Here is an 837,266-nt window from a genome sequence, read left to right on the forward strand (position 1 = left end):
TTTTACATTTATTTATTTTTCAGAGACAGAGCACAAGTGGGGGAGGGGCAGAGAGAGAAGGAGACACAGAATCTGAAGCAGGCGCTTCACTCTGTGCTGAACTGTCAGCACAGAGCCCGACACAGGGCTCGAACTCACAAACTGAGATCATGACCTGAGCCAAAGTCAGACGCTTAACCGACTGAGCCACCCAGGCGCCCCAAAAGTAATTTTATTTTAAAACATGATATTACTAGAGGATGACCTTGACCTTTACAATGGCTTGATTGCTTTCTGTACAGCTCTTAAAGATCAGTATTTACCTGCTGATTTTAAAGAGATCTTCAGTAGGTAGTACATCAAGGGCAGTGCTAAGGAATCAGATATGACCCTCAGTATGGAATGAGGGTGGATAGGCTTTTAGTTTCTTTTTCACACCATTGTAGACTGTCTAGGCCAATGTAGTCACCAATCACAAGATCATTTGGTAGAGAGTGGCTACTTTTATTGGAAGTGGTAAGGCCATATGTCTCCTCTTGCATAGCCTAATTACCTCATGGGATGTTACAATAAAAGCAAATCTAAAACAGAGCTCTCTCAGATGAACAAATAATTATTAGCAAGTAGGGCCTTTAGACAGCTTGGGTAAGTTCCTTCTCTGCTCATAATCCCACAAACACCTTGACCAAAAGGCTCAAAGTAAAGAAGCAATGATACACTTAGGGCAGGTTTATGTAACCTGACTGAATCAGGCAATGCAACCTTAGTGTGGGGCTGAGGGAAAGACAGCACAGAAGTGAACGCTCCACATCTGAAGTACTAATCAAAGTCTTGAGTTGCAGGGTTTGCCATATTCTTCTACCTTGTTTCATGTATTTTGCCTCTAAAAATCTTCCTGGGCAATCACTTACGAGCTCCATTCACTAATGAAAAAGTACTAACCTGCCTTATGCTAATTAACAGTGGTATAGATTTAGATGGCAGTATTTAAAGCACCCAGCCACCAGACTGGAGTCCTTCAAATGCTATCTGACCTAGCCCCAGGGTAAGATTAAAGTTACGTGCACATGTACATTACAAAGTTGATACTAAAGCATTTTGAAGTAAATTATTGCATATTAAACTACATTAGGCACCAAGAAATTAGCCATTCTTTTGCATTTTTGTAACCGATGGGAATTATTCAACTATTGGCCTACATCTGATTGTGCATAGATCATTAAAAGGCATGAAATAACTATCAGATCAGATTACAAAAAACAATTTTTAAAAATGTCCTTCGAAGAAATTTCATGCCCCCACCCCATTCCTCTTTTCACTCAACAGACACCTAAGCCCACTCAGCACTCGAGGTGGTCATTTTGTCACATCCTTTGGCACCTCATTAGTTTAGGGGGAAAGCTCCAAAGACCTTGCAAGAAGAGAGAGAAAAGGACCAGCATGTGAACAGAAAGTGTAATTTTAGATCATTACAAATAACACATTTTGTCGGTAAGTGAGTATTACTTGAGTTTTTATGTTGCTAGACTTGATTTCATTTTAGAAGTTAAAAGTACTTTTAGTAATTAGTGCCAAGATTGGTAACGTGAGGGGGAAAAGTTGATTGCTGTTTAAAATATATGCTAAAAACGTAAGTACGACTGACAACCACTTTTGAATTACTGGCTCTCTAGTAACACCTTGCGGAAGGCCAAAAGGAGAGGAGGGTTAGGAGATGGGACGCAATGTTGGAAGCCATAGAACAGAGAAGAGTCAGCGCCTGGTGTTAGCATTAGGTCTGAATACCAGGTCTGCACCAATGAGTCATCTGAGGGGTGGTAAGTTACTTGTGTGCTCCGAGTCTGGATTTCTTCATCTGTATGTGGGAGAACAATGCCCATCCCGTTGGGCTTTCTTAGTAGTTACCAAGGTTGGACTCAGACTAAATGTAAGTTTCTGACACATAGTAATTGTTCAATAGATGTGAAATGCTTTTTTGTCTCTAAGCTGAAGTCCTTGTGATAGGCAGGACACTGCCCCAGAAGGTGGGAAAAGTCACTGTTTTTAAATAGTGGCCTTGAGCGCCACTATTTTTTTTTTTTAAATAAGTTGCCTGTTCTAAGTATTGTACCAGGCAAGCTAAACACATGAGAATTCATTTGTCTAGAACAGTATTACCAGTTTAGAGTGATCATTTTGGGGTTGTTACCATATTACCATTTAATGTCCTAATTTTTCCTCCTTTGTCCACCCCCCCCCAAATGTTTTCTTTCCAATGAGAAATAGTTATATTTTTTATATATATGGAGGTACTTCTTGACGTCCTCTGATACATTTAGGGTGATCCTGTCAGCTATAGAGCCAGGGATGATTACGTGCTTCTCTGGAAGTTGCTGTCAACTTTGGACACGCCTCAGGAGATGCTTGCAGAAACTGGGGCCGCAGGAAGTTTGTAGAGCTATGCGGGGAGCTCGAGAGCTAAACAAGTCGTACTCAGACCATATCTAATGATTCCTTTTCCTCCCCAAGTGGAGCTGCCTGACCAGAAGTCGTCAGAGAAGAGGTGGATTAGGAAGGCAAGAATTTGGAGGCCCTTGTTGGATTTGAAGGTCAGGAAGGGCATCCCTTGGTATGTTCTGTTGCTCATTCTGGAGTCCTCCTTCCTCCTTGGGGTAGTAGACAGGAATTTGCCTCTTCATTCTGAGCTGCACCTGCCCTGTGCCGTTACTGACCTTGCCGACTGATGGGCTCTTGGGCTGGAATGTCAGTGTCCCAGACTGCGTTTGGATGTAATTGGGGGAGGGTTGAAAATGGTAAGTGGGGAACTGACCTCAGTGACCAACATCATTTTCCAAGGTAAGAACAGTAAAGATAAAATTACGCTCGAGGCCACTCTCAGTGGCCCATGCCATCAGGCCACACGTCTTCATTGACACATCTGAGGAAACTCTAGGAAAAGGTATATACCTTTTCCTCACAGGATCAAGCTGTTACCATGGTAGCTGGCTTGGTAACACTCCATTCTTTGGTTGCCTCTCTTTCCTTGTCTCATTTCTCCATTCCCTTCGAGGAGTTCCCCTCGAAGTACCTCGAGTACCAACCAGGTAAACCACTTGTACTCAGTCGTGCTATAGAGTCTGCTTCAGGGGAAACCAGAACTAAGGTTATGCTAAGGTCTATTAGCACAGTTTTATGAAAAACAACATCTTATTTCCTAGAAAGTAAAGACTCAGCTCTTTTCATAAGTAAATGGATAAATGTTAACCTGGAAAACCCATTCTGGTGTTCTCATTCTCATTTTGTCACATACGCATTTTCAACATAATTTTTAGCCTAATTCCGTTCTAACCATATATAAATGAACAGTAGGTGTGCTTTTTAAATTTTTTTTTAATTTATTTCTGATAGAGCATGAGCGGGGGAGGGGCAGAGAGAGAAGGAGACACAGAATCTGAAACCGGTTCCAGGCTCTGAGCTGCCAGCACAGAGCCTGAGGCGGGACTCGAACTCACAGACCACGAGATGGTGACCTGAGCCGAAGTTGGACGCTTAACCAGCTGAGCCACCCAGGCGCCCTGAACAGTAAATGTGCCTTAATTTCTGGGTGGATGCAGGCCTATGATCATCCATCATCACCCATGTCTGCCACTGTCCCTACTCTATGTTCAGGCCCATGGTTCCCAGCTGCTAAACTCTTGTTTTCTCACCTTCGTTCTTCTGTCCCAGGTTCTTTTTCGTGAGGTCTCTACATTTTTTGAACACCGTGCTCTCCTTCACAGTCCTTGGAGCCTCTGCTAAACCTCATAGCACAGTGTGTGCCCTTACTGCCAAATTCTGGGAGAGCTGGCATACTGAATTTATAGCATTTTCTGAAAGAATCTCTTAAAAAATCTAATAGACAACCTTTCCAACAACGTGCTAAACTCAATATTATCAAGTACTTGTAAAAAGTAAATTGCTACCACTACTTATACAAATTGCTAGTCAGGGAGGCATTTTTTTTTTTTCAGATACTTTTGTAGGGACCAAAGGGAGTGGTAAGGAAATATGAATACGTAATGAAATAAGTGCTGTGCTTTGTACAGAAATCTGAAAGCTATTGAAATGTTACATAAATATGCACATAAGACTCGTGAAATGTGTTCAGTTGGCCTCTACATTTTGTAATTGTTCTATTAAAATTCTTATTTTACATTGATAAACAAATTTTAGTTACAAAATAGCATGGGAGGTCATTTAAAAATATTATCTTTTATTTAGCTAACAGATTTTTTAGAACATTGATTTGGGGGCACTATTATAAGCACAGTGACCCACGAGTTGTCTTTCTTATACATAAAGTGCTCCAAATTTAAGTCTTCTATTGATATGAAGGTAGTACTTTAGGAGTGGAGATAGAGAAATACAAGGCCAAAAACCTTTTCTGATGGAAAGATAATCTGTTGCTCACATTCTCAACAGGAAAGAATGAAATGGAAACATAGCATAGATTATAAACTAGAAATGTGCCAGAGATGAAAATGATCTTCTGTCCTAAAGGCATCACCGTCGCTATGTTGACTCCTAGGTTTCCTGCAGATCATGAGCGATATCACCCTCCTAACTCTTTGATTCGGTCCAGAAAAGATTCATATTTCCTGCAGATCTCTTTTCTGGGCCAGGAGCACCCCCAGATGCATTTGCGCTCCACCCAGCCTAGAAAGCCTGCTTCTCATAGCCAAGCCACCTGTCCCGATTCAGCCCCAATTATAGAAGGAAGCCAGCTGTCCAAACTAAGAGGCCACCCTGAATGCTCCCACTTGCTGCTGCTGTCCACGTTGCTGCCGCCACAAGAGAGGTCTGCTCTTGCTGTTTCTGCTGTTGTAACGTCATATGAGAGGCTACAACTGTTGCCCATAATGGATTTACACTTGGTGCAGGTTTTCAACAATAACGGGACTCAAAATCCCAAATCTCACAGAAACTACAAAAGTCACCCTGAGACAAACAGGTAGGTCACTCTACCCAGACAGCGGTCAAAGACAAAGCCAGACACAGGGTGCCTGAGTGACTCAGTCGGTTAAGTGTCCAACTCTTTTTCTTGGCTCAGGTCACGGTCTCACAGTTTGTGGGATCAAGCCCCATGTCGGGCTCTGCTTTGAAGGTGCGGAGCCTGCTTGGGATTCTCTCCCCCCTCCTCCCCTATTTGCATTCTCTCTCTCTCTCTCTCTCTCTCTCTCTCTCTCTCTCTCTCTCTCTCTCAAATAAATAAACTTCAAAACGAAAAACAAAGATAAAGCCAGACACTAGTTAAACTAGTAAGGACAGATTTCAATCAGTAACATACTGTTGTAATGGGAAAAATCCAGGGTAAAGTGCACACAACTTTGTGCACAAGTGACTGTGCATTTTAAAAGGGAGAATAAATAAGGGGGCTTGTGAGGGCAATCTGGCTGCATTATCTGTTACCCCATTGATAGGGTTGATTGAGCTAATCTGGCTGGCTAGGCAGGCGTCCCCTTCATCACCACTCCATGTGTGTCCCTCCCAAAGCTGTGTGCTCAATAAAGGAGGACCATTTTTTGGTCAAGGATATCTGGGTAGCTTCTAGAACCTCCAAACAAGCTCTCAAGGTCCGTTTGTAGGACAATATAGGGTAGTCAAGCTTCCAAGACTCCAGACACATGCAAATGAAATGCTGCATGCCGGCACTCTGCCTTGCTTTAAAACCAGAAAAGAAAAATGAATAAAAAGGAGAATGAGGAAATAGGAAGGTGGCTAAGCAGGCACTTAAGAGTCAGGGAAGTGAACATTTAACAAAAAGCTGGAAGGGGGGGGGGGGGGGTGGTTGTTGGCCCATGTGAAACTCATCTGGGCTTATTAACTGGCTTTTATTAAAGTTGGATTCCTATCCTGCCACAGAGGCTGGGAGACGGGCCCTATCTTCAGGTATTGGCCAGAATGAAGAGTAGGTTTCTCAACCTTGCCTTTGCTCATGCTGTGCCCTCTGCAGAGAATGACCTGAAGGAATGCCCTTCAGATAACATGGAATCAAGAGCTTAACTTCAGTGAACTCATTTATAAAATGCTGATAATACGCATGCTTGTAAGGTTACACAAGATCTAGAAAAAGATCTTAGCACTGTGCCCAACCCATGGTAAACATGTGGGTATAATTTATTAGCTAAATAAAAGGCTCTTCCTTCAACATTCCCTTGTGTTCCTTCCTTCATGAAGCCTACATTCTTTCCAGAGTCTCATGGATTCAGCACCCTTCCTCTTTACTCATGCTAGCTCCCTGAATCTGTCTCCATCAGTGTAGTGTGCTTGCCACAGTTTATTCCATTGAAGTTCATGATTCTAGACTGAATGCGTGAAGGGAAAGGCAGTGTTTTATTCGTCTTTGTGTAGTATCCCAAATGTCCAGCATAGTCCCTGGGTACACATTAGGGACTTAGTGATAACTGTTTTAATGGACTGAATGGATGGATGGATAGATGGATGAATGAAATCCTCATCTTTTGGACAGATTTTGAAATATTGATTAAGCCATTCTTTTTTTTTTTTAATTTGTTTTAACTCCAGTATAATTAATGTACAGTGTTAAATTCGTTTCAGATGTACAATATAGTGATTCTGATTAGCCCTTTATTCTTGAACATCCTTTCTCCATTGGATTTTGTATCAAGTTCAGTTGCAGAAAAGAGAAAGCACCACGGTGTTTTTCAGCCGACAGGGATTTAAGTGCTTTTTAAATTATTGGAAGGACTGGAAGAGTATGCTCCAGACTGGGCCTTCAGGAGTGACTTCCAGATCACAGCAAATATAATCCACTGGGAGAGATGCTATCCCTCCCGCATGAGGAAGATAAATCAGGAAGCTGTCCCTGGAACCACTGACTTCAGCAGGAGCCACCACAACTGAACTTTCTTCTAGAGGTACATAAGCAAAACATGGATTCCCAGATCTTTGCCTCTCATCCCTCAGGAAGCTAGCGCCTGGATGCTGAATACTGTAGGGAAAAAAAACCGACAATTCCAGGACAATTGCCAGCAGAACAGCAGAAGCTGCCAGAAGTGCTATCTACAGCTTTCAAGTCTCACTCAAATGCACCTGATTCTCAGAACCTAAATCACATCCAGACCCTTTAGCTGCAAGGAAGTCAGGCAAAGGTAGTTTTCAGCCTTCAAGACTCTACAGGAAGACATTCTAGACTCTGGATGGGTTGGATGTTGAGCAAGTCCGTGCCCAGTATCCTCACCAGCTCCTGTGGCTCTGCCAGTGTCCTGGTCCTCCTGAGCCCTGACCGTGCCCACTTCATTGAGTCTTCCTTCTCTTTCCAGCACCCCACTTCACCCACTATGATTTTGCCCTGGACCAACTTCTCTTTCCCCAAAACTGGCTCACATAGCAGTCTTACCCATATCCGTTTCCTGTTCCAGTGCAGATGACTCACAGATCTTCACTTCCAGCCCTGACCTCCCTCCTGAGGTAGTTCTGTTGGCCCACCTGCCTGTCAGACGATACAGCTTGTACCTCCTGCCAGCATTTCACACTCAACCTACCAAAAATTAAGCCTGTTGCTTCATTTAAGCCTGTTGCAAATTTAAGTTTCTTGACATCCCTATCTTTTATCCTACCATCATCCAGGCTTAAAACATCACGTGTACTTTTTTGGTTTTCCAGTCCACATTCAGTCTCCAAGTTTCACTGTTAGGAAACTTTCCGCAAACTCTTTCTACTCTGTTTTCTGCTGGCTCCTGCAGCCGAATGCCACTGCTGAAGCACCTTTTGCCTCAGGAGACTGAACGTTCTGACCCAGCTGCCTCCTCATGTTGAAGTCTTGCTCAATCTGAGTGTCGCACAGGTCAGTGTGAAAGGGAACCAACAGACGGGCACCATGACTCTGACCTTTGCCCATTCCTTGAGTTTGCTTCTAAATTCTACCTTATGGTTGAATTTCGGGTAATAAATACAGAAAGAGGATGAAATTTTAAAGCCACCATTTTGCAATTATAATTGATTCGGGCAATAATCATCAATGAATGCCACAAATAGAGAAAAACTGATGAGGTACAGCATCTGTGTATAGCTGAATACACAGAAATATAGTCTTAAAGTATTTTCCCACAAAGTACCTAATATTTATTAATTTACAAAGTATAAAATACTTATTTACTCAAAGTAGAGGAACCTGGCAAATATATTAATCAAAAGATAAACACTAACCTCCTAGTCCTCCTAGTCATGAGACAAACCCACATGAAGATCCATGAGAAAACATGGCATATTTTTGTTTTTGACAAAAATGCATACCCTGAACTTTAACAGTGATAAAACATCCAACAATCCCCAAAAGAGCATTTTACAAAGTAGCAAACTTGTACACTTCAAAAATGTTAATGCCATAAAAGATAAGGAAAGACAGAAATATTTCCCGATGGAAGGAGCCAAAAAAAATATTAGAGCTAAATATAACATATACTCCTGGATTGCCTCCTTTGTCTGCAGAAGACCATATTGGAACAATAAGCACAATAAATGGGGGAGGTTCTGAGAAATAACTGGAAGTAACATATAAATGTTAATTTCCAGACTGTACTCTCATTAGGTAGGAGGGTACTCTTGTTAGGAACTAGATACTGAGGTAGTAAAGGGTAATGGGGCACATGCTGGTACTCCTAGCTTGGAGGGGAAATACATAGAATATACATATAATAGATACAACGTGTATGTGCATGTGTGTGTGAGTGTGAAGAGAGAGTTGATGATGAGGCAAATATAAAAAGTTAACAACTGGGGAATCTATCTGCATGAAGTGTATGTGAGAGCTCTTTGTGTTATTCCTGTAATTTTTCTAAAATTTGAAACTATTCCAAAATTGGAAGTTTAAAAACTACACGTACACAAGTCTGGAGTGATCGCGGTTCCTTCTGCTTGCCATGAGCACAGAAAACGTAATGACAATTATGACCTAGTTAGTTTAAGAATTCAGGTCACAGCTGTGCCATAAACCACCAGGACTCCCACCTCCAGAAAGTCAGACAGTGACAATAACTTGTACCTATTGACATCTCCCTTTATATACATTACACCGTCCTCTCAACAAAGCCACGAGGCTCAGGGGCCAAAGCACCTTGCCCAAGAGCTCACTGCTGTTAAAGAGCAGGCTGTGAATTCTGCCTCAGGCACGGTTCAGACTACCACTCTGCTATACTAGTTTGTGAAAAGACAAAATTGCCCTAGATGACCGCTGCCTCCTTTTAGCACTAAGACTCTATAAGACACACATGTTCTCTCTTTTCCAGGAGTGCTTGGGTGGCTCAGCTGGTGAGCCATCTGACTTTGGTTCAGGTCATGATCTCACTGTGAGTTCAAACCCTGCATTGGGCTCTCTCCTGTTAGCGTAGAGCCTGCTTCGGATCCTCTGTCTCATTCTCTCTCTGCCCCTCCCCTGCTTGCTCTCCCCTTCTCTCTCTCGAAAATAAAATAAACATTAAGAAAACAAATTTACAGTCTCTATTCTGGAGGTTGTGATTCATTTGGTCTAGTGGTGTCCCAGGTTGCTCCCAGACAAGTGGGGAAACACCTCTCCCTTGCTAGTCGTATGTGTGTGAAGCCTCTGCCAGGGCTAGTTTATTTGAGGTGACATCTGGCCCCCTAGTCTGGTATTTTCTCTTGACCTGCGTGTAGGTGACCAGTCGCCCTCTCAGCCTTGTTTTGCTGTATGACTATACTTCTAGAGCTAAAACATCAGAGCCGCTTTCATATGAAGGAATCATGCATCCAGGATTTACATGTAGTGACCACGCATCCTGGTTTGCCTGGAACAGTCCCCATTTATGCCTGCTCTACTGGGGGCATGTAATACTGGCACCCCCTTTTAGTCTTCAGAGGGCCTCTGGACCCAGATTCTGTCATTGGCTGCTGGAGACCTGGCTTTTGGCCCCTCTCATGGGTAATCTGTCTACTCAGCAGCCCCCAGTTCGTCCCAATCTCTAGCCAGCAGATCTCTGACCAGACCATGTTGTACTTGGTCCCTGAGACTTAAAAGAACCACCAGACCATGAGACTCATTTATAGTTTCACCCAACACTAATACAGATATGCTGGCACACTGAAGGAGCTTCATGCATTCTCTCTTAAAATCACATACACAGAGATTTTGCTCTTCATGTCAAATTTTCAAACTCCATTCTTTCCTTGCCAAAGACAGTGTGTGTTCATTTATGTCAAGCCTAAGTGCCTTGTACTGATGGCTTCTCTCCATAACATGATCATTTAATCTGAAATATAATTCTCTGTAATCCTATAGCTCAGACTGGGTTCCCAGCCTGCTCCCCAGTCCTCTCGTGATAATGACATCATCACTCACTCTCCAGCTGGAAGTGACAAGGGTTGCCATGACAAAACAAATAGGCTTTGCTGGCAGAGGCTTTTGTATGTGTGTGTGTATCCTCTGTCTTTGGCTCTCAGGGCTGATGAGATTGGCCAGTCTGACAGCCTGGATACAACGGTAAAATAGAGAAATCACAAGCGACATGACATGGTGTTTTTAAAACATACACTGAGGCAGCAATGCCTTGAAAACCGGACCATTTCCTTATGCTTCTTAGGCATGAAGAATCCAGATGTTTAGTTATAAGACATTTTCTTCTAGTTCTAGATACAAGCTCTGCTGATAACATTGAAATCTGCTGAAGAGTATACTTTTTCCTTCCATTCCTTATTCCTACTTTCTTTCTCTGTTAATCAGAATGTGACAAGAACCATTTAAAGGAGCAGAAGGTCAGTAATAATATGAATAGTAGTTACCATTTGTTAAGGGCCTATTCTGTGCCAGGCTCAGGGACTTTCTATGCACCATTTTGAATCCTCCCAGAAGCTGGTAGAAGTATCATTAGTCCCATTTTATAGATGAAGGAACTGAGGTTGGTGCCAGAGCCAGGATTTGAACCCTTACCACCTTGGCTCCAAAGCGTGTGTTCCATCCACCAAACACAGCCCAGGGAGGGTTATGCAAATAAACTGTACAGCTAGTAACTCCAGCTGTTTGTGCTTGACATTTTAGGGATGGGTGGGAAGGGATAGGAAAAAAAGGATTTGGGAACTCAGGTACCCATGAAGCACTCCATACTCACTGCAGCTCTGAGATAACTTAATGAATAAAGCCAGCACATAAAAATCAACGGTTATGCACTATATACATGAACTTTCTTCCCCATTTTGTTCTCTCTATGCTGTTCCCATGGAGACATAGCTCCTTGATCTATCTGGAATAAAGTGCCCAGGGGATATGATGGAGAGGGCTTTGAGAAACCCATGGAGAGACGGGCACTGTGCAAACCTTCAAGCCCTGCCTGCAGATTCATTCCATTTCTCTCTCCTTCTCTCTCCCTTTCTTATTTTCACTAGAAACTTGTGGTGAGATGGATTTTGTAATGAGATATGGACTCAGTAAAATACTTCTCCATTTGCAAACATTCTCAGGGAGAAAAAGAAACCACTATGGCGACCGACCGTGGGGAATGGCAGGCGCCACTGCTCTCGGCAAAGCTTTTCTCTCACGGCTGGGGAACCATCCCTCAATCGGCGGACATCATTGGTACCCATGGGGTCTAATTAGACATTCCACACCCCTTCTGGGTGCTTGCTTAATTAAAACATTCATGCTGCCATTTTAGCAAAAAAGATTTATTCCATTCCCTGCAAACAACAGGGATTCTTGAAAACAGAAATCATCTTCAGATAAAATGTTGTGATCAAATGTGCCACCAAATACTGCCTCATGTTTTGTCGCAAATGGGTTTTTTTTTTTTAATATAATTCATTGTCAAATTGGCTAACCTACATTGTGTACAGTGTGCTTTTGGTTTTGGGGGTAGATTCCCGTGTTTCATCGTTTACATACAACACCCAGTGCCCATCCCAACAAGTGCCTTCCTCGATGCCCATCACACATCAAATGGGGCTTCTAGTTTGATCATTCTGGCACTACTTTTTTCCTTGCTTCTTAAGATAGGTTGGTGGGGGGAAGAGAGGAAATTTAGGTCAAAATATAAACTGCTGTCCCTCAAAGGGCCCATACTCAGCATATAAAAAATTCTTGAGTGAAAAATTAATAACTAAGAACTTTAGTATTCAAGGGCAAAACCTAGTGATAATGTTAAATACAAGTTAAATTGGATTATCTTGCAAAAAGAAAAAACTAAGGAAAACTCATTCCTCTCTTCGTTTTTCTTTTTGGTTTCTCTTTTCTTTTTTTTTTTTTTTAATTCTTGTGTCTTCCTAAGCCTACAAAGAAGACTTTAATGAATCTTTTTTTTAAAAATGTGTATTTATTTTTGAGAAAGAGAGAAAGAGAGAGAGGGCATGAATGGGGGAGGGGCAGAGGATCCAAAGCAGGCTCTGCACTCACAGCTCCATGTGGGGTTAGAATTCATGAACCATGAGATCATGACCTGAGCTGAAATTAAGAGTTGACTGCTTAACTGACCGAGCCACCCAGGCACCCCTTTAATGAATCTTGATTGAGGTTCCTACCTACCCCTTCTTTGCCTTGCGAATGGGGTAAATAATCTGAACATCGGAAAGGGAATGAGAAACAAAGCTTAGTCCTCATCTCACATACAAATCTCGTATTAAAAAGAAAAATGTTAAATGTTTTGTTTACCACAAGCCAGACTCTTAAGCTGTTCATGTGCAATTCTCATTGAATCCTCACAAGGCTCCTGCAAGACAAGCAAAAGGAGAGCCATTTACTGTTTTGCAGGTGAAGAAACTGGACTCTGCAAAAATTAAGGAACCTATTAGGGTGCCTGGGTGGCTCAGTTAACTGCCGGACTTTAGGTCTCACGGTTTGTGGGTTCAAGCCCTGTGTTGGGCCCTGCACCGACAGCTCAGAGCCTGGAGCCTGCTTCAGATTCTGTGTCTCCCTCTCTCTCTCTGCCCCTCCCCACTTGTACTCTGCCTCCGTCTCAAAAATAAATATATATATATATATATTTTTTTTTTTTGATTAAGGAACCTATCAAAGTCTCACATACGGTAAAAGCCAGAGGCAGGATTGGAACCTAGGTGTGCCTCATTGTAAACATTATTCCTTTTCTACTACTCCATGCTGTCAACTCAACTATTCTACTTAGGCAACCAGAGTATAAGAAACATGGTGAGCAAGGAGTGAAAATGTTTCTTCTAAACCCTAAGACCAGGTATTTTTAAAGGGAATAGACTGAAAAGACTTTCTTTTAATATAAAGTGCCTGGCACAAAATAGGAGTGAGGCAAAACTTCGTTCCCCTTCCATCAGGGGAGTAACTTAACTTGTACTAGAAAGTTCCACTGACATAATATTTTAACCATTGCAGTTCCATATGCTTGAAAGTCTCCTCACTGCAGGCTGACAGAGCAACGCTGGAAAATATTGGCACACACCAGTTCATTGCCTTGCTTTCCCCTCTAGTCGGTACCTCCTTCTATGCCTCCCTCCAAGCCCTGATCCTATTCAAGACCACAGAAAATGGGATTAAGAAACATAGCCAGCAAAGAAATCCTTTCTAACCTTCACTTCCACACTGGGCATTTTTTTGAACACAGCATACAGTCTTTATTAAGTACTGTATGCCCTTGTCATCATGGCTCCTTCTACACTGGGATTTATCCTCTCAGGAAATGTGTAACAAAGGGCAGAGTGATAAAGAAAGAATATAAATGGTCTGTGTCATTCAAGCTCTCATGAATGAAATTTGAATGAATGAAAAGAACCAAGGCTCCACAATTACATCAGGTAAATACTGGCTGTTCCCAATTATGTGCTATGTAAATGTACATGTGTTTTCAAAGACCAGATCTGTACTATTCAGAGGACCCGTCAGACTTTTAAATAAGCACAGTTTCATTCTAGTAACTAACAGGACTGCAGAGTACCACAAGCCAGTCCGATATTTCTCAGCAATTGTGTAAGGTGGCTTTTCACTTGAAATATGAAGTGCTTTCTGAGAGTTATTTCAAATGAAGAATCTGTGTCCTTCCTTTATCTCTACAATCATATCATCATCTTTTCTTCTCGTTTTCCAGCCCTTCTTCCTCCTCCTCCCTTTTCTCTTTCTTCTTCCTCTTCGACCTCAAATTTTATTAACTTCCTTTATACTCTGTAATTAATATTTATTGATTGTACGTTTGTGCCATTGTACCATTAACCTACTATGTATCCTTCCATTTAAATACCGTCTCACAAATGAATATCTCGTTAAGACTTTCTGCAGGCTAAAAACAATATATTATTTTAAATGTTTATTTGAGAGAGAGACAGAGAGAGAGAGAGAGACAGAGGAAGCATGAGAACGGGGGAGGGGCGGAGAGAAAGGGGGAACAGAGGATCCCAAGTGGGCTGACAGCAAACAGCTCTACACAGGGCTCGAACTCACAAACTGTGAGATCATGACCTGAACTGAAATTAGACATTTAACTACCCAGTCGTCCCTAAAAACAGTATTTTTAATTAATGCAAATGTTAAATCTTATTTCAGAGAGAGAAAGACATGACATCTAGCCCCATGGTAAACATTTTCAGAATTCACTGTAAAAGCAATTTTTAAAAATCCACAAAGAGAGTGGGCCTCATTATGGAGTGATAAAGATATAGTTCATTTCACCTCAAAAGAAAATCCAAGCTTTTGTTCACTCTGGACTTAACCATAAGGCTTATTAAACTCTAAATGCTTTGTTCTGTGCTGGCCAGGGAACAATCTTATTAGGGCCTGAAAGCCCTCTTGCTTTTAATTCTCACTAGCAGATATCGCTCCATCTGGACCAGTAACTTGGATCCGAATGGGGCCAAAGCAGCTCAGCAGCATGACCTCAGAGCCGTCTCTGTCCTTAATGCTGCAAATCTAAAAGATTCCCAAACCTAGAATCAAACTGGCAGGGATAAGCATCCTGTAGGACGTTGGGACAATAGAAGGACTGGTGCTATCGTGTTCTGATTAAAAGTGCAGGATCTGGAGTTCTGATCTTTGAGTGTGTGTGTGTGTGTGTGTGAGAGAGAGAGAGAGAGAGAGAGCACATGAGTGCAGGCAGGGTGGGGCAGAGGGAGAAGGAAAGAAAGAATCTCAAGCAGGCTCTACACCCAGCACAGAGCCTGATCCAAGCCCGATGGACCCGGGGCTCAAGCTCATGAACGAGATCATGACCTGAGCCAAAATCAAGAGTCAGACACTTAAATGAGCTATCCAGGTCAATAGATTTATATTATATTATATTATATCATATTATATTATATTATAATCTTTTTCCTATTATGACATAATACACACACAGAAACATAGTAAAATATAAATTACAGCTTAAAAAATTACTTGAAATCTAACACCCATGTAAATCTCCCAGGTCAGAGAAAACATTACCAGACCCCCAAAAATATCTGCATGTCCTTTCCAAAACACAAATTCCTCCCTCCTCAAAAGTAATCACTATTCTTATCTGAATATAATCACTTGTTTGGCTCTCTTTCTGCCTTTATCCTAAGCATATCTAAACACTACACTGTGGTTTTGCTGTCTTTTTTACAGCAAATATAAATGGAAATTATACAGTGTGTATGCTTCTATGTCTGGTTTCCTTTAATTAACATTACATTTTTAAGAGTCCACATTTTATTTACTTTTGCATTCCACTGTATGAATATGCCACTATATATATTGTTTCTGCTCTTGATGGATATCAGTGTGGTTTCCAGTTTGGATTTTTTAAAATATTGCTGCGACAGGGACATCCGTATGGCTGAGTGGGTTGAGCGTCCGACTCTTGATTTTGGCTCAGGTCACGATCCCAGGGTCATGAGCTCCAGCCCCACCTTGTGGGCTCCCTGTTGGTCATGGATCCTGCTTAGGATTCTCTCTCCCTTTCACTCTGCCCCTCCCCACACGCTCGCTCTCTCTCAAAAAATACATTGCTGCTACGCACACTCTTGAACATGTGTCTTGGGGTGCACTCACACACATTTTATATATCTGGAGTGGCACTGCTTGATGACAGCAATGCAAATGTTCAAATTTGGTTGGTGATGCCAAGTTAAGATAAATGTACGAATTTACACTCTAACCAATGATGAGACCTCCACATTCCCACTCCAAATTGGTCTTGTTAGATTTTAAAATTTTAGTCATTCCAGTGGTATCCCATTGCCTTTCATGGATTATTAATGGGATTGAGCACTTTTTCAGTTTTTATCAGCCATTTGGAGATGCATATCTCTTATTTTTCTTTTGGGTTTTGTCTTTTTCTTATTGACTGGCAAGGAGTTCATAATATAATCTGCATGCAATTTTTTTTATTGCTTGTGCAAATATCTTTTCCCAATTTAGACTTGTGTTTTCACCCTCTTAATGGGGTCTTTTGATGAACAAAATTCTTAATTTTAATTTAAGAGTTATTCTATTCCTTTGTGGATTTTCTTTTGTGTGTCCTATTTAAAAAACTGCCCCAACCCTGATGTCATGAAGATACTCTACAGTCTTTAAAAATCTTCATTGCTTTACCCTTCTCAAGAAGTTGTTCATTTAAGTCAGCTCAGGCTGCCATAATAAGTTACCTAGACTGGGGTGGCTTAAACAACATGTATTTATTTCCCACAATTCTAGAGGCTGGGAAATCCAAGATCAAGATAGTGGCACTTAATTCCTGGTGGGAGCCCTCTTCCTGGCTTGCAAATGGCCATTTCGATTTGGCAGAGAAAGCAAAGCACATGAACTCAGGACACTAATCCCATCATGGGGATGCTACCCTCATGACCTCATCTATACCTAATTACCTCCTCAAGATCCCACCTCTAAGTACCATCACACTGAGGGTTAAGGGCTTCAGCATATGACTTTGGAGGGGGACACAAACATTCAGTCCACAACAGTCTTACATTAGGAGTTCATTTTTGTAGCCCATCTATTTTAATATTTTCTCTCTGGATAACCAGCTGTCCTGGCACTGTTGATAAGCTGCCCTCTAGCAACTCTTCTCCAATACCGACTTTTGTCATAAACCAAATGTCCATTTTATCTCTTGATGCGTTTCTCTATTGTATCCCATAATTGGTTTGTCTATCCTTGAGCCCAAACTGCATGATATAACAATAATCAGGTGAAGTGAGTCCTCTTGTATTCTTCAAGTGGGTCTCATACTTTTACATTTCCAAAGAAACTTCAGAACCAGTTTCATTTCAAAAATCTATAGGACTTTTGTTTGGGTTTGCATTGAATCGGGAGATAAATCTGAGGAGAACTGATTTGTATTATCTAGTCTTCTGATAGTCCACAAAAGTGGGATATGACTTCATTCATTGAAATCTTCTTTAATAATTTCTTTCAGAATTTTAGAGTTTTCTAACTAAAGGAATTGCACATTCTTTAGAGTTATTGTTAGGTATTTGATATTTCTTGATAGTACTATAAATGATTTATTTTTTAAGATTAAAAAAAAATTTTAGGTTTATTTTTGTGTGAGAGAGGGAGAGAGACAGAGAGCAAGCGGGAGAGGGACAGAGAATGAGGGAGACAGAGAATCTGAAACAGGCTCCAATCTCTAAGCTATCAGCACAGAGCCTGACATGGGGCTCAAACTCACGACCATGAGATCATGATGCCTAACTGACTGAGCCACCCAGGTGCCCCTCTTTCTTAAGATTTTATTTTCTAGCCATTAGTTGCTGATAAATAGACATACGGATGATTTTTTTAAAAATTAAAAAATCTTGTATTAGCACTCTCAGTAAACCCTCTTACTGGTTTAATAATTTATCTGTAACTTAATTTTTTTTCTTATGTATACAATCAGATAATCATCTGTGAAGAACAACTTTTATTTATTCCTTTTCGATACTTACTTTTTGTCCTTTTTCATGCCACCACGCATTGGCTGAGGCCTCCAGTACAAGGTTGAATAGATTAGTGCTTGGAGGCAGCCTCTGCTTATTCCTGGACTCCAAGCAAAACCTTCCAACATGTCACAAGAATGGTGTTTGCTGTAGGCTTTTTCACATTAAGGAATTTATCTCCTATTGTCTATTATCATGATTGGGTGGTACATTATTTTTAAAATATCTGGACGACATAAAGTCTTGAACTCATACAGATCTATGATAGTAAGAGTCCTGTGTAAGTGTGAGAAAGAAGGTGCTTTTTGACTTGATCTTTAGCTAAAAATGGACTATTGATCATAAAATCTCTGTTCTAGGGGTGCCTGTCTCAGTCGGGAGAACGTGAGACTCTTGACCTCAGGGTCATGAGTTCAAGCATAAAGCTTATTTAAAAATAAGAACAAGTACATTCTAAACTGGATAAGCTGTGTGAGCAGGAAGAGACTCTAAATAGCCAGTAATATGTTTTCTTAGACATAACAAATGACATTAAAAATAATGTGGAATTTTTAAAATCTTTCAACCTACAAGATCTTGACATGGTAAGATTTTGGTTGTTTTTATCCCAATATTAATTTTCAGTAATAAGAGTGATCATAAGGAATTATTAAGCACAAAAATACCTAACCGACAGCCCTGTTATGTCTCCAAATCTCCAGAAGGTGGAGGCAGCGAGCCACCAAGAAGATTCAGCCTCACTGGTTTCATTCTTCCAACACATATTAGTCATTTACATTGTATAGAGAAGTCGGCCTATTTGTACCTATTTTATCCTCATTCTCTTGTTTAACTTGTCACATTCCCAGGCAGAAGTAATCCTTACTGAAGCAGCATCATGGAAGGGGTGCAGCTTCCTGGTTTTATCTCACTCACCCGGCTACGATACTCAGGGGTCAGTCAATCCATGTGCTTATAAAAATACCCGGAGGGGTCTTTGGGACTAATGACAATAGGATTCATTTGGAAGGACGGACCCCACATCCTGGAACGAGTGAGCAGGTGTAAGTGTATTGCTACATGCTGTCTCAGTCTCCTCAGGCTGCTGTAACAAAGTGCTGTAGGGTGGATGGCTTCAACAGAAAATTTACCCTCTCACAGTTCTGGAGGCTGAGAAGGCCAAGATCACTGGTGGCCAGCAATTTGGCTCCTGGTGAGAGCTCTCTTCCTAACTGCATCGCAGGCCTCATCCTCATGACCTCATCTAACCCTAATTATCTCCCAAAGGCCCCTCCACATACCATCAGATTGAGGGGTACAGCTTCACTATGTGAGTCTGGTGGGAAAGAGAGGACATTGTTACTTAGTCCGTAACAATGACAATGCAAAGGTGGTGCAGTGGGTCCCAGAAGGAGGTGGCGAAAGCTCTGCTCCTAATGAAGAAAACTGACATATTCCTGGTGGTCTGGATCTTTTCTTCTCTAATTCTATGCTGTGCGCCTCAGCCTGTTTCTGTCTTACGCCATCCGTCCTGAACCTGGAGGATTCCTTTATCAAGGTCCTTGTTAATCATAACAGATTTTATCTTCCTCCTCCCTACTTTCAGACATCCCTTTAAAATAGAGTTGTAGTCAAACGATGGCTAACTGGGTTTATTTAGTTCACCTAACTCTGCAAAATACAAGCCGCCTGCTTTTGTTAGTGTTCTGGGACAGTAACTTTAACAGCTTGTGTTATAGTTTATTTTTTCTTGAAGTTTTTCATTGGACCTTTAAGTTCCCATAATTATAGTCCTTGGTCATGACTCACTGTTAGCACTGGCCCAAGAAAAAGAAGCTGCTTCTGAAAAAGAGCTGTTCTTTTGGTTGCTCTCTTTCCCTTCTTTCTCCTGTATTTATTTCTCTCTCCTCTTTCCCTTCCCTCTCTCCCTGAAAAGAAAAAAAAAGTCGGGGGGCGGGGCGTTGTGGGGGGCGGGGGAAGTGAGCAATTGGGGGAGGGGCGGAGAGAGGGGGACAAAGGATCCTAAGCGGGCTCTGCATTGACAGGCTGACAGCGATTCTAATGTGAGCCTGGAACCCAAGAACTGCGAGATCATGACCTGAGCCTAAGTCAGGCACTCAACCGACTGAGCCACCCAGGTGCCCCGCAAATTCTTTTTCTTTTTCGATGGTAACAATCTTTGCCTGGTTGTGCTGTATCAGGAAACCCGCCACCTCCTCTAATCCCTTCAGATTCTCTAAAACTAGCAGGAGCAGAGAGACTCTCCAGCTGGGGCGGAGGGGAAGGTGTTTTCCAATGGGCACTTGGCTTTGTGTCACCCCCTCCTCACAAAGATCTCTACTGCTCCATCAGTGCCACTTCCCTGTGGATGCCAGAGAGACTGGACTCACTGACAGACACTGAATCACTCCTTTAAACCTCTATTGCTGTTACTAATTATTTCAATTCATTCTTTTTAAGTGTTTAATCACCTTTTCAGCTACTCCTATACTTTATAATAGTAATAATAATCATGGTGGTGGTGATAGTTGTAGTAGGAAGAGGAGGAGGAGGAGGAGGAGTCGTCAACCTATATTGAGAAGTTACTCTGTGCCAAACTATATACTGATCACTTTATATGTATTATCTCATGAGTATATATGTATGAATTCAGAACATTTTGGATTCTGGTAAGGTAATATATTGTATATACTATGTGGTATGGAACACAATGAGCAGGATCTCGGTAACAGCTTATGATCAAATAAATTTATACATCTGCAGTAAAATATATGAATGTAGTAAATTACATAGGGGCTACATAAGTAGCCACAAATCATTTCATATTAGGTTTGTGGCCACATAAATTAGGTTAGGTTGGATCTGGGCACCAAAAGATTCAGAAAGAAGCTTGTGGTTTTCAGAGAATTTCAGGTTTTGGAACCACAGATAAGGAGTTGTGGACCTACAGCATGACTTTTTCTCAGATGTTAAAATTAAGATTACAAAAGTTCAATAAAGGTCAGGAAGTAATAATAACCAAGGTCGATTCTTTCCATATGTGTATCTACTTGTTTAGCACCATTTATTCAAAAAGACCTTCTTTTGGGCACCTGGGTGGCTCAGTCAGTTAAGTATCCGACTTCAGCTCAGGTCATGATCTCATGGTTCATGGGTTTAAGCCCCGCATTGGGCTCTGTGGTGACAGCTCAGAGCCTGGAGTCTGCTTTGGATTCTGTGTCTCTCTCTCTCTGTCCTCCTCCACTCACGCTCTCTGTCTCTCTCTCAAAATAAATAAATAAACATTAAAAAAAGAACTTTCTTTTCTTCATTTAGTCATCTTGGTGACTTTGTTGAAAATCAAGTGACCATGTTTGTGTGGGTCCATTTCTAGGCTATTTTGTTCCATCTGTTTGTCTATCCTCACATCGATGCCACAGTTATCACCATTACTGTGGTGTGCAGTGAAACCTGAAATCGTGTAGTATAAGGCCACCACATTTGTTTTCCTTTCGGTTTTGGCTCTTCTAGCTTTACTGTATTTTCATATAAATGTTACAATCAACTTGGCAATTTCCACAGAAACCTTTGTTAGCTATTTGTAGATGATATGATGGTATACCTGGAAAACCTTAGAAAATTAATAATAAAATTAACAAACAATTCAACTTTATATCCTTTATAAAGTTAACATGTGGAAATCATAGAATTCATATACACAAACAGAAACCAACTAGAAATGTAATGAGAGAGAAAAATACTAATTACAACAGCAACAAAAATAAAACAACAGGAATGCATTTAATCATAAATGTACAAATCTATATGACGAAAACTTTAAAACTGTCCTAAAAGATTCAAAACTAATTTTTTTTTCAAAACTAATTTTGATAAAAGGACATCTCTCATATTTGGATAAGATAACTCATCATCATAAATATGTCAGTTCTCCCTAAATGTACTTATCAATTAACTCAGTCCTCCTTCCAATAAATTCTAGCATTTACTCGAAGCTAGGCAAGTTGACATTTAACTTCATATAGAAAACCATGTAAAAACTGTCAGGAAAACATTAAAAAACATTTATGAAAAGGGAGTATCCCCCTAACTCTCCCATACTGAAAACTATAAAGACCCTAGGGGTGCCTGGGTGGCTTAGTCAGTTGGGTATCCGACTCCCACTGAGATCATGATATCACAGTTCGTAAGTTTGACCCTCACATCGGGCTTGCTGCTGTCAGCACAGAGCCTGCTTTGGATCCTCTGTCCTCTTCACTCTATCTCTCTCTGCTTGCATGCACTCTCTCCCTCAAAAATAAATAAACATTTAAAAATAAATAAAAATAAATAAATAAAGACTCTATAATTGGGATGCCGGGGTGGCTCAGTTGGTTAAGCATCTGACTTGGGCTCAGGTCATGATCTGGTGGTTCATGGGTTGGAGTTTGCATCGGGCTCTCTGCTGTCAGTGCAGAGCCTGCTTCAGATCCTCTGTCTCCCTCTCTCTCTACCCCTCCCCCCTCTCAAAAATAAATAAACATTAAAAAAATACTCTATAATTAAAACAGTACTAGCATGTGAATATACAGGTGCACCTGTATATAGATAGAATAGAAATAGTTGAAGTAAAAAAGTCTAGAAATAGATCCAAGCGCATATGAAACCTTAATATAGAACAAAGGTGGATTTCAAGTTACTGAGACCAAGATGGAATTTTAATAAATGGTGCTAGGACAACTGGTTGGCCATTTGGAAAAAAATAAAATTAGATTTTTACTTCACGCCATATATAGGAATAAACTCCAAATGGATCAGTGACCTAAATGTGAAAAATGAAAGCATACAAGTACTGGAAGAAAACTTGAGTGAATTCATCTTTATCTTGGGTGAGAAGAAAGCCTTTCTAACTATGACTGAGAGTCCAGATTGCAGCAAAAGAAAAACTGACACATTAGATTACATAAAAATCAAAACCATTTCATGACAAAAATACCATAATCAAAGTCAAAGTCGGGTTGCTAAGCTGGGACAAAATATTTCCAATACATATCATAGTTGAAGGTTCAATGTGCTTAATATAAAAAAAAATTTAAGTGAGGGGGAGGGGCACCTAAGGGGCTCAGTTGGTTAAGCGTCTGACTCTTGCTCTCTGATTGGGTCATGATCTTGCAGTTCATAGGATCAAGTGCCACAATGGGCTCTGTGCTGTTAGCACACCTTGGGATTCTCTCTCCCTCTCTCTCTTTGTCCCTCTTCTGTTCTCTCTCTCTCCAAAAATAAATAAATAAACATTAAAAAATTTCTTTTGAAAAAAAAAAAAAAGAAAAGAAAAAATAAAGTGAGATGGAAAAGAGTTGAACACAAGACATTAGGATAAAAAAAAGATTCATAATAAAAAAGATAAAAGATAAAATGTCACTATTTTATCTCCTGCTACAGCAGGAAGCAAGAAAAATCTCAAAAAAAAAAAAAAAAAAAAAAAAACCAACCTAAACTTACACCTAAAGGAGCTAGAAAGAGAAGAACAAACAAAACCCCAAGCCAGTAGAAGGAAGGAAATAATAAAGATTAGAGCAGAAATAAATGAAATAGAAATTTTAAAAACCCAATATAAGATGTTCCTTTGAAAAGATCAACAAAATTGATAAAACTTAGCCAAAAATAAAAAAAAGAGAGAGACGGAGAGAACTCAAATAAACAAAATCAGAAATTAAAGAGGAGAAATAACAACCAACACCACAGAAATACAAAGGATTATAAGAGAATATTATGAAAAAGTATATGCCAACAAATTGGACAACCTAGAAGAAATGGATAAATTCTTAGAAACACATCATCTCCCAAAACTGAATTAGGAAGAAATATAAAATTTGATCAGACCAATTACTGTCAATGAAATTGAATCCATAATAAAAAAAAACTCCCCCCAAAAGAAAGTCCAGTACTAGATGGCTTCACAGGTGAATTCTATGAAACATTTAAAGAAGAGTTAATACCTATTCTTCTCAAACTATTCCAAAAAATAGAAGAGGAAGGAAATCTTCCAAATTCATTCTATGAAGCCAGCATTATCCTAATACCAAAATCAGATGAAGACACTACAAAAAAAGAGAACTAGAGGCCAATAACTCTGATGAACATATATGCAAAAATCCTCAATGATATGTTAGCAAACCAAATCCAACAATTCATTAAAAAAAATCATTCACCACGATCAAATGAGATATAGTCCTGGGATACAACGGTAGTTCAATATTCACAAATCAATCAACACATCACATAGATAAGAAAAAGGATAAAAACTATATGATCATTTCAATAGATCCAGAAAAAGCATTTGACAAAGTACAACATCCATTCATGATAAAACCCCTCAACAAAGTGGGTTTAGGGAGAACATACCTCAAATAATAAAGGCTATATATATAGAGAGAGAGAGAGAGAGACCCACAGCTAACATCATATTCAATGATGAAAAACTGAGAGCTTTCCCCTTAAGATCAGGAACAAACATGTACACTCTCACCACTTTTATTCAATATAGTACTGGAAATCCTAGCCACAGCAATCAGACAAGAAAAAGAAATAGGGGAACCTGGGTGGTTTGGTCAGGTAAGTGTCTGACTCTTGATTTTGGCTCAGGTCATGATCTCACAATTGTGAAATTGAGCCCTGCATCATCGGAGCTCTGTGCTGGGCATGGAGACTGCTTAAGATTCTCTCTCTCTCTCTCTCTCTCTCTCCCCCCCCCCCCGTTTGCAAGTGTGCACGCAAATGCTTTCTCTCTCTCTCTTAAAAAGAAAATTAAAAAAAGAAAGAAAGAAAGAAGCAGTGTCCAGATTGGTAAGGAAGAAGTAAAACTTTCACTATTTGCAGATGACATGATACTATATATATAAAAATCTAAAGACTCTACTACTAGAAATTGTAGAAACTACTACAGAAAACTACTAGAATTGATAAATGAATTCAGTAAAGTCACAGGATACAAAATCAATATACAGAAATCTGTTGCAAAAAAAAAAAAAAAGAAAGAAATATGTTGCCTTTGTATACACTTATAATGAAGTATCAGAAAGAGAAATTAAGAAAACAATCCCATTTACAATTGCAACAAAAAGAAAAAAAATACCTAGGAATAAACTTAACCAAGAAGGTGAAAGACCTGTACTCTGAAAACTATAAAACACTGATGAAAGAAATTGAGGATGACACAAACAAATGAAAAGATATCCCATGCTCTTGGGTTGGAAAAACAAATATTGTTAAAATGTCCATACTATCCAAAGCAATTTGGAAATTTAATGCAATTCCTATTAAAATACCAATGGAATTTTTCACAGAATTAAAACAAATAATATTAAAATATGTATGCAACTACAAAAGTCCCCAAATAGACAAAGCAATCTTCAAAAAGAAAAAAAGGGGCACCTGGTGGCTCAGTTGGTTGGACATCTGACTTCAGCTCAGGTCAAGATCTCATGATTCGTGAGTTCAAGCACCATATTGGACTCTGTGCTGACAGCTCAGAGCCTGGAACCTACTTCACATTCTGTGTCTCCCTCTCTCTCTGCCTCCTCTTTGCTCAGGCTCTCTCTCTCTCTCTCTCAAAACAAAACAAAATTTTTTAAAAAAATTTTAAAAAGAAAAAGGAAAAACAAAATTGGAGGTATCATAATCCCAGATTTCAAGACATACCACAAAGTTCTAATAATCAAAACAGTATGGCACTGCCACAAAAAGAGACACATAGATTAATAGAACAGAATAGACAGCCCAGAAATAAACCCATGCTTTTATGGTCAATTAATCTTCAACAAAGGAGGCCAGAATATGCAAAGGGAAAAGGACAGTCTCTTCAACAAATAGCGTTGGGAAAACTGGACAGCTACATGCAAAAGAATGAAATGGGACTGCTTTCTTACACCATACACAAAAATAAACTCAAAATGGATTGAGAATAGAAATGTGAGACCTGAAACCATAAAAATCCTAGAAAAGAGCACAGGCAGCAATTTCTCTGACATTGGCTGTAGCAACATTTTTCTAGATATATCTCTTGAGGCAAGGGACACAAAAGCAAAAACAAACTATTGGGACTACATCAAAATAAAAAGCTTCTACACAGCAAAGGAAGTAATAACTAAAACTAAAATACAACTTACTGAATAGGAAAAGGTATTTGCAAATGATATATCCAATAAAGGGTCAGAAGACAAAACATGTGAAGAACTTACACAGCTCAACACCAAAAGAACAGATAATCTAATTAAAAATGGAGGAATACATGAATAGACATTTCTTCAAAACAGACATAGATAGCCAACAGAAACATGAAAAGATGCTCAACATCACTCATTATCAGAGAAATCCAAATCAAAACCACAATGAGATATCACTTCACACCTGTCAGAATGGCTAAATTCAAGAACACAAGAAACAACAAGTGTCGGCAAAGATGTGAAAAACAAGGAACTCTCATGCACTGTTGGTGGGAATGCAAACTAGTGCAGCCACTGTGGAAGACAATATGGGGGTTCCTCAAAAAATTAAAAAGTAGAATTACCATATGATCCAGTAATTCTTCTACTGAGTATTTATCCAAAGAAAACAAAAACAGTAATTCAAAAAGATATATACACCTGTATGTTTATTGCAGCATTATTTACAATAGCCAAATTATGGAAGTGGGCCAAGTGTCCACTGATAGATGGATGGATAAAGAAGAAGTGTTATGTGTATATAATGGAATATTACTCAGCCATAAAAATGAATGAAATCTTGCCATCTGCAACAACATGGATGGATCTAGAGAGTATAATGTTAAGTGAAATAAGTCAGTAAGAGAACAACAAATACCATAAGATTTAATTCATGTGGAACTTAAGAAACAAATAAAGAAAAAAAAGGGACAAACCAAAAATCAGACTCTTAAATATAGAGAACAAACTGATGTTTACCAGAGGGGAGGAGGTTGGGGGATGGGTAAAATAGGTGATGAGGATTAAAGAGCACACTAATCATGATGAGCACTGAGTAATGCATAGAATTGTTGAATCACCATATTGCACACCTGAACTAATAAAACATTTTGTGTTAACTACACTGGAGTTAAAATAAAATTTAAAAAATAACAGCACACACAAAAAATGACCCTTAAACATGTAAAAGGATGTTTGACCTTGCTTATAATAATAGAAGTCAAATTAAAGCTACATTGAGACAATATTTCTCCCTTATCAGATCGAAAACAGGGTAACAATACACTTTCAGCAAACCTGTGGGGCAATACACTTTCTTACATTGATGGTAGGATTTCAAACTTGTACAATCCTCTTGAGGGGATTTTGGTAGTATTTAATAAAGCTACAATTGAATTTACTTTTGCCCTAGGATTTACCTTTTTGTCTTCTGGCTTCCATTTTTTTTTTTTTTCATGTTTCTTTATTTTCAAGAGAGTAAGAGAGCACACAAGCAGGGAAGGGGCAGAGGGAAGGAGACAGAAGATCTGAAGTGGGCTCTGTGCTGACAACAGAGAGCTTGCTGTGGGGCTCAACTCGTGAACTGTGAGATCATGACCTGAGCTGAAGTCAGATGTTTAACCAACTGAGCCACCCAATGCTCTGTGGCTTCCATGTTTTTTAAAAACAATTTTTTTTAATGGTTATTTAGTTTTGAGAGAGAGAGAGAGAGAGAGAGAGAGAGAGAGAGAGAGCGCACAAGCAGGGGAGGGGCAGGGAGGAAGGAGACACAGAATTAATTCGAAGCAGGCTGCAGTCTCTGAGCTGTCAGCACAGAGCCTGATGCAGGGCTAGAACCCATGAACCGTGAGATCATGAGCCGAAGTCAGACGCTTAACCAACTGAGCCACCCAGGCGCCCCTAGCTTCCGTGTTTTTTGATGAGAAATCAGTTATCATTTGTAAGATTGTTCCCCTTTAGGTAATGTATCTTTTTTCCCTCTGGTTGCTTTCAAGATTTTATTTTTCATTTTTAGCAGTTTGATTATTGGGTGTTGTACGTGGTTTTCTTTAATTTGTAATTCTTGAATCTTAATCTGTGTGTATCTGAGCTTCTTGGATCTGTAAATTGATGTCTTTTATCAATTTTGAAAAACTCAAATATGTTTTTTGCCCTATTCTCTGTCTTCTTTTTCTGTCTTCTCAATTACTAGTAAGTTAGGCCATTTGACATTGACTCACAGATTTCAGTGCTCTGTTCTTTTTCTTGCTCTCGCTTTCATTTTTTCTTTTTTACTATAATTTCTATTGACTTGTCTTCAATCTTACTGATTCCTTCCTCAGCTGTGTTCAGTTGGCTGATGAGCCCACCAAAGTATTCTTTTGTGTATTTTTCATTTCTAGTATTTTCCTTTGACTCTTTCTTACAGTTTCCATGTCTTTGTTCTCTGCTAAAATGCTCCGTCTTTTTAGTCATGTTGTCCACCTATCCAACTAGATCCATTAACATGATTACTGTAGTTCTTTTAAAGTCCCTATCTGATAATTCTGATATCTTGGCCATCTTTCATGCATGGTCATACCTTGCCTCTGGGCCATAACTTGACCATCTTTCTTTCTTGCATGTCTCATAACTTTTGGTTAAATGCAGGATGTAGAGAAACTGAAGAGACTGAAATGAATAAACTTTATATCCAGAAAGGGGCACATCTCCTTTTCTGTCAAGATGTTAGTATTGGAGGTTGAGTCAATCTAGTCTATGGTTGAGCTGGGCCTGGGCTTTGTTGTGATTCTAATTAGATTCAGTTCACCACAGTCTTCAGATTATTCAAGGGTTGAGCCAAAACATTTTCTTTAGTATACTTGGGATTTGTATGTTTGAAGAGTTCATCTCTGCTCTTCTGTCCTGCGCTCAGTCCTCTGCAGGCCCCACATTTGTACCTCAGTGAGAGAGGGTCTTCTCTCATAGCTTTAGCTCTCCCCCCAGCTGTAAATGATGTCTGATGTGTAATGCAAGGCCCAGAGTGTCTGTGGACTTATTCTCTTGTCCTGACCTCAGATTTCAGCAGGCCCTATCCATGGACCTGTGCCTCAGCCAGGGTATTGCTCAGTTTTCCCATTTGGCCCCCAATCTCTTTCATGAACACTGTGAGAAGGCCCATGGAAAAGATGGGTATCTCCCAGAGATTTTAAATGACCAAGTCAGCCCACAGATAGTCTTTGGAATTTCATTGTAAGTTCAGTTGTTTTCTCTTTACTTGTATCTGTGGAAGCTTCCTCCTTCCCTCCAACTGTCCTACCCACCACTGCCCTGCCAAGGATACAGTCAGTTGTTAGGTCCTTTCACTTCTAGAAGAAGTTTCCACTCTTTGGGTTTGAATTCATTAGGTTTTCTTATGACCTTATCTCTCTGGTGGGCTTTAAGAACTATATTTTTATGGTTTATCCAATTTGTTTTCATTAATATGATGGGAGCAATGTTTCCAGTTCTCAAATTTTCATTTTTTAATATTAATTCCAATTCTCTGCCCAAACTTTCAATTTTGCCTTTTATCACCTCGACTGGGATAAATATAAAATTTCTATATGATAACTTTAGTATCTAGAACACTCAGAGGTCTTTTCTTTTCTTTTCTCTTCTTTCTTTTTTCTTTCTTTCTTTCTTTCTTTCTTTCTTTCTTTCTTTCTTTCTGCTGGCTTTCTTATGTTGTCTTGTTTCCCATGTGCCTAGTTATTTGAGATTGAATGTCAGACATTATATTTGTCAAATTGTTGGCAAAAACAATTTGAGACTTAAGAGGATATCTTCCTTGCCAGAAGTTCTATGTTTGCTTCTATCAAAAGTCTTGGGGGACCAGGCCCTGGAATACTTGGGCAGCTGGGATTTTGGCTAGTGACTTCATTCAATAAGAGAAGGAGATGACTCAAAGCTGAGCTGTAGTCCCAATGATGGTCTATCTACTGCTGTTTCATGCTTAGTCCTTTGGTGAAGCCCTTTGGATTCCCAGCCCAAAATAAGTCCCATCCTTCTGGTAGAACTCTTGATTCTAATCACTTTCCCTGAGAAGCTGTCAAAAGTACCTCCCAGCATCTTAGACACCTCCTTTAGAATCCACAAATGCCCCTTAGGTAAAGTTATTCAGTGTAAAAGTGCCTAGTTAATTTCCTTACCCATCATCTTCTCCAGATTGTGGCCTAATAGTCCTACCCTTTTACTTCTTTAATGCCTTGAAGCAAAAAGAAAAAAAAAGTTATTTGTCCACATTTTTAGTTGTCATTAGAGGGAGAGTTAATCCAACTGCCTTGACCCACAATTGACTCATGAAAGTAAAACCCCATTCTTATTTTTCTGTCAATTATTGCCAGTGTTATAGTATACAGAAATCTGGCTTTTGTTTTGCCAGCATGCTTTCCCATCTCCACTCTTCATTTGGTAGACTTCCTCTCTCACTCCACAGGGACCTGGCAGAGGTGTCATTCAAGATGTCCCCACAGTCCCCTTTCCAGGGGATAGGCATGTCACGAAGGCTAGACAGAATTTCCCTAGGAATGATATCAGTTTGAACTGACTACTTAAATTCGCTCTTCTCTTTCTTCATTGTGTTATTTGTGAGAACTGAATGAGTTAACATACTTTTAGCTCTTTAGAGTAGTGTTATGTTCTCCATTTTATAGACGAGGAAGCTGAGGCTCCGAAAGTTTAAACAGCTTGCTCAAGATCACACTGCTATTAAGTAATGGAACATGAATTTAAACCTTACTACCCCGGCTGTAGAGTTAGCAGTGTAAACTATTATACCATATTTTCTTTCCCTGCAACGACAAATATCTGAGGACATAGAAATGGGCAGAATATGGAGGCATGTTCCTGAAAGAGATTATAGGAGCTGCTGAAGATTTGAAATGAGATAGCAAGATACTCTGTGAATGATCCCAATGTTAATTTAGCTGAATATACTATCTCTCTTACCTAGAAACTCTGACCATAGAGGTGGGCATGTGAATTTAGCCTGGTCACTCATAGATGCCACATTAATTTGTCCATGGAGTAGGCATGTGATTTAATCTGGGCCATTTAGAATCTTTCCCTGGTGTTTATATTTAACTTGGGAGAAAGAAGCAGCTATTTTCCTAAGATGATAAGTTATAAATCTGCAGTTGTCAATGGTCATCTTCCCCATATTTCAGAGGCAGCCTACAAGCAGAATGACAACATACAGAAATGAGAAATACAGACAGATAAAAATCCAGGCGTGTGGCACTGAGCATTTGTTTTTGGAGATCTCCTTTCAGTGCTGTGAAATAACCAAATATTCTTAGATATGGGAGCCAACAAATTACCTTTCTATTTTAGGCCAGCTTTAATTGTTTTTCTGTTACCTTCAATAAAAGGTGTCCTAACAGAGTCTGCATGAAACATTTTGCACGATGGCTAGGACTTGAGGTGCTTGAGAATTATTTTATTATTTGGATTGGAAAGAAAAGAACTGCTTATAAAATTCTATTTGTAAAATAGCCCACATAATTTACTTTCAGAAATTTTAACTGAACATATTTGTTTTGTTTTTTGGGGGAATTGATCATTTGTATAATAAATATAGTTTTGTATTTTTTCTTTTTAAGTTTTAAATAAGTCCTAAGTGACAGTAAAGTTTAAAGGATTGTACAAAGGACTTTTGTATGTCCATCTTCCAAATTCAACAACTCTTAACATTTTACAATTGTTACACTGAGTTGATCATTTTCTTTCTCTCTGATTTTTGCTAGCCACTTCAGACTATTGAGCACTTAAAAGGTGGCTAGTGTTACCAAGGAACTTATTTTCTAATTTAGTTTAATTTAAATATAAGTTTTAAAAGTGATAATTGATTCAGTTATTGGAAAAAATTTTAAGTGCATTTGGAACAACTTGCTTATGTGAATGTACTTTTTCAAGATGTTAATTTTACGACATCTAAATACAGACTGAATATTTCTGGCAAAAATTTAGCTGCCAAATTGAGATATGCTGTAAGTGTAAAATATACACTGGGTTTCAAAGACTTGGTGTAAAAAACAAGAATATAAAATATTTCATTGATAATTTTGAAATATTAGTTACATGCTAAAATTAAAGTATTTTGGACATATTGGGTTAAATAAAATATATATATTTAATTTTTTAAGGTTTACTTATTTATTTTGATAGCAAGAGAGAGAGAGAGAGAGAGAGAGAGTACAAGCAGGGGAGGGACAGAGAGAGAAGGAGAAAGAGAATTCCAAGCTGTCTTCCTGCTGTCAGTGCAGAGCCCGACATGGGGCTCGATCCCACAAACCATGAGGTCATGACCTGAGCAGAGATCAAGAGTCGGACGCTTACCTGAGCCACCCAGGTGCCCGTATCCCTAAGTCTTTTAGAATGCATTTTCTAAACAAATAGCACCAATATGATTTAGGTTTTCTTTTTGTACTACAGATCTTGATGTAGAAAAGATAAATAAATCTGCCATTTCATGATGACTTTCTTCTAGCAAGAATTTGACTAGAGGCAAAAATGGCCTCTGAAGAATCTCTATTACACTAAACTTTAGCAAAGTATAAAGTATTTCACATATTCAATGAAGCGCTATAGGCTTATTGCATAAACAAGAGAAAGTATAGAAATAGTTCTCCTGGATCTGAAATCCTCTAGGAGAGCAATAATCTGGAATTTTCTACAACATTATCTTTTATGTTGCCTATAAAAAGGGTCATCCTAAAAAGGGATGCACCCTTAAAAATAATTTATCAAATATTTTGAATATCTGATACAGTTTGATTATCAAAAAGGTATGTGAAAAACACATAGGAGGTATGAAGCCTATTTACTTACCCTGCTGGTTTGCGTATTCATAGTAGAGGAAATAAATGGCTATCATATAGTATTTTCAGAACAAACTTCTAGAGCTTCTAGCATTTGCCATTTGGAAGAATTGAAGCCCTAAAATATGTGGAGTAATAAGGCAGACTTCATATTGACTGGAAAATTTGGTCTCAAAGAAAAAGAAAGCAGACTATAGGTAAATGTATGTTTGGGCACATACTTATAGGATGTCAAGTAGGCTGATCCACAGGCTTGATTTCACAGTTGGGGACTGGAGGACTTTCGGATCTATATTGTGGTTAGTTGGTGTCCCAGGCCACTGCTTTTAAAAATATTTTGATTGTCAGTGGCTGGGGATGAGGAAAATGAGTGAGCTACCCAGAAATGGATACCAAGATGAGCACCTAGTACATATAGTAAGCAACCATCAGCTGAAGGGAAAAAAAAAAAAGCTGCCAAACAGAAGGCAGAACCACTGTTGGAAAAAGTCAAAGAAGCAGAAAAAAACATTCTTTTGGAAAGTGAACATCAAATGTAATTTTGAAGAGAAGCAAAGAAAAGAGCAAAATAGGCAAAGAGAGGTAGATACTCTATTTTGGTAAAAATGTAGGGATCGGGGAGCTGCCTGGGTGGCTCAGTCGGTTAAGCATCCGACTGTTGATTTTGGCCCAGGTCATGGTCTCAGGGTTCCTGAGTTTGTGCTCTGTGTTGGGCTCAGAGTTCCTGGTGTGGAGCTGCTTGGGATTCTCTCTCTCTCTCTCTCTCTCTCTCTCTCTCTCTCTCTCTCTCTCCTCCCTCCCTCCCTCCCTCCCTCCCTCCCTCCCTCTCCTTCTGCCCCTCTCCTGCTCCGCTCTCCCTCTCAAAATAAACTTAAAAAAATTTTTTTTTAAATGTAGGGATCAACTAGTGGGTAACAACAGTTATACATAACTAAGGTTCTCTCATTGACAGAATGGCCCTGAGAGTGGAGGGCTTTGGGACTTCCAAGACCCAAGAGTTAGAGTTGAGTCTAAGGCAGGGCCAGCAAATTCTTTCTGGAAAGGTCTAGATAGTAAATACTTTAGGCCTAATGTGAGCCGTACATTCTTTATTGCAACTATTGGACTCTGCTGTTGTAGGATGTGGGTTTGATTTGACCTATGAACTGCAGCTTGATCACCCCTGGTTTAAGGCAACATCTAGCTTAGATTTAGCCTTCTGTATGAATATTATCTTTTCTGGAATTGCCATTACCTTTCACTTCATTCTAGTCCTAAATGAGCCTGATCTGAAAGAATAACATACCCCCTTTCTAGGGTGCCCAGTCCCATGTTGGGCTCTCATTGACTTCTACAGCACACTGCTTTCTGTAGAGTGCAAAGGGCTGGGCCCTGAGACAGCAGGACTAGTGAGTTATCAGCTGTGCAAGGACATTGGGGCAGCGCTCCATTTACTCCACTTCCTTCACTGACTTCTCAGAGCCGTCAGTCAGGGGCAACAGTCTACTAGCCCTTTGGGTTGTTGGCTGCTGAATTTTCAGCTTGGAGTATGAAAGTGAGAAAGCCCTGCCTATGATCAGAGAGTGGAGCTGTCTTTCCAGATGGGGTACCATCTGATCTGTCTTCTCACAGTGAACTATAATGGCATCCTGAGCAGTCTGTTTTTACAGTAAAATCATTCCAAAAGCAACTTAATTAGAATGAACTGGGATTTGTGCCTTTAACACACAGGTAGGCAAAAATCCCTCAGGTCTTTGAGGCATTCCTAATTTGCTTCAGAAGCCTTTTTCTGCCAACCTCAGCCCCCACTCTCACCCCACCCTCGCTCCTAACTCCTCAAACTCTGCTATCAGCTATCTGGTATACAGACACCCTTCTGTCTGTCCTTACTGGAGAATTTTCTAGAATAGATTTCTTCTTATGCAGCTTGACCACCCCTGGTGGGCAGAGGTTTCTTCTTATGTAAACCATGATGGATGCTGAGAGTGGCTTCTCTCTTTCTAGGTTTCCATGGCTCTGCAGGAAAAAGTGCAGAGCTATGGTCCCATGCGGATGTTGCAGGGAGCGGATGGCACGTGCTCAGATTTCAGTTCAATTTTTACTCCAGTGAGGGTTGCAGCCAATTCTCCCTCCCTGCCTCAAGTTACCTAGGGGCACCTACTACTGCCTCTGTTTCCCGCATTGTCCAGAATTGTCATAGTCCTCCGATTAACATGACTTCTATTCTATCTGTGAAATAATAGCACTAGCCTATTGGGTTAAGGAGCATTTGATTCTTTCCTGAGCTTATTTACAATAGAAGGACCATTTGATCAACTGGGAATGGGTCTATTACAACGGTTCTCAAACTTGAGCGTATACTACAATCACCTGAAGGGTTTGTTAAAAATGGCTTGCTAGGCCTCATCCCCAGACTTTCTGATTCAGTAGTTCTGTGGTGGGACTTGAGAATTTGCATTTCTTGTAGGTCCCTAGGTAAGGCTGCTGGTCCCAGGATCATTTGCTCAATTGGAATTACCTGGGATGAATGGTGACACACTTCAATGGTAGGAGGAGGAAGGAGTATCTCAGTTCATATCACGACATTGGTAAAAAAAAGGTTGCATTCAAAATGCTGCACAACTGAATGCAACTCACAAGCATGTTGACACCAGGCTTGAGAACTATGGCTTTAAACTGATGACCGAAGGGAGGGTATGAATTACCTATCACAGAGGCAAAATACTGTCAACTGGCAGAATGCCAGGAGTAGTATCTTTGTAAGAGTCAGATCCTTTTGAAGAGCTCTTAAAAACTAAATGTTTCTTTAAATAGAACTAGGATAATCACTCACTCCCTTATTTTTTCCAATATATGGCAATTACAGAGTGATGTGTCAATGCAATATAGATTTTAGACATTTCTTGATGTGAAGTTGTGTTCAACGAGACCACTAATTTCCTATCATTTATTCATCATAATGTATAATATTCCATTATTTCACCCAAGGAATAATTTATCAACAAATATTTGTTAAATGATGAATGAATAGTCAACATTATAAAATGGAATATAATTCTTGCGTAACGCTGTTGGCTAAGTAGGGAGAATAGATGTGGTGTTAGAAACTCCCCAAGTTGCTGAGGGGGGCAGTTAACATAGTGACAGGTGTTCAGGAGGAGAGTGGAGAGGTGCTATTTTGCGAAGGAACTTCCAGCAGGGCCTTTGCCTATGATTAATAATTATACATTGTCTGCATCACATGTGCACCCTCAGGTTCAAATGGGACTGAGAGCCAGCTTGCACTCTTGTTTCCTCACTGAGCCATGTAACTGAGCATGGGGCTGCCACAATCCAAGGGAAAAACAGGGTTGCCTAATCTTAAAGACACCTGGTGAGCTATTGGCAGCCCAGTTTCCCTGTGTCCTGATTTTTCTCCGGGAATCATTAGTCACTGATTAGCTTGTAAATATTGGAGGGAACGCAGGATAGCTAATTTTTCACATGACACTACATGTATGAGACCATGTGGTGGACTACCAAGAATTCTTTCTTGCTATTCCCCCATCAGCAGAGGACTGGAATCTTTTGGAAGCTTTCTCTGAACACTGAGGAGGATAGCTTTACTTTGTGGATTCAGGGATCCTGGGTGGGGCTCCATAAATGATCCCAAAGAAATCCTACCCTATTTAACAACTGAAGCCTGACATTCCAATTTAATATCATGTTTTTATCCCAAGGCATGTTGAAATAAAAAAAAAAGTAATTATTCTTCTGTTAGCACCTTGTGGTTATGTATGTCGCAGTACCCAGCAAAGAACACTGTACAGATTTACTTGGCTAAGCCATTTCCCTCATCATTAGCTCTCTTGGAGCAAAAGTCTTATCTTATTTTTGGCAATCTCATTTTTTCCAGTACTTACTATAGACTCCATTACATAGTAGGCTCTCAGAAAATGTTTACTGAATGAATGAACACCAGTGGTTCCATCCCATTCTTTAATTACTTCCAAAATGTTAAGATTCTGTGTTCACAATCTGACAAAATTTATTCTTAAGGACAACTAAAGAAAAATTTCATTTCTGATTTTCTGGTTTAGATGCTGGACTCAAATTATTTCTCCACATTTTCAGATCTATACCTGTCTTATTCTTTGAAATAAAAATCAATTCACAGAAAATAGTTTATGTCATTACCACCTGCTTCTTTCATTTGACTCTGTGTTTATCTTTCAAATTAACTTTAAGATTTTATTCTAGCAGATATTATTCTCACTACTTTTCTTAATATTTGGGTATTTGCTCTGGCACTATCTATTAAAATATATCCTCCCCTAACATAGAGCAATGGCTAGCAAATGGCAGTTCACCAAGGACTACGTTTCCCAGCCGCCATTGCATCAAGTTGTGGCTATGTAACTAGTTCACCCCCTGAAAATGTGATTAAAAATGATATCTGCTTCTTCCAGGCCAAGGAGATAAAAAAGAGGTACATTTCCATGTTCTTTTCTCCTTTTGCCAGCTAGCACAAGGCAACAATGAGGCCATGGGTAGGATTAATTTTTTTTGTATCATGGATTCTTTTGGCATACCGAAGAAGCCTCTGCATTCCCTCTCAGAATGTTTTCAATATGTATACAATAAAATACTAGAATTATAAAGAAAATAAATTGTATTGAATATAATTATCAAATTATTTATAAAATTAGTGATATGATAATATGTGGATATATTTGTCATCTATTGCTATGTAACAAGTTATCCCAAAACTTAGTGCTTAAAACATACATTATCTCCTGGTTTCTGTGGGTCAGGAGCAGCTTAGCTGAGTCGTTCTGGCTCAGAGTCTTTCAAAAGGCTACATTCAAGGTGACAACCAGGGATGTAATCATCTGAAAGCTGTAGATAACAAGAAAAAAAAATCTGCAATTTGTATTTGCTACAAAGTCACAAGTACTGCTAATACTTCTGTGGTTTTTGTTTACATTCATAATTATAGGAAATGATAAATTTTGGTTCAGAGTTAAAAGGGATGTAATTTTCCTTATACAAGTATACTGACAGCTCTGAATTCTATTCATGGATCCTTTGGAGGTTTGTGGACCCTTGAATTCTGCCCATGGGCCCTATGAGATGAAGGAGCCACAACATAGCCTAAGACCCTGAATTACTGCTTAAGGAAATTTTTACTAACCTGGTATAATTGCCTGAAAATGTTGAGAGGAAAAGCTACTGCACGTGAGCCACTATGTGTATGAGAGTCATTTGTTACTATAGCTTAGCCTATACTCCCTAGTACGTTTGCCTATTATGATATTGCTACTACTTCATTTTGTCTTTCAACATATACTTGCGAGCAAAATTTCAACTCACCTTTGTATTAAATTCCATATATGTATCTCATTCCACTAACAACTAATTCACTAACTTAATATGTGTCAAGGCCATATGGAGACTAAATTATATTTTTTCAGTGACTTTTACTTTATTTTTTTTCCCCTCCAGTTTTCAGTTTTATGCACCAGATGGTTGCCAGCTGGATCCCTATGAATAAATTGCAAATGACCAATAATGATAAATATTTGTATGGCTCCTGCTCCTGAATGATTTTTAAGCACGTTAATGAACTTGTTTTCAAACAATGAGCATTTCATTGTGGGGGTAACAGATCATCTCATCTGCCATTGCCAGAAATATCTCCCTGAAATATTTCTCTAGACATTCTGTGTCTAGGCAAAGTTACTGGATGGGTTTGTGTTGGCAGAAATCAATCCAGCTACAGTACAATATTAAGTTTGCTTTTTTGGGGGTAGGGGGGTCATGGACAGAAAAACAAAAAAATGGCACAAACACTAGAAAAACAAAGTCAGGTCCATGATTTTACAATCCTTTCCAAAACTGAGTTGAAAAATGAGCCAGTGGTCCTTAACTTTTTACCTAACTAGCCAGATTCCACTGTGACAAAATGAATTTTAAAAATAATTGTCCTGGAAAAGATCAAGCCATTTTTAGGCGTATCTATCATGGCTGGTTGGAATTCAGCATATAAGTTCCTTTTATTTATTTATTAAAGTTTTTTTTTTCATGTTTATTTATTTATTTAGAGAGAGAGAGAGACAGAATCCCAAGCAGGCTCTGTACTGTCAGTGCAGAGCCCAAAGTGGGGCTTGATCTCAAGAACCTGGAGATCATGACCTGAGCCAAAATCAAGAGTTGGATGCTTTAACTGTTGGACCCACCCAGGGACCCCCCTATAAGTTCCTTTTAAATGGAAGCAAACAATTAAACATATATTGTTTTCTCACTGAATGGTAGTACTTCCTTTCATTGCTCACAAGAAGATTCATGAAGCAAAACAGAAGACTGTAGGGCAACCAGGAAAAAAAAAAAAAAAAAGAAAGAAACAACTCAAATTCTTTCTGGAAGAAATAATATCCCCCTAGCAGTAAGTTAGAATTAGGTTTATCAAGAACATGATTTAGTAACAGATATTTTATTCCTCTTTGTTAGAGTTTGACACCTGATTTATAAGAACAACATACAAAAAACATCTTTTCTTAGTTCTTAACTCCTCGTGATCTTACACATTCAAATAAAATTAAGTAATCTAAATTTTAAAGTTTTATAAAAGTAATGCTTCTTGTAGAAATTTTAGAAAATATGAAAAGCAAAGGAAAAAAATTACTTAAAAATAACCTATAATGTGGCCATCCAAGTAGAAATACTCTACTTTTGAGGTTTATTCTTCATATTTCTATACAAATATATGTAATTTTTTTTAATGAACTTTAGGATTTTTTTTTTTTTTTTTACTAATTCTTACTTGGTTAACAGATAAAAGAGGCAGCCTGTCTTCATAAAGTTTTCCAAAGAAGTTTTATTTTTATTGTATTTCATTTCTTTGTGATTTTCACAGTGATGAAGCCCATATTATTTTTGCTGTAAGATTTAGTGACTGTTTTCTTGAAAAGCTAGGAGCTGAGCAGCCACAATACCTTTACCTTTTAAGAACCAGGCTCCTATCATTGCTCCCATTTACTAGTCAGGATGCTGGATATTGAAGAGGACAGTGCTAAACAAGCATGATGAAAGCCCCTATCTAAAAACTCACAAATACTGACCTTGCTTTCAGAAGACAGGCCACTTTTAAACAAAATGATAGGTAAGCAAGTGATATTAACCTAGAAGGGAAAAATCCAGGCCTTTTGGGATCAACCCATCTTTCTCCTGAACTACTCAAATATAGGGATAATTGATGGGGTAGTTTTCCAAGAGGTTAGAGCTGCTTAGTAATTTGGAAGACATCCATTTGGACTGCCTCCAAGCATAATTTCTCACAAAATACTCCCCCAAAGTGTTTCTGACCTAATCTCAAACACATCCAGAAGGATGGAGTTTACAATCTCCCCTCCGATGTTGTAAATTCTCAGCCAAAAAGTAGTAGAAAGACAGACTTTGAGTTAAACTTAGAGTTAAAACCCTGGCTCTTCAATTTGTTACCTGTTGGGTGAATTTTTTTAATCCTAAAAAAAATCAGTTTCCTTATTAATACAATGCAGATGCCAATACATTTCTTTGAGGATTGTTTGTGAATATTAAAATTATTATCACAGTATGTGGGGCATAGTAGATATTTAAGAGCTATCATTTCCATTTGCTTCTATTTCCACCAACCCATCCCCAATCCTTAATGCCAAGAATAATTCTATTTGGCATTCAGATTGAACCCTTTTAACGTTTCTAGAGAAGCAAAGGAAAGCTAGCTACCTAGCCAGATTTCTTCTAATATTTTTAAGTAACTTCCCCAGACTTAAGAGTCTCTCTCTTCCCTTCTCTCTCTCTCTCCCCCCGCCCTCCTTCCCTTTTTTTAGTCATTTTGATAGGATGAGTTTTCTTAATTTTGTAGCTTTTTATTGTTTTTACTTCTTAACAATTTCCAACATATAGAATGAGTTGATTTCTGGTTACTCTATTTTAAGACAGACTTATTCACTTGTGACTCTGTTTCCACAGTTCCCTTGGCTCCTTTCATATGTTTTCTTCTTTATTTTTTTTTTAATATTTTTTTTAAATTTTTTTTTAACATTTATTTATTTTTGAGACAGAGAGAGACAGAGCATGAACGGGGGAGGGGCAGAGAGAGAGGGAGACACAGAATTGGAAGCAGGCTCCAGGCTCTGAGCCATCAGCCCAGAGCGTGATGCGAGGCTCGAACTCACGGACTGCGAGATCGTGACCTGGGCCGAAGTCAGACGCTCAACCGACTGAGCCACCCAGGCGCCCCTGTTTTCTTCTATAAATAGCATTTATTAAAGAATGAAGAAATAATCAGAAGGTTATTTATATTTTAACTTACATGGAAAACTTGTTCTAATAAAAGAAATATATAAATTGAAGTAAACTCATGACAAATTTGTTATGACACTGTTGTATCTGTAATTGCTATAGTTATATGGAAACTAAAAATTTAACTCTATGATATAATTAAATACCATACTACATTACTTTTATGATGCATATTTTTGCACATTTTAATAACTTTGAAACTAAAATGTATGTAATAATTGTTGAACAATATTAATGTGCAGGATTTTTTTTTCTTTCTTACTGGAACTACAATTGGCTTTTTAGATTTGGTGAAAATGCTATAAACAATTTTTTTTTTATAGAGCAAAGTATAATATTTTGTTTCTAAGGTAAACAATATATACAGACTATGGGACATAATATTAAAAATAAGATAAGGCAGTTAAGGGAAGGCCTCATCCTTTCCATAAAAAAAAAAAAAACAGAAAAAATTTCATGCTGCATTAAAATCAGTTATAAAGTGATTACAGATGTATATTCTCATGACGAAATTTTTCACCAGTTCATTGCAAAAGAAAATTTGAATGTGCTTTTCTTTATAAATAGCTAAAGGACTAGGAGTAAAACAGCTGGGTCTCTAATAATGCTTGTAGAACATCCAAGGTAAATGGATTCAAGGTAAAATTATTTTACCAGCATTCAAAATAAAATTATAATGACCCTATATAAGATCATATTACTTATATGGAAGGCACAGTCATTTGCAAAGATGGCTAAAATTTTGCTCATGACCTGGATTTATCTCAAGACTCCCAGTAATTTTAAGGCCTCGACTAAGATTCATTCCTCTCTCATACATTTGCTCTCTAAAGCCTTTCAGTTTCATGGGGCAAGAGTCAGGAATTTCCATAAACTGAGCATGATCAAATTTTGGATCACAGATCCAAAATAAACTGGAGCACAGAAGGTTTAGTTGTGGCCCTGATCATTACCTATCTTGATGAAAAATGTGTTGGATAACAGACTGAAATATGGCATCACAGTTCATCCAGCTGACTTTATCTACTTTTCAAAATTCGATCATCTTTTTGACATTAATGCAATTGTTTATCTCTGGAAAGTTGACAGGCATATACTTTCCATGCAGGGAATTCATATGTTTATAACTGAGCCAGCCTCTCAGAGAGATTATTTAATTCTGCTTTCTCTTCCACACTTATTTTATTGTACCTACCCTTAGTGCCTTGCTTTTCTAACCCTTTAAACATTCAATTTTTAGTTAATGTGCACCTAAATCCACCCTTGAGCTGTCTAGGCTTGCATAAGGATATCATACCAAATGGTCATCTTGGACCAGTGAATCGACAATTTCTGCCCATTTTGTTACATGTCCCCTCATGTCTTGTCTTTTCTTACAGCACTAACAAATATAATGGCCTGAAAGCCTTCTACAGATTTTCATTTCATATCTATCCTATGTAGCAAACCACTGTGGCCCAGATCTTGGAACTACTTAATCTTCCCTAATTTAAGTGCTTTTGTGGTATATGCAACGAGTGGTTCAGGTAAGATCTAGACTGATCATCCCCAACACTGTCATTGCTGAGAAAGCATAGTGTGGCAGGAAGAAGCAGTAATATTACTACTTATCTTGTGCCTTAATCAAATATATGAAAAAGGAAATTTGAAATAAAACATTAATACTTAAAATATACAAAGTAAAACTATATCATGCATCACTCATCTAGCAAGACCACTTAATCATTGCTTGGACACTATGAAATTTATAAATTTCTTTCTTTATTTATGGATAATAGAGAACTATTCGGATAAGTAAATAGGCATATATACACATTTGCTACAGTATATATTCTATTACCTAGAATAGGACACATGGGAACTATCAATCAAGTTGCATAAAATAGGAACAACAATTGAGGTGAGGTTAATTAATATTATCTCTATTTTAACTGTTTATGTGAATAAATACTGCTGTGGAAACAAGGTGGTTTTAGAGTCAGATGGACCTTTGATAAAATCTGAATTCCTCACTTAACAGCCATGTGACTTTTGGCAAGATACTCTGCCTCTCCAAGCTTCAATTTCTTTGCTTTTAAAATTAGGACTATATATTGACTGTTATGCAGTTTTGCTCAAATGCAACATATGTGTTCATAAACAACACTGTGCTATGCAAAAATCACACAATAAAAACCACAGGTCTATGGAAAAACAGGATTAGGGTATGATCCTCAAAAACTTAATCAGTTACAAAAAAAAAAAAAAAAGGAACCTAACAAAAATGGTAGCAGACTTGACCAAGAAATAAATACTACAATTGATATAGTATTTTATCTTAAAAATACCTAAAGTTTACTTGTGGAAGTGGGTGTCAGGAAGCTTGTGAGTTGTTATTGTGAAGTGGTAGAAGGAGGGTTTCTAAAATCAAATGGAAAGCTGTAACATCAGAAGCAGATGGGTGTGAACTGAAGTAGCTGGCAGATGTTTGAGGTGCTTGTATGTTTCAGTATTCCTACCTGGCTCAGTTCAGGCAGGTACAATTACTGCATTTACTTAGTGTTTCCTGCAGGTGAAATGACACATAAGCATATTCTGTCCTTTGTCTTTTTGACCTCACACACTTAAAACACTTACCTCTCTTGGTGTGGTAGTCAGCCTTCAAGATGGTCCCCAATGATCTCCACCTGCTGGTACTCACACCCTTGTGTAGCCCCCTTCCACACTGTACCAGGGTTTGGTCCAAGTGAAATACAGCAGAGTGATGGTGTGTCGCTTCTGAGATTAGGTTATAATAGCTTGTGTCTTGGGCTCTCCCTTTCTTGGATCATCCTATGTGTAAAGGGACACTCAGGCATCCTATGGAGAAGTCCATGTGATGAGCAACTGAGGTTTCCTGCCAACAACCCTGAATGATCTTGGAGTGAATCTGCAGACTTCAGATGACCGCAGTCTCAGCTGACAGACTGACGGCAACCTCATGAGATACCTTAAGCTAGAACCATCCAGATAACTCCTCCCAGATTCCTGACTCACAGACACTGTGAAAGAATAAAAATGTTGTTTTAAGCTACTAGATGTTGGGGTTGTTTGTTATACAGCAATGAATAACCAATACACTTGATTTCACTTATTTTCTATTTCATTGGCCGTTCTTTCTCAGTTTCCTTTACTAGCTCCTCCACCTCTTTTAACAAATCTCTAAATGTTGGCATTCTTTATCATTCAGTCCCCAGTCATCTCTTGTCTATCTTTCATTCCATGATTTTAAGCATTGTTTTTATATTTTATGTCCAAGCCAGAACACTCCTTTGAATTGCAAACCCCCACGTTCAACATCATATCTTGTGTATCTACTTGGATGTTTCACACACATCTCAAACCTAACATAGTAAAAATGGAATTCCTGATTTCCTTCTCATATCCGAACGTATTCATTCTTCTCTTTCCTATCATTCTTTCCAACCTTCCTAATTATTATAACAGTACCAAATCCACCCAGTTAATCAAAGCCACAACTTCCTTTATTTCCTCCCTTTCTGTAAAGTCCTAATGCAGTCCATCAGGAAGACCTGTCAATCCCATTTCTTTCTTTATTATTTTTTTTTAAATTTTTTAAAATGTTTATTTATTTTTGAGAGAGAAAGAGAGCATGAGTGGGGGAGGGTTAGAGACAGGAGACACAGAATCCAAAGCAGGTTCCAGGCTCCGAGCTGTCAGCATGGAGCTGGATGCAAAGCTTGAACTCACGAACTGTGAGATCATGACCTGAGCCAAAGTCGGACGCTTAACCAACTGAGCCACCCAGGAGCCCCCTGTCAATCCCATTTCTAAACCATATTTACAACTTTTCCTTTTCTTACCATGATTATCATGACCTCAGTTAAACTACTAAAACGACATCCTAACTGATCCTCCTGTCCAGTGTCATGCCATACCTCTGATCAAAACCTTTCAACAACTTTCCCCTGTACCTGCAGAATACTAGAATTGTATTGAGCTATCAATGGCTAGGTTCTTTTCTTTTAGCATAGTTCACTCATTCAGCAAATACTTACCCAGCACCTACTAAATGCTTGGGACTTATCAGTGCACCATGGAGGCCAAAGATTACTGCTTCCACATTCAGATGGTGTTGGTGGTGGGGTGAGGGGCAGGCCGTATAGTGAGAGAAAACGGAGATACTTTTTCTAGCTGAGCCGGTAAATCGGGTTGAGAAAACGCCCTAAACAGTGTTAAATTCATAACTAGGGCCCAACACTGGATTTAACTGACAGAAGACTGGTTGCTAATTACAACTTTGAAATGCTTTAAGGTAGTCTACGTCCCTAAACATCAAAGTAATAACGGTTTTAGGCCCTAAGGAAGAAAGTGCAGCCCAGACAAGTATTAACAGAAAATGTGCTATGGCTCTTATTTGAAATTCTATCCAAATCAAAAGCAGTTTGCCTATTTATAATCTGACTTACATTTTTGGCAGACCAAGCTACATTGGGCTGTTTCTCGGCCGGCATAAATAATCATTATGCTTCGTGCTGTGCATTATTTTTATGCCTATGTCAACGTTCTGAGGTGCCCAAGTGGTAATGCTTTAGCACCATCGGGAGGAAAGAAGTACCACCCTCTGATGCAAACCAAGACAGCCTAAGACGCTCAGAACACTGCGGTGCAAACTCCTTTAGGGATAGCAGAGTTGGTCTGACATCACTCTGGAAGGGAGTTAGCTCGTGGCCATTTTTCTACTATTGAAGTGTGTTTGGCACATTTCATATCAAAGCAAAAGCGACACTTGCAAGTGTCCGGTTAGGAGTCCAAGAAGAAACTAGGCGCTTGCTGGCAAAGGGAGGAGACTCGGTGTGAGAACACAGCCCTCTTGCTTCCCGGTCTTTTCTTCGGCCTGAGACTTTTTGTTTCTAGTCTGAGTCAGCGCCACAGAAAGAATAACGCAAACAAGCAAAAAAGTAGGGAGGGCAGAGAGATTCAGAGTGTACCCTCAGAGCGAAGTAGAGACGCCCGCGAATCGCACCGTGTGGCCAGAAGACCTCCCGACCCAACAGCACACTCCGCCCACCGTCTACCGTCACCGCAACCGAGGCGGCAGCGCAAGACCGGAGGGCGGAGCCGCCACATCTTCGCGCGAGATTAGCCACGCGAATTCCCAGAAAGCCTCAGGCAAATCTTAATAGCAGCCAGGAAGCCGGTTTAGGGCGGAAGGGTGGGCGGGGCTAGGCAAGATATTTAGCGGCACTGGAGACCACGCCCCAAATCGGAAGTGACGGAAACGAGCTAGCGCGTCGAAGATACCTCTATGGTTTTCCTCCCGTGCTTGAGTCGGGAAATGGCCGCTGTGTAGTTACAACGGAGATAAGTCCCGGGAACCGTGCTTTCGGCGTTTCAGGTAGGCCTCATGCTGCATTCAAATCACTCAAAAGGCAGTAAATACCGAGGACGAGCGAATTATTGTTGAATCTTTTGTGGGTGGTGACGGGTTGGCGGCTACAGGAGGACCCAGGAGACGTTTCGCCGTTATTTATGCGTTTCCCCGTCAGATCTTCTCAGGTTTTCGAGGCACTACAGGTCGAAAAGGTGGGGGGTGGGGTGAGTAGCGAGAACGGTGCGCGCGCGCGCGCGGTTGCGAACCTGGCTCGAAACCCAGAGACCGCGCGGCCTTTCCCTGCGCGTGCGCACATCTCCCTCTTCAACCCTTCCCCCATTTCCTCGGCCCGGACCCTTGCGCGCGCCCGACTGAAAGCTCTCCCGGCGCACGCGCGCTTCCTTCTTTCTCCGCCTACGGCTCCTGAGGCCGCTGGAGGTGCAGCTTGTGTTCGCTTCTTATTGGCTGGGATCGCCACCTTTCTTTCCAGGCTTTGGGCTTTGATAAAACAGCTATGACCTGCAGCAAAGTGCGTTGGGTAGGTTGACCCCTTTCTGCGTCGTCTTTAAACTCCTCTTTCCCGGTTTCACGCTACCCATCGGTTTACGCCTCGTTTTTTAAAATTCGGTTCTGTTCTGGGAACGTGTTCAGCTGTCCCCGTCACTGACCCCGGTATCCGCCTCCCGCCCTCGGTGTCGCGGGACAGTTTTCTCCGAGGTTAATCTTCCTGGATCGCCTTGGAAACCCACTCTATTTTTAAGCGAACCTACACTCTTGACCCTTAAAGAGTTGGTGCCTGGTTACTGTTTCCTAGCATGGGGAGCAGGCCTTAGCTGATGGGTCCAAGAGTAGCCCTGTCACACCCGGTCCCAAAAGGCAGTTCTCCAGTAGTACAAGCTAAACCACGTCCTTTTTTCGGCAAGTGATTCAGGTCTTTTGTCGTGTCAGAAATGTTGCATCCATGGTAGGTAGACGGTGGGATAAATGGGTGGGAGTGGTGAGCTAAAGTTAGGGACTTTGCCCTCATTTTAAGTCCATAAGTTGGCTTTCTTTACTTTGAAGACCTAACTTATTAGAATCAAGCAGCGGTACTACTGGCAACTACTTTTCTACGTCAAACTTTTTTTTTTTTTTTTTTTTTTTTTTTTTTTAGCGTTTTAGATTGGAAAACTTAGGACTAAAGTTGAAGGCAAATGTAACCCAAACTGACGTTAGAGATGTGTTCAGACACATCTTTTTGCAGCAGCGCCTTTTACTGTTTCTCTGGTATTAAAAAGTAAGCCAAAATTCCTTAATCCTCGTGTAAATTGTCATTCCAGTTGGACTTTAGTTGGAATGGGGCTACTGTTTAGACAGTAAAGGATCTTTACATAGGAAAAGCTGCTGCAAGTTTGTTTGCATTTTTATGTGATTCTAGCCAATTGAGGATAATTTGATGAGAAGGATTGTGTGTCTAAACTCATAGCTGAACAACCCAAAGTTGAAAGATGGCTTATAGCCATCTTGTTTTAAGGATCCCAGTTTTCACTGTAACGTTGTGGTAAACTTGGAATCGCCCTCCATTTAGGTAATTAAAATGGTGGCATGGGAGATTTTTAGCTAGAGCTAATTCTTGTAAGAACAATAGTACTTTAGGACTTGGAGACAGATCTGTAAAACACCCTTGATAGGCTCAGGTCTAGTTGAATTTAACTAGCTGTATTAGATTTAACTGTGTTCAGAAGACTTGTAGAAATAGAAGAAGTCTTTTCAGTTCTATACAGAGCTTTGGATTGGGAGTTTCCGGAAACTACATTCATGTGTTGTTTGTTTATTTTGAGAGAGAGAGAGTGTGTGTGAGAGAGAGAGAGAGTGTGTGAGAGAGTGCTCTCAGTTGAGCGGGGGAGGGGCTGCGAGGGGACGAGAGAGAATCCCAAGCAGGTTCCATGCTGTCAGCGCAGAGCCCTACTCAAGGGTCTCATGAACACTGAAATCATGACCTGAGCCAAAATCAAGAATTGGTTGCCCAACTGACGGAGCTACCCAGGCGCCCCTGGGTAGTTTTGAAGTGCATTCAAAACTATTAGTTGAACAGTAGCTGAATTCCACTGTGTAATTTGCAGTGATTTATTGATAAAGAAGTAGGTAAGGGAATCTAGAAGCCCAACGTATCTCTGGGTAGTAAGTGTACATGGTTAGGTTATACTTCTAGGTTATGGATTTGTTCCTTTTTCACACACAGCTTCTTACATAGTGGTCATTCGTGTGTTATTTCAGGGTCTTAAGCTTTGATTTTTTTTTTTTTTTGACCCAGGACTGGAAAAAAAGAAAAAAACTAGTCTACAGATGTTAAGGTAGTAATAATTGTAGCCTACATTTGTATAATATTTTGTGGAGTTTTCAAACTTGATCTAATATTTCCCCACTTAGGTTAGAGACCAGGAAGGTAGAAAACTTACTTAAGGCTCCATAAACCAGGGAGTGGCACAGCCTGATCTAGAATGCAGGTATTTTTCTCATTTCCATGCTCTCTCTTTTTTTTTTTTTTAAAGCAGGATGACAGAAGTGGACAAAGAACTAAAAACTTGTGACTAAATCATTTTTCAAAACCTTGCATTTATTTATTTATTTATTTATTATTTTTGAGAGAGAGAGTGCGAGCAAGGGAGGGGCAGAGAGAGAGGGAGATACAGAATCTAAAGCAGGTTCCAGGCTCTGAGCTGTCAGCATAGAGCCCAACGTGGACCCACGAACTGTGAGATCATGACCTGAGCCAAAGTTGGACGTTTAACCCACTGAACTACCCAGGCACCCCTCAGAAGCTTTTAATTATGGAAATTTTCAAGCACAAAAGCAGAGAAAATAGTGAACTCTGATGTTCTCGTTGTTTAAGTTTAGCAATTAGCCATTTACCAATTCTAATATTATTCACTTACCTTTATTTGGAGTTTTTTAAAGCAAAATTCTAGTTATTTTGTTCCGCATTTATAATGTTGATTAATGCTGTATCAAAAATATTATTCTTACAAGAATCATTTGAAGTAAAATTAGTGGATAACCTGTAGGTAAAGCTGTCACAAACCAAGTTTAACAATAATGATAGCTAACATTTGAGTGCATAAGCTAACATTTGAGTGCATACCGTGTGCTAAAGGTTAAGCTGTTTACATTTATTCAGTTTGTGTAACATTAAGCCTATGAGTTAGTACCATTATTAGCCTTATTTTATACCTGTGGAAGTTAAAGCTGAAGGCGAGTAAGGTAACTTGACCAGTGTTGGGCATCTAGCTAATGGTCAAGTCAGATTTTTGAACCTAGTCTATTGGAATAATAGTCTTAGGATATAATTTTTAGCGTTATTAAAGATGTGAGTAGCAATAATTTGTATCACAATTTGGAAGCCAAACTCCCTGAATCTGCTAAAATGAAGACTTGGTTCAAATATGCTTGATTGGGTTATCTAAAGAATCCATTTTGGGGGCGCTTCAGTGTTGTTGAACTCTATTGTCTGCTCTTTTCATTATTTGTGTTCTAGCTGATCATAATGTATTGCATAAAAGGTATACTTTGTTAAGGTATTTAAGAACTTTAAACATAAAGCCTGACTTACTCTCTTACATTCCTCACTGGTTGGTGAATCAGTTGGAAAAATGCATAAAGCAATTTATTCCCTATCTCTTTTTACATTTCTTTTTCTGATGTTAGTAAGTGATCTAAGGTTGTAATAAAGGGATGATTGATTTGGCATTTTGAATTCTATATATAGGTTATGGCCACATCAAGCACCTGTCAGTATATTGGAGAGAGCACAGGAGTTGGAATCAGGAGGTCTGGTCTGGGTTAAATTTTGGATTAACCATTTTACACTCTGTGACCATAGGCATCCAAAAATGGCAAACTAATCTCTTGTTTTCTCTCCCAAACTTGCACATCACCCAGATGTTTGAGCCCAAAACTGAGAATTTAGGACCGCGGTTGATTTTCTTTTTTCCCCCCTTCTTCTCTCTGATCCACACCAACAACCTGTGAACAAGTACTGGTTGACTGCACTTACAAACTAGATTCTGGGCTTCTTTTTTCTAGCTTTATTGCTACTATCTTTTCCAGGTAACCAATTATATTGAATTTCAGCCTTGTAATTTATCTCCTTGATCTCTCCCTGTTGTTCATGCTGTTCACAGCAGCCATCTTAAAACGTGAATGTGATGCTGTGACTTCCCAGATTGCGGAGCCTTCCCAATATAGTTAGATTGTACTCCGGCCTTCTTACTAGATGCAGTTTGATCTGGTCCTTTCCTGCCTTTTCTACTTTATCTCACATCCTCTCCTCTCACAGTGCCTCAACTTAGTGTTCTTTCTGTCCTGAATTTGCCAAGTTTGTGTCTTCTGCCTAGAATGCTGTTCTTTCTGTGGAACCTTGAAATGTCCCTTGAATTTAACCTTAATTTTAGGGCCCAAGAACCCATTTTTGTAGTCCTTTATACTTCTAACACATCATGTTCTGGGTTTTTCCCCCTCTCCCTTTCTCCCTTGTGAACATAATTTCCAAGGGAATAGGAAACTTAATGTTTTACTTAAAGTACACTATTTCCAGTGCTGGAATAATAGTACCTGGCATGTAATAGGCACCTTGTAAATTCAGATGAATTCTAAAAGTTTAGAGTTCTCTTAATTTGAGAGAAGAGGTTATGAGATTATGAGCATTAAGTGAGATGATTTTATTTAAGGTCACCTAGCATAATTAAGTTGGTACTTAAGATGTCTTTGCTATGATTTGTTGATTTCTGTTCTTCACTAGTTAGTTTTTGGGGAGCAGGCACCTCTGCCATAGTCATGTTTCCCATAAAACTAGCACAGTGCTTTGTACGTAGATTTTCATTAAAAAAAGAATTCGCTGAGCTGACTGTAGTCTTTGTACTATGTTAAATATTAATGTTAAATGTTAAATATATTTTTCATTAAATATTATATATTAAATAGTATTAAATATATTATGTGTCATGCTTCACATATGATTTTTGAATTCTTGGTATGGGTACTTGAATATACTTATAGATTGTGAACAAGAATATGTATCTATTAGTAAAACAGCCTTCAGCCCTTCCTCTCTTTATTATTTCTAGTGTATATTTTCTTGGAATTTAAAAAAAAAAATCATGACTTGGAGTAAAGAGGGATTTGGCAGTTGACTTTTTCTTCAGATATGCAGAAATTAAAATTAGCCTTTTAGAAATGTTTAGGGAAAGTGTTAACTAAAATGAGTCTTGTGTCACTTCCAGTAATGAATCAGTAGTGTTGGACTTAGAAGGTCCAGAGTAAAGTTTCATAACAATATATCAATTTAGAAGATTAGAGTTTTTCTCTGCCCCCCCCCCCCCCCTTGGGGGATTTGATCTTTTTAAAACTAAACATGCATGTACTTTAGAAATCCTTTTGTTTTTGTGTCCAGTCTTGTATTTTTATTGTATTTTATTTTAGTATGTTTTTCTTAATTACTAAGTTCCTGTTCTTTGTAGATTGAACCTCAAATCTCTTAATTTTCCCAGCGGTAGGGCCATGGGTATTTAGGGGACAATATTCTTAACTTTTTTTAAAGTTTATTTATTTTGAGAGAGAGTTGGAGAGGGAGTGGCGGAGAGAGGGAGAATCCCATGCAGGCTCTGCAGTGGCAGCACAGAGTCCAATGTGGGGTTCAAACCCACGAACCCCACCAACCTTGAGATCACGACCTGAGCTGAAATCAAGAGTCAGATGCTTAACCAACTAAGCCACCCAGGCACCCTAGGGGACAACATTGTTGACTGACCAGTTTAATTTTATCATTTCTTTTCCTTTGTATTTCTACTTTCATTGCATTTTTTATTGGATCTTTGGTAAGATTCACAGATTTTCATATTTATGTGTATTTTTTTCATTAAAAGTGGTTTATGAATTTGTTGATTTTAGGCATGTATCAATCTTGTATTCTTTAGTTTCTGCTCCCTTCATGTTTTTTTGAGTGTCCTATGCACATGATTGGTAATCACTGAATGTTATTTATAAAGCTAACTTTTTCAGTATTGATAACTGCTTAATATTTTGTGCAAAATTTAAATTTATTTGTGTAGTAATAGTAAATTAGGAACAGTATTGGCTTTTATTAGATACTTGTTTCGTTTACAAGTTGTTCTTTTATTGGAACGTTTGTTACGTGTATTAAAATGCTTTTAGGTACAGAGCTAGGATTACTGTGATAGCTGTTCATATGAATTTTAGAAACCTGTTTCAAATGAAATTGTAGAAAGGAAGTGGCCAAAAGGGAATAAAGATTAAGATAAGTAGCAAAACATTAAACTCATACTTTAGGTAAGTTATAGTTAGAGCATTATGAATACTAATAACCAATAGGTGACATGTTTTGCTATTCCAAGAATACCATATTTGGCATTATATTAGCCACTTTGAAATTTTTTTGATTAGGATAGCAGCATAGCTTCTGTTTTCTAAAGCTCAAATTGCTATCATTAAAATTCAAGTATTTAAATTAAAAAGTAAAAGTGCTGTCAGTTTCATGGTGCACATCTGCATTCTGATTAAAACAAAAAAAATTTCTTAAGCTTTTATGGTTAAAAGTTTATTTCCTAAATCAGTCTCCCTTTCCCTAAAATCATTAGTGCCTTTGTTGAGAGTTTCACTGCCTAATATGATTCATTTTTGTGAAAAGTGGGTATTTTAATTTACCATAAATCAAACTCCTTGTGTGTTTTTTTTTTAATCTTTGCTAGGAATTTGAATTCAGAGTTTAATTTCTCAGAACGTTTTCTCCAGGAAGAATTTTAACAACATCTCAAAGACTTCACTTGACTGCTTAATCCTGAATAAAACCCAAGGTAAATAGCATTCGTTTTTCTAGTTTTCAGTTTTAGTTTGAGAAAATGTGACTACCTAATTCATAATTCTGTCTGAGTGATTAAAAGTGATGTAGTCTGAAGCTTTTGTGGTGTTTGTTTTGGTGGCTTGAATGAAGTAAGCCAGATTTTAAAAGTTTTATGAGAAAGATTCTCTATCTTCTGCCTCTGTGTTGTGTGCCTGCTTCCACTTTTATACATCAAAGACTCAGAACACAAAGCTGTTTAAAAATAACAAAATAACTCCTTCCCTTATGCATATAAGAGAAATTCTATAACTTTTTAACACTTTTGCACTGATGTTAATTAAAGTTGATTGTATTACTTGTGTCAACTCATTTAGTACTCAGTACAACTCTGAGGAAGGTAGTATCTTTACATATGCCTTATTTATGAGAAGATAGAGGTGACGTTTGTGTATTTGAGGATAGTTATGTTTTCTTTTGAGATAAATATATATATATCTGAAACCCTGAATTTGTTATTTTTTTAAATGTTTATTTATTTTTGAGAGAGCACATGAGAGTGGGGTTGGAGGCAGAGAGGGGGGACAGAGGAGGATCCAAAGTGGGCTTCGTACTGACAGCAGCAAGCCCATTGTGGAACTTGAACTCACAAACCATGAGATCGGGACCTGAGCTGAAGTCGGACACGTAACTGACTAAGCCTCCCAGGTGCCCTGTCATTTGTTTTTTAATGAAGTATATGCAGATATGATGGTTGCTTTTTCTGTAATTCAACTCAGCGTTAGCACTTATAAATATTCATAATACTGAGCAGAGCCTAGGTAGGTAAAGTTAAATGCCTTCAAAAATACTGGGTTGTAAGAGAATTGGAGGCTGTTGCAAGTTTAGTGAGTCAATTTTTATGGAAACAATGATTTCAGTAATAAGTTAGTTGAAACTTGGAAATAGTTATAGCATAAACAAACTTGGGGGGCACATATAAACTTGGGAGGTACATCTATAGGTTTAATTTTGTGAGTAGATTTCCTAAATCGTTTTGTCTTATTATGATTTCTGTACCCAATGAGGTCTGATTATTCCATTAGATATTAATGCAATATTAGAAAAAGTTAGAATACTCGTGCCCAACTTCTCTCTTTCTTGTAGTTCCACTGTCTTTTTTTGCAACAATCTTTACAGTCCATTGACTTACCAGAAAGCTACAGGGTGAACTAGCATTGTCACATAAGTCCATTTTTCTAATGTAGTCATGCAGCATTATATGCATGGAGTGGTTAATTTAGTTCCATTTTAAGGCCATAAAGCACTTAGGATGACAGTCGCTAGGTTTATTATTATTATTATCATTATTATTATTTTCAGTATTATGCCACTTGTGTTTTGTTTCAGGTTCCTTATCTGTAATACTGTGATATTTATCTTTTTTACAGGAGAGGTAGGCATTTGTATTGGTCATGGAATAACCTCTAACATGTTGCTGCAGTCTGATATTACTTTCTGGCTTCTGCAGCTGCTTCCTTTTTGAATTAAGGCATGTAGGTGCTGTTGTATCTACAATATATAGTACCTGTTATGCAGGTGAAGATATAGTTTTAGTCAGGGATAATTGTCTCAGTATTCATTTGAAAATGATGAGTAAGATCCTGGGGCGCCTGGGTGGCTCAGTCGGTTGAGCGTCAGACTTCAGCTCAGGTCATGGTCTGGCAGTTCGTGAGTTCAAGCCCCGTGTCAGGCTCTTTGCTAACAGACAGCTCAGAACCTGGAGCCTGCCTTGGATTCTGTCTCTCTCTCTTTCTCTTCCTCCCCCCCCTTCCCCTCTCTCTCCCCCCTCCCCTGCTCATGCTCTGCCTCTCTCTGTCTCTCAAAAATGAATAAATGTTAAAAAAAGTTAAAAAAGAAACAATGATGAGTAAGATCCTTAGAGAAACTTGTGCCTTGTAAAATTCAATTTGTCTTGTGTGAAACTTCTTTAATTGAATGGTAGTTTTGTTGTTGTTGTTGTTGTTGTTTACTTTTTTGTTCTCTTATTGACTAGGAGAAAAGAAATGGGTCGCTCCAATTCTAGATCACATTCTTCGAGATCAAAGTCTAGATCACAGTCTAGTTCTCGATCAAGATCAAGATCACATTCTAGAAAGAAGAGATACAGGTGAATTCCTGTGTTTTTAATTCTTTTAATAATGATAGTCGTATTGGTTGATGTTCATGGAGTGCTTGCTATATTTAGACACAATGCTAAAGTTATTAATATATTCTCAAATAACCCTGTGAAATGAATTCATCTACCTTCATTGTAGAGTTGGGGAAATTGAGAATTGTTTAGGTTGCAAGCTAGTAAATGGCAGAGTTTAGGTTTGATTTCAGTTAGTCTGACTTCATATCTCAGATTCTTACTATACTGTACATGTATGGTAGATTTCTTTGAATTTACATTAAGAGATGAATAATGGGAGAACTATTTGACAGTAAATCATCTTTGCATATTATTTCATAGTTTCTCATTATTTCTGATTCTGATGTCTCAATATTATGTGTGCATTTGGCCAGTAGTATGTCACTGATGAATATTTTTCCATGCCATTAAATATTCTTTTACTGTTTTACTATAAGTACCTGAATAACTTTTCTGTAATTTGTTTAGTATGTCCTGCTGTTAGGTATATCCATTTTTTCCCATTTTTGTGTGCCTTCATTCCTAAGGCCTTTACTTTATTCTTTCAGTATTTACCTTAGTAATGAAACTTTGTTCATTGAAAACAGTAAACTTTACTTTTGTATAAATGAGAGGGTTTTTTTTTTTTCCATATACGTTTTTGGTTTGGACTATTTACATGTTATATTCAACCAGAAGTATTTAGAACGGTAGAGTAGAATAGTTTGTTTTTCTTACATTGATATTTATTTCATTTTTAGTTCTAGGTCTCGTTCCAGGACATACTCAAGATCTCGTAGTAGAGATCGTATTTATTCTAGAGATTATCGTCGAGATTACAGAAATAATAGAGGAATGAGACGGCCTTATGGGTACAGAGGAAGGGGCAGAGGGTATTATCAAGGAGGAGGAGGTAGATACCATCGAGGTGGTTATAGACCTGTCTGGAATAGAAGACACTCTAGGAGTCCTAGACGAGGTCGTTCACGTTCCAGGAGTCCAAAAAGAAGATCCGTTTCTTCTCAAAGATCCCGAAGCAGATCTCGCCGGTCATATAGATCTTCTAGGTCTCCAAGATCATCCTCTTCTCGTTCTTCATCCCCATATAGCAAATCTCCTGTCTCTAAAAGACGAGGGTCTCAGGAAAAACAAACCAAAAAAGCTGAAGGGGAGCCCCAAGAAGAGAGTCCTTTGAAAAGTAAATCACAGGAGGAACCGAAAGATACATTTGAACATGATCCATCTGAATCTATTGATGAGTTTAACAAATCATCAGCCACATCTGGTGATATTTGGCCTGGCCTTTCAGCCTATGATAACAGTCCCAGATCTCCTCATAGTCCTTCACCGATTGCTACACCACCTAGTCAGAGTTCGTCTTGCTCTGATGCCCCCATGCTCAGTACAGTTCACTCTGCAAAAAACACCCCCTCTCAGCATTCACATTCCATTCAGCATAGTCCTGAAAGATCTGGGTCTGGTTCTGTTGGAAATGGATCTAGTCGGTACAGTCCTTCTCAGAATAGTCCAATTCATCATATCCCTTCACGAAGAAGCCCTGCAAAGACAATCACACCACAGAATGCTCCAAGAGATGAGGCTAGGGGACGTTCTTCATTTTATCCTGATGGTGGAGATCAGGAAACTGCAAAGACAGGAAAATTCTTGAAAAGGTAAACACTAAAATCTTTAGATTATAATATTAATAGTTGTGTTCTTTGGATTCTGTTTGGGTATATAAGACTTACAATTGCATTGTTTTTACTCCTGACTTTTTTATAATTCCAAGTGGTTTTTACTACATTTGGGTAACTTTGGAAATTAAGTGTTTTAATAGAAGCTAATTTATATTTCTTTTCAATTTTAATCCATTTTCAGTCAGTCTAGAATTAATGTAAACAAAAAATGTAGTAACATAAAGCATAACTAATAGTTATGTTGTAACAACTTAATTTTGTGTTAGAGCATTGAAAGCTTATTTTGTTTTCTTCACCATTATAACGTGACCTATGTGAATAATAGTTACAGTACGTGCTCTTACTTTTGTGGTATTCTACATGCAACTGCCAATTCTTAATAAATCTATCTGACTATAGAAAAGCTAATTATTTCTTGCTCTAGTAACCTTTGAAATATACTTTGTTTAAAGCATTGCCGAAGAGTTGCTAAAAAACTCAGTGAAAATTGGTTACTAAATGTAGTTTGAGAAAATAGAACAGGCATGCTATTTATGGCATATTGCTGTATAACCTAGAATAAAATTTTTTATTGAACTAATACAGTTTCTACTTAGTATTGCCAGAAATCATTTTCTGCAGCAGAGCAGATGTGAAATATTTTGTGATTCACTTAGAGTATTAAATAATATTACTAAGTTTACTTTTGTGAATTCATTTCTTTTAGTAGGGAAGTGTAATAGTCTGAAATTTTGAGTATAATTATATGTAGAGTTCTGATAGATAGGTACATTGTTTATTAGTGGTTCTTAGCCTCAAAAATTAAAGTGTTGCATGTTATAGAATTTCTGGAATTGGATTTGTTCGTGCAGAATTGTGGCTATGACTAGAACAGGTTTTTGAGAATGGCTTTTACTTTTTAAACTTCAGGAGGTCTCATGTATATTTATTTAAAAACTCAGTATGTAAGTGCTGTATGGCTGCTTTTAATGTTTTTTAAAAGTAGAATTATGAAAAACAGTTTTCGGTGGTTTTTTTTTCTCTTATTACTGGTCCTGCGATGTTGGGCAACATGTAGAAGTATACAAGTGATCCACAGTGAATGCAATCCAGAGTTACCATCCTCTTCTCTGCTTATTCACAGGTTCACAGATGAAGAGTCTAGAGTATTCCTGCTTGATAGGGGTAATACCAGGGATAAAGAGGCTCCAAAGGAGAAAGGATCAGAGAAAGGGAGGGCAGAGGGAGAATGGGAAGATCAGGAAGCTCTAGATTACTTTAGCGATAAAGAGTCTGGAAAACAAAAGTTTAATGATTCCGAAGGGGATGACACAGAGGAGACAGAGGACTATAGACAGTTCAGGAAGTCAGTCCTTGCAGATCAGGGTAAAAATTTTGCTACTACATCTCACCGGAATACTGAGGAGGAAGGACCCAAGTACAAGTCCAAAGTTTCACTGAAAGGCAATAGAGAAAGTGATGGATTTAGAGAAGAAAAAAACTATAAACTTAAAGAGACTGGCTACGTAGTGGAAAGGCCTAGCACTGCAAAAGATAAGCACAAGGAAGACGACAAAAATTCTGAAAGAATAACAGTAAAGAAAGAAACTCAGTCACCTGAGCAGGTAAAGTCTGAAAAGCTCAAAGACCTCTTTGATTACAGTCCCCCTCTACACAAGAATCTGGATGCACGAGAAAAGTCTACCTTCAGAGAGGAGAGCCCACTTAGGATCAAAATGATAGCCAGTGATTCTCATCGACCTGAAGTCAAACTCAAAATGGCACCCGTTCCACTTGATGATTCTAACAGGTAATTCCACATTGATACCCAGGAAGTAACCTGTGGTTGCTTAGTTAATATTCTAGTTAATTACCTTATTTTGTGAACACACTCCCATTTTCGTATTCAAACCAATGGTATATTTTGTTTGTTATGTGTGTGTTTGTTACCGATATGCTCCAGACCTGCTTCCTTGACTAAAGACAGGCTACTTGCTAGTACACTTGTCCATTCTGTCAAGAAAGAACAAGAATTCCGATCCATCTTTGACCACATTAAGTTGCCACAGGCCAGCAAAAGCACTTCAGAGTCATTTATTCAACACATTGTGTCCTTGGTTCATCATGTTAAAGGTATGTTTATTAGTACGAATTAACTATTTCTTGTAAATGAAAGTGAACAACTAGGCTTTTAATAATTAATGTACTCTAGGGCTAGCAAGTAATATATAGACACCATGAGAAATTTGGAAAAATAGTTTCATGAAAGAGCTATCAGTTTTGTTAGCATTAAGACCCATAGAGGTACTTAATACAAAGTGATTGAAACACTAAATAGAGTTAAAACACACTCTAAAAATCTGTATTGTGACAAAACTGATAGATATTTAATGCAAAGTCTTTGAAATGTGTCATACTGTATTGGAAGGGTAGAATGCTTACAGATGATTTATCCTTGCATGCATATGACTTAACAATGTACTCTTGCGTAGATTTATAATAAAAGCAAGGCCATGGTGACTTGAGTATTACTGAGAGTAATACTTCAACTTTTAAAGAAACCCGATACCAGTGGAAAAGTAGTATTGTTTTTCTATCTATATTTTTGTGTTACTTAATTTGTTGTAATACTTAGCTTTTTAAAATGACAGGTAAACTGGAAAAAGAATTATTGGAAGTTTTAAAGGGGAAAGAGTTCAAGTGATTTAAAAATATGTTAGATGAGTAGTGATTACATGAATAGTGGATGATAATAACCTTTCTTTAAGTCCTAAAGATGTTACATGTGTTCATTTTAGCTAAAGTAATGATGCTCTATTTTCACCCGTATGTAATTCTAGCTTCAAAGTTACTAATAATTTTCAAATGTTTTAGGGTATGACTTTTTGGGCAATTAGGTTGTTTTGTTTTTGTTATTTTCTTTTTGTGTTTAAAAGGCAGCTTACTATGAAATAGGTTCTTACCCAGGAAGCTACGTGGTTGTTGGTCTTAAAAGCCATTTTTTAAAAAAAATTTGTCTTTTTATGAGAACAACTCATTGTAATAGCTGAAACTTGTCATTAGCAAATTCTTTATGCAGTTGATGTCTCAAAACAGTGAATAGTTAATTTCTTTTTGACTGTAATTATTTAAAAAGGGTAACAAAAAAGTTTTGTTATTTGGCTATAACTAGGTTTGTGAACCAGTTTGTGACCATATTATTGTGGTACATAAAATATGAAACATTAACATTTTTTCTTTTTTTTTTTTTTGCCTTTTTTTGACCTGTCTCCACATTTTACAGTTTATTGCTGAATTTTGAGATCAGGTTTTGATAAATTTTTTCTTTTTCATTTTCTTTTTCTTTTTTTTCTTTTTTTTTTTTTTAAAAGAACTGTAGTTATGTTTCATTATTGGTATTGTGCAACCGATCTGAACAGCTCTTTCTTAATTTAGAGCTGAAAATGCCCAGTGATGTTTTCTTTTTCATTGTAACTAGGTCCTGGAATATGTTTTGAAATGGCAAAATCCATGTTTCAAAGTAAAATAGCTGTTGAAAGATACAGGCAAAGTTGAATCTTCTGTCTTCCTGGCAAAAATGGCATAAAAACTGAGTTGCTAGCTCAAATTCCTGGGTTTCATGGAATTATGATTGAGGCACTACCCTTGTAGTGGCCGTTTCAAGTTTTAATGATTGGTTATGAGACATGTGCTGGATATTGGGCGGTAAGTTGACAAAGATGTATGTTGACCTGTTAAGCAGATAGCTTGCTTAGTAATGTAACATTTCATGACTTTATACGTCTTTCTATTTTACGTTTACAGCGTATCTTGAATGGTTTAAAAACTAGTATTGATAATACTAATTTTAAAATTTAAGAGAAGGACAAGAGAATAATAGAGAATGTGCTGTCAGGTTTGCCAAGATGCCAGATTTTTGGAGTAATTAGTGTTAATTGATTTGAAAAATATTTTTTTCAATTGAAATGGTAGTATTCAGTTTTTTCTTAAATCCAGTTTTTGTTGTCAGTATAGTTCTTGATGAAGTAATTGCATTCACTAAAACCAACTGTGTAGTTATTTCAGTATTTTTTGCAAATGATTACTTGAAGTAACTTCCCTGGTTCATATTGGCAAGGTATAAGGACATTCACATATTATTCCTTTTGTTCTGTTTGAGGAAGTAGTGTATGATTCAAATCAAGTTAGAGATTCTCAATTTAGTCTATTGATTGTTCTTGGAATTTATGCAGCGTTGACAGGGTTTTCTGACGAACTTTGTATCAGTTACTTGTTGAGGTAGAAGAAGTTAAAAGGGACAGAGTAGGAGCTCTTTGTAACACTTGATTCTCTTCTGCTAGGTTTCTTGAGTATTTTTATTTTCTTTTCACCTGCTACATGCCCTTCTGTCACAAATGAAAATCTCTCTTGAAGTAAAGATAACTAATTGGGCAGTATTTCTCCTAAATCAACAGAGCAATACTTCAAATCAGCTGCAGTGACTCTAAACGAGAGGTTCACTTCGTATCAGAAAGCCACTGAAGAACATAGTGCCAGGCAAAAGAGCCCTGAGATACACAGGTATGTGCACTATTGAATGGACGTATAAAAATACTGTTTTGATAGGAAGACACCGTTTCTTTTATTTATTTGTTTGTTTTTTTGGGAAGATACTGATCATATTGGAGCTATGCTAGTGTCATCATGATACAAGATGAACTTTGGTTTTAGTTTTTATTTATACCTTGAATAAGTATATTTCCAGCCTTGAGAAGTTTATAATTTACTGTTTCTTTTCAGTTTTTATTTTATTTGTTTAAACAGGTTCCTAGAACTTAAAATACTATCAACCACTCCTCAGTAAGGAATTAAATAGCTAACACATTTGTTTTTTGGGAGGGAGTTGGATGCCTAGAGTAACCCTTTATTTAATCTCTGAACATGAGTTTTTTCCATCTACCACATAAGGACAACAGTGCCTCTTTTGCAGGGTGGTGGTGACAATTAGTATTGGTCATAAGGTATCTGAGTTCTTAGTAAATAGTAGGTAGGGTTTTGGTGGTGACCGCTGAAGAAGTGCTGAGAAGTTGCAGTTGACACTAGCTTTTAAAAGGCAAGGAAAGGCAGGGACAACACTAAAGAGCCACTGAGTATGTCAAACTATGGAGATAGTTAAGAACAAATAACCATATTCATGTGTGTATTAAAGATATGGAGGTATATAATTGTATGATGGTTGCCACTTAACATTCAATGTAATCAAAACACGTGTTTTTTTTTGATTAAAATAAATTTCTTTTAAAAAGTTAAACTTCTTTATATATAAAAATATCTGAAGCATTTTAATTCACCTTTAATGGATGTAGTCTTCTTAATTGTCTACCAGGAATTAGATTAACAATCTTATGCTAAAGTTGATTGGGAGAGAAATAACTGGACATTATAAAAATGGACAGTTCTGAGGAATTTTTGGAACAATAGTTACTGTGACTACAAATATTTTGTTTTACATTAAGGAGAATTGACATCTCTCCAAGTGCCCTGAGGAAGCATACTCGTTTAGCAGGAGAAGAGAGAGTTTTTAAAGAAGAAAATCAAAAGGTATGTTTTGAATGGACTTCTTTTTACTGTTAAGTTGGGCTTAGTTAATGATATATGCTAAGTATAGTTTGTGTAGACAAAGTATTTGCAGAGGTCCTCTATTTTTAACTTGTAAGTATATGAATATAAGGTAGTGTATATAGCGCTCCTTTATAAAAGAAATTAAGCTATGTATCTTAGTTAAACCAACTTTTTAAAATGCTAATGAAAGTAAGAAAGTTCTAAGTAGACAAAGGAAAATTACAAAAGCAAAGATAAGAATTATAGTAGGGTTTCTATATAAAGTTTTGAGGTGAAATAGATTAGCCAGAGTAAGTATTCCTTGATTTATATATGCGTAAATTAATATCTCTAGGTTTTTCACAGTGAGAACAAGAAGTAACCCCCATGCTACTGGGCATTTTTGGTCTGGACTATGAAATAAGTGTTCTGAGAAGCAATTTACAAGTGAACAGTTGGAACAGAAACTGTCAGGATTGAATTCTGTGGGTTGGGGAAGGAAGGTTTTCAATGTGAGAAAAGAACCTGTGAATGGTGGGGGAGGGAGGTCTATGAGAATGGAATGTGTTTGTTAAGGGGACTCTGATACATGCTGATGATTTGAAACTGACATTTTCTAGGTAGACTAGTCCATAGGACAAGTCATATGGGTCTAGTAGAAATGTGGGGACAGGTAGAAAAGGAGCAACTGTCTGTTGTAATGAAAAGGGCAGGGGACTTGGAAATGCTGCTTGGTTCCACTTTTGGCTATAACCAGGTATTATCTGTATGATGCTTGGAAAATAATTAGTCTCTTGGACATTGGTTTTGTAATCGGAAAAATGAGACTACATGTGTTTGCAGAGTTGAATAGTTGAGGTATTATGAAAACGTTGGCACTTTACTACCAGAAGCTGTTATTAATGGTTGTATTTTACAAATATTTTAATAGGGCATGCTATTAATTTACTAAATGAGAAATTTAGAGCTTAAAAGAAAGTGGTTTCTTTGTGTGGGCTTACTGATCTTGGAAAAACAGATTCTGAGAAGTGAATACTAATCTTGGCTTTTCCTTTCAATACCTTGGGTTCAATGTTGGTTTATTTTTGCCAACAATTTAGTCTATCCTTGTGCTCTGACAGAGTGAGTATCTTGTTTCTTTCCTCATTACTCAGACCATGTTTTCATCTAGAGGAGAGAAAATAGTGATTACTTACGATAGATAGTGGAGGATATGACATTGCTTTTTGTCCTTCGTCTTCCGATCTGAATGAATAATATGTGTTATTATTTAACGTATGTATAGTTTTGGAGTTCACAAAGTAGTTTTACTTAAATTATCTTGTTACTTGTGGGCTTGGTAATACCTCGGTGAGTAAGGAAGGTTTTTACTCTTGATTAGTCTTTTTTTTTTTTTTTTAATTACCCAGGGAGCAAATAGGTGAGTAGTTGATACCATTTGGAGATATATTTATACTTTTTTTTGATGAACAGTTATATTATAGCTAGATTTCCCAGAGTAAGTACTCTTTATTGTTGAATACTAGCAAGGATGTCCACATTGCTTAGCATCTTACTGATGTATAATTTTTCTTCATTCCTAGATGCCTCTTTCCATCTTCCTAAATTATATAGTATTTGAAAAAGCAATGGAACAAGAAGGAGGTGAATTGTGGCCCAGTTAAACTAATGTCCGTTGCAATACCTGAATTGAGAAAGGGCAGTATATGGCCCAAAATACTGAGTACAGAATTGGGAATAATATCTTTCTGGCTTTGTTTCTACCCTTATTCAACCTTACTTGGTTTTGTTAATCATCTTCCACTTGCATGTTATGGAAATTACAGAATTTTTCCTTTTGAAGTGGTTTTTATTGGGTTCGTCAACCTAATTGGGAACAGCTTGATGATAAAATGAGGCTTCAGTAATGAGAACCATTACTTTAGGATCCCTTAACTTTATAGGTAGATGGCTATACTACAACCACAGTTAGACTATAACTTCTGTCATTGTTCAGCTGTTCACAAAAAAGCTGTTTGAAAAGGATGAGTGATGACAATGAGGATGTGCTGAGTGGAAAAACAATTATTTTGTTCTGCTGTACAAAGTTTATTATGGATTGCTTTGAACAAAAACCTATGATATTTTCAAGATAGTTAGCTTTTCATAACTTCCCTAGTTTCATAGTCCCGTTGCACTGTGTATACAAATGTTGAGTCAAAACAACCAAGTGTGTTTTTTTTAACAAAAACTAAAACTAAGTATGGAAGTAGTATGCTATGATCCACTCATTTCTGGTACTAAAATACCAGATTAAAAACTGGCATAAAATTTGGGTATATATCTTTATTTTTTTTCTCTCCTGAAGTCTGTATTTTACATTTGTCTTTTATAGGGAGATAAAAAATTAAGGTGTGATTCTGCTGATCTTCGGCATGACATTGATCGTCGGAGAAAAGAAAGAAGTAAAGAACGGGGGGATTCCAAGGGCTCCAGGGAATCCAGTGGATCAAGAAAGCAGGAAAAAACTCCAAAAGATTACAAGGAATACAAATCTTACAAAGATGACAGGTAATTGTTAAAACTGTCTGAGTTAGGTTTTAGCTTCTAATTAGCCTTTAATAATTGTCAGCTTAATTGCTTTCAATTTTGACTGTGTAATCGAATGTTTAAATTTAAACAATTAAAATTATTTGTTTTACAGCAAAAATGTATTTGTCTTTTACACGGCTTATGGTGGATGAGGACAAAAACTTTGGAATAGCAAGCTAACACTGAAAAAAAAAATGACAAATTAATGTGTCCTATTATCCAGGCTACATCAGGAGGTTGGACTTCAATGCAGTGCATTTCTAGAAACAGTTTGTGTAAGAACTTTGGTTCGTTATGCTTGATTCCGCACTTTTTCAACTCATAACACCCAGAGTACAAGAATTTTAAACTGATATCTAGTGGTTTAACATGGGAGAGATGGGGGGGAGGAAGGACTAGTTTTTATGAAATAGCAATGTGTATTAATCTTTCAAAGTAATGTTTCCATGGATACTGTTAGCAGTGGTAAGAGTTACCGCAGGTATGACCTTTCCGGGTGTTGTGTTAGAACCATGTAAAATTGATCATCGTAGAGTCAAATAAATAATAGGAATATTAAGTATCATAGATAATCGTTTTCTTGCTATTCATTAGGTAAATGGTGGATTTTACTCGTGTTTTTTAATTTATTACCGGTATTTGTATGTCATATGCTTTTATTTCTCTAATGGAGTAATGGCCCAAACCATATCAACTGTTCTCACCCCAAGTGTACATACTGCAGTCATTTTGAAACTTGGCCTTAAAAACATTCTTACTTATTCCTACTCTTCTTTTCCTTTCTTTAAAATAACAACAACAAAAAGTTAAAAATACTGAAGAACTGAACCTTATTCTTGAAGTTTCCAGACTGCTAGTTTTTAACTGGCAGTCTGTATCATGTTTTCAGTAGTTACGTAAAACAAATATTGAAGGAGAATGGAAACAGGCTGTATCAAAGTTTAACACCCAATCATTTTAGTTATGTAATCATTTTTAATAGGGGATAGTTTTTTTTTTACTTGAAAAATATCCCTTTTATTATAAGATTCAACAGGGTCTTTGTCTTTTTAAAAATAGCACATATTTTTTGTTTTCTCTATTTATTTTGCAGTAAACATAAAAGTAGAGAGCAAGATCATTCTCGATCTTCATCATCTTCAGCGTCACCTTCTTCTCCCAGTTCTCGGGAAGAAAAGGAGAGTAAGAAGGAAAGAGAAGACGAGTTTAAAACTCACCACGAACTGAAAGAATACTCAGGCTTTGGAGGAGTTAGCCGACCACGAGGAACCTTTGTAAGTAATAGAATTACCTTTGATTGTTGGTAGGGCTTTACTTTAGAGCACTGTACATAAAGTAAAATTCATGATTTAGACATTGTTGCGAGTCATTACTTCTGCAGTTAGAATTAGTCTTGGAAAGTGAAATTGTATTTGTATATATTGATTAAGATATGCCATTTAAGGGTTGGGAGGAAGGGCTGCAGCTGGGATGATGCTTTCTTTGTATACAGAGTAAAAAGTGTTTCTGATTTTTAAAGAGCTGTATATATGTGTATATATATATATAATTATATATATATATATACATATATATACAACTATACACACAGACACACACATACATATATCAATTAGATACTTTTTAAAATTTTGGAATCAATAACTGTACATGGTGCATGAAGACCCAAGAGTCAAGTAAAGTTACTGAGATCCAGTTCTTTAATCACTTAGTTTTTGAATAGATATCTTAAAGCATTAAAAAAAAACCCCTAATCTCTGTATCACAGCTATTTTTATTTTGCCTGTTTTGCCTTCCAGTCCTTGTTTATATGTGTATAATCATAGAAATCATATAGCTTTTGTTTTTATTCTACATAGCATACACATTATCCCTATGTTTGCATAAATTTGTTACAAGTATTAATTACAACTTCACAGTAGTGCATCTTCTTGACTCTTTAATTTCTATATTCAGATTCCTACCTCGAGTGAGTATCCAGTCAGTTATTAGTAGGGCTCATTAATTAGATCATTTGTGAAAGAGAAGAGCTTTGCTTATATGGTGATAGGTGATAGTTGAACAGTTGGGACTCCTATAATAATTCAAAGAATTAGACCACTCTTTTGGGTAGTAAAAGGGGAAAGAACCAACTTAATTATTTAAAAATACTAGTTCAGGCTATGAAATTGTAGTCAGTATGCTAATACTTAAATTGACTGCATTTCTTAACTTATTCAGCTTTCAGTGGGCAGATTTTTTTTGCCTATAGTATAAAATGGCCACCCTTTCTGTCCTCAGTGGCTGTGAAATTGAGATTTAGGAAGGAAAGTAGGGAATTTGTTTTTTGTTACTGCAGTAAAATTAGAGTTTGCATGTAACTAAATACCTTTTGATTGCATTACTAAACAGCTTTGTTAATGTTAATCAGTTTCGAATTAGAGGCAGAGGAAGAGCCAGAGGAGTTTTTGCTGGGACAAATACTGGTCCAAACAACTCAAATACTACTTTTCAAAAGAGACCGAAGGAAGAGGAATGGGATCCAGAATATACCCCAAAGAGCAAGAAGTACTTCTTGGTGGGTGTTAGAAATCTGTGTTTATTTGGTTTGCATTAATTTTCAAAGCATACTGGGTGAATACATTTGAGTACAGGTATCCACTACTATGAGGAGTTTTTGCCATAATTTAGGAAACCTTTTAAAAATTCACTACCCAGATGATTTGAAGTTTCGAAAATGTGGGTCCCTTTAGTCCTGTTTATATTTTATTGATGTCACCTATAGGCTGATCAGGGTAAACTAAAACTATACCTGATTAGATAGCCACATTCAGAGAACATTAACATAGGTTTCATATCTGTCTATAAGACAATGACAGTTGTAGAAACATCTCATTAAGATTTATCTTCCATCATCACAGCTGTTTGTTTAAATGAAAGACAGAAGAATTCTTTCACAGAACATGTAATTAAGGATCTCAGGGAGGCTGTGTACTTCCTCTGGAATAAAAGGAGGATGAAAAATTCCATATGGAAAGTTGCTAGCTACACTAATTTGATGCTTCTTTGTGATACTTTTTCCTCTGAAGTAGTTTTCTAAGGGGTGAAACTAGAGGAGGTGGGTCCTGAAAGAGTTTCTAGGTAAAGATGGAGATTTTCTGTAGTTTGGCATGGGAGAAAAGGGTCCATCCAGCATTATAGACACTTAGGAAAATACCAGAACTATTACCAGAAGTATTTATTTCTTAAATAGCTTTTCAGAGATCAGTTCTGAAGATTAGTTGTTTTGCAGAAGCAAGGAGGAAGATAGTACTAGATTTATAGAATTGTGTCTTTCATTTAGTGTTTTATGAATATATTTGAATACACCTGAATACCCATGACCTGTCTGCTAAGTGAGAGGAGAGAGCTAAATGATGAAGTAGATCTATGTTGTTTGAAGAATGGGCAATCAAAAATTAGCTTCTGTTTGATTCTTTTGAGTAGTTTAATGAACAAAGTCCGAAAAAGTTTTTAAAGGGTATTAATGCATACTGTTTGCTCAACATATGCTCCCCTAAGAGGAAATTTATACATGTTTGAATTGCTTGAGTTGACAACGTGGACAGTAAAAGGCACTTTATTCAGTTATAGGAAAGTTTAAAAGATCTATCTTGTTTTTGATTTTCAGAATTTATATATTCACAGACTGCTCTTTATGTTAGATACCATGAATGCAAAGACATACATCATTTCTTGGCTGGAAAAATTTAGACACAAAAGTTCAAAATATATGTGTAGTGGATTTCATCCAAGGCAGGAAATGGAGGATTATTTCAAAGAGAGTGATTAGGAGAGCCTTCATAGAGGAACTGGGATTGAATATTGAGCTTAAAAAATAGGTATACTGCAGATTGTAGGCGTGAAACATCCTGAGATAGAACTCTTTGGCTAGGTGGTTGGTGTAAGTTTGGTAAAATTAAGAAAAAGCAGAAACTAAGTTGTGGGAGGCTATATCTAAATAAATACGGATTTTAACCAGAGTTTAGAAAAATCATGGTTGTACAGACCGATCTGAGAGTTACTGAGTGTCTGGACTAAGGGGCTAGGTAATGGAAAAGTTAAAGTAATATTAATGAGGACTTACTCAGGGATCTTGTATGTAGTTGGGTATTGGTAGTAAGATGAAGGGATCTCTCTAAGATAGGGAATACAAGGGAAAGGATCCCATTTGAGAAGATTAAGTTCTGTTCTTGAGGTGCCTGGGAGAAATTAAGTGCAGATGTGCAATGGAAAGTTGCTAACGTGAATCTAGAGAAAACAAATTTAGGAGCCATCATCTTCCAGGACATAATTAAAGCCCTGTTAAGATCACCCAGTCAGAAGAGATTAAAAGGCCACCCTGTTGAAGGTGGGGCGAGCAGTGGGTGAGTGATAGCAAAAATATCACACTGTTAAAAAAAAAAAATGTCAGAGAAGTAGACCAAATGTTATAGGTCAAAAGATTAAGAGGGAAATGAGAGGTGGACAAGTAGATAGTAATTAATACTTAATTTAGGCCACACCTTCATTTTTCTATGGCATACTTTTAGAATCCGATGTTGCAATTTTTTCTTGTAATGGGACATATCATTTTCGTTTGGCATTTAGGTAGTAGTTTTACTAATTAAGAAGAATGTTATTTTAAGATTTTAGGAACTTAGAAGTAGCAAATAACATTTTATGTATTGCTATTTTGGGCTGTATTTAAAAACCTTCATTTCTATATAAAACATACACTTGGATTTGTCACAGACTAATGTTCACCAGAAGTAACTTTTTTTTTTTTTTTAATGTTTTATTTATTTTTGAGACAGAGAGAGACAGAGCATGAACAGGGGAGGGGCAGAGAGAGAGGGAGACACAGAATCTGAAACAGGCTCCAGGCTCTGAGCTGTCAGCACAGAGCCTGACGTGGGGCTTGAACTCATGGACCGTGAGATCATGACCTGAGCTGAAGTCGGACGCTTAACCGACTGAGCCACCCAGGCGCCCCAGAAGTAACATTTTTTTTAAGCTTTTAAATTTTATTTGAGAGAGTACACGCATGCACAGTGGGTGGGGGATGGAGGGATGGGGCAGAGGGTTAGAGAATCCCAAGCAGGCTCCTTGCTGTCAGCACAGAGCCCAGTGTGGGGCTCCATCTTAAGCTAAAATCAAGAGGCGGATGCTTAACTGACTGAGCTGTCCAGGCACCCCCAAATTAATATGTTAAGACATTTTTTTTTCTTACAAATCAATTCCCAGAGTTAATTATTTTAGTTCTTAACCATTGAAATGACAGCTCTGGTTTTTACATGGATTTTTAAATTTGAAAGATTTTGCTTCTTTTGCAAATATATTTTATAGACCGCTATCGTTGAGACTAGAAACATAAACAAAAATATTCATAAGAAATGAGGTTGAAAACTTTTAGATGTTCTCCTAAGAGTAATTGACGAACATGGAGCTTTTGACTATATATATATATATACACACGTATATATAAATTATATATATATATTATATATATACACATGTACATATATATGTATATATATATATATACACACATGTATATATACACACAGACACACACATATATATTTTTTTAAGTTTATCAGAGAGCAAGAGGGAGAGTGTATGCATGCGTGCAAGCAGGGAAGGGGCAGAGAGGGTGAGACAAAAACCCAAGCGGGCTCAGCGCTGCCAGTACAGAGTCCAACATGGGACCAAACCCAGGAACTGCGAGATTAGGACCTGAGCCGGGATCAAAGACGCTTAATGGACTGAGCTGCCCAGGCACCCTGCTTTTGCCCATATTAATGAAACATTAATACTTACTAGTAATAATAATAGTATTTATTGAGCATATGCACTGTGCTAGGTTCCTGTTTTACATGTATAAATTTATTTCATGCTTACAAAAAATCATTTCGAGGGGAGTCCTTTATTCTACTTTTACAGATGAAAAACATTGGGGTATACAGATTAAGCAGCTTGACCATGGTTAGTAGAATAGGACTTTGGATTTGAACCCATGCCTTGGGCTCCAGAACTAGGGTTCTGAAAGCACCCTACCTTTCTTTCTCCAGTATTGAGTAATAGTAACATTTGTTGTATTCTTTTCTGAAAATTCTCATCTCAACACTTGGATTTATGCAAAGATATGGTGATGTTTTCAATAACAAGTAGGAAAGATAGTCTATCTTAGAACCTGAAATTCTGTGGAGGGGTGAGTATGTGAAGAGTTGGAGCAAGTAGGAAAGTACTGGAGTGGATAGGTTCTCAGTGTAGAGTTGATGTCTTCTGAGGAAGAGAAAATCTCTGGTGGGGAAGGAGTTTCAGGGTAGGAGTTTTAATCAGTTAGCCCTTTGAAACATGATCATTCTGTGGAGAAGAGATAAGAGGATTCAGGAGGTTTTGTTGTAATATGGCCTCCTTTGTTAATGTGTTTTTGTGCATTACAAATAATTTCTCTGGTCCTTTATCATGTGAAGTGATTCATTTTAAAAAATTGTAGTAGGACTAATATCTTAGAAGTTAGAACTTGAAGATTAAGAGTTAGTTTGCTTAGCATTAAAATGTCCCCTAGCTGCCAGGATACTCTGAAAAATACAATCTTTTAGCTGCTGTTGGGTATTTAAAGGTGATGGCTTGTTTAACTTTAGTGCCTAGCTTTGCCTCTGCTTTTTCTATTTCTGTAGCTGTTAGTTGCCTTATATGGAAATCATTTACTGCCACCAGATACTTGGGAAATGTATACTGTGGGTGATGGCTGAAGGAGTAGTGGAGAGAACTAGTTCTGTGACCTTGGGCAAGTAGCTCAGTTTTGCTGTGCCTCAGTTTCTTTAGATCTAAAGTAGGATTAGTAACAGTATTTTATAGGGTTGTTTGAAGATGAGAGGAGTAAATACGTGGAAAGTGCTCAGAACAACGTCTTACCCTTAGTAAGCATTATTAATACCACTCTTTGCTTGCTTGTCATACACTGGGATGGGCACTTTTTATAGATCATCTGTGTGACTTCATGGTTATCTCCCAGTTTTTAAAATGAGAACGTAAAGTCACAGCTTCTGTTTAGATTTAAACATGCCTCTGACTCTCAAAACCTGTTTGCTTCTTCCCACAAATAAGTGGAATACTGTGTAAATGCCACAAACACAAACTCTTAAGTGGTGGTTTGTGCCAATACCAAAAGGGAACCTGAAGTTATGTAGTTGTGTGGGTATCATTTTGAGTGAGAGAATATTTTAAAATACTTTATTTCAGGTTTGTAATTAAACTTTCTGACATTCTGAAATCTACACTTTTGATAGTTCCTCAACTCGCTCTTTTTGGAGTCATACACACCTCTAGCTTGTCATTTTTCATCAGCTTGTTAAAGATAGAGGATTAGAAATTGGTAAGTGCTCTTTTGCTTTGTGTGTTACTTGTGTAACTGAGCTTTGCAAGTCATGCCAGGAGGGTGATCTGTATTACACGAATATGCACAAAGGCACATTCTGTGTTTTGAAAAAGGTGCTTATACCACATAATACTTGAGAAAAAGCTTTGATGACTTTTGGACAGCTGGTCAATACCAGTACTTCATAGGTTATGGAACATTATTTGCATTATACCCAGTATCTTATTAAGGGGCATCATTTTGCCTCTTTCTCCATTTTTGTAGGTGACAGACTTGAGAGTTTGAGGTGGGCAACAATTAATTAAATTATATTACAGGTGAACTTTGGCTTTTTGTTTGGTATTTTGCGAAAATACTCCTCTACTTATCCACAAAGTGAAGGGCTTTTCAGTTTGTAGATTGTGTTTGATTAATGAACAATTTGTAATTGGGGAATATCTGTATTGGGGTAGAGTTAATGAAAAATTAATGTTAAAATGTAATAGAAAGCTGTAGTACTATGTTAGTGAAGAAGAAATAAGTTATTACTCTAGGGACCATGCTGTCATGATTTAGCATGTGAAATTCTCTAGCCTAGAAGATTAATGTGCCATATACGTTGATTTAGATTTAAATCTCTGTAGGATTTTAAAATCTGTTCCTACATGTATGGTATAATTCATATCATTTATTTTATTTAATAAGTGTTGCATAACATTTTTGTGACTGTTACGTCTTTATGACTGGTAGTTTTGGGGAAAAATAAAGGTTATTTTATCTCATTTGCATGCAGTATATTAACAAGTGGACTTAGATTGAAATAATGGAAAGCAAAAAAGTCAAAATTATGAAAGTTGGCAGTAATTTAGCAGTTGAGGTTCTCCAAAAAATTGGACAGTTTGCAGTGCTTGGGTTATAAAGCAGTAAGATGTATTTACTTGATTTCACAATGGAATACAGGAATACATTTTTACTGTAAAATTCAGTGTTACTGGCTTTGTTTTAATGTGTTTTAGACATTTACCAATGTCCCATACCCCAGTCTTCAGAAGATTTATACCATGACTTAATGGGGCTATAATCATTTTACTTACAAGAAAGACATTTTAGTGATGATTGTTTTTAACCTCTCTGTAGCATGATGACAGAGATGATGGTGTGGATTATTGGGCCAAAAGAGGAAGAGGTCGTGGTACTTTTCAACGTGGCAGAGGGCGCTTTAACTTCAAAAAATCAGGTAGCAGTCCAAAATGGACTCATGACAAATACCAAGGGGACGGGATTGTTGAAGATGAAGAAGAGACCATGGAAAATAATGAAGAAAAGAAGGACAGACGCAAAGAAGAAAAGGTAGAAAATTTCATCTTGTTAGTGATTCTAATGGATTTTCTTCATTATGGGTTTGGTGGGCCAGTTAGTTCATTATTTCATTTTTAGGAACAATGATTATTACGGATAATTTTCACTCCACATTTTTGCTAATCTTTATTTTCTCTTTGTTTTTTTAGGAATAGTAAATCTGAAGTGAGATTGCAACAGAGAGCAGAACTTGCACCCACCATTTTTTTACCTGATTTTTGTTTTCAAATAAGAATGTAAGCATTTTACTTAAATTTTACTGTTTGCAAGTAGTCAATAGAAATTTTGTTTTAAGTCTTCAAATATCTTGAAAAATAGTAGACTGTATGTTGAAAATTGTACTGAAATAAAGTAGAAAATTGTTACGTACCATATTTGTAACTATCAACTTTTAAAAAAATACTTTTACTGTTTTTGTTACATGCATTGTAATTCGCTTTGTCTATAAGATATGGTCAAGTACAGCTCTGTGAAAGTTCTGATTCTCTTCCTTCCCTGTTTGTTAATGTTTATTCTGAAGTAAACGTTAGCTCTACATACAAATCCCTGGACAGAAGTTGTTTATAGAGACCACACTAATTATTTTAACTATATACATCTGTTTAACATTCTCCTTAATTCAAACACACTACATTGTAGGGTGACTAATTTTTGAGGTGTACCACAGAAAAGGTTCTTACTTTGGCAAACTAAGCTAATTTAACACGTCAGCAAATGTTTAAAAAGAGAAAAAAGCTTTATCAATAGTTAAAAAGTACAAGCTATTAAAAGATTGAAAATTACGAGAAAAATTTTTTTTTTTTTTTTAATTGAAAGCAAGCAGTGGCCTATAAAACCATTCTTAGGAGCCTTTACTTTTGGGGCTGAAAATTCAATGTTTTTTCTATTCTTATTTGAAAGTTTGAGTCATGGTCTTAGATATCAGCTAATCTTTGAGAGAGGAACTGGTCTGTAATAATACAGATGACAAAATCCATTCTTACTGATCATCTTCTAAGAAACAGAACAAAACCTGTAATCCTGGTGTTGGTGTGGAAGAGGATTGTCCTGCAGAATAAGTTGATACATTAAAAAGATGTACCTGATTTCATATCTTACATATTTATTTGAGCTTTTGGACAGCTGAAACATTAGTTTGTAGTCTAACCATAAGGAAAAATAGGCAAAAAAACCATTATGTTAATTAGTATTTTAAGTAACTTGTTTTTCAATAAAAAGTTTTGACAGGAAGTTTGTTGCAGCATTGGTCTAACTTGGTTTTTACTTTTTCCCTATTTTCAGTTGCAGTTTATAAAATGGCTTTTTCTTTTTCTTCCCAAGGGTTCTATTCTTCAGGTAGATAATCTTTCAGATGTGGATTATCTTTTTGTTTGTTTATGCTGATAGCTCTTAAGATGAAAACTCAAAATAGTAAATTTCACTGTCAAGTCTCTGTCAGTGACCATCTGTAAAAGTAGTCAAATTTCATTTGTTAATTCAGGAACCAAGTTAGTTGTATATGTTTGCATTAAAAGGAGGAAATGCTTGTTCTGTTAACTGTAAACTTTTTCAAAGATCTTAATATATGGATCTTTCATCCTTCGTGATTTGCAGTGCTCCTAGCACCTTGATTGCAGCCAAAGGCATTTGCTAAGAACTGTAAGGGAAAAATAAGAAAACAAAATTCAATATACATGATGTTTATGGCCCTAGGACCCTTAGTATTGCATGATTTCTCCTATTAATTTTGTCTTTTCTGAAATCGTTAGAGCAGAGGAAATACTGTCAAAGCAAGTTTGTTGTTATGTTAGTCAGGACACAGCTAATATTCTCCTAGTCAGAAGAATACTTAATTACATGCGAAAGCAACATGGATTTAATCTTCAACACAAGAATTTTCATAACCGTTTTATTTTATACAAATAAACTTAGCTTTTATTTTAAGTTATTATTTGGTTAGATACTGGATCTCTGTGCATGACTATAAATGTGCAGTTTTGTTTTTCCACTTAAGACAATAGGAAAAAGGGAATTTGCTGAGAAATTATTTAATAGGGAGTGGGAATAAACCTACCCAAATTCTATCAGCAAGTTATATTTTAAGTGCAAATGTGCTGATTTAACCCAAATAGATACATGATTCGGTTACTTTTATTCTATTACACAAAATTGAGGAAAGAGGATTATACCAGAATTTAGTAAGAAGGGTGATAGAACTCTGCAGTAGGATGCCATTGTGGATGTTCTCTTTTTCAGAGCCAAACATATGAAAAGCCTATGTTGTGTTAAGCCACATTTAACTCCACACTTCATAACATGTTACAAAGCTGAATGGTAAGGGTATTTGTTTACAAATGACAGAAAATAACTCTTTGATACCTGCATTAACAGACTTCCTTTTGCCTAGAGAAGGAAAATAAAAATGAACCAAAGGATATTTCCAGAAAGGATTAAGAAACCTGTTTAAGAAGGCCATGACTCAGTCTTTAGGTGTGTATACCTTTCAACATTCTAGGAATTTTAATATAAAATAGCAAAATATGTTTTTCCAATTGCAGCCTACTTTAAGGAATTAACTATTGTTCCCTTTTGTCACAGTTAAAATCAAGTGTTGGGAATTAAATTATAATTTGAGTAAAAATACTACCCAATACGAACGAATGTAGATGGCTAAACGATTCTTACTCAGTGTGTTGTATATTGCAACAGGGACCCTTGTAAATTGTCATATGCCAATAAAATGTCATAAGTGGTAATAGCCGTTGTTTGTTTACCTGATTTTGAGACTATTTCTGTGTATCTGATCTATACAGCTGATTTCTGTGACCTATTTATAGATTTTTGAATACCAACTCCTCTGTTAGTAAAATTACTGGTATGCTATGGCTTTTTTGGGGGGTTGATACATCACAAAACTCAAACCCCATATACTGTTATTTTTTTGTTTTCCCTGGTAATTCCAAGCTGTTATTAGAGAATACAGGAATTCCAGATTTCTAGTCTAGTTCTCCTGTTCTTGTTCTTAATACAAGAACTTGCCAGCCATAATATTATGGAGAGTCAGCATTACTTCTCTTTTTAAAAACTATAGTAGTACATTAATAACTAAAAAGAGGTTGGATTTTGTTTTGTTAGACTATAATTTTGTGTAAAATCTGGTGTAATTCTTACCATGCCCCTTTTAACAAAGTGGACCATTCTGTCAACTTGAAAAAAAAAGCATTTTTCACAGACATTTGTGTGCTAAGACCTATAGTATATATTTTGACTAATAATATATTAGGAGGCAATTGGAGAAAAAAAGTTTATTGTCATGGGATTGTATTAGTCTAGACTTAATAGTCTCTGGATAGAGATCCTGATACATCCTTTAACAAAATTTTAGAATGTTATCTGTTACCATATTATGGTTATCAAATAGTTAAAACCATTATTACATCTGAATGTCAAGGGTTATATTAATGAAGTTTTAAGCCAACAGGATTTGTTATTATTCAGTTTCTTAGAATCTCAGAGATATATGGAAATTTGTTTTTTCCATTGTCTTACTCAAGAGCCTTTGAGATTGTGTAGGTTTATGAGCTGGACTCCTTATATTTCTGAAACATTCAGTAATGATAAGTGTGTGTTGACTATGCAGATGAAGCCAAAGTTCTACATTTAATTAAGTCTTCTAGTTCTCTTTATATTGTTACGTCACATCATACTTTAGCCTTTAAAAATGGATCCCATTGGTTAAAAAAAGAGACACAGACATTAGGATCTGTGTTTCCCACTACTAGAAAAAAACTTCAAATAATGTTTCTTAATTATAATCTCTGCGTAAGAAAAATATTCCCCCTGCCGCCCAAAAATATTTTTCCTACAGATATTTTGGATGATTTAAAACAGTTGAACCTATTGGCAGCACTCTTAAGATGCAGAAGATAATCTTGATTCTTACAAGTAGAAAAGGTTTGGGCAAATGGATTTTAATGCTACTCTCCTAAAAATCAAAATGAGATTTTTCATAGTAATCTCTTGGGGTTGCCCAGCTTCCTGATGCAGTAATGAGTACTCCTTTTAGTAAAACTAGATGATAATTAAGTACACCTTCATATTAAACGACTTGGAAGGATTTTTACTCACAGCATGACCTGTGTATTTGGCAGTGATAACTTCTTGGTACTATCATTGTAATTGCGAATTTCATGGAGTGCATAAAGCCATCGAAAAAGAATACCATTCTCATCCTCCAGAATAGTTGTTTACTTGCTACCTTATCTAGCCCTTGACTATGGAAGATCTTAATTTTTCTGTCTTAATGTACCAGAAAGAGAAAGTAATAAACTTTTTATTAGGGTACTTCTAAAGCTGCCATGGGGGGAATGTTAAGTACTCTTTCAGTTTTTTGAAGGAAATTGAATATCACACCAAATGTAAGCATGAAAAGAAAGTTACAATAAAATATAAAATTTAACTGGTTAATGTCAGTATATACTTATAGTGTGTGCATACATTTGGTGGTGATACTTCTACTTCAAAATCAGAGTGTTAAATCAGAGTGTTGATCTGCTTTTCACCCCTCTAATACTGTGGTAAAGATACCCCCACTGCTGCAGTAGACTCCTGACTTGGACTCCTTAGCCCTTAAATTTCATCCTTTAGTTGCCACCTGTGGGATATTTTTCAGCTGTAAAATTGGTGTCATTTTTAGCTAAAACCCTTCGATGTCTTCTCTTGCCTAAATATTAGTCAAGATGAACAACATGAGCCAGTTTTTACCTTTATGCTTTACCCACTTACCCATCCCTTGTTCACTTACCTATCTTAAAATCTTACACCCTAGCAAAAATTCTAAATTCTTTTTATGTCCTCATTGAATGTAGCACATTCTTTTAGGCTAGCAACTCATTCCATTTAAATGTCTTTATTTGCCAGAATAAATGTTTAGCAATTTGCATTGTGTATGGCATACATACATAGGTATGAAATAAATGCTCCTTGAATGTATAATGAAAGCATGATATAATTGTATATGTATAGAGGTATGATTAGCATAAGCCTTTTTTTTTTTTTTTTTTTTTTTTTTTGGTGGCTGCTGCTAAAACATAATACAGTGTAAGCTCCCTTAAAATGTGCTGAAGAGACTTCGGATTGCAGTGAACAGAAGAGTTAGATCATTAATTTTTTTTTTTATATGTGGCTCATGTTACTCTTGTGCAGTTCCATGTTTTTAAGAGTAAATATATTTAAAGGAGAGGGACCAGAAGCTTGATGTCTGAAATAGTGTCATGTGAATAGTTGGAATGTTTGCTGTAGAGCAGTGATGACTGAGATGGGTCCTTGCGAGCAGTCCTCAAGTATTTTAAGGGGTTTCCCTTAAAAGAGGAGATAGAGAGTTACAATTCAAATTATATATAAGGATCAGGATGGACATTTGATGTTACTTTGTCCAGCCTCATCATTTTAACATGTTCTGTATTTAGAGGACAACCAGAGCCAGTAGATAAAAGTCATAGATATGTAGACTTTTATTGATTGACTCAGTGAGCCAATATTTGACATGTACGTACTTAAAAAGAGTAGTTAGCTTGTAAATAGCAAGTTTTCTGCTTGTAAAAGTATTGAGAATCTGGAAGTCTTTGTCAGGAAGAAGCTGAAGTTTTTTCCTAGTTCTCTGGATTACTTAATTGAAGTTTAAGAGCTACCTTCTACTCTCAGGTGCTTGCTTTATTGTGTGTTACCATCTGAGGGTACCAGTCAGTGATAATTAAAAAGAAATGCTGCATATTGCCACTTTTTTTTCAATGTTGCAATAGGAATGAATTTAGTTTTGTTGTTTGTTTTTGTAAGACTTATGCCATATTCTTTACGATACATATCAGATCTTTGGATGGCAAATAATTTGTTACTAGTTGTAAGATGATCCAAATCAGTTACTTGGAATTTTTATGAAGTAGAATATTTTTATTCCTGTTACTGGGACCATGATGGTATCAAATTATGAGTCGATTATTGCTAAAAATGAAAAGGCCTAAATGCAAACATTAGTAGCACTGATGTATATCTGACTGAGTGATCCAGAAGCGGGATAAGACTAGAAGGGCATCCTTTAACTATTTTTTCTGTGTTCTAGGTTTTAACCAACTCTTTTTAAGTGATTCACAAGAGTCAAGGCATTCCTATTTGTGAACGTAAGATTGTATCAGAAAACAGAGTACAGAGTCTATGAAGTCATATGAATCTTCCAAAAAAAAAAAATGGAACCAGAAAAAAAAAGCAGCAGTTCACCTTTCTGCCTTTAGAGTGGTCTAGCTATAGTAAACTATTTTTGTTCAAACATAGTATGAGTAGTTATAGACACATAAGACCTTTGGATTCATACACTAAGCATAACTTAGTTTTTCTTTTGTATAAATTTTTTAAAGGCTCAAGTAAAAAGAAATCCTGCTTTTAGACTATAAACATTTAACTTTGGTTTTATAATTTTAATGTAACACTACAAGTAAATAGCAATTTATAGTATAGATATTACTACAGGTTAAATAGACCTAGAAATATAGTTAATAGGTCTCTTATATTAACTTTTAATTGTCAATACAAAGCACATTTTTAGAATTTAATTTGAAATATGATTTTAGTATCGGAAAATTTTGGTCTAATTGCTCTCAAATATTTAAAATTTTTGAATAAATAATTGTAAAGGTTTAATGAATTTTAAGAGGTGTTTAATCTTTTAAATAGCTCTGGTTGGTTTAAGTGTACTGTATTAGCACTACCCCTGAGAGGCTTCAAGCATAGGCAGAATAGAAAGAAAAAGGGCCTAAATATTTTTCTTTTTGAAATGTAAAATTTAAGTGAACTTTCTGGGTTAGCACATCTCAATGTGGAGATCACATTTACATATGAACCCTTATGGTTAACATTGGAGAGGCTATTTCCTACTTTGGTAGAAGGTTAATTTGTATTCTTTCCCACTGTTTAAGATAACTACAGTAACTTGAGTTTATCACCAAAAACAAACTTAGGCTTGTGGCATAGGCTAATGGGGCTCTGCTGGGTATTTGGCAAAATTGAGTATACACATCTTTCTAGCCTTTGTCTAAACCAGCCCTCAGCCTTTCACCTTTCGTTTATTCACTGAAAAAGTATGCCTGGCAATGGGTGTAAAGGTGAATAAAACATTCTTGGTGTTGGGGATCCAGAACATAGTATGATGATTATCTATAAAGTGTTAGTAGTTCTGGAAAAATACATTTGGATGGCAAAACCAAATACCTATGGACAGCTTTTGGAATTAAACTAGGTGATGAACCTCCAAATATCAAATGGGGAAAACCATCAACCTGCCTGGTATTGGTTTCTATGTGAGAAGGAAGAGTTGGGGTAGGGTCTGGCAGACTTGAGAAAAGGAGAATCTCAAATTACTCAACTGAAACTTGGATTTTGTCCTCTCCATAGTGAGTGCAAGGTACCCAAAGGAAGGATTGGAGAGACTGGGACAATTTTCCCCAGTGAACTCTCAAAACACCAGCCAAGACAAGACTCCCTTTTAAGGACAGGACTGGACCCCACACTGAGAAGAAAGTAGCAAAAGTATAATCATTGAGTGTAGAGACCATAGGAGAGGGCTTAGATCAAACTGGGGGAGGGGAACACAATCAGGAAAATCTTAGAAAGCAAGCCACCGTATTTCTGAACATTACTCAAAAACAACAGAAAAGGTAACTAAAGTCAAAAAAGCTTTCCTGAATCTTGCATCATTCTAAAAGGCCAAGAAAATAATTTCATGTAAACACGAGCAATTGAAAAATACTGTCAAATCTCAAAAGGTTATCAAGATGTGGTATGTATGAGTGCTTTCGTAAACAAAATGGAGGAAAGATCTCTGAAGAATGTTAGGGGTAAGTTGTCAGCAAAACATTCATGGAGGGTGTAGTGTGCATGGTGAAGGTAGCTTTAGTGCTGGTTCCTATTCTAATATTCTCCGAGGAAGTGTTGGTCTGGCTGTAATATGTGCTGATTGATATCAGACTGGAAAGGGAGGTGGCTACTTATGAGGGCAAAGGGAAAGGACAAGGTACTTGAAGAAATTGTGACTCACTGATTCCAAGTAAGGTGGCTGACCCATTTGCCTTCACTTATACCTTGTCCAACAGCCTCTTCTGCCTTTTCATCCTTAACCTAGTGTGGACTACTGGGATATTCTGCCAGTTACTTAGTTATAGATCATTTCTGATGTCTGTTTTCTTTTGTCCCATATCCAGTTATCTTACTCAAGTATTGATTGTTCATTATATATAATAGACACTTTCTAAGAATTTTTAAATTTTATTTTTTTAAAGTAAGCTCTACACCCAATGCGTCTGAACTCCTGACCCCTCATGAGATCAAGAGTTGCATGCTCCACCAACTGAGCCAGACAGGCGTCCCATATACTAGGCACTTTTCTAAAGCGCACTAGAGAAGCAGCATGGTTCAAGCCAAAAGTACCTGTTCTAGAGATTACAGTCTAGTTTGGCGATAGCGGTAGCATGAATATACGTGGTGATAAGTGCTATAAAGAAAAGAGTGGAAAGAGATGGGGTTTAAAAATGCTCAGGGATAGCCTCTCTGACGTCTCTACGAGAATGTAATCTGCAGGAGGGTGAGGACCTTACTGGTCTTGCCCGTTACTGCATTTCCCATGCTTAGAATAGTGCCTGGCACGTAACACTCCGTATTGAATGAGTAAATGTGGACCATAGAGAAATTAGTTCAAAATACCCCATTTTTAAAAATTTTATTTTAATGTAGGTCAGCAGCAGGCACAGTTGATCTTAAATTGTCATGTCATTCCAGTGCATCCTTGGCTGAAGTAGGAATAAAAGATGTTGCTCTGTCTTACGAAGCCAGTAAAACCCAGACCAGAATTAAAAATGGGTATCACTTGATAGGATTTAGTCCTTACTTAACAATACTCGGCCAGGTTAACATCCGGTCCATATTTGATAGCCTGGATAACCAGGAGCGTTTGGTGAGTGAACATAGTAAGTACTGCAAAGGTGCACATCCTTCGAAGACTGCTTAGGTTCTGCTAATCCCATAAGCAGATAATGTTTGAAATGATCAGACAATAAATAGCGACTTCAAGGGAAGAGGAGAGCGCGGCCCCGCTTAGCGTCTGGGTGTATAGGGGACGACACTGCGAAAAGGGACGAATTCCGGATCGCGGGCCTGGCTCAAGACCCTTAATAGCTTCATGACACCGTGTGGTAGACACCAGTAGTTTAGCATGGAGGAACCTAAGGACGCGTCAGGAGCTTGCGTCACCATTTTCGCACCGCCCTCCCGTTCCACCTGCTGTCTCTAGGCTATTATTGGTTGCCTCGCGGAAGGCCCGCCCCCTAGAGGAAGAAGGAACTATCCCAGTAGCCGGCCCAAATAACCGTAACTGGCCTGACGTCATAACGCAGCCAATCAGAAGCACATTTGTTTAGGCTTGTCCAATGAGCTCGGAAACTGGCTTGGCCCGCGGAGTTTGATTTTCGTTCAAGGACGCGGAAGTTGTGCCAGGCCTCGGGGCGAGCAGCAAGGTGGGTGGGAGACCGGAGGTAAGGGCCAAGCACCCTGCGGAGTTACCCAGGTTGAGGGAAGGGGTTTCGGTGTCCAGCCCCGGGTCGGTGGGGGGCGTCGTTACCGTCTGTGGCTTGCAAACCGAGGCGCGCGGGCGGACACGAGTCGACGTCCGAGCGCTCCGGTACCAGGACGGGCACACGTAGGGCGTCGCTGACTGCGGATTCGAGGCAGCGTTTCTTAACGACCGCAGCTTGGTGTTCCGGTGGTTGCTCGCAGGCTTGGCTTCGGAGGAAGGTGAGCAAGGCGATCATTCTGGGTTAGGAGAGCCCCTGAGGAAGCTTGCGGCCAAGGCGACTGACACCACCGGGGCTAGTCTCGGCCTGTTACTTAGTTGGGTGACTGAGTCACGTCGCGTATCTGGGGTCCAAATTCCTTGCCTTTAAAATGAGCGAGGGGGATGGATGGTACCCTATTCGTTTGTGAGGAAGAGCCGCTGTTCATTTGTTAAAGCGGTGGGTCGGCCCCCTGCCTGCCTTCAGGAGCTGAACTCATCCCTCTCCTCAACCCAGAGCTTCCAGGAGAGCGGGGACTTCGCTGTCGCAGCTAACCTACAGGCTTCCCTGCTAAGTGTCCAATTTATTGTTGGTTGATATTTATTAAGGCTGAAACATCTTATGAACTTTTAGTGCAATTTAACTGATAAATTGAAATTTCCTTTATCAGCCCTTCCCCACGTCTTCATTCCTCTCTCTCTTTGACTTCCTTCAAAATACTGCTGGCCAAAAGAGATTAGTTGATGGTGTAATGTGAAACGAAAGGATTCCTCCAGGTTACTTACTACAGTTTGGTGGCAATCGTGTTTTTTGTTTTTTGTTTTGTTTTGGTTTTTTGGTCAAGAGTAATATTTTCTAAATTGTTTTTCCGGAAGGTATCAAGAAACTGATAATGTTTCCTTGAATTCGCTTATGTATTTGTTTCATCAATGTCACTCATACTGAATATCTTAAGAGAGATGCTGGAATATTTCGGTGTTCCCATAGACCAGGTAAATGTCTTTTAATGGATTTGAATGAACCTGTTGTATTTGTTGCTGGGTCTTACTTTGAAAATGATCTATATATATGTAAACATTTAATTTAAGGCAAGATTGTTACTTTTCAGGTGTAACAAAGCTGAGTTTGCAATAGTGTACCTTAGGTAGTTTGCGTTAAAAAAAAAGGGATAAAATTAAGGGCGCCTGGCTGGCTCAGTCGGAAGAGCATGTGACTCTTGATCTCCAGGTTGTAAGTTGTGGATTCAAGCCCCAAGTTGGGTGTAGAGTTTACTTAAAAAAAAGGGTGGGGGGAGGGGGTGGGAGGAGGGGGAGGATAAGATTATTAGCAACCTATTTACTAGGTAGGTCAAATGCCAGCAAAAGGTGCACATGCAGCAAAATATAGATATGACCTTCACAGGTAAAATATATTTTAATTATCCAGTGGTTTTATTTAAAGTAATTTAAGTTTGATATTTGGGTATATAATGGCAAGTTATAGCTCAACAAATTCAGAATAAATCTGGAGAGAGGATGACTTAGGCCTAAGAAGTACAAGCACATCCAATTTTCTCTACTTATGGAGCATTACCATATCCAACACAATATGCTTGGTTCTTTGGGTGATATAGAACAATACGCGATCTTGTATTCATACTGCTTAAAATACAACATGACAAATAAAAACATACAGATAACTATAATACAAGATTGAATATAAGAAAGAATAGTTGGGGAGTTTATAGAATGGGCAAATCATTGCTATTTGTTGGGGTGAATTAGAAGAGAATAGCCAAGGACACTTTCAAGATTTTAAACAAAAGTAAGTTGAAGAGTGGTTATAAATTATAAATAGGCAATTATTATATTATAAATAGGCAATTCAGTATGAGGAACTAGTTTGAATCAGGAGGTGAAGTGAGCCAGATGTGCTGTTGGATTACATAAATACAAATATCCTACAGATAGAGAAATAGTTCTAGAATGTAGGAAAAAGAGATTTCAGATTTGTGGTTATCTGCATTCTTTTGATATTTGAATTCGGGGACTTTGGTGACATAATGGAAGATGTTGGGTGTTACTGATGCATTTTGAATTTCAAGAATACATTGAAGATAATGAGGACTGAATAGTAGTTAAAGATTTGCTTATTATTGGATTATTGATACCTTTAAGGATTTGTGTAGGTGGAGTGGTGGCTGTAGTGTAGTTTGAAGAATAACTAAGGAAGGGTAGTGGCATCAGCAACTTTCTTTTGAAAAGTTTGTGAAAAGAGATCAAGAGCCATCAACTTGAAGGAGTAGGATCGACATTTTTTTTTTTTTCCAGTGTTAGAGATAACTTCCTGTTTGCAAGCATTGGAGAAGAACCTCATAGATAGGAAAAAAAAGTTAAAAATTCAAATGAAAGAGCGAGTGATGGAGCAATGTCCTGGAGAAGGTAGCTGGGCAAGGAATATAAATAATAAGTCTTGGAAAGAAGACAGACAGTTGAGTAGGGTAAAAGTGAGAGATGGTGGAGAGGTTTGGAATGGAGAGAAATAAAAATCGAGGTATGTTAAGTTGGAGTCCTTGGTTTTCTCAGTAAGAGCAGAGTCAAGGCTTCTGCCAGGTAATAAAAATGGTGGCTTTGGGGATTTCAGAGATTGGTGATTGCTTTGGGCAAGACAGTAGAGAACAACACATGCTCTGAAGAGGTCGCAGAATATACCTGTGCAGAATACCCAGCTGAAGTCAGCATGGATTTGTAGTCTTTCTAAATATTGTTGTTTTTGTAATTTATTTTCTCCAGCTAAGAGTAGTTGGGGTAATTTATCCATTAGTAATATGAGAACACATAATATCGAGAGGATGAGCACTTTTTGAGTGGTAATGAACCTATCACTGAAACAACTCTGCTTGGTAGGAAAGTCACATCAGTAAAGTCCGGGTCGCCTGGGGGGCTCAGTCTGTTAAGCATCCAACTTCAGCTCAGGTCATGATCTCACCGTTTGTGAGTTCAAGTCCTGCATTGGGCTCTCTGCTGTCAGCACAGAGCCTGCTTCAGATCCTCTGTCTCCCAGTCTCTCTCTGCCCTTCCCCTGCTCATACTCTCCCTCTCTCTCTTTCAAAAGTAAAATAAACACTTGGGGCTCCTGGAAGGCTCAGTTGATTGAGCATCCAACTTTGGCTCGGGTCATAATCAACATCTTGCGGGTTCGAGCCCCGCATCTGGTTCTGTGCTGACAGCTCAGAGCCTGGAGCCTGCTTCAGATTCTGTGTCTCCCTCTCTCTCTCTGCCCTTCCCTTGCTCTGTCTGTCTGTCTCTCTCTCAAAAATAAATGAACATAAATTAATTTTACCTCTTTCTACTTTTTCAGATGTAGCTACTAGAAAATTTGTCTTACATATCTGGTTTGTGTTTTTTTTCTTTTGGAGAATATGTACTTCTGAAGTGATTGTAGGTGTAGGTGATTGTGATTTATGGTTAAGGACTACTACCCTATAGGATTGAAAAGGAACATAAACACATCTCTGTCCCTGGAGTTGACAGTCTTAATGGAGCAGAGGGAACACTGCAAATGAAACAAAGTTACGTGTAGTTAGGTATCCTGTTGTGTGGTGCTCCTTGGAACTGATTTAGGAATTTAGAGCCTAGGAAGCTCCCGAAAGCAGAGTCAAATTTGTAGAGGAGTGTGAATCTGACATTAGAAGACAGGTAAAAACAGCTGGTGCCAGGGCTGGAGGTAGAGTGGTGCCCTTTGGGCACATGCGTAAGTGCTTGGCAATTAGGATAACATTGGCTTGTCTTCGAGACCATGAGGAAAATTGCTATACGCAAAAGAGCTCGTGTTATTAACGTAGTGAGTGGGTAATTCAGTCGGATAGATAGAACTGGGCCAAGTGGCAGAGGACTTTTCAGAGTGACTGGAGAATAATACAGAATACATGGAGGATGTTGTGGAGACTGAGATCGCAGAATTGATGGAAGCTTATGAGGCCAGTAGATGTAATCTGTTTAAAAAGATTTTTCAAATTTTTTATTAAACATTAAACAGAGAGCACAAGTGGGGGAGGGCAGAGAGAGAGAGGGAGACACAGAATCTGAAGCAGGCTCCAGGCTCCGAGCTGTCAGCACAGAGCCCGACACGGGGCTCGAACTCACAAACCGCGACATCATGACCCCAAGCTGAAGTTGGACACTTCACTGACTGAGCCACCCAGGCACCCTATGATGTAATCAGTTTAATGTTTTAATGTTTCCTCTACTTTCAAATAGTAAGGTTCTGAGCTCAGGTGTTTGGATGTGATCGGATACATTCAGAATCTTACTATTTGAAAGTAGAGGAATGGCATTTTCTGTGCCAGTGGCTTCCGGATCTTCCTCTCTAGCCCCAGTTTTTCTCAACTAGTCAAATGGCTTTAATTTTTACCTATCATGTATTCTGTCTGCTGATGATTCCCAAATCCATCTAAATCCCAGATTTGTTTCCTGAGTTCTAGAACTGTATGTCCATTTCCAAGAAGATGCTGTTAGGATGCTACCTACGTCTGTTGCTTGTAATAAACTCTCCTTGTTACGGGATCTTAGGAAAAATGAAAAGTCCAAGTTTTAATGCTTTTTGAAGAAAGTGCTTTCTTTGTCTTGAAATCTCTGCCAAAAGCAGAAATATTATGTCATATTTTTGAGGAGGCTTCTGTGGGAATTGTTTACACCAATCTGGAAAGCCCAAGCCAAAAGACAAGATGTTACTTGAATTATAGTAGCGTATTTCATTTCTATCATCTTTTTAAGAACTGACTTCTGGCAGATATAGTTCACTGTAAGTAAAGAATTCTTAAATTGTCTAGTGCCGGATTAGTTTATTCCCCCTCTTTATTTCACCTTTGAAAGGAATTACATAAGTGCACTCTGTATTACCTCATTGTTTGAGAAACTGAAATTGTCAATTTTTGACTGGGCCAAAAGATATGTTTAGCTGGGAGGAGAGGAGGCAATTTTTCTGGATAAAGTTCCGTAAAGTATTTTGTCACTATCAGAAATAGGACAAAAATGAATTTGTGGTCCTTTTTTTTTTTTTTTTAATGTTTATTTATTTTTGAGAGAGAGAAACAGAACATGAGCAGGAGAGGGGCAAAGGGAGAGGGGGACACAGAATCCGAAGCAGGCTCCAGGCCCTGAGCTGTCAACATGGAGCCCGACGTGGGTCTCGAAGGCACGAACTGGGAGATCATGACCTAAGCTGAAGTTGGATGTTTAACCAAATGAGCCACCCAGGTGCCCCTGTGGTGCTTTCTTAAAAGACCTTTCTTTCTGGAATATTACACATGTTAACTCCCATCCTTTTTTTTTTTTTTTTTTTTTTTTCTTTTTAGGACAAATATGAATAAAGTTTAATTTTTTTTTTTTTAAGTTTATTTATTTAGAGAACTAGCAGGGGCAGGGGAGGCAGAGAGACAGAGACAGAGAGAGCGAGAGAGAGAAGAGAGAGAGAGAATCTCAAGCAGGCTCTGAGCTTAGCACAGAGCTGGACAGGGGTTCCGTCTCAGGACTCTGAGATCATGACCTGAGCCAAAATCAAGAGCTGGATGCTTAACAGACTGAGCCACCCAGGTGCCCCAAAGTTTAATTCTTTGAAGAAAATACTTTGAGTATGCCCTTCTGTATTTTCTTTTCAAAATAAGTGTTAGTGCATCCTTTACATCTACTTTTCTTCATGGATATATAAACATGCTTTAACAGAATAGTTTTTTAAATTTTTTAACATTTATTTATTTTTGGGAGACAGAGAGTGACGGAGCATGAGCATGGGAGGGGCAGAGAGAGGGGAAGACACAGAATCTGTAGCAGGCTCCACGCTCTGAGCTGTCAGCACAGAGCCAGACGCGGGGCTCAAACTCGAAAACCACGAGATCATGACCTGAGCCGAAGTTGGACGCTTAACCGACTGAGCCACCCAGGCGCCCCTAACAGAGTAGTTTTTAAACAATGTTCTATGTGTAAATAGGTTTTGCAGATTAGAGAAAATAAAGACTATGGATCAACTCGGAGTATTGTTCGTCTTATTGGGAAAATTCTTCCTCTAGAACCTTGTCCCAGGCCTAATTTTGAGGTAAGTCAGTCAACATGCATTGTTTAAGCACTATGTATACAATAATCCCAGGTACTTCTAGAGATAGAGTAGAACAAAAGAAGAACTGTTTCCTGAAAGCCAAAAACGTCTTGCATGTTTTTGTGTTTATTTCTTTAAGTAATTACATTCAAAGATGGGCAGACACAAAGCAACACCTGAATAGCTTATTTTATTCTTCTAGTTTGTGTTTTATGATAGATGACATTAACCAGGGTAGAGAATATTGCTACATGTTTAGACTTTAGATAACATTTTCCTCAGTATTTTTTGCCCCGCTAACAGGTGCATGTTTTTCTATTGCATATCCTTTTTCCTCTTAACTCAGGGATTTTTAATTTAGGCAATTTCCATGGGCATGCATGTGTTCTACCCCCTGCCCCCCACCCCAGCAAAGCTCTGACTTTTTTTTTTCTTCCCCTTTTTTACTTTAGTTGATCCCTCTATTGAACTCTGTAGACCCTGGTAACTATGGATCTGTAGTTCCATCTTTTGCTGATACTTTGCGTGTGGCAAATGATGAAGAAGGCAGTTATCTCAGATTTCGGTAATTTTACATACTTCCTGTGGAAGGTGGGATATGGGCTGTAATCTTAATTCTTGCACGTGTTGAAGTTCGATCATACTAATTGAATCTTGTGTCTGTCTACTGCCCTGTGACCTACTAATATCTTCCTAATAAGGATGACATTTTTATTTCCCATTTCTCTTAATGTAGGCCTAGGAAGGAATGATATTAAAAGGGTGTCAAAATCATTATGTCCATTTTTAGGAGAAAGCTGTTTCCTATGCTAGATACCATATTTGGTTATTTTTTACATATTTAGCCAAAACTTAAATAGTGTTTACTGTGTACCAGGCAACGATGTTAAATAAATATATTTGAAATTTGAATGTGTTACTGTTCGGGAGTACTAACTTAGTGTTAGTATATTCAGATATAGGCTATAAACACAATAAGGGTCAATTATCCAAATATTCTGGCTAAATTTATTATGTATCAAAGTGGTTTATCTATTTAAAAAAAATTAGAATACCATAAACTTAACCCTGACATAATGCTTAGTACAAGGCCATTCAGTACCCATATATTCAGAGTATGTAGAATTTCTAAGTAAATCAACTTTATTTCTAAATAAATCAATTTGTACTGTGTTTAAACCAATTAGGTAGAACAGTTACAAGACAATTATTTTTGTTTTACAGTCTAAAAGCAAGACTTGTTCCTTCATTCACTGACCACTTATTGGTCACTTATTAAAGGCAACTGTTCTGTTCTAGATATTGAGAATACAAAGTTACATAAGCTGTTGTGCTTGTCCTCAGTGAGTCTGGAGACAATGATGAGATAAAGAGAGCTACTCTGATTTTTGTTTTTGTGTCTTCATTCCTCTTTGTCTGAAAGAATTTATTTCTTTGGGGAAATTCCACCTTCGCCCTCAGTTTTTCCTTCCTTCTACCCACAGAAATAGCATATGGAAAAATGAAGAAGAGAAGAAAATGGAATTTTTCCATCCTTTGCCACCAGTTTGGAACCCATTGCTGCCTGCTCCAAGACAGAATAAACGAACCAAAAACGATGGGCCTGTAAATGAAGCTGCAGTTAAAAAAATAGCTGCCCTCGAAGATGAGCTGACTTTTCTTCGCACTCAGATCGCTGCAATTGTGCAAATGCAGGAACTGAAAAACCGTGCAAACGCTGGTGAGTGCCATGCTGCATTCTGTCTTAGTTAGATGGTGCTCACCTACCATTTCATTTCAGTCAGTACGGTCCCAAATGAGAGCATCAGATGCTAATGTGTCTTGTGAATGACATTAAATATGTCGAGGATATCGTGGGTGTAATATTGCTACGTCTGATGTTTATGTAGAATAAATGGAGACACATTTGCGGTGAGGGGCATGGCTTTGGTTCCAGCTGTACTGCTGTAGATTGTACTTTTGTATTGAAAAGCTGTTTTCTAAGTAAACTTTTCTAACTCTTCAGAAAAGCATCGATATTTATGAGGAAGAATATATTAATTTGAAAGAAGATGAATATAAGGTCTTCATGTATTTGTAGTTTGAAGTTATTGCTGCTGTTCTTTCACTAAATTCAGGTTGAATAATGTTTTCCAGATGATCCTTTTCTAAATTTTTAGAGATGTGACTGGTTTTTTTAAATTTTTTTTTTTCAACGTTTTTTATTTATTTTTGGGACAGAGAGAGACAGAGCATGAACGGGGGAGGGGCAGAGAGAGAGGGAGACACAGAATCGGAAACAGGCTCCAGGCTCCGAGCCATCAGCCCAGAGCCCGACGCGGGGCTTGAACTCACGGACCGCGAGATCGTGACCTGGCTGAAGTCGGATGCTTAACCGACTGCGCCACCCAGGCGCCCCAAGATGTGACTGGTTTTAAACAACATACACCCACATGCATAATATATACATGTATCTGTACACATCCATATACACACATATAATTTATATATAACATGAAATGTTTATACAGTATTGTATATTTATGTATTTTATGCATAAATATTATACATATTGATATATAATAATAGCAATTAAAATGAAATATACACACACATTATTTTTAAGCAGTCGTGTTAAAAAGTCTTTTGGGAGCAAATCTGTTGTGAAAAAGTTAAGTACTCAGTATCCGTCCTAGGCCTTGCCTGGAAAATATATGCTTGGGCATTTCTACAGTGTCATCATAGAGTGAATATACCAGTTTGAATGTTTCTAACTACGAATTGTTGATTGTGTTTTAGCTTTTTGAAATAGAGGATGAAATTCAGACTGTATGTTAATTACTGAAAAAGCACTTTTTGATTTCTTTTTAAAATGCATTCTTACCCTTCCTCCCTTTAAAGGCCTACCCAGAAAATCCTAATTGGATTAAAAATAAGCTTATTCTTTGGTTTGACTCTTATAAAAATTACTAAGCAGATGGGATTGCTTCTTTTTCCTGGCCACCATGTCATTATTTTAGTAGCATTACTGAAATTGTTCCTTTTTTGTTTCTAATTAGTGTTATGTGTTATGTTGGAGAGAATTTTGCATGATTTTTTCAACAGACTACTTTGTTTTTAGGCCTCTTTGACTTGAACAGCGAACCTAGCAGTTTGGGACAAAGGCCATCGCCAGGAACTGCTGAACTGAGTGTCAAACCAGATCCATTTTCAAGTTCAGTGTTCTTCCCTCCACCTGCTCCTCCTCCTCCAGTGCCCCCTCAGCTTTCTTCTCCGCAACGTCCATGTTCACTCACATGGCCAGGAACTAATAATACATGTAACTCAGATAACTCAGCAAGTGAAGTGAAAAGACAGCAGTTAGGTGATAGTAAGACTAATGACAGTCATCGTTCGAAAAGCCAGGAAAATAAAGATGTTCCGAATATGTTGGACATTCTAAAGGATATGAATAAGGTTAAGCTCCGTGCTGTGGAACGGTATGTTATCATAACTTGAGAAATGAATCAAAATTCTATTAGTGATGTTGTAATGATTTATTATATTTATCAAAGTAAACATAGACAGGTCTTCTCTCTGATTCTTCTTCACTCCAAACACTTCTCCCAGAAAGAATCATTTTCAATTTTTTTTTACTGTTTCTTTTAGTGTCTTATCTCCATATTTTTGGAACAGTGTACTACTTCCTTTTGCTATTTCTTGATATTTTAACTATATTTCCGCTTGTTAAAACTCAGGAGTACATCCTTTCAGACATTCTACCGCCTAACATGTACGCATAAATACACTTCTTATTCTATCTTCCCAATATAGTTAAATCCATCGTCTTTACTTAAATCAGTATTCAGAATTTACATCCTTATAACAGTAAACATTCACAGGTAAGCCATTTCCTTATGCTATGATTACATTTTACTTGTTGAATAATTTTATTTTTTATTGCAGCTAATAATTGTCTCTCTGAGTTTCTTTCTTTTTCGTTTTAAAATAATTTCCCCTGTAGGAGCTCTCTGTTTGCTCTACTGTCTTGTTCCCCCAAGCCTGCTGCATTGTTGCCATGCCAAGGATTTCCTTGGCCATCATTATGGCATTCTCTACCCTGTCTCTTGTGTTGCCTCACCCATTTCTTGGGTGTCCTATCTTCCCATACCTTTCTGAGAAAGGGTCTATAAGGCTTTGCAGGTCTGAAAATTATTATTTTATTCTAACACTTCATTGCTAGTTTGGCTGGGTATACAATAGGCAGAAAACCATTTTTCCACAGAATTTTGAAGACATCGTTCCATCAGTTTTTAGCTTCTGTTCCTGTGGAGAAGCTGATGTCATTCTCATTCCTGGCTATGTATCAAATCTATTTTCCTTATTCTTGAAACATTTAAGATCTTCTCTTTAGTCCTGATTTGAAATTTCATGACGATGTTCCCTGGAGAGTTCCTTTTTTAATTTCTTATGCTGGGCACTTGGGGACTCAGTCTTGAGTTTTACATTTTATTCAGTGTGTAGACTTTTCCTCAGTCCCTTCAGGGGAGCCCCTTCAGGAAGGCAGCTCACCCTCCACTATCTTCACTGTCTTCCAGTGTTTTGTTGCAATTCTTACCCACTCTCTCGTAATTTCTTTGTCTTTGTGGGTATGTATCTTTTTAATTTCTTTACTGTCATTTTAGTAGGATTTCACAGAGATCTGCCATGTTCATCTGGAAATCCCTCAATGAGGTTTTTAGTGAGAAAATATATTTTCTGTATAATAGTGTTAGGGCAGACACATCATTTCATTATTAATGAGGGTATGATTTGACCTTTGTGTGAGGAAGCTGATACAGAGAAAAATGTGGCTGAATGTGCACACTTGTTCCAGCCAGAGGGCTTATTGGCATCACCGGGCCCAGTCAGTGTAAGACGGTGACTGACTGTTACCATAACTGGAGACACAGCTAGGAGGCTGGTAGAGTCTCCCTTCCACCCCCAGTATCTCATTTTTCTACAACTAACCGTGCATTATACATTACTACAGAGTCAGATAAGATTTGCCACATCTTCACAGTTACAGTCACTGTTCGTGTTCTCTGCCTTCTCTCTTGTTACTGTGAATGAAATGCCATTGCTCATGCCCAGGCTCGCCCCTTGGTCACTAGGTCTCCTTTTCTCTTATCTTCTCAAGGATTTTACCTAAAATTATCCCTTCTGTCTTCTACATCATCAAATTTTTCTTCTCTACTTTATTCTCCCCATACCTGAGTATTTACCATCTTCAAAACATGTATATCCCCAGCTATTATTATTTCTCTGCTTCTCTTTCTGATATAAATTCTTCTCATCAGAACTTTGTTTGCATTTCTCACCGCCTTCTTCTACCCACTGTAATATGGTCTCTGTCCCCATCACTCCACTGAAAACTGTGCTTTGTCAAGGTCACCAGTAACGCTGGTACTAAATCTAATGGTCAATTCTTATTGTTCCTCTTACCTGACGTCTTGGCAGTATTTGGTACTGTCTGTGGTCCCTTCCTCCTTGGAACACTTTCTTCCTTTGGCTCAGACCTCAGTCCCCTTCTCTCTGTATCCACATTGTTTCCTTTGGTGATCTCACCTAGTCCTATGGCTTAATGAAAACCTGTTCTGCCCTAAGTCTTTTGCATCTCAGTAAAGGCAACAACACCATCATCTAGTTGTTCAGTCTAAACATCTAGGAACCAGACTTCCTGGTTTCTTGGTTTTCTTTTTTTTTTTTCTTCTTTTTTTAATGTTTATTTTTTTGTGGGGGAGAGAGGGAGAGAGAGGTGGGGGGCTGGAGGGCAGGCAGGTAGAGAGAGATGGAGCACAGAATCTGAAGCAGGTTCCAAGCTCTGAGCTGTCAGCACAGAGCCCTACATGGGGCTTGAACCCACGAACTGTGAGATCATGACCTGAGCCGAAGTCAGACGCTCAACTGACTGAGCCACCCGGGTGCCCCATCGGTTTCTTGGTTTTCTAATTCCTAATTCATTGTGCCTTCCAGATTCCTTATTCCTTGGCAAAAATTTTCAATCTCTTGAAGAATAATTAGATTGTAATTTATTATGCTTGTATTTCTGGCATGTTTGTCAACAAGGAGCTTAAATTAATTACACAAGGCTTTAATTCAATTTTTTTTTTTTTTTAAATAGGTCACCTGGAGGTAGACCCATTCATAAGAGGAAAAGACAAGATTCACACTGGGATCCAGTGTCTTTAATATCCCATGCACTTAAGCAGAAATTTGCATTCCAAGAAGATGATTCCTTTGAGAAAGAAAATAGGTCTTGGGAGTCTTCTCCATTTTCTAGTCCAGAAACTTCAAGAGTGAGCTATAATAACGTAAAGTTAATTTTTTAATTTTTCAAAAGCGTATTGTCCATGATGTATCTCTGCCTTCAAGTTCTCTTGAAGTTCTTGCGCAGAATGGACCATACAGTTATTTGCTGGTACTGCTAACGTTTCTGTTGTCTCTGTTAACTTTTACATGCTCCTTTTTTGCTTGTACCTTACTATGAATTTTTTTTAAATAAAACACTTGATTTGAAAAATACTTGTGCATAAGTTTATAAAGGCTTGTCCTGTCCTGGACGGGTGCTAACTTGATGTTGCTGTCTGCTGTATGAACGAAGTCTGAAACTTAAGTACTCCAGTATTTTTCTCAGGCGAATATAAAGACTGGATTATTTAGTTAAATAGAATGTTAACAGTGCTCTTTGAAAAGCAAATGGGATCATAATTACCTTCAATGACAATGCTTCTTGGTTGCTTAAAAGGACATTTTCTATATTTATATTTGACCCTTGAAATTGCTCCTTATTTGAAGTCTCTTTGATTTAGACATAGCTTTAATTTGGGGGTTGGTTTTCCCATATCACAGCTCAGTTGAGGTAGTAGGTACAGAAGAATAAGCCTTCGGAATGAGAGGGTTGGGAGGGAGGCTGGGGTCTAACGGCAGGTGCATAGCTCTGAGGAGTGGGGGGTGGGGGGTTCGGCAGTGGACACGGAACAACTGGAAAGCAGATAGCAACTCAAAGAGCATAACCGAGTGGGGGCAATTGTCCCACTTGTGTTCCAGCGCGGGCAGGGCTGTCTCTTGAGTTACTCGTGGGTGTGTTCATCATGTTGACTCTGGACATTCTTAACTGTAAGAGGGCCAGAAAGTATGGTTTACTTTAGAATTATTACAATCAAAAATGCCAATGTGCCTGAAAATAAACATTTGACATTTGTGTAGAAATGTATAACTTGCCATGTACTTTTCTGCATGCCTCGTTTGATCTTCACAGCAATGTCCTAAAAATAAAAAAGCATGAATAAGTCAGGCCAGTATCACCTGACCCTCAGAGTGCTGAAATAATCTGCCTGTAACCCCACATTGGATTGGCAGAGCAGTGACTAGAGCTGGGTTTATTAAAATTTTGGAGATCTGAAAACCTTCAGTTATGTAAGCTGTTCGCTGTGTGGAACATATTTCCCAGTGATGGTGGATAAGCGAGGAGGTTCTGGGTTGTCTTACACTGTTCAGTGTTCAGCATTTTATCTCCAACCAACTACAAGCAGTTTAGAGAAAGAACCATCTCTTTTTGTATATTTTACGGCACCTCGCTGAGGGCTGGACACACGGGGACTCAAATTGTAGTTGACTGGGCGTTCAGTCTCTGCAGCTGAGACTGCTCACTTTTGTGTGCTCAGCTCTGGGCACAGTGCCCGAGAGACACATAGTCCTGTCTCAGAGAACTATTTATTGTTGGATGGATTAAACCTCCACGAGTTGTTTGGTCATTGCATTATCATCTGCTTTTTACATGAGAATAATTTCCGGGTTGAACGTTTGCTTTATTTCAGTTTGGCGTCCCATTTCACAGAACAGTGAACTAAAGGAAGAACTGACAAACCCCAAAGATGTTGACCAATGGGTGAACAATGTCAGCTGAGTCTACACTGGCAAGGAAAGGTCGCTGAAGTGTGCCTGCGTGCCTTTCACTACATGCTGAAGGATCTCAGTCCGTTAACAAAGTTGAATGAAGTCTGTGCACTGGAATATATCAGTGCAGGGGTCTAAAGAGTCTTGACTCATAAGAACACCTGTCTCTGTTCTTGGAAGATCCAGCAGGTAACTGGCTACTCACGGTAGTGGTTAGGTGTATGGCCTTTTTGCATGTTATTAAAAGCTGAATGCACGCTTTTGATGTTATTAAAAGCTGAATGCACGCTTTGGATGATTTTCCTAGGAGCTAAGTAGTAAATGACTTAATGTTTCTCATTAGAGAACGGTAGCGTCCCACCCTCGGGTAATCATTTTAATAGATTAAGAAATTAAGGTAAACTGGGGCACTTTAATAGGTTAAGAAATTAATGTAAACTGGGGCACCTGGGTGGCTCAGTCGGTTAAGTGTCCGACTTCAGCTCAGGTCATGATCTTGCGGTTTGTGAGTTCGAACCCCACGTCGGGCTCTGTGCTGACAGCTTGGAGCCTGGAGCCTGCTTTGGATTCTGTGTCTACTTCTCTCTGCCCCTCCCCCACTTGTGCTCTGTCTCTCTCTATCAAAAATAAATAAATGTATAAAAAAATTTTTTAAAGAAATTAATGTAAACTAAATATGTATTGTAGTACTCAGCAAATGATAGTATGTTTCGATTTTTTTTTGAACATTTATTTTTGAGAGAGAGAGAGAGAGAGAGAGACGGAGTGAGAATGGGGAAGGGACAGAGAGAGAGAGAGAGAGAGAGAGACCCAGAATCCGAAGCAGGCTTCAGGCTCCAAGCTGTCAGCACAGAACCCAATGCGGGGCTTGAACCACGAACTATGAGATCATCACCTGAGCTAAAGTTGGATATTTAATTGACTAAGCCACTCAGGTGCCCCTGGATGTTTAAAATCAATTTCTTAAAAGCATTTATGACTTCCTAATTTAAGAGTTTTTGAATCTTAGAAATTGGTAGTGATCTGGTTTACTTGACCTCCAGGAACTTGGAGATTTTCGAAGAATACAAAATATAATTTTTTCATTAGAATAGTTATAGTTTGAATCATATAGCTTGAGTCTCCTAAAAATTCCTCCTGAGGTGATAAAGCATTATTCTTAGAAACTGACTTTGATTGTTAGAAGCAGAAATATTTAAAGAATCTTGGTAAGTTTTACCTACACGTCTATGTAAATATGAATGCCTATCATTTTACTTCCTTTTTTCCTTTTTACATTGATACTCTGTACTTTTGTAAATAAATGTGCTTTTTGAACTTGGTTGTGTTTTGTAGCAAATCAAATTCATGTTTTCTCCTTACTGTGTCATAGCCGTCTGAACCTTTTTATTTTTTTGAAAGAGTTTTGAAGGGAGAATGCCTTGGGTAATAAAAATGAAACACATGTATGCTTGGAATAGGTATTTTATTCCTCTTCATTCATATACTACAGAGATGTGAAAACTTACATGTTCCCCTAGATTCTTCAGCCTAAACAACAGCTGGGAGCCTAGGTTGCATTTGAATGGACTCGGCACTTACCCATTTTGCCAGACTCCTCCCCTTTCAGAAAAGCCTGGTTTGCCCGGTTTTCCTGTTCCTGTGCTAGACAGTTCATTGCCTGGCTCACCGTCATTTCCAACCCTTTTCTCCCCAGCCACCTTCCGGTTAGGAGTGGCCATGCTGCAGCCATCTTATGACCATTAGGAACAGGCTTTGGATCACAGAGATGTGAACTCTGACATCACAGAGTTGTTGAGCCAATACTAGCAAGGGCTGTCTGCAGACTTCCTGTTATTTGAGAGACATAAGAAAAACGGGCCTTCTGGATTTTCTGTTACTTGCAGCCCAAAGCATTCATGACACAGCAAGTGCAGCAGGGTAGCTTTGACACTTGCCTGTCATTCCTTCTATGTAGTTTTCTGATACTTCTTATCCTGTTATCAGCTGTCTGCTCTTGCCCCTCATGTACATTTCCCTCATCTGCCTTTTCTCCTCCATTGTCCTTGCAATTAGAGGGTTTTTTCCCTCTGAAATAACTGCTTTTTAACCCCCAAAGGAGTCTTGCGTTTTCAGTTTTATAGTTTCCTTACTCAAAAATACATAACGAACAATCAATCCTTCCTCAACAACTAGGAGAAGAAATCTTTGGAAGATGCCATCCTCTGCCAAGGGAAGTACGTTTCTTGTTAGACTTCAAGGTGATTTTATGGGGGGCGGGGGCAGGCTTTTCTGTTCTATTTCAGGATGAATTTCCTACCTACCCAAAGCACATTTCTGCACCATGACACGGGGATTGAGTTGGCCTTGGGCTTCCCTCTGTTCGGGAGCATGACTTCTGGTGTCCTGGAAGTCATAACCACATGCCCTGAAATCCTTCAGGAAGCCTCCCAAAGGGCCCACACTTGGGCTTCTGGTGACTGGGGTTTACTGTGGAGTTCCTGAGGCTCGGGGATTCTGTGTAAGCCTTCATGAACCCTGTACATACATGATCTAATACTCTGTGTTATTTATAAAATCATTTGCTAACCTCATAAACTTGCCTAAACATGCCACGAATGCTGAAACTCTTCTTACAAATTATATAAAGGCTAGCTTAATTTCCTGACTGAAACACTCTCCCACTTGCCCTAGAAGAGACCCTCTCTCTCCCTCTTCCCCAGATGCCTTAAACTGGGTTGTATTCTTCCCAACTGGCTACTAGTCAATCCTATAACGTGTTTGAGCAAGGGTATTTGATGAAGGATTTTAACACGGAAAATGAAGAAAAAGTGTTGGTTTTATAATAGAGACCATAGGAATTTAATACTGCTCAGAATCTTGCCTGGTTGAGACATGCCGATGACGGCAGTGGTGCTGGTGGGGGCAGCGAGGCGAGAGGCTTCGCAGGGGTGTGCCGCAAAATCTGGGGCCCCAAATCAAAGCCAGTGGCATGGGACCATTGTGGGGAGTGGGGTATCTAACAAAGGGCCTTTGCTTTTACAATGCGAGTATCTTTGTGTTTTAATTAGGAAGTTTAAACAGGAATTGGGTTGGGGGAGATGCAGCCATTTATATGATCGCAATAAGGAATGAGGATTTCTGCTGGATATTAAGCAGAGGCCCTCCTTAGATTGGAGAGGTTGAGTGTGTAATTGGATTTGTTTCAAATTGGAAACAAAACCAAACACTGGTCAGTGGAATGAAGTGTAAGATTTTCGTATCAGAAAAAGGGCTGTTACAAGTGGGGTTCTCTGTAGACTCAGATGTAGGGAGTCTGTCTAGGGGTTCTCAGGAGAAGACCCTGCAAGGGAGGAAGCGGGAGTGGGTGCACGAGAAGCTGGGGTGTGATGCAGTATTAATGAGGGCGGCCCTTGTCAGATCCCATAGGGAGCTGGGATAGCCTTCTGGGGGTAGTGTCCCGTTGATCAGAGGATGCTGAGTCTCTGTATTCTCTCACTGACCAAACACTGGGAAAGGGGGCAGGGTGTTGAGCAAGGGCGATTTCCACAGAGGTGTGTGAGTTCTAAGACCACAGTGGTGCATCAAGTCCATCACCGAAGACATGTTTCCAAAGGTGTTGCAGAACCCAGCCTGCCTTCCATTGCAGTCAGCTTGAGTAGTACTGGTTGCCCAGAATGCCCAGGTTCCCTGTCATCCTTCCACCAGGCTGGTTCTTATGCTTACTTGCAAGAAAATATTTGCATTTAAAAAATTCGGGGGTGAGGAGGGGCAACCTGTGGTTGGTCAGTCACAGCTTTGGCCTTCTCATGGAAATTACTTATGTTTCTAAGGACTCAGAAGCATTAAGCGGTTATCACATCATGTTGCTTTGGGGACCAATGGAAGAAGTGCTGGAAATGTGCCGGGAGAACTGCGTTATCAGTTGTCTGGGCCCCAAGCTCTTCAGTTGTAAAATGAAGAAGCTAAAACGAGTGTGCCGAGGTCCAACATACATATGAATATTCTATGACCTACTTGCTCCTGTGAAACGAGACATAATCATAGCTCAACTTAGGTGCCACTTCAGTTTCTGTACTCCCTGCTAAATATTCCTACCAAGGGGATGCGGTCTTGGGTTGGACACAGTGGGGGGAGGTGGCCTGTGGATCCCTGAGAACTTCTGTTAACACTGTACTTGGGAGTGAGCTATAATGGACCTTTTTGGTGATGGCAATAGATCTCATTTTTAGTGGCACTCATGTATCAGTTCCTATTCTTAGTACTTAGTACTTTCCATATATTGACTCATTTAATTCTCATAACAGGACTGACTACTATAGTTATCCTCATTTTACAGATGATGGTGTTTGTACCTAAGCAAAGTGTTTTCACGTGTTTTTTTTTTTTTTAAAGTTTTTTTTTTTTAACGTTTATTCATTTTTTGAGAGACAGAGTGTGGGTGGGGGAGGGACAGAGAGAGAGGGAGACACAGAATCCGAAACAAGCTCCAGGCTCTGGAGAGCCGGACATGGGGCTCGAACTCACAAACCGTGAGATCATGACCTGAGCGGAAGTCAGACGCTTGACTGAGCCACCCGGGCACCCCAGGGTTTTATGTTTTAAACCCCTAGGCAGTACTAGCCATTTATACATTTTTTCTTATTTACTTAGATTTTGCCTTATTCCAGAAAGTATTTAAGGCATCGTACAAGGATATGTAAAGTCATGCAAGATAATGTAACTGGAAACTCCAAGAAAAACCAAACCAAACCAAAACTTTGAGGCTGCAGTTTTCCATTTTACCACAAGAGGGAAGTATAACATCGGAAAGCGCGTAGGCTGATGTTAAGACCCCCAACCCCACCTTGGGATACCAAATTTTTAGAAGTTGTAGACCACACGAAGTTTGATTTGGTATTACTTGCAAAAGCAGATTTCTTTAAAGGATATGCATGAATTATAAATGGCCATGTCTTTGATAGATTTGAGATTATCCATGTCATCAGGCTTATTCAACTCTTTTCCCAACAAATAATGAATATTTATACAATTCAATGATAAAAGCAAGAGATAGTTTTGCTTAATTGTTAAACATTCTCATAAGTTCCTCAGTTTGAATACAGCTATTTGTTTTACTACGAGAGAGAAGCCCAAGGCTTATTATAAATAATAGGATTAGAGTTTTGGCTTTTAATCTGGTAAAGATTGGCATTATTAACATGGTGGAATTTTTATTACACATACCATAACTGACACATGCAAGTATGTGTTTCCGAAGATATTGTAATTGTTTAAAAGATCGTCCTGCCCGCCTTTTCCCTCCCTCCTATGTTAGTCTCACGTCTTCTTGCAATAAACTGTGTCAAAAACTAATCCAGAGAGGGGTATTAATGGTTTCAGATCCAGCTGTTGGGGTATGGAGTCTATGGTGTCGTCGCTCAGGAGGACCTCCTGAATGGGATGGAACTGTGTGTCCCGTGTGATTTCTTCAGCTTTTGACTAGGTTTCTGCCTGGCCCCCCTACTGAAGACCTTTGAGTTCACCCGCACGGGAAGGTTTTCAGCCTTACCCCCCCAGCTCCCAGCGAGGGAGCCTGTGCTGTGTCTGCTCCCTACACACCCTGCTTCCCTGGAAACCAGACCAGGTTTTCTGTGTTCCGTGGTCCTGCTGCCTATGGTTAATAATGCTGGTAATCACAGTAGCTAAATTCCTTGAAATGTTAATTGTGCTAATCACTGCACTAGGCCCCTTAAAAGTATTCATTTAAATCATACTCCCTTTTTACCGATGGGGAAACTGAGGACGGGAGATGTTCCAATTTTTAGTATAGGTGCTGCCGAAGCGAGCACAGAGGACGAGAGATGTTAAGGACCTTACTCAAGGTCATACTACTAGGAAGCTGCTGAGCCAGGAGTCAAACTCTGAGTTCCAGAGTCCAAGTTCTTGACTTGGCTGATAAGCCAGCCCCTCCCAGTGGATCCCACCACCACCTCATCTAAATTCCAGAAGCTACATGAAACTTCAGGTCCCTGGAGCGCTATACTGACGTAATTCTGTATCTTGGCATTTGCTGTTTCCACCACGTGGGGAGTTTGTACTCTTCCTTCAAGGCACAGTTTGAAGAGCATTTTCCTCAGAAGCCTTTTCTGACTCTCCTTCTCCCACCTACCTCCTCCAGTATTTCCCGCTGTGGTTCGCACAAAACTGTGCCCTTCTCTTCACTGCTGGATTTATTTATAACTGCTTCCCTGTCTGTCTCTCCCCAACTCCACTGGGCTCTTGAACAACTTGAGGTTAGAACTTGGGTGTCATTCATTTCCTCCTATACGCAAACAATGGTCATAGTACTTTGTTATATTATTATGGAATGTTAATTAATGGGCACTTTGAGGTGTTAAGAATGATGCTAAGTAGGGGTGCCTGGGTGGCTCAGTTGGTTAAGCGACCTACTCCTGATTTCAGCTCAGGTCAGGATCTCAGCCCTGAGATGGAGCCCTTCGTCGGGGCAGACAGAGGCTGCTTAAGATTCTCTCTCCCTCTCCTTCTGCCCCTCCCCTGCTTGAGTGCACGCTCTCTTTAAAAAAAAAAAAAAAAGGATGATCCTAAATATATATAGGTCATCTCATTTAATCACAACCATTCAACAGAGGTCTTTTTAATCTTCATTTTACCAATGAAGACAACAGAGCTCATGGAACCCCAGTCGCTTGTCTAAGGTCAGTTAGTTGCTACTTAGTGGAAGGACTGGGATTGAACCCAGGTCTGTCTGACTTTAGAGTACGCACATGGAACTATTAGACTCTGTCTTCCATTGACAAATGTGATAAAAAATAGACTTGATGTCAATTTACTTACTTATTTATTTAAATTTAGACCCGATGTCAATTTATTTAGTTAAAACCTCACCTATTATTTAGCAACAGACTTTATCCAAAAGTGTAGAAAATAATGCAAGCTAACTGCTCAAATTCACACAGCTAGAAGATTTCGGAGCTGGGATTTAAGCCAGGGCTGCTGAGGCCAAGGGCCGTTGCTCTCAGTCTGTGTGGCCCGTGTTTGGAGGGAAAGATTTCTGTGAGGCCAGGCCTCCTTGGCCAGATGGGTCAGGCTGAAACCACTGACTGCCTGAGCCATCCTGGGGATGGTGAGGCCTTTGGCTTTCACGGGACCACCACCAGTCTGGGGGACCTGCTTGACATTTCTGACCACACCGTGGACCCCGGTGAGCAGGTCTCTGCCCAGCCCAGATTTTCCTCCCTTCCTGCTAATTCTCTGTCCCAGCATGTGTCACGGAACAGCCTGCCCAAGACTTGGCTCAGAGTCTTTGGAAAACTACTTCAGCGAGAGTAACTATTTCTCCTTTAATGATGAATTTGGCTTCTGGAAATAGCCAAATAAATGCCAAAGCTAATGAATGAGTGGGTGACCAAGCTGGGTGATATCACAATTGGTCACAAATGAAGTGCGACTTTCAAGTAATTCGAGTGATTCTCTTGCCAGGATTGTAATCTGGCTCTGAAGGCATTTCCTAAAGACTGGTTCCAAAAACATTTTGAGCAATGCCTACCCACATGGGATGTGTTACCCAGGATGATGTTGGGAAAGACAATGCTTATTTTATTTTATTTATGTTTTTATTTATTTTTGAGACAGAGACAGAGCACGAGCAGGGGAGGGGCAGAGAGAGAGGGAGACACAGAATCCGGAGCAGGCTCCAGGCTCTGAGCTGTCAGCACAGAGCCTGACGCGGGGCTCGAATTCACAGACTGCGAGATCATGACCTGAGCCGAAGTTGGACGCTCAACCGACTGAGCCACCCAGGCGCCCCATCACAATATTCACTTTAAATATAGAATTTCTGATAGAACTGTCAGTAAATAAGTCATAGGACTTTAACATCATCAATATGTTTTGTGACTGATTATTGGCCTGGATCCAAGATTTTAAATTTAGTTTTAACAGATGATAGAGTAAAAATCTGGGATGAAGATGAAAATATTCTTGTCTATTTAGGTCAAAAGGAAGTTAGTTGTGACCAAAGCTACTGACGTATTGCATCATAAAAACACCTATTTTCCTGTATTTCTTTATGATACACACAGGACCTTCATGCCTGTCAGCTATTTTCTACTCAAACTGAATATTATGACCAAAAACAGTCACTAAAAAAGTAGATGGAAGGTAAACTATCACACATGCTAATTTCTTCTCCTTTAATGGCTTATGCCTGCTGCCAGGAATCTCTAACCTCATACATTGTTGACAGTGGTGATGATCAATTTGAAGTGAATGAAAACATTGTGCTGAATTCTACCCCCTGTCTTTGAACATTTCACCTGCTACATGCTGTGTTGACTGTAAGTTTCATAGTTTTTAGGGCAAGCTTTATTTTGTAAGAATTCCAGCTTTTGCCTCTTTTAACCTGATTTCAGGTCTGGAGTTTTAGAAAAACGGGCTCCTGTGCATTCCATCACGATTATTCGTGCCCTTTCCCTCGGTCCAGGCGTGACAGAGAGAAGCTGTGGCTAGCAAGAGTCTGGCCTGGGGACCAGGAGAGCACGAGTCAGTGCTGTGGTCTTACTTCATGGCATAGTATCGGGCAAGTCATTTAACATCTTTTGGCCTCAATTTCCTTCTCTTTAAAACGAGGACTTTGGCAAAAGACCCTATGACTAAATACTTAGAGGCTACAAAATGTGTGTTTATCCCTTACCTATTATGTAGCAGAACAAATGGCCAAGTATGCTGACCCTATTTAGTAGACAAGTCCACGGTGAGATTTCTATTCTTGTATTTATTTTATTTGAAGGCCTGACATATTCTCTATTGACCAATTAAATCATAGCACACCAATAATCCCTTAAGGGCAGTGAACACTTGTATTTCATGATCATGTCTCTGAGATAGTAATCACACTAGCTTGCTCTTTAGGATAGGATGTGGGAGGGACCGTGAACTTCTGTATCTTTGTGTTTGTTAACTCGTGGATGCATATCACCACCACGTATATACTTACAGGTGGGTGTGCCGATGGAAGCTGCACCAAAGTAGGGAGCTTTGTCCTGCTTTATTCAAAGGCATAGCCCCGGCGTCTAGAACACAGTCTGATCTGCAGGTGCTTACCATGTTCCAGGTACCATGACTATGCCACGTCCTTGAGATATAATAAGAGACTTGAAAGCTCACCCCAATTGCAACTCTTGCTTAGCTTACTTCACAATCATAAGCTTAACTGAAATAGTTTGTTTAAAAAAAATTAATCTTGATTTATTTTTGAGAGAGAGACATCGTGTGAGCAGGGGAGGAGCAGAGAGAGAGGGAGACACAGAATCGGAAACAGGCTCCAGGCTCCGAGCTGTCAGCACAGAGCCCGACGCGGGGCTTGAACTCATGAACTGTGAGATCATCACCTGAGCCGAAGTTGGACGCTTAACCGACTGAGCCACCCAGGCGCCCCTGAAATAGTTTGTTTTTAAGTTTATTTATTTATTTTGAGAGAGAGAGAGAGACACACACACACAGCGTGAGTGGAGTGGGGGAGGGGCAGAGAGAGGGAGAGAGAGAATCCTAAGCAGACTCTGAAGTCAGACACTTAACTGACTGAGCCACCCAGGTGCCCCATTTAGCTGAAATAGTTTTCTTATTTAAGCTGTAACCACTCCAGTAGGTCTATTTCCAAGACATTTAACTAATACATGTGAAAGATGCAAAATCATTCTAGCTTTGACCGCATAGCATTTTTCTGAGGTCTCCTGTTCTTGGTAGAGATTTGTAGTTTCCTTTTCTTTTTTTTTTTAGTCTCCATGCCCAACGTGGGGTTCAAACTCAATCCTGAGATCAAGAGTCACATCCTCTACCCACTGAGCCAGGCAGGCGCCCCGACGTTTTGAAAATACTTAATAGTTAGATGCATGTAATTCTTTTCTCTTTGACCTTGAAGAATGTTAAGGATGTTAATTTAAATGAAAATATTAAGGTGTTTTCTGAAAAATTTAAAGAGAAATTTATTCCTATAATTGTAGAAATTCCAGCTCTAAGGGAACAAGCTCAGTAGGCACCTGGAATGAGAGTAAGATTTTTAAACCTCCTCAACACTATAAAATGTGTGCAACTTTAAGTTACAAACAATAGAAGTAATATCTGCTCATAAGAAAAGTTCCATTGTACACTGAAGAATTTAGAGAGTGCTTAGAATAGCATATATGTGGGGGGTGATTGTCACCATAATGTCCATCCAGAGAAGTTTGATGAGGATGGTGAGGGGGTCAGGACGGCCTATTTTATACGGAGTTCACACAATCTGATGTATTTAATTAGAAGAGGAGACTGGGGCGCCTGGGTGGCTCAGTCGGTTAAGCGTCTGAGTTTGACTCAGGTCATGATCTCAGGGTTCCTGAGTTTAAGCCCCGGGTCAGGGCTAACCGTGAGTGCAGAGCCTGCTTGGGATCCTCTCTCTCCCTCTCTCTCTGACCCTCCCCAACTCATGCTTTCCTCTCTCTCTCTCTCTCAAAATAAATAAATAAATAAAGAGGAGATTCATGGAGTGCACGCTACTTCTCTTCATGTGGAGAGGCTGTGATCTTCCTCTTTGCTCTAGGTGGAAGCTCCCAGCCTGTCGGCAGAGGTCCAAGCAGAGTAGACAGAGGCAGGAAGAACCTTCTAACCCCAGAGCTATGCTTGCTGAAGCCCCGTGAGCTCCCTGCCTGGGCCTCCTGGATGGGCTGTCTGGGCTGTCTGTGATCTGGGATATTAAAGTGTACGTCATTCAGAATATTCACGTGTAATTGATTAGCCTGTTTATTTACAACAATAATAATAGCGATGATGACACTGCAGTTTATCATTTCATAGTATGTATGCATGTACTGGTAGCCAATATAATGAAAAAGAAAGGTCCACTTAGAACATTTAAAAAAGTTTTAAAAAACGTTTGCTTATCTAGAGACAATGAGTGAGCACAGGGAAGGGGCAGAAAGAATCCCAAGCAGGCTCCCTGCTGTCAGCGCAGAGCCCAACTTGGGCTCAGTCTCAGGGGCTGCGAGACCATGACCTGAGCCGACATCCAGAGTGAGATGCTTAATCGACTGAGCCGCCCGGGCGCCCCGAGAACATGTTCACCTAGAGAAATGAGTTAAAGAACCAGGGAAAATATTCTCATTAGGCCGCGTGGACCTTGCAGGCAGCTGTCACTTTCTGATTAAATTCAGGCTGCAGCCTGCAGCTCTGCTGAATTTGGAAAAGTGACTTAAAGAAAGTGATGTTACCCTCCTCTTTCATGTGGCGTTGAAGAGACAGAACAGGTGAACGTGGGGGAAGGGAAGGGACAATAAGATAAAAACAGAGAGGGAGGAAAGCTGTAAGAGACTCTTAAATACAGAGAACAACCTGAGGGTTGCTGGGGGGAGGCGGGGGGATGACCTAAATGGGTGATGGGCATTAAGGAGGGCACTTGTTGGGAGGAGCACTGGGGTCTACTCCTGAAACCCTTAGTACACCATATGTTCACTAACTTGAATTTAAAAAAAAAAAAAAGGAAAAAAAGAAAGAAAGAAAATGACATTACCCTCCTCTTTAGACAACTTCTTTCAAAGGACTTTTATTTATTTGTTTTTTTTTTGTTTGTTTTTACTTTTTAAGGGGACTTAAGGTAAGAGAGAAGTCAAATGAGCCCATTTTCCTCTACGCTAGGTTCTAGTTATAAGTACACGTGGAAATAAAAGAAAAATGTGAAGTCAATATATAGTTGTAGGCTTATTAACAACATTTAAATTGTAATGCCATAAAATTACGTGATATCCCAAAATTGTGTCTTTTATTCATTTATATTACCGGAGGGGGGAATTATTCTGTATTTTCTGAAACAGTATAAGCTCTGTTCACTTTGGATAATAGGATATAGTATGCCTTAAAATGATAAGGGGTCTTTTCACATCCATTATCTCATTTAATGTTCAAAATAACTTTGAAGGGTAGATACTGTTATTCCCATTTAATGGGTGGAGATTCTGAGTCGTAGAGAGCTTAAGTAATGTGAGAAGTCATGATATGTTCAATAGCAGGCTTGGGACTCACCTGTTGCCTACAAATCCCATGATCTCCTGCGGGCTGAGGCATGAAGGATGAGTCAGAGTTGGCAAGAACACCAGAGGTAAGAGGATCAAAAATATGGTTTTAAAACATTATCAGCTCTTCGTTTTCCACCTACTTAGATGTGAAAGAGGACCATACAACGTGATCTTTAGAGATATCGGCCTCCAGACTGTCTAGTTATATACTCCACGGAACAGGTATTATCAGGAAATCCTGCTGTTTTCTCTGTACCAAACCTTATTTTCTCTAAGGGCATTGTATGAGTTACCTACCTGAGATGCATTCCTAGGGTTAGGTGTTTTCAAAAACAAGAGAAAACGTCAGTTGTTGCTTCTAGGGTTTTTCCTCCTGCTCCCCACCTCCCTCTTCCTGCAGCTCAGACTCCCTTCTGAACACCAAGATGGAAAGAACCCAAAATTCTGAGGATCTGAGAAAGATGGAGATTTCATTACCAAGCCGTCCTGTTAGTCTCTTCTGCGCAACTTCCTCTGATAACTGGAATGGCATTGCTTCTCATTGCTTCTTTCTATAGACACCTAAACACTGATTTTTTAAAAGTATAGAGGTAATAAAATCATATTATCCCAAATTAGGGAAAAAAAAAAGCATTTTGGGAACCCTTTGCTAATATGACTACTTAGCAATTCACCATAGTTTATTTTAGCCTCCCTCCCTTTTTTTTTTGGTACTTCGCAAAATAATTAGGGTTGGCTGCCTATGTGGTCTTTGTGGAAAGAATCCAGTCACTTTAAAATGTCATCAGGGAGCAGAGTAGAAATTACTGACACTTTCCCTGGGGATCTGGAGAAGCTCTAAAGGCTCAGCTTTGCCCCGAAAGGCTTCCTGAACCTTCTTCCCAACAAAGGTATGTCTCCCATTCCCACCTTCAGGAGAAATGTTCCTTCCAGCTGCTAAGAGAAGACATTTCTCTTCATATTCTTTTGATTACAGTCACCCTGCACATACAGTGTGGTACTGTGCTCTTCCATTAACATTATCATCGACATAGTTTTCCTTTTTGCTACATGGCTTTTGCACCACCAACTCTGACGATTTACTGAATAATAGTAATAATAATTTACTGAAAAGGTAGCCGCTCACGTACTTATCCATTCCCCAGATTGTTGGATGCTTAGATTGGGGTTTTCTAATGCTTTGTTTGTGACCAATCAGTCATAATTATGTTATTTCCATTTGTTTGAATTTTGAATTGTTTTACGGTATGCTTGGTTCACGTGTACATGTAAGCATGCAAACATGACCGAAAGACTTATAAGTAAGAAGCATATCACCCCATCTTCCAGTTCTCCAGGTCTCCTTTTGGGAGGCAAGTGTGGGCATTGGGTTCTGTGTGTCTTTCCAGAGACTATGTGTGGATGTAGGGGTGCCTCGTTTTTTTTGTTTTGCTTTTGGGTGCAGATTCAGTGTGGGCTAGAGGGCTGCTGCTTGTCGTGTGGTTTGTACAGGTGTCCTGCAGCCTTGTACAAATGGGCTGCTTCCGCTTGGAAGAAAGGGCCTGGTTTACTTCCCACCAAGGTGCTACCCACTCTCTGAGCCACGTGCCGGCAGGGCTGCTGGAGGACCAAGCAGCGAAGCCAGGCTTATTGACTAAGTGTGCTGGGTGGCCACAGCAGAATGTATTTAACTAGTTATCTCTTGACGGAAATTTGGGTTATTTCTTGTATAAACTACAACCGTGCACCAATAAATAACCGTCGGCACGAACATTTGTGTATTAAATTCCCGGAGATGCAATCACTGATAAAAAGGGTGTGTGCACGGGCACGCATTCACACTGATGAAGTTAACGCCCAGAGCTGGCTGGAGGTACGAAGAGCTGCCTGCTTCGGAGGTCCTCAAGCAGAGAGGACCCTTCAGGGAGCGTTTGAGAGGCCATCCAGCACTGGCAGGCTCTGGAGCCAGCTGGCCTGGTTTCATGGACCCGGGACAATGATTTAACTCTTTGGCCCTCGGTTTTCTAGTGGAGACGAGAAGCAGTCAAAAGGTTCACGTCATGGGGCAGTTGTGAGTGTGTACTTCATGCCAAGCGCTTAACATACCACCTTGATAAGTTCCTCGTAAATGTCAGCTGCGACTATCGTCATCATCACCGTCATGTTACCGGACTTCTGAGAACCTTGGGGAAGCCTGAGAAACTTTCACATTTTAGATTCTTTTGATTTAGGGAGCACCTCAGGTCACTGGATTTCAGTGAGGACCGCCGTTCATGATGAGTTCTCGTTCTGCTTCCTGTTTTAACTCGCCACTGATGAGCTTCCAAGATCTGAGACCCCCTTGGGCTTGTACAGTTGCCACTCTCCAGGAGGGAACCCTGCTCTGCCTCTTAGGAAGACCCCACTAGTGTGGACAGCTCACCATCCCACGGCGTGGCCGGGTGTGTGTGCATGCACGCAGCCGGGTGCAAGTGACTTGCAGCCATCTGCTTCATTCCCTGGACAGTCGCAGCCAGGGGCCAGTTGCGGAGCCCTTCCCAGGGTACTGCCGCTGGCAAGCAAGTGGCGGGAAGGAGGAGCAGGTGTCTCCACTAACTGACTAACTGGCCTGGCTCTAGACCTCGTTTTCCACGTTCTGAAAGGGTTTTGGCAGCCGTATTAACTCCCCAAATTAGTTAAATGTTGCGTGCGTGTAAAACAGTTTGCTGCCCCGTCAGAGCTTGGAAACATTTCTTTTCCTAAAGGTGATGACAATTTTCAATGTTACAAAGGGAACAAAGACCTTATTTGCAAATTAACACATCAGTACCGAGCCACATAAATGTAATTCGAAGAGCGGACGCGAACCATGCGAGTACGGTCAGTCCTCTATTCTCCATGGAGGCTGTGGGCATGGCAGCTGTGTTCTCACTACAGCGTGGCTGGCCATCCTACTTGCTGGGGGCCCCGGGCTTCTGTTGGTAGCTTTTGTTGATGTCATTTTTGCAAAATCAATGTGGGTGTTTGAAGCAGTCCGATTTTCGAGAAGCTGTGTCCTTGTTATAGACAGCCTGTGAGTGTTCTGTGAAGTCAGAGAAGGTTCACAGAGCTGCCTTGGGCCAAGGGGCCTGTTTCAATAGCTCTAGATCACTCTCCCTGACTGAGCTCATGTCTGGCCCACAAGATAGACGGTGCCCTTTCTGTGCAGCTTTCATTTCTTGCTCCTTCCTTTTGCTCTCAAGGAATAGAGCTCTGCCTCTGATCCTGCACACCTCTGAGGTGTGTATGAAACTGAAGCAGTACCCTGACATTTCTCCCTCAATTAATTACACAAACATTTCTGGGTGGCACGAGGTTTCTAGTCTCTGGCAATCAGGGAGCTCATTTCTTTCTATTTCCCAAAATATTTCCCAGTGACCCAAGTAGCATCAGCTCTGCAGTTTACTTCTGGCTTCCGTCTTGTCATGAATGTATTTATTTCCACTGTGATACATATCTGAAATGCAATGTGAGAAATGTGTTCTTGTTTTCAATTTTTTTTTTACATTTATTCATTTTGTTTAAAAAAAATTTTTTTTAACGTTTATTTATTTTTGAGACAGAGAGAGAGCATGAACGGGGGAGGGCCAGAGAGAGAGGGAGACACTGAATCCGAAACAGGCTCCAGGCCCTGAACCATCAGCCCAGAGCCTGACGTGGTGTTCGAACCCACGGACCGTGAGATCGTGACCTGAGCTGAAGTCGGATGCTTAACCGATTGAGCCACCCAGGCGCCCCCATTTATTTTTGATAGACAGAGACAGAGCACAAGTGGGAGAGGGGCAGAGACAGAAGGAGACACAGGATCCGAAGCAGGCTTCAGGCTCTGAGCTGTCAGCACAGAGCCTGACTCACGGGGCTCAAACTCACGAACCACAAGATCATGACCAGCCGATGTTGGACGCTTAACTGAATGAACCACCCAGGCACCCCTAGAAATGTGTTCTTGTTTTAAAGGGAAACCAGATGTCAACATTTTTTGGCTTTGTCGGCTTGCTCTCCAATTGTCTGGTAGACTTCAGAATGACCATTAATCTCGGGCAGGGCAACATTCTACATGAGAAAATATAAAAGAGTTGTAGTTTTCTTGAAGTTTAAAAACTATTTCAACACAAGGGGGAGGGGTCCCCCATTGAGTAAGGCCTGTGGTCACTCCAGGCCTGTGTCTACTTAGCTGTTGAAAATAAAGGGTCTTTCTATAATAAAAATAACAACAATAATAATTTGTATTTATAAGCTCTCAACTATTTACCAAGTATTTTCATAGACACAGTCTCCTCTTTCCTACTAACTGTACTATGAAATATTAGGGAGAAGCATAATAATGATTTGTGGCTACTTTTGAACAACAAAAAAGATCCATTTCAAAAGGCTTAACTAAACAGAAAAGCCAGGGACCAATGAGCAACTCCATTTCCATATTGCATCTCGGGGAGTTAAATGACGCAGCCAAGGCCCTACCCAGGTCATTAAGAGACAGAGACCCATCTGAACCCAGGCCTTCTTTTTATGTTAGAGCTTCTATTCTATGAAGGTCTATCAACCATCTGCGTCTGCCTTCCCCAGGATGCAGGATTTTTCATTTTAAAATGGGGACAGACCTGGGCAAACTAGAGTGTGTTGATCACCCTGCCGCTCTGTCACCTGAAAGGATACCTGACCCAGGTTGCTGGTCTTCTTCCAGGGCTCTCCCTGGCTCACGCTGCCCTGACACAAACACATCACACAAATATATCAATGTTGCATAAAGCCACCAAGGAGACTTTATAGGGTGAACAGGACAGAAAGTCAAGGATGGAGCCCTTGGGATACTAACATGTTAGTAGTGAGTGGAAGACAAGAAGTCTTCAGAGAAGATTGAAGAGTAGGGTGACCACCTCCCCCCACCCCCCCCATCCCCGTTTGCTCTGGAGTGAGCCATTTTTCTATTCTGGGTGAGGAAGTAGCTCTTTCTCATTCTCCCTTGCACAAATTGAGCAAGCCTCTGATGGTTATTCTTCCTCTACATGTTTTCTACATGAATGGAATGAATGACAACAGGACTGAGATGTCAGAGCTCTGAGATTGAAAAAAGTAGGTATTTGGGGTGTGCTGGGTTACTCAGTCAATTAAGCATCTAACTCTTGATCCCAGGGTCATGGAATCAAACCCAGCTTTGGGCTCCATGCTGAACTTGGAGACTTCTTAAGATTCTCTCTCCCTCTGCCCCTCCCCGACTCACACTCTCTTTCTCTCTCTCAAATAAATAAAGTAAATAAATAAATAAAATTTAAAAAATACAAAAATATATAAAAAAAGAAAAAGTAGGCATTTAAACATCCTAGAGAAGAGAAGAAATACCAGAGAAGAGCATGAGGTAGGAGTTTGCTTGGAATTTTATGAAGTGAAGACAGAGAGGGCTCCATTTTCCTTTGCAGTTGCTGTCTGTCTTGTTTGGGACTCTTCCCAATGTGCTTTTGCCCACTTGTCACCAGGACATTGGAAGTCTGCCTTAATTATCTCTTCTAACTTCTGTGGCTCTGTTCCACACAGCTTGGCTGTTGGCAATTTTCCCAATGTGGACAGATGATGAGGGAGGGAGGATGGTCAGCTAGGAGCCACTGGAAGGAGGAGTGGGAGCTTTACTTCCGTTCCCAGGTGTTGGTTTACAGGCCACTCTGTCCAGACCCTGGTTCGCCACTCCTGGACATTCCCATCCTTTGCATTTTGTCTCCTTTTGATACCCTTAAATTAAGTCTTCCATAATTATTTTGTCTGAGGTTAAGTTTAGTTGAACAATCATTTGTGGACTATTATCTGCTAGCCAAGCCCAGGGACCTGTTCTGGGCTTGAAGAGATGAATTAGACAGTTCCAGAGAAGAATTTGTCTGGGAACGCCAACTCCAAAATTATGTCACTAATAGGGCAACACCTACCATGAGAGCAAAAACACTTCTAAGCACCCATGGGTTCATATTGAGATACATTAAAAGTACATATGGAAAATATTACAGACAGTAATATTATAAATAAATAAAATATTATAAATAAATTAAATAAATAGAATAATAGAATAATAGAAATAGAAAATAGAAAATAGAATAATAAATAAATAAATAGAAACAAAGATATTGTGAAACCAGCCAAGGGACAACCAGCTATAAGTGACTTAGCCAGAGTTTAACTTGAGGCAATCTGGAACCATCCCTCTATGCTGCCGCTGGAAATCACTGGCTTGGTGGATAAGTGCTGGTTGATTGTGTTAGAGTGTGTGTGTTGCAGGGGAGAATAGTAACATCCCAAATGTTGGATCCTTTTGGTGAAATGTCTTGGAAAAGTTTTGCAACCATCCAAATCAAGCCATTCTCTATTTTTCTTCCAAATCTTTCTTGGACTGACCCAATATGCTAGGATAGCTTCAACACATTATATGTTTTAGCACAATGACTGCTGACTTGAGTCTTGATTTGGAAATCAAACTCTGGTTGAAAGTGGTGCTTGCCCTTCCTAGTAGAATTACCACAATTAACTTTTATTTCTAGAGAATATTGGATTATATACCCTATGATTCTGGGAGGAAGAAGCCCCCCCCCCCCCCCCCCATAAAGTTAGTAGAAGATCTGGTTGCATTTGAAAGTCTTTATGGAACTCTTTGGAATTCTAAATAAAAATTCCAGGAAGGCTTGGAGGCTTCTGGACAGCAAAGTCACTTTTAGGGACAAAAAGATATTTTACTTTCTAGCAAATTCTCAAATTCTAAGAATGGTCTCTTTCTTAAATGTTAATAGGAAATCATTGTGCAGCAGGGATGCTATCAAATGATATCTTTTTTCTTCATGGTCGCTATTTTTTTTTTAATATGGAACATTTCACGAATTTGCATGTCCTGCTTGTGCAGGGGCCACGCTAATCTTCTCTGTATCATTCCAATTTTAGTATGTGTGCTACTGAACAAGCCAATGCTGGTCCAATGGAGAAGGGCTTGAGTGGAGCCCCTTTTTCTAGCTGTTTTCTGGGCACTCTTTTCTCCCTGAGCTGAGTGTGGCCAGGCACTGGACACGGATTCTGTACTGAGATTAAAATATGGATATTCTTGATTTATACTCTACAGAAAGATTGTCTGCATTTCCAGTGTGTGACTGACAGTATTTATTAAAAAAATAATTTACTTTTCAGCTTATGCTTTTGCTCTTTGCTGCTCCATGGTGTTCTCCATCATTGAAGAGTGGCCCATTTGATTTGGGGTCCTTGGGTGGCTCAGTCAGTTGAGCATCCCACTCTTGATTTCAGGTCAGATCATTATCTCATAGTTCTTGAGTTTGAGCCTCCTGTCAAGCTCTGGGCTGACCTTGTGGAGCCTGGTTGGGATTCTTTCTCCCCCACCCCCCCCCCCCCACTTCTACTCACATTTTGTCTCTCTTTCACTCTCTCTCTCTCTCAAAAAATAAACATTAAAAAAAAGGGTGGCCCATTTGATTGGTTGGGCGTAGATTTCTATTTTCCAAACTTGTCTTGCATCTCCATTTCATCGGGAAAACTTACAGGCCTGATGGCCCTCCTTGTCAACAGCAAGCTGCCTCTGGGGACACAGTACAAAGGAGGCTTGAAAAGTGTTAGTTACAGACCCTATTACTGCCTCCAGACTGCACACAGAGTTGATAGCAGTAGGATTGCTGGGCTTGGAGCCCCAGAGGAAGAGGTAGAGTTGGCTGTATGCCAAGATCTCCTGGTCAAAACTGCCCCTGAGGGAGCCTGTTCCCACACTCCCTCCACAAACAACTGTGCATCTCACCTGCTCCTCCCCTCCTGCTCCTATGACGACGGTTGTGTGTCCACCCTCACCTCCAAGTCCTCCTGCTCTCTGAATCTCCTTGGGAGTTGGCACACTTGCCATTTTTGTGTGTTTTTAACTCCTTATCATCTACACAAGTATCTAAATATTTCCTTTGAATCACCTCCTTTCCCCCAAATTTTTCAGTTTCCGAACGCGCCTTGATATTTCTCACCCCCAGAAACATTTCAATGACTGTCCCTTCTGTCTGGAACATTTCTCTCTCCCCTCTCCTCACTCAACATTTAAATCTCCATTGAGGCATCCCTTCCTCCATGGGAACTTCCCTGATTTCTCTTCCTGACCCACAGTGTGTTAGGCTTCCCTTCAATGACCTTCCATAGTACTCCTACTTCTCCTTTTATTTCACCTGTTATGATTCATTGGTTATGAATTCTCTTTAGTTGTTTACCTTAACTATAAGCACAGTGACTCTCCAGTGCCTAACACAAACTCTGTGCATCTTGTATATTTGTCAAATAAATGAATGAATGGATTGAAACATCTGAAACACTGATGATGATGAGAGAGAAGTTGAAATATGGAACAAGACTCACATCGTCATTTCCAGATGGCTGATGCCAGTGGGATTTCGGAAACTTTCCCTGCGGCAGATCTGAATGAGTAAGGAAAGAAAATAGAAGAAAGAAATGAAGATGTTCTTTCGATCCTCCTTTCTGTGAGACTTCCCCAGACTTTATCTCCAAATATGTAAAAACAACCCTACCTCAAACCTGAAGGAAGCTATCCCCATAGCATCATTCAGGAGAAATCTGGAAGATGTGCATGTTGTGTATATGGGGTGTGTGTGTTGAGGGGGGAGGGGAGGTGAAGGAGGGAGTAGATGAGCGAGGAATATCAAGGTGTACTGGCCTGAATAATCCCCCTCCCACCCAACCCTCATGTCCAGCCAGAAGCTCCAAATGGGACCTCATTTGGAAATAAGTTCTTTGTAGATGCAATTAGTTAAGATGAAATTACACTGGATAAGAGTGGACCCTAATCCCATGACTGGTTCTATAAGATGAGAAGACAGACACACAGACACATAGGGAAGACTACCCTGTGAATCTGTAGGTAGAGACTGGAGTTATGTTGCTAGAAGACATGGAAGATGTCTGGCAACCAGCAGAGGCTGGAAGAGGTGATGAAGGACTCTTCCCTGGAGACCTCAGAGAGAACGTGGCACCGGTGACACCTTAGTGTCAGATTTCTACCTACCAGAACTGCGAGAGAATAAAGTTTTAAGTCACCCTGTTGACGGTAATTTGTTACAGCACCACTGGGAGACTCATACACAAGGAGAGTGGTAATTTTGTCTCATCTTGAGTATTCTTTCTTAAATGCTTATTTTCTTCACATGTTGGAGAAAAATCAATATAAGCTTACTCCCCTAGTCAGGTCTCCTCCTTGCTTCCTATATCCATTGACAGTTTCATCTGAGTTAGAAGAAGAATTAAATAATCTCTTGCAGCACATGGAACACAGCACCACCACTGCTTTTGGTGGATAATGCCTACTATTTACTAAGTGTCAATAGTATGCAAGACACTGTGTAAAGCACTCCACATACACGAGCTCAAATCCTCACTACCCATTTGCAAAATAGGCTGTATTATGACTGTTTTAGAAATGAGATTAAGTCTCAGAGATCACTTCTTACAAGTGCTGTGACCTCTATGGACAAAGTGTAAATGACTTACTTGACATCTGCTCAGAGTCTTTACCAACAATGTATAAAAAGAAATGTAAGTGTTCCTTAAACACTTAGCTCTGAATATAACAGAGGAAACCATCATGTTCAGTAATTGCTTGCTCTAGGTTTGTTTGCTAGCCCAAACGTAACTTTATTAAGAGGCAGTAGACACGTTAGATGTTCAAGTCGGGTTCTCCACCTTCGTCCACACTCCCAAGGCAATTTTCCTTGGTGCTCGTACGCTTCAACTTGGTAGCAGAATGAGGCTCTGGCACACAGCCCTTGCTCTGTGGATCACCTCGCTCCACTGAAGGCTCTTCTCATCTCATGCTGCTTGAAGGCTGGTGCTGGTGCCCCAGGTGCCCCATTGTCCACCGCCTGTGCAATGATAACCTGAATGATTATTGTGGTGGAGATGTGCCTGTCGCTTACGTAGGTTGTTGGTGGGACCGGACATTCACTGAATCATGCTTAAGAACTGGAAATTTGCGGTTACAAAAGGTCGACAGAGTGAAGAAATATCTCAACCTTTGCATTCGAGTTTAAGGTAAAGAAAACTTCATCACAAAAGGATATCTTTCGAAAAGCTTTTCATGGGATGATGAATACATATTTAAAAGTTAAAGTCAGTGGAAGCATCAAGGAAATATTTCATAGCATGGTACACAACCTAACTATTGAAAGATCCATCAGAACTTTTTGTTGTTCCCCATTTTAGGTCAACCCTTGAAAATCTGTCTGTAATTACAGAATATACTTCTCACTATGCTAGTACGTGACACGATCAGTATTTTGTTTTCATTTATAAGCTTTTTCTGTGGATGAAAATCCATTGATGTGTGAAGTCTGAATCTCCTGTTAGGTCCAAACAAAAATGTAGCAGGGAGAAGTAGGAAAAAGTAAATAATTAAAAACCCTGACCCTTCAATTTAGTTCATTAGCTTACTTTCCTGACAACTTTAAAAATGCACATGTAAATTGCTTCCTGGGAAGAAGTGCAGGGGTCGGTCATGTGTGATCTCAAGTGTTTGTAACAAGGATAAAATAGGAGATTCATGTTCCTTTTCAAAGATGAGGATAGGGATTCGTCTCTCTTGGATTGAATAATGCAGTAGGGGACTTTTGTTTTCCTTGCAAAGGAAGCCATTTAGTGGTCCTTTTGTAGGCTGCCTTTCCAGCTGGGTGGGAAAAATCTGGATATCTTTGGACCTCAAGTCCTTTGGGGACTTGATCTTTGTCCCCACCACTCAGAAGAGTAGACTCATAAACTAGGAGAAGAAAACTTATTTTTTCCCCAAAACCATGTTCTTAGAAGAAAATTGTCAGGTAGCAATTTGTGTACCTGAAAAACAACATCTACATTCAAATTATTTGGACATTTATTGTTGCAATTGGAACTTACTTGTTTGAGTTTAAATGTTAGCTTATTATTCTGATAGGATTTTCACTTTATCAATCGAAATATATTCTTTCATTTAAGAAGTATTTACTCAGGACCTTCTGTGCTGTATTATAGGAGAATTACTTAAACAATGGTTATCCTGGGGGCGCCTGGGTGGCGCAGTCGGTTAAGCGTCCGACTTCAGCCAGGTCACGATCTCGCGGTCCGTGAGTTCGAGCCCTGCGTCGGGCTCTGGGCTGATGGCTCAGAGCCTGGAGCCTGTTTCCGATTCTGTGTCTCCCTCTCTCTGCCCCTCCCCCGTTCATGCTCTGTCTGTCTCTCTCTGTCCCAAAAATAAATAAAAAACGTTGAAAAAAAAATTAAAAAAAAAAATGGTTATCCTGTTATCAAGGAACTTACAAATCTGATTTGAGACGGTGACGCAGAGGCAAGGGAGATATTGGTTTCTGCCAACACTTACTGAGTGCTTTCTATGAGCCAGGCACTGCCCAGAGTGCTTTGCGTGCATGAACCCTTTTTCAATCTTCAAAAACTCTATGAAATGGGTCACATCTTTAATTATCATTTTATCATTGCAGAAGGTAAGGCACAACAAGTTGGGAAACTTGTCCCAAGGTCAGACGTCTAGTAAGTGGTAAAATCATCCACAAACTCAGGCAAACTAACCACAATGTTATACTACATCTCAAGCTGGGCAGAACATACACACACACACACACACACACCCCACTAATAACAAGTAATAGTCAATAACAATACTAGGGCAGTAAAATGACGAATAGGGGAATCATCCTGGCTTGGTGTGGTCAAGGAAGACTTCATGATATGAAACTGATATTAGATCCAAACCAACAAGGCCATCCACATCATCTTGTTGAGATGTCCATTAGCATATCGGAGGCTCTGAGAACTATGCAGAAAGGAAACCTGTGTGCTTAAGCCATTGTTCCTCAAACTTCCTTGGCTGTGAAGACTTTTTTTTTCTTCCAGGTAATGCTTACACAACTTTTGGCACACACATTTTTAAGCAATTTTGAAAATGTTAGTTTAAAGGAGCAGGATCTATTTTAGGGTCACCTATTTACAGAGACCATAACTGACTTGTCTGTCTCTGCTGTCTATAGACAGAAGGATCTGAGGAAGTTGCACGGGGACAAACCACTGGAAACTTCTATAGATAGGATTTATAGGGTATGAGTGGAATTCGTGAAAACTTGACAAGATACAACGTTTTGTCTACTAACTAAACCTTTTCTCTAGCAAGGATTGTGGTATCATCAATTCTATGAAGAGCTTAGATTAAAAGTCCTCTCTGGCTGGGCTGAAGAGTATTTACTTTATAATCAGAAAAGACAGTTCCTTATATTCCCTGGTCTTATCAGTGTATCCTTAGTGCCCCAAGAACACTATCTTCTTTTAGAAATATTTTTATAATATTTTGTCCGCATTTTATAAGGGTTATTTTATGGTCAAGCTGGTCACCTATAGATATAATTGTGCCCAAAGTCTATTAATGCTTCTTGTGTTTTCTTTTACACAAAAATTGTACAACCTAGAGAAAGTGAAAGATATATCCTCTCACTTTGTAGGTTTGTTTAAAAAAATTTTTTTTATGTTTATTCATTTTTGAAAGACAGAGAGAGACAGAGCACAAGCTGGGGTGGGGCAGAGAGAGAGGGGGACACAGAATCTGAAGCAGGCTCTAGGCTCTGAGCTGTCAGCACAAAGAAAGACGTGGGGCTCGAACTCACCAACGATGAGATCATGACCTGAGCTGAAGCTGGACGCTCAACCGACTGAGCCACCCAGGCGCCCCTGTTTTAAATGACGTAGTTTACATTTGTTGAAGACCCTCTGTTAGAAACCACGTTATATATTTTATGCATGTTTTCTAATTTTCACATCACAACCAACAAGAAGGTAGGTGCCACTCTCATTTCACGTGAGGAAATGGAGACTCAGAGAGATTAAATTGTCTGCCTGGTGTTAACCAGCAAGTGATCACGAGGGATTTGAATTCTGGTCTGTCTGACCCCAAAGCCCACACTTTTAAAACTCTGCTACATTGCTTTTTAAAAAAGCAGGGGGGGAATTCTTGAAGATTAAATCTTGCATTTAATTAACTAGAATTTAAAACATTTCAGGCAATTGAATCAAAAACACACTGTTGCTTGGATGACTAAGAGAAGGCAATAGTGGATCTTCAAATCATATCAGCTAAAACTTAGACTTTTCCTAATAATATCTCTGGCTTAATTGAAAAAAAAAATCCATCGCAGACTGTTTTGTAGCTAAAAGCTTCTTGTTTAGTCATTACTCAAATGTCCATTATATGCTCGTGGAGGCGGGACTGAGTCTTTCCCCTTCTCTGCCAGGGTGTTACTTGTGAAGTGCCTCTGTTTTCCATCCTGTTCGGGACAGACCACGAGCAATGGCTGCGAATGTGTCTGGAAATGTGAGGTGTGTGCATCCGAGAGGCGTCCACTCGTGTGCCCTCGAGGGGAGCCTGTGGAGCCAGCAAACCTTTCAGGGCCTGACACAGAGGACCAGAGCCATCACCAGCCAGAATTAGCACTTTGGTGGCATAGATACAAGGGAGATAAATGATTCTCACTTTGGTTTTGGGAGCTGTTTCCTCCACAGAAACGTCTGACAGAACAGCAAACAAAAGATCCAGTATCTTCCCCTCTAGAGTGTAGAAGGCTAGGCAAAGGTAGTCTGCAGCTGACCCAGCGTTTTCATTTGAGCAACGGATTGAAGGGATAATCTTTTTACCCAACCTTGCAAATAAATAAGCCAATCTGTTTAAAAAAAAAAAAAAAGTAAACATGAGTTTGAGTTCCTAACATGGAATCACCAGCGTTTCTCTACTGTATTTTCCCCCCATACATTCTTCACATTCTTACCCATGTGTGAATGGCTATTTGCCAAGCTTCTCGTCGTTGATGAGCAGAGAACTTGCATGCCTTGACAGCCTACCATGTACCAGAGGCAGTGCTTGGTGCCTTTGGTACGGCCTCTTCTAATCGCCACCACAATACTATAAAAGGTATTACTGTCTGGAAATAATTTTTTAGGGGTTCAGTAACCTCCCTGAAGTCACAGAATGAATAAGTGACAGAATCAAGGTTGGGACCCCCTTTCGTCTTGAAGGAAAGGAAGAGATTTTCCTCGGTCCAAGGTTCTTCTGGCTGAACTAAGAATTAAATTTACATGCGACAGACTAACAGGAGAAAAGCCTAAAGTTTTATTACGTGCGCATGGAGGCCCAATAATGAAATGGAGACCTCGAGAAATGACCAAGGCAGGCAGTTTTATACTCTCTAGACAGAGACAATAAATCTGCAAGGAGTTGGCAGGATGAAGAAAACTTAACTTTGGAAGCTTCAGTTAGTAAAGGATGCTAAACAGAATTTGGGCTGAGGTGGCAAATTAGTAAAGAGTAAAAAAGGTTGTTTATACAGCCTTCTTGGCTCTAAATTTCCCATCTCTGGTGACAAGGATGTCTCTATCTCTTGGTATGGGGAGGGCACCTCTCAAATGGGAGATTTATTTCCTGCTTTTCACGGGGACAGAGGAGGATCTGAGTGTCCTTCTTACACAGGCTGTCACTTGAGTGACTTTTATTTAAAATGATCAATACACTTATATACAAAGGAGTATTACTCGGCGATCAAAAAGAATGAAATCTTGCCATTTGCAACTACGTGGATGGAACTGGAGGGCATTATGCTAAGCTAAATTAGGGAAGGACAAATATCATATGACTTCACTCATATGAGGACTTTAAGACACAGAACAGATGAACACAGAGAAGGGAAGCAAAAATAATATAAGAACAGGGAGGGGGACAAAACATAAGAGACTCTTAAATATGGATAACAAACAGAGGGTTGCTGGAGGGGGTGTGGGAGGGGGGATGGGCTAAATGGGTAAGGGGCATTAAGGAATCTACTGAAATCATTGTTTCACTATATGCTAACTAATCTGGACGTAAATTAAAATAAATAAATAAATAAATAAATAAATAAATAAATACATAAATAAAGTTGAACTAAAAAAAATAAACTAAAATGATCAATATGCTGAAGTGGAACATTTTGGGGCAGCCTGCCCTTGGCCCCTACAGTGTCCAAAGATTATCTGTGTTCTGTTATGCTGTGCGTCAGGAGAGCGCTTTGGCTGTGGTTGAATCCCCACAGATGTTCAAGCAGACTCTCTAAGAAGCATTCACTGGCAATCCAGTCTTTGTCACAGTCTAAATGCTCTTGCAGAAATGGAGCCTTTTTTTATCCCAAGTATCTAGTGCAACTTTTGGCACACAGTAGGTACTCAATCCATATCTGCCAAATCAAAATTCAACCGCTCACACAGGCTTGACTTATTTCACAATGTTTCAGCGAGGTTCCCGGGTACATTTGAAAATCACGCCTGACTTTTACTTGGAAAACCATTGAGGTCTCAATTTTGATTTTTTATTTTATGATATAGACTATCCACAAGTGAAAAAGTGGCTTTATATTCGGACATAGGGAAGCATTAAGGAATTAATGAGATTCTGAATCCAATCTTAAATAAAAGGGACTTGAGAACAGTATGTAGATACAAGGTTGTTTCTGGGAAATAAGGGTGGTGTTTTTTGTTGTGTTTTTTTTTTTCCTTTCTCCTCTATTTCCAGATGGGTTTAGGGTACTCAGTCGTCCTGCATGAACTGTTCTATTGTTCTTGATGGCTTCCGGTCCTGAAATGCGAGACCATATTTTTCATAAGTAATTATTGAATTAAGTCTGCTATGTCTTTACCTCATTCTCACTCATATATGAGTTTGACAAATGTGAAACAGAAAAATATCAGGAGTCAGGGGAAGTGTAGAACTGACCGGTGATAGAGAGCCCTCTTTCCCAAACTTGGGATTAACTGCCAAGTGATACTTTCATGGACATGGCTACTTCTGCAGCCCCAAATAGAGTGGGTCACATGGAGACCATGTATCTGTACCTGTGTGTCTTTTTCCCCTCGAAAATTTCCCATCTTGAGCAGTGGACCTTTTCTGTTGAATCTGATTGGTTGGCTAGTAATATGCTCCCTGGTGAGAATCAGCATATTTTCATACGTTGATGTTTTTAAGAAATTATCTTTATTTTTAATTATTCATTGAGACATGCCAATGGATACTTAGGTCACATTTTGGGCAAAACTCACAAGGTTTTTTTTTTTTTTTTTCCCCCAAATCTCACATGTGTACACAAAACAACACAAGTTTTAGGGTTTGCTTAAAAGAACAAAGCATTAGAAATACAGTGAGACACAAGCTCATAATCAAATTCACATCAGTGAGCAGATCTGATTTAACATGAGAAGATTACAAAACAAATCTGTGTTTTGTAGGAAGCACTATCTGAAGACAGTGTTGCAGGACACAGTCCAAATGCCTTTGTGGGAAGCCTTAAGCAAGTAGAAACAGAGCAGGATTTTTACTCAGCCTAGAGGGAGTTATGGGTAGGTCAGGGCTTCATGAACAGGATTCTGCCTATTCACGAATGCTGTTAAAGGAGAAGCAGGCTTTGACGATCAGGCCTGGCAGTGATATATATTCTCTCTTTCTTAATTTGATCTTTACTTTACTTACTAAAAATAGCCCTTTGATTCCTTTCCTCTCATGTAATGACAGAATTAAACTCGGTAAGTCAACTATTGATGGTCCGTGGACCAGAAGAAGAATATAAATTTAAAATCCATGGACGATCCAACAGCTGTGTCTTAACTAGTAATTGAACTCCTCCTATTGAAAGAGAGCCACTAGTAGGCAAGAAAAAAGTTTTCACATTCTTTTTTTTTTTTTTTTTTTTTTTGCCAGCACATGAGGAACTCAAGAAAACTCCAGATGGTTGAGAGAAGGACAAAAATGCATCTAGTTTATGCATAATGTCTCATTTTACTTCAAATTTTTGTTGTACGAGTAGCTGCTTCATAGACGTAACTGTTGGGTATTTGGTAGTTTTCTCTGTGAGCTCTTCTTCAAGACCTAATAGTGACATAGACACTTTTGTCCTATAAACGTGGAACTACTAAAAATGCCTCCAATCTTATTTATTTAAGTTACAATATAAATATAATTTACACAAAGTCCATTTCCTAAACCCAAGATAGAGGCCCCAGTAGCTAAATAGTGTCTTTTTTCTTTACTGTATCATCCGCGACAATTGCTTTCCTTCACTTGATCTCCTGAACGTTAAACACAGACCACTCAGAAGCCCTCTCTGCACCATCAAACCAAAGTAAGAGAGATTTGGAAGCAGGAATACATTCAACATTTTCTCTTTTGGGGCCTCACCAAGCTGAGAGCTTCAGAGGATTAAAGCAACAAAGAATCATGTGTCAGTTCATAGTTATTATGGAAAGAAAAAAAAAGTTGGTGTTAAGATTTCACAACTTCTCTCTTACCCATATCAACAATTTCAACTTATCACCCACCCATTTCATGAGGTTTTCACACTTTCTTTAGTACCATCTGACAATCTCTCTTACTTTAATGAAAATATAACCAACTCTCCAAAATTTCCCTTAAACCTTAACTCTGCACACTTCAGTCTCGCTACAGAAACGTATTACAAACCAGTCAAGTTTCTAACATTTCATGGGTATGTTAGGAGGAAAAAAACCCCCACGACAGTTGCACGTAGGAAATGAGAGCTGTCATTTTGTAGTTTGCCAAACAGCTTGATAGTGGCAGAAATGATCATAATACTGTCCTCCCACTTCAACATGATTTAAGGTAAGAAGAAACGGACATGCCAATTTTCATCTAACGTTAGTTATGCTCGAACTTCTAAGGAAAAGGTTGAATGCACAGAGTTTAGCCACTAGAGGAGGATGCTGTAGCAAACTGGTTTTCTGGCCAAGTGTCTGGAGAAAAACTGCCAACAAAATGCCAAGGTGACTCCGTTCGCTAGAACTGCAATTAACCACAATGACCTGCCGGAAAGAGAAATTCGGTCAGAAAACCGAAATCGTTTTCTTTACTTAGATAATGTTAACTTCAGCTAAACAGTTAGGTGGTTGCTCACATGAAATTAAGGAAAAAGAAAAATCCAGTTACTATTAACACCAAAGAAATGCACGCCAACCATAAACCAAAGGTGCTTTGGTACTTTAGCCATGACAGACAAGAGTGTGGTGGGAGAGCAGGAAGTTCCCTGATGATTAGGTGACAGGGTCATAGAAGGTTTGCGAGACCTGCCATGTCTCCTGCAAGGCTGACACACCGCCAAGGTCCAAGACAAGAGTCACATAAACGCAAGCTAATCAGCTGGCTTGTTAAAACAGAGTGTGCAACATCGCTGTGTTGAAAAGTGACTTCAGGCTTGTTGAAACGTCTCATTAAGCCGAGGAAACGGTGCCTGGTGCCATAGATTAAACACTATGGTCTCAAGCGGAATGCATGTGAAGTTTCCAAAATATTTCCTCAAAGACTTTATTCAGTTTTGGTTTGTGACCTTAGCCGGAAAGCAGAAAGATGGACATGGGAAGGCAGTTCGGAGGGATGTCTGTGAGGATTTACGTTGGGCAGCTTTCAGAAGATGAAAGACGTTTAAAGTTAAGGCCTTTATCTGCAAACAATCGTATATTAATAAACTCTATATCCTATTTACACACGCATTCTCTTGTATTAAAACTAACAGTATTCTGTTCACAGTGCCATTGTTTATACAGGTAGCAATCCCATAATACTCATGTATTTTGGCATGGGAATCAGTAGCGCTTGGTATTTACAGAAAATGTACATGTGTGCATATAAACATGTCACTGAATCTGAGTTATTGATAAAAGACAGATTGGCTAATGGTGCAAAGGAATGAACTGTAAGCACCTTCACCTCGGAAGGGATGGGAAACGTGGTTTCTTACATGGAGGAGATGCCGAAGCTCTGACCCAAAGTGGCATAAAGTCAGTAACAAAAAACTATGAACCCCCTGTTCAAGTTTGGGTACACTGAGTAATCTTTTAGTCCAAAGTTTTAGATCCATTGTCTAGTGCATCAAATAGAAAAGTTAAAAAGATTTATTATTATTTTTATCATAAGAATTATTATTAAAATAGAAGGTACTTTCTCTCACGCTCTGGTTTGTGCGCTCGCACCCAAGACCCATCTCCTTGGAGCTCCAAAGATGCTGGTGTTTTTGTCATGCAGATCAGCAGTCAGATGGCTAACACTAAAATGCTCTGGCCTTAGCGACGGTCACCTGTCACAGTGGGACCCAGGGCCCGAGGGGAACATGGCAGAAGCACCTCTTTCTGACTCCCCAGTCTTCTCCTGGAGGGGCAGGCCTGCCCCTCATCAGCTCCCACGTTCCTAAATGGAGTTGCTTTATTTCGGCAGCTAGTGCTGAGATGACGGATGGCTTCTGTACACTCGAAAAGAGGAGAGGAGGCAGGAAAATAGAGGAGGGTAGCATTCCAAAGAGCCCCAGGACGGCAGCCACGAGGTGGCTGGGCTTATTGGCAGGAACCCCCTCAGAGCTTTCACCCTGTCAGGAGGCCTCTGCTCAAGGAGGTTCTCCTTCTCCGTGTGCAGAGCAGGGGCAGGCTGGCTGGGACTACGGGGCGTTGCCTTTGGTCACAGTCTGCTCCTCATTCTCGGTCCCTTGGCCTGCATGGTCGGGGCTGCCCCCGCCACCACTGCTGCTTCTGTGCTGCGTGGGCAACAGACTCTTCCACTGGGCTTTGTTGTGTGAGAGGTGGCTTAGCATGTTCTCCGACAGGGTGCTGTTTCCAGTGAAACGGGCCCATTCCCGGAAAAGCGGCTCCACGATGTAGGTCATGAAACCTAGAACAGGCGAGGCCAAGCTCAGCTCCATAAAGGCGGTAAAACCCACGTCTTCTCCCTCCCAGACCCAGTCGGGACCCCACTCTGTCTGTGACCCAGAGAAGTGAAGGCAAAAAAAGATGAGATGGCCCCTATCCTCAGTTTAGGAGCACCAGATACGTCACCTTGGGCTCGTTTCTTAACCTCTCGGGCCTCAGTTTCCTCATTTATAAAAAGGAGCTAGGAAGAGTGCCAAACCCACAGGGTTGTTATGACAATGAAATAACAACACAGGTGAGAGGCTTAGAAAGTTCCTGGTGCACAGTAAATCCTCAATAAATATTGGTTATTATTATTTGCTGAGGGAGAAACACATATAAGGAGAAAGGTAGGAAAAAGTCTGTGTTGGAGCTAAGGAGGGAGGGTGGGGGAGGGGAGGAAAGGGCAAATGATACCACATCATTGATTTAGACCATCTGAAGAATTCATATGTTTACTCTGTAGGATATTTTTTCAAGAGTATTGATTTATAGTTTTGTCTTACTATCAATTATGTTAACCACTAAATGTAGGTAAATAGAAGTTCATTCATCTTCAATATGCACATAAAATCCCTACTTCAATGACCAGATAAAATTGGTTGATATTAGATATCTCTATTCTCTTAATTAGTTTAGACTCGTTGCTTTCTAATCATGTTTCAATGTTAGTGCGCTTTCCATATTAAACATGATTTATTAAAGCAGAGAAGGACTTTCAGTCTAGGCTGGAGTTATTGGAATCATCACAAACTTGGACATATTTAGGTCTTATTGTATGTTCTTGAAATATAGGTGTGGGGAGAAAAGGCAAGTGTTTTTCAGCATAACAAACTTTCCAACAACTGACCCCGAATGTTTACAAGGGCATAAATTATAAAGGCTTGACTTGATCTTTTTATTGAACAAACAGCAGATACTTGGCCTTTGAGGACGCTATAGAGACGGAAAAAGGATGCAGAAATGCAAAATATTATTTTACACTTCTGCATTATCTCATCTTAAATATGATTTAAATATTATGAAATCATTTTAGATAATCCAAGTTTAAGCGAGTGACTTCTGTAGTTTGATATGGTATATAGGGAGTCAGCAAGTAAGGATTTCCTTCTTAAATTTTCTTGTTTCCTATTCCTGAATTTTCTTCATTTTCTTCACAACATCTATATTTAATTTCTATTATCTTCCACCTTAAGAGAGATTAGATATTAAAGATAGTTCACAAAATTATGTTATTCTAAAGTTTAAAGTGTGAATATTTATAAAATTTACCTTAATATAAAAAAGCTACAAATCTAACATTTAAAAATCTGGTACTTCAACATCGACTCATTTTCTTCCTGAAGTTACTTTGAAATTATACCTCTGGATTTCTACTTGTCCAATATAAAGACCTTTCCTAGTAGATAGGAGAGCCATTTTGAAGCCTGAATAGACACCAGGGGGCAGTTTTCCAAATGAAAGATGGCTTCTGCACGATTAGATTTGGGAACCTGTTCTACCCGTTCCCAGTGCATTGTGCTAACCTTTCTCTTCTATGCAAGCGATGGGCTGACTTTGCCTGGATTTTGTCCTCCTGGTGGGTTGGAATTGGGGGAAGCGAGAAATGATGGCCTCAGAGTAAATAGGGATTGCAGGCAAGCCTCTTTCTCTTCCTCCTTCTATAGATTTCACCAATTAGATATTCATTTGATTTAATATCTTCTTTTTAAAAAATGCAGAATTTGATGGAGAGAGAGAAAGAGATTTTTAACCCCACTTCCTCTTGGGTTGATATGAATTACTTAAACAGAAAATCAGATCTAAACCTGAGATGGCACTCAGGAGATTCTCACTGTGGAGGGGACAGTTTCAGTCCCAGGGAGAATCAGGACAGAGGAAAGAGCTGCATTACTTAGGACCTGCTGGCAAAATCCTCGTCTGGGGGCGCTGAAGCCTAGAGCTCCCATTAGGCTCTATTTGGATTTTTCCAGTTTAGCCTCGTCTATCCCTTCACACCACACCTCCCAACACTGACCCTACAGAGCTGGGAGGTGTGGAACGGAGACAGAGAAAGATTTACGTAGGGAGGGTTGTTTTATAATTACCTTCTCTTTCTCTTTATTATTGGTGTGCTAATGTAGCATCCAGGAGATTTTCCTATTCAGCCAATCCCCACCCCATTTTAAAAACAGGTATCTATGGTAACCACATTTTCCTGTGCTGAAAACCAGGACATAGGATCTGACAAAATAAGTGTGTTCTCATGACAACAACAGGGTAGAGTCTCTAAAATCAGGTCTGTCTTGCAAATCCAGGTTGTGTGCTTAACAATGTGAATGCTTTTCACAAAATGTCTTTAACAGGAGCCTGGCAAATTTCTTTCTAGCCAGAGCTTAACAAACGAGGCCGTGGGGTTAGGATTTCGGACACGGTCTGCTCCTTGCAGATCACATCTGCAAAACCTCCATAATTAAAGCAACCGGAGGAGACTATCTGATCCAAGGGGACCAAGGCTGCGTTTCTGTTGATGCTGATCCCCTCCCCCACTGCCCCAGCAACTCTGTAGCTATGTTATCACCCTGGATTCTTCCCGGGTTTTGTTTTTTATGATGCTCCCACCCTTTCCTTTTTTGGGTGGAAGAATCAATTTAATTGTAAAAACACCATGACGATACTAAGGGCAATTTAGATAAAAAAATGGCTCACCAATAATCCCAAAATTTCAACGTATCTATTTTAATATTTGCATATGTCATTCAAATCTTCGTAACCAGATTAATTCGGTTTCTATTTCCTGAAGATGACTTTATGACTCTGTCGTGGATTAGACTTGACTCTTAGTGATTATAGGCATATCATCACTTGGCTAACTTGCTCTGGCTTTCTTAATTTTCAGCTTGTTTTTCCTGATGCCCCATTCCCTTCCAAGTAGAGGCTTTAAGCCTCAAGCCTTGCAGAGGTCTGCAGCACTGTGAATACATTAAGTTTTCTGAGGTCTGTGGGAAGTGGCGAAAAACAAGGACTCGTGCGAGTGAGGGCTGTAGTTTATGGGTAAAATTTAAAGCGCTGAGTTTGGTTTTAAATGGAAGGAACTTCCAGGAAAAGATTTGCTTTGAATGTAGGTGGAATTGGTGGAGAGCTTTAAGAGCTGATAGAAATTCTTACTGGATCAAAAATATTTCCTATGTGCCTAAAATTTCCACAGTTTGACTTGTGTAATGATCTGATGCATAACTTACAGTAATGATTATTTTAGATGCATTAGCACCACAATTTAACAGTTGACGGCAATTGGCACTTGAGAATAAGACTGAAAATACGTTTTGGAAGTGGGGAGTCAAGAAGCATGGGACCCGGGGCCACAAGGGATGGCATAGCTCACAGAGCATGGGCTCTTGGGATTGCAAAGGGGGTGAAGGGTAGTGAGCCAGACTGGAAGCGTCCTAAAGGTTGATCCTGCCGGCTTTCTACTCTTCAAGTCCCAGAGAGAGTATGAACTAACCTGCTCTTCAGCAGCCAATAGATGATGCTTATTAGTTTCCTTCTACGCTATTTGGTTTTGATTTGATTTTGAACTACAAAGTTAAATACAGGCTAGTTAAGGGTCTATAACAAAGCCGTTACCCTGTTTTTCATAATTTTTCCATTGGTAATTACCTAGTAGATTAGTCATGATTAGAGTGTTTATTTGGATTCGGCTCTTCATTAAACCTCCAGTTTGGATCTTTCAAAAGCTGTGGGTAGATCTTCTTTTCTTTGTGACTTGGCAGAGATGCCAAAAGTATTCGTTTAAAATTAAAACTGAATTCAACTCACCAATTTGTATACTAGGAATTGAATCTTTCTGTTGATTACATAGTGGACTGATTTCCAGTTCAAATTTCTGTTCAAGGTCACCTAGGAAGAAAGAAGAAGAAATATTGGTAATCTAGAATTTGTAAAAAAAAATGAGTTGCTACTTTTAACCCTCTAGGTCAAAGAAGTTATTCTGAGAATTACTATTCACTGCTTTGTTCTCATCAGGAACCGCTCCCCCCCCCCCCCCCGCCCCCACTTGCCCTGCCTTGCTCTCGTAGTTTCCATGAAAAGTTAAAATATCAGAGCATCAATGACCATTTACAATAGGCTCCTTGTAAATAGGTACGCTCTGGGACTGGAATAAACTTTGACCAAGATATACAAAAACAAGGATACAAGTAATGAGCAATTTCCTACATGAAATGGAAGTTCTGGCTTTAAGTAACAGGTTAAGAGAACAGATTTTATGCTGCCCCTGCCTTTCACTCTGCCTGACCCTGGTCTGATTTCCTCTGAACCACCAGGAATAGTAAGTAGGTAGGAGACAGAGAAGAGGGACTAGAAAATCTCATTTGAGGAACATCCTGGTCTGTAGTTACAAAGTTAATCAGAAATAAAGATTTTTTTTTAATTTAAATTCATGTTAGTTAAAATATAGGGTAGTGTTGGTTTCAAGAGTCGATTTTATTTTTAGTTATTTAAAAAAATTTTTTAATGTTTATTTTTGAGAGAGAGACAGAGAGAGACAGAGTTGAGTGGGGGAGAAGCAGAGAGAGTGGGAGACAGAATCTGAAGTAGGCTCCAGGATCTGAGGTGTCAGCAGAGAGTCTGATGCGGGGCTCGAACTCATGAAATGTGAGATCATGACCTGAAGTCGAACACTTAACTTATTGAGCCATCCAGGTACCCCAGGAGTAGATTTTAGTTATTCATCACTTACATACAACACTGGTGCTCATCCCAACAAGTGCCCTCCTTAATGCCCATCACCCATTCAGCCCATCCCCTCCTCCGCCTCCCCTCCAGCAACCCTCAGTTTGTTCTCTATATTTAAGAGTCTCTTATGGTTTGTCTCCCTCTCTGCTTTTATCTTATTTTATTTTTCCTTTCCTTCCCCTATGTTCATCTGTTTCATTTCTTAAAAGTTTCTTATCTTTTATTCTGATTTAGTTTCACCTAATGGAACTAAGCTTTAAAAAAGTATAAAAATCAGACAAGTATTTCTTTTTAATGCCTTTGTCAGCTAGAAGACCAAAGAAGAAATGTACCATGTAAAGCTTTATCGGAATACTTTATCAGTCCTGCAGGGGATGAAAAATTATGGGTAATTTTTGCGTTGGGAAAACAGTCTGGTTAATCAGTAGAGAAGCTATAGTCCTCAGAAACATTAGCTGAGTTCACAGCTGTGAATGTACACCTCTAAACCACAGGCAATATAAATGTAACATTTATATCATGCTTACTATGTGCCAGGCACTATGCTAAGCATTTTACATATGTTAATTAACTTAAACCTCATTACAACTTCATTATAATGCCCACTTTACAGGTGAGGAAATTGAGATGAAAGGAAGTATTTTCACTCAAGTCATATTGCTAGTAAAAGGGGGATTTCAACCTACGAAGTCTGCACCCAATGTGTCTGCACTTAACCGTTGAGCTAGAACTTAAAAGATGCCACACATTTGTCACTTGTTCTAAGATTGTAGCCATGCCTCCCATGGTCCCCTGAGGCCTGGTTATTCTCAAGACTGATGTGAGGAAATCACATGGCTTAACCTGAGGAATTCAGGGAAGTGAGATGATAATAGTCTTCTGAGGACAGAGCAGGATGCCATTTAATATTAAAATGAGTTCTAATATTAAAATGGGTTCTACTCCTTTCCTCCATAATTCTGTTAATTATGATTTTTCAGTCAAGCTTGACATTTTAGAGGAATCTTCTTTGATTTCTCCCTTCCATTTTCTCTCCATATTGAGGCGTCAAATCCTGTTTATTCCTTTCTTGGAGTATCTTTTTTCCCTACTTATACTCTGCCTGACTCCAGTCTGACTTATTAATAACTCATTTTTGGCCCCTGGTGTACAGGGGCCTCCACAAATCCTCACATTCTCATTTTCTGTGGATCCAAGTTGTTCTGTGAAGCAGGTCCCCTTTTCAGGGCCTTTGTCCATTTCCACCCCTCCTTATGTAGACCAGCAGTGCCCAAAAGGACTTTCTGTAATGACAGAAATGTTCTCTGCACTGCCCACTACAGTTACTTTTTTGCAATTTGATCAATAAAACTAAGAACTAAAATTTGAATTTAATTGTTGAATTAATTTAAAATTTTCTAATCTCAAGTGCTTTATGAGTACCCTGTTGGAAAATACAGGACCCTATGCATCCTTTGGTACCCAGTTCAGATTCTGCCTTCCTGAGAACCAGATCTTCTCCCGTGACCTCCACCATTAGAGATCACCCAATTAGATCATTTATTCATTAACTTATTCAACATGTACTTATAAAGCACTGTGTATTTTAGATTCTTTGTTCATCAATGTAGAGAATACAAAGGGGAAATTGCATAACTTCGCTCTTTAAGGACACTTACTTCCTAGTTTTTCGAGGTTATTAAACATTAACTATAATTCTTGTGTCCTTCGTGACTGCCTCAATGGGGCTTTGTAGAGAGGGAAAGTAACAGTTTTGCTAAGGTTTACACAAGGCTGGAAGCAGATATTCAATACAAACTTCTGGGAATCGTGGTGGATTGAGACGATATCAATTCATAGCTACAAAAGGACAGAGATTCCACTTCCTTGAAACATTGAGAGGAGGGGGTCGAATGATGTATAGAATCCTAATCTCTGCTCTCAGAATTTAATGCTGTTTTCCTAATTCATGGGATTTTCATCTTCTTTTCTGCTATCTCCTCAACCTTGATTTTAAAGGTTTTCCTTTGCTCAACATCAAGAACCATTAAAGATACTTTGGCCAAGACTATGAGCAATCTGTGGAAACCCAAATCCTAAACTGAGAGCCAGAATCAGATTAATCAAAATGATGTGAATCATGCTTATAGGATTACAAAAATTAATTCAGTATGGAGGGTAGGCAGTTTGGATGACCAGAGAGTCTGGTCTTTCTCTTTCTAAACAGACAGAACTTCTGCTCAACCATAATGCTATTAAATAAGAAGGACCCGACATACCCTCTCTGTATTCCTTTCTCTGCCTGACATGCCAGAGCAAAGTGCATGGTAGCTCACCTTTCGTGGTTAGAGTTACAAATGTTCTAGGTTGTTCCATCTTACAATGCTGCACGTGCATATATTATTAGGGCAACACCTGGTTTTGGTGAGATCTTATGGATTACCTTCCTTTGATCCACGTAGTTAGTAACTTCACCACGTAGTTAGTAACTTCAATACACCCATTCCATGGGCCTTATTTTTGGCACAAGGGACATGGCCTGTTTCTCAAGTTGCTTATAATCCAAATAGGATGCAAGATAAGCAAATGAAAGGGTTAAACTGCCGCAGTGCCAACTGCATGGTTGAGTCAAAACCAAAGGGACACAGTAGAATCTCTTTCCTGTCCCATTGTTTGATTTCCAAACATGAAGATCTTAGCCCTTCTCTCATGTTGCCATTTCAGTATTTTCTATATCATAAAGGAAATACTTATCTAATCTAAACCTCCTGCTCCAATTTCATCATATTTCCTGTGTTTTCTCTCAGAGGAGATTTTATATCATAGGCAACTTGAACTGATCTTCTGACTTCTAACCACTCACGCTCAATTGAAATGAAATTACATAGGGTTGTGGGCACTTCACGAGCGCTTTTTCTCTGAGTGAAAGAGACAGTGGCCAGAGCCTTCTGGCCCCACATGAACCCAATCCCTTTTGCTTTGTCTTGTGTCTTTGGGACCATCTCAATGTCCCTGACACATCTTTTGATGGAAGCTTCTCCAAAAGGCTCACCGTTGCTACTTGACCTCCCCACGGAGCTGGTATGTGGGACACTTCAGGCTTCGTTTGTTCTCAGCCTCTCAAACCCGATCCTGTCACTAACATCAGGGCACTGCTGTACCTGAACAAACATCCTGAGCACTGAAACCAGGTCTGAAGAAATAAGGCTGGGTTTAAAGGCCGATATGCCACCCAGTGTCAAGATCCTGTTGGCTAATTCATTGCCTTATTTCTGAATGAGGTTAATGTCTTAAAACTTATACTCTAACTCGGGGCCATTTCTCTTCTCACTGAATATGTTTGAGAGGATGAGTTCAATTCTTGGTCAGCTGTGCTCTGTTTCATTAACTTTATTTAAGAAAGACAGGGGAAGGACTAGAGACAGAGTCTGAGTCCCGTCAGAGTGGAAAACATTGACCCCAAATGGCATTTAGCCTTTAGGCTGTGCTAAACTCATTAAAATGAAGGTCAGAGTAAAAATCAAGCTGTCCCTTACATTCTCATATCCACAGAGGAAAGTCATTAAAAAATTACACACATACACACACATGCACATTTATCTCCCACTTTTGCTCATTTTTATCACCTCTCTTTACTACCTGTTTGCACATAGTAAGACATTGTTATTTATTTTTAAGTTATTTCCAAAAAAGGTCTGGATGGTTTGCAAGAGAGTGGAAGAGAAAGGTTACGATAATAAGAGTTGATGAAAGAACAAATGTCATGATAGATTAGCCATTTCCTGTTTTATTAGGATAAATGCCTAAAAGGAAGAGGGGCACTGAAAACTCAGCTGTCAGATCAGTACTAACCTTGCCTGTAGAATTCTTCACAGACCCTTTCACTCCATTGCTTGCTCATCTCCCAAATTCTACAAGGATTGCAAATGTCAGCACACTTCAAGGCGATCTGAGAAATGACAGGGCAGGGAGAGATGGTCAGAGGATGATCCTTCAGCAGCAAATGTATCCGAAGCCCAAGGGGCTGTCCGACCCGCCAGTGTGCCTCAGGTACCAAGCCCGTGTTTACAGAGTGCCTCTTCAGGAAACAGCACTTACTCACCGCCGCACAAAACCTTCATTCAGAATTCCCACTTTATAGCTATGAGAAGGAGAGAAGAGCCACCGTCCAAGGACACGGAGCTTCCTGGAGGAGGCTTGGGGTGGGTAGGCCAAGGAAAGCCATGGCCTGGCTCCTTCTACTGCCCCACCCTTCATGGGCAAGGAAGCCGCAGGGGCCCGGTCAGGCTCAAGTGAGATCATTTGGACCTCATTCTCACAGTGGCCACATTGACAGACTCCATGTATCGCTTCAATTTATTTGCCCTCCTGTGCCCGTGTCTGTGTGTAAGCAAGCTCAAACTGCAGTCCAGGGAGCTAAGTCCTATCAAACCTTGGAGTGTGTTGTTTGCAAAGCTAACTCAAAGCTTACCGCACACTGGTCTGGATCGGGGAGGCCAGCTTTTGTCAATAATGCTGACCCTAAGAGGGTTACCATGAATTCCCAGAAAAGTAGATTCTCACCCTTCCCCACCAACCACCGAGATGGGCTCCTGGTAGCGTGCCCTGCCCACCAGCAGTGCCTATTTGTTTTGATCTAGTTCCTTGGCATCACAGAATCACTGGCATCTGGGAAAGCCCCAATCATATTAACTTACAAATTTGATTGTTCCTTTATTTTCTGGTTAATGGGGAAGCCAGTAACTACTAGAGTAGGAAAGGGGTAGAAGCGTCCTCCAGGTTCTGCCCTTTGGGAATTCATTTACAATTCATTTGCGTCAGCAAGCTTTCCCTTTGAAATGCAAATTTTCAGGCCAAATCTTTCAGCAACTCCCAACTTGGCTGGAGTCAGGAAAACCAGATACCTGGTTGATCGTTGTGACACTCCGGGAATAGAAAGACTAGTTTGGAAAAAAAGGAGGGAGACGTAGTTCTACAGCTGGGAAGGAGGTATTTCCTGGGAAGGATGGGGCACTTTGGACAGCTGCAGGGGGCATCATGAAAGCATGGGACAAAAAAACACTATTCTGTTCAGTCTGCAAGGCGCGGTTCAGTTTCCCTGGTCAAAGTTGGTCTATGTACGTGAATCCAGGGTCCTTCCATCCAGTCTTTTGTGGCAGGAGGAAAGAAGGAAGACGAGAGAAAACGGAAGATCAAGAAAATGGCTGTGGTTTGGACACCAGGTCAGACTTCCAGTTCTGAGGTCCGTTTGTCCTCTTTTTCTCCTGCCACAAATGGCTTCTTGCCGTGGAAAGAAGCCAAAAGCACTGGGCCTGATACGATTCGGTTCATTCAATTAACCTTAACATAGTTTATTTATTGATGTCTAAAAATGGCAAGACTAGGTACACATGTTTGTGAGAATATGAGTTTAGCTAGTAACAGGAAGTAAAGCAGGGTTTGATTAAATAGGTTTTATATGAAGGAACGGCTACTCGTTTTTCAGTTTTTGTTTGTGCCATAGTTAACATAATGTATCTTTGTGTTACAGAAACAGTATTTCTAAATCTCGCAGGTATGACCGTGGTCAATTTTACATCAAGCCACAAAATGTTGTAGATTCTTACTACATACAATTCCCCAGCAGGGCTACTATGTGGGGTACCAGTTACCAGATAAGGAAAAGTGAGATATTATCAACTTACTGACATGAAACCCAGATTTCGCTTGCTTGGAAACCGCTTAAAAATTTCATGTGTCTCAGAGCTTTCAATAAAGTAGGTCACCGCTCTAACTTCTACCCTGGGGGATACTCCATCTCACATGTACTAAAATTATCGATCATGTCCCCAAGTGCTTTTACTCAGCAAGGATAAGGGCCTTTATTGTTGTTGTTGTTGTTTACCTGAAGCATAAAGTGCCTGTCGTGTACATCCTCCAGTCTTAAATCTTCATTGTGGAGGTGAGCTTTCAACCTGGTCAAAAATTCATTCTGTCTATTGATGTCTGTTGCCAATATCAAGGAGCCCAGCTGCTGTTCAATATCCTGTCTGCATCCACAAGAGGGAAAGAGAAAACACACACACGAAGCAAATACTTTTGAGGTAGGTGATTGATTCTGTCACCATCAGGTGGTTTAGAATCTCATTTCTGCCTTTGATTCTGTTTGTTACTCAAAGTCAAGTCCCTCCGAGCCCAAGGGCCAGTCTGTCCTCCACCACCACTTCTGTCTTTGGTCAGGAGCTATGCTAGTAACTGTAGAGAGTGATTGAAATCGCGAGTGAACAAAGTTGTGGTAGTTTACACGTTGCCATGGTAACTGTGCGTCTAAAAACTGCATGCATGCCTTAAGTAGGACACAAAAAGACTGACAGAATCACAGAAGTTTAGGTTGTGCTTTTAAAGAGCTGAAGCCAGCTCAAACATTCAGATTTGCATGGAGAAAGGGCATGATAATTAGTAATAATAAGGAAGACAATAATAATGGCTGATACTACATGGTATGGAAAGATCCATCAATTGAACAAAACAGACTGGAGAAAGTTACTGGAACTTCAGAAAGAATAATAGGTAGTTAAGACACTTAAAAACCAACGGGCAAGCAATATGTTAGTCGACAAATGGTATATAAGGAAAATGAGACATTTTGGAAACATAAGCGAGTTAAAGCTTTACCTCACACATAGAAAGTAATCAATGGAAGACAAGACCCATAGCAATTTTAAAAATTAATCTTTAAAAATTAAGTATATATTTTTTGTATATAACATCTTCTGCATGTAGCAGTTTATATTAAGTTGATGTCGCTTAAGTTTGAACCCGTTCTTTACTCCTCTGCCCCCCCCCCCCCCCCCGCCAATGTTTTGGGCATATGGGTCATACTTTACATCCTTTTACTTTGTAGAGTGCATTGAGCACACAGAGTTTAATGAATAGGTATAAAGTAAATGTCTGTAATCACCAGCCAGGTTGAGACCATGAACAAACAGGCAACTGCATGCAAATACTGGCCACTGTACTTCCCACCACATCCCTTTTCAGACTCTTGCATCACAATTATTCTTTCTACAAAAGTGATTTATAACACTGCATCCCATAAAGACAGAAAAATATGGTATTTTATTTGGAATCCATAGGGATGCGTAGGAGTATCTCAGGAAATGAGTATAACTGAGCAACCAGCAGGATTAGTGTTGGTATTACAGAAACAAGTCTGGTCCTGCGTTCTTCCTCCTTTTTTCCTTCAGTTTTATTCTTCCTTGTCTGCCCTCTCTCCTTCTTTCCCTTCTCTTCTTTCTTTAGCTGCCCCTGCCACTTACCTCCTCCTCCTTTCTTCTCTTTCTTACTTGATTTCTTACTCAAGTTTTTAGTTCTTATTTTATTTTATTTTATTTTATTTTTGAGAGACAGAGAGAGAAAGAGTGAGACAGAGAGAGTGAGCACAAGCAAGGGAGGGGCAGAGGGAAGGAGAGACAGAACCCCAAGTCTGATGCAGGGCTCCAACTCAGGGACTGTGAGAGCATCACCTGAGCTGAGATAAAGAGTTGGATGCTCAACTGACTGCGCCTCCCAGGCACCCCAAGTTTTTAGTTCTTTTGCATTTAATTCTTTTGATCTTTGCAAGCACTGTAGCAAAAAACACGGGATTTTATTCCGTGCATGAAGATTGGTTTTATTTCATCCCAGGAGGTAAAAAGCTATCAGAACTGAAGTTCTTCCTGCAAATTCCACATTCCTCTGGGTGCTAGGGAACAGCACCAGATAGTATCACAAGGCCGGGAATAAGCATGAGCCAGAGCATACTGCCTGTTCTATATAGACTCAACTTGGCACTTGACTTTAACTTATGCACCCTTCGCAATTCTTCAGAAAGGAGGGTGCAGGGATCTATCTACTCTTTTAACTCTCTTGGGCCCTGTGCATTTAATTTAACAGATCAGAATTAGTGGTGACCTTGGAAGATGTTACAGCAACTAATTAGGGACCACGTGGAAAATGAGGCAATGGCTTTGGATTTAGTAGGGCTTGGCCTAAATACCTGGGCTAACAAACAGTGGACCAGGAAACTAGTATTTCCCCTTCTGTTTAAAATGCAACAGACATAGGTAAATTAATGGCCAAAACAATGGCTGGGGCCAATTCAGTTACTTAACAAAAGACATTTCAGGAAAGAATTTCTGACTTCTATTTTTGCTAAGATTGGCAATTACAAAACAAACTTGATTGAACTAGTGTTAAATCTAGCTTGAGATCTCCTGTGTTCCTGCTTGATAAATATTTATTATTTGGATCTTTATAGGAGGACAATTTTGCTAACATAACAGACAGGGATTTGACAAAGTGGAGCATTGATGCTGAAGAGTGTGAAAGCTGAGAGCTGTTTATTATCCTTTTTCCTGATGTCAGGTCATAGACTATCCAAGGCCCGTTCAAAGCTCAGGGAGAGACGTGGATTCTGGGCTGCTGTAACTGACACTGAGTCTCCTCTGATCGACAACCAAGCGCAGGCAGGAAGCACAGCCGGCTGGCTCCCCGCCATCAGCCCTGGGGTCTCAAGCATGCCCTAGAGAAAGCAGCTTATCTCCAACGTGTGGACATCAGTATGTTTCATCTCTACGCCACTTACGTCATTTCCTTTGGCAAGTGAGCAAGAAGCCTTGATTCTCGAAGCATGCCTATTGTAGATCGCCAGTGGTGATTCTCCAGCACAGACATATTCTAGAAAGAAAGAAAATTAAAGCTATAAATGAGAGAGAAGTCAGATTCTGATCTTTCACACTGAACAGTTTCACCGAGTATTTTCATTTCAGCCAGTTGATACTTGCTGACAAAGAGGCAGACGAGAAAAGAAACATGAAAGAAAACCACCACAAGGCCTATCATGATGGTGGGATAGTGGCAGGGCTGACCCTTGTGACTCTCCGTTGGAGGACTGAATGAGAGTCTATTTCTGGTGTCATTCTCTCTTGCCAATGCCCCCATTTTGGGTAGCTCAATCAGGCAGCACTCAACGTAGAAGAAAAAAAGTGAAGCAGGTAAAAATAGGTAGTAATGGATCCCATGTGGCTATATATATAACTATCCAAGATTATACTACTCAGCTAAACAGAGGCAGGTCCCACAACCTCTACTCTGATCTACTGCACTGACCATCGTTTCTTTCTTTTTTAAAAATTATTTATTTATTTTGAGAGAGAGAGGGGAGGAGGGGCAGAGAGAGAGAGAGAGAGAGAACCCAAGGCAAGCTCCATGCTGTCAGCACAGAGCCTGATGTGGGGCTCGAACTCACGAAGCATGAGATTGTGACCTGAGCTGAAATCAAGAGTCAGACACGTAACCGACTGAGCCACCCAGGTGCCCCCTGGCCATTGTTTCTTAATACTGATAAGAACCTTCTGTGTCTGAACCACCTCGGAAGCTGGTGACATACTCGGATTTCTGAGGCCCGGTCAACTCAGTTTTGATTTGGTAGGTTTGTGGTAAGTAATTTTTATGTTAACTCAAGTTTGAAAACCACTGCCATGGAAGCAGTACTATCAATAATCTTCGTGACCAGTATATTGGCATGTGGCCCATTAGGTCTGAGTTTGAATCCACAATTACTTCCTTCTTCAATTATCTTGATATTTCTTCCCTTGTGGGAACCTCTACTATGTTCCATCTCTCTTCTGACTTTATTGTTATCTTACATATGCTGCTGTGTACACATTAGCTAGCTGGTTAAATAATGACTATTTCTTACAATCCATTGTGCTTTATTCTAATAGAATAGAGCCCCTCTAGTCCCTAGGAAATATTTTTGCTCTATTTTCTTATTTATTTATTCATTCTCCATTTTTTTTCATATGGGGTTATAAACTTACACAAAACACAGGAAGATCGATTCATTAAAAATAAGGAGGTATTGCATGATTTTGCCTATCTGAGGTACTCAGAGTCAAATTCATAAAGACAGAAGATAGCCAGGAGTTGGGGTAATAGGGAGTTGTTATGTAATGGGTACAGAGTTTCAGCTTTGCAAGGTGAAAAGAATTCTAGAGATGGAGGGTGGCAATGCACTTAATGCCATTGAACTGTACACTTAGCAATGGTGGGCCGCCTGGGTGGCTCAGTTGATGAAACACCTGACTCTTGATTTTGGCTCAGGTCACGATCTCATGGTTCGTGGGATCAAGCCCTGCATGGGCTCTTTGTGGACAGCACAGAGCTTTCTTGGGGTTCTCTTCCCCTCTCTCTCTGTCCCTCCCTACCTCTCACTCTCTAAATAAATAAATAAATAAATAAATAAATAAATAAATATTAAAAAATGGTGAAGATGGTGAACTTTGTATTATGTTAATTTTGCCACAGTCAAAAAAAAAAAAAAAAAGTGAGAGGGAAGAAGCAAGGAGACTAAACGGAGCCAGGAGACAGATGGGGAAACATTCCATTATCATGCCCACCCCCCGCTATACCTGAGTCACCCACACAATGCTCAACTTCTTCAGCAAATGAGAACAGAGAAGCATCATGAGTGATACAGTCTAGGGTCCATTAGGAAAAAGCAAGTTCAAGAAAACGTCAACTGTTCTTGGTTCTAACGCCAGACAATGATTTCTCTCCAGGACTTTGTAGAATGAGCTTCATGAGGCAGAGTCTTGTATCATCAGGTCCTCTGTATAGGCTGTTCTATTGCTCTTTGTTTCTCTCCTTGCCAAGAAGTTACTATTTATTCACCACTTGACTATGTTTGAAGCAGTGATGAAATTTTGTCCCTTTTATCAACTGGTCTATTATCTCCTTTTGGGCACGAGCCACATACAACACAAGAGAATGTTTATTATAAATCACGTGCCAGACTAATTTGTTTTGACTGTAAAGATTTATGAGAGCCAAGAGTGATAGGTTAGTGTGATGTCATCGATGTTCTATACTGCTGTGACATTTAGTTCAGTCACTCATCAGCACTCACTTGCAAGACTAATTCTCGTAGATGTGGCCATGAGTGCCCTCATGTGAGTTTTTTAAGGGGCCAGAAAACTGTAACAAGACCTGATGATAAATGACACCTTATCCCCGTTGAGTGGAAAAAAGAGCGTCTGGAGGGTTGCCTTAAGCATTGTTATTCATGCCTGCCTGATTTTTACATCTTCATTAATAATTTTCCTGAAGACAGGATAAAAGGATACTTGAGAAATTGGCTTGTGAGACCATATTTAGAGATGAGCACTGGGGAAGTGGAAGGGAACTGAGTGAGCCTGGAGGCTGGCACAGAATAAAAGACAATAGAATACATGATTACAGTCACAACTTTTCGTGGAACAGTCGTTATAAATAAAAGTATATTTTGGCCAGAACTGTGTTAGAAGTAGGAGTACTTCAGTGGATTCCAGTCAATAAGAAAAAGAGGGGGGGGGGACCTAACATTTATGAAGCACTTACTGTGTACCTGCTAGTACAACATGTACTGGTTTACATGATCTCATTCAATCCTTACATAACTTTCTACTGTTTTTATCATTAACTCACAGATACTAAAAATCTCAGGTTTCTCTGAAGGGCTGCACAGCTAGCGAGTGGTTGAAGAAGGCCTTAAACCCAGGCCTGCCGGATCTCAAGGCTGAAGCTTTGCACACACCCCTTGCTGCCTCCCAAGAATTTCCTCTGTGTGGCCATATCCAAGCATTCAGAAACCTGACATTTATAAACTGATGAAGGCCTACAGTTATGCTTAATTTTCCACAAGTTACCTATAGTTGCTGCTTTAAGGTCTAAGGTTGATGATTTTATTTTGATGTCAGTTTCTAGCCCCACATTGGAATCTTCATGTTTAACTTTAAATGTAGTTTCACTGCGAAAACTCTTGTAGTGGGAACGTTATGAGTTGAGTAGACTGAAGCTGTGTTGGGGGAGAACTCATCTGGCAGCCACTTTTAGCCCTCATGTGTGATGAGACCTGTTGGTCTCATGTTCTTGCAACACGGAGTCACTAATGCCCATCCCTTCCTTTCATTGAAGTGACCCTTTTTCAGTGCTTTATTATCCTTCTTATTCTAACCTACTTCAATCCGTCCTCCCTACAGCTTCCAGAATCCGTCCTCCTTACAGCTTGTTCACTGGACAGGTTTTTTGTTTTTTGTTTTTTGTTTTTTTTTTTTTTACCATCTCCTTAATCATTGGTTGAAATATAAACTAATATTTTTTGACTACCTATTAATATGCCAGGTGCTATGGTGGGTACTGACAATGGAAAGATTAAGGTCCCTGCTGCCCTCAGGGACCTTACTTAATTTCAGTACGATCATGCCACCTGCTTTCTCCCATGCCCTGCTCTAAATCCTACATGATTCTTTATCAGATAAATTAAGGCTAACTCCTTCGCTCAGCATTCAATGCTATCAGAAAATTGTCCCAGCTGCCATCCTGTTCCTACATGTTTGAGATAATTGAATATCATTACCTCTCCTTTCCTCTAAAGCTCTTACAGTCCAAATAAATGATGCTGTATTAGTAAGATGACAATGTATTATTGATGTAATTATTAAATTATTAATATATGAGTCTCCTTTCAGCGTCCTTTTGTTAAGTTCATGTCTTCCAAGGTGATTTATGATCCTCTAACCCCTCTTTCTCTGTATTGACTTATCAAACTATCACCTGTCTCTCAAAGTCCACTTGAAATACTCCATCCACAAAGCCGTTTAGAATTATTCCAGTCAGAGGCAGACTTGCTTTTTCCCTGAGTCATGTAGCTCTTTCTTTTGGCATTCCTCAAGTCCCGAGTCCTGCTAGACTCAGTGCCATAGATGTATGCCAGAGTTACTCATGCACTTACCAGATTATAAGCTACATGTGAGTAGAAAGTCTGTCTTGTTCCTTTTGTATCCAGTCCACTCTAAGCCTTGCACAGAGAAAGTGCTTTCTATTAACTTACAAAATACATTCTTGGACAAATTACTTGATTTCATTCAATAAACACATTGAGCACTTACTATCTTCTAGGCACTGAGTACATCAACAAACAAAACAGACAGAGAAATAGTGGTGGCAGGGATGGGGAGAGGCAGATAATAAACAACAATTTACTATTAGAAGATAGAGAAAAGATGAGCAGGCTAGTAGAAATTTGAGAGCCTTTGAGGGTGGGGCTGGTAAGGTAGTTGGGTAAGAGGTAAGATTTGAACAAAGGCTTGAAGGTAAGAGAGAGTGTGAGAGAGAAAGTATTAGGATAAGAAGTCGGACAATGAGAGACCAGATCATGCATGGCCTTCTGGCCGTTGTAAGGATTTTGGTTTTTACTCTGAGAGAGATAAGGGGCCACTGCAAGGGGAAGGAAATTATGTAAAATTTAAATAAGATCACTTAGGAAACGGGAACCCTCTTGCACTGTTGGTGGGAATGCAAATTGGTGCAGCCACTCTGGAAAACAGTGTGGAGGTTCCTCAAAAAATTAAAAATAGACCTACCCTATGACCCAGCAATAGCACTGCTAGGAATTTACCCAAGGGATATAGGAGTACTGATGCAGAGGGGCACTGTACCCCAATGTTTATAGCAGCACTCTCAACAATAGCCAAATTATGGAAAGAGCCTAAATGTCCATCAACTGATGAATGGATAAAGAAATTGTGGTTTATATACACAATGGAGTACTATGTGGCAATGAGAAAGAATGAAATATGGCCCTTTGTAGCAACGTGGATGGAACTGGAGAGTGTTATGCTAAGTGAAATAAGCCATACAGAGAAAGACAGATACCATATGTTTTCACTCTTAGGTGGATCCTGAGAAACTTAACAGAAACCCATGGGGGAGGGGAAGGAAAAAAAAAAGAGGTTAGAGTGGGAGAGAGCCAAAGCATAAGAGACTCTTAAAAACTGAGAACAAACTGAGGGTTGATGGGGGGTGGGAGGGAGGGAAGGGTGGGTGATGGGTATTGAGGAGGACACATTTTGGGATGAGCACTGGGTGTTGTATGGAAACCAATTTGACAATAAATTTCATATATTGAAAAAAATAAATAAGATTACTTAGGCTGCTATGTTGCAAATGGACTTTGGTGGAAATAAGTGTACAAGCAGGTGTAGCAGGCTATTTGGGGGGTAAAAGCAGTCATCCCGGCAAGAGACAGTGAAGACTTGTCTTGGTGGTTAATCTGGCTCTGCAGGGATGGCTGCAGTGTTTTGGGCCTGAACAACTGGAAGGATGGCATTCCCATCACCTGTGGTGGGCAGGCTGTGGGTGGAGAGGGTTTACAGGAGTTCAGTGTTGGCCAGGTCAAGTTCGAGATACCTGTTGGACACGTGGGCATTACAGTGGAAATATCTAACAGCCCAAGCAGTGACCAAAACAAGAAAAGGGAAGTAAAATACTCGCATGAGTGTTGCAGTGATTCATGGACTGGAGACGGAATGTCACATAAAGGGAAAGACCATGCCGATTCATCATTCTGATAGTCTCAGCTTTAAAATCAAGCATCAGGTGTAGCAGAGACTACTCAGTGTTCACCCCCTCAATCTGTTTTCTTTTTCTCCTTACTCACAGAGCCTCAGTTTTTACCTGGTCTCATGGCTGTCTCAAAGATAACATTTTCCAGCCTCCTTTATAATTAGGTGGCATCAGTTGCCTACATTCTGACTCATTAAATGTAAGCAGAAATGTGTGGGATTTCTGGGAAACTTGTTTAAAGGGAACTGACTTCTCTGGCAAAGGCCTCTTTGTTTTTTCCCCATTCTTCCTTCTCACTGTCTGGAACGCAGAAGGGATAGCTAGAGCTCCAGCAGCTCTCTCGGGCAATGATGACAAGTGTCACATCCTCGTGACGGTAGTAACCTACAGAACTAAAAGGACTCTTGGTCCCCTCATCCTTAATTTTGTGAAGCCCCTGTGCCTGCTCTGACCTGCCAACCTCCAGGCTTCTTTTACGGAGGATAGAGATAAACTTCTGTCCTTGTTTACATCACTAATGTATCAAGTAATTTAAAGTTAATTTACTACCTTCCATTTTACGCTGGAAGAGTTAATGAAAAGCCTTCTCAATGTTTTGACCTATAAGCATGCTTGGTTTTTGTATAAGGGTGATAGCAAAGAATTTTATGACTCCAAAAAGAGTGTCACCTAACAAAGTCGAAAATGTGTGTGTGTGTGTGCACCCACCCACCCATACCTGCTCCCTGCCTTCCACGCACACTTCTTACTTCTAAGATGAACCACTGCTATCTGCTGGGAAAGACTTTCTTAGTTCTCTAAACAGAACTGACAGCTCCCTCTTGCACGCCCCCCCCCCCCCCAAGCTTATCTCCTGGTGTTCAAGACACTTCATAGCAACTTTGTTCACTGGCTGGTTCCCACATATCAGTGATCTTCACAGGTGTTTGTTCATTTACTCCTGAAAATAACTTTGAAAAACTATGCTCTTCGTGTAGCTTTTAAAATCGGTATCTAAAATCATGGATTCCAGGGTGCCTGGGTGGCTCAGTTGGTTAAGCGTCCGACTTCAGCTCAGATCATGATCTCGCAGTTTGTGAGTTCGAGCCCCACATTGGGCTCTATGCTGACCGCTCAGAGCCTGGAGCCTGCTTCAGATTCTGTGTCTCCCTCTCTCTCTCTGCCTTTCCCCTGCTCTCTCTCTCTCAAAAAGGAATAAACATCAAAAAAATTTTTAAATCATAGATTTCAATGGTAACACAAGATATAATGCTCTGCATATTTGCAACTACTGGTGTTTTAATATAAAATCATCGTATCACTCTTTTCTGTATTAAATGTATCTAAGGAAATCTAAATACCAAAGGCATTTAATCCTCATTTATCACCTGTTGAAAAAAACCACATATGAATAATTTATTCTTTGAGTTAGAATTTTAAATGGATTCTTTTCCTTCTAGAACTTATATTTCCATTCTATTTCCCCATAGAATTTTATTTTAATGAAATATATTTTTGTGTGTGAAATTCTTTTATTGTCACCTGATCATATTTCTCTGCAACAGAAATAAGTACACACACGGAAATTTTAATTTAAAAAGTATTTCTAACATCAGACTCTCAGTAGGAAATGTTTTTCCAGCTTTGAGTTTACAATGCAATTGTTATGATTGATCAAAATACATGTATGTTGCAAATCTGGAAAAAAAATTGTGGCTAGGAACAAAACTTTTCTGGCAATACATCTATTTATGAGATGGTTGGGAGAGTGATAATCTCTCAACTGTAGGAGACTTCCTTTAATATTTTTAGTTGCTCCTTTGTTGGGACAAGATACAATATGGGTGCAATCAGGCAATATGCAATATGTGGGGTGGGTGAGAGATGGGCTCTTCTTTTGTAAAGTGAGAAGAGCAGAAATACAGAAGTGGCTTGACTGGTCTGCAAGCACAGTCCAGGCAGGTCAGCGTAAAGACCTTAAGATGCATTCTGTTACCCCTCTTCCTACCTGTGTGCCCCCATGGAAAGGCTTTGTGTATTCCCCTGGGCACACAGGCCTGGTCTGAAAACTGCTGCCATACATGATTGCCATTGAGAACAGGGAGCATATCTTATTTATCTCCGTGCCCTGCTATGTGGCACAGTGCCACTTAAACAAGTCAATCTTTGTTGAGTGGATATAGTAATTAATTTCTGAAACCTTAAAGTTCGGTAGCTACAAAAGCTTAAATAACTGTTACAAGAAAAGAGTCCTGTTAATTTTTTTTTAGTCAGTATCTGAAAGAAGCCAGACTTGGGGTCTTCTGATGGGAAACCCTTATATTGAGGTGAAAGGCAAAGAGATTTTTAGAATTATTACAGTGATGGGCTCTTTCCCACTACTCATTCGTAGATATCCAGGATCAGACATACTCCAGAAATAACATATATCAGATAGCATTTGTCAATTCCAAGGTAAACAAATCAGAAAATCATCATAAATAATTTTTCATTCAATCCTTTTCATTCTTCACGTGATAAGAACTTAATGATCAATAAGAAGTGAAGTGTGGAAGTGTGTGTCTTGATTTTGTGGTCTCCCTGTCTGAGTGTTATTGACTCTGCTTGTCAGATTTCCACTCTAGGTCTCTGCATGCACTTGCTGTTGCCAATATTTCTGATCTCTCAATGTTACTCAGGTTCTGTCTTTGCTCCTGCATGGATCCAATCTGTCCATCCATCCATCCATCCATCCATCCTTCTGCTTACTCATCCAGCAAACCTCCTACCACCCAACAAATATTCACTGAACACCAGGACTGTGCCAGATGCTGAGGATACAGCAGGGAATGAGGTAGGTTTCTAGAAGCTTTCAGACAATTTGGGGGGGTTGGGGGCAGGGAATGTGGACTTCCGATCAGGCAATGGCAATTTAGAGACATGAACACTGTGATAAGGTAAGTGATGAAGGACTTTGAACTCTTACAGGAAAAGCATGGGAAATGGGCTTTTATTTATTTACTTTTTTGAGAGAGAGTGAGAGAGCATGAGCAAGGGAGGGGCAGAGGGAGAGAGAAAGAGAGAGACCCTCTTAAGCAAATGCAGAGACCAATGCAGGGCTCGATCCTATGACCATGAAGTCAAGAGTAGGATGCTTAACTCGCTGAGCCACCCAGGTACCCCAAAAATGGGCTTTTAAAGAAAAAGAAGGCTTTTGGGAAAAAGATATGTCCAAATTGAGCTCAAACGGATGAGTGAGTTAGAGAGGAATCAGAAAGTACAGTCAGTGGAGAGGAATACATTTCATTAAAATCAGCACAAGGAAGAGCATGTGTGTGAAAACCTGTAAGCAAGAGGGATACTTCCTTCCCTGTTTTATTTTTTTATCACTAAAAATGATCACTTTTAACATATTACAAATTTGACTCAGTTATTGTGTTTCCCCTAGTAGAAAGCAGGGGTTTTTATTTGTTTTGTTCATCTTCTATATTCCCAGCACCTGGTGTGTATTAAGCACTCAATGAATATTTGTTGAATGAATAAAAGAGTGAGTGATATGTTTGGTAGTTCGGACTGGATGATGCACAGAGGCCTAGTTGAGTAATAGCAGGAAAAGAAGCTGGAAAGCGTAACAGGGCCAGATCACAACAGGGTTTGCAAATCATGTTAGGATCCTTGGACTCAATCCTGAGGGAAATGGGGTTTTAAGCAGTCACCCGTGGGGTCAGACTTGAGTTTCAGGAAACTCATCCTGGCTGCACAGCAGAAGGAGTTGGAGCCAGGCCAGGCTGTGTGTGGAGAAGGAGATAATGTTGGTGCAATGCACTCAGGGGAGAGGTTGCAGTGAGCAGGTGCGGACATCCTGGTGCTTCACAGGAAGCGGCCAGTTATCTGTGTCCTCGCTAACAGGAGGATGGCTCAGTGACCATAGGCTCACCTGGCTTTCACAGTGGCTCAAAGACTAGTAGTAGCAAAGGGCAGATTGAAAAAAGAAGAAAATAATCTGAAATGCTGGTAAAGATCTGAACATGGGATGAAATGACGCAACTTGAGTATCTGCTGAAATCCCCGCCCTGTTTGGAGGCCTGCATCAGGGACCACATCGGCTCAGCAGTGTCGCACCATCTTCACGACAGTGTGCTCTCGTGTCCCTAACTCTTCATATTTGTAATTTCAAAGACGATCGTCAGCTTAGAGTTGAAAGAGTATATAGCTACCTTTGTAGGTAACAAAGCATATTGGAAATAACAAGGCTTATTAGAATTTTAATTCGGAAAAATAAAACTCTTAAAACCCGTATGGCAAAACCTGTATTTCCCTTTTTGCGGAATTGTCAAGATATCATACACCCTAAGAAGAAAACAATCCTTTTGTTCCTGAATAGCTTCACATCTGGCATTTAATAAACCACCAACCCAGGTTTTCAAATTAAATCAAGAGTCTGTTTGTCAAAGAGAATCTGGCAGAGCAGATTTGCTATCCTACAAGGTGGCTTTAAACTGTCCCCCCCACCCCCCTCCACCATTCATCTCTTTCTTTGACTAAAATCTGTTGATAAGCTGAGAGGTCTGGTGTACCATAGGAATCAGAGTGAATGACACCTTTTAAAACAGAGGACACAGGAAGAAAAACAACAATAGGAACATCATCTGTGTCTTCATTTTTAATTGCTCATGAACCAGAGAAGCAAGACTCTAGGAGATCACAGAGATGCTGAGCTCTTCCCTAACAAGCCAGGTGGTCTCCTTGAATCCTAAAGACCGTGGCCCTTGGAAAAGCTGTAGCACTGCCATATTTACTGCCTGTTGCAAGAAATCTTTTTCTTGGTCAATCGGCATCTTCCCAAGATACTGCTCTGAGACCAAGGAAACTGGACATTAAGTACTGTCCTGTGGGGCAGGCCTGTGTTCAGATGAGGGCCACGGACAGGCAACATGCCAGTTACCTCACTGTGAACAGCAGAAACTTTATGAAACAGAAGATCCAATTTAAACCTCCTTCCTACAATTTTCACACTACTTGCCAAAAACACCTTTCAGACAGCAGAAATTGTGAGGTTATGTATAATCTTGGCAGTTGCTTATTTGAGTAGCGGTCATAGGACCGTGTGGCAGGCTCTGTCAACTTCATATTTATGGCTCAGAGTCATTAAGAGTAAAAAGTGGTGAAAAATGCTGACCTGCTCTTAGTGCTTGCGATAAGTAACTAAGAAAAATGATTATAAACTTCTGCAAGACAGTATGGAATGTAATATTATGAAACATTATATTAGGCTGTAAGGAACAATTAATTATTAATTATTTTATTCATTAGGTTGTTCTGTCAGTAGTTAGTTGGCCTCTTCTCGAAAGAAATTAAACTTGAAATTGAGGTGAAAGTGATTCTTTCTGCAATTGTAGTAGCCAATATCTTATCTGATTCAATGGTTACTTTGCTCAATTGCTGTGCAATTGTGTGTTGGGGACTTGCAGGGTGGAGGGACACAAGATAAATGCTTAGTTCAATCTCTCACATGTTCCTTTCTCAACCCACCATGGGCAACTGGATGGCTTCCAGTCTGATGAGAGAGGTGCCAGGTGGAAGTGCCTTTATCACTTTCATGTTGAAGTTGGGTTGGCAATTCAGCAAATGAGTCCGGTCCAGATAGCAGACAATGGGAGAGAGCCCTCTGACCTGGCCTTCACTCCAGCTGCCCTGGCTCTCTCTTTATCTCGGGGCAGAAGCACAGGCTGGGAGTTATGCAATGATCTTATTTATTAGAACTAAAAGAGCACAGCCAACAAGAGGAGGGAGAGGAAGCTCTCTTCTATTTTATCTCATTTATAGTAAGGCTAGATTGTAGCAAAGTCACGCACAGGGTGTTCTCAACCCACATAATTCCTGGCACATCTTCTCTACTGGATTCTCATTAACCAAATGTGTGTGTGTGGGTGTGTATAATTTTTGTGTGTGTATATATATTCACAATATATTGCATAATATATATAGTGTATATACATATTTATAATACATTGTGTAATATATATAGTATATAGACATATTTTTTACTCATTACCATGGTTCTTAATATTTTCAGAATCTATAACTCATTTTAAAATATGAGTGTAAGTTAGGGATCCTTACCCTAGAAAGACTTGCATAGGTATATCCTCTGGAAATCTGCACACAGTTTCCTAAAAGGTTCTTGGTAAGCTGAAAGTCTACATTTGCAAAGATTTTAAATATCACGTGTTGTTAAATGGTCTTGCTCAGTTTATGTGTTATGTGGCACACTCTTTTTTTCTTGAAATTGAAAACCTGAAGTTATGCCAAGTTGCTCTGCAACCTGGTGCAGAGAAGATATTTTCTGACCCAGGTCATGTTCTGTACAGTTAATGTACAGTTTCTACAAAAGAGAGAATATATACTTAATGAAAATATACCCAAGACACTGCTCTGAGAGCAGGGATGGTTTATGGCAGGACTATGCCCAGCTAACGGCCACAGACACAGTCTGTTTTTGGTTATTCTAGGGTTGTGGGTTTTAATCCGCAAGGTACCCCAGCTCATGCTGCCTCTAGGGTGCCCTTCTCAGCTCTGCTACTCAAAATGTTACATGCCACGGCTCAGTTTACCATTCTTTCTCCACCCAAGCCCTCTGCGGAATCCCTTTCTGTCTTTGCATCCCACTTTGTAGCTACACACCCTCGGAAGAGTACTTCCCAAAGTCCCTCCCACTTGAAGCCACTTGGCTCTAACCCCTCTGTCTCCCTCACTGCAATAGGAAAACCTGGTGGAGAGCTCTTAGTGTCCTACCCACAGAAAGGAGGTGATCAATGTGAATTTTAGAGACAGTATGTATAATGCTCACTTTGGCTCTGGAGACAAAAGACTTATTCCAGCTTTGCCATTAATCAGCTATTTATTTTCAGGAAAAACACTTGAATTTCCTAAGTATCACTTCTCCTCTTTCTGAATAATAGGTATGATAATAATATCCAGTTAACTGGACTATTGTGCAGAGTAAATAATATAATACATAAAAAGCGTTCAGCACAGTTTTTGAACCATAGTAAGCATTGAACAAAGGTTAGTTATATAATTTGTTGAACTGTGTTGGACGTAGAATTTTCACTACCTTTTTGAAATTCCCTCTGATAGTTAATAAATAATGGTATATAGCCAAATATAAAAGGCATCAGCAATTTTGGGGGCAGAATTGAAATCTCATAATATTTTCAGGTCCTCTTAGCGATTTTTACTTTTAATATGTTAGATCCCAATTTGGCTGATAAAAATTTCAGCTTTTATCATCGTCGGCTCTAAGATAGTAGACATTATGTTGATGATACTATGCGATCCTGGTTTGCCTTTAACACTATTTTTACAACCTGAAGACCAGAATCTCTATCTAGCTTCCAAGAGATCCTAACACCAGTTGAGCAGGATACTGATGAAGACAATATCTCGTATATGGTTTTCAAGTCCTATATCCCAACTTCTTTTTAGTTATTATGAAAAGGATCCTTGTCTTTCCTATCAAGGATCAGGCCAGACAATTCAGATGGACAAATTTACTGCTAGAAAAAATACTGGCTCGCGTTATTATAGTAACATTTTGGATACAAAGAACAGAGCCGGTATTTATTCTTTCAAGACTTAAAAAAATTGTATCTATACGTATACCTTTAGCTAAGTCCCCAAACTTTCAAACTGAGATTAAGTCTTCTCAGATTTTGCACATTTTGAACATCTGAGTTTGAGCAAATGTTTGAGGGCAGAGATTACATTTTATCCATCATTGTACTCCTAGATCTTAGTGTACCGTATGACAGATGCAATAAGTAGCTGCTGATTAAAAACATACAAGACTATTTGTTGCATTGAAAAGGCTGAAGAATTTGGTTGTACTGGAATGTTTATCTTTAACAAAGAGATTAAAATAAGAACTATTAAAAGGTATCTGCACTTCAAACGTTTGGGTAAGAAATTCATTTTTTTGAGAACAATTTTAATATCTGAACAAGATAGACTAGTGTTTTTACTTTGAGAATAATTTTTTGTTAATTAGCAATGAGTACTTAATTCTTATTAAATTCTACAACTACTTTCTTGTTTTTAACATCTGGCGTATTTCTTTTTAACTTCCTGCTTAAAAGTGAATTCATTACACGTTTTATATATATTACATGTCAAAGTACAGTTTTACGACTCTCATTTTATGTACAAATCAGTCAGTAGCAGCTGATACTCTCGTTGATTGATTGATTCATTTTGAGAGAGAAAGAGAGAGAGAGAGAGACAGAGCACATAAGGGCGAGAGCAGGTAGAGAGGGAGAGACAGAATCCCAAGTGGGTTCCATGCCGTTAGTGCAGAGCCCGACTTGGGGCTCTATCTCACAGATCATGAGATCATGACTTGAGCCAAAATCAAGAGTCAGAAGTTTAACTTACTGAGCCATCCAAGTGCCCCACAGCTGATACTCTCTTAAACTTCATTGACATAATTTACATGGTGATGAGAAACTAGAATTATGTAAGCATTTACTTTATATGGGAATGGATCAAGTAGCCAATTTTGTTGATTGATTTCCTTTGTCTAATAAAAGACATTTGAAAAAAACAGAATTGACAGGAATAGAAAATCCATCTGGGGGCTTTCAGTCCCATTATTCAGGTCTATGTTTTTCTAAGTAATAAATTTAGCTTGTGAGATGCTTTAGAAAGTTTAGCTTTATTTTTTATTTTTCTTTGTTTAATTTATAGCTCATCAACAAAATCTTTCTTAGTTCTGTCATCCTGTCCCCTCTATGTGGCTACATCTATCCAGGCTCTGGGTGCTGGCTGGCCACGTGGATCCATAAACCTTGGAATGCCAGTTCCTACTGATGTTAAAAGCTAATCAATTGGATGGAAAAAGGCTTTTTTTTTTTTTTTTTTTTTTTCTTTTTTTCAAGTTCCACTTGTGCTTTACAGGGATCTGTCAGGAATTTTTCAGCACTGTGTTTTTTCAAAAGATCTACTAAAATTGAGATCAATGACTACCTTGTTTGCAATGATTTTGTGACAGACAACCAAAGGTCTCCAAAGACCCATACTAAAAATTCTGGGAGTTATTCATTTATGATTTAAAGTTTACTGTTTTAAATAACATCAGAGATAAAAGTTCTCCAGGCCAACCTACTCATACTGCTGACCTATTTTAGAACAACAAAATATGCCTATTGTCTTTGATAACATACTCTGACCTAGAGGCCAGTCAAGTTCAGAAATGCCTTAAAGACATAAATTTGAATTAGGATTGGAGCTGGGAAGTATCGTTTATAGAGGTCCTACAAGGACTGGCTTCAATTGGCCATTATATATGAGACGGTGTCCAGGGAGACAGATATTCTCACATCTGAGAGGGTAGGCTCAGAGATCCTGTTTTACATTGGACAATTTCATCTACCTTGTGATACCAATTTAATCTAGCTTGGGATATCCTAGACCTATTTCAAATCCATGCTCTGTGGCTGTGGTCACTGAGGCTGGCCCTGAAAAAAGGTTAACTCCAAAGATGAGACTCAGGCTCCAGGACTGGGCCTAAGGCAGTTGGCTGAACTGTGCCTCAATGTTGGGTTCCCTTACCTGGTATAGATTGGCGAGATGGTGGTTAGTTTTGATCAAAAATGGCTGGTTCACTCCTGGGTGGTCAACATCGTGTGCTGCTGCAGCCAGCAGTCCAAGCATGATGTCCAGGGGTGTGAGGAAGCTGGCGAGCTGTTAAAAAAATCAAATTGGGAGACTGATTGATGTTTATGCACATAGTTTTGCACAGTAGTTTTTAGGCTTTCATCCTGACCTTTACCCTCTTGAAGCAGTGAGGTGATAGTCACATGGAATGGCAGGGAGGAAAGGACAGCATGGAAGGGAATTAAGCAAGTCAAATCTTTCTGGATCATTCATTCAACTACCCTCCTCTTCCCACTGCTCCTCTCTCTCTCTCTCTCTTTTTCTGTGCAGGGCTCGATCTCACGAACTGTGAGATCATGACTTGAGCTGAAATCGAGTTGGATGCTTCACTGACTGAGCCACCCAGGCATCCCATCTGTTTCTTTTTGTTGGTGCAGTGGTATTCCTGCACTGCTGGCAACACTGCTCTCTGGTGAGTGGGGAGAAGGCAGAGCCTCAAATCAGCCTTGCTCCTAGAGAAAGCAGTGAATGAAGGAAAAATTTAAAGCCAAAGTAATGGACACGTTAAAAAAAATCATTTGTGTATTTCAACCATCCACTATATCATTGCCACTGAATATGAAATCAAGAGTGGGCTGAATTACAAAATTTGCATATTTCTTCAATGTGTAATAAATAGTGGGGGAATGTGTAAGAATCTGTCTTTTTTTTTTTTTTTTTTTTTTGTTCACTAAGAAACCAAGCAGGAGAATGCAAATCTAGCACTAAATTTAAATATACTACGGTGTGATATATTACAATTTTTGGACAACTTACAGATTAAAAACACAACCTTTAATGGGATATTTTATAAGGGTGAGGCATCTACCCAGTTTTGTTTTGGGAATGCCTGTCTGGCATCTATATATTTAGTGATTGATATTAAAACTGAACTAAACAGAGACTTGGACTAGGATATCATTTTTGAAAAAGCTTAAGAAAATTCATCCTGTATGTTCTAGCAACTAAGTTTTATATGGCTAAAAATGCTTATATTTCAACTAATGAATATTATTGTTATGTTTTTAGTATTGGATTCGTTTGTTGCATCAGAACATACTTTGAGATCTTTGAAGTCACAAATTTTCTTGGGCCTGAATCAGGATGCCCCATTGGCTTATAGGAAATGGAGCTTGAGTTTTGAGGAGTTTTGACTCTATTCATTGATCAAAAACCATGAGGTGGGAGATTTTCCCAGAAAAGTTCACTGCGGGTAACACTGGTGGCAAAGGTCCAAGACAAAATGATTTCTTGAGAGTTTTGAAGATATCTAAGATGTAGATTGTCACGGAGAGGGTTGTTTTTGTCCTAATGCAGGCTCAAAAATACAGAAATTATGAGGAAAAAAAATCAGAAAATTTACATTCTCTTTCGTATAATTTTCAGAGCTGATACTGGAACTTTAGTAGAAATAATCTGTGTTCATATTGTGAATGATCCATACACAGTGATTCTGATATATTGGGTGATTTGGGGCTTAGCAGGCAGTTTACTTGGCATTTCCAATGCTGAGGCGGTGGCTGAGTCTTGCTTTACCTTGGGTTCCTTCAGGTAGCAGTTCATGGCCTGGGTGACATCGGCTGCATGAACAGCATTGTGATATGGGTTTTGGCTGTGGTAATCTTCTTGAACCATGACTAGGAGGCAAACAGATAACTCAATCAGCTAGAACCAAAACAGGAAGGGCAGACTAGCTCTGAACTGTTGAGGGTCCCTTTTACTTAAAAAATATCAGTGTCTCCAAAATGTGCAGCCTGGGGATCCTTTAAAAATAAATGTGGTTTGCAAGCTTGGCAGCTCTACTGGGCTGTTTTTAGTGAGGAGGAGGGGGAGGGCAGACGGGAGAAAGGCTAAAAGGATTTGTGAGGCCCTTGGGATTCCTCACCACCTTCATAAATCACCCCTTTCTGGCATTCATCAAGGCTTTCATTCATTGGAAAAATAAATATGTAGGAAAAGGACAACTTTATTTCACACTATAGTTTAATTATTTAAGTTTGCTGCCATTTATGAATAATATGTCATAAAAGAGGTTTCCTTTTAAAGAGCATCAGACCCCTGATGTCCAAAGATTGGCTTATCACTTGAACAGCAAACACTGGCGAAAACAAATCTGACGTTACTTCAGACAGAAATTCAAAGTACTGTGTTGACCGAATGGAGAGCTTGGTTTTATTTCTATCTTATTCAGATTTAAGTTAGCATCTCTCATACCCTTCCAGTGTAAGGACCAGAGTGCTCTTGGAACCGAGTAGAGACATAAGCAAGGCCATTTTGTTTTGCTAATTACAGAAGCAATTAGTCTGCTTTAGTTAACAGTCAGGGCATGCTTAGGATGCAATATATTCAGTGTGTACAGAATGTCCAGATTTGCAAGTGTGGCCATATTTTCTCAGCCCATGCTACGAATTTTGCTCTGAATTCTGGTGTTATTTCTATCATCAAATTTTTACAGTCTTTATGTTACTCTGTGTGCATACACATGTCCAAAGTATCTTGTGTTCTCCTTCTTTAGACAAATAAACATTATTTGGCCAGTTTGTGGCCATTACCTTGCCCAAGAAATCTAAACTCAATTAGCCTGAGGTCATTTGTGTTTCTGGAACTGAGCCACGTTAGAGCTGTTTTCAAATATTTCTTTTGTGCCACGTATTACTTATTTTACAGGTTTTAAAAACAATTACATTTAAACTCTGGCTCTATCACTTAGTATTTATGTTGAGCAAATTGCTTAACCATAAGTTTCCTCAGTTTCCTTCTCTATAAAATGGGGATAACCATAGTTCCAATTTCAAAGAGCTGCTCTAAGGATTAAATGTATTAATATATGCGAGTCATTAGAAGGGTTCCCAGCATATTTAAGCACCAGATAGGGTAGGTTGTCATTACTTCTGTTGCTCTCATGTCACTGTTACTTTACTCTGGAGGCATTAAGTCAGCTTCCAAATCCAAAGCATAGCCATAGGGCACATCAAAGGAGCCAGAAACAAGCTAAATGGCATCAGGAAGTTATATGGTGATTAAAAATGTGCCCTGGATAATTTGGCAGATAAATAATCATGTGCACAAAGTCCAGTAAGAACTGGGGCTGTTTTTGATAGAGAGTGATGGGGCGGAGTTGAGTGGAAACATGGCAGGCTTTCAAGTCAGACAGACCTGGGCTTGGACTGAGGCTCTGCCAATTACAAGTGTTGACCTTGAGTAAGTTATGAAACGTCTTTCTACTTTTCCTTAACTGTGAGCCAAATGGTGGTGACAACACCCAATTTGCTGACTTGTTGAAATGGTTAGAGATAATATACTGAGAGCATCTTGCATGTAGGGAGCACTACATAAATGGTAGTTCTTATTATCTAAAAAAAAAAGTCTACTGAAGACTTTCAGCAACTCGCGTCCAGATTGGAATTATTTGAGGCACACGTTAACTGGGGTTTTGCTGATATGTAAGCAGATCAATAATTTCTTTAACAGTTACATGCTCTTGATTGTTTTCTTTATGTAGCTTTTATCTCTTATAAACATGACCAAGTAAATATTGTTTTCAAGGATTTAAATGGGTAAACCATATTTTAAAATTAAGATGGGATAATTTAAGATTAACTTGAGGTCTTCATCTACCCTGCTCTTGTTCTTGCCACTTAACGTTGAAGAATATTATGGACTGCCATAATTCAGGGGAAAGGAGGTAGAATATGGAAATAAAGACTTACCTAAAAACCTGTGCAACGTCACCATATCTAACTTGAAATGGTGAATGAGTCCATGGGTGTTGAAGAGGTGGCAGAGCAGTGTTACCAGGCTGTTTCCTACAGGAAAACAGTCACCTATTTCAACACATTTTTATCACCACTGAACTATCAAGACTGACAAAAGAATCCAAAGTTTCTGTAATGGAAGTTCTCTGATAGGTCTCCTTTTCCCTGTTAGTTTTGAACTCTTTCAAGTATAAAGGACACTATGACTGTGGTTTGATCCTAGGTTGTCTCGTACCGAACAAGTGAAACGAGCTAGCTCAGACCTTCACTCTATACCAAAGGCAATGAAAGCATTAAGAGTTAGAAGGAGTCTGACTATTGTATCAGGGACACACACACGGGTGTGTGTGTGTGTGTGTGTGTGTGTATTTTTTAAAGACACAGTTTAATAGTCACTTGCAATGTGTCTTAAGTTGCTTCCAATTAATTCTTAGAGTCACAGGGGTATCCAAGTCATCGCATTGCTTAATGGCCATTGCTTGTTCTCCCCATTCAAAATCACCCAAGATGAGATGTGACCATGAGATAGTTTACAACTATCAGAGAGGCAAAATTGAAGCAATAGTGACTTGTAAGCATTCAGGAAATATTGTTTCCTTCCTGAATAAAAATGTGTTAATTTATTAAAGAATAATGAGTTTGAATTTTAAAAGCATGATAGAATTTATGAAAGACTTTGGAATGGACCAAGATGATGACTGGATGTCTTCAGTGGAAAACTAAGTGTTGCCTAGACACACTCTTCCAGGGTGCCTGATCCTGTGCTTCTGCAGCTTCCATTGTCTTTGAGCTACTTCATAACTCTCAAAGCTGTAGGTAACTAACAGCACTGCGAGTCGTTCTTGTCCATATACATGCAAACGAAATCACTCGGGTGAAAATGCAGTAGAGTTTCTCCCAGTTTTACAGCTACTTATAAGTTCATTTGAGCATTTCTTACTGTTTATATATGTGCTGTTCTCTGAATTTTCCTTTAACTAGCTGTAGCATCTTACTGGATCTCTAACTGAGTTAAATCTTTGACAGGTTAAATTCCCTGAGTTAAATTCTTTGACACAGAATCATTTCTTATTCTATGAGAGTCATGATTATACTCTCTTTTGAACAAATATCATTGAACAAATCCTTTCATTCACAATTGATTTCATCTACTGGCACCCACTTCTCAGTTGATTTGAGCAAAGTGAAATATAAGATTGTGGGGTCCGTCCTTATATGGCTAGTTAGTTTTCCACAGTGTGAAGCTCGGCTTCATGGGCTTAGGCTGTCTCTCTCAACTGTATGTTATTTGTCAAGTAACGGAATGGTGAGAACACCATCTGTAATGACTTAAAGTACAAGCCTGGTCGATGGTGGAGCATGTGAAGGTCAGCATCAGATAGGATTCCTTTCATTGGCTTTCTAGGCCTATCAGCATTTGTTTAATGGGCAGATGAATGTATAATCAGATTTTATTTTCTTAAGCAAAATCTTTATAGGCACCATGATTTTAAAAGTGAAATCAATGGGAATGTCTATTTTCCCCTTCAGCTGCAACCTACACTTCTACACACTGTCATCAGCTAATGTTTTCCTCCAATGATGCCCAGCCTCTCTGAACAATACTTGCACTGGGGAAGATTCAGCTCACTTAATGAAAATGTACAAATGTCTGCCCTGTAAGAGTCAGGACTGATCAGATGAGCTTTAATGTTTCTGGTTTTCACCCACTAACAATGAACTTCCTCCGTCTGGATGTGGCCCAAGTATTCTGCGAGGAAAGAATCTAATCTGTGGTTTCCAAATTCCTTTGGGATCATCAAGGCCAGAAGGAAATGGTCTTAAGATTCTAAGGCCTAATTCAGTCCTTACTTTTCATCTGAACCAATTTTCCCTTGCCCTGGCCCTTCTCGAGTGGCTGCAGACTTATGAAAATGGAAAAAGAAGGAAAAAGAATAACAGTGTCTGAAAATAGAATTCTTTTGGGTGACTTACCATTTGTCAAGCGATCAAATAAGAAAATGTCAAAATCCCACATTCCCACTTTGGAGAGCATATGCTGAAAAGGCAAACAAAAAACAGCACTCCAATGAATCATAACGGAGACTTAAACATTTACTTTCAGACAATGAATTAAACAATTGAGAAGTTGAAGATAGTAGCACACTGCTGTCTGGTCTGTGGGAAAACAAACCTTACTCTATGTACTAATAACAACAGTGTAAAAGGGACAGGCTCTGGAATCAAACTGGCTGGTTCAGTGTTAGCCGTATCTCTTACTGGCTGTGGGAACTTGGGCTAGTTCCTTAACCTCTCTGTACCTCAGATTCCTATATGAAAAATATGGCTGATAATATTGCCTACCTCAGAGGATTTTTGTGTGTATTAAATAAGGTAGTGTATGTAGAGTGCTTAGAATAGTATTTGTACATAATAAGCACACATGAAATTTGCTATCTGTTAAAATTGTAGTTCAGTAAAGTCTCTACATCACAAACTACTATATACTTGAGAATGTTTACATCAAATTTTAAAAAAAATGAAGTAAAAATGATTGCTGAGCACATTATTCTGCTCAATGTGGACTAAATGCGAAATGAACCACTCTAATACACTCTAACAGATAGGAAACCGGAGTGGGCAAATGCAAATACTGGATAATTTAAAGACCTACTGTCCAATGTAGACTTATCATCCTATTTTTCTTTTTTAAATACCCCATGCTTAGATGGTTTTTAACTCTCAGATGCAAAGCGTGGTTGCTGATTCTATCCTCACTATGGCTTCTGCGACTGACCTTCCTCTCTCCTCTCAAAGCCACCACTTCCAGTAAGGACAAGCTCACTCTCCTGCCACTACAGGTCTTCCCTGCATCTTCCAATAAAGTCCAAAGGTCTTGTCATGGACCTTCACAACATTATCAGAAAAATGAAAGAATAATAGGCTATCTGTGAGATTTAGAGTGGCTGAGCATTTTACCCAAGTCAAATACAAAAGGCAGGACCAGGACTTGATCCCTGATATCTTCTTGACTTGTGACCCACAGCTCTTTCTACATGTCTGTGTCACCTCTCTTGAGGGGTGGTTGCTCGGCGGGGGAGGGGGGCACGAGAGTGCTCTGTCATTGATGCCCCAGTGCTGGGATCTCAGGCTTGTTCTTCTTTCTCCAACCAACCAACCAACCAGACATTCACTCAATTTCAAGACTTAAGTTGTTAGAAGGAGTGATTTCCACCCCCACCTTTTTTAGATCTAATGTTGGGAATTAGTTCTTCTGATATTACTTGCTGCTTAGTCATTAATACTATATATTAATAGTATATATTTCTTAATAGTATATAGATAGCATAATATTACATAGCATATAAACTCTAAGACACTACTTCTGACTTTGTTTAAACTATGCCAGTTTATCTTGAAATTTAAACTCCTTTGACAATTTAGGCTAGAGATAACTTGTTAACCTTTTTTTTTTGGATAGTCACATGTTAGTTTCAACCCTTGATCAATGAATGGTAAAAATAATTGTAAAATTAGTGAAAATTATTTAAATGAAATAAAAATTATACAAAGGACAATGCACTGTATTGATAGATGTAAATGGAATTAAGAGTTGGTAATTATTGGGGGCGCCTGGGTGGCTCAGTTGGTTAAGCACCGGACTCTTGATTTCCACTTTTCCACTCAGGTCATGGTCTCATGGTTTGGGAGATCAAGCCCCGCATCAGGCTCCATGCTGACAGAGTGAAGCCTAGTTGGTCTCTCTCTCTGTGCCCCTCCCTCACTCTCCCTCTCTCTCTCAAAACAAATAAATAAGCATTAAAAAAAAAAGGAGTTGGTAATTATTGGGTTAATTTCAGTGTAGCTATTACAAGGAGATAATTCAATGGGCTTAAAGATTTAGTTATTCTCTCAGTGGTAATCCGTCAGTTCAAAATTTTACTTACTTACTGTTATGCACATATGTTTTGCCCATTTGTAAAAATGAAAATAGCTAGCATGTGCTAGGCATGAATATATAAAACATGTAAACATGCTTTACCTCATTTAATCTCTGCATCAGCCCTATGGGTGGGTGTTTCTATTAACTTCATTTCATATTTGAAGAAAAGTACAGACGTGTTAACTAGCCAGAATCACAGAGCGTCTCAGTGGCAGAAGTTGGACTCCAACCCCAATGCTATCAACTGAGGCACATGCTCTTGGCCACTAGCCTGATGGGAGGGAACAGAGAGGTAACTGACTCACCCTTGCTTGTCCAAGGTAGTCTTCATCCAGCAGGTGGAGAGGGGCTTGTGGTATAATTCCACGAAGCAGCCTTGATGCATGGAAGTATCTTTGAAAGCTTAACAGTCTTTTCACCTTTTTCTTGGTGCCAATTTCCCCTGAGTGTGTTGTATCTGTGGAAAGTAATCAAATAAGAAGTTATATATTTAATAAACCCTATTTTCTCTACTATGTAAAAATACAATGTATTATAAAGGAGATAAATTGAAAAGACTAATAGTCTATTAATTCTACATCTGAAGTTCTTCTAGAACGAAAATGACCTTTCTTATATATTACATTCATTAAAATGTCAAGACATTTCTGAATGTAATTTTGGAAGACATGAAATATATAAATTAAAAACATCATTTTCTTATTAATGACACTGGTATGCTTTGTAAGTGAAATCCACATACTTTTGCATGCATTTGAAAGGAGTAGTTATGCTTTTTCTGTGATATTAAAGCCAAGTCTCAAAAATTTAGACCAGGTTCTCATCCTACAGTCTCTGAATTAAATACACTAGCTTATACACGAGGAAAATGTTTCCTAATGTCCCAGAACATCAGTGGCAAAGGAATCAATACTCTCCGTTCAGAAGGGACCTAGATTTCCCTGACGAGAAGCAGAGAGGGTGTCTACTTTGTAATGGAGTATATTCTCTTTTACTGGTGGCCATGAAAGCCTGATCCTGTCGGTAGAGATATTTTAATACTCATGTGACATGGGCCTTTCAAAACTTGACTATTGACATTGTGGTGACTGTCTAGAAATACTCCAAGCACATTATCTGAATGCCTGTCAAGGTATGTCTTATCTCAGCTGAAATTCTATGAGTCACTCCAGGGTCACATAAGAGACATCTTCTGCCCAATTTGAATCTGGAGTCAATTGAACACTCTAGGGGCGCCTGGATGGCTCAGTCGGTTAAGCGGCCAACTTCGGCTCAGGTCATGATCTTGCGGTCCGTGAGTTCGAGCCCCGCGTCGGGCTCTGTGCTGACAGCTCAGAGCCTGGAGCCTGTTTCAGATTCTGTGGCTCCTTCTCTCTGACCCTCCCCCCGTTCATGCTGTGTCTCTCTCTGTCTCAAAAGTAAATAAACGTTAAAAAAAATTAAAAAAATAAAAATTGAACACTCTAGTAGAAACACGTACAGTTCATATATAAAGAAATTCTGGATTCTTTGATGCTTCCTCCTGTCTTCCCTTCTCCTTTAGGAAACTCAGAATCACAATGGATAGAGAAACAGTGGGCAATGTGGCCTTCCCCAATGGTAGACACCTACCAAAATCAGTTTGTCCTTAGGTTCCATTATGCATGCAAAGGCTTAATTCGGGCTGGGCAAAACCTGCTGTTCTCTGGAAATGCTGTTTGGCTGAAATTCTTTCTATTTTTTAAAAAATATTTATTTTTGGGACAGTGCAAGCTGGGGAGGGGTAGAGAGAGGGAGACAAAGGATCTGAAGAAGGCTCTGCTGTTATGAGGCCATTGGAATGATCCAGGCAAGAGATGATGGCAAGAGATCATGGGCAGGGGGGAGACCAGTGAAGGAACCAGAAGTAGAGGGAGGGATCCAGAGTATATTTTGCCCCGAATAACTGGGAGAATGGAGCTGCCATCCCCTGAGACGGGAGAGCTGCAGGTAGAGCAGTTGTACAGGGGATTTCAGTTTTGCATGTGCTGAATTTGGATGTCTACTGGAAATTCAGATGGAGATGTCAGATAGAAATAAGTAGCTATAAAACCCAGAGCTTGGGGGAGAAGACTGGGTTAGAGATACAAATCCGAGAGTTGTCAGATGAGATTAACTAGGGAGTGAGCATGCATACAGATGAGAAAAGCATCAGAGTCTGAGTTCCGCAGTATTTCAACTTTGAAAGGATATAGAGAAGAACAGAGAAAAATCAAAAGGACTAAGAAGGACTATCCAGTGGGTATGGGGGGGAAAAAAAACCCCAAACAAACGATCATTTCTCAGAAGCCTAGTGAAGACAATATTGCAAGGAGGAAGATGTCCTCAGTATCAAATGCTGCTAATAAATCAAGTACAATGCAGACTGAAAATTGACCACGGGTGTATAAATTTGTCAAAATGAGCTGAACTATGCACTTAATAGAGCACATTTTATCCAACCTAGAAACAACAACACCCTGGTCACGCGTCTAGCTTCCAGATTTTGGTTTTAAAAGACAATTTCTCACTAAAAGGAGCCAGACCACCTTGAGGAAATGGTCGAGTCTAGGACCGGGGCCGCAAAGTACAGGAAGGACTGTAACTTCTTATAATGCCAGAAGATAAGGGAGAGGTTGATAAATGATGAGATCATTTAACATGACAGAGGAGATGACCTGAAGGGGGTCCCTGTGAACAAATAGGGGAAACTTTGAGCATCAACATAAATAGTGGAAGAGCTGGTTATAAACCACTGACTGAAAGAAGAACCCACGAGTTCATACTGATGGGTAAGCAACTAAGTAAGTAAATAAATGAGAAGGGAAAGCTCTTCCTTGCAGAGAGTGTGAGCCAATAGAGTCAGAAAATTGCCATTTTGCAACTTTTATGGTGATAATTGCTTCATGCCCAAATCATCAGTGGACACTAAAGTTATTCGGTGAAAGTTTAAAGAGCAGCAGGATAATTTATAGTATCAAAGTATCTCCTTACGGATTTACTAATTGGAAAGGAAAATACGCGTAGCTTTTTAGTGGAGGAGGCGCTATCTTCCCTAAGTAGTCAAAGTTCACACCACCAATAATGGGAGAAGGTGACATTACACGCCTCCTGGTGTGATGCACTGAGGACGCAACATTGCCAATGCTCTGTTCCTGCTTCAAATGCACAGCCAACCCCCCCGAAAGAGGAAACATCAGAAAAACCTAAGTTGAAAGACACTCTAAAAAATAATCAGCCTGTGCTCTTAACAAATGCTGATGTTGTGAAAGTCAAAGATAGCCTCTGGTATTGTTTTAGGATAACGGATACCAGATATCATGCTCTAAGTGCATTTGCATGACTGAATGGGATCCTGGATCAGAGCAAGTTTTCCAAAAATGACTTTATTAGAATAATTTGTGAAGTTGGGATATGATATAGTCATAGTCTATCTACAAATTTCTTGAATTTGATCACTGAGCTGTGGTTATGCAAAAGAATGCCTTTTTTTCTATGAAAAGACATGCTGAAATATTTAGGGATAAAGGGGCACGATGTGCACAACAAATTCTCAAAGGGTTATGAAAAAATATACAGCAAAGACAAATAGGCCAAAATAATAATTGGTGCATCTGGGTAAAGGGTATATGAATGTTATCCTATCCTTGAAAATCTTCTGTAAATCTGAAGGCATTTTATATATAAAGAAGAGAGAATGAGAAGAGAAATCTCAGGCAATGCTATCAAGTGCAGACAGCCCAAGGAGTTTCGCTACACGGCGGAGGAAAGAAATGTGATGGTTCTATGTAGAATTATATAGAATGAGAGCAAGTATGTCGATAAGTAAATGAAATGAGTTATTCCTGTTATGTATAAATCTAAAAGGAAAAAGCCATACAATGATCTATTCCGTTTTTAGCATTCTATGAAAATTCCCCCCTTCTAAGATACTAAAAGAAAATCTCCTGTGTGGCTGAGAGCATTTCCATAATGGCACCAGAAGTAAACAAGGTAAGCCTGAATGATGGAAGTATGCCACAAACATAGCAAATTCGAATTATGGATTACAGTTGACTCTTGAACAGTGTGGGAACTGGAGAGGGCCCATTCACTGTGCACTTGAAAATCTGCATAAAACTTTGGACACCTCAAAAACATAACTGCTAATAGCCTGCAGTTGGCTGGAAGTCTTACTGATAACATAAACAGTTGATTAACACGTATTTTGTACATTACATGTGTTATATGCTATATCCTTATAATAAAGTAAACTAGAGAAAATGTTATTAAGAAAATCATAAGGAAGAGACAATAATACATTTACAGTACTGTACTGTATTTACTGAGAAAAATCTTTGTGTTAGGGAACTCACACAGTTCAAGCTCATGTTTTTCAAGTATCAACTGTATTCCTTTGTAAACGTCCATTCAGCTTTCTAAATGGTGTGATACTTTAAACAGATTCATAGGTAAGATAATGACACTTAAGTTACATATAGTAAATACAGATGATAGGAAATAATGGTTTGTATTCATTGCAGTTACCATGTTGACAAAAATACTGCTAATCTAATGATGCTATCAAGTATTAACTTAGATCCATTTTGCCCTTAAGCCAAAGAACATGGCAAGATTCCCTTCTTCCCTTATTTTTTTTAACCTTGTAGTCAAACAGATAGTAGTCCACCAACATGCCAGAATGTAGGTCTCTTTCGATCTTTATTTAAATTTTTGATATTTTTTGGCCTTAACTGTTATTTAAAAAATATTGCTTTAAAATAGGATATACCTTGATTACTGAGCTATTTGGCACCCTTTCTAAGTTGGAGTATGAAGTAAGTACCCCACTGCCCTGGTTCTTACCCTGTCTTACATCTTTGGTGCACACGCTCAGATAATGTAAAACATGCTCAATATTAAAATAAATCTAGACAATAAAACCGTCTCATGGTTAATTTTTTGTGGTAGCCTGTAGGTTAAAAAAAGGTAGCATACAATGTTATTCACAGTGAGGATTTTCAAAGTTTTGGAACAAATTGGTTATCATGAGGTATATTCTTTATTTGTGCAGTTTCGAACTTCCTGAGATTGGCAGGCAGCTATCTACCCTGCTGCAGCATTAACTGGTGGCCATTTTCTTCTAAAATACCAATCAAGCCATGATCATGCCATTCGGCACTTCTATCTGGGTTATTCTTTACCAGGTAAGAAAATATTTCAGAATTGATTTCAGGTAGCCGCTTATGAAAACAATGGGGTTTATTTGAAGACGTACATGAAGCTAAATGAAAAAATCCTCAGGCTAGCTCTCTAAAAAGGAGAACATTCAATAATGCAAGAAAGATAAATTTATTTAAAACAGTATTAATAACGTATTTGTTAACTGTAATTTAGGGAGCACTTTGTGCTCTGTGAGATCACGACAAATTAGGATATAAGCTGAAGGTGCGGTTGGGAGAAAAAAATCCGTATAAGAAACAACACGTGAATAGATTGCCATGCTGTATGCTTGCCCCAGGCACTGCTTTTTGAAGTGTTCAAATGTATCATACAATTATTGAATAACATCAGATACATTTATTTCCAAAAGAACTCTCAGTGAATAACCAGTGTACTGACTTTGGTAATTAGGGGTATAGTGATATGCATATCTGGGTAGAAGTTTAAATGATTAAGCTTCATTTTACAGATAGTTCAGCTGAATTCAACTCGTGAAAATCTGGAGAGTCTTAGCGATGTGCCTAATAACGACTTGCTGTTTATTTAATATCTTTATATAATTAAAAAAGTCATTATTTAAAGGCATTCACAGTTATTGTAATGGTGCTTTTTGCTTGGATTTTGTCGTTTTATGGGCTATTGGTCCCCGAATTTTCATTTGGAACAGTTAAAATGGTGCTCCAGAATAGTTTCACTGCCTCATCTATGTGTGCATTGACCTGGACTGTGAAATTCATTTTCTGCTCACTTGTTCATTTATAAATTTCACAAATATGTACATATTAACACATCTCTGCACAATTTAGACACTAATTTAGGGTTACGAAGTTTATATTGGCACTGCTGATATGGTAGTTTTTAAATTTCACAAGTTGGGGTTGGCTTAAATACAAAAAATGTTAATAAAAATTATTTTCATTTTGAGTACCTTCTTCATGGCATATTCTCTTTATAGGGGCTGATAAATTTTGGTACAAGGAGAAACCTTAAGCCCAGAATAAATATCTAGGATAAGAAAATCTATAAGCGTACTTACTGTTTCTGTCAACGTATAAGTCTTGCTTATACAGAAGCAAGGTCTATATCAACTGTTTCCTGAATCTGAATAGTTAGTAACTGATGCAGAAATAAAGCAGGTGCTATAAGAACAAAGAATGCCTTTATATTTAAGTGAGCAGAATTCGCCTCAAGCAAACATGGAGACCCAACTCCCATAAACTTAATACTTTCGGAGCATTAATGCACCTGAATCTTTTAAATAATGTGTTATTAATAAATGCCCTACTCTGATAATTATTGTACTCATTATAATACCTATATTATACGATGATGATGATGATGATGATGATAATAATAATAATGAAAGTCTTTGCTGGGTTAGTGGCTATTCATAGGCTTTGTTATTCTTCTTTTATAGGATTTTTAACATATCTTGCACTATAGAGTTATTAGTATAAATAACTTATTAGCCCCCAAGAGCATAAATCATCTCACCAAACTTTGCAATTGTAGTGTTAAGTCCTGACAGCTTTTAAAATTTGGTTTTGGTAATGCCAGTGCCTGACTTAAACGTTGCTCGCAGGGCCATTCGCTTCAAAGGGGCATCCACTTCAAAGAAGGCTCTTCTAAATAAACACATTGTCAGCCACAGGACTGAATAAAGAGCCAGGTCACCTCCCTTCCACTGAGGCTCCCTTGTTTTAGAGATCTTGGTTGATTTCGATAACTAACCATATGGGCCACTTATTTTTTCTCTTCCTGTGCTTTAATTCCCCACTCTTACCTTTTAAATTCACCAATAAAGAGTTGAGTCTGCAAAACCCTAGGTCCCCACCCCTGACCCCAATAAAGAACACTAGCCCGTGCTCACACACTCTCTCTTTCTACCCATGACTTTGCTGTGTAACCCCACGTGTGCTGTGTAATTTCCAGGTCCTGTAAGTAATAAACCTTTATTTTTTCAAAGTTTCTTGATGGTTACTACTCAAGGGTATCTTGCAACCATAAGAACCACAAGCGTTGGTCCAGCCACAACATTAGCTATTGATAGGTGGAGACTGGCACACGACAGTAAACCCTTGTATTTAGTGCATAATCTTGTACATAATGGAAACTCTATACACAATTTGTTGATTTAATTTAACTAATTATCTCAGTTTACAGAAATATCATCATCAAATGCCTCTTTTAAATAATAAGCTAGTTTAAAAAGTGCAAGATGCTAGAACTTATAGGTTAGTTTTGAAATCATTTTCTCAAACCCTCAAGGAGTTCTAGGGCCCAGGTCCTTCCCCTACCACTGTTTCTGTGATCGGCTCCACTGTAACCCTCAACTGTGCCCTGTATGATTGCAAATTCACTCTTTTTTACACACCTGATGCTCTAATAAGGCTGTACTGGTCTTGGAGGCCACATTCCTGCTTGTTTCCTTTGAATTTCCACAATATCCTGCAAGTTATAGGTGTTAAATACATGATGAGCAGATTAAGTGACTTTCCTGTGTCTGTGCTCCAGTTTCCAGTTCAAGAACAATAAGTCTTGGAGAAATCGGGTTGAAATTCTAGTTTTAAATATGTAGGTTTTAAAAAGATGAGAAAAAGTTAATTCACTCGATTTCAGGTGCCTTGGAGCGCAAATAAGCAGATTTGTAGCATAGCTCTTTATCTCTTGCTACCAATTCTTCTAGTTCAGGGTTCAGGATCCCTGCAAAGTTGGAAACTAGAGGAATTGTCCAGAATGGCAATTTTCTTGAAAAACATAGGGTTGAAGAGTGAAACAACTTTTTCTAAGATGCACTTGCCCTGCAGATACAATTTTAAGTAAACTACTTTAAAAGGTGAAAACATTTTAAAGATGCTGTATATAAAAAATAATATCTATGATTTCTAAAAGGTACAATATGGGCTTGTAGTCTTGATGAGGTGCTAACGACATCAGCCTCTGAATAAGACTAGTGCTCCTCTCAACATATTAAATACTTCGATTCATTTTCATGTGCTTTCAGCAAATTTCATACTTCAGACTTGGCTGTAATGACATCAGTACTCAAATTCCACCCTTCAGAGTTTAGCATCTCTAGATATTAAAGTCTGTGTTTAGTCATGAAAGAACTAGCTGCCAAAAAGCCTTGTAAAATATGTTACGATCTCCATCCCAGTCTTTCAAAAATCATCAGTGGTCATCCATATTTGTTTATTTCTTCCTGTATTCCCAGCACTTAGAAAATGGTGGGGAGGACTGATGACAACCAAGGATATTATTTGACCTGTAGCATCAAATGTGGAGACTGTGTGCACATGGAGGGACATATTTTTAAGACATAGTCATTACAAATGACCTTTGAAGTCCTGAACAGTTGGATTGAGATAAAATACAAATGAAATTCCTTAACATCTAGGGCACTTTCTAGCCTTAGCCTTTAATAGAAAAGGAGGAAAATCAGTGGTGATACCAAAAAGCTAATAAACAAAAATACATATAACATCAATGACAACAATAACAAAACACTGGGGGAAGAAAAGGAAAGAAAGAGAAAGAAAATAAACTCAAACAAAGTACACCATCACTTGAAAATGTAACTTGAAGTTGGGAAATCAATTTGAGTTAAAAGCAGCTATTTTAAGTTCTCTAAAATCAGCTCTTGAATAGAGATGTATTAAAGCCCCATGTCATTAGCTCTTCTGTGTACAACAAATACTCACGACTCCTTGATGGCTGTCACTAGAAGAAGAGCTTTGTGTCAACACTGCCACAGAGTGGGAGGAGGAGGCGGAAGAGGAGTCTTTAAGACAGGGTAAATTGTTTCTTGAGTTCTACTTTATTTTTTTTTAATTTTTTAAAATGCTTTTTTAAATTCATTTTTTGAGACAGAGACAGAGCATGAGCAGGGGAGGGGCAGAGAGAGAGGGAGACACAGAATCCGAAGCAGGCTTCAGGCTCCGAGCTGTCAGCACAGAGCCTGAGGTGGGGCTCGAACCCATGGTCTGTGAGATCATGACCTGAGCTGCAGCTGGACGCTCAACCTACTGAGCCACCCAGGCGCCCCTCTCTAGTTCTACTTTTTAACATGTTTATTTTTCTTTTCTTTTTTTAAAATGTTTATTTATTTATTTTGAGAGAGAAAGAGTGCAAGTGGGGGAGGGGCAGAGAGAGAGAGGGAGAGAAAGAATCCCCAGCAGGCTCTGCTCTGTCAGCAAAGATCCCAAAGTGGGGCTTGATCTCATGATCTGGGATCATGACCTCAGCCCAGATCAAGAATCTGTTGCTCAACCGACTGAGCCACCCAGGCACCCCTAACATATTTATTTTTTTTCAATTGCCATTTCTCTTTCATGTTCTTGGCAGTGAAGAGGGTACCAGCATACCAGATAGGAGTCATAGAAGAGAATGACCCCCTTCTCTTGTTCCCTGTCCGCACACCTGCTGCATCGGCACCAGGAAGTAGGCTCAGAAAGTATTCATGAAGGTCATATGCTTGTCCTCAGCCACACAACACACTGGTTTTTGGCAAAATGTGCTGTTTTCAGCCCGGTGCTTTGTCCACCATACAATCCATTCCAACCTAAGGATTATGGATCTCTAACTTCCTGGCTTCAGGAATGAATGGAAAGCTATTACTTCCTTTTTGTAAAGGAGGGGAAAAGGCCTTTAAAATAAACTCAAGATTCTTTGGGCAATAGAGAGGGTTTTCAAAATCCCAGTTTGAATGAAATTTGAATGAATTAGTAAGGAGCAGATCAAATTTCCTCCATCCTAAAGAAGAAATACACTCCAGGCACAATGCGGTTTTATTGAACCCTTGGCTTCTCAGAGTTTGAAATGTTTAGCAGATCCTGAGTTTTGAGGGCAATGGTTTGTGGTGAGCAAATTGAGGTGACCAAACTGCAGTTGATTCTAAGTCTCCAGAGGTTAAAAATTGCTGCATTAATTTCCTGATTCTCAGCACATAGTTAAAATAAATGTGGTCTTTTATCTGGAGATAGATATTTGAATTGTTCCATTTCACTACGAAAATTCCAGATGTGTGTTGTAATGTGCATTGGCTCCTCTGCTTTCACTTGGTCTGCTACTTCTTCACTCGCCTGTCCCAGGATATTGGGCAAACCTTCTGATCGCCCCCAGATGTCCCCTCCAATCTACCTCACCTGCCACTGACAGATTTATTCCTCAAGCACAATCCCGACTGTGTCAGCCCTCTGCTCCAAATTCTTCAGTGGCTCCCCAATGTCTACTTAGGTAAGTTCATATTATTTATTCTGGTATTCACGGCTCTCCAAACGTGATGCCAACTTATTTTTCCATTTTTGTCTCCTGCCAGACCCCTTGCAGATAAATAGGTCTCTGTTCTTGCTGTTTCCCACCTCCTACCAGGTCCCCTATGGTTTTCTGCTTCTGTACTGATTCCCACATTCCTTTTCCATTGAGTTTTATCTTTACCTGTTGAAATGCCATGCACACTACCACAGCCCACCTCAAATATTTCCTCCTCACTTCCCAGTCAGAGACCTTCAGGTCCTTCTGGGAGTCCTCTTAATGCATTGCAGTTGATATGGTAGTAACAGGCGTTCTTAGCTCTCTGACGAGGCAGCAGGTGCTGTGCTCGCTATCGTAAGCCCCGTCAGGATATGGCCACGTCTTAAATAGTGTGTGGACTGGCTAAAAAGGTGCTTATTGAATGAAGAAATGAAAGGATGAGGTGATTGTTGATTGAGGTGCAAGATTTTTATTTTTCCCGTCATTACTGTAGCCCATTACCTTGCTTCCAAATAGGTGCTACCATGGGATTGTAGGATTGAATGAATTATCCAGAAGAGGAAAGATTCATTCATCTAACAACAGATAACAAGGGTGATCCTCTGTGCAGAAGAACTTGAACGTCTAGCTCTTTTCTCAATTTGTTGGATTTTCTGTGATGATTATAAGCACATCTTGAGAATGGTGGTAGGTTAGTGCTGAGTTTATCCATTGGTAGAGGCCTGGATAAGAACATGTATCTTGAAAAATGTCCAGAAAATGATCCTTTATAGTTTATTCTTTGGAAATTAAGTGCATCTTAAGTGAAAGCCTTTTCTTTTATAGGCTACAAAGGCTACTTGAAAGATATTTTACCTGAGTGAAAACTTTGACTTAATGGATTGAATCAAGTGGGTATTAGCAGTGGTTGGGGTATAACTCTATAAACGTAAATACCCACCCTAGTGCAGTAGGGAACTTGAGATATTTATCTGTGCATTGAGATTTGTCTCTTATGGCCCATGGCTCTCTATGGCTTAGGTGTGGCACCTTAGGTGCATTCACATCTACAACTCTTGGTGTAGGGCACTCTTAAGGAACAAGCTTCCATTAAGACTCATATCATTAACAGGCCATGGGAAGCTATATATTATCACATGGAGCTAGAGCAGAGAGAAGAAAGAATCGATTTAGATGACTACTAATGCATGGATACCCAAACTATTCCCAAAGATATAATGGATGTACTTAATCTAGAACAAATGCAACTGGCCTCTTATTCCATGTGTTCTATCCATAGCAAGAACAAGAGGGCTTGGGGCTAGGAATGATGAAGTAGGAAATACTGAGTATGTACTAAGTCATATACATTTGTCTTCCTATTAATTTTCATAAAAGTGGGTATTGTGAAGTTGATGGTAATGGGTATATTTTATAGATGAAGCCATGTATCTGGCAAGGTTTAGTAATTTATCCAAAGTCACACAACTGATAAGTAGCAGAGCAGGGATTCGGACCCAGCTATATCTGACCTTGAAGATGATGCTATGGAGTTCCTTATATTTTATCCTTTACAGGAAAGGACAAAGAGTAGGAGACATGTGAGGTCCAGCATAGGACCCTATTTCCCTGGGGTATGGTCATATATCAATACCCAGATTCCTCTCCTTTAAAAAAGTATAGTAAGGGGCACCTTGATGGCTCAGTCGGTTGAGCGCCCGACTTCGGCTCAGGTCATGATCTCACAGTTTGTGAGTTTGAGCCCCGCGTCAGGCTCTGTGCTGACAGCTCAGACCCTGAAGCCTGCTTCGGATTCTGTGTCTCCCTCTCTCTCTGCTTCTCCCCTGCTCATGCTCTGTCTCCCTCTGTCTCTCAATAATAAATAAATGTTAAAAAAAATAAAAAAAGTATAGTAAAACAAAAATAATAAAAGGAAATGTCAATATAATTCACAAATACAAGTGTTTTAAAACCAACAAAGATTTAAAAGTTGAAGATTAAAATCGATATCATTGAATAGGAATGTCACAGTGAGAAATATAGAAAGGCAACTTATAAAACAACTACAAGACAACCAGAGAAATAGCTTCATAGCAAAATTTGGAAGCGATTCTATGTATGTAACTTTCTTGTTTCTAGCAGTAAACATACAAATGGAATATTAGGAGGTGAATAATAAATCACTTGTGAGCTTTAAAATTGAAAACACATGTATTACTGACACTGACTTAACGTGATTTGATTATTATGTTATTACACAAAGAAATTTGCAGGCCTGGGTTAGTGCCTCAAGCTTTGGAAAAGGCAAACATTTTTGTTGTGGATGCAGAACAGAGCTGCAGTTTCTGGGGAAGGGAAAGAGTGGGAGGTACTTGGGCAAACAAGCTGCTGAAAATAAAATCGTGACAGGATGCACACAGGCCTCTAGTTTAACCATTTTGGAGGAAAGCCTTAAAGTCACCTAAGGTTTTACCTGAAGGGCATCTGCTGACTGAGACGTGTTCTGAGAGCCTGATCTTACTTGTTCAACGTGGCTCATGGGCACTTTCTTTTCTCCCCCCTTCCTTCCCTCCAGGAAATATATATGTCCTTGATGTGTTTTCTAAAATGTGAAATAATATTCAATCAGGAACAGATATTTAATAAACATACACTACTCTTTGGTAGCTGACAAGGAATGAAATAGAAGCCCTTTAGTCATGAATTGGCAACTTGTCCTACTGGGTCTCAGTGCTTAAGCAGTGTGGTAAACACTGATTAGGCTCCACCTACAAATATTTATTGAGCATCTTCTTTGTGCTAGGTAGTTGCATATACAACATTTTTAAGACAGTGTTTCTGACCTCAAAAAGGAAGGTGGTAGTATAGACGTTTGATTGACTTCGCTACTTTCATATCTATTTCATCTGTGATGGGCAAGGGATATTTTATGTATGAAAATGCCTAGAAATTATCATACAAAGCGGAAAATAGGATCCAGAGGAAGAAAATCCAGTGGGTTCCACTCTCAAAAACATGATGATTTACTTGCCCCTGGCCTTTTTTGGAGTCAAATAACCCCCAAAGGGTAGAGGCAAGGTGGCTCCTGGTATGTACGTAGGGGGTGTGGCACGGTGGAGAGGCTTGGAGGACAGGACAGGAGAAGAGGAATGAAGAGAGAGATAAGAAAGAGAAGAGGCATACAAGCACCCATTGGAAGCGGTCTCTATATACCAGTGAAAGCCAATCTGAGACAAAATGCAAGGAAGTTTTTGCACTGCCCTCTGAATCCCACATGTGTTTGAGTGAGGTTGTATTCTTTCTGGTAATGGACAGGGTTCTGCATGCCCTTCCAGATGAGGTGAAGCTTAACTACAGGTGTAGAGTGGTTGGTCTAAAATATGTTCCTATTTTTAGGGCTACAGAGACAATAGAGCTCTAAACTCTAAAAACAAGCATATAAAAACCCTGTATTGGCAAAAAAAAAAAAAATTAATACACGCAAAACCTACTAAAGTTGTAGACAGTCCTGCTCAAGTAGGAGTTGTGGGGATGAAAAGGCAGGGAGCAAGGGCAGTGTGGCATAGAAATACACCAAGAGGAGTATGAAGTGTTTGTACTGAGGTTTCTTTTGCCCGAGATCATTAGCACTGGATTGTTCAGAGTGAAGAGTATAATTGCTGTGTCTGAAGGAGGCAGTGTGGAGGAAGAGTTGGTAGAGATTTGGCAGCTATAAGACTTGTGGAATGACCAAAGAGAAGAACTATCCTCGATTGTTTCAATAGCTCACCCTTCCCTTCCCTTCCCTTCCCTTCCCTTCCCTTCCCTTCCCTTCCCTTCCTTTCCCTTCCCTTCTCTTCCCTTCCAAATGATCTAAATGTACATCAACCAGAAAACAGGTAAACAAATCAGGGTAAATTCTCACAATGGAATACTAGTCAATGGTAAAAAAGAATGAATTACTGACAAGCAATGTGGATACATCTCAAAAACATTATGAAGTAACTAGATTCAAAAGAACACATACTATATGATCCCATTTGTATTAATTTTTAGAATCAGAACTAATCTACAGAATGGTAACCAGAAAACTCAGAAAACCGAGTGCTGTGGGAACAGGGGAAGACTGGAATGGGTAAGAGGAAACTTTCTGAGAGGATGGAAATTGGCTTTATCTTTATAATGGCGGTGGTTACACAAGTAGATACATTTCTCCTAATACTTGTGCATTTCACTGTATGTAAATTTCATCTTTACTTACAGACTCCAACCAACATTGTTCATCTTCATATAGAAACACTCTTCCATATGCTCTTCTGCAATCCAAACCCATGAGTCCATCCAAACTCTCCAAAAGCTCTCCCTCCTCCAGAAAGCTTGTCTTGATAGTGCAGCCTTTCCTCTCCCCTCTCCTCCCCTTCCCTCCCTTCCCTTCTCTTCCTTTGCCTTCTCTTTTCCTCTCATTCTTCCCGACTTCCTTCCTTTCCTTCTTCAAGTATTAACTAAATGTTTACTTTGGTCCAGACACTGGGCAGGGCTGGTGGTGAAACATGAGGCGGACACACCTTCTTCTCCTAGAGATTTCCTTGTCCAGAGGGGAGATTACTACTGCTCCTCCATGGCAGCAATAGCTGAAAACAGTGATCCTGGGTTTGGGGGGCGGGGTGGGGTGGATATCTGCACTCTCTTGGGACCTCCAGCTGCCCTTCCAGTAGGCAGGTAGTGTGGCTGGATACCTAAGCAGTGCCCTCATAGTTTCTGGACCTCCAGGAGTAGCAATGACTCCTGGTAGAGGTGCCATTTTCCCTGGGTTCTCTTGCATCTTCACTTAGGTACACCATATTTAGCGCCGTCCTACTGCTCCACCTGAAGGCTCAGCCGGTAGGGCTGTCTAGCTAGGTAGAGCCAGCACACTATAAGTGGATGGAATAAAAAAGTGTAATTCCAAGGAAAAATCCCTTGGCTTTCAGTGAGATCACCAGGTTCAAGTCTTGGTTCTTCCACTCACCAGTCTTGGGGAAAAGAATTGGAATTTACCTAGACTGTGCATGCTCAAAAAGACTGGTGGAATATGTAAGGACAGCCCCAGTCAGAAGGCAAATATCATCTGGAAAGAGTTAACCCATCAATGAATAAGTTAGCTTGAATTAGTTTGCAGGTAGGTAGGTAATATCAGATAGATTCTGATGGAAGAAGGCAGAAGTCAGTCTAAAGCTTGGGGCTCTATATCATAAGGAAAGACATGGGGGAGGCTCTGCTCTGGAAACAGCTGGAAGGGGGTGGGGTGGAGAGGCAGAGAGAGGAGAAAGAAGGTAGTTGGGAGGAAAGTCTGTTCCCTGTGTTTCCAGTAGTTGCTGATGTTTTGTGCTGAGTTCCCATAACTACCCCACCCCCAATTTATATTCAGCAAAACAGTTATTCATGCATCTCAGAATTGTCATAGTTATTTCGTACCCACTAAACTGTTAGTTCCTTGAGGACAGGGGCTACGTCTTATGTACTTTTTAATCCCCAGCACTTAGCACAACGGAATGAGTAAAAGAAGGTGTAAAAGTCAAAGAAAAACTTCATTGACTTGGTAATTTTGCCCAGAGGTCCCAGTTCTCTGAACAAAATAGCTTGAGCTAATAATACCTATCATTGTTCCGGGTTTATAAGTAGAGAAACAGAGTAACAAAAGGTTAAGGAACTCGGTAGAAAAAAACTTAAAAAGTAGAACAGGCATCAAAAGAGTTCCCACGCCTCTCATTAACTGATATTGTTTCTTTGTCACATGCAGTAGAATTAATTAAAAAAAAAAATCAGGTTCTATCTTGAGCTGAGGCAAGTGTTTAAACTTTCCATCTTTGCAAATAAAGCTCAGTTATTTCCAACAGTCAGCTTTCTGGTAGGAATTCAGGGGACGGATATCAAGTCATTACTTTGGTAACTCGGATAGGGCAGATTTGATTCAGATGTACGTGCTAAAGCCGGCTTTCTGAATGAATGGGAATCAGTCTTTTTCTCAAAATGCCAGGCCTTACCTCTTGGTACAAAGCAAAATCTGCCCAGCTTCTTCAGTGTCCTAGAGAACATCCCTCTCAGTAATGACAAGTGATAGTCTGCCCTCTTGATGACCTGTTTGGGTTGACAGATTTCACACTGTTTAAGAATGGAGTGAGGAGAGTGCTGTTTGGAGACTCTCCAGAACTATTCTTCAAAGTGTCAGAAACATCACAACAGGGCGTAAAGTTCAGAAGTTCAGTAAGTTTAAGGTCTTTCACCCTGGAAAGTTTTCATTATTTTTTTTTTTTCCTCTTTCTTGTACACTCCAGTGAATGCTGCAGTTGCAAATTTCTTAGCATGACTTGGTCAAAACCCACTCAAAATTATGCCAAGAATCTGCCTGGAAAGCCATGCTGTCAACATTTGCAGCCCTGGGAGGCTTAGATAATTCAAGAAGTATCTGATTTTCAGTAACCAGATTTCTAGTTATATTGAATTTCAGATTCTTTCAGAAGCCTCAACTCTGAAATATTTTTCCTTAAAAGCAACCAAAGCTTCCGAAATTTGCTTTAAGAGAACTTATTCTCTGGCTGTGGTACCCATTCTGTAAGGCATGTAGTGAACTGTTTAACAAGAATGTAATAAATATGTTTCCAACTAAAAAGAAAAAACAAACAAAAAACAAAAAAAAACTTATTCCTTACCAGCTTTAAGCCAAAGAGAAATTTTACAGTTAACAAGCTATAAACAATAAAACTTCAGTAATAATAATAAAATAGATATTATCATAATAGCTGTTGAAGCCATAAAGCTAATCTTTTAAGATACTTTAGAACCAAAAGCTGTCCCTGATAAATAAAAAGCCCAAAGTAGATTACTAACTACACGTTAGTTAGTGACGAGGAGCTTAAGAAACAACCCCAAGAGTGTTGTTGGATTTAAGAGATCAGTGTGGGAGGCATTTGGGCAATGATGGGGGTGGCAGTTTTGACTGTCACAATGATGGAAAGGGCCCTCATGGACAGTGGAAGGGAGCCAGGGACGCTAGATGTCTCGAAGTGTGGAGACAGTTCCACACATCAGTTGTCCTGTATCTCATTCAACTTCTAAGTGGCTGTGCAGGTGTTCGCGTAGGCGGAAAGCCTCTATATCATGGTCAGAACCTGGAACCTGACCTGTTCCCCCACTTCACGTACAAGTGCGCAGTTTATATTGTCCCTTTTCAGGAATGCAAGCACTATGCGAATTAAGGGAGGGATGTCATTTTGGCCGGAGGGGTCGTGGACAGGATTTCCCAAGAGTGGTTCTTGGTCTTAGGAAACCACCAGAGGTAAGACTGCTTGTGATATCGGATTGCCCTACCACTATGACAAACCTGTGTCAATCTGCACTCGCAGCTGTCACACTCACCGTGACTCAGCATGGAGGTGCAGTATGTGACTGCATCCTTTTGCCGGCTGGGCTGGGTATGCCCTGGCATTTACACATTGAAAGCATGTAATGTATGTGTAATGATCAAAGTATGCAGAATGTATAAAGAAGATGTGCCATACATATATATACACACACACACACACACACACACACACACATATAATCACTCAGCCATAAAAAATAACGAAATCTTGCTATTTGCAATGATGGGAATGGAGCCAGAGAGTATCATGGTAAGCAAAATAAGTCAGAGAAAGACAAACACTATATGATTTCACTCATACGTGGAATTTAAGAGACAAAACAGATGAATATAAGGGGAAAGAAAAAAAAAGAGAGGGAGGCAAACCATAAAAGAGACTCTAAACTCTAGAGAACAAACTGAGGGTTGCTGGAGGGGAGAGGTAGGAGGAGGGATGGACTAAATGGGTCATGGGAATTAAGGAAGTCACTTGCTGGGATGAGCGCTGGGTGTTATATGTAAGTGATGAATCACTGCGTTCTACTCCTGAAACCAATATTACATTGTATGCTAGCTACCTTTAATTTAAAAAAATAATAAAAGAAAATGAACAATTGAAGCCACAGATTGCTTTTCTTGTATTTCCGCTTTATAATACAGGTAGGACTTTAGGTTGACTTTTTCTTTTTTGAATGTAGTGAATATGTAGGCTATGGATAGTCTTTCAGGATAGTAAAAGCAAATATAAAATATTTGCTACAAAAAGGAGACATTGGATTTGAGAGGGTTAAAAGCTAGATAAAAACTTAGCTGATCAAGGTGGTAAAGTAACAGATTCCTGTCAGTAGCATAGGGAGATAGTACAATAACACAGAATTTGCTATCTGTGCTTTAATACTCCAAGCAAGAGCCAAGATCAGACTTTTCTGAACTTAGCCATCTACATGCCATCATGATTTTTACCATACCCACCTATACCAGTATTTACTTAATATCTTTCTTTAAATCAAATAAATTCATTTTTACTAAAAATGTCTTTTATAAATTTGGCACCAATAAAAAACCAGATTGGATGTGCATTATACTTTTCCTATTATACATGAAAATAAATGTGTAATTATTAAAGTAAAAGAAAGAAGGCTGTGCTTTGTGACAAAAAGATCACCAAGTGCACCCTGTGGTATGCACAGTGCACTTTGGGAACCGGCACTAAAAAAGATATATAGCAATGAAGATGATTGGCTTGGAAAACATGATTTAAAGGCAATTACCACATAATACTGCTAATCTTTATGAAGATACTCTTAAGCAAACTCATTTGAAAAACTTCTTGTAACAGGGCAAACTCTCCAGCTACTGCTATAAGCATATTACATATAATTTAAATTTAGTAAGAAGAGAATAAGCCATCCATAGCAACAAGTCTTTTTGAATAAACACCTTACATAATTTGTTTATTCACTCAACAAATATTTGTCAAGCCCTTACTATGTGCAAAGCATTGTTCTAAGCATTAGAATTAGCAGTGAACAAAATAGAGTTTCTTTTTTTGTGAGCTTATATTTCACTAATATAAGATGAGAAATGGGGGGACCTGGGTGTCTCAGTCAGTTAAGTGACCAACTCTTGATATAGGCTCAGGTCATGATCTCACGGTTCGTGAGTTCGAGCCCTGACTCAAGCTCTTCCTCCTCGCTGACGGAGTCCGCTTGGGATTCTCTCTCTTCCCCCCCCCACCCCCCCCGCCCCGTCCCTCATGCGTGCGTGTGGTCTCTCTCTCTCTAAATAAATAAATAACTTAAAAAATTATAAAAAAATAAAAGTAAATTTAATTTTCGTTAGTCCCAACAAGATAATAGATAGTGATACAACATCCAAATGATAGTGATAAAGTCCAAATCAGTCAGACAGTCTGAGCTTGGCATCAGAGGATGTGCACACATGATACTGTCATTTGGCTTTTAATTTTTTCTACCAAAGTTATTTTAATGTTTTTTTTTGTTTGTATAGCTTTTCTAACAGTATACTATTTTGTTGATACTTTGCACATATTTTTCAGCCTCATTTAAAATTCCACTCCACAATTTAAGGAATGGAATTTAGAATTTCTTAATCCTTCAGCCCAAGTTTTCATTCTTCATACGTAATTTAAATTGTCCCTAAGTCACCTCAAGTTGCCCGTTTCTATTCTTTATGCCATTAATATCATCGGTTAATGGTTACCAGTGCTTCCTATCATTTAAAGGAGCATAAGTGTTTCCTTCTCTTAAATCTTCTCTGTTTAAGACACTTAAAAGATACCGGTGGTGAGAGCCATTACACCGCTCAAAATACTCCAAGAGAACATTCCTGTCATGAGACTATGGTGACACGTCTTATTATTAATTTCCATATAGTGGGTGTTTCTTACTTATCCCGCTATTAATGTTTGATGAAATTCATCCATTGTATTACCCTGTTAGTCATTTCCAAACAGCTGAAATAAAACCCCAGTGCTTTATATTATTTTCAAAATCTCTGGAGGCACGACTGGCATTTACAGGTTCAGCTAATGGGAATTTTAAAAATAAGAAAGTTAAACTCTTCACAAAGATTGCTTTGAAGTTCCAGTTAATAACTGCCACTTAAAATAATTGACTCTGAAGAATTGTAAGATTCTGAGAAGTCATGAGTCACTGAAGAAAAACTAAGTTGTGCCCTCAGATAGCTTTCGTGTTAGGAGTTTTTGGTTATATTATGATTCTTTCAAAACAGGCTACCCATATTTGGCAATTCTGAACTAAGAGAACATCTGATTGACTAGAAAATGCTCACCTTTCGATATGTGAATCTTTTAAGAGATGTCCCTCTGAGGTGTTATAATCTATTTGCCTGTGACTTTTTACATAAGTATTGAGACACTTTGGCATCAAGAGTACTGTTGACACTTTGGGAACCTAATATTACCCCTTAAAGAATAATTATTGCTATAATCAAGAGGGATGCGTGTGATAGAGGGAACACTTAAAGAAAACAGGTCCTTTGAAAGAAGGAACTTTGTTTCTTTTCCACTGTGGGAGCTAAGCCATTAGAACGGTGTCTGGCACACAGTAGGTTCTCAGTAAACACTCACTCGGCGAGTAGACAAATGCAAAAGGGTGTCCCAGCAGCCTTAGTGTATAGACCATAAACAAGGTTTTATATATACGGCATGGCACATAGAACACTTTCAATAAACATTAGCTAATTTTACAGTTACAATTACAGATTTTTGTACTGAGAGTGGCTTGAGATCCGGGACTTTCCATTTAACAAATTTGACACAGAGTTAAGCCCTGGGACCAGTACATGTTGTTTTTGTGAAGCATGTTGAAAAGAAGTTTTGATCTAAGGTATGGGAGGTTGGGTTAAAGGTGTTGATGTGATAGAGAATTCATTTCTTTTTCTTTATTTTTTAAAAATATTTTTTTAATGTTTATTTTTGAGAGAGAGAGAAAGAACAAGCAAGGGAGGGGCAGAGACAGAGAGGGGGACACAGAATCTGAGGTAGGCTCCAGGCTCTGAGCTATCAGCATAGAGCCCAACACGGGGCTCAAACTCACGAGCTGTGAGATCATGACCTGAGTCAAAGTCAGGCGCCCAACAGACTGAGCCACCCAGGCCCCCCCCCCCTTTTTTAATATTTAGTTTTGAGAGAGAACGAGGGGGGAGGAGGGGCAGAGAAAGAGACAGAGGATCTGAAGATGGCTCCATGCTGACAGCAGAGAGCCTGATATGGGGCTCGAAACCATGAACCGTGAGATAGTAACTTGAGCTGAAGTCAGACACTTAACTGACTGAGCCACCCAGGTGTCCCAAGAGTGCATTTTCACTGTATACCCAGGAATAACTGGTCATGTTTTTGAAACTCAGTTTTAATATTAGCAAGAAGCAACCACTTGCTAGGCAAGATACAAGGGAGAGAAAACGTGTTTTTCTTTACTCAAAAGCCTTCAGTGATTCTCCACTTTATTTTTTACAGAGTAAATGACAAATTGCTATTTGAGATGGTCTCTGTTCTTGTTCTAACCAATCCTTATCAAGCAGTAAAAGTTTCAGACTAGTTTAAAAATTGTTTTTAATGTTTATGAGAGAGAGAGAGAGAGAGAGAGAGAGAGAGAGAGAGAGAGAATGAGTCAAGGAGGAGCAGATAGAGAGGGGAACAGGGGATCCAGAGCAGGTCTGCACTGGCAGCCTGACGTGGGGCTCAAACTCATGAATCATGAGATCATGACCTGAGCTGAAGTCTGATGCTTAACCAACTGAGCCATGCAAGTGTCCCTCAGACCAGTTTTAACATCAATTCTTATTGTTTTCCCTCCAACCCTGCTACTCCCTCCCTTCACCACTAAGAGTTCACTCTAGGACCTAAGGGCACTCACCCTTTGAATAAACTCAGCATTGTCCCACCCCTGATCTTTATTTTGAATGCACTTAAAACTCCACTTACAAAAATCCAATCATTGTCCAAGTGTCAACGTCAATCTCTTCATGAGGTCTTTCCCTAGAATCTCCAGTCATCTTTTCATTGGAATTTCCTTGGCACCTGTCAATTGATCTGGTGTTTATCTGAGTTGTGTACAAGTGTTTCTCAAGATATATATTTTTTCATCCTGTATCCCTTATACTTATAGCTTGGCACACGGCAGTTGCTCAATAAATAGAATTGTTTGATCTAATTTATCTTTTCTTCTTTACAAAAGAAGAGGTTTGTTCCAGGTCTTCCAAGGAGATTTTTGGGACAGATTTTTAGCTTTCTGGTCTTTACCAGAATTGTCTCCAAAATAGAAAATAGAGCTAATGTGGTAAGGCACAAAAATGAAAGAATGAGAAAAGAATAAGAAAAGAGGTGGGAGATTTTCCTTCCTCACATGGCAAGGATTGTCAAAAAATAGTGAGTGAACGAGGGAAGGGGGGTATGGGGCTTATAATTATGCTAAGGTAAGTACGTCCTACTTGACTAATTTCTTGGCAACTTGGGAAAAAAGTCTGTCCATTGCCGTGGGAACCTGAGCCAATGGGGAAAGAAGGGCAAGGAGGGAACATGGCCCAGCCTCTGCCTAGAAAAGCCACAGCTACAGCCACAACTGTCTTCATGCAATGAATTGCTTCCTCTGGATGGTAGTGGGGTGGGTGTGCAGGACAGAGCTACTGAAAGACAGAGGTAAAACTTGTGTTCGTGGATAAACATTCCTTACAGATTATATTACCCACGCGGCACAAATAAGCACAGGAGAGAAGAGTCTCCGACATGAGGTTATCTCTTTGTTTTGCAGTTTTGTATCTCAGGGGGACGTGAGGGTGTGGAGTAGAGCCGGAATCGCGATGGGCTTTTCTATAATGGCCCACACTGTAAGAAAAAGAGAAAGCAATGGCATATGCGTAGCCAACCAAGGTGGGGCTAGGCCACCATGTTGTTGCGGGAAATTTCTCTTTTGGTGGTACCACAGCTGTGGTACTTCTGATGATGAGTACTGGTGGCCAGGTGGAGCACAGAACTAGCACTCTGGGTGACAGTTACATGACCATCAGAGGGTTGTCCATTGCCCTGTCTCTTTGACTCCCCGTCTTGTGTCCTACTTCACAGAGAAACTAGAATTATTAGGCAGGAAATTCCTTCCTTCTCTGATACAAAACCTACAAAACTTCCTACTCGGCAGCCATTCTTTTCTTCTTTCTGCCTGTTCTATTACAAGAGCTGCTTCCTTTTCTAAGGCCAGTCCCCCTCCCACCTTTTCAGGACACTTTACTTTTAGTTATGACTTTTCTGTCCTATGTAGCCCATTGCTCTTTCTCAACTAGATCTTTCTCACCATAATTTCAGCACGCTTAAATGTCTTGCAAAAAAATAAACCACAAAAGCCTTCCCTACTCCAGATTTCTAGCTACTGTTTTCTCTCTACCACTTTATTTACAATCATACTTTGGAAAGAGATGTGTCTGGTAATGTAGAGGGGGCTCAATAAAGACGTGTTGAAAGAATGAGTAAGTTGAAGAATGGGAAAGTGAAAAGGGGAATAAATCATGCTCTTCCTCAACATAAGTCAAGTGCATTGCACTGTTACGTATTTCATACTCTTCCAAGAACTTCTACATATGGTCATAGAGAAATGGAAATACCAATACCAGAACTAACAACAGTCCACATTTATTGAGAATTTATACTGTGATGGGCACTGTGCTAGCACTGCAGTACTTCTCATGATAGTACTCAGTACTCAGTACTCAGTACTTCTCATGATAGCTCTGTGAGGTACGTATTCTTCAATCCTTCTCCCCCAGCCCAGGAAGCTGGAGGACAGAGAGGTCTGGAAGCCCCTGCTGCCAGAGTCTAACTCCAGGCAACTGTTCTGGAGCTAGCTCCCACACCACTTTCAGGGGAAACCCTTGGTTTGTCTTTTCTTTCATTGCAAGTGGTAAATTTTTAAAAAAAATATATTTAAGGTAAATTTAAATAAGGAAGGCCTGTGGTTGAATGGAAAAACAGAATGTTAAAAGACCTGAATCCCAGATCTTAACTCTGTCATTACCTTGCAGCGAGTTACCTTGCAGCGTCACTGTTTTCTTTTTTGTTTTGTTTTCAGTTTTGTTTTTTGTTTTTGCTTGTAAAACTGAGAAACTGGGCTGAAAGAATTCTTGGGTGACTTCATTTGAAAGTTTTGTCAAATGTAAAGTGCTGTTTAAACGTGAATTAGAACTTTGATTTCGTGCTCTGTGGAATAAATTTCAGTTCTAATGACAAGCCATTATTGTGAAGTACCATACATAGCTTTGATAAATACCTAACTTCATAATTTTCAGTTATTTTTCTAAGGTGGAAGTAATATAATGTTTTCTGGCCTATGGCTGTAGCTTCATCATCTGCATGTTTTTTTGTCTATTTATTTATTTTGAGAGAGAGAGAGAGAGAGAGTGCAAGGGGCAGAGAGAGAGGGAGACAGAGAATCCCAAGCAGGCTCTGTTCTGTTAGCACAGAGCCCAAACGCGGGCTCAATCTCAGGAGCCGTGAGATCATGACCTAAGCCGCAACAAAGAGTCCGTCACTTAACCGACTGAACCACCCAGGCGCCCCTTCATTTTCTGCATCTTAATATTACTTTATTTAGAAAAAAAATTCTATTTCAGATTGACATTGCTTTTTCTTTTTCATAAAATCCCATTCATTCTGATGATAAGAGGAATACTTGCTCATGGTAAAAAAAAGATAGAAAAACAAGAAGACAGGAAGAAGGAAATAATATTCATCTAGAAACAATACTTGTTAAAATTTTGGTGCTTTAAAAAAAATGTAGCTGAGATCTTTGTTTAAGATCTACAGTACCCTGCTTCTTTTTAATGTATTATAGACGTTTTGAGAAACTTTCTTTTGATGATGCACAGTTTGCGTGACAGGAAATAACCAACTCCCCCTTGAGAAAAATTAAAGTAACCGGTGGCAGCCTCAAATCTGACTTTGTCACAATAGCGATTCCATTTCCTTCTTCTTTGGGGACAGCTGACAAGTGTCCTCCATTGTCATCACCACACCCTTCTCTTTCTTACCAAAGAATACAAGGTCGAGTGATAAAATGAGTAATTTGTCACTTGGCACCTTCTACCAGAGCAGTTGGAATACGTAGTTGAAATTAGTTACATGTATGATTATATATTTTCTCATTAGGTTATATTTGTTATATATTTGTTATATATTTTCTCATTAGGTTATATTTGTTCAATGATATTGAAGCATTTTTATGTCAAAAAGGAGAGTCTCAATGTACTATAAAAAGAAAATAACTATTATAATATAAGGAAAACATTTAATATGAGTAATTATATATATGACACATAAAAGGAATATCTTGCATACATGTATTGCCTTTAAACATTAAAATTCATATATAAAGATGAATTATAGTCCACATGGTTAAGAGCTTGTGCTCTTCTGGTACTGGATTTTTTAGGGTGTGAATTTTGGCTTACAAGTTCTCTCTTTTTTTTATTTAAAAAGTTTTTAAAATGTTTATTCATTTTTGAGACAGAGCGAGAGAGAGCATGAGTGGAGGAGGAGCAGAGAGAGAGGGAGACACAGAGTCCAAGGCAGGCTCTAGACTCTGGGCTGTTAGCACAGAGCCCAATGCGGGGCTCAAACTCACAAACTGTGAGATCATGACCTGAAGCCGAAGTCGGTCACTTAACCAACTGAGCCACCCAGGTGCCCCGGCTTACAAATTATTTTTTAGGTGAGTTATTTCTTTTCTTTGGGCCTCATTTTCCTCATCTTAAATAGTAGTCCCTACTTCATAGGGATCTTGTGGGATTAAATGCAACACCATGTGCAAAGCAGTATCTGGAACCTAAGAGATCCACACATATTAGCTATTATTGTTATTATTATTATTGTTTGATATAATATGTGTATGGCATAGGTGACCTATGTCAGTGGTTCCCTAATACTCACAGAAAGGTCCAGAGCCAGGCTTGCTACATCAAGTAGCCTCAGGAAGTTTTGTAATATACTCTCCAGAGACTCAAGTTCAATGAGTTTGCAGTTACAGTGTGATGGATGCTTTCTTGGAGATGTGGTGGGAGCACAGAGGAGGGACTGAGTAATTAGTCCTCTGGGAAGGTTGAAGCAGGTTTCACAAAGGTCATAATGGTGGGAGAGGGGTGAATAAATACTTCTTAGGAGAAGAGGTGGCTGGGGAGGGGTGTACTCAGTAGAGGAGGAAGGTACATCCAAAGTTCAACTACATCTACTGAGGACTTATTACAAGCAAGACGGACTGCTGGACTCACTGAGCTCATTTACCTCTCTAGTGAGGCTGGTGTTACAATCTCCTTCCATAAATGTGAACTGTAAGCAGTGTGTGCATTTTTCCCACACTCACAAAAGAAGTAGGATTCAAATCCAGGTCTGACTTCAAAGCTCTTTGTCTTTCTGCCAACTTCCTCCATTAACTGGGGTTAGGGTGTGCACTTAGCAGGGGGAATGCAGTGTGCATGGGGCTCTGGGTGGGGCCATCATGGTGGACCAGGTTGGGTGAGAAGGACCTCTGATGTTTCTGGTGTTTGCAGCTGCCCTCCTGGGCTTCCAGGCCTTTGGAGACCTATAGCCTTGGGGGCCTTGCCTAAGAAGGCTCTCCACCTGGCCTCATGGGTCCTGTATCTGGGATTAAGCACTTCCCATCTTAAAGCTCTTGTGGTGGCTGTGGTTGGGTGCAGTGGCCACCACCATCTTCCTTGGGGACTTTCCTTGGTAAATGCTGCCACTTTCCTTTGGCACTGGTTCTACTGCCCTCTCTTAGGTTACTTATGAGTGATAAACCACCCAGGTGCCCCAAGGCAATTTGGTTTGCTAGTTAGAGAGAAAATGATCTTCTTGATCTTGTATTAACCCAGTGATCTCAAGTTGGAAACACAAAAAGATTCTAAGGATGGAACACTCTATTTTTTCATATGTAGAGTTAAATATGGACTATGGCAAGTCATTTAAATCTTCTCAAACTTTAAAGGTACGATAGAAATGAGAGGGCATAACCCCTCCTTTTATTTATTAATGAAGTCACAAGAGGTAGGCTGTGCTTCCTTCTGGGTAGGAGGCTGAATTTAATTTTATTTAACAAACAACTCATTCTGGCTCAGTGACTCATAGGATAACTTCAGTCAAAAGAAACTTAATTTACTCCTGCTTCCCTGTTTTACTGTCTCCAGAAATCCAAAGAACCCACTATACCAGAAATACTCTGAGTGGATCAGGGTTTTACTCAAGGAAGTGCTGCAGTAGAAAATGGCCATTTCTCTGTGCTACATTCCAGGGAGTTAACAAACCTGCTGGGCTCTGACATAAGCAAACACGTTTGTACCATAACAGAATCCATGATGTGGGGTAGGATGGTGTCTGAATCATGTTTACATAGTTTCTCACAGAGGAAAATAAATTGCTGGTGAGACGTCCTTGTGGGTTTTATTATCGATAATCTTATGCTTTGCTAAATCAAGCTTATTATAAACTAGAATCATAGGAACCCTTGAACAAAGTAGCTGTTGTTGACCCTTGAACAAAGATACCTGTTCTGGCCATATGACTCATGGATGATTGTAATACCCAAGGAATACAATGGAATTTCCAAAACAGGCCTTTCTGACCTGTACTGTGCTCCCTTATTAACAGCTCTCTCTTGGACTTGACTTCTGCAAAAAACCTGTCCCTGAGCTCACTATCTTTCCCTAACTCACCCTCCAACTTTCTTCACTGTTGATCTCATCTCCAATTCTTCAGATGGCCAGAACAACCCCAGGATCTCCCAGCATTCAGGATCATCAAGTTTTATCTCTTTTTCTCCACATCATCTCTGGATTTATACCTTCTTTCTACTTCCATTGTAGTCTGCTGCCTGATCACGTTTCTCTTGATTTAGTGAGTCTGCGCCTCCTACATATGAGTGTTAGTTAATTTTCTTAAGCACTATTTTATGGCATCTATGTTTTTCTCAAAATTCTCTAGTGACCCTCTTTGTTTAATGAGTCAAGTTCAAGTTCTTTATCTTGGCATTCCAAGCCTTTCGTTTTCTCTCTAGTCAACATACTTTACTACTTTCTGGACCTTCTCCTACTTAATGACTTAATGTCTCCCATATGTCAGCTCAGTCTCACTTTTAGGCAATTCCTTCACAAGACAACACTCTATCTTATCTTTCAGAATTCAGCACAAGACCATAAAGCCTTCTTTTCCTGCTCAGAGCACTTCAGTAATCTCTGCCTTCTTTGGTCTCTGATTTATTGTTTTTGTCAGTTATTTTAGAACTAGACCATTTATGCTCTTGTAAGGTCCTTGGTTTAATGTGTGTTTGTCTTGCCTGTGTAATGAGATTGTTAGGTCTTCGAGGGTAAAGGAATCTCTAAAGTTTCCTTTTGAGCAGTCAGAATCCCCAGCCGAGGTATAGGATGTGGTAGGTGCCCCCTGCTACCCCAGTCCTTGTTGACCTGAAAGGAATTGTTGAGGTATTAGTATTTGGTGTCTCTGGCAGACTCCAGTCTCATTGCTGTCTGGGACAAGAGCTATCCCAGCCCCGTGGTTACTGGTGTGGCTTAGCGCACCTTGGCCTCATGGCCTGCTTGGCAGACAGTGGATATTCTATTTATTGAATGAATGAATGGCAACCCAGAGGGAATACTGGCCTCCCTGAGCTCCCTGATTCAATTTTCTACTTTTTATCGCTCATCTAAAAAATAATGAATCGATTAAACAGTGTCAGCCAGGTTAACAAAAGGCAATGGCTGTTTTCAGTCCTAGCTTTAGAAGGTGAAAACTGTTGGGGTGCCTGGGTGGCTCAGTCATTTCAGCGGCCAACTCTTGGTTTTGGCTCAGGTCATGATCTCGTGGTTTGTGAGTTCGAGCCCTGCATTGGGCTCCGTGCTGACAGTGCAGAGCCTGCTTGGGATTCTCTCTCTCTTCCTCTCTCTCTGCCCCCTTCTGCTGCTCATGCACCCTCTCTCTCAAAATAAATAAATAAACTTAAAAAAAAAAGAAGGTGACAACTGTTTATTTTTCATTATGGTTTTCCCCAGAGAGTCAGATATATTGAGTGATCTCTCCTGACTTCTTCGGCTTCTACTTGAATACCTCATCTTCCAATAAAATTTATGTCTAGTTGAGTAGAGTTGTGGACGACTCTTTCTTGGTTCCTTAGGTCTTGAAGCACATTTCAGAATGGCTCTAAAAGTGTGCAGCCCTCCTCACTTCATTGTTGCTTTAGTCCTGTTCATGTTTTCATTCCTTCAGACCGCCTTCTATAATTTCCCAAGACTGAGTTAATTGCTCCCGTCCCCAACCTCCCCGAAGTTAATCCTGCTTTCCCCTGAATCCTGTATACGCATACATGTTTCTCATTTTATGTATGCTTTTATTATACATGCATGTGTTATTAAATGTATCCTATCACATCAAAATGTACAGGCTTATGTCTCTATAAAGTTCTCAGAGACGGGGGCTCTCATTTTATCTTTATATCTCCAGGACCTGGCTCACGGTCTACCCTAGGAAGTGCTCCATCGATGGTCACTGGTGAATAGTGACAGGGAATGGGTGAAACAGTGAGGGCAACATCAATTCTGTCTTCTGCAATGCAGTCATTTCAGTGGCTAACTATCCTGTTGGTCTGGTACTTCTGTATGTGAAATGCTGGGGAGCTTGGAACATGGAGCACGATCCAGGCGAGTCAGAAAGGAGCCGCAACCACAATCAACGTCTTGTCTTTCTTCTAGAGGAAGACAAATGTTGAACTTTGAAGTTGTGGAGTGTTACCTGGCACTCAGGAGAAGTCTAAGCTAGTCCCAGCTTGCATCTCTGTTCTCTATTGTGGGCCATGGGGCTGCGGGCCTGAATTTTGGGGAGAATGGGAAATCATCTTGTCAATATGATTTCTTTTAAATCACCCCATAACATTTTTTAAAGTGTATTTTGTATTTCATTTTCTCTTTCCTTTTTTCTTTTTTTATTGAAATTTAATTGGCATGTAACATTGTGTAAGCTTAAGTGTACAAGGTGTTTGATTTGATACATTTATATATTGCAATATGATTACTACTGTGTTAGCTAACATCTCTATTAGGTCATATAATTATCATTTAATTTTCATGGTGAGAATAATTAGGATGTAGTGTCTTAACAACTCTGAAGTTGATAATACAGTTGCCTGTAATCACTGTGTTGTACATGAGATTTCCAGGACTTATTTATCGACGGGTTGCATGTTTGTGCCCTTAAACACCTCACCCTGTAACATTTTAATTTAGGTTCTTTGCATTTATGTGGTTCTCACAGGTAACATTAAGAATCACCTTTAAGAAGATTACTAAAAGGCTATCACCATCCTCTAGGAATTCTTTCTTAGAAAACTGAGTTTATAAGCAAATTGTCCCTCTTTAAGATGGGGACATCACTTAAGCACTAGATGGTTTGTAACATGCTGGGTGGCTTTTGGTTGACAGCTCTTCTGTGAATGTACTTTATATTTTTGCATGGTGTAACGTTTTAGATGGCAGCTTTTAAAAAAAGTATTTGAGGGGCGCCTGGGTGGCTCAGTCGGTTAAGCGTCGGACTTCGGCTCAGGTCATGATCTCGCCGTCCGTGAGTTCGAGCCCCGCATTGGGCTCTGTGCTGACAGCTCAGAGCCTGGAGCCTGTTTCAGATTCTGTGTCTCCCCCTCTCTCTGACCCTCCCCCCGTTCATGCTCTGTCTCTCCCTGTCTCAAAAATAAATAAACATTAACAAAAAAATTTAAAAAAAAATAAATAAAAAAAAATAAAAAAAGTATTTGAGTCTCTGGGTCACTTGTTTTCCATAAAAAGATATACATATATATATGTATATAAAATTATATATGTATATATTATGTATATTATATATTTATATATCATAAATATATAGTATTTATTAGTTCCATCAAAAGTAATGAGTAAAGGAAAATGTTTTTGTAGCTCTGCTAAAATTACCTCATGCTTGTGCAGCGATAATGGCCCCGCCTGGAGAGGCGGATCTGGAGGAATAGAACTTTAAAGATCAAGATTAGCAAATTAACCAACAGGAAAAGCCAAATAGCCAATTAACCTACTACTGCAAAGTCCTGGGGCTCGTCTGGGGCTCCAGGCTCTCTGTGGCAGCTGAATTTGCTGCCCTGAAACTTGCAGCTAAAGCTGCCTTATTCCTTCAAGCTCCACAGTCACTGGGAATGTTTGCTTTGTATGTCACTTCCTTTGCTGAGCGAGTGTGGAAATCACATTGTGTTGCTCTGAAATGGTTGCCATGGGAACATCTCCACCTAGTCATTATCTACTCAGCCTACTGATTATATTAAACCAGGAGACAGAGATGTACAAGGGGAGCTGTAACCACCTGTTCTGCAGAAAATTGTGATTGCTTCTGCGACATTCGCCTCTGAGGCCACACGTTTCTCTGAACACTCCTCTCTCCATTTTCTCTTCTCGTGTTTCCCTCCACACAGAGTTAGTAAATGACATAAATCTATAGGAAATTGGCATTGGGATAATCAAGCCATTGCTTTCCCATTCTTCCGGCCCTCTTTCAGGTCTCTGCTTTAGTATCTCAGGTAGAATAAAAATAATCGTCACCCTTTCCTCTCACTCTCTTCTGCCCACCCCCACCTCCCATGCTTAGGTGTAAAGATAATCTTCTTTAAAGGTCTATGATTCCTGTGGCCTATGCAATGAAGCCACGTTTTTCGGCTACTTATCCAGAGAAACTTCTCAAAGTTCATATAAATGCCTGTTTTCTAAATTGTATAAAATATAAATAGTAAATAATACTGTCTGTCAACAGGTAACTTTATCTTACCTATTCTCAACCAAGACATGCATGGATCTGCCTGTATCTCTTATGAGGAGGATTTTCTGATCTTTATTCCTGGATTGAAAGTGACATTTAAGAGGTGTTGTCTTGAAGTAACTTTTTTTTTTTGTAGAAAAACTATAAAATCCATTGACTTTGTAATTTGTCGTCTAAACCAGAATACTTAGGGAGTGGGAAATGGCATTATTAATAAGTATGCCTAGAAAACAGGTACAAATTTGACTATGCCAGGCAAACTAGGTGTATATTGTCATCTTATATGTAGAATGTAGAATGTAGACAAGTTCATAGGTGTGGTAGTCCCATGTCTTCAAAATATATGGGAAAGGGGCACCTCTTACAGAAGAATGTTTGTGCAGATAGAAATTATAATTGTGGAATTTAAATGCTGAACCAGCAAGAAAGTTCTCTGTTTATATTTCTGTCGCATGTAAATTAAGCCAATGTGAATCCATCCTTGAAAGTAAACTGATGGCACTGGGGATTGAAAAGAAAAAATGACATGAACAAAGGAAAACAGACCAGGCTGAATGCACCTATGGAGATGTCATAAACCCTTTCAATTTTGTTTAAAAATCTAATTTAAGAGTAAATTTTTTCTGTAAAGGGCCATATAGTAAATATTTTTGGCTTTGTGGGCCATATGGTCTCTGTGGATAAAAGTAGCTGTTAATGATATATAAATGAATGAGCATGGCTATGTTCCAATAAAATCTTATTTACAAAACAGGCCTGGGGGCTTATGGGTGGCCCAGTCGGTTAAGCATCTAACTTTGGCTCAGGTCATGATCTTGAGGTCCATAAGTTGGAGCCCTTTGTCGGTCTCCGTGCTGACAGCTCAGGGCCTGGAGCCTGCTTCCCTCTCTCTCTACCCCTCTCCCACTTGTGCTCTGTCTCTCTCTCTCAAAAATAAATAAACATCATATCTATCTATCTATCTATCTATCTATCTATCTCTATCTCTATCTCTATATCTATCTGTCACAAAATAGGCATGGACGGGAGCACAGGTTTACTGCATTGGTTGTCATTGGCCCAGTCTCATTCTGGTTAACTGTTTTAGTATCTGTAAACTTTATTCTGAAAAAAGGAAAGTTATTTTATTTATGTTATGCTATTTTATTTTTTTAAGTTTATTTATTTATTTTGAGTGAGAGAGAGAGAGAGAGAGAGAGAGAAAGTGAGCTTGAGCTGGGGAGGGGCAGAGAGAGGGAGAGAGAGAATCCCAAGCAGGCTTTGTGCTGTCAGCCCAGAGCCCCACACCAGGCTTGATCCCATGAACCGGGCTCAATCCCATGAGATCATGACCTGAGCTGAAATCAAGAGTGGACGCTTAACCAACTGAGCCACCGGGGTGCCCCCAGGGAAGTTACTTTATATATTAATTCTGATGTTTTCTGTTCTGCTATGGCAGGTTGGGCTGTGCCTGATGGGGCTAGTGGAGAAGTGCAATGGGCCTTACTAGTAATGTACATTTTTGTTACACATGTTCCAGCCATTCAAGACATATGTTGAAGAGAGTGGTAGAAGGTAACCCCCCAGGGACACTCTGGACAGGGGGTGGCAGCCATGTGGGTTTCACTAAGCATTTTAGAAGAAAGGCTGTAGGGATGAGACACAGGGTATAGAGGTTATGGTGCTTTGGTTTTTCCTATAAATTGTCTTTTTAAGCAAGTCCAAGGGTAGGTTCTACCTTGGGAGAGAGAGCAAAACTGCAAGCACCTGAGGAAAATAATCTTTGGTCTCTGCCTGTACTTGGGAAAAAAATGACTCAAAATTAAGGTAAATGATACAAAAAAATCACTTTAAACTAGTCTTGTACTTACTGTGTAGAATTGGAATCAGTTGGTAAAAATAAGAGTTTTAGCAAAAGGTCCCAAAATGTATCTTTGGGGTTTATTTTTAAATTTTTATAGAAGTATATTTAAAATGTTTCCCTCTAGGCAGAAAGCACACACTAACAACTCAGGCAGGCAAACCCCAACAGGAACATGAATGACATTAAAGAGAACTAAATAGGCTCTATATAAAGTAGTAGGAGGTATGACATGTATATTACATCTTACGTGACTGTACATAACACAGATAGAACATACCTGGTTCTACCTGGCGACAAGTTACTTTAATTGCTGACTAACGCAGGAAATTGTGGAGAATGACTGCAGTAATGTTATTGATTCAATTTTCAACTCAGTAACTGGGTATGCCAGGCATTTGACAATGGAATAGACAGTACCACAAATAAGGAAGAATCTCAGAGGGCTTCAGTCCTATCTGAGCTGTCGAGAAAAATATAGGGGATGACTGGCATTTATAATTATTTAATACAGTCTTTTTGAGGGGATCCTTTGATCTAGTTGGACAGATATTCAGGATCTTGTAGTCTGTTTAGGGAACTGTTCTACACATCTAGGAAAAAAAAAGTGAGTCCACTAGAAAGCAAAATACAATGAAGGTAAGTTGATATCGCCTTAGCATGTTTTATTGCTAAAGAGACATGAGTGAAGGAGTTATCCAGAGTGCAGTGCTGAGCAGAGGAAAAAGAAATTTCAGAATGGATGGCCAACACTATCACTTAATGTGTGGAGGGTCCTGAGCAACATACGGGGTGAAATGGGGGTGGAGGGAAGGTAGCATCCCAGGCCAGGGGAAGGAGGCTGGGGGTCAGTCCAGACACTAGGAAGTTTCTGGAGGACCTTCAGAAGAGGGATGACAGGATAGTACCTGCTTGTATGTGATTTGCTATATAGTGAATAATATAGTAGTGAAATATTATCTGCATTGGTTTTCTGTTTAAAATTTTTATACATTTTTTCAGTTTTTTTTTTAACGTTCTGAAAGTAAAACAGATGATAAAAAAACCCCCAAATCCAAGTGTTGCAAGGACCTATGATGTATATAGGGAAATTATTCCTTAATCCCACTTGCAAAGATAACTGCTCTTAGCTGATGTTGCTTATTAACATTGGAATAATTTAGAAACAGATTATATCATTTGGAACCTTTGAATTATTATAAAGAGAAGTATCTCCTATTTTTCCTAATTTGTTCATGCCTTATATTCGAAAACATGACATAACATCTCATCTAATATTGAAAGAGACTTTTTTGGTTATTTTCTCCATCTCACACTTCGTATGTGAAGCCATTGGAGAGTCCTGATCTCTTTGAGACAATGAATTAACTGGACCCTCTGCTCATCCCCATCTTGCTTGGTGGAACCGTATACCTGGGAACTGGAAGTCAGTACAATCTAGATATTGTCAAAAGGGGTAACTTCCATGAGTAGCTGGACCAGCCTAATCAGGGTCATAAGAAAAGCTGAGATACCATTTGAGCTCCCCATAGTCTGTATCCAATATTACATTGGGTTAGCAAATCAACTGTGTCTTCGAAAATGCATTTTTTGGGGGGGCTGGGTTGGGGAGGTTATCTCTAGTATGGAAAGGTTACTCCAAGTCTCTGTGTCCCAGAAAGAGCTGAGAAACGGATATTTCACATTGCTATGGAAGTTTAATAAGCTAGGAGAAATACAAGCATCTCTATTCACTACTGACCTTTTGAGGATCCAAGGATAGCAAGTTTTGACTTCTCCTAGTAATTTTTAGGGGTCGAGGTAAATCAAATTACCTTTCTGCTGAACTTGTTTATGCCAAAGGAAAGTAATACTCTGTGGGTGCAACCCAGAACTTTGAAATTTATCGATGGGAAGTGGTATGAGAACCAAACACTGAAAACCTTGGAGCAAACTGTGAAATTTATACAGTTTCTCCCCCCACCGCCCCCACCCCCAAGTCCAAAGTGCAGGATGATTGCAATAGAAGGCATGCTATCAGGCAGGGTGACTGGTCACTGGTTTGGGTTTCCAAAGGAATTTGAAATTAACAGAATTATGAACCAGAGGTTGAGCAAAACTCCAAATAAGGAGTAATATATGAAGGGGAAAGATAGAAAGAAATGACTTTCCGAGGTAGTTCTAATGGAAGAAGCAGCAAGTGCACACTACAAGGGCTCAGCCATGGTGTAGAGCTTTATGAGGAATGCAAGAACAGATCTCAGGGACTTCGATGAGACAAAGAAGGGAGAATTAGACAATGGGTAGTTACTAAGGGCCATATGTGAGTAGGTTTCCCTGTGGGGTTTTAACAATAAAATAGAATCTCATCTGGTCTAGTTCTGGATGAAGGTGGAAAGAATGTGCTGGATGATGAAAGGAATAAGTTTCCCTGTATAGGGCTTCACGGTTTTTAAGGCTTACATTCTGAAAGCTGAAATGATCTCATTTGATTCTCACTAAAGCGCTGGGAGGTAGGGCAGTGCCAGAATCACTTCACTAGGGAGGAAATCTAAAGACAAAGGGTTAAGTTCCATTTGGGAGGGGAGACATGGAGGAAGGAAGGCAGACCTCTGAGGGTTTTGAAGTTCAGAGGGAAGTGAGATTTTTTTTTTTAAAGAAAACGTTTGTTCCTTTCCAGGTACACTTGATTACTCACTGTTAAGTAGGCGGAAGTCAATGAATGGGTAGGAGCCGCGGCGTTCAGCAGGAACCCCCGTCTGACCCCTTAGTCGTACATCTCCTAAAAAACAGAAAATCCAAACAAATGTTTGAAAACACTGCCAAGTGTATTCACTTTTCCTCTGTAAATCCTCTTACTCACTTATGTCACTGGAGCCAAATGTCAGAAGGAAAATGATTTCCACTTACCTTGCTTAAGAGAGAGCTATGTGAGAGGGGATATTTAATGAATGTTAAGTGTAATGAACTTAGCAGTACTCTAATAAGTGAAGCAGCACTCTGCTGTCTTTTAGATTTGCCTGGAAGGTGGATCTGTGAAAATTTTAGTAATTTACAAGATTTCCATAGTCTGAGGGCCACAAGGAGGGGGCATCTGAATCTGGGAGAACAAATGATGCTCTGGGATTAAAGCTTTTATTCTTGTTAGAATGTTTAACTGCCCAGTGTTATTTCTCTTGGTTCCAGCACAATTGTTCTCTGACTAGTGTCCATTGCCCTGTTGCCCGCCCAGGATTTATCATTGATCTGCTTTAGAATTTGCTCCATGAAGGCCAGCCCAGCTCCAGGTACTTCAGACACTTGCCACCCTTGTACACGAAATAGTCAGTGGAGCTTGTAGAACTTATTCATTTGCAGGTTTTCTTTAATGTCTGCATTCACGTTCCTTTTTGCTGTGTCTTCTGCCTTCCCGATCAAGGGAGGGAATGAAATAGAATGGAAAGAGCATGTACTTTAAGACGAAATAGACCTAGGACAATCTCGGCTCAGACACTTGCTACCTGTATGATCTTGGGAAATTTATTTCTCTAAACCTCAGTGGTTCACAGTGTCATGGGTTGAAGAATATAAAATAACACTTGCTGCCTTGCAATAAATGCTGGGTTTACTTCTTTCTAAACTCCTGCAAAGGATCATGCATATTAATTATGTGTTTTGCATTTTTCCATAGTGCTTTGTGTATTGTATGGCACTTAGCAGACTCTAAGTGAATGTCTTCTGTTGACAAGAATAAATATAAAGACAAAATGTACAAATTAGCACATAAAATATGGAATTAGAGGAGAGAGAAAAATACGTGAGATCTTCTATATTTCTGGAAGAACTGAATCAGGGAAAGTTTCAATTCCACGAGTAATGGGTCCCCTCCCATAAACCACTTTTTCCCAGACATGACGTGGCAGTGAGGCCTTAGCCTATGAGTAGAGAAAAGGGACAGTCATATCTCCTCCATTCCTACCCCCTGGAGTTAACCAGGGTCTGAGTGAGATCCCCTTCAGCTGTAACCAGTGCCATTGGCAATGTTTAAAATATCCCTTACAGATGGGCGTTGTGTATGTTTGGGCTTACAAACTGCAAGCTGTGAGCCTCTGGGTTATTCTGTGATTTGAATTTTATATTGGTGCCTTATTTAATGCTTTGTATAATCTGATATTACAGTGCCATGTTGATATTAAGGAATGTTACAATTTATGGAATAAAAGGGGAGGAGGAAGAAAGAGATGGAAAAGCATTTTTATAAATATGAATATCATCTGAGATCAAAGAAAGGAATGCTGTTAGCATTTGGCAAGTTCATGGGGGTAGATGGCCAGCAGTTATAGGAAATCCACTAGGGAGAGTTGAAGGGTTTTCTTGTCTTCAGCAGCTTGTCTTGAACACTCCATGTTTACAGCACTCTAAAGAGTTCACAAAGCACTTTCACAAACATCACAGTGTATTTATTTTCTTGTTTATCTCATTGGATGCTCACAATAGCCTTGTGAGGAGAGCCACTATTATTCTACTTACTTTATAGGTGAGAAAATGGAGGCTCAGGAAGAAAGTTCAGGCCTGCTGTTCACCTACCCAGCTCCAGCTCAGGGTGCGGGCGGGCCCTTTAGAGGCGCTCAGTAGATATCTATGGACTTTAACTGACTGGCTGAGTTTATGGTGTTTTAACTTATAACTAGCAGGGCTGGTCCTTAAATCTAGGTTATTAAACTTCATAGGCAGAGCTCTCTCCTCAATAACATTGGTTTCTAATCTTAAGGAGTCTGTACATAATGGTTTAAAAAAAAAATCACAGACCCTCACATGATAGGTGAAATTTAGCAGCCATTGGGAAAATACAGCACGCCAAAATGATATAATAAATTCAGCAGTGCCTAAATGATTTATATTTTCTAAATGATAATCAGATAGACATATGCTTCAAAACTTATGCATGGATAAGCCTGTATTCATTCGGTCTATGAAGCCGGCTAGGCTTTAGGTTTGTTGACCTGTTGTGCCATCCCTGTGGGCTTCTCTAAGGGGTTTCAGGCTCACCAATTGGAAATCACTTGTCCACTAGTACTTTTTTTTCCCAGGATTAGCAAAGCATCCCTCCTGACTGTGTAGTTCAGAGGGTACCATTTTCCCAGAAAACTTCTGTATAATATCAATAGAGGTTTTAAAGCCTCTGTCAAAATTTATTCCTTTTGTCCATCTGACAGTCTAAGGCAGAGGACGCCCATTATCATTCAGGGCTTTAGGTTTAGGGATGAACATGGAGGAGACAGCATCACAAGGCAAGCTAGGTAAAGGGAAGGCAGTATGTGAGTAATTCAGAGATTCCTGTTACTGACAGGATCAATATCTCACCATCTTGGGTGACTGTGGGCAACTCAATAACCACTTTGAGGTCCAGTTTCTAATATTTAAATTAATTGGCATAATTGCAGCAGCTTCGCCTCCCTCACAGGGTTGTTGTGAGAAAATTATAAGGTGCATGAAAATAGCATGAGGGTTAGAATTTCTTGAAACCTTACACGGTACTAAGCATTTTACATGTATTATTGAATATCATCTACCCAACAACCCAGCGAAGTAGGTGTTATTATTAGACCATTTTACAGATGAGGAAACTGAAACCAGTGGAAATTTGATAATTTGTCCAAGCTCACAGAATTAGTAAGGGTGGAGTTTGTATTCAAATTCGAAATTGGCTCTTAAACCCCATGTTCTTAACCTTTATCCTATATCATCAGGATAAAAAATCATAGAAACAGCTAAGCATTCACTTTTTTATGGCCCAATGTATGCTTTGATTGCTATTTGCCAATAAACCAAATATATATTCATCATGACTCCTGAAACTTGAGTACGAGGGGAATCCACCCCCTTGATGAGTTCAAGATTCAATCAGATAGATGTTGTTTATTTGAATAGCAGTCCAGCGGAAATTAGCCGAACGAGTAAGACAACCAAATCCTGTTCTGGATCAACAAGGCATCTATTATTTTCAAGTAAGAGATGGAAAGCAATTATTAAAAATATTATTCAGTAGAACTGAAATTACCTAGCAACTAATTTAATCAAGCTCTTAATTAAATAGAATTTTCATGATGTAATGCCATTTTGGGGAAAAAGAAACAGTGAAGAAAGTTGATAGCAAAGGCACTTAAATAAACAAACAGAACAAAACAAATCAACAGCAACAACAACAAACTACAAAACCCATACCTGAAAGCTTCCTTTTCAATGCTTCTTCTGTCTATAACTACAATTATAGTTTTGGAAGTGGATTACTCATAAACCTAATGATGGTTTTTAGGGGTAGTAAATAATAGTGTTTAAAAAGGATGAAATCATGTTAAAAGTACTAGTAAGGCAGGAGGCAGGACAATTGTAAGTGGGCTAACAAAGCATTTTAGAAAATTTCAACACGGAAAGGTAAATACAAACAAACCAAACAGTCCACATCCTGAGCATTCAATTTATTTGAGAATAAGGTAATATTCATGTTTTAAGGATATATTTCCAATATAGAAAGTTCTCTCTCATTCTCCCTGCTGTTATTAGCCCCTCTGATACTAAATTGCTTCAATATGCTCGTGGGAAGAGAGAAATAATTCAGTAACAACCGTCCCTGGAGGAGCAGAGGCCATTGGGCTGATGTCCGAAAAACAGAACAAGTAGCGTCCTGCTGAACTGCTTTTTCTGGCCTCTGGTCTCAGGCAATCATCTATTTACCTAAGGCCTTATATCCAAGCTAAACAATTATTTTGACTATTCATTAGGCCCTTGTTTCACTTAAGCAACTTTTTTTTCTGGCAAGCGAAAGGTGCTGTGGAAGCCAGGTCGGAAGTGTTGACAGCTCAGAGTCGTGTCCTCAGCCTGTCCTTATTGTGTTCCAAAATGAAACAAACAGCAGGGAAATTCTTATTTTGAAAGGGCTGCTTCTCTTTTGCCCCTTCAGGCCGAAAACATAACATGTCGTCCTCGGGTATTTAAGGCTGCAAACACAGGCAGAGAGCTGAGCTGAGTGGCTCCAGGAGCCAAGACCCGGAGACAGCCACTCACCCTCCCAGGGGACGTGGTTCCGGGATGGACCTCTTGCCCACTTGGCCTCTCAGGCTGTCTCTGTTTAATAAAAGCTTGCGCTAGGGAGCAGACATTATGTGGCCTCTTATGTAACTGGCAAATATGGCGGAGACTCTGACAGCAATGACAACTTACAGTGGCTGAAACATGGGCCACATGACGAGAACCAGACTCTGGCCCCGGTTGTGGAGTCAAGGTCACTTCAGGGTGGGGAAATGGGGTCGGAAAGGAACAGAGCAGTGGCTACTGTGCTCCTGTGGCATCTGAGACAAATGAAGAAGGTGATGATGACAGCTGCAGGAAACACGGAGAGAGATTCATAGCAGGGGTGTCGCTATGAACAAGGAAGATGAGCTGGTGATAGCGTCAGAAAGATGCAACCATGGAGCGGCCCAAATATGGTGGGGAGAAGAAGCTCTCGTGAAAGTTATTGCTTTGAGCTTCTTTAGACACTACTAATTCACATCACTGCTGTAAACTTGCAAAATGAGGGCAGACAGAACCCAGACCCCCAGATCTCAGACAGGAGCTTTCGCCAGGGTGCACTGCCTCAGCTGGCGGCTTCGAACATTTCAGATGACTACTCTCAATTAGCAAAGTGAATTATTTCTTCTAAGATGTTTATCTAGCCAAACAAAGAGGAGGAAGGTTGTGCAATTTGATCACTCCGTAGATTTATGGGATAGTACAGGCAGCCAGTTTAGATAACTCAGGCAGAGATGATTGTTCTGAGTGCTATGAGCTTGCATGAGATCCAAGATGGCTGATAGACCAAATTTCCCATTTGGGGCTTCAATCTTCTGCTTTACTTTTTTGAGTGAGCCTGGGCCTGTCTAGTTACTAAGGGCTATGTGTTGATCTGGCTGAGTAGGAGGCTTCTTGTCTATTGACCTGTTGCACTAATTGTGTATTTCTGGGCTGTTGCTGAGAGGGCTTTGTGTGTAGGAAAGAGACAAACCAGAGTTAGTTGGCCAAAACCACACTTCTGGCAAAAGAAACAAAATAAAGTTTTCTTTGCATGTGAAAAAAAAAGTTCTTTCTTTTTTTTTCTTTTTAAAAACCTTGGTCTCTATATCAAAATCAAGAGAAAGGAGAAATTTCACCAAGTTAGAGTCCCCAGACAATACTCTATATACTACCTTGCAACTTCTGCTTAGACTTATTAAATACTTTATGACAGAGGTGCATTTTGGGACTTGAATGTTACAAAGGTGAATGTATAAATAGCACTGCCTTTATTTTCTAAAGTAAGTGAGGTAGGTTTCAACTCAGACTAGACATTCTTCAGCTCGATGGTTATACAGAGGGAAAATAAGAAAAAAAAGTTGAGAAAAAAAAAAAGTTACAATCACCAGGAACACAGGAGTCTAATAAAAAAAAAAAAGAAAGATATTGAACAAGAAGCAGCAGAAATGCCTAAAGAGAATTCCAAAAAGCTGTAAAAGAACTTAAAAGAACACAAAGAACATGTCCTCTTATAAAGATTAAGAATAAGGGGAATAATCTGCAGAGTCATTTTAGGGAATATGTGATCTGGGTCTGCCTTAAGTAATGAAAACACTGATGTAAACTTGCATATTATTCACTTATTTCTGGGATAATGCTTTTCATTTCCAGAATCTCATCAAAGCAAAGTTTATTGTTTTTAAATAAGTGTTATATAGTTGTAAATGTAGGTGTCTCTGCTCCTGCTCACACCCCACCCCTTCATAATGCCTGGTACATCGCAGGCACTCAAAAAATAGTAACTATTATTCTTTGTTACTATTCTTCTGAGATTTCTGCCCCCTCACCTCCCCTCTCCTATGATAGTCATTATCATTTAGGAAGATTTCTAAGTAGGGAACTGTTTTAAGGACTCTACATGTATAAGATGGTTTAGTCCTTATGACAGTCTGCCTGAGGGAGATGTGTGTTTCATCCCCCTTGTACTGAGGAACGCAAAGAGCTTACAAGTGACTGAATTGGGATTAGAAGCCAAGTGGCGTCGGGAACACTTGCTCTCTAACCACTGTTGCACAGGGCCACCGTCCCCATTCTCCGCAGCAGCGACCAGTGCAATCACTCATGACATTATTACGGTTTCCTTTGATTTCCCGAGCTCTTTCTCTTCTCTGTGCTGGGTAGTTTAGGGTTAAAAAGAAGAGTACCAAAGCCATGTCCTGGGGAAAGACAAATGTTTATCCTGGTACTTTTTCATGGGAGCATTGCAATCCCACCATGACAAGAATGCTGTGGCCCATGTCATGGGAACCCATGAGGCCCCAGTGGTGCAGGTTAGACCAGAGGGAGTATGGATCCCACCGCAGATGTAGGCATCTTGCAGGTCAGTAGGACTTTTGAGTAAGTGAGTAAGTAAAGGGACCAACTCTAGGTTGGCTCTGAGCAGACCCCGGATCAATTCAGTTCATTTCAACAAATGCTCATTCACAACATTATACAAAGTGTTAGAATGTAGGGGAGGAAAAGGGAAATACAAAGGTCCATAGGATGCCATCTTGGCACTCAGATAATCATCTAGAAGAGAGTCACAGAAATAAGCAAATATGATATATGCTAGAAGAAGTCTAACCGTTAGCAGCATTGGGATATTTGTGTTTGGATCCCTCTCTCAGAAACATTGTGAGGCTTTATGATTTTATGTGGATAAGTAACTTGAAAATTTCTGGGCCTCAAGTGGTTTCCTAGCAATCTTATAAAATGTTTCAGTTGGTAAAATTGAAAGATAATTATTTAAAGATAAATATTTAATAATATATTTAATTTAAAGTATTTAAATTAAATATAATTTTTAAATTAAAAAAATTTTAATTTCAGTTTAGTTAACATGTAATTTTATATTAGTTTCAGGTGTCAAATATAGTGATTCAACAATTGCCTATATTACTCAGTGCATATCATGATAAGTATATTTAAATTAAGTATAATTTTACATTGAAAAAAATATATAAATATACACACACACACACACACACACACACACACACACACATACACACAAAGCAGGAGAGATAGGGAGGAGAGAGAGAGGAAGGGGATAAAGAGGAGAGAGAGGAGGCTACAGAGAAAAGGGACATGAGGAAGAACTGAATACTGGGGCTGAGGGAAAGGAAGGTGTCAAGGATAATTCCTAGATTTCTGCATTGCATAACTGGATGGTTGTGCCAATCACAGAAAAAAGGAAGTTCTTAAAGAGGCATTATTTTATGTTTTTCATTCAATAAATGATATTTAATATATATGATATTTATGATACAGTGTTTTTGGCAGACAATACAATAGTATAGAACCTTGGGAAGAGTCTTGGCCTCATGGAGTTTAGTCTACTGGAAGGGACATCAAGGAACAATTATGTGCATAAATGTAAAGTTGCAACTTTGGATAGTGGAGTAAAAGAGACATATATTGTATTAATAAACTGATAATGGACTTCACCTTGCCAGGAAGGTTGTTTTGAGCTTCCCTGAGGAGGTGACATTTAATCTGAGATCTGTTGAATGAACACAAAATCATTTTAGGTGAACATATGTCCTGATTTTCCCTGGAAAAATCTTTATTTACACCTGTTGTTTTGCCAGGTATAATTAGTAATAGTGCCCCTTTCACACTCAGAAGTATTCTGATCGAATCACACATTACATGATCACCCTGAGTGCAGCAATCCAGGCAGACAGAAATGCATTTTCAAAGGCCCTATGGCAGGAAGATGGCATATCTGAGATAACCTAATAAGAGCAAGTGCATCACAGCAAAAAGATCGAAGTGGATATGGTGGGGTATGGTATAAAATGAGGTTGGGTAAGTGTCAGGACTTTGTAGGATAGACTGAGGAGTCTGACTTTATTCCAAGAGAATTAGGAAGCCATGGATGAGTTTAAGGGAAAGATGATGTTATCAGATTTACATATTGAAAAAAACAACTTCGGGTACAATATGCAGAATGGATTGGAGGGACAAGAATGGCAAGTTAACAGATCGTTGTAATAGTCCAGGTGAGAAAAGATGGTATCTTGGAATAGAGTGGTAGTACTGGTAGAGAGGTGAATAGATTTCAGAGATATTTAGTAGGTAGAATTGACACATGGTGAGGAATAGTATATGAAGGCTGAGGGAGAGGGACGTATTGAGGATAATTCCTATAGGCTTGCATAACTGGATGACTGATTGTATTTATCATAGAAAAAGGAAATTCCAGAAGGACCAGATCTGGGGAGAGAAGTTCACGTGCTCAACTTTGGTCACATTGAATGAGTTACTGAGATTTCAAAGCAAAAATGTCAAGTAGGCAGCTAGACACATGAGTCTGACACCCAGAGGGAATGTCTGGGATGGAGATATAAATGTATAAGTCAAATTAAACTATAGGCATGTATGAAGTTGCACAGAAAGTGAAGTGAGAAGTGAATGGGGCTTATCATCCAACCTTGAACAACTATAACATTTAGTGTCTTGTTAGAGGCAGAGTCTATAAGGGAGAAGGGGAAGCCATGGAGGTAAGAGGAAATCCAGAAGCTTGTTGTGTCATGGAACAGTTATTCAAGAGGGAGGGAATGGTTTTCAGATAAATTTTGCTTAAAGAGTAAGTGAAATGATGATTGAAAAAAGTCCATTGAATTTAGTTGAGTGACAATGGTGAGAAATAGAAGCCACTACATCATGTGGAATTGGGAAATTGGGAAGGTTTTCATCAAGGAGCAGATATTTAGGCAGATCTTAAGTGATAAGTAAAATTTGGAAAAGCAGCATGTTATATTGTTGGTTTGTGATTCATCCAACTATGATCACTGAAATAAAGGGAAGAGATTTTTAGGAAAAAATCATGCTTATCTTAAGAACAATAATAGTCACTAAGAATGATATTAATAACAAAGTATAATTTGAAAATTGCACAGAGGACAAAATAGTCCAAGTTATGAAAATCCCTGTATAGTTTTGCAAAATACATTGATACCCTGCTAATCACTACCTATGCTTAAATATACTTCAGGAAAAAAGTTTAATGTAAATCACTGCCAAGAAAAGTATTTGTTGGGAAGAAAAGAATGGGTACATCAATTGAGAATAAATATAATTAATAAGATAAAATAATGGCCAAGTCCCAATATTGCTGAATAATTTCTTGTTTTTTTGAACTTTGAATAATTTGAGAGAAGTGTTTTAATGTATTGTTTGTTTTCATGTGCTTCTGAACTTCCTGAATCTGGCCGGGAACAAGGACAAACCTGCCAAAATACTGCAAGAAAAGATGTTGCTGATCACGGGCAGGAAATACTCAAAGTCCCATGAGATAGCCTGCTCTTAAGAGACTTCCACACCAAGTCTGCTGACCTCAGAAGGACCACCAGGCCACCATAATCACTGCTGAAGTCTGCTCAGAGCTAGGAGGTATTTGGAAGTTCTTAATTCACTTCTAATTCAACATGGCACTTAGGATTCTTTTAATCTTCAAATATTGTTCATTTTTTGTTCTTTTTTTTTTTTTTCAGAAGGGAAACAGGTGACAAACATGGGCTATATAGGAAAACGATTAAATTGATTATATTATATCCATGTTATGGGATATTATTTTGCTATTAAAGCCAGTAACTTTTATTTCTATAGTAATAATTAGCTATAATTGAACTAATTATTAGTTCAATAAATTGAACATTTAGTATGTGCTAGGAAATGTTTGAAGTACTTTTTATGACTTCACTAATTCTCTGAATAACTCTCCTAGAGAAGTACTCTTATCAATAGCATATCTGAAGGACAGAGAGGTATTAAATTACTTTTCCATGATAACATGGCCCAGTGGGTGTGAAGGCAGATTTGAAACCAGTGAGTGTGAAGACTGGCTCCAAAGCATGTGCTCTTACCTAATATGGTACGATCCCTGTTCAAACACATCTTGATCTGAAGTGAGAGCCATGGTATATGGGAGGGTGGGTATTATATAGTGTTTAAAAGCTGTATTACAGAGTAAAGAAATCAATTTACTATTTACTACTTCTATGACCTTACTAAGTCTTAACCATTCTAGGCTTTATGAAATATTTTGTTCCATTAAGTAAAGATAATAATATCTGCCCTGTATTCTTCATAGAAGGTAGAAATCAAATGAAATAATGTGGATAAAAGCACTCTGTCAATTACTTTGTAATAAACTTTTATTATTAAGAATATTATTATTGATGTTGCTAAATATTAAATATATATAAAAGACATTATGTAAATTCTATTTTATATTATTATACTTTTATTGTTTAATAGTATTATTGATATTGCTATGTAAAGCTGGGTCAGTGTTAAAGTATATTCAAAGTCAGGAACATTACTCTCTGATATGTAATTGAACATGTGAATTAAGAGTGCTATAGTCAAATGCTCTTGGGAAGCATGGAGTTTTAATAAAATTGAACTTTTACAAAATTGCAGTGTTATAGGCTAAACTGTGCCTGCCTCCCAAGTGCATACTGAAACCCTAATGCTCAGTACCTCAGAATGTGGCTATATTTGGAGATAGGACCTTTAAATTAGGGATTAAGTTAACACAAGGGTGTTAGAGTGGGCCCTAATCTAATCTGATGAGTATAGAAGAAAGACCATGTGAGACGCATCAGGAAGGTGGCCATCTGCAAACCAGTGAGAAGGCCTCAGAAGAAACCAAACATGCTGACACTTCAATCTTGGACTTCTAACTTTCAGAACTGGGAGAAAACAAATTTCTGTTGTTTAAGGCACCCAGTCTATAGTATTTGGTTATGACAGGGTGAAGAGGCTGCTTCTATGGGCAAAGAAAGTCATCAGAATTTAGGGGTTCGGTGTCACCAGCTTTGTGCAGGGCTTTCCATATGTCCCCATTCCAATGGCCAAGATTCCATTCCTTCCCAGTCAAAGTCCTCACTTTAATAGTAGACACCCTGCGATATTGGGAATCAGCTTATGTTGCAATTCAGCCACTAGCATGATGAGATTCTGGGCTTGTTTTTCAGGAATCTCAGATCCAGAGCTATAGGAAAGAAAAGTCTCTTTCAGAACAGAGATAGTAGCTTGTAGGTCGTTTATGTAGTGCTTGAGCTGGAAATCTGAATCCCTTAATTCGCTTTTTCTTTCTCCATTTTGTCCAGCAACATTAGGAACAACCAGCCAATCTCATTATACTCAAATGTTCAAAGGAATCTTATATATGGCTACCCAGAAACTTGTCTCTTATAAGTGTTTGATTAGGAGTATCCAAGGTTGATATTTTTCATATCTCTATTGCCACATCACAACATGGATTTCTAGTGCTTTCTTTATTACTGGGAAGAGATTAATTAGCATCTTTAAATCTAATTAGAGATCCAATTCCAGAAAACCTAGAGTCAACTCACAAAACTCATCCTTAAGATTCTGTTCCTCTAGAACCACCCTTGGTACCAAAATCTGTGTTAGTCAGGAGAACCCTGGAAAACCCCCACTAATATGTGCAAGATTTTTCAGATCTTTCAATATATTGATGCCTACTGTGAATATCCAAGAAGGTGAGATCACACAGCATTTCCCAAACACATTTGGACACAAAACATACTTTTCAAGTGTCTTCTAAGATGACTGAGGAAAATACTTGGCTATATATTTGCTCTACATGGAGCTTGTGTGTGTGTGTGTGTGTGTGTGTGTGTGTGTGTGTGTGTAATACTGAGCTCAAAATCTTAGCTGGCTTCCCTTATCAAGTACCATTGCCCATTCGATTCTTGTCCTGTATAACTAAACCTACACCTCTGGTTCTAATTTATTTTGGGATCTCTAGACCAGCTGGATAATTATTTATTTCTTTCTCAAAAATATGTCTGAGGAATATTGATCAGCCTTAAAAAAAAGATGAGATCTTGTCATTTGGGACAACAGGGATGGACCTAGAAGGTATTATGCTAAGTGAAATACACTAGACTGAGAAAATACCATATGATTTCACTCACATGTGGAATCTAGAACACAAAACAAATGAATAAACAAACAAACAAACAAATCAGAACCAGACCCATAAATACAGAGAACAAACTGATGGTTGCCAGAGGGGAAGGGGGTGGGGGAATGGGCAAAATGGGTGAAGGGAAATGGGGGATAAAGCCTTCCAGTTACAGAGTGAATAAGTTACAAGAATAAAAGTTACAGCACAGGGAATATAGTCAATGGTATTGTACCAGTGTTGTATGGTGACAGATGGTAACAACACTTGTGGTGAGCATGGCATAATGTATAGAGATCTTGAATCACTATGTTGTACACCTGAAATTAGTTTAACATTGTGTGTCAACTATACTCAAAATAATTCAATTAAAAAATCTTTTTGAACGTTTTGAACAGGCCCTGTTATAGAGCCGGAGGATATAGCAGTGAGCAAAACAGACAAAACACATCGGCTCTCATGGGGCTCAGATTCTACTGGGAAGAGACAGACAACAGGCAAAATCAACAAATAAGTTGCCTATAGAGATGTGATATAGGTGCCGTGGAGCAAAATAAAGCAGGGAAGGGAAGAGAAGAGGGAGTGCTGGGAGGTCTGGGTAGGTGGGTGTGGGCTGCACTTTAAATACAGGAGGGTCTAAGAAGGCTGCTCTGAGGTGACTGGGAGCAAAGACTTGAATGAAACGTGGGAAGAACCAGGAGACCATCTGGGAGGAGCATTTCAGGTTCAGGGAACAGCAAGCACAAGACGGCAAGGAACATGCTTGGCATGTACTAGAAACAGCCAGGAGGCCAGCATACTGAAGCAGAGGGAGAGATAAGGGCAGAGAAGTGACAAGCCAGGAGAAGCTGGGCTTGGAGGGGATGGTAGAGAGGTTAAGGACTCAGACACGGAGACACAGAGGTTTACTATGAGGGAGACATGATGTAATGTTTTTAAAGGATCGCACTTGCTGCTCTGTTGAGAATAGGCTATTGGGGGAGATTTATATATTAAGCAGATCCCAAAATGAATGTGCTATCTTTTCTTATAACCGGAGTCCTGTCCAGTGTCCTAGTTATGGCAAATCCAGTCAGTCACCAAGGCCTGTCACTGTGTGCGTTCCTTCTCCCTGTCTTCCCTGCCTTATGATTTTATCACTCATAGCAGGGTGCCGGTGTAGGTGTTCTCTCAGGGCCTAAGTGTGCAGGGCCTCTCTATATGAGGGTGCTAAACCACAGTAAGTATTTTCCTGGCTTCACAGAAAATGGATTACGGCACCTGGCCATGTGGCTACTTCATTCACACAAGTTGCCTATCAATTTTATAAACATATAAGATACAAATACATGTATTTTAAGGAGAGAGATATTTTGGAGCATTTTATCTGTAAAGTTAGTGGAACTGATCTTTGCAAGATACACTCTTGGAAGACAGACCTTGCAGGATATTTACCTGGAGTAAGGACTAGTCAGGAAGCAGATAAAATAGAAAAATCAGAAACATTGGCTACTGTAGAAGCAGTCCCAGAAAGTCCCACTTGTGTGACTGGAACTCAACTAACTCGTGATATCCCTGTATCAACCTCTGTTGATCTGCTCTGGGCATACTCCTCCTGTGTGGTTACGGGGCCATCATAACTCAACCTGGAGACCAAACTGAAATGGAGGTACTTTATAAACAGAGGCCATTTGATATTTTCTCTTTTAACTGAATAAAATTGAGACAACTTTTGCCTTTTACTCATTTTCCAACATGCTTCTATCCTCCATGTTTCCATGAAGATTACTGACAGTTTAGCAAATATATCTGCAAATAGGTGGGATTATAATTCATTAGACTCTGAAACCTGACATTTTGCCAAATGGCCATCGTTTCTGTTTGTTTGCTTGTTTTTGACTTTCTTGGGCTTCCGTTTCAACCCTCCCCACTGAACCATTTTAAAAACAAAGCTGTTCCTTTTTTTTTTTTAGTTTGAATTAATTCTTTTTGACAAGAAGAAATAAAAAAAAAGACCCTGAGCTTTTACTACTTTCTCTTAGACGTCTGTTCTTAATGTTTTGCCATATCCTACGCCATGGACTGGTCCTGTTTCATTCTTGTTCTTTAAAAACATTTTTATAAATCCTTGTAAAATCCTCTTTCTTCATGATTTGTGTCACACATTTATGTTTGCCTTTGTTTAGATGAAGCTTTCTCTGTCTTTTATGCATGTCATTAATATCTTTAAAATATTTGGATTCATCAGAGAACTTTCTGTGCGCCTTCATTTGGCTTCTCTAGGTAAACCTTTCTATTCTTAACTGAGTGTTTTGTGATCTCAGTATAAAATGATTTCTATGTTTCTTATCTACCGACTCCAAAGTTTGAGAGTTTGTCTTAGCCATTATTAGGAAAACAATGTCTGAATTCACTGAATGAATATGGATTATAATAAATTTGTCTTTTAGAGTTTTCCGTCCTTATCAAGTCACAGATCCAATTTTGATGGCAACATACACATCTCACTTTTTGAAATTAAACCCTAACGGTTATCAGAATTCCTTTTTCTGTGAATTGCACTCCACCACTTTCCTCTTTTGATAATTAAACCAAGAAAAGTAGTTCTACATGTCCAAACCTAATTACACAACTTTAATCTATTTGAATTTGAGAACTAGAATCAAAAAACTGATCCAAATATATTGAAATAATTTTTTTGGAGATGACAAAGAAACAAACAAATAAATTCATTCTCGATCAGATTCTATTGATTGAGTACCAATTGTGAGTCTATTATACTCATGTATTATTAAATACAAGATTACTATGACTATGAGCGATATCATATAATGAAAATGACTTTTTATGCTGCCAGGTGATGATACCAGGGGGACAATTTCTTTTAGAACCATTTGTTTAGTTTTTCAAATCTGATATTTTGCTGTTTATGGCTTTACCCTTACAAGTGTAATTGTAACTGATGGATGGATATATACTGCGCAAACGCAGTATATAATTTTTTAATACTGAGTACAAACTTGGTGCTCTGTATTGCTTAGTATTTCAGCCACTGAAGATTCTACTGTCTGTATTTCTCCAAGACTTCCCTGCGTTTTCAGTTCATAAACCACAGAAAATAACATTTGATTCCTACTGGGTTAAATGTATCTGGTTATGCAAGTCCAGAGTCTCAGACTAGAATTGCCTGGCCACCCTACCGGCTGAGGGGGACCAACGTCTCGGAACATTAGAAACCTATTCACGACCCCTTGACCGGGAAACTCTGATCTATACAATTAAGACAACACTACCTGGAAAGAACCTTCAAACATAGCTCATCATAAGTTTGATGTATTAGAATACATGTTTCTTGAGGTCAGCATACTTCATTAGGATCATGGAATCAATCTTTAGAATCTTACCACTCATCATCAGGGCAAGTTGGGTAGAGTGGTGTATGGGTCATGGAAACTTAAAGTAGAAGAAGGGGACCATCATTTAGAGTAAATGCTGTTATTTCTCTGGACTGACATGGGAGTGACCAGAAGAGAGATAAGCTCTTGCTCACCTATAGCCTCATCATATGATTCAACAGAACATTTTCTCTTACTTTTTTTTTCCATTATAGTTTCAAACTGGTCAGGATTTTCCCTCTTTATCCCAGGATGTGAGGGGAAAATTAGACTAACATTCTCCTCTGTTTTACAACTATCTAAGAGCAGCTGTTCTCAATCAGATATTCTGATTTAATTGGTCTGGAGTGAGTCTGGGCATAGGAGTTTTACAAAGATTCCCAGAGACTTCAATGGGGGGAGACACTGTTGAAAACGGATAAATATCCCATTCTGTAACTGAACACACATGTGAAAGGAGATACCCCAAAGCACAGTTGTTCAGCAAAGTAGAGATAAGATACGAGGCAAAAGCAAATAGTACAGAAAGCAAATATTTATAATATACCTCATCTTTAGGTATTTCTGAATTGTGTCTTATTGGAATTGGGCACTTCAGTTGGAGGAATATATTATCACTGCTCTGGTGAGCTAGGAGAGGCTTTGTGGAACAAATAGACTTGTAGAACATCTTGAAAAGATAAAGGTAGTGAAAATGTAGAGTATGAATTCATAGACTGGCAAAAAGAAGGGTCAGAGCAGCAAATGGAGAAACAGATGGCAGAGTGGGTTGCTTGGTGAAAGAAAACTTGGGGTGGGGTTGGGGTGGAGGAATGGGAGACAAAGACTCTTGGCCCTGCAATAAGAAGCTTGGCTGTTGAGCAAAAATTAGAGCACTCTGGGTATGCCCTGGTTCAGACTCAGAAGGGTAATGGGCACATTTGTTCTTGAATTGGGCAGTCAGAGCAGAGGAAGGACTTTGTCAACAACAATCTGTACTCTCAAAGCAAAAGTATAACAAAATAATATAATGGACTATGTCTTAAAAATATTTACTGACAAGATTAAGAGCACATTAAAGTATAGGTATGTTTCAGCTGCTTCTCATGTGCTTTATAACATGGGCCATGGCACCAGCCTGTGGATACCAAGGAAACAGGGCCATCAGGGCTGATTGAATGAATGAATATATATATTCATATATATATGAAACATATATATATTTCATATTGTTGAATATATAGAAGTTGCAATTCAAGTACTGGAAAAAAATACAGGTAATGGTACAAAATCTGACTTTATTATATAGCATCTATGAAGCCATCTCATATCCTTATAATCCCTTCAGCTAGAGGCAGATATTCTCCAAATTCTTAAATGAGGAACTTTAGGTTTATAGTACACTTTTAGTAATAACTCATCACCAATTTTATTGAGCATTTACTTCTGGGTCTTTTCTAAAATTTTCAGCATAGCTTTTTTTTCCCCCTCCAAACTTTGATGCTCTACACATGATCAGCCTTTCTCATAGCTGTGTCAAGGGATCCATGCTACCCTGTTAATGGAAGGATGTTATCCTTAATGGCATCACTTGTGGTACAAAAGAACAGTCATTGCTGGGTCATTCAAGGTTAATGTTAATATAGAACTCTTTGAATTAGCTTAAAAGTTTCATTTAGTGTCTTAGACTATCTCAGAGGACCTACACAAATCACTAGCAATCACTGTGTATAGCATCAAGATAGACATTTTGGAAAGAGAGATGAATCTAGGGGAATTATATGCCTGTGCCTGGGCAGAATATTTGTAGCTCCTACCAAATAGCCAGAAGTGCCTTCTGAGCACTAGAGATAAAAATAAGGAAGAGAGAAAAAGATACACACAAAAAAGTAAATGTTTAGAGTTTATGTCCCCGAGGGTAAGCATTCTGCCTAAATATGACAAATGTATGTCATAAATTTAAAATATTCAATAAATATTTTGTCATTTTGTTTCATCCAAGGGTACTTTTTTCCCATTTGGGACGATGCCCTATATAAAGATGCATAATATGTTCACTTTGGCAAATTCGTTTCCATTCATTTCTTGTTTTTCGGTATTCGGAAAATCTACAACAGTGTCAATACAACATTCTGATTATGTTTTTCAACTTCCCCATTCATTTACTTGGCTTTACACAAAAATAATATTCAAAAGATGGCCCCAAAGAAAATATGCTAGGTACCAGGGTCATCAAGTGAACAATTACATCTTTCTCTGCGAAGGGAGCCGGGGAAATGGACCAAATTGCAGGAGGTAGAGCACATGTTTGTAGTCTTCTCTTTTCTCCATTTTTAATAGCATGGAACCATTTATTTATTGACTGCTTGAAATAAATTCAAATAGAAGAACTCTGTAAATGCTGTAGACTCTGGTAAGCCCTACCTGGTGCCAATCTTTTTTGTTATTTATGAGAGGGCCTCAGAGAGTTTGAATGCCTACTTTTTTTTTTTTTTTTTTTTTTAATCCAAGGGTTTGTGTTGTTGTGAGCTAAAGCCCTTTTGTCTGGGGGAGAGGCTGATAATCATCACATGCTCATAGTTCTCCCCGGCTTGAATTGGGACCCCATCGAGCCTCGCATTTAAGTGGGCTACAAGCCCATGTTTTCTGAAGACTTTTACTTGCGTCTCACTGTTTCTAGGTGAGCAAGAGTATTTCAGTGCTCCCTCTGTTTTGTTCCCTATGAGTAGCTGGTAAAGAAGTACAGACTGGGGGTGGGGAGACTGAGAAGGAAGACCCCACTCCTAGGAGAACTTACTGCTCCTTCCTTTTACTTAGCTTTTCTTTTTCCATATATTTCATTATCTTACATTTTTCAAATACTGGCTTTATTAAGATAACTTACATACCACATAATTCGCCACTTTCAAGTGTGTGATTCAATGATTTTTAGTATATTCACAGATAGGTGCGACCATCACCATAGTCAACATTAGAATATTTTCATCACCTCAGAAAGAAACCCCATGCCTTTTAGATATCACCTTCCTAGGCCCCCATTCTATTCTCCTTGGCCAACAGCCACTGGTTTACTTCCTATCTCTATAGATTTCCCTATTTTGGACATTTTGTATAAATGGAATCATATAATCTGTGGTCTTCTGTTCACCTGGCTTTTAATCTTGTTTTCCTTATGTTATTTGTGGTTGTGACATCTTGCATTGTGCTTTGAAAACTTTTAATGTGTCCCTGCCCTTTCTCCTCACGTAGCTTATGCTCTCCTTGAGTCAGGGACACCCAGTAGGGTATGACAGATACAGCACAACCTCAGTTAGTGTTGGCGAATTTTGAATCAATCTCTCTTGTTTTCTCTCCTAATACCAAGAGAAGTTGTCCATAATATCCCCCTAAAGGTCACTCTGCTTGGCTCCCACGTTATGGAGTAGTCTCTCCTCTCTCCCCTCCGGCATAACATGTTACAACACGTGTAATACGTGTATAGCACATTAGTACACATCTTACTAGTGTACTTAGTCTAGTGCACTTAGACTGGTGCACTTAGTCTTACTATATCCATCTCCATCTGTCTTATCTCCCTTCTGTCTAATTTTCAGAAATTCTCTATAGCAGTCCACTTGCTTGGTTTGAGAGTAACATTGAACTTCAGGTCTTCCGGGCACCAGTATACCAGCAATGGGATGGATCGCCCCACAGAATTCCCCCTGATTTTCCACTCTTCCTTATGTGATTTACAGAAAAGACTTTCTGCCACCAGGACTGACTTTTTGAAATTATGGGAAGTTAAGCCATTTGCTTATTTATTTATTTAAATTTCTGGGACAGTTCTCAGAGCAAAAGACTCACCAGTTTCAGTGGCGGAAGAGAACTCTGCTTGCTACCTATCTATATTGCATTACAATCTCTAAACTCACATATGAGAACAAATTGCTCTCAAGCTGGAAATATGTACATGTATATATTCCTCAAAGTATGGAACTATATCCACAAGAAAGATTCTTTTTTGCTTCCCTTTGCTGTTCAATAGGAAATTTTGCATGCCTCACACGCATTGAAAAGTGGGGCCGTGAAGTTACCGCTTTCTGCTTGCTTGTCTAAGTTAATGCTTCAGACCTCAGAAAACTGTTTACGTATAGCCAAAGTGAAAGTTAACTGGGCCTCATTTTTATGGAATTGACTTAAATTCCAAGTCAGAATAAATTTGGCGGGTGGGAGGGAAATGTGTCTTGTTCTTCCTCCTTGATGGTAAACAAACTTAGAAGAAAATGTTTTTTCTCTTTCTGCTTAGAGATGAAAAAGGTTCTTAAGGAAATTTTGAAGTACTAGTTTTTGGGAGCCCACATTTCTGGTTCTCCGATAGTGAGCCTGGGAAAATGGACTGACCCATTTGGGACAGTAGCTTAAGTCACCCTCTACAAGTCATTTGTGTTTGTTTATGCCCGCACCATTGATCAACATAAGATGCCCAGCTACTCTATGATCACAAACCATAAAATTATTTGTTAAGATGACGTAAGATGGAAGAGAAAGATGTTTCTGTCCTCAGTATGCTTTCTTTCTCCCACCCACCTACGACGGGTGAATGGGTGCTTACAGACAGAAGGGTCCATAAGGAAACGCAGGTATAATTTTGACACCTAGAAACAACAAAGCCCTTTCCTAGTTGGCATGTGAAGGCGCTCCTTCCCCCAGAATCTGGCCGAGGCTTCCTGCGGTCTGGATGGTGATTGGCACATTCCGTGCCCATGGGAAGAACATCTGGCTTCTCAATATTCTCCCGAAGCGGCTGCGCCCTCCGCCTTGGCGCTGTGTGCACACAGCTTCAGTCGCCCACGTTCTCAAACTCTTGCCGAGTGTCTCCCATAACAGGACTTTCCTTTTTTCACGCTTTTTATATTCTAGGAGATGCAGCCAAAATTCACTCTGGGTTGAAATGCACTCGTAGTCAACCTTGGTGTCAATGTTTTTGTAAATTATCGTGGAGGTGTCGGTCGGGAAAAGACAAACCGGATTCCCGCGTATACCAGTATTCTGATATGTCCCTTTTGGAAAAGCTTCAAGACAGGGTCAAAGTGGAATAAAAGAGGGAGAGGGAGAGAAGGATGAAAGCAGATGGCATAGGGGAATATTTCAAAGCCATCAAAAAAAAGAACTAGAGCACGAAAGTGTAAGTAGCATCATGGTGGACATGGAAGGAAATACTAATGTAGGAGTTGTGCAAAAGAAAGGTACAGAATATTCAGAATCGGTGCAGAGTACAAAATGTTCCCTGCACGTCATAACCCCAGTTACCCAGAGACGCAATCCATACACAGAAAACAAAATAATAGGGAAAGTTCTCTTTTGACAGAGATGCATTTCTGTGGGGCCTGTTAATTGCTGCAGAACAGCTACCTGATGGGCAAATGCTAAAAACACCCATGTATGAAAGAAGCAATCACAGCCTAGCAGGAGGCGGCAAATGCTAGCCAACGAAGCGATACTAAGGGTCTTATGGGCAAGCATTGTGGGGATGAGCAATCCAAAAAAAACCTAACAAAGCTCAGAGCTTAATAATCACCCCAAAGTGGCATGAATTATAAAATACGCTGAAGTCTGCAGTGTGGCCTCTGCAGCTCAGTCACACTGTCATCTCAGTGTCGCCCAGTGAGGTGGAGTACGGTGAGGCCAGGGGTTAAAGTGGAGCAAAGACACACAGTAAATACGACGCCTTGCAATCATTTCCCGTGTTACAAGCGGAGCTGTCCTGGGAAAAGGGTGAGAGCTTCAGAAATTCCTTTTCCTTTTCAGTATTGACTTTTCTGTTTGCTATTTTGCCTCAATTCTTTGCTTTTAGCCCTGCATCCTCTGGAGAGTGAGCATCCTACAGTGATGAAAGTCAAGATTTCCATATCTGCCTGGGGATGTGAACTGATGCCACCTACTCAAAGTCAGTCAGGCACGGAGCCGTTTCTCTGAACACCCAGCCTGCTGGTGCATGACAGAAACAAGACAAACTGGGCTACCGGCACAGAAGCTTTTGTCTTTGCTTTTTTTGCAAATCCCCATAGATATCAAAACAGACTAGTACCAGGACAGCACTTCTACCACAAGTATGCAGAGTGAAGACACACAAAATAATTTCCTGACTCATTCTTTGTATGTGTAGTTTCTGCAAAAAGAATAATTCTTTTTTCTCCTGCTTCTGAGAAGTGAGTGATGTAGCAGCGGAGAGTGGCGGGCTTGTTTTCCTTTTCCTGTTTCAAAACTGGGAAGCCAAGTCAGACTGTGAAATGAAAGGCTAGCTAACAAAAAGGTCCCATATCTCTGATGCATTACTTACTGCTTTAAGATCCTCTAAAATGTATCTAATATGATATGACCCCCTGAAAATGTCTAATACAACACTGCATGTTTTAAATTAAAAACAATTTTAATGCTTATTTATTTTGAGAGAGAGAGAGAGAGAGAGAGAGAAAGAGAGAGAAGGGGCAGAAATGGGGAGAGTGAGAGAATCCCAAGCAGGCTCCGCCTTGTCAGTGCAGAGCCTGATGCGGGACTTGAACCCATGAACCGTGATATCATGACCTGAGCTGAAACCAAGAGTCAGACACTTAACTGACTGAACCACCCAGGTGGCCCCCAATACTGCATTTTTGAAAAGATTTATTGCCAAGCTCAACTAAGGTGGGAAAAACACTGGAACTATCACCTCCAGGACGTGCCCTGCTCATTACACCCAGTGCTCCTGCAGAATGAAGCCATTGTGGTCGGCCATTGGCTCAGAGCTGAGCCCCAAAAGAGAAAGAAGGGTGGAGGGAAAGGGTAGTGGTGATGGGTATTTTGGAGAAAAAAAGAGGTCATGGAGAATTTCTGGAGTGTTCTTTCTACTTCCTTGAAATGAAATAAAATTACCACCTCCACCTCCCCAATTGTCTGGAACCAGTGTCATCAGTAGGCTTTGATTTACTAAAGCACCACAAAAATTTCTCTTTAAAGGAAGAACATAGATATTTGTGCACTTTAGATGCCCTGGCCTACAACAAAATTTCCATATCCAGTTGAGATACAATATGATTCACAGTTGTGAAGAAGTGTTTGGCAATTGCTTTTTATATCTAATACTTAATAGAACACTTTATACTTACAAAGTCTTTCATGACCACCTTTATAGCTAAGCCATAATTAAGCCTTCTGACAGAGATTATTGGTGTTTATCTTAAGTCACAGAAACATGAAATTGCCCCCAATTATAAGGCATATTAATCATTGAGGCTTATAACGATGAACAATACATGTTACTTTACATTTGTCAAAACCCATAGAATGAATGTACACCACCAAGAGTAAAACTCCAATGTAAACCATAGACTTTGGATGATAATGATTTGTGAATATAAGTTCATTCATTATAACAAACGTACCACCCTTGTGCAAGATGTCAATAGTGGGTAAGGCTGAGGGTTGGGGGGTGATGGGTTACATGGGAACTTTCAGTGCTTTCTGATCAATTTTGCTGTGAACCTAAAACTTCTCTAAAAAATAGTCTGTTTTCAAAAATAACAGAAAACTCATTGAGGCAAAAGTGTTTATCTTTCAGGCTGTGTGAAAGTTTTCTTCCCTATCCTTTTCTTTCTGTCATTCCCTTTCTTGGGATCTTATCCCTACAGTTCAAGCTGAAAATACATTTGTGGTACAGTTCTATAGATATTTCATACGAAAGTAGATTTCAATCCAAATTAGATAAATAATTTCCCATGGCATCAATGATTTGGGATAGGGTATATTTGACCAGTAAAAACTCCTGTGTCAGGGAAAGCCACTCGATTTCATCAGTTCATCTAACTTTTAATGAACTGGGATATTTGGGTCTGGATTCCTTTCTCAGAGGGTTGTGAGACTTCATGATTTTATATGGATAAATAACTTGGAGATTTATGGATCTAAGTGATTTCCTAGAGACTCTATAAAATGTCCCAGTTGGTAGCATTGAAAGAGAAATATTTTAACGTTTAATTTTCAAGTCAAATAAAATTGTTACATAAAAAAGTCCTTCACATTAAGAAGTATGATTGAAGGTGTATTTCAGACACACCAGGTTTCCAGTAAGCAGTTTTTATGAGTACAGGCAAACAATTTAAATTAACAACTCTATTTTCAGAAACCATTTGATATCTGGGAGATATGTCTCCTGTATTTGATGAGCTTATGGCTGCCTAAAAACAAAAATCAGACAGAGCAGGAGGGCTGGGGGAGGAGGGAGAAAGTAAGGGGAAGAGGGCGAGGAGGGGGAAGGACCAGGAGGTGAAGAGGCTCCAAAGAAAATGGTTAGTGAAGGAGAGCCAATCATAATCCAGCTGTTCCAAGCCAACCAAAGCATCTGGTTTCTTTAATTTAGTACACTTCATACTAAAAGGCCAGTTTGTTTACACTGTATATTTTGAGTTATTTGAAATCTCCCTTCCAAACCATTGGGTTTGCAACTTCAGGGGAGGTTTTTCAAATGTGGCTGGAAAGTATCCCCACATCAGTATCATGTGGCATGAATGATATGGAAAAAAGGGAGAAAAGTTACAGACATTTTCATAGTAGTTAGCAAGACATTTCAGACTATTTTATTATGCCTTTTATTAAGCCTATTATGCTCCCCAATTCAACCTCTATACCATGCAGATTAAGCCATATTTTCTATATAGGTAGACATACACAAGTGGATATGTGCACACCCGCAGGCACATGGGGCATTTCTTTACTGGTACCCCAAACCATATTACAGAAATACTATTTACATTTTAACCAAAACACTAACTGAAAATACATGACGCTATCAAATCCAAGAAGAACTTATTTGGAACCTTTCTGGAAGAACTGTTCGGATTCAGTCCTCAGTCCTCTGTTCGTTCCTTCATGGATGTTCTCTCAGTGAAGTCATTATTGACAGGGCTTCAGTTTTCACTTCTAAGGAGGGGTGTTCCAATGCTATCCCCCAAACTACTGCTCTCATCTGAACTCCAGTTATAGATTTCCAACTTTTTCAAAACCCTTCTACTTGGCTGCCCCACGGTCACCTGGATGTCCAAAACAGAACTCACCATTTTTACCTAAAGGAATCCCCCTTTAATCTCCATATTTATGTCACTGACGCTATCCTTCTCCTGGTCAAAAGAGTTGGAAACCTGGGAGTTAATTTCAACCATCTCTCCTCATCCCATATAGTCCTTGTTGGAGAAGCCAAGTATTTTACCATTTGCTTTACAATATCCTTTACATTTGTCCCTTATTCCTACTCTCATTGCCTCTCTTCACTTGATACCTGAATTACTCAGTAATTTCTGGTTTGATTTTTCTGTACCTGAGACTTAAAAATATATAGCTGAAGGCAAAGACCAGAAAAACTCCCTAATATCATAAATAGACAGAAGAGGCTCATTCTGCCTAGGAGAGATACACAATTTGAAACCATTCACAAGAAAACAAATTCATAGCCAAGACAACTAGCAAGCCGTTAAATTCACAATGCTATAGTAAGACAGGTTCTTACCCATTTATCTTTTTTGTGATCCAGGCTAACTGCATGACTGTCTCTGAGCTGACATCACAGACTTTCCAGTGTCTGGTAATATTTGGCAAATCTCGCCACCTTCTCCAGGTGATTAGGCGATCAGGTTATTAGTCTTTGACTTTTAAGTTCAGATAGGATAAAAGAAGTTCAGACAGAGGAAAGTTTGCTCCCATTTCTCAACTCTCTCCAGCTGGGACTGTTTGACATCATCAAGAGCCGTAACTGCAGCAACTTACAGACCAATAGCAACAGCAATGCCCAATGGGAAATGCAGCTGAAAAACAGGAGGCAAGAGCTGGTGATGAGGGGTTGGTCACAAACACTTAAGAGCTCAGTGTGACACCTATGTGGCCTGTGTAATTCCCATTGACGTCAATTCTATGTTATGGATACTTTAGGACACAGGAAAGAACCTTGCATTGCTCCACAAATCAGAGTTATTCTCTCAAAACTATAAGTTAGGGGGTCTCAGAGTATCATCCTCAGACCAGCAATATTGGCAGCAACTATAAAATTCCTAGAAATATAGATCCATGGGCTAACTGCAGAATCATAATCTCTGGGATTAAAGCCCAGGAAACGAGTTTAACAAACTTGCCACATTATTCTTATCCATGCTACAGTTTGAGAACCACTGCTCTAATGTATGATGATGATATTTATATATAAGTAAACAATCAAACAAATACATAAATATGCAAATAAAAATGGGATAAAGAGCAGTTTGAAGAGAGAGTCTATCTCTATTGAGGTTGATGCCAAAATTCAAAATATTCCACAAACCAAATGATGCCTTAGATTTCTTTGCTTGTTTGTTTTTGAGAGAGTCATTGAAGTCTAGGAAGAATACTGGTCTGAGAGGCAAAGCTTTCTAGGACAAAGAGAATCAGTTGTGATATGCGGAGAAAAACCCAAAAGTGCTCTTCAGAATGTTAGTAGATGTTCTGATACTAACCACCCCCCCAAAAAAAAAAACAAATCTTATAAGACTATTTTATTTTCTAATCATTGAGTTGTTCCTGAAGCCATTCTAGCTCTCTTCCATTTGTCCAACTGGTTATCAGATCCTGGAAATTTTACCTCCTACTATTTATCAAATTTATCCCATTGGGTGCTTTCTTCAATACGCTTTAGTTTAAGTATGCTTTTCTTTTCTAACGCACATTGGTCACATCTATTTGGTGGCTCTCTCTCTCTCTCTCTTCCCATGTGTGTTCCCCTATAGTCCATCCCTTACAAACAGGCTACATTAATTTTCCTGAAATTATGACTCTCACTGCTATGTTTAAAACTCTTCAATGGTTTTATATTACTCTCAGAATGAAACAGAGGGCTTCTCCTTATCTGACTTTGCCTAATTCTTCAGGTTTATTGCCTGCCTGGGTTACTATACCTACCTCACCAATTTACTGGTCTTCTGCAAACATGGTGCCATTCCCCCCTTTCCCAGGGCTGGGCTATTCCTACCCGCCTTCACCATGTGGCTAATTCATAGCTATGCTTTAAGACTCAGTTCAAATTTCTCCTCCTGGTGAAAACTCTCTCAGATCACATCCCCCTCCCCCATTTTTCCTTGGGTGCCCCTCCTCTGTGCAGCACCCCATCCTAACGTTCATCACATTTGGCTTCTCTTTCTCCTTAGAGCTTCCTAAGGACAGGAGCCACTTCTCATTAATGTATGTAAGCATGATACTCGGGTCTTTCCAAGGTACACAGCAGCTGCTCAATAAATGCTTATTAAACAAAGGAAAAATGAATTAATAAGACAATTAATAGACAATAGTCCTTCTAGAAGCTTCTCCTGAGCATAGAGCATTGAGAAAGATCTTCCTGTCAGATGGGTATCCATTGAACAAAAATGGATCATGAGCAGGGATAAGACAGTTCGTATCAAATGAAAACTGACTCCAAACTTTCCCACAGACCTCAAACGAAACCATATTGGGAACCTACAGAAACTGTAAATCTCTTTTCATGCTGCTATTTCTCCTCATATTTCCACACTCCTACCAAGACTGGGGGAAAATGTGTTGAAATGAAACCCCAAAGGCCATTTCGAGGAAGTTAAAATTGAAGTGGAAGGAGGAAGGATAAGAAATCTTCCGTGAGAATGTTTGTTCTCACTGCCAAACTTTCAGCCTCCAGAGATTTGGGGGTGGGAGGAGGAGTTTGTGTCAGATTGGAGAGCATATAAATTTAGGTGCTTATTAAACTGAATATAAATTATAAAAACTTGGAAGTTCATCTTCTTGAATTATTGGAACAAGCCTGGAATTTAATTCTGTATTATGTTCTCTAGAGATATAGGGACCAAAAAAGGGGAAGAGTTATTTGCTCAGCTTGAGAATATGATACTGAACACAGGTTTTTTTTTGTTTTTTGTTTTTTGTTTTTTTCCAGTTTTTTCCTCATCATTGTATCATAAGATCTGGAAGAATTGCAGGTGGGTGGTTGGTTTGGATCCAGTTCCCAGACCCTGCTGTTCATTAATTGTCCTTTTTTAATTTATATTCTGATATTTGGAGTGATTTTCCCCTGCTGAAGTAGGATGGATCCCAATCTACCCAGGAGAACGTACCCTCAAATTCTCACACTTTAGATAGGTATTTCATCTGACTAAGCAGGAGCCATAATGTCTCAATGGACCAGATTCTTATGAAGAGTGTTGTTTTGGTCACCAGAACAGTTGAAAGCCACGATCCTGGAGAAATCATTGGAAACAATAAGTCTCTTTGCCTTCTTCATCCAGATGTTTGGTTTCTGAGTCGCAACTTGTGTCTGATAAAGTTGAGGTTTGACCCCATATTATGTTGGCAAGAGTCAAAAGTCAAAGTGCTTGAAAAGTTCAAGTGTATAAATAAGATCCCAGCCTTTAAGTGGTCTGTGTCTGAAGAAAATCTGGTTCTAATAGCATTGTCCCATAGAACTTTTTGCAATGATGAAACTATTTTGTGTTGTCCAATAGTGTAGTCATCGGCTATATGTGGCTATGAGAAACTGAATTTTTAACTTTATTCAATTTTCACTAACTTAAATTCAAATAGTCACACATGGCTAATGATTACTATATTGGACAGCATAGCTTCAAGATGTGGTCTCAATATATAAACATACATTGAGCATGAAAAGTGATGGTCTCTAAAGAGAAGAACAAAGTCAGGAAGTTTATCTACTCGTTAAGAATATATAGTTCTCCAGGTTAGACAACAGTATGAAAGGTATGATCCCCGTTTATATGAAGATTGCATGCGAGTCCATATAGAGATGTCTGAAAGGTATTAACAAAATAAATTTTTCCTGAGTAACAGAATTTGGGCCACTTTTTAATTGGTGCTTTTCCATTTTGTTTGTTTTTAATATCTGTAATAAGCATGTAAAGATTATTTTAATTATAAAGCTATTTTATGAGTATATGGTATGCATCTTTCAACATTTACTCTAAAATGTATATGTACTTATAAAACATAAGTTCCACTACTCCTTATGATATAATCTATACTGCCCAAAGGAAGACTATTTGGGAGTTGGGATGGGATTTTGCACAGAAAGTTGTGTATAACTTTTCCTAATCAAAGATTCCAAAGAGATGCTTTTTTCTTTTGTCTCCTTTAGAAACCATCTAATTTCTTTTTCAGGATATTTAAAGTTTTTCATCACCACTGGCATTCTGAGATATCCTTGTGGTATTATCACTCATTTGGAACTAGGATGCTCAGATATCCAAATCTACTGTAACAATGAGGTTTCTTTCAGGGAATCAATTAGGCGTGGCCTAGAATGGATCTTGCAAGGGGAGGTCGGTAAGGGAAACAACGTCTGATTATTGAAGTTGTCAGGTGGGCACTCATCCATTTGCCTTCAGTTAAATGTGTTGTGAAGGATGAGTGGCCTTAGCTAAATGGTGGAGGAAAGGCACTCCAAGAATACAAGGATTCATCAGACATTTAACCAAAGATGAGCATAGCTCACATTCAGCCCTCGCTGGCATTTATTCCCCAGATTAATCAGTCTTTTGAGGAATGCCTTTTACATTGCAAAGACATATCCTCTTTGTACCTTGACCTGCAACCCTGCTCAATATTCCTGCAGAAGAGGACCCTCAGCCTCATGTGATCTCTCTTTTCTCGATTTATCACTGGCACCCTGAAGCACTCAGCTCACATGTAGCTTGGCGCGAGGCTCACATTCAACTGAACTGAGCATTTCATCCAGCAGCTAACCTCAATTCACCCTGGGATGAGATCAGAACCGGGAATTCTGGCCAGATTTGAATTAGCAATGGATGACTCCATAGGATTTAAAATAATCATGGAAACCTGTGTGCATCTATGTGAACCACACCGGAACACCAAACACATTTGTGCTCATTATCAAGTGGCTCAGCTCTGGAATAAACAACAAAGAAATTATACCCTACATTTGAAAAATAAAAATCCAGGACTGATGGAACCTCTTTCACCGACGGTGACTGTGGCTTGAAAACATTTTATTCATTAACAAGTGTCGACCAAAGTCTTTGATTTAGTGCGGTTATTTCAGACCTTTCTCCTCATTAGAGTTAACTGAATGATCTTGTGTAATTATTGTGGAATGAGCTATCTCTCTCTTCCCCTCTTTAGCACTTTGAAAATAAAACTCAATATTTTGAAATTCAACTTTTATATATTATGTATGGCTTTTTTTTTCTAGTCTACTTTTCCTGTTGTCCAACCTTTCTGAAGATTAGTGATTCCAAACTTTGATCTTTGCGAGGTTTTTAGCTCTTCCTATGATCTCATTTCCAAAATTTCTTTTTGGAAAGAAAATTCCTAGGAATGGGGTGGGAATGAATTCTCCACCAGGGAACTGGGTCTATTGGGTACCATGTGGGAACTAAAATGTTTCATTTGATTCAGATATGAGACTTTGGTGAAATACCAGTTTTTAATTTGCATTTTACTTTCATAGCAGGTTTTTATAAAGTATGTTGAGATTCGCAATTGGAAAGATACAAATTACCATCATCCATGGCTACTTATACTCTGATACACTTTAATGATATATTTCTAGGTTTACACTATATGTGGCTATAAGGATGCTGCTACATTAGACTTGTGCCCCTATGGCCCAAATTTATATGTTAAAGTCCTAACCCTTAGTATCTCAGAATCTGACTGTATTTGCAAAGGGGGGTCTTTGAAAAGGTAATTAAGTTACAGTGAGGACATTAGGATGGGTCCTAATCCAATAAGACTGATGTCTCTCTAAAAGAGGAAATTTGGACACAGCCACAGAAGGAAGACCATGTAAAGACCCAGGGAGAAGATGGCCATATATAAGTCAAGAAGAGAAGCTTAAGAAGAAAGCAAACCTTGATACTTTGAGTTTGGACATTTACCCTCCAGAACCATAAGAAAATAAGTGATACTTTGTTATGGCAGCACTAGGAAACTAATACAGATGCCCTTAATTTGGTGATTAAGGAAAGAAACATTATACCTTTATTTACCCCAATCACATTCTCTACATAAAAAGGGTGGGGTGTTTTGAATAGCTGCTGCCCAGGACCAATCACAGTAGCTGGCATATAGACAGTTCAGCAATATGTGTTATGTACCCTCCCTTTAACGTCATTCAGAAGGAGGTCTTTGGCTGTGGCCCTACTTGAGTGCTCCTGCAGTACAGAAACAAGGCAACAGTGACCTGGATTGTGAAATCGAAGGCAGATTTAAATGCAGCCACCCCTGTTGACATTGCTGCCTCAGATATTCTATCAACACGCTTGAACCAGGAGAGTAGGCCAAAACGACACAGGAACCAACCATGTTCTCAGACACACCAGCCACAAGGAACCCTTGGGACTTTTTCCAAAAAGAGAAGGGTACACTGAGTGGCTGTTAGCCCGTCCTACCAGAATGTACAGGTGAGCCAATAAGAACCACACGACCAACTTTATCAAGAGCTGCTGACAAGCCTGAAAGATCCAAAAGGGACACCTGACCCATGTCTGTTGTTAAGACATTATCCACCATAGCAACCAGGCCAGTTTCCATCGCACATGCTGGTCTACAGCTCAGTTGAACAGGATCAAGAAAGTCAGGATTCTAAATATCAACAGCATCACTCTGTCAAAACCTCTCCTATGACCTTTCTCAGTAATGACAAAACGAAAGTTAGCTAGGCCGTCTATGTCCAGAAAAGTCTTCAGTGGTATAGCCTCTGTCTGAAATATTCTGTCCTACAAGGTGGATAGTTTTTCCATATGGTAATGTGACAGTGTGAAACTTATGCTAAAATGATGAAGGTAAAATGTGATTATTAGAAGACACTTATTCTTTCTTAAGATGGACAGAAAAATAAAGAAACAAAAATTCAAGCATCTGTCTTACCAGGTACCTCTCCCCCACTGTTTCCTATCACTGAAATTTGTTCATAACACTAATGACAATTTTTATCTGTCTGTCTTTCCCTGCCCTCCTCCCTCACTGTTTATTTGCTGTTTTCCCCCATTAGATTGTAGCCTTCATGAGGGCAGGGACGATATTTGTAGTATTTACCAATATATATTTAGGACAAATTTTAATGCTTGCCCCATAATAAATGCTCACTAAATATTTTTATTTTATTTTATTTTTTTAATGTGTATTTATTTTTGAGAGACAGATAGAGTGCAAGCAGAGGAGGGGCAGAGAGAGAGGAAGACACAGAATGCAAAGTAGGCTTCAGGCTCTGAGCCTTCAACACAAAGCCCAACGTGGGGCTCGAACCCACAAACTGTGAGATCATGACCTGAGCCAAAGTCAGACCCTTAACCGACTGAGCCACCCAGGTGCCCCTCACTAAATATTTTTGAATGACTGAATTAATGAAAAATTTCAATGGACGCCAAGAAATAAGTTAACATCTATTTAGTTCTTATTGTGTTGTGTATCTTACAAGGCGCTGTCATAGGCTCATCTCATTTAATTCTCAAAACATTAGAACGATGTATTCTGAACACCATTTCTCTGGTGAGAAAACTGAGGCCCAGAGGACTGTCATATCTTGGCGTTTCTGTAACTATTGTGAAATGATCTGTTCCTCTGTTCCCCTTTTTAGCACTTTGAAAATAAAATTCCCAAAATTTTGAAATTCAACTTTGTTCTACTTTATTTCTCCTCTTGTCCAACCTTTCTGATGCTTTAGTGATTTTACATTTTGAGCAGTGCTGAGGTGAAGGCTGAGGTTGGCTGCAGAGACTATGGCAGCTTCGCTACAAGACAGTCTCTGTAATTTTGTTTTCATTGGTTATTTTCAATATATTTATTAGGTTGTTAAGCTGAACCATGCTGCCTATCTCCAGCCAACTTTTCTCCAGTGCAAATGGCATATTAACTATGCAGCTATAGTGAAAGTAGTCAGTACTCTTAGGTGAGCTCCTCAAACCGAAACACTGATGGGCAAGTCATGAGTGGGTCGAAGGTTCAATGAGATCTTTTCCAAACCTCTCTGGTTTGGAAATATAGCTAGAAATCTCCTGGGGTCGAGGCTTCTGATGAGGTCCTGGAGCTTCTTGGTCCAGGCGTGGGTTTGGAATACTTGGGAAACAGCCGACCACAGGGATCTCAGGGCTCCTCGTTCTGGCTCGGTTGGGATAGTGCTGAGCTGCATGAAAAGTAGGACACTTGAGGGGGTGGTGGAGACTTTTTCAAACCTCAACAGGAATTTCAATTGTTCATTTGGGCAAGAGTTTGGGTTTGGTTCCTATGTAATCCCAAATAACTTGTTTTCTACTGACTTTAAATTTTTGGATTCAAATTGTAAATGTTCAAGTAATATGATCATGTAGGAAAATCGATCCACCATAGTATTTTAGTTTGACGATAATACGAAGTCAAAATGTTGCAAATTTTTAGAAAAAAATAAAAAAGTGACATTCTAAATAATCAGAGAGCCAGAGAGAGACAGAGAGGGAGAGAGAGGGTGTGTGTATTAGTATTTTAAAGTACACAAAAATCCCTCTGTTTTTTAAATTACATGATGTATGGCATAAATGAATGTGTAAAATGCTATCCCATCTAGATCAGTTACTGAACTTTTAAAATGCAAGAGAAAATTAGAGTACACTTAAATTGTTTTCTTTGAACAATATTGTTATTCATGAGACTTGATTATGGCAATATTAATGATTTCAGAACCACATATTAACATAATCATTAAAAATGTGAAAAACATAGGTCTGAACACAAATTGAATGGGTATTCATAGACCTTAATTAATATTCTACCTGGACACCATTGTGAAATAAATAATTTGCCTTAATTTACTGATTATAATCCAAAGGAATTCAAATGTGATGGACTTTTTCTCCGGTTCAATTATAATTTAGAAACTCAATCTACTTCTAATTAAACTCTTCTATGTGTCACATCAAAATGATATGTTATCAACTGTTTTCAAGTTATGGTAGCTGTTTCTTAAAGTTGGTTTTAAATTGTGCTTCTACTTTTTTTAGGCTTTGATTCTTCTTTTTAAAGTTTATTATTTATTTTGAGAGAGAGAGAGAGAGAGAGAGAGATATAAAACATGAGTGGGGGGGAGGGGCAGAGAAAGAATCCAGAGAGAGAGAGAGAGAGAGAGAGAGAGAGAGAGAACCTACTGAGCCTGACGCAGGGGTCAAACCCACCAATCGTTAGATTGTGACCTGAGCAGAAATCAAGAGTTGGACGCTTAACCGATTGAGCCCCCCATGTACCTCAGGCTTTGAACCTTTAAAATACAGTGCAGTGTCTTGCCTGCAACATAATATGTATGCCCAGAAAAAGTTAACCACTGGAGGATTTCTAATTTTTGCTATTTGCCAGTTTAAAATTCTTTAAATTTAGTGGTCTTTTGTGCTCATTTTAGCTTACATTTGCTGTGTGAATAACACTTTTTCTTTAATGGCGACTCAGAGTAGAGATAGATGATAGATCGATAGAGAAGTAGAGAAAAAGATATGCTATGCTACTTCTTTAACTGAATCCTCTAGCATTATATTTACCATTCTGAATTTATTTTTTTTTAACCAAGGTAATTCATCTGAGTTATTTCCTGATGAAGATTTCGTGATCTCGGTGCAGTAATAAAAACAAAGAAACAAAAATTTAACATCATTTTTCATATTTCATAATTGTATACTTAAAAACTGAGTTTTCAAAAACACTGGAAATGATTCATTCAAAAGTCCCAGTTTATTTTAATTGGCTAGACGTTAATTTAAAGCATTTAAGATAGTACATTAATAATTGTTTTCTTGAATGCCTTGAAAACTGCACATTTACACAGTCAAATGCTTTTTAAATAACAGTGTTGCATTTCTGAGACGGTTTAAACTGTACTATTTCAAGAACTGAAGTAGAGGGGAAAATCATGACTTTCTGTCTGAGGACACGTTCACTGCTGATTATTTTCTAAGTCCTCCATGAGTGCAATCTAATGTGACCTCACATGTCCATGTTTGCACCCGCATGTGCAGTCACACACAGTCTTTCAAATTGTTGAAAGGTTATTTCACTGCCTGCACAGAGCATTTTCTGTCTCATGATTTGTCCCTGTCTGCTTACTGCTTCTAGCTTCTCTGCCTTTAAGGTTGCATAGAGAGTACATTTGCAAGTTATTTCAAAATTGTTTTTCCTTTGCTATGTGGATTAATGCGCTGTGGGCAGCTAACCATTGAACTGTTTTTAGGATTAAAACATAAACCACAAACTTTCTTTTCAGATTGCGTTCCCATTTTTTTCTTCTCCCGAAGAAAATCAAGAACCAGAAATTCAGTTCTAAATTAATTAAGAGGATCATTGTTTGCCGCTTTTCCTCTTCCTGACCTTCTCTTTTCATTGACTCTGAAAGGGAAGTGTGTGCTCCACTCATTTCAAAGGAATGCTTGCAATTTGGTGGTAGATTATGCAAACTCCAATTAGTGATCCACAAGGTATTGAAAAAACAGGGTCCAATGTGTGGGAAATACTGGCAGCTCGCTGCCAGCAACTTGAAAAACACCTTCCTCGCTTAGATGTGAAGCCACATCTATATCAACATGAAATCCTGCTCAAAGTCACATCTACAATAGTTTAAATGGAAAACAAATACAACGAACAACCAAAAAAGTAAAAGACCTTAGTTCGAGTTGTGCTCGGTGCAGAGAAATTCTTACATATTGCTAATCAGGTCTTAATCAGAGTGTCTTACAGAGTTTTAGGTTCTATAATTTAAATACTGTTCGCTTTTCATGCAGTCACTTCAATCACAAATATTTATGCTCAGCTGTGGGTGTGCAGCTCTTCATGAAGCGTGTAGCCTAATTGGGGGCTGGGGTGGATAGAAAACAACAAAGGCATATGGTTACCACTGAGAAATAGAAATAAACTTCATGCGGTCTCACTTAGCATTGGGATCATTTAGTCTGGAGAAAAATAGGTAAATTGTTACTATTGAAGATGTTTCGAGGTGAAAGATTTTATATGCATACCTCATCTTATAATCTAGAACGTTTCTGTGAATAAGGGGGAAAGGCATGTTGTTTCCATTATGTAAAGGAATTCCTACAGAGATAAGGAGTGGCTGTTCAGAGGAGAGTACTCAGGGAATCATGGACAAAAATGCAACTGGAATTCATATTTCTCTCTTTTCAGGTTCGTGCTCTATCTCCCCATCTCTTCTGCTTCGGTTGCTAAGTGATGCTGTGCAATTTTTTTTTCCTTTTTAAAGAATATTTATCGTGGTACTTTATGTAACAGAATATACTGCATACCTGACAATTTTTTTAACAACTCCCTTTTATGTGACACAGCTGTTTGCATCTGCATAGTGAGAGAGCTGAATAGCTATTCTTTGTCTGTAGCCCAGGCCATGACTATTCCACTGATTTGTCCAAAGTGTCACACTCTCTAAGGGGTTTGCATTCCTCACAATTTACGGATGCTCCAATAAGAAAATGATGGCTTTGCAAATAAGTATCAACAAGGGTTCATTTCTGTTACAGATTTTGTTCAGCATCATCCCACACACTGACCATACAGTTGGCTTCTAGGAGGACCAATCAAACCTGAAGAGCAAACAAGGAATCCAGGCTGTACCTTTGTTTTAATAGCTCATTGAGTCATCCTTGGGGAGCCAAATTTCCCTGCCTCGGGGATAAAATCATGGGAATGGGTCTCAGCTGCTGTGCAATGGGGCAGGAGATGGCTGTGCTGTCTTACAGGTACTTCCTTCTGGATTGTGACTAAGTGAGATTGATTAAAAATAAGGTAAGAGCCACATGTGGATATGCTTGGTTAAGACTTAAAAAAAAAAGGAAAGAGAAACTTCTGTGGAAATGTTGGAATGTGAGAAGCTTTGAAGAAGCAGTGATGTGTGGAATTGGTGATCTGATTGTAAACCACTGGTTAGAACTGAAAATCATAGGGGGAAGTACCATTTTCATATTATTACTAAGAACTGATAAAAAAGAGCCTAACTTAGCACTTACAATCTGAAATGTTAACTGTTCAATGACAGCTGCTACTCTAGAAAACTGATCTTTCTGAAATTTATGCCTCATCAGACTTTATTTTTTAATCCAGAAAAAAACATTTAGATTAAATGATCACGTAAACACCATGCAACCTAATCGGGTGTACTGAACTGTTTAATAATGTCATTTAACTTACACGTGTACACCCTGGATCCCTTGTTTGCTGTTTGGGTTTAGTTTGGTCCTTTTGGAAGGCAACACCTATGGCCTCAGGAAGAGGTGGGAAGGTTCCAAACAGGATCCCACAATGCTCCCTAAACCAGAGTTAAAAAAGCAACGTTCCTGAAGCCCTGAGAGCAAATGAGATGCTGGTTGACGACCAGTTGCGTTAGCTACAGTAAAAGCAGTGGACTCCCAACATGATCGGATCAAGCCTGTGGTCTCTTTTTAAGAGAGTGTGTAGCTGATACTTGTAAGCGCTAGCATGGTTTCTCATATGAGAGAAAAGGGATGATAGTTTCAGTTTTTCCGACCGTTGTTCTTCTGTGACAGCCTCAAAGGTAGTTTTGTAGAGTGAAGGTTCAATCTGATAAGCTTATTTATAAATAATTATGTCAGGGAAGTGGTTCGTCGCATGATGATATGACGTCCTCAAAGTAAACTGAGAACACCCAACAAGCCCAGGTCTTGGCAGGGCTCCCAGGTGGCTGCTGTCAAGTTCTCCTGTCCCCAGATGAGTCCCAGTAGGTGTCTCCTTTACTCACTTCTAGGCACGTGTGAAACTGTGCTTTGTGGTACTTGGGCTATGGGCTGTCTGTAAGGAGGAGGTATGAATGTACTTAACACACACACAAGCATGCGCCATTCTCGTAAACTTGCAAGCCACTGGATTCTCTGTGACTTGTATTCGTTTGTGCGTTTATTCACAACAGATATTTATCGAGCACGAACCATGTGCCAGGCATAATAAGGGACAAGTACTGTTTCTGCTTGTAAAGGGCTTACAGTGTTTGGGGGAAAGGTAGAAATTAAACATATCATTGCAAGTGTGTGAAGGAGAATGAAAGGTATGTGTACTTAGCACTACTAAGGGCCTAATCTATTAGGGGCATCAGGGACAGCCCTCCAAAAAATAGTGACAACTAAGCTAAAGACAATGAAAACAATACTTTATGGGGCATGTGAATGGGCTTCCTTTTAGAAGGAAGGGAAAGGAATGGGGCTGGTTGTCTTACCCACATTGTGAAGTTCTTGGCCAAGGTTCCAGGTATGAAGATGGAGATAATTATGTGAGACAGTTGAGAAATGAGTTGGGACCAGGCAAGCAAACCAAATTGGACTTAGCCTGAGCCCTTTGTAGCTTCAAGAGAACGGTCTTCATTAAGGCCCCACATGTAAGGAAACAGGTAGTCTGTTGTCGATTCCTCCTGTTTGAGTCTCTTGTCCCCAGCCTCTTACTCAATGAACTTGCCACCAGCAGAGAAGCAGGTGGGTAGCTTTTGCCTTTATGAGATAGAAAGCTGAAGTGGTTTTTGTTGCCTATTGTTTGGTGATTTTTGGCTCCTCATGCACAGACAGAAAGTAATTATAATTTGGTTTGTTTTTCTTCTTTCAAAGCATATGTTTGACCTGCTTATGCTTTTCTTTAGAGCTGCAATGTTAATACAGCTGCACTTGCAGAACAATGTTAGCTCCTAATAGTCTTCTGCTGCACACTAAAAAGAACCCCAGAGGAAAAAGATGTACAATTAAGGAGTTGTGGATATTTTCATAGCCTTCTCACATGTTAATAGAGTCCTAAACAAGATGCTATTTCGCACATTGTATGTTCTTCATTCAATATTATTAATTAATTAAATGCAGTTTAATAAGTCCCCACTTTGCCCCTGGAAATGCATGTTGGAGGAAAATTTATTATGTAGCCAGGAGATATGAAAAATACAATAGTACCTACAGCATTAGCTGGAAGATAAAAAAAGAGATGCTGTGGGTTACAGGTGTGGAGGTATTTATTCCTGAGATATCAGGTAAGGCTACATGAAAGTGTTAATTGGGCTGATTCTTGAAAGCTAAGGGAATTTGGAAATTAGAGGGTTGGGGATGAGGCATGAATGTCCAGTGGGGGAGGACAACTTTGAGTAAACGTTCAGAGGAGGGAAACTATAGTAAGAGAAACACAAGTTGTCCTGTTTTGTTGGCATGTAGCAAAAGTGAGGCAGAGAAGTGGAAAGTACAGAGTGGGGCTAGCTTGCAGCATGTTTCGGATGCTGGATTAGTGGGGAGCCACTGGAAGATTTTGAGGGGAATGGCATAAGCAGAGCTATGCTTTGGAAAAAGTAACCTGTGTTTAGGATGGATTCGCCTTTAGGTGATGTTGAAAACAGGGAACTCGGGAGACTATTGCAGTGATCTAGATCTGAAAGAGGGAGGCTGTGACTTCCCAGGGTGGTGGGAGAAACAGGCAGGAAGACAGGGATGGGAAATAGTAATGGGTGTATATAACTGCTTTGATGTTGTGAGTTGTGGTCGTTGTCGTTGTGTTTTTATTTTAAAGAGAAAGGGTGCGTGCGTGTGGGAAGCGGGGCAGAGGGAGAGAGAGAGAATCCCAATGGGCTCCACACTGAGTGTGGAGAGTATTTTCTCTCAATTGGCCTCAATTCTGACCCTACTAAGGTCTTGAGAATCTAGAATGACAGTAGAAAATCTAATCCAAACTCAGGTCAGTGTGATCAGTCTCTGCTCCACATCCCTTCTCCCCACCAAGAATTCAAGATGGCTTAGAATCAATGGTGGATTCTAACGCATTGCTAGGACAACTCAGCCTTCAGGCCAACACAAGACCCTGGAAACAACTTCAGATCCATTCTAGAGAGGGATCTGGATGTTTAGGTTGGGTCAGAGCTTAACTGGGCATTGTAGGTAGAGAGGAAGGGGTGGCAGGTGGAAAGGAATCTCTCAGGACCCCAGAGCTGCTGTTCTTAGGCCTGAAATGGACTTCTATTTTGTTTGCTTGGCAATTCTCTGATATTCTGAAAAACTTCCATGAAAAGAGGCTGTGTGCCACCTTGGCTAATAGTGTGTGTTCTGGAGATCCCCAATGTGAGTTCCAATTCTGTCCCTCTAGCTGTGTGGCTTCAGACAACTATCCTAACCTCCAGGTGCCTTCCTTCTTGTAGCCACAAAATAGGATACAATAGTCCCCTTTTATTTATGCTTTTACTTTCTATGGTTTCAGTTACTCGTGGTTGGGAAGCAGGTGACCCTCCTTCTGGTGCAGTGTAGAAAGTCAATGGTATCCTAACACTACGTCTCAGTGTCTACGTCATTCTCCTCACGTCATCTCATCACATAGTCATTTTATCATCTCACATCATCACAAGAGGAAGGGTGAGTACAGTAGGATATTTAGAGAGAGAGACAACATTTATATAATTTTTATTATAGTATGTTGTCATAATTGTTCCATTTCATTATTGTTGTTCATCTCTTACCGTGTCTAATTTATAAATTAAATTTTATCATAGGTATGCGTTTACAGGCAAAAGCATAATGTAGATAGGGTTCAGTACTATCTGTGGTTTCAGGCATCCACCGGGGCTCTTGGAATATATCCCCCACGGATAAGGGGAGACAACTGTAATAGGCCTTACCTCACGAGGATGGTGTAAGGATCACCCAGAAAACATTAGAACACTGTTTAGTTCCTGACCACTTTCCACCCTCAGCACTAAGGGGTTAGGTCTCTGTTCCTCAGTGTCCTCACGGAGCTGTGCCCTACTCTCTGTCAAATACCACACAGTATTCTTTTTTTATGTTTATTTATTTTTGAGAGAGAGAGAGAGAGAGAGAGAGAGAGAGAGAGAGAGAGAGATGGGGGGAGGGACAGAGAGAGAGAGAGGGAGACAGAGGATCCCAAGTGGGCTCTGTGCTGACAAGAGAGAGCCTAATGTGGGGCTCAAACCCATGAACCGTGAGACCCTGACCTGATCCAAAGTCAGATGCTTAACTGACTGAGCCACCCAGGTGCCCCAATATTCTTTGTTTCCATTTTTGTCTTTTCACTAGACCATGAGCATCTTGAGGGCCAGTACAGTAATGCCAATATCCCATGCTTGAAGTCTAACAACATAGCAAGAACAGTGCTCACTCATTACAAATGAGAAGGCTGAGACCTGACAGGTTAGTTAGTCAAGCACCACATACCTAGTAGGCAACAGACCAGGATTAGAAGCTGGGTATGTTGAGTTGCTTTTTCTGTAACTGTCTTGTAGTATCTTAATCGTAGTCATCTTTGTACCCCCTGGGCCAGGCGCAATGCCCAGCCTGAATTAGATGCTCATTTAAAGCCTGGGAGATGTGTTTGGTGGATTTGACACCATGCGTGGTTAAATCTGAACACATTTCATGACTTCCGACGGATAGTGCTAAGTCACTGAAAGCATTGAGAGGAACGATGGCCCCAGTTTCACAACCCTTTGACTTTCAGATTTGGCAGGTAATGCCATCCTCTTTTCTTACATGGGGGAGGGGAGAGGAGGATGAGTCATGAAGGGTGGGTTAATTGTTCAAGAATTTCTGATCCCAGACTAGTTCTCAGGTCTTTCTACCGAGGACAACTATCCTTGAATTAGGGCAGAATTTTTAAAAATCTCTTATTAGACTCTCACGTAAACAATGCTATTCACACTAATACTGATTCATTCAAAAAGAAAGCTGTTTGTTATGCTACTGGCTAATAAGTGAACTTATTTAAGAGTAAAATAAAACAGAGGGTGGCAGTCAACTTCATAGCATTTGTCTCATTCAATTACATTTATGCATTCAAGAGATCATTATTGTGCATCTATTATATGGCAGCCACCAGGCACAGCACAATGTTCTAGGAAATAGTATAAAAATCCTCCTGCCAGGGTTTGCCCTGGAAGAACAACCAAAATAATTCAAAGCACTTCTTTTTTTTAAAGAAGTGGTTTATATCAAGGGGTATGTACCAAGTGAAAAGAACCCTGGACTTGTAATCAGAAGCAGAGGACTACAACCCCAGCTCTGTTTCACAGTAATAAAATTTGGAGTTTACTGAACTCCACTCAGTGGCAGGTATTGTGCAAAGCCTTCTCGTTTATTATTATTATTTTTAATTTTGAAAATAGTTTGAGATTTCATTAACACATAAAAATTGTATATATTTAAGATGTACAACTGATTGGGGTTTTTTTGTTTGTTTGTTTGTTTTTTTACTTTGAGAGAGAGAGAGAGCAGGGGAGGGGCAGAGAGAGAGGGAGACAGAGAATCCCAAGCAGTCTTCATGCTGTCAGTGCAAAGCCCAATGTGGTGCTTGAACTTGAAATCTGAGATCATGACCTGAGCTGAAATCAAGAGTCAGATACTTAACCAACTGAGCTACCCATGCGTCTTCCCAATTGATGTCTTGATATACATATACATTCAATGTGAAATGATTATCACAGTCAAGATAAATAACATGTCCATTACCTCTGTGCAGTTACCATGGTACGTGTGTCTGTGTTAAGAGTAAAGATCTATTCTCTTAGCAAATTATAAGTATACGATACAACTGTTGTCACCACGCTGTAAGTTAGATCTGCACTATTGGTCCTGCATAATTGACACTTTGTACCCCTTGACCAACATCACCCCATTTTCCTCTTTCCTCAGCCTATGAATCTGACTGTTTTAGATTCCACATATAAGTGAGATCATACAATATTTCCTTTTTGGGTCTGCCTTATTTCACTTGGCAAAATGTCCTCCAGGTTGCTTCACAGTGCAAATGTCAGGCTTGCTTTCTTTCTTTCTTTCTTTCTTTCTTTCTTTCTTTCTTTTTGTAAAGACTGAATAATTTCTATTTTATATACACGTAAATTCCATCACACACATATAATTTCCATTATATATATTTTTCATGTTATCTATTTATCCATTATCTATCTATATGACTCTTTATTTATTCATCTATCAAATGACATTTTAGTTTTTTTTCCATATACAAAGTCTTCTTATCTTTTTTTGTTTAAGCTCTGTGATCTGGGACAAATCTCTTACACAACCTGAGCCTCAGTTTCCCATTTGTGAAGTGGGGTAGTAATTCTGTATCTGTCTATGTCACTGGGTTGTTCTGAGGATTAAAGGAAATAATATGAATGTGAAAGTTCCTTGTATACTTACGTTTTTATAATAAACTTGTTTTTATTACCACAACTTAGATGTTCTTATAGTTTATACTTTTTTCCCTGGTTTCTTACGTTTCTTATTCTGCTAATAAAATGATTTTAGGTTCTTGTTCACATGTTTCTTCTATGAAGCCAATATCTATACTAACTTGGTTATTTACTTATAAATATGAAGTTTAATACATTAAATTTTATTAATGTGGGCAGTAAAGAAGAGAGGGCAGAGGAGACAGAGAGAAAAATGATATAGATCAAATGGAAGCAAAAGAATCAGTCCTTTCCTCCATCAAAGTCAGGGACAAGGTGAAGGTCTGGGATGATGACCCAGATTTAGAAATAAGCCTTATTCAGGAAAAAAGTTCCGCAAATGGAGATTAGCTAAAAAAAAGAAGGAAGGGTATGTTAGATATTTATTTTTATCAGCAAGATTTAAAATAATTATCCATTTTGATTCAGATGTATTCTAAATTTTCAGACTAGTATTTGACATCAGAATACAAGGGTTTGAATTGTTAGCTAATTTTCCTGCTTGATCCTTTGATTGTAAATTTTGAAGAGAAGGGGGATGTAATTTGTATTTCTTCACATCACTCTCTAAGCTTGGCAGAGGTCTGATTTCTGGTGGATGGAATGATCAATTTATGGCAAATATTTTCTTTAGAGCGGTGTTCAATGTTCCAAGCATCAGCATCACTATTTTCTTAATTAAAATGTAGGATTATTAGCCTTCTATACATGGAAGCAGTTCATTTATTTCAAGTGTGATGAGGTGAGAGCTAAAATCCTGAACGTGAAAGTCTTGAAAACTGAATGGCATGACTTTGGGAAAATTAATCAAATGGACTTTAGGATAGTATTCAAACAGCCACTATGTTCTTGGAGTTTGCATAATTAAAACTTAGAAATTTATGCCTAGCGTCTAGGCTTTTCCTGCTCAAATGCAGCAAAGCCATCACCCACTCTTGCCAAAGTTGTCATTCTGAGCTTAAATCAAACACGGGCTCTGTTTCAAGTGACTGTGCCCTCCCGGCACGGTTCCATCACGGCTCAGATCTCCACGGCTTGCACTTTGACTGGCTCTGGTGCAGAGAGAGGAAAGTTTACATCTGCATAGCAAGTAGGAAGGTGTCTTTTGATTCCATGTCCAGGGATTGATTAATTCTGTATAATTGCATTGAGGAACTACTGAGAGATCGGCCCCAAGGATGGAGTCTGCATGCATTCTTCTGCCTTCTCTCTGCCTCAGAAACAGGTCACTTTTAACTCGTACACTGTAAAGTTGCTATTAGGTCACCCTTGGTCCAAAGCACAGGTCAACCTGACATGTCACCACTGCTTATGTTGAACAACTGCTCAGAGTGGCTCGTTCATAATTCATGCATCTGAAAAGTGGATTGTCTGTATTTAGTTTGCTGATTTTCAATCCTATTTCTGATATTTTCATGGCAGAACCTAAAAGCCTTACGTTCCATTAGACTATTCCTTATATAAATCACTTTTTCTCTTGCAAATCAGTGTCCTCAAAGGAATTCCTTTTGGTCTAGTAACACTTAAAGTAAATGGACATGATATAGTATATTTTCCCCTGAATTCTATAAAATGCCACCTATGAAAATGTCACCTACTCCCCACCCACATGGCTTCCCTTTCATCTTTCCCAAATCCACATGTTGTTTAGCATAAGAGGTTACCAACCAACACTTGAGTTGATAAGGTGAGGTACATAAGCTTCCTGAATCTACCATTGCTCATAACACTGGAATATCATATACTAAGACTGTACATTCCAAAGTGGGATAATTTTGACTAAACCTATTCCTTTGAAAGCAATTAATCAGAGAGTATTTTTCTTAATTCCCCTTGGCTGTTATTTCTACCTTGCTGCTGAGTTCCCAGGAAATAGACCTTTGAGGTGAGATGATTTTTGTTCAATGAACAGGCTGGTGGTGCTGAATAATTTCAGGTTTCTTTGGACGTTTTGGGATCACCAGATGTTATATGTTTTCAGGTTGTCCTTTGTCTCTAATTGAAGGTCATCCAAACTTTGAAATCTCACGAGGAAATCTAATGGTTTTCTTAAACATAACTAGAAGACATCAGCTCCTGCCAGTTTCATTAGGAAATAAGCTATTATGTTGATCTCCTTACAAAACCTCTGGTTTCTGAGAAGTTTCTCTCCCTGTGGTGCTTTGGAAAGGTCTGCCGCTTGTCAAGAGTGATCAATCTTGATTCCTGAAAAGCTGTGGCTGGAATTCTAATGCCAACATGCCATGAACTGGTTTTCTGCATTAAAAAGTCTAAGTGGATGTCATCTCGACAAAAATGGTAATATAGAGACTTTGTGATTAAATAGATTTTTGATGTTAAGTGGCGATTCATACCATAAACAATTGACAACTCAAAAATGAGAATACAAGCCTCTCGAATTTTAACTTGTTTTAACAAAGGATTTAGTTGAAAACCAAGTACTGGCAAATTCAACATCCTTTTAGAAATTACTTTTGCATGTACTTGGACTCAACCAAATTTTCAACTCTGTATCTCCACTCTGAACCAATTAGAATATTTTGGTAATTGTATGATTAGAAGTATTAGGCTTTCACTGTACATACTGATGTAAAATGAGTAAAAGTTGGATTAAAAATTGGAAGTAAAGAGGGGTGCCTGAGTGGCTCACTTGGTTAGGCATTTGACTCTTGATTTTTGCTCAGGTCATAATCTCATGGTTTGTGAGATTGAGCCTTGCATCAGGCTCTGTGATGACAGTGCAGAGCCTGCTTGAGATTCTCTCTCCCTCTCTCTCTGCCCCTCCCCTGCTCTCTCTCTCTCTCTCTGTCAAGATAAATAAATAAACTTAAAGAAATTAAAGACTAGTTTCAAGATTGTATTACTAGAATTGCAAATATAAGGATAAGGTAAAAAGGCAATTTAATATTCCTTGGTATTATTAGAAATAAGAAAATTGTGGGATAATAATCATTAGCACTAGCAGTATGGTAGGTTTTTTACATGGATTATCTGGCTTACTCCCCAAAGCAGCACCATAATGCAGTTTCCATCATTGTTTCCATATTATAGCAAAAAAATTGAGGTCCAAAGAGTTTAGTAAAGATGCATGGATTCTAGAGCCCATCACTTAACCATGATAATTCTGAATTAAAGAGAAGCATTCCCAGTGACAGGCCTAAAGGGGGAAGGGTGTAGGAAAGTAGGAGGTTATTAATTTTTCACAAGATTTAAAAAAAGAACATGAATCAGAACCACAAAATTTTATAAACAATGGATGCAATATTTCCAAAAGAGTGGAGAATTGAAGGCTTCCCGAGAAGTGCAGTTCTTTATATCGTTTAACTTTTCAGCTTTGCAGAGCAACAGCAAATAACAGTGACCCTAGAAAGAATTCAGTAACCTCTAAGGTGGCCCTAGAAGCCTTTAAAGCACGTTAAAGCACTGATTCAAAGTAATTTTACAGTAGCAAGTATACAAAATGCCTGTGTTTAAATACATCTTGGTTGAGCCTTAATTCACGTTTGGTTTCCAATTAAAGGGCAAGAGTTCAACTTGGTTAGTGTGACCAAGACTGATGATATAAATGTATAGCAACTATTGAGAGTTAAGGACTCACCTTGGCCTTGGTGACTTGTCAGGAGAGCAGCTCAGCTCTAAGAAGCTAGAAGACACAGTATGTAACAAGTCTTTCTAGGGTGTCCAGATATTTCTTCTTTCTACTCTCTAGGCCACGTTTGGGGTTATCTGGGTCAGGCCTTCTTTTTTCCTTTCTAAATTCCATTGTTCTTTGTAGAAATCAGGTGTTACTCTGCCCAATTGTGCTTCCTTTCATTTTTCAGTTTTCTACTCTTGTCTTTACTTATTTTGCAAGATCATGGTCCAGTGTATTAGACAAAGAGAGGGCCTGTTTTCTCTCTGACATGAATCTGTTTCTTTTAGCCCACCATCCCCCCAACACACACACACACACACACACACACACACACACACACTCCTTGGTAAGGTTATTTGGAAGCGGTCTCAGAAAAGATGACTGGCTGCAGCTCTCCATATGCTTAACACCCAGCTGCTCATCACTTTTGTACTAAATAGGAAGAAATCCACTTGTTTTCATACTTACTGGGCTTTCTTGAATATAATATTTATCTTTTAATCTAAACACATACATTCTTTCCAATTTTCTGAATCCTTGGGAAATATTATGAGGGCTTTCACTGAGCAAGATGTTAGGCAGAATGTGGGTAATGGGTTCAAATACAATGAAAATATGTTCAGATAGCATTTATTCTGAACATTAAATATAACATTTTTTGAGTACCTACATGTGTTCATGCACTGAGGAAACACTGACAAAGTAAAGGGCTTAGCTGTGTTACTCAAGACAGAGTATCAGATATAACACACACACACACACACACACACACACACACACACACACAGGGAAGACTCAAAACTCACCTCTGACCTAATTGGGACACTTTACCCATGTGTATTTTGTTAGAGCCAAATGTCTGGCACAACCAGGGAAAATATAAAAATATTTCTACCATCTAAGAGGAAACATTTGTTACTTAATTTTTCTCTTACAATTTTAAAGATTATAAGGGCAGGTATGCCCATGATGAAATTAGCAGATCTGTGTGAGCTCCATGTTCCAGGGACCTGTGACCTAACTTTCTACATTCACAAGAGCTGAGCTCTGCTGAGGCTTGCACTTCCCTGACAAAGACAGAGTATCCCATTCTCACTCCTCGTGACTGTGTACATGTTCCTGACTCCTCATTATGTCAGACCACCCCGAAGCCACAAGCTGGGGCCACCTCTCCTTTGACTCCCAACTGAATGGTCTCTATGGAATCATCTTTCACTGAGTGTGTAAAACCATCCATAGGTGGCACACCTCTTCATATCTGCTTAAAGTCCTTGGAGGGACACCCTCCATTACTATATACCAAGTCATCAATATCATACCATATCACTCCCATTATCATACCATATCATCTATATTATAGATATCATATCATATCATATCATATCGTATCATATCATATCTCATCATTATCATGATCATGATAAGAGAGTCCTATTTAGTACCCAACGCCAGGAAAAATGTTTTTCTTCCCAGGGAATTTTCCTAGAGATAATGAATGCTATAATTATTCTGTTACCCCTTTGCCCTGTCTGCTAGGAAGTTGAGATCTCAGTTTTGCTCAATTACTTTGTGTAATTGTTCTCCTTTCCTCCTCCTTTACTATGTAGTTTTTGTCTTTCATCTTGACAGAATAGTTTTATGTCTTTGTGTTCTTATGTTTTATTGTGACTTTCTTATAAGCTTAAAAATCTTTTTGGAAATAGGTAGATGTCTAAATAAGTTCTTGTCCTTAAAGTTTTTTTTTTAATTTTAAATTTCCATGTTATGTAATTTAATTTAATCTCTCATGTCATTCTCTGAACAGCTTATACCTGTGCCTCTGCTTATTATCTAACGGTTAAATTCTCTAGTTCTATTTCTGAAGTTATGAAAACTTAGAGGGGAGTATATGCCCCATGCAATTTATATCTAACCAACCCATAAGTATTTTGTTATGGGGGGCAGTGGAGGTAGTGGTGGCCAAGGAAAGGTGATAATAATGATGGCTGATGTTACTGAATCCTTTAGCATATTTTGGAGATGGTAATGTGTCCTTTAGCATATTATCAAAGACAAAGTACAGCTATCACTTAGTTGTCAAGATTGGAAAAGTTAAACTTTAGGAAGCAAACTCCTTTTGAAACAAGCCAGAGTCAGTTTTTTTCATGCCTTATCAACAGTCAGCTTCATCCAGAGTGTATGATGCACGAAGCCAGCTGAATTAGCTATAAGACCAATTTAGAAGTTCTGTGTAATGCCTTTGAATACCTTAATGTTGACACTAAACTCATAATTCACAATTTCAGGATATGCTTCTTGTGGGGAAGAGAAGAGGGCAGGGGCAAAACAACAATGTGCAAGTTCAAAGGGGTTGAAGATGCACTTCGGGTATTTGGATTGGCACTCCGGAGCTCGCGGATGCTTGTGATTGCTTATCTGACTTATCTAAACTGCTGACGTCAAAAGAATTAGGCTAGAAATCTTATGATTACAGCTTTTCTTGTGATCTTTTCTGGTATTTCCTGTTTCCTGTCAGGCCAAATATACTTCGAGAGAGGGTTATTTTATGGCATTTCACCGTTTCTGCCTCAGCTAGACCCAGAGGTAGAGGAGGCATGAAGTAAAAATAATTAAGAACAGCAGCAGAAAGCTCTGTCTGCCCCCAACACTCCCACCCCGCAGCCACTGACGTTTCTAACATCAAAAAATGTTTCTGTAATGGTTCAGAGTAGGGTCTTATTTTTAATGGAATAAGGTCTATTGTTCATTAAAAAGAAGAAGCCACTTCCATTGTATTTCTGTTACCTTATTTGGGTGGTAATAAGCAGGCGGGCTGTGAATGGCATAATGCAGGCAGCTAAGAAGGCTTTTGAGAGGACAGGAGATAGCTTCAGAGCAAAAAGGAGGAAAACTGGCCACCAAGGCCTATACGCTTCTTTTGGGAATACAAACACCTTATAGAATCAGGAAAAATAACAGTGGCTGCAGATGAGCTTTATAAAATCTTGCCTAAATGTTGCTAAATCTTCCATGTGCTTTCTGAGCTAACACTATGTTTGCAAAGAAAGCTTGAGAGGGGTTAATCCTCAATGGTTCATGGGCAAACGTACCACCGACCCACGCTTTCAATGGCCACATGCACTGGCCCTGTCTGGCCCACCCTCCTGCACTCTATCTCCAGGCAACCATGCAGAAAGAAACATAACTATTATATAGGATCACAGTAACATTTCACTTATAATGGCTATAGCAACCAGCAGCTACCATGTCTATTTATTTCATATATAACTTACTTTAACCTCACAATCCTGTTTAAATTCTTACATCTGGTATTCTTTTCTGGTGGGCAACTACCCTTTTAGTACAATGCAGCACGTTAGATGGGAAATTCACAACCAGAGCTTGGGACTTGTCCAGAACAATTTATAATTCAAGTCTGGGAACAAGAAAAACATGTGTGTTCACATACACGCATGCATTTATGGGTGCACACGTACTTCTTGCTTGTGTAAGATGGATACCACACATATAACACAATCATAGAGACGTTAGTGCTTTGGAGTGAAAAGGACAGAAAATGAGATTTAGAGAGGTTATCATGGAGAGAGGCATTTTTGGAGTTTGACCATGGCAGGCAGCATGGCTGAATCAATAGCATGGCTGGGCATTGAGGGACCTAGAATTGGCTCCAAGTATGGTGTGTAACCTCTCTGGGGCTCTCAGTTTTCTCATCAAAAAACAAAACAAAACAAAACAAAACAAAACAAAACAAAACAAAACAAAAAAACTGCAGTGGTTTAACTAGATGAACTTAGAGGCACTTTCCTTTATAAAATTCAAAGACGTCTCCATTTTTCCTCTTATAATTTGTCAATGGTTCTACAAAAGTGAAAGTTTCTTGTCCATATGCAACCCAGTCCCATTAATTCTCTTTGTTTCCCACTAGTTTTTACTTTAAACATCATACTAAGTTAATTCTATTAACCTCCATTTCTCAATCGTTTCTTATGCTTTTCTGCCTTTGTACTTACATTCACGTTAATTCTTTCACCAAGAAGGTCATTTTGTCATATCTGTTGAGATATTAATGATCTTAGAGACATAGCTGTAAGCTATGTCCACACTAAGCCTTCCTGGGTCCCTCTAGAGAAGGGTGAGTTAACATGGAGTCCTCTGGGGTATCTATCACACTAGGTTTGTGTTTGAGTATGTGGTTTTATCTAACTCACTACATTATAAACTATATAAAAATTACACTTTTCTTAGACATTTTCTCATCCATCCTGTGGCACCTAGCCTTGAACTAATTGCTTAAAAAACATGGCAACCTGAAGACAGAAGAAATACGACTTGGCAAAGTAGGAGGGACAGGCTGTCGTGAAACTGTGAAGATCAGTTGTGTCAGGTCTTGAATTTGTGGAAGTGAGGATCATAGCTGGAATGGGAGGTCTGGATGGAAGAACACGTGGAATACACCTCCTTCAGGACAGGTTGGTACCAAGTGGCAAAGCGCTTTAACTGGTTGGTTTATATATTATTTCTTGTAGTTCTGTGTAAAATACTATAGCACTTGGGAAAGTTGGTCTGTAAGTTAAAGGGAAAGTATTCAACATCTCAAAATTCTTGATATTTACTAAATATGGCCAATGAACACCAAGTTGATGGTTGGGAATACATTAGTATCTTTACCTCAAGTCTAACTCTCCACCAGCCACTGTTGGTAGGGCAATCCTTCTAAAATGTAAAATTTATCATGTCACTTCCCACTAAAATCATTTGAAGCCTTCTCGTACCTGGAGGATATACTCCTTAGAAAGATAGATGAGGTCTTTGGTAATATGGCCCCAGACTACCTCCCTATGAATAAGCAGTCTTTGTCCTTCCTCAGTGTTTCCACAGAGTATTATTCCTACTGTATCTTGAGACATATGCCTTTCTACCTTGATATCAGTGAGTTGTTTATACGTCTGTCTCATCTAACAGGTCATAACTTCTTTTTCTTCTGCTTTCGTCCCAGGCACATAACATAATGCTATGCACTGAGTAGACACTCAAACCATAATTATTCAATCAAATTGCTTTGCAAGAAAAACATAGAAATTTGATTTATTTCCCTTTCTGAATATCTTGAATAAATAACCAGTAAATAGAGGTCTCAATTTCTTCTGAGTTAGGAATAAGTCCTTATTCAATTGTGACTTCTTGCATGGTAGAAGATGCTAAATATTTGGATATCACATTAAAACACCATTTTCTATTCTGTGACCTCCTAGGGTGTTTCTCATTATTTTTGGAGGGTGGAGGCATTCAAAAAATTTTTTTTCAAAACAAAAATTTTTTAGTTCAATTTTATCTATTCACATTCTACAGTGCGTTTATCACCAAATCAAACAATAGGGCATTTAGGACTAAAGGGGGTAGAAATTGCTTTAGAGTTGATGAATCTGATGAGTTCACAGTTCTTGATTTTATATACCTATTTAACTGACAAGGAAATCTTTTCTTTTGTTCTACTGTAGAATGATACATTGAACCAAGACAAGCAACGTGGAACTCAACTAATATTCAAAGGAGAAACTAAGGGCAAAAAGATAGGTGTACATAAACCTTGAATGACTTATAGACAGAAGAACAGGGAGGGAGGTAGCTGGTTCTTCATATCAGCTACCATGGAAAAGGTAATAATGACTCCTGTTACAGAGCTAGAAGAAAACAGTGCTGTTTTCCCTGTTACAGCGCTGGCAGCCTTATTCCTCATCACCCTCACTTCTCCTGGCATCTCCCATCCCTCCCATCCTTCTCTCTAGGAGCCAGAGTGCAGAGAAAGGAGAATACCTCTTAGAAATTTCCAATGAGCACATTTAAGCAATGAAAATGTATCAGACCTGACCAGAATACAATGCACTGTATGTTTATGATTGCAATTCAAATTTGTATTAGACATAAAACTTCAGCTTTTGATGTGGAAACCAACTAGAAAGGTGTCACTTGTTCCCATCCTGTTTCATGTATTACAGTCATTCAGTTGAACTTTTCAGCATCGAAGTCCTGAGATTGGTTGCTGAAATGCATGTGTATATTTTAACCGAAAGAGAAAGAGGTAATAGGGTAGAATAACTGGGTCCAGCATGTGCATAGGAATGTAACTAAAATAAATACTATTGAATATGCAATACTCAAGTACGGGCCCAGCACATGGTAGCTCAATCCGTGTGTAACGGAGATAGTGGGTTTTTTTGTTTTTGTTTGTTTAATGTTTTTTATTTATTTTTGAGAACGAGTCACACAGTACTAGTGGTGGAGGGGCAGAGAGAGGGGGAGATGCAAAATCTGAAGCATGGTCCCTGCTCTGAGCTCTCAGCACAGAGCCTGACATGGGGCTCGAACTCACAAACTGCTAGATCATGACCTGAGCTGAAGTCGGATGCTCAACCAGCTGAGCCACCCAGGTGCCGCTGGAGATAGTGTTTTTTGAAGAGGGAGTCAAGATTCATCATTGACCCTCAGAGTGAGAAGGGTTTTTGTGTTTGTTTGCTTTCCTTTGTTGTTGTTGTTTGGTTTGTTGGTTTTTGTGTGAGCTTGCAGCAGAACAATACACTTGAAAACTGGTCTTTGTGGAAAGATAAAGGGACTCTCTACATTCTCTCATTAGATCCCATTGTCATTGAAAGGCTGGCAGATATGGTTTCTTGCCACTTCCACACTAGAGGCTCTCTCTGGGGAAGGAGAATATGGCACAAAGTAAGGCCATCTACTCCTGACAGCCTGGAGAATTATGGGGAAGAGAGTCAAAGACAGAACCCAGTGGTCAGATGAACATGCCTTGGCTCCCCAGTCTCAGGCTGGCATTTTGCATTTTGTGCAGTAGGCACATTCAGATAGGTGTGCGTGGGCCCAAGGCACACGATCACCCAGAACCACCTTGGAGAAAAGCAAGGGGCAGGGGAAATATTTATCCAAAAGAAGTAATTTAGTCTGGAGAAGATTGACCTCCACCATGATAATGAGTAAATACAAATTTTTTTATCCCATTCAGGTGGGCTAAAGAGGAAGATTTGATTAGTTGAAGAGAAACAGGCTGTATTTTACTGCACATTTCAGTGTGGACATTTGAGATCTCTGCTACAGTTGTCTTCAACAGTGACTGTTTTCATTTCTATATGTTTTTGTTTACACTTCTACTTGGATCCAGTTTCTTTGTAGTGATCTCACTTCACTTCCTTCTTGTTGGTACTCCATGGTTGTCTCCTTACTTGTCTCTTTCTCTTCTCTTTCTAACTTTTTTTTTTTCAACAAAAGCTATCAACTTTTTTCAATGAATTTTTGACACAGATCCTCTGAACAAATATCTCTTTCAGTTTCCAGAAGTTGTCATCAAGGTTATCTATATTTGTGTGAGATATTTGGGTGCCATCCAAAAGAGATGCAGAAATAAGTAAGAAAAGAGTCTTGTGCTTTGGTTTTAATTCTAGAAGGAAGGAAAATCTGAGGATGTTCTAATTATTGCACTAAATGTGTCTCAATGCCCTTGGTTGTTTAATTTTCCTTATGAATGCTTTAACTAAAGATTTACATTTACTTTAGCACATTTATTACATTTCTCATTACATTACATTTACTTACATTTATTTTTGTTTGATCTCTCTATTGACCTTGATTTTATTTTACAATTTTCTGGTTTTCCACCTTTCGATTTCTACTATCAAGTACATGCAACTGCTACTCAATCTCTTTTGAAAAATTTGTCCCTTTTTCTCTAGGGATTTTATTTTTCTGTAATCAGCCTGGCCCCTTGGACTCACTTTTAAGGCCACACACAACTAAACCTTGCTTTGTCTTGTCGACTCTGCCTTCCAATTGCACACAAGGCCTACTTTTAAGTTTTATCTTGTTACTAATGGTAAGGGCCATGACCTAAAGGCTCTTCTTTAGTCTTCCCTCAGCACGTGTGTGAGAGCTGAGGGAATAACAAAATGCTCAGGACAGGGGTGTGGTTTATAATCTATAACATATCATGCCAAGCAGATTTTTTAGGTGAGAAGAAGTATTCTGAAGAAAGACTCTGTCATAATGTTGTAGTTCAAGGAATTTAAGACAAACGGAAAGATACAAAGCTCACCTCTTGGGTGGTCTTTTAGCGTTTTAGAGATTGAAGTCAATTCTCAAGAGAAATTTATGGAAAGACAGGGAAAAAATAGAAAAAGAAACAATGATGTCTACACTGTATACAGATCTAGGCTAGGACACTGTATTAAATCACAAGTACTTTGTGTTCTGCCTCCTCTTTTTGATAGGGTGATATATACCTACCACATACTATGAGGTGTATTGATAATTGAAGAGTGAGAAAAATCAGGTAGTAGAAAAGACCACACTCTTCTTTACATTGTTTCTGTGAGTGAAAAAAATAACTTGGAGATTTTGGTCTTTTTACAATAAAGCTTCTAATGTTTTCCTTTTAGAAATTAGTAAGATGCCAAAGTCAATGCTCTGCTGTTCAGTTAACCAGACTTGTTTAAAAAAAAAAAAAAAAGAAAGAAGAAAGAAAGAAAGAAAGAAAGAAAGAAAGAAAGAAAGGAAGAAAGAAAGAAAAGGAAAAAAGAAACTGTTTCCAGGCAAAGAGCAGAGGACGTGGGAATAACATCCTCCATTCAGCTCCAACCCCTCAAAAGCTCATTTGTAGGACTGGGTAAACACACACCTTCCGCATTCTATTTTTGAAATTACGTTGAGGAATATACAGACTGTTATCTGTAAAAAAAGCAACTTTTCAAACTTTAGTTGATATAAAATGTTCCAAAATGCCTGAACAGAGTAATTATTTTTAAAGTATATAAAAGCATTCACAATTTATATGCATTTGCTCTAAAATTTTATAATTATCAGTGCATTTCAACTTCCCTATATGAATATAGAACTGTCTCATATTAGTTTTGTACATAGTTTATAGCTTTTTAATAGTTGGGGAATCCACTGTCATGTATTCTTTTCTTTTATTTTAAAAGCTATAATGATTAATCCTGATCCTCTACCAGAATATAAACTTAAAAATGATTCCATTAAAAGGAATAACTAAATTCATATTTGAGTAATCTTTGCCTAGAAAAAAATGTTCATTCATGCATTTAATGGCAAATTGTAAGCTATTTTGTTCCTTCTGATAATTTCCTTTTTTTTACTTATCAAAGTGTATTGAGTGGCTAATGTGTGAAAGATGTTAGGAAGAACACAAAGAAAATAGAATGTTCTTCAGATTGTCAAAAAGCTGAGAAGCCAGGAGGGAAGGAAGAAAATGTACATTAATTATGACAAAGTGATTTGTTTGTGAAAGAAATACAGAGAAAGTTCGGTGAGACTTCAAAAGAGAAAGACACACACTCCTTCGGTAACCTCAGGAAGGCTTTGTGCAGGGAATGGTATATGAGTGGGGTCTTAAGGAATGGCAAAAGTTGGGGGCATGGAGGGAAGTCAACAATGGACAGAAAGCCAGGATGTAGCTATGGCATGCTTGTCCTGTCTGGGTCGGATGCAAGTGCTTATGGGGCAATAATGACAAATAAGATGGGAAAAGTGAGCTAGTTCCAGACTGTGGAGAGCTTTAAATGCAGGATAAAAGTATTTGGATTTTCTCTGCAGACAATAGAGTATCACTGAAGGATTCTGAAGAAGGGCAAGACATATTCTGATTTTTCTTTTGATGTTACTGATCTAAATCACACAGTAGAAAGAAGAGGGGTAGAGAACGGCAGTCAGTTAAGCGTCCAACTTTGGCTCAGGTCATGATCTTGCAGTTCATGAGTTTGAGTCCCGCAATGGGCTGTCTGATCTGATCACAGTCTGATCTCAAAGCAAAGCCGTTCCCCACTCACGTTTTCTCTCTCCCCCTCTCTCAAAAATAAATAAAACATAAAAAAAAAAAAGAAGGGTAGAGAGAGTACTAGAGTTAGGAGCTACTGCAAGAGGATAAACAAAACATGAAGTTTGGCCAAGGGCCATGGAACTAAATAGAAAGCAGGTGATGAGCATGAGGTATTGTTGAGAAAATAGCAATAATACCAATAATTATAACAGTTAACATCTACTGAGAATGTAGTAGAGCTTAGGCTCTTTTCTAGGCTTTTTTTTTTTTTTTTTTGGTATTATCTCATTTAGTCTTCACCTTTTGTGAAGGTGTTATCAGTATTCCCTTTTTATAGAAGAGGCAACTGAGGCACAGAGAGGTGAAATAATTTGCCCAGGTTCACACAGTTTGAGTGAGAGAGGTAAGACTTAAAAATTTGAAAATCTCAGCACTGCACCAATAGTCTGGTACTACTAATTTGTATTATGGACTTAGAACCAACTGGAACTGGGCAGTTAGAACAGTTTTGAAAAAGGGTTTCTGCAGAGGTCATGTCATTTATAAAAATAAGGAAGTCATGTGAAGGACAAGATTTAGTGAAAGTAAGATGCTGTCTTCCAGTTTTTGCTCAATTTTGCATTCTGATTTAAGAACAGATTAGGGGTGCCTGGGTGGCTCAGTCGGCCAAGCATTCAACTCTTGATTTTGGCTCAGGTCATGTTCCCAGGGTCGTGGAATGGAGCCCTACACGGGGCTCTGCACTTAGCGTGGAGCCTACTTGAGATTCTCTTTCTCTCCCTCTACTCCTCTCCCTCCCACTCACACACTCTTTCTCTAAAATAAATAAATAAATAAAAACAGATTCAAGTGTCAACGATTATTACCCAGTTTAGCTACAGATTGAGTGCAAACTAATGCACAAGTCGTTGTTTTAGAAAAATGGTATGAATTAATGTCACGTTATCTACTATTAAGACTCATTGATACTTTGATCAAAGCAATTTGTCCTGCTTTGAATGAGATCATTAATACTGATGAGTGATTGAAAATGTGTTTGAATTTTAACAAATGATTTTGAATTTCACCACTTTTATTGCCAATACTTGGAGTTGACAGAAAGGTTTAAACCAATGAATGCTTGTTTTCACATAGATGCTGTAGATAGAACTCCCGTTCACCAATTTATAATTGTTCTTCTCTTGATAAGGATTTGATTCTTCCCTGAGTCCCTGGAGCTTAGCACAGTCCCTGGCATACATTAAACATTCAATAAATGCTCCTTGACTTATAATCATAATAATGTTCAATCTTCAGTATATTTATATTATGCTTGATACTTGAGGTACTTTAAAATAGTACTTTGAATGTCAATTTGAATTGTAGCGTTCTGGAATCAAAGAATTCTTTTGGAGATTTTTTCCTCTAAGGTGGTTTAATTTTTAGAGCGAAGTATAAAGCAAATTTCTGATATTTTATTCTCCTGGAAAGGCTTGGAAAGTTACAATGGCATGGGGAAAATATATATACATATTTTTTTTTAGGGAGTTAGGTATTTTTATATTTTTCTGATACCAAAGGCTATTGAAATGAGAACAAGCTTAATAAATAAGTAAATAATGTAAAATTTAGACCAGAGACACCAAAAGAAAGGTAAATTCTGTGGCTATAGAATTTGTAGTTATTTGGTTGAATTCCAAAATAAAATTATTTATTCAACTGAGAACAAGCTCTGTTAGGAGATGTCTAGCTTTAGGTTGCTGCCGAGAATCACAATTAGACTAATATTTGCACTTACTGCATTTGAGAAACTGCCTATTTATTTCCTGCCCTTCTTCTCCTTCCCCAGAACCCCCTCCTGGGCATGCTACCACCACCATGCTTTAAAGCTTACTTTTTTTTTTTTTTGATGATAGATGGGGAATCTTCCCCTGGGCCTTCCCAGCACTTGAAGCTTGGATCTAAAACTAAAGCCCTCAAAATAGTAGAAAAATGTAAAGGCACAATTGTCTGGCTTATTTTGCATGGTAATATAATTTTTCTGGTTTGACCAAGATTTGTATTATATCATGAGTTCCTATGTTTGTACCTCTACATATAATCAATAAAACAATGTCTTAGTTAACTTTAAATAACCTAGCGTGTGCCTGACTTGTGTCAGTTTTGTGGACTACAGCTGGGTGATGGAGATCCTGTTCTGGTTCTAACACAGGGTCAGTATGTGACCCCAGACAAGTTATTTAGTCTCTAATCCACTCTTCACCTCTTTGGATTAACTAGATAATTAGACCATCTTTTGTTTCATAAAGGGAAAACAATGTGAGTATTAAGCAAATTAAACAGTTGGATATGATCCAATGAACTGAGTTGGTGCTCCAACTTTGGGCACGCTGATCACTTCCAGAGCTCTCTCCAGAGCAAACAGTGCCTCCACCAAAGCCCAGATGCACAACATGTGAAGATGACGAGCCCCACTTCTTCCTGTCATCCCCCATTCCCTCCTCCAGCCTATCGCTATGACAGTCACTGTTAGTCTCCAGCCAACACCCATCTGAAGCTGGAAGGAAGATGTTCATACATGTAACCTCCTCTCTCGCACGTCCTTGCTCCCTTCAGGGGACACTGTTCCGTTCTGTCGTCCATCACTCACAATTTAGTGAAGCTCATCTTAAAGCCTCTCATGAATACATATTTATGCATTTATTTTCCCACAAATTCTTTTGCTGTCTGCCTTTATTACCTAAGCAAAATCTCAGAACACTTTTCCATTATACTTGTGAGAAACCAAGTCCCAGTCTTGTGTGAGATGTATGAACGAAAATAAGGATGCCCCTCCCTAAAGAAAAGAAGAGCTGGAGACTTTAAGGTTACATTCAACTTACTAAAAAACAGTGATATCCACATCTAAAGTCTTGAAGACTATTGGTTCTATTTGGAACTTCTGCAATTTCATGGTTTTTAAAACATGTAAACCTATGTATCAGTTACCACAAGCAGTGAAAATATACATAGAATGTTTTAGCTTTCAGTTTTCTTGTGTGTGGTTATAGCATGGCAAATATATTGTGTGATACAAATGTAACATCTATACAGGTACAGATAGCAGAGAGGAGGAAACAAACGACTGTGGGGGAAGATGCCCGGGCATGGGGGTGGAGAGCAGGAAAGCCCTTACAAAGAAAGGGATGCTTGAAGTGGACTTTGTGGTTTGAATTAAAATTTATTTATTTATTTATTTATTTTTTATTTTACTAAAAATTTTTTTTAATCTTTTTTAAAACATTTATTGTTGAGAGAGGGACAGAGCATGAGCGGGGGAGGGGCAGAGGGAGAAGGAGACACAGAATCCAAAGCAGTTCCAGGCTCTGAGCTGTCAGCACAGAGCCCAATGTGGGGCTCAACCCCACGAACTGTGAGATCATGACCTGAGCTGAAATCGGATGCTTAACCAACTGAGCCACCCTGGTGCCCTGTTTTATTTATTTTTATTTTTATTTTTTAAAAATTTTATTTATTTATTTATTTATTTATTTTGAGAGCGAGCGAGAGAGAGAGAGAGAGAGAATCTCAAGCAGGTTCTGTGTCAGCTCGGAGCCTGATATGGGGTTGGATCCCACAAACTGTAAGATCACGTCAGATGCTTAACCGACTGAGCCACGCAGGCGCCCCTGAATTAAAGCATTTTTAGTTGGCTAAGTCAAAGAAAGACATTCCAAGCACTAGGCAAAGCTCAGAGATAGGGCACCACTTGACGCATTTTGAGGAACAGGAAGTTGTTAGCACTGTCAAAATATGAATTGTGTGAGAGTTCTGAGGCAAGGGTCAGATGAGAGAGAGAGAGCGAGGTTGAGAGAGAGAGAGATAGTGAGAGAGAGAGATCATTATACGTCTTGGTGTTTTTTTGACAAGCTTTCTACCATAAAACCAGTACACTAACTGAATACAGCCTAAACCCTGTCTTTCTAAAAATGGAAACGCGCCAGATTTTTGGAACTATTCTTCAAGCGTTCCTGAGACCCTCACTGTCACGCTGTTCTGGGTGGAATGGCACAGAACACCTGATTCAGGGAGGAGCTTCAGCATCAGGGACAGGACGGGAGGAAGTAGGAGACAATTTGGAAAGTGAAGCAACTTGTCTTTGGGGCCGCACCACATGGCTCAGGCTGCATACGTGGATGACAAGTTCTCATGCCCATGACAGGAAGGGAGAGCCCCTCATCTCCTTGAGAATGCCAGGGCAGGGAGGGAAGAAGAAGAGGCAGACCTCCTTGGAGAAGGTATCCTGCAAACAGGACAAAGGGGACAGCAGACCAGGGAACAGCCTGTCCGGGAGCCAAAGTGGCTGCTGAGAGATTCCACTGCGAGTGAGGCAGTGGTCCAGGGATAAATTAAGACTCCTCTAGTCAGCTTTGCAACGTCCTGAAAAATGTTCCTTTTAAGTGAGAGTCACAGAAGTTCTATTTTCTGTCTGTAGTACTGCTTTTTTCAAGAATTAACCCCCCCACTCACCTATAGTAAAAATAACAACATAAACCTATCCCCAACACGTGCTAACGGCTGTTGTATTAGGTAACTTTATCAAAAGCGCAATTTGAAATATGAATTTTAATCACTTAATTTACTGAAACAAACCAAGAGTGGTAACAGTTGAAGTGTCACAGTGAAGGTGTCTGTCCAGGTGGGTTTTTCCATCTGTCTTGTACGACTCCCATGAAATACGGATGGCTTTGGCATTACCTCATTTCTTCTGACCAAGACCCGTTTCCCTGGGCATTCATCTCCAATTTGCCACATAAACCTCAGTCTCACTGGTTTTCTTCTCATCCCTAAGTACTCATGTTTACTAGAGACCAACACTATTTTTCCCCTTCCTTTCAAGTCTTTTTTTTTTTTTTTTTTGGTCCAGAACATTATTTTGTAATGATATTCTTTTTAGATCATTAGGCAACTTAAAAAAGTTTCTACATAAATTGTTAAAAATCAGATCAGCTGCATTTTGACTTCTTAGTCCCTTTCCGTGTAGGAAGAGAGGTAATTTTTGGTCTTTCCCGTCTAGGCTCCTACTTCTCACCACCAACGGTATGTCAGGATTCCGTTGCATAGGGCTAGCCAAGACTTCAAATGCATAAACACACGCTCGTATTTGTTCTTCTAAAGTGAACCACCACTTTCCAAATAGCTACCAACACATTCCCCAAAGGAAGAGAGCACCCTGCGACCAGTTACGTTTCTTAGTTTACGGTTTTATCAGAGCCTCTTGGGATCCTTCGCAGGGATCCTAGCTGTCCTGGTGGTTGTGGTGCCGGCTGTCAGAAAGGTTCTCCACAACTGTCCTAAACACAGCACATTCTTATAACATGACAAAGTCCCTATGAGTCATCATTTCCACATTTGTGAGGGAGTTGATTTTTCCTGGTATCAATGGGGGAATCTGTATTATTGATTGTCACCTCCAAAGGGGAAATCGAGGCAAGGAAGTTTGCCAACTTTCCCAGGACATGCAAAGCTTCCAGACCACTCAGTCTTGGGAACACGATACATGCCGTAGCTCCATAGTTAAAGATCGGGAAACGTATTTTACTTTATAAAAAGCGTTACAAAAAGCAGCCCAGGAAGAATATCGTCTGGGAGAGAATTCTGACTTGCCAATAAGGAATTGCAGGGGCAGGATCGCCAGTAAAGAACATCTAATTCCACCTCCACCTTCTTTTGGGGGGACTGAAGTTCAGGAAATTTCGCTTGTTTAAGCCGCGGGGCAAGCAAGTGTGAGCGGAGCCCAGAGCCCAGGTTACTGGATCCCCAGTCTGTTAATGCTCCTCCTACCACATCCTTCTTAATTTTAAAGATGCCTTCCTACGATGGAGCAGACATTCATTAATCCCAGCCCTCGAACCCCGTGCTGCAAGTGGTCTTCCTTCCTTCTCCCGTCTTTCTGGCTCGGGCTCTGCACGGCAGGGACCCAAAGCAATCGGACTTGGCCCTGTTACCTCTCGCACCTCACCATTTACCTGCGAAGCTGTGGAGAGCATCTTCGTTCTCCAGAACGCCTCTCTGCTTGGTCGCCTGCAGCTCACTTTTGGATTTCCAGACCAGCTTTACCATCCTGAGCATCTCGGGCAAGTCCCAGGGCAGCGGCCCCTGCTGGCACCCCGGCCGGCCGCCCGCGGAGGAGGGCAGCACGCCTTCCGGGGCCGTCCACCTCCTGCCCAGCTCTGCCGAGTGGAAGTAGCGCTCGAGGACAGGCATTCTGCCCCGTCCCCCCGCGGAGCAGCTGGGGCCGCCGCGGCCGCCGCCGCCGCCAGACGGGAGAGTCTTCCCAGGCAGGGGAAGGCGAAGCCCCGGGAAATCTCCTCCAGCTCCGGAAAGGCAAGCCTCCTCCAGCCTGGCACAGCCTCCCTGTCGCTCAGGCGCTCGCAAACACTGACGACGCGGCGACTCACTTGCCCAGGTTTCTCGCCGGTGAGAAGTGCCACCGCGCTCGCTCCTTGGAGACGAGCGCACTTTCCCCCCACCCAGCTCTCCCGGGCACTGGCGGCACCGCGCTTAATTAATCCCAGGCCGCCGCTGGGACGGCTGCTGGGGGGAAAGCCATCGAGGCTCTAGCGTTTGCCTGTCCTCTTCCGATTCATTTGTTCCCCGTTCTCCTCTGGTGCTTGTCAAAGTTTGTCAAGTGGCTTGTCTCCAGGCCAAGAAGCGGGGCTCCCCCTTTGCCAGCTTCTCCGAGGGCTCCTCCAGAGGCCGGTCGGTTATCTGAAGGTGTCAGGTGAAGAGTGCGCCCCCCCCCCCCCCTTCCTTGCAGGAAGCCTAGAAGCTTCCCTGGCTCTAGCCCCGCAAGTCCCAAGGAGCTCTCGGAAAACGGGAAGTTGAGCACTGGCAGAACCGATTTGCAGCTGCTGCTCTCTGGAAGGTCTGGCGGGGGGCCACCTTGTCTGTCCACCGCGTCTGCACTGGGATGGGGTTAGGCTGAAGGCTCTGGGATGGATCCTCACCCCACAGTTCACACACTCCCTTCCCCCACACCCCTCCCCCTCGCTGTCACTGGGTTCTCAGCAAACCTAACTGGGTTTTGGCCTATTGGTCAAATCCCTTCGTAACCTCAGCCGCCCTTCAGCTGGAAGGGAAATAACATTGAATCACATCCCAAAGCTAACTCTGAAAGAAGTGAATTAGGGAAGCACCAAGATCCTCACGCGATCGTGCAGTGGGGTTGCGTAGTCTGGATAGGTACCCTGGGCTTGTTAAAACCCCCTTGCAAAGAAAACTGTAATCATTTTAAAGGCTATTCATGGGGGGGGGGGGGGGGGGCGGTGGGGGGGGGCGTACGAGGCACTGGAAAGAAAGGAGAGAGTGTTGAAGATCCACTTTCCAGAGACAGAGCGCTGTGGACTTGATATTTGGGTCGCTAACTGCTGTGCCCCCACCTGTGAGGGGTTCAGCTGAGGACAGTCCTGGGCCAGGCGCAAGCCGGGTCCCACGGCTCAGGTGGAGAAGCCAGCCCTGCAAGTCAGAACCACACAACAGAAGGGGGTGCCCCCTGTAGCTTATATGAAAAGCCCCAGACATAAATGAAAGTGGGGTGGTATTGTGTTGGGCACTTTTGTCAGCAAATTGGGTTTGTAGGAACAATTTGAAGTTGAACATTCACGTGGCAGGCTCCTGTTTTCTTGGCGGCCATCACAACAAGCCCATCTTTTTCTCCTCTTCACATCTCTGCCATTGCAAAGGGCTTTATTTTGCTTGGCATTTTGTTTTGCTGATGTACAATCTGTTGCTCCTTTCTACATTCCTTGCGGGGCATGTTTATCACACAGTCATTTGATGTTTCTTCGGGGGAGAGAAGAGGAGACTTCGGGGAAAGGAAAAAGACTGTTGTAAGGTGTGTTTTATTTTCATTGCCCTCACGTCATTTTTTACAATGTGAAACCAGCAAAGGCTACTGTAATTTTGTTGTTGTTATTATTCCTCTAAATCTAGGGTTAATAAGTTTAGTTTTCCACACTGAGTTAAATGGCTTTTCTCTTTTTCTGGATGGAAAAATACACTGGTAAACCTACTTTCTTTCCTACTAGGTGAGGAAGCATCAACATCTTTGAGGGTATAAAATAACAATAAAAGACATTGAAGACACAGCTGCTTGTGAATTTCATTATTGAAATATTAATCAGACAGCTCTTCCTATAACATCTACATATTCACTTAGCCCAATTTGGGAAAAATCAGTGTTCCACTTATGAGAAAGATGAGCCTTTTTTTAAAAAATAAAGTTTATTTATTTATTTTGAGACAGAGAGAGAGAGAGAGAGAGAGCGAGAGCGAGCACATGAGTGGGGTAGGGACAGAAAGAGAGGGAGAGAGAATTCCAAGCAGGCTCCATGCTGACACAGTGCAGAGCCAGACTCAGGGCTCGAACTCACGAACTGTGAGATCATGACCTGAGCCGAAATCAAGAGTCAGATGCTCAAATGACTCAGCCACCCAGAAGCCCCTAACTTCCCTCTTTGTTAAGAGGTAAAGGGACTTAAGAATCAGTGTGATGCTTCCATCATGTTTGACAGCCCTTCCAGCTCTTATGCTTGTATCACACCTAGGCATCAAAGCTCTCTAGATTTGAAATGATTTTATTTAAAAAGCACATGTAGGCTGTTGCACTCTATGAGCATATTTCCTGAATAACGTCTTAAACTCACTCCTCAGTCACAAACTTCCTTGACATAACAACTGAAGAGTTTCCTAAGTGTTTGACTATTTTTATTTTTGTTCAGTTATTTTGCAATAGTACTTAGCATCAGGATATCCTGACCCTTGGAACAAAGGGGTTAAGAACAAAGAAAACAAATATATGATATAATATGTCACATACACTAATGCATTAAGAATACAACTTTTCGTGGAACATTTCTTTCAGAATGACATTTTTAAAAATCCAAGCATATAAATTTCCACTGTGTTCTTTGTATTGTTTCCTTGTAACAAGTTGTTTCCTTGTAAAAAATATCTTAGAGAAGTTACAAAATGTTGGATCATTGGACATGAATACTTCCTAGTGGAGATGAGTTAGGGCCAAGCAAGTAGCATCTCAAATTTTCCTTCCCAAGAAGGAGTCTACTTTGTTTGAAGATTTGAAAATTGAAAAGTTTGCAGAATTAAAAAAAAAATTCTCCCCAATATGGGATTATCTTCATCCCAGGGTAGAAGTGCAAAAATACCACAAGAAAGGTCATTCTCATGGTATTTCTGTCTCACATAGAAACAGGAAGTACAGGAAATCTTGCGGGAAAGCTTGGCTCAGGAGATTTTTGGCTCAACTACAGGCTCAAGAGGTTGGGATAAACTGACAAGATGCTAGTACTCAGACTAAAATTATTATGCCACACATATTCTTTAACAGGTGGTTTTGTTACATTTCATAGGCTGTGATATTTTCTGTCCTTCAGATAGTTGCGTTAGAAGAGCATGCCTGTAAACCTATGATTTTAAGTTTCCTCCGTGGGCATCATTCACCTTGAGTTTGTACCTGCAGCCAGAAGTTTGGATCACTGGGGATGGGGTCAAGGGGCTGGTGATGAGGTTCTGTACCCAGAGGAGTCATGGAGAAAAGAGGTCTCATCTATGTGACTTGTGAGGATTCTTACAAATCTTAATATCTGCAGTTAATGTGCTACATATAGGACATTTTAAACTTTCAAAATAACCTCATTTTTAATTCAGGCATTGTGAGCCAACCTAACTTTCCATTAAAAGGAAAATAGGGTAGTTCTTTTCGTGTGCAAAAGAAATGTAATGAGAACTAACCAAGTCAAAAAATCCTCGTTCCAATGGATACCTAATTCTACCAAAAATACTTTGCTATGTGTTTGCAGCCATAAAGGAAAGAATTGGTAACCACAGTACTAACGGATATAGCCAAGAACAAAGATTCAAAGACCTAATGATTTAGAACCTGGATTATTTTGAAGAATTTCTATCGTTCTGGGGGCTATGTTAAACTCTTACAGACTTGTGGGTGTTCTAGTCATTAAGCAGGTAAGTATTATGTGTGATTTTAAAAAGAAAATATTAATAATATTAAATATTTCTAAATCTTTTCAGAAATGAATTTTTTAATGGAAACTTGGAAATATGTGTTTATTTCAATTTTTATAATTTGGAATCTATCTGTAGATTCTCACAAAACTTCATTTTAATTGAAATCTCATTCACGGATAGTTTGGTAATGCTTCATACGCTTATTAACCCCCATTCTGCTTCTATCTTTAAAGAAAAATTTCAAACTATTGAGGGAGTTTATTAATTTTGTCCTGGCCTTTCCTCTCCATCAGTTTAAATACAAATGTGTAAATACACACACATACACACACACACACACACACACACACACACACACACACACACGACCACCCTGGTTTCACAAATGCAATTCAAATGAAATTCAAAATGAGCAAGGAAGGAAAAACAGGTCTTTCAACTTTGTTTAATGTTGTCTAAGTAGAAGAAGCTCAAACAATTTACAGTGTCCTTCGAAAGAAAGAGAAATGTAATAACTTTGACCTTAACTAATCTCAAGGAATGATGCCAACAAATAGGGGAAGGGACTTGGTCTGCAGATAAGGAGCACATCAGGGAGCACACATCTCTACTGTCCCATGGAAAGGGAGGACAGTGGACAGTGCAAAATGAGGAACGACGAGGTGGGAAAAGTAGATTCACGGTTTGATTTCACAACAAGTATTTAAACTACAGTCAAGTCTTCCCTTATTCACTCTGCAAATGTGTATTAACAGTGAAAGCTCAAGCAGAAGGCAGAACCTTTTGCCCAACCCTTTTCAGGGACCCTAACCTGCCTGGCTTCCCCACCTCAGGTTCTGGTTTTCATTTTGAGTTACCGCTTCTTCCATTTCTTTGCTTTGCACATTTAAAGAGAAAAACCAGGGTTTTAACTGGAACTAGCATGAGATATCTATCTTGGCTCTCAGACATCTTAACTAATGCTAAGTATACTGTCTCTGACAACCCACAACAAACGAGTCCAATAACACAGGGGTTGAGAACAAAATGGCAGGAACACTTGATTTTCGCCACTTTGCTCCTCCTCCCTGCTGTTGAAAAACCATACATTGACACTGTTGCATAGTAAAAACAAAAACAAAACAAAAACCTGAAACAAACAAACAACCCCCCCCACCCCGTTATTCTCTCCATTACCAAACATTTGATGCTTTACTGTGTGACAAGGCATCCTCTGGCTGAAACCTTTCTAGGATTTCAGAACTTATTTCCGATTGTAGAAGATTGTAAGTGGAGTAAACTTTTTATAATTTCATATTCAGGTGTGCCAGCTTCTGAAGAAATAGCTACAACAACGAAATCTCCAAAGCAGCTCTCTGAGACTACTTAGGGTTACAAAAAGTATGTTTCGATCTCAGCTCACCACTGAACTTTGCCTCAAACTTAGTGACATCTCCATAAATGGGTTTGATGGCAATAACCACATTACCCGTCACATTGGGATCTTGTAAAAATAAAAGAAGAGTAACCTCTGAGTTAATTTAAAGCCATAATGAGCTATAAATGTTTTAAAGGATTATTTCTAAACTATAAGAAGTCATAATTGACAATTTACCTAAACTCAGATTTTGGCTATGTTTTCCTGGGGTCTATTAGAAAGCTGAAAAAGTCAATCCCCCAACCCTTGAAGTAGGTCCTACTTTGGAAATTTGTGTTCCCCAAGAGGATGCAGGAGCAGAGGAAATCAAAGGCAAGGGTATTAGAGTACTGGGAGAGGTGGTGACGGATTTAATGGTACAAAAGTGGGGTAAAGTAGGTAAAATGTTTTGACATTGACAGGTGAATGAGAGTAGATAAAGGAGAGAATATGAGTTAAAAAAAGTGTTTCAATAGGATAAATATTTATTATAACCGCCCTTTGGAGTTGTGAGAACAGCTCATGACTCATACCTAGGATGTCAGCTTGCATGATTTGCACCATCATTATTATTTAGTGCTCTGGTTAGTACTGTATAGATTCCTTTGATTGGGAATTCCAATTTTAGCCCGCGATGACTAATGGTATGTTTGATGTTCATGAGCTGTACGGCTCTGTGTCATATGCTGTGGTTGTGAACATGTGTGTTTAGGCCTTCCACCGGTCTCATTTCCCTAGACTAACTTATGTGGGCCTCAAATTTTTTGCTTGTGGGGATATGCCTCCAGCATTTTTATGATTTTGATTGCTCCTTGCTGGTCTTCATTTAATGTGTTTTTAAAAGAAGTATCGTGGGTAAAACTAAATATAATGTTTAAAAAGTAGCCTAAGCAAAATCTGAAATATGTTTCTACTTTTTTTTTTTTTTTTTTTGCTGGTGGGATGTTTGAATTTTGGAAACTCTCAAGAATTAGGCCAGGCTGAGTAGATCTCAAGGAGGCTGGAGGGGAGATTATCTAGACATCCACAAGGAAATGCTGAGGAATGCCTGGGCGAGGTTTCTTCCCCTCTTAATATAATAATGAAAAAAAAAAAAACCCTAGACCACTAATAAGATATAGAGAGATTATCAATATTACATAACATAAAAGGAAACCGCATAAAAGGAAAGTTATAAGATGGCAAAACACATAATCTTCTAACTGGACCTATTTGTTCCCTTGGCATTCATTTATGTTTATGTTTATGGAGTTCAAAGTCAATTTCAAAGAAGGAAATTTCAACTGCTACACGTGTAGGAGTATAATCCTACTGCCTCTTCAAAGTATTCTTTATTTTTTCATCTATCACTTATTACTTCCTGGTGATTATGAGTTACATAAAATATCTATACCTGAAGGTGTCTCTCAGATGCTATTCCAAAGCAATGCTTCTCAAATGTAAATGCACATATAAATCACCTGGAGACCCTATTACGTGCAGAGTCTGATCAGGCAGGTCTGGGTGGGGCCTTGAGATTTTGCAAGCTTCCTGGAGATGACAAGGCTGCTGGTGGTGGACCACACTCAGTAGCAAGGCTGGAGGGTTACCATGTAACAGATACTTTCTGCCTCTCCCATATTAGTTATTTATGAAGGAAAATGCAGCTAACATCCTAATCTTTACAGATACACATAGTAGGATTCTTGAAAACAATCAATTCATACCGGCACAGGTCAGATAGTCTCAATTGGAAATAAGCAACCAGAACCACGGTGTAAGAGCAGGGCTGTGTCCAGCAACATTCATGACATTGAACAACTACGTGGTTTTTAAATTTTGTTTCATTCATTCATTTCTTTTCCCCTGTGAATTAACTTTAAAAATATGGTTGAATGTCCAATATAAATTACTGTGATGAATAATATATGTGATGGAGTCTTAACTTCAAAACTAAGTGGCTATTTTTGAAAATCTTTTCTGACCAAACGTGAAAAAAAAATTTGCTTAGGCCAATTTTGCCATTCCCTCTTCTTTCCAGCATTTCGTTTTGGTCCTGTTGCTATGTTTAGAATAATCAGAATACAGGCAAGGCTCTGAGTCTTGAAACTCCATCATTAAGGATACTCTCACCAAGACCTGCTCCTTCATTTGATTTATCAGAGGTCTTTATAAAGTGGTCTTTGGATGAAGCTTGGTAATCTTTCCCACTGTGATATTCCAGGCATGAGTGAATGGTGGCCAGATGATTCCCGCTAAGCAAAAATGGGAAAAAAAATAAGTAGGCATTCATGGAGCTATAGCCAGGAGCCAATGGTGCTGCTGACTCAGAGAAACATACTAATGTCACAGCCACAGTGAAACACAAAACAAAACACAAGAGATAAATAAAATAAACTCTGCAACAGGCTGCACTCTTTATCAGGTATTGCCTAGAATTTATGCAGCCCTAGGGATAGTATGTGTGGGAAAGTGATGCCAGAAGCAACAGGCATGTGAAATCAAATGGGAGACAAGGGTAATCAAGAGCACGAGGCTAGAACACTACCACAATTTACGCAATTAAAAATTTGTACAGTTAAAAAAATGTGTATATTTAACTAAATAAGAATGCTTATAATAAGTGGAAGCATCTGCTGGTAATTGGAAACACAGTTTGGTGTATTTTTTCCCATTGTCTTTCCTGGTTCTTTCTAAGGCTGTTTCCCTGTGATTACTAACACCTATATTTCCTGTTGTTCCCAGGGTAACTAAAAAACAGGGAAGAGAAAGCTGGAAGATATTAGATTAAAACTAAAATATATCATGGTTATTATTTTAGATAATTTTAGACCCTGTTTTCCTCTGTGATGGAAGGAGAGTCAAGGTAAGGTGAGACCACTTAACATATAGACATTGTACAACGCATTCCCTGTATAGAACAGTACAGGCATCCTGAGTGACTCCCCCAGTCCCCTTTTTGATACATAACGTTTCTAGAAGAAGAAGAACAGCACCATTATCAAGGAAAGAGCCTAGCACACTAGAATATTTGACAACATTGATGTATGTATAAGGTCTTCGTCGTGAAAAGATTTTTTACGAGTTTCTTTTGGTAACTTTCTTTTCCACCCCACATTCAAATGCTAATTAAATTTTGCTTCTTCTATTCCATAAATTATCCAAAATGATTGGCATAACCTTCTGTCTATGTCATATGGTCCTACCCTATTTTCTTATCTGAACCTCTGAGTCCTCTTACTCTCTTTTTTCCGTGACCACCATTCCTGAATCCGTTTGGCAGCCTGACAATGAGACATCCTGTATTTTTTTGTCCTTTGATCCATCTTTGCTTTTGATGTTAATGTTCTGTTGCCTATATAAGTGTAAAGTAAAATACACCTGCCTTTGACTTGCATATGTTCACATACCTTACTACTCTTACGTCTGTGTATCTTGATTAGGGTATAAGCGGTCAAATTCAGAATCACCTTTTAAAAAATGCCTTTTTAATGCTGTTATTACTTTTCTGCTTTCAAACTTTAAGGAATCAATTGATTTGAGCTACTAGTAAAATGTGTTTTTTGGGGTGCCTGAGTGGCTTAGTCACTTGAGCCTCTGACTCTTGACTTAGGCTCAGGTCATGGTCCCAGGGTTGGGGGATTGAGCCCTGTGTCGGGTTCCACACTGAGTGTGGAGTCTGCTTGAGATTTTCTCCCTCTCTCTCTGTCTCTCTGTCTCTCTCTGTCTCCACCCACTGCCCTTTTCCCCTGCTTGCACATTCTGTCTCTCTCTAAAATAAAAAAGTAAAATGTTTTTCAAATCTCTCATTAATTGTTAAAAAAACCCTTCAGTAAAGTCTTAGTTATCTTTAATAGTTGTGGCATTCTGAATAGGACATACTTTATGGTCACGTCATTTTCAAATATGTAATAAATAAAAAGTGATGAAAATACCAATTTTAATCTGACACAAAGAGAGTTATTACTTATACATGTAGTCCAAATCCCTCTGTTGAGCATTTAATGCCTTCAAAAAAGGTTCCCACTTAATTAGTTCTGTAAACTCACTGAACTTACACTTGACACACAAAATTTCTATGAAAATTACATTGTTGTCCATACATGCCAGATGTCCTGTCATATTTTGTATGGTAGGCAGAATATTAGCCTCCCAAAGATGTCTACATTCTAATCGCTAGAACCTATGAATATATTAGGTTACATGGCAAAAAGGAATGAAGGTAGCTGATGCAATTAAGGTTGCTAATGACCCAGCATTAAAATAGGTAAACACTTCTGGATTATCACATGGGTCCAATGAAATCACGAGTCCTCACTTGTGGACTAGGGAAGCAAGGAGGTTCAGGGTCAGAGTGGTGAGATGTGAGATTCACTGGCTTCGAAGGCAGAAAGGAGCCCTCCAGCCAAGTATGACGGCAACTTCTAAAAGATAGAAAAGGCAAAAACCCGCTTCCCTCTTAAAGCTTCCAGAAAGGATTGAAGACCTGTGTGTACCTTAATTTTGGCCCTGTGAGACCCATTTCAAACTTCTCATCTCCCAAACTATAGGATAATAAACATGTGTTGTTTTAAGCCACTAAGTTTGTGGTAATTTGTTACAAAAGCCTTATAAAACTAATATATTGTTGCTTACTTCGTTGGGAAAGATTTTTGCATTCATCAGATTCAGAAAAAGTCCCATTTTCTTTATGAAATATTTGTGTTCCACTCCAAATTCCGTCTTCTTTTTAAACAACCCATTTTATTGATCTGTAAGTTAATGTCATTTGTATCACTATTTGCATCTGATGCTCTGTCTTGTCTTCCAATTTAGACAGATGGGACCATTATTTCATACTTTGCAACATAAAATCTTAGTGATTTTTCCTTCATTTACCCATTAATTCATTCAACCTGCATGCACTGAGTAGTTCTCAATTTATTGAGTGCCCCATGTCAAGTGATGGATATAGAAAAACATGGACTCTATACTTAAATTACAAGTTTAATGGAGAAAGATAGACGTATAACTGTAAAGCACAGTGAATTATAGTGCTGTAATATAAATGTGGTCTCAACAGTTCTCAATTTGTATTTATTACTAATAATGATGGCAACCAACTATTTCCAGCACACTTTTTTCCATATCTTGACAATGAGGACAATGGCTAGAAATTTATTTAAGACCTAAAAAATTTATGAACTATATTATATAGAGTTTGTATTTAGCCAGGGAAACATGGATGGGGTTTTTTTTGTTGATTATTTTTTATTTGCTGATAGAATTATAATATAAAAAGTCTAGATGTAACAATTTAAAAATTTCAAGAATATTCTCATTACTTTTCTCATGTGAGTTGATATGTACGTAGCAAACTGGTAGCTTAGGAAAGGTTCTTACTCTAAGAGAGCAAAGAAATACAAATCATGCAATGTTAGAGTTTTAAGGGCCTTTAGAAACAAATTAAGCATTTCAATTAGATCATGGCTTAGTAAGCCTTGCCTGCTATAGTAAAAGACCATAGACTGGGTGGCTTAAACAATGCAGATTTATTTCTCATAGGTCCAGAGCCTGGAAGTCTAAAATCATGGTCAAGTTCTGGTGAGGGTCCTCATCCTGGGGATGCCATCTTGCTATACCTTCATATGGTAGAGAGAGGTTGACTCTCTTGAGTCTTTTCTAATAAGGGCACTAATCTCACTCATGAGAGTTCTACTCTCATGATGTATTTACCTCCCACAGGCCCCATCTCCTAATACCAGCATATTGGAATTAGGGTTTTAACACAAGAATTTTGGCAGGACACAAACATTCAATCCATAGCAGATCATTTTCTAATTTTACCAATAATGAAGCATTATCAAACACCTTAAGCCCTGGATTCCCATAGACCTGAGCAAAGCATTTCCGTTGAGTGTTTATGTAGCTGGTCATGGCACTCAACGTTTAGTATGAAATGCCTTATTTTATCCTTATGAGAACCCAGATGAGGTAGGCACTATTATGACCCCCCCCCCCAACCAGGAAAGTAATTTTCTCAAGATTCAGATGTGATCAAGCTTTAGAAGGTGATTTGAACCACAGCAGGTTGATTCTAGAGCATTCCCTCTTAACACTCTCTGTGTGGCTAAGGTATTGTATAAAGCAGTAGGTACTCTGCTTGATTCATAGATTATAACTATATCTGGCTATATCATAATAAACAGTTAAATGAAGAAAGTCAGAAGAAAAGAAAGAATAATTTTGACATCTCGGCACCTATTTTTATAGCTGTTCTTCATGGCAGGATTACATCTCCTGTTCCTCAAGCCATATTTACTGCCATGAAGTCATGCCTGTCAATATCAGGTTGGGCATTAGATCTTGGCCACACCTTCACCCAGGAAGTGCTGAAGAAAGTCTTGCTTTCTCAGTATGACCAGCAAGAAAGAACATGGTGCACATGGACATTTTTAAAGCTTTGGACGAACATCCCTCCAATAATGGGGTGGTTTCTTCAAATCAGACTCTACACTGCTAAAATAACTCTATTTCTTGTGAAGGGTGACTTCATTTACCCATACCATAACTTGTGATTGCCACTGCTATGCACTGGAACTATTTGGGAATTGTGATAAAAGATCATCAGAGTAGTTTCTATATTATTTAAACATAATTTCAGCAGCAATTCTGTTGTCCTGGACCTAAACTCCCCAGTCTGAAGAACCAGAGAATGATGATGTGGAACTGGTGAATGATGTCCACTAGATTTACCCAAGACATTGGAGAGATACTGTCCTTTGGGAGCCATTTAGCAAGGCTGCTTACAATTTCATCACAGATGCCCGATGCATCTGTGTTTTCTAGACAGCTTGGCCAGAAAAGAGGGGGGAAAGAGCCTTAAGTGTTTCCGAGTGTTAAAGAAGTAACTTGGGTCACCTTTTGCACAGATGACAATACATGTGGGAAATTCAGATCTGGCCCAGCTGATTTCTGTCCTGGGGTCCTAGATCAGAGATGAAGCTGAGGACAGCCATGTTTCCAGTAGACCAGGCATCTTCTGTTTTCTGCCTCAGTTCCTTTCTTTGGCTTTACTTCCCCATAGTAACTTTGGTTATTTAGTCTTTTATATCCATAGTTCTTCCATCAGGGAAGTGTGAACCTATACATTTCACATCATCTTTACATAGCACCTTCTTTTATAAAGGTACTGCAAAGTGACAGAAGGTCTTGGCTCTTGAGAAATATTCCTAAGGAAAGGAGAGTACAAACCCTGGGCAAATCATTCTGACCTTCAGGATGCTCAACTATTTTGGTATTCCCCTTTTCCTGTACTACTAATAATGAACAAATTCATTTGCTTATTTGAGAAACCTGTAAATACTCCAAATCTTTGACTGAATCCAATTAAATCAAATTATTCTATGACTCTCAACACATATTAGACACATTATAATTAATGCCTTGTTTTATTTAGCATTTGCCTCTATGTCCATTTTGCATGTAAATTTTGTATTTCATTTTTATGATATTAGATCATAGGAGCACAGGCATTTATTTCTCTGATAGCTTCCTGAGAGCACCTCGTAAAGTGGTCTCGATTACAGTGAGTGCTGAAATAGCACTATTGTTTTTGTGGCAAAAACATGAAGAGAGTTCTGTGTGGGATGGCCACAGCATTTCTGAAAAACCTCAGAAGGGATACTGGTGTTGCAAAATCAAGTACTCTTTTTGACCTAAACCATATACTGGTTTTCTTGAAATTACTGAAGGGTTAGGACTTTTCCCCCATTAACAAGGTTGGTAAAGTCACATTTTCCCCCAAGAAAACTAACATGCAAATAAAAGAGATTGGTTATACAAAAGCACTTGAGATTTCACTTGGGAGATCCTCAGTTGTTGTATCTTTCTTGTCTCTAACCTATTGGTCAAATGTGCCACTTAGATCCATTTTCTTCAAGTTGCCATTTCTTGGGGGGTTTCCTTTAGAACCTTTAAAGATAGAGTTTTCAGAAGCAAATCAACCAAAACAGCCCCACTCACCAGTAGAACCAGGATGTTGGAAAACTTAGACTGAGTTTTTGGGCCAATTGAGAGGATTAAATGCAAATATTTATAGAAAGTGTATAGAACAAGGCCAGGCACAAAGCAGGTACTCCATAAGAGGCAGCTATTGTCATTTCCTTCAAATTATCTGCTCTCTTCTCTATGGAGCTGGCACCAGTAACCCCTTTAGCCCTGGGGCCATCAGTGCAACCAGAAAGTGATATATGAAGGCAAAAAGATAGAAGAGGTAAAAGTTAGGAAAAATAGAGTGTATATATTTAGTGTGGACTAGTCAAGGAGATAGGAGAAAAAGAAGACAAAGATGAAAAAAAAAAAAAAACTAAAGAGAAAAGAAAAAAAAAGGCCAGGTTTACACTAATAATGATCTTAAAGGGTAATCTAAGACCCTAGAGGTTATCGGCACTGGGCCCTTTACTTTAATATTGGTCTGCCACCATTTTCCCCTCATGTTCTAACTTCTAACATGTGTTTCAGATCATCTAGACGATTCTTCAGATCTAATTCTCTAAAACAGGTTAAAATTAAAATTTTTTTAGCTTGATCTAAATAGCCATAAATATCGAATACTAAACTAGTTTCTCCCTAAATCTCTAGAAACCTTCCATAGCATAATTATTCCTAGAGGAGATTTTTAAAATGCCATTCTTCCCTCATTTTCCATTAAAGGATATAGTTAATGAATTATCAAAGGTTTTCTTGGTAAGGCATTGTCCCCTGTAAGTCAATCCCTTAGGACACTGTAAGAAGCTTGCTCCTGACTGGTAGATAAAACACTCTGGAAAATTCCTTTACCTCTTCAGGCCTTAGGAACATCATTTAGAGGATTAAAGTAGCAATTTTCTAAATAATATCTCCATGGCCTGAAAAAAATAAAGCAATCTCAAAGCCTTCTATTTTCTTTATTATTATTATTATATTATTATTTTTTCCAGGGGATGGTGCCTATAATGAAAGAACTCAAGAGATTTCTTACGGGAGTGTGACCCTTGGTGACAAATCTTTTCCAGGTAGTCTCAGAGGCACAGTAGTTCATTCTTCTTGCACTTGTCAATAGCCAAGACTGGAATTTAACAGTACTGAACAACATTTATTAAGCACCTTCCATAGAATGTGGCCCTCATCTAGGAAGGAAGCAAAGCTTTGAACAAGTCAGACTTTACATCCCAGTAAGAAGAGTTAGAAAGTAAACACATAAACAAGCACACAAATACAATAACAAAATATTCAATGGTTATGTGCTATCATAAACAAAAAATAATTAATAATTTAAAAATTTGTTTTCAGGGTGCCTGGGTGGCTCAGTTGGTTGAGCCTGAGTCTTGATTTCTGCTCAACTCATGATCCCAGGGTCGTGAGACTGAGACCTAGTGGGGCTCTGCACTGAGTGCGAAGCCTGGATAAGATTCTCTCTCTCTCTCTCTCTCTCGTTCTTTCTCTCTCTCCCCGTCCACACCTCTCCCCTGCTCTCATTCTCTCTTTCTCTCTAAAATAAAATAAAATAAAATAAAATAAAATAAAATAAATAAAATAAATAAAATAAATTTGTTTTCTAGGAATTAATTTCTTTCCTCTTTTTATTTAAAGTAGGCTCCATGCCCCAGCATGGAGCCCAATGTGGGGCTTGAACTCATGACCCTGAGCTCAAGACTTGAGCTGAGATCAAGAGTCAGATGCTTAACCAACTGAGCCACCCAGGCACCCCGGGAATTAATTTCTTAATCATATGAACCAATTAAATTCTTGCAAGGCACCCTGTGTACTAGAAAAATATTGGCTAGATAGTCCTGGAATGTCCTTCACCCTATTCATCTTATTTCATTGAACCCTTTATCCCCAGAGAAATTTTTATTTATCTCAGGAGTAAGCCATTAAGAATAATACTTTGTATTTCTGTAGTATTTACTTCTAGGAATGTATTTTAAAGAATTCACTTAGTAATATGCATATAGATTTCACGAAGTGGACATAAAAAGAGACTACATTTTTGTAAAAATAAAGACTAAGATGGGTGGATGGCCATGAGACATTTTTGGGCCTATCAGGGGAAGGGGCATGACCAGGCATACACCACTGAATATGAGCGATGCTTGGTCACAAAAATCAGTTAATAAGTAGACTAAGTCTAGATTTAGGTCATCAATGAAACAGGGTCACCCCAAATTTTTTATAATAAGAATATTTTTCTATATATATATTAAAGTATGGAAATAAATATCTCAAGAAACATCAGAACTTTTTTGGAATTCTTAAGATAACTTAAGATTTTGTATTTTGTTTTGAAGGCATTGTGTTCTTTTCATCGCCTAGAGTGTTCAAAGGTTTTCATTTCCAAATAGCATGATAGTCCAGATACCAAGCGATGGCCTTCTTTTTCTTGACTGGGTTGGGTTCAATATTATTTGTGATGCTGAGGAGTTGATTGCATTTAGTCAGGTTGGCCATAATGCTCATGTGCTAAGTCCATTGTATGATACCTCCATGTCTGTCCAAGACCACTTAGGAGAAGGACGCAGTCTTCAGGTGAAGAATGTAGTCCTCAAATGATTCCATATTGATTTCATCTGTATGGAGCTACCATGAAAGTGGATTACATAATAGGAATCTGAGACTAAATAGGGAATGTGCTGAAGTAATGCTCTAAACGAAGAAACAGGTGAAAGAAAAATCAGTCCATCTCTCAGGTGCTGTTTTGTCTGGTCCTCATTTATGGGCTTTCCAAGGATTCTGGGGGTGGGTTGGTGTCTCCCTGACTTATGTTGGATTCAGTAATCTGCAATCTGGGGCTGAATCTATTCCGTCCCACCAGGCATGCTGAGATTGGGATTCCTCTGGCCATCAAATGATTTGTCCCAAGATGCCTGAAGAGTTACAGATAAAAGTCAAAACACAATTGTGGCTTTTAAAATCCTAGGTCACTGGTTAATACTGTTGATAGTTTCCCTGGCTATTTGATCCACTGCCATCATAGTCCTTAACTACCCAGTGCTGTGAAATTAATGTTGTAAAGATGTTGAAATATAACAGGTTGCGTCAAAAATGCTTGACGTGAGAATGTTTAGGAATTCGTGTTTTTCCAGTAAATGTATTCATTTTTTTTCTGATCACACTTTATGTTAAACTATTAGTGGTAAGATTAAAAGCTGACAGCTCCTTCCTAAACCTTGTGAGAACCCATTTACTCTATCAGTTTGAACATTGCCTGATATAAGTCTTGCCATTAATACAACCTTGATAACCCAATTCAAAAATGTATATATGATGGAAAAAAGTCCAGTAAGGCAAAGATGAAAGTTTATGTTGTTAAATTCTCAGGGTTAATGATGAAAAGATTAATTTTGTCATAACCCTTTAACTAATACTGTCAACAGAGGAGGTGTGTTTAAGCTTCGTTGATTATTTCCTATTTAAGTCCCTGAACTAAATATATATATATATTTGGATGAAATTTGTTTTTTTCTGTGAAATATGTAATAAATTCTGATCTTTTAATGTTTAAATGACTTTATGATGAATATCAGTTGTACCTCAAGGATTATTTGAGTGTTTTCAGGTCATTTGCTCCTATGCTAAATGGCACAGGCTACTATGGTTTTTAAAAATTTGGGGTCGGGGCATCTGGGTGGCTCAGCCGGTTAAATGTCTGACTTCAGCTTAGGTCATGATCTCACAGTTTGTGAGTTCGAGCCCCGCGTTGGGCTCTGTGCTGACAGCTCAGAGCCTGCAGCCTGCTTCAGATTCTGTGTCTCCCTCTCTCTCTGCTCCTCCCTCACTCACATTCTGTCTCTCTCTGTCTCTGTCTCTGTCTCTGTCTCTCTCTCAAAAAATAAACATTAAAAAAAACCTGGGGTCAGCATTTGACAGGTTTACAGAAGTTATTTTTATCGTTTTCAAGGCATTTGGCTATAGTAACCTGTCCTTACTTTCAATTCTACTTCTTTGAATCTTCTAGAGTCCACGAAACCAGATAACCAAGCTGGTTAAGTGTCCTTGTAATGCATTATTCTTTTTTTTTCTTTTAAAGTTTATTTATTTATTTTGAGAGAGAGAGAGAGAGAATGAGAGAGAGAGAGTGCATGAGCAGGGGAGGAGCAGAGAAAGAGGGAGAGAGAGAGAATCCCAAGCAGGCTCCATGCTGTCAGCTCAGTGCCTGATGCAAGGCTTGAACGCACGAACCGTGAGATCGGAACCTGAGCAGAAACCAAGAGTAAGGGATTTAACTGACTGAGGCACCAAAGTCCCCAGAGTGCATTGTTCTTTAAATAAGTAGGCTTAGAGCTTAGCTACCAAGAATTTCTCTTAGAATGCACACATGAGAATTTAGCTATTTTGTCTTTTATTTTCAGAGGTCCTTTTGGCTTACTTCTGGTTTCTCTGTTCTGTTCCAGATGATTAAATTTGCCCAAGGCTTTCCTGCCCAATATTTCAGTAGCTGTGGCATGGTGCAGGGGTGAGGCCAGGAGCTCTGGAGCAGATCTCAGTTGAAATTCTGGCTCTGTCATAATCCTGCTGTGTGACATTGGGCAAGTTACTTTACCTCCCAAGCTTTAGTTTCATCAACTGGAAAATGAGAATGAAAATAAACACTCTCCAGAGTTATTGTGAGTATAAAATGAGGTGTGTGGTACGATAATAACTAATATTTATAAAGCATTTATTATGTGCCAGGTACGTAGTTAGCACTCATAAATGGTAGCTCCTTTACACATACTTGACTTTGTGCCCTTACTAGTTGGACTTTACACAATTAATCCACTGAAGTCCTCACATACTTTTTTCAAATGCCATAGAAAATAAGAAGGTAGAAAGGAATGAATCAGAAAGAATCTACTGTGTACAGCCACGGGGTTAGACATTTTACTTATATTGTATCATCTAATCATCCCAGCAAACCTTTGGAATAGGAACTATGATCCCCATTGTACAGATGAGAAAAATAAAGCCCAGAGGGGTTACAACAGAGAAAGCAGCAAAAGAAATAGAACAAATACGGTACAATTGAGAACTTAATTCTATCAGAGTAAATCACAACACTGACATTAATAATCTAGTTAAGTTCTTCTTGTTTATTAGCAAATCATCAATCATATTTTTCTTTTATAGAGTTAAAATAAGAAAATGTAAAACATTTTTCTACAATGTCAAATTTGCTGTATCCTTCCTAACGTAGATGTTTTCATAAATCCTTGCATGAGTAAAAGGCTAAATTACTTTGTCTCAATCATAATACATACTGAGGCTTGTTTCTGCTGCCAAAACTGTTCTTTGGTTTAGAAAATTTCCCCTAGGTCATTTAGAAGTATTCCCAGAAAAGATGAAAATGCCAAAAACCTGGTTAAATTTTATTTTCAAGTATTGCACCAAGAATGGAAGGAATCTGAGAATCAAGAATGTATATTTATCTGGTCACGAGGAGAACAGGGGTTATCTGAATGCCATCGACCCAATGTTTGTCACTTTCTTTCCTGGGTGGCAATTTCCCCCTCATTCTCTGGCTAACTTCACGTATTGTGTGGCCAATCATCCTGCCATTCTCTTATTTTCAGTTTTGTTACTTATTCTCAGGAGGAAAGGCACGTGAGAAAATTTCTTCTGGAGCGCCACCTTTTCAAAGAAAGGTGCAAATTAGATGTAGTAAATTTGTAATTCTATTTCCATCCTTAAAAAGAAATGTCATTCAGACATTGGTCTGCTCTGTCACCTTGAATCAGAAAAGAGCTCATCTGGTTTATTTAGTTTTTGATAGCTCACACTTCAAAGAAAGGCAAGGGTTATATCCGCTGATAATCGTGTGAGCTTACGCAAGCAAAAAAAAAAAAAAAAAAAAAAGGAAAGAAAAGAAAAGAAAAAAGAAAAAAGAAAGAAAGAAGAACCCTTCCCCGACCCCTGCAGTGATCAGTATGTATATCCTGAAGCACCAGAGATCTGATGACGTCTGTTGTGGTTTGCTGAGTCCCAACAGGCTTGATTCTGCAGACTTGACTCCGGAAAAAAAAAATCCCACCAGCTTCAAGTGAAATTGTGCCCAAGTAAAGATTACTAATAAAAATATCATGAAACTGGCTCTGGTGCTACTTTTGGTCTTAAAATTCTGTGTGTGTGTGTGTGTGTGTGTGTGTGTGTGTGTGTGTTTGCACATGTGCACATCTATGTGTATTTTAACTTCAACATCCATATTTGACTTAATCTTTTAGCATCTCTAATATACTGTGTAAGCTTTCAGGCAAGGTTCTGGCAATAACTCTTCATATGTAAGTGGCTTAACTTTCCATTGATATCCATGTGGACTTCCCAAGGTCAGGTTTGATTCTTAGTTTATGGAAAAGTAATAGAGAGCCAGTATGTTTTATGCATTATCATTTCAAAGAGATGAGGCTTTTCAATAGAAATATAGATCACCGTTTTTTAATTTCACTTATAATTTATACCCTACCTACTTTCAAAATAACCCCAGTTTATTTCTAGCCTTGTCTTGGTTAATGCAACCACTGTCTGCTCTGGATACCCCATTTGCAGTATAGTGATAATAATACTTGCCATTTCACAATGGTGTTTTAAAACTAATGAATAGAGGCCTGTATGAGCCCCAACTCTTCGAAATACGACAGCTTGATAGCTTACAAATTAATTTCAACTGGGCCAAAAGTTACACACCGAATGTATAGTTTTATAAAAACATATAAAATTAGAATATATTTGTAAATTATATAATTAAAATTATTTTAAAATGAATGGAATAGAGGTGCCTGCATGGCTCACTTGGTTAAGCGTCCGACTTCAGCTCACGTCATGATCTTGTGGCTCATGAGTTTGAGCCCCAGGTCAGGCTCTGTGCTGACAGCTCAGAGGCTGGAGCCTGTTTCGGATTCTGTGTCTCCCTCTCTCTCTGCCCCTCCCCTACTCACGCTGTCTCCCTCCCTCTCTCTTTCTCTCTCTCTCAAAAATAAATAAACATTGGGTGCTTGGGTGGCTCAGTCAGTTAGGCATCCAACTTCGGTTCAGGTCATGACCTCACAGGTCGTGAGTTCGAGCCCCACATTGGGCTCTGTGATGACAGGTCAGAGCCTGGAGCCTGCTTCAGATTCTGTGTCCCTCTCTCTCTGCCCCTTCCCTGCTCATGCTCTGCCTCTCTCTCTCTCTCTCTCTCTCTAAAATAAATAAGCATTGAAAAAATTAAAAATGAATGGAATATATATCATCAATATACATATCAATATATATATGTATATATATGCAAAAGGAGGAATATACTCAAATTGTGAAAAAATATATTATGAAATAAGGCTAAAAACGCTCATTAAACAATATAATGAATATTCTATAGAAGTTAATGTTGACAATGGTTATCAAAATTGGTGGTATTGTGGGTGATTTTATTTTCTTGTATGTATTATATATATATATGTATATATATATATATATATATATATATATATATAGCTTTTTTATATATTCCAAGTTTCCCCAAATGAATAGGTAGTTCTTCCAAAATCAGGAATATAATCTCAATAAATATCTCAATAAACATCTGTTCAACCTACCACACTACTGAGTTTCTGTAAATTTAATATATTCGAAAAGTGCAAACAGGAGATTCCAATAGGTAAATTATTCCCACTTACCATCACTTCTATCACCCTGGATTTCTCTGGGATCTTCTAAAACACTGCAAGCTCTCCCTCTTCCAGGTCTTTTCATATTCTGTTCTACCTTTCTGAAACATTACTTGCAATCCTTCACCAGGCACACTCCTTCACCAGGCTAATTCCTACACATATTTTAGGTACTAGTTTGGTTCTCGCTTTTTTCACAAATCAAATCTGAAGACCTCCCATACGCTGCTGTGGCTGTCTGTGTTCACTCCTAAGAGCACACTTGTTTTAGCTATCACCTCTGGTCTGAAAGTCACTTGGAGGCAGAGACCTTCGTGCCTGGCACACAGTAAGTGTGGCTCACCAGATAAGGACTGCTGGGACTTCCTGAGTTCAGCAACTATTCCTGTCTACTGAATTTGGGGAGAAAGAGGAAGACATTAGTGTTGGCCACTCTCATCAAGCTTGAGTTTTTCTCCCAAAGAAGTATTGGTAAAAAGAGAAAGAAACTTTTAAGATTTATTGCAAGGAAATTTTAATTAAACTTGCTGCATAATTTATTTAGTTATTCATAGAAAATAGCTTGGCTTGGTTTTGGAGAAGTGACTACATACACAAAGGAATTTTAAAATAAAAAAGATGAAAAAGATTTTCTCCCCCTCTGACTATTGTAAGTTTCAACAGCAAACATTTGTGTTAGTTCTACACATGTTACATCAAAGATAACATGATCTGTCGCTTCTTCTTTGAAAAATATCCTACATCTGTAAGTCATTAGCTTTTGTCTGGCTCTTTGCTATACTGGAAGAGACCCTTGGATATTTTATGTATCTCCATTTTCCTAACTGTAGAATGGGGCTAATTTTACTCTCCACAGTAAAGAGAATGTTGGAAAAAAGTTCATGCTAGAATATAGATGTTAGCTGGATATTAATTAAAATGGAGAAAATTACTTTCATATTACAGTTTATTGCCAGAGTATTCTCTTTAACCAAAGGAATTATATTCTTGTTTTTCTTTTGTATTTAACTACCTCTTTCTATATATAGACTTTCACAGATCCCTTTCTCAATTCCCAGCTAAGATGACTGAATTGCTGAAAACCATGTATGGTCCATAAGCACCCACAAAAAAATGGAAAAGACATTAAACACACATTCCTCATACCCTAACTTTTCCATGTCACGACTCTGAAACTACTTGTGAATAGACATTCGTAAAACAAGTACATTAGGACAAAACAAGCAGTTACTTAACCCGCCTGGCCCGATCACTCTAGCTAAGTCTGCGTGTCAGTGTCTCAAGGGATCTTGATTTCTCCAATTCTCTGGACTTTGCCAATGGCGAGTAGCAGCTACAGTTCACAGTGTGGGGCCATCAGCAGAACAAGAGCACACAAAAAGAATCCCAGGAAAAAGCGAATCCCGAAGGCCTCGTGTTGCTGATAGTGCCTCCTCCTAGGCAATCAGAAGGTGGAAGGTGACTGTGGACAGTGGGCTGGGAAGCAGAAGGTGTGTTCCCTATGAGGGTAGAGTTGTTGAGAGATGTGAGATGTGGCAGATTTTTAGTCAAAGCTGGTAAATCGAGTGGCTCAAGTGCTTTTTTTTTTGGTTTATTTTTCCTTTATGGAATTGTCACAAATGTGTTATTGGCTTAGAATTGGATTTTCTACCACACGAGGAAGGCATCCACAAAACAAAGACCCTAAATCTCAACCAGGGAAGCCACAGAAACTATATTATAAATCATTATAATGTTCCAAGAACTTCAATTCTCCAAATCTAGTAAAATTTACACTCTTCAACTTCTTATTTTTTAAAAACAAAAACCTGATGACAGATGTCTACACACACATCCTATGGTTCCAAGCCCAACCAGCCTGGATAATGTCAGAGATGAGGACCTAATTGAGACTGTTCCATCAAGTTAGTCATTATGCATAGTGCTTGTCCCATGTCCACAGCAATTTTGATCAGTCCACAGCAAGCCTTTGGTTAGCAAAGACCGACAAATTTGGGTAAAAAAGGAGAATATTATTCTAAAGACCAAGATCCACATTTGGACACAGGGATACAACAATCATGTAAAAGAGTGACTCTAAGGTTGGCCAACACAGTAGCTATTAATAATAAAGGCTATGTTATTAAATGGCAATTATATTTACCATTACTTTGGCTATATGATTCAGAACCCATATTATTTTCAATTAAATAGTGATAAATGGGCCCTTGGTGACCTAAAGATGGTCTTACTCTGAGAAGAAAGATGTTCCATATTTAATATTTCCTTGCGAAGAGAAATGACTAAATACTGGGAGCCACTGAGTATTGCCATCTGTGTAACAGAACAGGGCAAATTCTATACATATTTCCACTGTAAAGAGAGAAAAAGGAAAACAAAAAACTTTTTTTTTTCCTTTTTTGCTGTTAGAAGTGAAAAATCACTGTTAGGATGAATCTCTATCTCCATCAATCATCTGCAAAAGTAAAACAAACAAATCCCAGCTTGATCTGTTTGAGGTCTGAGATATGAGTACAATATAAATCTCCAAGGCAAAGGGTCTTGGTAATGCTAACATTTGACTGAGAAGTGGGCTGCCCAGTGTGTGGCCTGGATAGAGTTCTGAGTGAATGCACCTTCCTTGCAGGAAATCTGGGAGTTTCATGTGCAACCTCACCAGGCCATCAGGGGCTGGACTCTCTGACTTGCTTGTCTGGACTGACCTTGTTCTAGCCCTAGAGCCAGGACCTTGATTGTTGTCCCCTAACCACTTGACTCTAACCTCTTATGTTTCTGTGATCCTAGTTATGGGATCCAATTTTCATCACTGTGTTTCTGGCTTTACTTTCCATTTACAGCTTCTTGCTCTCTGGATTCAGCTTACAAACTATAAACTGACTTCAATTCTTATTATCATTGTCAAGTTAATAAGCCTGAAATGCTTCTTCTAGGAGATAAGAAAAAAGCTAGAATGTGAACTGAAAAAAGGGAGGGTCTAGTTATGGGATTAGGTCCAATGCCTATCTATATTCCTGTGGGTTGGAAGTTCCTAAACCCTGGTATAGACAGTTTAAAGGTTGACTTCAAAAAACAGTAAAAGATTTCATAGTTTTTGAACTCTGTGATTTATTTATTTTTTATATCATCTGATGGTTTGTGAAAGTTTCTAGGAATGTTCCTCAGGTTATACAGTATTTACACCCTTCTCAAACTGTACTGAACCACAGGCAACTTATTGACTCAAGTTCTCTGATTCCTCTAGGTCTGAGGAGTCTTTATTTCCCTCTTTACCTAGGAGTGTGTGGCAGAGAAGAGGTGATATGCTCTGTTTGCACATAGGAAAATTACATTTTTTAACCTCTCTTGCAGCAGATTTGGGAGCCATATTTCTGCACTTTCTTTCTATTTTTCCTTCCTTTCCTCCCTCCCTCCCTCCCTCCCCTTCCTTTCTTCCTTCCTTCCTTCCTTCCTTCCTTCCTTCCTTCCCTCCATAATTTGGATTAGTAATAGAGAAAGAAAGAGAATTTTAATGTCTGAGCATCACTTTTTGGAGTTTTTAAGTTATGGCCCTCAACTTTAAGGCAAGGTTGAAAAATAATTCAAAATACATATCATATTGTATAAGTAAACTGAAGCACATTATTTATTATGATAAATAACTTGCACAGATGTATTTTTTAGTCTATAGGAACCAGGTTTCACCGCATGCTGCACAAGTTTCCTTCATGGTGGTCAGAATTCCAACCAGTAGCTGAAGGATTGATGGCAAAACTCTGTCCTCACTATATAGGCTAACCTGGAGAAACTGTAGAAGGTTCTCTTTCGTACTTCCAAGAACTATTGTTATGTAATTGTATGGGTCTTTTCCTATTAAAAAGTGATTTAAAATACATTTTATCAATTAATTCTAGGGCAGTCTTTTGAGATAAAATTTCTATGGTCTATGAATGAAGCATGGATTAGCGATTTGCCTAATGTCACACAGCCTACAATGGTAGAATAGCTTGGAAAATGTTTTTGACTCCATTTTCAGTGGTTATGTGGGTGTGTATGAATGTGTGTGTGTGTGTTTTAAATGTGAGAAATGTTCCTTTATTCCTGGAGAATATATATAGTATATATATATATATATATATATATATATATATATAGTATCTGGGCTGGTATTATATCATTTATATCATTTTGTGTTCTTTTTTACTTAATGTAAAAAACAATCTTGTCAATAAAACTTTTTGCAAACATGGTGTTTAATGGCTGCATGATGTTTCAACATATGCTTCTATGACAATTAAATTAATCTCTCCTCTGTTTTTAAGCATGTAGATTATTATTAAAGTTTTTATTTCTTATAAATAGTGCTGTAGAAACATCTCTGTGCAGAAAGCTTTTCTCCGTATTTTAGATTATTTTCTTAGTATAGATTCTTAGTAGAATTATAGAAAAGAAACAAACGTGTAATGTTCCCTCTACCATAGGAACTACTTCCTCTGCTTCTTGAAATTATCACACGGTCAGTAAATAACCACAACCACCACGCCACAGGCTAGCTCAGAAGTTAAGTCACAGGCTTGATGGGGACGATGAATTCCAGCTTCCTTCTTGACCTAGTTGGTAAAGTGCCAGCTGAGGAGTGGGGAATGGGCTGAGTGTTTCTTATCAGCCTCAATATTTGGCCACAGGATCATATTTCCAAGGAACTGTAATTGGAATTTAATGTCACTAATGTTCACAGCAACCTTGTGCTCTAAGTGGGGATCGTTATTTTTCAGAGAGAGAAAACACTGAAAAATATATTTACTGTATTCTTCCCTGGGTCCTTCGGATTTACTCATACAAGTGCTGTGCACACTGGAAAAGAATTAGGGTAACTAGATAGATTTTTCTTCTCAGCATTGGATCAAAACAACCAGGCCAGGATAAAAGACTACATTTTGGGTCAAATGGGTATACTTCTGCTGTTTACCATTCCACAATGGGACAGAAAATGAGTTAAAAAGAAGGAGGACACTCCTCTCTGCAACAAAGCTAGATTGTTTAAATGGGTTACATCGACAGAGAAAGAAGTCACAAAATGCTCCTCCTTGTCCTATATTGATAAAAATCTGCTCTTTTGTCTCTGTCATTTTTCTGCCCTTTGTTGTGGTAGAAAACTATGATATTACTTTCTTTCTTAGCTTTGGGGAGTTTGTATAATAAATAATTAAAAGGAAATCTAAAAATATAGTGTAAAACAGCTGGTTGCTGGATCATTTGGTAAAACAGTGGACTTCTGAGTGATATGATTTTTTTTCCTCAAAAATATTTATAATCTAAATTAGAGCAAGCACCATTGCTTAATTTATTTGAATAAATAAATCTAGAAATCTAGAAAAATTAGTTTGAAAGACATGCTTATTTATATATGAGACAATGATTATGCCAAATTATAAAGTCATGATTTTGAAATTAGAAAATTCTATGCCAATATTCTCAGTATATTTATTTAGGTTTGTATATTTGATACTAAGGAATTTATATCCTCTTGGAAAGGTTCCTGTATCTAAGCATATGTCACCATCAGGTAGAAGTGTTTTTCTTAGTTAAGGGTGAACTTTAAGTGAGAGTTAATGAACTTGGGGGAACATTTAAAAAAAAAACTCTTTCTGTGTATATCTCCTTATTTAAAGGAAACTGGGAAATTAGTGCTAACAATTAAAGTAAAAAAACAATTTTAATATAATGGGCTCTTAAAGAGAACAAACTTCTAGGTTTATTTTAATTTTCTTTTCAAATTTTTTAAAAAAATTTTATTTTTTTTTTTTACCATTTTATTTATTTATTGTTTAGTTTGCATCCAAGTTAGTTAGCATATAGCACAACAATGATTTCAGGAGTAGATTCCTTAATGCTTCTTACCCATTTAGCCCATCCTTCCTCCCACACCCTCCCCAGTAACCCTCTGTTTGTTCTCTGTATTTAAGAGACTCTTATGCTTTGCCCCCCTCCCTGTTTTTATATTATTTTTGCTTCCTTTCCCTTATGTTCATCTGTTTTGTGTCTTAAAGTCCTCATATGAGTGAAGTCATATGATTTTTTCTTTCTCTGACTGACTAATTTCGTTTAGCATAATACCCTCTAGTTCCATCCTTGTAGGTGCAAATGGCAAGATTTCATTGTTTTTGATTGCTGAGTAATATTCCATTGTGTATGTATGTGTCTGTGTGTATGTGTATATATATATATATATATATATATATATATACATATACATATATATATATACATATACATATACATATACATATATATATGTACATTCCACATCTTCTTTATCCATTCATCCATCAATGGACATGTGGGCTCTTTCCATACTTTAGCTATTGTTGATCATGCTGCTATAAGCATTGGGGTGCATGTGCCCCTTTGAAACAGCATACCTGTATCCCGTGGGCAAATGCTCAGTAGTGCAATTGCTGGGTTGTAGGGTCCATATTGTTTTCCAGAGTGGCTGCACCAGTTTGCATTCCCAGCAGCAGTGCAAAAGAGATCCTCTTTCTCCACATCCTCGCCAACATCTGTTGCTGCCTGAGTTGTTAATGTTAGCCATTCTGACAGTTCACTGATTTTTTACTTTCATGTATTTCCAATTATTTCCTGACAAATGTATGAACTAGAATATTGCTTTTTAACTCACTCAGATTGTCTTATAGTAAAATACTTTTACATATAATAAATATGGCCAAGTCTTTGAACTAGTATCCCTGGGTGGGGAAGCATACACTATGGCTTCCTTTTTCCACCATCACTTCTGAACTGGCTCACAGGAAGTGGGGAAGTGTCCTTACTGGCTGGCTAAATGGGAATGAGAGATCAGTTCTGACAAAAAAAAGTATTATTTGTATCTCTTTAAGAAGTGAACCTTTAAAAAAATGTCTTTTAGGATCTTTGATATTTTCAAAATACTGGGAGTCAGACACATTTCCATTGATACAAACTGCTTCCTTTTCCTGGATTTGTCAGAGAAAGTGTCATGCTTTTGGCTTCATTTTGCTGGGCGAGTGGGAACAAGGAGGTTGTGGGGGTTAAGGGAGATAGAAGCTTAAGGTCTGGGAAGGGGAGTGGAGTGGCCTGAGGACCTTGAGGAAGGGCCAGTGTGATTAAAGTCAGGACAGAAGGGCTACAGAACAATTGAAGGGACATGGTCTGACCAACAACAGAATGCAGAGTTGGGAGGGGACGTTAAAAGTCAGGATGGATGGGTCCAGTTCTGAATAATCCTTGATTATGAACAGAAGAAGCCAGACCTGATTTGATGGGAATGGGCAGACAATAATTTCTCCTGATAAAAGCGCTATTTTATTAAGATTTGCTAGAATGAGGAATGAAACAGCCTATGGCTCTGATCAGCTTTGTTTTTTATCCTTCCAAATGATGGCAGTACTTACCATTTCTATTCTATATTTCTTTTGTAGTAATAATATATATTTAAATGATAACTTTAATATATGCTGTCTTATATAATAATTCTATTATATTTAGTAGCATTCTCTACCCATTTAATATGTATTTTACAGTTATTATGAGGAAGTACTATATTATTTTTACTCTCAACAATGCTAAATCCATGACAGATCCTCAAGAAGTGCTTATTGAATACAATTGAATAAATGAGATTTTTTTTTTTTTACCATTTTAATATAACGAAGGGAAGTTCTTGAATTTAAAATGCCTCAATTGCCTTATTTGGTGTATTGTGTGTTCACTGATACCCTTGACTTCTATAAATTGTGGAGAAGCCATTTCAGTTGACTTTGGATGACTTAAGGTTTTCTGATTATGGATCCATTTATACATGTGCTTAGCTGAAAAAATTAATTAATAATTATATATTCCCTTACACTAAGTAGGATGGGATCAAATGTATCTTTTGTGAAATATAAATCTTATATACAATTTGTATATTCAATTCCATTAAGGAGAGCACCTTCTAATTTTTTCCTCTAGTAATGTGACTTTGTAAGATACATCCATCTCTTCATTTTATATAAAATATTTCATTTCTTATTAACTCATCCACTTTAACAAGACTGTTTATTGTTGAGTGTTTCCTCTTTGGGACCTCCGCCCCCCTCTCTACACACATTATACACAATCAGATTCAATACAGGGAGAAGAATCTTTAGTTATTGATGTAATTTCTACCAGTTTACTTGTACAGGAGATTATTAAAGGAAGGGGTAGTTTAAGGACAGACCTAGGTCCCTCTTAGATTTCTAGAAGTTGTTTTTCAGGCTGCCGTTTATTACTTTGCTTACTCAAGGTAATTATAGCTCTTTTCCTATGTCTATTTGGATAGATCCAAGTTTTTATAAGGGCTGGTCCATGCACACTTGACAAGTAAAGGAAAGAAAGCATCCTTTTTATTACTACCAGTGCTTGTCTTGTGAGAGATAGGAAACTCAAAGTTAAACTTGAAATCTGGACCTTCCACATTGGTCACTTTGTTAATCTGCCCAAATTTTGAGGTTCAATCTGCCTTAATGCTCACTATTAATTCAGCCCATCAGTTAACCATAAGCCCTTTGATAACAGTCCACAGGAATTCCCTTAGTAGATGCAACTTTCTGGCTTGTTTGGAAATTATACAAAGCCTCCCCATAGAAATGGTTGGGAATGTCAACAGACATGTTCTTTTTACCTAGATTGAGGAGGAAAAAAGATTACTTCTGTGTCAGTTTGTAACAGCCTAGCTTCCATTTCAACTATATCAATGGATCTCAATTCTGGCTACACATTAGAGTCACCTGTGAAACTTTCAAACTATCAGTGCTTGAACCCCATCCTAGATTCATGGAGATGGGGAGGTGGGGCATGAGGCTGAAGTTCCTGAGTTTTAAAAAATCTTCCCAGCTGATTTTAAGGATTAGCCAGGATTGAAAACCACTCAGCTTTAGAGCAAGAAGATACACTCCTCTAAAAGATGATATTGTTGATATTTTCAACTCTGCTGTGGCGTGCTGAGATGTTGACTAAGACTAGATTTTTAATGTCTACTTTTAGAGTCAGATACGAGATAGCCTCCACCCACAGAAAGCCTCCAGCCTCCAACAAAGTGTTCTTTCCTTTCCTTTTATGCCACCTACTGAAATGTGACTTGGTCAATGCATCTGGGATTGACCAAACTCTGGGAGCTCAGCTTATGATGATGACGAAAAAGGTAATTGAGTATGGGTGATAGGAGCATCTGGACCAACAACTGGTTTCATAACTCACTATGTGACATTGGGCAAGTCATTGAATCTTCTTCCTAGACCCTTTTTTTCCAGCCAAGTAAATAAGAGGTACTAACCCCAAACCTACTTCACAGAGCTGTTGGGAGTGTCATATGAGATTGTGTACTTGAAAGCACTTTATAAACCTTAAAGTTTCTCACTTCATAACAGTGAGTATTCTCACTTGTGTGACAGAGTTATTCTGAAGTGTCTCAGGTGTGTTCTTTCCATGGACCAAACATCAGAAAATGCAATTTAATATCTGTAGATGAAATAGGAATAGACATGTAGCTAATATTTTGCATCACATTTTCTTTCATTTGTTATCACTTATCCAGATGATAAATCATCCATAGCGTCTAGCTACAAGGAATAATTAAGCGAAAAGGAGATCTTATCTGTTTAAAAATTAGAAGAGAGAAAACCTGAAGTATTGTCACAAATGTATTTAATTATTTTTTAACGTTTATTCATTTTTGAAAGAGACAGAGCATGAGTAGGGGAGGGGCAGAAAGAGAAGGAGACACAGAATCTGAAGCAGGCTCCAGGCTCTGAGCTGTCAGCACAGAGCCTGACCCAGGCTCGAACTGATGAGCTGTGAGATCATGACGTGAGCCGAAGTCAGAGGCTTAACCAACTGAGCTACCCATGTGCCCCTGTCACAAATGAATTTATTTTAATTTTTTTTTAAATTTTTTAACGTTTTATTTATTTTTGAGACAGAGACAGACAGAGCATGAACAGGGGAGGGGAAGAGAGAGAGGGAGACACAGAATCAGAAGCAGGCTCCAGGCTCTGAGCCATCAGCCCAGAGCCCGACACGGGGCTCGAACTCACGGACCGCGAGATCGTGACCTGAGCTGAAGTCGGATGCTTAACCGACTGAGCCACCCAGGCGCCCCAGAATTTAATGTTTATTGCCCATGACTATATCTTAGTATTGTGCAATGCAAGTTTAATCTGAACTTTAAAAGATTATAAACTAAAAAAATAATTTGAAGTGCAAATAAGTGATATATATTTGAAGCCTAAAATGAACCAGTTTTGTCACCTAAACCAGAACACTGATGAAAGGAATTATTCTAAGAGAGTGTGCTCTGGTTAAAATTTGTAGGCTAAGATTTGTGGGAAGGAACTGAGAGACAGCCACCTTCAATTTTTGCTTTGATTTATCACAGTAGTGATGATGAATAAACTATGGGTTATAGTGACACAATATAGTAATATATAAAATATTAATCTAATTTAGAAAGGCTTTTCTCCTAGGTGAAGGAATTTCAGAGGTCAGCAAGCAGGAAGTGAGTAGTCACTTGAGGACATTTGGTTGCACTGGTGGAAAGGAGTGTAGGGAGCAGAAGAGTGGGGAATGGGAACAGAGAGCAGTGAAAGAATGACACTTAACATTTGTATGTCTAACCTCAACTTCCGGGCAGCCAGATGCCACTGGTTATAGGAGCCTTTGTTTCAAGAGCCATTTGGAGTAGAGGGGAACAGAGAGCCTCTAAAGCCCTCACAATGGCTTTACCAGGGGACCCAAATCTCATGGTTCTCAAAATTTAATGTAAATCAGAATCACAGGGAACAATGTCAAGATAGATTACAGTCCCAGAGTTTCTGGTTTGATAGGTCCTGTCTTGGGCCAGAGAATTTGCGTTTCTAGAAAATTCTCAAGTGAAACTGAAAGAGAATGGTTTGAGAATGATCGCTTTAGACCAGTCTTCTGCAACCAAGTCTTGTCTTGCATTATATTGATGAATTACCTGGGGTTCAGGGTGTAAAATGATGCCAAATACCCTGGTGAAAATCTAGGCTTTGCTATTTCCCAGGTCAGTGGTTTTTTTTGTGACAGAATTTTCTACCTTTACGTAAGGAAATTGGACATTGCATTCTCTCATCTCAAGGCATCCAAGTATACATTTCTTTTGTTTTACTTTCCTTTTATACCATGACTATAATCTGCAGCAACGCACTCCCTAAATAATCCACATTATTGACACTTGCTTTATACAACCTTTGCTTCTGACCCACGATGATTTCACTGAAGCAAGCTTTCTACTAATGGAATCAGTTAGTAAATCTTCCCCCCAATCTAAAACCTTACTTACTGAACTTTTTAGAAGAGGCACAACCAATATTCAAATCTAATTTGAATTTTACATCTCAAATAGCTATTGCTCAGGCAATAACAAAGCAGCAAACAGGAGGAGAATAGAAAGAAACCAGAGGTCCTGGGTGATATACCAAGTAGGTAGTTTAGCTCTTGAGAAAACAATATGGACCATCATAATTGAAGCAACTCTCTAGTACAGATTTGATTGATATGTTTTCCTGTATCTCATCTGTGTAATAATTAGCTCTCTGAAAACAATTTTTCATTTATTTGATTAATTTTTGTTGAGAACCTTTGATGGCAGGCACCATTAAGGGCAAGAAGGAATACAGTGATGGATAAAATAGGTATTGTCCTGCGATTATTATCTTAAATTCTAGTAGGTATAGTCAATTGTGAGAACTATATGCACTTTATTAAGTTCATCTGATTGATATCCTTTAGGTTGTTTGCATTTTCAGTTGGTTTAATCAAACAGGACTGAATATCTCAGAAGAGAGAGCAAATTAATCTGAAACAGGTATCTTTGTTAGAAGAAAGCGAATCTTGTGTATTTCTGAACATAAAAAAAAAGAGAGACAGAGTGCCTTATTCTAGAACTCTGACTATATTAAAGCAGGTAAGATTATATAAGGGATACATTTCCCTTAACTAAGGAAAGATAACTAAGATGAATCTTGTTTTAGATTAGCTAAAATTAATTTTTATTGCAACAGGCTTAGTAACTATTTATAATCCACAAATATCCACAAGTCTGTCTGTTCCATAGAAAATACACAGTCCATGAAATAAAGTGTATGCCCTTAAAACAAAATAAATAATATAAGGCAACAATGACAACAAAACTCTTATCTCATGGTTCTCTTGAGATGAGATTATCCTAAATATCGGCCAATTCTTAGGTTTATAATTCATTTTAGCCACTTGACCAGAACATTAGATTTCCTTGGAATACTTTATCCTAGGTGCATCTCTAAGGAAGAACATATTTTGGATCCCCCTTTCTACCCTTTAACACAAGATAATATTGTGTGTTACTTTGGTCATTATATTCTTTCCCCTATTCACATATGAACCATTTAAAGACTAATTATCATTAGTCATAGCATCTAAGAATCAGAATGGACTGTGAAGAGATCTGGTCCCAAGTGCTGCCCAATTCAGACATTCCATTTGAGCATCCCTGAAAAAGGACTGTTGGTCTGAATGAGTTCAGTGCTGAAGATGTTACTACTTTATATTCTGGGACAGCTCTCTTTTTTAGGAGGTTCTGCCTTATAGTTTTCCAAACTCTACCTTTTTCTAACTTCCATTTATTCCACACTCTGGAACCATAAGGAAGTTAAAAAGTATTTGCGGATGATGTCTTCTCTTAGTTTTTCCTTCTTAATTTCAAGGAGCTCTGGTCCTTCCATTCCAATATCTCTTATGATAAGGTTTCTAGGACTTTGACTTGTTAATTTATTTCCTCTACATACAGTTATGCTTTCCATTATCCCACATGATCGATAGTACTTAGAGTGGACATAATATTATAGGGAATGGTATCTCTCAAGACTGTGTAAATCCACAAATGTGATATGCATGTGTTATGGACTCATTGTTTCAGTTTCCTCCAAATTCATATCTCAGTGTGATGGTATTTGGAGATGGGGTCTTTGAGAGGTAATTAGGTTAGATGAGGTCATGGGGGTGGGACTCTCATGAATTAATTATTTCCCTAACAAAAGAGACACCACAGAGCTTGCTTTCTCTTCCTTCTCTGCCACAGCAATAAGGTGAGGCCATAGCAGGAAGGTGGCTTTCTGCAAGCAGGAAAATCTTCTGCAAACAAGCCCCCAGCAAATCCCAGCCATGTTGGCACCATGATCTCAGATATCCAATCTCTAAAACTGAGAAAAGAAATTTCTGTTGTTTAAACCTCTTGGTCCATGGTATTTTGTTATGGCAGACTGAGCAGACTAAGACAGCATGCATGCAGTTAAAAAGAGGGGGGTGGGGAATATAATTTTGAATATTTGATGACATCACTGTGATTTATCCAACCAATTATTTGGATTTTCAAAATACACAAATATCTTGAAAATCTACTTGTTTCATGATTTATAATTTTCACTTTTTTGGATTATAAGACTTAAAATTGGAACTTTATGTGAAAAAAAATCAGTATCTTAGTGAAGCAAGAAGTTCTATGACTGTGGGGCACCTGGGTGGCTCAGTTGGTTAAGTGTCCAACTTTGGCTCAGGTCATGATCTCGTGGTTCTTGAGTTCGAGCCTTGCATTGGGCACTGTGCTGATAGCTTGGAGTCTGGAACCTGCTTCAGATTCTGTGTCTCCCTCTCTCTATGCCCCTTCCCCCACTTGTATTCTGTCTCTGTCTCTTTCTCATAAGTTAATAAACATAAAAAAAACAGTCCTATGACTGTGAATATAGGTATCTTTGAAATATAGTGATTTCCTCCCTTTTATCATTTATATAATAAATATACATTTCTATATACATATTTCATATATCTCATAATACCTTATGTATTATGTTCATGTCACATATATTGGCACACATATGTATGTATATGTATGTGTGTGTGTGTGTGTGTGTGTGTGTGTGTGTGTGTATCACATCAGTCTTTACTGTTTGCTTCCTGCTTAGCGAATGTTCACCTTCTTATGTATTTGTTAGCGAATCAAAGCAGAAACATGAGACACATTTTTTGGAGAAATGTACCCTTGTTTGGTACAATTGTCCTATTGTTTCTTCTTTGGAAGAAAGAAATGGGAGTAGTTTTTGCAGCCAGGTTACTAGTTCTCATCAGTGTGATCACAAACACACTCTAACTTTAGAGCAAATGGACATCTCTGGTAACAAGTGGGATGTGTCTCATGCAAGTTATCTCAACTACCACTGTCCGAGCGGTGATCAAGGAAAGAAGGCTGATGTCTGGTGGCCTCCATGCCGTACAGCACGGTCACAGAAAGAATATACTTGTACATAGTGTTTGAAACTAATATTAACTATACAGGGAAATCCCTTATTAATCAAATTCAGAAGCCACTCCACACATATCGCAAGTCAGACTCTGGGACCGGGAGTGCACTCACATTCAATACAGACTCCAGAGGGATCATGCCCCCAATTCCTATGAATTGGCATCACCTTATTCTTGCCATCTACCCAGATGCAATCCTTACAATTCTGACCAATGTTTACCTGAGCTGAGACTATGAGCACACACCATTTTAAAAGGGATAAATTCTGCTCATTATTGTTGTTCCTCTAGATGTGTAATCCATTATAGATCTGTGTCAAGGTTAAGGATCACTGTGTTACTTTGGGGAAAGTTTTAGTTACTTGTAAAGATAATTCATTCTGGATAAAAATATAACTTTCAATACAACATAGCTTCCTTTAATAACATAGAGCAGAAAGTTGACAGTATTATCATAGCTCTCTACTAGGAGAAGTTTCAAGAGTATTCAGGGGGGGAGATGTGCAAACAACAATCTTTTTTCCTCTTCTTGCTTCTTGTGCTTTACATGTAACAAGATTATACCTAAGATGGGGCTGGTCATTTAATCTCTTTCCCTTAAAACAGCATGGCCAATCTCATCAGATTCTTGGTCTGGGATAGACTGGAGCTTTAGGAGAAAAAACAAAATAAAACTACACTCTCCTAATGTTACAACTTTGGCAAATAATGTAAAACATATTTTGCTGGAACATCGACATTCAGAATTTGTTTCCTTCATAATATCCCTGTCTGAAAGAAGCCTCTTGAAGAAAGTGACACTAATACAGGTTCATTATATAAAGGAGAAGGTAGAGTTGTGACTGTATTGTTCTCCTTCCTGACTCCTGTGTTTTCCAGATCTGGCAGATGGAGCTGTCCAGGACATATTCAGCATCAAAATGTGAACAGAGTACCTGTGCCACGTTGCTGTGACCCATCAAGTTAGGATGTCCACACTGGAAACATAACCATATTTTAACTTGCTAACCACTAACCTGTTGGTGTTCTGCAAGCAAAGCTTGATTGAGTTTCGTTAGCATTCAGTTGATAAAAAAACTTGCTTAGCGCCATCTGGGTGGCTCATTCGGTTAAGTGTCGGACTTCGGCTCAGGTAATGACCTCGTGGTTTGTGAGTTCGAGCCTCGCATCAGGCTCCGTGCTGACAGCTCAGAGCCTGGAACCTGCTTTGGATTCTGTGTCTCCCTCTCTCTCTTTCTCTGCCCCTCCCCCACTCATGCTCTGTCTGTCTCTTTCTCTCTCAAGAATAAATAAAGCATTAAAAAATGTTTAAAAGCTTACTTAACTAGGTGCCTACTACACTTTTCTAAATGTTTTCTCATATGCAAACAATATTAATAAGTTGTTCTTAAGTCCACCATTCTGCAATGTTCAGGAAGAACGTTTTCATTTGTTCAGACATTTTCACACGATGCACTGGGAGTAGAGGGTTCAAAGGAAAATGTCATCACCTCAGTTACTGAAATTACTGTCATTTCAGAGATCTTTTGGTAAACAAGTCAAGGCAGCTCACACTGTCATCAACCAGCCTCATCTGCATAAACTCAAAGAAAGTTAGGTTTCTGTTTGTTACAGATTCAGTAATGTGAGAGCTGCAGCAAATGCGAGCAGACAGTGCACGGGGCTTTGATGCTACGGTCTCTGGTGAGCAGTATGGGTGCTTTCTATAAAACACAGGACTAAAATCTCTGCTAGAGGAGTAGCTGCATTATAATTGGATCCCAGGAGTTTTATTAGCAGTGGGATGGGACGGGAGTTGAGAGCATCATCTGGGTGTCTGAGCAACGAGTCTCACAAACACCCTGCTGTACAGGATCCGGAGATGGAAAAACTGTTCTCAAGGGCTCAGTGGCCCCTGTATGCCGCCACCTTGCTCAGGACTCCTGAAGCCACTGCTTCCTTCTCTAAGGCATAACCTTGCCAGCACATCGAGGAAGGTTCCGGTTGCTCTGAATATGAAATGCTTGGAATTAAGTCAGGCTTGAGCTAGCTACAAGATAACCGGCTCCATTTTTCCTACAGTCCAAATCCTTCCAGGGAACAGAAATACTTTTGTGTACTCCAAACTATGTTTATCTGTCTTATCTTTTGTGTGCACGCAAGAAATGTGGTTGCAGGAACTAAAGGTGTCCACAGCAGCTTTAGTTTTGATTTTTATTTCGATGCAGCAGCTTTGCCAAAGTGGAGTCTATGTCCAAGGAAATCATTCCCTTTTAACATGAGAAAGATACTCTTTGGACTAATCTTCCTGCTCCTTTCCAGAACCCTTCCTTTAACCATTTTCATTTCTCTACCTATCTAGAAAAAATGGAAAATTTTGACCTCCCCCAGACAACATTTCCAGGATAATGCCAAGACCTGTAGTCATCTCAACCCATCCAACAGCAGAAAACTACAACCTAGCAGCCCGACGACTCGGCTCAGCTAAGCTACAGGGGTAGATGGCATTACAGGACAGTGTGTCTGAAGACGGGAAGTAGAGCTGTTTGGAGAGTTTCGTTCGTTTCCCAGTGGGATTTTCCTCTGAATTTGTGGAAAATACAGGAACACGACACTCTCCTTGCAGTCACGGATAAAGAAACGCCAATTATCAAAGTGTGAAGTCTGGTGCTTAAACAGGGTTAGCCTGGTGGCAAAAGGGCAGGCGAAAGGGATGGTCGTGCCCACTTTGCTTATGTAAGGCTTTAATTTCATGCCATTACTTCCACAGGGAAGGCAGTGGTTCTGAAAACTTCTCTAGAGTTCCTCCCAGCCTCTCTCTCGTGTCACCTTTGCATTTTTGTTTGTTTGTTTGTTTCTGTTCTCTTTTCCTTGGGACTGATGAAGACTGGGTGGGGGGAGGAGGGATCAGAGAGAGATGCGTAGTGCCAGCCTTAGTGGCTTGAGGCCTTCTCAAGTGTAGACTCTGCACATATCTCCCACGTGATCTCAACGTACCCTCACAGCAACTCTGCCCACAATGATAGGTGAGGAACACTGCACAGTACAAATAAGGCACTTCTGTTACCAGAATTCAAGTTCAAGTCCGGTTCTAGAACCCAGGTTTATAAACTACCACAATAAAGAATCATCCTTACTCTTTTGATTTTTTTTCTCAGGTTAAACCCCCGTCTAAATTTTATTTTCTCTATGAAAATTCAATATATTTGTGAGCCCAGAAGAGCCCTGGATTGGATCTGTATTAAAGCCAACACATGCTATGTGGGATACCACTGGTCAGTCATCCAACTGGCCCCTTCAATTAGAAAATTCATATAAACACTTGTCAATCAATTTCTGTGGTTAGGGGAATAAGCTGCTCAAACTGAAAATGTCTCTATCTCTCAAATTAGATAAAACATATTTTGAAAGGTTAATAGAAATCTAGTCTGAGAGGTTCTAAGGGAACAAAAACCAGGAGCATCATTCCTGAATGAGTGCTAGCATCTGCACGACACTAGCCTTTAAAAAAAAGAAATTGGGGGACGCCTGGGTGGCTCAGTCAGTTAAGCGTCTGACTTTGGCTTAGGTCATGATCTTGCAGTTCGTGAGTTCAAGCCCCGCGTCGGGCTCTGTGTGGACAGCTCAGAGCCTGGAGCCTGTTTCAGATTCTGTGTCTCCCTCTCTCTCTGCCCTTCTCCCACTCACACTGTCTCTGTCTCTGTCTGTCTCAAAAATTAATAAACATTAAAAAATTAAAAAAAAAGAAACTGGGTGGGGGGTTCCTGGGTGGCTCAGCCAGTTAAGTGTCTGACTCTTGGTTTTGGCTCAGGTTATGATCTCACAGTTTGTGGGTTCGAGTTCCGCATCGGGTTCAGAGCCTACTTGGGATTCTCTATCTCTCTCTCTCTCTCTGCCCCTCCTGCACTCTCTTTCTCCCTCAAAAATAAAGAAATGAATTTAAAAAAAAAAGAAAGTGGGAGACTCAATTTATTTTCAGGTTCTCTGATGAGTAACCTTGATGTCTCAGGCAGGGACTCCAATATGCGTCACTTCTTACCTCAAGCTGACTGTTTCATCAACAATCCTGGCTGATGAAAAATCTTCCTGCAATTGTTGTATTTTTACTCAAAGCATGCCTCTTTTCCCCATGCCAGCTGGTCTAATAGGTGGATGAAAGGATTGCCAAAAACACACGGCAGGAGCATCTGGTTCTGAAGAAAACTACGTCAACCTTATTTGCTTCACTTCTTATTCCTTTAGCATTTGTGGTAATATTGAGGAAGTCAGCTTTGCAAGAGGTTGCTAACGATGGGAGTAAATGCTCCTGGCTTGGTATGCAAGCACACACGCATGGGAAATGAAGAAACCTGAGTAAACATAGAGCCTTACTGGCAGCAAACAACATCTTCCAAGATTTCTAGGCCCCTGAGTGCAAGAGGCAACAAACTCCTGCAGGATTTTGCAATGGATTCTAGGTGTTTATATGGAAGATCAACTCATTTTTATCTTTAGGGATCCGTGAAACCTTATGTGGTCTGCAGAGAACCTCTTGCCTGGGCAGCCTGAGAGAAATGCCTGTAGGATTTGGGAACTATTTCATTATAATGCTCGTATATGAGACAGGAAAAAGAAAGCAGTTCCTATTTAGAAAACTTCAGTGTCATGACCAACTCATTTAACCTTGGATTAAAAAAAAATACTTTTACAGGCTTTAAGACAAATTTGATAATTAGTTAGGACACTTCCTAAACCCTGCATTGACTCAGAATTCAGATGAATTCTGGCCCGCCCTATTCTTCTGCTGGCTAAGTGCTTATGTAATGTAGGTAGTTTTCCTTAGAAAAACCTTCTATGGATATACTGCACTCCAAAACACAATTTTGAATGTAAAAAATAGATTCTGTATAAATTACCTGGTTAATCTAGCTGGGATACAACCAGATCTCTTTGGCTACCACCAGTGGTTCTGAAGCTGGTTCAGACCACCATAGGTATTGGTGAACCAGTAATAGCCCAGCACAGCAATCAGAATTCATGGATTCTGTAGACTCCAACTGAAGTTTGTGCACTTTGAACTCTAATATTTCTAATATTTCATTGTGTCTGTCCTGTCTTAAAATTTTTATTTTCTTGCCATAGTGATTCAAATTCCTCAATTAGATATCCACTCCTTTGACAATATAGCATATTTTCCTAAAGAAGAAGGCTAACGACCAAATATTTCATAAATATTTTTTGATTTAATTAATACTTTGCAAAAGTTAAACTACCATGTTAAACTGATGGTGAAACTATGATCAGTGATTTGTATTTCCTCTTCAGATCACTTTTCTCCACAAAGACTAGATGAGAACAAACAGTGGTTAGGAATTCTGATCAGGTTAGTTGTTAGAAGATCGTGATAAAAAAATACTTGGAGGACATAAGGGTTTTCTCAGAAAGGACAAGCACATCTGAATAAACCCGACTCCATGACAAAGAGAAATGAACATCCAGGGGCCTGAAGAAAGGCAGGAAAATGTATGTGCTGCATTTTGCACAAAAAACAACTGCCACACTGTGTTGAGAATTTGCCCAGCCCATCTTCTATAACTTTGTTACATGTGATTCACAGACTAGCAGCAGTATCACCCAGAGACCTGTTAAAAATACAAAGTCTCAGGTCCCATCCGAACTTAATTGGAATTTACATTTAAATAAGATGGGCATGTGATTCGTATAAAGTTTGCTTCATTTCTTGAAGTTTGAGAAACACTGGTCTCTAAGGTGGGATCTCTCTGAGTTATGGCGCATTACATGAACCACCCCCTAGTGGCTCCTGATTGGACAAGAGATGTGCACTGGATGCACGATGGGCCAGTCAGATTTGCTCTCTGTATTTGGAAGATGAAATAGAGAAAAGAAAGAGAGAGGGAAAAAGGGCAAGGGGGTAAGAGAAAGGAAGAAGGGGGGAGAGGGAGAGGGAGACTATGTACATCACCTCAGAGTCAGACAAAGCCTGTTTGCAGAGACAGAGAGAAACATGAAGCAGATATTCAGAGTAGCAGAGACGGGCTCTCTAGTTCCTTCTTCCAGTTGTGTCCCAAGTCTGGGCAAGAGATTTACTAAAACTAAGTTTCATAAAGTACCCTTGGGCCCTTATAATAATCCCTCTCCACTTTGTGTCTAAGCTAGCTTTGCATTATATTTGATACTCAGGACTAAGAACCCTAACAAGTATAGGTGGCATGAGTGTGAACCGGGTCTAAAAAGAGAGGCAGGTAGAGGCCAAAACGTAGCTACAGGTTTGCCTGATTTTGCCCAGGTAGGCACAAGTGATAAAACACTCATGTGTGAATGCTCCTCAGACTTCCTGAAGTAATGAACTGAGGTGCTGTTCTCAATCTTTTGGAGTGCACTTTTATGCTAGTCTCATGCAATCCCATTGCAAATTGGGAGCACGTGGGAGAAGGTCATCTGAGTTGGCCAGTGTTTTTTATACTACCCGTCCGTTTCCCCTTCTTTTTCCTTCCTTTCCTACCTCATCCTATTCATGGCTTCCGTTTCTGGCCTTACCAGCTCTTAGTGTTAATAAATTGGTCCCTATCCCCACCTTGGTCCAACGAGAGCTAAATCTGTCAGGTTAGAAGACCCATCTCCAAGCTTTACCTAGGGTCTGGAAGCTACTCTGTTGCTACTTTCTTGTTGGTGAGCCAAGAGAGATCATAACCATTAGGGTGTGGCGGCCAGTGGGAAGTGGTACCCTCAATGCCAAGAGAAACATTTGACAAGTGTTCTGATTGAGTTTTTGGATCTCTGAGTCTATTCAAGTGTTTTGTGGAGTTGGAGCTTAATCTGAATCCTAGCAGATAACAAAATGATCCTGGCCCCTCATCAAATTGTTTCAAGCCCATTTCTTTGAAGCTGGGTAATATGTCCACTCATGTTCACATGAGCAGGCTGGATCCCCAGATCTATGATTCCATAGCCATCACGAATGCTATGAGCCTCCCAGAAGTCCCTCTTCCATACACCAGACTGCTCATCTGTTCCTACGGGTTTGTTCCTACCATTAGATTAACCAGAAGCAAGATGACTCCACCTCTTTGGACTAGATAATGTAGACTGTTGTTTTTCTGCCCCAGCTGGTCTCAGCTCACCTTTTCTCCTCATGTTAATCATAATATCGATAGTTGTAACAAGATAAACTTAAGCTCTCTTAGAATACACAGAATTCAAGGGATAGATTTCTCTCTCCCCATATCTGGACATACTCATAGAGATCTAATGCTAGGTAAAGTCACCAATACCCATTCTCTAATGCTTATGTGTGGTAATGTGGAGGTAATGAATGGGTAATTTCAGGGTGATTTCAGGACCTGATGTAGCCTAGGTGAACCAGCCAGAAACTCAAACCAATGGAAAGTCAAGGCTGATATCTCCAAAGTCATTATTGTATTATTTGGATAACATAGACTACTCTGGGATCAAAAGGAGTTTTACTGCCAAAGCAAAAAAATAAATTAGGGAAAGTAGCCCTAGGATGGAACTCCAGGTAAAGAAATCACATAGAAGCTCTGAAACATTTCTTGGCGTTTGCTGCTGCTTAAAGGATGAGTGAAGAGGTCTTTTGCATTTCACTATTTAAGCTCTCTAGATGCCTTTTCATAGAATGGTCCAGAAAAAGGTACAATGAACTCTAGAGACCTGAAAGAATGAAATGCTGTCCTGCGTCATCCTTGAGCTCTGTTGTACTTGCTTCCTCTCTGCCTGCTAACAGGTGTCTTCCCTTTGAGAAGTATGGAACAGAGCTCCCAGAAGTGGTCACTGGGGAAGCAGTAAAATTGGCCCCCGGGGACCATTATGAGAGCTGAGAGCCCACTGTGACGACCAGGGGACCTTCACAGCTCCCTCTCCTCCCTCTTCTCCCTCAAGTGGCCCAGAGAGAAGCAAAAGTTGAGCTGTGGACAATACTAGTTGAGGAATAAAGAGTAAAAGTTCAGAAGGAATTCATTTTAAGTTTAATTACTCTTGAGAAAAATCATTCTAAGGGGATGGAACAGTTCCCTGCCTTCTATGAGTATACCAAACTCATTTTTAACTAGTTTGATTTTCTGGGATCTAATAACTGGTCTATTTTTAAGATAAAAATAGATTTTCACTATAAATAGATTTCTCTGGTGTCTGTTGCAGTCTGGATACTGAAATACCACCATTTCTGGCTTCCCTTGGCTTTGCTTTTCTACAATAAATCTTCATTTAGTGGTTCCCAAGGTTAATAAATCCTGTTTTCTGTTGCCATTCACTCCTTTGCTTGGTTGGAGATGTCCTCTGTAGCTTGACGTAACATCTCACCACTGCAGGTGGGTCTATTGATGTAACATCTCACCACTGCAGCTGGGTCTAGGGCAAGTTCATTTCTTAACCTTCCCAGTCTTGGTCATGGTGCCATGTTTGGTAACCCCACTGGGAATTATATCAGTTCTTGAGATTTAATTGTTCTGTCTATTCTCATAGCCCCCAAATCTACAATTTTTGTCAGGAGTCTCATTTAAAATCGACTCTAAATCTCTTGAGTTGTTTTAATTTGGAAGTGTTGCTGTTCCCTTGAACCCAATACATTGAAAACAAAGACCTCTTTTTCTTCACTCTCCTGACTTCCTTCCCTCAGTCAGAGACCTCCCAGTGATCTGTAAGGAATACAAATGCCGTAGGACTCTTTTTCCCTTAGAGAAATGAAAATGTGCATGCATACTTGTCTGTGATGGTGTTATATTATCTGCCGCTCTATCCAAAGGCAGGAGGGAAAAAGTTAGATTTGGGAGTGCACATTTTTCTTTGAAGGACTTACTTTTCACTTTCTCCAAAGCTCATACCCTTCCTAGTAGAAGAAGGGAGGTGCATCTTGTGATATTTCCTGTGGGTGTGAGAGGGCAGAGGGTAAGAGCTGCTGAGAGGTTGGGGTGGGAACATTTTGACACATCTCCTCCCCACTGAGAATCCCTAAAGAAAAGTTGCAAAATGGTGGCCTAGCAAACTTGGCTGCACTGCATTTGAAAGAAAGGGAAATTATCTTAGTTGCCAACATTGACAAACCAGGATATTTGCACACATATCTGAAGTTCTCGATTTTCTCAAAAAACAAACAAACAAACAAACAAACAAACAAAAAACATGGAGCCTACATTCTGTCATAGGATCGAGTGGCAGGAGCTGAGCAGCAAATGCATGCTTGACGAGGGGCACTTGCTCTCTAGGTAGCCTTGTCACCACCACTACCGTGTCTTGTATCGAATGCCGTCAACTTCACTCTTACACATCACCCGCCTGGCTCCTGGAGACATCTGAGTGTGTGATCTCTGGGAGAATAGCTGGAGAGGGACATTGGAGGTTTGCAAATCCACTCATAGAATCACCAGCACTGTATCTTGGAAACAAAAAGAATTTGACACATGCTTATTGAATTGATGTGACTTTGAATCTTTGGATTAGAAAAGGGTGCAGCAGAAGGATTGTAGTCTTGCATGATAGCAGTGATTGTATAGCTATAGTTAAAGATAGATACGGACCTTGATTTAGTTCAAGTACAAGAAGTGTCTGTCACATATTCCCAACATATTGAGAATACACTTTCTGGGATTTAAGGGCCTAGTGATTTTATCAGGCAAGCTTCTAAGAAATGACACATACTTCACAATCACCCATCCTGTAAAAGAGAGCCAGAGAATTGCATATACAGTGTTGACTACTTTCCAGTTTGTTCAGTATGAGCCATTTGGAGAGAAATAGTCTACTCTCTTTTCTTTTACCTTAAACTGCCTGCTACATATAATAACATTCTATCTTTGAATATAAAGCACTAAAATTTTTAGCTGTAATTGGTATCTCAGGGTCTGTGTCTTAGGGAACATAGTGAATATTCATTCCTAAGATTGAAACTAAAAAGAGGCTAGTATTTTGAATATAAAGACGATGAAATTATACACACACACACACACACACACACACACACACACACACACAAACACATTTGGTTAAATCTGAATGAGAAGAAATTGATGGCATTTAAAATATTGCAGGGTTATTTTGAGGATTAACGAAAGAATGCATGGAAAACACATAGCAGTCTGACATCTAAAGTGTCCAGTAAATGTTAGCTATTGTTGTAGATAATCATTTAATAGTTGATAGCAGCTGATTAGCTTTATCTGAAAAGAACATGTTTTGAGCACTGTATTATCAAGATGTCAGGAATGATTTAGTTTTGCTCATTGACTAGTGTCACTCCAGTTTAATTTTCGAGTCTGAGCACAGGACCCAAGAACCCCTTGGACATGAAGAGTCTTCCTGCTGCTGCTAGTGAAGCACCAACAGCCAGGACAGCATAAGTAGCTGGTAGTGCCTCAGTTTGGTCATTGCTTCCCACTAAGCCACTAAACTGGGCATCTTCCAATAGACATAATTTATTACAGAAAATAAAGGACAACATTAAGTGCATTAAAATAAGCCCTGGGGTGCCTGGATGACTCAGTCGGTCAAACGCCTGACTCTTGATTTTCACTCAGGTCATAATCTCACGGTTGTGGGATCGAGCCCTGTGTCCCGCTCTGGGGTGACAGCACAGAATTCGCTTGGGACTTTCTCTCTGCCTCTCCCCCACTTGCATGCTCTCTCTAGCTCTCTCTCTCTCTCTCAAAATAAATAAATAAACATTAAAAAAAGAGCTCTGAGACTTTTTTGGGGCGGGATGGAAGATTGTTTTATAGGCAATTTCTGCACCTTCCTCTCCCGATACCCACTCCCATTCCACCTTAACTGTGTCAAAAACACCATCCTGTCACGTATCTGCCTCGGGTATCTCTTCTCTTTAGGTCATCACCAATGCTCAGGAAAGCCTCTTGGTTTATTTCAATGAGCTGCACAATTTGATGCAATAGTGGTAGCTAAGACGGTTCCCTTTCAACCGAGTACTGATTTATTGCATAGACCCCAAACAGATTATTTTTTAAATAATTTCTGCAAAGAAAATACTTCCTGTTCAAACAGTTGTGAGAAACATAATGTGATTTCTTTGTTTTTTCTTTTCTTTCTTTCTTTTTTTTTTTTTGTGGGGGTGGATTAGCAAATAAACACACTGACTTCAAAGATTTCCATCTTGTTTTCATGGAACCTAAATGAGATTAGATGACTTGTGATTTATGTTACCACAATCTTCCGTTGCTTCCCACTTTAAATAAAAATATGGTTCTAATTAAAATCACATGAACTTGGTTTTTTAGCTTCTAAAAAATAAGATGGATGACTGGATTGCTACCAAGAGAGGCACGGAGCATCCTCATAATAGGAAGGCACATGGCCCCTGAGTTGCACGTCTGGCGTGTGCTTATGTCCACGCATTACAGCGTAATAGCACATCCTCCATCGGAGTGGAAACAATAACAAAAGTTACAACCACAAACAACTACCATACTGACACTTACATGACCTTTTGTACTTCGTGAACTACTTTCACTCGCATTTTTGTCTTATTTGGACCTTACAGCAGCCTGGTGGAACAGGTGCATGGGTGCTGTTGCTTCCATTTATGATGGGGAAACTAAGGCTCAGAAGTTGAAGGTACTTGCTCAGGAGTGCAACTAATACCTGGCACAGTGAGAACACACACCAATATCTTTTGAATCGAAACCCGGTGTTACAACTCAGTAATGTCTACTACTGTTTTCTGGGGTCCAAAATAAAAGTTTGATTTTGGCAACACCTGTTTCTATCAGAACTTTTACACATGCTCACAGGCTATTCTCTCTTCCTGAACTGCTCCTTCCCAGATCATCGGACTCCTCTTCCGAGAGGATCTTCCTAAAAGAGCACCGCACCCACCTCATCATCTAGGGTTGCTGAAACAACATACCATGAACCGAATGGTGGAAACAATAAAGATTTATTGTCTCACAGTCCTGGAGGCTTAAAGTCCAAAATCAGGTGAGGCTCCTGAGAGGGGTGGGGTTCTTCCAGAGCCCTGGATGGGAGCTGGGCTCCTCCCTGGCTGGTAGAGTTGATTCCTTGGAGGGGAGGATCTGTTTCAGGCTCCTCCCCTTAGTGTATCGATGGACATCTTCATCTTCCTGTGACACCCGTCCTATATGCGTGTCTGTGTGTCCAAATTTCTTTTTTTTATAAGGACACCAGTGTTATTGCAAGTAGGTCCATTCTAACAGTCTCACTTTAACTTGATTACCTCATCTCTAAATGAGGTCACATTCTGAGGCACTGGGGGTTAGGGCTTCAACATATGAATGCTGGGGGAGGATGGGGGGGCACATTTCAATGCATAATACCTGCCTCTTTTATAGTCATGCCACTGTCCATCCCTAATTCTCTTGCTACTCATCTCAGCTAATGGCATCACCATTTACCCAGCGGCTTAGGCAAACTAGTCACAATTCTCCCTTTTCTTCTGTTCACTACGTCTAATTCATCAGGGAGTTTTATCAGCCTTACCTACCTTCAGAATATTGCCTGAACTGAAACTCCCCACCACTATGGTCTTCTTAGTGCAAACCGCTGTTCTCCTGCTTGGACTACTGTCACTGTTCGTTCCCAGTGCCCCCAGTGCCCACTCAGAATCTATTTTCTGCACAGCAGCAAGTGTGATCTCATTAAAACCTAAGTTATGTTATGACACTCTCTGTTCAGAACAGTGAATTTAGAATGAGGTCTAAACTCTTTGCCATGGATTTGGGGCTTGATATTTAAAATGCGTTCTGGGCATCAGCAGTATCAGCGTCATGTGGGAACTTGTTAGACAGACAGGATCTTGGGGCTGATACTGCAGACTTTCTGAATCAGAATGGTATTTTAGGGGCGCCTGGGTGGCTCAGTCGGTTGAGCACCGGCTTCGGCTCAGGTCACGATCTCACGGTCCGTGAGTTCGAGCCCCGCGTCGGGCTCTGTGCTGACCGCTCAGAGCCTGGAGCCTGTTTTGGATTCTGTGTCTCCCTCTCTCTCTGCCCCTCCCCTGTTCATGCTCTGTCTCTCTCTGTCTCAAAAATAAATAAACGTTAAAAAAATTAAAAAAAATGGTATTTTAACCATATGTTCAGGTGATTTGTGTGCATTTTAAAGTTTGAGAAACACTGGCCTAGAGAACCTTGTAGAATGCCCTCCAACCTGTGTGTCTTTGAACTCAGCTCCTTTCTGCTGCTCTCACTCTTGTCCAGTCATTCCAGGTAATCTTCTGGCTGTTCCCCACCGTTTGCAGCTCTCTCTCTGCCTGGAATGCCTTCTTAGATACTATCCTACTTGAAAAAGCTACCCCCGCCCCACAGTATGTTACTCTGCCTTGGTTTCCTGCATAGTCTTTATCACTACCTGAAACTGTGTGGGTTTACCTAATTTCTATTTATTTCAACCACTGAAATGTAAACTTCATGAGATCAGAGATCTTATTTTATTCACTGCTATTTCCTCCTCAGCAGAGAAGAATGGCTGGCACGTAGTAGGTTCTAAATAAGTATTTGCTGAGAAATAAATGCGTGCAGTTTTCGTACAAGCTAGATCTTATTTATTTATTCATTTAGCGCTGACTCAATTAATCATTTTCTCTAGTAAAACACTCTTAGGCCACTGTTGACTATGGCATGGCATTTTACTAACTCACCTCTCTTCATAATTTCCCCACTTGTGTTATGTTTCCTTCCTTTCTCCTCCCATTTTCCTCCTTCTGCACTGGAACAGCCATGGGGTTCTTTTCCATGACACAGGACATTAAAAATGTCCAGGAGTGATGCAATAGGCAATTTCTACTAAACTTTCCAAAGCAACATGAAGTAATGCAGGCTTAATAATGATTTTATTATACAGCAGGTATGGGCTAGAGCTTCTGGACTTGAAGCTTTTGATATCAAAGAAGATTTAAAAACTGCAACTTAAGTGTAAAATCTTGGCAATAAATTCAGCACAGATGGCTGCAACATTTCCAGCTTTGTTTACAAAATAGTGAACTTATCTCTTCATCTGTGAGACACTTTTGCTCTCTAATGAGCCAAGGAAGATTCTGAAATATGATGAAGTGTCAATGAGTTCTGATTACTTCTTCATTACAGGGAAGTCTTTTTTCAAAACTGTCCCTAGAAAAATGAATATTTTAATATATGTATCTGATGAGTATTAAGAAACTCTTTTTAACTGAGATTCTGGAGTCATTTGTTTCGATATGAATTTGAATGTTTCAGTGTGGTCAAAAGCAAGCCTTTTTTTTCAAAAACCACAGCATTCTTGCCAAGTCTTCTCAAGAGAATACTTCCTCAGGAGTCATTAATTTTCTCTTTCCTTAGCTACCTTGGCTTAAGAATTTGCAGTGTGCCTTCAGGTCCAGTGCAAATGACACTGGCTCCCTTTTAGTTATCAGTCATGTCCTCTCTCCCATGACCTCTCGTCTCCTTTGTATTCCAGTGTTCATTCTGCCAAAAGCTTTCCTACAGCGTCAGTGTGTATTTTCGGGAATGAAGACAAGCCAAACTGCGCAGTCTAATATAAAATTAAGCATTGCTGCTTTTCAAAAATGTCACATATGGACACAGACCCTAAAAGATTAATCAGGACATTTAATCCAGGAGTATCGGCTGAGCAAATTTGCTACTGTTGTCTGTGAGCAGACGGTTCGTTACTTCTGATCCCAGGTCACAGGTTTTAAGACTTACCCTGTCAGAGCATTATCCTGGTTTTCCTTTCTTTCTTTCTTTCTTTCTTTCTTTCTTTCTTTCTTTCTTTCTTCTTTCTTCTTTCTCTTAAAGTTTATTTATTTATTTTGAGAGAGACAGACAGAGAGAGAGCGTGTGGGGAGGGGGCAGAGAGAGAGGGAGTGAGAGAATCCCAAGCAGGCTCTGCGCTGTCAGCACATAGCCTGATGCGGGGCTCAAACTCACGAACCATGAGATCATGACCTGAGCTGAGATCAAGACTTGGATGCTTAACCGACTAAGCCACCCAGGCGCCCTTATCCTGGTTTGGTACAAGCTGATATTTTGGTGATAGCAATTCCATTCAGTTAGTCATGTTTCACCAAAGGCAATCCACAGAAAAAGCAAGTTCATTCAGCTGTCATGGTTTCTAGGTAAAAAGTAACCATACTTTTCATTTGCCTTACGCTGGCCTAGATTGTTGTTTTTTTTTCCCCCATGTGCTTCACTCATCTTACCTTATTTTATCTTCAAAGTTATAAGCAATGTAAAGAAGGAATTATTAGGGGGTTGTCGAGCACATTTGATGAAGAATTTGAGACAGAGAGAGATGGTGAAACAGCTTTTAGGAGAAGAGGCGGGACATGAAATCAGGCCTCCGACGCTCAATTGAATCTTTGCATTAGAGAGTTTTCTGCAACTCCAGGGGGCAGTATTCACATTCTAGTCTAGGTCAATGGCACACGGGCGTTGTGTGTGCACAACCTTCCAACAATCCAACGTCCCTGCTGTTTGCCATAAGACGCTTGGATCCTGCTTAACTGTTAATATTTGCAAACAGTTTTTAAGATGATAGAAAAGGGAGACATTTCCCTTTCTTTTGCTTTTTAGTGAAACTGGTTTCCTGAGTAGACCATTAACTATGATTCTAAGCTACCAATTAGGAAAAGAGTCAAAGAGGGAAGCACTGAAACAGAGACAGTCCCCTCTATTAAAATTAAACAGCAACAAAAAAGGCCTCTCTGAAGACAAATAAAGTGAATAAGAACATTCTAAGGACAGGAAACATTTTAAATATGAGATTGCCAATCACCTTTCCTTAACCACTTTAGAGTGATACTTCCCCCAGTTTGATTTTCTAAGTTAGATGAACATTAACAGTATCATTTATCTGGAACCTATATAACATATGGCATTAAATCTGCTTATTGTTATTTCCCCAGATACATCCTTCCAGCACCCATTTCAGGACAACGCGAATATACTTCTCTAGCACCATAATGCAAGCACTCTTTTCTTGTTTAGTTAATTTGAAAAATGAACATAATGTATCCAGTATTTTAAAACATGACACCAATGCTCAAAAATTTCCGATGGCTCCTCATCTCTTGCAGAATAAACCCGGAGTCCTTGCAATGACTCATGTGATCTGGCTCCCAGGACCTCTCAGCTCCTCCTCCTTCTCATTCCTGGGCTTTGGAACACTTGTCTTCCTCTGCTCCTTGGGTCCTCCCGCTCACGCCTGCTTCAAAGCTTTGGCACGTCCTATTCTTCCTACATAGGACAGAGCCTGGCTTATGCTCCCCTTCTCAGGAAAAACTTTGGCTGTTCTAGCTAACATCTGCACCCCCACCCCTCCCTTACTAACATTACTCCATTCCTCATAGGCACCCCTGCTTTATTTCTCTCTTAGTAGAATGTGTTCCTTTAAATTGTCACCTTTAAAATAACATAGCCTAGGGGTGCCTGGTGGCTCAGTTGGTTGTGTCTGACTTTTGCTCAGGTCACGATATCACGGTTAGTGGGTTCGAACCCCCCATCGGGCTCTGTGCTGACAGAGCGGAGCCCAGAGCCTGCTTCAGATTCTGTGTCTTCCTCTCTCTCTCTGCTCCTCCCTGGCTCGCACTTTCTCTCTCTCTCTCAAAAATAAATAAGCATTAAAGAAATAAAATAATGTAGTCTATAACTTACCTATTTGTATTGTTTACTGTCCATCCCCTCTGCTCCCATGTCCCACTGAAATCTAAACTCCATGAGAGCAGGGATTTTCTGTTTGATTCACTGCTGTTTTTCTTCTATCTAGTAAAGGAGTGTATACAGTTGGTAAGTACTCAATAACCTATTTTTGTTGGGTGAATCAGCATTACCATATCATGTAGCCATAGGATATTATATGATATGAACTCTGGATTAACCAGGCTCATTTTATAAGCAAATATCATACAAAAAATATTTTCCTTCTTTTGTCATTAATTTATAACTATATATTAGAAATCTTGGTATTCAACACTGCTCTTTGTAATGACAATGTTTATGGATACAATGTCAAGGCTATATATATTTTAGGGAAGCCACTGAATTTCCTTCCAGTAGAGGGTTTACTTTAAAAATAGACTCAGAAAAAATGTTTTATTTGAAAAACAGATGGATTGCTGAAGGGGTCACAACACATTTAAATTTTCCTGTGAGAAAACAATAAACTGGATGATAGAGCCCAAACAAAGGCTTGCCTGTCTCTTAATTCTCAGGAAAAGTTCTCCAGCAGGGTCCTGTCCCTGAACAACCTCTCAGAGCCTCTCCAGAGTGCACCAGACTACAACTGCACACTGCTTTTTCCCAGTTCTTTTTATGTAGCTTTAAGGTTCTTCCCTTTTTTTAAAAAAAAATATTTATTTATTTTGAGAGAGAGAGAATGTGTGTGTAAGCATGGGAGGGACAGAGAGAGAGGGAGAGAGAGAGAGAATCCCAAGCAGGCTCCATGCTATCAGCACAGAACCCAACGTGAGTCTCAAACTCACAAACCGTGAGATCATGACCCGAGCTGAAACCAAGAGTTTCACCACCCAGGTGCCCCAAGGTTCTTTCCTTTTTTAAGTTATGAGCAGGTCTGCCCTTCTTTCCTCATTCCCTCCTTCCTTGCCTGTCTCCCTCCCTCTTTCCTTCTTTCCTTCCTTCCTTCCTTCCTTCCTTCCTTCCTTCCTTCCTAAACAAACTTTTTTAAAGGAACATTTTTAGGTTCACAGCAAAACTGCACAGAAAGTGTAGAGATTTCTCATGTATCTTCTGCCCCTACATGTGCACAGACCTTCCTATTATCAACATCTCCCTCCAGAGTGGTACATTTTGTGACAACTGATGAACCAACATGGACAGATTATCAGCAAAGTTCCAAGTTTATATCAGGGTTTACTCACATTCTGTGAGTTTGGACAAATGTATAATTACATGTATCCACCATTATAGTATCATATAGAGCAATTTCACTGCTGAAGGTCCTTCATTTTTAATTTTTTTCTACTCTAAAAGTAACAAATACATGCTCATGGTAGGAAAACTGTAAAATACAGAAATATATGATGAATCAAGTAAATTTTTTCTCTACCACTAAAAATTATATACGTACACAGTTATATACAACCATACATATTTGGAAAAACACAGTATATATGTAATTCTGTATATAGTTTTATGTCAGCAGTATCTTCCTATATTTGAGACAGACTTTAGGACATAGAGCCATTAAACATTTCTCCTTGTTTCTTCTCTGAATACAGAACTGCATGCATACCTTTATTCACTTAGAAAAAAACCTTGTGCTTTTGGGGTCCCAGCTGAGAAGAAAGGAATACTATAGAGACCATGAACATGAAAAGGTGCAATTGTCTTCTGTTTGCTTGCCTAATGAAAGTTACAAATTCCTCTGGTATAATTGAAATATCTCTTAATAACAGCTTGGTTGGTGGTGGCGGGGGTTCTCTGAGGTAGAGGCAGAGACAGGCTCTTAACAATTTGCCTGTTACAATTTTGAGGACCTAAGGAAGTTCCACAGGGTTTTGTTCCATATTATTTCATAACATTTGTATAATGAGCCCTCACCCATCCCCGGTGCAACAGACTGAGCATGTTTGTTCTGGAAGACTTCCATTTGCTGGGGAACCACAAACCTCAGTTACTTGACTTTCATATTGTTTTGCAACTTCTGTGCTATTTCATGGGCTTTTAGCTGTGACACAAGGCACAGGATCGCTGGGATTACACGCAATCTGCAAAGGGAGCGGCTGATCTCAGAAAGTCCATTTGTTTTGGGGGAAAGTAACTTTGTGACAGATAACTTAATAAAAGCCACAACTCATCCCCAAGATGTAGCAACCCAAATACTGGCTACCTCAAGGCCCAGTTCCAGATTACAAACACCTCCTCCAGTAGGTCCGCTTCACGGCTGGAACAAGTTCTCAAAGTTTTGACACTTGTCTGATGTAGGTTTTAGTATAGCAAACAAGCAATAAGAAACAAGCTTTGTACCCTTAGAAATCAGAAAAACAACCTAAAATCTCTCTCATTATAAAACTAATAATTACCCTTCGCTGAACACTTGGAAGATATAGAGAGACAAAAAGAAGGAAATAAAGATTATGCATGATCCCACCATTCACGAAGTCAAAAACATCTTGAGTTTGGGGAAGTTATAATCCTCTCATTGCACTCATTTCTGATACTGGCTAATGATGACTTTTCTAGCTCCACCTGGAAATACCTAAAATGAGAGCAACTGATAAAAAAGGGAAAATGAAAATACTTTGCTGACTCACTCCTAAAGCATTTGTCAATAAAATCCACAAAAACTTGTGAGGATTAGATTTAGAATCACTCTGCTCTGTGATTTATAGAATCACTATGCTAGTGACTATTGATACGTCAGGATTGGACACCTTAACTATAATTTTCCTATTATAAGTTCATATCTATAACCTGAGGCCTTTAAAAAGTTGGTTAATTTGGGGGCGCCTGGGTGGCTCAGTCGGTTAAGTATCTGACTCTTGGTTTGGGCTCAGGTCACAGTCTCAGGGTCATGAGATCGAGCCCCACGCTAGGCTGAGTGCTGGGTGTGGAGACTGCTTGCGATTCTCTCTCTCCCTCTCCCCTGCTAGTGTGTCCACTCTCTCTGTCTCTAAAAGTAAGTAAATAAATAAAGAAATAAAATTGGTTAATTTTGTATTTTGCATAAAAGAAAAAAAATGGAAGTTAATTACCTCAACACAAAAGAGTTTTTATTTATGAACCAGGGTTTTGTTTATAGTTCCACTGTGGGTGGGGAATATGTATTAGGATCATTTGTGGGATACTTATTTCCAAGTGTTCAGCAAAAAATAACTGCTGGTTTGGTTTATGCAACAAACTCCAGTTCTTAAATATTCGTTGTTAATCAACAAATACAGTATACATGTTTTACTACTACCATTGTCAACCTAATGACTTGTTTACATAAATGATACATGATCTCATTAAAGGCGATTGCATGAAATGTTGTTTGTATGGAGTGGAATGATGAATTATGTATTCTAACTTTTACTCAAAGATTATTATCAAGTGTTAATTTATTTATTGGGCTACCAGACACAATTGGTGGGAGGGTGAATTGGTACAGCCACTTCGGAAAACAATTTGGCGGAATCAGTTAAAGCTGAACATATAATACCCTATTCTAATTATACTAGAAGTTGTAACTCTAGGTTAATACTTAAGTGAAGATGTGTATATCTGTGCACAAAAAGATGCATAAGAGTGTTCACAGCAGTATCATTTTTAACAGTCCAAAACTAGAGATTATTTGTAACAGTTCAAACTGGGTAAATGTTCATTACCACTAAAATTGATAAATAAATAAATTGCCCCCCCCCACACACACACAAGAATACTCTACTGCAATGGTCAGCAGTCTTTTTCTGTAATACGGTAGGTTTGGGGGAATCGTATGGTCTTTTTTCATAGTTACTGAATCATAGTTATTGAACTGTGCCAATGTAATATGAAAACAGCTAGAGACAATATAAGAACGAATGGGCATAGCTATGCCCTAATCAAACTTTATTTACACAAACAGTTGACAGGTCAGATTTAGCCCCTGGTCAATTTATTGACCTCTTCTCTATAACAAAAGAAACAAGAAAAGAATGAACTGTAGCTATGTGCAACAGCATGGATGAATCTCATAGAAAATGTTGATTTAAAGAAGGTAGGCAGAAAGTAGAAAATGCTCTGTGATTCTATTCATGTAAATTTCAAAATTAGGGGATAGTGATAGAAGTCAGTGAGTCAGTATGGAATCTTTGGGAAGTAATGTGTGGGAGGAGGTATGAGGAAAACTATATTGATCTGTTCGGTTTTACATGGATGTATTAACTTTGTAAGAATTCGTTAAGCTGTAAAAATAGGATGCTCATCAGAATTGAAGTTGTATTTCAATAAAAAGGTAAGAAACAATTTTCTATCTAAATAAACCAATAGCTAAATAGACTGATAGCAGGAGAATTAGAAGTGCCAATTCTATGCAAGCTGCAATTTCAATTGTTGAGGGATATCAGGCTATTGATAAATATAAACTTAGATACATGTACACCATATTAGTTCCTATTTACTAATGTTAAATACACTAATTAAAAACTTGCTCTTCTAAAGATAATATTTCAATCCAATTTTCCAAGAAGTTTTCCCTACAGGGAAGTAAAGAAAATAGGCATGCATAGTCACACTGTTGTCTTGATTTTTGTTTTTAAATAGAATATGTTTCCATTTTCAGCAGTACAATTGCCAAAAAATCGTAGGTAGAGAAAAAATCCTTTACTGCATTGAATGGCCTAAAAGTTTACATGATTCTGTGTGCTCTCATATCTGAAATCTGACCCTGAACTTCTGGGCTCCAGGCACGTGGACTAGGCTAGGAGAAGAAGTCTTCTCCTACTTGACCTTCAAAGCTCTTCCCAACTTTAAAGTCCTATGAAAGCAATATCTGAAAGAACTAAGTCCCTTCAAATATTGAGAGAGATATGCTTAAGACCAAGTTCCAAATGTCTGCTAAATTAACTGAATCACGGTCGTGGTCTCTCACCTACTGTTACCCACGGTCATCTTGGCATTTTATTAGTCAACCATCTTATAAACATGATTCATGAAAGAAGACTTTCAATGATTCAAAAAGTGAAAGCAGATGGACTAAGCTATCTTTCACACAGACTGCCTAGTGGAGTTAATTATTATTAACAAACTTATTCTATAAGGAATGCAGTAATTCAGGGATAAGATGCTGAACTTTACCTAAGAAATGTGGAAAATGTATTTTTGAATTCAGCACGTACTTCCAAAATGTTCAATTATTTTTTCCAAATATTTAACTGTTTAAAGAAGTGAGAAATATTGAAATGCATTTTCTTGACATTGTAATATACATTTTAGAAAGTAGATCAGCATGGTAACTCTTTTCATAGATTTAGTACATATTGTAAAATTCTTAGATTTGTAGTATGTGGCTATCATTGAACAATAAAAATACTGTTGTTCACCAATCTTACAGAAGTCTACATCCTATTAGCATTTCTGGCTTTATTTTCTTATATTTAGGAATGTGAGGGCCTCTTTCAGAATGAAACCTCCAGTTTTCTACTGTTCCACATAGAATGAGAGACTTCAGAATCTAGAATTTAGGTAAAGGGAAACATATAATGTTACTATCTCATTAAGTTGCAAGTCATAAAATTTTAAGAATATTCACTGTAAGCCAAATGTATTAAATTCATATGTGATTGACTATCTTAAAGTAGGAAAAGGCAAATTCTTTGCATTTGTTTATTATGATATATAACCTATTTTAGATTTGCCTTTAAGATCAGTAATTTTGATAATGTCCAAGCCAGCATCACAAAATTAAAGACTTGCATTAATTTTTCAAATATGAAAGTTTTGGGCTTATGGAAACTGAGCTTTCTAGACTACCAGTTAGCCGTCTCTTTGGAATAGGTCTCTTGGCAAGTAAATAAGTATTTTTTGGTAATTAGATGACAAAGAAATGTTGTAATTCAAAGAATGAATTGATACAATTGGAACAAATATTTATTTTTTCAATATTTTAAAACTACCTTTTTGTGCTTTTATAATCTACAAACTTTTATACTACACATAACTTTGAAAATTTTTATATTTTGTGCATGTTTATAATCTATACACATTAGAAAACATTATAAACTTATAACATTATAAATAAGACTGGTTATTTATTTTTGAGAGAGAGAGAGAGAGAGAGAGAGAGAGACAGAGCATGAGCAGGGGAGGGGCAGAGAGAGAGGGAGACACAGAATCTGAAACAAGCTCCAGGCTCCTAGCTGTCAGCACAGAGCTCCAAGTAGGGCTCAAACTTACGATCCAGGAGGTCATGACCTGAGCTGAAGTCAGACACTTAACTGATTGAGCCACCCAGGTACTTCCACATTGGGACGTCTTAAGCCACCCTGAATAGCAAGGCTACATGAATAATTTGTTTAAAAATGTATAAATTCACAATGAAATACAATTATAATCTGTATTCATTTCAATAAAAAGTCCAACATTGTTTGGGAGTCAACCAGAAATGACACCTTTTCTGAAACATTATAAAAACACAGTTTGATGTACACAAGGATCCCTAGGTGAACTCATTCTGAGAGCAAAAAGCCTTTAAATAAAATTTGTAACTGAGGAAAATGAACCACTACAGTGGCTCCGGGGGTGGCTGAAGAGGCCAGGGGCAGCCCAGCTCCTGAGATAATGGTACCATCAGATCTCAAATGGCTTAGCACCTCTGGTCTCCCTGACAATAGGGAGTTGGATGTGGAGTCATCTCCTTTTAGGCAAAGATAGGTCAAGAAAGACTCCCCTTGAGGCACCTTGGGGTCAGAGGAGAAGCTTTGGGGCAAACACGAAACATTAAATTTTTCTTATACCTTCATTAGGAATTATTTTTTGTGCTCTTTTGGAGTTTGGGGCCAATGCTGGTTGCTAGGAATACGAAGATCAATAAGATGGAGACCTACTCCCTTGGAATATGCATGCTAGATGAAAAAGAAATGGAGAAATAATTCAACATTTACAGGATGAGAGAGAGGATCTTGTGAATTAGGGTCAAGGAAAGCAGCTCTGTGCAGGTTACCTTGACTGGCCATCGGAAGAGGAGACCCCTAAGGAGAAAAGGGAAGGCAGGGTGCTCTTGAACAGGAGGCAGTCACTTTTCTGAAATGTGCATTTCAAACACACTGTTTTCAGCATTTTTTAATTTGTATAGATTGGCGTTGGTGTTTTACTTCATAGAGTTTAACATCAGAACCGCTTCAGAATTCCCTTTGATCTATCTCTAGTCAGTTCTTTCTTCTTTCCTACATTAATTTCAAACCTTTATCTACCTCTTCATGCTGTCTCCTCTAGTCTTCTTATTCTCTCCAAGATATCACGCTTTCTTCTTAACAAGAAGGGAGGCAATTAGATGGAGATATCAATTTCTGCCCATCTCCAACCTGATGGGCATGTCTCCACCCTTACTCTTCCTTGTCCACTGTCACCGCCTTTTCTCTGTGGCAGTGGGAGGGGTTTTACAGCTCACAATTACTTCCTTTTTCTTCAGAAACATTCAGTCACTTCCTCTACTTGCTATTTTTTCTCTGAATTGAAACATTCTCAAATCTTTCCCATCTTAAGAACTCCTTCCAGGCCATCATTATTTTTCACCTTCTTTTCTCAGACCAATTTCTTGATAGACTAGTGCCCCTCCTTGGTTCTCTGCTCCTTGTCTGTGCACCACCCTCCCTATCTTTGACCTTCTACTAGTTATACTCTTGCTGATCGTTCAGGTTGCTAAGTCCAATGAATGCCTTTTAATCTCGATCGCATTTGACTTCTACTGTACATTTTTATCGTGATCTTCCTTTTGAATCTCTCTCTTCATGGCTAAGACGATACCATTCTCTCTTGTTTTCCTTCTGTCTCTCTACTCACTCCTTAATCTCCAACGTATTTAAGCTTCTTTAGATTCCTCTTGCTCAAGTTCAACCCTTTGGTATGTTGCTTCCAAGCATTCCAAGGTGCACATCCACCTTCCTCCTCACCTCCTCATATCATCACTGATATGTTGTCACTAATGCCTTCTCCCAGATCACTGTTCTGAGCTCCAGACTCCCTACTATCTCTGAGAGTTCCTTCAGCATCTCAAATCGGCTGTGTCCAAAATTTAACTCATTTCCCATGGTTGCAAATCTGATTTTCATACACTTTCCACTGGGGAAGGTTGTCTGGGGAAGGGTGAAACAGCACCTCTAAATAACATTCCTATAGTCAATACATTATAAAGTTCCACCATCCCCTTTCAAAGTCTCCTGAATTTTGTGCCTCCTGTCCTCCTTGATGTTGTCTCAGTTTGGGCAGGACTCATCATTTCTCATCTGATTATTATTGCAATTTCCTAAACTGACCTCTCTTTCTCCAGTCATATCCTCCTCCAGGGCATTCTCTAGTGAACCAGCTCGGTCTGAAACATGTATCTCACATTGTAGCTCTGCTTGAACATCCTTAAATGATTCTTTGTCCTGTTATAGAACCATTCAATCTGCCTCACCTTCCTTTCCACATTGATTATCTTATCATTTCTTTGCTCTTTTAAAAATTTTTTTATAATGTTTATTTTTGACAGAGAGAGAGAGAGAGAGAGCGAGCGAGCATGAGTAGGGGAGGGGCAGAGAGAGAGGGAGACACAGAATCCGAAGCAGGCTCCAGGCTCTGAGCAGCCAGCACAGAGCCTGACGTGGGGCTCAAACGCATGGACCATGAGACCATGACCTGAGCTGAAGTCAGACGCTCAACTGACTAAGCCACCCAGGCACCCCCATCATTTCTTTACTCTTACTCTATTCTTCAGGAGTAATAACTTACAGTTTTTCTTCTCGGTCATATTAAGCTTTTTGAACCTGCTGCTCCTTCTTCCTAGAAATGCCAATGGCTTTTCCAGCAGGCCGCCCCTTCCCAGCCTCACAGGTCTGTCTGCTGCTTCTCTCTGACACTCAGTTCCTTTTCACCTCTTGTGTAGGCCTTTCTGACACCACTCCACCCTCCCTTTCCACAAGACCTTGGCCCATCCTTCTTATGATCTAGCATGCTATGTTGTTTTTGTCTACGTAGTTCCTACTAGATCGGAAGCTTCTTGAAGGCAGAAACCAGAACTTCCTTCCATGTCTTCCACTCCTACCCTGGCATGCCTTATGTATCTATAAATATTTGTTGATTGAACAATTTTTTGAAGTGTAGCTTTGTATGAAAGGTCTCTTCCTTCAGAGAGAAAAGGAAACTAACACAAGACTGACACTTCTATCACTTGGGGATTTATAGCTTCAGTTCTGATAGAATGACCTCTGCCTGTGTTGTTATTAGCAGCTAGCTCTTATCTGAGCCCTGGCTCCCTGCTGCATTCAAAAGCGTGTTTTGTTGCCTTGGAAATGCTGCTGCATTCCACAGAAAGCAACTGTGAAACTAGGAGACTTATTTTTCTCAAGCAAGGCAATAACGACTTCCAAAGAAAAAATTTAAAAGTCAGTAAGACAATGTAGAAAAACTTTTAAATCATAAACCTCAGGGTAAAATGATTTTCTATATATTCCTGTAAACATAGAGAAGACAAAATAACAGCCCTCCTCCTGTTTTCTCAACACAATGTTCCATCTGCAGAGGAATAAACTCTCATGATAAGGATTCTACCTTGCTCATTAGATCAGCTTTCAGAGTATCCCCAGCAGAGGGTTGAGCATAGGTAGTGCTCAGGAAATATTTGTTAATTACCTGATTCCTAGGCTAGGTCCTAACTGCCTATTTGTAGAGAACTACAGTTATCATCCTGTAACCTCGAGTAATATGCTTGGGAAACTGCCAGTTAGTTCATGTAGGAGCTTACCTATGCCTTAGCTGAGGTAGCAGGTGGTTTTAAATGCTATACCAACCAGGTTTTGATACATCTGGGTCATGTCCTGCAGGTGATTTTGCTGTTCTCACAAATGTATCAGCATGTAGCCATTCAGTAAATATTGGGTTCTCATATAGGCTAGGTGGCCAAACACTGTCCCAGATGCTGGACACCCAGCAGTGAATAAAACTAAGTCTTGCTGTCATGATATTTACATTCTATGTGGTGGGGTGACGCTGGGGCATAGCAATTAACAAACAGACAAAAATATAAAATACATCATTTGCTGAGAAGTGCAGTGAAAAGTAAAATAAGGCAGATCCTGAGTAAGTGATTGGGATAATGCCCCCATGCCTTTTCTTGGAAATATCCAGATTTCAAGTTGCCCTCTTTTAAAAGTTAGGAAATCTCATACATGAGCCTACATACAGGAAGAGTGAATTGATTTGTCCATTTGTCCACATGATATGAAGTGTTTCAAAAGTGTAAGTTAAATTAATTCAAATTTCTATGGCATTTTAATCTTGATAAATCAGTTAAGCAACTTGAAAACTTTTGTTTTTAAAAAAAGTCCCTCACTTCTAAGGTCAAGTACACATAAAATAGCTCTCACCATAGTCTTTCTTTAATAACCTATGAGGATAAAATGCTTATTTCTAGATTGCAAACATGCATTTGAAAATATCTATTCACTTTAACCAAATTGAGATAGTTCAATATTCTCAGTATATCAAATATACTGCATATACAAAATACTGCATATATCAGTTTGCATATACAAAATACTCCTAATAGCAAATGAAATGCAGGTACTTCAAACAAATTACTTATTAGTATTTAATAATGTTATATTTCTAGTAGTTCTAAAAGTTTATAGAATGCTTTAATATTGTGTTCTCTGATCCTCAACAAACCTGATGACATACATAATAATATTGTTATTATTACTTATTATTCCATTTTAGAGAAGAGTAAACTGATATTTACAGCCTTTAAGTGACTGGTGTATAGTCACAGAGTTTTTAGCTGGTACCAAATCTTTAAATACCCTGTTCTTTCTACTACACCACAGTGGCCTACTTTGGTATCAAATATTATTTGACAGATTGTGTATTAATTTTAAGAAAAATATTTATGAACCTCAAAGTTGTCTACATACAAAAATCATGAGCTGATCCCAGTGAAAAGCAAAATATATCAAAAATTACCCATGTTATTAGAGGACAAATTTCTGAAAAGTGAAAAAAAACCTTTTAACAATTTTCTCCAGTATAAAAGATTACAATGTTGTTTTACTTCTTAAATAAAATACTATGATATTTAATATCAATGGGAAAAGATTAAATTAAGATGAAAAAAATCGAATCTAGAATTCAGGTCATCAGATTCAAATAGTTACTGAGTTAAAATTATTTAATTTCGTAAGTATCTGATGAATGGCTGTTCTTAACAGCTGTCCAGTAGAAACTAGTTTACAGAGTATTCTCTAAAATTCTATAATTGAAAAAATACTCTCTAAATAAAAGAGATCAGGACTCTCTCTTATCTGATACTTCTCTCTTTTTAGAGTCAATGACAACAGTCAAACTGCCCATAATAAGGCCCCAATTCCTTTTCAATTTATTCTTCCATCATCCATGTGGTCTGAAACACTTCCTGCTCCCTCCTACTCCCCAGCTTTCTTTTATCTGGACTTTTGAATATGGCCATGCATCCACCTAGAATGCTGCCATTTTCTCAGCCCCTGTGTATCTAAGTCTACAGGTCTTCATATCCCAGCTGTATACACTTCCCCCATTTTTTGAAGTCCCAACATACTTCTTTACAATAATAATAATAATTATTATTATTACTGTTTCATGTGTCATCTCAAGCTGGTGCTGCAGATTTGGGGGTTCAGGGATTGAGTCTCTTCCTGGACTGTTAAACCCTCCAAGGACAAGACACATGTCCCACTGGGTATGTATTCTTAGTGCCCAGGACAATACCTTGCATGTAGCAGGTATTCAGTGCATATCTGTTGAATGAGAATTGAATGAATACCTTTGAGTTACTACACAACTTAAAAAAAAATTTTAAGTTTATTTATTTTGAGAGAGAGAGAGAGAGAGAGCAAGAGAGAGCAGGGGAGGGCCAGAGGGAGAGGGAGTGAGAGAACCCCAACCAGTCTCTGCACTGTCAGCACAGAGCCCAAAGCAGAGCTCGAACTCATGAAACCATGAGATCATGACCTGAGCTGAAACCAAGAGTCAGACGCTTAACCAATTGAACCACTCAGGTGCCCCAGAGTTACCACACAGTTCTGAAGAATGCGTTTGATACTTTTAGAAATTGTCCTCACCTTTATATAATGTATCAGCTTTTCAGTTGCTTTTCTAAACACTATTAATGTCATCAGTAAATAACTTATTATTTATGTTTTATTATCATCGATTTGTTTATTTTCAATTGTTTATTATTTATTTACCAATTTATTGATGCATAAACAATATTTAGGACATTACAGCAGGCAAAGTCTCCTCACAGAACATTTTATTCTGTCACCAGTACAACCCCTGGGCTAGGAAGAACAGATGTTTTAATTTCTATTTTGCAGAAAAAATTCTAAATTAAAGCCTAAAAGACAAAACATTTTATATGAGTACACAGTTAATTTTTCGGTAGTATGACTAGAAAGCAAGTCTCTCTGTTTATGTTGACTGCTAATGAAACATTGATTTTGTGGTATTTTCTTGCTTTAAGACTGGAAATCTCTTTAACTGATTTCTAATAAACTTCAACAAAAAACCATGGCAGGTAAAAACAAGTGCATATTTTACATTCAATGACAAAGCACCAATCACCATGAAAAAAATCATGCATGAAAAAAATCATGCATGAAACAAAAGAAGGATCACTGAAAATTTCAAACCTTGAAAAATTATAAACTTAAACCTTGATAAAGAGGTTGGAGACATTGAGCCAACAAAATACCATAAGTTACAGATTAAAGAAAATGCAAATCAAAAACCACAATGAGATCTCACCTTACACTTGTCAGAATAGGTAAAATCAAAAGAGACAAAAAATAACAAAGGTTGGTGAGGATGTGGAGAAAAGGGAACCCTCATGCACTGTTGGTGGGAATGCAAACTAGGGCAGCCACTGTGGAAAACAGTAGGGAGGTTCCTCAAAAAACTAAAAATAGAAATACCATATGATCCGGTAATCCCACTACTGGCTATTTACCCAAAGAAAACAAAAATACTAATTTAAGAAGATATCTGCACCCCTGTTTATTAAAGCATTATTTACAATAGTCAAGATATGGAAGCAACCTAAATGTCCATTCACAGATGAATGGATAAGGAAGATACAGTATACATACACAATGGAATATCATGCAGCCACAAAAAAGAATGAAATTGTGCCATTTGCAACCACATGGATGGACCTACAGGATATTGCGCTGAGATCAGACTAAGACAAACGCCATATGACTTCACTCATATGTGGAATCTAAAAGACACAGCAAATGAAGAAGCAAACAAACAAAAAGCAGAATCAGACCTATAAATACAGAGAACAAACTGACCCTTGTCAGAGGCAGGGGGTGGAGGATGGACAAAATGGGTGAAGGGGCCTGGGAGATGAAGGCTTCAAGTTTCTGAATGAATGAGTCATAGGAATAAAAGGCGCAGTCTGGGGAATAGAGTCAATGATATCGTAATAATGTTGCATGGTGACAGAGGGTAGCCACACTTGTGGAGAGTATAGCGTAATGTATAGAGAAGTCGAATCACTGTGTTGAACACCCGAAGCTAACGTGACATTGTGTGTCAACTATACTCAAATAAAATAATTTAAAAAATTAGAACCACTCCCCTCGCCCCACCCCCCACCCAACCCCCAACAAATTAAAGTTTACTATTTAAGAGAATCTCACTCTAGGAATAAGGAGAAAGAAGCAGTTGCAAGAGGCATCGAGTCTGACGGGGAATGCTTTTTTGAAAGTTTTTTTCCCCAAGATTTATCATTTCACAGAGTGAGGTGGGCAAGTGGACTAAGAAATGATTCAACATTGCTCACTTTATATAATTTTTTAAAATACTCTTGGTTCTTTGCGAATCAGTTTGATTCATTATATTCAAAAGGTCAAATCCTTTTAGTAACTCATCATACTTCCTACATTACTCGTGCAATGAGAACTAATTTCTCCTCCACTGCTTTTTTCCTTTGGTATCAGTTCATGACACCTCATTAAGGTGCAAGTCTTGCTATATACCTTTTAATACAGTGATGTGCACTTCTGAGGTTAATTTGGGGTTGAAAGAAATCTCGTGGCTAAATTTTTAAAAAAGGAGGGAGATGGGGGAAGTACAAGTTTTAAACATATGCCCTGAGGATGAAGGAAAGAAGAAAGCAACATTTATTACAATTTGGTGCGTAACTCAATTGCCCACGTTTGCCCTCTCTGAGAGAATTCTATGGAATGAATACTTAATACTCAGTGCAGCCAGCCCTGCAGGACATCTTTTTTTACCTTCATATGCAGCACGAACCATTCCTCTGAATCCAGAAATGATTTCCCCATAAGACCTATACATGATAGTAGTTTGCTTCCACTTAAAACTGCATTGAATTCGTGTTTCAGAGTAACTCAAGGTGAATTTTACACTGATGTCTCACTTAATGTAATAAGCCAGAAGCACGACTTTGGGGAGGATAACTTATTTCTGGAAGTCGTGAGGTACACAGCTTAACACATATACTCAAAGTATCTTTCATAATGATCTGCGGACACACTACTGGAAGAGAAGGAACTATAAATGGTGTCCCTGGCTAGTGACCCTCTTCCAAATTCTGTCTCAACTGTGTGGAAACCAGATCACAGCTGGGAACTGGGCAGGCACCCCAAATCTGGCATGTGAGTGGGAAAAGAGGGGGGATTTTAAGGGTTAAAGTGAGCCCAACTTCACAATTTAAAGCTGTGGGATGTCTCAGGTTGGCCTCCCTTAGGGAACTCAGTTCTGAGGTGGCAAAAAGATGAGACATGAAGGTTTGGAAATGCAGACTTTATATCTTTGGTTTCCTTGTCTAGATATTTTGCTTTATTCATAAAAACATTATACATTACCTGCAAAAATATAAACTATACTCATGATTGGCAACACTTAGAAAAGTTAATAGCCCCTTAAAATATCAAAGAATACCCTTTACTGTTGGAGGTATAATGCTTTCTCAAGAAATGCTTTAAGAAGCCATAAGGGCATGATCGCAGGTTCCTTTCAAAGGAAGCAACAAATACTTCAGATAATGGTAAAGAGGTGTTTTGCTGTTGTGTGAATACAGATGCCCTTTCCCGATGAAATATGATATGGTCTCAGTTACAGGAGTTACATGTTAATAACTTGATTTTCTCTTGTTTTAAGGGAATAAACCATTTGATTCCACTTCTCCTCTTATTAACTTGTACAGTATTGCTGTGAAATGGCAGCCCATGGGCTTCAGGTGGACACCTGCTAATGGTGGGTTGATCCATGTGTATTGATATCCATAACAATTTTATTTTGGTATTCTCTTTCATCTAAGATTTCAAAGGACTGTGTAAACGTTTCAATTAAATTTTGTAGCAATCCTCTTAAACAGATAAGTAGGAAAAAGCCTAAGCCTTCTTAGATGTAAGCTCCTTGATGGCACAATTTTCACTATGTGAATAAATCAAGGTCTCTAGACTCGGTATTATTTTTGACACCAAATAAATATTTACCATCTATTTTAAAGGTAAAATACACCGTTGTTCTTCCTATTCCATCTTTATTTTTCCTGTGCCCTCAAAACTAACAAAAACTTCCATTCTCACAATTACTTTATATTATTTAGTTTCCTATCACTAAGAAAATAGAAATCTAATAAACTAATGAAATCTACAAGCTTTGTAACATACTGCTATTGCCAAGGACATTTATATTTTGAAAGAGAGATCATGCCTTAATTTGCTTAAGATAAATGATCTGAGATGTTTAGGATAGACTCCACCTCTCACATATTTAATAGTTTAATTAATTATAATTGTTATGACAGTAAAAGTAATATAGAACTGATTAATGTAAGTATATTTCTAATTTTTGAATGTTGTATAATATGGCAGATTCACTGGGATACACTTAGTGGCCAGGAATGTCTTCTGGCAGCTATATAAACCTTTCCATATAATCCAGAAGAGATGGAAACATAATTGGCCTTACTTTAAGTGAGAACACGTCTATAGGCAGTAGAAAACAGTCTATTGCTGTCCCTGTCGCAGCTATAAACTAAACAGGTAACTCACAGAGAAACCAGGACAAAGGAAAATTCAGGCAAAATAGATGATGTGCTCATGTGCTTAAAATCATTAGAAGTTGAAAAAATGATTAAAAATACTAGATTAGGTAGAAGCCATAATCATACAATATCTTAATGGTATTAAGGTACCTTATTTAACCATTTGCCTCAATTATTATTAACTATAAAATGAGGATAACACTAGCACAAACTTCATTTTATTATTGTGAAAATTAAATAAGTTAATTGATGAATAGATTTGATGTGGTGATGAAATGTTTTCCCAAATCTAAGGTTGGGACGTAATGGCTGGACAAAGGGATTTTTTTCTGCTTATCTATCTATCTATCTATCTACCTACCTATCTATATCTATCAGCATTTTTGAGGCATTTTCATGCTTAAAGGATAGGAATACTGGATATTTGAAATGGTTGTATGGATGCTATGCTATGTTCATTGTTATGCACTATTCATTTTACAATGGATGAGTTACTCTATGGTTACCATCTTAATTAAAATGAAAACATATAGGAACTGCAACAGGTTTAAAACACTAGCACAAGAAAATGAGGATCATAAGACTAGGAAAATATGGTGTCCGTTTTTGTTTGTTGTTTTTTTTGTTTTTGTATTTTTGGCTTGTTTTTCAAGTCATGAGCAATCCTTGGTTATTATTACCTGATTATCTTGGATTATACATTACCAAGACCTTCCTATGCCTCTATCTTGCTGACTGCTTTTGAGTCATCTCACCAATAAGCTAGCTGCCAATATTTGAATTAGCCAGAGAAAATGGAAGAAGCTAAAATGAATACTTTTGTTCTTTGCTAATCAGTGTTGTTCAAAGTTGGAATGGACAGGGTAAAATTTTGGTGAAAGTCAAATTTAAGGATTATTTTTATTTATCTAAGCTACTGTTTTTTGCCCTATTTCAATAATTAACTGAAAGTTAATTGGACGGGGTTTAGTGATTGAAATAAGATCTAAACACTGTACCTAAAACTTTACATTTTAAAAATGTTCACGTCATGATTTGGACTATTTCTCACTTTGAGGTTAAGTGCATCACTTATATTCTCTGTACTAGTTTTACCAACCTATAAAATGAAGAAAATAATATCCACTTCATTTCTTACTGGAATATTATATATTAAGAGTTTGTGAAAGGCATTGATGATACGTCATCCTACAAGAACAAATTATTTTCCATTACAGTGTTGTAATTTTATTACAAATGCATTGTGGGTAACTGTAGATTAGCTCACATTTATAGTTCTCCCAGGCACTGTAAGAGCTTTGTGCTGTGATAGAAATTCTTCATAGTTTACTTACCTAACTTATCATTTCTAGTTAAGGAATTACAGTGTGATTCTTACTTTTTCATCACATTTGCGTGAATACAAAGCACCCAATTCTATGTTATGCTGATGAACCAAGAAAAATTCTGAAATGCTCAGATGCATGATTCCTGACTTACTGACAGTTAATAAAATAAAAACCTTTTTTTATCATCAAATGTTCCAATATACATGTATTATACCTGTCTATAAACCCATAAAAAAGCCTATAAGCCTCTGCAATATGCAACAAGAGACAGTCAGCAAGGCAACAGAAGAACAGCAAGTCCATAGAACATCCACATACTTAATATATCTAAAACGAGAAGTCTTCTTACCTAGCATGCAAACACATTTGACATTCTGATCAGGGTTTTCAAACAAGATTTCACCACACCTCTGAAAGAGAAAGAAAGCCATAATTATTTTCAGATTTTATATCAGTGTTCCCAAGGTAATGTGTCTATGCAACCTGACATCAGCATAACATTATTCTACTTCTCATGTTTTCCTTGGTTATCTGAGTTTAGGGACTTGTGTCATGAGTAGGGATTTTCCTGGTAGTAAAATACTTGAGATATTAAGTTGGGATGGATTGTTCCTTCATGCCTTATGCCTTTGCCTAGAGCTCATTTTGTGTGTTCCTCTGAGGAGTCATGGCCTGAGATGCATTCGGTGTCTAATGTTTTCTGTTTCAGTGGAAGATATGCAGTCTATTAGATCTAATAATTGGAGGTTAATCACTCTCAAAACTGGTCCTTCCTCAGATGGGAGTTATTCTAAACTACCCACTCTGCAATCAAACACACACATTGTTAAACACAAAAGTAGGTGGCCTATACTTAACTCTCTGAACTTGAAAGAAACAAATAAGGAAATGATGAAAAGGTGGCACTCGTAATGCTCTTCCTGAACTCACAGACTCATGGAAATAGCAACTTTCTTACCTATATCTTATTTTTAACTTGCTTATTAAAATTTTTGTGCAAGGTAAACTCTGGAGACAACAATTAGCTCTTTAGGAATGGACTACACTTACGTATATGACTGACAAATGGTTAGTACCTGAATATGTAAATAAATCCTCCAAAATCAATAAGTAAATAGCAAACAGTCCAATAGAAAAACAGATAAAGGAACTAGCAAAGCATGGAAGAGGGGATCTAAATGGTCAGTAAACACACAGAATAAATTCAACCACACTAATAATCAAGAATGAGCAAATTAAAGATAAACTGAAGTCTATTTTGAATTCATCTGCATGGCAAAACATAAGAGTCTGGCAATAAAAACTGTTATTAAAAATGTAGAGAAAGGGGCACTTGTAAAATGATAAAATCACTGAAGAAAAATTTGCAAAATCTAGTCAGGTCAAAATGTACATATCCTATGACCTAGCAAGTTATCTTCTAAACTGACGACTGGAGAAATTTACACAAATAGCTTTAATGTTCAGCTACAAACCAGATAAATATATTATTCACCACTGGAATACTACACAGTAGTTCAGATGAATGAATTAGAGTTATGTATACTTTAAAAACATATGTATGTAACATGTACATGTAAATATATAATAATCAATTATATAACGATAATGTTCAAATCATGTGAAATATATAGTGTTCAAATCATACATATAATTTTCAAATCATGTAAAATATATAAAACTGTCTCCATTTTATATGAAGTTGAAGATAACCTAAAAATAGCACACATTATTTGTCGATATATTAATTTACAGAAAAAGCATAAAAACAGGCGATGAATAATGAACATCAAACTCAGGGTTGGGGGAAGATATGCAGAGGATATACATTCTTCATTCATAATTGTGAAAGGCAGGTTTAGAGGGAAAAGGACATCTCAATTACATACATTCAAACCAATCCATTTTCTGGGATGACCTACATCATGCACAGAGAGATGGACATTTGGCTCAGGGCCATGAAAAGGAAGCAAGCTGTTCCAGTGAATCAAGAGAATGGACTGCAGAGAGGACAGGTTGGTTGTTCCTGAAGGTGGTAAGAGGTCAAGGAATACTAGATGGAAAGTCTGTATCGTGAGCTTTTTTCCTGGTTACTCTGCTGACCTACATATCATGTGATATTTATCATGCTATTTAATCTCTTCATGCTTCATTTCTTTGTAAGTAACATGGGGATGCTAATATATGCCACAAAGTCATATGCGAGAGCAAATGTGAGGATTAACAACCCGTGGCATCTGACCCAACTGTCTTTCCTGTTTTGCTTGTGTTTTGGCAAAGGTTGAACCCATTCAAATTGCTAGGATCCATTTCCGCATTACCTGCTTTTTTTAAAGTGGTGTTTTTATGACCTGAAAGAATTAATAGTTGTTTTTAAATGAAAGATCAGAGGTTTCGAAAATATTTTCAAATTCTTGGCAAAACAAAGTGTTAAGAAGCTCTATTAATCCATATTCTGAGTCCTACAAGGAACGAATTCTGGAGTGCTCCCTTACCCTTTGTCAATGGCAAAGCCCACACATGTGCTGGGATACAACGTTCCTTCTTTCATTGCAGGGGATGGAAGCAGATGGTAGGTGGAGGTTGCATGATTTCCCATGGCTACCCTAACCCAAGGCTAACCTTACATATATGGCCCTTTCAGAGGCAGATGGGTGTGGGTGTGGGTAAGGGTGGTGCCATGGGTCTTGTTCTTTTTCCTAGACGTAAAGAAATCCAGAAGCTTCTGCAACTCCTGGAGCATGCATTCCTTAACAGTCATGGCCTGCCTGGGTTCACTGACCACACAAGCTAATGACCAAGCATCAAGGGCAGGTGCGGTGGCCCTTCTGATGATGATGAAGCAGTCCTCTCCTTCTGTCTCCATCTCCCTGGCCATCTGGGAAATGGCTGAGGCACCTCTGACTAGTTCTTTAACTGCTCTGCTTTGTAAAATTACCTGATGATGGTAACAGATTTTAAAGCATGCCCAGAAGGGAATCTGTTGTTCTCAGAACTTGAAAGAAACCAGATTCTTTCCAGTGCTTTTTCTCATTGATGCCAGTGTTTAAAGGGCCTTGGCTGCCAGGCTCATGCTTGCTGTGAAACCTAGGGCAATGACCCAGTTTAAGAGATTAATTGGGCTAAGCCACGGGGTCCGAGTCTCAGAAAACTGCAGGATCTTCCATGGGGGAAGGTCTCATGCCCTCTTGGGTTCTCAGGTGCTGCAGCTGTCTTTCCTCATGGCTCTACCTGGTAACGTATGCTGGGACTTCTCATCCCAGCTCACTGCTGCTGAATGATCCTGACTTTGACCTGGTTCTGATCACCAGGCTTCTGCCTCCTTCTCAAGATCCCATCTCTCCATAGGATCTCCAGTTTTGTTTTGTTTTTGTGCCTCATATACTAATTTCAACTCTCCTTGTTTGCGTCCTTCTCTCCCAGTTCATACTGACCCAAATAATAGGGCATAATTATTGAAATCCCTCGCCAAGGGGCTGGACCCTCCTTGCATACGATCTTCTACAGCACATAGGATATGCTGCACGTGAACTCATGTATGTAATGCCTGTTAACCTCATAGATATGAAGAATCAAACCACTTTCATTGTTAGTGCTCCTAACATGCCTCATTATGTAATCCTGGTGTCTTATACGTACAAGACACTTAAAGAAGATTTGTGGACTAGCTAACATTGATTTAGCCCATACTATGAGCTAAGCATTGTTCTAAGTGCTGTACATGTACCATCTTATACTTTCATTATACTCTTTTAAGAGAGTGGAAAATTGAGGCACAGAGAGTGCCACTCACTATAGAGGACTCCTCTCCAGTAAGTGACAGAATGAAAGCTGACAGCTTAGCCAATGCTTGACTAGTATACGCAGATTCTTAAATATTGGCTATTGTTTATCTACTCACTGCCCAGGTCAAATAGACTATGTCTGCTTACATCCCCTCCTCTCGCTCATTAGCCACTGACTATTTGCCTGAGTTGCAACCTATTAGAGCATAGGTTTTGTATTAAACTAATCTAAGTTCAAATCCTATTTCTGCATTCACTTACCAACTACCATCATGGACAATTTATTTAGTTTTGTCAAACTTCCTTTCTCATTTGTAAAAAAAAAGTCAAGCTTATCTACATCATAGTATCACCATAAGTTTAGTTTTAATTCATTGTGAACAAGAATGTACCAATTTAAATTTCTGTAGATGAGACCATAATACAAAAATACAAATTAATAAATCTAACTTATTCCATAAAGTATATTTGAATTCTCATATTATTATTTAGGATTAAAAATAAAGAAATAATTCTAATTTAAAAAGTCAGAATATTTCACAATTTGGTTGCTAATTCCTATATATTAAAATTTTTCTATGTTAAATCTAAAGTTTGTTTTTCAGTCAGGAAGAAAAAGATGATGTTATATATTAATATATAAATATATAAAATGCCACATCTATCTTAGTAGTTTTAATTAAAAATATTTACTTTCCATTAGTTAGATCACATGTTTCAGCAAAATGTGAAATAAAATATATTTCTTTTAAGTGAACTATATTTTTTCATTACTTCCACCTTAAAATTAGTTACGAAAAACTGATATGAGGTGTAATTTTTAAAAATCACACTAAAGTATTCAGCACACCTCTTTTTCTTAAGGGAAAATTGTATCTGAAATTAAAATATTTAAATATGAATCATAGTAACTATTGTACTCAAAAGAAATTTTAAAAAATTAAATAAAAAACATTAACGTTAGTGAAAAATTCATACATTGTTCAACTGGAAGCACTTCTAGCATTCTTAAATCAGTTAATATTTTTCCTGCTTCAAATAAAATTGTGTGCTCTTTTTATTTTTCTGAATATTTCCAATCACTTGAATATCTTAGTCTCTCAGTGGGCCTCCAGCAATTAATCTTTGTAGGGCAGGTGTCTTAATATCTTTGGATGGGAGGAAGCATTAGTAAACAAAACACAAAACAGAAATCCTCATTGGTTGGTGGTTTGGCCCACTGCCAGCTGAGTCAGTAACTGTTTTCTGTAAGTAGGTAATGTTAAATGCTATCAGCAAATAATTAATAGGCTGTGATTCTTTGATTATTTTCTTCCCAGAGTTATAGGTATTTTTTTTTTAAAAGCAGAAGGGCATTTATACATGAAACTAGGTGCTTATAAACGCATTGGAGGAGCAGGCTATAGGCTGGGCACCTACAAATGAGTCTCAAAAATGCAGAACTCGCTTACGAGGGGAGCTGATGGTGGGCCACATTGGAGATGTGGAGACGCAAGAGGCAACACTGGAATTGTTAACTTCAAGACCACACCACCACGGCAATGATCCAAAGATTAGAAAGCTATTGGCATGATTGCCTTTTGATACCCATGGAGCCAGTGATGGAATGCTGGAAGCTACTGTAGAAATGCAGAAAGACCCAACATGCCCAAGTCTGTGCTTGATAGATCATTAAAACACAACAAAAAGAGCCCGTGGTATATAACTAGATCTATTTTGGAAAAAAAAAAGTGATCAAAACTGAGTTTCCTGAGCTGAAGTGCTAACCATGGTTGTTTTTTGATGGAAAACGAAGCACATCTCATTTGTGCCAGGAGCGACGGAATCAACCTGCAGCAGGCAAGGCCCCAGCACAGGCTGCCTTCACCCCCCCACCCTCACCCCCACCCCCACTCTCACGCCATTTCCAAGTTCTCGGATTCTGCAAGTTTCCCATTCAGGAATTAATTTCTCTAGTGAGGTTTTTAGTAAACAAGGCAAATGCCTGTATGTTGATGCCTCTTTTATTTGTTCGCCCCTGAACCTCAAAGTGTCTTGCATGATGACACTCCCGATGTTAATTAAATGAAAGAATGAATATTTCTTTACTGAAATCCCAGGGCACATGCTTGAAATTTGAGATTATCTGGGGTAGCATGAAAAGAGAATGTTTTCTGGACTTTTATGTATACACACCAGTAAGTGCTGCCATTAGCTGCAGCCACATGACGTGGAGCTGCGCGCAGTGATGAAGGGGAAACTTGACATCGAGAAGACATCTCATAATATCTGGGTCACTTTCCATCTCACATTTTCCGCCAACAATAAACAGAATGTTACTAATAAAAACCAGACCCCAGAAGACAGGCCTGGAGAGAAAATGGTTTAGGTCTTTAGATCATAAAAAGATAGCTTCTGTTAAGAAACTGAACTCCCCAAAGTCTAACAAGGGTCTAGAAGCTTGAAACTCCATTGTCTATCAAATGAGTTAATGAGTGAATGAATGAATGAATGAATGAATGAAGAAACATTCAAAATTATTTATTGAGTGCCTACTCTGTGCAGGTACCATACTGTAAGTGTGAATACAAAATCATATGAGTCTTAGGAACTCCAAATGTCCCCCAGAAGTTTATTGCTTAGTCTGAAGTCAGAACGTAGGAGACTATGGGCAACCTCAGTGGTGGGCCCCCAGTGCTGTCTGGGGCTACCACAGAATGCTTCCAGAAAGAGATAGCCACAGGTCTGATAGGAAGGAGTTGGCTGACAAAGGACAGGGCAGAGGTAGGTGCCAGTGCGAAGCCCTGAATCCCTGTTGGGACCCTTCAAGTAGCTGCTCGGGAGGAGACCAAATTGTGGTACATCAGGATAGAGGGCTTAATCAAAGTGGTAGTCACAGGTGAGATGAAAGATAAGTATGGGCCAACAGTGATTAAAAGAATTCTGGGCCCAGTTAGAGAGGCCCGACTGAATTTTGAAGAGCCAGGATGCCTAATAAATTCTTTTCGCATTGTAATAGATAATTACAATTTGGTGGTCCCAGATATCTCTCACCAATAGTATTGACTACAATCTTTTGTTCATTTCCAGCTCCAAGAGGGTACACCAAGCCTGTGGTGTTCCTTATTCTTTTTTCTTAAATTATTACACAGAATGGCGATAGCCAAAAGAACAGTCCCTAACCACTCAGTTGAAATCTCATGTGAGGCTGACTTCTGCTACTGCTAAAGCCATTAGCACCTACTGTTGAGCACATCACAATTTCCCCAGCCCTCAGAGGGTGCATTTCCAGGGTCTCCTACTTTACAGTGGCTAGAGTCCCATCTACCGTGTGGGTGGCATAGCCAGGCCTTAATCTCTAAACACTGTGGCAGCCCTTGGTTCTTTGGTGCCAGAGGACGGCAGATTTGGAACTGGAGCTGATTTCAGCTCAAGCTCATGTTTTCCTTTTAAGTTTTTCCAGTGAAAGAGCAGATTTCCATCCCGTTTCAGGCTGTTAAAACGTCAGACTAATAAGTTTTCAACAATCTGTCAGTGCAGATCTCCAGCAACAACCTGGCACTGTCTTCGAATTGGGGCCTCATCGTCCAACCCAACCTCAGCCAGTCAAAATAGGAGACACACTAGCAAAAGGAAAAAAAGATAATCACCTCGAGCTGAGTAGAAACTCTTAACAAATCCATTGTTGCCAACAGTCAACAGCAAATCTGTGGGCTATATTACCTGAGGTGACCCTTCAGGCAGGGCCATCCCTCATAAACCTCTAATTAGCTATGGTTAGAAGTGGCTTGAAAGATATTAATGCTATTTCTATTGGAAAATGAGCCTACCAAGCTTTTAACAGCTTTGTTTTCTTCTTCAGTCAAAGAACAAAATGTTAGCTCAATGGCGTATGCTTTCTATTTAGAGAAGTGCCAGCAGCAGTAACGTCCAGAGAGTCTCTCAGCATTTTATTACATACCCCTATTTTTAAATGTTTAAAAACTACTCATTATGAACAAAAACTTGGAAAACCTGGTTTTAGCCCAAGAGTAATTTTGTTGTTGTTGTTATTAAGCAAACATCCAGAATGCAGAACTGTGTTTTCTGTCATTTGAGCCATGGACAGTAGAGGGCACTAGAAAGGCTATATATCTAATGTGTAGTGGGACACCCGTATGGAGATCCTGGGGTCAGTTGATGCACAGGTTCAGAATTGCTGTGTATTATGCTGTGCTTTTCAGTATATGCAGGCTTTCTCCATGCACTTTTACTCTTGACTTCCATTGCACATATTGGAATGCACACTGAACATCACATTTTTCATTGTGTAAAACAATGGCTATAGCTTTTGATCAAGCACAATTTTAGCAGAATCCGTGCCTGTGGAACCCAATGGCATGCATAATGTAACTGGGGTATCTCTTGAGTGGGCATCATAGTCCAAGGTACTCTGGGAATCATTTTGATATGGGCTCTGAGAATTGTTCTATATCAGACACAAAAAAGTATACCACAGATCTTGATAAAGACAGCAAAAATTATGTCAGAATTTTGCCATACAATTTCCTATTTTATTTATCTCCTCAGAGCCCTAAGCATTGATTGTCTTTCAGAAAGACACTTCTGTGAAAGCATAAATACTTAACTTTTATAAAGTGAGTGTCTATAGTGGAAAGAAGTTAGAGTATCTGGATTCAAATCCCAATTTATCCCTCTCTAGCTGTGTGATCTTGGACATAGTATTACTTACCTTTTTGAACTTCCTTGTAGAGGAGAGGTAGTACCAATGCTCTCTCCTTTACTGAAATAATTAATGTAATTTGTGTGAAAGCGTCTTGTGTACTCTGAAACCCATAATGGGGCCTGCTGTGAATGCTGTTTTGTAGAAGGAACGAGGTGGAAAGTGGAGAGGGCCATTTGGTGAGACTATGTACTGATACAAAACACAGTTCTACTGTGTGAGTCAGGGGATTTTGTGAGGAGAGAAATTTTGCTCCTGCCAAATTCCTGAGCACCAGTCCCTCAGAGGGTAACCTGCAAAGCCAGAGTAGTCTAGAGACCAGAGGTTGGCGGGGCAGGATTGGGGTGGTAAGCCCAGGCTGGGGAGAGCAATGGCCTTTGAGAAAGCATTAAATGAGAGAGGAAGCAGAGGTGAGGTGTGAGGTGAGGAAGCACCTCATGTGAGATGTAGATCTGAAGAAATGCAGGAAAAGGAAGAGGGACTATTTGAGGATCTGTAGCTTGGGCAGGGAAGTTCCAGTACCAAGAAGACACATCTCTAATCTGGGAGGGATCTGGGATACCACTGTGGCCAAGAAAATCACTTTATAGATGTAGCAAACAAACAAGTACAGTGAAGTTAGGTGACTTTCCATTTCAAGGTCTTTGATGATCAGACTATGAGCTCTTGAGTTCAAAACAAGACCCCAATACCAGACGCATCACCCTCGGCAAGTTATTCAACAATTCTTTGCCTCCGTTTCCTCACATGTCAAATGAAGATATCACTACTGCCTATACCATGGGCCTAGAATAGTGGCCGGTAGAAGTAAGTACCCAATAAATTATTACTTTCAAAGATATACAATTATTTGGAAGCAGAGAAGCCACGAAAACCATAGCTTTTTCAACTGCCCTCCAGTATTATTCCATGTTATCTCCTTAATTTGGACTTTGAGCCATTGACCTGGGTAGCCTCAAGGTGCCTGAAGCACACATAAAGGGACACAAACCTGTAGTACCTGTGAGACGGGAGTGGTCAACAAGTATTTGTTTAATGAATGAATGGGAAATCAGAGGGCAAAGAGCAGATTGAAAACTGGACTAATCCTTACTAGACAATTAGCTCTAGTTGTTACAAGGGAAGGATTTCAAGATCTAAAGTCTCACTTTTGTTGAATATTTCCTTTAAAATATTCATTCATTCAGCAAAACTTCACTGAACTCTTTCCAATGCAGCAAAAGTAATTATCTGTATTTGGCTGCTTATGGCTGCATTTACTTATTAAATTCAGTGGAACCTATCTCAATTTTGATTATATTATTCTCAAATAATACTTGTGTGTTTAAAGTCCTAATTAAAGACAACCAAGCAGACTTTTTGTATAGTGGACATGTTGACTTTAGAAAGTTTCTATACACCATTTGGTGCCCAGAGACTGACTATGCCTGATGCGCCCTTCTCCTTGGCATTGAGGAGGCGGGAGGAATCCAAATGGGTTTGGGAAAGAGGTTTCTCATACACTGGCCACATCCTGATGGGTGTGGAAGAGTTTGTGAATAATGTATTCTGATTGGATAGGGGAGAGAGGAACTAATATCGAACAAGTCCTCAGTGGGAGTTGAAGGCACAAGATAAGCTAGAAGGGTGTTTGTTCTGAGTAGTAAACGACAGGTGCAAAAGCCTAGAGGTGACTGAGGAAATGAAGGAAGTTAGGAATGGCTAGAAGGGGTTGGGGTTCAGATAATCAGGTGAACTGGCAAATGAGGGACACTAGGCTGGGGAATTTGTCAGGGGCCAGAGCACACATGGCCCTGTGGGACTCCATTTAGTGATTGGACACGTGCTTGGGTAGGCCATGAATCTGAACAAAGTCACTGCAGGTCACAGGCCATCTGTTCAAGGCAATAGAGAAATCCCAAAGTGTTTAGAAAGCTTTTGTAATGGGAATACGGTACAGCAGTCACGTTTGCCGACCGATGTTGCTCTTCACCACACTTGGCAGTATCTTTAAGTGGGAAAAGTGTTCTGCCATGTGAGTCATCACCTTACACTTGAGTGTTTAATAATATTATCTTTGGTATCCCTACTACTCAGAGTTTTGACAATCAATGAAGGTAAGGAATACAACCAGAACTGCACTTTTTCTGACTCTCCAGTATTACTGCACACAGGATATGCACAAGCAGATAGATTTCTTCAGATTTGCTGTCATCCGTATGGCCTTTACCAAGGGTAGATCATGGAAATAAGAAGGTGGCTTGCCGAATTTCCAAGTCTAGCACGAACAGATTACAAAGAGCAAGGTCTTTTAAACCATGCACAGGGTGAAGACTGAGAACAGAGTGAAAGGGTGACTAGCAGACAAGTCCATGGATCCCAGAAGATGATGGAAGTAGGGTCCTTCAACCAACTCCTTCCCTAACACTGGAGATGGAATCTCCTCCTAGAAACTACTGGAAAAGCATGCTGTACTTGAAGAAAATCGTTCCTTTATCCACCATCACCTTCAGAGTGAAAATCGAACCAGAGCAGGACTCCACTATTCTTGCACTTCAGGCTGACATAACATGCAGCCTGTCCCTCTGCTGCCCCTAGAAGACTGACACTGTGAGCACTTGGAACAACCACCTTTCGTCTGATGTGTGTATTGCCAACAATACCTACTCACAATTGCTAAACTCCAGCCATCTGGGTGAACTGTCCAAGCTTTAGACATTGGTTTTCTTCATTTACCCTGCAATTTCCAAGCTACTTTATATGACCCCATAGACAGCAAAAGCTTCATAGATAATATCAGCAATACCTCAAAATCGTTGTACAGACATCACGATTTGGAGATTCATGCGACCTCATCCAGCTGGTAACTGAATGAATATTTATACAGGACACAGGAATACTTATAATGTGCTCCTTGCAGCTCAGTGCAGTAATGCTCCTGTGCATAAACCAACAATTAAATGTAATCCTATACACTTATAGTTTTAAAAGAAATTCAAACCAGTCCTTGGAATTAAATAACCCCAGTGCTAGAGAAAATGACTTCCAGAACATCAAGCCTAACATGCAAACGCAGGGCCTCTGAGCCACAAAGGAACAAACACTTTTCCACAGGGATAAGGGCTCGTTGTATAACTACTTGTGAGGTCAAAGATCCAGATGTTCCCACAGATGATCAAAAAACGATTACTGGTCAAATTGCATTGACCATCTCCGTATGGACAGCTCTGAGACATGGATTTGGCCTTGGAAAGGAGATCTCTGTAAGTTCTACTGGCAATCCATGGCAACCCCAAGTTAGAGCTGGAAAATCCAATATCTTGGAGAAATAACTGACAGGTCTTATAAGCTACAAATGAAAATGAAAATCCATGAAAATCGTGCATATTTAGCTAATTGTTGTATCCTGCTTTGTTATAGCTTACTAAACCTTACAATATACTTTGATAAGAGCAGTATTAAAAAGTCACATCCTGTTGGATCTCTTTCCATGAAGGTAGAGACTTTTGTCTAGTTTGCTGTTCTTCCCCAGAACCTAGATCATTTGTCACATCGTAGGGTGTCAATAAATATTGCTTAAAACAAAGAACGAACAAATGATTTGGGGCAAAATATACCCAATCCATTCATTACTATGTGGCAGTCAAGTCAAGCATCTGTGAGATGGTGAAAATTTAAATTAGAAGAATAAAGTGAGCAAAACTGTACATAAAATTTAAATAAACTCAAATTGCAAGTTTTGATGCCATTACACCATTAAGAAATTGGCATCTGGGATGTGCAGTGAACCTACTATAAATGCTTTAAGTGGAGTCCCACCCAAAGGCAAAGATTTCTCTAAGTCTTATATTTTTGAGCCGTAGTTTTCCCTGAAAAGCAAAAACCATAAACACTAGTTTTTCAACCAGCAACTCTTTCAAACAAACAAAATTTGTTCTTAAATCTTCTTGGTCAGAGTCCATATCAGGAAATAGAAGTAATATCTATATTCCATCTCATTAGTGTCTGTTTGGAGGGTTAAACCAGTGAAGTGTTTCAAGTGTCTGATGAGAAAAATTGTATAAAGGTCACTTGGGGATTACTTATGGTAGTAGGTACTGTGTTGTTGATGTTTTATAATACTCATTCTAATCACTTTATTGCCTCAAGACCCTCTTCAGCCTTCTTACAATGATCCTTGATTTGAGATTTCATTCTTATTACTGTCAATAAACTCAAGGAATCCTGAAGATCATGCTTCATTAGCTTCTCAGTAAATCTGCCTGTTATCTGACATTACAATATGACATATATTCATCTATTAATAATGCTCATTAAGTAACTGATGCTCAGAGAATGAAGAGGTTTTTGCCTATATTGAATCTTTTTAACCTAATGACATAAAACTCTTTTCTCTGTGTATTTTTAGCAAAGCAAGAAAGAAATTGAACACAAGTGCAATAATGCTTATAGACTCATTGTATTAATTTACTAGCCTTAAATTTCCAAAACCTAGGCTAGATAGGGGCTGTGCCTTAGCTTTGAATCCTAGGATCAAGCAGAATGGTTGGCATAAAGCAAATGCCTAATAAATGCTTTTGTGCATGGCTGAATGAGGAAAATATAACATACCAAGGAATCTGGTCATCGTTAAACAAATTCTACTCAACTCAAACATGTCAATACAAGCCTTTCTGGATATCATTGTTAGGTATGAAAAGTGTGCCATATCCACACACATACACAAACACATGCTTAACTTTGCTTAGTGTGCTGTAGTTTGGTGGTTAAGAGTCCAGGCTTTTGTCTGGAGTCTCATAGCAGCAACTTTGAATCCCACCTCCACCATTTCCTAGCACTTTGACCTTGGGAATTGGCTTATTCTTTCTCTCAAAGCCTGTATTCTCACCTGAAAAACTGAGACCACACAGAGGTGTTAAGAGATTCAATGTGATTAGCACATGTGAGATTCTTAGTGCGGTGCCCAGTACACAGGAAGTGGACAGTATATGCCTCTGTAAATATTACACCCTTATACTCTGGCCTTCATCAGAGTCAAGCAAAGAGAATAAAAAGTCTTATTTCTCATTCTGGACATTGTACTACCTTGCCCTCAAATCAAAATGAATCTTTGCTGCTCCCTTTGTCCCAAACGTTCCTTGTATTTTGGAGGAAGTACAAAGAAGGAGCGACAGAGAGCTTGATCTTTGGAGTCCAGCGGCTTGTGGATGGCATTTACCAGCCATGTGGCCTCAGGAAACCCTCTAAAGTTGCTTCATCCTCTCTAAAACATGATACAACCTCCCCACCTCATAGGGTTGTCCTGAGGATTAGGCGTTATCTATAAAGTTCTTGACTCAATGATGTTTCTATATGTACATGTGCATCCATGTAGGTATATATCTACTTCTCCATTCAGTGTCTACCTTCTTTTCTCCATATGTTCAAATTGTTCATATTAAGGGCCAGATAACAGGGTGATCCTTTATGAAGCTTTTCTGATATTTTTGAGTCTAAGTTAACTTTTTCTTTCCTGGATTTCCTATAATTCTTGTAGCCACTTTCCATTTTCTAGGTCACATTTTTATTACTTTGTCTATAGACCACGAGGTCTTTAAGGCATGAATCTAGATCTGCTTTATATATTTCACATATGTCCCCATCAGCCTCTGGAACAGTATGTGTGTGTGTGTGTGTGTGTGTGTGTGTGTGTGTGTGTGTTAATGAAAAATATTTACCAAGCATCTGTTTTTAAAATCTTGTTACTATCCTGCCTTATTGCACAAAGATTTGGAGATACATGTAGATTTCTTTTGGTGTGCATATGTGCATGTTTACATGCAAATAACCACCCCATACGCACATCCACACACACGTATATTGCAAAGGGTATTAAACCTAGCTTAAAGCCTGGAATTAAAACCTCCGAATGTCCAAAAAAACAACACTTAGTTCACAGTGCTAACCTCATTGTGGAATAAAGTTCTTCATGTTGAAACCTCTTATTTACTTTGAAGTTATTAAGAGAGGAGACATTCTCTTGTAACACTTCCTGTAATGTATTTTGTTGCTATGATTCCAGGAAAATTTTTTGATCAGTGTTACTCATTTATTACAAATGAAAATATTAAACTTTTGGAATCAAGGAAGTAATGTTCACTTGCTTTCTTGGCCTGCCACCATTCATACCTTTCATATTCACCGTTGCCAACATTCTTTTAGAGCCAGCTCTTTGTTAGTGAAACATTTCTTCATCTAAACCCGAAAAGTAATTTTTTTTTTGCTTTCAAAATGAACACTCTTGATGTTGGATAGCATTCTCAATTTCCTCTCTACAAACAGGTCATCAGTGTTTCACATGCTATTGCTGATATCAGATCATTGAAGATTATTCTTTTAAAGAGAGTACTTAGTTGAAATTGATGAATAAAGAGGTAAAATTATGGCATTTGTCTCAAAATAAAGTTCTAAAACCAAGATCTGATTTTGAGTATCTTTATGTTAACTACTCACTGGGTATACATATTACTTATGTAAAATAATTACTAGTCTTTATTTTCACATTTTAGACCCGTAAGTGGCTTTTACTCTCTAAAAAGGAAAAGCAATATCTTTCTTGACCTTTAACGTGCAAAACTTGTAACGTACAGCAAATTTTAAGGAAGATAAAATACCAGCCAACCTATTAACAACCGATGTTTCAAGCATGTGGTTAGGTGAGTTGGCAAGAATGCTTCCGCATGCGGAAACTATTTTGATGATCAGAATAAGAGAGCCAAAGAGCTCTGGCAAGTGAGACTTTTAAAAAATGAAATACAACACAAACTTTCAATTACACATGTAACTCCAAATGGCCTCAGAAATCGTACGGTGAATGATAAAGTAAATGTAAATTAAAGTCTCGGTCATGCATGAACCACTAGCATGTATGGGAGGGGAGTATCCTGCAAGTAATTTTTATGACATTTTTGAATTCTCCCTTATTTTCTCACTCCATTGCAAAGGCAAGAATCCTCAGTGTCTTCTCTGATTTCTCCCTTTGTCTTGCTACCTCCCACTCTTACTTGCCTCTACCTCAAAACGATTTAATGACTTTTCAAGTCCTTTGGCTTCAGCTCAAATCCATCTACCTTTCCCTATGCCATGAGCAGCACGCAGTTCTGCACAGCTATTTAATAAAGCCTCCCTTCTTACTATTCTCATTGTCACATAGCAGCCAGAACAGTCTACATTCTGAGTCCATCATTTCCCTGGTCAGAGGCCTTCCATGGCTACCCTTCACCTCAAAATAACCAAGAATTCTTCGTCTGGCACAGAGGGCCCTACATCTCCTGGCTCTTGCTCCCCAGTGGTACATTGCTTTAGGCTTACTGAGCTACCCTCCCAAAGATTCACTATTCTGTGCACCTGTAGGCCCCTGCACTTTCACCAAGGAGCTCCTCCTTCTGTTTTTCAGCTTACAGCTTTGACTGTAATGAGCTTTGCTCCTCCTGGTGGACTTCTTCCACCTCCAAAGTTCTGGTGAGTACCTCTTCTAGACGCCATGGAAGCACTGGGATAGATCTCTATGAGAGCACTAATCACGCTGAGATAATTCCTTAGACTAAAAGTCAAGTAAGGCCTCTAATTTATCTTCAATTACTTTCCCGGAGCCTTACACAGTATCTCATACTTAATTGGCACTTAATAAATGTTAGTTGAAGAAGGAAGGACGGAAAAACCAGGGGTTAAAGGACATGTGATCCTAATAGAGCAAAAGGGAGCATGCACAAAAGTCTACATAGTCATCCAAGAGTAAGTAAAAACAGTTCTGGTTATCCAAAGTATGAGAACACCTGGATTCAAAACAAGAACCAACTAAACAATAAAAACCCTTCACACTCTTTTGATACCAGAGTTTTAGTCTTGCTGGAGAACAAAGACTTTTGGAGTGAAGTAAGACAGATGCATTGCATACTTATTGTTTGTTATCAGCATGAAAGAGAATCATTAGAAAAGAGCAGAATCCAATGTAAGGAGATTGGTTTTATTCTTGGACCTCTGCTTATTGTGTAGAGAGACATCATCTGCGTGGTCTGTTGGCATTTTGAAGTTTAGATGTCTTAAAGAAAAGAACCTCACAATCAAATTTCAAGACTAAACGCCTCCTTTCTCCGTATCAACATATTAATATATTTTAGGAACCATATTATATATGACTAAACATATGACTGAAAAATTGTACAAGGCATTAAAAATGTTCAGAAGAAAGATCTAATCATTTACAAGTTTTTAACACTTATAATTATTATGCTAATTTTATGGTTATAGTTTTTGAACTAAACTCTATTTTCTTGCTTACTACCAACCCAAAAGAGATAAGGAAATTTTATTTGTTTTGGGAAGATAAATTTAATTAAGGAAAAGATACACTGTCTGTTTGAGGCGAGTTCATTTAAAATGGCTGAAATTTAAAACCCAAATTCAATTTTAAGCAGTGACAATGGCCAATGCACGTAAATAAATTCCACCTGCCCACCAGATCCAGCTTAAAGACCACTTTCCCTGTCATTCACCCCCATTCCCTCATGTCACACTGCTTGGTATGTTTTGTATATTATGTAATATCCCTCCTCTCCAAATCTTTATGCCAATTTGCATTTTTCTATGGGTCAGCATTGCCTGCCTTATAAACAGTATTTTGATATTAGGATTCATTACTCCTGTTAAGATTTTAAGCTCTTTTTAAAAAGTGATTTATTTTTGAGAGGGTAGGGGGGAGAGGCAGAGAGAGAGAGGGAGACAGAGAATCCCAAACAGGCTCTGCAGTGTCAGCACAGAGCCCAACATGGGGCTAGAACTCATGAACCACAAGATCATAACCCGAGTTGAAATCAAGAGTCTGATGCTTAACTGACTAAGCCACCTAGGTGCCCCTAGATTTTAAGCTCGTTAAAGGATGGAAATATTTCTCCTCTTTGGACTGCCAACATGGCCTAGATAACACAACGGGTTAAATTAAATCTCTGACAAATAGAAATAACAAACACGTATTTGTTTTGCTATTGTGTTTTTCATTTCATTACCAATAACACTTATAGAATTCTAGGGTGTCTAGAAGCATGACAAATTGGCAAACAGTAACATTTATCTTGTGAGAATCACTTTCCACGCAGTCTTATTTTTCCCCTCACTTCCCAGTATGATTCCTAGATCCTACTGATATAATATTCTCCATATATATGTGCACGCGTGACTTATTCATATCCACTTCTGCACATTTATCCAAGATTAACTCTTACTTCATTGAACCTCAGTAACGTAGGACCATCGCACATTTCACTGGCTCACCTACCTTCCTCAGAGAAGGCTCACATAATTAATCTCTCTTAATTTGGATCAGTTTTCCAAATTGCCTATTTCAATATATATTTTATTTTATTTTTGTATATAAAGATAATATTTTGCACTTTAAACATGTGATATGTGAAGATGCATTGATTCTCGAATTCTAGTTGGCATAAAAGTTATCTGATGTGTTTATTAAAATGGGTAGAACTGGGGTGACTAAATGGCTCAGCTGGTTAAGTGTCTGACTTCAGCTCAGGTCATGATTGCATGGTTTGGTTTGTGCATTCAAGCCTCACACTGAGCTCTCTGCTGTCAGCACAGACTCCCCCTCTCTCTGCCCCCACTTCCCTGCCGCGAGTGTGCACGCACGCGCGCGTGCTCTCTCTCAAAATTTAATTTAATTAAATGGGTAGTCCTGGGCTCTCCCATGAGAGAGAAAAAATAGCAGGACTTAGGAATCTCACCACCTAAGAGCAGCCACTCGTGGTGCTGTTGCTAGTGTCCTTTAGTGTTACCTTGGAAAACAGGAGAGTTGGGCTAGATGTTTCTCATCTCCTTCTGGTCTTATTTTTTTTCTCTTTTGTGATTTTCTTTCAAACGTAGTCTAGTAATGAGCAAAGAGTACACTTTCAAACTGTCCCAAGTGCCAGGAATAGAAGAAGGCAGGGTCCTAGTTCCAGCTCCATGACCTTAGGCAGGTCCCTCATCACTGACTATCCTTTCATCTCAAAATTATTTGAATTTATTTCTATAGCTCTTGTTTGCTTCCTTTTGTAGACTTGACCACAAGCAAAGTAAGTCAAGTATACAGAAGGGCCGTCAGGCTAGAAGGATACTATTTTCTAAGGACTAGGTTCTTTATTGACTACATCTCCTGACTTTTTTCCAAAGAATAATTCTATTCTAGAAAAATAATTGGAAATAGGAAAGCAAATTTGAATGCTACTTTGCAATGGCCAGATTTAGAATCTGCCAAGTTCATATATCTTTAACAAAAAGAGATTTTCCTAGTAATTTTAAGGTATTACTCATCTTGTCAGGTTTTACACTTCAGAAAAATAGTCAAAATATACTATCAACTAAATTTCTTCCTCCCAAGATAAGTATAAACACACATAACTAACCTTAGGGACGACAGGAATTACTGTACTTTTATAAATATACTGAAAAGACTTGTTTAAAAATATAATATGACTCATAATAGCACTCTGTACTATAGATTGTAGCCTAGAGAAATAGTCTAGAACTAAAACCTCATTCTACCTCAGCAAGATAGGAGCTTTTAAAAAATATACTGGACACAGTATATTGCGTGATGGACACACGCAAACCACTAAAATCAAGAAAAGTCCAAGTAAGTCTAGTCCTTCCATCTGGATGTAATATAATCCAGTGGAATGATAATAAAATATTGGTTTTGGTTTATATTTTGTATGTGTTTTATGTGATATTTCACTGCTCTATGGGGACTCTTCTGTTAGTCTATTAAGAAATACCCAGTGTTGACATTCAATTAACTATTTAAAAAAAACATCTTTCTAATAGCTGCTTCTTGCAAATAGAAATTTGCTTCTTTTGGCAATTTGGCTTTCAGTCATTGTCAGAAGTTAAATGGCATGTAGCAACAGGATTTGGAAATCCCAGAAGGATAAAAATATTATTTTGATATTCATATTTAAATAACTATAACCCAAGTGCATGATTAAACAACTTCTTAGTTTCTATACGTATCTGGTAGAATAGTACTATTGATAAAGAATCTTTCTTCTGAACACATGTGCGTGCATACACACACACACACACACACACACACACACATACACACCACACATACAAGGGAAAAGAGACAGTGCTTTCTTTATGACAGACACTTCCCTGTACCTTTCATGCATTATCTCACAATGACTTTATCTTTATGCGTGCACTAGGATGTATGACTTGTGCACTCAGTTCCAAAATTTACAAGTCAACTTAAAAATCTAGATAATTTACTCTGAACAGCAACAAGTGGAATGCCAGTTGCTTTTTTGTAAGAACTGTTGGTCATCATTTCTCAAACCCAGCAGTCTATCTCAGGATCTAGCTTAATGACTTCAAAGGTAGAATCTCAAGAGCTAGTTAAGATGAACAAGACTTTGACCTCAATGATGGCTGGCAACATTGGCCCTCAATTGGGTTCTCGATAGGTAGAGTCTCATTATATCAGAGTGGAAGCTTGTTAACATTTCAGATCCCACATATATCCCTATAGACCTACTGAATCAGTCCCTGCAATGTTATGCACACAACTATTCATCTAAGTCAAAGAGAGAGGAAACAAAGCTAAAGTGAGATTGATACATATATTTGACTAATGAACCTAACCACATGTGACGATTCTTCTAAAGCAGTAACTTTCAAACTGGCTTTGGGGAACCATGTGGTTTTCAGATGTATTTATTTTTAGGGGCAGTACCAATTACTTGACAAATATTTCAATTAAAATATTTTTAAGTAGTTAAAATGTAACAAAAATATGCACAATTAAATGGTTCTTTAACGACGTCCATAAAACATAGATCACTATGAAGCTCCTCATAAGGTCAGGGATAGAGCGTGTCCTGACATCTCTGGCCTTGTATTTGAACTTCTCATGTGTATATCCTTGACTGGAACCATGATGGTTCTGCAGGCCCGTGTGTGTCTGCTCATGAGAAATTAACCCAGCAGGCACATTATTATAGCTTCTGTGTACCCCACTCAATCAAAGGCAGGTAAGTTCAGGCACATTTGCGTAACACGTGCTCTTGGCATGGCAGAATAAGTGACTGAATGCTAATGATATATCAGAGACCAGTGCTGTGCATTAGAACTATAATTCAAGCTACATATGTAATTTTAAGATTTCTAGCAGCCACTTTTTATAAAAGGTAAAACAAGAAAAATCAAAACTGAAACAAAAAAGGAGAAGGAAGCAATGAAGTTAATTTATTAGTATATTTCACTTAACCCAAGATATCTAAAATATTATTTCAGCATTAAATTAATGCCAAAATATTTTTACATTTTTTTGCACTAAATCCTCCAAATTCCATGTATATTTTGTGCTTACAGCAAACCTCAACCAGAAGCCATGTGTAGATAGCACAGTTACAGATAAAACTCGTACGTGAACTAGTAGGTGTTTTTTTTGTCTTAGTTTGTATTTCTCCTAATCTTAATGTAAGTTTTCTGTATTCTGGAATCAATTTTTACATTTATAATTAACAAAAATGTAACAAGAACTTTTAAATTAGAAACAAGTCGCCTTTTAAAACCAGCAATTTGGAAAGAAAATGACAGTGGATTGTACAAGAGCATAAAAATAAAACAATAACTTGATATACTGACATAAACGGATTTTGTCACCACTGTTCACCACATTGTGAGCAAAATGAAAGCAATGTGGGGAAGAATCTCCCAGAGAGCCTCTTGAAAATTGCATTGAGTGTTATTAGTGACAGTATTCACTTTTTACAAAGATAAAAGTCACCCAAGCCCTCACAGTATTTTAGGCTATGCAATTTTTGCACAGTGATCCTATCCTTTCTGCCAACTTACAATGTTATTTTAAAACAAAACATTGTGAGCATAAAAGTAAGATTCTCAGGTTAATTTAGCATAAATTTTACAGGAAAAAACTGGAGTAATGACAAAAAGTATTATATAGTATGTGGGGAAGAAACACCTTTTTCTCCAGAGAAGACTCATTAAACTGTGTGCTAACAAGTATAATAGATGAGTAGGCTGCTATTGTAGAGGCAATTAGACAATTAGCAACATAGTGTTATAAGCCAGAAAATAGTCTAAGAACATGAATACAACAGAATTATTAAATTTGTTTAAAGACTAAGATTATGTATAAGATTTATAAATTCAATATTTCAAGACTATCATTATGGCTCATTTTCCTTTTCTTTCTTTCTTCAGGAGGTTTCTGCAGGAAAAATATGGTATTTTATTAAACACTTGTCACACAGAAGAAATGGTTAGGTTGAGTGGGTAGATTCATTTTTAACATTCCAACAAATGAAATGACAAACGAAATTAATAAGAATTTTTTTAAAAAGCTATGGAAGGCGGTTTATAAAGAGTGTTAGGGAAAAAACCGTGTCTTGTGCCTTGCATAAAAACTATTTCTGAAAAGCTATTTATGTGTCATAGGAGAATACAAGCTGCTAAAAAGATCTGACAGGCAATGCTTTAAGATCATTCTAATTGTAAATAGCATTAAGACATTGTCTTTAAATCATAGCGGTTTTTTTGGTGGTGGGGGGGGACATGTCAATATGTGCAGTGTTCTAGACCTTTTCATACCAAAATTCCTTGAGAGTTTATGGCAAGGTGCTGATAGGAATTCACTTTTTAAAAATTTCCTTTAGTGAGGTATCTCTCAAAAAATTGGTTTCACTGGTTTGCATACCTTGCTGACTTGTTTTGTCATAAACATAACAAGCTCAATTTAGCAGTGCAGGATCATGTTACAGTAACACTTAAAACCACAGAGAAAGTGTCAGCAATGAAATACATTTGACTGGAAATGTACCTGAATATCAAGCTGAGGCAGAGAGTGAGATATCTTCTTCCTGGATAATCTGGTTTTTTGTTTTGTTTTGTTTTGTTTTGTTTTGTTTTGTTTTGTTTTAATGACATATTGAATGTCTCATAATGTTATAACACTTACTATGGACTAAATGTCCCCCACAACTTGTGTCACCCTAAATTCATATGTTAAAAACTGACCTCCAAATATGATGGTATTAGGGGTGGGACTTTGGGGAGGTGATTAGGTCATGAGGGTGGAGTCTTGGTGAATGGGTTTAGTGCCCTGATAAAAGAGACCCGGGAGAGCTCCCTTCTCTCCCTCCCCCATGCAAAGACACAGTGAGAAGATGGCCATCTAGAAACCAGCAAGTGGGCCCTTACCAGACACTAAATCAGTTGATGTGTCTGTTTTGGACTTCCCAGCCTCCAGAAATGTGAGAAATAAATTTGTGTTGTCTAAGCCACCTAGTATGTGGTGTTTTTGTTATAGCAGCTTACACAGACTGAAATGACATTCACCAGGGTTCACTGACGATCTGACCCAGCTGAGGAATCTGTCATTGACAGTCCCCATGTTGAATTCTTGGAAATTAAGGAAGAGAATGTTTGTTAGATATTTTTAACAATTTACTTTTAAAATAGAAGAATTTCTACTTTTCTTTCAGCTTCCATTTCAATGTAATTGAAACTATTCTAAGACTCCCATACAAACTATTAAAACTGTTACCATTTGCAACTACTTATTCTGTTGGAACAGGATTTTCCCCATATTACAGAAAAAAACAAACTACAGAAATATATTGTATTCTTTGACATAAAACTACAAATATCATCCACCGCCCATTCACATTTTTGTGTTATTAAAACAGCTCCATTCTTTTCACTGACTTTACAAGTAAAAGATATACTGTGAAACTAAAAAAACAAACAAACAGAAACAACAAAACGCTATATATTACTACAATGTTTTGATCTCTTTCATTTATTGGAAATGTTGCATAAGATTCTGCTACCCAGAAAGTTTGAAAACTTCTGTACTAAAGCAAACGTAATGTGGTGGAACAAGTTCTGGTCTGGAAACCAGGAGACCTGTTTCAGACCATCACCAAGTAGATGACTTACTTGGTCAAGTCTTCTGGCCCCGCAGGCTCCCTATAAATACGCTAACCTATAAATGAGCATCTGTGGACCACTGGTTGTGTTTCGAATGTTGTCTCACATCATATTCTCTCCTACTCTCTTTGCTCTAACTGTCTTAGCTTTATCAATTCTCCCCATCATGCCATGCACCTTCTTACCAGAAAGTTTTTGCACATGCTGTTCCCTCATCCTGGAATATTCTAGCCTTTTCGTTTACCCACTAATCATTTCACACTTACTCTTGCTTAAATTGTCAGCTCAATCATGGTCCCTTGAAGCAAGGGACTTCTTGCTTGTCTCTCAGACGAAGTCAGTCCCTCTAGAATGGACCTCTACTTTATGGGTTATTCTCACTGCTATAATTTCACATTTATTTTGATAATTCTTTGATTAATGTCTTTCTCTCCTTTTAGATTGTAAGCTGTATGAGGATACGGACCTTATTTTTTCCAGCAAAGATGATCTTAGGCAAGTTTTTAAGCAAGTGCCTTAATTTTTTTCCTTCTTTAAGATGAGGATACAAATAGTACCTACTTCTTAGGGCTTATGTGAATTTTAAAGCATAAAACACCTAGAACATTACTTGTAACATAGTAAAAGTTTCATGAATTTTGTCTGTTGAATGAATATATGTATTTTAAAAAGTATTTTAGTATATATAAAATTTTGCACTTATCAATATCTCAAGAGATTTCCCTCCTGTCACTAAGTTATTTTGAAAAATAGTGATTCAAAATCTGTAATCAAAAAGTCACTACAAGGTGGGGCACCTGGGTGGCTCAGTCAGTTGAGTGTCCGACTTCAGCTCAGGTCATGATCTCACAGATTGTGAGTTCGAGCCCCGCGTCGGGCTCTGTGCTGATGGCTCAGAGCCTGGAGCCTGCTTCAGATTCTGTGTCTCTATCTCTCTCTGCCCCTCCCCCATTTGTGCTCTGTCTCTCTCTGTCTCTCAAAAATAAATAAGTGTAAAAAAAAAATAAAATAAAAAAATAAATAAAGTCACTAAGGGTGTTTATTTCTTTATAACAAAACAATTAAGTTTCTTACAATTTTGAAAATAGTAAATAGCACTGTGATGAATGTATTTTCACATAAGTGTTTTATAATTAGTTTTGAACACTTTTCTAGAATTGGCATTATTTGATCAAAGAACAATAACTTTAACATATTTTGTAATACTTAACGTTAAACAGATTTCCAGAAAAGTCGTCTTAGTATCAATCAGAATTGATTGAGATTGCTTGTAGATCTTCATTGTGTTGTTATTATATTAAAAATATCATCAATATGATAGGCAAAAATTTATTTATTATTGCTATTTTAATTAGATTTCTTTGATCACGAATAAAGTTTAATACATGTTCATGTTCAGCACTTCTTTGAATTTCTTTCAGTGTGTATTTCTATCTCATTTCCTATTTTTCTACTATATAGTTAGTAATATTAGTTGATTCATATGAAATATACAATTATTAGAGGTATTAATTTGTTTTTATATTTTGTAAGTATTTTATGAAGTTTATCACTTGTGTTTTAATTTACAAAATTTCTATATATAACTTCTACATTATGTTATCAAATTTAACATTTGTTCTTTCCTCCATGACTTGTATCTAGAAACTCCTTCCTTATCCTAAGACCATTACATATATAGAACATTTCCTTCTATTTTATACGGTTCTTAATACAATTAACCATTAATCTACCTTTTTGGTGTTCTACTTGAGGCTAGTATCATTTACATTTTTTTCTAAATAGTTTTCCCTATACCATTCATTGAGTGATCCACTGCTTTTCAATTATTGTGAAGCCTTGTTTATCACTTATTAACTTATTTCATATATAATAAAGTCACCTAGCCTCAATTTTGTATACTTTTAAGTATTATACCAAATATGGCATCATACAAATTTCACATTTCACAGATTAATTTTGTTATTTGATTAAGTTTTTTAAAAAGTGATATTCTGTGCAGCTCCTTCAGGACAAGGTCATGTGTCTTCTTGATATCTGTTTTGTCTTGTGCAAAGTTTGACCCATAGTAGGCATTCAACACACAGTTGGGAATTGCATGAACTTTTTCATGACACATGTTCTATTTCATGCCATAAAAGAAGGAAAACAAAGCAGACTACATAGACTGTGTTGGCTACTTTATTTTCTTTCTTTTTTCATAAACACTGATAAAACAGGATTGATAGCTCTTGAAAGTTCTAATAAAGGAGGCTTTCCAGAAGGTGGTTGGGTCCCTTTATTAAAAGCATCAGTGTCATAGTCCCTGGCAGAGACCCAAACAACCTGAAGTGGTTGGCGCTGGGAAACCACAAAGATAGAACACAGCCAAATTCTGAGATGCAACAGTGTGTAAAGTCACACTGCGTCTTAATTTGATGACCAACAGGGGAGATCTTTCTGCCTCATCAAATCTTATAAAGCAAGGTGATGGCTAATGGTGTTCTTGTGAGCTTGCAGGTAACAACAGAAATATATAATAATGCTCTCTCTTAGACATGATATAAGACTCGGTTTATTAAGATACTTTATAATTAATTTTGTTAACTTTCCTTTTCTCTCCATGTTATTGGTTTCATGTTCAGTGTTTTATAATCGATATCCATCTGCAATTCCTTAGGCAGAAAAAGAAATCCCCTGGCAAGACTATTGTAGTGAATATTCACGGTAATAAAGTTCATATCTCAAAAGATGAAAAACTGCCATATAATTCATCTCCAATACGGTAAGTGATTGATGAGAGTCAGCTCTAGATTATCTGCATGGTGGAGTGGTAGAGGGCCTTTAAAATCACAGATAAACTCCGACTGATTTTTGCTTTGGAATGGTTCCTGTACTCTCATATGAATAAGAGAGTGACTTATCCCCTTGGGAATTCACAGTACATCAAACCAAATTAGGAAGCCAGGCAGCTGTGACCTGGTTTTATTAGGGCCAAGAAAGCTATAGAGTTTCGCTATTGAAACTTGCAACTCCAAATGACTCCCTGGTTCGCATGCCATTAGGGACACGGGAGCACCTTACTGACTCATAAAACACCACTTGGGGCCTGTGTTTTCTCTTACATTACCCAGAGTTGGAAATGAGAAAATAAAGACTTCTGATGTGAGAGATCTTGAGAGTGGCCGTCAGCAGGAGAGAAAATAGAAATAAGAATTAGAATGAACAATGTCAGGCGGTAAAAACTTGGATTCAAGATTTACCTTATAAAACTATAGTGAAAATAACCCTCAGGGATTGAGTTCTAATGCTGATGCTCATTTTATAGATGTTGAATTATAAGAGAGAGAAAGCTGTGAACCAGCTCTGCTCAGTCTGACTCAGTAAATTTTATTTTTCATTGTTTTGTGGCTGCTTTTAGGAAGAGTAGGAGAGGGATGAATACTGAAAAGAGTAGGATGAATACTGAAAAGAGAGGTTGGGATGAGACTGTATGGGGAATTTGAAGCTTTCTTTGTTTTTCTTTTTGGTTATAGGAAGGGATACGGAGAACAGGTTAAAAAGAGACTGTGGTTATTGTTATTTGGGGTTCGATAATATTCCTCTAAATCCTAAAACAACCCACAAATAAATGTGGCTTTGAGAATCTAGCTTAACATTCTCTAAAGGCATTCGAATAAATTGTGAGCTATGTTTTCTTTCTTTATTTTTATTGGCACATTATCCTTCTTTCTTAAAGAAAATAAACATCTTTTTCTATAAACAGCAATTACTTAAGTAATTTTTCTGGAAAAAATGAAACTAAAACAATCAGAGTGCCCAGGTGACGGGATGCATTCTACTATGAAAATTTTAATATAAGGGACCATTTCCGAATGGAAACAGCTTAATAAGCAGGAAATTTTCATGTGCTCACTTCTGTGAAAATTCTAGTATTATTTTTATTCTGAGTTTGGTGACAAGCAATATGTTCTCTTGGCTTTCGTTCAGGGGTAAAGCTTGCAAAACCGCCTGTTGGGCTCTTTCACTGTTATTGTTACTGCTGAGGACCTTTCACCACTGCTATGTCATCCTATCAGCCTCTTGAATACAGCCATTCATCTAAGGAAAGCATTAATTCCAAGATAACCTTTGCCATCTGGATTCTACCACAAAGTGTTAGGATGGAGATTAAAATAGGGCACAAGTGGTGGTTAGTTGGAAATAGCTTATTTTCCAAGAAACTCCTTTTATTGACTTATGTTGTACTTAAAGAGGAATAGAACTACACTGAAATATTCTCCTTAGCACTCACTGATTTCAAGAGGTGGTCCTCCTTGGCATTTGATCACTCCCAGGCTCTTTCTGTCTTACCCTCTGCTGCCCTTTAAACAAAGCTTGAAAATGAACAAGGAAGTTTGCTTGCTCCTCCCAAGAGAAAAAGAATTTACCAGTGGGAACTACCCGTACCGCATTGTTTATCAGAACATAAAGTTCGGTAGAAATCCCACAGTGACGTCTTCCCCCAGCACTTGCTGATGAATCCGGAGACATTTCCAGGCTTTTTTCAACTAGACTGGACACTCTTTGCAGGAAATGGTCAACCAGCTCTCACTTCAAAGAACTTTCCTTTCTTAGGTTGTGTTTAGCTCTTAAAAGAAGTGGAAAGTAACCTAAATCACACACTCAGTCTAAATCAGTGCTTAAAAGGATCCCTAAAGAGCGTCATGTGCTGTGGTCATTTTTCTATGGGTTGATAAGTTAACTATAATTACTGATATTTAGGTGAATCTCCTTCTAAAAGATCATTCGAGTGGTGGAGCCTTGCTATGGGAATGGAAAAAACTTTGAGGAGCCTCTTACATAAAGAACACACAAAAATAGTCCTAGAGACAGACCAGTCTTTCAGGAGGCCAAGCTACAAATGATTTGAAAAATAAATTGTCCACATTGATAGGAGGGATCTTATATACCTGAGAATTCAGAATTAGAATCAAAGAAATAACTTCTCAAAAGATTAACAGTTGAAAACTTTAGATGCATTTATTTTGAAGGAAAAAAAAGCATGGAGGGGGATTGACATGTTACGTGTCAGGCAAAGTGCTATGCCTTTAACCTGTTCCTCATGTGCGATAGTGAACAGCTCTGTATTGTTAACTGTAACGGATATGGTAGGGGACTAAACAGAATTAGCCACATTTCCTTTTAGCAAAATATATCACAGTCTTGAACTCTGGCAAAAAAAAAAAAAAAAAAGAAAAACTTGGTATCTATGAAATTATCACTTAATTGAAGCAGATAACCAAGTTAAACTTAGCAACAATATCAACATTAAAAAAAGTCTGAATGTTTTAATGTTACCTAGGAAAATTGAGACCAAAATATAGCTTTTTAGAGTTAAAAAAAAAAACCCTGTATCTTGAGTTTGATTTCCTTATTATAAAATGGGGATAACAACATTTACTTTAAGGGCCTGTTGTAAACACACAATGAGCTAATTTTATTTATTTATTTTTTTAGTATGTATTTTTGAGAGAGACAGAGAGACAGAATGCAAACAGGGGAGGGGCAGAGAGAGAGGGAGACACAGAATCTAAAGCAGCTCCAGGCTCTGAGCTGTCAGTACAAAGCCCGATGCAGGGCTCAAACTCACAGACCATGAGATCATGACATGAGCTGAAGTCGGAGGTTCAACCAACTGAGCCTGAGGTGCCCCTACACTCAATGAGTTAATTAAAAGAATATTTTTTAGGGGCACCTGGGTAGCTCAGTCGGTTAAGTGTCTGACTTCGACTCAGGTCATGATCTCACAGTTCTTGAGTTCAAGCTCCATGTCGGGGTCTGTGCTCACAGTTCAGAGCCTGAAGCCTGCTTCAGATTCTGTGTCTCCCTCTCTCTCTGCCCTTCCCCACTCATGTTCTGTCTCTCCCTCTCAAAAATGAACAAAAGTTAAAAATTTTTTTTTTTTTAATTTTAACTTTTATTCATTTTTGAGAGACAGAGCGTGAGTGGGGGAGAGGCAGAGAGAGACAGAAGCGCACAGAACCTGAAACAGGCTCTAGGCTCTGAGTTATCAGCACAGAGCCTGACACAGGGCTTGAACCTATGAACCACGAGATCACGACCCGAGCTGAAGTCAGATGCTTAACCGACTGAGCCACCCAGATGTCCCTCAACGAGCTGATTTCAAAGAGCTTTGTAAACAGTGATGATGATGATGATGATGATGGTGGTGGTGGTGGTTAAGTCTTCCTGAGTGCTTACAATGTGCCAGGCACTGATCTGACCTGCATAACCTCTTTTAATTTTCTCAACTCTCCTATGAAGCAAGTACTATCTTAATAACCATTTAACATGGACAGTGGTCCTGGAAAGGTTAAGTAGTTTGCACAAGGTCATTTAGTTACTAAGTGGCAGAGACTGAATTTAAACTTGGGTCTTCTGTTTCTGGAGTCACTTCCACTGTAGGGTACATGTGGAACTATCAGGAAAAACAAAATACAGTGTGTTTTGCTTAAAGACTGCCTATGTAATAAGCACAACACAAGTACTCGAATGGGGCTTATACAATCACAGCAGGATGTACTACTGTCATATTGAGAAAAAATAATCTATAAGCATTTGTAGGGAATGATAGAACAATTCACAAAAGGATATGATTGCTTAAGTGTATAAATTACATAATTTGTAATAACATTTTATTAGGTGGCTGTACCTTACTTTTTTTCTTTTTTTAAAATATGTTTTTATTTATTTTGAGAAAGAGAGCGTGAGTGGGGAGAGGGAGCAGAGAGGGAGGCGGGCAGAGGATATGAAGCAGGGTCTGTGCTGACAGCACAAAGCCTGATGTGGCGCTCGAACTCATGAACCATGCAATCATGGCCTGAGCCGAAGTTGGACACTTAACCAACTGAGCCACCCAGGTGCCCCTTAGATTTTTTTTTTTCTTACCAAGATTTGCAAAGTCATAATAAGCCAGAGAGTTAAAGATGTAACATCTGGAAGACTGGATCCTTAGGTGAGCCTCCTAAAAGGCTTCTTGTTAGGTCAAACTGAACAACACATTCATTATCTGTTGCCTTTAATTTTCAACTGAAACTGAAGTCAGAGATTTTCAAAAAAGGAGGTGTTTGGTAGCACATGTGGAAAGATATGCTCAGATTGTTATCCTACTATATTATAGCCAGAGGAGTTCTTTTATTTTGAGAAGACATTTGTGATTCTTTTCACAACCTGAACACACGTTTACCCTGGAGAGTGACTCCCACATGCAGTTGACCTGAAAAAGTGATATGATATCTTGATGCTTTCACATTTCCCCCATGAGGAATAATAAGTGGGGAGTGTTTTAAATAAGTACACAAGACAGTTAGCTTTAAAAAGTTCCCATAAGACCATAGAGGAAATAAACACAACACAAAACAGTTCTCATGTTAACACGTACCAGCCGATATAACCGAAGTAATTGGATTGGGAATATTTCATCCACTATAAAACATCAGATGCTATATTTCAAACATGATAGAAATCTGTGCTTACTCTCTGCCAAACCAGAGATGGAATGCCTTAAATGCCACAGATATTGTATTTCTATTTAAATAAACACCTTTGTGTCGTATGTATAAATCATACAGAGGACCTGCCTATGATAAAAAGGTGAACTTGTTTTAAGTAAAACTGAAATTCCAAATGTTTTTCAGAGTTCTCCTATAAAATACATCCTAACACAGAAGTGCATCTTACAAGAATATAATGCTTTCACAAGACATATGTTATCCTTTGCAGATACTTTTACTTTGCTTTATAGCTGCACATGTATTAATAGCAGTAAAGAAACAAAACCGAAATTCTGGTTTCAGAGATGCCACCAAATCTGAAACATGAAGAAAACATCTGAAGCCCAAGGCTTAACGTGCTTTTTTGCCATATTCGTAAAAAATGATATGGGTGGCTTCCATTCCCAGCCACAGTGAAATGACTGCCAATAATAAACTCATCTGGCTATAAACAATTGAAAAATGGCAAAATATCGGAAGCAACTGCCTTCAGTTATTAAAAGACACTTAGCATAGAACCATGGTCACTCAGAGAGAGGAATCACATGAAGACACCTCCCTGGATATCCCAAATCTCTCCCTAGGCACAGAGAGGTGAAGCCAAAGACTAGTGCCCACTAGTCTTGCTGAGCCAAGGAAGCAGATACCTGAGTTTGGGGCTGATGGAGTGACTAAAATTTTGGAGCAGTCTCCTCCAATTTTGGAGGAGAGAAGGGGAAACTGCATAGAGAAGAAACTATAGAAATCTGTCTAGTAGGTTTTTTTTTAAGACTTTGGGTAAATACTAACCTGTTCATGCCCAAGGCAAGACCCTGTGAGGTAGAGCAGAGTGGGGCTACTATGTACTGGGAGCGGATAGAAGATGTCAAGGGTGCGTAGAGCTGGGGGTGGCAGGAATCCTGGCCAGACAGAGTGGAGATGCCTCACTGACACTTTGGGCATGCAACTGATCTGAAATCACCACCTTTTAGGAGGAAGGGCAGTGTGGTGCAGAGTAAGAACTACATAAAACCTGCCCTAAGAAACCGTGAAACAGTCAACTGATTTATAAATAAATTAACTTCCTGCCACAGCAAAATTCAACAATTGTTCAAGGAAGACAATAAAATCAACCCAGACTCTCAACAAGTTAAAATTCACAATATCCAGCACACCTCCAAAAATTTACTAGATGTATAAAGGAATAGAAAAATTTAACCTGCAACCAGAAGAAAATAGAGGCAGACCTGAAATGGCCAAGATGTTGGAATTAGTAGACAAGCTAAAGCCCTGACACTCCCTCTTTTGTGTACCTAAATCTTACTCAACCTTGAAGGCCTTGGCCTTAAAGAGGTGGTTTGCACAATAAGCCTTCCACCTTGGGTATAATAGTTCTGTCCACTTACACAAACAATAAGATTTTCAAAGGCAGGGGCCGTAATTGTCTTTAGCAAAGGAAAGACAATCTATTTCCAGTAGTCGTCTGAGTTAGAAGCCATCAAAACGTTGGGACTTAGCCTCAGCATAACTGTTTACTATGTAAAAAAAATAAAAATAAAATAAAATAGCTATTATCAACATGTTCTGAATTCAAAGGAAAAAGGTTAATATAATGAATAAACAGATGACAAATCTCAGTGGAAAACTAGAAACTAAAAGACAAACAAATGAAAATTTCAGAACTGAAGAATACAATATTCTAAATGAAAAGTTCATTGAGGAAGCTTAATAACAGATTTGACACACAGGCAGAAATAATAAATGACATTGAAAACTGCAAAACACAAACTAAGCAATTTGAGGCACAAAAGAAGAAAGGTTAAAAAAATCCTGTAAATTTTGTAAAAAATTACAAGTTAATTTTTAAAACATATATGAAAATGCAAATAATCTAGAATAACCAAACAATCTTGAAAAAGAACAATGTTGGAGACAATTTGATTTTAAGATTTGCTCTAAAGCAACAGTAATCATGATAATATAGCATTATAATGCCATACACTTAAAAAAAAACATTTTATGTATCAAACCTAAATGTAAAAGTGAAAACTACAAAGGTGCTGGAAGAAGGCATAGACTGTCTTTGCAACTTTGTGGTAGGCAGAGATTTCTTAAAATAAAGAACTAACTATAAAAACACCTTCTTTGCAAAAGTAAAACTGTCTTTAATCACAAATGACATGATCTTAGATGTAGAAAATCTCAAAGACTTAACCAAGAAAAAAAAAAAAAAGCTACGAGAGACAAAAATGAATTCAACAAAGTTGCAACATGCAAAATCAGCTGTGTTTCAATACACCAGCAATGAACAACCCAAAAGAAAATTAAGAAAACAATTCCATTATAAAAACACTTTTTAAAAGAAATTTTTAAATGTTTATTATTTTTGAGAGAGACAGACACAGCATGAGGGGGAGAGGGGCAGGGACACACACACACACACACACACACACACACACACAGAATCGGAAGCAGGCTCCAGGTTCCGAGCTGTAAGCACAGAGCTTGATGCAGGGCTTGAACTCATGAGCCATGAGATCATGACCTAAGCTGAAGTTGGACACTCAACCAACTGAGCCACCCAGGTGCCCCATAAAAACACTTTAAAAAAATTTTTTTCTTTTAACATTTATTTATTTTTGAGACAGAGAGAGACAGAGCATGAACAGGGGAGGGCCAGAGAGAGAGGGAGACACAGAATCCGAAACAGGCTCCAGGCTCTGAGCTGTCAGGACAGAGCCCGATGCGGGGCTTGAACTCACGGACCGCGAGATCATGACCTGAGCTGAAGTCGGACGCTTAACCGACTGAGCCACCCAGGTGCCCCTATAAAATCACTTTTGAAGGGAGTGACATTACCGAGATGGTGACACAGGTCATTCCTGACTTCATTTTCACTCACAAGAACAACTAACAACTATTCAAGAATAAGATATCCCTGAGAGAATCCTAGAACATGGGGATAAAGTTTAAATATCCCCTGCACCACAGAGACTAAGACAGACTGCAATAGAAGGGTAAGAGGAGCTACACACTGACCACATTGCCATCTTCCCTGAGCCCCTGGCTCCTCCAGTAGGAAAAAAAGAGTCTGGGGGACAGCAAACCTCCCACTTATCCCAGTAATGTGGGTCACTTTATGAGAGCCACTACTCTGATCTCACCCTGCAGTGATTGCAGAGGAATCTGCAGGGTTCAACCACTGGGAATCTAATTGTAATGGAGAAATGGGGAGGGGCTTACAACAATTACCACACGGATGTTAGCACAGTGAGTTCACACCTGCAGTGGCAAAAAAATAATCCAAAATAATGGGTTTTGCTCATCTGCAGAACTGAGTCTATAGTGTACTCTAAACAAGGAGCTCAGTGGTGTGCAGATCTGCCTGAATTGGATAGTCAAATGAAAAGTTTTGCCAGTCCTAGAGTTTGGTGTGCCCACATGGAGGCAAGGAGCTGAGTCACAGTCCCACCTACTGTGGAGAATGTCTCCTAGTGACATCTGACTGGAGGAGCTGGTAGGAACACCTGGAAGCTGTGTGGCCCAACAGTGTTTGAGTAGAGAGGCAGGCAGGCAAAACTGATCACCTCCAAAGCAAAGCCAGTACCATTGGTGGAAGATTCCTGTGCAGAGGAAATTAATTTATAGCCAAGGGTGGGTGTAGCTCCCAGCCCCTCCCAAATGGAGAGGTTGTTTAGGAATTTGAGACTCTCCCTTTCCTGCCTACGCAATGGAGCTGAGACACAGCTCCACCTACCCACTGTGGCTCTTGGCCCATTTGACCAGAAGAGCTGGTGAGAATACCTAGAAGCTGTGTGGTCTGGTGGCACTTCATTTGAAAGGATAGACAGAGCTGATAGTTTTCAGAGCCAAGCCAGTGGACCTGGAAAACCAGAGAACTTGGGAGGTGAGGGGTGGGTCAGCTTGAGTTAAGGCAACAATGAGCTTTAGCAGCCTTAGAGCTGCTTCTCCCACTGCACCCAGACAAGGAAACTAATTCATAGCTCTGCATATTACTGAATACAGTCTCCAGACTGCCTGACCAGGGGACCTAACCAGACCATATGGAAAACTGCATAGGCCATCTAACAGTCTTGTTTACAGTGACACTTGAATAGAGAGTGCAGCCTGTGGCTTTCTTCATCTGCAGAGCAAAACCAGTGGCCTCACCTGACAAGGGAATTCACTGTACTCTCTTGCTTGATTTGGGTTCCCCAACAACAAGCTACACAGGCCCTTGGACTGGTGTGCTGCCAAGCCAAGGCAGGGAAGCTAATTAATAACCCCATCTCAAATTGAATATAGTACTCAGTCCCAACTATCTAGTAAGCCTGACCAGAGAATCCAGGAAACTGTGGAGCCCATCTTATAGGCTCACATGGGTAGAGAAACAAACTAGCAATCCAACCAACTATTCAGAGCCAGTGACACAATGCCCCCATCCCCAATCTCAGAACTCAAAGAGCTGCTTCACTGCAAATTAGACCATAATAGTCAGCCCCACCTGCCCAAAAACATTACCAGCGGATGAACCCAGAAACCCAAGCTGAGATGACTGGCAAATATCTGTCTCTGCCAAAGCAGACCTGTAAAGTCTGAAGAGGAACCTTATTACTCAAATGTGCAAATATCAACATAAGGAGTCAACACTCATAAAATACTAGGTAAATATGGCACCACCAACAGAAACTAATAAAGCTAATAACTGATCTTAAAAAATGTAGATTTATGAACCCTCAGATGAAGAATTCAGAATATTCCTCTTAAAGAAGTTAAATGAACCACAAGAACACAAAGACAGCTAAATGAAATTATAAAAACAATACAAGAACAAAAGAAGATTGACAAAGCAATAAAGACTATCAACAAGAATGAAAACAACAAACAAATGCTAGAGAATCTCCGCTAAACTGAAGAATTCAACAGAGAGTTTCAAAAGCAAACTTGAGAAGAAAGAATCAGTGACCTGGAGTTCAGGACATTAGAAACTATCCAATCATAGAAGCAAAGAGGAAAAAGAATAAAAAAGAGTGAAGAAAGCCTACAAGACTTACAAGATGCAATGAAAAGACACAATATTCACCTGTGAGAATTCTAGAAAGAGAAGAAAAAGGGGAAGAAAATACACTTAAAACAATAATGTCTGTTATACTATACACCTGAAACTAATATAACACTGTATGTTAACTATACTTGAATAAAAATAAATAAACAATGGCTGAGAACTTCCCAAACCTGGGGAGAGATATGGACATCCAGATCCATGAGGCCCGAAAGTTTCCAAAAATGTTGAACTTGAATAGGACTACACTAAGGTGCATTATAATTAAATTGTCAAAAGTCGGAGACAAAAGAGTATTTTTAAAAAATATTTATGTATTTATTTTGGGGAGAGAGAGAGAGAGAGAGAGAGAGAGAGAGAGAGAGAGAATTCCAAGAAGACTCCACGCTCACCAGAGCCCAACTCAGGGCTCAATCTCACAACCATGAGATCATGACCAGAGCTGAAATCAAGAGTCAGACGCTGAATCAACTGAGCCACCCCAGAAAGAAAGAGCTTTAAAAGCAGCAAAATTTACATACAAGGGACCCCCGTAAGATTATTGGTGGATTTCTCAACAGAAACATTTCAGGCCGGGGGAGAAGGGATGACATATTTAAACTATTGAAAGGAAAAAACTGTCAACCAAAAATACTATACCTGGTACAGCTGTTTATCAGAAATGAAGATATAACACTTATAAATATTTATGTGCCCAAGATTAAAGCACCTAAATATATAAACCAAAACAAACAGAGCTAAAAAGAGAATTAAAGAGTAATACAATAATAGTTGGGGACTTTAAAACATCACTCTCAACAATGGACAGATCACCCAGACAGAAACCAAATGGATCTAATGGACATATGCAGAATACTCTTTCCAACCACAGCAGAATATACATTCTTCTCAAGCACGCACAGAACATTTTCTTTGATAAACCAACCATATGTCAGGCCACAAAACAAGTCTTGGCAAATTCAAAATGATTGAAATCATACTGAGCATTGTCTCTGACCACAATAGCATGAAACTATAAATCAATAACAAGAGGTAAACTGGAAAATTAAAAAATATATGGAAATTAAACAGCACTCTTCTGAAAAACCAATCAGTCAAAAAAGAAATGAAAGGGGGAAATAAAATTCTCTTGAGACAGATGAAAAGGAAACACAACATACCAAAACTTATGGTATACAACAAAAGCAGTCCTCAGAGGGAAACTCATAGCAATAAATGCCTACATTAAGAAGCGAGACAAGACAATCCCCCCCACAAAAAAACAACTTAACTCTATACCTTAAGGAACTAGAAAAAGAGGAAAAAACTGAGTCCAAAGCTGGCAGAAGAAAGGAAATTAAAAAGTTAGAGAAGAAATAAATGAAATTAAAAAATATAAAAAATTAACAAACTAAGAGTTGGTTCTTGGAAAGAATAAACAAAATCACCAAACACTTAGCTAGACTAACCAGGAAAAAAGAGAAAGGGTCCAAATCAACAAAATTATAAATGAAAAAGGAGACATTACAACTGATATTACAGGAATTTAAAGGATCACAAAAGGCTATGATGAACAACTATAAGCCAACAAATTAAACAACCTAGAAGAAATGAAAAAAAATTAGAAACATACAGTTTCCCACACTGAATCAGGAGAAACAGAAAATCTGAATAGATCAATTACTAGTAAGGAGATTTAGTCAGTGATCAAAAATATTGCAAGTAAGAAAAACCCAGGACTAGATGGTTTCACTGGTGAATTTTACCAAGCATTTAAAAAAGAATGAACACCAATCCTTCTTAAACTTTTTCAAAAAAAATTAAAGATGAAGGAATACTTCTAAACTCATTCACAAGGCCAAAATTATCCCAATACCAAAACCAAAAAATGATACTACTAAGAAAGAAAACTACAGGCCAGTATCCCTGACAGATATAGATGTAAAAATTCTCAATAAAATACTAGCAAGCAGAATTCAGCAACACATTAAAGGATCATTCACAATGATCAAGTGGAATCTATCCCTGTGATACAAAAATGGTTCAACATACACAAATCAATCAATGTCATACATTACGTTAATAGAATGAAAGAAAAGAATCATATGATGAGGTACCTGGATGGCTCAGTTGGTTAAATATCTGCCTTCAGCACAGGTCAAGCACATGATCTCAGCACATGATCTTCAGCACGTGATCTCACAGCTTGTGGGTTCAAGCCCTGCATTGGGATCCATACTGACAGTGTGGAGCCCACTTGGGATTCTCTCTCTCTCCCTTTCTCTCTGTCCCTCCCTGACTCATGCTTTCTCTCTCTCTCAAAATAAATAAACTTAAAAAAAGAGAAAATAATCATATGATCATCTCAAAAGATGAGAAAAAGAATTTGATAAAATTTAACATCATTTCATGATAAAACTCTTAATGAATTAGGCATAGAAGGAACATATCTCAACAAAATAAAAGTCTTATATGACAAGCCTACAGCTAACATCATACTCAATAGTGAAAGGTTGAAAGTTTTTTCTGTAAGATCAAGAACAAGACAAGGATTCCCACTCTCACCATTCCTATTCAACAAAATACTAGAACTCCTAGTTAAAGAAATCAGGCAAGAAAAGAAAGAAGTAAAATTGTCTTCATTTGAAAATGCCATAATTTTATATTTAGAAAATTCTTTTTTTTTTTAATTTTTTTTTAATGTTTATTTACTTTTGAGACAGAGAGAGAGAGCATGAATGGGGGGAGGGTCAGAGAGAGAGGGAGACACAGAATCAGAAGCAGGCTCCAGGCTCTGAGCTGTCAGCACAGAGCCCGACGCGGGGCTCGAACTCGTGAAACACGAGATCATGACCTGAGCCGAAGTCGGACACTTAACCGACTGAGCCACCCAGGCGCCCCTATATTTAGAAAATTCTAAACACTCAAAATAACTTTTAGAGAAGGTTAGTGAATTCAGTAAAGTTGCAGGATTCAAAATTAACATATGAAAATCAATGTCATTTCTATACATTAACAATAAATTTTCTGAAAAAGAAATAAATTTGTTTCATTTACTGTAGAATCAAAAGCAACAAAATACTTAGGGTAAATTTAACCAAGGAGGTGAAAAATCTTTACTCTGAAAGTTACAAGACATTGATGAATGAAATTGAAGAAGACAAAAATAAATGGGTATCCTGATGTTCATAGATTGAGATTATTAATATTGTTAGAATGTCAATAATACTGGAAGCCACCTATAGAGTCAATGCATTCTTTATTAAGATTCTCATGAGGTTTTTTTTTTTTTTACGGAAGTAGAAAAAACACTCATAAAATTGGTATGAAATTCCAAAAGATTCTAAAAGACAAAGAAATCTTGAGAATAAGAACAAAGCAGGAGGTACCACCCTTCCTCGCTTCAAGCTATACTATAAAGCTATAGTGATAAAAAAAAGTATGGTATGGCATAAAAACAGAAGAGTAGACCAATAAAACTGAATCAAGGGCTTAGAAATAAACCCAAGGATACGTAGTCAAATAATACTAGACAAGGGAGCCAAGAACACTCAGTGGAGAAAAGACAGTCTCTTCAGTAAATGGTGCTGGGATAATTAGATACTCACATGTGAAAGAATAAAACTGGACTCCTATCTTACAAAATTACAAAATGCTCATAGACTTGAATGTAAGACCTGAAGCCACGGAACTCCTAGAGAACAAAGGACGAAAGCTCCTTGACATGGCCTTGGAAATAAGTTTTTGGATATGCCCCCTAAAGTATACGCAACAAAATGAAAGACAAACTAGAGGGACTACATCAAAGTGTAAATGTCCTGTACAGCAAAAGAAACTGTCCACAATGAAAAGACAACCTATGGAATGGAAAAAAAAATATTTGCAAACCATAAAGAATTTATATAATTCAATAGCAAAAACACCAAGTAACCCAAAAGCCAATAGGTTCATGAAAAGATGCTCCACATCACTCATCAGCAGGGAAATGCAAATTAAAGCTGCAATGAGATATCACCTGACACCTGCTAGAATGACCATCATCAAAAAGACAAGAGATAAGAAATGCTGGTATGGATGTGGAGAAAGGGAACTCCTATGAACTGTTGGTGGGAATGTAAATTGGTGAAGCCACTGTGGAAAACAGTATGGAGTTTCCTCAAAAACTTAAAAATAGAACTATTACATGATTCAGTAATTCTATTGCTGGGAATATATACAAAAGAAACTAAAACACTAACTTGAAAAGATATCTACACTTCCATGATTATAGAAGCATTGCTGACAATAGCCAAGACATGAAAACAACCTAACTGTCCATTGATGGATGATGGGATAAAGAAGTCATGATGTCTCTCTCTCTCTGTCTCTCGGTCTCTGTCTCTTCCTGTCTCTATATATCTATATATAGAGATAGATAGATGTCTCTCTTTCTGTCTCTGTCTCTCAGAGACAGACAGAGAGAGATGCAATGGAATATTATTCAGCCATGAAAAGTGAGACAATCCTATCATCTGTGACAACATGAATTTACTTGAAGGTATTATGCTAAATGAAATAAGTCAGATAGTGAAAGACAAATACTATATGATCTCACCTATGTGTAGAATCTAAAAACACATGGAAAAAAATTCATGGAGAAAGAGATCAGACGTGGTTACCAGTGGTGGAGGGTAGGGAGAAGGGAAAGTGGAGGAAAGTGGTCAAAGGTATAAATTTCCAGTTATAAGATAAAGAAGTACTAGGTACATAATGTACAACATGATGACTACAGCCACTGCTGCATGATGTATAGGAAAATTGTTAAGAGAATAAATCCCATGAGTTCTCAATACAAGGAGAATTTCTTCGCTTTTTTCTTTTTTTCTTTATATTGTATCTATATGAGATGATGGATGTTAGCTGAACCTATTGTGATAATTATTTCATGATATATGTAAATCAAATCATCACGCTATATACCTTGAACTTATACAGTGATATATGTCAGTCACTTGTCAATAAAACTGGAACAAACATTTTTGATAAACTAGACTTCATCAAATTAAAATGTCTCCTCATCTAACATTTGTATTTTATATAATATGTTCATTAAAGTATATTAAATATTATATTACATACGTTATGAAGATATTATATGTGTAATATTATGTATAGTTATATTTTATTAGACTTCTCCCAAGCCACACACAAAGGGAAACATATATGTGATGAAGTAACTGTACACAAAATATATTAAAAAACTACAATTCAATCAACTGACAATAGGTCAGTGATAAACAGATAATCCAAAAAAAAAAAAAAAAAGGCAAAAGTCTTGAGCAGACACTTCACAAAGGAAGACATACAAATGGGCAATAAGCACATGATTAGTATCAGGGAGATGCAATATCACCACAGTGAGATATAACCACATATCCATTAGAAAGACTGAACTTAAAAAAAAAAAGCAAAAAAATTTTGACCAGGGTGTAAATCAAATGAAACTTACACTTTGCAGGTGGAAACGCAAACTTGGGAAGCCCCTTTGGGCAGCAGCTTGGCAGCTTCTTATAAAGGTAACACATACCTACTCTATGACCCAGCAATTCCACTCCTAGCTATTTACTCAAAAGAAATAAAAAGAGTCTTCATAAAACTATTTGAGCAAATATTTATATGAGCTTTATTCACAGTAGACAACAACTGGGAACAACTGAAATGTCTACCAACAGAAGAGTAAACAAACCAATTGTGGTTTATCCGTACAGTGGAACACTCACTACTCAGTAATCAAAGGAAGTCCATGACAGACAGACTGCAACTTGGATGCCTTTCAGAACACATCAGGCTGAGTGAAAGACGCCAGCCACAAAAAAAGTACATTCTGTAGAATTCCCTATATATGAAGTTCTCTAACAGGCAAAAGCAATCTACGGTGAAAAAAAAATTGCAACAGTGGTTGTTTGCGGTGGGATAAAAGTGATTGGACAGGACATAGGGGGATTTCTGGGGTTTGGCAATGGTCCCTACCTTGATCTGGTATGGGTTACATAAGGGGCGTGCATCTGTCAAAACTTAGCAGCTGTAACATGTAAGATCATTGTACTGTATACAAACTATACAAAAAAAAATCTACTAGAAATGCAAATTAAAACCACAAGATACATCAAGAATGGCTAAAATTAAAAAGATTGATGATACTAAGTACTGGCAAGGATGTATAGCACCTGAAATTCTCCTCTATTGCTGATGGGAATGCAAAGTGTTATAATGATTTTGAAAAACAGTCTGGCAGTTTCTTATACAGCTAAACATATGCCCATCCTATGATGACCTACCCCTACATATGAATACAAAAGATATGAAAACATGCATCCACACTAAGACCTGTACACTGTTTATAGCACCTTTATTTGTAACAGGTGGACAAAACCCCAAAGATCCATGAACTGGGGAATGGGTGATTAAATTTTGGTATATCCATACTTTGGAATCATAATCAGCAACAAAAAGGAGCAAATGCTGATGTATGCAACAAGATGGCTGAATCTTCAAAGTATTATACAAAGTGAAGGAAGCCAGTTTAAAACTCTACCTGCGGGGTGCCTGGGTGGCTCAGTCGGTTAAGCGTCCGACTTCAGCTCAGGTCACGATCTCGCAGTCCGTGAGTTCGAGCCCCACGTCAGGCTCTGGGCTGACGGCTCAGAGCCTGGAGCCTGCTTCTGATTCTGTGTCTCCCTCTCTCTCTGCCCCTTCCCCATTCATGCTCTGTCTCTCTCTGTCTCAAAAATAAATAAAACGTTAAAAAAAAAATTTAAAAGTCTACCTGCTACATGATTCCATGTCTCAGACAGATCTATAGGGACAAAAGGCAGATGACCAGTGTCAGCGGCTCAGAATGGTGAGTGCAGTTGACAACAAAGGAGCACAGAGAATTGTTTTGAGTGATGGAAATGTTCGATATTCTGATTGTGTTCTGTGTGCAGTTTATTTTTCAAAACAATGAATTCAAAAGGGTAAGTTTTAGAATATGTAAATTATACCTCAATAAAAAAGTAATAAGTAAAAGTTAATAAATAATTCAATAAAATAAGTAAAAAGGTAAATAATTCAAATATCCAACATCAGTTTTTCCTTTTGAAGTGGCAACTATATACTAACACTGCTTAGGATGTGCAACTCTGGAAAGCTAAAGTATGAGGAGAAGGAAGTGACAGGCTTAAAGCCATAGGCAATAAGAAAATCAAATAAATCCTCTGGGCCAGAAAGATCACTGGCTAACACTATATTCTACTCAATTCTACATTTCTGGAAAAATTTCTTCATGTTGATCAGTGTGTCTATGATGGGTGTATAACTGAGAAAAGAAAGTGACACAGTCACTGTCATCTGGGAATTTAATCTTAACACACATTGTAAGAATAGGATCATGAGATAAACTTGCATGTGTGTTTTCATGCCTTAAATGGTGCCAAGGAGTTCTGTTCTATGTAAATAATGCATATTCTTTCAAGAAATATTTTTAAAGAGCAGACTATATCATAGATGGCAACAAAAAGTAGAGTTTTACTAAAGCAAATATAATTGCTCATAATTTTAAGGACAAGTTGTCTGGCAACTCTTGCTGGTACCTGTCAAATGAGAAAGAAATTTTTTTAAAATTTCTTTATCTTCTAAGAACACTTCTTGAATCAAGACACAGTAGAAAGTAGGGAGAGGCATCGGTAAGATTTCGGTAAGAGAGACTATTTCAAATACAGACTAGCAAGATACAAGCTGGGAGGAATGTTTCATGCAGTTAAAAGTAGCTGCAGTAGAAGCTTCGTGGTGAAGATAAAGCCTACAGATTTCAGTTAAGCTGCATCTTCATACGGGTCCTGAACCCCCTGCATGCTAAGCAGCAGCGTGAGCCTTGGGTTGGAATGGTCTGGGCTTGAATCCAGACACTCACCAGCTGTGTGACTTTGGTTAAGTTAGCAATGATTTGGGAGACTTAATTTTTTTTTTTTTAAATCCAGACTACATGAGGAAAAAAGTCAACTCAAGGGGTTGTTTTGAATATTTAAAAGATAGGGGTGCCTGGGTGTCTCAGCTGGTTAGGTGTCTGACTAGGTTCAGGTTATGATCTCACGGTGCGTGAGATTGAGCCCCATGTCTCTCTCTGTGTTGACAGTTTGGAACCTGCTTGGGATTCTCTCTCCCTCTTTCTCTGGCCTTCCCTCCCCTTCTCTTAAAATATATAAATGTATTTTTTAAAAGTTTGAAGATTTAAAAGATAATTATGTGAGGTCCTTATTATATAGTCTATGGCGCATAGAAAATAGTCAATAAATGTCATTGTTACTAATGCAAAGGGTAGTGTTTAAAGTCAGAAGATATGAGTTTAAGTGTGCAGTGACCAGGTTTGCCTCAGACATTGCTGCTTCTAGCACTGAAAATCCTGTGAGCTGAGAAATCCCAGTCCTGGGAAAATGAGACTGTTGAACCCGCAAGTTCTGGTCCTACTGTCGACTAATTGATTTTGGGCAAGTTTCTTAAATTTGGGCCTCAATTTCTTACCTGTAAAATGGAATGATAAAAACAGATTTCTATGATGACAAAATAAAACAATGTTTGAGAAGAAATCTTTGTAATCTAAAAGCTAAAGGCATTGATTATTATCAATAGCACATTTGTCGCTATTGTAGAGACCCACAATTTTTCCTTCCAGCTTTCCTCATTTTTAAAAAAATTTTAGAGAGAAAGTGAGCAAGTGTGGGAGAGGGGCAGAAGGGGAGAGAGAGAGAGAGAGAGAGAGAGAGAGGAGAGGAAGAGGGAGAGAGAGAGAATCTTGAGCAGGCTCCATGCTCAGCGAGGGACCCCATGCGGGGTTCAATCCCATGACCCTGGGATCAACCAACTGAGCCATCCAGACACGTCAGCTTTTGCTCATTTTCTTTTTCTTTTTCAAATGCCCTTCTACTTTCCCTTCTATTCTCTGTCAATGATCTCTCCTATGCAGTCTCTTCTTTCAGTTACATTCTTCCTCTGACTCTACAACTTACATGCTAACAGAACATTTAGAACACTGGATAGGAGATTCTTTCCAGGAATGTCTCTATCACAACAGCTCTTCATTTGTGCAATCAAAGCTTTAGATGCACGGAACTTTGTGTGAGCTTGTGTGGAGGAAAGTGGGGACTATGTTGAGAATGCATAAGCATTTTTGCATCATTTACTTTTGAATGTCTCTTCTGGCTAGGAAATTCTATAGCTCCTTAGCCCTCTGTCTTCAAAAACATTCCCATGTCTGCTTTCAGCCCACAAATCCAAAGTGTCATCCAATATAAATATATGAAAGCTACAAATGCAGGCTATATATAAAATGTTAAGGGGCATCTGGTGGCTCAGTCCGTTAAGTGTCCAATTTCAGCTCAGGTCATGATCTCAGGGTTTGTGGGTTCAAGCCCCTCATTGGGCTCTGTGCTGACAGCTCAGAGCCTGGATCCTGCTTTAGATTCTGTGTCTCCCTCTCTCTCTCTCCCCCTCCCTCACTCATACTTTGTCTCCCTCTCAAAAATAAATATTAAAAATTTTTAATTTCTAATATTCAAGTATTGCTAGTAGTCAAAAAATTACCATTTCAATATATAATGAATAAAAAATTATTCACAAAATATTTTATTTTTAAAAATACCAGCTCTTGATATGCATGACCAAAGGTGGACAAAGACATCCAATCAGCCACTGGAGAAAATTTACCACCCATCCAAAATCAGGGCATGTGTTGGGTTTGCTTATATTTTTCCCTGAACAGCTGTGCGTATACAGATTTAATGGACCACCTAGAATTTTCCTGCCACGGTTAATTACTCATAGGGACAGATTATGACTTAATTAGAGTTCTCCAGACTTCTTGCAAATAAAGACTATTTTTAATGAGATGTTCACTTTAATTACTTAATCCTTTTTTCATAATCAAATGTTTTCACTTTTTCCTTTTATTCTAACATTTCAAATATTCTATCTCTCGTGAAAGATTTATGTATGCAGAATAGAGCTTTGTGCTACCAATTATATAATCACTATCAGTAGTATTATACATAATATTGTACAATATATTACACTGTTATCTTATATTACATGTTACATAATTATACGATATATAATATGATTATATGTAATGTATTACATTGTTACAATATATTACACGTTACATAATCATATGATAGGAATTATACACATTACACAATTATATGATAGTTATATAATGACCTGTTAGCAAAAAATCTATTTTTTGACTCTTTCTTAGTCAGGCTTCTGACACTAGAATGTAGGCTAATTATGCAGACCAATGCTCTGATTTGTTCTAAGAGTATGGGGTCACTCAGAAATTTTCTTCATATAATGAAATAATATCCTTGACTGTGTGGAAGCCATATAATCAAAGCAAGTTTAAAAACCCACCTAGTGAGTATTCTGATATATCCTTAGATAGTACCTATGATTCTCAAGTAGTGTCTGCAATCTTGGTTTGTAGAAGAGTGGGGTGTGTAGATGCCAAGATTGCCCTGAAGTCATCTCAGCACAAGGTGTTGGTAGATAAGAAGTGGGAGCAGCGGATGTTGTGGTGCGTCCTCCTTGAAGTTTATGCTTCATACTCTCCCTGGTGAACTCATCTGTAGTCACAGTTTGACTGTATATTGGTAACACCTCCAGGCCAAACTTCTAATGGTCTAGAAATACGAGTTTGATATTTAGGAAATGATATCTAAGTTCCCACAGACACCACAAAGGCAATACGCCTCTCAGGGACTCAAGCTGCAAGCAACAGGAAGGTGCTCTGGTTTATGTAAACAGTCCAGGATGCTACCACAAGAATAACTGGTAGCTTGTGCAGTATCCGGGAGTGATGGAGTGCTAGGTTTGAGCGATTCAGCCTAGAACCACTCCCAAAATCACACTTGCATGTTCGCTGAGAATCCCAGTGCTGCAGGTGCTGACCTTCAAATGTCACGCCTTACAGTCTTGTCTCCACCAAGGCTGCGCCACCCCCCCATCACCAGGCCCCTGTTGCCCAGACACCTTATCTTCCACAACAACTCCAGAGAGCAGCTTTTAAAGTTCTATGTGAATAAGATAAAAACATAAACATATAAAATAATACATATTGTTGTGAAATACACACAGAGAAGAGTGTATAAATATTTATGTGCAATTGAAAAAAATGGGAAGAGAGTGCCCGTGTACCCACCGTCAGCATGAGAGAGACAATATCACAGCACCACACCTTTGAGATCCTGTTGCTTTTTTCCCTACTCACAACCCCCTCCATCTATCCAGAGGAAATGTCCAGTCTGAAATTTATCATTCTTGTCCTTTTCCTCCTCACTAGACCCACCTGTCCAGGTACGCCCAAAGCAATATGTTATCTCATGCTGTTTGGTTTGGAACTTTATGCAAATGGAAATAGATGGTGTGGTACTCTAAGGCCGCAATATATTTATCCGTTCTGCTGTTGATAGACGTTTGGGTTGCTTCAAGGTTTTTATGTTTTGTTTTGTTTTTACTACTAGTAACAACAGTTTTACATTTTTACACACACGTGTATAAAAGTTTCTTCAGATAAATATCTAGAAGTAAACCAAATGATGGCTTAATATTTTCTAAGGACGTGGGACACATTTACATCGCTTATGAGCGGTTGACTGGCTTTCTTGTTTCTCCACGATACCTGATACTGTCTGATTTTTAGCTTTTTGCCAATTTGGTAAGTGTAAAATAATATTTCCCGAGAACTTAATTTTGCATTTTCCAGATTTCCAGTGAGATTGAGCATCTTTCCAAATGTTTATGGGCCATTTTCTGTTTCCTTGGCTGTGGCATGTCTCTTCAATCTTTTACCCATTTTTCCCTTATAGGGAGAATTAATATTATTTGTCACTTTGAGTCTTCTCACCCAAGAATGAGATACATATGTCTTTAAGGTAATAGTTAAAACCTTCCCAAACTGTTTATTCAATAAGCTTTTTATCATTTTTTGTAGAAAAGCCTTGCACATCCTTCATAGGATTAGCTATTAGGTGTTTTATATCCTTCTATCAAATTGTAAATGTAAATGAAATTAAAACTACCTTGTCTAACTGCTTTTTTCCAGGTGTATAGAAATGCAGTTGATTTTGTGTATTCAATTTTTAACCAGCAAGTTGTTAGTACTCTCTTATTAATTATGGTAATTCAGGAGTTTCAGGTCTGAGTGTGGCACAAGAGCCTGTATTGGAAGGAACCCTCCTTCTGATAACAACCATGAAAGCTAGATAAAATGTAGGCAAACAATTGATTGGAGGCACTGCACAGTAACCAAAACTCACAGAAACTGGAAGGAGAATGATCTTCAAGAGAAAGGTGAGTTCCAAATTTCCTTGGGGTGCCAGAAAAGAGGGGTTAAAGGCACACTTTTACTAGCTTAAGGAATCAGAAGTCAGAGTTTGGGGCTGCAGGAAGAGCTGGGAAGAGAAGGGAGCTCCAAGGAGATGAAAACCACATGGGAAGAACCCTAAAATCTCTACACAAATTCCTCTTACATTGTTGACCGACTCCCAAATCGTACGTGTGCAGGAAGGGTGTTCGAAGAATCCTACAGAAAGCAACAGAAAGCCACAGGCAGGAGGCCAACCTGGAACTGAGCAGAGATGTTTAGCACAGATTTCCAGGTGCAGAGAGACTGAGTTTGGAGTTCACCATGTACACAGCTTCATCAGTTAATTTCCTCTTCTCTTACCAAGCCATTCCAGAGCTTTTCATGAGCTGGGAAGAATAGGTGGGGTGGGCAATTAAAATCCATTTAACTGGTTCACTTGAGCTACCCTATCAGCTATGGGAGCCAAAAACGCATGTGGACTCAAGTGAAATCTCATTAACTACAGTTCCAAACTGACAGTCCAGGAAAAGCCCAGAGAATTAAAAAAAAAAAAGCCTCATTAAAACCTAAATCAAAATAAGAAATGTAAGATTTCATGTCATTGAAAATATGTGTCTGATTCATTATATGAAAACCCTGTGTAAAGTATGTTAGTACCATTTATTCTCATATCTGCGTGCAGAGAAGATTATACATAATCCAGGAGTTTAACTCTCTCCTATTTAAGCTGAAGAACAAAATCCAACAAAAATAGTAAAATAGGGACAACATTTGGAACCTCCTCCTCTTATAAGATTTTACATATCATGTCTGTTCTCAGCAGATGAGCTTGGGTGACCGGGAGCTGTACGTTTTGGTGGGAGTGGGGAGAACAGATGTCCAGAGGTCTGGACTGACCAAGTGATGGTGCAATAACATACATAAGGACAAAAATCAGAGCTTGGGTGTTCTCCAACTTTTGGAAACTACAGCCAGTAGGTCTGTGAGTAGTCCAGTGGAGAAAGCTTTTGGTTATTATTTTGCAGAAAATTTTGTAAAATTGTTTGATAAAGTTAAAGACACCATGAAAAGAATTTCTGGCTTTCCCCCCTTACCATTCTATACAAAGAAGTTGTCTAGAATGCTATTGGTAACAAGTGTTTTACTGTCCCACCTCAGTACCTTAGGTGGTACTGGATAAGGATAAGGCCTTATCCACACACCTGTATTAAAATGTCCTTTGAGTCTCTACCATAGGCCGGTTCTGCTGTATTCTCTAATCCATGTCATTCTGGGCACATTTTCTGAACAGTTGACTTCCAAGAAGTCAGAAAGGGAGGCTTGCACTTTCGAAACAACAGCATCCAATTGAAAAAACAGGGTCGAAGAATTCTGAACATATGGGAGTTTTCTTTATAATTTGAACAAAGAAGAAAAGGAAAATTACAGGGCCACCAAAGTACAGAGAAGGAGCCTTGCCTTCTGTCCTTGTTCTGTCACTCTCTCAAACAATCCAGCCAACGGGGCCTGCTAACACCACTCCGAACAGTGACCGGCATGCATTCCAGCTGCTCCCCACACAATCAGGCCTTTCTGTCCACAAAAAGGCCTCGGATTCATGCTGGCTTTTGCATAGTGCATTTAGCATCATGGTGGCCCACTCCCTACGCCCTTGCACCCACACTGACAAAGAAAGAGGAACATGGTAAGACGGGCCGCTCTGACTGTTATCAAGGCATTCAGGCTCCAGGCTTCCAAGCTGTTTGTCTGGCCATGTTCAATCTCAACTTTGGTGACATTTACACGTCTGCAGCATTTTTATAAACAACAATATTCCAAAAACAACTAAGAAAGGATCATGAATTCTCTGAAAGAGGACAAGGCAGATTAGGAAGGAGGAAGGAGAAGTAATGATTACAGAGAAAGGCAACAGTATTGAATGTTTCAAGTGGTTAGCCACAACTAAATTAAGAGATTATGGAATCTGGTTGGTCTTTCTCTTTTCTTACTCCCTTCTGCTCAATTTATTTATCAATTGTGTTAAAGTATTCAATCGCCAAAAGTCTATAAATATACACAGATAAAAATGCGTGCATGTATCACATAATACATTGGAGAGTTCTATCAATTTAACAAATAGGATGATTTTACCAGAAACAAAAATCCAGATATATTTGCTAAATGGAACATCTTGGAAAAAACTCTCAAATATGTTAGTGGTACTTTGGTCAATTTTTCATTTAGTTCTCATACCTTAAATTAGCATTTTGTATTTCCTACATTAACATTACAATGTGACCAGGACAGGTTATCTAACTTGCAGTTCCCAGTACAAAATGGAAATGCAATGCAACTCAATGGGTTCGTATGCCCATGATCCAGCCCTGAATGTGACTTTCAGGAAGCTAGAAGTACTGTAACCCAATTTTCAAAGGAAAAAGAAATTTTGCATCCACAGAAGGTAAATTAACCCTGTGAGGTTAATGAACAGCGGTAAATCGTATCTTGTGTTCCTCATGCAGGATGGATGGAACAGCCAACCTCTGATCTTGGGCGTACTCCCATCTGTTCAGAGATCCCCATAAACCCCAAGAAGGATAGAGAAGTTAAAAAAATGCATGAAAGTTGTGTTGATGCCATGATTAAATGTAACACTATGTTCCCCCACATGTCAAAGTTATTTACGTCATAGTCTTGGATGTAATATTCTAATACAGCTAATCTCTTATTATCAGAGGACAATTACATGGTTGGAAAGACAGTTTATTGAGACCTTTTGTGGAAGAAAGTTGGTTAGAAATGTTATTTCTTAGAATGTCTATTTAATCATGGAGAAGGTATGGACTGAGGTGACCTGTTGTCTCTTAAGTGTTTTTGGGTTTTCAAGAACTTGTGGTGGTCTGGAAGGTGCTAAAATTTGCAAGAGCAAGTACTTAATTGATGTGGGCTACGTGTTAGGGAAACAGGTTCACTAGGGGATTCCCACTCTCAATATGTATAATCAAGTAGAGCCACCAACAAGGAGACAGCTGTCACCAGGTTCACAGATGGTACCTCAGGGTCTTAGGAGCACTGGTTTCCATTTCCAGGTGGACATATTTACTTATTCTGACTCACCACAAGATCAGGTGCTTGCTCCACGTTGCAATAATTTGGTCTTTGGCAAAGCAAATATTCTGGCCTTGAAAGCCTTGAAAAAGTCCAGTTTAAACATAAAATTTCTTGCCCATTCCCTGTGGTATTTAAATACAAACAAGACATTTGGTGTGATGTAAACAAACTCTTAAAGGATGACAATTTAAACCCGAACTGTGTCTCATTTCATTGGCAATATTTTGGGGGGAAAGTTTTCTAGTCAAAAAGAGGGGGATAACAAAATGATACTAAATTTATATCACATTTTGATTTTGAAAAACAAGGTACTCCCTTAAGTATTTCTCATATTGTTCTCCTTTTAAAATTTATAGACAGGTTCTTTTAGGAATTATCATATATAGGATGCCAATTTTCATTTCTGTACATACACATGAAAAACTGCAATTTCACTAAAAAAATTCTATTAATTCCTTTAAAAATACCAGACTTTATACATAAAACATGGAATTCACTTATAGTTGCTTTAAGAAGAAATTTAATGTTTTGATGCTGTTTTCAGGTCAGTTAATTAAAATTACATTCCAATTTGTCCATGGACCGCTTTGGACCTATACTTGAACATAGTTCTTCCAATATTGTTTGGTCCATACAGACCACAGTGGAGTATGGAGAAAGAAAGTTCCAAAATCTTGAAATGTCCTTTGGTATCTTCACCTCTAAAGTAACTCTAAGACCTTCCCAAATACTGGGGGTGCCTGTACATGTGCCCTGTTCTAGCTAAGACAATAAACTCTAAGTATTTTGTTTACTCATGCTCACGGAGGCAGCGTGTGGTAGTGAAGAAAATTCAGGTGGTGGAAACACACAGAATTGGGCTAAAATGCAAGCCTTCACCAGCTGTGTAATCTTTGGGAAATGACAACCTCCCTACAACTCAGTATCTTCATCAATAAAATGTTACTAAACAGCTTTGTTCACACAGTTTTTACATAGATTATATAGATGTGAGTTGTCTAGTATAGTATCTGGTGCAAAAAATCTGAATTCGCTCCCCCATCTATTCATTCTGTTTCTATGTCATTATTCCACATTATTTAGTAACTAACTATATTCAGAGCCTAGAATAATTAGGCATCATTAAGTGTTTTTGAATGAAAAAATAAGCAACTTATTGCCTGGATAGCATAGTGGTTAGATTTTGAAGCCAGATTGCCTGATTTGGGATCCTAATGCCGCTTGCTCAGCTGTGTGTCTTTGGGCTATTTACCTCAGTTCTCTGATCCTCAGTTTCCTAATCCATAATATCAGAAGAAAAACAAAACTAAGTCTACAAGGTTGCCGGAAGGATTGAACAGACTGTGCCTATCATGTATTAAGAGGTGTATGACTTTTAACTAGTCTTGTTCTTATAGTCATATTTATATTCGGTAGAATACAATTACCAAATCTAATTGACTTTATTGCGTAAAGCTGAGATGACAAAACACAAATTATATTTTCTTGCCAGGAGAGTCCTTTAAAATACTGCCAACAGTTAAGCCATAAACCCAAGATATGTCACATTAACAGCAGGACTGGACATCAAATCTAGGATCAACATAAGAATAATTAGGTATGTTTTTCCAGCTGTCCATCTGATGATCACTCATCAGCTTTCTGTACTGAAATTAGGAGAAGGCCATGGCAAGAGGAATATTACTTAGAGGGTTTGACAATCTCAAGCATCCCGTATTTCACATAACTATGTCCTGTTACAGTTGATGTGTAAAAAGGAGATCTTGCTTTTATTTTCCACATGAGGTCTATTGCTGACTCAGGGCACAAAGAAGAACAAATTGTGTAATTTGAGTTGAGAGAAATCATTTTTGCAGTTGTTCTTTAAAAAAAGAAAAAAACCCTCACATAATGAGCCAAAACTTGCCTAGAGATCTGTGTGCTCTGCTTCCATTGACGTCACTTGGAAGTTGTGTGGGCAGAAATTGGCTGACTTCCTCCAGCATGTCTTTTGAAAACTGAACATACTGAAAAAAATGCACCCTTTTAATCTCAAGCTACAGTAGGGGTAGAAGCATCATAAGCAATTTTCCTGTTTACATCTAAACAAACACCTATACAGCGCTGAGAGCCACATTCACAGAATAAACCTTCTTAGTTTCTGGTAAAGGGAACAGTGTCCCCTCTATCTGAAAAAGGAATTGTAGGGCGTTACAGCCAATGTGTCTTTTAGAGATGATCTTGTTTAATTCTTCCGTTGTTTAGATATGGAAATTGAAACTGAGAGAGATTCAGAGCTGTTCCCAATGTCAGACAGGGTCCAAGACAGGATTAGAACTCAGGATTCTGCTTTCTAGTTTCTGCACAGTTCAGGATAATTAGAAGTGTAATAATCAATGTTTCTCCACACTAATCCCTTATTATGTAAACCCTACGCATTGAAGTAACTGTTTTTGAAAACTAGGGGCTTAGTGTACTGTAGAAGTTACCAATTGTTGAGATGCAATAAACTGAGCATGATCTGTTGGAATTGAGTAAGTGGTGGAGACAACTGGAGGCTCATAAAATGCTGTGGGGTACAGCTGCTCCCTGGCGTGCTGCTGTGTATCAATATGGAGCTTGAGCCTTCCACCTGGGCCTTCTCAGCTCCATGTACCCTACTGGCCATAGTTCAGAGAAGCTACCCCTTGGGGACAGGAAGAAAAGAGTACCCCCAACTCTACTTCAGCTCCCCACTCCTTTCAGGCTTATTCTTTCAATACTCATTCATCTATTCATTGAGAAATATTTGTTGGACATTTAATATGAGCCAGACTATGAACCTCCCGCTATAAAAAACATTTTCAAGTTCAAATTTTAAAGAATCACTTAATATGGATGGATAATTACTATTTATCCCACCCAGTAAAAGATCCCACATAAACTACAGTCAGTTTCAGAAATCATCCACCTTATATAAATAAGAGAAAATATATTTTGCTCCCGAGTACAGTTATTACCCTATTATTTAACTAGACTTGTAAATTTACATCCAAAGGAGCTCTCTATGCATGTAGAGCTTTCCCAGTTCTGCTCTGTGTTATTATGCTTCTTCCTGAAGAGCAGCATTCTTCATTGGCAGTGGGTGATCTCATTTGTGGCTGTATGGCTTGAATACACTGGCAGTTGTTGCCACTTTAGTTCCTTTGATAAATGTCTGTGATGGTCAGATTCCTAGCAGTCGTGTGAGTCCAAGATCTTATTTTCCCCACTGTAGCCATTGGTGCTGCATGGACTATGGCATCCAAAAATCATTGGGAAAAAGTTGTTTGTAAGGCTTTTAGAGGGGCCAAAAGCATTCATATTCATGGTGGCAAAGAACTAGTTATGGAGAATAAAAGGTTTGCATCAGTGTAACATGTACTGCAGTTGAATATTGCTTAGCACTTAAAATGGAGCTAAGAGAACCTTTACTATCATCAACACTGAAATAACTGTGAGAAGGTCCAAAGACAGATATCCTAGCGATTGGAAATACTGAGTATGGAAGGCTAATCTATATGTGAGGATTTTGAAAAAAAGAATTATATAATAAGGAAATCACCATACAGATACATAGGAGATACATGTAATGGAACAACTAAAAGAAAATATTTAAGAATTTGACTCCAGAAGTAGCGAACAGGTAGACATACCTTCCATGAAACTGGAGCAGAAAGACATGGGGAGACAGAAAAGATTAAAATAATAATAATAATAATAATAAGAAGAAGAAGAAGAAGAAGAAGAAGTCGTCAGGATGAAAACCAAAAACAACAAGCTGAATTAAAGATACCTGAGTGAAATAGAGTAGAATTAAAAGGAAACTGTAAGTGCATTCAAAATACCTGAATTCACATTGGAAAGAATAAAGATCAGAATTAATACTGCAGACAGTTGAATCAGAGAAAGAAAAATCATAGGAAACTCTTTAAGAATGTAAATATGACAGGTATGGAGGACAATATACAAAAAATCCAACCTGAAGTTTACTGATGTTCTTAAGAAATTGAAAGAAGCAATGATCAAGACATAATTAAAGAAATATTTTCTTGTGCTGAAAAAATCCATATACTCAGATTGAACATGTTCACTATGACCTAAGAAATTAAATTTAAAAGATAAAATAGAGAAGTGTTCCTACTAACAAACTTCATGGCAGAGGTTTTCCCTTATTAAAAGATAGCGTAATTTATAAAAATAAAATCTAGGTGACCTGGGGGAAAAGTGAACTACAAAGGACTAATCTTAGACTAACTTCAGATAGCTTGTTGACCACATTAAATTCTCAAATCTAAGAAAACAGCTAGACTTGGAGATTTAAAGGGCTATTAAAGATACAACATTAAATTCTAGAAATCAGGTAAAGAAATAACTAGAGTTTTGAGATTAAAAGGATGTAAACAGAGAATCATAGACCCAAATAGTTGTCATTCATGGACATATGTGAAAACAACAGAAAAATTTTGTCATATGTACAAGGGTTTATAAAATATATTACCCATGAATATTTCTTAAAAATTTGCAAAAGGTCATTTAAAATGAAAGAGACAAGTATCAAAGATAAAAAGTCTAAAAATGAATAGTTATATTCTTATTCTTATTTCATAAGTAATAATTGCTATTCATAATATAGAAAGAGCTCTTATCAATCAATACAAAAAATACAAATATCCTAATGGAAAATTGATATAAACAAGCAAAATGGACAAAGAAATACATTTTAGTCATTTTAGAATACATTTACTCACATGTGTAATCAAAGAAAAATTAATAAAAGCAAAACTATTACATATCAGCTTTTAACTTAATCAGTTGGAAGATTTGGAAGATTATATATATACATACATATGTATGTGTGTGTATATATAAAAAAAATATATATATTTCAATGTGTATTTTTTATTTTTTAATTTTTTTTAACGTTTTATTTTTATTTTTGAGACAGAGAGAGACAGAGCATGAATGGGGGAGGGGCAGAGAGAGAGGGAGACACAGAATCGGAAGCAGGCTCCAGGCTCTGGGCCGTCAGCCCAGAGCCCGACGCGGGGCTCGAACTCACGGACCGCGAGATCGTGACCTGAGCTGAAGTCGGCCGCCCAACCGACTGAGCCACCCAGGCGCCACTCAATGTTTATTTTTGAGAGAGAGAGAGAGAGAGAGAGAGAGAGAGTAGGGGAGGGTAGGGAGAGGGAGACAGAGGGTCCGAAGCAGGCTTTGTGCTGATAGGAGAGAGCCCAATGCAGGGGGTGAACTCACGAACTGTAAGATCATGACTTGAGCCAAAGTCGGTCACTTAACCGCCACCCAGGTGCCCGGCCATTCCCTTTTGTTTTATAATTTCATATATTTTTCAAAAATTTTCTGCTACTTTATAAGCAGAAAAATTAAGTTTGGTTATTTTTTTTTTACCCAAGAGTTCACTTAGGGGACCAAATATGTGCTTATTAATTCATCAGGTAATTATTGAAGTATGTGATAAATTTCTTCTGGAGTTTATATGATATTTACTGGCAAACAGTAAAATCTACAATTTGCAACCAGTGTGAATTGCCTGTTCAGTACATATTGCTTTTTTTCTTCTTTGCAAACTGAATGTCAGTTTTGATCTGGGTAGCAATGTGTCCTGCCACAGTAGGATATATGCTTTTAAAACTTTCTTCCAGCTAGAAGTGGCCATTTAACATGCTCTGTTCAATAAAACTCGAGAAGAGTCTGTAAAAGCTTTTGCTTTTCCTGATACAAGCAGCAGACGTAGTTTGTTGGCTCCCTCCCTTCCTTATGACTTAAACCTGGATGTGATGTCTGGAACAGCAGCAACAATCTTGCAACCATGACAGACGAGAAGCCTGAGGAAAAGACAGAGGCTTGCAGAGATGGTGACCTTGACATAATCCAGCTATTGAATCAAAGCTGACTGCCTCTTCAGTTCTCCACGAGAAGTAAGAACCTATATGTAAGTCAGATTTTCTATTGTTTTTTGTAGTCAAATGAATACTGATAATCCATGATACTAAATGCTTTCTGATTTTTAGTTGTCGGGAAGCATTGCTAAATTAAGTGCCCAAACTGAAGTAAGCAGTTCAAATGCCAATTTTCTCTTCTTTTTATATTATCTCAGTCCAACATTTATTCCTAATTGCCTGGCTTTATATTGCATAATTTTGTTAGAATCTTAAATCCTTTAGGGGCGCCTGGATGATTCAGTCAGTTAAGCTACTTTAGCTCAGGTCATGATCTCACGGTTTGTGGGTTCGAGCTCTGCATCGGGCTCTAAGCTGACAGTGTGGAGTGTGGATCCTGCTTTGGATCTGTGTCTCCTTCTCTCTGTCTGCCTCTCCCCCACTCACGCTCTGTCCCTCTCTCTTTCTCAAAAATGAATAAACTTTTAAAAAATTGAAAAAAAAAGATTAATTACTTCTTTAAAAAAAATCTTAAATTTGTTAGCAAGTCGGTAAAATTCATGTACAAAGTATATTTGTACTTTTCTCTGTTGCCATCTGCCCTCACTGACTTTCTCTTCTGTGTAGTTCACCTTCATGGTGTATTTTACACTGACATAAACAGGGTCAGTCATTCTGTTGTCTTCAGCAGGCAAAGGGCTTTGAAAGAGAACAATAATAAAAATAGGATTCCCCTATTCTTAAAAAACATGAAATCAAGTTGAGAAGATTAAGACCCACACTTTTATTCTCTGTCTATCTGTCTGTCTCTCTCTCACATACACACACACACCCCAATGGGAAAGTACTTCTAAAGTTTCAAAAAAGTTTCATTCAAGCACTCTGAGAGTTCTTGCTTGTGCCAAGCACTGCCCTGGGTTTTAGCGATGTGAAGGTGAGAAAGAGTGTTTCTTATCTCATGAGGCTTACTGTGTAGGCGAAACATACCTGAAAATGATCATCATGACAGCACACTATTTTGCAAGCACTCCGATGGGTGTAGGCTGTGTATCTGAGGGAGGTACCTGGGAGTCCTTCTTGAGGGAACCTACATCTAGACAGATGAGGGTGCTAAGCTGGATTGGAGAGCAGTGTTCCAAGAGGAGGAAAGAGCATGAACACACACTGAACGGGGGTGGGGGGGGGTGAGTTGTAAGTATTTAACTATTGCCATAGCAGTAAGTGGAAGGAAGGGAGGGCCAGAGAAGGAGCTGGAATGCACACAGCAGCAGGATCGTGGAGGGCTTTGGGAAGCACACCAAGGAACCACTGAACGGTTTGAACTCTAGAGCAGTGAGCACTGATTTTGGAGCCAGACTTATTTTGGTTTGATTCTCAGTTATGTCACCAATTTTGCACTCCTGGGCAAATTCTTTCATTTCTCCATGTCTACTTTCCCTCATCTGTAAAATGAGGATAGCTAAATACATTTTACAGTAGCACCGATCATAGTACATACACTGCAAGGATTATAGTAGATATATGGAAAGCATCAACACATTACTGGGCATGTAGTAGAAACCCATACAAGGTAGCAATGATCATAACTGAAGGTTTTAAAGCAGAAAATTGACGTGGTCAGATAGGAACAGGTGCACAATAAGAGGCTAAGGCTGTAGATGTAAGTATTAAGTCACAGTCTAGAAAAAGTCTTAGGGATTGGCTGGGCTAATCTTAGAGAACAGTGACTTGAGTAGTTATCTTGAGCCCCAACGGAGGTTTATCTGTCAGTGACCCGATGCACCAAATCAACATAGTCAGGTATGAACATGTTCATCTGAAGCAAGTCTCCTGCACAGTTAGCTCCACCTCTGGCTCTAATCCACCCCTCTACTCCTGTCCTTCACCCAATTGTGACTGCATCAACGCAAGGAGAATGGATTGTCCTCTCTCTGCTTTCTCATATATCCATCACTTGGCACATTCTAGGCCTGGCCTCTCCAAAAGTCGTCCTCCATTTTGTTCAACAGTTACACTTCTTATGAGCGGCACCAAGTTTTATAGCCAGTCACAAAGAAATGTATCAGATATGGAGGAAGACGTGTGGGAAAGGGTACAAGATTCTTAAAATGTTTGTTTTACAGGAAATGAGAAGATAGGTACGTTTGGGACGGATGCAGGAGACCCTGGGATGAGACATGGAAGCTGAAGGAGCAAGTGCTAGGTGAAGGAGAGGTACGAAATGCAAGCCTATTTCTTTTCTGCGAAAATTTCCCTCCTATTCTTTTTTTCCCTACCTTTTTCTCTTGGCCCCTCCAGGAACACTAATGTTAATGGCTTAGCAAGCCCTATCAGTATGCAGCAGAAGCCTTTATTTACAAGTAGAAAGCTCTGCCTGGTTCTAATGCATTAAGTGTTTTCCTGAGGCCTTATTTCCATTCCCAGGCTACAGTGAGTGTACTTTTTAGCTTCTATTTCCACAGTGTTCTTGCTCCTAACAGCCCTGCAGGAGCCTACAACCACATTTAACTCTGATCTTTCTTAAAACTCTTACAGGCAGACCAGCACTGAACTTAAGGTACATAAGATAAGGCCAAGAATGGACATAACTAGTGTAAGTGAATTACCCATGGGCCCAGCAGCATTAGTACTTATCAGAGAGAGGCCATAGGATACCAGATCTCTTTCTAGTTCTGGGGCAGACTTTTCTCTCCCTGATACGGTTATTATGGCACCTCGCATTTGGCAGCAAGTTCATCTGTTGTGTTAGAAGTAAACTTGAGTTTGTTTCCCAGGACTTGATTAAATAGCATCGACTTTGGACATACAGTCCTCAGCTTTTATTATTCATTGTCCTTATTAATGTATTTCGAGTCATTTGCTACTTTCTTTCTTAATGATATAAAGTTCTTTATTGCAGGTGTGCCTCTGGGTACTGAGAGACAGCCTTCATATTATTGTCAATTTAGAGCCTAACTTTCAAAAAAAGTTTATCTCATTCCTGTATTTTTATTCCATTACACAATTGCTTTCATTGAACAAACAGGATTTGTCTCCTTTACCTGATTTGATGGCTTCTATACATATTTTAATGATAATTCTTTAATATGTTTTTATTGTAGTCCCATCTCAAATAGAAAGGCATTAAATCAAATTATCCAATATTTAAAATTGAACTACAATTCCTTTTCTGCAAACATTTTCTTTAAAAAAAATAATAAACCTCTAAAATCAATTTTTAGTTTTTCAAGCTCGATTGAAATTTTATTTACAGAGTAGGAATTATGATTGAACCCACCTGGGTAAATATGTTCTCAGATTTAGAAGGACCCATCTTATACCGATGTGCCCAAATGCTTCATTTTCAATTTAAATGACATGTTCAAGCTGTATTGCATGTTTCACCATAGCTGGGTGGGAAGTTAAATGGCAACCACACAACTCCTTTGGCCAGGTTAATTGTGTGGAGCTCATCGGAATTATGCAATTTGGAAGTGCATTTTTGGATGGTGGGAATATGGAAAGCTTTTGTTGTTGGGGTCTCTCCTCTCTCCTTGCGTCTCCATTTGGAGACACATTTGGTTCCTCTCTTGGAACAGTCTCTCTTGTTTCCTCCCTTCAAATCATCTTTTAAGGAAAATGGGAATCAGTTATAATTCTTGTTATTGTGGTTTTGCAGAAACTTTAAAATGTTTGATTTCCCAACTCTTTGGAATTCTTCATAAACTAGTTTGAAGTCAAGAGTTAAGGTATTTTTCACCTGAATATATATATAGTTCATACCATTTTAAATAACAGTATAAATTAATAGTGTAGATTAAAAGAAAAATAATACTTGAAATAGAATCATATAATAAACTGATAATTACCTTAAAATATTTAACAAATAAACCTCCCCAAACTCCACTTGGCATAGAGATAATGCATGTAGGTGTAGTCAATATTTTGACCTCTAAACATTTGAAAATACCAAGATAGTTTCAGAATAAAACTTTGTGTGATTGGTTTTGTTATTGATATTTTAGTAGTTTCCATAATTGGCATATTCTTAATGGCTCCTTCAACTAATTTTTGGAAGTAGGTGGGATATAAATTATGCATAAAAATAGAAATAAATGGATCAGGTTTTTAACTAGAATAAATGACTTTGTTGACAGCTTAAAAGATACACTTTAAATCACTTCAAAATTTGAAGTCAAATGTTCTCTTTTTACTTTAGTGACAATGGTATAACTATTCTTGGGATTAATAAGATATTGTCATTATTAATTTCTGGATAACAGATTATTAATTCAGAGCCTATAATTGTGTACCTGCTATGTGCTTGTCGTAACAGGAGACACAGCATGAGTAAGAATGAGTTTCATCCCTACAGGTGTTTACAATTTGGTAAAGTGTCTAAAAGAAGACAAAACAAGGTAAGTGCGTAAGTGAGCTACAAAATCAATACATATGGGTTCAAAGAGAGGCAAGATCATAGATAGAGGGGAAATAGGAAAGACTTTCTAGAACGTAAGTTCAATAGTGAAGATGGAAAAAAAAGTACATATTCCACCTATACATGTTCAGTTTGGTCTACTGCAACTACACTGTTCCTAAAACATAAACCATCTTTAATAACGATTTTGAGGGGCGCCTGGGTGGCTCACTCGGTTGAGTGTCTGACTTCGGCTCAGGTCATGATCTCACAGCTCGTGAGTTCGAGCCCCGCGTCGGGCTCTGGTGCTGACAGCTCAGAGCCTGGAGCCCGCTTCGCATTCTGTGTCTCCCTCTCTCTCTGCCCCTAACCCACTCACATTCTGTCTCTCTCTCTCTCAAAAAATAAACATTAGAAAAAAATAAAAATAAATAAATAAAGGTTTTGAGAACTATTCAGCTTGTTATAATTCATATGAAGGTGACTAGCTGAACATTTCAAATCATACCTTCTGTATATAAACTTGCCTGATGCCCTTTAATAACAATCCACATTTGACACCAACCAGTTTTATCATTCCTGGTTATTTTCAGTTATCAGGAAATTGATTAACATGGAAGAAGTGGGCTATTATAATATATTCCATTATCTGATATTATGTCAGTATAGACTTCAGTAATTAATCAACGACTAGAACTGCTTTTATTTCCTTTCATGTACTTCACTAGAACATGTAAGTATCTCCTCAAAATAAAATCAGGATTATAAGACCTTAGAAATCAATGGTTCAAATAGCTTTTTTGATACATCAGCTATAAAAAATAAAGTGTTATGCTAGTCCTATGAGGTAAAATCCATTAATAATGTCATTGGGAATGGCACTTGATCTAATAGTATCAACTGTATTTGCTTGTTCTGTTTACTTCAGATTGGTTATTTGATTCCCAATTTTCTGAAAGCAAGTGCAATTGAGCTGTTCTCACCAAATGTAATATAAATTAAAGATGTATTTTTCAGAAGCCCCAAAAGAGAACATGAATGAATATAAGGTAATGAGACTGATTTCTACAATTAACATGCAAAAGCCTCTTAAAATAACTTCTGTTTAACTTTCAAAACTCAATGTGTTCATTCAACAAACATCTGAGAATCCACTAGGACAATAATAATAATGATAGAAAAGAGGAAAATCAACTCAAGTCTGTATATATAGAATTAAATTCCTAGTATTCATTTTTTAAATCGAAATATAATTTATATACATTTTTAGGTGTACAACATAGTGATCTGACATTTGTATATGTTGCAAAATGATCACTACAATAAGTCTAGTTACCATCTGTCACCATACAAAGATACAATTTTTTTCTTAAAAAATTTTTTTTAATGTTTATTTATTTTTTTGAGAGATAGAACATGAGCAGGGGAGGGGCAGAGAGAAGGAGAGACAAAATCCAAAGCAGGCTTCAGGCTCTGAGCTGTTCAGCCTGATGTGAGGCTCTAACTCACAAACTGTGAGATCATGACCTGAGCAGAAGTCAGATGCTTAACCGACTGAGCGCCCTGATACAGTTTTTTCTTATGACAACTTTCAGGATTGACTTTCTTAGCAACTTTCAAATTTGTAATACAATATTCTTGACTGTCATCACCATGATGTATATTATATCCCCATGATTTATTTATTTTATAACTGGTAGTTTGTACCTCTTGATCCCCTTCACCCATTTCATCCACCCTCCATCTCACCTCCCCTCTGGCAACCACCAGTCTATTCTCTGTATCTATGGGTTTTGTTCTGTTTCGTTTGTTCCTGTGTTTTATTTTTTAGATTCTACATATAAGTGAAAAGTATATGTTTTTCTCTGTATGACTTATTTCACTTAGCATAATACCCTCAAGGTCTATCCATGTTGTTGCAGATAGCAAGATTTCTTTCTTTTTTATGGCTACTTTCTATTATATATATTTATACACATACATACAGCATATTCTTTATCCATTCATCTAACAGTGAACACTTAGGCTACTCCATATCTTGGCTATTGTAAATAATGCTATAATGAAAATAGGGGTGCATATATCTTTTTGAATTAGTGTTTTCATTTTCTTTGAATGAATACCCAGAAGTGGAATAGCTGGATCATACGATGGTTCTATTTTTAATTTTTTGAGGACCTCCCAAGCTGTTTTCCACAGTGGCTGTACCAATTTACATTCCCATCAGCAGTGTATGAGGGTTCCCTTTTCTACACATCCTTATCAACACTTGTTTTTTCTTGTCCTTTTGGTAGCCATTTTGACAGGTGTGAGGTGATACCTCATTGTGGTTTTGATTTACATTTCTCTGGTTACTAGTGCTGTTGGGCATCTTTTCATGCACCTGTTGGTTACCTGTATGTCTTCTTTGAAAAAATGTCTATTCAAATCCTCTGACATTTTTTAATTGGATTGCTTTTGTTTGTTTATGTGTCATTGAGCTGTATGAGCTCTTTATATAGTTTGGATATTAACCCCTTATTGGATATATCGTTTGCAAACAATTTCTCCCATTCAGTAGGCTGCCTTTGTATTTTGTTGGTGTTTCCCTTCACTGTGCAGAAACCTTTTCATTTGATGTAGTCCCATTTGTTTATTTTTGCTTTTGCTGCCATTGTCTTTGGAGTCAAATCAAAAAAATATCACCAAAAGCAATGCCAAAGAACTTACTGCTTGTTTTCTTCTGGGAGATGTGGTTTTTGGTCTAACTTTCAAATCTAATATTCATTTTCAAAATTCAATTTCTTGGGTATCAATGATAGATCATGTGCTCTTCTAGCTGGAGGTGTGGGGGTGGGGCAGGAGGAATTACAATAATAAAGACAACTAGCACACATTCTTCCCTCCTGGAGCTTACAGTCTAGCTGTGGTAAGCATAGCAAAAGACACAAGGTAAATATGGCAGGCTCCTTTCAAAAGAGTTTGAAATCTAGGGGAGAAGGTGGCAGATATATAATTACAAAGTAGAAAATGCTTTCTTTTCTTAACTAGGGTTATTATAAAAATCCCTCGGCGGGGGGGGGGGGGGGTGGGTTGGGGATTTTTCAAAATTCACATGCCTGAGTTTCACTCCAGACCCAAATGAATAAAAATGATTGTCAGTGGAACGCTGGCATGAAACACTTTCTCCAGATGATTCTGGTATGGACCTCTGGTTAAGAACTCCTAGTCTGGAAGTCCTTTTAATCTCTTGCCTCAATTGACTCTGACTTCATTGTAATACATTCGTGACTTTAACAATGCTCTGAAGGTTGCCTTGCTTTTCTCAGCATTACTAATGAGACATGTGGATGGAATTCTTAACCCATAGTAAGAATAGATAAAATTAACTGGCCATTTTAATGTCTGGCATATACATTCTTCCTTTGTCCCTAATGATCTATGACTTTATGTAGACTCATCTCCATAAGGATTTTTATTTTAACGAGTGTCACTCTTTCAGATTCTTTTCATTTATCATTTCTTATTACTCTTGGGTTCTCCTCTTGAAATTATAAGTATTGCTTCTGCTTTGAAATCTAGTTTTCCTAACACAGCACAATATTGCAGTTAAGATCTTGTCAGAAAGATTAGGAATGTCTCTGCTCATTGGCTTGGCCTGGGAGAAAATACATGGCACCTGTAAACACAGCATCACTTGTGGAATGTGACATGGTAAAGTCAAAACACATCGTACTCTGTGAAGATGTGTGACCAAAGCCTGTTTGCAGCAGAAACCCTCTGAATCCTGCAAGCAGGTGAAAAAAGGCTTGTCACGTCACTTCCCATTGCAAGAAAGGAAACTATGCCTTTCTGCTGTACTACCAACTTAAAAATAATATATGAATAAACACTTGAAATTTTAGTAGTTTCTCGGAGAAGGGGTTGCTCATGAGTCGAGAATCATGAGTAGAGCAGGGGCACCCAAAATATCACAGCACTCAGGTGACCAGGGCCATTTTCAGATTAGCAATTTCTGCATTTTCCTCCATGGACTTTGAAAAGTGTCTGTTTGCTTTCCTGGGCTCAATACAACTTGTCCCACACCAACAACAAAAAAAGCGAGGCTGTATTCGCTTCCTCTTTCAATCCTTCTCCAAATTCTCCTCCTTCTACTTATTTTTGTAGATCTATAATGATCTCAGGGAAGATGATGCTGATCCTTGGAGAGTTATGAGGCACACTTAAAAATGCTAGGTGTACTGATGGGCATTCTGGGTTACTAGTGGAGTCAAACTGCATATTTGAGGCTGTGCATATTTTCTTACCCTGCCGAACATGAATCATTTACATTCACCAGAGTGAAACGAATCCATAGCAGTGCTCTCATCTGCTACTTTGGCCTGTCTGAATGCACAGAAGATTCACAGCTCCAAATACCACAGGGAATGCCTAGAACCTGTCCAATGAACTTTCGATGTTAACAAATCAGAGACTAAAGAACAGTTTTGACTTGTCCACCACATTCCAAAATTATGTTTCTTTAGAAATCTCTGATAATAGAACTTTTTCTTTGAAAATGTTGTTTGAACAGAGCAAGTTTGTAAATTATTATGAATCATACATACTATCAAGTAAAAAAAGAATATAACTGATGTCCTTCCCTTATTCACACCCTGAGGTTAGTGTGAAAAACAAGCAAGATCTTCCAGCTGGAGCAAGCTGGACAGATTGGGCCCAGAGCCAGGGTCCTCTCGGGTCAGACTGGCAGTGGTTCAGCAAGAGCCTGAATTGGTTTAGACCTACATTCTGATATAGGCCTGGGGCTTCTGTTGGTGGAGCATATTATCCAAACCTCAGGATTCCTCCAGAATGAACCAGTTTCCTGAAGGGAACCTTAAGACATCCTTGAGAATCTACAAATTGGCATGACCTGTGGAGATCAAACTGCTGAGTGAAGAGATTCCATTTATGTTCTAAGGCAAACTCCAGAAAAGAAGTTCTCCTCCACACTGAATTTAGGTTCAAAAACAAGTAGAATATATTGCTACCATAGTAAAGGAAGATTACAAACAAAGAGTAAAATTTAGAGGAGGAAAGAAGGCTTATAGGGACTATTTCATTGCGGGTTAGTCAAGAAGGAGTACCATTCCATTTTTTAAAGCTTTATTGAGGTGTAGTTTATACACCATAAAATGCACCACTGTAAGTCTGAAGTTCTACAACTGTCAGCTTATCCAGTTGTGCAACCATCTCCACAATCCACTTTTAGAACATTTCCATCATCTTCTAAAATATCCTGTTGTTCAGTTTGCAGTGAGTTGCCATTCTGAACCCCAGCCTCAGCAGGTACTCATCTGCTCTGTCTGTAAATTGGTCTTTTAAAAGACATTTCATATAAATGGCATCATGCAATATGTGGTCTTCTGTCCTGATTTATTTCACTTGCATAATGTTTTGGAGGTTTATCCAATTGATGAATAGGATTCTATTGAGGGGATAGCCCATATTATTTTTACCCATTCACCAGCTAATAAGCATCTGAATTGTTTCTAGTTATTGGCTATTATGAATAACACTTATATGAACATTCACAGACAAGTCTTGGTGTGGACATATGTTTTAATTTTTCTTGTGTCGGTACCAAGGAGTGGAATTGCTGGGCCATATGGTAAGCAAACATGATTTTTAAGAACTGTCAAACTGGTTTTCTAAAGTGGCTGTACCATTTTATATTCCCACCGGAAATATATGAGACTTCCAGTTTCTCTATATCTTCACTGACCTTTTGTATTGTCAGATTTTTGGAATACAGCTATTTCTAGTGGACACGTAATGATATCTCACTGTGATTATAGTTTTCAGTTCCCTAATAACTAATGATATGGAGCATCCTTTCATATGCTTATTAGCTATTTGTAAATCTCGTGTTTTGGAGAGAGGATTTACCAACTTCTTCATGTCACATTAGCTGGATGGCCCACCCATCTCCTGGATCTTGAAATGTTCTCTTCTTTTGTCTTCTGGGGCACTATGCACTTAAGCTTTTCATCCTCTCTCTGGCCACTCATTATTAGTCTTTGTTATCCCCTCTTCCTCCACTTGACTTTTAAAAGTTGGCGTTTCTCGGGGTTTAGTTTTTAGATTCTCTTCACTTCTCACTTTATTGTTTTCTCATTCATGTTATTTAAAAAAATAATGTATATTCATTTTTGAGACAGAGAAAGAGAGAGAGACAGAGAGCACAAGCATGGGAGGGGCAGAGAGAGAGACACACACACACAGAATCTGAAACAGGCTCCAGGCTCTGAGCTGTCAGCACAGAGCTTGACACAGGGCTCATATTCATGAACCGTGAGATCATGACCTGAGCCAAAGTCAGACGCTTAACCAACTGAGCCACCCAGGCGCCCTTAATTCATGTCATTTTTCTTCAAATGTCAGAGTCATGATGTTAGTTTCCAAATTTATATCTGTAACCCAGACTTCTTTTCAGAGTTATAATCAATATTCTGACTGCCTCCATAAATACTTCACTTGAATAACTCATAAGTATCCTAAATTCTGCAACATGCCCAGAACGGAACAACAGTCTTCTCCGTAAGACCTTCTCATTCTCATTCCTTCTTTGCTTCCTTCCTAACTTCTGCCCTTTCTCCCTTCCTCCCTCTTTCCCACAATCCCTCCCTCCCTTTCTCTGTGCCTCCTCCTCCTCATTCTTCTCCAGTATTCTCCAGCAAAGTACTGATACGATAAGCTCAGCTGCTCCAGCCATAATCCTACGAATCATACCTGATATTTTTCTTTGTCACATTCCACATTCAACCATTCATTACTCCCTGCTAGCTCTACCTTCAAAGTATGCATCAAGGGGTGCCTGGGTGGCTCAGTTGGTTGAGCATCTGACTTTTAATTTCCGCTCAGGTCATGATCTCACAGCCCGTGAGACTGATCCCCGCATCAGATTCTGCACTGGAGCCTGCTTGCGATTCTCTCTCTCTCTCTCTCTCTCTCTCTCTCTCTTCCCCTCCCCTGCTTGCACGCACTCTCTCTCTCTCTCAAAATAAATAAATAAGCATTTTTAAAAAAACAAAGTATGCATCAAATCCGTCAGTTATTTTCCATCTCCTTTCTCCCCCCCGCCCCCCACCTTAGTACAGTCATCATTGCTGGGCAGACTGCAAGAATCTCCCTATAAATTTATTCTCCACATGCCAGTGAGAGAAATATCTTTAAAATAAAATTCTGATCATGTTGCCTCCTTTAATATGGACACACACACACACACACACACACACACACACTTAAAATCAGTTAATTGCCTCTCATTTCTTTTAGACTCAAATCTGGAAAACATAACATAACCTGGAAGAGCATCACTCAAGCCTTGTCTAGAGCTATTCCTTCCTCTCTCTGAAGTCCAGCCATAACAGCCTTCTCTTCCTCTTCTGAAGTTGAGTATATGCTGTTTCCTCTGTCAGCAAAACCTCTCCCCAGTCTGCTTCAGCTGATCAACGTCTATGCAACTTTGCATTCCTCTTTAACTAAATGTCTCTTCATCGAGAAAGACTTTGGATTACCTAGTATTCATTCCCCTGCTTAAGCACTCCAATCATAACACGTACTTCCCTTTAAAGCACTTATCCTACGTGTAAACAAGTAGTTATTTGCATGGTTATTGATATAATGCTTATTCCTCAGATTCTCAACTCCATGAAAATAAGAACTCTGATTTTTCATCACTGCATCTCCTGAGCCTAGAAGAGCTAGCTCAAAACAGGTGCTAATGAGTATTGTTTGTTTAAATGAAGCAGTAAGTAAATTAATGCCTTGAAGTTCTCTTCGAGAATACCAAGACATATTTTCTCTAACCGAGAACGAGGAATAATTATGAAAATTCATCTGGATTGAATATTTTTAAAAATTCACTTCTAACTCAGAAACCTCATAATTTTAGGGGCTCCTGGGTGGCTCAGTCGGTTAAGCGTCCGACTTCGGCTCAGGTCATGATCTCACGGTCCGTGAGTTCGAGCCCCGTGTTGAGCTCTGTGCTAACAGCTCAGAGCCTGGAGACTGCCTCAGATTCTGTGTCTCCCTCTCTCTCTGCCCCTCCCCCACTCGTGCTCTGTCTCTCTCTCTGTCAAAAATAAATAAACATTAACAAAAAATTAAGAAATCTCATAATTTTAGACATTTATAGTACCTATGTTTGTTCTCCTTAAGTGTACGTTCCTTGGGGTAGATCATATTAATTCCATTTGTCTTCTGGGTATTCAGAAACCATTATTGGAAAAGGATTTACAAACATTGAAAAACAAAGCCACCCATACTTCACCGTTGACAGTAGTTTTACTTCTTTGATCTATGTTTCTAAATAATCCAAGATAGTGACATTTATTTTATACCATAAAAACCATAAATGAATAGCAAAAAATTACTTTAACGATATTTATATCTATATATCCATATCTGTATCTATATCTACATAATCTTATATATATACATTCTCTTAGGTTTGCCAGAGCTCGGAGATGTCACATAATTTATCATGTTACAAAGATAATTACCCAGAAGTATAGGTATAAGCCCTTGGAAGCAGCACAACATAATGGTTACACACTTAGACTTTGCAATTGGAATGATCTGATTGTGTGGCCTTAGGCAGATGACTTAGTTCTTCTAAGCCCCCATATTTTTATCTTCATACGAGGCTCATTAGGATCGTAGGTTATTGTAACAATTACATGAGATAACAGATAGAAGTACTCAGTGCACTAGCTGGCATGGAGCAAGAATTTAATTAGGTTAATAGTATTAGAGATGGAGAGAATTAAGAGATGGTATTCCAAAAGAAGAAATGAGGTAGGTAAACCCAAAGAAATATCCAAGGAAATTGTAAGCATAGTAGAGTAAAGAATTGGAGAGTAGCAGGAGATGAATTGTCATAAGGTAGGTTGTGACCAGATAATAGAGGAATCTAAACATAAGGCCAAAAGATTGAATTTGCTGCTAAAAACAATGAGAAGCTATTGAGAAAGAAATATATGAGATTTTTTAGTTTACACCAGGCTTAGACCTGGCTATAAGAAACTGCCATAAGTTATGCTTATTTGGAGCAACTAACTAAGCTTTTCCAAATGTGGATAATTGCGAGGGTATAGATCAGCAAATTAAGCCCTTTTCAAGAAAAAAAAAAGCCCTTAATTAAAATAGTGTCTACACATACTGGCTAATAACAAAGTATAAGCCTTTGATTAACAATTTTGATAGCAGAATGTAGTATGGACTTTTAAATAAATACCAACACCTAAGTGTATATTTAGTATCTTTTCTTTGTCAATACTGTGTTACCATCATTACTTAATCTAACGGGTATATTCACTTTCCCAATCTAAGCACAACATTTCAGGTTCTCTTATTTTTTCTAGTGGGATCACAGTTTAGGGAAGAATTCTTTTTTCTTAGGTTTATGCAATTAATCTGCAGAGAAATTATAAAATACCCCAAAGCAAGACTTAATATTGTATCTCTAGCTCCTAGCATGAAACTTTACCCAGTACAAATGCTCAGCAAATATTTGTAAATATTTGTTAAGGGAAAGAAGGCAGGAAGGAAGGAAGAAAGAGAAGGAAGGAAATATTGTTACTGTCCCATAGAGGTCCATTTGTCACAGATGTTGCTTCTCCAAAGGGCTGTCTCTTATTTTCCTCAATATTTAAAATTTTTTAAAGAGAACTGCTTATAAATGGAGCTAAGCACTGGTTTTGTGACAGGTTAATGTAGGAAAAGTGATATTTCCAAAAATGAAATATAGAATTAACTGATAATAGAGAGACCAAAGCCTGGAAGACCACTGAAAAGATGTTTACCATTATACAGCTTCACTGAGATGCAACTTTAAGCCAAGGTGGTAGCAGTGAGAAGGGAAAAAAAGCAGATTCTCAGGCCATCATGAAGAAAGACTCATTGAACATCATGAATATTTGGCTGTAAGGGTGGAAGGAAGTGAAAAATTCGGAGATATCAAATATGACTAAATCCAGTCTCTGAAATAGAGAAGAACAGAAATATGATGACAGACTAGAAAATCAAGAGTAGAGTTGGATCTGGAACTTTAGAAGGTCCAGAATGCAATTTCACACAAGTTAAAGAAAGAGCCAGCACGGAAATCCCCCTGGCTTTTACATGAGTTGATACGGGCTCTGCCACTGACTAGCTACAAGATTGTAGGGGACACCCGTAATTTGCTGGGTGTAAACTCTTCATCTGTAGAATGCTATGTGGGTTAACTGGTCCCTATAGTCCTTTTAACTCAGAATTTCTAATTTTATTAATTTGACTCTTAGGCAGACAGACCAGAGGCAGAGAGTGAAAGACAGAGAATGGATGGGGCATCAGGAATCATGAAAAGAGCAGCAGAAGACAATGAAAAAGATACATGCATGACTTAGGGCCCTACTGTTCAATAAATGTCTTTTAATTAATGAGTAAGATTAGAAATATAAAGTGTTCCCAAGAACAAGGGAAGAGTGGGTTCTAGAAAAAAATGCTGCTGCCAACAGCATTAAATGACACAGTGAGTAAAAGAGAATAAAACCCAACAAGGGCTTCTGGATTTGGTGTGTGGGATACCAGTGACCTTAAGAAGGTACTGGGGCGGGGGGCGCCTGGGTGGGTCAGTCGGTTAGGCGTCTGACTTCAGCTCAGGTCATGATCTTGCAGTCCGTGAGTTTGAGCATCAGGCTCTGTGCTGACAGCTCAGAGCCTGGAGCCTGTTTTGGATTCTGTCACCCTCTCTCTCTGACCCTCCCCCATTCATGCTCTGTCTCTCTCTGTCTCAAAAATAAATAAATGTTAAAAAATAAAAATAAAAAAAAAAAGAAGGTACTGGGACCAGGGACAGATTTTGACATGAATTCTAACAGCTGTGGTTAAGGAAGGATACAAGAAGGGTCCAGTTTGACTGTGGAGGGAGAACAAAGCTAAAGTATCACAATTCCAGATCTCAGATATACTACAAAGCTGTAGTAATCAAAACAGTACTGTGCTGGCACAGAAATAGACACATAGATCAATGGAATAGGATAGTGAGCCCAGAAATAAACCCATGCTTATGTAATCAATTAATCTACCACAAAAAAGGCAAGAATATACAATCGGAAAAAGACAGTCTCTTCAACAAATGGTGTTGAGAAAACTGGACAGCTACATGCAAAATAATGAAACTGGACCATTTTCTTACACAATACACAAAAACAAACTCAAAATGGTTAAAGACCTAAATATGGGATCTGAACCCATAAAAATCCTAGAAGAGAATACAGGTAATAATTTCTCTGACATCAGTTGTGGCAGCATTTTTCCAAATATGTCTCCTCAGGCAAGGGAAACGAAGGATAAAATAAACTATTGGGACTACATAAAAATAAAGATAGCCTACTGAATGGGATAAGATAAATATTAAATAAATAAATATTCATTTTTTTCAGAGTTTAGCTCCTCTTCTCCCTTTATATTCTCTTTACATTTTGCCCACATCAGATAATTTTAATTCCAGTAAAATAAGACATCGCTTTCTATATTTGAGCCCCATGCCTTGAATAGCCTAAATATTTATATTATAAATTCTCAAAACTTCATATTTTCCAAATATTTCAACATTCCCACCCTTCCAACGTGATCAGGTACACCAGTGTGATAAGTAATGTTGGTCCTTGCCTGCCACAAGCTCCCTCTTGCACTTCCCTCTCTGTGACCTAGTGACACTCAAACACAGAAAAGGAATCCCCTCATATCTTCTGTTTGTATATTCCACTCTGGCCTCCCTGACAATAAAGGCACTTGCGCCATACTCTTACTTGCTATTTACCCAAAGAAAACAAAAAAACACTAATTTGAGAAGAAATATGCACCCCTATTTTTATTGAAGCATTATTTACAATAGCTAAGATAAAGAAGCAACATAAGTGTCCATTGGTAGATGAATGGATAAAGAAGACATGATACACACACACACACACACACACACACACACACACACACACACACACTGGAACATTATTCAGCCATATTAAAGAATGAGATCTTGCCATTTGTGGCAACAAGGATGGACCTAGTGGGTATCATGCTATGTGAAATAAGTGAGACTGAGAAAGACAAACACTCATGACTTCATTCATATGTGGAATCTAAAAACAAAACAAATGAATAAACAAAAAGTAGAATCAGACCTATAAATACAAAGAAACCGATCACTGCCTGAGGGAAGGTGGCGGGGAGATGGGTACAATGGGTGAAAGGGAGTGTCAGATACAGACTTCTAGTTATGGAATGAAAAAGTCATAATAATAAATAAAAGGCACAGCACAGGGAATATAGTCAATGGTATTGCAGTGACATTGTATGGTGACAGATGGTAGCTACACTCGGGGTGAGTATAGCATAACATGTAGAGATGTTGAATCACTATGTTGTAAACCTGAGACTAATGTAACATTGTGTGTCAACTAAACCCAAAAAAATTAAAAATTAAAAAAAAAACTGCTCTAAAAAAGAAAGCCTACTAAAGATAGATAATAATCTTCATTCTCACGATAGAAACAATCTGGTTAACAAAATAAAAATTACAAATCAAAAGTGGTAAAGAGCCTGCCTTCTGAAGCTGCATGGTACACGCAGTGGAAAAACTGCTTTAAAACCTGCATAGACACGTGGAAAAGATTGGACACTTTTACCTTCATCACCATTATTTTATTTGAGAAGTGAAAATTGCTATACATGGAAATCTCAAGGAAGAAAGTGTTGTAATCCATCTGTTCAGTCTGCGAAGTATACTTATCACTGAATAGGGTTTAAATTGAGGATATAAGAAAAAGTGGCAGAAGGATTGATAAATGGAAAGGGAGAAATTGAGAATGTTCAAACTGAAAGAAACATAGTGGAAGACAATTTGATATTGAAGGGAAACAAACAAACAAGGGGCCAGGAAGCAGGAGAAAGGAGGGAAAGAAATAATAATCTTTTCTCAGCTGAAGACTTTTTACATGAATTGCATAGAATGTTTTGATCAGCACTATGAGGAACTTAGGGAAGCAGGAGATAATTTAACAAAAGTCTTTGTTCTCAGGTGGTCACATTGTATGCTAGTAAACAAGGACTGGGTGTGATGCAGATACCCAAGAGGAGAATTAGTCACGAACATTACACTTCAGTTTTGAGTGATTCCCCTAGACAAATCAGGCCAGCTGTCTCACTTCTCATCCCAAATCTAATCACTTGCACATTTAAATCTGACTTGAGGAATGGTTCCACAGCATATTATTAAATATACAGGAAAAGGATTTTACTGCTACATAATAAGGGACACACTTATTCTAAATCTGTTCTACAAATTGAAGCAAGAGGGAGGGTGGGAGAGGTTAAGGTAAAGAGGTTGTCTTCAATTTAGTTTTCAACAATGTGTAACCAAAAGAGTTGTATAATTATTTCAATTACACAATGCAATTATTTCAACTGCATTCTTCTAGAGTAGTTTGAGTTTCTCTAATATAGATTAGATTTCCCTGTAATATAGAGAAAGAGGAAGGAAAAGTCAGAGATGCTGCTAGTGCCTTGTAAACAGATTCTATCCTGGTGTCGGGGCAAGTCGGCTTTCTTATAGTAAACTTCGGCTTTATTAGCATATTGCTCTTTATTGTCTTAAAGCCTATGGTTTCTCTAGATTTACACATCATTGTAGTAGGTATGTGATGTTAAAAACATTGCAGGACCTGGATATTAACGTGCAGATTCCAGCCTTGGGCTTAACTTTTTTTTTTTACGAAATTGTGATTCCAACACAGACTCTGTTAAAGATGTGCCTGCTATGTAGCCTGATAAAACAGCACAGACCAATTGCATGCTCCAAAACTTAAATGCAATAAAAGCAAATGATGCATACCCACCCTGTGGGGCCTCTGTACTTCCCAGACTCCGAAATACACTGAGGGAAATGTGCAAACACCAAGCCTGGTCTGAGATTTACCCTGACATGACTCTTGCCTGGAAAAGAAAAAAAAATATTTTTCCTTTTCGGCATTTCTGAGATTGGAAGTATTAGCAAACTTATAATTTTGTTTATTCACTGGCTGAACTCTAGTATTATCTAGATTGCAAAGAAAGCATCCAGACAACTGCCTTCTTCCTGCTTGCCTCACCCCCTGAATGCAACTTTCCCTCTCTCTCTAGCAGCCCCAAATGGACATTATTTAGCTAAGCTGTTTGAAATCCCCTCTGCTGAAGGATTTCTTTTATGTGGGAATCTTGGCTTCAATTTTCTTTGCCTTTCTCAACTCAAGGGCCCAGTGGATGATCAGCTCCAAATTCTCTTTTGCTGAAATTCTAGGATAGAGGAATAAAGATAAATGTACTTCTTCATACTCAGGATGGTGCTCCCACGCCTCAGTTTCAATCCTGTTATACTTTCGGTTTTCCCACTTCCCATCTGAAACCTCCTCCTAGCCATCAGATTGTCTGCAGTGTTTTCCCTACTTCTACACGTTCAATTTACCATTCCGACTGGTCATACTCTTGCCTGGGATGTTCCTTCTCTAACTGGTTAAAAAGTGACCCTTGATTCCATCCATGTAAACATATGCTACTTGGCTCATGGTGTCTGCTCAGTAAGTGTTTGATAGATGAATAAACTCAAGAGACCCTCAAGTTATTCACCAACATTTCTGCTCCCAAAGAATGGGGACAAGAGTGGAGACTTCCCCAGGTAGATTCTCTGGTGGACTAGCTGAGGTCCACGTTTTTTCTTCTTTCGACCTTCCCTCTGAACCCTGTTTTGTTGATAGGCATCTCAAGCCAAAGAGGGTCAGGCTGGGCATTTATAGGAGTGATGAGCGTCAGCAACATTAGTATGTGATTTGTGGGTGAATTTTCAGTATGTGTATGAAAACAAAGATAAGTGAATTTTCTAGACCACCTGCCTTCATGGCTTGCTCACTGTTCTGCTCCACTATATTAACAGAAAAATCAAGACTTTGGGGTTGTCCTTATTTATTTAATTTTTTGGTAGATATTTATATTTTTATGTAATTTTATACACACAGAAATTTATTTCTGTTTATATCTCTCTCACTGTCTCAAAGTCCTTTATGTAGGCAAATACCAATATGATCTGCAAGCTTACAACTTACGGAATCTCTATATTGAGTTGGTAGGAATACTTGTTGATTGCTACAGGGTGACTGGGCACTCTTTCTCTAAGCTGTCAGTATGTGCACTTATATGCACAGGGAATGCCCTCCCCTATTTGCCTTCAAATTATTCTTTGTCTCATTTGTGCATATTTTGGCTCTCCAACTATATTTTCTTAAGGGCAAGGATTATGTCTTAAAACAGTATTCTTTTATATCAACATTGAGCAAAATCTGGTCTTTATAGTTAGGTGTCTAAAAATGCTACTGAGATGAGTCCTGGTTAAACATTTTTTACAAAGTGCATTAAGAAAATACCTCTCTTTTTGTAGGTCCTGCAGAATTTGCCTGAGCTAATGAAGAAGTGGCACTGTTTTGAGAGCTTCACAGTATCAGTATGTAAACAGACCTTGAGTTCTAGGCCTGGTTTCCTTGCTGATCAGTTCTAAATATTATTATTTACTATAGGTGTTGATGTTTTGACTGGTTTAAGTTTTTCTTTAAAAAGAAGATACACAAGTTTGGAGAATTGTTATCTGTTCCCTTGTTTGTTTGTAGAGGGGAAAAGGTCTATTTACTTCATTCCTTCTACAGAACAAAATATTTTATATTTAATATGATACTTTTTGAAGCAATAAAAGGCTTCTTATTCATCTTTGTCCCTTTTTCCTTCATGCCATGGTATACCCAGTTCATAGTAACCATTCAATAACTGCTTAAATGCTTTTTATTATTAATAATTACATAAGGCCTTTAAAAGCATATGAAAATGGGAAACCACAAAGCCAAAAATGGATGAAATTGGTCACATAAAATTTTACATGGGTAAGAAAACACAATAAACAAATTCGAAAAAGGAAATATAAATCTCAAATATATTCAAGATACATGACAAAGGGCTAGTGTTCATAAATGTAAAAAAGCTCTCAGGTGTCAAATATAAAAAATGTGCAGGCCAATAAGAATATGAGAAAAAGTGTTACAAGTAAATGCCAATGACCAGGAGCATGTAAAATTATTTCTTCACTAATAATTAGATAGAACAAATTAATTAACCTACCACTTTTCACTCATCAGGTCTTCAAATAATCAAATAATTGATATTATACATTTTTGGTAAAGGTAAGGGAAAAAATACCCTTATTTGTTGTGGGTAAGAATAAAAATGGTGAAAAAAACCCAACTTAGGTACTATCTTTTAAGATTTAACGGCTAAGCGCTATCACAATAGCCAAATTATGGAAAGATCCTAAATGTCCATCAATTGATGAATGGATAAAGAAGATGTGGTTTATATATACAATGCAATACTACTTGGCAATAAGAAAGAATGAAATTCTGCCATTTGCAGCAACGTGGATGAACTGGAGGGTTTTATGCTAAGTGAAACAAATCAGTCAGAGAAAGAGATCATATGTTTTCACTCATACGTAGAATATGAGAAACTTAACAGAAGACCAGGGGGAAGGGAAGGGAAAAAAATAGTTTCAAATAGAGTGGGAGGTAAACCATAAGAGACTTTTAAATACAGAGAACATACTGAGTGTTGATGTGGGGGGTTGGCGGGGGAGAGGGGAAAATGTGTGATGGGCATTGAGGAAGGCTTGTTGGGATGAGTACTGGGTGTTGTATGTAAGCGATGAATCATGGGAATCTACTCCCGAAGCCAAGAGCACACTGTATACACTGTATGTTAGCTAACGATGATAAATTATATTTAAAAAAATAAAATAAAATTTAACTGCTAAAAGTTTTTACCCATAAATTCTAGTAACAGGATTTTATTCCAGAAACACACTAGCAATAAATATGTAAGAACATAGATGAAATAATGTTTATTGCATTCTTTGAATAGTGATATCCTGTAAGCAGATATCTATCTAAACGAGTTTGGAAAAATAAATATAAAAGAATGAGTTAGACCTATGTTCATGTCTGGCTACAGAAAAAGTGTCAAAGTTATTTTAAGTATAAAAGCAAGTTATGATAGCATATTTAGTATGATCTTACTTTATAAAATTGAAGTATATGTTAAATATCTTGGAATATTCATTCCAACAACATGAGGACTGATCTAGATAGACCTCTTTCCACCTATAAACACACTTTAGAAATAAACGTTTAAGATATGTAACAAAAGTTGTAAATACCTTATTAAACATAAAACAAAGAAAAGAAAGTCCTTAAGAACCAGAGCAAACAGGGAACTTAAATCCAGGTGTTCTGGTCATGAGAGACTGTGCAACCAATGGGGTGTTGTAGTAGATGCTGGGAGTTTCCTACCACATCCTTTGGGCCTTTTAGGGTGCTCCTGCTGATTTGCAATGGCCAGGATCCACATCTCTGTAACTTGGAGCTTTCTTTCCCCACAACTCTGGAAAGTTGCTCTGACTGCATGTGGCATGTTGGAAATGCCAGAGAATAATACTTCCTCCCTCCCCAGCCCTAGTAACCCTCAACCAATGATTCCCCAGATATGGTTTACACAACCCTTTGTGGTAGGTTAATTATGAGGCATGTGTTTGCACCATTTCCCAGAATTCCCCACTTTAATTGTGCATTGACATAGCTGGCTTACATACACACTTTCTAGTGGTTTCCTTCACCTCTCTTCCACTCACTTCCCCTCTGTCTTACTAGGCTGCTGAGTAGTCCCCTCCCCCGCCCCAAAGTCTATATGCTCTTGAATTTTTGTCTTAAGATTGGCTTTTGGGGGAGACAAAAGTAAGAAAGATGTTAATAACTCATAAGTATAGGACTGAGATTTTAGTGTTCATTCAAAGACCGAAGTGAAGAAAACTGGAACCAAGAAGTTTCATTAACATAATCCTGGGTTGTCCTCAAGGAAAGGAGAAATACAGGTCTTTGCTCATCATTACAGGGAAATGGCAAGCCAGTCTCCTTGTGCTATACAGAGAAAAAAAAAACAACTCACATGAGAAATTGAGAACAAAGACCTGAGTCTGGCTTTTAAATGGTATTGGAATGTAAAGTGTAAAAAATAGATGTATGAACTGGTTCTAAAATGGCAAAATTCCTGGGATACTATTTGGAAGAAAACACAAAACATATAAGACATGAAAAAATGTAAATCCTTGATGAAAGTAAGCTAGACAATTTTAAAGATACAATTAATAAAAGCAAATTCATCAAGTGCCAGTAGACAGGAGAATTCGAACACAGGCTAATAACACAATATGAAGGAATCCACAAAACAGGTAGGCTAAACATCATTGGAAATAAATAAAAGGATCAAAGGTATAAGGAAGCAATAGGAAACTGACAGGAATGGGCAATTTCTTAAAAGAACAAATCTACCATCTAGAAATTAGACTAAGAAAAAAGATTAATTGAAGATGAAAACAAATATGGATCGAAGCCTCTCAGACATAGCTCAAGAGATTACAGAACTGGAAGAGAGACCCTAAGGAAAACTTTCACAATGAAGTATAGTGAAATAAAGATACAGTAAACACAAAAGAGTGTTTAAGAAAAATGGATCATGGAAGGAGAATGCCAACCACATACACAGATGTTCAAGAAAGTGAGAAAAGGTATTAGATGCAGTTTTCAAAGAAAGTGTGGCTGACATTTTGCCAGATTTGATGAAATGTGTGAAGCATAAAAGAAATATGAGAGAATAAGCAAGATAAATAAAGGTAAATCTAGATATTTCAGTGAGTCTGCAAAACACGAGAGAGTGGCGGTCCTTGGCTATCAAGAGAGGACCTGCTGGAAGAGGCCCACTGCGGGCCCCGGATGCTACACATTCAAGGTCTATACCAGTGTTCACATGGAGGCCACTCGTTTCAGATTGCTCCCAGTCAATGCTGGGTATGGTGCGGGTACTAGAGCCCCTTCTGGCCCAAAGCCAAACGTTTCTAACAGGCAGTTGTGCTTGGGAGATCCCCGTGAGCCTGACTGAGGCTCTCAGAGCTGCCCTGCAGGTTGAAACTTCTACACCAGACCCCTTTCCTCATCTCTCCACCCTCAGAGTCAGACCTGCCACTGCAGGCTGAAGACCTGCCACCTATTCCTGATCCCCTCTGTGAAAGATACTCCACAGGCCATTTCCCCCAAGAAATCCTTTGTATTTCTAGCGCTGTGTCAGGTTGCGCTTTGCAGAGTTGAACAGAGAGAAAACCTTAAAAACAACCAGAAAAGACAGTGTGCTATAAAGCAACAATTAGACTCACAGAAAAAATTTTATCAGCAACAATAGAGACTGACATGCAAGTAAATACTATCCTCAAAGTGTTGCGAGTAAATGAAAGAAACTTAGAGAATTCTAGATCCTGTTAAATCATCATTCAAGAGTGAGGGCTAAAAAGGATATTTTCCAATCTAAACATGGAAAGGATTCATTATTTACAGACCCTCAAAGAAAGAATGTGGACCTAAGAAGAAAGAATGAGATGGAGGAAATAATGTTAAGCAATGTTGGGAACCATAGGTAAATTTAAAGAAGTATTTACCATAAAAATTTTGGTTCGGGGTTTAAAAATAAAGTAGAGTTCAAATAGAGAGGATAACAACATGGTTTGGAGACAGGATCTGATTTAAGATGATTTAAGTAAGTTCCTTATATTATTCTGGGGTGTAATGGAGATACTGAATACATATACACTTATTTATATCTTAACACTAACATGAATGCTAAAAATTTAAAGCTGATCACTAAACCAAAAAAAGAAAGTGAAATGCCAAATCACCAAACCCATGGAGAGAAAATGAATTTAAAAACTCAAATCCATCCAATAGAAAGCAGAAAAAGAGTAAATAAGAAATAACAGGAAAAAAAGCATGATGAATAGGAAACCAAAGTTAAAACTGACAGTTAGAAGAAAGTTTCGGACACAATTAAAAAAAATGAAATCCAGTTCTGTTATCTAAAAAGACACACCAAAAAAAAAAAAAATAAATAAATAAAAAATAAAAAAAATAAAAAGACACACCAAGAATATGCACTTGCAGAAATGTTGCAAGTAGGAGGATGAAAAAAAAAGATATGTCAGGAAAATAACAACTAAGAGAGAACTGGAATAGCAGTTTCTATATTAAAAGATTATTGAAAGATTACTAATATTTTAATATTAGATGGAATAGACTACATAGCAGAAATAAAAGTAACAGTTACCAGGAAGATAATCATTCTTAATCTGCATTCACTTACCAGACTGACCTCGAGGTGTAAAAAGCAAAAACTGACAGTATTACAAGGAGAAATTCACAAATCCATAATCACAGCAGAAGATTTTGACATGCTTATTACACTCATTGACCCAGCAGTCAAAAAGCTAGTAAGAGGATAGATGACTTTGAGAACACAGCTAAGCTTGAGCTAATGACTATATATATAAACCTTGTTTCCAACAATTACAGAAAATACCTTCTTTTCTTTCTCATGTGGATTTTTTTTTACAAAAATTAGTGACTTAAACTATAAAGCAAGTCTCAAAAATATTTAAGATCATTTTACACAAGCAGGATTTCCTGAATACAATGCCTCAAATTTAGAAATCAGTAACAAAAGAGAGAGTAATCTTTCCACCCCCCCCACACTTAGAAATTTAAAATAACCACTTCTAACTAATTATTGAATAGAAAAAAAAATCACAGAATTTACAAATTATTTACAAATGAGCCACAATGAATATTACATATTTTAAAAATTATGATATTCAGCTAAAAATGTACTGAGAGGGAAATTTACAATGTGAAATGTATAAATTAGAAAGAAAGATTAAAACTCAGCAATAGAGTAAACCAAAAGTCAGTAGAAGAAAAAAAAAACATTGGATTAAGAGGAAAAATTAATGAGATAGATAAAAGAGATAATAGAGAGGCTCCATACATCAGGCACACGTCCACCTCGGGGCATTTGCACTTGCTCTGCCCGCTGCCTGGGGCAATTTTTCTCCAGGTATCTGCATGATTTACTCCCTCAGTTCCCCAGATCTTTTCCACAAAGTCACCTGCTCAGTGAAGCCTCCCAAGCACTCTTTTTAAAATTTCATGCCCCGCTCCCCAACATTCCTTAACCATCTTTCTTGCTTTTTTTTTTCATATAGCAATTATCACTATTATTTTTTTTAATTTTTTTAATCTTTATTTTTGAGAGAGAGTGACAGAGTGCAGATCGGGGAAGGAACAGATACCCTCCAGAGACACAGAATTCGAAGCAGTCTCCAGGTTCTGAGTTGTCAGCAAAGAGCCTGATGTGGGGCTTGAACCCAAGAAACACTAGTTCATGACCTGAGCCTAAGTTGGAAGCCCAACCAACTGAGCCACCCAGGCACCCTGTCACTATTATCTTTTATACATGCATTTAACTCACTGTGTCCCCTCCCAGTATCTGTTTTGCTCCCTGCTGAATCTGCAGGCACTTGCTTGGAACAGTGTCTAATTTAGCAGTTTTCAATTATTATCTGTTGAATGAATGATTTTATAGCTATTGAGGTAGTGAGTACGCAGATGTCTGTCATAACATTTTCCATAGTTTTCTGTACATTCGAAATATTTGCAATTAAAAATGCAGGCTTTTTAAATTAAAAAAAAGTCTCTCTATGAATATAAGCCAAAGTATTAACAATGATTATCAATATTTATGTTTTTTCAGTTACTTACAACACATTTCTATTGTATTTATAATCACAACAAAGATAAAAATAATGCCCATCACAATAAATCATATACACCTATTTCATATATTCAGTAAATTCTATTACTGTTTTAAAGCACCTACTCTTGGGGCGCCTGGGTGGCGCAGTCGGTTAAGCGTCCGACTTCAGCCAGGTCACGATCTCGCGGTCCGTGAGTTCGAGCCCCGCGTCAGGCTCTGGGCTGATGGCTCGGAGCCTGGAGCCTGTTTCCGATTCTGTGTCTCCCTCTCTCTCTGCCCCTCCCCCGTTCATGCTCTGTCTCTCTCTGTCCCAAAAAAAAAAAAAAAAAAAAACGTTGAAAAATAAAGCACCTACTCTTTTCCAGAAGTAGCGAAATTCCCGGAACTATATCATTCTATATTAAAGATCTATATAAAAAAATCATTAAATAATCCTTCAAAAACAGTTTAGGAAAAAAAAACCCTCCATAATAAATATACTTACAAGACAATGTATTCTTTCAGTGGAAAAATTATAAAGAATATTCTTGGACTCATATGTCTAGTTTAAAAACCTGGATGGGGTGCCTGGGTGGCTTAGGGTCCGACTTTGGCTCAGGTCATGAGCTCACAGTTTGTGAGTTCCAGCCCTGTGCTGACAGCTCAGAGCCTGGAGCCTGCTTAGGATTCTGTGTCTCCCTCTCTCTCTGCCCCTCCTCCGCTCACGCTTGGTCTCTTTCTCTCTCAAAAATAAGTAATCATTACAATTTTTTTTTAAAAACCTGGAGACAAAGGGACACTTGATAATGAATATAGGGAAGACATATTTCCTCCCATTCTTAGATATTTTCGTGTATAGTGTCATTTTGTGTCTGTGGATGGTTTAGGAATTCAGAAGTGTTTTCTGATGGGGGAGATTTACAAGCTTGTGGTAAAGAAGAGTGAAGGAAGTTAAGTAATAGTTGCCACTTATTGATATGTCACTAGGTCAGATTTTCTTTCAGTTCTGGGCCTCCATCTTCCATTAAATATAATAATCAGATACCTTCACTTTAGGGAGTGATTGTATACATGGATAGTTACCGAAGCGATTTTTTTCATACTTGTAAAATTAATTGATTAATATAAGAGTAATTATAGAATATCGATTGAAATAAATAAGACACATTAGACAATACACCAAGACACAAAAACTGTTCTGTTGCATAGAACATTTCTCTTTGTAGAATAAAATATAAACTGAGAAAATCCTCACCAAGTCCAGGATATTGGCAATCTGCTGGTGTCCAAAATGGTTTTCAAAACATAATGTAAGTAAAAGAGCTGGACATGAACAAATGAGAAACACAGCACATTCACTCAATAGTGACACGCTATTGGGAAGTCATTGATAAAATTATGAAAACTTAAACAGGCATTCTTCCTGGCTTAGTACATGAAGCAGCACTAAATCAGTGAATAACGATTTGTAATGAAATTCTAGATCACCTTTTGGAGGTAAATTATAAGGATGTTACTGATTATATTTACATAAGATAAAATTTGGTAAAGCAACTGAACTCTTCTCTGCAAATGCTCAGGCTTTTAAGAAAGCTGGAATTAGATCATTTTTGACAACTCACTAAAGCATCTGTTAGGAAAAATTGGAGGAGCTCAAGACGTGGCCTAATCACAATGTTATTATGAATAGAAATTATTCTGAATTGTTTGAATCAGTTTTCTTTCAAATTTCAGTTTTGTTATTATTGCTCCACATGATTAAAATCCAGCCATTCATAGTCTCCTAAGAATCATTTTTAAAAACTAAAATTGAAGAGCAATAATGATGGGATGATGGGTGGCTCAGTCAGTCAGTTAAGCGTCCAACTCTTGGTTTCGGCCCAGGCCATGATCTCATGGTTTCATGGGTTCGAGCCACACATCAGGCTCTGTGCAGACAGTGTGGAGCCTCCTTGGGATTCTCTCTCTCCCTCTCTCTACCCCTCCCCCACTTACACTTTCTATTTCAAAATAAGTGATTTTTTAAAAAATTATTTAAAAAGACCAATAATGATGAACAGCAGTTATTAGTTACCTGGATCTTTCCACCATCCATACTGCCACAGTGAATACATATTTTACAGCTATATCTCAACATATTTTATACACACACACACACACACACACACATATATATATATCATCAATCTATTCTTACAAAAACACTGTGAGGGACAATTATAACCAATATAAAATGAACATAAACTGAGCTGCAGAACAGTTATTGACTTCTTTGGGTTCATAACAGAAGTGAACGTCAAAGCCAAGACTAGATTTCAAGTTTCCCATCTTTCCCATGAATTCTTTTCCTCAATTCATATGCCTAAGTTTATACAATCGCTGGCTAGCTTATACGTTAATGACCTTGGCCACAGGAGTACCTTTCTCTGACCCCAGCTATCCCTACCCAAAAGGAAGCTCTTATCCTTGCTCTGCTAGCTTCAATAAGAGAATACAATGTGTTCCTGGTATCTTATGAGTATTTCCATAAACCCTGTGCCATGTGTTGTTTTAGGGTCTATGGATTGTTTGCACTTGGATTTCATTTCTTTGTGGGTTACACAGGCTTTGGTGAGCTGACTGGAAATCAAAGTGTCATAAATAATACAGTGTCTATGGAATGATTCTTTTCCAGCTCTAAACTTTTGTATCAAAACAAAAATCTTTGTAAATTGTATCTTTATAAATTGGAGATGCCCACACTTTTGTGCAAAGAAAACTGAGCTCGTGTAAAGCAACTGAGCTCTCATTAGGGGCCACATTGAAGTATGACTGTGCTAAAAAAACCATCTACAAGTAAACATGGAACACCATATTTATACCACGGTTTCTTTGTGCTGTTCTCAAGTACGTATGGAAAATTCCTGTCGTCAGGGTCCAAGCCGGAAGCCTCAGCCCCTTGCCACCAGAAATGTATAAAGAGGCTTTCATGTCTATAGAGTCTTCTGAAGCATGAGCTCTGGCAAGGCTCCAATAATATAGGCAGCACCCTGTAAAAACCAGATGTGCATGTATTTGAATCATTTCCTGGCTCCTCCTCCTCTCCTGACCCCTGGATGCTGGTGGAAGGTTTAGTCCTCCACCCTCTTCCTATTTACTTTGTCTTTCTAGGTGATCTCATCTGGTACCAAGACTTTAAATAGCGTATGCATTGATAAATCTAACTTTGGTTCTGATCTTGTTCCTGAACACTGCATCTCATACTGAATGTGTCCTAAACGGAATTCCTAAAGTCCCTCTGCCTCCTGCTTGTCCAACCTCATCTTTCTTCCATCATCCCTATCTTATCAATGGTACCTGCAGAGATGTGAGCCAAACACCCAGCATTCATCAGTTGTTCTCAAATTTATTTTATTTAACTGACATGTACACAATATACAGTTCTATTGAACTCACTTCTAAGTGTACACACACACACACACACACACACACACATAATTTGGATATTAATCCTATACCACAGGCACAATTAGCAACCTTCGTCAACTTGTCCGAGGCTATTTGTCCATGGTTACAAATCTCATGGGAGGCTGAGCCAGAATATGAGCCCAGGGAGTCCGGCTCCAGAACCTGGAATCATAAGCTCTGTGTCTTGCTCTCTCCTTCATATTCAATCCACCATCCAGTCCCATCTATTCTACTGTCAAATACTCAACATCTGAACACTCATCACAACACTCCACCGTCTCTGATGCAGTCCGAGCCACCCTCACCTCCCGACTGGCCTGCCGTAGCCAGCAGCTGCCCATGACAGCTGGTGTATCCTGGGCTGAACAATCCACGTTCCGCCCAGGAACATTAATCAGTTGGTGACTCTTCCCTGTCTGATTGGTTTCGGTGGTTTCCATTCACAGTGAGAGAGTAAGATTCAAACCATGCCCTGTGAAGGTGCACACGGCCTGGGCCTTGCCTACCTAGGCCCACTCATCTCCATCCTTCTCACCATTTCATTTGCTCCAGTAGCACTGGCCCTTTGTGTCTTGACACCAGTGAAACTTGCTCCCTTCTCAGGGCTTTGCTCTCCCTCTTTCCTCTGCCTGGATGGTTCTTCTTCCAGGTCTTTCCATGGCTGCATCTTTCTCATCATTTCAGCTGTAGAGAAAACCCCGCTGACCTCCCAACATGCATCCACAGCTCTGTGGACAGCAGCTAACGCACTACCTTACTTTATTTTCTTCATGGCATTTAGCCATCTCTGAATGATAAGTCTTATCAAGTCTTACCTACTTGTTTATGTGTTGCCTGCCACTCTTCCTCACTGGAACGCAAGCTCCATGGGGATGGGACTTTGTCTTTTCTACATTCATATCCCCAGTCCCTACATCACTTTGAGTCCCCAAGTACCTGATAGTTGGGTGAATGAATCCTGCGTCTGTTGTTTAAAAGCAGTGATCTTAGGGTCGCCTGGGTGGCTCAGTCGGTTAAGTGTCCATCCAACTTTGGCTCAGGTCTTGGTCTCACCGTCTGTGGGTTCAAGCCCCACATCAGGCTCTGTGCTGACAGTTCAGAGCCTGGAGCCTGCTTAGGATTCTTTGTCTCCCTCTCTCTCTGCCCCTCCCCTGCTCATGCTCTGTCTCTCTCTCAAAATAATAAATAAACATTAAAAAAAAAAACTAAAAGCAGTGACGTTAGACAAAATTTTAATTAACGAGAGTTTGTGTTTTCTCCTCAAAAGGGGACAATTACACCTATCTATTGGAGATTTTCTGAAGATATCTGAGAGCTCTAATCAGAAATCAGAATTTTTCTCAATAGTGCTTATGAATTTGAGATACTAAAAATTTGTACTGATTAATAGTTTGTCACATGTACAAATATTTAGAAGCTTTCACATCAATGAGAAGAGGTCTCTATGTGTTCCTGTTCTATGACAAGAGCCCAGGACAACGAATCCTCAGCTATGTGGAACTTGAAACTCGTTTTAGCCATATGGAAAAAATTCTCCCAGCCTGAAACTCTAATTCAAGAAAAATAAAAAAGCTATGATATCAAACCTTTTTGGAGATAGATGACATAATTTTAGGCCCATTTCACAGTTAGAAAATAATTGAACCCATCTTGCTTAATCAAGAGTGCATGAATAATCTAAATGTGGGTCAAAATTACCAGGTTTGTCGAGTTTTGTAAAATTTAAATTAGCACTTAAATACATAATTTTAATATTAAATACATAATTAAGTATTTAATTATGGATTCCTTTTTGTATTTCTTGAAGGAAGAAACATTGAATATTTGTTGTATTAAGTATGGAACAAACAACTCATGTACCTTTTCAAAAGAATTTGAGGCAGTGGCAATTAAAAACTGCATAACTGCTATTTCGTTGCTCAAGAGTTTATAAAAACTCTTTGCTATTACAATGTGCTAAAGCTAAAAATGTCTTTTTAGTTTAAAAACTCATGGAGAAACACATAAAACTTAGTTCTTTTGCTTAAATATTAAGTCAATTTCCTTTATTTTTTTATTACTTGTGAGGTATGATATTATCCATTGAAAATAGTAACGTTCCATAAAACTTAACTTTTATTAGTGTTTTTAGTTTAATATGTTTTAATATATACTTAGCAATATATTTGGAAATTACTGAGCATTGATTCTTTTTAGATTCCAATTTTTTCATTTCTATTTTGACAAGAAAATATACAATGTATGGAAACTAGAAATATATGTTTGTTTAAAAATAATATCAGGGTCCCTGGGTGGCTTAGTCTGTTGAGCATTCAACTCTTGATTTTGGCTCAGATCTTGATGTCACAGTCCATGGGTTCGAGTCCACAATGGGCTCTGCACTGACAGCATGGAACCTGCTTGGGATTCTCTCTCTCCCTCTCTCTCTCTGCCCCTCCCCCACTTAAGTGCTTTTTTTCTTAACTTTTTAATATTTCTCTTGTAAAAATACATATTTTCATGCTGTTTGAAAATGCTCATAAATAATCAGTGATTAGACTCTAGGGTAAGTATTTAGTATAGTTTGCATTTATTAGCTTTGACTTCAAGCTCACCAGTGCTCCAAAGATACCCCACAGCCTTGGAAAACCTGCATAGAGTAGTACTAGGACCCAGGCACCCAAGAAAAGCCAATAAACTGCCAGAAGCAATAGATAAACACAGAACACCAAAAATCTGGTTTTACATAACTAAACCAGAACTTAATTATAGTGTAGCTAAACTTATTCCCAGGAATGTTTTGTTTGCAACTATTTTAAATATTAATTTGCTTATTCCACAGGACAAGCTAGTGTGCTGAAAATAAACATTTTTTAGTGTTTATAGCACATATGGAGTACCATTTTCATTCAGTGACATTAGATTTGCTTGTATGAAACTACACACTGTAAAACAATTTGGAAAATGAAGGAAGTTGCTAATAGCTTGTTGTAGCTAATTTATATCAGCTACTATATAAAACATTAGCTTCCAGGCAAAAAACCATAAATCAAGAATTAAATAACACCTTTCTGTAAATATCTGTAATTGGAAATGTGAGGTGCAAATGAAAATCTATTACAAATAGTTCTTTGACCCAAGATCTCATTAGAATATTAACAATCTCCAAAATAATCGTGTTTGTTAAAGTGTTACTAGCAAATAATAATTATATAATAAGGTGATTACACTGTTGAAATTATTATTTCTGAGTTTTTAACTTTTGCATAATGGTTATAATGGCCAATGGCCAGTGCAATATGGAAAGTGAACACATACTAATTTTTATCTACTTAGTTTATGACTTTGATAATACAACTTGTCATTTTTAAATTTATTTCAAATATAAGAGAAAAGACAATAAAATGAAAAAAATTGAGAATTTACTTCTGGTGCATATAATGCCATATAAATTATCCTTAATACTTTCTTCCCTTTCTCTCTTTTCATAGCCAGTAGACAACAATGAAAGGTAAATAAACAAACAAAAAAAGATAGTTCCACAGTACTTATTTTATGCCATCCACTGTTTTGAACACATCATATATATTCATTTGAGATTAAAACACAAGTATATTGCTGACACTGGTAACATGACAGAAACAAATGTAAATCTTATCTGGAGAAAGAATATCACACTAGACCTCAAGTTATCCCCATATATTTTATATACAATGTCCAGTACTCCACCAAAAATAACCAGGCATATGAAAGGTAAGACAATTTGATACAACCAAGAGCACTAGCAGATATTAAGTATAGTCACCCAAAAGATATAAATCAAGAGTTACAAAGACTTCAAAATACTATGTATAATATATACTCAAGGATATGAAAAACAAGATTGAGAATTTTGAAAGAGATGTAGAAACTACAGAAAAATGCTAGAAATTCTAGAACTGAAAAATATCATAACAGAAGTTGTCAACTCATTTAATGGATTCAGTGAGTGATCAGATACAGCTAAAGAAAGAATTAGGAAAATAAAATACTGGTCAAAAGAAAATGTCCACAATGAAGATCAAAGAAACCAAAGGTAAACAATGGAGGTAGAAATGTTCAAAGATTAGGCGTATATGCAATAGGAGTCCCATTAAAAACAGTGAGAAAGAGTGGGGCAAAATAACTATTAAAAGAAAATATTAACGGTAACTTTCCAAAATTGTTGAAAGATATCAAGATGCACATTTAAGAAATCATACAAATCTTCATAAGAATAAATGCAAAGAGAACCACAACTAAGCAATAATGGGAAAACTACTGGAGATTGAAGGTATAAAGAATTACAAATAGTCAAAAATTTTTTTGTAAAAAGGAGAAATTGCTTTTAAATACTGTTTTCTGACATCAACAGAAACGGTAAAAATTATAAGACAATATAATAATGTCTTGAGGTGGAGAAAGAAAATTACCAATATAGAATTTTGTTCCTAGGAACCATGCACATTTAAAAAGGGCAAAATAAAGTCATTTCAGACAAAAAAAAAAAAAAAAAAAAACACCTGAACCAAATCACCACTGGACTAAAAGAAATCCTATATGTAATGTCAGAGACATGGGAAGTAATGAAGAGTATATATGATTGTATAAAGACATAGTTACATTCATTATTGTTGGACTTAAATTATATAAAACTGAATACCTGAAAACAGCATATAATTCAGGAGAGGTGCAAAAGTAGTTAAAACATTCCTTCTAAGGTTCTCAAATTTCCCGTATGGTGATAACAGTACTAATAATTAGCATTATACTTTGATTAGGTCAAAGATGCATCCTGTAACCTCAATAGTAACCAGTAAAACATTGTGAAAAAGTGTAAAAATAACAAGCTAATGGGAAAGGAGCAATGCGATGACAAATATACTCAATGCAAATGATGGCTAGCAAAGAGAAAGAAAGAAATATAAAACAGGAAATAAAAATGGAGTGTACATAGTAAGTCAGCACTTAAACTCAAATATATCACTCTTACATTAGATATAAAAGGACTAAATACTCCTCTGAAAAGACAAATATAATCAGACTGAATAATAAAACAATATTTCCATCTACTGTAAAGAGATAAATCTAAATCATAAACACAGAAAATTAAAAACCGAATGAATGGAAAATAAGCCTGTACATAAAAAGGATTAATAGAGAAAAAAAAAGGGATGTTTTATTATGAGAAAACTTTCATTTCACCAGGAAGATGTAACAGTTCTAAATTTGTCTAGCTTAAGGATTTCTCACCCTGTTTTTCCATTATCATGGATATGGTATCATTAGATATCCTTAAGGAGCCTTTTTAGTTTTTCTTTCCCCTAATTACCTCCCATCCTGAAATTTTAATACCATTTACACTGTATATCTGTGTACTAAGTCTTTTTGGAGGGCTATAAACCTTGTGATAAGAACTAATTATCACCCCCACTGTGAAGGTATGATCTAACAGCACACCATTAAAATATTAGTGTATTAGTTTAACTTATATAAAAATGATGATATTCCACTATTTTGACCCATAAAAATGGCTATTTCACATTGTTAACACAATGTATAAAGTAAAAGATGGCAGGATGAAAAGGAAAAATAGACAAATCCACAATTACCTTGGAGTCATGAACTTATCTTTTTCAGTAATTAGAAGCAGAAAAAAGTCAGTAAAAGTATAGATCTGAATAACACGATTACCCAATTTTCTAACTGGCACTGTATCTACCAACCACAGAATGTACATTCGTTGCAAGTGCATGTGAAATATATATAAAAGTTTACCATACAGTGGGTCACACATATAAGCTGCAACAAATTTCGAAGACCTAAATAATATGCAGTATGATTTACGATCACAGTAGAATTATACTAAGAAACAATCACAAAAAGATAACTAAAAAGTCCCAATATGTTTTAAAATTAATAAAGGCATTTTAAAATAATTTATAGGTCCCAAAATAAATTACAATTGAAATTATTTTGAGCTAACTGATAATAGAAACACTAAATATTGGGATGCAGCCCCAACTATTAGAGGAAAAATGTATTGCTTTAAATGTATATATTCAAAAAGAAGAAAGACTGAAAAGTAATGAGCCAAAAAAAAAAAAAATTGAAAAAATAGAAAAAAAACCTCAGCAAATAAACCTAAAGAAAGGAGACGGAAGGGAATAATAAAGAACTGAAATTAAAAATAGACATCAAATATACATAAAGATTTAAAAAAGCAGAATTTATTGGGGCGCCTGGGTGGCTCAGTCGGTTAAGCATCTGACTTCAGCTCAGGTCATGATCTCGCAGTTTGCGAGTTCGAGACCTGCATCGGGCTCTGTGGTGACATCTCAGACCCCGGAGCCTGCTTTGGATTCTGTGCCTCCTCCTCTCTCTGCCCCTCCCATGCTCATGCTCTGTCTCTCTCTGTCTCTCAATAATAAATAAATGTTTAATAAATAAATAAATAATTAAAAAGCAAAATTTATTTACTTAAACTAGCTAATGAAATTGATCTTGACAAAACCATAGGGAAAAGAAAACCAGAAATGGCACAATAAACTAGTAGCAAGAATAAAAATACTAATATTAAAACAGGGTATTACAAACAACTTCATGATAGTCACTGAATGTAGATAATATAGATAAGACCTAGAACTACACAGCTTACTAAAACTGAAAATAGAAGTAGAAAATCTGGATAGCCCACAAAAATTAGTGGAATTAAAACTGTAACTATAAACTTGCCCACAAAATGTTCCAGGACCAGATGGAATTATTTATAATTTTTAACGAATATTTAAGGAAAACATAACATGAATTTACATAAATTCTCCCAAAACACTTGCAAAAGAATAATTTTTCTAATTCTATGAGGTCAGTGGAGACTTGATAAGATTGTTGCCAAAACAATCTTTAGGCTACTCTTTTTCATCAACATCGTTTCAAAATCCTGAAAATTATTAGCAATCCAGAAACAAGGTAACAAGGGATTTTATAAAAGAGTACAGCATACAATAACCAAATTGCAATTGTTCTAGGGCTTCAAGTTCGATTTGACATTGTAAAATCAATCACCACCACAATAGAATAATAGAGAAAAGTTACATGATAGATATCAGAAACACATTTGGTAAGTCAAATATTTGTAACGACTAGCAAATTAGGATAGACAGAAACTTCCAGACATAGAGTATCATACCGAATGTAAAAAAATATTGAAAACTCTCCTTCTTAGACTGGAAACAATACATTTACTCATGGTTATCATCTTCAACAATTTACTGAAACTCCTAACTAGTACAGTAAGACAAAGTTCAGTATTGAAAAAGAAGATATATAACTGTGAATATTTTGGGATAGTAAGATTGCCTACATAGAAAATGAAAGGAATCTATAGAATAAAGTATTAGAATTCATAAATGAGTTTAGCAAGGTTGTTGATAAATTGATACAGAAAAAATTATTTTTCTATGTATTAGTAACAAAAATTTAAAATTGAAATTGAAGAGATAACATTTAGAATAATATCAAAATACTAAGTACTTAGTACTACATCTAGCAAGGAATGTGTAAAATGGCCACAAAACAAGCTAGAAGATATTGTTGAAAGAATTTAATAGAGACCTAAATAAATGGAGGGATAAACTCTGCTATAAATTGGAAGAGTCAGGAAAAATGTTAGTCTTCCCCAACTGATCAATATCCTAACAGTGATTTGGCTTTTAGGGAGGAATTTTAAGTTAACTCTACAATTTATATGGAATTACAGGGAGCCTAGAATGACCAAAATAATCTTGAAGAAGAAAACAGGAAATTTTACCAATGGGAGAAAGTATCTGTTGTTTTCTTTAGGTTTATTTATTTAATTGGAAAGGGAGAGAGAGAGAGAGAGAGAGAGAGAGAGAGAGAGAGAGAGAGAATGCACTCATGTATGCAAGTGTGGGAGGGGCAGAGAGAGGGAGAGAGAGAGAGAATGCCAAACAGGTTCAGCGCTAACAGCTAGAGGAGGGGCTCCATTCCAAGAACCATGAGATCATGACCTGAGCCGAAATCAGGAGGCTGACACCCAACCAACCAAGCCACCCAAGTGTCCCTGAAAGAAAATATTTGCATAACATATAGCAATCAAAGGTATCAAAATATATGAAGAATCCCCATAAATTAATATATAAATAACTTGTTTAAAAATTTGACAAAGAGGATGTTTACATGGCCAATATACATGTGAAAAAGTGCTCAAATTAATTAACCATCAGAAAAATACAAATTAAAACTATGATATGCTATCATTACGCACCTACTAAATGCTAATAAGTAAGGTTAGTGAGGAAGTGATCTATCATGCATGGTTGGTGGGAATGTAAATTATTTTAGCCACTTGGAGCAATTTTGAATTTTTCTGTTAAGGTTGAACATTAACATTCTCTGTTGGCCAGAAACTTACTCCTAAGTATACGTTCAGCAGAAATACATGTACCTGTGCCCCAAAGACAGGTCCAAGAATACCCAGGCCCGTATTTTTCTTTATAATACTAAAAATTAGACACAACTCAAATGTTTTTCCACAGTAGAATGGGCATATTCAGATAATGAAACACTATGGAATAATGAAAATAAAATACAGCTACATGCAACAACTGAATGGGTCTCACAGTGCGACGGTGAATGAAAGAATGGAGGAGGGGTGATGAGATTTCTGATGTGGCAATAAGGTAAGAATGTTCTATATCTCGGCTTGGGTAATGGTTACACAGAGCTTCACCTCTAAAAAGTGAATCATTATGTACATTTATATGATGTGAATTTTTCTGTCTGTGCACTATTACTTAATACAGAAAGTTAAAAAAAATAAAAAACTGTATTTCTCTTAAATGTTAAAGCACCCAACAGCACTATACACAAAATTGTTACAATTTCATGAAATAACTTTTAAAGTTTGTAAGAAAACAGTACCAACTGATAGACACATGATGCTTACTCTCTTTCACACGCCGTTCAAAGCATTTACAAGTAAAACTCATTTGATCTTCTCAACTCTCTCATGAGGCTACAACTATAAACTCTTTCTTTTATAAGTAAGGCGAATGAGGCCCAAAGATATTAAATAACTTGCTCAGGATCTTATTGCTAATAAATGAATGGTGCTAGATTCTGCACTGTTCCCCATTACACTATACTGCCTCTCACAGCCAAACTTCTGAAGTTTAAAGTGTCAGATTCATCCTTTGTGAATGCATTTAAAATGAAATAGTGCTGTTCCTTTATGTACTGGAACCTCCTATAAATAATATATCGAGTAGATTGCTTTAACATTTGAAACAGAGATTTTTATGTTTTGCATAAATATTTTTCCAGTTCATGCTTAGAATGATTACAAATGGATTTGAAACATAAAGCATTTAAAATATATATAAAAAATTGTCATTAAAAAGCTGGGGCTGCATACCAACTCTTTTAGCTGTAACTTCTCCTAACCTCTATTTCCTTTTCATTAAAATGGGCATAATTAATCCTTTCCTCACAGGAGTGTTTCAAGAATGGAGGACTTGACATTTGTGCTATGAACTGAGCCACTAATGACATAGGAAAGCCATCCATCTGCACAGTAAGTAAATCTGAGAAATTTTAGAAACTACAGGTACCTCACTTTATAGTTCAGAGACTCAAAAAGTAAAAAATGATCAATAACTTGCTGAAAGTATTACGCTCAGTAAGACCAGCATCTGGAATTGAACTCAGGCTTTAGGTTACAAGTTTAGTACCCCTGAGAGTTTGAATTTCTTTTTTATCTTCCTCTCTCTTCTCTTCTACCACATAAAATACACAAACTGAATTTTAAACAATTATAATTATTACCACTTAATTTAATAAATGCATTTATTTCTTTTTAAAAGATTTACAGGCATCTTAAATAGGGAGTGTTCTCCAACTCAGTCTTTTTGAACTGAATAACTGCGTAAAAAGCTTTTATATACATTTGTCTTTAAGTTCGAGAAAGTCCTTGCCTTCAATCTCTCCCTCTCATAAGCATGCATAGGCACTTGGAGACAACATACTAATACAAAAGAGGACACTATTTCTCAATTACTTTATTTCTAAGCCATTGAATTAAGTGATCAATATATTTTTAACAATTAAAAGAGATTTATGGAGAAAAGTTTTTTTTTCAATATATGAAGTTTATTGTCAAATTGGTTTCCATACAACACCCAGTGCTCATCCCAAAAGGTGCCTTTATGGAGAGAAGTTTAGAATGTTGGTTCTGGTCATTGAAAAACTGCTACGACACAAATTCTTATCTGTGGTATGTTTATCTCTTTCATTTTATTTTTACTTAAAGATTACTCCTTACTCCAAACATAGTAAAAAGGTCTAGAAAAATATAAAATAAAAAGTATTGAATAACTAAAACGACTAATACCTTTCTCCATCGAATTAAAAACAAAATTGAAATTGTCTTCATTTAGTTGAAAAAGCAAGAACACTAGTCTTAAAGACATAGAAATATACTCTGTTTCTATGACATGAAAAACAACTTTTTTCTTAAATTTAATGAGCTTTTCTAAATCAAGGCATTCTTTAGACCCTTGTATTACCGCAGCATCTCCTTTTATGAGGCTGCTTCTACACTTTTGTGAATGACTGAGCTCTTTCATCTGACTGGACACAGCTGGCAAGTGGCATAATGAGAAAGGGAAATGAAAGTCTTTTTTTTTTCTCCTGTAAAACCAAAACATGTATAAATCATATTCAAACTGAAGCATTAGTTGCCTGTATTATAAGCTACACGTCTTAATACAAATAGTGTTTTCTACTGTTTTTTGAATATATGATATCATATATTTTAATTTAAAGAGTCTATCAATGATGAGCAGTTTCCCTAAACACTATTTGGATGAATATAAATTTTGCATATTTAATTAATTCAAAAAATTAAACCAAAGTGACCAATTCTAAAACAGAAAATTTAGGTAAAATGTTCAAACCAATAAAATATGTACTGTAAAATATGTACATTCCGTTTATGGAGAAAAGTCTCAAATAGTTGGGCACACAACAGGCCATAAATTTTTCTTAGGCGTATGTGAAGGCTGGAGGGTAATTTGGCCTTCACTAAGCCCGCTGTTTTGTCCATGATGAAACTGGTCCTCAGAGTGACGATTGGCCCAAAGTTACTCAAACAGCAGTGAAGGTTTATCTATCTCCTCACTTTAGGACTGTTACTTCCTGGTCATACTGTGCTCCCTCACCATATCAAAGGCACTTGGGAAAATTCAACAGGATTGAAGGAAGAAGCTAATGAAGCAATTTAAAAACAAAATAGAACTCTTATTTTACTTTCTATTTGTTCTCAACTTTAAGTATCACAGAATAATACATAAATCTCTGTAATTTCCCCCATGGTAGACATAATAGGTTTATGGGGAGAAAAGTTGGAACAATTCTAAAGTATATACCTGAAAAGTAAGTCTTGCTCCCATTCCATCTCCAAATTCTCCCAGGGACATCCATTGTTATGATTTTTATTTGAATTTTCAGAAATCTTCTATCAGTGTGTATGAATGTGTATATATAGCTGTGGAAGTGTTAATGTAACTTTTTTCTTCACTTACTACATACAAAAACCATTCCAGACTTGTGTATGTAGATCTAGCACATTCTTCTAAATAACTGTGTGGCTTTCTGTTGCATAGGTTTGAAGTAACATATTCAACAACTCACCTATAATTGGGTTCAGGAAGTTTCTGGGTTTTTTAAATATTACAAACAGTATAAAAGTAAATATAATTTGATATATTCTTAGACTAAAATTTACTAGGGTCAAAGAATATGTAAATCATTGGCCATTTGATATCTTTAGATACCAGATTTTGACCAAATCAGGTATATGTTAACCTCCTATGTCTATACCTGGAAACGGCCCTCATCCAGACTGGCCCAGGACCTGACCTCCTATCCCAGGAGAAGAAAGGAATATTCTTAGAACTCAAAACTCTTAAATATCCTTCAGTGTATTTAAGTCATGTATTAACTCCTTTTTTGAACAGAATCTTTCTTTTGTATGTCTGAAGCTGTGGGCAAGTAATGATAATTTTCATCATGTGGAAAAGATATTTTATGTATTTCTTATAGATATGTTCATTATGACAATGTAAAACACAAAACGTATTAATAAGAAAATAATCTGAACAGGAGTTTTAATCAAAAACCTTATGTGTATTTACCAACCGCTAGAAAGGAAAAACTAAAACAAATCTCCAAATTTTACAAAAGGAAACTCCATCAACATCTCATTACCAATCTTAATTTTTTCCACATTCTCTTTACAAATGTAAGAAAGGGAGGAAAGGAGACAGGGAGGAAGGTTAAATGTATGACATAAACTATCTTTGCTGGCATATTGGCTAAGGCTATTATTTTCTTATTTCTATACTATATGCAAATAAAGCAGCCATGAAAGGATTTGGGTTTTCAAAATATTGGGATAGTTATACATTAGTATATTAAAAATTATATATTGTTTAACAGTTTCCTGTGTATTTAGTGTCAAGTTAGTTTTAGGTTTACCTGAAACTACAAACCCTGCTCCCTGCTCCACATGCTTGAGCTGTTAACTAAACTGTCATCCAGAGGCGATGCCAGCAGAAATGTTCTGACCCACGCAAGATCTCACCAGTGTCTGGATTCGGGTAACTGAATTGCACCAAATCCTACCACTAAGATGAGGCAGCGACTCCTTCTCATCAGGGCAAGGCCTCAGAGCAGGTACTCAATGGACAACCAGTTCACCAAAAAAAAAGTTCCTTCTGAGAATTCCTCCAATTTAATTATCAACAGGTTGTCAGTTACTCTAAAGAAACCGGAATTGGAGGTAAGGAGATACTAAATGAAATAATACAGAAAATCTAGGATAGTGATGGGCACTTTGGAAAAAGACACTTGTCATCTAACATGTAAATCCGCAGCTACAAACAGTAGCTGTCCCTTTACTGTCTGAAGGAGTGCCAGGGCCGTGGAGTAGCACATCAGCCTCACACAAGAGAAATGGAGCAGGGATACGTGACCTTTCCTGGGAAGCAATAGTCTTCCTGAGGAGAAATTCTCCAAAACCCAAGGTCTTGTTTTGCTTTTGTTTGTCTTTGGCAATGAGAGTATTTTGGAGGTGAAATTATGTGAATTTGGATAACTGAGCGAAAGCCAAGAATAAAGGGAAGTGGTAGAAAGGATGGAAGAGGTGGAAGAATAAAAAACAAACTAACGCTATTAAGTCAATATTAATCTTGTCAGGGTAAATCACAGATTTGGGAAGGAAGAAGCCATCCTTGAAATAGTCCAATAGCCTCACTTAAAGACGAGCAAACAGAGGACTCTAAAATGTAAGAAATTTGCCCTGAGTCACATGGGTCATCTCTGGAAGTTCTGAGCCACTATGTGAAGTTTCCTAGCACTGAGGGCACTTCCCAGAACACAAGCCCATAGCAGCTTGTGACCATTCCTTCCTTGTGCTAAGTGACTGCTGGCATCTGGGACTTCTGTTAAAGTTCTCAAAGGGCTCCTGCTTTCTATAACTCCTAGGGATTCCAAGTTCAAGCAATGATAGAGAAGACACTATCATTTCCATTGATTTAATTCACTGATATAATTCACCATCTCAGGCTTGTACAGTAACGTAATTCAACAAATGGGATAAAAAATAAATAAATATTAAGGTTGATTTATTTATTTTGAGAGAGGGAGAGTGCGCCGGTGTGCGTGCACATGTGAGCATATGAGTGGGGGAGGGGCAGAGAGAAAGAGTGCATCAGTGGGGAAGAGGTGGGGGGAGAGAATCCCAAGTGGGCTCCACACTGTCAGCAGAGCCAATGTGGGACTCAAACTCAAGAATGGAACCAGGAGATCATGACCTGAGCTGAAGTTAAGAGTTGGGTGCTTAACTGATGGAGCCATCTAGGCTCCCCAACATTATATTTTTTAAGAACACCATTACATATATTATTTCAGAAGAATGACAATGCCTTCAATTGATCATATTAAAGATCACAATAATAGAAATAAATACATAGACAGAAAATTTAGTTTTTTCTTAAATTCCAATTTGGATAAAGTCACCTCTTCTGTTTCATTTTTTTTCATCATCACCTCCCTTGCAAACTCTCCTTTGTTCTCCCACTTATTTCTTTGCACAGACTGTGCTATTTGTTTATATGTGCAACCAGAATATAAACTTCCCAAAAGTGGGACTCATCACTTATCTATTTTTTACTTACTTCACATGTTGAGAGCACACTTTGATGTCTTTTGAATAAAGGTTTGACATTTTCACATTTATTTATGAATGGAATTATATAAAAAACTCCGAAATGAGATTAAGAATGCTATAAACGTTTCATCTAAAAACTACTGTTAGAAATATAATATAATCCGTTTCCTTTACAGATAATGAAGCAATGGCTCAGAGTTACCCAGCTAGTTAGAGCCTGAATGAGGGCGCCCACCCTGGTCACTTGTCTCTGTCTGCTCCTCTTTTTAGGGTTCTCCGTGAAGTCACTTTCTAAGTACAAATTAAATCATCTAGATACTTAAATGATTCTTGGGAAAGTATAAATTCCTTGGTTATATGCTAGAACTTTGACACACTTCTCTCTCTGTGTTCAAATCTCTAATAACGCAGGAATACAGCAGATATTGTCATTTGGGGTTTCTACATCCCTTTTTCCCTTCCCTCTCCCAAATTTCCATATCAAGCACTTTAAAAATTGCTAATATACCAAGTATGCATCATCTCAAGCATCAAAGTTAGCATGTTGACAAAGTCACCTAGGATATTTGTAGAAGCCAACAGTACTGATCGCACAACTGCTTCCATGTGAAGGATGGAAGTGTTCCCCAAGGCATATCATTAGGAGAAATGGGAATGCCACCACGAGAATGCACTGAGGGAGAGGGTCTCACTGCATGTCCAAATGCAATCCCTTCTTCCTCAGCCAGATGTACCTCCTAGAGGAGTTCTATAGGCTTGTCTATAGGCTACTTTGGGATACATGTGCTGAATCCATAGGGTGGTGAGATTTGGGGGATAAGACATTCTGTACATTGAGGGCCCTCAGTAAGTTACCTACTTTCCCCATTAGCTGACCCCCCAAAAGTCAGTGTGAGTTGAACCATTTAGAATACCTGTTAGCTTTTACCTTTAGAAGTTCTGAAGTCAATCCTAATTCTTAATTTTGATAATGATGCCCTTTTCATCTTGCTTGAGATTGGCTTACTGCTTAAAAAATTCCTTCTAATACTATGTCGTGTGAGTTGATGAGTAGCTTCCCCTGTGATCTGAACCTAGCTAGGAACAAATTAGACTTTGGAAGATTAATTGTGAGGCAGAGGCATATTCAAGGTGGTACATTCCCACTTTGAGGAAATTTGGTGATTTTACTTTTGAATCTGTTTGGAGTAGGAGGTCTTTTGGCTGAAAACAACACAAGCCAACGTTTGGAATGTCCTCATCTGTACCATTGATGTGTTGATTTCTAGATTATATTTTAGGCCAGACTAACATCAAAAATATTTTTCAAAAACAGTCAAAAATGCCATCTCTTAAAATCACTTAAATAATTTATAATATATGAAGGGTAGTAAGTGCTCAGCAAACATTTTAACTAGGTATTTATTGAGAACTGACAATAAGTAGTTTTGTGCTGGACACTGTGGAAAGCACTAAAAGATGTACAATTATTTTCCCTAAGTTGGTGTCTGTTCCTAACACATCTTGGATTTTTCCACCCTTCCCCAAAGTAACTTGATTCAAAAAAGCGTTTCTCCCAGCCACTTTGCTGACACGTAGTCACCACGATTTTCTCTCACGTTGTTCAACTGGGTGAGTAGAGTCTGACATCGGACCGCTTAGTGTCAGGTAAAAATCCCCATGAAGAGGAGGCAGTCTTTGCAGTTGCAACTAGTTAACTTTGGGCTTCTACTGGAGACAAGAAGTGACTTCATTTTGTTGGAGAAAATGTCAATCAAGACGCAACTACTGACACCCATCTTTGTTTCACCAGCCAGGAATAAAAGATAAAGCAGAGGAAATGGAGGAGCTGCAGTTAGGCATTTGCAACACACAAAGTCCTTGTTTTCCCACTAGGCGCTGCAGAAAAGCAATTGTCCATTCACAGCACATCCTCTGCATTTCAGAGCTAATATTTTTGCAGTTCTTAACTTATAGTCTTATGCAGTTAATTTTGTTAACCCTTTGAAATGCACAATGTATTTGATGCCTTGCCTAATATTACTGCTAACATGACCCAGTTTTTTAAAATTTCTGTTTCTCGAGGTTGGGAATAGAAACCTTGAAAAAAAAAATCAAGTAAGAAACACTGGAAACAGGGTAATGGTTTCAAATAATCCTGTCTTACTTGCTATTGCGTAACTTTGAGAAGGGTAATAAGGAAATCCATGCGAACCATATGCTACTTGAAATGTTTTTACAAAAATTGACTCTTTGGGCAGAAATGATCTTTAGCAGGGGTCCCCCTCAGCGCATAATAATAACGTGTCATTGAAAACAACATTAGCTCTGTGTTATTTGCCCTGCTTCTGCAGCATTTAGTGTGTTTACTGTATACGCCTGCCTTCTGGTGCAAAGAGATTTACTCAAACAGGCACTCTGGCTAGAGCACATGAGGAACAGAATCTATGGATGATTAATTAGATCCCAGGCTCAATCACTTAAGTCTCTAGTTAAATATCTCACTCTGCTTTCAACTATTGTAGGAAAGATAATTAGCAAATTTGCAGTGTGAATAAAGAACTTTTTCGTTTCCTTTATACATAATAAGATCTAAATCACTGGTCATCTAACTCAGTGCCTCCGTTTCCCCTGCCGACTTCCAAGTCCAGAATATTAAAAAAAAAAAATGCAACAAGGTGATAAAGTGCGTTTTCATCAAGAATTCATCTTTCTGACATACCTTCTATAGGGTTTTCTACCTTCAACTTTATTACCAGCTTATTCCTCTCTCCTACTAATTTCTTCATTTTGAAGTCTGCGACCAAACAACATGACAAACTTAAGAAAAAAAAAAAACTGATATTTTCCCCCTGTCCTGTAACCCTCACCAAGCTCTGTACCAATATTTTCCTATTCTGTCTTCACTAAAAGGAAAAATGATCCAACTCTAAGATTTACATTGAGGAAGAAATATTGCATTCATTAAAAAAGAAAAAAAAAGAGAGAGAAGCCCTCCTCAGTGGGGGCTCCAAGCACAGCGAAAATCCTGGAGTCCCACATTAGGGCTGGTTGGAATGAAACAGTTAATTCAAGGTAAGTGATAATGTTTAGTCAGTTCACCTAGAAAAAGGAAGGAAATTCAAAAGCTGGTTGCTGTAGTAACGATTACAGACCAAAAAAAAAAAAAAGTATATATATGTATATATATATATAAATATATGTACAGGTTCATTTTAAATAAAACTCCTGCCATCTCTCTGTGATTCTGTTCTCTCAAGAAAAATGAGCTTGCCGCTCAAATTGGTCGTACCTACCTCAACCATTAAACAAGACATTTAACCATAGTGGCAGTTCTGTGACCTTTGAATGCCGTGAAATCTCTGAGCGGTGCTGCTTGTTCATGAAGACTTGTGCTGCAGAGTCCAGCAACTTCATCCAGGATTAGGAATATAATTAAGTAAAAAAAAAAAAAAAATTAAAAAAAAAAAAGGAAAGAAAAGAAAGAAACACAACAGCACACAGAGAGATCGAGAGAGAAAGAAGGTGGAAAGAGAGATCCTCTCTGGGTGAGCACACCACTTTTCTCCCAGGCGAGCGCTGGGACAGAGCCGAGTTGCTGCAGTGCCCAGACCCACCGACTGGCTGGGGGAGCGGGGCAGGCAGCCGGCCGGCGAGGCTGGGAGGTGCCGTCAGTTGCCACAGGCAAGGAAAAGCAGAGACCAATCGGCTTCAGCTCTGGCAGCTTACTGGAGTGGAGCTTTTCTGTTTATGTTTCCTCATTTCGAGAGTGACGTCAAAGGGTTTAGTTTTTCCTCTGCATGTGCTATTAATTTTAACGTACGGTACTATGGGAGGAATGCGTGTGTGCCTGTGGTTAGCCCGGGCACCCCACTCTCAGGAGGACCCAAGGAACATTTTCTATATTCAGGAATAAATTTTTAAAATTTAAAATACCTTGGGGTTGAGTGTATCAAAAGACAAAAACAAAACCAAAAAGCAGACCAAAAGCCTCAGGCTAAATAATAGCAGCAAGATTTATGTTCTGTTTTTTTTTTTCCCCCAAATGTGAGAGTATGTACATATGCCCGCTTCACAGCTGTTGCTTATTTTCAAACTAATTCATTTTCAAACTCACCTAAAAATGAGTTGTTAGTTAATCTTTATAGTCATGGATGCAGAGTTCTGCAAATGAGCTGGTGAGTGATGTTATGTGCGGTGAAAAATAGAAATCATGTTTACGCTGCTGATCGCTGATTTTCTATCTTTCCTCCAGCTTGTGTGGAGAAGCCTCAGGAGTATTCACGCCAGGGAGACAGGGAGATCCTTCCTGCAAATCCCCACAGGGAGTCATTCAAGAAGCTGGGCACACTGAGGCCATACAGGCATGCCTGGGGTTTCAGCATGTCCTCTCCCAAAGTGTGTGAAGGTACAGTTATTTAAGGATAGTTCCTCTACCAGGGGCCCCAGCTCATCCCTGTTTTTGTCTTGCTACTCTGGAAACTCTCAGTGGTGGCCTTGTGTTGTTTCTGCCTCCCCCATATTCTCTCCGTTCTCCCCCTGCCTCATTCTGCTAACAGAACCTCTTTTTTTCTTTTTCTTTTAGAAACTTTCCTTTCTCTATGGATTGCATAGCCTTCCCCAACTCCCCACCCCTCACCTCCCATCCCATTACAGGGGCATGTGACCCAGACTGGCCACTTAGATTTTTCCATTGCTCTAAACACAGAAAATATTTGAGGGGTAGGCACATCACTCAAGAAAGGCCAGAGTCCTTTTTCAAATATTAATACTGATACTTTGAGAAAAGAAGTATTTATAGCTCTCTAAGAGCCTATGTGCTAGGGTTAAACAAGCCTGTAGTTGTTAGGGTTCATCTTTGATGCTGCAGATACAGCAATGAACAAAACAGATAGTATCTGCCTTCAAGCAGTTTACATTTGGGGGAAAGGGGAACACAGGCAATAAAAATAAGTAACTATATAATATCCATTGGTAATAAGGCTTTGGAATGAAGGAAAATAAGGGCAAAAGTGTGTGTGTGTGTGTGTGTGTGTGTGTGTGTGTGTGTGTGTTTGCTATTTTAGGTGCAATGATCATGGAAGCAACATGATAAAGCAACTTTGAGCAGAGTCCTGAATGAGATGAAGAAGAAGATCATCTGTGTCTCTGAGTTCCAGGCAAAGGAAGCTGTGCAAAGTCCTCAGTTAGGTGAATGATTAGCATATGCAAGAACAAGGGAAATAAAGTGGCTAGAGGAGAATGAGTAAAAGGAAGAAGTGGTTTTAGGAAGATATGTCTGGGTCAAAATCAAGAAGTATCTTAGAGGCCGTTTAAAGTATTTAGACTTTATTCCAAAATGGAAAACAAATAAGAGTATTTTGAACAAAGAATGCCTATGATTAACATAAATTCTAAAGGGATTTCCTCTCTCTTCTGAATGGAAAATAGACTCTAGAGAAGCAAAGATAGAAGCAAGGAGACCAATGATGAGGCCATTGCAATAATGGCTTGAACTTGGGTGAAGGTGAAGAAGGTGAGAGGGTCAAATTCTAGAAGTGTGTGTGTGTGTGTGTGTGTGTGTGTGTGTGTGTGTGTGTGTATGCTTATAGAATTAGCAGGGTTTCAGGATGTGGGGTGTGAAAGAAAGAGAGGAATCAAGAATAATTCCCAGGATCCTGGCTTGAGCAAACTAGAATAGAGTTGCCACATATTGATATGGGGGTAACCAGAAGAAGAATCTGGTTTTAAGCTGAAGTAAAAAATGGTTCTGACCCTTCATTCAACAGCAACAAATATTTATTGATTACGTACTCTCTGTAGGCACTGTTTTAAGTGCTGGAGACAAAGCAGTGAAAACAAACAGACAATAAACACAAAGACCCTTGCCCTCATGAAACTTCGATTTTTCTGAGAGTAGACGACAGACCATAACGAAGTAAAAGATTATATAGGATACATTGAGCAGGAGATATGGAGTAGATGGTTAAATACACAAGCTGGAGTTCAGGGAACGATAGATCTATGTTTGGGCTATAGATATAAATTTGGAAGTGGTTGTATATTCAAGGTATTTAAAACAACGAGATTGGATGAAATTACCGAAAGAAGTACAAATAAAAAAGCTCCAGGAGGGGCGCCTGGGTGGCGCAGTCGGTTAAGCGTCCGACTTCAGCCAGGTCACGATCTCACGGTCCGTGAGTTCGAGCCCCGCGTCAGGCTCTGGGCTGATGGCTCAGAGCCTGGAGCCTGTTTCCGATTCTGTGTCTCCCTCTCTCTCTGTCCCTCCCCCGTTCATGCTCTGTCTCTCTCTGTCCCAAAAATAAATAAACGTTGAAAAAAAAAATAAAAATAAAAAAAAAATAAAAAAAAAAAAGCTCCAGGAAATCCAACATTAGATAGTCAGGAATATGAGAAAAAAAACCAGTGGAGGAGATTGAGAAGGAACCTCTAAGAGATAAGAAAAAAAACAAGAGGGTGAGATCTTGGAAGACAAAGGAAATTTTCAATGATTGGCTTTGTAAAGTGAAAGTAAGATGAAGACTGAAAATTGACACTTGAATTTAGAATGTGTAATCATTTGTGCCCTTGAAAAGATCAGGTCCAATACAATAGAAAGAATGAAAGGTCAGGAGAGAATATAAAAAACAAAAAGTGGGGACAGACCTTATAGGAAATTCTTCCAAGGTGTTTTTCCCCCAAGAAGAGGAGATAAATGGGGCAATAACTGGAAGGGAGAGTGGAGTCAAGAAGGTATTTTTAACATGGGAGAAATATTGGAATTTTTGTATGCTGATAGGAAAGATCCAATTGAGGAGAATAATTACTGATGCAGAAGAGAGAAGGGAATAAAGTTGGAGACATTGAGTGTGTGATAGGCAGAATGGCCCTCCAAAGATGACCAATCCCTGGAATCTGTGAATATATTATATTACATGACAAAAGGGACTTTGCAGATACAATTGAGCTGATAGATCTTAAAGGAAGGAGATTAACTTGAATTATCTGGTGTGCTCAATCTAATCATATGAGCCCATAAAAGCAGAGAATTTCTCTGGCTGGAAGCAGAAGAGAGATGCAGAAGAAGTAGTTAGAGAAGTTCTAAGTAGCAGAAATATTCAACACAGTACTACTGGCTCTCAGATGTAGAACCCATGTGCAAGGACCAGAGAGAGATCTCTCATTGCTAAGGGCTGTCCCCAGCTGACAGCAGCAAGGAAACAGCTACCTCAGTTCCACAGCTGTGAGGAATTGTATTCTGCCAACAACCTGAATGAACAACCTGAAATGGATTCTTCCCTAGAACCCCAAGGAAGAAACATAGCCCTGCTGACATGCTGTGTTCAGTCTTTTGAGACTCTAATCTGAGTACCTAGTCAAGCCACCTGCAGATCTATGAACTAATAAAGTTTATGTTAATCTGTCACAGCAGTGATGGAACATTAGTATAAAGTGATTGGCTTTCGAAAGCAGCATGGATGATTCATCCATAGAACCAGAAGAGAAGGCAGAGTAAATGGTAGAGGTATATTTCTTAGTGGGTTGTAATGGTGGTGCAAGATTGTAAAAGCTCTCTGTGATTTCAAATTTCTCAGTAAAAGAGGAAATTAGGAGTATGGACTAAAAGAGAGGATAGAAGAATTGGGGAAGGTTTGAGGAGAAAAGGTATGAAATAGTCATCCAGAAGAGTAAAAAGCAAGAGTTCTCATAGAAGTAGAATATGATGATGACCAAGGGCTTATGTGAGTTTAATTGTCATGAATTAAAGTGATACCAGACAGCATGTTACCTTTACAATATCCATGAGACATCCAAATAGAAATGTCATATGGGTAGTTTGGAAATAATTCTGGGGAGCTAAGGGCAAATGAGATGCTATTGAAAGCCATGGTGGGCATGGAATCACTCGATGAATGAGAATAGACTCAAGGTCTGAACTCTGGGATCATCCAATGTTTAGATATTGGAAAATGATCGGTGATCCATTGAAGGAGACCAAAAAGGAGTGGCCATGAAGCTATACACACTACCAAGATAGTGGTCTCTGAGAAGTCAATTCCCAATAGTCGGTGCTATGGACTGAATTGTTCCCACCCACTCCCCCCACCTCCACCCCACCCCACTGCCACACCAATTTGTATGTTGAAGCCCTAATCCCCAATTTGACTGTAATTGGAGATAGGGCCTATAGGGAGGTAATTAAGGTTAAATGAGGTCATAAAGGTAGGACCCTAATCCAATAGATCTGGTGCCCTTATGCAAAAGGATGAGACACCAAAGATCTCTGTCTCCACCATGAGAGAATGGAGCCAAAAGGCAGCTGACTGCAAGCCAGGAAGAGAACTCTTACCAGACACTAACTCTGCTAGCACTTTGATCTTGGTCTTCCAGTCTGCAGAACTTTGAAAAAATAAATTTCTATTGTTTAAGTATCCAGACTAGGATATTTTGTTATGCAACCCAAGTGAACTAATACAGTTACATGAGTCATGAATTCTCTTTTTTGCTTGCAGCCATTTCAGTTGGCCCTCTGTTACTTATAACAGGAAGAGTCCTAACAAATTCAATATACAGTGTCAATGTTTCCTAGAAGTGACTGTCAACTCTCCTCTCCCTGATATAAATACTTCACCACTTGCAGCTTGAGAAACTTTAAGGATTTATCTGTGTCTATATCTATCTAATCATTTCCACCACACACAAAGATTCATCTAAGACTACTGTGTTTAAAATACTAGCTGGTTTTCTCAGGCACCATTATTTAACATATACTTTGGAGTATTCTTTGAAACATGACATTTGAAGTGACCACATTTTCTGCAATTTATTAGTTATAAAAATAATCTAGAAGGAGCCACCTTATTTCAGCTTCTTCATTTTCTTCCCAAATTCCCTTTTTAAATAGCTCATGACTCATAGAAATGACCACTCTTAGTCATTTTCTTTCCTTTACAATTTAACTCTCTATTTTCTCTATTAACAGAATAGAAGATGTGATTCTTTTTGTGCTGCATCTCTACAAAGATAGATTTCTCAGTGACCTTAAAGACATTAAATTTGTTCAAGGAATACTTATTGAGCATAAATTATTGGCAGAACCCACTGGTGTATGTTCAACACACTATTGGGGTTGACAGAGATCAGCAGGATGTGATGTCTACCTTTAAAAGTCATATATTTGGCTTCGAGGGTAAGATACAGGTTGTTATAACAGTAATAAGAGGAAAGATGCAACAAGGGCTCTAAAGATAGAAAAGATAACAATGGGAATTCAGAGAAAGAGGATATTACTTCCCACAAAGGGAAGACTTTGCATAATGTCTGAGATTGCATTTGTCCTGAGCCAGGTAGAAGTGCTCTATTGAGAGACTGACCTGTAGGTCGAGTATAATGGGAGTATAGGATATGGGAAAAGAATGATATATTGTGAAGCAAACATCGTAGATGAGTGAAAAATTATAGAAAGTGAAATCTAAAATTTGAATTTTACTCATTGGGGAATAAGGGATTATTAAAGGTTTGCAAGTAGGGAATTAAAATAGCAGTAGTGTATCCCTATTAGCAGAATGGTCCAGTGCTGGGTACAGACAATTAAACATGTGATTTACAATACAGTGGAGTGAATAATGTGGTAGGGAAGTTCGGGGTGATTTGGGAGTATATAGGAGAGAAATCAACACCAGATTTTTAACTCAATAAAGCCTTCTCCCTGAAAACAGTGACATCTGAGATGAGTTGTAAAGGATAAGTAAGAGATACTCGGGTAAAAGAGAAGGAATACCTGAAATGATTAGGAGCCGCTCCAATAAAAAGAGAGGGTACAGAGGATGCAAAAGTATTACATGCTGAAATGATAACACTTACAAACATGGACAGGTGAAGATGAGCCTGGTTTATTCCAGGAACCAGAGCAAGTTCAGTTTGGCTGGAGTGATAAGAAGTGAAGACAGTATGGTTTTTTTAGTCATATTAAGAAATTGGGATTTTGTTCCAAAAGAAATGGGGATATATTGAAGACTTTTAAACAATAAAGGACATGATCAAATTCGTATTTTGAAACATGACTTTGGCAGTTGTATGGACACCAGAAGAGAGAAGTCTGGAGACAGGAGGACCAGGGGGGAAAGTACAGTAGCTTGGATGAGGGTGGGGGTAATGTAGAAGGAGAGATATGAGATGATTTCTCATTGTTTGGGAACAATGTCATCAACACGATTTGGTGATGGATTGAAGGTGAAAGTTGAAAGACTTACTGTGGGATGACAATACGGAACAAGACAATCAAGGATGATGCTGAAGTTTCAGCCATGGCAAATGGGTGTCACTTATTGAGTTAGGTCTGGCAGGGAAGATGATAAGTTCAGTTTGGAGCCTAACATCAAAGTGAAGATGGATATGTTGTCCTCAAACTGGGCAGAAAAACGTAGGTTAGGAGAACAGTTTTGAGCACCATCATATTGTTGAAATAAGCCATATGCACTGATGGAATCACTCAGAAAGTGTGCCCAGCATGAGAACAGAAAAAGATCTGAAGAGAAACCAAAAGGAACACAACATTTAAGGGCTAGGCAAAGGAAGAGAAATCTATAAAAATATGGACAAGGAGTGGCAACATAAAAAGAGAAAAGGAGGATGTGGTGTCATAGAATTTAAGGAAAATTGTGTTTCAAGTTGTAAAATATAACTAATAATGTTAAATCTGCTGACCGGAAAACAGGACAACGTCTTTTACAACTACTAAACCACTATAAAGCTAAAACATCAGGGTATTGATGGAGGTACAAATAAATAGAAAAATAAATCAATAGAACAGAACAAAGTCTAAAAGTGAATCAATATGTATACCAAGTTCATTATATGATAAAGGTGGTGTTTTGAATGAGTCAAGAAGGAACAGACTACTTCATCAGCTATGACAGGACAAGGCTAGCCATTTGGAAAATGCAACATCCAAGTGAGTGAAACTTAAATTCATTCCCCAATCCATTTACAAATATAAACTGTAGTTAGGTAAAAGACTGAAACATGACAAGCCAACACCATAAAATCGTCAGAAAGCATATGATTGGAAATATGTGATTTCAAAGTAGAGAAGACCTTTAAAAGGTCTTCAAAAAGCAAAGGCTGCAACAAAGAACATTGATAAAGTATCTTACACCAAAGTTAGAGTCTTCTGTATGACCAAAGACATTATAAATAAAGATATTTTCAACCTATACAAAACATAATAAATATACATTATTACACATTAGTAGATTTCTATCAGATTTATAAAACAGAGAAGACGGTCTGGAAAGAAAAACACAAAAGGAACACCAGTGTTCAAGGGCTACGCAAACAAAAAAAAAGCCTTTAAAAAATGTGGACAAAAGTGGCAACATAAGAGGGAGAAAAAAAGAATGTAGTGTCACAGAATCCAAAGAAAATTTTTTTAAGAAAGGTAAAATAGACAGGGTTTTAAATTTAGAAATTTTCTTTCAACCATGAAGATGGGTGTAACAACCTCTGTGGAGTCTGGGGCAGGTCATTGTCTTTTCTCTCAGCCCTTCCTAACTGGTACAGAGCCCCCAAGCTTAGTGGTCTCCTCACCAGAGTCCTGCAAGGACACTTCCAATGCACACCATCCTTCCTCATCTATCAACTCAACATTCCTGTCAATTGATCTATATTTTATACCACCTCTCCTTTCTGTTTCACTATAACCTTGTCTGTCAATCTGAGCCCTCCTCCTTGTTGGTGATAGAATAGTAATGCAGTGAAAGCACATCTTAATGCCTTTGAAAATGGATTTGTTGCTTCTTCACAGGAAAGTTTTTGTCAAGCATAAAGGAAATAATGTTTACAAATATTTATTGTGTGCCTACTATGAGCTGAAAACTTATATCATCCGCAACAAAATTCATTACCAATGAATTACTTAAAATTTGACAAGAGAGAAATATTTGTCCTACTACTGGATTTTCTTCCTATGCATTTAAAATAATTTGCATTTCAAATCATTTTCTCTTTTGCTTTGACCACTGCTTTGCTTTCACCAAAACGGTTTCCCAAATCAAGACTATCTTTGGAGACCATGTTTTCCAAAGTGCTAATTTGGCTCAGAATCACAGCAAAAATATCAAATAGAAAACACAATTGGAAAGCAAGAAGCAAAAAAAACCCTAAACTCTACCATTTAATGCTTATCATCAACCATTCCCCATCAGAGCGAATTTGCAAATCACAATTTAGCTTTGCTTACCCCCTTTCCTATGTGTGACTAGACTCTCCCTCAGCCTGCAAGCACCAGGAACTTTTGTTTTTTCTGCAGCTCCCTCGCCTTCCTCCTTGCCTTCATCTAGCTACTTGTGAGCACACCTTCTAGAAGGCAGCTCCTTCCGCAGCATTTTCCAGCCTCATTCTTCCACTCATTTCCCACCCATTTTGTGGGTCCATTTTCCATTCCTCTACTCTCTCCGGTCCAAGCTGGAACTGTTATCATGTCAGTAACAATCATAGAAAGCCCCTATTCTGAACATGGTAGCTATCTGATAACCTAATCCACATGGAAGTTTTTATAGAAGGGGGGAAAAAAGGTTGTGTCATGAAACCTGTGGCAATTTACTTTCACACTGGAGTTTTCTAACCTAGAGACATGCCATGTTATGGGCTGAATTGTGTCTCTCCAAAATTCATATAGTGAAACACTAACCTCCTGGTGTCCTGGAATCTGATCTTATTTGGAGATATGGTCTTTGAAGAAATAATTAAGTTAAAGTGAGGTTGTTAGGGTGAGCCCTCATCCAATATGACCTATATCCTTATGAGAAGAGATTAGGACACAAATGGGTACAGAGGGAAGAACATGTGAAGACGAAGGGAGAAAGCATCATCTACAAGCCAAGGAGAGAGACCTCAGAATTAAACAAATGCTATGACATCTTGATCTCAGACTTCCAACCTCCAGAACTACGAAGAAATACATTTCTGTTGTTTAAGTCACCCAATCTGTGGCATTTTGTTAATGGCAGCCCTAGAAAAAGGTCTTAAGGCAAAGACTTCGGGGAAAGTTGCTTCTTCAGAACATAAGAGGTAAAGGATTTTGTGTATTGGACTGCTTGTGTGTTTCTTTTTGTTATATCAATTTAGATTTTCCTATAATTCACATTTTGTTTTTCTTATTGATTAAATTTTTTACATTGCTAAAGGTCTTGCTTTTTGCAATACAGAAACTATAATTTGGGGTACCTGGGTGTATCAGTTGGTTGAGCATCCAGTTCTTGGTTTCGGCTCAGGTCATGATCCCAGGGCCGTGGGTTCAAGCCCCACGTCAAGCTCTGCACTGAGCATGGAGCCTGCTTGAGATTCTCTCTCCCTCTCCTTCTTTCCCCCTCTTCCACTCGCACTCCCTTTCTCTCTCCAATTAAAAAAAATGTTAAAGAAATTATAATTTAAAAGTCCTAATTTATTAAAAATTTGATGTTTAATTACTTTCTTTGCAATGTTGTAGCAGGGTTCCTTTAAATAGCAATTACCCTCAGTTCATTTGAAATAGAGATTTTGTATATAAAGATTATTTTTTTTGCCTTTTAAAAAGGTTTTAATTTTTTGAGTTTTTATAAAATTAACTTCACAGGATTCCTTAATAAACTTTATAAGATCTAAATGTCTGAGGACATTGAAAACCTGAATTCCATTTAACAAAGAAAGGTTCAAGTCACACGTTATTTTTTAGGAATCTAGTAGTGGGTAGGAAAACATTTTACCTATATTTTAGGAATGCATATACATGCCTTTCTTAAGAATTCAGTCTTATACCCCCTGTAGGTAGTAAGCTGTATGAGGTCACTAGATTTGGTCTAACTAGCTGCGTAATGTACCTCGCACATTACCTGACATTTACCAGGCCATCAGTTCCTAGCTCTTTAGTGGCTGAATTGATGAACATATGAGAGTGAATGGAGGAGCTATATGTGAGTCAAAGAAAGCAATTCAAAAAGACAGAAAGGAGGTCCTTACAACAACAGTCAAAACTATGCTGGGAGCTGGTAGCAGTGAACTATGCTGCGAGTCCAGATTATGTGAATCTAAGGGAAAGGGCTTGGATGTTTTATTGAATGATCAAGGCATGAGGCTCATATTTTGCAGGAGGAAAAAGATTTTAGTGGGCAGGGCAGTAGAGCAGATATTCCACGTTGCATTAAAAAACAGCTATAACAGGGGCACCTGGGTGGCTCAGTCAGTTCCGTGCCCGACTTCGCTCAGGTCCTGATCTCACAGTTCGTGGGTTCGAGCCCTGCGTCGGGCTCTGTGATGACAGCTCGGAGCCTGGAGACTGTTTCGGATTCTGTGTCTCCCTTTCTCTGCCCCTCACCCACTCACACTCTGTCTCTCTCTCTCTCTCAAAAATAAATAAACATTAAAAAAAAAATAAAAAAAAACAGCTATAAGAAATTATGTCTCAGAGAGGGTGGCAAGCAGCAGGAAACGCCACCTTTACATTTAGTTGTTCTCACAAGAGAACCACAAAAATACATGCAGAACTGGTATAGTGTGGATACAAACAGTGAATTGAGGAGATGCTTCTTGATACCAAACCAGATATTCCCTGAGGAACAGATCCTTATGTTAAAGGATGGGCCGATGTATTCATGTCAGGTCTCTTATCCCAATGTCATTAAACGGCTTTAACTAATTGGAAGAAGCAAGCAGTAGAACAAGCGTATACGTCTGGCAGCTTCGTGGCTGCAGAGATCACCGACTTTTACAATTATTGGATCCATGGAGGTATGGCGAAGCCTTTGCCACATGTACTACAGAATCCCTCTGTAAAAGACCCCAGAGGTATGTGATGACTTTCCTCTTCAGATATACAATCACAGTGTGACAACTCTGAACCTTTATCTCAGGAGAGGGGCCAGAGGGGGTGTCTGGTACAGTATGAATCTGCTATGTTGATTATAACTCATGTGTTAACATAACATTTAAGAAAAAAAATGTTTTTGTAACAAGAAAACTATTTTGTGAACATGGAGATATATGCACACAGCATTTTAAATGCTTAGTAGGGCACCCTCACTTATTTATTGAGGTAGACGTTTGTCAACAGGAAAACATTCTTGGTTCTCATATTTAAAAAAAAATAGCTAGGGACATATTTCAGCAAGAGATTGAAAACATGGATGCAGTTTTCTCTAGAGTGGTCAATTTTTTCTCCCTATTATCTCCCTGCCTGCTTGTTGCCATGGTGCATGACAAATCCACATTTTCTATGCTTCATGATCTCAAATCAATACTGACTTTGCCACCTTCTCCATGTTTGCTAGAGATTAAAGGAACACCCGTATCACACACATGAACTTACCAATAAATAAGCAGCAGGGGCCAGTAATTTTCTAGTTTCTTGAGAGGCTATAAAATTGATCCAAATATATCATTCCCTGAGTGCAATTCAAACAATGTTAAGCTTTTAATTCTTTCATTTTCCTCATCCTCTAGACACCCAGGCTTATTCCCCAAGGCAATGCCAGAACTCTTCTGCCCCGTTCGTTCCACTGATAGGTAAGAAAGCAGAGTTTTTTCTAGCTGGCTTCTCTATGATTTACTCTTGAGTTCAGGTAGAGTTGTAGCCCAGCGAATTCCTATCATCCCAAGGGGTGCCTCTCCCCGGACTCTCACAGAAATCTCCATGAACTTCCCATTCCTGGGCATAACCTACATCAACTTCCTTAAATGGGTTGTTTCCAGACTGTTCCTCACTCTCTCTTCCTCTGAACACACTCTTCTTGCGGTGACAGCTCTCACCCCTGATTAAACCGTCATGCTGTCAAACACTGGCTTCTCTGAGTTATTTTCCTTTCTCCCCAGCTTTGCCTCATTTCTGGTCACCAGCCTGCAGTGCAAGGTTGTTATGATCTTCTTATTCAATTTCTGGGAATTCTTGCCTTCTTGTTTATTGTTCAGTTATAAGTTTCAGAGATATTTCTGCTTATATTTGATAATATTTTGTTTTCTCCCAAAGCAACAGATAAAATGTAAATTTATGACAGGAACATTCTCTCATATTTTCATAGGTAATACCTACACAGAAATAATTGATCCCATATTTATCATCATTTGTTGTCTATTTTGTATCTTCATTGTGCAAATCGTGTTCCCTGCACATGATAGGTGCTCAATTAATTATTCAACTCTTTACTCAAATGCTTTCCCTTTGCTACTCCTAAACAAAGCATCAGATTGGATGGCTAGCCTTTTGTAACTGCAGAGAATATGTAACCTAGCATGCACTGCACTTGTCTCCATGGTTACCAAATTTCTGTGAATGGCACTTAGAGTGAAAAAATCTATAGGGGGAACTGAATATTGCTCATTCTTTCAGATCGGGCCCTTCTCTTCCCGACTCTTTTTTCTCTTACATTTCCATCCTAGGCTGTTCATGGTAAGAATCCTAGCACACTTTGTGCAATAGAAAATCCTTCTGGGACACCTGGGTGGCTCAGTTGGTTGAGTATCTGACTCTTGATTTTGGCTCAGGTCATGATTTCACGATTCATGGGATTGAGCCACTTGTCAGGCTCCATGCAGACAGCGCAGAGCCTGCTTGGGATTCTCTCTCTCTCTGTCTCTGCCTTTCTCCCATCTCAAAATAAATAAATGGACATTAAAAAAAAAGAAAAGAAACCCTTCTAAGGAGGACAGGACATCATTTTTGTATTTTTTTTTGACTGTTCCATGAGCATCAACCCACAGAAACTGAAGCTAACCACAAGAAATGTGAGGACAAAGCCTAAGTCTATTTTTGACAAACTCTAACCAGGGATCCCAAACTTGAGGAGCTCAGAAACCTGGGGTTCAGTAAGAACAGTAACTGTGGAGGGGTGGGGATCCTAGTACCCAACGAATGAAAGCTGAAGATGAAGAAGATGAGTGCTCCACAGAGGCCATCGGAGCTGCTGGCAATCGTGACCTTAAGCATGGTGCAAAGGCTATTTCTCAGCTCCATGTTCTTTATTTTTTTTATTTTATTTAAAAAAAAATTTTTTTTAACGTTTATTTATTTTTGAGACAGAGAGAGACAGAGCATGAACGGGGGAGGGTCAGAGAGAGGGAGACACAGAATCTGAAACAGGCTCCAGGCTCTGAGCTGTCAGCACAGAGCCCGACGCGGGGCTTGAACTCACGGACCGCGAGATCGTGACCTGAGCCGAAGTCGGCCGCTTAACTGACTGAGCCACCCAGGCGCCCCTCAGCTCCATGTTCTTAAAGTGTGGCCACTTGGGACTTCCTGGTGGGACTTTAATGATTTTCCAGGAAGAAAGGGCAACCTGCTGGGTACTGAATGTTCTTCGGAGATGAATGTGGATTGTGCTACGGTCAAGAACAGGGTCCAATGCTAACAATAACCTTAATTATCAGACTATCTTCTTTTCTTTAACTAAAATGCATAGCTGAGTTTGAGATATAAAGAATTTTCTCCATTAAAAAAGACCTATATCCATATTCAAAAATCATGCTACCAACAGTGACAGATAACTACAGGTGAGAATGGCTAAAAATTCCTTCCTGCAGACAGCTGTCAGAATCAAGCTCCCTCCCACATTGTAGGGATGGTAGAAAGAGTAGAAAGGAGTTCTGGGAAGCCTTCTTCCTTACACTGTCCTCCTCAACATTCTGAAGCTGCTCTAATGAGTACCTCTTCCCCCTTCCTCTCAAGTCAGGCAAACACAGAAGTGCAAATATCTCTTATTCAATAGTATGTCAGTACCAGTGATGCCCGAGAAAGACACAGGCTTTGTTCCGGATCTGAAATTTAAAGCGGGGTAAAAGATATTCTCAAAAGATAGCAAAAATGCATAAAAAGAACTACGGAAGCCATCACTCCGGGCACATCCTGGTTTCAGTAGTGACATACTCAGTAAGTGTAAAGGAACATAATGCTACTCACCACAATGATGGGAACACTTCTTGAAAAGGAAGAGTTTATGAATTAGATGACATCATTGAAATTATATGTAAACTCAGAAAAGAACAAGTCAAAGAAACATTCGGAAAAGTAGGTGAGACAAACAGCAAAATATTATTCACTTCCATGAAAACTTCAGAGGGCATTCCACAAACCAAAGGTTAACTTAACTTTGCATTGACTCTTACAAACAGAAGGTAATGGCATAATTTTCTCTGGTACACTATATACAGCATAATTTGTTCTGTTGTTGTTATTATTATTATTATTACTATTATTACTATTTACAAATTCTTTATTTTTATACCAATTGGTTTTTAAGAATGTAACAAGAACAAATTTTTCCCTTATTTCTCCCAACTCTTTGATGGACTTCTCCTTTTGCTCCACAGCTAGAAAGCGGGTGGACTGCAGTGAGGACAACTAATGAGTTTGTGGAAGGAGGGGTTGTGTATTACGTTTCTTTGTAAACCCCATTGCTTCATACCCTGGTTGGCAGATTTAGGTACTCAGAGAGTGTTTGCTAAAAGGTTGAATGAATGAGCTGAGGAACTGTTAACTTAAGGGAAAGAACATATTGCTTTAATATTTGTTATAATTCTTATGTTAACACCTGGAGAGGACAGGTCAATTGGACCACATAAAGGTGAAAGGAAGGGAATGACATTTGCTACACAGTTAGAACATGTCCTGGGCTGCTGTCATATGTGATCATAGCCAATCCCCATAATGACTCTGAGAAGGTATCATTATCCGCCTTTTACAGGTAAGCATGTAGAATTCTAGAAAGAATATGAACCTGTCCAAATTCATATGGCTAGAGCTAGGATTTAAAGTCAAATGCTGGGGCGCCTGGGTGGCTCAGTCGGTTAAGCGTCCGACTTCGGCTCAGGTCACGATCTCGCGGTCCGTGAGTTCGAGCCCCGCGTCGGGCTCTGTGCTGACTGCTCAGAGCCTGGCTCTCTGTCTCAAATATATCTCTAAAAATAAATAAATGTTAAAAAAAATTAAAAAAAAAAATAAAGTCAAATGCTACTTTCTCCAACCAGCCTAATTTTTTCTCTATTTCCTTTCTAAATACAAAAGCAAAGTAAAAAGATTAAGGCACTAGCAAGTCAGATTATAAGACCATTTAAAACTCTTGGCACTTTAAGTGACCCCTACCAACTTACCAACTATTTATTGAGTACTCACTGTGTACGAGGTACATTTGAAATACAAAGGGGTCCAATTTCTACTGCCTTCTACTGTGGACAGCTTAGTCCTGATGTCAGTGATCTGGACAATATAATATTCCCAGTGTGTAAGAAACTATAAAGATGATCAAGGTATTCACATATCTTTAAAAGTTGTCAAACAGCTCTCTCCCCGGTATCTCACCGCTGCGTCGGTGCAGGTAGGGGATTGAGCTCGAGCTAGCTCGAATAAAGGCTCTTTTGCTTTTACATCAGACTCAGCTCCCTGGCGGTCTTTGGGGATCACGAATTCTGGGCATAACATTTGGGGGCTTGTCCGGGATCCCCAAGACCCCCGAGGGACCCCTGACCCGGAGAGCCTGACTGGCCACGGTTAGTGTCTGTTCGTTCTGTCTTTTCTGTGTGAGCTCATTTCTGAAATTCTGCTAGTGCCCGACGCGGTCTAAGTGGACGCACTGGAGGACCACGGACCGGGAGCTTCGGAAGACGTTCCGATCCTCCCTTTTGGAGGGACGTGGAATCCCCTCATCGGTTTTGGAGGGGACGTGGAATCCCCTCAAAGGTCTAAGCTAGGTTTCAGTTTTGCTTCCATGGAGTTGGAAGACTTTCTAGGGGCCCTCTGTTTGTCTGTTTTTGTGTTTCTCTGTTTTGTTCTCTTTTGCTTTTGCATCGGAAAAAATAAAAAATAAAAAAATAATAAAAGTTGTCAAACAGACATAATCTATCCTAAAACTAGTGGTAATTTTCTCTCATTAATATAGATTAGATTTAGTGCTAACACATTATCTTTATAACTGGAACAATAATTGTTGAGCTAATTTTGTAGCCAAATAATCTTCTGATGCTTAAAATATCATTAAAATTAATTAGCTTTTTTCAGATGATTTATAAAAAAGTTTACCAGACATCTAAAAGTTTTGTTGAATCTTTAGAGGTACTTGGATGCTAATGCTTGCCAGTTTCCTTCTTATTTACTTGAAATCCAATCAGAGATCATCATGATTACAGAATTTTGAGAAATAGTGTCTTGTTAGCCAGTTTGTTCCAGTTCTATTCCAGAGTAGCTAATGAAATATGGAAAATTACGGAATCATGATGATTTCTTCAAGCACAAACTCCAAGACTGTTTTGACAATGTATAAAGGGGCTATATTTGTCAGAGATCTCACCCTTCCAAAACTGTCATTTAAAAGAAAATTTTTTTAATGTTTATTTATTTTTGAGAGAGAGAGCATGAGCAGGGGAGGGGCAGAGAGAGAGGGAGACACAGAATCCGAAGCAGGCTACAGGCTCTAAGCTGTTAGCACAGAGCCCAATGTGAGGCTCGAACTCATTAGCAGTGATATCATGACCTGAGCCAAAGAAGACGCTTAACCGACCAAGCTACCCAGGAGCCCCTCAGTCTGTCATTTTGAAAGAGAAAATATTTATCTAAATGAACACCACTTCTGGAAAGAGTTTTACCCTGAATTTTTGCTTTTTTTTTCTTCTTTTATGTCCTGAGTCTCCCCGAAATTTCCTCTTTCTTTACTTGGATGGGAACAGATTTAATGCTGGTAGCTAAGCCTGCAATCCAGGCACTAGTTGATGAAGGAACCAGAGGCCTTCCTATCTGTGTACCCCAATGGGTAGAGAGTCACAGACACTTACAGATCTAGAGGAGGAAGCATACACCTAGATACAGGTCAAGGTAGAGAACGGCGGAACAAGCTGGGGTTGGTCCGTTCCTTCACAGTAGGATGAGCAAGTCCTGGAGGTGGAGATGGCTCTTCTCAAGGGCTCACCACAAAACAAATGTACTCCCTACCGCCGTGATCTATCCAGGCCTCTAGCTGGTATGCTGCTCAGCCGTGGACAGCCCCTTCCAGGGCAAATGGTTCCTCCTCAACTATCATTCACCTGGGTGGTGGCTCAGGCCAGGGAGCAGAGGCAGAAGGAAAACCCATTCCAGACCCTTATTGGGCCACCAGCTCAGAAGACTACGTGTCAAGCTACTAATTGTCAGCGTCCAGCCAACCCTTCGTGAAAGGGTATGCACAAGGCAGACATTGTTCTAAGTCAGACCTTGCATCAGAAGAAAAATTTCTACAGCACAACCATGGCCAGACTCCCTTTTCTGAGATGCTAGCTATACTGCTGCATCTTATTTCCTTCCTAATCGTGTCAAGAAAAAGTTCCAGCGTGATATTAAATGCATAGTTTCCTTACCGTGAGTGAGGAGATGTCCTCTTACCTACCTCCCTAAACCGAAAGAAACTGTTTCAGGAAGTTTTCTAATGAAAACCTAAGGGAGACAGAAGGAAACTTTAAATTTTCATGATGTATTTGCCTCAGCTTTTGATTTTCACACGAAGCATGCATTATTTTGCAATAATAATAAAAAGAAGGTCTAGAAGGAATGGATTCACTGCACCATTTCACATAAAATCCTTATTATAAATGAGTTTAAAGATACTAAATATAATGCGTGTGTTTTATTGAGTGCTGAGGGAAGTGGTACAATTTAATTGAGGATTTCCTGTGCTGTCTGGAGCTGAGAATAAGGGATTGTACTGTGGCCTCTCTGCCCCTATTTTCCCTTTCCCCCCAGAGCCTAATATATCAATCAAATAAAATTAGTGTAATTAGGAAGTTGACTAAAGACAGAGGAGTTCTTCCTCTGAATTTTTCAAATGAAAACCCAAGCGCCATTAAAGCAAACAAATTTGTCTATTCATTAAAAGTAAATGAATCTGATCATTGTACTTTTAAGGAACTCAGATAATTTGAGATGTAGAGCATTTAAAATACAAATGAATTCCCAGAAAGAAACACAGACTTTGATTACAAATGGTCACTTTTTTTTTATGATTATTATGGTAACTAGTGGCTTCCAGGCATGGGTCACTTTTCCTTGCAATGACTCCCACTCCCCTCCCATAGCTCAGTTCAACTCCTGCTGCATCCTCCTTCCAAGGCAAGAGTTGGTAATGATGGGACCACTCGCAGGGCTCCCTGTTCCTTTAATATCACCTCAGGAGCATATAGACCCCTGTGGGGGCTGTAGGAAGGTCCCCTCTCTCAAGTCTATAGGCAACCAGCTCCCTCCTCTAGCTGGGCAGTGACAATTTCAAGAGGGCAGCAGGAAGTACTGAATGAAGGTTAAGCAGTGAATGAGAGTGGAGAAAATGGATCCAGTCAGGGAGGGCTATACATACTCTAGGCTAAAGCCATAGCAACATAAGGGAGATGCCAAATCATAATCGAGTCACCTAAGGATGGGATGAATTTAGAATGTTTATGGCCTGAGGGAAACAAGTGCGGAAGATGGGGACTTTGAATGGTATGTTCATCCTGAATTTCCACTGGGTTACTTCAGAATACAAAATATTTGATGTTACCTGTGTAAATTTATTTTAAGAGCCAGCAATCCCTCTGAAGAGGTAGAATGAATCCACCAGATGGGAGCTCAATGCACTCCCCAAACTGTAGGAGCTGTGGTCTCCATGGACCAAATGAAAAGACCAACCCTAGCAGTCACTCAGTGACAAAAACAAAACAAAACAAAACAAAACAACACCATCAAACTTAGCGTGTGCTTTTAAAAGATTTAAAAATTATTTTAAAATAATAATGTACTTTTTCCTGTGCTCATATCCTTTCTCTATTCAATGTACTTCAGATACTTTCATATATGTCTGCCTTTTCTTAGAAAAGTTGTCAGATAGTTTCCTTTTCTGAAACAAAGCAACATAAAGCTTCTTTACGAATTCTGAAGCTCTTTTTGCTTTTCAGTCACTGCTCTAAACAGACCACCATTATGAAATATTTAAGTGGGGAAAACTTAGTGGCTGGTAATTGCCTAACTATACGCGGAGAGTGCTAATCTGAAAAGAGTTTGTAATTAGTGCTAACCAGTTGCTGAGGGATTTCTGACCCAAGAGGCCAGTTGGTTGAGTTCAGTTAACAAGAAATGGCCTTGATGTCTCTGCAAGAGATATTAGCTAGTAGGAGCTGAATACTTGCTCTGTGGCAAGTGCTTTATCTAAACTCCTTCCAAAAAATATAAACAAACAAACAAACAAACAAACAAACAAACAAACTCCTTCCATTGCATGAAGTGAGCATTATTACCAGTCTCATTTTTTGAAGCAAAAGTCAGAGGCACAGAGGCCATGAAACACACAGAGATCGCACACTGGCGGGTACGCGTCAGAACAGGACTCAGATCTGGGAATGGCTGGCCACAAAGCATGTGCCTTTTCTAATATGCTGTAAATCAGCCTTCTAAAGGAGGGAAAGGAAAGTTAAAGCACCAAAGGTCAGGCTATGCAGCAGCAGAAATGGGCTTGTTTTAACAGGTCCCTTTTGGGATAATGATTCTGTACCACTAAAGCTACACTTGATCATCTGAGGACATTCTGGCCCAGCCTGGCTGGGACGACTTAGATCGGTTGAAACCTGCTCTTCATGTAAACTGATCGCTGACATTCTTTTCCTTTTCCTCTAAAGTTTCACCTCACACGCATAAAGATGCAGCTAATCCAGAAATATGAGACCTACATTCTTTCCCACATTTGATTGTGTCCCTTTCTGACTTCAAAATCTTGTAACCTGTGTAAGTCCTATTTCATATGCTAACTGGCTAATATCCAAGTTACCTGATACACTAACATGTATCCTGCTTGTCCTTTCAGATACAAATTAATGGTGGAATTAGAATTGGATAGGCTTCATTATGTTCCTACACTATAGTTACTTGATAAAAATTTAAATCTGGGGCTGTAATGTATAGTGTGGTGACTATAGCTAACAAAACTCTATTTTATATTTATTTGAAAGTTGTTAAGAGAGTAGATCTTAGAAGTTCTCAATATGCAAAAACATTGTTGCTATCGGTGGTGATGGAAGTTAACTAAGCTTATTGGGGTGGTCATTTCCAAATATATACAATTATCAAGTCATTATGTTGTACACTTAAGACTAATACAATGTGATATGTCAGCTATATCTCAATTAAACAAAATTAAATCTGCCTCTTCGTTAAGCTGGCCATGGCTATCCTCTTTGGTTGAGAATTCAATAAAGAGTTGCCTAATGAATTAACAAAAGTATGTCAGGCACACTTTGATATAACAGCATATTCCAGCTGAACAGGTAATCTGAAACAATCATGTTGATTGATACACACCAGAACTCCGTGAAATCGATTTTCTCCTTGGCAAGAAACAGAAGCCTCAATTGCCTTAAATCATTTTTAATTTCATATAATAGATAAGGGCAAGAAAGTTTTGCATTTTCTGACAGAGCTGTGAGAGTACAATGTTTAGACTTTTGCTACCAGATTGGCTTTTGCTGAAAATGTGTTCAGTCTCCAGTCTTCACGCGATGTGCTTCTTCGTTCTGTTAGGCATGGAACAACTTCTCCGTGAAAACAAAACACTTCCCAAAGAGTGTTCTCAGAAATTCTAGGGAACTTGAAAGCAGCATCCTAAATCCTGATGTTCTGATGGTTTCACAACTCTTGCACTGCTTCCAAGTTCCCCTGTCCCTAATTTGTTCTGGTGAGTTTGTGTTTGTTTCCACTCAGAGGGTTTTCTTAACTGGACTCTATAGCTCATGTCAGCAAAGAGAGAGTCAAAAATATCCTTAGTGTGTGCCAAGAAAGCAGTAACCACACACATACAAAATAGAACCGTTCTACGGGCTTTGAAAGTCCACAGATGTCAAAGCAAATTTCTTGTAGGCTAGCTGAAGAATTTATAAAATCATTCTATTCTAGGTAGGAAAAGTAGTTCGGTTATCTTAAGTCTTGCCTATATTAGCAAAGAGAAAAACAAATAAAACAGGACTTGGTGGGTTTTGCTTCTGGCTGCTCTTGGTCATTTATGTAGAACACATCTTACGAAAACAGCATAGGCAAAAATTTACCCACAAATATGTTCTGAGAAATAAGCTATAGAATATGCACACAATATGACACATAATTACTATGTGGGGAGGTCAAACTCCCACTGAGGAGGTTTCGCATTTGCAGTGTCAGTGACTGGCTTTGTGTCTCTCCTTCTCTGCTGCCTCCCAGCTCCATTTATTCCCCCAGCGCCCTCCCCCTGCTCAACTCCTCTACCCTGACAGTGTTTTTACGGCATCCTCTCCCAAGTCAGATTGGTGAAAAAGTAGCCAAATGGTTCATTCATTTACTATTTCAACAACTATGTATTAAACCATTCCTCCTTGTGGATGCTGCCTAGTGCTATATCCACTAAGAATAAAACCCTGCATGAAAGGGCTCCTCTCCAGTACCTCGCAAACCCAAAAGGAAATAAAGCAAGCAGAGCACAATACCAGCAGGAAGGGAGGCTGGTAGTCACAAACTAGGAAACTCAGGAAACTAGGAAACTCTCAGTCACAAACTAGGAAAACTGAATTTGGACCGTGACTGTCCTTTCACAAGGTCTGTTGTTTGCTTTTTACTTCTCCTCAATACTCAGCAATTTTTTTTTAAGTAGAGAGAGAGTCATTGACTTGCCTTCAGTGTAGCGATTCCAGGGATGTGGACTAGGTTCTACTCTGTGTTCAGAGGTGAAGACAAGTAACAAGGGATGAACTGCACTGCGGGGCTCCAAGATATGGCTTTAAGGTAACACTGAAGGATAAGAACTTCTGGGGACGGCCTGGGCCACGAAATGGTCCTGGTGACATATTGGTAGGAAGGTCTGTTCACGTCCCTGACAGTGGAGTGCTATTTATGAGTACTCAGAGTGACCCTTTATAAGGATTTTTTTTTTCCTTCCTGAGATAGATGTCTTAGAGAATGTGTACTCAACTTTTGAACCAACTGTTGAAAATGTAAAAGTTAGAGGAAACCTCTCTATCATATTGAAGTCAAGTAACATATCCTTTTGATGCCCAGTTACTGTGTTTGATATGCAGGACCCAGAACTGAGTAATGCATGGTTTTTGTCTTCATGGAGTTGACATTCAGGACAGAAAAGAGAGCCTCACAACCCAACACAATTATGTGGCTGGTGGTTATCCAGCATTTAACTCTTATTTATTCATTTTTCTGCTCTATTTAGTTAATTTCAAGCTCTAAAAACATACTCCATTATATCATAAGACAGAAAAGAGAAGGGAGGCTCCTGGGTGGCTCATTTGGTTAAACATCCAACTTCGGCTCAGGTCATGATCTCATGGTTTGTGGGTTCGAGCCCTGCGTCCGGCTCTGGGCTGACAGCTCAGACCCTGGCGCCTGCTTCAGATTCTGTGTCTCCTTCCCTCTCTGTCCCTCCCTGGTTTGCACTCTTTCTCTCTCTCTCTCTCTCTTAAAAGTAAATAAACATTAAAGAGAGAGAGAGAGAGAGAGAGAGAGAGAGAGAGAGAGAGAGAGAGAGAGAATGTTTTCCTTAAAAGATACATACATTGATAATTTGTTATAGTTCGCACATTTCTTAAATGATTATTTTTCTGAGAAATTCATGATCAATTTCTCAAATTTTCTTGGTGTGGGTGTGGTGGGCAAGAATCATTCATTCTGGAAATTAGTTTGCTAAAATATTGAGAAACTAAGATTAAGAAATTTCACACTGGCTTCTTTGCTCATGGTTGGATCTTTTGAAGAGAGAAATAAGCTTGAATACATTAATTTGCATTGGGAAAGAATAATTTGACCCAGCAGGGAGAAAAGGACCTAGATGCCCTGGAAAAGTAGAAGCAAGGACAAGAGAAAGAGGGAACAGAATAGGTTGACATAATACACATTTTATGAATACAAATTGAGATTCCTGTCATTCATGAGAAAAACGTTTCATAGATTTGGTATTACAACACTTTTTAAAAATTTGTTTTGCTTTATTTTCATTATGTTCCTATGCTATCCTTTTTAATGCTAAAATGTTAATAGTTGGGGAAACTAGGTTAAGGGATACACTGGAACTCTTGATAATTTCTGTAACATTTTTTTAAGCCCGAAACTACCCTAAACATATGGACAAATAACTTCAAACAGAAACTAGTGAAGCCAATATTTGAATCTAAATATGCTTGACCTTAAAACTATGCCCTTGAACAAACTTTTTGCACTTTTTTATTTTTATTTTTTTTATAGTAGGTGATCTGTTTCTACCTGTTCTTCAGTAATCCTGTTTTCTATATGGAACCTCAGTTCAAGGAGACCAAGCTTCTAAATCATGGCCTCCAATTATTTCTATGACTGGGTTGCCTATTTTGGGATCTTCTGTTATCACTTACTATTGAAGCAGATTTACTAACCTCTTCAGAATAATTCTCTTGAATCTTGAACATAGTATTAGTTATCCATTACTATGTAACAGAGTTTCCATATTTTTAGTGGCTTAACAACAAATATTTTATTATCTTTGTGGGTCAAGAATTCAGAAATGGCTTGTCTAGATGGTTCTGGCTCAGGGTCTCCGATGAACTTGCAGTCAAGATATTGGCCAGAACTATAGTTATCTGAGGGTTTAGCTGGGACTGAAGGATCCACTTTGAAGATGACTCATTTATGTGGCTGGCAAGGTGGTACCAGGTGTTGGCAGAGGCCTCCGTTCGTCCCCATGTGGGCCTCTCTCAGCACTGCTTGAATGTCTACGTGACATGGAGTCTCCATTCTCCCAGAGGAGGTGATGATCCATAAAAGAGAAAGTGAGGTGGAGACCATCCATTTTAAGACCTCGTCTCAGGAGTCACATAACATCACTTCTGCCATATTTTACTTGTTAGAAACAAGTCACCATGTTGGGTCCATATTCAAATGTAGGTTAGGGACGCTTGGGTGACTCAGTCAGTTAGGCGTCCGACTTCAGCTCAGGTCATGATCTCGTGGTCCGTGAGTTTGAGCCCCGCGTCAGGGGGCCTGTTTCAGATTCTGGCCTGGAGCCTGGAGCCTGTTTCCGATTCTGTGTCTCCCTCTCTCTCTGACCCTCCCCCATTCATGCTCTGTCTCTCCCTGTCTCAAAAATAAATAAACATTAAAAAAAATTTTTTTTAATGTAGGGTAAATTATATCCCATCTTATGAAAGAAGGGTATAGCATAAAATATTTCGCAACATATTTTCAAACCACCATATGTGGGTTGTGGCCAATGGTACATATCCCATCTATACTTTATAGATGGATACATGGATACATGGATACATCTGGCTATGGATTGATGTTTCTAATTACTTTTCCTTGAAATAATCTGTCCTGAGGTGCCTGAGTGGCTCAGTCGGTTAAATGTCCGACTTTGGCTCAGGGCATGATCTTGCAGTTCATGGATTTGAACCCCGCATCAGGCTCTGTGCTAACATCTCAGAGCCTGGAACCTGCTTCGGATTCTGTGTCTCCCTCTCTCTCTGCCCCTCCCCCACTCACATTGTCTGTCTGTCTGTCTCTCTCAAAAATAATAAAACATAAAAAAAATAAAGAAAGAATTTGTCCCAAGACAACTTTCCATATTTACACCCAGGAGTTTGCCAAATTCTCTGAGTAGGACTCTTTATTTAGATGACTAATAACCCAAGAACTACTCACTTAGAACAAGTGGGCATTTATTGTTTTAGGCAATCAAAGAAAGTATTGAACTAACCAAATCTCAGGATAGGCTGTGATCCAGAAAAATAAGTAGAACTAAGAGCTTGTATATTGACAGGACTACCCTCCATGTCGTTTTTTTGCTCTTCTTGGAAGACCAACCTTAATCTTTTTCACTAGAGGTCCGTTTTCCATTCATGGCAAAAACCATGGCTGCCTGTACCTTCAAAAATTACATTCCACAACTTCTGTAGGTTTTTCTCATACTCTATATGGATTCAAATTCAACACACCAAAGGAGAGTCTAGGATGCCCACCTTGGGGCCAAAGAAGAGGCAGGATCTTGCACCCTGGTAGCCCCTGCAGTTACCACAAAGTGGCTGGGGAGGAATGAATAGCTTTCAGAGGAAAAGGGTGCTGTGGAGGAATCAAGTGGGAGTAGTGGGGACAGTGATGGAGACATGAACAAAGGAATCCTTTAAGGGATTTCTAGAAAAAGAAAATACCTATATTGGGAAGGATTAATCCTGAAAGTAGAAATAGCATCTTATTTTCACACATATTCTGCACATCCCACTTAAAATAAAAATAGTGATAGAAACAACATTTATGTGGAATCCATATACTCTTTCTTTTGATGACCTACATTTGTATGGATATTCACAGTCTAAAGTGGCATCAATGTTAATATATTTTAATTAGAACAACATGGTCAGTGGGTATGTTCTGAGTTTTAATTTGAACCCCCAAGCAAGCATTTAAGAACTGGTTCTAGCCTTTTGTCACTTATAAAATATATTTTCTCCCTTGGGTCTTTTCACAACGGAGGAGACACTTTGACAATATCTTCATCTATAGCAGGTGGACCACATTTCCTAGAAAGGCAATGAACAAACTGGTAACACCCAACTTCCAAGAAGTGAAAACCACCAAACTTTTACAAAACAATAATTCTATTCGTCATGTGTTTGTGCGTTGGGGGTAGGGGAGAGTACTTAGAGATGCAATACTGAATAGTTGTACACACAAAAATATACCTATTTCTTTTCCAATTTTAAATAGTCAAATGTGACAAGCCAGTGAGGGGAAAAAGGTCTATAAGTTCTAGTTGCATACATGTTTTCAAAAAAACCACACACACCACATACTTTATATTTCTTTATAAAATATATTTCTTTATAAAATCATACTTACTTTAGACACTTGACTTTTGAGCAGGCACTTTCTTCAACTATTGTTATGGCTTGGTTCACAAACATTGCCTCATATAATAATTATTAGTCATTCTTGAAAGGGATAGTAGCTGTTTTTAGAAATCTCTAGAGCAGCTCTCAGCTGAGCTCCCAGTAGCCCCTCTTTCATTCTGACCTCCCCACAGGTTCTCGAATGATTCCATGTACACACAAATGCTACTCTGTGTTCATTCCATTTTGTGCTGACACTTCAGCATCCCTTGCTGGTCAAAGCTTCGGGTAAAGCAATACTTCTCCCTTAAACCTGTCTTCTCAGCAGACTTAGCTACTCTGATAGCCCACATGCAGCTGCCTAAGGCCAGCCTCCCTCCTTGGTGTAACTGATGTGTACAAGACAGACAGCTTTATTCAGCGCTTCCCATTCCATTCTGTGGTCCAGCTCCTGCCAACCCAACCATATAGCTGCTGATTGCTCTTCCCTCTCTCACTCATTTACATTCTTGCCTTCCCCACTTCAATTGGAATCTTAAATAGCGAAGCCGTTCATCAATAAGAAGCCTAGAAATAATGGACTAGAAGAGGAGGAGCATTAACACATAGCATAGTATCCTGAATGCTCCAAACTCCCCAGAAAGGTGACTTTTTGTCAGTGGACTTTACAGTGTCTATGTTTTAGTCTTTGACATGGGAGAAGCAAGTCCACTTTAAGAGTGGAGTCAACAAACTGAGGGTTGATGGAGAGGGGCAGGGTAGAGCGGAAAATGGGTGATGGGCATCGAGGAGGGAACTTGTTGGGATGAGCACTGGGTGTTGTATATAAGTGATGAATCACAGGAATCTACCCCCAAAACCAAGAGCACACTGTATACACTGTATGTTAGCCACCTTGACAATAAGCTATATTAAAAAAACAAAAAAACAAAAAACAAACAAAAACAAAAACAAAAAGGAATAGAGTTAATGGGCACCCGGGTGGCTCAGTTGGTTAAGCGTCAGCCTTTGGCTCAGGTCATGATCTCATAGTGAGCCCCATGTCGAGCTCTGTGTTGACAGCTCAGAGCCGGGAGCCTGCTTCAGATGCTGTGTCTCCCTCTCTCTCTGCCTCTCTCCCACCCAACTCTGTCTCTCTCTCTTTCAAGGATAAATACTCTTTAAAATTTTTTGAAAAAAAAGAACAGAGTCAAGAACCATAGGTCTAGCTCTCCAGTGTCTTTTGTCTTGTCCTGAGGAAAATTGTCTCTTAGAACTTTTGAGGTGACATAAGGCCTATTCTCTAACCGACTGCTGAGACTTGTCTTTCTTCACCAGCACAAACAGTCTAAGGCAAATCTGTAAAAACTGTACAGTAGGGACAGTGCACTGAGAATGCTGGCCCAACAGCCAGAAGAGAAGACTCCAATCCTCAAGATGTGGGCTCTTCATCTCACTATGGAAAAGCTTCAATTCAGCCTGGGACCAGAGCCCCCTCCTCCCTCCCTTCCCCCCCCCCCCCCCCCCCACACACACAAGTGGCAGCACTCTTGACCAAGGTGTCTCCCAGGTATGTTTTCAAGGGCAAGACAGACAAAGTCCTGCCCAGGACCGTAGCTTACATTCATGTGAATCTGGGGCCTCAGCTGCAGGCTTCTCCACTGACTGCCTAAAGTTGGGGGTTGCATTCAACTGCTTCACAAAACTGGCCTTGGCGTGGTTAACATGCTGGGTGGGGCAGAGGAATGTTTGCTGGTTACTTCCTGGAATTGTTGGTCAAACTCAGGATGGTATTTGAGGACCCTGAACATTGTGAAGCTGCTGACTGATAGATCCAGAACCTCCTTTCCTGGTCTGGCTTGGGAATAGAACCCCTATGTACTTGTCAGAGATTTAACATAAACAAAATCACTCATTCATTCACTGATTGATTTTTAAAAACCACACTAAGTAAATATCAGGCACTCTGTACTGTGCTTATAGGTGAGTTCCACAGGGGCTTAATCATTGTACTCAGACTTGTCTCCTGGGTGAATGTAGTTCTTGTCACTCTCTGAATTTTTCCACCAACTCTGGCAGATCAAGGGCTCATTGTCTTTTCTTGGGGTCTTCTGCCAGAAGTCTGCTCAGGGTTGGGGTCTCCTCATTGGCTGCCCACCGTGTTACCTACAAAGTACAATCTTTAAAGACATTTTGAGAAAAAACTGAAAAATAACATGGCAAAACGAGATCCCCTTCAAAAAATACTTTTGGTCAGGCCAGATACCAAAGAGGCTTACTGCCCAGTCATATGAGAAACCTAACACTTCTGCTATACCTACTCTACCACCCTAAGACACAAATCTATCCTTTTGGAAAATCCGGAAACTTTATGGATTTGGGATTGACAATACGGAAACGTAAGCCTGTGTCTTTCCCAAAGTTTGCCCTGGGTGGTGAAAGTCTTTTCGTGGACCTGTCAAATATAAAACTTTTTTTAAATATAAAACTTTTTTTAAATATAAGACTTTTTCACACACCTCACTTCAGTAAGGTCATACAAAGTCAGCCTCACCCATTCAGGTTTTAACATCCCATACTAATCTGCAAAAACTTCTATTTCTAAAGCCACCAAACACTCATCAGAGAGATAGTTTAAAAGAAAACATGTTCATGGTTATTATCAACAAACCCATTTAAGGAACTGTCCAAGACATTTAGATAAAATGAATCAAAGAAAAAAATATGTTTTCTCGATCTCAGGAAGGTTAGTGCACTAGACTGAAAACACTCACAAGGACATACAATGTTTGGCCCTCTCTTAAGAGGTTCTCAGGGTTTGGGTTAAGACATTGGAACAAGGTCAAGGGTAGCCTCTTAAAGCTGTGAAAACTGAGAATAGCTAAGGGTGTAAGCCTAAGCCAGAGTCCCCAGAGGGCTCCAGAAGATAGGACAAGCATGTAGGTAAGTCAATTAAATAGGTTTAGGGCCTTCACAACTCACCTGTGATATGCTCTATTACCCAAAATATTATTTGAGTATAACTTAAAATAATATTAATAATGATAATAGCTAAATTTATAAAATACACATGGCATGTGTGTGACACCATTCTGAGTGTTTCCCATGTCTGAATAATATGACAACTGAGAAGGTTTCAGAGTCAGAGTGGGGAGGAGGCATAAGACAGAGCCCAGAGCTCTCGTAAGACCTGGAGCTTTCAGAAACAGATTTGAAAAGAAGAAACTTGGCAAGTATGAACTGATTTTTGTTGTTTGTGTTTGTTTGTTTGTTTGTTTGTTTGTTTTTGTTATTTCAGTTATTCAACTTAATGTCACAACACGATTTGGACTCTCATGATGCTAAAGAATGATCTACCTAATGGTGTGGTCCTAGCCATGGAATACTGGAGGCCCTCTCTAAAACAGAATTAAATGACTAAGGACAGATCTGGATCTTTCTGTTTGATCAGAAAGTTGACAATGATAAAGTCTAAGGCTAGATACAGATTTGGTGGATGGAATGAAGTAATAATGTTTTGTACTGATTTACAAATCCTCTTGAAAATGGAGGAATTGGCTGAGTAATATTCCCTTGTATATATTGACCACATCTTCTTTATCTATTCATCAGTCAATGGACATTTGGGCTCTTTCCATAATTTGGCTAATGTTGATAATGCTGCTATAAACATCAGGGTGCATGTGTCCCTTCAAATTAGTAGTTTTGTATTCTTTGGGTAAATACCTAGTAGTGCAATTGATGGATCATAAAATAATTCTATATTTAACTTTTTGAGGAACCTCCACACTGTTTTCCAGAGTCGTGTACCAGTTTGCATTCCTGCCAATAGTGTAAGAAGGTTCCCCTTTCTCCACATTATCACTAACACCCATTGTTTCCTGTGTTTTTCATTTTAGCCATTCTGATTGGTGTGAGGTGATATCTCATTGTAGTTTTGGTTTGTATTTCCCCGATGATGAGGGAAATTGAGCATCTTTTTATAAACAAGAATGAAATCTTGCCATTTGCAATGATGTGGATAGAGCTAGAGAGTGTTACCCTAAGTGAAATAAGCCAAAGAAAGACAAATACCGTAAGATTTCACTCATATGTAGAATTTAAGGCAAAACACATGAACACAGTGGGGAAAAAGAGAGGCAAACCATAAAACAGACTCTTTTTTTTTTTTTAATTTTTTTTTTTAACGTTTATTTATTCTTGAGACAGAGAGAGACACAGCATGAACGGGGAAGGGGCAGAGAGAGGGAAACACAGAATCGGAAGCAGGCTCCAGGCTCTGAGCCATCAGCCCAGAGCCCGATGCGGGGGCTCGAACTCGCGGACCGCGAGATCGTGACCTGAGCCGAAGTCGGACGCTTAACCGACTGAGCCACCCAGGCGCCCCAAACAGACTCTTAATTATAGAGGACAAACTGAGGGTTATTGGAGTGGAGGTGGGCAGAGGAATGGGTTAAATAGGCGATGGATTTTAAGGAGGCCCTTTTGATGAGCACTGGGTATGGTATGTAAGTGATGAATCACTAAATTCTACACATGAAACTAATATTACACTGTATGTTAACTACTGGAATTTATTTCTTTAATTTTTTTTTTATTTTAGAGAGAGAGAGCATGAGCACAGAAAGACACAGGGAGAGAAGAGAGAATGTTAAACAAGCTCCACGCTCAGCGTGGACCCTAGGATCATGAGTTAAGCTGAAATCAAGAGTCAGACACTCAACCGACTGAGCCACCCAGGCACCTCTAACCAACTAGAATTTGAATACAAATTTGGAGGAAACAATGAAATAAATAAATAAAATAAATGAATAAGAAAATGGAGGAATTGACACAAAGAAGGAAGAAAGTATCAAAAAAAAAAATACATAATTGGAAAGATAACTGATACTAGAAGATCTATTTTCTAACTTCCACATGCATTAGAACCGCCTGGGGAGGAGAGAGGTATTTGTTCAAAACGCAAATGTCTAGGTCCCTCTTTCAGAGAATCCAGTTCAGTTGGCCATGTGGGGAATAAGGACCAAGAATATTTTGAACAAGACCACAAGTGGCTCAGATGTAGAGTTTTGATAATGGTCACACTGAGAAATGCTTTGAAAGTCTGAGGAAAAAAAGAAAAAGATAATAGAGAAAAGAGTCAACACAAAACCTAAAGGAAGGACAGGAGAAATAGGGCATCTAAAGTCCATAGGAGCCCAAATAGGAATTATATTACAAAATTACATAATCATGGGACACCTGGGTAGCTTACTTGGTTGAGTGTCTGACTTTGGCTCAGGTAATGATCTCACAGTTTGTGAGTTCGAGCCCCACGTTGGGGTCTGTGCTGACAGCTCAGAGCCTGGAGCCTGCTTCGGATTCTGTGTCTCCCTCTCTCTCTGCCCCTTCCTGCTCATTCGCTCATTCTCTCTCTCTCTCTCTCTCTCTCTCTCTCTCTCTCTCTCTCCAAAATAAATAAACATTAAAAAATTAAAAATAAAAAATCCAGTAGTGATAAAAACAATAGGCATAATTATTTTGTCACTGTTCACTTTGTTATTAAAGCATCTGTAGCCTTTCAAGCATTGAATCAAATGCCTGAGGAGATTCACTACACAGAGGAACACATAGAATAAATATAAATGACTGATTAACATGAACAAAAGGAATAATATGCTTAATACATTTTAACTAAGAAAAATATATTATTCCTTTTATTTAAAGAAAGTTTTTAAAATTCACATCCTCCATATCTATTCTGCCACATGTTTAGTGAAAAAAGCTGTGGATATATTTTCTCAGTAGACTCTCCTTGGATTATTTCACCAAGACTCACTGTATAACGGAATAAAGTTTCTTAAGAAGTGCAACCAACCATACTTGATGGAATAAGACACAAACTGTATGAAAATATTTCAGAGTGGAAAAAAAACAGACATCAGTAAACTGTTGCCTTTTTAAGCATCATTTCCCCCTGTAATTCTAAATTCCTTTTCTGCTTTCTGGCCCATGGGCCAGTGAGCTGCCAGCAAGAGCCATAATCATGGGCAACACGAGCCAGACACAGGGTCAGGGCAAGCACGTGGCCAGCATAGGCTGACGGAGGGACTGGGCTTTGTCTCCCTGGAGGAGTGGCTGCCTCCTACACTGAAGCTTAGTAGAGACCTTGTTTGAAAGCCAATCACTTGTGGAAGGGAAGTGGATGTGAAGACTAAAACTCACAGGGACATGGGAGTAGTAACCATTGCTACCATTCCTGTTAATCTAAATAGTAATACTTGAAAAGGGAAAAAACAAAAACACCACCAACAAAACAAACACGATGGGGAAGTCCAACATGACCTGTATCGGAAGTCAAACTATTCTTTAAAAAAAATTTTTATATAACTAAAGAAATAATGTAAGTGCCTAGATTGAACGTACTAGACATACATGGATCGTGATAGAATAGACAGAGTAAATGCGTGGGAGTTAAATACACCAAAACTTGCCCACCACTGATTTATAACCAAGTGGAAATAACCAAGCGGAAGGGTTGGGCATGGTTTTGGGGTACAGAGAATAGTACTCCAGGGTCCACTTACCCTCAGCCTATTTGTAAAACCTACTATTAGTGGTAAGTGACAGGGGCAGGGGGTGGGCTGGAGCAAACTGAAGACTTCTCCCTTAACAGCATATTGGCAACTAAGGTTATATAATTTCCTCTTACTGACCGCACAATAGCTGGTCATTATAGCTTTTAGGCACCAGGCATTGTTGTTATCATGTAATATCATACACAATAGAGTTTACCACAAATGCTGCAATGAAACTTTACACAGTAAAAACCGTAGGACACTACTATGATTTGTAGAGTAATAGTTCAACAGGAAGGAAATGCGTGACTTTCTATGGGCATTTACAGTAAGTGGGGGAGCATAATGATGATAAAGGGCACTATTTAAAATGTACCTTTGAGTGGAAATTTTCAAAATCAAGAATAATAAGTAAAAATACCATACATTAACATCCTAAACCACTTTATGCAGAAGTACTTATTTATGCCAATAATTTCTTACAATTCTGGGTACAAGTGTGAATTATGTGGAAGTTTTCTTTCCTATTTGTTTTCTCCCTTAATCCCTTAAATATCCACGTTATACAAACTGAACCCTACTCCCGTTAACACACGCAGATTAAAATTTCCCTTTTGAAAAGGGATCTGAAAAGCTAAACCACACTAAGGTGTGACTGACAATAATCTTTATATCCTACCTGTTGCAAAATATCAACAATTTAAGTTTTAGAAGGCTTAAATCAAAAGATTGAGTCAAAATGTTATGATACTAACATTTCCTGGAGAGTTTGACTCTCTAGACACAATCCTTATTGGTTTCTTGCTGCTGCCTCAATATGATCATGACAGCTATAATTTCTCAGTTTTCCTTGCAAAAATGCCAATATACTTGGGAAAGAACACTTACCATGCCTTATTAGGCAATAATACACAAGATGAATTTATATGATCTTTTCTTCTCCAAAAATTAATTAAAAATGGGTTTTTTTAGGAAACAAGATGGTGAGATAATCTCCAAGAGGAAGGAGAGAGAATAATCCAAGAGAGATTATTATATGGCCAGCACAATGCCATATCTATATGGTATAATGCTATATATATTATTTCATTTAGTCTGCACTTAAGTGGCATAATATAGGTCATTTCTCCATTTTATAAATGACAAAATTGAGATTCAGAGAGGTACATCTAATCTGAAGTTCATGAGAGACAGAAATTCAAACCAAAAGATGTGTGAATTCAAAGGCCTTTCTTTTTTAAAGAGCACTGAAATTTGAAGGCTAGTGGCATACAAGCTCCATTGGAGTCCAACAAAGCTGGCCCTGCCACTTGTCCTCAAAACTGGACCAGGAACAGATCTCCAATTTCCTGACTCCTGGCCAAGTGTTCTCTCTATGAGACCACACACAAGGCTCTTAGGCAATGATCAGGATCGGGACTTGGCTCTTTTGCCCAGCAGCCTAAGCCAATCTCCATGAATCAAGACAGATTTTTTATCCTGGTCTGGAGGAACCAGAGATAAGAATGAACCTGTGCAAGTCATTTTCCGGAAACAGGAAGTTCCTTCTTCAAACACTTTTTGAAAAGTACCAATGAGGGGCGCCTGGGTGGCTCAGTCAGTAAGCGTCTGACTTTGGCTTAGGTCATGATCTCATGGCTTGTGGGTTTAAGCCCCACATCGGGTGCTGTGCTGACAGCTCAGAGCCTGGAGCCTGTCTCCCTCCCACTCTGCCCCTCTCCCTCATGCTCTGTCTCTCTCTCTCTCTCTCTCTCAAAAATAAATAAACATTAATTTTTTAAAGTGCCAGTTAATCCTACAAAGCAATTGTTCTTTGTGGTGTTGAGACATAGGGGTGTGTGGTGCACTTGTGAGAGGCATGGCATGGATGGTGAGTCCTCATCAGTTATAGGATCACAGTCCTGAAAAGGAGCATAGTTGATGAGACCATAAAATTTCACCAAAAGTAGGGGGAGGAAGAATCAGGACTGAAACATTTTAAACAAGCCATTGCATATGCGTTAACACAATAGAAAGTTTAGAACACACCCGCTTTTTATTTATTGATGTTACAAATCTCCAAAAGTGTTCCCATAAGTCAACTTCTTTAACTGATCCAATGTTACCAAAGCATCTGATCAGGTTTGGTTTTTATGAAGTAGAAAAGCAAGTGAACAAAGAGGTTTTCCAACTGAACAATTGTTATCATTGTTTTTGGAGTTGACCCCCTATTCCAGTTCAGATGATTGTGAGATCCAAGCCAACTGTAATTTTTAACTCCACATTCCCTGGAATCCTACATAACTTTCCAGTATAATAAGTAACCTGTACTTCTTTCATTCTTCTGACTCCAAGGAAGCTAACAGAGCAATATGATATCTTTTTTATTCTTTCTTCTGGGGTCTTAGATTGCTCTTAATTTGTACAAGCTCACCAAATTTTAAATATACTAGCTCTTATATGTTGTATTTGTGTGGATATTCTTTGTCAGTTATCTTTAACACTGGTAATTTAAATGTAATAAACATTGATGTTTTGTCATTTCTTTAATGATTTCTAAGCTAAGAAAGTCCTTCTTACCCAGAGATAAGGTAAATATTTACCAATACATAAACGTGTAGATTATTTACGGAATCATTTTGTGGTTTTTATTTTTTTTAGCATTTCATTCCTAAATCCTGTTGAAATTTATTTGCACTTGAAATAAAGAGATGATATAAAGTGACTTTTAAACAAATAATTAATAACTTTTAAACACTATTTACTGAATAATTGACTCAACCTCCACAATGATTTGTGATGCCAATTTTTATCATATATCACTATATATATATATATATATATATATATACACACACACACACACACACACACATATATATATACATATATATTCATATATATATATATTAAAAGCTATTTCTGGAATATATATATTTTTACCATTGATTTGTCTGAATCCTCTTGCACACTGACAAAAATATATCCTCATATGAGTTTCGATTTTTCATTTCTTTACAAAAATTTTCTAATGTATTACTTAGTTTTTCATGCAACAATATTTAAAATCAAACAATACATTCAACACAATATTAGCAATATATAGTAACTGATATTTGTTGAGAGTTTGTTTATACTCGGCACTGTTCAAAGTACAGTATACAGTACAGAAGAAGAAAGCTGGATATATCACAATCCCAGATTTCAAGATATACTGCAAAGCTATAGTCATCAAAACAGTATGATGTGGGCACAAAAACAGACACATAGATCAACAGAATAGATTAGAGAGCCCAGAAATAAAACCATGCTTATACGGTCAATTAATCTATGACAAAGGAGGCAAGGATATATAGTGGAGATAAGACAGTTTTTTCAACAGATGGCGCTGGGAAAACTCGACAGCTACATGCAAAATAATAAAACTGGACCACTTTCTAACACCACACACCAAAAAAAAAAAAAAACCCAAAGTGGATTAAACACCTAAAAAATAAACTATTGGGACTACATCAAAATAAAGGCAACCTACTGAATGGGAGAAATTTGCAAATAATATATCCAATAAGCAGTCCAAAATATATAAATATATATACCAAAATATATATATTTTGGTCCAAAATATATAAAGAACTTATACAAGGCAACATCAGAAAAACCAAACAATCCAATTTAAAAAACGGGCAGAGGACCTGAATAGACATTTTTCCAAAGAAGACATACAGATGCCCAACAGGCACATGAAAAGATGCTCAGCATTACTAATCATCAGGGAAATACAAATCAAAACCACAATGAGATATTACTTTACACTTTTCAGATGGCTAAAATAAGAAAGACAAGAAATAACAAATGTTGGAGAGGATGTAGAGAAAAAGCAACCTTCATGCACTGTTGGTGGGAATGTAAATTGGCACGGCCAGTGTAGAAAACAGTATAGAGTTTCTTCAATAACATAAAAATAGAAAGACCATATGATCCAATAATTCCACTACTGGTTATTTACCCCGGGAAAACAAAAACACTAATTTGAAAAGATATATGCACCCCAATGTTTACTGCAGCATTATTTACCATAGTCAAGATACGGAAGCAAACCAAGTGCCAATCCACAGATAAATGGATAAAGAAGAAGTGGCATTTATATACAATGGAGTTTTACTCAGCCATAAAAAAGAATGAGATCTTGCCATGTGCAATAACATGGATGGACCTAGAGGGTATAATGTTATGTGAAATAAGTCAGACAGAGAAAAGCAAATACCATATGATTTCACTCTTAATGTAGAATTTAAGAAACAAAACAAACAAAGAAAATGAGCCAAAGTACTTTATACACTGTAATGGTCAATTTTATGTGTCAATGTGGCTGGTCATGGTGCCCAAATATGTGAGCAAGTATTATTCTGGATGTTCCTGTAAGAGTTTTTTGAATCTGATTAATATTTAGATTGGTGGACTTTGAATAACATGGTATCCTTCATAACATGAGTGGGCTTCGTGCCATCAGCTAAAGGCCTGATTAGAACAAAAGATTCACCTCCCCAATGCAGATGGCATTCTAACTTGAACAGCACCATTGCCTCTTCCCTGAGTTTCCACCCTGTTGGTGCACCCTGAAGATTTTGGATTCTCTATCCTTATCTCTAGCCTCTATAATCACATGAGCCAATTCCTTAAACTAAATTTCTCTCCCTCTTTCTTTCCTTCTCTCTCCCCACTGATATAATATATATATATGTATATATATGTATATGTGTATATATATATATGTATATACATATATATAATATAAAATATTTATCTATTATCTATTATAACATAATGTTTTATATTAAATATAATTATATGAGATAATAAAATATATGTATATATACACATCTATAGACATATACACACATATACATATACATCCAATTGGTTCTGTTTCTCTGGGAAACTGTGACATACATGTGTATAAGGTCATTTGTTCATCACAAGGTATATTTTCATCATCTTTATTTTGCCGATGAGGACACCAATTCTGGGAAGCTCACATATCTTGTCTAATGTCATTCAATCAGTAAGTGGCAAAATGAGGATTCAAACTCATTGCCTGCAATCTTAACAATAAAAATATATTTTTCAGGTCAGTGAAACTAACTTTTAAAAATTTCTTTAAAGAAAGCAAAATAATATATTGTAGTTCTTTATACCTTTCCCAGGAGATCAAAATATTTGAAAGGTTAAGATTCTCAACGTGGCTATCAAAAAGCAATTATAAGAAGTTATTTGCCTTTCTCACTCTCATTTCCTCATGAGTTAACAATTTAGGTCTTCAGTAGCTACATGGCATATGTTACCATTGCTCTGGTGTTAACAGATGAGTTTATTTCTATCAGTTTTAAATTAATTAATAATTAAGTATTTTTTAAAACTTCTCAGGTTTAACTTTTTTGAAAGTTTATTTATTTATTTTGAGAGAGAGAGAGAGAGAGAGAGAGAGAGAGCATGAGCAAGTGTGGGGGACAGGCAGAAAGAGGGAGAGAGAGAATTCCAAGCTGGCTCCGTACTGTGAGCTCAGCCTGACTTGGGGCTCAGTTCCACAAACTCCCAGATCATGACCTGAGCCAAAATCAAGAGTTGGATGTTTAACAGATTGGGCCACACAGGCGCCCCTCAGGTTTAACTTTTTAATACAGTAAATATTTATTGACATAACTTTAATAAACAAAAGCCCTTTGGGGTCCTAAATAATTTATGAATTTTAAGAGGCCCTGAGACCAAGAAGCTTGAGAACTTGCCTGGGTGGCTTGATCAGTTAAGCGTCTGATTCTTGATTTGGGGTCAGGTCATGATCTCACAGTTTGTGAGATCAAGTCCTGCATCAGGCTCTGCACTGACATAGAGGCTGCTTGGAATTCTCCCTCTCCCTCTCCCTCTCCCTCTCCCTCTCCCTCTCCCTCTCCCTCTCCCTCTCCCTCTTTTTCTATCCCTCCCTCTCTCTCTTTTTTATTTAAAGTAAATAAATAAACATTAAAAAAAGAAGGTTGAGAACTGTTGTTTTAGATTCAACACAAAATTAAGGCATTTTTGCGAAATGAACACATTTATCAGTTTAGCATATACATTTTTACTATTTTTATAAATTAAAAAAATTTTTTTTAATTTATTTTTGACAGAGAGACAGAGTGTGAACAGGGGAAGGGCAGAGAGAGAGAGACGGAAACACAGAATCTAAAGCAGGCTCCAAGCTCTGAGCTGTCAGCACAGAGCTGGACACAGGGCTTGAACTCATGAACTATGAGATCATGACCTGAGCTGAAGTCGGCCGCTTAACTGACTGAGCCACCCAGGCGCCCCCATTAAAACTTTTTAATTCTTCCCACACTGTAGTCTGAGTGAGAGAGGGGAAAAAAATTAAACTGAAAGTGAATCTTCACAAATATCTTGAATGCTATTTTCAATTTTTAATGTTTTTACTTGTCCGTGGTCAGACTAACTTTAGGCCCCAGGTCTACAGTCCAGTCAAAATTTCTACCTATTTTATCCAATTCCAGTTGGATGACGCTATCTCACCTTCTTATAATGGTGAATAAAAGACTAACAGGACAGTTCTCCAACTTTTCAAATGTCCAATATTGGATATTTGCTAGAGGGCACCCTGAAAATGCGCGTGGTGGAGATGCACCGTGACTGCCCTGTCTGGTCCAGCTTCTTGCGGGCTGCCTGGGGGCGGTCCACATCCCCTGGGCATTCTCCCAAGGGTGGGGCAACAGCCATAACCATTTAACATCCCTTTGCTGAGCATTTCGGAGGAGCAGCAGCACAGCTGAGGCAGAATGAAGGGAGCCTCAGGACTGTTAGATCAGTAATCTCCTCTGGAGATGTAGAGTTGTTCAGCTCCAGGGCAGAAACGGGAGGTGATCCAGAAGGCTCCGCTTCCCCCTCCATATTTGGCAAATGTGCGTTCCCCCGGTCCACCAGGGAAAACGCAGCATAAAGTCTTCGCCTCAGTGTTATTACATGACTCAATGAGATGGAACAAAGGAATCCCAGGCTTACCCCTCTCTGTCACCACTGTTTGTGGAGAGTCTTATTCTGTCAAAATGAACACCATCATTCCTTATGTTTGTATAGCACTGTGATAGTTTAAAAGCGCTTTCACATTCATTCTCTCTCAAGGACATTGTGAAGTAAACCAGGCAAGTATTATTATCCTTATTTCATAGATCAGAAAAGTGAGAATCCAGAGGGTCAAGCAATTTACTCAAGGTCACAGGTAGCAAGAGCCTTGCCAAGGTCTGCAAGCCAGCTCATCTGGTTTCAATCCTAACATCGGATCCACTAACCACGCAGATGGCTCACATGGCAGGCTTCCTTATTACACCTGACATTACCTAACCGCGGCCATGTTTTTTTGCATGAATGTATTTGGAAGAAAGGTAGAGAAACCAAAGAAAAAAGTGGAGATGAAAAGGAAGAGAAAAAAAATAGGGGAAACACACATCCTTTTATAAAATTTATGACTGCTCTCATGTCTTTACTCACTACGGGTAGAAAATCTGTGGTCATCACTGTCAGCTTGAAGAAGTTAAAACAATTTTGAACATGCACCAAAGACATCATTTGAAGTAGTATGAAAACACCCCCTGACACAAGTTTTTCTTTACAGGTGTCGGTGGCCAAAAGGAATGAGGGTGCCGAGGAGACTCTGAGGTGGAGACAGGAGCGTTTCAGCATGCACCAGGATGCGCCCTCAGGGGCCGGAGGCATCAGAGGTGGCAGCTTTGATTCCACAGCTCGTGTTGAATGCAGAATGGCCTTCTGCAGGGCATGCTAGAGTTCCTATAGCCATTAATTACTTTTACAGCTGCTGCTCTAAAAACAGAAGGGATAAAAATTGCACTGTTTGTTCCACTGAAGTGCAAAGAGGACCAGCAAAAAGAAATCCATAGAGTCTGCCTTGCAAATGAATGAAATGAGCTTCTCCTTTAATGTGTTTTTGCTTAGTTGAAAATCACTTAGGGAACTGACAAATAAAATATGAAAATTAAAAAAAAAAACTACTGACCTCCGGACATTTCGATTTCTGATTTGCGTGCCCGTTTGTTAACCTCTTCTCTCATTAATTTGGAATAAAATAGTGGCTTACTGTTTAAACAGACTTCTTTATGGGTATGCTATAATACACTGACATTCTTTCTGTTCACGAATTTATACCTTGAAATAACTTTATGTTTATATCCGGATTAAAAATAATGAACTAGGGTGCCTGGGTGGCTCAGTCGGCTAAGCATCTGACTTCGGCTCAGGTCATGGTCTCGCAGTTCGTGAGTTCGAGCCCCGCGTCAGGCTCTGTGCTGACCGCTCAGAGCCTGGAGCCTGCTTGGGATTCTGTGTCTTCCTCTCTCTCTGCCCCTCCTCCTCCTCTCTCTCTCTCTCTCAAAAATAAACATTTAAAAATTCTTTTTTAAATAATGAATTATTGGATGGGATTCAAGATTTTTTCAATAGTACCAAATTCTCCTTCTTGGAAATATGTTACATCCATGTTCTAGGCCATTAAAATGTGATATTAGTCTTCAGATCACATCTAAGTCTTAAAGGAAAACCACATAAACATTCCTATTTGATGGTACTTTATAGCATAAATAAGCTGGTGTGTGAAAAAGAATGTTAGACTTTTCCTCACTTCTCCTCCCCAGTTAGAATATTTTTTCAAATGAGTTTAGAATCAATTATTATATACCATTATCAATAGTGGCTGAGTGTGGGCTCTGGAGGAGATAGTCAGAAGATACAATATTGGCCTTGCCACTTTGGGCTCTATGACCTTGAACAAGTTTCTATACCCCTCCAACCTTTAGCTTTCTTTCTAGTAAAATGGAATAATAAAGGCACAAATGTCATAGAGTTACTATGGGTATTTAATAGAAAATACATATAAGGGGAGCCTGGGTAGCTCAGTTGGTTAAGCCTCCAACTTTGGCTCAGACCGTGATCTCGCAGTTTTTGAGTTTGAGCCCCACCACAGTCTCTGTGCTGACGGCTTGGAGCCTGGAGCCTGCTTCAGATTCTGTCTTGTTCTCTCTCTCTCTCTCTGCCCTTCCCCTGCTCATGCTTTGTTTCTCTCTCTCAAAAATAAATAAAAACATAAAAAAAAAAAAAAGAAAATACATATAAGAAACTTGGCCTAGAGGTGGATACATAATAAAAGTTCAGTAAAGGAGAGCTCTCATTCTTATTTTTAATCTCCAGAACCCCATTTTTGGGCTGAGAGGTGGCAGAGAGCATGGGCATACTAATTCTGCCCATTAATAAGACTTCATATGAATATGTGTTTGGGGAAATGGTAAAATGAGAAAGATGATAATATCAGGATCATTTAGTATAAAGTGTAAACCGGTAAGGGAGATCTAAACAGCAATGTTTAAGCTGAAGATAACACAAAAGAGGATTATTAACTGTAACTTCTTAGTTATCTTGGGGAGTTTGTTGTTGTTTTAACTAGTTCTCATTATCTAGTCTCAAAACCAGAATCATACTTTTACTTTCAGTCTGTCACCAGGCAGGGGCAATCTTTCCTGGCTGATGTCTATGACTTTTTTTTTTCATTCCTAATATTATCTCCTAGGCGGAGTTCCCAAGGTATTACACCTGGATTCATGTAAAATTCTCCTAGACACTCTCTCTGTCTTTCAATATCTTCCTTCTTCTAGTCAGTTCTGCATTTTCCCTACAGATTATTTTTTCTCAAAAACTTGTTTGACCTCTCTGATTTTCCACTGCTTATACGGCAACATTCTAGTTCCCCAGTTTACTTTCAAGATATAATCCGACTTCAGCCTACCTTTCCTAGCTTCATGCCCCCCCCCCATTCTTCCTCCCTTCTAACCCACCCCAGTTAGAGGGAAGTGGCTTGGCAGAATAGGAATGTGGACTCCAGCACAGGCTGCCCACAGCTCTGCCCCAGCCCTACCACCAAACCACTTAAACTAAAAGTTCAGGTTCTCTCAGTTATGGAACAAGCATTATGTGTACCCGCTGGTGGTAGAAATGTGTGCCTTGCCCATTGGTAAGGGTCCTGCCTAAATCTGTGGAGTGGGCAACCAACCTAACTTCCATGTTCACATTAGTCACCCAGATGGAGATTGCAAATGTCCCAACTCTAGAGATAGAGGAAGGAGAGCAGCCAAAGGAGGGATTTAGGGCATCAGCAATGAGAATCTTTAAAGAGTCCTTTAGCTAAATTCAGGAGATCTGAGTCAATGGTGGAGGAGTTTGAAAGCCAGAAATGGGGGCTGGGAGTGTAAGCTTGCCAGAGGGCTGGAACCCTGCCTCTCCTTTCTGTACTCTACTCTCCCGAGCCCCACACTTTTCTAGGGGGAAGGAGTGCTCCAAAGGGCACATCATCGATGGGGTTTGGACTAGGCTGCCTGAAGGGGGCAGTGACTTGCTAAATTGCAGTGAGAATCAGAGTCAAGTGGGTGCTGATGTCACAAGTCTGGGGAACCATCAGGTTGGATCCAGGCCTCAGCCACTGGGGCAATGGTTCCCTGGCAAGTTTCTCAAATCCTGTGGGAGAACAGCTCCTCACAACCCCTTTAAAGCTCAAGACCTCAATAGTTCCTAGCTTTCCTTGGTCCCATTGCAATTTCCTCATGGATGGGCTTTGGGTGTGAGGTTTAGACCATAATCCACCCAGAATCTTCTATGATTCTTAGATGATATTTATTATATTTTTTATACCACTAAAAGTTCTTTGGAATAGTGATAACATTTTTTGAGCCCCTACTGTATTCTAGAACCTAATCATATTGCCTCTAATCTTTATACTCACTATCATCTCCACTTTATAAATGAAGAAACTGTGTCTTATTTAGGTTAAGTAGGTAGAGCCACAACCCTAGAGGAGTCTATCTGCTTCTTGAACCCAAGGTCTTATAGGTTTCTTCATGAAAATCTGCAGATCCATTACCTTTCTCATTTGTCCCCACAGCTTTCTCTCATCCCCAGCACAGTTCTGAACACAGGTTCTGGCTATGAGCTGAGACATACTTCACAAAATTCCTGTTGTTCTTTCTCCACCTTCCTTGAACACAGGATGGAATTAGGGGATGTAAAATGTAAACATTACAGTTCCCATGTCATTCCTCATAAAAATTTAAAGGAAAATGTGGAAAGCAAAGCAAAGCTACTAACAACTAACTGTTGTTAGCTACAACAAAATAAAGTAGTCAGTCCCAGAATACAGCAAAAGTTGCATTTAGAAGACAAATGCAAGATATTTACAAAGCACCTCATAAAAAATTTATGCTGTACCATTTTATGGCCTTCAAGCTATGCAGTCAACACGTTAACAAATCTTTAGAGGGAATCTATTATGTGTAACATGGTATATGTGGCTGCTATGTCTGCCTTGTTCATCTTTTCTACTGAGTTTCTTATACACTTTGGAACATTCCTATATTCAGGTTAACTATTCTAAAATTTTAAATGAACCATGTTAAATGAAATGCAAGCAGTACTAGTGAGTATTTAAAAAAATTTCAATGTTTATTCATTTTTGAGAGACTGAGAGAGAGAGAGAGAGAAAGAGAGAGAGAGAGAGAGAGAATGTGCAAAGAGAGAGGGAGACACAGAGTCTGAAGCAGGCTCCAGGCTCTGAGCTGTCAGCACAGAGCTTAATGTGGGTCTTGAACCCATGAACCGCGAGATCGTGACCTGAGCCAAAGTCAAAGGCTTAACCCACTGAGCCACCAGGCACCCCCTACTGAGTACTTTTTAAAGACTCTATTGGATTTATTCATTTTAATGACTTTTTTATCAGGAAAAATGAGACACTTTTTCATATATATAACATTCTTATAACTTACAATCTGATTAATAATTACAGTTTAGAACTTTATTTTTTTACTTCAAAAACTGATATTTGGGTGCTGGATCAAATCGCTAATGACTTTGCTGCAGCTCTCATTTTTCCAGATCTACCTCACTGAATCTCTGTTTAAAAAGAAACAAACAGAAGCCAAACACTATCTCTGTCACTGAAGTTTTATCAGACTACCAATGCAGGTCATGGAAACGCCTCATAATGGGTATCAGTAAAAAAAACAAACAAAAAAAAAAACACAAAAAAAAACCTCTTAATGTATTTGACCTACTAGGGGCAGCCAGGTGGCTCAGTTGGTTAAGCATCTGACTTTGGCTCAGGTCATGATCTCACAGTTCACGAGTTTGAGCCCCACATCAGGTTCTGTGCTGACAGCTCAGATCTTGGAGCTTGTTTCATATTCTGCATCTCCCTCTCTCTCTGCCCCTTCCCCGCTCACATTCTGTTTCTCTCTCTCTCTCTCAAAAATAAATAAACATTAGGGGTGCCTGGGTGGCTCAGTCAGTTGAGCATCCGACTTCGGCTCAGGTCATGATCTCACAGTTCGTGAGTTCGAGCCCTGAGTCGGGGTCTGTGCTGACAGCTCAGAGCCTGGAGCCTGCTTCTGATTCTGCGTCTCCCTCTCTCTCTGCCCCTCCCCTGCTCATGCTCTGTCTCTCTCTCTGTCTCAAAAATAAAATAAAACATTAAAAAAATTTAAAAAAATAAACATTAAAAAATTTTTTTAAATGTATTTGACCTGCTAGAAAATATTTAATTAGCAAGCAACTTGTCTCATTCTTTCAACTCAACTTTAACCACTTTATCCACTATAATCTTTACGGACCTCTGATACTTAGGTTACTTGCCTAGTTAATTTGTTCCTGTGTCAACATGCACTGTAAAATCCCACTGACTGCTACCTTGACTGATGTCCTACTTGTCAGGAGGTGCTCTCCTTGGCTTCCCTTTTATCTTTTCTCGTTCCCCCACTTTCCCAGGAGAGTTATATGACTCTGTGTGAAGTGCTCGGTTACATAACAGAGCTACACATAGAATGTGCACACACACAAATGGGGGAGGGCTCCACGACAGCTAAGGTCTTTCTCTGCAAACCCTAAGGACACTGGTTTCTTGGGTGAAACACATCAGGACTCCAGCACTAAACACCAGGGAGCAATCTAGCTGTACTCAGTTGCTTTTTTTTTTTTTTTTTGTATCCATTCTAAGAACTTACCATTTTCCTAAGAATGAGGTGTTTATTCCACCACAGAAATTTTAACTTTGAAAGCATCTCTTTGTAGTTCTAATTTCTTTGAGGACAGGATTTTTCAGGCTTGTTTATGTCTTCCATGTTTGGACATCTGAGTTCTCACTTTTCACGTGAGTGTTTCTTCAGTACTTCCTCAGTATTCTATCCTATGGCAGCTAAGCCAGAGTTCTGTAGCTAATGTAAAAGAATTAGGAACCTAAACCTATTTGTGCCAAAACCTGTGTTTCCTCATTTAACAAGATTTCTTTTGCTATATCTATAAAATAGCTTCAAATTATTGCTTCATCTTGGAAATGCTATTTTATACAATGCATTTTTTTTTTTGCTTTTCCTGCAGAACAGTGAGTGAAGTGTATCTATTAAAATATGGTTTATGGCTATCACATACTATATCTCCTTTAATTAACATTCCCTGATAGATTGGATATTGCACTAAAAGGTACTAAAATATCTTTTTATAAGTACTGCTAACAAGATAAGCTTCTGTCAATATGTTACCTTGGTATGCGGTTTGTATCATATTTACATAACATCTTGAACAAGAAATTATCTCTGTCTGACCCAATGGTCTGGGTTGCTGATGAGAACCCAAGCTTTGAGAATTAAAGGTTGTTTCAATCTTATTAAGTGAAACAATGCATTACTGATTTTGGAGTTAACCTAAACTGACATTTTCATGACTATTATGGACTATGTTTGCGTCCCCCCAAAATTTACATACTGAAGCCCTAACTCCCAGCATGGCTGTATTTGGAGATGGAGCCTCTGAGGAAGTTATTAGGGGGGTAAACCAGGTCATAAGAGTGGGGTCCTGATTCAATAGGATTAGTGTACTTAAAAGAAGAGACATCAGAGAACCCACATTCTCTCCATATACATGTGCCAAAGAAAGGTCATGTGGGTACCTAGTAAGAAAGCCAAACTGGGGGTCAGTCCTCACCAGACACCAACCTGCTGGCACTTTGATCTGAGATTTCCATTGTCCAAGACTATGAAAACACAAAGTTCTGTTATTTAAGCCACCCAGTCTATAATATTGTGTTATTGCAGTCCAACTAGACTACTACAATGACTAACATTTTCTTGAAAAAGTTTAGCTAGTTTTTCTTCAATTGGAAAATGCACAAAATAAAAATAATGCAATGTTAAGTTTTCCAAAATAAATTTCTATATTGGGGTATTTCAAAACTGTGATCACTTTTGGCTTTAGGTCTTTTCTCTGAAATACCACCATAAAATGAACAGGACTGTTGGAATCTATTAAAAACAACTTCAAACTACTAATCTAGGCATATCTCAGCAATGACACTCAAGATTTGTCATTGTTTTGAATTTTTAGATAAGGTGTAGCAAGACAGTTCATTATTGTACATAGATATAGAAATTGCTAAGAAATTTAAAGAAAAACATTCATAGATTCCAGGCAGTTTATAAAATAAAATCTTGCTTCTGATATTTATTTATTAAATTATTTATAGTTAAGCTATATTAACTATATAGCTTTACAGGTAAACAATATAGTTCTATGATTAGGTCAATAAAGGTGAGCAAATTAACATTTGTACTTGCAGTATGACTATAGCTAAAAGACATCAAACAAAACTTGGAAGAATAATGTTCTGTTTGATAAGGAAACATTTAAATTATTTGTTATAAAATTCAGAACTATATCAATCTCTAGCATCTTAAGCAATAAAGAACTAATTATTTTTACTGTTTTCCCTCTAAGGAATGAATAAATGCAATTCTCAAAAGGTCACAAAATGCTATCATTAAAGACCTAGTTAGTATTTAATGATTACATATTTTGTCTGTAGCTTTTTTTGATTCAGAAAACAGAATTAACTTTGTACTTAATTATTGGAAAAATAAACCTAAAAAATTATAGCTAAAATTTTATTCTATTTTATTTTTTAAACCTGTATTTTATTTTTTTTATTTAAAAAATTTTTTTTAATTGGGGCACCTGGGTGGCTCAGTCAGTTTGAGCCCCACTTTGGGTTCTGTGCTGACAGCTCAGAGCCTGGAGCCTGCTTCGGATTCTGTGTCTCCCTCTCTCTCTGCCTCTCCCCCACTTGTGCGCACACGTGCCTCTCTCTCTCTCTCAGAAATAAGTAAACTTTAAATTTTAATTAATTTTTTTTGAGAGAGAGAGTGTGTGTGTGACAGTGGGAGACAGAGGCAGAGGGAGAGAGAGAGAGACAAAGAGAGAAAAAAATCTCAAGCAGACTCCGAGGCCAGTGTGTAGTCTGATGCGAGACTCAATCCCACAACCTTGGGGTCATGACCTGAGCTGAAATCAAGAGTCAGATGCTCAACTGACTGAGCCACCCAGGTACCCCAAAAGCAAGTTGTATAATTCAAACAATACAAACCATTTCCATTTTGGGCAAAAGTATCAGATCAGTATAATACTTGTTCAACACCAGCAGATGGACTGGGGCTGACATAACTAAAAAATGACTATACTGTTGTTGCAAAGTAACTATACATGAAAATAGTATACCTGTAAAATTTAAACTAATTCCTGACACTAGAAGAGACCTTGATTAACCACATTTCCACAACTGACCAGGTTTTTCTTCAGGACATTGGTCATATTTGTAATTAAGTAATCATTTGTATAATTCCTTATGTGACAGGAAGCTCTAAGCTCCATTGGGGTGGGACTACATCTGTCTTGTTCACAGCTGTGTTGCCAGTATTTACAATAGTAAGTGCTCAATAACTATTTGACAGATTAATGAACAAATGGAAGGGGAAGGTATGAGCATCTATAGCTTAGTGGATGTATAAATGAATGCAAAACTACCAGATAAAGTTGTAATGTGAGTAGCAGACAGAACAAAATTGAAAGAACACCACACTTCAGGGTCATTTAGATGTCAGAAAGTGAAAAAACAAACAAACAAACAAACAAAAAACCTTGAGGACCTTCGGTAAGTGATTTATCCTAGTTCCTAATGCAAAAATCCCACTGAGTATATATTCATATATTCATATATATATGTATATATATGCAATTTTCAAAAGGTCACAAAATGTCCTTTCAAGACTTAATTAGCATTTAATAATTATATATATTGTCTGTAGACTTTTTTGATTCAGAAAACAGAATTAACTTCATACTTAATCTATTTTTTTAAATAGCAAATACCCAGTTCTTGATAAATTTGATCAAGAGGCATTCTGTAAGAATATTTCCCAAGTCATTATATGGAATAGCTACAGGGTATACAAATACAATAAAATAATTTAAATGGATGAATCAGTAATTTTTAAAAATTCACAACTGTACCTACCACCAAAAATCATGGCTTTCTAAAAGGGCCTATAAGAGGACATAAAGCCATGATTTAAATATATTCTTACTCACTAGATTATTAATGAACTTGATTCTTTGCTAAAAGATGTGTGCTATTAAGAGAATTTTCTGAATGAAAGCAATATATTCCAAAGACTTAATTTTTTTCTTTTTTAATGTTTTTTAACTTATTTTTGAGAAAGAAAGAGACAGAGCATGAGCAGGGGAGGGGCAGGAAGAAACAGAAACACAGTATCTGAAGCAGGCTGCAGGCTCTGAGCTGTCAGCACAGAGTCCGACCCGACCCGGGGCTCAAACTCATGAACCGTGAGTTCATGACCTGAGCTGAGGCTAGCCGCTAGTAACTGACTGAGCTACCCAGGTGCCCCAAGTTATTTCTTAATGTGAATAACAGAGTTACATGTTTTTAAAAAATTCAATGCAACTATCCAAAGTCATCTTGTAATAATAGAGACTGAGGGGACATTATGTTCTTCATAAAGTGCCCCTAAGCGTGTGAGTTTTCTCATCTTCTTTCTTTTTGGTTTTTTCTTTGCATTTTTTTTCTTTTTGTTGTTGTTGTTGTTTGTTTTCATTCTTTTAAAAATCTGGAGGCTTTTTCTGGTTTTATTTGTTTTATTTCTCTCACTATAATTAATTGAAGCAATGAGGTTTTTGTTGTCCTAGGAGTTGATTTCATTCACGAATTAAGAATGGTAAAGTCATTCACCAGGCATTACAGACACCTGCAGGCAGTGTGAGTGGTTGTGAGCTTTGACAGCACTAACAGCCCCTCATAGATCAAGTGGACATTGATTGTAGCCCAGGGAAGCAGAACACGAGGATAGGCTCTGAGTCTGATTCTGGCTGTCAAATATACAACCACGCCAAGAGGAATCTTACTTACTATATACATAAACCTGCCCAACAGATGAAATTCATGCTAGATAACCCCCCGCCCCAGGTTTGCTTAGCTGTTTGCAAGTGATGAACTTTTTTGCTATATTAAGAATTCAGCCTGGTAGGAGATTGTTTAACCTGACATGCAGGTGAACTTGAACCGTAATTACACCTAGTAGCCTATGCATCATTTTGACTTTTCTGATTTTAGTAACTTCTTTTAACCGTAGAGTACATTGTCAATCACAAGAGCCCAGTGATAACTGTAAGAGGTCCTGAAACAAACACTCCAGGGCATGAAAATGAGAACTGTCTAGTAGGGCCTGGACAGGACAATTTGACTTAGAAAGGCAGGAAACAGCTGCTGAAGTTAGTTCACAACTTACCAAAAAAAAAAAAAAAAAGTGTGCATGGAGGCATAATAAAAAATAATTCAGTTTAATTTAACCAAATACTTGAGTGTCTATTAACCAAATATTGAGTGCCCCCAGAAAAAGTGTAATTACATACAGCACATGATAGATTAAATGAAGTGCCTATTCAGTATGATGACTTTTAACAATTATATATACTCATGAAACTCAAATTCCTATTGAAATATAGAACACGACTATAATCCCAGAATGTTCCATTGTGCCCCCTCCCAATCAACCTCAGCCCTTCACCCACAGGTACCACTATTCTGGAATCCTCATATATTAGACTAGCAGAATCATACAGTATGTCCCCTTTTGTGTCTGGCTTCTTTCATTCAGCAGAATTTTTTGAAGTTTATTCATATTGCTGCACATATAAGCTGTGAGCTCTTTTTACTGGTGAGTTATAATCAATATAGTGTATAAATATACCACAGTTCCTCTATCCATTCTTCTGTACATGGATATTTGGATTGTTTCTAACTTTTAGTTATTTATGAATGAATCTGCTTGGAACATTATTGTACAAGTCTTTTTGTGTCCACACAACAAACAAACAAACAAACAAAAAACAACAAAAAACATCTCTGGGACAATTGCCCAAGTGTAAAATTTCTGGGTCACAGGCAGGTATATGACTACATTATGAAAAACCTCTAGGCTCATTTCCAAAGTGGTTATACACCATTTACCAGCCCTAGCACCAATGTACAAAAATGTCAGTTGCTCCATAACTCCTCCAACATTTGATGTTGTCAGTCTTTTTCATTTTAGCCATTTTAGTGGGTTCCTCGGGATGTCTTGTGATGTGGTTTTAATTTACTTCACTGATAATTAATGAGACTGAGCACTTTTTCATGTGCTTACAATTCTACCTGCATGTATCTTTCTTTATGAAGTACCTATTCAAGGAATTATCTATTTTGGGGGGGTTGTCTTATTACCATTGAGTTGTAGAAGTGTTTATATGTTTTGTATAAAAGCACTTGTATTGCAAATGTTTTCCCTCAATCTGTGGAATCTTTCATATTTATTTCCTTAACATCAGCATTGATAACCAGAATTGTTTTCAATGTTTATTTATTTTTAAGAAAGAGAGAGACAGAGAGAGAGAGAGAGAGAGAGAGAGAGAGAGAGAGAGAGCGCGCGCATGTGTGGGGGAGGGGCAGAGAGTGAGGAAGACACAGAAGCAGAAGCAGGCTCCAGGCTCTGAGCTGTCAGCACAGAGCCCAATGCGGGGCTCAAACTCATGAGCTGTGAGATCATGACCTGGGCCGAAGTTGGACGTTTAACCGACTGAGCCACCCAGGTGCCCCGATAACCAGAATTTTTAAATTTTGATACAGTTCTTCTAACCAGAGCTACTCTCAGATCCTGTGAATCCTAGTCCAGAGCACCTACAGCTTCCTGGAGAAGGTTTCCAGCTTGGCTCGCAATTCACTCACATCAACAAAATTAAAGGGGGTAAGACAAACACATGTTCTTATTTATTCTAGTGGGTTCTAATTTTTCCACAGATTTCAGTTTTTCCCCACAGATTCCCTCAAGGTTCATCTTTGCTCTTTTCCACTTCATCTCTGTATTTCCTTGCTGATTTCAGGCTTCATGCTGGCACAGAGTCAACAGCCTTATATAGACTGCTAACAAGTTCCCAAAATTGCAGAAGGTCTAATCCTCAAAATAAGTCCCTTGTTGCCCATCACATGTAGTAGTTCTCTTACCTAACTGAACCCTGATATGCTCTTGGATGGTCTCCTTTATGTTATCCTGCTTGAAATTTGCTGAGTTTCCTAGATCTGCTTGAAGTTATACCATAAGTTACTGAAACTCCATCATTGATTTTCAGTTCATTTTGTTTTTCCTTCTATGCTTTAGTTTGGATAATTTCCATTGCCACCTTCAAGTTTACCGATAGTTTCTTCTGCAGTATCTAGTCTGCTGATGGGCCCAGTCAGTGAGTTTTAATATTTGATATTGTATTTTTTATCTCTAGTATTTCCTTTTTATAGTTTACATTTCCCTATTGAGATTTATCATTTCCTTTCTTTACTTTCTTCTTTTTCTTTTAAATCCTTGAGTATTTTTATAATAGCTTTCATAAAGGCATGGTCTACTAATTTCATTATCTGTTATTTCTGGGTCTGTTTTTATTAAATAATTATTATTTTTATTATGTGACACATTTTCCTACTTTTTTATGTTTGGTATTTTTTTAATATACACTGGGCATTACAAATATTGTTTTTAATGGTTTTATTTATATTTGAGAGAGAGAGAGAGAGAGAGAGAGAGAGACAGAGCATGGGGGGGGGAGGGGGATGGGCAGAGTGAGGGAGGGAGACACAGAATCTGAAGTTGGCTCTAGGCTCCGAGCTGTCAGCACAGAGCCTGACACAGGGCTAGAACTCACACACTGTGAGATCATGACCTGAGCCGAAGTCAGACACTTAACCGACTGAGCTACCCAGGGACCCCACACTGGACATTATAGATGCTTCATTGTTGACTATCTGGATGTTACTGACTCCCTTAATAGAGTGTTGTTTTGTTCCCATAGATAGTCAAATTACTTGCAGTAGAGTTTGATTCTTTCAAGCCCTACTGTTAGGGTAGATCAAAGGTCACCTTTTCTCTAGGACTAGTCTTGCCCTACTCCCAAAGCATAGCTCTGGTCTCTGTTGAATCTGTATTGTTCATAAGGCCCTTTCACATTGGCAGGTCAGAACACCAATGTCTTCCTGCTTTGTCTAGCTGTGGGAGTTCAATTCTCAGCTCTTCAGTAGGTTTTCTTTCATAGTATTATACTTTGTCTCCCCTCAGAATTCTACCTGCATATACACTGCTTACTATTCAGCCAAAGATTCAAGGGGATCCCTAGGCAGATTTCTGGAACTCCTTCTCTGCACAGTTCACTTCCCTACAGAACCTTGCCATACAAATTCCAGCTATCTTACTGGCTCTGAATTCTCACCTGTTTCCTCAGCTCAGAGAGACTTCTGTACTCTGTTTGGGATCCCTGTCCCTGAACCACAGTCTAGAAAGTGACACCAGGCAGAAATCTGGTACAGTTGCACGGCTCATTTTTGCTCTTCTTCAGGGACCACAGTTTTCTGCTGCCTTTTTTGCAATGTTTAAAGGCAGTGACTTCTCCTATTTTTTTTTTTTCTAGTTTTCTAATTGCTAATGGTGAAAGGCCTACTGTGATACCAGTTCCTCCCTCATGGTTGGAAGGAAAATTTATTTGTTCTACTCCTGTTTAATCCTGACAACAAACAAATCTATTTGCATGTATTATACTTTTAGAGGCTTAACATTAAACCAAATGGAATAAACTCCACAGCAAGCAGAACCACTTAAAATTGTTCTTTTACCCTCTTCCCCACCGCAGACTGCTCAGGTTTTGATAATCTTAAGAGCAGAGTTATCTGAATGCTCAGACATTTATATGTAAATTTTTATTTTGTTCCTTTTGTTCAGCTCAGTGGTTGTCAAAATTTACTGTGCATGAGAATGACTCTACAAATCAATGATCCCCTACTTAATGGGATAGTTAAAGGTTGTTCTAGGATGATTTTGACTATAATGTATTCAAGTTCAATTTTAGCTCCAGTGCAAAATGTGAATCTATTGTATGTCTTGCATGGATATTGGGGTTATTTGATTGCATTTTGATTTGTTTATCTTGTGAAAACCTTCAAGGACAACTCAGTTCTGTGGAAGGGAGACGGACTGAAGTCATTTTGTGTTGAGAGTACCCAGAAGGGAATAAAATCCACAAAGAGAAAACTAAACCTGAAACTAGGCCTTAGATAGAAAGGAAAATGTAATCTGTGCCTCCATTTTTCTGTCAGTTTAGGTTGCAAAAATACACACACACACACACACACACACACACACACACACACAATCCAGAAAAGTGGTGTTAAAGATGTTCTCAATTTAGGTTGAAATAAATAGCTTTAGATTTAATAAAATTCACAAAAGTAATACAAAGAATTCCCCTTCACTCAGCTCCTTTGGGGATCATTCAGATTCCCCAAATTAATGTTTTATCACATTTGTTTTCTGTGTATGTGTATGTGTGTGTAATTTTTCTGATTTGTTTGAGAATTACAGAAATAATGACAATTTGCCCCCAAATACTTTCATGCTGTTTCCTAAAAAAAGCACACTCTTTTATACAACCCCCATAGGTGTGGATCCAGGATCCAATCCAGAATCACAATTTACATTTAGTTGTGCTGTGTCTTTGATCTCCTTCAGTGTGGTACAGTTCCTTACTCTTTTTTGACTCTCATAATCTTGATATTGCAGAAGAGTATATGTCACTTTCTTTGTAGGATATTTCCCAATTTGTCTTTGTCTGATGTTTCCTCATAAATTCAACTTATACATTTTTGGCAGAAACAACACAAAAGTGACCTCAGTGCATCATGTCAGGAGGTTGCGAAATGTGTTCTTCTATGGATTTTTTTAAAAAGAAGATATATCCTTATCATGATTTCCATGGTCTTACATGATCTGTCCTCTTCTTACCTGTTAGATTTTGCTCACTATACTATCCCTCTCATTATGTGATCCAATTCTGGACATATTCATTATTTAAAGAAAAATATTGCTGGAAAAAGTCCAATTTCTACTATACTTACCATTTCTAGTGAGACCTGACATATGTTGAAGTTATGCTTTGATTTGGTTCACAGCATATTCAATGATGGTGGCTCACCTTGTACGAGGAATAGAGGAGAAATATTTGGACACAGAGTACATGATACCTCCTTGTGTCTTGTAGTATATTATGAGGTCATTTTCTGTGAATGTGGTCAGTTAAAATTGTTTTGGGATTTTTTTTTCGGTGGGGTGGGAATGAGCTGAAGTCATAAGAAGAAAAATGTTATATGTGCTTATTTTTTGATTATAGATGACATATAATGTTATATTAGTTTTAGGGGTACAACTTAGTGATTTGACAAGTTTATACATTATGTTATATTCACAAGTGTAGCTACCATCTATCTTACTACATTGCTATCTCAATGTCATTGACAGTATTCTATTCACTCTGCCTTTTATTTCCATGACTTACTTATTCCATAGCTGAAAGCCTGTACTTCCCTCTCCCCTTCACTCAGTTTGCCTAATGCCCCTTCCTCCTCCCTCTGGCAACCATCAGTTGGTCCTCTGTATTTGTAGGTCTGATTCTGCTGTTTATTCTTTTTTTTTTTTTTAGATTTCACTTATGAGTGGAACCATAAGGTATTTGTCTTTCTTAGTCTGACTTATTTCACTTAGCATAATACCTGTTGTCTCAAATGGTATGATACCTTTCTTTATATAGCTGCATGATGCTCCATTTTCTATATACCACATTTTCCTTTTCCATTCATGTATTGATAGACTCTTAGTTTGCTTCTGTGTCTTGGCTATTGTAAATAATGCTGAAATAAACATAGGGGTGCATGTATCTTTTCAAATTATTGTTTTTGTATTCTTTGGGTAAATATCAGTAGTGGAATTATTGGATCATACCATATTCCTATTTTTAATTTTTAAAATATTTTTAAATGTCTATTTTTGGGACAGAGAGAGAGACAGAGACAGAGAGAGACAGAGAGAGTGGGGGAGGGGCAGAGACAAAGACGGGGAGAGAGAATCTGAAGCAGGCTCCAGACTCTGAGTTGTTAGCACAGAGCCTGAGGCGGGGCTTGAACACACGAACTGCGAGATCATGACCTGAGTCAAAATTGGACACTGAACAGACTGAGCCATCCAGATGCCCCACTATTTTTAATTTTTTGAGGATCCTCAATACTGTTTTCCACAAAACAATGGGAAAAAAATTTACACAAAATTTTACAGTGGCTATAAAATTCACATTCCCACCAACAGTACACAAGGGTTCTGTTCTCTCCACATCCTCACCAACACTTGTTATTTCTTGTCATTTTTATTTTAGCCATTCTAACTGGTGTAAGATAATATTTCACTGTGGTTTTGATTTGCATTTCTCTGAATGATTAGCAATGTTGAGGATCTTCTCATGTGTCTGTTTGGCATTTGTATGTCTTCTTTGGCAAAATGTCGATTTGGGTCCTCTGCCCATTTTTTAATCAGATTAAACTATTTTTGGTAACATGAGTAAATGGTGGAATATGCTGAAAAAATATATGTCATGCTCTCTCCCTAAGGTCCTTTATGTCTATGGTCTACCTAAGATATTCCTCTCTCCTCCAGCTTCCTCCACGTTACCTGGGTGAACGCATCATCTATCAGCTCTTCCTACATTGGGATAGTTACCTGGCCCTAACCCATCAGGACATTTGACATTTTTAAGTACTTGTTTTATGTGCTTCTTCCCTGACAAACTCTAAACTACTTAAAAAGTGTGATATTGGTATATTCTTAGCACATAAAATCCTAGTACAGTATTTGGCATATAGAACACTTTAAAATATAATTTTGAGTAAATTTGTGTTAGGGTATAATTCCTTGGGAAGTTGGGGAAGAAGAGGTTCAAGTGTAAAAATTAAGGATGTAGTCATCGAATTAAAAGAAAGCTGAGTTTATACCTAGTTCTACCACTTCTAAGCTCAGTAACCTTGGGCAACTTCATTAATCTTGTTGGGCCTCTTTTTTCTTATCTAAAAAAAAAAGAAAATAATAACTCTTATTTGGGATTAAATGAGCCCAGTGCACAGTACAAATGCAGATAATTTGAGTAGAGCTCCATAAGTGGTGGCTGGTATTAAAACTTGTTATAAATCCACTGTGCACACTTCAACCATGGTGTGAAAAGTAGAGTAAAAACCTGAGCCCACAGTGAAGGAAGTAGCACCTAACTGCCAGAAACCTTAAGGAGAAAGTAACCTCAGGGAGACAGAACAGTGCCATGAGCAGCCTTTCTATTCCTGCTTAGATACTCTGTTGCTGGAACCAACTTTGACATCATGGGCTTTGTTTATTGAAGGTAAAAGTAGATATATGATAAATGCCAACTCTAGGCACAGTAATGATTAAGCAAAAGACAAAAGGGGTGGTATGACAGAGGCCACTCAGTCCACTTTGTGACATCATACTTGACTGGCTACATCCTGAGTGATAGTCTGGTTGGAATCTTTAGTCTTTATATCAGAACACGTATGTAATGTGAGATGCGTGCCTTTAAGACTTTGGACATAAAATGGGACATCTAGTGTGCCACATTTTTTTTATCTCTAACATAGTGATAAGAATAGTTCCTGGTTTATAGGATTGTGAGGACTAAATGAGCTAGTCTACATGAAACACCTTGCCTAGACAGAGTAAGTGCTCAAAAATGTTAGCTGTTATTATGCAGTCTGTGAGTTGTACTTGAGTCTGTATGTGTGCAGCTATAGGCTCTCTGGTCTTTAATGCTGCCACATCACCCAGAGACATCCCTTGCTTTTCAGTTTCATGTTAATGTCCTGCTCTAATGGTTTAGCTACAATGAGTAGATTACATTCTCTCAAATATGCACAGTTGGGGATTTAACATCCTTCAGCAGAGAAACACTGCATTTTTAAATGCTCTGTTTTGGAATACAGTAGAGGCATCTGATTGGAAATATGCCAAATTTTTTGTCATAGGCCTGTAATCAGCATCTGGCATGCTTGGCCAAATATTTGTGGTAATGTTAATGTGAAGTCTTTTAATGTTTAATAAATAAAAAAGGATATAAATAAATTTAACTTACGGAAGTGAATTTTTCTAAATAATAAAAAAATTATTTCAAGATTATTTTCTGAAATACACATTAATCTAGTCGATTCATTGTACACTTAGGTTTACAGAATGTAGCTTTTTTTTCATTCTTTTTTTGTTGGAAAGAAAACATTTGGGTATGCTTATTTCTATGCTTTTGGGAAAATATTTGTCTTCAAATCTGCCAAGACTACATCCACTAATTGTAATCTCAGCTAGTTTTATTTGCTTATTAGTTCTGAGAAAAAGGTAGTACTATTTTTAATGGGTTTAGTAGAACCTTTTTGTATACACAATCTTCTGTTTTTACTGTTTTAAAAAGAATTATATACTTTTCACAGTTCCAAGAACTCAACTGCTGTGAAATACTGTGTTCTGAAAGAGAAAAAAAAAACCCAAAGCATGTAGAAATTTTCATACATTTGCCAATTTATACTATTTGAAGGGAAATTGTTACATATGGTTCTGAAACATTAACATTGAATTAAATCACTAGACATTGAAAAAAATCCTTGTCTTGCTACTATATTCTTAGTTCAGGCTGAGTAAGGAAAGAGTAGACAAATTTTTTAAAGTGAATTTCTCTTGTCTTGTGCTTGGAGAAGTCTGTAGTTCCCATGCTCAACAAATGTTAACAGCACCTGGGATAGTTTTAGAATTATCCAAATTATTCCATCCAAAATATGAGGACATATTAATGAGAATATTTAGTGGAGTTTCATAGTCTGAGTTATATGCAATCAAGTTTTATTGCCTTAAAATGCAAATACAAAAATACAGGTTATACAGAATTTTCCACTAACAAATAATCAAGCATGAGCTAGTAGGATGATAGGTGCTCTTCAAAATATGTTATTTTGACAAAATAAATAAATAGTTAAAACCCTAATATTTTAATGCTAATATTTTACTACGATGCTATTTGCTATATAATTCAGCACAGATAAGCACAACTAACCAAAATCCAACTTTCTGGCTGTAAATCTGATATTTAAATAACAAAGTACTGATTTTAAAAATTTGTTATTTTAAATAACCCTCCTGCAAATACAAATTTATGTGTGTGTCTTGAGTAAAATTAACACAGGCTAGATCAAATTCCAGCTTTACTGAATAGAATTATTATGTTCATATTTTCTAGTCAGAAATAGAGACATATATTATGATATATGCCCTAATGAGCCAGGCAAAATATTTACAGTTGAGGGGTGTGCCAACCATAAATTTAATTTCTCTGTGATGACAACGCCTTGTGGGGAAATCCCTATTTATTAATAAAATGGATAATACTTGAATGCAGAGTCTTCAGAACATATAAACTTTTTCTGAACGTTGACACAATTAGTTTGTGGAGATCATTATTTCAACCTGTGGAATTGGTCTGACAATATGATTAAGCTCTGCTTTTTGCTAAATTCAATTGGGTGTCAAAAATTAAGCTTGTTATTTCTTGACTTATAATTGAAATGGGTCAATTTTTTGCATCTCCTTCCCCATGAAATTAAATAAAGAATGCATGTTGCAGTGCCTAGACTTGATATTTTACATTTTCCAAAAGTTTTAGAATATGATTCTTACCACACTTGATTCTTACCACAGCCTTTGGAGTGAGCCAGATTGGAAATTGTTAGCTGGGTTTTATAGATGAGTAAACATTCTGTATGTATATGTTATTTTCCTCCCTAGCATATGTGTGTGTGTGTGTGTGTGTGTGTGTGTGTGTGTGTGTGTGTGTTTGTGTATGTGTACAATAAACATTTAAATGGAAATTTGTCCTATTGTAGGAATAACTGGAATTATATGACAAGCAATCCTGAATACTCCAAATTCCACCAACATTAAAAAAATAATACTTTCACCACATAATATTTAGGTTAAACACTTATTCTATAAACACTTTATTATTGAGAGGTCAAAAGTACTTTTGCTACATGTAGTGGGAATAAAAACATATAAAAATCCTAACATTTATGTAAATAAGAAAACCTCAGAATCTTTAGGAAGAATTCATGCACGAAAACACAATTGTTTTTGTAATCCATTCACTCAGTCAACAAACATGTTTTGAACACCAACTCTGTGCCAGGCAGTATTCTAGGCACCAAGAATATAGCAGTGAACAAAATAGAAAAAACTCCTGGTAGTCATGTATTTTACATGGTTTCCTGATCAAAGTTGACAAAAGTGATTTTTCTGGGCAGTGTGTCTATGTAAGAGATGGATGTAAAAAACCTTAGATTCATGATTCCTCTTGTCTCTAACTAGCAGCTTCCCTAGAAGCCCCAGGAAAGAAATATTCAGGAAGAAAGAAATAAACCAGATTTCACCCCATCTATATAAACACGCAGATTAATTCCTACACATGGAGCAGAAGTGGCAGTATTTCAAGAATCTCACACCAAAGCATAAATTTGAACACTAACAACTAATAAATGATATCAAAGAAATGTTTGTTCTTTCTGTAGTTAGAAAATGGAGCCTGCAAATATCATCCCTTGTCCAGAAATACCATGATGTAAGTAGTCTAATCTAAGTCCCATTTCCAGATGTAGGATCAAGTTAAATTTCATCCCAGTAAAGAGGTAATGACCATACACAGTCTGCAACCATCTCAGCTGGACATAGAAATGGAACAGTGGAAGATCAACGTCTTTCTAACTGACTCTATCATTTGGCTAAATATTTGGAGATATTTTAAAGGTACTTTCCCAGAAAACTTCCTATGCAGATAAAAAAAATTGATTTAAAACATTGAATGAAAAGAACTGAATATATGTCTGGTTTCCTTAGAAATTGTTTGTAATCATAAAGGACAAAAATGAAAGGAGGGTCTACTTCTCTGTGTTGTTTATTATTTGGCCTGCTCTGGGGGCTTTAATCTGATATATGTGCTCATAAATGTTCATTCCTTCCTCTTCTCCTTCCTTATCTTAAACTATTATCATCTATAGTAAGAACTGAAAAGTCAGATGGTAGTAAGGAAGTGATGAGTCCACTTTAAGCCAGGGCCGCCCAAGCTCCTGAGATATGAGATATGAGATATGAGATATGAGATATGAGATATGAGATATGAGATAAAAGCCCAGCCTCATTATCAACATGTTCAGAAGGAGCCACAGAAACCTTCCTTTGCAACCCATGGCAATATTTAAGAACTCATTAACCTGGGAAAGTTCCTTATATTGAGCCTAAATTTCCAATTCTGTTTATGAAAGCAGAAAACAGCAGGTTCTCATGCTCCACATAAAAAATAAATCACTTTTTAGCTTCAAGCTGAATAATCTTGCTTTCTTTAAACTTTCTCATTATGGAATATTTCAGAAATGTCAGAAGCCAAAAGGGTACTATAATACACACCCCAAGACCTACACTTGGTGTAAAATTAAATATTACCAATATAATCAAATATTTCTGTGTTCATCTGTCTCTGAATACTATTCTCTCTTCTCCTTCCCCCAGTATGAACACTTCTGATTTCATCTTTATTGTTATATGCATGTTTTTATTCTTATTCTTATGTACTCAGGAAAAAAGATGTAATTTCAAATGTTTTTCAATCATAAAAATAGTATCAGACCAAGTGTATCTCCCTGCCACTTTTTCCCCCTTCAATATAATGTTTTGGAGATATTTGTTATTAAGCCAAAGTGTTCTCCCAAATGGTGGAACCCTTTTATACAACTACAACCTCTTTATGTATTTTTTTAAAAAGTTCCCATTATCTAATACTGTTTATATTAAATAGGAAAACAGAGGGAGTCAGAATGGCAAATAATGAATTTTCTTTCCCTTTTACTTCTCATACTTGATTTAACTTACTGCGGGAGAGGAATGTCAGAGAGAGGACTGGGAAGTGATACCATTCCTATTGAATAGTAAATTGTCCATTTGGTGCTTTTATTCCTTATTATTTGGTCTCAATATGGAAACGAAATAAAATCAATGATAATGACCAAGAATCTTATAACTGAAAGTGACATTGAGATGTCATCTGGCTCATTATTTTATATTTAGATCATATATCTCAGGATAATAGAATAATGATATTTGAGTCCATTGTGCCTGACTAGTTGAGTTGCTACATATTAGTGATATGAAGACAAAGGCCAAAGAGGTTAAAGGGTAACATTTTAGTGTCCATTTGGGACATGTACTTGAGCCACTGCAGAAAGATAAATGACAAATGCATATTCCTGATTAAACAGTCAACACTATCTATAATTTCTGATTTATAGCTTACTTAATTCCTTTGTTTAAGGTATCTTAAAGTTATTTTGATACCAGATGGAAACTTGGATCTGAATTAGTCTACATTCAAAACATGGTGAAATACATTTTCTCAATTTCTAACATATTGTTTATTATATGTTCTTCGAATAATTCATTAGATATCTTTATGTTTTCATGTTTCTCACATGCAAGATCATCACTACCACCCCATATCTTTAAACAGTATTTTTGACCTCACAGTTCCTGAGATAAGTTAGAATTTTCACAAGAAAGTATTAATCTATCTTTGGAAACTTTTATTTCTAGAATAGGAATAGAATAAAATCAAAGTAACTTTGGGTAGACTTGCACATTTGGAAACATTTATCTATTAAAAAAAATCTTAAACTTAGAGGCTGACATATTTCTAATTTTTGGCTTCTTTGGCTCTGCAGTCTCCATGAAAAATGGTCCTGCCCATCACCAGCCATGAGAAGCATTATATTCTAATGTTTATATTGTATTTGGGTTGCTTCTGAGCTACTCATCAAAACCTTGACTTTGTGGTTTTAATATAATTTTCATAGAAACATTAAGAACAGATGTATGAGACATTCAAAAGGAAATATGTAAATATGGCAATTAAATCAGCATAAATAGAAGAGTACTCTGCATTTTTCCTGATTACCACAAAGAAACATAAGATTATTATTTACTCAATGGTATAGAAATATGTTCTGAAATATAAACAAAAGTAACACGCCTATATTTCTTATAATCTTCAATAATTCAATGGCATTAATGGAAATTACTATAACTTAACAATATGCTAATGTTTTCTTAAAATGTAATCAGTATCAACTTATTTTTAATTGATTCCAATGTCATGGATCATTTCAAATATTCAAATTATCTATCTACATATATTTTGAAGAGCTAAATAAAATTTGTTTGATAATGTAATTGATTCTCTAAGTAAATGTGCATCATGTGCATGTTGGAAAATATTTTTGGATGCTCAATAAGGTAGCATTACTTTTGATTACATTTCTTCTACTCTGCATCATAATTTCCTGTAGTGAAAGCATTGTAAAAGTGACAGAGTCCTTCAAGATTAAAATCAACTACCTATTTTAGGGATCAGACAGTTGCACAGTTACTTGAGAAAGGAAAAGACGGATTTTAGTGAACTGACCTCTGGTTCTTTGGTACCTCTTACTTAGTACCTGTGAAGGGAACAAAATAAATTTCTAATGATTAAGTTTCACGTTTTGATCACAAATCTAATAGCTTATTTGGTGCTGATGAGAGAAGTTTGAATGATCAGTTAAACATTTTTATTGTTGTCAAGCATGAATTGAGTCCTTTCTTTACTTTCCATGTTTCCTGTTGGTACAGATGACAGGAAGGAAGTGGAATGATGAGACTCAGTGGCCTATAATCAAAACCAGAGGGCAGAAATAAGAAATAGTTTCAGACAAACAGGTCCTTTGGTATTTTTCTGTTGTCAACAACAACAAACTATGTTTACTTTTAGAGAGTCACATGCAAACCAAATGGTGTGCGTGTGTGTGTGTCTGTGTGTGTGCACGCGCACGTGTGTGTGTTTAATTTACTTTCATGCTAAATGTGGGAAGCCTCTTGATACCTGACTCATGACATCTGTCCTATTTCAAATTCAGCTGCCAAACAATGATGATACTTACTGTATACCATAAAGCTGATCAACTTGATCAGCTTCTGAACTTAGCTCAAGAAGCAACATTGGAGCACTTTTTATTGCCTTCTCTCCGTGCATTGCAAGTAGTCTAAAAAGCTCGAGCAATTGTAACTACAAATTCTTCACGTCACACAATGTAACTCTCACTATTCAAGACATTTTGGGAAATTTGTGACTTTATTTGTAACAGACATGAAACTCTGAGAGATATTCACTAATTTGTATTTTGGTGAAGGACTGCTAGGAGAAGAGGAAGTTAAAGGTACTGACTACCTCAGATAAATGAGGACTTCTTCCAGACTGGCAGTTTGAGATTCAAATAACAAATAGGCAATATTAACTAATATAGGGGTGGCTGGATGGCTCAGTTGGTTAAGCGTCCAACTTCAGCTCAGGCCATGATTTTACAGTTCATGAGATTGAATCCCTCATAAGGCTCTCTGCTGTCAGCCCAGAGGCCACTTCAGATCCTCTGCCCCTCTCTCTTCCTGACCTCCCCTGCTCTCTCTCCCTCAAAAATATTAATTTACATACACTTTAATTATTAAACTTATTCTGTTGCATTATTCTTTTTTCTTTTTTTAAATAAACTTTATTTTTCATTTTTTATATCAACAAAATGTACCCATTTTATGTGTATAGCATGATGAATTTTGACAAATGTAAGCATTCATGTAATACTACTCAAATCTGGTTATGGAATACATACATCACACCACCAGGTTCCCTCCTGCCCTTTTGCAGTCAATTCCTGACCTCCCCTTTCTCAGCCCCAGGACAAAACTGATATGCTTCCCGTCACTCTAGTTTTGCTTGCTGTAGAGTTATATTTAAGTGGAATCATGGAAAACAGAACTTTGAGTCTGGCCTCTTCAGTTCGCTGTAATGTGTTCAGATTCATCTGTGTTTTTGCATGTATCAATAGCTTGCTGTTTTTATTGCTGAGTATTATTTCATTGTATGAATATACCAGAAAATATTTATCCATTTCCCTAACGATGGACATTTGAGTTGTTTCCAGTTTGGCTATTGTGAATAAACTGCTATCAATATTCTCAAATGAGTCATTTAGTGCACATGTTTTGGGTAAATACTTTGAGGTGGTCATATTAGGTTTTATTTAGCTTTGTAAAGACTGCCATAGACTTCTCCAAAGTGGTTGTAAAAATTTATACTTAGATCAGCAATGAATGAGTCACAGTTGTACCACACCACTTAAACATTTGTGTTGGCATTTTTCCCCTAAATTTCAGCCATTCTAGTGGATGTGTGCTGGTATGTCATTGTGGCATTAATTTACATTATCCTGATGCCTAAGAATGAAGAGTATCTTTTAGTGCATTTATTGGCCAATGTCCCTATTTTCCTTTGTTCCTTCTTTCTTCTATTTTCAATTAATTATTTTCAGTATCTCATTTTATCTTCCATTAGATTATTAACTCCACATCACTGTTTTGTTTTTTAGATGATTACTCAAGAGATTACAACATCCAACCTTTTAAGTTTTCACAATCTACTATCTAATATTGTACCACTCCATGTGCAGTATCTTTCTGTTTCTTTCCTCTTGTCCTTTGTGGTATTATTTTCATATATCTTCACCTATAATACCATCTTATTTTTTAATATAACCAATTTTATTTTTAAAAAGCCATGTAAAGAAAAAAAGTATTATTTATTCACATATTTACATCTTTGAGGTTCTTCATTCCTTTCTGTAGGTCCAAGTTCCATCTGGTATCATTTCCTTCAGCCTGAAGAAGATTGACACCTCACCTCAGCTTTTGATTGTGTTGACATGCTTTTATGTTGTTTTCATAAGGACATTTTCACTAGATATAGAATTCTAGGCTGACAATTTTCTTTTTTCCTTCATTACATCATTCAAGATGTTATTCCACAGCTTCTGGTTTATGTTAAATTCCATGATCATTCTTACTTTTGTTCCCCTGTATGCAATGTATCTTTTTTCTCTTCCTGGTTTTAAGATATTCTCTATATTACTGGTTTTCAAAAAATGATGAAATGTGCCTTGTATGTAGCACACCCAGAGTATTTTTCATTTCAGGTATTTTTTAACTGTAGAAATTTCATACGATTCTTTTTATAAACATCTTTCATTTCTTTAATAGTTAAATAAAATTTCTCCATACTTATTATTTTTTTCACTTGGCCAAAATGTCCACCACTTGAAAGAAGGATCTTAAAGAACATGTTTATGGTTAGCATTGTGTTTTTGTTTATATTTGTTTAACAAATTGGAATTCCTACCTACTGGAGTCAGAAAACCTGTCTGTGGTTTCTGGCTACAACCCTGACTATTTATTTGATCACAGACAATTTAACTTAAGTTTTGGTATGCAAACTGAGTCTATAAAATCCCATTCTGCTGTGCTGATTCACTAGAATAATGTACATGAAAATGTTTTGTGTGAAAACTAAATAAGTATAGCTATTCATTTTCCATTAAAATTTTTTAGGGGTGCCTGGGTGGCTCAGTCGGTTAAGCATCTGACTCTTGATCTCACGATTCATGAGACTGAGCCCCTTGTCAGGCTCTGTGCTATGAGCACAGAGGGATTCTGTTTCTCTCCCTCTCTCTCTACCCCTCTCCCACTCATGCTCGCTCTGCCTCTTTTTCTCTCTCTCAAAATAAATAAATATTTTAAAAATCTTTTAAATAAAATATTTACAATAAATACCTTTCTTTAGAGGTTTTTTTTCTGTTTAGAATTTTCAGAGTGTGATTGCTAGCTATCTAACCATTAAGGAATTGCCCGAATATTAATATTCACTTTCATGTATTGCCATGGGAAAAAACACATAATAGGGACTAAATGACATTTCCAAATATAAAATTACTTCCACTGGCACACTGTAAATCCATATGAGCTTGTCATGAGTTTTCATGTGTCTTGAAAAATTTTAAGAATTGTCCTTAGTCCAAGAATACCAAACTTTTCTTGGGGAATGCTGTAAGAGGAAGATTTCTTGCCAGTTCAGAAGGTTCTTGAATGCACATTTCTTCAATGAGAAGAGATTCTATATTCTTTTTTTCAATGTTTATTTATTTATTTATTTATTTATTTATTTATTTATTTATTTTTAATTTTTTTTTTCAACATTTATTTATTTTTGGGACAGAGAGAGACAGAGCATGAACGGGGGAGGGGCAGAGAGAGAGGGAGACACAGAATCGGAAACAGGCTCCAGGCTCCGAGCCATCAGCCCAGAGCCTGACGCGGGGCTCGAACTCACGGACTGCGAGATCGTGACCTGGCTGAAGTCGGACGCCCAACCGACTGCGCCACCCAGGCGCCCCAATGTTTATTTATTTTTGAGAGACAGAGACAGAGCACGAGCATGGGAGGGGCAGAGAGAGAGAGGGAGACACAGAATCTGAAGCAGGCAGGCTCCAGGCTCCATGCTGTCAGCACAGAGCCCATGCTGGGTTCGAACTCACAAACCATGAGATCCTGACCTGAGCCAAAGTCCGACGCTTAACTGACTGAGCCACCCAGGCACCCCAAAGAGATCCTATATTCTATTTCAGTATTATAGAATAACAAGTGAGACTTGACAGTTCTACGAATAGACATTAATGATTTTTACATTTGATTCATTGTTCTCAGATAAAAGAAAATCCCAACTCAACTTGCTTACACAGTACCTTTTCATTCTTTGTGGAATAAGGTCTTTACACACCCAGCCACACACACACACACACACACACACACACGCGCGCGCGCGTGCGCAGGGAGTAGACAAGTGATACTTGAGAAAATGTTTTAAATGTTTAAATAGATCTTCAAGTTATTTGAAACAAACTAATGTATGTGCCTTCAAGTAATTTAAAAACATACATTTACTTACACATAATTTATTTGCTAATTACAAACCCCTTTACCAGTTCTGGTGCATGTAATTCCTACAGGAATCTCTTATTTAATGGGTTTGCCTGACCTGATTCTCAGCTGCTGCACTAGACTGAAAATATTAATTCTTCCTCTTCCAGACAACTTCTATTTTGTCAAGTTATGTAGATTTCAACTGTTACCTTCTTGTATCAATCTTTCCTCCATTTTCTCCTCTTTCAACAAAGAAATTATCCTCATTCCAACAGCCTGAAGAGGCAACTCAATCTTGTTTTTTGTTAATATTTATTTATTCATTTTGAGAGAGACAGAACATGAGAGCATGAGTGGGGCAGAGGCAAAGAGAGGGAAAGAGAGAGAGAGAATCCCACACGGACTCTGCACAGACAGCACAGAGCCCAATGAGGGCCTTGATCCCAGGAAACATGAGATCATGACCTGAGCCCAAATCAAGAGTCAGAAGCTCAACCGACTGAGTCACCCAGGCATCCTGCAACTCAATCTTAATACTTTAATATGTGATCTTAGAGAAGAACTGCACTAAATCCAGAATTATGTAATTGATCTTTAGAATGAGTACTGTTAACTCACAATTACTGGTTATATAGTTTTAGGCTAAAATACCACATTTCCTTATAAATTGTACACATAATCATCTCCTCACTGTACTCCCCAAGGAAGAGAAGAAGAATACAATAGAAATATCCAAAACTTCCTAAATCAGGCAGGACAAGTGTTTATATCAATAAAGAAAATGATTAAGAGTATGTTTATATGTAAAAGAAAGAAGCATTTCCCTTTGGATAAGTAAAATATTTTTAAATCAGGTAAATTTTACTTTGTATCCTACTGACTTGTAACTGGAAACAAAATTATACCTTCTCCCTCTGATCTTTTAGATGAGTTCTCAAATGAAAATGTTATCCCAACCCTTAAATTATTTTTTAAAGTATGTTTTCATTTTCATTCTAATTATTTCCATGTATCTTATTTTATATTGGTAAAAGAATCCCTAATTATACCAAGAAAAAAAAAAAAACTCTGTTGCAATATTTAAAAGAAATTTGAAGTAAATTTGTATTATAACATTCTTGTTAGGCACATAAGTCAGAGATATTTTTCTTTTGGTTTGATTTATTAAGGCCCACTATAAAGTGCAATTTAACACAAAATAAATATACTTCTTTTGATAACCACCGCTGCTATTTACATGTGATTTTAGTCGTAATCTACAACTCATAGTCATTATATAAGTTTACTGACTTCAGATTCTAAGCAGCTCAAATAATATTTAACATTTGTATAAGCATTTATAATTTTCCAAGTATTTTAAAATTCATTATATGTTTTGACCTATATTTAAGACAAGTGGTGGGAAAAACATGTGTTACTGGAACCATTTAGCAAAAAAGAAAGACATAGCTCTATAAAGGTTAATATTTTTCTAAAGTTTCACAGCTGGTAGATAGCGGAGCCATGACTGGGACTCAATTTCCCATTCAAAGAAGCACCATTTGGTTAAGAAAGAAAGAAAGAAAGAAAGAAAGAAAGAAAGAAAGAAGAGAGAAAGGAAGACAAAGAAAGAAAGAAAGAAAGAAAGAAAGAAAGAAAGAAAGAAAGAAAGAAAGAAAAAGAAAGAAAAGAAAGAAAGCATAAGTAAATGAGATTATAAAACCACAAATCCCAAACCAGATTCTCTAAAATCCTTATCCAGAAGTAAGGCTTCATCATTATGCACAGAGTTTTACACATAGAATATAGAACTATTTTATTGAATGAACAAAAAAGCCAAAAATCAGCATCTTCTTAGGATGTTAATGGAAATGTAGTGGTGCATTTTTCCTCCCAGTTCCTTTTCTCTCTCAATCTTGTTCTCTGTCTTACTCTAGAAACAGAAAAATGGTGCTGTGGGAAGAGCATAGGGTTTTGACTCAGAAGCTTTAGAACAAGTCTTACTGTTAGCTAGCTATTTGAAATTTTTTAAATATACATATATTCAATTTTTGAGTATAAGTCTCCTTAGCTGTAAGAGGGTTAAGATAATATATTCACTTATTTTACAAATATTGATTAAGCACCAGTTATGTGCCAGACACTGTTCTTGGTGTTTGAAATAAAATGGTGAACAAAACTGACACATATCTGAGATATTTGTCAAATATCTCCTTATATTCTGGCAGGGTGGGGGCAAAAGGCAGATGATAATCCATGAGTGTCTGATAAATAAGTAAATTACTTTAAGTGTTAAAGGGTAATAGATGCATGATATAAGAAAAAGAAAAATAATAGAATAGAGGAACTTTCATTTCCAGCTATGAATGGAATACCTGGTATCAGATTATCACCACTGCAATAAACATTTATAAAATTATACAAGATATACGAGTCAACTGTTTTCAGATAGTGAACAAAAGGCTAGAGAGGACTGTGACCCCTGGAGAAGTACAGTTAACAAGGTTAGTCCCATTATTTCCCTGGATCTCTGCTTCATGGATACTTTTTTAATTGCTGCACAGGAGTTCCAACAGAACCCATCAGTCCCATTGAACCAAGGAAGTCAAGGTAAGAGGGTGGGGCAGCTTAAGCAGTGGAATCTATGAAGGTTGGCATTGGAAAAGAAGGAACTATCTTAGAATTCTATATGGAGGTCCTCTGTAGGTCCCTGAGGGAGATCTGGGCTGTACCTACATCAGGCAGCACCTTCTGAGGCTTACAATTAAACCAAACCCTACATGAGTGCAAAATGACTGAATTCCTCATTAAAATAGCAATCAACATTCTTCACAGAAAAAGAGAAAAATCTAGAATCTCTAAGGTGTATTACTTCTACTATCTAGTGTTTAATACACAATTTCTTAGACATGCAAAGAAACGGTGATCCATAATCAAGGGCGGGGGGAAGCAGACAATAGAAATGAACTCCAAGACTAACAAGATAATGGACTTAACAGATAAAAAGGTTAAAACTGGTTTTATAGGGGTACCTGAATGGTTCAGTCAGTTAAGTATCCACTCTTGATTTCTGCTCAGGTCATCATCTCATGGTTCCTGATATGGAGTCCTGCATCCAGCTCTGTGCTGACAGCACGGAGCCTGCTTGGGATTCTCCCTCTCATTCTCTGCCCTACTCCCGCTCATGCACTCTCTCGCTCTCTCTCACTCTCTCCCAAAATACATAAATAAACTTAAAAAAAAAAACCCGCTTTTATAAATATGCTAAAAAATTAAAGAAAAATATGCTAAATAAGTAAAGAAAAACTATGACCTAATGAGTGAACAGATAGTGAATTTCAACAGAGAAATAACCGCCCCCCCCAAAAAAAGAATCAACTGGATAATCTAGAAATGAAAAGATACAATAACTGAAATTAAAATTATATTAGAGGGACTTACCATCCAATAAAGCAGCCAGAGGAAAAAAGACACATTACATATAAGGGAAAGAGATAGGTTTATTTCATCTTTTCATCAGAAAAAATGGAGCCCATAAAACAAGGAAATGACAGCTTCAAAGTTCTGAAAGAAAAAGCTGCCAAGAAAGAATTCAATATCCAGGAAAATTTTCTTCAAAACAAAGATGAAATAAAGATATTTTCAGAAAAGTAAAAGCTGAGCAAATTTTCCACCAGCCAACTACTCAGCCAGAAATTCTGAAAGACAATCATAAGGCCAAAAGAAAATATACCCTAATATAATTTAGATCAAAAAAAGAGAGAATGCAAAATCCCCCAAGTGGTAAATAATTGAGTAAATATAAAAGATTAGGTTTGTTGCTTTCACAAAGCAGGTGAGTGGTTAAATAAATTATGGTATATTCACACAATGAGATATTACCCAACAATAAAAAGGGATGACTTCCATATATGAAAACATGGATGAATTTCATAGACATTTAATTGAGTGAAAGAAGCCAAGCACAAAAAAGCACATATTGTGTGATTCCATTTACATGAACTCTTAGAATAGGTAAAACTATTCTATAGTAAGGAGATTTTTGTTTCTGGAGCAAAAGGTAGTGGACTGACCCTAAAAGGGGATGAAGAAACTTTCTGGGTAAATGGAAATAGTCTGTATCTTGATTTGGGTGATGGGTACACACAGGTATATATTTGTCAAAAGTAACCCACATGTTCGTACAAAATGAATGAATATTATTAGATACAAATTATACCTCAATAACATTTACTTATCAAAAACAGAAGAGGGTAAGGAGAACTATTTAATTTGATAAGCACTTATAGAGTGCCCACAGGCTTCAGTTACTATCCAGATGGAGACAGAGTAGAGTCAAATGAGATTCAGCTCTTACCCTATCGTCTTAGTGGAGGCTGCCAGAGAGCAAATGAGTGATTTCAGATTACAGTGAATATTGAGAAAGGTACATACAAAGGCAAATCCTTATCAGTCTGGGATATCAGAGAAGCTTCCTTGAAGGAAATGAAGTTTTTAGATGTTGAATGCAGTTACTGGCAGTGAGGATGAAAACATGTGAATGATATCAGCTGGTTGACCTTTGAAGATGTGAGTGATTAATCAAGTGCAGTAATGTGGGGTATAACTTGAACAAAACAGGACAAAATCCTTTTCCTCAAAGGGTCTTGCTAGAGAGAGAGAAATGTGAAATCGTAGTTCAATGTGATTTATGAAATATAAACACTCCTTGAAAATATGTATATTCAGTTCTTATGAAAGCTGGGTTATTATTCATATCAATAATAGTCTCAGTTGTTTACATACTCTTGGCTGAACTTGAGGTAGGTGTTTATCCAACTATAGAACAAATGTAAGATCCAAACTACACAGCAAAATATCTGGGTGGTTAGTATCACAGGGAGCTGTTATAGCTTTGCCTAAAAATACCAATTTATGTTTACAATATATGTCTAAATTCAGATTTTGATACATGCAGATTTGACAATAAGATAATTAAAAGCTCTAATCTCCCTGCAGTTAAGATAAAATGGCTAACGATAGTCTTTAAGAGAGAAATGCTCAAGATACATAGTTTAAGTTGTGACTGTTCTTTTTCAGAGCCAGAACGTTTCTAGAGCAGCTATCATCTTAGATATGTTAAATGGCTGCATTTTGTGTTTGCACATTCCTAACAGAACTTGCCCAAGATAAAGGCTCACCTTTAGCAAATATAAATTCAAGAAACATAATTCCACTAGTTAGGTTGCATAAAACCATAGAATATTGTTATGACCTTTGCTGTGGAAAGAGGTCATGAGTTCCATGTCAGAACATGTGACAACATAACACTGTGCTTCCTGGACAACTACTCCTCCCCAGAAAAATGTGACTAATGATTCTAGCCTCAACAAGCATTTGTGAACCAAATGCAATGACATTTTAAAATTGCTAGGACAAAGACATGCACATAGCATCATTCCATTTACATTTCTTCCTTCCTTTATAGGAAAATAATTCCAGAGTTGTATTTATCTGTTTTCCTTTAAATAGCATTTTAGGGGCACCTGCGTGCCTCATTTGGTCAAGTGTCTGACTTTAGCTCAGGTCATGATCTCATGGTTCGTGAGTTCGAGCCCTGCATCAGGCTCTGAGATGCTGACAGCTGGGAGCCTGGAGCCTGCCTCAGATTCTGTGTCTCCCTCTCTCTCGGCCCCTCCCCCAATCCATGTTCTCCTCCTCTCTCTCTCTCTCTCTCTCTCAAAAAATAAATAAATAAATAAACATATAAAAAATTAAAATAAATAACATTTTAAAAAGTTGACTTGCATGAGAGTCACCTATAAATTTAATGGAGAAAGGGGGCGCCTGGGTGGTTCAGTTGGTTAAGTATCTGACTCTCAATTTAGGCTCAGGTCATGATCTCACAGTCATGGTCTTACAGCTGAGATTGAGTCCCAGCTCTGTGCTGACAGCGTGGAGCCTGCTTGGGATTCTCTCTCTCCTTCTCTCTCTTCCCTTTCCCTGCTCATGCTATCTCTCTCTCTCTCTCAAAATAAATAAACATTTAAAAAATAAACTTAATGGAAAAAGAAATTGTATAACCATCTATTTAGTAAACATTCTTAACATTTTTCATTCCAACCCCTCCTCCCAAATTACAGCTTGATTCTGTCCTAAAATTTTAAGTTTAAAAATAAAGAATGAGGGGTTCCTGGGTGGCTCAGTCAGTTAAGTATCCGACTTCAGCTAAGGTCATGATCTCATGGTCTGTAAGTTCGAGCCCCATGTCAGGCTCTGTGCTGACAGCTCAGAGCCTGGAGCCTGCATCGGATTCTGTGTCTCCCTCTCTCTCTGCCCTTCCCCCACTCAAGCTCTGTCTCTCTCTGTCTCTCAAAAAATGAATAAACATTAAAAAAAATTTTAATAAAAAAATAAATAAAAATAAAAATAAAGAATGAAAATTTTATTTTTAATAAATAAAAATTATTAATTTAGGACTTTTGGTGAGATCAAGAGACTAAAATCTTCAAAGTCTCAGAGACTTAACATTTTCTCAAACTCTACAGTGCAAAAAAAGGTAGGGGAGATCTATTTCTATCTATTTCTACAATAATAGACAAATATAGCACAGTACTTGTATAATTTTAACTTTGGAAACAGAAATTAAAATTTATTATCTTAAATTTTTCTCTTCCTCTGTTCTTAATGCTAGCAATATATCTTAATGCTTTATATAAATAAGTAAATATGTATGTATATTTTGAAGTAATTAGGCTCCCAAGAAAATTATTTTTTTTAATTTTTTAAATGTTTATTTATTTTTAAGACATAGAGGCAGAGGGAAAGCAGGGGAGGGGCAGAGAGAGAGGGAGACACAGAATCTGAAGCAGGCTCCAGGCTCTGAACTGTCAGCACAGAGCCCAACGTGGGGCTCGAACCCACCAACCGCAAGATCATGACCTAAGCCGAGGTCAGATGCTTAACCAACTGAGCCACCCAGATGCACCCAAGGAAATTCTTACAGTACTTTTAAATGCATGTACTTTTATGGCTCATATGATATATTTTAATCTAAAGCTTCCCTGTTCTAAAATTTTCCATAAATTCAACAATATATCATGGACATGTTTCTCTGATGGTACATTCTAATCTCTTCATTTTTAATGAGATAAACTAAAATACATTTATATATATTTTTTATTAATATTTTTATTATTTATTTTTGAGAGAAAGAGCAAGAGAGACAGAGTGTGAGTGGGGGCAGGGCAGAGAGAGAGAGGGAGACACAGAATCTGAAGTGGGCTCCAGGCTCTGAGCTGTCAGCACCAAACCCGAATGCACAAACCACAAGATCACGACCTGAGTCAAAGTTGGGCACTTAACCAACTTAGCCACCCAGGCGCACCTAAAATACATTTCTTAAATGACACATATACTTTCAACTTGTTACAAGATGATGTACTGCAATAAACATTATTATACATATATTTTTTGCACTTTTAAAAAGTATTTCTTTAGATTAAATTCCTAAATATTGAATTGCTGGGCCATAAGATGTACACATGTTCGAATTTATAGGCATCACCAAATTACCCTCTAGAAATAATGTTTGGAAAAAAATATTGACAAAATGGCATCTATATGGAAGTTGATAATTGTTTGTGGCTTGCGTTTTTTCCTCTTAGTTTAATATATAGATATAGATAACCACACACATCTAAACATATGCATATATATTTTAAAACACATAAATATGTATATTCTTTATTATATATAACTCATAATGAATTACGTATGTGTGTGTGTATGTGTGTGTGTGTGTCTAAGATTTCCAAATCTCCATTAGAATAGATTCTGCATTCATTCATATGTCATCATGAGGCTCCTGTCTGGCTGGGAATAATAAATGTTTCAAACGGTTTTTCTTTATTATGAGAGGTTATACTTAATCGGAAAAAACTATTTTAGGTGTGGAGGAAACAGGGTGGAAGAGATTCCTTACATTTAAAAAAATGCCCTTTCAACATTGCAAAAAGTAGAAAACATAACCTGAAACAGCTGAGTGTTATCATTTGGGGACTGGCTGGTGTAGTAGTTTCCTTTTGCTGCTATAACAAATCACCACAAATTTGGTGTCTTATAGCAACACTTTTTTTTTTTTTTTTATCTTACAGTTCTGAAGGTCAGAAGCCCAAAAGGATTCTTACAAAGTGGCTTAGTCCATTCAGGCTTCCATAACAAAATACCATATGCAGGCTGACTTAAAAAAAAACAGAAATTTATTTCTCACCTTTCCAGAGCCTGCAACTTCCAAGATCAAGGCATCCTCAGCCTTGGTATCTGGTGAGAGTTTGCTTCCTGGTTCATAAGTGGCTATGATCTCACTGTGTCCTCACAGGCAGTGGGTGAAGGAGCTCTCCAAGGTCTATTTATCAGGGAGCTGATCCCACTCATGAGGACTGCATCCTCATGACCTAATCATTTCCCAAAGGTCCCACGTCCAAATACCAACATATGGGGGTTAAGTTGCAGCATACAAATTTGGGGGAGACAAATATTCAGTTTAGAGTATGAGAGTAAAGTCAAATCGTTGGCAGGGCTGGTTCCTTTAGAAGTTCTAAGGGAAAACCCATATTCGTGCTTTTTCAACTTCTAAAGGCCACCTGCCTTCTTTGGCTAATGGTCTTTTCCTTAACCCCAACCTCTTACATCTGTCATCGTATCTACTAGTGCCTGTGACCTTTTTTTTTTTTTCTCTCTCTCTTATAAGGATCATTGTGATTATATTTAAGGCCCAACCAGCTAATCCAGGGTGATCTCAACTTGGTCATGCCTGAAAAGTTCCCTTTGCCATATAAAGTAACATATTCATAAATTCCAGGGATTAGGACATGGACATCTTGGCAGGGAATGGGGGAGGAGGCATTATTCTGTCTACCACTGTTGGTGAAGGGCACATGGGCCAGATTAGAGCGCCGGGTGGGAAGGGATGGGTAACAGCAATGATTGGACCAAACATCTATGTGAAGCAGGCCCAGGACCTGTTGATCTGATATGCCAGGCTCCACATGAGGTTCTTATCCTTTGATGTAGGAACTCTAAAGCAGACATGGGAATGTTCGAGGGGGGCACCCAAATTCCACATCCTCACATGTGGCTCCTTTTTTAGTTGAAGAGGAGTCTGGAGCAAGCTCCTATGTAGTATACAGTCCTTGAACAGTGATAATTCTGTGGCTCATTCCATCACTGACTTACTCCTTTACTAAAACATTTTCCCTCTAAAAAGGCATGTTTTGTCGGATGTAAAGATATATATTTACATGCATTTTTGCTGTTCTTCTCCCCTTTCCAAAAAATCATTTAAGGCAACTAACAATTTAAGACAGATTTTTATAGCAGAAACAGAAATATTAAATTAGATCCAAGGAGAAATGCTTAAAATTAAAATATAATCGTTGTGCATAACAAATCGTTGTGCTTTGAGGGAATGAATTGCTTCATTTTGGTCATCCATGTGATTTCCCTAAACTCACTGTATCCATAAGGGTACCAGGGAAATCGTAAGATTAAAAACTTAGAGATGGCTCAGACAGTCTCACACTGTATTACTAAACTTTTGCTACCTAAAGTTGTTCTATAACTATTTTTTATTTTCTCAAAACTGTCTCTGATTTCCTAATCTATCATGTTATCAAGAGATGCAGTACAATCTTAGATGATTCTGACTAGTCATCAGAGAGATGATTTGGGGAGGAACTCTAACTATAGGAAAGGCAGAGATGTGGTGACATAAGGAGACTCTTTGTTGGACAGGTAAGGCCTGCTCTGGATTGACTTTCTGCTTTTTAAATATACTGAGCACAATGAGTGGAAAATTAAATACATTAAAAAATCCCATTACATTAGTGAATTTAGTGCCTACTTTCTCTGTATATTAATCAATGGATTTTTCAAGGGCCAAAGCTCCTAAAATAGGTTACTCATCGCTCTGATAATGAGGTACATTAGCTATGTTTTCTTATATTCTGTATTCTTGATTCTCTGGCATCTGGGGCCTTGCTGACTGGGGACAGACTGTCCTTTCCAGGGCTAGCTAATTCTTAGAGATAATACATGTGAACATATCTTCCATATATAAACCATCCAATCCTGAGTTCAGACCCCACCTGCTTCCTTGTGTTAAAATCTTGCAGTCTGGAGCCCTGTCCCTTCTGCTGTAAATTACCTTAGAGCCAAGGACTAGACAATGAGGAACCACCCGTGTAGCTCAGGGTTAGCCTAAATTATTCAAAGTAGCCAATCCTAAACCTGCTCAGCTTGTTTACTCTGCTTCCCCCACTCCTTCCTGCAAAAACCACAGTAAAGGCTCTCATTCATCTTTCTTTTCCCTCAGTTCTGCCTCCTACAGACCTTGGTGCTTCCCTCCACATGGCTCTGAATGGTGTGGTGTGCCCACTCCTCTTGGGAACTGTGTGCAATGAACTATCTTTTCAATAGCAATCATCCCTGATCTGCTGGCCTCACCATACCTGAATAAAATCAAAATCCTACATACATTTAAAACATAAAGTAGGCAAAAGGAAACAGAAGACCATACTTAGTGATTGGCAGTTTCTAAGTGGATTTTTTGGTATGATGTCCAAGTGGATGGTTGAGGTGATAGGAAAGCACCATTTTGTTTGCTGAGTTTTGGAATTCTGGGGCAGGAAAAATAAAGAGATGTCTGACATGTTTTTTTTTCCCATATTGAAATTCCAACAAATTCAACGACAAATCAGAAAAACCTGCAGAAGGCAGGTAGGAAATTTGGAGAATTGTTTGATACAGCCTTCTTATGTTTTGGGATTAGAGGGCTGTTTACTAAAATTTCCCTAATCCTGTAAATTCAGACTGTGTAGGCAGCCATTAAATTTGATTTTTCTAAAAAAAAAGCTAATGTTATAAAAGTGTTGCTTTTTTTAATTTTGAGAGAGAGAGAGCATGAGTGAGCGAGGGGCAGAAAAAGAGGAAGAGAGAAAGAGAGACCCATGAGGGGCAGACAGAGAAAGAGAGAAAGTGAGAAAGAGAGAGGATGTGCAAAGCCCAAAGCGGGCTTCAGGCTCACCCAAAGCAGGGCCTGGGCTCACTCCATGTGGGGCTCAAACTCACAAACCATGAAATCATGACCTGAGCAGAAGTCAGATGCTTAACTGACTGTGCCACCCAGGTGCCCCTAAAAGTGTTGCTTTTTCACAAACAGTTGCCATCATAATTGATGCAGAGTCTGTTACCCCTCATGGAAGGATTATTTTCAGCCAGAATACCTCAGTGCCCTGAGTTTACTGTGTTATTAGTGGCAAGATTTCCCTTGGCTCAGTTGAACTGAGTTTAGGCCTTTGAGTCTTCAGGAACCTTTGACACAAGAATTGAAGAAAAATCATCTGGAAAGGATCCTGGATTTATAACAAATGTGCTCATAGTTAAGTCAAACATCCCACCTAAGAAATTTTGTCCCGTTCAATGATAGAGCTTTAAAATATCACATTACACAGAGTCAGGCCAAATTCTAGGTCTTTAAAAAAATTCGTGTAAAGTATAAAATTGTTTTCTATCTTGCAAATGTAGAATGGCCCTTGACTGTATAATAAAGAGGAATTATAATATTGCTCTTTTTATTTGAACTTATATGATTTCGATCTACAATACTGAATCCGACATACTTCCTACATTATATGCATATGAAGATTATAATTTAGTTAGAAGTTGGGGTAATTATTCCTATTTGTAACTCTGCCTCTTCCTAACATTTTTTTTTCTCACCATGTGAAGTCTAATCTCAAAACCTAAAGCTATTGTTTTGTTTTTCTGTAAAACACTGTATTAGGCAAACAAACCTGTGTGAGTCCAGTCCCCATCCATAGGTTAGGTGCTCCATATCTATCTGTGTATTGATTGGCTGAGTGATGGAGAGTGTTCACAGCATGGAACTGTGGCTCTGCAGTCCTCCAGGCTCTGTGTTTGATCCTGCCAGCTGAGTTACATAACAGAAAACACTGCTGCAGCACCAATGGACACATGTTCCAGAAATTCTCTACTGGGAACCCCGCCTTGAGATTTGGTGCTAAGATCTGCATGTAGGTGATGATGGAGTCTGTAGCACTAGTCAAGATTTCTTTAAATCTTTAAAGTCTGGCTGGTTTCTTGAGGCCAAAGTTGTTTGTATGATAGTACCAGATTTAATATTTCTCTGCTTGCACAAGGTAACATTTAAGTAAATACTTCTACTTTGACTCATCAAACAATATCCCATTTTTCTTTTGAATTTCCTTTCTATTGACTGAAAGCGCTGAAAACTCTGATTAGTAGTGCATATTTTTTGTGTTGCTTTCAAAATATCCATCAGAGTAGCTAACGTATTTCTTTAATTACCTTTTCTGGTGCTTACACATATTCCCTGTAATGTGGGAAAGCAATGAATTATAAAGACTGAGTATATCTGAGATGCATGTAAATTTGGAATCACAGAAAGGCTACTGAGTGAATTTGAAATTGCTCTGTTAAAGAACTGGCCTTGGACAGGACTCTTCTTTGGCCAAGCCGCATACACTAGTGACCTTCTTTCTCTCTTTCATCCTTTTCCTGGTGCTCCTCTCACCTGATTCACCAACTCCAGTCCTTTGCAGATATAAAGAACATTCAAGCATGCTTCCTCGGCTTCCACCATTGAACCACTCTCCAGGAGTCAGTTTGACACTTCCTCCCCTCTCTTCTCAATGCACACATCCATAGCTGCAGGAAAGAGGAAATCCTGCTTCTGTTCTAGGGCAAGGGAACCCTGTTGTATGGCTGACTTAATCCAGCCTCCCCATCTGGGGTAAGGAAGCCAACCAACACATGCTTATTGATGAACAGAAAATCTTTATTGGCTGGACAGAGTTGGACATTAAATGTAAATAACTCACTTTGACTAATATTATTATTATTTCAAAGTATTAAAATGGTTAATTGATAGTATAAAGCGTAAAATGGAGTACATCAAGAAGGAGTTCTGAGAACACTCTAAGGAACATTTTATTCATAGCTCAAGGTCATTCAAAAAGCTGAATTTACCTTTCTTTCCAAAAGGAATGCCTTTTGGCATAATGGATGGCATTGCCTACTGGCATAATGGATGGCGTCCTTGACTTATTATTTATTTTAATGAAAATATCATTAATGTTTCACAAGTAGGAGATATGTTGCCAGAGTCTTTGATATTAACGAGGTTTCCTTTTTTAATCATTTCCTAAGAGATTTTATTAAGTCAAGAATAGTTACTGACTTATAAAATGTTTCATACTCTTTTACACATATTGAAATCATCATGTAATTTGGTAGTGGTAGTACCAGATATAAGATAAGATACAAAAGATATTTTAAAACTAAAAGAATCAGGCTTTGTGAGAAATTGGAGTAAGACAGAAAAGAGGTTGAGGCAGAAGAGGGTGACCATGGTATTATTTAACATGTTCTTAAAATAGAAAAACACTGAAAAAAACTATTCAACAATAAGAAATTGGCTTACTGTATCATAAGGCAAGTAAGTCAGTTATGTAGGGTCACAAATAAATTAAATATCCTACTTGTAGTCACATAGTTAGTGGTAGAACAGTGACTTGACCCCAGAGTATTAGTGATTTGAACCTAGAGTATTTTGTCCTAGAGACTGTATCCTTAACCACTACACCATAATACCTTCCATCAGGAGAACAGTATTCAACCAGGAAAGGCACAGATATACACTTATCCATCTGGCTTAATATTCACAGTGCACTGTGAAACAATTTTTTTTAATTTATAATTTTATGGTATTATGCCTTTTAATAAAAATACACTGGGGGTGCTGGGTGGTTCAGTTGGTTAAGCACCTGACTTTGGTTCAGATCATTATTTCATGGTTAGTGAGTTCAAGTGCCGCTTCATGCATGAGCTCAAGCCCCACTTCAGTCTCTGTGCCGACAGTGCAGTTCCTGCATGGGATTCTCTCTCTCTCCTTCTCTCTCCCCCTCTCTCTCTGCCCCTCGTGGGATTTTCTCTCTCCTTCTCTCTGTCCTTCGCTCATCCTTGCCCTCTCTCTCTCTCAAAACTAAATAAATAAATAAATCAAACAAACAAACAAACAAAAAGACTGATATTTATACAGGAAATGTAGAAAAGTCTACAATGGTTTACACTAAAATGAAGAATAGATAACAAGAATCAAGAATGCAGAAAGTTATTTGGCTTAGTAAGTTTAAAGTAAATATAGTACAGTTAACAAATAACCCCCAAATCCGAGGAGCTCATCAATTACACAGTTATAGATTGACCAAGGTTTTGCTCCAAGAGTACTTTATTTTGAGACCAAGGCAGAAGGTATAGGCCTTCTATGACACGCTATTCTAGAAGAGAGGACAAAAATGTTGGTATAACTAGGCAATTACTCTTACAGATTCTGCTTGAAAGAGTATTATGTTACTTCTACATATATTTCACTGGCCCAAATGAAGTATATTGCCAAACCTGAAGTCAATGGGGCAGGATGCATAATTTTTGGGCTTAAAGAAGGGTCAAGTTAAAAACCCGGCAGAAAAAAAGTAGCACGTTATTTCCGCAATAATACAATCTATAAAATAATTGCCAGGATCACCTAACTAATTTCCTGGAGAATGTTTCTTTGTCTTGGATTCAATTTTGATAGGTTAGACACATAAATATAGACAGCATCTTAACGGACATAAAAGTTAAGTTCCTTTTATAGTTATTGAAGATTAATTGGTAAAAAGATACATAGTATGCATTATAAATGCATCATAATTATCACAAACTATATATATAAACATATATAGGAAAATTTATTTTGTGTTATATATTTTTTGAATCTTCTCCAGAATAACTAGGCTGCTTCTCAGCTTTTCTTATCATGTGTTCAGGAACCCTCTTTCTCACATCTAGGGTTAGGGTTAGGATTAGGGTTAGGTTTAGATTTAGGGTTAGGGTTAGAGTTATGGTAATGGTTAAGGTTAGGGGTGGTGGTTAGAGGTAGAGTTAGGATTAAGGTATGTCATGGCATCCTGTATTTCAGAGTCCTCTCCAGAGAATAAAACCCTAGACTTCCTCTTGGGTCAGAACAGACATTGGTGCCTACCACTGACCTTACTCAAGGAGGAATGTGTGACTCTAAATATCTTCAAATCACAGTAATAATTTTAAATCAAGATAGCCAAAAATATTCTTAAAACATCTGTAAAAATTATATCACAATTTTTTTAACGTTTATTTATTTTTGAGACAGAGAGACAGCATGAACAGGGTAGGGGCAGAGAGAGAGGGGGACGCAGAATCTGAAACAGGCTCCAGGCTCTGAGCTGTCAGCACAGAGCCCGACCCGGGGCTCGAACTCACGGACCGTGAGATCATGACCTGAGCCGAAGTCGGACGCTCAACCGACTGAGCCACCCAGGTGCCCCAGTATATCACAATATTTTAAAAAATTAATGTACCCTGAAAATGGTTTGCCACCTATTTAAAAGATGTCAAAAATATTGGGCCAGTTTTCAGGAAGTCCAGAATTAGTCATGGGTTGAATATAAGTAAGAGTACAAAACATACAAGCATGTATATATAAATAGTATCCAGTGAAATATCTGTGTTGAAATTGCTAACAAAATGAAAACATTTATTTGATATGAAGTATTATATTCTAAAACTGCAATGTTTTTATATAGCAAAATGTATGATGCATAAACAACTGTTAGTAGACCTTCCTTAAGATTAATGTGAAAGAAAAATATATTTCTATATATAAATATACCTGGGGCCACTTGGATAGTTCAGTCTGTTTAGCATTCAAGTCTTGATTTTGGCCCAGGTCATGATCCCAGGGTTTGGAATCCATGCCTGCATCAGGCTCTCTGTTTAATGGAGCCTGCTTATGATTCTCTCTCTCTCTCTCTCTCTCTCTCTCTCTCTCTCCCCCTCTCTCTCTATCTCTCCCTCTTTCTTTCCCTTTCCACCACTCATGTTCTCTCTCTCTAAAATACCTTATTCAAACAATAACATTAATGTACCTCAAAATCACCCAACTATTGATCTTACTTATGAATCATTTCAAATTTATAGCAATATCTGACAGAAATATTGCTTGTATTTTAGAAATAACAGCATGACCGGTGAAAACAGTAAAAGATGACTTAGATTATTATAGAAATTTCTGATTCAATTATGAGCAGATTTACATCCTAATCAGGTAGTCAAAGCTCCTGATATACACACATATATTATGAGGAATTAAATAATATTGGAATTAAATAATAATAATAACACTATCTATAATATTATATATCTCAGTGAAGATGTTTTATATATATATGTGTGTGTATATATATTATATATATATAATGTTATCCTAACATATATCCTAGCATATATATATTAGGAGATATTGTGCAGCCGTAAAAAGAATGAAATCTTGCCACTTGCAACAACATGGATGCATCTATAGGGTATAATGCTAAGTGAAATAAGTCAGTCAGAGAGAGACAAATACTATATGATTTCATTCATATGTGGAATTTATGAAACGAAACAAAGAAAAAAGCCACAGAAAAACAAGAGTCAAGTATAGAGAACAAACTGGTGGTTGACATAGGGTTTGGTGGTGGGGTGATAAGTGAAATAGGTGAAGGGGGGGTTAAGAGTACACCCATGATGAGCACTGAGTAACACAGAAAATTGTTGAATCACTATAATTGTATATCTGAAATAAATATAGTTCTGTACATTAATTATACTAGAATTAAAAATAAATAAATTATTATGTATCTCAGAATGTATATAATAGAGACCCAAACTGTGTGGAGCTGATCATTACAATTGAAAAGTAGCAAAGATTATTATAGGCTGTACTTTTTCACAAAAACCCCCAAAGCGAACCTCTTTCAAACCTCCTCTTTCCTTTCAAACCTCCTCTCCTCCTGCATCCCTTCTCTACTATTCAGGCTACAAAATGTGAGCTCATCTCCTATTCCTCTCTCCCATTTATTGCCATAATAAATTACTGGTCAAAGCTTGTTGACCCTATTTCTGAGATAATTTTCTCTTTTGTAGAAGGCTCCCCACTTGTACCCCAACTGGTTTGTTTTCCCCCCAGGCATTTCCTCCTCTCCAATTAATCCTATGCTTTGCTGCTAGGAGGTATCATTCTAAAATTCATCTGGTTATATAACCTGTGTCTAAAAATCTTTACTAGGTCCGGGCTGCATTTGGAATGAATCCAAATCTTTCTGCTTTAGCATTCAAGGATCGCCAGAAGCTGGCTGCAGGTTATGTTTCTAAATGTACCTCTTTCTAAATTCTACTTTCTTCCTACACATGGGCAATCTCACCTTTCGTCCCCGTTCCCCACAGTCTCAGCCTCCAGACCTCTGCTTCTGTTGTCCTATCTGAATACCCTTCCCTAGGTCTCTGCTTGTCATAGTCCTTTTCAGACTGCAAAGAGGGATTCAGAGCTTATCTCCTTCATATGGGTTTCCAAGATTTACCCTCATAATTCTTTTCTCCCATTAGACACAACGAAAATATTTTTAACTAAGAAAAAAATGAAAGTTCACAAGACAATAGATTGCCCTCAGGATTCTAGTCAATTTCTTAAATCAAAGATTACTAAATAAGAATATCAAGAGTAACAAGAATAATAAGAATATCAGAGAGAGCTCTACAATTGGAGAAAGACCTCCCTAGAAAAATAAATACCTAAATGGCTTTCAACACATGTTTCATTAACTATGAAGTCTTGAAGAACATAAAGGCAGTAAGAATAATAAAAAGTTAGCTTGGAAAGCGGTTAAAAGAAGGAGGAGAGTCCTAGGTACAAAAGTGATGCCAACATGTTGTCTCCGAGGCTTTTCTTCATCCTATTTTCTCTGACTTCCTCTTTTGCCAAGTAACATGTGTCATGATCTAATTCTTGCTCTTGTCTCAGTATTATTTTCTTTGCCAAAACCTGAAGTGGAAAGTTTCCTTCGGAAGTTTCAGTTTCCATATGCTCCACAGGGTCATGGTTAAGATCCTGAACTTCACTGTACCCACCATAAACTGCCTGAAACCATGGCCTTGACAGAGTTCATGTGGGAAGGGAAGACTCCCACTGACTTTATCTGGTGTATTTCTAACAAAGTTAATGACTTGAACAGAAAACAACACCATTCTTAGGCACCATCCTCCCTAGAAAGACTCAGGAATGAGGAAATAAAGTGCAGAATCCTCTTAGGGAAAATAGCCTTCTAAGAAAAGGAAAAAAGAAGAGGGCTCTTTTTTTTGAGGGGGGTGGTGGGTAAAATTGACAAGGGAACAAGAGAGAGGAGCTGTCAAGGCCAATGAACATAACATATTTTTCAAAGTTCACAGAATGCTGCCAAGTAGCTTTTCTGAGTGTGTTGAGCCATGTTTTTCATTGTTTCATTTCATTTTCTGTCTGTACATTTTGTACCTTTTATCCCCAAATGCATACCCATCACTGAAACTCCAATAAAAGACTCTTATAATTTTAAATTGAGAAAATATCTCCATGGCTAAAGTTTTTATACACTAAATAATTACTAAATATTTACCAGCCCACATTTCCCTCTTTAGTTGGCCCACCCTGCCACATGGGGATGTTCTGACTGTAAAGTGGATGAGCTCACCATTCTTTTCTACTTGCTCAGTAGAAACAGTTATTTAAATCATCTGATGGGCAGCTGACTTTAGTAGGTACTTTCTCCAGTTAAAATGGTGTCTGTAACCACGAGCCTGACTTAGAAATCAATTTGTTGTAAAATGCTTCCCAGGTGTTTATTGTTCGGATTTGTAAAGGCATCTTTTCTCACAAGTGGGTACCATAAATGCCAGCCAACTGGCAAAAATCAATGAACTCATAATGTAATTTAGATTTATTTCTAGTAAAAGTAGGCTTAGTTCAAGTCTCCTGTTGCTAGAGGCACCCTTGTCCTGGGTAAGGATAGGAAGGGACAGAAATAAAGTACAGAGCAAAGAGCAAGAAGAGATAAAAGTTGGAACCTCTCTCATCTTAATCAAAGCCCATCTAAGACAAAATTTTGAAACAAGAAGCTGATCTGGCACCACCCTGTATCTTTTTCTCAAACCCAGTCCCAGTCTTCATGCTACCCTAAGAATTTCCCACACCTTTATGCCATCCCATCCTCCATGCTCCCTTTCTCTCAAATTAAAAACCTTATTCTTTCAGTGGATTATCTCAGGTAGGAATTAAGATAAACCAATCATCTAAAATAATTTATGCTAAGTTAAAATTATTTATAAAATTACTCTTGAGTGATGTTTGCAATCTCAAAAGAAGATCCTTATTAGTCTAACTAGCTCACTAATTTAAGAAGTTTCCACTGATGTAATAAAACGACTATTTCAAAATTTCCAAGCCTTTTCAGGAAGACATCAATCTCATTTTAGAACTGGAAAGAAAGTTTCTATCAGGGTGGGGCTGGAAACAGAATGGGGGCAACCCAATTGTGGTCCTTTGAAAGCATATGAGGTTTTTAAGTAAATAACAGTTTATAATCACTTTAACATAAATACCTACATACTCAGAAGTCCCTTTTTGTTGGCACTTTATAATGGAAGGGGAAAAGGGGGGGGTATGGAGGTTTTTTCAAAGACTGTAGTATTTCTATTCAAAAGGAAAAATTAGAGTCCAGAGGGAAATGCTATCAATAAATTGATCTTCTAGGCTTAGAGATGGTTGCTTATGTTTTATTGGGAAACTCTTAGAGAACATCTAGAATAAGGCTAAAACAAAATATTGAGAAATGGATAAATATTATCTTCTTAGGGAGATGTGTATTGTAATAGAAAACAAAGTAGTCAATCAAAATGATGAATTCCCAACTCACAGTGTTAAGACTCACAGTGTTTGAACTCGTGGCGGTGGCCCCTGAAATCATCCCACTTGTATAACTGTCTATTTTGCCTACTAGAAGAGCATCAAGGCTATTGCATTGGTCACTTTTATGAAATATTTTGGGTCAGTTACCAGTAATGCACTCTATAGATTCATTATGCCTTTTGCCAAGCCTTATAGCATTAACAGTTTTTAACTTAATTGATCCTTAGTTGATCAATTAAGTTAAATTGATCCTTAGATCACATTGATTCTATAGTCATACAAGAACAAAGAACACTTACTCAATAGGAAAACTCTACACTGTGTGCCTTTTGTAAATTATTTTCCAATGCCCTTTCCCTAAGCCCAAACCTGGATCGAATACTATCTATTCCTAAAAATATAATCTATCATTGATATGTTCACTTCATTTGTATTTTAAAAATGACAAATCTGACAGATTTTCTCTTTAAGAAAAATATAACTTGCAATTGTAAATTCTAATACTGGAAAACTTACTCAAGCATTTTGGTCTGCTTCAATTCTGTTAATATACTTTCAAGTTTTGTGTTAAAAACAAACTCATTTTCTTGTTACATTTTTCTATTCTTAGTAGGTTCTTTGCTCAAATAATTTATATTTTATAGAGGTCTGAATCAGGGATATAAGGTAAAAACTGTGATATTTGCCAGAAAAGTTCAATATAAGTTTATTACACCTCATTGATTTGCTTACTTTGGTAATTAAAACCAAAGTTCTGGAAAATAGAATTTTGTTATCTAATACTGAGGAAGGCGGAGAAAAAAATTGGTATCACTTTTTTATAGGAAATTATTTCGTGAAATAAATTGAATTAAAATTGTTACATCTTTCCATTATTATTTTCTTTTCCTTTTAGGGAATGCATTTCTTATGGAACAGTAGTAGAATAACATTTTAAATCTTGACTAGTTCAAGTCACTTTCACAAACAGGGAGCACTTATTATGTGCAAGGTACCATAAAATACCCTACGGGGTTTTCAAAGATAAATAAGACAAAATCCCTGAAGCTAAAGAATTTGCCATCTACCAGAAAGAAAAACAAAGAACAAAAATAATGAAACACAAGGCTAACCGGAGAGAGCTCTTTGGCTGAATGCAAAACGCATGGTCTTAATTCCCAAACATACCTGCTTTTGGTGTGGCTGTGACATTTAGTAACAATGTGCCTTTTGCACAAATTACATAAATATTTTGAACATAATTTTATTCTTATGCAAAGAAGTGATATCAATAATCACCTAAAAATCTTCTTTCAAGACTTTCGGGGAGTACTAGATGTAAAGTGCCCAGTGAACAGCATATGTCCCAGGTCAGTTTCCCTGGAAAGAAGATCCTGAGGTGAAAATTTCCATACAGAAAGCTTATTATGGTGTGCTTTCAGAATTGACAGCTGTGGGGGAGCAAAGGAAGCAGGAGTGGGCAGAGGGAGAAGGTGGGTTACAAAACAGTTTCAACAAAGGCCTCGGCTAAGAACACAGGGAGCTCGGGGTGCTGGATGGTCCTGTAGAGTTCTCTCAGACTGGGACAAGGGAGTGAGGCCTTTAGAGCCCTACATGTAAAGTCATTGCAAGCAGACTACCTGTGGAAAAAGGGGCATGACCTTGGAAGAGGCAACTCTCTTCAGAGGCAGCTTTTTTCAGTGAAGAGCAATTATTGGAGTTGAAGGAAGGAGTCTCAACTGGGAGTTGTCAGCCTTCAGTGCCTCTAGTAGCAGGGATATGAGAGCTTAAGTCCTAATAGGTGAGATAGTAGGGGGAGAGGAGGAAGAGTCTGGGTGGCAAACCACACAGTCTATTTTAAATGTAAGCACCAATTTTCTTGACACCTTTTAAAAAATATAGACAAGCATAAAAAAATTGGAAAACATAGGAAACATTTAAAAAATTTATATCAATCATAACCCCACAACACAATTAACATTTTGGCATACATCTTCCTAATATTTTAAGCATATTTATTTTCTAGAATATTTATTCTCTGGAATAATGGCATTATTCTGGAAAAATTGTTTTGTTTCCTATTTTTTTATACTGTGAATATTTTCTCATGTAAGTAAGTGTTCTTTTAAAAGATTATTTTGGCTTTATTGTCTATTATAAGGATATTCCAAAATTTGTTGAACTAAAACTATGTTGTTAGACACTTAGGTTTTACATTTTTTTAAATTTACAAAATGTCATACTAAACAATATTACACATATATATCTGGCTATTTCCTTAGGAAAAAAATCACAGAAATGAAACTGCAGAGACTATTTGCATTGCCAAGGTTTTGATACATGTTGCCAAATTATCCTCTGAAAATTCCTACCGACAATGTTTGAGACTTTCTCTTCCCTCAACCCTGACAAGATTGGGAATTATCATTCTTCTTAATCTGTCCCAGTATTAAAAATAGAATTTTATCATTGATACAAACAAATGCAATGACAGTAGAAGCCAAAGAATATCTATGGAGATTTAAAAGTGGAAGGGATTACAACAAATAAGAGAGAATGAGAAAAGCCTTCTAAGAAAAGAAGATAGATGATATGGACCTTAAGTAATAGACAGGATTTCAACAAATATAAATGGAAGGGATCCCAGAAAGAGAAAACATCAGGAACAAACACAACCTTAGGAAATAGTGATTACCCTGGTTTGATTAGAATGTAAGCAAGAAATAAGACAAAGTAGAATGGACCATAAAGTAACACAAAAATGGTAAGTAGAGTTCAAACTTGGACAATAATCAATAATTGCTATTGGTGTTGATAACAATTTGGAAGCTATGATTAGTTAATTTATTTGTTCAAGAAGCCTTTATTTATCGCCTTCAATATGCCAAGTGCTTGTGTCACTGATGAAAGCACACAGAAGTTCCTGCATTCTGGAGCAAATGGGAAGAAGCGCATAGAAAGAGAAGAGGACCATAAAAATATTATTTTTACAAAACTGGAGAATAAAAAGCCAGGTAAGATGCAAAGGAGTGTAAAAGAACAAGCAAAAGCAAAAACAAAAACCCGGAGACTGAAATGCCATGGACACCAAAGGAGGAATGTTGAAATCGTCTTAAGAATCAAAACAGAAAAAAAAACTGAGGATAATAAAACAGAAAAAATCTGACGATAATAAAAACAGAAAAAAAAATTATTGGTTTGGCAATTTAGGAATAATCAGTAACATTTTAAAGAGTATTTTTTACAGGGATAGGAAAGGAAGGCAAATTGTATGGGAGTAAAATAAATAACATGGAAGTGGGAGAAACAGAATCTCCAAACCTATCATTCAAAAATGGATAGTTTAGGGAATTTGAGTGACAGAATGTGATCAGGAGAAAGGACCAATGTTACAGGAAGAGTTTTTCAATTAAATCCCAGGTATCTAGGAGTAAATTTTAAAATGTTAATAGAAACGGTGTCAAATATTTGTTAGTTAAGTCAATTATACAATCTTCCTGCTGAGCATAATTTAAGAAGGCGTGAATAAGGGGAGAGGTTACTATGTCTGTGAATGAGAAGACCCACCATTTTATAGATGTCAGTTTCCTCCAAACTAATACATTAATTCAATGCAATTCCAAAAAAAAAAAAAAAAAAAAAATCCCAAGATGTTTCACGGAGCATTGCAAGTGAATTCTAGTAGTCACACAATTAGTAAATGAATGGACTTGTTCCACCAGATTTCACGATACATAAGCCCCAGTGTGGCATTGGTAAATATTAGGTAAAATGGCCAACTAGAATAGACTTACATGTTCATATATGATATATTGATACATGAGAGGGTAGTATTTTAAATAAATAATGAAAGGTGGTCTATTAAGAAGGATAAAATTTAAAGTAGATGCCTACATTATAGCACACATTATAGCAGAAAAAATAATTTTGGTAGGTATAAAAAACATAACAAGTTTTTAAACCTTTAAAAGAATCAAAAGAAAATCTAGTAGTATCAGTTTATAACCTCAGGTGAGGGAAGGCCTTATTAAATAGAATACAAAAGCCAAAAATGATAGCATAAAAGATATATAACCTTGATTTTATTAAGATGTAAAAAGACACCATAAACATAGCTGAAATATAAGCAAGAGACTGTAAGAAAATTAAGCTGTGTTACATTATAACAAAGAATTAGCACCTGTAATATATAAAAACTCTTAACAGTCACTGAGAAAAAGACAAATAGAAATCAGATCAATAATCAGTTCACAAAAACAACAAAAGGCAAACAACTGTTAAACATGAAAAACATGCTCATCCACATCAGTAATGATGGAAAAGATACCAGTTGGAAAAGTGAGATAATAGTTTTTAATCTAGACTACCTCAAATTTAAAAGAATTTAAAATATCAAAAATTAATGAGGTAGAATTTGATCTTAGGTTTTTTTGACTTCAAAGGTCCTATTCCTTTTTTTTTAACTTTTTATTTTAAATCCCAGTTAGTTAACATACAGTGTAATATTAGTTTCAGGGTACAATATAGTGATTCATACACTTCCATACAACACCTGGTGCTGCTCACAACAGGTGCACTGTTTAATCCCCATCACCTATTTAACCCATCACCTACCCACCTCCCCTCTGGTAACCATCAGTTCTCTATAATTAAGAGTCTGTTTCTTGGTTTGCCTTTCCCTCTCTCTCTCTCTCTCTCTCTCTCTCTCTCTCTTTTTCCCCTTTGCTCATTTGTTTTGGTTCTTAAATTCCACATATGAGTGAAATCATACGGTATTTGTCTTTCTCTGACTTATTTTGCTTAGCATATACTCTCTAGCTCCATCCATGTCATTGAAAATGGCAAGATTTCATTCTTTTTTATGGCTAAAAGTCCATTGCATATATAATCTCACATCTTCTTTACCCATTCACCAGTCAATGGACACTTAAGCTATTTCCATAATTTGGCTATTATAGATAATATTGCTATAAACATTGAGGTTCAGGTCCCTTTGAATTAGTATTTTTGTGTTCTTTGGGTAAATACCTTGGAGTGCAATTGCTGTATCATAGCGTAGTTCTATTTTTAACTTTTTGAGGAAAATCCATACTGTTTTTCAGAGTAGCTGCACCAGTTTGCATTCCCACCAACAGCCCAAAAGTTTCTGCTTTCTCTGCATCCTCACCAACATTTGTTGTTTGCTGTTAATTTTAGCCATTCTAACAGGCGTAAGGTGACATCTCATTGTAGTTTTGATTTGTACTTCCTGATGATAAGTGATACTGAACATTTTTTATATATCTGTTGTTCATCTGTATGTCTTCTTTGTAAAAATGTCTATTCATTTCCTCTGCCCATTTTATAATTGGATTATTTGTTTTTGGGTGTTGATTTTTATAAATTCTTATAGATTTGGATACAATCCTTTATTTGCAAATATCTTCTCCCCTTACGTAGGTTGCCCCTTAATTTTGTTGACTGTTTCCTTCACTTTGCAGAAGCGTTTTATTTTTATAAAGTCCCAATAGTTTATTTTTGCTTTTGTTTCCCTTGCCTCAGGAAATAATATATCTAGAAAGAAGTTGCTATGGCCAATGTCAAAGAGGTTACTGCTTGTGTTCTCCTTTAGGATTTTTATGGTTTAATGTCTCACATTTAGATCTTTAATCTATTTTGAATTTATTTTTGTGATTTGTGTAAGGAAGTGGTCCAGTTTCATTCTTTTGCATGTTGCTGTCCAGTTTTCCCAAAACCATTTGTTAAAAGACTGTTATTTTTTCTTTCTTTGTTGAAGATTAATTGACCATATGGTTGTGTGTTCATTTCTGGGTTTTCTATTCTGTTCTATTGATCTATGGGTCTCTTTTTGTGCCAGTACCATACTGTTTTGATCAGTACAGTTTGGCTATTTGGGGTCTTGTGTAGTTCCAAACAAATTTTAGGATTGTTTTTTTCTAGCTCTCTGAAAAATGCTGTTGGCATTTTGGCTCTTATCCTGATTAGTAGAAATCAGGAAATAGATGAAGCAGGAAAGTAAAATTTGTGGAGGAAAAAGGAAATATTAGAGTTTGAGACATTAGCAATAAAATAGTTTTAAATAATGATGAAATTTAAGTTCTGATCACAAACAGAGTGGCTATATTGAATGGAAATGGAAATTGGTTTTTGGAAAGATCATAAGAGGTAAGACCATAGTATTGGAAGAAACACCAAAAGTAGTGTTGAAATCATTGTGTTGACAAGAAGAATGAAGATTAGCCATGTGCTCTGTATTGAAGCTATGGAGAAATGGTGGAGGGTTCCTTGGATATCAGCTGATTGTAAAAATGAAGGATGAGTATGTTCATGTTAGATGCAATTCACATAGCAAAGTCTGGGATGGGGGCACCTGGGTGGCTCAGTCATTTAAGCGTCCGACTTCAGCTCAGGTAATGATCTTGCAGTTTGTGAGTTCAAGCCTCACATCGGGGACTGTGCTGGTAGGTCAGATCCTGGAGCATGCTTCAGATTCTGTGTCTCCTCTCTCTCTGCCCCTCCCCCGCTCATTCTCTCCCTCCCTCTCTCTCAAAAATAAATTAAGAAAAATAAAGTCTGGGATGTTTAGAGATGTGGTGGGGAAAAGTATTTATGAAGAACATGAGAACCCCACCTCCATGGTTCATGAATCTATAGAAAAGAGACAAGAGGCTTCCATTAGAAATATTTTTATAGTATCCCATGATATTGAACATTGTAATAATAATTATTAATAACATTAAGTATTGATTATTAGTATTTGCTATGATTATAACATGATATTGAATCCATTTTATTTTGAATATAATAATAATTTTGTATCTATTGAACATCAGTAGTTGGAAACTACAGTTACTATATAAAGGAACATTTTAATCAAATAGATGCCTTCTCCCATACATTGCTTCCCTGTGTCTCAGATTTTCAATAGTTTAAAGTTTATGAGAAAGTTAAAAATAAAAAAGTCAGAAAGCTGAACTATTCCTACTCTTAAATACTATCCTGTCAAACACTGCAAAATTACCAGGGGTATCTTACTCCTCCACATGTATACAGATCCTTGGTTTGTGTCTTGCTATTTCTAAGTGGCCTAATCAGAATTCTCTAATAATAATCCTTATTATAGACCATGGCGATTACTTTTTAGAAAGACATCATTTATAACTGAAGTCCTAATCTTTAAGAGTTATAGATTTGTAATGAGAACTCCAGTAGTGTACATGGTAGATTGTAGTCAATCACCAAAAGGAAGTAAGAAATGAGTGTGCCACAGTAAGGGGGCATCATCCTCTCTCGCCTCTCCCTTAGTGACGGGGACATTGCAATGTTCAAAAATCCACAAAATGTCACAGTTTTAGGCCAAAGTCTTCAAGACCCAAACTGGCTGCTGTGGATTATAAAGAACTTTTTAAAAAGGAAAACCACCACATGCCTTCTTCCCCAAAGACTATGGGGGCAAACGTCCAATGCTCACCATGAAATAGTGTGTGTAAAGATCAACCCTGGAATTAAAAAGCAAATAAACGAAACACTTTATAGGGCCAAACTCAAAAGGACTGTACTGTTCTCTGGACAGAAATGAGGCTGAAGGCTGGTATTTCAAAAGAGCCACAAATTCTCTATCTGTCCCAAATGGGAAATAATAATTTTATTGAATAATAAATTAAAAATGAATCCCCTTCTTTGTCCTTATAACTTAGTAAGTACTTATGATGTGGTCTCTGTAGCCAGAGTGCAATTCTTCACTTAATGAATGAAAGAAGTGTGTGTGAGTCTGTGTGTACAATTATCCAAGATGAAAGAGTAGGAACAAAGTGAAAAAAATATTTCAAGAAATTGAATTTTTGAATAAAAAACAAATGTTCTTTAAGGATTTCAGGTATGCTAGTGGTGTTGGCATTACCCCATAAGATTTTAATTTCCATGAGCAAGAGGCACAAGCAGCTTTGAGTACCTCTCTATCTCCATTCACAAGAAGAAAATACATTTACAAAGATCAGTTTAGGATTTTACTGCTTTTGGCCAAACACCATTTGAAGACTTATAGAGTAAAAAGTCTATGTCATATGATTATTCAAATAAGGATCAAGAAGGGACAAAGTTGAATTCTTCCTCAGTAGGTAATACTTCAAAATGTATTTAATGAAAAGAATTTATAACAAAAACAAGTAATTATGCTATTTATCTGTAATATGAAATTTCTGTTCTTATTTTTAAATGATTAGGGTATATGAGAGAGTTTTGATAGTACGATGCAATTCTTATCACACAATAAATAGCTTACCTTTTCTGTGTTAGTTTTGAGTGGATGCTAATTTTATATACTGCCATGAATATTCTGGCTGTGTTCCAAATGTGCATAGAAAACTAAAATCTAGTGTAAAAGGCCCACTAGCCCAAAGAGTTTATACACATACAGAATCTTTGAAATGAGGAATGTGGAGACACCTACTTTGAACTGTCATCTGTGAACAGGATTTAGAACAGGCTATTGGAAAGTAATTTTCCTTAAGCCTTGGGAGTCACATTACAGTGTAAGAATTTGGTGCAATATAAGAATTGTCTTCTAAGAACAATATACATACAAACACACATGTAACATTGTGTACAATGTTTCATAGGGTTCACAGATGCTTTGAACCTACCCATAAACCCTTTGGGAGCCCAAATACTCCAGGTTAAGAATGCCTGATGGTTTATCTGAGTTCAAAATATAAAGTTGACTAGATAGGACAATCAACTGAAATATATATTCATTGTAGAAAATTTAGAAAATATTAAAAAGCACAAATAATTGCATGATTCCATGTGAATGATAAAATTACTATGATCCCATCACACACAGATAAGCCTGCCTAACATTTGGGTGTATATCTTTCCAGTCTCTTTTCCAAATAAAAAAATACTTTTCCATGAATAGCACTTCACTGCACATAACATTTAATTATAGCTTTTTGATTCAAATATTATGATTATATCCCCATGCTATCAAATATTCAGTGACATAATTATATTTCATCAAAATGCAAGTATTTATTAAAAACCAAGTTTTTGTTGGGGCACCTGGGTTGCTCAGTCGGTTAAGCATCCGACTTTGGCTCAGGTCATGATCTCGTGGTTTGTGAGTTCAAGCCCTGCGTCGGGCTCTATGCTAAAAGCTCAGAGCCTGGAGCCTGCTTCAGATTCTGTGTCTCCTCTCTCTGCCCCTCCCATGCTCATGCTCTCTGTTTCTTAATAATAAATAAATGTTAAATTTTTAAAAAAAAAACAAGTTTTTATTATAAAACATTTTTTATTTCTTAACATTAACATTTCTAATTTTTTATTTCTATAATCACTACTACTACAGGAATAATTCCTTGTATGACCCATGCTTGTTTACCAGGATCACTTTCTCGTAATGTAGCAGGATTCTTGCACAGAGTCGTGACACAGAGGCTTTTCTTTCCAGGAAGCAACTTTATTCATGCCAGCAGGGCTCATCTGGGTTCATACCCAAAGAACTGAGCCCCGAACGCCACATGGAGTAGTTTTTTTTATATATATTCTACTTCTTTGTCTCCCATATATGGTAATACACAAAGATGCAGTCTGATTAAGTGGTCTCATCTTACAAGGTCGTGAGGGATGTTGTCACATACGTGTATAGCCAGGTTGCCTTGAGGTTTTCTTGAGGTTGTTTTTTTTTTTTTTTCTTTCCTTAGGGAGGGGACCCTACCACATTACATCTTCTAAAATCACCTTATCCTAATGGCCAACATATTAAACACTGAGTTTTAATCAAAGTACTTAATACTTGTTCAAGAAATATCATGTAATATGTAAGAAAGGAATATAGCCTATTCTAGATATAGTATATACTGGGCAGGTAATTCTTCTGGATCACTTTGGTTTGGTTTGCTGGGATGTGGTCATGATTTTGAATTGTGTAATCATTTACCAGTAGATTCTAATGGAGGGTGGTTCAAACTCTATACAAATTCAACTTCCTGTGATGCTGAGAAATAAATGTTGAAGAGCCATTTTTTTTTTCTTATAATTGTTTGTGTTTTCCATATGTCTAGCCTGGTTTATCTTACCCAAATCATGCTTTCTTTCTGTCTTTGCACAAGGCATGAAGTACTTACTAGAAAGGATGACAGGCAGGGAGACAGAGCCTAAGGGCTCTCTCAGAGCTAAAAATCTTTTGTTTTAGAGTGAAAGGGAGTTAATATGCCAAAAGATGAACACTTGTGGTTCGGGGGGTGGGGGTATCTGTGATATTTTCTTCCTCTTTATTTATTTTTAATTTTTTAAACTTATTTGTTTATTTATTGTGAGAGAGCCAGAGACAGCATGAGTTGGGGAGGAGTAGAGAGAGAGGGAGAGAATCCCAAGCAGGCTCTGCACCATCAGCGCAGAGCCTGACGCGGGGCTCAAGCTCATAAAACCATGAGATCATGGCCTGACCAAGAGTCAGATGCTTAACCAACTGAGCCACCCAGGTGCCCCTATTTTCTTCCTCTTTAGATGTTGCATTCTTCCTACATTTTCCAAATGATCCTGTATTAAGTTGATCATGGGAAAAACACAAGGAAAATATTTAAGTGCATTCTAGGATCCTACTTTAATAATGTTAATCTCATGTTCAGTTGATCTTTCAGTTCAAATGTCTCCCAGTCATTTGTCACCTTAATAATAGGGTCTTTCCCAGAAAGCCAATTTTACACTCTTATAAATGAACAGAATTCATAATACCAAATATCTACTCCAGTCTCAAAATCCTAGGTCTGTCCAAGACACCATGACAGAAACGGAGAACCATTAAAAGTAATCACAATATGGGGCGCCTGGGTGGCTCAGTCGGTTAAGCGTCCGAATTCAGCTCAGGTCACGATCTCACGGTCCGTGAGTTCGAGCCCCGTGTCGGGCTCTGGGCAGATGGCTCAGAGCCTGGAGCCTGCTTCCAATTCTATGTCTCCCTCTCTCTCTGTCCCTCCCCCATTCATGCTCTGTCTCTCTCTGTCTCAAAAATAAACGTTAAAAAAAAATTTTTTTTAAAGTAATCACAATATGTCTGGCCTCTTCTTCATTCTATGCACACTCTGGGTCTGAATGAAGACATAAGAGATGTAAGGGATGAAACTGAAAGCTCATGAACAAGAACATGAAAGATACCATCTTACATAAATGGCTAGTCCTAGAATATAGAGCAAGATCATTCCAATCTTGGCTCATTCATTCATTCATTCATTAGATCAAATATTTATTTTGTATCTTCTGGGTACTAGGCAGTATGCTAGGTGCAGAGTGTAAAGTAGAAAATAAAACTGACATGACCCTTTCCTAAATGGAGATAATATTTTAAACAAATAAATGTGCATATAAACATATATTTATAAATTATTATTACAGGAATGACTTACATTGCTTAAATGCTTACCAGGCACCAGGTACTATGTCAATGGCTTTCAATAAATGATCTCATGTATTCTTCCCAATTTTCCTCTGGGGTAGGTGTTATAGATAAGAAAACTGAAGCTTAGGGAGTCAAGTATTTTGCCCACAGTCCCAACAGGGGAGAGGGTTTGAATGCAGGCTATTTGATTTCCAAACCAGTGCTGTGACAGAGAAGAGTATGGTGCTATGAGAGAAGAGGGAAGATAACTGGGTGTCAAGGAAAGCTCTGTGGAGGAAATGGCATCAGGTGAGGACTGAAGCATGAAAGGGTGTTAGGAGCTAGCTATCTGGTTGAAAATGTGTACTCACGCAGCATTCAAAGTGTTTCTGACCTCAATTTCACCAAAATCAATTATTTCTAAATAACTTATTTGCTTTATAATACAGCTCTGAGATTGATTAACCGTAATGAATTTGGAATAATGAGTCAAGAGGTCTTAGGTTTGGAGTGTTCTTTTATTCCTGTTGTTGCTTTGCTTTAAAATAGTGTACCCTAAAGGGACAGATGCCTTCCCGTAGCCCAAGCAGCCACATCCTCACTGACTGGTGTTACGGCAAAGTGCCATCAAAGGCCTCTACATTCATAACATATTCTTTCAATTTAGTCCTCTGCACCCAACCCGGCACATCCAACTCTATCCTGTAGGACCTAATAAATATTTGGAGAACAGGATGGGGAAAGAGGATGGGGGTTGTGGGTGATAATGACCTGGAGGAAAAACAAAACCTGTTAAATATTCATATCTGTTGAGTATGCTGATATCAAAGAATTTAAGACTGTCTTTATAGAACCCTATTTTTAAAAGTGAACTGATGCATAGTTGAAGAAACATATAAACAAACATTGACTAGAAAAGAATCTGCAATCTTTCATAAGTAGTCTCCCTAAGTGAAAACATACTATTCATCATGGGCCATTGAGGTCCATCACAAATAGGCAAATGTTAATAATCAAATACTATACTTTTAAATGCAAAGGGTCTACTGTATATACCATATAAAGCAGGTGTATCCTGCCTTTTTCCCCACTAAATACTATTTTGTAAGCATTTTCCTGTCACTAAATAATAGTCTAAAATTTCCATTGTGTGGGTTTATAATGTACTTCCCATCTATTTTATTATTGTACATAATGATTGATTCCTAGTTTTCATTTATAAATAAAAACTTAAAAGGGTCTTGTAGATAAGTCTTGGTATAGTTTTTTTAAATTGTTTCTTTGGGCTAGATTCATAGTAAGTCAAAATATATGAGCTTTTTAAAGCTTGCTTTTCAGAAATGATGTACCAATCTCAACTTCCATCAGCAATGTGAGAAATACTCATGTAACTATAATCTTGCCTGAATTAAGTATCATACATATTTCTTACATTGACAGAGAAAAAAAGCATTTTGTATGCATATTTTATTTACTAGTGAGCTTACATCCTATTTATTGGCTTTTGTGTTTCTAATCTGAATTGTCTATATTTTTTAGATATTTGCCTTTTTTAATTTATAAAACTTGCTATGTAAAGTTAACCATTTGCCTCATATTTTTTTGCCTTTTGTATTATCTTGTTTGTTTCACTGAAGTCATTCAAGAATTTTGGAATTTATTTGGGCGTGCAATATAAGTTGAGAGTCTAATTTCATTTTTTTCTAAAAGGCAATTTCCTAGCATCATTTATAGAATAATCTTACCTCTTCTCATTGGTAAATGACGTGGCCTTTACATAGTCAGTAGATTTCAAGATATACTACAAATATGTAGTTATCAAAACAGTATGGTATTGGCACAGAAATAGACACATGGATCAATAAAACAGAATAGTGTCCCAGAAATAACCCTATGCTTATATGGTCAATTAATCTTAGACTTGGAGAGAAGAATCTACAATGGAGAAAAGATAGCCTTTAGTCTTTTCAAAAAATGGTGCTGCAAAAACTATACAATTTTGGAAGATCATATGTTTCTAGAAATTTATCCATTTTGTGTTTATTGCCCTCTTAGAACTGTTTTTGCTGTGTCCCAAAGATTTTGGACTGTTGTGTTTTCATTTTCATTTGTCTCCATGTATTTTTGTTATTTCTTCTTTGATTTCTTTATTGATTCATTAGTTGTATGATATCATGTTGTTTATTCTCCATATGTTTGTGGGGTCTTTTTCCAGTTTTTTTTCTTATGATTTACTTCTGGTTTCATACCATTGTGATCGGAAAAGATGCATGGTATGATTTCAATCTTCTTAAATTTATTGAGACTCATTTTATGTCCTAATATGTGATCTATTCTGGAGAATGTTCCATGTGTACTCGAAAAAAATGTGTATTCTTTCTGTTGTTTTGGATGGAATGTTCTGTATATATCTGTTATGTTCATCTGGTCCAGTATGTCATTCAAAGGCAATGTTTCCCTGTTGATTTTCTGTCTGTATTATCTATCCATTGATATAAGTAGAGTGTTAAAGTTCCCTACTATTATTTTATTGCCATCACTTTCTCTCTTTATGTCCATTAATATTTGCTATGTATTTAGGTGATCCAGTATTGTGTGCATAGATATTTATAATTGTTGTATCCTCTTGTTGGATTGATCCCTTTATCATTATGTAATGTTTTCTTTGTCTCCTGTTAGTCTTTGTTTTAAAGTCTATTTTGTCTGATATAAGTCTTGCTTTTTTTTCACTTCCATTTGCATGGTGAATGTTTTTCCATCCATTCACTTTCAGTGCGTATGTGTCTTTAGATCTGAAGTAAGTCTTTTTCAGGCAGCATATAGATGGGTCTTCTTGGTGTGTGTGTGTGTGTGTGTGTGTGTGTGTGTGTGTGTGTGTGTTTTATCCATTCTTCCACCCTATCTCTTTTAATTGGATCATTTAGGCCATTTACATTTAAAATAATTATAGATAAGTATGTACTTATTGCCATTCTTTTAATTTGTTTTCTGGTTGTCTTATAGTTCTTCTTTGTTCTTATTCTCTTGCTCTCTTTCTTTGTGATCAAGGAGTATCTATAGTGTTATGTTTGGCTTTCTTTCTCTTTATTTTCTGTGTATCTATCATAGGTTTTGGGTTTCCGGTTACCATGAGGTTCATATATAACATCCTAAGTAAATAGCAGTCTACATTAATTTGATGATCATTTAAATTCAAACATATTCTAAAACAGAAAACAGAAAAAGAAAAAAAAAACCTTTCTTTTTCTTTTTTCCATTCTCTTCCCTTTTTACTGCCTTACATTTGGTGTATATGTTCTTATATTTTACATTTTTATTCATAATTTTCTTATATCTATGGCCATTTATTTTCCACTTAAAGAAGTCCCTTTAACATTTCTCATATGTCTAGTTTAGTGGTGATAAACTCCTTTATCTTGCTTGTCTGGGAAACTCTTTATCTCTCCTTCAATCTGATTAATAACCTTGCCAGGTAGAGTATTCTTACCTGTAGGCTTTTTTCCATTCAGCACTTAGAATATGTCATGACAATCCTTTCTGGTGTGCAAAATTTCTGCTGAAAAATCAGCTGATAATCTTATAGGTTTTCTCTTGTAAGTAACCTTTTGTTTCTCTCTTGCTGCTTTTAGGATTCTTTCCTGATCTTTAACTTTTGACATTTTAATTATTATTAAATTGCTGTGGTGTGAGCCTCCTTGTGTTTGCGTTCTTTGGAACTTTCTGTGCTTCTTGGACTTGTATTTCTATTTACTTCCCTAGGTTAGGGAAGTTTTCAGTTATTATTTCTTCAAACAAGTTTTCTACACCTTTCTTTCCCCTCCTATTATTTGGATAGATAGATAGATAGATAGATAGATAGATAGATAGATAGATGATAGATAGAAACTATGTGCTGCTCATTACACCATATTCTTAGGAAATTGCCACAACACCTGCTATTTAGATAATCATGCTTGGTATCTGTGATTCTTGCCTCAAAGCAACAGAATTGGGTGGTGGGCAGTAACCCTGATTATGGCTGGATACAATGAGCTGAGCCAATCAGATCCCTTCTTTGGAAAGATGAACTAAAACGCTGCTCAGACACTGACTGGAAATCAGACAGAAGCTGAAGGAATACTGTGTGATGAATGATGGTGGCGAGGGGTGGTCAATGAAGCCATATCCATAAGACAAGTTATGTGAAAGCAGAAGCTCGGTGGCAGCAGAGGAAACTGGCTGATAGGCTCATAGAGAGGAGCAGCGATATTAGCAGAGAAATGACACAGCCTGAGAATGAATATTCAGCCCCAGTGCTTGGGCAGATGTATTTAACAGAAAGTCCAAATTTTTGTGACATATTATTGGTTCCACCTTCTTAAACCAAATGGAAGGTTACTGGAGGGATTGTGGGAGGGGGATGGGCTAAATGGGTAAGGGGCATCATGGAATCTACTCCTGAAATCATTGTTGCACTATATGCTAACTTAGATGTAAATTAAAAAAAAAAAAACAATAATAGACACTTCTCTAAAGAAGACATCCAGATGGCCAACAGGCACATGAAAAGATGCTCAACGTCACTCCTCATCAGGGAAATACAAATCAAAACCACACTCAGATATCACCTCACGCCAGTCACATTGGCTAAAATCAACAAATCGGGAGACTATAGATTCTGGAGAGGATGTGGAGAAACGGGAACCCTCTTGCACTGTTGGTGGGAATGCAAACTGGTGCAGTCACTCTGGAAAACTGTGGAGGTTCCTCAAAAATTTAAAACTAGATCTACCCTATGACCCAGCAATAGCACTGTTAGGAATTTACCCAAGGGATACAGAAGTGCTGATGCATAGGGGCACTTGTACCCCAATGTTTATAGCAGCACTTTCAATAATAGCCAAATTATGGAAAGAGCCTAAATGTCCATCAACTGATGAATGGCTAAAGAAATTGTGGTTTATATACACAATGGAATACTACTTGGCAATGAGAAAGAATGAAATATGGCCTTTTGTAGCAAGGTGGATGGAACTGGAGAGTGTTATGCTAAGTGAAATAAGTCAGGCAGAGAAAAACAGATACCATATGTTTTCACTCATATGTGGATCTTGAGAAACTTAACAGAAGACCATGGGGGAGGGGAAGGAAAAAAAAAGTTAGAGAGGGAGGGAGCCAAACCATAAGAGACTCTTAAAAACTGAGAATAAACTTAGGGTTGATGGGGGTGGGAGGGAGGGGAAAGTGGGTGATGGGTATTGAGGAGGGCACCTGTTGGGATGAGCACTGGGAGTTAGTTATATGGAAACCAATTTGACAATAAATTTCATATTAAAACAATAAAAAACCAATAATAATAAAAGACAAAGAAAAAAAAGGAAGCGACAATGAAACAAACAAACAAAACCTAAATAGAACAAAGATTTTAATAACCTCTGAGAATAAATTAGGCACACTTCATATTTTCCTAGTGCATGTGATTAGTTATATATGTCAAAGTTATTCTCTTGAAGTTTGAGTGTAATCAGTGGCAATAATATTGATAACAGATAATACTTTTATCCCATTATACACCAAGCACTGCTCTATGTACTTCACATGGATGAAATCTTTTAGAGTTACAAGTAGTATCCCTAGAGGATAGATACCTTATTTTGAGAGTAAACTGAACATGGGAAGGCTAAATTACTTGCCCTGAGGCACATCATCAATAAAGGGCAATGCTGAGATTTGAACTCAGTCTGGAACTAGACTCCATGCTCCCAAACTCTGTATCACAAAATTGTCTGCAACCAGAGTCTTTTCGGGAAGAATGATATTTCTTTGGTAAATCCTTTCCCATGCTACCATTCTGGTTCCTGCTTCTTGGTTAAATTTGGGTATTTTATACTGATTCACAAATCTCCTCATTGGCCTTAAATTTTCAAAGGTGGTAACAGAACTGAACATTGTATTCTAAGCTTTTAAATCTTCTATACTTTTAAATCTCTTTTTTCCTTTCTAATTCTCATTCTGTATATATGGATTTATGTTTTTATTATAATTTTGAGAGGACTGTCTATGTCATCATTTTCCCAGTTTTTAACACTATAAATTCTAATGCTTTACTCTGTAATTTATTAAATTCCACTTTGTATTTATTTTTTCCTTCTTCCTTTCTTTTTTGCTGACATTTTCTTGAAATTCCTGAATAAAATGTTTAGTTCATTTATATTAATTCTGTACAGCTTACTAATAAAATTACTTAAGCTTATACATTTTCCAAATTACAACTTGGCTTTATTCTATAAGTTTTAGTGTTCTCCAATATATTTCCTAAAACCAAGTATAGATTTTCTTTTATTTTTGAAATAATGGTTATTTAGTTTTGGTTTTCTTTAAGTTGATTAGACAAACTTTTTTATTTAAACGTTTGTTATTAATTTCTAGATTTATTGTTTTTTAGATAGAAAATATATGTGTATTTTTTTACTTTGGGAATTTACTTTTTTTTTTTAATTTTGACCTTTTTCTTAAGTCTCTTTTTTGTTTGTGATGTTAACGGTATTAATACTCTGTATGCCTTGGGGAAATAATATACCATGTAAACTTATTAATTATATTATTCAAATGATCAGTTATTCTTCTATTGAATCTGTCAAAAGCTGAAATAGATATGTTATTAATCTTCTGAACAGTTTTGTTTCTCTCAATTTCCATTTGTTTGTCTAGTAATCTGATGCTAAGTTACAGTTCATAATTTATATTATTCTGAGTCATAACTTTTTTTTAACTTGTTTTATTTTTTATATTTTTAAATTTACATCCAAAATAGTTAGCATATAGTGCAACAATGATTTCAGGAGTAGATTCCTTAGGCTCCTTACCCATTTAGCCCATTCCCCCTCCCACAACCCCTCCCATAACCCTCAGTTTGTTCTCCATATTTATGATTCTCTTCTGTTTTGTCCCCCACCCTGTTTTTATATTATTTTTGCTTCCCTTCCCTTATGTTCATCTGTTTTGTCTCTTAAAGTCCTCATCTGAGTCATAACTTTTGATATGATAAAATTACTCTATCTCATTTTAGTGCTGTTTGCTTTAATTTTATTTTGTCTAAAATTCATATTGCTACCACTGCTTCCTGTTGATATTTCCCAGATAAACATCTCTTGAGCCTTTAAATTTAGTCAGTTAGGGATTTAAAGTGGAAAGCCAGTTTAGGACAGCAATCATATCAAGAGTGCTAACGTTCCATGACCTACTTTCACATTCTGGCTCTGAAGTGAAATAAAAATAATGTGTTTGGGGGAAAAGTCTTATTAAATAAAATACTAAAGGGAACTTCCTTAGCCTGATAAAATTTATTTTGAAATGTACTTAAAATTTACTGGTATTCCTTTTAAAATAAGAATGAGACAAGGATATCATCTATTAGGAATTGAACTGTACCCTTCTGCCCCCCTGCCAAGCTCATATACTGAAGTTCTAATCCCCAGTACCTCAGAATATGACCCTATTTAGTGATAGGGTCTTCACAGAAGTAATCAAGTTAAAATGAGCCCATTAGGGTAGATGCTAATCCAGTATGATTGGTATGCTTATAAAAAGGGGAAATTTGGAGACAGACATGTATACAAGGGAGAAAGCGAACATGAAACAGCCATGTACAAGCCCAGGAGAGAAGCCTGAAACAGATCCTTGGCTCACAACCAATCCAACCAGTGCCTTGATTTCAGACTTCTAACATCCAGAAATGGAAGATAATAAGTTTCTGTTCTTTAAGCCACCCGTTTGTGGTACTTTGTTATGTTGGCCCCAGCAAAGTAATGCATCCTTTATCATTGCTTCAATTAAAAGTTTAACTGGAGGTACTAGTTATAGCAGTAAAAGCAAAAAATGAAGTAAAATGTATAGACTGTGAAGAAACATAACTTTCAGTTTTTACAGAAAGTATAATTATAGAAAACCCAAGAAGGTTTTCAGAATTATCAAAAGAATTACCAGAATTAATACAATTAGTTAGAGAGTTCAGTAGGTGGCTCAATATAAATCAATATAAAAATCCATTACATCAATAAAAATCAGTAACAACAACAGAAAATGAAATGTTATAGACAATAATATCATTTACCCTAATGAACTGTAAAGTACCTTGGAACCTACAAAATATAAGCATGATCTTTACATAAGCAGTTCTAAAACTTTTTTGCAAGTCTTTAAGAAGACAAACAAATAGATGTCATTCTGATAATTAAATAAAATAGTCCACATAAAAGATTTAGAGAGGATGCAGACCTGAGTGGGCACTCTGCAGGTCATAGCTATTATGTTTATTGCATGATGAATGTTGTCAACTAAATATTTAAAGTCCTCTTGTTTTAGGTAGGTTTCTTGTAAGCAGCAAATAGTTGCTATCCCTTTGCTTTTTGGTTTTACCAAATTTGTGAACCACCTTTCCAGACTTATCTATCATTTAATGCCAAACCATAGATAAATGGTATTTGTTCTATCCCATTAACATTTATATAAGGCTATAAAATAATACTTTCTAATGTTTAAAAATACATATAAACATAACAGTAAAAAATAGGAACAAATTGAGGTTAGTGGTAGTATTGCATATAGAGAAGGAAACACAAGCACAGAGCATTACCCAGGGGATTCAACTGAATGTGTAGTTTCATTTTTTAAGCTGACGATGGATATCTGGGTATTCATTATTTTAGCCTGTTTTGATTTTTTATATATCTAGTGAATGTAATAATAAATTAATTGTAAAGAGGTCTGATAACAGTTTATATGAAACAAACAAACAAACAAACAAGCAAACAAAAAGGCTGGGGAATTCCCTTTAATGATAACTCAGTATGAGTCATCAGTACGATGTAGTTTTACAAAATTAAGACTATCTTGGGCAGCGCTAAGCCAAACACTGTCTCAGTTGAGGATGATACTAGAGACTGTCTATTATTTACAGATTCTCATTTATTTCCTTCTGCTAGAATGAAAGCTTACAAGTGCAAAAATCTTTGTCTATTTCTTCTTAGATGTATCTAAAGTTGTTAAGTTGCTGCTTGTTACGTATTAGGTCAAAGATATTTGTTAAATGATGAATGATTTTTTGCATGTATATATAATACATATCTATTTTTGTTGGATTTGATTTGCAAATATTTCATTTAGAATTTCTCTCTTTCATAGATCTTACTATTTCTTTCTCATACTAATTTCAAGTGTTGGTATTAAGGTTATTTTAGCCTTTTTTCCTCTTTCCCTTCTCTGGAATAATTTATGTAAGATTGGAATTACATGTCCCTTGAACATGTGGTAGATGTTGCCTGTGTAATTATCTGGGATATGTGTTTTGCAATGGGGAGGGTTATAACAGCAGCTATTAAAAATATTCCCTAAATTTCAATTGTTTCCTACAGAGGTCTCTTTATCATTCACCACTAGCGTAAAGCAGGTAGATGTTGGTCTAGCACCTTTCCTGGATAGCAACCTTCCAGTTTTTTCTATTGCATGGCTCCACCATCTAAAATCTCTTTACCTTCAGTTTCAAGTGAAAGCAAGCCAGAGATCCTAAAAAAATATTGTGAAGGACAGTCTTGTAAGTGATATACTAATTTTTGTCCTTATTCCACTGGCTAGCACCAGACTTGCGACTTCAACCTAATTGGTGCCTAACTGGAAGGCAGATGTTATTTCTAGGGAAAGAAAATAGCCTAGTGAGCACCTGGCAAATCTCTGCCACGTGACTGATTTCAGTTTTTGTATTAAGTATAATTCTATTTAGGTCTTCTATTTATTCTTGTGTCAATTTTGCAACTGTATCTTTGTAGGGATTTTTTTCTAATTCTTAAAATATATTGTCATAAGGTTGTATCATATTTGAAAGGGTGAATTTTTACTGTTTCTGCAGTTACATTGCACTTTTTATTTTTAATATTTTTTGTGCCTTTTATTTCTCTTTTTCCTTTGCTCAAATTTATTGTCTTTGAGCAACTGTCAAATTTATAGCTTTGTCTATCTATCCGCATTTTGTATAAGCAGCTTTGGGGTTATTTTCCAGTCCTTTGTAACATACTGAATTAGTTTCTGTTCTTACATTTGTTAATTCTTCCAGCGTCCCCTGATAATTTCCAGTATTCTTTTTAAAATCTCTTAATTTAAATTTCTTAATTGAAATGTCTATTTCATTAATATTAAACCTTTCTTCCTTTAATATTTTTTCTTATTTTCTAAAATTTTTAATATTTAGTGTATATAACAATGTATAGTTCTAAATGTGTCTAAAAATTCATTATGATTTCTTCTTTAACAACTAATTACAAAGTTTTAAATTTCTTCTTGCTATTGATTACCAAGTTGAATTGATCAGGTAATCAATCTGTGTAATATAATCTTTTATGTTTATTATGATCTATTAATGAAGGCAAATGGTAACAGTTTACTAATGTGGGGTTGATAATAATATGTTTTCCCTTATTTGGGACTATTGGCTTTTCTATACGCTATTAGATCAAGCTTGTTAAGTATGTCATTGAAGTTACTTAATTTTACTGCTTGAATTTTCAGTCATTAAGAAATCTGTTAAAACTTCGTAGTATGATGGTGAAGTTGTTAATTTTTCTTTGAAATTTGTCAGTGATAACAAGTTGTTAGTGATAGACACTTTCAGTTTGTGTTTATCTGAAAATGTCATAGATAGCCATTCAATTAGGTTTCTGAGCATACTAATATAAGCTGACAGTTTTTTCCTTTCAAAATTTGAAAGATATTTTTATACATTTTCTGTATCCCATGATTGTTTGAGAAGTCAGCTCTTGGTCTAATTGTCATTCTTGTATAAATAATCTATCTTGTTTTTCTGACCACTTAATATTTTATTATTGCCTCTGATACTCTGCATATTTATCATAATAGTTCAGTATGATGTGGCTTGCTGCGCACCTCTTTTAGTTGGTCCTCTTTGAAATTTGTTCTTCTTTCTGAATTGAGGATTAAATTCCAAAATTCCTAAATTCCCACTTTCTGAGCTACTGAGATGTTTATAGCACCAAATTGTTTTATTATTCATGTCCCTTAATTTCTCTTTCACGATTTCTATGTTTACATTTCTATATGGTGTATGTTGGGAAATATATCTAAATTGATCTTATATCTCATTAATTCTCCAACTATGGTTGGAGAATTAACCTCCTCAGTGGAAAATTAATTTCAATATATGCTTTTTAATTTCTGGAAGTTCCATTTGATTCTTACATGTGTCAGTCTTTTTTATAATACCATTTTCCTTGCTAATATTATTAAATCCCTCTATCATTTACTTAAATATTTTAAACACATTTACATTTTAGACATACTAAATACAATATCCAAAGTCTTTGGAATCAACTTTTGCTTAAACAAACAAGCCCAAGGTTGGTTGTTTCTCTGTGTAAGCTTGCCTTTGTGTTGCTAGTTCGTGTTTTTCTGGGCTTTATCTGTATGAATGGATCCTGCAGGGTCTAAGTTGTAGGTGCATCTGTTCATCTGCTTAGATTTTCTTTTTCTATCAGAAACTCTGGGGCACTACCAACTAAGTATGACCTAAAGTCAATTCCTCCATCTGGAATTTCCAAATTACCCTACAAGAACAAGCCTGCTCTTCCCAAATTTTAGAAGGGGATTTTTTACCTATCCATGCTCCATGTGAAGACAAGCAAGTTTCTTTCCCTTCTGCCTTTATTAGTAGTCCAAAACATTTTTTTTTGTGTGTTTGTTTTGGCAACCCACCACTTCCCTGACTATGTAGATTTCAAAGAATTTTGGCTTTATGCAGGGATACACTTTACCTTGCACAGGCCTAAAGCCTTAACTATTATCATGTGTGCACTCATTAAAATCCAAGACTCTGGGTTACTGAGACTGGTTTATTTTCCCAGGATAGCTTTACACTGAGTATCAGTTCATTGTTCTAATTTCAAACCTCCCCTTTGCTCTTTGGAAATATACCTTACTTTCTTGCATGACAAACTGTGTATTTAAAAAGGTATTTTTCATATTTTATCCAGCTCTCCAGTATATTGTTGGAAAGTTTCTAGAGTATCTCATTCACCCTATTTCTGGAAATGGAGCCTTCCTAAGATGGGATGTTTATCTTCTGTAATCTCCTATTATATATTCCTAAATATTTTTATATTTCTTTATCATATTTTGGCTTGTACTATAATTGTGTCTTTAAGTATCTTTACATCTCTATGCGGCGGTTAAGTTTCTTGAAAAGAAACAAAATAAAAATCAATGCTTTCCACTTATTTTGCTAGTTTCAACTGTGAGCATGGAGAAGTGAATTTTTACATCTATTTCTGAAAAGTTGACATTTTCAACTCTATCATTCTATTCTTGGGCACTTTAAGCAGAATTGTCCTGTTCTACAATTCAAATGATGCCAGAGTACAGGTGTCCTAAGAAGAAATACTACCAAAGACTAGATCAGGATGTGGAAGAAGGCCAGAGAAGGGAGAGTTCTTCATTATTTCAAAATACTGAACATTTATATGACACAAAAATTTGACCAAGAAAGACAAAGTTTATACTGATAGCATGGAGGCAGGTCAAGTGAAACTCTATTTTATGTATGCCACACAGCCAGGCTACAATCTAATTGCTACTTTGACCATTTGATCATTATTCCATCAATATTTAAATAAACACATATTTGCATGAAAAACATATATGTAAGTTAATCACACACTGTGCTTATGCTCAGAAGGACTTTTGCTTTGATGACAGAGCCCTCCCTTCCAATACAACCTATCAGACAATTATTAGCATTTCTTAAGATGAACTACAAGAGGGGCAGGCATTTGTTAAGCAACAAGAGTACTTCAACTGACTGGGACTTAAGCCATTGACGTAAGCACACATTAGCCAAAATATTTTCCCCTTGTCCATAACCCCAAACTAAACACCCAACTTGTATGCAATTAGCCTGACTACTTCAAGAATGGAATGAGTGAATCTGAAAGACGCTTCCTTAGCACTCTGCCAGGTTGCCAGAAAAGCATCTTCATTCCCCAAACTAATAAACATAATTGTCCATATCTACTTGTTGCACAGCATGCAGCAGAGAGATAAAAACAGAAGCAATGCAATTCAACATATATGCAGGATGATTCTGGGAATCAAAAGGCTGCTGGAAACCAAAGAGAGCGCCTTTCCTTTATGAGCAAACATCATTCATTCATTTCAATGTTCCTGAATTTTTCTATCACCCTTTTTCTTTAATATTTCAGGACATTTATACCTTAAAATGAGTATGCTTCTTGCTTGTATGAAGCTTGATTTATTTCTTATAAGATTTTTTTTTTCACAGCACACTGCCTTTCCATAGAAAACCCACAGTAAGAAATTCTTGGTTTGTGGTCTGTTGCAATACAACACAGATTATATCAAATTTGCAGGTAACTTTACATAAGAACTTACATAAGAACATACATAAGAATTTCACACAGGCCACAAAAATGGAACGAGCTTCTGGGAACCTAAAGGCATTAACCAAATTTTCAAAGCTTACCTAATTTTGGGAAAAGGCTGAGTGGTCATGATCTACAGAAGAATGATAGAACATTGCCAGTGAGCTTTCTCCTCCATGGCGAGGGTATACCTCCTACAGTCACCTGCACTGTTGGGAAAGGACCCAAACATAGCCAGAATGGGAAGAGGAGTAGAAAGGAAGCAAAGAGAGAGAAGCTTACCACTGGGACATTTTATTCAATACTAGGTTCCTAAAAACACACAATGTTTCTTCTTGAACATTGTTGGAAATAAATATGAAAGTCTTCTTAACCAAACATGCCAGTACCAAACTTAATACACACAGTCAGGACATTGTACGAAGAAGCAGAATATTATATTTATACTGTTCTGAAAGGTTTGCAAGCTCCAGAGTTAGGCAGAATCTCAGCTCTGCCTCTTACTTACTGTAAGATCTTAGGCAAGCTGCAGACCTGTTCTGCTAGTGAACTTCTAGTTTGTAAAATGGGGATAATGACTCCTAGAAGCGTTAGTATGCAGATAGAAAAAGGTTCGTGTCAATATCTGACACATAGCACACTCAAAATAATTGATAGACTTTATTGCTATTTCAGATATCAACTGTTAATAAATTACTGAAAGTTCCAATTTTTTTCCTGACATTTGAGCCATATCTCTATCATACAAGGGCTCTTGGACACTCGGAGTGTTTATAAAAGCAAGCCAGATTCCCAAAGTCCTTCTTAGAGATTTTGAGTTAGTGGTCTGGGGTAGACCTGGACCTTCTGCTAAGCTACACAGTTGTTCCTACTGATTAGCTAAGTTTGGGATAACACCAGGATAACGAATTCATGTGAAGTCCAAATTTTGGTTTTTGGACAAAGACAGAATTCTAGCAAGTGATCTGGGGTTATAGGTTAGAGTTCAACCTTGATTAATTCAATGAGAAGGTAATTATAATAAATATAAGTGATAAATATAAAGTGACAATTCCTCTCAAAGTGCTCATTTCTAATTAAGTCCCTTTTCATTAATATAATCATCTTGGTTGTGATGGCCTGAAGAATAGCACACATGCCTCACATTTTTTTCATGGAAGCTAAACTCATCTTTTGACATTTCTAGGAGAATGTCATGTCTCAAGCCCATCATGGGTACTATATTACTAGTGCCTTGCATGATTTTCATGCACAATTATGACAGATAAGAAGATGAATTTTAAAACATTATCAGCTGTTATTAGCACTCCTGGACATGCTATACTAGGGATCATGTCAGATTCAGGTCTCTGTTTATATTCTCTTCTCTTTTTCTACTTTCAAACCTTCTTCATCACCCTTTGGTTAAAATGCTTCTTCAATTCTATCTCCTGGCTTTCCCAATTGTTATTTCCTTTTAAGAGTCCCATCTTTGGTCACAAGTTTACAATTTGTGAACTTTTTTTATTCTGAATATCTCAAAGTGCTCTGCAGGCATTTTATATATAGATATAAATATAAATATAGATATAGATATAGATATAGATATAGATATAGATAGATAGATATAATTTAAATGTATCAAACGATAGAGCAATAGGAGTGGGGTCAGGGCATCATTCCAGGTCACCGGTTCCAAGATTGGACATAAGATCCAAACAGGTCATATTTATAAAAAGTGTAAAATTTTAAAACTTACAGTAAATGTCAAGTAATTACAATGGACAAGTTTGTTAAATCCATTAAAGAGAAAAAAGTTTATTTTAAACATCTAGTTTCATCAAATTCTTAAAATGTGAAGGAGCATTTTTAGGTCCAAATATTTATGTTTCTGATTCCTGGTCTTTTTCCAATAAAAAATTGTTTTGGAAAATTTGAGTAAGATCTATTTAGCAGCTTTCAAGTATACAGTGAGCCAAAACAAAAAGTGAACAGGGGATGCAAAAGATGATTCAAAGCATATTTAAAAAAATTTTTTTTAATGTTTATTTTTGACAGAGAGAGCATGAGTGGGGGAGGGGCAGAGAACGAGGGAGACACAGAATCCGAAGCAGGTTCCAAGCTCTGAGCTGTCAGCACAAAGCTCAACGCGGGGCTCAAACTCGCGAACCGCGAGATCATGACCTGAGCCAAAGTCGGACGCCTGACTGAGCCATCCAGGCGCCCCCAAAGCATATTTTTTATTTTTTTTTAATGTTTTTATTTATTTTTGAGACAGAGAGAGACAGAGCATGAGCAGGGAAGGGGCAGAGAGAGAGGGAGACACAGAATCGGCAGCAGGCTCCAGGCTCTGAGCCATCAGCACAGAACCCAATGCGGGGCTTGAACTCACAGACTGTGAGATCATGACCTGAGCCGAAGTCGGACACTCAACCGACTGAGCCACCCAGGCGCCCCAAAGCATATTTTTTAAAATGACATTTTGAATGAGATTTTCTCACAGGGAATACCCTTTTTTTCTGAAGAGCAGAGAATTTTCTTTTAAGGTGAGATTTAAAGAGAAAACTCATCTGAAAGCACAATATGTGAAGTAGAATAACAAAGCTGCTCTTATTCCAAGTTAGCATTCAAAAAAATGTAAGTTTTTTACCCAGAAGTGTTAGCAGAAGAGGCCATTTGCTATCAGAAACATATTGTTCTTTGTACAGAATATTAATATGGAGAAACAACACCGATTATTGTATCTAATAGAATTTTTTCAGGAAGATTTACAGCAAATAAATATTCTTGATTTACACTTAAGCAATTTTCACTAAATACGAACAAAACTTGGATTTACTTCTTGAACAAAGAGTTCAAAGTTTTTAATTTAAAGCGAGACACCCACACAACACACACAACATAAAGTCTACTTGACAATCATATGTAAACATCCAGGGATATGTAAGTGCTTCTTTTGGCTTCTATTCTCATTCACTATAAATGCCATATGATGTGAATTGCATGGGAAGTCCTGCAGGTTTGAGTTCCTTCCAAGTCGGTACAATACTATCACGATTGATCAAGGGAACCAAAGGAAGCAATTAGATTTGATTCTTTTTTTTACTTTTATCCTAAGAGAGAACTTTTTAGTAGATTGTAATGCATTACAACTTACAAGAAACAAATTATTTATATATATATTTGTTCATTGGAATTTACTCTTTCCTTTAATCACTCCTGATGCTACCAAATGAAGTATATGGGAAACAGACGTAAGCCACTAGAATCATCATAAAAAGGCTAGAGAAGCTCTCCTACTTCTTTTAAAACTTTTCCCGTCTGAAAAGAATTATATTAAAAACACTACATTAAAATAACGACTAAAGGGGAGCCTGGGTGGCTCAGTTGGTTGAGCGTCTGATTTCAGCTCAGGTCATAATCTCACACTCCGTGAGTTCGAGCCCCACGTCAGGCTCTGTGCTGACAGCTCAGAACCTGGAGCCTGCTTCAGATTCTGTGTCTCCCTCTCTCTCTTCCCCTCCCCTGCTCATTCTCTCTCTGTCTCTCTCTGTCTCTCTCAAAAATAAATAATAAAGCTTAAAAAATTTTTAAATAATGACTAAAATATATATAGAAAAAGAGAAAATCACCCATGTTTTCAACAGTAACTGAAAATTGGTAACATTTTCTCATATTTGATTTTCTCCCCCCTAACAAATACTGCAGATAAAGTTGAAGTCCTTTTGGACGACTGCCCTTCCCCCTCCCTCTTCCTAGAGTACAGGTAACCACTAGCATGACTTTGATGAGCCACAATATGGCCCTCTGGGTTTCATGGCTCCAAACTTGGACTTAAATTAGAGCCTTGGGGATTCTGCTTGACACAAATTGTGCAATTTTGAACCCTATGCAAGTGATGTGGGCCAGGCTCCAATCCATGGTGATTCTTCCTCTTCATTGAGTGGGTCTAACTCAGTACCCTGCTCCTTATAACACCCCACCACCAGCTTTACCCTGGTGGTCTCCCCTCTGGTCCTTCACTTTGGCCAGCACACACTCAGTTTCTCCTCCTGAGCAAACACTGAAACCTCAGCTCCTATTGTCCTAATTTGGTCCTGGCTTGCCATTAGGCACATAGCTTTAGCCCCCACTCTGATGTACTCTCTTTTCTCTAGCTCCTGGTAATTATACTCTTTATTTCTTAGCAGAATAATTTGTTTCGGATGTTTATAAAAATAACTCTTTATGGTTTTTCGCTTGTTTTTGGAGTGTAACGGGTGGTTTTAATATATCCCCCCACAGCATTCTGGACTTTAACATCTATATCATCTAAGTAATTAAAATAAGTTTAAAAAGAAATAGTCATACTTAACTATAGAGAATAGACTGATGGTTACCAGAGGGGGAGTGGGTGGGGGGTGGGTTAAACAGGTGATGGAGATTAAACAGTGCACTTGTGATGAGCACTGGGGGTTGTATGGAAGTGTTGAATCACTAAATTCTACACCAGAACTAGTATTACATTGGATGTTAAATATACTGGAATTTAAACAAAAACATTAAAAGGACACTAAAAAAAAATAAATAGGCTTAGAAAGAAACAAAATATCTCAGTTAAAAAATACAACTAATATAGAGAACACCACTAATTATTCACATAAATTTACATGGAACATCTATTATGTGTCAAGGACTTAATAAATAAAACAAGCAAAAAGAAAAAAAACATCATTTTTCTTTTAGTGGGAAGATATAGATGATAGATGATAGACAGATAGAAAGAATGGGTAAAATATGTAGAAAAAATAAAGTTGAGAAAGAAATTGGAGGGTGCTGGAGGTTGGAGAGAGCTTTGCAATGTCAAATATGGTGGTTGGGAAAGCTGCAATGAAAACGGAGAAGGGGCAAGCTTGACATTTGACAGAAAACAATTTTAGGCAGAAGAAGCAGCAAATGCAAAAGAAATCAGATAAGAGCTTGTCTGGTATGTTAGAGAAATAGCAAGTGGTCAGGGTGGCTGAAGTACAGACACTCAGGGAATAACAGGAGATAAAATCAAAGAGTTTAAGGGGACAGACTCCATCACTTTACACCACTATAAAGACTTTGACATTCACTCTGAGTGAGATGGGAAACCAGTTGAGAATTTGGGGCAAAGAAGACACACATGATTTGACTTATATTTTACTGTCATAACTCTGGCTGCTTTTTTCAGAACAGACAATTCGAGGGTAAGTATAGAAGCTGGAGAATGATTATGTGGCTACTACTTCAGCTGGGCAAGAGATGATGCTAAACCACCTGGAAACAGTAAAGGTAGTAAAAAAAAAAAAGATTCCAATGTATTTTGAAAATGGGACCAAAAATATTTGCTGATAGACTAAATGTCAAGTATAAGAAAAAGAGAGATCAGGGGTGTCTGGTTAGCTCAGTTGGTTACACATCTGATTCTTGGTTTCAGCTCAGGTCATGATCTTGTGGTTCATGAGTTCAAGCCCCACGTCAGGCTCCATACTGATGATGGTGCAGAGCTTGCTTAGGATTCTCTTTCTCATCTCTCTCTGTCTCTCTCTCAAAATAAGTAAACTTAAATAAGATTAAAAAAAGAGAGATGTCAAGGCTAAAATTTTTGATCTAAGTGCCTGAAAAAATGGAGTCAGCATTTTGTACGATAGGGAAGATAGCAACAGGATAAAATTTTATGAAAGAAATCAGGAAGTAAGTTTGGAAATGCATTAATTTTCAAATGCCCAGTGGGGATGGTAAGTATGTAGATGGATAGAAAAGTTGGAGTTTGAGAGAAGGTTTGGTCTGAAAATGAGAGAGAGAGAGTGAGAGAGACAAAGACAGAGACAGAGAGAAGATAGATAGCATTTCAAATCAGGAGGCTGGATGAAATTACCAAGGCTAATGTAGATCAAAAAAGGAAGCACTATCAAGACTGAGCACTAGGACATCACAGCATTCAGAAGTTAGAGAGATAAGAAGGAACAAGCACAGGAGATGAAGTAGGAGTAGCCAGTGATGTACGAGAAATCCAAAAGAAAGTGGTGTCTGACTCTTAAAAACTGAGAATAAACTAAGGGTTGATGGGGGAGGGGTGGGAGAGAGGGGAAAGTGGGTGATGGGGAATGAGGAGGGCACCCGTTGGGATGAGCACTGGGTATTGTATGGAAAGCAATTTAACAATAAATTTCATATTCAAAAAAAAAAAAGAAAGAAAAAAAGAAAGAAAGAAAGAAAGAAAGAAAGAAAGAAAGAAAGAAAGGAAGGAAAGTGGTGTCTGAGAAGCCAAGTAAAAGAAAGTGTTTTGTTTTTTTTTAATTTTTTTTTTTAACATTTATTTATTTTTGAGACAGAGAGAGACAGAGCATGAACAGGGGAGGGGCAGAGAGAGAGGGAGACACAGAATCCGAAATAGGCTCCAGGCTCTGAGCTGTCGGCACAGAGCCCGACGCGGGGCTCGAACTCACGGACCGCGAGATCATGACCTGAGCCGAAGTCGGACGCTTAACCGACCGAGCCACCCAGGCGCCCCAGAAAGTGTTTTTAAAAGCAGGAATTAATCAGCCTTGCAAATGTCACTGATAAGTCAAGTAACATGAGAACTGGGACTCTATCATTAGATGTAGCAACATGGTATTCATTAGTGACCTTGACAAAAGAAATTTTAGTAAGAGAATAAAGTCAAAAATCTGTTTGGAGAAGTACTAAGAACAAAGAGCAAGATCCTTGGAGGAGGAGAGATCAAGAAATTGAGATGCCAACATTTGGAAGGATCATTCAGGTAGATGATGAAAATGAGCCTGGGGCTACCTCATGAAAAAAGAATGGATGACTGTCACAAGGTTTGAGCAATGCATGGCACAGGCTGACAACATTCACAGCTAGGGACTTGGAAGAGGAAGCTAAAAGAATAAACTAGAATAGAGCTTCCATGCAGCTTTGTGCATTGATGAAAATGTCCTATATCTGTGCTATATCATTACCACTAGCCACAAGTGGCTACTGAGCACTTAAATATGGCTAGTAGAACTGAGGAACTGAATTTTTAATATCATTTAACTTTAATAAATTTAAATCTAAATGACCACATGTGACTAGTGGCTACCATATTGGATAGTGTAGCAATGAGGAGTAAGGTGGATATCTTCCTTAACATTAGGATCAGTGGGTCATCGATATAGAGAGAAAAGGATTAGTTCTTGAGAAGGCTGTGGAGGAAGCCATGTCAGATGAGAGCAAGGTTTCCATTAGAGGAAATACTTTTTTATGAGTGGCCATGAATTTCAGAGGGCAAAGTGGAAGAGTTTCAGGAGTTGCTGAGGGAGGATAAATAGGGAAAGAAAAAGAGATGTATGCATCATTCATTCCATGTGTATTATAATTAGTATGGTCTTCATGCCTTTTGAGGACAAGGTTCATATTTCATTAATTTATTGTTCCTTGGAGAAACCAACAGACACAAGGTACATGGCATTTAAAAAATATGAAATCTGAGGGCCCTGGGTGGCTCAATCAGTTTAGCGTCTGACCCTTAGTTTTGGCTCAGGTTATGATCTCATGGCTCATGGGTTCAAGCCCCATGCACTGACAGTGTACAGCCGGCTTGGGATTCTGTCTGTCTCTCTCTCTTCCCCTCCCCCACTCACAGTCTCTGTCTCTCTGTCTCAAAAATAAATAAATAAACATTTAAAAAAAGAAAAAAATCTGTAGCAGATAAGAGTATTCTTATTGATACACTCTAAGATATAGAATCTGGACAATATTTATATTATGCTCAATGCCTAGGTGATAAATGATATATGGGATTTCAAATGTTCATCTAAGTTTAACTATGTCAACAGAAGGCGGCAATTAGCTCTTGGAGAACAAACAATCTTGTTTAGAAAATAAATATCTAATGAGACAAAAAATAGTTATCAGATGGCTCGGAGCCTGGAGCCTGTTTCCGATTCTGTGTCTCCCTCTCTCTCTGCCCCTCCCCCGTTCATGCTCTGTCTCTCTCTGTCCCAAAAATAAATAAAAAATGTTGAAAAAAAAAAAAATTAAATACTTTCTATGTGCCAGTTATCATACTTTACAGATATTACTTCATTTAATTCTCCTAGCAGTCCTATGGTAGGCATTAATACCCACATGTTACAGAGGCGGCTACTGAAGACTAACAATACAGCTTTCTGTCTAAAATCATTTAGCTAGTAAGGATAAGAGCTAAGATTAAAAACCAGATTTTGTATTGCAAATAGTTATCCAGTGTTTCATAGATTATTAACTCAATGTTCCTATTTTTAGTATATTCAGGGCCAGAAGAAAAAGCATGAAAGACGAAAGAAATAAATGAAGAAGATAATTTTTGTTCTGCCTTTACTTGGCCTTTACAATCATAATAGTGATGAAATACAAGTAAAATTGGTCTGTGTTTGGTAGAGAAAAGTTAAAAGAAGTTTAGAGATTCAGACAAATCAATCAAATATAACCAGTTTCCAATAATGGAAAGTTAATTATCACTATATTAACCCAACTAACTAAGTAATAATATTTGCAAAAAAATTAAACATCAGATTAAGTCTTACATTCATTCAGTAAAGGTCACTGCATGAATTAATAGATCAGATCCTATGGTTCCATCTTGCAAACACTTTTCTACAAACATATTTTCTTCTCTTAAGAAAGTATAAACTTACAAAGCAAAATAAAAGGTAAATGTGCATTGAGTGTCTAATCTATGTTCCTAGCACTGGGCTGGTGATTTTGTCATAATTTGCCACTAGAAACTAAAGTTCAGCAACTTTCCTAGGTCAGAAATTATAAGTCTCAGAGTCTAGGTTTAAACTCAAAATCCATAATACAAAAGCCTTCTCTATTAAAATGTAGTTTACAAAATCTTAATGCATATGGATAAAGAATAAGTATGTTCAAGGACTTGTTCTCATGTATCAGTTTGACATATTCTATATAATGCCTATTTTCTTTGAGAGGTCATGACGTATAATTTGCTTGAGACATCTTTTGGCAATCTACAAAATCCTTGGGGATGAGAGAATGATTTCCTGCAATGAGCTTGTTACTCCTATAGGTATCCAGAGCCTAATATAGTGTGGGGCACATAGGAAGCACTTGTTTATGAAATGGATAAGAAATTAGAAAGACATTCACTGGATTCAGTGATATGAAACCATGGCTTCTACTCTTGTTCTGCCGATTATCCTTTTTTTCCCTTTAGTTTCTGTTATTTTGCTTTTTGTTATTTCTTTCCATTCCACAAAAGAAGAGCAACTTAGTCAAAATGGTCCTTTCCAGTTCCAAAATCTTATGACTTTAAATACCACCTTTGATTCTACATGCTGGTTAGATAATTAAGAAAAGTAAAGACTTGCAGCCTAGACTTTAAAGACATACATAATGAAAATCTATTTGATTGGAGATTCAATGATACAAAAATATTACTTATAACAAAAATTATATCCAACATTCCTGAGTTTAACTTGCAGTCAAGTCATTCCAAAGTGAATGAATATTTGGGAGAATCTAAGAAAGCTATTTTTTTTTTCTCTCTTAAGTTTTATCCCTAATTGAAGAATGAGGTTAAAGTGAGAGACATAAACATATAAAAACCCTTAAAGTGACTAAAATTTTATTCCAAAGTAATTTATTTCTAAAGCATTTAGAGCTTCCCCCCATACTGGCCTTTTTTGTTGTTATGTCTATAATTTCCTTTGTCCCCAACTATCACAATAGTTGGTTTCATAATTCAGTAATTATTTGACTATTGTTGTCATGTTCCTCCACCTCACCACACCCCAGCCCCAAAGAGACCACTTTGCCACACAGGCTGTCTCTTCCAGTCACTTTGTCCCTATTATTTCTTTATTCTTTTCTTCATTAAGCGCCATCTACATTTATCTTCTTTATTTACCTGTTTATTGTTTTCTTGTCTCTCCCTTCACTTCAGTGTAGCCTGCCAAAGCTCAGAGTCTCTATGTGCTTTAATTCTCTGCTGCATTTTTACCACCAAATAAGTACCTGCCCTTTGGTAGGTGATAAATAAATATTTTATTGAATGAATGAATTTCTCAAGAGAAGCAACCTTATTCATCTTTGTATTTTGTATTCTGATGTTCAGCACAGCACCTGACATGTGCTGTGTCAGATACCCAATAAATCTTTGTTAGTTAGAAGTGCCATAGTAAGAGATAATCCTGAGAGTAATTTTGAATAAAGGTAAGTATATATGTTGAACTAAAGAAATAATAAAATGTTATTTAGGAAGTTTTAAGAAATCCTTTTTTAGAAAGAGCATAACTGATTTTATTGAAGCAAAGTATTTCTTTCTTAAGAGAGGAGGGCTAAGAGAAAAAAATTAGGTCCCCACAATTATCTTTGCAATATAAACAATTTGGTATGTGGCAAAATACAAATTATATTTACAGCTTTTCTCTAGTATTAGTCTTCTAGCTCTTTTCATAATAATAGCACCTTTTATTTATTGAGTTCAAGTTATGTGCTAGATATCACCAGGTACCTTACATATATTATATAGAATTATCTCATTTAATCATAAAACTCTTTAAGGTGGCTATAATTAACCTTACTATGTGGCTCAAAGAAGTAACATGGTCAAGGTCACATAAATTAAGTGAGCTTGGGTTCCAACTCAGGTCACCTCATACCACAGAGCCATTCACCCATTGGAAGTCCATGCTTCAATGTCAGACCCTCAGAATTCTGTACACTCCACACAACCTGATTTCTACAGTTTTCTTCAAAGTGCTCTGTTCGTCATCTTAGTTCCAAAAAGAGGAACAGCACAAAGCAATAGAAAAAGGAAATTCCAAAGAAGGATCACAGAGACAGTTTTTAGTTGGCAAATACTGACACTTCCTCTTCTATCTACTGTTTAAAAATCAGTGTATTTACTCAAGAATTGGATCCTCTTCCCTAGTTTTCAAAGGTGTTTCTGACCAATCATACCCTTTCATACGATTCCAACTCCTTCATGTGCTACCAGTGAGCCCCCAAACTCCTGCCTCCATACCACATTGCCAAAGACTTTCAAAGTTTATAAGTCTCAACACATGCCCAAAGTTGAACTTGGCATTTTCATTCATAAAGTATCACCCTCCTTATTTTTCATACTTTGGCCCACGGCATTGCTGTGCAATTAGTATTGAACTTAAAAACTTCAATTGTTCTTAAATCTTTCCTATTCTTAGGATATAACATCCAAAAAGTCACCAAGCCCAATCTATTCCACTTCCTAGATATTCCATTTATTCACTCAAAAACATACTGTATTTATGGAGTACTCACTTTGTGTCCAAGATGCTGCACTGATCATCTCTATCTCTGTTATATGCCCACTGATCCAGCCCAGATCAAGCCCTTCACGGCCACTTCTTTTGATTTATAAAATATCATCCTAGCTTGCATGCAAGCTTCCAGTTTCCTGATATACTCCGTGCATATTTTCCACTGTCATAAGAATTATCTTCCTAAAACTAAAATGCAGTATTATAACTATTGGCATAAAAGCAGTCATCTCTCCCCTGAAGTCCATAATATTATGTCTTATTATTATTCAAAGTCCATTACACTTTGGTTCCAACCTTTCTTTCTTAGCTCATGTTCTGTTCCCCACCCCACCCCCCTGCCACCTATGTTCAAGCTTCTTTAAAGGGTCACTGATTCCTGAATACATCACACCCTTATCTGCTTATTTCTTTAAAAATGTTGTAATCTAGGGTAGCAATTTCCTTTCATCCTCCTTTTGCTTAGACATCAAGATTCATCTCAAATATTGCCTTCACTATAAGGCCTTTTCAGATGCTCCCAGTAAGGACTGAATTACTCTTTTTATTATACTGCCAGATTAAAGGGTGTATCACTATATGATTTATTACTGAAGGAATGAATATGCAGATGATGGCTAGACCATATAAAAAAATAGGACTCTGACCCATAACCTGGGTAGAAAACCAACCCCTTTATCTACAATAAATAGTCCAGAAAGTGAACCTGTTATAGTCAGGCTTGTAGGTAGTCAAATGGCTATCTCTAGCAATAATCCAAAAAAGTTAAACTATTATTTCTATAACAATCAGCCCAAAATGGCCAGGACTTGATCAATAACTGACAGTTCCTTAATTTTTGTCACTACTTCTAACTTAGGACCAACCAGAGAAAGCCAAATTTGTACCCCTAATCAATCACATAGGATGTTCTGTTTCTAGGTAGCAGGCTAAAGCTTCCCTATCCCACCGGCTTCCAATTAGGACATATGTGAAACATACCTTTTTTTCACTTATAATGATTTTCCCACTCTTCTGCCTATCATTGAGTCTCTGCCAAAATGTAATTCACAGTGGCTGATTCCCTTGGTGTAGCAAGCTCTGAATAAACGGTCTGTTTTTCTCGTTTGATTGGTCTTCATTTGTTTCTATCTTGCCAAGCCAGGGACTGACACATAAAATTACTTAATAAATTATTTATTTTTGTTGTTGTTATGCTGGCATTTGTCAGATGGCCTCTGCCACCGCAGGATGTTTTTCACAACAATCTAACTTTTCTGTCATAAATGTTTCAATAATATTACCTTACTGTTCAGTTAAACTCTGTAAGATCTGTAGTGATGTCTCCTCTTTCTTCCTGTCATTGGTAATTTGTGTCTTCCCTCTTTCCTTTATCAAGTTAGCTAGATATTTATAGATTTTATTGATGTCAAAGACCCGGTTTAGGATTTCATAAATTTCCTCAGTGCTTGCTTTGTATTTTTTGATTTCTACTCTTACTTTTTAAATTATTTTCTTTGTACTTACTTAAGGTCTAATTTCTCTTCCTTTCCTAGCTTCTTATAGTAAAGACTCCAATAAACTTAGGTCCAAGAAACCTAGATAATTTATTGTCAATAATTTTTTCTTTCCTAATATATATTTTAGTTAGATCATTTTGAGGCTTGTTTTAAGTTTTGTTTGGGCAGGTCTAGAGGAGCATTTACTTCCAGAACAATGTAACCTACTAGTAAAGTATAGCACTTTCTGGAGTGGCATTCCCCAAGTGATCAATGAGAGCTCTCCATTTTATCCGGTGATAATGTTCATGATTCTCAGGCTTGTGCCACTTATGGAAGCCTGTTACATTCACAACCTCCTTGTTTTTCTTTGCTCACCCTTGTAAAATTTCACCTCATTCATGCATGTGTTAATATTTTTCAAAGACTCCCAGGTCTTCCTTTGCATATCTCTGGCACTTTTTTTCTGTGTATCTCCCTACTTTGCATAACCTTGCATCACCATTTAAAAACATCTCAGACTTCCTGCACATCCAGATCTATCTCCTCAATTATGTAACAGCTGTTCTTTTCTTGGAATCTCCGTCTCTGTTCTGTAGCATGGAATGTGCTTCCAGGAAGAAATCCTGTGCAATTACAGAACTCACCTTATTTATTTCCCTTCCCACAGGATTCATAGTCTTTTGCTTCCTATTATCCAATGTATGAAAAAAGTTACTTTTATATGCTTTGTTCAGTTTTGTAATTTATTAAGGTAAGAGAGTAAATTGAGTCTCTTTAACTCCATGGCTGGAATCCCCACCTTCACTCTTGATGCCCTGAGATACATCTCCTATGCTGCTTCTAGAAGGATCATTCTAAAATGAAAATTGAAATATCTACCTGCTTAAAGTTTCCAACAGTCCCATAGCCTGACAATGTTCAGAATCTTGGATAAATGCCAAACACTTTAGTATGATATGGAAGACATTTGTGCTTCAAACCCTGCCTTCCCATTTAGCCTTATCTCTTGCCATGTGCCCCCTCTGTTCTCTCCCCTCATGCTGTAAACTTCAACCACAGTTGTAGCTCCTCAAATTCTCACACTTCTTTTTTTTGTCTCGGGGCCTTCATACTTATTTGCTGCTCCATTTATCTAGAATACAGTACACCCACTCTTAAACGAAAATTTGAGGACTTAACTATTAGCTCTTCCAGGAGGCATATATGACCCCTGAATACTATATAAGTGGTCCTTTCTATGTGCTTTCATAGAACCCTCTGATATTGGACTAGAACACCTGCTACAATGTCCCATAATTATCAATGTTCCCTCTGATTTCCCTAAAGGACTGTAAGTTTCTTAATACAATGTCTGTTTCTCATTTATTTTTCTAAACCAGGCACCTATACAGATGCCTCATACATATCTGTTGAGTAAATGGAAAGGTGAATGACTCTAGCAGTTGGAATAGGCATCCAGTTTTCAGAAGGCAGGCTAGGCTGATACTATAGAAAGAAAAATGGCTGTAAAGTACCAGTCAGCAAACATGCATAAAGATCCAGATGCAAATACTAGGCCTTTGAAGGTCACATAAAGTCTCTGTCCCACTTTTTTTAACAACTAAAAGTGTAAAAACATTCTTAATTTGCCAGTTTCTATTCCAGAATTACACAGACCTGGGTTTGAAACTTGACTCTTAATCTTATTAGCTATGCAAATATGACCTCTTACCAAACCTCTCAACTGCCATATGGAAATACTAGTAATACTTATCCTCCAGTGATATTGTAAGGATTAAATAAAAACATGTATGTTAAGAGCACAAGAGTGTTTGGCATATAGTGGCAATAATATCTAACATTTATTGAACACTTACTATGCACCACGCACTGTCCTAAGCCTTTCATATTACTGAGTCATTTAGTCATCACTACAACCCTGTAAGAGACACAATAACTATCTCCATTTTATTAATTTACTCATTTATTTATTTTTATTTTTAATTTTTTTTAACATTTATTCATTTTTGAGAGATGGAGAGAGACAGAGCATAAGTGGGCAAGAGGCAGAGAGAGAGGGAGATACAGAATCCAAAGCAGGCACCAGGCTCCAAGCTGTCAGCACAGAGCCTGACACAGGGCTCAAACCCACTAACTGTGAGATCATGACCTGAGCTGAAGTCGGATGCTTAACCAACTGAGATACCCAGGCGCCCCTATTCATTCATTCATTCATTCATTCATTCATAAGTAGGCTCCATGCCCAGTGTGGAGCCCAATGCAGAGCTTGAATTCACGACCCTGAGGTCAAGATCTGAGCTGAGATGAAGAGTCAGATACTAAACTGGCTGAGCCACCCAGGCAGCCCAATAATTATCTCCATTCTAAAAATGAAAAACAGAAGGCAGAAATTAAATAACTAGCAGCAATAATTAATAAGTTGTAAAGATGGCACACAGAGTTAATTAATTTTCTCTTCTAACCTTTTGGTAATCAATCTTTTATAAAGTAAAAGTTATTTTTGGAAATCTCTTAATCTTTCCATCTCATGATTATATATGCCAAGACTTGTAGTTCCTATCAGTCTCCTTCAAAGACCCTTCCAGTTCTTTAATGGCAGGGAGAATGGCCACTGATTACACATGATTTTTTATATCTGAGTTCTAGCCCACCATTCTTTATTTTGAAAAAAGCACTTCACTTCCATAAACTTCAATTTTCAGAAATCAGGAGGTACATGATACTTAATGGATTTTTACTGATAAACATAGTGGAATATAACCTAAATAGAAGTAACACAGATATATTATCAGCAGTATTATAAACTAATTAATTTATCTAGTCTACAACTATGGCTTTAATGTTCGTCACTGACCACTTTTATACATTTCAATGAAAATTTTATATTTAACAGATTAGACTGTTTCGGCAAATTATGGGGCATACTCAGGATACATTTAATTCTGATTTTGATTTTGCATTACTCATGGTGAATCTCAGCATAAAGTTTCAAAGATTCGTGAGCAAGTGAGCATTTTGACACGGAGAGGGTTTTCCAAGTTTGTCCAAATTTGGCAGTGGAGCCAGAAATTTCAGACTGATTTCAGATAATCAATCTTGAAAACCAGAAATTGTGTTCTTGAGTCAATCAGCACATCTTGAAATAAGTTCCATGTTTAGGCAGATAACTCAGGCACTTCTTGAGGTTTGTACCATAAAAATATAAACAAAAATGTATTATTTATCCTCCTAAAAGGATTTGTGAAATTTTTCTAATGACTTTGTTTTCACCAGATGCCACTAAATTTTTTTTAAATCTGTAATTTCCTTGAAGCTAAGGGAAATTCACTAATAGATAATAACAAGTGTAATCCTCAATTGCCTTTTGCTTAACATATGTATATGTATATATATGATATATTTACATATGTATGATATACGACATGCATATTACATATGCTAGTATAGATTTCTAATATAATACTGAATATAGGCAATTTCACCACATTAATATTTTGTGGTGGTAATTGTTTTTCATACAGCCACAAGTTAATTGTGTCCAGTTATCTTATAACATCACTTAGAAAATATAATATTTTGAGCCACTGAATTCCTACAAGTTGAGTCATTCAGTCTTTAAATTTAAAAAATCCTTCCTATTTGGAAGCAACCTGATAAACCGAATCAGCATGTGCATATGAGCCTGTTAGGGCTAAGCTCCTTGTGCTGATCATTAAAATTATTTGTCTGATGGAAATTCCTAGTCTTGATCCCTATTTCCATCCTACTGTGAAATGGGTTTGACTAACAAAACTCACAAAACAAACTCCATTGACAGATGAACAAGTGGGAGTGAAACATAAAATTTTCTTTAAAAGTTACTTTTGGATTATAAAATTAATACATATGCATTGTAGAAAATTTAAGATATAATATATACACAAAATTAAAATGGCCTAAATAACACACATAATATAATATTAATATTTTGATGTATACTCTTCTACTAGTGTCATATACTGCCACCCCAATTTCCTTTATGAAAATGTGTTAAAATAATTTTCTTAAAAAAAATGATTTCCATTGCACATGCATTCCTTAACTCCAGCAAGTGATCTAGTTTTACATGCTTAGGCCAAGATTTTCAGTTTCCTTCCAGAAATGTGGTTAGGTCTTAAGAGTTGGTGTATACTTTGCAATTCATTTTTTAAAAATGAATTTTTCTTGGGCGCCTAGGTGGTTCAGTCAGTTAAGTGTCCGACTTCAGCTCAGGTCATGATCCTGCGGTTTGGTAGTTCAAGCCGTGAGTCGGGCTCTGTGCTGACATGACAGCTCAGAGCCTGGAGCCTACTTCGGATTCTGTGTCTCCCTCTCTCTCTCTGCCCTTCCCCCACTCATGCTCTGTCTCTGTCTCCCAAAAATAAATAAACATCAAAATTTTTTTTAATAAAAAATGAATTTTTCTGTAATTCCCATCTGAAGGAATAGATGCTCATTCAATCTGTCTATGTGGTCCTTTCTACTGATAACATTCTGTGAACTTCTTCTTCGGTATAGAAAGTATTCTAATTCCTCACCACTTTTTGTATATCCAAAGCACCATATGCTAATCAGGGTCACAATTTATTTTTACAATTGAGATATTTATATCATTCTTATGTTGACATTTAAAAAAAGTATATAGATATATAAAATTCTTGGTTGCAGTTCAATTTGCATTTTTATTTCCGTCACTGCTCTGTGCATTTTCTAATGGAGGTGTTAATGAGCAGCAAAACAGCCAGAAGACAGAGGGAAAGAAATGCAGAGAACATGGATAGCATGCACAATGTATCAAAGAATAACTTTATTTTTATTTCAAACGATCATAATTTGTATTTGCAACAGGTGAACTTTACTCTTTTTGACTGGCTCATTTTCTAATAGATTTGGCCCCCTGGAAATACTATTTACAAATCTATTAGCCAACGTTTCGTGATTGTCATTACATTTATGACATTCATAAATGTCGTTGAGAAAAATAATACATACATGCCTTTTTCCCAATGGGCAAAACCAGTAAATGCTCCTGGAACAAATATGTATTTTACGTAGGCACAAAATATAGTGGTATGTGTAGCACCACCAATAACCAGTCAGCTACTTTCTCAGTGTTGGGAAACTGTCCTTTTTTTCCCTCCGGCCTCTGTTCCCTCCTTGCTCCACAGTCAGAACTACCTCATTCATTGTGCTACCTTGCTTTGCCCCACTTCCCAAGATAGGCCCCAATGTTAGACATTGGGGATTAATCACATCCAAACCATCAGCGTGGGGTTCAAGATCTACCTTTCACCTTATGTCCCCAGTACCTTCCTTCTCTTGAAACACCTTGGTGGCTGAAACCCTGTTTCATGCTTACAAACTTGACTACAGCTAAAGCTTGCTTTTGTAAATTTCTTAGCCCTCTTTGTGCACAATTCAAATTCTTGTCACATCATAGTTCACTCTGAATAGGTATTATATTCTCTATACCCTTTAAGATACTACATTCTACCGAGTAAGTTCCACAGTTTCTCATATTCCAAAGCTAGGTCCACCTTCCCCTACATCCCCTCTATCTCCATGCCTTATGTGACTCAGTTCCAGATCCTAGACTCTCAGGCTGTACTCAAGAAAGCTCCTTATGGCCATGTGCTGAGAAAAAAAAAAATGGTACACCTCTGAAATTCAACACTGAACACATAATTTCTCTGTGCTTCCCATTCAGGATGACTGCCAAATATTAGGGAATTGATTTCCCTAATATAAATATAAAGACGTATTCCCTTGACCAGGATGTCTTCTCTGGAGCCTACAACCACTTGCCAATGGCTCTTGCCTCCAACAAGGAGCCTCACTTTCAGCTGCTAGGACTGGGGAAGATGTTATTTTGAGCTTCCTGAAGTGGCCTTCAGATGTACATTACCAGAGAGACAGTATTACAAAATACTGTTGTGTGTAGATGACATAGTACATTTTCCCTCATCCCTCATCATATAATACATAACTCTGGAATTTGGGATAAGGCACAAGAACCTAACCAATATTTAAAATATTATTTCAGTGGAATTATCTTTTTGATTTACAAATAACCAATTCAAAACTTTTTGTCTGTAACATTAATAATATGAGGCATTTTGCAATCCTGATTCATAAGTAGCCAAAATTACTTCAACAGTGATAGCTGTGGATGTATATTGCTGAAAGTAATGTAATTAAACATTATAGGTGAAAGCAGGGGCCCCCATGTAAGCAGACATGAAATGGTTAATTTGAATTTTGACCTTTGTTATTAAAGCAAGCTATTTTGCAACCCATGTTAATCTTGATTGTCCCATTGGGGCAGAGAACATAATCATGGAGTAAAGGCTTTAAGTAATGAGGAAGAAAATTCTGGTTTAGCTTTCAGTTTGGAAAATGGTCTTTTGCTGCCAAAGGCCATGGATGGTACTCAATAGTAATTATTATCCCTATTTCACAAATGAGAAAACTGAGAATAAAACAGAAATATCTGGAGCAGAAAAAAAATGGACATAAACTTAATGATTCACTAATACTTTAATACTGAAGTATTTATAGTTTAATATTGTGAAGCATTAAAAGAACCAGTTTAATCAAAGTTAAAATGCAAAACAAACAAACAAACAAACCATAATAGTACTAAAGGAAAAACCATAGGACATTCTTAATAACCATAGAATGGGAAGGCTAAGAATGACACAAACCCAGAAGCTTTAAGAGAAAAAATTGATGCATGATGAATGTGACCATAAAACAGATTTATTTTTTAAATCACTACATGACAAAAAAGAGAATGAGAAACAATAAAAAAAAGATAAATGACACACTAAGAATATACTTCCACCACTCACACTGCAGAGAAGAGCTAATTTCTTTAATCTATAAAGAACTTCCATTCATTAGTAAGGAAAAAACAAAAAGACAAGTCCCATATAAAAGTAGGCAAAAATTAAGAACAAATAGTTGACAGTAAAGTAAATGCAGATGGTTTAAAGCATATAAAAACAGCTTACTCTCATTCACAACAAGAGAAATAGAGGGGCGCCTGGGTGGCTCAGTTAAACATCTGACTCTTGATTTCAGCCCAGGTCATAATCTCACAGCTGTGAGCTCCGAATTGAGCCCTGTGTTGGGCTCTATGCTAGGTGTGGAGCCTGCTTAAGATTCTCTCTCTCCTTCTCCCTCATCCCCTCCCCATGCCCTCTCAAAAAAAGAGAGAGAAAGAGAGAGAAAAATATAAATTAAAAGCGCAACTACAGACCGTTTTCTACCTACCAAATTAGCAAATATCAAAGAAGGATAATCTACTGTATTGCCAAGGGTTTGGAGAAGCAGGCACTCATGTTTGCAGCAGGAGCAAATTGGTAAAGCCCTTTTGTTCAGTTGTTATTTAGCAGAGGTTCCTGAATCATGTAAGACGTATAATTTGTAACCATTACCCCGGGGCCTAGGATAAATAGACAAGTGAAATAACATCCTTTACAAGTTTTTTCCAGCAAACCCTTTTCCTCTTTGGCTGTGATGATCCATAAACTCTGGGCTTTTATTACAGATGAGGCTGCTGTTTACAAAATGAGACATTATCCATAACTTTGTTCTAGTCTCAAATCTACACCTTGTAAAGTTGGCATATACATATTATGGTAGTTTTAAAACATGTCCATAAATTCTCTGGTATCCTTTCATGAAGCAAAGCTTAATTCCCCTCATTTTGAGTATGGGCTGAACTTAGTGACTTGTTTCTAATGTACAGAATACTATGGAAGTGATGGCACATCACTTCCAAGACTAGGTCATAATAAACGCTACAGCTTCTGTCAGTCTTTTGCTCATGGGTCATTTGTTCTTGGAGAAGCCACGGGGTGAGGAACTGAGACCTCCAGCCAATAGCCATATAAGGAAGCCATTTAAAATTGAAGACCTCAGTCCCAGCTGAGCCTTCAAAGGCCTGCAGCCTTAGGAGACACCTTGACTGCAACTCCAAAGGAGAACCTGAGCAAGCACCACCCGGCTAAGCCATTCTTGCCGTCCTGACTCTCAGAAATTATGTGAGATTATGTTTGTTTTCAACTGCTAAATTTTGGCATACTTATAATGAAACAATAGATAGCTAATATATATATCTTCTGTCCTTCCCCACTCCCCATCCTCCCACTCCCCAGAGAATAGATATATCTTTAAGCTCACCACACAGTCACTGCTTTCTCTTCTGTCTGCTCCATTTCCAGGGACAATGAACTCACGTAGCCTCTACAGCAACAAGTTGGAGAAGAGGAAGAGGTGAGGAAGGGAAGTGATGTAATCACTATAAGTTCATGCAGAAGAGGGAAAAAAAAAACATGAGAGAAAATATGTGTTAGAACTTTCCTTACACAATTCTCAAATTACTACATAATTTTCTTGGAACCTGCTGACTTGAACATATCTAGCTGATTTCTTTCAGGATACTTCCCACCGTTTACTTCCCCAATTTCATTCATCTTCCTCCTCCCAACCCAGGTGGTACACACTCTTAGATAAGAGCTGGAAATGTGGAAAGATTCAGGGCTTGTATAACCTTGGAACATCAACAAAGAAAAAGGACACTAGCATAACAAGCTATTTTTTTTCTAAACTGCACCATTTTCATAAATATGTAAATTTTGTTCCAATAAATTTCACCATACACATTCTGGGGTCCACAGTCAACAGTATATAGCATTCAACACTCTACCTTATAAAGACTTCATATTCTTTCTTCTTCTTCCTTCCTCTCTCTGTCTCTCTCTCTCTCTCCCCACATACACATAGCCCACTCACCACCCCCACCTCCTCTCCCATCCCATGATTTGTAGTACTAATTCTGAAAAATTCTTTGCCCCTCAATGGAACTGCACTTTAAAAAGATTATAGAATTTCTTATGGTTTGCCTCCTGAGAACAAACTGAGGTTTGATGGGGGGTGGGGGAGAGGGGAAAGTGGGTGATGGGCATTGAGGAGGGCACCTGTTGGGACGAGCACTGGGTGTTGTATGGAAACCAATTTGACAATAAATTATATTTAACATAAAAAAACAAGTCACATGGTTGGAATACAAATATAGTAAGATGAAAAAATAAATAAATAAAAAGATTATAGAAGTCTTTCCAATGTTCAAAGTTGAAAGAAACGAATTTCACACTGCTAAGGGCTAACAGCCATTCTTTTCTTTTCTGATTATTTATTTTTGAGAGAGAGAGAGAGAGAGAGTGAGAGAGAGAGAGAGAAAGGGCAGAACGAGAGGGAGACAGGTAATCCAAAGCAGGCTCCACACTGTCGGTGCAAAGCCCAACCCGGAGCTCAAACTTACATGTAACTTGCAAGATCATAACCTGAGCTGAAGTTGGATGCTCAACTGACTGAGCCACCCAGGAGCCCCATGCTAAGAGCCATTCTTAAACACACATGAAAGCATGGAACTTTAAAACCATTCCCTTTAACACACACACTTCTTCCCCCCCCCCCCCCCCCAGTTTTCTTACTAGTAGAAAAACAACAATCCCCAGGCATAATTTCTGCTGAGACTCACACATCATAGTTTGTCCTTTGGTCCAGTTTATATCTCACATGACAGAGGAAGGAAACTAGCATCACAAAGTTCGGAATCATACCTTACTGCCAATAGGGCCCATATCCAGAGGGCCAGAGGTGAGGCTGCACCCACATAGCCTCCAAACTGCCACTCCCTTTCACCCCCCACACTTAACTTACTGGGCTCACACATAGTTTCTGTGTCTAAGGCACTATTTCACTACCAATCTTGCTTTGAACTCTTACCTGCACGGTTGGGAACTAATTCCATAAACCAAGAAGTTTATGCCTACGTCTATATATCTGGCATTCCTCTCTTGGGCATTTTCCCGTCCTGTCAGGCTCGTTCCAATGCTTCTTATGCTCTTGGGACATCCTGCTTTGAGCTGCGATGTAGTAGAGGCCCAGGCTCTGAGGTAATCCAGGGATCCTAGCTCTTGAACCCCCCCAAACTGGGTGTCTCCACACAAATCACAATAGCTCTGTGGCTGAATTGCCAGAATGCTTTGTACCCAACATCATTCCGTTACCTCAATATTTACCCAAAGCCAAACCACCTCTAGTGATCCTTCTGCACAGAGGCTGGGGACAAAAACTTAGTCCCTTTTCCCTGTGGTCCTAAAAGAGAGCAGTTCTTCAGATGTTTTGCTAACGAAAAGGGATTTTTGAGGGGTGCCTGGGTGACTCAGTCAGTTAAATGTCCAATTTTGGCTCAGGTCATGATCTCGTGGTTTGGGAGTTCAAGCCCTGCATCAGGTTCTATGCTGACAACTCAGAGTCTGGAGCCTGCTCTCTCTGCCCCTCCTGGCTGGTGCTCTACCTCTGTCTCTCAAAAATAAATAAACATCTGGGGCGCCTGGGTGGCTCAGTCGGTTAAGCATCTGACTTCGGCTCAGGTCATGATCTCGCGGTCCGTGAGTTCGAGCCCCGCGTCGGGCTCTGTGCTGGCAGCTCGGAGCCTGGAGCCTGTTTCGGATTCTGTGTCTCCCTCTCTCTCTGCCCCTCCCCTGTTCATGCTCTGTCTCTCTCTGTCTCAAAAATAAATAAACATTAAAAATAAATAAATAAATAAATAAACGTTAAAAAGTTCAAAGAAAAGGAATTTTTGAAACAAAAAAGAAGGTATGGAGGATAAAAGTAGATATAAACAGCACACATTCTCTTTTAACAAGATTGAACAGTGAAACAAGAGCACAGAACAATGTAGCTCTCCACTGCCACCATCACTTCCCCGAAAAAAAATGTCAAGGAGGAGCCTACGTGTGACTACACATGAGTTGATTATTTGACTGTTTCTCACAGTAGGCATGTTTCCAAATATCCTCAAGAGAAATAAAAACTAATTATGCATATCTAATAAACACTTCTATGGTAGTAGTTTTCTATCAGTAGGATAGCGATCTGTATGCATCTGCTCACAAAGTTTCCATAGCTCACAAGTGCTCACAGCACAAAAAGATTATGCCTCTTCATGTCTCCTAAGGCCTCTGACAGGTTCTGACTCAACCTTCTTGCCATTCATACCCTCCCATACCCATCGGGACCTATGCTTTTAAACACAGAATGATTTGTAATTCTCAAAAGGTACCATATTCTTCTCCGTCTCTTGGCTTTTGCACACTCTCTACTTTCTGAAATGCTCAATCGTGCCCTCATCGCCATCCTTCATACTCCCCACCTCATTTAGCTGGAATCTCACTCATTCTTCAAGGTCTGGCTTATGAATCTTGTCCTTGTCTAATGCTTTCCTGACACTTCACACTCAGCCAGAGAGAAGTGAACATCACCTTTATATCATCTTTGTGCCTGGTGCGTACCTTTAAATACATACATGTCTCCAGCTTAGACAGTGAGACTACATCCTATGGTCAAAGCTCACATCTTGCTCTTGTTTGTAGCTATACCAACAGAAACAATGGCTGGCACGTAAAAAATGTTTAAAAGGCATTTAGTGAAAGAATAGATGGATAAATGGATGGGTGGATGGATGGATGGATGGATGGTAAGCATTAAGAATTTTTCATGATTTCTCAAAAAGAAAAGAATTTTTCATGACTTCTCAAAGTAGCAGATACTGAGATACGGTGGTAGGTTCTATATAAATGCCTTTAAATATATACTCTCAGCAAGAAGGTGAGCAAACTGAAGCTCAGAGAGGTATCGTCATATGTTCAAGTTTACACACAGTAAGTAGTAGAGTTGGAATAATTTGGACCTGGGTCTGTTTGACAACAAAGCCCATGGTCTTTTCACAGCACCATATTTTGTTTTTATTCTAGTGAGTACAGCCATGGCAGAACAATATATTTAACAGGATATTTTAAAAGAGAAATATCCCAAGAAAAACAATTTAGGAAGCTACCATGCCTTAAAGAAAATGATTAATACTTAAACACCTTTCCTTTGCATCTATTCACACCAATAACCTACCTCACTATTAGATGGCCTCCCAGGAGACTTACTAACTGTCAGGAAGTCATATCTGAAAAATGTCTGGTGTCTAGTTGTATCTCTCACTGCAAATTAATGTGGATCTTATAACCAAGCACACAAGTCATTAGTTTTTAAATCAGGTTTGTTTGTCTTAACACAAACTGGCAGTATATAGAGTCACCAACAATGTATGAACTGTGGAGAGGAAGAGGCTGGGGAGAGAAAGGGTTGCCTAGTTTCCAAGTGTGCAGCACTAACGGCTGTGCTCTACATCACCGTGTGCCATCTGACGCCCGCTCTGAGAAGCAAGCCAACAGGCACCGTTCTCTTCCAGATGCAAAAGAAAAAAAAAAAGCCTTTCAGCTATAACAAGCTGGAGGGCCATGAAGCAGTGGTCAGCTGCACTGCAATTTGTTTCCAAGATGACAAAGAGCAGAAAGTACAAACAGGGTAAGGTTGGAGACCTCAGTCAGAGGCACTGGATGATCCCACTGTTGCTGGGTGCCTGAACTTGGTAGCGTAACTTCTTTGCTTGGAAGCCCTCAATCAAGCAGGACCTCTAAGGCTACAACTGTAATTTCAAACCACAAAAGAAAACAGAACCCTCTCAAACTTTTATTTTGCTGAGGAAGTGGATGATTTAAATAAGTCTGTTTGACACATGCCTATCTGACTTCCCAGTTCCCTTAAGTTTCTTGCAAGTCAGCCATAAAGCTATTCCCCACTTGTTCTGACAGGATTTATGCATTCTACATCTGGTATTCAGCAAGCATATTTTTCTTCCTTTTTCATTGAACTTCTGCCCATACACACATACAGGGTCTCATTTTAATAGCAGGATTATTCCCTGTATATTTAAATACACAGGAAACAGGAAATCATCTAAAAGAACACAGTGATCTCATGGTTATATCACTTTTCCCCACAAGCCCATTTGGAATCAGAGACAAAGACAAGATTCTGGGGCTTATAGCTTCAGAGTTTCTCAACCTGAGAGACTGACTGACCTTAAGTTCCCTCTTCTGGTTCTTAACAAAGTACAAATTAAGAAAATGAAATAGCACATTTATTCCAAGATACAGGAAAGAAAAGAATTTTTTTTCAAGATAAATCTGTATTCAGGTCTCAGAAATGTAAAAGGGCATTTGGTTAGCTGGCTAAAGCAGGGGTCAGAGGATCTAGGGAAAGCCCTCTGCTGTGGAATCAGGAAAGGTCTCTGTACATTCAAACATGGCTCACAGTTTGCCCTGGGTTTTCTGAAAGACGTATTTGGAATGGAGAAACTTGTATTTATTGAGCACTAACATGTCTTGACCATTTAATCCTCACAAAACCCACATGAGATACGTATTTTAGCCTCATATTACAGATGAGGAAGCTGAACCTGGACTCCTAAAGAGACTCAGCGTATTGCAAAGGAGAGCATTTCTCCCAGTTAGAAATTCTTTCTATGGCGTAAGTTTTCCCGAGATGCTTCACACTGCAGCCTTGGGGAAGGGCTTAAGAACACGATCTTGTTATAACACCCTGGGAATGGAACTTCCCACATCCCATCTCCAACTGTACCCAATTAGGGACCAAAATTGCTCCATGTGATGGCTCTGAGAAATGGCAGCTCTAGAAGTCCTTTCTCCATCAAAGAACAAAGAAATTAGGTTCTGTATACTTCAATGTATTCTATTCTTTAAGCATTGGTATCCCTTTCTACTACCTATGTCAGCTCTCTGTTAACTTGAATGTTTGATTAATCCGAGTATTTTCTTTCCCAAACATGCCAGAAAATGAAGCATTTGTGAAAGCAGGATACTCTTATTCAGCCCCTGGAACAGCTACCCCACTCCCAACTCTTCAGGAATGCCAATGTCTTCCCTCACCTTGTTTGCATCAGACATTTTGCTAGTTCCTACCTCACTTCCTTTTCTGTTGAATGTTCTCCTTATCCATGCATCTGAAACTATCACCATCAAATCTGATTCAAATCCTCCTCAAAGTCTCCATTCTTGGCCCCATGTGGATGTTAACTCCTTAAACATGCTAACCCAGTCTATATGACCTTGGAACTACATTACTCTGCACCTATTCTCAGTGCTTTGTAACTAACCTTTAGTCATTTTCCGTATAACATTCTTTGTCTCCCTAACCTTTGCAGAGTGGAACAGCATCTCTTATTATTTTGAATCTTGAAATAGGGTGTGTCTAAACTCACATACATCCAGCGGAGTGCTGAAGCCGTGTTAGGCCCGCACTCAAGAGCCCCTTGTATATATTATGCTGCATATCTCTTCCTGACTTAGTTTTTAGTAATACCATGTTGGTATGAAATTTGACCATTGTGGGGGTATTTATGTCTCAGAAATTAGCAACAAATCAAAACTTTGTTTTCCTCCTTTGGAGAACCAGTTTACCAGTACAATGTCCTTGCTATTCAAAGTGTGGTTCAGAGACCAGCAGAATCACCATCACTTGGGAGCTTGTTAGAAATATGGAACCCAGCATCTCACCTCCAGCCTCCCAGATTTTTGCATTTTTTTAAACAAGACCCTCTGGCGATTTGCTTGCCTATTAAAATGTGAGACAAGGAACTTCTAAAATCACCTCTTAAAATCTAGAATTGATTCATTTTACAAAGACTAGGTTCAATACATTTTTGACATTAATGGAAATCCACAGTGTGAAACTGTTTCAATTCTCAAGGCCATTTGCCAAGAGCCAAGATGTATTTGTCCTATTTACATAGTATTGCTGTAAAATTCTGAATAATTTGTTTTTAAAAGTTTGAAATGGGACAATGTCCAACAGCTGGGAGAAACTTGGATTTTTAATACTAAATTAAGGGCACAGCAAACTAATAATGGAAATTAAAAAGATTTTTGGAAGTGGAAAATGGCAAAGATCTAGGAAAGGGCATGGAGAATCTTTTCTTCTTTTTACATGCAACTTTGATGAACTTATGTTGCCTAACGTATGCATACATCAAAGAAATTTTGAAACCATGAACTAATATTAATAAAGCAGCTGCATCATCCTTTACAAACGGCTTCTCCAGTACATTAGTAGTCGTGCAAAAATCCTGGGTAGAATTCTGCATAAAATATTAAGGATAAGCCTAAAAGCACACATGAAACTTACAACGCCAAATTCCAATATATATTGTAACATAAGTTTCTGAAAAGCTGCATCCGTTGAATATTTGCAAAAGAAGTCTATGTTATTGACAAAGCACGAACTTTAGGGTCAAGTTGCTTGAGTTTAAATCCCAGCTCTGCCACTTACTAGCTGTGGGATCCTAGGAAAGTTACTCTGTACCTCAGTTCCTTACCTGTAAAACAGAAGTATAAGAATATTACCTACCTCATTGCATCTGGCAGTTGCAGCAACCACACCCATTGGTCACTGTGGTTAAGCTTACTGACTCTGGAGCCAGACTGGCTCATTTGAATCTTGGCCCTAACCCTAAGTGTGTGCTCTTGGGCAAGTTCCCTCATCTCTAAAATGGGGAAAGAATAAATAAGTCAATTTATGTACAAGGCTTAGAAGAGCCCCTGGCCAAAGTAAGGGCTATGTAAGTATATTACCAGGCAGTTCTATTTAATTTTTTTTTTTTTTTTTAGATTTTTAACAATATTTATCTGTCATCAAACAAACCAGCTTGGGTTAGAGGTTAAAAAGATATATATGTTTACATCTCTGCAGTTTCAAATATCAGCTAAAACAAACAAACAAACAAACAAAACCCCACAAATTCAGAAATGTTTTAGGTAAATTTGTGAGAGTATTACAGCTTAAGCCACTGGTTCTTAATGTTTAAGGGGAACAGAATCTGCCACCCCAAAATATGTCTCTTGGCATAAGGACTGTTTTAGGCTATTTTTAAGAAAGAGCAGACATAGCAGAAGCTCTGAAAATAGTAGAAGTTATCATTTTGTAAGAAACATTTTCATTCATAAGGGGAATCTCTATTTGTAAGAGATTCTATTTGTCTCCCTCTCTGTACCAAAAGGATGGTAAATCTAAATCTTTAGAAACTTATCAGGGCAGAAAGCAACAATATAAATCAGCATAACCATCTTACCCTTGCTTCTTGCCATCCACCCCCACCCTTGCCCTTCCATAATTCGTCTTCCCCTCCAACCCCTACAACCTCCAACATCTTTCTTTTGTCTTTAGCTAAAGATGTTATTTTAACAGTGGCTTCAGCCATTTCAGAGAGTTATTCAGTTTTCTTGGACATCTCCCATATATACAGAAGGCATACATGTTATTAAACTTTTGTTTTTCCCTCTTAATTTCTTTTTTTTTTTAAGTTTCTCGATTTATTTTGAGAGAGACATAGACAGCATTAGTAGGAGAGGAGCAGAGAGAGAGAAACGAGAGAATCCCAAGCAGGCTCCATGCTGCCAGAGAACCTGATGTAGGGCTCAGAGCCACGAAGCTCTGAGACCATGACCTGAGCTGAAACCAAGAGTCGGATGCTTAACCAACTGAGCCACCCAGGCACCCCAATGTCTTTTGATTGCACAGGTGTGTCAGATTAAAAGGCTCAAGAGAAAATTATTTTTCCTCCCATACTATATCTTCTGGGGAAATTTAATGAACATTGATGACTGGGTCACAACTCCAGAGATTCTTTTATTTTTTGTGTGTTTATTTTTGAGAGAGAGTGTGTGTAAGCACAAGCAGGGGAGGGGCAGAGAGAGGGGGGACAGAAGGTCTGAGGAGGGCTCTGTGCTGACACTAGAGAGCCTGATGCCAGGCTTTAGCTCAGGAACTGCGAGATCACGACCTGAGGTAAAGTCAGACACGTAACTGAGCCACCCAGGTGCTCCACCTCTAGAGGTTCTGATGTAATTGGTCTGTGTTGTGGCCCAGGCATCAGGAGTCCTAAAATCTCACAGGGGATTTTAAATATTCAACCATGACTGAGAAACACTGGTCCAAGGACATGATTAAGCAAATGTCAGAAGCAGATTGACAAAATGGTATGGATTTCATGTGGTCGTTGATCTTTTTCGTTACTAGGGCTGGCCTGCTAGCTCTGGAAGCCTCAAATCTTGATGAGGGTAGGCATATTCAAGGCCAATCAGCTTGGGGGGTGCAGGAGAGGAGGTCATTACCTTCCAAAGCTTGGACTCACCAGAGACTGATTCGACTTTAAAATCAATTAATTATTTACAATAGTACTATCTCTTTCCAGCAGGAATACCTACTTGGGAAATGAAATTAATTATCAGAGAACTGTTTGACAAGGCTATGAAATCAGAAAAGGGTCTAGGAATCTGAAGGAGGGGCATGACCCGAAAGCAGTAATAAACTAGATTCTAGATTCTAAACCAATGGTTCTCAAACTTTGCTGTATATTAGCATCACCTTGCCTGGGCCATACTGCAGACCAACTAAGTCAGCATCACTGGGGTTTCAAGGTATCAGTACTTTTTAAAAATTTTACAAATGACTCCAATGGGCATCCAAATTTGAATATCAAGGATATTATTATACTTCTCACAATGCTCCTAAATTCATCTTTTCAATGCTTTAGTTCATCTGACAATGTTTAAATTTACATTAAAAAGTACTTGATATAAAAAATGTGTTAATATGCTCTAATTCACCCCCACTCAAATATCTACATGCTCCTTTTTTTATACAGATTTTTCCAGATGAGAATGTAATTAATTATTGAATTTATATAATCTATTAACCATGGGTATTCCAACATCAGAGTTGTGGGAAATATTAGTTCATGCCTGATTTTTAGAAGACAGGAGTTATTTGGAGTTAATTTGCATTTATAGTATCAATCTTTGTAAAACTACTGAGAAAAAGTGAAGTAAGTTACAAGGTTTTGTGATTCCTTTTATGACACCATATTGGAACCACAAATGATCAGCAAATTGGCATGAACAATTAGCAGTGCGTCTTGTCACCTAATTAAAATGAAAATGCTCTTTCCTTTGAAGAATCGGTAGAGAAAAGAGAGCTTCTGCATCTCTCTTATGTTCATTGCCAAGTGCAGTGAATTGAAAATAATAGGTACTCAGTAATGCTTTCAGGATGAAATTGCCTTAAAACCTTTTCTTCTAAGACTAAAGCAATATTGGCAAAGCAGGTCTATCGTTGTTATGACTTGGGTTTTGCTCCTTAAGTACATCACAAATGTTATATGACATAGTTGAGTAATGTCAAGAATGAGCTTTTGGAATCCAGTTTTAGAGTGCCTCATATTATCTAAAGAAGAGTACTTCCTTTGCTCCACTTCAATGTTGTTGACTGAACTCTCAGACAGTATCAGAAATATCACCCTCTAAAAGTCACCACCTCTACTACCTGGCTTTTCCATTTTTTGCCTCTCATCTACCCACTAGAGATTTTTTGGTTTAAGAGAATTTAGGCAAATGCTGAAGTAGTCACTGTGATCAGAGTTCCATTATCATAATGGTCTGCCCATTATAAATTTGAATATTTAGCCTCCCACTAAGATTAGGAAATTCAGACAAAAGATTTCTTAAACTTGATTGGGAATTTGAGGCAAAATGACTACTCTCAGTTATTTATGATTTTTGTGAAAATACATATAATTTTGGAAATTATGAGGAGAATAGTTGGTTCTCATTTTTCAATCCTTCTTATTCCATAATTTCTTTCTTGTGAATTTGTCTGGCATTATCAAACAAATAAATGGCCTTCATGAGCACTGACCTTCAACTGCAAATGAATGAATGAATGAATGAATGAATGAAGTAATAAATAGATTTTATGTATATTGTGTTTATTACATTATGTTCTGCTATATTTACCTTAAATCTTATATAAACCATACTTTTTAAAATGTTAATAGCATGTTTTATTCAGCTTAACATATCCAAAGTATTATCACTTTAATCACATTCAATATAAAAATTGAGATATTTTACATTCCTTTTTTAGACTAATTCATTGAAATCTAGCACATATCAATTCAGACTAACCATTTTTCAAGTGCTCAGGAGTTTCATGTAGCTAGTGACTACCATAATAGACAGTGTAGCCTTAGACTATTTGGTACCTAGCCTTTGGGTCTCAGCTTATTCTTACCCTCCTCCCAGAATACACTGCTTCCTGTTTTTCCATGCTACTTATGAGGTGCCTCTTCTCTCTCTTCACTAGGGAAGATCCCTATGTATAGAACTGAGGGTAGGGACTTTGTCTCCTTTCATCCTTACATTTCTACTATTCCATCAGTAGCTACCAGATACATATTGGCTGAACAAATGATCCAAGTTCACACAGTTATTGCAAAGCTTGAATAATAATGTCATGTGTGGCCTCCTACCGTAGATCTTTTTCCATGGTTGACACCCATTAAGATCATTGGTCATGGAATATTTATTATTAACTGACTACTTAAAAAATCAGTATTTTTTCAAACATTTCTCCTCACTAACATCAGTATTTAATCCTAACTATTGAGTCAGTATACAGAGAAGGTCTGCCTTTTGCTGATTGTTGCAGGCAACTCAATGCAAATTCAGTCCAATATAAATGAATCACAGAAAGAAGGTTTATGTCTTGCGGAAAATGCAGGATTTCATGTACTGAAAGCCACTGACCACTTAGGATCTGGCAGGTTTAGTCAGGTCAGTTAACTGTAGAAAAAAAAAATCAGCAAGGATTAAGATACAAATGGTTTTGTTTGTTTGTTTGTTTGTTTGTTTTAGAGAGAGTGTGTGTGCAAGCAGGGGAGAGGGGAAGAGGGAAAAGAGAATCTCAAGCAGGCTCCATGCTCAGTGCAGAGCCCAACATGGGGCTCAATCCCATGACCCTGGGATCATGACCTGAGCTGAAAACAGAAGTTGGATGCTCAACGGACTGAGCCACCTAGGTGCCCTAAGACACAATGTTTCTTAAAAATGATTTAAGGCCCTCACAGTGCACAGAAAGGATTCTTTGTGCTGTGAAATCCAACATGAAGTGAAGGGTGTTGATTATGCTGCCATATCATTTTAAAATAATTATACTTACTGCTTTGTTCAAATGGTCAGTGTGTAGTTGTGATTAGAACCTATATTTTAAATATGAGAAACTTTACGAATTTCAATTTCATTTTTAAGTATAGCCCCAATCAAAAACATGTTTTAATCTATAGTTCACTCTGAAATTTTGTCCCATGTTTTTAAAAATTAAATTCACTTTAAATGGCCTTTATCTTAGTACTAATTATTCTCAGCTAACAAGGGTGACTGGTTTGCAGGTGGCTTTCTCTAGGCCCAGAAGATGGGACTGGAGGCCTTGGCTAAAGTCAGAGTCACATCCAGGGTGGTTGCCAAGCACTTTCTCTGCTCCTTCTCTCCATAGGCTGTGAATGACATGAACAGGAAAGAGGTGAGCAGATAGCGGCTCCATGTGGGCCAGACCCAAAAGTTGGCAGAGCTGCAGAATGAGCTGAAGCTCAGGTTCAAGCAGATGAAGCAGTTACCAGGGAGAGTCAGGCCTGTATATATGGAGGGCCTTGAATATGAATCCTTTCTCTAGAGACCTCACTTCGGAACTTGGCTCAGGGTAGGAATCAAGTAAGCCCTGGGATGTTCCCTGCTGTCTTAGTAATAATGGAGAAACCAGACACAAACCAACTGCCTGAGACTTTTTAAGACTTTAATTTTTAGAGCAGTTTTAGATTCATAGTAAAATTAAGATGAAGGTACAGAGATTTCTCATAGACTCCTTGCTCCCATAGCTTCCCCCATTGTCAACATCCGCCACCAGAGTGATAGATATATTTGTTACAGTTGATAAATCTACATTGACATCTTCTTATTACCCAAAGACCACAGTTTAGATTAGCGTTCACTCTTAGTATTGTACATTCTATGGATTTGGCCTAATGTCTAATGACATGTCTCATCATTATGGTATCATACAGTATTTTCACTGACCTAAAAATTCTCTGTGTTCTGCCTATTCATCCCTACTCTACTCCTACCCCTAACCCCTAAGCCCTGGCAGCTACTTATCTTTTTACTGTCACCGCAGTTTTGCTTTTTCCAGAAGGTCTATAGTTGGAATCATAGCGTACACGGCCTTTCCAGCTTGGCTTCTTTCACTTAGTAATATGCATTTAAGTTTCCTTCATGTCTTGTCATGGCTTGAGAGTTCATTTCTTTTTAGCTGAATAATATTTCATTGTCTGGATGCATTACAGTTTATTTACTCGTTTTCCTATTGAAGGACATTGTGGTTGCTTCCAAGTTTTGGCAATTATGAAGAAAGCTGCTATAAACATCCATCTGTAGCTTTTTTGTTTTGAACGTAAGTTTTCAACTCTTTTGGGTAAATAACATGGAGAATGATTGTTGGATCTTACGGTAAGAGTATGTTTTCTCTTGTAAGAAACTGCCAAAGTGTCTTCCAAAGGGACTGTGACAAACATATATATTCGATAAAATATAATGCATCAGGCTCATTGAAAGCGATCAAATTCAGAAACTTGGGGCAAAAAGGGAAGGTAGAAAGTGAAAACCCAGAAATCTGTACTTCTATAAGCTCCCTAAGGTAAGTTTAGTTCATCAAAAGTTGAGAAACTTTGTTAAAATGAAGTATCCTGCTTATTTTGTCTAAGAGTTTGAATAGAGCACTAGTGGTCCCAACATCCCGAATTTTTCCATCATCATTGCATATTTGTATTCATAGGGATCAAACAGTTGCTTCTTTTCTTAATATACTTTAGACAGGCCTATATTTTCCATTTGGAGTAGAATTATAAATAACAGCAACAGAAAGTTGGAAGGAAGCTTAAAATAGCAAAGAATTTATCTCATCCCCCACCATCCCATCTTGAGGAGTACAGGTGAAAAAAATTTAAGGACCTCTAGAGAAGTTCTCAAAACCTTTCCAGTAATATATTCTGTAGCTGAGATAATTTAATTTAAAACCGTTTATTTGTGTTAACCTCATTTCTTTTTTTCTTACCCCAAATTCTCTGAGTTTAAAATATTATTTTAAACAAACATAAAAGCCAATATCTAGGCCTTTATTGAAGACAGGGGAAGAGAGCATTGACCACATCCTTCCTTTAAACAAATCTGCTCTAAATATTAAAATATAAGCTTTTCAGAAGTCATAGCTTCCTTAGCATACAGCTAAGGGGGGAGTATTGCATACAGGGGTTCCAGGCATAATAAACACACAGCATAATTTGTGGCATGCCCCCAGAGAGCCAACAACAGGCTCTTAGCTTGCGAGAAAACAAGTTGGATTAGAGTGTGGGGTAAAGAAAGCATAAAGTATACAGGTATGATGGGCCAGCTGATGTTGGATTTTTAATTTACATTTAATCCATACTGGATATGTCCACTTTCAGATGGTAGCTGGCATCGATTCTTTTAAACCCAAGATTAATGGTGATAATGGAGCTTCCAGAGAGACTTAGAGGAAATGTATAATCAAACCATGACACAATAGGAAGGAGTGAGTTTAGATTGCAACAAGTGGTAATGAGTTAACCAACACTGCCATTTTCCCCTCTAATCTCAATAAAATATAAATTCTCCAAGAGAACCCTAAACAAATATGTCTTCTAAAGTAGCGACCTGAATAGGAAGCCAGTAGGAATTCCTCAGTAGTTGAAGACTACTTTGTGACATGGGTAAGTTAATTAATCCTTCTGTATCTTAGTTTTTCCCATCTGCAAATGGAGGATAATAATTATAGTGACATCACAGGGTTATTTACGTATTGAATGAAATATTTGTGAAATATAAGAATATAGCTTGACATAAGGCAATTATACAATAAATGTTAGCTATTATTTTTATTAATATGATATCATCCAGTAGGTTATAAAAATCAGGCTGGAACTAAAATATTGTGTTTTACCCACAAAGTATTAGGGCATTTGGGAAATGCCCAAAGTACTTGAATTTAGAGTTAAAAGTCATTTACATACACTTATGACTGGAAAGGACTTAACCTTACCTGAATTTTATTTTCTTTCTAGACTCTGTTACTATAAAAAGACATCCCTTAAATTTCTACCAAATTACACATCCAGGGCTCTTTAGAACAGTGTGTTTATTTTTAATTTGAAGGTGCCCTTGGGTGTTCCCATGTTCACAGGCAAAGCCAAAGACCTCAAAAGTGTTCAAGGCTTGATTGGCCTGTTCGTGTTGGAATGTAATTTGCATCCCATACCTTCCTGAGCTCCTATGAGCTGGAACTCAGAAACATTTCCCTGTGAAAGTAACTCAGAATCAGCTGCTTGTTAGTTCATTTACTCAGGACCAAATTCTAAACAGAAAAAAGGTAGCCAATTTTCCCAACTGGTTTAAGGAAGCTTCTTTTGTTGGCACAAACACATTCCTTTCAGATTTTATCTATCATATTAATTTTATACTGCTTGAAATAAAATTTTCTGTTCTCCTTCAGTAACCTAGGACCTTGTATGAAATCTCTCTGGCCTTATAAATTCAGGAATCTAGAATAAAATGCTTAAGCATAAAACAAACAAACAAAAAAGGAATACAAAAAATCTTATTTACCTGGATGCTTGAATCCTTTTACATTTAATCTAAATTACAAATTTTAATCCAAAATACTGTAAAAGTATTCTTATTCCAGTATATCTTTTATTTCAGTCATTCTTCTACTAGGAAGTATTTATTTGAATTCCCAGTTTTATATATATATATATATATATATATATATATATATATATATATATACACACACACACACACATATATATAATGAGATATATATATACACATATATATGTATATGTATATATATATGTATACGTGTATATATATATATATATATATATATACATATTTCATTATGGAAAATCCAAGAAGCTTAAGAAATAGCCCAAAATGTCAAAAATTGTATAATCTCACTAGAATACAAATAATAGCCAGAAAGCAATTTTAAATAAATATGATTAAGTATTAAATGGATGTCAAAGGCGTTCAGATAAGGAACTACTTAGGGGTTAATTTGGTTCCTGGAGGAAAAAAGCACAGAAGAGTTTACCTTCAGCAAGTCCCTCAAATCCTGGAAGGTTAGAAGAAATTCTCAACGGGCAGAGATAATTTGAGAGATTATTCAAAGTAGAAAGAACAATAGAAACAAAACAGTAAATATTTGGATACTCAAAAATAGTAGACAGTTTTCCAATCAATTGAACACAACATTTCTAAACATATAGAAATAAAAACAAGTATTTTTAAATATTAAATATATAGTAGAACTCAAAAGTGAAAAAGGATGCTATAAACATAAAGGGAATACAGGTGTCAAAGTCTGTTGCCTTCATGGCCATTCAAGGCCAGAACCCAGCCCAGGAAAACACATGCACTGCAGGAATCAGAACTGGGCTCCCTGTGCAAAATCAACGGAAACACTCAGTGCACAAACCATGAAGGATCCAGAACATCTCTGCTGGAAATGAGCCAACAGCCCCACCCTGTGGGTAAAATAGAGTCTTCTAGGGATATTATAACCCCAAGACTAAGCTTTCATGGGAATAAGAACCGAATTCTCATTACCAGTGTATCTGATAATACCAGGCTGAAAAACTAACACAAAAAATAATTCAGAATGAGTATGTTTTGAAAGTACTGACAGACACAACAGTGGACATCACCCCAGGGTGGTTATCTGGATCTCTAGAAAAGATAATTCTCTCTGAAGAAAATCCACAAACTGAAACCTTAAAACAAAATAGGACATTCAACATGAAAGTTCACAAGACATGAGGAACTAGCAATAATAGAACAATATGAAAGGGAGTTTATAATAACTATGTTTAAAATATAAAGGAAGAAGGGCACCTGGGTAGTTCAACCGGTTAAATGTCTGACTCTTGATTTGGGCTCAGGTGGTAATCTCATGGTAAGTGAGATTGAGCCTAGTCAGGCTCTGTGCTGATAGTGCACAGCCTGCTTGGGCTTCTCTGTCTCTCTCTCTCTCTCTCTCTCTCTCTCTGTCTCTCTCTCTCTCTGCCCCTCCCCTGCTCGCTCTTTCTCTCAAAATAAATAAATAAACTTAAAAAAATAATAAAATAAAATATAAAGAAAGAATTTGCACCTGTAAAATAAAAACAGGAAGTTATGACACAAATTCTAAAGCCAAATAAAAATATAGTCATTAATTTTCTTAAATTTCAGCAAGTTGATTATACAGAAGACAAGTCATACTTGAAGATGAATTCAAAGATAGAATATCTCTATAGCAATGGAGGAAATAAAGAAGAAGTCAGGAATCAGACTACATACCTGCCTCACGGAACATCCAAAGGTGTAAACCCATAGTGGACAGACAATATTCTAAGATGTAATAATGGAGAAAATTCCAGAAATAAGAAGATATAAAACTTTAGATTTAAAATATCCAAGAATCAAATAGAATAAATAGAAATATAAGGAGAAAAGATCTAAGTGAGGCCAAAAAAACTGGCATCAAAAAGTAGTGAGAAATGTGGTTGAAAAAGACACTTGGTGTCAGACTACAGAAGATCTGGAAATTAGTCTAATGAGTTTCAACTCTGTCTTATAGAAAATGGGCACTATTAACTTTGTGGCTGGGCTGCTACAGAAAAAAGAGTAATGTTTTAGGACATTTGAAACAGGAAGACTACAGTAATATTTTCCATTAAAGAAGAACTCTGTATCCAAATTTTTGTTTTATATCATTTTTATTTATATTTTATTTTTAATGTTTTTATTTATTTATTTTTGAGACAGAGATTGCAAGTGGAGGAGGCACAGAGAGAGAAGGACACAGAGAATCCAAAGCAGGCTCCATGCTGTCAGTGCCTGATGCAGGGCTCCACCTCACAAACTGTGAGATCAAGACCCGAACCGAAGTCAGACGCTTAACCAACTGACCCACCCTAGCACCCCTATTTATATAAAGATAAATATTTATATTTTGAAGAGTCAAAAAAATCTTTCCTAATATTCAAAAATGTCATTTTCAAATTTATATTTACAAGGCTACTGAATTCCACAGGTGTAAAAAACACAAAAAAAGGAGACAAAATACAAATGAAACCTTAAGGTGTCCTTTAGTCTGGGTTCATTGACCAAATATTTTCAAGTGAATCAAACAGAAATCAATCGCTTTTGACCATCTCCACAAAGGGAGATTCATAAACCTGTTAACAACAAAGTTGAGGGCCAGGTACAGGGCCAAGTCTGAGGCAACTGAATTGATGAGCCAGTCCCTTTCCTGAAGGTGCTTGCCCACTGAGGAGACCAACACAGTCACTGATAAAATAATGTGGGGTGGCTGCTCTCAGAGAAGTAGGCATTTTGGGGTGCCTGGGTGGCTAGGTTGGTTAAGGGTCTGACTTCGGCTCAGGTCATGATCTCATGGTTTGTGAGTTAAAGCCCCACGTCGGATTCTGTGCTGGCAGCTCAGAGCCCGGAGCCTGCTTTGGATTATATGTCTCTGTCTCTGTCTCTGTCTCTCTCTTTCAAAAATAAATAAACATTAAAAAATATTTAAAAAAAAAAGAGAGAGAGAGAAGTACCCATTTGGTTGCTACAAAGTCTCAGAGGAGGACTCCTCCTGGACTAGCAGGTGTCAAAGAGACTTCTAAGAGGAGGTTGTGCTGAAGCTGCAGCTGAAAAGTCAAATCAGCTAAGTGGAAGGCATTCTCAACCTTCAGGGCACTGCAGGTACCAATCTTTCATTATGCCTGATGCACACAGAACAAAGGGAGACATCCTGAAAATGGAGCTAGAGAAAGGTAAGCACCAGCCAATCAGGATGTGCTTTCTAAGTGCCATTCTATAAAGTTTAACATGACACTAAAGGTGATAGGAAATCAATAAATGCCTGTAGAAGCAGATGCCAGGAGTGGATTTGTGTTTGAGAATGATCACTTTGGGGGCAATGTAGGGGGCGGATTACAAAGGGAGGACGCGATACGGAGACCAATGGGAGGAACAATAAACTAATCCAACCGAGAAACGATGAAAGCCTCCACTAAGGCTTCTTAACATTGCAGATGGGGAGACAAATGTTTGTTTTCCTTTGTTTGTAGTGTGAAACTTTTGCGAGTGAAATTTTAGGATATTAAGCAAATCACCGCAGAGCTGGTACAGGTGGAATGAAGTCGCGACTCACTCTGCTCCTGCTTCCCCTTGCATCCTGCAGCCCCTCTGAAAAAGTTTGAAAACCAGTGTACCAGAGAGATTTAAGAAGTAAAAATCAGTGTTTCCACTCATTTCATTTAAGAAACCCCTTTAGTGTCTAATCATCTGTAGCGTCGAGTTGCTCTTCATTATCTAAAGTAAATCCCTGCAGAAATTCATAAGAACTCTTGCTTTATTTCCTTAGGTGTCAAATAAATATTGCACTCAATAAATCTCTCAGTGTGTCTCTAGCCTCTGCAACCACACTTCAAAACTCAGTTAATTATAGTCTTGTGTAAGCAGACATTCTGACCCTCTATTTCCTGAATCAATTTGGGGATGATGACTCTGGTTCCAGATCGCATAAACAATTCAACATTTTTAGATCTTACCTCTTCTCATTCTATATTCTCCTCTTTACAAGAATCATCCACCTGAATGTTTTTTTTTTTATTTTTAATGTTTGTTTCATTTATTTTTGAGACAGAGAGAGACAGAGCATGAGCAGGGGAGGGGCAGAGAGAGAGGGAGACACAGAATCCAAAGCAGGTGCTCCAGGCTCCGAGCTGGCAGCACAGAGCCTGACGTGGGGCTCCAACTCACAGACTGTGAGATCATGACCTGAGCTGAAGTCGGACACTTAACCGACTGAGCCACCCAGGTGCCCCTACCTGAATGTTTTCAATCTCCTGCTATAGTTGTATGATTGTATATAAATATGAATAGCTAGACCTGACTCTGTTTGGAGCTCCAGACCTGTAGTTACTGCTGGACATTTTTAATTAGGCTCTCCAGACACCAGTCCTGGCCAAAAGGAACCTTATCACTCTCTACCCTACACCTACTCCTCTACCCGTTTTACTCACTAGCTGTGTATACTGGCACCACCCAGTATTTCCCCAATAGGCTTCTGTGCCACTCCTCTCTCACTCCCCACCAAATTACCTGAGTCATTTGTTGTTTCTAACACCCTAAGACCACTCAAAGCTGATTGCCTTCTCTCCAGCCCCATAGCAGCTTTCATCTAGTTACCTGAACTTACCATGGCAGGGACCATGGTGTTCAGCAAGCATTCCGTCTGCTTTCCTCATTTTCCCAACCTCCTGTGGTTAGGCTGAGCCATGTAACTAATTGTGACTACAGGAAGAAATGACACATGTCACTGTCATCCCAAAGCATAAGAGACTCAGAGCACAACCATGTAGTTGCCTCTTTCCCTGCTTTGGTAACTAAAAAAAGCCATGTGTCACAGATGATGCAGTCAAAACATGGTGGACCCTGAGTCCTCGAGTGACACTGTGGAACACAGCCCCCACGGATCTGGGCAGGGCCTATAGAAAGAGGGGGAAATAACCTTCAGTTGCACAAAGCAACTGAGATTTAAACACTGTTTGTTAACACATCATAACCTAACTTACGCTAACACTTACTGATTGGTCCCTTTAGCTTCAGGACAGCCCTGTTTCAATCCTCTGCACAACCTCAGAAGTGATCTTTCTAAGGTGAATGCATTACATGCCACAAACACTTAACCCCCACATCCTATGCAGAACTCTTCAGTGGCTTCTCATATCACCTACCTATATTCAAAAGTCTCCAGCATGGCCTGTGAAGGGCTCATTTGCCACAGCTTGCCTTGCAGCCCCATTTCCCAATGGCCCTCAACAGTCTTGCTGAATAAACTACATGCACGTGAATTTGTTCACTGGCTTCTTGGCCTTGACGGTGCTGTTGCCTACAAGTAACATTCTCCCCATCCTCACCATAGTCTACCTAGTGAACTCCTATTCCTTACTCAGGACTCATTTCAGATGCATTTGCTCTGGGGATGCCATTCCTGACTTCAACAGGTAACTTCACCTTGGATGGAACCCCACAACATTCTGTGCTGAACTCCACAACACATCACATGGAAGCATAGTCCTTTTTCTTTTCTAGTTCCTTTTATTCCTATTCATCTGTCTTCTGGTCTATTCCATTCTCACCACTAATTCTCAGTCACACAAATTCCTCATAATAAATGCCACAGAAACAACCAACCAACCAAAAAATGAATATAACATAAAATAAATACTGAAGCTTTTACTAACTGGATTTTGCCAAAAAACCCAACAGGCTGTTTTCCTTTCTTTTCAATTCAATTTATTGAAAATAGGGAATGCAGATACCACAACATAACTCCATATATGTTAGATATTTAGTGCATTTCTTTTTAATGATGATCATAACTATATAGAAGAAGAAGACATGAGGAAAAGAGGAACTGATATCTACTTTTATCTATCTGATTATAATTCACTACTGATGTGCAGGCAAATCCCAAGCAATTACCATAACCTACATCTAAAATTAATTTATTTATAATTTTTATAACAATTTTATAATTTTATTTTGGGGGAGGCACCTGGGTGCCTCAGTTGGTTAAGCATCTCACTTGGGCTCAAATCATGATCTCATGGTTTGTGGGTTTGAGCCCCGCATTGGGCTCTCTGCTGACAGCTCAGAACCTGGAACCTGCTTCACATTCTGTGTCTCCCTCTCTCTGCCCCTCCCCTGCTTGTGCTCTCTCTCTCTGTCTCTCTCTCTCTCTGTCTCTCTCTCTCTCTCTCTCAGAAATAAATAAACATAAAAAAAATTTTTTAAATAATGTTTTTGGCTTGGTAATGTGGAATCATAATTGCTTTTTTTAAGACTAAAGTATTTTCTATTCTCTTAGTCATTATTAAGGAAATAACCTAGTTTAAAAAGTACATTAATTTCATCAAATTCATTCCATCCCAAAAATGTTTTATGCTTTTTTTTAAAATTTTTTTTTTCAACGTTTTTTATTTATTTTTGGGACAGAGAGAGACAGAGCATGAACGGGGGAGGGGCAGAGAGAGAGGGAGACACAGAATCAGAAACAGGCTCCAGGCTCCGAGCCATCAGCCCAGAGCCTGACGCGGGGCTCGAACTCACAGACCGCGAGATCGTGACCTGGCTGAAGTCGGACGCTTAACCGACTGCGCCACCCAGGCGCCCCTATGCTTTTTAATGAATATGCGTAAAAATATGTCTTGGGCAAACTATAAGAAATTGTTTTTTCCCTTATTCTGATCAACCAATTATGGCCAAGAAATTAATTCTTCTACTTTAAATTTCTGACTAGTCACTTCTAAGAATTTCTTCTCTAGGGATCCTTAAAGTCATTTGCTTTCAGTTGCAAAATGGGAAAGTCTTTGAAATTAAAGGTTCATAGTTTGAAAATAGTCCAAAGACTCAAAGAACTATGATTTTTTTAAAAAAATTATGTTGTTTGACTCCAAAGCAAATACATACCAAACAAAACTTTGAAAAACTTCAGAAAGAAGGAAAGACCAATTTAGAAAAATCAGCTAATTTCTATTAATTGGTCAGTGAGTCAGCTGACACAGTGTTAGGACTAGTTAAAATTAAATCATACCATAATATGTGGAAATTTCTAAATTTAATAAAACTTCCCCTCTGTGGGAATGAAGCAGGGCACGAATCAGACTCAAATGGTAAAACTGTCCTTACTTCTGCAATTTGATATTTGTCTATTCATTTTGCTGTTTACTGACCAATTGTATGACACAAAACATTGCAATAGGTCCCTTGGCCTGAATAATATTTGACCTAGTTCCAGCTTGAAATTTATAGGAATTCTTAAAACATTAACACATAAAGGCTTAAATTCTCAAATAACTCAACTATGTTCATGCCAAAGAAATGCCAGTGAAAGAGCCTGTGACCCCCAATGATTCCATCTGCTAGCTCTCCATGGTATTCCTTGTTCTCCACAGCTCATCCATTTAACTGTAATTTACAAACCTTCTCATTAGCTTGGACCATTTTGGCAAGGATCTGATTTGGCAGCTTAACATATAGCCCTTTCTGCCCTTGAAAATGTACTATAGTACTATGTAGCCATAGTATATAACCAACTTTCATGACCCAGATGAAATATGCAAGTACAAATGTAAACGAGTTGGAAGTAGATGGAAGGGAAGGGGAGTGGATATTGGGGACAGAGCATATCCACAGCCCTCCTCTCTCATTCTAAAGTCCAGGCACATGGAAGAGCCTCAGGCAGGGTGGGTGCCAGCTGGCCAGCAGTACTTCTGACTGCAGAGGCAGAGGCCACTCCACAGACCTGCATCCTCTCTAATCCCATGGCTCATTATGCAGTCTCCTCACTTGGCCTTCCTTATCCTCTGTTTTCCTCATTTCAGTATAGAGGAAACCAATGCTAAAAATGTTTTCTGCATATAACATCAGCTTTATTTCATTCTGATTTACTCTGTCTCTCTTTCTCTCTCTCTCTCTCTCAGGACAATGGAATGTAGTTTGATTCTCTGGTTTGTTTCCCTTAAGCTCTCTGTTCTCTGTCAGATCACTTAATCCCAGGAAAGTTCATGATAAGTGTATGTATACCACTTCATGTTATTCTGTACCTTGTCACCTTTGTTTCCTTTTTGAATCATGCTTTGTTGATTCTACTTCAAATTATGGAACAGATTGCTCCCCAGAGCGCATGACATCATGCATTTTTAATGAATGTGACATGGAAATTAAATGCTTTTAAACCTTTCTGAAACAGTAGTAAGATGGATCCATTACCACACTGATTCCATTGCTAGTAGAGCATTTAATTTAAAAATATGTAGCAACATGTCAGTGAATGGCAGGTTTCCAGCTAGTTCTTGTGGAAACCACTTTCTGGGGGGAAAAAATGTGTGGAAAGCAATGCAAGATGCTCTTGTCAATCTGATCATTCTTTTGTTGCATATGATATGCAGTGGGTCCTGGAGGACTCAAAACTACCTTTTTCCTCTTCCACAGCTTCAACACATGGCTCAAAATCTAGAGGATAGTGGGTGCCTAATAAATGTTGACTGAAAGAATGAATGAGTAAAATAATAGAACATATAAGCTTGAATACTTGCTTATTGATGGCAGAAATGATGAAAGCTTCTCTTCTTTCATCATTTCAAGGTTAACACCTTAAAATGGTCAATTTTTTTTTTGTTCCAGAAAATGAGAATATACAGTTGAACAGTTTCCATTTCTCTGATCTTTCTGGATAAAGTGTCCTTTGGCTACCTCTCTGAACTAATTCCCTACTGCACCCACCCCTACCCAGAATTAGTTCCAGGCCCCTAGCCTCTTTGCTAGGCCCTGCACACATGCCAAGAACACTGACACTCAAGAACCTTTGTTCTTTCTGTTCTTTTGTCTGGGACGCCCCTCCTTCCAGTATCCCTTTGGCATGCTTCCTGGCTTCATTCAGGTTCCTGTTTAATTGTAACTTCAGAGTTGTTGCCCCTAATCATGCTAATTAAAAAGCACACTTTTCCCATCACTTTCTCTCCAGTACTTGGGGCCATGTGACATCATAGATATTTATTTATTTTCTGTCTCCCTTACTAGGACATTAACTCCATGAGAGCAAAGACCTGTCTGCTTTGCTCACTGTATGTCCTCACCATCCAGAACAGTGCCTGTCAGTAAACATCTCGTGAAGGAATAAATAAATTTAGGATTTCTTCAGTTAGCAAGGTGTTTAATAAAGAGGTAGAACCTGTGGTGGAAAGATAACTAGTTGGGGATGAGAAGGATTTGGCTCTACCATTTACAAGACCCTGGATTATTTAGCCTTACTGAGTCTCACCTTTCCTCTCAACAAAAAAGCTACGACAGTTCCTGCATTAAGAGACCGTAAGGGAACAATAGCTTCAAGAAGGATCAAGATAGATATGGACACGTTTTCCAGAGTATGAAGCCATGCCTAGATGAAGGTTAGGAGTAGAGTGAGCTATCTAAAACTCTGTGTCTTATCTGTCATTTGGCATCTTATTTCTCAGTTTTTTTCAAAGCAATTAATTATGATAGTAAATAAATTTAATAATTACAATATAAAAACTGCAAAAACACTCAGAAAATATCAAAAGGGTCCTTTATTTCATTTAGCAGCAATGCATGACCTTCTAGAGGAACTTCCAATCGATACATCCATTTTCCACTAAGAAATGGGCATGTGACTTGGGAAGGCACACTAGCAGACTTTACAGCACTGGTAATAAAGCAAGTCTCTTTCCTTCTCTTTCCTTCTGGAAAGACTATGCATGCTGGTTGTGGTATTTTTCATATCATGGAAAGGACAAGTTTAAGCAAGAATGATGCCAACACAGAGAAAGTAGAGTTGAGAGATGAAGAGAGAAGTTGTGATGACATCTAAACATGTTTGAAGTTAACTCTACCTTCTATACCTTTCAAGTTATGGGAATCAACAAATTATCTTTTCTTTAAGCTACTTTGAGTTGTTAGAGGCCTCAGAAATTCAGGAGGATATGGAGAAAACAGCAAATTCTGCTTTGCAGAAAACAAGAAGACAAGACTTTATTTAAAGCCCAAAAGCAATAGGGTGAAAAAATGCTTATGAAATTCCTGCATTTCTTAGAAGAAAAATTACTTCCCAGCCCACCCACCCCAAGTCTCTATTTTCATCATGTTCCTGCTTCCGGCCCCAGGCCAGGGGCACCCCAGTAGTTTCTTAGAGCTGAAGAAATTCTAAATTTCACTAGCTGGTGAGGCATGATGGAGGTACAGAAGTTCCAACATCATTGCTAGTCAGCAAGAAGAAAGTCATTTCCTGTACTCTAGGCTTGGACTCTGGATACATTTTCACACACAATTAGTAATACTCAAAACAGATTGATTCTGAAATACTATTAGTGCAAGTCAATTGAGGTTCGATAAGTAATCAGATTGCTCAGAGGCAAACTTTGAAACATACTACATTCCTAAATTAGGGACCACCAATAATTTATATCACCGTAAACCTGTGTGTGTGTGTGTGTGTGTGTGTGTGTGTGTGCGCGTGTGAGATGTATACGACTAATTGTTCATTCTCAGTTACAGAAGAGTAACAGTTTTCAAAGTGTGGTACAGAGGACTCTAGATGTCGTTGAGACCCCTTCTTTGAAATAAAATATACTCTCATAATAAATCCAAGACATTATTTACCTTTTTCACCCTCATTATTTTACATGTATACAGTGAATTTTCCAGAGGCTTAATGGCATGCACTGTCTTAATAGATGAATGGAGAAATAGACAAGAATCAAGCTATTTCCTATTAAACCAGACAATTGCAAAATAATGTCAAAGAATGACACTCTTTGGAAATAATTTTTATTTTCCATTAAACATATGTTATTTATGTTAATTTGAAATGGGCTTACTGTTGCTTTCAAATGAGTAATAAATACATATTTTTTTAATTTATCAGTTTTAATTTATTTAGTCTGATAAGTATTGATGAATACAACCCACACACATAAAAGAACTTTGAGATCCTCAATAATTTTTAAGAGTGTAAAGAGTTCTTGAGATCAAAAAGTTTGAGAATTGCTGTGATAGAAGAACCAGTTGGAAATTCATTCAGGTAAAATGTGTAATAACTGGATATTGCACAAGTGTGCTATCAAATCTAAACTCTACATTAATTTTTTAAAATGAAAGTTATTTGAGGCATTCCTCAGAACAAAAAATCTCACAATTTGTTAAAATGGGTATTTAACATGTCTACATCGATTTTACTACATCGATTTTACAATTTCTCTATGAGAAAACATTGATTTGCTATGGAATGGTGTTAGCTTTAGCACACCTGTACTCGTTAAAAAAAGACAGTACTGTTATCAATGAAGAGGTTAGGTCTTTTTAGCAGCAGCATCTAAAGCAGGTGTTGTGAAGTTTTTTTGTGAAAAGGGCCAGGTTGTAAACATTTTCATCATTGCAGGGCATGTGGTTTCTCCCTCAGCTGCTCGATTCTGCTACTATAGCATGACAGCAGCCATAGGTAATATGTAAACAAATGAGCAGGGCTATTGTCCCAGCAAACCTTTACTTATGAAGACTGAAATTTGAATCCCACTTAATATTTCACATGTCATGAAATATTATACTTCTTTGGTTTTTAACCACTTAACTAGCTCACAGGCACTACAAAAACAGGTAGTGGGGTGAATTTGGTCTGCAGAGTGCAGTTGGCCAACCCTTGGTCTAAATTACATTACACAGAACTTTAATCCTTTGAGATCCTCTGTAACAAAGTTTTCCATGACTAAATAATTTTGGGAGATGTTGCAATAAAGATGCAAAGTGTACACTGTAATTTAAAGCCTCTGAATCATCCTTCAAAAAATTCTTTTTGTTTCAACTCTGTTTATCAAACCTAATGGATTACAGCAACATTTTTGTCAAACAATATTTGTTTATTGTTCTCAAACTACTGTTCTATGTAATTTACATTGGGAATTGTTGCTCCAAAGGGCCCCTAACTCAAATGCTCATAGTTACATTGTGTAGTACCTATGGAAGATACAAAATCTAAGAAAATGGGTATTAATCTGCTCAACCTGCCCAGGACCACTGCCTTTTAATTGCATACAGTACAAACAAAATGACCAACAAAACATACCTTCCTTCTGTACTCAGCCCTTAGACACCAGTTTGCAGCCATTGGTATATAGATTTATATGCAGTAATAATGATATTAATGTTTCAGAATTTATTACACAAAGAAATGGACAGCTGCTTCTCTTGACGACAAATGATACCATATTCAGACACGTCCTCAGGGAAAAATCCAAGAAGGTCACAGTAAAGATGTAATCAGAGAGGATATAGTAATTGTGCTTTCGTTTTTGCCATTACGTAGCTAATTTTGGGTGATTTTCAGGATGTTTCTCAGACTTTAATGTACAAAGTACCTGAGATCTTATTAAAATGCAGATAGATTCTGATTAAATCTGGGTGGTACCCAAAAGTCTGCATCTCTAACAAACTCCATATGACACTCGTAATCCACGGGTTCAGGATTCAGGAAGGGACTTCTTGCCCTGCACAAATTCAGTAAAATTCAATGACCTACTAAACAGAAGAATTTGTATGTTCACAAGATCCCCAGGCAATTCATACACACATTCAAGTCTGAGATGCACTGCTCTAGAGCCAATTTCCATGAACACATATTCTTGGTGCATTGGAAAGACAGTCCAGCTGTACTAAATAATCTCTACCAATAGTGAAATATAGGGTGAGTCTCTTTGAATAAGTAAAGAAAGGAGAAGAAAAGAATATTCTTCCTCCCTACTTAAGGGAGCATTACTTCACCTTGAAAAGCCCAGAAATGACTTATGAGGTAACAGTTGCCTAACATCTACTAATGAATCCACATTCATATCAAGGAAACAAAAATGAATGCAGGACAGGAGCTCAGAAGTCAGTTATAAAAACTTCTGATATCGGGGCGCCTGGGTGGCTCAGTGGGTTAAGAGTTCGACTTGGGCTCAGGTCATGATCTCACGGTTTGTGAGTTCGAGCCCCACGTCGGGTTCTGTGCTGACAGCCTGGAGCCTGCTTCAGATTCTGTGTGTGTGTGTGTGTGTGTGTGTGTGTGTGTGTGTGTGTGTGTGTGTGTGTCTGCCCCTCCCCCATTCACACTCTGTCTCTTTCATTCTCAAAAATAAATAAACATTAAAAAAAATTTTTTTAAAAAACTTCTGATATCAGAGATTGGAAAAAAGAAGTATGTGATAGAGGCATAAAATATCATTTCAAGAATGCTAACTTTTGATAGAAATATTCCTGTTAATGAAAATTGGCAGGATCACACATAGTGAGTAATCAGTAAAGCCACACCCTATGCCAGCAGCACATCCTTGGGGGAGCTGGCATGAGGTGGGAATCAAAAAGTTGGTGTTGTCTCCCAACCAAAAGTCACAGAATAGGGACACACAGCCTGAAAGGCTTACCTAACACAGAAACCATATGAGGATATTGCTAAATATTTGTTGGATGAGTTCAAGAATGTCTGACTTATGCTCTGAATGAAAGAGCTGTAATTTCTGTGCTTGTCCTAATTTTTTGGATGACAACTGTAGCATCCCTGGGACTCAGAAATGCTGTATTTTTGGCATTTTGATTTGGTGGGTAGAGGAAGGGGTGCTTAGGAAGGGTATTTTGTTTGTAAATCAAGGATTACAAACCAGCAAGAGACATTGGGGCACCATGCTAAGAGGCTGGAGAAGAAAAGGGCATGTTCTTGTTGATAAGAATACTGAAAGTTCAAGAACGGTACCAAGAAGATTGGGCTCTTGAGAATTATGAACAGTAAACAAAGGCACCCACTCAAATGAAAGAACAGCACAATTACATTTAGCTCAGTCTAGCCTGGGAGAGTGGTGCCTTTAGAGGCCATTTGAGCCCTAGAGAGCTTTCCCTGGGCACTGCATGAAGGAAAGGGCTTGGTACACACCCTCTGTTTACAGACCTAGCTTCCTCAATCACCCAACTCTTTTATTACCTTTCCTCTCATTTATTTTTTTCATCCCTTGGCTTCAGGCCTGGCTTCCCTCCCACCCCATCACAATTATGTTTTTATCCTTAGTCTTGGAGCACATTCTATCTGTTCTGGCTATGACCCCAGCCACTCATGATAATAGTTTTACTTCCTCATTTTTCCAGTGAACTCATGAACTTGTTTGGGTAATGCCTCTCTTTATTTCACCAGCCCCAGGATCATTTGGTACTTAGCATCTGGTCCACCTTTATAAGCAGGGTCACCACACTCCAGGTCTGAACAGAAGAGACCACACTTCATAGTCTGACCATTGTTCTTGGTTGACCTCAGTGCACATGCTGCATCCTTTCATGTATATTTTTGCTGTTTCTTTTGAGTCCACCACTAGGTCATTTTTTATGCAGGAGAAAATCCTTTTTTTACTTTTTTAACACTCACAGAAAATATAAGTCCTATGTTCACTTAATATTTACCAAATTTTGATGAGCAAGTCTTAGGAAAAAAGAAATATATACTGAATGCCAACACCTATGCTCAGATTGATAATAGTTGCAGACTTTAGCCAATATGTTCTCTAAAACAGCAGATAACTCATTCATTAGGAAACAACTTACATCTACCAGTAGCCAAAAAATTTAGTACATTCCTTACCTGGGTTAAAATCAGACAGACTGCTAGCTAATTTTAGGCCAACAGATTTTACAGTTCCAATAACATGCTTTATACCTATATTCATTAATAGAACAAAAACAGTATGAAACAACTTGTAATTTAGTTGAATGAAAACTATTTAACCTTGTTCATAAAATAAAATATCTGCAGTTTTTAGAATAGATACCTTTTCTAGATATAGCCAGTCATTTTTATACACATATATTTTTTAAATTTTCAGGGTCAAAGATTATATTTTTACCCTTAAAATACAAAATTCTATATTAATAAGGTTAATCCCTGTTAGTCAACATATAATGAGTTATACAATCTCCTATAACTTCAGCTTATTTTTAAGCTAAAGTCATTATTAAACTTATTTTGTATAAGAACAGAGCTTTATACAGCTATATATCTATACTCTGAATATGTGAATGAATGAAGACGGGTTGCTTCATAAAGTATATTGCTCACTCATGAAGACAGAATAAATTTAGCTATTGTGTAATTATATTAATAATTACAAAATAATTAGAAGGTATATTTAAGATAAAAAACATTCTAAGATTCTCTTTGAAATCACTTGTTTCTCTTGTTAATATTTAGCATTAGTTGGTTATTTGATTATGAATAGCTAGCTTGGAAGCTTTTGAGCCCTGGAAAATATTCTTATAGCTTTTGATGCATTTGTCCTGATGTGTCTATGTACTATAATACAAAAAATTTTCATGATGGAAGTTACACCTACCCACCACCCCCCCAACTTGGTGTTGCACCACCACCATCTTCCTTTCTTCATCCTAGAGAAATCAATAGATACTGGAGAAATCAAAATAACTAAAATCCCCATCTTTTAAGCATTTGCTATATACAAACACATGCATTATCTTAGTGAAAGCACAACACAGCAGCTCTATGGAAGGTTTTCACCACTGTACATTTAATAAATAAACTGAGACCCAGAAAGCTCAGCTGCTTTCTCCAAAATCACACAACTGATAAATGATAAACAAGTCAGGCTCATATCTGACTCCAAACTACAGTACTTAATAATAACAAGAACAAGTACTACTAAGTGCTACCTGCTAATGACTTCACTCAACATGCCCCAAGATGATCTCAATCCTCACAATGGCAGAGTAAGGTAGATTCATTTTAATTCCCAATTTTGTGGATAAGGGGCTTAGGTATAGAGAAGTTTAGTAGCTTGTGTAAGTCGGCATTGCTGATAATAAGTTGTTTAAAGATTTGAATGAGGCTGGTGAGGACCTAGTGACAACTTGCTTAATCACAATACTCAGGGACACGTGTTTTAAGAATGTATCTCAAATTATCCACCCACCAATATTACTCTTATTGATACAATTCATACACATGTAATGTGTTATAAAATATTAATGTAGTTGTGTCAGTGTTTGTTTGCATTTATTTAGCCTTTACCATGTGGCAGAAATGCTAGATTTTATGGATACATAAACAAAAAGACACTATCTTTTATCAAGAAGCTCCCAATGGAGTTGGAAAAGATACATGCTAATAAATGCTATTGGATAGATAAAAGGGAATGGCTCTCTCTTCCTACAGCAACACAGACATGCTCTACAGAAGAAATGAAGATAAATTCACAGGTAAAGAATGAGGTGAAATTGTCCAGCCATCCACAATTGGTATGGAGTATTCTAGGCAGAGGAGACATATTTAAGATAACGTAGCCTGCTACAGAATGGCAGTTGTTTCACTATTACTCAAGTGCAGAATGTGTATGACACTGACCCAGGAAATGGTCAGCATCTGACCTCAAAAGGTCTCCATCATTTTTAATTTATTAATTTATTATTTCATACGGTTAACAAATATTAATTCAGTGTCTGCTACGTTTTAGAAAATGTACTGGTCAATCACTAGGAGAAAAGGAAGGTGCGGTTCTGGCTATCTAGCCAGATACTGTGTTATCTGCTCCTCTGAAGAGTTTGAGTTGGGAGACATTGAATGAATTTAAGCAGGGTGATAGGGATTTCATGCTTGGCAATCATCACTCCTGAGTAGTGGTCTGTGTTGGAAAACCTGGTGAAAATTTAGAGAATTAATTATATAGCTCATGATTTCTATCACTTTTAATATTTTCTTTTTCCTACTTAATTTCAGTATAATTTTATCCTCTTTGTCTAGCTTTCCAATGTAGAAGAATAGAACATTGTTTTTTATAGATTGCTCAGCCTAGAAATAATAATATCTATATTTAAGTTTTCATAGCTTACTCTCAAATAAAATTACCCTATTTCACAAACAATGTAAGAACCTTATAGGTGTAATATCTATTCCCTTTCCTAGGCATTGTGCTCCTATTTGACTTCTACATAAGCAATAAGCCCAACACATTGTTATTTTTATTTTATGCAGTAAGTACATTTTTGAAGAAATGAAAGAAGATAAACATATATGTATTAAAAATAAAAATACTAAAACAGTCTTTAATATTTAACCAAATATTTACCATTTCTGGTGTCCTTCACTGCATTCTGCAGATCTGGGGTTCTGTCTGGTATCATTTTTCTTCAGTCTAAAAACCTTCTCTCAGCATTTTGTGCAGTGCAGATTTACTGAAGACTTTTAGGTTTTGTCTACTGAAAAATGTTTCTGGTTTTGTTTTGGTTTTGGTTTTTGCCTTCAATTTTGGGGATATTTTTGGTGGACATTGAATTCCAGATTGATTTTTTTTCTGCACTGATTGATTTTAAAGATATTATTTCAAGGTTTTCTGGCCTGGAAAGTTGGCCATCATTCATTGTTCTCCTATGTAATGTGTCTTTTTCTTCCAGTTGTTTTAAATTTGTTTTTTATTTTTAATTTTCGGCTGTGTAAATATGATGTACCTAGAAATGTCGACATTCATTTATATTTGTCCTGCTGGGGGTTTGCCCGGGTAGTAAGAAGAATTCTTCTAGGAAATGTGTTGCACAAATCCAAACATATTAAATACAAGGTCGAAGACTCTGCTCCAGACACTACAAATCCAGGTTTATCTTCCTAGAGGGTAAAAGACTCCAATGCACAATAAGACTGTGAGAGCCCCAGGCTATAACTATTTCAAATCATGGTGGCTCGTAACTTCTGAAAAACAATTTGCCATTTTGGAAAATATAAGACTAAACTTTAAAAATGTGTCGGTCTCATATTGCCATCAGAAAAATGTGACATCAGACAGGTAATTTAAATGAATAATTTGCACATCTGACACTGTGTGGGGTTTTGTTTGTTTTGGTTGTCATATGTTCATCCCTTGGAGCTGGTAAGAACAAAGCATTACACTTCTTAGGACCATAGTAAGTTGTACTGGTTAAAATATCCCAACAACTGGTGCAGTCATGTCTAGGCAACCAACAGGGAATTAGCCACCAGCCATGTCTAGGCGACCAGCAGGGAGTAGCCCATCAGCCTTGAAAAGCCATAATGGTGCCTTAGGCTGGATCTGTGCTATATGGAAAGGCAGAGATTAAGTAGGGACAGAAAAGACCTTAAAAGGCATGTTCTTTTCTATCTTTGATTGTGGATTCCTCTCTGATAAATGTCTACCCTGCTTTTCGAAAATATAGCGGGGGGAATAAATCCTTATAGCCCACATCAGGAGGTTAATTATTAATCTTCATACTTTAAATAATTATTGATCACATCTTGACAACTTTTCTTTTGAGATTACTAGTCACTCTAAAGGATCTCAAGCTGGAATAACAATATTCTTTAATTTTGCCAGAACTACTAATTAATTTTTTAAAAAAGTCTTGACACGGATCCAGTCTGGAAGGACTAAAGCCAAAGTGAACATCCTGTGAACTCTGGATGAACAGTTCATTTACATCTGGATGTTCTGATTGAATCTGAATAGTGTGTTCTTGTATCCCAGGAGAAATGAGCGAAGTTCATGTCTATGCTGGTTTGTATCCAAACCAAAAAAAGAATAAATATTAATTTTGGCATGCAAATTTATTAAAACCATATATTTAGACATTTTTCTTCATAGGCAATACTGATTTCAAAATGTCATCTTCTAAATAATAGTAAGAAAAATAAAACTATAAAATGATCTTTCTATTTTCCTTGTACATTTTTAAATTGTGCCGTGCAATAATTAATGGGTACAAAATACTCGGCAGCTGCAAAGCTAATCTCAAATCATTATTTGTATTTGCTCTTAAAAATAAATAGGATGATTTTTCATGCTAATAAATTCAAGCCACAGATAATTATTTTTATAACTTAAAATTTCATGTTGTTTGTCACTTGGCTGTATATTCAAGCTGTATTTTATCACATAAGACTTACAACACACATGAGATGGTGGGGTAGACTTTTTCTTTAAAGTTTCAAATATTAAAAGCTAATTTGTTTACTGTCAAAAGTCTAATTAATTTAAAAAGACTGAATTTAGGGGTGCTGGAGTGGCTCAGTCCATCGAATGTTCAACTCCTTATTTCAGCTCAGGTCATGATCTCAGTTTGTGGGATTGAGCCCAGCATCTCTCTTGGAATTCTCTCTCTCCCTCTCTCTGCCCCTCCCCCACTCACGTGCACACTCTCTAGCTTGCACTCTCTCTCTCTCTCTCTCTCTCTCTCAAAATAAATAAAATTAAAAAAAAAAGAAATTTAGGTTTCTTTTATGTAATGATTATGGTAATTCTATTCCTGAAGTTGAGAACTATAGCATGAAAGAAGCAAAATAGTGAATTTAAGCATTCATTCAAAATCTTATTTATCCCACCAATTGTTTTTGCATGTGTTAATGATGGAGATAAGGTAGTAAACACAACAAATATATCCTCTGCCTTCCAGGAGCACTCAGAGTTGCTTTGGGGATAGATAATAACCAACAAAGTGTGCAATTAATTGTATAATTAGAATTGTGGTAAGTGAAATTATTCAGAAGTACATAGTACTAAGAAACTTCTAGCTTCTCTGGGGAAAGAACATTTCAACTCAGACCTAAAAGAGGGTAGGAGTGAGATCAAGTGGGGGTGGGAGTGGGAGGTATATGGGCAGAGGCGAGTTGGCATGAGCCACAGGGCAGAGATCAGAAGGAGACACAGAACAGGGGATTTAAGGATCTGCATGAATGGAATGCAGTGAGGAAAAGAGAGATGTCAGAGGCGAGGCTTGTGAGGTCAGCAGGGGCCAGATCACAGACATCACAGTATGCCTTATTAGGGATTCTGGCCTTTATTTTAAGAGCAATGACCTGATAGTTATTAAAGAATCTCAAGCAAGAAGAGGCATGATAAGATTGCATTTTAAAAATCACCCAATTGGCAACATAATGGAGAATACATTGGACTGATAAATAGTAGATAAGGGAGCCCACTTCTAGAAATTCAGCGCAAAAAAAGGGGACTAGTTTGACAATGGGTGATGAGGATAGAGAATAAGAACAATATCCAATATAGTGATATTTAGGAAGTAGAGTCAACAGGAATTGGAGATTGAGTAAACATGGGGGCTAAAGAGATTGAGTCAAGAATGATGTCCAGGTTGCTGATATGTCCAATTAATGGATATTGATTGGTGTATTTGTTGAAGCAGGCACCACTAGAAGTGGCTCACAATTTTCTTTTTTGAATTGAGGAAGGAGAAGGAACACACCAGGAATCTGGTTTTTGGCACACTGAGTTTGATATGCTTATGAAACGTTCAGGTGGAAACAGTAAGCAAGCAACTTCACATGCTCAGAACTAAGAGGAGGCTTATATTTGCAGGAAGATAAGTAAAGCCCTGAGAGAAGGTGAGAGTATCTCAGCAGGCTTTCGCAATAGAAGTTCTGCAGAATCCTACGATCTGTTAAATATCACCAGGGCTACTATGTGAAAGAATGATTGAAAAAATATTAAACATCAGCTTCTGAGCTTCATGTGCTACATGAATAAATGGGCCGTGACTGAGGATTCCCATTAGGAATTATATTACAGAACTTTCAGCGCACAGAACAGCAGGCAGTAGGATAGTGTTCGTGGGGATGAGTCCATCCTCACATTTTGATGCCAGGTAGAGAAGGCCTTTGATGTCTGATGAGTGCTGCTGTTGCACAAAATAGAGGAAGGTAGATGAATGATATCAACCTCTTCCTCTCAAATTGCCTTCCCCACCTCCCTTTACGCTCAGCCAACTGACTTGAAGCAAATAAGCTTTACTAATGTAACAGAAAATCAAAGGGAAATTTTTATTCTAAAGAAGACATTTATACACACCAATAATAAATTGTTCCCTGCCACCTGCTCTTATACTAAATGTTGCAAAATGTGTATTACATCAGTTAAAGGTCAATCGTATCATGAGGTTTTAGAATTTCTCAAGATTTTCTCACTTTATTACTGTGCCTTTTGTTTCATACTTTATCTGCATTTGTGTTTCACAAATATGTCTGAAGGTCAAGTATGGTGATTTCTGAAGATGAGGACACAAATAAGATGGAAATAGAGGATCTAGGCTTAGGTCTATGGATAGTTTTGATGATTTTAGTGATGAAGAATTGCAATCTTCTGAGTCAATTCACCGCACTAGTTCAGCAAGGGACCCAAAGGAAGTTCACCGTTATGACAAAAGCTACTGAATGAATTTTATATCCCAGCTGTCCTATGCATTGTGCACAGTCTGGGGCAAACAACAAAAAGTCAGCAATAACTCTAGCAAAACTGGAAAGACTTCTACAAAATACAGCCATTTGACAAGAAAGATGCTAATTATCTTAAAAAGCAATTTGAATCTCAAACACACAGAAAAGACTTTAGTTTTTTTTAAAAAAGTCACTTTCAGTGAAAGGGCTCAGAAAGCAACTTATTTAGGAGTTATTAGGAGCATAATTTATAATCTAGGAAAAATATTGCATAGTTTAAGAAAACTTAATAATGTTCAGAGAACTTAATGATAGTGGGAAAAATTATAGTTAGTAAAATGTGAGCATGAGATTCTGTACAACAACTGAAAAAGTTCCACTCTCAACCAGTATCATATGTTAACATATTGATGACAAGTCACATTACCCTAAAGAGGTTTTGTGTAATAAACTGGAAATAAACAGCTTCTCTCCAGAGTGATGAATAAACAAATTTTCCCAATAAATGTCACACTGTAGAATTCATAAGATTTCTAAATGACAGTGAAATTTTAAAAAGTTTTTTCTACTACAAAATGTTATTCAAAACAAGTAAAGAACAAGATACATTTGATGTTCATGTTCATCTCTGAGAACAGAAGTTCTATTTTGAAAGAACTGCATTGGTAACTGTGTTGATGGTGCCCCCCAAAAGTTCACATTCTCACTGACATCACAATACACTGATTTACTTTTTCAGAGAGCTACTGGTGTCAAAACCTCTTGAATATGAAATTTAAAAATGTCGGGATGATACTATAAAAATTATTATTAAACAAAGACCAGTTCACCAAAGACAGATTTAAAACAGTATGAAAATCTAGAAAGGGAGCACCTATACCTCTACGTACAGAAATCCAGTGGTTTAACAGGGGGACAGTTCTCAACAGGGTGTTTGAGCCAAAAGGAAATTATAGGCACTTTCCACATATTAATAGGCCAGATTTTGTTGGATGTTTTGAAGATGAAGAATGGCTATAGAAACTAGTCTACCTAGCAAACATTTTTCATCACATTATCCAGTTGAACAAGTCTTTGTAAGATCCAGGAACATTTTTTCACTTCATGTGACAAGATTCCTGAATTTAAAAGAAAACATATCTTTAGAAAAAATGTATTGCAACAGGAAATTCTGAAATATTTTAACTGCTACTTGGGTTTGAGAGGGAGGGGGCATATGACAAGTCTTGAGCCATATTGGAAACCACCCAGAGAACTTAAGAATAACACTGGAAGTATTTTCCCTTTCAATCCAAGTGTATGACTGAGAAAAGTGTATGTAGTGTACGTAGAGAAAAGAGAGATCTTTTCTCTAGATTTCCTTTCAGAATGGGAACTTGACTTTGAGAGAAGATGAATAACTTTGAGCTGAAGTTTGCTTATATAAACTCAAGATGCCAATTAGTGCTCTGCCCTTAGATAAGTTCTGGATTTCTGTAAAAGCAGAGTATCCTGCCGCTTACAGGGAAATAGTGAGTACTTTGCTGTGGTTTCAACTTCCTTTATTTATGAGTGTTTCTCATTTAACCAGCATCAAAAACTAGGACAGTAGTTTTCTGTTTACAGTTGAAAATGAAATACATGTATGCTTACCTCATATGTTTGGCCCAGAATTATATATTTTCGAGCAAAAAACAAGCACAGTTTTCATATTATATATGTACATCTCATTCTTGCTGGTTCAAACAAGTTTTTGCCAAATATAGGCCTATAAAACAGATGGAGGAACGAACATTATCTGCACAATAATTTGCAACTGCTAGGCCTATATTTAAGCCTAATCATGTCACTCAGTTAGAAACTATTTTGTCAAAGTCTTGTGTAAAAAACATTGGCTTTTATGTATCCTAAACTGTATTTTTATTTACATTGCTTTGGCTTATGATTTTAGGATGTTTACTATTCAGCACTGAAAATAAATCTTCGTATTGTAACTAACAATGAAAAGCAAGTTATTCTTAACTATAGAGAGCAAACTGAGGGTTGCTGGAAAGGAGGTAGGCAGGAGGATGGGTTAAATGCGTGATGGGTATTAAGGAGGGCACTTGTTGGGATGAGCACTGGGTGTTATATGTAAGTGATGAATCATTAAATTCTACTCCTGAAATCAATATTACACTGTATGTTACCTAATTAGAATTTAAATAGAAACTTGAAACAAACCAAAAATCAAGTTACAAACTTGATTTAAATCTAAATGATCAAATCTACCTTTAAAAAACTAAACCTCAAAATTAAATAAATAAATAAATAAATAAATAAATAAATAAATATAAATATTAAAAAGTAAACCTCATTTTGGCTTCTATTTCATTGAACTTATTGTTTGACTTACGAGTTTTAAAAATTTATGAAAATAAAATAAAGAAATTGATTTTTAAAGGTAAGCCAAGGTTAATTACCATTTCTTTCTTCAATTAAGGTAAACTAAAAACTAATTTTAGTCATATAAATAGGGGAAGACCATTCTTGCCTTATAGCATGCATCATGTCACATCTCATTACCATTTTGTTTAGCAGACATTTGTGGCAAATCTTTTAGGTCTTCTTGGAGAGTTTTAAAAAATCAAGTAGAAGCTTTAAAAAAAAATAAATAAATAAAAATAAAATTTTTATTTCAAGTTGATATTTTTAGTGAGAAAGGGAGCCACACACAATGAGTATGCTGATAAGTTGGCCAAAATAAACATATCTGTAGAAAATTATCATTCTCTCCTCAAAAGAGCATTAACATTATTATTGATTGATCATATCTACAACTTATTGATCATGATAACATAACAGTAGCCGTAGATATAATAATTTTTACATAAGGAGTCCCTGAGACCGGGAAACTATTGAATAAGGTTGGTCTTGGGAAAGGAGAAAAGGGCTAGGATTAAAGCTTGAAGGAGTTCAATGTTTACAATTAGATGGGTAAGGATTTTCTGGTAAAGGAGAAGAAGAAGGGGAAACTAGAGAGCTAGCCAAAAATCTAAGGGGACCCAGAATCATGGAAAGCAAAGTAGCAGAGGTTCCCACTAGGATGGAATAATCAGCTATATTATTCTTTAATATGAGGTCAAGTGATATGAAATCTTAATAATATGTGCTGGACTTATCATCAGAGAAGTGACTGATGACCTTAGTTTACCCTTTCAGAAGGTTAATTAGTAAATGTCAGCTAAGGAAATGGGGTCATTGAGCAAGACAACTGTTTCCCTTCTGTGCTATTTTCTGTGTGCTGGTAAAGATAGAGAGAGTTACATGGTACTGAAAGGAATGAAGAACCTTTTTTAAATGAAAAGATCTGTATATATTTAAATGTTGATAGGAAGGATCCATTAGAAAGAGAGAAGGTGAAGATACAGAAGAAAAGGATAGTAAAGAGACCAGAAGAAGGAGATGGGATTCTGAGCTTGGTAGGAGGCTTGGTCCTATCACCTCTGTGCAGTGAGAGAAGGAGGGGGGGGGGGGGGGGGGGGAGGGAGGTGGGTACAGAGGCAGGTAAGCTTGGAATGAGGAAGGAGGTCTGGGTTTAGCAGCCTGAAACAACATGTCTTAATTCTGTGTTCCCTCCATTATATAACAATGCCTAAGTGTAAACTAAAATAAAACTTTCAGGTTTAAAATAACAATATTTTACAATATTCATATCCCTCTTCTTGCTTTCCCTTTTAACCCCCTTCCACTATTCTACCCTGCCTCCCCTTATCCACAAGGGACCAAGAACAATGAACTCTTTTCAGATTGTTAAATAAGGTCAACAATTCAAAGGCCTTTGTGGACTTTTGTAGTGGTGAACATATCTGCCAGGAGTCATAACCACAATCAGGCTTTGAATAAAAACAGAATCCATATGTCACTGCTTTTATCAGGCATTCAATCAGAAGAGAAAAAAAAAAGCTCTGAATTCAAGTACATACATGTCTCTCCCCATTCTAGCACCGTTCTAATTTCCTGTTCCATGTCAGTGTATATTGTGATTGCTTTAAAATCTATGTTTCTGGTAAGAGAAATTATTTGTGTTTTAGAAAGAAGGTAGGTAGGGATACCAGAAGTTAAAGATTAATTATTTCTTGCAAGCGGAAACAAACCACAGCTTACTATTTAACTCCTCATTTTACTTCTGATTCAAAATAATCATTTAAAATCACAACAAAATGCCCAAATAAGTAATTCCTTATGTTACAGCATAGAGTTTAAGAAAGCATTTGTTACTCTGAGACGATTAATATAAAAAACAAATTTCTCTAAATGAGAGCCTGTATCAGTGATACAATTTCATTATACAGAAATAGTCTTGACTTATAGAATTTTAAATTTCCATAGTCACAAATTTTCTAATTAGCTGTAAATACAACTTTGAAAGGTATTCATTTATTTATATATCTAAAACTTTATATTCAGTTGAAATCTCTTTAAAGGAGAACTTGTTTCTGAATAAGTTGAGCCAAATCAATTTTTTTTTATTTTTTAGGCTAAAAAGCATGGAATATCAATAATTGCATAGGATTCAACCTAATATCACAAACACTTGGCACATAACAGGCACTTGATAAATTCTTCTTAAATTAATCTATGAACCTGAGAATTCAAGCATGTATTCTACTTTATCTGGGAAATGCATTATAGAAAAGAATGTCATCAACAAGTCAACTTCAAATGTTCAACAAAGCAATGTATGATTGCAAATTAACTACTATACAAACACAAAAAACTATAACCATCGAAAGAGTTCTTGACAGCTTCTGATAATGCCAACGAAAATCAACTGGGGAGAGTTTAGAATAATCACTTAGTTGGCATTCTAGAAATGCCAGTGTTGTAGGGGTCAGTGAAACATTAGCCAAACAGAGACAAATCTATGCTTAAGGATTTACCTTCAATTACTGAAAAGAACCTTTCTTCCCCAATTTCATTTTCAAATAGAATGAAAATAAAATACCAGGAAAAGTCCACGAACCCTAAAACAAACAAAATTTAACTCTCCACAAGGAAATGTTGAATTTAAATTGGAATGTTATACACACCTTCTGGCAATTTTTAAGTCAGACATACTTTATAGAAGTTGCAGTTTTCAAGCAGTTTTGGAATTTAGACTTTAGGACTAGCTCCCGACATAAATCAGAGAGCACTACCTCTCCTACGTGCACACATCCCACTCACTATCACATCACCCTCTTTTATTTTTTATAGCACGTATCACTATTTAAAATAAATGTTTGTTGAATAAATGGGTGGATTTATTCATTTTTAAATTATTCATTGTAAAAATACCTGGTTACCTGTTTCTAAATCATAGAACTTGTTTAGCAGGTGGTAACTGTAATTCAAATATAAACTGCATTGTGTGATAAAAGCTGATTGTACCAGTCATGTATTTTGATAAAACCATCATGAATTACTAATTTTTTAACAAAACTGGTTAAAAGCCATGCGTGCCCATTTTTGCAAGCAAGATTGTGCTGAGAGGCCTCAGTAACTCCTCCAGTTAGTCACTTTTGAATCTGGGCTCCCATAAAATATTCCATGCACTCTACTAAACACTGTCCATGCCACATCTCAGGTAACCCTCACAAAAATCTTCTGTGATAGGTGCTATTACTTAGCCCATTTAACTCATGAGGAAGTTAAGTTCAGGAATATTAAACAGCTTTGCAAGGTGACACAACTAGTGGGTGATAGAACTATAATTCGTATCAATGCTGATCCCAACCTTGCCTTTGGTCATTATCTTACATGGCATCTCGGGAATAAAAGCTCCTTCCATTTTCAAAAACTTAGTGTTGTCCTAACCTCACCAGGCACCACCAACACCAGAAGAGAGGCCACACAAATCGTGGTCCTCTTCCCTTCCCCTAAGAAAGACATATTTAAACAATGTAAAAACATTTTTTCCCTCTAGGCTCACTCTACTTCTTGAAATATGGGGTTTTATACCATGTTTAAGAACCTCAAAGGCTTACTTAAGGTCCCGGGTCGCTTTCACAAATCCTTCTCTCTGCCTCAGACCTCAACTAGACCTCAGTTCTCAACTAGAATGACTGCACTCTTCTCTCCATCAAAGACATAACGTTATGTCTTTGCTCCTCAATTCTCCTCAAGACTGTCCTCAGTGAAATGATTCTTTTTTTTAAAGTTTATTTATTTATTTTGAGAGAGAGAGTGTATGAGTGGGGAAGGGTCAGGGAGGGAGAAAGAGAATCTCAAGCAGGCTCTGGGCTGTCAGCACAGAGCCCGACACAGGGCTTGAACTCACGAGACTGTGAGATCATGCCCTGAGCCAAAATTGAGAGTCAGGCGCTTAACTGGACGAGCCACCCAGCCACCCCTTTGGTGAAGTGATTCTGGAATGGCCTTACCTCAACTTGAGGGCAAAAACTGTTGGCTTATCGTTACTGAGGGCGCTGCCAAACCCTGAGGCTACTGAAATTGAGTGTGTCTTTGTTTCTCTCCCTTGAATGAGTGGGCATTTGTCCTCTATACCTTATTAAATTGGAGTCGCAGAAAGTAAAAGTTCTGCAGTAAGTGTGTTCCCACCAGTTATTCGTTGAGTCCACACTCAAATTTTACAAGTGATTGTATCATTCTGCTGAAAAGAAAAACTCTGTTGACAGGGTCACCAAATTCCTCCCGCTTCAGGCGTTTGCTTTTATTGGCTGCCCACAGCCTTGTGCCACCTTCAAAACCAGGAAGCACATGGTGTTTCCTGTCCCTCCTGCTACCTTGCAGGAAATGCCTGGCTTTGGGTCATCCAGAATGTACTGGCTGGAAATGCCAGCACAAGAGACAGAAGACGAGCTGACACCAAAACCAGACAGTGGAGAGATTTTGGCCTGGTCAAGTGTCTGACTTTCTTCACTTCCTTCCTGCTGTTCCTCCTTGAAGTCATGTCTACAAATTAATAGTGACCTTGTATACACCAATATAAATTTTACTAGTCCATTTAGATGTGAGGTTTAATATCAAATGGTAGGGGTGCCTGGGTAGCTCAGTTGGTTAAGCATCCTACACTATTTATCGGCTCAGGGTTGTGGGATCAAGCCACGCATCAGGGTCTATGCTGACAGCGTGGAGCCTGCTTGGGATTTTTTCCCTCTCTGCCTCTGCTTCTCCCCCGTTCACTTGCACTCTCTCTCAAAATAAATGAATAAACTTAAAAAATATATTAAATGGTATTAAATACTTCCACTTAAGATACTCATTTTTTCTTAAAATTCTTCAGTTTTAAATCATTACTGTCCTCCTAAAATAATGAATTATTTTATAACAGGAAGATCATTTCTATTTTTCAATTAGAAAAGAGCACAAAAAATTCCAACTCACTTTAATCCTATATCCACCAACAGAAAAAATAACTATTCACAGAAAAAAAGTTAGAGCCATAGAGGGAAGAGTAAAATAGCTAACAAAGTAAAACAGCTGATACTTACTCACATTTATTACTGTGTAGTTTAGACTCTCCAAGAAGCCGATAGATGCCAAGGCGGGACTGGATGGGAAAAGAGGTCTGCATAGGGAAACACATGCGAAGGCCGAGGGGGCAGAGGAGCTGGTGAGAATGAACCTCTAGACTATGTCGCAGTTTCTACATCTCCTCTTTGAAACTGAATGGATTTGTCTGAGTGTTGATAACTTTTTATTTTATTTCTCATTATGCCCTTTATTTCTGATTAACCAAAAAATAGCTAGTTTGCCATAAAAATTAGTCATACCTAACACTAGCACATGAATTTGTTTTTATAGTAATTTCAAAACCAACATTAGCACTCAGAAAATCATAGAATGAAAGCAGCTTTGAGTGCCTGGGACCCTTCAGGTCATCAGATCCAGCTTTCCACCCACAGATGGGTGTTCGACTCTTCCCAGAACAATATCTTTGTCAGGGACATAGCTTTATCACAAAGCAATCCAGTTTATTACTAGTGAACTTTAATTACTAGAAAGTTCTTCTTTTTATTTATTTTTATGTAGCCTTTAGTAATAGGTTTCTATAACGTTCCCCGTAGAGCTTCAAGAAGAGATACTAGAAGAAAGTTGCTGGAAACTCCTCCTTCTATGGCCTAGGATGATGAACCCTAGTTCATCTTACATTTCTTCTAGAATATTGTTTCCAGAATCATAAACACTTCAGTCACCCTCCTGCAGATGTGCTATAAATTTTTCAATATCCTTCCAAATATATGGCAGACAGAACTTGATTGTCAGTCAAATGAAGTGACTAATTTTGAAGACCATGAAATTATCAAGTCTCTGTATTTCTTTTAATTAATTAGATTTGGGGCATCATATGTCACAGCACTGCCTCATGTTGAACTTGTACTTAGTAAAAAACCTCTAAACTACAGAACTATAAAATTATGTCCAGATAGAACTTCAAAGATGATATTATCCCAACACCCTCTTTCTCAGATAAGGAAATAAAGAATCTAAAAGATTTGTGACAAGTCACACAGTGTAATTTGTGGCAGAGTCAAGCTTAAATTTTAAAAGTCCTAATGCAACGCTTCATTTTATTTTTTTTTAATTTTTTTCTCACACAATGTGCTACTGAGCTTGTTCTCGCTTCCCATCATCCACTTAAGTAGTCTCTTAAGCTCAATGCAAAACTTTACATTTATTCTTTTGCATGTGACATTTATGGCTTTGTGGATTCTGTGAAATCTCATCATTGGATCTTTTTTAAGATAAAGTGAAGAAAATTGGAGAGTGAGCCTAGTGAAAAGCCCTGAATCATTGTATTAAAATGGTTTTCTGCAATTTAGTTCCACTCTCCTCTTGAGGGCAGGCCCTATATACTGACTGGTCTGCCTAGGCCAGTTCTTTTGCCTTGACCATTTCTTGATCTTATAGCAAAACACCTGATCTGTTAAATAACACTTCTCGCCTGCTTATTAAACACTAACCATCCTCTCCTCACCAAAGGAGGTATATGTGCCACTTTTGAAAGGACTGCTTCTGTTAACCTCTGAATCCTTAAGTATTATCCATATCATTGGAATCTCAGCCTATATTCAAACAACCTCTCCTAGCAATGGCTGGCCATGCCATTTTACTTGTTCTTTCTACCTTCCCAGAGGGCTGAACCCCATTACCTCCAAGTAGAGCTCAGAGCTTGGCACCATTATTTCATCTGTTTATCTCTATCTGTTCGTGTCTATCTACATTTCCTCAATTATTTTTTGTATGTCTACTATATGTAAAGCACATATTAGCTGTCACCTCACTTACTCAGTTCCTTGTTTTGACTATTTAAACCTATTGTGAAAGCTGGCCATTTTCTGCCAATTAGTAGGCAAGAATACATTAAATCAAAGAAAACCAATGTTCTGAAGATAAGGGTAGAATGTATACATCCTAAATGTATAAATTATAGATCTGCATTCAATTACAAGTGTTGATTTGCAAAGTAATGGTATTAATATATTAAGCCATCATTACATGGGTCTCACTTTCTAACTCAGTAACTTTGTTTTACTTTCTGTATGTTTGTGGTTGTTGGTTGTATTTTCTTTTCCTCTTTATATTCTTGGCCCACAACCAAAAATAATATAGAGATTAAATTATCCCCCATTTTGTGATAATCATGGTCAAGAAGAAAAAAGAAAACTACTGAGACAGCATGACCTCTTGCTACAGCTCCTTTTCCTTACCTGTTTATTAAGGATTAAGAGGGGACAAAGCTTTGAAAGAAGAGCAAATCATCTAATGATTGCCATTACTTCCTGGTAGCCACAATGAACGATTGCAAGTTGTAACTTTATGAAGTTAAGCTCTTTTTTTTCTTTCACTTATCTACTCATCCATCCACCCATCCAAAAGCAAACAAGCAAAAGTATTTTTCAGAAGCCCATATGGTGGGCTCAGCAGTTTGATCTAGTTAACTTAAGGAAATCTCAGGGTGATAGAGCTTTTGCATGCTCTGAAATTTAGCATAAATCACATGAGAATGTATGAGAGTTTTATACTTGGTTTCAGAAAAGGAGGTTCCTATGAAAAGTTTGAACTACTGGAACCTGATGTAGGAATCTCAGCTCAACACACCCCGTACTTGGTTGACATCACCTGGTATACCCTGATATGCCTTTATATGCCTCGTGTGATTTCTCATCTTGACTTAGCTTATCCTCTAGATAGAAGCTTTGTTACTTCACATTAGTGCTCCTCAGGAATCATGAAAAAGTGCTTAACCAGTGTGGAGGAGGTCAAACATACCAAACACAGGAATTACAGAGGCACTTTCCATAGACTAATTCTGAAATCATGAATCCATGTAATTATTTACTCCTTGCAACAACTCAAGATAGGTTAGTATAGACAGGGCAAAGAGCTAGGCTGCCTGCATTCAAATCCAGGTTGTATAATCATGTACAAGTTTCTTAACATTGCTCTGTCTCAGTTTCTCTATCTATAAAACAAGGATATAATAATACCTAACTAGCAAGGGGATTAATAAGTGAACACATGTAGAAAACTTGAATAGCACATGATAAAAGTTATAAGTATTAGTTATTATTATAACTTAACCTCAATTTTCTAATGATAAAAATAACATAGACACACTCCATTCTGTTTAAACTCCATAGCTTGTGAATCCTGAACAGTAATACCGACATACTGTCCATGTGTCTTTGGTTTACAATTCCTTGATCTATCTGTGCCCAGACCATAATTCAATGTGACAAACTGAAGGATTTTCTCCCATTAGTGAAACTCTGCCAACAGGCCAGTGAAGGCATGAAATGACCGAAAGCTGCTGTTCCAGGAACACAATGTTTATTATTATTTGTTAACTTGTAGGCATATAAATGACTCCTCTTTCATGGTTCAAATTTCCAAGTTCAGTGCTAAATGGGAAACTGAGGCAACCATACAAGTTAGGCAGAATAGTGAGGGGCAGATGAGAGAGGTGAGATTACGGTTTTAATTAGCCTATTAATTCTTTCAATATTTTCCTTCACTTGAGCGTAGAGGCCATCCTGGAAAGGCTTAAACAAACATACTCATAATAGCAATTAAAAGAAAATATTTTAAACATGTTGAACCAAACTAAAAATCTAGAAACAAACACAATCCCACAACCACTACCTTGAACCTACAATATTATCTCATCCTTCAGGATCTCAAGTGATATATATATTTAAAGCAGAGCTCACAAGAATTACAATTGAAAAGAAAGAGCTGGCAAACAGCTGCATAGTAATACCATAGGCCAGCTTTCATAAAATTGAAAAATAACACATTCAATTAGAGCCTATAAGCTCAACCTCATATCCCTGGTTATTTCATGGCTAAATAGGAAGTTTCTCCTACGTTTTATTCCCTTCATATATCGGCCCAATCCTGCATCCCTAGATTAAAGGCAGAAAAAAAGACATGAATTTCAGTCACATTTTCTGCTCCTAAATCTAAAATTCAAAAACTCCCATTCATTCCAAGTACATGCACAGCATGTCATGAGAGAGAGTGTTTTGTTCAAGGAAACCGAAAGAAAGCATGTTGATAATAACTCATATCTACATGACACCTATGTTAGGAGGAGTTCCAAGCAAATGCACATGTGGCCAAGGTCAAAGCCACCAGCCCAACAGGAAAGCCGTGGGCCTTGTTTTCTATTCCAAGTCATCCCTCCAAGGTAGGGTTTCCTTTTATGTTTAAGTTTAGACATCACCAGAAAAGTCAAACCACAAGAGAATGAGGAAGGTTGTGATAAAATGTGGTAGACGCTTCTGTCGTCCATGCCCCACACAACCCTTTGCTGGAGAGTCTGTTTCAGCTTCTCCCAGATTTGTCTTTATTATGCGACATAATTAGAAGCTTTTACTGCTTAAAAATAAAGCGCACTTGATAAAGCTCAGCTTGATGCCTGAAGATCCAAATAAATCATTAGTATGATATAAAAAACTGCTAATGACGATTCTTTAAATCCTGAAACTTCCAAATAGAGTAGGGAGTTTGAACCCATTCTTGTATCTTTCTGATGAGAATGGACAGTAATCATCTAAGAACATTAATTTATAGAAACTATTAATTGATCACTAACTTTTGCTAGGCACTTTGAGGAATAAATCTCAAAATTCAAGATGTCCTTAAGATACAGTAGAGAGATATCATTTGCATAACCAGAATACAAATGATAGCACTATGTGAGTTTACCAAAAAGGAGTATTTTGGTTCTGTGGTGAGAGAGATCAATTATATCCCCAGCCTAGCAGGCTGATCATTATTCAACAGACTGAGATGCAGAAGAGAACTGGAAAGAAACTTTCAAGGAGGGCAGAATGACAATAAGACCATGAAGTAAAAAAATAAATAAAAACAAAAAATTTTAAAAATGACATATGACAGGAGCAGTGAGTTACACAATGTTATGTGTCAATTATATCCCTGTGGTGCTCACAAAGGCATAAAGTGTGTTGTTTTATGTTATATTTATCTTTATGTGACCAGAAACAAGCACTGTGCTGAAAAGAGAGTAAATGCTCAATAAATGTTACCTTCCATGATTATTATGAAATTTTTGGCAAGACTAGAAAAGTAGTTAGATACAGACCACCAAGGTCTGACTCTCAGATACAGGAGTTTGGGTTGTATATAATAAGAAATGGAGAGACATTGATAAGTTTTGTGATCATAACATTGCTCAAGTTAATCTAGTAAATATATTGTAAGGAGACTCGAGGTAGGACCATCCTTGAGGAAGCTAGTGAGACCCTAAACTAGACCAGTACATGTGAGCATGGACAGAGGAGAAAGGCAGGAGAGATGGGATAGCTTGGAGGACTCAGGAGCAAACCATAAGAAAGCCATAGATATATTCTCTGTCTTCATAAGACATATGTCTCTTCATAGCCATATTCTCTGTCTCTTCATAAAAACAAAGGGCTGGTTTCAGAAATAATTCTTGAGCTCAACATTAAACTGACCACTGGGATAAAGAAACAAATTCTAAAGCTTGACAATCCTTAAGATACAAATACCAGATAAATTAGACATTTGCTGGCAGAAAATTTCCAACTTAACCAAGAAAAAAATCAGGAAAACCAACTACTCTATGACTTAAACCTAAATCTAAATCTCAATCCTAAGGGAGACGTTTATTTAACAAAGTAGTTAATTAAGAGTGTTGATGAGGTAGCCAAACTGCCAGGGTTTGATCCCAGCCCCATCACTTTCTAGCTATGCAGCAAGTTACTTAATTACTGCTTGCCTCAGTTTTCTGTATTTGTAAGATACTTGTGCCTATTGTTATCTAATTAATACCAGTATCTATTTCAAAAAAGTGTTTGTTAAGAGTAATGATTGAATATACCTTAAACACATAGAACTGTGCGTGGTATATAATTAGCCGCTGATAAATGTTAGTTAATCTTAATTCCTAAGCTATTCCTATTTGAGATTTATAGGTGGCATATGAATCAATCGCAAATGCTATGCCACTTTTCCTATAACTTGCAAGGGTTGATCCACACCCCATGATGTACAACTACCCTAATAAGACTAATGAAATTTCCACTTCTCCTTACTCACCACACACCAAAGATACAAGGCTTGATAATTTTGTATACAATTTGAAATATTACTATTCCTTTCATGCATTAAGCTTACCCACATTGAATAGTTGAAGTGTAGCAGGGACTCAGTATTATAGCTTCAGATGGCTAATAACAAAATTATTAACACAAATTCTTTATGTGGGTCCAAAGATCTCAAATACTTTCAATACGTCTATGATTTGAAAAGTAACATTTTCAAATTTGTATTACAGAAACAAAATCTATAGTGGAAGTTCATTCTATATAAGAATTTATTTTTTTTTCTTTTTATTTATTTATTTCTGAAAGGGAGTAAGGACATGGAAAGAGGGGAAGAGAGAGAATCCCAAGAAGGCTCCTCACTGTCAGCACAGAGCCTGATATGGGGCTTGAACCCACGAACTGTGAATCAGACATTCAACTGACTGAGCTACCCAGGTGCGCCTCTGTATAGGAATTTAAAAGAAAATGAACCAGCTTTGTGTTATCTTCTTGGATAATGACTTAAAATAATACAAACTGTTCACATAGAGTGATACTACATAACCACTGTATAAAAATGTAAAATGTAGATAATGAGTTCATACATAGTAAAATATTAAGCTATTTATCACCACGTAATTACTATATAAAATATAAAATGCATATTAATTCAAGTATTTTATATTATCATTCTAATACACAAACTTTCCTTTGCTTGTTATGTGCCTTTTCAAGCCTTCAGTGATTGTTATTTAATGATAGACTAGTCATGCCAAACAATTCACTAGATCGAAACCCTTCCTTGGGTCAATCCAGCATCTGCTGAGTTTTTAACTACCCTGAATTATTAATTTAGTGTCATTATGGACACGCTAAATAAATTAATTCCTTTACCCACTATAGGGTTTAAGCTCAGTACATTAGAAATCCCTATTTCTTAATATTTGAAAAAAAAATAGAAAGGATGAGCTACAAATTTTAAAAATAGCATTCACAAGGCTTAAGAGTTAATTATTGCAAGCAACCACAGCTCTAATTTCTAGCAACTACTTTATCCCTTAAATATTCTGCTTTAAAGCAAAATACAGTTAAATGTATTTCACCTTGTCCCACACTGATCAGAAAGTGACAACCATGAATGCCTAAAGAAATCCACTGGAAGGAAGTCAAGATGCACTTCCCAGAAAATATACTTGCTATGTGCATAATTATTCTGAAAGTCAAACAAAAAGCCCATTCATGACTATTTTATAAAACCGCATCTGTCTAGATAAAGCAAGCCATGTTTTTATGTCAATCCATAATATTAAGAAACATGATTAAAGGATCACATCTATTATCCTCTTATTCTTCTCCTTTATCAGCAAATGAAAAGTAAACATGAAAAAAGTGAACTGACCTTTAACCAAAGGAGAAGGGAAAATACTCTACCTTGTGCTTATCAGTACTGGCAAACATACTGCCAAGCTCTAGACTCAAGAGACCTCACAATTACCTACAAACTAAGGGACGGTAACAACTTCAAATTCCTCCTGACAGAGCTTTCCAGATGCAATTTATCTTATTACTTCCAAAACAGGGTACATATGTCAGGTTTGAAGTGTTAGTTCTATCCTTCTTGTTCGATGAAGGGAATAAGCAAAAAGCACTAGAAGTCCTGACTAAGAACTCAGGCTTGCAGTTAGAATGCCCTTAAGTTCAACTCCTAGCTGACTGAATTGGGGCGGCTACTTCTCTAAACCTCAGCTCTGTTTATCTATAAAACAGATACATGTAAAGGACTTAGCATGTACCGTGGTACACTGTAAGCCTTCAATAAATAGTAGACAGTAAGAGTATGATTGCAACTGATTTTCCCCAAATATAAACAGAATAGCCTTATCGGTTGCACATAGTCAAGACTGGCAAATTCATTTAGCAGCAAAGGCACGAATGATGAGAATATTTGTATGAGTGGATAAAGGCCTTGGATTACTTGCTTTCAGTTAGTCATTAGAGACAACAGTAGAGAGGTAAGTAAGGCTAGGATTCAGTTTTTGGGAACAGAGAATAAGACCTAATGCTATTGAGCGGCCAATAATGTTTTGTAATCAAGGAAGTAAATGATCAAAATAATTCTAGCCATCCATGTGGAGGATGACATAGATGAAGGACTTGAAGCCTAGAGCTCAGTCAGAAATCAATTGTAATAATTCAAACAAGAGAAGCTTAGGACCTGAACTAAGGCAATGTAAGGAATTTAGTAAAAAGTAAGGCATGCAACTCCAACACTCAAGTTGTTATTAGATTCTAGATTCTTAGCCTCAAGCCTGTGAAGATGCTTGGTCTGTGTTATATGGAGAAGGGAAAAAAACATTGCTCATAGTGAAGTTCATTTCAGCTAGAGTGATCCTAAAAAAAATTCCCCAATATTAACTATACAATTAATTTAAGACCAGTACTCACTTATTATTTTTTAATAATATGAATAAATATAGTTATAGTTATATATTCTGTAAAATGAGAATACTAATGGAAACTATTTTATCATGTTATTGTAAGGATTAAATAAATTAATATACATAGAATGTCAATGCATGACACATACTAAGTGGTTTTAGTTAGCAATAGTAATATAGCATTGTTGTCCAGAATATTATGAACCAGATAAGCCCATATCTAAAGAGGGAAAAAAACCAGCAAGTTTTCATGGATTTTTTTCTTAGCACTGCACTCAAATCTTTATTGTCTTTTATGTGATATATATAATTCTTAGGAGGTTTTAAAAATACCTTATACCTGAGTGAAATTAAAGGACAAAAAATGCTAAACATGAAAACTAATGGACACTGAGGAACAAGATAGGAAAGCTAAAAAGCTAATGCCCTAAGAAAACAAAGCTGATGAGTATAAGTCTAGTTGTTTAGCATATTAATTCATTTAATCCTCAATTGTTTATTGTCAAATTTATCACAGAGGAGGTACTGAGCAGCAAATCAGACACAGCAAAATATCTGAATTTGGGAGATAAAAGACAAACTAGAGAAATTCTTCTAGAACCCAGACCACAAGGGTAAAAAGATAAATATATATATATATATATATATATATATATATATATATATATATATAATATATTCATATCTATCTATATATTTATATATGTTCATGTATATATATGAGGCCAGATATAAGAAAACAATGTATAATAGGAATTCTAGAATGAAAGCAAGGTAAGAATCAATCAATATTCAAAGAAATAATAGGGAAAATATTTCCTGATGTAACAAAGGACTTAGTCTAAAAAATGGGAGCACACATTGTATTTTAGATGGATTTAGTGAAAACAGAACCACCCCTATATGAATACAGACATAACCAATATCTTCCAGAAGCTGAAGTTTTAGTGGTATGCGTGGCCTGAGCTACCAACAAGTAGGCAAGAGAGCACTGAGCCAGTAATTATTTGTGCTACACTCTTGATATGTTCAAACCACCTCAAGTTCATCCTAGAACAAGTCGGAATAATAAAATATGTGTGTGTGCATGTTTTTTAAAAAATATTTTTAAAGAAAACCACAGATCAATATCTTATGAATGCAGTTGCAAATATTCATAATAGAATATTACCAAATTGAATGGAACATTATATAAAAAGGTAATTCGCCATGACTTAACAGTTTATTGCAGGATTTCAAGATTGAATAACATTTAAAAAATCAATACATGTAATTCAACACATAAGCAGAATAAAGAAGAAAAATCATATGATCATCTCAATCGGTACAAAGCCTAACATTCTTTCATGATAAAAACTCTTGGCAAACTAGGAAGAAACTAGAAACTTCCTCAGCCTGATAAAGGGTATTTATAAAACTCCTACAGCTAACATCATACTCAAGGTTGAATTATTAAATGCTCCTCCCACCCTAGTGCATAATTGAGAACAGGAAATGATGTCTGCTTTCACCATTTTTATTCAATGTTGTACTAGAGAGCCAAGCCAGATCAATAACAAAAGAAAAAGAAATAAAAAGAATGTCTATTGTAAAGAGAGAAGCAAAACTAAAATGACTTTGTTCACAAATGACATGAAAATGAACACAGAAAATCCTAAGAAGTCTACAAAAACCTACTAGAATTAGTAAGTGAATTTATTAAGGCAGCAGGATATAAAGTCAATATATAATAGTTATTTTTATTCCTATTTACCAACTACAAAATACAAATTTTCAAATACCATTTATAATAACATCAAAAAACATGAAATTCTTAGAGATGAATTTAATAAAACATGTGCCAGACCTATATAAGTAAAATTATAAAAATTGCTGCATAAATTAATGAAGAATTAACTAAATGGAGACATAAATATACAAATCTATGTTTATAGACTGAAAGACTCGGTGTTGTTAACAAGCTAATTCTTTCCTGAAAGAATTTTCCTGAACTATATATATATATATATATATATAGTTCAGTGTAATCCCAATAAATCTCATAGAGGTTTGTGATGAAAATAAGCTAGTTCTGAGTTTTAAAGAGAAATGCTGAAGGCTTTTAAATTAGCCTAAACTAATTTTTTTAAGAATGCATTTTAAGCACTTTCTGATTTCAAGAATTATTACAAAACTACAGTGATCAAAACAGTGCAGTATTGACTTAAAGAAAGACACATAGATTAGCAGAATGGAATATGGCCCATAAGTAGGCCAATACATACATTGTCAGTTGATTTTTAACAAAAGTCCCAAAGTAATTCAATAGAGAAAGAACATTCATTTCAACAAATGGTGCTAGAACAATTGGATATTCATATGAGAAAGAATAAAACCTCAACTCTTTTCACACCACAAATAACAATCTATTCGAAATGGATTACAGAACTGACGGCAAGTGCTAAAACTACAAAATTTACAGAAGAAAGTAAAGGAGAAAAGTTTCACAATCTTTACTAGACAGAACACAAAAAAGAAAAAAATTACAAATTATATTTCTTCATTTATAAATAGTCAGCTTTTCCAAAAACACTGTTAAAGTAAAAAGGCAAACCACACACTGGGAGAAAATACATTGCATATGTCTGACAAAGAACGTGCATCCAAAATATGCGAAAAAATCTTACACTGAGAAGCCTTAATAATAAGAGCACACACCATCCAAACAGGTACTTCTTTAAAGAAGACATATGAATAGCCAGAAGGCAAATGAAATATGTTTAACATCATCAGTCTTTAGGGAAATGTAAATTAAAATTACAATGACACGTCACTACATGTACACATTGGAATGACTAAAATTAAAAAGACTGACAATACCAAGTGTTGGTGAGGATGTAGAACAACTGAAACACTCATATTTTTTTTGGTTGAGAGAGCAAATGGTGCTATCACTTTGGATGTCAATTTGGCAATTTCTTAGAGTGAGCTCGGAGTCCCTTTCCCAAAAATCTATGGAGTCCCTTTCCCAAATTCCTCCCCCAGTGCTAACTCCCATGCGTACCCCACCACCCACCCCACTTTCTGGTTCCCCAAAGCTCTCCTCTCCTCCAGTTAAAAAGCTGGCGTTTTGTTTACCCTCCTCTGCTACTCACTCCCTGTGACTGCACCATTGGGTGAAGTGGTGAGAGGACACAGATATAAAAATAGCACTAAGTGTTTTTCCTGCCTTCTTGGGACCTTACATCCTCTAGTCAAGGAAGAAACTTCCCTTCCCTCAGAGTCTGAAGCACCTGTGAACCTTCACTGCCACCCTTCTCATTTGCAGAAGGGCACTTTTCTTTCACCTAGAGTCTGAATGAGGAAAATTCTGGAGCTCTAGCAAGTGCACTCCAATGTGTATTTAAAGATTTTGGCTACCTTGAATCTAAGCCAGAAGATTCAAGGAAAAAATGGTGAACTTACCACCAATTTAGTGGTACTTCAAATTCTCATCTCCTTTCCCGCCACATCTGCTACTATTTATTTTTTAGAGTCTTCAAATATCTGCTTTATGCATTCTGTCCAGGATTTATATGTACATCCAGTGGGAGATACAGAGTAGAATGTATTCCAAATGACTCTCTCCATATTAACCCTCATCTCTGCACTTACAAAATACGGCAACAAAGAACTGTGCTTCTATTAAATATTTTAATGCTGTTAAATGATTCTAATTTTTCATCTTAGGCAACAGAAACAATATGAATATTCAACAAGTACAACCATTTACAACAGCAATTAAACTGTCCCCAAACAAAACTCTGTAGCCAACAAATATTTAACAAAAAATTACAAGTAGATTACTGGGGGGGAAGTTCACAGAATTTTTTAACTGTCAAAATTTGCTTTAATTGTCAAAACACAGTAAGCCACTTTGTTATATAATCAGTAACAATTATTTTCACAGTAAGATTTGTTCATCCAGTAAACTCTTAAACTGGTGTATAAAATATGTAGTGTTTAAGGTCACTGCTTTGTCAATAAATGGCTCAAGATGTCTTCTTCTCATATCACGGTAAATGTTATTTTGAATTCTAGAGCAAGATTTGAGAAAGAAGTGGAAGAAATTTGAGAAAGAACCTACTCAAATACATCTTCCAACTCAGGTGCCATGCAAGACCAAAATTTTCTCAATGGAGAGTCATTTCTTTTCTTTTTTTTTAATATGAAATTTATTGAATCGACTGATGAATGTATAAAGAAATTGTGGTTTATATACACAATGGAATACTACTTGGCAATGAGAAAGAATGAAATATGGCCTTTTGTAGCAACGTGGATGGAACTGGAGACTGTTATGCTAAGTGAAATAAGTCATACAGAGAAAGACAGATACCATATGTTTTCACTCTTATGTGGATCCTGAGAAACTTAACAGAAGACCATGGAGGAGGGGAAGGAAAAAAAAAGTTAGAGAGGGAGGGAGCCAAACTATAAGAGACATTTCTTTTGACTTACATCTCATCTCTTCTTGGTTGATAATGCAAAATCCAAGGAGCCAAGGTGCTGAACACATAGTAGTTCATCGCCCAGACCCCCACTTTGGGATAAGGCATTCATCCCACCCAAATGCTGAGCACAAGCACTGCCTTGCCCACGTGCGGCAGCCCACCTTGATCTAAGGACCAGTCAAAGGGCTGGGGGCAGAGGCAGGAAAGGGTTACAAAGACCCATCTCAATTCAAGAAATTCTGTAGAGCCACCTGGGCTCCTGTTCTGTCCTTGGGATGGCTGAGACTTTGTTAGTGCATTGTAGTTACTCTCTTGCTGCTCAAACTTGCTTCCAGTGCTGCTGCTTATTCTCCACTTACCCTCCTACAAATAACCTGCTCACATAGACTGTTTTGCAGAACTGGCCTAAGACAATTGAGCAAGAAAGAGGGAAAGGAAAACAATATCCTTTGTAAATTAGTTTCTCACATCACTTTCTGGCTTTACAGAAGGAAATCAGGGCAACCCAAAGTACTAAATCACTAAGAGGAGGCAGAGTGTGGGTGGAAATGCAAATCTTTGACTCAGTAATTTAATCCAAGATGATGGATCTGAAACAGTTACCAGAAAACCACATGAACATTTATTTTCAAGGCTGTTTGTTACATCATTGTAAAAGACATGAGAATAATATAAATGTCCAAGAATGGGGCATTTATTAAATAAATCATGGAAACCTCATATGATGGCTATTCGATTAAAGATCACATTACATACTGCTAAGAGAAAAAAGTTAACTAACATATATGCTCTCACTTGCATTAAAAATGCCTTTTTAAGGTAATGATTTGCCATCTGGTGAGAATATGCATTATTTTTATTTTCTTTGTATTTTTCTGAATTTATTAATTTGTACAACAACTGCATCATAATCAGAAAAATCATTTTATAAAAAAATGTTTAAACAGATATATACCTTCACAAAATTTCTTAAGTCATAACAATTACTAAAATGAAAGGCAAAAACTATACTTTCTAAAAGTTCATTATGTTTTTTTAAATGAACTTGTAGAATATTCCAATGATTGGAATTCATATTTACACATATTAAGAGAAGACTCCTCGGTTTATGGGGCTCAATAGAAACTAGCTCTATTTTGAAACTGAATCCTCAAAAATATAGTGTATGTATTTTTGGGTTCACAAGAATTTCTTTGGTGGCTAGAGCAGTTGGACACTCATGATTTTAAAATATAGGAGGATAAATATACCAAATAATCCATGACAAGAATACATTAGGAATATGTAAAGATGGTGGCCAGGGACTAATTCCCCATAAGATTATTTTTATATGATTGAATATGAAAATATAAATAAATATCCATTTAAGAGTTGTACACAGTTGTGAAAATAAAGTATCAATAAAGATTACAGAATCAATAAATCAATAAATACTGCAGAAATGGACATATTTTGTGAGGACGCAGTACTAATGACAAAATATATGTAAACAATGAAAAGCACATATTATATAAGGTTTATGACAATGACCATTACTTAATAGACTTGAAATTACAAGACCATATTATAGTATAATATATACACCTACAATTTGCAGGATATTCTCTGACACAGCAAAAGTCAGTTTTGTTTGAAGTTTAGTAAAAGGTTGAAAGACCAACAAAAGCAATAGTGAATTTTTTAACCAAATAATATCATGTATCCTCATATACATCTGGCTTTTTCTTGTTTTTACTAAGGAAATAAATTGCCACACCAAAATGGAAAAAAAAAAGATAGCTGTGAAGAATGTGAGCAGCACCATACGGCCAGATTGAGAAGGTACAAGACACAGTCATTGCGAGAAAAGATTGGTCCTAATTTCACGGAGACCCACAGAAGCTGTAAAGCAGTTAAGATGCAACATCACTACTTACATTAACACTAGCCAAACTGATGTGAGATCTCAATGATCATGGAAGTAGCCATGGGTCACACATAGGAGTGATTCAGAAAAATAGATTGATGGTGGTTGGGCAGGGTCCAAGGAGACAATGAGACAATAACAGAAAATGTGATTTTGCTGTATCTCGGGGAGTGGCAATGCATTTGTATTATTTTTTAATTCATTTAGCTAGAAAAATTTGGCTCATGGCTGAAAAATAATATTTAGTTAGGAAAAGGATTATGTCTTATCCTGTTTTATATGAAAATAATTTTGTTGAGCACCATAGAGTATCAGCAGATTAGAGCCACTTTTACATCCATGATGATTTCAAGAAGTTAATAAATCCAAGTTAATGATAAAAATTGCTTTTCATTACTAAAAGTGTGCTAACAAGTGTGTAACTATTTCTAGGTTGCTGGTAACTTTCAGGTCCCTTGATTTGCCTTCTTTAAGGTGCTTTTCCTTTTTTTCTCTAATGGTTACAAATATATAAATGTCCAGGAATACATGCCATAACAGGAAAGAACAAAATAAATATGAAAAGGAAACAGAGAATGTCAATAAGGATTGACTTTTAGACTGGGAGAAAGGAAGGTTTTACATATATATATATATATATATATATATAAAATATATATTACATATATATGTAATATATATATGTTATATATATTAGTATGTATGTAATATATATATGTTATATATATTAATATGTGTATATCTAAGCCTCAGTTCCAGAATTTGCTCTAGAACCCTAGAATGCAGTAAAACTAAGGTTCTACTGAATAGAGCCTTTATGAGAGATCCATCTAGTGAAAACCTCATTAAAAAAAAGAAAACTACTTTATTTTCAGTGTGTTTTCTGTCATATTTTCTACTCATTAAAAATTAGCAAACGAAAAATATTTCAAAAATAGCTTCTCAATGAGTCTGAAGTAAATAGGAATGCTAAGAGCTGAGAGTATATTCTGACCTGTGAATGACGTGATCCTTTAGTTAGGAATCATCCAGAAAGTGGCAGGTATTCCTCTACATGGTAATCTCCATTTACAATGAAATAAAATATGGTCAAAGGGATGGTTTAACGATCAGACGTTCACCAAGCCCTTCTTTACATGGAAGTATAGTCAACTTTTCTGTGACACCACACTGGACAGATTCTCTAAAATGTATGCACTGCACAGCACAGTGACCTTAAAATAGCAGCTCAAAGCAGCTGACCAGATTAATTCACTGGTAACCAGCCCCGAAGCTGCCTGGGGTTCTGGATTTACAAGGTAAGTATAAACATGAAAATGTTTGTGAAAATATTTCAGCCTAGAGATAATTTTAAGGGAATTTTTCAAAAAAAAATACTTTTGAAGTTCTGGGAGAGAATAGAGTGAAGAGCTTAAGTAACATTTAGTTGAGACTTTTAGTCCATTAGTAACATCAACATTTTTTTAAAAGAAAAATTAAAAGAAAAAAAATTTTTCCAGCTTTTATTGAGGTATGGTAGGAATAAGAATTGTACATATTCAAATATGCAATGTGATTTTTTTAAGTGGTACAAGATGATTATTTAATATACATTGTGAAATGATTACTATAATCAAGTTAAGTAACATATGCATTACTGTATAATTACCTTCTGTGTGTGATCGTGGTAAGAACACTTAAGTTCAACTCTCTTAGTAGATTTCAAATATACAGCATAGTATTAACTATAATCATCTTACTGTACATTAGATCCCAAGCGCTTCATCTGATACCTGAAAATTTGTACTCCTTGATCAACATTCTCCCCCATTTCATCTACCCCACCCCCAGCCCCTGACAACCACCAGTCTACTCTCTGGTTCTATAACTTAAGACTTTTTCAGCTACATATATTCCACGTGTAAGTGAGATCACATAGTATCTGACTTCCTGTGTCTGGTTTACTTTACTTAGCATACTGTCCTCCAAGTTTATCCACACTATTGAAAATGGCAAAATTTCCTTCCTTATTATGGCTAAATAATTCCATTGTGTATATGTTCTACATTTTCTTTATCCATTCATCCATCAACTGACACTTAAGTTATTTCTACGCCTTGGCTATTGTGAATAATGCTGCAATGAATGTAGGAATGCAAATATCTTTTTGAGGTATTGATTTCATTTCCTTTGGATATATATATATCCAGAAATCAGATCGCTGGGTCATATGGTAGTTCTATTTTTTTTTTTTTTAGTAGTTCCGTTTTAAATTTTTTGAGGCAACTCTATAGAGTTTTCCATAGGGGTGGGACCAATTTATATTCCCTTTTTTACATTCCCCAAGTTTTCCCTTTTCTCTGCATCCTCACCAGCACTCTATCTTTATGACAAATCTCTAATAGCCATCCTAACAGGTATGATGTGATATATCATTGCACATTTCCCTGATGATTAGTGATGTTGAGCACTCCTTCATATACCTGTTGACTATTTGTATATCTTCTTTGGAAAAATGTCCATGCATGTCCTTTGCCCATTTTTTAAATCAAGTTACCTGTGGGTTTTTTGGTTATTCAGTCGGATACGTTCCTTATATGTTTTTTATACTAACCTCTTTTCAGATATATGGTTTGCAAATATTTTCTTCCCTTCTGTAGGGTGCCTTTTCATTTTGTTGATGATTTCCTTTTCTGTACAGAAATTTTTAGTTTGATAGTCTCACTTGTTTATTCTTGCTTTAGTTGCCCGTGCTTTTGATGAAATAGTGAAAAATATCATTTACAAGACTGATGTCAAAGAGATTACCCACTATGTTTGCTTCTAGGAGTTTTATGGTCTCAGTTCTTACATTTAATCGTTTAATCAATTTTGAGTTAATTTTTGTATATGGTGTAAAAGTCAAAATTCATTCTTTTGCATGTGGATTTCAAGTTTTCCCAATACTTTCCCTTTCCCATTGTCTATTCTTTGCACCCTTGTCAAGGATTAGTTTACCATATATGTGTGGATTTCTTTCTGGGCTCACAATTCTCTTCAATTGGTCTACATGCCTCTTTTTATGCTGATACCACATGATTTTGATTACTATAGCTTTGGAATAGAGTTTGAAATCAGGAAGTGTGATGACTCCAGCTTTTATATTTCTTTGTTCTCCTTCTTATCCTTCTTTGGTTATTTTGGGCTTTTTGTGGTTCCTCATTTTCTTTCACTGATGTCTTACAGTTGTCAAAGAATGGTTTTTAAAATTATTTCACTCTATCATTATCACCAAGGTCATTGGAAGTAGATTTCTACTTACAATAAACATATTCAATCTTTGCTTAATTATTCATCACAGATGTTGTACTTGTAACATTTCCTGTCATACTTAACTGATTTTTTAAAAAAGCAACTCTAGATTTGTTATATCATGGTAGTTAGATCCTTGCCACTTCTATCTATAGAACAAATGTACCAAACCAGCACATAAACTTCTTTCAATTCACCACTTGCTTCCCTAGTATGAGAATCATTCTGGACAATGCCTTAGCCCCACTGCCTGTCCTCTAGGGTAAAAAAAATATCAGAAACTTTGCTACCTAGTGATGGATTAGGATGAATACGTGAAACATACTGCCATGGCATATAGCTGTTTATTTTGCAAAGATTGTATATTACATAAATATTGTATAAAACATTAAGTCTTAAAATATATTTCATCTTTATGTTAAGGCGAAACATAAGCAATCATTTGGTTCATTAACATTAATAATTAATAGTGTATTAGAATAGTGGTATGCTGTGGACTACCTAGATTTTTTTTACTATCTCATGAACATAATTTCTGCTTCTCATTGGCTCTGCCTCTGTTCGTGTCATTCCAGCTCCTTGATGTCACAGAGATTTTCACAAAAGGCAAATGAAATTACAATTACAACAATCCTCACTCCCATTCAACTATCTGGTAATTGTGTTCTTCCACAGGAAACTAAATTTCGGTAAACATAAAGTAAGGAAGGCCCTGATTATAGTAATAGTCATTGTTTTTTTAAGAATTTATTAAGTGCCAGGATTTCTAGATCCTTTCTGTACAGTTTCTCATTTCATCTTTATGATACCCTTTAAATACAGGTTCCATTTATATCCCATTTCACAGATGAGGAAACTGAGGCATACAAATTTATCTTGCTCAAGGTCATTCAAGAAGTAAGTATAACATTTGGAGTAATATTCAAGTAATTTGGTTCTTGTATTCAAGTGATTTTGTTCCTATATACTTAAGTACTTCACTATATATGTTAGGGTATCTGGCAGCTTACAAATGCTGGGAGTATCTTCAAGATATCAGTTTTGCTATATCTTCAATTGGCTATTTTGTATAGTCCTACCCCATTCACATTGCTATAGAGATGAAAAACAGCTCTTTTGAGGGAAATGGGCAGTGTGTATAGACTGAAATCCTTCAAAGGTTGAATAAGTCTTGTAAAAACACTGAACAAAATTTCAGTGTGAGATAATGATGTGGAAAACAAAGGCAAGCTGAGGGCAAAGCACAAGCTAGCACCCCTCTCTCCCCAGGTGGAGTAAGTGTGCCATTCCTCAGGTACTCCTGGCTGCCCAAGAACAAAGAAAAGGGAAAAACAAATGGTTAACTGATAAAGATCACAGTCATAGAGGACATGAGTCTCATTCAGTTACAACTGTCTTAAATATTTACATGGAAAAACCAATTTTATCAGTAGCCAAACTTCCAGAAACCTATATATTCAATTTCCTGGAACCCTGACACCAGCCTCCATAGTGTAGAAAGTCTTTTATAATCAGTCACTCTTCACAACCCCAGTGCAGCTCTTTCCACCCACAAGCACTGTCCCCATGCTTTAATAAAACCAACTTTTTACACTGAAGATATCTCATCTCAAGAATTCTTTCTTGGCCGTGGGCTCCAACCCCAACACTTCAAACCACATCAGATAATACTTATATATCTTGTTATATTTTATGTATCTTGCTTGCAAATAAGGAGACATTAATCTTTTTTGTATTTTTTTTATATGTAAAATATTATGTGGTCAGAAACTTACAAAAAATTTAAGGAAAACAAATACCATCATCCTTCAACTCAGAGATAATCCCAGAGAGAATCACAGATTCTCTGATTCCATATATTATTTTACATAAATCTCAGATGTAGAAAGATACGTGTTACTTACAGATCACAAAAACGTACTGGTAAATACATTTTTAAAAGTTCACTCTGATATAAAATGGTAAATGCCCTAATATACTGAGGAAACATTTTTAATCAGTAATGTTAGGTAAAATGATGTATGATTCAAGATTAGTGAAATTTTGCAGTAGAAAGATTATTTTAAATTGGTGAAAGTGTAAATTTGTACAATAATGTCATTTATATGAGTTCCTCCTATAAAAATTACTAGAGATGCATGCAAAGATACATGCACTAAGATGCTCATTTCAGTATTATTTTAAACAATAACAAAGATTCAAAAACATCGTAAGTATCTCAAATGTCTAACCAGAGAGGAATGGTTAAATAAAATCTAGTAGATATATATAGTGGAATATAATGTGGCCATTATCATTTATTTTATTTTTCATGTCTGAGGACATGATAAGATCTTCACAAAACAAATTCTGAACCAGGATTCTTAAAATGTGTGCTTTTCCATAGACTCCCTGGTCCCTCAGCAAATAGATCCTTGAGGGTCCCATGCAGGTTTTTATGCATGTATCAATTAACAGGGAGGACAGACATCATAAGGGTGCCTCAGATACACATTTTCTCATCTACCACTCCTAAGAGTCATAATTGAAGTAAGCAAGTGTTTTTGTTTTTTTTTTAAGAGACAGAGAGAGACAGAACACAAGTGGGGGAGGGGCAGAGAGAGAATGAGACACAGAATCCGAAGCAGGCTCCAGGCTCTGAGCTGTCAGCACAGAGCCCAACGCGGGGCTCGAACTCACAAACTGTGAGATCATGACCTGAGCCGAAGTCAGACACTGAACCGACTGAGCCACCCAAGTGCCCCTAAGTAAGCAAGTGTTTTTAATGAATATATAGAACTTATAGGAATTTAGTTGACTCGAAAGGAATACAATACACTATATAAAAACCAATTCAAAATCAATTATATCATTAAAACTTGTTGACAGAAAATACAGAACTTTTATGCCTACAATGCTACAGTGTTCAAATAATAGGTCTTTAATATAACTTTTAAAGTTACAAATATACCATTTATTAAAATCTGCTATAGAAGAGATACACATAAAGCAATTTGTACACACACACACACACACACACACAGCCATCCTGTAAAATTACTAAGTAAAAGTTTCATACTGTTCTCAGTACTTGCTAGTGTTGGTCATTATTGGACATATTTACACACAGCACTGCTATTTTGAGATCAATCCTTTCTAATAATGGCAGTTTTGATGGAAGTCTCTTTAAATACTCTAAGTTATTTTAACAATATTTATTCTTCCAATCCATGAGCATGGAATGTTTTTCCATTTCTTTGTATCTTCTTCAATTTCCTTCATAAGCTTTCTATAGTTTTTAGCATACAGATCTTTTACATCTTTGGTTAGGTTCATTCCTAGGTATTTTATGATTCTTATCGCAATTGTGAATGGGATCAGTTTCTGTATTTCTCTTTCTGTTGCTACATTATTGGTGTATAAAAATGCAACCAAATTCTGTATATTAATTTTGTATCCTGTGACTTTGCTGAATTCATGTATCAGTTCTAGAAGACTATTGTTAAAATGCCAATACTACCCAAAGCAATCTACACATTAAATGCAATCCAGATCAAAATTGCACCAGCATTCTTCTCAAAGCTAGAACAAGCAATCCTAAAATTTGTATGTAACCACAAAAGACCCCAAATAGCCAAAGTAATATTGAAGAAGAAAACCAAAACGGGATGCATCACAACCCCAGTCTTTAGCCTCTACTACAAAGCTGTAATCATCAAAACAGTATGGTATTGGCACAAAAACAGACACATAGACCAATGGAATAGAATAGAAACCCCAGAATTAGACCCACAAAAGTATGACCAACTAATCTTTGACAAAGAAGGAAAGAATATCCAATGCAAAAAAAAGATAGTCTCTTTAACGAATAGTGCTGGGAGAACTGGACAGCAACATGCAAAACAATGAAACTAGACCACTTTCTTATACCATTCACAAAAATAAACTCAAAATGGATGAAGGATCTGAATGTGAGACAGGAAACCATCAAAACCCTAGGAGAAAGCAGGAAAAAACCTCTCTGACCTCAGCCGCAGCAATTTCTTACTTGACACATCTCCAAAGGCAAGGGAATTAAAAGTAAAAATGAACTATTGGGACCTCATGAAGATAAAAAGCTTCTGCACTGCAAAGGAAACAATCAACAAAACTAAAAAGCAACCGACAGAATGGGAAAAGATATTTGCAAATGACATATCAGATAAAGGGCTAGTATCCAAAATCTATAAAGAACTCACCAAACTCCACACCTGAAAAACAAACAATCCAGTGAAGAAATGGGCAGACATCATGAATAGACACTTCTCTAAAGAAGACATCCAGATGGCCAACAGGCACATGAAAAGATGCTCAACGTCACTCCTATCAGGGAAATACAAATCAAAACCACACTGAGATATCACCTCACGCCAGTCAGAGTGGCTAAAATCAACAAATCAGGAGACTATAGATGCTGGCGAGGATGTGGAGAAACGGGAACCCTCTTGCACTGTTGGTGGAACTGCAAACTGGTGCAGCCTCTCTGGAAAACAGTGTGGAGGCTCCTCAAAAAATTAAAAATAGATCTACCCTATGACCCAGCAATAGCACTGCTAGGAATTTACCCAAGGGATACAGAAGTGCTGATGCATAGGGGCACTTGTACCCCAATGTTTATAGCAGCACTTTCAACAATAGCCAAGTTATGGAAAGAGCTTAAATGTCCATCAACTGATGAATGGGTAAAGAAGATGTGGTTTATATATAGAATGAAATACTAGTTGTCAATGCGAAAGAATGAAATCTGGCCATTTGTAGCTACGTGGATGAACTGGAGAGTGTTGTGCTAAGTGAAATAAGTGAGGCAGAGAAAGACAGATACTGTATGTTTTTTTTCACTCATATGTGGATCTTGAGAAACTTAACAGAAGACCAAGGGAGAGGGGAAGGGGGGAAAAAGGTTATGGGGGGGAAGGCAAAACATAAGAGACTCTTAAATACTGAGAACAAACATAGGGTTGATGGGGGGCGGGGGGGAAAGTGGGTGATGGGCGTTAAGGAGGGCACCTGTTGGGATGAGCACTGGGTGTTGTATGGAAACTAATTTGACAATAAATTATATTTAATATAAAAAAATAAAATAAAAAATAAAAATAAATAAATAACTAAATACTCTAAGTTAAATGGTACAACATCCCTGGTTTGGAGCATGTACCAGAGAGAACCATTATGAACAGGAGGCAGCCTGGTCACATAGAAAGTGCTTTGGAGAAGGAATAAAGGAGGAGAAGCTGGACTAGGAGTGGAGATGGGCATTCCATCTCTTAAGTAGGCTGTTGGAACCTGCTGGGTGTCCATTTCCTCATCTGGCGTATGGTGGTTACTGATAACTATTGACCCTAGGTGACATGATGGTGGTGATGACCAAATGTAACAATGATGTGAAAGCATTTTGTTCAACCACACCTACCAGGTGTTATTAATCACTGAGCTAGGGTAGAAGCCTACTCAGAATCTCAGTTTCTTCATCAATACACTGCAGAGATGGAACAAATTAAAGGTTTTTCAAAAATTATTTTTGGAAAGAACTCGTTTTTCAAATCTCAAACAGAACTTTGAAATAGAACCTATGGAACACTGGTCAAAAATCTGCAAAATCTGTCATTGAAATTTGGATTTTTCAATAAAACTCAATAACTCTTCATTACCTGCATGCTTGCCCCCCCACTCAATAGTCTCTCATTGCTTCAAATAATAACAATAAAATTACCCGCTGCTGTTTTTCTTCAAAAAAATATATTATGGCTAATTAAGCTTTTAATTAATTTTCTTATTTTATACTCAAAAGCAGAAAATATTTAGTGGATCCTCAAGGCATATAATAAACAAAATGATTCTTAGTTTTATTTTTAACCAGTATTCATAAGTTTATTGAATATCTGCATTAAAATCGTAAATGTTTTACATACCTTTGGTTGATTAATGACTTTCATGCTAAGAGGAGGGCCTTCATCAAAGTCATGTTACAAATGAAAAGTATAATGAGAAACAGACATATTTTCTGACTTCTAACAATGTTCCATTCACTAAATCAGACTCGCTTTTTTTATTAAACCTGAAAAAAAGCGTGACAAATGTGGAATCTTTTCCAACCCAACCTTCTCTACCTCCAAAATGACTTTACCATAAACCCTGAAATATTTCCTCCTTTTACAGAACCAAGCAAACATTAGTTTTACAGAAGCCATGGCTGGGTATGTATGTGTATATAACAGTGTCCATACCTTCCTTACTAATACTCTACTTTCTATACATTTGAATTTCTCTTATTAATTTTATTAAGTCATGTCCCTTTGCTCAAAAGGGAACAGACTCTCATTTGTGATGGGACTGGACAAATTTGTCCTTTAAGAACTGTAGCTATTTTCTATGGGATGTTTTGACTCCACAACATACATTGTCATTACCCATATATTTTCCCCAAGCTAATAATAACAAAGTTCTCAATAAAACTTTTTAAAAATAGAAATAGATTGTCAGTCTTTTTATGGTTATAAAAATGTCTCAGTGCATAAAACTACAAATAAAATATATTAAAAAACAGTAAGGGGGGCGCCTGGGTGGCTCAGTCGGTTAAGCGGCCGACTTCGGCTCAGGTCATGATCTCGTGGTCCGTGAGTTCGGGCCCCGCGTCGGGCTCTGTGCTGGCAGCTCAGAGCCTGGAGCCTGTTTCAGATTCTGTATCTCCCTCTCTCTGACCCTCCCCCGTTCATGCTTTGTCTCTCCCTGTCTCAAAAAATAAATAAACGTTAAAAAAAAAAAAAAAACAGTAAGGAAATAAAATCACCTATAGTCCTTTACTTAGAAATACCTTGATAAATATTTTTTCATATATTAAATGCCCATATAATCATATGTATTATTAAAATCGTCCCCTGCTTTCCAGGTAATCAATATTGCATAGATTTCTTTCATGACTTCATGATTTAAATACGTGATGTCATCATGATTTCAATAAATATAAGTATCATTATCTCAATAGTTCTCTAGTAACCCACTGTGTGGACATAGCAACATATATTTTTGCCAATTTTATGTTAATGTAACAAAGAACATTTTCATGTATTTGCTATTACAAACAATATAGTGCTTAATATCCTTATACTCAGAGATGATATTCAAAATATATAATGGGCCCAAGCATCAATCAATGAAAAATGCCAACTACAAAATACACACACACACACACACACACACACACACACACACACACACGTACACATACACAGACACATATAAGATAGTCCTACATGTGCAACCAGGTCTACATTAGCCCAGATTAAACTTTCACAATTTTCCATGTTTCACTCATTATTTTCTTGCAATAAATTCTTTAAAATGGAACTGTTGGGTAAAAACTCACACTTTTAAAAAAGATTTTGAAGCATACTCTTAAAATGTCCTTCCAAATAGTTTATTATTCATTTATACTCCCACCAGCAAAAGGAAATGGAAATTGGAGTACCAATTCTCTAACACTCTTAACACTGAATATTATAAGCTTTGCAAAGAATCTTCACTAACCGATGTGCAAAAGATAATATCTAATAGATTATATCAATGACCCCAAATCTTTGCTGCTGCCTGTATCCATTTCTTCTACCATGTGACTTTGCAATCCCTCCTATTGCCCAACTGGGCTTGCACTTTTATACTTTTAGCATCGCCACAAGAAAGACATGCTGAACTAGCCAACTGATAACAAAAAAATGGATGAGAAATACGTGGAACTCTAGCAGATATGAAAGACACATGGAGCAAAACTGCCCTAGGTAAACAATCCTAGGCAAGCCTCAGCTACACACAGGCACCAGCTGCATATAGAAACAAAAGCAAGCCTAGGAAAGATCATTCCAAGGCAGGCAATTTACAGCCAACCAAAAGATGTGTGAGTTTTGATACCAAATCATTGTTTTCTTAGCCATTGAATTGGGAATGTTGTTACACAAAAATGGCTAAATCATACAAAATGTCCTTTAATTTCATCTAATTTGGTTAACTTTTGTGTTTGGTGTTCCTTTATGTTTCTTCCTTTATGGTTTCTCTGCTCTTTGGTTAGGGTAGTTGCCTTTTCATTATTGATTTCTGTAAATGGCATATCTCATCTATTATATATGCCATAATATCTTCTTAGTTTATTATTCATCTTTTATATTCATATGCTGATTTTAGTGTATAAAAATTAAAAGTTCATGTACTTAAATCTATCTATATTTTCCTTAATTAATTTACCTTTGGTGACCTACTTGGAAAGATCTCTCCTCCTACATCAAGATTTAAAAATATTTACCTGTATTTTCTTTTAATACTTATATTGCTTCTATTTTTATAGTTAAATATTTATTGTGGTATAAAGTTATGAAATAGGGAATCTAACATCAATTTTTTAACAGACAGTTGTTCCAAAACTATTTGCTGAATAATTTATTTTTATTCCTTCAATTTGAAATAACATGTGCATCATATACTATATTTTCCCAAAATGCTAGGGTTTCTTCTTAGTTGTTTTACTTCACTGACTTATTGATACATTTCTATTCAAGTGCCTAAGTGATTTGCTTTTTATCAGCTTTATACAATTTTAAATCTTGGTGACGAAATGCACATCTACTACTCTTCTTACCACACACAAAAAATTGTGTAGACCATTTTAGAAATGTATTATTCCAAGTCAATCTCAGAATCATTTACTGGAGTTTTCAAAAAAGTTTCATTTGGATCTAATTAATTCACAGAAAATGGCTACTGTATGATACTTAGTCTTCTCATTAAAATATAACATGTATTTTAAATTATTCAAGTATTATTAGATCTGTATCAACATTTTGGAGTTTATCATATTGGTCCTTTATATCTCCACTTAAATTTTTCCTTAGGTATTTTATATTTTTTGTTGCTGCTACAGAAGGATTCTTTTTCATTAGAATATGAATGGCCATTCCTTGTGTAAAAAAGATATTGATTTTGTAGCCAGTCATTTTATTAAACTGTTTCATTCAGTAAATTTCAATTGATTCTCTTGAGAAGACAACTACATAATCTTGGAGGTACTCCTCTAAAATGAACAACATTATAAATAGAAAGGATATATTTTTGTTTTAAAATACAGAATATTTCACACTGTATATACTCCTCAAAACTTCTTTGGAAATCAAAAGCAGAGATTAAATCAAGCATTTTCAGCATCTTCTTAGTTATAAATTTTCAAAGTTTTCTTCATGATTTTTTATCTATTCAAATTGACAAGATTTTCTACTTACAAAATATTTGAAACTTTGTTAACAAACTTTGCAAATCATTATAATTCTATTTTAGATATAAAACCTGCTGGTGTTGATCTTGAAGCCTTACAAATTCTGATCTCTTAGTCAAAAGCTTCTCTATATTCCAGTTAGGTCCTCCCTCTAGGTGCTAGTGGACAACTTTTGAAATTCAGATCTACTCAGCTGTCATCCCTAATATTAAAAAAAGGGACAGGTCCAGACTGCAGGAAGAATGTAAGTAAATGTGTAAAATATCTTCTAAGTAGTGTGTTTTATTTTATTCTAGTTGCTATTATAGCTTATAAATTAGGAAATACAATCGTGTGTGCACATATATATGTAAATAAATACTTATTTATTATTTATTTATGTTTGTATATATGTTTGTATAAAATTAATAAATTAAGTTTAATAAAATATTAAATAAATATTTGTTATTTATTTATATGTGTATATATGTTTATATGTGTGTCTATAAATTTATTTATGTGTGTATATGTATATATATTACAAATAATATATGTATTATATGTATTATATTAATTAAATGTGTATATATTACAAATATATATGTATATATATTACAAATGTTATTATTTAATAAAATGCTAATAATTTCTGTCTGTAAAAGCTAAACTTTAAACCTTTATTAAACTGAATTTAAATAATGAAATAGAATAGAATGGAGGAGGCTGATTTCTACCATTTTTTGTAACATACAGACTTAGAAAGGTATTTCACCCTCACTATATATTGTCCATAATAGTAGCATTACAATTAAAAATAAGTGAGTGAGACATACAAATCTGAAATCCCTTTAGATAATCTGTGTGTTTCTGAAGAGTTCTATGGACAGAGAATTTCCAAAATTGAACAGCATGTTTCATTGATTCCAGAGCATAGTTTAAAACCTTTTTAGCCTATCTGAAATTAGAATGCATGTTGTAATAAGTGTTATATCATTGTTTAATCAGGAGCATTTCTTCTTCTTATTATTATTTTAGTGACACATTACATACTTGTGTTATCTTACAATCAAAGGTATTTAAGATTAGATGTACTATCACATTTGAACATTATAGAATAGCTCAGGAGTTTACATTACTATGTGACCATTTTATAAAGGATCTTTTCATAGAAAATAATCTGTCTCTAGTTTAGACTTTTTTAAGTCAGTGGATTAGAATGTTTTCAGGGTTATCAGCTCCTTTAAAAATTAATGGATAATTATGAGCAGCTACCCCTAAAATTATGCACATACCCAAAATCTCACCCAGTTTCATTAATTTAATACAATGACATAATGTAATGACCCCTAGAATAGTGGTTTTTTTACATCATCATTGGCTATAAACATTTAAAACTATTGAGATTCAGAAATTTCATCATTAATGATTTGCAGAAGATTCTAATACACAGTCAGGACTGACATTGCCTTCTAGCTCATCCAAACTCTAGATAATCTGTGGATTATCTGCATTAAAAAATTCCTGCATCCCACATTGTATACTATGAATCTGAATCTGTTCTAGGCATGGCCTCTGTATTAACAATTTTTAAAAGCTCTCTCTCCTTGCTATTCAAATTGTGGTCCACAGACTAGCAGCATCAACATCACCTGGGGGCTTATAAATGCAGAATCTCAGGCCTCATCCCAGAACTTCCTAATCAAAATCTGCATTTTAATAAGATCTCCAGATGATTCACATGCACGTAAGTTTTAAGAAGCAGGAGTCTATAAGAGTCCCATGTGCAACCAGGGTTAAGGATGACTACAATTAAGTAACACATCTTCCAGTTCTGTAATTTATTAACAGAAATTATTGTTTCTTAATAAGTTTTTTCTTTAAAAACAAGTCTTTTGCAGTTACAAAGAACAAAGATTCACTTTGCTCCCTAAAATAGAATTTACGATAAAGAAACAAAAGGAAGAAGAGGAAGTCCCAAAAAGGAGAACATCTTTCACTAACATCTTAAATAAATATTAAAATATTAAAAGGAGATTATGAGGTAGGAAACAACTTACTACATCCACTACGATACTCCGTTAATTAAATTTATCAGTAGAACTTTCTAAATATTCTTGAATTACCAGTATATTTATAGCTTGGATCACTTATCCTTGCTGAGTTATAACTGATGTGGTTTTTAGAGTGGTGGTGGCAGTCCAGAGCTGACAGACAAGAAAGAATTCTTGAGACATCTTTGGTGCAAAAAGATTGTATTAAAGCACAGGAACAGGACCTGTGGGCGGAAAGAGCTGCACTGGGGTTGTGAGGAGTAACTGAATATACACTATGGAGTTGGGGAAGGTAAAGGCAAAAGGGAGGTTTCCAAAAGGACTTTCAAACGCTAAAGACGACTCATAGGAGACTGGAGGCCTAGCTATTGTCAAGCTAAGGTTGTTTGCTCCTCTAGTAAGGCATTAAGGCATTAAGACAGTAGGGAGTTCCTGGAGAAATGTGATACTCTGCCTATCCCAAGTATTTGTCAAAGGGCTGCAGGTTATAAGGATATTTAATTTTATCTACCATTTCCTTCTTGCCTTTGTTCCCTACATCATTATGGAGGGGAGGGTGATGTTAGGGCCCCAGGAAACTGAGTCTATGGGTTTCTGGAGGGGGTGGGTGCAGGGTGTTAGCTTGTGCTTTGTCCTCAGGTTGCCTTTGGCTCCCTCATCACAATGACTCAATTATCTTTCCCTTTTACCACCAGTTCCTATGAATTGAAGACCTATAGTGTAGGATCCTAGTGATCCTTTCTCCCATCAAAAATACCACAAAATGTTCTCAGCCTTTAGGAAAAAAGCACAGCTAAGAAATACTATAAAGAGGGGTGCCTGGGTGGCTCAGTCCGTTAAGCAGCCGACTTCGGCCCTGATCAGGATCTCATGGTTTGTGAGTTTGAGCCCCACTTCGGAGTCTCTGCTAACAGCTCAGAGCCTGGAGCCTGCTTTGGATTCTGTGTCTCCTCTCTCTCTCTACCCCTCCCCTGCTCATGCTCTGTCTCTCTCTCTCAAAAATAAATAAACATTAAAAAAATTAAAAAAAGAAATACTATAAAGAGAGATAAGAGGAGCAGGCATAATCGAGAGACTATGTGTATGTATATGTTGTGTGTGTGTGTGTGTGTGTGTGTGTGTGTGTGTGTGTGTTGTTTGTTTTCTCCATTGGCTCAAGACTATTATTCTGTGCTAATGACCTCTGATTTTATTTTTAAGTTGTTTTGCTTACTTGTTCTTTGTTTAAATCATGGAAAGGCAAATTAAACTTACAAGATTACTTTGCTAAGACCAGAATTTTAGAGTTTTGCTTTGTTCTATATCTGGAAAGATAAACTGACCTATGACCTTTTGCACAATTTGTAACTCTCCAGAACCTGTAAGAAAACCACAGAAACAACCACACTTATGCACATCAGCACCAGAGTAAAAACCATGTGAGCAATAAGGTGGAAATAACAGGCTTGGGCCAGTGCTGTTGGAATGCAGTGTATTAAAAAACATCCAGAAGAGTGGCCCTCCAAATAAAGCCCCATGAACAACAAACAGCATTTAACTTGTGTGTTAGGTAGCATGTTTGCTCAGTAACATGTTCTAACAAGAAGCTGGGCTCTATGTCATCTTCATTGTATTCTTTCTCCTTCAGAGTTTTAATAGAAGGTTAACTACAAACTCGTAACTGATAATAGAATTACCCTATTAACTATCAAACTGGACACATTTATATTACTAAGCTTCTCCAGGTCACTCCTAGGCTAGTCTTTTGTTTGCTATGCAGGAATGCCAATTTTGTTATTTCTGCCGTCTTTGTGAATAGTTAATAAAAACCAGTGTTACCAAACAGTGTGTAGTTGATCCACTTATAAGGATGGAATTGGAACCTAACCAATAGTAGAGGGGATGCTAGGTAATCCCCTGGTTATGTTGCCTAGATAAAACAGTCTACTATTTGTACAATCTCCTTCTCGAATAGCCTACTTCTTAGTTCTTGACTGGCAGCTCTATCAGTTCCCCTGCCTGGGATGTTCTTTAACTGATTTTGCACCAGTGCTTCCTGCTGACCATTTGGGTCTTCCCTGACTGCTACCCCAAAGGAGCTCCAGGTCCCTCCCTATCAAAGAACTTTGCTTTATTTCCTTCAGAGGAAAAAATATATCACCATCTGATATATATAGCTTTAAATTTTAACTACTGTCTCATTTTCCCCATAAGAATGTTTGCTCCAAAAGGGAAGGGACCTTTGACGATCTTGTGACCAAGTATATTGTTCCCAGAAGCAAAAGAGAGCTTGACCTATTGAAGGCTTTCAATGAATATTCATTGAATAAAAGAATGAGCCATGATAGCCCTAGGAATCAACTACTATGAATATCTAATAATCTGATATGTCAAATATTAATATTAATCTACAATGAAAACACTGTGGCCAGGTAGAATAATTTATTTCAAAATCAAACCTGAGCATTTATAAAATCTATTATGTTAGGTCTACTTAGAAAAGGTTTATTTATCTTGTATTATTCTTTTCCCTCTATTCCACACAGAAAGAAAGATATGCCTCAGCCCCAACTATTAAAACTTGACTTTGTGGTTTTTATTCCTCAGGCTGAGCCAAAGGGGAATATACAAATTAAAAATGCATAAGATATATTGTTGATGGCTTCCTTTGCTGTGAAAAACCTTTTTATTTTGATGTAGTCCCAATAGTTTATTTTTGCTTTTGTTTCCTTTGCTTGAGGAGACATATCTAGAAAGAAGTTGCTATGGCCAACGTCAAAGAAGTTACTACCTATATTCTCTCCTAGGAGTTTTATGGCTTCAGGTTTCACATTTAAGTCTTTAATCCATTTTGAGTTTATTTTTGTGTATGGTTTAAGAAAGTGGTCCAATTCCACTCTTTTGCATGTAGCTGTCCAGTTTTCCAGAACCATTTATTAAAAAGACTGTCTTTTCCCCAATGTATATTCTTCTTTACTTTGTCACAGAATAATTGATCATATAAATGTGGGTGTATCCCTGGAGTCGCTATTCTGCTCCATTGATCTACATATCTATACTGTTTTGATTACTATGGCTTTGAAGTATATCTTGAAATCTGGAATTGAAATACCTCCAGTTTTGTTCTTTCTCAAGATTGTTTTGGCTATTCAGGGTCTTCTGTGGTTCCATTCAAACTTTAGTATTCTTTGTTCTAGTTCTGTGAAAAATTCTGTTGGTATTTTGATAAGGATTGCTTTGTATCTGTAGATCTCTTTGGGTAGTATGGACATTTTAACAATTATCAGTTCTTATAATCTATAAGCATGGAATGTTTTCCATTTCTGTCATCTTCAATTTTTTTCATCAATGTTTTATATAGTTTTCAGAGTACAGATCTGTCACTTCTTTGGTTAAGTTTATTCCTAGATATTTTATTATTTTTGGTGCAATTGTAAATGGAATTGTTTTCTTAATTTGTCTTTCTTCTACTTAATTAGTAGGTATTAATGCTACTGATTTTCTGGATATTAATTTTGTATCCTGCAACTTTACTGAATTCATTTATGACTTCTAACTTTTTTTTTTGGTGGAATCCTTAGGGATTTTTTTTCTTTTATGTATAGTATCATGTCATCTGCAAATAGTGACAGTTTAACCTCTTTCTTACCAATATAGATGCCTCTTATTTATTTCTTTTTCCTGTCTGATTGTTATGGCTAAGGCTTCTAGTACTGCATTGAGCAAAACTGGTGAGAGTAAACATCTTTGTCTTCTCATCTTAGAGGAAAAGCTCTCAGTTTTTCACCATCGCATATGATGTTAGCTGTGAATAGACAGTTTTCCAAAGAAGACATACAGATGGCCAACAGGTACATGAAAAGGTGGTTAACATAACTACTTATCAGGGCAATGAAAATCAAAATCACCAAGTGATATCATCTTACACGTGTAAGGATGGCTATTATCAAAAAGGCAAGAGATAAGTGTGGGCAAGAATGTGAAGGAAAGGGAACCCTTATGCATTGTTGGTGGGAATGTAAATTGGCATAGCCACTACGGAAAAACAGTTTGGAGGTTCCTCAAAAATTAAAAGTAGGGGTGCCTGGGTGGCTCAGTCAGTTAAGAGTTTGACTTCATTCAGCTCAGGTCATGATCTCATGGTTTGTGAGTTCAAGCCCTGCGTTGGGCTCTGTGATGACAGCTCAGAGCTTACAGCCTGCTTCGGATTCTGTGCCTCCCTCTCTCTCTGCTCCTCCACCACTTGTACTCTGTCTGCCTCTCTCTCAAAAAGTAAATAAACATTAAAAAAATTAAAAGTAGAACTACCATATAACCCAACAATCCCACTTTCTGTACATAACCAAAGTAAATGAAATCACTGTCTCAAAAAGATATTTGCATCTGAATTTTTATTAATGCCCTAAACACAATAGCCAGGACACCAAAACAACCTAAGAACATGTCAATGGATAAAAGAATTAAAAGTGGCATATATACATATATATATATATATATATATAGAGAGAGAGAGAGAGAGAGAGAGAGAGAGAGATATGTGCCTATATATAATTCAGCTGTATATTTAAAAAAGGAGGAAATCTTGCCATTTGCAACAATATGAACTCTGAGGTCATTATGCTCAGCGAAAGAAACCAGACAAAGACAAATACTATATGACCTCACTTATATGTGGATCTAAAAAAAATTAAATATTAAAAATTGAACTCAGAAAAAAATGCAAGAGATGTTCCTACTTCTGCAAAATATTCATTGGTTTCCAAACAGACTTTCAAATGGAATTTTAAAAAGCATTCTCATATTTTGGGTGCTTACTTTATTGCCTTATAACCTTCTATAAATGTATCTATTTCCAAATTTAAGTGATATTTATTTGATTCCAAAAACAAATTTATTCACTGCACAACCTTTAAATCTAGATCTACACTTGTCAACTATTAAGAACCTCTGTGGAAGCATTTCATGCTGTGGAAGTGTGAAATGTAGTTTCCTCAGAGAGAAATGAACCTTGCTAAGATAGAATTCAATTAGCCTTCCTGCTCAGTCCAGGCATCCGAACCTGTCATTTAATACTTGGTGCTGTTCATATGACCCAGTTATCCACAAATATCAGTACCTGAAAATGTTCCATACCTTACTAATTTGCAAATAACAACAACAACAAAATCTATTACAAGATGCTGAATCTGCACTCTAACATTTTCTCTACTCAGCCATACTCCCAAAACTCTGAGGACTACGCTGTAGATTATGATGGGTTTCCAGTTGCTCTTCACAGAATATTTCATGATCACCTTTGGTGAGTTTGAAAAGACAGTCTACACAGTGATTAAGAATGCAGACTCTGGGGCGCCTGGGTGGCTCAGTTGGTTAAGCATCTGACTTAGTCTCAGGCCATGATCTCACAGTTTGTGAGTTCAAGCCCCGTGTTGGGCTCTGTGCTGACAGCTCAGAACCTGGAACCTGCTTCGGATTCTGTGTCTGCCCCTCTCTCTGCCCACTCATGCTCTGTCTCTCTCAAAACTAAATGCACACTAAAGATTAAAAAAAAAAAAAGAATGCAGACTCTGGAGTCAGACATCTGGAGTCTGAATCCAGCCCTGCTAACAGTTTGCTGCAGGACTGTAAGTTTTCTGTGCTTCTGAACATCAGGTATCCAAATAAAGGAAATAACAGTACCTACCTCAAAGTGTTGTGAGAATCATACATACCAAGGCCTGTAAACTCTTCAGCACAATACCAGGCACATGCTCGAAAGAAAGAAATAATAACTGCTTTGTGGCCAATATTTTCCCAATTTGCAGCTTATCTTTTTAATCATACTGATTATATTGGTAATATACTGTAATCTTCATTTTGTGTCTTCCAAATCTGTACATATACTTCACAATTTCTCAGTCGTACTGGCCTCTAGATAACTATTAGTGCCAGCTGAGGGTTTAGTACTCATGTCATTTGGGTCCTTTCTGTGCATCCTACCCCTTGTTATTCTTGTCCCACTCTAATGCACTGTCTTGGGGTCTTTGTGCTCTTTCTCTCCATTTTAGTCTTTGAATGCTCACTTTCTGAATCATTAGATGGTGGGTCTGCATTAGCTGATTACAGGAGAAGGTTCTGAGTCCTGCCTATATGCTCTGCACCCAATAGCAGCACTAGCACTTCTCCATGATCAATCTGTCCTCTCACAGTGGACAGGCCCCTCTGCTTCATCCACTGCATGAACCTGGCTTTCCACATAACTGTGGAAATGGAAAGGGGGATTGGTAGAATGACACTTCTTTTGGTAGAAAGAGACATTTCCTGGTTGAAGTTAGAACTGACAATAGATTCTCCCTGCCCCCACTGCCCACAAAAGTGAATGTCATAACATTTCCTGCTCGACCTATTTAAGTATCTATCTGCCCACGATAACTTAGGATATTGCCATTGAACTGTCACTTGCTTAATGTCATGTGATCTATGTGATCACAGATTTGTTTACAAATAAGCATGGGCTCCTTCTACAACTACCGATGATATATATGGCCAAGAGGCAGGAATTCTGTTTCTCACTTTCAAGAGTTTGTAAAAAGACCAAGAATTCTCAGTTTCATAGTATGAAAGGGTATTATTTGCTGAGAATATGTCAACAAGACAAATTTAAGTGTTTTCATCAGTTATAATTTCTATTAGGATAAATTTAGTAATAACAATTATAGTGCAAGTTAATGCCATTCATGGATACAAAAGTAATACATATTTGTTGTAGAAAAATTTTACATATGTGAAGAAGTATATATAAGAAAATTTAAATAACCTGGGTTTCCTCTTTCCTCTTTCTTAGATCATGCTTCATCTGGACACTGTCAATACTTCTAATTATAAATTTGAATTGTCAAGCCACAAATTTGGGATTTTCTTCATTTTCTTAATTACTGAACTTATTTTCTGTCTTAAGCTTTTTCAGTGGTAGAAACATAATATTAGCCAAAACATGATACTCTTAGTTTATTCTAACTTTTTCCTTAGTGAAATTAGAATTTCCTTACCTATCTTCTTTTTTCTTTTTCAGGATTATAGTTTCATTCTAGAGGCCTATGTAAGAACAAGGCATCTGGAAGGATGTAGATGTGGTAGGTGTCTGTCACCTACCCAGTCACCATGCCCTGACAGATGCTGCATGCTTTTTACATGGCCATCACAGAAAACCACTACCAGCAATCAACCCTGAACTGCCCCCATCCAAAAGGAGAATAATTCTTAGAATATTTTTTCCCTAAAAAGAGTGTCTTAGTTTGAATTATTATGCCTGGAAAATAATAAGGGTACAGACTAAGATTAAGTGGAGTGAACCAGATTTCCATTTCAAGGGCTACAAGTGAAGAACCTGGAAGAATGAGACAAGGAAAGATAGAAAGCCAATACAGACTGGTGTTATCGAGATTAAGGCTGTGAACAGTGGCTCTTCAGAGAGAGAAAAACAGCCCCCAACAGACAGGATTGGCCTGGAACCATCAGCTAGACTTTGGTGAGACCTGACACTAACAGCTAGGTTCTCCTGTTGGGCAAGAATAATTTTACAGACCATCGACATCAGACAAGGCCAAGGCCACTCTGATTGCAATGGATTAGGACAAAAAAAATCACTTCATAATTATATCTAAAAACAGATAAAAGCATGAAATATTACCCTAACCATTAAAAATAACCAAGTATCTCCCTAACCTTGCTAATATGAGTGACTGCTATTTCTTTACCAGTTACAAATATAACCTCATTTTATTCCTTCCACTTATAGGTAAGATTTAAGATACCCAATCATAGAATTATCTTTGCTTCCAGATCACATCCAAACCTGAGCAAAACACCATTGTCTTCAACTCTCCCCCAAAATACCTAACACGGTTAACAATTTCTTAGTCCTTTCTAACTGCCTCTTACATAAATGTCCCACAGTTCCCTGTGTAGTACATTCTCTCTGTCTGCAACAAGCATTAACTCAACTTGTTCAACATCATATGTGTTCTTGGTGGTCTTTGGTTGTCGAGTATTGAGACACTCTATTATGCTAGTACCTCTTGATGAGTTTATAGAATGTATCATAAACTTGTCCAACAGAAGGAGAAAGGCAGAAGGAGCTGTGCATGAACTCAGACCAAGCAAGCTCCTGACAGCTTCCTTGGTGATGGGGGACCATTAAGCAGAAAGTGAAGTGAGCCAAATTTCAATCCCAGCTACCTCTCAAATCAAAAGTATGAGTCTCCTCCTCAATTCTCTTATCACTGCCTGCCATAGCATTCTGATCTTCCATAGGCACTTTAAGCAAAATCAGATTCCCTCCTACACAAGAATTGAGAGTTTGAGATGCTTGCACCACAGTCTGGGTCAAATGGAGCTATTCTCTTGCTCAGATCTTACTCAAAACTACCAGCTTTTTAGGTCACACAGTTAATAAAATGGGCAGTACTCCAAAATGTGGAATAAATTGCCTCTAAAATTTAAACAGGCCCATTAAACATTGAAGAGTTCATTGTTGCAAAGATATCTATCTTTTCACACCCAAGACTCCTGGATTCAAAAAAACTTACTGAGATGTCAGACCCCTCTGTTGTCAGAAGTACATGTAATCTAAAGCACCTACCATACTGATATTATCATCAATGTAACGAATGTGTATGATGTCCTATGAAATGGCCAGAGCTCCCAGGAACTAATTGATTCAGTGGAAAACTAATACTTTTGGTATCTTCTATATTTTAACATAGAAAAAAGAAAACATTTATAAGATACCAATATGAAGACCATATATGGAACAGTTGTTATAAATAGAGTAACTAGTTGATTAATCTGTCATCTTTCTCCAAGACAGCCATCTTTCATTCTGGCCAAACTACAGAATAAAATGGGAATGTGAGAAGAATCTCTATACTCAAAATCACTTATGATGGTACTAAGTCTCCGTGATTGTTTTTCACTTTCTATTTTGAGAAGAAGGGTAAACTTAACAAATTTTGTGTAAGATATGTATACTAAAAATTACAAACATCCTACAGAAAAATTAAATGATATTCATAAGTGGATAAGATATACATGTTTATAAATCCCAAAATTCAAATTGCCTAAATGTCAGCTCTACTCAAATTGATCTATAAATTCAAAGCAATCTCAATTGATATTCTAACAAGTGTTTTTGGTATAAACTTTAAAGCTGATTCTAAAGTTTATGTAGAAATGCAAAGGCTCTAGAATAGCCAGAAAAAAAAATTGAAGAACTTACACTAGCTGATCTCAAGACTTACTATAAAGCTATGGTAATCAAGAAAATGTGGTATAAAGAGAGGGGCACCTGGGTGGCTCAGTCGGTTGAGCGTCCGACTTTGGCTTAGGTCGTGATCCCGCAGCTTGCAGGTTCAAGCCCCATGTTGGGCTCTGTGCTGACAGCTTAGAGCCTGGACCCTGTTTCAGATTCTGTGTCTCCCTCTCTCTCTGCTCCTCCCCTGCTTGCACTCTGTCTCCCTCTCTCTCAAAAATAAATAAAGGTTAAAAAAATTTTTTTAAAAAGCAGACACATATAGATTAATGGAATAAAATAGCATCCACAAATAATATCCACATATCTATAGTTAATTGAGTTTCAACAATAGCGTCAAGATAACTCAATAGAGGGAAAAGATAATTTCAATAAATGATGCTAGAACAACTAGTATTTGTATGGAGAAACAAGGGGGTTTTAATCATCGCATCTTTTACAAAATTAACTCAAATAGATCACAGATGTTAACATAATGCTAAAACTACAAAATCCCTAATTATTAGGGAAACGTAAGTTAAAAACACAATGAGATATCACCCCATACGTATTAGAGTGGCTATTCCCAAAAGACAAGAAATAATAGGTGTCAGGGAGGATGTAAAGAAAACCCTCATACACTGTTGATGGGAAGGCAAGTCAGTGCACACTATGGGAAACAATGTAAGATTCCTCAGAAAATTAAGAATAGTTCTGCCATATAATCCAATTATTCCACTTCTGGGTATCTACCCAAAGGATAAGAAAGCACTAATTCGAAAATATACATGTACCCCTATGTTCCTTACAGCATTATTTACAATAGCCAAGATATTGAAACAACCTAAGTGCTCACCAACAGATAAATGGATAAAAAGGTTGTGGTGTATATATACATACATACATATATATATACGTATATATATATACGTATATATATATACGTATATATGTATATATATATACGTATATATATATACATATATATACATACATATATACGTATATATATATATATATATGTATATATATATATATAGTACACACACACACACACACACACGCACACACACAAATACTGGAGTACTACCCAGCCATAAGAAGAATGAAACCTTGCCATTTGTGACAACATAGATGGACCTTCAGGATATTAGGCTAAGTGAATTAAGTCAGACAGAGAAAGACAAATACTATATGATTTCATTCACATGTGTAATCTAAATAAACAAAACAAATGGACAAGAAACACACAAAATCCCATAGATATAGAGGACAGTTTGATGCTTATCAGAGGGGAAGGGCAAAATGGGTGAAAGAGGTCAATTATATGGTCACAGATGGTAACTAGACTTTTGGTGGTGATTACTATGTAACACAAACAGGATACTGAATTATAATGCTGTATACTTGGAAGTTATATAATATTACATACTAATTTTATTCCAGTTTTTAAAAAAAAAACTTCTGCAATGACTAAACTCTTTTTTAACTGGTAATATCAAGTGAATCTTTTTTATACTTAGGGTCGAACTGTAAAATGACAATCACTTTGGCAAATAGTTTGTAGTCTCCTAAAAAATAAATGTAATGAAATAGCAAACATGAGTCTGTTCTCTCTGAGAATAGTAATATATAGTAAATTACTCACATTACATTCAAAGTAGCAAATTCATTTTTTTGCTCTTGAAATTGAGAAACAGAGAAAAAGAAGAGATTCAAACATATTTTCAAATATGAAAGTGATCACTACTAGAATTAGTGATAAAGCATACAGATGGCATCCAATTCAGGAGGCAATATAAAAAGCAAAGAAAATGTCCACTTAGCAACAGCAGCACACAGGCATGCACATAAACCAATATTCCCTAAAACTTAGAACACAAAAGTACTGGCATAAAAAAATAAAGCTTCATAAAACATAAAACAAAATGATGAAAGACTCAATACATTTGTTATAACAACAAATTAAAATTGCCTGAAAGTCAACTCAGAAAAAGGCGAACACTCCAGAATCATCTACAGAGCAGGATTCAAACTATTGTCCTTGGGAAAAATATGCCTAAATAAATCTATTAGAAATATTAGAAATGAAAAGATGAGAGCAGCTAATTTTGCCAAGAATACAGTAAGTAAAAATGCAATATTGATTTCAGATAATATAAATTTTATGGTAAAATATATCAGATTAAAGGAAGAATGTCAACATTTATAAAGAGGTTTAATCAAAAACATAACAGTTATGAACCTTCTCACTGAAAAATTTAACATTTCTTGTTGTACAGGTCTACTGGTGACAAATTTTCTCAACTGTGTGTGTGTGTGTGTGTGTGTGTGTGTGTGTGTGTGTGTGTGAGACAGAGAGACAGAGAGACAGAGAGAGAAAAGATTTCATTTGCCTTCTTTTTGAAACAAACTGTCAATATTATAAAATTTGAAGTTTTTTCCTTTCAGAACATTAAGTTTACATTTTAGTTTGCATGGTTTCTGACAAAAAAATTGTGATAATTCTTCTCTTTGTCCCTGTACATTATTAGTCCTTTTTTCCTCTGATTTCCTTTTAAAATTTCTCTTTATATTCAAACTTGGAAACATAATTGGCCCTTTTTTGCTTAATATTTTTCTGTCCTCCCACCCACCTTCATCTAGCACTCCAATTACATGTATGTTAGACAGCTTGGTATCCCACAGGCAACTCTGTTCATTTGTTTCAGTCTTTTCTTCCTCTCTGTGCTCTTCATTTGGGACAGTTTCCGTGGCTGAGAGTTTGCTGATCTTTTCTACGCTAATCAGCCGATGACCCCATTCAACTGTATTTTCCATTTCCCTTATTGTACTTCTCAGCTCTAGAAGTTTCATTTGGGCTGTTTCTCTCTTCATCAGGTTCATGTTTTCCTCTACCTTCTGAACATATGGAGCACATTTATAATCATTGTTCTAACATCCTCATCTGCTAGTTTCATCATCTTTTAATTTCTGGGTCTATTTTCTAGGTCCATCTCTATTTTCATGTGATTATAATCACACTTTCTGCTTCTCTGCATGGCTGGTTAGTTTTGTGTTTGATGCCATTCACTGTGAGTTCTATGTTGTTCTTTGCTGGGTTTTGCTATATTCCTTTGAACAGCATGGGATTTTGTTCTGGCATGCAGTTAGGTTACTTGAAATGGGGTAAATCACTTTGAGGCTTAAAGCTGTTAAGTTTTATTAGGGTATGTTAAGAGCATCCATTAGCATAGAGCCGATTTATGCCCACAACTAAGCTGAAACTCTTTCGGCATCCTACCCAATGCCTTTTGTATAACAAATTATTTCCATTTGGATGGTGGAAACATGAACCAGCTAGTTTGAGCCCCAAAAATTGTTCAGCCTAGTCTCTTTGTACTGTGTTCCCCCTTCCCACATCAGATAGTTTCCTCTCCTGCATTATGGAGATCAGTATTCAACCAAAGACTTGTGGGAGGTCTCTCCATATCACCAGAGTTCTATCTCTGTGCTGCTCATTCCTCACTGGTACACTGTCCTACAAATTCTAGCTTAACTTGGCCTTTGTGGATTCAAACCTTTCTCTTCATCTTGGCAAGCCCCCCGGTCTCTGGTTGTACCCTCCACAAGCTAAGCAGTAAACTGATGCAATTGTAGACCTTACTTTGTTTCTTTTCTTTAGGAGACCACAGTCTTGTGTTCTCTTGTGTCCAATGTCTGAAATCCATTGTTTTATAAATACATTGCTTGGGTTTCTATTTGCTTTAAGCGACAAGTCCCTATTACTCCATCCTGGATGGAAGTAGAAGAAACACATAAAAAGCTTTAAAAATGTGTTCAAAAACATACTTGCGTTAATTTTATTTCAATGGTGAGATGCAGGAATGGTAACAGGTATAGTATTTGAAGGCCTGGGAAGAGAAATATATTGAGAAACAAAAGAATATATTATACTTGGTAAATCATCCCTTCAAACATCCCAGTGTCTAGCAAAAACATACAGGGTATGTTGAATCCAATTTAGTTTGAGAAAATGAGGATATTTCAAATTATTTTTTCCCTTTAGTCAAATGACATTTCCCCAAACTCTGAACACCTACTTATTAGAGAACTTTCTTTTTAAATCAAGAATAGCAACTAATTCAAAGAGACTTCAAATGAGCTATCCGACCTGATTAATTGTTCTCTTCCTAGAAGGAGAAAGACATTTTTAGGAAGTCACTTTTGTTCCATCTTCCTCATGGAATCAATGAACTGTTCCACCATGACAAAATGAAAGTCGTTAACATAATATTGCTATGCCCTGTCCAGTTTCCAGTGTTCCTCTCATATTAAAATTGCTTTCTAAAAGCAATGCATAAGTTCTGCCTTTTTAACTAGACTGCCAATTTCACACTTGTGAATTACCCAAATTTAGACCCCCAGAGACTTATAAGTGACTACATGTTCCCAAAGAGTCATTAAATTCACTAGCATTTTCTCATAGTAACTCATCTTTCTTGCCAAGCCCTTGATGAGTAATTCACTCTACTGCTCCATCTTTATATTTGTTCAAATATAAAAATTGCTTTGAGAGTGCTTAGCCCTATTGGTCTATTTGCCAAAATTGTGCCACAACTGAGGCCATAGCAGTAACCACTATGGGATGGCACTTACCCTCAAGGATGTATTGTTGCTTTTTAGTATGCTTTTAAATGTTCCACAGCATTTCACTTTTCCCACACAAGTCCCACATGTACAAGGTGGCCAATACAATTTGTTCCTCCAACTACAATCAATAGAAAAATATAAACAAAAGAAATCTTATCTCTCAAAAATAAAAGCTAGATGTGAATGTGAACAGAAAAACTGTATGAGTTACAAAAAAAGAAAACCCAGCAGAATGGAAATCTTAAATCATAGTTTTTTTCAAAACAAATTGAATACTGTAAATCTAATAGCATTGTGCAAGTAAATACCACTTGAGTGTGCTTCAATAAATGACTGAAGTTACTAACAAAGAAATAAACCATCAACAAAATAGCGTTTTAAAAAATGAGTTAAATGCAACCACCGTCACTCCTCCTTATAATTTTATGTAAGCTATTGCAATGATTATCACATTATTTCCTCAGAGTAAGTGCCCATGTTAACTTCAACTGAAGTGAAATATCCTAAATTATGAATTAGCAGTAATTTACTGGAAGAGTGTTAAAATCTTTGAAGATGTTGCTTTTTGAATATACAAGAAGGAAATTACATAAAAGGACAAGCTATTAATCCATCTTTCTAATTACAATAGAGAAATTAAGTTGGAGTTCAACTTCCAGACTTATCCTTGACAATTTGAATGGGCTTAAGTAGTTATGAAATAATTTATTTGCCCATGTTGTAAAAGCAGTAGTTCTCTGTCTCATTATAATGGTAAACCCAGTAGAGGCTCATTTGGCAAACATGCTTGCACTGTTGAGCCATTTTACTGACCTAAATTTTTGATTGTAAAGAAACTGGATTCTGAAGTGAGACTGTCTGCATCACTGACAAATTTACTTACTATGCTGAGAATGATGCTTAGTATGCAATTAGAGTCACTAAATATACATAAAATGAGTAAAGGAATGTACCGGGCAATTAACATACCATCTCTTTCCCATGTAATAGAGAGAATATTAACTAATTGTCAAAGTAAATGTGATAGATTATAAATATTACAAATAATTCTTGAAGAGAGTTTAATACAATGCCTGCCACTATTAGTACTCACAAAATGGTTTCTAAAAACCCACTTATTGTTGTTCAAATAACTAGTACCTACTAAATCCCATAGTCAACCTCTTTCTTTTCTCACTACTCTTTTTTACCAAATCCCCTTCACTCTAAGTAGACAGACTCGTTTCAAACTTCAAGTAGAAAATAGAGACCATCATTAAATAGGAGGTAAGAGACCCAATATGGCTGGCTTGCCACCAAGTGGTTAGTTGGCTTCCTAAAATAATAATACTAGATCAGAAGCTCAGCATTGGTCTTCATTACTGACAAACTGGACATTCAGAGGCAGCAGTAAGTCCACAGGCCTTGGTAAATGGGAGACCTTCCTACTGGGTCCATGTATATCCCCCATCTCTTCCATCACGTTCCAGGGTGTTCATCTCCCTATCCTGTCAGTTCCAGGGTGACTGATCACAGAGACTATATAATATCAAATGGCCAAGTCATTTTGTCTACTTGGTTATTTAGTGCCTCTTCCATGGTATATGCTTTCTGGTAGACATTAACATCTGATAAAATGTCTTCCCTCCTTGTGAGGGACCACTTCCTTCAGCCTTTGTAGTCCTTCCTCTAAAGTCTGCCAATTCCATTCAACTCAAGTGATTGTTTTATCCAGGTTTCTAAGATCCACTCAAAAGTAAGTTGGTTCCATTGCCTCAGGTCCTTGCCAGGGTGTTAAATCCTACATCCCAGGAAAATACTTCCAGGTCAAAAAGGTTTTTTCAAACCAGTCTTACTACTGGGCCCTCTTGATTAAGTCTCATCAAAATCCAATTACAAGTGTATTCCTCTGGTTCCTGTCAGTACATGTTAAATAATTCTTGACACTCCTTTGGTGTGTTCTTTCTTTCCTCTCTTATCAGACTTAGCATAACCCCAGTGGGGATTTAGCTACCAGCTTCACAGCTAGGAGAGAGGGTGGGGAATTCCTGAAAGGGACACTTGTTGTCTCACAGGAGAGAGGCTTTTGCAGCATCTTCCAACAAGAAAAATAAATGGTCCTTGATAGGAAGAAGAGGACAATATCTATAAATTCTGAGAGTTTGGGGGACTTATAGAGCCAAAAATCTCTGGGAACATTCTCCCAGATGTTTCCATCCCATGCACTGGGGTCCCAGGACCTGCTTTGGCTGAGCATTTAAATGTCACTTAAGCAGCTCTGTAACTTTACAAATTCTTGTGTCTGTTCCTTGGCTGGGTATGTCCCTCCACTGAAGAAGATAAGGACTTATTAGTAATCTTCCAGAAAGTCCCTCTGGTGCTTAAAGTTAGCTCTTAACTATTTGTTAACCATCCCTCAGTTTTCTATTATCCCTTGTAGAACATCTATAGAACTTAGCAATTATCAGCCCTCTGGCTACTTGGTTCCCCAAATAATAAGTGAAATCTTAAATAATTAGGCCTCCAGCTATATCAGCACCCACATTCTTTTTAGGATGAGGTTCTCTTCACCATCTGGGCAAAGAGCAAGCCAGTCCCCAAATCCTATCTTAGTGCCTGTTTTCTCAGACCCCTCCCAGCTTCCCTGTGCCAATTTACGTCCTCCAAGAAGCAGGTGCCAAGATGAGATCAGACATGCAAGTATTAATTGGGGTTAATGTCTGTGGAGAATAAAGGGGGATGTAGCAGGATTAAGTAGGGATTAAGACTAGAATGCCAATCTGACACCTGTGAAAGAAGAGGGGGAAGGAAGGATTGTGTAAGAAATTCCCAGACCACAGCTCAGTTGTGAGAAAGTTTCAACCAGGCCAAGAGGGTTGGGCAGTCCCAAGCAAAGGCTGCTGCTCATTTGTACTAGGACAGGAATAGGCCTGCCATGATCAGTTATTGGCTGGGGGAAATCCAGGGGAAGCATGGCCTAAGCCTCCCACAGGACCAGCAACTGGAGGTGATCCCTATCCTCCCCATCGCTGACTCTCTCAAAGGATAGCTGACCAGTGCAGGTCTATGGCCACCACGGTATTTGAAGATAAGGACAGATGAGAGGATATCTGCATATTGAGCAAGGAGAAGGGATCTAGAGTTTGGTAATAAATTAATGATGAGTGTGCATAGACAACTAAACTTGACAAAAGGCAATTAGTAGAGAAAATGAAAAGTTGTACAAGAAAAGAAAGATCATAATTCACTATGGTTCAGTGGTGAGTGACACTTTAATGATCATAACAAGCATGTAATTTAACCAAGTAAAACGTACCAAAATGATTTAATCAAAAACTACATGGTAAGGTGGCAAGAGTGTGGACAGAGAAGTGGGGGGGGGGGGTGTGGAAGAGACCAGAATTAATAACTTCTATATAGGAAGTCATGGGACAATTTTTAAAAGTAAAGACTCAAGAAATAACAGTGCAAGCAGTTTAATTAAAAATATTAAAGTAAATGATAGAAGTAACAACAAAAATGATTGAAAGTGGTGTCTCTAGGCAGCAGAAATCTGGTGGAAAGAGGTTTAGCAGAGGACTGCTGTTTTTCTTTTTAAGCCTATGGTATTGACTTTTTAAACTCTGTCAATGTTGAACTTTGATTAAAATATTAACATTAAATTTTAAAAGGCAAATAAAGACTGTCCAATAGTTAATTATAAATTCTAATGAATGATTTATGCAATTTTCAGATATTATGCTGTTGAAAAGTACATTAAAACTTCTACTTAGCTCATACTCACTAAAGGGACATACTTTTACTCTCATTTCATACTTCACTAGAAGTGTTTTAGTATGCAAAATTAAAAAGATCATCTACTGTGTCATTAGGAGATTTTAAAAGGAATGTTTTTAAGTCAGTCAGTGGGGAATTTTATGGGGTTTTTAGCTCGTTTTCTGATAATATACACTTGGCTTAAGATCCACATGTGTCAGCTGTTATCAGCTGCCTATGTGCGTCACTGAGTTCGCTTTGTGGTATTATCTGCAGCCAAAGGAAACACAGAGGAAATCATCACGGCAGCTCCACACATTTTAATCAGTTAAAGAAAAATCTGTTCCCCCACTGGTATTTTCACACATACCATCAGTAGCAAAGCCTACTATGTTATAGCAATAAAAAATGGAAAACAAAAAAATTGTATATGGATTCTGATAGCTGCTAATTCAGCCTCAAAAGCATAATTTATATAAAGTCAATAATTCTGAAAAACCCTCTAGTCCCAAAATTTGTATTGACATTTTCCACAACAGTGTCACTTGCATTTCTGCTTAGAGCTGTTTCCACAATCTTTCCTTCTTTCTCTCACACTTGATTCAGGGAAAGCCTCATCTTCCAGCAGGCAAAGTCAAATCCCCTCCCCCACACACAAAAAACAAGTCTTGTAAAAATCAATTTGGAATGGAAATTGTAAGCAATATCTATAATCATTTGTACCATGTATAAACTGCCCCATAACATGAGATGCTGGAATTGTTTATCTTCCATATCAAATTATTCCCAGATCTGAGCCCACACCCACCTAGGTAGGGAAGCAGCTAATCAAATATCAGTCATTAGTATTTACTTCCACACCCTTCAAGGGACTGTATGGAAGAAATGTGAAATTCTCAGGTTCTTACTTCATTGTGGTTGCCATTTTACTGTTTCTCCTTTGAGCACACATCCTACCATGGCACAATGATCCTTCCGCAACTTGGAGACCTGCTGATAGAATAGCCTACAGAGACTGACAAAGATATACCTTCTCAGTTCCTTCGGTGGGCATCACCTCAATCACAGGAACTCTGATGGCTGCCCACAAGCCTTCTAAGATTTTGCCTTAACAAATGCCTTCATGACAATCCTCCATGGGATCAGCAAGCTTCTATTTATTTTCCATTCTTTTTTCAATTAAGGGCAGAAAAGAAGCGGTGCATGGAGGAAGTTGCTCCACTAAATTATTAATACCTTGTCCTGCCACAGTTATTAAAATGTTTTCAGTTACTTGTCCAATTTTCCTTAAGGTAATGAAGAGTGAGTGTATAAATGCTTATTTTCATGCCTGAAATAATTATAGTAATTCCTTGCCAACCATGCTCTTGAAAAGCTCTGGATCTGGCAATAGTTTGTTGGCAATACTTTTTCATAGAAAATTAAAAGTTGGAAAGGGAAAAAAGAGCTCAAATAGCTATACTATATATACAGCTATATTATATATATTATATATTATATATGATACATAGAAGCAGAATAAATAAATATTATATATAATATATAAGAGTTCTGGAGAAAGAGGATAGTGATGGCTGCACAACAATGCAGATGTACTTAATGCCACTGAACTGTATAATTAAAAATGGTAAATTTTATTATGTGTATTTTACCACAATACCAAAAAGCACAGGGCCATGTATATAAAATTATATTGCATAAAATTATAGTAATCTCTTGCCAATATTATGATATTTAGGTATTTATGATATGATATATGATATTTATATATATGATATTTAGAAGCAGAATAAATAAAAGTCTGGAAGACCTCTTGTCAAAAAAAAAAATCACACTTATCATTAAAACCTGTTCTCAAAGAAAATCTTCCCTGAGCTCTTCTTTCAATTGTTCTACAACTATTGCTGTCTTGTGATCGATTTGTTGAAGCAGATGTACTCATAAGCCTGATTACCCAGTTAAAAGGATTGAAAACCATCACCTACTTGCTTGAAAATTAATGCCTTGCATTTGCATTCTTCCAATATATAAACCCAAAGGCCCTGCCCTACATAGGTATGAAGGCAATTGAAAGAAGAAATAGTTCATATACTATTGTGTATACACATACACATATGTGTATATATATCATGTATACATATACACATATGTGTATATATATATGTATATACACATATACATATATATATGTATATATATATATATGGCTTCACAACATTGGAGGTGCTGTAACTATAAAACTTATTTATTTTTCTGAATCAAATAATGCCTGACTATGACTTGCCACTTACCAAGGATGGCAATAATTTCTACATTACTTATCATTGGTGCTCCCCTATTCCTTTTTACAAAATGCATTTGCTCTTTAATAAGCTATCAAGATGATTAAGAAGTTTCATTTTCCTATACTAGTCTTCTATGCTTCTCTCCTTGTTGACGGGATAAATTTTAAAGGATAAATTTTCTCTCTGCACACGTGCATAAACCTACCAGGTCTGAAAGAGAAAAGAGAAATCTGAAGATTTAGTATTCTTTTGCTGCATAAGGACCATTGAAGCACTTGTTAAGATACTATTTTTTGGCTGCCATTCCTTGAGATTATGATCTAATGGGTCTGGGGAAGGGCCCAGAAATTTGTATTTCGTGCATTTATGAACTTTAATAAGTGATTTTGATAGAACCAGATTTGGGAACACATGTAAAGAACTGAACTAAACTGGGGTGCCTGGGTGGTTCAGTCAGTTAAGCGTCCGACTCTCGATTTCCACTCAGGTCATGATCTCACAGAGCCAGAAGTGGGGCCACATCTGGCTCTGTGCTGACAGCATGGAGCCTACATGGGATTCCCTCTCTCCCATTCTCTCTGCCCCTCCCCCACTCATGCTGTCTCTCTCAAAATAAATAAATAAACTTAAAAAAAATATTTAAAAAAAAGAACTGAACTAAACTTACATATGTAAAAGATGTCAGACTTTTAAAATGTGTTATAAAATTTTAAATCACTATAAATTAACCCTAGAGTTCCAAAAGCGGTGGTTGGCAAGAGATTACTATAATTTTATGCAATATAATTTTATATATATGGCCCTGTGCTTTTTGGTATTGTGGTAAAATACACATAACAAAATTTACCATTTTTAACTATACAGTTCGGTGGCATTAAGTACATCTGCACTGCTGTGCAGCCATCACCATCCTCTCTCTCCAGATCTCTTCATCTTCTCCAACTGCAACTCTGTACCTTAAACACTAACTCTCTGCCCCTACACACCCCTGCCCTTGGCAACTACCATTTTGCTTTCTGTATCTATGAATTTGACCACTCTCAGTACCTTATATAACTAGAATTATACAGTATTTTTCCTTTTGTGACTGGCGTATTGCACTCAGCATCATGTCCTTAAGCACATGTCTGACATGTGTTGTAGCACGTTAGAATTTCCTTCTTTTTTAAGGTAGGATAATATTCCATTGTATGTATATTGCACATTTTGTTTATCCATTCATCCATTGATAGACATTTGTGTTGCTTCCACCTTTTGGCTATTGTGAATAATACTGCTAATGAACATGAGTGTACAAATGTCTGCTCAGATCCTTGCTTTCAATTCTGTTAGATACATAGCCAAAAGTGGAGTTGCTGTAATTCTCGTGATACCTCTAATAAGACAGAGGAATGCCTGCATGTGTTTTAGCCTAAAATTTCTAAGATACCAATTTAATTGTGATTTTCTAAAGTGACAAATATAAGACTGGCCTCACATTTATTTCTGAATTTTATCTCTACTTGTTCTCTCCTTTCAGGTCTCCACATCTAAGTATGTTTTCATTGTTTTACATCTTCAACATGCTCTTTCATGACAAGTTCACTATTCCCAGGACTTCAGTTATTTTCTCTTGCTCTTAGCTTCCAAGTTCACCATCAAGCACTGGACTATCTTCCCCAGTTCCTATTGCCTGCTGAGCTGTATCTTTGTGAATGAATAAGCTATCTACCAGGAGCCTGTTTCATTAGCCATTCTCTCTGTCTCCTGGTCCTCATCCTCTCTGGTTCTACCAGCTCTTTCCCCATAGGTTATAACCCTGCTTAAAGCAGAAAGTAAACTCCTTCAATCTCTAGAAACAAAAACACTCAAGCCCATGTCCCTGTTTGTGGTCCACCACACCTGTTTCAAATGCTGAACACAGGCATACGCATGCACCCCACACAGAGACTGGGTCTTTGCTCTAATTAATGCAAAGGATGGCATGTTCACCTTATACTTTGCCCCAATTAGTAGACTCAGTAACCAGGGAAACAGTCCTAGTTTTCAACCAACACAGAAAATAAGAGGTCTTCCAGCTAAAGATTAAAAGCAAAAAGCAGGGCTATATGTTTGGCCAATATTACTTAGACAACAAATGGGATTCCAAACCCCATTACTTCCCTTGCCACTGTGTACACACACATGCACGCCCACTTACACGCACACATACACACACGTACACCCCTTTCATAGGTGGCAGCTGGTCGCAGACTTTCCTTCATGCCCACAGTACGGTAAGTCCCTGGCCAGGCTGCTCTGTCTTCCCCACTGCCAACTGCAGAAGCAGTTGAATCACTTGCTCTAATTGACCAATGGCCAAATGGCCTAAGGCTGTTTGAAGTCTTAGGCCTTCCAAGTACCAAAAATTATAAAAAGTGCTTCAAAAAAAAAAAAAACCCTCCTGGAGTTTCCAAAGCCAGACTTTCAATTCAAAAGTTGCCTCCTTACCAGAGAGTGCTAAGAATCACTTGCCGGGTTTCCCATGCTGGAGAGCTGTGGCTGCCAGAGATCACAGGTAAGTTCAGATTAAGTGCACATGAAACCTAATCTTCCATTACCATGCACAAAACAGTGATTGTGGGGACAAAAGTAATACATTTTTTATTAAAGTGGCAGGTGATAGAGATTGTTTTTTCACTTCCAACAAACCCATAATAAAAAAATCAAACAGGCCAAACTTTAAAACCAAAATCCAAAAAGTCAGAGAAAAACTCTGGGTTTTTTAATAGAAATGTTTTCACACTCCACTCCACACCCAGTTAAAAAACTTTGACCTCACACTTGCCTTGCCTTTTACTGCTAAACACCACCAGGAAAGCCTTGGATCTCTTGCTCCATTGTCTCTAACCACAACTGAATTTCTACAACAGCACTGGACCTACTCTGCAAAGGCCATCAGTTTAAAACAAAACACAGAAAAGTACTATTAAATCCATGGAATTGGTTTCTTTATTTTGGTGGTGGTACAGTGAAACTGGCAAATTCAGACATTGTTAATTGCACTCTAAAAATGCATAATCATTTTTTTGAGCAATTTCGCTATATAAGTCAAGAACCACAGAAAATATTACACATTTTAACTTGGTTATTATGCTTCCTAAAAATATAATTAAAAACGGGTAAAAACCTGATTATTTATATATATATTTATAAATATACATTTATACTAGTGATATTTTAATAGAAAAATGGGGGACTATTCAACAAATGAGCACTATTTAAGCAAGTTACAGTACAAACAGACTGTTGCTATGTCTATCACAAATAATGTCAAAATATAGCAAACGTAAAAATGCACTTGATAGACTACTAAATACAGGTAAATATTGCTATGTAAAAATCTGCATAAGGCAAAAGTCCATGAGGATGGATAGTAAAATTTACACAATGGTATGTTAAGGTAGTGGCCCTGTACTCTTCTCTATATCTCAATAGTTTGTAACATTTTGCATTATGTTTATAATAAAAATGTGCCTGGCATTTTGAAATGGTTAGCCTCATGTGGCCACAAAATGATTATTAAAAGTTTTACAATGATTATGAATACATGTCCTCTAATACTTAGTAATTTTAGTTTGTTTTTAATGCATATGGATTTTTTTTTCATTTGGAATTCATCTAAGATGATTCCAAACAACCTAAAAACCCAATGCATTTACTCCATTTAGTCTGCTATACCAGCTACCTTATATTGACCAAATGGTTGTCTCAAACGTGTGCAAATGTTAACAGATTTTCAAGCTCATTTGATTCCTATCCATATATCCTGAATGAGACCTGAAATTTATATCATTTTATCTCAGATACTAATGAAATTATTTTGACTGTGTAATTTTCAACAAGACCAAATGAGATCTTCACAAATTATATGGCTGTGATGCTTTTATCACTATATACATGCAAGAATAAGAACGAACCAGCAGTAGAAAACATGAAAAACAAAAGGAATCTAGAGCAGAGATGAAAGATTTGTTCCACTGATTATATTCTGGACAAAATAAATGCAAAATTCAAATTGGCTGAGAAGCACTTTTACTTATTTAAAGGTAAAAAGTTAGTACCATATCAGAACAAATGCATGCAATGTGTCATTCCTGTCTGCAGATAATGCTAATGAAAGATGCATCCTGATCATAGTATTGTATAGGACCACATAAATAAAAATAAGAAAAAGTTATGTGTGGTGGCAATTTAGAAAGAAAGAGAAAAAGTTGCAACAGCAGTGAACTCCTCTTTATTGCCCACTCCTTCCCCATCTTTTGCCTGAACTAAAGAGTGAGGAACGTTCCTTGCAGACTGTCAGTGAGTTTCAGAGCTCTCCAGTTACTTCATCTTTTGTAAATGAGTTGTCACTCTCAGAACAAAAAACAAGAAGAAAATGTTTGTGTTCAAAGCACAAACTCCACTACAGGTGGAGTTTTAGTAAGTTCCCATCTGTTTCCTCTTTGTCAGTGAAAAGCTTGGTTGAAACCAGTTTGCATGTCCCGGCCTCTATATGCCCTATCTGCCATTCCCACAATCACTGGATAACTAGACCACAGCCCAAAGGAGGACACGTCTTTTCCTTCCTCAGTGTCTTTTGAGCAGCAGTCAATTTAAATTATTGTATGAGTTTAATCAGCATGTTTTCAGATTTTATAATACTTAGTTTCATGGTTTGAATCTGAAATTTTTGTTGGTGGTGGATTCTAATATTTTTCCAAGAGCCAATTTAAATTTGTTGTCAAAAGCTTCCCATTACATTAAGTTGAAATTGATCAATGCACAGAATTGGAAGGAGCTTAACAGATATCAATTTGTAGATAACAAACCTAAAATCCAAAGCAATCAAGCAACTGGCTTAAATTCTATAACCATAACACTACTTTATGTTACCTGTAATCCATATGTTCTGGACTGCAATCCTGAATTCTTTCATCTGTGCCACCTGCACCCTATTCTTACTCCACAGTGGTTTCTTTTTTTCCTTTTTTTTCTTTTCTTTCTTTTTTTTTTTTTTTTTTTGAGAGAGAGAGGGAGACAGTGGGGGAGGGACAGAGGAAGAGAGAGAGAGAAAGAGAGACTCCTAAGCAGTCTCCGCGCTGAGTATGGAGCTCAATCCCACAACCCTGGGATATTGACCTGAGCTGAAATCAGAGTTGGACATTTAACCGATTGAGCCACCCAGGCACCCCCACAGTGGTTTCTTTTATAACTTACAATCATAGGATCTGAGAGTTTAAATTATATTTAGATTAATCAATTTGATCACATAAAATTGTTAGATTTCTGTGTAGCAAAGCTTAAAAAAATACAGACAAAATCAAAAGACAAAAGCAATTTAGAGAAATAACCCACAAAATGACAAAAGGTTAATCTCCTTAATTAATTAAGACTTCTTTAAGTCAATATGAAAAGACCAACAGAAAAATGAATAAAAGATTTAATTTAGCAACTTGTCATTATACTGGGAATTCCCTTTGCTGCTTTTCTATGATAAATCCCCTGTTCTCCAGATCCTCTTTCTTGATTTATTCCCTCATTTTCAAGTATCATATCCTCCAGTGGGTTTCTGAGAAAGGGTATAAATATTTTGAGAGGTAAATATTTTGAGACTGTGGAAGTCTGAAATATGCTTATTCTATTACACATTTGATTGATGCATAAATTTCAGTGCTTGAAAAAATATACATACATAAATTGAAATAAATATTTTTATTTCACTCTTAATTACTATTAATGGGATGTGCTTGGTATTGGCAACTGCATACTTCTCAAACCTTAGAATCAGAGTGGACACTGTCACCCACAATTTCCTGTCTCACACTGATTTTCACAGAGTACTACATACTTTTAACTGCATCAACCCAGTTTTGCAAAAAAGATGTCATTACAAGGAATATAGCTCAGTCTAAAGTCAGACTTGTGAACTGCCTCAGTCTAGTACTTCATGATGTATCCAGGACATATCATTACCCCTGCGTCCACCTTAAAAATAAAACAGCCAGTTATATTACCAGCAAAATGGGTCTATTCATGCATAGCACAGGAATTGCAATTCATCACATACAAGGTATGACAAACCTGGAGAAAAAAGAAGAATGTTACTTCACAGAAAAAAGGAGGAAATTCAGAGGGACTGCTTTGAATGAAAGTTCATTGGAGAAAAGAGTTCAGACAGTTTCTCATTGGCTGAGTTGTGGTATTTTCTTATTGGCTGACTTTGTTGCCAGAGAAGTAGACAAGGTAAATCTTTTTCTTTTGGGTCTGCAATTGATGGGGAGTGGTAGGGTGTGAGAGCTCCCCTTTCTGGCCTCCCAACTCCACTTTATATGAGTTTTCCTTTATTCGGTTCACAACTGCATTTTCCTTAAGAGTAAAAAAATTCCAGGGATACCCTGCGAGTTTGCTATAGTGTCCTAGAGAACTTTAGTGTATAGTTTGGGAACCTTGGGGCTAACCATTAGGGGAAAATAAAGTTAGATCCCTTTATTATATATTTACAGTATAAGTACACTTTTCTTTCTGTTTGTGTGTATATACACTAAATATACGTATTATGCCCTCACACACATACGTATATACACAAATGGGTATCATTTTTTCTGTGTATGTGTGTATATATGCTATATATAGCAACATATGTATGCTATATAAATTTAAATGCTTTAAAAATTATAAACTGATATACAACAAAATAATGATGATCTCTAAGTGGTGAAATTATAGGTGATTCTTACCTTCTTCTTTATGCTTCCTATGTTGTTTCATACTTCCTATGAGGTTCTATTTTATAACCAGAGAAAAGACTAAAGCTCCGTTCTGAACAAGAGAAATTAAACTAAAAACTAAAAACATAAATACAAGTTCTATCCAACTTCTTTTTCTTCTTTTCCTTTTCTTAAAGATTTAAAAAACAATTTCTTAAATTTATTTTGAGAGAGAGAGAGAAAGAGAGAGTGCAAGCGGGGAGCGGGTCAGAGAGATAGAGGGAGAGAGAGGATCCCAAGCAGGCTCCATGCCACCAATGCAGAGCCCAATGTGGGGCTTGATCCCACCAACTGTGAGATCATGACCTGAGCCAAAATCAAGAGTTGGACATTTAACCAACTGAGCCACCCAGGTGCCCCTATCCAGCTTGTTCTTTTAATGAAGAAAGTAAGTTTAGAACTCATTCAGTGAAAGGATTTTCCTGTTGAGAATGCATGTAAACCATTGTAAATAATCAGAGAGATATTGGGGTGAAAGTAGTACCACTATTAATTGTTAATTGCTCAGGAGAAGAAACTTCCTCATTCATAAATCAGTCATAATACAAAAAAGGAGGAGAAACATGCATGGGGCTGAAGCAATAACACTCTAAAAAAGATAAGAAAGATATATGACCCCCCCAAAATAGACTTAAACCCACAACACACACCTCAGATATATTGCCACGAAGCTGGTGAAGACTTTGAATAGTCCTCCTGGGTATCAGTGAACTAAAAAGAAGACTATCACAAAAATGAACGACTATCACATTCGGAAGCAACAGAAAGGAGAATGGAGAAAACAAAATCCAGGTCATGAAGGGCAAGCTTGAGAACATGAGCAAAACCCAAAGAGTTTAAAAGGACTAGAGAGAAAATTAAAATGATAGACAACAAAGGAATTCAAATACATACTTATTTGGTGCCTCTGAAGAAGAAAACAGTAAGACACAAAAAAGTTTCAAAATATAATTCAAAAATCATTTTTTCAATACAGATTGGAATTCACCAATTCAAAGATGACATTATATTTCAGGAAATGAACATGCAACTAATCAAACTGGTGAAGTCTGTTTCCTGGTAAAGGTATTAAACTTCAAAAATAAAGAATCTATGAGGAGGTGTCTATGAGGAGTATAAATCCAGTAGGCTTCAATTTTCCCACAGCCACAATACAATGCTGAAAGATGATGGAGAAATGTGCTGTCATCAGGAAAAAGATCGTGCACTCCAGAGATTTTTATAGTCAGAGTGTTTTGCAGGCACAAAGAGACCAACATCAGACATTGCAAACATGGATGAATTAGGAAATACAGTCCTATAAATACTTCTTAAAGAAACAAACTTTAGCCAATCAATGAAAGGAAGAAGAAGCTGTGGCAAAAGTTAACAGCCGTGAGCAATGAATGCATTTGAATGTAGAACTGAGATTGAACTACTGTGGCAATGGTGGTCACAGGTCAGCTCATGGACTTTACTGACCATGACAAGGTACAAAGGGGTATGGCCCATCCAGTAGGAAGGTTGGTGTGAGAGAGCATGAAGGCCCGGGGGGATGAACTGATAAACATTGCTTAACATACACGACTCATTTACAGTCTAAATAATACTCGGTGTATACTATTTTATTGTATAAAAGGACCCACTAATAATCAAAGAATGCACATCCTTTTAAAAAAATAAAAGGAAAGGTAAAAAAAGAATCAGACAGGATCTCATAATAAGACATGCTGTACTGAAAAGCAAAGTTTGAAACAAAGTGAGTAACTCAGTAAAGTTGAAAACAGAAGACTCAACAGACTTATCTGGCAAATATAAATGAAAAGAAAGCAGGGTCATGATAGCAGCATCAGACAATGTTGAATGCAAGTCAGAAGCACCACATGTAGCAAAGAAAGGCAGTACAATACACAATACAGACCTGACAGTCAGGAATATTTATGCACCAAGTAATAACACAATATTCTTAAAACAAGAACAAGAAACACAAATGACCTTATCAGTTAAGTTTCTTTGGCTACAAGCAACAAAAACCAATTGTAGCTAATACAAGATTAAAAAGAATATATTGAATCACATAGCTGAAGATTCCAGAGCTAGAATAGTTTCAGACAAACTTGATTAGGACCTCATCCTTAGGGACTTGCTTGATGGTTCCTCACATCCTCAGAGGCAGCAGAGGGGGTAGCCATCTTCCTCAAAAGCTCAAACTAAGGTCCAGATGTTTAATTCTGGGTTTTATGCTGAAATAGACACTGCAATCATGGGAATAGAATCATACACTGACAGTCTAGGTTAGGGTCAGCAAACTTTTTCTGTAGAGTCAGAGAGTAAATATTTTTGACTTTATAGGACACATTACCTCTGTCACAACCACTCACAACTATTCGGCCATTGTAGCACAAAAGTAGCCACATATAAATGAATGAGTATGGCAGCATTACCATAAAACTTTATTTATGAACACTGAATTTGAAATTTTGTATAATTTTCACATATCATGAAATATTATTCTTCTTTGGATTTCTTGCAACCATTTAATAACGTAAATACCATTCTTAGTGCACATTTTATAAAATGGGCAGCATGTAGGATTTGGCCCATGGGCAACAGTTTGCCAACCTCTGCTGTAGGGTATGCACAAGACTTGAGCACGTGGACTGAGAGTAAGGGAAAAGTCAGTCCCTCAAAGCAAATTAGGGTAGTGAGTGCTGAGCAACAAACACAATAAATGTCCACCCTGGTACCAGGATGCTTTATGATTTTAGACCCCAAGGGCTTAAAGGGGTGCTGCGCACTGAACTCAAATAACTCATCCTGATGCTAGAAGCATAACAAATTGCCCACCTCCAACTCCTAACCCCTTTCACCCACCACTAGAGTTGCCAGGAGGCAGTGCCCAAATGACTCTATTTCCTGTGGCATCAACAAGAAAAGCAAGTCACCAGTCAGGGTAGCTCTACACATTTGGAATATGGACCACACAGTCAGTGCCCGGTTCCCAGTGTTACTGACACCAACAAATCATATGGTTTGGGGGTAGCCCATATGTCCTTTCATTTATTCAACAAGGAGCTAGTTATTGTTCACCACCCATTCTTCTAGGCTCTTGGGAAAAAGAACAAAAAGAAGAGGAAAAAATGGGGAAAAAAAACTTGCTTTCCTAGATCTTATTAATTAATTAAAAATAAATAGAGAAAACAGAAAAATAAAACAGGGAAAAGAGGGAATGTTGGTGGTCGTTTTAAAAAATTTTTTAACTTTTTTTTTTTTTTTCATTTATTTTTGAGACAGGGAGAGACAGAGCATGAACAAGGGAGGGTCAGAGAAAGAGACACACAGAATCCAAAACAGGCTCCAGGCTCTGAGCTGTCAGCACAGAGCCTGACGTGGGGCTCGAACTCACAGACTGCGAGATTACAACCTGAGCAGAATTCAGTCGCTTAACCAACTGAGCCACCCAGGTGCCCCTGTTGGTGGCTGTTTTAAATAGGTGGTCAAGGAAAGTGTACCATAAAGATGACATTCTGGCAAAGATTTGAAAGAGAAAAGGGAGTGAGCTCTCCAAAAATCCAGGGAAATAGCATTTTAAGGAAAAACGCTACCAAGTTCAGGGGCAGGAGTGTGACTAGCCTTTAAGGAGATTAGGTTGCCTGGAGTTGTGTGAATGAGGAGGCAAGTAAGAGGAGATGAAGTCAGAAAATGGTAGGAGAGGGAACAGAAATCACAAAGGGCCTTGGAGGCCATGGTACCAACTTTGATTTTTACTCTGAGTAAAGGGTGCCATTGAGGGTTTTGAGTAGAGAAAACATGATTTGACTCACTCTGTTAAGTGATCATTTTGACTATTGTATTGAGAATAGAATCTTGAGGGGCAAAGGCAGAGGCAGAGAGACCAATGAAGAGGCTGCTGTCATAATCTAGGTGCCTCAGCCTCCACTCTCAAGCAAAGAACATTCCACCGGTTGGACTACAAAACTCTGGTCTTCAAGCAGGCAAGCCCAGCTTGTAACACAGTAAAGCATCACACAGCTTTGCAGAACAAAGGCAAGTACAGTTATAGCTCAGACACTCACTGCTCCAAGATGGCTCCTGTGTGAGTAGACATTATCGGGGGAGCCCTGGCTGACACCCCTTGGCATTGCACACAAAGAATTGAGAGAACAGTGCTGTCTGTGACCTATTGCATAATGTTACCTTCAACTTCTGCAAACCCACTTCTTTTATTCTAGAACATGTTCCTACTACACTTTGGTTCAAATGTCTACTGCTAGCCTTGTGTACATTCACTTAAGCTCCCCATTCAGATGCCTTTCTCACTGCTGGGACTGAGCAAGGTTATTCGCTTGAATCATATTTGTGTTAAGAGGTAGCAGAGATGCCACCAGTATACTCTCATCATGGATGAGTGTCCGCCTTCTTATCCAGTGTGCATACGCCTTCTTTGAGCTTAAATTCTCTGAACAAATACACGGACACCAACTTTAGGCTATTTTCTTTGACCTTGTAAGAGCTTTACACTCGGTGGAAAGAAAGGAAAAGACAGCACCACTGCCTCCAGCAGCATTTCCAAGGTGAAATATGACTAGCTCAGCAGCACCACCTTAATGGCTGCCCTGAAAAGTACATATCTGGGAGCCTGAAAGGGAAAGCTTTTACACCGCAAACACCCACATAATGCCAGAAAAGAGATCGGTTATCCTAGGGTTCCAAGATGTTCAAAGATGTTTGGTTACTCCTGAGGCTCACAAGATAATGGCAGAAAGTCAGCTTCAATTTCCCCTAAAGGGCAAAGGTTTGAATGATGCTTCACTTCCTTTGCAAACTTACGGTCCCTGAAGTTCATGTATATTGCTGACCAGCTGCTCCTCTAACCCAAACTCACTCTGACCCTAAGCCTGTGGTTTTAAGATAAGCTACCTAATAGTATCAAGGGGGGAGAGGGCAAAAAATGCCAATACTTACGCTCCTTCCCCAGGCAGTTAACTCAGAATTTCAGTGAGTGAGGTTCAGACATCATTGGAGTGATTAAAATATGCAGACAGGATTGAGAACCTCACCTCTAGCCATCAAAACTAATGTTCCATTCCTTAAATTCGGGCCAAACTCATTCAGGAAAACCAAGGACAAAGCAACCTTTGTCCCTAAACCTAATTCAACGGAAAACTGGCCCCAAGCAAGGTCCATTCTCCCTGTGGGAAAAGGAGTTGTAAGCTACCAAAACTACGTTTGAAGTTCGGAAGTACTCTCTGCTCTGTAACACCGCAGCTAAGGCAAAGCTACAAATCCAGCAATCTCTGTCTGCTTCCCTGCCCCAGATAAAAACCTGGTTCCATTTCTCTATCTGCTTCTTGACAAGCTGCCTTGTTGCCTTGGAACACTCCCCTCTCTTCAGTGCACTTCACTCCATTCTCTTCTTTACCTGCCTAACTTTTGTTCAAGGCAATACACCTTCCTTGCTTATGAGAGAGATATGGTCTCCTGTTTGCTCCAAAGAATTCTCTGTTCCTTGCTATTATAGCACTTAGCACACTGTGTTATACTGCTTTTCATTAAGTCTAAGATACCATCAATTAGGAGATACATTATTTCACGGAACACTAAGGAACAAAACAAGCTGTCAATACAATTATAACAATGCTTTCTTATAACTTAGAATTTTCATTTCATACATATTGAAAGAATTCTTTTGGTGCAATTTTGAGATCTATCAAAGAGCCCAGGGTTTTGTGAGCACTTCTTATTTAACCTACTAATAGTCTCAATTTTTCCTCCATTGACTTGCCACAGAAAGTTAAGCAGTTGCTGTTCAAACCCAGCAAAAGTTTCCGATATTGGTTTTTGACACTTGAATGACAGCCCTGCATGATGAATGGATTGATCACATCAACTCCTTGTTTTAAAAAACTTCTTTCATCTTTTCAAAGGGATTTGGCGATTTCTCCTGCCTTCAGTTAAGTGCTTATCCTGTGATAGTGGTATTTCTCAGACTTTAATGTGCATATGAATCACCTGAAAATTTTCTTAAAACGCAGATTCTGACTTTGTAAGTCTGGATCGGGCCTGAGATTCTAAATTTCTCACAAGTTCCCAGGTGATGCTGATGGTCTTTGTCTGGAGACCACACGTGTTATAGCAAAATGACAGACAATCAATCCTTTGCCTATATCTCAGTCACAACACCTTACACAATTTAAAAAACTTGTATTTTCCTTTCTTAGGATCCTTCAAGCATCTTATTAATTGGCAAGACAATAAGGAAGGGGGTCACCCCTCCAATGATAAATATTTTATTTTACTAATACCAAAAAGACACCCCACTGCACTGTTTCTAGCTTTTCTACCAAGGTTAGAACTTTTCAATCTAATGGTGAATTATAGTGTCATCTTTAAAAGCACTATAAAGGGTAATTAGCTCAACTCATGCTGTATCAACAATGTACATATCGGTGAAGGGAAGGCAATATGAACAGCTGTGATCCAGTTTGCACCCATACAAACCAAGACTACTTATGACTATCACCTTGCCAACAGCATTTGTAACATGCAACCTGATTTCAAAGATATAAAACTGTTAAAAAAACAATGCACGCCTTAGCATGGATGCAACTATATAGTGGTCCATATTCTTGTCCCTTTTTCTCAAATGTACTGTTACTTTTGTGTAAGAACTAGGAAAGCCTTTGTCCTAAGCACAGAATCCAATGTCAGGCATGAGGTAAAGTTCATGCAGTGCTGATGCAATCCTAATCCTCTCCTGACTGTGTCATTTCAGCTGGGCCAGGAGTTGGTGACTCACACTTATTTGTAACACACATATTTGAAATGTTCTCTAGCAGTGCCTACCTAGGGCTTACAGCTAGTAAATTGGGGACAACCAGTGCTAATCAGCTAACACTAGCCTAGGATGGAGAAATAGATAGCAGTGATACCAAAATGGCTTACTGTGTGATTCTTTGAGATTCTGATAACTATAATTTGCCTTTTCATATAGTAGGACTGGTTTACTCCTTCATTCCCACTCTCCTGACTAGCCTACATTTCATTTCTCCTTTTTTTGCTGAGTAATGACTCAAATCAAATAGAAATTCAGTGTCCTTATATTATTAGTCACTTGGGCCTTTTAGTTCATGAGCATCTCTGATACAAGAGTCTCCCACCTTCAAAAGAAAATGAACATGTTTAACATGTTAACATATTACAAAAGCATTTAATGAAACAGTATGTTCATTAACATGGAAGTTGAAAATATATATTAAATAAATATTGCTGAGGAAATCATGCAGAATCTCAGTAACTGTAGAAAATTAGATTTTCATGTTCTGATTTTTAGCTCCCAAACTATGAGGCATAAGATCACAATTCAAAAAAGAAAAGCCCTCCACCCAAAACATTCTCATTGGAGTAGAAATGGACATTTTATAGTCCAAAATGTGAGAATTTAAATAAAGTCCATACATTTTCAGACTTGAAAGGACCTTAGAAACCATCTTGTCTAAACCTCTTTATGTTGATAGGGTTGGGATCTTTACAGGTCTTTCCATCCTTACTATTCTAATATTCTTTGTAATTTTAATACTCTTTATTCATATGAAAGCATGAAAATGTTCAAACACTTGATTCATAACAATAAAACTTCTTTTTGTATATGTTTAAATCACAATATTTCAAGTTAAATATTCCCCATTTCAAGAAGAAAAGTGAAAAAATAAGAGAAGGTTCTGTCTGTACCCTCTGCCCCTATGTAATAGAACTCATTAAAAAATGCAACTAGAGGGGCGCCTGGGTGGCTCAGTCAGTTAAGCGTCCGACTTCAGCTCAGGTCACGATCTTGCGGTCCGTGAGTTCGAGCCCCGCGTCGGGCTCTGGGCTGATGGCTCAGAGCCTGGAGCCTGCTTCCGATTCTGTGTCTCCCTCTCTCTCTGCCCCTCCCCCGTTCATGCTCTGTCTCTCTCTGTCTCAAAAATAAATAAACGTTAAAAAAAAAATTTAAAAAAAAAATGCAACTAGTGACCCCAGCTAAGTAGACATACAGCCAATAATTTTACTGCACAAGGCTTCTAAAAGTAACACTATTTATTCTAAGATCTAGGGAGTGGAGAAATCAAATAACACTATTTTATGTTAAGGTAATATGTTTATAAGGGTTGGGGGAATGCTTCTAAGAGTGGGGGAAAATATCCTCAAATTTAAAACTAACTTTGGGGCGCCTGGTAGCTCAGTCGGTTAAGTGTCTGACTTGGCTCAGGTCATGATCTCGTGGTTTGTGGGTTTGAGCCCCATGTCAGGCTCTGTGCTGACAACTCAGCCTGGAGCATGCTTCGGATTCTGTGTCTCCCTCTCTCTCTGCCCCTCCCTGCTCATTCTCTCTCTCTCTCTCTCTCTCTCTCTCAAAAAATAAACATTTAAAAAAAATTTTAAAAACCTAACTTTTTCCTAATCCATAATTTCAAATTTCTTTTAATATTCATGTTTGCTATAGGGATGTCTGGGTGGCTCAGTCGGTTAAGCATCAGACTTTGGCTCAGGTCATGGTCTCACGGTTCATGGGTTCGAGCCCCGCGTCGGGCTCTGTGCTAACAGCTCAGAGCCTGGAGACAGCTTCAGATTCTGTGTCCCCCTCTCTCTCTGACCCTCCCCAACTCACACGTGCTAGTGCTCTCTCTCTCTCTTTCTCTCAAAAATAAATAAACAATAAAAAAATTAATATTCATGTTTGCTATAAAGAAAATTGAAGCTTTTCTTAAAGATTCTTCACAGAAATCTACTTACTTCTAAAAATCTTCCCAACAAGTAGTTAGATCTAGCAATTTTCCATCACTGAGAGTACTTCTAGTATTTCTTAATTCAATATTCCCCAAGCAGTTATTTATTGCAAGCAAGCCTCTTTTATTTTTTTTCTAATATTTATTTACTTTTTTTTTGAGAGAGTATGCACACACAATCAAGCAGAGGAGGGGCAAAAAGAGAGAGACAGAGAGAATCCCAAGCAGGTTTCACACTCGGCACTGAGTCACATACAGGGTTTGATCTCAGGACTGTGAGATCATGACCTGAGCTGAAATCAAGAGTGGGACACTTGGGGCGCCTGGGTGGCTCAGTCGGTTAAGCATCCGACTTCGGCTCAGGTCATGATCTCGCGGTCTGTGAGTTCAAGCCCCGCATTAGGCTCGGTGCTGACAGCTCAGAGCCTGGAGCCTGTTTCAGATTCTGTGTGTCTCTCTCTCCCTGACCCTCCCCTGTTCATGCTCTCTCTCTGTCTCAAAAATAAATAAATATTAAAAAAAATTTTTTTTTAAAAAAAGAGTGGGACACTTAATTGATGGAGCCACCCAGGCACCCTGTGCACAAGCCTCTTTTATATGATCTCTCTTCTATCATTCTGGTGTGTACAAGAATGTGGAATATAAACCAAAGGCCTAAAAGTGCTAATGTGTCTTTACGAGGGTCTAATTTATGGATAAAGGAGCTAAAGGAGCTTAGTTACTGAGGTTAGAAGGTGCCTGTGTTGTCTTTTCCTTTCTTCTCACATATAAATTATGTTAAGGAACCATTTTTCTAAAGTCCAAACTATGGATATCCTTATAATAGTTGGCCCATACAACAGATGGCTACAAATGTCCATAAATTGCTTTGGCCCTAACTAAGCCCTAATTCTGTTACTTACCTTCGTGTCTAGATGGAGTAGACTGACAGATCTGCCTACTGAGTAAGCAGAAAACCAGGGAACAAAATCTTTTTCAATTCTTTTGTGAGGCCAAAAAGTCATAAACTCATACTCCATAAAAAACTGGAGCTTTGGTGACCTCTTGTGGGGTAATTTATTAGTAGTTCATAATAAAGCAGTCCCAGAGTGGAATCTGAGACAAGTTTTCTTTGTAGGTCCTGTTGAGACCCAATAGGACCTGGAAATGCCCTGTTAATAACTGTATTCAGTTATATATTCAAGAGAGCTGATCTATATATAAATCACACACCAGGAGTGATTTAAATAAAGTATTAAGTATATTAAGACATCCTAGAATCTTCTACCCATTGGGTAGAAAGGAACCTTTCAACAGCCCATTCATTATTTGATGGTCCTCTACAAGGGATCTGATCACAAGGGAGTTTGAGAAGAGATTATGGATAATTAGAGCTAAACTACCAGGCATGAACTAATAGAAAAAATAAATTAAAGGAATCATCTTCATACTTAATAATTAACATTGATATGATTAGGCTTATTATAAGGTCACATAGCTGGCAACGAAGCATTGTAATTTTTAGCTCTACCCTACATCATTTATGTAGATTTGTATATTGCAATTTGGCGCCTAGTTAAAACTACAAAGAAATCCATAACATGTATTAACTGGTATGAATGAATGATTTTATAGAAAAAAATTTAACTGGATTTGCATTAAAAGAAATTTGTCTAGGGGTGCTTGGGTAGTTCAGTCGGTTAAGTGTCTGACTCTTGATTTCTGCTCATGTCATGGTCTCACAGTTCATGAGATCAAGTCCCATGTGGAGCTCTGCACTGACAGTGCAGACCATGCTTGGGATTCTCTCTGCCTCTCTCTCTCTCTCTGCCCCTTCTCTCTCTCTCTCAAAATAAATTTAAAAAAATAAATAAATTTTGTCAAAATTGGTCACCTTTGGGGGAATACATGTTCAGTAGGAAAAAATGCATCTTGATTGCTTGGGAATTTGTAGCAACATAAAGAGTGAACAGCAGAATAAGTAAGCTTGCTAAAAACATCAGAAAATAATGACTAAGAAAAACAGCCCCCTGTTTGGTTCTGTAGCATTAAAATAAAACATGCACATTTCATCAGTGCATCCCCTTATCACTTATATGATAAATCACTCCATTCATAGAGATCATTGTAACAAGGAGAAATAGGTTTCTGTGGCTCACTGCAATTAGAGATGCGTAATATTTACTAGTCACCTGGTCCAATGTCTACTAAAGTAAACCAGCATTCCTTCAACATCAAAGGTATGACAACTGGTGTTTGATGATTCCGGATACCTCATGAGTGACAACTGATGGAGAGGATAAACTCATTATCCCACACTTAGGAAAATATTAGAATATGACCCCCCAAAATATAATGCTGCACTTTGTTGTTGAATGAAAAGCAAAACAACTAAAAGTGAATTGAATTAAAACATCAAACAACCAGATCTAGGGTTGTGGTCATTGGAGCATAAGCACTTGGACTTTCAACACTGGCACTTCATCAGAATATATCTATTTTCCACATACTCTGGAATATCACTTTTCAGAATTCCCTCTTAAGAGTATTTCCTCAAGAATCAGATTTGTCTGTAAATTCTTGATTAAGAAATCTGAAATAAAGTTCCTTTTTAGTTTTTCCTTTTTAGTTTTTTTTTTAGTTTTTTCTCCTTGAAATCCAGTCAGATATCAGTCTTCAGACTCTGAATGTACTAAATGGAAATCTGAAATGTGAATATACTAGAAGATAGGTCAATAGAAATAAAGGTTGATGAACACACATTGAAAGACTAAGAACCAGGTTACCTAATATAGCTGTCTAGATGTTAACACGATTTCTTTTGTTTATAGTCAGTTCTAAAGCTGATTGTTTGAGGCGCTGGTGGCTCAGTCAGTTAAGCATCCAACTTCAGCTCAGGTCATGATCTCATAGTCTGTGAGCTTGAGCCCTGTATCTGGCTCTGTGCTGACAACTCAGAGCCTGAAGCCTGCTTCAGATTCTATGTCTCCCTCTCTCCCTGCCCCTCCCCTGCTCGTGCTCTCTCTCTCTCTCTCTTTCTCTCTCAAAAATAAATAAACATTTAAAAATTTACCAAAAATAAAGCAGATTGTTTGTTTGGGAGAGTGTGCCTTGATTACAAACCATTGGAAACTATACGTAAAATTAAATTTTCTATTTTACAAAAACTGTGTTTCAACCTTGCAAGTCCAGGTCTGTTAATAATTATAGCTAAGTTTTAGAATTAAAGTGTAAGAAAAATGACAACTGATACCACAGAAATTCAAAGAATCACAAGAGACTACTATAAACAACTATGAACAAACAAAATGGACAACTGAGAAGAAATGGAAAAATTCTTACAAACATACAATTTACCAAGACTGAATCAGGAATAAATAAAAAAAAAATCTGAATAGACCAATTACTAGTGAGAAGATTGAATCAGTAATCAAAATATCCCAACTAAGAAAAGCCCAGGACCAGATGGCTTCACTGGTGTATTTCACCAAATCATTTAGAGAAGAATTAATACCAATTCTTCTCAAACTCTTCCAAAAAGTAAAGAAGAGGGAATGCTCCCAAACTTATTTTACTAGGACAACATTATCCTGATACCAAAACCAGAAGAGGACACTAATAGAGAAAAAAACAAAACAAAACAAAACAACAACAAAAACCACCCACAACTCTAAGCCAATATTCCTGATAAATGTAGAGACAAAAAAAATTCCCAATAAAATACTAGCAAACAGAATTCAGCAGCGCATTAAAAGAATCATTCACTATGATCAAGTGGAATTTATCCCTGAGATGCAAGGCTGGTTCAACATATGCAAATCAATGCGTTATATCATGTTAATAGAATGACAGAAAAGAATATGATCACCTCCGTAAATGCAGAAAAAGTATCTGTAAAATTCAACATCTACTCATGATAAAAACTCTTAACGGATTAGGCATAGAAGGAACACATCTCAACGTGAGGAAGTCCATATATGACAAGCCCACAGCTAACATCATATTCAATGGTGAAAGAATGAAAGTTTAGCCTCTAAGATCAGGAACAAGATAAGGGTGCCCACTATTGTTACTCCTATCTATCATAGTACTGGAAGTCTTAGCTAAGCAATTAAGCAAGCAAAAGAAAGAAAAGATACCAGAACTGGATAGGAGGAAGTAAAATTGTCTTTATTTGCAGATTATATGATTTTATGATATGATATAAAGAAAATCTTAAAGACTCAAACAAAAAACTGTTAGATCTAATCAATGATTTAGTAAAGTTGTAGAATACATAATATACAAAATCAGTACCATTTCTGTACACTACAACAAAATTTCTGAAGAAGAAATAAAGAAATTGATCCCATTTGTAATAGCATAAAAAATAATAAAATTTGAGGGAATAAATTTAACTAAGGAGGTGGAAGATCTGTACACTGCAAAGTACAAGACATTGGTGAAACAAACTGAGAAAGACACAAATGACAAGGTATTTTATATCTGTGGATTGGAAGAATTAATATTGTTAAAATGTCAACACTGCTAAAAGCTATCTATAGATTCAATTCAATCCTTATCAAGATTCCAATGGCATTTTTTACAAACGTAGAAAAAAAAACACTTCTAAAATTTATATGGAACCCCAAAAGATCCCCAAAATAGCCAAAGAAATAGTGAAAAAGAAGAACAAAGCAGGAGGTAAGAAACTTCCTAATTTCAAGCTATTGTCATCAAAGCAGTATGGTACTGGCATAAAAACAAACAGACCAGTAGACCAGAACTGAGAGCACAGAAATAAACCCAAGCATACATGGTCAATGAATATTTGACAAGGCCACCAAGAATGCTCAATGAAGACAAGACAGTCTCTTCAATAACTGGAGTTGGGATAATCAGATACTCACATGTAAAAGAATGAAACTGGACCCATATCTCACACTACTCACAAAAATTAATTCCAAAATGGACTAAATACAAATAGAAGACCTGAAACCATGAAACTCCCAGAAGAAAACATAAGAACAAAGCTCCTTGACATGGGTCTTCACCCCACCTCAAATACTCTGTTTCTTTTTTTTTTTTTTTCCAAATACTCTGTTTCTGTTCCCACGTTTTCTTCATAAGTCTCACTGTAGAGATGAATAATATTTTCTCATGTTAATGTAATCTCATTTGTTAATAATTTGTTTTATGGTTGTATGAGTTGTTTGTAATTTATTTGCTATTGAATGTAATGCTGTGATGCGCAATATAAAAGTTTTTGAAAGGCTTTATTTCCAACAGTTTGTGCTATATCTCTTTTGAAATAGTTCAGGAGCTCTCAGGAGCAAAAAAAAAAAAAAAAAAAAAAAAAAAAAAAAAAAAAGAAGATGGTACATTCCAAAGCGTTTTTACTCCAGTGAGTTTAATGAAAGGGCTGTTTACCAATACGTGGGCAGGATTAAATGTACCAAGAAGGGTAGGTTAAGTACATAGAGGCTGGCAAAAGTGAGACACCATTACCAAGGCTTTAAACCTGAAGTGCAAAGATAGAGAGACTGGTAAGAGGTGCAACTCTAGATACAGATTGACCAGTGATAAGCTGTGGTGGTAAAGGAACACAGCCACTGCTAGAACTATGATGAAATTGGGAAGGGTGGGATAAATACTCCTACCTTTCTCTCCTCCTGCTTTCTTATCTCCTGCCATGTGGCCAATTGGCTGAGCCCAGCTGGAAGCCAGGGAGGGGAAGTGGTGGTGGAGAGGGTCCCTAGTGAAACATTCTACAGGGGTCAGCCTCCTGGGGCACAAGAAATATATCTCCATGGGGAGGTGGGATGGTAGACAGAAAATAGTGTAGAAGGCCTATATTTTATTAATTCAAAAATTGAAGAAATACAATATCCAAATATTTAAAATTCCAGTTGTTTCTAGCACTCTCTGCCCCCTTTCCTGCTTCATTCCACTCCATAGGACTTGTTACCCTTAAGCATATTTTGTAATGTAATCCTTTATTTATTTTTCTCTCTCTCACATAAGAAATTAAGCTCCTTGAAGGCAATAGTTTTGCCTGTTTTCTCCACTGCTGTGACTTCATAATATATTTGTTGAATGAATGAATATATTAAAGGTACTTAGCAAACCAGAGAAGAAATCTTTATACAGGACTCTTTAAAAATATAAATAACTGGAGATAAGAGATTTACTCTGAATGTTTAATTTTGTAATGTGGTTTTTTTAAAGCAAAGAACTTATACTTAAACTATTTTCAAATATTCCATAATATCCATAATAAATAAAACAAAGGAACTTACATTTAATACAGCATATAAAAATATCTTTAATAATGCATACTTACTAACGTGCATTAGTAAAATAAATATAGTGCTTTCTTATTTAAAACTAATAACATTAGTATAATGCCATAAAGACTTAATGGCAAAAATAAATGCTTTATGCAAGTTAATTGCCCTTTAAAAAATTTTTTTTAATGTTTATTTATTCTCGGGAGAGAGACAGAGACAGAGTGTGAGTGGGGGAGGGTCAGAGAGAGAGAGGGAGACACAGAATCCGAAGCAGACTCCAGGCTCTGAGCTGTCAGCACAGAGCCTGACGCAGGGCTTGAACTCACTAACTGTGAGGTCATGACCTGAGCTGAAGTCGGACGCTTAACCGACTAAGCCACCCAGGCACCCCAAATTGTCCTTTAAAATGGCATATCTCTGAACTGAAAGTCAGAACACGTAAGCCATATATTTTTTTAATGTTTATTTTTGTTTTTGAAAGAGAAGAGTGAAAGTGAGCAGGGGGAGGGCAGAGAGAGAGGGAGACAGAGGATCAAAACTGGCTCTGCGCTGACAGCAGGGCTTGAACTCATGAACCATCAGATCATGACCTGACCCGAAGTCAGATGCCTAACTGACAGAGCCATCCACGTGCCCCCATGAGCCACATTTTTAATTGGTGCTCTTCTGTGTAAACTTAGAGCTGCTGTTTACTCATGTTCTTCATTAAGGTTAAAATTTTGAGGGACTAATAGTCCCAGCATGAAGCAGATGTGTAATGCATGTCCAGACCCGACTATGTGACAATCACTGTAGTAGAATAACTTATGGCAGATTGACATTAACTGATGTGTTTCTCACTTTACCCCCTATTCACACCCTATCCCAGAAACTAGAATTTAAGCTGTATAAGAATAAAGACCTTGTTTTTCTGGTTCACCACTGTATCTCCAGCTACTGCAATAGAACTTGGCACAAAGTAGATGCTTAATAATAATTTTTGAATGAATGTTTGCACTCCTCAACAGCAAAGCTATATCAAGGAATTTATAAGACATTTTGTTTATAGCATAATAGCAACAGATAGTCTTTCCCTTCAATGGACTTAACAAGGAAGATAAGACATCCTTGTGTAAAAGACACTTACAAAATGTTATTGGAGCAAAGGAAGTTTAGTCCGATTACCCAGCCCAGGATTCCCAACACCCACCTGGTAGCTATCTGTCCTTAGGCACAAACTTTTCTTTGCAATATCAGATTCAGTGACATTAAAATAAAGTATAATGGCACATACTTCATAGGACTCTTGGGAGAATTAAATGAAATAAAGTATATAATGAGCATAGCAAAAGTATCAACATATAGCAAGCACTCACTAAATGCTTATTGTTAGTGCTTACAGCTCCTACTAAAAAATTCTGTGATGTAATTAACTGTTATAAAGTTTGTTTTACATAAAGTTGAAAAAATATTTGCTGGTATCACCTCTGATAATTACAACCCATTCTCTTTCAACTAATTAGTTTTCTTGGACAAAGAGTAGCCTGCATCTGAACTTCATGGCACATGCCTCAACAAACAAGAAAATTATTCACAAATTAACATCACTAAATAAAAGTGATTATAGAGGAATGAGCAACTTTCTCAACTAACTTCTTATCCACAAAATCATGGGTAAAGCAGGGCATTTATTAAAAATGGAGAATTGTTAATGAAAGTAGGAACTGCTGCTAATCTGTGGCAGTTATCTTTAACCGTAAGAGTTTTAGTTCACTAATCTGTAAAAAGGTTTGTTGTGTAATACTATTTACCACTACTTGCTTCTGGCACTATTCAAGATATTTGCCTTCCTCCACAAGGTACCTATGTTTTGATCTGTAAAATATTATCTTTAACCACAAATGACGAGGTCAGAAAGTCTTACAGAGCAAAATACTGAAGAGAATATGTTGAAATAGTGAGAATTACATAAAACTTGGATCATTTATTAGTACTTGAGCAACAAGTACTAATTTTTCCTGGACAGTTAGTCCTGCAGGTTTTTAGGTTCACAGATGTATAAAATCAAAATAGTAATGATATTTCTAATTCAAACATGACACAGATATGCAAAATCATTAAAGAGACTTATCTGGAACATCCAACATTTCAATATGTTTTCTACTAATAAGTATTTCAAAACCAAAATCCCAAAGTCTTAATTGTTCAAGCATATAATTAAAATTCAACATTGGAAGCCTTCTGAAGGAAGTTTATTAGTGACACAATTGGCCAAGCTTATATTTATACATACACAAAAATTCTGTCTCTGCATTTATCTCCTTAATAGTAAGGATATTAGAAGATGTAAATATGTGTTACAGCTGCTAGAACTCTGGAACAGCATTGGAATCTGAAAAGTCAGTGCTGATTTATTCCACACAGCATTTGACAGAAATCGTACATTAAAAAGAAATAAAATATTATGAGATTTTTATTGCAAGTAAGGTTCACATATACTTTCATAGAAAAAGAGTGGGGAAAAGAGAGCATCTTTAAATGTCTTTAAGATTAATGCCAAGACACTCTGAATTGGCCATGTCACAGAATAGCAGAAGAATGTTTAAGTTAACTACCATCTTCACATACATGTGCTATAGTTTTTAGAGGAAGTTTTCACTTGGTCTATTTATTCAGACAGTATTATATGCCCAACAATAATCATGTTTATGTCTTCATCCTGTTTAAATCAGGTTTAAGCACACAGCTGCAATATGTTCAATTTTTAAGAAACAAAGTCAGTCCAGTTTCATGAGTTTGGGCTTTTTAGTCCATATTTGAATTTATTTTTCCTGGAAAGGAAAAATAGTTATAGCAGCACTTGGTGTGGTGCCATGAACATAGTGGAGGTTTAATAAATATTTATCACTGTTGAAGTTAAAAGGAACACCGATCTGCACTCTGCATGATATGTTGGAATAGGACCATACTGCTTGCAAAAGGCATAAACATTTGGTGCAGCATCTGAATCTTAGACAATTTTTGAAAATGATTCTTTTCCAGGTGGCCTAATCTACTACAGAAAGTATAAGATGTTACCTATAACTATGATTAAGAGTCATTAAAGTCTAAAGCACTTTAGAAAAGCAGACTCAACAGAATGCTGAAAAGTCCCACTCTTTGTGTTGTGATCTGATCGGTCTTGGCAGCAGATTCAGAAGAGAACCCCAGCTATAGACCTATAAGAGAGAGGGAGGTAAACCAAGTAGGGACAGGGCCAGCCTGATAATAGGACAATAAAATTCCCCCCAATTTCAGCTTCTAAGGGGACACACAAAACCTGAGTCCAGTCCAGCTTAATGTTGATAGTCATCATCTCAAATATGCCAGGTGAGAGCATGACACCAGAAATTGGTTAAATGGGAAGTGTTATTATCCAATAAATGACAGTTTTATGTTTGGAGTGGGAAGGGTTGTCTCGGTTATAAGAGGGCCTTAGTCAGTGGACTGCAGACAGCAGAACATTGGGATAGGATCCAGATCCCCCAGAGAGAGGGGGCTGGCAAGACCAGTCAGCTTTCCAAGCCCAGACAATTTGGCCAGGGTTCGGGGCTGGAATCCATTACCAGCAGAGAGTGAAGTCCAAACACAGAACAGAGGCAAGAGTCTACGTATACAGTAGGGTTAGAATTGGGACCAAGGAGCTTAACATTGGTGGCCACACAGTCGTTTATACAGGCTCACTCTACAGCAGGCTTGGGGCAATAGATAAGTTCCAGACACTGTTTATTGATAGGAATGAAACTCCTGACAGCCTGCCAAGCTTGAGTCTCATTTGAGTAACAATTTGATGGTGTTGTGTCTATAAGTTTACGTTAAGTCGTATCTGCTTCTTAGGCATGGGTATGCAAGAAATGTCAGTTTGAAGTAGTAGGTTTTTATTTTGGAATAAACTTAAATAAACCCAAACCTCTATTGACCATTCGCTTATATACTAGAATGTCAGTTCCACAAAAAGCATCATTGTTTCTCTGTTCACTGAAGCATGCCATATGCCTAGCTGGAACACAGCTAACATTCAATAGGTATTTGTCAAATTAAAGAATGAATTAGCCAAATATTAAACACCACACAAATGACCTGAAAGCTTCAACGTATGTCCTGAAGGAGACCCTTATCTCCTGTAGCAGCAGGGCTGAAATTGCTGAAAATCAAACACAGAACTTTAGACTGCAATTGACTGAATAACAATGCAAGTTGAACTCCCAGCTTCATGGAGTGTCTAGCATTAAAGCGAGGGTACTGGCTTGGGAAGGGATGGGATCCTGAAAGTTGGAATGTGGGAACACTTTGATGATGCTGGGGCTATTGAGCCCCTAAATTCTGATGAAACTTCTTTGCCGGTGGAAGCAGCCCCTCCACCCATAAAGAATGAGGCCTCTCTACCCCCAATAGAAGAGAACTCTTTACCCCTGAGGGGATTAATCCTGACTGAGAAAATTGTAATGGCCTCTGTTGAGGCAATTGTCATACAAGACAATGTTTAGTCTCCTCAGGACCAACCGCTACAATCTCTCTTTGCTTCTAGACCTATAACTTGACTCAAACCTCAGAAGGCCCCTAAAAGTAAGGTACAAGTACGACTCATAAGAGGTGTGCTACACTTCCCCCTCCCAAATATTTAAACTTTCTAATTTATACAAACAGAAATCTAGAGAACATGTATGGAAATGGACGTTGAGGGTGTGGGATAATAGAGAAAGGAACATAAAACTATATCAGGTTGAATTTATTAATTTCTCAGTAAGCAGAAATTCTGTATTGAATTATGCAGCTTGGGGAGTTAGAAAGGGCTTGAACAGTTTCTTTGGCTGGTTGGCTGAAACATGGACCAAATGGTGGCCCACAGTGAGCAAGTTGGAAATGCTGGACATGCCTAGTTTAATGTAGAAGAAGGGCCTCAAAGACTTATGGAGATTGGAATGGACTTGTCTTTTAAGACATACTCACTCACTCTGGGAGTGTCCAGAATATGTACCTTTCATCAAGACTGTAAGAAATAAATTTGTGAGGGAAGCCCCAGCATTCTTTTTTTTTAATTTTTAATGTTTATTTATTTTTGAGAGAGAGAGACAGAGTGTGAGTGGGGGAAGGGCAAAGACAGAGTAAGACACAAAATCCAAAGCAGGCTCCAGGCTCTGAGCTGTCAGCACAGAGCCTGACGCACAGCTCGAACTCACGAACCTTGAAATCATGACTTGAGCCAAAATCAGACACTTAATCAACTGAGCCACCCAGGCACCCCCCAGCATCCTTGAAGAGCTTCGATCATTATTCTCTGGAGGCCAGACCTTACAGTGGGGACTGCAGTCCTTGAATTGGGAAACCTAAATGTAACGAGAGTAAATGGATCATGGTGTGGCAGGGGTGAAATGAGGGCATTCAACTACCAAAGGCAAGGTGGGCAGGGTTACCATAATAGCAGAGTGAAAGCAACAGTCACAACAGTCCGACTCATACAGACCTATGATACTGGCTAGCTGAACATGGTGTTCCTAGAAGTGAAATAAGCAGCATGTCTACTAAATTCTTACATGATCTGTATAAGCAAAAAAGTTCTAAGTTAAATGAAAAGTCTAACCTGAATCATAAAAACAGAGAGCCATGGCCTCTCCCAGACTTGAGCCAGTTTACGGACCCAGAACCCCTTGACTAAAGGGGAGGCCAAATCCCCTTGAGGAAGGGCCCCAGTACACTGCCAAAAATTTATACTATTAATCTTTCTCCCAGTCTTTCCCACAGGGACTTATGGCTCTTTACCAGAGGACCTGTACATTGGGGAAAAGAAAATAATCAGATCTCCCAGGGACTACTGGACACTGGCTCTGAACTGACACTAATTCCGAGAAATCCAAAATATCACTGTGGTCCCCAGCTAGAGTAAAGGCTTATAAAAGTCAATGGAGTTTGAGCCCAGGTCCACCTCACTGTAGGCCTATCAGTTCCATCAAACCCAGTGGGTCGACCAAAATGACCCATAGTTATTTTTCAGTTTTGGAACTCATAATTAGATTAGACAGACTTAACAGCTGGCAGAACTCCCACATTAGTTTTCTGACTTGCGGAGTTAGGGTTATTATGGTGAGAAAGCCAAGTGGAAGCCACTAGAACTGCCTTTACCTAGGAAAATAGTAAAACAAAAGCAATACACATTCCTAGAGGGATGGCAGAGATTAGTGCTACCATCAAAGATTTGAAAAATTGCAGAGATGATGGTTCCCACCACATCCCCATTCAACATGCCTATTTGGCTATACAAAAGACAGATGGATCTTAGAGAATAACAGTGGACTACTGTATGTTTAAGGATGTGGTGACTCCAGTTACAGCTACTATATCAGATGTGGTTTCATTGCTTGAGCAAATTAACACATCTCCTAGTACCTGATATTCAGCTATTGATCTTGCAAAAGCCTTTTTCTCCATCCCTGTCATTTAAAGCCCACTGGAAGCAGTTTGCTTTCAGTGGGCAAAGCCAGCAAGAGACCTTCACTGTTCTACCTCAGGAGTATATCAATTCTCTAGCCATGTCATAATTTAGTTCATAGAGATCTTGATCACCTTTCTCTCCACAAGATATCATACTGGTCTATTACACTGATGGCATTGAACTGATTGGATCTGGCAAGCAAGAAGTATCCTAATCTTGTTGGGAAGACATTTGTGTGTCACTGGGTGAGAAATAAATAAAAAATTGTGAGGGGTCCAGTGGTGTGGGGCATGTCAAGATATCCCTTCCAACACGAAGGATAAGTTGCTGTATCCAGCACCCCCTCTCCAACCAGAAAAAAGGCACACCACTAAAAGGGCCTCTTTGTATTTTGGAGGTAACATATCCCTCATTTGGGTGTGCTACTCCAGACCATTTACCAAGTAACCTGTAAAGCTGCTAGTTTTGAGTGGGGCCCAGAATTTAAAGAGGCTTTGCAACATGTCCATGCAAGCTGCTCTGCTACTTGGGCCATATGATTTGGCAGGCAGATCCAAAGATGCTTGAAATATCAGTGGCAGACAAAAATCCTATTTAGAGCTTTTGGCGGACTCCTATAGGTAAATCACAGTGTAGGCTCTTGGATTTTGGGAAAAAGTCCTGCCATCTTCCACAGATAACTACTCTCCTTTTGAGACTTATACAGGGTCTTATTAGAAGCTGACTGCTTAATGGTTGGCCCACCAAGTTAGGAAGCAATCCCACTGCCCATCATGAGCTGGGTGCTATCTTACCCATCGAGCCATAGAGTTGGGCATACACAGCAGGACTCCATCATCAAATGGAACTGGTATATACATGGACTTCTATAAGGTTGACCTGCCTATGGCCATTACTGAGTGCCCAACCTGTCAGCAGCAGAAACCAACACCGAGTCCCTAACATCACACTATTCCCTGAAGTAATCATCCATCTATCTGGTAGCAGGTTGATTCCACTGGATCCCTTCCATTATAGAAGGGACAGAGTTTTATTTTTACTGGAATAGACACTTACTCTGAATATTGATTTGCCTTCCTTTAATTCAATGCTTCTGCCAAAACTACCACTGTAGACATATAGAATATCTTATGCACTGTCATGTATTCCATACAACATTGCTTCTGATAAAGGAATTCACTTCACAGCAAATGAGCTGTGGTCATGGGCGTGGGCTCACAGAATTTCCTGGTCTTACTGTGTTACGCATCATCCTTAAGCAACTGACTTGATAGACCAGTAGAATGGTCTTTTGAAGACTCAGCTATAGCACAAGCTAGATGCTAATACCTTGCAGGACTGGAACAAGGTTTTCCAGATGGCTGTGTATGATCTGAATCAATGTTCAATATATGGAATTATTTCTGCAATAACTGGAATTCATGGGTCCAGGAATCAAAGGATGGAAACAGGAGCAGCAGCACTCACTATTACTCTTAATGACTCACTAGCAAAATTTTTGCTTCCTGTTCTTGCAACTTTCTGTCTGCTGGCTTAGAGGTCTTAGTTCCTAAGGAAGGAATGCCACCCGGAGACACAACAATGATTCCATTGAACTAGAAGTTAAGCCTGCCACCTGACCACTTTGGACTCATTGTGTCTGAATCAACAGGCAAAGAAGGGAGTTACTGTGCTGTCTTGGGTGACTGATTCTGACTGCTAATGGGAAATTGGACTGCTACTCTACAATGCAGAGCAGGAAGAGTATGTCTGAAATATATCTCTTAGTATTCCCATACTTTGTGATTAAGGTCACTAGAAGACTAAAAAAAAAAAAAAACAATCCAGGCAGAACTACTAATAGCCCAGACCCTTCAAGAATAAAGGTTTTGGTCACCTCATCAGGTAATCAACCATGACCAGCTAAGGTGCTTGATGAAGGCAGAGTGAATACAAAATGGGTAGTAAAAGAAGGTAGTGATAAATACTAGCTATGACCATGTAACCAGTTACAGAAATAAGCACTTAATTGTCATGAGTTTTTTTCTTCTTATTTTTTTGTGAATATACTTACATGTGTATTAGCTTATGTATATCTCTGTCTTATTTCCTCTCTTATTCCCGTTATGTAACATAAAATGTATTGACTTTGTATCATAATACTTAAGTATTGCTAATTTTACATCATAGTATTTAAGTTATAAGATACCAAGAAGAATAGCAAACATCACTCAAGGACTTTACCTCCTCTTCTAGAGAAGGGGCATTTTCAGTTGTATGCAAGATGGTTGTATGGTCCTAGATAAAATTATGACCTTGTTATTGTCTTCATTTGGAGAGTAATTATGGCTTAAAGAGATGCATATGGCTGACAAGTTGATAAGGGATCAATTGTAATGGTTAAGTTTAAGTGTCAACTTGACTGAGCCATGAGGTGCCCTGATATTTGTTAAAAAATTATTCTGGGTGTTTCTATGAAGTGTTTCTGGGTGTTTTTGGATGAGTTTAACATTTAAATAGAGAGACTGAGTAAAGTAGATTGCCCACTCTAATGTGGGTGGGTCTCATTCAACCCATCAAAGGCCTAAATAGAACTAAAAGGCTCAGTTGAGTAAGAGAGAATTCCTCCTGCCAGACTGCCATTGAGCTGGAACATCAGTGTTCTTCCATCAGACTCAAATTCAAACATCAACTCTTCTGGGTCTTGAGCTTGTCATGCTTCGGACTAGAACTACACCATTACCTCTTATGGTTCTTGGGCATTTAGACTCAAACTGGAACTGGAACTATACCATTAGCTCTACTAGACCTCCAGCTTACTGACAGCAAATTTTGGAACTTGTTGGCCTCCATAATCACATGAGCTAATTCCTTATAAAAAATCAACAGAACATATATGTACTCAATTTATAATTTCATATATATCCCATCGATTCTGTTTCTCTGTAGCATCCTAATGCATGAAGTTTCAGGGTTGGTTAATTCAGTAGCACAGAAGTATTAAGGACCAGATTCTTGCCATCTTCTCATTCTGCCATCTTAATATCTTGCTTATCAGCTTATGCTGGTTCTTCTCATGGTGCATGTGACTGCAGCAGCTGTAGACCACTTCTTCATCCAGCTACATCCAGAGTCAGAATAATGTTAATGGTTTTTTAAAACATGTTTCTTTCTTAAAACAAGCCTTTCTGAGAAGTAACCAGCAGACATCCCCTCATCCAAAGATGAAATGAAAATTGGCCAGAAAGATGACATGCCTCTTCTTAATCCAGTCTCTGGAGAACAGAATCAAATTACAATGATTGGCTAAGAATAGTCAGATTTATCCTCTTGAAACAAAGGATCGGAGTCACTTTTCCCGAGCCAATGGCTACATAGCAGGTGAACAACTGGATAAGTTTTAACAGCAAGAAAGAAGAGGGAAATAAACTTGAAAGCAAACACCAGGATCTACTATAACTTTCCTACCCTAGGATAGCCCTCCATTTCCATGGAGATGGGAATCTGAATTTTCCTAATGGTTCTGAACCTCAAAATCAGACTTTCCCACTAAGTGACTACGAGCTGTAGGATAATAAGTGTTCACAGTGCAGATTTCTTCACTCACCTCCTCCCACCCCACCCCACGTGTAGATGCCAAGAGCCCTCCTCAATAAACCTCTCATATACAAATCTCAGGGTCCGTTTTCTGGAGAATCCAGCCTTCTCAGGAGTAGACAACAGAGGGGACTGGGCTACAGTTGATGGGATATTCAGGTGTGCTCTACCAGTGGAGACTATGTTCTGATGTCTTCTCCAGAGCAGGAATTGTATCTGTGGTGAAATGCATTACAACTTCTGTAACTTCTGTTTGTCTTAATTCGTATATAAAAGTTCAAATTTAAGATCAAAATTTCTCCTAACCTAGCTACGGAGACAGATACATTTAAAAAAAAAATAGTTGTCTAAAAAAGCACACAAGTAGATTTCTAAGGAAAAGCTTTAAGCAAAAGATTTGCAAATGTTATTCTTTTCTTCCTTTGTGCTGATATCTTTCATAAAAAGGCATGGCCACCTTTGCATAAATTGCTTTAAAAACAATGATCAAAGTATATTTGATTCATCTGTTCCCTCCCATCAGAAGGAAACATCATTACTAGGCAGTGTCTAGCATTTCATAACCCATTTGGAGATTTTTCAAAGGATCTCCCATAAACACTTATAAGATGCAAGGCACAGTCTTGGAGATACAGAAAGGAGTAGGATATATCGCCTTAAGGAGCTTATACCCTAGTGGAGTATAAAGAGAAGAGGAAAAATGTAATGTGATAAATGCATGAGGGGTGAGGGTATTATGAGATGACACATCATGTCACCTCATTCAGCCTACAGGATAGGAGAGGCTTATCAGAAGTAAGTCAGAAGTGCACCTAGCAGAAAATAGGCTTGTAAGGAGGAAGGGAATTCCTGGAAGAGAGGAAGATATGCATAGAACTACATGTAAGACCAAACAGGAATCATTCTAAAAATTGGAAGTATTACTACTATACTCCCAACACCCAGATCAGCGCCCAACAGATGCTGAATCCTCAATTAGTATTCGCTAAGTAGATGAGCGAATAAATGAAATAGTTGTACTCAGTTGATACATAAGAGTGTAAGGAAGGAAAGGGGTAAACATGATGTTGGAAGAGTACATGAAGAGTCTTCCTAATATGTCAACCTTATTCTGAAAGATATGGAAAACTTAAAAATTCAAGCATGGTGGCTATGAGCAGAGCCATTGACAGCCATGCACAGAATAGATTTAGAGGCACAACTGAGGTGGGGATTTTAGTAAAGAGACCATCACAGAATCCAGGCAAGAAATAGTGGGGACTTAATAAAAAGCAACAGAAACAGAGAAATTGTAAAAATCTATGAATCGTGGGGATAGTTTCAAAGTAGTATGAACAAGTCTTGGGTAACATTTTGGATGTGGGTCTTTGGTGAGATACAAACACCATTTGCTTTGAAAAACCTTGGGAATTTTATTGGCCATTTAGAGTACACCACATAATGTGAGTTAGTCAGTTGTCCAAACTGAACCTATCTCTGAAAGAGAAACCTTCACAAAGTCATTATAATCCCCAATGGTACCATTATCTTCTCTAGTTTTCTCTGTTCTAACCCCTTCCATTTCCATGGTCACCCATGTCATAAAGATAAAATAAAGAAATACTTCTGATATCTCTATTTTTCAGGGCTCTTGTTTTTCTTTGATGTTCAAAAAATTGTCCTTGACACCCAATTTTAATTACTCTGAAGAAATAACAAATCAACTAAACATTACCAAAGGGGGAAACATATATTTTGTACATTTCTCAATCTATATTCTTTTTCCAGGGTAGCTGCAGCTAAGCCCCAAACTAAGATATTTACAGAACTTAATCATGTTCGCAAGAATAATAAGCTGGAACATACAAAAGCAACAGGAAGGCCTTGCTGGCCACTCTGTATTGTGCCACCTTGAAGACATGATCACAGATAGTAAAAACAATGGGGGAGAGAAAAAATTAAAAGTTCTATTCTCCTCCAAGTTCACTCTAGCTGTTCTGTTTCAGTATTAGATCTTTTCATGATTAACACCAGCCTTCTAGAGTCAGTCTCCAAAATCTGCCAACTTAATTTTTTTTATATTCCTACATGGTGTAATTCATCAATAAGCTTGAGATGCAGCAGGAGGGTACTAATTTCAAATATGGCATGACATGAGCTAGAATAAAGTATCATCATCATTATGTGAGTCACGTATCACCCACTTTTCTCACAGATAGGTTCACTGTAAGATGAAGAGTAAAGGAGGAAGAATAAAAATTTTTCAACCCTAGTCCCAAGGCTAATATCATATATGTTAACATTTTCATTCCATGTGTTAAAAATTTGTTAAGTGAAAAATTTAACAAGTGAAATTTATGTTAAATGAAATCTGGGGTATCAGGCACCAGGTGGCATTATCAAGCAAAAGTGTGTCACATCCATTCAAAGCAGTGAGATCTGCCCACAGCATAACGTTGAACCACATAGCATGTCTTTCTTGTGGCCTGCTTCCAGTTGCCTTGTCTGTCTTGCTGATTCCTATTATGTGGATCCCATTTGGGGTTTCTAGTGTCTTTTCTATTTGACCCTTGGCATCGCCCCTTCAATAACAGTAATTGTCTCTGAAATCTACCACATTGACACTTTCCCCTTACATTAAGCTTGAGGACACCAGCAGATCTCCAGGTTTGCCCCATGTCTGGTGTTGCTATAGCTTGTACAGTACATGCTTTTAGGACCCATCAGTGAGCCATGGAAAATATACACGTTAAGACTGGGCATTCAAAATTGGATTGTGATGAGGGTTACCCAACGTATAAATTTGCTAAAAATCATTAAACTGTACACTGGGAATAGGTGAATCTTCTGATCTGTAAATTATACCTCAGAAAAGCATAAAAGAAAAGGTTTGGTCAGATAATGAAAGTAGGTGGCACAAGTTTGGATCGACACTGAACCCAACAACAACAACAAGAGTAAATATAGACGGTGCTATCATCATGACAAGGACTGACCACACAGAAAATCAGCACATTGGGGCAAATCATAGGATCTGTTAGTTACATCAGTTCCCAGTTACGGGAAGATTGGAGAACTATTAAAAACCCTATTATTAAAAACCCTTGTTGTTGGTGTTGGTGATTCAGCAGAGTTAACATTGGGATCTCAATGCTTCCCAATTGCTGGGAAGGGCACTGCAGCAAGGAATTTGCGTTTGTCAATTGGGGCTTTAGTATGTAAACCAACACTGTTCAATGCAAGGACACAAAAAAATGATTTCTTACAAAGGTATGAGGTCATTTACAGAACCGAACAATAAAGCATTGGATAGAATATTGAAAGAAACAGGACAGGGCCAGCAGCCTCAGTTCAAAGGTGAGACTGGGCCATGGTGCACATGTAAGGCCTCAGTTCCAGTACCTAAGGAAGCGCTCAGTGACCATGGGGCCCAACTCGTCCCAGGACTCAAAGGACATGAGTTTTGGTCGCTGGCGCCACCCTGCAGCACCACGCCCAGACCTTCATGTCCCCAGGCAGCAGTGGCTAGGGCAGAGCTGCCCGGAGCTGACCTCATAGCCCAGGCCCCAAGCCTGTGGTGATTTCCACCTGCGCTGCATCCACCAGAAGCGCGCGTTCACGGACAGTGTTTCAGAGGCGTGGGAAGCCGCCGCTGCAGCTGCAGCGCGCGTGCACGTCCGGGTTCCCGAACACAAACATCAAAATCGTGATCGCTGCCTGTCCAGCGAGAAGAGGGAGAGACGGGAGGCGCCGGGTTCCCCGTGAAACCCGAGCAGGCCCACATCTCGCCCCTGGCCATCGACATTCCAGACACCACGGCCCACTTCATCAGCCCCCTCGCCTCCGGCTGCGGGAACCACCAGTGCTGCAAACTGGCCCATCCAGCCCCTGGGGAGTACAAAACCCGCTGTGGAATCCCATCTGACTTCAATTTAATGGCCCACAACTCACAGACAGAAAACGAACAGGAAGCTTCTGGGTAGAGACAGCCTAAAGGCTGATACGAAGCCACCTTATTCCTGCACACAATTAATCATACAAGTAATTACGATGTTTCCTGATAAACCACTCACCCTAAATGGAATGTATGTGCACATCACTAAAAAATTATCCATACTACAAGGGCAAGCAGAATTCAATACGCCACAATGTCTCTCTGAATTGTTATTGCATCAAAGTACCAGGTTCCCAGGAAGAACCAGGTAAAGGTTCCTTCTGGAGGATAGATCCTGCCTCCGAAAGCAAATTAGTTGAGTAGGTTTTTAGGAAAGGAGGTCTAGGGTCTTGCTTCAGAATCCCTCTGGGACCGCTCTCGGAAGTGCCCAGCCTCTCCCAACCCCGCTGGAGCCTGTCTGCTCACATCGGTGGCGCTCAGACCACCCCCCACCCCCCACCCCCCACCTCCCAGGGGTCGAGAGAAGATTTCAACAGCCCTGGAGTCCAAGCCTGGCGCCTCACAGCCCCTACGGGCCTTCGTCCAGGAGGGCACCAGGCTCGCCTCCGTCTAGTCCACCCATCTTAATGGCCTGTCACCTCCACCGTCGCAGCCCCGGTGACCACCTCCACCTCCCAGCAGCCTGCCACGCAGACGGTTCGCGCCGTCCACTGGATCCCTGTGGTGCCCGTCACCAGCGAGGCCCGACTGGCCCCAGCGAACGCGTACGCTGTCGCCGGGCAGGTGGCCAGTCACTCAGGTGGCCGTGCCGGTCCCTCCTAAGCAAGAGCCTCAAGACGTGTGTGAAGACCAGGAAGAAGGAAAAGTGAAAAGTAGAACCTATTCCTGCGGTTAGCCGTGCCACACGAGGCGCCGCTAGCGGGATCATTCAGATGTGACAGGCCACCCCGGTTCAGACGGTCACCTCCAGGTCGGCACCAGCTACCAATAAAAACTGTAAAGCAAAACGGGACTCACGTGGTGCCAATCCGCGCCGCGGGGCACGGCCGGGCGTCGGAGGCAGTGGCGAGTGGTCTGAAGCGGCTGGCGACACACACGTCGGGGTCGGGGTCGGCGTCTCTGCCCACAGAGTGCGGGAACTGCGACCTGTCGGAATGGCTGCCGCAGAAGCGGGTCCCGACCGACCGCAGGCGGCCAGAGCTTCGTCTCGCGGCGAGCATGGGAAAGCTGCAGGCCGCCATGCGGGAGGACGGCGTCCAAGTCTGGCCACTAGGAGAGCTTTTCTTACTTTACTGTCAACTCTGTGGTGCCAGAAGGGGACGCTGCCTCCCACCCACGTTGCCAGCGCATTCTCTCGGCAGATAGAGGCCCCTGCGGTCTGACTTCTCCTCAGCGCTGGAAACAAAAATGCAGGCGGCCTTCAGTTAAAGACGGAAGTCACACCTGCACAAAGCCATACGCGGAAGGAAACCTCCTTCCGGCAGCGGGGTCCTTCCGAGAGGGCCCAAGGCTTGGGACAAGCTGACCTGCCAGGGCGTCGCGGGGGCCACCTCGCCTCGCTCAGGGGACTTGAGGGCAGGGCACTGTGGGTAACACAGTTTTTTGTTGTTCCCATGTGGAATTAGAATATTTCGACGTGTACTTTCTTTACCAAATGGGGGTGGGGAGGCGTTGACATTTCAAATCACTCCATTTCTACTCTGGAATCACACAGGACTTTTCGCGTGGATTTCGTTTGGGGAAAAGAAACTGCAGTTTTGTTTCCAGCCTACGGATGATTTCCTTTTGTTTGTCCTGTTAAAGTTCAGATGGAACTGCTTGATAACATCTGCAAGTTTTCTGTGTTAGAGCAGGTGCCTCATGCATTTAATCCACCTCCATTTCAGCATGTAAGGGTGGCCCTACAGACTGGACAGACAGATAACCTCTTGTTACATTGAGAAAAAAAACTGCTGGACTCACAGAAGCTGCACTTAACTGTTTTTCTTTCCTGCTCTTTTTTGTAGTTTCTTTGTGTTGATTTCTCCCCCACCCCACCCCACCCCCCACTCCCCCAACACCGCCCCAGGCATAATATTCCACTCTAAGTACAACAAGTCTTCTAAGGAGTATGTAGGTTTCAAACAACAGAACTGTTACTACTTCGACTGGAAAAGAAAAGATTTGACCTTTTACAACACACCCTTTTCACAATGTCACAGATCTCTCCATGGCTTGTTCGCCATTCAGTGTCATCGGTTCCAGGCATCATCAAGTCCAACCACTTGTCTACCTCATGATGTTGCTGTTTGCCCTGCTCACAGGTAGCTGGAGCTCAGGTGGAACAGAAGCTGCGTGTTGACAGGAGGGTCTTGGAACAAGTGCCCTGAAGTTAAGCGTTGAAAACATCTAAGTTGTTTTCTGATTTGTAATAGGAAATTCCCCACAGCCTTTCATAACTGATCCAGTCCTAGGGCTGACTTCTCTCCTACAAAAATTAAAATCCAGAGCAAAGGAAACAAAGGTAAGAGAGTGAGCACTATGGCCCCTCCCAGCTTCAGTTCAGACTATCCCAGAAGAAAACCCACAGGCCTGCCCAGAGTGTTCCACAGGGTCAGGGCTGAGCAGCCCTGCAAATAGAAGGCTTTGGCCTTACTGTGAATTTCTAAATGCCATCATCATAACATTATTTATTTAAGTATAGTTATTTTGGTATTTAATTTTTTTTAAAGAGAGGGGGAAGAAACCTGTATTTTCCTGGTGGAATGAAAAGATTCAGAATGGTATATAGTTAAGCAATTTAAAAAGATTTATGATTTACCTACAGACCAAATATGATAAATCTGTTCTATCTATGTATTGTGTGTCAAACAAAAGTATAGAACTGTCATAATGTTATTGCAGATAATGCATATTATAAACTACGAAATTACTGCAAAACAGATAATTCCAATAATCCAATAGTCAGGACTAATTTATAGTCTCTTTGGATTGCTGCCATCAGATTAATCATCAATAACTTGAATTATTGAATCATCAATAACTTGAATTATTAGTAACTTGTGTTACCCCATTCAAGATTTAATTTCCAGAGAGAGAGTTTATTGTCCTTGCTTAGTTCAAGTGTCCCTGTGTCCATGTCTTAGCCTTAGATAAGGCAAAAGTAGGGCTTTTTCATTGACATCCCTTCCAAGACCACATATAATGGGAGAAGGATTATTTTCCACATGAAAATCTAAGTATTTTTACCAAAACAAGAAGGAAGAGGTGCTGGGTAGAAAACACACACACACACACACACACACACACACACACTCACTATATTAAGGTATACTGTCAATCAATAAAATTTGAAGTTCCTTTTCCAGATAGTCTGCCCATTAAAAAAAGCAGCTGGGTTGAGATTAAGACAGTTGCAATACTTTCTCAGGAAAAGGACTAGAAAGAACATGGTAGAGCCTCAATTCTACAAAAGGACTGGAGTTACTATAAGAAAAACTAGAGACTGGGGATAAAGTAGGGTGATAAGGCTCACAGAGAGAAGAATCAAATGCAGGGAACCCAAGAGAAAATAAAGGAATAAGTAAGACTCAGAGAGCAAGGCCAGAATGTGGCAATCACTCTTGGGCAGCAAGGGCACTCTTGGTGTATTAGACCAGTGGTCAGCCCCGGTCAACCCCATTCACCCACTTCTGTCTTCCCTTGTTACTCTCTGCCTCCCAACTAAGTCCCACAGTGGGTTTAGGTCGGTTTGATCAGGTCTTTCTTTCATTAGGATTAGCTCAGTAATTAGAGATCAGTATCTATTGTAGAACCAAGTGTGTTTGTTCCAAGAAATTTTCAATTTCCCAAGAAATTTAATTTCTGAGAAGTATAGGTTAAAATAATCTAGTGGGAAAGGGGCTGTGAGTTTTTATGGCTTTGACATTTTCTAAGGAATCTCTACACCCATCATGGGGCTCAAACTCACAATCCCGAGATCAAGAGTTGCATGCTCCACCAACCAAATCAGTCAGGTGCCCCTGGCTTTGACATTTTCTGAGCGATGTTAAGAGAATGAAATTCAGTTAAAATATAGTTAGTGTCTACTATGTGCAGAGCAGTATGATAAATACTGGACAAAAAAAGGTGGACAGCCATCATCATTGCTCTCAAGGTGCTTGCTATAGACTAGAATGCCTTTGTTCCCCCCAAATTCATGTGTTATATCCGATGTGATGGTATTTGGAGGGGGGCCTTTTGAAAGATGACTAGCTCATGAGGATGCAGCCCTCATGAATGGGGTTAGTGCCCTTATCAAAGAGGTTCCAGAGAGCTCTCTTGCCTTGTCTTCCATGTGTAGACACAGAGAGAAGATGTCAGTCTAAAAGGAAGAAGGCTTTCACCAGACACCAAATCTGCCAGCTTCTGAATCTTGGACTTCCCAACCTCTAGACCTGTGAGAAATGAATTTATGTTGTTTATAAATCACTCAGTCTCTGGTATTTTTGTATGGCAGCCAGAACAGACTAAGACAGTACCTATCATACAGGAGGGGTATAGAAATACCAATGTTCATTGTATATATAAATGCAATCAGTGTGTTTCAAAGGCATTGGAGCATGAATATCTACTCTACACTGGGGAATTGGGGGCCATGTGAAAGGAGAGGTGTCATTTGCAGGGAAATGGGACTTTGACAGATGGACAAAGTGGATGATAGTGTTCCAGCCAGAGAAAATAATATACAAAATTATGACTGATATGACATGTTTCTACTTTAAATATTGGAGAAACTGACATCTTCAAGAACTACATATAGTGTTTCTGGTCAGGGGATAGGAGAGTAATGGTGGGGCTGATATATGTGGCTCACTCTAGGCCATATATATCGAGTATTTGAGGCAAACCATTGAAAAATTCTGATCAGGGAAGTGAAATGCTAAAGAGCCTTGGAAAACTGTGAGGAGGATGGATTGAAGAAAGATGAGATGTTCTGCCCTAAGGGGCTTCTGTATCATCCAGGTAGAAGTAATGGGAGTAGATATGGAACGAATGGAATGGATCTTTAGTACATAAAATCAATAGCAATTGATATAATAAAGGTTAAGAGTTATAAAGCTCTATTTGTCAGGCACTAGCATTGTGTAATGACTAAAAATCCAGATTCTGGAACACAGTCTTCTAAATTCAAACATTGTATTTCCGTCTATTTAGTAGCCATCATGGGCAAAGTGCTCAGCTTTCCTGCACCTTAGTTTCCTTATCTGTAAACTACAACCTACTTAATGGAACTGCGACGATTAATTACTATATGAAAAATACTCCAGTGCCTGAAATACAGCAAGTATTCACAAATCTTAGGAATTATTATATCATTTTACATATGAGTAAACTGTAATATACTTAGGTTAAGGTTAGATAACTAATGTAGGAAATGCGTTTCAAATTCATGTTTGTCTAGTTCTAGAGCATGAGCATATAACTTCTGGCATTACTTCAAGTTGTCTGACCATCAGACTATGCTCAGTGATAGAAGCTTGAAAAGGAAAAAAGGCTTCAGAAAACTAAATGATCTGTGTTTGATTTAAATGTTTTATTTAAACTTTGGATTTCCTATAGTTTCAGGTTTTGGAGTTGCATAATCTTTAGCTCCAACGGTTCACTAGAGATACTATCCTATTTTCTTTTAAGAGAAGGCTCTTTCTTCACTAATAGTCCTTGAGGTTCCCAGTTACCATGATTTAAACTGGAGGTGGACAACAGACCTAGAGGCTGTGCTAAACCAATCAAATTCTCTTTCTTGAACATTTATACTGAGAAAATTGGTCCTGAATGATAACAGATCATGCATGCAACAGACAATTTAGGGGTATCTTGTTTCAGGTTAACGGGATTAAATCATAGGCAGAATATGGAAGATTTTGAGTTACAGACTAAGAAATTCTGATTTTATCATACTAGCAGGGGAAAAATCACAAAAGATTTTGAGTAGGAGATTGCTTGTGAAAATAAATAAGAATATTGAATTTATAAGGTTATATAAAGTGAACTGAAAGTTAAAAAGGTCAAGTTTATTGGGAACATAGATTCTTAGTCTGCCTCAGACTAGTGACAGCTGTTATACAAAGTAATGGATAATGCAAAGGTTCTTCTGAGGAAGAATTTACAAGGCTTGGTAATGGATAAAATATAAAAGGTAAAGGAAAGAGAAGAATCAAAAGTTAAATAAAAGATTTTGAGATTAGAGTGTAAATTACCAAAAATACAGAATCTAAGAGGCAAAGATGTTTTTAAGGCATTGAATTAAAATTTTTAAAATGTTGCGTTTCAGGTAATGATAGACCATTTAAGTAAAAAATCTCTATATGGGTATTTGATATTAAAAGATTTCAGAGCTAGGAAGTATCTTAGAAATTATCATAGTCCAATTGTTTTATTGCTCAAGTGAGAAAACTGAGATCTATAAGGATAAATAATTTATCTAATTTAACACAAGTAATTAATATAGAACTAGAACTCAAGCCTTTTGACCCCCAATCTTTTAATTGATTGGTTATAGCAGAAGATATATCAAAATGATAACATTGGAAGTCTACAGTGATACAATATGTTGAACTCATGAGATTTTTCAAAATTTATTTTGAGAAAAATAGAATGAGCAGGGCAGGGGTAAAGAGAAAGAGAGAGAGAGAATCCCAAGCAGGTTCTGCACAATTAGCATGGAGCCAGACATAGGGCTCAAACTCACGAACCATGAGATCAGGACCTGAGTCAAACTCAAGAGCCAGATGCTTAACCAACTGAGTCACCCAGATGCCTTGAAGTCATGAGATTCTTAAGGTAGAGAGATAGCAAACAATTTACAACATACATGCCAGCACCAATAAATTAGTAATAACTGCGTGGATAAGTTGAAAGCAATTCTGGATCTGTGTCCAGGCTTATTGAGAAGGAATGATATGGCCATTAGTGATCCTGGCCAATAGCAAGATTGGAGAAGTGGGAAGCATATATGACACCTGCTGCCATTACTAGTCAGAAAGAATATTGCAGTCATAATCATGAGGAAGAACTGAAAATATTTGAAAAGGTAAAAGACCGGCAAAATTTCTTAATAGCTTTGCATCAAGTAATAACATCTCCTTTCTATTATTTGGTTCCTATCTTAAATACAAAGTGTTAGATAAACTGCTGAAGGCTTATTGGAAATATGAAATGTTTGAATATTTGGGAAGTCATGATGCAAGAAGTTGAAAAAGATTAAGAAGCAGAGAAAAAGAGGGAAACAGAGAGAGAAACAAACTATCAATTGAACTTTTTTAATAACTTGGTTTATTTGGTTTGTATATTCCCAGATTTAGCTTAATTTGTTTTATTCAGATACTACCTAGTAAAACTTCTTCTGAAATAAATTATATATGCTAAAGTCAAGATGTGAATTGACCACACACATATATCTCTTCCTCTTTTCAATAACCTAGAAAATGGTTATAAAGAAAACACACACCACCACACATACATATATGTGTGTATACATACCTATAATATATGTGAGTATATACACAAACTCAATAAAGAGAACAGAAAGTAGACCATCAGCAGAAAAGAAATGCCATCAATTTATTTTTTCTAATTTTTTATATGTTTATTCATTTTTGAGAGAGAGGGACACACAGAATATGAGTGGGGGAGGGACAGAGATAGAGGGAGACGCAGAATCCAAAGCAGGCTCCAGGTTCCGAGCTGTCAGCACAGAGCCGGATGCGGGGCTTGAGCCCACAAACTGTGACATCATGACCTGAGCTCAAGTCAGACACTTAACCATCTGAGCCACCCAGGCGCCCCCCCCCCCCACTTTTTTTATTGGTTTTTTTTTTTTTTTTTTTTTTTTTTGAACTGCTATCAATTCCTTAAAGAGAATAGCAGTTAGGAGAGTAGGATAGTGAGTTGAATGGTGGTCTCCCAAAATATATGTCCATGTCCTAATCCCCAGAACCTGTAAATGTTACTTATTTGGAAAAGGGATCTTTGCATGTAATTAAGGATCTTGTGATAAGGAAATAAGGAGATTCTTGATTTTCTAGCTAAGTCTTAAATCCAATGACAAAAGTCCTTATAAGAGGGAGATTACACAGACAGAAGAGAAAGCCCTGTGAAGATGGAAGCAGAGACTGGAATGATGTGGTTACAAGCCAAGGAGTGCCAACAGCCACCAGAAGCTGGACACCCCAAGCACAGATTCTCCCCAGAGCCTCTGGAGGGAGTGTGGCCCTGCCAACGCTTTAGTTTTGGAGTTCTGGCCTCCAGAGCTGTGAAATAAATTCTCGCTGTTTTAAGCTCCCTAGTGACTTAAATTTGTTATAATAACTGCTGGAAATTAATGCAAGTGGCTTCTAAAGAAACTGGGAAATTTGGCCTTGCAGAAATAAAGAGAAGCTCAGAAAACACTAATTGGAAGCAAGGGATGGAATGTAGAGTTAAATGGGGGAATTAATTGAAAGTGAGTATAAATTGGGGCGCCTGGGTGGCTCAAACAGTTACCCGTCCAACTTCAGCTCAGGTCACGATTTTGCGTTTCGTGGGTTCGAGCCCCGTGTGGGGCTGTGTGCTGACAGCTCAGAGCCTGGAGCCTGCTTCAGATTCTGTGTCGTCCTCTCTTTCTGCCCCTCCCCACCTCTCCTTCAAAAATAAATATACATTAACAAAAAAAAGAAAGTGAGTATAAGTTATAATTGTCCCTCATACTACTTTTCATCCCAATAAGCAGGATATGCAGAAGCCAGGTATTCACCACTCTAGCAGAAAAGGAAATAAAAGAAAAGGGAGGGATCCTTCTCAATAGAAACTGCACTGTCAAGAGAAGTGGGGCAGCTGACATGGCTGTTCCCCAACCAAACATCCTAAAGCAAGGTTAATCAGCTGGCAAGCCCAGCCTACAACCTTGGAGCTCTCAATCAGCTTTTCATTGTGTTATTTTTAATAAATAAAAAAATAAGGAAGGAACCTCAAAATAAAGAAAGGCCAGAGATAAACAGGGAAATGGGGAGGAGAGAAGTATAGAAAAAGTTGAAATAATTCAAGGAACAGGAGAGAACCAGGAAAGGGAAGGCAGCCTATTTGCTGAATAGACTCAGAGAAGCATGCCAGTGAGTACTTTAGCGCCTCTCCGCTCCAAACTCATCCCTTTTTTCCATGGTGATACTGAAAGTGTGCTCTGCAGGTAACCTTCAGCCTTGGCTCGCTGGCAGGATGCAGCCTCTGCCAATAGAGGGCACTGAGGAGCCACCACGAGGTCAGTGGAAGAGGAGGTATTGGCCCCCCTTTCTTTTTCTTTCAGGGTCTAGCAGAGGTCCTGCCTTTGCTAACCTTAGCAGAAGGGTTGGGTGCTCCAGTGCTCCAACCACACCCACCGGTCAGTGTCTGAATCTTCCCCCTTCAGGGCCACTTCTTCGGAGATTCCAAGTTCCTTCCTTATTCTCCTTGCCCTCAACCTTGGAGTAGTAGCTGTTCTCCGCAGTTACTACCTCTATATACCTTCGAGTTCCCTTTCACCCCTTTTGGTAAATACGTCTTTTACTTAGTTCACAACTGTGGAATCGTATACAGTTTCTGGCCATGAGAGGCTCCATTTTCAAGTTCCATTTTTCCTTCCAACTGATGAACTTTCGAACTGAGCCATAGTGGTTATTGTTATACAAGCTGTTGCTCATAAATCCAACAGAACAACTGCATTTGAGCCATAAAACCATTGATATGAACTTTCTGAGGACAGAAAAATTAATTAATACATATCAGGAATAGTTTTGTTTGATAGCACCAATAAAATAATTAATTAGATAGTAATCAAAAGCGGCTCAACTGGTCAGCACCAAATTAGCAGGTTGTGGGTTTTTTTTTCCCCTCTTCTTTATCAAAATCATGTAATCATCCCTTCCTTCTCATAAAAACCCCTTACTTCCCCTGTATGAGCTGGACACTTTGGTTACTTCAGAATCTGTGCTCTGCGAACTGCAATTCTGAGACTCTCAAAAGGCCTGTGTTTTCACTTTTGCCTCCTTTTCTCAATGGACACAATGTACTTAGTTCACAGTTATTTGCTCTATTCAAAGTATCGGTGTGGTAATTTTTGTTCCCTGACCGGATCCTGACTAACACAATAGTCAAGACGAGTTTGAATCTTTAAAATCCTGTAAAACTAATGATTAGGTAAAACTCTCAGATTGCTAAAGTAAAATTTTCCGTAGATGCTTAGAGGATCAAATTGAGAAAATCTCCCAGAAAATAGAACTAGTTAAAAGATGGAAAATACTTGGAGGTGAGATGGAGGTGTGGAAAGGGGGGAGAGAGTAAAAGAAGGGTAAGGTTGCCAATATCTTTATCTTAAAAAGTAGAGTGACAAGAGATATGATATGTAGTTGACCAAAAATGAAGGGGTAAGTATATTACTTAAACTTAAAAAATAACCAGGAGAGAAATTAAATATAGTAATATCAACACTTGGTTAGTGCTTTAGGTGTATTTTGACCCATTTATCCTCATAATAATCCTCTGAGGAAGGACTATTATTATCCCCATTTTACAGATGAGGAAGAGGATTCAGAGGGACAGATTCACTTGCCTAAGTTCACACAGCTTGTAAGGGGCAGAAATGGGATTCCAGAGTGTGCTCTTCTCTACTGTAGTCTGCTGCCTCCTCACATGACTTTATTGGGAAAAGATGGGGAAGGAATATAGAAGGTGATACAAATGAGTTCATTCATCTCCTTTAGCAGTGTATTAAGGCAATACTTAAAACTGATGAATTTAGCAATAATGTTAAGAGATACGGAGGTAAACATCAGAAGAAACAAAACCAGAAACTGTTTAAAGGGCTTTAAAAAAGATTTTTTTTTTATGTTTTTATTTATTTTTGAGAGACAGGGCATGAGCGGGGGGGGGGGGGGGGGGGGGCAGAGAGAGAGGGAGACACAAAATCTGGAGCAGGCTCCAGGCTGTCAGTGCAGGGCCCAATGTGGAGCTGGAACTCACAAACTGTGAGATCGTGACCTGAGCTGAAGTCTGACAATCAACCAACTAAATCACCCAGGCGCCCCTGCTTAAGGGGATTTAGTAGTCCTCCTTTATCCAAGGAGAATACGTTCCAAGGCCCTCCTCCCACCCCCACCCCCCCCCCCCCCCGGGGATGCCTGAAGCTGCAGCTAGTACCAAACCCAGTATGTACTGTTTTTTCCTATACATACACACCTATGAAAAAGTTTAGGTTATAACTTAGGCACACTAAGAGATTAACAGCAGTAGTGAACAATAATATAGAACAATTATACTGTAATAAAAGCTATGTGACTGTGATCTCTCCAAATATTTGTTGTACTGTACTCACCCTTTTTGTGATAATGTGAGATGATAAAATGCTTATGGGCAGAGATGACAGGAGGCAAATGACATTGTGACATAGAGCTAGGGTACTATTGACCTTCTGCTGATTCTCCTAAGGAGGATCATCTGCCTCCAAACCCTGGGTGCAGCGGGTAAATGAAACCCTGGATAGCAAAACTGCAGAGAAACGGGAATTGCGAATTACTGTACTCTTCGGACCAGCACTTGGAGAAGGAAGTGGTGAACCACTTCCTTGTCATTTTCCCCTTCTTTCTGTATTATTAATGTCTTCCGTTAATAATAATTTATTCTAAACATTTCAAAAGACATAAAATTATAAATTATCTCAGGTATGGAGAGAAAAAATGGGCTCACGAAGCTAAATTATACACCCAAATTACATATTTTTTAATTTGACATGCTGATTATACAAAGATAACCTTAAATGTGAAAACAAGTAAAGTCCCTTCTCACTCATGGTAGAAATATCTAACCTGAGTCCCTAGAGAAGAAGGCCTGGTAATTACTCATCATAAAGCTTGGGAAGCCTCTATTTTCACACTTTGTAAGAAACGTGAAGCTAGTTCTCAATCTAATAAACAGATATCATTTGAATGATAAGATGAAAATTTAAGCATTAATAGGCACAAGAGGCTTACAACACAGGAATAGGAATGAGTGTCTGACATGTACCTTTTGTCCAACCACAGGACCTCACATCATAGACAAAAGATGAGCTGTGTAGAGAGTGGTCTTGAGAGAGTGGATTCTTGGAAGTGTTGCTGGACAGACTTCTGATGGTACGGGCACCATTCTGTATACTATATTTATTAATCAAGAAACTACATTTTTCAGTCCAGGTGTCAAATATATCTTACTATTATAAATTCAAATTAGTAGATTAAACATCAGTAAATTAAATGGTTTGGATTACAAATGGATGCATAATAAGATGTAATAAGGCCAGGTCTTTAAACTGGGATCTTTCAGGCCCTGGTAATGACAAATGTTGATTTGCTGCCATCTAGTGTTCATTGCTTGAGAGACCTAAATTGAGCATTTGATGAATTTTTGTTGTTTTCCTTTATCTCTGCTGCAGTTCCTGTTATTCATGAGGCCTTATGAGACCTAAATCAAAACACTTTTCCTAACAAAACAATATTCATATATATAAAATAAATCTATAAATAGCTTTATACATTGTGGGAAGTTCCATGAATTCTGACCTAACCCACATCTACGGGCTCACCAAGTTTTATTAGCAAGTCTCTTCACAGAAAGTTTATAAAGAAAGCTCAATTATTTCAGTAATTAATCTAATCTAATTGCTGAATTTGAATGGCAATCACTATTACAAGGCAATCACTATTAACCCATACATACCCTGTAATATGTATTAAGAGTTGAGAGAGAAGGAATCCTTTTTTACCCAATATGTCAAAGAGATACTTGGCAGAAAAAAAAAAAATTCTGAAAATCAGCTAGAAATGCCAACCAAATTGCCTCACTGAACTCTCTGAAAAGCAAAGGAAGTTTCTCAGAGGCCCAAAGAGGAAAAAAAAGTGAAACAAAATGGTAAGCAGGAACTACTCACAGGTAATCCTACACTAGAGGTATTTGCTGATTCCCTAAATGTAGTCCCAGAGTGGATTGGCCTACCAAAACATAGAATATGAGCTCTTGTTCAGTGTGGGCATTAAGACCTTTGACTAAAACTGTGACCCTCAAGAGACTACACCAACAAAGGAAGACCAGGAGGCTGGTCTGGGCTAAAGTTTGAGTAGAAGAAAACTTTCCCTTCCAAATTATAAATATAGCCTCTCTTATGTGGGATTTGGGTTCAAATCAATATTAATCTGATTGTTTGTATATGGGGTATAATAAAATGAGAAAAGTCAAGAGTACTCCAAGGTGTTTGATGTTTAGCGTCAGTAACTAGAAAAAAAAAATGGAGTTACCATTACACAAAATGGAGAAAGCCTCAAGGGAGGCATTGATATTCAAGTGGTGATTAGGAGTTTAGTAAGCGTGACATGTGCATTAGACATCTAAGTGGAGATATTCAGTATGCAGTTGGATGTATGAGTCTGAAGTTCAGGAGAGAGGAATGGGCTAGGGAGACATGTGTGGAAGTAGACTGTATGACCAGGGGACTATAGAGACTGGAAGAGATCACCAAGTGAGTACATGTGGATAGAGAAAAGGTTCAAGAGGTTAGTTCTGGGATATTCCAATACCAAGAGGTTAAGGAAATAAACAAAAACTAGCAAAAGAGACCTAGAAAAGAGGAAAAGTAGGAAAATGTGCAATCACCAGTTAGCAAATGAAGCGAGAGAAGTTAATGAATTCAAAATAATACCAAACATATATAAAATACTGAGGAATAAATTTAGTGATAATGTGAGACTCTTATATGAAAGCTCTTTTAATTCAAAAAAACCATTATATTTGGCATTCTTATTATAATTGATAAGGAAACACTGGAATAAAACTGATAGAGTATGAAGCCATTAAAATGAATGTATAGATGCATGTTACTGACATTTAAAAAAAGTCTTCTAGGATGGTGATACATGGTAAAGACTAAACAAGGCATCAGGACAAAGTTGATAGTATGAAGTTTTTTGTTTTTTTTTTTTTAAACTTAGTATATTTAGTATATACATGAAGGAAAGGAGTAAGGTATAAAAGACTATTACCAGTGATTATCATATGACAGGGTTTCAGTTTCTGCATTATAAATGTCTGGATGATTGTTTGAATTGTTACTATGAGTACACACAAACATTGTTAACAAGCTTAAAAATTTTAATGAAGTTTACATGGCATATACAATAGTATGGAAATGAAAGTATAACATAATGTTAATTCAAAAAACAGAAATAAGCATATTATATACAATATGACCAAAATTAAAATATGCATGGAAAGCAGACTGAAAACAAAATTGCCTTAAAAAGCTAACTGGGATTCTCTTTAAGAAGTAGTACAGAATATTTTTTCCTTTTTCTCTGTGGTTCTATGTCTTTCAAATTCTCTATGAGTTTTCCTACTTTTGTTTTGACTGCGTATTACAAAAATTTCCAAACACACAAAGAAAAAGTATAATAAAATACCAGGTACCTACCAGCCAGCTTCAATGACCATCAAAATTTAGGTATATATGTGTTATCTTTCCCTTACCTGTTTTTTTTTTCTGGAATATTTTAAAGCAAATTTTAGACATCTTGTCATTCTATTCTATTGACTTAAGAACAGCTTATTCTTACATAACTACACTGTCATTATTTCCTTTATAAAGACATAAAAATTCCTTAATATCATCTCAAACTCAGCCCATACTGAAAAATCTCTGATTGCCTGAAACATCTTTATCTAGACAGTTTGTTCTGAATGAGAATCCAAACAGGTCCCATCTTTGCATTCCGTTGTACTTCCAGCACAATAACACCCGCAGTGTTGCAGGCTGAATTTTTGCCCCCAAAATGCATCCGTTGAAATCCTAAACCCTAGCACTTCAGAATGTCACTATATTTAGACATAGGATTTTTAAAGAAGTAATTACACTGAAATTAGGTCATTAGGGTGGGCCCTAATCCAATATAACTGACGTCCTTCTAAGAGAAGATTAGGACTCAGGTACAGAGGGAAGACTATGGGAAGACAAAAGGACGAGGTAGGAGAGAGTCCTCTGAAGAAACTAACCCTGCCAACATCTTGATCTTGGACTTCTAACCTCCAGAATTGTGAGGAAATAAATTTCTGTTGCTTAGGCCAACCAGTCTATGGTACTTTGTATGGTAGACCTAGCAATGCAGCACAGGCAGTAACGCCAACATCTCTTTTGATTGGTTAATGGATATTTTGTAGAGGGGATAAACATTTTGTCTATCAGCCATACTTAGGTCTTATTCAATAAATTTGCTATTTTATATTTATTTAAATGTTTTGAATACCCTAAATCTATTTCATGAATAGTTGGCCAATTTTATTATGAGCGCTACTACTCTTGATTGCTTGCCTCTCCTAGTACCAGTAGGTACTCAGTCTGGTACTCTGAGCTAAGGAGGGAAAGCAACATATCTGCTTTCTCCAGTTTGAATGGGGCTCATTTTTATATTTACTATATATTCAATTGCCTACTGGATATATCCCACTGAAACTATCTTTTCCTTTATACCTGCTCTTCCTGCCTTTCCACTGTTAATTAGCCATTTTCCATCCAGTTACCTAAGCCAGAAATCTCAGTACCTTTACAACATTTTTTATTTTAAGATACTTTCAAACGTACAGAAAATATTGCAGGAATAGTACAAAGAACTTCTATCTTTGCCCAAATCTTCCAATTGTTGACATATTACATTTGCTTTATCCTTCTCTGTCTCTACACATACTCATATTTTACTTATATATACTTTTTTCTGAACCATTTGAGTAAGTTACAGATATGAAGCTTCATTCCTTTTAAATAATTCAGTGTGCATTTTCTAGAAACAAAGTATCTCCTATATTACCAGACTGTAGTCATCAAAATCAGGAAATTAACATTGTTAAAATACTATCTAGTCCACAGATCCCATTCAAATTTTGTCAATTGTCCCAATAATATCCTTACAGAAAAAGGATACAATACAGAATCTTATGTTCCACTTAGTTGTCATGCCTCTTCAGTCCCCTACAACCTGAAAAAGTTCTTTAGTTCTTTTGTCTTTCATGACCTTGACAAACTTTTGGATAGTAAAGACCTATGATTTTGTAAAATGTTCCTCAATTTGTGGTTGTCTGATCTTCCCTCACGATTAGATTCAGGTTGTACATTTTTGGCAGGAATATCACAAAAGTGTGTTCTAAGTGTCTTTACCAGGTGGCTTACAATGCTGATCTGTCCTATTACTGGGGATAGTAACGTTGGTCACCGGTGCCAGATTTCTGTACTGTCAAGTTCCTATTTTTCCCTTTGTAATTAGTATTTGGTCAGAAGATACTTTAAGACTATAATGTTCCTCTTAAAATTCTCACCCTCTGGTATTAGCATACATTGATGATTCTTGGCTGAATCAGTTTTTACTATAATAGTTGCCAAATGATGATATATCTACCTACATCATTCCTTCTACATTTATTAGTTGGCGATCAAAGATAAGAAAGGACGTTTCTTTATGCCCATTTAAAAATATTCATGTACTTATTTCAGTATAGACTCAAGTATTCCTATTTTATTCAGCAGATCATAATCTATTAATATTAAAGTGGTGCTCAGATTGCCCCAGATGTTGCTGATGGGGGGCTCCTTCAAGCTGGTTTCTGAGTCCCTTTCATATGTTCCATTATTCTGTAAAAACTCTTTAATTTCTGGTGTAAAAAAATTTTCCAGGCTCGTGTTATACTTCCCTTGCTCCTGTTCTGAATAAGCCATTTCCCCAAGAGGCTCTAGTTCCTTTAAATAGAGAATGGTGTTTAAAAACCAAGATCTAGGCACTATGTGCTCATTGCTTCTAAGGTATCATTGTTCCTTACATCTCTTTAGCAGAGGGAGCTAGGGGAAAAAATAGCTAAGTGGATTCAAAGTATGGACAACATTTGGGGTGAGATGTGGGGGAGTAGGAGTTTACAAGAAGAGATTTTTCAGGGAGAGAAGACAATATGTGCAAGAATGGGGACATGAGAGTATGGATTGTTTTGCATGGTACACATGAATTCAATATTGCTGAAGCGTAACATTGAAAGAAGGCAATGAGAGAGGAAACTAGTCAGGCAAACAGAGTGTCTTATAGTTTAAGTTAAGCGACTACATTTTCTCCTCCAGATAGTCCTTGAAGAATTTTCAGGACAGTGGCATTATCACATTTATAATTTTAGTGAGATCATTCTGGTAGCAGTATGGAGGATGGCGATCTGGAATCAAAACTGGAGTCGGGGGACTGGTAAAGACGCCATCCCACAATAATCTCAGTGAGAAGTGATGAAGGCTGGCACAAAGCAGTGGGAGTCAGGATGGATAGGCTATACACTGGGAGTGTTAAAAAAGCAGAGAGGACATAATTTGGTGTAAGAGGCATTTAGGATGCTCTGCAGGTATTTGGAAAACTGGGAGGATAGTGGTGGTTGAAACCAAGATAGAAATCCAGAAAGGGTAATAGATTTTATTTACTTATTTATTTATTGGTGTTTATTTATTTTGAGAGAGACAGAGACGAATACGAGTGGGTGAGGGCAGAGAGAGAGGGAGACAGAATCTGAAGCAGGCTGCAGGCTCCAAGCTGTCAGCACAGAGCCTGATGTGGGCCTTGAACTCAAGAGCTGCGAGATCATGACCTGAGCCATAGTCGGAAGCTCAACCAACTGAGCCACCTAGGCGCCCCGAGGGTAATAGGTTTTCAATAGAAAGTTGAACAGTTCATTTTGAGATGCCTCAGATGGGAATTTTTTTCACTGCCTTCTCACAGCATTTGGGAGAAACAAATATGTGCTTTGTAAAGTGTGGTGGTTCTAATATAAATGGAAAAGCTGGCCTCCAAAGAAATATGCATAACACTCTCACTTTACAAACTAAGCAACAGGTTATAGCATAGAGCATGACTACAAACTGCAAAAAATTCAAGAGCTGGGGAGGGGCCTGGCTAGTATTTTTCCATCCCTGGTGACCGGGAGCTAAAAATGGCGCCCCTGGCAGAAATTAGAAAGTGGGAGGGGGCACTTGGCGTGGAAAAAGAGGAGGGTTTTCTTTTTGTTCTGCTTTAAACACATGGCGACATAACACCGCGCCAGACGAATCATGGAAATTTGTTTCCTTAATATCTGGTCTGTAGCACAATTCTATTCTCCACGCTTAAAAGGATGTTTCATTTTGTGGGCGCGATCGCTAGGGCGGTGACGTGCCTGTTGCTTTCCCTCATTCACGCTTCTCGCCTTGGAGGGCTCCACGACTGCCTCCCTGTCTATCCCTGCCCCCTCTCGTTTTGCTCCAGCGATGGCTACGGTTTTGAGGGACAAAACGCTTTTTCAGGCGTGACGACCAAATGGGTTCAGACCCTTCCCTGGGCCCCTGAGGGCTTCTCGGCCGGGCATTTCTTTCTCTTCGGAGGGCCGCGGCCTCGCGCTTTCCGCACGGGCACGAGGAGTCCGGCGCGCGATCACCGGAGCGCGTGCCCGGCCGTAGTCTGAAGGCCCGCGGGCCGGCGCGCGCGCGCACCGCCTCCACAGGCGCCGCATTGCAGCAGCTCGGGGCCCCGGCGTAGGCGGCGCGGGGGCGGGGCCGCGGACCAGAGTCTAAGTTGGGCAGCGGTCCAGTCCCGGAGCTCGGGCCGCAGCGGTTGTCGTGGGAACGGCGGCGTAGGCAGGCGCTGACGTCAGCAGGCGGCGCGCTGCCCGCACTGCGGCACCTAGTCGGCTCTCTGAGCCGGAGTGGCTGGCTGGTTGCTGGGTGGCTGCGGGGGCGTCCCGTGACTGCCCCGCCCCGCCCCGCCCGGCGCGGTAGGCAGCTTCGCACCGTCCCAGTGTCCGCCCGGGGGGAACGGGCCGTCGGCCGCTCTGAGCTCAGTTCTCTGTGAGTACGCTGCAGGCCTGCTGGTGGCGGGAGCCCGGGCCGGGCCCTGGGCCTGCCTCGGCCTTCTCCGGGGGCCGCGACTCGGGGACTGCTTGAGTCCGAGAGCGCGGGGGCGACACTGCGCCACCGCAGGCTGACCCGCCAAGTGCCGCGGAGCCTTGGGATGTAGTTTCTGATGAATACCTCTAAGTACTTTCCCGTTCCCTTCCCAGGGCTCCCATCCCGGGCCCGCCCAGTGTGGTGTCCTGATCCAGCGTGAAGGGAATGCAATCTTTGGCTTTCCTACTCCGGATTCTGGCTTAAAAGCATTTAAGTCAGATGCGCACTAAGGATGTTTATTTCCTTTTAGGGTGTCTGTTTCCTTTTAGGGTGTCAGCTTGGTGCTGAGTCTCGAACCGGTGAAATGCCTTGATTACATCTGAGAAAAGGTGATCAGTGTGTTACGTTTATAAGAAAAGGGTCGTTTTGATATATATGTGAAAAGTACACTCTTTAGAATCGCTACCAATGGTTGTGCTGCATTTCAGCATTACTGTGAGAACATCTACTCACTGGGGTATATGGCTTTCACGTTTTGAGAAAAGGATGCTAACAATTTTCTCACCTGTTGCTTTAACTATTGCTGTTACTGATTGGGCTTTCAGGAGGAAGATTGCTCGTTGTGAGAACTCTGGGAAGTTTTTAAAAAATATCTGAAAAATCCAAATACCAAACGTTTTTTAAAACCGTACTTGGTTTATTTGTTTATCTTGTTTATTTATGCAGGCTATCTTCATTTATTAGTTGAATTATGCATACAGGGTTTTTTTTTGGATTCTTTTTTTTTTCCTGTGCTATGAAATTCAGTTAAAGGGTAAATTATTCAAGCCTCTGCTTCTTCTCCCCATGGTTTTTACACATGTATTGGCCAATAATCAGATGTTTAGAGAAAAGGAAATATGAGATGAAATGTACTGCATCTCATATATAAATAGCAAAATTTAGTATTTCTTAGCAGCTCCTATAAAGGGATTTGTGAGGGAGAAGCTTTAAAATAATGGTATATATGAGGGCCAGAGATACCATTTTAAATTTGTCCCTTAATTTTTTCCAGTGATGTTACTAATCAAATATCAGTCATTCATTCAAACACATTAATGTTTGGAGGTGATTATTTCTGTTATGTATATGCTATATTAAGTAATATTAGTGTCTATGCAACTATACATTGTACTACTGATAGTAAATAATGTGAACTTGTAATTCACTTGATGTATTTTATTTATGGCACAATTACTTTTAGTACTGTAATAATAGACATAATTTTATTGAGCACCTACAATGTGTCAGCCACTGTGCTGATCACTTTGCTTTTCACTATTTCCTTTTCTCCTTACAATAAAGTAGGTGCCATTTTAATTTCCTGGGTCATAGAACGTTTTACCAAGGTGGAAATAAAGGGCTGAGGTAGAGAGGGAGGTATAAAGCTCAAAGCACTGTGGGATCACAGAGAAGTATTTAACTGCCCCTTTAGGTTAGAGAGCTCCCAGAAAAGATACCATTTGCATTTAGTGTTAAAGGATAGTTAGGAAGTTTCCTAGACAAAAGAAGAAGGTCATTTCTTAGGAGAGAGAGGTGTACATGTAATGGTACAAAGGCAAGAAGGAGTTTGGCATGTTTGAAGGCTTGTAAGTAGTTGCACATGGCTAAAGTTCAAAATGTGTATGGAAATGTGGCTGGAGAAAGAGAGGTTTAAAAAAAAAAAAAGGGCAGGGAGTCATCTTATAAGTAGCCTTGAACCCCGGTGGTAAGGACTTACTATTTTTTCCAGTGGGTGATTGGAATCTAGTGAAGAGATTTAAAAAAAAATTTTGTAATGTTTATTTTTTTTTAGAGAGAGACAGCACGAGTGGGGAAGGGGCAGAGAGAGAGGGAGACACAGAATCTGAAGCAGGCTCCAGGCTCTGAACTGTCAGCACAGATGCGGGGCCGAACTCACGAACCACGAGACCATGACCTGAGCTGAAGTTGGAGGCTCAACTGAGTGAGCCACCTAGGTGCCTCAGAATCTAGTGAAGATATTTAAACAGAAATGATGCCATCATATTTGTAGTTTAGAAAATTCCTCTGCTTGCGACGTGGAGGATAACTTATTTATTTATTTTTAAAAGGATAGGGTGATGGAAACATGGAAACAATCTTAAGAAAAAAAAGTAAAAACTTTCCACAGTCTTTTTGTCTCTCAAAGCTACTGCCTCATGTCACTGCCTTTTGGGGGTGGGGGAAGACAGTTGGAAGCAGAATTATAGAAATAATTATCCACACGTTTCTATAGGTCTCACCTTCCATTCATCCCTCCACCTATGGCTGCCGGATTTCTGCCCATTCACAAACATTTTTGCAAACACGTGACTTCCAGACTGCAGATCCCGTGGACACTCTTCACAACCTGCTCAAATCTTCAGCCTGGCTCTCCTTGCTGGATTACTATATTCTGTTACCTACCAAAAAATCTGATTATACATACACAAACACAGATTTATATATACAGTGCTAATAGCTGTCATTTTCAAAGGGCTTGCCGTGTTCTAGGCATTATGCTAAGTATTTTACATGCATATTCTTATTTCATTTTTACAAAAACCTTGTGAGTAATTTACAGTTATGATTCCCTTTCGAACGATTAGGAAGTTGAGGTCCAGAGATTAATTTACTGGCAGGTGGAACTGGGATTTGAATCTAGGGATCTGACAGTGGAGCCAGTGTTTGTAGCTGGTTAGTGCCCCAGCTCAACATGCCCCACCAAGCTCACCTGAGTGTTGTCCCGGTAGGAAATATCTGTTACAATCGTAACAGATGTTTATTAGTGCTTTTTTTTAAGGCATTGTTCTAAATCATCTAACCCTTACAACTACCTTTTGAATGTGCACCTTTAGATTGATTTTACAGATGAGGAAACAAACACCTAAGGTCACAATTAATTGTTTGTAAGACTAATCCCAAGACTTGGGTTTTAAAGTTCTCCGTTATGCTTGTACTGTATTCCAGTTAATAATACTACTAGCCTAATTATTCTACTTGCAGAAGCACGAGAATCATCCTTTACTCTTTGTTCTGCCTCTTCAGTCGTTTTTATTTTATCTTTCTGAAATGTCTAAAATACCATAAATTTTTTAAGGGAAAACAGATTAAGCTGAATATAAGTAAGCCTTTTCTTAATGACTCAAAGTCATATATATAGTTCAGCTGTTTTCCTACGTATTGAATGACCAGGGAATATATAAATATTAGGTTCTTATTTGGTTTATGTTTCAGTTACTGATGCACTTGCCTTTGCGTCTTCTCTTTTTTCTAACTTAGGGTAGATTGGAAAGTGGATGACCAAACTTATTAGATCTGTATCTACTAGAAAGAGTACATTCGGGCTCCCATCAGTAAAGTGTAAGAGTCTTTACTGTGTGGATTTAGTGACATCTATTTTGTCTGTGTACCAGATAGTTGTTATATTTAAACTGCATAATTAGGTGTATGTGTGTAGTCATTGTTTCCTTTTTAGCGTTTCTTCTCAGACTTTTCTGTCCAGAATACCCTTAATATTAGAGGAACATGAACATGGATCCCCAGGGATCTGGAGCCTCAACCAATAATTGCTGAGCCAATTCAAATTATATTTTTCTCTCTTTTTTTTTCCTTTAACAGTCTTCCACTTTATTCTTAAAAATGTGTGAATATTGTGCTGTAAGGTGGAAATTAATATGTTTTGGACACATACCTCCATCTTTGGAAATGCAGGAATATGTATACTGAGTTTATCCCTGGTTTTGATATGTAATAATACACACCCAGGTTTTTATTTGAGGAGAATGATATGAATGCTTGTGCTTAACCTTCTCTATTGTTGCAACATTTTCAGTGGCGGGTACAAAAAGGTTTAAATTCATTTTCTGTTAATATGGTACCCACAGTCATACTTTACCAATATAATAGTGTGTGCTCTTGGGAAAGTCCATTCTGGGGTGGAGTTTGGCTTCTTAAAAGTACATTGAAAAGCATATTTTTTACTTACAACACTTTTACTAAAAGTGCATTAATATACAAAGTATATATTTACTGCTTTCAAGATTCTTTTTAAATTTTTTGTTTCAAACATATAAATATTTTACCCAAATACGATCTAGTTTTCTTTACCTTTTTTCAGACCCTAAACTGATTTGAATGTATTTAAGTCATTTGCATAAGATTAAAGTAAGAGAAGAGAACTTAGCTTTATTGGTATAAATCTTATGAGATAGTAGATAAATCATGACATAATCTTGTATGAAGAATGTTTTGTAATTTTTATTTGCAAATTCCGTATTACAAGTAAATTCTCGTTGTTTTGACAGGATGCTTATCGAGTCAGGGCTTTCCGTTACAACCTGGTGCTCTCCATATAGCTGAGATATGCCCACTGGTAAGACTTTTATGAAATTTATATATGCAATACATGTTATTTATTTATTTATAAGTTGGGATTATTTAAAGCGATTCTTTAACCAATTAATGAATAAAGTCAATGTCATTAACCAATATTATATTTAGATATAGTTTGGTTTTCAATTTCTATCTAATGTTAATACGTTTTAAGGTTAGTATGTATTCAATGGATGGCATTTTGGGACTCCACTGGACAAGGTAGATAATCATTACAACATATGGTTGGTTTTTATTTATTGTCATTAAAATGGGCATTTTACTCTAGAGAGAGTATCAGCAAACTTTTTCCTAAAGGACAAGCTAGTAAATATTTTAGGTTTATTCTCTGCTATAGCTACTCACCTCTGCCACTGAAGCATGAAAGCATCCATAAGAATTCTTGACAGAGTGGCCAGCTGTGTTTCAATAAAACTTTATGTATAAAAATAGGGGACCTACCTGCAAGCCGTAATTTGCGAATACCTGCTCTGGGGTGATCATTCATTCATTCAGCATTTATTCAGCATTAAAACATATTTATTGATTACTCTGTGCTAGATCTCATGCTAGTACTAGGGACAGTAGTTAAAAACTACGTAGTTTAGGGGCCCCTGGGTGACTCAGTCGGTTAAGTATCCGACTCTTGATTTCAGCTCAGGTCATGATCTCACAGTTCATGAGATTGAACCCTGAGTTGGGACCAACATTGGGACCAGTGTCGGGCACAGCATTGGGCTCTGCTGACCATGCAGAGCCTGCTTGGGATTCTCTCTCTCCCTCTCTCTCTACCCCTCCTCAGCTCACATGTGCTCTCCCTCTCTTTCTCTCAAAATAAATAAGTATAAAAAAAGTTGCATATTATAGTAAGAAAGAGACAATACATTTACGTGTTTAGATATACAAATAATTATACAATTTCAAGCTGGATTAAGTGCTGTGAAGGAAAAGAACAGTCCGTTCTGTGAGGAACAGTGAAATTTAGATGAGGTCATCAGGAAATGTTCTTCTTTAGAGGGGACATTTAAACAGGCAGCTGCACCAAGTAGCTGAGAAGTTAGAGGAAGCTTGCACCAGGTGGAAGCAGCTTCACAAGGGAAGGCGCTTATTCTGGCGGAGGAATGAGAAGGGCAGTATGGTGAGAACATAGGGATCTAAGGGGCTGTTTCTCTTGATTTGAAGCTATCGAGGTTGACAAGCCAAGAAGTGAGAACCCTGGAGGGCACGCGAACTTACTGTGTCCTGCGTGAAGTGGGGAACTCGCACACAGAGTCCTAAAGCAAGGGAGTAACATGATCGGACTTACGTTTTAAAGGAAGAAACAACTTGCAACTTTTAGTGTTTGTCGAATTATTGACTAGGCAAGTGTTAACCATTTTCAGATAAATGATCTTTGACATAGGATTATTCTGATTTTACAGAAAATGAAGATGAAGTTTAGAGTTAAGTAACTTGGTTAAGACCACATAACTAACAGTGGTAGGTGTTACTGTGCATCATAAATAGAAAGTTAACTGAGTAAAGGAAACTTTTAGAGGGAGTAACAGGTGACAGGGATACAGGTGAGTGTGGTGACACCATAGCCAAAAGAAAAGTTTTTTAAGAAGAAAGGACTGGTCACTTCTTCTAAGGTAGCTAAAGAACTCAAGCAGTTGTCTAAAGACTGTGTTCTTTAACATAATAATAATGCAGATATGTGCTATAGTAATATTGTTCAGAAAATGATGAGTCTTTATCATTTGTAGTGGAGAGTGAAGCCAAACTGAAAACCAGAGTTCGCTTTGAGGAATTGCTTAAGACCCACCATGATGTTATACATGAACGAAAAAAACTGAAGAAAAAAACTGGCATATCTGGAGAAAAAATTGTAGTGAGTAATCAGTTATTTGGTAATGATGACTTATATTCTGCATGAAATTATGGCTCTCATAATAAAACTCTGAGAAACTTTGGAAATTAAAAACAGTAAAGCTATGTCATGGTCAATAACGTGTGGTAAAATAAAGTTTACAGTAAAATCCACATCACTCTTGGGGTACTGAGTTCAGTCTTGAGTGCTGTCCTATGAGAATAACGTAGACAGAGTGATGAGAGATTGGGCAAATCAGGTGCCCACACATATTACACATTTTTAAAGAAAATGAAGATTTTTAACCCAGCATTGTGAAGGACTTAGGGAGTAATTATCTTACTTCAGCTATTCAGTGGCTTATCTAGACTTACCCAGTCTAGATAATTTGATTCTACCCAGCAGAAGCAAGAGGAATCAGTGGAACCTTAAGACCGTAATTATCCTTTTGTACTTGAGGTGCACTTTCAAATGACAGAATTTTTTTGGCAGTACGTTTGAAGAGATTAAAAATGCAGAACTCAAATAGTACTAAACAAATCAACAAATGACTGCAACCTGATTCCAGGGTATTATAAAGTGTCTGTAATAGTATCCACAATTAATGTAATAGTCACTCTTTAAACCTGTCTAGCTACTTCACTCCCACCTTTTACTCCTTTGACCATAATCTGTTTTGTGCACGCGCACGTGCACACACACACACACACACACACACACAAATAACTTCATGCATGTTCTGGTAAATTGGTATATAGTGTTTCTTTGGCAGGAGTTTTAGAAGTTATATATATAACCTGTATTTTGTAGCAAATTTTGCCCTATTCTGAATTTTGTCATGTGCTCTCTTCATTCTAATATTCTCTTTGGCAGTTATCAGTGTAATAGTATATATTCTCAAGTGAAGCAAAAGTAAGTACTGACATTGGCCAGAATCAGCTGCACACACATACGGGGTTCATAGTACACCTGCGTAGTACTGCACATCAGTTTAGAACTACTGACAGAATGGGGCAGGTTAGGTCTCCCGTAGTGGATGCTGCCCTTAGATAGAACGTGCTTCTTCTGGTGGTACCAGTATGTAGTTTGGTAGGGAACAGAGGCATGTGGAGGATGGAACATTGCTTATTGGGATATGCCCTTTCCTTGAGCAAGTTGGTATGTACTCAAAAAAAGCAGAAAGAACCCTGGAAACAACTGAGGATATTTTTATGGACTTAGTCAAAGTGAAACCTCATATTTTCTCTCACTATTAGAACTGGGCTTTGTGAGTATGAACCAAATGCTGTTTAGGCCTGGAATGCTCATTTAAGTGGACAGCCAGAAAATGGGCAGAAGGTACATCCATTTACCTATGGTCCAGTTTAGATATTGGGAACACACAAGTGTGAGGTGACTAAACATGACCTACCCAGCCTCTTTTAGTTCATAGGAGGCCATTTAAAATCTCTCTCTCTCTCTTTTTTTTTTTTTTCAGAGATGAGTATACTAGGAAAAAATACTCAGGAAGAGATTGTTCAGCTCAAAAGAAGGGGGGATATTCCTGGAGGACTTAGAGGGAAACAAAATGTTTTTGAAATGATTTATTTTAGGAGTAGAGGAAGAATAACTGCTTCTATTTACTAGATAGCAGTGCTTTTCTATCTTTCAAGCACTTCTAAACATTTTATGCATATCCACTCATTTTTAATACAAACAACAAAATTATGTGGTTTACCTCCATTTGTAAATGAGGAAACTAGATCATAGAGGTTGAATAATTTGCCTAAATTTGCACAGTTAGTGGTAGAACCAGACAGAATTCACAGTCTTAACAGTCTGGCTGTGGAACCTCCTCTCCTAACCACAACCCAGTAGGATCTCTTTCACTAAGGTGCGAAGAGATGGGACCTCTTCACAACAAAAACAAGGAGTCTCATGTACAGAGCAGGATGACATGGGAAGGGAAGCTGGCTGAAATAAGAAAATGAAGCAAGGAAAACGCTGTAATAATTTGTAATAATGGCAGATTCACCTTATTTTTCAGCAGTCTATTAGGCCCTGTGATGAGAATTTTCCAAATGCTGTTTCTGATTCTCATGTTAATCATGGAACATAGGTATTGAGGCTCTTACTTTGCACGTGAGAGATTTTATAGACATGACAGATTTTATGGACATCTGAACAGAAAAACCACTCAACAAAGGTGTAAAGTGGTTTGCCAGGGCCATATAACCAAAAGTAGAATAAGTGAGATTTAAAACCACCACCTCCCATGTTCTTTCTTTAGTTGTTTTTTTTTTTTAACTATATCTTAAGCCCAAAATAGTAGAATTGGTACCAATGAAAAATGTAGTTAGTGATGTGGAAGATAAATTTGAAGCATTCTTCCATGAGAAGAAGTGGCTAAAACACTTAAAATGAAAGAAATAAGTAGTGAGGACATATAGAACTATTGGTCCTACAAATAAACGTTCCTGGACATTTAATTTTTAAAATTTTTTATTCCAGAGAGAGAGGGAGAGCATGTGTGTGAGCGTGAACAGGAGAGAGAGGCAGAGGGTGAGAGAGAATCTTAAGCAGGCTCCATGCTGAGCATGGAGCCTGATGTGGGACTCAATCCCATGACCCTGGGATCATGACCTGAGCAGAAATCAAGAGCCAGATGCTCAACCAACTGAGCCACCCAGGCGACTCTAAACTTCCTATTTTTAAAAGTAGACTCTAAAATAGATGTTTTAAATGACAGGCATTTGACTTACAACATTGACAGATCAAAAACAATGACATAAAGTTTAAAAATAAAAATTTGCAGGGACGCCTGGGTGGCTCAGTCAGTTGAGTGTCTGACTGCATGGCCTCTAACCAGATCGATTAAGAAAAAGGGAAGACACAAGTTACCAATTAGGACTATAAGAGGGTATTCACTGTAGATGTTACAGACCTGAAAAGAATAACATAATATTTCAAATAATTTTATGACAATAAATTTAGCAGTTTAGATGAAATGCATAAATTACTTCAAGGACACAGACTACCAAAGCTGACTCAAAGAGGCATAGATAACTTGTATATTGAACACCTTTAAAAAATGAAATCTGTGGTTAAAAACCTGCCCATAAAGAAAACTACCTACTTTTCTCAGGTGTCCACATTGGTAAATTTTACCAAACATTTGAGGAGAAGTAATAATGATTCTGTACACACTGTTACAGACTATACAAAATGAGCAACTGTTTCTCTACTCTTTGGGCAGGCTATCATTAATTATCCTGATACACAAAGACATTACAAGAAAACTATACCAGTATCCCTTTTGAACATAGAGCAGACATACTCCATAAAATATTAGGAAACCAATCTTAAGTTATATGGAAAGGATAATACCCCATGACCAGATAAAGTTTGTCTCAAGAATACATCATTAACTCAGTATTAGAAAAATCAGTCAGTATAATTCATCACATTAAAAGATTAAATAAAAAACAATATGATTGTATAAATGCAGTAAAAGGATTTGACGGAATTCATCACCCGTTCTGTTAACTCTTAAACAAAAAGAATAGAGAATTTCCTTAACTTGATAAGGGGAATCTATAAAAACCTATAGCTGACATCATACTTAAAAGTAAAACATTGAAGGCTTTTACCCTGTTTGAGCTTATGTCACCATGAGTATTCATGATTGTTCTGGTGACCCTGACCAGTGCAATAATGCTATTTTAAAAGATGGCATAAAGATTGAAAAGGGAGTAAAAGTGTCTCTGTTTACAGGTGACAAAAACCTACAAAAAGTGCTACTAACTAGAACTATTAAGTGGGTTTATCAGAATATAAGGTCAAAGTTGGGGCACCTGAGTGGCTTGGTTAAGCATCTGACTTCAGCTCAGATCATGATCTGACAGTTCATGGGTTCGAGCCCCACGTCAGGCTCTGTGCTGACAGCCCAGAGCCTGGAGCCTGCTTCCAGTTCTGTGTCTCCCTCTCTCTCTGCCCCTCTCCTACTCACACTCTCTCTGTCTCTCAAAAATAAATACTAAAATAAATTTATCAAAAACTGTACAAGGCGTGTTATATCCTGATAACCCCCAAACTGCTAAAAACAAAGGTCAAATAGATACTCATGTTCATGCATCAGAAGAATCATTGTTGTCAAATAATAACTGACAGAATATTATTATCCACTCTCTGAAAGTTGATTTATTGATTCAATTCAATTTTATCAAAATGCGAGTAGGTGTTTTTTTTTTTTTTTTAAGAATTGAAAAACTAATTTTAAAATTTACTTGTAAATTTAAGCAGTGGACTTAGAATAGCTAAAAACGATTTTTAAAAAGAAGAACAAAGTTGAAAGAATTTGACTGCCTGATTCAAAGCTCATTGTAAAGCTATAGTAACCAAGACAACCTGTTATTGTCATAAAGATAGACATATGATTCAGTGCAACAGTATAGAGTCTAGAAGTAGACCCATATGTGTATGGTTAATTGATTCTTGACAAAATTGCCAAGGTGTGCCAGAATTGCCAAGGAGTGAGAAAGATAACCTTTTCAAAAACTGGTGCTGGAACATATCTCCATATACAGTGTTATAAACTATGATCATATCATGTTCAGAAATTAAATAGAAGTGGAGCAAAGACCTAAGCATAAGAGCTAAAATTACATATGTTATAGAAGAAACAGGATAAAACCATTGTAACCTTGAGTTATGAATAGATTTTCTCAGCATACAAAAGCATGAACATAAAAGAAAAAAATATGAATCGGGTTTGTGAAAATTCAAGACATTGCTAAGAAAATGAAAACATATGCTATAGATGGAGAAAAGTATTTTCAACATACTGATAAATTATGTGTAGAACATTTCAAAACTCTTAGAACTCAATGATTTGAAAATAACCCAATGAAAATGGGCAAAAAAATTTTAACACTTAATCAAAGAAGAGATCACGTGTAAAGATTTTCAATACCATTGCTAATTAGGGAAATACAATTTAAAACAGTAATGATAGGGTACTCTGCTGACAGTGCAGAGCCTGCTTGGGATTCTCTCTTTCCCTCTCTCCTTGCCCCTCCCCTGCTTGCGCACTCTCTGTCAAAAAACAAACAAACAAACAAAAAACTTAAAATGTAAAACAATACTGAAATTCCATTACACACATATTTAAATAGCTAAAAAACAAAAATTGACAACAGTAAATGCTGATAAGGCCATTATGGAAATGGAACTCTTATGCATTTGAAACTGCAAAATGTTACAGCCACTTTGGGAAGCAGTTTGGCAAGTTATTTAAGAAGTTAAACATCTAGGGGTGGCTGGGTGGCTCAGTTGGTTAAGCATCTGACTTTGGATCAGGTCATAATCTCACGGTTCATGAGATCAAGCCCCGAGTAGGGCTCTGTGCTTGTCAGAGCCTGGAGACTGCTTCGAATTCTGTGTCTCCCTTTCTCTCTGCCCCTCCCCCCTCAAAAATAAACATTAAAAAAAAAAAAAGTTAAACATCTACTTACTCTATATAGCACAGTAATTCTTGGGTGCTTATACAAGAGAAACAAAAAACATGTAACAGTGCAAAACTGGAAATAACTCAAATGTTCATTAATTAGTATATAGAGAAACAAAATATAGTATAGATCCATGCAGTGAAATACTGCTGAGCAGTTAAAGGAATAAACTACTACAAATGCAACAACATGAATGAATTGCAAAGCTTTATGCTGAGTGAAGGAAACCAGTCACAAAAAGCTATATACTGTAAGATTCCATGTATGTATGGTGACAATTGTACCTACCTGAAGCATGCTGCATGTCCCTCTCTCTGTTCACCTGCTTGTCCTCTGGGTGAAAGTCACCATCTAACACAAATGGAGGTGGGGGACAGAGCTGCCCTTCCCAGCTCCTCAGTTGGTCATCCTCAGGTTTAATCCCCTCCTTCTGCTGATGTTACTTGATTCAGGGCTTATGTGGCTTCTCCAGAATCACCCTTCCACGGAGAAGTCTTTTCCTGCGGGTTGTGGTTTTTGTCTGCTAATTTCCTCAAAGATCTAATCCTTTCTATTTTTTATCCTTGGGAAATTTCTCAGAATATTTATTCTATTACTAGTAACATTTCTTTTTGATTTCTAGCCCTTTTCTAGTAAAAATATCTCTTATTTTAAGTAATTTTAATTAGAAAGATATATAGGCATGTATTTAGTCTGTCATTTGATTTAACTTGATAATATTTAATATTTAGCAGGATTTTCAGTGATGTATTTGAATCAGTTGTAGGGTGATGCTAGAGCTATAGACTTCTGACTTTAGAATGTAATTATGAAGCAAGATAAATGACCTGTGTTTTCTGTAGGGGGAATCTGAATTGCTTTAACTCTGTGCCTCTTTTAGCAATTTCTCAAATACTTTATAATTAAAGTATGCATCATTCTGCCAAAGAGAAAAAAAACATTTGAGGTTTGAGCAATTTATTCACTTCTGAAAAGTCATTAACTACTTTTTCTCCCTGTTAATTACCTCATTTATCTGAAGTTACTCTCAGAAATTACTAATTGAATGCTGAGAGAATAAACTAGGATAGTGCTAATGAGATGGTCTAGAATGGTATCAGTGTGTCCAAGTGAAAAATGAAATAACTTTCCCAAGATTACACATTGAACAACGATCATTGTGCTTTCTCTTTACATAACTGAACTGTGGTCGGCTGAAACTTTGTTATTGTGTCTTCTTTTCCCAGCTTGACGCTGTTAGAAGCAATCTTCAGAAAAGTAAAGAAACTAAAAGTGATGATGTAAGTGCCAGTAACACTAATAACTCAGAGAAGATCATGCCAGTCCCTAAAAACAAACTGCGGAATCTCCAGTCAGCCCCTGAAAATCCAGATGATGTCAGTGCAGAGGAAGACAAGCAAGGAAAGGCGAGTAAAAAGGTAAAAACAGCACTCCAGGTGACTGCACAAGGAATGGAACCGGCAACTCCCAGGAAGAAGGTGGATTCTGTGCATCGGAAAGCACAAACCAGGTCACAGCCAGGTGTTGCTCGTCAGAAAAGCGAGAAGGCAGGTGAAGAAAGAGAAAATAAGAATTTAGATGAGGAAGAAGAGCTGATGCAAGCATACCAACTTCAAGTAGCTGAAGAAATGGCAAAGGAGATTAAGAAGAAAATAAGAAAGAAACTCAAAGAGCAGCTGACTTACTTTCCTTCAGATACTTCACTGCATGATGGCAAATTGAACAGTGAGAAAAAAGATACTACATTACATGATGGCAAATTGAACAGTGAGAAAAAAGATACCTCATTGCATGATGGCAAATTGAACAGTGAAAAAAAAGTAAAGAAAAAGAAGAAAGTTCCAATCTCATCTAAAGCTGAGTCAAGGTACTTTGCATTGATAAATATGAAAGGTCCTCTTTAAAAAGCACTAGTGTTCTCAGCTTTTGAGTAATATCTGCAGTTATACTAAGGAAATTCTTAACCTTTCATGTGAACCCGTTGCCAGTACAATAATAACAGTTATGCTTTCCATAGCACCTTAGTATATGCTCAGTGCTTTATAAGAATTAACTCATTTATTCCTTGTGACAACCCTATGAGGAATAGTAATACTATCATCCTGTTTTCCAGATGAGGAAACTTGAAAGGGTGAAGTCACAGAACCAGTAGGAAGTTTAGCCAAAACCTTACCAGTCTTGTTCTGCAGTCTCTGACCCTTAACTACTTATCTATATCAGCTTATTTAATAACAGAAACCCAACTTCTCCCTCATTTTTGAGTTATGAATGCCTGTTCAGATATATGAATGTAGTGGTTTTTTCGTTATCATACAAGTAACATTTGCTTATTGTAGAGCATACCGACATAAAGAAGAAGCTAAAAGTAATCCAGCCATCCAGAGGTAATCATTATAAGAAATTTTGTATTCTAGTTTTTTTTCCTATATATGATACTTACACATATGTGTTTGCATGTACAGTGTGAGTTTCTGTGATCATACTTGTATTCTTATGTCTCTCTTTGGGGAAGACAAGATAAAAAATGTCTTTTAACTAATTACCTTCATTTTCTATAATCCACATTTACATAATCAACTTGAGGTGAGAACATTCTATATTTGATTATTCCCTGGCATTCAGGGACAGTTTGCCTTAGTGTCCTCACCTAAACATAATTCCCCTCTTACCAAAAGCTAGACAACCAGTGGTAACAAAGGGAAGGCAAATAGATTTGCTACATGAACACGTTACTATATGTATTGGTTATCTGTTGCTACATTAAAAAGCTACTCTAGGGGCTCCTGGGTGGCTCAGTCGGTTAAGCGTTCGACTTAGGCTCAGGTCATGATCTCATGGCTCATTAGTTTAAGCCCCGCTTTGGGCTCTGTGTTGACAGCTCAGAGCCTGGAGCCTGCTTTGGATTCTCTCTCTCTCTCTCTCTCTCTCTCTCTCTCTCTCTCTCTTTCTCTCTGCCCCTCCCCCGCTCATGCTTGTGTGTGCTCTCTCTCTCTCCCAAGGATAAACATTTAAAAAATTAAAAGAAAAAGCTACTCTAGAAGTTAGCAAAACAGCACTTACTGTCTCAAGTTTCTTTGGATCAAGAACCTGAGCCTGGCTTGACTGGGTGCCTCTGACTCAGGGTCTCTCATAGGCCACAATTAGGACGTCAGCTGGGGCTGCACTCATCTTAACGCTTGGCTGGGGGAACATGTGCCAGGTGACATCGTTGTTGGAAGGCTTGCGATATCCGTTTTTAAGTTTACTCGTGTGGTGCTTGGCAGGTCTCAGGTCCTGACTGACTTTTGGCCAGAGATATCAGTTCCTTGCCACATGGACCTCTCCATATGAGCTATTTGGAAAGGGAGATGGAGAGAAGTCATAGTCTTTGTGAAACCTGATTATGGTGTGGAAGTGACATCTATTACTTTTGTCCTATTTCGTCTATTAGAAGTGGGTCACTAGATTCAGCCCACAGTCAAGGGAAGGGGATTAGACAAAGATACTAATGGCAAGAGGTGAGGATCGAGAGCCAACTTAGAGCCTACCTGCCACAGTATACCACAAACCTTTCTTACAACTACCATGTCTGTTATGAACTGGTAAGCCATACTCACTATTAAATATTAGTTCATGAATTTTAAATAAAACCATGGGTTACATGACTGGCATGCAAAAGATAGCTCTCTTTAAATAAAAATACATGTATTTGGTGATGTGATAAAATGGCATGGCCTTCTGGAGTGATAGGCAGTTTTGAAATATTTTCCTAATCTTTTTATTTCTCAACGTGTTTTTTAAAAATATGACTATATATATTGCAGTCAGTTTTTTATTACTTAGATGCAGATTTTTTACTTGATAAATTACAAACTTTAATAGGCTGGTTTTTCTCCACAACTCAGTATGCTTTTAGGCTGCTACCCCTTACCATTTATTAGTTCATGTGATGCAGAACTTTAAAATTATTCATTTTAATAATAGCCTTCTGAAAATGTAGTGGCACACCAGCCACTGGAAAACACAAGCAATTAATCATTACCTAGAAGTCAAAAGTTGGGTATTTGAAGCCTCTTGAAAGCAGAACAAACTTAAAACATTTTTTTTTTGTTTTTAAATAATTTAAAAATTCCTTCATTAGTCGTTTACTTGGCAACAGGGTGAGGATCCTTTCAACAGTCAGTGGAAAAACAGAGCCCCTTGTCGGGCTCTGTGCTGACAGCTCGGAGCCTGGATCCTGCTTCGGATTCTGTGTCTCCCTCTCTCTCTGCCCCTCCACTACTCATACTTTGTCTCTCCTTCTCAAAAATAAACATTTTAAAAATTAAAAAAAAAAAGAAAGATCTATTGCTCATAAGCATACAAATTCATTTTTTTTCTGGGAGTTTACAGCTTAAGTTTAATTTGGCTCATGGGTATGTAACTCATTACCAAATATGAAATATTACCCATTGATACCTAATTTGACAGTTCACCATTTTAGCGCATAATAAAATACATGTATCCCCTTAGCAGGAAATAATACTGATTTTAGGATTATCCTTGACTCTGTTCATTGTTCACTTTGCTGCACCATTAAGAAGAAAGTGAAGAATGCATTTGTAACAGCTTGTACTTGGGTTGTATTTGCAGTACATTAACCATCTCTGATGACACAGTTGAAGGTGAACAAAAGAAGAAATCTCCAGTTAGAACAGTTACTTCAGATTCTCATCAAGATGGTAAAATAAGCTCAATGGAAGAAAATGGAGAAGACAGCATGCAAGAGAACACAAAATCCAAACCAAAAAAAAAGAAAAAGAAGGCCAGATCAGGTTTGTTATCCAAATTAAGTGAAAAAATGTGTGCCTTGATAAAAAGAATTTGATTCTAAAACTTTGAGTCCTTAAAACTAAAGAATATCTGGTTCCAAAGACTATAATTGAAAAAAATCCAATATAACATATAGTCGACCCTTGAACAACATGGGTTTGAACTGTGCAGGCTCATTTAAACAGATTTTTTTCGATAAGTACAGTACTGTAAATGTATTTTCTTTTCCTTGTGATTTCCTTGTAACATTTTCTTTTCTCTGTCTTTATTGTAATAAGAGTATATATATTCTTGCCAAATATGTGCAACATGTGAAATACGTGTTAATCGACTATTTATGTTATCATTAAGGCTTCTGGTCACCAATAGGCCATTAGTAAAGTTTTGGGGGGTCAGAGGTTAAACACAGGTTTGCAACTGCACAAGAGGTTGGCACCCCAACCCTGGCATTGTTCAAGAGGTAACTGTATTTGGCACTTGTTCTTGGGTTCATCTATATTAAAACATTGATTTATTTGTAACTGTGGGTCTCTGTGATGAGTTAATATTACTTGAGTCCCCTCTAATTCTTAATTTAATTGAACCCTAGAATGACATTAACTTTGTAGTTCACTTTTGTGGCACAGAAGATTTCTTCTTTATACCATTGAGTTTTAGAACCCCTAAATAATTAAGACTCGTAGTTATTAAGAGCTATAAATGGTCACAGCCAGTAAACATTTCAGATGTTAAGGCTGTATCCCTCCGTCAAACATTGTTGTCTTCCCATGTCCTCAGCCTAATTCAGCTTCTGTTCTTTCTTCCCACTTTTCCTTTCCCCCCACTTACTTTCTATTTTTCTCTTTACTCATTTCTTTCCTCTTATTTTTCTTTACTTGTTACTGCCTTTTTCCTACCTCTTGTTTTTTTTTTCCTTTTCAATTTCCATTTTATTGGCCAAAAAATGGGACCAAAATAGGCAATTTTTAAAAAATTTAATGTTTATTTTAGAGAGAGAGAGAGAGCAGGGGAACAGAGAGGGGACAGGGGATCTGAAGTGGGCTCTGCACTGACAGCAGGGAGCCCAACGTTGGGCTCCCTCTCAAGAACTGTGAGATCATGAAGATCTGAGCCCAAGTTGTATGCTCAACCTACTGAGCCACCCAAGTGCCCTCCAGAATAGGCAACTTTAGAATTTATGGTAGTTATTCATTGGATATGCAATTGATGATGCTTTGTGGTTCCCGTTACTACATTTTTAAAATGTTTGTTGCAGTGTGGTATACATATAGAAAAGTGTGCAGGTGTCGGGGACACTACTTAGTGAATTTTCACCAACTGAATGTGCCTATAAAATCATCATCCAAATCAAGAAACAACATCATTAGCACCCAGAAATCCCTTAAATACCCTTCCCGTTCATTGCCCTTCAGGAGTACACATCATCTTGACATGTAACACAGTTTATTTTTGTCAATTTTTCTACTTTAAATAGAATCAGAAATACCATGCTCTTTATGTCTGGCTTCTTTCACTCAAAATTATTTTTGTGAGATTTATACTGTTGTTGCCCGTAGTGGAGCTTCTTCATTATCAGTTCTGCTTTTGCACCGTATATGTATCCACTGGGTGAATGTACCACAGTAATTTACCTGTTGTACTGATGGACATTTGAGTTGTTTCTAGTTTTAGGTGAGTACAGATAAAGCTATAATATTCTAGTCATATCTTCTGTCTGGGGAGCATAGATACACATTTTTCTTGGCCATCTTAGGAGAGAGTCACTGTGTCATAGATTGTGTATATTTTTCATTTTAATAAATATTTGCCATTTTCCAGAGCTGGTTTAGTATTGATGATACTAGCAATATTTGAGAGCTCCCAGTGCTTCACATCTTCACTAACATAGTGTCAGTATTTTAAAATTGTAGGCATTCTTAATATATAGTGATATTTCATTTTTACTTTAAACTTTTGTAACTAGTGAAGTTGAACAACTTCTTCATGTTTATTGTCTACTTGGATTTCTTTATTTGTGAATTTGTTGAAGTCTTCTATGTGTGTTTTTTAAGAAATGGAATTGTCTGCCTTCTCTAATGTGAGAATATTTCATATAGCTAGATGACAGTCTTTTCTCAGATAGGAACACGTACGTACATACACACGTGCATAGTGCAGCTATCTTCCCACTCTGACTTTTACTCTTCTATTACCGGTATTTTTTGAAAAGCAGAATTTGAAAATTTGATATAGCCCTATTTATCCACTTTGTTCCTTTGATGGCAAGTGCTTTCTGAGATTTGAGAAATATTTCCCAAGTCCTGAAGATGTTTTTGTATACATTATTTTCTGAAAGTTTTTTGTTTGCTTTTCGCATTTAGCTCTACGGTTCATCTGGAATTAATTTATTCTTGTGTACGGTGAGAGGTAGTGGTTAAGACCCGTTTTTTTCCCGTGAGTGTATAATTGACCTAGTACCATTTATGGAAGAGAGCATTTTTTCCCCCTGTATTGCAGTGTCACCTTTATCATCAATAACATGACTATGTGAATGGATCAGTTTCCATTCTGTTACATTAGACTGTTTGTACCAATACAACTATGACTTAATTACCGTACCTTTATGATAGATCTTGCTGTTTAGTTGTGTAATTACTCCAGTAGTTTTTTCTTCTTCAGCATTACCTGGGCTATTCTTGGCCCTTTGAATCCGGATGAATTTTAGAAGCAGCTTCTCAATCCTCCCTCTTTTTTCCCCCACACCCACCATTATTTTGATCCAGAATTGAAAGATATTTATAGTTTAACAACTTTCTAGATCGATTTGACATCTTTACCAAGTATTAATTCTTGCCACTTATGAAATTGGTATGCCCCTCCATTTATTTACATCTCCAGTTTATCTTGGTAATATTGTAAGTTTCGGGAGAGTCTGTCTTTAGATTTATTCCTAGGTATTTGATGTTTCTTAATGCTGTCATAAATGACATTGTTTTTTAAATTTTTTCTGTTTGTTTGCTGCTGGTTGTGTGTGTGTGTGTGTGTGTGTGTGCATGTATACATGCTTCTAAATCTATGTAGATAGAAATAGAATTGATTTTTTAAAAATTAGCATTGTATCCAGTGTTTCTGCTAAATTAATTTAATTACTTCTACAACTGTATCCATAGCTTATTTTGAATTTTCTACATACACAGTCAATATCTTCTGTTAATAATGATTATTTCGTTGCACTTTTTTTAGTCCTTGTATCTTACTCCTTTTTCTTGCCTTGATATGCTGGCTAGGACTTCCATTATAGTGTTAAATAGTAAGTGAAAATACCAGGTACCCTTTTCTTGTTTATCAGCCTTGGGGAAAAGCTTCCGTTAATTAATTCACCACTGAGTGTGGTGTTTGCTGTAGGTTTTTTTGTAAATACCCTGTATCAAGTTTATGAGTTATCTTCTATTCTAATTGGCTAATAGTTTTTTAAAATCATGAATAGATAGGGGCGCTTGGGTGGCTCAGTTGGTTAAGCGTCCAACTTCGGCTCAGGTCATGATCTCGCGGTCCGTGAGTTCGAGCCCCGCATTGGGCTCTGCTGACAGCTCAGAGCCTGGAGCCTGTTTTGGATTCTGTGTCTCCCTCTCTCTCTGACCCTCCCCGGTTCATGCTCTGTCTCTGTCTGTCTCAAAAATAAATAAACATTTAAAAAAATTTTAAATCATGAATAGATACTGAATTTTATCAGGTGCTTTTTCTGTATCTCTCAACTTGATCATATAAATTTTCACCATTTTTTTCTATTAATGTGATTAATTGTTATTTGAATATTAAGTCATCTATGTGTTCCTGGAAGAGGTCCTCTTTCTCTACTTTTTAATCTGTTACTGGATTCGAATAACTGATACTTTGTTTAGGATTTTTGTATCTGGGGTCCTGAGAGAGAATGGTTTGTACTTTTCCTTTCTTGAAATACTGAGAGTTTTTGATACCAAGGTTTTGGTGATCTCAAAAATAGTTGGGAAATGTTTCATCTTTTTCACTTCTCTAGAAATATTTGTATTAATTGGTGTTTTTCCTTCCATAAATGTTTGGAGAATTTACTAATGAAGTCTTTTTGGTCAAGGTTTCTTTGTGGGAAGAATTTTACATCTGATGTAGTTTCTTTAATAAATATCACTCTTCATATTTTCTATTTCTTCTGGCAGGTTTGAGAGACTGTATTTCTTGAGAATTTTGTCTATTTAATCCAAATTTTCAAATTTTCTATGTCTACAGTGTCTGAAAGGGTGTCCCTTGATCTTGGTAATTCATTTTCTCGTGATATCTTAATAAGTCTCAGGATTTTCAAAGAATCACCCTTTAGCTTTGAATTTTATCTGTCGTACATTTGTGTACTATTTTGATTATTTTATTTATATTAGTTTTTTCATTCTGCTTTTATTTGCTGTTTATTTCTAGCTTTGTAAGATAGATTTTAATAAGATTTCAGTCTTTATGTGTATTTAAGACCTTAACTTTTCATCGAAGTATTACTTTAGTTGTATCCCACAAATTTTTGATGTATCTTCATTATCATTCAATAAAGACATTTTCTGATTTCCTTTTTAATTTCTCTTTCGATCGCCAATTTTAGAAGTATATTGTCTAAGTCTCAGGCAGCAGGTTATCTTCTAGTTATCTTGTTTTCGTTTCTATCTGCCATTGTTTTCAGAGGACAAACTGTGAGTGATTTCAATCTTTTGAACTTATTGAGGCTTTCTTTATGACCAGCTTATAGTCAATTTGATAGATATTCCATGTGCACTTGAAAAGAGTGTGAATTCTGATGCCATGGGGCGCAGTGTTCTATGTATGTCAGTTAGATTGGGCTTATTGTGTCCAGCTCATTTTCCTGATTTTTTTTGTCCTGCTTATTCTATCATTTGTTAAGTGTTAAAATTCACACTGTAATTTTGGGTTTTTCTTTTTCTTTTTATTTCTGTTTTTTTCTTTATATTTTTTGAAATTATGTTATTGAATTTATGCATGTTTAGTGTCATTGTATCTTCCTGTCAGATTGATACTTGCACGTTGTCTTAATCGTTGAGGCTGCTGTAACGAAATATCATAGACTGGATGGCTTAAACAATGAAGTTATTTGCACATTTCTGGAGGCTGGGAAGTTCAAGATCAAGGCACCCACAAATTTGGTGTCTGGTGAGGACCCACTTCCTGGTTGTAGACTTTCATAAGGGCACTAATCCCATCCATGAGGGCTCCATGCTCATGACCTAATCACCTTCCAAACACTCCAACTCTTAGTACTGTCACATTGGAAGTTAGGATTTCAACATATGAATCTTGTGGGGACAGAACCATTCAGTCTATAAGAGCAATCATTATACAGTATCTTTTTTTATCTCTAATAATTTTTTTCCCTCAAAATCTACTTGTGTTTGAGTTTACATCATACAATTTTGCCCATCATCATTTCTCCATCATTACCCACAATACACGGCCAGGTGGTGCCAACTTGGTGAGGGAGGGGTAGCCTTCAGACCTATGCTTGGCCCATGGTCCCCAGGTCTAGATAGAGCTTGCCATTACTCTACTTCTCCTCCATGCCACCTCCTAGGTGTCCCACCTGTGCCTACTTTGCACCCCCCCCCCTTTGCTTGGGCCATAGTGTCTCTTCATTTCCTTTTTGCCTTCACTTCTTTTCTTCCCCCACCCCAGAACATGTGGGGTTACAGCCCCCAGCCTGTGAGCATCTTGGGAACAGACCTTCAATAAAAGTGAAGGCAATTAAAAAAAAAACAAAAAGCCCCTTGTTTACAATCTTTCTGTGTCTTTATATTTATTATTTCATTGTTTGCTTCTTGTATGATATACCTGTTTTATGTTCCTTTTCCTCCTTGTCTTCTTTTGAATTGTTCAAGTTATTTTAAAAATTTTCTTCTAGGGGCGCCTGGGTGGCTCAGTTGGTTAAGTGTCCAGTTTTGGCTCAGGTCATGATCTCATGGTTCGTGGATTCGAGCCCTGTGTCAGACTCTGTGCTGACAGCTTAGAGCCTGAAGCCTGCTTCAGATTCTGTGTCACCCTCTCTCTCTGCCCATCCCCTGCTCATGCTCTGTCTCTCTCTCAAAAACAAGTAAACATAAAAAAAAAATTAGAAAAATTTTTCTTCTTATATTAACTTGTTAATTCTATATTCTTTTACAGTTTGTTACCCTCAAGAACATGAAATTTATTCTTATTATAGTCTAATACAAATTAATTCCCTAACAAAATATGCTCCCCCAATACTGCTAGATTAGAATAATTTAATTCCATCCTAATTTTGCCACGTGTTTTTTTTCTGCATCTCTCTCTCCTGCCTCATAGGTTTCTTATCATGCATTTTAGTTCTGCATGTATTTTAAACTTCACAGCTAATATATTGACCATTTTGTACTGCTGATCTTTATATTCACCCCCAAATTTACTTTTTCTTTAATCTCCATTTTTCCATTTTTCATCTGCTTGAGGAGTTCAGTTTAGTATTTCCCTTAGTACAGGCCTCCTAATCCCCTCAAATTTTATTGTGTTAAAATTCCTTTACTTTACCTTCATTTTTTTTTAAGTTTATTTATTTTGAGTGAGTGAGAGAAAGAGAGCATGTGCAAGTAGATAAGGGGCAGAGAGAGAAGGAGAGACAATCTCAAGCCGGCTCTGTGCGATCAGCACAGAGTCCAGTGCAGGGCTCGAACTCACAAACCATGAGATCATGACCTGAGCCGAGGTGAAGAGTCCAATGCCTAACTGACTGAGCCACCCAGGCACCCCACTTTACCTTCATCTTTGAAGCCTATTTGCTAGTATAGAATTTTAGGTTGCAGGTTTTTGGGTTTTTTTTTTAACACTTTAAAGAAATCATGCAGTTGTCTTCTGACTTCCATCATTTCTGTTTCCAGCAGCAGTCTTATTTACATCCCATTAGTGGGATTATTACTTTTTTTTCCCCTCTGACTCAGCTATAGATTTTCTTTTTCTATTTGATTTGAGTGTTTTATCACATTATACTTAAATATGGGTTTGTTGGAATTCACCCTGCTTAGAGTTTACTGGTAGATATTACTTAACAATTGTGGAAAATTCTTGGTCAGAATTTTTTAGAATATAGCTTCTTCACTATTCCCTCCTCTTTTTCTAGACTATAAATTTATATATATAAATATAAGTGTATCTACATGTTTCTTATGTTTTTCCCCATATTCTTTTTAAATTTTTTCCATTATGCTCCAGTTTGAATATTGATATAGCTCTTTCTTCTGTTTCACTAATCATGTCTTTCTTTGTATCCAGTATGCTGTTAAACACATCTATATATCCAGTTCTTAATTTCAGATGCTTTATTTTTCAGCACCAGAATGCCTGTTGGTTTTCTTAACGCATTCCAGTTCTCTGTAGAAAGTTTCCGTTTTTTAAAAATGTTTTTAATGCTTATTTATTTTTGAGAGAGGGAGAGAGAGACAGAGCATGAGAAGGGGAGGGACAGAGAGAGAGGGAGACACAGAATCCAAAACAGGCTCCAGGCTCTGAGCTGTCAGCACAGAGCCTTACGTGGGGCTAGAACTCAGGAACCATGAGATTGTGACCTGAGCTGAAATAGGACACTTAACCAACTGAGCCACCCAGGTGCCCCAGGAAGTTTCCATTTTAACCCATCTTTCCCTTTATTTTCTTGAGCATATTAATCATAGTTATTTGAAGCTTTTGTGTGCTAACTCCAGTCTGGATCATCTGTGGATCAGCTTCTGTTTTCTGTCTTTTCTCTTGGTTGTTGGTTATATAGTCTTGCCTCTTTTATGTCTAGTAACTTTTTATTATATGCTGGATATTGTGTGTGGAATACTAGAGGCTCCAGCTGATTTTATCTCCTATTAGAGTTTCCTCTTTACTGTCTTAGGCAGATAGGGTTGAAAACTGATTTTAATCCATCAGAAATTGAGCTAGGTCAACACTGGGTTTTAGTTTTGGTAGACTGTATTTTTGATTTGCCCCATTCCTCGGATGTGGCCTTCCAGGAGTTTTGAACTGAGAATCTGACAAATATTTATCTCCTCAGCCTGAAAGACTGTGGGAGATTCAGTTTTGCCCTTCTGAGGTTTTCAGCCTAGTCCTTTAGCCTTCCACCCCATGCAGCTTCAAAATTTAGCAGATACCTTGAGGGGGAGACTGGCCATGTGAGGCCCCTCAAGTCTTCAGTTTTGTTACTCCGGCCCCACGTGAATACCAGAATTTCTGCTGGCTTCTCTGTGCCCCCAGTCGGGGCCTTCTTCCAGGGGCCATGCCTGGATTCTCAACCTCTAGCTGCACCCAGAATTGGTAAGTGACCCCAGGTGAAAAGTGGCTATAGGTGGAAAATGACCATTCCCTCTAGGGCTTTATTTTGCCTGTTTTGTTTCAGGCCTCTTCCTCTGGTGGGTCATTGTTTCCTAGTACCACAAGACTGGGGAGATTTCGCTACCTCTTCAGTCTGTCAGTTCAGTTTTGCAGGGAAAAATTAGCCATGTGTTTGAGGCTCTTCAAATCTCCAGTATGATGGCTATAGCCCCATCAACCGCTAAAAGTTTACTGCTACTCTTTCTCCCAGTGGTGACCTTTTGCGGGGCTAAACCCTGATCCTCAGTGTACACCCTGAATCAACAAATGTCCCCAGAGACTAAAAGAGCTGTCAGTCCATCAGCTTATCACTGAATGATTCTCCTTCTCTGGAATTTTAGTCCATGTGCTATACATTGTCTCTGTACTGTTCTGATGCTTTTAAAAATAAGGTTTTTGTAATTCATTTGACTTTTTCAAGTTGCTGATGCCAGAAGCATTGACCTGCTACCTCCTACCCAGAAGAAGAAATTACAGTTATAAATTAATTGAGTGATACATATTCTACTTAGAAAATGCCTAAATAAAATCACTTTTTTGCCTTTAGTTCTCATTATTTTCTTTTTGTGTTCTTGGTTCTTGTTAGGGAAAAAAAAAGAAAGATTCCTCACCCTATTTTAATGCATTCGTAAACATAATATTTTATCTTAGAGTGTAATCTGCTATTGTCTGGCTTTTTCTTTATTTTCCTTTGAAGTTACTTTGTTACAAAGACAAATAATCATGGATTGTAAAGATTAGGTTGCTATATTGTTGCTATATTGTTATGGGAACAATTAATTATAATGTAGATTTTCTTTCATGTATGTAGTTTCAGATGATAAAGAAGACACAGGTGGTGATGGTGTTCATGAAGTTACAAGCCGAGATAGTCCTGTCTATCCCAAATGTTTGCTTGATGATGATCTTGTCCTGGGAGTTTACATTCACCGAACTGATCGACTTAAATCTGATTTTATGATTTCTCACCCAATGGTAAAAATTCATGTGATTGATGAGCATACTGGTCAATATGTCAAGAAAGATGATAGGTAATGTTTTTAATTGCACAGCCAACCCTTGAGTTTGAAACTGTCTGCAGTAGAAGTCCTATTTTCTATCATTAGAGATAAAGATTTGCATTAGAGAAGAGTTTACTAGTTGTCGGTGTTCATCAACCATTGATACTGATCAGTATGTTTTATAGAAGAAATGGAGAACATATGTTAATTCAGTGATTATTTTTAAAAAATTTTTGTAACATTTATTTTTGGGAGACAGAGCGTGAGCCGGGGAGGGGCAGAGAGAGAGACACACACACACACAGAATCCAAAGTGGGCTCCAGGCTCTGGGGTGTCAGCACAGAGCCCAGTGTGGGGCTCGAAATCACAAACTGCAAGATCATGACCTGAGTCAAAGTCAGATGCCCAACTGACTGAGCCAGCCAGGTGCCCCCAGGGATTGATTTTAAGTCGAGGGGAGTTGAGAGAGCTTCTCCCAAACTTCATGACTAATTTATGGCATGTAACTTGCAGTGTAAATCATTGCATGTTGCACTATAAGTGCTTTAATTGTCTAACTTCATGTTTTTCTTTTGAAGTTAGTATGTTACCTGGGCCTCATATGAGGGAAATGAATCTTGAATTTGATCTTTTTTCTAATATTACTTCTATAGTTCATACCTGCTTGAAGCTTACAAATGAAAAGCACAGTAAAATAAATGATTATACTAGAATTCAAAAAAAGTCATTTGGTTTGAAAAATGACAGGGATGAGAAACATGAAGATTATCAAAAAAGTCACTTATTCACTTGTCTTAGGGCATACAAAAAAAATATGACATACCTCAAAAGGTTTGCAATCCTGTTGTACTCATTTTCTTATTTAAATGTAGTGTACTATTTTATCATAGACTCATTTAAGATTCTAAAGGAGTTACTTTATTGTAGCTCTGTATGCTGAACTCTTGCTTTATATTTCTGTAATAAAATGATTCACTGAAACCAATCAATAGCATATAAATACAAGATGATAGTAGGATACTACCACTTGTAAGTCTCATAAAATTTGTAATTTTCTCAGTGGACAACCAAAATAATTTTTCATCATATATCACGACTATTTGTTATTTCTTTACCTCAAGCACTATATTTTTTCTCTTCTCAAAATAATCTTAATTGTGTTATTGGACGTATCTGTTTTTGAACAGTGAACGGCCTGTTTCATCTTACTGTGAAAAAGAGAATGTGGATTACATTCTTCCTATTATGACCCAGCCATTTGATTTCAAACAGTTAAAATCAAGACTTCCAGAATGGGAAGAACAAATTATATTTCATGAAAACTTCCCCTGTTTGCTTCGAGATTCTGATGAGAGCCCTAAAGTCATCTTGTTTTTTGAGGTATGATTGAATAGAGTGATTTAAACTATGTTTGGTTATTAATATTTTAATTGCATAAATATAAGCTGTTGTTTTTAGTAGTTTAATAATGCAACAAAGTAGTGTGAGGATTGAATCCCCAGGATTTAGTGTTTGTAATATGCTATGGAGATAACAAGTGAGAAATTCAAGTAGTAGCAAGTTTCCTGAGCATTTACTAGTGCAAGTAATTAGCCATTTGATTCACTCTATTATTTAATTCTTACAGCAACACCATGACTGTAAACTGAGGTGATGAATGTAATCTGTATCTATATAGTCCTCTTTCTTAATCCGTTTTATAAAATGTAAACTCATTTAACCATATCGGACTCTCTAAGAGTTTATACACTATCAAGGGCAATAAAGAGGAATAGAGATCGCTTAGCTAAGACAGTGTAATATATAACCAAGAGGAAGTAGAACTTCTTTGATGTGGAGGGTTAGTGCAGAGTCAGAGCAGTCAGGGAAAGTTTTATGGAATAGATGGCCTTTGAGTTGACTTGTTATTCTGATTTTTTTCCAGCAAAGGAAATCAAGGTTCAGAGTGTAAAGGAAATATTTCCCCAAAGTTACTCCAATTTTAGGTGTAGGTAATTTGTTTTTGAAGGTGATTTAAACCTGAAATACACATTTCTCTTCTTCATGTCATCTCTCCATAAGCCCAGGGAAGTGGAGAAACCTCTCTTCCCATTTAAGCAAGATGCAGAATTTTAGCAGTGGAACAGCAAGATGTGACGAGCACCAATGACTGATTTTGTGGAATTACATGTTTTTCTGATCTTTAACTTTCATATGATCTATATATGTTTATTATATAAACACTATTTACATTCTGTGATTATGTTGTGTGATGTACACAAAGTTGTGATTTTTTTAAAAAGTGATGTAACTTGTATGTCAAGGAACTTTTTCTTTGTCATAGAAATTTGTCATTTGTTATAATGCTCATTCACATTTATTTTAGTAAGATTAGTAGATTTAAGAAAGATTGTTGGATTATGACATTTTTTGTTGCTTCTTAAGTTTTAACATAATGTTATTGTCAAAACTACTTTTTGACTTCAGCTTTTTAAGTGTTTATTGAGGACAATTTGGTATCTATTAGAAGTCTTTAAAATCATTTTTTAAGCAATCTGTAAAGACTTGCTATCTCAGCTGAGCTCTTGAAAAGTACCAGGTAGTTCTAAGTGATCGTCTCTGACAAGTACCTAGAGCACGGATAGTGTCTGTGGCAGCTTGGGTCCACATCCATGAGTCTGAACATCCAGACAGAATGGAGATATGAAAGAAATCCTCTTGAGAGCCTAATGACAACACATATCCAAAGAGAAAAATCCCTAACTTCAGGAAAGTGATCCAAGGAAGGACCCAGAGATCAGATCTCAGGTTTTTTAAACAATCTTTTGAAGTTGCTCTCAGACATTAATCAATCAATCAATCAAAGCCTAAGAATTCTGTGCTTGGTGTATTTGTGCCTAGACTATATTTGAGATACTTAATATTTGGTCTTGGATGTGAAATAATTCTTAATAAATGATTTATTAATAAAAGATAAAAGTGGTCAAAAAAATGGACCCTCACTGACAGAATGAGTTAACTTAAAGGTGAATGAAATGAGATAAGAAATGCTTCTCTTCCATGTGAAGAAAACATCTGTGAAGTATACTAATTATTCTTTTAATTTCAATAATATTTTACTAGAAAATATTAAATTTCATGTAGGCTAGTATTCTCTGAAGTAATTTTTTGTACCTATTTACAGATTCTTGATTTCTTAAGCATGGATGAAATTAAGAATAACTCTGAAATTCAAAGTCAAGAATGTGGCTTTCGGAAAATTGCCTGGGCATTTCTCAAGGTATGTTTTTCACCCATTTTAAATGCTTTAAAAATCATCTTCAAATCTGATTGGCTACATTTCCCCAAGTCACTTTGCTTTCATATAGGGAGTTGTGATGTGAGGCAAGATTGCAGTGGAGAAGAATTGCTAATTCAAGCTTAGAGCATACTCATTCAGGTTCTTAAATATTCATTGAGCATGTAGTATGTGCCAGATACACTATTTGGTTCTGAGTATGTAGTATTGAAAAAGATACTGTCTGTGTGCCAGCAACTTTTCTAGTCAGTGAAAAAGAAGATAAACTCTTTGACCTTGTAGATTTCATTTTCTAGCAAGAAAAGGAGATATAAAATAATTGATTATACAATTTATCATTCCTTGCAATTTTTGTAAATACTGTGTGGAGGTCACAGAAAGGTTTCCTAAAGAAGAGAGGTTGAACCTGAGTATTAGCTAGATGGTGGCAGTGGGAGAGAGAGTTGTAGGTAGGTAGAAGGTACCATATATGCAGTGACCCTGATGTTGGGAGGAGCGGGATGTACTCAGATAACCAAAAGGCCGCTGATTTTGGAGGACAGAGACTGAGGGTGGAAATGGTGTCTGAAAAGATTGCTGACGTAGACAGAGTCTTGACTATGCAAGGTCTTTGAAGCCATTATAGGAACAGAAAGCCATTGTGGAATTCTAAAGAGCAATGGGAAGCCATTATAGGATTTTAAACAAAGGGGTAAAATAATTTGATTTATGTTTTCGAAAGATTACTTTGCTTGGTGGAGGATGATTTGAGAGGGTGCAGATATATGTACTGGAAGATTAAGGTTAAAAATTGTTAACAGTAATCTAGGTAGGAAATGATGGTGTCTTTTGAGTGTTTCAGCAGACATAAAAGACATGGATAGGTTGGTTTTTACAAAAGGGGAATTTTATAATTTTATATTTTATGTAATTTATATATATTATATATAAATTCATGTAAATTTATATATTATATATAAATCATAATTTATATAATTTATAATTATAAGGTTAAAAATTCTTTTATTCCTGGTATCCTCTATTTCTGACTTCAAATATAAATGAGTTACAAAACATCTTGAAATTAACCTATTTTGTACACTTTATAAAACTTTTCCATTTTTGCATCCATCCATTCAATAAAGCTTTAAGTGTCTGTGAAATGCCAGGCACTCTGCTGAATACAGAGCATTCATAGATAAATTAGACATTGTCCTTACCCTCCAGTTCAGTTTCTGTATACACATATTGGGCACCTGGGTGTCTCAGTTGGTTAAGTGTCCGCCTTCAGCTCAGGTCATGTCACGGTTTGTGGGTTTGAGCCCCACATCAGGCTCCGTGTTGACAGCTCAGAGCTGGAGCCTGCTTGAGATCAGGTCATGTCACGGTTTGTGGGTTTGAGCCCCACATCAGGCTCCGTGTTGACAGCTCAGAGCTGGAGCCTGCTTGAGATTCTGTGTCTCCCTGTCTCTCTGTCCCTCCCCTGCTTGTGCTCTGTCTCTTGGTCTCTCAGCAATAAATAAATGTTAAAAAAATTTTTTTAAAAACCATATTACTTATGTGATTATGTGCTATAGAGTGGATGGTGTGAAAACCCAGGTAAGGCACTTAATCCTCATTGGGGGTTATAGAGAGTCTTTAGAAGAGGTATAGTCTGACTGCCTGCTATAAGGCAGCCAGATTGGCTGTGGGAGGAAGTTATTCTAAAGTGGACTTAGGAATCAGTTGGTCCAATGCACCTTCTAAAATCACCCTTTTGTAACATGTTAAAAATTTTTTTATATGCCTCCCCCCCCCCAAACTGATTTAGAGCGAAAAATAATGCAAAAGCCAAAACAAATAAAAAAAGGTTACTTTCACATAGTAAATACTGTCATTGTGTGGTCTTACTAGAAAGTACTTTCGTTCCTTTTATGCTAATTTTTGTGCAGAACTACAGTATTTACTACGAACTGCACTTGGGAAACAATAATGTCTCATAGCCTTTTCCCTTTAAATGTCACATAGGTTTTTATTTATCCATTTTATGCCATTGGCAGAAATGGCAAATCAGGAATTCTCTCCTCTCCACCCCCTATAAAGGGTAAAGTATTCTATGTATTTCCTGTATTATAACACTTATGTATTCCCTTCATTAGATTGTAAGTTTTTCAAAATCACCAGGAACTTCTTTTTGGCAAATTTGTTGAATATGCTTTAGTCCTTATTTTACCATATCTCTTTGCATTTGACATACTACTCTCTTGAAAATCTCTCTTGCATAATTACCACTAGCTCCCAGCCTATTAGTGGTACACAGAAAGTGTATGGTGAATGTCTATTGAGAAAATGAACAAATGTATGGAAACAGTGACTAGGAAAAATCCATCTTTGAAAGTAGCATGGATTAAGTTAAAATTTAAATGTGTTAATACCTATACCATTGGGTCCAGGAATGTCCTAGGATATTGTAAAGTTATACAGGGGTTCAAATAAACCCAAAGGACCCTTATCCAGATACAGATTCTCAGTTAAGGGTACTTTCAATTCATTTAGCACATATATATTACCATTCTTTTAAATTTAATAAAGCTTTATTTATCCAAGTTCTACTAATAGCAGGATGTTGGCTGGATTGTAGTCATTTACTCATGCTAATCATCATACTAGTATAAACTAGATTGCCTGGTGGGTATTAAAACAACCTATAGGAAAGTTTGATTTAGAATCTGGGGAATAATATCTCCTTAAAATATTATTCCCTTATGATAAGCTTAAGACAGGAGTAGGATTTATGAAGGGAGTCTTGAGAGCTTACTATTTAATTACTGAACAACTCTATCACTCTATTGAAACTGTTGTTTACCCCTATATATCATAACATCAACTCTCAGCTTACGACCTCCATTGACTTTACATTCTTCCCTAGAAGGCTAGGGATGAGATAGGCTATATTTTTGTCAGCTCTGTTTCTTTATTGATGCTTCATTCCTGAACAGACTACAATCTGGATTTTGTTTCAGCTATGCAAACATCTCCAAATGAATCAGTGACTTCTATTTGCCACTTTATTGAGTGAACACTTTAGGTTTTTTTAATCACACCTATGTGTGTTTGATCCATCACTCTCTCGAACCTCTGTTTTCTTGGTTTCCTTCATTTTCCCTGTACTCATCCTTCAGTTTCTGGCATGGTCTTCCACTTACCTCTTTAATGTCACTCCTACTCATAGTTTCAGCTTTGATCTGCCTTTCTTAGACCCACTTTTCCTGCTTCTGCCTCACATTTCAGACATTTCAACTTGGATGACCCATAAATATCTAGACTCCTATAGTCTGAACATTCTACCTATATTCTTTACCCCTTCTGTATCTGCTACTTCAGTTGATAGTGTTGCCATCAGCCCAGTCTCCCACGTTTACAGCCTTAGAGCCACACTGTTCATTTTGGTAGCCACAAATCACGTGTGGCTATTAGAATTCAAATTAATTAATTAAAATTAAATATAATTAAAAATTGAGTCCCACAGTTGTGCTAGCCACACTTCAAGTGCTTGATAGCCATAGATGACTAGTGTATGTTGTATTGAGGACCACAAATGTAGAATAGTCCTATCATCACAGAAAGTTCTGTTGGACAGCACTACCTTTGAGTTTTTCTTGAATCTTCCCTTTTTCTCCTTTCCAAGTTGCAGCAGTCAGGAACAGCTACTCAGTATATTCCCTGCACCCAGTCCCTGTTCTCTTAGTTTGTCACCTTCATGTTCTGTCTGAACTGCTGCAAAAGCTCCAAACTGTTTCTACTCCTAATTTGTAGAGGACACAACGGCTAACAAAGACATTTTCTGGGGCGCCTGAGTGGCTCAATTGGTTCAGCGTCTGACTCTTGATTTTGGCTCAGGTCATGATCTCAGGGTTCATGAGATTGAGCCCTGTGTTGGGCTCTGCGCTGGCAGTGTGGAGCCTGCATGGGATTCTCTCCCCTGCTCAGGTTCTCTATCTCTGTCTCTCTCTCTCTCTCTCTCAAAATAAACAAACTTAAAAAAAAAAAAAGAAAACAGACATCTTCAACTTAGAGTCATGGTCTGGTAAAAGAGGACCTATTTTGAGTTGGTAAGATTTTTATTTTTCTCATAAGCATCTCCATTTACTTAAGTATAAGTTGTTTTAATAAGTTTTTTTATTGAATAAACTTTTTTAAGAAGGTAGATTAAAATATTTTTTAATGTAATGAATGCCTTTATGTTAATTACTCTTTGAAAATGATTTTGACTTTTTGAAAATTAAAACATTAAAATGTTCCCGTTAAAAAACTGATACAAATGGAAAATTTGTTTCTGTGTTTAAATAATACACATTTTAATTTTATCATTGTTATTACAAACAAAGGTGTTTTGATCACCTCCTTTGTGCAAAGTAACATCTGGCACAGTAATGTAAGTGCTTTACCAACAGCCTGAATTTGTACATGCCAGATGGCTATCAAGAAAATATGTAAAAAGTTGTTTGGGTTACCTTTTGCTGAGATGATCGGGAATTGTGTTTAACCAATTCAGTATTCTTTGCTTTATATCTCTAAGGAATTTCATCATGCCATATTAATCTTTTTTTTTTCTTCAATGAGTTTTTGACTTGTACTATTGCTTTACTGGATATATTTATTTTCAGTGAAAGTAATATTTTATATGAATTTTTATTTTAAGCTTCTCGGAGCCAATGGAAATGTAAACATCAATTCAAAACTTCGTTTGCAGCTGTATTACCCACCTACTAAGCCTCGATACCAATTAAATGTTGTTGAGGTTTTTGAATGGTGGTCAAAACACCCAAGAAATTGGTACCCATCAACATTGTACGTAACTGTAAGAGGACTGAAAGTTCCAGAATGTGTAAGTTAATAGCACATATAAATATATGTTCTCCATTGTTGAAATTAAATGGTAACATTTTCCATTTCTAGAAAGATAAGGTCTCTAAAATTATTTTAATTGATTTCTGGAATATAAAAGTACTTTCAACAGCTATGTATTAAGCCTATGCTAGCTTATATTTTAAAAGATACTTAAATGGCGGTGCCTGGGTGGCTCAGTCAGTTGAGCATGCAACACTTGATTTTGGCTGAAGTCATGATCTCAGGGTCATAGGATCAAACCCCACATTGGGCTCTGTGTTGGGTATGGAACCTGCTTAAGATCCTCTCTCTTCCTCTAGACCTCTCCCTCTTCCCCCTCCCCAGTTTGTGTGCCCTCTCTTGCTCTCTCTCTCTCTCAAAAAAAAAAAAAAAAAAAAAAAAAAAAAAGACACTTAAACGAATTTTTTAGTACTAAATAAAAGTTTCAGTGTTAGGAGAATTTTTAAAAATAATACTCGTTTTTAAAAATTAAACATAAAAAATGATATGAAGTAGGAGTTGACCAATATTTTCTGTAAAGGACCAAATAGTTAATATTTTAGACTTTGTAGGTCATATAGTTTTTGTTGGAACTACTTTGTCTTTGTAGCGTAAAAGTAGGTACATAACACATATGTAGGCAATGCTAACAGATGGGTATGGATATGTTCCAGTAAAACTTTATTGACAAAAACAGCAAGCTAGATTTGGTCCAGGCATTTGCAGTACCATGATTTATAGGCACACTTTTCACGATATTATTCAAATAATCAGTAAATGTTTCTGCTGCTGTTTTCCATAGATTAAAACTATGAATGACTTTAGCAAAGAATTGGCTCTAAAACAAAATTTTTGTTTTTGTCTTATTTGCAATGAGACATTTCAGAACAGTTGGATATTTTGTAATTGATATTGTAAGTTGTGACCACAGGGTTGGTTTGCATTGATTTGAATGGAGTTAAGTCTCTTCTTAAGAAAAGCACAATTTAAAAACTTTAGGTCTTTAGGGTATCAGTTTTGCCATATTAAGGGGAGAGATACCATTGTATATCAGAGCTGTGAAATAACATCTGGTAGGTGTTGGTGAAGAGGCAAAAACAAAGGGATAGAATTATTAAAACCATTTCATGCAACCATCGGAATTGTTTTTTTCCTCCCAACTTCTAGGCTTTTTGGTTTTATAGAACTACAATTTCAAGTTCCCTTCATCTTATTTAGAATAATGTACATAAAAATAGAATGTTTTTCTGAATTACATTTTGAAAACATTTCCATATTGTTTGTTTCAATATTTAAAAAACCCTGTGTGCTAGAAAAGAGAAAAAGATTAAATCAATACTTAACATTTTCTCAACTTCTATACATATTTAGATAAAGCCGTCTTACCATTCTATGGTGGCTCTTCAGGAGGAAAAAGGTAAACCAGTGCACTATGAACGACACCACGAGGCCAGTTCCTTAGATGCAGAACCTGGACTAGAAGATTCCAAGGAAGTGGTGAAGTGGAAACGACTACCTGGGCAGGTGAAGTGTTGAATTATTCTTGATTCATTTAGAGGTGTCCTTACTTACTTTTTTTTTTTTTTTTTTAATTTTTTTTTTTTAACGTTTATTTATTTTTGAGACAGAGAGAGACAGAGCATGAATGGGGGAATGTGCTGAGCAGTCAGCACAGAGCCCGACGCGGGGCTCAAACCCACAAGCTGTGAGATCATGACCTGAGCCGAAGTCGGACGCTCAACCGACTGAGCCACCCAGGCTCCCCGTCCTTACTTACTTTAAAAGCTCCAACAGTTCTGAGGGTAACTAGCTTGCTACTTAAAACTCTCAGATTATCCCTGTTTTTTTTTACCACAATCTTGTCTTTTCATTAATTCACTTGGCAACTAATAATAGAGAGTGCATATCATGTGCTTTATGAAAGCATTATCTTGGGGCTCCTGGGTGGCTTGGTTAAGCATCCAGCTTCAGCTCAGGTCATGATATTACTGTGAGTTCCAGCCCCAGGTCCGGCTCCTTGCTGTCAGCACAGAGCCCGCTTCAGATCTTCTGTTCCCCTTTCTCTCTGTCCTTCCCCCTGCTCCTGCTCATGCCCTCTCTCTCAAAAATAAATAAAAGCATTTTAAAAAAATAAAAATAAAAGCACTATCTTAGGTTCTTTGTTAGGGACCTGGGTTTTTTCTATCAGTTGGCTGGAGCTGTGATAAAGAAATACCACAGACTGCGGGGGGGGGGGGGGGGGGGGGGGCTTAAACAGCATAAGCTTACCTCCTCATAGTTCTGGAGGCTAAAGTCCCAGGGTTAAGGGTTGGTTTACTCTGAGGCCTTTCTCCTTGGCTGGCAAATGGCTGCCATCTTGCTGCCTTTTCATGGTCTTTTCTCTGTGTGTGTTCATCCATGGTGTCTTTTCTTCTTGTGAGGACAGTAGTCTTAGTAGTTTAGGACCCCACCCTAAGAAAAACAAACAAAACCTTATTTTAATGTAATCAACTCTTTAGAGATTTTTATCTCCAAATATTATTATTAGAATATAAATATTCTGAGTTACTAGAGTTAGGGTTTCAACTATGAATTTTGGGAGACACAGTTCAACCCATAACAGCAATAAAACAACAGATTTCTGATGTTTATAAGAAGTAAATCTCATAATGGGTTTTCTTAGTAAAATGGATTTTATTAAAAAATGGATTTTTTAATGGGTTCATGAGATTTATTTTTTAATTCCCAGCTTCTTCTTGAATCACATTTTGATGGAGATATATATACATGCATATTTTTCTACCACAAGTTGAGTAATATTTAAGCTTTTATTAATGTTTTCCTTTCTGGTTAGCATATTTTACAGTAGCAAGAAACATTGTTGATACAGTTTTGCAGATCTCTTACTTATTTCCACAAAGAGTGGAGTGGTTCATTCTGTACATCTGAGACATTGCCAGGTGCAGTTTATCCAAAATCTTAATTTATCCAAACATTCAATATATATATAAGAATAATTACCTTCATAGACTTTTTTACTTTCTGTATTTTGCATCACATTTGACTTTCTTTTTGAGTCCCATTTCACAGATACATCTTAAAGTCGTTTTAAAATACTTTGAATATGGAACGAGTGGGTGGTCAGTCAGTTGAGTATCTGTCTCTTGATTTTGGCTCAGGTCATGATCCCAGAGTCATGGGGTTGAGCCCCATATCAGGCTCCACACTGAATGTAGAGACTGCTTGAGATTCTCTCTCTCTCTCTTTCTCTCTCTCTCTCTCTCTCTCTCCCCCTCTCCCTCTCTCCCCCTCTCCCTCTCCCTCTCTCTCTCTCCCTCCCTCCCTCTCCCCCTCCCTCCCTCTCCTCCTCCCTCCCTCTCCTCCTCCCTCTGCCCCTCTCCCTGGTTCACACTCTCTCTCTAAAGTAAAAAAAATAATAAAATACTTTGAACATAATAATAATGATAGAGTAACATTAGACTGTGCTCTTGGAGACCTTCAGCATTCGTTGGGGAAGCAGGAGACAGTTGCCGTGTTGTTCGCTGTCAGGTGTACTGCAGACAAGTCTTGAGGAAAGGCAGTTCTGATGATAATTGCAGAGTGCGATTTAGGAACTGCTGGAAGTTCTGAGACCCTTTCAGGGCGTCTACAAAGTCACCTAATTTTCATAATAGAATTGTAATGATTCTGATTACTTCATAATGATTTAGTTTATCTTCTTCACTTTTGTTCTCCCTTAAGTATACACTGGAGTTTTCCAGAGACTAAGTGATACGTGATAGCACAAGAGAGTGACAGCAGAAGCAATTATGAACATTTGGCTGTCTTTTATTAAGCAAGATATTAAAGAGTTTTTCAAAAGTGTGGAACAATTCATTTTATGTAGTTATTTTTCATAAAAGACTAACATCTTTATGTTGACATTTAATAGGTTAGCTATTTGTTATTTTTTTCAATGAATTAAGAAATGTTCTTTAAATTTCTCAATTGTAATTTCTAATATGATAAATATGGTTATATCCACATAGAAGTTTTTTGGGGTCTTCAAAATTCTTTAAAGACTCTGAAGCCATCCTGAAACTAAAACAATTTGAGAATTGCAGGTATGAAGAAGGTGAGCTGGAGTGGTGGAAGAAGGGTTCATTCCACAGGTTGGGGGAGCTTGAAATAGACTTTAAAGGCAGCCAAGTTAGGGGTGGGTGAAGAGGGACAGGGAAGGGTGTTTCAATATGGGGGCAAAGTTGTAAATAAATGGGAATGGACCTCTTGTATTCAGGCACTCAGAAATTTGGCAGGCTGGATTGGGCACCTGGGTTGCTCAGTTGGTTAAGCCTCTGACTCTTGATTTCTGCTCAGGTCATAATCTCGCAGTTCGTGGGTTTGAGCCCCACATCGGGCTCCGTGCTGACCAGAGCCTGCTTGGGCATCTTTCTCTCCCTATCTCTCTGCCCTTCCCCTGTGCTCTCTCTTCCTCTCTCTCTCAAAATAAGTAAATAAACATTGTTTTAAAAATGGCTGGCTGGAAACCAGAGTTTGCATAAGAGATAAAGTGGTATGATTGATTGGGCCCACGATGTAGAGTATCACTAATGGTAGCCCAATACTTGACTGTGTGGGATGTGAGAAGTAATGGAAAGTTTTTGGGTAGGAGACAAGCATAATAGTACTTCATAACCATATTTTAGAACAAATTAATTCTGGCATGGCATGTTGGAGATCTTGAGGTAGGATACATCAGAATGAGAGAGTCCCACTACAAGGCAGTTGTAGTCATTAATGTGTGAGGGGAAAAGGGTCTAACCTTGGGATAATGGTGACAAAAAGGAAAAATATGGGATGAATACAAGAGAAAGATAGAACAAAAACCAGCATAATTTAATGACTGACAGGTAGGAAAGAAGGGAGAAGAGTCAAAGATGTGCAAGACCTTTATTATTAATTGTTCATTGAGTGCCTCTTCTAGTACAGTGCCAAACCCTGGTCATACAAAGAAGATTGTAGTAGCTTCAGTGATTTTACTTTGGTGGTGTGGCAGAGTTTTCCTCAGCCGCATCTACTGCCGGCAGCAAATGCTTATAAAACCTCCTGATTTTTCCTTCAATTTTTATCCTTTTTTATCACCCCTCCTTTTCTAAAATGTGCGGATGGAGAATGGAGGGCAAAGATGGGTAGCGTGGTGTCCACTACCTTGTTGACACCTAAGAAATGTCTGTTGAATATTCCACTTTCCTAGTCGCTGCTTGTAATGCTGCCTGCTAATAATGCTGCTGAATCTTGGTGCTACTTGTGACGTACCTGGTACCTGTCCAGAAGGCAGACTCTTGAGCTAATAGTCTTTGACTGGGCCCGGCAAGTTGCACTTGACCCTCTGAATAATCCTTATTAACTGTATGTAGAAATAATGGTTACTTACAGGTGCTGTGATGAACATATTAAAAGACATTTGTGAGGTAGTACCACGTTTGTAGCATATAGTAAGGGTCCGATATACGTTTAATTGAACTTTCAGTATAACAAGAACTAAGGCTCACGAAAGTTTGGAAGAAGTAGAACTAGGACAAATAAAAGTAGTATTTTCTACAGTAGATATTATACATGGAAAGTTTTGGGTTCGTCTGGTAATTCATAAAAATTAACGAAGAAATTTTAATAAAATTAATGAAGAAGAAACCAACAAGAGGTGATTGATTACTTTGAAAGTACCTTTCGGAAGGCAGCCACAAATGATGATGATTTTAGGAGAGAAAAAGAGAGAAAATGAGCATTCATACATTCTGGGCTTAAGCTAGACCCTATAGGGCATTTATGGTCTCAGAATTAGTTGAGGTTCAGCAAATATCACTTATTAGGTGTCATGGAATAAAGATCTGATATGACATTTTTTTGTGCGTGGCTATATCTTTTGTGCAGTAGTGACAACTTTAGAGTACCAGATGATGGCATTATTGCTTCGTAGTTTAGGTGAATTAAGTGCTAGTACTCAATTTATTGAGTATAAATTGACTTTATTTTATGGAGAACTGATTCCCTCTTTAGGAAGTAAAATAATTTACTATAGTTTTCCATCATTCTGTTTACTTGCTTTTCTCTTTCTCTGCATCACAGTAGAGGGACTTAAAAAAAAAAAAAAAAAAAAAAAAGCTCTACCACTTAGTAATTGAATCAACAACTAGCCTTCATATTTTAATGTTTCTTATTTTTCTTAATATGTGTTTTCTTAGGCTTGCCGTATTCCAAACAAGCACCTCTTCTCACTAAATGCAGGAGAACGCGGATGTTTTTGTCTTGCTTTCTCTCACAACGGAAGAATATTAGCAGCAGCCTGTGCTAGCAGGGACGGATATCCGATTATTTGTGAGTAATAATTCTGCCTGTTTAATCTGATCGAAGTCTATGTGGAAGACATTGTTTAGTTTTTAAAATTCATTGAAATCTTAATTTGAGTAATCCTCCAGTTTTTTAACAATAATTTTACAGCTTTCTATAAAATTTATGTTCAGGAGTAGAGAGAATGACCAAATGAAGGATGGTAAGTTTACTTTTAAAACATGCAGGAGGATTTTTGTAAGCATTTTCTATTTTAAAATAGAAATTTAGAAATGTGCAGGCATTAATAAATCTCATGAGGAATTCTAGTCCATTATGGTCAGTTGGTAACAGTGATAATTTAAATTATGAAAGCCTTTGAATTTCATATGCATTAGAAGGGTTACATCTGGCTCAGGAGTATCTAGAGAATGACTTCTCATTATGGTAGAGAAGTCAGCAGTGGCCCAAAACCCACTCTCAAATTGCTTCTAAAAAAAATATAGAAAACCTTGTTGGGGTGCCTGAATAGCTCCATCAGTCAAGCCTCCAACACTGGATTTTTGCTTAGGTCACGATCTTATGGTTCATGAGTTCGAGCCCTATGTTGGGCTCTGCGCTGACAGTGAAGAGCCTGCTTGGGATTCCCTCTTCCTTTTTTCTGGAGGTGCATGCTTGTGTTCATGCACTGTCTCTAACCCTCAAAAATAAACATTTAAAAAATATAGAAAAAACCATATTAAAATTTTCTGTAACAGTAGAGATCTTTTTTAAGTGAGCATCTCTTCTAGACTTAAAGGCATTAAGTACTTTCCCTTACTTATTTTTCCTTTTTAAATATTTATTTATTTATTTTTGAGAGAGACAGAGCGAGTGAGGGAGGGGCAGAGAGGGAGAGAGAGAATTCCAAGCAGGCTCCACATATCAGCAGAGACCCAGGTGGGGCTTGAACCCATGGACCACGAGATCATGACCTGAGCCAAAATCAAGAGTTGATGCTTAACCAACTGAGCCACTAGGTGCCCCTACTTTGCCTTATTTCTTGCATAATTATGAAAACCAGCTTCCTCAGCAGGAAGTAACCCACTCCCTATGGGCATCTTCCCAAAGCACTAGGTAGTGTTGAACTTCCCTCAGTCTCACACAGTTTATTTCTTAGCAGATTTATTCTTTCAGCAGGGACTTCTAATTGGCTTGATTAACATTTTTTAAATAAACATTAAATGTTAAATAAATAAATATTTTTTTCATGAAATGTTAGTTTAAAAAAAAACAGATTTTTTTTGTGTAGTTTTATTATAGCCATGCTATTTTAAAAATTCATCAAAACCTATTCATGAAGGAGAAAAGATTCTTAGGAAACATACTCCAGAGTGTTAATAGTGATTTATTTCTTTCGGGCAGTGAAGGAATTATTTTCATTCTCATTTATGTTTTCAACATTTCAGTGACAAATGTTACTTTATGCTTAAAAACAACTTGTGCAAAATGCTATATAAATTTAGACGTACTTATTGCTTAAGTCTCAAAAAACAGAAGAAGAATTTGGTCTTTGGTTTTTGATTGTTTGGTTATGATGTGTCTGCTTGAAATTTATTTAGCTTGTTAGATGTGTGGATTAATGTCTTCACAAAATTGGGAAGTTTTCAGTCTTTCTTTCTTCACATTGTTCTATCTGCTCCTTTCTATTTTTTCTCTTCTGAGACCCGTCATCTCTTTGTTGGTACACTTGGTGGTGTCCCACACGTCCCTGCAGCTTTATTCTTTTATCTTCATTCTTTTTCTCTCTTTTCCTCAGACAGCATAATCTCAAATGACCTATCTTCAAGTTTGTTGATTTTTCTGCCAGTTCAGATTTGTTATTGAGCCCCTCTAGTGAATTGTTTATTTCCATTATTGTATTTTTCAACTCTAGAATTTTTTGGGTTTTTTATATATAATTTCTATCCCTTTGTTGGTATTTTTTGGTGAAAATTATTCCTAATTTTTAAGGATAGTTTTCTTTATATCTTTGAGTATATTTGTAAAAGTGGGCTTAAAGTCTTTGTCTAGAAATACCAACATCTTGGCTTCCTCTTAGACAGTTTCTGTGGACTGCCTCATTTCTTTGTATGGCCATAGTTGACTGCTTGGTTTTTCATGTCTCCCTAATTTTGTGTTGAGAAGTAGATATTATTACAGTGTGGCTGTTCAGGAAATCAGATTCCTTTCTCTCTACCCACCCACCCAGGATTTGTTGTTGTCTCTGAAGTCTCTGCTCACTTAACTTGGTGGTCAGCCACGGTTAGAGATTTTTAAATGTCTTGACTGAGCAGATCACCCAGCCTTTGCCAAGGGGATCTGTGTGTGCATTGGGATGTACTCTTAACATGTTGTGGTAGGCAGTTTGCAACTCTGCCATAGCCTTCACTTTATGTTTGCACAGAGCCTCCTGAGGTCAGCCAGAGTGAGAGAGGGCCTAGAGTCTTTCACTCACATGTACATGTCCTGCTAGATTCCCAGGAGTTTGTTGGGTCTTTTTGAAGTCCCCTATGGACATCTCATTCTCAGTGTTTTCCTTTTAAGTTTTTTGCTCAGCCTCTTCTTAGCCTCAGTTGGCATCACTGCCTCAGACAGCTATGCCACTGATTATTTCAGCGTGTACCCTAGGGTTAGGGCTGTTCGCACAGAGCATGCTCTGAGCCCAGTTAAATAAAGCCAAGCCCTGAGAATGGAGACTTTCAGGGAACTGCTGGACTGTGTTAATAGTAGTAAGTCTTGGGGATGGGGATTTGGGGGAGCTTCATACCTCTTCTGCCCCATCCTGTGGCTGCTATGCTGCTGGCTTTAAGTTGTGAGGCTATTGATTTTTAAAGCTCCTTTGGAGCTTGGGGGAAGAGAATGGGAACACGGCAAGTCAAAACACCACGAAGCTCAGGTTCTTACCAAGATTCAGCTGTTTTTCTTAAGTAAATGCTCCTCATATTGTTGCAAACCTTTGTTTAATTTCTAGAGTTCTGAAAAAGTTAATTTGGATAATTTTGGCAGTGTTCTCTTTGTTTTTATCAGGGAGCAGATATTCGGAAGTCCTTCTGTTGCTATTCCGGAAGTAATTCTGTTCTGCTTAGTACTTTAAAGGGGATTTGGTTTTACCACTAGGTGGAAGTAGAGACTTGCACACTTTGTTGTTCTAAATTCAGTCATTGTCTTGGAAGATTTTATTGTGAACCTAACTTACAGGAAAACCACAATGCCTTTTAATCAGATTGGGTCTTTGTTAATTCTCTTACTAAATCATTTTAGTATTAGAAATTTTTTCTGACAATAGCACAGTTCACATTTTTTCTTCAAAGAATTAAAATTCTGTTGGAATTTAATTTTCAGTAAATTAATGCTTTATTCATGAAAGCCCAAATTATAGAATCTTTGGAGTTGCAATTTAAATGTTATTTATTATTTGATTAATGATTGTCAAAGATTATTAGAAAAATTGCTTTGAAGTGATGAGAATAAATGTTAATTGGAGCATATTGTAAAATTTTGTATGTGGAAATTCTTGTGTCTAAAGGAAATGAAAAACTGTTTTTAAGTAGACTTTGAAATTTTTTATGCTAAAATATCTTTGGTGATAATATTCTTGGAGGCAGTGCTTACCTTATGTACATACAGATTATCGTAAACTATGTATTTATGTATTACTGGATTGAGAGTCTCTGTCCTGGAAACCTACTAATTTTTGAATATTTTCATTAGTATACGAAATTCCTTCTGGACGTTTCATGAGAGAATTGTGTGGCCACCTCAATATTATTTATGATCTTTGCTGGTCACATGACGATCGCTATCTCCTTACTGCCTCATCTGATGGCACCGCCAGGTTAGTATCCTTGAGAAGTACTTCTTCTGTACGTTGCTTGCCGTCAAGGAAAGTAACTAATGCATCAGTTATGTTTGGATGATCAAGTGACTATCAGAGATGCATCCTACAGACTGATTAGATGAGTCGTAGTGCAAAATTTTTTTCCTGAAGATGTTTTTGTTAAGTGTATTAGGTAATGTATAATACTTTTGGTCTCAGTGTCTTTCAGTGATCATTATATACACTGTTTGATTAATACTTTGACATAAGGTTATTAAACAATTGATCTTTTCCCCAAAATATAAGCTCTTAATGGTAGGGGTCTGTCTCCACTGTTAGCTCTATGCAGGGGCCAGGCCATAGTGCTGCACTATACGTGGTACAGGGCCAGTAAGGTTTCCTCTGCTCTCCAAAAGTATGGCATTTCTATGAAATTTTTCCTAGGACAAAAATGGCATAAAATGAAGAAGTAATTACTGTTAATGTATATGGAAAAGTTTTTGAGTGTTCCCAGACCTAAAAATAGCCTCTTGGACTTTTCTGATACCAAAGGACATGTCTTGCTAATGGATGCACACAATAAACTGGGATAAAGCGGAGATGCTCACAGATACAGTTCAGAGCTAGAGCAGCTCAATGTGGAGATGCTGAGTGTGGTTTCCAGGGAAGAGCTTGACGGTGCTACTCGCTGCTTGGGGTGTGTGCTGCCTCTGTAAGGGCTCACTGCAAAACAGATGCTGAACCCTAGTTTTGCTTTTCTCCTTTTTTCATCAAAGCAAAAATTCTCTTCAGCTGTCTTTGGGTTAGTGAAAACAAACCAAAAAGTACTAACACAGGTCTTAGGCAAAAGCAAAGTGGTATAATGCAGACTTTCGAAAAGCAGGGGAAACTTGTAAGTGAATATGCACCTCATGTTTTAAGAGTTTTCTAGATTGTCAGTATTTGCATTTTTCAGAATGTCAGTCATGAAATAATCTAACCCCTTCCAACCTAATAAGTATCACAGTAGCATTTTTAAAAACTACTTTGTGAAGTGCCATTGACACTGTTTTAGCTGCTTGCTCTACCTTGCGTGTAATAGAAATGTATTATTAGGCAGCTTTTCAGAATGCCTTTATAGATGTCATTTAATTTGATTCCAACAAATGTAGGTGGGTGCACATAAACATTTATTATTTCTTTTTTTTTCTTTTCTTTGGAATTGCAATGCACTTTCCAAACACCCTTCATTTTAATGGGACTCTGGCTGATAATCACTGAGGTTCTTTTTTTTTTTTTTTTTTTTTTTTTTGCTATTTTTTTTTTTAATTTTATTTTTTATTTTTTAAACTTTACATCCAAATTAGTTAGCATCTAGTGCAACAATGATTTCAGGAGTAGATTCCTTAGTGCCCCTTACCCATTTAGCCCATCCCCCCTCCCACAACCCCTCCAGTAACCCTCAGTTTGTTCTCCATATTTATGAGTCTCTTCTATTCTGTCCCCCTCCCTGTTTTTATATTATTTTTGTTTCCTTCCGTTATGTTCATCTGTTTTGTCTCTTAAAGTCCTCATATGAGTGAAGTCATATGATTTTTGTCTTTCTCTGAGTGACTAATTCCACTTAACATAATACCCTCCAGTTCCATCGACATAGTTGCAAATGGCAAGATTTCATTCTTTTTGATTGCCAAGTAATACTCCATTTTGTATATATACCACATCTTCTTTATCCATGCATCCATCGGTGGACATTTGGGCTCTTTCCATACTTTGGCTATTGTTGATAATGCTGCTATAAACATGGGGGTGCATGTGTCCCTTTGAAACAACACACCTGTATCCTGTGGATAAATGCCTAGCAGTGCAATTGCTGGGTCGTAGGGTAGTTCTGTTTTTTGTTTTTTGAGGAACCTCCATACTGTTTTCCAGAATGGCTGCACCAGCTTGCATTCCCAACACTTACTATTTCTATACACTAAGAAGCTGATACTTGGAGCAGTTCGCGATCCCCTCTGATTTCACTCTTCTGCTTCCTGCTTTTCTAACACACTTTGTAGCAGATACTCCTTGCGTCTGGATCCCTTCTTTTACTAGTCTTATCAGCTTCCTTTTTAATATAAGCTGTCTAATTGATTAGGATGTTATCATTACCGTTTACTTTATATTTAAATGCAAAAGGTAGTAATTGGTGAGCATTGATTTCCTTCCCTGTGTAGCTGGGAACCTGCTATGCGTCCCTCCTTACGTTATCCTCCACAGCCTGTGGTCTGCTTGTTTTCTCGGCATAGCCATTCTGTCTGATGCCAGGTTGTACTAGAGAACAGTTTATAACCCTGCCAAGGCCTGACTGGATTTGTAAGTCTTAAAATCACTTGAGCTCTCATCTCAGCTGCACAATCCTTTTCCTTATCAAAATTCAGCTGTTTCCCCTCATTTCTCTGGCGGCATATCCAGGCCTCATGGCACTTCAGGTTCTGTACACTGAGTCACATCTTCCCACTTTCATTAGCTGAATGCCTTCAGCTTACAGTGAAATTAAGCCAGACACGCACTTCCTGTATTTCCCTCTGGTTTTCCACCCAGTGTCTATCATGTACCCATCTTTATCTCTGTCTGCTGCCTTAACAAAAATGTGAATAAAGACACTTTTTCCGGCCACTCTTTGATCTATGCTTTTAATCTCAGTCCTTCAGTCTGCAGCTCTGTTTCCTACCTCTTGTCTCTTCACTATCTTCCTGTTTATTGACTTTGTCCTGTCATCCTAAAAATACGTTCACATCTTCTTATCTTAAGAAATCTTTTTCTCAACTCTTTCTCCTTTCCAGACTACCACATTATTTTTCTTCTACACCATCAAGGGCATTCTATGCACATTGTCTTTACTTCAACCCAGTTAGTCTGGCTTTCACTCCCATTCTGCTAGATAAACCTTCTTCAAGAGGTCAGCAGTCACTTGCTGATTTTCAGATCCCAGGGCCAGTTTTGGTCCTTATACTGTTTGCTTTCACTGCAGTACTTAATTATTGACCAGTCTTCAAATATTCTCAGTTAATGGTTTCCTTGACAACCTCTTCTGTTTCCTTTTTATTGTGACTCTGGCCAGTTCTCATTCCCTGCCTCCTGTTCCTCCTCCTCTGCCTATCCTCTGTAGATGTTTATTCCTGGAATCCTCTTCTTGTCATCTTCCCTGGTTTGGGGTGCTCGACCTGGTCTCTCTCATCTTTCCCGGTTTGGAGTCTCAGTCATAGGCTGTGACTTCTAGCGCCCACTTTTTTCTGAATTGCATTTTCTGTTAACATACTTCTGTCTGGACTGTCCAGTGGCACCTCAGATCCGACTTGCTGATAATCACAAAACTTTGCTTTCCTCTTTTAGTCCTCTTGTGGATTTTTTTAATGGCATCCTTATCCACCTTGTCTCCTGAGCCAGGAACCCAGGGAGCCTCGTTTCTTTTTTTACTTCCCACCATTCCTCCCCGCATCCAAGCAGCGCCACGGTCTGTCGGTTCACCCTTCTAAAAGGCTCACCATTCTGTCACACTCTTTCTGTCCTCACTGGTGTTACCATCATTCAGGCCCTTGCTATCTGCTCTTAAACTGTTGGTGCTGAACTTTCCCACTGTTCAGTCTTTTGTTCCTCCATCTTTCCAAAACCATCTTTCATAATGCCTTGATTTTCAGAAGTCTTTGATTACCACCACCCTTTTGAAAATGTTCCAGTTCCCGGGGCGCCTGGGTGGCTCAGTTGGTTGGACATCCAATTCTTGATTTCGGCTCAGGTCAGGTTGGTGGGATCGAGCCCCATGTCAGTCTCTGTACTGACAGCATGGAACCTGCTTGGGGTTCTCTCTCTCCCTCTCTCTCTGCCCCTCCCCTGCTCACATGAGGACATGCGAACACATTTTAAAAATTGTAAAAGAAAAAGGAAAGAAATAAAGAAAGAAGGAAGGAAAGAAAGAAAGAAAGAAAGAAAGAAAGAAAGAAAAAGGAAGGAAGGAAGGAAGGAAGGAAGGAAGGAAGGAAGAAAGAAAGAAGGAAAGAAAGAAAAAGAAAATATTCCAGTTCCTTAGCATGGCATAACAAGCATGTTTCTCATTGACCCTACACCCTTGTCCTGTGCACTTGCTATATGCCCTCGGCCTCACCCACACAGTCTTTTGAAATGCCCTTAGTGTCTTACCCTCTTTGAAATCCCTGTGCCCTGTAGCCTTGCCTCCTCTTCCTGTGCTTAAATGCCCTTTTCCTAGCCTTCCTGCCCAACTCAGTGACTCAGCAAACATTTAAGTGCCCTTTATTTTTTTTATTTTTTATTTTTTTTAATTTTTTTTCAACGTTTTTTATTTATTTTTGGGACAGAGAGAGACAGAGCATGAACGGGGGAGGGGCAGAGAGAGAGGGAGACACAGAATCGGAAACAGGCTCCAGGCTCCGAGCCATCAGCCCAGAGCCTGACGCGGGGCTCGAACTCACGGACCGCGAGATCATGACCTGGCTGAAGTCGGACGCTTAACCGACTGCGCCACCCAGGCGCCCCTTAAGTGCCCTTTATGAGCCACCATGGGCTCATAGTCATCATTTAAAACTCAGCTCAGATTTAACCATTTCTTGAAGACTCTTGGATTTTTCCACACCGCACATAATATGTTGCAGTACAGTATACTTTTTTCTTTTTGTAGCTTTGAAATTTATACTGATTGAGAGCTCTTGGCATCATAAAAATAATGTGTAAGATTAACTGAGTGAAGAGAGAAACATTGTGACTAGAACCAAAAAGAGTGAGGTTTTTGAAAGGGGTAAGGACTACTAAAAATGAATAAGCTAATGTCAAAAGGAAAAGAATTAGAGTTGGTAATGCCAAGAGTGGCAGAGGGATGAGTTTCTCTGGCTGTTTCTTTCATCTTCCTGGGGATCCACACCACATGTTAGTGTCTCCTGAGTACAACTGTTTCCCACTGGATAGCTCTCTGCCATGTAAGTTTAACCAAAATCTTTAGCTGTCATCCAGATAATTTGTATTTTTCTCTAACCGGCAACTCCTAAAATAATCCAGTTTTTCCCATGTGTAATGGCTCCAGTTACGCACATAGGTCCCTATGCCACCCTTAATCCCACATACTGTTTAACTTCATGTTTTTTCTTACCCAGTTGTAATAATTTTTTTTTGTGCGCTCACCTAGTCATTACAAGTTTGAGTATCTCCTTGTTCTTTGTGATTAGCCTATTTTTCCCCCAGACTCATTAATATGTTTCTTTTGTTCTTGGATTCAACCATTGCTTGCTTGATGAAAGCCATCATTCACACCAGTTAGGTCTTCACATAAAAAGCTTCATTTTTATTTTAAAATTTTGTGTCTGGATTTTTTTTTTAATTTTTTTTAAACATTTATTTATTTTGAGAGACAGAGACAGAGCAGGAGCAGGGAAGGGGCAGGGAGAGAGAGGGAGGCACAGAATCCAAAGCAGGCTCCAGGGTCTGAGCTGTCAGCACTGAGCCAGATGTAGGTCTCAAACCCTTGAACTGGGAGATCATGACCTAAGCCAAAGTCAGACGCTTAACCGACTGAGCCACCCAAGTGCCCCCAAAAATGCTGTGTCTGTTTTAATTTAGCTGTTTTTAAGGTATGATTGCTTCATTTCTATCTGCTATATAGTATTTCAGATTATACCACTGACATTTTTTAGCAAGCAACTGAAGTTTTCATCTTTTAAACAATCTTCACAATATTAATCACAAATTAATTTTGTTCTTTAAGTACTCTATTTCATGCAGCATTCATTCATTGAAAGTATTGCTATGGTAAAAATGTTTATGCAGTGACATACATGCTTTATTTTTACTTGAAAACATGTTCTTTCACTTCCTTCATCATTAGTTTGGATTCCTAGTAATTGAAGATCATATCCTGTATTTGAAGCAGCTGCTGAAAAAATGCATAGAATGTTATTCTTAAATGGCAACCATATTTTTTCTTTCTCCAATAATTTTGAAAAGGACTTAATTTACTTTAGTTCTTAGGTAGTAATTAAAAGAATGAACTGTAAATCTCATTAAAAAATTAATATATTTTTCTAATTCTAGTAATTTAGTAAAAAAAAAACAGTGTTCTACACTCATTTAGTAGCTGTCTGTTGTTAGATTTTTCCAATTTTTACACATTGACTAGAATTGCAGAGTTTCTGACATAACAATTTTAACGCTTGAGATTTACTCTTTTGTCAAGACTGTAGCAGTGACAGTAACACTGCTTTTTAAAAATTGTCCATTATTTAGAGGAAGAGATAACGAGAGTGTTGAACATAAGCTGATTATTTAGTGTAAGGTAGTCTGTTTTCTATCAAAAATCATAATTATTTTAATCTTATGCAAGTATTCATACAGTTATTTCATTATGGCTTTTAAGTCTTTGAGATCATGTTCTTTATCTATGCTATGAAATTACATATATAAGGTTAATGGAGTATCTTGTTCTCTAAACCTCTACAGTGAGCACTTTGCAAAAGCAATATACACAACCTAAGTGGGGAATAATTAAAGCTCTCTCTAGATTTTATTTTTTGTGTGTAATGTACTAAATGCAGTATTTTACCAACTATACAGTGTGTATTTAATCAATGACAAAAGTAGGTATGTTTAAGAAAAACAGACCTATCCAAATATAATTTTTCATTTTACAGTATAGTTACAATTAGTAGACAAATTAACGTGGTTCATAATAACTAAGAAATAGCTTTGTCAAACTGTAAAGAACCCCAGCCATCAAATCTTTGATCATATTATTTTTGATTGTTAGGAAATTTAGTTTACCATTGGTTGTTATCATTGCTTACTTGAGTCCCATTGGCTGTGTTTTTAGAGAAAGTTTTAGAAACTTGTGCATTTCAGAAGCAATATATAACTTTTTATCCTTTTCCAGGATATGGAAAAATGAAATAAATAGTACCAGTACTTTCAGAGTTTTGCCTCATCCTTCTTTTGTTTACACGGCTAAATTCCATCCCGCTGTGAAAGAGGTGGTGGTTACAGGGTGCTATGATTCCGTGATACGGATATGGAAAGTTGATATGAGAGAGGATCCTGCCGTATTGATCCGACAGTTTGACACACACAGGAGTTTCATCAACTCTCTCTGTTTTGATGTTGAAGGTATGTCACAATATATTCCAAATGAAAGATAGTTGCATGAAGAATTTTTTTTAATTTTATTTCACCAAGATAATTTTTTAAGTTTGAGAGGGATTTTGTGTATTGATAATTGTACGTATTTGTATATATGTGCATTTTGCAGATCATGTGGTAGATGTAGGCACAGATTTAGCACTGACGGAGTTTTGTTTGTAATTTTAAGTTCATTAAATTCCTAAACATTTATACTCAACTAATATTTACTGTGAGAACCAGTCATATATCATATCTCATAAATATATTTCATTGGATTGGTGATTATCCCCTCAGTAGGTTTTTTTGGTTTTTGGTTTTTTTTTTTAAGATTTATTTATTTATTTTGAGAGAGAAAAGTGTGAGTGGAAGAGGGGCAGGGAAAGAATCCCAAGCGGGCCCCACATTGTCAGTGCAGAGCCCAATGGGAGCTCAAACCCACAAACTGTGAGATCATGACCTGAGTGGAAGTCGGACACTTAACTGCGACTGAGCCACCAGGTGCCCCCTCAGTAGGTTTTTTTTTTTTTTAAGTGGCTTTTGAGTGAAAGGGTTAAAATGAGGAAGAACGGGAAATACCAAAAGAATATTAGATAGATAGTGGGAGAAACCTGTATTTTACAGTGTGTACTGAGCACCACTGCATTCAGCTAACAGTTAATAGGTATATGTTATAGAGTCATCTAAATGTATCTGAAGAAATTTTCAAGAAAAAAACATTTTCTATTATCGGCAATGCTTAAAATGTTTTCAGCTTTCTCGTATCATGAACATGATTTCTATGAATACGAATTTTATTTATATATGTGTGTGTGTATGTTTATATATATATATATATATGTTTATAAACATATATATGTTTATATATGTGTATATATATATATAAAGCTTTGTTGCACTATTATTTTCTTAACATAAATTCCTAGATGTGAGGTTACTGAGTCAAACATTTCTAGAGTCCTTGCTATGTGGTTTAATGTTTTAAATACTTTACATGTGTAAACTAGTTTATTCCTCACAAAATCTGTATGATTATGGTATATACCTTCACAATATTTCAGACGCTGGATATACAGACTATAGCTATAATTAATTAGTATGGGATCCAGATCAAAATGACAATACTGCTAATATATTCATTTTAACTATAATGATGTTAAAAAATTGGAACACATTTAGAAAAGTCAACCAAGGATAGAAAGGTGTCTGTAAACTTTGTCATAGTAGAAGTAACCCAGATTATGAAAAGAGGAAGGAATTTCTTCAAATATTTGACTAAGACCTCTATACATGAAACAAAGAAAGTCAGTCTGTGTTGCTTCCAGTAGGTAGAGATGGGACCAAAGCTGCAGAAGGCAGATATTCTTTGTTCAGAATTAGGAAGAACATTCTAGCGTACAGAGTAGTTCATCAGTTGAATAGCTGCTTTGTAAAATATTAAGTTCACAGTTGCTAGACAATTGTCTGTTCATTATGGTGTGGTAGACATTCCTGAGTGGGTGTGAAGTTGAATTCGATGGTCTCTGAGGTTCCATTCAACTATGAGAGGGTTTGACTCTAAGAATGTATGTTAAACTGAAGCACCTGTTACTTTTTATTTTATTCATTCCCTGATCATTTACTGAGTTTCTACTGGTATCAGGCACTTTGCTAAAAGTATGTATAAAATATAGGTGTTTTTCCAGGAATACAAAACAGATTATATAGGTTAATGAAAGTGAGCAATACAGACATATTGGATAATTCAAATAATTTGTTTGGCTTTATAATTTGAACCATATACAAATGCACTAAGATGCTCATTTCTTTTTGTATTCAAGTTCAAGTAAGTGACAAAGGGAAATAAGTCAAAAGTAATTCGGTAGAGTGAAGAATTCATTTAAAGATCATTGGGATTTGACTACAAATTGTGTTGTGGTTTTTGGCCTTTTTTTTTTTTTTTTTTTTTCACTAAAACACCTTTTAATACCCCTCTGCTTCTTTGTTATACTGGGCTGTGTTTTACCCATTTCATATTATTTGTTTCTACCTGTGTGTAGCACTTATAAAAGAGTAATTTTACTTTTTTTTAAATAGGTCATCACATGTATTCAGGAGATTGCACAGGGGTGATTGTTGTTTGGAATACCTATGTCAGAGTTAATGATGTGCCACATTCAGTGCATCACTGGAGTGTAAATAAGGTATAAAATCATACTTCATATTTAGGGTTTAATTAAAGAAATTAGAAAAAATTGAACCACATGAATTTAAAAATATGATGTCAGGACACTCTGTTCTCTCTTCTCAAAAAAAAGTGAAGTTTTTCTCAGTCCCTGCAAGCTATCATTGATTAATTATCAAGTCTTCCTGATGGCTAATTGGTGATATAGCAACTTAGTGAAAATTTTCATTTTGGTCAGACTTCTCTTCCTTATTTTGAACCCTAATTTGTGATATGGCGTTCAGTGATCCACTACTGAAATTATGCTCAAATGAGGCATATGTTAATATTACCATCTCTAAGTCATAACTTCTGTTATCTGCTCTTCATATTCTTTCTTTTGACCCAATAACATCACTCTAAAAACAACATGCTCAACATTTTAACAGTCGTGTCTTTCACAATGATGTAATCAAAATTAAGTAATTATGAGTGGGGTCTACTATTCAATCACTATAATTGCTTTCATTTAAACTTTGCTAAGTAGGCAGAAACAAACGAATAATCTTTCATTTTTGGAGTGTTTTTAAGGTGGCTGGTATATTAAGCAATTTTGTTGGTGCGTATTCGGTACTTTTTAGTTAAAAATACAAAGTGAATTCTTAAACTTGCGTTTTGTATAAGTTGATATAGTTTCTAATATGCTATAATTTATTCTTAAGTTTTTGTTCTTCTATAACAGTTGTCCTCATTTGAAGTAAAGACGCTCTAAGTGAAAAAGAATTTTTATGAACTTTAGTTGAATCTATCAGATCTGTTTAAAAAACTGTCTATTCTATTTTTAGTCATTCTCATCTAGTCTCTCAGATTAATGATTGATGGCTTGGAATTCGTGTTGTAGATTAATTTCACACACTTTGAAAAGAACTTTCTAATTCTTATATACCTGAGGGATTGGCAAAACTCCAAAGTCGCCTATTCCAGTAATTTGCGTGTAGAATGCGAAGTCTATTATTTGTGTTAAATATCGTGTGTTTCTTTACCTCAGTATAGTAGCTAGCTAAAAGGCAAATTTATCTTCAAAATCGACAGCCTGGTAGTTACTTGAGACAGTCCAAAATAAAAAGTCAGGAAATGAACTGGAATGTCTTTCAGTAGCTAATGCCCTAGAACAAACTGTAGACTCTGATTTCTTATGTGGTTCTCTTCAGCCAGCAGTGAGACATGTGAGGTTATATTCAGCTGTCCCTTAAGATGAAGTGTCCGTGTGCTGTTGCACACACTCCTTGTTACAGGACACGGGCTTCAGAACTAGGGCATTTTTAGTTTGAAGATGAGTACGATAAAGAAAACTATAAAGGAAATCATTAACAGATACTACAAACGCTAGACCTGCTAGCACTTTTGTCAAATTCATGCCTAACATAACTTGTTAGACAGCTCTGTGTTTTTGATTTTGCACCTTTGCATCTGTGTAAATGTTTCTCAGACCCCCAACAGTGCATCGCCGACCCCAAGTTGTTGTAGTTCAATTAGTATAACCCCCATCTGTGCTGTCAGTGTTTGGCTCTTTTCTGTAACTTTTAAAAAGGAGCTAGCGGCGGGTCTCAGTGTCAGACAGCGATAGCGTGGGCTCAGCTGCTGCTCCCGAAACTGTAGCCCTCTGTACTCCAGCTGGTGCCATACCGCCCCTGAAGAGGAGACCCCTCTAGGAACTGGCGACAAAACATAATGTCGGAGCCTCGAAGGACATGAAGGCTAATTCCAAATTCTGCCTGCAGTTAAAGCAGACTTTCTGTTGACTCTGTGGACTTTAGTCTGAGCAGTTTTGCTTTAGTAATTCTTCCTTGTGAGGCTTATCCAGGCAGATTTTCCTTCAGTATGTATGTCTTTCTTGACATCATTAGCCAGGAGTCTTCCATGGCTGCCTTAAATAACTATCAAAAAAAAAAAAAAAAAAAAAATCCTGGAGGCTCAGGTGCACTTTAGATTTGGCTCCACTATAACCCACCACCACAGGGAGGAAGGCATTGCTGCTGGAGGTGTAATGGACGTTAATACTGCTTTACAAGAGGTGCTGGAGACCACCCTCATCCACGGTGGCCTAGCACGTGGAATTCGCGAAGCTGTCAAAGCCTTAGACAAGCATCAAGCCCGTCTTTGTCTGCATGCATCCAACTGGGATGAGCCTCTCTCTGTATGTCAAGTTGGTGGGGAGGCCCTTTGTGCTGAACACCAAATCAACCTCATTAAGGTTGATGACGACAGGAAACTGGGGGAATGGGTCGGCCTCTGTAAAATTAACAGGGAGGGAAAATCCTATAAAGTGGTTGGTTGCAGTTGTGTAGTGGTTAAGACTATCTGTGGCAGAGAGTCTCAGGCCAAGGATGTCATTGAGGAATACTTCAAATGCAAGAATTGAACAAATAAAAATCTTGGTTCTTGTTCCTTAAAAAAAAAAAAAAATCCCTAAAACTACAATCTAAATTAAATGAGCTCAGAATAAGATGCCAGTAACATACCTTTTTCAGGATAAAGTGGAAATAAGTACATGAAAAAATGATCTCATACTGAAATAGAATTTGAAAGTTAACTCCGTACTAACTTTTGAAGTTATAAAAATTAGAATCTTTCTTATATGATGGTAAGCAAGAAAATTCAATGTTAGAAGTTATGTTTTAAGAAGTGCTGTTTATTTGGGAATATACTACAATAATGCTAATTAAGTGTAGCCGTATATAACAGTCAAAAAATACATATTATCAGCTTTATTTTCAACCTTCATTGGGAATTCTTTGGCTAGCAATTTTAAAGGGCGCTTTAAATTATAATTGAAAATGACTTCTTCAAATTAGTTTTGTACTCTAAAAGAGGCTTCATATTCAGTAAACTGTTCAGTGCTAATATTTTATAATCTTTTTTAATCATTTCAGGAAATTAAAGAGAGTGAGTTTAAGGGGATTCCCATAAGTTATTTGGAGGTTCATCCCAATGGAAAACGCTTGTTAATCCATACCAAAGACAGTACTTTGAGAATTATGGATCTCCGAATGTAAGTATATTTCAGTATTGACAGATTAAGCACTCATAGAATAAGAAATGAATTAATTCATATTTATAAAATGCAGCTGTAGTTTTTAAATAGACAGTTTTCCCTCTAGAGGACATCTGACAGTGTCCGGAAGCATTTTTGAATGTTAGTATTTAGTGGATAGAGACCAGATAGTATATAGTGGATAGAGACCAGAAATACTGCTAAGCATCCTACAGTTTGTAAGACAGTGCCCCCACCTCACAACAAAGAGTTTTCTGGCTCAAATGTGAATAGTTCTGAAGTAGAAATATAGTCAGTTGCTCTTTGTTGTCACAATTAAAAAAAAAAAGAAGAAACTTCTGCCTTAGATATCTTTTACTTTTATGATACTGGTATAGCGTAGTGCTCTGATATACTACCATAACAGAATGAGATGGCTTTTGATTAACATGTCCTTGTTTTTCTTATTCTGTTTTATTTCTAAATAAGGAAAGGAAGTATCCTTAATGTTAAAAGCAGAGAAGCGGGATTCTGGACAAACCAGCATGGTCTTCTGATGGTTCTTATTTGGTGTTAATAGTACTTGTAAAACAAACAAGAGAAGGCTAGTTCTGTTAGTTGTCACTATTGTATTTTGAAAGGAAAATGTGGTAGTCTACACTAGTTTATTCTGCAGTTATCTTTTAGGGCTAACTGTTAAGGCCTTCAGTGTTTATGTGGAGCTGTTCAGGGTACTGACATCAGTGCTATAAGAGAATGATTAGCAGAATTAGTTCATTAGGAGTTTATAATCTAGTTGAACTGCCTCCAAAATAACTCACAAAGCATTTAATGAGGCTAAATTGTGAGATCTTCTAGGATTGGAATCTGCTTATTCTTCTTACATACATAGTACCTATGTTATGCCTGGCTGATAGTAAGCACTTGATATGTATTTTTTTTTTTTAATGAAGATAAATACATAATAAGAGGATTATATCCTTCATGGCAATAGTAAAGGTGATGATAGGTCTACTATAGCCTTCTATTAAAGGCTCTATGGAGAGGCTGGCCTTTGAGCTCGGTCTTGAAGGATGGATGGAATTTAGAGAAGATAGAAGTGTTGTCAGGAGGGTGGAAAACATGAAAAGCCTGGAATAAAATTCAGAGGTAGGTTAATAGAAGTTGTGTTCAAGGCAAGGTGGGTAAATCTGTAGAAGCATAAGTTTCTTGATAAGGAGTGCTGAGAGAGAATTTCTTTGGTTTTAAAGGTTACTCATTTATTTTGAGAGAGGGTGCACATGCATGCAGGGGAAGGGCAGAGAGAGAGCAAGAGAGAGAATCATAAACAGGAGAGCATCCTAAACAGAATTGTACAGAGCCCAACGCGGAGCTCGATCCCACAAATTGTGAGATCATGACCTGAGCCGAAACCAAGAGCCGGACACTGAGCCAACTGAGTCACCTAGGAGCCCTGAGAGTTTGAAGTAGAGATTAGAGCCAGATTTTAGAAGGTCAGGCCTTAGAAGTTTGGTTATTCTCTTTTTAAGTAGTATGTAGTATTCAGCGTAGAATCATGCTTGAGCTCTAGAGGCAAACTGCTTAGAGTCAAATACTGCCTTTTCCATCCCTGACTAACTGATTAACCATCCTGTGCCTCTCTTTTCCTCCTCATTCAAATAGGGGAAATAATATACCATATTTGTAAGGGTTTTGCGGGGAATAAATTAGTTTACACATGCAAAGTGCTTAAAACATTACGCCATATAGCAAGGACTCTAGAAATGTTTGACCCAGTAACCTCAGGTCTGGGAATTTATGTGAAAATAGTTATAAAGCAGGGAAAAAGTACAATTACACAAGCTTGTTCATAGAAATCATGTTCATGGTAGGAGAAAGCTGGGAATATTCTGTTGTCTCATAGTAGAAGATTTCTTAAGGTACGTTTAGACTTGATACAATACATACCTACTAAAATGATAATACCTAATTTATACACTCTGACACAGAGGGCCATTATTCATGAGTCATTGTTAAATCGGGGACAATTGTGTGTCTACCTGGCACATAGTGAGCACTAAGATAACGTTAGTTATTATTCACAAGCGAAAAAGTCTAGAAAGTTGTATACCATATTTAATAGATGATTTAATCATATTTTTATCTAATATTTCTGCAAGTGTCCCAAGTCTGCATTGTGTGATTTTAAAAATTTATCACATGGGGTGGTAAATGGGTGGCTCAGTCAGCTCAGGTCTTGATCTCACAGTTTGATTCATGCTATTGAGCCCTTTGTTGGGCTCTGGAGTCTCTCTCTCCCTTTCTCTGCCCTCCCCTACTCGTGCACACTCTCTCTCTCAAAGTAAGTAAACTTTTTTTTTTTAATTTATTACCTGGAAAAAATATGAGTATAAAAATTTTGTACATTTTTCAGTAACCAACTCAAATGCTACTTCTATAATATAGGCTCTCTCTGCATAGCTAGAAATAATCACTTTTATCCAAATCTGCAAAGTACTCTTTTTGTTCTTTTATGGCACTTTCTGTATCCATTTTCTGTTTTACATGGATGCATTCCTTCTCTGTCCTGCTAAATTAGAAACTCCCTGACCTCCGGGACTATCTCTTTCTTTATTCTACATCCGTCATAAAATGTCTCCCATGTAACAGAGTCTCAAAAATCGTTAAATGCAGGTGAAGTATTTAAGAGAAAAGGGTTTGTTTGTTTGTTTGTTTTTTAACCACCAGTCTTTTCCATGGTTAAGACAGGTTATATGTGTGAAATCTTTTTTGTTTATAGATTAGCAGCAAGGAAATTTGTAGGTGCAGCAAATTATCGGGAAAAGATTCATAGCACTTTGACACCATGTGGGACTTTTCTCTTTGCTGGAAGTGAGGATGGTATAGTATACGTTTGGAACCCAGAAACAGGTAAGTATTTCATTTATCTTAAAAATATTTTTTGGTTTGTTTTTATTTTGAATAAGGGTGAAAACTACCATTTTCTGGAATAATTTTCAAGGAAATTCTGATTTCAGGTTCTCAATTATGTTTATCAAAATGGAAAATGGGAAAGCTGATAATGGAACTAAGCTGCAGTCTAAATTTGTATTAACATTCTGTTCTTTACTGTTTTGATATCTTTCACATTATAATTCAATGTTTATAATGAGATATTATCAATCTTAAGAGAAGTATTTTTTATTGTGGTTGATATACAATATTATATTAGTTTAAGCTGTATGACAAACATAATGATTCAACAGTTACATAATTACAAAATGCTTGCAGTGATCAGTGTAGTTACCATGTGTCATCATACAAAATTATTATATTATTGACTATATTCCCTATCCTATATTAAGAGAAGTATTTAATTAAGATTGTAATGCAAAATACAAAATATTTATAAGCTGAATTTGGAATATAAGTGAGTATACAAATGGCTACATATCTATAATATATTTTGTTGGAAACAAACATATTCCTGTCGAAGTTTTGATGTCTGAAACTTAATAGCAACTTACCCGGAGCGGGGCGCCTGGCTGGCTCTGTTGGTAGAGCATGGAACTCTTGACCTCACGGTTGTAAATTCAAGCCCTACATTGGGTGTAGAGATTACTTAAGAATAAAATCTTTAAAACAGAAAAGAAAAAAAAAACACCATTTACTTCAATTACTGTAATTAATTATTCATTTGTGCCTCACCTTTGCTTTTCAAAAGAAAAGCTAAAACCACATAAACATTTCTTAGCACTAAATTGAGAGATTTTATAAAATTTAAAATATCTTTAATCAGTAGTATTTGGTTCACTGTGCTTATTCTCTTAATTTTTTTTCCAAGTGTTTATTTAAATTCCAGATAGTCAACATGCAGCGTAATATTAGTTTTAGATGTAGAATTTAGTGATTCAGCATTTACACGCAGCACCTGGTTCACATCACAAGTGCCCATCCTTAATCCACAGTCTCTCCATCTTTTCTTTAACATGTTTGACTAGTCAGTTCACTTAGTGTTGTTTTTTTTTTCTTACCGTGTTTTGATACTTTAGGATTGGTTTGGAAGTGTTAAATCTCTTTTCTCCTTCAATAAGTAGATCTAGATTCTTTGCTTTGTGAGTTCTGTTTTTCATAGGTTCCTTAGGCCTCTACTGTAGGTCTCTTTTAGCCATTAATAATCAGATATATCTTTAAAGCAGGTGGTATCTCAGTCTCTGGGGAAAAACAAAATAGAAAAATTTTTTCCCCACCAGATCTCCCTCAGCCAGACAGTATCTTCAGTTTTAGAGCCTGCAAGTTCCTTATGAGTTCTCCCTGAGTTCTTTGTTAGTTGGCATTTGCTCAGCTCTGTCAGATTTCAGGGTCAGATACTTCTCTACTAGTAAGTTCTTTGTTTTTATTTTGTGCCTGGAAAACCTCATTGAAGAGGTTGAAGAGGCAGAGTAGAAAAGGTCCAACAGGATGAAAAATAGATATAAGAGTTACTTGGGCGATTAAGTGTCCGACTTCAGCTCAGGTCATGATCTCACAGTTCGTGAGTTTGAGCCCTGCATTAGGCTCTGTGCTGATAGCTCAGGGCCTGGAGCCCACTTCAGATTCTGTGTCTCCCTCTGTCTCTGCCCCTCCCCCCCCTCGCCAAAATAAATAAACATTTTTTTAAAACTTAAGAGTTACTCAACTATTTTTAAGTATTTGAAGTTCTCATGTAAATAGTATGAGCTTTATTATTACATACTGTAACTATTTTAGTAAGTTGCAGAATAATCTTCTAATGAGAGATATTTGAGATAGTACAAATGATTGAATGTCTTTTCTTATTTAGGAGAACAAGTTGCGATGTATTCTGACCTGCCATTCAAATCACCCATTCGAGACATTTCTTATCACCCACTTGAAAATATGGTTGCATTTTGTGCGTTTGGGCAGAATGAGCCAATTCTTCTGTATATTTATGATTTCCATGGTAAGTTCACTGCTGATAAGTAAAGAATATTTCGAGGAAAGTTTACTTTTAGACTTGGAATCATAGAAAGGTAGTCATCACAAGTCAAATTCACCTAAAAATTATTTGAGAATGTATTAACTAAATTTCAAAGGTAAATAACATTTAGGAAATATGGATCTTTAATGTTTTCAGTTGAATATTTAATTTCTTATTCCATATTTCTGTTTTTCACCAGAGCACATAGTTGTAATAAGTTATAGTTTTAAGAATTTCTTAACCTAAAAGGAAGGCAAAAAAATCAAGTGTCAGTGAAACAAGATCTGGAATTGGAAATGTAATGTCTTTTTTTACTCTAAAATTACACTGCTCCGTCATTCTGAGAAAAAATAAAGAAATAAAGATTCTGGACACATTTTTCGGGAATAATATAGCATTCTTAGAATTATTTGGATTTATGCTGTATTTCATACATTTCCTTAATTTCTTTCCTGAAATTAGGATTTCATTGTTCTACATCGCATTGATAGTGCTGTCACTCCCAAAATTACAGTTCCATTTTCTTTATATATTAAATCTTGTTCAAAAATAAATGGTCTTTATTAGTTTCTGATTTGATTAGGATGTCATATATCATCATTCACTGTTTTTGCTAAGCTAGGATGGCTTACATACAATGTCATAAATGCATAAATGTGCAAATACATCCATTATAGGTAACATGAATGTGGGATTATTTGGCAAAGAGTTTTAAATGTAAATGAAATACAAGTGGTTACGTTTACTGTGTTCACGCAGATCACACAGAAATGTTAGCGTTAATTGGTTGTTAATGGTTGTGATAAGTGCTAAATTATTAAACAGTTAAGTTCTAAGCCTGAAATTGTTGATCACTGAATGGGTATTATTATTATTATGCTATTCCAGGCAAATTATATTAGAAAATAATTTGTAAAATTGAAATTTATTTTTAAAAATCTTACCAAGATGTAACCAGTTTCTCTAATGCATATTCAAATCTGGTGACTGGTGCAAACATGTATCCAGAGACAGGTCTTTCTCTGTGCCAACTCTAAATCTTCCTGTGAAAGAGAGTTACACCTAGGCACTTATTCTTAACCTGGGACTGTTGTACAGAAATCAGCAGCGCAGTTATTTCCTCAGAACCTTTAGAGGTTTCACAACAGTCTTCATTTAATTCCTAATGTGCTTTTTTTTAGGCTTTGGAAATTTTCACTACACATGCAAGTGAAAGTCCCACTCTTCTCTTTTTTTATTCAGTAATTTTTGGTCATGGATCAAGGGTTTCCATCAGATTAGCCCAGTGGGTTTGCCAGTTTGGTTTTGAGGCAGTAGGCACATAGACTAAGAAGTCCGTTCTAGAAATGTCGGTAGAAAGAGCAGAGTGCTTTTAGGAATTCAAAAACAGAGGTTTTAGGTTCCTTTCTGTTGCTGTAGTGACCTGGTGCAAGCCTCTTGCCTTCCTGAAGCTCCATTTCCTGATCTGGTAAGTGGTACCACTACTGTTTAATACCTGTGCCACCTAAGAGAGCCATTTGTGGGGAATCTGTGAGTCGGGCACTGGGAAAGTACTTCATATATGGAAAAGGACTATATTAAAACAAGGAAAAAGGTAAGATGGGTTGTTACCATGTTCATTTAACCCATATATACTTGACTTTGTGGTACTTTAGGTTTTAATATGCTGGTAAGCACCTCTCTATGAAAGGGAATTGAAAAAAAGGGTTTTTTCCCCTTTCATTCATTCTATTGACAGCCTTTATTAGAGTATGCACCTTTTGGGGTCAGTTGTATTAGAAAATAAATCATGAAGTTAAGAACATCATGTTATACCTATACTATATTACTGTCAAAAGGAAGGAATTCAAAGTGTTTCAGAAATTAAAAAGTTCAGATAATACACATGGAATTTAAATTATTTTGTACCATGATTTTAGAACACAATTTTCAATATACTGATACATTTACAAACAAAACTCAAAATGTTTCAACACATTTTCCTAACTCTTTGTTGCTTATTTTTAAAATGAGGAAGCTTAGGAAGAAGTTACATAATCCTAGGCAGTCCAAGATTTAGCACAGTTCTTGTGAATGGTATATATTCATAAGAAAACAGAAAGTTGTTTTCGATCCAAAAATAAATTTTACTTATTAAATACAGGCCAGAATCATCAAGTGAAATAGTGTTTAGATTTTTTATTAAAACATATAGTATTTATTATTAATCTTTTACAGGTTTGCCTTATATTTTATTTATTTTTTAATACAGGAATATTTTGCCCAGACTTTCTTGTCTGAAAGTACAGTTTACATGTATCTTTATATAAATGTTTTAATGGTATAAAATTTGAAAGATATAGAATAGTTACATGATTTTAAAATAGTATTTATCAGAGCTGCTCATTCGTTTAGACATTTTTCAAGGAAAATGGAGCAAACTCATTTTTTTTTATAAGTTGAATAAGCTGTGAATGAGACCACAATGGTAGCTAAATGTATCATCTGTCTTTCAGTTCTAGCAAAATCTGTGAAGAGTCAGCAAGCATCTTTCCCTGCTAAGCATATGTTCAGGTTGTGGTCTTTTGGGTCTTTCATTCTACTGACTTTTTGCTGTTTTTGGTAAGGAACACAATTTTTACTTTCAGAAGGCAGTTTTATTTGCCTGGTGTTGAAAGGGTTAATCATCTAGTAATACAAAATTTAGTCACAGAGTACCACAAATAATGTACTTTTAGGATTCCCATAATAACAGAGTACTAGTCAGAAGAAAACAGCTTCCACTGAATTAAATTTATGAACCTAGGCTCTAGCAGTTAATGTTCTGTTATTAATATCTGTCTACCTCCATCTCTAGGATCCTGTTCTACATGTAATGATAATCATAACTAGTACTTACAAAGCACTTTCTTTGTTCCTGGTACCGTTTTAAGCATTTTATATATATTTACTTCACTTTTCACAATAATCTTAAAAGATAGGTACTGTAATTATCCTCATTTTACATGAGCCAGGAGTTGAATCCAAAAAAACTACCCTTGGAGACCATGCTCTTATTTGCTACACTAACTTGCCTCTTTAGGAAATTTCCTGAAGTACTAGCTTTTGATTGTCTAATAAGCAGACTTTTTTTTTTTTTTTTCTGCAGTATCATTTACTTTATGCCTCTTGAGTATGTGATTTTTTTATATTATCTGTACTTCGTAGGGAGCAGAGATGGAGGCTTATTCATCTTTTTATTACCAGTACCTAGCCTGAATACTAACACACAGTGAATATACATGTAGTATTTTAAGCAGGATCAAGTCTTAAATTGGTAAATTGTCAGCATTACTTGATAATCCCAGGTAATGAGCCTGACGTTCCACTAGGTGGCAATCTTTTCTCTGCAACAGATTAACTCTGGAGTACTTTTTAGTCATAGTGGCTTTCTGAGGAAAGACAAATCTTTATTGAGCATCTATTGTGTGTGCCAAGTTGAATAGGGCTATAAAATCCAGGAACCAGACTGAGATTACCATGCTCCTTTCCAGTCTTTTGTGCTTTCCAAGTTGTCGATTAAACCTCTGGAAGAATTTTAGTTAAACTGAACAACAATCTCTAGCATTGACACTAAATGTGATTTTATTTATAGGATTCATATTCATTAACAACCACCTACATTGTCATTGTTGATGGCTTTATTTTGCACACTGCAACATACTTTACCAGAGTTCAAGGCAATGTATACCTTTATGTTCCTATAAAAAATTTGTTGTATAAGTTGCTTATTGACCAAAAGTCCATGGTGTTTGCAATGCCTTATGTCTAACATAGTACCTGGTATATTACTGATGTGCAGTAAGTGTGTGAAATGAGAATTACAAATCCTATAGAATAGCATTTTTCCCTTAAATTTTATAAAAAACATAGAATGAGAGGCATGATCGATGAGTAAATTGGGGGATAATAATAGTGGTAGTAGGAGCTAACATTTATCAAACATTGACTGTGTCCCCTACTCTTTTTTTTTTTAAGTGTATTTATTTATTTATTTTGAGAGAGACAGAGAGTACAAGCAGAGGAGGGGCAGAGAGAGAGGGGGACAGAGGATCTGAAGCGGGCTCCTTGCTGACAGCAAAGAGCCTGATGCAGGGCTTGAACTCATGGATCGTGAGATCATGGCCTGAGCCGAAGTCAGACGCTTAACCAACTGTGTCCCCTACTCTTATGAGCATATTACATACATCTTCCCATATAGTCCTCTCAAAACCCCACAAGGTAGATGCTATTATTATCCTCACTTTGCATATGATGAAACTGAGGCACAGGGAGAATGAAGTAATTTACATCAGGTCACACATTTGATAAATGTTAAGGTTTACCCAGCTAAGTCCAGAGCCCATAGTTTTAAAACGCCAATCTGCTTACTTCAGTCTTGGCATTTCCTGTTTCATGAAGTAACTTAGTTAAGAAGGTAGCCAGATATTCCTGTAATAAAATGTATTGTTTGTTTTTAATTTTAATATTTCGAAAAAGCCCTTAAGACTAAAAGGAACTTTGGTTACTTAGTATTATTAATAGTTCATTCCTTTACAAATGTTGGGGATGATTATAATGCATTAAGCAGTTGTATTCTCAGTATAGTCCAAAATATGAATTATCTTTATTATGTAGCATTAAATTTTAATGTAAATAATTTTGTAATATTTTTGCAACAAGCTAATATGTAGTTGAGGTAAATTTAATATGCATAGTTGTCTGTATAAATTTAATAGTGTTCTTAAAGTACTAATGATGAATGCCTGAAAACAAGCTCGGTTATTACAATTCTCATACTTGGATAAGGTTATGCAGTAACATTTATAACTGATGGTAGGTCCAAGTTTAAGTGTCTATTGTTAGCCTAGTAGGAGAATTAAGAGATAGAAATGCCATATTTGAAGATATGCTTAAACTACCTATTTCTTGGCTGTATCCTGAGGCGTCTATTTTAACATTCTGTGCAAAATGGATACTTTGATTTGGTTATGTCATTCATAGATTGAGGACATATGAAAAAGTAGCTTTGAGCATAAACCAGAGCTGTGAATTCCTCATTCAGGCATTTTTTTTATGTTTACATTGGTGCTTTTTAAAGTGCATCAAGAAGGAAGAATGGTACAGTGTGAAATAGCAGTGTGGTAGGAAAGGCTGGAGTAGGAGTGAGCTCACTGGAATTCTAGACAAAGTGCCATCACTTTCTGCTTGACCCTGGTCAAGTAATTTAGCATTTTTGTATCTGTTTTTTTTTTTTCACTGTAAAATTAAAATACCTATCCTGTTTTATCAAATACCTCTCTTAGTGTTTTATCAAAGGCAAAAATGCAACTACAAAGCATGGTATAGAGCATTCGTATATTAAGAATTCATGAACCAGGCTGCAGTAGAGAAATCCTAGCCTTTTTCTGTAGCAATACACACATCACACACTTTAGTTGAATAGCATGACATATGGAAATTGATGGATAATGGAATAGGAAATCAACAGAAAGACAATAGCATGTACTTCAGGGGACCTGGAGATAGTTTATTATATTTTGGTGTTCACCCAACAGATTTGCTGAATGTCGGTAGATGCTCTCCCATTTGGTTGGCTATGAGACATGGATCTACTACATTTTCTTGTATAGCTTTTTGGACAGTTTCTTTTTTTTTTTTTTTTTTCAACGTTTATTTTTGAGAGACACAAGAGACAGAATGCGAGTGGGTTAGGGGCAGAGAGAGAGGGAGACACAGAATCTGAAGCAGGCTCCAGGCTCCGAGCTGTCAGCACAGAGCCCGATATGGGGCTCGAACTCATGAACTATGAGATCATGACCTGAACCGAAGTTGGATGCTCAACTGACTGAGCCACCCAGGCGCCCCTGGACAGTTTCATTAGTAACACTTATAAGTTCTCTTTGACATATTAAATATTAAATATAAAATTACTAATGGTCCTGAATACACCCAAGCTATTAGAATCAAAGTGTTACTCAATAGAACTTGTCTAGTGCATCCATACAGTTTCTTAAGATTAGCTGAAGCAGGAACAAGTCGGGCCCAGTAAAGTACAATTAAAAAAAAACCATTATAAGCCCTTAAACATTCTTGTCCTGGCCCATTCAGACTGCTATAACAAAATACCAGAGACTACATGGCTTTGTAAACAACAGAAATTTATTTCTCACAATTCTGAATGCTGGGAAGTCCCAAGATCAAGGCATAGCAGACTCGATATCTAGTGAGAGCTTACTTTCTGGTTCACAGACAGGATCCTCTAGCTGTAACCTCATGTGATAGAAGGGGTGAGGGAACTCTCTGAGACCTCATTTATAAGGGCACTAATCCCATTCATGAGGGCTCACCTCGCAAAGGCCCCACCTCCAAGTACCAGCACTTTGGGCATTAGAAAGAACTTCAACATGAGAATTTCAGGAGGACACAAACACTCAGACCACAGGAATTCCCTACACATTGCAGATGTTAGAGGAAGAGAAGGAGGGTGCTGCCTACCTGCTGAATGCTGGGAAACTAGAAAAGCAGACCTGCCAGCTTACAGTAATACTATATTTAGAAATCGTTCATCTATAAGTAAAGAAATTAGGTATCCTGTAAAATGACTATACCCATTAACAGAGCTGTGTAAAATAATAGGTCTTGAACAAAGGAATTAAGTGTTGAACCAAAAGGAAATCTTAATGTAGTATAAGAGAAAAAATATTTTGTTTTTTTAGGTGCACTTTGTTATAAAGTCAATAACATAAGTAAATATAGGTTTTAATAATAACAAACATGTATTCACTCTGAATGCAAAAGGCTCTGGATTAAAATATCTTATTTCCTCTGTTCTTCCTCCTATAAAGATAAAAATCTCCTGAGAAAACCACGTTATTTTTTATAATTGTTTAAGGTCAGAACGTACACAACAGCACTGAACTTGTATAAATCAAAATTTGATTATCAGTTATGAAAACATTTTATGAATTTAAGTGTGTACAATTTAAAATCCCCAATTATAGCCAATTGTAGGCAGGTTTAAAAGTAATTTGATGGGTATATCATTCCTTTAAGCAAATGTAGTTGCCACCTCTGTGTTCTTAGCACCTTGTGGGTCCCTCTGCTACACGACTGAGCACACAGTAGTACTTGTTGACCTCCAAGAGATTCAAGCCCCAAGACGGGCCTGTGTCTTTGCATTCCCAGAGCCTGCTCTCGTGCACTCCTAAAAAAGTGGTGGAAGGATGGAGATGAGACTTACAGTTTTGAGTTTTCTCAGGTTAAGTTAGTTTTAAATGTACAAAGTTAAATTAGCCAAAGAAGAGAAAATGACTAAGTGAAGAAATACAGGTATTTAATTGCAACATTGTACTCCAGTCATGGCCTATGTGAAAATGGTATAGAAGCCTTTGAAATGTTAGAAGCATAGAGCTCAAGGGAATTTCAGAAAGCTTCCATTATGACCTATTTTACAGTGAAATAATCTGTACAGCGCTATACAAATAGGTGTATGTATTTGTGGAGGGTGAGGGAGGGGAAGAATGCAAAGACTTGTAAGTAGCTTCTGTTTCTAGTATCTGAGAAACTAGGTCTTTGAATATTTCTGCAGACTTCTGTTTTTATGACTGCCTTCACAGCACTAGAAGTGTTAAATATAAAGTATGATGTCCGTGTGACTCCTGGAAACCCAGTGAAATGTCTTTTGCATAGAAAACTCTCCTTAGACAACAGAAACAAATATTCATAATTGTTTGGGCTTTATTTTTGTTACCTGCATCTGTGTAGGCCATTGTAACCTTTTTGGAAAGGCATCTTTATACCACCAAAAATAAACAGGCAATGCTTTTTGTTATTTTTACTTGTTAAAAAACTCCTTTTTTAAAGAAAATATGATACATAATACTTAGTGTAGCATAATACTTAGGAAATACAGTTTGGCAAGAAGAATAAGATAAATATCAAAATCCTGCTATCCTGCATAACTGTTGCTTATATCAGCATTTATGTGCTTCTGTGCTCGATCACTCATAGCTTCAAGTTAAATCGTGGTGGGCTTATTAGGTAACTAGCAAGTACAGAAAAACAGAGAAATCAGAAAATGCCATTAAATACTTTAAGTCCAGCTCTACTTTCCACTCAACAACAACAACAAAAAACAATGAAATGTTAAAAGAACAGTTTTGAAAAGCAAATAAGGCAAAGATGGTGAAACATTATTTTTATCTGTTGATTCATTCATCCCTGGCTCATCTACTAGTGTTAAGCCTTCAGTTTCCAATTCCAAGAGCACTTTTCTTTCACCTCCTCAAAGTTTCTGTTGTTCTTTAAACAATCTGAATATTTGAGAGTAAATTTTCAGTGTTAGGAAGGGAAGTTCAGAACGTCTACAGAAAAGTAGTGGGCAGACCCATGAAAATCTAAGTCTAGAAGCAGCTACGCTTCCATCTGCAAACAGTAGTTGGGTATTGAGGAAGGAGCATCCTCTGGGATGGTAGGTTGTAAGCAGGTCTTCTCCCTCAGTATTGTTCCCTGGTACTTTCATCATTAAGGTCTGCAGAAAGAGAGCACGCGTTAGAGTGTGTGCTGTATTTAGAATGTGTAAATGAAGTAGGGCATGAATACAGTGTTCAAGGCCCTAAAATTTTTTATATGTGCTATCTCAGATTCATGGTTGATGAAACCCCAAGACCGGTGACAAAACAAAACAAAACCACGTGATTATTCTTTTGTATATCCATTATATTGCTTTATAAACTATTTTTCCTGCAATTAACATGTTAGTAATATTTCATCATGGCAGCTGTACTTCTGTACATAATTTTAGTTGCTGAATTCCCTTTCATTAAACAAATACACCATAATTTATTTAAAATATTATTGTACAATTCCACTGTTACATAGTTTTTCAATATTTTATTTTATTTTATTTTTTTTTAAACGTTTATTTATTTTTGAGACAGAGAGAAACAGAGCATGAACAGGGGAGGGTCAGAGAGAGAGGGAGACACAGAATCTGAAACAGGCTCCAGGCTCTGAGCTGTCAGCACAGAGCCCGACGCGGGGCTTGAACTCACGGACCGCGAGATCATGACCTGAGCCGAAGTTGGACGCCCAACCGACTGAGCCACCCAGGCGCCCCAGTTTTTCAATATTTTAAACACGACTTCAGTACTTGCCTGGTTACTCCATTTTGCTTCTTAGGAAAAAGGATCTTGAGGTGCAATGGGTCAGTTAAACAGGCCAAAAACAAACAAACAAACAAAAAATATCATTTTCTAATTTGCCTTTTTTTCCGTTATTCCTTCTTACTGGTGAGGCTGAATATTTCTTTTATTGGCCACATAGTTATTCTTTTGTGAATTTTCTGGGGTGGTCCTTTGCCCATTTTCTGTTAGATTATTCATTTTTAATTCATTTTATGGGGACTCTTTGCATGTTAAGAATATTAACCCCTTTTATCACTAGTTTGTCATTTGCTTTTTTTTGTATGAGCAACATTATTAAGGTACATTGAAATACAGTAAACTGCATATATTTAAAATGTACATTTTGATAAATCTAAACATATTTAAACATGTGTGAAACCATCATCTCAATCAAGATAATGAACATATCCATCATCTCTAAGTTACTTTGTGCTTCTTTGAAATTTCTCCCTACCACATCCTTCCCCATGGCAATCACTATGAGTTAATTTCCATTTTCTAGAATTATGTATAAGTGAGACTGTTTATACCATGTACTCTTTTTTGTCTGACTTCTTTCACCCATAATTACTTTGAGATTTATCTCTATTTTAGCTTTTATTAATAGTTTATCCTTCATCCTTACAATGAGTATTGTTTCATTTTATGATATATCACAGTCTGTCTGTTGATGGAAATGGGGGTTGTACCCAGTTTTTAGCTATTAGAAATAAAGCTGCTATGAACATTCATCTACAAGTCTTTGTCTGAACACATGCTTTCATTTCTCCTGAGTAAATTCCTAAGAGTAGGAAGACTGCATCTAATTGCAGATGTCTGTTTAACTTAAGAAGCTGCCAGACTGTTTTTAAAGTGGTTATGCCATTTAACCTTTCTCCCAGTAGTGTGTGTTTCAGTTATCTCCATACCCTTGCTAAATTTCAAGTGGTCAGTCTTTCTAATTTTAGCCCCCTCTGATACTGGTGTGCAGTGCTATTTCATGCTGGTTTTAATTTGCTTATCTTTAATGACTAATGTTGTTGAGCCACCTTTTCATGTACATATTTGCCATCCATTTATCTTCTTCAGTGAAGTGTCTGTTCATGTCTTTTGCCCGTTTTTTAGTTAGCTTATTTTCTGACTATGAAGTTTTAAGTGTTATGTGTTCTCCATAAAAGTGGTGCTCTATTAGATACATGATTTGCAAATATTTCTCCCAGTCTTTGTCTTCTAATTCTCTTCTTAACAGTGTTGAAGAACAAATGTTTGCAATTTTGATGAAGTTCTAAATTACCAATTTTTTTTTTATATGGAGTTTTGGTTTTGTGTCTAAGAATCTTTGCCCAATCCAAGCTCACAAAAGTATCCTCCTGTGTGTTCTCTAGAGAAGTCTTACGGTTTTCGGTTTTAGATTCATTTTGAGTTATTTTCTGTACATGGTGTGAAGTATGTATCAAAGTTCATTTGCTCACATATGAATATCCATTTGTTCTAGCACTATTTATTCAAAAGAACCGGCTTTACACCATGTCCGTACATGCTGAGCTCTATTCTGTTCTCTTATCTATTTGTGTATCTTTGTGCCAAAAACAAAGTGTCTTGATTACTACACTTATTATAATAAGACTTGAAGTCAAGTTGTATAACTCCCCCCTTTTTTTTTCAGCTTGTTTTGACTCTTCTAGATCCTTTGTATTTCCATGTGAAGTTTAGAATTTGACAATTTCCCCAAAAGGGACCTGCTGGATTTTGAGTGAGATTACGTTGAATGCACAGATCATTTGGGGAGAATTGGCATTTTGACAGTATTGATTATTCAAATCATGAACATAATCTATCTCTTTATTTAGGTTCTTCTTCAGTTTTATCTCAGCACTGTTTTGTAGTTTTCAGTGTACATGTCTTTCCCATCTTTCATCAGATGCTTCCCAAAATATGTCATGTTTTTTATATCATTCTAAATGATATATATTTTTTAAATTTAAATTTCTGACTCTTTGTTACTTGTCTATAGAAATAATGCTGATCTTGTCTAAAGTTGATTGTTAGTTCTAATGACTTATGTTTTTAGATTCCAGTCAGATTTTTTACACAAATGTGGGGCCAGGACCTGAGAGTGAGAACCTCCATAAATTTCCTTTGTACTGCTTTACTTGCCTTACCATCATCTTAGCTCTGGATAGACGATTCTGTTTATAAAGCCAATTTCATTTCTTCCTTTTATACATTTTATCTACTTTTTGGTAGTTCAAAGCAGGAGGGAAAATCTGGTCCCTTTTACTCTTATTCTGGCCAGAGATGGAATTCTCTTACCTTTCCTATGCTTTTTTATTTTTATTATGATAGCCTTATTTTTTTAATTTTAATAGAGACTCTTTAAATGTTCACATAGAAAAATATGTCCATCTTTTATGTTGACAATTCTTAACATTTTCTGACTCATGCAGTCCTTTGACAAATAATCTGATAAAAGTTATGGATCTGATTTCCATAAATATTTACACATTCATATTTCTATATGTAACTTCAATAGTCCACAGAAACCCTGGAGGCTGGTCTATTGATTGATTCCCTGTTATGAATCTTGATTGTATCACTTTCTTCTCATGTTATGTTTAGAAAGTCCTTCTATTAAAAATTATATAATTAAGGAAATACTTTTTAAGTGATTACTGTATACTTTTCTCCTTTGTGTATACAGACAGGTACTTACAAATTTTTAGATTCCTTTATTTTAAATGATCAAATGAGATAGTGTATATAAACGCATTCTAAACACCATAAAGTACAGTATTAATGCTGTTGTCCTTGTCATCGTCATCATCAAAAACATTCACTCTTTTGGCCATCTATTCCAGTCTGGGGAGTTAAATCCAAAGAAAGAATTATTTCAAGAAATAATTTGAACTATGAAAAGTACTTGTTCATACATGGTCTGTAATGAGGGAAAACAAAACATTGTAAATATTTAGTAATAGGAGAATGCATAAATAAATAATAGTGCTTCATTGGATGAGATGTTGTAAAGCATTTAAAAGTGGTAATTACATAGTTATAAAAATACGAAAAATGTATTTAAATTGAAGAAAATTAAATTTTATTCACATTATGGTATCTTGTGTAAAGTGTCCATATGTATAAAGATTAAGAGGTGTATAGAAATATGAAAAGAGTTGTTTTGGGGAGATGGGTTTGCAAATAATTATTTTTATTGTTCTCTCCTTTCCTTTAATTCTATTCTTTTTTTTTTAATTTTTTTTTCAACGTTTTTTATTTATTTTTGGGACAGAGAGAGACAGAGCATGAACGGGGGAGAGGCAGAGAGAGAGGGAGACACAGAATCGGAAACAGGCTCCAGGCTCCGAGCCATCAGCCCAGAGCCTGACGCGGGGCTCAAACTCACGGACCGCGAGATCGTGACCTGGCTGAAGTCGGACGCTTAACCGACTGCGCCACCCAGGCGCCCCTCCTTTAATTCTATTCTATTATACCTTTGATTTTTTAAAATATTTTTTTATGTTTATTTTTGAGAGCAAGAGAGACAATATGAGTGGGAGAGGGGCAGAGAGAAGGGGAGAAACAGAATCTGAAGCAGGCTCCAGGCTCCGAGCTGTCAGCACAGAGCCTGACGTGGAGCTCAAACTCACGGACCGCGAGATCATGGCCTGAAGTTGGCCACTCCACCGACTGACCCACCCAGGCTCCCTAATGCCTTTGATTTTTTATATTACGTTTTCTGTATACATATATTTAAAGTTAGGTTCCGGGGTGCCTGGGTGGCTCAGTTGGTTAGGTGTCCGACTTTGGCTCAGGTCATGATCTCGCGATTTGTGAGTTTGAGCCCCGCGTCGGGCTCTGTGCTGACAGCTCAGAACCTGGAACCTGCTTCGGATTCTGTGTCTCGCTCTCTCTCTGCCCCTCCCCTGCTCACGCTCTGTCTTTCTCTGTCTCTCTCTGTCTCAAAAATAAATAAAACATAAAAAAATTTAAAGTTAGGTTCCCATTCCAACATGTTTTTTACCACACCAAGAGATGGCCTTCAAGGCTGATTTATAATACTGCCTGACATAAATCATCTGTGAAATTATTATTTTTCCTTTTTCATGCTTTTATATTATTGAATAATTCCACAATTTCACATTTTGCCAGTCATGTTGTCTTATTATCACCCAGTTTTTAAAATGTATTATGTAGTTTCTGATCGTTGGTTTAATGCTACAGTCTCATGGCTTAATTATTTCATTGTGCTTTTGCTATGATAACTTGAACTAATTATGGATGTATTTTTTCAGTTGCCCAGCAAGAGGCTGAAATGTTCAAACGCTACAATGGGACATTTCCATTACCTGGAATACACCAAAGTCAAGATGCTTTATGCACCTGTCCTAAACTGCCTCATCAAGGCTCTTTTCAGATAGATGACTACGTCCACACTGACAATTCTTCAATGAAGATGCAGCAAGTGAAACAGAGACTCGATTCTGTCACAGTATGTCTGATGATTTTATGCAGTTGAGAAGTTGGAAATTTTAAAACCATTTTGATTCTATTTTACATTGCCATGCCTATAAGTATTAATTCAAAAAAGTAAGTAGGTTACTTAAAAATAGGTTTTCTAATGCTTTTTTGGTTGCCTTCTGGTATTTGTTCTAATATCACCCACTGCAGTAAACAGACTGATATGGGATAGATAACCTATCATGCTTTCCCGACTTGATATTTCTGTAAAGACCAGCCCAAGATCTCTTTTGCTATTTAAAAATGGAAGTGCGTATGTGTGTGCATATGTACAACACACACAAACACAAAAGGCACCAACCTGGGAAATTATTCACGTAAAATATATTAAAGGTACAACCTCCTTAATATGCCAAAGTTTAAATAATAAAGAAAAATAGACTTGAACAAAGAAATGGATAAAATAAATAAGCAGGAACTTCCAAAAAGAATAGATACAGATGTTCCTGAAGCATATTTAAAAGGACTGTTATCTCACTACAAGAAAAGTGCTGTCAAAATCAGGAATGGCCATAAAACTGGAAAATAGGTCATGAAAATGCAGAGGAGGATGCTTAATTAAAAATAGAGTGCTTTTTATTCTGTTCATTATAAATTATTACATTAACTTTCTCAAAGATAACTAATAAAATGTATTGGGAAGCTTAGATATCCTTAAAAATTCTTAATGCTCTTTGAACATAATAGTTCCTTTAGTTAGAATTAGCCTGGAGCTCCTTGAAGACAGGGACTGTGCAGACTTGTTCCTTGTCGTGTTGTCACCTTTTGGCACAGTGCCTGGCACTTAATAAATATAATCCCTTTCTCTCCTCCATTGATAGGAATCTTCACCAGTTTTAAGCCAAACATATGAGGAACTATATTGAGACACCTTTAGTTATGACTATACTTACTTCCTCTCTACTTTTCTTTCTTTAGAAAATTGGAGTTTCAGGTATACCAGAATGCAGGTTTCGTTGGAATATAAGGGAAATATTTTTATTTTTATCAGTATAAATTTTAGAATATGTACTATAAATTAATAAATTTATTTCAAAGTTGTAATTCTGTGTATTTTACAATTTTAATTGAATAATGTATGATGTTCCAGATTTTAAAAGGAAGTATAAATAGATAAATGGAGTTTTAAAAACTAGAGAAAAATGTTTCTTCACTAGGGAAAAAAGTGTCCCTTGTGTAAAATCTTACATGGCAAAATGTCTTCACAGATTTAAGAGCAACTAACTCACTGATCAATAAAAAAACAAGTTTCCTACAATCTGTTGATCTTTACACTATAAAACTTAACGTGCTGGAATTACCTTAGCCTTGTAGCTTTTTTTTTGTCATCTTACATAGCTGTCCTCTTCAGATAAATGAAAGGACATAAGAACAAAAGAAAGTAGATGTAAAGGAAAAATCAGAAAAATATTTTTTGAGATATGAAATCAAAAGCAAGGGGGAAGTAGATTGATAATTTATTATAAGAGAAAAATTTCTTTCTCTTATTTATTTATTTCTTTTAAATTAGAGTATCTGTTTGCATTGGGATTGAGGTAGACCAAGGCTGCCTTTAGAAATGAAAACTTTGTATATAATGGCTGTGGTTTTTGAAAAGCCCTGTTTTTCCCATGTTGAAAGAATGCACCGAACTCTTTCAAATGTCATCTGCAATATATTTTCTTTTGGAATGTAGATAGTATGTTTGGGAATAAAAACAAAATGTCCTCTTTATTCCCTTGGCAGCTCTATTTTTATATTTTGCAAGCATTGACTGGATTGTTACCTTTTGTCACAAATCCTTTTTCTTGTTTCTTGTAATTTATTTTGGTAAAGCCCAATTTTTTGTTGTTAGGTTTTTAGTCCATTGAAGACTCTAACAGTGGTCTTCTATAGAGAAGTGTAATAGGGAAGACTTGATTACTTCTATATTATGAGGACTGTATTACTAGAGATACTTCTTTTTTTGTAACCACAGTAGGAATTTTTTTAATAAAATATAGTGCAAGCTTAGGGTATGATGTGTGTGTGTGTGTGTGTGTGTGTGTGTGTGTGTGTGTGTGTGAATTGCATAACCAATCCAGTTCAGCAGGTGTTTACTCATTAATGAATAAAGGAAACAAAAATAGATAATTCTCTGTTCTCCATAGCCTTACCATTTAGTCATTTAGCTCTTTCCTCTTTCCTTTAACAGAGTTGACTGTATTTGCAGCTACAGCAATACCTGAAAGGCATACTGCAGCCCAGATAGATCTCTTAGGTAGACAGTATGTTAAGAGCATTGCCAAAAGTCACTCTGTTTTTAAAATTTGATCTTATCAGTGCATCCAAACTTGCTCAGAACCTGGGGTACCTACTGGGAGTAATCAGACTTACAAAAAGTTGATTTATTAAGTTAAAAAACTTACTTATAGGGAAAGGTATACCTTTCTAGCTGCCTGAACACTCAAGACCACTCTCACTTTTAAAAATTAATCTGAAGCCCAGGCTAATGATGACAGAGTTGATTATAAGCAGAGTCATAGGAGTAGGGATTAGATAGATTTAAAAATGTTTTATGCCAGCTTTGCAAAAAGGTTAGTTTTCTCTACCTTTTGGAAGATTTCACCTAATAATGATTGATGATAACTAACATCTATTTAATTATGAATGATGACTAACATCATGAATTCCTGTGCTGAGTGCTTTACTTGTTCATTGTATTTAATCCTCAAAACCATCCTATAGTGTGAGTGCTAGTATTATCCCCATTTTACGGAAAGTGAAGTTGAGGCTTACAGAGCTCAAGCAATATCACCAGTGTCGCACAGTTGGCAAGTGCTGGAACTGGGATTCAGTCCAGACAGAATCTCATGCTCCGGCAGTGTCATTTTCTCCTTTTAGTGATCAAATTACTGATACCCTTCAGACATAGTCTCTGTCCCTTAGAAATTTCCGGATAAAAAACTGATACTCCTCTTTTAGTTCTCTTTTTTCCTAAACTCCACATTCATCGTTAGCATTTTTCTCTGTTTCTCTTGTAGTCTGATGATACGTGCTGGCTGACCTTAATTGGACTTGGATATTTTTTGTGTCTCCATAGCAGCACATTTTCAAATCATTTATTATAATGTTGACTTTTACTAGTTTCTTTGTCAGAACTGATCTTCTTCCCTTGTCCCATGAATTGTAGGTGGTTCCTTTCTGTAGCTCCTTCAATACTGATAACATACTTTGCCATTTAGTAGTGTTTGTTACTAGATTTCCTCAGAAGTAACTTATTAATATGGATATTATATTTATGGGCATTGTTATTTGTAGAGATAATTATATACAATAATTAATTATGGGTGCATCTTTGAGACATGTTAGTGCTCTGGTGTAGAATTTTGGCATTTACAAGTTTATTACTAGGTTTGTTTATGAAGTTTATTGAGGCCACACAGTTTTATTGAGGCAGACGTGCGTGGGCTCTCCATGCCTTTTGTTTCAGCAGGTTAGATTTACCAAGAACTCACTGAGTCTCTTTTTTTATTTCACACTCTTTCCAGCTCATTGGAAACAATGCAGAGTGACAGCTACAGGGTGATAGACAAAGAGGCTCTCCCAAATGTTGATTTTGGTTGTTAAAGGATTAATATCAGAATGTGTTGAAAAGAGTTGATAATTTTATTAAAATAAAATTATGAATATTTCCTTACTTGTTGTATTGTATTTCTTTTAGGAGGTGATACGAACCTGTACTGCAAAGGTAAGCAGTTTTTATCAGGAGGAAGATAACTTTAAGATCAGAGCTTTCATTGTGATGTACCAGAGAATTGAAATGTACCATTCGGAGTTTTTACTAGAACTTTTACAAAAGCTAGTCAGATGTGTATTTTCCTTATTTGAGCTCAAATCTATCAAAGAATTATATACGGGAATCTGAGACTTTAACAAATATCTTCATATTTTCGAAGATTTAAGAATATTAAGTAATTGGAATGTACTTTCAGTAAAGGACCAGCAAGATCATTTGATCCTCTGAGAAAAATATTATACGATACTTAATAGGTAAGAGACACCGGTACAGTTCCAGTGGATGTATGCTGAGTAAACTGTATAAGCCGTGAAATGCATGCAAGCTGCGCGTAAATAACAGTGATACACTGTGTGCTTATAATGCTCTTGATCATTTACTTATACCAGTGTCTCACACTTCTTTTTCCATTTAGCTGCATAGCAATCCTGACAGGCAAATTAGATATTATTGTTACTCCAATTTTAGAAAGGAGGAATCTGAGGCTTATTGAAGTTAAGTGATTTGCTCAAGACCCCAAAGTTAGTGGAAAAATAGTAGCATACCTTTTGATTATTAAACAGTTTCAACTAAATTGTATCTAAGATGCTTCCAACACAGCAGCTTTCTTCTTTTTACAAGCAAATCTATTTTATATACAATCTCTAACTCCATTGTCAAGAAAATAAATTTTAATTTAAAAGAGTTGGAATGGCACCATATGTTTGTCTTTCCCTCTCCTCTGTCCACTTCCCAAATTCAGTTGAATAATTAGACGTTCATTGATTTATCAAATGTAATTATATCTATCACAGAGTAAAAGGGTGAGACATTCAGAAGGGAATTAGCATGGTGTTGGTATGTTCAAAGACTGCTTTGTGTCATATCAGTGCAGTGGAAGTATTTTTTTTATTCAGTAAACATATACTACCATGTGGCAGGCACTTGGAATACAGAAGTAGGTCCTAGGCTATTGCTTCTTTTCACATGAGGCATCTTATAGAGGAAACATGTGAGAAAACACTATACTTACCCCATCACTGAACTGTCCAGTATCAGTGAGGACCCATCACTTTTTTACCTAATTATCGCAAGTCAACAGGATATGGAATATAGACAAGGGGAAGGAAGATGAAGGGAAGAAGAGAACAAGCTATATTCTGACTTGGGCTGCAGATATTCAGGAAACTTGCTCCTGATAGCGGTGATTACTATAATGATTGTAGCTCCAAGATTACTACCTCTTCTTAAGTATACATAGTATATAAAACCAAAGTCGAAAAATAATTTTCTGGCTAGCAATTCACAGCTCTTTCTCTTTAACAAATAAATATATATACGCTTCTTTAGTTTAAAAAAATTTTTTTTAAATATTTTATTTATTTTTGAGACAGAGAGAGACAGAGCATGAGCAGGGGAGGGTCAGAGAGAGAGGGAGACACAGAATCTGAAGCAGGCTCCAGGCTCTGAGCTGTCAGCACAGAGCCCGATGCGGGGCTCGAACTCACGGACCGTGAGATCATGACCTGAGCTGAAGTCAGACGCTTAACCGACTGAGCCACCCAGGCGCCCCCCCCCCCTTTTTTTTTTTTAATATATGCTTCTTTTGTAAAGCTCTCTGAATGTCCAAAAGTCAGGTGATCTGTACGTATTTGCCAAAGGCTGAGGAAACTGTCATCTGCTAATCTGGAACCTCTCTGCAGATGAAGGATCGTTATATTCATCTTTGTACCCCAAGTATTTCACAAAAGTAAAATAAATGCTCATTGAAAATATGATGATATATTTGGAAATTAAGTATTTGGAAAGATTAACCTTACTATTGTCTCTAGTTATTCTTTTTTGGTAAGTTTTATTGAGAGGTAATTCACATACCATCATAATTTGCCCTTTTGAAGTATATAGTTACTGGGTTTTACCTTACTCACAGGCTGTGCAAGCATCACTATTACCTGATTTTTAAACTTTTTTATTCCCTCCAAAAAGAAATCGTGTTTCTCTTAGCAGTCATTATTTCTATAGGTATATGCACATGCACACACACACACACACCCAAACTCCTGGCAACCACTAATGTACCTTCTGTCTCTATAGGTTTGCCTGTTCTGAACATTTTATATCAATTGAATCAAAGAATATGTGGTCATTTATAACTGGCTTCTTTCACTTAGAATAATGTTTTCACAGTTCCTCCGTTTGTAGCATGTTATCAATACTACTTTTTATTGCCAAATAAAATTCTGTTGTACAGATATATTACATTTTGTTTACCCATTCATCAGTTTATAGACTTTTGGATTGTTTCCATTTGGGGGCTATTATGAATAATGCTACTCCAATCATGTGTGTACCAGTTTTTGTTTAGGCGTATGTTTTCATTTCTTGAGACATATAGGAGTGGAATTGTTGGGTGATATGATAACTCTGCATTTAACATTTTGCACAACTACTAAACTTACCCAAAGTGGCTGCACCATTTTATTTTATTTTTTTTTTTACATTTTTTTTTAATATATGAAATTTATTGTCAAATTGGTTTCCATAAAACACCCAGTGCTCATCCCAAAAGGTGCCCTCCTCAATACCCATCACCCACCCTTCCCTCCCTCCCACCCCCCATCAACCCTCAGTTTGTTCTCAGTTTTTAACAGTCTCTTATGCTTTGACTCTCTCCCACTTTAACCTCTTTTTTTTTTTTTCCTTCCCCTCCCCCATGGGTTTCTGTTAAGTTTCTCAGGATTCACATAAGAGTGAAACCATATGGTATCTGTCTTTCTCTGTATGGCTTATTTCACTTAGCCTCACACTCTCCAGTTCCATCCACGTTGCCACAAAAGGCCATATTTCATTCTTTCTCATTGCCACGTAGTATTCCATTGTGTATATAAACCACAATTTCTTTATCCATTCATCAGTTGATGGACATTTAGGCTCTTTCCATAATTTGGCTATTGTTGAGAGTGCTGCTATAAACATTGGGGTACAAGTGCCCCTATGCATCAGTACTCCTGTATCCCTTGGATAAATTCCTAGCAGTGCTATTGCTGGGTCATAGGGTAGGTCTATTTTTAATTTTCTGAGGAAACTCCACACTGCTTTCCAGAGCAGCTGGCTGCACCATTTTAGAATCCTGTGTGGTAATTCTGTATTTAACATTTTGAGGAAATTGTATATTTAACACTTTTCCAAAGTGGCTGTGCCATTTTATATTCCCACCAGGAATGTGTAAGGGTTCCAGTTTCTCCTCATTCTTACCAACACTTGTTATTTTCTGTCTTTCTTAGGATAGCTATCCTAGTTGGTGAGAAGTGGTATCTCATTGTGGCTTTTGATTTGCATTTCCCTAATGACTAACGACATTGAGCATGTTTGATGTGCCATTTGTATATCTTGCTTAGAGAAGTGTCTGGTCAAATCATTTGCCCATTTAAAAAAAAAATTGTCTTTTTAATATGCACTTTTTAAGAGTTCTGGATACAAGTCTCTTATCAGATAGATGATTTGCAAATGTTTTACCCCACTTTGTGAGTTGTCTTTCCACTTTCTTGATGATGGCCTTTAAAGCAAAAAGGTCTTAATTCTTGTGAAGTTCAGTTTATCTATTTTTTCTTCTGTCACTTTGCTTTTGGTATCATATCTAATAAACCATTGCCTAACCCGACACATCAAAGATGTACTTCTTCTTAAGATTTTAATATTTTTAACTCTAACACTTAGTCTGTGATTATTTTCTCTTTTTTTATGTGTATAAATGCTATGTGGAGGTATAACTTTATCCCATTGCATGTGGCCACCTAGTTGTCTCTGCACCAGTTGTTGAAAAGGCTGTTCGTGCCCCATTGAGTGGTCTGGGCGCCATTGTCAAAAGTCCTTAGTCTTAAAAGCAAAGTATATTTCTGCAGTTTCTCATTTGTTGCAACCAGGATAGTAAATTTTGCCAGGTATCTAAGTTTTTTCTTCCTTAAATCCCAGCCGAATTTTTATGTTGTTGAAGATTCATTCCTTTTTTCCATTAACATGCTTTAGTAAGTGTTGTGTGTGTGTGTGTGTGTGTGCACGCGCGCACACACACGCACATGTGTGCTTGTGTTAGAACAGTGAATAGGCACATTTTGTCATAGGAAGATAAATGGTAAAAAAAAGGAAACAAGGTAATTTCAGACAATAAGTGACGTAACAATAAAAGTAGATTCCCGAGACAGAGAATGCCGGGGGAGTGGGGGACGGCTGCCCTCAAAGTGTGTTCATAAAAGGCCTCACTGAGAGAAACATTTGACAAGGAGCTAGTCCTGTCCTGGAAAATCCTCATCTGGAAATATAACTGGCAGAAAGAAGAGCACTGTGTGTAAGTAGTAATCATGAGCAAGTAAGGAGAAACGGTGTTTCGTGACGAGGTTGGAGAGGTGATTAGGAGACCATGCATGCCTTTTAAAATGCCTGTAAGCATGGTAATGCAGGGGAGGAATGATTTCCCTTCTCTCCTAGGTTCTGTCCTTCTAGGTCTGATGGTTAAGTTGACATAAGAAAGGTTAATAAAAGAAAAAAATCTAATTATGCACATATGGGAGCCCCACAAAGATATGAGACTACAAGCTGCAGGCAATTGAGGCTTTTATAAACCATCCTTAGTGTAGGAAAGGGAGGGATAGGGATATAGGGCTCCAAAGTGGGAAGGCAGCCGTTCCCAGGAAAGTGAGAGGAGGGACTGTTAGGCGAACAAAGCCTGCCCTGCCACGTAGTTAAGTCCCTCCAGTGAAAAAGGTCTCTCTGGTCATAGCTCTCTTCCTAGTAAAGGCCTCCTTTTTAAAGTACATTTCCTGGGGCACCTGGATGGCTCAGTCGGTTAAGCATCTGACTTTGGCCCAGGTCATGATCTCATGGTTTGTGGGTTTGAGTCCCGCATTGGGCTCTGTGCTGACAGCTCAGAGCCTGGACCCTGCTTTGGATTCTGTGACTCCCTGTCTCTCTACTCCTCTCCCACTCATGCTCTGTCTCTCTCTCTCTCTCTCTCTCTCTCTCTCAAAAATAAAGAAACATTAAAAAAATTTTTTTAAGTACATTTCCCTCATTGAAGGGTAGCTTCTCTACCTGTTTTCAGAGCTTTTCCAGTGTCTGCAGTTTCTGAAAATAATCCTTATGCCAAAGAGGCATATTCGAGGGTGACATATTCTGCTAAACCTTCAGTAAAGAGTTAGGTGTTGTTTTAATCAGAGAAGCTGTGATGGAGGTATTAAGCTGGGGAGAATGTGAGAATAGATTTTAAAGGGAGTAAGTCTTCAAGCAGATCAGTTAGCTGACTTTCATGGTTGTCCATGAGGAGATGGTACCTGGACTAAGGATGGTGTTAAAAGATAAACTGACACCTGTTAAAATTTTTTTAGAGTTTATTTGAGCAAAAATTGATTTGAATGGCACAGCGTCAAACTGGACATGGTTAGAAGTGCTCCACTGGCAGGAACTGAGGAAAGACTTTTTATAGAGAAAAGGCTGAAGCAAAGCAAGGAAATTAGAGATTGATGATAGTTTAAAGCCCAGTTGGCCATTTGTGATTGGTTGTCCTTAGGTTTCAACTTTGTAACCTGGAGGTATTTACAGGCTTAGGTTGGGCTTTGCTTCCATAGCCTGTAAGGCCAGGCGCCATGGCATTAGAGCTGCCTGAGACTCATCGCCTCCTGTTTAATTAATTTCACAGTGGCAATAATGAATTTGCAGGCAGTGGACAGATTCGCAATATATTTTGGAAGCAGATTCAACACAGCTCAGCGATGGATTGGATGTGGTGTAAGTGAAGGAAAGAGGGAAGATGGCTTCTGTGTTGCTGCTTGCAGCAATTGTACGGATGCTAGTAGAGCTTTGAATGAGGTGAGGAATGCTGGCGTGGAGGAAGCAGATTTTAGGAGCAGAGTTTTGGATGTGGACGTAGTTGTGTGGTAGGTGTTTGGACTTCTGAGTCTTGAGTTCAGGGAAGAAGTTAGGGCTAAAGCTACATTTATTTAAGCTGTGAGATTGGATAAGATCTCCCGGGGAGAGGTAGCTAAAGATCTGAGGCACGGGTCCAGGAGAAGTGTATGTCAGAGAAGCCTAGAGGAGAGTATTCCAAGGAAGAGAGGTGATAAACTATCACGTGTGACTGAGAGAATGAGCAAAATGAGGATAGAACATTGAGGATTGTATTTGGCTGGATGGTGTCCTTTGGTTACCTTGATGGAAACTGTTTGAGTAAGTGGCAGAGACAAACGCACAATTGAAGTGAGTTGAGGACAGAATAGAAGTCCATAAATTTTGACTGGGAAGCAGAGAAACAGGAGCTGAAGAGGAATCGTCCGTGGACAACATTAAAGCATATTTATTTGCTGATTGGAATAATTCAGCAGTGATGGAGAAGTGGGTACTGTACCACAGAAGTGGTCATGGCTGCCCTCAAGTCCTTGAAAAAGTGAGAGGGGATATAATCCTGAAAACTAGTGGAGGAGCTGGCCTTAAGAGAAGGGATTTTTCATCCCGTCTGATAGGCCAGTAGGTGGAAACTGGGTAGATGCTTGGATACAAATTTGATGATGGGAGGTTGTAAGAGTGCTCATCTGATTGCTCCAAGACAGGAAATGGTATTAGAAGTCTTGCATTGCTCTGAATTGTGATAGCCCTAAAATATCGGTGTATGAGTTTACAATTTATGGATTTCCTTGCTCTTTTCCTTGGCTTAGAGTTGGATTGAAGCACATCAGAAATGGTGTTGCCTGGAGTCTGTGTCCATTCAGCTCTGTGTTATTCCTCACAAACGGAACTAAATCTGTTTTTCTCCTGTTTCCGGACATAATTATGTCATACCTGGCATGTGTTAGAATTGGGCCTATTCTTCCTTAAATTATAATTCATATTGGCTGTCTTTTCCAGAATGAAATTATGAATTCCCTCAGAGAGAAACAACTCTCTTTCTGCCTTCTCCTCTTCGTTCGTTCGTTCCTTCCTTCCTTCCTTCCTTCCTTCCTTCCTTCCTTCCTTCCTTCCTTCTTCCCCCTCCTCCTTGTTCTCCCTCCCTTCTTTCCTTCTTTTTCAGCTTCACATAGTACTGCCTCCACCTCTAATCTTACATTTCTGAATCTCCACACTCCTCTGTGAGCTTCTCAAAGCTATTTGTTTTTTAAATTAGTAATATCACCTGTCCTAGATGAATATAAATGCAGCCAAGCTGAAGTTCATTGAATTATGTTTAGCAGAATAATGCTGTAAAGGTAAGGTCATAATTAAATTATAATCTAATATATCTTAGAACATAGTATTCACTAAAAAATAAAAAGGTTTAAAAAACGGAGAATCCAGAGATGATAATTTTTATAAATCTCCTAAAAAAAAGTTTGGATATTTTCATCATGAAGAGATAAAAATTAAGTTGAGATTTTAATAGAATAGTTGTTTACGCTTATTTGGAGAGTTTCTTTCCCAAAGATTTGTTTTTAATGCTTAAAATTATTCCTTTATGGCATTCCAAAACTCGAGAAAAGCAAATTAAGTGTTGTTATTTTGACAGTATTTGGGAGACTGGCCTGACTGTAGGAGTGGTACAGGCCAAAATAGGCCACTAAAAGAAATTATGTAATTTTATTCCTGAAAGTTTTAGAAAACAAGAAAAACCCCTTGTTTTAGGAAAAGCCAGTTTTCCTCCCATGTGTCTCCTTTACTCTCGCTCTGCCACCAACCTTCACAACACTTCTGGTACCAGATGGGCTGTGGTTTTTTTCCCACACCAAGCAGTTCTCTGCGATACAGGATGTCCTACACTATAACTCAGTTGTGACATTGTCCACCTGAGGATAGCAGCAGATCAGCAGATTCCACAGGTTTAAGGACTCAGTCCCACAAGACTTCACGTGCCACCACACCTCTGACATTTCAGGTGCCAGTGTGGGTCCACATTGTTACCTGTGTTTCTGACCAATCAGCTGTAAATTGGAGGGTCCCAGGCCAATTTTCCTCAGGTTCAGTTAATTCCCTGGAGCAGCTAAGAACTCAGAAAAACAATTTACTCGTTACTGTTTGCCAGTTTATTATAAAAGGATGAAGGATACAGGTGAACATCCAGATGGAAGAGATGCAGAGGGCAAGGTGTGTGGGAAGGGCCTGGAGCTTTCATGATCTCTCAGGCGCAGCACTCCCAGCACGTCCACGTGATCACCAGCCTGGAAGCTATCTGAACCCCATACTCTTGGCGTTTTAATGGAGGTTTCTTCAGGTAGGCATGATCAGTTACAATTCCATTTCTAGCCCCTCTCCCCTCCCTGGAAAATGGAGGGGGTGGGGATGGGCTAAAAATTCCAAGCTTCTAATCATGGCTTGATCTTTCTGGAGACCAACCCTCATCCCAGAGAACACCAAAAGTGACTTCATTAGAACAAAAGACATTTCTGTCTCCCAGGAAATTCCAGGGTATATAGGAGCTCAGTGTCTGGAACCAGAGTCAAAGACCAAGTATTAGAACAAAAGATCCTCCTAGTACTTTTATCACTTAGGAAATGACAGGAGCTCTGTGCCAGGAACTGCAGCCAGAAACCAATATTTTTTTTCTGTTACTTCACATACTTATTTCTAAATTTAAATTGAGTATTAAACCATGAAATTTAATGTATTTTTTACTTTCAAGGCTTTCATTCTACCAATTTTTATCATTAAAAGGTTACATTTGAGAAGTCTTGAACACAGTTACCACCTTAGCTTTGGGTAGGTTTTTAAACATGCACTGCTTTCACATTTATATTACTTCATTTGACTTCTGTGCAATTCTTATTAGTTTTATAGGAGTTATTTATTAAAGAAAGATGAACAAAAACTGGTTCTTACCCTCAGGAAGATTACAGTCAGGTGGATAGTAATTAACCAAATAATTAAGCACACCAAAGTGTTACCAGTGCTGTGATAATACAGTATGATAATAAGATATGAGACATGGTGGGGAGACAAGGGAGGGAGAGGTAAGTTCTCCTGGGAGAATCTGAAAGGCTTTTCACACATGATATAATACTCGAGCTAAAGCTTGAAAAAGGAGTTGGCATCCATCAGGAAAGTGGAGGCAAAAGGAAAGCCCCTTCCTGGAAATGGAACGGTATGAGCTAAGTGACAGGGACATGAAACAACTTGGCATGTCTGCAGAGTTATACACAGTTTGTCGTAGCCAACGTAGGAGAAGGAGTGATAAGGTTGAGGAACTAGGTAATTATTAGAATAGAAAGCTTTGTATGCCAGGATGAGAATTATGGACATTATCTAGTGGAACAATTGATGATAGGTTTTAACCAGAAATGTTAGTCAGTAAAATTAGCATTTCAGAAAGATTATCTTGTTAGTAGTATAGAAGAAGAATTAGAGATACAGGAGATAGGGAGACAAAGCAGGAGACTATTGCAGTACTTTGCAAGCAGAGAAAAAGGCCTGAACCAGAGCCCTGACTGGAGACAAAGAGTGGGGTCAGATGTCCAAGCATCTAATTGACCTAGTGACCAACTCTGTGGAGTGCGAGATGGTCGTGTAGGATGATGTCCACCCTTGTGGCTGAGGCAACTAAGTGGATAGCAGTAGCTTTCCCTGAGAAAGTAAATAGTGGAGGGAGTTAGTTTAGCTTTGAACTTAACGTGTTTGGAAGAGTTTTGGATTTCAGAAACGTCGGCATAGAAGGCAGATGAAGTGATGAAAACAAATGTTACCGCCTAGGGTGACCTTGTGGTGTGAGGGAAGAAGAGGGCCCAGTGCGTCTAACAGGCAACCCTGATAAGCAGTGTTGGCAGGATAGCCCACAGAAAACAGTTTTCCAGAAACAGAGGAGAGTGACTGGCAGTGTTAGAGATCTCAGAGGCTTAAGTGAATCTGCTAAATCAGCCCAGTTGAAGTCTTGGGTGACTTTAACTTCAGATTTAGTCTTCTGGTAGAGAAAAGCTTCATTGTGCTTGGTTGAGATTGAATGGTTGAGTTATATGGATAGCAGTTATGTGCTATTTTTCATGGAGTTTGGCTTTCAGTGAAGCTTAAGGAAATTATGGAATCATTGTGAGAATTTTTCATTTTTTGCTATTTGTTTCTAGACTGAAGTAGAAAGATCTATGCTTTTTTTCCTATAGGGAAACAGCCAGTGGAGAATTTGAACGTAGAATTTGGAAGAGCTTGAAGTATCCCCAAGGGAGAGGCACCAGGGTGGTTCAGTCAGTTAAGTGTCGGACTCTTGATTTCAACTCAGGTCATGATCTCGAGGTTCTTAAGATCGAGCCCTGTGTTGGGCTCCACGCTGTTAGGGTGGATTGCGATTCTCTCTCCCTCTCTCTGCTACCACGCACGCACTCTCTCACTCTCTACCAAAATAAATAAACTTAAAAAAAAAAAAGGTATCCCCAAGGGAACAGATGGAGGGATTAATGTTCAACAGAGGGGCACTAGACGAAAAGAGGTGAAGGTGGATGTAAGAGCTGTATTCTTTGAGAGGTTTGAAAATGAGGGTTTCAGAGACTTGAAGACCAAATTTTCTCTGTGAAGTAAGGAAATACACTGAGAAAGGAGGTAAAGTTTGGAGAAAACCAAAGACATTGAGATAAATTGACTTTGACTAAGACATGTTGGATAAATGGTTTGAACTAGCACTACATCTTAATTTTTAAGCTTTGCATGGAGGAATCATATCAGTTATCTTTGAACTACCAGTGCTTGGTGTATATATATATATATATATATCAGAAGTTCAAAAAATCTTGATTAAATACTGCAAAATAAAACTTCGTTATGACTGATTCAAATTTGAATTCTGGTTTTAGTTCATGTAGCAGTGATGAACTGATTTGGGGGGAGACTTCCTGGCACCTTACCCTACTGTAGAAATTTCTCTTCTGCACGAACAGTGTTTCTTCCTGATCCCTCACTTTACTGTGGTAGCTTATATGGAAAATACCTAGGAACCTAGAGCTCATGTTTGAATTTCTCTTTATGACACCACAGGCTACTCATTTGTTAGGTTTTACTACCCTAGAAATCACAGGAACTTAAGCTGCTTTAGTTTATCATATGAGAATGTTAAGATACCTGACTGACTTCAGTTGCCTCGAGTCTCATTGTGGCTCAGGTTTTCTCTTTCACTTGTTCTTTAATACTGGGATTCTAATATTTATAACAGACATTCAGTTTGCAACAGAACATTTCCTGGGTATTGGGCTTTTTTTTTTGCAACCAGAACTGTCTTCAAATGAAAGTATTATCTGCATTGTTGTTCCAGTGTAATGGAAAAAAATAGCCTTTTTAGAGGAAGGAGGGGACACATTTGCAAACATAAATGTATAGACCATATTATCATCTTTCAAGTTATAATTTAAAAGCAACTTGAAGTATCTCCACAACTTGAAATTTTAAAAACAATTCTACTTCATGTGTATGTACCATATAATCTAAAATCAGCTAAAATGATGAGGTCTGTAAATACATGTGAAAATGAGTGTTATGTATCTCCCAAAGGTTTCATAGTTTAGCTAATCACTAAACAAGAAACTAATTGTTAGCTTGTTCAGTGTTGTGCACTCAATTTGAGGTCAGGATAATGACTTTTTTAATATGAAAATTAACCTACTCCTAGAGAATTAGTATTTGCATATTTTGCCCAAAGCTGCTTACGTTCAGAGTTAAGCAAAAGCATTTTTGTGATTAACTTGGCCGAAGTTCAGGTGATATGTTTTCCTTTTTACTATTAAGAATTTCATTTAAGTTTTTATGTTTTTTAGTTCTCCCCAATTTGGAGGTATTAAACTGACTTTGGCAGGCTGTGGTTTTTGCATGAAGCAAGCAGAAAAGTGTGTTGTGAAAAGAGGGTAGATTTGTGTAGGGTAGACTATCTTAGCCAACCTTTCTGTTGTTGTAAAACTATTAAGCAACTCTTTTCCACAGCATATATTTCAAAAATAGATATTGCTTCACTCTAGTTAATGGTTATTATTATTTTTCTCCCCTTAAGTAAAGTAGTGAATATGTATAGGCTAGCTTTGAAAATACTTGGAGTGCGAATTTCAAGTCACTATAATAGTTAACACCTATCCAAAGCCTTGAAATCTGCTGTATGTTGCTACTTACCACCTCATAGGTATTAGATAGTCCCTAAAGAAATGTGTTGAGAAAGAACAGAATTTTTAAAATGCCTAGGAAGAATATGTGAAGTCTCTGTTTAGCAGAGACATTGAAGTATCCTATTCTAGCTTCCCCGGTGTTCTTTTTGGTTTTAGCACAAGTAAATATTTGAAGAGGAAGACTAAAGAAGCCTGTAGTGTGCGTGTGTGTGTGTCTGTTTGCGTGCGTGCGTGCGCGTGTGTGTGTGTGTCCCCAGCATACACTTGTTCCTTTGGACCAGATTTCAAAATGCATTGTTTGACATGTAGGAAAAAACTTTATAAGAACACAGAAGTAAAACTGAAAATGATTCTAAAAAGAGAAGTGGATTAAATAGTTAAGTGATAAATATATATCATTGTGTATAATATTTCCATTTAAAAGCATAGCACTATGAAAAATTTACTGTATCATTATAATAAATTACATATTCCTAATTACTCTTACTTCTAGTGATGTTAATAATAATAACTAATATTTCTATAGCACTTTATATTTGTATAGCACTTTATGGCTTCCCTTTGCCAACATACTCTATTTCATATATTTTTTATTTAATATGTTATCCAGTGCTTTATGTTTTGCATACATAAATAGCACTTTATAATACCAATTCATCTTTATTGTTCCTCCAGCACATTCCCAATGAAGCATGCATACTATTTTTATCATCTTCACTTAAAGATGGAAATAAAACTCAAAAATGTGAGATGATTTCGTTGACACTTTAGGTATTGTATTGATGTAAATAGTCACCATTAATGTTGCTCAACGTTTCATCATGGCTCCTGATAGAATTTTTAAAGCTGGATAATTTTTAGCACTGATGCAATGTTTGACCCTATTTTGAAAAATATTTTTGTTTTTTATAAAATGACATCATAACAGTTTACAAACTTTAGAGCTATACTATTATATGGTATAATATATAATTTTTTTTACCAAATACGTAAAAGCCCTTTGCTTTAGGAGAAAAGTTTGATACACCATTTACTATCACTATTTGAAAGAGAAGCATTTACAAACATTATATGAATGATGAGTCGGATAAAGGACATGCAGGAACCACAATCTACTGCTGGGTAGAACATCAAAAGGGAATTTTTTAATATTAGTACAGTAGTTGTCCTCTGATTATTTTTTAAAAAGAGCAAGGGAAGGCAACTATTTTCATATATTAGTATTTATATGCCATAAACTATCATTTAACAGTTTGGCAATTCACAGATTATATTTTACAATAAATTAGAAATTCAAACTTTAAAATTTTTCAGAATTAGATCACATTTTATCATGATTTCTGAAAATGAAGTCATTTCAAAAATAATAAAGGTATAATGATTTATTAATAACCAACAAGAGACTAGATCATTGCTGAAATTAATTATAAGTTGCAAGATAAATTTACTAATATACATTTAACACATTTGGTGACCTGTTCTTTATTTTCCTGCATAAGCTATTATTATCATGTACTTGTTACAGGTTTCATTTCTAGAAGACCATTGTATTCAGACAGTGGAAACTATTCCACTTGGCAGGTTAGGTTACAGCTGTGTTACCTGTGTCACCGTGATGTATGAAAACGTGAATATTAGAGGTGTTTTCTGTACAGTCTCTGAAAAGGAAGTACCTGCTATTTCACAGAACGTTAAAGAAGTGTGGCTGTGAAACATTCTCACTTTCTTAATTGAAAATTAAGGGGGCAGGTCATTTTTAATTTTTGCATGTCTTTGCATAACTTTTAAGACCACTCTGTTATTGGGGCGCCTGGGTGGCTCAGTCAGTTGAGCATCCGACTTCGGCTCAGGTCATGATCTCACAGTCTGTGAGTTTGAGCCCCACGTTGGGCTCTGTGCTGACAGCTAGGAACCTGGAGCCTGCTTCAGATTCTGTGTCTCCCTCTCTCTCTCTGCCCCTGACCCACTTGCGTTCTGTCTCTGTCTGTCTCAAAAATAAGTAAACATTAAAAAAATTTTTTTAAATAAAAAAAAGACCACTCTGTTATTAATAATGTCAATTCCATGATAAGCACATTTGTTTTAGTAAGGCAGATTTACTTTATAGTTCTGCTTTCATTACCATTGTATTCCTTTCTTGATAGAAATTACTCTGTAAACTTTAAAAACTAAGCATATAAATCGTTACCACTTGTTTTGACCAACATGTGTCCTGGTTTGCATTGTAAGCAAACATTTCTCATCCAGTTTTTGCATCAGTAACCCAGGAAATTACACTTTGGTTCTGATTTGCCTTTCCTATTACAGGCCAACAAAAATCTCTCGTTTACTTCAATGCCAGCCTCCTCACAGCCGTCTAAGGTAAAGCAGTCAGACATGCTGGCCGCTCATCAGATTCTTCATCAGTTTGGTTTCACTCAGACCGGTGAGCCCCTTTTCTTATTTTGAGTACTCTTTTAAATGTTCAGATACGGTTTTTTTAGAAGATGCCATTTATTTCACTTGAGAACTGTAGCTCATAGCATTGTAATGGTCAGTTCTCATATTTGAGTTATGTTCTGGCATTTTTTTTTTCTTTAAAATCACTGAAGTTATTTCAAAAGCAAATTTGAACCTGGTAAATTTAATAGTAGATAGCTCTCAAAGCTCTATTTTGTTGAACAGAAAATAATTTTAAAGTAGCAAAACATGCATTTTAAACGTGTGATATTAAATCTGATTCAGTTTCCCTTGGATAAAAGAACCATAGTTGATGGATAATCCCATTTTATAATTTCAAGGAAAACCAAGGTAGAATACATTTGGGAAGAAACAGGATATAGAAATCTACATAAGTCACTGAGTTGAAATGAACTGTACAGTTGCAAATTTTTAGGCGAATGTTTTAAATTTATTTGAATAATATTTTCAAAGGATGTCAACGAAAAAGCATCAAGGTGAGAAATGTGTATTTTGGGTAATTAAAGAGGACTATTTCTGTTTGTTGAGCTGTATGTTTTGACAGTGTATTTTCTATTGAATTCTTTTAGAAAGATGAGACAGCTGGGAATAACAAAATGATTATCTTTGACAAAGAGATTATAATAAGAAACTTGAGCTTGAAAAGATTCACATTATTTACAAATCCAGGGACAATACTACTTTTCTACTTTAAAAGTATTTGGAGTTTACATATACAAGCTGTTTTAATATAGTTGCATTTTAATATTGCTGTATAAGTTACGCATTACAGTGTGAACATACTTAAATTAACAGTTCTTATATTCAGTCCTGGCTGTGCCTTTTATTACTCTTATTATATGAGAACTTTAAATCTTCATTTGAAAAGTGGAAGTGATGTTTACATTAGATATTGTTGAACTTCAAATCACATAGCACATATGAAAACACTTTGTAAGCATAGGTACCATATGAATATAACATACTTATTAACATGATGAATGTATATACACTAGCTGTGAAAATACTTTCAATTCTCATTGCAAATCACTATAATAATTAAGTTATCTCAAACCTTAGAAATTTTGAATTTCTAGTGTTTTAGATGTGTGCCAGAAGTTGGAACAATGGCATTAGTAATTTTTAGGCACAATAAAGGGCACACTATGTGCCACCCCTTTAGACTCTTAATCCCTACACCCTAAGTAGATACTTAGTTTGCCCTCAAATCAGGTCATTTTAATGACTAGGGAAGAAAGAACCTATCTCTACCACTTGATTCCTGTCATCCGGATGCTTCAGGATCAAATCTGGTTAAGTTAATATATTGATTAAAACTCATTCAAGTAGTGTCAGCCAACAAAGTGAAGATGATAGATGAAGAATTCTTCCCTTTTCTATAAAGGGAAAAATAGGGATAGATAGGAAGCCTTTTGAAATGGGAGAAGGATTGCCACTGAGACAAATAAAGGAAAAAGGAAAGCCAGATATGATAAAGGCCAGTCTTTCAGACTTCACCATTATACATAGGATTTGGTCCATTTACCTTCAGCTTTCCATGGCCTTGAGTGTAGCATTTGTATCATGCATCTCTCTGTGTATACACTATCTTAGAAGCATTACCATTAAACCATATGATAGATGGTAACACTGCTTCACTTGATTGTTTCAGTTATTAATATGCCTGACCTCATTTTAAGGCATAGCCTTCCTATAAAATTTGTTGAGGTATCAATGTATGGAAAAATTATAAAAGCAGAATATGGAATCCATTGCAAAATGGCCAAATTAATCCATTTCATTCATTCAGAAGTGTATCTTTGTGGGAAAAAAACTATGCAGTAGCAAACAGGTGAACTAGTTTCTACATCTGGCTCCATTTCTAAATGACTGTAGAATCCCAAGAAATTTTTTCAGGCCTCAGTTTTCTCATCCCTACAGATAAATGAGGGCTCTGAATTTAAAGAGTTTCTGTCTTAAAAATTCTATGATGCTGTTCTGTATTCAAATGAGCCTTAAAAAAGGATAGTTAAGTGTTCCCCACTGTACAAAAAAACCATTAGAATCTAAAATATAAGACTATAAAAACAAATGTAGATAGAATGTTTAAAAATAAAAATCTTACTTGAAAACCTCTGTAAATATTCAAGTCATATCTGTAGACATTTGGCTTTGTACAGTATAAAGAAAAGCTCCTTAACACAGAGCTAATCAGGATGGACCCTCTAGCCCTCATGCTAGGAGGCTGAAGAGCACAGGTTGGTTTGATTTACGTTCTATAGGAGTTTCTATGCTGGAAGGCTAGACTCCAAAGCAGGTTTATGGTCTGTAGTAATTTCTGTTAACTCTTATTCAGGGTAAGTTCTATGTAATGGAGACTGCTAGAAAAGTAACTTTTTCTTCTTTGATTTGCATTCCTCGGAGTTTCTAGAACAGTGCCTTTTTTCATTCTACAATCATTGTAAGTGGCTCCATTGTTGAAGATCCTTTCTTAAATGGACTAAATATTATAGTCTCCACTCTCAAGCAGCTTACAGTCTGATTGGAGACAGTAGTGAGTGTGGACCAAATTATGTCAGCATTGGATAGATTATAAAATCACAGTGTAAGCAAAGCAGGACTGGAATAGAGACGGACCGAGCAGCTAAGAGTTTTCTCAGATTTTTCTATGTCCAAATAGAATTTATGCCACAGACCCCGCCTTCCATCTCCACTTTCCCTCCTGCACACACACTGAGGCTTCCCAATCCCAGCGCTCCAGCCACATTCACCTAGTTGTTAGGTGAAACTAGGAGTAAATTTTTAGTCATCTTTTTTCCCACCACTTCCTACACCTCCACTCTTGTTTCTTAGCTTATTCTCCCTAGAGCAATGTGATTCTTTGAAAAATGAATTGGAAAAAAAAATGAATTGGAGCATGTTACTTTCCTGCTTAAAGCTCTTAAATGGCTTCCTATCACAATTAGAATGATTCCCAGAGTTCCCACCCTGTCTTATGAAACCTTTCAGAATCATGCCCCTGTCTTCATGTTGGCCTCCTTAACAGCCGGGGGTTAAGGGACCATGCCAAGAGAGCCAAGAAGCGGGTAACCAGACCTTTGCTTTAAAGACAGCTTTGCTTGGCTAGGGGGGTTGACTCTTAGTTAGCTGGAAGAAATGCTCAGGTGAATGTACTTAAGAAGAACTGAGTCTGCGAAGGTAGGTGGGGGTCAATTTGTGTCCTACTGAAGAGTTCATATTTTATTTTCTAGGTAAAATAGAGCTGTCCAAAATGTGTTTTTAAAAAATACGTCTGGTAACTGAGTGAAGAATGGGTTAGACAGGAAAAAAGCTGGATACAACTCTTATGAGATCCTTATTTCAAGAAGTATTCATTAGGCTATTACTCTAGGTTCTTAGTTACAAAGGAATAAATCAGCTAATTCTATTAATCCTGTTAAAATTAAAACTATAAATCCCCCCAAAAAATCTCTTCCCGAGTAACTTTTATAAGAATGAAAATTTTATAATTTTGTCAATTACACTTTAATAAAGCTGGAGGGAACAGAACAAAAATGTAATCTTAACATTTTAGGTTAAACTGAAGGTTATAGCTCATCATGCCTCACCATGTAGAGGACATGTTATACTGCATCTCAAAACTGTCTCCATACTTCTTTAGTATATAATGAAGAAAATCTCTAAAACAATAAGAGTAACTTGTGTTTATAAAAAAAAATTATGAAGTGCTTTCATATACATTCTCATTTGATCTTCGATAAAACTTTCTTGGAAGTAGGGTAAACATTAAAATCATAGGGCATGAAATCCTTCTAGAGCATCTAGGACGTTAAAACTTTGGCTGCTCAGCCCTTTACAGTGAAAGGGAGAGGCAGAGAGGCTGGCTTGACAGAGTCCATGTAGCTGGTAGTGTCTTAAAACAGTATCTCCTCGCTCCTAGCTCCGTCCCTCTCATACTACCGTACCAAACTGCCTACTCCTAGAGGAAGGCACGAGTGTAGGAGGTGGAGTGGACTGCCTTCTCGATTCTGTCCGTGAGGCTGGCCCTGGAGCCACTCCTTCATTCCTGGTCCGTTGACCTCCCACTCTGCCACATGGTCCCTCTGGCTGCAGGTGTTCTCTTTTGTTACCAGCTTTGGAGGTCTGTAATCTGTAGAATAATAATCTGAACAGTACTAACTCAGTGCTAAAGCTGAGGTGAAATGAAGGTATTTCCTAAGGATTGACGAACTTTTACTTTGCTTTCTTTGACCTTTAAATATAATTCTGTGTTTGCTAGTTGTTAGATTTTTTTTTAAGGTTTAGTTTCAGTGATACTGTGGTATTTAAGTGTGCAGTCAAATCAACAGGTTCTCTGCAGAGAAATTTTGTTCTGTGATAGTTTGTCTCAATCCCAGATCCCATTCAGCCATCTCAAGAGTACTTATTATGGAAGTAAATTTTAAAATGTGGATTATTTAGTAAAAAATAGAATTAATTACTGTTATGGGCAGCAGAAATTAGCAGGAAGTGGCTCATTCTACTGGCAGTGGGATAGGTGGTGTATCATCTTTTCATGTTTATATTTGAAGGGCAGCATGCTTCATTTTTATGTATTTAGTGTATCTTTTTTTAAGTGTATTTATCTTGAGATAGAGAGAGAATACAAGGTTATGTGGGGGAGGGACAGAGAGAGTGGGAGAGAAAGAATCTCAAGAAGCAGGCTCCACACTGTCAGCACAGAGCCTGATGTGGGGCTCAGACTCACGAACCATGAGATCATGACCCAAGGCAAAATCAAGAGTCGGATGCTCAACCTACTGAGCCACCCAGGCACCCCTTATTAGTGTATCTTTTCACAGCATTGCTTTAAGTTAAATTTATTTCATATTCAATAGGTAAGTTGAGTCATACAAAATAGGACATTTTTTAATGTGTTTATTAATATATCTCTTTTCATTGTAGACTTGGAGTTTGATAGGGAAGACCGTGTGACATGGTTTTTAAAAACAATCAATAATAGCTCTGTCTTGTCTATAATTTGGTTGCACTTTCCAATAGCCCATATAAACATATATTAAACTTTACAAACAACCATTTAATCTAAGTTTTTATCATATCCTAAACAGGCAAAGTATCTGATTTAGACATTATCATAAACTGATTCAGATGGCTTCAGTATTGGTTAAGAGATACCAAGTTAACTTTTGTGCATCTACATGTTTAATATTTGAAGAACTGGATTTTTTCCATTGATTTCGCATGCCTTTGACAAGTAGACACTTATTCCCTTGACCAGCTCTTAAAATTAGGAGCCACTTTCCAGTTAAAATTAATTTTTATTCTTTTCAAGATTTCAGTATTTCCTAAGGTTTTAATTATTTGCAGAAAAATGCAAAACTTATAATACCACTGAAATTTAAAATGAATCCTGGACCCTAGTTTCACCAGAGATTCTGTAATATCATTATATAACCCATCATAGAGGGTAGATTACATCCAAGTTGGAAACGTGACACTTGTATTTCAGAGGAAGGGAAAGAAAACATGTTGGCAAAAATCGAGAGTTACAATGACTCTGCGTAAACACAGCTGATGGTAGAAGGGGGTTTCCATTTTAAGGAAGGTAAAATGAGCTTCAAAGAACTCTCTCATGTTATCAGAATTGGCAGTTTTCTCATAGTATTACTTAATGAACTTTAAAGTGTTAATTGAAAGCATGTTTTATTGAATTCTGATAACAGACTTCCAGAATTCCAAGATTGTGATTTGGGTGGTGGGACAGGTGACAGGAATGAATTTGCCATCACAGATAAAGATGTCTGCAGAATTAACTGATTTTCTATAGACACATGTCCTTAAATGTGCTTTATGGTACTAAAAAGAATCAAAAATATTTTTATTATGCAATGTTTTTTTTAATTTTTTTACGTTTATTTATTTTTGAAAGAGAGAGAGCAAGCACGAGTGGGGTAGGGGTAGAGAGAGGAGAGAGAATTCCAAGCAGGCTCCATGCTGTCAGTGAAGAGCCTGATGTGGGGCTCAAGATAACGAACTGTGAGATCATGACCTGAGCCGAAATTAAAGAGTTAGCTGCTTAACCGACTGGGCTCTCCAGGCACCCCTATTATGCAGTTTTTAAAAGCAAGAATTTGTTTTCCAAAACAACCAGTTTTCTAAATTCAGTACATGTACCTTATGGTGCAAAAAGCACTGCACTAGACCTAGGGTCAGAAGGCCAGGGGAGCTGGGCCCAAGCCCTAATTGTGCCACTGCCCAGCTGTTTTCTTGGGTAACTGCCTTTATCTCTCCAGGTGTATTGTGTCTGTTTTCTACTTCATTGTGAGGATCAGAAAAATATTATTAATACTTTGAAATCCATAAGAAATTGTAAGAATAAACAATATGAGATTTTATAGGAGAGTCTTCTGATTTTTTTTTGTTTGTTTGTTTGGAATCATATAATCTGTATTGTGGCCAAAGGAATGGAGGAAATCTTATTTCAAGACATGTTTTAATAAAATGTGATAAGTGATGATTATAGAAAAAAAGAACACGTCAGAGAGGCAAATAATGGTTGTAGAATTTTTAGAAGCATGCCAAAAAAGACATTAAGATGAAGTAATTTTAAGAAGAAAGTTTTCAAACGAGCGTCTCAAACTTAAATAATCCACTGGAATCCACTTAACTTTGAAACTTTGGTTTTCCCCTTAAGTACGAGTCAACACAAAACCCTGGAGGTGTGGGACTATGTTCATATTTGGATTTTTCTGGACACTGAGCAAATGACCTTGATTTCATGAATATTTTTTCTTTAACAAATCACTATTTTATATTTCCCTACCACAAAGAATGAGATTTTATTTGTTAGATTTTTTTTGTTGTTGCTTGTAATTGGAATATCTAACATTGATGTTTGATTGTTACATTAAAGAATTAAGGTGCCATTTTAGTAACCAATATCATTATTTTTACTAAGTAATTCTCCAGTGACCCAAGTCAAGCCCTTTGTTTTAAATTTTTTTTTTTAACATTTATTTTTGAGACAGAGACAGACAGAGCATGAACGGGGGAGGGTCAGAGAGAGAGAGGGAGACACAGAATCTGAAACAGGCTCCAGGCTCTGAGCTGTCAGCACAGAGTCCGAAGTGGGGCTCGAACTCGGACCGCGAGATCATGACCTGAGCTGAAGTCGGCCGCTTAACTGACTGAGCCACCCAGGCGCCCCAAGCCCTTTGTTAAAAGAATAAAACTTATCCTTACTTGTAATAGAAGCCCTTATACTTCCTCAGTAATAAATATCATTTGAATTAGTAAAGTGTTTCTAATTGTGTTGATAACAAAGTATAATCTATATATTTATCATTTCCTAATTTAAGAATCATTTTATCAACTCTAGTAAATACTAATATACTTAATGAATGGTTCTTCGTTCACATGGATATGCATTTCGTATTAATGTCCCCATTGAGTTACTAAATTTTTCCTAATACCCTCTGAAGAGAGAATATGAATGCAAACATTTCTCCTCATTTAAATCTGTTGATTTGAATGAGCTTAAATTTGTCCATTAGATGCTAGCCAATTATTTTCTAAGAAGCTACTTTATATGGTATTTATATTGTGTATATGGTTCCAACCTTATAATATTAAACCTTTCCCCCCATGTGTTAAAAATAAAAAAACTTTAAGCTTTCCTTTTATTTTTTTAACTCACATTTGTGTGTGTGCGCGCATGCGCATGTGTTTTGTTTAAGAGCCTATTAAATTTAGTTGTTGAAGTATATTGTAGTACTTATCCAGTGGATTCACTTTAAAGGTGAAATAATTATATTAACATTCACTGAAAAATAAAAAGAAAGCAATTGAAAGCCACTAACTATAAGAAATTAAAATGAGATTCTACTGATTTAATAAATATGAGAACTACCTAATTTAATCCTAATGCAGCCAAAATACATGCCAGACCTTTGAATTTGCATTTTATAGATATTCTGATGTTTATCTTTTACAAAATTTTCCAATTGATGTATTAAGAACCTTTTTTTTTTATATTTTGAAGATTTATAGAAGATACTTGTGTATAGCATCCTTTTTTAAAAGATCACATGTAAATTTGAGAGCTTAAGCAAAGTTAAACAGCTACTGTAGTATGGATGGCTCTGAAATATGAAATTCAGAAGATACTTAGCCTCAAGCTTGTGTAGCAAGATATATATAAACTAACCACTTTGGTCATATATGTGACACACATGTAATCATTGCTATGCATGAGCTTTCATTTCCTGAAAAAAGCTTCTGTATTTTATTCTCCTGCCTCATTTTGGATGACAGCATTACCATTTTTCCAGGAGAAACTGTGGACCCATCTTTGAGTCCTGTCCTTTGGCTAGTTAGTCTCAGAGCCCTCTCTTGATTCTGAATCTTTCTTAATTCACCAACTGTCCTTCTGATCTTTATGGTCTCTTTCTTGTCCTGTTTGTCCCTTTTTTTCTGGTGTCAGAGTTTTGTGGATGTCATTACGTCTTCCTAATTCTAAATAAAGTTCTTTTCTCTGAATTGATGTTTTTCTCCTGTGCTCAGTTTTTTCATCTGTTTATGTATCCTATGTTTTTGTTTCATGCCAGTGGTTTTTCCTTTGTTTCTGATGATCATTGGTGTTTGTCTTTTTTTTTTATATGAAGGACTGGGTACAAATATGGTGTCCCTCTTCTGTGGTGTAAATAGCTCTATAATCTTGCTATTTTGTTCACTTTAGCAGAAAGTATTGAGGACTTTGTATGTATATGTGGCTAAGACATATTAACTGGCAGCTTATATTCAGGGTAAGCAAGCAAGAGAAATGAGTCCACTTGTCAGGCTGTCACACTCATTGCCAGAATGAGAAGTAGGGCAACAGTATTCACTGTAGAAGTCTTCACTCTTCCCAAGTGGTATGTTCAATAATATTTTTAGGGACAATTCCACTGATTTATTTTTACTTTTTAATCTTTTTTTGTCTATGGTTAATGCTCGGCAGCATCCATTTTATGTGGGATCGATCTGCGGCCTGTTTAGGCTAAATATTTTATATATGAACCTTCAATTATTTCTCCTGAGTTTTGTTTTGCCCCCTACGAAATATGCTTTTTCTGTGTCCACAGGTCCTCAGTTTCACTGTCAGATAATTCTGTATCTACTGCAGCCCACCATAATGTTTTCAGATATTTCTAATCACTTTTCATCTTCTATAAATTTGTTGAACTTTCTAACCTATTTTTTTTCAAGCTCACCAGTGACTTTCATGTTGCTCATACAAGTCGTCAATCCTGTTTATGTTACTTGACTATAAGCAGCACTTGACACATTCGATCTCTTCTCAATATACTGGTTTCTGGGACACCACATTCTCCTTTTAACTTTTATCTCATTAGCCACTACCCTTCATTCTCTTTTTGCTAATTCTTCCTCTTTTCTTCCATGTCTTATCACATGGTTCCACTGCAATCTGATCCTCTTTTGTTTCCAGTATTTATGTTCATTTCCTTGGTGATCTCTTGACTAAATAAAACTTCTATACCAGTGTCTTATCTTCAGCCCAGACTGCTTTTCCAAACTGTAGATCTGCACAGTCCAGTACAGTAGCCTGTAACCTCATGTGGCCATTGAATACTTAAAATGTAGCTAGGGTGATTTGGGAACTGTTTTTTATTCTATTTTATTTCAATTTCAATTTAGATAGGCACATACAGGGGTGCCTAGGTGGCTCAGTCAGTTGGGCATCCACCTCTTGATTTCGGCTCAGGTCATGATCTCACAGTTTGTGAGTTCAAGCTGAACATTGGGCTTTGTGCTAACAGTGCATGAAGCCTGTTTGGTATTTTGTCTCCCTCTCTCTGTGCCCCTCCCCAGTTTGCTCTCTATATCTCTCTCAAAATAAATAAAAATAAACTTGAAATAAATAAATAAAATAAAATAAAATAAATAGACACATATGGCCAATGGCTGTTACGTCGGACAGTTCAGACTTACGAAATCTACTTCTATGTATATCTTCATTATCTGACACCAGACAAATCAGTGTTATGATATAAAAAATAGATTACCACTTTTTAAAATATACATAATTCTTTTAATATTAAGACCTCCTTGAATATAATGTTGAAAATTTTATGGTGTTTTATCATCAGGATTGTAGAAATGTTATTAATAAGCAGCACTGATATTAATTTGAATAGGGGGTCGACAGGTTTCTTACTCTTCATATTTAAATCAATACATGACATTCTGCTTGCACTTAGCCGAGAAGTCAGACACCCGAATTTAGATCCAGATTTTGTTAGTTATGCTATGACCTGCAGTAAGTTATTTCATCCTAGTGACTTGTCATTTGAAAATAGAGGATGGGAAAGTGTTTACTGCAAGTGAAAGTTTTTAAATACCAACCCATGCTTGACTTAAAATGCACTAGGAGTTATAGATAGTATCTTTATGACTATATTCAGAGCTATTTTAATCAATGAACTTTTTATTTTAAATTTACCTAACTTCCCACTAAATTTTAGAAAGAGAAATCACTATGTTCTTAGAATTAGACTTAGTGAATGTTGTGTGTTAAAATCCATATTCCTCTAGTACACTATATATTTTTTCAAAATACAATCTCTAGGCATACTGGTTAAAACATTTCCATGACAAAAGTGGTTTTTATCATGTAGTTCTAAAGTAGGAGAGCTGGAAATTTTCATCTTTATCAGAACATAATTTACATCATGATGAAAGTAGTAAATATTTCTGATTTACTGCTGTGCCTCCAGGGAAAAATGAAACTGTCAGTAATCAATTCACTCAAAAGTGAGGATTATTGAAAGAATTACAACTTTATATGGCTGCACCCGGCAAGGGGAAAAGGGCAGATTATAAAACAGATAAATTATTTTTGGCCAGGAGTAACTTTATTTTTTACATAGCTTGAGAATAAGACTACGTTTAATGTTATTTAACATCATAAGGTGCATTTTACTATATTTATAATCTCACACTGAAATTGACAGTTTTTCCATTTCTAAGGCAGTAAGGCATACAAAATGATATTATTATAGGGTATATTTTCATTTATGTAGGTTTTAAAGTAGATTTTTTCATAACTTTTTTTTCTGATAATAAACTTAAGGCATGGTTTTGAAGGGAAAATGAGTATTCCACAATTTTGACATCTTTCAATTGCTAGATACTATTTAGTTTTTCAGTATTCTAGTCAATATATGTATTTCAAGATGTTGACCACATCTCTGTTAAGGAAAAATATTTTTAATTCATGTTGAAAATAAAAAGTCAAATAATACTCCATGTTAATCCAGTTTACTCATTCCTTCCATTGATGTACCTGCACATATTTCACATCCCTTCATTTCAATCTTTATGTTCTGTGATTCTGTGAAAAGTGATGAAATTTAAAAACGAGTGATCATTTTTTATTTATGTATTTTGCTGAGGGTGGGCACTGCTTAGAACCAAGGAAGCAGTTCCCATGTTTACTCCCTTGGTCAAGGGGGGGGGGGGGAATGAAATACCATTTAAAGCGTAAAAATAATAATTTTTGTTTCCTTTGTAAATTCCAGCATCCCAGAGTAACTTTTTAAAAAATTAAGTCTATGACAAGACATAATTCAGTTTTTAAATATTTTAGTTTCTGTCTACCAAAGGCTCTAGAAATTTAGAGGAAGACTCTGGAATTTTGGAGGAAGAGGACTATTTAAATTAAGTTTTCATTCACTCTTACTCAGTTAGGTTATGCTTTATAAGACTATATTCAGAATAGTCCTAAGGTTTCTCTCAGACTAGCCTAAGTGCATACTTTTGAATTTTGTGGTTTAGTCAGTTTGGTCTGGATAGTGAACATTCTATGATATCATAGAATTTACTGGTAATGTTTTCTGGAAATGAATATCCATCACTTATTGAAAATGTCAACTAACGATGGAAATTAGGTTTAGGAACTGGTCCTTCTGGTAATGATAGAGATGTCTAGATAATGTTGATTTGTATTTTCCAGAATTTTAAATGTGTGTTTTCAGGAAGCTTTTTCCTTGAATGAAAAGTGAATGAAAATGTAAAGAATCACTCTTTGTGTTGTTCTTAGTCAGCAACTTGCCTCCAAGTCTGAGAGCAAGGTTGATGACAAATATGGCAACTTAAGAAATGACTAGATGGAGTGACTGGTCATATTTTAAAAATAATTTAAGAGGCTTTTACATTGTAAACGTTCAGTAAGTAAAAAGTAGAACATTGTCCTAATGTTCTAATTTCAGGCAATTTACTTTTTTTCTCAACTTTCTCCTCTGAAAAATATTCAACTATAATTTCATAAAGAGTAAAAATTGAGAATGTTTTTTGACTAGTATCCATCTTTTTGGTTTTTTTTTTTTTAACTTTTATTTATTTCTGAGACAGAGAGAGACAGAGCATGAACGGGGGAGAGTCAGAGAGAGAGGGAGACTCAGAATCTGAAACAGGCCCAAGGCTCCGAGCAGTCAGCACAGAGCCCAATGTGGGGCTCGAACTCACAGACCGCGAGATCATGACCCGAGCCGAAGTTGGACGCTTAACCGACTGAGCCACCCAGGCGCCCCTAGTATCCATCTTTTTGAACAGAACCAGAAATACTGTATTTTAGTAGAAATACCCTAACAGAACCTGTTAGTTTAAAAAAATAAAAAACTTTTGTATACTTTATCAAAAATTAATTCATACAGTTCATCAACAGTTGTTTTTGGAGAACTTACTGTGTGACAGGGACTGTGCCAAACCCTGGGAGAACTGGAAGATAAAGGACTGCCCTCAAAGTCCTCAGAATAATGGGGTTAGGTTCAACAGCAGATAAGCATAAAACACTAAGGGAATACAGACATGAAACAGTCTGCTCAAACACATTATCCTTGTGAAATGCACTTAGTTTCATGGCTCTGCTTAGAATTGTGTGTCTTCTCTTCAATATAAAACAGTATTGTCTATTTAAAACTTCTCGCAACAGTAGTTTAGAACTAGGAATTTGAATTTTGATGCTGACCTTTTATAAGGCCAGTGTATCACAAGTCATGTAATAACCTCCATTACTGTACTATATCCTTCAAATCTGCCTCCTAAGGGTGTTCTGGGAATAAATGAGTGAATATTTATAAAACACTCCAGTTTCTTTTCTTTCCTATGAATATGTGTGAGTGACTGTGTGTGTGCGTGTGTGTGTGTGTGTGTGTGTGTGTGTGTGTGTGTGGTCTACACCTGACTTCTTTTTGAAAAGAGTCAAGTCACATCTCACAGCTACTAAGCTCTGTCGAAGCAGTGTAGCAGATGTTTTATTTTGGCCAATTCAGAGCCAACCAAATGTGAAGTGTTTTTATTTGGTGCAGGGATAGGGGTCTCTTGTGTTTCTTTTTTTCCTTATTTCCACTTGTGTAGTAACGTTATGAGGCTTGATACTTAATGTCTTCTCAGTCTTTTAATCTGTATATTTTCAAGTGATGATTTAACATTAACAACTAATGTTAAAGGCAGTTATAAATGCACAGTATAACAGGCAAATTAATTTACTTAATATTCATTAAACTTTTATAGGGAAAAAGTTGATATAGCAACATCTTTTTTTTTAATAACATCTCTTTGCCTTGAGTTATGGGAAATGTCTTCTAAATCATCATGCTTGTGTTTGGAATCTTAGCATATTACCTCTCCCTAGTACTTAAATTATTTGTTTTATAGATAGACCTGAAAATGTGACTTCTCACCTTCCTACATTCTCGATAGCATAACAGTGTAATAGATGAAAATACTTTTTCCATTAATTCTTTTCTCATTGTAACTTTTTTTTTGGAGTCTTTTGTTCTTAATTCTAAAGGATGTTTAATTCTTTCACATGCAGATACTGGGAATGCAGCATTCATTCGTACATTCAGTAAATACCCCATGGGTACTTACTTTATCCCAGGCACTATTATAGGTGGTATGTGAATGTGTAAGTGAACAAAACAGGTAAAAATCCATATCCTTGTTCAGCTTACCTTCCAGTGAGAGAAGGAGACAGTAAGCAAATAAATACAGAATAAATAACAAGCAAAGGAGGGAAGGGGGCTAAAGTGAACTGGGAAGTGAGGTTATATTGCTGTTTTAAATAGGGTGGTCGAGAAAAAAAATGTCACAAGGAAGCTGACAGTTGAGCAACATTTTGAAGAAAGAAAGCCATGTCGTCTGGGAGAATAGCATCCCTAACCAAGGTCTCAAGTCAGAGATGTGTGTGGTGTGGTTCTTTTGAAGAACAAAGAGACCAGTATGGCTAGAGTAAAGGGAACGAGGGGAAAAGTAGAAGACGGTGAGGCCAGAGAGGTAGCAGGGGGCCATATTGCACAGAATCTTGTAAATGGAGTGCAGAACACTGCCTGTTCCCTGGTGCTGGCAGTATTCACAAGAGACATCTTTTTTTAGTTTCTTTTAATATTTATTTATTTTTGAGAGAGGGAGTGAGCACAGGTGAGGGAGAGAGAGGGACGCGGGACAGAGTATCTGAAGCGGGCTCCATTCTGACAGCAGAGAACCTGATGCAGGGCTCCAACTCACAAAGCAAACCATGAGATCGTGACCTGAGCTGAAGTAGGACGCTTAACCAACTGAGCCACACAGGCACCCGAGATATATTTTTAAATGGGAGAGGTACGTGGAATCTTACAGTTTGATACTCTCTAAATAAGAAAAATGAACAGAATGTACTGGAGTGTATATATGATGTAGTTACAAATCCTTAAGAGAAGGCACTATTTAATTGTTATCAGATGAGAAAACTAATAATCATAAAAGGTGTTAGTGCATTCCAGCTAGGAAAGTCAGTTAAAAGGTGATTTTTAATAATCGAGGTGGGAAAATGGGACTGAAGTAAGAAGATAAAGATGTTTAGGGGTGCCTGGGTGGCTCAGTGAGTTAAGTGTCCAACTTCAGCTCAGGTCTGATCTCACTATTCATGAGTTCGAACGCCACATTGGGCACTGTGCTGATAGGTCGAAGCCTGGAGCCTGCTTCAGATGATTTGCGTCTCCCTCTCTCTCTCTCTCTGACTCTCTCCCGCTCACACTCTGTGTGTGTGTCTCTCTCAAGAATAAACATTAAAAAAAAAATTTTTTTTTAAGAAAATAGAGATGTTTAAATCATTAAATGTTCGAGATTTGGAATGTGAGTGGTAAGGAATAGAGAATTTGAGGGTAACTATGACTTGTAATTTTGGTGAATAAGTAGATGGCAATCCATTAACAAAAATAGGGAGATCTCTAGAAATACTGGGGAAAAAGGTAATGAATTATGTTTCTGATATATTATTGAGTTTGTGATGCCTGGAAGACATTCAGAGCAAGGTATTAGTAGCTTGCTTATTCATTTGGACCGCATTTATTAAATATCCTTCTATGAGTCAGGCCCTGTCCTAGGAACTAGACTGCATACTTTGAAATGTGGGCTTGGAGGGGCACCTGGCTGGCTCAGTCGGTGGAGCGAGTGACTCTTGAACTCAGGGTTGTGGGTTCGAGTCCCACATTGGGTGTGGAGATTTCTTAAAAATAAAATCTTAAAAAATTTTTGAAATATGGGCTTGGAGCATAAGTAAAAGTTAAGGAGTCAGTGGCCTATGTGTAGTCTTGATGTCCACAGGAGTTAATGAGATAAGCTGAAAGAGGCTATTAAATGAAAAGAGACCAAGAGACCAAGAGCCATTAGGATGATTCCGAAATAGATAGCTTGGATGTTCACTAACCAGAAGACAGAAAAGGAAAAAAATGAGGAAAGCAGGCAATTGCATGAAGCTTCTTTTGGTGCTGTATGTTTTTTTTTTTTTAATTCTTCACTGCAGTAATAAATTTGAAAGAAAAAAATGCCTGAATTATGATAGTTTACATTTTATCCTTTTTGTTGCTGTACTTGTGGTTTTCAAGATTCTGTAGTATGACTGCTAAAATATTATTAGTCGTAAAGACTTACAGATACTAAATTATATTTAAAGGATTTTACACACACAGAATTGTAGTATTTTGGCTTTGTCTATATAATAAATATGTGACATAATTATATTAGAAATATATCCTTACTATTCTCAGATTGAATATGTAGAAATATGCATGTCACAAAGGGTATGATTTGAACAGACCTTAACCTCCTGTTAAGAGTTTACTGAGGATGTTTGTCAGATACTAAAAATTGTATGCAGTTTTTGGTAGTAAATAACTACTGTAGAATTTTAAGTGTTGGTTAGGACAGTTAAATTATTTGGGCATCAGTTTACACGTTAGAGATATGCTAACATTATATTCTCAGTGGATCAGTGAATTTAATTTTTTATTCGTAGTTGGGAATAAATAGCACAGATTATTAAAGACTGAAGGATCTTCCCAACAGGTGTAAGGCTTAAACTGAAGCACAGAAAGACTATGATGGCAGGGCTGTAACCAAGAGCCGTATTGTCTGGTTGATGCCGTCCACACTGTAGAGTTACTCTCTTTTCCCTGCTTGCTTTGTACTTTTCCAGAAGCTTTACCAGTCTCAAATGTTAGGGACCCCTTACCCTCCTTTCCAGTGTTTTACCTACTCATTCGTGTTTACATACCCTTGATCATACCCTTGATGAGTAGGTCACTACCTATTTCCATAACTAACACAGGAAAAAGCCTACTGATTTGTGGTTTTGTGTATTCACTGTGCTTTACCTCTGTGGTCTGTGTAGATATCCAAACTTTGTAGACTCGGGGCCCTCAGCCTTTGACGTTTCTGAGTGTGGGACGGTTTTTTTCCTCTAATGTATGAAAAGTAAATTGTTCAAAGAATGTTCCCTTTCTGTAATCTGAAATATGTATCCAGTAAATAAAGGGCTTCCCATGCCATCCTGAAAAAGTCCAATATAAAAAATAAATGTTAACATTTTACTAGGCTAGATGAGGAAAAGTCATTTTAGGATTTGCATTTATTAAAAATTTATTTTAGATGAATATTTAGAAAAATATGGGATGACTGTACCAAAGGAGAATCTGCAGCCTGTTTTGCTGCAAGATGTTTTTAACTCTCATTTTCTGTATATGTGTTTTCAGTCATTCAACAGGCATTTATTAAATATGAACTGTGTGACACATGGAACTAAGCAAGTTTTCATAAACATAGCGAGTTTATGTTATGATAGAGGATTATACAGGCATGCTAAGGGAGGGAAGAGCTGGAGGGAGGTATATGAATCAGAGTGCGGTCTGAAGAAGAATATCACAGACCATTTCCTAGAGAACACAGTGTTTGACCTGAGCTTTAAAGGATGTCTAGGAAATAATTCAGCTTAGAAGGAGGTGTCAGAAATGGAGAAAGCTTAGGTACATTCTGCTTAAAGAGCAGCTGGGGGAATGGCAAGGGTGAATGACGGGGGATGGTTAGTGAGCCAGGCAGTAGCTATGTCCTGAATAGCTTTGTGTGCCATTTTTAGTTAAGCAGTTGAGTTAAACACTCGAGAAGCGTGATTTTTATCCTAAAGACTATGCTATAGAAGAAGAGGATAACAATTTTTCCTTAGAATAGCCACTCTGGCAGTGTGGGATGTCATTGGAAAGCCCAAGTCAGGGGGGTTGGTTAGGAATCTATTCCAGTTATCCAAATGAGGAGAAACAGTCCAAGTTAAGTAATGGGATAGAGAGGAGGGGGCAGGGTTTATATATATGTACATGGGTATGTATGCCATCTGAACCCACACACATGTATATGTATGTATGGGCATAGTTTTTAATAAAAATATTTTTATGGTATGATAAATTTAATTATTTTTTACCTCAGGTTGTATGAAGCAAGCCATTAAGTTTTCTAAAGCAGAACTCATTATTAGACTATCTGACCCTTCATACAAATATTTAATTATAATGCTTACTTTAGTTCTACATGTATTTGAGGGCTATTGAAAAAATATACAAATATACGCTATTTTAAACATCAAAATAAACATTCTGATACTGTGTGTGTGTGTGTGTGTGTATGTATGTGTGTATATATATATATATATATTTCAAACATACATAGTATGCCAGATGCAATTTGAAGTATTTTTTCCTATAGTTAACTAATTCTCCCATCAACCTATGAGATACATATTGTTTTCCCTGTACTGAATGAGGAAATGGAGACACAGAGTGGAGAAATAATTTGCCCAAGGTCACATAGCTAATCACTGCCAGAGCTGGTCTTCCGAAACATACAGAGTAGTTCCAGAGTCAGGATTATTATGGATAAATATTATTATTTAAATTGTCCTTTGAAATGTTTTTTTTCTAATTGTAAAGGAGCAAAAACTAATAATAGAGAATTATAGATAACTGATACCTCTGATTTGGGACAGGGATTTGCCATGAAAATTATTTCTCAATAAACAGATTTATTGAGTGAAGCTACCAATATGTAAACTATAAATACATATTGTAGTAGCTTTTTATTCATTTGTGCATTCATTTTGGAGCTTTTTCTTATTTTTAGGAAGACACTCCATTAAATTCAGAGTTGGGAGAAGTGTTTTCATTGACTGTTTTTAAATAATGCTGAGAAATTTTTTCAGTGAGAACCTTAGCCCTGTTTACTCTGCTTACGTGGAAGATTTAGCAATATTCAAAACCATTGACTATTTGCTTGCCTGCTGTATGATCATTACATGTCTAATAAGGGTCTATAGTCCTTTCCCCAAGTGTATTTTGAAGTTGTTTAATACCACAAAAAAGTTGGAAACAAGATAAAATAAAACCAAATTTGCACCATTTGCATCTTCCCTTCAAAACCTTCATTCAAATATCTGTTAAGAATAAGGATATTCTCGGGGCGCCTGGGTGGCTTGGTGGGTTAAGCGTCCGACTTCGGCTCAGGTCATGATCTCACGGTCCGTGAGTTCGAGCCCCGCGTCAGGCTGTGTGCTGACAGCTCAGAGCCTGAAGCCTGTTTCAGATTCTCTGTCTCCCTCTCTCTCTGCCCCTCCCCTGTTCATGCTCTGTCTCTCTCTGTCTCAAAAATAAATAAGCGTTAAAAAATTAAAAAAAAAAAAAAAAGAATAAGGATATTCTCTATATAATCATGGTACCATTATCACAAGGAAAATTAACAATGATTCTATAATATCAAATAAACAGTTCATATTCACATTTTCTTAATTATATCTAAAGTATCTTAAGCAGTGTTTTGTTTGCATGCTTATTTGTCCAGCATCCAATCCAGAGTCACACTTATATTGGTTGCTATGTCATTTTAGTCTCATTTAATCTCTGTTAATCTACTCCTTTGTTGTTGTTGTTTTTCATGACATGGACTTTTTTGAAGAGTCTGACTGAGCCAGTTGTCCGGTAGAATATCCAGTGTTTTGTTTTTATCTATTTCACTGTGATTAGATTCAGGTTAAACTGTTTTGGCAAGAACACTATAATGTGTATTTTTCTGCATCACGTCAGAAGACATGGAATGTCAGGGTGTTCCATGACTTGTGTTGCTAAATTTAATCCTTGATTAACTTGGTGAACACTAGATCTCTCTGTTGTAAAGGTAAACTTTTCCCTTTGTAATTGCTGAGTGGGTATTCTGTGGGCTGATACTTTGAGACCATGTGAATACCCTGTTCCCCAACAGCCTTACTCAGCGGTTTCAGCAGCCACTGATGATCCTTACTTGAAATAACTATTAACAGTGGTTGGTTTCTAACATTATTATTGCTTCTACATTTATTGGCTGGTGTTCAGTCCAGAGGCGCATTTCCTTTTCTTCTTGCCTGTCTCTTTTGAGTATTGTGAATTTTTTTCATTCACTTTGTTATACTTCTTCACTGTCATTTTCTTTGTGTTGCTGAAACTGTTCCCTAATTTGGGAAAGAGGAGCCCCTTCATGTCCACTCCTGTGTCCTTTGATACGAACCAGGTAGCTCAGAGTACGTGCTGCTTGCAGTGTCCTAGGTTCATCCTGTATTTGCCCTGCCCCAAAGCTGGAATCAGCCAATTCTCCAAGGAGTCCTGGTACTAGTTTGTGGATAATGGAATTTAGAAACTAAAATTTGGGGCTGAGTACACTCATTGCTGTTGGGATATCATTGCTTCTAAGACTTTTTTTCACTGGACCTATCTAGGAAATCAAGTCTTAAAAGCTCAATGGATTCATACTGTGACTTCCAATTTAAATTTTAAATCACCCGTATTATATATTTGTATATTTTTGCTTTCCATAATAGGGAAACTTGTAATCTGTCAGTAATGTAGGTTGCAAATATTTTCTCCAAGTTTTATATTTGGCTTTTGATTTTGTAGCACAAAATTTGAAGAAAGCTTTTCTCACTGGGTTTGTAAAGAAATTCACTATGTATTTTCTTCTGATATTGGTATAGCTTCATTTTTAGCATTTAAATATGACCCATTAAGAATTTCTTTTCCTGGTGTATGGTGTGAGGTATGGATCAGTTCTTTTTCAAAACGTACATTGCATCCCAACACCATGTATTAAAAAGTATCTCTTCCTCTTCACATGTAATTTCCATATGTAATTGGATCCTTTTCTGAACATTTTAATATATTCTACTGGTCTACAGGTCTATTCATGTGTCATTACCACATTGTTTTAATTGCAGAGACTTTTTATAATATATATTGATCTTTAGTAGTGTTTATTTCCCCTCATTGCTCTTTTTATTCCCCAGGATTTTTCTAGGTGTTCTTGCATATACTTCTGTATGAATTTTAGAGTCAACTTGTACTGGGGCAAAAAACTTTTTTTATTGAAATCACACTAAATTCATATATTATGTTGGAGGGAATTGGCCTTTATATAATGTTACATGTTCTTGTTGCAGAATAAGGGGTGTCTGTTTGTTCAGGGCTACTTTTATGTCTTTTAGAAGTATTTTAACATTCATATTGTTTTGTACATTTCTTGTATTTATTCAGGTATTTTATCTTTTATTTTGCTCTTATAAATGAGGTATTCTTTGTCATATATCTTCTAACTAGTTTGAAAATGTAAAGGATATTGATATATTGTGCTAACTTTCTGATGTATTGTTATTGATTATGTTACTTTTAGCAGTGATTCTTTTGAATTTTCTAGTTATAAAATTATATTATCTGAAAAACAGTTTTACTTCTTTTCTAGTTCTTATGAATGTTTGCAAGCTCTGCACAACTTTTACGTTAAATTTGCCTTGAAAGAACACTACCTTCTAAAACTATTTTACTGGAATGTAATACATTTTATTTCATTTTTTCCTAGTCAAAAGTAATCAAAGCATAATTCTTTCTGCCTTATATAGAGATTCATGATTTCCAAAACTCAAAAAGGATGCATAGTTATATTGTTACATGAAGTGAATGGCTCCTAAAAAGGGGTCATAAAAGGGAGAATCAGGGTTCTCTTGTCCCTAGCACAGTGCCTTGTGCTTAGTGGGTAGCCCATAAACATTTGGTGATGATACATAATATTGCTGTATATATATTCTGACTTTAGAATTTGGCACATATTCCTGCCTTTTTTGCTTTTGCAAGAAATTTCATTATCTTGTTTTTTTTTTCCTTTGATCGTGGTCTTGAGTTGAAGGTGTGTGGACTTTAGGGAAACTATAAAATATATAATTCCGCTGTTTGAGTCAGTCAAGTACAGTGGGGTAAATGTCATGCTCTAGTTTTCTACAAAATAAAATACCTAACCATCTCCCAAAAAGCGTAAAATGTTTTCCATTATCTTCTCTAGAATGTGTAATATCTGGAAAATTAGGAAAATTTTAAAGTAACACACTTTAGTTTTATAGTAAGTTTAGATACATTACCAAAGAAAGTAGTAAATTAATATTTTTGAAAGCAGTCCTAGAAGATTAACTCAAACATTCTGATAACTAATGCACACAGGTAAATATGTATTATAGCACATGAACTCAGTGGATATGGCATAGTTTCCATTTATTCATTTCAAGAGTTGAGGGTCTTCTGGGTTTTAAGCATTTGGACTAGGCACTGTAGATGCAAAGATGAATAAACTCAGGGCCTTGCCACAGGAGTCAAACACGCCAATGGGTCTGAAGGGTTTGTGACTCATACACATAGGTTTCAGTCATGGTACTGCTGCTCATTGGTTGTGTGACTTTGGGAATGCTACCCATCTTCCGATTTACTTTCTAGAAGCCACTACTGTTCCCTTCCTTTAAAATAGAGTTATCTTTGTTGCTTGTTAATTAATATCTTAAAATTCTTAATAGTTGAGTTTTGTTTGTTTCGTTACGTTTTAATTTAAATTTTTTTTTTTTTAACGTTTATTTATTTTTGAGACCGAGAGAGACAGAGCATGAATGGGGGAGGGTCAGAGAGAGAGGGAGACACAGAATCCGTAACAGGCTCCAGGCTCTGAGCAGTCAGCACAGAGCCCGACGTTACGTTTTAATTTAAAAGACCCTCTCATTCTTCCTTTGTCATCAGTGGCACTACCAGTTCTAGGAAGTTATTTGGTCATGTTCAGGTTACTGAAACTCCTTATGAGAGTTGATAGTTTTCTTTGCATGCTCATGGTTTGTGGTCCCAACTATACTGATAGAGGTCTGAGCTATGGCAAAACACGAAAACACCCACCTGCTGAGGCACAGGGGTGAGCTCCTCCTCTCAAGTCTCATCAGTTGCAAGTTACAGTCCTGTCCCAGTGGCTGGGCCTGGAACCAGACTCCTCCAGCTGTGTAGGTCCCTTTGCATGTAGGCCCTTTTAGATCCACTGTGGTGCATAGGCTCTGCCAAGCTCTTGATACACTAAAAACATTAAACTGACAAATATAGCCAGTTACCCAGAGCATTTATTATAACTTCTGCAGGCTGAGAGACCTCAGTGAACTCTTTAAAAAAAACACTTTTTGCCTGTACCTTTGGAAGAGACCGGCTTTCCCTGCACATGTCCTTGCTTAGTACCAAGGAGAACAGAGCCCTCCCGCACCTGCCCCTACCCCCATTCCTGACACATTGGCATTGAGATACCAGGAAAAAAACTTGATCTTCTGATATACTCTGTAGGGTTTGCCATCCTGTTTGCTTTCATCCTTTAGGCCTCTAGAAAGAAACTAAGCTAAACTGTATGATTTCAAGTTTTAAAAGCATTAGACAAAGTGAAAAGAAGATGCTTCCTTAGAAGATTAAGTACATTAGTTATCATAAAGATAAAAATTTTGAAGGTAAAATAAAGTGAACTGCTAAATTTACAGAAGTAACAAAATTTCTCTGAGCAGTTGATAAAACTCTGCCCATTAAAGGGCTTATCAAGTCCCAAGAAAGGTTAATTATAGCCAAGACACAATTTGTTATACCCTAGTGAAATTTCTGATTTTCCAGATACAGGGAAAATTTCACAAGCCTGTACATAAAGGAACAGGTTCTTTACCTTAGGAAGAGAGTTGAATGTAAAAGTCTCGAAATCTGGCTGATAGTGGAATAACCTGTTCAGACAACTAAGATAAAGGATTTCTTATCCAAAAATCCATTACTCAGATTTAGAGGGAGGAACTGATCTTATTTTTAGATATTTAATAAGTAGATGTACTGAGATTAAAGCAACAGCCCAAGTCCAACCCAGGCTAACTCCTGATTTGAATACAAAGATCCACCCTTCACCATAGCTTTCAAGAAGAAGAAAGAGTGAGCCCTTTCTGGGGAAGCATGCTTTCTGTCTTATTCTCTACCAATTAATATCTAATAGGTCTAACCTTCAGTCAGAAATATGAAGCATGTGAATAAGCAGGAATAGGTGACCCATAATCAAGAAAAAGAACAATCAGTAGAAGGATTGGAATTTGTAGACAAGAACTTTGAAATAACTTTTATACATATGTTAAATAATTTTTGAAGAAAC

The 837,266-nt window shown here is 37.7% G+C and overlaps 5 protein-coding genes, 1 long non-coding RNA gene, 1 other non-coding gene and 1 pseudogene across 25 annotated transcripts in view; 6 read left to right on the plus strand and 2 right to left on the minus strand.

Annotated features, from left to right (window-relative positions):
• The first annotated feature begins 46,105 nt into the window (after positions 1-46,105).
• Positions 46,106-76,485, plus strand: BCLAF1 (BCL2 associated transcription factor 1). Of its 5 annotated transcripts, none has more exons than XM_019420487.1 (13): positions 46,107-46,241; positions 52,961-53,065; positions 55,085-55,198; positions 55,969-56,874; positions 58,022-58,687; positions 58,841-59,010; positions 61,332-61,437; positions 62,373-62,457; positions 64,832-65,007; positions 66,122-66,302; positions 67,439-67,585; positions 73,529-73,741; positions 73,900-76,485. In XM_019420487.1, exons 3-13 carry the CDS (start codon positions 55,095-55,097, stop codon positions 73,903-73,905), a joined length of 2,760 nt encoding a protein of 919 aa, XP_019276032.1. In that variant the 5' UTR covers positions 46,107-46,241; positions 52,961-53,065; positions 55,085-55,094; the 3' UTR covers positions 73,906-76,485. The 5 variants fall into 5 exon arrangements, 4 of the variants coding, with proteins under 4 accessions (XP_019276032.1, XP_019276033.1, XP_019276034.1 ...); XM_019420486.2 differs by having other exon boundaries at positions 46,108-46,241; positions 55,963-56,874; XM_019420488.1 differs by lacking the exon at positions 67,439-67,585 and having other exon boundaries at positions 55,963-56,874.
• A 5,298-nt stretch (positions 76,486-81,783) lies between these two features.
• MTFR2 (mitochondrial fission regulator 2) lies at positions 81,784-95,916 on the plus strand. 3 transcript variants are annotated; one of them, XM_019420493.2, is made up of 8 exons: positions 81,784-83,563; positions 83,993-84,098; positions 84,198-84,314; positions 89,290-89,394; positions 89,847-89,959; positions 90,879-91,114; positions 92,495-92,852; positions 95,516-95,916. In XM_019420493.2, the coding sequence occupies exons 3-8, from the start codon at positions 84,252-84,254 to the stop codon at positions 95,721-95,723; spliced, it is 1,083 nt and encodes a 360-aa protein (XP_019276038.2). In that variant the 5' UTR covers positions 81,784-83,563; positions 83,993-84,098; positions 84,198-84,251; the 3' UTR covers positions 95,724-95,916. The 3 variants fall into 3 exon arrangements, with proteins under 3 accessions (XP_019276038.2, XP_019276037.2, XP_053760431.1); XM_019420492.2 differs by lacking the exon at positions 83,993-84,098; XM_053904456.1 differs by lacking the exon at positions 81,784-83,563 and having other exon boundaries at positions 83,577-84,098.
• Positions 95,917-116,145: 20,229 nt separating this feature from the next.
• Positions 116,146-116,250, minus strand: LOC128777851 (U6 spliceosomal RNA). Its single transcript, XR_008423169.1, has one exon. It is a non-coding gene; the product is annotated as a U6 spliceosomal RNA (small nuclear RNA).
• Positions 116,251-125,339: 9,089 nt separating this feature from the next.
• On the minus strand, positions 125,340-702,262 carry PDE7B (phosphodiesterase 7B). Of its 4 annotated transcripts, XM_019420496.2 has the most exons (14): positions 702,163-702,262; positions 572,137-572,254; positions 334,173-334,233; positions 202,147-202,230; positions 165,800-165,951; positions 163,547-163,610; positions 161,528-161,623; positions 159,354-159,454; positions 157,734-157,865; positions 142,366-142,457; positions 139,645-139,789; positions 137,613-137,709; positions 132,864-132,944; positions 125,340-129,048 (listed from the first exon to the last, which is right to left on the minus strand). In XM_019420496.2, exons 3-14 carry the CDS (start codon positions 334,177-334,179, stop codon positions 128,819-128,821), a joined length of 1,281 nt encoding a protein of 426 aa, XP_019276041.2. In that variant the 5' UTR covers positions 334,180-334,233; positions 572,137-572,254; positions 702,163-702,262; the 3' UTR covers positions 125,340-128,818. The 4 variants fall into 4 exon arrangements, with proteins under 4 accessions (XP_019276041.2, XP_019276039.2, XP_019276040.2 ...); XM_019420494.2 differs by lacking the exons at positions 572,137-572,254; positions 702,163-702,262 and adding an exon at positions 438,285-438,617; XM_019420495.2 differs by lacking the exons at positions 572,137-572,254; positions 702,163-702,262 and having other exon boundaries at positions 334,173-334,254.
• On the plus strand, positions 576,122-702,510 carry LOC109249814 (forkhead box protein K2-like; annotated as a pseudogene).
• A 13,606-nt stretch (positions 702,511-716,116) lies between these two features.
• Positions 716,117-837,266, plus strand: part of AHI1 (Abelson helper integration site 1) — a 208,127-nt gene continuing 86,977 nt past the window's right edge. For 4 of the 10 annotated variants that reach the window (XR_008422886.1, XR_008422887.1, XM_053904463.1 and 1 more), the window contains exons 1-21: positions 719,845-720,028; positions 724,393-724,460; positions 726,205-726,329; positions 733,021-733,661; positions 734,131-734,178; positions 736,406-736,587; positions 745,767-745,986; positions 747,145-747,337; positions 749,121-749,216; positions 753,895-754,080; positions 755,454-755,606; positions 760,283-760,415; positions 764,100-764,223; positions 771,101-771,330; positions 773,419-773,525; positions 776,419-776,537; positions 779,299-779,429; positions 781,321-781,461; positions 794,936-795,132; positions 798,844-798,870; positions 813,288-813,405. Coding sequence is in view for 8 of the 10 variants with exons in the window: in XM_053904463.1 (XP_053760438.1) it covers positions 724,451-724,460; positions 726,205-726,329; positions 733,021-733,661; positions 734,131-734,178; positions 736,406-736,587; positions 745,767-745,986; positions 747,145-747,337; positions 749,121-749,216; positions 753,895-754,080; positions 755,454-755,606; positions 760,283-760,415; positions 764,100-764,223; positions 771,101-771,330; positions 773,419-773,525; positions 776,419-776,537; positions 779,299-779,429; positions 781,321-781,461; positions 794,936-795,132; positions 798,844-798,870; positions 813,288-813,405 (3,181 nt within the window). In the remaining 2 variants the exon portion in view is untranslated. Of the gene's footprint in view, positions 716,229-719,844; positions 720,029-720,377; positions 720,457-724,392; positions 724,461-726,204; positions 726,330-733,020; positions 733,662-734,130; positions 734,179-736,405; positions 736,588-745,766; positions 745,987-747,144; positions 747,338-749,120; positions 749,217-753,894; positions 754,081-755,453; positions 755,607-760,282; positions 760,416-764,099; positions 764,224-771,100; positions 771,331-773,418; positions 773,526-776,418; positions 776,538-779,298; positions 779,430-781,320; positions 781,462-794,935; positions 795,133-798,843; positions 798,871-813,287; positions 813,406-837,266 lie in introns of those variants that run through there. The other 6 variants (XM_053904458.1, XM_053904459.1, XM_053904460.1 and 3 more) reach the window with 6 other exon arrangements.
• LOC128777643 (uncharacterized) lies at positions 750,470-753,214 on the plus strand. Its single transcript, XR_008422888.1, has 2 exons — positions 750,470-750,509; positions 750,590-753,214. It is a non-coding gene; the product is annotated as an uncharacterized LOC128777643 (long non-coding RNA).
• Positions 774,287-776,388, plus strand: LOC109249890 (40S ribosomal protein S12-like). The gene has a single exon (XM_053904465.1). It carries the CDS (start codon positions 775,533-775,535, stop codon positions 775,905-775,907), a length of 375 nt encoding a protein of 124 aa, XP_053760440.1. The 5' UTR covers positions 774,287-775,532; the 3' UTR covers positions 775,908-776,388.

This window comes from Panthera pardus, unplaced genomic scaffold (genome assembly GCF_024362965.1).
Source record: "Panthera pardus isolate Hobbes unplaced genomic scaffold, ASM2436296v1 HiC_scaffold_17, whole genome shotgun sequence".
NCBI lineage: Eukaryota > Metazoa > Chordata > Mammalia > Carnivora > Felidae > Panthera > Panthera pardus.

Coding starts and splice junctions, on each gene's coding strand:
- BCLAF1 (XM_019420486.2), top strand. CDS start 55,095: ATGGGTCGCTCCAATTCTAGATCACATTCTTCGAGATCAAAGTCTAGA. Junction 61,438..62,372: donor AAGAGCCCTGAGATACACAG/GTATGTGCACTA, acceptor TTTTACATTAAG/GAGAATTGACATCTCTCCAA. Junction 65,008..66,121: donor AAATCTTACAAAGATGACAG/GTAATTGTTAAA, acceptor TTTATTTTGCAG/TAAACATAAAAGTAGAGAGC.
- MTFR2 (XM_019420493.2), top strand. CDS start 84,252: ATGTCACTCATACTGAATATCTTAAGAGAGATGCTGGAATATTTCGGT. Junction 84,315..89,289: donor TCGGTGTTCCCATAGACCAG/GTAAATGTCTTT, acceptor ATGTGTAAATAG/GTTTTGCAGATTAGAGAAAA. Junction 89,395..89,846: donor GTCCCAGGCCTAATTTTGAG/GTAAGTCAGTCA, acceptor TTTTTACTTTAG/TTGATCCCTCTATTGAACTC.
- PDE7B (XM_019420497.2), bottom strand. CDS start 264,704: ATGCCTGTCCTCGAGCGCTACTTCCACTCGGCAGAGCTGGGCAGGAGG. Junction 202,231..264,466: donor TGCTCTCCACAGCTTCGCAG/GTAAATGGTGAG, acceptor TCTGTTTTTTAG/GAGATGTACGACTAAGGGGT. Junction 163,611..165,799: donor ACTACCTTGGACAAGCAAGG/GTGAGTCAGTTA, acceptor TTGCCTTTTCAG/CATATGCTCTCCAAAGTGGG.
- LOC109249890 (XM_053904465.1), top strand. CDS start 775,533: ATGGACGTTAATACTGCTTTACAAGAGGTGCTGGAGACCACCCTCATC.